Source organism: Scyliorhinus canicula, chromosome 14 (genome assembly GCF_902713615.1).
Source record: "Scyliorhinus canicula chromosome 14, sScyCan1.1, whole genome shotgun sequence".
In the NCBI taxonomy this organism is placed as follows: Eukaryota; Metazoa; Chordata; class Chondrichthyes; order Carcharhiniformes; family Scyliorhinidae; genus Scyliorhinus; species Scyliorhinus canicula.
The window spans coordinates 60,787,089-61,940,521 of NC_052159.1; the positions used below are offsets into that span (position 1 = coordinate 60,787,089).

The following is a 1,153,433-nucleotide window of genomic DNA, read 5'->3' on the forward strand; positions in this document are numbered from 1 at the left end:
CGCATCACAAAAGGCATGGCTACATATATGAATTTCATGTGTGAGTGTTTTAACTTATGTTCAGCATTTGACCATTAAACATGCTGGAAATATAACCATTAGTGACCAAAACAGATATGTCTGAAAGAGTATTATTGAATTGTGTTAGTTCTGTTTATTGTAGGAATTCAGGTTTTTCACCATGCATTGCTGGCCAATAGAAAGCAATCACTCTTCATTTTAAAATAGCATCACCATTATCTGCAAATTATTAAAATAGATTGTGATCATTGATTTAAAGAACCGGCAAGTTACATTCCATCTTAATGTCGCTTGAAACATTAAAAAAGTTACCGTTCTTAGGCCTATACAAAAACAAATTATAGCGGACATAAGAGAAAAGGAGGGATAGAATATGGTAGTTTTGAACGACAGAGGTATCAAGGATTGTGTTTTTTGGGGGGGGTGATGTGTAATACCCGCAGATGTAGAGAGAAGGGGAACAGTAGCAGAGGGGAAAGAGCTATTAATGATATCAGTTAACAGAAAGGAAATTGACCCACAGTTTCATGGGAATAGGGTCGAGGAAATAGGAAGTGGGCATCATTGGTGAGATTGTCAGACCTTGCAAAGAGTTAAAGGATTAACAGTCAAACTTCTTGCCAACATTTCATGGAGCCACAGATCTTCCAAAATAAAGAGGATGGCTTTGAAGTTGCATAAGAGGAATGCATAACTTGTCTTCTGGTATGTGAAATTTGTCTGTAAAAGATATGTCGCAATGATGTCAGCCATGACATTGTAACCTCAGGGGCTAGGATAATAAACATTAGTTGAGGTATTCATTAGCTATAGTATAGAAAGATAATGCTTAATAAAGCATGTTATTCAAAGAGGGTTGGAAATAGGCAGGAAGTCTTGTTTGAGAAAGTAGCTCACTTACAACTGCTTATATGAATAGACCGTCTTCAAAGAATTTGGGAATATTTACATCATGAAGTCTTATTTATGACACGTCCCTTTATGTCAGTGAAATATGGTGTATAAATCAGCCTCCATGCCCTATCCCTGTAATTTCCTTTACCCTTACAATTCCCCATGATCTCTGAGCTCTGCCATTTCTAGCCTCTTGAGAATTCCCAATTTTAATCACTCCACCATTGAGGCCCATGCCGTCAACCACCGAAGCTCTGGAATGTCCTTGATCTATCTCTCTACCTATCTACATCTCTTTCTTTCTTTAAGATGTTCTTTAAACCCGACCTTTTTAACCAAGCTTTTGATCACCTGGTCTAATATCTCTTTGGTGTTGAATGCTCCTGTTAAATACCTCGGGATGTTTTATTGCCTCAAAGGGTCTAATGCAAGTTGTTTTTGGTTGAGCTAACCACTCAACTAGTCAATATTAAAGACGGCTCCATATTTGACACTACAAAGTGTCTCTGTCTTACTAGAAACACGTTGTGAACTATGGAAGGAAAGAAGTTGACTGTTATCAGATATGGGCTTGGAGAAGGCTTGAGGGGGGTGGAGGAACTAGAGAAAGATCTGATTGAGGGTTGTGTTAGAGGAGACTCTTAGAAAAAGTTTAACCTGGTGAGTTAGAGCAAGGAAGGGAAGCAGCAGAATGGATGGTCTAAATCTTAATGACAAGCAAATCCATAAACTTTATTGAGGTGAGGGTGGACGAGAGGCAGGCAGAGAGGCTTAAGGAGACAGTGTGCAGTGGGAAAAGAAGCTGGGGTGGGATGCAGTGTGGGGTGGGGGTGGGGAGGAGAAGGCAGGGGGTTATCATTGCATTCCAGGATGATTCTGGAAGTTAGTATTGGCAGAGGAGAGCAGGATGTGTTTGTTCTTTGCGGCCCAACCAGAGGAACAAACATATCTACATTGGAATGCTTGTGGTTTACTTACATTTTGTCTCAAGCACAACATTGACCTCTTGTGTCTTGATTGCTTTCTGATTGGGAATTTTACAAAGAAAAATGAGTCAGTGGGGCAGTAACCTTTTGTTTACTAAATTATAAAGCGGCACCATTATTGTTTTCCTTAACTGAATTGATCCAGATATTCATCTTGAGCTGAGTTAGTAGAAATTTCCACATCCTTTCTCAATATGTTGTCTTTCAAATTAGTTTTATTTTTATCTGTATGCCTCATTTCAATTATTATCTTTCATCACTGATTTGCTGTTGTGTACAAAATAGTGCATACCATTTTCTGACTGAGAACGTGGGTGGGCAGCTATACCCATCTTTACCACATTTGTTGCTAAGGTGCAGAAATTGCTGGAAATGTTACAGTGAACCACAGATGGTCTTCACTTTGATATATGTGATGGGTCTTAGAATTCTACCACTAAATCTGAAATCAGGCATACACTAATGGATGAGGCATGATCCTTTGGGCCAATGGCCAGTCAAAGTCCCCTGAACTGATCTGAGGTAATTACCACCACTGGTTCTAGTCTAAGAAAGGAATGGCTAAAATTATTCAATAGTCGAAGGAGCAATGATACTAACATGAGCTAATGAATAAGAAAAACATATGGAAATGCTATCAAATTTACATTAACTGTTGAGTCAAATTTATCAATGTTTTTTATGTTTGAAATCATAATACATAATTATTAATGCAGCGATTTAGAGTCTTAAGTTACATCGGTGGTGTTCAAACATTTCTGTGGAATAGTCTCCTGCCTTTGTTGATAGGATGTCCAGCTGTAGCTTCCACATTGTATAGCTGCTATCGAGAGGAATACACAACTATCATTGCAGAAAACATTTTCTTAGTATACAAAACCAGAAATAACCTGCAATATTTCAGCAAATATAATCATCCTTGTGGGACATGCCATAGCACAACTGAGATGCTGAGCCAACCATCAAATGCCAGGAGGTTCATTATACCAGTTTGAAGTGACCCGCTCAGCAATTGCCCCTTCCTCGGTACCGAGTGGTGATTAGCATTTATTTCAACCATTTACCCCTGACAACAGTGTTAAAACTATGAACCTAAGGAACTATGGGGGCAAAACCACATCTAATCCTCCCTGGCACAGTGCTTTGGAGTATCAAATATCAGGGCTGTTACACCATCACCTCATTTGCACTGTGACCTGAAGCTGTTTACATGTTCAGCATTTTAATTTACCAACTGTTGGTTGAGGATTTGAGCAAATAAATGTGGCTGCCCTGGTTTCTGCCAGTCCTTGTCACTGTTTTCTCTTCCTGAGAATCTTTTAGAACATAGAACATTACAGCGCAGTACGGGCCCTTCAGCCCTCGATGTTGCGCCGACCTGTGAAACCATCTGAAGCCTATCTGACCTACACTATTCCATTTTCATCCATATGTCTATCCAGTGACCACTTAAATGCCCTTAAAGTTGGCGAGTCTACTACTGTTGCAGGCAGGGCGTTCCACACCCCTACTACTCTCTGAGTAAAGAAACTGCCTCTGACATCTGTCCTATATCTACCACCCCTCAATTTAAAGCTATGTCCCCTCGTGTTGGTCATCACCATCCGAGGAAAAAGACTCTCACTGTCCACCCTATCTAACCCTCTGACTATCTTATATGTCTCTATTAAGTCACCTCTCAGCCTTCTCCTCTCTAACGAAAACAACTTCAAGTCCCTGAGCCTTTCCTCGTAAGACCTTCCCTCCATACCAGGCAGCATCCTAGTAAATCTCCTAAGCTTCCACATCTTTCCTATAATGTGGTGACCAGAACTGCACGCAGTACTCCAGGTGCGGCCGCACCAGAGTTATACAGCTGCAGCATGACCTTTTGGCTCCGAAACTCAATCCCCCTGCTTATAAAGGCTAGCACACCATATGCTTTCTTTTTTTTTTTTAAATAATTTTTATTGAATTTTTCAAAATACAAACATTTTAACCCCCCCTACATTTACATTTAAATTATAACAAAACAAAGTCAAACCCCCCTACTTAACAAGAAAAAGAAAAAGAATCCCCCCCCCCCCCTACCCGCGCATCCCCCCCCCCCCCCCCCCCCCCCCCCCCCCCCCGCCGGCGAACCGACAGTCAGACCAACTTATCATTTCTAGCAGCGTCCTCGGGCAGGCCTTGCCCGTGCCACCGCCGCTACCGTACTTCCTTCGTCGTTTTCCCCCCTCCCCCCCCCCCTCCCCCCCTCCCGCCCTCCCCTCCCCTCCCGGGTTGCTGCTGTCATGGCCTCAGTTTCTATCTCTGATCCAAGAGGTCTAGGAAGGGTTGCCATCGCCTGGAAAACCCCTGCACCGACCCTCTCAGGGCGAATTTGATCCTTTCCAATTGGATGAAGTTTGCCATGTCGTTTAACCAGGTGTTAACACTCGGAGGCCTTTCGTCCCTCCACTGAATCAGGATCCTCCTCCGAGCCACCAAGGACGCAAAGGCTAATATTCCAGCCTCCCTCGCCTCCTGTACCCCCGGTTCCACCCCAACCCCGAAGATCGCAAGTCCCCATCCTGGCTTGACCCTGGACCCCACCACTCTCGACACCGTCCCTGCCACCCCCTTCCAGAACTCCTCCAGTGCCGGACATGCCCAAAACATATGTGCATGATTCGCAGGGCTTCCCGAACATCTAATACACCTGTCTTCACCCCCGAAAAACCGACTCATCCTTGTCCCCGTCATGTGGGCTCTATGCAGTACCTTAAATTGAATGAGACTTAGTCGCGCACATGACGACGACGAGTTAACCCTCTCCAGGGCGTCTGCCCATGTCCCGTCCTCTATCTGTTCCCCCAGCTCTAACTCCCACTTATCTTTCAGCTCCTCTACTGGTACCTCCTCCACCTCCTGCATAATCTTATAGATGTCCGAGATCTTCCCCTCCCCGACCCAGACCCCTGATAGCACCCTATCACTCACCCCCCTGTCGGGGAGCGCGGGGAACCCCGCTACCTGTCGTCTGGCAAATGCCTTCACTTGGAGGTACCTGAACGTGTTCCCCGGGGGGAGCCCAAATTTCTCCTCCAGCTCTCCCAGGCTCGCAAACCTCCCCTCTATAAACAAGTCCCTCAGTTGTCTAATACCCGCCCTCTGCCAGCTCTGGAATCCCCCTCCTGTGTTTCCCGGCGCAAATCTGTGGTTCCCTCTTAGTGGTGCCCCTATCAGACCTCCCACTTCCCCCCTGTGTCGCCTCCACTGCCCCCAGATCTTGAGGGTGGCCGCCACCACCGGGCTCGTGGTATACCTCGTGGGAGGGAGCGGCCATGGTGCCGTTACCAGTGCCCCTAAGCTTATGTTGCCGCAGGACGCCCTCTCCATGCGCTTCCAGGCTGCCCCCTCCCCTTCCATCATCCACTTTCGTACCATCGATGTATTTGCCGCCCAGTAATATCCGGAAAGGTTGGGTAACGCCAGCCCTCCACTATCCCTACTCCGCTCCAAAAAGACCCTTCTAACTCTCGGGGTGCCATGTGCCCACACATACCCCATGATACTACTCGTTACCTTCTTGAAAAAGGCCCTGGGGAGGAAGATGGGCAGACACTGGAACAAAAACAAGAACCTCGGGAGGACCGTCATTTTAACTGACTGCACCCTCCCTGCTAGCGACAGCGGCACCATGTCCCACCTCTTAAACTCCTCCTCCATCTGCTCCACCAGTCTGGAAAAGTTCAACTTGTGTAGGGTCCCCCAGTTCTTTGCCACCTGCACCCCCAAATACCTAAAACTTTTAACTGCTCTTTTGAAGGGGAGCCTCCCAATTCCCTCCCCTTGGTCTCCCGGGTGTATTACAAAGACCTCACTTTTCCCCAGATTTAATTTATATCCCGAAAAGTCCCCGAACTCCGCTAGTATCCCCATTACCTCCGGCATTCCCCCCTCCGGGTCTGCCACATACAACAACAAATCATCCGCATAGAGCGAGACCCGATGTTCCTCCCCTCCCCTTGTCAGTCCTCTCCACCCCCCTGAACCCCTCAGTGCCATCGCCAACGGCTCAATCGCTAATGCAAAGAGTAAGGGAGATAGGGGACATCCCTGCCTAGTACCTCGATGGAGCCCAAAATATTCTGACCTCCTCCCGTTTGTTACCACACTTGCCATCGGAGCTGAATAGAGCAGTTTTACCCACTTGATAAATCCCTCCCCAAACCCAAACCTTTCCAACGTCTCCCACAAGTATTCCCACTCCACCCTGTCAAATGCCTTCTCCGCGTCCAGCGCTACCACTATCTCCGCCTCCCCTTCCACTGCTGGCATCATAATCACATTTAACAATCTCCGAACATTTGTGTTAAGTTGGCGTCCCTTCACGAACCCCGTCTGGTCTTCATGGACTACCCCTGGCACACAGTCCTCTATCCTGGTTGCCAGGACCTTTGCTAACAGCTTGGCATCTACATTTAAGAGGGAGATAGGCCTGTAGGACCCGCACTGGACCGGGTCCTTGTCCCGCTTCAAATCAAGGAGATCAGGGCCTGCGACATTGTTGGAGGCAGAACCCCCCCCTCGCGCGCCTCATTGAAGGCTCGCACCAGCACTGGACCCACCAAGTCCACAAATTTCCTGTAAAACTCCACCGGGAACCCATCCGGCCCCGGCGCCTTCCCCGCCTGCATCTGGCCTATCCCTTTAATTAGCTCCTGCAGCTCTATCGGCGCCCCCAACCCTTCCACCAGCTCCTCCTGTACCTTTGGGAACCCCAATTTGTCGAGAAAGTTCTTCATTCCCCCTCTCCTCTTCGGCGGTTCAGACCTATACAATTCCCTATAGAAGTCCCTAAAGACCCTATTCACCTCTTGCCCCTTCTGCACTACATCCCCACCCCTCTCTCTCACTCCCCCAATCTCTCTGGCTGCATCTCGCTTACGAAGCTGGTGTGCCAGCATCCTGCTCGCCTTTTCCCCGTACTCATACGCCGCACCCTGCGCCCTTCTCCACTGCATTTCCGCCTTCCTAGTGGTCAGTAGGTCGAACCTGGCCTGCAAGCTACGCCGCTCCCTTAATAGCCCCTCCTCTGGCGCCGCCGCATATTTCCTATCTACTTCTAGGAGCTCCCCCACCAGCCTCTCCCTTTCCTGCCTCTCCTTCCTCTCTCTGTGTGCCCTTATGGAGATCAGCTCTCCTCTAATCACTGCTTTCAAGGCCTCCCAGACCGTCCCCACCTGCACCTCACCTGTGTCATTCGTACCCAGATAGTTCTCAATGCCCGTTCTCACCCTTCTGCACACCTCTTCGTCCGCCAACAGCCCTACATCCAGGCGCCACAACGGGCGTTGGTCCCGCGCCTCCCCCATGTCCACGTCCACCCAATGTGGTGCATGGTCCGATATCGCAATGGCCGAGTACTCCGTGTCCTGCACTCTCGGTATCAGCCCCCTGTTCAATACGAAAAAATCGATCCTAGAGTACACTCTGTGGACGTGGGAGAAAAAAGAATACTCCCTCGCCCTAGGCCTACCAAATCTCCATGGGTCTACCCCTCCCATCTGCTCCATGAACCCCCTTAACACCTCTGCCGCTGCCGGCCTCCTATTCGTCCTGGAACTCGATCTATCCAGCCCAGGGTCTAACACCGTATTAAAGTCCCCTCCCATGATCAGGCCCCCTGCCTCCAGTCCCGGGATGAGGCCCAGCAGGCGCCTCATAAAACCCGCGTCGTCCCAGTTCGGGGCATACACATTTACCAGTACCACACTCTCTCCCTGCAGCCTACCCCTCACCATCACGTACCTGCCCTCCTTGTCTGCCACCACCTCTGCCGCCACAAACGACACTCTCTTTCCCACCAAAATCGCCACCCCCCCGGTTCTTGATATCCAAGCCTGAGTGGAACACCTGTCCCACCCACCCCCTTCTCAGGCGGACCTGATCTGCTACCCTCAAATGAGTCTCCTGCAGCATTGCTACATCAGCCTTCAGTCCCTTCAGGTGTGAGAAGACCCTTGATCTTTTGACCGGCCCATTCAGCCCCCTTACGTTCCACGTGATCAATCGGGTCGCAGAGCGACCCGTCCCTACTCCCTGTCGATTAGCCATGTCTTGTCCCTTGCTCGCCCCGGGTCATCCCTTCTTTTCTGACCCGCTTCCCATAGCGATGGCCCCCCCCCCCCCCACCCCCCCCGGCTCTCCCCTTCTCGTCCCTGGTCTTTCTAGCAGCAACCCGGTGTCCCCCCCCAGTCCCCCCCCCCCCTCCCCCCCCCCCCCCCCCCCCCCCCCCTGGCTAGGACCCCTCCTAGCCGCGATGTACCCCACATCGTACTCCCGAGAGTCAGCTGGTCTCCGCTGACCCGGCTGCTCCTGCCACATTCCGTCTCCTCCCGGTTCACCCCATCTGCGCCCGTGAAAGATCCCCTTAAAACCCCCGAGAAAGACCCGCATACTCAACCCGCTCCCCCCCGTCCCGTCTCCCCAACTTAACGATATAAATACAAATACCCAATGGCAACTAAATACATAAATACTTAACTACATACTTAAATAACAAAATAATTAACTAACTATCAACTAACCGCGTGCCCAACCATCACCCTCCATCAAACAGTATAAATAACCGCAGATAACCATAACCCGAAAAGAAAAAAAAGAACCAAAAAAACCCCCCCAAGCACCCAAAGAAAAAGGGTAAGAGGGGTAAATAACTAAGGGAAATTGGAAACGGGAAAAAACACCCCATAAGAAGCCAACGACCCACAATAGAGATTTCAACAGTACAAATATACAGAAACACCCAACAACTCGAAACCTTCAAATATTCAGAAAAGTCAACCGTTCGAGAAAAAACACCCCAAACACTCCACGAAACTGTTACCCAGTTCCGACCTGGCCTGAAAAAGAAAAGGGCCACTTGCACAATCAAGAGTCCCCCGGCGGCTACGACCGCCGGTGCTCCCAGGTTTTAGTTCGTGTCCAACTTTTCCTCTTGTACAAAGGTCCAGGCCTCCTCTGGGGACTCGAAATAATGATGTTGGTCCTTGTAGGTGACCCACAAGCGCGCCGGTTGCAACATTCCAAATTTGATCTTTTTCGCGTGTAGCACCGCCTTTGTCCGGTTGTACCGGGCCCGCCGCTTTGCCACCTCCGCACTCCAGTCCTGGTACACCCTTACCGTCGAGTTCTGCCACTTGCTGCTTTTCTCCCTTTTAGCCCACCTCAGGACTTTCTCTCGATCACTTAGCCGCTGGAACCGCACCAGCACCGCCCTCGGGGGCTCGTTTGCCCTAGGCCTCCTGGCCATGACCCGGTATGCCTCTTCCAATTCCAGGGGCGCCGGACCGGCCCCTTCCCCCATCAGGGAGCTCAACATCTCCGCCACATATCCCGGGAGATCCGACCCCTCCAGGCCTTCTTCCAGGCCCAGGATCCTCAACTTTTTCCTCCTCATCCGAGTGTCCAGCTCCTCGAAGCGGCTCTGCCACTTCATGTGGAGTGCCTCGTGCACCTCCACCTTTGCCCCGATGACTGTGGCCTCCTCCTCCCTCGCGGCCATCTCCTGCTGCAGATCTTTAATCGACGCCTCTTGGATCGCCTGGGCTCCCACCAACCTGGTGGCCGTCGCGTTCATGGACTCTAAGAGTTCCACTTTCATCTCCGTGAAAAAACGGAGGAGAGCGGCCTGCTGCTCCTCCGCCCATTTCTTCCACTCCTCCGGTGCACCGCCGGCCGCCATTTTGATTTTCTTCCCCCGCTTTTTTTGGGGAGCTGCTGCCGTTTTTCTTGCCGCTCCACTCCGGGTACCGACCATAAAATCGGTCTAGTTCTCCTCAGGGGACCTTCCCCCACCGGGATTCGTTTTTTCAGCGCCGTTGGGGCCCTCCAATTGGCCCAAAAACACCTTTGTTGCAGGAGCTTCCAAATGTGCGGCTTAGCTAGTCATAGCCGCAACCGGAAGTCCACACCATATGCTTTCTTAACAGCCCTATTAACCTGGGTGGCAACTTTCAGGGATTTATGTACCTGGATGCCGAGATCTCTCTGTTCATCTACACTACCAAGAATCTTGCCATTAGCCCAGTACTCTGCATTCCTGTTACTCCTTCCAAAGTGAACCACCTCACACTTTTCCGCATTAAACTCCATCTGCCACCTCTCAGCCCAGCTCTGCAGCTTATCTATGTCCCTCTGTATCCTATAACATCCTTCAGCACTATCCACAACTCCACCGACCTTCGTATCATCTGCAAATTTACTAACCCATCCTTCTACACCCTCTTCCAGGTCATTTATAAAAATTTGATCACTATTTCTGCTCTCAGTAATTTTAATGCAAAATAAAAACAAAACAAAGAAAAATAAATCATATTAGTCCGCATAAAGAAAGTTTACAGTAAACTATTGTGAGGATCTAAGGCCTCACCTGCATATTTTTCTTCAACAATGCACAGAAATACACTCATTGCTACCTCAAAACAATTACAAACTGGACAAAGACGTAAAATGGCTGAAACTATGTCCATCTGTGATCCTCAAATAAAAGGAGAAACGCAGAATATCAGGGAAACTCACACATCGCCATCTCTGAAGTGTCACAAACAACACATTGTGGGCTGTGCAGACCACATTCAAAGAAGAGTTATACAAAAGCATTTCATAACCCAGGCTGGCCAACAGGAGTCTGCTTGTCTGCTAAGTCAAAGGACCCCCCATGGTCTTCCTTTCAATTATTAATGGTTGAAACATTCAACAATCTCAGGGACCCATACAAGGAATATACACCCTTTGTCAAAGAGAATGTGCAGAAGTGAGAGTCAGGTGACATGAACCTTTGGTTTGTGAAGCCAGGAATATTGCTTAGTTGTATTGCAAAGTCTCAGTGCCATTTTACCAACTAACTAGCAACATCACGGATAAAGAGCTCTAACCCAGGTTGGACACCAGTCCACTCTATGCTGTTGGTACTGGAAATTCTGTATCATCCCCTACAAGATTTAATCATCTCTGCATACCTATATAATTGTGTGAAGTCATCCCCATCAGAAAAGCAAATTACCCAGCAATGGTTTTCAACTCAAGGACCTTGGTGAAGGAATACCTCATTGGACTTGATTCTGGACTCTGGAACCCACCCTGTGATCTCTGCACTGTAATTTCTCAGTTTCTCTCTCACTCTTTTACTGTATGAATGCAAAGGAGGCAACGTTGTAACCCTCCTCCCATGTGTGCAAATAAACTAACCCTGTGAGTTCATCCTGTCTCAAATTTGCGGTAGGGTTATTACTAAAAATTGTGCAACTCTAGGACTGAAGGGTTGGGAAATAAGTCAAAACTTATAAAGGGGGAAGTAAATCAAAAGCACTCTTTATTTTACAGATGGGTGGTGAGAGGAGAAATTAGTGTGATTTAAATTAACCCCCTCCTGTCCATAACGCTACATTTAGTAGAGATATAGAATCAATAATGAACCTCAGTGTATAAATATCAGGACCTTCACACAATTTTGAACACTTGAAAAGAATGGCTTCTTAAAGCATTGTCTAGTATACACTGCTTCTAAGTTTACCTTTACATCATTGTTGCCTCTCTGGAGTTCAGAATTTTCAGTAAGCTCTTCACTGTCAGTTGGTGTAGATTCATTAAACTCACTGGTGGCTGGTTCTACAGATAAACTGCATACATTTTAAAAACAAAATCAGCATACTGGTATTGAGAACTTACAACAGACAATTATACAGTAATGTTTATCATTCTAATACATTTCTGAATGTTGTGGATTCACTACTCAGAACTACACATAAGGAGTAAACCTTGTTGCTTTCGGTGGTTTTAGAACACTGGTGAACTGAGTTACCAGTAACAAAATCTATAGTTTTATAAGGTTAATTTCACTGATAATTGTTTACCCATGTAGCTTTGAATGAACATACAAATGGAGGACTCATCGATATATTCCTTTTGTATTTCTCAAAAAGTGAATTGAAAAGAATATTGCTAATGGTTGTAATAATTTTTGATGGGCGTGGAGTACACATTTTGCAATGGTGTTGCTGGAGGGAATATAGTGGAGTGAATCTTCCAAGGAGTGGTAATGACTGTCAGATTGCCACTCTGCTCCTATTTTCTTATCCAACTCGGGAGCTCTGCCTTTCTGGCATGGACCTTGAACTTGGACCTCTTTAGAAATGCAGAGCATATCTGTTCTTGGAGTCCTTCCTCGTTGCGCAGAATCACCGAGAGAAGACAAGCCATGCTCCTTTTCTATGGCACTAGCTGCCATAGTTTGGTAAGTCTTCATTCACTAACACACTGAAAAGATTTGAGACACTAAAATAGCTTTTCATTGTATAGTGAATGAGTGTGAGTGAGGTAAGTGGACAAGTGGGTAGAGTACATAATGTGGCAGGATGCAGATGGGTAGGGTGCCAGCTGCGTGGTGCGAATAGAGACAGGATGGCTAGGGTAGTGAGATGGGGTCTGGGCGGGGTAGTGAGAGTTGGAGGGTCCGGGGGGAGTCAGGATAGGATGGCAATTTGGGGAGGGGGGGCGATCAGTTGCATAGTTACCCAGGAGTTATGTCTGGTTTTTCACCATCTAACATTTCCTGAATAACTATCCAGGTGAGTTGTAACCTTCAACTCTAACACAGCATTGTACACTTTAATGAAGGATCCTAGGGGCAGGATAATTGACCATTGGAAGTTGAATCTTCCCATGCAATATGCACAGTCTTTGCTTTGGGACTTCCTAGGAGTCCAAGGGGTCCCATATTGTATCTTCCAGAATACGTCCGGTTTCCGACCATCTGGAAATTGGAAGATCTGGGTCAGTAAGTTTATAAGGAAAGAAAAGTTATCTTTTAAGAATTTGGCTGGTTTTAAATAGTAAAGACAATAGAGATAAATTACAGATCATATTAAGAACTGTAAACTCTTCTGATTGATTTATGTGTCTCTAACTTAAGTTTTTAAAGATAATATAATTTATTTTCTTTGAAGTTGCAAGTCATCATATCACAATACGTTGGATTGGATTTATATAAATGTTAAAAATTATTCACGTGACATAGAATAAGAAAAGCATATTGGGAGATTTTGATTCACAACTTCTTAGAAAACAATATTATCTTTAAAAATTGAAATACTGCCATCTGCAGTATTTATGTATAGAAAAATACATAAAAGTACTTCTTAAGGAAAAATTGTTCCCATTAACTGATGTCACTGGTGGCCACAAATTCAAGATTTTGGGAAAGAGTTGCAGGAGGGATGTGAGGAAGCACGAGCAATGATTTCAAAAGAAAATTGGAAGGGAGATAAAACCGGGGAATAAGAGAGATTGGATTCTCTACAAAGAACCATCTTAGACTTGATGGGCTGAATAGCCATCTTTTGTGCTATACTGATTCATGACTTGATAATTTCACACTTTTAAGCATTTTTTTCTGATTTCCAATGCAACATTTTACAAAATGATCTGCAATGCTTATGAGAAAAGACTCAGCTCCCCTGTATTGTGCTTGGGAAATGGTCCCTCATACTAAGCATGTGCATGATGTGGAATTGCATGTATAGTCTGAGCGCGGGAGGCATTAAGGAGAAATTGAGCAATTGAGCAATGCTGAGAGTGGGACCGCATTATAATGAGAAATTATGCAAATTTATGTTTGTTGGTCCCACGCCTAGAGCAGGAGGAGTATGATAAAGAATAGAAGGTAACTTGAGATTTTGTGCATACTCTAGTTGGTAAGAACTGTATCCTCCAAACATCTAGGGCGCGATTCTCCCAAAACGGGAGAAATCGTAAGGCTGGCGTCAAACCCGATTCTGGTCCCCGGTCGGGGCTAGCAGCCCGACGCCGTAAGCTCCGGCATCACGGGCTTAACGAATTTCGTTAAGCCCGCTTGCCGGAGTTAGCGCCGGCTGACGCGTCATATGACGTCAGCCGCGCGTGCGCGGATTGGAAGACTCCAACCCGCGCATGCGCGGATGACGTCATCACGTATTTGCGCGAAACCCGCGCATGCGCGGGCCGGGATGCCCCTCAGCCGCCCCGCGAATGGATACTGCGGGGCGGCGGAAGGAGAAATAGTGCGTGGGCATCGGGCCCATGGCACCCTTGGCACGGCCGTGGTACTGCCGTGCCAATCGCTGCCATGGTTATAAAAAGCGAGTTGTTCCCGCCGTTTTTACGAACGGCCAGACCAGGTGTGTTTGCCGTTCGTAAAAACAGCGTAAAGGGCTGGGACTTCGGCCCATCTATCAGCTGTGAATCGCTGCCGGCCGTAAAAAAACGGCGGCAGCGATTCGTGTCGGGAGTTGGGCGGGGGGGGGGAATAGCGGGAGGGCGGGAATAATGTCAGGAAGGCCCTCCCGCTATTCTCCGACCCGTCGTGGGGGGCGGTGAATCGCGCCCCTAAAGTTAATAATTTGCATGCCCACCCGGAATCCCGGCCTGGAAAGGAGGCTGCCAGCTGCCGCCTTTCGCCATGCCTGGGCGCAGGTGGCATAGGCAGTCAGTGCCACCAGCAACACCATCGGGACTGGCCTGCAGTGCCATTAGAAACTGCACCACCTCCTCAGGGTGGCCAGGGTGAGTAGGCAGCACTGTGTCCCTGCAACAACTCCCGTCCTACATACCCTTAACACCCCCCCACACAGAGGTCGGGTGAACCCCCACCCTACAGGACATACCGGCAATCTTACCGGCTGCCATGGCCGGGTGCCCTGGTCACTGAGGCTACCAGCTACCTACTCCCTGGGCTCCATGCGACAGACTGCCTACCACTGTCGTTTTCCGTTCCACCTCCCCCCCCAGGAGAAGGCTGCCCATAAGCGGCGAGAGCGGGAGAACACTGGAGAGGGACCGATGGACTGCGCCCCTGACCATGACTGAGCAGAGGGCACTGGACATGGTTGTCGGCTCAGAGGAAAGGGAAGCCACCGGGGTGGGGATTGTCCACGGGGCGAGGAAGTGAAACCCCGTTGAGTTGCGGTTCTCCATGCCACGTGTGTCAATCCCCCCAACACCACCCACACACCACCCCACACCACCCTCACCCTGAAAATGAAAATGCAAAATGAAATGAAAATCGCTTATTGTCACGCGTAGGCTTCAATGAAGTTACTCTGAAAAGCCCCTAGTCGCCACTTTCCGGCGCCTGTCCAGGAAGGCTCCATCCTCTATCCTCCATCCTCCATCCTCACCCCAACACCACCCTCACCCCCACCACTCCCATTCCACCCCGGCCCACAGTCTAATTATGCGTCTTGTCTTGTGATATGCAGGACCTTCTGGTGACGGGGCGGGACCATCTAGTGTCACCCGCCCCTAGCCAGTGCCGCAGACACAGCCGGAGCCCCGCCATGTGACGAACAGTGATGATGATAGCAGCACGGATGGCAGCCCTGAACAAGAGACCCAAGATATCCCGGAGCTCCCATCACAGCTATCTCCAACACCTCCCATCATCACAGAGACACTCACCTCGGTTGAGTACTTTAGTGATAGACTCCTGGGATACTCTCTGGTGCTCACCACATAGTTGATCCGGTATAGCAGGTGGGGGTAAGAACACCTGAGGGGCGGGTGGTCAGAGGGCAGGCCGATCCCAGGGATTAGCTGCTGTCCAGATGGATTTTGGGCTTCTGGAACAAACAGTCCTATCCATAGTGGAGATGCAGTCACCGAGCCAGGGACTACATGACGGGATGTCGGTGAGCATCCAGCATCTGCAGGTGCAGTTGGACGAGTCGACTATTCATGCCACCCAGGCCAACACTACACAGATTGCATCCGTGGTGGAGGCATTGGGGCGAGGGCTGCAGCAATGGATCAGCATGTCTAAGGCTTGGGGCATTCTGTGCAGGTGCTGGCCAATGCCCAGGACAGCATTGTCACCTCACAGGCAGCCAGAGCCACTTGGAAATTGCAGCAGCGCTCCTGAATGTGGCCCAGTCACAGCTGGCCATGGCTGGGAATGTTGGCGGCATTGCCCAGGCGCTGGCCATCATGGCACAGACACAGAGGGAGGGTGGCCCAGTCCCAGAGGGTGATGGCACAGTAACTGGCTGATATGGCCACAGACCCAGAGGCTGGTGGCACAGGAACTGGCTGATGTGCTGCAGTCCCAGACGGAGATGGTCCACTCCCTGTGCTCCATGGCCATGAGCATGAAGACCCTGGTCGAGGCAAGAGCTGGCATCCAGCCCCCCCCCCCCCCCCCCCCCCCCAGTCGGTGAGCCTAAAGGCAGTCAGAATATCCGTGCACCAAGCACCTGAACTGTATCTTCAGGATGCCGGAGCACCGCTCAATCACACGCCTGATCGCTGTATGTGCGTCATTGTAGCGGGTCTCCGCGTCGGTCTGTGACATCAGGATAGGCATCATCAATACGAGCACAGTGGATAGCTCCTTTTTGCCCAGGAGCCAACCCTCCCAGGAGGGGGAGGCGTCTCGAACATGTCAGGAACCATCGAGAGTGCCAGGATGAATGCATCAGTGCACACTGCCTGGGTATCGGACGCAGGCGTGCATGATGCGCAGCTGATGTCACATATTAGCTGCACATTCATCAAGTGGAACGCTTTTCATAGAACATAGAACATTACAGCGCAGTACAGGCCCTTCGGCCCTCGATGTTACGCCGACCTGTGAAACCAATCTAAAGCCCATCTACACTATTCCCTTATCATCCATATGTTTATCCAATGACCATTTAAATGCCCTTAATGTTGGCGAGTCCACTACTGCTGCAGGCAGGGCATTCCACGCCCTTACTACTCTCTGAGTAAAGAACCTACCTCTGACATCTGTCCTATATCTATCTCCCCTCAATTTAAAGCTATGTCCCCTCGTGTAGCCATCACCATCCGAGGAAAAAGGCTTTCACTGTCCACCCTATCTAATACTCTGATCATCTTGTATGCCTCAATTAAGTCACCTCTTCACCTTCTTCTCGTGGGCACTCTGGCCCTGGTGCCCTTCCCTGCAGCCAGGGACACCATCGGCTGGCACTGCCCTTGCCAGCAGTACGCTTTGCGGCCCCATAAGATGATAAGACCATAAGACATAGGATCAAAATTAGGCCATTCGGCCCATCAAGTCTGCTCCGCCATTCAATCATGGCTGATATTTTCTCATTCCCATTCTCCTGCCTTCTCCCCTTAACCCCTGATCCCCTTATTAATCAAGAACCTATCTATCTCTGTCTTAAAGACACTCAGTGAATTGGCCTTCACAGCCTTCTGCGGCAAAGAGTTCCACAGATTCACCACCCTCTGGCTGAAGAAATTCCTCCTCATCTCTGTTTTAAAGGATCGTCCCTTGAGTCTGAGATGGTGTCCTCTGGTTCTAGTTTTTCCTACAAGTGGAAACATCCTCTCCAATTCCACTCTATCCAGGCCACATAATATCTTGTAAGTTTCAATAAGATCCCCCCCTCATCCTTCTAAACTCCAATGAGTACAGACCCAGAGTCCTCAAACGTTCCTCATACGACAAGTTCTTCATTCCAGGGATCATTCTTGTGAACCTCCTCTGGACCCTTTCCAAGGCCAGCATATCCTTCCTTAGATACTGGGCCCAAAACTGCTTACAATACTGACCAGAGCCTTATACGGCCTCAGAAGTACATCTCTGGTCTTGTATTCAAGCCATCTGGATATGAATGCTAACATTGCATTTACCTTCTTAACTGCCGACTGAACCTGCACATTAACCTTAAAAGAATCATGAACAAGGACTCCCATCTGGCACCCCGCTGTAGGGGCTATTGTTGCTCTTGGATGGTCAGCCTGATGCCCCACCAATGGGTGGAGGCGGATTGGCAGAGGATGCGTGGGGGGGTGGGGCACACATATGGCCGGTGTCACTCTGCAGAACCAGGGGCTCAGGTGGGTGCTCAGTGGGGTGTGCAGCAAGATGGCAGCCTTGCAGGCTCCGGCAATGGCGGTCTATGCCTGAACACACCCCAGTCCTGTGCGGGGTGACTCCGGCCCATGGCCCATTGTCTCATCACTCCCCCCCCAGTCCTGGAACGGCCCCCCCAACCACCCCACCCCAGCCAGCATCTGGCACAGCAGCCTGCAGTCACGCCTCTCCATGTCCTACCTCCTCTCTCTCCTTCATCGGCCATGATGCTGGTTTCACGATTTTTAAAAGCACAAGTGAACCTCGCCATCAGGAATTTGCCCTTGTGGAGGCGGAGATAGACAGCGGCCCCGGAGAATACCAGGTCAGGCCCGCTAATGATATGCCAAAGCTATTTTTAAATATGGCACCCTCTCCTGCAATGGTATCAGGGGATGAGGATTTCCCAGCCCCCAGGGCCACCTTCGCCACGTGACGCAGAAACAAGCCCGTGTCCCATATATTTATGAGTTTACTGCCACATGATCATATCCCAGTAGCTGCATCCTTTGCTTGCAAGATTCTCAATTTCTTCTGGGACTGTCAGCGGTCCCATTAATGGCAGGTCAAAATTCAACCTCCAGACTTAACAAAAGCATGCTGCTGTTTATCAATTCCCGTACCAGCCTCCCTGGACAGGCACCGGAATATGGCGACTAGGGGCTTTTCACAGTAACTTCATTGAAGCCTACTCATGACAATAAGCGATTTTCGTTTTTTCATTTCAATTGGACCTTGCCTGCAAACTATTTTGGATTCTGTCGGTGATGAAATGCCCTACAGAAGTTTAACAACTGTGCTATCTACTTCTGTCCACTACCTGCCTATATTGCAGTACTCTGGGAGGCAGGATAGGTTGAGCAGATGTATCACCACCATGTGGGGTAAATACCTCATCCATCTATCTACCATATCCCAGCTGTTGACCGCTCTTTGTGACTAACCTGTGACTTATAGGATCACACAGACCTGGCCACCTTATGGAACATAAGGACTACCATCAAGGTCCTCTCAAGCCAATTACCCCAGCCCTTTGAGGCCAGAAATTGATGAAGGAGGATTAAATGATGGTAATGCTATTCAATATCAAAGGGAGGCAGTTTGGATCTTGATTTCTGGTTATTGTTTGGCACTTATGTGGTACAAATGCTACTTGCCACTTATCAACCCAAGCTTGGGTATTGTTCATCTTGCTGCATGTGGGTTTGCTTCACTATATGAGGAGTTGCAAATGGTATTAAACACTGTGCAGAAGGAGGCCATTTGGCCCATCGAGTCTGCACCGGCCCTTTGAAAGAGCACCCCATTTAAGCCCACACTTCTACCTATCCCCATAACCCAGTAACCCCACCTTTTGGGACACTAAGGGCAATTTATCATGGCCAATCCGCCTAACCTGCACATCTTTGGACTGTGGGAAGAAACTGGAGCACCCGGAGGAAACCCACGCACACACAGGGAGAACGTGCAGACTCCACACAGACTGTGACCCAAGCCGGGAATCAAACCTGGGACCCTGGAGCTGTGAAGCAACTGTGCTAACCACTGTGCTACCGTGCTGCCAATCAACAGCAAGCATCCCCACTTCTGACACCATGGGCGGAATTCTCCGTCCCCTGCAGGGACGGGGAATCGCCCGGGGCCTTCGTAAATCCCGCCCGCGCCGTGGCCGGAATTCTCCGCCACCCGGGAATCGGCGGGGGTGGGAATCGCGCCCCGGCGGTCAGCGGGCCCCCCGCGCTGGTTGGCGGGCCCCCTGCGGCGATTCTCCGGCCCGCGATTGGCCGAAGTCGCGCCGCTGTCAGGCCTCTCCCGCCGACGTGGTTTAAACCTCCTCTGTTCCAGTGGGAGCAGGCGGCGTGAGCGGGCCCCGGGGTCCTGGGTGGGGGGTGGGGTGATCTGACCCCGGGAGGTGCCCCCACAGTGGCCTGGCCCGTGATCGGGGCCCACCGATCGGCCGGTGGGCCTGTGCCGTGGGGGGCACTCTTTTTCTTCCGCCGCCGCCACGGCCTCCACCATGGCGGAGGCGGAAGAGACCCCCTCCACCGCGTATGCGCCGGTGGTGACATCAGTGGCTGCTGACGCTCCGGCGCATGCGCGGACTCACGCCGACCGGCAAAGGCCTTTCGGCCAGCCCTGATGCCGGCCAGCGTGGCGCCAAAGGCCGTTGGCACCAGTCGGCGGAGTGGGAGCCACTCCGGCGCGGGCCTAGCCCCTAAAGGTGTGGAGAATTCTTCACTTTTGGGGAGGCGCGAGTCCGGAGTGGTTGGCGGCACTCCGCTACCCCGGGACCCCCCGCCCCACTGGGTCAAGGAGAATACCGCACCATGATGCAGGAAGGTCACTGACATGTAAATTGCAGTCAGTGGGGATGAGGGGGCCAGAGAAAAAACTCTCCAGTGGCTTGAGTCATACCTGGCACAAAAAAAAGATATTTTGGTCATTGAAGGTCAATTATCTCAGTCTCAAGTCATCAGTCCAGTGCACACGTTCAGAGACAATGGGACTATTTTCTGTTTTGCCCTGGACAGTAATCCAATGGACTTGATAACCCATTGTAGAACTTTGTATCTTCATCCCAGTGCTTTCAATGCCTTGCTAATTGCCTTGTTTATGTAGCAGTGAGGCTATGTATGCATAGCACATGCATTGCTTTGATTGAATGGACCTCTTTAGATTTTCTAAGTCTTGGAAACATTATTCATATTTTCATAAATGATACTCAGAGGATGGCATCTATTTGATTAACCTCCTGTGGTCCGTATAGTTCACTGGTTCTATTTAGAAAAATACCTTTTACCGTAAAAATTGCCTCGTTACTTTGAGACACCTTCTTCAAAAAAATCTTTAAACCATCTTTATTGAAGGCAGCAGTTCTGGGAACTCATTCAGCCAGTTTGTACAATAACATTCAACCTCCATCAAAGGAATAGCTGCCTCGTTTTCAGTATATCAACCATTTTAGATTTGGTGGACTCCAGATTCTCCTCCTCGTCTTATACACTATTCCTTAACCATGAAAAATGTCCAATAAGCATGTGGAGTTTCTTTAAATGACTCACCTTTGTAATGAACGTAAGAAATTGTTATATTTTATATTTGTTGCAGTAAGTTATTAAATGTTCAAAGACTGATGTGGGAGAAATGAGTTCCAGTGTGTGGGGCACCGACACCAGTACTGGGGAATGTGGGGACTGTCCCGTTGGGATGTATCTGAACCATGCTAAGACCAGTATTTAAGGAAAGATGTAAATATATTGGATGTGGTCAGATAAGGTTTACCAGACTAATGGAATGGGTGGGTCTCCTGAGGAATGGCTGAAGAGGCTAGAATTGTATCCACTGGAGTTTAGAAGAGTGAGAGGCAAATTTATTGAAACATGTAGGATCCTGAGGGGACTTGACAGGGTGGCTATGGAAAAACATTTTTTCATGTGGGAGAATGTAGAACAAGAGGCCATTGATTAAAAATAAAGAGTTGTTCATTGTGGTGGTATGGATATGAGCACTGCCATTGGTGCAGAGCACTGGCTTCCCATTGGCTCTAGCTGGTCATGTGCCTGTCGTCCGATTAGAACATAGAACATAGAACAGTACAGCACAGAACAGGCCCTTTGGCCCTCGATGTTGTGCCGAGCAATGATCACCCTACTCAAACCCACGTATCCACACTATACCCGTAACCCAACAACCCCCCCCCCCCCCACCTTAACCTTACTTTTTTTTTAGGACACTACGGACAATTTAGCATGGCCAATCCACCTAACCCGCACATCTTTGGACTGTGGGAGGAAACCGGAGCACCTGGAGGAAACCCACGCACACACGGGGAGGATGTGCAGACTAGTCATGTGACTGCTCTCCAATTGGTCGAGAGGCAAGTAGGCCATGCCTCCGAGGCGGGGTATAAGTACCCAGAGTTCCCGGCGGTCGGCCATTCTCTGTAGTCGACCACCGGGCTAACAACTAGCTGATTAAAGCCACAGTTCAGATCCTAAATGTGTCTTGAGTCAAATTGATGGTACATCATTCATTTAAGACAGAGATGAGGAAATTGTCTTTTCTCTCCGATGCAGAGGCAGGCATACAATGAAACACACAGCACTGGAACGCGGGACCCTGGCAAATTGAATAGCCTCATACTTAGAGGTGGCTGCAGTGTGGGAGCACCAATCAGAGCATGGTAGCTCTGAATTTGCTGGTAGGCTCATTTGAATTTCCTGAGCCTGTCAGCAGGCATTGCAGGACAACATTGTGCTCCGATTGTGGACTCTCCTTTAGAGCAGGAAAACAGTTTGCCAGGTGAGAGGTGGTGGGGACTAAGAGCAGTTCAAACGGAACTCCTGAATTGCTGTGAAGTTTCTGAACTTTCATTGAATGAAGCAGCAGCCAGGTTTCTGACATTTGGCCTGGCAACCTGAGGCAAAAGTGAGGTCGCTGATCTTACATTGGGGTGCAAGCCTGTAAAACCTTCAGCGAGGCGAGGAGGAGGTGCTGGTCAATGACTGTCGAGGGAGGCAATGGAGTGACTCTCGACTTCCAGGCCAGGGCTGAGAACACTTTATTGTTAAAAGATTTGAAGTATTGAGCAGTGCCCAAACTGCACATTCATCCTCAACAACAACATCAACTAAAAGTATTGGTTACTTGTCAGCTTATTTCGACCTGCCAATTTCCGGAGACAACACATTGCCTGAAAAACATGAACAAGAAGTGGATTCTGAAATGGGAATGTAACAACAAGATATTGCTCAAGCTTATTGTTCTGCAGCTGAAGTGAGGGAAGAAACCTACCCTAAAGACATTGCCTCAAGGCCAAAATCTGTTCCACTGGGTATGATTTAATATTTTGTAATAAATAGACCAGAGAACATAGTAATATGGAAGATTTGAACAGAATTTGAGATTCAAGGCTAAAATCAGGTTAGAAGTTTTCAATAGTCCCATTTTCTGGGGTGAAGAGAAATGGTATGACGGAAAGGATAAATTGATTAATATTTTTGGAAATGTCTAAAGTGATCACTGTTATGTTTGCAAATTATTCCCTGACCCTAGTAAAGTGAAACAATCATTTGTTGATGGGTACTCGAACTGGAGAAATGGTTGAAGAGATACTGCTGATCATGAAACTTCCAAAAGTTATATTAAAGCTGTGTGTGAGTTCATTCAAAGATGTACATTATCTGGAAGAAGAATTGATTCTGCGTTATCGACTCAGTTTGAAATGGAGTGTTCTTATTGGAGGAACATGCTGAGGTGTGTTGTTGCTACAGTCACACTGCTGTGTTCCTTGGGATAAGATAGCATGATGAGTCATCAGTGTCAAATCAAAGAGGTATTTTTTTAGCCTGCCTTAAATATCTCATTGAATTTGATGAGCTTTTCAAAGAGCATTTAGAAAGATAACAATATTGTTGCTCAGGGAAGACCACCTTTTTGACACACAGAACCTATGAAGACTTCATCACTATAATGGCAGAGCAGTTCAGAAACCAACTCACTAATGAAGTAAAAGATACCAAATACTATTCCATAATAGTTGTTTCAACACCAGATATGAGTCATGTGTATCAATTAACATTAGTGTTAAAATACGTGACCAGTGATGGGGGATTTGTTGAGTGATTGCTCTGATTAATCCAGCTACAATCCTACACTTTTGAGTGCCTGGAGACAACTGTCTTGGAAATCATTGCAAATTTAGGTTTGGACATAAAAGACTGTCGTGGGCAGAGCTTCGATTATTCTGCATATATGGCAGGAAAACATTTGGGTCTACAAGCAAGACTGAACAATGCAAGCCCCTGTGCATTACTCCTCCCATGTTCCAATCACTCACTGAATCCAATCTGCAACACAGCAGCTGAATCCTGTGAGGGAGCTGTACATTATTTTGACTTTGTTCAAAACATGCGTGTCTTTTTTTCTGTTTCTCAGCATCGGTGGAATATGCTGAAATCATGCTTGGAGCAGCACAGGGAAAACATTTGACGATCAAAACAATTTGTGACACCAGGTGGTTCATTCATGTAGGTGCTGTTTTTGCTTTGAGGATGAACTTTGTTGATATAAAGGAAACTTTATTAGACATAGCCACGTCAAAATCAGGGAAACCATGTGTGAAAACTGAAGTAAAATCCTTTGCAGAGAAGTTTAAAAAGTACAATATTGCTATTTATACTGTTTTGTGGAACCGTTTACTTCAAAGAATTTGTGCCATCAGCAAATCGCTGCATAATGTTGAAGCAACGTTATTGAATGCTTCACAATTGTTAGCTTCAGTTAGAGGTTTTGTCATGGAAGCTCAAAATGATTATACCTCAGTGAAAGCAGAGGCACTAACATTAACAAGGAATACAGGTCCCACTGATGATGAGAAGCATATGAGACACAGGAAATTATTTTTGATGAAACAAGAGACAAGAAATCATTTTGAAAGGAAAAGATAAGATCATCGTTGAGACGGTCAATGTTATCTGTGACACAAAAATGGTGTAATTGTGGAGTAGAAGTAAATCTCTGAAGAAAACTGTTGAATTATTTTGCGTGCTTTTCGACAAAGGTTTGGATGAGAATACTAAGAGCCACTGAAGTAAGAGATTAATTGAATTCTACACAGAGGACATTGACACAAGTCTTTTTTGACGATTAGGTGAAAAGATTCATTAATTTCATCGATAATGATGAGCTCTATGCTTTGCGATCACCAGCTGATTTGTACAGACTAGTACATGATGGTTTTCAGGTAGCCTTTCCAAATGTGGAAACCATTCTGAAAATATTTTTAACAATACCTGTCACAAATGCATCCAGTGAATGTTCTTTCTCTGTATTGAAAAGAGTAAAAAAAATGACCTGCAAAGTACGACGAGTCAAGAACATTTGACAGGTTCAGCAATACTGATGAATGAAAATGCATTCTTACAAGATTTTACCTATAATGATGTTATTGTTGATTTTGTGAACAAAATGTGCAGAAGAAAAGCTATCTAAATTGTCATGGATGGCAAACAACCGATGAAGCAATACAATCTAAAAACTCTGTCCCTCTACCATGTTCTCCAGTCTAAATTCTGTTCTTCAAAAGAGAGCATAAGCTGGTCTGATATAATGGTGTTGTTACATGCAGACAGCTGATCACTGGTGAGTAACCACCATCCTCCATCACTCTCAATACTGGCCTTCAGAAAATCACTTCTCTTCTGGAAAAAATTGGAATCCTGCCGGACAGTTGCCAGCAAAGCCACTGGTATTAGACTTGGACTGGACACTCCACTTCATTGGAGTATTTGCTCCAGCACTGGACATTTGCTGGCTCATTCTACCTTGCACTGGCCTTTGCTGTGGTACAGTCATATAATTGGCTGATTTCTCCATCCCTTTGCTCATCAGCTAGTTCATGTTTGCTGGCCTCAAGACATACAGATTGCAATATTGACCATCTCTACCGTCATGCTGACAATAGGTAGCTGGAGTTTCAATTAATCAATGTTCTCATGTTAAAGAGCACTATAGCAGTTGAGCAATGATTTTGGGATTTTGTGGCTTGTATTGTAGAGTTCAATTAATCAATTTCAGGCTTGTACTCACAAGTTAAAGAGTATTGGCACAGCTAAATAGTGATTTGGGGTTTTTGTGCCTTGGATTATGGATTTCAATTAATCAATTACAGGTTTTCTCTCATAGGTTAAAAAGCAGTTTCAGCATTGATTTTGGGTTATTGTGGCTTGCATTGTGTGAGTTGAGGGTAGGCGGGGTCAGGAGACATTGCCATCATTGGTGCCCAGGCTTGACACCACTGGGGGAAGGACTGACATCATTGGGAGCAGGGCTTGACATCATTAGGGGCAAGGCTTGACATCATTTGGGGTGTGCCGTCATGTCACCAGAGGGTGGGGCATGTTGCAGGGTCGCAAAGAGGGAGAGCACGGAGCTCCCAAAAGTGTAAGTCCGCCTCTGCTCAGAGGGTTGTGAGAGTTTGAAATTTTCTTCCTCAAAAGGTAGTTGATGCTGAATCCTTGGATATCTCTAACATAGAAGTAGATAGATTCCTGAAAAGCAATGAGGTGAAAGCTTAATGGGGAGAGCTAGGCATGTGAAGTTGAGGTTATTGAATCTTATTGAATGGTGGAGTAGGCTCAAGAGGCCAAGTGGTCTACACCTGCTTCTGGTTCCAATCATCATGCTTATTAATTGTGTTTGATTGAGAATGCTGATAGGTGAACAAAGGCAGTCGTAAATGGAACAATAGGCTAATAATGTATATGTAGTGATATGGCATTAGAAGATGCATTCAATGGGGCGGCACGGTAGCATTGTGGATAGCACAATTGCTTCACAGCTCCAGGGTCCCAGGTTCGATTCCTGGCTTGGGTCACTGTCTGTGCAGAGTCTGCACATTCTCCCCGTGTGTGCGTGGGTTTCCTCCGGGTGCTCCGGTTTCCTCCCACAGTCCAAAGATGTGCAGGTTAGGTGGATTGGCCGTGCTAAATTGCCCTTAGTGTCCAAAATTGCCCTTAGTGTTGGGTGGGGTTACTGGGTTATGGGGATATGGTGGAGGTGTGGACCTTGGGTAGGGTGCTCTTTCCAAGAGCAGGTGCAGACTCGATGGGCTGAATGCCTTCCTTCTGCACTATAAATTCTGTGATAATACTATGTGGCGCAGTGGTTAGCACTGGGACTACGGCGCTGATGTCCTGGGTTCAAAACCCTGCCCTGAGTCACTGAATGTGTGGAGTTTGCACATTCTCCCTGTGTCTGCAGGGGGAGATCCAAAGATGTGTTGGTTAGGTGGATTGGCCACGCTAAATTGCCCCTTAATTGGAAAAGAAAAATAATTGGCTACTCTAAATTTTTTAAAAAAGAAGATGCATTCAAGTTTTAAACCTCTTTCCTCATTACATTCGATTATTTGGGGCGAAACTGCTTGTACTCACAGTATTGGCTAACTGCTGCCTTCTCAGTGTTTGCCTGGAAGATCTCCCTGCTGCTTATCCGTCGAGGACCTCTTTCCTCCTGTCCATCTCTGAATCAAAGCCTACAGTTTGCAGAGAAACTTGGGGTATGCTATTTTCACTCTTCTTCCAGCTCAGAGGCTCTTTCCCAGCCACTTCCATCACCTCCTCCAGCCAGAACCTACATCATCTTTAAGAGGTTTGGGTATGTGGTGCAAGTCTTGCACAAACCTGGATACCTGGGCAACTTGCCAAGGTGCACAGCCACTCAGCAGTAAATTTATTGCCGAGTCATACGCATTAAAATGAGCAAACAGCATGAGGTTTGTGTGCTACCTAAATCACAACAAACTGGCATGGGTTAATCGTGCGTCATAATCCCTGTGCCCATTTTCGGACCTTATCTAATTTTACCTCCGTGATCCTAAACATTGGTATTTCCTACCTTGGATTAAAGTACCTCGTATTGTATTCTTCCTCTGAAAGCTTTGTCTCTCGAACAAGGGAAGCTACTTTCTGCAATTCGCTTTCTTCTTGCTGATTAATGGTAACCTCATTTACTTCCTGAATTCTCTTCAACTGTGAGATGACTTTTACTTGTTGATGGATGACCTCATTCAGCATTACTGGAGCCCTATTAGCACTAATCGATCTTGCTTTATCAGCAACAGGAGCCTCTAAGACCGCTTTAGCCTGTAGCTTGGGGTCTACACCTAGCTGTGTTTCTTTCTTCAATTTGACATTTTGGGTGATTTCTAGATCTTCCATATTCCCAAGTGATCCAGCTGTTTCCTGCAGCCAGTTGCTCCTTAATTCAGTATCAGCACTGTTCCAGTGGATGTCACACTGTGAGGTAGCATTACTTGGGTACAAATCTTCCTCATCAACTATACTTAGGAGAAAAGGTGTTAAAAAAACTTTCTTCTCTGTGGCCAGTTCATGTATGTCAATGACAGTGTCTTGGCAGTTATTTATTTCTTCATTTATTGTTTCTTGTTGATGAGTTCTGTCTATAGTAGACATGTCAGGTTCTTGGGGATGCAGTTGCTCTTCTAAAATTGATCTTTCTAATTTAAGTGTGGCCATTTCTGGAACACCCATTTCCCCTGAAGAGTTCTCAACTGCTGCATCCATTTTTTTCCTCTCTTGTGTTGCCCAAGTAAAATCTTTCTGACCATCTGAAGGCACTACATCTTCACTGAAGTAGAATGCTTGTTCCTTCAGTTCATCGTTAATTGGAGAGTCTATGAGTTCCAACTTCTCTTCTGCAAGATCTTCTATGATTAACTGATGATTTCCTGATGAATTCTTCTTCGATTCTTGTTGACAAATGTTTTCACAATAAGGGACTTCTGTGTGAGAATTCTTTTTTAACGCAATGCTGAAATCATGCCCTTTTAATGTTTCATCTTGCAAACAACTAGCTATCCCATTCATCAGAATCTTATCATTAGCTGTGCTAACAATGGTTTCTTGAAGTTTTGCATTATTGTCCTGAAGCTCTTGTTCTGCTTCATGAAGATGGTTGTTCTCTATGTCTATCTCTACCAGTTGATAGTTCTGACATTCATTTTTTTTTTCAAAGTGTGACACTACAACTTCAGGAAGTATTATTCCTCTGTCCAGTCCTGCAGTAATCGCTTGGAGATTCCTATTACTGCTCTCCTTTAGCTGACTTTGCAGGTCAATGGATTTTGATAAAACCCTTTGCACTGTTTTGTTGGTGCAGCATTCCTGGTTCATTTTTATTTCATCTTTCAACTCAGTGACTTTAAACATCAGCAGCTTTTTTTCTTGCTCAAGATTATCAGTTGAAACTTGAAATGTTGCATTTTCATCCAGCAGCTCTGCGATCATTTCCTGGAGACCATTATTCTGATCTGTTAATAACTTGCATTTGCTTTTCAGATATATCTTCATTTTATTAGAGGTGTATTCCTCAACTTCTAGCATTTCCTTGAGGTGAATCACATTTAATTCAAGCATTTTGTTCTTACTTTCAAGGTTCTCCACAGTACTCTGTTTTTCCTCACTACTGTCCTGTGGTTCCTCTATTGTTTCTTTTGGTTCAATGTTCTTTAATTCAAAGATTTGGCTATCATTCTCTTCTCCAGACATCTGAACATATAAATTTAGATGTTTTTTACTTTCTGGTGGGTTGGGCTCTTCGCTGGAGTTATCTGGATTTGTTATGATACTTCTGTGGTGTTCATGTTCCATTTGCTCTGATTGACTCTCTGAATTACATATGCTATTGATTTGAGGGAAAAAGATTTCTCCTTCAGATTTATTAATCACCTCCTGAAGTTTTGCATTATTATGCCTCAGCAAATTTAGTTTTTCCTGAAGCTGTTGTATTTTTATATTAGCCTCCTTCAATTGATCAGTTAGATCTGCCACACTTTCCCTGTAGTACATCTGTTGTTTTCTAAATAGGTTTTTAAACTTTGAAAGAGACTCCATAAGGGATTCTTTTTCCAACCTAGAAGCCTCGACTACCAACTCATATAGTCTGTTTCTCTCTTGGAGCATTTTTGTTTCCCCTTGAAGTTTAGTACTTTCACAAACCCTTCCCGCAGGCACAACATTATTTTTAACTTTAAGTTCACTGAAGCAGTGTTGCTCTTTAAGATCACTGGGTATTTCATCCTTTGTTACTTGTCGTGAAGGTTTATCCACATCAACCTCTTGATTTCCACTTTCATCCAAAAGATCATCAACCAAATCTTCTAACTGGCATTTCTGGTTTTCCAGTAACTGGATTTGGTACTTCATTTGAGCTTGTATTTCACACTCGTGTATCTGATCCATAGAAAGAATGTTCTCTTTTTCAAACAGCCTAATTTTGAACAATTTCTGCTCCTCTTCATGGTTCACTACAATCTCTTTTAGTTCTTCATTGTTTTCTTGTACATCCTTAATAATTTTTTGAAGCCGCCCTAGTTCTTTATCGTATTCCCTTTTTTGGGTCTCTATTTGAACTGCAAGGTCACGAGAATGAAATTCTTCCCTTGCAATCTTTTTCTTCAATTCTTCAACTATGGCATCTGAGGAAAGTTTTTCTTCATCTTGGAACATAAATGCATTTTTATGGTTTAGCAACTGTTCGAATTCTCTTTTCTGAGGATCAGTAATTGTTGGAATGCATTCACAAAATGCAATATTCTTCTGTACTTCACTTTCATTAATGTGCTGTTGTATTTCTCTCACTTTTTTTTCCAATTCAGCCACCATGCCTGTCAGCAGGCATTTTTCGTCCATAAGATTCTCAATGTATGCCTGAAGTTGTTTGTTACTCTCTATCATTTCACTGGGTATTTCCAGCAGATTATTCTTTAAAACTGCTAATGTGGACTGATTAGTCATATCTGGAGTATCATTTCCAATACAACACAGCATCTCATCTGCCATTTTGACTTTTATTTCAGAGTTTACCTGGTCTATCATTGTCTTTGCTTTTTCAACAGTAATCGGAGGCTCACAAGCTTTATTGTTGCTGTCTAGAATTTCTTCTATTGTGCTCCCTGGGTAATTCATCCCTTCACAATCTCCTGTCTTCTGTTGGCTTTTAATTTGAGTACTTTTCTCACCGAAGCACAAATTTTCTGCAGTAAACTTTGTCTCTAGATTCTTAGGAAGATCTTTACTTGCTTCAAGTTTCTCCATATCCTCCAGAAATGTTATACATTTTTTCGGCCTTGTTTTATTTTTCTCTAGCACTCTATCCCCACAACACTTTGCACCCAGCGGGTCATCCTGCTGAATTTCTGCATTTAACTTTTCTGATTTTAACTTGGACTGCAGTTCAGGTGCTGTGATTTGTAGCTGGGCTTTCTCCCGGTCAAGTATTGTAATTGTTTCCTTCAGAGCTGTATTTTCCGTAAACATTTCTGATAACATGCCCTGCAGACTTTTAACCTGATTGGTATATATCTTCCACTGGTGGTTTATCTTGGTTTCCTTTTCACTAAAGTGAAACTCTTCCTCTGCAAGAATATTTTTCAGGGTAGCAAGTTTGACATCTAACACTCCATTCCTTTCCAGAGACCAATTAATTGTTTCCTCGAGTTTTATATTACTACTCAGAAGGTCCTTTATTGACTTGTGCAATTTGGAAATTTCAGACTTAGCTATGCGTTGCTGATTCTGGATTTGAGCTTCGACTTTATTCGAGAAAGACTTTTCCTCAGCAAGTCTCTTGTCCAGTTCAGATACTTTTTGTTTCAGGAGGACTTTCTCTTCTTCATGTTTCTCAAGTATACATTTATATTGCTTCACCTGCTGAACCAGTTCTTGAAGAGTGCATGCCTCTGTATTTAGCAAGCCTCCCTTGTGTCGCTGTATTTCACTGAATTTGCTCTCTAAATCAAAAATTGAAGACTGAAGGTATTTGGTCTCAGCCCCAATATTCTCAATGGAGATCTTAATGACTTTGCTAACCTTGATCACTCTAAGAATTATTTGTATAAGAGAGCTTTCTCTGCAGGCTGGTATTATGGTAATAGGTGATACATCCATGGTTTTGAACTCTGGAATAGAGATCTTTTCTTCGTTATAAATCTTTTTCTCCTGATCCATTTGGTTTTGTGATTTTCGTATGTCAGACTTACAAATCTTATCTTGCAGTTCTGAAATGTTTAAACTAAATTGGTGACTGTTTTCCTGTAGCTCCATAACAATCTTGTGAAGACAGTTGACTCTTCCATGCAGTTTCAAAATGTTGTCTTGAACTTCAAAAATGTTTTCTTGCACATGTGTGACTGATTTCTGAAGTCTCTCCTTCATGGTATCAGTAATCTCTAATACACCTACTACTGATTGCAGCTCTGATGAAGAACTTTCAAACTGGTAATTCCTCCTTTTAGTTTCTGTACTAACAGATTGGGGTCTTGCACCATCTTGCAAGTCAACATTAGCAATCCAATGGTGAGTTGCATTATACTGCACTTGTGAAATATGTTCTTTTAGATGGTTATTTTTCTCTGCGAGTTCATAGATTTTGATGTTTAACTCTGCATTTTTTTCTTGTAGGTCTTTAATTAAGAGTTGAAACTGTCTGTTTTGTAATTCAACACCATCTAACTTTAATGCTTTACTTTGTAATTCTGAAATTATTGTTAACAGTTCGTTTTTATAGTCCTGAAGGTCATTGTAACTTTTTTGGAGATTAATATTCTTGTCTTCAAGTTTGATGACAGTGGTTGTCCATTCATTATTTTTGTCCTGAAGTTCCAAGGTCATGAGTTGAAGCTTTTTATTGTCAAGCTCAGTAGCCTCAAGTTCACGGACCTTTTCTTTTAGCGTTGAAAGGGAAGCTTCAAGCACTTGTTTATTTTGGCAGAGCTCTGATATTGTGGTCTGCAACTCCAGGTTCTTGCGTCGTAGCTTCAAATTGTCCTCCGTCACATTATTCTCCAGTTCTGAAAATGCATGCAGCTGATCATTGTGGGGAATAGCTGCCTGCAGTTTGAAGTTATTTTCCTGTAGCGCCGAAACAAAAACCTCAAGTTGGTATTTTTTCTCATCCAATTCTGTGATTATGGTTTGCATTTGTTGACTTTCTTTGTGTAATTTTTCCATAATGTCCTTAACCTCAGTGACGTTATTATGCATTTGTAAATTTAAGGCTCCCTGACAGCCTTGTTTCTTATCTAAATCCACGATCATGGTTTTCAGTTGATCATTCTGTTCTTGCAATTTTAAGATCTTGTGATGTAGTTCCTGATCTTCAGTTCCAGCTACTACCAGTTTACAAAGCTTTTCGCGGACGCATGATTCCATTGGGTTAATATTGTCCTGCAGATCCACAACGATAGAGTGAAGTTGCTCATTTTTCAAATGCAGTTCAGAAATCATTGATTGGAGTTTGCCATTGTCGTCTTTTACCTCACGCACTGCAGTTTTCAAATCGGTCACTGACTCCTGCACGTCGGCGACATGGCTCCACATCTTATAAGATTTTTTAATCAGATCTGTAACGGTAGATTGCATCTTTGCATTCCTTTTCTGCAGGTTAGCATTTTTAGTTTTGAAATCATGCATTTGGACATCCACATCCAGGTTAGTTGTGGAAAATTGTTCATTTACTCGGTGAAGCTCTTCAATAACTGTCTGCAACTGTTCATTTTTCCTGTTCAGTTCGGTTATTTCTGTTTGCATTTCATTGCTCTTCAACAGTTGATCCTGGAGCTACATGAATAAAATAAGAACAACAAAAAAATTATGTATAAGATTGTGTACTCAAATGAGAGGCTGGATTCTCCACTCCCCGACACCGAAATTGCATTCAGCAACGGGGTGGAGAATCCGTTTTGACACCAATATCGGGAGCGGCGCCGGTTTTTGTATTCTTCACCCCCTGAAAAGTGGCATACTCTAGGAGTTATGCCCCGCCATTAGGCCATTGCCTGAGGCCCGCGCCGCGATGCTCCCCCGATTGGCCGAGTTCGCTGCAGGCCGCCACCGTGCGCATGCGCGGCAATGGAACGGGAAATGCTCAGGGCCATATCGGTGGCTAGAACTGCGAGCTCTACGCCGCCTCTCTGCTGGGTCCTAGCAAACGGGGAATTGTTGGCCATTTTACGCCAGTTTTCCTGTCATAAAAGACCACCATTTTCACGCTGGCATGGGGACTTAATCTCCAAAACGTAGAATCCAGCCCGAGGTGTCTCAACAATTAAGACTATCCTTTGCAGCCATGCTCCATGTTTCATGACATCATTGAAATATGATAAGATGACAGCTAAGCACAGTTGTAATGAAGTGCTGGCATTCACCTGACTAGTCTCCCATCCTGCACCCTGCATAAACCACAGCTCATCAAAAGTTTGTGCCCACACACTATCTTGCACCACCACTTTAACCCGTCAAACTGTGCTCACTCATCGACATGATCTCCAGTCCTCTAATGTCTCCAAATTGAAAATTCTCATCCACCAGTTTAAACCCTTCCATGTATTCGTCCATCCCTGTTAACCTAACCTTCCCCAACCTTGTAATGTGTTAGGAACTCTGCTTTTTCAGCCAGGGGCGGCATTCTCCCCTACCCGGTGTGACGGAGGGTCCCGGAGTAGGGGAGTGGCGCGAACCACTCGGGGGTCGCGCCTCCCCAAAGGTGGGGAATTCTCCCCACCTTTGGGGGCCAGCCCCGCGCCGGAGCGGTTGCCACCAGAAGACCGGCGCAAAAAACCGGCGCCCCCGGCAGCGGGGCTGGCCGAAAGGCTTTCGCCGGTCTGCGCATGCGCCGGCAGTGACGTCAGCGGCAGCTGGCCGCTGAAATCACTGCCGGCGCATGCGCGATGTGAGATTCTCTCCCGCCTCCGCCATGGCGGAGGCTGTGGCAGACGCGGAAGAACATAGTGCAGCCAGGGCACTGGCCTGGAGTCTGAGAGGGGGGCCCCGACCGCGGGCCAGGCCACCGTGGGGGCACCCCCCGGGGTTCAATCGCCCCTCGCCCCCCCCAGGACCCCGGGGGCCTGCTCGCGCTGCTGAGCCCGCCGTTCCAGAGGTGGTTTAAACCTCGGCGGTGGGACAGGTCTCCCAGCGGCGGGACTTCGGCCCATCCGGGCCGGAGAATCACCGCAGGGGCCTCTCCGATTGGAGTGGCGAGATTCCGCCGCCGCCACTTCCCGGGTGGCGGAAAATCTCTGCCACGGCGGGGGCGGGATTTTAGGCGCCCCCAGGCGATTCTCCGACCCTGCTGGGGGTCGGAGAATTTCACCCCAGTTTCTTGTGTATTCCTCTCTCTGCCCCATTTATGGTTCCCTTGCCTTCACTGGTTTATAGCCTACAGTTTCCTCCCTAAAATGTTTTGCCTTTCAACTTCCTTATCCATCCTTAAGACTCCCCTAACACCCACCCCTTTGAGCAAACATTTCATTATCCCTTCCTATATCTCCTTCTTTGACATTTATTTTTAGCTGATTGCTTTTCCGTAAAGTACCTTGGGATGTTTTTCTGCATTAAAGTGTGATATAAAAACAAGTTGTTATTGTCGTTGAAGTTAAAACAAGAGAAACTACCAGACCCATATGGAGATCATATAAGAGTGAAAAGTGAAATCACCTACATTATTGCCAATATTTTTAAGGAATCATTTGAAACGAGTATTGTTCATGACAATGGGAAAGTAGGTAACACAATTCCAATTTTTAAAAAGAAGAAAAAAAGTGCTGCAGAGAACTTAAGGCCAATAAGTAAGTAATGGAAAAATTAGTAGAAGGCATTCTAAAAGAGGGAATAGTGAAAGACTTGGGAGCGGAATTAGGCTCTTTAGTGTCCTTTTGTTAGGTGCTAGTCAGCTCCCTAATGTTTGAAAATAGCATCTGACATGAATTCAACAGAAAGCCCACCGGACATACTCTTGGAAAGGGTCGACACGTCCACATTTAATGACCGCTGGAAGCATTCAGAGTGCTATTTAAAGAAATCACAAACTACTTACAAGTTAGGTGCTGGATTATTCCTTCCACCTGCTGATACAATTCCAAAATCCTTGGAGCTTTCCTATACTTGTCTGAAGTTTGAATATTCTACAGGAAATTATCTGGCTGGTGCTGATCTACTTCTTTGTTTAAAGATTTGTGCTGAAACAAGTTGTTTCCAGAGATGAGTGGCCTGGTAGACCTTCCTCTTGAATTTGAGCATGACTGTGAGAATAAGAGAGGCCATGCAGAGGAGGACAAGCTGCTGAGGAGGAAGGATAGTAGGGCTCTGAGCAGCAGGCCATACTGCCAGGGAGTCTTTGGGAGACAATTTTCTGGCTTTGAATTCAGCAGCAACTGATGCTGGAGATGCCTTCTTTTCACTAAATAGCTTGTAGCTAAATTCTGCCAACAGCTTCAGCCATAATTATAACCTCAAAGCTGACCAAGAGCATCAATGCCTGTGGCTGTCGCGATATCCATGGCTCTTCTCAATTTCCTTTCAGGCTACTACTAGAGATACAAAAGAAGTCTTGCAGTTAACTGCTGCCTAAGGATGGTCACTACAGTTCTCGAAACACAAAGAGACAGCTTCATCTCGTTCCCTCTTGCTAGAAACAAAGACAGGACAAACTTGAGAGTTTGCAGACTTCCCTTTGGTGCAGGATGCCATTGGCTGCTTGACATTGCTTTGTCTGATGTGAACTGTCATTTTCCTGAAATGAAAGGGATTTCCCTTCCATTGGACCCATCGCAATATATCGAAAGCTGTTTATTGGGCAGCAAGTTTATCCACTGGGGCTTATGACTCTGGTCCAGAACCCATCATGGCCCTGCCAGGGGGCCTGGGTAGCACTGCCAAGGTGCCAGGTAAGCAGTGTCAAGATGCCCAGGTGCCAGAGGGACTGCCAGGATGCTACCCTACCCTGTCCCCGACTGCCCGGGGGTCTCCAATGGCCTGGGAGACCCCCCCCCCCCCAGGTGGTGATATACATTGTCCTTGTTTGTGTGGACTAGTACTAAAATGGGGAGGTCTCCCAGGCGGTGCCTGTGAAACCCGGACCTCGGGTGAATCCGGCGAAAGAATATTTAAATGGGCCGAATGCTCATTCAAATATGTTGATCTGGATCATGCCAGAGAGGGCAAGATTCCGATCGTGACGATTCGCAAGATTCTCTGGATACAAGCTGAATGTAGGGGAAAGCAAGGTATTCCCGGTGAATGAGCTGGCACAGCGGGTTAATTTAGGGGGGATGCCAATTATGGCAGCGACGGCTAGGTTTAGGTATTTGGGGATTCAGGTAGCGAGGGAATGGTTGGGGCTCCATAAGTGGAACTTAATGAAGCTGTTGGAGGGGCTAGGCAGGATCTTACGAGGTGGGATACACTGCATTTAACGCTGGCGGAGAGGGTCAAAGTGGTGAAAATGAATATTCTGGTGAGGTTCTTGTTTCTCTTTCAGGCTCTCCCGATCTTTATAACAAAGGCCTTTTTTCAGAAAGTGGACATGATCATCTCTGACTTTGTATGGGCGGGGAAGGTGCCGAGGGTGGGGAGGACCCTGCTACAGAGGCAGAGGCAGCAGAGGGGGTTGGCAGTGCCAAACTTTCTTCATTATTATTGGGCGGCAAATGTGGACAAGGTGCGGCGTTGGTGGGAAGGAGAAGGGGTAGAGTGGGTTAGGATGGAGGAGGAATCTTGTAAGGGGTCTAGTTTGAGGGCTATGGCGACGGCAGCGTTGCTAATGGCTCAGAGTAGGTATTCAAGGAGCCCGGTGGTGCAGACCACAGTGAAGATATGGAATCAGTTGAGGAGGCATTTTAGAATGGAAGGGATGTCGGTGCAAATGCCGCTGTGCGAGAATCATGGGTTTGAGCTGGGGGGCGATGGATAGTGTATACAGGAGGTGGAGGGAAGTGGGGCTGATCAAGGTGAGGTATCTGCATTTGGAGGAAGGGTTCACCAGTCTGGAGGAGCTAAGGGAGAGGGTAGAGCTGCCAAGGGGTAGTGAGTTCAGATATCTACAGGTTAGGGACTTTGCGCAACTGGCCTGGAAGGGGTTCCCTAGGTTGCCGGGATACACCCTGGTGGAGTTACTACTGCTTCCAGATGTGGAAGGGGAGGGAAGAATTGGGGATATATACAAGTGGCTGGGGGAGTAGGGACGCGGGCGGCTGGTGAAGATCAAGGAGAAATGGGAAGTGGAGTTGGGAGGGGAGATCAATTGGGAAGTATGGAGTGAGGCACTGTGTAGGGTAAATGGGACCTCCTCTTGTGCAAGGATGAGCCTGATACAGTTTAAGGTGGTGTAAAGGGTGCATATGGCTCGGGCGAGAATGAGTGGATTCTTTCAGAGGGTAGTGGATGAGTGTGAGAGGCATAGTAGGCGGGGCCAGCGAATCATGCGCACATGTTTTGGGGTTGTGAAAAATTGGGAAGATTCTGGGCGGAAGAGTTTGCGGTCTTAGCCAGGAGAGTGGAGGAGGAGGTGGGCCCGGACCCTTTGGTGGCGATATTTGGGGTTTCAGAGAAGCCAGAACTCATGGAAAGGAGGAAGGCCGATGTCTTGGCCTTCACCTCCCTGATTGCATGGCGGCAAATTTTGTTGGAGTGGCGGTCAGCATCGCTTGGTTGGGTGACCTTCCTGTGGTTAGAGAAGATAAAGTATGACTTAAGGGGCTCTTCAGGGGGGGTTTGAGGAAAGATGGGGGATGTTTATGACCGTGTTTGAGGGGTTGTTCATTGCGGAGGGGGGTTGGAGGCGTGAAAAAAGGGGGAAAATCTGTACAGACTGTATAGTTGATTGTTGGGAAGTATGTTTCCCGGGATGGTTATTCGTTGTAAACCTGTTTTGATACATGTTTGTAATAAAATACATTTTTTTAAAAGTCTGGCACGATTCAGCGGCCTCATCACGCCCTTAGAAATGTTTTCTGCAGTGGCGAGCAGAATTCGCCAGTGGGACAAGTTCCTCAGAGATCAGGGTGCTATTTTGGAAGGGTGCCCCGATCTTTAAGTGAGCTTGAAGGTCCCCACACCCCCCATCCATGGACAATGCTACCCCCGCAGACATGGCCATTTCAACCCCTTTAATGAGCACACCCCACTATGGGGTAATTGGGGACCCTCCTGTCAGCCCCCCCCCCCCACTTCAGGGTACCAGTTTGGCAATGCCAGGGTGTCTCGTTAACACTGTTAGGGTGCACATTTGCCTCGGGGAGTACCCCCCGGCACTGTCCTGCCCCGAGCACCCGGGGGCTCAAATGGCCTCTAAGAGCCCTGGGGTGACCATTTAGCATGGCTTCTGCTTGTGGAGACTGGTACTAATCGGCATCCAGTTGAGGTCTTGTCGGTGAGGCTGGTGACTCCCATGAGCCAGAGGAATACGGCCTCAATAGGTCGCGCATATTTAAATGAGCATAATGGTTATTTTAATTTATAGGATGTAGGCTAACCGTATTGGGTTTCTATTTTGCTTCTTGTTATTTTGAATTTAGGAATCCATGCCTATCTCCGTCGATGGCCTGGGCAGATTATATATCCTGGGGAGGTCTAGATTCCTTCTGACTTTTCCTTGGGGTTGATATTTTTCGGAAAATGAGTAGTGGCGCACGTCAAGGTGTGTACGGTTAATCCTTGATTGATTTGTTGATCATTGCTAGGCCGGTTTGGCCGTCTTTCTCTGAGGTTTTTTTTCTTCTTCCCTTCATTTGGATGAGCAGAGTGCTGTTACAAATCCTGGTCTGACTCGGTGGTCCTTGAGGTTTCCCCTTTCTGTGCTGGGGAGGAGGGAATCAGCCTCCCCCTCCCCTCAGAGGACACCCAATTATTGGGTGTCCTGATGGTTTTTCTTCTGATGGGGTCACCCCAGTTTGGGGCTGATGTAATCTGTTTTTTATGAGTAGTGGGGAGGTGCACTGCCATGGGTATGGTTGTGGAGGTGCAGGACTGGCTGGGATAAAGGTTTTGGGGTGTTCTGGAGATCCTGAGGAGATGACATTAGTGTGTCAGAGGGAGCTGGGCTAGATCAGGTCTGTGATAGGTATCCTGTTACCCCTTGGAACTTGGGATGTCCCTTCTTATTAGGGACATTCTGAGAGGACTCTTCTGTGCACGAGGACCTGGGGTTGAGCTGAGTCCTGTATTTAGGTTGGTATACTATTGCCATCCATTGTGGTCAGGAGGCTCTCTTATTTGATTGACCAGTTTTTTTTCTTTCTCATCAATAAAATAAATGAGTTGATGGCACAAATCATCGCAAATGAGCCATTCCAGAGACATGGTTGCAGGATGCTCATGACTGGAGTTAAATATCCAGGGGTATCAGACTATTCCGGAAGGACAGACAGGAAGGTAAGGGAGGTGGTGTAGGTCAGATACGTAAGCATGATATTAGAGTGGTAGTGACAGATGATATCGGTTCTCTGGAGAAAAAGGTTGAATCCATTTGGGTGGAAATAGTAAGGAGAAACTGATAGGTGTAATTATAATCCACCAAATAAAAACATCACGGTGGGATGGACAATAAACAAAGAAATAACTGATGCACGTAGAAATGGCACGGCAATTATCATGGGGAATTTTAATCTACATGTCGATTGGTCAAACCAGGTCGGTCAGGGCAGCCTTGAGGAGGAGTTCATTGAATGTATCCGCAATAGTTTCCTCGAACAGTATGTAATGGAACCTACGAGGGAGCAAGCTATCCTAGATCTGGTCCTGTGTAATGAGACAGGAATAATTAATGATCTCATAGTTAGGGATCCTCTCGGAAGGAGCGATCACAATATGGTGGAATTTAAAATACAGATGAAGCGAGAGAATATGAAATCCAATACCAGTGTCTTGTGCTTAAACAAAGAAGACTACAATGGGATGAGGGAGGAGTTGACTAGGGTAAATTGGGAGCAAAGACTTTGTGGTGGGACAATTGAGGAACAGTGGAGGACTCTCAAAGAGATTTTTTCACAGTGCTCAGAAAAAGTATATATCAGTTAATGTCCAACAGATTTATTTGGAATCACTAGTTTTCGGAGAGTAGCTCCTTCATCAAGTGAGTGTGCTCCGGGGAAAATACATGGCGATTTCCTGATCCTTTGTTATCCTTTTTTTTTTAATTTAGAGCATCCAATTCATTTTTTCCAATTAAGGGGCAATTTAGCATGGCCAATCCACCTACCCTGCACATCTTCGGGTTGTGGGGGTGAGGCCCACTGAGAAATGGGCAGAATGAGCTAACTTCACACAGACAGTGACCCCGGGCTGGGATTGAACCCGGGTCCTTGGTGACGTCAGGGAGCAGGGCTAACCACGACTTCACCGTGCCGCCCTCTATCCTTTGTTATCCAATGATCCATTTCTGCTAGTTCTCCATCCCTTTTGTTTTTATTGGGAGGCATTGACGACACTGATCATAAATCATTGACTATATAGCTGCTGGTCCTCTCTGTATAATGGTGTGGAATGATGTTGGTTCTGTACTGGGCCTGAGACTAGGGTTATGTTGCATTGTGTGTTATATGTTTTTCGAACTGGAGTTCTCACAAATTTGTTTTGTATTTTTTTTCTTTTTAAAGGTAGGTATAAAGAATCCGTGATTGGATCCTGCAGGGGTACAGGCAGGTCTGATATCCCAGTGTAAGAGCTGGCGGTGTGTCATTGGTGCCTCTGGCGCTGTTGGAGTTGAGAAGTGTATGTTGGAGCGTGTCCAAACATGGTGGGGAAACTTATCCTGCACTCTCAGGTAATTGCGAGCAATCACCACATGGGAAGATGTGCACCATTTTACCACATTTTCAAGGCCTTATCCTATTTCTCCCTTCTTCTCTGGTGGGGTGTTTAAGAGGTGGACCATTTAGGACTGAGATGAGGAGAAATTTCTTCACTCAGAGGATGGCGAATCTTTGGAATTCTCTACATCAGAGCGCTTTTTTATGGAGGCTCAGTCATAGAGTATTAACAGGACAGAAACTGATAGCTTTCTGGATATTTAAGGTGTCAAGGAATATGGAGATAGTGCAGGAAATTGATATTGAGTTAGATTGTCAGCCATGATCTGGTTGAATGATGGATCAGGCCGAGGAGTCGCATGGTCTACTCCTGCTCCTATTTCCTGTGTTGCTATGTAATATGAATATACTTTCTGAACTTCTCAGGTTCTCTTTAGTGCTTTACATGTATATGGTGCAACAGTGAGAAAGCTGTTCAGCTCTAGGACAAAGGCAGAGAGTATTGTAACAATCAGAATTTGAAAGTTACCCTATGGATTTCTTCAATTTCACAATTTCCTGGTAAGGGAGCAAGCACTGATGTTCCAGCTTTTTGGCAATCAATGTGACAAGAGCTTTTGTTTAGGTGTGATAAACATTTCAGTTGTTGCTAATGCTCAAGCTATGTGATGCTTATAAGTTATACATGCTACAGTCATGCACCGACCCTTTGGCAACAAACTGTGGCAGAAATGTTTATCTCCATGAATAATAACAATGCCACCTCGGAAGAGGAAAGTGGCTTTTCTTACTGATAAGGTGAAAGTAACTGAATGAGGTGAATGTTTTCCAGGTTCCCAACATGAAAACGCCAAACAGATTGTTATATCATAGCCTTATTTAGGCTGCACTGGAATGTGCATATTGGAATAAAGCAAATGAGTCAAATACTTTTTCAGTTATCCATAACAAGTATGTATTCCATTGTTAGTTTGATACAGTATTCAAACTGGTTAAAGGATGGAAATGGCTAATTGATCAAATAGACCTGGAAAAGTCGTGGGGCTGGATTCTCCACCGGCGGGTGCTCCGTTTTGCCAGCAGCCCGGGGGTTTCCTGATGACACAGGGCTGCCCCACAATGGGAAACCCCATTGACCAGCCGGCTTAACGGAGCATCCCGCCAACGGGGTGAAACAGAAATGTGGCACAGCGGGCCGGAGAATCCAGCCCATTATTTCTGACTTGTCAAATGAAAGGAGTTTGATAAGATTCAACGTAAGGGAATCATTGGAACCTTTATCAGAGTGGATAGAATAAATAGGGGGGTGGCAAATGCTTTAAAATTTTAATATGGGTGGAATCTACAAGAAATGTAAGCAGCCTAATTGTAAACAAAACAGAGATAAAGAGCATGGGATCAGTTAGCTCAGTTGACTGGATGGCTGATTTGTGATACAGAGTGATGCCAACAGCATGAGCTGGGGGTCATTAATGAAGGTCCTGCCTTCACAGCCTTGACCCTTGCCTCATGTGGTGACCCACAGATTAAATCATTACAGTTAGCTCTCTCTCAAAGGGGCAATTACATTGCATAGATGTTCACTTATTTTTCTTACCTGCTCTGTTTAATTCTCCATTGCTGGATCCAATCTTCCCTTGTTGTGTTTTTTACATATTGGGTTAGAAAGCAGCCATAAGGGAACTCTACTCCCGTAACCCCTTTACCTACCTCTTCTGTCCAATTAATATCAGGGTGGTTGTAAACCCCCATGATTACTATTCTATGTTTTTTTTAACTCAATTCCATAATTTATCAACATTTTTGTTTCTCCACTTCCCTTCCGCTATTAGACTGCACCTAATAATGATTATTCCTTTATTGTCCTTATCCATATAGATTAAGTCCTGAAATCCGTGTTTGTTAGGTGAATTGGACATTCTGAATTCTCCTTCTGTGTACCCGAACAGGCGACTAGGAGATTTTCACAGTAACTTCATTGCAGTGTTAATGTAAACCAACTTGTGACACTAATAAAGATTATTATTCTATTTTTGTCCTGCTGTATGCTTTTCTCTACTGCTATAGTGTTATCCCTAATCAGTACAACTACTTCATGCCCCCTTTCCCTTCTATCTTTCTAAATATGTACCCTGCAATGTTTAATTTCCAGTCCTGATTCTTCTGCAGCTATTTCTCAGTAATCCCTACTTCAGTAGATCATGGTAGATGAGTCATTATGGGTGTGCGCGGTCACTTTTTTTTTAATAAACAATTTTATTGAGGTAGTTTTTGGCTTTATAAACAGTTACAGACATCATCAGAAAGAAAGCAAAAAAGGCAAAAATGTGCAAACATCCATGTACTTTCAATACTTCAATCATAACACATTGCACAAGCCCGCTCCTCTCTCACCGGTACTACCCGCCATATTTTCCCTCCTACTCTACTCTACCCCCACCCCCTGCTGATGCTCACTCTCCCGCAAAGAAGTCAATAAATGGTTGCCACCTCCGGGCGAATCCCTGCACAGATCCCCTCAAGGCGAACTTAATTTTCTCCATACCCAGGAAACTCGACATGTCCGCAAGCCACAACTCAGTCTTCGGGGGCTTTGAGTCCCTCCACGCCAATAGTATTCGTCGCCGGGCTATCAGGGAAGCAAAGGCCAAAACATCGGCCTCTTTCTCCCCCTGGACCCCCGGGTCCTCCAAAACCCCAAAAATTGCCACCCCTGGACTCATCACCACCCTGGTCACTATTTTTTAATGTGAAGAAAAAAAACGGCAGTAATTCATATTAAATTAATGTGGCAGGGTTTATTGAATAACTTAATTGCACAAATTGTACCCTTTAATCACAATCACAGTATTTAAAAACCATCAAATTCGTTGTCTTCTGCATCGGATGCAGAGTTCATCAAATGCATTCTGAGTCACTTTGGCCATGGCATCATTGTAAGGATTCCAATTTGATCAAATGTGGCGCTTTTTCAGAATCATTCCTCTGCAACATCATCTTCCTATCCATCCATCGAATTAGATATTCCGCAATTTTTGAACGATTTGATGACACTTGTTGCAGTAATGGCACCCAACAATTTGATGATAAAAACATACAAAACATCAAGTGGGGCAGCATGCATATTTCCACTCTTTGTGAAGGTTTTTCTCCATCTACCATCCACCTACTCCAGTCAGTGTGAACATGACCCTTGAATGGCTTGTTAGGAAGCCTAGTGGCACAGTGGTAATGCCTCTGCCACTGGACTAGAAGCTCCAGGTTCGAGTCCAACACCACTTGTTAGCCACAGAAGAAGCATTCAACGTGGTGATAATCAGCTCAGAAATACTTCCACTGCTTCCCCCATTCTTCCTCAAACAGTTAAAAAAACTGATACGCTAACAACAACAATGGCGTGTTGAGGCACACGTCCAAAAGATTGAACTGTGTGCATTAGACTCCTTGGTATAACTGCAATGTGGGTGTTATTTCTTTGTTGGCACCTCTTCATCACATTGGTTATATGGGATCTGAACTTGTCCTACACTAATAAACTGCATTCTTTATGTAGACCCTTCGGAAGCCTATTCCACACATTATTGAAACATAACTTCACTTCACCCTCACTCATCCAACCATTGTCATGAACATGCACAAAAGTCCTGCAGGAATTCCTGGCATATTTTAATGTTTGAAAATTACCATTGACTTTAATTTCATTCTATTGACCATGCAAGCAAGTAGCACCGTGAATATTCTCTGTGTTCTGTCATTTTCACCAGAACAGTTTTCAAATCTTTCCATTCCACAGCTTGATTGCTGGGCATATCGAAATTCATCAGCGTTCCATCCATGTTGTCGATGTAAATTTATGGATTCTTGTACTTTTGATGCTGACTGATGATGAATTGTTGAAACTGGTCATTTTGACATCAAGGTCTTTTGGTAGTTTCTGAATGACCTTGTTTTCTGCCACAACATTGAACAGTTATGTTCCATAAGGCAGCTACACCATTATCTGGTGGTCTAAGGTCTTTGCTGGACTGCGGGATTCTCCGTTTGCTGGATCCTCCGCTTCGCCGGCAGTGCACCAATGGCCACAGATTTCTCGACGACGTGAGATGGCCACAATGGGATACCCCATTGGCCAGTTGCTGGACCGGAGGATCCCGCTGATGGTGGGGGCACACTGTGCCGGAAAATGGGGCTGGCGGGACGGAGATTCTCGCCCAGGGTTTGATTTTGTCCACTTCAGTGCACCTATACACTTTGCATTTCTGGTGGTGATGAATCATTCTAATACATTCTTCTCAAGATCAGGCCACTGGTCTGTCCCTGTTCTGTTGGCACATTTGGATTCGGGCGTCTTCTTCAGGATGGATTCCTTCTTCTTCTGTTCTCACGCTAGGTTTTCACTTACACCAAATTCCCTCACTGCAGCACAGTTATTTGGTGAGTTAGAAAATATGAAAGCAGCTTTGTATTGAACTTGTTTGGCTGTCAGGTGCGATCCACTCAGTATGGGTGTGACTTAAACTCCCATATACCTTCTTCACAATGTCGCCTTTGTCGCCTCCTTAATCCTGTGCACTGACTCCGGTAAGTAAAGCATGCATTTCTGGGGTGAAAAACTGAGGCCAACTGCTAATGCGATCATGGTATTTCATAGCTGAAAAGGGGCAAGGTTGAGCTTTATACTGAGTATATGACAAAGCATGGCTTTTGGTGCTGATAAAATGGGGTTATTTTATTTGCTAGGTCTATAATCTATGGTGTCTGAGTCCTCTGAATGCATGATACCTTCAGCTCCTCTGTTTTATTATGGACACTGTGCATTTCTGTGCAGACATTTTAACTAATTTTTAGTACGATTTCCTCAGACTTTGGGAGTAGACTTTGGAAATGTGGAGTAGTTTCCGGGAATATAGAGGGCGCGATTCTCCCAAAACGGGAGAAATCGTAAGGCTGGCGTCAAACCCGCCCGGGTTTGACGCCAGCGCGCCCCTTCCCGACCGGGAACCGATTCTGGTCCCCGGTCGGGGCTAGCAGCCCGACGCCGCAAGCTCCGGCATCACGGGCTTAACGAATTTCGTTAAGCCCTCTTGCCGGAGTTAGCGCCGGCTGACGCGCCATATGACGTCAGCCGCGCATGCGCGGATTGGAAGACTCCAACCCGCGCATGCGCGGATGACGTCATCGCGTATTTGCGCGAAACCCGCGCATGCGCAGGCCGGGATGCCCCTCAGCCGCCCCGCGAATGGATACTGCGGGGCGGCGGAAGGAGAAATAGTGCGTGGGCATCGGGCCCGCTGCCCGCGATCGGTGCCCACCGATCGCGGGCCCATGGCACCCTTGGCACGGCCGTGGTACTGCCGTGCCAATCGGTGCCATGGTTATAAAAAGCGAGTTGTTCCCGCCGTTTTTACGAACGGCCAGACCAGGTGTGTTTAGGCAATGAGAGGGGGGGGAGAATAGCGGGGGGGGGGGGGGGGGGGGAGAATAGCGGGGGGGGGAGAATAGCGGGAGGGCGGGAAAAATGTCGGGAAGGCCCTCCCGCTATTCTCCGACCCATCGTGGGGGTCGGAGAATTTCGCCCAGAATGCTTTACCATACAGGAAAAGAAAAACTACAAATGGTGTATGCTTCAAACAGAAAGATTTGCTAAAGATTTGTCAAACACCAACATTTCCTAGACCAATATTTTTAATGATGAAGAAAGGCTTGAAAGAATATTTTTTCCGTGTGGAACTGAAGAGGTCAAGGTGAATCTGACTGAAACATTAAATTGTGAGCGTTTTTGGGAAGGTAGATAACAAAAGATTGTTTTCACGTGTTGACAAATTGGTAACAGGAGGCATAGATTGATAATTATTACTAAAGAATGAAGGAGGATCCTCGGAGAGTTTTTTTTCCTATTAAGAATCTATTTAATATATGAAATCCTTTACCATAACAAGCTACAGTTTGTGAGACTATAATATCATTTAACAAGTAACTGGGAAACTATTTAAAAAGGAAGCATATAATACAATATGGAAAAGGACACGTAAATGGGACTTAAGTTGATTGCTGCATTTAATTATTTTTAATTCGGATGAATGAGGCAGGTTGAATGGCCTTCTTCTGTACTATAATTCCTATGATTCCTGTGGTCCTTCTTTCCAGAAGTATAATTGGAAAAAACAGTTCTCGGTTTGGCAATGGTGCACAGTTTGGATGGATTGAAATGTACACATATATAACCAGGATCTTGATGAATGAAATGGCTAATTTGGGTCCTGCAATGTACACACCATAACCACAGTCATTATGAGTTAGTTCTTTCAACAACCTCTCCCTTGCCATTCAAGAAGTTCCTTTAGTTAAGGCATTGTTCTTCTGACAGCACTGCATTAGTTAATGACAGTCACAATGTGCCCAAAAGCAACAAGGTCTAAAATATTGCTCAGGGTGGTTGAAGTCATTTTGAGAGGTGAAAGTTGGCAAGTGTAGCCAATATAATACTTGGCAGTTTGAAACCTTTCTGGATTTCTTCCTCGTTGCATCCTAATTATTTTCAAAATATTTATCAATAATTCAATTATTTCTTCCCACACCAATCAAATGTGGCACTTTAGTGATGGAGATTCCTTCCCTTCTGTGTAGAACTTTAGTCTGTTAACAAACTCACAATGCCTCCAGAGCCTGTTCTTAACTTTTCCTCTACATTCCATCTGAGCCATCAAACTATTGGCCACAAACAAATGCTGATCTTGGTTGCATTTTAAAACTAGCATGCATCTTTTTTCAGACCCTTAAAACTAAATGGTTAATTGGGCTGCCTCATTGCATTATGTGCATAAGTAGAAAAAAACATGGCAGCTTGCCAAATCATTCATTCATTCCTGTTAATGGGAACTTCCTGTGGCGGCCATGGAGTGAGTGGTCACACATTTGGTGGCTCCCGCTCAAGGTGGATTTTTTCGGTCCTTCCCCACCTGACTGGCGTGGTAGTTGAGGACAAAAGGTGTTTGAGGTGTTGAGGGAAGGTAATACTCCTCTAGTGAGGTCAGTGTATGGATTAGCGGATGGGAAGGTCCATGGGAAAGAGAGAGCAGTTGGAGCAGGAAAGTTTTCTTGTTGCGACACAGTGAAGATGGCAGAGGGCAAGGGGACAGCGCTACCCTCCAGTAGTCGATGGAGCAGCTGGTGGAGTTTTTAAATAACAAATTCCAGCAGCAGAGGAAAGAGGACTTGGCCAATTTGGCCAAGGTGGTGGAGCCGCTTAGGCAATGAGAGAGCAAGTGGAGCAGAGGCAGGAGGCTCAGGGTCTGGTGATCAAGAAGGTGGAGGAGTCGGCAGTGGTGCATGAGGATCGACTGACCTCACTGGAGGCGGAAATGGGGATGGTGATGATCAGCCAGAAGAGGCTGAGAGAGAAATTGCAGGACATCGAGAACTGCTCCAGGAGGCCGAATTGGAGGATTGTTGAGATGCCTGAAGGCATCAAGGGAGAGGAGGCCGTCAAGTTTGTGGCGGGCATGGGGGAGGGGGCCTTCGACCGGCCCCTCGAGGTGGATTGAACGCACAGAGGCCGCAGTTGGGGGGGCCGCCGAGGGCGATAGTGCTGAGGCTGCATCGGTTCCTGGATAAAGAGAAGATCTTGAGGTGGACGAGATAGACAAAGAAATGCACCTGGGACGGGAGTGAGCTGCGGATTTACCAGGGCCTGGGTGCGGAGCTGGCCAAGAGGAGGGCTGGGAACAATCAGATAAAGGTAGCTCTCTACAAGAAGGGTGTGAGGTTCGGGGTTTTGTACCCTGCCCACTTGTGTATGATGCATCAAAAACAGGAATTTTATTTTGACTCGCCGGAGGTGGCAATAGAACGTAAGAGAGACCATGGGCTGTGAGCAGTGTGAGGACAGTGAACTTTGGAGAGATTTGGTTTAAATTGTGGGGCACATTGGATGGGTAAATTGGGGTAGATTTCGATGCGGGAGTGGTGATGGTGAGTGTGTGTTTTGCTTCCCTTTGTTTGATGGTGGTTGGCAAGATGGGGGAGGGGAAATCAGAAGGCTTCGATGGGGACACCATCATACTAGTTAGCAGGAATAGTTAACGGGAGTGAAGTGGGGGACTGCTAGAAGGAAGGCATGGAGGAGGGGGGGATTAGATTGGTTCTTTGTTTAGTTATGAGGGGGGAAGGGTTGCTGACATGAGTGTGGTTGGTGTGGCGCAGTTGGGAAGGGAGAGATGGCGGCAGACAACTGAGGGCAGGTGTGGAGGGGCGCATGATGCGGGCCGGGAGCTGGTTTAAAAAGGGATATGGCTGGTCGTGGGGGGGGGGGGGGGGGGGGGGGTCTCACCCCACCCCGTCCCAGACTTGTCACATGGAACGTGCAAAGGTTAAATGGGCCGGTTAAATGGTCTTGTGTTTGCGCGCACTTGAAGAGCCTGAAGGCGATGTTCTTGCAGGAGATGCACCTGAAGTTGGAGGATCAGATGAGGCTGAGGAAGGGATGGGTGGGGCGGGTGTTCCATTCAGGGTTAGACATGAAGAACGGTGGCGAGGATGCGCAGGTTCTTTGTGGGAGTGGAAGACAAGTGTGGGCGGTGTGCAAAGGGGCCCACAAATCACATCCACATGTTTTGGGCATGTCTAAACTGAGAGGGTTCTGGCAGGGGTTCGCAGATGTTATGTCCATGGTGCTGGGTGTGGGGGTGGCCCTGAGTTCAGAGGTGGCGCTATTTGGAGTGCCGGAAGAACCTATAGTGCAGGTGGGGAGAGAGGCAGATGTCTGGGCCTTTGCCTCCCTGATAGCCCGGAGATGGATTTTGTTGCGTTGGCGAGACTCGGAGCCTCCGAAGGCAGGGATATGGGTAAATGACCTGGCAGAATTCCTGTGGTTACAGAAGGTCAAGTTCACTTTGCGGGGGTTGGTAGATGGGTTCACCCGGAGGTGGAAACCGTTCATTGATTTCCTGAAGGAGGATTGAGGGGTCAGCAGGGGGTAAACATCAGGAAAGTGGGATGTGGTGGGGTTTTGGTATCAGGGGAGGTTGAGGATTTGTGGCTGTTTGTTCAGGTTGATGTTTTGGTCTTCTGATATTTTTGTGTATATGTGTAAAAACCTTTGAATAAAAATATTTTTTAAAAAATGAATTCCTGTTAATGGCACAAAAAGGTCAAAATTCAGGGTATTGTATTCTGTGCTTTCAGTTACAAATATCCTCCTAAATTTAAAATAGTGCAGGTCATGGGTTCTGTGAGAGCAAGGTTCACAATTAAATTACTATTCATAACGTGAGAGGACCTCATGGGGCTATTGGAGCAGTTGGAAATAATTCCTCAGAAGTGCCTATGTCTATTTTAATATTGAAATCTGCTCTGATTCAGGAACTCAAAATGAAATTCATTTCTACAGAACATTATATGCTCTGTCTGAGGACATGATATTTATGTATAAAAATTAAGATTCTCCAAGTCTATAGTTATGGAGACTTGAAGCTATCATTGGTTCCTTATTCTATGTCCCAACCTTTAGAAATTACCCATTAAAAACAACTGTGAATGTGTGTATAGAGTTGGTCCCAGACTCACCAGTAGTGCATCATTTCTCTCCAATGTGTTCCTATATACTTGAACTTCATTCCCTTGGCCTTTCCATTGTTGCCTCAGCTCTTGTTTCTGCCTAGACAGTAAGACAAGTTCATCAATGACTTCAGCTGAAAACAATAATTATTTTTGGTGCAATGCATATCAATATTGGTATAACACAGGGAGAGAAAAATAGTGTAACTTAGTATTGATTGTCAAGTATAGGAAGCACCTGCCTCTTTCCTCTGAAAAAAAAATCATGGGCAAGTGAAAAAACAGTTTCAAATTCCCTGGTTTATATATTGCTTTGTGCCTTAGGTTTATTATTTGCACTCCACTTGCCATCTCCCTCTGCTTTCAGAAACGTTCATCAAAACCTTCCTTTTCAACTTTGCCTTCAATTTGTCATTGTAGCTCTTTATTTCCCTGTGCTTGGTTACTGGAAATTGTTATGTGATATCTTTCTGAATGTGGGAGCTGCACATAAATGTTGCTGTTAAGACCCCAGAATAAATAGTGAAAATTTTGAAATGAATATTGCAAAACAAAGCATTGAATTGAACATCTGGCACAATTTTCAGATTTTAGAATTGGATCAAGCTCCCAATCTTCAAAGCCAATTTTGAATGAGCACAAGGTAAATTGCACATGTGATTGGGCTGTTCAAAGGGGACAGACCTCAAAATGCTCTCATTATTTGCTTGCTTTCGTACCATTTTTGTGTTGTGCTTTTATTGCAGATATTGTCAATATTCATGGCATTTTACTCTGTATTGGAAGGACCATTTTTATTTGTACTTTACATCCCAGACCTTTAATTGGCAGCTTAGATGCCAGTCAAGCTCCGACAATGATAAAGAGGATCCAAGAAAAGGATTTATTTTCATTGTAAACTTTCACAGCATCTTGGGGCGAACTGAAAAGTCACATGGCAGGGAGTGATTCAATGAAAAATTAATAATGGAGGTTAGTTCTAATGTACCCACGGTACATTATTGTATACACACTATTGTATGTATATGGATGTAAAGGTGTTATACTGAAAATTTGTTCATAACATTTTTTTTAAGTAATTGGAAATAGTGCAACAAACAGGGTGGATGTTCTGCTGGTGTGACCAGCCAACTAATTAATCAATCATGTTATATTGAGGCCTATAGTTCATGTCGCTCTTTAATGAGAAAGTTACATGAAAATGTTGGCAATGCTCACAGATATATCAGTCTCCTCGATGTGGATACAATACATGTGCCTCACGGTAGCATGGTGGTTAGCATCAATGCTTCACAGCTCCAGGGTCCCAGGTTCGATTCCCGGCTGGGTCACTGTCTGTGTGGAGTCTGCACGTCCTCCCCGTGTGTGCGTGGGTTTCCTCCGGGTGCTCCGGTTTCCTCCCACAGTCCAAAGATGTGCAGGTTAGGTGGATTGGCCATGCTAAATTGCCCGTAGTGTAAGGTTAATGGGGGGACTGTTGGGTTATGTGGGTTTAAGTAGGGTGATCATTGCTCGGCACAACATCGAGGGCCGAAGGGCCTGTTCTGTGCTGTACTGTTCTATGTTCTATAGCCTTTCATTTCAAACAGGAACACAGTAAGGCATGCCGAGTATATCAGTAACTTCCATCATGCCAATATGTCTTCAGCCCTTGACTCATCTACCTGTGAAAATGACTATGTTAGCAGGTTCCAGGATCAGCTGGAACCAGTTGAGATCTTTGACTTCTGCTGTAGGGACAGCTGAAACCAAACTATGACGCAAGCACACTACTGCCAATTTTAGTAGTCTTCATCCTCTGACTCATTCTAGATTGCCACTCCTGTGGTAGTTAAAATTCTGACCACATCGAGGAGACTGATATATCTGTGAGCATTGCCAACATTTTCATGTAACTTTCTCATTGAAGAGCGACATGAACTATAGGCCTCAATATAACATGATTGATTAATTAGTTGGCTGGTCACACCAGCAGAACATCCACCCTGTTTGTTGCACTATTTCCAATTACTTAAAAAAAATGTTATGAACAAATTTTCAGTATAACACCTTTACATCCATATACATAAAATAGTTTTCGCTATTTCAATCCTTCTACTCCCACAAACCCAAAAGAAATAACAACCAATCCCCTCTGCTCCCTTCCACTACCCCAATGTCTGACGGTGACCAACTCCATGAAGTAGGAAATAAGCAGCTGCCACCTGAGATAGAACCTTTCAGCTGACCTTCTCGTTACAGATTTGAGTTTTTTTCTTCCCCAAGTACAAGAACTCCACGGCATGGCACTCGGCGGGATTGAAGACTTCCAACCAAACAGCACCCGCCTTCGGGCTATTAAGGAAGCAAAGGCAAGAGCATCTGCCTTTGCCCCTATCTGCAACTCCGGTAAATCTGAGATCCCAAAAATTGCCACCAACGGGCATGGTTCCAAATCAACTCCAAGAAGGAGACCCAAAAGGTCACGAGCTTAGTACAGGATCAGAACATGTGTGTATGATGTGCCGGGCACCTAGAGCACTGCTTATACCTACTCTCAAGATCCGCAAAAAACCCACTCATTTGCACCCTAGTCAAATGTGCCATATGGCACCTTAAATTGAATCAAGCTGAGCCTAGCCGCACAATGAGGCAGAGTTTAGTCCATACAGAGCATTCCACACCCCCTCTCAATATCCTGGCCCAAATCCTCCTCCCATTTCCTTTTAATCCCATCCAATGGGATCTGCTCTGTTGACATCAGCTGACCATAAATCTCTGATAGGGGCAGCACGGTGGCACAGGTTAGCACTACTGCCTCACAGCGCCAAGGTCCCAGGTTGATCCCAGCTCTGGGTCACTGTCTGTGAGGGGTTTACACATTCTCCCCGTGTTTGAATGGGTTTCGCCCCCACAACCCAAAGATATGCAGGGTTGGTGGATTGACCATGCTAAATTGCCCCTTAATTGGAAAAAATAAATTGGGCACTCTAAATGTATTTTAAAAAATTCTGACACCCTCCCCTCATCTACATCAACCGCAGAGGGAACTCTGTCCATCAACGAGGGCGGGGCGGGGGGGGGGGGGGTCAAAGGGAAGGAAGTGATCTCCTTGTGCAGAAAGTTTCACACCTGGTAATGTTGAAACTGGTTAACTCGGATGCTTGTACTTCTCCAGCCACTCCTCAAAACTAGCAAACATCCCATCTACAAATAAGTCACCAAACCCCTCTAATCCCTCTTTCCTCCAATCCCCAAAGGACGAGTCCAAAACCGCCAGCACAAAACAATGGTTTTCACAAATTGGGGCCAACACCCACATATCACCTAAAATGCTGCCTAAACTGTCCCCATATTCTCAAGGTAGCCTCCACCTCTCGGTTGGCAGTCCATTTAGTGGGGAAGACAGAAGGAGAGCTGTTGAATCTGCCAAACCAACACGCATGAAACATCAGGTAGAAAACGATGAACAACGTTTATTGGCAATACAATCCAATTCTACACTCTCCGAAGGGTCTCCCTCTTCGATCTGCACCCAGGTCAGGGTTTTTATATTAGTGAGGGCTCCCCTTATTAAGGGGAAGCCCCGCCCTCATTAACGGGGACGCTCATATTCCATGGAGGTGACGGGGAATCATTGCCTCGGGTTATAACCCTCCTCCACCCCCCCTCCCCCCCCCGCCCCACCTCCCAAGTCTGGAGTGACGCCCATGTTAGTGGACTCACACCAAGGGTCTCTCAGCTACTTTGCCCGGGGATGACTTTCGGGCGTCGTCCATGTGGTATCTGGAGGTGTATACCTGACCGGAGAATGCCGCTTTACGAGGAGTGCCTGAGCAGCACTGGCAGGTTTGGCTCGGTTGTGGGGCATATTTATGACAGACTCTTGGGGAGTGGGAAAATATCCATGCCTGATTTAGAATCAGAGCTAAGTGAGACTTCGTCCAGCATCCCAACCTCGTCGACCTCGGAGTTCGGACTCTTGATGTCCAGCATAACCTGGGTCAGCGGTGGAAGTGGTGGCAACAAAGGTGGATGAGGGCTCTGGATCGCGGCTTCTGGAACTGGGTCTGGCATGTCAGCAACGTGGCAGTGGAGATGGTCCACGTGTCAATTGGACATACGGCCCAGTGCCTGTACCCCATACAAAATCAGTAGTTTATGCCAACACAACACCCGGGATCCATTTGGCCCCTTTGCAGAAATTCCAGATGTGCGTAAAATCACAAGGGGTGAATGTGTGCAACAGCCTACGCCGGCATGCGTCCACCTGGGTTCTGTCCTTCTCACGGCGCACCTTCCTGCCAGTATCTAGGATGATCAAACTCAGACATTTGCGGTGACCCATCAACATCTCATTCGGTGTGACTCCTGTCATGGCGTGCGGTAACAAAACAAGCATTCGAGTCGAGTTTCCCAGGAACACGAGGGCCAATCTTCCGATGTCAGCGTCAATCCCTGGCCACCACACATATCTGCGGGCCAGTATCTTCATCTTTGACACCGAGGATGCCCATTGTGGAGGTCTTGCAAGAGTGGACCGCCCACTCGCTCCGGAACCACCACGTGTGTTCCTCAAAGGATAACTCTTTGATACTTAATTCCTGTATCTTGGAAGTGGTATGTTTTCAAGTCGCCCGGTAAAGCGCGGTATTGGGATCCATACAGTCTACTGTGTTTGACGTGGGATAACTGCGGGTCCATCTGGGTCCAGCCTCAGATATTAGACACCGTGACTGAAGGGAGTCCATAAAATGGAGGATTGCGATGACCTCATCAACCGATGCCAGTGTGGGCTACCTGGTGAGGAGGGGAAGGCGGCTCAACGCATCTGCGTGAGGAATCTTGGTCCCGGAACGGTGCTCCAGCACATACTCGTATGCTGCTAATATCAGCGCCCATCTTTGGATCCTAGCAAAGGCTATGGGGGAATTGCTTGATCCTCCTTAACCAAACCAAGTAAAGGTTTGTGGTCCGTGAACACAGTGAAGGGATGTCCGTAGACATATTGGTAAAACATTTTCACCCCAAAAACCACAGCCACCCCTTCCTTTCTGACCATAGTTCTTCTCAGCATTGGCAAGTGTCCGTGATGCTAATGCAATGGGGCGCTCCAGCCTGTCGTCCATTTGGTGGGCAAAGACAGCCCCATCCCCATAGGGTGAAGCATCGCACGTCAGCAGGAATGGATTTGATGGGTCAAAGTGGGTCAGCAGTTTTGAGGATGATAGTTGTTGCTTGACCCTTGCGAAAGCTGTGCCCTGGGCCCATTCCCACGGTTGCCCCTTTTTTAACAGATGGTGAAGGGGGGGGGATAAACCGTGGCCAGGTTTGGAATAAATTTCCTGTAATAGCTCACTAGGCCTAAAAACTTGTGAAGTTCCATCAGTCCGCTGGGTACAGGGGCCTCCTGGATCGCCTGTACGGTCTCCTCCATGGGATGCACGCGGTGGTCCACGCGGTAGCCTCAGTAAGTGAACCTGGCCACATTGAAAACACACTTCTCCCTCTGGAGGCGAACACCAACCTCCTTAAATCAATGGAGGACTTATCCAAATGTTCCTGGTCAGACAAGTCCATAATCAAAGCATCGTCCAGGTACACTGCCGTGCGTGGGAGCCCCCGCAGGATGTTTTCAATCACCCGCTGGAAGATGGCGCACGCTGAGGAAACCCTAAAAGGCAGTCAGATATATTCATACAGTCTGCTGTGCGTGTTTATGGTCACAAACCTCCAGGATTCTTGGGCCAAAATGAGCAGGAGGGACACATGACTCATGTCAAGCTTGGTAAAGGTTTGGCCTCCGCTGAGCTTAGTGTACAAGCCTTCTATTCGAGGGGCGGGATAGCAGTCCAGGAATACAGTTCACTGTCGTTTTATAGTCGCCACATAGGCGTACGGAGCTGTCAGGCTTAATGGTAGGCACGGCAGGCGCCACCCAATCGGCAATTAGACCGGTCGAGCACAAAAGTATTGTGGCTGTGCCATAGGGTCGACACTGATGCGGGCACGAACCCCTTTATGGTGCCCAAACCATCCTGGAAAATGGATGGAAATCTTGGCAGGACCCCTTCAGGGCCTTGCGGGTGCATTCAACAGACCTGCTACCCAATCCAAACATAGGTGGCACAACCGGTCCCATCCCAACAAACCTGGCATGCTGCCATGTACTACCACCAAAGGCAAGTTAGCCAACTGCTGCCCATATTCGACCAGGATCGTTGAGGTGCCTGCGATCGCCAGGGGTTCCCTGTATAAGTGGTAAGGCGGGCGTTGATGTCTCGAAGGCTCAATGTTTGGAGGCCAGACCTGATCTGGTTGAAAGTGTGGTGGCTGATCACAGATACTGTTGCTCCGGTATCAAACTCCATCTGAATTGAATGCGGTGATGCCACGCAGTGTAACTGCTGGTAGAAGGTGTCTTCATCGTCCCATGTAGTGAGTCTGGTCACAAGGCAGGCAGTCACTCCTGGCAGGATGATCCCTCATGTCGGCCCTCATAGCCTCTGCACCTAGTGCCTGCTGGTCGGTATCCGTACTCCTGTTCGTTTCAGTCAGGGGGAAATGTGCGGCGGCACTATGGGCACCCGGTGGCGGCAGGCAGTGTCTCTGCAGTAGCTATCCCATTGTTGGGGGCTTATTTCTCTAGTCCAAGTGGGATTTGAACAGTGTACGTTTTGGAGGCCCAGGCTCAGCACCGCCATCCCCTGGACCTGTTGTGCTGCGTTCTCACAAGAGATAGCTATCTCTATCACACGCCCCAGGTCTAGTTTAGTTTCAGCCAAAAGTCTTTTCTGTGTTGTTGTGTCATGGATTTCAAATACTAAGCGGTCGCATAGGGAGTCATCGAGTGTGATGCCGAACTCACAAGTTTCGGCCAACTTTCTTAATTGGGGCCAGGAAGTCACTTATAGATTCGGCCAGGATGTGAGTGGCCTTGTGTAATCGGAATCCCCAGACGATCAGCGGCAGCTTGGGATCAAAATATTCCCCAACCAGGGCCATTAAAGCGACGAATGACCATGGATCTGGCATATCTGGGTGGATTAGACTTCTGATGAGGCTACAGGTGCACCCCCCACAAGCTGTTAGCAGTATCACTGTCTGTCTTTCGTCCCTGTTGATCCGTTGGTACGATAAGAAATACAGCATACACTCAACATATTGCGTCCAGCCATCGATACCTGCATTAAATGGTTCCAAATTCCTGATGTGCGGCATTTCAGTTGGTGGATTGAAGATCCGCCAAAGTAGCATGCAGGAAACATCAGGTAGAAAACGATGAACAAGGTTTATTAGCAATGCAATCATACTCACCACTCCCTGAAGGGTCTCCCTCCTCGACCTGTACCCAGGTCAGGGTTTTTATATTATCGAGGGCTTCCCTTTTTAAGAGGAATCCCTCTTCATATTCCATGGAGGTCACGGGGAATCGGATCGTCCCTATCCCTTGACCTCCATGGGGGTTATAACAAGAGACATGACAAGTGCTCTCAAACTGGTGCCATTACACCTCTCCATCCTCCCCATATGAACTCTGACCCTCTTTGCTACCCCTGCACCGTTTCAATATTCGCGACCTGTAGTATAACAGATTGGGTATCACTAGACCCCCTGACTGCTTAGCCCTTTGTAAAAAACCCCAACAGACCCAAAGGTGCCTGCCACCCACATAAAAGACAAGATCATCTTATTGACTCACGAAAAGAAAGATTTTGGAAGGAAAACTGGAAGGCATTCACTGAAACAAAAATAGAAATCCTGGTCATGACTCTTGTTATAACCCCCATGGAGGTCAAAGGATAGGGAATATCCTGGTAGGATATTCATTTTGACCGACTGGACCCTCCCTGCTATGTCAGCGGAAGGTTGCCCCACCTTCTTTAGATCAGCCTTCACCACCTTAACCAGGTCCCCGAAATGTAACTTCTGTAGCCCGGAATTTCAGATAACGAAAGCTGGACCTGGCCAAGCAAAAAGGTAGTTTTCCCAGATCAACTTCCCTCCCTGAGAGGTTCATCAGAAAGCATTCGCTTTTATTCTGGTTCAATTTATACCCCTAGAAGGAGCCAAACTTCTCAAGCAGTTTCATTATCTCCTCTGTACTGGAGAGAACGTCTGTCACATTCAGCAACAGATCATCCTCATATAATGACACCTTATGTCCCCTCCCCCTTCTCTCTATCCCCCTCCACTTTGTGGATGCCTCAATGTTATGGCCAGAGGCTCAATTGCCAAGGCAAACAATAGCAGGGAGAGTGGACACCCCTGTCCTTGTCTCTCCTCAGTTGGAAATATTTAGAGCTTAAAGTGTTTGTATGGATGCTTGCAGTGAGGAGTTGGATCCAGACATAAATCTAGGCCCAAAGCCAAACCATCTCAAAATCTCAAATACATAGCCCCACTCCACCCTACCAAATGCCTTTTCCACATCTAGTGAGATAATCACCTCCAATTCAGGTCCTGGCAAAGGGGACAAAACAAAATTAAGCAGCTACCAAACATTGGCTGACAACTGTCTTCCCTTAACAAACCCCGTCTGCTCTTCCATTATGAACTCTGGGAGGCACGGTTCCATGGGCCTAGCCAACAACTTTACAACCACATTCAACAATGAAATGGAGCTGTACAATCCACACTCTGTTGGATCCTTATCCTTCTTTAAGATCAAGGAAATCGACGCCTGCACCAATGTGGCCGGCAACACCCCCAAGTCATAGAATCCTCAAGCATCCCAAGTATGCACTGGGACCAGGCTCACCCAAGATGGCAGCCAGATCCCCCAACACAACAGGACAAAGAAAAGCCCCCAGTCATTGTCAGAAGACGAACCCAACCCTCCCCCCATTCCCCCTTCCCACTACCCATCAACTCCGCACTCAAATAACCAAAAACACCCACCAAGCCCTCATATATCCACCCCAAAAAATCCCACCTACCCAATAACCATAACCCCTAAGCTCATACCTAATATACCCCCCACCCTATGAGTTGCAGCTAACCCCATCCCTTCACTTTCATTGACTATCTATTCCAGCTAGTGGGGTGACCCCCACACAGAGAACCACTCATAACCCCAAAATTCTGAAACACCAAACTAAACCCCCACCCTAAATTGGCTTTATTAAATCCAGAAGTGAGTAACATAACTTGAGAGCAGCATCCATCTCAACAACCCCCAACATACAATTCAGCATGTAAAGTTACTAAACAACATGTAAAGTTACTAAACAACCCTATCAACACCCCTTCAACCATTCATAATGAAAAACAACAGACAGAAAACGCAAACTACCCCCACACACCTTGGAACAAACAATCCTCAACCTGTACAAAAAACACTATCATTATTTCAACCCCAGTCCATTTCTTTGGATGAACACCTCAGCTTCCTCTGGAGTCTTGATGTAGTGGTTCTTGTTTTCATAGGTCAGCCAGAGGTGCGTAGGGTGAACCACACCAATCCAAACTTTGTTACGGTACAGAGCAGCCTTGGCCTTATTGAAAGCTGCACGTCTCATAGCCATCTCCATCCAGCATCCTGGGATATTCTCACCTTGTGGTCTTCCCACCTGTTTCCAATGCTCCTTCAGCTATCGCAAAACTCTTTCTTCATAGAATTGAAAATCATAGAATTTACAGTGAAGAAGGAGGCCAATCGGCCCATTGAGTCTTCACCGGCCCTTGGAAAGAGCACCCTACGCAAGCCTAAGCCTCCACCCCATCCCCGTAACCCCACTGAACCTTTTTGGACACTAAGGGGTAATTTAGCATGGCCGATCCACCTAACCTGAACATCTTTGGACTGTGGGAGGAAACCGGAGCACCCGGAGGATACCCACGCAGATATGGGGAGAACGTGCAGACTCCGCACAGACAGTGACCCAAGTCGGGAATCGAACCTGGGACCCTGGAGCTGTGAAGCACCTGTACTAACCACTGTGCTACCATGCTGCTGTTCTTTATCCTGACAGCTGTGGATTCGTACTATAATTGCACAAGGTAGCTCACCATCATGGGGCCTCTGCCTCAGCAACCTGTGGGCAGGATCCAGCCCGGGAGGGATCATCATTTCCCCCACCATCTTCCAGAACAACCGCCATGAACTGTGTCGGGTTCAGGGGCTCCAACCCTTCCGGCAACTCAACTACTCTCAGATTCTGCCTTCTCAACCAGGTTTCAAGGTCATCCACCTTAGCCCTCAAACTCTTCTATTTGGCCACCATATTTGCCACCTCCACCTCCAGAGATGTGATCTGGTCGCTCTGTCTCGTCAGAACAACCCCCAACTCCTGCAGCTGCACGCCCTGCCGCTTCACCACCTCATCCACCTTAGCCAGCACCCCGCGAGGAAATTGCCGCCTCGATCACCTTCTCGTGCTCTCCCGAGACCTGTCAACGCAGTTTGACAGTTCCGCAGCTAAAATGTCAACGGTTAGTGGGTGGCCTCTGGCACTGCAATCACCTCTGCCATTTTCTTCTCCACCAAAGCACTCAAAGCCTCCACTTTTGAAGCAGTTTCTTTCTTCTTTTGTTGCCTAGTACGGTACCGATTGCACATTCCCTTGCCATGGCCTAACCATCAAGTTCAAAAAATTATGAGTCCGATTTCCATCGCTGGCGAGGCGAATAGAGCCTGAACCGCAATCTCTGGCGGGAGCCCCGACACATTCAACCGTTCCATTACAGGCCACATTGGAAGTCACTATTTTCAATTCCAACCAACCTTTGTCTTGCAAACTGCTGTGCATTTTATTATTTAACAATAAATAATAATCTAAATCACAGTTTTTTATAAAAAGGCGAAATGGATGTAAGATTTTAAAACCGCAACTGAGTTACATTTGCACACACTGGCCTCATTACTGGAAAGTTAGAAGGCTCATTACCCAATTGGATGATGCTGACTGTCAGGATAACAGCCATCCTTCTCCAACGTTAAATGTTTTTCTATCTGGTAAAGAGAAATTTTCAAAGAAAATGACCAAATCCAAAGCAATATCCCGATGTTTCTTCTCCACGATTGCACACAGCAGTGTCCTGGAGATTGGCCTTCAATTTCTAGAGTCTCCGGCCAATCCTGGAGAGTTGGCAACGCTAATCAGCAGAGATCCCAAAATCCTAATTTCCTAACACTTCTTAAAGGTAACCGGTACCTCTTAAAGGGGAGGTGCTTTGTGGCTGGAGTACACGGTGCAGGAAGTCATGCAGGACGTGAATTTGTCCTGGGAGAAAAGTGAAGAATTACAGCAGGGGGCAGTATGGGTCGCAAGGTTACAAATGCTGCACTGGCCGTTTTGGTGGACAAGGTGAATAGGTAACAGGTTGTGTACCTGCAGGAGTTGGGAAGCTCTCCACATATACAGTCAAATGGCAGTGAAAGCAGATGGTTGTGGAGGTCAGTGCAAGAGAGGCCTGAATGCAGTGCTGCAAGAAGTTCAATGATCTAACACAATAATCAAGTGAATGCATCTTTAAATGCCCTATCCAGCTAACTGCGCCTCTATTCTCAGCGATCCCTCAATCCACCCTGGCCCATTATTCACTTGTCAACAATCTTTTTTAAACCGAGGTCATACTTAACGCTCACGCTTCAGTTTACCCTCACACAACTATCACTGCTGTAAACCTCCCACTCACACCTCCCACTCGCATATACTGCCCCTATTCATTCATGCCAGCCACATCAACCAAACAGATTGCATCCATGCTCTATGGCATTCTTCACCCTCTCTTGCAAGACAAGGGGCGGGACACTCTGTCTGCCGATGCCAGAATCAGGAAATGCAATTGAACGAAGAATCGTTTCTGACTCCAAAATTGTGGCGGCCGCCAATTTGACACCAAATCGCAATTCTCCGTCGCCTCAACAACGGCACCAATGCATTCTGGAATGCACGCACAGTAAACACCGTTTACATATCATTAGCAGGCCTGACCCGGTATTCTCCAAGGCCCCCGCGGCTCTCCGCCTCCAATGGGCCGAGTTCCGATGGCGCTGTTCACTTGTGCTTTTAAAAATCGTGAAAATGGTGATGTGGCTGATTAGGGAGAGAGATACCCCGAAGAATGCGGCATGGTTCCACTTTCATCCCCGCCATCTTGGACATTGCCTCGAAGAAGGCTGTCCAGTGTCTGACTACTCTGGGGCAAGACCAGAACATGTGTGCGTGGTTGGTCAGGCCTCCTTGGCACTGTTCGCATATGTCCTCTACCTCCAGGAAGAACCTGCTCGTTAGGGTTCTGGTTAAGTGGGCTCTGTGTACCACTTTCGGTGCATTAGGCTTAGCCTTGCACAGGTGGAGGTGGAGTTGACCCTGTGCAGTGCTTCGCTCCAGAGTCCCCACCCTATTTCAAACCCCATGTCTTCCTCCCATGTTTCCCTTCTCTCGTCCAGTGGTGTGCATGTCCTTAGTAGTTGCCCATACAGGTAGCTGCAGTTCCCTCTACCTAAGATGTCCAGTGAGTCGTCTAACAGCGCTTGTTGTGGTGGTCGTGGGTATGCCTTTGTTTCCCTATGTAAGAGGTTTTTGACTTGCGTGTATCATAGCTCGTTTCCCTCCCTCAGCTGGAACTTCTCTCTCAGTTCCTTGAGCGTTGTCAGTCTGTTGTCTGTATAGAAATCCCTAACTGTCAACGTCCCCCCGTCCTGCCTCCACCTTTTGAAGGTGGCGTCCATTATGGCTGGCGCAAATCTGTTGTTGTTGCAGGTGGGGGCTTTAACAGACATTTTGGTTCATCCGAAGTCTGTCGTAGTTGGTTGCATAACTAGAGTGTGGCTATCACCACTGAGCTTGTTGAGTGCTTGGCCAGTGGGATGGGAGTGCAGCAGTGGTCAGGGCCCGGAGGGAGGTCCCTATGCAGAAACCCTCCTCCATTCGCACCCACTTGGCTTCTTGCTCCTTTATCCACCCCTTTACCCTTTCCGCAGTTGCTGCCCAGTTGTAATATTACAGGTTTGGGAGGGCTAGGCCACATCGTTCTTGTTCTCTGCAGGATCTTTTTTGGGGCTCCTACTGCCCCCCCCCCCCCCCCTCCTCCCCCCTCCACCCCAACCCCGCACACATACACAGACGCCAAGATCAGTTTTTATGCCTGATATGCCTTGGGATGTAGATCTGTATGGATTTGAACAGGAAAAGAAACCTTGGCAGTATGTTCATCTGGATCATCTGCACTCTCCCTGCCAGGGAGAGTAGGAGTGTGTCCCATCTTTGCAGGTCCTTCTTAACTTCCTTGAACAGGCAGGTCAGGTTCCATTTGTGGATCCCGGTCCAGTCAAGGGCGATTTAGATCCCCAGGTAGTGGAATTTGTGGAGGGCCTGTTTAACTGGCATTCCCTCTGGCTTTGCCCCTTCCCTTTGCAGGTTCACCGGGAAGACCTCACTTTTGCCCAAGTTGTGACTTGCAGCCCGAGAAGGCTCCAAACTCTCTCGAGCACCATGACTTCCTCCATGCAGCTTTCTGGGTCTGAGATGTAGGTGAGCAGGTCATCAGCATAGAGCGAGACTCTGTGCTCTCTGTCTCCTCTCCAGATCCCATTCCAATTCTTTGCCGCCCTGAGCGCGCTCACTAGTGGTTCAATCACTAGGGCAAACAGCAGGAGGAGACATCGGGCATCCCTGGCTTGTGCTTCTGTGCAGCTGGATGTATTTGGAGCTGGTGGTATTTGTCCGAATGTATGCTGTGGGAGCGTTGTACAGAGTTTCACCCAAACAGTGAACCCTGTTCCTTGCCCGAACTGCTCCAGTACCCACATGAAGTACTTCCATTTGACTCTGTCAAAGGCCTTTTCTGTATCCAGGGAGATGGTCACTTCTGGTGTCCTCTCCTTGGCTGGGGTCATTATCACGTTCAGCAGGTGCCTGATGTTCAATGTTAGCTGTCTACCTTTGACAAAAAACCATTTGGTCTTCTGATATTACCTGTGGTAGGCAGTCCTCCTGTTTACTGGCCAGCACCTTGGCCAGTATTTTCACGTCTACAGCGAAATGGGTCCACATTTTGTTGGGTCTTTGTCTTTCTTGGGTAGCAGCAAGATTGAGGCTTGTGCTAGCATGGTGCCAGCGAGTCCGTGAACAACTCCCTCAGAAGCGGGGCCAGTGCTGTCGCAAATATTTTGTAGAAGATCGCCAATAATCCATCTGGTCCCAGTGCCTTCCCCCACCTACATGGAGTTAATACTTTCCATGACTTCTCCCAGTTCTAATGGTGCTTCCAGCCCCCATTTTCTACTTTACCCCACAACTGGCATGTCCAGTCCATCAATGAACTGCTTCATCCTCAAGTCCACTGCTGGGGGCTGGGAGGTGTACAGTCCCCAGTAGAAGGTCTCAACAGCTTTGTTGACCTTTCCCGGCTCCACTACTAGTTTGCCTCTGCTGTTTCTGATCTGAATTATTTCTCAGCTGGTGACCAGCAGGCGTCCGGCTTTGACTCCGTCCTCATACAGAGTCCCCCTTGGCTGGCAGAGGTGGTGCACTGTTTTCCTAGTGAAGAGCAGGTCAAAGTCCAATTGTAGCTTTTTCCTCTCCGCCAGGAGCTCTACGGTTGGGGTCTCAGAGTATGCTGGTCTACCTCCAATGGTAGCTCTACGGTTGGGGCCTCAGAGTATGCTGGTCTACCTCCAATGGTAGCTCTACGGTTGGGGCCTCAGAGTATGCTGGTCTACCTCCAATGTGGAGTTGACTGGTTGCTGTGTAGTCACCCTCTCTTCCCAGTCTCTACCTGCCTTGCAGGCAATAATTTCACCCCTGATCACAGCCTTCAGGGCCTCCCAGAACGTGGAGGGTGGGACCTCCCCATTCTAGTTATTAGTAATATACATGTCTATGTCCTGTGATATTTTCTTGCAGAAAGCCTTATTGGCCAGGAGGGCTATGTCCAACCTCCTTGGGGGGCGTTGGACACAGCCAGTCTCCAACTTCACATTCAAATAATGTGGGGCGTAGTCGGAAATTACAATCGTGGAATATAAAGAATTGATCTGTGTATACACACTGTGGGCTGGATTCTCCGATTTCCAGGCTATGTCCGGAGGATTGATAGATAGATAGATAGAGAAATACAGCACAGAACAGGCCCTTTGGCCCACGATGTTGTGCCGAACTTTTGTCCTATAGAATCATAGAATTTTGGACACTAAGGGCAATTTATCATGGCCAATTCCCCCAACCTGCACATCTTTGGACTGTGGGAGGAAACGGAGCACCCGGAGGAAACCCACGCACACACGGGGAGGGTGTGCAGACTCCGCACAGACAGTGACCCAAGCCGGAATCGAACCTGGGACCCTGGAGCTGTGAAGCAATTGTGCTATCCACAATGCTACTGTGCTGCCCTTTAGAACAAATTAATCTACACTCCATTATTCTACCATAATCCATGTACCTATCCAATAGCCGCTTGAAGATCCCTAACGTTTCCGACTCAACTACTTCCACAGGCAGTGCATTCCATGCCCCCACGACTCTCTGGGTAAAGAACCTACCTCTGACATCCCCCCTATATCCTCCACCATTTACCTTAAATTTATGTCCCATTGGTGGCATTTCACATCAAAAATATCTGACCAGTAGGGGGGCTGGAGTTCCAGAAGTTCCAGCTGTATCTTGAAGCCACCGACCTCAAAGCCGCATCGGATGTCAGGAAGATCGCTATCTTCCTCTCCACAGCCGGGAACCACGTTATCCACATCTTTAACTCCCTCACCTTTGCTGAAGGTGAGGACAAGGCAAAGTTTAGAACAGTCCTGCTGAAGTTCGACAGCCACTGTGACATCGAAGTCAACGAGAGCTTTGAACGCTATGTGTTCCAGCACAGGCTTCAGGGTAAGGATGAACCTTTTCAGTCCTTCTTAACCCATCTCCGGTTCCTCGCGCAGTCCTGCAACTACGGCTCCACTTCCGACTCCATGATCCGCGACCAGATCGTTTTCAGGGTCCACTCCGATTCCCTTCGCCAGCAGCTCCTTAAAGTTAAGCAGCTCACCCTTACCGTCGCCATCGAGACCTGCGTCCTCCACGAGCACGCTAACAACCGGTACTCCCATATCAAGGCGGCAGAGACGGCGCGGCAAAGCCCCAACAATGCGGAGCGGGTGCAGGCCGTAAAACAGCTACAGGGCCTGAATCTGGATGAGGGCGGCCATTTTGCTCGCTTTTCCAGGGCTCCTGCGCATGTGCGCCACGACCAAGGGGACGGCGAGGCCGACGACCGAACTGCGCAGGTGTGCACATCGTTCGACCACACCGCGCATGCGTGGTGGCGCACGGAGCATCCTGACATCGGCGCCATGACGTGCAACAGCTGTGGCTCCGCCCATTTAAAGCGGCAATGTCCCATGAAATCTCAACGCTGTCTCCAGTGTGGCAAGCTTGGGCACTACGCAGCCCTGTGTAGATCTGCTCAACTTCCCAACACACAGCGATCCGAGCCGCAACGCAGCAACATCCGGTCAGTACAGCAACCCATTGCAGACTCCGACTCCGACATGGTTCCAGATCCCGACACCGAGGGCCTCACATCCCCATTCCGGGTGGGGATCATCACCAAGCATACTATACTGTCAGCGAAGAAGGTGAAACAACTCCCAGTGATGAGCATTGTTCCGGACGACGAGTGGTGTGCCACCCTTACGGTCAACAAGGCTCGCATACGCTTCAGGCTGGACACGGGCACTTCAGCCAACCTCATTTCAAAGTCTGACCTTGATACCATTTGCGTCATGCCGAGCGTTCTTCCACCGGCCTGCCAGCTCCTCGACTACAATGGCAATGCCATTGCTGCCAGTGGCTCATGCCAGCTTGCGGTATCCCATCGTTCTTCAAAAGCAACCCTGCGTTTTGAAATTGTAGGAACCAACAGAGCTTCCCTGCTTGGTGCTCGGGCCTGCAAAATCCTGAATCTTGTGCAGCGGGTTCACACCATGTCGTCTGCAGAGGCAACTTCCAAACCCAATTAGATGACATCAGTCATCAAGGCATGCAAAGAGACTTTTACCCGTCATGGCATTCCACTTATAGTTATGACTGATAATGGCCCGTGCTTCTTCAGCCAGGAGTGGACGGATTTTGCCCGGTTTAACAATTTTACGCATGTCACTTCAAGCCCCCACTACCCCCAGTCGAATGGGAAAGATGAAAAGGGGGTCCACATTGTTAAAAGACTGTTGTGCAAAGCTGCTGACTCTGGTTCGGATTTTAACCTGGCGCTGTTAGCCTACAGGGCGACTCCTTTGTCCGCTGGCCTGTCCCCATGCACAGCTGCTAATGAACCGCACACTACGGACGATGGTGCCGGCTATCCACATCCGGACCTTGACAATTTTCCGGTCCTGCAGAGGATGCAGCAGGCTAGGGCCCAATGCAAGTCGGTGTACGACGCCCACGCCACAGATCTCCCTGCTCTGGTCCCTGCTGACCGAGTTCGTGTTCAGCTACCTGACGGTGGCTGGTCTGCCACGGCTGTGGTGGTTAAGAAAGTGGCTCCGAGATCGTTCCTCGTTCGCATGCATGATGGCTCCTTTCTTCGGTGTAATAGGCGGGCACTGCGGCTACTTCCACGCCCGCCACCTGACCGTGATGCCCCGCCTCGCATGCTGGTTCCTCAGGACGCGTCCTCCGACGAGACCACCGATCTGCCAGTTCTTTTACCGACCTCTTCATTGGAGGCAGTTCCGCCCGTTCAAGTGCAGGCAGCCCCTGACCCACCCTTGAGGCGGTCAACTAGAATTCATTGACCGCCACAGAGACTGAATTTATAGACTGAATGTTGCATTACCTTGCGATCCATTTACACCTCTGTCCATATTGTTTCTTCCTAATTTGTTATTGATGCGCTATCAATTGCACTTAAAGACTCAAATCGGTACAAGAGAGGCTTTATTACAGTTAGATGTTTATCCTCCGACTGCAGCTGGTAGAATGGCAGCTCAGGAAAACTCATACATATTTATACTGCTCCCTGTGGGCGGAGCTAGCCGGCAGGGGCTACCGGCGAACCTGTAATACAGGTACTGCTGTACATCCCCTAATACAGGCACACACACAATTACACAGTGGTGGATCACCACAGTTATCTGCCTTCTATCTGCACTAGACACCTTCCCATGTAAATACGTTAACATACTTTGTACATAGTCAGGCTCCTGTACACACACACACTCACTATTTATTGACCTACACACATTTTTTAAAAAAGTTTTTAAAAAAGGGGGAGGGGAGATGTCATAGTATACACACAAGTATATGATGGTGCACAGCCAGGCAGTGATTGACACACAGGATGACCAATGAACACACAGAACACAGCAGCCAATCACCAGACAGGACACGACCACTATAAAGCCAGAGGGCACTAGTTTTCCTGCTCTCTTGGGATCCAGCCTCTGAGACAGTCAGAGCCCATGAGCAGCAACTAGAACATCCACCATGTGGTAGTAAGATAGTCTGGTCAGGTTAGCCTCAGGTCTCCAGTCAACTCAGCATAGTGTCAACCCACAGTTTAAGTATGTATGATAGTTAAGAGTTCAATAAAATCGAGTTGCATTTCTTCAAGTGTTGGAAGCCTGTCTCTCTCACTGCTGCAGTAAACGCAGTCCTCGTAGACCCAGCTTACCCAACACATCATCCACCGCAAAAACGGCTAGAGAATTGCTGGGCCTGTGGCCGCGCATGCATACGGCAACGACCTGCAGAGGTCGTGCCGTACAACATGGCCCGGCCATGCATGGACCTTCCAGATAGTGCCTGCCTGGACATCCCTTCGCCACACCCCCAGTAACCCCCCACCAGCCCCGGCTCTCGCTGAAGCCTCCCTGGCCAGCAGCACGGCTCCCGCCCGACTGTGGCAGTGCTCGACACAGTCCACAATCGCCGTGCCGGGTTCCCGACCGCTGAGACCACACCCACATGTCCCCCGCATGGTCGGGAACTCCCAGACCGCGCGGTCCATTGGGGGCGGGGCTTCGGGGAGGGCCTTCAGGTGACATCCTGAGGCCGTCCGAATGGTGTGTGGCACGTTCCACGATGATGCCTTCTGGAGTGGCCAGAGCATCCGAAAACACGCACCGCCACCGATTCCATAATAAAAAAGGATTCTTCACCCGGTCGCCGATTACGAAATCGATGTCGGGGAACGGAGAATCTCGCCCTGTGTACTTGGGAGAAGAAGGAGAATTCCTTCTCCTGTGGGTGGGTGAACCTCTATGGGTCCACTGCCCCATCTGCTCCATGAATATGCCTAGCTCTTTCGCCATGTTGGAGGTTTTCCCCGTTTTATCATAAAATTTACAGTGCAGAAGGAGGCCATTCAGCCCATCGAGTCTGCACCGGCTCTTGGAAAGAGCACCATACCCAAGGTCAACACCTCCACCTTATCCCCATAACCCCACCCAACACTAAGGGCAATTTTGGACACTAATGGCAATTTATCATGGCCAATCCACCTAACCTGCACATCTTTGGACTGTGGGAGGAAACCGGAGCACCCGGAGGAAACCCACGCACACACGGGGAGGATGTGCAGACTCCACACAGACAGTGACCCAAGCCGGAATCGAACCTGGGACCCTGGAGCTGTGAAGCAATTGTGCTATCCACAAGGCTACCGAGCTGCCCTTGGGGTTGACCTGTCTGTCCGTGGGTCCTGTACACAGATAAAGTCCCCCCTGCCATGATCAGTGGTACGTGTCGACGTCGGGGATATCTGCCATTGTCTTTTTTATAAATTCCATGATGTCCCGGGTGGGAGTGTACCCTTTCACCAGGACTAGCGGTGCCCCATCCAGAACACCGCTGACCACTGTCCCCCTGGGTCCATAACCATTCTCACCGCAGTTAACATTGTCCTCTTATTTAACAGTATGGCTCCCCCCCGGCCCTCGTCCCGTAGCAAGAATGGTAGGCTATCCCACCCAGCCCTTCCTTACCCACAGGTGCGTCTCTTGGAGGAAGACTATATCAGCTTTCATACTTTACAGGTGGGCGAAGACTCTGAATCTTTTCACTGGGCCGTTAAGTCCCTGAAGTTCCAGGTGACTATCCTGGTGGGGGTTATTTGTCTCACCCCCCCCCCCCCCCCCCCCCACCCCCCCACCATCCCTGTGAGATTAAACATACTTACCTGGTGGATGTGCTCCCTGCACTCCGAGATTTCCCTTTGTTAGGGGGCCGTCCAAAATGGCCGCCCATGAGGTCGGCCCCTGCGCTCTGGGGTTTCCTTTTGTCCAGGGGCCACCCAACATGGCTGCCAACTGTGTGTTGGTCGCCAACTGTTTACGCCATGTGGGTTAGCCCCTGCACTCTGGGGTTCTCCTTTGTTCAGGGAGCCTCCAAGGTGATTCCTTGCAATGCCTTTGTGTTCTAATTCACCATGTATGGCCTGTTATAGCCAGCCTAATGCCATTACTATCCTTGTTCCTATGTTGCCCCATGGTACTTTCTCCCCACCCCCAGCGTCCACTTCCCACCCCCCTCCTGTTGCTGCCCCATGTTTGCTTCCCCCCATTTCTTCCCCTGGTTGTCCCCCTGTTGCTGATGCCTAACCTCCCCCTTTTGCCAGGTGCTCTCTCCCTTGCGGGAGATGCGCCGCGGCCCCTCTATTACTCATGCTTCCTAAAGCTAGCTTTCCCTCAATTGTGATGGAATATTGTGGTGGCCCTCCTTCGGTTCGGTTATGTGTCCACCCATTGCCCGCTATCTGTTCACCCTACCTGTTGATCTCCTCACCCTTTCCTGCGTTCAGCTACCCTCGCTCTTTCCTTCCTCTGCTGTAACTCCCGTCCCCAGAACCGGCAATGCAGTCCCACACAAAGGGTCCTTCAAGTTGAATAAATAAATTAAAACATTTCTTCAGATTCTCTTTTCACTGCTATCCTGCTGCCGTTTCTCCAAGACAAATTTTTCCATGTCCGCACAGGCCATGAAGAAGTGCTCCCTATCCTGGAATGTGACTCCGTGTTTGCCCGGGTACAGCATCCCAAATTTTATGCCACCCTTGTACAAGGCAGCCTTTGCCCTGTTGAACACCCACCGGCACTTGGCCAGGTCAGCCCCAATATCCTGGTAGATCCTTCCCAGTTAGACAATCCAATTATTATTTTTTTTCCAATTAAGGGCCAATTTAACGTGGCCAATCCACCTAACCTGCACATCTTTGGGTTGTGGGGGTGAAACCCATGCAGACACGGGGAGAATGTGAAAACTCCACACGGACAGTGACCCAGGGCTGGGATTCGAACCCGGGTCCTCAGCGCTGTAGTCCCAGTGTTAACCACTGTGCCACCTTCCGCCCTTCCAGTTTGATCGTCCTAGTTTATGTTTTTTGTCTGTCTTGCCCAGCACAGAATTTTTCCCTGGTATTGATACCGGTGCATTGTAGTGATTATCGCCCTTGGCCGCTCTCCAGCTTTGGGCTTTGGGCGGAGCGACCAGTGGGCTCTGTCTATTTCTGGCAGATTGGGAAGCTATCCCTTCCCACCAGATTGCCCAGCATTTGGGCCACGTAGTCTGTGGCATCACTGCCTTCGATCCTCTCCGGCAAGCCCACTGGGATTTGGCGCCGTGACTGGTTTTCCTGAACCTCTATCTTCCTCTTCAGACTCCCCTGCATTACAACCAACCTTGTTAGCTTCTTTTCCAGGGCGGATATCCGGTCGCTCTGGTCTGTTGAGGCCTTTTCTAGCTCCTTTATGGTGCTCTCCTGGGCCTCCAATCTCCTCTCCGCCTTGTCTAGGGCCTCCTGCATGGTCGCCATAGCTTCCCGACCGACCCCCTGACTGCAGCCTGGATGTCGGTTTTCGTCCCTTTTCTGTGTTCTCTCAGTTCCCTTGAAAGAAACATCGTCCAATCATCCTCTGGTAAAGGTGGGGCTGGTTGTGCGGCAGGCCGGTCCCTCTCGCTCTGGCGTGGCCTAACTTCATCGCCTCGTGCGTCCGCCAGCTCAGCTACTTGCTTCTCCTGGCTTTTCCCATTTTATGTCACTTAGCGGCCTCTGGAGCTGCTGTTGGTCGGCATCTCCATCCGTATTGATGATGGTTGGGGTGCGGGGATACTTTTTCCTTGTATCAGTGGGCTATTTCGAGTAAAAGTGCCTATTTTTGAGTTCGTAGGAGGAGAGCCACCTGATGTGCGACTACTTAGTACATCCCCATCACTGGAAGTCGCGTCCAAGATTTTTATGCAGATGGTGCAAGTATACACGTCTTACTTTCCAATCCCAATGCTCACCACAGCCTTACCTTTGTGCTTTTTACCTTCAAATATTCAAGAGGTGCAACTTGACCAGACAGTGAAGGAATAACAAGATTACAGATGCTGACACACCACCACTGAATTTCACACTCACAGCCCCCCATCAGACACAGACAGATTAGAGGCAAGATCTGCATGTGGTGGCACATTGGGCATGAATGCTCTGCAGCCATGACAAAGGGCAAGGATAGTGCAGTTTCCAGCTTGCCAGAGGGCATGGCTGCACATGGGTCCCCCTGCAGAAGGCTCAGCTGAGGAGTTAAAGGAGCAATATAAAGAAGAATACAAATGGCTGTGCACAACAAAATACTTGATGTACTGGGAAACACGCATTGAAAGGTAGGGAGCATGGAGGAGTCCAGTACCACCTTGGCATGTGGCTTTGTGAAGCGCTTGATGCCCAGCCTTTTCAGGAAGTGGTGAGCGCACCTTGAGGACCCAACCATGATGCAGCAATTGATAGTCGATATTGCTACTTCCACTAAAAAACAAAGTCTGAATGCTGCAGTGGGAGTTCAGACTTTCTGCCATCATAGCTGTGGATTACTGTGTTCAAGGGAGTTTGCAAAGTCTCTGATGCGACCATCAATTCACACGAGATGGAGAGTTGAAGTGAACTGTGGCTTTAATCAGCTAGAACTGTGCCTGCCTGCGACTGCTCTGCACTGAGAGCCGCCTGCAGGACAGCAGCTCTATATATCTTCCCCAAGGGGGTGGAGCCAGGGGCGGAGCCAGGGGCGGAGCCCACAAGGGCACCAACATAATACAATGCGATGTAATACAATACAATGGTCCATAGGTGGAGCCCACAAGGGCAGCAACATAGTACAATGCAATACAGTGGTGAATGGCTGCCATAATGCATTCACCACACTCACCCCCTGTTAAAAAATTGAATTCCAGCAGGAGTGAAGTGGTTCACAGGTTGAGCCCTGATCGTGCGCTGCGATCGCTTGAGCTCTGGTTTCGTTGCGGTCACGGGTGTTGCACTCGTCGGTGCTGGCACGGGTATTGAACTCGTTGATGCGGGACCGGGATGGACTCCGGGAGCGTGTCTTCTGGAGCTTCATCCCTGTCGGTCGGCGATGGGGGGAGGGAGTGTAGGGGGGGGGGGGGGGGAGGCCATGAACGGGCGGGATCGGTGTAGGTTGGGGGGAAGGTGATGGTCATAGTGGATCCTGCGGGTGCCAGGTCCTGGAGGGAGACTGTATCTTGTTGGCCGTCGTGGTGCACTATGTAGGCATATTGGGGGTTGGTATGAAGGAGCTGGACGCTCTTGGACTTATGGCTCCTCCCATGTTTTCGGAGGAGTACGAGCCCCGGTGTCGTCAGCCAGGACGGAAGTGAGATCCCGGAAGTAGATTTCCTGGGGAAAACAAATAGGCGGTCATGAGGAGTCTCGTTCATGGCTGTGCAAAGGAGTGACCTAATGGAGTCGAGTGCGTCGGGGAGGACCTCCTGCCAGTGGGAAACTGGGAGACTCCTAGACCGTAGGGCCAGGAGGACAGCTTTTCGCACCATAAATAATTAATTTGCTGTCCTCTCTCAGGATGAATGCAAACTGACCTCTCACTCTGCAAGATCTTACAATGTCTGTGAGCCAGCTGTCGGCATGTTGTAGCCCACACTAAGATGGTGCAGTCTGAAGCCTGGCCTTTAGGCCCATAGCTACTTCAGGTTGCCCTCCAAAGCCATTTGCAGTCTCCTTGGCCAATCTGTAGTCATCGGGGAAGCACCTCACAAAAGCACCAGAATAGGCAAAGGGGCAGGCATGCACTACGGGTGAAAGCGGATACATAAAGTGCTGATTCAATTTATTATGGAGCAAATTTATAAAATTGAATTAAAATGTGGATACGCTACTGTTGCTGTCAACCAACCAGCTTAGGCTCTACTATTCATATCAAGGTGGCAGAGTAAGCAGATGGGATTGTAGGCCAGAACTGGTTGAGGTCATCGTCAAAGTCATCTGCAGTCTCCTCTACTTAAAGTTAGCAGCCTTCCTTCCAGTAGGCATGCTGCAGCTGCTAGTGTGCTGGAGCAGTGGGACAAGCTAAGGCAAAAGGAAATGCACAAGGGTGATTAATATACATTGATATACAACAGAGCATGACTTTATTTATAATTTACTTTAGAATGTTTATTTTGTGTTGCAGTTATTTTGTACAGTGCCAAGTCAATGCTGAGATGCTCAGGAAGGTAAGGGGCTGTATTCTCCGTTCCTGAGACTAAGTGTTGACGCCGGCACAGGATTCGTAGAGTTTCACGACAGTAAAACTGGTGCTGCACCTGGACCGATTCAGTGACTGTTAAGGGGCTAGCACCAGCACCACGTGGATCATAATCGATTCCAATAAGAAATGGTGCCGGATTCGCCGGGTTCAGGATTGGCACTCAGGAAGCTGACAAGCTTCAGTCGCATATACACACTTCACTCCCCACACACACCATCCCAGCCAACAAGATGGCAGCCAGGACAGCAACCACAAGATTCACTGAATCCGAGCTGGAGACCCTCCTGGATGCGGTGAAGGTGAGGCGGTTGACCCTGTACCCCGTCCTGGGAATTAGGCTGCTAGCCGCCGTGCCTGGGCGCAGGTGACAGAGGCGCCATCAGCAACACCATCCCTAGCACTAACCTCCGTCCCACACATCTGTAACCTTCCCCCCACCACCACCCTGCGCCACATGCCGGCACCCATAGTGGCCGCCATAGCCGGGTGCCCTGGTCACTGGAGCCAGCCCCTGGGCTGTATGCATCGGACTGTCTTACACTGTCGAATTCCAATATCCATTGCCTGCAGGTGGTGAAAGGCTGATATTTTAGCTAGGTGCGTTACCCTGCGTCCAACCAGGTCCACTGGGCTACATGGCGGACCCGGTTGGCAGAGTAGGCTCTGCCCCCGAATGCCCCATCGTCTCTGCACTCCTGGCCCTGTCGGTGCCCGGCACTGTGGGAGCCTCTGGCCCTGGTGCCTGTTCCTGATGCCAGGGGTACCATCGGCTGGCACTGACCATGCCAGTGGCATGTTCCATGGTCCTTGCCTGGTGCCCCCTTAGGGACTACACTGGGCGTGTCCTTGAGTGGGCCACCTGATGCCCTGCCGAGAGGTGGCAGCCGGCTGGGTGGTGGGGGGTATGGCAGAGTGTGGGGTGTGGAGTGGGGGGACCCATACGGCTGGTGTCACTCTGCAGAACCAGGGACCAAGGTAGATGGGGTGCGCAGCAAGATGGCTGCTGCAGGCCTCAGCAATAGCAGCCCAGCAACCCACAGTTGCACCTCTCTGTCCTTCCTCCTCTCCCTCCCTCATCAGCCACGACGCCGGCTTCACGATTTTTAAAAGCACAAGTGAACCGCACCATCGGGAACTTGGCCCATCGGAGGCGGAGAATCGCGGTGGCCCAGGAGAATACTGGATCGGACCTGCTAATGACATGCAAATGGTGTTTACTGTACGTGTGTTCTGGACCGCATTTGCGTCGCAGTCGAGGCAACAGAGAATTGTGATTTGGCGTCAAATCAGCGCCAGCCATGATTTCGACATAGGAACCAATTCTCTACCCAATCACGTTTCCTGATTCTGACGTCAGCCAAGTGAGAATCCGGCCTAAGGTGTGGATCTATTGATAAATGGGGAATTGGAGTTGTGCTTGCTGGTAAACGGTACACAACGTACCACATTGAAAATCTGGCTCTGCCAAGTACTGCAGGGCTCCACCAGAATGGTTCAGGCAGTGGAAGCACTGCCAGAGTGGAAATGATCTGCTCCAATACATTTTACTTTCATTGTATATCTGCTACAATGTGTGCATAGGTTGCACTCTGAAGTCATATCATAGAAGATTGTGTGCAGTTTTGGTGTCCTTATCTGAGGAGGTTCTTGCTATGGAGTGAGTCTAGCGAATGTTTACCAGGCTGTATTCCTGGGAAGGCAGGACTGTCATATGGGGAGAAATTAATCGGTTAGGGTTATATTCATTGGAATTTAGAAGAATGAGAGAGGATCTCATAGAAACGTATAAAATTCTAACAGAATTAGACAGGGTAGATTCAGAAAGAATGTTCCCGATGGCGGGGGGGAGTCCAGAACTAGGGGGTCATAGTTTGAGGATAAGCGGTAAACCTTTGAGGACTGAGGTGAGGAGAAATTTCATCACCCAAAGAATGGTGAATCTGTGGAATTCACTACCACAGTAAGTAGTTGAGGCCAAATGTTGTGTACTTTCAAGAAGGAATTACATATAGCTCTTGGGGCTAAGGGAATCAAGGGATATGAGGGAAGGCAGGATCAGGGTATTGAACTTGATGATCAGCCATGATCATAATTCATGGCAGAGCAGGCTCGAAGGGCCGAATGGCCTCATCCTGCTTCTATTTTCTATGTATGTTTCTACATTTGTATGATTCACATTGTTAGCGAGATATAATGGCGCTATTGTCCGATGAGATACAAGTGAAAGTTAAAGTGGAGAACGACACACCAGATGGTTTGCCGTGATGACACCAGAAGGGCTGTGACGGAGGATCATGGTGTCTGGCAGCGAGATATAATGGCGCTATTTTCCGATGAGATACAAGTGAATGTTAAAGTGGAGAACGACACACCAGATGAAGAGATGGAAGAGCCAAAGGGACTTCCAGAATTCTGGCTAACAGTTTTCAAGAATGTGTATTTGCTCAGTGGCATGATACAGGAGCATGATAAGCCTATCTTAAAGCATCTACAAGATGTAAACGTTAAATGTTCAGAGCTTGAACAGCCAATGAGCTTCACTCGAGTTTAAGTTTGAGCCAAATGAGTATTTCGCAAATGAGGTAGTCACGAAAGTATACCAGATGGAGTCACAGCCTAACGAGTTAGATTTTCTATTTTTTGACGAACCCGAATTCACGGGATGCACAGGGTGCCAGATCGACTGCAAGAAAGGAAAAATGTCACACTGAAAACCATTAAAACGAAACCGAAGCATAAGGGTCAGAGTAATCGTAAAACAGTTACAAAATCTATACCAAATGACTCCCTCTTCAATTTCTTAAGTCCTCCTGAAGTTCCAGAGCCTGGAGTGTTAAATGAAAGTTCTGCAGCAAGACTCGCTGATGTCTTTGAAATTAGACGCCTCTTGCATGAACATATAATTCCATGTGCAATGTCATATTTTACAGGAGAAGCCATTGTAGATGACAGCAACTCAACTGTGTGCTGACTGATAACTGAAGAGATAATCCCCATTTTGGAGAAATTGGCTCCAGTGGCATACAGCGAGTCAGCTCATGCCACAGGAATGATTCCTGCAGTGGACTCCCCAATACTCAAGACTACTCCACTGAGAGACGTGATAGAAGAGCAGATGGATACATCTGCGTGCAGTTCTACAATGACAGATGAAACATATATCATCCTAACAGATGATGATGAGTCGCTAATCGACTTTTTAGCAAAAGACAACCCATACATCGTCACTTTGAGTGAGGATGAACCACCAATTGGGACACAAATACAAAATGAAGGAGCAGCATTACCAAAAGATAACACAACATGGTACCAGGTGTGCAAGAACCACCAAAAGATAACAATGGAGAAAACAGGGCAAAACAGGCTGAAGAACGAAAAGAGAAGATTCTTCCACTGACCTGGTGAACTACGGCTATTTGCAACTCAACGTAACAAAGGACTCTGAGGTTAGAGATGGAAGGTTTGAAGGCACCAAACACCTGGTACCATTTTGTGTTCTGTTATATAATCATTGGAATGATGTACACAGAACATATAGTTGTTTAACTATAAAGATGATTTATTAACAAGCACATGCAAAAGATAACTAGTAAACTGTAATTGTTATAGGTCAGGGTTTAGAGAACCCCAAAGTGTAAAATGGAGTTCACCTGACACACAACTTTTAATAAATTGTGGTATGGGGAGCACACGGCCCACTCTCCAGGTGATTCAGCAGAAATGGAAAAGTATTTTTTAAAGCAAAACAATGTTTATTCTATGAACTCATGTTTACCTTTTTAAAACATACAGTGAACATCTTAGCAACCATCAATACAAATACAGCCCCCAAAGAATACAACACTAAGTAATCCTTAATAAATTCACAAATAACTTTCAGAAGACAAAAGACCCTTTTCACACAAAGCTCAGTTTTAAATTCACTATTGAGAGCAGTTACCATGTTGAAATCAGCAAATGAACATTCATAAGCTTCATCACATCCTGCTGTTATTTCAGCTTCTCCAATACTAAAATGAAACCAAACCCACCCCGCAGCAAAAAGCCTAAAGCGAAAGTAAAAAACTGACAGACAGCCCAGCTCCACCCACTCTCTGACATCAATGCAGTAATAAACACCCATTTCTAAAAAGGTACACCTATTATTCCATAAAAAACACCCATTTATTAAAGGTACACCCACTACAGTTATTCTATAAAAACACTAATTTCTTAAAGGTACTCGCACATGACACCTCCCCCCAAGAAAAAAAAACCCATCAACTTCAAGATGGTTTAATTTTTCACATTTTCACCATTCTTTAAAAAATGCACACAGTAAATATACTTTTTTGTTTTAAAAAAACACACGCAGACACGTATAATTATATAGTCCATCTTTTTTCTTCTTTCTCCAACTGGAATTCTTCTCGATTGACAGTCTCTTTGAACACGAAGGTCTCTGCACGACCCATCCATTTCTTTACGCCTCAGCATTTCTCTTTAAAGTCAGATACTTTAGTTCAATCTGATCACAGAGTCCCTTGTAATTTTCCAATACAGGAGCATTGGTTATCACAGCTTTCAGGCAGTAAAATGCCTGTTGAAACTCCACTGCCCACTGAAATTTTCGACGTTTCTTCAGCAAGTCCATCAGTGGAGCAATCACACCACAAAACGTTTTCACAAATTTTCAATCAAATCCACTCATGCCAAGAAATTTCATTATTTCCCGTTGTCCCGAGAGTATTGGAAACTCCTCAATAACTGTTGTCTTCACATCCCCTGGGACCATTCGACCCCGCCTGATTGTATGGCCAAGGAAAGTGACTTGGGCTTTTCCAAATTCACTTTTGGCTAGGTTTATCACCAAACCCGCCTCCTGAAGTCTATCGAATAACTCCATCAGATATTTTAAATGTTCTTTCCATGTCTGGCTGAAAATTACCAGATTGTCGATGTATACCACACAATTGGGTAATCCAGAAACGACTTTGTTAGTCGTTTGGCATTTTTCATGCCAAATGGCATAACTTTGAATTGGTATCAACCATCTGGAGTCACAAAAGCTGAAATCTCCCTTCGCCCTTTCGGATAAAGGTACCTGCCAGTAACCTTTAAGTAAATCCAGTTTGGAAATAAAAGCGGATTGTCCCACTTTCTCAATGATATCCTCCAAACGTGGGATAGGATAAGAGTCCGTTCTTCTAACTGCATTAACCTTTCTATAGTCCACACACAACCACTGGGTATCGTCTGGTTTAGGTACCATCACTATGGGTGAGCTCCATTGGCTGCAACCCACTTCAATTATGCAATTTTTAAGCATACTCTCAATCTCTTTGTTAACCTGTGCCAATTTTAAAGGGTTAAGTCAATATGGATGTTGTTTGATTGGAACAGCATTTCCCACATCTACATCATGTATAGTCATTTTAGTACTTCCCAATTTATCTCCACAAACTTGCCCATGTGATATCAATAATTCTTTCAGGTCAGTCCGTTTTTCCTCTGGAAGGTACATCAACAATTTATACGAATTTTTAAGAACATCCTCATTTTCCAATTTAATTTGAGGTATGTCAAATTCACAGTCATCTGGATTTGGTTCGTCACTTTGAGTTAGAATCATTAAAACCGCCTCCTTTTTCTCTCCTTCCCTTTCAAAGTACTTTTAAGCATATTCGCATGACACACTTGGTGAGTCTTCCTTCTATCTGGTGTTTTTAACCACATAATTCACCTCACTTAATTTCCTTTCAATCAGATAAGGTCCACAAAACCTAGCTTTTAAAGGTTCACCTACACTGGTAACAACACTAAAACTTTATCGCCACTGGCAAAACTAAGACCTTTGGGTTCCTTATCCATTACCCTTTTCATCACAATTTGTGCAACTTTTAAATGTTGTCTAGCCAATTCACCTGCTCTATTTAATCATTTCCTAAAATTTGACACATAATCCAATAATGTAATTTCTGATTTCTCACTCACCAATTTTTCCTTAATCAATTTAAATGGTCCTCTTACCTCATGACCAAAAATGAGTTCAAAAGGACTAAATTTGGTTGACTCATTAGGTGCATCCCTAATTGCAAATAGTACGAATGTAATTCCTTTATCCCAATCCTCTGGATAATCGTGACAATAGGCCCTCAACATTGTCTTTCATGTCTGATGCCACCTTTCTAACGCTCCCTGCGATTCTGGATGGTACGCAGTTGATTTAAATTGTTTCATTCCATAACTTCTTTGATTAACCTTGAGCTAAAATTTGATCCTTGATCCGATTGTATTTCTATGGGTAGTCCATATCTAGTAAAGAATTGAAGTAACTTCTCCACAATCTTTTTAGCTGTAATATTACGTACTGGATTAGCCTCTGGAGACCTAGTAGACACATCCATTATAGTCAATAGATATTGATTCCCACTTTTCATTTTACGAAGCGGTCCTACGCAATCAATTAGGACCCTTGTAAAAGGTTCCTCAAATGCTGGAATGGTATTAAGGGAGCTGTTTTTATCAATGCTTGAGGTTTCCCTATCACTTGACATGTGTGACATGATTGAAAAAATTTAACTACATCTTTATGTAGTCCAGGCCAATAAAAAATATTTCTGGATTTTAGCTTGAGTTTTCCTTATTCCCAAATGACCTCCCACTGGTACCTCAAGTGCAACTCGCAACACCTCGTTTCTATACCCTACCGCCAATACTATTTGATGAACTTCTGCCCACTTTTCATCTGCCTGCATATGTAAAGATCTCCATTTTCTCATCAAGACATCACTTTTACGGTAATAACACTCTGGTATACACTCAGATTCCTCTTCCGTATATGGTTTCTGATACATTGGTTTTATTTCTACATCTTTTTGTTGTAACTCCACCAATTTTCCTGAACTAATATATCTGCCTCATCCTCACCTGTTCTTGTTCTTTTTCAACCATCTGATCAAAAATAGTTTCTGATAATTGCACTTCAACTTCATCATCACTCTTTGATTTCTCCTCTTGTCTTAACCTGTGACTTTGCGACCTTGTTACTACACAATCCGGAAAAATCCCAGGATATTCGTCCTTCAACACTTCAATTGTCTGATTTTCCACTGGCTTATCAACCACAGTAGGCATCACTCCCACCTGCAATCCAGCTATATCATTACCCAAGATAAACTGTATTCCTGGGCAAGATAGTTTATCTATTACTCCTACTACCACTTCACCACTCTTCACTGGACTTTCCAACTTCATCTTATATGATGGAACACTACTCCTCTCACCCTGAATTCCACATATTACCACCTTTTCTGGCAATATTCTTCCCAAACTACATAACTCCTCATCTCTTACCATTAAAGATTGACTAGCTCCTGTATCTCTTAAAATTGTGACTTCTTTACCTGCTCCTCCTGATACACATGAGTAAACTTTACCCACACAAGTAAATTATTTAAAGAGATCTGGCACCTTCTTATCAATCACCTCTTGATCAGGCTGTACAATCTTTTGCACCTCCTTCGCTTCAATTGGGCTTTCCTTTACCACTTTCACAAAACCCATTGTCTTATCCTGTTTTACCACATCAGCCTTCCCAGTGCTTTTCTTCAACCACCAACACTGTGACTTTACATGGCCTAGTTTATTACAGTGAAAACATTTGAAACTTTTCACGTCTCTTCCACCCTCCTGGATTTCTTTTTTAATCTGAGGTACACTCTCCTTATTATCTCCCATCAGATCATCTTTGCCTTTACCACTTGAGTATTTCTCATGTCCCCAGTTTCTATCCCTCACCGGCTGAAACTGAAACTGATGTTGGAACCCAAGCTTTGATTTATGAACTAATTCATAATCATCTGCCATTTCTGCTGCTAACCTCGCAGTTTTTACCCTCTGCTCTTCCACATGAGTTCTCACTACATCAGGAATTTAATTCTTAAACCCCTCCAAAAGTATAATTTTTCTGAGAGCTTCATACGTTTGGTCTATTTTTCAAAGCCCTTCTTCACCTATCAAAATTACTCTGTTTGAGCCCTTCAAACTCCATGTATGTTTGACCAAATTCTTTCCTTAATTTTCTAAACCTTTGTCTGTAGGCTTCAGGCACTAGCTCATATGCACCTAAGATGGATTTTTTTCACCTCCTCATACGTCCCAGATACCTCCTCCGGTAGTGATGAAAACACTTCACTAGCTTTACCTACCAGCTTTGTTTGAATCAGTAATATCCACATGTCCTGTAGCCATTTCATTTGTTTAGCTACCTTCTCGAATGAAATTTAAAAGGATTCTACCTCCTTCTCATCAAACCTTGGCAATGCTTGGACATATTTAACTCGATTCCCACCCAGCCTTCGACTTTGACTCTCTTTCTCACTATCCTCATCACTATCCTCAAACTGTACATTTCCCTTTACGTCTGCCAATTTTAACTGACTGTCATGTTTCATGGCCATTTTTTGAAGTTCAAACGCTCTCTCTTAAATTTTTTCCCTGATCTGTATCTCCCTTTCTCTTTCTTTTTGTTCTGCTAGGGCTATTCTTTCTTTTCTTTCTTCTCTCTCCTTTTCTATGTCCTCTCTATCTCTCTCTATTTCTTTTTCCTCTCTCTCTCTCGTTCTGTTTCCTCTCTCACCCTCTCTTTCTTTTTCCTCTCTCTCTCTCTTTCTTTTTCCTTTCTCTCTCTTTTTCCTCTCTCTCTCTTTCGTATTCAAGCTGCTTTAATTCTTTCTCATGTTCAAGTTGCATGATCTGTAATTGAATTTTTACCATTTCCAATGAGTCAAACTGTATCTCAGGCAACTTTAAATGCTTAGCCACTGCCATAATTACCTCATATTTTTGCATTCTGTCAGGTAATGTTAACTGCAATGTTTTTGCCAAATCTAACAGTCTGCTTTTAGTCTCTGTCCGTAAGGTAATGTGTGAACGCCTCCACCTCCAAAAACTTCAGAGCCTCTGAAAGAGCCATTGTCCACAACACACTCCCTACTTAAACTAGAATACCACACCTGAAAAGCAACCACAATATGATCACCCCTCACTGTCTTTAAGTTCACTAAGCCAATCCAATAGATAGACTTTTATCCCACTCAAGCCCTGCAATATGTTATGGGCCAGGGTTTAGAGAACCCCAAAGTGTATCATGGAGTTCACCTGACCCACAACTTTTAATAGATTGTGGTATGGGGAGTACATGGCCCACTCTACAGGTGTGGTACAGCAGAAGCGGAGAAGTATTTTTTAAAGCAAAACAATGTTTATTCTATGAACTCAAGTTAATGTTTTTAAAATATACAGTGAACATCTTAGCCACCTTCAATTAAAATACAACCCCCAAAGTATACAACACTAAGTAATCCTAAATAAATTCCCAAACAACAATCAGAAGACAAAAGACCCTTTTAACACAAAGGGCAGCACGGTAGCATTGTGGATAGCACAATGGCTTCACAGCTCCAGGGTCCCAGGTTCGATTCCGGCTTGGGTCACTGTCTGTGCGGAGTCTGCACATCCTCCCCGTGTGTGCGTGGGTTTCCTCCGGGTGCTCAGGTTTCCTCCCACAGTCCAAAGATGTGCAGGTTAGGTGGATTGGCCATGATAAATTGCCCTTAGTGTCCAAAATTGCCCTTCATGTTGGGTGGGGTTACTGGGTTATTGGGATATGGTGGAGGTGTTGAACTTGGGTAGGGTGCTCTTTCCAAGAGCCGGTGCAGACTCGATGGGCCGAGTGGCCTCCTTCTGCACTGTAAATTCTACGATCTATGATCAGGTTTAAATTCACTATTGAGAACAGTTACCACGTTGAAATCAGCAAATGAACATTCATAAGCTTGCAGAGATTCATACACACACTGCAGAGATTTCAGCTTCTCCAAAACTAAAATGAAACCAAACCCACCCTGCAGCAAAAAGCCAAAAGCGAAAGTAAAAAGCTGAGAGACAGCCTAGCTCCATCCACTCTCTGACATCACTGCAGTAATAAACGCCCATTTCTTAAAGGTACACCCATTACAGTTATTCTATAAAAACACCCATTTCTTAAAGGTACACCCACTACAGTTATTCTATAAAAACACCTATTTTTTTAAAGGTACTCGCACATGACATAATACAGATGATGGCTACTAAATTAATTCAGTGAATTCTCCTGGAGCTACTAAGTGCAACTATCTTCTTGTACGACTTATTACGAATTGGCGGGTGTGGTGAGCCACTTGATACATCTCTATTGCCATCAGCTGGTTGGAGGTCGCATTGCGAACTACATTCAAAATTATGCACAGGCTTATCACCGCAGCCAGGATACTGGGCATTGACCTGAATGATTTTCTGCCTGTTATTTTTGACGTGAGGTTACTGTTGTAATTCAGGCAATCATATTTGAACTCAGCAAGGTGCGAAAAAACATCGCTGTGATAAATGACCAGATATCTGTTTCTTTAGTGATGCAGTTGAGGGGTAAATGCTGCCCAGTATATCTCAAGAACGCCCTTGCTCTTCTTCAAATAGCACCTTTGCATCTTTTAAGAGCAGACAGGGCCTCGGTTTAATGTCTTACCTGGGACAATACAGCGTTTCACTAGTATTACATTGGAGGATCAATCTATATTATATATCCAATCTCTTGAATGGGGAACCAAAAGAAAAAATACTGGAAAATGTCAGCAGGTCTGGCAGCATTTGTAAGGAGAGAAAAGAGCTAACGTTTTGAGTCCAGGTGACCCTTTGTCAAAGGGGATTGGACCCCTGCCTTTCCAAGAGGAATTGCCTGCTGCGCGAAACCTGATGTACAATGCCAAAGAGATTAACTGATATATCCTATGTTGAGGTTCACTTGCAATGTTTGGCACACTTATGTACATTTTATAAAATGTCCAATTTGGATGCCAAATATCGAAAAATACTGTTCAGTCTCAAAATATTTGGAGAGTTATGGGGAAGAAGTAAGGAAGTAGATTGATTGGTTAACCCTTTCACAAAGTCCACAGGGAATTTAGAGGGCACGTCCGCCGTGGGCACAAATGTTGTTAGAGCCGCTAAACCTCGTGAGGGAGCTGTAATGTGATTTGCACCAGTGGGATCTCGGTTTGAGATCTTCCCCGCCCCCATGCTTTTGTTGTGATCAGGTTCATGCCCGAATTCGATTAATTTTAATAAATTTAAATATTCTTAAACAACTTTACGCCGTAATATCCATCAATGCTAGATCCTCCCCCCACCCAGTTGGCGTGACTTAATGCTACGCGAATCACGCCAGTGGGGGGGTGGGTCGAGGTGAATATAGCCTCTGGGTGGTGAGGGGCATGATGGGCAGTACGCAGTGCCAGATTGGCACTGTCAGGGGCAGGCCCTCTAGGGAACCCCATTGGGTGGAGGTCGGTTCAGGTCACCTCGATGTTTTTGTGGTGTCGTGGGGGAAGGGGCAGGCAGGGATGCCCCAGTCTTTGCGTGAAGGGTGGTGGTTGTCCTTCTGCATGTGGGGGTTGGAGGGTGTTCCCCTTGTCCGCTGGGGGTCCTGATCTCTGTGGTGGTGCGCCCGATCTTCATAGCGGTGGGCGGGTAGGAGGGGTGGGGTGGGGCCTTTATTATAACTTTGCGATTTGGACATCCTTTATAAATGGTGCCCTGATCTTAGAATCCTGGTTTACCTGATGTGTTTAGGCCCCATCCTCCCAGCTGGCTGTGTGATCTTCACCAGCACTTTGAAATTGCACAGAGTGCTGCTTAATCAGGCGAGAAAAGGTTCCTGTGTACCCAGCGAGTTTCACACAGCTTTTCCCGTCTAGTCCAGCATTCTGTGGAAATCTTGGGAAAATTCCGCTCCACATGCGCACAATGGGCTAAATTGCCTCCAACTGTACTGTAACAGCTCATGATTCGAACAACATCCCAAATAAAACAAGAAAATTCCAGTAATTTCCATCCTTCTCACTATTAAAAAAAGTTTGGATCTTATTTGTCTCTCTTGACTTCCCTGCAGGATTCTCCTAATAGATGTAATTTACAATCTGTCTTTTGGTGCTATTTCTGGCTCCGCATCAAAGTAGTTGGTGCATTTGAACTCTTAACCTCTCTGTTGATTTCCTTTCATCTTTGTCTCTGTCAGTTGTAAAGTGCATCGTCTTTCAAAGTCGGGCTTGCAAGGTCATTATTCTGCTGATCAGATCTCTGTACTTATTAACATCATTTCTGATGCTGTATACTAACAGTGTAAAATATTTCACAGTAATAGATGATGCTTTCTTTCGAGGAGCTGGTAATTTTGGAGGAAAGGTTGCCAAAGCATTTGACCTACTGAGAATTTAATGCATTTTTCCCCCTCTTAATTCAGGTTTCCAGCATCCACACAATGTTGCTCTTGTTTGGAAATTCAGGCAAAGATTTCCCAGGCTTGTGACAGTATTTCTAACGGTGCCCCTCCCTGACCTGAAAAGTTAGAAAACTACTGTTATTAGGGAGTTTCTCCAGCTTGAAAGGACCAGGCCTGATCATGGCTGAAACTTAAGAGTTTGAAAATAAATTGTCATAGGAAAGGGAGGTATGAATTGGAATAAATATTTACGGCAAAATACTAAATACCAAACGTCTTAAAAAACAGCACTGATAGATGAGTCGTTTTATATTAACCTACATTTTGTGGCCTCAGTATTTATAAATTGTGACGTGTACAGCTAGGAAAATCAGACCTGACCTATCCAAAAGAACCTTCAAATCTTGAATCTCAGTCTCTTTTTCTTGAAGCAGCTTCACATGTTTGTCACAATGCTTACATTGCACAGTTTCAATCTATATGAAGAAAAACAAATGTAATAATTATCATAAAAGCTTATGTTTCATACTTTTTATCATGCCTGATGCTTGTTGCATAAAAGTCTGCAATACAGCTTTATAACAATATGAATAGATGACATAAAATTTTTAAAAATGTTTAAATCTTTAAACATGCAGGCTTACATTAACACTGCAATGAAGTTACTGTGAAAATCCCGTAGTTGCCACACTCCGGCGTCTTCGGGTAGACAGAGGGAGAATTCAGAATGTGCCATTCACCTAACAAGCACGTCTTTCGGGACTTGTGGAAGGAAACCGGAGCACCCGGAGAAATCCATGCAGATACAGGGAGAACTTTCAGGCTCCACACAGTCAGTGACCCAAGCCGGGAATGGAACCCAAGACCCTGGCGCTGTGAAGCAGCAGTGATAACCACTATGCTACCGTGCTGCCCATTTATATTATATCGATGCATTCTATAGACCATCCCACCCAATCGCTCGACGACTGTGTTCCATTTGCCCCCTCCAATGCTGCCTCAGTTAACTATCAGCCTAACCCTCTATTCCATTTTCCCTCCTATGCTTATCTAACTTTTCCTTAAATGCATTTGGACTATTTTCCCCAACCACGTCCTGTGGCAACGTGTTCTACATTCTCACCACATTCTGGGAAAATAAGTTTCTTCTTAGTTGGCATTTTGATCTCTTGGTGACGAGCTTACATTAATGCAGAGTTTTGTTATTCCCCAGAACTAGAAACATTCTGGCTGGAATCTTGTGCTCGTGTTCTACCTGTGTTCTACCTTTCTCTTCCCCCCCCCCCCCCCCCCCCCCCCCCATCACCACCATCATCATTTTGAGCCCTTAGGTGGCCAAATAATGAACACTTCAGGGCTTCATCCCACTACTGCTGGTATTAATCCAGCTGCAAGGGAGCCTGTTGCCATGTTGTATGCATAACAGGTACAACTGTGCAGCTAATTTGACACCAAGAAGTGTGAGTGTCCCTTGATCACAGGGACTCAATGCCTGATCGAGGGACTGGAGGGTGGTACCACTGAGACCTAACCGCTGCACTTCTGCCGATCTCTGCATGCCTCGCCCCAGAATCGTCACCCCCATGAAACCTGTCCCACAACAACTGTGGCCTGAGTTGCTCTACATTCCTGGGACTCCACTGCCTGTCCTTTCGGCAGTAGTGATGGTCTCTTCGCTGCTGAGCACAAGAACTGCCGGCCTCTGACTGGCCGGCAGCTCTCGGTGCACGAGACGTCCACCCCCAGGATCATGATTCCGGGTAAGGCTCGCTGCTGACCTAACCACTACCTGATTGGTGTGTGGTTCGGCAGGCATGTAAGACTCTCGACTCCTCAACAATGATCTGCCCTCTGTCTCTACTCTATCAAACCTTTCAGAAATTTAAAGGTCTCTAATAAGTCATCTCTCAGCTTTCTCGGTTCAAGAGATTGGACCTTTTATAATTCCCTGACTGAAATAAACACAAAGTTCTGTTATCATCTTCATAAATCTTTTTGTACCCATTCCAGTGCCTCAATAGACTTTCTATAATTTGGCAACCATGATCTACAAGTGTGGTCTGATCAAATTTTGATACAAGTTTAGCATAACTTCTTTACTTTTTAATTCTGTCTCTAGAAATAAACCCCAGTCTTGGCTTAACTTTTCATGATCTTATTAATCTGCATTCCTATTTTTGTGATTTGTGCATTTGTACTCCGAGATCCTTTTGCTCCTCTACCCCATTTAAATTCTTATTTTCAAGTAATATGTAATCTTTCTATTTTAAATCAAGATGTAATACCGCATGCTGTGTTGAAATTCATTTGCCAGTTATATGGCCATTCTGCAAGCTTATTAAAGTTGGGTTCAATGAGCAAAAGGTTGTTGTTTTGGAAATCATTAAAGGAGAAGGAGAGTTGATTACCAGCACAGTAGTAGGAAGGTAACATTGGATTTAATCCCATTGAGGGGTTAATTTCTGGCTGTTGTCCAGTATCCTTTGATGGAAAGTGTGTCTATGTGGATTGAAGATGAATACAGCATCAAGCTTTGTTATTGCGTCTTCCATAGACAAATGTCCTACCAGCATGCACTGTCTAAGTTTACATGTGGCCATGTAGGTAAGGCAATCAGGGACTGCAAATATCTGAAAATTGTGCCTCTGAAATGAGGAAAGGGAAGCTGAAACAGGACATCATATACTCTCAGGACAACGCAATTCACTATTTTATTCATGATTAATGTGACTGAATCTGTAATTGACAAAATGCTTATTTCTTTTTCACCCCTCCTTCCTGGGTCATGCATGAAACTCAGTTGAAAGACATGGCTTGGGACGAGGTGCCAAAGTTCTACCTAAGCGACTCTTGAGCCAGATCCGTGGAGCTGGAGGGAGCCTAGTTTCAACTTTGTTGTCCAGTTTCCTGTCTCCCTCCTGATAACAGCACATATCCTACAGCGGCATTGATGAAATGAGAAACCCAGGGGTTGGAGAGGATTGTAACCATGACTCCACATATTCAGAGAGTGGCTGGTGGTACTTCCAACATTTGTTACAAATTTCTGATATTACCTGGAAAGAGAAATGAGAATGGTTGCTAGCAGTTCCTGTTGAGATGCCCATTGGATTGATTCCCATTCAGAAAATACAACTCCAGTCTTTTAGAATTCCCCTATCTATGAGTGAGGCTCAAGAATTTTGCGAGGGCTGTTAAATTGAGTAACTCATGGTTACAGTACACCCGATTCATCAAAGAACAGGGTTGGCAGACGAGGACGAATCATCAGGTTTCCTATCGCGCAAGCATATCGGCTAACTAATAGAGGCACACTTAGAGTAGCTAGATTGATTATATAGAGGCAGGAATTGAGATAAAATGGAGAGGCAGGAGGGGGCTGCAAAACAAAAATGTATTTAAACAAGTCTATCATAAGCTGCTCTTTAGAAATGTTGTATCTTTTAGCACAAAAGTAGGTGTGAATATGGGAAAAACTGCACAAATAATGCTTTCTGCAGAACATATGTTGTTAAGCAGTGGCAAGGGCAGTGTAACCTCAGACAGTGAAGTATAACAGTAATATTACACTTGAGGATTTTAAAGTATGATGGAAACAGTTTACTATTCCAGAGCAACTGTTGTCTTGAAAGGCTGCATGTCAGAGCAAATGTCTAGTCTTGCATGCATCCATCAAAATGACAGCAAATTTATAAATAGCTCAATTGATATGTAAGGAATGAGACTGCCTGAAAGATGAGAAGATGGAGATCTGTTCTCGAACTTGAGAGAAATATCAAGAATAAAAATAGAATATATTAAATTACCAAGAGTCCAAAAATATGGAATAAATGAGGGAGGAAATGGGTGGAAAAGTAACTTAAATTTATAAAACGTTTTTCATTCTATTCATGATTTGTTTCAGAAACATGTTTAGTACTAAATCCAAAAAGGAAATGGTTTCAGCAATAGTACCAAGATTTGTACATATGCCAAATCATTCTATATTTAATAGAGTTGTAATCTTAACACATGCCCATTCCTGAAAAGTTCAAAATCCACTGCCTCTATTCAAGTTATTGCAAACAGTAGCTGTCAAGCAGTAATTGAGTGTCTCAAAATTATTTCTAAAACGTTAAATGTCCCGAAGGACTGCATTAATGCATAACATTTTCAATGTAGCTTTGCTAAAAATTGAGGCATGTTCCTCAATGAAAATCCCAGTAGCACTTCTCAATTTAATTGGGTTGTATTCAAAAGAAGTCAACAAATCATCTTTAAAATGAGCTGTCAATATTTTCCAACTCCATCTTGACTTGGAACTGTGTGCCATTTCTTCACTGACTGTGGGTCAAAGTCCTGGAGCTCCCTCCCTAATAGCATTGTGAGGATTACCATTTAGCAGGAACTGAACTGGACAAGCCATGCATATACTGTAGCTACAAGAGCAGGTCAGAGGCTGAATACTGCAGTGATTAACTCGCTTCCTGACTCCCCAAAGCCTGTCCACCATCATCTACAAGGCACATGTCAGGAGTGTGATGAAATGCCCTCCATTTAGCTGAATGAGTGCAGTTAAAACAACACTCAAACTTGACATCAACCAGAACAATGCAGCCCTCTTGACTGGCACCCCATCCACAAATATTCACTCCCTTCATCATCGATGCACAGCGGCAAATGTGTATTACATCTACGAGATGCACTGCACCAACACTCCTTAGAAAGCACCTTTCAGACCCACGACCACTACAATCTAGACGGATGAGGGCTAGCAGACACAAGGCAAATCACCAGCTGGAAGCTACTCTTCAGGTCACTCACCAGACAGACTTCAAAATTTATCACTATTCCTTCACTGCCACAAGGTCACAAATCCCGCAACCCCCTCCCTAACAGCATTGTGGGTGTACTTACACCACATGGACTGCAGTGGTTCAAGAAGGCAGCTCACCATCATCTTCTGAAGGGCAATTAGGGATGGGCAATAAATGTTCGCCAGTGACACCCACATCCCATGAATGAATTTTAAACTACGCCACATAATTATTATCGATGGCAGTGGTTTCCGAAGATAAAAGCCTTTAAAAACTGGTGGCCTAGTGGATGGACCCAGGGTGATGGGGTTGGCTCTGGAGGCCCCCCCAAGGTTCCCCCACACTATGTTTCCTCTCCCACCCTGCCTTGCCCTGCCAGCCTGGCCCTAGCAATATCCCAGATGCACCTTGTTCCAAGCTCTTTGTTCCTCTTCTTCAGGGAAGTGACTGTAGTCACAGAAGTGGCCACCATTCCAGGAGTGAAGGAATCGTGGCCATTTTATTATCTTGCAGCTCTCGGAGGCAGGGCCTCTTCTCTGAATGGGGTGGAAGTCCTTCTCAAGTCATTTATGGCCGGATAGCCATTACATGGCTTTTGGGGGGCAGCTGTCCAAGGGAGCTTGACAAACAGAAATGTGATAGCTATTTCCAACTGAGAGGGCAGGTGAAGCCTCAGTTTAATCTAAAAGATGGCCTCTCTGATAATGCAGTACTCCATTAGTGCTGCATTGGAGAGTGGAATCTTGTGCTTCCCTGCTGGCAGGTTTTGCAGCTGGGGTGTATTTAGTCAGGTGGGAGAGTGGCGGATGGGGTCTCCTCCCATCATCCTGCCTCCACACTAATTAAGTCTGGGGCAGGGAGGCCCAAGGGCAGCCTTCTAGCCCCATCACTAATTGATGCTCTTAAGTCATCAATTAATGCTTGTTTTAGGGCCTCATTCTGTTACGGGTGGTATTAACTGGCGACGGACTCACTGGTTCTCTAGCTGACAGCTGAGACCCTTGTTGGCTCAACAAGATTCTGCCTGGAGTGTCAGCCTTGATTTTTCCATTTAGGTCCTGGAGTTGGACTTGAAACCACAACCTTCTGACTCAGAGGTAGATCTGCACCCCAAAATTTCTTTGGACTTCCACCATTTCTAGCTTTTTACCATTTAGAAAGTACCCTGTTCTATTTCTTTTAGGCCCGAAGTGGACAACCTCATATATGCCAGTACTGAAATCCACTTGTCATGATTTTGTCCAATCCTTTCATCTATCAATGACTTTACACTTCAATCTACAGTGCTGACAATGCAGTCTGTCTTTGTACCTTGGCAAATTTGTACATCTGAATTTCTATTCCACCATCTAAATGAATTCAGTGATTAGTTGAGGCCACAACACAGATACTAACAGGAACCACTAATAATATTTTGTCAGTTGGAGTACTCGCCCATTAAACTTACACTCTGTCTCCTCCTGCTCAGCCAATGTCCTAATTAGGTCATTAATGCCATTAGCTTCAACTTTAGCTTACAGTCCTCTTATGAGGGACTTTATCATATGCATTCTGAAAGTTCTTTTCCATAACCTTTGGTAGTAAATAGCAGCATGATTGACTACTGACATAATATTGTATTGAAGACACAATTTGGTGTAGAAAGGAGGGGCACATATTGATGCAATAAATGTGTCAGAACATTTTTCAGCTGCTCCTGATGATTTCAATCACATCTGAAAGCATTTTTTTTAATTAGGCATAAAAACCAGAGAAAATGCAGAATGAAATAATCAAAATATTCAAACTATAACGACATTTTTAAGCAAAAACCTCATACCATGGGCGAGATTCTCCGCAAATGCGGAGAATCGTAAAGGCTGCCGTGGGACAGGCCGTGACCCACGGCAGCCTTCACGGCCACTTCCGGGGCTGATTCTCCCCCCCCCCCGGGCGGGGCTAGGAGCACAACCCCGTGCGTCATGGCGGCGCGCCCTTGACGACAGTTGTCAAGGCCGCACGTCAAGCGTCACGGTGGCTGATGCGGCCGATGACGTCGGCCGCGCATGCGCAGTTGTCGTCTTTCTCCTCAGCCGCCCGGCAAGATGTGGCGGCTTGATCTTGCCGGGCGGCGGAGGGGAAAGAGTGCATCTGTTTTCGACGCTGGCCCGATGATCGGTGGGCACCGATCGCGGGCCTGTCCCCTCCCGAGCACAGTCGTGGTGCTCCCGTGCCAATTGGGCCTCTAGGTACCCATTTCACGACGGCAGCGAGCAGGTGTGTTTGCTGCCGTGTTGAAACGGGCGTGAAGGCCCGGCCCCTCGGCCTCGGAGAATCGCCGCTCGCCGTAAAAAACGGCGGGAGGTGATTCGTGGCGTGGTTCGGGCGTGGGGGAGGGGAAAATAGCGGGAGGGCGTGAAAAATGTCAGGAGGCCCTCCCGCTATTCTCCCACCCGGCGTGGGGGGCGGAGAATCGCACCCCATATTTTTTGTTGATTCCAGTTCTCCTGCGAATATAAAGGAAATTGAAACTACGGGGTAACTGGGAATTTTAATAATAGGTGCCAATCAAAATTGCTAATTAGAGTTGCTCGTTCCGTTTGACATTGATGGCAATAGGTTTCCTTGGATTGTCCTTGACCTTCACCCTGAGTTCAATACACATTGAAGTGTTGGGTTGTTCAGTGTGTAATAAATCTGGGATCACAAGACACTCTGGGGGTGCAGTATATTGTGTACGAAGAACAGTACTATAGGGTAGCATGGTAGCACAGTGATTAGCAGCGTTGCTTCACAGGGCCAGGGTGCTAGGTTCGATTCCCAGCTTGGGTCACTGTCTGTGCAGAGTCTGCACATTCTCCCCGTGTCTGTGTGGGTTTCCTCTGGGTGTTCTGGTTTCGTCCCGTAAGACGTGCTTTAGGCAAATTGGACATTTTGAATTCTCCCTCTGTGTACCCGAACAGGCGCCAGAATGTGGAGACTAGGGGCTTTTCACAGTAACTTCATTGCAGTGTTAATATAAGCCTACTTGTGACAATAAAGATTATTATTAAGATTAGGGCCTTCTGTAATTATCCATTCACTGCCTCTGAAGGCACAGCTGTGCTGTCTCATAGAGATACTGAGCACAGACTGGGTTCTTCCCCACTGGGAGAAGGAGAAAATGCAAAGACTCATGTGTGCCTTTTAGCAGCTGTTCATGGAGTAACATCTGCAGGTGTCTAAGTGATAGTAACATTAAGCTGCTGGATATTATGTCAAGAAGGGAGTAAAATAGAAAACAACTACAGAGGATAAATTTCCTCTTTAAATAAGACTGCAATTACAATAATCTGTGTTATATATTCAATATTACACTTGAACTGAATGCAGTATATCAGTGAGCTGGAAAGTATACTGAGTTTCAGCATCAATACACTGCACCAAATATTAAGGTTGGTCCATACATGTAACAGCCTGAGTGTCTGATCTCAGCTGAGCTATGGATTAAGGCACTGAGAATAATGCAGACAGAGACTCAAGTTACTTTTTAAAATATAAATTTAGAGTCCACAATTCTTTTTCTCCAATTAAGGGGCAATTTAGCGTGGCCAATTCACCTACCCCGCACATCTATTTGGGTTGTGGGGTTGAAACGCACGTAAACATGGGGAGAATGTGCTAACTACACATGGCCAGTGATCCGGGGCCGAGATCCAACCCGGGTCCTCGGCACCGTGAGGCAGCAGTGCTAACCACTTCACCACCGTGCTGCCCTACAGAGTCTCAAGTTAAACAAAGAGGAAACAAATACCTAAAAAGATAGAGACCTAGAATTTGGCCTTTTAACACCAGTTTTTTTGGTGCTCACCAGCCTACTAAGCTCCCATAATGGTGGGCATGAATCTCCTGAACACATATTCATGGAGATGCACTATCCAGCATCTTTGTTAAGGCAGCAGGAGTGTTCGTCAGGAACACTTAAAGCTCCATACAGGATCCTGTATGTCTCTCAGAGCTGCTTCCAACATTCAAATGCCTCAGCCTCATCATGTGCTGAATTTGTACACCACAACATGGCACTCTAACTGACAGGAAGGCCCCTTGACCAACACTATTTCAAGGAATTATGCACGTTGTTTGCTGTGTATTGTTTCAGCCACATGGTTAACCTCTGGATGCTTTTTGTTGTGTTTCATCACTCTGTAAAGTTCACTTTGTCTACACAGATGAAATAGTCTGGCTGCAAACAGAGAGGGTCTCATTGGTCACTGGGCGCCTTTGGGCTTGGAGCAAGTCGGACAACAGTAGGATAAACAGAACAGAAGTAGCTGCAGGAAAGGAGGATGAGGAGAACATTGCAGCAGGCCAAATCCACAGGGGGTATTTAGTGAACACTTTCCCTGCATTCATTCTACTCAAGAACATGTATGATGCATCTTCAGCAAATCAGTGCCAGTGACTCTCAACTCTTATACCATGGACACTTTACAGGCTGCAACAGGTGGCATCAGCCGTAGCTCTCATTTTGCAATGCGCAGATGTACCAGAGAGGTGCCAAGTCTCTTTACTTCAACAGAAACATGTACGTCTTCTTCCCGATGGACAAAGTAAAACCGGATGAAAGAACACAAAGGGTGTGATCTTCTGGCTTTGTTACACTCGTATTCAAGCATAATGAGGCCGGTTAACAGCGCCAGCTGGCAAATAGCTTGCGATGCAACCAGCTAACTCCCATAGGCGAAATTGGAATCTCGCCGTAGAGTGGCGAGGAACCAATTATCACCACTTAAGCCCCATTTCCATACAATTAACGAGAGCCACCCATCATCCAAAGGCCTCCCATCATTCAACGGCCTCCCTAGAAAGTGGTCCTGCTGGCGCCGATTAGTACTCTTTTTGAAAAACGTGAACCTGGAAGAAGGGCTTCAGGAGCCGAGGAGGGGAGTACTATTCAGCAAAGAGACCGGGGGCGCTGGGCTTGCCTCCCCAATGCTCGGCAGGGGGTGGGGGCCCTCCACAGGGGTGGGCCACCATGGGAGGTTTGAGAGGGGGGAGGCACTGGGGGCAACTGGGGGGGGGGTAACTGCTCATGGCACCACCATGCCAAACCCTGGAGCAACCATTCTGGGGGCAACCCCTGTCCTTGTCTATTTGCCACGCCAATCACCCATAACCCCCACCGACTGCTGAATGCCTGTGCGGCTGAAGGCAATTGCTAATAGAGAATTGGCAATCGTGATTAAGTGAGCACTTGACATATGCCAAGTGGATTCATGGATCATGGGTGATTTTAATCTTCACATAGATTGGACAAATCAAATTAGCCACAATGCCGTAGAGGAGGAATTCCCAGAGTGTATATGGGATGGTTTACTTGACCAATATATGGAGGAACCAACTAGAGAGCAGGCCATCTTAGACTGGGTACTGTGTAATGAGAAGGGAATCATTGCCAATCTGGCTGTATGAGACCCCTTGGGGATGAGCGACCATAACATGGTAGAATTTTTTATCAAGTTGGAGAGTGAAGTAGTTGATTCAGAGACTAGGGTGCTGAATCTTAATAAAGGGAACTATGAAGATATGAGGCGTGAGTTGCTTGAACCCATTATCAAGGAATTTAAAGCGGTACATTTAGAAAGCAGTGGCAGGATCAGTCAGAGTCAGCATGGATTTATGAAGGGAAAATCATGCTTGACAAATCTGTTGCAATTCTTTGAAGATGTAACCAGTACAGTTGACAAGGGGGAGCCAGTCGATGTGGTATATTTGGACTTTCAGAAGGCGTTTGACAAAGTCCGGCATAAGAGATTATTGTGCAATATTGAAGCGCATGGCATTGGGGGAAATGTATTGAGGTGGATAGAAAACTGGTTGGCAGAGAGGAAACAAACAGTAGGGATTAATGGATCCTTTTCAAATTGGCAGGCAGTAATTAGTGGGGTACCACAGTGATCGGTGCTGGGAGCCCAGCTATTCACAATATATATTAATGATTTGAATGGGGGAACAAAATGTAACATCTCAAAGTTTGCAGATGATACCAAATTAGGTGGGAGTGTGAATTATGATGAGGATGCAGGGATCCTACAGCATGATCTGGACAGGTTGGGCGAGTGGGTAAATCAATGGCAGATGCAGTATAATTTGGATAAGTGTGAGGTTATTCACATTGGAAACAAAAACAGGAAGGCAGATCATGATCTGAATTGTTGTAAATTGGGAGAGGGGTGTGTGCAGTGGGGCCTGGGTGTCCTTGTGCACCAGTTGCTGAAGGTAAGCATGCGGTAAAGAAGGCTAATGGTATGTTGGCCTTCATTGCTGAGGTTTCGAGAATAGAAGCAAGGATGTGTTGCTGCAATTGTACAGTGCCTTGGTGAGGCCACACCTAGAATATTGTCTCCTTCTTTGAGGAAGGATGCTCTTGCTCTCGAGGGAGTTCAGCGAAGGTTTACCAGACTGATTCCAGGGATGGCAGGACTGTCATAAGAGGAGAGATTGACTAGGTTGGGACTGTTCTCGCTGGAGTTCAGAAAAATGAGGGGGGATCTCATAGAGATTTATAAAATTCTAACAGGACTAGACAGGGTAGATGCAGGGAATATGTTACCAATGATAGGTTTGTCCAGAACCAGGGGTTACAGTCTGAGGATTCAAGGTAAACCATTTCGGACAGAGATAAGGAGACATTTCTTCACCCAAAGAGTGGTGAGCCTGTGGAATTCATTACCACAGGAAGTAGTTGATGCTAAAACATTGGATCTATTCAAAGAGGCGGCTAGATATAGCACGTGGGGAGAATGGGATCAAAGGCTATGGGGAGAAAGCAGGATTAGGCTATTGAGTTGAATGATCAACCATGATCGTGGTGAATGGCGGAGCAGGCTCGAAGGGTCATAAGGCCTCCTTCAGCTCCTATTTTCTATGTATCTATGATTCCCGTGTGTAGGCGGGCCATGTAGCATGTGGGAGTCATTGCCTAGCATTCCGATCGCACCTTGGTGCCTGGACACTGTGTGAGGCAGGGAGCCTGTAAGAGGTTGCGTCTTATCGAGAGCCGGCATTTGTCTGTGATGTAACCATTCTATAATTCCAATGGACTTCTGGTCAGCCTCCCAAATTCTATCCTCAGTAACCATGAAATCACCCAAACCTCTGCTGCCTTGTCTTAACTCACACTAAGTCCCATTCATGCTACAGCCTGCAGGCTCATTGCACATAATGACTCCTACTAATTTTAAGTTGATTTTAAAATTTCTCATCCTTGTTTGTAAATATTTCCGTGGCCTCACTTCTCCCTACCTTTGTGAACTCCTCCAGCCCCACGCATCCGAGCACGGTCTCCCTCATGTTCCCGGCAGGGGTCTAAGGTCTGGGGCCCAGGAGCTCCTGATGTGGCTCGGGGTGAGTGTGCAGAGTGAGGTTTTCCAGCACAACTGGCTTGATGGATGGCACTCTGAGAGAAGGCAGGACATGTAAGGGTGGGGGAGGCTTGTGCGTTTTGAGGGTCTCGGGGTGGAAGCCCTAACTGATTGTTGGTCTATCTCCTTCTCCAATTCCTTACAGATACCAAAATGGATGGTTGTGTCAGTCCCGCAGAGGATGCCCCCCACCCCATGGTGCTTAGCTCCCCACAGAAACCCTTCCACCAGGTCTACGTTTTTCAAAAGGAGCACTGGTTGCAGCCCAGGTGGCCAGATACCAGACAAGGCAGCAGCGATGATGCAGGCTCGAGGTGGCATCCCATGTGCAGCGGGCTGTCCCGCACCCTGAAGACCCGGCCACCCATCAGGCTGAGGAAAAACCCAGAGGGGGACGCCAGCGATAGCCCAAGATGTACAGGCCTCGTTGGTCTTTCGAGGCCTCCTTGACCTGGCACAACAGCGGGACAACATGCTGGAGGAGGAGGAGGATGGACATGCGGCCTCATCTGAGGTGGGGAGGAGCCGGACCAAGAGGGGATGGTGGATGAGCCCGGGGAGAAGCCACAGGAAGAGCCAGAGGGTGGAGGAGAGGTGGCAGCAAGGGTCCGGCATGCCCGGAAGACCAGCGAGGCCCTCATCCTTGCCTGCTCCTCAAAGGACGAGGCTTGGTCCGTCAGCTTACCCCCCCCCCCCCCCCCCATTCTCCCACCTTCCTCCCATTCTCCTCCTGTCCCCTATTCCCCTCAGTTGAACCTGCCAAAGCAGCATGCATGAAACAGCAGGTAGAAAACGATGAACGAGGTTTATTAGTAATACAATCAATCTCTCCATTGCTGAAGAGTCTCCCTCCCTGACCTGCGCCCAAGGCATGGTTTTTATACCAGTGAGGACTCCCCTTGTTAAGGGGAAGCCCTGCTCCCAATGCCAGGGAACTTAATATTTCTTGACCTCTATAGGGGTAATAATACCCCCCTTCCTCCCATTTCGCTCCTTCACCCTATTCCCCTCCTTCACAGCCAGTTCCTCACCCTCCCTCCACCCCACTCCCCCCCGGTCACCCTGTACACCCTCCCAGGGTCTGTGTAACATCACCCCAGGGAGATGGGCCTCTGTAAGTGGGTCACTATATAAGGCAGGAGAGTGATGATCACTCACTGTGAGGGAAGCTCTGGTGCTCCTCAGTTTATGCCAAAGTCTGACCCCTGTCTGTCTGCTGACAGCGTGCTCACACCCATCCTCTGAACATCATGTGTCGACATAATGGTGGTTCATTTCCAGCACTAAATGCCGTTAAATATGGAGCTGCCGAGAAACACCCGCCAATTATGCCCAGAATGACCCTTAGAAACGTTTTCGTTAAATTTCACCCTATGCTTCTATTTATAAAGCTTAGGATTCCAGATTCCTTGTTAACCACTTTCTCAATTTATCCTGCCATCTTCATCAATCTTAGCACATTTACCCCCAGTCTCACTTCTCTTGCACCCCTTGAATAGTCATGTTTAGAAGTAACAAATGTTTCAGAGGTAGAAATGGGAGGTCTTTATCTCATAGTTGCCAGGGAGGGGGGAATTGGTAATTGGGGAACAAAGCTGAGAGAAGAAACTGAAGACATTGGATTTAGTTTACTCAATATTTGGTTGGAGGAAATTTCCGCACATTCAGGTCTGTATATTGAACAAGTGAGGTGAAAATCTAGAACAGTGGAGGTGGTCAAAGAGATGTGGTAAGGTTGAGCTGAATATTATCAATGCACATCTGGAACCTGATGCTGTGTTTTCTAATGTCGCCAAGAGGCAGCATGTGGATCAGAAAAAGAAGGAAACCAAGGATAGTGCATTGGAGGACACCGTAGGTAATTGTGGACAGTCCATCATTGAATACATTTAAGGCTGGGACAGAGAGAATTTTGATTTCTCAAAAAATCGAGAGATATGAGGAGTGGGCAGGAAAGTGGAATTGAAACACAAGATAGAGCCATGATCTTATTGAATGATGGAGCAGGCCATGTTGTCTACTATTTCTTATGTGCAAAATATATCGCCCCCCCCTGCCCCCCCCCCCCCCCCCCCCCCAACCCCTGACAAAAGTGCTGGGTGCTGAATAAGGGGGTGCGCTTCTGCACTCCATTACCATTTTGGCTAAGGTGCAGAGTCCTTCCATCTCTGTGGCCCATTTCTTCCACACAGTACTTTAAAAAAAAAATTTAGAGTGCTCAATTCATTTTTTGCAATTAAGGGATAATTTAGCGTGGTCAATCCACCTACCCTGCACATCTTTGAGTTATGGGGGCGAAACCCACAGAAACATGGGGAGAATGTGCAAACTACACACGGACAATGACCCAGAGCCGGGATCGAACCTGGAATCTTGGCGCGGTGAGGCAGCAGTGCTACTCATTGTGCTACCATGCTGCCCCTCACACAGTTCTTCTTGGGTGTCTGCAGCAAAAATGCATTTTGCCTATAAATATTTTTACTTGCCTCAAAGTGAGTCTTATCTCACTGGAGAGATGCTTACTATTTGGCCACCTACATCCCAACCCCACCCCCACCCCTGAAAGCTGTGAAGTCAATGAATGGCATGCGTAATGTTGTGTCATTATAATCAGCAGCAGCATAAATATTAAATGTTTCCTGTGTTAAACTAGCAGGCGCTTGCAGTTTGTGCTGTTGCATCTGCGTGCCTGGTTTGGCACGCCAATGCATTTCTAGTCCAATTTCTTCAAGTAACAAACATATACTGAGCCTTGTGTTTAAACAGAAAGTTAGACATTTTCGTTCCAATACTGTGCAAGGGTTATTTTAACCAGCAATGTGAGAACTCTAGAAGGTTCCATAACAAGTATAGCAGTCAACGACAGGTGTTCGTACGTGCACTATGCAAGAAGCAAGGGTGCTGGATTCTGTTCAAAGTGTTAAGAACTAGAGAAGTGTTCACAATTGCAAATACTTTATGTGACTTTCAAAAGTAAAATAACAGGAGAAACCTTACTGGCCCTGCAGGGGACGGGATGTCAGGTTTGGAGGTGCAGTGGGGGGGTGGGGGGGGGGGGGGGGGGGGTGACCACGTGACGGAGGTTACATTGGAGTACAACCCCGGTATATTCCTGCTGCCAAGCAATGTTACCGGAGGTGGTCCGGGAGCAGGGTTGACAGCGTGTGCAGTGGAGGGAAATAGAAACAAAATGGAGCATAGATTAGGGTTTGAAATTGTTGAACATAATGTTGAGTCTGAAAGGCTGTAAAGTGCCTATTCGAAAGAGGAGGTGCTGCTCCATGATTCAGCATTTTTCAGCCTTCTGGACTCCATTCTGTCAACAATTTCAAACCATAATTTGTGCTCCATTTTGTTGCTTTACCGTGGCTTGTTTTTTCCCCAGTCAGCAGCACACTTGCACTAAGGCCTATCTTTTGGATGGAATTTTCTGTGTTTTTTTTGACAGTGTGTCAAGTCAGACAGGAAGACCTGTGAGCATCCGACTGGATGCACTGCCGACCTGTGGTGATATGCCTGTAAGCAATATTGTAGGTGGCTAGTGGTACAACCTCCAACCAGCAGGTGGCAGTACAGACACACCGTGTGGTCTTGAGACAGACTCATGTGACAAGGAACTCAGAAATAAGTGCGAGCACGTCCAGTGATCGGGAGATGGTTATAAGACGTACAAGAGGATAGTCGTGCCTATGGTAGTTCCAGAGGAGTACAAAGAAACTCCGTGATTACTTGCTCTGTAACAGTTGCTATCTTGCCACGTGTGATTTAATAAAGATTCTGGTTTTGACCAGTCATAAGTCGTTTGGTAGATTCCTTGCAAGACATCAAACACCAAACACAACATGGTACCAGACTGCTGAAGATTTGAAGATACCAATGGCAGTGACAAAGTAAAAATTTGGTGGACAGACCTATCTGATGAACTGCAGCCTGCGGCGACTAGAAGACGCTGAAGCATGATATGGAAGGACTGAAAGCCCCCCACCAGCTTCGGATATCTGGGAATGTAGACAGAAACAGGGGCAGCATGGTGGTGCAGTGGTTAGCACTGCTGCCTCATGGTGGCGAGGTCCCAGGTTCGATCCCAGCTCTGGGTCACTGTTATGGGCCAGGGTTTAGAGAACCCCAAAGTGTATCATGGTGTTCACCTGATCCACGACTTTGAATAGATTGTGGTATGGGGAGCACACGGCCCACTCGACAGGTGTGGCACAGCACAAATCGAAAAGTATTTTTTAAAGCAAAACAATGTTTATTCTATGAACTCAAGTTAACCTTTTTAAAACATACAGTGAACATCTTAGCAACCATCAATTAAAATACAACCCCTAAAGAATCCAACACTAAGTAATCCTTACTTTCCTTTGAACATCCATAAGACATAAAAAAACAACTTTTAACAGAAGCACACCAGGTTTAAATTCACTACTGAAATCCAGCTATCACTCTGAATTCACCAAATGATCAAGAGATAGTCTTTACATGGCAGAGAGAACAACGTTACACCTTTTGTGGCTGACTGCAGCTCCAACACTGAAACGAAACAAAAAAAAACACACACTCCCAAGCTTGTCTCAAAGTGAAATAAAAGCTGACAGACAGTCCAGCTCCACCCACACTCTGATACCACTGCAGTAACATGAGCAGACAAACATTTCTTAAAGTGACATTCTCATGACAGTCACTGTCCGTCTGGAGTTTGCACATTCTCCCCATGTTTGCGTGGGTTTCGTCCCCACAACCCAAAGATGTGCAAGGGAGGGGAATTGGCCACTCTAAATTGCCCCTTAATTGAAAAAAAAGAATTGCATACTTTAATTTTTTTTTAAATGCGGACAAAAACTGGAGGCTCCTCAAGCAGCAGTTCAAAGTCTATGTTTTGGCCCTACGCCTGCAGGTACAGCCTGATGAATGGTGAATAGCATTGCTGCTAATGGTAGCAGGTCCTCAAGCAATTGAACTACATAATACATTTACATTTGGCAATGAGGAGGATAGCAAGAGATACGATGAAGACATTGAGTCCTTTGATCGGCATTGCATCCCCCAAAAAGAATGAGACATTTGAGAGATACATGTTCCGTACGCGTACCCAGAAACCTGGTGAACCTCGTTCAACAGTTTTGTCACTGACCTGAGGCTGAAGGCCCAATCATGCATCTTCAGTAGCCTGAAATCTTCTCACATTCGCGACCAAATTGTCTTTGGTGTAGCTAATGATAAGCTCCGTGAGAGGTTGCTGCGGGAAAGAGATTTGCTATTGGAACACGTAATAAAGATTTGCCAAGCGAGCGAGGTAGCTGCATATAAAATCAGCATACTCTGGTCTTCTGCGACCACCTCTGGCACGCAGTCTTCTAGGCTAGAACCCCTTTTGGCTAGAATCTTGGCCAGTATTTTGGCATCTGCGTTCAGCAGTTAGATGGGTCTGTATGACCCACTTTCCGTTGGGTCTTTATCTTTCTTAGGTATCAGCGAGATTGAGGCCTCTGCTAGCGTGGGTGCATCCTCCCCATCTTTGCGGGGTTTTCATCCCCACAACACAAAGATGTGCAGGTGGGTGGATTGGGCATGCTAAATTGCCCCTTAATTGGAAAAAATTAATTGGGTACTCTAAATTTATTAAAAGAAAAAGAAGTCTGTTCCAGGTTGATGCACAATCAATGGACACGAAACGAAGGTGAAGTCCGAAAAGAAAGGCTTTAATTAGCAAGAAGTGAGCCCGGCAGCAGACGTACAGGAAAATGGCTAGATGCCGGGGAACACGGGTTCTTATACCCGGCCTCATAGGCGGAGCTACCTTCCTCTTAGCCAATAGGGATAAGAGGCACACGATACCTGAGCCATTGGGCAGCGAGTCCTCTGCACCAATGGCAGCTCACACTCCCAGGTACCGTAATACTCCTAGTCATACTACCCCATTCACCCCTTGTTGAGAAAGGAACCGGGGGGGGGGGGGGGGTGCTGCATACGGGGAATGCGGACATGGAGAGGGGGCGGTGTCCCGTGCGAGTATATAAGAGACTGGTAGGATGACTAGAGATGTTGGATCGTACCTTTTCACTGTTGGCTGCCCATTGGCCCGCAACTATTTACAGGGTTGAGTAAAGACACAGGGCGCGATTCTCCGCAAAGGCGGAGAGTCGTGAAGGCTGCCACGAAACCGGCCATGTTTCACGGCAGCCTCCGCGCCCCCTCCCGGGACTCGATTCTGCTCCCTGGTCGGGGCTAGCATCGCGGCCCCGTGAACTCCGGCATCGCGGGCTTAACGAATTTCGCTAAGCCCGCGCGGCAAAGTTAGCGACGGCTGACGCATATGATGACGTTAGCTGCGCATGCGCGGATTGGACAACTCCAACCCGCGCATGCGCGGATAACGTCATCCGCTCATGTGCGTCAGACCCGCGCATGCGCGGTCCATAATGCCCCTCAGCCGCCCCGCGGACTTATCCTGCGGGGCAGCGGAGGGAGAAAGCGTGCACGGGAATCGGACCCGCTGCCCGCGATCGGTGGGCACCGATCGCGGGCCCATGCCACCCTTGGCACGGCCGTGGTGCGGCCATGCCAATCGGTGGCATGGTTGTGCAGAACGGAACTTTGCGGCCGTTTTCACGAACTGGTATAGCAGGTGTATTAAAAATCGTGAAAATGGCCGTAAAGGCCTTGGAAATCGGCCCATCGGCCAGGGGAGAATCGCTGCTCGCTGTAAAATAACGGCGAGCAGCGATTCGTGTCGGGGGGCGGGCGTGGGGGGGGGGGGAGAATAGCGGGAGGGCGTCGGACCAGCGTCGCCGTAAAAATTTGCGCCGCCCACTATTCTCCGCCCCGTCGTGAGTGCGGAGAATCGCGCCCACAGTAACTATGTACAGTTTGGAGAACAGCAAAAAAATAGAGAACAAGCAAAAACAAGAGTCCATCAACAGTTCACATGGATTCGATCAGCCGATCGGGTGCCTTGGATGTCCTGCGCGACCTGCGGAGCTGTGCTGGCGACGTTGGAGTGGTGGTCGTCCGTGACTCCGGGAGTGATGATCCTGTTTTTGCGGCTGTGTCCGTGCCCCTAGTCGGGGCTAGCGGGGGCCAGGCCGGGGGAGGGTCGTCTTGTCCACTAGGTAGCGTGTGTAAAGATGTCGGTGGGGGGAGGGGGGGGGGGCGACTGCCGGGAGCGGTTGGAGTTGGAGAGGGGTTGGGGGGGGGGCTGGTGCCCGTGGGGGGGAGGGGGGCCGGGATCCGGCGGATGCCAGGTCCCGTAGGGAGACCGTGTCCTGTCGGCAGTCAGGATACTCCACATACGCATACTGCGGGTTCGTCGGAGCAGCTGGACCCTCTCGACCAACTGTCCGACTTGTGCACCCGCACGTGTTTCCAGAGCAGGATTGGCCCGGGGGTAGGCAGCCAGGTCGGGAGCAGGGTTCCTGAGGAAGACTTCCTGGGAAAAACAAGAAGGCGTTCGTGAGGCGTTTGATTATTGGATGTACAGAGAAGTGACCGGATTGAATGGAGGGCGTCTGGGAGGACCTCTTGCCAGCGGGAGACTGGGAGATTTCTGGACCATAGGGCCAGCAGGACGGTCTTCCAGACCGTACCATTCTCCCTCTTGACCTATCCGTTACCCCTGGGGTTGTAACTGGACGTCCTGCTGGAGGCAATGCCCCTGCTGAGCATGAATTGACGCAGATCGTCACTCATAAAGGAGGACCCCCTATAGCTATGAATGTAAGCGGGGAATCCAAACAGGGAGAAAATGGTGTGTAGGGCTTTAATGATGGTGGTTGTGGTCATGTCAGGGCAGGGGATGGCAAACGGGAAGCGGAAGTACTCGTCAATCACGTTGAGGAAGTACGTGTTGCAGTTGGTAGAGGGGAGGGGACCTTTGAAGTCCATGCTGAGACGTTCAAAGGGGCGTGAAGCCTTTGCCAAATGCGCTTGTTCGGGGCGGCAGAAGTGCGGTTTGCACTCCGCGCAGGTGTGGCAGTCCCTAGTGACTGTCCTGACCTCCTCGATGGAGTAGGGCAGGTTGCAGGTCTTTATAAAGTCGAAGAAGCGGGTGACCCCTGGGTGGCAAAGGTCCGCGTGGAGGGTCTGAAGGCAGTCCACTTGTGCGTTGGCGCAGGTGCCGCGGGACAGGGCATCGGGAGGCTCGTTTAGCTTCCCAGGACTATACAAGATGTCGTAGTTGTAGGTGGACAGTTCAATCCTCCACCGCAAGATCTTGTCGTTCTTTATCTTGCCCCTGAAGGCCACTGACCGTTGGTCTGTGAGGAGGGAGAACCTCCTGCCAGCCAGATAATGCCTCCAATATCACGCAGCTTCTACTATGGCCTGTGCTTCCTTCTTGACCGAAGAGTGGCGGATTTCGGAAGCGTGGAGGGTACGGGAGAAGAAGGCCACGGGTCTGCCCGTTTGGTTGAGGGTGGCCACCAGAGCTACATCGGACACGTCACTCTCAAACTGGAAGAGGAGGGACTCATCGATAGCTCGCATCGTGGCCTTTAAAATATCTACTTTGATGCGGCTAAAGGCCTGGCGGGCCTCCAGCGACAGGGGGAAGGAGCTGATTGGATGAGGGGAAGGGCTTTGTCGGCGTAATTGGGGACCCACTGGGCGTAATATGAAAAGAAGCCCAGACAGCGCTTGAGGGCTTTTGGGGAGTGGGGAGGGGGAGCTCCATCAGGGGGCGCATGCGTTCCGGGTCGGAGACTATCACTCAGTTACGGACTACGTAGCCGAGGATGGCTAGACGGTCAGTGCTAAACACGCATTTGTCCTTGTTGTAGGTCAGGTTCAGGTGTTTTGCAGTTCGGAGGAATTTTCGGAGGTTGGTGTCGTGGTCCTGCTGATCGTGGCCGCGGATGGCAACATTATCGAGATACGGGAAGGTGGTCCGTAAACCGTATTTGTCGACCATTCGGTCCATCTCTCGTTGGAAGACAGAGACCCCGTTTGTGACACCGAAGGGAACCCTTAAAAAGTGGTAAAGCCGGTGGACAAAATGGCGGCGCCCATTCCCCGCACGTGGAGTCGGGGGTCCAAAATGGCGGCACCTGGGGATTGCACGTGGCGGTGGGGGGTGGGAGCAGCGGGGTCGCTGCTTGGGACCGCAGCGACCGCTTTAGCTTGGCAGACGGCCAGAATGTGGTCCTTCTTCCCGCAGCCCATGCAGGTTGTGGAACGGACCGGGCAGCGCTGACAGGGATGCTTTGCCTGGCCGCAGAAATAGCAGCGGGGCCCCGCGGGTTTTCTGGGGCGCCCTGCGGCGCAGGCCTGGGGGGTGTCCGAGTCCGTGGGGGTGAGAGAGGTCGAGTTCCACGCTGCCCAGGGGGCCGCCGCGCGGTCGGGGGCGTACGCACGAGCGTTACAATTCGCAACGTCTAGGGAGGAGGTGAGGGCCCGTGCCTCTGTGAGGCTTAAAGTTTCTCTCTCCAACAGTCTTTGGCAGATCTGCGAGGACTGCACACCTGCAACAAAAGCGTCTCGGATTAGAAGTTCAGTATGCTCAGCAGCAGACACCTGTGGGCAGCCGCAGTTCCTCCCCTGCACAAGGAGGGCACGGTAAAGTTCATCCAGGGACTCACCAGGTATCTGCTGCCTCGTGGCTAGTAAGTGCCGAGCGTAGACTTGGTTCACCGGCCGTATGAAATGTCCTTTGAGTAAGTCCATAGCCGTGTCGTAGTCTGTTATGTCCTCTATGAGCGTGTACACGGCGGTGCTGACGCATGAGTGGAAGATGTGCAGTTTCTGCTCCCTCGTCAGGACGTTTTCCGCTGTTCTCAAGTAACTATTGAAGCAAGCCAGCCAATGCTTAAATGCGGCTCTTGCATTTGCTGCGTGAGGGCTGAGTCGAAGACACTCTGGCTTGATGCGAAGATCCATCCTTTAAAATCTTGCTGATTAAATTGATACACAATCAATGGACACGAAACATAGGTGAAGTCCGAAACGAAAGGCTTTAATCAGCAAGACGTGATCCCGGCAGCAGACGTACAGGAACATGGCTGGCTGCCAGGCAACACGGGTTCTTATACCCCGCCTCGCAGGCGGAGCTACTTTCCTCTTAGCCAATAGGGATAAGAGGCACACGATACCTGGGCCAATGGGCAGCAAGTCCTCTGCACCAATGGCAGTTCACACTCCCAGGTACCGTAATACTCCTAGTCATACTACCACACAGGTGCGGCCTTGTTGGGCATTTTGCAAAACAGTGTTTTGTGCGTCCTTCAATGGACCATATAAGATCATTGAATGTCGTTGATGAGATAAATACCAACAAACAGTTCTTCATCGATCTCATTGCAACCATGGACCAGAAGAATCCAAACTAAAAAGATGAAGACACAATTTCAAAAAAGACTGAAGCTAGTAAGAACTCTCCAGAAACCATTAAAACCAGATGGAAATTGATGGTGTTCCTGGTAACTCATTATTACGATGTGACTTTGACACTAAAACGAGAGCTAACCTCCTCAGTCGGTCTGCTTCGCACAAGTTGACACACAGCTGAAAGTCTCTGATCGACCAGGGCTGCCGGTATATTATGGAACAATAACGATGGAGACTTTCGGTGCATGTGAACTTGAGCTCTCCATGGACGACATGAGGTACATGTTACTCTTTATATTGTAGACATGGACATTGAGCCCATCGTAGGAGCAGATTCATGTGAATCACTGAACTAAGTTGAGCGACTGTGTGTCCCGGAAGACGGCTGGTCAGCTGAATACTACAGATCCCTACAAGATATCAGAGTGTGCATGGTTGATGAGGATTCAGAAGAAATCCAAGCAGAGGATGACAAATCAGACAAAGAGATGGAAAAGCCAGTGAGAATTCTGGTTAACAGTCTTCAAGTAGGTGTATGTGCTCAGTGGTATGACACAGGATCATGACAAGCCCTTATTAAAGCGTCTGCAAGATGTGAATGTTAAATGTTCAGAGCATGAGAAGCCAAGGAATTTCACCCTGGAATTTAAGTACGAGCCCAATGAGTATTTCACAAATGAGGTGATCACGAAAGTATATCAGATAGATTTGCGGCCGCTTAAATCATTCTGTGGTGAACCAGAAATCACTTAGTGCACAAGCTGTAAGATTGAGTGGAGGGAGGGCACAAATTTAACAATGAGAGCAGTTAAAACCAAACCGAAGCATTACAAAAACTGTACCAAATGAATCGTTCTTTAATTTATCAATCCACCTGAAGTTCCACAGCGTGGAATGTTAAGCAAATGTTCAGCAGCCAAACTCAACGCTGACTTTGAACTTGGCGGCTTCCTATGTGAACACATATTTCCGTGTGCCATGTTGTATTTTACAGGAGAGATCATTGCAGACGATGATGAATCTGATGATGAGTATTACGAATATATGTTTGAAGAGGATGTAGAAAGTAATGGCATGGAAGGTGAAACAGACTAAGACCAGTATGAAATGCTTGTAGATCTTTTTCACAGGAGCAAGGACAGGCTTAATGAGAAGGCCCAAGCAGCACGACTCTGGTGGCTTGGAAGGAATGATGAGGTGGTCACGGGGGATGCCCAGACTGCACTGGACACTGCCTCCACCCAGGCACCAGAAAGCGAGGTGCTCCAACATCCCATTGAGGCCGCAGAAGTGGGCATGGTCACACAACCCAGTGATGACACGTCAGTGCCTCATGATCCACCTGAGATGCTGCAGACCTCTGAGCACAGGGTGCAGACCAGCACCGAACCAGAGGCTGCCAAGCCTCAACACAAACACAAAAGAATTAGCAAACCAATTGTCAAAACAAGAAGGAGGAAGAGGGGAAGACTGAGAGAGCTAGGTCATCCCACTGGCAAATATAAGAAAGAAGAAGGTGAGGTCATGACTGATAACCCAGAAGCAAAAGAAACAGCAAACACACAGAGAAGCAGCAAACAACGTCATGGCAAGAAGCACAAAATAAAAAAGCTGGTGACGCACGGATGGCAATCACGATTGCATGCCTTACAAAGGCACAGAGTAAAGAGGAGATTAAGAGAATCTCCAAAATGGCTGGCAATTGCCAAAATGATCGCAGGGGTGATCCTGTGAGGGAGACATAATGACCTGTGCAAATGAGACAGACACTGACCAGGTATATCATGTTTATGGACATGTTTATGGACACCCTTCTTAAACTTCTTAAACTGGGGCAGCAGGGTAGCATGGTGGTTAGCATAAATGCTTCACAGCTCCAGGGTCCCAGGTTCGATTCCCGGCTGGGTCACTGTCTGTGTGGAGTCTGCACGTCCTCCCCCTGTGTGCGTGGGTTTCCTCCGGGTGCTCCGGTTTCCTCCCACAGTCCAAAGATGTGCGGGTTAGGTGAATTGGCCATGCTAAATTGCCCGTAGTGTGCTAATAAAAGTAAGGTTAAGGGGGGGTTGTTGGGTTACGGGTATAGGGTGGATACGTGGGTTTGAGTAGGGTGATCATGGTTCGGCACAACATTGAGGGCCGAAGGGCCTGTTCTGTGCTGTACTGTTCTATTCTATATCACAATTGTATAAAGTTAAAATACTAATAATGGTTGTAAACAAACATTAATGTTTTCTGAGGAAGGGGGAATGTGGTGATATGCCTGTAAGCAATATTGTAGGTGGCTGGTGGATCGACTTCCAACCAGCAGGTGGCAGTACAGACCCACCATGCGGTCTCAAGACAGGGGTCATGTGACAAGGCACTCAGATATAAGTGTGAGCACATCCAGTGATCGGGAGATGGTTACAAGACGTACAAGAGGACAGTCGTGCCTGGGGTAGTTCCAGGGGAGCACAAAGAAACTCTGTGATAACTTGCTCTGTAACATCTCTCTGGCACAGTGGGAAATCACCTGCTTCAGGAAAAACTACTCCGAATGGCGTGATTTATTTTCCAGGATGTGGGATGGAGTCTGGCCCGCCGCCACCATATCGGAGGTGACCACAGGGGCTGGCAATTACTGATGCAGCTGTTTAACAGGTCCACCTTGGATTCTCTGGACCCCCTCCCCCATATCCATACATGCCTAGTCATGCCAAATCTTGCCCCATCCCATAGCCCCTTATAGCTCTTATGTTAACTTAATGCCAACCTATGTCAATCCATGACTCCCTGTCGCACAGATCCTCGGACCTATATAGCCCCTAAGCCAATTCAGTGCTTACTCATGACATCACCGACCACCCTTTGTCCATACACCCTCCGTGCCAACTCATCCAGCATCCATCATGGGCAGACCTCAGGAACCATTGGTAGGCTTTTAAAATAATTTGACAGCTTGACCATTCTACAGATCTTATCCTTCCTTCGCCAGTATTTCCAGCTACTCTGAAATTATGTATATTGCACATTGTGGGATAAGGCTCTTGGTCCAAAAATTGAGTCTTTTTGAACTCATCGCTGAGTTAAAATGGCTCTGCTGAGCTTGGGTTTCCCTCATGTATGAGTCTTTTCCACCGGTGCAACAAGCTGGTCACGGATGCCACATACCAGGCAGCAGGCCAGTACACAGAAATCAAGGCCATTGCTGGTACAGGTTCCCCCAGGTACAGGGATAATCGATTGCATAATCATGGCCATCAAGGCTCCAGCAAAGCAGCCAGAAGCCTTCATTAAGAGAAAGGGTTTAAACTCATAAGAACAAAAGAAATAGGAACTGGAGTAGGCCATTTGGCCTCTCAAATGGCTCATGGCTGACCTAATTTGATTTGATTTGATTTATTGTCACATGTACCGAAGTACAGTGAAATGTATTTTTCTGCGGCCGAGGGAACATTCACAGTACGTACATAGTAGACAAAAAGAATAATCAACAGAGAACATTGACAAATGGTACATCAAAAAACAGTGATTGGTTACAGGGCAGAACAAGGAGCCAAACAAAGCAAATACATGAGCAAAAGCAGCATAGGGTATCGTGAATAGTGTTCTTACAGGGAACAAATCAGTCCGAGGGGGAGTCGTTGAGGAGTCTTGCAGCTGTGGGGAAGAAGCTGTCCTATGTCAGGATGTGCGGGTCTTCAGACTTCTGTACCTTCTGCCTGATGGAAGGGGCTGGATCTCTGATACTGCTGTCTGCCTTCCTGAGGCAGCGGGAGGTGTATACAGAATCAATGTGAGGGTGGCAAGCTTATGTGATGCGTTGGACTGAGTTCACCACATTCTGCAGTTTCTTGCGATCTTGAACAGAGCAGTTGCCATACCAGGCTGTGATGCAGCCGAATTGCGGCTTAAATTCACTTTCCTGCCTGCCTCCCTTCTGCCAAAATCCTTGACCCCTTGTCAATGACTAATCTGTCTAACTCAGCCTTGAATATATTAAATGGTGCAGCCTCCACAGTTCACTGGGAAGAGAATTCCAAATACCCACGAGCCTCTGAGAGAAGAAATTCCTCCTCGTCTCCATTTTAATTGGAAGACCCCCATATTTTGAAACTGTGCCCCTAGTTCTATATTTCCCCATGAGGGAAAACACTTTCTCAGCATCAGTGTCATCAGACTAATAATCCAGAGGTCCAGGCTAATGTTCCGGGGACAAGGGTTCAAATCCCACCATTGGCAGCTCGTGGGATTTAAATTCAATCAATAATCTGGGCTATAAAAATAGGCTCAGTAATGGTGACCACAAAACCATTATCGATTGTTGTGAAAACCCACCTGGTTCACTAATGTCCCGACAATCGCAGATGCCTCTCTCTGGGCCCTAGTTGTCTGGAAGAGCGCCCCCAGGGAGGCATCACTAAACCTCTGGGAGCCACACTTCCTTTAACTGCAGCCTCTCCTTGAAATCAACTGTTCTTTAACTCTATTCTAGTTGTCTGTATGTGTGTGTCTTTGATCTGAGTGCTACCGTCCCTTTAAATATGGGGCCTGCGTTTCAGCTCCTGGCCCTCACACCCACCACCGTTTGTTGGCCAGCTCCCATACCTGTCAGCTATTAATTGGACTGACATCCACTTTTATCTCCTGTCGACCGTAAATACTCCAAGGCCCCGACCGTAGAGCTCCTGGCGGAGAGGAAAGAGTTACAAAGGAACTTTGATCTGCTCTCCACCAGGAAAGCAGTGCTTCAACTTCGCCAAGCACGTGGGACCCTATACGAACATGGAGACAAAGCCAGCCGCCTGCTGGCACACCAGCTGAGAATGCAGGCAGCTACCAGAGAATTTGCACAAATCAGGGATACTAGAGGCGCATTACAAACAGAGCCAGAAAAGATCAATAAAGCTTTCAGGGCCTTTTACCAAGGGCTGTACACCTCAGAGCCCCCAATGGAGGAGTCCAGGATGAAACGATTCCTTAATGGACTGGATATACCAGTCGAGGGGGAGGGCCTAGAAGCACCACTAGCACTGGGAGAGATCATGGACAGCATAAGCTCCATGCAGGCAGGGAAGGCACCAGGACCAGAAGGATTCCCGGCGGACTTCTGCAAAAAATTTGCCACAGCACTGGCCCTGCACTTGCGGGAGATGTTCACAGACTCGCTGGCCAAGGGCACACTGCCACCCATGCTAGCACAGGCCTCAATCTCGCTGACACCTAAGAAATATAAAGACCCAACGGAATGTTGGTCATACAGACCCGTCTCACTGCTGAACGCAGATGCCAAAATACTGGCCAAGATTCTAGCCAAAAAGCTAGAAGACTGCATGCCAGAGGTGGTCGCAGAAGACCAGACAGGCTTTGTCAAAGGTAGGCAGCTTACCTCCAACATCAGGCGCCTGCTGAACGTGATAATGACCCCCTCCGGGGAGAGAACACCAGAGCTGATTGTCTCCCTAGATGCAGAAAAGGCCTTCGACAGAGTCGAATGGAAATATCCCAGAGATGTACTGGAGCAATTCGAGCTTGGAACAGGATTCACCTCCTGGGTAAAGCTGCTATACAACGCTCCCATGGCGAGCGTACGGACAAACAACACTAACTCCCGATACTTACAGCTGCACAGGGGCACCAGACAAGGATGCCCACTGTCCCCGCTGCTGTTTGCTGTAGCGATCGAGCCGCTAGCAATCGCGCTCAGAGTGGCAAAAAGCTGAAGGGGGATCCGAAGGGGCGGCAGAGAGCACAGAGTCTCACTCTATGCAGATGACCTGCTCCTCTGCATCTCAGACCCACAAAGCAGCATGGACAGAATCATTGCGCTCCTGAAAGAGTTTGGCGCTTTCTCGGGCTACAAACTCAACATGAGCAAAAGCGAGATCTTCCCGGTACACCCACAAGTAGGTGGGGCGGTGGGACTGCCGTTTAAACAAGCCCAACACAAATTCCGCTACCTGGGGATCCAAATAGCCCATGACTGGAAAGGGATCCACAAATGGAACCTCACTAGTCTGCCTGAGGAAGTAAAAAAGGACCTGCAAAGATGGAACACACTTCCTCGCGGTGAGAGTCCAGACAATCAAAATGAATATGCTGCACAGGTACCTCTTCCTATTCAGATCCATCCCGATCTACATCCCAAGGCCTTTTACAAAGCATTAGACAAACTAATCATGGCGTTCGTATGGGGGGGGGGGGGGGGGGGGGGAGAAGAATGCTCGGATCCCAAAGAAGGTCTTACAAAAAACAAAATCAAGGGGAGGGCTAGCCCTCCCAAACCACTGGGCGGTGACGGCCAAGTGAATAAGGGGATGGATCAAGGAGCCAGAAGCCGAGTGGGTGCGCGCGGAAGAGGCCTCCTGTAAGGGGACCTCCCTCCAGGCCCTCGCCACAGCGGCACTCCCATCCCCACCCCAAAAAACACTCCAGCAGCCCAGTGGTGATAGCCACCCTCCAGCCCTGGAACCAACTACGGGAGCAATTTGGCCTGACCAAAATGTCGGACAAAGCTTCCATCTGCAACAACCATAGGTTCCCACCAGCACTGACTGATGCCACCTTCAAAAGGCAGAGACAGGACGAGGGGACACTGACAGTCAGGGACCTATACACCGATGGCATGGTCGCGACACTGGACGAACTGACGGAGAAATTCCAGCTAGCCAGGGGGAACGAGCTAAGGTACCTGCAGCGCAGAAGCTTCCTACGAAAGGCGACAAGGACTTAACCACAACCTCCACGACAGACATTATTGGAAGAGTTACTGGACGCAAGCATATTAGAGAGAGGAAACTGTAGCGACATGTACGACTGACTGGTATAAGGGGCCGACACCATACTGGACTCAACAAGAATGAAATGGGAGGAGGACCTGGGGATTGAGATAGGGTGGGGACTCTGGAGCGAAGCACTGCAGAGGGTCAACTCCACCTCCACCTGCGCAAGGCTCAGCCTGACGCAGCCAAAAGTGATCCATAGAGCCCACTTAACAAGAACTCGTATGAGTAGGTTTTTCCCGGAGGTAGAGGATAGATGTGAACGGTGCCAAGGAGGCCCGGCCAACCATGTACACATGTTCTGGTCTTGCCCCAGACTTATGGAATACTGGACTGCCTTCTTCGAGGCAATGTCCAAAGTGGTGGGGGGGTGAGAGGGAAGCCATGCTCGAAAATGGCAGTCTTCGGGGTTTCAGACCAGCCAGATCTATTCCTGGGGAGGAGGGTGGACGCCCTTGCCTTTGCCTCCCTGATCGCCCGCTGTAGAGTCCTGTTCGGCTGGCAGTCAGCAACATCACCTAAAGCTGCAGACTGGCTGTCCAACCTCTCGGGAATCTCTCCAAATGGAGAAAATTAAATTTGCCATCCGAGGGTCAGACGATGGCTTCCACAGAACGTTTGAGCCATTCACCCAATTGTTCGGGGACTTGTTTGTGGCCAACTAACAAACAGAAGAATAGCCAGGTAGCCAAGAACCAGGGGAAAGCAGCCAAAGCATGAGAGGGAGAGATAGACCGGGAGAGGGGGTGGGACAACTCAGTCTAAGACAGGGGTGGCAAACTACGGCCCACGGGGCCGCAAGCGGCCCGCCAAAGGTCTTTATGCGGACCACCAAGATCAAGTCATCAAAAAAAAAATAAAAAAAAAATAAATTTTTTTTTGTAAGGTTAATGGGGGGGGGGGGGGGGGGGGGGGGGGGTCTGTTGGGTTACTTACTGGTATAGGGTGGATACGTTGACTTGAGTAGGGTGATCATTGCTCGGCATAACATCGAGGGCCGAAGGGCCTGTTCTGTGCTGTACTGTTCTATGTTCTATGTTCTATGTTCTATATGAGGCGCCCAGAATCATAACCGGGTGAAGCGCCATTTTTGAAAAGTAGAGAAAAAGAGGGCTAAAGGCAGGATGCCGCCGGGGGAAGCGCTGAGGTATACGCCGCACGCTAATTGGTTACAACCGGGACTATTAATTAATATGCTATGCGGCCCTTTAAAATTGTGAATTTCTGAACACGAGAAGACAACAGTGGCAAAATCCGTCCGGGAGAAGCGAGGGGCAACACCGGCACCAGACCCATTCAAGGATTGCCCTCCAGAATTATCTCGCCGGCACAAACAGTTGCCTACTTATATATATATCATATCATATCCTGCGTACATAACGGCAAATATACTCTGTTCAAAAATCCAATAAAAAAACATTTATTAAAAAAATTATAACCACTGTATCCATGAGGTCTTACAAACTAATTCTGAGCCCAGTTTCTGGACTGCCTCCCTCCGTTTAATGTGCAGCTCGACAATTCAGCCAGGAAGTAGAAATTAAGGCATTTCAGAAATCTACACTGATCATCTGCTATTCGGAAAAATACCCGTTTATTCTTATTCTTTGTTTCCTGTCTGCCAATGAGTTTTCTGTCCATCTCAATACACTACCTCCAATCCCATGTGTTTTAATTATACATACTATTTAATCTCTTATGTGGGACTTTGCCAAAAGCCTTCTTGAAGTCCAAATAGACCACATCCACTTTTTCCCCCTCATCAATTCATCCTCGAAGAATTCCAGTCGATTTTTCAAGCATGATTTCCTTTTTGTAAATCCATGCTGACTATCCGATTCTACCAGCTTTACAAATATTCTGCTGTGAAGTCTTTGATAATGGACTCGAGGCTCTTCCCCACTACCGACATCAGGCTAACTGGTCTATAATCCCTCTTTCTCTCTACCTCCCTTTTTATGTAGTGGGGTTACATTAGCCACCAATCAGTAGGAACTGTTCCAGAGTATGTAGGATCTTGGAGGATGACCACCAATACATCCACAATTTCTAGGGCCACTTCCTTAAGTACCCTGGGGTGTAGATTATCAGGCCCTGGGAATTATCAGCCTTCAATCCCATCAATTCACCAACACCATTTCTCAACTAATACAGATTTTCTTCAGTTCACAGAATAGAATCCCTACAGTGCATAAAGAGGCCATTCAGCCCATCTAGTCTGCATCGACCCTTCGAAAGACCATCCTACCTAGGCTCACTCCCCACCCTATTCTTGCAATTCCAGCTTCAGGGGCAATTTAGTGTTGCCAATCCACCTAACCTGCACATCTTTGGACTGTGGGAGGAAACCCATGCAGACATGGGGAGAATGTACAAACTCCACACAAACAGTTACCTTAGGTTGGAATCTAACCCGGGTCCCTGGTGCTGTGAGGCAGCAGTGCTAACCACTGTGTCACCATGACACCCATTCCCTCTTACTCAACACTGTGTTCCCCAACATTACTGGTATGTTTAATTGTGCCCTCCCTTGTGAAGACAGAACCAAAGTATGCATTTCGTTGGTCAGCCATTTCTTTGTTCCCCCTTATAAATTGCTCTGTTTCAGACTGCAAGACATTTGTCTTCACCAATCTTTTTCTCTTCACATGTGGAAGACACCAGCTCTATTTCACCATGACCTCTTGGAATCCTCCATTCGTTTCTCATGCTGGTTATTTGAGATCTAGTTTTGGATACTATAATACAAGGTAAGGTTTCAAATGTTGTTGTGATTCTAAGCTTGGTCAGTCATAGAACATAGAACATAGAACAGTACAGCACAGAACAGGCCCTTCGGCCCTCAATGTTGTGCCGAGCCATGATCACCCTACTCAAACCCACGTATCCACCCTATACCCGTAACCCAACAACCCCCCCTTAACCTTACTTTTATTAGGACACTACGGGCAATTTAGCTTGGCCAATCCACCTAACCCGCACATCTTTGGACTGTGGGAGGAAACCGGAGCACCCGGAGGAAACCCACGCACACAGGGGGAGGACGTGCAGACTCCACACAGACAGTGACCCAGCCAGGAATCGAACCTGGGACGCTGGAGCTGTGAAGCATTTATGCTAACCATCATGCTACCCTGCTGCCTCAGTCGTGGTACTACTGAGCCACTCTTGGTGATGGACATTAAAGTCCCCCACCCAGAGTACATTCTGCGCCCTTTCCACCCTCAGTGCCTACTCCAAATGGTGTTCAACATGGATGAGTATGGATTCATCAGCTGAGGGAGGCAGTACCTAGAATCCCTGCAGTGCAGAGGGAGGCCATTCAGCCCATCGAGTTTGCACCGACCCTTGGAAAGAGCACTCTACTTAAGCCCACGCCTTCCACTCTATCCCCGGCATTCGTGAATCAGTTGGGTTTTTATGACAATCAACAATGGTTTCATGGTCACCATTAGACTTTTAATTCCAGATGAAACAGTGATCTTAAATTCCATCTGCTGCTGCTGTGGGATTTGAATCTGGTCCTCTGAGAATTACCCTGAGTTTCTGGATTACTAATCCAGTGACAATACCACTGTGCTACCGCCTCCCCAAGTGAGCAGACATGGAGTGCAGACCGTAATATTTCTCAGTAAGGGGGAAGAGATGTGCAGGAATTATTGTAGTTCTAACTAGCAACCGGTTATAGAGTCACTCGTGGCAGTTTGGGAACAGGTTGCCTGCTCAATCAACACTTGCAAAATATCCAGATCAGGCAGTTAAACAGACAGCAAACCCATTCATGAAAATAAATCAATGAAAAAAAATCTTATTTTGACATTTACAATGGCCAGGATTTTGCGGCCCCGTTTGCTGTGGGTGTAAATGGCAAATTGGATGCAAAATCCTGCGAGAAGCCAAAGATGAGATTCTAGCCAGTGAGATCTTGTGATGCAATCGCCCACCCTTTACTATTGATGTAACACAGTTCACACCCCGGAAGGTTAGGAACCATATTTGAATACTTTTCCATATCATTAACGCTTCCTTGCTGTATCATCCCTCCACATTTGGAATGTGAGCCAGGTGATGTGAACCTACTGGAGAGAACCCCAAGGAGGAGAGGGACATGCCCAGCAATTTCCATGCACAGATCTGTCATTGCCCCCAGCATGCTGGGTGGGGCTTCCCCTGGTGAGATTCAATCAGGGGATTCCCTGTGTCCATTGGGGTATCCCTGTGGTTTTCTTTTGGAGAGGGGGTTCCCTGTGTGAATTTGGGGGGGGGGACTCTCCATGTCCATGGGGGGGGGGGGGGGGGGGGTATCTTTGTTTTTAGTTTTAGATAAAAGTGCCTCATGTATCGGGGCATGGGACCCATCGCCATCACTTTTTTTCTAAAGTGCTGGGAAATATGGCGGGAAAAGCAAAAGTGCATATGGTGGGCTGCACACTGCATTTCAGGCCTGAGCCAGCACTTTGGAAAAGAAAATTCCACCCGGTGTTTCTCCATGCACATTAATAACAATAATCTTTTATAATAATCTTTATTGTCACAAGTAGGCATACATTTACACTGCAATGAAGTTACTGTGAAAAGACCCTAGTCGCCACATTCCGGCGCCTGTTCGGGTACACTCTGAGGGAGAATTCAGAATGTCCAATTTACCTAACAGCATGTCTTTCGGGACTTGTGGGAGGAAACCGGAGCACCCGGAGGAAACCCACGCAAACGTAGGGAGAATGTGCAGACTCCACACAGACAGTGACCCAAGCTGGGAATTGAACCTGGGACCCTAGAGCTGTGAAACACCAGTGCTACCCACTGTGCTACAGTGCCGCCCACTGATTAAATAGAAGGTTTATTTGAATTACAATTAATTGCAATTACAATTATTGAATTACAATTATTGCATTGCCATTTCCTATTATTTCTTTCTACTATGATAGTACATCATCTTTGTGGTTCAGATTCTTTAAGATATAACAAGCATTTTAATTAAACATTACTCTGAGAACCCACCAATCATTTGGGCCCATCTACTCCGTGACATGCTACACATGTGACATCATTGCTTTTATTGCCAAAAATGTAGTGCTGTCCTCCCTCTTGGACTACTTTAGATCCTGTTCAGAGACCTGCTGCCCAGACTGCACAAGACAGAGTGAGGCAGAGCTATCTTGCTTGACCTGGAGAAGCATTCATACCTGCAACATTTAGATAAATTTGCTCCATAGGTAAAGTATAAACTTGCATGTTTGTAAAGTAATATGGCAAGTAACAGCTGTTGCTTTTTACAAGCTTTGTAAATCTTTCCAAATTTTAGAATTATATCCTGAATTTTTCAAATGCTTTAATAACCAACCAAAGCACTATCTGACTTAATTAAACGAACCACTGATGTTGCATTGAGTGGAAGGAACTTGATTATGGTGCAGTGGGCAAGCATTCAAATGCATTTTTAAAATGGGATTTCTGAACTTGTCTCTTTCCACTTTTAAGATATTAATTTTTGAAGAACAAAGAAGAATGAACTGTAAAGTTAGGAGTTAAATACAAACATTAATTAGTTAAACCTACAAATAATATGAGGATGTTTAACTGCTAATTTATTATATGTTTTAGATGTATAATTCTTCTCCAGTTATTGTATTATTTTCAGTGGTTTGAAATGCTATCAATAAAATGTTATATTATATTCACTACAATTTATCCTTTCAAGAGAAAGTTACTTTTTAGTTTGCTGTTAGAATATTGTAACCATGTATTGCACTCCAATAGGCATCTCTAATTTTCTTTTGTAATATTCACCTTGAAATGGACTTCAAGACTATTTTGGATTTTGTCTAAGGGTGTCCGGCCCTCAATTGCTCTGATGTAGCTCTAAAATGATTAAATGCACTCTACACCAAAAAGGAAGTGTAAAGCTTCTTGATGCCAATGTATTTCAAAATATGCAATGAAATGGAAATGGCCAAATTTCCCATCTCTGTCCCACTTCAACAAAAGTTTGAGATTTTGTGCTTGAGAGATGCAATTGTTTCTTGAAATAATATGGATCTTATTTATAAACAGTATGCACACATATGTCCCTAAACAGACAAATAAATACTGCTCTTAAAATTACTTAGTATTGTTACTTTTCCCTGTTTAATTTCCGAAACATCTTGCTAAGAATTTTGAATGTTTAAAATAAACAAATTGAGTTAGTACTAGATCAGTTAGTATTAAATCCCAATGTATTTTTAGGCCATGGCTGGTCAAATATTTCAATATCCCTTGTCACATATGTTGAGAGCAGCGGTGTTAATTCCAAGCATAAATCAAACTTCTTTGTAACCTGATAGTATACCACTTCACAGTTGCAGAGTGCACTCCAGAAGTACATAGAATAAACTAGCCAAAGTTGGTTATATTATGTTATTTTGCTTGACTGTTTTGGAAAATACTTCAGATGCAACAGACAGGTTTTCAGTTTGATTCATTAAATTCATCCCTTAATTGAATGAATGTAAAAATGATAAAAATCAGTTTGATCTTAAGAGGTTTCTGTACTGTCCTCAGGCTGTGGTTGCCAAATATTGTACTCAAGATTATAAAGTAATATAAGCATATTCATTGCACAACTGTTAAACTCATTTCCATGCGGGGGCGGCACAGTGGTTAGCACTGCTGCCTCACGACGCCGAGGACACGGTGTCGATCCTGGCCCCGGGCCACTGTCCGTGTGGAGTTTGCACTTTCTCCCCGTGTCTGCGTGGATCTCACCCCCACAACCCAAAGATGTGCAGGGTAGGTGGATTGGCTACACTAAATTGCTTCTTAATCGGGAAAAAAGAATTGGATACTCTATATTTATTTTTTAAAAACTAATTTTATTGCTGGCTAATTCCTGTCTTTTCCTGTCTTTAGTAAAGTTTCATTATGCACTTTTTAAAATGTTTTTGTGCTACTCAAGGTGAAATAAAGCTTTTTTAAAATCATTTTGCTAACTTAATGTCCATAGAACCACAGGATCCTTACTGTGCAGAAGGAGGCCATTTGGCCCATCGAGTCTGCACCAACCCTCTGAAAGAGCACCCTAACCTGCCCACATCCCCACCCTAACCCCATCACCCCACCTAACCCGCACATCTTTCGACACTAAAGGACAATTTAGCGTGGCCAATCCACCTGTGGGAGGAACCGGAGCACCCAGAGGAAACTCCCGCAGACACAGAAAGGAAGTGCAAACTCCGCACAAGGCCGGATTTGAACCCGGGTCCCTGGCACTATAAGGCAGCAGTTCTAACCACAGTGCCACCGTGTGTCGGTATTGAACAGCTCCAGGTGTGGCAGAACATGAAGCAGAGCAAACCTCCCTGCACTGAGTCGAGTTTATTGCATCCTGGCAATTCCTAGTGATTCCAGCTTCTGACGATCAACCTGAAGTGTGATTTTTGTTTTCATTCTTTCTACACTTTTGATTCGTAAAGCTGCTCAGTAAGATTTTCAGCTCACTGCAGGGTATGTATGGTTAGTTATCTGCAGTGGCCCCATGTACACTGGGAGCTGTCCAAGATCATTTCAGTTAAACTGTTTGGAATCAATTAAAGATTCTGAGGCTAACATCTCATAGTACGGGTCGGATTTGAATTGCGGTCTCAGAAATGAAAGCTATGTACAGTGATGTATACCTCTCAGTCAACTACAATGCATAGTTTGAACATAAAATAAATTATACTTAACAGGGCCGATCAAGAGTTAATATGTTTCTGATGCCATTTTATTCCTTTTTACCGTGTTATTTGTTGAGAACTATTTGGAAAGTTCTATGGAAAACATCTAAACTAACAGGAAGGATTTGTGTAACCTTTATTTCAGACAACTTAAAGGTTTGAGGAGTGCATTGGAGTGCAGTTCAGCCTGCTGTTATTTGACGTGCTGACTCATCTGAAGTGGTCTATTCCTGTGGAACTAGTTGCAACATCCTGCTCCTCAACACTCTATAGCCATGGATAAATCTACACAAGAGCTCTTCTTGAACTTTATGGTGGTCTTGATGACTGTGCTACTTATGTGGCTTCTTGTTAAATCCTATCAGGAGTGAGAGACTGTCCTCTATGTAAAACTAGCTCTTACAATAAATTGGGCCAGTCTATCGTGGCTCCTGTTGTTCTTTTGCTTGATCTCTGAGGAAGCTATTTAGTGGCTAGTGGGTGCATGTAGATGATTTTTCTGTGCAATTGTTGTTTGAATTCTGGTTCTTTGCACATTTCATCTTTTTGTCAAATGCCCTATTTTTATCCTCTGTAGTGTATTTGAAAGGGCATGTGTCACCCCTTTCATGGTCTGGGGATATGAACATGAGTAAAAGTGCCTGCAAAGAGAAGGTATTTCACAGTACTAACCTTGTAATGCTGCATACAGCCAGAGTGGTTAGAAGCAATGGACTACAACCCAGCAGATTCTGACCAGCCTTACACTTGCATGAGACAACAAGGTGGCAATGATGCTTCCCATCAAGGATGTCATCATATTTTCAAGCAGGCTTAAAAAGCAAACCAAACAGGAAAAAAACAAGAAACACTTATTTTGATTTATTTCTCTTCTCTATTATACACATCAATCTTGGTATTGCTGAGCAATATAATTCTGTCCCTTCACTTAGGGGTCTCAATTTTCTGGTTTAAAATACCGAAATACAGGATGACACATGCCCTTTAGTACATACAATGACCTGTTTTAATATTTGCAGTATTATGAGATGTTACATATTTGGCTTTGTTTGTCGAAGGGCACTTGCCGCTGACATTTCAATGAAAAATGTGATTAAAATGGTCAACGAAAATGAATATAGTAGCATCACTGAATTCAAACTGCTCCCAGTCAATTCTGTGTAATGAACAGTTGGATTTCAATCTTTTGATCTTTTATTCTTTATCATGCCCACTCTTGAAATGAAAGATTATTGATTATCTTCACTATAGGTATGTCCTATAATATTGTTTGAGGTACAAAATCATGTATAAGATGTACTGTACAAGTGTCACAGTATTAATCCTTAGCCATCGACATATGGATCTCAAAAGTATATTCAAATTATTTTTTAGCAGGTTAAAGGTTCCCTCATGTATCATTTTATTTTAATTAAATGTATATCCAAACTTTTTTCATATTTCTCAGGTTGCTTTAATCACTGCTACACGGGAACTACCCATACCAGTATATATATGAAGTACAACCACTTGTACTTAAAATAATGGGTGGAATTTTCCAGGCCCACCACCAGCAAGTTTTGAGATGGGCGGGAGCAGTAAATTTGGAGTGAGGCGAAAAGTCAGATTCCCGCCACCGTAATGCTGAGACAGATTTGTCCCTTGTCATTTTCATGGTGGGATGATGGTGGGTCAGCTTTCCTGTTTATCCGCATAGCAATTCCATGCATTAGCCGGTCATAAATACTCATTAAAAACACAACTGGCCGGAATCATGTTCCCACTTCCAAATACATGCCATGCTAACAGTCTAAATCATGACCAGAGGCAAGTAGCGAGTAGCTGCCCACCCTTACTTCACTTGTGACTTTGAGGTGAGTGCAACATTTGAGTCTATCTGGAACACCGCTGCATGACTTCCTCAGTGATGCCAGTGTTAGCCCACACTGGTGAGGGTGTATGGTGAGGCTGTACCCAGTGGGTGCCTCAAGTGTTGAGCTGGGCTGTACACTGTGACTGCCTCAGTGTTGAGTTGGGCTGTTCACTGTGTCTATCACAGGGGCTGAGTTGGGCTGTTCACTGTGTCTGTCTCCGGGGTGGAGTTGGGCTGTTCACTGTGTCTATCACAGGGGCTGAGTTGGGCTGTTCACTGTGTCTGTCTCCGGGGTTGAGTTGGGCTGTTTACTGTGACTGCCTCAGTGGTAAGTTGGGCTGTTCATTGTGTCTGTCTCCGGGGATGAGTTGGGCTGTTCACTGTGTCTGTCTCCAGGGTTGGGTTGGGCTGTTCACTGTGTCTGTCACCGGGGATGGGTTGGGCTGTTCACTGTGTCTGTCTCGGGAGTTGAGTTGGGCTGCTCACTGTGTCTGTCTCAGGGCTCGAGTTAGGCTGTTCACTGTGCCTGTCTCGGGTGTTGAGTTGGGCCGTTCACTGTGTGTCGGGTGTTGAGTTAGGCTGCTCACTGTGTCTGTCTCAGGGGTTGGGTTGGGCTGTTCACTGTGTCTGTTTCAGCGGTTGAGTTGGGCTGTTCACTGTGTTTGTCTATGGTGTTAAGTTGGGTTGTTCACTGTGTCTGTCTCGGGTGTTGAGTTGGACTGTTAACTGTGTCTGTCTCCGGTGTTGAGTTGAGCTGTTCATTGTGTCTGTCTCGGGTGTTGAGTTGGGCTGTTCACTGTGTCTCGGGTGTTGAGTTGAGCTGTTCACTGTGTCTGTCTCAGGGGTTGAATTGGGCTGTTCACTGTGTCTCGGGTGTTGAGTTGGGCTGTTCACTGTGTCTCGGGTGTTGAGTTGGGCTGTTCACTGTGTCTCGGGTGTTGAGTTGAGCTGTTCACTGTGTCTGTCTCAGGGGTTGAATTGGGCTGTTCACTGTGTCTGTCTCGGGTGTTCAGTTGAGCTGTTCTCTGTGTCTGTCTCCAGAGTTGAGTTGGGCTGTTGACTGTGTCTGTCTCGGGTATTGAGTTGGGCTGTTCACTGCGACTGTCTCGGGTGCTGAGTTGGGTTGTTCACTGTGTCTGTCTCCGGGGTTGAGTTGGACTGTTCACTCTGTCCATCTCGGGTGTTGAGTCGGGCTGCTCACTGTGTCTGGCACGGGTGTTGAGTTGGGCTGCTCACTGTGTCTGTCTCAGCGGTTGAGTTGGGCCGTTCACTCTGTCGCGGGTATTGAGTTGGGCTGTTCACTCTGTCTCGGATGTTGAGTTGAGCTGTTCACTGTGTCTGTCTCCGGGGTTGAGTTGGGCTGTTCACTGTGTCTGTCTCAGTGGTTGAGTTGGGCCGTTCACTCTGTCTCGGGTATTGAATTGGGCTGTTCACTGTGTCTGTCTCCGGGGTTGAGTTGGGCTGTTCACTGTGTCTCGGGTGAGGGGTTGGGCTGTTCACTGTGTCTGTCTCAGGTGTTGAATTAGGCTGTTCACTGTGTCTGTCTCAGGAGTTGAGTTGGGTTGTTCACTGTGTCTGTCTCAGGAGTTGAGTTGGGCTGTTCACTGTGTCTGTCTCAGGGGTTGAGTTGGGCTGTTCACTGTGTCTGTCTCAGGTTGAGTTGGGCTGTTCACTGTGTTTGTCTCAGCGGTTGAGTTGGGCTGTTCACTGTGTCTCGGGTGTTGAGTTGAGCTGTTCATTGTGTTCCGGGTGTTGAGTTGGGCTGTTCACTGTGTCTGTGTCCGGGGTTGAGTTGGGCTGTTCACTGTGTCTCGGGTGTTGAGTTGGACTGTTCACTGTGTCTGTCTCAGGGGTTGAGTTGGGCTGTTCACTGTGTCTGTCTCAGGGGTTGAGTTGGGCTGTTCACTGTGTCTGTCTCAGGGGTTGAGTTGGGCTGTTCACTGTGTCTGTCTCGGGTATTGAGTTGGGCTGTTCACTGTGTCTGTCTGAGGGGTTGAGTTGGGCTGTTCACTGTGTCTGTCTGAGGGGTTGAGTTGGGCTGTTCACTGTGTCTGTCTCAGTGGTTGAGTTGGGCTGATCACTGTGTCTGTCTCAGGGGTTGAGTTGGGCTGATCACTGTGTCTCGGGTATTGAGTTTGGCTGTCACTGTGTCAGTCTTGGGTGTTGAGTTGGGCTGTTCACTGTGTCTGTCTCGGGTATTGAGTTGGGCTGTTCACTGTGTCTGTCTGAGGGGTTGAGGTGGGCTGTTCACTGTGTCTGTCTCAGGGGTTGAGTTGGGCTGTTCACTGTGTCTGTCTGAGGGGTTGAGTTGGGCTGTTCACTGTGTCTGTCTCAGTGGTTGAGTTGGGCTGATCACTGTGTCTGTCTCAGGGGTTGAGTTGGGCTGATCACTGTGTCTCGGGTATTGAGTTTGGCTGTCACTGTGTCAGTCTTGGGTGTTGAGTTGGGCTGTTCACTGTGTCTGTCTCAGGGGTTGAGTTGGGCTGATCACTGTGTCTCGGGTATTGAGTTTGGCTGTCACTGTGTCAGTCTTGGGTGTTGAGTTGGGCTGTTCACTGTGTTTGTCTCAGCGGTTGAGTTGGGCCGTTCACTCTGTCGCGGGTATTGAGTTGGGCTGTTCACTCTGTCTCGGATGTTGAGTTGAGCTGTTCACTGTGTCTGTGTCCGGGGTTGAGTTGGGCTGTTCACTGTGTCTGTCTCAGTGGTTGAGTTGGGCCGTTCACTCTGTCTCGGGTATTGAATTGGGCTGTTCACTGTGTCTGTCTCCGGGGTTGAGTTGGGCTGTTCACTGTGTCTCGGGTGAGGGGTTGGGCTGTTCACTGTGTCTGTCTCAGGTGTTGAATTAGGCTGTTCACTGTGTCTGTCTCAGGAGTTGAGTTGGGTTGTTCACTGTGTCTGTCTCAGGAGTTGAGTTGGGCTGTTCACTGTGTCTGTCTCAGGAGTTGAGTTGGGCTGTTCACTGTGTCTGTCTCAGGTTGAGTTGGGCTGTTCACTGTGTTTGTCTCAGCGGTTGAGTTGGGCTGTTCACTGTGTCTCGGGTGTTGAGTTGAGCTGTTCATTGTGTTCCGGGTGTTGAGTTGGGCTGTTCACTGTGTCTGTGTCCGGGGTTGAGTTGGGCTGTTCACTGTGTCTCGGGTGTTGAGTTGGACTGTTCACTGTGTCTGTCTCAGGGGTTGAGTTGGGCTGTTCACTGTGTCTGTCTCAGGGGTTGGGTTGGGCTGTTCACTGTGTCTGTCTCAGGGGTTGAGTTGGGCTGTTCACTGTGTCTGTCTCGGGTATTGAGTTGGGCTGTTCACTGTGTCTGTCTGAGGGGTTGAGTTGGGCTGTTCACTGTGTCTGTCTGAGGGGTTGAGTTGGGCTGTTCACTGTGTCTGTCTCAGTGGTTGAGTTGGGCTGATCACTGTGTCTGTCTCAGGGGTTGAGTTGGGCTGATCACTGTGTCTCGGGTATTGAGTTTGGCTGTCACTGTGTCAGTCTTGGGTGTTGGGTTGGGCTGTTCACTGTGTCTGTCTCGGGTATTGAGTTGGGCTGTTCACTGTGTCTGTCTGAGGGGTTGAGGTGGGCTGTTCACTGTGTCTGTCTCAGGGGTTGAGTTGGGCTGTTCACTGTGTCTGTCTGAGGGGTTGAGTTGGGCTGTTCACTGTGTCTGTTTCAGTGGTTGAGTTGGGCTGATCACTGTGTCTGTCTCAGGGGTTGAGTTGGGCTGTTCACTGTGTCTGTCTCAGGAGTTGAGTTGGGCTGTTCACTGTGTCTGTCTCAGGTTGAGTTGGGCTGTTCACTGTGTTTGTCTCAGCGGTTGAGTTGGGCTGTTCACTGTGTCTCGGGTGTTGAGTTGAGCTGTTCATTGTGTTCCGGGTGTTGAGTTGGGCTGTTCACTGTGTCTGTGTCCGGGGTTGAGTTGGGCTGTTCACTGTGTCTCGGGTGTTGAGTTGGACTGTTCACTGTGTCTGTCTCAGGGGTTGAGTTGGGCTGTTCACTGTGTCTGTCTCAGGGGTTGGGTTGGGCTGTTCACTGTGTCTGTCTCAGGGGTTGAGTTGGGCTGTTCACTGTGTCTGTCTCGGGTATTGAGTTGGGCTGTTCACTGTGTCTGTCTGAGGGGTTGAGTTGGGCTGTTCACTGTGTCTGTCTGAGGGGTTGAGTTGGGCTGTTCACTGTGTCTGTCTCAGTGGTTGAGTTGGGCTGTTCACTGTGTCTGTCTCAGGGGTTGAGTTGGGCTGATCACTGTGTCTCGGGTATTGAGTTTGGCTGTCACTGTGTCAGTCTTGGGTGTTGAGTTGGGCTGTTCACTGTGTCTGTCTCGGGTATTGAGTTGGGCTGTTCACTGTGTCTGTCTGAGGGGTTGAGGTGGGCTGTTCACTGTGTCTGTCTCAGGGGTTGAGTTGGGCTGTTCACTGTGTCTGTCTGAGGGGTTGAGTTGGGCTGTTCACTGTGTCTGTCTCAGTGGTTGAGTTGGGCTGATCACTGTGTCTGTCTCAGGGGTTGAGTTGGGCTGATCACTGTGTCTCGGGTATTGAGTTTGGCTGTCACTGTGTCAGTCTTGGGTGTTGAGTTGGGCTGTTCACTGTGTCTGTCTCAGGGGTTGAGTTGGGCTGATCACTGTGTCTCGGGTATTGAGTTTGGCTGTCACTGTGTCAGTCTTGGGTGTTGAGTTGGGCTGTTCACTGTGTTTGTCTCAGCGGTTGAGTTGGGCCGTTCACTCTGTCGCGGGTATTGAGTTGGGCTGTTCACTCTGTCTCGGATGTTGAGTTGAGCTGTTCACTGTGTCTGTGTCCGGGGTTGAGTTGGGCTGTTCACTGTGTCTGTCTCAGTGGTTGAGTTGGGCCGTTCACTCTGTCTCGGGTATTGAATTGGGCTGTTCACTGTGTCTGTCTCCGGGGTTGAGTTGGGCTGTTCACTGTGTCTCGGGTGAGGGGTTGGGCTGTTCACTGTGTCTGTCTCAGGTGTTGAATTAGGCTGTTCACTGTGTCTGTCTCAGGAGTTGAGTTGGGTTGTTCACTGTGTCTGTCTCAGGGGTTGAGTTGGGCTGTTCACTGTGTCTGTCTCAGGAGTTGAGTTGGGCTGTTCACTGTGTCTGTCTCAGGTTGAGTTGGGCTGTTCACTGTGTTTGTCTCAGCGGTTGAGTTGGGCTGTTCACTGTGTCTCGGGTGTTGAGTTGAGCTGTTCATTGTGTTCCGGGTGTTGAGTTGGGCTGTTCACTGTGTCTGTGTCCGGGGTTGAGTTGGGCTGTTCACTGTGTCTCGGGTGTTGAGTTGGGCTGTTCACTGTGTCTGTCTCAGGGGTTGAGTTGGGCTGTTCACTGTGTCTGTCTCAGGGGTTGGGTTGGGCTGTTCACTGTGTCTGTCTCAGGGGTTGAGTTGGGCTGTTCACTGTGTCTGTCTCGGGTATTGAGTTGGGCTGTTCACTGTGTCTGTCTGAGGGGTTGAGTTGGGCTGTTCACTGTGTCTGTCTGAGGGGTTGAGTTGGGCTGTTCACTGTGTCTGTCTCAGTGGTTGAGTTGGGCTGATCACTGTGTCTGTCTCAGGGGTTGAGTTGGGCTGATCACTGTGTCTCGGGTATTGAGTTTGGCTGTCACTGTGTCAGTCTTGGGTGTTGGGTTGGGCTGTTCACTGTGTCTGTCTCGGGTATTGAGTTGGGCTGTTCACTGTGTCTGTCTGAGGGGTTGAGGTGGGCTGTTCACTGTGTCTGTCTCAGGGGTTGAGTTGGGCTGTTCACTGTGTCTGTCTGAGGGGTTGGGTTGGGCTGTTCACTGTGTCTGTTTCAGTGGTTGAGTTGGGCTGATCACTGTGTCTGTCTCAGGGGTTGAGTTGGGCTGATCACTGTGTCTCGGGTATTGAGTTTGGCTGTCACTGTGTCAGTCTTGGGTGTTGAGTTGGGCTGTTCACTGTGTCTGTCTCAGGGGTTGAGTTGGGCTGATCACTGTGTCTCGGGTATTGAGTTTGGCTGTCACTGTGTCAGTCTTGGGTGTTGAGTTGGGCTGTTCACTTTGTCTGTCTCAGGGGTTGAGTTGGGCTGTTCACTGTGTCTGTCTGAGGGGTTGAGTTGGGCTGTTCACTTTGTCTGTCTCAGGGGTTGAGTTGGGCTGTTCACTGTGTCTCGGGTATTGAGTTTGGCTGTCACTGTGTCAGTCTTGGGTGTTGAGTTGGGCTGTTCACTTTGTCTGTCTCAGGGGTTGAGTTGGGCTGTTCACTGTGTCTGTCTGAGGGGTTGAGTTGGGCTGTTCACTTTGTCTGTCTCAGGGGTTGAGTTGGGCTGATCACTGTGTCTCGGGTATTGAGTTTGGCTGTCACTGTGTCAGTCTTGGGTGTTGAGTTGGGCTGTTCACTTTGTCTGTCTCAGGGGTTGAGTTGGGTTGTTCACTGTGTCTGTCTCTGGTATTGAGTTGGGCTGTTCACTGTGTCTGTCTCGGGAGTTGAGTTGGGCTGTTCACTGTGTCTGTCTCAGGGCTCGAGTTAGGCTGTTCACTGTGTCTGTCTCGGGAGTTGAGTTGGGCTGCTCACTGTGTCTGTCTCAGGGCTCGAGTTAGGCTGTTCACTGTTCCTGTCTCGGGTGTTGAGTTGGGCCGTTCACTGTGTGTCGGGTGTTGAGTTAGGCTGCTCACTGTGTCTGTCTCAGGGGTTGGGTTGGGCATTTCACTGTGTTTGTTTCAGCGGTTGAGTTGGGCCATTCACTCTGTCTCGGGTGTTGAGTTGGCCTGTTCACTGTGTCTGTCTCCGGTGTTGAGTTGGGCTGTTCACTGTGTCTCGGGTATTGAGTTGGGCTGTTCACTGTGTTTGTCTCGGGTGTTGAGTTGGGCTGTTCACTGTGTCTCGGGTATTGAGTTGAGCTGTTCATTGTGTCTGTCTCGGGTGTTGAGTTGGGCTGTTCGCTGTGACTCGGGTATTGAGTTGGGCTGTTCACTGTGTTTGTCTCGGGTGTTGAGTTGGGCTGTTCACTGTGTCTCGGGTATTGAGTTGGGCTGTTCATTGTGTCTGTCTCGGGTGTTGAGTTGGGCTGTTCACTGTGTCTGTCTCAGGGGTTGAGTTGGGCTGTTCACTGTGTCTGTCTCAGGGGTTGAGTTGGGCTGTTCACTGTGTCTGTCTCAGGTTGAGTTGAACTGTTCACTGTGTCTGTCTCAGCGGTTTGGTTGGGCTGTTCACTGTGTCTCGGGTGTTGAGTTGGGCTGTTCACTGTGTCTGTCTCAGGGGTTGAATTGGGCTGTTCACTGTGTCTGTCTCGGGTGTTCAGTTGAGCTGTTCTCTGTGTCTGTCTCCAGAGTTGAGTTGGGCTGTTCACTGTGTCTGTCTCGGGTATTGAGTTGGGCTGTTCACTGCGACTGTCTCGGGTGCTGAGTTGGGTTGTTCACTGTGTCTGTCTCCGGGGTTGAGTTGGACTGTTCACTCTGTCCATCTCGGGTGTTGAGTTGGGCTGTTCACTGTGTCTGGCACGGGTGTTGAGTTGAGCTGTTCACTGTGTCTCGGGTGTTGAGTTGAGCTGTTCACTGTGTCTGTCTCAGGGGTTGAATTGGGCTGTTCACTGTGTCTGTCTCGGGTGTTCAGTTGAGCTGTTCTCTGTGTCTGTCTCCAGAGTTGAGTTGGGCTGTTGACTGTGTCTGTCTCGGGTATTGAGTTGGGCTGTTCACTGCGACTGTCTCGGGTGCTGAGTTGGGTTGTTCACTGTGTCTGTCTCCGGGGTTGAGTTGGACTGTTCACTCTGTCCATCTCGGGTGTTGAGTCGGGCTGCTCACTGTGTCTGGCACGGGTGTTGAGTTGGGCTGCTCACTGTGTCTGTCTCAGCGGTTGAGTTGGGCCGTTCACTCTGTCGCGGGTATTGAGTTGGGCTGTTCACTCTGTCTCGGATGTTGAGTTGAGCTGTTCACTGTGTCTGTCTCCGGGGTTGAGTTGGGCTGTTCACTGTGTCTGTCTCAGTGGTTGAGTTGGGCCGTTCACTCTGTCTCGGGTATTGAATTGGGCTGTTCACTGTGTCTGTCTCCGGGGTTGAGTTGGGCTGTTCACTGTGTCTCGGGTGAGGGGTTGGGCTGTTCACTGTGTCTGTCTCAGGTGTTGAATTAGGCTGTTCACTGTGTCTGTCTCAGGAGTTGAGTTGGGTTGTTCACTGTGTCTGTCTCAGGAGTTGAGTTGGGCTGTTCACTGTGTCTGTCTCAGGAGTTGAGTTGGGCTGTTCACTGTGTCTGTCTCAGGTTGAGTTGGGCTGTTCACTGTGTTTGTCTCAGCGGTTGAGTTGGGCTGTTCACTGTGTCTCGGGTGTTGAGTTGAGCTGTTCATTGTGTTCCGGGTGTTGAGTTGGGCTGTTCACTGTGTCTGTCTCAGGGGTTGAGTTGGGCTGTTCACTGTGTCTCGGGTGTTGAGTTGGACTGTTCACTGTGTCTGTCTCAGGGGTTGAGTTGGGCTGTTCACTGTGTCTGTCTCAGGGGTTGGGTTGGGCTGTTCACTGTGTCTGTCTCAGGGGTTGAGTTGGGCTGTTCACTGTGTCTGTCTCGGGTATTGAGTTGGGCTGTTCACTGTGTCTGTCTGAGGGGTTGAGTTGGGCTGTTCACTGTGTCTGTCTGAGGGGTTGAGTTGGGCTGTTCACTGTGTCTGTCTCAGTGGTTGAGTTGGGCTGATCACTGTGTCTGTCTCAGGGGTTGAGTTGGGCTGATCACTGTGTCTCGGGTATTGAGTTTGGCTGTCACTGTGTCAGTCTTGGGTGTTGAGTTGGGCTGTTCACTGTGTCTGTCTCGGGTATTGAGTTGGGCTGTTCACTGTGTCTGTCTGAGGGGTTGAGGTGGGCTGTTCACTGTGTCTGTCTCAGGGGTTGAGTTGGGCTGTTCACTGTGTCTGTCTGAGGGGTTGAGTTGGGCTGTTCACTGTGTCTGTCTCAGTGGTTGAGTTGGGCTGATCACTGTGTCTGTCTCAGGGGTTGAGTTGGGCTGATCACTGTGTCTCGGGTATTGAGTTTGGCTGTCACTGTGTCAGTCTTGGGTGTTGAGTTGGGCTGTTCACTGTGTCTGTCTCAGGGGTTGAGTTGGGCTGATCACTGTGTCTCGGGTATTGAGTTTGGCTGTCACTGTGTCAGTCTTGGGTGTTGAGTTGGGCTGTTCACTGTGTTTGTCTCAGCGGTTGAGTTGGGCCGTTCACTCTGTCGCGGGTATTGAGTTGGGCTGTTCACTCTGTCTCGGATGTTGAGTTGAGCTGTTCACTGTGTCTGTGTCCGGGGTTGAGTTGGGCTGTTCACTGTGTCTGTCTCAGTGGTTGAGTTGGGCCGTTCACTCTGTCTCGGGTATTGAATTGGGCTGTTCACTGTGTCTGTCTCCGGGGTTGAGTTGGGCTGTTCACTGTGTCTCGGGTGAGGGGTTGGGCTGTTCACTGTGTCTGTCTCAGGTGTTGAATTAGGCTGTTCACTGTGTCTGTCTCAGGAGTTGAGTTGGGTTGTTCACTGTGTCTGTCTCAGGAGTTGAGTTGGGCTGTTCACTGTGTCTGTCTCAGGAGTTGAGTTGGGCTGTTCACTGTGTCTGTCTCAGGTTGAGTTGGGCTGTTCACTGTGTTTGTCTCAGCGGTTGAGTTGGGCTGTTCACTGTGTCTCGGGTGTTGAGTTGAGCTGTTCATTGTGTTCCGGGTGTTGAGTTGGGCTGTTCACTGTGTCTGTGTCCGGGGTTGAGTTGGGCTGTTCACTGTGTCTCGGGTGTTGAGTTGGACTGTTCACTGTGTCTGTCTCAGGGGTTGAGTTGGGCTGTTCACTGTGTCTGTCTCAGGGGTTGAGTTGGGCTGTTCACTGTGTCTGTCTCAGGGGTTGAGTTGGGCTGTTCACTGTGTCTGTCTCGGGTATTGAGTTGGGCTGTTCACTGTGTCTGTCTGAGGGGTTGAGTTGGGCTGTTCACTGTGTCTGTCTGAGGGGTTGAGTTGGGCTGTTCACTGTGTCTGTCTCAGTGGTTGAGTTGGGCTGATCACTGTGTCTGTCTCAGGGGTTGAGTTGGGCTGATCACTGTGTCTCGGGTATTGCGTTTGGCTGTCACTGTGTCAGTCTTGGGTGTTGAGTTGGGCTGTTCACTGTGTCTGTCTCGGGTATTGAGTTGGGCTGTTCACTGTGTCTGTCTGAGGGGTTGAGGTGGGCTGTTCACTGTGTCTGTCTCAGGGGTTGAGTTGGGCTGTTCACTGTGTCTGTCTGAGGGGTTGAGTTGGGCTGTTCACTGTGTCTGTCTCAGTGGTTGAGTTGGGCTGATCACTGTGTCTGTCTCAGGGGTTGAGTTGGGCTGATCACTGTGTCTCGGGTATTGAGTTTGGCTGTCACTGTGTCAGTCTTGGGTGTTGAGTTGGGCTGTTCACTGTGTCTGTCTCAGGGGTTGAGTTGGGCTGATCACTGTGTCTCGGGTATTGAGTTTGGCTGTCACTGTGTCAGTCTTGGGTGTTGAGTTGGGCTGTTCACTGTGTTTGTCTCAGCGGTTGAGTTGGGCTGTTCACTGTGTCTCGGGTGTTGAGTTGAGCTGTTCATTGTGTTCCGGGTGTTGAGTTGGGCTGTTCACTGTGTCTGTGTCCGGGGTTGAGTTGGGCTGTTCACTGTGTCTCGGGTGTTGAGTTGGACTGTTCACTGTGTCTGTCTCAGGGGTTGAGTTGGGCTGTTCACTGTGTCTGTCTCAGGGGTTGGGTTGGGCTGTTCACTGTGTCTGTCTCAGGGGTTGAGTTGGGCTGTTCACTGTGTCTGTCTCAGGGGTTGGGTTGGGCTGTTCACTGTGTCTGTCTCAGGGGTTGAGTTGGGCTGATCACTGTGTCTCGGGTATTGAGTTTGGCTGTCACTGTGTCAGTCTTGGGTGTTGAGTTGGGCTGTTCACTGTGTCTGTCTCGGGTATTGAGTTGGGCTGTTCACTGTGTCTGTCTGAGGGGTTGAGTTGGGCTGTTCACTGTGTCTGTCTGAGGGGTTGAGTTGGGCTGTTCACTGTGTCTGTCTCAGTGGTTGAGTTGGGCTGATCACTGTGTCTGTCTCAGGGGTTGAGTTGAGCTGATCACTGTGTCTCGGGTATTGAGTTTGGCTGTCACTGTGTCAGTCTTGGGTGTTGAGTTGGGCTGTTCACTGTGTCTGTCTCGGGTATTGAGTTGGGCTGTTCACTGTGTCTGTCTGAGGGGTTGAGGTGGGCTGTTCACTGTGTCTGTCTCAGGGGTTGAGTTGGGCTGTTCACTGTGTCTGTCTGAGGGGTTGAGTTGGGCTGTTCACTGTGTCTGTTTCAGTGGTTGAGTTGGGCTGATCACTGTGTCTGTCTCAGGGGTTGAGTTGGGCTGATCACTGTGTCTCGGGTATTGAGTTTGGCTGTCACTGTGTCAGTCTTGGGTGTTGAGTTGGGCTGTTCACTGTGTCTGTCTCAGGGGTTGAGTTGGGCTGATCACTGTGTCTCGGGTATTGAGTTTGGCTGTCACTGTGTCAGTCTTGGGTGTTGAGTTGGGCTGTTCACTGTGTCTGTCTCAGTGGTTGAGTTGGGCTGATCACTGTGTCTCGGGTATTGAGTTTGGCTGTCACTGTGTCAGTCTTGGGTGTTGAGTTGGGCTGTTCACTTTGTCTGTCTCAGGGGTTGAGTTGGGCTGTTCACTGTGTCTGTCTGAGGGGTTGAGTTGGGCTGTTCACTTTGTCTGTCTCAGGGGTTGAGTTGGGCTGTTCACTGTGTCTGTCTGAGGGGTTGAGTTGGGCTGTTCACTTTGTCTGTCTCAGGGGTTGAGTTGGGCTGATCACTGTGTCTCGGGTATTGAGTTTGGCTGTCACTGTGTCAGTCTTGGGTGTTGAGTTGGGCTGTTCACTTTGTCTGTCTCAGGGGTTGAGTTGGGTTGTTCACTGTGTCTGTCTCTGGTATTGAGTTGGGCTGTTCACTGTGTCTGTCTCGGGAGTTGAGTTGGGCTGTTCACTGTGTCTGTCTCAGGGCTCGAGTTAGGCTGTTCACTGTTCCTGTCTCGGGTGTTGAGTTGGGCCGTTCACTGTGTGTCGGGTGTTGAGTTAGGCTGCTCACTGTGTCTGTCTCAGGGGTTGGGTTGGGCATTTCACTGTGTTTGTTTCAGCGGTTGAGTTGGGCCATTCACTCTGTCTCGGGTGTTGAGTTGGCCTGTTCACTGTGTCTGTCTCCGGTGTTGAGTTGGGCTGTTCACTGTGTCTCGGGTATTGAGTTGGGCTGTTCACTGTGTTTGTCTCGGGTGTTGAGTTGGGCTGTTCACTGTGTCTCGTGTATTGAGTTGGGCTGTTCATTGTGTCTGTCTCGGGTGTTGAGTTGGGCTGTTCGCTGTGACTCGGGTATTGAGTTGGGCTGTTCACTGTGTTTGTCTCGGGTGTTGAGTTGGGCTGTTCACTGTGTCTCGGGTATTGAGTTGGGCTGTTCATTGTGTCTGTCTCGGGTGTTGAGTTGGGCTGTTCACTGTGTCTGTCTCAGGGGTTGAGTTGGGCTGTTCACTGTGTCTGTCTCAGGGGTTGAGTTGGGCTGTTCACTGTGTCTGTCTCAGGTTGAGTTGAACTGTTCACTGTGTCTGTCTCAGCGGTTGAGTTGGGCTGTTCACTGTGTCTCGGGTGTTGAGTTGGGCTGTTCACTGTGTCTGTCTCAGGGGTTGAATTGGGCTGTTCACTGTGTCTGTCTCGGGTGTTCAGTTGAGCTGTTCTCTGTGTCTGTCTCCAGAGTTGAGTTGGGCTGTTCACTGTGTCTGTCTCGGGTATTGAGTTGGGCTGTTCACTGCGACTGTCTCGGGTGCTGAGTTGGGTTGTTCACTGTGTCTGTCTCCGGGGTTGAGTTGGACTGTTCACTCTGTCCATCTCGGGTGTTGAGTTGGGCTGTTCACTGTGTCTGGCACGGGTGTTGAGTTGAGCTGTTCACTGTGCCTGTCTCCGGGGCTGAGTTGGGCTGTTCACTGTGTCTGTCTCCGGGGCTGAGTTGGGCTGTTCACTGTGTCTGTCTCAGGTGTTGAATTAGGCTGTTCACTGTGTCTGTCTCAGGAGTTGAGTTGGGTTGTTCACTGTGTCTGTCTCAGGAGTTGAGTTGGGCTGTTCACTGTGTCTGTCTCAGGAGTTGAGTTGGGCTGTTCACTGTGTCTGTCTCAGGAGTTGAGTTGGGCTGTTCACTGTGTCTGTCTCAGGTTGAGTTGGGCTGTTCACTGTGTTTGTCTCAGCGGTTGAGTTGGGCTGTTCACTGTGTCTCGGGTGTTGAGTTGGGCTGTTTACTGTGTCTGTCTCGGATGTTGAGTTGAGCTGTTCATTGTGTTCCGGGTGTTGAGTTGGGCTGTTCACTGTGTCTGTGTCCGGGGTTGAGTTGGGCTGTTCACTGTGTCTCGGGTGTTGAGTTGGACTGTTCACTGTGTCTGTCTCAGGGGTTGAGTTGGGCTGTTCACTGTGTCTGTCTCAGGGGTTGAGTTGGGCTGTTCACTGTGTCTGTCTCGGGTATTGAGTTGGGTTGTTCACTGTGTCTGTCTCAGCGGTTGAGTTGGGCTGTTCACTGTGACTCGGGTATTGAGTTGGGCTGTTCGCTGTGTCTGTTTCCGGGGTTGAGTTGGGCTGTTCACTGTGTCTGTCTCTGGTATTGAGTTGGGCTGTTCACTGTGTCTGTCTCAGTGGTTGAGTTGGGCTGATCACTGTGTCTCGGGTATTGAGTTGGGTTGTTCACTGTGTCTGTCTCAGGAGTTGAGTTGGGCTGTTCACTTTGTCTGTCTGAGGGGTTGAGTTGGGCTGTTCACTTTGTCTGTCTCAGGGGTTGAGTTGGGCTGTTCACTGTGTCTGTCTGAGGGGTTGAGTTGGGCTGTTCACTGTGTCTGTCTCAGGGGTTGAGTTGGGCTGTTCACTGTGTCTGTCTCTGGTATTGAGTTGGGTTGTTCACTGTGTCTGTCTCAGGGGTTGAGTTGGGCTGATCACTGTGTCTCGGGTATTGAGTTTGGCTGTCACTGTGTCAGTCTTGGGTGTTGAGTTGGGCTGTTCACTGTGTCTGTCTCAGGGGTTGAGTTGGGCTGTTCACTTTGTCTGTCTCAGGGGTTGAGTTGGGCTGTTCATTATGGTTGCTGTGCTACTCCAGAAGGGTAGCACACTGCGCTGTGTGACTCTGGCAGGGCTGCACTCTAAAATGGAAACCAGCATGGCAACAGATGTGGGGTGATGACAATGACATGAGGGTGAAGGAGGCTTGGGCGGGGGGCCATGTGAATGATGACAGGCAGAGGGAAGAGTGGGAGTTGGGGAAGCTAATGCCTGATATGGAAGAGCAGAGTTAGACACAGAAGGGGATGCGTGAAATCCTGTTTGCATGAAGGGGAGGAGGTGCAGAGGTGCACGCAGGCTCTAGAATATGAAAGGGAGTGGGGTTTGTGTGGCACAAGAGAAAGGGTTTCACAGAGACTCACTAAGCTGGGTGGGGGGTGGGTGGGTTGGGGGGTAATGATCTTGCAACCATTCATTGAGAAGCCAGAGGTTGTGAAAGACACTCATCATCTCTGTCATTGCAGGCCATTCTACAGGGCTATGCATGATGTCCACTTTGTGTTCTCACTCCAGGGAGGGGCAAGGTCTGTGTGCTCAATAGGGGTGAGGCACAGCCTGCTGTGCAGGGGGTGGTCTTTGTTTCACAGGAGTGTCTGGCTCGGTACTAGGCTGTAGATGGGATGGTCATGGTCAGGGGAGGCATTTGCAGTCTCTAAATAGGGAAAAGGTAATAAAGAGGATGTGCGCAAAGCTCCACTGGGGGGGGTGAGGGATGGTGGGTCACCTCTGTGTTTGACCATGTACAAAGCCCAAGATGGGGAGGGGTGAGGTCCACTGTGCCATGGGAATTTTAACAGTGATGGATTCAGGGGAGAGGCAGGAATATCCACTACAATAACAATGGGATCGAGACTTCCGGTGGTGGCGATGTCCGAGTGAGCCGCACATTCGGCGGGCGTTTAGGGGCTGATTCCCCGCGATAGCGGGACCACGGAGCTGAAGGAAGGCGGCAGCGAAAGTGCTGAGGAGTGGGCTGCGGCACATGGAACAGCGGGAGGCCAGGAGCAGAAGAAGAGAGAGAAAAAGGGACAGAGACAAGGACCTGAAGAAACTTACCTGGAACCTAAGATGGCGGACACACGGACCCCGGACTCAGCAATCCAACAGGCGCTGGATAACATGCTCCAGGTAATGAAGTCCAGTTTTGAAGCGCTGAAGCGGGACAGCTTGGACCCAATCCAGAAAGCGGTGGATCAGCTGAACCACTGGATGCGCAAGATGTTAAAGTTAAGGAGCTGGGAGAGGCGGTGGAGGAGCAGGCGGATGCGCAGACGGTTGCGGCGCTAGAAGTTGACGGGCTGAAGGAGCGGCAGAGAAGACTGCTGGACAGAGTGGAGGAGCTGGAGAATAGAGCCTGCAGGAACAACTTGAGGATGGTCGGCCTCCCGGAGGGGGCTGAGGGAGCTGATGCCTCAGCGTTTGTAGCAGACCTATTGATGCAGCTGATGGGGGCCAAAGCCTTTCCGTGACCGCCGGAGCTGGAGGGGGCATACAGAGTGCAGGCGAGGCAGGGGCGGCCGGGCGGACCCCTCCCCGCCCGATGGTGATTAGGTTCCACAGGTTCGTGGACAAGGAGCGGGTGCTGCGGTGGGCAAAGAGCGCCAGGAGCAGCACGTGGAACAACAGTGTCCTCCGCATTTACCAGGACCTAAGCCAGGAGGTGGCCAGACGGCGAGCAGCCTTTAAGAATGTCAAGGAGGTGCTGTTCAAGAAGCACGTGAAGTTTGGTCTGCTGTTCCCGGCTCGCCTATGGGTCACGCACCAGGGTCAACACCACTACTTCTCCGAGCCTGAAGAAGCGATGGACTTTGCGAGGGATCAGGGGCTGGTCCCGAAAAGAGGCCCCACGGACCCGAATTAGGGCCTGAGGACTACCGTAGAAAGGTACGCCGAATGGGCCTGGACCGCTGTTCAACGGTTTGCTGGGTCAAAGGTGCCAAGCGGAACATTTGGGACTCTTTTCTTTGTTCATGGACATTGGTTTGGGAGGGGGGTTTTTATTGTTTGTTTTTTCTCTTATGTTTTTGTTTTTTCCTCTTTTTTCTGTTTTTTCCTTTTTGGGCGGATTTGTACTTTTTGTGCAGCTCGCGGAGGACACTGGAGCCGGCACGGTAACGAAGGGGGGCCGGTCAGCAAGGGGGGCCAAGGACGTGGGTTGGGGGGGTTTTTCTTAGGGTTTTTTTTTGTTTTGTTGATGTCCATGTCTTCCTGTGCCAGTGAGTTTGCTCCAGTGGGTTGGAGAGGGGGATGGGGCGCCGGGGAGTGGGGAGGAGGACGGGGAAACAATGGGAATGAGACAGGAAGGCGCCGGAGTGTTGAGTCACCGGGCTAGCAGATTGGCTAGTCAAGGGAGTCAGGTGGGGGGGGGGGGGGGAAATCACAGCCAGTGGATGGCAGGGGTGGGGGTATCGGGGATGTTGTTTGGAGGGGGGGGGGAGGGGGGGGAGATCACAGCCAGTGGATGGCAGGGGTGGGGGTATCGGGGATGTTGTTTGGAGGGGGGGGGGTTGTTCTGCTAACGTGGGAGGGACTTGAAATAGGCACTGGAAAGGAGGTCGAGGGTGGAGGCAGCCAACAGGCGGGCCAGGAATGGCGCGACGCACGGGCCGGGGGCCGGCCCGAGAAAGGCTATGGCTGACCAGCGTGGTGGTGGGGGGTGGGTTGTGCCCCCCGACTAGGCTGATCACCTGGAACGTCAGGGGACTGAATGGGCCGGTTACGAGGGCGCGGGTGTTCGCGCACTTGCGGGCTCTGAGGGCGGACGTAATTATGTTGCAGGAGACACATCTGAAAGTGTCTGACCAGACCAGGCTAAGGAAGGGCTGGATTAGCCAGGTCTTCCACTCGGACTTGGACTCGAAGTCCAGAGGGGTGGCAATCATAATCAACAAGCGGGTTCAATTTGAGGCGGAGGGCATGGCCGCAGGCAGGGGGGGAGAAGAGTGGTGCTGGTGAATATATATGCCCCAAACTGGGATGACGTGGACTTCATTAAAAGAGTGCTGGGGAAGATCCCGGACTTGGACTCTCGCAGGCTAATAATGGGGGGGGGGAACTTTAACATGGTCCTTGACCCAGCTTTGGATCGGTCGTGTCCCAGAACGGGTAGACTCCCAGCAGTGGCAAGGGAGCTGAAAGGGTTTATGGAGCAAATGGGGGCAGTGGACCCCTGGAGAGCCAGACAGCCGACAGGAAGGGGCTACTCGTTTTACTCGCACATCCATAAAGTATATTCTAGGATAGATTTCTTCGTACTAAGCAGGGATTGTATAGGGGAGGTAAAGAACACGGAATATTCGACAATTACTATCTCAGACCATGCCCCGCACTGGGTAGACCTGCAGATCGGGGGGGCGAGCTACCAACGCCCGCAATGGAGGCTAGGCGTGGGACTGCTGTCGGAGGAGGGGATCTGTGAGAGGCTTCGGAGGTGTATGCAAAATTACCTGCAGGTGAATGACACGGGGGAGGTCTCAGCGACGACCCTGTGGGAGGCGCTAAAGGCAGTAGTGCAGGGGGAGCTGATTTCAATTGGGGCCCACAGAGCCAAGGCAGACAGGGCAGAGATGGATAGATTGGTCAGGGAAATGGGTCGGATAGATGAAGAGCACGCGGAGTCCCCGGGGGAGGTTTTACTCAGGGAGAGGCAGAGACTACAGGCAGAACTGGGGGCACTATCCACGAGTAGGGCCGTGGAACAGCTTAGGAAGGCGAGGGGCGTGGTGTACGAGCATGGGGAAAAGGCTAGCAGACTGTTAGCGCAGCAACTCAGGAGGAGGGAGGCGGCCAGGGAAATAGGTAGAATGATGGATGGGGAGGGGCGCAAAGTGGAGGACCCGGCAGGATTGAATAAGGTATTCCGGGACTTCTATCGCAAGCTGTATACTTCGGAGCCGCCGGAAGAACCGGAGGAGATGAAAAGGTTTCTGGACGGGTTAACATTCCCAACAGTAGGTGGGGGGCGAGTGGATGAGCTGGGGGCCTCGATTAGAGTAGAGGAGGTATTGGGGGGCCTTAAGGCTATGCAGTCGGGGAAGTCCCCGGGGCCGGATGGATACCCAGTAGAGTTTTATAGGAAGTTCGCTGAGCTGGTGGGCCCGGTCTTGACGAGGGTTTTCAATGAGGCAAGGGACAGAGGGACCCTGCCGCCGACAATGTCGCAAGCCACTATATCACTGATATTGAAGCGGGGTAAAGACCCGGAGGTGTGCGGGTCCTACAGGCCAATCTCCCTGATTAATGTTGACGCCAAGCTCCTGGCAAAGGTACTGGCGGTTAGAATGGAGGACTGCGTACCGGAGGTGATTGGGGAGGACCAAACTGCGTTCGTGAAAGGTAGGCAGCTGGCGGCCAACCTGATAAGATTACTTAATGTGATAATGATGCCCCCGGCGGGCAGGGAGGTGGAGGTAGTGGTGGCGATGGACACCGAGAAGGTCTTTGACCGGGTGGAGTGGGACTATCTATGGGAGGTGCTCGGACGGTTTGGGCACGGGGAGGGACCGGTGGATTGGATCAAATTATTATATCAGGCCCCGAGGGCCAGCGTCAGGACTAACAGAGAAGTGTCGGAGTACTTTAGGCTGTACCAAGGGACCAGACAGGGCTGCCCGCTCTCCCCGCTGCTGTTTGCGCTGGCCATAGAGCCGCTGGCGATTGCGCTGAGAGCCGCAGAGGGATGGAAAGGGATGGTGAGGGGCAGGGTAGAACATAGGGTCTCTCTTTACGCAGACGACCTGCTCCTGTACGTGTCGGACCCAGTGGCCGGGATGGGAAGTATACTGGGAATGTTGAGGAAGTTCGGCCAGTTTTCAGGATACAAATTAAATACGGCCAAGAGTGAAACGTTTGTGGTACAGGCAAGGGGCCAGGAGAACAGATTGAGAGGGCTACCGTTTAGGCTGGTTGAGGAAAATTTCCGGTATTTGGGAATCCAGGTGGCACGAGACTGGGGCAGGCTGCACAAGTTAAATTTGGCCAGGGTGGTGGAGCAAATGAAGGGAGAGTTTCGGAGATGGGATGCACTCCCGCTGTCGCTGGCAGGGAGGGTGCAGGCTGTAAAGATGACAATCCTCCCTAGATTTCTGTTTGTTTTTCAGTGCCTCCCGATCTTTGTCCCACAGTCCTTCTTCAAAAGAGTTAACAGGATGATCATTGTCTGGGTAGGGAAAATCCCCGCGGGTGAAGAAGGCGATGCTGGAGAGGAACCGCAGCGAGGGAGGGCTGGCTTTGCCGAGTCTGATTAATTATTACTGGACGGCCAACATCGCTATGATAAGGAAGTTGATGGTGGGTACGGGGTCTATCTGGGAGCGGGTGGAGGCGGCTTCGTGCAGGGGCTCCAGCTTGGCAGCCCTGGTGACGGCTCCTCTACCGCTGCCGCCGGCCAGGTACTCCACCAGCCAGGTAGTGGTGGTGACCCTGTGGATATGGGGCCAGTGGAGGAGGCCTGTAGGAGAGACGGGGCGTCGGTTTGGGCGCCAATCTGCGACAACCATCGGTTTGCCCCCGGGAGTATGGATGGGGGGTTTCGAGTATAGTGGCGGGTGGGGGTGGGAAGGGTGGGCGATATGTTCCTGGAAGGGAGCTTTGCGAGTTTGAGGAGCTTGGAGGAGAAATTTGGGCTGGTAAGGGGAAATTATTTTAGGTACCTACAGTTGCGGGACTTTGTTCGTAGACAGGTCCCATCTTTCCCACGCCTCCCGCCAATGGGGATCCAAGACAGAATAGTCTCTAGGGGGGAAGAAGGGGAGGGTAGAGTCTCTGATATTTATAAGGTGCTCATGAGGGAGGAAGGGTCCCAGACAGAGGAACTGAAACGGTAGCATGGTGGTTAGCATAAATGCTTCACAGCTCCAGGGTCCCAGGTTCGATTCCCGGCTGGGTCACTGTCTGTGAAGAGTCTGCACGTCCTCCCTGTGTGTGCGTGGGTTTCCTCCGGGTGCTCCGGTTTCCTCCCACAGTCCAAAGATGTGCGGGTTAGGTGGATTGGCCATGCTAAAATTGCCCGTAGTGTCCTAAAAAGTAAGGTTAAGGGGGGGTTGTTTGGGTTACGGGTATAGGGTGGATACGTGGGTTTGAGTAGGGTGATCATGGCTCAGCACAACATCGAGGGCCGAAGGGCCTGTTCTGTGCTGTACTGTTCTATGTTCTATGTTCTCAATGGGAGGAGGAGCTAGGCGGGGAAATGGAGGACGGGCTGTGGGCAGAGGCCCTGAGTAGGGTAAATTCGACCGCGACATGTGCCAGGCTCGGGCTGATTCAATTTAAGGTCGTTCACCGGGCCCACATGACGGTGGCTCGGATGAGCAAATTCTTTGGGATAGAGGACAAAGCGCTAGGTGCGCGGGAGGACCAGCGAACCACGTTCACATGTTTTGGGCATGCCCTAAGCTTAGGGGGTACTGGGAGGGATTTGCGGTCATCATGTCCCGGGTGCTAAAAACAAGGGTGGCGATTGGTCCAGGGGTGGCAATTTTTGGGGTTTTGGAAGACCCGGGAGTCCAGGGGGAGAAAGAGGCCGATGTTTTGGCCTTTGCTTCCCTGATAGCCCGGCGACGAATACTATTGGCGTGGAGGGACTCAAAGCCCCCGAAGACTGAGTTGTGGCTTGCGGACATGTCGAGTTTCCTGGGTATGGAAAAAATTAAGTTCGCCTTGAGGGGATCTGTACAGGGGTTCGCCCGGAGGTGGCAGCCATTTATTGACTTCTTTGCGGGAGAGTGAGCGTCAGCAGGGGGTGGGGGAGGGGGGGGGGGTAGAGTAGAGTAGAGTAGGAGGGATAAAATGGCGGGTAGTACCGGTGGGAGAGGAGCGGACTTGTGCAATATGTTACGATGGAAGTATTGAAAGTAAGTGGATGTTTGCACATTTTTGCCTTTTTTGCTTTCTTTCTGTTGATGTCTGTAACTGTTTACAAAGCCAAAAACTGCCTCAATAAAATTGTTTATTAAAAAAAAAACCAAAAAAAACCAATGGGATCGAAGGTTACTGGGTGAGGTTAGAGAATAACCGGAGCGAACTCTACCTGCACATCATGAGGTTTCAGGAAGAGGAGTCCCGAACTCTGACAGGGGAGCATTGAAGCTGGTCTCAAAATTTAAATTCAGCACCGCCACCAAGGTTATGATAGTTTAAAATCAAAACTGAAAAATGTTGTGTATTCATGATTGTCGTGTTATGTACTCTGAGATAACACAGGCTGCAACTGGATTCAGCTTTAACCAAAAGATACTCCAGAACTTGAAGTTAGTTCAATCTGATTTATTGAACCAGTAGCACAGTTAGCACAGTTTTCTATGAGTTCGACTCTCTGCTAACCTAAGTGTGGTTACTCTGTCTGACTGAACAAGACTAGTTCTCAGCCACGTGCTGGAGGAGTGATACTGTACATACACCCTGACTCACTCTGTAGATGTCCATCAGTGGAAAGAGGCGGCGTGTGAGTGCCTCGTGCCTTTTATAGTGAGATACCACCCCGGAGTGTCCTGCCTGCTGATTGGTCATGTCCTGTTTTCTGTGTTCATTAGCTGCCTGTCTGTGCCTGTCTGTATATCATGATCTGCATATCATGACATCTCTCCTTTTTTTTATGTTTTGTTGGCACATGGGAACGTACTTACATGTGGTGGCATATATTAACATATTTACAAGTGGTGGCATATGTGAATGTGTTTACATTTGAAGACAGCTAACTAATGTGAGAAAACAGATCATAACAAACAAAACAAATGTTCATAAGTCCAGTCTCAGGGGCTTGCGTCTGATCCTTGTCGACTGCCGGAGAGATGGTGGTGGGGACGACAGGCGGGATGGAAGCCTGACTGGTGGCCTCGTAGTTCGAGGTATCAGGAGGTGGCAAAACAATGGACAGAAACGGAGAAGAAAGCGGTTGCGGGCAGGCAACTTTGCGCAGTGTCCGTCTGTTTCGCACACAACAGAACCATCAGCCATATGTACAACATACGAGCCTATCAAACAGCCTGTCGAACAATGACAGCTGGAGCAGACAAGCCACCATCTGGTATCTTGATCCTGACAGTGTCTGCCAGGGATAACACGGGCAAATTGGTGGCATGAGCATCATAGCCCTGCTTTTGGTGGTTTCAGAGTTGCTGCACCTTCTGCAGCACCGGGAGGTGATTCAGGTTGGGCAAGTGTATGGCTGGAAGTGTCGTTCACAGGTCCCTGTTCACCAGGAGTTGAGCCAGCGACATGCCAGTGGACAGTGGGGTCATCCTGTACGCAAGCAGCGCGAGGTGGATGTTAGAAGCAGAATCCGTGGCCTTACAGATGAGCTGTTTCACATTGTGCACCCCTTTTTCAACATTCCCATTGGACTGCAGATAGTGTGGGCTGGAAGTGACATGTTTGAAATGGTATGCCTTGGCAAACATAGACCATTCGAGGCCATTGTCACTCATGACAGTGAGTGGGATACCATGCCTGGAGAACGTCTCCTTACAGTCCGAGATATGAGGTCTGAGAGCTTCACGACTTCAGGGTAATTGGAGAAATAGTCAATAATCAACACGTAGTCACGACCATTCGCACAAAAGAGGTCAATGCCAACCTTGGACCACGGGGAGATCTCGATTTCATGCTGCTGGAGCGTCTCCTTGCTCTGCACTGGCTGGAAGCGTTGACAAGTCACACAGTTGAGGACCATGCTCGAGATGTCCTGGCTAATACCTGGCCAGTAGGCAGCTTGCCGGGCTCTGCATCTGCACTTCTCGATGCCCAGGTGTCCCTCGTGGATTTGGCGGAGGACCAAGCTCTGGGGACTGAGTGGAATGACAATCCGGTCCAGCTTGAGAATACCGTTAATCACCGTCAGGTCGTCCTTTCCATTGTAAAATTGAGGGCACTGCCCATTCTGCTAGCCATTGGCGAGGTGGTGCATGACACGCTGCAAGAAGGGGTCTTTGGCTTTCTCCTCGTGGAAACGAACAACCTTTTCATCAGACGCCGGGAATGTGCTAGCACACAGCTGCACCTGTGATTCAATCTGCCGGATGATTTGCAGCGGTTCACTAGGCAATGTGATGGAGCAAGACAATGCATCAGCGATGATGAGCTCCTTGCCAGACGTGTACACTAAGTCAAAGCCATACCTTCTGAGTTTGAGGAGGATGCGCTGCAAACCAGGCGTCATGTCATTCAGGTCCTTGTGGATAATGTGGACCAGAGGCCTATGATCCGTCTCGACAGTGAATGTCGGCAGGCCGTAGAAATAGTCGTGAAACTTGAGAATGCCAGTGAGAAGACCCAGGCATTCCTTCTCTATTTGCGCAAACCGTGTTTCGGTGGGCGTCATGCCCCTCGATGCATAGGCTACGGGTGCCCAGGATGAAGTGTCATCGCGCTGAAGCAGCACCGCACCGATGCCATCCTGGCTCGCATCTGTCGAGATCTTTGTCTCCCTGTCTGGGTCGAAAAAGTACCAAGACGGGTGCAATGGTGAGCTTGGCTTTCAGCTCCAACCACTCTGCATGATGTGCTGCCTTCCACTCAAAGGCAGTGGACTTTTTCACCAGGTTTCATAGGGCCGTAGTGTGTGAGGCCAGGTTTGGGATGAACTTGCCCAGAAAACTGACCATGCCCTGGATGTGCAACACCGCCTTCTTATCTTCAGGGACATTCATGGCTTCGATGTGAGATCTGGTCACCTAAGAACTTGAGTGTCGACATGCCAAAGCAACATTTGGCCCTGTTCAGCTTCAGGCCATAGGCATGGACACGGCGGAATACCTGCTGGAGACGGGAAACATGTTCTTCAGGGGTCGTGGACCATATGATGATGTCGTCCACATACACACAAACTCCTTCAATGCCCTCCATCATCTACTCCATGATGCGATGGAAGATCTCCGATGCCAAGACAATGCCAAACGGCATGCGATTATAGCAGTAACTGCCCAACGGTGTGTTGAAGGTGCAGAGCCTTCTGCTGGACTCATCCAGCTGGATTTGCCAAAATCAAAGTGACGCATCTAACTTGGTTAAAAACCGTGCGTGTGCCATCTCACTAATGAGTTCCTCCTGCTTCAGGATGGGGTAGTGTTCACGCAATATATTCTTATTGAGATCCTTGGGATCAATGCACATGCGCAGGTCTCCCGAAGGCTTTCTAATACATACCATCGAGCTGAGCCAGTCAGTCGGTTCAGTTACCTTGGAAATGATGCCCTGTTGCTGAAGATCCTTGAGCTGTGCCTTCAGGCACTCCCTCAGCGGAGCCGGGACCGGTGTGGTGCATGGACCACTGGCTTGGCATCAGGTCGTAGCAGAATCTTGTATCGATATGGCAGCGTGCCCATCCCGTCGAACACATCCGGATACTGAGCGAGGATTGCGTCAATGCCGGCCTGAAGATCCACATTGGAGGATGTTGTTGTGTAAACCCGCTGCACGAGGTTCAGCTGCTTGCAGGCATGCATGCCAAGTAGGGATGCCCTGTCTGGCTTGACAATTTCAAAACGTAACCATGCGTGGGTGCTCTGGTTGGAGACGATGGCAGGATCCCAGTGCCGTGATGGCATTTCCGTTGTAGTCCAGGAGGCTGCTGGAAGGACCTTGGGGGGCTTTTTGATGTGTTTGAAATCTGCCTGTGAGAGGAGGTTTGCAGCTGCACCTGTGTCCAGCTTAAACTGGATGGAGCAGTGGTTGACCTGCATCACCGCACGCCATTCGTCTGCAGAATCCACAGCGAGGATGGATTGAAGTTGTGATGAGTTGGATGTGGCATATTCACATTTGGTAATGGTGCCCACACAGTATGCGGAGTCCAGGCATTCTTCCTCTTGATCCGTTCAGCTGCCAGGATCAGAATCCTGTAATCATTGTTGCACACTCTGAACCCGCCGTCGTTGGAATTGGGAGCACTAGCCCCTGACTGGTGGTGCAGACCTGCACAAGGCTGAATAGTCCCGCAGTTTAAACATCGCCTGCCTCTTGCAGGGCAGTGTTTCTTTAAGTGGGTGTTGCCACAATTCGAGCACGCATGACGTCGGCGTCCTGACGCTCTGCGCATAATCGCATAGGTGTAGTGCGGGTGTCGGCCGCTTCATTATCCCGTTCGCATCACGCATGCGTGGGGTCGCGGGAAAAGCGCACAAAATGGCCGCTTTCATCAATGCTGAGGCGCTGCATCCGGGAGATGGGCTGCACACTCTCTGCCTCGTGGGAGGCAAGTTTCTCATTTTCAGCCGATTTGTACTGGACATAGCGATTTTTGCCGTGCTCATGCACTGTGCATATTTTAATCGTGACTGGCAGGGTCATATGCTTGATTTTTAGTAGCTGCTCTCTCAGAGGATCAGAGTGAACTCGTGCTAGCAGGCAGAGGTTAGTTAAGAAGGAGTTGAAAGATTCATCTTTACCTTGTAGACGCTGTGTGAATATGTAGCGCTCGAAGATTTTATTGGTGTCCACTTCACAGTGACTGTCAAGCTTGTCCAGGATGGTCTGAAACTTTGTCTTGTCCTGGCCTTCGGTGAAGTGAAAAGAGTTGAAGAGTCTGATGGCTTGATCACCCGGTGTTGAGAGGAGAAGCGCGATCTTCCTTGCATCAGATGCTCCCATGAGGTCTGAAGCTTTGATGTACAGCAGAAACTGTTGCTTGAATGTCTGCCAGTTGGCACTGAGATTGCCAGAGGTCCTGAGCTGCTGAGGAGCCTGAATCTTCTCCATGGTGCCGGGATACATTCGCTGGTCGTCACGGAACGGACTGAGTTAAACCACTTAGATTAAGCAGTCTCCTGGTAGCATGTCGTGTTATGTACTCTGGGATAACACAGGCTGCAACTGGATGCAGCTTTAACCAAAAGATACTCCAGAACTTGAAGTTAGTTCAAACTGATTTATTGAACCAGTAGCACAGTTCTCTATGAGTTTGACTCTCTGCTAACCTAAGTGTGGTTACTCTGTCTGACTGAACCAGATTAGCTCTTAGCCACGTGCTGGAGGAGTGATACTGTACATACACCCTGACTCACTCTGTAGATGTTCATCAGTGGAAAGAGGCGGCGTGTGAGTGCCTCGTGCCTTTTATAGTGAGATACCACCCCTGAGTGTCCTGCCTGCTGATTGGTCATGTCCTGTTTTCTGTGTTCATTAGCTGCCTGACTGTGCCTGTCTGTATATCATGATCTGCATGTCTGCATATCATGACAATGATACTACTTGTATTTCCTCACTGGCAGCCTTGCAGTGGAACAGGGGCACTTTAAGAGACCGATCATGACATCATTATCACTTGCGGCAGCAAATGGGCAGTGTAACATATCAGCCTGTAGTGTTGACATCTTCTTAATAAAGCTCGTTGTTTTTTGGAACGTCTGAGGCTTGCAGACTCAATTCCTAATGCACTGGGGACGAGGTAGGCAAACAGCGTTTGTAGGCAGCTGAAAAAAAGTCGAACGTCTTTGACACCGTGGGACATTTCCTTTGATGAGAATACAGAGTGATGGAGCTCCTAAAGAGAAGGATTCAACTATTTTGTTCATGGGAACAGGACAGCAGCAGATTATAAAAGTCCCAACATTCCTGAGCGTAATTGGGGGGGGGGGGGGGGGGGGGGGGGGTGCATTTAACCACTTTAGAGGAGAGGTTGAGTACACTGGGACTGTATTCGTTGGAATTTAGAAGGATGTGGGGGGGGGGGGGGGATCTTTTAAAAACATATAAAATTATGAAGGGAATAAATAGGATAGATGCGGGCAGGTTGTTTCCACTGGTGGGTGAAAGCAGAACTAGGGGGCATAGCCTTAAAATAAGGGGAAGTAGATTTAGGACTGAGCTTAGGAGGAACTTCTTCATCCAAAGGGTTGTGAATATATGGAATTCCTTGCCTAGTGAAGCAGTTGAGGCTCCTTTATTAAATGTTTTCAAGATAAAGATACATAGTTTTTTGAAGAATAAAGGAATAAAGGGTTATGGTGTTCGGGCCAGAAAGTGGAGCTGAGTCCACAAAAGATCAGCTTTGATCTCATTGAATGGTGGAGCAGGCTCGAGGGGCCAGATGGCCTACCCCTGCTCCTAGTTCTTATGTTCTTATGTTATGTTCTTAGGAGTCTAATACAGCCGGAAAAGTCAGGCACATAAATCTAGGATGAAATAGTGTAAATGTTGCAGGGCCACTATTCACCAAAACCTTGAGTCATCACAGAACGTTTGAGGTTTCATAAACACAAAAACACAACCAAGAAGAAGGTGAATTGATTGCACAGACTGTAGCTACCCTGAAAAGAGTGGCTGAACACTGCAAATTCAAGTATGTGTTAAATGATAACATCAGAGATAGATTAGTCTGTGATTTAAGGTGTTAAGCTATTCAAAAGTGCTGGTTAACCGAAAGCAACCTGACCTTAAAGAAAGCTTTGGAAGCTGTTGTATCCATGGAACTAGCAGCTTTGAAACTCTTGAAGATAGTGTTAAAAACCTGCAGTGGAGTTTTGAAACTCTAGTTATCCACTAAGTGCTGAAGGGGTTAAAATTCTTCTGTCTCGATCTGAGCTGAAGTTGTTAGTTGTGGGAAACCATCCCAAGGACACATTGTGCTAATGATGGAGTCCCAGGAAAGGCAAGCAACACATGGTCATCATCAAGGATGGCAATGAACAATGTGGGATCATGCACCATTTTACTCTGGTGCCATATTGTCTAGAAGTAGGCAGAAAGGGAGGCATAATCACAAAGAGCTGTTTATTGCTGTAACATTTTTACCTTGGGAAACATATTATAAGTTAGAGAAGTCAGACAGGGAAGTGATTGATATCCAAAGAGTTGATAATGAAAAACTGGTGATAAATACTCAAGGACAGCATGTACATATCTTCGTACTGATTTGATATTAGAATTCAGTAGACATATCTATGTTATGATTGGTGAACTGTTCTCATGTATTATGCATGATGTCAATCTAATTGATAGTGGTGACTGGACATAGGTAATTAGTAACAACCAATTGGTATCTGCTAACTTCTTGCAGCACGGTAGCACAATGGTTAGCACTTGCTTCACAGCGCCAGTCTCCCAGGATCAATTCTCGGCTTGGGTCACTGTCTGTGCAGAGTCTGCATGTTCTCCCCGTGTCTGCATGGGTTTCCTCCGGGTGCTCCGATTTCCTACCACAAGTGCCGAAAGATATGCTGTTAGGTGAATTGGGCATTCTGAATTCTCCCTCTGTGTACCTGAACAGGTACCAGAATGTGGCGACTAGGGGCTTTTCACAGAAACTTCATTGCAGTGTTAATGGAAGCCTAATTACAACAACGATTATTATTATCAAACCTGGAATATAACTTCCGTGTAACCCTTGATTCCGCGCTCTCTGACACGCAGACTTGGAATGTCAGCAGCTCATGCTATAGCTCACAATAAAGGCCTCGTTTGTAAATACAAGAGTCTTAGGGCACGATTTTCTGGCCTTGTTGCGCTCTCGCTCAAGTGAAATTAGGCCGATGAATAGCGGGATAGGCCAAAGATGAGAACTGCGTCAGGCGCCAAACAGTTTGCGATACAACTGCTCTCGTAGGCGAAATCGAGATCTCGCCGTAGCATGGCGAGAAACCAATTATCAAAACTTAAGCCCTATTTCCATACAATTAACGGGAGTGACCCCAACTGCCTCCCATGATTAATCATGGGAGGCAGTTGGGGTCACTCCCGTTAATTGCTGGCGCCGATTAGTACTCCTTTTGAAAAACGTGAACCTGGTGGAAAGGCTTCTGTGGGGAGCCGAGAAGGTAAGTGGCCATCTTTGCTACAGGCAAAGAGCTCAAGGGCGCTGGGCCTGCCACCGCAGTGCTTAGCGTGGGTTGGGGGTCCCTCATCTGGGAGAGCCCCGACTGGGGGTGGGCTGCAATGGGAGGGTGGGGGAAGGTGCTGGAGGGGGACAACTAGGGGGCAACTACGCATAGCACCACCATGTCAACCCCTGGATCGTGTGTATCCGTGCCGGGGACAACCCTTGTCCCTGCCCGTCTGCCCCACTGACCACCCATAACCCCCACCAACTTCAAAGTCTCTGGCTGTGTGGCTGAAGGCTATTGCTAATAGGGAGTTGGTAACCGTGGTTAAGTGAGCACTTCACACATCCCAAATGGATTCCCATGGGTGGGCGGGCCATGTAGCATGTGCGGGTCATTGTCTAGCATCTCAGTCAGGCCGTGATCCTACATTGCGCCTGAACAGGAGGTAACACCAGATATGCAACAGCCAACATCCGAAACAGAGGGTGTGATTCTCCGCCGGTGGGATTCTCCATTTTGCCGGCGCCCGGGGGTTTCCCGACGACGTGGGGCTGCCCCACAATGGGAAACCCCATTGACCGGCCAGCGTAACGGAGAATCCCGCCGGCGGGTCGAGGCAGAAAAGTGGTGTGGCGGGGCGAACAATCAAGTCCAGAGGGTTTGAAAGAGGACAATGTTTAGGGCGACAAAGACGGTTACGGACCCAGGGGGACGGTATGTCATGGTCAGCGGGGCCCTGGATGGGGCGCCGGTAGTTCTAGTTAACGTGTACGCGCCCAACTGGGACGACACGAGCTTCATCCAAAAGACCATGGCAGAAATCCCGGACATAGCGACGCACCGACTAATCATGGGGGGGGACTTCAACTGTGTACAGGACCCAACGACGGACAGATCAAACCCCAGAACGGGGAAAACCTCAAACATGGCAAGGGAACTCAGCCACTATATGGAGCAGATGGGAGCAGTAGACCCCTGGAGATTCGCCCACCCGGGGGAGAAAGAATTCTCTTTCTTCTCCCCAGTACACAACGTGTACACCAGAATTGACTTCTTTGTGGTGGGGGAAAACGGTGCTTCCAGAGATAGACAAGGTGGAATACTCCGCAATTGTGATATCAGACCACGCTCCACACTACATGGATGTGCGGCTAGAGACGGGAAGGGCCCAGCGCCCCAAATGGAGGTTGGACGGTGCCTTACTAGCTGACAAGGCCTTCAGCGAAAGGATAGCGCAGGCCATAGCGGAGTACACTGAGATCAACCAAACGGGGAGGTCTCACCCTCCACGTTCTGGGAAGCGCTTAAGGCCGTACTAAGAGGGGAAATCATAGCCTACAAAGCGCAAAGAGATAGGGAGGAAAGGGTGGCTAGGCAGAAGCTGGTCGACTCCATACTGGAGGTAGACCATAAATACTCCGAGGCCCCGACTGTAGAACTCCTGGCGGAGAGAAAAGAATTACAAAGGAACTTTGACCTGCTCTCCACCAGGAAAGCAGTACACCAACTCCGCCAGGCACGCGGGGCCCTATACGAACACGGAGACAAAGCCAGCCGCCTGTTGGCCCACCAGCTGAGAAAGCAGGCAGCCAGCAGAGAAATCGCGCAAATCAGAGATACCAGAGGCACGTTGGAAACAGAACCAGAGAAGATTAACAAAACCTTCAAGGCCTTCTACCAAGAGCTGTACACCTCAGAGCCCCCAACGGGGAAGGCTGGGATGAACCGGTTTCTTGACGGACTGAACATACCAGTTGTGGGAGAGGGCAGAAAACGGGATCTGGAAGCACCACTAGCACTGGGAGAGATCATGGAGAGCATTAGCTCCATGCAGGCGGGGAAGGCGCCGGGACCGGACGGATTCCCGGCGGACTTCTACAAAAAATTTGCGACAGCGCTGGCCCCGCACATGCGGGAGATGTTCACAGACTCGCTAGCTAGGGGCACGTTGCCACCCACGTTAGCACAGGCCTCAATCTCGCTGATACCTAAGAAAGACAAAGACCCAACGGAATGTGGGTCATACAGACCCATATCTCTGCTGAATGCAGACGCCAAAATACTGGCCAAAATCCTAGCCAAAAGGCTAGAAGACTGTGTACCTGAGGTGGTCACAGAGGACCAGACGGGCTTTGTCAAAGGTAGACAGCTGACCGCGAACATCAGGCGCCTGCTGAACGTGATAATGACCCCCTCCGGGGAGAGAACACAAGAGGTGATCGTCTCCCTGGACGCAGAAAAGGCCTTCGACAGAGTCGAATGGAAATACCTCATAGAGGTACTGGAGCGGTTCGGGCTTGGAACAGGGTTCACCGCTTGGGTAAAGCTCCTGTACAACGCTCCCATGGCGAGTGTACAGACCAACAATACCAACTCCCAATACTTCCAGCTGCACAGGGGCACCAGACAAGGATGCCCACTGTCCCCGCTGCTGTTCGCACTAGCAATCGAACCGCTAGCAATCGCGCTCAGGGCAGCAAAAAATTGGAGGGGGATCCGAAGGGGAGGTAGAGAGCACAGAGTCTCACTCTATGCGGATGATCTGCTCCTCTATATCTCGGACCCACAAAGCAGCCTGGACGGAATCATCGCGCTCCTGAAAGAGTTTGGAGCCTTCTCGGGCTACAAACTCAACATGAGCAAAAGTGAGATCTTCCCATTACACCCGCAAGGGGGGGGGGGGGGGGGGGGGGGGCAGCACTAAAGGGGCTGCCGTTCAAACAAGCCCGACATAAATTCCGCTACCTGGGGATCCAAATAGCCCATGACTGGAAAGGGATCCACAAATGGAACCTCACCAGCCTGACGGAGGAAGTTAAAAAGGACCTGCAAAGATGGAACACACTCCCGCTCTCCCTCGCGGGGAGAGTTCAGACGATCAAAATGAACGTACTGCCCAGGTTCCTCTTCCTGTTTAGATCCATTCCGATCTACATCCCCAAGGCCTTTTTCAAAGCGCTGGACAAACTCATCATGGCGTTCGTATGGGGGGGTTAAAAATGCTAGGATCCCAAAGAAGGTCTTACAAAAAACAAAAACCAGGGGAGGGTTAGCCCTCCCGAATCTACAATTCTACCACTGGGCAGCAACAGCCGAGCGAGTAAGGGGATGGATCCAGGAGCCAGAAGCTGAGTGGGTGCGTGCGGAGGAGGCCTCCTGCATGGGAACCTCCCTCCGGGCCCTCGCCACGGCAGCACTCCCATCCCCACCCAAAAAACACTCCAGCAGCCCAGTGGTGACAGCCACCCTCCAATCCTGGAACCAACTGCGGCAGCAACTTGGCCTGACCAAAATGTCGAACAGGGCTCCCATCTGCAACAACCATAGGTTCAAACCAGCACTGACCGACGCCACCTTCAAAAGGTGGAGGCAGGACGGGGGGACACTGACAGTCAGGGACCTATACACGGACGACAGGATCGCAACACTGGACGAACTGACAGAGAAATTTCAGCTAGCTGGGGGGAACGAGCTACGGTACCTGCAGCTCAAAAACTTCCTACGAAAGGAGACAAGGACGTACCCACAACCGCCACGACAGACACTACTGGAAGACCTACTGGACGCAAGTATCCTAGAGAAAGGGAACTGTAGTGACATGTATGACCGACTGGTAGATAGGGACGACACCGTACTGGACGCAACAAGGAGGAAATGGGAGGACGACCTGGGGATGGAGATCGGGTGGGGACTCTGGAGCGAAGCACTGCATAGGGTCAACTCCACCTCCACGTGCGCAAGGCTCAGCCTGACGCAACTAAAAGTGGTACATAGAGCCCACTTAACAAGAACCCGTATGAGTAGGTTCTTCCCGGAGGTGGAAGACAGATGTGAACGGTGCCAAAGAGGCCCGGCCAACCACGCCCACATGTTCTGGTCCTGCCCCAGACTCGTGGAGTACTGGACAGCCTTCTTCGAGGTAATGTCCAAAGTGGTGGGAGTGAGGGTGGAGCCATGCCCGATAGTGGCGGTCTTCGGGGTTTCAGAACAGCCAGATCTATTCCTGGGGAGGAGGGCGGATGCCCTTGCCTTTGCCTCCCTGATCGCCCGCCGTAGAATCCTGTTTGGCTGGCGGTCAGCAGCACCGCCCAGAGCTGCGGACTGGCTGTCCGACCTCTCGGAATCTCTCCAAATGGAGAAAATCAAATTTGCCATCCGAGGGTCGGACGACGGCTTCCACAGAACGTGGGAGCCATTCATGCGACTGTTCCGGGACCTATTTGTGGCCAATGTACAAGAGGAAGAATAGTCGGGGGAAGGTAGCGGGAGGGGGGGGGGGGGCTACAGGTTCGTTACGGGGGTTCGATGGCTAGCTAAGGCCCAAAACCAAGCTAAATAAACATGTTGAGGGGGGGAGGGGGGGGGGGGGCGCAGTTACTACTACGAAGATGCTTACCTGTAAATATGTGTGTTAATTTTTGCGTGTTTGTTTTTGTTTGTTTTTTTTTTTTTTTCTCTCTCCTAACAATTTGTAATTTGTTCAATATAAAATACGAAAACTGAATAAAAACATTTATAAAAAAAAAAAGTCCAGAGGGTTTGTGTCACATCACTCCAGGGTGCTGTGACTGTGTCAGTCCTGTCAGTGGGTCACCAATTAAGGCAGAGGGTGATGATAAACCGTAGTGAGCTGAGCGCCGGTAATCTTCAATCTATGCCATTGTCTGACCCCTGCCTGTACGGTGAGTGTTCACTCACACCCATCACCTGCGGGTGGTGGGTGGGGTGCGATGCCTGGAAAGGTGGGCCAAGGGTTCGAAGGTCAGCCCACACTGCAGAGATGTCATACTGGTTGAGCTCAAGGGCGTTTAATGTGTTATACAATTCCCCACTCTCCCGATGTTGCCCCCCCCTCCCCCAAACTATATTCTAATTTGACATATAAAAGATTTGGCTGTAATTTTTTTACTACGGCCCAACTCCCCAATCAGCAGAAATGGTGGCCGTGATTTAACAGAAATGAAATGAGTCCCGTGTCGAGCGCGTTTATTCAAGTGTTTCCCGGCACTGGCAGCGCCAAGAGTGACCCCACTTTTTGAACAGGACTCTGCTTCATTTTGGTGCCTTGGCGAGGAATGCCCCACCGAGGCCACACTTAATCCCGTTTCCTGTACTTACGGGTTCTGCTCGCCAGTGCAGGAAGAGAAAATGGCGCCCTGATTTTTAGACTACCCACCACAGTCTTTGGATCCCACAACACCCCATCTGATCAATAAGGTGGTCATCAAGCCTTCCACACCCACCTCATAAGGACAGGGCACCCCCGGACCCAATCCCCAGCATTGGCAAAATGCCACCTGGGCACCTTGACACTGCTAGTCTGGCACCCTAGCAGTGCCCATGCCAGCCTGGAAGTGGCAGGGTGACACCTGGGTGGCATTGCCAAGGTATGCAGGTGGCACTGCCAGGCTGGCACTGCCACAATGGCATTAGGGGTGCCAGGGTATCACCCTGCCCAGAGCCTGACCACCCAGGGGTCCCCAATCGTCTGGGAGACCAGCCCAAATGTCGGTACGCCCGGTCCATGTTGATGGATACCACTGCTAAACGGTGCTCACTCGGGTCTCCGAGTCACAGGGTTAGAGCCCGCGCCTTTGATAACTCTGGCACAGACATATTCAAGTGAGCCTAACTGCTCACGTGAATATGTAAATGTAGGTCCTGCCCATTGTTGGTGGGATCCAGATCGCAACATCTCACAAGATCTTGTTAGATCTTGCAAGGTGTGACAAGGCAGGTAAATCTCACGAGGCCTCTTGTAAGATTTACTGGCCTCATTGTGTCCCTGGTCGGGCTGACGAGGCTGGTAGATCGCAGCCAGTGAGAACGATTTTCCATTCATTCACGCCAGCGGGATACTCCAGTCCCACTGCAATGAATGGAGATTTGGCTGAAATCCAGAGAATCCAGCCAGTTTTTCCCAATTTTAACTTCAGTAACTTCATTGCAGTGTTAATGTAAGCCTACTTGTTACAATAATAAAGATTATTTTATTATCCGTTTCTTGAAAACTTCACCTCCTAAATTCCAGTTAATACAATCCTAGTTTGTTTATTCTCTTCTTGAAGTTTAATCTTTGGAGTCCAAATATCTCAAACAAATCTAGGCTGCACTCCTTCAAAGGTCAAGATATCCTTCATAAGGTATGGTGTCCATAACTGAACGAGCACTCCAGGTATCGTCTCACCAGAGCTTTGTATTATCTGAAGCAAGACTTCTACCCTCTTCTACTTGCTGTCACCTGCAGTTATGCCAATATCTTAATCAAGTCAATAATTTGCCTTCAATTCCATGATCTTCAACTTTAGCTAGCAGGTTCTTACAAGGGACTTTATCAAATGCTTTCTGAAAGTCCATATAAATAACATTCCCTGACCATAGTTTTAGGTAAATCTTGAAAAAATTCAAACAGATTCATTAGGCATGCCTTACCCTTTACAAGTCCATGCTGACTTTCTGATCAACTAAAAATGTTCAGTGTGTTCAGCCAACCAATCCTTAATTGCAGACCCTCGCAACGTCTGGATAAAGGTCAGGCTAGTTGGACTATAATTCTCTGGTTTCCCTCTCACACCTTTCTTAAATAGCAGTAATTCTCAATCTAAAGGAGGGCTTCCTGAATTGAGAGAACTTTGAAAAACTTAGGACATCCGCAACAATCCCACCTATTCCTTATAAACCCTGGGGTGGAAAGCATCTGGTCCTGGGAATGTGCCATGAATTTCTCAATTATTGTTAACTTGCTGATGTTACTCTTACTGAGTTCCTGGGCCTGACCCATTGATTTTTTTTTTCTTGAGCTAATCTTTTTCCTCTACTGTAAATTCTGATGCAAAGTAATTATTCAGCATGTCCACTATTTCTTTATTTTCATTGACAACATGACCGTTATCAGCTTTCAAGGGGATGAAATTGTTCCTAACAACCTATTTTTCCTAAAATAATTGTAGAATTTGTTTTGTCACCTTTGATGGGTGGTGAGTATTATAGCGGAAATCGAAAAGAAGAACAACCTTAGTTATTTTGTTCTTGACAGGCCAGTTGTGAAGCTGATAATTCAGCTCATTATTGAACAGGAATCGAGGTTGAGTGCTGTTGAAATGGAAACAATGCTTGACTTTTGATCTCACTAAATTAGAGCGCTGAACTTTCTGCTGGGATCAAATTATTTACTGGAACTATATTGCTGGAAGATTTTTTACAGATAATTATTTGTTTGGTGTATTGTTACTTTTAATTACTCCTTACCATTTCTCCAAGTTTTTCAACATGCTGGGTCAAGTGTTGGAGTTGTTTCATCTGGTAGCACACCTCCTCATAAACATTAGCAGGTAGCTGGTTTCCAACAGGGTGTGAATTCAGGGAGTTCTCTGTTGAGGAGTCAATACTATACATGGATGAGCAGCTGCTTGTTGGTATAGCTATTTCTTCACATATACTTTCTGCATCGGGTAGGGTCATAGTAGAATCTGAACTCCAGAAATTGGATTGAAGATCACATCTCACTTTCTCTACAACATTCTGCGAACTGAGATAAGAAATGTCCTCTGTGCTTTGAAACTTTGTCATTTCAGAATGTTCTTTCTCCATCTGCCTTTCAGTGTTTGGGTAAACCGATGTAATCAAGTGCTGAAAGTGGTTCTTAAGTTCAGTCTGTCCACGTGTCTTCCATGTTTGAAAAGGCATTTTACAGCTAGGGTTGATGTGAAGCATAGGAAAGTTTGGAAAAGAAGACAACTTTCTGGTGTTTAATTTTGGAGTTTGTTTTGAGGTGGACCTGGAGCATCTTTTAGCATTGCGACATTTTGCTTGGCTAGACGCTGAGAAGGTATTGGGAGAACAGTGACATTTCCCCATTTTGGAAGGCATTTTCACATGATTTTCCATTGGGGCCAAATTACTCTAGTAGGGTGTGTGAACATGGAAGGATGAAGCAAACAGTCTGAATGTTCTGCAAAACATTAATGTAAATGCTTACTATTAGCAAAATCTGTACTTATTTCCAAGCTAGTTAAAGTGATGCTTGAAACACTTTTGATGCAAAAAACATTTTATATCAAAGATATTTATCATCAATCTTTGCTGAACTCTGGTACATCAGTAGGTATTTCAGAAAAATGTTGGGAATTCAGAGTAACATTGTCTAGTAACTATTGATTGTCATCATCAGTATTCTTCAACACACTCATAGGAAAATAAATAATTGGAAATAAAAGCAATATTGTCACTGGCATATCACAAGAAGAAAATGCAGTCACATGACTGAACTGAATGGAGTTATGAGAAATTAGCAAAATGGCTGGAAATGTTAGATGTCAGCAGGATTCCAACATGAAACCATGCTGGCAGATTAATTTCTCTCTCACCAGCATCTAACCTGGATGGGGAGTGCAATGCCAGTGAGAAGTGCTGGGAAATCGTGTGGTCTGGCAGAGGTCTGCCAACAACAAATGAATGTTACAATCTGTTGACAGACTGCAACCTGAGGGTCCTGATATGAGTCAGGGTGGGGGTCATGGACAAGGGAGACTAAGTTCCTTTTATGGGGTTTGCAATTGAGCCAAAGCTGACACACAGGGGGGGGATTCTCCGACCCCTCGCCGGGTCAGATAATTGCCGGGGGGGCTGCGCGAATCGCACCATGCCACCCCGACGCCGGGACGCGATTCTCTGCAGAACGGAGAATCGGTGCCATTGGGGCCTGCATGGTCGGCACGGCGCCAGTTGGGGTTCGCTCTACGTGCCCCCCTCCCCGAGATTCTCCGGCCCAGATGGGCCAAGTGGCCGTAAAATAAAAAGAGTCCAGCCGGCGCCGTTCTAACCTGCTCTGAGCCGGCAGGACCTCGGCGTCGAAGGGTCAGGTGGCGGCCTGTTGGAGGGGGGGAGGGGGGGGAGAGGGGGGGTCCGATCCCGGGGGCGGAGGGGGGCTCCAATGTGGCCTGGCCAGCGATCGGGACCCAATGATCGGCGGGCCCGCCTCTCTGTCTCCTGGCCTCCTTCCGCGACAGCGCCTGTACTCATGCGCCATGTTGGGTCAGGGCCAGCGCGGACAAGGGAGACACTCGGAAATCGCGACAGTGGGACTGGGCATGTGCGGGTTCGCGCCGGATCCATTGCGCAAGCGCGCATCCACCGGCGCCCATTCCACAGCCGGATCAGCAGCTGGAGCGGCGTGAACCGCTCCAGCGCCCTGCTGGCCCCCTGTAGGGGCCAGAAGTGCTGATCCTGGGGCCGTGTTGATGCCATTGAGAAACACAATGGCGTTTACGATGGCGTCAACACTTAGCCTCAGGATCAGAGAATCCAGCCCACCGTTCCTGCAATATACTGAAAAATTGAAGGACCACTACTGGATTCCAGTCATTTGGCAATGCTTTCTTTTCAAAAACAAATTTTGGTAACATTCCTTTCAATTAAAAATCCTGGTTTATAAAATTGCTCTTCTTGACAGACTCTATTTTTTATTTTCCAGACGCCATAAACTTGAGCTCATCTGAAATTTTGCTGCCTGAATCATAACTCACACCGTCCCATTCATCCATTACCCTTCTGACTGCTGTCCTTCATTAGTTCTTGGTCCATCAATGCCTCAAATTTAAGATTATTTTCCTTGTGTTCAAATCCCTCATGAATTTTGTCCTCCCAAATCCCTGTAACCACCTCCAGCCCATTGAAAACTCTGTCCCTCCAACTGTACCCTCTTGTGCAAGCCCCATTTATTTTGCCCCTTCATTGGCAGTCATGCTCTTACTCTGGAATTCCTGAAGCAGACCTCTTTTCCTCTACACTTCCTCCTTTAAGGTTTTTTTGGTTTGCATTTTGTTACCTGCCCTAATGTCTGCTTTCTTGGCTCCATCCCTTATCAAAGAGAGACTGATTGATCCGTGCAGAGTTGTTAGCTTTGCTCTTGGTTATTTTTTTAAAGCACTGCTTGAAATAAAAGAACAGTATTGTTTGTGACAGAAATTTTGTGGAAATGCATTATCATTTTTTAATGTAAATTGTTTTGCTCTTTCCTTTCTCTGTCAGTTGTGGCACAGTTGGCAGCACTCTTGTCCGAGTCACAAGGTTCTGGGTTCAAGTCCCACTCCAGGACTTGAGCAAAAAGAAATGAATGCTGACACACCAGTGCAGTATTGAGGGGGTGCTGCATTGTCAAAGGTCCAGTCTTTTGGGTTAGGCATTAACCCAAGGCACTTTCTGCCCTGTTAAGTGGATGAGAGAATAGTCCCATGAGGAGGGATTGATTAGACTAAGTCTGTATTCCTGATAATTTAGATAAATGAGAAGTGATTCATTGAAACATAAAATTCTGTAGTGACTTGACAGGATAGATGCTGGGCATTCTAGATCTAGGGTCACTGTCTCAGACTAAGGATCAACCATTAAGAATTGAGTTGAGAGCTTAATTTTACCAGGCTGGTGGAGCAGATGGAAGAGGAATTTAAAAGGTGGGACATGGTGCCGCTATCGTTGGCGGGTAGAGTGCAGTCCGTCAAAATGATGGTTCTCCCGAGGTTCTTGTTCCTTTTTCAGTGTTTGCCCATCTTTATCCCTAGGGCCTTTTTTAGAAGGGTGACTAGCAGCATCATGAGCTTTGTTTGGGCGCATGGGACCCCGAGGGTGAAGAGGGTCTTCTTGGAGCGGGGTAGAGATGGTGGGGGGCTGGCGTTACCCAATCTCTCGGGGTATTATTGGGCGGCCAATGTGTCGATGGTGCGCAAGTGGGTAATGGAGGGGGAGGGGGCAGCATGGAAACGGATGGAGAGGGCGTCCTGTGGCGATACAAGCCTGGGGGCCCTGGTAACGGCGCCGTGGCCGTTCCCTCCTACGAGGTATACCACGAGTCCGGTGGTGGCGGCTACCCTCAAGATTTGGGGGCAGTGGAGGCGACATAGGGGAGAAGTGGGGGGCTCGATGGAGGCTCCGTTAAGGGGGAACCATAGGTTCGTCCCGGGGAACATTGATGGGGGATTTCAGGGTTGGCACAGAGCGGGCATCAGACAGCTGAGGGACCTGTTTATTGATGGGAGGTTTGCGAGCCTGGGGGAGTTGGAGGAGAAATTTGGGCTCCCCCCGGGGAACATGTTCAGGTATCTGCAGGTAAAGGCATTTGCTAGGCGGCAGGTGGAGGGATTCCCTTCGCTTCCCGCGAGGGGGGTGAGCGACAGGGTGCTTTCGGGGGTCTGGGTCGGAGAGGGGAAGATATCTGATATCTACAAGGTTATGCAGGAGGCGGAGGAGGCGTCAGTAGAGGAGCTGAAAACGAAGTGGGAGGGGGAACTGGGGGAACAGATCGAAGACGGGACATGGGCTGATGCCCTGGAGAGGGTTAATTCTTCCTCCTCGTGTGCGCGGCTTAGCCTCATCCAATTCAAGGTGCTGCACCGGGCCCACATGACTGGGACGAGGATGAGTAGGTTCTTTGGGGGTGAGGACAGGTGTGTCAGGTGCTCGGGGAGTCCAGCGAACCATGCCCATATGTTCTGGGCATGCCCGGCACTGGAGGAGTTCTGGAAGGGGGGTGGCGAGGACGGTGTCGAGGGTGGTGGGATCCAGGGTCAAGCCAGGATGGGGACTCGCGATTTTTGGGGTTGGGGTGGAGCCGGGAGTGCAGGAGGCGAAAGAGGCCGGTGTGCTGGCCTTTGCGTCCCTAGTAGCCCGGCGAAGGATCTTGCTACAATGGAAGGATGCGAGGCCCCCAAACGTGGAGACCTGGATCAATGACATGGCGGGTTTCATTAAGCTAGAGAAGGTCAAATTCGCCCTGAGAGGGTCGGTACAAGGGTTCTTTAGGCGGTGGCAGCCTTTTCTCGACTTTCTGGCTCAACGATAGGGTACGGGACAGCAGCAGCAGCAACCCAGGGAGGGAAAAGGGGAGGGAAAAGGGGGGGCCGACAATGACTATGTTTGTTTATTTAATTTTAATATTTTTAAAGTTCTTTTGTTGTTCATTAGGGTTGGGGGGGTGGGGGGATGTGATACATGCGCCGATACGGTCTGGGGGTGTCACAGTTATTATGGGTTATTTTGTTGCATTTCATTGTTTGTCGTTATGTTTTATATTTTCTGTAAAAAATTCCAATAAAAATTATATAAAAAAAAAAAAGAATTGAGTTGAGGTTCCTTTTTGGCCCAAAGAGCTGCTATACTTTGGAATTCTCTAACCCAGGGAGCAGTGGATGCTCAATTGTTCTGTATTTTCAAGGAAGGGGTTGGTAGGAATCAAATCATATGGGGATAATGTGGGATGGCATATCAGAGGTAAAAGGGCAGTTAAATCTAATTGAATTATGGAATATATTTGAATGGCCTATTCCTGCACCTACGTCTTAAGTCCTTATTTTAATAAAGACACGGGGAGTCCACACTGAGTAAAATAAGAAACAAAGTTTATTTACAAGGACGATATGTACACTCCGCGGTAAACCTTTCATACAGAGAAACGCAGCCCTAGCAGGGGAGCTCGTACTCCAAAGGACCACGGGGCAAGCATTCCAACCCCGTAGGTCCCGTGCGGGATATTACACTTATCTTCTTAACAAACAATTAAAACTGTTGTACGTTTCGGGGCAAGTGTCACACAATATTGGTGTCTTGAAGCATGAACTTTGGATTTCCGTTATGGCTGCTATTTATAATGCAACTTCTTCCCTGATTATTTAATGTAAGAGCCATCACCAATTGTCATAGATGTCACAGATTTGCTTGTGGAATGGATGCTATTTCAGGTCCACAATGGCACCCGTGCCACATGTGTACAATTCCGACACAGACAGTGATGGCATCATTTTAGGAAGGCTGTTAAAGCCAGCACTGGAAATGTGCAATGCTGATTGGACTCTAACACTGCTATTTTCAACCTCAACGCTCCAACTAATGGCATCTTTCAACTTTGCACAACTGAATATGTGTTCAGTATAATATCCCGCACGAGACCTATGGGGTGGGAATGCTTGTCTCCACCATGGTGCTTGCAGAGTATGAGATCCCCCCAGGGATCTATTAACTAATGTGTAAAAGGTCGCCAGTATGGCACTGACTTCAGAGAGACTAACCCTGTGAGGATCTACCAGACGCTGTAAATATCATTTGTAAATAAACCCAGTTCTTGACTTTGCTTGGTGTGGACTCTCTGTGTCATTACTAAATTCAGGAGCAAGAAAGGTCACACTCCCAACCCCGAATCTTTGTTTCTTAAAGGGAACGTTTTTAAAAGGGATCATCAATCATTTTCAGGTTATTTGCTGATTGATTTGCACTGCCTGTTTCGAAGTTAGTTGAATTCCTTGTAGGTTTGTACTGCTACTTAAGGTTGGTACAATTTACATGGAGTGATATGGTAAATGGTGAAGGCCTTAGTTCTCATTTCAAGGGTTCTGTTCAGACCACATATTCCCAGTCATTGATGCTGTCGTTTTCATCCTCCATGGTATGTAGCAATGAAAGGGAGATTGAGGAGTGGTGGAACAGAGAAAGCCCGGCTGCTTAAGCAGGACAAGAAGGGGATAAATACACTTGTCAGGTGAGGATATACACCCAATGTCTTCAAAGAGCGACTCCCCACCCTCAAACCAAGGCAGGAAGAGTGTGTGTGCAACCTCTCCATTTTACTCAGATGTGTTCACTGAAATTTGCCAGCTATTGTAGGCATGTCTGCAGTCTCCGAGCAGGGAATCCGGGACAACTCTGCTGGTGGTAGCAAAGATGACTATGGCCTTGAATTCTTTGCACTGCGCTCCAAGCTGAAGCAGGCAATATCTCCAAAGTCTCACAGTTCTCCATTCACTGCTGTATAAAGGAGGTGACTATACTTGGTGTCCAAAGAGAAGGGGATACATTGCATTCTCTCTCTCCAGAGAGAATTAGGTGAAACATGTATGCAGCTTTGCCAGGATATTTGGCTTCTCGATTTGATTTGATTTATTATTGTCACATGTATTAGTATACCGTGAAAAGTATTGTTTCTTGCATGCTATACAGACAACGCCTACCGTACATAGGGAAGGAAGGAGAGACTCAGAATGTAATTTTTGTCATAGCTAGGGTGTAGGGAATGGTGCCGGTGCTATTCATTCCAGATATTGCATTGTGGGTGGCACAGGTAATTTCAGAGATATACCACCACTGCAAAGGTTCCACTCCCACATTGTCCCTTGAGCTGGTGTGTTTCTTTAAATTTGTTTGTGAGGTGGGAACATTGCTGATATGGCCAATGTGGTGATATGCATCACTGTAAATACACAAGGGGTTAATGTAAATACACGTAGACTAGATAGACACTAGAGGGAACACCAGAGACATGACACATAGACATTCAACCAATAGGCCAGTAAGATAGGACACGACCAATGGGCATTCAAGACACACACAGAGGTGACACTATCACAGGAGGGCATTACACCAACCCATATAACAGGACACAGCACACATGATCTTCCTCTTTCCAGTGGAGACACTTAGTGAGTACACAGGGTTGATTGAAACACATCACACCACCACATGGATTGTAGCAGACTGGTTCGTCAGTCTGAGTAGCTATAGCAGGATTAACAGGAGAGTCAAATCCAAGTAGGAGAATCGTTAACAGTTTAATAAATGTGTTAAAGCTATCTCCAAGTCTGACTTCCGGTGACGGCGATGACGTAGGAAGCCACACATTTGGGGGCTCCCGTTTTAAACGGACTTTTCGGCTCTTTTTAGAGCCCAAAACGGAAATTTTTCGACGTCTCCCGGTGGGAGAAGGTGTGCTGATCGACTTTCCCCGCAGTCCATGACTCGAACTCGGAGTGGAAAGGGGGAAAAAACGGCAGCAGCTCCCCAGAAAAAACGGGGGAAGGAATCCAAGATGGCGGCCGGCGGAGCTCCAGAGGAGTGGAAGCAGTGGGCCCAGGAGCAACAAGCTGCTCTCCTCGCTGTTTTACAGACTTCAAGGCTGAGGTACTGAGCTCTCTGCAGGAAACGAACAGAAGGCTGTCGGAGATTCAGACGACCCAGGGTGCTGCCATCAAGGGGTTGCAGACGCAGGCCACTGAACGAGAGGAGGAGGCCGTGGTCCTCGTGAGTAAGATGGAGGGGCACGAGGCACTCCACAAGAAGTGGCAGGAACGCTTCGAGGAGCTTGATCACCGCATGAGGCGATAAAACCTACGGATCTTGGGCCTTGCGGAGGGGCTGGAGGGGTCGGACCTGACAACCTACGTGGCTACAATGCTGAACTCGCTAGTGGGGGGCGGGTCTTTCCATCTGCCCTTGGAGCTGGAGGGAGCACACAAAGTACTGGCCAGGAGGCCTAAGGAGAATGAACCCCCGCGTGCGGTGCTGGTGAGGTTCCACCGGTTCAGTGATCGGGAGTGTGTGCTGCGCTGGACCAAGAAGGTGAAGAGCAGCAATTGGGAGAATGGGGTAGTATGGATCTACCAGGATTGGAGTGCGGAGGTGGCTAAGCGGCGGTCTGAATTTAATCGGACGAAAGAGGTGCTTTACAGGAAAAAGATAAAGTTCGGAATGTTGCAGCCCGCGCGCCTGTGGATAACTTATTCGGACCAGCATTATTATTTTGATTCCCCGGAGGAGGCGTGGGCCTTCATGCGGACGGAGAAACTGGACTTGAACTAGGGGTTGGGGGTTGCGGGGTCGGTTGTAATGCTTTATTGCTGGTTTCTGCTGTTGCTGTGTTCTTCTTTTTTTGTTTTTTTGTACTTTTATAATTTTGATATGGTTATTTATGGGGGTGTTGTTCTGTTATGTTTTTTTTGCTGTGGGGCATTGTTTGAGTTTTGTATCTTGCGGGGAGGGTTGGGGGGGTTTGTTGTATTCTATGTCGGGTTGGGGGTATGGAGTGGGGCTGGTATTTTGGAGCTGCGTCAGAAGGGTGTGGTGGGACAGTGCAAAAGCGCGGGCTTTCCTCTGGTTTCCCGTGCTGCGGGGCTGGGGGGCGGAGACGATGACGGGGGGAGGCGGGGCCTTAACTGGTTCTTCCCCACGCTGGAGCGGTGCCTGGAGGAGGGATAGATTGGGGGATGATTTCACTTTGGGAGGGGTCGGGTTATTGGCGGGAGTTTCCGGGGTCAGCAGAAGTTAGCTGACCCACGGAAGTACAATGGAGGACGGTCCACGGCTGGGAGGGTTCCTAGCCTGGGGGGAAGGGAGGGGGGAAAGGGGAATACCGGGTTGCTGCTGGTAGGGTCAGGAAGGAGCTGGTGGGGGCTGGGGGGACAGAGGTGAGGTGTTGTCGCTGTGGGGACTGGGTTGGGCAGGGGGTGCTGGCCTGGGGCGGGCAGTCGACGGGTTATGGCTAGTCGACGGGGGAGGGGGGGGCGGGATGCCCTCTGATCCGGTTGGTCACCTGGAATGCGAGAGGATTGAATGGGCCGGTGAAGCGGTCAAGGGTACTTGCTCATCTGAAGGGGCTAAAGGCAGATGTGGCAATGCTTCAGGAGACCCACCTGAAGGTGGCGGACCAGGTCCACCTGAGGAAGGGATGGGTGGGGCAGGTTTTCCACTCTGCGTTGGATGTGAAGAACCGGGGAGTGGCGATTCTAGTGGGGAAAAATGTGTTGTTTGAGGCATCGGAGGTGGTGGCGGATAAGGGGGGTAGGTATGTTATGGTTAGGGGCAGGCTACAAGGAGAGAAGGTGGTACTTGCTAGTGTGTATGCCCCAAATTGGGACGATGCGGGCTTTATGAGGCGTATGTTGGGACGGGTCCCGGATCTGGAGGCGGGAGGTCTGATCATGGGGGGGGGGACTTCAATACGGTGTTGGATCCTTCACTGGATCGGTCCAGCTCTAGGACGGGTAGGAGGCCGGCGGCGGCCAAGGTACTGAGAGGGTTTATGGACCAGATGGGTGGGGTGGATCTATGGAGGTTTGTGAGGCCGAGGGCACGTGAGTACTCTTTCTTCTCCCACGTACATAGGGTCTACTCTCGGATAGACTTCTTCGTGGTGAGTAGGGGACTGATTCCGAGAGTGGAGGAGGCCGAGTATTCGGCCATTGCAAACTCCGACCACGCTCCGCATTGGATAGAGTTGGAGATGGGGGAGGTGCGGGACCAGCGCCCGTTGTGGCGGTTGGATGTGGGATTGTTGGCGGAGGAGGAGGTGTGTAGGAGGGTCCGGGCAAGTATTGAGGGGTACCTCGAGGTGAATGATTTGGGGGAGGTTCAGGTGGGGATGGTCTGGGAAGCCCTGAAGGCAGTGATTCGTGGGGAGCTGATATCCATCTGGGCACACAGGGAGAGGAGCGAGAGGAGTGAGAGGGATAGACTGGTGGGAAAGATGCTGGAGGTAGACAGGAGATGCAGAGGCACCAGAGGAGGGACTGTTGGGGGAGAGGCGCAGCCTGCAGGCTAAATTTGATTTACTGACCACCAGAAAGGCGGAGGCACAGTGGAGGAAGGCACAAGGGGCAGTGTACGAACATGGTGAAAAGGCGAGTAGGATGCTGGCTCATCAGCTCCGCAAGCGGGATGCGGCTAAGGAAATTGCTGGAGTGAGAGACAAGAGTGGGAATGTGATGCGGAGGGGGTAGAGGTGAATGAGGTCTTCAAGGACTTTTACGGGGAACTGTACCGGTCGGAGCCAATGGGGGAGAGGAGGGAAATGGAGAGGTTCCTCGACGGGCTTCCTTTCCCGAAGGTGCAGGAGGAGAAGGTGGAGGGGTTGGGTGCGCCGATTGAGCTGGAGGAGCTAGTTAAGGGGATCAGGCAGATGCAGTCAGGGAAGGCACCGGGGCCGGATGGGTTCCCGGTGGAATTTTATAAAAAGTTTGTGGACCTAGTGGGCCCCTTGCTGGTGCGGACACTCAATGAAGCGTGGGATGGGGGGACTTTGCCCCCGACGATGTCGCAGGCGCTGATCTCATTAATTTTAAAGAGGGACAATGGCCCCAGCAGTGTGGTTCATACAGGCCCATATCTCTCCTCAATGCGGATGCTAAGGTGCTGGCAAAAATCCTGGCCACCAGGATAGAGGACTGTGTGCCAGGGGTTGTGCACGAGGACCAGACAGGGTTTGTGAAGGGAAGGCAGCTGAACACGAATGTGCGGAGATTGTTGAATGTCATCATGATGCCGGCGATTGAGGTGGAGGCAGAGATAGTGGTGTCGCTGGATGCGGAGAATGCCTTCGATAGAGTGGAGTGGGGGTACCTATGGGAGGTGTTGGGGAGGTTTGGATTTGGTGAAGGGTTCATTAGATGGGTAAAGTTGCTATATGAGGCCCCGATGGCGTGCGTGGCCACGAATGGGAGGAGGTCGGAGTACTTCCGGCTTTACCGAGGGACCAGGCAGGGTTGCCCCCTGTCCCCCTTGTTGTTTGCACTGGCAATCGAGCCGCTGGCGTTGAGGGATTCAGAGAGGTGGAGAGGCTTGGTGTGAGGTGGGGAGGAACAGAGGGTGTCATTGTATGCCGATGACCTGTTACTCTATGTGGCGGACCCGGTGGGAGGGATGCCGGGGGTGATGGAGCTGCTAGCTGAGTTTGGGACCTTTTCAGGTTATAAACTAAATCTAGGCAAGAGTGAGGTGTTTGTGGTGCACCCTGGAGACCAGGAGGAAGGAATTGGTAGGCTCCCGCTTAGGCGGGCAGGGGAGAGCTTTAGGTACCTGGGGGTGCAGGTGGCCAGGGACTGGGGGACTCTTCACAAATATAATTTCACCAGACTTGTAGATCAGATGGAGGAGGAGTTCAAGAGGTGGGACATGCTGCCATTGTCGTTGGCGGGGAGGGTACAGTCCGTCAAAATGACGGTGCTTCCGAGGTTCTTGTTCCTCTTTCAGTGCCTGCCCATCTTTATCCCCAGGGCCTTCTTTAGGAGAGTGACTAGCAGTATTTTGGGCTTTGTGTGGGCACATGGGACTCCGAGAGTGAAGAGGGTGTTCCTGGAGCGAGGGAGGGATAGAGGCGGGCTGGCGCTGCCCAACCTTCTGGGGTACTATTGGGCGGCCAATGTGTCAATGGTGCGTAAATGGGTGATGGACGGGGGAAGGGCGGCGTGGAAAAGAATGGAGATGGCGTCATGTAGAGATACGAGCCTGGGTGCCATGGTAGCGGTGCCGTTGCCGCTCTCCCCTAAGAGGTTTACCACGAGCCCGGTGGTGGCGGCGACTCTAAGAATCTGGGGACAGTGGAGACGGCATCGGGGGGAAACAGGGGGCTCGATGGAGACTCCACTGGGTGGCAATCATCGGTTCATCCCGGGGAACAAGGATGGGCATCAGTAAATTGAGGGACCTGTTTATTGGCGGGAGGTTTGCGGGCCTGGGGGAACTGGAAGATAAATTTGGGCTTCCCCAAGGGAACGTGTTCAGATACTTGCAGGTAAAGGCGTTTGCTAGTCGACAGGTAGAGGGATTCCCTCTGCTGCCCTCGCGGGGGACGATGGACAGAGTGCTTTCAGCGGTGTGGGTCGGAGATGGGAAGGTGTCTGACATCCATAAGGTAATGCAGGAGGTGGAGGAGTCGTCAGTGGAGGAGCTGAAGGCTAAATGGGAGGAGGAACTCGGGGAGCAGATAGAGGACGAGACTTGGGCGGATGCCCTGGAGAGTCAACTCTTCCTCCTCATGTGCGAGGCTTAGTCTCATCCAATTTAAGGTGCTGCACCGGGCCCACATGTCCGGGACTAGGATGAGTAGGTTCTTTGGGGGTGAGGACAGGTGAACCAGATGTTCGGGGAGTCCAGCGAACCACACCCATATGTTCTGGGCATGCCCAGCACTGGAAGAATTCTGGAAGGGGGTGGCGGGGACGGTGTCGAGGGTGGTTGGATCCAGGGTCAAACCAGGGTGGGGACTCACGATTTTTGGAGTTGCGGTAGAGACGGGAGTGCAGGAGGCGAAAGAGGCCGGTGTCCTGGCCTTTGCATCCCTAGTAGCCCGACGAAGGATTCTGTTACAATGGAAGGATGCAAGGCCCCCAAGTGTGGAGACCTGGATCAGTGACATGGCGGGATTTCTAAAACTGGAAAGGGTCAAATTTGCCCTGAGAGGATCAATACAAGGGTTCTATAAACGATAGCAGCCTTTTCTGGACTTCCTGGCTCAAAGATAGGTATCTTGGTCAATAACAGCAGCAACCCGGGGGGGGGGGGGGGGTTGTTCCTTATTGTAGTTTCTATTCTGTAACTTTATATTGTGTTAATTTGTGTTGTTAAAATGCTGTGTTATTCATGGAGGTGGGGCGAATGTTTATGATTGCTAATATTATTGTTATTTTTGGTATTTTACTATGGTGCGTTATTGTTGTATAAATTCAAAATTTTTCAATAAAAATTATTTTAAAAAAAAGCTATCTCCAAGTCTGAACCTTCCTTTGTCAGAATGCACATCAAGGAAGCAGCTTATGCTATGTCAAGGGCATAACAAAACAGCCAATATTTATTGTCCATCTCTAATTGCCCTTAAAAAGGTGGGGGAGACTGGTCTTCTTGAACGGCAGGAGTCTTTCAGGTGCCGGTATGCCATAATGCTGTGAAGTAGGGGATTCCATGATTTTTTATTTATTTATTTATTTTTTATAAATTTAATTACCCAATTATTTTTTCCAATTAAGGGGCAATTTAGCATGGCCAATCCACCTACCCTGCACATCTTTTGGGTTGTGGGGGTGAAACCCACGCAAACACGGGGAGAATGTGCAAACTCCACACGGACAGTTACCCAGAGCCGGGATCGAACCTGGGACCTCAGCGCCGTGAGGCAGCTGTGCTAACCACTAGGCCACCGTGCTGCCCGGACTTTGACCAAGCGATGTGTAACCATAGTCGTCCTTGACAATGCCAGATACCCTGGCAACAATCATCATCCCTCTACACTGCGCCAGTCTGCTGTAGTATCAGCATTTCAACCAACATGAAAAACCAGTGGGTTACTACTGGGTAAAAAGAGTGATGTGCTGACCCTGGTGTGTTAACCCACATCTTGGCAGCATCCTTATAAAAACCTCCAGGCCGACACACAAACTGCATACCATTGTGATGCTTAAGCAATTTTTCTGCTGCCTGCACTGCTCTGGAGGAGCCCTGCAATACTCTCCAGAACTCCTATCACAATTCATTACAGAATACAACATCCTATAGAGTCTTGCGTCATGAGGCATAGCCCGTGCCACAAGGTAAATGGCAACCAGTTGAGGAGGAAGAGGAGGAGGAAAAAGCACAGGCTGTTAGCAATCGACTCATCACATTGTGGGATCAGTGAATGCGACCCCATAATGCAATCTCAATTCCCGATTCTGCATAAGGTTAAACTTTACCCTTTGTGCTTCTGTTAGTACCCATTAACACAGAATCCTCAGGGCCACAATTCTAAAGTAAAAGATGTCTCAAAATATGCATTCCAAACCAACTGTATCAAACCAATGACCCAATGTTCCAGACAAATATCAATTATTCACCCTTGGGGAACATTTAACCCCTCATGTCTGTTTCCCCATTCAATGAGATTATGGTTGATCAGAAACATACCTGCATTTCCCACATATCCTTTAAGCCTTGAGTGAACAAATGTCTAGCAAATCTCTGTTTTAAATTTAATAAGTTATTTATCGTCAACTGCCATTTGTGAGAAGAGTGGGGTCATGTGACTAAATCCTGGGCCCGCAATGCCAGTCGTGGCGTGGATCTCTTGCAATGAACCACTTTGCTCGTACCGGCCATCATCAACTCATGAATCAGTACTCCTCCAAGTTGAACACATCTTGTAGGAAGCACTGAGGGTGGCAAGGGCACAGAATATGCTCTGGGTGGGGGACTTCAATGTCCATCACCATGAATGGCTTGGTAGTACCACCACAGACCGAGCTGGCCAGGTCCTAAAGGACATAGCTGCAAGACTGGGACTGCAGCAGATGGTGAGAGAACCAACAAGAGGTAAAAACATACTTGACCTCATCCTCACCAATCTGCCTGCTGCAGATGCATCTGTCCATGACAGCATCTGTAGAAGTGACGATCGCACAGTCCTTGAGGAGACAAAGTCCCGTCTTAACACTGAGGATACCCTCTATAGCGTTGTGTGACACTGCCACCGTGCTAAATGGGATAGACTTTGAACATATCTTGCAACTCAAGACTGAGCATCTATGTGGTGCTGTGGGCCATTAACAGCAGCAGAATTGCATTCAACCACAATCTGCAGCCTCATGGCCCGGCATATCCTCCACTCTACCATTACCACTAAGATAGGTGATCAACCCTGGTTCAATGAAGAGTGCAGGACAGTATGCCAGGAGCAACATCAGGCATACCAAAAAATGAGATGTCGGACTGGTGAAGCTACAACACAGGACTACTGGTGTGCCAAACAGCACAAGCAGCACTGTTCCTCAACTGTTTCACCATAAAGTCTTTGCTCCCAGTCTACCTTATCTAGTTCTTCTCTCATCTCATTGTAATCTCCTTTGTTTAAGCACAAATACTAGTGTTTGATTTTACCTTCTCACCCTCCATCTGTATTTTAAATTCCACCATATTGTGATCGCTCCTTCCGAGAGGATCCCTAACTATGAGATCATTAATCAATCCTGTCTCATTACACAGGACCACATCTAGGACCGCTTGTTCCCTGTTCCATTACATACTGTTCTAGGAAAGTATCGCAGATACATTCTATAAACTCCTCCTCAAGGTTACCTTGACCGACCTGGTTAAACTAATAGATATGTAGATTAAAATCCCCCTTGATAACCGCTGTACCATTTCTACATGCATCAGTTATTTATTTGTTTATTGCCTGCCCCACCATAATGTTACTATTTGGTGGCCTATAGACTACTCCTATCAGTGACTTTTTCACCTTACTATTCCTGATTTCCACCCAAATGGATTCAACCTTGTCCTCCATAGCACCAATGTCATACCTTACTATTGCCCGGATGTCATCCTTAAATAACAGAGCTACACCACCTCCCTTACCATCCACTCTGTCCTTCTGAATAGTTTGATACCTTTGGATATTTAACTCCCAGTCGTGACCATCCTTTAACCATGTTTCAGTAATGGCCACTAAATCATAGTCATTCACAATGATTTGCGCCATCAACTCATTTACCTTATTCCGAATACTACGAGCATTCAGGTTAAGTACACTTATGTTGGCTTTAATACCTCTGTTTTGAACCTTAACATCGCGATCAGTAACCTCTTCTTCGTTGAATTTCCTCTTAACTTTTCTCCTAATTTTCCTTGTCGTAGAGCCCATATCTTCATGTAACAACCTGCCGCGTCGCTTACCATTTATGTTTTTACTTCCCGTTTTATTCCTTTTAATATTACTGGGCCTATTCACTGAGCTCCCCTCAGTCACTGTACCTTGTACTGTCGCCCTTTTTGATTTTTTACTATGGCTTCTTTGCCTTACACTTACTGCTGTTTGTTTCTGACCCTGTTTTATTACCTTCCGACTTCCTGCATCGGTTCCCATCCCCCTGCCACATTAGTTTAAACCCTCCCCAGTTGCTCAGGGTAGTGTCCTAGGCCCAACCATCTTCAGCTACTTCATCAATGACCTCCCTTCCATCAGAAGGTCAGAATTGGGATGTTTGTGGATGACTGTACAAAGTTCTGCACCTTTTGTGACTCCTCAGATAATGAAGCAGTCCTTGTCCAAATGCAGCAAGACATGGACACTATCCAAGCTTGGGCTGACAAGTGGCAAGTTACATTCGCGACATACAAGTGCCAGGCAATGACCATCTCCTACAAGAGAAGATCTAACCACCGCCCTTGACATTTAAAGAATGACATTACCATCGCTGAATCCCCCACAATCAACATCCTGGGGGTTACCATTGATCAGAAACTGAACTGGACTAGCCACATTAATACTGTGGCCATCAGGGCAGGTCAAAGACTAGGAACCCTACGGCTAGTAACTCACCTCCTGACTCCCAAAGCCTGTCCATCATCTACAAGGCACAAGCCAGGAGTGTAATGAAGTACTCTCCACTTGCCTGGATGAGTGCAGCTCCAACAACCCTCAAGAAGCTTGACACCATTGAAGACAAAGCCGTCTGCTTGATTGCTCTCCCTTCCACAAACATTTAAACCCTCCACCACCAACGAACAGTGATAGCCCTGTGCACCATCTACAAGTTGCACTGCAGTAACTCACCAAGGTTCGTTAGACAGAACCTTCCAAACCCACAACCACTACCATCTAGAAGGACAAGAGCAGCAGATACACGGGAACCCCACCATCTGGAAGTTTCCCTCCAAGTCACTCACCACCCAGACTTGGAAATATATCGCTGTTCCTTCACTTTCACTGATGCAACATCCTGGAACAGCACAATGTGTGTACCTACACCTCAAGGACTGCAGCGATTCAAGAAGGCAACTTACCACCACATTCTGAAGGGCAACTCGGGATAGGCAATAAAGAAATCTGGCCTAACGAGTGACGCCACATCTCGTATGTAAATTTTTTTAAATCCAGGACAAAGCAACCCGCTTCATTAGCACCCCATTGATAAACATTCACTCCCTACACCACCAATGTACAGTTGCAGCAGTGTGTACCATCTACAAAGTGCACTGGAAGAACTAACCAAGACTCTTTAGGTAGCACATTCTAAACAAATGACATTAACATCTAAAAGGACAAAGGCAGTAGATACAAAGAGCACCTGGAAGATCTCCTCCAAACCTCTCATCATACTAACCTGGAAATATATTGCCCTTTCTTCACTGTTGCCTGATCAAAATCATGGAACACCTTCCCTACCAGCACTGTGGGTGTACTTACACTACATAGACTGCAACAGTTCAAGAAGTCAGCTCATCACCAGCTTCTCAAGGGCAATTAGGGATGGAAATAAATGCTGGCCTAGCCACCAAAGCCCACATCGCTTGAATTAATTTAAAAAATCTAATCAGATTCGCCATGCGACACCTACCCGCTACAAATCCTTATTGGCTCACTCTGATCGCTTGAAAATTTCAAAATGTTCTTGATTATCCTTAACTACAGACTTCATCAATTTTCCAACAACACAAGCCAACTGCTCTAAACGGCTCTTAATTTCCTGGTTTCCCTCCCTTAACTTTATTAAATAACAAATGATATGTGCAGTTTTCCAATGATTCCCCAATCATGAGAATTTTGGAAGATTGTGCATTCCCTCAGTGTCCGTCTTCCAGGTGCCCTTGCCGGACTTACTGCTCCTATTCAACGTTACCCAGTGGTTTGAAGAATACTGCTGACTTGCCGTGGAGACTACAAAATCCTTGCTGTATGATTTCATACAGTTCTGAGCCTAGAAAGTGTAGATGATTGCAGTTCCAACAACACTCAAAAAACTTTGACACCATCCAATACAAAGCAGCCCATTTGATCACCAACCCATATACCACCCTCAACTGCCAGGATGCACTGTAATAATTAGCCAAGGATCCTTTCAAATCCATGCCCTCTAATACAAAGAATAAGGGCAGCAGATACATGGCAACAATACCACCTGCAACTTCCCCTCCAAGCTACACACCAACGTAACTTGAATTATATTGCTATTCCTTCAGTATCACTGAGTGAAAACTCTCGAACTTTGCTAACAGCAACATGGGTTCACCTGAACCCCAAGGACAGTAGTGGTTCAAGAAGGTTGCTCCCTACCACCTGCTCAAGGGCAATTAGGGATGGGGATAAATGCTGGCTTTGCCATTGATGCCCAAATCCAAGAATGAATAGGAAAAATGGGCATGGGCTGCAGAGGCCCAGATTAGATGGCTGTCAGGTAATGGTAAGGGGAGAGGTGGGAGTATGAATGCTGTTAACCTGAGAGGACGAGCTGGTTTGCATTGCATGGAGCCACTGCCACTCCACCAGTGATGACATCTCAGCCTCCTAGTAATATGTTGGAAGACAGATTGCTGGACTGCTGTGAGACACTCAGCAGCAGTTAGCACAGGCTACAATGCTGCAATCATGTAAATAAGAAGGCACACAAAGTTTACATGTCACCTGCATTGGCATGGGTTAATCAAATATTGTGTTCTCCATGCCCATTTTTAAGGGAATATCCCATTTTGCCCCAAAGTGTGTTGACTAGACCTAAAACGTAAATTTCAACATGGGTTTTGAGTTATATTGAAGCCTCCAGAATAGAGCAGGAATAAAGATGGAAATCTTAAAACAAAATTTATGGTAATATTTTACTTCAAAGCAAATTGGTAATAGAAGTATTTGCAAAAGTTAAAACTAAATATTAACAATGTTTAAAATATTAGTAAGTGCATAAAACTTTACCTCAGCTTGGAATAAATATAAGAATCAGTCTGCTGTTCACACAGAATGTTGTTATGCTGCTAAAGGACAATGGTAGAAACGTTGTATTTGTTGCTTAGCATAATAGTTCCAAGATGGTGTCATAATATATACTGCTGATGATGTCATAAAACTGTTTATGACACCATATTAAAAGTAATTTACAAATATTCATCAGCCGTTGAACAATAATGGCTATAATTAGTATCATGGTTATGGCACTGAACTAACAATCCAAAATCATGCAGTGAAATCCTACCACGGTAAGTTGTGAAACTGAATACAATAACTTTGATGATGATTTGTCGCAAAACAGCCTTAGAAGCTTCTGGATTGTTGTTATAGCTCAACTAGTTCACTAATATCTTTCAGGGAATAGAATCTAACATCCCTACCAAATCTGGCCTCCATATGAATCCAGCCTAATATTATATAGCCGACTGTTAATGATTTGTGAGATGACCTAGTTACCAATCAGAGATAAGTGAACAATCACCAAAATATTTTTGGAAAAAGCAACTCCGGAATCAAAATAAATCTAAAGGAACATGTGCCCATTCATATTACCACTTTCTGGCTCCATACCAATTCTGGATTCTCAGGCCGTAGGTCAAACGAGATGAAGGGAACTTCCTGCGGATCACTCCCCTGAAAAATGAATTAGCACTTTTCCATGTTGAACATTACCTGGAGGGTGCCATAAGGCAATAAAGGGCACAGAATAGTCTCTGGGTGGGGGACTTCAATATGTGGCTTGATAGTAGGAGCACTGCTGACCAAGCTGACTAGGAGCGAGCCAGACTGTACAGGCATCATGTGATGTGCAAATTAATACAAATAAATATTCTTATTCCTCCCAATAGATTACTCACAAACCTTGATAGCATCAAGTATTAATCGCTTCTGTCACCACCACAAGGTCATCCCCCATCATGTAATGGGGCATTAATATCAAGTAACTCATGGGACAGACTTGCCAGGCTAAAATTGGGCCATGGGCTATTAGCAGCAGCAATTGTATACAACCACAACACTATGAGCAATGCATCTTTCACTCCTTGATCATGATCAAGCTAAGAATCCAACTCTGATTCAATATTGAATTTAGAAAGGCATATCAGGAGCATCATACCTTAGAATGTGACACCACCCTAACGAAGTCAGTGTACAGGGCTACATGCAAATAATCATGCTATTTCATCAATCATTAGGCTGTAGTCAGATCTAACTGACCCCATAATCAATGGATTAGATAAAAGCTCTGTAAACCCATCACATCCAGTTGAGAATGCTGATGGACAGCAAGGTAATTAACAGGAGTTGGTGGCTGAATAAACATCTCTGTCCTCAAGCAGGGTAGAGCCGAACACATGAGAATAAAAGGCTAGTCTGAAGTGTTTGCAACTGTCTGGAAGCAAAAGTGTCAAATAGATTATCTTATTATGCCTCCTCCTGACATTTCCACCATCATAGGTACCACTGTCCAGCCAAATCAGTTGACTCCACTGATATTAAGAAGCATGCAATTGCATTGAACACAGTGAAGGCTACAGATATTGGTAATGTCCTGGATAAAGGCCCGTGCACCAAAATTAACCATTTTAATGTTTTCCAGTACAGCTGACACTGGCATCTACCTAACAATGTGAAAAATTAAGCTAGCATGACTTAACCACAAAAATGCATTAATCAAACCAGGTTAACTCATGTCCTATCAGTCCCTTCCTCATTATTAGTAAAACGGTGGAAGGAGTCAGCAATAATGTCAGCTATGGCACACTTGCCTATGAATCATAAGGTTCTAGGTTCAAACCTCTCCACTCTGAGGCTTCAGCAAGAAAATGAAGGTTTGACACTCCAAGGGAACATTGCACTTTTCGATGAGACGTTAAAGTGAGGCCCAACTCCCTGTATGGGTAGATGTAAAAGTTCCATGACACTATTCTGGAATATGGCCCGTTATTTTATTTTTGCCATTGTAACCTCTTTCCCGTCCCATTGAAATTTCACTCTCATACTATGCATGCAATGGGATTCTGTTTTCATCAGTTTACCCTTCCAACTATTTGCTGACCCTTACCCATCTTCCAATTCAGGTCCTCAAACTTTAGAAGGAAATGAAATGAAATGAAAATTGCTCATTGTCACACGTAGGCTTCAATGAAGTTACTGCGAAAAGCCCCTGGTCGCCACATTCCAGCAATACAGGAGGAAGAGGACGTCATTTGTCCAGTACTTTTTTTCTTGAATTCTTTATGTAATGCAAGGGCAATACCCATGAAGTTGAATTGTTTGATTGCTGTCAGATAGCGGTTGTGAGGTTTGGGAAAGATAGATAAAGCGACTGGATAGGAGAAGAGAAAGAAGCATGAGCATTTGTCATCAATGAGCCTGAGAGCTCAGGTAGCTGACAGAACTGCTGGGCTTTGCTCATTCTTTGCAGGCTAAATTTATTCACCCCCTTCTTCTTGCTCCTCCTCTTGCAGCTCCCAGCATTTGTATCCTATCCAAGGTGAAGTTGTTGCATGATGCAGTACACAATTAAAAAGTTGAGCTCTCACTTGGGCTTTTTTGAAGCATAAATGCAGATCTGTCAATGCATCAGAATGTTATTTGGAGGAGCCTGCTGGTCAGTTGTGGGACAGGAGTCTCATTTTCAAATAAATCATCACAGACACAAATGGAGCTGTTAGTGTAGAAACAACAACTAAAAAAAGTTACAGTGGGACAGTGAAGCTTGACTTTTATTTTATTGCCCCATCCTTAAAATTTAGAAATGTAGCAAACTTAAGAACACAAAATATAATGCATTCATTAACTTTATTAATCACAATAAAACAATTATGTATATATATATATATATTTTAAAAATCAGCATTACAATAATGACAGTAATAGAACATAGAACAGTACAGCACAGAACAGGCCCTTCGGCCCTCGATGTTGTGCCGAGCAAATGATCACCCTACTCAAACCCACGTATACACCCTATACCCGTAACCCAACTACCCCCCCCCCCCCCCCCAACCTTACTTTTTAGGACACTACGGGCAATTTAGCATGGCCAATCCACCTAACCCGCACATCTTTGAACTGTGGGAGGAAACCGGAGCACCCGGAGGAAACCCACGCACACACGGGGAGGACGTGCAGACTCCGCACAGACAGTGACCCAGCCGGGAACCGAAACTGGGACCCTGGAGCTGTGAAGCATTTATGCTAACCACCATGCTACCGTGCTGCCCTTGAATATTTTGCACAACTTCTGTTGTTGTTATTCTGATTACACAACTTTCTGAGTAGGCAGGACTGTTATATTAAAGATATACCCATTTACGTACCCATCACCATTTACTATTTTCTTTTCTTCTTAAAATATCCACCTCAGATCTCTGTGAAGATCAAACCCACTTCCTGAATCATTCGAGCACAGCATTTGATGGCTTAGGAAAAGAAAAACTCTTAACACCGCACATAGAGATATCTAATGCTAGACCATGTTATGATCCTGATCTGGCAACATAGTGGTTAGCACAGTTGTTTCACAGCTCCAGGGTCCCAGGTTCGATTCCCGGCTTGGGTCACTGTCTGTGTGGAGTCTGCACGTTCTCCCCCTGTGTGCGTGGGTTTCCTCTGGGTGCTCCGGTTTCCTCCCACAGTCCAAAGATGTGCAGGTTAGGTAGATTGGCCACGCCAAATTAACTTTAGTGTTCAAAATGGTTGGGTGGGGTTACTGGGTTACGGGGATAGGGTGGAGGTGTGGCTTAGGTAGGGTGAAGACTCGATGGGCTGAATGGCCTCCTTCTGCACTGTAAATTCTATGATTCTATGGAAGAATAACTCAATTAACTAGCAAACAAAATCTAACGAGACTTCACAAGGCAAAGATCCTGCCTGATTAATTTTCCCAATTTTTTTTTTTGAGGAATTGACATCCCAAATGGAATGTGAAAAGCTTTATAATTTTGTATATCCAGATTTTCAAAAAGCCTAAGACCCTGCCACAGGCTGCAACATATGCTTAAACATGGCTTGTCTGACATCCAGTATTGGGTAAGCAGACATTTCCACTAACTATTGGCACCAACAACTACTTATATTTATATAATGCCTTTAATGTAAGGAAACACGCCAAGGCACATTATAGGAGCACTATAAAACAAAGTATTACACTGAGTCACATAAAGAAGGTATTTGGGAGGGTTTGGCATGTTTAAGGAGTAACTTAAGGAAGGAAAGTGAGGTAGAGAGGTGGAGATTTGTCAGGAGGATATTCCAGAGCTTGAGACTTCGGCAACTGAAGACATGTCTCCCAATGGTGGAGCAAGTAGAATTAGGGATGCTCAAGAGATTAGATTAAAAAGCCTCATATATTTCAAATAGTTGCAGGGCTGGAGGAGATTACAGAGATAGGGAGGGGCAAGACCATAGTGGGATTTGAAAACAAGAATAAGAATTTTAAAATCAAGACTCTGCTTGACTGGGAGCCAATGTAAATCAGCGAGTTTAGGGATGATAAGGGAACAAGACTTACAACTTACCACTGTCCCTGGTTCTTATCATCAACTCATTTCCCAGATCACTGATTCCATTCTTCTTGCTGGCAACAGAATGGAGCTGGATCACACCCTTTGCAACTTTGGTGTTGCATCTGACCCTGACAACTTTCAACCACATATAGAACATAGAACATAGAACAGTACAGCACAGAACAGGCCCTTCGGCCCTCGATGTTGTGCCGAGCCATGATCACCCTACTCAAACCCACGTATCCACCCTATACCCGTAACCCAACAACCCCCCCTTAACCTTACTTTTTAGGACACTACGGGCAATTTAGCATGGCCAATCCACCTAACCCGCACATCTTTGGACATATCTGCTCCATTACCAAATTCACTACTTTGACCTCTGTAATAATGCTCAAATCTGCCCCTGTCTCAGCTCATATGGTGCTGAAAATCTCATTTATGTCTTTATTACTTTGAAACTTGACTATACTAATGCACTTCAGAATAGCCTCCTACCTTTCCCTGCATGAACTTGTGCTCATCCAAAACACAACTGCTCATAGGCCAACACACATCAAATCTCAGTCATAGAAATTATTTTTTTGTTTGATGACTTACAGTGGCTCCCAGTCAGGCAAGGCTTCACATTCTAAAATTCACATCATTGTTTTTAAATCTCTCTATGTTGTGCTCCTCCGTCTCTGGAACCTCCTCCAGCATAATAATCCTTCAGGATTTCTGTTCTCTTCCAGTTTTGGCATCTTGCACATTCGCAATGTTAATCTCTTGCGGTAGCCATGCACCCAACTAACTTGGCACTAAGCTCCGGAATTCACTGCCCTAAATTTCTCTGCCGCTTTACTTCACTTTTCCCTTAGGTCAAGATTTTTGTCATCTTTCCTGATCTCCTTCTGTGGCTCTGTGTCAAATTTTCATTGCTAAGGCTCTTGTTGAATGCTTTAGGCTACCTTAGTGTCAGACTTGGGTGAGTTGGTAGTACTCCTGTGTTGAAGTTAGGTGAATTTGAATGCAAAAATTGAGAGCTGACTCTCCAGTGCCAAGGGACTGCTGCATTTTCAGAAATGTCACCTTTTGGATGACTGCGGCGCTGAGGACCCGGGTTTAAATCCCGGCCCTGGGTACTGTGCGTGTGGAGTTTGCACGTTCTCCCCGTGTCTGCATGTGTTTCACCCCCAAAACCCAAAGATGTGCAGGTTAGGTGGATTGGCCACGCTAAATTGCCCCTTAATTGGAAAAGAAAAATTATTGGCTACTCTAAATTTATAACAAAAAAAAAATCTTTTGGATGAGACTTTAAATCAAGAGCCTGTCTGCCCTCTCAGGTAAAATACCTTATGGCACCATTTAGAAGAAGAGCAGAGGAGTTATCATGGTGCCCTGCGCAATACTTATCCCTAAATCATCATCAATAAAACAGATTATCAGGTCACTATCATATTACTATTTGTGAATGCTTGCCATGTGCAAATTAGCTGCCCGCATCTCAAATTGCAACAATTACTACACTGTAAAAGGCTTTGAGATGTCCTGTAGTTTTGAAAGGCGATATATAAATGCAAATTGTTGTTGCTTATATCAATTGAGAATTTCACTTAAAACATTAGGCCAAGCACATTTTAATTTATAATCTTTGCTATAACATTTTGTTCCATGAAGCTGTCTCTAGCCCATCTATACATATTTGATTATTTCGCTCCTAGCATTAGCAATACCCAAGTTCCATTTAATATCTAGGTAATTATTAAAATGTTACTCTTCCTAGAAGTACTTTTTCCTTCCATATGAAATAGCATTCAATATTAGTCTGCTACAAAATCATACCAACTGGTTCCCTCATCTAACAGTCCAAAGACATCCAATCTCATGTTCTGCCTTTCTTGTACCTTTAATGTAACACTCAATGTGAAACAAAATTCTTCATCCCTTCCACCTCTGTCCCTTCTGAAAAAGGAGTACTGGCCGTAGCCTAATTCCAAACAAACAAAATGTTGTACTATATTACTAAATTAGGACAGCATAAGTGATAAGGCTGTGAAGCCTGGTCAAAACATACCGCAAGTCCAATTTTAGTCACAGAGATAGAAGGGATGCAATGCATTCAAACCTTGGAGATGATACAAAGAAATTACCAGATTTCTAAACTTCAACTGACTGGATTATGAGGAAAGGTTAGAGAAACATTATTCCATGAAAGGACATGACAGAGAGGACTTTAAAAATATTAAATGATGCAGAAAGGAAAATCCAGTTAACGCCTTCAAAGTGCGTCACTGAATAATGACAATGAAAGACAGGTTCAAACTGGTGTAAGCCAAATTTGGCAGATATCAGGAACCTCTACAAGCGGAAAATGATTACCACTTGAAATAGCCTTGCGAGCAGAGTAGTGCAGATTAAAGTCTTGGAAAACGTTGAATGGAGGATCAAAAAGATACTAGTCATTTAATGTCTAAATGCTTTTTAAATTTTAGATTTTAAAAAGGTGGTGCTGTAGGCTTTAATTGCCACTGGGTGCCTTTAGAACACTTTGAAATGCTCTCTGCACAATATTTTTAAACATATTAGTGCTACCTATATACAGGAAGTGGGTTTCACAACTTATTCAACTTCACCATTTTAACAAAGATTACACTGCTTATACACAAATGCATCAAGGTACAATCCGAAGGTGCTTCACAGAAGGTGTTATCAGAAATAATTTACATTGCTTACACATCATTTGAGTCAACGGACATTTATTTCAGCTGATATTTGCAGGAGTATTCATTATAAATCAGTATAGATTGATCTGAAAATGGCTACATTGCAGAATATTATCTTCTAAAATTGGGTTAAAAATATATACACAGCATATTAAATATTGGACCTGGTAGCTTGATTGGCAAAAGTCATAATAAGAAAGGCAGTAGCATAATCCTTATATTCTGCTGCAAAGTTTAGAGTGGGTCAAAATAAAAACAGTTCCATGCTTGCTATTACATTCAAAGGCCATATATTGCTGTTGCTAAAAACAAACACATACGAATATAATTTTATCAAGTGTTTACTTTAAACTCTGATTAATCTTTTTACATTTCTATATCAAGCATAAACCTGGGCTTTACATTTTCAACTTCAGCAGCTTATAAAAGTATTGCCTATTGCTATTGTACATTCCTATCCTATCTAGAGAGCTATTGCATTCATACATATGAAAGGAGAACGTTCACCAGCTTTCAACTCCAAATGCATTATTTCTGCAATTTTCTTCAGAATTAAACAAATTAAATTTATTTTTGGGAGAAGAGATAGCTCCCATTTTATAGCTGTTTAATCATTACAAAATAAATTAAAATGAAATGTTAGCTTGAAATTTATCTTTCCACAGTTGTTTATTCAGTGCCTCACTGTATAATAATCCCAGAAAAAGGAATTTTGTTGAATAGTCGAGTAACAGTTAAAATGTTGTCTTCATGTCCCTTCTGGTCAAGGTTCAATTCCAAATGCTGATAATCTCTGAAATTTGCCATTCCTTCAAGGTGAAGACTATTTTTTATTTTTTTAAATAAATTTAGAACACCCAATTCAGTTTTTTCCAATTAAGGGGCAATTTAGCATGGTCAATCCACCTACCCTGCACATCTTTGGGTTGTGCGGGCGAAACCCACGCAAACATGGGGAGAATGTGCAAACTCCACACGGACAGTGACCCAGAGCCGGGATCGAACCTGGGACCTCGGCGGCGTGAGGCAGCAGTGCTAACCACTGCGCCACCGTGCTGCCTAAGGTGAAGACTATTGCGAATGTTTGACCATATTGGAAGAGGAACGTCTCTCAAAATTCTCTTCCCTTGAACATGGAAACACTAAAGTGCACCTTATAGACAAATATTGCTGTCTACTGACTACAAAACATTTCCCTTGATGTAATTTTCAGCTCCTCCTCCTGCACTCTTTAAGGAGTACACATGCTCATGACATTTGCATTTTGTTCAATGAAAATTATGTATATGTCTAATCGCCACAAAACAAATCACAACACTGTGTTTCAAAATCACCCTGAAATTGTGATTTTCATTCAATTCCATTTCGAACTACTTGGCTTGAATTTCCACTGGAGTTCCCAGATTTACCACTGCAAATTTGGGGAAAATCTGAAGAAATGGCCTAAATGATACTTTACAGTTAATGTGGAATTCCATGAAAGCTACAGCATGAGAGTAGAAGAATTCCAAGCACAGTTTCAACCACGTATACAATGAGGGCAGCCTTCACTTTTGGCAGAGGGAGGAAAAAGCTAATAGTAGCCACTTGTTATACACCACATTGACCCCCGCACTCTCTCCCTCCTCTCCCCCCACCCACACCCACCAAACGTTCCTATCCTTTGAAGAAAATGGCCTGCCTGAAAATAGTGCCAGAAGTCAAAGATAACTCCAAACCTGAGCTCATCAAAATGTTGCTGCCTTTACCTAACACCACATTTCCTCCAGCTGTCACCCTGTGCTAGCTGTTCAATATTGGCTACTTGAGAGACAAAGCCTTAGTTTAAAAACTGTCATACTGCTTTTCAAATCCCTGACTTCCAAATCTGTATTCTCCTCCAGTCCTATTACATCTCCCCCCAAGGTACAAAGATAGTACAAGATTGAAATTAAAATTGGGGAGCTATTAAAAGGTTCATTTGCAAGCCTTAATAAGTCAGGAACCCTCATGCTCATTAAAGTGATTTGCTTGCATTCTTGGAGCTTTTGAGGTTATTATGCCACTTTTTCCATATCTTGATGGAACTGAGAGCGCTATGTTTCAGCTGAAATGTACTGTATACCCACTTAAATACCCAATCCCACATTAAAAGTCATCTACACTATTTGAACAAATCCATCCACGATGAAAAATAAATCTCCATCCACTGACACTGATGCCACCTACCAATGCTGCACACAGTATAGATCAAATGCTGAATTTTCTCCTCGGAGGTGGGAATCAGGAGGCAAATTGGTTCAATTTCAGGTTGGGAATTTGCCTCCGTCGACAGCCTGCTGGGAAGCAAAATATTCCAGGGATTGAGGCCTTAATTGGCCTGGAGATGGGTTGTCACCCAAAAATCAGGCCTGAGGCAGGCCAATTCCGGAGCAGGCATGTTAAAAGACCCACCTCCATTCCATCCCGTTTCAGGATGCAAAATCTAAGCCCATGTCTTGGTTTGCTAACATCAGAATTTTGAAGCTGGCAGAGATAATGGAGACCAGGTAGAGTTCAGTACATTTCAGCTGAAACATAGCTCTCTCAGTTGCTAGTGACAGGGAGTCTTCCTCTTACTTCACCCCACTCCTTGCTGACGGGGCCTTTCTTGTTGAATGATGGAATGATCAATTTCCTACCCCTTTTGAACTGCTTAATTTTGCAGGTCACCTCACACCATAGCACTGTAAGGCACTCTTTATGGTCTTGAGAGAAGAAATCCCCCTCAATATTGTCCACGCACTGAAAGCATTTCTTGAGCACAACAATTCTCTGCTTTACTTTTGCTGTGGTGTTATGGCCTACAGTGTTTCTTTGTTCACCTGGGTCACAAACTGTGATTAAATGTATTCCTGGAGGTTTCATCACATGACTTGCCCCATGCTCCAGCCATTCGTCAGCCAACACAATCATCCTTGTGATGTACACCGTTCTAAATCCCAAAAAGATGTGCTTGTTAGGTGAATTGGACATTCTGAATTCCCTCTCAGTGTACTCGAACAGGCGCTGGAATGTAGCGACGAGGGGGTTTTCACAGTAACTTAATTGCAGTGTTAATGTAAGCCTACTTGTGACACTAATAAAGATTATTATGCCAATTGGAAAACAACATGACTAATTAGCTGATTGGATGATGCTTGACAGCCAGCCAAGCAGTCTTCTCCCCCACTTTCATCAATGTTATATCTGACAAAGAACAATGTTGAAAAACATGAAAGAAAAATCATTTTTAATATGCTGATGATTTTCTCCAGGATTGCACATAGTAATGTCCTGGAGATTGATCTTCAATTCATGGAGATTCCAAGCCAATCCTGGAGGGTTGGCAATCCCAAGCCAAGGACTGAATGAAGCTCAAACTGGTGCCAATCAAAGCTACAAGAGGTATGGCGAAGCCCAGGCTGCAGAAACCAGAGGTGACCACACATTCCAGGAAACCTGGAGACCACTAATGTTACACATGCTGCATTTGTACTCCTTCATACCCACACATGCTGTGGCTGGCTAACCCATGCTATAAATAATTGTTGGTGCATAACATATAGTTTTCTTTTGTTGGCCAAGCCAGAATCATTATCCTTTACATCAAAGCAAGGATGTGGGCTTGCCCTGTGGATTGGATTTTGGATTGGATTTAGCTTGCTTTCTATCCCATTTGGACTGCTAAGTTCCATGCTGGTGCTTGGGAGGGATGGACCACTTCTTCTGGAGGGCTTTTGCCCTCTATGTCTTCTCTCCTAGGATCTAAATGACGGGAAGATTGAAAGGAAGGGGAAAAATGTCAGCATAGTCTAATAGGTTATGTAATAGATAGCTGGCAGCACTAAGCAACACCAGGATACCACGTTGATTGTTAAAGGAAAAGAGGCACTTTGCTGAATGCTACCTCCAACAAGGATTAGTATGCCTTTCTCCGCCTGTGTGATGACCTGTATGGAGGTAGACATTGATTTGAATGACTGAGGTTCTTTTCCTCTTGTGCCTTAGTTTCTGCTCCAAAGTAATTTGGGGTAAGTTAGTGTATATCGCATGTGAGAAGTATTTCAACTTCTATGCCTGGTGTGAGAGAGAGAGGAGTAGCAAGAAGCATGGAGGATTTCATTTGCATGAGATTGGCTGGAGTAAGAAGTGTCTAAGCAATTGGCAAAAGCATGAAAAGCCGCCCATTTGTGACCAAATGAACAAAGACAGCTGTTTATACTTATGCCCACTGGGATAACAGCAGCAGCAGGAAGTGTGATGGACACAGTGACTTGCTGTGATTGGAGAAGGAAGAAATGGAGTTGGGAAGAGAGCACTTTAGAGTGCTATTGACAGATACAAAAAAATTAATGTTGCAACAACAAATGCGGAAAGAAAAATCTCATCCTTGGCATTCTTGACATCATTGAATCTCATGGTCTGAACCCATATCCTTAGGATGATGCTATAGGGATTTGACAGCTTCTACCATGTCATGTGGGCTGCTTGCTCAGTTTAAGGACTTTGAAGCCATTTGATGGGAAGAAAACCTGTCTCCATAGCTTCAGCTGCTCTAACAGGATGACCAACACTGTGCCACTCGATCAAGAGTCCATGACCTTGACATCTTGTTCAGCCTTTAAAAATTTACAGAACCGGCCCAATTTCTTCTGGGTGAAAGGACATGTCCCTTTATGGGGTGTATTTACCCTTTAAAGTACTTGCCTGCATAAGCATTCAAGAGTTACCTATGACTGCTGTAATGTGTAGTTAGCCCACCAATTACATGCAAATGAGGCCTGACCATCAAAATTACCCAGGCTTTCTGTTCAATCAAATGACTGGACCAATGTTCACACCAGTCGCACAAAATCAGTTGTGAAAATTAACTCTGTAGTGTTTCAAGCCTAGGAACATAGAATAGGCCATTCAACTCATCATGTCCATGGCAGTTCTCTGTAAAAACTCAGCTACTTCCACTATCCTGCTCCCCATAGCCCTGCAAATTTTTGCTCTTCAGATATCCAATAGCCTTTTGAAGGCCACGATGAATCTGTCGCCACCATCTCTCAGGCAGTGTACTCAGATCTCAACTGCTTCTCAAAAGAAGTTTACCAATATCCTTAAATCAGTGTCCTCTGGTTCACAATCCTTCTGACAATGTTTCCCTCCCATCTACTTTCCAGATCTCCCATGATTTTAAACACCTTTCAGATCTCTTCTGGCCCTTCTCTTCTCTAAGGAGACCAGTCCTACCTCTTCAATCAACACCCATTACTGAAGTCCGTACTTCCGAGAACTATTCTTGAAATCTTTTCTGTACCCACTTTAAAGTTTTCACATCCTTCCTAAAGTATAATGTGTTGTCTATAATGGAACATAATATTCTAATTGAGACCTAACTGGTGTTTTATAAAGGTTTACCACAGTGCCCTTGATTTTGTACTCAATGGGCTGGATCCTCCATTATTGAGACTGTGTCCCCATGCCGGCGTCAAAACTGTGGAGTTTTACTCCTGAAAATCCTGGAAAAAAGTGACACGAATGATACATAACCCTGCAGGGGGCTAGCAGGGACCCAGAGTAAATCTCACAGCTTTTCCTGCAGATACGGGCCCCCGCACTTTCAGGTCAGAGGCCGCGCATACACACGGCAGCGGCCTCGCCGTGCCCCATGGCGGACTCAGACCACGGAGCTGGACCCGAAAAAGAGACCCCCCCGATCGGCCGCATGCCCTGCCCTCAAACCCTGAACAAGCACTCCCCGGCAGCCTATAAGGCCCCCTCTGGCCTCCGATCGTCTCGCTCCTGACCAGGGCGGCCGCGGATCGAGTTCACAGATGCCACGTTAGTACCCCGCCCGGCAATACCAGGTTAATTCCACGCCATCTGGAACACAGCCAGTCGGGGGCAGAGGATGTCTGAGCGGGCCAATGGCAATGGCCCCCGGCGGCACGGCGTATTACCCGGTGACGCCGCCTTTCAGTGCCCGGAGAATCACTGGACCGGCGCCAGGCCGCGAGTTTGCCGTCAGGGTGCAGAGAATCCAGCCCAATGTCTTTATTTATAGGGCTAGCGAGACCAAATATCTCCTATGAGCCTTAAGTACTATCCAGTGATCTACACTCTGAACTGCATGCATAGACAGTAAGAACATAGGGGCGGCACGGTGTCACAGAGGTTAGCAGCACTGCCTCAGAGTGCTAGGGACCCGGGTTCGATTCCCACCTTGGGTGACTGTGTGCAGTTTGCACTTTCTCCCTGTGTCTGCGTGGGTTTCCTCCGGGTGTTCTGGTTTTCTCCCACAGCCCAAAGATGTGCAGGTTAGGTGGATTGGACATGCTAAATTGCCACTTAGGGTGAGATTACAGGATGAGGGATAGGGCCTTGGTAGAGTGGTCTTTCAAAGGGTCGGTGCAGACTCAATAGGTCGAATGATCTCTTTCTGTACTGTAGGGATTCTATGATAAGATCATAAGAAACAGAAGCAGGAGTAGGCCATTTGGCTCCCTAAAATTGCTCCGCCATTCAATAAGATAATGGCTGACCTGATTGTGGCCTCAATTCCACTCTCCTGCCTGCCCCCAACAACTCTCAACTCCCTTGGAAACTAAAAATCTATCGAACCCAGCCTTCAATATATTGAATGGCCCAGTCACCATCTGAGGTAAGAATTCCAAAGATTAACAACAATCTGAGAGAAGAAATCCTTCTCATCTCAGCCTTAAATAGGAGACCGCTTTTTCTGAAGCTGTCCCCGAGTTTTAGATTCCCTCACAATGGGAAATACCCTTTCTGCATCTACCCTGTCAAGCCACCTCAGAAACTTCTGTTTCAATAAGGTAATCTCTCAGTCTTCTAAACTCCAGTGAGTATAGGTCAACATGCTGAACTTTTCCTCATTGAGCAACCCCTTCATCCTAGGAATCAATCTAACAAACCTGCTCTGAATTGCTTTCTGTGCAAATATATGCCTCCTTAAATGAGATGACCAAAACTACACACACAACTCTTAGGTGTGGCTACATCCATGCCCTGACAGTATTAACAAGATTCCCCTATTTTTATGCTCCATTCTCTTTGTAATAAAGGCCAAAATTCCATTTGCCTTCATAATGACTTGCTGTCCATGTATGCTGATATTTTGTTATTTATACAACAACACTCGGATCTCCATGTAGTGCTGTCTTCTGCAGTCTCCCTTCATTTATATAATATTCTGCTTCTCTACTCTTGCTGCCAAATTGGATAATCCCAAATTATACTCCATCTGTCAATTATTTGCCCACTCACTAACCGCATTTCCCTTTGCAAACTGTATCCTCCTCATAACTTGCTTTCCCACCTATTTTTATATCAGTGGCAAATTTGGCTACAATATACTCTTCCCTTTATCCAAGTCATTAATACAGGTTGTAAATAGTTGAGGCCCCAACACTGGTCCCTGTAACATCCCACTAATTAGTCTGCCAACCTCAAAATGCCACATTTATCCTGACTTTCTGTTCCCTGTCAGTTAGCCAATTTGTTATCCACGTTAATATATTATCCCCAACCTCATGAATTTTTATCTTATATAGTAACCTTTTATGGGGCACGTTATCGATCGCCTTTTGGAAATTCAAATACACATCTATTGGTCCCTCTTTATCCAACCTGCTTGTTACATCTTCAAGGAAATCTAATAAATTTGTCAAACACAATTTCCCTTTCATAAAACCATGATTGATTGTACTATGGAAAATGACAAAAGGATTAAGTTAGGCTGTAATGGCAGTACTGTCAAATAGTTTTCCAGTATTCACCATCTCAAAGTCAGGATGAGAAAAAGACACTGGATGAGGAAGCGGACAACTACTGTGTTTATGGAACAACTTTCATGCCTTTGGAATAAGGTGACATTATTTTGCGGAGAAAAGGTTTAACTTGAAACCGAATAATTGTTTGAAAAACAAATATAAATAAATAGTTGGGGCTAAATAGAAAGCTATTTATCACCAATTAAAAATGGACATTACAATTGACTTTTCCAGGGATCCCTATATCGGTTAAACTGAATCACCTGACAATGAAACTCTGTTAAAGGCCTGGGCATTGGTGATACTTCCTCCCATTCAGATCTGCTGCTGTGGTACACCTGTACTTCATCTGTGATTTCATCAGGAGCATAATCCCCACCCAAAATATAAATCTTGTCTGAAATCCCAATAGCCCCTGCATTGAAGCCTGCACACTCAAATGAGCCCTCACCTTTCCAAACACAGGTTTCTGGGCAAAAACTGTAGACTTTGTAAGTAGAAAGATCACAGATATACAACATGCAATTCACTGGGACAGCTTTCACAAGAGTAGCATGAAAAAACTGGCCAAATTCTGCAACAAGTTCTGACCATTGATCAGAGGATACATTGTACTTGAAGAAACAATCTAATGATGGATTGAAGATATCAGCTATTTCCACCTCAGATCCAAGAACGTAGATAATGTTGTTGCAAGCACTGGCTTCTGGATAGTAAATTCCTCTTGGCAAATGGCTCACTGATCTCCATTCTTTGGTAAGAGGGTTGTAGGATTCAACATTTAGAAGACTTCGGATTTCTCGCGCTCCTCTGGTTTTCCCACCGATTACAAAAAGCTGATCCATTGCAATAACCGATGTGTGCATGGTCCGAGAGCTTTTCATTGATGAAATAGAAGAGAAATTGTTTGTCCTTGGGCAGTAGCACCATGTCTGGTCAGTTGCATCATGACATCTTTCTACAATGTGTAATCGTATAGATTTATTGCAGCTAATCTTACATCCTCCAGTAATAAATATTTTTTCTCCAAAGGTAACCAAACTTGACCCTGGAAAATCAATAATATTGGTAGCTGGCAACTCTTTCCAGGTATCGCTTTCAATGTTGTAGCAAAATGTATGCTTAATCGCACCATTTTCTTCAGTTTTGTGAACAAATATGTATTTTTCTGTTGTGGATGGTCTTGCATCAGGAAAGAGCCCATTAAACTCTTCAAGTTTATCAAGAACAGCACAAATGGATTCCATGCATTTAGGATTATTTGCTAGTAAACTTTCAGATCTCATAAACTCCTCCAGAGTTTCTTTGGATAGCTGATGCAATCTCACCAGGTTAATCATATGAGGCAAATGCTTTTCTCTCATGTTAACATCATACTGAGTCCACTGAAGAACAGCATTCAAAACAGTATCCTCATCAGGGACATTCAATGCATCTGCTTTAAGACATTTTTCTAGCTGTCCAGCATTCATTTCTAAGAAATCATTTGCTTTTAACAGAAGAGAGAAGTGTTGCACTACAAATATCAAAGCATGATTGTACAAACAAGTAGAACCATAACCCTCAGACAGGGACAAAAGTTGTAAGCAGTTGGTGAGGTCAAGCGTTTTGATGAGAAAATCGCTGCAGGCTTTAGCTAGCAGGGTCACTTGAAGAAATGAGGACATCTGAAAGAACATTTCAACATTGGTCTCAGAAATCTCTGCATGCCCTGTGTAAGCAAAATCCAGAAATGCCCTCACAGCTTCCGGAGATAAATTCGTGATTTTTACACTTCCATCGTCCCTTTCCCTCATGTGAACTTCAAACATGGCTCTGCAAGGCAAACAGTAACATAACTACTGTCTTTACCAGGTCATTACAGAAATTGTGAATCTTAAATGTTTCTTACATTATTTGAAGCTTCTATTTGAACAATACTTAATAAACAATATGGTCCAATTAGGTTTTTCCAAACTACGTTTTGGGCAAGTTCTCTGCAAGTGTACAAACATGAATATTTTTTTCCTTTAAAAACTCAAAACATATTTAAGCACGCCATTTTTCTAATTCATGTCCATAAAATTAAAGTGACAGTCAATTCCAGTGTATCTGAAGCAGAGAGGATGGAGGGCTATGGTGAGTGAACAGAGCAGGGGGAGTTAGGTTTGGACTGCTCTAGCAAAGCGATGGCACACACAAAAATGTGTGTGCTGTAGAATCTTAATATGACTGAAATATATCAATGACGAAAGTTACAAAAACGTCTTTTGTCAAAGAATCCAGACTCGAAACATTAGCTCCCTTTTCTCTCCACAGATGCTATCAGACCTGCTGAGATTGTCCAGTATTTTCTGACATGTGGGTAGTAGCGTCACCAAGAAATTTATGCTAGAATTCCTTTTGTTTTCAATGTATATTAATGCTTTGGATGTGGATACCAGAAAAATTTGCTGATAAATTAGGGACCTTGGAATAAAAATAGAGGAGGGCATAGACAAGTTAGTAGGAGTGGGCAGACAGATTTAATGCAGATACATGTGGACTAGAATATTTTGAGGTAGATGAATTGTGTAAATGAGATGTCATCAGTTGTGTCTTGATTTGAGGATGATGTCTATGCTGGGTCTCAAGTTTTTGGCGTGGGTCTTGTGAATAAATAAACTCTAAATGGTAAGATTGTTAAGAGTGGTGGACCAGAGAGCTAAGGGAGCGGTTATACAGTTCACCTGGAGCCCAGGATCAAATCCGGCCTTGGTTGACTGTCGGTGTGGAGTTTTCACATTCATTCTCCCCAATTCTGCATGGGTTTCCTTTGGGTGCTCTGGTTTCTTCCCACAGTCCAAATATGTATGGGTTAGGTGGATTGGCTTGGCCATGATAAATTAGTGTCCAGGGATATTCAGGTTAGGTTACGGGGTTAAGGGGCAGTGGGGCAGACATGTGCAGAGTGCTCATTCAAAGGGTGGATGCAGACTCGATGGGCCGAATGGCCTCCTTCTGCACTTTAGGAATTCTATGAAAACAATACTCACAAAAGGTGTGAATGCAGGTAGGAAAGACCATAAAAAGGCAAATGGGATTCTGAATTACATACATCGGCCAGTGAATATTAAAACAAGGTTGAATCAAATAATATTTCAGTACAGAAATAAGACATTTGATCCTTCCAGTCTGCACTGAATGTTTTCTCCACATAAGCCATCTAATTTCATACCATATGGTCATTCCCCCACCCCACCTACCGACCTCATACCATTAATACTTGTTTCCAACAACTATCCAAATCTATGTTGAAATAATTATGGTCTTTAGTTCAATAAGGATTCACGGCAGAGAAATCCACGTTCAAACCATCTATGTAAAAGTTGTTTTCTAACATCTGCTTTAATGCTTTGTGTACAATTCTAAAGAGGTCATACGAATAGAAAGACCTGGGTATCTGTGCACAAATCATTGAAGGTGTCACAGCAGGTTGAGAAAGTGGTCATAAATCATAGAATTTACAGTGCAGAAGGAGGCCATTCCTCCCATTGAGTCTGCACCGGCCCTTGGAAAGAGCACCCTACTTAAGTCCACACCTCCACCCTATCCCGTAACCCAGTAACCCCACCTCCCTTTTTGGGCACTAAGGGCAATTTATCATGGCCATTTCACCTAACCTGCACATTTCCTCATTCCCCATGATCATTTTTCCAGTCATTGCCTCGAAGGGACCATTGGTTACTTTACCTACTGTCCGCCTTATTACATACTTATGATCTGTTTCATATTCTTAGATGGTTTATTCTAATTTAATAAACTTTAATAAATTGTATTGTCACAAGTAGGCTTACATTAACACTGCAATGGAGTTAGTGTGAAAAGCCCCTAGTCGCCACATTCCGCCGCCTGTTCGGGGACACTGAGGGAGAATTCAGAATGTCCAAATTACCTAATAGCACGTCTTTCAGGACTTGTGGGAGGAAACCGGAGTACCCGGAGGAAAACCACGCAGACATGGGGAGAACGTGCAGACTCCGCACAGTCAGTGACCCAAGCCAGTAATCGAACCTGGAACCCTGGCACTGTGAAGCCATAGTGCTAACCACTATGCTACCGTGCTGCCCAAAAGTTGCTTTGCGGGGCTTGTCCGGGATTATTCTATTTTCCTTATTCTATTTTTTCTATTTTGTTTTAGAAAATCAACTCTGTGGCCACCTTTTCTGGTTTCTAAAACTCTTCCAAATGTTCATCGCAATATTGTGATCCTCTTTTTTGATCAACTACTACGTTCAGCTTCCCTGGAAAGATGGATTTTTCATACTGAGTTTCTGGTTTTTGATTGAATGCAACTTCAATGAAAAATGTGAATCCTTTCTGTAAATATTCCCATTGTTTATTTACTGCCATATATAATATAAAATCATAGGAGCAGCACGCCATGGAGCCTGCTCCACCATTCAATATGATCGTGGCTGATCTGATTGAGGCCTCAAATATGCTTTTCTGCCTGTTTCCCATAACTCTTGACTCCCTTATCAATCAAAAATCTGCCTAACTCAGACTTGAGTATATTCAATGATCCAGCCTCCCCAGAATTATAAAACTAACCACCCTCAGAGAAGAAATTTCTCCAAAACCTAAAGGGCGGCACGGTGCGCAGTGGTTAGCACTGCTGCATCACAGCGCCAGGGAACTGGGTTAAATTCCAGCCTTGGGTGACTGTCTGTGTTGAGTTTGTACATTCTCCCCGTGTCTACGTGGGTTTTCTCCCAGTGCTCTGGTTTTCTCTCACAGTCCAAAGATGTGCTGTTTCAGCTGTTACACCTGTTCCAAATACGTCTGAAAGTGAATTTTGTGCAGAATATTGCTAAAAGGTACTATGCTATATCATAGTCCCACATGTGTTGTGGGATGGGCCACTGTTTTTAAGCGTTCCCAAATAATGGTCCAATTTGTAAGCATTATCTGCTCATTTTTTGACATCTGGTACTTTGATGATGATAAATCTCTTATTTCTACTCGTCTTTCAAGACAACTTTTTACCCGAGGTCAGTGAAGGTGGAAGTAAGGCTGCAGTGGAGAAGCACATTGGTAGCAGAAAGGTATCTTTTTCCATTCATATATCCTAAAGTGAGCTAGTGAAATGTGTGTTCACTTATTTTGTAACGGTTCACAAACAGAAACTGTTCTGGTTGTATCCAGTAAATACCATCCATACATTTAATCTGCTGTGGAATAAAGTGGTTTATAAACCAAACCAATAGTCCTCACATAGTGTTTACTTGGTTCATCTTCAGAGATAGGTTAAGGAATATGCATGCTTAAGAATAATGAACCAAAGAAGCTAAAAAGGGAATTTCAGTGTTACATTCATGGTTCCCTCCATCATGCTTGTTAGGGAAAAAAGGATTTATATTTACATTGGTAAACATTTGAAATAAGATATAGTTTTAAGTGTGTTAAATTTAATATTTCTGTGCCCAGAAGGTTAAATCTATAGTTAGATTCATGTTGGACAAAGGTTTTTGTGTGTGTGGAGGTAGGTTTCAATTCCAACTGTGATTCTATTGTGCTCAGACAGGGCTACCACATGAAGAGTAAACAAACCAGCAGTGGTTGCTTAGTAACTGGGCCTCCCAAGGGAGAGAAGCTTTAAAGTATTAGTTTAGCTAATTTGATTGGAATTGGAGATAGGTAGTGAGAGAGAAGGCAGTTCTCACAGCTCTGCTAGAGGCAGTTAGCTTTAGAAGGTTAATGAGGCAACATTTCTCTCAGCCTTGCTGGAAGAAAAGTCATACCATGGAGTAACGGTTGAGAAAACAAGTGCAGATATCTGAAGAGCAACTAGTTAATAAACCTTGAGAAATGAAGAGAAGTGTCTAAGAAGTCTGGAGTTAAATGAACAGAGACCAAGGTACGGTTCAGAAGATTTCAAGGAAAAGTAAACAAAGTGTTAAAGAGACAATTGCAATAATCAGATTTAAAGTGGGATAGCAGCCTTCAAAGGTAAAAGAAATATCTGATGACATTTTAATACATTCTGGGAATCGAGAGTTAAAGCAATTGTGAGTAATTTACACGGCAGTCAAGACAAAGAAATCCTAAAGGTGTTGGTGTAAGCTCCTGGCCTGGATTCCATGTTAAAAGTGGAGCAGAAGTGACATTTGGAAATCCTGGTCTTGATTGGCAAACCGCTAATAGAAAGCATTATTATGAGAGAATATTTAAAAGCATGTTTTTGGGGGTGGAGTTTTGAAACTCTCATATGATCATCATCTGGGGGAATTCTGAGGAGAAATCTACAGACACTAACTTGGGTTCAGTGTGGAGTGCATTTGACCAGTCATATTGTGTGCTTAAAAGGGATATTGTGTTCATGAGACCATTGTAGATTAAGATGAACTTTCCATCCATGTTAATCCTAAAACCTGTGTGTAATTGTTAAGCTAAGGGAGGGAGTAAAGTGTTTGGTATCTGATGGAACCCTGATATTGATAAATCCTTGTGTTTTCTCTCAATAAAAGGACCGATTCTGTGCGATGGTAAAAGTTCACTTTTGACTTTAATGCTAGGCAGTGCGGCTGACGATACACGATTTCTTATACTTCGATAAAACAATTCGGCCAACTAGCCAGTACAAAATGTAATAAACTTAGAAGGTACTTAGAGGTGATTTAAAGAAGAGAGCACATGGCAAAGTAAATGAGCATACGCCAAGGACAGGCATAGAGAGAGAGAGAGAGTAAGAGAGAGAGAGAGAGAGATAGAAGTGGTTAGGACAAAGAGCTAACTTGCTGGGCTCTCTTTTAGGGAGATGTTTATCTTTGGGTTAACCCTTGCTTTGTCTCCAATTGGCTCTTTGCCCAGAGGACCTCGTCTTTGGTTTGCCCAGCTAGATGTCCGTCAATTAGCTGAGGTTATCTGTGTAGATTGGATGAAATTTACTGCAGTATGACTTCATTTTATTCAAGTTTGTACCTGTGTGTGTGCATCTTTGGAACTTGATCTCTTTAATGGTTTTGCCTGAGGAGATTGAAACTTGTCTAATCTCTATCTAGCAGGGCTTCCCTTCTCTGGCTGTTTCTATGACTACGAATGGCATTCTAGTATCGGGTGCATATCTTTGTAAGATTAAATCAGACTGAATACATACACCTCTCAAAAGCATGATTCTTGGTTGTAGGCTTTCAATAAATCCCTCGAATATCAAAACTTAGTTCTATCAGTATCATAATCCAATTTTTTTATGGTTAATACATTTTTTCTTGTTATTAAAACTAATTAGCAGTACTGTGACTCTGTTGCTTCATATTTTATTTAAAAGAAAATAAAGGTTACAGGACTGGATTCTCCACCCCGCCGCGTCACATTTCTGTTTCACCCCGCCGGCGGGAGGCTCCATTACGCCGGCCGGTCAATGGGGTTTTCCATTGTGGGACTGCCCCACGCTGTCGGGAAACCTCTGGGCTGCTGGCAAAACGAGCATCCTGCCGGCGAAGAATCCGGCCCCCAGTCTTTTCAGCCAGGGTTCCATTCTGGGATCTTCCCATCCAGTTATAACATCAACTGGGATTATATCACTAGCAGGAAGAATCAAGATCCCAAAAAATGGAGACAACCAGACTGTTTAAGAGACTGACTGACCTGAATTCATATTGATAACTGTCATTTGGATGTCCCTTTAAGAAAAGTGTGTTTTATCATATGGCTGCAGTGATGTCATTGTGTGGGTGGAGCTGGGCTCTGCTCTGCTTTTTACTTTTGTTTTGAGCTTCTAGCTTTTTGGCTCTGTGTTTAGTTTCGCTTTCAGTTGGAGACAGCTGTATTCAAAGCAAATATTGTGTATTGATCTCTCTCTCTGCAATCTAAAGAATGTCTCCAGGTCACCTTATGATTTCAAAGTAATACCTGTTTCTATAAGGAATGCAAACCTACTGTCTTTGTTAAAAAGGGTTTTTTGACTTATGGATGTTATTTGGAAAGCTATTAAGGATTATCTATATAGTATTGTATCTTTTTGGGGGTTGGTAAGATGTTTACTGTGGGTTTATAAAATGCTAACTGTATTCATAGAATAAACACTGTTTTTGTTTAAAAATACTTTTAGTTCTCTGTTGCACCACTCCTGTAAATTGGGCCCTTGTGTTCCCCATAACCAAAATCTATTAAAAGTTGTGGGTCAGGTGAACTCCGTAATATACTTTGGTGTTCTCTAAACCCTGGCCCATGATATAACCAATAACAGACTATCAGCACGATTTTTCTTCGCAATCAAGGAGCATTTAGATGTTGTAGTGGGTTAGGCAGTAGAAGAAGACGTCATAGGGTCATCAAAGGAGGGCCCAGCAGCAGGCAGAACATGTCATAATGCAAAATTTGCTACAGTTAAGAAGATTGAGTTATGATACAAATAGTATTTAAAAAAAAAAATTTAGAGTACCCAATTCATTTTTTCCAATTAAGGGGCAATTTAGCTTGGCCAGTCCACCTACCCTGCACATCTTTGGGTTGTGGGGGCAAAACCCACGCAAACACGGGGAGAATGTGCAAACTCCACACGGACAGTGACCCAGAGCCGGGTTCGAACCTGGGACCTCGGCGCCGTGAGACTGCAGGGCTAACCCACTGCGCCACTGTGCTGCCCAATACAAATAGTATTAAATTGTTTCCACGAGTTGGGGGATGGGAACCAGAGGGCACAAACATAAGATAATCACAGAGAAAGGTGTGTTAAAAGAATTAAAGAGATTATTAAAGGGCAGGGGACCAGCTGTAATGTTAAAATGGACTGGATTAGCTCGTGGAGAATAACACCAGCACAAAATTGATGGGCCAAATGGTATTTGATAAATACCAGTAGTGGAGTGCAAGACAACATTGCCAACTAAACCAACCTCTGCAAACAGGCAACCGGCATTCCTTAGGTATGCAATTTTACAAAGGCAGATTTCAGAAAAGCTGCAGCTTCCGGACCATTTGGGACAAGTCTACTTATGGAAATCACTGTGAAATTAGAGAGCAACATTGCAACTCCAAGCATCACCCAAATGTTCAGAAGAAGCAGTGAGACAGAATTAGCCTGGTCTAGATTGATACCTTAAAATGTTGTTTCCAATCTGAAGCAGTCAGGGAGCACAGGTAAATTCATGATACCTACATCAGATTATTCTACTATTTTAGTAATGTTGAATTCTGTTGCTTAAATATTTCATTCTGTACAAGCTCCATTACGGGTTTGGAAATCCATTATACCAAAATCATTGACAACGTAGCACGGCATCAGTTAAAAGGCTATAGCAACTGCAGGTTAACCTGTAGTTATACACCAGATCACAAAAATATGTCCACTTAAGAGTATTTGCTGTAATTGTTGAACCAAAGGGATGTAAGGATCCACACTACGTTACAGTTGACAATACAAACATTATCCAAAACATATGCCTTTAATTTACAGTACCTGAAGAAATCACTGCATGCAGCCAGAATACATCTATGACACGGAAACTTTTCTCCTCTGACAAATATAGTGAAGTCAAAGAATATGTTTTGCTCCCGGAAGTTCTGGAGTACATTTAAAACCTGCTTGCCGTGTGTCTCAGCAATCAGAGAGACTGACCTACTTTCCATCACTCCATTGCAAGCAGTCCTAGAAACTGAATCCATAATTGAATTGGTTTCACGTCTCAAATCTGCAAAGATAAAATATTCTGTACGTTTTTGTCACAAACACACTCCCAACAAATTTATCTCTTACTCACTTTCAAACATAGGTGTTGCTTAAAAAAAGGTAAGTTAGCAAATAGAGCTGTTTTACTTAAATTATCCAGATTTTGTACAAGCCTTTGTTTTAAGAAAGAGAGTTTTACTCATTTGTCTTTTGATTTAATTTTATTTATGTTCCAACTATGAGGTTTCTGAGTGGTTATGTAACAACACAGGGAGATGATTCTTAACGGTGCTCTATGTAGTAAATTGTTTATTACAGTGTATTGAGTGGTGTAAGTCAAGGTTTTTCCAATGTGCTGGTCGTGACCTGCGGGTGGGTCGCAGGTGGGTGTCAGAAGGGCCGCAGAGCTGAGGATCACGGTGGTGTTCCAGAAAGATCCCAGCGATTTGCTGAAGAGTAGTGCTCTGCAATGCGCACACCAGCCGAGCTGTTCTAAAACAGCTGCAGCGCTATTATCTACTATAACTCTGAACGGCGATGCCCACATGCCAGAGAGCACGTAACCCCTTTTTGTAAGTGGCATGAGTGAACTGTGGTGCCTTGTTACAAAGGTATATGATTTGTATCAATTCTGTTCTGTTTCCACTCATCTCTGAACAATATTGCAGTCTCTTTGGTTTCAGAAGTGTAGGATTAAGATTATTTTCTCAATACCGATGTATGACTAGGCGCTTGGTTCATTTCCCTTTTACTGCAGTGAAGAGCACTTCTGGTGCCACTGGACCAAAAACAGTCTTAATTTTAAAACTGTAGCCTTACCACAAATAAACTATCCAACGCTGAACATCATAAGGTAAGAAGTAGAGTGACAGATAGCTAAAATGGGGCAGGCAGATTTTTAAGCACTCCATGGTTGAGTTTTAAACTTTATTATCAAAGGGGAACAGCCTACCTTACGTCTCTCTATATCTATATCACTATTTCTCCGTATCTCCGTATCAATGTCCCAAAATACCTTAGTAACTCAAATTCTACTTTGATATACAAGAGCGCTGAATTGAGACTGACATGATACTGGGGAATGAAAACAAAATTGGCGGGCAGAGAGCCACAGAAAAAATTTAAAGAGTTGTTTGGGAACAGGGAACAAAGAGAGAAGAGAAGGGGAGTGACTTGGTCAGATAAGAACAGAAAGAGAAACAAGAAAAACAAATTCCTCGTGATAAAGGGGAAAATGGGAAAAGGAGTTATACACTAGGAGAAACGGAGGAGAAAATAGACTTGCAATGCATAAGAGAGCCATTGAAAAGGGAAAATAATGGCGGAGGCATGCAGATAAATCCAGACATGGTGGGAGATGTAGAGTAACTTGTAGGGAGATGACATTGATAGGGAGAGCGTGAGAGTGATTATGGATAGCCCAGACATGGCCGTGGAAGGGACCTGTTCTGAAGTCTGCCTGACAGCAGGCCTGATGGTTTGAATGCTAAGAGTTTAAAGGGGACCTGGACTGGTTTAATGGGAAGGAGATGGAAGGTATTATATTTAGAAACAATGGCAGCATCCTGTGTACCATCAGTGGATAGACTGTGAATTTCAAAAGTAGCAGAAAAGTGTTGAGAATGTCAGGTTATGAACAGTTGGGCTTTAAACTGTCCATTTAGTTCCAAGATGAAAGAGAGTTGAACTCTCAAGGATAACTTATAAGCATCTCTACCTGGATACAATGCCCATGCAATTCACATTGCCATGGTGATGGGCAGGATAAAGAGGAAGTCATTGTGATACTGGGTTCCAGACTTTTCTAAAATATCACTGTTTAACACAGAAAGGTTAGTCTGCTATGGTGCAGGAGAGAGAACAGCAAGAGGCTGAAAGTCTCTATGGCTCACTACGCCAGAATGCATGTGGAAGCTCATACTCAGATTGGAAAGACTAATTTGTGGGATCAAATAAGCTTGGGAGATTTGCCTAGCTTCAGCTAATGGGAGACAATGGGTCAGATTTAACTCCTAGATTTGCTTTGGCATGGAATTTGCCCAGTGCCTCCGTTCAGTAGGGACAAGTTGAAATTGATTTTGTCTGATTAATAACCAAAAGAAATTTGGATGAATTTGTTGCACAGTGTTTTGGTAGGGAAATTGTTGGAGGTTTATTTGATACTTTTTGATGAACAATCTGCAGATTATGTATGGTTAAGACTGTTTTGCTTAATGTGTATGAGTTAGTCCCAGAAGCTTATAGGCAAACGTTTAGAAATCTCAGGAAGAGACAGAATCAGGTTCTGTGAAATTTGCTGGACACAAATGAGATTGTGTTTGATCAGTGGTATAGGGTGATGAAGTTTGATCAAAATTTTGAAAACCTAGGGCTTTCAGTAACGTTATGTAAGACAAGATGCATAAATAGTGGCTCCCGGCAAGTTCTTTGTATCTGATCCCTTTTACACATTTTTTCTGGGTTTTTGGTGAGTTGAGTAGGTGGACTCTCTCCAGATGAGGGCATGTCAAAATCGTTGACAAAGAAGCTCAATATTAAAAAGGCTCATGAGGGAAGCCCATTGAAGGAAGGTGAAGGAGGGAAGATGGCTGCCACACCCATTACGTTAGACACATTGGCAGTGGTAATGATGCAAGAGCTTGAAAAGTTTGGCAAACAAATGGACAGGCAGTTCGAGCGGCAGGGCCAGAAAATTAAGGAATCTTTTAAAGCCACTATTGAAGAGGTTTTGGACCCGAACCAGGAACAGTTCATGTGAACTACGAACGTGGTGAAGGCAGAAGGCGAGACAATAAAAGGAGTGGAGGAGGCCTTGTCAAGGCACGAGGATCCGTTTGCCTCAGTGGAGTCAAGAGTTTCGTATGGTGGTGGAAAGTAATAAAGACCTGAGACTTAAAGCGGAGAACCTAGAGGATAGGTCACGTCAGTTAAACCTCAGGTTAGTCGGGCTGCCAGAGGGAGCAGAGGGCCTGAAGCCATCCAAGTATTTTTCTGAAATATTTTCTTGGCTGGTGGAAGGGGATGAAGTGTTCATCCCTGCGGAATTGGGCAGCACATAGGGCACGCAGGTAAAAGCCAAGAGTCACTGTGGCCGGTGATAATCTCCTTCCACAATTATAAGAGGAAGGAGAAGGTCTTGGAGTGGGCGAAAAATATTCGGAATATTGATTGGGACGGAAATGTGGTCCGAATATAATAAGATATTGGGACTGAATTGCGAAGAGGCGTGCGGCCTTCAATAGCACAATAGTGGGGACCAATAACTGGTGGTCTCCTTAGTTGGGCTTGGTACACAGGTGTTTGGGTAGAGATAGTGCACTACGGTGCAAATGGCTAACTCAAGGGTGTGGGGTGGGGATGGGGGCTGAGAGAGACTCCCAATGAGTTTGGTCACCTGGATCGTGTGAAGTTTCGGGTGGGGGCGGATGTGACGAGAGCAAGGGTTGTTTTCCATTTAAGTGGGCTGGGGGCTGATGTGTTCTTCCTACAGGAAACACACCGGCGGGTGCGGGACCAAATCTGGTTGCGGAAAGCCCGGGTGAGTCAGGTTTTTCACTCAGAGTTTGACAGCAGGACACAGGGAGTGGCGATTCTGATTAGGAGGGTCTGTTTTCAGGTGGTTAAGGGAGGGGCCGATCAGGGCAGTCGGTATGTAATAGTCACAGGTACGTTGGAGGGGAGGGCTGTGGTGATGGTGAACCTATGTGCCTGAATTGGGACGATGTCACGTTTATGAGACAGTTGTTGGCTGCCATTCTGGAACTGGACACACACCGGCTGATTTTAGGTGGTGGTGGGGGGATTTCAATTGCATCTTGATCCAAAGTTGGATCGCTCTAGGCCCAGATCGCTGGTAACAGACCCACATCCAGCTTCCAACCCGTGCCCCCCTACAATTTTAAGTCTACAAGATGCGCTACGTGGTCTCAAATAACCACCACCGAGTACGCCGATCGCTGGTGTTAACCAGGATATATGGAAGAGACAGGAAGAGTGGATCCTTGGTGGTTTATGCACCCGGGAGGTAAGGAGTTTTAATTTTTTTCGCTGGTGCACAAGGTGTATCTGCGAATCGGTTTCTCCATTATGGGTAGGACCTTGCTACTGGGGTGAAGAGAGCGGCGTACTCGGTGGTGGTTATTTGAGACCACGCGCCGCATCTTGTAGACTTAATGTTGTAGGGGGGCACGGGTTGGAAGCTGGATGCGGGTCTGTTATCAGATCTCAGGTTCTAAGCGAAGACTTTGTGGGTCATAAATAACTATGTTGAATGGAATGAGATTGAGGTGATCTCACTGTCTAATCTGGGAGGCATTAAAGGCGATGATTAGGGTGGATATCATCTTGTACAAGTCATATATGGATAGGAAGAACAAGCGGGAGTGTCAGGAGGTAGTGTTTGAAGTTCTGGGTGTGAATAGGGTGTATGCAAGTGACCGATTGCCAGAGCGCTAGGATTTTAGCCAAATCTTTTACATGCACATTGAGCAGAGAGATTGGATCTATTGGCGACAGACCGGGGCGGTGCGACAGCCACGGCGGTTGGTATACGAGTACGGGGAGAAGGCTAGCCAACTGTTCACGCATTAGTTAAGGTGCCAAGAGGCTGCCAGGGAGATTGTGCAGGTGCAGAAATCTGGAGGTGGGTTGGTCTCTACCTCAGAGAAAATTAATGAGGTGTTTTGTTCCTTTTATGAGGGACTTTACAGGTTGGAGCCGCCAGAGGATGAGCAGGAGATGGTTGAGTTCTTGGAGTTTCCTCAGGCTGAAGGTGAGTTGCAGGAGATATTGGAGGTGCCGATGAAATTGCAGGAGGTCCGCAGGGATCTGGGTAAGATGCAGCTGGGGCCTGATGGGTTCTCGGTAGAATTTTACAAGCTTGCGGACCTGCCGGCCCCTTTGGTGCTGGAGAGCTTTAATGATGCATTGGCACGTGATTCCTTTCTGGAGATTTTGAGGCAGGCATCCATTTCCCTCCATCTCTCTCTTTCCGAAGAAGGACAAGGTCCCCACAGAGTGTGGGTCGTACCACTAATCTCTCTGCTCAATGTGCATGCAAAAGATTTGGCTAAAATCCTAGCGCTGAGGTTGGAGCCTTGCCTCCTGGAATAGTGGGGGGAGACCTGATGAGGTTTGTGAGGGGCAGAAAACTGTCATCCAACACTGCTACTTAACATAGTTCTTACACCAGCGGTGGAACTAAAACCGGAGATTATTGTCTCTCTGGACACTGAAAGGCATTCGATAGGGTCAAGTGGAGTTTTTGTTATAGGTTCTGGAGAAATTTGGGATTGGTCTTGGGTCCTGTTATATGAAGCGCCTGCAGCTAGTGTTCGAACGAGCAACATGAATTCGGGGTAGTTCAGGCTGCACAGGGTGACGAGGCGGGATGTCCTACGTCCCTGCTGTTGTTCGCGTTGGCGATCAAACTATTGGCAATTACTTTGAGGGCCTCGGAAAAGTGGAGGGGAATTGCGAGGGGTGGAGTAGAGCACAGGGTGTCCCTACATGCGGATGACCTTTTACTGTTATGTTAAACACAGCCCCACTTGATAGCAGGATTCGTTCTTGGCAGAAGCCGAGAAACACTCTGCTAAACATGCCCAAAACGGGACTCTTCCCATTAAAGCGTGCCCATATTTTGCCAAACAAAAGTGCATTGATAGAGGGTATTGATGGAAATTGTTTAACTGTTCCATTGTTTAGAATGAATTTAAATTGTGCTTTAGTCGGGGTGGGGGGTGGGGGGGTGGGGGGGGGGGGGGGGGGGGGGGGGGGGGGGGGTCCAGACTGCCTATTAATAATGTTTATAGATTCATAGAACTTACAGTGCAGAAGGAGGCCATTTGGCCCGTCAAGTCTGCACCGGCCCTTGGAAAGAGCGCCCTACTTAAGCCTATGCCTCCACCTTATCCCCGTAACCCAGTAACCCGAACTAACCTTTAGGACACTAAGGGCCAATTTAGCATGGCCAATCCACCTCACCTGGAAATCTTTGGACTGTGGGAGAAAACCGGAGTACTTGGAGGAAACCCACACAGACACGGGGAGAAAGTGCAAACACCACACGGACAGTCACACAAGTCCGGAATTTAACCCAGGTCCCTGGATCTGTGAGGCAGCAGTGCTAACCACTTTATAGGAGATGATTAACAGCCAGCCAAAAACGGGTGATTTTATCTTGGGGAACAATAACAATCTAGCTGGAGACCACGTCCTACCTCAAGACTGGTTTTCCAAAAAATCCATTAAAGTGGGTAAAGGCAGGAATGTATCAGTCAGATCACTCAACTTTGCCTGTCTTTGAATTTAAAAAAACAATGGTTTGACTCAAAAGGTACCCAAATAATCAGAAGATCAAACTTCTGAAGTGGAAAAGATACTGAAGCCTTAAATTGACAGTAAAGAATTAAAACCAACTGTAACGAGTTGTACCTACCTGCATGGCCTAAGGCAAAGATATCAAAACAGCCTCAACAATATTATTAAAGGAACGAAAGAGAACCAGAATCTTATGTTTAAGCACAACAAAGATGACTGGGATGGTTGGATAGTTGAGAGGTTTTTAATGGATTTAGATATTAAAAACCTGGAGCTATGAAAGAAAATGGAGATCAGATGTTAGAACTCGGTCAAAACGGTTGACAGATTGATTTTAATCAAAGAAAACAACAGCAAATTCTGAATCCAGAGGGTCAAAAGTATTATGACAGAGGATTTCTTCAGAGTCTATAATTTACTCCTGCAAATGCCAGAGGGAACACCTGTTATGCAGATGTCAGCAATGTTATTCTTGATAGGGCTAACCAAACCAGGTCAAGAATACAATTGTCGAATCTTGGATTTGGAAATAATGGGAACTTAATCATCACAAAAGAAGAGATTTACTATGATGCATCCCTGAAGGTGAAGCCACGAGCAGAGCAGTGAAATAAATTATCATGTACATGAGAGGAAGAACTGTAAAAACCGTTATAAATGGACTTGACTTTTGCATATACTTTGGCTAATTTTGCCAGGATAGACTGTATAAAGGAAAATTACAGCATGGAAAATTACTTGTACTGTATTTAGTAAGTTAGTTGTTAAAGTGTATGGAATGTTAGAAATGTTCATATTTTGAAGTGTGTTTATGAAAGTTATCAATATGGTGATGGCTTTTCATTCTTTAGCAGAGAACAGTCACAATTATAAGGCAGTTATGTTTTGGGACAGTGCCCTTAATTTAAGGTAAATTAAGGGGGTTATGTGATCCTTTTATGAAATCTGCCTGGCATCAGGCCTGGGTGAATTGATTGTTAGAGGTTAAAGGGGACCCAGATTATTTTACTGGGAAGAAGGTCCAAGGTATTTATGCTTGGAGTCAATGACAGAAGCCTGTTTGTTAACAGTGGATATATTATGAGACACCAAAGTCACAGAAAAGTGTTGACAAAGTCTGCTTAGAAACAATTGTGCTTTAAACTGTCCATTTAGTTTCAAGATGAGGGAGGGACTTGCAAGCATAATTAATCCGCATCTCTACCTGGATACAAGGCCTAAGTGATTCACACTGTCAAAGTGATGGCCTTTGAAATAGAAAGGGTAATGAGGGACCCATTCTGATAATGGGTTACAGGCGTTCCAAAAATCTTGCTTTATATCACAGGCAGGTTAGTCAGGCGGTGTCTGGGAAACAGAGAACAGCAAGAGGCTGAAGGTCTCAATGGTTCACCACGCAGCACGCGGGTGGAAGCTTGTGGCTGGATTGGAAAGACCAAATTTGTGGGGAATTAGGCTGGAAGATTTGCCTTGCATTAGCTAGAGGGAGAAATCTCTAGGAAAATTCACACCATGAAAGACAATTTGGAGTTAAAAATTTCCGTGCCACGAATGGAAAAAGTCAGAAATAAACACTCAGAGTAAATCCTCGAGGCCTAAGAATAATTTTGGACTGATTCTGGGAGAGTTGGATGTCTTTATAAAGGACAGTGTAACCTATATTGGGTAGTTGGCTTTTTCAATTGTGTTAAAAGTTCTGTTCTGTGGTTTAAAAAATAGGTTCCCTACAAAAATAGTATTTGGTCAGTAGTGCTTTTAGTCTTTGTAACAATAAATGTCTTAAAAGTGAAATATTGTTGTGTCATCCATTTAGGTATTAACTGGAAGTTCAAATTTCTTTTTAAAAGTGATCAGTCTCCATAGGAATCATAACCCTTAAAAAAAAATCAAACCTTTTTCTCCTTTCTTTAGTTAGTGTGTGGCACACTGATAATTGTTTCTTCACGTGGATGTGTTTCCATGCCAACACAATCAGCTATTACAGTATATAAATATCTGGCACGTCCTAAAAGGAAGGAGAAGTCAGAGAATTAAGTACTGTTGGACCACTCACATCTCCGTGCCTCAGAAAGAGATCTGGAAAGAGTAGAAGCTGAGCCCTGAGTGAATCTAAAAGGAAAAATAAAAATATATTTAAAAAGTATTCTGCATGGTATGAATACGAATTTAGATGAATGTAATGATCTATGGGAATATTTAAAAATCTAATGTTAGTATGATGCAGCATTTTCCAGTACAATAAAAGGCAATCATCTAGAAATCTTTGAACATATTTCTTGGATTATTTCATGAAAAACACCATTGGCTGACCAATACTTCCTCTAAGTTTAGTGTTTCATTGGATTGGCAACAGGTATTCAATCTATGAAACCATTCAGCAGGAACGAATGTTAAGTGGATAAAAGGTGCATAATTTTTTTTGAAATTACTTGACGGGATGTGGGCGTTGCTGGTTAGGCCAGCATTTATTGCCCATTCCTAGTTGCCCTTCAGAAGGTGGTGGCGAGTTATCTTCTTGAACCATTGCAATCCCCGAGGTGTAGGTACATCCACTGTGCTGTTAGGGAGGAAGTTCCAGAATTTTGACCCAGTGACAGTGAAGGAACCGCTATATATTTCCAAGTCAGGGTGGTGAGTGACTTAGAGGAAAACGTCCAGGTGGTGGGGTTCCCAGGTATCTGTTGCTCTTGTCCTTCTAGATGGTAGCGGCCGTGGGTTTGGAAGGTGCTGTCTAAGGAACCTTGGCGAGTTACTGCAGTATATCTTCTAGATGGTACACAGGGCTGCCACTGTTTGTCGGTGGAGGGTCTGAATGTTTGTGGAAGGGGGAGCGATCAAGCGGGCTGCTTTTTCCTGGTTTGTGTCAAGCTTCTTTAGCGTTGTTGGAGCTGCACTCATCCAGGCAAGTGGAGAGTATTCTATTATACTCTTTACTTGTGCCTTATAGATGGTGGACAGGCTTTGGGGAGTTAGGAGGTGAGTTACTCGCCATAGGATTCCTAGCCTTTGCCCTGCCCTGTTAGCCACAGTATTAATATGGCTATTCCAGTTCTGTTTCTGATCAATGGTAACCCCCAGGATATTGATCATGCCATATCTGGTGTTATAAATACCCCAAAATATGATGCTAATTTATGAAAATTTAGAAGCTATATTGTTGAACATTTTGTAGTTCAGGTAAATCATTTGGTGGCGAGTAATTCCGGAGGAAATACTTTTTTTTCCTAATTTTTCTCTGCCCTGATCAATTCCATTGATCCAAACCAACGTATAAAACAGACTTTTTCAGAAGTAGGGAGCTATTTGGGGGCAGCACGGTAGCATTGTGGTTAGCACAATTGCTTCACAGCTCCAGGGTCCCAGGTTTGAGTGCGGCTTGGGTCACTGTCTGTGCGGAGTCTGCACATCCTTCCCGTGTGTGCGTTGGTTTCCTCCGGGTGCTCCAGTTTCCTCCCACAGTCCAAAGATGTGCAGGTTAGGTGGATTGGCCATGATAAATTGCCCTTAGTGTCGAACATTGCCCTTAGTGTTGGGTGGGGTTACTGGGTTATGGGGATAGGGTGGAGGTGTTGACCTTGGGTAGGGTGCTCTTTCCAAGAGCCGGTGCAGACTCGATGGGCCGAATGGCCTCTTTCTGCACTGTAAATTCTATAATTCTATGATCTATTCAAAATAATATAATTGACATAGGGCTTATTTGGAAAAAGCAATAATTATACAGTTTCACAGAATCAAAGAATCCGTACAGTGCAGAAGGAGGCCATTCGGCCTGACCCACTGAAAGAGTATCCTACCTAGACCACTCCCCTGCCCTATTCCTGTAATCCCACCTAGCCTACACATCTTTGGACACTAAGGGAAAATTTAGCACTGCCAATCCACCTAACCTGCAAATCTTTGGACTGTGGGAGGAAACCGGAGCATCTAGAGGAATCCCACGCAGACACAGGTAGAACGTACAAACTCCACACAGACGATGGTCAACTTGGTTCTTAAAGCAAGTGTAATGCCAGACAGACTCAAATTAAAATCTTAAATGTGAGGAACCAAGCAGAGTAAGATAAAAGGATGACATATTTGTTAACTTTATCCTAATGCTATGCAACTTTCCCCATGATTTATGGAGAAAGTGGCATCAGTGGAGTGGATTTAGTGTAGCTTTGTTGGTGCAGGCCGAAGGACCTCTTCTGTACTGTATGACTCTATGATCTTTTTGCAATACAAGCACAACTCTGAATAACACTTTAAAAAAAATAGTTAATATATTTCCACCGGAATGACACTAATTAAAATGAATATTTTCTCTAATTACAATTCTCTTACAAATAAATCATTCCACATCATGTTGATATACCAAAAAAGAGCAATTAATAAACTCTAGTTGAAATTTATACAACTCTTTTTTTCGCTGATATTTTTGCAATAAATTAAAGTTTCATCAAAAAGAATTGTGCCTTGCCAACTCAATTGACATAACTGACTTTAAATCATTGAAAATACAAATTAGAACAGCTCAGATATTTATAGAAAAATGTCACCACAGTCGCAGAGGCTGCTCTCTCCCCTTTGTGTGACTGGTGGTGATTTAACCTGAGGGTCACCATACCTCAGGTGAGGAACAAGTTTGAGGAGGTGGGATCTTCATGAATAACACCGTATAAAAGTAAATTACTGCGGATGCTGGAATCTGAAACCAAAAGACAAAATGCTGGAAAATCTCAGCAGGTCTGGCAGCATTTGTAGGGAGAGAAAAGAGCTAACGTTTCGAGTCCAGATGACCCTTTGTCAAAGCTAAAAGATATAGAAAATGGGAGATATTTATAATGTGGAGTGAGGGAAGAAAAGATGAGTCATAGCCACAGAAGCGCAGGGAAAAGAATGCTAATGGCAGTCCACAGACAGAATAAAAGGTGTGAAAGGCCAACCAGCAGAGAAACTAAAATCAAAGGGTAAGCTGTGACAGATGTAGAGGGGAAGGGGAGAAGCAAAGGGGAGAAAAGGTAAGGAGAGGGGGGATAAATTGGGGGAACAGCACCTCATCTTCCTGTTAGCCACGGTTCAGCCTTCCGGTCTCAACATCGAATTCAACAACTTCAGATCATTAGCTCTACCCCCTCAACCCCTTTGTTTTCATTCCATTTTATTTTATTTTTTACATAGAATTTACAGTGCAGAAGGAGGCCATTTGGCCCATCGAGCCTGCACCGGCTCTTGGAAAGAGCACCCTACCCAAGGTCAACACCTCCACCCTATCCCCATAACTCAGTAACCCCACCCAACACTAAGGGCAATTTGGACACTAAGGGCAATTTATCATGGCCAATCCACCTAACCCGCACATCTTTGGACTGTGGGAGGAAACCGGAGCACCCAGAGGAAACCCACGCACACACGGGGAGGATGTGCAGACCTCCGCACAGACAGTGACCCAAGCCGGAATCGAACCTGGGACCTTGGAGCTGTGAAGCGATTGTGCTATCCACAATGGTACCTGTGGTGATTGTAGATCTGAGTAGATGCAATACAACTGAGCAAGCACTAGAGGGAGCACAGGAGAGCTATATATACACAGGGACAGGAAGTGACGACACATTTCATGGAAGGCAGAACTCGTAGCAGGACACAGACACAGGCAGGCAGCATTTGAGGTAGCCGTAAGTTAAGTTCTGAAGAGAGAACGAATTCACAATAAAGCATCTTCTCCAACTTTGAGACTACGAGCTTTATTAAGACACGAGGAACAACACATGGTACCAAGAGTGGCTTCAGGCGCTTACTACAGGACAACTCAGCTGCAGATACAGAAAGAACAAAATGGCATGGAAATCTCCTACTGGACATTCGACTTGGGAAGACATCGCTTATTCGAGGATGTGGCTTGGAACCCCACCTCAGCTGGACATGACTGGCAATGTAAGAAATGTCTGGAAAATGTTTAAACAAATGTTCGATTTTTATATCATAGCTAATGATGTAGCAGCAGCCTCAGACAAAATTAAAATAGCAATGCTCATCGCAGGACATGAAGCTAGGAAAGTATATGATGGATTTAAATACTCAAAAGATGAAGACAGCAACAACTTACAAACAATACTAAACAAATTTGAAGAGTATTGTAAGGAATTTGAACAGCACGGTATGCTCAGAGGCCAAACTGCACAGAGACTGAGTGATGCAAAACTCTACAAACAGAAAGGCTTCAGTCAAGAAATCGCGAGTGAAAAGTACAGATCAAAAAGAAGAAATAACTTCAATTTTTCACAAAGCCAAAACGCTGAAATCCAGTCCAGATCGAAAGGGAAAGGTAACTTACAACTTTCAGAAAGAAAAAATGCTGAAATCCGCGATAAAATGGCGTCGGAGCACATTTTACAGTTTCAAAAGAACAAAAAACTACGTCTGCGCATGCGCAGGAAACGGAAGCCACGCATGCGCAGTTACAATCACCCGTTTATTGTTATGCGCATGTGCAAGCCGCGCAGGTGCAGTCACAAAACGTTTTGGTCGCGGATCGTTATGCGCATGCGCAAGCCGCGCATGCGCAGTGGATACAAAACCGCACAGTACAGGAAGGCCGATTTGCGCATGCGCAATTGATTCCTACGCATGACGTCACAAGCGTCATGACGTCTGAGCATCCGGACCACGCCTACTTAAAAGGGAAATGCCCGAAAATTGAAAACAGGATACTTAAAGTGGTAAAACCAAACTTTCTTGCCTCAGAAGACAAAAAAGCGCCTGAACTTAAACCAGCAGTTGAAAACAACTCGCACAACACCCTGGAAAAAGCAGTCTGCACCACCCAAAGTGAAGAGAACAAAAAGAAATCCGAAACAAGAAAAGATGATTTGTTTTTCGAAGAATACTACTCAGACATGGCTGAGTTATTCGGATATGCTGATCACAGCATCAGCGACACGGTCGCAAAGCTCAACACGAATCTACTCGTGGGAGATGAATCCAACCACGATGATTTGGTTTTCGAAGAATACTACTCAGACATGGCTGAGTTATTCGGATATGCTGATCACAGCATCAGCGACACGGTCACAAAGCTCAACACGAATCTACTCGTGGTAGATGAATCCAACACCATGGTGCCATGGCAGATCGTCGATACATTGGATGACAGCAATACCCAAGACGAAGACGACGCCACACAGAGAGCACAGAAAGACTCCACAGAGAGAGCGATGACAGGCTCCACAGTGAGAGTGATGAAAGACTCCAAAAGGGAAGCAAGCAAACACTCCCTGGCGAACACCATGCATGAACAAGACCATGAAGGTCAACCCGCCGTATCTGAGCAACCGCAAGCAGACTATGAAAGTCTACCAAGCTCACATAAACAAGAAGACAATGTACATCTACCCACTGCATGCAAAAACAGTGACAAGGTGATCACACTCGACATACAGGAGGTACAGGATTACAGCGAGACTGACAGTTCTCAGCTTGTCTCAACAGAAGCACAGAGTAGGGCCACCCAAGAGTCCAGAGAGACCACGCCAATAGAAACCATGCAGATTTTGACTCCAGAAGAGGAGCACCAAGAGTCCTGTGAGACCACATCAACAGAAATCATGAAGATATTGACTCCAGAAGAGGAGCGCCAAGAGTCCAGAGAGACCGCGTCAAATGAAATCGTGAAGAATTTGACTCCAGAAGAGGAGCACAAAGGAAGCAAAGACGAGGAATGAAATCCACCACAAATGACTGATGTCACCAGCATCAATGCAACATCAGATCAGTCTCACCATTCTCGAGATGAAACGTTCAATGCAACAGATTCCACAAAGGACACTCGCACCAATAACTGTGACAATGACTCAAATTATCCACACGGGACACTCATTGAGCATAATAAGAAAAACAAAAGCCAAAAGAAGCACAGCAGAAACGAGAACAACAGCAAGAACAAAAGCAACATGAAGCGCGACAAGAACAACAAAAATCGCAAGAAGCACTGCAGAAACAAGAACAACAACAGCACCAACAAAAACTACAAGCACAACGACAAAAACTACAAGAAGAACAACAAAATCAACAAGAAGCATTAAAAAGATAGCGACAACAACAAAGACAGAAACGACAATAACAGCAACAAGAACGGCAACGAAAACAACAAAGACATAAACGACAGAAACAACAGCAATGAAACAACGACTTGTACAACATGGTACAACTCTGCACATGAAGGACAATGCCACAGCACACTGCAAAACAATGACAAGACTACAAACATGCCATGGGATGACAATGAATCGCACAAACTCACATTTGCTCCAGAACAAGCAAGCACACCAGCTTTCAAGGCAGATGACATACTAAATCGATACCACAAGCACAGAAAAAAGTCCATGTCAGTCAACATCAGTGGTTCGACCATGTAAACACCATGGGATGAAGTATTGGTTACTTAAAATAACAAGAACACCGACAACATTCACAACGGAGTTGCAATATCAATATCACCACGTCAACAACAACAAAAGAGAAAAACTCAGTGAACAAATTCATCAAGTTTGGACTCATAAATGTTTTTATTAAGATTGGACTCATAAATATAAATTGGCTTTGTAAAATATGCAATAGCACCATCACTTGTATAGATACACATATCATAAGTAACTGTTTTGTACAATTTTCTTTAACGATGTACAGAAAATATGTAAAGGATAAAGGGGGGATGTGGTGATTGTAGATCTGAGTAGATGCAATACAACTCAGCAAGCACTAGAGGGCGCACGGGAGAGCTATATATACACAGGGACAGGAAGTGACGACACACTTCATGGAAGGCAGAACTCGTAGCAGGACACAGACAGGCAGCATTTGAGGTAGCCGTAAGTTAAGTTCTGAAGAGAGAACAAATTCACAATAAAGCACCTTCTCCAACTTTGAGACTACGAGCTTTATTAAGACACGAGGAACAACACACTACCGTGCTGCATTTAAAAAAAAGACTTCAACACAGTCCAGGAGATATCCCAAAGCTGCATGTACATTACAGAGTCTGAATGATAGAATGGCAAGCTAACCAATCCTGTTATTTACCGCCATTTTAACTGTTTTTTTCCTTATATTTCTTTCTTCGCTTTCTTTAGATATATATTTCCCCCTATCTTATCCCCACTCGCCTTACCCTTTCTCTCCTTTGCTGCTCCCCATCTCCAGGCCTGCAGAGATTTTCCAGTGTATTCTCTTTTGCCTTCATGAATAACCTCAGTCATTACGGGGATTCGCGCTGTTGCCATTGCTCCACATTATGAACCAGCCGTCCAGCCAACTGAAACTATCCGGCCCCCCAAAATATGCTACTCAATCAAGATACTGATTCAAGCTATCCACATAAGTGAAATTAAGAAAGATCAACTAAGGTAGCTTTATTTTTTTCTGGCGATGTATACCACTCACTAACATTGATCAACTCCATTTAAATACGACTAAACGATAGAAAAATGTAATTGTTTAAATGTCTTTACAAAAGCTGGGCTAGAGAATCTGAAGTAACGTGACAATGAGTGCATTGACATCCTATTCCTCAAATTGTTGCCCTGGACAGGATGAAAAGCACCGACAAAACTAGACCTTTTTACCCCTCTGTGCACCGAACGCAACATTTGTGGAACAATAAATGATCCAAGCGAGCTGGGGACACACTAATTCCTTCAGCAATGCACTTTCACCGGAGCGGGTGAGCTGTTCTTACTCTGAGCTCGGTTCATTCCTCATATCTGCATCAGCTTTAACCCAGGAGATTTTACCCGCAGCATCTATCCGCAGCCCAAACCTTGCCCATAACAGACACTGATCCACGCCCTTATTTCCCGTTCAGCATGCTTTACGTTGGTGAAGTGGTGCATACATTATAAAAATTAATCATATGGTTAAAACTGAGGTGGTATTTGATATTCCGACAGGTACTCACTTCAATCAGCTGAGCTCAAAATACCATGGTGACGGGACAGGAAGCGCCAACTCAGAACGGACATGACGTCACCGGCGCCATCTTGAAGACAAATAGAAAGCGGAGTCAGTCCTGGCAAAAGGGCAGTCCAGTCCTGGCAAAAGGGCAGTGCTTGGACTGCTCGGTGGTGTTCGGCCTCGGAGCGTCTGCTTTTGGTGTCGAAGAACTGCTGGGTTACGTTCAGCTCTGAATGTCAGGGTCACTGCCAATGTCAATCTCTTGTTTAGGGTTAGAATGTGACATGAGACAGTATAAGAGGGAAATAAACCCGGCTTTATGGTGGTGAGCAAGCGGTCCACAACGTTTCGAAGTAACAGAACAGCTTTCATTCTCGGGGGGGGGGGGGGGAGAGCAGGATGTGGGGCTCATGGCGTCAGGATATACTGGGGGAGCTGAGCTCTCTGGCAGCCGTGTTCTTGTGGAGCGATTGTCTCTTGCGTGCAGGCAACTCGGGCCCCTTTGTTCTGGATTGGATGCCCATGAGTATCCATTGAGTCTCTGCTTCCCTTAGGATATCATCCCCATTATCACTATTACTCCACACTTCCCTGGTTTCACATCCATTTGTGACACCCATCACAATTTCCCCTTAGCCAGAAACTTGGACTGAAAGTCACCGCCAAAAACCCTTATCACAAAAGGGTTATCCAACAATACAAATAAAAATGAATGACATATCCTTTTACAGCTCCTTAGTGCCCATCGTGTGGGTTCCTTTGCCTGGCATAGTGCTCCTACAATGCTAACCCAATGGCTGCATCATGAAGACTTTTACTTTCACTTGGAGACTGGATACCTTGCAGGATGCTCTCAAACACCCCTGGACTTTGAGGTCCCAGTTTAGGACTACACCACCTCAACATGATCTGCAGTAGTCTAGGTTGATTTGCTGACAGCAAGGACACTGCAAAAAGAGATAGTGATGAGAACACCAGTGATAGCATCCAGAGGACAGTAGGTTTGCGCACCACAATTAAGTCTGGCTTCATGACTATAAGAAGGATCTCATGACCCCGTCTGAACTTCCACAGTCACACTATTATGTTAGGTGTCTTCCACCTCTGCTGTTAAATAAGTTGAGACCTCACCCATAGATGTGCATCATAGATGGAACCACAAGCCATGTCATGGAGTTAGCTAGCACTTCCATACAGGAAAGGCTAGTCTCCCAGTTCCACATGAAGCCCACCACACTCTTCTACAATTACAACAGGCTCTCTGGCAGGAATGCACATAGTGTTCTTTTATATGCCACCCTATCAAAGTCATCATTATGGACCCCTGTGACATAACTGGCTGCAACCTTGCTCTCTGGGAGCTTAGGAAACAAACTTATATAAGTGGCATCCCACTTATCTTTGGTTACTCACTATATGCTGATCCTAACTCAATGCACCCTTTAAGAAGTATACATTGTCAGTATCGGAGCAGTGCCAAAGTGAAGTATTTGCTCCCATTTCCATTTGAGGGTGATCCTTAAGGGCCTCCTGGGCTACTATGGAAATATGGCCTCCTGTTGTTGACTTCGGGCACACATATGAGAACTTCGGAGTTCTGTTAAGAACCCTGTTGATGTTAAATGCAAGGGTATTCGAAATCCCTGAAGAGAAACTTAACTAGTTAACTATTTATTTTGTAATTTGGTATAATGTGAGGAAAGAGATGAAACCCAATAAAGTTCCAGTCATGTTGTAATAATCCACATAACATTTATTACATTATAAAACATACAAAAAAGGCAAAAATACAGAACAGAAATTACACTTAACAATGACTACACACAATATATTAAACTGATAGTTTAAAACCTCTCTTCTTTTCTAAACTCCGAGAAAATACCTTCCCAAAACAACACCCCAGAGATTTTAATACTATGAGCCAAATCCAGCAATAATTACCACACATGATCTGTATCTTTCTTTTGGGAATTTTATTCTGGTTTAAAATAGGAAACACCCAGGATTTAAACAGTCTCCAGGCAAAAGCTTGTTTTTGGAGAGAGTTCAGTTTTCAGCTGGTTGTGGCTGTGATCATTTCCATCCATTACTTCTTCTTCTCCATATAGGACCAACTACAGTTTTTTGCTTTTGATCTCATCTTCTTTAACAACTTCTCTTACAAGTCCCTCTTGTTGACATTCCCTTTTAGCATGCAAGTGCGACATTCATTGGTATTTCTCCCTTTGAACCCTCACCCTCTGTATCTTTAACTGGTGCAATTCTATTCCCTATTCTTATTCACTTAGGTCAATATCTGTTCACCCTGTTCCATGGCTAATCAGCATATTAAAAGTCCTCACTGCAGTTGAATCCTTATCATTTCCTTTTACCCATAAAAAAAAGTCTTTGTTTTATCCCAGCTTGATAGTCCTCTCTCTCTTGGGTATTGTTCTATTTGCCATTTGATGTCCTCTTTCCAGCCACTTACTGCAGAAAGACAGCAGCAGCTTCCTTAATATGACTGCAGCTCACTTTCAAGAGCAGCAGGCTGCCTTTAAGAAACACAGGCTAGCTGGACCACATGCTAGCCATGAATGCTGCAAGGCCCCCTAATTAACATCAAAAGGACTGGTCAAATGCTGATTCCAAATAGCGGGCTCCAACATCTGATTATGGGAGCAACCAACTTTAACCCAATGCCAATGAATGGAGGCAAGTTCTTTACCATCATGATTGGGATTGGAGATGGAGGAGAAAAGTTAGTCATAGAGAGTTAGCTTTCCATTTAAGATGAACAAGCAACTGTAGCATCAGGTTAGAGAGAATGGAAAGGAGGATCCAGAGGCAATGCTTAGAGATAAAAAAAAAAGAAAAATTGCCTGTTGGAGGGTCTGGAAGACAGAAATCAATACTTTTATTTTCAATAAAATTGCATTATCAACTCGAATAATGAATATACAGATGTTCCAAGTTGGCTTGGGAAGCTCCAGACCAATCAAACTTATCAGAACCAACTTTTAGTATCACAAATTAAAGAAGGGGGATGAGAAATATAAAACTTTCCAAGTTGGGTATAGAATTATTTTATTGGCACAAAAAGAAGATTCAAAACACTGAATTAAGGAGTCAGACCAAGAGGTCCACAGTTAACAATGGCACTCATGATAGCTGGAAACATTCAATATGTTATGATTGCTTCACATGCTATTCATGGGCAAAAGGTTGAGGTGCCAACAATTGAAAGCTGACACCATGGTTACAAGACAGGGAGACAGTTTGATGAAAGACACTTTATGACTGACTGACTGACATTTTTGTAAACACTCAACAACCAACTTATTTTGAAAGCGAGAAGCCAGTTAAACTGAAGAAAAGACCGCAAGGAAAGAGATAAGAGCAAATTACTGCGGATGCTGGAATCTGAAACAAAAACAGAAATACTAGACAATCTCAGCAGGCCTGACAGCATCTGTGGAGGAAGAAGGGAGCTAAGGTTCAGTCTAGATGACACTTTGTCAAAAGATCACTTTGCCAAAATGTACGTTATATCTTTAAAAAACCTTCTGTGCGTCTGTATGATTGGGGAGTGAGTGTTTGTTTCATTTTAGGGTTTTGTGATAAATAAACATTTATCCTTTCTTTCATATTGAAATTTACATGAAAACCTGTTTTGCGTAAATTCTTGAAAATCACAGCACTGGAGAGATTAAAACATGTCTCAGAAATGTATTTTGTTACAGTGAGCAGATAGATTATCGGACATACTTTCACAGGTCGGCGCAACATCGAGGGCCGAAGGGCCCGTACTGCGCTGTAATGTTCTATCCTTCGGACATCCCCCAAAAAGATGAAAAATGCAAAAAAATTAAATGTGCAGTTAGCATGATATTAATATTAGACTGTTCTGTTGGGGCAAGATGGTTAAGCTCTGTAAGATTGTAGGCTTCTACAAGATGGTGAAAGAATACACATCAAAAATTGCTGGATTTGCATTCCATCATATTTTACTATTTGGCTGAAACAAACACTACCCTTAATTTTTAACAATAAAAAAGCAAAAATGTATTGCAGAAAGTTTAATTTTTGTACATATGAAGACTCACTAAAGGTAGTAGCATTTATTCACAATTATGTCAGGAAATTATGTTAAGCATACAATAATTTCCACCACTTAATATTGTGTCAAGTTATATCATTCTATTTTAGCTATGCAGTACATATTTTCTCAATGACTGGTTTAATCAACAAAATTAGGTTAAATGTCATGACTAAAGTCATAATTTCCGAACATCAACTATTTTAAATTGATATTGTAGCAACTACATCTTTTTACATTAAAATGTGTTTCCTCTACCATTAGTACTTGGTTGAGAATTCCTAAACATAGACAAATCTGTTGATTTTTCAAATCCACACTCTTAAACTTCACAACATCCTCCAAATTGCTATGTATTTATTGGACTAAACATTTATATTAATTTCATCGTGTTACTGAAGTAGCTGTAAATATGGTCTAACATTTTTCAGAGGTAGTTTGATTGCAACATTGAATTCCATTGGATTGTCAACTGATACTTAGGCTTTTATTTATCCATTGCAGGTTTCAACAGATTTATTTTTATTGCAGAAAGGTAGGAGAAGAGGTAAAAGGGAAGAAAAAATAACTTGAATTTGCATAATCTTTCAGTTCCCCATAAAATCTTAGTGATTATTACATAGACAAACCATCTTGTACGCAAAATGTGATGAATAATAATTACATAGTTTTTTTTAAAGTGTTGAGAGAGAAATATTGATAGGAATTCCTATTTTTCTTTAAATAGTGTCCTAATATTTAATCATAGAATCCACCCAACCAATCCATGTGAACCACTGGAACAGACAGCTTATGGATTTTCTGAAGGACGCCATCTTTAATAAAGAAACATTTCTTCATTACTGCATTGGAATGTCAGCCTGAATTATTTTATAAAAACATTTTGATTAATCTTTTCACTCAAAGGGGAAAATGTTATCAACTGGACGACACACTGGCTGTGAATAAGAGTATAAAACCATTCTCTTTCTTCCAGTTGAAGTAACACAGCAGGTTTGTAGGCTTTTAAAAGGCTCACAGGAACAGGGAAATATTCTAAGTGTAAATACTTTAATGAGGTCTTAATGTAATTCATATTTACAATTAATGCTGGACTTTAAAATATTCTAAAAGACATGAGATAATATGAACTGAAGATTAAAGGTATTTGACTCCTAGGGTAATAGAGAAATGCCTGTTATGAAAGATTAATGTGAGTTTCAGCAGGATTCAAAAACAATACATATATATTTTTCATTTTTGAGAAAACACAGATTTGAATATTATGCAAGTTCTTAAGCATTCACACAACAGTACAAAGTTCAAACTTATACATAACTTATCAGTAAGTTAATTTAAACAGTAGTCTTTCTTCTGACAATTGGGGATGATTTTAATTTAACCCATCCAATGGGAAACCTGTGGGCTCACATCACACCCAGCTCGATTTTTCAATCAGATGCTGTGGAGACCAAGTCCACTATCATCTCCTGAAGCAAAGGTGATAATTCAAGATTTTGAAAGGGATACTGGGTGAAAAGTATATTTGTTTAATTACCAAAATGATGCATTAAAGAATGATATACTTGACCTACTTTAAATGCACACAAATTTGGTATTATCTGCTATATTGCTGTCATTAAATGCTGCAGAGCTCAACTTGAAATAAAGACTGCCCAGGACAAGAACTAACGAACCAAATTTAAACCGTGATTTTAATACTTCAAAGGTTACACCACTTGTTCTACATCATATCCAACAACTATTCAGTTAATTATGCAAACACTTCAAGTTGTCAACACATTATTCAACATTTTTTCTATAACAATTTGTTTAATTAGACTAATAGTTAAAGTTAGTTAATTTAATTACTAAAATGTGATTGTTCTCCAAATTCAAGAGAAATTGTTTTTTTAAAAATCAAAGACAAAGTGTTTTACTTTATGCACATGATAAGACTTTTTGAAGTACAATGAACTCTGCCTTTTACATTTACTGAAAATCAAATCCTCAACATTTAGTTGCTTAAAAGTAATACAGGTTAATGTTAATAGGATATTAGGAACAGAAACCACAAATTTCAAGCAATTGTTCCATTGGTTTTAATGGAAATTAATTTAAACGGTTCTCTCTTGAGAAGTGGAGACGATTTTTACTTAAACATGCCCAGTGGAAAACATGTGGGTTCATACTGACAGCTCACTTTACACCCAGCTTGATTTTCTTCCATTGAACTCAATGGAGAGTAAAATTGGGCACGTCTAAACCAGGTACCCTATCCAAACTTGGCTGACATGCTGGCAAACGAACAAGTTCAAATTATATTGTTGACTTTAAAACTTTTCCATCTTGCAGTTTCCCAAATTTCCATTTCTGGTTGAAGGTCTCTCTCTCTCTTCTCCTTCTCCTCCCCCCCCCCCCCCCCCCCCCCCCCCCCCCCCCCCCCCCCCCGTTTTGCAGAAGTACCATTAGAGTTGTAAAGTCTGCAAAGAATTAAATAAACTTTTTTTTTTAACATAAATTTAGAGTACCCAATTCATTTTTCCCAATTAAGGGGCAATTTAGCGTGGCCAATCCACCTACCCTGCACATCTTTGGGTTGTGGGGGTGAAACCCACGCAAACACAGGGAGAATGTGCAAACTCCACACGGACAGTGACCCAGGGCCGGGATCGAACCTGGGACCTTGGCGCCGTGAGGCTGCACGGCTAACCCACTGCGCCACTGTGCCGCCCTTAAATAAACTTTGATACCAGGTTCAAGAACATGGAAGCTTAAAAAATGATGTGCTTCTATCTCAATCTTAATATAAATGAGAAATAATATTTTACTGATTTTATTTCCACGTTTTCCAGTCTGAGGTGTTTAGTTATAAAAATTAATTAACATGTGCAACAAGTTGAACTAGCTAGAATAATAACTGCAATGTTTAAAGCACAAGTTCACATTAACTTTATGCAAGAAGTTTCATTCAGAATACCTTCTCAGCCACGCTCAGTTAAATCTTAATTCTAAAGTGACACCAAAATGAGCAACTTTATTTCTGAAATTAGAGTGGATAATATCTTGCTCACTTAGCACATCATATTATCTTTGCTATAATAACACTGTTTTACTTTCTTTAATCAGATATTCTAGCTTTCCTTGGTATTAAAGCAGCATGTATATTTCTAACAAACAATAAAGTATGAGAAATAGAAACATCAGGGTGCAAATTTTCTTATTTGTTTAATACAATAGAAACTTTGTAGATCCTTCTCTTTAGGTGTTTTAATAATGGCAGAGGAGAGACAGATTTAAATTCAGGTAAATAAAAACTGAGACATGCAGAAGTTGTGAAATTTGTTGACTGCCGACAGAAGAAATTTGATGAGATAATTGATTAAAGCAAAATTAATGCTCTGTTCCTTATTTATATGACATTAGTACTCTAACCATACAATACAATATTAATACACTGGCTCTGACTAATATACTGTCGGCAAATAAAAAGCATAATTCCAAAAACACAACTTTTAAACATAATTTGGAGACTCCTATCATTACATTACGATCTGATTGGATTTTAATACAGGTGTATGCTCCAGTAAAATCTTACATTTCAACTTTTGGTGACTGGGAAGGTGGGGAAAGGGAAGCAACAAATAATAGTCATTGGTATTGCATTAAGAATCTTGTATTTAGTATTATCACGGATGAGTATATGAGGGAAAAATGAAGTGTCTATAGGTTGCTTGAAAACAACACCGAAGGCAATTTAATGTCAATCACCTCAACTAATAAAGGGCTTGTTTGGTGGGGGAAGAAGAAAATACATGCATCACTTTTAATATGGTATGCACAGGTGAGAAGATATATTTGAACATGTACTGTATAATTTAATATATATTTTTTGGAAATAAATACATTTCTATGTAGCTGATGCCCCTTTAAGGAACTTCCCGATGCTTTAACTATCAGTGTCCAACTATTGCTTTTTAAGCAACATATATCTTTGTTTACATATGTATGTTACAATAAGGATAACAATGCTAAAAATTTACTTTTTATCCATTCTGCAATCAGACATCAGATTTGAAGATTAGATATGGCACTGGTGTAATGAATCACAAAGTTTCCTATATACCAGCCCTGAAAAGTACTTCAAGCCAAATGTCAAATGTGTGCGTGCCACTGCACACGTGTATGCCAAATAATTTTTATTCCAAATTTTAATAAATAAGATTAATAATATTAATCAAAGCAAAACTATAGAATACATACTATGTTGAGATGAAATAATTCTCTGGATATATGACAGACAGTTTGTCACGGAAGTTCCAAAGCAAATCTGTCAAAATAGAAGATATTTGCTCTACTTAATCTACAGTTAAAGCCAAAGTACAATCATATAGTACATTTAGCCACCCATATTTAATGGGTTGTTAAAATTACCAAATATATAGTTAAATCCCATAAAATGGCATTTGTGTGTATGGTTTTGAAAAAGCACTATTCTTTTGATCAAAATACATTCTTCCATAGTAATTAATGCCTGTAATTGTGTTAAGATCATGATAAAACTTTTAAACTAATGGACATTACAGATCTACAGACTACAGCATTACAAAGCACAACAAAGTACAGCTTATCAGTGCTGATGTATGGAAAAAATAAAAAAATAGAGAAGACTCTTCCATTGATTAGAATGTAACACTCCATACTGCCGCAATATGAGCAACTGTCTATGGAGAATACCTCCAGTGTTCATGTGAATGTACAGCATGTGTAGTTCTTTTAATTGCACCAAATAGAGAACTGTTATACTTAAAACAAAGCATGCATACAGTCACCATGGTCATCAAATATGCTGGCTGTGATCAAGGCTGTGATTTTACTTCAGTTTCTTAAAATCAGTTCACACACAAATATAGAGGTGAGGCAGTGATGTGGCTTATGGCAAGATGAAGATTTATAGATTCATTAGATTTTCCGAGGCCGCAAAACGGGGACACAGGGTCATGTCTGGGTTCTGAAGCTGCTTTATAATCTGTTGGTGAAACTTTTCCCGAACACGATTAAATTCCATTATGTCAAGAGGATCCTCTTCAATCCAGAATTTGTGAAATTGCTGCATCAGGTAGCCTGTATAGAACACAGAAAAAACAGATTTTGAAATTTCTCCATCTTGCAGGAAAAATGCACAAAGATCAGCAAACAATTTTAATGATACAATTAAATTAGTAGTTATATCCCAAAAATAAAATCAGAGCATGATAACTTATGAAGCTTCCAAGCTGCAAAGGGATTGATATGCTGACAGCATAGAAAAGCTTGTGTAATTTAAAAAGGCAAGCTGAAATTTTCTAGCATGCTAAATACTAATGCATTTTGCAAGTGATAGCTAATTCTACATTTGAATTTCTATATACAGGCACATGTTCCCAGACTTTGCATATCCAGACTTGAGCTCCATGTGACAACTGAACAGAAAGATATTACTCACACCCTTACAAAATTTGCAAGCAACATTAATGAGCATTAAGACATTTATGTCAGAAACAACTATATTCCAATAAGACTCAAATATCTTTTGTTGAATCAATGTATAGAACCTACTTACAGAAGATTTTGTGGAAGTCAGAAAGTGATGGTGCTTCAGGGGCAACATTATACAAATGGGTTTTCAATGCCCCACTCACTAGCAGAGTATATGAAAGGTCAGTGATATTAATTCCCACTATAGCAAAGGAAAACCTGCAATTGAAAGAATAATAAATCATGAAAACATCAAAGAATGAATATTCTTATGCACAGTTCAAAGTGTAATGAAATCAGGATAATATAGCACTGAAATATGTAACAATCTCTTTAGATACCATTAATGTTTAAAGAGAAATTCAAAAGTCAATTGATTGACTGATAAATTATGCCACAAAATAAAAACAAACCTCACTTTATATGAAAAAAAAATAAACAAAGCAAGTGCTACTAACTAAGCATCACAGTTTAAGACTTGGAACATAAATCGAGTTCCCATTTTTCTTCCTAATTCAACCCAATAGTTCCCTTATACTTTGAGATCTTGAGGGTTTGTTGACTTCTTCATTTGGATCCAAACAAGCATTCCACAGCTCACTGGAATTCATTTTGATTTGTTCTCAGTGGTCCAGCTATTCTCCAATGTACAAGATTTCAGCTTTCTCCATCTCTCTATTAAGTAAACACAGGCTACCATTTGACCTCTAATTATCAACGGTCTGCTTACTAGTTTCTTAACTTCAGAATAGACTGATGGGGCAGTAATTGGTCATATTAGATTTGTATAGTTTGGTGCGCTCAGGTGACACATGGGCATCTTTCCATTTCACTGGATAAATGCCAGTGTTGGAACATCTTGGCTAGAGACACAGCTAGTTTTAGAGCACAAGTCTTCAGTTGCACAGCTGGGGTTTTGCTAGAGCCGTTGCTGCATCTAGTGCACTCAAAGATTCCTTGATGTCAGGTAGCACATTCAAGAGAAGATAATTTACTTCACACTAATGTAGCCAGTAGGACACAAGTTTTTTTGCTGAATATATTGCATAAATGAATACCCAAGCATATTGTTCTTGGATTTAAAAAAAATTCCAAATATGAAAGAAGCTTAAAAATTGAAAATGCAAATCCCAATGAAAGGAACAATTTTGAAGCTAATACTGAATTAGCAGACTGAAATTATATTAAATGAAAAATGGTTAACAACTAACTCTTTATATTCTGCATAATCAATATAGTAGCAGAAGTCTCAAAAGGCCTGTGTTGTATCATTGTTGCTCATTGGTTTGTTTTCCTTTAGTTTGGATGCTTACATAGCTTCAAAGAAGTGTGGTAATAAATTTTGAGAAAGGGATAACTTGCACTGTCAGTGAGTTGTTCCGAAAAATCTATTCTCTACCGTGCTACAAAGCATGATTTCTATTTCCGAATTACATTCAGTTTGTAGATAAAGGTCCCAGATGCCAGATAATAATATCTGTTATTTGGCAAACTCAGCAATTTTCATTCTTAACAAAATAGGCCAGGTCTTTTTGAACATAAGCAACTTGGTAATAATCGCGCAAGTAATAATCTCAGGCTAATGCCTACAAAGGACTGAGTTTAGGAGGAACTTTAGGACTGAGTTTAGGAGGAACTTTAGGACTGAGTTTAGGAGGAACTTTAGGACTGAGTTTAGGAGGAACTTCTTCACCCAAAGGGTTGTGAATCTATGGAATTCCTTGCCCAGTGAAGCAGTTGTGGCTCCTTCATTAAATGTTTTCAAGATAGAGATAGATAGTTTTTTGAGGAATAAAGGCATTAAGGGTTGTAGTGTTCGGGCCGGAAAGTGGAGCTGAGTCCACAAAAGATCAGCCATGATCTCATTGAATGGCGGAGCAGGCTCGAGGGGCCAGATGGCCTATTCCTGCTCCTAGTTCTTTTGTTCTAAATTGATTTTTCCTATGTTTTTGTTGCATGAGAAAATTGTATGTTTTTATAATTTTTCTCACTGGGTTGCCAACTATGCTCAAAGGGATAGATGGCCAAATCTGCTTTCTAGATTGGGTGCCCATTACAGAATAGTACTGATAAGGCTTGGTTGCAAATTGTCAGACCAGCAAGCAAATCCACCAGCGGCAATAATTAGCTAGAAAATATACACTTTTCCATTTGATTCTTTTTCTTTAGGAAGCAAAGCTGTGGTGATTTAAAAATCAAGTCAGACGTTCAAACAAACAATTAGCTTTATAAAGAAGATATTAACACTACAGGGTATGTTACTTTGCCAGGGCAAGTGGCCGAGTCATGTGATCGGTCTCTTAAATTGCCCCTGTTCCACTGCAAGGCTGCTAGTGAGGAAACATTTAAAAAAACCATGATAACAGACCATTGTCCTCCTTTAAATCAAAGGTCCCTGACACAACAAACAGTGGGCACGATCTATTGGCCGTGTTGCTCCTAAACGGGATGCAACGCGGCCGATATATGCCAGAAGAGGCTGCCTTCGGGCTTCCCAACAGCCACTCTGTCTCATGAGATCTAACCAAATCTCACGAGGCATTGCACTCCGGTTGCCGCCTACAATGGACGGGACCCAGTCTCGTATGGTTAAGTGGGTTTAAGAACCCGTTTAACCATGCTGACACTGGATCTAACAGGCTCCTGGCATCTACCAGCCTCCCCAGAGTGTCCCCAGGCGGGAGGCGATTAGTACTGGTCTACACAAACATGGTTGAGGCAGAACGGCACAAGGGGGTGGGGGGTGTCACCCAGACCATTGAAAGTCCTTGGGTGGTCAGGGACAGGGCAGGGTGAACCCCACCTCTCCCTCTGGCACCTTGGTGCTGCTTGGCTGGCACCTTGTTACTGCCAAGGTGACACTGCCAGGCTGGCAGAGGCGCTGCCATGGTCAGTGTCTGAGGGGTGCCATGCCCATGGAAAGAGGGATGAGGGGGTATGAAGGGTGGGGGGATTGAAGGGTAGGTATGAGGGGGCATCCGGTAGCATGAAGGATGTGGGGGGGGGGGGGGGGGGGGGGGGGGTGATGGATGGAGGTCCTGAAAAGGGGCCCCCCAAAATGGGGCATGGGAAGGCCTGAAAAGGGGGGGCCCTCAGCAACCCCATAATGGGGTTTCTTCATCACTTGGGAGGGGGGTACTGCCCATGTGTCTGAGGGGGTGACATTACCCATGGATGGGGGTTGTGTGGGAGACCCTCAAGCTCACCCAGAGATCAACGCACACTTTCAAAATGGCCCAATCTCGGAGGTGCCGGTCTGGCCAGCAAGTTCAGCTCCCCAGTTATGGGAAAAATTCTAAGTGTGGTTAGATAGGGGTGAGGAAATTGCCGACAGAGCCAGGGTGAAGCTCCCAGCCAAACGCACCTGAAATGACACTTCCATTAGATCGCACCCAGGATAAAATTAACTACCAATTAGAACCATGAACAATCAATCAACATCAACAGTCAATGCATCAGACACTTCGGAGGTTGCCATTCTGTGTGGTTGTCAGCGAAGCCCAGGTGCCTGCCTTTTAGCACTTGCTGCAAATTCTAGTGTCTTTGACTTGGTTTGGATGTGTTCCACAATCGCCTTAACCAGAGTCGACATAGTGTTCTGAGGTTGACTCGGTGTCTGGATCTCAACTGAGGTACTGCTTTCCCCAATTGGTCCCATTAGCGTCAGGTTGGACTCTATTGGTTCTGTCTCTTGGTTCTTTTCACCAAAGATTTATTTTCTCTGCATTATCTTGTCTTGGGTTTGTGTACACTGTGTAGGTTACCAGTCCTGTCTATGCTAAATTGGTGGCAGGTATCCACTTTTCACTTGTGTTATAGTTTCTTGCCAGAACCTCTTGATCCTGGCAAAAACATGGCAGTTCACCTTGACCTAATGACCTAAACTTGCTGCTTTTTCTCAAAAGTTTCTTTTGTCTTGGGTAGTTTTTGCAAATCAAATGCTTTGTGTCGTTTTTTTAAAATTTAGAGTATCCAATTGTTTTTTTTTCAATCAAGGGGTAATTTAGTGTGGCAAATTCACCTGCACATATTTTTGGGTTGTGTGGTAAGACCCACACACACATGGGGAGAATCTGTGCTGTGTGAAGTTGACGTTTAACTATTTTTTAAAATTTAGAATATCCAATTATTTTTTTCCAATTAAGGAGAAATTTAGTGTGGCCACTCCACCTAACCTGCACATTGTTGGGTTGTGGGGGTTAAATCCACGCAGACATAGGGAGAATCTGCAAACTCCACACGGACAGTGACCCGGGATCGAACCCGGGTCCTCAGCGCCGTAGGCAGCAGGGTTAAGCACTGTGCCACCGTGCTGCCAGTTGTCGTTTAATTGTTAGCAATGCTGGAAAAACTTGGATTGTTCAGGGCGCAGTATTCCTGTACATGAGCAGGAATTGACTCACACGTTTAGACAATGAACCTTGTTCTCTAGTTACTTTCAACAAATATTTCATCGTTCTCCTTCAAGTAGTTTATGAACTGTTGAGATACGAACTGTGGCCCATTATCACTCGTGCGTTATTCAGGGTAACTGAATCCACTAAACATTTCACCCAATCTCTCAATTGTTTTCTCCGTTTATGTTGACTTCATGATGGCAACTTCAGGTAATTTCAAATGAACATCGACAAGAATGAGAAACATACGCCCTTCAAACTGTCTGACAAAATCAACATGCACCTATTGCCAGGCCTCTGCTGGCCATTCTCATGGGTTTAATAGGGTTAATGGCAACAGGTTCTGCACTTTTGCGCAAGACAAACACATTCCTGCCTTCTCCTCAATATCGGCACCTCGTCCCAGCCACCAAAAATAGCTCCTGGCTATCTCTTTCACCCTTACAATAACACAGTAGGGCAGCACGGTGGCCTAGTGGTTAGCACAACCGCCTCACGGCGCTGAGGTCCCAGGTTCGATCCCGGCTCTGGGTCACTGTCCGTGTGGAGTTTGCATATTCTCCCTGTGTCTGCGTGGGTTTCACCCCCACAACCCAAAAATGTGCAGAGTAGGTGGATTGGCCACGCTAAATTGCCCCTTAATAGAAAAAAATAATTAGGTAATCTAAATTTAAAAAAAACAATAACACAGTAGCCTTTCTGTAAATGATTTAATGCACATTTTTTTAGTAGTGGTGGAATGATAACTCTCACTCCCCAGAGGAGACAACCGGCCTGTACGGATAATTCAAGTCTTAGAGTGGAATATGGCTTTAACTCAGATTTGCTCCTGAAGTCTTTCCTTGAAACACCGTGCCCATGGCCTCTGGATTACATGCGATTACATGAGTATTATCTACTTGCTCGAAGTAGAAAATGTTTCCACACAAACTGCTTATCAATGGATCGTGTATGTGTGTGCTCACAAGCGCAATGTCGACCTCTGCCTTCTGCTCGCAGACATTGATGGAATCCCGGCACAAGGTCTAAGAATGGTTGTTTTTATTTGGAAAATATTTTATTGAAGCATTTGTAATTTTCACAATTTAACATATTGACATTTCTAAAACAACTGCGTGGGCCGACGTACAAAATACCTCCTAAAATAAACAACAAACAATAGACCACGTACCCCTCTTCTCCCGCCCTATCCCCAATTACCTGTATACTAAATTCCCTGTCCTTATTTAACATTACCATGTCTCCTATTTTCCTCTCCCCCCCCCCCCCCCCCCCCCCCCCCCCCCCCCCCACTTTTTCCCTTTCCCCCCTTACTGCTGACATTCAGTTTCTGTTAAAGAAATCGATGAACGGAACTCCGGGCGAATCCCTGTATTGATCCTCTCAGAGCAAACTTGATTTTTTTCCAGACTGAGAAACTCTACCATATCGCTGACCCACACTCCTGATTTTGGGGGCTTCGAGTCCCTCCATCTCAGCAAGATCCGTCTCCGGGCCACCAGAGAGGAGAAGGCCAGGACATTGACCTCCCTCCCCCACCTTTGCCCCATATCTTCCGACACCCCAAATATTGCTAATTCTGGACTCGGAGTTTGAGGACTTCCGACATAACACCTGTAAATCCCTGCCAGAATTCCCTCAGGTTCGGACATGCCCTAAACATATGAACATGGTGGCCGGGCTACCCCCATACCGCCCACATCTGTCCTCGACCTCTTCGAAGAACCTACTCATCCGAGCTATCGTCATGTGGGCCCTGTGGACCACCTTGAACTGAATCAAGCTAAGTCTAGCACAGTACGAGGAAGTATTTACCCTTTTCAAGGCTTTTTCCCACAGTTCAGTTTCCAGCTCCCCTCCCAGCTCCTCTTCCCACTTCTTCTTCATCTCTCTGATAGGGGCCCCTTCCCACTAACAATTCCCTGTAAATGTCCGAAACCTTCCCACCTCCAATCCCTGTTTTGACAGCACTTTATCCTGTAGTCCCCTCAGGGGGAGGCGAGTAAAGCTTGGGACCTGTCTCCGTACAAAGTCCCGCACTTGAAGGTACCGAAACCCGTCCCACCCGGCAAATCAAACTCCTCCTCTAATGCCTCCAGGGTAGGGAAGCCCTCCAGGACGAATAGATCCCCAAACCTCTCAATCCCTACCCGCTGCCATACCGTGAAGCCTCCATCCAGCCCCCACCCCCAGGACAAACCGGTGATTGTCACAGATCGGTGACCACACTAATGCCCCCTCCAGTCTCATATGTTGCCTCCATTGCCCTCACACTCTCAGGGCTGCCACCACCACAGGGCTTGTAGAGTACCGAGTTGGCAAGAACGGCAGAGGCGCCATCAGTAAAGCCTCCAGACTCGTACATTTGCAGGATGCTGCCTCCATCCGCTCCCAGACTGACCCCTCCCCCGCTACCCACTTCCTGACCATCGATATGTTGGCAGCCCAGTAATAGTTAATAAAGCTCGTGAGAGCCAATCCTCCTTCCCCGCGGGCCCATTCCAAAAGTGTCCTCTTTACTCTCGGGGTTTCACCCGCCCATATAAACCTCAATATCGCCACAGTCATACTTCTGAAAAAAGCCTTTGGGACAAAAATTGGGAGACACTGAAAAAAGAAAAGCATGCTCGGAAGGACAGTCATCTTCACCATCTGAACCCTCCCTGCCAGCGTCAGTGGGAGCATGTCCCATCTACAAAAATCCCTTCTCATTTGATCCACTGCTTTGCCTAAATGTAACTTGTGAAGCTGCCCCCGTCCTTGGCCACTTGAATCCCCAGATACCTAAAACTCTTCCCAACCACTTTAAAAGGTAGCTCCTTCAACCTCCGTTCCTGCCCCCGTGCCTGAATCACGAACATCTCGCTTTTTCCCCTATTTAACTTATAGCCTGAAAATCTCCCAAATTCTCCTAATACCTCCATGATTTCGGACATCCGCCCCACCGGGTCCGTGATATAAAGCAACAAATCGTCCACATAGAGAGATACCTTATGCTCCACCCCCCCCCCCCCCCCCCCCCCTCACTATACCCCTCCAGGTATTCGCTGTTCTCAGGGCCATTGCTAAGGGTTCTATGGACATGGCAAACAGTAATGGGGCGAGCGGACATCCCTGCCTTGTCCCCCGACAAAGACTAAAGTATTCTGACCGAATTCGGTTAGTTCTTACATTTGCCACCGGGGCCTGGTACAGTAGCCGGACCCATTCCACAAATCCCTGCCCAAACCCAAACCTGCCTAAAATATCCTATAGATACTTCCACTCCACTTGGTCGAAAGCCTTCTCCGTGCCCATGGCGACTACCACCTCAGCCTCGCGCCCCTCCGCTGGCATCATAATTACATCAAGAAGCTGCCTAATGTTGGATGTCAGGTGCCTGCCCTTTACAAATCCCGTCTGATCCTCCCCAATTACCTCCAGGACACAATCCTCTATACGAGTAGCAGGATCTTGCCAATAATTTGGCATCTACATTCAAGCGGGGGATTGGCCTGTACGATCCACAGCTCTCCGGATCCTTGTTACGCTTCAGGATGAGAGAAATTGATGTCTGTGATAACGTTGGGGGGAGTACTCCCAGCTCCTTGGACTCGTTGAAAGCCTTAACCAGGAGCGGCCCCAGTAACCCAGAGAACTTCTTATAAAATTCCATTGGGAACCCATCAGGTTCCGAGGCTTTACCCGATCGCATCGCCGCCAGTCCCTCTATCACCTCCCCAAGCCCAATCGGGCCCCCCGGGCCTCCACCAGCTCCTCATTTACCTTCGGGAACTCTAGCCTCCCCAGGAATTGATTCATGCCCTCCTCCCCAACCGGGGGTTCCGACTCGTATAGCTGGTTATAAAATTGCCTGAACACTTTATTCACCGCCCCGGGGTCCGTCACCGTATTCCCCCTCAAATCCTTTATTTTCCCTATTTCTCTCACTGCCTCCTGTTTCCTCAGCTGATGTGCCAGCATCCTGCTAGCTTTCTCCCCATGTTCATATATTGCCCCTTTTACCCTCCTCAGCTGACCCTCCGCCTTTCCTGTGGAAAGGAGTCCAAACTCCATTTGAAGTCTCTGACGCTCCTTCAGGAACTCCTCATTTGGGAGACTCTGAATATGTCCTGTCCACCTGTAAGATTTCTCCTACCAAACTGTCCAGCTCCGACCACTCAGTTTTATCCCTGTGGGCTTGAATCGAAATACATTCCCCTCTAATGACGCTTTCAGTACCTCCCAGACCACCCCAGCACTGTCTATCCTGTGTCATTGACCTTTATGTACCCCCGAATGGCCTCTCTCACTCGCTCACAGATCTCCTCATCCGCTAACAGCCCTGTATCTAGTCTCCACTGTGTGCGCTGGGACATTCCCTTGTTTGCCCAGTGTGATGCATGTTCTGAGACCACGATTGCTGAGTACTCAGTGTTCTCAACCCCTGCTGACAGTGTTTTATCTAGCACAAAGAAATCTATCCTGGAGTACACCTTATGCACATGGGAGTAGAATTAATATTCCCTGCTCCTTGGTCTCTCAAATCTCCATGGATCCACCCCTCCCATGCGCTCCAGGAACACCCGCAGTTCCTTTGCTATTGTGGATAGCTTCCCCGACCTAGCACTCGACTGGTCTAACCTCGGGTCCGGGACCATATTAAAGTCACCCCACATGATCAGCAGGTGAGAGTCAAGGTCTGGGATCTTCCCCAGCACCTTCCTGATAAACACAATATCATCCCAGTTTACCAGCATCACTTCTATTCCCTCTAGCTTCCCGCTAACCATAACAAATCTGCCTCCCGGGTCTACCTCTATCCTCCCCACCTCGAATGTCACCCTTTTATTAATCAGGATAGCCACCCCCCCTTGTTTTAAAGTCCAGTCCTAAATGGAACACTTGCCCGACCCATCCCTTCTTTAATTTAACTTGGTATCCCAGCTTCAAGTGTGTCTCCTGTAACATAGCCACATCCAACTTTAACTGTCTCAGGGGTGCGAACACACGAGCTCTCTTAATCGGCCCGTTCAGTCCACGAACATTCCATGTAACCAGTCTGGTCAGGGGGGGCTTTTGCCCCCTTCCCTGTCGGTCAACTACAATCTTTCCTAGGTCAGCTCCTAGCCCGTGTTCCGCACCTCACTTGATCTGCCCCTTGGCAGCGACCGCCATCTGGTCTCCATCTCTAGTCTCCTAACTGTCCCTTACCCGTCAGCAGTAACCCCCCCCCACTTAGTCTTTCCTCAGCTCTCCCCCCACTTTGCTTCCGTGAACCAGCTATCCAGCTAGCTCAGCATCTCCCACCCTCTGGCGCCAAAAAGCCTGCCGACTGCCAGATTCTATCACACCTAGCAATAACACAAGCACTCAACACAGTAACAACAATCCCAAAAAGAAAACATACCATCTCCCAACGCGCAGGCAACAAGGCAAACCCCTCTACCTTTAACCGATTCTTATCAGTCCGGGTGTACCTTCAAACAGTGTGTACCGGGTGTACCTTACCTTCAAACAGAAACCTACACAAAAGAAGCTTCAAGCAGCTTAAGCGAAATTATGCATGCAAGAATCAACCATCTTTCTTGCAGAAACTAAAACATCCCATCGCATATTAAGTTCTTCCCTCTATCCAGCACATAAAGCAATATATCAAAATCAAATTACACAAGATAGGCAAGAATTTTTTTTTTAAAACACCAAAACCTTTTTCTTCCCGAACATCGCAACTTAACTTACAGAATTAAAAGACCAAAATTTTAAATAAAACATAGCAAAACACAGAACCATTTTTCTCACCACCCCGCCATCCTGTCCCTTTCCCCAAACTCAGACCACCACAGTTTGAGTTTAAAAGTCGTTACACCAGATTGCCAGTTTCTACCCCTGTCCTTTAGACCGATTCTTATCAGTCACATCACCTTCAAAGAGAATCAAACACAATAGAAGAAGCTTCAAGCAGCTTAATCAAAATTATGCATGCAAGAATCAACCATCTTTGTTCCAGAGAATAAATCAAAATCAAATTACACACAAGACGAGAGAAAAGAAAAGAGAAAACATTTTTAAAAAAATAGAACACCCAAACCCTTTTCTTCCTGAACATCGCAACTTAACTCACAGAATTAAAAGACTGAAATTTTAAACAAGATAAAGCAGAACACAGAACCATTTTTCTCTCCTCCCCGCCTCTCCATCCCTTCCCTCAAACTCAGTCCACCACAGTTAGAATTTAAGAGTCCTTAAGCCAGATTATTGCCTTTCATGAAAGTAACCACCTCTTTCGGAGAATTAAAGTACAGCTCCCGGTTCTCGTAGGTCACCCAAAGGTGCGCCGGGTATAACAGTCCAAATTTAACTTTGTTGAAACTTGCTCTCCTCTTTGCGAGTTCTGGTCCCCAATCTTGGTACACCCGGATCTCTGATTCTTCCCACATGTACCGTTTCATCTGCCTGGCCCACTTCTTGATACGCCCCTTGTTGAGGAATCGATGTAGCCTCACCACCATGGCCCTCGGGGCTCACGACCCTGGGGTATGAGCACCTTGTGCGCCCGGTCCATCTCCAGCGGCTTGTCAAACACATCGGCCCCGAACATCTCCTGCAACATCTTCCCCACATACACTCCCGCATCTGATCCCTCCGTCCCCTCTGGTAGCCCGACGATGCGGATATTTTGCCTGAGAGACCGCTTCTTCAAGTCTTTCACTTTATCTAGCAGTCGTTTCTGGCTGTCCTGTAGTATGTTAATTTCCAAAGCCATTGCATTGGACTCCTCTTGTTCAGTCGCCAGCTCCTGCAACTTTAGAATCTCCTGTCCCTGGGTCATCATTTTCTCCTCCACCCGGTCAACCACCTCCTTAATCGAGGCTCACATCTGGGTTACATCTTCTGTACACTCCTTGCGATGCCGGGCGAACTTCTCATCCAGGTACTCGACCCATTGCTCCATTGATCAGTGAACTGGCGTGGGCACGCTTTTTGTCTCGTTACCATTGAGCTCGATGACGTCTGATTCTTGCTTTCACTCACCTTTTGGTTTCTCCTTTTCCGATTCTTATTTGGACACAATTCCATAAATTGAGGGTCACCTCCTTTTCCTCTCCCTTCGATCAACTTATGTTTGAGAGATTTTCTGAAAAATCTGGCTTAAACACCATTTAAAAAAGAACTAAGTGTGAGAACTGCTGAATGTGCGACCGTCTACTCCATGGCCGCCACTAGAAGTCTAAAAATGGTTGTTAGTGGACGATGGTCCATCAATAAAGTGAATTTCCTCCCATCCAATAATTGGTAGAACAGTTTTATGCCAAAAATGATTCCTAGGGCTTCTTTCTCTATCTGCACATAATTGCTTTCGGCCTTATTCAAGGTCTTTGACCTTTCTCTTCACCTGTGGGCATTATGTGGGAAACCACCGCCCCAACTCCATAAGATGGTTCATCACATACCAGTTGCAGGGATAAATTTGGATTAAAATGTGTCAGGACATCTTCTGTGAGTAGCGTCTCTTTGGCTTGTATGAATGTTGTCTCACATGGATTCACCCATGTCCACTTTTTATTTCGACACAGTAGAATGTGTAAGGGTTTTAGAAAAGCAGCCAGATTGGGGACAAACCTATTGTAATAATTCAGTAAGCTAAAAAAGATCAAAGTTGGTTTATATGCGGAGGTGTGGATGCCTCAGTAATGGCTTTGACTTTCGAGGGCGACTTATCAGCCCCAAGGCATTGGTGATCACTAGCAGGCCACTTCATTCTTGAAATTAAGCTCATCGTTGAATGAATGTGTATGTAAAGTCTAAATTTGCCAGTCATAAAGTACAATTGTTCCAAATATGTAACATCCGCCTCAACATTTTCTCAAGTAATTTTTATAGAGAAGGTTCAGTGATTATGCATGTAACAAATTAGCATTTGGTTTGTTAATGTTCTTTCCCAGAGAATACATCAGTGAAATACTCACCCAATCGCCTGATCAAACTTTTTCTTTTCCCATTCTTTTGCATTTATTTTGCTGTTTAAAAAGTAAAAGAAAACATTAATTTTCGCAAACCAATGTCCTTTTGATCATTTAATGTCAATTTGTATTATATTTATTACTCCAAATGCATGGCAAACAACTGAAATTTAGTAAACATCTGCACGCTTTCCAAACTGAGTACATCTCATAGCTCATGTGCACCTCAAGTTACATGTACCAGATATTAGGTAACTTAGGGCTGAATATGAGTGTATTTTAGTTTGCTCTGATCAATTTATTCTTTCCTTTAAAAGGGAGCGCATGTGAATATCAATTTCAAGATAATGATGAGAGATTAAATGTAAAAACGAAAGAAGTGGGAAATATAGAAATATAAAAAAAAAAATAGCTGGAAATATTCAGAAGATCCATCCGTTCTTAAGGGGTTAAGACTGATTGATGTTTTGGGTAGAAATCATTAGAACTGAAAACGCAAAGAAGACAAGTTGCTTTATAGGATTAACCAAATCAAAGGGGGAAGAACAATAATAGTTAACTCTGTTTCTCTCTCTCACAAATGCTGCCATACCTGTGGAGTTTTACCAGCAGATCTCCAGCATGCACAGAGTTGATGTCTGAGATCAGCCATGATTGGACTGCATGGTGGAGTAGACAAGAATAGTTCACTCCAGCTCTTATTTCTTGGGTTCTACTTGTTCATCAACACTCATCTTCCTCCCTAATACGTTTGAGACACAGGTGGCAATTTTAACCCTCAAATAGAGGTGAATTAGGGGACCGGTATAGCTCACCAGGCTAAATCGCTGGCTTTTAAAGCAGACCAAGCAGGCCAGCAGCACGGTTCGATTCCCGTACCAGCCTCCCCGGACAGGCGCCGGAATGTGGCGACTAGGGGCTTTTCACAGTAACTTCATTGAAGCCTACTCGTGACAATAAGCGATTTTCATTCATTTTAAAAATCATGAATCATGACCACAACCTGCCCACTTTGGGTTTAACAGAGGCAGAACAGAGGACAAGGAGCTGGACTGCTTCAGGGGGCATGGGTTAGCCAGTTGAATATATACTGAAACAGAGGGCCTGAGATTTAACTTCCCTTACAGGCTAAACCTGTCTGAGCGGATTTACTTGGCCTTGGAATGCCTGGCAGCAGAAAAGAGGTGAGAACACCTTCGCGGAAAAGTGCTTTTACAACATTGTTTCCAAGCCAGGAGCAGCAGGATTGCTTTCTCCTGGACTAAGCTTATCGAATTGCCTGGAATCAGACTCCCCTTAACTATCAGTAGACGACCGCAGCCCCCTCTCAAACCTAAGAATTGGCACCCCCACACCCGGCCTAAGGATTGAACCACTCAAGGTCAGTGATCAGATCTCTACCTCCCCATTCCCACTAGCAGCTATAATTTCCCTCTGGTCTACAATCTGCTCCAAAGTGCTCCCCACCCAACTACAGGTCAAGCCTGTCAATTAGGTTGATTTGCAGTTGGAGACCCTGTCAAGAATAATATGCACATGGGTGGCACGGTGCCGAGGACCTGGGTTTGATCCCGGCCCCGGGTCACTGCCTGTGTGGATTTTGCACATTCTCCCGTGTCTGCATGGGTATCCCCTCCAACAAGGGTAGGGTAGGTGGATTGGCCGTGCTAAATTGCCGCTTAATTGGAGAAATACTCTAAATTTATGTATATATATATATAAATAAAAGAAGAAAAATATGCACATAGTGCAAATAGAACGTCACGGCTAAAACTCCACAGCATGTGGGGAAAACTGGACCTTCAGGTTTCCTACCCAAAACTCGATTCAAGCACCAGCAAACCCACCCATGTCAATATCAGAGTCATAATTAAAGGAAGGTGGATTGAGAGTGGATTTAAAAACTTACATGCAATAATTATTCATAAATGACAATAGACCACATTATTTTCATATCTCACAAAATTGCCTATTTTACATAATTATAACAGCAATAGTTTTTAAAATTGTGATCAGCCTGTGATGTCCGCATTAAAGTGCAGCACAAAATGCCCACGGCAATTAGTATCAAAATGCGATGGCACAGTGGTTAGCACTGCTGCCTCACAGAGTCAGGGACCTAGGTTCATTTTTGGCCTTGAGTACTGTCTATGTGGAATCGGCACCTTCTCCCAGAATCTGCGCAAGTTTGTTCAGAGTGCTCCGGTTTCCTCCCACAGTCCAAAGATTTGCAGGTCAGATGTATTACCCATGATCAGTGTGTGGGGTTACAGGGATAGGCCGGGGCAGTGGACTTGGGTGGGGTGGAGAGTTGGTGTATGGTGTAGACTCGATGGGCCAAATGGTCTCCTTCTGCACTTCAGGGATTCTATGATGTGAGAATTTTGATCAGTGGAACGGATTTTTAGTCAACACTAATAGTTCAAGTAAAATTCATTAAATTGTCAGGTATTATCAGACCATTCATCTCATTCCTAATTTCTGAACCCCTTCCTTACAAAATGTAAAGGGTTGGTGTTTTGAGTTCTAAGACACTGACAGTATTTCAGGGGGCTTGGCTTAAAATCAGAACTGGACGAAGAGGCTATTTCTTTGCCTTGGGAACATTGGTTTGTTACAGCCAGATACATGTACTCCTTCACATTCAAATTAGGTTTCTCAACATTCATTGCCCAAAAAGAATGATTAAACAATGAGATATAACGCAAAGTAAGATACATATGATTAAAAGAAAATGAAGTGATAGTACCTTACATCTTCTTTGGTTAGTTCCCTAAAAAAAAATGATGGAATTAAAATATGACAATGGTCAATGAATATGACATTGTTACAATGTGTGAAACTGGAATGAAGAAAATAATCCACACTACAGGAATCAAGTGAAGAAATACATTCAGAATAACTAGTCCAAAAATGTGTGCAGGGGAGGAGGGTTGCAGAGGTTGAAATGTTGCATATACTACATTTACAAAGTAGTTGAATTTATTTCAAGTAGCAATCTCGGCATCAGCACCCCTTAAAAATTGTGAGGGGTTTGTTTTGCTCACCCAATTTTTAAAATCATTGTTTCAGGCGTGCAGGATGACAGTGTTATATTGATGAGGTAACTGGCTCATCAATGTAACACAAAATACCAGTAATATAATTGTTTTGAAGAATATGATCACATCAATGGTGTGCTAATTTAGCTTTTCCAGATAAAGCGTGATTCAAAATTTCTTCTTTTACCTTCTATTCATAAATAGGTCTCCCCAAAAGATTAGCCCCGTATCCCCTTTTAAAAAGTTTTAATATTCAACACTGCATTTCAGTGAGATGACTCAATAGACTTTTATTTGGAGTTGACCTTCAATAATATTCATCTTGCATTTCTATAGCAAGGAATTCTTTATTGTACTTTTAATTACAGTGCACAGGGCTGAACTGTGGGTACACATTGTTACAAGTGAATTGTTGATGACAGCTTTGGAAGTAAAAAAATATACTGAAGTAAACCATTGAAATTCAACTCAGAGGGTCATACACATTCATCATACACATCAACACAATGTTAAATAAAGCATCCGACCAAATGAGCAAGTTACCTGTACTTTGCTTGGTGAGAATCAAAAAGAACTTGGCGGGCAGTTGTGTTGTCATGTTCTGCAAAAAAACTGGAAAAAAGGTGAGAAACTGTATAAAGCTTATATAATTCATACACAAAAGGCAGGAGAGGGAAGAATCTGGATAAGAGTTTTAAAAATTGTACATAATCTATACTTACACCAAGTTATATAACCCCAACATCCCCATTCCTCTGAAATCAGTCTTTGGGTCGTCACCTTGGAAACCTATTTCACACCATTGTTTGCTAACTCGACCATTCAACGCGACATCAGGCCGAAGGAAAGTCCACAGCTAACAGGATTCATAGAAAATAAAAATATATTTTTCACAAATTGCCTTTTAAAACAAAAATCAAATCACATTAGGAAGGTGAATAAACAAGATAGTATGAAGTCACATTCAGTCTCCAACTTCCAACTTGCTGCTTTCCCCCTTTCCTCCCTGAGATTCCCACTTCCCTCCACCGAACAGTTCATTCCCTCTGGCTTGCCACTCTTCTTGATTAGATTTGATTTGATTTATTGTCACATGTACTGAAGTACAGTGAAAAGTATTTTTCTGCGGCCGAGGGAACGTACATAGTACGTACATAGTAGACAAAAGAATAATCAACAGATGTTTCCCTTTTCAATCCTGCAATGCCTTCTTCTTGTGACCTACTTACTCTTTCCCACTCACTGCTTTCTTCTCTTGAACCACTCCCGCAATATAGCTAACCATTGTCCTCTCCGGACTCCTTTGCTTCCTCTCACAGCAAGGCTTCTCTCCTGAGCCCTCACTCATAGGAGAAGGAAGCAGCGAGGAGGAAGAAAGGGGGTCTGAAGAGGGAGCCAGGGGTTGGGAGGAGCGGGAAGCAAAGTGGCGGGGTGATTAAAAAAAGACTGGTCATACAGTTGCAACACAATTCTTGGAGCATGTGTAATAACCATGCTGAATGAAAATGGAAAACTTTATTTATTGCTAAAACAAAAACGGCCTATTAAAACATACTTTCAAAGGGGAATATATAACATTACTTTTAAACAAAATAGCTCATTATGATACAGAAATTGTGAATATTTACGGGAAGAGAACCACGGGTGAATGTTTCAGGGGTGAAGGAGGGAACGAGGAACCCAAAATACAGGGCCATCATAGATTCAGACTTGAACACTTTTTGCTGTTTCTCACTCAGCAACCAGTTAGGTTGACAGGCTGGTTGGCTGATGGGCAGGAAACAAGCAATGGAAGAAAAAGCCAGGAACGGGAACCAGGAAGGAAGCAAGTTGGTCAATCACCGCAAAGGGTTTGTTGGAGGGGCTTGGTCCAGAAGCAGTGCTCTTGAAAGCATTTAATTGCTGGCTTTGGCTACTCCATCCTTTACCGGGAGCGGTGTATTATGGCCTTGTAAATAAATCCTAGTTTCTTTGATACAACTCAGTGTGTACTCTCTGTGATCCTAAAATGCAGCATTCCCCTCCAGAGTGGGTTACTTAAAAACCTCAAAATCTGCCTCCAACCTCACATGCCTGTCTTGCTGGGGCTAGTATAAAAAAGGTTTTATTAAAAGATTCATTCACATTATTTATTAATGACTTGGATGATGGCAGAGAAAGTCATGTATCCAAATTTGCTGATGATACAAAGATAGGTGGGATTGTAGACAGTCCAGATGATAGCATAAAATTGCAAGGAGATATTGACAGTGAATGGGCAAAACTGTGGCAGATGGAATTCAATATAAACATGTGTGAGGTTATCCATTTTGGACATTATAAGGATAGAACAGACTACTTTCTAAATGGAAAAAGGTTAATTATGGTGGATATCCAAAGAGATTTGGGGATTCGGTGCATGGATGGTCAAAATGCCATGAACAAGTGAAGAAAATAATCAAAAAGGCTAATGGAATGCTCGCCTTTATATCTAGAGGATTGGAGTATAATGACACAAAGGTTACGCTGTAGTTATACAAAGCCCTGGTTGGATCCCACTTGGGAGTACTTTGAGCAGCTCTGGGCACCATATCTTTGGGAGGATATTTTAGCCTTGGAGATTTACAAAAATTATACCTGATTTGATTTGATTTGATTTTTGATTTGATTTATTATTGTCACATGTATTAGTATAGAGTCAATGGCTAGGAGGCTGGTTTGCATGATGGACTGGGCTACATTCACAAACTTTTGTAGTTTCCTGCGGTCTTGGGCACAGCAGGCTCCATACCAAGCTGTGATACAACCAGAAAGAACGCTTTCTATGGTGCATCTGTAGAAGTTGGTGAGGGTCGTAGCTGACATGCCAAATTTCCTTCGTCTTCTGAGAAAGTAGTGTCGTTGGTGGGCTTTCTTAACTATAGTGTCGGCATGGGGGGACCAGGACAGGCTGTTGGTGATCTGCAAACCTAAAAACGTGAAGCTCTTGACCCTTTCTACTTCGTTCCCTTGATGCAGACAGGGGCATGTTCTCCACTACGCTTCCTGAAGTCGATGACAATCTCTTTCATTTTGTTGACATTGAGGGAGAGATTATTGTCGTCGCACCAGTTCACCAGATTCTCTATCTCATTCCTGTACTCTGCCTCGTGATTGTTTGAAATCCGACCCACTGCAGGGGTGTCATCAGCAAATTTTAAAATCGAGTTGGAGGGGAATTTGGCCACACAGTCATAGGTGTATCAGGTGTATAGTATGGGGCTGAGGACACAGCCTTGTGGGGCACTGTGTTGAGGATGATCGTGGAGGAGGTGTTGTTGCCTGTCCTTACTGATTGTGGCCTGTGGGTTAGAAAGTTCAGGATCCAGTCGCAGAGGGAGGAGCCGAGGCCCAGGCAACGGAGTTTGGAGACGAGTCTCGTAGGAATGATGGGTTGAAGGCGGGGCTGTAGTCGATAAATAGGAGTCTGACATAGGTGTCTTTGTTATCTAGGTGTTCCAGGGTAGAGTGCAGGGCCATGGAGATGGCGTCTGCTGTGGACCTGTTGCAGCGGTAGGCGAACTGGAGTGGATCAAGGCAATCCAGGAGGCTAGAGTTGATTCGTGTCATGACTAACCTTTCGAAGCACTTCATGATGATGGATGTCAGAGTCACTGGACGATAGTCATTAATGCACACTGCTTGGCTTTTCTTTGGTACAGGGATGATGGTCATCTTCTTGAAGCAGATAGGGATCTCAGATTGTTGTAAAGAGAGGTTGAAGATGTCTGCAAATACCCCCGCCAGCTGATATGCGCAAGACCTGACTGCACGTCCTGTATCCCATCCGGGTCAGTGGCTTTCCATGGGTTGACCTTCGAGAAGGCTGCTCTGATGTCTGCAGTGGTGATCTCAGATACAAGTTCATCCGTGGCTTCTGGGGTGGAGGGCTCTCTCTCGTTGACCTCGTGCTCAAAGCGGGCATAGAATGTGTTGAGCTCATCAAGGAGGGGTGCATTGGAGCAGATGATTTTACATGCCTTCATCTTGTAGCCCGTTATGTCTTGCAGACCTTGCGGGGATCCGTGTGGCTAGCCTGGGCTACAGGGGTTAAGTTAAGAGGAGAGATTACACACATTAGAGGGAGAGGAGTTGCATTCGACATCCCAGAGGGAGACGGGTGGGGGCATGCCACAGTACCAGAGGGAAGGGGTTGGGGGGGGGGGGGGGGGGGGGTTGGGTATGCCACAGTCCCAGAAGAAGGGGATAAAAGCAAATTACTGCGGATGCTGGAATCTGAAACCAAAAAGAAAATGCTGGAAAATCTCAGCAGGTCTGGCAGCATCTGTAGGGAGAGAAAAGAGCTAACGTTTCAAGTGGACGGCACGGTAGCACAGTGGTTATCACAGTTGCTTCACAGCTCCAGGGTCCCAGGTTTGATTTCCGGCTTGGGTCACTGTCTGCGTGGAGTTTGCATGTTCTCCCCGTGTCTGCGTGGGTTTCCTCCGGGTGCTCCGGTTTCCTCCCACAGTCCAAAGATGGGCAGGTTAGGTGAATTGGCCATGCAAAAATTGCCCTTAGATTGGGTGGGGATGCTGGGTTGCGGGAATGGGGTGGAGCTGTGGGCTTAAGTGGGATGCTCTTTCCAAGAGCCGGTGGAGACTCGATGGGCCAAATGGCTTCCTTCTGCACTGTAAATTCTATGATTCTATGAGTCCAGATGACCTTTTGTCAAAGCTTTGTGAAAGCTCTGACAAAGGGTCACTTGGACTTGAAAGGTTAGCGCTTTTCTCTCCCTACAGATGCTGCCAGACCTGCGTAGATTTTCCAGCATATTCTTTTTGGTCCCAGAGGGGGGAGTGTGTGGGGGGGGTGCCATAGTCCCAGAGGGAGGGGGCGCTTGTCACAGTCCCAGAGGGAGGGGGTGGGACGTGCCACAGTCCCAGAGGGAGAGGGGACGTGCCACATTCCCAGAGGAAGGAGGAGGGGTGCCACAGTCCCAGAGGGGAGGGAGGCGTGTCACAGTCCACAGTCCCAGAGGGAGGGAGGGGGGTGTGTGTGCCACAGTCCCAGAGGGGGGGGGGAAAGAGAGGGGGGGCGTGCCCCAATTCCAGATGGAGGGCGGGGCGTGCCGCAATCCCAGATGGAGGGCGGGGGGTGCTAGAGTCCCAGAGGAGAAGGGGGTTCCACAGTCTCAAAGGCGGTGGGGAGGGGGGGGGGGATTACACAGATCAAGAGAGAGGGGGGTGGGGGGATGCTACAGTCCCAGGGGGGAGGGGGTGCCACAGACCCAGAGGGAGGGGCAGCGTAGCACAGTTCCTGGACAGTCAGGAGTACCCAGAGTTTCTCCCGAAGGTGGCAGGGCACTGGGGGTGCCATATGGTAAGGCCCACCTGCTGAGGGACCCATCACTGCTCACCACCCCCATAACCACACCCCACTCCACCAAGGACCCTATCACCACCATCGCCTCCCCTGAAGGTCTGTGAGATGAAATGACGACCATGCATGCAGGGACCACCTGAGCAGACGATGGAATGTGACACCGGACCGAGAGTCAGATGCTGTCAAACAATGCACAGCACCAGAGCTCATCGCGGAGTGGGTCGTCATCATCCTCCACCCCATGGACCAGACCCGCCCATACTGCCAACCAAGTGCCAACTCCTCACTCGATACCTGGATGGTCCCTGTGGCATAATGGTTCAGGTCGAACTTCACCTTGACCAGCCACCAGGAGCGGGTGTCCACCCCCATACCCCGTAGTTCCAGGTGCGCCATCTATCAGCAGAGATGTCACACGGTCTCCCAGCTCGGCTGTAGTTGTCAGTGACACGCACGGTCCGGCAGGTCCTCAAAGTGCTGCTGATATACACGGGACCTGATGCGGCGCCTGCTTCCCACCTCCTTCTCAGCCCGTTGGACGCCTGGCACCGGCTGACGACTGATTCTCTGCCTGATCGCGATTGCGGCGACGCTGGAGAAAACTAGGGGGCACATTCTAAAAATTAGGGCTAGACCATTCAGGAGAGATGTTAGGAAGCACTTCTTCACACGAAGAGTGGTAGAGATTTGGAATTCTCCCCCACAAACAGCAGGTGAAGCTAGATCAGTTGTTAATTTTAAATCTGAGAATTTCCGAAGAGTGAATCATGTTTAACTAACTTGCTTGAGGGTGATACAGTTGATGTGGATGTGAAGCACGTGGACTTCCAAAAGGCTTTTGATAAATGCTACTGAAAGGACTTGTGTGTAAAGTTAGAGCTCATGGAATAAAAGGGACACTAGCAATATGGGTTAAAAATTGGCCTAGAGACAGGAAGCCAAGATTAGTGGTGAAAAGTTGTTTTTCAGACTGGAGGATAGTTTATAGCGTGTCAGTGTTAGGGCCACTGCTTTTCCTGATATGTATTAATGACACAGACTTTGGTGCACAGGGCACAATTTCTAAATTTATGGATGACACGAAGCTTGGAAAGTATCACGAACTGTGAAAAAAACAGTGTTGAACATCAAAAGGACACACATCAATACGCACACCCATGGTAGAATGGGCAGAAAAGTGGCAGATTAAATGTAATGCAGAAAGTGTGAATATATTTGTCTTGATAGGAAGGATGAGGAAAGGTAACAAAAATAAAGGATACCATTCTAAAGGGGTGCAAGAGCAGAGGGATCTGGAAATACAGGTGCACAAACCATTGAAGGTGGCAGGCGGATTGCGAGCACAGTTAAAAATAGCATACAGGATTCTGGGCTTTATAAATAGGGGCAGAGAGCACAAAAGCAAGGAAGTAATGACAGACCTGTAGAAAATATGATTTTTATCTCAACTGCATTATTCCATCTAGTTCTGGGCACCTCACTTTGGAAGGACATGAATGCTTGAGGGAGGGTGCAGAGAAGATTCACAAGAATAAAGTTATTCATTCCTGGAACCAGTTACATAGATACTTTGGAGAATCTTGGGGGTAGTTTCCTTGAAGAAAAGAAGGCCGAGAGGAGATTCGATAGAGAAATTCAAAATCATGAAGTCGAGACAGAGTAAATAGGGTGAAATTATTCCCATTGTTGGACTGGTTGAGAACCAGAGAACACCAATTTAAGGTGATTGGCAAAAGAAGCAATGGTTACACGAGGAAAACCTTTTGTAACATAGCGAGTGGTCGGAAACTGGAATGCACGGTGAAGGCAGATTCAATTGCCACTTTCAAAAGACAAGTGGACCAGTATCGGAGGAGGAAAAATTTGCAGGATTACAGGGAAAGGTAGGAATATATTCAGCGGAAAAACAAAGATTCTAGCAGTTCAATGATCTGCTATTGCTCTATCCACTGACCTTCAACAGCGTTTCTTCATGGTGTGGATTTTCAGAATCATACTGATCTCTGCGGAGTCTTTCAACTTCTGCAATCAGTCTTCTATATCCTACAATCTGTAGGAGACAGGCTTGCAGAGAAATCCCAAACCTTGGCAGAACAAAATAGCAGTTTCAGGTTGTTCATATTGAGAAACAGAAATAGTATTTATACGTATGCTATTCCTTTTTGTGCTTTTAGGCAGCAGATAGTGCAGCTCTCTTCTTCCTAGCTTGATGTTAATAGCACATTGTGCCACAATTATGCGATCGGGTCACGATTTGGCATCTTAAGTGAACCCACCTGCCTTCAGTATGGGTCTCACCATTTGCCTCATTATGGTAGCTGGAAATGTGTTGGAATCTTAAATCAAGATGTTAATCTCTTACTCATCCATTTCTTGCTCATTATAAATTATTGTTCTTCCTCTCCTGAATGGGTTACTCAGCTGCCTCAAAACCCAGTACAGTTAAATGTAACCCCCCTCCATGCACGTCAATCTCTCGTGCTTGCAGTGGGGATGTGGAAGCTGAGGGGAGTTTGGGATTAAAATCAAGCTAAAGGCTTAGTGGTCCGAGTTAAGGAGGGAAACAAATTCAGCCACAGTTCCTCACGTAAAATTCCTACTAACTAGTGTATATAGGCAAAAGGAAGACTAGCGCAAGATCCAGTTTGGCTGTGATATCCCCCATTGAATCACCCATTAACATATACAATCTATCCCTGTGTTTGTGTGGGTTTCACCCCAACAACCCAAAAAGATGTGCAGGCTAGGTGGATTTGCCACGCTAAATTGCCCCTTAATTGGAAAAAATGAATTGAGTACTCTAAATATATAAAAAAATATAAACATATACAATCTAAAGTGGATTTGTTGTATTGTCACGTGTACCAAGGTAAAGTGAAAAGTATTGTTCTGCGTGCAGTCCAGACAGATCGTTCTATACAGCGGCACAGTAGCACAGTGGTTAGCACCGTTGCTTCAAAGCACCAGGGACCCGGCTTGGGTCACTGTCTGTGCAAAGTCTGCACATTCTCCCCACGTCTGCATGGGTTCCCTCCCACAAGTCCTGAAAGATGTGCTTGTTAGGTGAATTGGACATTCTGAATTCTCTCTCAGTGTACCCAAACAGGCACTGTAGTGTGGCGACGAGAAGCTTTTCACATGAGAAGCTTAATTGCAGCGTTAATGTAAGCCTACTATAGGATATACATAAAAACACAATGCAAATACATAGAAAGGTTAGTACAGTTATGAGAGATGTAGGAAGAGGATCTACGTGAGAGGGCTCGCAGAGAGTCGCCACGCTCCGAGCGCCAACTTGGAACCATCAGTCAAATGAGCTGTTTTTGCAGAGTTCATATGCACCTTTAAAATGGAACTCAATGTTGTTCAAATGGTATGGGTAAAATTGCCTGAGTAAAATATATGTATGTATAAAACCCATTCAGCAACTGTTTAGTATAATAGACAGGGCTACAAATTAATTGCTTCTTTTCCTTCTATCTTCCTCCATTCCTTCTTTCCCACACATCTCAGGTTTTCTTTTCCCTCTCGCTCCTCCCTCCTTTTTCTACCCCATCTCTATATCACTCCAATACCCTCCTCTCTTTCATGAAGGCAATACACTGCTTTACCACAAACATGTAAATTGATTTTGATTACCCAACTGGATTGCCATGAGATTGCCTTTCGCCAATATAATATTGTATAAAGAATTAATGTTTAACATGTGATATGAAGTACAAAAACCTTATCCTAAATTGGAACCCTGGGAAAGCATCTGCCCCTCCATGGCCCCACTACCTTCTTTGGTTAACCCCAAGCATTGATTTTGTATTTTTGAGGTTCTCTCATTTCCCAGTAAACAATCTACTCTGCTGGATTGACATAAACATCTCAAAAGTCATCAACAAATTGACTTCCGGTTGCGGCTATGCAGAGCTAAGCCGCACGTTCGGCAGCTCCCGCTTTAATAGGGCTTGTGGGCTCTTTTAAGGGCCCCAAACGGCGCTGATTCGATGATTCCCGGTGGATAAAGGGGTCTGGAGCAAAACACCCCGGGATTTATGGTGCAGAGTCGGAGTGGGGTGAGGAGGAAAACGGCAGCAGCTCCCCTGGAAAAGTGGGGGAAGGTGGACAAAATGGCGGCCGGTGGAGCCCCTGAGGAGTTGAGGCAGTGGGCGGAGGAGCAGCAGGCGGCCCTTCTGCGCTATTTTACGGAGCTGAAAGGGGAGTTGTTGGAATCCCTGAAGGTAACGACTAGTAAGCTGCTGGAGACCCAGAAAATTCAGGGTGCAGCGATACTTGAGTTGCAGCAGCAGGCCTCTGAGCGCGAGGATGAGGTTTCGGCCCTCGTGGGGAAGGTGGAGATGCATGAGGCACTTCACAAAAGTGGCAAAATCGGTTCAAGGAGATGGAGTTTCGATCACGGAGGAAGAACTTGCGGATCCTGGGCCTCGAGGAGGGGCTGGAGGGGTCGGACCTGCCGGCCTATGTGGCCGTGATGCTGAACTCGCTGGTGGGGGCAGGATCCTTCCATCTGCCCCTGGAGCTGGAGGGGGCCCACAGAGTACTGGCCAGGTGGCCTGAGGAGAATGAATCCCCGCGGGCGGTGCTGGTGCGGTTCCATCGGTTCAGTGACCGGGAGTGTGTGCTGCGATGGGCCAAGAAGGTGAGGAGCAGCAAGTGGGAGAATTCGGTAGTGCGTGTCTACCAGGACTGGAGTGCGGAGGTGGCTAAGCGGAGGGCCGGGTTCAACTGGATGAAGGCGGTGCTCCACGAAAAGCAGGTGAAGTTCGGCATGCTGCCGCCTGCGGCCTGTGGGTCACCTACAAGGACCGGCATCACTACTTTGAGTCCCCGGAGGAGGCGTGGGCCTTTGTGCAGGTTGAAAAGTTGAACTCGAACTAGAGATTGGGGGCTGTGGGAGTTTTTTTTATTTCTGTATCACTGTTTATGCTGTTGCTGGTTATTCTGTTTGTTTCTGTTTTTTCTCTCGCTTTCGGATTATGTTGGTTATGGTTTTGTGTTTTAAGGGGGGTATTGGGGTTTGTGGTTGATCTGTGTTTTGGTTTGTACGGGGTTGGTGGATGGGTTGGGAGTGCTGTTTGGGAGCTTCGTTCGGGGGGGGGGGGGGGCGCGGTGGGATGGGGCAGTGTGAAAGCGCGGGCTTTTCTCTGGTTTCCCGCGCTGCGGGACGAGGGGGGTGGAGCTGGTGGCAAGGGGCGTGGATATCAGATCCGTTTTCCCGCGCTGAAGCGGTGCCAAGGAGCTGATGCAGGGGAGGAGGGGTGACCTCATATCGGGAGGGGTCGGAGTTAGGGCGGGAGCTGCCGGGGTCAGCAGAAGTCAGCTGGCTCATGGGAGTACTATGGAGGGAGTGTCGCAGCTAGGAGGGGTCCTAGCCTGGGGGGGGAATACCGGGTTGCTGCTGGATTGGCCAGGGAGGAGCTGGTGTGGGTCTGGGGAGTCGGGGTGAGGTTCTATCGCCGTGGGAAACGGGCCAAATGGGTGCTGGCCAGGGGCGAGCAGTCGATGGGCTATGGCTAGTCGACGGGGGAGGGGGGCGGGGTGCCCCCTGATCCTGCTGATCACGTGGAACTTGAGGGGGTTGAATGGGCCGGATAAGCGGGCCCGGGTGTTTTCGCATCGGAAGGGGCTGAAGGCGGACGTGGCCAGGACGTGGCCATGCTCCAGGAGACCCACCTGAAGGTGGTGGACCAGGTCCATCTGAGGAAGGGGTGGGTGGGGCATTCAGGACTCGACTCGAAGAACCGGGGGGTGGCGATCCTGGTGGGGAAGAGGGTGGCGTTTGAGGCATCTGAGGTGGTGGCTGATAGTGGCGGCAGATATGTGATTGTGAGCGGTAAGCTGCAGGGGGAGAGGGTGGTGTTGGTTAATGTGTACGCCCCAAATTGGGATGATGCTGGTTTCATGAGGTGTATGTTGGGCCGCATTCCTGGCCTGGAGATGGGGGGCTTGATTATGGGGGGGGACTTCAATACAGTGCTGGATCCCCTACTGGATCATTCTAGTTCAAGGACAGGCAGGAGGCCGGCGGCGGCCAAGGTGTTGAGGGGGTTTATGGACCAGATGGGAGGAGTGGATCCCTGGAGGTTTGAGAGGCCGAGGGCTCGGGAGTACTCTTTCTTCTCCCATGTGCACAGGGTTTATTCCCGTATTGATTTCTTTGTTCTGAGTAGGGGACTGGTCCCGAGGGTGGAGGAGGCCGAGTATTCGGCTATTGCGATTTCGGACTATGCTCCGCATTGGGTGGATCTGGAGATGAGGGAGGTGCGGGACCAGCGCCCGCTTTGGCATCTGGACGTGGGGTTGTTGGCTGATGAGGAGGTGTGTAGGAGTGTCCGGGGATGTATCGAGAGGTACCTCGAGGTCAATGATACTGGGGAGGTCCAGGTGGGGATGATGTGGGAGGCTCTAAAGGCAGTGATTAGGGGGGAGTTGATCTCCATCCGAGCCCATAGGGAGAGGGGGGAGAGGAAGGAGTGGGAGAGACTGGTGGGGGAGCTGTTGAGTGTAGATAGGAGGTACGCGGAGGCCCCGGAGGAGGGATTGCTGGGGGAGCGGCGTAGCCTGCAGGGTTTGGGGTGGGGTTTATTAAATGGGTGAGGTTGCTGTACGAGGCCCCGATGGTGAGTGTAGCGACAAATGGGAGGAGGTCCGAGTACTTCAGGCTCCACTGGGGACGAGGCAGGGGTGCCCCCTGTCCCGCTTGCTTTTTGCGTTGGCAATTGAGCCTCTTGCCATGGCTCTCAGGGAGTCGGGGAGGTGGAGCGGTCTGGTGCGGGGTAGGGAGGAGCACTGAGTGTCGCTGTATGCAGATGACTTGCTGCTGTATGTAGCAGACCCGGTGGGGGGAATGCCGGAGGTGATGGAGATTCTTGCTGAGTTTGGGAGTTTCTCGGGCTATAAATTGAACCTGGGCAAGAGTGAGCTGTTTGTTGTACATCCGGGAGATCAGGAGGGGGGGATTGGTAGGCTCCCGCTAAAGAGGGCAGTGAGGAGCTTTAGGTACTTGGGGGTTCAGGTGGCTAGGAGCTGGGGGACTCTGCACAAGCTTAATTTTACTAGGTTGGTGGAGCAGATGGAGGAGGAATTTAAAAGGTGGGACATGCTGCCGTTGTCGTAGGCGGGTAAAGTACAGTCCGTTAAAATGACGGTGCTCCCGAGGTTTTTGTTTTTGTTTCAATGCCTCCCCATTTTCATTCCGAGGGCCTTTTTTAGGAGGGTGAACAGCAGCATTCTGGGATTTGTTTGGGCGCACGGGACTCCGAGTGTACGGAGGGTCTTTTTGGAGCGGGGCAGAGATAGAGGGGGGCTGGCGCTGCCCAACCTCTCTGGGGTACTATTGGGCGGCTAACGTCTCGATGGTACGTATTGGGTAATGGATGGGGAGGGGCAGCATGGAAACGAATGGAGATGGCGTCCTGTGGAGGCACGAGCCTGAAGGCACTGGTAAAGGCGACGTTGCCGCTCCCTCCAACGAGGTACGCTACGAGCCCGGTGGTGGCGGCCGCCCTCAAAATTTGGGGGCAGTGGAGGCGACACAGGGGGGAAGTGGGGGGCTCGGTGGAGGCCCCGCTGCGGGGGAACCACCGGTTTGTCCCAGGGAACATTGATGGCGGGTTCCTGGGGTGGCACAGGGCGGGCATTAGGAAGTTGGGAGACCTGTTCATTGACGGGAGGTTCGCGAGCCTGGGTGAACTGGAGGAGAAGTTTGAGCTCACCCCGGGGAATATGTTCAGGTACCTTCAGGTCAAGGCGTTTGCTAGGCGGCAGGTGGAGGGGTTCCCTTCGCTGCCCCCGCGGGGGGCAAGAGATAGGGTGTTTTCGGGGGTGTGGGTCGGGGATGGGAAGGTCTCTGACATCTACCAAGTGATGCAGGAGGTGGAGGAGGCGTCGGTAGAGGAGCTGAAGGCTAAGTGGGAGGTGGAGCTGGGGGAGCAGATTGGGGAGAGGACATGGGCGGACGCCCTGGAGAGGGTGAACTCCTCCTCTTCATGTGCGAGGCTTAGCCTCATCCAGTTCAAGGTACTGCACAGGGCTCATATGTCCGGGACAAGGATGAGCAAGTTTTTTGGGGGTGAGGACAGGTGCATCAGGTGTTCGGGGAGCCCAGCGAACCATGCCCATATGTTTTGGGCATGCCCGGCACTGGGGGAATTCTGGCAGAGGGTGGTGAGGACGGTGTCGAGGGTGGTAGAGTCCAGGGTCAAGCCAGGCTGGGGACTCGCGATATTTGGGGTTGGGGTGGAGCCGGGAGTGCAGGAGGCGAAAGAGGCTGATATTTTGGCCTTTGCGTCCCTAGTAGCCCGGCGGAGGATCTTGCTGCAGTGGAAAGATGCGAGACCTCCGAGCGTGGAGACCTGGATCAACGACATGGCGGGATTCATTAAGCTGGAGAGGGTCAAATTCGCCCTGAGGGGTCGGTACAAGGGTTCTTTAGGAGGTGGCAGCCTTTCCTCAACTTTCTGGCTCAACGATAAGGAACTAGGTCAGCAGCAGCAGCAACCCGGGGGGGAGGGGTCTCAGGGGGGTAGTGTTTAAGTTAATTTGCTTATTGTTAATTTATTTTGTTGTTTATTGGGTTTGGGGAGGGTGGGGGGGGTTTGTTACATGCGTTGTTATGGGTGCCGGGGGTGTTTATTATTGTTATTATTATTACTGTTCTGTTGATATATATTTTTCAAAAAATTCCAATAAAAATTATTTAAAAAAAAAGTCATCAACAAATTGAAGACTGCGATTTGAAGCACAATTTCATGTTCAGTGTTGAATGGTGAGAACCTGAAATTCAATCCAGACAGATTCATTTCCATGGCAAGTAATATGTAGTGGCAGATGGTATGGAAAGGTGTGTGTGAGGATAATTGCTGGTATATATCAAGTATATGATTTTGTACTTGTACAAACATCATCAAGTGTGCACAGTGAGGGCAGCACGGTGGCCTAGTGGTTAGCACAGCTGCCTCACGGCGCTGAGGTGCCAGGTTCGATCCCGGCTCTGGGTCACTGTCTGTGTGGAGTTTGCACATTCTCCCCGTGTCTGCGTGGGTTTCGCCCCCACAACCCAAAAATGTGCAGAGTAGGTGGATTGGCCACACTAAATTGCCCCTTAATTGGAAAAAATTATTGGGTACTCTAAATTAAAAAAAAACAAGTGTGCACAGTATAAATCCAAATTCCATTACTGTGGATTGGTGTCAGGATTAATTTTTTTCAGTTGCATGATGTTATCCACAATCCTCTCGATATCGTCCATATGGGCGATCACAGCAGACTGGAGCAGCTGCCAGACAGAAAAAGAGAATAGATTGAAGATGTACAACCAAAAATATACAGCAAACTATAAGCAAAAATACAAATTAAAATTTTAAGCAAACCTTATATCACACACGCTACAATACACCTGTTTAGTTTTCAGTAGGGTACATAAATTAAAAGATATTTCAAAATTAATGTTGACATTTATAGAATCCCTACAGTGCAGAAGGAGGCCATTTGACCCATCGAGTCTGCACCGACCCTTTGAAAGGCTCTAGCTAATCCCTTGTACCCCACCCAACCTTTGGACACTAAGGGGTAATTTAGCATGTCCAATCAACCTAACCTGCACATCTTTGGACTGTGAGGAAACCGGAGCACCCGGAGGAAACCCACGCAGACACGGGGAAGAAGTGCAAACTCCAGACAGACAGTCACCCGAGGTTGGAATCGAACCCAGGTCCCTGGTGCTGTGAGGCAGCAGTGCTAAGCACTGTGCCACCGTCCGCCCCAACACTGATGCTGAACTTAGAAAACAAAAAGCTTACTTATTGGTATCAGCTTACATGCCTCTGACTATGATGAAGTTTTGACCAATGAAATAAAATAAGACTGCCCTGGAGTGTCCAAACTATGCCAGCCGGTCCCAGTATCCAGCTAAGGCTTGGTTACTAATAGTTTCAGTTTGAAAGCATTAAGGTAGAATAATCTAGCAGATTCAAGATGAGTAGTATGAGTAATGCATGACAAGCAACTAGCAAACAGAAAAGGGTGGAGCAGCAAAGATGGACAGGGGAGCATGAACACGGCTAGAAATAAGGCAGGTGGTGAATAGGCAACCAGTGAAGTGGTAAATGAGGAGCAGAGAAGAGGCAGTCTTTACACTTCCTGCTCTTATGTTGTTTGCAATTTTTCTTGGTGTATGAAACTAGTAGTCCATGAAAATGAGCACAGGGATCATAAAGTGCAATTAGATATAATTTAGGTTCCATGGCATCTTTATGCTGCCTGTTTATTTACATGATTGCTGTGCGTACCCAGCACTAAATGCACTGTTAATGCACTACATCCACCAAAATGGGACCCAAAATTGACATTATTCACCATTACTTAAACCTAGCTTGTACCTCTTATGGAGGTGCATGGTGGCTGAAGCAGGTGCTGGGAGTTGTTTTGCAACCAAATCTGATCTGGGAAAGGGAAATGAATGGCTTAACAAGGAAGGTGGGGACCTCCAAGTACTCTTGATAAGGTGGAAAAAACAGAGAGCCAGCATCTGCCTCAGGGGTTTGGAAGCGCTCGTGTCACACACTGAAATCGCACTGGAATAATCAGAGGTCAATGCCACGAGCCTCATCCCAAGAACCTGGAATCAGTGTTGTCAGAGGTTGAATGGCTTCACTTAAGTGGCCAAAGTCAAGTATTGCATGTTCGTATGCCATATTCTACCAAATGCACAACTAGCTTCGGTCACTGTTCAAATTAACACATTTCTACTACTCATCTATATGTAATATTTATCACTCAAAACACATACAGAACATGCATTTGCTTCAACCCACCCTCTCACACTTAGCATGTTTGCAAGCCTCACATCACAGCTTGCACATACTGTCAGCTGTTAGGAAAGCAGAGGTAATTTAAGGGATTTATATTTGTATTGGTAAATCAAGAGTTCGATGCCAATCTAATAGAATCTGGGAATCGAGAGTTAAATCATTGTGAACAGTCTGTGCAGCAGCCAGGACAAAAAAATGCTAAAGGAGGTGATGTAAAACGTGGATACTGGATCCATTCTTAAAGGTAGAGCATTGTTTAAAAGAACATTTGGAAAACCTGGACTGGATTACAGAGTGCAAACCACTTATGAAAAGCATTACTGTGAAAGGAGATTTCAAAGTGTGTTTTTTTTTGGAGTGGAGTTTGGAAACTCTCATCATCTAGGGGGAATTAGAAGGATAAGTCCAGAGACATTCACTCGAGGTTCAGAGTGGAGCATGTTTGACCACAGCCATCTTGTGGTTAAAGGGATGTTGTGTTGCTCAGACTGTTGTAGCTTAAGATATACGTTGTAATCAGTGTTCATTTTATCATTTGTGTGTATTTGTTAAGCTATGGATGGGGGGAGGGGGGAGGAGTAAAGGAGTATTGTAGCATTACCCAAATTTTTCATGTTTAATATTTCTTTTCTTTTGTTGTTAAAACTAATTAACAGTCCTATAACTCTACTACTCCGTGTTTCATAAAAATAAATAAAAGTTACGAATTTTTGAGCCAGAGTTCCATTCTGGAATCTTCTTGTCCAGTTATAACATCAACTCTGATCGTAACACAGCTATTCCATCATGACAGCTCCATCACCGAAACAAATTACATGTCACTGACTGATCTATTTCTCTCTTTCTTACAGAAGGTGGCAGACAACCGAAGGGAGCAGGGAAGAAACGTGGGAGGATTCCCTTAACTTCAGGTGCTGAGCATCAATGAATTTAGAGTACAGAGTTTTTCTTTTCCAATTAGGGGGCAATTTAACGTGGCCAATTCACCTACCCTGCGCATCTTTGGGTTGTGGGGGTGAGATTCATGCAGACATGGGGGTATGTGCAAACTCCACACAGACAGTAATCCGGGGCTGGGATCAAACCAGAGTCCTCGGTGCCGTGAGGCAGCGGTGCTAACCACTGCTCCACCGTGACGCCCAGTATCCTCATTCCTAATCCTCCTTCTCACACCCCACTTTCTTCTCCTCTGAGAATCGCTTGACTTAAGCTGCAGATGGTTTTGGCATGTACCTATTACTTAGAAACTCCTCTTTTCAGCACAACCTTTCTCCTATTTTCCTTTCAGATACCCCAAAATTGGAACTTGGCCAGGCAGTGTAGGAAGAGAAAGAGAATGATGGTGAAGACACACTGCCACTTGATTTCATAATTGCAGCCACTAGCTCATATACTGATAGTTCACCTATCTTAGATAATAGATTAGAGGTGGGATCTGCACATAGTAAAATACTATGCACATGAGCACAACAGGTAGAGCTAGAGGCCAGACTATTATTGGTATCAGCTTACCTTGGAATACCTTGGTCAGGGTTGCACAAACATTCTGTTGCAGAACAGTCAGATGATAATTTTGATGTTTAAGATTGCTATGGCTGATGGCCGCACTCAATAAATACTTGGTGCATTGGGATGCCTTCCAGAAAGCCTGCATTCAGTGCAAGAAACATGGAGGGGTCTAGCATTAAATTAGCACAGGGCCTTGGCACAGCTTGGAGTTCATCCTTTCAAGTATGCAAGTGGTTGCCAGTTTGTCAACACCCTTGTATTCCCAATCGCATTGTACGCCCAATCACAGTGGTCGATATCGCAGCTTTCATTGCAGAACTACCAGTTTCCAATGAGGGTTTCAGTTTTGCCTTGAAAGCTCATACTAAAGTGATGCAAGCTCAGACAGATATCATTATGGCTGTGGTTATCAGTGTTCAAAGTGCCATTGCAGGGTGTCACAGCAGACCAGCAATCTGTCCAATATATTAATAGGATTGTTAAGGGATTGCCCCAAGGGGCGTGGCAGTATCTTCACAGAATAAGAGTCACCTTCCCCTCTCAGGATGATAGCATTCAGCATTCAGATTACATCTAAGGCTTGACTGAGAGCTGTAACTACTGGAACACCTGAGCCCCAGGGAAAACATTGCTTGATTGGCAGCTCTGGTTCTCTGATCTATGCTGTCCATCGCACAGTGCTGATTTACACAAGACAAAGAGGTTGAAATGCTATAATTTTCTGCTTTTGATACTTTAAAGATTGGCTGATTTACTGTAGTAAAGGTTTTTTAAGTGGAAAATTATCAATGAATGACTTTTTAAAAATCTTTTTATTTTACACATATTACTGTCACTGTAGGGTTAATTTCTTCTGTATAATGTATGATGGTTGAATTGGCATTCAAGTGCCATAGCTTGTCATGGGGGGACATGAGGATCATAAGGGGCCACAGGTGGTGAGAGGGGTGAACGCTGTAGGGCTTTTCATGCTTATATTCTAAGTCCCACACTACCGAGATGGGGTTTGTGAACAGCCTGTCTCTGTACCTGGCAGCCCTTGTGGCTACCTCTCAAACTTTTTCCCGGATTGGCTGGTCTGACTGCAGCCTGCACCTCCACAATGAAAATCCCATCCTTGCGGGCACTTCTCCTGATATGGGGGGGGAGGGAACAAGCTGGGAATTTGCCCAATTCGCGGATGAGAATCCAGCTCCTAGAGTCACACATTTTAAATTACAAGGACAGCTTATACAAATTGTGGTTGCTTTTCTGAAATGTAGAAGGTAATGGGTAATTTGATTGAAAAAGTTTAACATATTAAGGGGAGCAGATAGTGTAAATAGAGAGAAACAGTTTCCCTGATTTGTGACATAATCTAAAAATGATAACATTTAGGAGTACAATTTGGAAACAAAACGCTCTTTGGCAATTTGGTAATTGATGTTTGACCAAATGTTAATTTTAAGTCTGAGTTTAAAGATTTTTATTAAGCAAAGCTATTAAGGGACAAGGCAAAAGCAGTCACTTGGAGTTGTCAACCAAGAGCTCATTGAATGACAAAACTGACACCTAGTCCTATGATTTCATACCAAGAACTAGTTTTCACATTAATAATAATGCACTGAATGCAAAATATTCTACTTACTTCATTCCTGGAGGACTTTAACGATGACTCTGGCAAGAAAATAACGAAATCAAATTATTCTACAGTGCAGATACACTCACAATTCACACTGAGCAAGAATGATGGAGATGCTAATCTCCATTTCCATCAGCTTAAACTGGCTGTCATTGAATTAGCAATGTTTCATAACATATTTGCTGCTATTGACTCCCATCCTTCCACTGCAATTTATACCAGAACAGTGAACTTAGTTTCAGAATGCAGTTGCTGTTACATTTGAGAAATAACATGTGGAGTCATGGAAGTACCGCTTTCTTTCTTGTAATATTTGACAGATCCAAGTAGATTGCCAGTATTTTTTAGGAAAAAACAAGAATTTTATACTAATTTTAAATTTGACTTCAAGTGCTATAAAACAACTGAAAATGTAACACAATCATTATTCTGCTTTATGGCTGTTGTAAAAAATTAAGCAGCCAAAGAGGTAGAAATTCCCATTTTTATACATCAGATTCTTTTGCATAGCCTAGGGTGATCTCAATCATGACAATCTGCTATGCACCCTTGTATCAAGATGGTCGTGCGTGTCCTGTTCTGACAGGCATCTCAATTCATCACCTTCTCAACAGACCTGCCAAGCAGTAAGAGTGAGCAACTAACTTTGACGGACCAGCAGAATTCCCTTAGATATAGGGTGCTCTTAATGATATTCATGGTGCTGTAGGACTGATATATTAAAACCCCCTTAATTGTATTGAATGAAGTTCAAAGAAATTCTAGACGTTCTTACAATTTTCAACTGTAACATTGACAGAAAATTCACAGAAACTCTAAAATAACAGAATTAACATTGGATGTTTCTGTTATAAATGGGCGGCACGGTAACACAGTGGGTAGCACTGTTGCTTCACAGCGGCAAGGTCCCAGGTTTGATTCCCGAATTGGTCACTGTCTGTGTGGAGTCTGCACGTTTTCCCTGTGTCTGCGTGGGTTTCCTCCGGGTGCTCCGGTTTCCTCCCACAAGTCCCGAAAGACATGGCGTTAGGTGAATTGGATATTCTGAATTCACCCTTTGGGAACCCGAACAGGCGCCAGAATGTGGCGACTAGGGGCTTTTCACAGTAACTTCATTGCAGTGTTAATGTAAGCCTACTTATGACAATAAAGATTATTATAAATCAGGGTATAGGAATTAATAATGGGAAATTGTGACAGGTAATGTGAGTAGGTATAATTTCATTAAAATATATATGTTATATTACCTATATTTTAAATTTATAACCCTTATCAATTTTAAAGCTGAAAACATTACTTCACAGCTCTAGGGTCCCAGGTTCAATTCCGGCTTGGGTCACTGTCTGTACAGGAGTCTGCACATTCTCCCAGTGTGTGTGTGGGGTTTTTCCGGGTGCTCCAGTTTCCTCCCACAGTCCAAATATGTGCAGGTTAGGTGAATTGGCTATGCTAAATTGCCCTTAGTGTCCAAAACAGGTTAGATGGGGTTACTGGGATAGGGTGGAGATATGGCCTTAGGTAGGGTGCTCTTTCCAAGGACCACTGCAGACTCGATGGGCTGAATGGCCTCCTTCTGCACTGTAAATTTTATGATTCTATGAACATAACAGTATATGGTCAACATATACCAGTTTATGCTATTCCGCAAGTTTTCTGAAGTTACCACAGACAATCTCCCAGAAACAAGTTCTTTTGCATATGTGATCTGTCAACAAAGGCTTTTCAAAAGTATTTTTCCTTACAATATAGATTTGAAGTATGCAATTATGGATTTAAAACTGGTTTTATGAACACTTCTGTAGCAATGTATCTCTCATGAAGCTTACATCTCCACCTCCCATACAGACTGACCTACACAATAATAATTATTACCAGTAGCTTAGTTAACAATCATGATCAGCAACAGAATTAGTTGTACATGCCAGCGTAAAATGTCCTTTATACAAATGTGTAAAAGTGGAGATAGATTTTTCATTAATTCAGTTGCAGGGTAGTTTAGTGGTATAGAAAATTGAAAGCAGCATTTGTAAACCTTGAAAACCAAACTGGCTCCTCTTTTTCAAATGGGTTTAGCTTTGGCAAATTGTCCAAGAACATTCCAAATGAGGGAAGTTAAGAAAAAGATTGAAAAATACAGACATTATTTTTCTGAAATTGCTGAATGTTGCTAAACTTTTGGAATTTTAAATGCTCTAAATTGAAAGCATTTGGAATAAATAAATAATTCACTGCACTTCACTCTGGTCTATTTATTAGAGTTGGTAAATGCTCACATGCCTGCCACAGGTGCTGAATTGTTATTGAAAACAAAATGTGATGGGCACAAGAGGCTTGAAAATAATGCACTGTCTTGCTTATTTTCATTACTGATTTTTAATTCCTAGCATCAAAATTTGGATATAACATTTAATCAGAAATGTAATTCAAGTAGTGTCAAGGCAATACAGAGGGGACAACATGGGAACAATTTTAATGCACAGTGCAGACTATGCGAGTGAGTCATAAATGACTACCAGTCAAAGATGTCTGCATTGGACCTGATCCACTTTCGGTTTGAGATCCTCATTATAGACTGGTTAGTGACCTGTCAGTGCAATACATGCTTCCCAAGTGACAGCTTGTCGACATGGAGGCAGGGAATTCAGCAGGGTGGCCGAATGGGTCGGATCTTTGAAGAGGAAAGTAGAAGCATCAGGAATGATTGGAAAATGCATAATGAACAGCAGTAAAACTTTGACTTTGAAACCTTTAAGGCTGAAAAACCCAGAAGTGGCTGCCATAAAAATATGTCCCAAACCTCCATATAGTTTTCCTTGGCTACAGCTGAGGCTCCTTTCATATTATACTGATAATGGCCACCACTCAACTTGTACCAGCAGCTTCAGTCAACTGAGAATGGAATTAATAGCAGTCATGTAGGTCAAAACAGGTGCTGATTTAAAAAAAAACACATTTTATTACATAACCATAGTATATAATTAGTTGAAATTTAAAGGCAGTTTGAATAGTATAGCAGGAGTGAGTCCAAAGATGGATTTTGCATCTTACAATTGCTTCAATAATGAGTTTACTTATCAGATTGCAGGTACCAATTGGTAGCAATGTTTTCACTACAGAAAGTGCAAAGAACAAGTCAGCTGTAAACAATCAAGATGTTACTTGGGATGAGGGAGACATACCTCCAATAATTTATGATCAACAGGACATTAGAAGAACATGGAAGCTCATCGTCAGCCTTTTTTCTCAGCTGAAACATGCTATCCAGTGGAAAAGGGCAAAAATAATAAAGAAAACCTTGGTGTTTGAAACCTACCTATTTTCAATGTTCTTTGAGCTCCAGGCTTCCTGCTGTAGCAGATTCTCTGAAGCTCACATTTTCCTGTTATTTTTCGTAAGGCAAATTTGAGAAAACGCCACAGACATTTGCAGTAGATGTACAGACACAGTTGAACCAACATCCTGCAGCCAAACAATAAAAATAAATTAAAAACAAAACCACTTGCAGACAACAAATACTTCCGTTCAATAAATACAAAATGTGTCAACAACCTAAGCTTTTAAAAATTGCCTGCGAATCCATGCTGAAATCTGCCTTTTGAATTTTAGAAACAAAAGTGCACAGTATTAAATATGAAGAAATAGTTTTTTTGTAATTTACAACAGAATCATTTTCCAGCAAGACTCGGAATGCCCTAGTGTGATATATCAGACATTTACAGAATCCTGTCACCTAATCTGCTTCTCAACTTTTATGCAGTATTATCAGCAACTGAAATGACAGGGAATCCATCAGAGCTAGGGTTTGACATATTCCTGGAGGTTTCATCACCTCCTGTTTTCGATCACCCTGCCAGTTGTAGTCTTTTCTCCCCATCTCCAGTAATTTTATAATAAACAGAAGTGTAGAAAGAAAATAAAAAATACACACACAATGTTAATAATTGTTCCTGGTTTGCCATTAGCATTGTCCTAGAGATTAGCCTTTGATTACTGGAAATACCATGACAATCTGTGAAGACTGATAACCTTGGCCACCAAATTTACTTTTCCATAATTGATAAACATAAATGAAGTAATACTTTACAAGCACACTTTATTGTAAGATTAATCATCAGACAAGAACCTTTGTTCATTCAATTTAATTAAATTATTGCTTATAGATTCAATGACTTCCCCCAACACCCAGTTACCTTTATTTCCTCCCAGGCTACAAATAACTTAAAACTAAGAAGGAAAACTAGTGACTGGTTCCAAAGGCCACTACCAACGCTACTGAAAGCTAGGTATTGGAAAGCAAGGGACAGCAACCAGCAAGTCACTTTTCTCAGATTCCCTCTGTTTTTAAGCAAATGTATGGCATCAGCTCTATACCTGCAGCTTAGGTACGGAGTAGGAAAATTAGATCTGCTTGATGGTAACGTGGCATGCCATGAAAATGAATCCTGGAAATCAAATCAAAGCCAGGGGAAAAGCAAATTTCAGGTAAGACTGGTTAACCATGTTTGAAAATCAAAATCCTCAAACTGTGTATATATATTACAGGGCTGGCTATATGTAGATCTTGCTACTTTGCTATAGTTCATAAGCCAGAAGCCTGCTGTAGTCCAGGATGAGTGGTGCTTTTTGGAGCCAGACCTGTAGATCCAGAGCAGCTGGAGGTCACCAGTCAAGGTCATCTGCAGCCTCCTCACTTGAAGAGCATTCTGCATCCATTGGGGAATTACCTTGTACGAGCATTGGGATAGGCAGAGGGACTCACACTAAGAGAATGCGCAAGAGTTGTTACGTAACATTATTGAAAATATCTAGTTCATGGTTCATCTAATACTCTAGAGGGAATCATAGAATCTACAGTGCAGAAGGAGGCCATTCGGGCCATTGAGGCTGCACCGACCCTTGGAAAGAGCACCCTACTTAAACCGACACCTCCACCTTATCCAGTAACCCCACCTAAGTTTTTGGACATTAAGGGCAACTTAGCATGGCCAATCCACCTGTGCTCCCATGTCTGCTCTAGTTTTGTTCGGGGAAGATTAAAGTTTAATTGTGGCAAATCAGATAAATACAACTAAAGCAGTTTGGAGTCTAATACAGTTAAAAGGTTGGGGCCATGTTGACTTCAGGGGTTAAGAGCTAGAAAGACAAGACCCGAGAACAGGAGATGGGCTATGAAAGGCTATGTCACCATGGAGATAGGTGGAGCTTAAAAATGTTCTGAAATTTTAATATTTTTATGTGTTCTGCTGCAGTGAAACAGGGTGCACTAAGAGGGTGCTGCAGTTAGCAGGCTCCAGGAAGTAGGGCTTTAAGAAGTCCAAACTGCAAGCTGTTAGTTGCAGTTTGGACCTTGTATGGTTTGCAGCTCACAGAGAAGCCATTTTGTGCAGTCAGGAGAAGTTTGGGAAGGGGGCAGATGGTCATTCGTTCTGTGCTGAGAAAAGGGCAGGTGGTGGCATAGTGGCATTGTCGCTGAACTAGTAATCCAGAGACCCAGGATGATGATATGGGGACCCTGAAGGAATTTAAGCTCAATAAAATATCTGGAATTTAAAGTCTAATAATAACCATGAAACTATTATCGATTGTCATAAAAACCCATTGGTTCACTAATGTCCATAAGGGAAGGAAACCTGCCATCCTTACCTGGTCTGGTCTACATATGACTCCAGAACCACAGCAATGTGGTTGACTCTTAAATGCCCTAGCAGCCATTGAGTTGTATTCAACCGCTAGGAAACACAAGTCCAACTCAGTCAATTCCTGCCATATCAGTCTGCACTCCATCATCAGCAAAGTGATGGAAGAAGTCATCAACAGTGCTATCAAGCGACCCTTAATAATAATAATCTTTATTAGCGTCACAAGTAGGTTTACATTAACACAGCAATGAAGTTACTGTGAAAATCCCCATGTCACCACACTACGGCGCTGATTCAGGTACACCGAGGGAAAATTCAAAATGTCCAATTCATCGAACAAGCACATCTTTCGGGACATGTGGGAGGAAATCGGAGCACCGGAGGAAACCCAACCAGACACGGGAAGAACGTGCATACTCCGCACAGAAAGTGACCCAAGCCGGTAATCGAACCCAAGTCCCTTGTGAAGCAACAGTGCTAACCACTGTGCTACCATGACTAGCAATAACTGCTCACGGCCACTCAGTTTGGGTTCCGCCAGGGTCACTCAGCTCCTGACCTCATTACAGCCTTGGCTCAACCATGGACAAAAGAGCTCAATGTCAGAGGTGAGGGGAGAGTGACTGCCCTTGATTTGAAATGAAAATGAAATGAAAATCGCTTATTGTCACAAGTAGGCTTCAAATTAAGTTACTGTGAAAAGCCCCAAGTCGCCACATTCCGGCGCCTGTTCGGGGAGGCTGGTCGGGAATTGAACCGTGCTGCTGGCCTGCCTTGGTCTGCTTTCAAAGCCAGCGATTTAGCCCTGTGCTAAACCTGCATTTGACCGAGTACGGCATCAAGGAGCCCCAGGTAAACTGGAATCAATGGGAATCAGAGGCAAAACTCTCCACTGGTTGGAGTCATACCTGGCACAAAGGAAGATGGTTGTGGTGGGTGGAGGTCAATCTTCGCAGCTGCATGACATCCTCAAGGTAGTATCCTTGGGCCAACCAGCTTCAGCCGTTCATCAATGACTTCCCTTACATCATGAGGTCAGTGGGAATGTTTATGGATGACTGCACAATGTTCAGCACCATTTGCAACTCCTCAGATAATGAAGCAATCATATCCAACTATCTTCAGCTGCTTCATCAGAAGTGTGGATATTTACAGATGATTGCACAATGTTCAGTACCATTCACAACTTCTTAGATACTGAAGCAGTCCATGTTCAAATGCAGCATGAATTGGGCAATAGCCTGGCTTGGGCTGATAAACAGACTATCTCCACCGAGAATTTAATCTTCTCCTCTTGACATTCAATGACATTACCATCGCTGAATCCCCCCAATATTAACATCCTGGGGATTACCATTCAACAGAAATTCAAGTGGACTCGCCTTACAAATATTGTGGCTACAAGAGATCAGAAGTTAGGAATCCTGAAGTAAGTAACTCACCTGAGGCATGACTGTGATGGAATACTTTCCACTTGTCTGGCTGAGTGAAACTCCAACAGCATCGAAGACGATTGGTGCCATCCAGGATAAAGCAGCCTGTTTGATTGGAACCCGATCCACAGACATTCATTCCTGTCACCACCGGCGGAGTGACAGTAATGTGCACCATTTACAACATACACTGCAGAAATTCACCAACTCACCTGAGACAGCACCTTCCAAACACACAACTATCAAGAAAGAGAAGGGCAACAGACACATGTGTCACCACCACCTAGAAGCTCCCATCCAACCACACACCATCTTAACTTAGAAATATATCCCCATTTCCTCATTGTTGCTGAGCCAAGATCCTGGATATATATGTCAAATATATCCCCATTCCCTCATTGTTGCTGAGCTAAGATCCTGGAACTCCCTCTTTAACAGTACTGTAGGTGTACCTACACCACTTGGACTGCAGGGTTCAAGAAGGCAGCTCACCACCAGCTTCTCAAGGGCAATTAGTGATGAGCAATAAATGCTGGCCTAGCCATTGATACCCACATTTTATGAATGAAAAAACCAATGGTGGAATGCTATCTACTCTGTAGCCTCTCTTCCTCCACAATCTGTGCACTTCTTCCTCAACGTAGTGCTCCTGTTCCTCAGTTTCATTTCATAGGTCAGGGCAAGGGTTGTTGCCTCATAATAGCCACTTTGAACAGTATGCAACATACTACCACAAATCTCAATACCCACTCAGCTGAGTACTAGCAGGTCCCTCCAGAGCAGTCCAAGCAGTGGAAGCTGTCAATTGCAGGCTCTATAATGTTTCTTGTAAAAGTATGGCTCCCATTTAGTATGTGCATGTATGTTCTGGACCGGCGCCATGAACTATGTCGATGAATGAGTAACCCTCATCAACCAGTAGCCAGTCTTTAACTTGCTGCGGTGTCAAATACAGGTGGACCAGAAAGAATGAATTGTGACCACTGCCAAGAGCACAGATGTTTTTCAATACTATGCATTTCCTGTAGATTGTGGTAATATTCCTTATTGCAAGAGTAAGCTTTGTACATTGTTAGTCAATTATGTGTTAAGCATTACCTGGTACAGCTGAGGAACACCCTCTGGCATGGTACTCTGTTGCATTTACTGGAGAGGAAGAAGTGGGACAGAAGATGCATCATTTGCTAGTCTCTGTTTTCTCTAGGCTATTTTTTCAGTCAGCTGAACTTTTTGTTTCTGCTCACCTCTTCCAATTCCCTTCAAAAGAGTCAGCTTTCTGCATCTGTCTCCTAGCTATTAGAGTCAATGACATCCATCTTCATATCTCGCTTGCAAGTGTCCTTGTAGCAGAGGTATGGACAACCAGAAGGTCATAACTGAGTGGCCAATTCACTGCACAGAAAGTTTTCGGGTTTATCCAATTAAAGTGTTGAGCCATTCTAGAAATCATTGACTTGATAATTAGTGTGTTGATGAATCAGCCTGCTCCCTGTTTCCGAATTGGTGACCATATCCTCAGCATGTCTTGGACAATGAAGGTGAAAACTGTTCAGCATTTTGTCCTGCCCCACATATCCAGGTCTCATACTCCAGGGGAGTGCATTGAGGGTACAGGCTTGGTAAACTCAGTTTGGTGTTCTCAGTCAAGTTGCTGTTGCTGCACACTTTCTTATGCAGCTTAGACATAACATCTGCAGCTTTTGTCATGCCCAAGTTGATTTCAGCATCAAGTGACAGGTTGATTGTGATTGCGGAGCCAAGGTATTGGAAGCTATCAACAGTCTCCAATATCACATTATCAAAGTTGATGATGGCTGAATTAATGTCCTGGACCATGACTTTTGGCTTCATCAGAGAGTTACCCCATGCAGATGATGCCTCACAGCATTCCATACGGAGGATCACTTCCAATGGCACACTCTCATGCTTGGAAAGTTTTATTTGATCATCAGCAGAATTACCATAACTTCCAACCCTTTGAAATAAAGGTCAACATTCCATGAGCCTTTTTTTTTGATTAAACTTTCTTCCTAGTTTTTAGTCATTTCTGTGCTTGGACTCTGCTACAGTTACTAGCTTCTTGCTATTTAGAAAACATTCTGATCTAACTTTCTTAGGTTCAAAGTGAATCACTTCACATTTCTTCACATGGAACTCCATCTGCCATAATTTTGCTCAACCACTCGTTATGGATGAATCGTTGCAACTTTTTTCTCCCATCTACACAGTTTACTGTGCCACCTAACGTGATGTCATCAGCAAATTTGGATACAAGGTTGGCTATTCTGTCATCTAATTTATTTATAAATATAGTAAAAGCTTGAGGCCCCTTAGGACACAACTCATCAGAATTTTCCATTTGAAGTACATAACTGTTATTCCTACACTTCATGTCCTACCAAATAACCGATTCTCTACGAATCGATAGAATATTTCCAATTCCCTGTGCTGTCATTGTGTAAGGGTGTAAGGATCATCTCACAAGAGTATGCAACACTCAAATAAGACCAATTTTTTAAACTATCTAGGTTGCCCATGGACATAATGATATTTTTCACTATTTTAAATACTTCTGTAATAAAGATTGATGATATATTCCCATAATGAGTTTTCTCCCCGTACTACATTTCTTCGCCAAGTATGGATTCTTTATGCAAGATTTCAACTTCAAAATCCATGTTGGGATAATCATTTATTTTTTTCCTCCTTTTATACCCTCTACTACTCCCTAACCCAAATTGGCTCATGGTGAAGCAACATTATGATATTAAAGCTCCATCCTTGTTTCAAAATCCTTCCATAGCCTCATCCCTCTCTATTCCTGTAATCTTTTCCAGCCCCACAACCCTCAGAGATATTTGCACTCCTCTAATTCCGTCTCCAAAGCATCCCCAGTTTTAATCACGCTACTACTGATGGCTGTGCCTTCAGATGCCTGGGACCCATGCTCTGGAAAACCCTCCCTAAAGCTCTCCACTCCTCTTTTTCCTCATTCCTCACTTTCTCTTTTAAGATGCTCCTTAAAACCTACCTCTTTGATCAAGCTTTTAATAATCTGCCCTCATATCCCTTATCTGGCTTGATGCCATACTCAGTTTAATAAAGCTCCTGTGAATGACTTGTGTCATTTTATGAAGTAAAAAGGATTACAAATTGTTGTGGTTTATTTCCACATCAAGTGTGCACTGGGATCGGAGATGCACCCAAGAATATTGTAGGAAGTGAGAATGGAAACTGTGGAGGCGCTGGCCATAATCTTCCAGTCTTCTCTAAACTCAGGTGTGGTGTGAGAGGACTGGAGAATTTCAAACGTAATGCCCTTGTTCAAAAAGGTTGCAAGGAAAGTAATTACAGGCCAGTCAGTTTAACATCAGTCGTATATAAGCTTCTAGAAACAATTATTCAGGATAAATTAGTAGTCACATGGAAAACATGGGTTGATTAAGAAGAGTCAACATAGATTTCTAAAGAGGAAATTGTTTTTAACTTGGGTATTTTTGAGGAGGTAAGAGGAAAGGTCGAAGAGGGTAATGCTGTTCATGTGGTACTTCAACTTTCAGAAGCATTCGATACAGTGCTACCCAACGGAATTGAGAGAAAAGTTATAGCTCATGGAGTAAAAGAGACAGTAACAACATGGATACCAAATTGGCTGAATAATAGAAAGCAGACAGCAATGAACAATTGATATTTTTCACATTAAAGGAAGGTTTGTAATGGGGTTCCTCAGGCGCAGGTATGGATATCTTTGCTTTTCATGATATATATTAATGATAGAGATCTTTGCGTGCAGGGGACAGTTTCAAAGTTTGCAGATGATAGGAAACTTGGAAGTAATGTAAGCTGTGACAAATACAGTGTGGAACTTCAAATGAACTAGAAAAGTTGGAGGAGTGGCAGATAGGTGGTAGCTCAAGTTCATTGTGGAGAAGTATAAAGTGATGCATTTTGGTAGGGAGAGCATAGAGACAATGGGCATGATTCAACTAAAATATTTCTCAGTGTAATTTTGGGCAGGTTTGGGGGGGGGGGGGTATTTCTTGCTGGCTTTTTGGGTGAGAGCCACACTGCCATTCAACCACACTTAGTCATTTTTTTGGGGAGGGTCTTGGGGAATTTCTCTGGTCAAGCCAATACTTAGAATTTTTTTCAATACTGGGGAGCTGAACTTGCTGGTGAGACCAGCTCCTCAGAGATTGGGCCCACATTTTGAAAGAGTGCCCCAATCACTAAGTGAGCTTGAAAGTCTCCCACCCACAGGCAACATCACACAATAGGAAGGATGCAAATGCATTGGAGAGTGCAGAAGAGGTTTACAAGAATGGTTCCAGAGATGAGAAACTTCAGTTATGAGGATAGCTTGTAGATGGTTGCATGGTGGCACATCGATTAGCACAGCTGCCTCAAAGCTCCAAGGACCCAGGTTAAATTCCAACCTTGGGGGTGACTGTCTTTGTTGAGTTTACACATTCTCCCCATGTCTGCGTGGGTTTCCCCCAGATGCTCTGGTTTCCTCCCACAGTCCAAAGATGTTTCCGTTAGGTGGATTGGCCATTCTAAATTGTCCCTTTTGTGTCTAATGGTTAGGTGGAGTTATGAGGTTACAGGGATAGGATGGGGGACTGGGCCTGGGCAGAGTGCTCTTTCAGAGGGTTGGTGTAGACTAGATGGATCGAATGATCTCCTTCTGCACTGTAAGGATTCTATGATTTTGAGAGTTGGGACTGTTCTTCTTGGAGAGGAGGCCGAGAAGAGTTTTATAGAGATGTTCAAAATCATGATGGTCTGGGCAAAGTAGATAGGGAGAACCTGTTCTTTCCAAATGCTCAGTTATTTCATCCTTAATAACTGACTCCAGCATTTTCTCCACCACCGATGTCAGGCTAACCGGTCTATAATTCCCCATTTTCTCTCTCCCTCCTTTTAAAAAAAAGTTGGGTTACATTAGCTACCCTCCAATCGATTGGATCTCTTCCAGATTCTATAGAATGCTGGAAAATGATCACCAATGCATCCACTATTTCTAGGGCCCTGATGTACCATCAATTCGACTCAAGACACAATTAGGATCCGAACTGTGGCTTTAATCAGCTAGTTGTTAGCCCGGTGGTCGACTACAGAGAAAGGCCGACCGCCGGGAACTCGGAGGCGGTGCCTACTTGCCTCTCGACCAATTGGAGAGCAGTCACATGACTAGTCCCAACCAATCGGACGAGAGGCATATGACCAGCCAGAGCCAATGGGAAGCCAGTGCTCTGCACCAATGAAAGTGCTCATATCCATACCACCACAGGCCCTACCTTAAGTACTCTGGGATGCAGAGCATCAGGCCGTGGGGAATTATCGGGTTATAATCCCATGAATTTCCCTAGTACAATTTCCTGATTAATATGATTTCCTTCAGTTCCTCCTTCATGCTAGACCCTCTGTCCCCTAGGGAAATTTGGCTGGCGGGATACAGAATTGGCTGGCCGAAAGAAGGCAGTGAGTGGTAGTGGATGGAAAGTATTCCGCCTGGAGGTCGGTGACCAGTGGTGTCCCACAGGTATCTATTATGGGACCTCTGCTCTTTGCGGATGACTTGGATGAGGAAGTGGAAAGGTGGGTTAGTAAATTTGCTAATGACACAAAGTTTGGTGGAGTTGCAGATAGTGTTGAGGGCGGTTGCAGGTTACAACAGGACATTGACAGGATGCAGAGCTGAGCTGAGAAGTGGCAGATGGAGTTCAACCTAGATAAATGTGAAGTGATTCATTTTGGAAGGTCGAATTTGAATGCTGAATACAGGGCAAAAGGCAGGAATCTTGGAAATGTGGAGGAACAGAGGGATCTTGGGGACAACGTACATAGATCCCTCAAATTTGCCACCCAGGTTGTTAAGAAGGCATATGGTGTATTGGCTTTCATTAACAGGGCGATTGAATTTAAGAGCCGCGAGGTTTTGCTGCAGCTTTATAAAACCCTAGTTAGACCACACTTGGAATATTGTGTCCAGTTCTAGTCACCTCATTTTCAGAAGGATGTGGATGTTTTGGAGAGGGTGCAGAGGATGTTTACCAGGATGCTGCCTGGACTGGAGGGCATGTCTTATAAAGAAAGGTTGAGGGAGCTAGGGCTTTTCTCACTGGAGCGAAGAAGGTGATAGGGGTGTACAAGATGATGAGAGGCATGGATTGAGTGGATAGCCAGAGACTTTTCCCCAGGGCTGAAATGGCTGTCACGAGGGGACATAATTTTAAACTGATTGGAGGAAGGTATAGGGGAGGTGTTAGAGGTTGGTTCTTTACACAGAGTGGTGGGTGCGTGGAATGCACTGCCAGTGGAGGTGGTGGAGTCAGAGTCATTAGGGACATTTACACGACTCTTGGACAGGCACATGGACAGCAGTAAATTGAAGCGGAGTAGGTTAGGTTGATCTTAGATTAGGATAAGTGGTCGGCACAACATCATGAGAAGTAGGGCCTGTACTGTGCTGTTCTATGTTCTAATTGGTGCATTGCCTCTTCTCTTGTTTTTCCTCTTGCATGGCAGCTGTTTGCCATTCTGCCAATGGGACCTGCTCCAGGCACATATTTTTTTCTTTGAGTGGAATTTAGTGCAAACCCACCAAAGCAGGTTTTGTGATGGGAATCACCTTGAACTGGGCAGAATGAGGGCAATTAGAAATCCCAGTGGTGGAATCTGATGGTTGGCAGCAAGGCAGCGAGGTGGCAAATCCACACAAGGCAATGGAAAGCCAATTAAGATAGTTAAGAAAGTTATTAAGAAAGCAAGCTGCTGAACATGTACCTTTTGAGATTAAGCGAGTGGCAAACAGGGATCACAGGCCATTAGATTTTTGCACACCACTTCCAATCTTATGAGAAGTGAAAGCTTACTGTGTTGAAGTGGAGAAGTAGAAGGCGACCTGGGGGCTTTTCACAGTAACTTCATTGCAGTGTTAATGTAAGTCTACTTGTGACACTAATAAAGACTATTATTATGGGGCAAAAAGTGAAAAATGAACACTTTTTGCTCCTTCACTTATCTGATAATACAATTGCCCAGAATTCATGGACATAGGTAAAGTGACAGCACTCGCCATTTACCATGAAGAGAGCAGCTCACAAAAATCTAGCAGTCTCTATGGTGTGGACTTTCCCTTTCATAACACGAGTTTGAATCTGACATCAAGTCAAGGGGATCTCCAGTTGTTCAACAGCAGTGATGAGATCAAGTAGGGTTGGCAGGCAGTCACATGGAAGTATTCTCACAGGCAACAAAGCAGGAATGAAAAAGTGCTGAACTTCCATTTTTAAATATGAAATATATTATTAATATAATTAAATATTGGAATATCATTCAAAATTCACAGGATTTAGAAATGGAAATATTTTAAAATGTAAAAAGTATTTAAAAACATGAATTATTTTAATGGAGAAATTTTACATTTGAAATTTAAAATTAGTTTTTCCAAGGTCAATGAGTCTGTCAGCAGTAATTGAAAGGTTAAAAAGTTAAAATTCCATCCACCTCATTCAACAAGGCATAATGTTGAAAATAATAATAATCTTTATTATAATAATAATCTTTATTATTGTCACAAGCAGGCTTACATTACACTGCAATGAAGTTACTGTGAAATCTCCCTAGTTGCTCCACTGTGTCACCTGTTCGGGTACACAGAGGGAGAATTTAGAATGTCCAATTCACCTAACAGCACATCTTTTTGGGACTTGTGGGAGGAAACCGGAACACCCGGAGGAAATGCAGTCACGGGGAGAATGTGCAGACTCCGCACAGACAGTGAACCAAGCTGGGAATCGAACCTGGGACAGTGGCGCGGTGAAGCAACAGTGCTAACCACTGTGCAAAGGGTTTTTACAACAAGGCAAAGAGTAAAGTGAAAGCCCTCATCAATTCAGTGATTTCTGATGAATTGCAGTCTGGGAGAACATCAACAGTGCACCCTATGGAAAATATAGAATTACTGACAACAATATTTCCATCAATCTCTACGGGAACCGTAGTGGCATGAGCGATATTGGCTGTGTGAGACTGTTTTAATGGAACTCTTGGCTAAACATGGACTAGATTATTGAGTGGAAATGAAAACACAAGTATTCTGCGAGGTTGAACACATATTGTATTCATTTAAAATATTTTCATTGAGTTATCTGTAAGTGTATGAACACAAACCATTTGGGGCCAGTTTGTGCAGATAAAGTCTAGACTCCAGAATTTTAGATTTTGTCATTGTAAAAGGCTCTCTAGTTTAAAGGTATTGATATACGGAACAAGTTGCTGAATATGGCAATGAAACATAATAGGATAGATGGATAAACAGTTTGCAAGGTTTAAACAATCAGAAGCTTCTTTATTCACCTGGAATAAAAAACTAACAGACGTTGTTTCTGGTGTGTTGTATACCATTCATAAAAAGGCATTTACAAAATATATACATTTAAGATTTTCACAAATGGAAGTCCCGAAATTAAATTGATCTTTTCAGAATAAAATATCCTTAGCCACTCCCTTTAAACTTGTGTCAAGGGCTAAAATTATTCAGGCACGATTTCCGTTAGATTAGATAGGGGAGGGGGCTGAACACAATTAATTCCAGTAAAATGAAAATAAAACAGTAAACGGGGATTTAAAAAGCGTTGACTGACTGGCGATCATTAGAGATGTGCTCATTTTCTTGCCCATGTTAACTGATGCTCCGGGATAACTGCGAGGATGCAGGCGGCTTCCATTTGCTGCACCTCCCCGTGAGCTGTTAGGTAACTAACCGAGTGAGGAGGACAAGGGCACGTAGCGCTGGCGGCAAGCCGCAGCATCGCACTGCAGTGGGATGGGTGTGGAGGGAAGGAGGAAAAAACACGCTTCGTATTTAACAATATTCAATAAACGCAATTGATCCTCGAGCGCTTTCTCTCCCCGAGAAGATGGAGGTGATGGATTGCCAGACACAGAACAAGAGCACCTGCGACCTGACCCACTGAAAACCCGCATCTCTGGCGGCTTTGTTCCCACCATTCATTCACATTTATTTATTTATTTACTGATTATTTATTTATTTACCCGATTTTTGTGTGGAAGTAAAGAACGGTCGACGCTCACTGGTGTAAGGGGTTCTGCAGAAACTCTTGGGCATCATTCAATGCTCTTGGCCAAAAGCGCCAGCTTGTGTTAGCAGACGGGATGATAGGGTGAGCTGGAGAGACCCGGAGCAGCAGCACATCCCGGACTGGCTGATCCATCACCAGTTCCACACCATCCATGGCAAAGCCGAGGATGCTGCGGCACCCCGCGCTGCCCCTTTCTATTACAAACTGGAAATGTTTTTGTGCTGCATTTATTATATTTTGTTTGCCCGCCCGCTGCAAACTGAACCGTCTCATTCACTCACTCACCTGGCCTGAGTCCTCTGCAGCCGGGGCGGGATGAGGACCACCTCAGGCAGCCGCTGACGCTGTTACCATGACACGGGCTGTGGGACCGGAAGTACAGGCGCCTGGCGCCGGACGTACAGGCGAGTTGCAGCCGGAAGTCGGCGCCCGCTCAGTCAGCACCGGCCGGCGGCGGCGACGAAACCGCCGCCACGGGTCAGAAACATGGCGGCGCCCGGCTGCAGGAGCGTGAAATTGTCCAAAGAGCAGAAAAAATTACTGCGCAAACAAGTGAAAGCGCAGCACATCCTCCTGAAGCAAGACGGCATCGCAACCGTGCCTGGACCGACTCAAGTCAGTTGCCTTTCTCTTTCTCTCAGCAACAGTTGCAGTGCTTTCTGGATACGACCCAGTTCTGCTGGGAACAGTGTCTGTACAGTAGGCCCATGTCAAAGTTTACTGTCATCTAATACGTTAATTATTTACAAACTTAAGTTTAGATTGATTGGCCATGCTAAATTGCTCCTAAATGTGTAAAGGTTAGGTGGAGTTATGGAGATAGGGTGGGGGATTGGGTCTGGGTAGAGTGCTCTTTCAGAGGGTTGGTGTAGGTGCGATGGGCTGAATGGCCTCCTTCTGCACTGTAGACATTGTATGATTCTATGAAATTATTAATTTCAGTTAGGAAATGTGGCATCAATCTATCCTTCCCCATAATAATAATCTTTATTGTCACAAGTAGGCTTACATTAACACTGCAATGAAGTTACTGTGAAAATCCCCTAGTCTCCACATCCCGGCCCCTGTTCGGGTACGCAGAGGGAGAATTCAGATTGTCCAAATTACCTAACAGCACATCTTTTGGGACTTGTGGGAGGAAACCAGAAGAAAGCCGCACAGGCACAGCGGGAATGCGGAGACTCCGCACAGACAGTGACCCAAGCCGGGAATTGAACCTGGGACCCTGGCACTGAAGCCACAGTGCTAACCACTGTGCTACCATGCTGCCCAGTGCTGTCTGTATATACTGTCTGTTCTACTGAATTGGATTGGTTTATTGTCACGTGTGCCGAGGTACAGTGAAAAGTATTGTTCTGCATGTAGCCCCAACAGGTCATTCTGTACATGGAAAGAAAATACGTAATAGGGCAGACATAACATACACAGCGTAAATACATATATACAGGCATCGGGTGAAGCATACAGGAGTGTAATGTACTCAGTAGAGAAGATGTGTGAAGAGATCAAATCGGTCCATCAGTCCTTAGGAAGGTCATTTAGGGGTCTGGTAACAGCAGGGAAGATGCTGTTTTTGAATCTGTTAGTGCATGATCTCAGACTTTTGTATCTCCTGCCCGATGAAAGAAGTTGGAAGAGTGAGTAAGCCAGGTGGGAAGTGTCTTTAATTATGCTGCCTGCTTTCCCAAGGCAGCGAGAGGTATTGACATAGTCAATGGCTGGGAGGTGGGTTTGTGTGATGGACTTTGCGGTGTTCACGACTCTGTAGTTTCTTCCGGTCTTGGGCTGCGCAGTTGCCATACCAGGCTGTGATGCAGCCAGATGGGATGACCTGACTAATGACGAGTCATCTGTCAACTCCAGTCTGGGGCATTCATCCTCAAATCCCCTCTCACTTATCTCACCTTGCAAGTTCTGATACCTGCCTTTATCCAACTGAGCAGTAGATAATTATCACAACAACCCTGACATGCTCAATAAATATATGCTACTTACAATTTGTGGTGGATTCTGGTGGTTCATAATGCTTGCAACAATATGAGAATTTAGTACATTTTATGAAATGATTGCCATATAGTTGTAACTAGAAAATGTTTACCTTTAATATTCATACTGAATTTGGCAGAGGTGATTTAATTTTTAACTTGCTAATCTTGTAAAGCTCATAATGCGAGTAGAAACTTTGTAGCTGCTGATTTTTAGTGGTCACCATAATATCTGGTGTAACATCTCGCATCTTGTTTTTATTAGCACTTGGTTATAGCCAATGGTGGTCTGGGCAATGGTGTCAACCGACAGCAGCTGAGTGAAGTACTACAAATGTTTGGAATAGTTGAGACCCTTCTGATGCTTCCTCATAAACCACATGCATTTGCGACATATAGTACAATTCAAGAAGCGAGAGAGGCATACAATGCTCTAAATGGAGAAAACATAAAGATTGCTGGACATACACAACCTATCATTTTATATCTGAACTTTGTGGAGGAAGGTAAGTTCATTTCCATTTTTGTGATTTTCATGAGTACTGAACCGTAAAACTCAAAAGTTTTACGTTCTTCAATTTTAATGTGGTGAATTTATTAAAGATTTGCACTTCAAACATCATAACTAATTTAGCTACCCTACAATTTAAAGACAGCTTTTCCTGGAGTAATAGTTCAATCTTTAGCAAACCTTTTCAAATTCTATTGTGTTTTATACAGATTTTCTTTTCACCAATTTTATAATCTTGGCAGGTTTGTCACCAATTGGCTTTAGAAGCTAATTTTAGAGTCTTGGCAGGTTATTTTAAGTATGTCTTTCCTGAAAATCTGCAATTTTAACAAAGCACAGGACTGCCTTCAAGAGAAACATATCCCCAATCTCCAATATGGCAAAACACAGATAGCTACCTACAACTATCAGCTTTAAAATGGACATTCATTCAAAGAAAATGTAGGCATATGTGTGTGATGTAGTATTTACAAATGGATCCTTCTTTATGCTTTTCACTGAATTGTGGTATTCAATACCCAAAGCATCAAAACAAAATGGAATTTAACTTATTTATTCACTGTAAATCAATGCATTTGGTATCATCCTCTATTTGACAAAAACATGTGAATTCTTTGACTCACATTTGCATGTCCATAGATCCATAAAGACAGTAGGACAGGTAGATAAGCTGGTCAAAAAAGCATATGGGATACTTGCCCTTATGAAATGAAATGAAAATCGCTTATTGTCACGAGTAGGCTTCAATGAAGTTACTGTGAAAAGCCCCTATAAGGCATAAAATATAAGAGTAGAGCAATTATGATGGAGCTGTATAAAACGCTTGTTGGGCCATAGGTGCTGTGTGCAGTTCTGTTCGCCATGCTATAGGAAGGATGTGATTGCATTAGAAAGGATGAAGAGAGGATTCACCAGGGTGTTGTCCGGAGCATTCCAGCTATGACGAGAGATGGTTAGGTTGGGGTCGTTCTCCTTGGAGCAGAGAAGGCTTAGATAGGCCCTGAATGAGGTGTTCAAAATTGAGGGATATGGATAGGATAGATAGGTGCTAATAAAAACAAGATGTGAGCTGTTACATCAGATATTATGGTGACCATTGATAATCAGCAGCTACAAAGTTTCTACTGGCATTATGAGCTTTACAAGATTAGCAAGTTAAAAATTAAATTAAATGTTTCTTCTCAGTTGAGGGGGGTCAATGACCAGGGGGCATAGATTTACGGTAATGGGCAGAAGATTTAGTGAGGATTTGAGGAAAAATGTTTTTATCCAGAGAGTGGTTGGGAAGTCACTGCCTGAAAGGGTATTAGAGGAGGGAAACCTCACAACGTTTAAGAAGTATTTTTGATAAGCACTTGAAACACCATAGGACCAAGTGCTGGAAAATGGAATTAGAATAAAGAGATGCCCCGGGTTCCTCCGAAGATGTGCAAGTTAGGTGGATTGGTCATGCAAAATTGCCACTTAGTGTCCAAAAGTGGGCTAAACAACTGGCTTGTAATGCAGAACAAGGCCAGCAGTGCGGGTTCAATTCCCATACTGGCCTCCCCGAACAGGCTCTGTAATGTGGCTTTTCACAGTAACTTCATTGAAGCCTACTTGTGACAATAGCGATATAAAAGGTTAGGTGGGGGTAGGGGGCTTCGGTACAGTGCTCTTTCAGAGGGCTAGTGTAGATTCGATGGGGTGAATGGCCTCCTGCACTGTAGGCATTCTATGATTCTCGGTGCTTGATGACTGGCGCAGATACGATGGGCTGTAGGGCCTCTTTCTGTGCTTGTAAAACTCTGACTTTTGGGCAATACATATTTTTATTTTACATAGAATTTACAGTGCAGAAGGAGGCTATTCGGCCCATCAAGTCTGCACCGGCTCTTGGAAGGAGCATCCTACCCAAGGTCAACACCTCCACCCTATCCCCATAACCCAGTAACCCCACCCAACACTAAGGGCAATTTTGGACACTAGAGGCAATTTAGCATGGCCAATCCACCTAACCTACACATCTTTGGACTGTGGGAAGAAACCGAAGTACCCGGAGGAAACCCACGCACACACTGGGAGGATGTGCAGACTCCACACAGACCTTGGCGATCCACCCGTATAATATTATCAGTTTAAGTGTTGTAACATACTTAACATTCTTTTTAAATATAGGATATTTATGGCACAGTAGGAGGTCATTCAGCCAGTGATTCTGTACTGACTGAGAAAGAACTATTCCTCCCAATCCTACTACCAGCTTTAGGTCCGTTGGTTTGTAGCCCTGTAGGTTGCACCCTTCCAAGTGCATATCCAAGTACTTCTTAAATGTGATGAGGATTTCTGCCTTTACCAATCTTTCATACAGTAAGCTCCAGACCCCTACCACCCTCTAGATGAATACAATTCTCCTCGTCACCCTTTTAATCCATCCATCAGTTGCACTAAATCTGTGTGTGCCTGATTTTTGACCTCTCAGCTAGGGGAAATGGGTCCTTCCGACCCACCCTCTGTAGACCTCTTATAATTTTACACACCTCAATTAAATTTTCCTTTGACCTCCTCTGTTATTAAAAAAAAAATCAGCTGATCCAATCATTCCTCATAGCTAAAATTTCCTTTTTGTGACAATATCTTTGTGCATTTTCTTTGCATGTTCTAGTTTGATCATATCTATCCTGTAATGTGACTAGAAATATATGCGGTACGCCAGCTGTGACCTAGCTAATGTTTTATAAAGGTCTAGGCTAATCTTCCAGCCTTTAAAGTATCCTATATGCTTCATAAACATATCTATCTTCAGGGATCTATGGATTTCTATTCTAGCCTCCTCTCTTTCCCCTACATTTTTCAGTATCTTGCCATTTATTGTACATACCAAATGCATTACCTTGCACGTTTGTAGATTGTATTTTCCACTTTTCTGCCCACCTGACATTCCTGCTGCCGCCTCCAGCTTTCTTCCTTAGTAACTATTGGCCAATTCTTGTACTACTATCTGCAAACGTGACCCTATAGTTAAGTATGTTTTTTTTTAATTTAAAGTACCCAATTAATTTTTTTCCAATTAAGGGACAATTTTGCGTGTCCAATCAACCTACCCTGCACATCTTTTGAGTTTTGGGTGTGAGACCCACGCAGGCACGGAGAATGTCTAAACTCCACATAGCTAGTGGCCGGGATCAAACCGGGTCCTCGGTGCCGTAGTTCAGTCTACTCATTGATTAAAAGCCATGAAGAACAAGAGTTCAAGTAGTGAGTGCAGTGCAAGCATACTCCTGGTCACAGAAACACTCATCAACCATGACGCTCTGCTTCCTGTCTCTGAGTCAGTTTTGGATTCAACTTGCCCTTTACCTTTGGTTCTTCGGGATGTTACCTTTCTGGCATGTCTGCCATGAGAAACCTTGTCAAAAGTTTTACCAGAATCCATGTAGACTATGTTAAATTCTCTATTAACGTTGATTGAATTTTTTGAATTGACAAAGAGGATCATGTTAATGAGACATCGACTTTGACTTGGCTTAAAACCATGTTTTTAAAAATAAATTTAGAGTACCTAATTCGTTTTTTCCAATTAAGGGGCAATTTAGATTGCTCAATCCACCTACCCTGCACATCTTTGGATTGTGGGGGCGAAACCCACACAGACATGGGGAGAATGTGCAAACTCCACATGGACAGTGACCCAAAGCTGAGATCGAACCTGGGACCTCGGCGCCGTGAGGCAACAGGGTTAACCCACTGCGCCACCGTACTGCCTGACATAAAACCATGTTGACTGATCATGATTAATCCTGCCTTTCTATAATATATATATATATATTATATATATATTGTCTCTCAGAACTTTTTCAAATACTTTGTCCTCCACTGAAGTTAAGTATGGCCTGTAATCACTTGACTATTTCTTCCTCCCTTTTTAAGAAAATGGTACACTGCCAGCAGTCCTCCAGAATCACAGCTGTAGCCAGATAAGAACATAAATAGCTGCAGGAGAATAATTTACCCATTGAGCCTGCCCCATCATTCAGTATGATCATGGCTGATCTTGAGCTTCAGCTCCACTTTCCTGCCCTCTCCCATATCCCTTGATTCCTGGACACCCAAAATCTATCTATTTTAGCCTTAAATATTTTCAATGAAAGTGCATCCACAACCCTCTGGGATAGAAAATTCTAAACATTCACAAAATTTTTCTCCTCATGTCAGTCCTAAATGATTGGCCCCTCATCCTGAAACTGTGCCCTCCTTGTTCTAGATTCTCCAACCAGGGGAAGAAACAACTCAGGCCTGTCAAGTCCCATCATAATCTCAAATGTTTCAACAAGATTACCTCTCGTTCTTCTGAACTCAAGAGAAGTTAGACGCAATTTAAATCGACAGATGACATTTGTTCTTGCATAGCCAAAGGAATTATCCAGCACTAATGGAGCTTGGATGAAAAAGATCAGATTTAATTTGGCCGAGGTAAACCTAATGACAGATTCTGAATCTGGCCTACCAGTTTCTTGCAGAAACATGCCATTGTCTTTTACAGTGAACTAGGAAGCATGAAATGAAAATGAATGGAATGAAATGAAATGAAAATGAAATGAAAATCGCTTATTGTCACGAGTAGACTTCAATGAAGTTACTGTGAAAAGCCCCTAGTCGCCACATTCCGGCGCCTGTTCGGGGAGGCTGTTACGGGAATTCAAGCATGACGGATATCTTAGTAAAGCTGAAGATCGAGGAAGAGTCAGACAAGTTGCTTAAAGGCTAACTCAGTACGCAATCAGACCTAAGGTAGAGGCAGAATTAGAATGGCTGGTCAGAACAGGAGTCCTTGAACCAATTAACATGAGTGATTGGGCTATGCTGATCATACCGATGATGAAAAAAGACAGTTCTATATGCATTTTTGGAGACATTTAAAGTCACTATTAATCCTGTACTGTTTGTAAAGAAGTACCCTCTACCCCAATGACTTATTTACTGGGTTGGCTGGAGGCTAATAGTTCAGTAAAATTAACCTCAGTCAAGCATATCTTCAAATTAATGTGGATCAGGATTCACAACAGTTCTTGATCATTGTGATACACAATGGATTATTTTGATACCATTTGGCATCACTCAGGCCCCAACGTTGTTACAAATAGACCAAATCATAAGTGGATTAGATGGAGTCCAGTGTTACCTGGATGCCATCTTGGTTACTGGGTAGAATGAGAAAGAGCAACTCTGCAACCTGGATGCCACACACCAGAGATTAGTAAATTATGGATTAAGCGTCTGAAAAGACACATGTGAATTTTTCCAATCTTCAGTTGAATATCTGGGTCATGTCATCGATGCCAAGGGAGCATAAGTTGCCTTCAAGAGTTATAGTCATTACCGAGGAACCCACACCTCAAAGTGTCAACCAACTTTGATTTCTCCTAGTCCTACTAAATTACTACGGAAGATTTGTTGCTAATCTGGCGACTGTTCTAAAACGCTTGCACAATCTACTGTATCAAAATAAAAAGTCGACATGGGTGGAGAGAACATTCGTGCAAACCAAAGAGGCACTTGTCAAGTCAAAAGTCCTGAAACATTTTGTTTCAAATTTACCCTTGCAACTGCCATGTGATGCATCACTTTATGGGGTTGGGACTTTGGTTTCCCCGATTAATGCCCACAGTGAAGAGAAGCCAATGGCCTCTGTGTTAAATAAAGTTGAAAGCAATTGTGTATAGATAGAGAAAGAAGCCCTAGGAATCATTTTGGGAATAACAATTCCTGTATGGGAAGAAATTCATTTTATTGATGGAGCATGATCCACCCCCAATGGTGATTGCACCTCAAACTGGGATTCTATCGAGCAGAGGTGAGTAGTGGTCTTGTCAGCACACAACCTGCACAATCAAGTATCGTCAGTCAAGGCTTCATGGGAATGCATATGGACTCTCCTTTTTCTTTTAAAATTTAGAGTACCAATTCATTTTTTCCAATTAAGGGGCAATTTAGCGTGTTCAATCCACCTACCCTGCACATCTTTTGGTTGTGGGGGCGAAACCTATGCAAACACAGGAGAATGTGCAAACTCCACACGGACAGTGACCCAGAGCCAGGATCGAACCTGGGACCTCGGCGCCGTGAGACTGCAGTGCTGCCACCGCACCACCGTGCTGCCCCATATGGACTCTCCTGACTACCTTTACCAAATAGTTTGTCGATGGGCAGTTTGAGTGAAAACATTTTCTGCTTCGAGCAAGTAAAACTCCTGTAATTGCAGGACTGGTGAAGAAGCATGCCAGAAGTGATCCAGTACTGTCAGAGATTAAAGACTTGGTGCTTTGAGGAAAGACCTCATGAGAAAACCCTGAGTTAAAGCCATATTCCTGAAGACTTGAGTTATCCGTACTGGCAAGTTGTCTTCTCTGGTGAATGAGTGTCAACATTCCATCATTATTAAGAAAATGTGTATTGAACAAAATACATCAAGGCCGCTGTGCTATTGTAAGAGTGGAGGAGATAACCAAGAGCCATTTTTGTGGCCGGGCTAGATGCCAAAATTGAGATAAGGTGGGAATGTGTTTGTGTTGTGAAGATGTACAGATTCTGCCGCCATTAGCCCCACTGCACCCGTGCGATTGACCAGAAGAGGCCTGGCAACGGGTATATATTTATTATGCAGGACCGATGGAAGGACGCATGTCTCATTCTAGTCGATGGTCACTCGAAGTGGCCTGAAGTTGCCATCATGAAGTCATCGCCATCGGAGAAAACAATTGAGAGATTGGATGAAATGTTCAGATTTGGTTACCCTGAACAACTGGTGAGCGACAATGGACCGCAGTTCATGTCTTGAGTTCATAAATGACTTGAAGGAGAACAGAATTCAACACATTTGATCTGTTCCTTATCATCGTGCCACAAACCCTTATACACCATAATAACTGGATCCTTTTCCTCTCTGACCTGGAGGAGATTTTCTTAACCCTGGCATTGGACAGACAACAGAGACTTTGTGACTCACTCTTTCAGCTGCAGAGAATGCTATCTATCCCTGAGTAAACTGTCCCCTACTACAGCTACGTTATTTTTATTTCTCCACTCCCCATCCCCTTGTATGGCCCCTTGCACCATGGTGCCGTGGCCAATTTGCTCATTGACATTGGAGTCCATGCTCTCGCTCACACAGGTTGCAAGACCCTTGAATTTGTTGGATAATTGCAGGGGTGGAGACCTCCTCCATTTCCGCAGCCCTGTACCTACCTCGCTTATTGTCCAACCCTCCTGGCCCTGACCCCACATCAACACTGAAATAGTATTGACAATATGAGTTCTTTACCCGTCAGTCCGGCCTCAATAAAACTCAAGATGGATTTGTAGGTATAGTATTATTTATTTTTAACCAACTTGCAAGGCTGACTTGCTCCACAGAGGCTCAGAACACACAGGCGTCTTCTGAAGCTCCAGAACCGAGTGAAATCGAAGACAAAGAAATCTCTGCAAATATCATTCAAATTGCATCAAGTTTCACATACATGATTCCCATAGGTCATCCTATACACCTCCTGACCTGGCCATATGTCCTGATTGGCTCACTTCGCATTCCTCAACCCTGGGCCTCTTGTTACCCAGCATCCTTTTCCCCATCCTCCACGAGGCACCTCTCCCCCATTCCTTGCCATACTTTCTGAATCTCTTTGTTCTTTGTTTGTGAACTCACTACTATCAGACTGGCTCACATCTACATTATTGTAACTAATATTTGAACTAATTATTTTATATCACATTTGTTTGTTCAATTCCTCCGTATCCAGATAACTTTCCCCAAACTTGATGCATCGCAATGTACGAAGCTAGACTCCAGCTCATCAACTCTGAGCTAATGTACCTCAAGTTACAGCCACTTAGAGCAAAAGCTGTTACTTTGGATCACACAGGTGTCCCCCAGGCCCTGCATACTACAGCTGCAACACAGCACTTGTCATAACAATTATTTCTTTAATTAATCGGGTTTCAAGTTTAGAAATATCATAGAATTTACAGTGCAGAAAGAGGCCATTCGGCCCATCGAGTCTGCATCGACTCTTTTTGAAAGAGCACCCAACCCAAGCCCACACCTCCACCCTATCCCCATAACCCAGTAACCCCACCCAACACCAAGGGCAATTTTGGACACTAAAGGCAATTTAGCATGGCCAATCCACCTAACCTGCACATCTTCGGACTGTGGGAGAAAACCGGAGCACCCGGAGGAAATTCACGCACACATGGAGAGAACGTGCAGACTCTGCACAGACAATGACCCAAGCCAGGAATCGAACCTGGGACCCTGGAGCTGTGAAACAATTGTGCTAACCACTATGCTACCGTGCTGCCCATAAATACCAGTCAACTTTTATGTGTATTATATAAAGTAATTTAACTTGAGTTAAAAATGGTCAGAGTCTTTTTTAAAACAAATTTAAATATTAAAAAGGCTTTTTGTTTCTAAACGTGCCTTTAAAGTTAGTACATTACATAACATTTTATGCTGGTGGTGAATCCATAAGACCATAAGACATAGGAGTGGAAGTAAGGCCATTCGGCCCATCGAGTCCACTCCGCCATTCAATCATGGCTGATGGGCATTTCAACTCCACCTACCAGCATTCTCCCCGTAGCCCTTAATTCCTCGCGACATCAAGAATTTATCTATCTCTGCCTTGAAGCCATTTAGCGTCCCGGCCTCCACTGCACTCCGCGGCAATGATTTCCACAGGCCCACCACTCTCTGGCTGAAGAAATGTCTCCGCATTTCTGTTCTGAATTTACCCCCTCTAATTCTAAGGCTGTGCCCACGGGTCCTCGTCTCCTCGCCTAACGGAAACAGTTTATTTGCGTCCACCCTTTCTAAGCCATGTATTATCTTGTAAGTTTCTATTAGATCTCCCCTTAACCTTCTAAACTCCAATGAATACAATCCCAGGATCCTCAGCCGTTCATCATATGTTAGACCCCGCCATTCCAGGGATCATCCGTGTGAATCTCCGCTGGACACGCTCCAGTGCCAGTATGTCCTTCCTGAGATGTGGGGCCCAAAACTGGACACAGTACTCCAAATGGGGCCTAACCAGAGCCTTATAAAGGCTCAGTAGCACATCGCTGCTTTTATATTCCAACCCTCTTGAGATAAATGACAACATTGCATTCGCTTTCTTAATCACAGATTCAACCTGCATGTTTACCTTTAGGGAATCCTCGACTAGCACTCCCAGATCCCTTTGTACTTTGGCATTATGAATTTTCTCACCGTTTAGAAAGTAGTCTATGCTTGGATTCTTTTTTCCAAAGTGCAAGACCTCACATTTTCTCACGTTGAATTGCATCAGCCATTTCCTGCACCACTCTCCCAAACTGTCTAGATCCTTCTGTAGCCTCCCCACTTCCTCAGCACTACCTGCCTGACCACCTAATTTTGTATCATCGGCAAACTTCGCTAGAATGCCCCCAGTCCCTTCATCCAGGTCATTAATATATATGGTGAACAGCTGCGGCCCCAACACTGAACCCTGTGGGACACCGCTGGTCACCGGCTGCCATTCCGAAAAAGAACCTTTTATCCCAACTCTCTGCCTTCTGTCAGACAGCCAATCCTCAACCCATGCCAGTAGCTCACCTCGAACACCATGGGCCCTCACCTTACTCAGCAGCCTCCTGTGTGGCACCTTATCAAAGGCCTTTTGGAAATCCAGATAGACCACATCCACTGGGTTTCCATGGTCTAACCTACTTGTCACCTCCTCAAAGAATTCTAACAGGTTCGTCAGGCACGACCTCCCCTTACTAAATCCATGTTGACTTGTTCTAATCCGACCCTGCTCTTCCAAGAATTTAGAAATCTCATCTTTAACGATCGATTCTAGAATTTTACCAACAACCGAGGTTAGGCTAATTGGCCTATAATTTTCCATCTTTTGTCTTGATCCTTTCTTGAACAAGGGGGTTACAACAGCGATCTTCCAATCGTCCGGGACTTTCCCTGACTCCAGTGATTTTGAAAGATCTCAACCAACGCTTCCGCTATTTCTTCAGCCACCTCCCTCAGAACTCTAGGGTGTAGCCCATCGGGGCCAGGAGATTTGTCAATTTTAAGACCTTTTAGCTTTTTTAGCACCATCTCTTTTGTAATGGCAACCATACTCAACTCAGCCCCCTGACCCTCTATAATTTTTGGGATATTACTCATGTCTTCCACTGTGAAGACAGACGCAAAGTACTTATTAAGTTCTCCAGCCATTTCCTCGTCTCCCATCACTAGCCTTCCGAAATCAGTTTGAATTGGCCCAATTGTCTACTTTGGCCTGTCGTTTGTTTCTTATGTATTGAAAGAAACTTTTACTATCATTTCTTATATTACTGGCTAGCCTGCCTTCATATTTGATCCTCTCCTTCCTTATTTGTCTCTTTGTTAACCTCTGTTTGTTTTTGTAGCCTTCCCAATCTTCTGATTTCCCAGTGCTTTTGGCCACTTTATAGGATCTCTCTTTTTCTTTGATACATTTCCTGACCTCCTTTGTCAGCCATGGCTGTCTAATCCCTCCCCGGATAATCTTTCTTTTCTTGGGGATGAACCTCTGTACAGTGTCCTCAATTATGCATACAAACTCCTGCCATTTTTGCTCTGCTGTCTTCCCCACTAGGGTCTGCTTCCAGTCGATTTTCGCCAGTTCCTCTCTCATGCCCTCGTAATTACCTTTATTTAACTGTAACACCATTACATCCGATTTTGCCTTCTCTCTTTCAAACTGCAGACTGAACTCAACCATATTATGATCGCTGCTTCCTAAGTGTTCCCTGACTTTAAGATCTTTATAAAGTCTGGTTCATTACATAGCACTAGGTCCAGAATAGCCTGCTCCCTTGTGGGCTCCATGACAAGCTGTTCCAAAAAGCCATCTTGTAAGCATTCCATGAATTCCTTTTCTTTGGATCCACTGGCTACGTTATTTACCCAATCCACCTGCATATTGAAGTCCCCCATGATCACCGTGACCTTGCCTTTCTGACATGCCTTTTCTATTTCCCGGTACATGTTGCGCCCCCTGGTCCTGACCACTGTTAGGAGGTCTGTACATAACTCCCATTATGGTTTTTTTGCCTCTGTGGTTCCTCAATTCTACCCACACAGACTCCACATCATCCGACCCTATGTGACAAAAAGTCACTTGGCAGCTGTGTGTCAGTATATAATCACAAAGGTAGAGATGTGACATTAATTAATTGATTTATTAATGTGACGGCTATTCCAAAAATTCATTAATTCAGGGTTATTTGCTTCTTCTAGCATTGTAAAAAGGCTGTGGTGGAATTGAACCAGCCAATCATTGCAAAAATATATATAAACTGAGTAAATTATATTGATTTTATTTCCTTCTCCCTCCTATGGAGCTGTGTGTCATTTAGTAATTAAATAGATGTGACCTCAACGAATACAGTGGGACAATAATTCTGGCTTCATGGATAGCGGTTAGGCAATCAATTAATGAGTATATTTGTCATCTACACTTTAGCATGACCACACAACTAACTGGTCCAAACTAGTAAAAAGGAACAACAGACAGCCTTGTAATACTATTTTTTTCAAGGGATAGCACTGTCATCTCTAGATAACAATCATCAGATGCCAGCAGTTTCTGATATTCATCAAAAGTCATAAAGGTGCCATCTGTCTCATGGCAGAGCTGCTAGGTCGTTACACATTATTCTTTGGACCTTTGATCCTGTTCACTTTATCCCCTTTCATTTTTTGTTCTTCACAGCAAAAACACTCTTCAGTGCCCAACTATTGTTTAGTCTTCCGGGAATCTTGCTTAGAAAAAGTAAAATTGACAACGTTGTTCAACAACAGGAACATTTGTCAACAAAAGGAATGTATTATGAAAATTGTAATTGTTCATGTTAATTAAGCAATTTTGGTTGAAGGGGGAAAAACCTTTTAATATCCTTTTTTTAAAAGTTGTTAGTGAAGACATTTCTCCTTTGAGCCTGCCACCAGGCCTTCTGGTAGTTGAAGACATTATTTCTCCTGAATATGAGACGAGGCTTTTGGCACTTGTGGATGAAAGCCCAAATACTGCAACGGAAAATGGTGAGTAGCACAGAGAAAATACAATGATTCAGAATTATCAAAATATTGACCAATTAGGTGTTTATGCCCTGTTGTGTAACTATTTTTCTATTAATTTTAAAATGTGAGGCAAAGGGTATTGCTTGATTTGTTATTTTGTAATCTGATGCACAACATAAAAAGTTTCTGCTGATAGTATGATGCACCCTACCCATCAAAGGATCATTAGGAACAGGGTTAGGCAATTAAACAATTGGGCCTGCTTAGCCATTCAATTTGATCATAGCTGATTGGCATTTCAACTCCCAGTTTCCTGCTTTTTCCCCAGTCTGCCACTGATCATGACGAGTGACCTGTTTTTCTTTTGAAGCAGAACATGGTAAAAGTACATTTCTCTGAAGTGGTGTGCTGCCCAGAATCTAGTGAGGTGATTTTGATTAGTAATCTCCCGTGGAAAACAGTGGGCATCAACCAATCTCCTTTGTTTCTGTGAGCAGTCCATTATTATAATAATAATAATACCGTGAAAAGTTAATACACCAATATGCTATTTATTATGTATTCAATTGCACCCTTTTTACACCACCCAACACTCTTTTTTTCTTTTATAAATTTAGAGTACCCAATTATTTGTTTTCCAATTTTAAGGGCAATTTAGCGTGGCCAATCCATCTAATGTGCACGTTTTAGGATTGTGGGGGTGAAACCCACACAGACATGGGGAGAATGTGCAAACTCCACATGGACAGTGACCTGAACCTGGGACCTCGGCACCGTAGTCCCACTGCACCACATGCCGCCCCTCCAACCCTATACTTGTAATATTAGACCATTGTTTGTTATACAAAATGAACCAAGTAATCATGTTTAAATGATTTTCATATGGTTCTGAAAGGAAAACCATGAACAGTTAGTAAAAGTGATCTAAGCAAATGGCTGTTGGCATTTAAATTAATATTGGTTTGCTTTGAACTTTGTTAGCAGATCTATCTGCTATAGTATAGTATATATACTTTCCCCCTCGAGGAGCTACTTCTAAATTGCAAATCTTTACTGTTTTTCTTATGATTTGTTACTTTTTTAAACAACATGGAATATGACTATATAAAATGATACACTGTTTATAAAACCTTGTTAAATGAATGCTGCATCCAGCATCGGCATTCAGTCTTTAAGGTCATTTTGTTTTTTCTGATTTTCATAGCCCAGAGATCTCTGAAACATCGACGAGTAAAGCACTATGGCTATGAATTTCGTTATGACAACAATAACGTAGACAAGGATAAACCTCTACCAGGAGGTACATTACATTGTGTATGGAATTCTGAGTGTTTGGATTGTCAGCAATTGTGGAAAATATCGCAAAATAATATTTTCTTAGAACTCTAGAAATGAGAACTTGACTGGTCGATATTAATTTATTTAATAATTCAGACCATCTTAGAGTCAGTTGGTGAAGGAGGAACCAGAAGTTAAGCATTACTCTGTTTTCAATTTATTCACAAAATTGAACATTATAAATGTATAGTTTTGCGATCCCGGTAGAGACTAATAACATTTTAAAAAGATTGAACTTCCAGTTGATAGCTGAAAGGAATTTTATTACAAAAATTGCACATTTTAAGATTTTACTGTAGCAAACAGACTAAATGCACTATTGACTAAATGTGAATATTGTAGGCAACTTATACTTTAAAATAAAGAATAAAAACTACCCCTTTTATTTTAACATAACCAAAAACAACTTGACAAGCCTACTTTACGGTCCTTTATATAGTCATTCAACCTTTCCCGGTTTCAGTCAAAAGTGGCTCCCAAGGGTTTACCTCCTTTCCTTTCCCAACCTGGTAACTTGAAATCCCAGAACATTTGTTTACAATGAGGGATTTTCCTTGGGATTTTCCCTCTGGCGCAAGTTAGGTGAATCTTCCAGTCTCATTTAAACACCAGGTACAAATTTGGTCTTTTCATTCCGAATGTGAACGTATTCCTGCCTGGTGAACCAGATACATTTTCAGCCTCTAGATTCTCTGTGCCGGACCCTGGCAAACTGCCTGTGTCTGTAAGTTTTCAGGGAAATCTTTGAAACTCTTCCCCTCCTGAAGCTCATCTCTATGGCAATATGAACCAAATCTGATGTTTTGTATCGAGGTAGAAATGCTGATAAGTTACCCGTGAGACCTCAATTATGTTTCATTTCGGAAATAAATGGACACTTTAAACCATAACTGTTTACCAACCTGTCATTTTGAACACCTTTTGACACTAGAAGTCTAACCATTATAACCTGAGATGATGCCACTATTGTCTCCAAGTTTGCACCTTCATAGAGTCATGGCATATAGTGCAGAAGGAGGCCATTCGATCCTTCGAGTCTGCACTGGCCCTTGGAAAGGGCACCTTACCTAAGCCCACACTTCCACCCTATCGATGTAACCCAGTAATCTCACTGAACCTTTTTTGGACATTGCGGGCAATTTAGCATGGCCAATCCACCTAACCTGCACATCTTTGGACTGTGGGAGGAAAATGGAGCACCCGGATGAAACCTACGCAGGCACGGGCAGAATGTGCAGACACTGCACAGACAGTGACCCAAGTGCGAATCGAACCTGGGGCCCTGGTGCTGTGAAGCAATAATGCTAACCTCGGTGCTACCGTGCCGCCCCTAACAAAACTATCCAGGCCTCTGTTTAATCTTTATAGCCATGTCACCTTGGCCGGTTGTCAGGCAAATTTTAGAACGCATCACATGACCCCTCCATTTTATCCCAAATTAATGACACAGTCCCAAAACACGGCAATCTTCTAAACCTCATATTTTTAATAGGAGCTCCGAACTTGACTACTGACCATCAGTGTTAATAAGTGTCTCTTTCTACTCTCTTGAGTGAGAAATAATAAAATTAACAAATTGACAGCCGCATAAAGAGGGATTGTAACTACAAACTTTAACTGAAACTTAGCAGTTTAAATAAAATGTTATTCCCAGGGCTGGTAATGCATTCAGTCCCTGAGGCACCCATTGGCCACAGAAGGCCTTGCGTGTATCGTGGACTTTGCGTGCTCCCCCTCCAGGCTCACCTGGGGCCCGGGTGTAACCATGGAAGAAGGGAGTATCTATATACTCCTTTGAGTACAGCAGTGAAACAAATAAACTAATCAACACCCTAAATGGGGAACTGTAACAAAAATCAGAAACGTTAACAGAAGCATAAATTAAAATAAAATTCCTAGGATTGCTGATGCACCCCAGTGCCTGTGACGATCAAAAGTCTGGTCAGGCCTCAAATGTACCAGTGAACATTGCATGCTCCCTCTCCAAGAACACCCAGGCATAGATGTAACCATGGAAGAGGGGAATGTCCCTTTATCAAGTTTCTGTCCAATTTTCATGTATTAGGTGAAGGTGATGGCTACTACACGACAGAAACACTGAGAGCAACTCCTTATGTCCACAAGCCATAATCCAATGAGTGCCCCCCCCCCCCCCCCCCCCCCCCCCCCCCCCCCAATGTGGACACAGCCCTAAAATTTATACAATTAACAATGTTAAGGTTAAGGAGTCCTTCAGTGTGCATCCTAAATTATCAATAAAGTAAGAAAGCACTTTGAAGCTGAACATTTATTGATATTCCAGAAATGACGATCTTTGATCTTCCATGATACACAGACACAATTTGAGAACTTTGATTTATTTTCACATCTCCAATGTATAATGTTAGCTGGTTGCTTTAGCTTGATCTCAGGAACAGCTGAACCACATTTCCCACAGAGATTTTGACTATTTCTGTCCATACGTTTAACATGAAACCTATTTCAGACATTTACTTTGTTCTTTTCAATGCAAAATTATAAGTATTTAAATATTTTGGATAATGTTTGTTTTGTTTTTTATTTGATTTAGGTCTGCCTGAAATTTGTGATGAGGTTTTAGAACATTCCATGGAAAAGGGATATGTAAGATTTAAACCTGATCAACTTACCATAAATCAATATGAGCCTGGACAAGGTGAAATAAACTTAGGTCTTTCATTAGTAATTTAAAGTGTTATTACAAGCCTGGATTAGGCAAATAATGTATGCTAGAAGACTCTTGGAGAATCTCTTGTGTTACCTAAACACCAGTTTTGGCGATCTAGTATATTGTAGCTTATTCAGCGATTGTACTTGGTTTAGTTTCACCTTTTGATACAACTATAAATGATACAAACCAAATTTTTCTTGAGTGAAAAAGGTACAGTTTTATATTGTACTTTTTGGTATTATATTGGATATGGATTTAATTAATATATGGGGCTATCTCATTTTAGTGACTACTAATTGTACTGCATTGCTATCAAGGTTTACTTTTCAGAGATTGTAGCTTTATTCTGCATTTTACGGAAAAGCATTAAATATTAAAATTGTGAGTGGTTTCAAATGAGCAAAATTGATGGTGTATAACTTATTTTGCTCTTATTCTAACAGGGATTCCTCCCCACATTGACACTCATTCACCATTTGAGGATGGGATCATCTGTCTGAGCCTTGGAGCAGAGGTAGATTCCATTTTGGGTCCTAAATAGCAAAAAAATGGTTGAAATTTTTATCTTCAATTGTAGAATGACTTTCATAACAAAACTAGCTGTAATGGAAATCTTCTGGTTTCAACAATTGCACTTTTGAATTTAAAGCTAGCATATTGTTACAAGAATTATTTACACTGCTTGCTCTTAACAATTGACTTGTTTGTATCCTGTTCTTTATAGTATCTGTGACATTATCACAAGAATGTTTTTGGTTTAAGGCTCTGCACTCTTTGAGGGTGCTTAAGAGGCATATGTACTACAATTGGAGTGTTGGTGTGAAGTAAAACGTACCAATACCACATTTTGTTGTAAATGTAGCTTTAATCCAACCTATCGGTTTTGGAGGAAAATGAAGTGAGATTCCCCAGTGCAGTGATTTTCCCCCTTTGCTTGTCTTTGATTGGAATTAGTTCAGCTTTGATGCAAAATTAATGCCAGGAAAAGGAACAGCTGTCCTCTTTGGAGGGCAGCTGTTCCGTAAGACTGAGCCTGAAGTTGTGAATATCTAGTTAATGATTCATGTTAATATCTTGGAGATAATGTTTAGTTTGGGAAAGATTATTGTCAAAATAAGTTAATAAAAATGCTGTTCTTTAGTGATTACCAGACTGTCTAACAAAATGACAGTTCAAATGATTATCCATGTTTGTTTAATAGAGTCAGTGCCGTCACTTTTCTATGATTCTATTACTCCTCGAGTACTATCCTGCTTTTTGGTGCCATGTGATCTTTTACGTATACTTGATAGTCAGGCTGGGCCTCTGTTTATCATATCTGAAAGAGGCACCTCAATCAGCACAACACTCCCTAGGTACTGTACTGAACTGTCAGCCTATATTATGTGCTCAGGTCTCTGGAAACAACCCATAGACTTCAACCCATGACCTTCTGGCTCAGAGGTAACAATACTCCTGCTGCTATAATAGAGTACATAAATCACAAAAATTTAGTGTTGAAATGATTAGCAACGTTGTTGGTTATTGCAAGGGGAATGGAATATAAAAGTAAAGATATTTTGCAATGGTTGTACCGAGCATTGATGAGACCACACCTGGAGTACTGTGTACAGTTTTGGTCTCCTTATTTAAGAAAGGATAAGAATGTGTTAAAAGCAGTTCAGAGAAGGTTAACTCGACTGAAAGTTAGGATGGAGAATTTATCTTATGAGGGAAGGTTGTACCTGGGCCTGTATCCAGAATGGTAGGTGAATTTATTGAAACATACAAGATCCTGAGGGGACCTGACAGGGTGGATGCTGAAAGGATGTTTCTCCTTGTGGGAGGGACTAGAACTAGGCCTACAGTTTAAGAATAAAGGCCTTAACATTAAAGATGGAGATGAGGAGAAGTTTTTCTTTCCTGAAGTTTGTGAGTCTTTGGAACTCTCTTCCCAGAGAGTGTGGAGGCATGGTCGTTGAATATTTTTAAGTCAGGAGTAGATTAATTCTTGACTAACAAAGAAGTGAAAGCACATTGGAATAGGTGGGAATGTGAGTTGAGTCTACAATTGAATCAGTCATCTTATTAAATGGCAAAGAAGGTTCAAGGGGACAAATATCCTATCCCAGCTCCTAATTTGTATGTTCATAAAACACATTTTAATTCTGACCATGAAGTATTTTACAGGAGGTAGTGTGTTCTCCTGTTGAATGTATTCATAAAAATGAAAAATGCTGCTGATGTGAAATCTGAAATAAACACGGAAATACTGTAAATACTCAGCAGATCTGAGAAGGTGAAGAGAAAGAGTTAACATTTTAGGTCTGAATTTTTATCAGAGCTTCATGTATTGATAAGTCAGTTCAGTATGAATTTTATTACCTCATCAAAATCGAGAACTGTAATGGAATGAATCTGCTGAAGCATTTTTATTTTGAGTCATTAGCCTGATCTAAAGTTAACATATCTTTTTTTCTGTCACTAATCTGCAATAAACCCATTTTGAACAGCATAATTAGGACTGATGTCTAAGCATTTTATCATTGAATGCATGAGTTCTTCTTGCTCTTTCAAACAGTTCTCTGCATCTGTGGATAAAGAATTTGCACTTGCACAAGCTTTAGTCAAAGCTGAATTCTTTAAGCAGGTGGCACTAAAATGCTAGGGACTGGTAGGAAGTAGATTTGTACATTCAGTTTATCATATTTTAAGCTCCCAGTTTCAGCTGTATCTTAGTTCTTGTATTCAGGAAAGTGAAGTTATGGAAATTGAAATATGTGCTACCTTCTGTTGATCTTGCACACCACTTGCTGCCTGATAATTAGCAAGCATAATGCCTGAGCTCTGTGAGCACGTTGCATGCTTTATATTTTGCTGGGGGGGGGGGGGGGGGGGGGGGGAGGGAGAGTGTGCTGAAGTTTAAAAGAAGAGCAAGTGAAAATTACAACTTGAGAGGTGATTGGTGGGGTGAGGAATGTTATTTTATTTCTAATATACAGGGTGCCACAATTTTAAGGGACATTTCTGTCTTGTGAGAAGAGTATTTGACAATAGTTTGATATTTCTTATGTCTAGATACTCAGGATGTCATGCAGTCTGCCTAAAGTTGAAAAATGTCTGTGACCAACACTTGTTCTTGTTGGCATTTCTAAACCTTGTATTTTAAATACATTGATTTAAAGACTGCAATTAAATGAACAATTCTGGGAGTTCTCTTTTACTCTTTTAGCTATCTTGGTTTCAATTATCCCCTAAATAAACATATGCAATTGAACATACTGCTGACACTATTTTCTGAATATAAACAGGAAATCGGTCATGATCATCCTCTGTTGGAATTCTTGGTCTCCCAGCTTATTGCTAACCATTATGATAAGATAACATGGAAAATGCACTCCTGCGCACAACTGATTCGAAAAAACAAGCATCATCTTTTGCTGCATCCCCTGCAAATCCATAATTACTAGTTAACGTTGTATTGTACTGCAGTAGATGAAGTTCGAAGCCTGCCTTGACTAGAGGAATAATAGTGAAGGGCTTATTTATATTGCAGTAATTTTTAAACTGCACAGTCACCAATAGTAGTCACTCTTATCAGCTTTATAAGGGCGTAACTATAGTTCCTTTTTTACAACTAGTGTCCATTTTAAGTCTGCAATATGGAAAGGCATGTGCTGAAATTGGCATGTACTCTGTCATTTGATGGTCACAGATGTGTTGCTAAATCTGTTGGTCTGAAGTTCGTGCGCAAATATTGAACAGAACTATGTTAAAGCTGTTGCATTTATTGGGTGGCAGGTGGACTGTATTCTGAGACGGGGGCTGATAAATTACAGGCTGTAAGGAGGGAGATTAGCAAAGGAAACACGAGAATATTGGAAAGGCTGGGCATGTAGGGTTTGCAAATACCTTTTTCCCCAAACATGACCCTTTGCATCAATGGTATTTATAGGAACAGAGGAGATATTATTATGTTATGTATTCATGTTGGTTTTAATGAAACTTTCTAACCCCATAGTCACAGATGACCCAGTGAAGCCCCTCCCCTCCACCCACACAGATTGTAATCAGCTCATCTTCCCCCACCATTTACATGTTCTTCTTCCCGAATGGATTACTAAAGTTTTGTGGGCTGGGGAAAGCACGGCTCTACCCTTGGCCCACAAGCAATGCTGCAAAGATGCTTATTTTCTGGATCATAGAATCATCGTATTTACAGCACAGAAGGTGGCCATTAGGCCTGCAGCCTCATTTAAATATTTAATGAATGACTCGCCACCTGGGAGTTGAATGTCCTCCTTCCACTAAAACCAAAAGTGGATGGTTTGGAGAAGGGTCGATTTTTGGTTTGTAGTTTTTAACAATTTAACATTCCAAATGACCAATTTATCCATTTTCCCCCCAATGTTTCAAGTGCAATTTTTGTCCAATTTCAACATCGACATAGCTTGCTTTTGACTTGACATATTGTTTAATTCCAGCAGCTTCTGTATTTTTAATTCCAAAAGCATGCTCAAAGTGGTATGTTTTTATTGGAATGGTGAGAGAGGGAGAGAAGCAGTTAGGTTTCAGCAGAAGTTCCTTGGCTTAGGGCCCCACACAGTTAAGGCACAAGCATAAATAGTGGGTGAAGTCAGAGAAGATGAACATAGGGGCCAGTGTAGTTTTGGTGGTGTGTTTGTAAGACTGGGGAATGTTACAGAGATTGGAAAAAAGAATGGTGAGGCTTTTGAGGGACTGGCCACCGAGCATGGGCGAGTGTCTGATAGCTGGGTGCCGGGCGTGTTGTGACCCAGCTACTCTCATCCTGTACCTTGGGTGTGGCTACCTCCCTGTAACTCTTCTCTATTGCCCCCTTTGCCTCCCAGATGATCCGAAGTTCATCCAGCTCCAGTTCCCTAACATGTTCTATGAGGAGCTGGAGTTGGGTGCACTTCCGGCAGGTATAGTCAGCGGGGACACCAGTGGTATCCCTCACCATCCACATCCTACAGGAGGAGCATGCAACTGCTCTAGCCTCCATCCCTTACAGAATATAGCTGCCCTGTGGACCAACTGGAACTCTGACCTCCGACTCTGCATCCAGTCAGCTGCACTCTCTGTAAACTCCCGAAATGTCGGAAATGAAATGAAAGGAGGACCTTACTCCCTCCTCACCTAACTTCCTCAGTCACCAAACTCTCAATATTGAATGTATTGAATAGCGGAGCAGGCTCGACGGGCTGGATGGTTTACTTCTGCTCTTATGTTTGCAAGGTACTTTAAAAATACAGATTTTCATGTTTGTATGATGTATTATACAGGTTGAGCATCCCTTATCCGAAAACCGAAAAATTCCAAAATCCGCACTTTCATTCGAGCGCACAGCACATGCACAGTTGCCAACCAGCACCACACATGCGTAGTTCCCTACGCGCACCGCACATGCATAGTTCCCTACGCACACCGCACATGCATAGTTGCCAACCAGCACCACGCATGCGTAGTTCTCTATGCACACCGCACATGCATATTTCCTTATGCACACCGCACATGCGGAGTTCCCAATGCCGCACCTGCGCAGCATAGTCCGAAACCCGATACGCACTCGATCCAAAGCATTTCAGGTAAGGAATTTTCAACCTGTATGTTGATCTATAAAACCTCTGCTTAATTACGGTTTTGATTTTGCTGGCATCTGGCTTCGTGTTAATTTTCAAGAGTCAAACTTTTTATATGTATGCTCATTCCTAGGATTTGGGCATCACTGGCATCTCCAACATCTGTTGCCCATTCTTAATTGCCCTTGAGAAGCAGGTGGTGAGTTAGAATGGGGTCACCTTGGAAAAAAGCTTTCAAAGCATTGCCAGAGTCCTATGCTTCATTTCACAAGTACATAATCCAGCACGGTTATGTTCTGTTGTTAGTATGGACTGCATTGAATGCTGAAATACTGAGGTCACTTTGGTGATTTGATGGAAATGCATAGGGGCAGCACAGTGGTTAGCACTGCTGCCTCTCAGCACAAATGACCCGGGTTCAATTCTGGCCTTGGGTGACTATCTGTGTGAAGTTTGTACATTCTCTTCATGTCTGCATGGATTTCCTCCTGATGCTCCGGTTGCCCCCACAGCCCAAGAAGTGCAGGTTAGGTGGAAAGCCATCTTAAATTGCCCATTAATGTCCAGAAATGTGCAAGTTAGGTGGGGTTACGGCGATAGGGTTGGTGAGTGGGCATAGGTAGGGTGCTCTTTCAGAGGATTGGTGCAGACTCGATGGGCCAAATGACGTCCGTCTGCACTGGAAGTATTCTATTCCACAGTCTTCACAGTAATTGAAGGTAAACAATGGAAAACAAATGTTTTACCCACTTGGTCTAATAATTCCATCCATTTTAAATGGCCCATAAGCATTTCACCATAGATCATTAAAAAGTGCTATAATTACATGATTCCTTATCACAAATATTTTTCAGACAGTTTGTCTTTGACCATTAATTTTCAGACCAATTTGTCTGTCTTAGCCACTCTCACTTCTGCATTCCAAAGCCCTCAACCATTCGTATTTTTTTTTCAAGAAATGTTCTTCTGCTCTGCTAAATTTAAGTCCATTTAAATCTATGATTTAAAATCAGGGGTTTAAATATAATCAGTCACTGGAAGAACTTTTCTCTGTCCACTACGTCCTGTCCCTTTATAATTTTTAACATCTCTAACGGATCACCTCAAACCTTCCCAGTTCCAACAAAGCCAATGCCTGTCTATTGCTTTGGACCTAAGTGAGGAAAGCAGGGCACAAAGAGAAGACTTCAGCAAGGAGAGCGGGGCAAAAGAGCAAAACTCCAGCGAGGAGAGCTGAGCGCAAAGAGCGAGACCTCAGCAGGTGCAAGACGTCCCTGAACCTGAAACAGAATCCTAATTCGAGAGCACGAAAGCAGCTCTACAGAAGACTGAAGGCGGAGTTCCAGCAAAAAGAACATAACCTTAAGAAAGATGGTGGGTGGAGAAAGTACAGGACATCCAGCAATTAGCTGGCAATCATGATGTGTGAGCTTTCTTTAGTGCAGTCAAGACCACTAAGGCCCTTGCTGGCCAAGAAGGGAGAGGTGTCATCGAGAACAAAGAGGCAGTCAGTGCCTGCTGGAAGGAATACTTTGAAGACTTCCTTAACAGAGATACTGTCTTCAATGCTAATGTCCTTAACTCTAACCCACAGCATTCTACCGACCACTATCTCAGCACAACCCCAACCTACAGCTAAAGAACAACAAAGCATTAGGTACAGATGGAAGCCCGCCAAAGCAATAAAACATGGCGGATAAGCACTATTGGCACATATACATCCAGGAGATCTCTGAGACCACCGTAATCGTGACCACCTTCAAGAAAGGTGACCAGTCTGACTGCAGCAGCTACAGAGGAAGTTTCCTGCTGTTGGCCACAGGGAAGGCCATCGCAAGAGTCCTCCTTAATCGCCTTTCCCCGTGGGTGAATAACTCCTCCCAGAGTCCCAATGCGGATTCTGAGCACGAAGGGGTACGGCGGACATGATTTTCACTACGCAGCAACTACAAGAGAAATGCAGGGAACAGCGCCAATCTTTGTCTATGGGCTTCTTTGACCTCAAAACCTTCGACTCTAGCAATTGTGAGGAATTATGGAGCGTCATCCTCCATTTGGGCTGCTCCCAAAGGTTTTTCACCATCCTCCACCTGTTCCACAATGACATGCAAGCTGCCAAGCAAGCAGATGGATCCACCTCAAATCCAATTCCCCTTCAGGCTGGCGTCGAGCACAGCTGTCTCATCACACCAACACTCTTCTTGATCTTTCTTGCTGCAATGCTCCATCTCAAACTCAGCACTCTCAGCTGGAGTAGAGTAAACCAACGGAACGAACAGGAATCTGTTCAACCTCTGAGGTCATCTCTTTCTCTGCCATTGAAGTAATATAATAATAATCTTGTCACACTGCCATGTAGTTACTGTGAAAAGCCCCTAGCGCCCAACTACGGCACCTGTTCGGGTAAACGGAGGGAGAATTCAGAATGTCCAAATTATCTAACAGCATGTCTTTTGGGACTTGTGGGAGGAAACTGGAGCATCCGGAGGAACCCCACTTGAATTCTCCGATCAGGTCATCGCTTAACTTTCTAAATTCTAGAGAAAACAGGTCTAATGTATAATCTCTCTTCGTAACGTAACCTCTGTAATCCAGGAATCATTTTTGTAAATCTACGTTGCACTCCCTCCAAGTCCACCCACCTGTTCCTCCAACCACAGTCTGTGCCACCTGTGACCGAGATCGGCGGTACGCATTGGATTCCTCATGCACCTGAGAAATAATTTTTAGTGCAGAAGTAAGTCATCCTCGACTCCAAGGTACTGCCTAAGAAGAAGGCTAGATTACCTTGTACAGTATAGTGTTGTAAAATATGATAGCAAACCATAGGTTTTTTTGGTTTGATTGATTATGTACTTTACAAGCATTGACGTCATAATACATCTGGAGACTAGTACACATGCTGCCAATAAACTAGCTACAAATAAGGGCTGAAAAGTTTTGTTCATTTCAACTCTTGCAGATGCCATGCTATTTTGTTTTGCTGCATAACCTCTAGATGGTGCTCTGGATTAGACTAGCAAGCATCACTCTTGCATCAATGATGGCTGCATTCCGTTACTGACTTCTTGGGCGGAATTCTCCGACCCCCGCAGGGTTGGGGATTCGCCCGGGGCCTTCGTAAATCCCGCCCCCACCGTGGCCGGAATTCTCCGCCGCCGGGAATCGGCGGGGGCGGGAATCGCGCCCCGCCGGTTGGCGGGCCCCCGTGGCGATTCTCGGCCCGCGATGGGCCAAAGTCCCGCCGCCGTCAGGACTCTCCCACCATCGTGGTTTAAACCACCTCTGTGCCGGCGGGAGCGAGCCCCGGTCCTCAGGGGGGCGCGGGGCGATTGGACCCCGGGGGGTGCCCCGACGGCGGCCTGGCCCGCGATCGGGGCCCTCCGATCGGTGGGCGGGCCTGTGCTGTGGGGGCACTCTTTTTCTTCCGCCACCATGGCAGAGGCGGAAGAGACCCCCTCCACCGCACTTGCGACGGTGGTGACTTCAGCCGCTGACGCTCCGGCGCATGCGCGGACTCACGCCGACCGAAGAAGGCCTTTCAGCCAGCCCCGAAGCCGATCGGCGTGGCGCCAAAGGCCATTGGCGCCAGTCGGCGGAGCGGGAGCCACTCCGGCGCGGGCCTAGCCCCTAAAGGTGCGGAGAATTCCGCACCTTTGGGGAGGCCCGACGCAGGATTGGTTGGCGCCACTCAGCTACGCCGGGACCCCCCGCCCCGCCGGGTAGGGGAGAATACCGCCCCTTGTTTGCTGATCCCGCTTTTAGTAATTCCCATGTTGCTAAATGCCAAAAATGATATTGGATGTATCCTTACAAAGAGACTACAATTGTTTGCTAATGATCACTATAGGAATGTGCAAGCTGCATCCTGGAATAGATGACCTTGAGTTAATCTGAGCACTATGCCATGCCTCGTGCTTTGAGTTAACTCTGCATTTACCCATATATGAAACTTATGCATTCCAATACTGCAGCTATGTTGTGGAAGGAGCTGCCAAAGTGCTGTCAACACAAAATAAGTACTGTCTCTTAAACTGTGAATTATAACTCAGGCTTTCATATACACACGATCACACATTCATTTGCTTTGTCAGGTTACCTCATAGAATTTAAACACTCAATTAATTACTTTTAAAGTATAGTCAATTTTAAAAAGACAAATGTAGGAATCAATTTGTGAAGAGCAAGATCCGACTACATAGTAATGGGATAAGTGATCATGTAATATGTTTTGGCAGTGTTGCTTCGAGGAATACATTCTAAACAGAACTCCTTTTTTTGTGTGCCATTTTATTTTCCTCCTGAGCAGGAAGATTGTTCAAACGGCACCTCTTAACAAGACAGCACTGTCTGAATACTGCACTGAAATATCAGCCTCGACCATGTGTTTAGGTTCTGGAATAGAGCTTGAACTCTCAGCATTCTGACTGAGGCAGGTTGCTTCACAGGGTTCAGTTAGCACTTAATAGGTTGCAAGATTCCTACAAATCATCATTTGTTACATATCAGTTATTCTATTCTTGTATTCTAATTGATTTGGAAATCTTGATGTGATTAAAACCCACTCTATTCATAGAATAAGTGTCTGCTGCTTGACATTCAAATTAGCGATCTATGTCCAATTGTAAGTTGTTTTTGAAAGTGCATGCCTTCCTCCTCCATAATTGGGCCTCTCCTTGGTCTACCCTCTTTTTTACAATGTTATATTACTTATAAGTTAACTTTCTGTTTCCTTTTATTATCTGAAGCTCTTATTTAGCACTTCTGATTTCTCGCTTGGCATAGTGCTGGAATTCCTGTTCCTGAGCTGGAGGATTGTGGGTTCAAATCCCATTTCAGACATTCTTGTGATCTTCTCACATAAAAACAGACCACTAGTTCAGAAAAGGCTCAATTATGATTTCTTGGATGTAAAATGCAGGGGAAATGAGTGGCCTCGTGCTGATGCAATGTTTTTCCTATTTGCAAATCTTTTTGCTTGGAAGTAATTTTTACCAAATGGCCGACCTTCATGACCCACGCTGGCCGCCTTTTGCGACCCGCACCAGCCAACCTTCGCGACCCGCGTCAGCCACCCTTCGTGGTAATAGAAGTCCAATTATTTCCATTAAATTTATGCATTTAGGATATAATTTCAACTGTTCTTAGAGATTTCTGCACAGTGACACCCTGACTTTAGGAGATGCTTAATGTTTTGGAAAGATACTAGGCTTGAGTAGGTTATGCACTAAACCAAAATTAAAATAGTTTTTGTAATGATTCCTGGTGTTAAATTTATATAATCTGATCTTAGTTTCATTCAAATCAAATATCATTAACCAGATAGATTTTGCATTGATCCTGTCACTGTCTCGGTATTGTAAAACGTGCTTTAGTTTTTGAATGCTTAGCTTTCACATCGGGAACTTGGTTCTTGTTTTCTCTGACTCACCGTAGCACGCTGTAAGTTTGATCTTTATTGATGTTACTACCACAGAGAATAAAGAGAATCCATTAAAACTAGGAACTAATTGGAAATACTTCAAAGAACATGGTTTCTGAAGGGAAATGATTCATTGTGCTGGGTAGATTTAGTGTTTTTTTTCCTCTCGTTTGAAGGTTTGGTGAATTAAATAGTAAATTGGGCAGTTTCTATTTTGGCTGTGACACCAGGAAGTCCAGGAAGTTCATCTCAAGTGTATGTCTGTATTTTGTTAATTAGCTAACCAAGGTTAATTTGTTGTCTTTTAGCGAGGGGAGATGGTAATGAAATGAAAATCGCTTATTATCACGAGTAGGCTTCAATGAAGTTACTGTGAAAAGCCCCTAGTCGCCACATTCCGGCGCCTGTCCGGGGAGGCTGGTACAGGAATCGAACCGTGCTCTGGCCTGCTTGGTCTGCTTTAAAAGCCAGCGATTTAGCCGAGAGAGCTAAACCAGCCCCTGTAGTGGCCATTTCACTGAACTCTTAGTCCAGAGGCCTAGGCTCATTCTCTGGGGATATGGGTTCAAATCCCACAATGGTAGCTGGTGGAATTTAAATTCAATTTTTTTTTTAAATTCAGCAAGACCAATCAACACACACAACACCACAGCCAATCACCAGTTAGAGCACACTCACTATAAAGACAGAGGGCACTAGTTTTCCCGCTCATTCGGGATGCAGCCTCTAAGAAGGACAGAGCTCACAGCTTGTAGCACAGATCTTTACCATGTGCTGAGAATATAGACTGGTTAGGATAGGCATAGGTCTTCAGTTTAATCTAACATAGTGTCGACCCACAGTGAAAGTATGTTCTACAGTTTCCAGCTTAATAAGATAGTGTGGTACAATTTCAAGTGTTGGTAGCCTGTATGTGTTACTGCTGAGGTCAACGCAGTCTCCACAGATCCAGAGTACCCAACACATCAATCCGTACCTAGTCTGGCCTGCATGTAGCTCCACAGCAATGCGGTTGACTGTTAATTGCTCTCCATAAGACCAGAAGACATAGGAGTAGAATTAGGCCATTTGGCCCATCGAGTTTGTTCCGTCATTCAATCATGGCTGGTATGTTTCTCATCCCCATTCTCCTGCCTTCTCCCCATAACCCCTGATCCCTTTATTAATCAAGAATGTATCTTGTGATGATATGGATTTCTCTCTTGTTCACCAATTCGTGATTGACTTTCCACCATTTTTCCTGGAACACTGCTTGAGGGGAATTGTTATAATGCTGCTGTTGGCTTGCCTGCCAGTTCCATTTTATCCCCTCTCTACTTCGCTCCTTTTGAGGTGAAAGCTGATGATTTCCTTCTTTAGACTGTGTACCTGAGTTTTAAGAACTTTAATCCTTTAATATTTATTCAAGAATGTATCCAAGGCTGAACCGAGATCCAGAAGGGAATTGAGGATTGTAGGGGACATGCAGGAAAGTGGAGCTAAGGCCACAATCAGATTTGATCTTCTTGAATGGTAGAGCAGGCTCAATGGGCCAGATAGTCTACTTCTGCTCTAATCTTATAAATTTATCTTTTTCCTGTGTCTCCATTGATGTGCTGTCCACACTACAATAAATGCAGGCCTTGTCAGTGACACCCACATCCCAAAAGCAAATTTTAAAAATCTTCTGTCTCAATCCAGTGTTTCTCTCTATTGGATGAATATTTTATTAAATGTGAATGCTACTCCATAAGAGGTGGGATTTCAAAAGGAAAAGTTAGACTGTGGGAGGGTACTGTATTAGCTTCAAAATTAGCACAGAGCCATGGACAAAGTAAGGGGATATTTTTAGGATGGGAAATCTGGAAGAACTGATTTATCTCAGATCCTGCTGATTTTGACTGGCTGTTAGAAGGGTCGGTCTTCAGCACCAGGCTGCACCCAAGAGTGAAGAGGAGGATGAGAGAGATTGGATGCCTCTAGAGATAAGGGGTGATGATCAGGGGCTTTGGAGGAAATTGGAAGGATTGATGGTGGCAAATATCAAAATGGCTTCAGCATGGGGCAAATCAGGCAAGTGCTGGATTCAACAGTTGAAGCGCTGGATCCAGAATCCTAACCGCTCCGGCTTTTTAAAAATTAATTTACGGGATGTAGGTGTCACTAATTGGGTCATAATTTATTGCCTGTCCCTAGCCGTGAGCTGCCTTCTTGAACTGCTGCACTCCTTGAGGTGTAGGTACACCCACTGTGCTGTTGGGGAGGGAGTTGCAGGATTTTGACCCTGTGACCAAGAAGGAACGGTGATATATTTCCAAGTCTGGGTGGTAGTAACTTGGAGGGGAACTTCCTGATGTTGGGGTTCCCAGATTGTCCTTCTAGATGATAGTGGTCGTGGATTTGGAAGGAGTTGCCTAAGAAACCATGGCGAGTTCCTGCAGTGCATCGTGTAGATGGTGTACACAGCTGCCACTGTTCGTTTGTGGCGGAGGGTTTGAATGTTTGTGAACGGGGTAGCAATCAAGCGTCTGCTGCTTTGTCCTGGATGGTGTCAAGCTTCATGAGTGTTGTTGGAGCTGCATTCATCCAGACAAGTCTGACTTGTACCTTGTAGATGGTGGACAGGCTTTGGGAAGTCAGGAGGTGAGTTATTCGCCATAGAATTCCTAGCCTTTCACCTGCTCTGGTAACCATTGTATAATAGGCTAGTCCAGTTCCGTTTTCTCATGAATGGTAACTCCAGGATGTTGATGTGGGGAATAAAGCGATGGCAATGCCATTGAATGTCAGGGGTGATGGTGAGATCCTCTGTAGGAGATGGTCATTGCCTGGCACTTGTGTGGCGCGAATATGACTGGTCAGGATTAAATTAAAAACGGTGCTTAATTCTGCACCATGCAATGTCATTATAATTTTTAAATGACCAGCTCATCAGTTGCTCATCTCCTTCTCCCTCTCCAGTCTGTGTTAAAACTGGAATGATCTGGTTGGCACCCAATCCAAACCTGTTTTTCGGGGTTAAAATACCCCCATTGTGCTTAAAAAAAAGTTGTCTTGTGAATAGAATTGCTTATATTGATATTAAATAACTTCAAACCTCAGTAGTTATTACTGATGTGCCTTGGCAGCAATGAAAATATTACTTTATTTATTTTCTTCCCTGTGAGATTGACATAAGACTTTGTGCACCTGGAAAGTGTGAATGCAGATCCTCAGATCTGTAGGGATTGACAACTGTGCATTTAATTTTTTTTCTTGCAGTGATGAAGGGCAATGAACAGATCATCTTTGCGGTTAATTATATAACTCTCTTATGCTGGGATACAGGTCGCATGGCCATAGCACATCAATAAAGTTCCCTAGTTGTGATAAAACCAAAAGCACGTTTATCTAATCTGTCAGTATCATCCCAACCTGATGTCTGGTTTGTTCTGTGTAGTATTCATAGTTTTAAGTTTTTCGGGTGGTTTTATTTTGTTTCCAGTAAGGTTTTGTTTTTATTGCTGAAGAGAAATATTTTTATTATAACTAGCAATGAATGAGAAACATCCACTACTGAATCTTAGCAGTCCAGCATATTGAATGTCTTCTACTACCGTTAATAATTCTAACTGATACCAGGGGCGAAATTCTCCCCTACCCGGCGGGGGGGGTCCCGACGTAGCGGAGTGGCTAGGCCCGCGCGGAGCGGTTGGCACCATGCCGACTGGCGCCAAAAGCGGCAACAGCGGCCTTTGACTCCTGGCGCCGGGGCTGGCCGAAAGGCCTTCGCCGGTTCGCGCATACATGAGCTCTGGGGAATTCTCTTCCGCCTCCGCCATGATGGAGGCTGTGGCGGAAGAGAAAGAGTGCCCCCACAGCTGGCCCGCCTGCCGATCAGTGGGCCCCGATCGCGGGCCTGGCCACCGTGGGGGCACCCCCCGGGGTCCGATCGCCCCGCGCCCTCCCCAGGACCCCGGGGGCCCGCTCGCGCCGCCGATCCCGCCGCCGATCCCGCCGCCACCAGAGGTGGTTCAACACCTCGGCGGCGGGACTTCGGCCCATCGCGGGCCGGAGAATCGCCGCAGGGGGCTCGCCGATCGGCGTGGGGTGATTCCCGCCCCCGCCAATTTCCGGGTGGCGGAGAATTTCTGCTACGGCAGGGGCGGGATTTTCGGCGGCCCCGGGCGATTCTCCGACCTTGCGTGGGGTCGGAGAATTTTGCCCCATATATTTTTTTGGAAGACTTCCGGTTTATTAACCAGGGTTCATTTCAAACACCCCGTCTGCTCAGCAAACCTTCCTTGTAGTAATAAAAACTTTACAGATTTAGTCCTTAACATGCTATTTTGTGTCCTTAATATGAATCCTATATATCAAACCTGTTTGCTTGGCACAAAGCGGTTTGGTTTTCCTGGCCTGCTTTGCTGAAAAAATGCTGTCCCTTTATACATCACCGAGTTATGCGTAAACAACTGTCACGAGACTAGTTTTCTCAGGTTTAGGAAGCAGAAAGCTTTGTTCCTTTTGACTGCAATCAGTGACCACCATGGGTGGCTGTGCTGATATTGGCACAGCTGGTTGTTTTTCAGCCTCGAGTGTAACACACTATATCTCTCCTCTGGATCTAATTCATTAACCAGTAGTATGTCACATACTAATAAATCATCCATACCCATGAGGTATTCCTTCAAAAGTATAGTCCAAGATTACTTTAAGTGCACTTTTATATCCCCATGGATTGTGCAATGACAACTCTTGCCAAGCCCCGTTCGCCTATCACATCTGTAGTCACTGATCTACATTTGATAAGGTGCCACGTCAGAGATTTGTGGAAAATAAAAACTCGTGGTGTAGGGGGTAACATTTTGGCATGGATAAAAGATTGATTGGCTGGTTAAAAACAGAGTATGGATAATTGGATCTTTTTCTGATTGGCAGGATGTGACAAATAGTCACTGGAAGGGTCTTTGCTGGAGCCTCAACTTTTTATAATTTATATCAATGACTTCGATGAGGGGAGCAAAGACTTGGTAGCTAAATTTGTAGATGACCGGTAGGAAAATTGTGAAGAGGAAAGAAGGAGGTTGCACAGGGATATAGATTGGTTGAGTGAGTGGGGAAAAATATTAAAAATGGAGTATAATGTTGGAAAACGTGAAGTTCTTCACTTTGAAAAGGAGAATAAACGAGAGTATTACTTAAATGGAGAACAATTGTGGAATTCTGAGGTGCAGTGGGATCTAGGTGTTCTAATGCATGAGTCACAAGATTAGTATCCAGGTACAGCACGTAATCATGAAGGCTAATTAAATGGTACCTGTTATAGAGAACATTGAACATGAAAGCAATGATATGCTTCAGTTTAACAAGAAGTTAAAGTTCAACAGGTTTATTTGAAATCACAAGCTTTCGGAGCGCTGCTCCTTCATCAGGAGAAGTGGAGGCAGGTTCACAATCACACCATATGTAGGAGAGACACAATTGCAAGATAATTATACATTGGAATGTGAAGAATGGTTGGAATGTGAGTCTTTGCAGGAACAAACAGTGTGAGTGGAGTGGGTGATAATCATAGGTAATCGAGGTGTGAATTGTCTCAAGCCAGGACAGTTAATAGGATTCTGCAAATCCGGGCAGTCTGGTGGGACTTACATATAATGTGACATGAACTCAAGATTCCACTTGAGGCCATCCCCATGCGTGCGGAACTTGGCTACCAGTTTCTGCTTGCCGATTCTGTGTTGTCTTGTGTCTTGAAAGCCGCCTTGGAGAATGTTTACCCGAAGATTGGAGGCTGAATGTCCTTTACTGCTGAAGTGACCCCCAACTGGAAGGGAACTCTCCTGCCTGGCGATTATTGCGAGGTGTCCGTTCATCTGTTGGCGAAGCGTTTGCATGGTCTCATCGATGTACCACGCCTCGGGACATCCTTTCCTGCAGAGTATGAGGTAGACAAGGTTGACCGAATTGCATGAGTATGTACTGTGTACCTGGTGGGTGGTGTTCTCACGTGTGATGGTGGTGCCCATGTCGATGATCCAACATGTCTTGCAGTGGTTGCAGTGGCAGGATTGCGTGGTGTTGTGGTCGCTGTTCTCCTGAAGGCTAGGTAGTTTTCTGCAAATAATGGTCTGTTTGAGGTTAGGCGGTTGTTCAAAGGCAAGTAGTGGAGATGTGGGGATGGCCTTAGTGACATGTTCATTGACGATGATGACATGTTGAAAGCTCCGAAGAAGATGCCGTAAATACTCCGCTCCAGGGATTCTCTGTTAGTCATGACCTGTGTTCGTCTTCTGAAGGTTGGTGCGATTTTTTTTTTGCTGTGGCTCATTGGAACTGTTGATCGATACGTTGAGTGCCATATCCCGTTCTTACAAGGCCATCTTTCATTTTCTATCATGTTTCTCCTCATCCGAGCAAATCCTGTCTATATGGAGGGCTTGTCTGTAGGGAATGGCTTCTTTAACGTGTTTAGGGTGGAAGCTGAAGGGCTTGCGGCAGAGTGAAGTGATATAGCACCCATCCTTGACGGAGATATGTGTATCCAAATGCAACCGATTCTGGACCGTAGTCCATAGTGAATCTGATGTGGGATGGAAATTCTGATGCCATTATGTAGTGTTTCCGTGATTCTTCGCCATGAGTCCAAAGGGAGAAATTGTCATCAATGTATCTAGTGTATAGCGTTGGTTGAAGGTCATGTGCAGCAAAGAAGTCTTGCTCGAACTTGTGCATAAAGATGTTGGTGTATTGAGGTGCGTACTTGGCCCCCATGGCTGCTCTGTTTGTCTGGATGAAGAACTGGTTGTCGAAGGATGAAGCGGATGAATTGTAAGATTGCATCTGGAAATTGGCTGTTGTTGGTGTTGAATACTGAGGTCGATGCAGCCATGCTGATGTCATGGGGGTTGCTGGTGTAGAGTGCAGAGATGTCCATTGTGACGTGGAGTACTCCTTGTTCAACTCGTCCATGGGTGCTGGGTTTCTGGAAGAGGTCTATAGTTCCGTGACAGACGCTGGTGGTTCCTTGTATTATAAAAGGTGGATTTCAGGATACCTTTGATTTAGCCAGAGAGGTTCTCGCACAGGGTCCCTGGTACGGTGGAATGGCTGTGTATGTTGGCTTTGTGTATCTTCGGGAGGCTCGAACCAGCAATGCCCACATTCCGCAAATTAATTTAAAAAAAATACAGTCAGTATGTCTGCTCAAGCTATGATTAAGGGGTCACAAAAGGGGGGTAATCATTGATTTTGCAGGTGAAGTGTTCTGCTAATAGATTGGAAAACTATTTACTTGTTTACAACTAGCTAGCTAATGGAATATTGTTTATGTTTAAAGGATATCTGGGGAGTAGGTAATTTATGAGGAGTATTTGTGTTTGGCCTGGCTAAATAGATCATGGGACATCTTGTGGGAGGTGAGAGAAGAATACCTTATGCTTTGGGTACAGATGATGTAATTAAGGGGAGGAGCCAGGACTGTGTGAAAAAGTTCATTCGTCCTAGGATTTTAACCTGAACAGGGGTATTCTCAGTTTTGGTCCTGAATGGTTCTCTCTCCAAAGATTCTGCACAGAGCAAAGCAGGTTAAAAAAAACCTGGTCGTTAACTTTAATCATGAATGATATTTAACTATTGGTTTACTTAATTGGGATATAGTGCTAGGTTTAGGAAGTAAGCTAAAGTTTATCTAAGCTAAAGTGGAGGAGCTACAGGAACTAATGGGTTGTATTAATCAAGTTCATTGAAAATTAGAGTCTACTGATTAATGTTGATGAGACAAAGGTGATGAGGATAGGTGGAAATATCTGCAAGATTTTGATTAATGAAGTTCAGCTTGATAAGGTTGATTATTTCTGCCATATTGAATCACTCATCATGCAAGATGCACCTTACCAAAGAATTTCAGACTGGACTTAACAAAGATCATTGCGTTGTGAACTCATTTAAAAGTGTATGGAGTAGCCAGCCACAATACCTCGATTATAATGAAAACATATCTTATGTGACGGGTTACAATTTATGGCTTTGAAAGCTGGGCCATTCGGAAGAGTGACGAGACTCAGCTAAGAGCATTTGAAATGAAAGTACTCAGACATATATTACTTCATGAATGGACAAATGGACAAAAAAGTTGGTGCTCAAGAAAGCTGGTGTTAAGAGAAGCTTATTTAAGGTAGTGATTTTAAAAAGCTCATATTTTGGACATGTGATACGAGCAGGAGGGGAGTGTTTGGAAAAAGGTAATGAAAGGAAAACGCTTGGAAAAAGTGCACAAGGAAGACACTAGATAGAATGCATGGATAATATCAACATTGACTGGTGGAGAATAGAAATCAGTGGAGAAAGTTTGTTCATCGTGCGGCCAATCTTTGGGATGATAAAGACGGATATACTTGATATGTAGGAACTTCTCATTGTTGTCATTTCTTATGTTGGAAGCTGCTTTGCAACAATTAAAGTAACTCGAGTTTTTTTGTACTTTCAGAAGATTTTTGCTTGCCACTTTTAGCCATATCTTAGTTAATTTCAATTTAAATAAAAAGTTTATTTTTTAAATCTGCAGACAGTGATGGATTTTAAGCATCCAAGTGGCCATAGTGTTGCAGTGATGTTGCCCCGTCGTAGCCTGCTGGTAATGACTGATGAATCCAGATACCTTTGGAGTCATGGGTGAGTAATACAGATTAGATAAATAGCAAAGTTTTCATATATTGAAAAAAACACATTCAATCATAGAATTGCTAAGAGCAATTAAGTTTTTAAAAAATAAATTTAGAGTATCCAATTAAATTTTTCCAATAAAGGGGCAATTTAGTGTGACCAATCCACCTACCTTGCACATCTTTGGGTTGTGGGGGCGAAACCCACACAAACACGGGGAGAATGTGCAAACTCCACACGGACTGTGACCCAGAGCTGGATCGAACTGGAGCCTCAACGCCATGAGGCAGCAATGCTAACCACTGCACCACCGTGCTTAAGAGCAATTAAGTTATCTGCATTTTATATTCTTGACGACAAGTTTTCTGGAAACACAGTTGATATAATTTTTAGTGCCTGTCTTATTATAGCCTACTTGTGTTGTGCTGCTGACTATGCCCTGGTAGCCAGCTCTTGTAGTTTGCCTCTGCTGCGTAGAATGTACCCACATAGAAAGTTGGTGTGTTTTTACTATAATCAAACACTGATCCTGAAAAATACTCAATACATAGCACAGGCATTTGAAAAGGTGTTTTTTGTGGAGTCCTTTTTTTATTTGTTTAGGCAGTAATCCAGTATTTTTTAAAGAAAGGATCAATTAATTTTTTAAAAAATGTACTTTATTCCAAATGCATAAACACAACAACATATAAAATCCACAGTTTGTATCTGCTTCCCACTTTGTCTACCCCCTCCCCCCAAGCAACGAACAATTCCTCAAACATTGTCATGAAAAACCTCTAACGCAACTGACCCTCACTGACCCCCTCAGCTCAAATTTAATCTTCTCCAATCGGAGAAAGTCATATAAGTCCCCCAGCCAAGCTTCCACCCCCGATGGCGTATCCAGCCTCCAATTTAACAGGATTCTTCGCCGGGCAGTTAGAGAGGCGAAGGCCACCACATTGGCCACCTTCCCTTCCAGAAGCTCTGGCACTTCCGATACCCCAAAAGTCTCCACAATTGGGTCTGGCATGACCTCCACCCTCACTATCTTAGATAGAGTTCCAAACACCACCTCTCAGTATCTTTCCCAGCTTCTCACAAACCCAGAACATATGCGCATGATTCGCCAGCTTCCGCCCACACTTCTCGCACTCATTGGCCACTCCCTAGAAAAACCCTCTCATCCTCGCCCGGGCCATATGCACCCTAAGCACTACCTTGAACTGAATCAAGCTCATCCTCTCGCAGGAGGCAGTTGAGTTCACCCTCCGCATCGCCTCATACCACAGTCCCCAGCCTATTTCACCCCCCCCCAAACTCCCCCTGCTGTTTACTCTTAACCCTCATCACTTCCGCCCCATCCTGCTCCCCCAACCACTCATATATATCTCCAATCCTCCCCTCCCCCAATTCATCCAGGAGCAGCAATTGCTCCAATAAAGGGGGCAATTCTCCAATATTGGGCCCAATTTTAAGACGGCGCAAACCGGGTCCGGATACAACTGATTCGGGGCCAGCACTGCGCTGGAGCGGTTCACGCTGCTCCAGCCTCCTTACCCACCGCACCAACCCACGGATGCGCATTGGGCCGCGTCAACCTGCATATGCGCGGGGGACCAGCATGGGGACGATGTTCAGGGTCGGTGTTCAGGGGCCGGCCGTGCCAGGAAGTAGTCCCGGGGGGGGGGGGGGGGGGGGGGAGGCAAGACCACATCGGAGCCCCTCCCCCTGCCAGAGGCCGCCCCCCCCACGCCCGAGGCCGCCCCCCCTGCCCGAGGCTGCCCCCCCTGCCCGAGGCTCCCCCCCCTGCCCGAGGCCGCCCCCCCCTGCCCGAGGCGCCCCCCCCCCTGCCCGAGGCCGCCCCCCCCCTGCCCGAGGCCGCCCCCCCCCCCCCCCGCCCGAGGCCCCCCCCGCCCGAGGCCGCCCCCCCGCCAGAGGCCGCCCCCCCCACGCCAGAGGCCCCCCCCCTGCCAGAGGCCGCCCCCCCCCGCCAGAGGCCGCCCCCCCCCCCCCCCCGCCAGAGGCTCTCAAACTAGACTCCTTACAAGATTCCTCCTCCACCCCCCCCCCCCCCCCCCCCCCCCCCCCCCGACCGTTTCCGCAGAGTTCCCGCCGGCAGCGACCAGGGGTGAACGGCACCGGCAGAACTCTGTCGTATCAGCGCTGCCGCTGCCGCTCGGTCCCTCCGGGCTGAATTGGCGGCCAAACGCGCCGGTGCAAATGGCGCCGATTCTCCGCACCTCGGAGAATTGCGCGCAGGTTTTGGGGCGTCGTGGCACGGTTGCGGCGATTCTCCGGCACAGGGCTCGGAGAATCTCCCCAAAGTGTACTCTGGCAACCTGCAGAACGCCCTCCACTCTTTCCGCACAAAGTCCCTCCCCTGCATATATCTAAATTCACTACTCATCAATAACTCCAACCTCTTCCACAACACATCCAGATCTGCAAACTTCCCTTCTGAATACAAGTCCCTAACCCTCTCCAGCCCTGCCTGCCTCCGTTTCCCATGCATCCCGTCCATCACTCCCGCCTTGAAGCTGTGGTCCCCGCACAGCCACCCCTACTCCCCCCGCCTCACCTTCTCCACATTCGCTGCCCACGAAATAGTGCAGCAGGTTCGGGAGCGCCAACCCCTTTTCTGTCTCTGCTTCTGCAACCTTCCCTCTTTACCCTCTGCACCTTCCCTGCCCATATGAACTCCTAAGATCACTTTCTACAACCTTCACAAGAAGGCCTTGGGGAGAAAGATCGGGAGGATCTGGAAAACAAACAGGAATTTTGGCAGCACATTCATCTTTACCACCTGTACCCTCCCTGCTCGTGACAGGTGCAATCGCCAGTGCAAAGAGCAGCGGCAACAACGGGCACCCTGCCTCGTTCCCCTGTGCAGACCAAAATTTGGTGACCTCATCTCATTCTTACGTATTCTTGCCACCGGGGGCACTACAAAAGACGCACCCAGTTCCCAAACTTCGGCCCAAACCTTCCCAAACTTTCTAATAAGTACCTCCACTCCACCCGATAAAAGGCCTTCTCCGCATCCATAGAAACAATAACCTCTGGCACCCGCCCCCCTGGCGGAGTCATAACCACAGTTACCAGCCTCCTGATGTTGCCTGGGAACTGTCGACCCTTTACAAAACCTGTTTGATTCTGAGAAACCATCCCTGACCTGCACCCTTCCATCCTCCCCCACAACAACTTAGTCAGTACTCCACGTCCTTATTTAACAACAAAAATGGGCCTCTACGACCCACATTCCAGCGGAACCTTCCCCTTCTTCAGCGCTAGTGTAATCGACACCTGTGTCAGCGTCTCTAGCAACTCTCCCTTCTCCAAGCCCTCACTAAACATCCCCATCAAATGAGGTACCAACTCTGCCACAAACCCCTTATAAAACTCTGCTGGGAAGCCGTCTGGCCCCGGGGCCTTCCCCGACTGCATTCCTCTGATACTATCTATCACCTCACTTAGTCCAGGGGCTCCTCCAACGCCTGCCTCTTCCCTTCCTCCAATCTTGAGAAATCCAACCCATCCAGAAATCATCCCATATCCCCTTCATCTCCACCCAGCTCGGCCCTTTACAGCTTCTCAGAATACCCCCCTGAACACCTCTATCCTCCCCGGCTCTGACACCACCCCCCCATTTTCTGTCCGCACCTGTAGAATTCCCCTAGATGTCAGCATGCGGCTCACCATCTTTCTGTATTCGTACTGCACCCCCCCTCTGTAATTGCCCCACCGCTTTTCCTGTTGTGGGCCTATCAAACTGCCCTTGCAACCTCTTCCTCTCCACCAACAACTCCTTAGTGGGAGCCCCCTGGTTTCTCCTGTCCACCTTGACTATCTCGTCCAGCAACCATCAATGCTCCTCCTCCTATTCCTGTGCATCTTGAACAACATAATCTTCCCTCGGACCACCGCCTTCAACGCCTCCCAGAACGTGGCCACAGACACCTCCCCGTTCTGATTATGCTCCACGTAATCCCCAATCGCCAGTCTCGCCTTTTTGCAAAACCCCTTATCTGCCAAGAGACCCAAATCAAGCCTCCATCCCAGCCTCTGCACATGCCCTGAGCTAAGCCTCACCTCCAGCCAATGTGGCGCATGAACCAAAATCACAAGTCCCGCATACTCTGTTCCCACCAGCACCGCCCGACTCACCACAAAGAAATCAATTCTAGAGTACACCTTGTACACTTGCAAGGAGAGAACAAGGAGTACTCTCTCCAATTCCCCCCCTGCCCCCAACCACACATACACACACACTCTCTCTCTCACACACACACTCACACACACACACACACACACACACACACACACACACACACACACACACACACTGGCCACCTCTCTCCTCCCCCACCTGCCCTCTGTTCACCAGCATTACTTGTTAAAACGACAACTGCTGCCTGAAGATTCCCACCTCAGGATATTCTCCTTCTCCACAAACGTGTTCAACGGAACAATCACCGTCTGCAGTGGCTCCTCCGTTTTGGCTTCTGCCTTGAGGACCTGTGGGCCTGGTCCACCTCTGAGGCCTTGTCTGGCACCTTCTCCTCCACCAGCCCGGTCAGCATCCTCGACACATACTTCGTGGTGCTTGTTCCTTCCACACCCTCTGGCAGACCCACAATTTGCAGGTTCTGCCACCTAGACCTGATCTCTATCTCCTCCACCTCCACCTACTTGCATGGATCCCCACCTCCTCCTCCAAAGACACAAAGCTATCACTCTGGTCGGAGACCACCTTCTCCACCTTGCATGTCATCGGCCGTTGTGCCTCGAGGCACTTCTCTACCCAGTGCAGCGATCCTAGCAGAGGTGCTACTGCTCCCTCGATAACCTTCGACCAGTCGCCATGCATCTCCTTCCTTTGCTGCCGAACGTCCTCCTTGGTGAAGGCCATTAACTGCTCCATCTAGGGCTTTCCCACTACCGACGACTCTTCCCCCTCCGCCATTCTCAAAATTGATGCTGTGCCACAGGTCCCCCCCATGGGAATCTTAATTATCTCTGAAAGCTGGCTAATCGATTCTCAGTTTTTAGAGGCAGAGCTGGTGTCTGTACCGTCACAGAGTCAGCCATAACCTTCTTGAAACTTCCTTATTAATGAATATACTATTTATCATTTCACTGCTGGCTATGATGTGTTTATCCCTATCTCTATTGTTGCATCTTGTAAGTGTGAAGTGACAATACCTGATCTAAGCAAGAGGCTTGCTGCTGACCCTCGAAGAAAGATGTCAACAAAAATCTAATGTCCTCTGTGGTATAGACAACTTCTTTCATAACGGAGGTTTAGATATTCAGGTGTCCCAATGGCAGTGACATCAGGTTAAGCAGCTAATCACATTGGGCGGCTGGTAGCACAGTGGTTAGCACTGTTGCTTCACAGCGCCAGGGACCCGTATTCGATTCCTGGCTTGGGTTACTGTCTGTGCGGAATCTGCATGTTCTCCCCAAGTCTGCGTGTGTTTCCTCCGGGTGCTCCAGGTTCCTCCCAGAAGTCCCGAAAGACGTGCTTGTTAGGTGAATTGGATATTTTGAATTCTCCCTCTGTGTACCTGAACAGGTGCCGGAGTGTGGCGACTAGGGGATTTTCACAGTAACTTCATTACAGTGTTAATGTACGCCTACTTGTGACATTAATAAAGATTATGTTGAAATATTTATACTGGCTGTTAAACAGGAAGTCAAAAGCACTGATTATCATCGCTTAATAAATGTTTAGATAAAATAAATAGATCAAGGTAGAAACTAAAATGTCATAATTTAAAAGAAAATGTGAATTGTTTTTAGCATAATGGAGAAATTTAATAATCCAGGAATATAAAATTAGCTTTTCACGAATAGTGAAAATGAAATGAAAATTGCTTATTGTCACAAGTAGGCTTCGAATGAAGTTACTGTGAAAAGCCCCTAGTCGCCACATTCCGGCACCTGTTCGGGGAGGCTGTTACGGGAATCGAACTGTGCTGCTGGCCTGCCTTGTCTGCTTTCAAAGCCAGCGATTTAGCCCTGTGGTTGTCATTTGAATTTGCAACACTAATTACACCTCACTAAACAAGGAGTAACTTATTAAAGGATTTTTTCAATAAAAGTAGTAGACTAAAAGTGGAAATGTTAATTAATTCCTTAGGAATTGCATTCTGGGGAACCACAAAGCATCCTTCTGGAGAAGAGTAGAATCACTGACAACAGCCTCTGCATTTCTATATTATGCTGCGCATGCAAGGACTCCTGAAGTTGCTGTCAGTTTCTGTATAGTAGCAGAAATAATTTACTGTTATCAGCGCAGCACAATAAGGGCCAATTGTAATCTTTTTGTATTCAACAGAATTACACCACGAAAGTTTGATGTGGTGCTAGCTTCAGAGACACAAAAGACAGGAGCCATCACTGGTGACATCAGTAATTTGACCTTGAACCAAAGGCGAACAAGGACAAGTTTTACCTTTCGGAAAGTCAGAACACTGCCTTGTGATTGTGGTAATTGTTTTTTCTCAACCCTTCCTGTGCTGTACACTAATTCATGACCAAGAATTTGGCTGGGAAATTTGATCTGAGTGTCTCCTCATGTAACCCTTCAGCCTGTTATTGGGATGCATATGAAAGCCAACTAAGACACCGCACCCTCTTTTTTATTCCCCATTTTCTCTGTTCCTCAAACCATGATGATATGTGATGCTGCTAGATGATTAGATGATCTTGATGTTATTACCTGTGGCTTTACACATAAATAAATTAAACCTGATGTGGCCAAGAGTAACACCACAGTACAAAATAAAAAAAATTAACAATAAAGGGGATGGGGGAATTTACCTTTTTCATACTGGTACCTAATATAGTCCAGAATAGAACAGATTGACCTGAAAAGAAACTTACAAATATTTGTCATTAATTGTGGGCGGCATGGTAGCACAGTGGTTAGCACAATTGCTTCACAGCTCCAGGGTCGATTCCCGGCTCGGATCGCAGTCTGCACATTCTCCCCGTGTCTGCGTGGGTTTCCTCCCACAGTCCAAAGATGTGCAGGTTAGGTGGATTGGCCATGCTAAATTGCCCTGAAGTTAGGTGGAGGTGTGGGCTTAAGTAATGTGCTCTTTCCAAGAGCTGGTGCAGACCCGATGGGCTGAATGGCCTTCTTCTGCACTGTAAATTCTATGATTGTAATTCTAAGTGTAGCTGCAGAAGGAACACCCTGCTTCTTAAACTGATGGTAGTGACGGGGCAGGGAATAGTCTGATAGAAAAACCATGGAAATTGAATCTTCTATGAAGCAGCCTCGAACCAAAAGGGCTTTCTCACTCTGAGCTTGATGTTCTAATGTTTTCTTCCTTAGCTACATGGTTCAATCACCCTCCAAGGATATGATCAACACTTTATGTTGATGTAGTTGGACATTCAATGTCCATTATTGCCATATTCTCTCCTCAACTCTCCTGACACTGCTATACATGGAACAACATAGAACATACAGTGCAGAAGGAGGCCATTCGGCCCATTGAGTCTGCACCGACCTACTTCCACCCTACCCCGTAACCCAATGACCCCTCTTAACCTTTTTGTTTTGGTCACTAAGGCCAATTTATCATGACCAATCCACCTAACCGGCATGTCTTTGGACTGTGGGCGGAAATTGGAGGAAACCCACGCAGACACTGGGAGAACGTGCAGACTCCGCATAGATAGTGACCCAGCGGAGAATTGAACCTGCGACCATGGCGGCACGGTGGTGCAGTGTGTTGGCACCGAGAGCCTGGGTTCGATTCTGGCACTGGGGGGGTCACTGTCTGTGTGGAGTTTGCACATTCTCCCCGTGTCTGCATAGGTCTCACTCCTACAACCCAAAGATGTGCAGGATAAGTTGTTATGGGCAGGGTTTAGAGAACCCCAAAGTGTATCATGGAGTTCACCTGACCCACAACTTTCAATAGATTGTGGTATGGGGAAAAGTATTTTTTAAAACAAAACCATGTTTATTCTATGAACTCAAGTTAACCTTTTAAAAACATACAGTGAACATCTTAGCAACCATCAATTCAAATACAACCCCCAAAGAATACAACACTAAGTAATCCTTAATGACTTCCCCAAACAAATCCAGAAGATAAAATAAACACCTTTTAACAGAAGCACATTAGGTTTACATTCACGACTGAAAACATTTCTAATTCTGAATTCACCAAATGATCAAGAGATAGTCTTTTCAAGGCAGAGATCAACAGTACACCTGCTCTGTCTGGCTTCAGCTCTAACACTGAAAACAAAACTAAAACACACCCTGCAGCAAACAGCTTAAAACAAAAGTAAAAAGCTGACAGACAGCCAATCTCCACCCACAATGTGACATCACTGCAGTAATATGTGCAGCCAAACATTTCTTAAAGCGACATTCTCATGACACCTCCCGCAAAGAAATACAAATAAACCATCAACTTCAAGATGGTTTCATTTTTCTCCTTTTCACTATCCTTTAAGAAATGCAAACAGTAAATATACTTTTTGTTTCAAAAACAACACACGCAAACAGGTATGATAATATAGTCCATTTTGTTTTCTTCTTCCTCCAACCGAAACTGCTTCCGTTCATCACATTCGTGACAATGCATCGGCTACCACGTTTTCTCGTCCTGCCGCATGTACTATTTTTAAATGAAATGGCTGTAACAATAAACTCCAGCGAAACAGCCTTGCATTGTTATTCCGGAATTACTCCAAAAACGTCAACAGATTATGATCAGTATATATAATGGTGTCAGACAGATTGCTGGTCACATAAATGTGAAAATGTTGCAAAGCCAGCACCATAGGCAAAGACTCCTCAATCATGGAATACATTTTCTGGTGAGAATTCAATTTCTTTTAAAAATAACCAATAGGCCGCTCTAGCCCTTCATCGTCGCCTTGGAGAAGCACCGCCATTTTGAATGGTTTTGTATAAGTTGGGATGGCTAACACAGGAGCAGTGGTTAACACAGCCTTCAGGCCGTCAAATGCCAGTTGACACTCCGCTGTCCACTGGAATTTGTTACGCTTTTTGAGCAAGTCCGTCAGTGGACCGACCGCACTGCTAGAATTCGGTACAAATCTCTGGTAAAATCCACTCATACCAAGAAATTGCATTATTTCCCGTCGTGTTGAGGGTATCGGAAACTCCCCAATAACTTTTGTTTTCACATCCCATGGGACCATTCGACCCTGTCTGATTTGTATGGCCAAGGAAAATGACTTGGGCCTTTCAAAATTCACTTTTGGCTAGGTTTATCACCGCACCCGCCTCCTGAATTAGAATTAGAATTAGAACAGTACAGCACAGAACAGGCCCTTCGGCCCTCGATGTTGTGCCGAGCAATGATCACCCTACTCAAGCCCACGTATCCACCCTATACCAGTAACCCAACAACCCACATTAACCTTATTTTTTAGGACACTAAGGGCAATTTAGCTTGGCCAATCCACCTAACCCGCATATCTTTGGACTGTGGGAGGAAACCGGAGCACCCGGAGGAAACCCACGCACACACGGGGAGGACGTGCCGACTCCGCACAGACAGTGACCCAGCCGGGAATCGAACCTGGGACCCTGGAGCTGTGAAGCATTGATGCTAACCACCATGCTACCGTGCTGCCCTAGTCGAATGAAGTCGATTGAATAACTCCATCAGATGTTTTAAATGTTCTGTCCATGTCTGGCTGAAAATTACCAGATCGTTGGTGTATACCGCACAATTGGGTAATCCTGAAATAACTTTGTTAGTTAACGGTTGAAATGTGGCCGGTGCGTTTTTCATGCCAAATGGCATAACTTTGAATTGGTATATACCAGCTGGAGTCACAAAAGCTGAAATCTCCTTCGCCCTTTCAGATAAAGGTACTTGCGAGTAACCTTTAAGTAAATCCAGTTTGGAAATAAAAGCGGATTGTCCCACTCTCTTCAATGTAATCCTCCAAACGTGAGAAAGGATAAGAGTCTGTTTTTGTAACTTCATTAACCTTTCTATAGTCGAAACACAACTGTTGGGTACCGTCTGGTTTTGGTACCATCACTGTGGGTGAGCTCCATTGACTGCAACCCACTTCAATTATGCCATTTTTAAGCATGCTCTCAATCTCTTTGTTAACCTGTGCCAATTTTAAAGGGTTAAGTCAATATGGATGTTGTTTGATTGGAACAGCATTTCCCACATCTACATCATGTATAGTCATTTTAGTACTTCCCAATTTATCTCCACAAACTTGCCAATGTGATATCAATCGCTCTTTCAGGTCAGTCCGTTTTTCCTCTGGAAGGTAACTCAACAATTTATGCCAATTTTTAAGAACATCCTCGTTTTCCAATTTAATTTGAGGTATGTCAAATTCACAGTCATCTGGATTTGGTTTGTCACTTTCAGTTAGAATCATTAAAACCTCCTTTTTCTCTCCTTCCCTTTCAAAGTACCTTTTAATCATATTCACATGACACACTCGGTGAGTCTTCCTTCTATCTGATGTTTTTACCACATAATTCACCTCACTTAATTTCCTTTCAATCTGATAAGGTCCACAAAACCTAGCTTTTAAAGATTCACCTACCACTGGTAACAATACTAAAACGTCATCTCCACTGGCAAAACTACAAACTTCAGATTTCTTGTCCGTTACCCGTTTCATCACATTTTTTGCAACTTTTAAATGTTGTCCAGCCAATTCACCTGCTCTGTTTAATCGTTCCATAAAATTTGACACTTAATCCAATAATGTAATTTCTGATTTATCACTCACCAATTTTCCTTAATCAATTTAAGTGGTCCTCATACCTCATGACTAAAAATTAGTTCAAAAGGACTAAATTTGTTTGACTCGTTAGGTGCATCCCTAATTGCAAACAGTAAGGAATTCCTTTATCCCAATCCTCTGGATAATCTTGACAATATGCCCTCACCATTGTCTTTAATGTCTGATGCCACCTTTCTAACGCTCCCTGCGATTCTGGATGGTACGCAGTTGATTTAAATTGTTTTATTCCTAAGCTATCCATAACTTCTTTGAATAACCTCGGTAAAGTTTGATCCTTGATCCGATTGTATTTCTGAGTAGTCCATATCTAGTAAAGAATTTAAGTAACTCCTCCACAAACTTTTTAGCTGTAATATTACGTACCGGAATGGCCTCTGGAAACCTAGTAGACACATCCATTATACTCAAAAGATATTGATTCCCACTTTTCGTTTTGGGAAGCGGTCCTACGGAATCAATTAGGACCCTTGTTAAAGGTTTCTCAAATGCTGGAATAGGTCTTAAGGGCACTGGTTTTATCACTGCTTGCAGTTTGCCTATCACTTGACATGTGTGACATGATTGACAAAATGTAACTACATCTTTATGTAGTCCAGGCCAATAAAAATGTTTCTGGATTTTAGCTTGAGGTTTCCTTATTCCCAAATGACCTCCCACTGGTACCTCATGTGCAACTCGCAACACCTCCTTTCTCTACCCTATCGGCAATACTACTTGATGAACTTCTGCCCACTTTTCATCTGCCTGCATATGTAATGGTCTCCATTTTCTCATCAAGACATTACTTTTAGGGTAATAACGCTCTGGTATACAGTCAGATTCCTCTTCCGTGTATGCTTTTTGAGACATCCGTTTTATTTCTACATCTTTCTGTTGTAACTCCGCCAATTTTCCTGAACTAAAAATATTCGCCTCTTTTTCAACCATCTGATCAAAAATCGTTTCTGATAACTGCACTTCAACTTCATCTTCACTCTCTGATTTCTCTTCTTGTCTTAACCTGTGACTTTGCGACCTTGTTATTACACAATCCGGAAAAAACCCAAGATATTCGTCCTTCAACACTTCAGTTGTCGGATTCTCCACTGGCTTATCAACCATAGTAAGCAACGCTCCCACCTGTGATCCAGCTATATCATTACCCAAGATAAACTGTATTCCTGGACAAGATAGTTTCTCTATTACTCCTACTACCACTTCACCACTCTTCACTGGACTTTCCAACCTTACCTTATATAATTGAACACTACTCTCACCCTGAATTCCACATATTACCACCTTTTCTGGCCACATTCTTCCCAAACTACATAACTCCTCGTCTCTTACCATTAAAGATTGACTAGCTCCCGTATCCCTTAAAATTGTGACTTCTTTACCTGCTCCTCCTGATACACATGAGTAAACTTTACCCACACAAGTAAATTCTTTAAAGAGATCTGGCACCTTCTTATCAATCACCTCTTGATCAGGCTGTACAACCTTTTGCACCTCCTAGCTTCACTTGGGCTTCCCTTTACCACTTTAACAAACCCCGCTGTCTTGTCCTGTTTTACCACATCAGCCTTCCCAGTGCTTTTCTTCAACCACCAACACTGTGACTTTACATGGCTTAGTTTATTACAGTGTAAACATTTGAAACTTTTCATTTCTTTTCCACCCTCCTGGATTTATTTTTTAATCTGAGGAACACTCTCCTTATTATCTCCCATCAGATCACCTTTTCCTCTACCACTTGAGCATTTCTCATGTCCCCAGTTTCTATCCCTCACAGGCTGAAACTGATGTCAGAAACCAAGCTTTGATTTATGAACTAATTCATAATCATCTGCCATTTCTGCTGCTACTCTCGCAGTTTTAACCCTCTGTTCTTCCAGATGAATTCTCACCACATCAGGAATTGAATTTTTTAACTCCTCGAAAAGCATAATTTCTCTGAGAGCTTCATACGTTTGGTCTATTTTTCAAAGCCTTTCTTCACCTATCAAAATTACTCTGTTTGAGCCTTTCGAACTCCATGTATGTTTGACCAAATTCTTTCCTTAAATTTCTAAACCTTTGTCTGTAGGCTTCAGGCACTAGATCATCTGCACCTAAGATAGATTTTTTTTCACCTCCTCATACTTCTCAGATACCTCCTCCGGTCGTGATGCAAACACTTCACTTGCCTTACCTACCAGCTTTGTTTGAATCAGTACTACCCACATGTCCTGTGGCCATTTCATTGGTTTAGCCACCTTCTCAAATGAAATGAAAAAGGCTTCTACCTCCTTCTCGTCAAACTTTGGCAATGCTTGGACATATTTAAATAGATTCCCACCAAGCCTTTGACTTTGATGCCCTTTCTCACTATCCTCATCACTATCATCCAGCTGAACGTTTCCCTTTACGTCTGCCAATTTTAACTGACTGTCATGTTTCGTGGCCATTTTCTGACGTTCAAACTCTCTCGCTTTTTCTTTTTCCCTGATCTGTATCTCCCTTTCTCTTTCTTTTTGTTCTGCTAGGGCTATTCTTTCTTGTCTCCTTTCTTCTCTCTCTTTCTTTTTCCTCTCTATCTCTTTCTCTCTCTCTTTCTTTTTCCTCTTTCTCGTATTCAAGCTGCTTTAATTCTTTCTCATGTTCCATTTGTTTAATTTGTAACTGAATTTTTGCTATTTCCAATGAGTCAAACTGTATCTCAGGCAACTGTAAATGCTTAGCCACAGCTATAATTACTCGCATTTTGTCAGGTAATGTTAACTGCAATGTTTTTGCCAAATCTAAAAGTCTGCTTTTAGTCTCTGTCCGTAAGGTACTGCGTGTGACTGTCTCCACCCCCCAAAAACGGCAGAGCCTCTGAAAGAGCCATTGTCCACAACACACTCTCTACATAACTGAAGTACCATACCTGAAAAGCAACCACAATTTGCTCACCCCTCACGGTCTTTAAGTTCACTAAGCCAATCCAATAGATAGACTTTTATCCCCCTCGAGACCCCAATTTGTTATGGGCCAGGGTTTACAGAACCCCAAAGTATCATGGAGTTCACCTGACCCACAACTTTTAATAGATTGTGGTATGGGGAGCACACGGCCCACTCTACAGATGTAGTACAGTAGAAATGGAAAAAGTATTTTTAAAAACAAAACCATATTTATTCTATGAACTCAAGTTAACCTTTTTAAAACATAGTGAACATCTTAGCAACCATCAATTCAAATACAACCCCCAAAGAATACAACACTAAGTAATCCTTAATAACTCCCCAAACAACATCCAGAAGACAAAATAAACACCTTTTAACAGAAGCACATTAGGTTTACATTCATGACTGAAAACATTTCTAATTCTGAATTCACCAAATGATCAAGAGATAGTCTTTTCATGGCAGAGATCAACAGTACACCTGCTCTGTCAGGCTTCAGCTCTAACACTGAAAACAAAACTAAAATACACACTGCAGCAAACAGCCTAAAACAAAGCCCAGCTCCACCCACTCTCTGACATCACTGCAGTAATATGAGCATCCAAATATTTCTTAAATCGACATTCTCGTGACAAGGTGGATTGGCCATGCTAAATTGTCACTTAATTGGAAAATTTAAAAAGAATTTTCCAGAATTTTCCAATTCTAGAAGAATTTTCTTGAGAGGGTGCAGATGTTGAATTTTCGGTAAAAGATTAGATTGGAGAAACTGGGGTTATTCTCCTTAGAACAAAGGAGATTGAGGAGAGATTTTATAAGAGATGTACAGGTTTGAGTGAGGAGACTAGGAAAGAAAATCTGTTCCCATTAACTGATAGTACAAGGACTGGTGGACACCGATTTGGGTTTTTGGACAGGAGATGCAGGGGGAATACGAGGTGGAAATTTCTAATGTAGTGAATGGTAATGACCTGGAATTAGCTGCCCATGGGGGTGGTAGAAGTGGAAACCACCAGTGATTTCCAAAGGAAATTGGGTGGGCATTTAAAAAAAAAAAAATAGACCTGCAAGACTATACGGTCTGAACGGAGTAGTTGGACTGACTAGACAGCCCCACAGAGCACCAGCATGGACTCAATGGGCTGAATGGCTTCCGTCTGTGGCGATAAATGAATTTATATTTCTAGTCTGAAAAATATTTTTCCTGTTTTAAATCTCCTCGAGGTGAAAGAAGTTGAGGAATTGAATATTATTTTCCATGTTTGCCAGGCAGTATCAGCATCCAGCACCACTTGGTCAGATTACTTTATGTTACCCACTAAGCTCAGCTGACGATCAATCTATCAAAACCACCTAGCTATCTCTGGAATCTATTCATCATGAATATCTCTGGAATGTAACTTCATGATGAATCAGCCAGGAGATTAGGAAATAGAACATCTGAGTGAGCAGTGGCGTGCTTGCAATGGATTAAAGTTTTTTTGTCTGCAGGTGAAGGGAAAGCATAAAGCTTTACAACTAATATTGCATTGAGTTTGTGAAAGTCAGTTGAAAATTCCTTTTAACCACCGATTATTACGATTTGTAACAACTATTTTTGTTACCTGTAATGTACGCAAGTTTTAAATGTGTAATTTTCTTTTTAATTCTAAATCCAAATGTTCAAATATATTCAAACTAATTAGAAAAAGGGTGTTCAACTCTTGTCTGCAGCTTACCCAGAAGTCTGTGACAGTCAGAATTGCCACAAATGCAGTGATCCCCAACCATCAGTCCCAAGCAGTGATGGAGACGCTTCAAAGCTTGAACACCAGTATGTGCATGATGTCTATGATGGGATTGCTGACCACTTCAGCAGTACCAGGCACACTCCGTGGCCTAAGGTGACCGAATTCCTGAAAGCAATGCCAGCTGGAGCTTTTGTGGTTGATGTTGGTTGTGGAAATGGCAAATACCTTGGTGTGAACAAGAACTTATTCATGGTAACTATATGTTTCTTGATCTTCAAATATAAAATGGCTGTTTAATGTTTCAATTTAAAAAAAATTATTACGGAAACTGCAATCAGCGTGACTAAGAATAGCTTCACAGCGAAAATCAAGCCTATTAAATGTTACAACTCTGTGACACACCTATATTTCTAAACTATTTCTTGGATTCAGGCTAAATAAAAATATTGCGCAGATTGACAGAAAATACAGCAAAGGTGGAGACAATTCAGCTCTGATTCTTGTGCTCTTCTGCAACCCATTTCCCACTGATATTTTTACATTTATATTTTAAAACATTTATCACATTCCTTTTAAATGATTATTTAAGTTACCTCAATAGCTACATAATTGAAGTGTGCCTTCTCTTGCTTGCTCTCTCACTCTGCTTCTATTCACTATGCTGCTGTTGCTTCCTGTCCTGCAAAACTAAAAATTCCTCTCTCCATCCAATCCATTCCCCAGTCTGCCTCTCTGTCCCTCTGCTCTTTATATAGGGCCACTGCACAATTGCCTGCAGTTGTATGACTTCTTACTGTGCTCACCCCAGTCCAACGCCGGCATCTCCACATCACATCATTATTATTTTTGGTGGGCACTGCTTATGCTATATGCCTTTATTTCAGATAGTTAAACAAGGCACTGTTGGTTAATGTATTCTGAGCGCAGAGATGGTATTTGTATTGTGGCAAGTGTGGTGACCGAGGCTGGGACCTGAATTTTGAAGGTATTTGACATTTCAAACGATAGGAACCTCGGGAAGGATTAGTTAATTAAGGATGTCATTAGTACAGTAGTGAGCGTATATGGGGGATTGATATGGAAAACAAGGAAATAACTGAGTTGCTGGGATCATTGCTGGACTTGGAAAACTTCTCAAAGATACTTGAACATCTAAAGGTGATCGGGAGGGAAGAATTTCAAACATTCACCATCACTATGGAAAAGGTGCTGGGAAAACTATTAGACATAAAGGTTGGCAATTGAGACCAGATGGCCTGCATCTTAAAGTCTGAAAAGAAGTGCTTGCAGAGAGAGTAGATGCATTGGTTATAATCTTCCAAAATTCTTTAGATTCTGGTAGGCTCCTCGTGGATTGAAAAATAGCTACCTTTATTCAAGCAAGGAGGGAGACAACTACAGGCCAGTTAGCCTAACCTCTGCCATTGGGAAATTGGTAGAATCCATAATTAAGGAGGTTATAAGCAGGATTCTTAGAACATATAATGTGCTCAGACAGAGTCAGTGTGCCGTTGTGAAGGAGAAATCATGTTTGACAAATCTTTTGGTGTATTTGAGGAATTAACAAAACAAGTTGGATAAGAGGGGTAGAACCTGTTGATGTGGATTACTTGTATTTCCAAAAGGCATTTGACAAGGTGCCATATGAACGGATACTACACTTACCACTCAAGATAAGAGAACACAGTGTAGGGGGTAACATTAGCATGGTGCAAAAATTGGTTTGCTGACAGGAAACAGAGCAGGGTTAAATGAGTCTTTCTCGGGTTGGCAGGCTGTAACTAGCGGATGTCATGAGGATCAGTTCTGGGGCTTCAACTCTTTACAATGTTCACCAAGATAAGGAGGAAAGCAAGTTGTCAAGAGGAATCAGAGAGTCTGCAAAGGGATATATGCAAGTTAAGTGAGTAAGAAGAAAATTGGCAGCGGGAATATAATGTGGGAAAATGTGAAATTGTTCACTGTCAGGAAGAATAGAAAAGCAATATACTTTTTCAATAAAGAGGGATTGCATAACTCGGAGGTACAGAGGGATGTGGGTACACAAATTGCAAAATGTTAGTATGCAGGTACTGCAAGTGATTAAAAAGATAAATGGAATATTGCTGTTTATTGAAAAAGGAATATTAATATAAAAGTGGGGAAGTTGAGGCGAGATGTGGAAAACGGTACAATTTGGTTCTCCTTATTTGAAAAAAGATAAATTCCATTAGACACTTTTCAGAGAAGGTTCACTCATTCCTGGGATGAAGGGCTTACCCTATGAAGAAAGACTGAACAGGTTCTCTCTTACCATTGACGTTTAGAAAAATGGGAGGTGATCTATTGCAATATTTTAAGATGCTGAGGTGACTTGACAGGGCAGGTGCAGGGTGAATGTTTCCACTTGTGTGGGAGATTAGAGCTAAGGGACACACCTTTGAAGAGTGAGATAAGCAGAACCTTTTTCTCAGAGAAGGTGGTGAATTCTGTGGAATTCTCTTCCCCAGCAAGCAGTGGAGGCCTGGTCATTAAATTTGTTCAAAGCAGAATTAGGCAGGTGTTTGATAGACAAGGGAGTCGAGGGTTATGGGACAGACAGAAAAGTAGAGTTGAGACCACAATCGGGTCAACCATGATCTTGCTAAATGCCAGAGCAGGCCCAATCATTTTCCAATTTTATTACCTTTATTTCTATCCAGTACCTCATTTTTGAAATGGCAAATTTCAAAGACCGTAACTTTTTTGGGGAAAAAACATACGTCGGAGAACAGAGTCACTGGGCTGCTAATCAGTTTTAACAGCAAGAATAAAAAACATTTATTAAGCATGAAAAAATTGAATTATTATACAATAGTCCTTTACTCCCCCTTAGGTTAATAATCACACAACACTTTTTAAGATTAACACGGACTACTTTAATTTACAGTGTTCTCATTAACACACAGTCCTTTTTAAGCACACAGGATGACTGTGGAAAGGCACACTCCACTCTGAATCCCAAGTGAATGTTTGTGGATGTCTCCTCAGCACACCCCCTCCCCCACCAGATGATTGTCATGTGAGAGTTTCCGAACTCCACACCCAGAATCACGCTTTAAAATCTTCTCTCATAATTATGCTTTGCCTTGAGGGACGGCATGTGGCGCAGTGGTTAGCACTGGGACTGTGGCGCTAAGGACCTGGGTCGAATCCCAGCCCTGTCCGTGTGGAGTTTACACGTTCTCCCCATGTCTGTATGGGTTTCACCCCCACAACCCAAAGGTGTGCAGGGTAGGTGGATTGGCCATGCTAAATTGCCCCTAAAATGCTAACCACTGCGCCACCATGCTGTCAGCTAAACTAAAAGTTAAAGGCTTTTCAACCATACAAGGCCCCAGTTGCTAAGCAACACTCTCATGCTTATGCCTTTTATTTATTCTTCACGCCGTAGATCTCTGAGCACAATCGCAACACAGCTGGAACTTAACCAACCTTCTAACATACAAGCACCTTTGTCCAGCATGAATCTAACTATAGGTTTTACCCTTCCAGGCACAGAGAGATTAAATTAAACCCACTTAAAACTAACTTTATTTCTAATGTGAATCAATACAATCATAAATCCTTTAAAGCTATCTTTATTTTCCAAACTTTTTATTTTTTTGACAGCCTGCCCCTAAAATACTAGTTTGTAATAAAGATTATCTATTATTAGGAATAATGTTACAGCTATTCTCAATGGCTTTTATAACTTTTTTGTTTTATCATGAATATGTCTGTTGCTGACAAGGCTAGCATTTGTTGTCTATTCCTAAATTCCCTTGAGAAGGTACTAGTGAGCCGCCATCATGAACCGCTACAGTTAATCGGGAGCAGGTGCACTCATAGCAGTGTTAGGAAAGGCATTCCAGGATTTTGATCTAGTGACAGTGAAGGAACGGCGAGAAGTCAGGATGGTGAGCGACTTGGAGAGCAACCTTCAGGTGATGGTGTTCCCATACGTCTCCTGCCCTTGTTCTTCGAGATGGTTGGGGGCTTGGAAGATGATGTCCGAGGAGCCATGGTGTGTTGTTGCAGTGAATCTTGTAAATGGTGTACACAGCTGCCGCTGTGCCTCAGTGCTGGAGGGAATAGATGTTGAAGGTGGTGAAAAGGGTGCCAATTAAGCGGCAGCTTTGTCCTGGATGGTGTTAAGCTTCTTGAGTGTTGTTGCAGCAGCTCTCATCTAGGCAATGGAGAGTATTCCATCACACTCCTGACTTGTGCGTTATAGGTGGTGGACAAGCTAAGGGAGTCGGGAGGTGATTTACTCACCACCGAAGATCGCCTCTGTATTTGGCTGGCCCAGTTCAGTGTCTGGTTAATAACCTCGATGACATAGATGGTGGAGGATGATTTAGCAAAGATATTGACATTTAATGCCGAAGGGCGATGGTTTGATTCTCTCTTGTTGGAGATGATCATTGCTTGGCACTTGTGCAGCATGAATGTCATAGAATCTGATGTGGGTTTTATGAGGGGGTTGCTGGCAGCAATCCTGGAATTGGCCACGTACCAGTTGATCATGGGAGGAGATTTTAACTGTGTAGTGGAGCCGAGGATGGATAGATTGAGCCCCAGGTCGATGATGGGGTACGAATGGCAAGGGAGCGGGGGGGGGGGGGGGGGGGGGGGGGGGGGGGGGGGGTTTATGGAGAGGATGGGTATGGTGGATCCATGGCGCTTTCAGAACCCAGGGGAAGGGCAGAGTATGTGGGAATAGTTATCTGGGACATGCACTCCAATGGCTAGATATTCGGTTCAGTACAGGACAAGAGCAGAGGCCGGGGTGGAGGTTTGACTCGGGGTTGTTGGCGGATGGAGGTTTTTGTGATAAGGTGCGGTTGGCGATTAGGGATTATGTGGAGTTCAATCAGAATGGGGAGGTGTCAGCGGGCATTTTTTTGGGAAGCACTGAAGGCAGTGGTCCGGGGAGAAATTACCTCATTTACAGTTTGTGCGAATAACGAAAGGAGGCCGGAACATGACCGTCTTGTAAGCGAGATAGTGGAGGTGGACAGGGAATATTCGAGGGTGCCCACCGTGGAGGGATTGGCGATGTAGGACAAGAGAAATGCAATACGGGTATGGGGAGACGGCGAGCTGCATGCTGGCGCACCAGCTACAGAAGCAGGCTGCGTCCAGGGAAATATTGAAGATCCGGGCTGGGAATGTGGTGTCGGAACCAGGGAAGATAAATGAGGCATTTAGAGAGTATTACCAGGGACTTTATGAGGCAGACCCAGGAGGAGAAGAGGGGGACATGGGGTGGTTTCTGCACAAGCTGGAATTTTGCCAGGTGGAGGAAGCAAAGAGGCAGGCGTTGGAGGAGCCCCTGGGGCTGAGGGAGGTGCTGGACAATATCAGGGGTATGAAGTGGGGAAGGGCCCTGGGCCGGATGGGTACCTGGCAAAATTTTATAAGGAATTTGCAGTGGACCTGGCATCACATCTGTTGGGGGCATTTAATGAAGCACTGGATAAGGGGGAGTTGCCGGAGACGATGAAGTAGGCAGTAATCACACGAATCCCAAAGAAAGGGAAGGATCCAGTCGAATGTGGGTTGTATAGACCCATATCACTATTGAACACGGATGCAAAAGTATTGGCTAAATAGTTGGCGGGGAGATGGAGAATTGTGTCCCGGGGATGGTTGCAGAAGATCAAACGGGCTTCGTGAAGGGCAGGCAGCTCGCGAGTAATATAAGACGGCTGTTGAATGTGGTGATGAATCCGTCGAGAGCTCTGGTACCGGAGGTGGTGGTGTCCATGGACGCGGAGAAAGCATTTGATCGGGTGGAGTGGCGGTACTTGTTCAAGGATTTGGGAAGGTTTGGGTTTGGGTTGATATTTGTGGCATGGGTGCGGTTGCAGTGTGGGGCGCCATGTGTGAGGGTGAGGACGAATGATATGACCTCACGAAGCTTTGACTAGCACAGGGGTTCCTGCTGTTGCTGCTGCTGTTTGTGCTGGCCATAGAGCCATTGCCGATGGCTTTCAGGGGGTCGGCAGAGTGGCAGGGGACAGACAATTCATCGGGTGTCGCTCTATGCCAATGACCTCTTGCTGTATATTTCGGATCCGTTGGAGAGTATGAGAAAGATTATGGGCCCGTTGGGGAGATTTGGAGGGTTCTCGGGATACAAGCTGAATATAGGGAAAAGCGAGGTATTCCCGGTGAATGAGCTGGCACAGCAGGCTAATTAAGGGGGGATGCCATTTACGGTAGCGAGGGATAGGTTTAGGTACTTGGGGATTCAGGTAGCGAGGGAATGGACGGGGTTCCATAAGTGGAACTTAACGAAGCTGGTGGAGGAGGCCAAGGAGGATCTTAAGAGTTAAGAGGTGGGATACACTGCATTTAACGTTGGCGGGGAGTGTCCAAGTGGTGAAAATGAATATTCTGCCGATGTTCTTGTTTATCTTTCAGTCTCTCCCGATCTTTATACCAAAGGCCTTTTTTCAGAAAGTGGACACAATCATCTCTGACTTTGTATGGGCGGGGAAGGTGCTGAGGGTGGGGAGGGCCCTGCTACAGAGGCAGAGAGGAGGGGAGGGGGGTGGGGTGGAGGAGGAATCTTGTAAGGGGTCTAGTTTGAGAGCTATGGTGACGTGAGCATTGACAATGGCTCCGAGTAGGTATTCAGGGAGACCAGTAATGCAGTCCACGGTGAAGATGTGGAATCAGCTGAGGAGGCATTTTAGGGTGGAAGGGATGTCGGTGCTAACGTCGCTGTGCGAGAATCATGGGATTGAGCCGGAGGGGATGGATAGTGTATACAGGAGATGGAGGGAAGTGGGGCTGGTCAAGGTGAGGGATTTGTATTTGGAGGAAGGGTTCACCAGTCTGGAGGAGCTAAGGGAGAGGGTAGAACTGCCAAGGGGTAGTGAGTTCAGGTATCTACAGGTTAGGGACTTTGCACGAAAGGTCTGGAAGGGATTCCCTAGATTGCCGGGATACACCCTACTGGAGCGACTGCTGCTTCTGGATGTGGAAGGGGAGGGAAGAATTGGGGACATATATATAAGTGGCTGGGGGAGCAGAGCAGGGAGGAGCGGGTGGTGAAGATCACAGAGAAATGGGAAGCGAAGTTTGGAATGGAGATCAATTGGAGAGTATGGAGTGAGGTACAGCGAAGGGTAAACGGGACCTCCTCTTGTGCAAGGATGAGCCTGATACAGTTTAAAGTGGTGCACAGGGTGCATATGATTTGGGCGAGAATGAGTGGATTCTTTCAGGGGGTAGCAGATGAGTGTGAGAGGTGTGGGCGGGGGCCAGAGAATCATGCGCACATGTTTTGGGGTTGTGAAAAATTGGGAAGAATCTGAGCGTGAGTGTTCGCGGTCTTAACCAGGATAGTGGAGGAGGGAATGGACCCGGACCCTTTGGTGGCGATATTTGGGGTTTCAGAGAAGCTGGAGCTGATGGAGAGGAGGAAGGCCGATGTCTTGGCCTTCGCCTCTCTGATTGCACGGGGACGAATTTTGCTGGAGTGGCGGTCAGCATCGCCACCGGGGGCAGCAGCTTGGTTGGGTGATCTGTGTGACCTCCTGCGGTTAGAGAAGATAAAGTATGACTTAAGCGGCTCAGCGGGGGAGTTTGTGAAAAGGTAGTATACAAACTGTATAGTTGATTGTTGGGAAGAATGTTTCCCGGGGTGTTTATTTGCTGTCACCTACTTTGATACAAGTTTGAATAACATGCGTTTTTAAAAAAAAAATGCATTTCATAGAATCATCATAGAATTTACAGTGCGGAAGGAGGCCATTCAGCCCATCATGTCTGCACTGTCCCTTGGAATGAGCACCCTACTTAAGACCACACCTTCACCCGTAACTGAGTAACCCTACCTAACCTTTTGGACACTAAGGCATGAATCTGATGTATGGCAAGCGATACTGAACAGTCATCATCAGCAAACATCCCCATTTCTGACCTTATGACAGAGGGAAAGTAATAAATAATAATGTAATACAACTGAACTGTGATAATATGTAATTTCATATCAATAATAATTTATGAATTTCCATTATGGTTTTCTTTGTATATGATGTAAGTGGCATAAAATCTTATTTATGTGCTTGATGGATCTCTGTGTTTATTCGGAACCCTGGATATCCGTTATCCCTTCTTTGTTCCCAAATAACAGAGGTCAAGTCTGTGCTTTTTGGTAAAGTTCAGTTGAACTTTATTTGTCGGCTTGTGCCTCTGGTAAACTTTATTTGTCAATACAAAATTAGGTCGGCTTGTGCCACTGGTAAACTTTATTTGTCAATACAAAATTAGGTCAGAGTGATTGTCTTTACCGAATACAGTAGTTGAGTTTTCATTCAATTACAAATCGTGGTAATTCTTCAAATCATAATACACAGTATAAAATGACTGAAAGAAAGATGGCGATTTAGCAAAAGCAAGCAAAGAAAATAGGTTTCAGAAAGAGATAGAATGATTCCAGAATGGATTTTTCCATCCCGACAAGTGATTCTTAAGATTATTATCTTAAATTCTCACCTTCTTTACAGCTGTGATTGGCTTTAACTAAGTTATAATTCACTCAATTCAGCAAAACTGTCTGTCCGTCAATTTAAGAAAGATATGTATTTAAATATATTGGTACAAATTTCCCCATACCATCGCTTGAGAAAAACACATTCTTCGCTAGCACTTATCACCCTAGACTAGTTGTTACCATAGAAACGGAACTGCCCATTCTTTCACACAATGGGGCCTTTCAGCCAGCTGACGACACTGCTCCTTCAGTCTCTAGCAAGTCTCAAGCAATTTGCAAAATGTTCCCAGCTATTAGGCTTTCCTCACTCTCACGGTTAATATGATTTAGTTAATTACTCTTGATGAGTTCTCAATTAACCATTTATCTGTATCCTCTACAGTTAACTAGAAAGCCAATTTCTATCGATGCTTAATATTCTCTTAGAAGCTTAAATCTGAATTTGAGATTACCTGCAATGCCAGGTTGATGCTTGGGGCAGAAGGAGCAAGCTCCTGACCCATTAATATCAGATTGTCTAATAAGTGTAAAAACAATATGTTAATTCTGAAATAAAATAGAAAGTGCCAGAAATACTCAGCAGGCATGGCAGTAAATGTTTCAGGTTGAAACTTTTCATCAGAACTCAATACTTGGTTTGCTGAGTTGAAACTAATGAATAGTAGCTTTTTGGTGATCAATTTGAAGTTTAAAAATGTTGTGATTCCTTAATTTATTATTTTTACAGCAGTTTCTTATGTTTTCATTCAACAGGTGGGTTGTGATCGCAGCAAAAATCTTGTTCATATTTGCAGAGAGAGGAAGTTTGAAGTCTTTGTCTGCGATGGCTTGCTTGTGCCCCTGAGGAGTGGCATTTGTGATGCCTGTATATCTATAGCAGTTGTTCATCACTTTTCAACAGAGGTAAATTCAAACTTAGCTTTGAGAATTTTCTGAGAATCACAACATGTTCCATATTTTGTTTTGTATTTTCTTAATTTGAACCAGTAAATATTTGATAAAGCAATAGCTTTTAATTTTTTTCATTGTGATAACCAATTAAAATTACCATATCTGCCTTCTCTTCCAATTAGATTTAAAATGTGACAAATTCATATGGTATGATAACTTCACTGAATAATCACTATAATTGTAAGAAATTAGTCATTTGATATAAGAGAACAAGCACAATTTTTGCTCTGATGTTTTACCATTTTAAATGTATCTGTCACTAAGGAGATTGTTGAGCTGAAAGCCAGCTTATTCCAGAGAAAAAGTTTGAGAGATAAGTTGCATAATATAAATCTGTTAGTGATGATTTCTGTTGAAACAGAAAGCAATTTGGTAAGGATTAATGATAGCAACCTACTGATCAGTGCAGATGATGGTGAAGGAAGAAAATACTGTACACAGGCTTGTGTCAATCTTTAAATAGATTGATGCTACTCTTATCGAAATCTCATGCTCTTTAAAACCTGTTGTTCTGCAGTTTCTTTCCCATCTTCCATTTCCGCTCATCTCTTCGATGAAGCTCAGACCTGACCTAGTTGCATAACGTACAAACGGGTCATAAAGGACTTTTCCGTTAGTTAAATGGGGAAGTACAGTTTCTAGACTTTGGTGCATTATCTCCTGGCTTTTGAACAGGCTCCCTTCCCCAGCCACACCAGGGCGAGTCTTCCAGTGTTGTTGAAAGTCGTTTCACTCAGTCTTCTGAGTGTCTTCGAATTAGCTTCCAGCAGCAGGTACCCTCCGCAATCCCCTGGTTTTTAACTCTCCAGCAGTCTCGTCGTCTTTGAATAGAGGATTGATTCACATTGACGTCCTGCTTGGTGGCTGACCAAAAACAGCCTTTTTCGATAGGTTTTGACATGGGCTTCTTTCCCCATGATAACAAAATCGCATTTTGTCTCCAGGATGAATTAGCATTGTCTCAGCATTGCCCTACTTGGGACATTCTATTTCACTTCAATTAAAACATTTTAAAATATGACCGTCTTATAAAAGAACATGATGTAGGCAACTGCTCAAATACAATAGATCTATTATTCACACATATCCCATTTAGAACCCCTATACAATGTACCACTCCTCAGTCTGAAGAGTGTACATTGTATGAGGGGTTCTAAATGGGTACATGTGTGAATAATAGATTTTGTGTACTTGAGCAGTTGCTTACATCATGTTCCATTATAAACTGGTAACTGCAGTATGTATACATTATGTTGCTCCACTTTGCATTGGGTCTTGTTCAGTGAATTCTTTTAATCACAGGGAAGGAGGCTGTCAGCCATCAAAGAGATTGTGAGACTTCTACGACCAGGAGGCAAGGCACTTATTTACGTTTGGGCAATGGAGCAGGAACGTAACAAAGTAAAATCTAAATACCTCATGGAAAAAAAAGAAAAAATAATTAAAACTCAAGAAACTTGCATCACAGTGCCAGTCGTGAATGAAGATCAAGATATCAATAAAGTAGATTTAGCTTGTTTCAATCAGTTGACAGATGTTAATAATGACAGAGTAAATAAACAAAACAGTGAAAAGCTACCTGTTCACACGAATAGAACCTCATTTGAGTCGCAAGATCTGCTTGTTCCTTGGCATTTGAAAGCTGGAGTTAAAGCTCATAGTATTTCACCACTGCCACCTACTGGGTCCAATGAACTTGCAGTTTTCCATCGCTACTATCATGTTTTCTCTGATGGAGAATTAGAAAATGTATGTAGAAGTATATCTAATATTAGGATTCTGCAAAGTTATTATGATCAAGGGAATTGGTGTGTGATAATTGAAAAATACTAATCTTCTCGAATGCTATTATGTACTTGTAATTCCAAATATAGATTTTATTTTGAAGTTTGTTTTACATATGTAAACATATGTAATAACAGCAAGTATTAAAATATATATATATATATTTATGTTTAATAAAGAAGTCATCATGCTTTTTCATGTCTAGATTCTTGCCTTCATCAGCCTTCAACTTCAGGATGACCAGTGGAGAAAATGGAACTGCAAAAGTTCAGTTCAAGATATTTTTCTTTTCCCCTTCTTATTATAAGAAGGTGGGAGACTGCCTGATTCATCTGTCAGGAACAGTTCACAAAGAGACGAAGTGCCTCACTATGACTTATCTTTAAATCAAGACCGAGCCATACATGGGATTATCGACAATGGCCCATTATCGACTTATGCTTAATATGTTGGCATGTTATTGCATTGCCTTATAACTACAGACCATAGCATTTACAGTGCAGAAGGCGGCCATTCGGTCCATCAAGTATGCACCGGTCCACGGAAAGAGCACAATTCCACCCTATCCCCACTTAACCTTTCATAGAATCATCAGAATTTACAGTGCAGAAGGAGGCCACTTGGCCCACTGAGTCTGGACTGGCCCTTGGAAAGAGCACCCTACTTAACCCCACCTACCTTTTTTTGGACATTAAAGGGCAATTTAACATGGCCAATCCACTTAGCCTGCACATCTTTTTGGACTGTGGGAGGAAACCGGAGCACCCGGAGGAAACCCACACAGCCAGGGAGAGAAAGTGCAAACCCCACACAGACAGTCACCCGAGGCCAGAATTTAACCTGAGCTGTGAGGCAGTAGTGATAGCCACTGTGCCACTCACCTGTGATTAAGCTGCTTGCAGTGAGAGGAGAGAAAATAAACGCCTTGAATTTGCAGCTTGACATCAAACTGTCAATGGTCACCATTATTATCTCTTTGGCCACAATTTCCGGATTTAGTGGAAGTACAGATTAAAATGGAAATTTTGAAGTTGCGGTTTGGCAGTCTCTGCATTGCTTGTGTTGCACTGATAGTGCCCTTGCTGACCTGAAAATCCAGGCTAAAATCTTTCCTTCACATGTGCTCAACATGAAGAACTTGAATTTACAGTCACCATGCATATGTTGATGGGGCAAGTAATGGAAAAGCCTAATTTGGTGGGGTGTCTTCTGTAAAAAGGAAGGAGTCACAACCTCTCAATTCCCTATGAATGGAATCTTCAACGAAAGAACTTTGTACATTTTTTCTGAGAGATGTGCACAGTGGCAGTGTCAGTTGTATGTCTTAGGTTGGCTACTAGATTGGTCAGTGCTCCCTGAAGGAGAAGGAAGGGTTTGTTCAGCTTCATTTGATTTAACCGTGTCTGCGGACAACCTCCAGATATGGAGGCTATCTGCAAAATAAGCAGCCATGGTCTGCAGTGGAAGGGTGTTTAGGATGGGGCGAGAAACAAGGTGGTACCTCTCCAATATTCCAAACCCTCATAAACCTACTTTACAGCACTGGGCAAGGGTTTCCATTGAATAAGTCCTACTGCAACAAAATCTTTCAACAGTGGATATGCTGATAGGTGAGAAGGAAGGATGAATAGTTGCAGTAGGGCCTTGTCCTCTATTAGCAGGCTTGCCTCATCATTGTAACCAGACAGGGTCCAGTCAAGACTGTAAGACCTGCTGTACGACAGGCATCACTAAAAGACACCACACACAGTTCCCTCTAACAATGGTGAATTTCCTTGAGCCCTTTGGTATTTAGCACATGGTGATCACAAAAACCTGGAACTGCAAAGAACTTAGAAAGAAAGGGTTCAGTTGAAACAGGTGGGAAGGCAAATGCTAAAGGAGAAGGATGGGTTTGTTTAGCTTCATTTGATTCAATGTTTTTCCAGATGTGTTTTTGTGGGTTTTTTTCACACAGCCCAGAGAAAGACCAAATTTTGTCTGTGCAGATCATGAGTAACATCCTAAAGACAAAGCTGAAACCGAGTTCACAGCTACCTAGTCTAAGATCATGATCAACCTTGGAGACAGACAAATCTACCCTGAAATTCAACGAATACAAATGGGGATTATGTTCCACTGAAATGCTTTCTGCTGCTTTAGATGAGTCTTAACATCTTGAACATTTATACTTAATAAATAAGTCATCATGCATTTTCATGTCTAGATTCTTGCCTTTATCAGCCTTCAACTTCAGGGTGTCAAGTCCAGTGGAGAAAATGAAACTTCAAAAGTTCAGTTCAAGATATTTTTCTTTTCCCCTTCTTATTGTAAGAAGGTGGGAGACAGCCTGATTCATCTGTCAGGAACAGTGCACAAAGAGTTTCAGAGAAGTTGCCTTGGTCCATGTCTGGATGTAGTCGATAGCAAATTGTCTCACTTTCCCTTTACTCCATGAACCTTTTCTGAAAATGTGTTATTTGTTTTTTTAGGAAACAAATCTACATACAAAGGGTGGTAGAAGTTTGGAACTTGCTACTCGAACAGCAGTTGATGCTGGATCAATATCAATGTTAGACCAATTGTTAAATTTAAATTTGAGATTGATATTACGATCCCGGACCAGACCCCCAACATTTGCTGGGATTCTGGGCAAGGCCCCAACACGTTTTTTTTTAATTTGTAAAACTGAGGAAAGTATATTTCTCTCCAAGAGTAATTCCATGCAAAAATGACGATACGGTGTATTAAAACACAGTATTAAACTACCGCAACATTATAAAAATGTAGCTTAAATTACCACAGTACTTAAAATAAAAACACTTTTCCAAACCTAACATAAACAAATTATACAACCTTCTGAAAAACAGCTGAAGTACAAACCGTTAACAGCCCAACTTGACCCTCCCGCCGGTCGAAATTCACAAAATAAACTATTGCAATTGGATCTTGAAATATCAAGTTGTTAATGGATAACTCACAATGACATGAGAGACAAACAGTAATCGTAGTCTGTGAGCTTCAATGCCCAGATATTACATAGCCTCAGCACAATCTGGAGAAGATACGAGGGACAAATCAAAAATTGCTGAGGTGACCATACTTTATTCTGGAAAGGATGATAGTGAAAAATATGCAGAATTCATGTGGAGTCAGGTTTGCATCAAAAACTGATTCACGAAGAGACTCCACAAACATATTATAATACTCAATCTTAAACTGCAAGGCAAACAGTTTGTGACACAAAAGTGTTTATGAACCTACCTTGGACTCCAAGGTAAAGAAATCTTCTGTGCACCTCTGGCAGCTGTACCATTACTGTCAAAAATTATATTTATTGCTCATTTCAAGATGTGGAGATGCCGGTGTTGGACTGAGGTGAGCACAGTAAGAAGTCTTACAACACCAGGTTGAAGTCCAACAGGTTTGTTTCAAATCACTTCCTCAGGGTGAATGAAGAGGTATGTTCCAGAAATGTATATAGACAAAGTCAAAGATGCAAGACAGTACTTTGAATGTGAGCATTTGGAGGTAATTAAGTCTTTACAGACTTGGGTAACCCCAAGTTAAAGAGGTGAATTGTCTCAAACCAAGGCAGTTGGTAGGATTTCGCAAGCCCCGACCAGATTGTGGGGGATGAATGTAATGCGACATGAATCCAAGGTCCTGGTTGAGGCTGTACTCATGTATGCGGAACTTGGCTATAAGTTTCTGCTCAGCGATCAAGGCGACCTTCAGGACACGACAACGCAAAATCGCCGAGCAGAAACTGTGCTCGCTCACTCACCTTCATTGTCTCCCAAACGAACAAAGCCTCAATTTTAACATTTTCATCCTTATTTTCAATTCTTGCACGGTCTCATGCCTGCATGCTGCCACCCCTAATTTGTGTAACCTCCAACAACCAATCCTCTGAAATCCCTTGTGCATTGCAGATTTGTGGTAAACCACGTGATTGTATTGCCTGGACTGTACTGTATCATACATACCTGGGCTTGTCCAGGTTGGCTCTGCCTGTGGCTCCTCCACTCGGGGCTTCTGTATAAAAGTGGCAAGTCTCTGCCTCCGGCCCCAGTTCGGGACCAGAGGCTGGAGGCTTGCTGTTTAGTGTATTAAAGCCTCAGTTAACTTTATCAACTCGTAGTGTATTATTGATGGTGTATCAATTTAATACACTCCGCCTGTGGCTCCTCACTGACCAACGGTCAGTTGCCTTCATGTTCAATAACGCACAGGGGGACAAGATTCTGAGGTGGAGGATCGAGCTCTCCACCTACAATTACGATATCTTACATCATCCTGGGAAGCTCAATGAGCCCCCAGATGCCCTCTCCCGTGGTACATGTGCCAACGCACAAGTAGACCTACTCCGGGCCCTCCACAATGACCTCTGTCACTTGGGGGTCACCCGCTGTTTCCATTCATCAAGGCTCGCAACCGGCCTTACGCCATCGAGGATATCAGGTCCGTGACCAGGGCCTGCCAGGTCTGCGTGGAGTGCAAACCACACTTCTATCAGAGCACACCTGTAAAGGCCTCCCGCCCCTTTGAGTACCTCAGCATCGGCTTCAAAGGGCCCCTCCCCTCCAATGACCGTAACGTGTACTTCCTCAACATCGTTGATGAGTACTCCAGATTCCCCTTCACCATCCCCTGTTCTGACATGACCTCTGCCATCGTCATCAAGGCCCTGCACTGCCTTTTCACCCTGTTCGCGTTCCCCGCCTATATCCACAGCGATCAGGGTTCCTCCTCTATTAGCGACGAGTTGCGTCAGTTCCTGCTCAGCAAAGGCATTGCCTCCAGCACGACGACCAGCTACAACCCCCGGGAAAACAGACAGGTGGAAAGGGAGAGCGCAACGATCTGGAAGGCCGTCCTTCTGGCCCTACGGTCGAAGAATATCCCAGTCTCCCGCTGGCAGGAGGCCCTCCCCGATGCGCTCCACTCCATCCGGTCGCTCCTACGTACAGCTACTAACGTGACCCCTCATGAACGCCTGTTTGCCTTTCCCAGGAAGTCCACCTCCGGGCTCTCCCTCCCATCCTGGCAGACAGTCCCAGGCCCGTCCTTCTCCGGCAGCATGCGAGGAGCCATAAAACCAACCCCCTCATCGCGAAGGTCCAGCTGCTCCATGCAAACCCCCAATACACCAGGACGGGTGGCAGGACACAGTCTCTCTTTGGGATTTGGCTCCTGCAGGCTCCCCGGAGACCATTACCACCACTACCACCCGCCCACTCTACACCGTCTTCCGCCACCCCTGCCCACCTCCATCGTGAACTGACACCCGCAGGCCCACCAGTGACAAATACCACCACCTCCGTCCCTACACCGTCTCCTTCTACAACATGCTCCCGGATGCGCAGGCCTCGTCGCCGGCACCAACGGCACAGCCGGGACTGAGGTGATCACGGCGGGAGGTCAAGGCCCCCGACAGACTGGACCTTTAAGGCCACTTCACTTTTTTTAAACGGGGTGAATGTGGTAAACCACGTGATTGTATTGTCTGGACTCTACTGTAACATACATGCCTGGGCTTGTCCAGGTTGACTCCGCCTGTGGCTCCTCCCCTCGGGGCTTCTGTATTAAAGTGGCAAGTCTGCACCTCCGGCCCCAGTTTGGGTCCAGAGGCTGGACGCTTGCTGTTTAGTGTATTAAAGCCTCAGTTAACTTTATCAATCGTCGTGTATTATTGATGGTGTATCAAGATTGTTATCACTCCACAACTGATTACCCTGCCTTCAGCCTCCTGGGTGTTAAAGCTCTAGAAGTTCCTCCTTAAACCTCTCCTTCTTGAAGGTCTTCAGTAAAATCTATCTTTTGACTTGAGTTTTTGGTCTATTATTGTCCTAAATATTTCTTTCTGGTACTTGGTGTCAAACTTTATTTGCTGCTGTGGAACTCTAGACATTTTAATGTGTTATAGTAATAATTTAAAAGGCATGTTGTATTTATATCGATATACTTATTGTTGCTCATGATTATTTACAATTTGCAGCAGAGTAGTTTAGAATTATTCTAGCAAAAAGCTAGCAGAGAAATAGGTTGAATGACATCCTGTGCTGTGAAGGGTTTCGATCAACATGAATGTTTCAGAAAAGTAGTGAACTGGGGCACATTTACTGCACTGGGGCACATTGCATTCTGCACCTTCTCTGTGGGACACTGCGCGCGCCGCTCCCAGGGCATTGACTTCACGACGGCTTATTTCGCAGCTGCGCCGCTACCGTAAAGCTAGCGTCACTAAGGTAACGGCAATATGGCGGACTACGGAGGCAGGTTTGAAAGTGGGAATGCGATCGAGGAAAGAAGAGATATTAAACGAAGAGCGAGAGAAGAGATTGTGGCTAAGGTATTGTCTGACTTCTGTCTGCAGCAGGCGCGGCCCGAGTCCTTTAAAAATCCCATCGCTAGGGGGTTATATCGTGGGAGGAATCGCTCATTAATTCCTGACAAACTCCCAAATGTCAGCTAACTATGCTGTTAAATTCGCTTGGAAAGTTGATCTTTACTCCCGATATTTACTAGTTTATATGTGTCATTCCAAAATAACTAAGCTATAAGTATGAGAAGTAATTTGTTCATTTAAAGTATGTGAGTATTTATTGCTCATCCCTAATTGGTCTTGACTGAAGGGCTGGATAGGCCATTTCAGCGGGCATCTAAGAGTCAACCTCATTGCTGTGGATCTGGAGTCACTTCTAGGCCAGAAAAGGATTTCAGATTCATTAGTGAGGTAGGTGGGGTTTTACAACAATTGACAGTAGTTTTGTGGTCATTATTAGGCCCTTTCGTTCCAGTTTTATTTGTTGCCATGGCGGGATTTGAACCCTGTTCCGCAGAGCATTGCTCTGAGTCTCTGAATTACGAGTCCAGTGACAATACACTATGTTATCACCTTCCCTTCCTGCAGACTAGTTAGTATCTTCCGAGATGCAGTATTGAACTGCAGCTCATGATTTGATCGCAATGTGCCTATCTTCCTAATTAAAATATACTGTATGCCCATTGTACCTAGGCTTAATATTGCCGCTGCTGAAAATCTGAAACATAACCAAACACCTTTCCACAGAGCTGCAATCTAGAACAGGGTTTTTCAAAACGCAGGTTGCGACTTGCGAGTGGGTCGACAGTGGGTGCCGAGAGAGTTGCGGAACGATCGGTCACGGCATTCCCGTGGTGGTTCCGATCAAGGGAGAAGTGCTGCATGGCTGCTACTGACATTTAAGGTAACCGCTGCCACCTTTTATATGGGAACAAAATGAGGCTGTGTGCATCCTTCTGGCCATAGGCCGCAGCTTTGAGCAGGTCATGCATCCTGCACGTACATTTTACATGCGTGCTTTTGGGACCAAATCACAGAGGAAACCTTTCATTTTCTAGCTGCAAGCAAACAAGGCATGAGGACTGTGAGGATGGATTGTTTTGTTGCAAGGAAGATGACACCAGAGACACAAACATTGTGTATCTTGTGTTGCCCTATCATGCATTTTCTTTTATTTCTTTTTCTTTTCATGTACTTAATTATCTGTTGAGCTGCTTGCAGAAAAATACTTTTCACTGTACCTTGGTACACGTGACTAAACAAAATCCTATCCAATTCAAATAGACAGTGTACTAATAATCTTTATTAGTGTCAAAGTAGGCTTACGTTAACAGTGCAATGAAACTACTGTGAAAATGCCCTAGTCGCCACACTATGCTGCCAATTTGGGTACACCTGAGAGAATTCAGAATGTACAATTCACCTAACAAGCACGTCTTTCGAGACTTGTGGGAGGAAACTCACGCAGACCCAGGGAGAACATGCAGACTGCGCACAGACAGTGACCCAAGCGGGGAATAAAACCCTGATCCCTGGCACTGTGAAGAAACAGTACAAACCGCTGTGCTACCATGCTGCCCTACTGGGCAGGATCTCACATCTGAATCTGCTGGAGAGTACTGCCGAGAAGAATCCAGGGCAGGACAGAGAAGTGATAGTGTTAGCTCTGTAGAGAACTCCAGGGCCTCTGGTGCACAGTCTACAAAGAAGTAACTTAACTCAGAAGCAAAGCTGCATAAAAATTATTTCTTGAGGTATGGTTTTGTCAATTGTGCCAATGCAGATAAGGATGCAAAGACCATGTGTGTTATAAGCAGGGAAGTACTGACAAATGAAAGAAGTTTCGGAAGTGGTGGGTGAAAAAAATCCTTTTGAGTTTGATACCCCAGAGCCAATTATTAACTTACAGCTGACTCCAAATTAAAAGACTAAGCTGATATACCTGACCTGTAGCAGCACATTAAAAACATGCCAAAAGTACATGTGGCTGTCAGCATTCTTGAGTGCCATCTCCCAGGAGTATCCAGCGCTCAGTAAAACTAGCATTTTGTTGCTATTGCCCTTCATGACGACCTACATTTGCGAGGTTGGATTTTACATTCTCACAAAGATGAAGATGGTGGAAAGGAACTGGCTGAAGCCTGCACCTGATATGTGCATTGCCTTCTCCTACTGTGAACCTGATTGGAGTGAGATCATGAGGACCAAGCAGGCTCCCCTTTTGCAATAAAGGTAAGGAAACGTGATGTCGGTCATGAAGGTTGGCTGGTGTGGGTTCCGATGTTCAGCCAGTTGGCAAAAGTGGGTCCTGGGGGGAAAAAAATGTCTGAAAACACTGATCTAGAACACCTCCCCAATGTATATACTTTAGTGATCTCTTCTGTTAAGAACTCCGCTGATGTTAGATGTGAGTGTCCCAAAACCCAGAAATGTAACATGAAATGCTGGTTCTTGAAGGTGTATTTTGCAATTTGGTGTAATGTGAGAAAAGTATGCAAACCTGTGAGGAAAGATTCAGTCTTGCTGTTAGCATTCAAATAAAAGAATGAATGTTTATTAACTTAAATGAAAACACACAACAATAAAAACCAAACAAAGATACACTTAACTAAAGTAATGGATACACACAGTATCTTATGTAATTATGCCCCCTATTATTTCCTATTTAAGTTCCTGAACTCTGAGAAAAGTCCCTTGTCCTAAATCAACATCGCCAAATAGTGTACGTCTATGAGGGAAGTCTAGCAAATAGTTACCACCCAAGAGTTGTCCAATTGATGTGTAAAATTACTGTATCGCAGGCTTTGGTCCATGTCCCTTAATACCTTTAGTTAACAAAAATCTATCAGTTTCCGATTTAAAGTTAACAACTGGTCTAGCAAGAGCTGTTGTTTGTAGAAGAAAGTTACAATCTTCTGTCACCCCTTGAGTGTAGAAGTATTAACTCATTTTACTCCTGAAAGGCCTGGATCTAACATTTAGAGTATGTTCCTTGGTCTTTCACTCCATAACCAGCAGAGAAGGTTTCTCTCTATGTTCCCTATCAGTTCTAATTTGTAACTTGAAATACCAAAGCTCTTTGGTCTTCCTTCATTTCGGCTCCAAACTCTGTACGTTGTCACAGATTTAGTATTTGATTCCGCTGCACAATATCATCTCTGGTTGTGGCCGACTGACCATTAACAACTGAGGCAGTGAGCTTTGGCCTATTTCCCAATAATAACAATGAGCACCGTCTTCGACCTTTATAACATTCCCCACCATTGCCCTGCCTCTACCCATCTCTGTTGATTAAGCCCTCCGTCATGTCTTTATCATTCCAGATTGACAATCCCATTTCTCCTCAGCCTAGGCTAGTTCAATCAGCATTAGTTCAATCAGTATTAAAGATAGCTTCTATCCTCTGATAAGATAGTATTTCTGGAATTTTATCCTGATATTATTTGAGTCCAAAGGCCTTGCGTTTCTCGTGCACCAGGTGTCTCCTTAATTTCATTTGGAGTGAACCAAATTGGCTGGACACTGGCTTCTGTGATGGGGAAGCTGTGAAGAAGGCTGAGTAGGATTGACTTCGACCACAGGGCATTTTGAGAACTTGTCTTCTGCTCTTACATGCTGTGGTCTACTATTGTTGAGGATGAGGCTGCTTAGAGAGCCTCTTTCTCTTTAATTGCCTTATTGTCCACTATCTTTCTTGGTTGGATTGTCCATAATCTTTCTTCACTGGATGTAGTGAGTCTGCTGAGCTTTGCTCTGATCCATTGGTTGTACCATGCAACATTTTGCTCTGATAGTTGGCATCTCATTCTAAAACAGGCCTGGTGCTACTCCTGACCCAACTATAATCCCTATTGTGCCAGGATTGATTTGCCAGTTTGGTGGTGATAGAAGAGTGACAGATGTACTGAGCCCCGAGGACATGCTGCTTAATGGCTTAGTGTGCATCATGGATGTCCTAGTTTTTGGTTGCTAAATCTATCGATTATTTGTACTGGTTTTGACTACAAAGCATGAAAGTTAAGTTTATTTTATGTAATTTTTAGTATGATGCTTCTGCCTTTAAAGTTTCAAAAGATGTATCTCTGCTTCTCACAAGTGAACTGTGCATAGCCCTTTAGACTGTTTAAAAATGTTCTTTATATTCTATCTAACATGAGGTTCACTCAAAACGTTGCCAGTGAAACTCTAAGGAAGATATGTTTTTGATGTACCTGTTGAAAATTCCTGGGTGTGCTCATCACCAACATTGGCCATGCTAAATTGCCCGTAGTGTAAGGTTAATGGGGGGATTGTTGGGTTACGTGGGTTTAAGTAGGGTGATCATTGCTCGGCACAACATCGAGGGCCGAAGGGCCTGTTCTGTGCTGTACTGTTCTATAATCTGTCCTGGTCCACCCACGTCGACACTACAACTAAGAAAGCACAACAGCCCTATACTTCCTCAGGAAACTAAAGAACCTCGGCATGTCTACATTGACTCTTGCCAATTTTTCCAGATGCACCATAGAAAGCACCCTATCTGGCTGCATCACAGCCTGGTGTGGCAACTGCTTGTCTCAAGACCTTACGAAACTATAAAGAGTTGTGAACACAGCCCAGCTCATCAAGAGAACCTGCCTCCCATCCATTGACTCTGTCTACACCTCTTGCTGCCTTGGAGAAGTGGGCAGCATAATCAAAGGCCTTTCCCATCCTGGTTATTCTCTATTCCAACCTCTTCCATCGGGCAGGAGATACAAAAGCCTGAGAACACGCACTAACAGGTTCAAAAACAGCTTCTTCCCTGCTGTTACCAGACTCCTGAATGACCCTCTTATACTGAACTGATCCCTCCATGCATCCTCCCTACTGAGTAGCACTACACTCTGTATGCTTCACCTGATGTCTATGTATTTACATTGTGTATTTATCGTAAGTCCTATGTTTTTCATGTATGGAACGATCTGTCTGGATTGTGCGCAGAACAATACTTTTCACTGTACCACGGTACACGTGACAAATCCAAATCCAATCCAATCAAGTCCAAAAAAAGAGACCTGTACTGAGATCACTAAATAAATCTTAATTGTAGTTCAACACCCCTATTGAGGAAGGTCTGTCTGAATGTCATTTGAGAGTTGGAGGCTCGCAGGATTGGTTTGTTGATGATAATATAGTTAACTACCCATTGAACATTTATCATTTGTACTATCTAATTAACAATGTTATTGGATAGTAAATCTTTTTCATAGAACCTGCAGTTACAGTAGTTTTGACAGCAGATAATTATATTAATTGCAGGAGAATTTGCTTTCTATGTTGTTAAGCAAGGTCGGTGAAACTTCCTTTGACAAAATTGATTGTGGATTGTAATCCCAAAGATCATATTGGACATTAAATTATACTTTATTCCTGCCTTGCTGGCATTTGAATTTTAAACTTATTCGCAATTTTAAAAGAAACAATATGTAGTGTAATGTATTTTGGATCCACCGGTTTTGGACATTTAGAATACTGTATTGCATTAAAAATTATTTTCAGATATTTCACAGGACTGAGTGATTGAAAGAATATGGAAGCACCATAATGATTTATCATCTGAAGGAATTTGTTGCCAGTATAATATGCAGTATTAATGTCTAATTTACTGAGAAGTTATTTGGAAAGCTGTGTCACGAGGGAGCCTGAGGTGTATCTGGGAAAGACAATTTTGTTATTTTAAGTAAAATATGGCAACAATGAAGACCACAGTGAAAGTCCACCCTGCTGAATTTCAATCTGATTTCATTCCATTCCCCTTGCAATAAAGGCCAATATTCAGTTTGCCTTCCTAGTTATTTGGAGTAGCTGCATGCTAACATTTGATTAATGTACAGGTAACCTAGATCCCTCGGGGCTTTAAATAATATCCTGTTTTTCTGTTCTCCCTGCCAAAATGGACAATCTCACATTTTCCTACATTATGTTCCATCTTCCAATTTTTAATTAAATCTATCCATATTCCTTTTGCAGACTCGTAACTTGCTTTCCGACCTATCTTTTACTGTCAGCAAATTTGGCTGCATACAGTCTGTCCCTTCATCCAAGTCGTTAATATAGATTGTAAATGTTTGAGACCTAGTACTGATCCCTATGACATTCCACTAGTTACAGTTTGCCAACGTGAAAATGATCAATGTATCATAACTTTGTTTCCTGTTCGTTAGCTAATTCTCTAACCATACAAATATATCACCCTCAATATCATGAGTTCTAATCTTGTGCCGTAACGTTTTATGTGGCACTCTATTAAATGCCTTTGGAAATCCAAATACACTACATCGGCTGGTTCCACTTTATCTATCTTGTTTGTTACATTCTCGAAGAACTCTAATACATTTATGAAAAATTATTCCCCTTTTACAGAACCATGTTGACTCAACCTGATTGTATTATTATTTCCTAAATGTCCCACAAGTACTGCTTTATAATATTGTTTTTTTTTCATGACATGTGTTAGACTAGCTAGCCTATAGCTTCCTGCCTCCTATTCCTTCCTTTCTTGTAGAGTGATGTTATATTTGAAGTCTTTCAAACCTGTGGGACCTTTCCAGAATCTAGGGAATTTTGGAAGATTACAACCAATGCATTCACTCTCTGCAGCCACGTACTATAAGACTTTACGGCGCAGGGGACTTGTCAGTCTCCAGTGATCATGATCATTTATTTCCTGCTCCCCATTTGCCTCTTGATTACCTACTATTATTGGGATGCGTTATGTGTCTTCTGCTGTTAAGACAGATACAAAATACTCTACCATTTCTATGATTCCCATTAAGGGACCAAAGATACTTTAGCTACTTCTTCCTTAGTATGTCCTTGTCGAAACTTCAACTGTCCATTTTATACTTCTTGCTAGTTTTCTCTCATACTCAACTTTTTCCCTCTTCATTTATTTTTAGTAAAATGTCTTACAACTCAACTTTTTCCCCACTTCATTTATTTTTAGTAAAATGTCTTACAACACCGGCTTAAAGTCCAACAGGCTTGTTTGGAATCACGAGCTTTCGGAGCGCAGCTCCTTCGTCAGGTGTGTGATCACCTTATGATGGAGTTGCACTCTGAAAGCTAGTGCTTCCAAACAAACCTGTTAGACTTTTACCCGGTGTTGTAAAACTTCTTACTGGGCCCACCCCAGTCCAACGCTGGCATCTCCACATCATTTATTTTTAGTCATCCTTTTTATGGTTTCTAAATTTTCTTAACTTCCTGGGCCACCATTAATCTTCGTAGAAATGTTCATCTTTTCTTTCAGTTTAAAGCATTGTTACCTGCCTTAGCCATGGATGATGCACCCTTTTCATAGTGCCTTTCTTTCTAAATAGAATATATATTTCTGACTTATGAAATATCTCCTTCAATGTCTGCTGCTTCCCTGTTTTCCCATTCTACTTTAGCAAATTTTGTCGTCTTACCTTTATTTAAAATGAAGGCACTAGTTTCAGATTCACATTTCTCACCCCCAAACTGAATATGAAATTCTATCATGTTTATGATCACTTAACCTCCAGGATGTTTGCTATTAATAATGCAGTCTTATTACATATTACCAGATCTAAAATAGCCTGTTCCTTGATTGGTTGGTTCCAGAATGTATTGTAAGAAGCTGTCCTGAATATACTTTGAGCTCATCCTCCAACCTGCTTTTGCCAATTTTATTTGACCAATATATATGATGATTAAAATCTCCCACGATTATTGCAGTACCTTTCTTCCAAGTCTCCATTATTTCTTGATTTATACTGTGTCCTACAGTATAATGTTGCACGTTTTACTTGAGTGTATTACGCGTTTATTGGAGTGTATTAACACGCCTCCGTTTAAAGGCCGTGTGCTTAACACTACTACAGCTCTGTGTATGTAATTCTGCTCGGAGTCGCCAGGTGCCGTATTTAGACACCTCACAAGTATATCAAGGTCAGGTTCAAAGTAATAAAACTGTACACCAATTAGTAAGTTCAAACGATTGATATTTATTATAACCAATATAATAAATATGCATGCATACGCTAAAGACTAATACTTATTTCTACTATTAAACGACTAAATACTTATCTAAGTAGGAACCAGCAAGGTCAGGGGACAAGGCCTTTGTTCCTTTCCGGAATGCACCTTCGGTTCACTAATAGTCGGCTAGAGTATAAGCAATGCCTGGGTCACGTAGCGAGCGTCGTTTTGGCACTTACTGAACGATGGCTGGTGCTCAACGGCCGGTGATGAAAGACAGGATCTGGAGGCTGGGGTCGGAGTCAGGATGCAACAGCCTAGGCCGGAGTCTGGAAGCAACAGACCGAATCATGTGCTTGACCTTCTTTTTATAGGTCCGAGAGGTCCGTGCCCTTTGGGGCGGGCTCTTTCACCTGCTAGGTATCGATTGGGTCTTCTCCCAATCGATATTTTCCAAACCCCCCAATCTGAGGGTCTCTTCTCGATGGGTGGGGCGGTCTCTAGGGTCCTTTGTGATGGATACTTCTGGTGCCGTTTCGTCTGGGCGTCCACTCAAAGTATCCATTCAAACCCAAATGTTTCTATTGTGTGGGCCTAGATCTGGATCACCTCATTACTATGCAAATCGTTGTTGCCATTTACACCTTAAGCTGAAATCCTGCACCTGGCCATAAACTGGTTTTGTACGTGCAGAATGCTAATTAGCCTTCTGCAAACTGCTTGTCCTTGCTAAGACTGTTTTCTCCCTGCAGCCTTAGCAGTTCTCCATTTTGGTAGCCCAGTGTCCATCTTAGGGGCTACAATAATAACTGTCAAGGGGCTTATGGACCATTTCCACACGTGACTTTGTTCCTTTGCTATTTCTTACCTCCACCCAATTCTACATTTTGATCCTCTGAACCAAGATAATTTCTCACCACTGTGCTGATTTCGTACTTTATTAACATAATCATCCTGTCAATGTCTTATCAATTACATTGTAATGCTTTGTTAATGACAATTACATTAATAACATTTGTTTATATCAATTACATTCTTAAAGGAAACAGTTGTTGGAGCACACATGAATAGGGGATAGCTGGGACACGGCGTGTATGTGAACAGTGTTGACATTGAACAAAGTTAAATTCCCTCAGTAAGGAAAGATTCTGTGTCTTACTTTTGACTTGACCAACTGGCATGGATCAATCAACAATCCTACCTTCTTTTCCTTTCTATCTGTGCTTCCAAAATATTAGACACCCTTGAACATTGCAATCATGTCCCTGTCATGGCTATCATATCAAACTAATTTATTTCTTGATCATCCTGTAAAGAATTTAAGCATTCAGATAAGAGCCTTTAATTTGGTTGTTTTTCCCCCCTATATTTTCCTCCTCAAAATGTATTTGTTGGTCTACTCTTTATATTTACACACCCTGTCCCTTCCTGTCACACTCTGGTTATCATTACCTGTATTGTTAACCTGCATTATTGACCTATCCTTTCCCTTTGATTTTCCAAATCTTGCTTTGCATGAATAACCACCCCCAACACTATTTGGTTTGAAGCCTTCTCTACAGCCCTCGCTATATGACTCACCAGACACTGGTCCCAGCGCAGTTTGGGTGAAGGCGACCCCAATGATACAGCTCCTTCTTTCCTCCGTACTGCTGCCATTGACTAGGAATTGAAACCACTTCTCCCGCATCCATCTTTGAGAAGGATGGGGTACCAATTGAATGGGCTGCTTTGTCTAGGATGGTTTTGAACTTTTTGAGTGTTACTGAAGAAGGAGGCATGCTGTTGAAGCTTTTCATCTTGTCATCAGATGAAAGATACCAAATTTCAAAGGGAGCAACAATTTCTACTGTATGAGAAAAAGGGTGAAAATTGGTTGGCAAGTTAGCTCTGATTGATTGGTTTTAGTAAAAGCAAATTACTGCAGATGCTGGAATCTGAAACAAAGGCAGAAAATGCTGGACAATCTCAGCAGGTCTGACAGCATCTGTGGAGAGAGACCGGAGCTAACGTTTCGAGTTTGGATGACTCTTCGTCAAAGCTAAACAGAACTCGAAATAGAATGAGATTTATACTGTTGTTGGGGGTGGGGGTGAGGATTAGATTTATACTTTTGTGGGGGGAAGGGGTGTGGTGCGTGGAGCAGTAAGTGCTGGATAGAGGGCCAGTGATAGTTGGAGGCTGGGGAGTGACTGACAACTGTGTCATGGACAAAAAGACCAAGGGGATGTAAATGGTGGTGATAATGACTAAGAAGGGTGCTTATAGTGGCACATTAGGAGATCAGAATTGGTTAATAACAGAACAAAGATAAGCAGTGTGTGAAAGAACAACCTGGACAATAGCTTCCTGGTGCATTTGTATTAGCATTATCTTGACTAATTAAAGCTGTCTTGCCAGACAATCAGCACCTCTTTCCTCATGCGGTATAAATTGTTGTTCCTTTTGAAATTTGGCATTGTGTCTGTGCTGATGAGTGGAAGTCGAAAACCTTCGACAGCATGTCTCTTTTTTAGCAAAACTCAAATTCAGCACCGTTAACCTATTAATCTTGAGTGTTGCTGGAGCTACACTCATGCGGGCAAGGAGAGATATTCTGTCATAAACCCCGACCTGTGCCTTTAAAGATGGTCAAAAGAGTTTGGGGAGTCAGGAGGTGAGTTACTAACCAAAGATTTCCCAACCTCTAAACTGATCTTGCAGCCACAGTTTATATGGCTGGTCCATTAAGCTTCTGGTAAGTATGATCTCCAGAATATTGGTGGTGGGAAAATTGATGATTCTAATGCCATTGGATATTGGGGGTAGGGGACGTCTGGCGGTGCGATGTGAGGGGAAGACGCTCCCACTGGAAACCTTGAGCTTTTTTCCAGTACCACAGATCTTCAATTTTTTTGGCTGGATAGAGTTCTCTCATCTCTGTAATGCCCAAGGGAGGCAAAGTCAGAAAAGAATTGGTCCGTATACCGTCGACAGACTCTGAAACCTCGCGAGAATCAACTGGAGGCAAGATGGCGAAGGTAGCTTCTTCAACCACTCCACTAACATCCGAAGCACTCACCAAAGTTTTGGGGAACAAACTCAAAACGTATTGACAGAGCTTGTCTGTGGATCTTAAACGATCAGTTGAGGAGGCCTTGGCCCCCATTTGTTTAGTTTTCGAGACCACCGACAAGACCATTGAAGCTTGTAGGGCCACAATCAAGGGCATGGAGATTGCATTGCCTGACCACAGTGATGGGATCACCTCTCTGGTGTGTGGCCTTGCTTCTGTGATTGAAGATAAAAGAACATTAACAGCTAAACCGAACGACCTAGAGAATAGATCCAGAAGTGTGTGTGTGTGTGTGGGGGGGGGGTGGTTAGTGTTAGTTTGCTGACGGTATCTGTTGGTCTCTTTGTTGAGTCATCTGACCTGGCTCTGTGGCCATCTGGGGTGGATCTTGCTTTGTCTTATTTGTGCCCCTTGTTCAATATATCTCCTTGGGAATGGCTGACACCAGTTTGAGGGGTAGTGGGAGACCTCCAATCCGACTGATTACCGAGAATGTTAGGGATTTGAATGGTCCTGTAAACCGGTCAAGAGAATTTATTCATCTTAAGAGTCTAAACTCTGGTATTGTTTTTATACAGGAAAACTATTTACGTATTCGTTTTCAAACCAGGCTACACAAAGGATGGGTTGGACAGGTTTCAATCGTATGGCCAGGGGCACGGTGATTTTAATTAAGCAAAGAGTCCAATTTTCCTCATCCCAGATTGTGGCTGACCTAAATGGTCGATATATAATAGTTTGCGATTCTCTGTCGAACACCCTAGTACTGGTCAACATCTATGCCCCTGACAGGGATGATACAAATTTCATTAACTCTCTGTTGACTTCCCTCCCCAACCTTAACTCACACTATCTTATTTTAGGAGGCGACCTGAACTGTGTTGTGGACCCTAAATTGGATCACTCTAATTCCAAATCTTTAGTGCTGTCTGGGGTGGCCAGGGCCATGTGTTCTTTCATGGCCCAGATTTCTTTTTGGAGGGGGGGGGGGGGGGGGGGGGGAAGGAGGGGGGGGGGGGAGGGGGAGGGGGGGGGGGAGGGGGAGGGGGGGGGGATGGGACCTTGCCCCCTGGTGTTCTTTTTGCACCCAAATGTCAGAGATTTCTCCTTTTTTTTCTAATGTTCAACATGCGTACTCTTGCATTGACTTTATAATTTTAGACAGGGATCTTTAGGTTTAGATTTAGATTAATTTTAGATTAGGGTCCAAAGATGTGCAGGTTAGGTGGACTGGCCATGCTAAATTTCCCTTAGTGTCAAAAAGGTTAGGTGGGGATATGACAGGGGATTGGTCTTCGGTAGGGTGGTCTTTTGCTGGGTCGGTGCAGACTCGATGGGCCAAATGACCTCCTGCACTGGAAGGATGCTATGATTTTATTCTATGATTCTCTCCTCCCATGGGTAGTGGTGACTGAGTATCATAGAATCCGTACGGTGCAGAAAGAGGCCATTCGACCTCTCTACTCCTCCTCCTCTTCTGTAAGCTTATTTCTTTTCAGGTTGTTTTTGTATTCGATGTGTACCAAAAATCATGCTAATATTGTCTTGTCATACTTTAGCTTAGTGGTAGTACTCTTGCCTCATTCGGATGGTTGAAGCTTCATTACAAGACTAGAGAAGATAATTGAAGTTGGGAATTCAGTGGCCGAGTGCTATAGATCACCGAACTGGTAAACCACAAAACCTCCAGCAATGCTTTGAGGTTCCAGGTTCAAATCCCACAATTGTTAGATTTGAATTTGAATTCTAAACTAAACCTGTTATTGTTGTTCTTCAGATGAGTAATAAAGTTGTGACCATGTGTTATTGTATTGCGGAGTGATAATTTGGTAATGTTCACGATTCCTTCGCAGTACATTAATTCTAGCCAATGTTCCTCCAGCAACCAACATCAAAAACAAATTAATTATTTGTCCAGCAGTTTTTCCCTGCATGTCAAAATAACTAATTGTGGGGGAATACATTGAGATGTTAAAATGAGATACAACAAAAGTGGGGTAATTGTGTAATCACCCAATCTCGATCAATTGGTCTACCACCGACTCGGACACGAAGTCAGAAAAATTCTGAGTGGTGAAAAACTTTGAGAGCTGTCTGTTCAATGTTACATGCTCCTCCCAAGCCGGCTACATTTACTGCATGTCATGACTCAAATTACGATTCTAAAATTTTATTTTTGAAAGAAATCTAATTTGCATTTGAAGTTATTAACACTTGCCACTTCTACTCTTTCCTGAGGGAGGTTGTTCCATAGATTTACATAGATTACCAATTTAAATAATGTTTTCACAGATTAGTTTTGAATACATCCCCTTCAAGTGCAGTCTGTGCCCATTGGTTCTGCTGTACTGTCAGCTTGTTATGATCTATATATCCTGTCTTTTAGAATCCTAATGACAGCATTACATCATCTCTCAGCCTTACTTTAGGTCACTGTCTGTGTGTAGTCTGCACATTCTCCCTGTGTCTTCGTGGGTTTCCTCCGGGTGCTCCGGTTTCCTCACACAAGTCCTGAAAGACATGCTGTTGGGTAATTTGGACATTCTGAATTCTCCCTCTGTGTATCCAAACGGGTGCAGGAATGTGGCGACTAGGGGATTTTCACAGTAACTTAATTGCAGTGTTAATGTAAGCCTACTTGTGACAATAAACATTATTATTAGAAAATGCCCAATTTACAGAATCACTGCATACAATCCAATTCTTCTATTCCCTCAGCTATACTGGCTGCTGTCTTCTGAACCACTTCAATATCAGATTGGCACTCTTGCGACCAGACTGTACATAGTAATCCCCATTGTTTAAAATAGGTTTTAGACGTTGATGCATTTTGCCTGCTAAAAGCAATGGCTGGTGCAACCTGACAGCCAAGATCCTACCCGCAATGAATAGTAACCCTATAACCCACTGTTACTGGAAACAACTAGAATTCACTGGCATTGCATGAGGTCAGGTTCCCCAGACTTTTTAGTCAGCATTATCTGTCTTCCTTTCTATTTCAAACTCTCTGAAATTCTGAATCAGTTGATCTGCAAGTTTGAATTCCAAAGTGTGAGATTGCAAGAGGATCAGTGGACTTGGTGTTTGCACATTTCTCATGAGGCACATTGCCCTAAACCCAGCTCATTGCCAGAATTCCCCTCCCCCCACCCCCAAAATCATTTTATATTTGTTTTTATAAGATTTTATTCCCTTTTAAACAATGGGCTAGTTTGCCTCAATAGCATCCCATCATCTAATAGCGTTACTTCAAGGACCATCCTTCTTGCTTCGTCCACTGGGAATCCTCGGACTCTATCTATATTTATCTAAAAGTAAGACTACCTTTTTACTGGCTACTCCTCTCTCAGCATCACCATGTTGCTGCTTGACTGTTCAGATATCAATCCCTATTTACAATCGATCTGCAGTCATCCTCCCCGCCCCTTGGTCAGGCCCAAATCCCATACCCACCACTGATAGCCCCTGATCCCCAGTCACCTTGTCATGACATCCTGGAGTAGTGCATGGTCAATTCTAGCCCCGCTTGTCCCGGAGTTATAACGCAGGTGAATTTCATTAAAATACCTGAAGTCTTTGGTTGAGCCCATAAACTACAGTGATCAGGTTTGTAACTTTACAACACTAGTAATCTTTTACAGTACAGGATTATAATTAAACAGACAGAAATGTAACTGGCTACATACTGCCCCTTTCCTAACCAACCAGTCCATCCTAACTCACCCCACTCTCTATACACATGGAAAGGGAAAGAAAATATTAATAAAAATAAAAGGATAATGATCTTTGCACTGGGATGACTTCCAATCAATGTCTTTCTGAAGTTCAGGTGGTACTTCCTTTTAGGGTTGAGGTGATTTTCTCTGACGATGTTGTCTAGTTTCACTGCAGACTCAGCATCATTTCAGGTTCACAGCCAAATATGTGACAGGCACTCGCTGGTTTCAGAATAAAGCCGTTCTGTCACTTCAGCAAGCAGGAGAAACAGTGAGACCGTTCCTTTCATTTCCAAGGTCTAAACACTTCTGCCAATTTCTCTCAGAAAGCATCATGCAGGAACCAATCACTGACCATTGTCATTGTTTCTGGCCAACCTGCCGGTTGTCACTTAGCGTATCGAACCGACTCCCTCCAAAATTGGTTCCATCCGGTGCCAAAGTGTCTGGCTTATCCTCTCCCAAACAGGAAGCCTGGAAACAGTGTCCTGGCAAGCAGGTTCTTTCAACTTTGAGTCTTCTGTTTAAAGGCACATCCTGATTATGAGTCCATGAATCAAAATAAAATAAAAGAAATGGGAACAAAGGAAATAAACAGGAAGGACTCTTCAACCTTGTCTTCCTAGAACTTTTCAGTTTTTATTGACTTGTGAAGTTGTAATTTTGCACTCGCCGTCCTCTCTGATCCAACATTTAATCCAGGCAACCCTCTTGCTTCAGACAACCATAGTCTGTAATATCATGTATTTGCGTTATGATTTTTATTTGAGCTGGTTGAAATTGAGTTGGTGTGATGTGACTTTTTTGGTTTTGCACCGGATGTCCAATGGAGATTGTCTGAATCACAGAATCATGGCGCACAGAAAGAGGCCATTGAGCCACCATGTCTGCTCTTCGAAAAAGCTATCCATTTCCCTGCTCTTTTCCCATACCCCTGAAAATTTCCCACCTATTATTTGTCAAATTCTCTTTGAGGCAATGCATTGCTGGTCATCATGACTTGCTGCTGAAAAATTCTCATTCCTCCTGCCATTTTTGTCAATTATCCTACATCTGCAAGAACAATCAGAGTTTCTCTCTTTTCTACATGTAACTGAATATTTGAAGTACACACAGACATCTGTGAGCATCTTTAAAGAGAAAAGTAATATTTCTTGTGTCTAATCTTCTTCGGCTTCTAACCTGTCTTCTGTTACTGATCTGTGTATTTCAAGCATTTTAATGTAATTTTAAATATCCAACATTTGCAATTTTCCCTTTTTATGTATTTGCATATATTTTTGTTTTGCCTTCCACTAATCCCTTTTGTTTGAAGTGATTTTTTCCCAGAATTAAGTGAAGTGCTAGATTTTCAAGTGTTCAAACTGGCTGTAGCACACAGTATCCAGTATGTGGCACTATTCATCTTGTCATGTTCCTCCTGTATGTCAAACATGTTAAATAAAGTGATCATTGTAACTGATGCCTGAAATTATCTATTTATTTGCGGTTACTTTCTTGAATTTATGGTACTTAATACTAAAATCGACAGTAAAGTCCTGATGTGTGCTGAGTTAGTTAATAAATTAAATAAATTAGTGTCTAGACGCAGATAAAGATTGATTCATCTACTTGAGGCTCACAGTCCCCAACACCAGCAAACACCCTCAGCGGGGCAGAAATATCAGAGGAGGAAAGACAATCTATAATAAAATTAACTATTTTGTTCTGGACTAGTCCTGTAAATGGCTGTTTCCTGTGCAACCCTAGGAGTCACAATGAGATGAACTATTTTATGAGTTGGTGAAAGACAACTATTAAATGTTTCTGCCCTTTATGTATTTTTTCAAAAATTAATCTGGATTGAAATCAGAAATTAGAATTGTTTCCTTATAAAAGCTCTTTGGTATTTTGCATTGATCTGCAGATTCTCATAAAATCATAGAATGGTTACAACACAGAAGGAGACCACTTGACCCATTAAGTCTGCACAAGAATAATTCATCTAGTCCAATTTCCTGTCCTTTCCTGAAATCCTGCAAATTTTTTAACCACAGTTGCTTATCCAATTTTCTTTTGAAAGGCTTGATTGAATTTGGCTCCACTACACACTCCACCCTAACTCCTTGTCTATTTGTAATTATGGCACCCACTTTAGGTAAAGATATAGTAGTAGGATAAAAGGCAAGTTCTAGAAACAGTATATTTTATGGGAATTAATATAAATCTTTTTGATCACATTTCATTTATTATTGTTGGGAAATTAAATATATCACATTTTGCTGATCAGTGTAGAGAACTGTAGATCAGAATATAAACAAGGTACAATAAAAAAAAAACCTCTATTGTATCTGGGAAATTCTCCCTTTGCACATGGCTGCCAAATATGTTTCCAGCTTTCAGCAAACGTCTGTGTTTTCACTCATGACAAAGCATTTATCAACTCACCAGAGATGCCTGAATATAATAAAAACAGAAAATACTGAGGATGCATAGCAAGTCGGGTAACCTGAGAAATAAAGATTAGTTATGTTTCAGTGGAAGCTTTCATCAGAATTGGTGTCGCCTGGCTGAACAAAAAGAGGTGGTGTTTGAGTAAAAATATGGAAATTACTTTTCTGAGTCAGTTAATAGGCCTATCTATGAACACACTTATTGCATAGCAAGTTAAATTGGAGGTAATAATTACCGGATGCATTTTCATTTGCAGAATATTTTTTTCACCAATTTTCTCTTGTCGACCATGACTGCATACTTGGGCAATGGTTGCTGTCTAATAGTTGACCAAGTGCTTATTCTTAATATGTGGGGCTTGTTTGTGAATATAACAGCCATAGAGGATGTCAAAAGATGAACACAAACCTATCCAAATCACAGACTTCCAAGATTAAGAACAGGAACTCCTGCACAAGATGTTTCCTGTCCCCAGGGATGCTGAAATAATAGGGATGCTTTTGCTTTCACCTGCTTGAGTTCCGCTACAGTAATTTGCAGCATATCGGCCATATACAACTAAGCCAAATTTCTAGTCTCATAAATCGTATTTTTGCTTATACTCAATGTATAAGTCAATCCCCCTTTTCAGCCACGACATGCTATACTTGCATTAGTAGTCGGCCTTAATTTTTCTCCCTACTAATGAACCTTATAACTGGTTGTAAGAGGGACGGCATGTGGTGCAGTGGATAGCACTGGGACTGCGGCACTGAGGATCCGGATTCGAATCCCGGCCCTGGGTCACTGTCCGTGTGGAGTTTGCACATTCTCCCCATGTCTACGTGGGTTTCACGCCCACAACCCAAAGATGTGCAGGTTAGGTGGATTGGCCATGCTAAATTGCCCCTTAACTGGAAAAAAATAATTGGGTACTCTAAATTTATTTTAAAAAAAATAATTGGTCATAAGGGCAGTGGCATTGTGGTATTGTCACTGGACTCCTTAACCAGAGACCCAGAGTAATGCTCTGGGGACCCAGGTTCAAATCCCACCACAGCAGATGGTGAAATTTGAATTCAATGAAAATCTGGAATTATAAGTTTAATGATTACCATGAACATTATTGTTTGTTGTACAAATCCATTTGTTCCCTAATGTCCTTGAGGGAAGGAAATCTGCCATTCTCTGGCCTGTCCTACATGTGGCTCTAGCCACAGTAACGTGGTTGACTCTTAACTGCCCCCTCAAGGGCAATTAGGGATGGGCAACAAATGCTGGCCCAGCCTGTGATGCCCATATCCCATGAGCGAATAAAAAAAAAGGATAAAGCAGGTGGTGTTTCACTTTTGTACCTGGCTTACAGGTTGACTCCCGTTTTCGGATGGATTTGTCAAGCCTTCATAGGTCAAGTTATATGTCAACATCTATGGTAATTCAGTATTGACTTTGGGACTTTCCTCATTTATATGGCACTTCAGATATGTCAGTTAAATACAACACGCTGTTTTTACTTGATTGTTTGGATTGCCATAAAGATTTCCCCTTTCTCTCCTGTTATGCATAAACAGTTTTCTTTAAACAATTGGAATTTAATGCCATCCCCGGAGGGAAATTCTGAGGCAGGAGAGGTGTGTGTTTACATGGGCAAGAGGGTGCATTTAGGGGGTCCCACCACCTTCCCTTGATTAATGGCCAATTGGCCGCCGTTGGTATTCAATCAGCAGCGGGTGGGTGAATATCCATGTGAGGGAGATCTTCTACAAGGGTCCTTCATTCAAAGACAGAGGGACCTGCTATATGAAACAGGGGTGGGGGGGGGGGGGAGGGATCTGGAAGGAGTGCCACCCCCTTTCCCTATCCTCCAACCGCCCCTCCACCGTCTGCCTACCAGCAACCCACATCCCAACCTCCGTTACCTGCGTCCATGATCTAATGATGAATCTTAGTGAAGGCCCAAGTGTTTTACAGACCACTGCCAGTATCACTGTTGGTAATGGCAAGTTTCTGGCCTTGATTGGCCAGAAGGTCTTGTGGGTGGGATTTCTGCCCTACTGTTGAAAATGCAACTATTAAATGGCCTCTGTGGAGTCGGAAGCCTTGGCAGCATCGTTAACACCATCAATTAGGGACGTATGCCCCTCAGGACCCTTGGAGGTTGGGTTGGTGGGTGTGTCACCAATTTTGGATGGCAGGATTCTCGCTGGTTGGTAAATTGCACCTTGTATATCATGTGAGACAAATTGAGCCAGACAATACTATTTTTGAAGCAAGAGGATGCCAGTTTATTACGGCTTCAGTATCCCATATTTGCACGTTGAAACATCATATACATTAAACACAGAATTTTTAGCAATTAATTCCAGATTATTTCTCAATAAACATCCAGTAGTTGCAGCACAAACATATTTGCCTGTGTGAATTGTCACACATCATGGAGGTGGAAATCACCTTAAATCACCTTTCTCAGGAAATCCTGATCATGAAAAAAAGCATAAAAAGAATTAATCCGCAAGTAAAAAAACTATATTATACTCATTTATGGATTATTCGGAGAAATTCATGCTTTTTAAAAATTTATTCATTCACAAGATGTGGGCCTTGTTGGTTAAGCCAGATATAATTGCCCATTCTCAATTGCCCTTAAAAGGTGTGACAACAACCAGTGGGGAGTTTGCTCCCCGATTTTCCCCCATTGACTTCAGTTTTGCAAAGGCTCCTTGATGCTACACTTGGTCAAATGCTGCTTTGATGTCAAGGGCAATCACTCTTTCATCACCTTTGGAGTTCAGCTCTTTGTTTGGAGCAAGGCTGCAATTAGGTCTGGAGCTGAGTGAGCCCGGTGGAATGCAAACAGCACCGATGAGAAGGCTTTTGCTGAGTAAGTTCCTCTTTATAGCACATTAAAGACCTCTTCCATCAATCACTTTGTTGATGTTTAAGAGTGGACTAATGGGGTGGTAATTGGCCAAGTTGGATTTGTCCGGCTTTTTGTGGGTAGGGCATAGCCGAACAATATTCAAATTGCCGGGTGGATGCCAATGCTGTAGCTGTATAGGAATAGCTTCACTAAGGGTGCGGCTGGTTTTGGATCACATGTCCTCGTACTATTGCTGAATTATAATGACAATTCTGAGACCTTCAGCTGTTTCTTGATTTCATGTGGAGTGAATTGAATTGGCTGAAAACTGGCATCTGCGATGCTGGGAACGCCAGGAGGGAGGCTGAGATGGCATCCACTCTGCACTTCTGTCCGAAGTATGTGCATAAGCTTTAGCCTTCTCTTTTGCACTGCTGTGTTGGGCTCTCCCATCATTGAAGTTGGGGATATTTCTGGGACCTCCTCCTCCACCAGTTAGTTGTTTGATTGTCCACCACCGTTCATGACTGAATCTAGCAGGACTGTAGAGCTTGGATCTGATCTGTTGGTTGTGGATCACTTAGCTCTATCTATTGTATGCTGCTTTTGCTGTTTGGCATGAAGGAGTCCTGTGTTTATTTCCCTACTCTCCACCACTGGAAAGGTAAATGCAAGAATACTCCTCAACCACCTCCTCCCATTGACTGAAGAGCTCCTCTGAGTCTCAGTGTGGCTTCTGCCCATCAAGAGGCTCAATGGACTTACTGGCGAGTTGAGCCTTGGCAAATATTTGAATGTTCCCTATGTACTATAGTGTATTTTGCTAATGATTATTTCAATTGTCTGCACTTCTGAGCAGTGTGTTTTCTGAAAGCTCAGTTGTTGCCCAATATTATGGTAAGTTAATTGAGAATAGTTGGATCCAGGTTCAATTTCAGCATAGCATTTGGGACACTTTATATGACAATAGCATAAGCAAGAGTTAGCACCTTCAGATGGAGTAAGGAGAAAATTGAAGGGACCTATTTCATGGAAAACAGATATCCTCGTTAACAGATGCATTTTGTAATGATTGTAACTATAATTGTTATAATCCTCTGTCTTCACTGAAATTGAAATTATATTCTTTGTAGCTGTGATGCTCTTTTCTGATTAATTAAAAATATACTTTTAAAGACAAATTTTAAAATTTATAAGACCTGACTAGTTGCAGCTCATTGTGTACAAGTACACATATAGCATATGTTAAGTACAGGTGACCTTGATAACTCCACTTGTGGGGCATGTGGCAATTAACTGTTACTTTTCAACACGTTATATTTTACTGTCTCTGCTCTGATGTGATTAACTGACAAGAGGGATTGGATTGGATTTGTTTATTGTCACGTCTACCGAGGTACAGTGAAAAGTATTTTTCTGCGAGCAGCTCAGCAGATCATTAAGTACATGGGAAGAAAAGGGAATAAAAGAAAATACATAATAGGGCAACACAAGATATACGATGTAACTACATGAAATGAAATGAAAATCGCTTATTGTCATGGGTAGGCTTCAGTGAAGTTACTGTGAAAAGCCCCTAGTCGCCACATTCCGGCGCCTGTTCGGGGAGGCTGGTACGGGAATTGAACCTGCCTTGGTCTGCTTTCAAAGCCAGCGATTCAGCCCAGTGTGCTAAACCAGCCCCTTAGCACTGGCATCGGATGAAGCAGACAGGGTGTAGTGTTAATGAGGTCAGTCCATAAGAGGGTCATTTAGGAGTCTGGTGACAGTGGGGGAGAAGCTGTTTTTGAGTCTGTTTGTGCGTGTTCTCAGACTTCTGTACCTCCTGCCCGATGGAAGAAGTGATTGTGCAAGACAGTAGAGGGTTGTAATGCACCATGTAAAGAAACAAAAGATGGTTCACAAGGAGCTGTAAATGCTGTCAGAGGAATAATTATCAGCACCTGCTGTCCAAGATATTTCTATACTTGAAAACTATTAGTTTTAATTTGTGTTTTATAGTTCTCTAATGAAAGCCTAACGATCCATTTACATTTATGGAGTTCTCCAGAACAGCTAAAGAGATGTTGATGCAGATGTAAACCATATGCCTATCTTTATTTAATTATGGTCCTCTACAGCTTCAAACTTAAATTACTAAGCCTTTTGTGATTTTTGAATGTATTAATTTTACTAGGTTTAATTTGAGCATGCATTAAATGCTGTCATGAATGATTTGTGTCAGTTAGTCCAATCCATATGGTAATAATCTTGATGGACCCATATTACAACATTAAATGCTTCCATTGGGGGAATGGAAATTATTGATCTGTTACTGGGCTGCACTCCATGATTGCACAGCAAAACTATTCTGCATCATCTGTCATGCAGTTAAGAAATAAATATTTGTTTGAGTTTTCATAAAATATTGGATGATTTCCTATTGCATTAAATTCCATCAGAAAATTAAAAGACCATGTGCTGTATTTTGTTTCTTGCCTTTGGTTAACTATAGTCATAAGATCACTGCTGTGTGTTTAGAAATAACAAAATGTTTGGTGACTTCAATAAAATCCTAATGAATACAAGCATAAATTTTATTTTAGAGCAGGAATATCTTTTTCACAAAATGAATATTTCTCATCCTTCGTTCATAACATACACAAAATAATTATACTGTCTGAATAAATTTACTATTTAATAGCAGTATACTCTGGCTTTTCTTCAAATTGTACAAATCTTCACCTTTTGCTATTTACAGAACTGCTGGTATCAGATTTGTACAAGAGTTTGAAACTTGACAGCTGTCAAATTGTACAGCGTAAATTGAACTGATAAATGTTTAGAAAGCATCTGAGCACTAACTATTTGGTAAATGTAATTTGGTTTCATAACTATTGTAATGAACTGATGATAGCTTATTTTAATAATTGCTTATTTTTTACTTCCATTCCTGAAATGTCATTCCTCACCCAAATAGCTTTTCTTCATGTGTGAGCTTTGAAAACGAGTATTACCAGGCTGTTCAATTGTAGGGGCATCCATGCCAAGATGATCCTAACATTATCTTACTTTCCAGTTATGATAACTGCAGTTATGGTAGATCAGTTAAGGTCCTAGATGACTCAATCACCATAGCTGGGTATTGCCCTTGCCTACAGGCTCAGAGGCATTGTGGTATGATGCAGTCGGGGGAGTGGGCGTCAGAGTCCTCAACATTGGCTCTGAACCACATGAAATGTCAAGACTATGGGTCAGAAATGGGCAAGGAAACCTCCTGCTCGTTATCATCTACCACCTGCCCTTAACTGACGAATCACTACTCCTCCATGTTGGAGAAAGAGCTAAGGTTGTCAAAGGCATAGTATTAGAAAAACAAAGGTAGTTTTAAGGGATTTATATTCGTATTGATAAACATTAGAAATAAGTTATAGTTGTAAGTGTGTTCAATTTAATGTTTCTGTGCCTGGAAAGGTAAACCATACAGTTAGCTTTAAAGTGTTTATATATGGGGGAGTTGGTTAAGTTCCAGTTGTAGTTCTGTGCTTCGAGAATGGCGTGAAGAATGAATAAAAGGCATGTGGGTGTTGGTTAGCAGCAGGAGGCCCTTTTAAAGGAAAAACACTTCTTAAGTTTTAGTTTTAGCTGGATATATTGCAGTTGGATACAGGACACTGGGAGTGAACGTCTCTCAACTCTGCCAGGAGAAGATGGACAGAACAAGGGAATTGCAAAGATGCAAGCTTCTGTCTAGATAACCAGTGAATTGGGACAAAGACTGTCTAAGACGACTGGAGTTAAGTGAACAGAGACCAAGGTATTATTGAGAAGAAATCAAGGAAGATTAAACAAAGGATTCTGAGTTGGAGACAATTGCAATAACCAGATTTAAAGTAGGATAGCAGACTTCAAAGGTAAATGACAGATCTGATGCCACCATAGTACAACTCGGGATTGAGAGTTAAAGCAATTGAATAGTTTGTACAGAAATCAAGACAAGAAATTCAAAAGGTTGGTGTAAATCCTGGATTGGATTCGCTGTTCAAAAGAGTCATTGGGAAAACGTAAACTGGATTTTGGAATACAATAATAATAATCTTTATTATTGTCACAAGTAGGCTTACACATTAACACTGCAATTAAGTTACTGTGAAAATCCCCTAGTTGCCACACTCCAGTGCCTGTTCAGGCACACCGAGGGAGAATTCAGAATGTCCAAATTACCTATCAGCACATCTTTCTGGACTTGTGGGAGGAAACCGTAGCACCTGGAGGAAACCCACGCAGACATGAGGATGGTGCAGACTCTGCACAGATATTGACCCAAACCGGGAATCAAACCTGGGACACTGGCACTGTGAACCATTGTGTTACCGTGCTGCCCACTAATGGAAAGTATTATTGTGAACGGAAATTTTCAAGTGTATTTTCTGGGAGTGGAGTTTGGAAACTCTCATGTGACAACCATCTGGGGGGATTCTGAGGAGAAATCCACAGACAGTAACTTGTGTCCTAAGTGGAGTGTGTGTATTTGGTCACAACCAATCTGTGCGCTTAAAAGGTACTTTGTGTTAATGAGACCATTGTAGCGTAAAATGTATTTAGTAATCCGTGTTCATCTTAAAATCGGTGTATATCTGTTAAACTAAGGGGGGGGGGGGTAGTATAATAATCCAACTTTTCATGTTTAATTTTTTTTCTTGTTAAAACTAATTAGCGGTCCTGTGACTCTGCTCCTCCACATGTTATAATAACAGTAAAAGTTGCAGTCTTTTGAGCCAGGGTTCAATTCTGGAATTTTCTTGTCCAGTATAACATCAACTGGAATCATAACAATCATCCCCAATGATTGGAATTCACTTAGTGCTAGGGACCTGGACGGGGCAGAGTTTGTAAGGAGCATCCAGGAGGGCTTCTTAAAAGAATATGTAGACAGTCCAACTAGGGAAGGGGCTGTACTGGACCTGGTATTGGGGAATGAGCCCGGCCAGGTGGTAGAAGTTTCAGTAGGGGAGCATTTCAGGAACAGTGACCACAATTCAGTAAGTTTTAAAGTGCTGGTGGACAAGGATAAGATTGGTCCTAGGGTGAATGTGCTAAATTGGAAGAAGGCTAATTATAACATTATTAGGCGGGAATGGAAGAACCTTGATTGGGGGCGGATGCTTGAGGGTAAATCAACATCTGACATGTGGGAGGCTTTCAAGAGTCAGTTGAAAGGAATTCAGGACCGGCATGTTCCTATGAGGAAGAAGGGTAAATACGGCAAATTTCAGGAACCTTCGATAACGAGAGATATTATAGGCCTAGTCAAAAAGAAAAAGGAGGCATTTGTCAGGGCTAGAAGGTTGGGAGCAGACGAAGCCTGTGTGGAATACAAGGAAAGTAGGAAGGAACTTAAGCAGGAAGTCAGGAGGGCAGAAGAGGTCACAAAGTCATTGGCAACTGGGGTTAAGGAAAATCCCAAGGCTTTTTACACGTACATAAAAAGCAAGAGGGTAGCCAGGGAGATCCCAGGAATCAATTGAGTGAACCTTCTTTGAACTGCTTCTAACACATATTTATACCGTTTCTTAAATAATTAAAGCAAAACTAGACACAATACTCAGATGTGATCTCACCAATGCTCTGTATAACTGTAACAAACCATTCCTATTTTTATATTCTATTACCGTTTTATATTCCATTTGCTTTCCTAATAACTTGCTGTACCTGCATATTAACTTTCTGTGCGTTCAAGTACATATCACTCTGATCACTCTGTACCACCAACTTCTGCAATCTCTCTCTATTTAAATAATATGCTGATTTTCTATCTATTTCCAATGCTTTTCTGTTCTAATACTCATCATTATTTATTGTTCATTCTATGCTTTTCCAATGTTGTTTCTCACTTGGAAAAAGCTGAATAATAAGAATTAAATATATACCTGTGGGGAATCTTCAGCATTAATGTTTTAACTGAACCTTTTCTCCCTATTTTAGGCTCAAGCTAGATATCAAAAAGAAGAGCGACAGAAGCAGCTCAGTCACTTACGTGGTGAGGACACGTGGATGTTACCAGAAGTGAATGAGCGACTAGAGGAGTTTTCAGAGGTATTAAAAGTGATTTTTTAATATCCTAAATAGGTAACTACTTGAGCTAATTCCTCTTGAGATTTTATTGATTTACTACAATGGAGAAAGTGCTTGAAGTAGTCTCAGTTGTTAAAGTAAATATCTTTAAAAATTCGGCACGGATGATATTAGTATTGATGTTTTCTTCATGAACAACAACAATTTGGACTTTCATTGCATTTATAAAAACGTAAGTATCTCTGAGCATTTTACAAAAGAGAAAATAGACTTTGAAGATTAAAATTAATAATGAACAAAGATGGAGACTTTAAGGGGGCTTTTCAGTTGAGATGAGAAATAGCAAGCTTAGAGAGAGGGTTCAGTATAGCTGAAAGCTCTGTCAGTGAAGGTGAGGGAATGGGCAGTAAGTCCGATTTGAAAGAGGTTAAATGCTTGTGATGGATTAATCAAATAAAACAGCTTTTGATTTCTCTCAATATTAATGAAACTGTGTCCACTAACCTTTCAATCAACAAAAGTTTTGTTGTCTCTTTGACATGCAACGATAACGTAACAAATTTTGATGAAAAGTCACAAGCTGAAATGTTAACTCTGTTCCTCTCTTAAGGGCAGCACGGTGGCACACGGTTAGCATTGCTGTCTCACGGCACCAATGTTCCAGATTCGATCCTGGCTCTGGGAATCTGTCCATGTGGTGTTTGCACATTGTCCCCGTGTTTGCGTGGGTTTTGTCCCCACGACCCAAAGATGTGCAGGGTAGGTGGATTGACCATGCTAAATTGCCCCTTAATTGAAAAACATTAATTGAGCACTTTAAATTTATATTTAAAAAAAAACTCTCTTCCTCTCTTAACGGATCTTGTCAAACCCGAGCATTTTTATCATTTTCTGTTTTCCTTTTAGATTTTCAGCTTCTACAGTATTTTGCTTTTGGTCGCAACAAGACCCTGCAAGTTTGTATTTGCAAGCTGAAGGTAGCAGGGAATGCCATTAACCTTACACCGATATCTGGTTAGGTGCCTGTAAAGTTGACTTTGCTTGTATTGACATATAAATGGCTGTATGTGAAGATCACCCTGGAAGGCCTGATCTGTTGAAAGCAATACTATCTAGGATAATGGAAAAGTAACACGCCACAGGGATGATGGTGCAAGCTCAAAGCAGGTTGTAATGGAATAAGTAAAGAAATAACAGATGGGTCTGCATGAGCTGTTAATGGCAATAGCAGTATCATTGCTTGTAAAAGTGGAAAAGATAGTTTTGGTCTAAAATTGCTGAACTCAGAATCCAGAAGGCTATTGTCAAATTGACATAACTTTACAGTGTGAATCAGCCAAATAAACAACAATGATATAACGTCCGAACATACAGCAATTTAACGTTTGAACTACAATAGAGAGAGATTTGCATATAATTCAAAACCAATTCCTTAACAAAAGTGTTTGCTTCGTCTGTGAACCGAGACCTGAAGACGGGCCTTGTAAAGTAAGCTAAAGCAGATACCCTCTTTGAATAGGGCAGATTTTGCCCCATTAAATGCTGCCCTTTTTTTCAGCAATTCAGCAGCAAGGTTTTGGTAAAGCCGAATTGAGTGATTTCCCCCCATTTAATGTCACGGTGCTCCCTGCCCATTGCAAGCTCTGCTCTTTTTCTTTAAAGTTATGGAACCCCGAGATCATTGCTTGAGGGGTTCCTCTGCACGAGGTCTTGGTTGCAGTGCTCGATGAGGCCGATCTAGCTCTTGGGGGGGGGGGGGGGGGGGGGGTTTGAGCACCTTCTCAGCCATCATTTTAAATAACATGTCGGCTATGAATTCTGTGGGGGTGTTGACCCCTATTTCCTCCGGCAGACCCACAATGCGGATGTTTTGCCTTTGTGACCTTTCTCCAGGTCACTTACTTTATTCTTCAAAAATCTGTTCGCACCCAGGACTGAAGACATGTTTTTTTCCAGTGCCGTGATCCCCTCACAGTGGTCGGAGAGGGCCACCTCCATATTTTAGGCTGCGTCATCTCACGCTTCCATTTTTTCCCTTCCAACTGGCTCGAGATTTGACTTGGGAATTCATCCACTGACCTTTTTACTTCACCGGCTAGATCCCATGGTGTTTTTCTCAGTCCAGCTGCCACACTGCGGCTGATGTCTTCAACTTATGGCCACGCGATCGCCATTGGGCAGGAGGAGAATGCCGCCACCATTTTGTCTTCGGCTGACTCCAATGAAGCATCCGGATCTGAGGAGCACATTTGGCTCTCCCCCCCCCCCCGCCGCCCACTCTCCTCTTGTTTTTGTTGTTCTTAGGCATATTTAGAAGCTGTATGATTCACCTACTTTTTATGTTGTTTTTTTTGGCTTGCGCTTTGCGAATCGGGTTTGGGCGGAGTGTCTCCCGGTCCATACCCTCAGCTCCCATCCGCCACCGGATTATCAAATTAAAAGATAAGGTACTGTTCTTTGAACTTCTTTGAGCTTCATTAGAATACAGAAGAGAGATGTCTGATTGGAACAGAAAATTGGAATGCCAAACAACCGATGGCTCAGGATCACATTTGAACAGACTAATTAGAGCTGTTCAGCAAAATGATTACCCAATCTGTGTTTGGTTCCCCAAGTAATAATCTTTATTAGTGTCATAAGTAGGCTTACATTAACACTACAATGAAGTTTCTGTGAAAAGCCCCTCGTCGCCACATTCCGTCGCCTGTTCGGGTAAACTGAGGAAGAATTCAGAATGTCCAAATTACCTAACAGCACGTCTTTTGGGGCTTGTGGGATGAAACCGGAGCACCCGGTGGAAACCCACACAGACACTGGGAGAATGTGCAGACTCCGCACAGACAGTGACCCAAGCAGGGAACCAACAAGAGGGGGGAAAAAACTACTTTCATAGAATCATAGAATTTACAGTACAGGAGGCCATTTGGCCCATCGAGTCTGCACCGGCTCTTGGAAAAAGCACCCTATATAAGCCCGTGCCTTCACCCTATCCCCAAAACCCATTAACCCCAGCTCACCTTTTTGGACACTAAGGGCAATTTATCATGGCCAATCCACCTAACCTGCACATCTTTGGATTGTGGAAGGAAACCGGAGCACCCGGAGGAAACCCACGCAGACACTGGGAGAACGTGCAGACTCCGCACAGACAGTGACCCTAGCAGGGAATCGAACCCGGGTATAGAGATCACATTGTGAGCAGTGAATACAGTATACTAAATTTTAAGAATAACTGCTCACAATCTCTCTGCTATATCTCTGGCATCAGACAGTTTTATTGAGATCCATTTTGGATGCACCACAGTTTTCTATAACTAAATATTAGGACGACTGAAACTATGGTCTTTAACCTCTGTTGCAAGCAACCATTTCTTGCTCCAAACTCCAGCATGTGATTATCTCCTGTCTCTGATGGGTAGGTGCCATGGAGCCTGCCTGGTGACTGTCGGGCTGAACCAGCTTATTTGCACCCTTACGGCATTATAGTCAACTTTTGAGCTGAGGTACCATACTCCATCCTCCATCACAAAGACCTCCCTATTTCCACCTCTGTAGTATAACGTGTCTCCATCCTTAAGTTAATACATTTGCTATTGATTCCTTCATTCATGTCTGTGGCAACTCCAGATGATTACTTCATTATTTCCTGGTTGACCTCCTCATCTCCACCATCAGTAAACCAGTTCCAAAAGTCTCATCCCTTTTCCTGCACTTTGGTTCAAAGCATATATCCTTCCTGCAATTATGATACAGTAAGTCCTCAATTAAAGTTGTGGTTGCATTCCTGAAAATCACATGTGAAACAACTTTAAGTGAATCATAGGTTTCTAGAGGAATCTATTTGAAAGCAAAATTAGGTTCCTTCAGACATTTCTCATCCAGAAAAGACAATGTACAACTTGAAATATTATACTGAGCATGTGCAGCACTGTGCATTCCTTACAAACTAAAATACATCACTAAATATAAAATAAATACAATACATACCCAATAGAAAATACACTCACCGTACAAGTACTAATATTTCCGGATTGACCATTCTTGATATAGTGACAGAAATTGGTTGGTGCTATAATCAGCTGAAGTCCCAGACTGGTTGTACTGACCAATATCTGCCAATGGATGGATCTGAGCCCTTCATTGGGAGTTCAGCACCAGCGAAGCCAGGAGCAGAGGCAAGCAGCGGAGTGAGCAACCAAAAGAAGAACAGATCTGGGGCTTCAGGCAAGAACACAGGGTTAACATTCAGGCCTGGGTTGACAGATGACAAGTAACATTCATGACATGCAAGTGCTGTGCAATGACCAACTCAAACATGAGAGAGTCTAGTCATCCCCACCATCACCTATCATTAACATCCTGGGGAATCACAGTTGGCTAGAAGCTTAACATGGGTTGATAGACTAGTATAACAGGCAGGCAAGTGTGGGAGGTGACAGGAGTGGTAATATCACTAGACTGGTGGTCCAGAGTAATGCTCTGGGGGATATGGGTTCAAATCCCATTATGACAGATGGTGGAATCTGAATTGAATTAATAAATCTGGAATTAAAAGCGAGTCTCACTAATGGTGACCATGAAACAATTGTAAAAACCATCTAATGTCCTTTAGGGAAGGGAATCTGCCGCCCTTACCTGGTCTAACTTACATGTGACTCTAGATCCCTGGTAATGTGGTTGCCTCTTAACTTCTCTCTGAAATGGCCTAGTAAGCCATTCAGTTGATTCAAACAGCTACAAGGTCAAAAAGCAATGAAACTGGATGGGCCTGCCAGCATCAACCCAGGCACTGGAAACAACAATGACACGCCCAGCCTCATCGGCCCTACACGCTCTTCCTTCGTAACATCTGGCTGCCTGTGCCAAAATTGGGAGAGCTGTCCCACGGACTAAACAAGCAACAGCCTGATATTGCTGTTCTCATCTAGACGCCACCAATACCATCCCTGGGTGTGTCCTGTACCACTGGCAGTACTATGGGCACAGTGGTATGCAATCAAGAAGGATTTACCCTGGGAGTCCTCTGCATTGACTTTGGATCCCATGAAGTCTCATAGCATCAGATAATACATGGGCAACAAAACCTCCTGCTTGTTACCACCTATCACCCTCTGCTCAGTTGATGAATCAGTACTCCTCCATATAGGACACCACATGGCAATTACCACCCTGTTGGTCTACTCTTAATCATCCGCAAAGTGATGGAAAGGGTCAACCGTACTATCGAGTGGCGTTTACTCTGCATGAACCTCCTTACTGATGCTCAGTTTTGGTTCTGCCAGTCACTCAACTCCTGACCTCACTTTTGCCTTAGTTCGTACATGGACTAAAGAGCTGACTTAAGATGGAGATGAGAGTGATTTCCCTTAACGTTAAGGCAGTATTTTAGTGACTGTTACCAAGGAGCAATAGCAAAACTGAAGTCACTGGGAATTTGGGGGAAATCTCTCCACTGGTTATTGGAGATGGAAGCCCAGTCCCAGGACATCACTAAGAGTTCCTCCAGGTAGTGTCCTAGGCTCAGATTCAGCTGCTTCATCAATGGCCTTCTCAACATCTTAAGGCTAGAAGTGGGGTTGTTTGCTGATAATGCACAGTATAATTTGCAGCTCCTTGGGTAATGAATCAGTTCATGTCCATATGTAGCAAGATCTGGACAATATCCGGGCCTGGACTGATATGTAGCAAGTAATATTCATGTCAGGCAATGGCCATCTCCAACCAGATCAAATCTAACCATCTCCATCTGACATTCAGTAGTATTACCATCACTGAATTTTTTTGAAGAGCTAGTTCTCTGATTTCTTGAGCTGTGGTACTAATTTCCATGATTTCATCAAGATTTCCTCAAATAAGTGTTTTGAATTTAGTAATTTAAAAAATAAGTTAGTCTCCAATGAATGTGTTTATAGGCATACATTTGAACACAGGTGTGAAGGCATTGTCATAATATTAATATGAAATTGATGATAAATTCTCTTGCCACTTGAGATTTTCTTCATTTTAATTATTTGCAATTAAAATTTAATTTTGCCTGTCGTAAATATTAATGAAAGATATGCTTCTAAATTTCCCAGTAGGTTTTCCTAAGAATTTCATCAAAATTGACATTATGAATGTAACCATCAAACTGAGTAATGATTATATGAAATTTTAATTGCAAATAATTAAAATGAAGAAAGTCTTAAGTGGCAAGGGAATTTCTCAGTCTTTAATTTCAGATTAACATTATGACAATGCCTTCACACATCAAATCAAATGTATGAGTATAAATACATCAATTGGAGACTGACTTAATTGCATTTATGTAATCAAATACTTTCTGAATAAATAGAATTGAGTAGGAAATTATAGAATATTGGTATAAGGAACTTGTATTATTTTAAAAAGCAAAGTGGTTTGCAATACATAAGATACCTGACTTTTTTTCTGGTGGCCACTAAAACTTTAAGTTGGGTGTATGCGATGTGGGTAACTTCTTCTTTCACCTATGATATCATCTTTCACTTGACTCTGTACATCTCCAGCCTGTGTCTGGCACCAGTTTTGGTAGATTATGGAATTAAAGTAAAGCCTGACCGGGTCACATGAAGTGCCTTCCCTTTAAAGGGAATCATGATTAAATGTCATACTTGGGTAGGGCAAGCAAACTGATTTTAAACAAAAAAACGAAAATGAAAATATCAAATCAAAACAAAATACTTCTGGACATCTGAAACAAATACAAATGTTGGAAAAATGCAGCAGGTCTGGCAGCATCTGTGGGGAGTGAAACTGAGCCAACTGAAGAAACATATGGACTCAATTTTTTCTCCTCGGATGTTGCCAGACCTGCTTTTTTCCCCCAGTGTTTTCTGTTTTGAGATCAAATCAAATGATGCATGCCGTGCTTACTGGTCACAGAAGGTATCCAGTGAGTCAGTACACACTGTTGGTTTTCAACTTGTAAAGAAATCCCAAATTAACATGTTTCTTCAGTGGAAGCTGGAAACTAACAGCTGGAAACTAACTAACTCCCCGCATGCCTCAGGAGCCTTCACATATGTGCAGATTGGGAGTTGGAAGCCTATGTGCAGTCCAGCATTTGAAGTTCTTTGGCACTAGTGGCCAGTGCATCCGTGTGGAAGGAAATTGCACCAAAACCTGACTACGGGTCCCAGGAGTGAAGTCCAGAGAGGGAACCAAGGTGGTAGGACAGGGGAAAGGCTGAAGAGAGAGGGAGACACCTGGGGAAGGAGATTACCAGTAAGAACCATGGGAGAGTAACAAAGAAAGAAGCTCCCAGTAATCAAAGTACTACGGTTGACATACTCAAAGTCATGAGGGCTTGTCTGAGTCAAAGTGACATTTGGAGGGAATTCTATGCTTATTTCAGTAATGGTAACCATAACAACTATTATTGATTGGTGTAAAATCCCATCTGGTTCACTAGAGTCATTTAGGGAAAGAAATCTGCCATCCCTACCTGGCCTGGCCTGCATGTGACTCCAAATCACAGCTGTGTGGTTTCATGTTCACCATTACCAAGACCAGTTTTAAATTCCAGGTTAATTAATTGAATTTAAATCCCACCAGCTGTTTGGCGAATTTGATCCTGTATCCCCCAGAGCATTTGTTTGGGCCTCTGGATTGCTTCTCTCGTGATATTACCACTAGCTACTGTCTCTCGTCTACAGTTCAGTCAGTTTAACTTGGTGGATGAGAAAGTTTTTACAAATGATAATCCAGAACAACAATTTTTTTTCATAAATGTTTTTTATTGGGTTTTTGAACAAAGTATATTTACCGTTATGTACACAGGATAAGAGACATATATATACACATATATAGAAGAGAAGGGCACACCCAAACATACCAAAGAAAAGAAAATAGAAAATAATAAACCCCCCCGGGTCTATCTCCCTCACATGCTTTGGCGACTTTCCCCTGATTCTTGGCTACCTGGCTATTTTTACGCATGTTCGTTGGCCACAAACAGGTCCCGGAACAATTGCGTGAATGGCTCCCAGGTTCTGTGGAAGCCGTCTTCTGACCCTCGGATTGCGAATTTGATTTTCTCCATTTGGAGAGATTCCGAGAGGTCGGACAGCCAGTCTGCAGCTCTGGGCGGTGCTGCTGACCGCCAGCCAAACAGGATTCTACGGCGGGCGATCAGGGAGGCAAAGGCAAGGGCGTCCGCCCTCCTCCCCAGGAATAGATCTGGCTGGTCCGAGACCCCGAAGACCGCCACTTTCGGGCATGGCTCAACCCTCATCCCCACCACTTTGGACATAGCCTCGAAGAAGGCTGTCCAGTGTCCGACTAGTCTGGGGCAAGACCAGCACATGTGTGCGTGGTTGGTCAGGCCTCCTTTGCATTGTTCGCATATGTCCTCTACCTCCGGGAAGAACCTGCTCGTTAGGGTTCTGGTTAAGTGGGCTCTGTGTACCACTTTTAGCTGCATCAGGCTGAGCCTTGCGCACATGGAGTGGAGGTGACCCTATGCAGTGCTTCGCTCCAGAATCCCCACCCTATCTCAATCCCTAGTTCCTCCTCCCATTTCTTTCTTGTTGCATCTAGTATGGAGTTGGCCCTTTCTATCAGTCAGTCATACATGTCGCTACAGTTTCCCTTGTCGAGTATGCTTGTGTCCAGTAGTTCTTCTAGTAGTGTCTGTCATGGCGGTTGTGGGTACATCCTTGTCTCCTTTCGTAGGACGTTTTTGAGCTGTAGATACCTTAGCTCGTTCCCCCTGGCTAGCTGGAATTTCTCTGTCAGTTCGTCCAGTGTTGCGATCCTGCCGTCCGTGTATAGGTCCCTGACTGTCAGCATCCCTCCGTCCTGCCCCCACCTTTTGAAGGTGGCGTCAGTCAGTGCTGGTGTGAACCTATGGTTGTTGCAGATGGGAGCTTTGTCCGACATTTTGGTCAGGCCAAATTGCTGCCGTAGTTGGTTCCAGGATTGGAAGGTGGCTATCACCACCGGGCCACGCACACACACATACGAACCCCATGATTAGTTTGTCCAGCGCTTTGAAAAAGGCCTTGGGGATGTAGATCGGAATGGATCTAAGTAGGAAGAGGTACCTGGGCAGTACGTTCATTTTGATCATCTGGACTCTCCCCACGAGGGCGAGTGGGAGTGTGTTCCATCTTTGCAGGTCCTTTTTTACTTCCTCCGTCAGACTGGTGAGGTTCCATTTGTTGATCCCTTTCCAGTCATGGGCTATTTGGATCCCCAGGTAGCGGAATTTGTGTCGGGCTTGTTTAAACGGCAGTCCCGTTAGTGCTGCCCCCCCCCCCCCCCGAGAAGACGCCAGACCCTTTCAGGAGTCCAATGATTCCGTCCATGCTGCTCTGTGGGTCCAAAATGTAGAGGAGCAGGTCATCTGCATAGAGTGAGACTCTGTGCTCTCTGCCTCCCCTTCGGATTCCCCTCCAGCTTTTTGCTGCTCTGAGCGCGATTGCTAGTGGTTCGATTGCTAGAGCGAACAGCAGCGGGGACAGTGGGCATCCTTGTCTGGTGCCCCTGTGCAGCTGGAAGTATCAGGAGTTAGTATTGTTGGTCCGTATGCTTGCCATGGGAGTGTTGTATAGGATCTTTACCCAGGAAGTGAACCCTGTTCCAAGCCCGAACCTCTCCAGTACCTCTATGAGGTATTTCCATTCGACTCTGTCGAAGGCCTTTTCTGCGTCTAGGGAGACGATCACCTCTGGTGTTCTCTCCCCTGATGGGGTCATTATCACGTTCAGCAGGCGCCTGATGTTCGAGGTAAGCTGTCTACCTTTGACAAAGCCCGTCTGGTCCTCTGCGACCACCTCAGGTACACAGTCTTCTCGCCTTTTGGCTAGGATTTTGGCAAGTATTTTGGCATCCGCGTTCAGCAGTATGACCCACATTCCGTTGGGTCTTTGTCTTTCTTAGGTCTCAGCGAGATTGAGGCCTGTGCTAGCATGGGTGGCAGTGTTCCCCTAGCTAGTGAGTCTATGAACATCTCCTGCAGGTGCTGGGCCAGTGGTGTCTCACATTTTTTGTAGAAGTCCGCTGGCAACCCTTCTGGTTCCGGCGCCTTCCCCACCTGCATGGAACTAATGCTGTCCATTATCTATCCAGAACAAAATTTGAAGTCACATGGAGAAATTTGGATTGATTATGGAAAACAATCATGGATTTTGTGTTTAACTGCTCTGATTTAGCTTTTTGATGAGGTAACAGAGAGCTGTGTGTACATCGACTTCCAAAAGGTATTTGATATTGCACCATAAAGTCTGTGGAAGAACAGGACAGTGATAGCACGGATACAAAGTTGACTGGATGACACGAAACAATGAATAATGCTGAATATTGTTTTCAGACTGAAGGATGGAAATAATGGGGATCTCCAGGATTGGCATAAGGACTATTGCTTTTCTTCATCTATTATTATTGATCATATTAAAGACCCAAGCTTTGGCGTGCATGATGCAATTGTAAAGTTTGCAGATGACACAAAACTTGGAACCATGGTGACTTTTGAAGAGGATAGTAATAGAATTCATGAGAATGTAGACAAGTTGATGGAATGGGCAGACACATGGCAGATGAAATTTAATGTAAAGTTTGAAGTGATACATTTTGGCTTGGAGAATGAGAAGAGGCAATATAAAATAAAGGGTACAATTCTAAAGTGGGTGCTAGAGCATAGGGATCTGGGCAGTATGTGTACAAATAATTTGAAGGTGGCAAGGCAGTTTGAAAACTTGTTTAACTAAGCATGCAGGATCCTAGTTTTTATAAGTAAAGGCATAAAATACAAAAGCAAGGAAGTTATGATGAGCCATTATAAACACTGATTTGGCGTCAACTGGGGTGTTGTTTCCAGTCTGAGCACTGCACTTTAGGAAGGATATGAAGGCATTCGTGAGGGTGCAGAAAGATGTAGGAGAATCATTCCTGGGATGAGGGACTTCAGTTATGAGGATAGATTGCGATGCTGGGGGTAGAGAAAATTTGACAGACGTGTTCAAATCCATGAGGGATCTGGACAGAGTAGTTGGGGAGAAACTGTTCCTATTGGTGGAAAGGTTGAAAACCAGAGGGCAATGTTTTAAATTAATTGCCAAAATAACTTGAGGTGATGTGAGGAAATTAGTGTTATGCAGCAAGTGTTTGGGATCTGGAATCCACTGTCTGACAGTGTGGTGGAGGCAGATTCAGTCGTGCTTTTCATCTCTATAATTATCTGAGGATAATGATTTTCAAGACTACTAGGTAAAGGTAGTGAAACTAGCTGATTTACTCTCAGAGAGCAGATTGAACACAATGGGCTGAATTTTATGACAAAACATACAAAAATATCCAATATTGTGCTGAAAGAAACACCACAATTACATCTTTGAAGCTACCCAGATGTCAGGAGCGGCATAATTGCTCCATTCCTCTCCCTGGTATCTGTCTGACATTGAACCAGGCTATTCGCAAATTTGCTATTAAATTTGACCCCAAGATGTGCTTTCTACCACATATTCATACAATCATTAAGAGTGCTTATTTCCAACTCCTTAACATTACTCAACTCTGCCTCCTCAGCTCACCTACTGCTGAAACATTTGCTCATGCCTTTGTTACCTCTTGTTTTTTTAAATAAATTCAGAGTACCCAATTATTTATTTTCCAATTAAGCATGGCCAATTCACCTAACCTGGCCTTTGTTACCTCTTGACGTGACTATTTCAACACGTTCTTGGCCACCAACCACATTCTACCCTCCAAAACTCTCCTGTCCATGTGCTAACTTGTACCAAGTCTTGTTCATTCACCACCCTTGTGTTTACTGACCTAAAATGGTTTCTGGTTTGGCAACACCTTGATTTCAAATTATTTATCCTCGTTTTAAAACTCCCTCCATGGCCTTGTCCCTCCCTATCTCTGTAACTTTATCCAACCATCTGCAATCTTTATGTTCCACCAATTCTGCCCTAATATCTTGCTTATTTGGCTCCATGTCAAGTTTTCTTTGATAACGGTCCTATTATCAAATGGAACATTTTTACTATGTGAAAGGTGCCATGCAAATTCAAGTTGTAAAAATGTTTTCATTGTGATTTCAAGTAGGAGAGATTATGTAGGAGGGATTAAACTATTTATTGCTATTTAAGTATAATTGTTAATGCAAATAGGTTATTAGCCTGCAGACGTCACTGATTAAAAAAAAATTTAGAGTACCCAATTCATTTTTACCAATTAAGGGGCAATTTAGCATGGCCAATCCACCTGCCCTGCACATATTTGGGTTGTGGGGGCGAACCCCATGCAAACAGGGGGAGAATGTGCAAACTCCACACGGGCAGTGACCCAGAGCCGGGATCAAGCCTAGGACTTCGGCGCCGTGAAGTTGCAATGCCAACCACTGCGCCACTGTGCTGCCTGACTTCACTGAATTAAAAGTACATTTTAAGGAGCTTAAAATTAATTTTCATTTTACCAGAAGAACAATTACCAATAATCTTGAATATCAATATAGATAAATACCATTAGAAATTGATTTCATTCAGGAACTGAATAGTTGCCGTTAAATAATTGAAAGGTAGAGACATAGTTATGAATAGTTCTGACAGTTAATCGATCATACTGTTGGTCCAGTTCTGAATTATGAACTTTAAATATCTTTGCTCAACTTACATCAAAGCCAAAATGACAATAGAGATTGGAGAACCTTGCAGCACTGAAGAAGACCATTCGATCTATGAACTATCCTGTTAGTCCCATTTGTCTAGTCATCCCCCTTATCTCTGTTCCCCCAGCTCCAGGCATCACATCTCCCCCCCCCCCCCCCCCCCCCCCCCCCCCCCAAATTCCCAACAAAAGTATGAATCTCATCCTTATTCCTCACTAGCTTTGACAACCAGACTCGAAACATTAGCTCCGTTCTCTCTCCACAGATGCTGTTAGACCTGCTGAGATTGTCCAGCATTTTCTGTTTTTGTTTCAGATTCCAGTATCCACAGTAATTTGCTGTTGTCCAGTCTTGCCCCTTAATGTTGCAATGTTTTTCTCTAAACTTTGATAAGACCACTTGGCGAACTGCTCACTTGTCTTTGAGTACTGCTATGTGATGTTTTGCACAGATTTGAATGGGAAGACTGGGTCTTAAAGACTAATTCATGTCTGAAACATGGCACCTCCAACAATTCAGCACTTCGTCAATGCTTCATTGAAGCGTCAGTCTATATTACGTAATCAAGTTCTTGGAGAAAGTTTTGAACCCTTAAGAGGCGAGAGTGCTGCCACTGAAGCAAGGCTGACACACACATTACAATTTGTTTGAACTAGCAGTGTTTGTACTAGCTATTGGGCAGGTTAGTGAAAGAATAATAAATGTGAATTTATATACCTCATTATACCAATGTCACAAAATTGTTTCACAATGAATAATGCTCGAGTGTATCTGAACAATATGGGAACATTCTGTGTTACTGTACCAATATTCCACAGATAGCAATGAAATAAACGGAAAATCATTGATAAATGCTGCCAGGGCATTCGTGTTTTGATCTGCTGTAATTTCTAACATATGTTAGAAATAGCACTTGTGGTGTAGGGGATCAAACGATATGGGGGAAAACTGGATTAGATTATTGAGTTAGATGATCAGCATGATAATGAATGGCGGAGCGGGCTTGAAGGGCTGAATGGCCTCCTCCTGCTCCTATTTTTTCCATGTTTTCTATGTTTCTATCATGCTATTAATGTTCATATAAATTGATTTTCTCTCATTTGTGTTTGTTAGAAACCTATAAGATTCTGATCCTAGCACTGCAGTGAATTCCGCATGATGGAATCATTTGTTTAGAAGCACAGTTTACTGACGGTTGAACATTCAGTAATTTTGATGGATAAAATAAAAAAGGAGGAAATTTTTAAACAGGTGAAATGTGCCTTCTTACAGGAACATTGTGTTAAATACAAGAAGAAAAAGGAGAAAAAATCAAAGAAAGGCAAAAAGGAAAAGAAGAAAAAGAAAAAACTCAAGGAAAAGTCTGATGAATTCAGTGAAAGTTCTTCTGTACGTATAGATTTAAGACAGGAAAACAAAACTTGCATCATGTTTGTATGTTACTGTAATTGTTCACTTTAAATGGAAAGGAATACAAAAATGCAATTCTCTGGTAATATAGACTGCTATAGATCTAGAAATTAAGAGGATGGGGTTCCCCTACCATACTGGCATTGGGCAGGCATGTACAGATAGGCTCATTGGTGTTTTATGAAATATCGTGCCTCGATTACATGCCTTTATCCAAGCTTCGGGTGAAGACCTTTACTGGAGCAGTATAGCATTTCTAGCTCCAACACCAGTCACTCAATCTGTTTGGTCATAATCTTTATTATTGTCACAAGTAGGCTTGCATTAACACTGCAATGAAATTACTGTGAAAATCCCCTAGTCGCCAGATTCCGGCGCCTATTCGGGTCCACTGAGGGGAAATTCAGAATGCCCAAATTACTTAACAGCACGTCTTTCAGGACTTGTGGGAGGAAACCGGAGCACCCGGAGGAAACCAACGCAGACACTGGGAGAACATGCAGACTCCACGTAGACATTGACCCAAGTCGAACCCAAGACCCTGGCGCTGTGAAGCAACAGTGCTAACCACTATGCTACAATGCTGCCGATGAGTGCGGTTGACAGGTGTACCATGGCATTGGCTTAGTTGTGGACTGTTTTGCACTGTTGGTAAGTCTCTGTTAAGAAATAGATTGAGACTTTCCAATTAGCAGAGACAGGCAATTTGTATCCCATGAGTTTTGGATAAATTGAAGCCCAGGACATATAGGCGAAAGGACAGGGTTTCAGTGCAGGCTCCACCATTCGGTCTTGACAAATGGAGAGATTCTGGATCGGTGATATAAAAGAGGAGGGTTGATAGATATAGCTCAGAATTACTACGTTATTTGTTGATTCAAGCTTCAAACTGTTGATGAAAACAACAAGAACTTGGGTTTCTAGGGCCTCTGACATAGTAAAATAGAATTTAATAACTAGCTATTTAAGGAGATATTAAGTCAGGTAACCAAAAGCTTGGCCAAAATTAGGTTTGAAGGAGCTTCTTAAACAAGAAAAGAGCGGTGACGTGGTTCAGTTGGGAAGTTCCTGAGCTGTGGGCCTAGACAGCTGAAGGCATGGCTACCAATTGTGAACTGCAGTAATAGAGGGATGCACAAGAGGCCAGAATTGAAGGGATGCAGCTTTCACAAAAGGACTGGAGCAGATTACAGAGATTGGAAAGGTCATAGTCATGGACAGATGTAAGCACCAGGATGAGAATTTTAAAATCAAGTTGTTACAGGACCAAGAGCCAACGTCAGTTAATGTGGCACAGGAGTGATGAGTGAATGTCAACACACAGAAGGATTTTAATATTTCATTTTAAGGGGCAGTGTGAAAGAATAAGCTTTATGACATGACATGTCCCTGAATAAGCTTTGTCTAAAGTTTTTAAATATTGCACAGACCATCAATATACTTAAAAGCATGCTGTGATGGATTAATTTAATGTTACTGATGATTTCTAAACTGACACACATACTTTAATAAACCAGTGCCAGTCTCACACCTAAAGTAATAGAATTCAAGAAATTTGTATACATACGTAGTTGCTTTGTCAATTCTGCTGTAAACTTTAGTTGATAATCAGACTTTGCATCTATTGTGATCTTTGATAACTATATATTTTCAAGTAAGTTAATCATACCAACATGAAATTAATTTGGATGATCAGGTTCACTGCTATTGTTCTGAGGCCCTGAGAGTGGAGCTAATGCTTAGAAAGATCAGTAGATATTTATATTCTCAAACTGAGATTCATCATAGAATCTATGGCAAGGAGACAGGCCCTTTGGCCGAAACTACTCCGTGCCAACCAAAAAGCCACTTTAAGAGTTTTATGAAATCGGCTATAACATTTTAGTTAATATATTTGTTAACAGCAATTGTTCTAACCATTCAAACAGTGAAAAATATCTGATGCATGGATCGACAATTATACAAACCTGTCTTAAACTAATCAATGGGCGCGGATTTCCCTCTCAAATCTGGCTTTCTGCCCCTTGGGGCAGCACAGTAGCATGGTGGTTAGCATAAATGCTTCACAGCTCCAGGGTCCCAGGTTCGATTCCCGGCTGGGTCACTGTCTGTGCGGAGTCTGCACGTCCTCCCCGTGTGTGCGTGGGTTTCCTCCGGGTGCTCCGGTTTCCTCCCACAGTCCAAAGATGTGCGGGTTAGGTGGATTGGCCATGCTAAATTGCCCGTAGTGTCCTAAAAAGTAAGGTTAAGGGGGGGGGGGGGGGGGTTGTTGGGTTACGAGTATAGGGTGGATACGTGGGTTTGAGTAGGGTGATCATTGCTCGGCACAACATCGAGGGCCGAAGGGCCTGTTCTGTGCTGTACTGTTCTATGTTCTATGAGTTGCCCGGCGCGATCTAGATCACACCCAGCGAGGGCCATTAGACTCATTTAAATATGTGTGGCCTATTTGAAGCTGCGTTCTCCCAGTCACCGGCCACACCGGTGAGGCTTCAACTGGGTGCCGATTAGTACTGGTGCCCACGAGCGGAGACCAGGCATGATGGCCACTCTGTGGTTCTCCGAGGCCATTGGAGCCTCCCGGATGGTCGGTGACAGTGCAGGGCGGTTTCCTGGCACTCCCCCAGATACCATGATAATGTCACTGCCAGGGTGCCTGGTTGCCAAGGGTTGGGGTCTGAAGGGGGCCATGCGCATGAAAACAGGGCTTTGAGGGGAGGGGGGGGGGGTGGGAGGGAGGGATATGAAGGGGCTACATAAAAGTTGGGGAAGGTGAGGGGGGCCTGAAAGCTGAAGGATGGGGGGAGACTCAGTGACCCGATAGCGGGGGTGGGAAATGCCCCTGGATGCGGGTTGTGGCATTGCCCATGGGTGGGGGGTGCGGGGAATCCAGGTCTGGATCACACCCAAAAAGCTGGCCGGAAACACCCTGCCATACTCGCCCAAAATGGCACTTAATCTTTTGGGAGAATCAAGGCCTGTGTTAATATGCACCCAATATTTCTACACAAAATTAATGTATTTAATGAATGGTAAAGAAAAAGGTTACTGATACATTGTGTCTTGAGAAAAAATAATTAATTCTGTCTTTGAACTGTAAAAACAAAAATGGCTAGATGGTACTTCTAAGTTTGGCACTGAATAACTAGGATTGCAGAAGAAAATTATTACATTAGGGTGTGAAATAATTGCTATCTTTGGTCTTAGTGTAAGCTGCTCATGCAACATTGAATTGACAAAGGTAAAATAAGTTATTAGAAAACCCATCGTATTACATATTTTAATTGTGAAAGCTCTTGAAATTATGTTAATTGGATACTATTAACACACTTATCATAATTAATGGTGAGCAATTTATTTTGTTTTATTTATTTTTATTAAGGATTCAGAGATGGAATGGGTTGAAGCTCCTACTGGTTCTAGCAGCAGTGAAAAGCCTTGGAAAATCCAGGAGGAACAATTAAATTTTGCGAATAAATCAGATGCTGCTAAGGTATGAAAGAACTTTTCAGGCCCATAAAATATTACAAAGTCCATTAGGGAAGGAAATCTGTTATTTGGTCTGGTCTTTAAATGACTTCAGACACAAAGCAACTTGGTTGATTGTTAACTACCTTCTGAAATGGTCCATAAGCCACTCGGTTACATCAAAAATACTGAAAAAACTATGACAAGAATAAAACCTGACACACCACTTGGATTCATATACAAAGAAGGCATACTCATCCCAGTTGACTCAGAAGTTCCACTCACTAACATCTGGAGTTTTGTGCTAAAATTGGAAGCGCTGCCTTAAGACTAGTCAGCAACAGCCAGCATAGTCATACTTACAGAAACACACCTTTCAGCCAATATCCCAGACTACTCCATCACCAACTTTGGATATGATCTGCCCCACTGGCAAGACAAACACACCAGAGGCAGTGCCGCAGTAGTTTCCAATCAGGAAGGAATGGCTTTGGGATTTCGCAACATTGACTCTCAATGAATTTGCAATGAATCAGATCATAAATGAGAAGGAAATCGGCTGCTTATCACCTTTCACCTTCTCTCGGCTGATAAATCAATGCTCCTCATATAAATTCTTTATCATAGTGAGGTAGTTATTCTTAGCTAGGGCCCTGAATCTTAATAAAGGTAACTATGATGGTATGAGGCATGAATTGGCTATGATGGAGTTGGAAAGATTACTGAAAGGAAGGACAGTGGACAGGCAATGGCATGCATTCAAAGAACAAATGGGTGAACTCCAAAAGTTGTTTATTCCTATTTGTCGCAAGAGTAGAAAGGGAACCATGTCCAAACCGTTGCTTACAAGGGAAATTAGAGATGGTATTAGATTCAAGAAGAGGCATACACGTTAGCTTGAAAAAGCAATAGACCAGAGGATTGGGAGCAGCTTAAAATTCAGCAAAGGCGGACCAAGGGATTGATTAAGAAGGGGAAAATTCAATATGAAAGTTAGTCCGTGGGGAACATAAAAACTGACTGTAAAAGTTTCTATAGATATATAAAGAGAAAATGATTGATACAAACAAATGTAGGCCCCTTACAGTCAGAAACAGGGGAATTCATAATGGGGAACAAAGAAATGGCCGAGGAAGTAAATTCACACTTTGCTTCTGTCTTCACAAAGGAAGACATGAATAATGTACCGGAAGTTCTGAGAAACACAAATTTAAGTAAGGAGCTGAAGGAAATTAGTATTAGTAGAGAAATAGTTTCAGGGAAATTAATGGGATCAAAGGCTGATAAATCTCCGTTGCCTGATAATCTTCATCCCAGAGTACTTAAGGAAGTAGCCCTAGAAATATTAGATCCATCCGCGGTCATTTTCCGAAATTGTTTGGACTCTGAAATGATTTCTTTGGATTGGAGAGTAGCTAATACAAACCCATTATTCAAAAAGGGAAGTTGAGAGAAAGTAGGAAACTCTCGACCAGTGAGCTTAATGTTGGTAGTAGGGAAGTTGCTCGAGTCCATTATCAAGGATTTCATAGCACAGCATTTGGAAAGCAGTGGCATAATCAGACAAAGTGGAGATGTCGGCGTTGGACTGGGGTGGGCACAGTAAGAAGTTTTACAACACCAGGTTAAAGTCCAACAAGTTTATTTGGAATCACTAGCTTTCGGAACGCAGCTCCTTCATCAGGTGAGTGACTCACCTGATGAAGGAGCTGCGTTCCGAAAGCTAGTGATTCCAAATAAACTTGTTGGACTTTAACCTGCCGTTGTAAGAATTCTTACTATAATCAGACAAAGTCAGCATGGATTTATGCTTGACAAATCTCTTGGAATTCTTTGAAGATGTAACTCGTAGAGTTGACTCGGGTGACCTGGTGGATACAGTTTATTTAGATTTTCAGAAGGCTTTCGACAAGGTCTCACATAGCAGATTAATATGTAAAGTTAAAGTGCATCGGATTGTGGATGGTGTCTTGAGATGGATAGAAAGCTGATTAGCAGACAGGAAGCAAAAAGTTGGAATAATGGGGTTTTTCCAATTGACAGGCAGTGACTGGTGGGGTACCACAGGGATCTGTGCTAGGACCCCGACTGTTCATTATATATTAATGATTTGGATGAGAGAACTAAATGTAGTATTTCCAAATTTGAAGATGATACAAAGTATCACCATAATAGGGCGTCCCCTCCATGGGATGACCATATCCACCACGACACGCATTGAACCCCAATGAAGAGACCCCCCCCCTCCCCCTGACTGCACCCATCCCTGACCAAACAACCCACCCCAAATCCTACCACTTGCCACTTTCTCCTTAGCTTGTAGGTGACTGGACCTTTAAACTTACCTGATTACAGCAGCTGTCAATAAAAGGCCTCAGGAATAAATCGCAGTACACAGTTCTCGCCTGGCCTGAGTTAGAAGTTCAGGCGAGAAAGGATTGAAATGAAATGAATGAAAATCGCTTATTGTCACGAGTAGGCTTCAATGAAGTTACTGTGAAAAGCCCCTAGTCACCACATTCCGGCGCCAGTTCGGGGAGGCTGGTACGGGAATTGAACCGTGCTGCTGGCCTGCCTTGGTCTGCTATAAAAGCCAGTGATTTAGCCCAGTGTGCTAAACCAGCCCCCGATTGACCGATTGACAGGGTTACGAGTTAAGAAATTAGGAGCAGAAATTAAGAAATTAGGAGCAATCCAAATCTGATTGCCATCCACCGAGGTCCATGCCCATATACTGTATAATGTTAGCAGCCTTCTAGTTCTTCATTGGAGGTGGGCTAGCTGAATAACATGAATTCAACTCTGTAAAGTTAGTACATTTTTAATGTTGCACTTTGCTCCATAAATTTAAAAATTATTTAATGTATTCATTCTGTGCTAGAGGGAAGAATGGATGACGTTAGACTTCATGTCTATAAAGACAGTATCCACTGCAGCAATACGAGCTGGAAAACTGAAGGAGAAAGAAATGGAGCAAGAGAAGGTGGAAGCCATGGAACAGGTAATGAGAAAACATGAAATAATTACAGCAAGATAAATGATTTAAAGTAGCCAACAAAATATAAGATACAGTATTGAACAAAGTATGCACTTTAGTGTACAACATTGCAGTACAGTGCTGCCACTGTAACTTAATTCAATTTAAATTAAGTTAACTGAAGTAATACTAATGTATCCCGGAACCCACAATTACACTTAGAACTATTCTGTCCTGCACAGCTTCTCCAATTTCTCATCTCCATACTCTGTTGACATGTATTGATCCACCCCTAACACTTTGGGGAAGAGAACCAAGTTGCAATTGTGACTCTTCAATAAATACTTGTATTTATATTGCATCTTTAACACCGCAAAACATCTTGAGGTGTTTCACAGGACTGTTATCAAACATAGTTTGACACTGTTTCCGGAGGCGGCCAGGGAGTGAGCGGTTGCACATTTGGTGGCTCCCATTCAAAGCGGTATTTTTTCGTCTTTTCCCTTCCCGAATGTGGAAGTATTTGATGGCAAGAGGTGCAGGAGTATCCTTTAGAGGGTGTTACACCTCTGATGTGGCTGGTGGATTGATACACGAACCAGGGTGCCTCGGGATGGGCACCGATCTGTGACAACCATAGGTTTGCGCCAGTGGGGGGGGATTCTGGATGCGAGGTTTCAATGGTGGCGGCAGGCAGTGATTGAGCGATTTGGCGATTTGTTTATAGGAGGCAGATTCACGAAGCTGGAGTACCTGAAGGAAGAATACGAGTTGCCCAGGGGGAACTCGTAGGATTAAAATGGAGAACACAGGATGGGAGAAGGGGGCGATACTGGGAGTGGGTTAGTGGCCGTTCGTTATTTCTACTGTTGCACTTGCATGTCCGGGATTTTGTAAAGAAAGAGGTACTGTCCTTTCCTGGGCTGCCACCCCTGAGGTAGCAGGATCAGATACTGTCGAAGCAGGAGATAGGAAAGGGAAAGGGGAAGGTGTCCGAGGTCTACAAAGAGTTGATGGACTGGGAGGGGCCCTGGTGGAGGACATAAAGGTTAACTGGAAAAGGATGAGCTGGTAGGGAAGGTGGAGGCCAGGACGGCTGAGACCCTTCAGAGGGTAAATGCGTCCTCATCGTGTGCGAGGCACAGCCTCATTCAGTTTAAGGTAATTTGTAGAGCACATATGACAGTAGCGCATATGCATAGGTTTTTTAAGGGATAGTGGATAGGTGTGGGCGGTGCGCAGGGAGGCCCGCAAATCGCATCCACATGTTTTGGGCATATCCGAAGCCGAAGGGGTTCTGGCAGGGGCTTGCGGATTTAATGTCCGAGGTGCTGGGAGTGAAGGTGGCCCCCAGTCCAGAGGTATCGATATTCGGGGTGTCGGAAGAACCGGGAATCCAGGGGGTGATGGATTCACTCGGAGACGGAGGCTGTTTATTGCCTTCTTTAAGAAGGACTGAGGGGTCAGCTGGGAGGGAGGTTGGTTGGTGGGGGGGAGACACGCAGGATGAGAGAAGGGAGCGATATACCAGGGATGGGTTAGTGGCTGTTGGTTATTTATACTGTTGTATGATTTTTCTTCTTTTGTTTGTATGAAGGTGCCTTGAATAAAATATTTAAAGAAAAAACATAGGGTGCAATTTTACAGCCACGGTGCGCTCAAGGAAGAAGGCAATGCGGCTTAAGAATGCCGGGAGAGGCTTCCAGCGAGCCTCCTGATAGGTCCGCGCCTCGCGAGATTCTACGGAGTCCTGCGAGATACGTAGGTAAAACCCCACCCCAAATGGGTGGGTCCAAATGACACTCGCAGAAGTATGTCTTAAACCTACTTACGAACTATCTGCCCAGGATCCACCGGCCTCTCTCGATTCTACGGCCTCCCTAGGGAGTGCAATGGTGTCTAAGGGTCAGGGGGCAAGGGGGGGGGGCATTCTCATGAAATAAGGGTGGAGGGGTGTTTGAAAGAGTGCAGGGCAGATAAGTTGGGGCCTCCGGGAGGTTGGAGGGGTGATGGGTTTGGGCCCTATAAGGGAGGGTATGCTGTAGGTGGACTTGGGGAGGGTGGGGGCTGAAGAGGGGGTGCCCCAGGGACCCCATAGTGGGGTGTCTTCTCTTGGGGGGTGTGGGGTAGTGTCCATATCTGTGAGGATTTGACATTGCCCTTGGGTGAGGTGGGGGGGCCACAAGTTCATTTAGATGTCGGAGCACCCTTTCAAAATGGCGGCCCGATCTCTCTGTGAGTCCCAGCACTTAAAAAAATTCGACGTGTTGGCCAAACTGGTGAGAAACACCATCGGGCCCATGTGTCATTGGATAGCAGTGGGTTACTTGCCAGCAGAGCCGGCGGGAAACTCCCTGAAAAATCCGGCTCAAATTAACTTAGAACCTTTTGGGGAAAATCGTGCTCATAGTTTGACACTGAGCCACATTGGGAAGATTTAAGGCTAAGGACCACAAACCTGGTTAAAAGGGTAGGTTTTAAGGAAAGTCTTAAGGGCGGAAAGAGAAGAGAAGTGGAGAATTTGAAGAGGGGCTTCCAGAGCCTAATGGCCTGACAGCAGAAAGCATGACCACCAATGTTGGAGTGATTGAAATTTGGAATGTGCAAGATCAAGAAGACAGTTGAGGTTATGGGGAATAGAGAGGAAAGTGGAGTTAAAGCCACAGATCAGTCATAATCTTCAACCCACTCTTGCTTCTATTTCGTATAATCTTAACAGCCAGGAATTGGAGATACGTATTGGAGCATTGTAGGGTGGAGGAGATTGTCGTGGCCAGAATTTGGAGGATTCCGACAGCAAGGATACAAATCTTAAAATAAAAGATGTGAAAGCTTACCCGTGGAGTTGTTTTAATATTGTCACCAGTGTTCTGAAATTTATTTGCTAATGCATATGGTTAAAAGCCTTAACATGCTGGAATACTTCAGAAAATAAAATAAAATAAAAAATTGGTTGTCTGCCATCCGAGATTAGAATGTATTTCATCCTTTATTGAAAGAAATAATATTTTTGAGACTGATTTTCACATCAGAGGCAGGAATCCGGAGTTGGGACTTGCCCTGCCGTCACAATACTGACTCCATCGCCAGTCTGCTGGGAAATGGGATTTTCCTGTTGGGAAACCCCACTTTGTGCCTGAGTTGGGCCTGCCTTTTTAATCTCAGAACGGATATGGGATGGCCCCAGTGGGCCTGCCTTGGCTATCGCTTTTTTTTTTGTTGGAATTTTGATGATCCTTTATAAGTGCCAACAACAAATCTGAGCCTAAACCTCTTTGATTCAGTCCTACCCACCTCCTTTACTTATCTCCCTCAATGTCAACTTTTCTTCAGTGCCACTTTTAGGCCTGTAGAAATCCTCAAACTTAACTTTCCGGAAGTTTCCTTGCTTTCTATCTTGCCTTTGCAGCCATTCCTGCCCCTTGTGTCTCTTGATGTGGACGTGTAATTTTAGTCTAACTCATCCATTGGGAAACCAAAGATATTGGGGGTTTTTATCCTAATTTTGCTCTGCATTGAAGCTGCATGATCCTGTGAGTTTCCCAGTCATCGCGTTATGTTGATGTTGTTGCTGTTGGTTGGATTGCATAAAATACTTTTTTTCTACCCAAAGGTTTCATAACCTCTTTTTTCCCCCTGAAACAGCAGCTTCTCAATTTGCCCCATGCATTAGAATCTCTCGATTATGAGAGCACAGGTGATTCTGCAAACTCAGAAGTAACCGTTAGGCCAGGTTGATTTCCATATCTGACAGATTCTCCAAAACCTGTGGTTATCCACGTCTCTTTTGAATAAGCCAGGTTTTAATAATCAGGAGCACATCTCTAAATTCCATGAATGATAGTGAATTAATTCATCTTTTTTTATTTCCCTGCCATATTTATGAAGACTCAGAGAGTCCAGGCTTTCTGTCTTCACAAGTTACTTAGGTGCACTCTTCCCGCCAGGGAGAGTGGGAGTGAGCCCACCGTTGAAGGTCTTTTCTTACTTCCTCCACCAGGCTGGTCAGGTTCCACTTGTGGATCTGTGTCCAGTCTCTGGCTATTTCGATCCCCAGGTAACGTAATCTGTTCTGGGCCATTTTGAACGGGAGCCCCTTCAGCTCTGTCCATCCCCCTTTTGGGTTCACTGGGAATGTCTCGCTTTTGCCCAGGTTAGGTTTGTAGCCCGAGAAGGTTCCAAACTCTTTCAGTATTTGCAGTATTGCCTTTAGTCCCTCCTGTGGCTTTGAGACATAGAGGAGCAGGTCATCGGCATGGAGTGAGACCCTGTGCTCTCTGTCTCCTCTCCGGATTCCCTTCCAGCTTTTTGCGTCCCACAGGGCTATCCCCAGGGGTTCGATCGCTAACGCGAACAAGAGTCGGGACAGGGGACAGCCCTGTCTTGTTCCTTTCTGTAGCTGGAAGTTCAGAGCTGGTGGTTTTAGTTCGGACACTCGCTTTGGGAGCGTTGTACAGGAGCCTCACCCAGGCGGTGAATCCCGCTCCTAGCCCAAACCGTTCCAGTACCTCGAGGAGGTAGCTCCATTTGACTCTGCTGTAGGCCTTTTCTGCGTCCTCGGAGACGATCACCTCTGATGTTCTCTCCCCGGGTGGGGGGGGGGGGGGTCATTATCACATTCGGCAGCCGCCTGATGTTCGCTCTGAGCTGCCTACCCTTGACTAAGCTCATTTGGTCCTCTGCGACCACCTCTGGTACGCAGCCCTCCAGTCTTTTGGCCAGGACCGTTGCGAGTATTTTCGCACCCACGTTCATCAGTGAAATGGGTCTGCATGATCCACATTCCGTCGGGTCTTTATCTTTTTTGGGTATTGGTGAGATTGTGGCCTGTGCTAGCGTTGGGGGCAGGGTGCCCCCTGCCAGCCAGTCTGCGAACATGTCCCTGAAGTGTGGGGCCTGGACTGGTGCGAATATTTTGTAGAAGTCCGCTGGGAACCAGTCGGGTCCTGGTGCCTTCCCCGCCTGCATGGAGCTGATGCTCTCCATAATTTCTCCCAGGTCTATTGGTGCTTCCAGCTCCCCCCGTCTGTCTTCCCCCACCACTAGCAGTTCCAGTCTGTCTAGGAACTGTTTCATTCCCGCGTCCCTGTTGGGGGGCTCGGAGGTGTACCGGTAGAAGGTCTCGAATGCCCGATTGACCTCTTTTGGGTTTGTTACCAGTCTGTCTTTGCTATCCTTTACCTGCGCTATTTCCCTCGTGGTTGCCTGCTTTCTCACTGGTGAGCCAATAGGCGGCCAGCCTTGTCTCTGTGTTCGTAGAAGGTTCCCCCTGTCTGGCAGAGTTGGTACACTGCTTTCCTACTGGATAACAGGTTAATGTCCATTTGCAGCTTTTTCCTCTCCGCCAGCAGCTCTACGGTCGGGGCCTCGGAGTATTTTCTATCGACTTCCAGAATGGAGTGCACTAGCTGTTGCCTGGCGCCCTCTCTTCCCTATCTCTACTTGCCTTGCAGACTATGATCTCTCCTCTGATCATGGCCTTCAGTGCCTCCAAGAACGTGGAGGGTGAGACCTCCCCGTTTTGGTTGTTACTAACGTAATCGCCTATGGCCTGCGATATTTTTTTGGCAGAAAGCCTTGTCGGCCAGGAGGTCTGTGTCCAGCCTCCATGTGGGACGCTGGGCCCGGCCTGTCTCCAACCTCTCATCCATATAATGTGGAGCGTGGTTGGAGATCACGATCGCGGAGTAGTCCGTTCCCGTGATCCCTGGAAGCACCGATTTCCCCACTGCAAAGAAGTCGATACGGGTGTATACCTTGTGCACCTGCGAAAAGAACGAGAACTCCTTTTCTCCCGGGTCCAAGAACCTCCATGGGTCCACCGCCCCCATCTGTTCCATGAAGGCCACTAGCTCCCTAGCCATGCCCAACGTTTTCCCCGTTCTAGGGTTTGATCGGTCAGTCAGTGGGTCCAGCACGCAGTTAAAGTCGCCCCCCATAATCAGTCGGTGTGTGTCAAGGTCGGGGATTTCCGCCATGGTCTTTATGAATTCCGAGTCATCCCAATTGGGAGCGTAAACATTTACCAGTACGACAGGTGCCCCTTCCAGGACACCGCTGACCATGACATACCTTCCCCCTGGGTCCGTAACTGTCTTGGTTCCCGTAAACCTTGTCCTTTTGCTAATTAATATTGCTACCCCCTAGCCCTCGTCCCGTAGCATGAGTGGCACGTCTGTCCCACCCAACCTTTCCTTACCAGCAGTCGGTCCTTATCCCTCAGGTGCGTCTCTTGTAAGTAGATTATGTCTGCTTTTAGGCTTCTTAGGTGGGCAAACACTCTGGATCTTTTCACTGGGCCGTTGAGTCCCCTTACATTCCAAGTAACAATCCTGATGGGGGATTTCTGACCCCCCCGGTCCTGTGGGATCACCCATACTTACCTGGTGGATGCACCCCTGCACTCCGGGGTTTCCCTTTGCTAGGGGACCGTCTGAAGTGGCCAGGGTCACCGCTTTGACCATGGGGTCGGGCCCCAGCGCTCAGGGGTTTTCCTTTGCCCAGGGGGCATCCAATGTGGTCACCAGCTGTGTGTACACCACACGGGTGTGCCCCTGCGCTCCAGCGTCTCCTTGATGCCCTCTCGAGTGCGGCGCCCTCTTGGTTCCTCGCCCTGCTCCCTGCCCGCCGAGGCCTATATCTGTACTGCTTCACTATCTCACCCTTCTCTTTGCTTCTCTTTTATTCTGCGTTCTCCCCCAGACTCTTCTTCTCCCCCCCCCCCACACAGCCCCTGTCTCTTTGTCCCGTCCCCCCCCCTGCGTTCTCCCCCCCCACCCTTCCGCCCCCTTCTCCCTCTCCTCCTTGTGCCAGACACTCCTTCACCTGAGAGGGGCGTCGCGGCCCTCCTTCCTCCCTGCCCTCCCGTGCTGGCCCTCCTCGCTAGTACGGTGGCCCTCCTTCCAGTATTTTCCCAGTTCTGGCCCTGTTTAACCTTTCTCCTACTGGCCCTTGTCTCGCCCTCCCGTTTGCTTTCCTCACCCTCATTTTCCTCGCTCCATTCCCCCCCCCCCCCCCCCCATTGCATTGAGGGAGGAGACAAGCTCTGAAACAAGGCAGCACAGTCCCCCGCAAGGCATAACGCACATGTGCACAGTTCATGAGTCCATTGTCCTTGTTTGCGGTCTGTCCTCCGCTCTTTGTTCTGGTTTTCCCTTCCTTTTCTGTCCCCATGTCTTTCACTGCGGTTGCGTGTGCTCCTCCCTCACCTTGTTCGCTCTAACGAACTCATCAGCCGCTGCTGGGGTGTTAAAATACAGCTCTTTCCCCTCAAATGTTACCCAGAGTTTGGCCGGGTATAACATCCCAAATTTAACCTTGCTTTTGTGAAGTGCTGATTTCGCCATGTTGAATTCAGCCCTTTTTTTGGCCAGGTCTGCTCCAATGTCCTGATACACCCTTATGGTCTTCCCTTCCCACGTGCTCTGTTTCATTTGCCGGGCTCACTTTAGGATTCTCTCCCGGTCTTGGAACCGGTGTAGCTTTGCAATAATTGCTCTGGGCTGGTCCCCGGCTTTGGGCTTGGGTTGGAGCGACCTGGGCGCCCTGTCTATTTCCGGTGGGTTTGGGAATACCTCCTTTCCCACTAACTTGCCCATCATTTGGGTAATGTAGCCTGTTGGGTCGCTGCCCTCTATCCCCTCTGGCAGACCCACTATTTTAATGTTGTGCCGCCTGGACCTATTTTCCTGGTCCTCCACTTTCCCTCTTAGGCTCCCCTGGGCTGTTACTAACCTCGTCACCTCGGCTTCTAGGGTTCTCACTTTGTCACTCTGTTCCGAGGCGGCCCTCTGCAACTCCAGAATCGTTTTTTTTCTGCGCCTTCACTTCCCTTTCCAGGCCTTCGATGGTCTGCTGCATTTTGTGCGTCGTCTCCTTCATCATTGCTTGGAGCTCCGACCAGAGCTCCTCCTTTATGCTGGTCGCTGCGTCCTGCTCAAGCTCCGCTGCTTGGTCCGCCATTGTTTTACCTTTCAGGCGCGCCTGTACCTCCATCTCGTCTTGTGGGGCCGCCTGCCTGCGCGTCCGGCGCTCATGCACATTACCCTCGCTGCTGCTGCTGCTTGCTTGTCTCACTGTCCCTTCACCTTGGTGTTTTTCTTTCCTCCAGCCATCTGTCTGTCTCTCTTTCTTCCCCGCTGCTGTTCCTTACTCTGGGGTTGCTCTTACTTCCCCCGCTCCTGTGCTCTCGCTGGGTCTGCCTCGGGCTTCCCCTTTTTTTTTGTTGGGGGAGGGTTGTGGATGGTTACCTTCCTTCCTTTCTCTCTTTCCTTGTCTCTTTATTTATTTATTTACTTTTATTTTTCCCCCTTAGGTCTGGTATTTTCTGAGCTCAGCGTCAAAGGTGGAATATGGACCACATGGGTATTTTAGACACAATTTTTGGTCATACTTTTTCCTGTTCTGGATGATTTATAATTCTATTCCGAAAGAATACTGAAGTTATTCAGTCCTCCAAAAGTGATATCGGCCATAAAGTGGAAGATGTTATATTTTGTTTTTTCCATTTGATGAGTTTACCAGTATCAACAAGAGTACTCATTCAGTTGGTGCATGTTTTCACTGGAAGATCACGTTTTATGTTAATGTTGCAACACTCCTGGGAAATAGTGTTGCCTTCTATTATGGTGATATAACCAAGTAACCATTGTATTTAATCTGGCTAATCAGTGGGAGAGCAAGCTTTCCTTAGGTGGGATGGTATTTAGCTGAACCACTCAAACTGAATTACGGTGCAAAACGAGACACCCACCGCCCAACCTGACCCATTCCACCCCATCCTCTCCCCTTCCCGGTCTCCCCCTGATTAGCTGAACCACTTACCGTTGAAACTTCTCCCTTTAAATTACTCCTCTGACGTACAAGGAGAGATTGAATCGGTTAGGATTGTATTTGCCAGAGTTCAGAAGAATGAGGGGGGAACTCGTAGAAACCTATAAATTCTAACAGGACTGGACAGGATAGATGCAGGAAGGATGTTCCTGATGGTGGGTGTGTCCAGAACCAGAGCTCACAGTCTGAGGATATTGGGTAGACCATTTAGGACAGAGATCAGGAGAAATTTCCTCACCCAGAGAGTGGTCGGTCTGTGAAATTCGTTATCACAGGAAGTAGTTGAGCCCAAAACATTGTATAGTTTCAAGATGCAGTTAGATATAGCACTTAGGACGAAGGGGATCAAAGGATATGGGGGAAAGCGGGATTAGGCTATTGAGTTGGATGATTAGCTATGATCATAATGAATGGCGGAGTGGGCTTGAAGGTCTGAATGTCCTCTTCCTGCTCCTATTTTTTCTATGTTTCTCTAAATATCTCCTTTCTGGCAGTTGGTGCCATAAAAATTGGGCGTTCCTTTCTTCCCAGTTACACCACGTTGATGCAGCTGGGGATGCACTTCACTGCTCCTGTCTCACCCAGCCTGAGGAAGGAGGGTTGCGTGAAATGGGACTTTGGAATTTCAGCAAGGTTAAGTCCATCGAGAGTGACAGTCAGCTGGATATTGCCACTCTGAGCAAGTTACGTGCCAAAGTCTCTGTGAACTGGGCAGCCAGTATGCTTGGCTTTGACACCTAAAATTGTTTTATGCCATGTCAGTAAAATCTGATGCATTGTAGTACGATTATATCCAGGGCAAATACACTTTGAAAAAATGCTGCATACAAGCAAGCACAAAATTAATGAGAGATTTACCAAATTTATTTCCTGGGATCCGAGATTTTAACTACAAAGTTAGTTTGGAGAAGCTGGGGTTGTTCTCCGTGGAGGAAGGAAGATTGTGAGAAGATTTGATAGAGGTGAACAAGATGTTGACAGGTTTAGATAAATTAGACAGAAAAAATCTGTTCCCATTAACTGATGGGTAGAACGACTAGGGGATACAGATGCAAAATGTTGTGCAAAGGTTTCAGTGGGGATGTGAGGAAGGTCTTTTTTATGCAGTGAATGTTAATGACATGAAACGTGCTGCCTAAGGGAGTGGTGGAAGTGAAGACAATCAATGATTTTGAAAGAATATTGGAGAGCCGCTTGAGGGAAATAAACTTGCAGGAGTAGAGTGATAATGGGAAATGGGACTAACTGATTTGCTGTCCAGAGAACTGCATGGACTTGATTGGCCGAATGGCCTCCTTCTGTGCTTTAATGACTTTGACTCCATTAAGTTCCCTACCTGGCTATTTTTTATAATGACTCTTTTAGGTACTCTGCAGTGATGTGCAAGCTTTACATTAGTAATACGCTGAACTGATAAATGTCTACATAATTTTGTTAGTTTTAGTTCTGTGCTGTACTGTTCTATGTTCTAGTGGGCATGAATAAATCCATTTTCAAAGAATCGGCAAGTACAGTATATGGACAATGGAACAAAGCATACAGAGTAATTTTCTTCTATAAGTTCTGTAATTCTAATTATGCTTCTAATTTTTTGAATTGATTTCTTACACTATAGGCCGAGATATACAAAAGAGAATTGAATCCCTACTGGAAAGATGGAGGTTCTGGCTTGCCATCTGAGGAAAGTGACTCGGCACCAGCTCAAAAGGGCAAGTGTAAAGCCACTTTCAATTGATTGTTGTGGTTTATATTGCTTTTATTTCAAACCAACGTTTGAGGTTTTTTAATACTAATTCTCGGGAAATGAATGTTGTTGGCTAATTGCCCTCAAGAAGGTGGTGGTGAGTTGTCTTCTTGAACCGTTGTAGTCCATGTGATGTAGGTACACCCATAGTGCAGTTAGGGAGGGATTTCCAGGATTTTGACACAGTGACAGTGAAGAAACGGAGATATATTTCCAAGTCAGGGTAGTGGAAGGTTTGGATGGGAACTTACAGGCAGTGGTATTCCCATGTGTCTGTTGCCCTTGCCCAAGATACTAGTGGACTTGGAAATTGCTGTTGATGGAGTCTTGGTGAGTTCCTGCAGTGCATCTTGTAGGTGGTACACTGCAGCCGCTATGTGTCGGATGGAGTGAAAGTTTGTGGATGGGGTGACAATCAAGCAGCTTGCTTTGTCCTGGAAGGAGTCAAGCTTCTTGAGTGTTGTTTGAGCTGCACGCAACCAGGCAAGTGAAGAGTATTCCGTCATACTCCTGACTAGTGCCTTGTGGATGGTGGACAGATTTTGAGAAGTCAGGTGGTGAGTTACTTGTCGCAAGATTTCTAGCGTTTGATCTGCTCTTGTAGCACAGTATTTATATGGCTAGTCCAGTTCCGTTTCTAGTCAATGATAATATCTAGGATGTTGATAGTGGGGGATTCAGCGATGGTAATGCCATTGTATGTCAAGGAGCGATGGCTAGATTCTTATTTTTGGAGATGGTCATTTTTCTGGCACTTGTGTGCCAGAAATGTTAACTTGCCACCTGTCAATGCAAGCCTGAATATTGTTCATGTCTTGCTGCATTTGGTCATGAACTGCTTCAGTACATGAGGAGTCACGAATGGTGCTGAACATTGTGCAGTGATCAGTGAACATCCTCACCTCTGACTGTATGATGGAAGGAAGGTCATTGATGAAGCAGCTGAAGGTGGTCGGGCCTAGGACATTACTCTGAGGACCCCCGCAACAATGCCCTGGAACTGAGATGATTGACCTCCAACAACCACAACCACCTTCCTTTATGCCAGGTATGACTCCAACCAGCAGAGAACTCTTCCCCCTAATTCCTAATGATTTCAGTTTTGCTCGGGCTCCATGATGCCATACTCAGTCAAATGCTGCCCTGATGTCAAGGGCAGTCACTCTCAGCCCACCTTTGGAGTTCAGCTCTTTTTGTTTAAACCAAGGCTGCAATGAGATCAGGAGCCAAGTGTCATTGGCGGAAGACAAACTGAGCAACAGTGAACAGCTTATTGCTAAGCAAGTGCCACTTGATAGCACTGTTGGTGACCCCTTCCATCACTCTACTGATGATCAGGAGTGGGCTGACGGGGTTGTAATTGGTCGGGTTGGATTTCTTATGCTTCTTTGTACAGGGTGTGAAATTTTTCACATTGCCGGCTGGATGCCAGTGTTGTAGCTGTATTGGAATAGCTTGGCTAGAGGCGTGGCAAGTTGTGCAACTCAAGTCTCCGGAATATTGTCAGGGCCCATAGCACTATCCAGTGCCTCTGGTCGTTTCTTTATGCCATGTGGAGTGAATCGAATGAGCTGAAGACTGGCATTTGTGATGCTGGGGACTTCCGGCGGCTGAGAGAATCATCTACTCGATACTTCTGGCTGAAGATTGTTGCAAATGTTTCAGCTTTATCTTTTACAATGATGTGCTGGGTCCTCCCATCATTGAGATGGGATACTTGTGGAGCCTCCTCCTCCAATGAGTTGATAAATTGTTCACCACCATTCATGACTGGATGTAGCAGGACCACAGAGGTAAAGAAGTGCAGAGGTTCCTTCATTGCTAACTTCAAGTTTTTATCAGCTGAAAAATTTTATATTTTAGTGGAGAATTGCTGCTGCTTAATACAAAATCTTTTACGATTTCAGTGTTGAAATTTGTTCATATTTTCTATTAATCAGCCTTGTTATAAATTTTAATTATTTGGTAATTGGCACCAACATTAGACCTGTTATTTTTCTTAATGAAGAAAATTATTTTCCCAGCCACCTGCAAATTGGCATTGGGCTAAACAGATTAGGAAAGTTAACTTGTAATTAAAGGAATGGTGTCAGGTTGAGGGGTTCTACATCATGGCACCAGTACTGGTACAGGGAGGATCTGGGACCACGGTCCAAGTGGAAAGGATAACTAGAGCTGTTCACAAAACGTTTTCTTAATAATATGGGGGCGGGGGGGGGAAATACTGAAACACAACAATGAAAATAATCAGCAAGAGAGAGTTATGGACAAACTAAAGGAAAAAATAAGGCAAATGACCACAGATCAGATAACATTAAGGAGTGTAAAGATAAAATAACTATTAAAAACAAAAGGTGAGAAACACTAAATAAAAACAACAATAATTGTTGGTGCAGCACTACATGCAGTATTCAAAATACAATGGATAAACCAGAGCGGATAACTTCTGACAGCATCCAGATATTGTAGAGACGATTGTAACCTGGCACATAGGAGCAGGAGTACGCTATTCAGCCCTTCAAGTTGTCCCACTATTAAATTATATCATGGCTGATCTGTGGCCTAACTTTATATACCTGCCTTTGGCCCATATCCCTTAATATCTTTGCTTAACAAAAAACTGTGCAGCTCAGATTTAACGTTAACAACTGATCTAGCTTCACCTGCTGTTTTTGGGAGAGAGTTCCAAACCTCTACAACCCTTTCAGAAGAAGTGCTTCCGAGCATCTCTCCTGAACGGTCTAGCCCTAATTGTTAGACCATGCCCTATGGTTAGGTAGATGAGTGGGTAGTGCCACATGACTGGAAATAGCTAATGTTGGGCCTGTACATTTAGGGAGATGGAACAATCTGACTAGTCAGCCTAGTATCAATGACAGGAATGTCATTGAAATCTATATCAAAATAAGTGATGGAGCATATCGAGGCAGAAAGTATAATTTTTTAAAATCAGCATGCATTTCAAAAGGCTAAATCATGCTTAACTAATCTGATAGGATTTTTTGAAAAAGTGACAGAATAATAGACAAAGGGTAATATGATAGATGTTTATATGCTATTCAACCTCGCCTGAGCTGTGGTGATCCTCGGGTTAATTGACCACCAGTCAACTCTTCCCCTCAAAGGGGAAAGCGGCCTATGGTCGTCTGGAACTATGGCGACTTTACATTTTTAGCTCGGGTTTTTAAAATGGTTCGGACCTGAAGAAATACAAAACTCGGGTAAGAGAGAAAAGAGATCTCAGGATATTGTTGAACAATTCATTTAAAAACAGCGTGCAGGTCAGCACAATTAGAAAAGCTACAAATGCATTTGGATTCATTTATAGGGTTCTAGAACTCGAATGTAGTGAAATTTTGCTAAACTTGTATAGGACCCTGGACAGGCCACACTTTGAGTACTGTGCACACTTCTGGTCTCCGTAGAAGCACTGGGGAAAGTGTAGGAAAAAATTACAAAGATGGTACCTGAACTGAGAGATTGCAGCTTTTGGGAAAGATCGCACATGTTGGGACTTTTTTTAGGAAACAGAAAACTTGTGGGTGGGCTGAAGTCTTTAAAATTATGAAGTGATGAACAGTGAGAGCCTTCTCCCGCGGATGGAGGTGGCTAGCACGAGGGGACATAGCCTTAAATTGAGGGGTAATAGATATAGGACAGAGGTCAGAGGTAGGTTTTTTACGCAAAGAGTGGTGAGGCCGTAGAATGCCCTACCTGCAACAGTAGTGCACTTGCCAACATTGAGGGCATTTAAAAGTTTATTGGATAAGCATATGGATGATAATGGCATAGTGTAGGTTAGATGGCCTTTAGTTTTTGACTTCCCATGTCGGTGCAACATAGTGGGCCGAAGGACCTGTACTGCGCTGTATCGTTCTATGTTCTATGTTGAATATGACTAGTGGGAGAATCCAAAACTAAGGCCATAAAAGCTAAAAATTCAATCGGGCAAGGGGGGAATTGATTAGAGAAAGCAGTTAGAATGTGCAACTTGCTACCATAGGAAGTTGTTGAGGCAAATAGCTAAAATGCTTTCATAAGGAAGCTTGACGAGTATGTGAGAAAAAGGAATGTGAAGATGTTCTAAAAGACTGAGATGAGGAGAATTGTGAAGTACAAACACCAGCACAGATGAATTGGGCCAAATGGCTTGTTTATGGGCTTTATATTCTATGCAATTGTATGTAAACTATTATCTTGGAGAGAAATGTTTAAAAAACGCCCATAGCTGAAATCGGAATATTCAATTAATTAATTTTAATCTTTTAAATTAAATTCAGATTCTAAAAAATGGTTTTCTTTTAAGCCTCCAATGGTGCACAATTATACCAGAACCATGGTTCCAGTCCATTGGAATTATTCTATCCTGCTCTCTTTTGTCTATAAAAAGTGAATCCTAACACTAAATGTAACAATATAAATATTTTGACTGTCTAATTCTGAAGACCTAACATGTGTAAAATTCTTTTGAATTGCTTCTTGTTATTGTGTTTTGGAACTGTTGTGCTTGAATGTGTAAACGTTTTTCTGAGAAATGTAACCTATAATATCTTAAATGCAATGTTCAGTTAATACAAACACTGAAAGACTGTGTGTTCGCAGTGGGTTTAGCAGATTTCTTTAACCTCTGAACTTGTGTTTAAATACAGGATACTCTGATTTGATGAATGTTTGCTGACTGCAGACTTCAGCAATAAGATTTTGGGCAGGTTTATCCCAACTCCTCAATCTTTAAAAATAATTTGTCATGTATCAGCTTCTACTGCTGTTGCAGATTTGAGGAATATTGTGACTGCTGTAAGCATGATGTTCTGGATACATGCTCTCCTGACCTATTCCCCCAAACTTTTGATTTTTAACAAAGCAGATGATTTCATAATCTACTATTGTCTTTTAAGTTTAAAAAAAAGTTTATAAACATCGAGCTATGATTGACAAGTCCTCACTACATCAAAAGCGGTTAAGTGCTTTCTGCTGAGAAAAAGAGGAAGCAAAAGCACTTTTCCAATATGTTTGTAAACATTCTGGTTAGCTTCAAAACAGGGTACATGAGGTCCATTCAGATCAAGGAGCAATTCTGCTCCAGCAGGAGAACTCCCAAACGGAGGATGCAGCCCAATGTATTTTGTAAATGATTGAACCTGAAACTTATTCCTAATATTTTTGAACCAGTAGCTGCTGTGATAGAAGATGGTGGGCTGAGGTGGCTAAGACAATCATACAAGCGTATGAAAGAACAAGCAGAAAGAGAGCAATGTCGTCTGGAGGATGTAATTGCTGCAAGATATGGGGTAACGCATTTTTAAAGGAACAATTATTGCATTGCTACTGTCTGTTAACCTTCAACTTCTAATTTCCAAACTTTTAATATTCCTTTTGATTTCCCCATTTTTGGATGAGAACCCGCATCTCTGTAGATTGATTCCCAATCAAGTTCAGTTAAAGACATTAATTTGACCTCCTGTACAGCATTTCTGTGCGGAGTCTGCACGTCCTCCCCCTGTGTGCGTGGGTTTCCTCCGGGTGCTCCGGTTTCCTCCCACAGTCCAAAGATGTGCGGGTTAGGTGGATTGGCCAGGCTAAATTGCCCGTAGTGTCCTAAAAAGTAAGGTTAAGGGGGGGTTGTTGGGTTACGGGTATAGGGTGGATACGTGGGTTTGAGTAGGGTGATCATTGCTCGGCACAACATCGAGGGCCGAAGGGCCTGTTCTGTGCTGTACTGTTCTAAAAAATTTCATTTGACAGATCATGTTGATTGTGTTTGCAGTTGTTTTGAAACCTTCTAATCTTTAAGCCCTTTACAGCCTTCAGTATATGACGGTTTCTCTTGCAGTGTGTGAAAACTAAATAAATTAGTTTGATAAAAATAGGTTTTTATTCTCCATACTTTCATAAGAGAATGAGTTTGAAGCTTTATTTTGGCATTCATTGAATTATGTGATAAATTACAATACATTTCAGCATAGCAGACTGATGAGCATCATTAATAGTAGAAAAATGCCATGAAGAAAAATTGCATGTAGAATTTACTTTAACAAATAATAGTGTTTGATACTTCCAGTGGCGTCCATGGAGTGCGTGGTCGCACAGAGGGCAGCTCTGGCTCGAAGGCGTTGGTTTGGACATTTTATACCCGTTAGTGGGGTAGCTCCACAGGAAAGTGGTGTAGAAGCAGAGGGTCTCCCCAAGATTGGCATGTCTGCTGAATACCAGATCCGGCAAAAAACAGCTAAAGACCTGGCTAAGGAATTGGAGGGGAACTGTGGCACAGCAACAATTGCGGGAATGGCCGAGTGGAAGGGTCATCGTTAGTGGGAAATCTCCTTCATCAAAGAGAAATTTCGCCAGCAAAGGAAAGAGATGCGAGGCAACTGGTCGAAGGCAATTGAGGGAGCAGCAGCACCTCTGCGAGGATAGATGGAATGGGTAGAGAATTGATAGATAGATAGAGAAGTTGGAGGCTGAGCGTGGCCATGAGCGGAGGGGGGGGAACCATCTTGGATGGGCTGGATTTAGTGTGGTATTAAGGGAGGTAGAACCAGTGGGGGATGATGGTAGAGGGGAGTGGAGGCATCAGCCTCCGGTAAGAGTTGTAACGTGAAACGTCCGAGGGTTAAAAGGGCTGATCAAGAGACCCCGGGTTTTTGTGCACCCAAGGAGTTTAAAGGCAGAGGTGATCTTTTTAGGGGACACATCTTCGGGTGAAAGACCAAGTTAGGATGAGGAATGGATGGGTGGGACAAGTGATTCACTCTCTGGTTTTGACTCAACGTTTCAGGGGTGGCCATTTTGTTGAATAAAAGGACGGGATTTGTGGGCGCAGGGAAGTGCGGGACCCAGGGGGAAGCTGTATAGTGAGTGGAGCGTTGGAGGGGACACCAGTGGTGCTAGTCAACGTATATACGCCATCGGGATGATGTGGGATTTGTAAAGGGCTTACTGGGAACGATCTCGGACTTAGACATGCACCAGCTGATTATGGGTGGAGATCTAACTGTGATCGAATCGAAGGTGAGCCCCAAGTCAATGGGAAGGTCGAGGATGGCGAATGAGTTGGGAGGGTTTATAAATGTATGGGATTGGTTGTTTCCTGGAGGTTTAGCAATACGGGGGGGGGGGGGGGGGGGGGAGATATGCGGGAATCATTTTTAAAAAAAAATAATTTTTATTGAAATTTTTACAAAATATAAACATCTTAACTCTATTAACAAACCTCTTCCATCCTCTTCCATGCTGCCCCCTCCTCGTCCATTACCCACTTACGCACCATCGCTGCGTTGGCAGCCCAATACTACCCACAGAGGTTGGGCAACGCCAGCCCCCCCCCTATCCCTGCCACGTTCCAGGAACACTCTTCTAACCCTCGGAGTCCCATGCGCCCACACAAATCCCGTGATACTCCTGTTGACCCTCCTAAAAAAGGCCTTCGGGATAAGGATGGGAAGGCACTGGAACAGGAACAAAAATCTCGGGAGCACTGTCATCTTAACGGACTGCACCCTCCCCGCCAGTGACAGCGGTAACTTATCCACCTCTTAAACTCCTCCTCCATCTGCTCCACCAACCTTGTGAGGTTGAGCTTGTGCAGGGCCCCCCAACTCCCCGCCACCTGGACCCCTAGGTACCTGAAGCTCTTCCCAGCCTGCTTCAATGGGAGCCGACCAATCCCCTCCTCTTGATCCCCCGGATGCACCACAAACACCTCACTCTTGCCCAGGTTCAACTTGTACCCCGAGAACCCCCCGAATTCACTAAGAATCCTCATCACCTCCGGCATCCCCCCCACCGGGTCCGCCACATACAGCAACAGGTCGTCCGCGTACAGCGACACTCGATGCTCCTCCCCACCCCGCACCAGGCCCCTCCAGTTCCCTGACTCCCTCAGTGCCATGGCCAGGGGCTCAATTGCCAACGCGAAGAGCAAGGGGGACAGGGGGCACCCCTGTCTCGTCCCCCGGTACAGCCGAAAGTACTCCGACCTCCTCCTATTTGTGGCTGCACTCGCCATCGGGGCCCCGTAGAGCAGCCTCACCCACCGGATAAACCCCTCCCCAAACCCAAACCTCCCACAAATACTCCCACTCAACCCTATCGAAGGTCTTCTCCGCATCTAATGCCACCACTATCTCTGCCTCCCCTTCCACAGCCGGCATCATAATAACTTTGAGGAGCCTTCGTACGTTTGTATTCAGCTGCCTTCCCTTCACAAACCCTGTCTGGTCCTCATGAATGACCCCAGGCACGCAATCCTCTATTCTAGTGGCCAGGATCTTTGCCAGCAGTTTAGCGTCGGCGTTCAGCAGCGAAATCGGCCTATATGATCCGCACTGCAGAGGGTCCTTGTCCCGCTTCAGGATCAAGGAAATCAGCGCCCGTGACATAGTTGGGGGCAAAGTCCCCCCCTCCCTTGCCTCGTTAAAGGTCCGGACCAACAGGGGGCCCAACAGGTCCACATACCTTTTATAAGATTCCGCCGGAAACCCGTCCGGCCCCGGCGCCTTCCCCGACTGCATGCTCCCTATCCCCTTGACCACCTCCTCCAGCTCGATCGGCGCCCCTAGTTCCTCCACCCGCTCCTCCTCCACCCTCGGGAATCGTAGCTTGTCCAAGAAGCGCCCCATTCCACCCCCCTCCACCGGGGGTTCAGACCGGTACAGTTCCCCATAGAAGTCCCTGAAGACCCCATTAACATCTACCCCCCTCCGCACCACCTTCCAAGCTCCATCCATCACTCCGCCAATCTCCCTGGCCGCATCTCGCTTCCGGAGCTGGTGCGCCAGCATCCTGCTCGCCTTTTCCCCGTATTCATACACCGTCCCCTGTGCTTTCCTCCACTGAGCTTCCGCCTTTCTGGTAGTCAATAGGTCAAATCTGGCCTGAAGGCTACGCCTCTCCCCCAGCAGTCCCTCTGCCTCCGCGTATCTCCTATCCACCTGCACCATTTCCCCTATCAGTCTCTCCCTCTCCTCCCCCCTCTCCCTATGGGTTCGGATGGAGATCAATTCCCCCCTCATCACCGCCTTCAATGCCTCCCAGACCGTCCCCACTCGAACCTCCCCGTTATCATTGGCCTCAAGGTACCTCTCGATACACCCCCGAACCCTCTCGGCCACCTCCTCATCTGCCAACAGCCCCACCTCCATGCGCCAGAGTGGACGTTGGTCCCTCTCTTCCCCCAGCCCGAGGTCCACCCAGTGCGGGGCATGATCTGAAACGGCAATGGCGGAGTATTCCACATCCTCCACCCTCGACACCAGCCCCCTGCTCAGGACAAAAAAATCAATCCTCGAGTAGGCCTTATGTACGTGGGAGAAAAACGAGTATTCCCTGGCCCTTGGTCTCGCAAACCTCCAGGGGTCCCCCCCATCTGGTCCATGAATCCCCTCAGCACCTTAGCCGCCGCCGGCCTGCTATCCGTCCGGGACTTGGATCAATCCAATGGGGGATCCAGTACTGTGTTCAAGTCCCCCCCCCATGATCAGGCCCCCCATCTCCAGGTCCGGAATGCGGCCCAACATACGCCGCATAAACCCCGCATCGTCCCAATTTGGGGCATAAACATTCACCAAAACCACCCGCTCCCCCTGCAGCTTGCCACTTACCATCACATATCTCCCGCCACTGTCAGCCACCACATTTAATGCCTCAAACGACACCTTCTTCCCCACCAGGATTCCCACCCCTTACTCTTCTCATCCAGCCCTGAGTGGAATACTTGGCCCACCCATCCCTTCCTCAGCCGAACCTGGTCCACCACTCTCAGGTGTGTCTCCTGGAGCATGGCCACATCCGCCTTCAGTCCCTTCAGGTGCGTAAATACCCGGGCCCGTTTGACCGGCCCATTCAGCCCCCTCACATTCCAGGTTATCAGCCGGATCCGAGGGCTCCCTGCCCCCCTCCCCTGCCGATTAGCCATACCTCATCCCTTGCCCACCCCCCGGCCAGCGTCCCCCGCTCTACCAGTTTCCCACGGCGGCAAAGGCGGTAGGGCGGCTACGGAGGTCGAGGTGAGTGCAGTATGAATATGGAGAGAAGGCGAGCCGTATGCTGACCCACCAGCTATGGCGGCAGGTTGAATCTTGGGAAATTCTAAGGGTGCTGGCAGATAAGGGGGAGGTATTGTCAGAGCCAGGGAGGATAAACAAGGTATTCAGGAGGTACAATGAGAATCTGTACAGGGCCGAGGTGGGTGGAGAGGAAGGGGGTATTGGTTGGTTTTTGGATGGGTGGTTTCCAAGCTTGGAGGAAGAGAGGAGGCAGGCATTGGAGGAGCCGCTGGGGCTGAGGGAGGTGATTGACAGCATGGGGATGAAGGCAGGGAAGCTCCAGGACCTATTGGCTTCCCGGCGGAATTTTACAAGGTCTTTGTGGCAGAGTAGGCACCACATTTGTTAGGGATGTTTAGTGAGGTGTTGGAGAATGGCGACTTGCCAGAGATGTTGACACAGGCATTGATCACTTTAATCCCAAAGAAGGGAAAGGATCTATATTGAGTGTGGGTCATATAAAGACTTGAAAGTGCTGGCTAAGTTGTTGTAAAGGAGGCTGTTAAATGTGGTTATGACTCCGTCAGGGGGGGCGGGTGCCAGAGGTTACTGTTCCTGTGGATGCAGAGAAAGCTTTTGATCAGGTGCAGTAGAGGTATTTATTTAAATTTTGGGTAGGTATGGGTTTGGTTCGAAGTTTGTGGCGTGGGTCCGTTTGTCTATGTAGCTCCGGTGGCAAATGTACTTACAAATTGGATGAGTTTTGTACTGCATAGGGGAACCAGACAGGGGTGTCCAATGTTGCCATTGTTGTTCAGGTTGGTGACTGAGCCCTTGGCGATGGCCCTTAAGGGGTCTGTAGAGTGGCAGGGAATTGTGAGGGGGAGCAGGGAGCACCAGGTATCGTTGTATGTGGAAGACTTGTTGTTTGTGTCAGACCCGCTGGAGGGTATGGGTAGGATCATGGGACTATTGGAGAGGTTTGGGGCCTTCTCTGGGTCCAAGTTAAATGTTGGGAAGTGTGAGGTGTTTCCTGTGAGCGCGGTGGGGCGGAGGGCCAACTTGGAGGTGTTGCCGTTCAAGGTAACTAGGGAAAGGTTCAGGCATTTTCGGTAGCATAGTGGTTATCACAGTTGCTTCCCAGTTCCAGGGTCCCAGGTTCGATTCCTGGCTTGGATCACTGTGTGTGCGGAGTCTGCACGTTCTCCCCGTGTCGACGTGGGTTTCCTCCGGGTGCTCCGGTTTCCTCCCACACTCCAAAGATGTGCGGGTTAGGCGGATTGGCTATGCTAAATTGCACTTAGTGTCCAAAAAGGGTAGGTGGGGTTGCTGGGTTGCGGGGATGGAGTGGAGGTGTGGGCTTGGGTGGGATGCTCTTTCCGGGGGCCGGTGCAGACTTGATGGGCCGGGTGGCCTCCTTCAGCACTGTAAATTCTATGAAATTGAGGTGACGCGGGAATGGGCTATGATGCACAGGTGGAATTTGACAATGTTGGTGGAGGAAATTAGGGGGGATTTTAAGAGATGGGCTACATTACACCTGACATCCGCTGCCACTCACACCGTATACAGGGAGCCTGGTGGCACAGTTGACGGTCAGTGTGTAGAATCAGCTGAGGAGACACTTTGTGTTGGAGGGGATGTTGGTGTTGACACCACTGTGAGAATCATATGTTTAAATCAGGGGAGATGGATGGGATGTATAGGAACTGGAGGGCCAGCCGGCCAATAGGATTTCCCATTCTGGGCAGCCCCACGCCGTCGGGAAATCTGCAGGCATGGGCGCGCTGCCGGCGAATCAGAGCATCCTGCCGACGGAGAATCCAGTCCGTGGTAGTTTGACCACGAAAAGCGAGTCAAAAACATGTGATGAAAGTTGATTATCTTTAATATGTTAAATATGAATAGACAGGTAACAGCAACAACAACTAATTATGTCACCCACTTGCTGAAGACTCCAGCAAGTGATTTAAATAAGACGCATAATAATAATCCATAATAATTTCTCTCCCAATTAAGTTTGTAGCCAACAATTCTACATTTTATAGATTACGCTAATGCTGATTTTGTCTATCTGTCCCATTGTCTTTTTGCGAGAGACTTATTTAGTTCCTTTTTAAGTCAAGAACATATCCAATCACATCTAATCTCAATTAATTTAGTGCCAGTAATATACAGACCGTATATTCATATTTTTCTTTGTTGTTTACGTTGTTTGACTCTGTGTAAACAGTAATTTAACACCTCCAGAGGTTTATTTAGAGGAGGCCATCTGTCTTCTCAAACCTTTCTATTAAAGTAAGTACCCACTTAATGTCTCACTGAATGGTGTTCTTTTTAATGTTGTTAATGAATGCCTGTATGAATGTCAGTTTCACTTGAAGGTTGTTTATCACAGACTTCCTCTTCTGTGACTATCCACTCACATGACCTTGCCACCTCTCCCATCCTTGCCTCGTGGCAAATATGTATATTTTATCTGATTTGAACTGACATTGGATCAGCTGAGCAAAGTATGGAAGGCAAAGTGAAAAAGTTGAAGCACAGGCATCAGTTGAGAGACAGAGAAACACATTGCCATGCATAGTGTCTCTGGGAGGACAAAAACTTGATGAGAAATGCTCCATGTTGTCTCAAATATTATATTTGCGACTTCCGGTTGCGGTGATGCGGAGCTAAGCAGCACGTTCGGCAGCTCCCGCTATTAAAGGACTTTCGGGCCTATTTTAGGGCCCCAAACGGCGCTGTTTCAACGATTCCCAGTGGGGGAAGGTGTTTGGAGGAACATTCCCCGAAATTTATGGTGCTTACCCGGAGTGGGGCAAAGGAAAAGGCTGCAGCAGCTCCCCAGGAAAAGCGGGGGAAGGAGGACAAAATGGCGGCCGGCGGAGCACCCGAGGACTGGTGGAAGTGGGCGCAGGAGCAGCAAGCTGCTCTTCTGCGCTGTATTGCGGAGCTGAAGGCTGAGTTGCTGGACTCCCTGAATGCGACTACCAACAAGCTGCTTGGGACCCAGGCGGCCCAGGAGGTGTCCATTCGGGAGTTGCAGCAGCAGGCTGCTGAGTGGGAGGAGGAGGCCGTGGTCCTCATGGGGAAGGTGGAGTTGCACGAGGCATTTCACAAAAAGGTGGCAAGACCGTTTGGAGGAGCTGGACGTCCGCACAAGGCGAAAGAATTTGAGGATCCTGGGCCTGGCGGAGGGGCTGGAGGGGTAGGATCTTCTGTCTTATGTGACCACGATGCTGAGCTCGTTGATGGGAGCGGGGTCCTTCCATTTGCCCCTGGAGCTTGAGGGAGCCCACAGAGTGCTGGCCAGGAGGCCCAAGACAAATGAACCGCCGCGTGCGGTGCTGGTGCGGTTCCATCGATTCAGCGACCGGAAGTGTGTGCTTCGCTGGGCCAAGAAAGAGAGGAGCAGCAAGTGGGAGAATTCGGTAGTGCGAATCTACCAGGACTGGAGTGCGGAGGTGGCTAAGCGGCGGGCCGGGTTTAACCGGACGAAGGCGGTGCTGCATGCCAAGCAGGTCAAATTTGGAATGCTGCAGCCTGCGCGTCTGTGGGTGACATATAAGGACCGGCACCACTACTTCGAGTCCCCGGAGGAGGCGTGGCCTTTGTACAGGCGGAGAAGCTGGACTCGAACTAGGGTCTGGGGGGTGCGGGGTCCGGTGCACTATGGTCGTTGCTGTTTTTGCTGTTGCTGTTTTTGTAACTTTGACATGTGTTTCCTATGCTGGTTTTTTGCTCTGTTTCCGGGTGGGTCTGTTGGGTATGGTTTTGGGTTATGTGGGAATGTTGGGGGTTTTTTATTTTTTTTATTTTCTCTTCTGTACGGGGCTGTGGGATGGGGTGGAGCTAGAATTTGGGGAGCTGCGTCAGAAGGGCGGGGTGGGGCAGTGTGAAAGCGCGGTCTTTCCTCTGGTTTCCCGCGCTGCGGGGCAGGGGGGGTGGAGCTGGCGGTGGGGGCGTGGCCTCTACTGGTTTTTTCCCGCGCTGAAGCGGTGCCAAGGAGGTGTGGCAGGAGGGGGGATGACCCCATGTCGGGAGGGGCCGGGTTTTGGCGGGAGTTGCCGGGGTCAGCAGAAGTCAGCTGACTCACGGAAGCACCATGGAGGGTGCGTCGCGGCTGGGAGGGGTCCTAGCCTGGGGGGGGGGTGGATACCGGGTTGCTGCTGGAATGGCCAGGAAGGAGCTGGTGTGGGCCGGGGGGGGTAGAGGAGAGGCGTTATCGTCATGGGGAACGGGCCGGGCGGGGTGTGCTGGCCTGGGGCGAGCAGTCGATGAACTATGGCTAGTCGGCGGGGTGCCCTCTGATCCGGCTGATCACCTGGAACGTGAGGGGGCTGAATGAGCCGGTTAAGAGAACTAGGGTATTTTCTCATCTGAAGGGGCTGAAGGCGGACGTGGCTATGCTCCAGGAGACCCACTTGAAGGTGGCGGACCAGGTTTGTCTGAGGAAGGGATGGGTGGGGCAGGTTTTCCACTCAGGATTAGACGTGAAGAACCGGAGGGTGGCGATTCTGTTGGGGAAGAGGGTGGCGTTCGAGGTGTTTGAGGTGGTGTCGGACAAGGAGGGCAGATATATTATGGTGAAGGGTAGGCTGCAGGGAGGGAAGGTGGTGCTGGTTAATGTATATGCCCCGAACTGGGATGATGCTGGCTTTATGAGGTGCATGTTGGGCCGCATTCCGGACCTGGAGGCAGGGGGCCTGATCATGGGGGGAGACTTTAACACAGTGCTAGATCCCCCACTGGACCGGTCCAGTTCAAGGACGGGTAGGAGACCGGCGGCGGCCAAGGTGCTGAGGGGGTTTATGAACCAGATGGGAGGGGTGGATCCCTGGAGGTTTGGGAGGCCGAGGGCGCGGAAGTATTCCTTTTTCTCCCATGTACATAGGGTTTACTCCCGAATAGATTTTTTCGTCCTGAGCAGGGGATTGATCCCGAAGGTGCAGGATGCCGAGTACTCGGCCATAGCAATTTCAGACCATGCTCCGCACTGGGTCGATCTGGAGATGGGGGAGGCGCGGGACCAGCTCTGGCGTCTGGATGTGGGGATGCTGGCTGATGAGGAGGTCTGTAGGAGGGTCCGGGGAAGTATTGAGGGGTATCTTGAGACCAGCGACACGGGGGAGGTCCGGGTGGGGATGGTCTGGGAGGCTCTGAAAGCAGTGATCTGGGGGGAGCTGATTTCCAACCGGGCACATAGGGAAAGGAGGGAGAGGGAGAGACTGGTGGGGGGCTCCTGGATGTGGATAGGAGGTACGCGGAAACCCCGGAGGAGGGGTTTCTGGGGGAACGGCGTAGTTTGCAGGCCAAGTTTGACTTGTTGACCACCAGAAAGGCGGAGACACAGTGGAGGAGGGCGCAAGGCGCGGTATACGAGTATGGGGAGAAGGCGAGCAGGATGTTGGCGCATCAGCTCCGCAGGCGAGATGCGGCTAGGGAAATTGGTGGAGTGACGGATAAGGGTGGGAATGTGGTGCAGAAGGGGGCAGAGGTGAACGGGGTCTTTAGGGACTTCTACGAGGAACTGTACCGGTCGGAGCCACCGATGGGGAGGGAGGGGATGGAGAGCTTCATGAACAGGCTACGTTTCCCAAAGGTGCAAGAGGAGCTGCTGGAGGGGCTGGGGGCGCCGATAGAGTTGGAGGTGCTAGTCAGGGGGATTGGTCAAATGCAGTCAAGTAAGGCGCCAGGGCCGGATGGGTTCCCGGGGGAATTTTATAAAAAGTATGCGGATCGGGTGGGCCCCCTGTTGGTGCGAGCCTTCAATGAGGCATGGGATGGAGGGGCTTTGCCCCCGACGATGTCACGGGCGCTGATCTCTCTGATCCTGAAGCGGGATAAGGACCCCTTGCAGTGTGGATCATACAGGCCAATCTTGCTCCTCGATGTTGATGCCAAGTTGCTGGCAAAGATCCTGGCCACCAGGATAGAGGACTGTGTGCCAGGGGTGATACACGAGGATCAGACAGGATTTGTCAAAGGAAGGCAGCTCAACACGAGTGTGTGGAGATTGTTATATGTTATTATGATGCCGGCGGTGGAGGGGGAGGCGGAGATAGTGGTGGCGCTGGATGCAGAGAAGGAGTTTGATAGAGTTGAGTGGGGGTACCTGTGGGAGGTGCTGGAGCGGTTCGGATTCGGGGAGGGGTTCATCAAATGGGTGAGGTTGCTCTATGAGGCCCCGATGGCGAGTGTAGTTACCAATGGAAGGAGATCAGAGTACTTCAGGCTCTACCGTGCGACCAGGCAGGGGTGCCCCCTGTCCCCCTTGCTTTTTGCACTGGCGATAGAACCTTTGGCTTTGGCGCTGAGGGAGTCGGGGAGGTGGAGGGGCCTGGTGCGGGGTGGGGAAGAACATAGGGTATCGCTGTATGCGGACGACCTGCTGTTGTATGTGGCGGACCAAGAGGGGGGAATGCCGGGGGTGATGGAGCTGTTGGCTCAGTTTGGGAGCTTCTCGGGCTATAAGTTAAATCTAGGCAAGAGTGAGGTATTTGTAGTACACCCGGGTGATCAGGAGAAGGGAATTGGGAGGCTCCCGTTTAAGAGGGCAGTGAAGAGTTTCAGATACCTGGGGGTGCAGGTGGCCAGGAGTTGGGGGACTCTCCATAAGCTTAACTTTACCAGGCTTGTGGAGCAGATGGAGGAGGAATTCAAAAGGTGGGACATGGTGCCGCTATCGCTGGCGGGTAGAGTGCAGTCCGTCAAAATGACAGTTCTCCCGAGGTTCTTGTTCCTCTTTCAGTGTTTGCCCATCTTTATCCCTAGGGCTTTTTTTAGGAGGGTGACTAGCAGCATCATGAGCTTTGTTTGGGCGCATGGGACCCCGAGGGTGAAGAGGGTCTTCTTGGAGCGGGGTAAAGATGGTGGGGGGCTGGCGTTACCCAGTCTCTCGGGGTATTATTGGGCGACCATTGTGTCAATGGTGCGCAAGTGGGTGATGGAGTGGGAGGGGGCAGCATAGAAGCGGATGGAGAGGGCATCTTGTGGAGATACAAGCCTGGGGGCCCTGGTAACGGCGCCGTGGCCACTCCCTCCTACGAGGTATACCACGAGTCCGGTGGCGGCGGCTACCCTCAAGATTTGGGGGCAGTGGAGGCGACTTAGGGGGGAAGTGGGGGGGCTTGATGGAGGCTCCGTTAAGGGGGAACCATCGGTTCGTCCCGGGGAACATTGATGGGCGGTTCCAGGGTTGGCACAAAGCGGGCATCAGACAGCTGAGGGACCTGTTCATTGATGGGAGGTTTGCGAGCCTGGGGGAGTTGGAGGAGAAATTTGGGCTCCCCCGGGGAACATGTTCAGGTATCTGCAGATAAAGGCGTTTGCTAGGCGGCAGGTGGAGGGATTCCCTTTGCTTCCCGCGAGGTGTGTGAGTGACAGGGTGCTTTTGGGGGTCTGGGTCGGAGATGGGAAGATATGAAATGAAATGAAAATGAAAACCGCTTATTGTCACGAGTAGGCTTCAATGAAGTTACTGTGAAAAGCCCATAGTCGCCACATTCCGGCGCCTGTCCGGGGAGGCTGGTACGGGAATCGAACCGTGCTGCTGGCCTGCTTGGTCTGCTTTAAAAGCCAGCGATTTAGCCTTGTGAGCTATATCTGATATCTACAAGGTAATGCAGGAGGTGGAATAGGCGTCAGTAGAGGAGCTAAAGGCTAAGTGGGAGGGGGAACTGGGGGAACAGATCGAAGATGGGACATGGGCTGATGCTCTGGAGAGGGTTAACTCTTCCTCCTCATGTGCGCGGCTTAGACTCATCCAATTCAAGGTGCTATACCGGGCCCACATGTCCAGGTCTAGGATGAGTAGGTTCTTTGGGGGCGAAGACAGGTGTGTCAGGTGTTCGGGGAGTCCAACGAACCATGCCCATATGTTCTGGGCATGCCCGGCACTGGAGGAGTTCTGGAAAGGGGTGGCGAGGACGGTGTCGAGGGTGGTAGGATCCAGGGTCAAGCCAGGCTGGGGACTCGCGATTTTTGGGGTTGGGGTGGAGCTGGGAGTGCAGGAGGCGAAAGGCCGGTGTGCTGGCCTTTGCGTCCCTAGTAGCCCGACGGAGGTTCTTGCTACAGTGGAAGGATGCGAGACCCCCAAGCGTGGAGACCTGGATCAATGACATGGCGGGTTTTATTAAGCTAGAGGAGGCCAAATTCGCCCTGAGAGGATCGGTACAAGGGTTCTTTAGGCGGTGGCAACCTTTCCTCGACTTTCTGGCTCAGCGATAGGGTACTGGGTCAGCAGCAGCAGCAACCCGGGGGGGGAGGGGGGGAAAAAGGGGACGTTGACTATGTTTGCTTATTTAATTTTATTTTAATTAAATTTAATTTATTTTTAAGTTCTCTTGTTTACTGGGTGTGGGGGGGGGGGGGGGGGGGGTGTGTGTGTGATACATGCGTTGATACGGTCTTGGGGGTGTTACAGTTGTTATGGTGTTTTATTGTTGCTTTTCATTGTTTGTTGTTATATTTTCTGTAAACAATTCCAATAAAAATTATTTATTTAAAAAATATATTTGCACTGAAGGCAAATGTATTCATGAGCTGTGTTTCTCCTTGACACTTCTTACCTTGATAGGAAAATAGCAGCAAGTTGTAAATATTTATGTTTACAGGGTATAAGCAATTAGCCTTCCTTAGAGATAATTCCATAAAGACTGATAACTTTTAAAAAGAAACTTGAATTCCCAGTGACCAACGGGAAAAAATTGCATGACAAGATTCTAGAGATAATGAAGAGATATGAAGAGAGATTTGAGCAGTTTTGGCCTATACTGTCCAGAGTTTAGAAGAACGAGGGGCAATAAATTGAGGTATACAAGATGACAAAAGGTATAGATAAAGTAGACGTGGAGCAGATGCTTCCTCGTGGGGCTTTCTGGAAAATGCGTCATAGTTTCGGGGTAAGGGGTAGCAAATTTAAAACCAAGATGAGGAGAAACTATTTCTCCCAAAGAGTTGTGAATCTGTGGAATTCGCTATCCCAAAATGAAGTGGAAGCTGGGACAATGAGTAAATTTAAGGAGGAGTTAGACCGATTTTTAATTAGTCGAACACAGTTGAGGACCTGGTCAACCACCTCAGTGAAACTCCATGATTTATAACGATTGATATTTCTAATATTATGAACAGCAAAACAGAGCATCTTCTTGCACAGTAATTTAACATCATTGTGTAAGGTATTGGGGGAAAAAAGAGTAAAGATTAGTATGTAGCTGCATTTTTATGAAAACCTCAGTAGGAGAACATAATTTTATTATTTTGATGATTGCGCAAAAAATTGCTTTCTCTTGAAACATCTGATCTAAGTCCTTCCTTGTAGGCAATATAAATTATTCACTTCCTCCAGGATGTATGTGTGCGAGCAAGAATGTGTGTGGCTACAAAGAAACGTTCAGTGGCTGAGAATGTTTTAAATTAATTTGTGGGATGTGGGCATGTTGTCATGGGCACTATTTATTGCCCATCCCTTATTGCCTTTGAAAAGGCCTTCTTGAACCCCTGCAGCCCATGTGGTGAAAGTAGCACTGATCGGGAGGGAGTTCCAGGATTTTGACTCCGTGACTGTGAAGGAACAGTGATATATTTCCAAGTCAGGATAATGAGTAGCTTTGAAGGGAACCTTCAGGTGGTGGTGTTGCCATGTTTCTGCTACCCTTGTCCTTCTAGAGGGTAGCAGTTGTGGGTTTGATGGTGTTGTGTCAGCAGTTTTGGTGAGTTTCTGCAGTACATCTTATTGATGTACACACAGCTGCCACTGTGCAAAGGTGATGAGTTTCTTGCCACAGGATTCCTAGCTTTTGATTTGCTCTTGTAACCACAGTATTTATATGGCTAGTTCAGTTTCTGTTAAAGGGTAGCTCCCAGGGTGATGAATGAGGAGGATTCAGCCATTGAATGCCATTGTGCATTGGTTAGATTCTCTCTTTTTGGAGAAGATTTTGACGAGGCCCCATCTCTCCCCAAAACTTTTGACCACTGGTTTTCAGAATCTTGGTTGTGTGTGAAGGTGACAACTCTGAACTGGGTGGCCCAATTAGAACCAATTTGTATTTGGACATCACATGTCAAAATCAGCCTACACAGACGGAGGTAAAACAAAATCCACAATTGCATAAAGGACGGTGGTATTGGTATTTGGGGCACTACTCAAGATGCATTGTTCTAAACTCCACTCAGCACCAACATTTTTAAACCACTTGCTGGGTTCAGACGCTATAAAGTATGTACCTGTTAGGCAGGGAGGAAGTGGTCGAGCGAAGGAACCATGGGTTACTAAAGCAGTTGAACACTTGTCAAGAGGAAGAAGGAGGCTTATGTAAAGATGAGATGTGATGGTTCAGTTAGGGGGCTTGAGAGTTACAAGTTAGCTAGGAAGGCTCTAAAGAGAGAGCTAAGAAGAGCCAGGCAAGGACATGAGAAGTCTTTGGCAGGTAGGATCAAGGATAACCCTAAAGCTTTCTATAGAGATGTCAGGAATAAAAGAATGATTAAGGTAAGAGTAGGGCCAGTCAAGGACAGTAGTGGGAAGTTGTGCGTGGAGTCCGAGGAGATAGGAGAGGTGCTAAATGAGTATTTTTCATCTGTATTCACACAGGAAAAAGACAAAGTTGTCGAGGAGAATATTGAGATACAGGTTACTAGACTAGAAGGGCTTGAGGTTCATAAGGAGGAGGTGTTAGCGATTCTGGAAAGTGTGAACATAGATAAGTCCCCTGGGCCGGATGGGATTTATCGAGGATTCTCTGGGAAGCTAGGGAGGAGATTGCTGAGCCTTTGGCTTTGATCTTTAAGTCACCTTTGTCTACAGGAATAGTGCCAGAAGACTGGAGGATAGCAAATGTTGTCCCCTTGTTCAAGAAGGGGAGTAGAGATAGCCCTGGTAACTATAGACCAGTGAGCCTTATTTCAGTTGTCGGAAAGGTCTTGGAAAGGTTTATAAGAGATAGGATGTATAATCATCTAGAAACGAATAATTTGATTAGAGATAGTCAACATGGTTTTGTGCAGGGTAGGTCGTGCCTCACAAACCTCATTGACTTCTTCGAGAAGGTGACCAAACAGGTGGATGAGGGTAAAGCAGTTGATGTGGTGTATATGGATTTCAGTAAAGCGTTTGATAAGGTTCCCCACGGTAGGCTATTGCAGAAAATACAGAGGGATTCCGGGTGATTTAGCAGTTTGGATCAGAAATTGGCTAGCTGATAGAAGACAAAGGGTGGTGGTTGATGGGAAATGTTCTGACTGGTGTCCAGTTACTAATGGTGTACCACAAGGATCTGTTTTGGGGCCGCTGCTGTTTGTCATTTTTATAAATGACCTGGAGAAGGGCGTAGAAGGATGGGTGAATAAATTTGCAAATGACACTAAAGCCGGTGGAGTTGTGGACAGTGCAGAAGGATGTTACAAGTTACAGAGGGACATAGATAAGCTGCAGAGCTGGGCTGAGAGGTGGCAAATGGAGTTTAATGCAGAAAAGTGTGAGGTGATTCATTTTGGAAGGAATAACAGGAAGACAGAGTACTGGGCTAATGGTAAGATTCTTGGTAGTTTGGACGAGCAGAGAGATCTCGGTGTCCATGTCCATAGATCCCTGAAAGTTGCCACCCAGATTGAGACGGTTAGAACATAGAACATAGAACACTACAGCGCAGTACGGGCCCTTCGGCCCTCGATGTTGCGCCGACCTGTGAAACCATCTGAAGCCTATCTGACCTACACTATTCCATATTCATCCATATGTCTATCCAGTGACCACTTAAATACCCTTAAAGTTGGCGAGTCTACTACTATTGCAGGCAGGGCGTTCCACACCCCTACTACTCTCTGAGTAAAGAAACTGCCTCTGACATCTGTCCTATATCTCTCACCCCTCAATTTAAAGCTATGTCCCCTCGTGTTGGTCATCACCATCCGAGGAAAAAGACTCTCACTGTCCACCCTATCTAACCCTCTGACTATCTTATATGTCTCTATTAAGTCACCTCTCAGCCTTCTCCTCTCTAACGAAAACAACCTCAATTCCCTGAGCCTTTCCTCGTAAGACCTTCCCTCCATACCAGGCAACATCCTAGTAAATCTCCTCTGAACCCTTTCCAAAGCTTCCACATCCTTCCTATAATGTGGTGACCAGAACTGCACGCAGTACTCCAGGTGTGGCCGCACCAGAGTTATGTACAGCTGCAGCATGACCTTGTGGTTCCGAAACTCAATCCCCCTGCTTATAAAGGCTAGCACACCATATGCCTTCTTAACAGCCCTATTAACCTGGGTGGCAACTTTCAGGGATTTATGTACCTGGATGCCGAGATCTCTCTGTTCATCTACACTACCAAGAATCTTGCCATTAGCCCAGTACTCTGCATTCCTGTTACTCCTTCCAAAGTGAACCACCTCACACTTTTCCGCATTAAACTCCATCTGCCACCTCTCAGCCCAGCTCTGCAGCTTATCTATGTCCCTCTGTATCCTATAACATCCTTCAGCACTATCCACAACTCCACCGACCTTCGTGTCATCTGCAAATTTACTAACCCATCCTTCTACACCCTCTTCCAGGTCATTTATAAAAATGACAAACAGCAGTGGCCCCAAAACAGATCCTTGCGGTACACCACTAGTAACTGAACTCCAGGATGAACATTTGCCATCAACCACCACCCTCTGTCTTCTTTCAGCTAGCCAATTCCTGATCCAAACCGCTAAATCACCTTCAATTCCATACTTCCTTATTTTCTGCAATAGCCTACCGTGGGGAACCTTATCAAACGCCTTACTGAAATCCATATACACCACATCAACAGCTTTACCCTGATCCACCTGTTTGGTCACCTTCTCAAAAAACTCAATGAGGTTTGTGAGACATGACCTACCCTTCACAAAACCGTGTTGAGTATCGCTAATCAACTTGTTCTTTTCAAGATGATTATAAACCCTATCTCTTATAACCTTTTCCAACATTTTACCCACAACCGAAGTAAGGCTCACAGGTCTATAATTACCAGGGTTGTCTCTACTCCCCTTCTTGAACAAGGGGACAACATTTGCTATCCTCCAGTCTTCCGGCACTATTCCTGTCGACAAAGACGACATAAAGATCAAGGACAAAGGCTCAGCAATCTCCTCCCTGGCTTCCCAGAGAATCCTAGGATAAATCCCATCTGGCCCAGGGGACTTATCTATTTTGACATTTTCTAAAATTGCTAACACCTCCTCCTTTTGAACCTCAATTCCATCTAGCCTGGTCGACTGAACCTGAGTGTTCTCCTCGACAACATTGTCTTTCTCCAGTGTAAACACTGACGAAAAATATCCATTTAATGCTTCCCCTATCTCCTCTGATTCCACACACAACTTTCCACTACTATCCTTGATTGGCCCTAATCTTACTCGAGTCATTCTTTTGTTCCTGATATACCTATAAAAAGCCTTAGGGTTTTCCTTGATCCTATCCGCCAACGACTTTTCGTGTCCTCTCCTCGCTCTTCTTAACTCTCCCTTTAGGTCCTTCCTGGCTAACTTGTAACTCTCAAGTGCCCTAACTGAGCCTTCATGTCTCATCCTAACATAAGCCTCCTTCTTCCTCTTGACAAGTGCTTCAACTTCCTTAGTAAACCACGGTTCCCTTGTTCGACAACTTCCTCCCTGCCTGACAGGTACATACTTATCAAGGACACGCAGTAGCTGTTCCTTGAAAAAGCTCCACATTTCGATTGTACCCATCCCCTGCAGTTTCCTTCCCCATCCTATACCTCCTAAATCTTGCCGAATAGCATCATAATTGCCTTTCCCCCAGCTATAATTCTTGCCTTGCGGTATATACCTATCCCTGCCCATTGCTAAAGTAAACATAACCGAGTTGTGATCACTATCACCAAAGTGCTCACCTACATCTAAATCTAACACCTGGCCGGGTTCATTACCCAGTACCAAATCCAATGTGGCCTCGCCCCTTGTTGGCCTGTCTACATACTGTGTCAGAAAACCCTCCTGCACACACTGCTCAAAAACTGACCCATCTATAGTACTCGAACTATAGTATTTCCAGTCAATATTTGGAAAGTTAAAGTCCCCCATAACAACTACCCTGTTACTCTCGCTCCTGTCAAGAATCATCTTTGCAATCCTTTCCTCTACATCTCTGGGACTATTCGGAGGTCTATAGACAACTCCCAACAGGGTGACCTCTCCTCTACTGTTCCTAACTTCGGCCCATACTGCCTCAGTAGACGAGTCCTCAAGCGTCCTTTCTACCGCCGTAATACTTTCCTTGATTAACAATGCCACACCCCCCCCCCTCTTTTACCATCTTCTCTGTTCTTACAGAAACATCTGTTGTTAAGAAGGCGTACGGTGTGTTAGCTTTTATTAGTAGAGGAATTGAGTTTCGGAGCCATGAGGTCATGTTGCAGTTGTACAAACCTCTGGTGCGGCCGCATTTGGATTATTGCGTGCAGTTTTGGTCGCCACATTATAGGAAGGATGTGGAAGCATTGGAAAGGGTACAGAGGAGATTTACAAGGATGTTGCCTGGTATGGAGGGAAGATCTTATGAGGAAAGGCTGAAGGACTTGAGGCTGTTTTCGTTAGAGAGAAGAAGGTTAAGAGGTGACTTAATTGAGGCATACAAGATGATCAGAGGGTTAGATAGGGTGGACATTGAGAGCCTTTTTCCTCGGATGGTGATGTTCAGCACGAGGGGACATACCTTTAAATTGAGGGGAGATAGATATAGGACAGATGTCAGAGGTAGGTTCTTTACTCAGAGAGTAGTAAGGGCATGGAATGCCCTGCCTGCAACAGTAGTGGACTCGCCAACACTAAACGCATTCAAATGGTCATTGGATAGGCATATGGACGATAAGGGAATAGTGTAGATGGGCTTTAGAGGGGTTACACAGGACGGTGCAACATCGAGAGCCGAAGGGCCTGTACTGCGCTGTAATGTTCTATGTTCTAAAGTAGATTTTCCAATGGACTCAAAATAAAAAAAGGAGATTTTCCACAAAATTATTTAAAACACAGGATAGGGGAAACTATTTTGCCCCATGTGCCTGTGTAAATGCTGATGCTGTCCCCAGTAACCGCAAATTCTTGAATCCTCTTATTCATATAATCATAGAATCTTACAGTGCAGAAAGAGGTCATTCGGCCCATCAGGTCTACACTCACCCTCTGAAAGAACACCTACTAAGCCTACACCCTTTCCCATCTCTATAATCCGACCTAACATTTACACATGGGCAATTTATTTTAGCATGGCTGATTCACCTAACCTGCACATCTTTGGACTGTGGGAAGAAACCAGAGCACCCGGAGGAAACCAAAGCAGACACTGGGAGAAAGTGGAAACTTCACATAGACAGTTAGACACAGGGAGAATGTACACACTCCACATTGACAGTCAGCCAAAGCCAGAATTGAACTCGGGTCCGTGGCTCTGAGACAGCAGTGCTAACCGTTTTCCCACCATGCCGCCCCTTTTTAACCATTTATGTAATTTGTTGTCACGCAGCAGTCTAGCTTGTCTCAAAAGTCACGTCCTGAAACATCCCATGGTCTAATTGCTTGGGTTCAAGTGCCGGGTCTTCTTTGCCTGCAACTTGGAAGGTAAAACAAGGCAGAAGAAAAGTTCTTGTAATAGATGTCAGGTTGATGGGGCAAATGAAAACCAGCTTGAATATATACAAAGTTGGGAAGAGAAGTGAAAGAAAATAAGGGAGAGCATGAGAAGACACTGTATTGTGAATAGTGAGGATAATGGTGCTTGACTTCAAGAGAGCCTGGACAGGCTGGTGGAATGGACGAACATGTCTCTTCCCTTGTAGTGCCAGGTTGTGCAGTGCACAGCCACCACCACAATACTCGCGACCTTTGTTGGAGCATATTGAAGGTCTCCACCAGAGCGATCAAGGCATCTGAGTCAGTCACATCTAAGCCCGATGGTCTGCTCAATGGTCACTTGAGTTACCGTGCGGCAGCTTTTGTTTGTCACTTATGCATCTATTTTAGGGTCCTGCATAGGCGCATGGAGTCATGTCTTCAGTGATAAGCCCTTTCCACCTAGCATCCATCCTTGAAGGTGCACCAGGGGCTGAAAAAGCCTCGACAACTCGACAACTGAGTCTGCTTTAGTATGTGGGCATTATGACAGTTTCCCAAGGAGCCTTGCAGACACCTGTGGCAGTCGCAGAACATTTATGCATAAAGTGGTACTGTTAATGAAGGCCACTTCCATGGGACATCCATGGGAGCTTTGATGGTCATATGCCTGCAGTCAATCAGAACCTGCACTGTGGGAGAACAGTATTGGCCCTAAACCTATAGCCCTCTCAGTGTGACTGTCCAAATGGTGAAAAACTTCTGACCGTCTCGTAGATGGCATTGGTGACCATCTTGATGCAGAACTTCATTCTGGGGGATCCAACAGCTATCTTCAGATGGTCCCAGGAATGATTTTAATACATAGAAATACAGCACCTAGGTGACCATCACTGCCCTCTAATTAGCTCTTCTTCCATCATGGCGCACAGCTCAGTAACTGCCTCTGAAGAGGCACATGCTTCAGTGACACCGCTGTTCCAGTATTTGCAGAAAACAGCTTCTGAAAGTAAATACTCCGTGGTGGGTCATGTTTTTTGTAATCAAGACACTGGTTGCGTGCCTCACTGCAATCTCCTGCCCCATGCTCCCTCCCAGACTCATGATTCTTGTGCCTATCTGGGTGTTGAAATCTTGCTGCTGGTGGCTGATGTTCTCCTTCTCTGATGCTCCTCTGCACTGGAGGTCTCAAAGCCTTGAGTGAAAGCAGCCCCTACAGTTCCGCACTTGCTTCTAAAGGCCTTCCACCACTATCCTTTTATTCTGCATGCATTTGTACACCTGACAAATTCAAGATGACACTTGATCAGAGTGCCTCTACTGTGCTTTCCAGGTTTGTCAAGCCTCAGATTGCCACTGCCACAGTTTATTCGCTATCACCCTCTCACAATGCATGGCTACTGCAAACTCTTGCTGAGATTCTGTCTCCTTAAAGCTGGCAAGGCTCTGCAACTCTATTGTTCTTTTCTGCCCTTGATAAAATTCTGAACAAGTCAAAGTTGATTTGATGTTTAACAGGCTCAACTACTTCCCGTTGCCTTCAGGGATGATCTCCATCTGCCCGTTCGGCTACCTCGGGAATATCCCTAATGGTGTGTACACATTGGGCTTCTCTTCTAATGCTATCCACCGTAATTTTGCTGCCCACCAGCCTATCTCCAATGTGCTGAAAAAAAATTCACCCATTGGGTACAAATGCAAGGAAGTTATGATAAACTTTTATACAGTTGAGGCTGAATCAGTCTGTTGTCCAATTATGTTCACTGTCCTGTAAGAAGGACGTGAACGTAGTGGAGAGGATGCAGAAAGGATTTACGAAAATGGTTCCATGGATAATGGACTGCAGTTATGTGGGTAGATTGGAAATGTGGGGTTGTTCTCCTTGGAGAAAAATTGAGAGAAGATTTGATAGTGGTGCTCAAAATCATAATGGGCCTGGACAGAACAGTTAGGGAGAAATTGTTCCTATTGGCAGAAGGGTGATGAACCAGAAGACACAGTTTCAAGTGATTGGGAAAAGTACCAGAGACAACATAAGGAAAAAATATTTTTTAGTGAGTAGTTGGGATCCGGAATCCCTAAACCTCAGTTGCTGGTGCCTGCCAGATGACCTTTTCCAAGACTCGCCTTTCTTTCCCACACTGCCTCTCTTTCTCACACTGCCAGTTCTCAAGTTTGCTCCCCATTGTTCTTGGCTCCCTAGTCAATGATGGCTGTCTGAGGATGTGGAGTGCCATCACCAAGCCAGAGGTGTGAAGTTGCACTAAACAGTGGAACCTTGTACAACTTACCTAAAGGAGAGTTGAAGCAGTATCCCAGGGTCAGTTCATTCATTCCACATGGACAGACTTCAGACCAACATGCATGAATTGACAGAACTAAACTTCTGCCTGGAGCCACGAGCAGCAACACTTGGTAGTGAAACCGCCTGTTTTGGGAGAGTACCAACTGAATCTGGGGGAGTTGGGAACATTGCATTTAATGAGTGACTCAGTAGTATTGTTACAGGAGCATTCTGATTGGGTGTTCAGTTGTGCTAACATTCTTAACTTTAAATGTACAAAAATCAGTGTTCAAAACGGGATATTCATACTTTTTTCATACTGACTAGAATTTTTTTTCAGTTTTATTAATTTTCGTGAGCACACAAGAGTTCCCCACCACTCATTTTGAGTTATTGCAAACAATGACAATTAAAATGATCCGTCAAAATCGATAAACTCCTCCTGTATCAGAAACAGATTGAGAGCCTCAATACTACGTAGAATATTATGTTAATTTAATTGATATATGTTTTGCGACAGGGTAAATTGCCTTCAGCTTTCAACTAGACACTAAGCTTTACCTCTGATCTGAAAACAGCACTCTGGGAAAGTACTTGTGTTTTGTAGGAATCATAGTGATGGGCAAAATGTGGTTTTTAATTGCAAAGAATTAAAACTTTACAATGATGTAATGATAAAAACAATCAATACAGAGATTTAATAATAGTGAATATTTGTCTTTTTCCTCTCCCCTTTAGTCTATGGACTTATTCCAACAGAAACTACGAGAAGCTGAAAAAGTTGCAGCATTAAAATATCAAGATGATAACGATAAGCGAAGAGAGAGTTGGAAAAAACCAAGAAGCTGGCATTCTGATCAAAATGAAAGAAAAGAATATGGTTCCGAAAGGCGACTGAGTCGAGACAAAGACAGATATGAGGAAGATGACAGAGATACAGAAAAAGAAAGATCAAAAGGATGTTTAAAGGATCAATTCAAGTGGAAGGAAAGGGATAATAGAAGGAAAGATATTATTGATAGATACAAAGGCCAGTCCAGTGACAGAGAGGTAGAAATGGAGCTCGCCAAAGAGAAGTGTACAGGTAAAAGTGAAGAAATTAACAGAATCCAAGATGAAAAATGTAAACAGACCAGGCAAAGAAATAATTTTGCCAGAGGTTTAGAAAGTGACAATTTTTTTGATAGGGAGAAGGGGAAAGCTTTATCCTTAAGCAATTTAAAATCTAAGTTTATGAAACCTGATGATGAAGAATGGGGCATCAAGTTTCCACGTTTGCCTAACCGCATGCCAGAATTTCATAGTTCCGACAGTAGTGGTTTTCGAAAACCAGATAATAATAGTGATAGTACGTCAACATGGTGCAGAACCAATAGTGGAAACAAACTATCAGAAGAACCCACATCATTTCCACCTCCGAGCAGTGTTTCAGAATATGACGAAACCACAAACTCCATGAACAAATCGAGAAAGACCAAGCCCAGAGAAAACAGTCCTGTGCAAGCAGAATCTTCACAAGGTCAACAGAAGTCAAGTTCTAGGTAAGTGTACTTTAATAAATAAGGAAGCTTGAATGCAATTTTCATATTACCATTAGATGAGTTATGAGGTGCCAGAAAGAACTCTTATGATTATAGCAATTAACACTGATTCAAAACTGTATATTATTCCATTAACATAAAGTTTTAAATTATTCCTGATTGGGAGGGGTATGCTGGAGAAATAAATGATATTGTGAATCAGAGCTGAAGGTGAAGACCTCATTTAATCCTGGGATGTAATTTCTGAGTGTTTGAGTATTCTGTACAATTTGAGTATCAGTACAAGAACCAGATAATTTCGATGTCCATCCTCACGTGTTGTGAAAACAAAACCCCATCATCAAAGGCTAAATTTAACCTGTTTTCATTTGACTATGTTTTGGGATTATGTTTCCTGCTCTGGGTTAGTAGCTAAGGCAGTGATGTCCTCTCCTTTTCTGGTGACCCGCTTTAAAATACAGCCTTGGCTAATAGTCTGTGACGAATGTCTACTTTATTGTTCATGTTAATATTTTAAAGGTATTGTTTTGGGAAGATTAAAGTTTTAAATGTAGAAAATGTGATAAATGCAATTAAAAGTATCCTAAAGTCTAATACACTTAAATATTTGGGGCTATGTTGACTTAAGGGTTTAACAGCTAGAAAGGTAAGAGCCATAAAACAACGTGGGCTTACTTATTGGGAAAGCTAGAGAGATGATGTCTACACTGCAAGAACTGCAATCCAGAGCGATGTTTTGTCTTAGGAGTTAAAGCTAAATTAGTTTAAAAGCATTCAGTGAAACCTGAAAAGCTGTATCACTAAAGAGATGGGTGGAGTTGAATCTTGCAATTTCATTCTCCCAATTTGTGTACATTAAATAAAACGTTATTGGTTTCACAGATTGTAACAATTTAAATTTGGATGATTTCTCTGGGATGAGTTTTTTTTTGTTTGACACATTGCTGAACAAACCAATACTGATTTTCCTGTTCCTGTGCCTGAATAGATTAAATTACCAGAGTATGGTAGCACAGTGGTTAGCACTGTTGCTTCACAGCGTCAGGGACCCAGGTTCAATTCCTGGCTTGGGTCACTGAGTGTGCCGGGTCTGCACATTCTCCCCGTGTCTGTGGGTTTCCTCCAGGCGCTCCGGTTTCCTCCCACAAGTCCCGAAAGACGTGTATGTTAGATGAATTGGACATTCTGAATTCTCCCTCAATGTACCCGAACAGCGCCGTAGTGTGGCGACATGGGAATTTTCACAGTAACTTCATTGCAGTGTTAATGTAAGCCTACTTATGACATTTTCGAGGAAATTAGTTGGGCTGTGAGAATTGGCAGTGCAGGATTCTGTTGGAATGGAATGTAGTCTGCAGAATTTTTGCTGAATTGGGAATTGGAGTTTGTGCTATTAGAAGGCTTGTGAGAAAAGCATTGCAACGATCAATTCCTGAAATGACTATAGCACCAATGATGTTTCAGTGGCATTGGTATGAGTGCCATGATGTGGAGATGCCGGCGTTGGACTGGGGTGAGCACAGTAAGAAGTCTTACAACACCAGGTTAAAGTCCAACAGGTTTGTTTCAAACACGAGCTTTCGGAGCACGGCTCCTTCTTCAGGTGAATGGAAAGGCTTGTTCCAGAAATGTTTATATAGACACAGTCAGAGATGCCCCGGAATGCGAGCACCTGCAGGCAATCAAATCATCAAAGATGCAGAGAGAGAGGTAACTCCAGGTTAAAGAGGTGTGAATTGTCCCAAGCCAGTTCAGTCGGTAGGCCTCTGCAAGTCCAGGCTTGTTGGTGGGGGCCGAATGTAATGCGACATGAATCCCAGATCCCGGTTGAGTCCCCATTCATGCGTGCGGAACTACCGCACGCATGAATGGGGACTCAACCGGGATCTGGGATTCATGTCGCATTACATTCGGCCCCCACCAACAAGCCTGGACTTGCAGAGGCCTACCGACTGAACTGGCTTGGGACAATTCACACCTCTTTAACCTGGAGTTACCTCTCTCTCTGCATCTTTGATGATTTGATTGCCTGCAGGTGCTCGCATTCCGGGGCATCTCTGACTGTGTCTATATAAACATTTCTGGAACAAGCCTTTCCATTCACCTGAAGAAGGAGCCGTGCTCCGAAAGCTCGTGTTTGAAACAAACCTGTTGGACTTTAACCTGGTGTTGTAAGACTTCTTATTGGTATGAGTGGCAGAGTAAGGGCAGGCAACATTTGAGGTGAAAGTAAATGATCTTGATGACAGTTTGACTCTGGGATTTGAAGCTCATTCTGGACACCAGTTGATGTCTTGGTGTCATACTCAAGACATTATGCAGACCAAAGAGAACAGAAGAGAATGGGGAATGATGGAATAGATGGGCACAGAGTTTGGTGACAATAATGCATTCAAGGATTTTAGAGAGTTGTAAGGCATTATGAGATAAAGGAACAGAGCAGGCATGTGATATTAGGACCTCTGCTCGAATGGAAGGTACATATTAACAGACTGGTTGGGCCATGAGATATGTTGGCTTGTTGTGAATTCAGTTTGGTTCTATATAACATTCCATTGGGGAGGAGATGAGAATGAGAAGTCAGAGATGCCAGGTGCTTTATTTTGAGAAAGTTGACGACAAATCAACTGTGTAGTCAAACATATCATCCAATCTCTTTGAACATCCTGCAGTGAGTAGTTTTCTTTTATTGTAGAACTTAGGGCACCAAACTAAAAGTCCTTCCCATTTTTAATTTTTATCATACGGTCACCATAAAGTATATTTGCACCACCACTCTACCAATTACTATTATTGACGTTGATCACAGACTATGAATGGATTATTACTAATGAATCTCTGAACCAATTTAATTTTCTGCGACAATTAAATGTTCTTTTGAAAAGGAACTCATATCTTTGAAATACAGCAATATTCAGAACATTGCTTAATCTTTTCCCATTTTGATCTCTGCCAAGACTGAAATACAGCAATATTCAGAGCATTGCTTAATCTTTTCCCATTTTGATCTCTGCCAAGACTATCAGCAAGACCTTGTAGTTCATTTGCATATGAATAAGACAAAATTTGAAGCATACAATTTCCTTGAAAAATGATTTAATTCTATAATATAAAGATTATCTTGGTTTGTAAGTGAAATGTATTTTTTTAATTTAAGTTGTAGGTTGCATCATTTTAAATATGTATTCATGGATTATATTTTATAATTAGTTATTCTTATCTATAGAATCAATAGAATCTCTACAGTGCAGAAGGAGGCCATTCAGCCCATTGAATTTGCACCGATCCACTGGAAGGCCACCCTACCTAGGCCCATTCCCTGTGCTATCCCCGTAACTGCACCTAACCTTTTGGATATTAAGGGCAATTTAGCATGGCCAGGCCACCAAACCTGCACATCTTTGGTCTGTGGGACGAAACCAGAGCGCCCAGAGGAAACCCACGCAGACAGTGGGAATACATGCAAACTCCATACAGTCACCCAAGGGTGGATTTGAACCCAGGTCCCTGGTGCTGTGAGACAGCAGTGCCACTGTACCACCACATTTATATTTATTATTCATAGAATTAAATACTATTGGTTTCTCTCCTACTCCATAATTCATGTATCAGTGTAATTTTCCTCACTTTCATTTATGTTGTCTTCATTGCATTAAAATGCACAATGTGTTAACGCTATATTCCACACTGCTGCTGTCACCTCTGTACCATCATAAATATTGGATATTGTTTCATTCTTTAAATCCTGTCTATTAATAAGAGCTACCTTTAAAAAATATGCATAAATATAAAATATTTTACTTTATAAATCTTCGCTTGCATGATGGAATTATAAAAAAGACCTGTTCTTTATCTCCATTGTTGTTTCAAATAATCTTACATTCAATTTATAGTAGTTTTTCACCTTCCTGTTGTGTTCTACTGACAAGGCTGTCCTTGACTTTATTCAAAGAGACTGTTGTAATTATAATAGGGACATGAATCTTCATGTTACAACCTGTCATTCACAAATTAAGTGGTCTCAGTTGTAATTAAGCTGATGACCTGAAGGTTTTATATTATAAACCTAATTGGTTAACACATCAGATTCAATGCAATTTTGTAGCCTTTGAACATTGCTGTTTTATTATCAGTTGTTATAATACAGTCCAGTCTGCACATCAGGACGAATGACAGCAACTGGAATTGGAATTTGTAACCCAAAGAACAAAGAGTAAAATTTTTGGCAACAAATAAAGTTGAATAAAGGCTTCAGTTGTCTCTGCTGTACAAAGCAATTAGCAGGTCCCGTGTTAATTGTGAAAGCTGAAGTCTAAGACATTTTGCAAAAGTTCAAGACGGGATTCTCCATTTGACGCCGGGACTGAATCGCGAGTGTTCTACGTTGACGAAAGCGGTGCCAGTCCTGGAGCAATTCAGGACCCATGAATGCGCTAGCGCCGGTGTCATGTGGAACTAGTGCAATTCCAAATTATGCCGCCATGTGATGTGACGGGGTTGGGATCAGCACTGGAGAGCCTGATTTGCAGGAGCTGCATATAAGCACTCCATTTCCCACACAGCCTCAACCCAGCCAAGAAGATGGGACTGGTTGCGCTGGAGCGCATCCACCCTGTTGATGGGTTGGCTGGGTCCAGAGGGTACCTAGTGGGGTGGCCGGGGAGGGGCAAGCATAGGTCCCGTGGCGCTAAAGTTCCCAATGGACAGTCAGCGGCGTGTACAGCATGGCAATGGTGGTCCGTGCCAGTCCACCCTAACCCCACGGCCCACCTTCTAGCTGCCCCCCCCCCTTCCTGGTCAATGGAATAACTATCAGCACAGTCTAGCGCTGTTGGACGCTCCCTGAACCCCATCTCACACCCTCAGCAGCCACAGTACCTGTTACACGATTTACAATACCACAAGTGAACCTCGCCATTGGTAATTCCTCCTGGCGGAGGTGAGACATTGCTGGAGGTCTAGTGAATGCCAGGGCGGACCCATTAATATGCCAATGACGTTTACTGTACAGTTTGCATGGCCACACCAATGTGTGGTGTATAACTCATTCATGCTGCTGTCGAGGGACTGGAGCAATGGCAGTCTGTTTGGCGCTGCTCATGATTTTCAGCTGAAGCGCAATTCTCCACCCGATCATGTTTTCCAATTCAGGCGGCGTTGGACGGAGATCCTGCTCCAAGAGTTTCATTGAAATTATTGAACAAAGGCAGGCATGTACATATTGGAGCTATTTGCACATGGTTTGTCAGAAAAAAAGATCCACTCCTCAAATTTTAAATTTAATTTGGTAACCTATTTTCAGTGATCATACATTAATTTAATTAATGTGTGATTACTGAAATAGGTTATCCATATAAAAATGTAAGTGTAAGGAACAGAAGAAATGTTGTTGCCTTTAAAGGTAACAATTTGCAAGCTGGTTGCTGCCGAATAACTGCCCATGCCTCAACTCAACTGCTACAGGAACCCTCGTCCATGGCTTTGTTACCTCTAGTCTCAACTATTCCAAACTCTTCTGGCTGGCCTTTCACTTTCCATCCTCTTTAAACTTGAACTCATCCAAAACTCTGCTGTTTGTATTGAAACTCTCACACTGCCCACCAGTCACTCACCTGCAATGTCTCCCAGTGTGGCAACACAAGCTTTTGGTCCCCTGACCTAATATCTCCTTGAGCAGTTTGGTCATATTTTGACTTTTGTGATTCCTTACAATGTTTTACTATGTTAAAGGTCCTATATGAATTCAATATTTTGTTGATTATCTGACAATATACATTAGCAACCATCCAGTATAAAATTAGACCTCTTCTCTTAATTTTTTTAAGTTTCCTGATTGCCATTTTGGGTTGAGTCTAGTAATGTGAAATGTTGTATAATGCTTGATCCTGAGTTGCGTTTCATTACTCATTTCTTATCATGAGAACGACAGCGTTTCATTTTCCATACATCGCCTTCCTTTGTGTCACCTCTTCACATTATGGCCAAGACTTTAAATTGTTCCTTTACCACTTTTTTGGCTCGAGTTCTCAAATGTTCTCTCGAGTTCTTTTTGGGCTGCTATTTCTCTCCAAACTTAAAAAGTAAATTCCAAAATCTTTATAAACTTTCTTTCCCCTCTGTCTTCTATCTTGTCTGTATGAAGCTGTGTGATTTTCACATGTGTTTCTTTACTGATATACGCAGTATCTGTTTTGCATGTCTTATGAACCAATTGACGCAAAACACTTGTAATGTTCTTGTTGGATGGCCTGATTTATATTACAAGAACAATTATAGCTAAAGCAAAAAACAATTTATTAACATTAACTGCGGGGTAACTGTATCCAAAACAATCCATGAATAACCGTTTAAACATGCACAAGCAACCTCTCCCTCCAGCTTCCCAGTCAGTCTGAGGTCACCTGGCTCTACCATTCACTTATATACTAATGAGACTCCCAGTGGTCAGTCAGTGAATATCACTACAACACTTGCAGGGTCGGAGTTTAAGATGGGAAAGGCTGCTGTTAGTTGCAACAAAGTACATGATTGAGATATTAAATAGACCTAAGCAAGGCCAGAGCTAAGGTTTAGGAATTAGGGAATGGCGAGAAAGATTGGCCAACTTGCACAGCATAGCCTTGATGATTTCCTCCAAGGCTGTGCTGCCATTCGAGGCAGACTAAAATTTGGCAACAAATGAAATTTTGAAGTTCTGTGACTAAATTCTTTGTAGCCAATTTTGGCTGAATCAAAAAATTGGGCTACCTCAAGCGAAAGGAATCAAGATGCACTCTGAATCCCCACTGAATACCATTTGGGCAAAGAGGTAGATCAGGAACATTTGCAAAGGGGTTTGGAGGCACAGCTGAGAACATATCGTAATTACAACACTGATGTGAGATCAGAACATTGGCTAAAAGATAGCCTGGCACACTCCATCTATTTGGTACAGAATTTGGAGGAAGATGTTTTTGCATTCTTTGTTTATAACTTACTTGAACATGGTGTCCATCTTGAATAATAAACATTGCCAAAACCTACTGGAATGAAACAAATACTAATTTATTGGTCCTGAACCCTTTATGGGGTAATCCTCAAATAAAGTTTCTCAATCCCCTGTGCAACTCTGAAGGATATTGATATTGCTGAGTTATTACTTTGTTTATTCATTTTTATTTCCCTTTCCAGTATAGTTTGTCTCTTTATCTTTTCTTTTTTCTGCATTTCTATCTATATCCCTTCATTTTTTCTCACTTATCAATGCTATCCATGTGTCTCCTCTATTTATATTGCTGTTCTGCTTCATTTCAAAGAAAAAGAACAAAGAAAAGTACAGCACAGGAACAGGCCCTCCAAGCCCGTGCCGACCATGCTGCCTGACTACACTACAATCTTCTACACTTCCTGAGTCCGTATCCCTCCATTCCCATCCTATTCATGTATTTGTCAAGATGCCCCTTAAATGTCACTATCGTCCATGCTTCCACCACCACCTCCGGCAGCGAGTTCCAGGCACCCACTACCCTCTGTGTAAAAAAAACTTGCCTCGTACATCTACTCTAAACCTTGCCCCTTAAACCTATGCCCCCTAGTAATTGACCTCTTTACCCTGGGGAAAAGCATCTGACTATCCACTCTGTCGATGCCCCTCATAATTTTGTAGACCTCTATCAGATCACCCCTCAACCTCCGTCATTCCAGTGAGAACAAACTGAGTTCATTCAACTGCTCCTCATAGATAATGCCCTCCATACCAGGCAACATCCTGGTAAATCTGTTCTGCACCCTCTCTAAAGCCTCCACATCCTTCTGGTAGTGTGGCGACCAGAATTGAACACTATACTCCAAGTGTGGCCTAACTAAGGCCACGCTTCATTCCTTCTATCATTCACACTCTTGTACTTTTCCATTACTTCTTGTTCTTTTTTGGTTCCTGCTATCCTCAATTGATACTCTTTTCTGTTCTCCACATCTCACTCACCCTCGGTCTCTTTCACATATTAGAAGACCAGAAAGTGCACAATTGTGAGTGTGCAAGAGCAAGCCTTTTTGTTTGTTTAGATGTTGGAGAAGGTCAGGATCAGGCTGTGCTACAATTCACCTGAAGAATGGTTGAGTAATAAAACAGCATTCACTGCTTAAGTGCATGACATGAAGAATACGTGCTTGCAACTGCGAAGCAGGTCACTGTCAGAAATAATTGAAAATTGGACTTGGGGATGCAAATTACCTTGCAGCAGGTATAGAATAGTAACATGTTCATGGGTTTGATCTTCCTGATGGAACAGAACACTGCTAATAGAAATTGAAACTATAAAGGCTAAAATTATCAACTATTTGGTATTACAATTTTTAAAATTGTTTACGCAGCTATGGCTCCACTGTGAAAGATAAATGGGACCTTAAACTATTCAAAAGGTTTTGAAAAACATGTAGATACTGATTGGCCTTAAATATCAACAAGATGTTCTGTCACATTTTTGACCAATGGTCCTGAGGACCATTCTAAAAATGAATTTGCTAAATAATCCTCAATGTGCTAAAAATTACTCAAACCAGCAATTTCAGATTGTTAGTTGGGTTAGCTTTGTGGTGCATTCATGGGTACTGGAAGCTACATGTATTAATACACAGGGCCCTGTTCTTTGCAGACATAAAGAACACAGCACCTGTTTCAGCTAAACTAAATAAGTGACGCCATTTGCTGATAAATTTCACAGGGCAATGCCATATTTAAATTTCAAACAATGCTTGGTAGTTAACTGTCAGTCACCATCAGCTGGTGCACTTTCCATGGCATTGCCACTACCAATCAGGGTCTACTTGCAACCAATCAGCACTCTTGTGTCACTGGTACTTTGCGATTGCCTTAATGAAAAACTTTGACAAAATGTATTATTTCAGCAATACTCAAATAGGTAGATCCTTGGGTAACGGTACATTATTGGGAAGTGAAACCACTGCAATCGATTCGCTGGCTAAGATTAGGTGGATAAGAATGGAACCAAGCGACTGTAGATCCGCCCAGCTAGACACGAGTAGAGAGACATTGAAGGAGAATGGTGTGATTACCCACATCAAAGGTACACAGTTTGAGAAGGACGAGGAGGTATACTTTTATTTTTGTCAGAGTCACATAGTGGCGGGGATTCTCCAAGCTCAAAGAATCGGCGTTGACGCTGAGTCGGCCCGCGAAGGCGAGATGCGATTCTCCGGCCACCAGCCGCGTGCGTGCGCATTCGACACTTTGCCAGTCGGAGGCCGATGCTCCACGGTCGCAAGTCGAGTTCCCGCCGATGTGGTTCTAACATGGTTCCACCCGGCGGGAGCTCGGACCCGCCATGGCCGTCCTGGTGGGGGGGGGGGGGGGGGGGGGGGGAGCAGACTCCCGGGGGGGGCCTCCACGAAGGCCAGGCCCTCGATCAGGGGCCACCGATCGGAGGGTGCCGCAATCCGGAGGGGGCCCTACCTCCTTCCGCGCCGGCCTGTTGTGTGGCTCCGCAATGTTGCGTGCCGCTGGTGCGCATGCGCGGACCTGCGGCGAGCAGTGCAGGGCACTCCAGCGCCCTGGTGACCCCCTGTGGGCAACAGAATCGCTGGGTCAAGAGGCCCGTTGACTCCGGCGTGAAACACTCCGGTGTTTACGCCTGCACCAACACTTAGCCGCGCTTACAGAGAATTCCGACCTTGATATCCCATTACCCCGCTTTTTGGCTGTAACTCAAGTTCCTCATCTTCACTTATCTGCCTACTTCCTTTCAAAATTGTTGATCGAATTGGATTACACCACCTTTTCAAGTACAAAATTGCAGACCCCAATAACTAAGTGAAAACATTTTTGCCTATTTCCCTTCTAGATATTTTACCAATGATTTTGAATGTCTGACTTCCAATTGTTGACGCTCACCAGATGGAATAATGTTTCTCTCTCTACTCAATCAAAATCTCTCATTGGAAACCTAACTTTTCAACCATTCCTTAAAACTAAATTTTCTCGTACCTGTACATCTCTGCTGCATTCTTTGCTATTATGCTTGCATCTTTTCTGAATTTTAGTATTCCGAATGGTACAGCCTATTTCGTGATTTCTAAACTTTTCAGGTGATCTCTCTTATGTTCCACTCCTCTATTATTAAATCCAAGTAAACCATAGTTTTAAAAAATTTTCTTAAGCACCTTTATGAATTTATCCATATGGGCACCAAGGCCTTTCAGCTCATTTATTCTTATCAAAGTAGTACCATTTATGGTACACCGTCTTTATAGAGTAACCTGCTAAAAGAGCATTGCTTCATAAATGATTTTGATGAACTCCTTCTGCCATACTTTCCCCCATTTCGCATTCCTGTCCATATCACCTTGAAGCCCATAACTATCTTTATCACTATTATGCTGCTCGCTACACTTGAATCTAGGTCAGTTATAAAACAATAACAGCCTTTCATGAAACATCTCTGCAAACCCCCCTCAAATTGAAAAACATCCCTTTGCATCCAGTCACTGAACCAATTTTATATCCATACTGTCCCCTCTTTAATTGCATGGACTCCCATCTCCTTAATAAGCCTTCTGTCTGTTACTTTGTTGAACACCAACCAACGGTCCATGTATGCAACATATATTGTGCAACCATCTTGATCAGCCCTTGTTATCCCATCAAAAAATTCAATCCAAGTTAGTTAGTCATGATTTGTTTTCAGTAAATCAATGCTAGCATCTCTTTATTAAACTTTAGCTTTTCAATGGTGTATTTATTAGAAACCATTGAATCCCTGCAATGCAGAAGGAGGGGATTTGACCCATCGAGTCTGCATTGACCCTTCGAAATAGCACCCTACCTAGGCCCACTCCCCCGCCCTAACCCTGTGACCCCAGCTAACCGTCACATCTTTTAGCATGGCCAAACCACCTAACCTCACATCTTTGGACGATGGGAGGAAATCAGAGCACCCAGAGAAAACCCACACAGACACAGGGAGAATATGCAAACTTCACACAGATAGTCACTCCAGGCTAGAATCGAACCCGCGTCCCTGGTGCTGTGGGGCAGTAGTGCTAACCCGCTGTGCCGCCCCATATTGTTTCCCTGTGAAGGTTTCCAATAACTTCCCCAGCACCAATGTTAGACTGGCTGGCTTGTAGTTTCCTGGTTAATTTCTCTCCCATTTCTTGAATAACAAGAAAATAGCAAACTTTCAGCCCTCGTCCTTCTCCAATGAGGATTGAAATGTGACCAATATCTCTGCCATTTCTACCTTTGCTTCTTTCAGCAGCTTATCTGGACCAGATAACCTGCCAAATGCAATAGTGCTAATCGTTTTAGTACATCTTCTCTACCTATTACTTTCCTATCCATACCTTATTTCTTCTCTTTGCGCAATCTTAACATCATCAGCTTTCTTGTATGAAAAATTCTCATTTAATACTTTAGCCACGTCTTCAGCCTCCATAGTTTCTGCTTTGGATCTTTTATCGTCCCATTTCTTTCCCTCGCAAACTCCTAACATTTTAGCTCAGAAAATACAATGGGGTTCAAATTAATGTTATCTGCTAATCTTTATTGTTGACCTATTTTTATCTCCTCTGTTAAGATTTTCACTTCCCCCTAATTTTATCCATAATCTTTCTGGGTATTGCCTGACCCTTGTGGCTGACGTTTGTCATAAGTCATCTTTTTCTGTTTTATTTTAATTTTCGCACCCTTTCCAAAATTAAAGAGAATTATGCTGCGGTCACTGTTAACTAGATGACCTCCGACTGTGGCGCACTGTACTTGCCACCCTTCATTTCTCTGAACCAGATACAAAATTGCTTCCGTCCTTGTTGGACTGGAGACATATTGATTGAGAAAGTTCTCCGGTACACAACAGAAATCCCCCTCTCCTATACTTTGACTTTCCCAGGCCATATTATTTCTTTCTCTGTGTTCTGCATTCTGATTTTGACTTTATTCTCAGACTTATTCGCTCCGTTCTTGCCGGTCTCTCATTGTTTCCCTTTGAGCTTTCTCTCACTGATTAAGTAAACACATACATAAACCTTACCCAGTGAGCTATTTTGGACCTTTATGGGAATTCAAAGTGTGATGGTTTGCAGGGATAGGATTGTTGCTGTTTTAGGCAAATAAAGTTCCTGATTTCTAGAAATGAATTTTAGATTTTAAAAAATGATGGTGAACTAAACCACAACAGTTCTTGTATTCATTATTGCATTAATACAGTTTATTAAGTGTTGCAGTCATTATTAACTTCACCTTGACTTGTATTCCAATGTAATTTTGCTGCATTTTATAGAAAACAGAATCAAAATATTAACATACAAATTGGATAATAGACAATGTAATACTAAATTAATCAAGTAAAAGGTTTTTTCCATTTTTAAAATTGTGAAAGGAACACAAACCTTGTGAAACATTGCATGTCTTTGTTTGAGGAGTACGAAAAAGTTACATACATTTCCTTTCTATGGGGTTTTTCCCTTTCTCCCACGAAACAGCGCTGCTATTCCAGCCAGATCTCTTGCCACAAGAGAAGAACCTCTACAACCTCTCAGTGAGGAAGAAATGAATAAACTAGGAGCAAAGATCATCAAAGCAGAGCTGATGGGAAACCTGGTAAGATTTAGAACAGTTAATTTAACTAAATTGTACTGGTGTTCAGAATACTGATATTAAAATGTGTTTAGCATATGCAAACCGGATGTAGCTACTGTCGTACTTTTGATATGGCTACATCATGTATGTTTATTTGAGGAACCCCATAGCATTTTAGTTAATAAAGGAAGGAGTTTACTTGCAGCCCCATTTAGAAATCCCCAACATATAGAATCTCTACAGTGCAGAAGGAGGCCATTCGCTCAAGTCTGCACTGACCCTCTGAAAGAGCATCCTATATAGGCTGGCTCCCCCACTCTATCACCGTAGTGCCACCTAACCCGAACATGCTTGGGCACTAATGGGTAATTTAGCATGGCCAATCCATCTAACCTGCGCATTTCTGGACTGTGGGAGGAAACCGGACCACTCGGAGGAAACTCAGGGAGACGTGGAGAGAACATACAAACTCCACAGTCACCGAAGGCCGGAATTGAACCCAGATTCCTGTCGCTGTGAGGCAACATAGAACAGTACAGCACATTTGATTGAATTCTTTGAGGAGGTAACTAAGCGTGTAGATGAAGGTAGAGCAGTTGATGTCGTATAGTGCTAACCACCGTGAATTTTTAACTATACTTCTATTTCCATTTATGCAAGCATATATTCATTTTTAATGAGTTAAGTCAGGAAGGGATTGCAATTGTAAATGTATAAAAAAAAAAAATCTGGCCAAGCACATTTTGAAAGAATTATTTCAACGATACTATCACTGACAATCCTTACAATCCATTGAGCAAACCTCTGAAAACAATGTTTTCGCAGTGTTCTTGTGGATTATTTTCATTTTAAGAAAGCATATAGCACTCCATATCATTAGCACCTCTCTCTGCCACAATGTAAAAGTGCACCCTATATAAATTTCTGTAAAATTCCCTCGCACGCTATTCTTCTGTTTCTGCAGGTATATTTAATTTCTAGAGAATGTTGCCTATATCCATGCCTATCTTATGCTCATGTCTGTTTTAAGCATTTTACATTTTTCAAACTTCTACACTGCCCTTGACGGTTGGACCTTGTCCAATAATATTGATTATAGATTACATACATTAGTTATATATCCAATGAAATTTAGCATTACGTAAGGTGTGTTGATACATGATCAGCCCATGACCTCATGGACATGACTCATGATACCTTGTTAAAATGACCTTCTCTGGCTCCACCTGGAGTCCTTGAGTCTACAGAGTCTACATAACTCCTTCTGTGGGCCTTGTTATCACTTCTTTGTGAATGCCTCCCTTAATCCCACATGTCTATTTTTCATTTAAGACAGTAGATCATCTGCTAATATCATCCACCATTATCTCCCTGAACATTCCTTATGTAATTGTTTCTGTTGTTTATACCAGCTTGCAACTCACTCAGCTAATTTTGTTCAGGAATGTGGCTAGCTCAGCTAACTGCCATTTTGTGTTTTTAGTAACTGGGTTCTGTTAACATAGTTGTTAACATAATGAAGCCTTTCTGATCGTATAGTGATTCTTAGAATATAAAATTACACATGTTCAGGTTTATACTTTGATTTTCATTTGATTTATTGTCATGTACTAAAGTACAGTGAAAAGTATTTTTCTGCGGCCAAGCAAACGTACACCATACGTACATAGTAGACAAAGAGAATAATCAACAGAGGACATTGACAAATGGTACATTGCCAAACAGTAATTGGTTACAGTGCAGAACAAGGGGCCAAACAAAGCAAATACATGAGAAAGAGCAGCATAAGGCATCGTGAATAGTGTTCTTACAGGGAACAGATCAATCCGAGGGGGAGTCATTGAGGAGTCTTGTAGCTGTGGGGAAGAAGCTGTTCCTATATCTGGATGTGCAGGTCTTCAGACTTCTGTCTTCTGCCTGATGGAAGGGTCTAGAAGAAGGCAATGCCTGGGTGGGAGGGGTTTCTGATAATGCTGTCTGCCTTCCTGAGGCAGCAGGAGGTGTATACAGAATCAATGTGGGGATGGCAAGATTGTGTGATGCACTGGGCTGAGTTCACCACACTCTGCAGTTTCTTGCGATCTTGGACTGAGCAGTTGCCACACCAGGCTGTGATGCAGCCGGATAGGATGCTCTCTATCGCACAGCTGTAGAAGTTTGTGCGAGTCGATGCAGACATGCCAAATTTCTTTACCTTCCGCAGGAAGTAGAGACGTCGTTGGGCTTGACTGTTGCATCAACGTGAATAGACCAGGACAGACTGTTGGTGATGGTGACCCCCCCAGGAACTTAAAGTTATCAACCATCTCCACTTTGGAGCCATTGATGCAGACGGGAATGTGTGTTGTGCTACGCTTTCTGAAGTTGATGATTAGTTCCTTGGTCTTTCCGACATTTAGAGAGAGGTTGTTTTCAATACACCATGCAACCAAATTATTTATCTCCCTCTTGTAGTCTGATTTGTCATTGTTTGAGATACGGCCCACCACAGTTGTATCATCCGCAAACTTATGGATTAAGTTAGAGTTAAATCTTGCCTCCCAGTCATGTGTGTATAGGGAGTGCAGTAGAGGACTGAGCACATATCTTTGCGAGGCCCCGGTGTTGAGGACTAATGTGGAGGAGGTGCTGTTGCCTATCCTGACAGATTGTGGACTGTTGATGAGGAAGTTATATCTATTTCTACAAATATGCCCCTGTATACGCACCTAAGCCAGGGTAACCTTTATGCAAAACCTTCTCTTTAAATCTACCTTCAACACTGGTCTTCTGATTGATCGAATGATGCAGAATTCTATTAAATAGTTATTTGGTAGTACAGAATTTGAGTATTGCTAAAAAGCAAATATTGAAATCTTTAATCTTTCACTCATCACTTTACAATAAAACCAGCATAAGGGGAAAGCGACAATTTATACTGTATGAAGAGAATGCTGATTGGTTGGCTAGTGGACTCTGATTAGTAGAGGCATTGCCATGAAGAGTGTACCAGTTGATGGTGATTGGCAGGGAACTGCTAAACATTGTTTGAAAACCGGGCAGTTTGACCCTGATTGATCAAGGCATTGCTCTGAGGAATTAATCAGCGAGAGGTTGAATGTCTTGTTAAGAGGAAGAAGGATACTTATGTAAGGCTGAGGAAACAAGGTTCAGACAGGGCGCTTGAGGGATACAAGATAGCCAGGAGGGAATTGAAGAATGGGATTAGGAGAGCTAAGAGAGGGCATGAAAAATCTTTGGCGGGTAGAATCAAGGAAAACCCCAAGGCCTTTTACACATATGTGAGAAATATGAGAATGACTAGAGCGAGGGTGGGTCTGATTAAGAACAGTAGCGGGAGATTGTGTATTGAGTTAGAAGAGATAGGAGAGGTCTTGAATGAGTACTTTTCAGTATTTACGAATGAGAGGGGCCATATTGTTGGAGAGGACAGTGTGAAACAGACTGGTAAACTCAGGAGATACTAGTTAGGAAGGAAGATGTGTTGCGCATTTTGAAAAACCTGAGGATAGACAAGTACCCGGGCCTGACGAGATATATCTAAGGATTCTTTGGGAAGCAAGAGATGAAATTGCAGAGCTGTTGGCAATTATCTTTTCATCCTCACATCAACAGGGGTGGATAAATTTAGTGTCATTTTCATAATGTATTATTAAATGCAGTTTGTGCTGAGCCTGAAATACTGTTTAATTTGCAACAATGCCACATGCCCCAAACCTCATATTATTGATGTCCATGTATTTGACATCTTGTAACATTGAATGCAAATCAGTTTTGCAAGATGGGCTGCTTAGTATTTATCTCAAATAGTGCATTTAACTTCTTGCATTATCAAAATTCTCCTTTTTTCAATTGAAAGAATCTGTGCCATGTGATAGACAAAGTCTATTATTTCCTACTTTGATGCATTATTGTTTAGGCTAACATTTTATGAAATATTTTCAAAGTCAGTCTAGAATTTATAATTAATTGCCTTCAGACGTAAATCAAACTAATTGCATAATTCAATAGTTTAATAGCATTGACGCTGGTATGCGAGAAATTTCAGCAATGCAGTATTTCACATATTACTCATTTTAAACCTCTATACCCTTGTATAGAAATAATTATATGTAAATGATAAATGATGTGGTATTATTTATATACACTGAATAGCTGACCTTCTCATAGATGAGAGAGGCAATGTTTGAAGAGTGCTATCTAGATTGTAAAGAATACATCCAGGCACAATTGATAGAACTAGAAAGGCAATGGTATAATTCTCAGTACAAAACAAGCCAGTAAACATTGAAAATACTATAAAGAAGAAAATCTTCAGACGGTCCGGAGAGTGATATATAAGAAAGGCAGAGGAGACAGCAGTGTGGCATAGTGGTTAGCACTGCTGTCTCACGGCGCCGAGGTCCCAGGTTCGATCCCAGCTCTGGGTCACTGTCTCTGTGGAGTTTGCACATTCTCCCCGTGTTTGTGTGGATTTCGCCCCCTTCAACCCAAAGATGTGCAGGGTAGGTGGATTGGCCACACTAAATTGCCCCTTAATCGGAAAAACTGAATTGGGCACTAAATTTAAAAAATATATATAATAAAGGCAGGATAATAGTTGTGAGCTATTTTACCTATCCCATAATACACTGGGATAATGATAATATGTGATACAAGCTTTTGTAAAGAATCCTAGCATCCTGGACTGCTCCTGGATCAAAACAATGAGGAAAGAAATAACGCTGAATTTGGTTCTGGAAAATTAAGTGGATTAAATAACTGATGTGAGAGTAGGTTTTTTAAAAAAAAAAGGAAAATTAAGGCAACATTGTTAGGTTTAGTGTAAGCGTATAAAGGATAATAAAGAGTCAAAGGTAAGCGTGCTGAGTTAGAAAGGGGCAAGCCTTGGCAAGATAAGAGGGTATCTGACCTAATTTAACTGAGTAAAAAGCCAATAAGTAGCTGAATAGATTTGCACTGTGAAACAGTCAAAACAAAATATACATTAGCATAATTCAAGATGATGAGGAAAGTGGCTATGGCAGCATGGCCATGAAATCGGCTATGAGACACAAAGCAGAGAATACTGGTGACGGTTGTTTTTCAGACTGGAGGCAGGTATACAATGATGACCCCAGGGCTGGTATGAGAATCTCACACTTTTTATTATATGTTAATAGCCTAAACTTGGATATAGGGGATATGCACAAAGCTTGCAGATTACATAAAACTTGGATATGTAGTCAACAGTGAGGGTGGTAGAAGATTTCAGGAGGGCCTAGAGAGAATACATTTTCTGTTGTGTTATTTTACCAATGTAGAGAATTAAGAAAAAATGCATTTTGGAAGGACGAATGAGCAGAGATAATTGGCGCAACTTAAAATGGTTGCCAGGATTGGAGAATGTATGGGGTTCATATGCATAAATATTTGAAGGTACCAGACAAATTAATAAATCATTTGAAAAAGCAAATTAGACCCGTGGCTTTATAAATAGAGGCAGGCATAAAAGTACAAAAGCAAGGAAGTTATGTTAATTCTTTATAAATTTATAGTTATGAGATAGATGGCAGTATTGTGTAAAGTTCTGGTTACTTTAGGAAAGCTGTCAAGGCCTTGGAGAGGATGCAGATGAGATTTGCCAAAATTATATCATGGATGAGGGATTTCAGTGATGTGGAAAAACTAAAATATTGTTCCCCTTGGAGCAAAGAAGGCTAATAACAGATATGATGGTAACTTTCAAAAGGGAATTTAATAAATACTTGAAACGGAAGATTTGAGGAATAATGGGGATAGAACAGGAGGGTGGACATAATGGATAGCTCTTTGAAAGAACGAGTCATCAAAGTTTGCTGTATGATTTGATGTGTTCGCAATTAATGGGGTATTTGTTATGGGATTGATTTACTTTGTCTATTGCATAATAATTCTGCTATTTAGCTTGCTGTAATCCTGAGCTGTAGCTTCAGAAAGCTGGCACCTTGTATTTAGACATGCCTGGTGCTACTGCTAGAGCTCCTTATTTAACCAGTGTTGATTCATTGGCTTGAAGATGAGGATGTACCATATCATGAGGTTGCAGATTGTGGTGGAATACAATTCTGCTGATGATGTACAGTGCCCATGAATGTCCAGTTTTGAGAGATCTGTTCCGAATCTATCCCATTTAACACACTGATGCAGCCACACAATGATGCAAGGTATCCACACGATGTGAAGATGAGAGTTCATCTCCACAAGGACTGTGCAGTGGTCATTCATATCAATGCTGTCATGGACAGGTGTATCTGTGTCAGGTATATTGATGGGTACGAGGTCAAGATTGTTTTTCCTCTTGTTGATTCTCTCACCACATGATGCAAGTGTTAAGAATTGAGGAAAATTAAGATTTAAAAATAAAATTTGGAATCAAGGGCGCCTACCATTCCATCCCCTGACCGCACTTTGGGAAATCAGACGCTAAGACGGTGCTCCTTCTCCCGGCATACAAGCAGAAACTCGAGTGGGAGAATCCAGCTAAGAAGGTTGTGCAGTGCTGGTCCGAGGAGACAGAAGAGCTCTTATGTGACAGCTTAGAGACAGTGGACTGGTCCATATTTAAGAACTCAGCGACCAACTTAAATGAGTATGCCACCACCGTCACAGACTTCATCAGCAAATGTGTGGACGACTGCGTGCCAAAGAAAGCAGTACGTACGTTCTACAACCGGAAACAATGCCTCAATCGCGAGATTGACTCCTGACGGAAGGACAGAACTGAGGCGTTCAAGACAGATGACCCTGTCCTATACAAGAAATCCAGGTACGACCTCCGCAAAGCAATCCGAGATGCCAAGAGAGAATATCAAATCAAGCTAGAGTCACCGACAGATTCTCAGCAGTTGTGGCAAGGACTAAACAACATAACGGGCTACAAAGCGAAGCCGAACAGTATCTCTGGCAGCAGCGCACCCCTCCCCGATGAACTCAATGCATTCTATGCTCGGTTCAAGCAGGTAACCAACAATCCGCTGTCTATTGCCCCAGCAGCCCATAATTCACCCATACCCACCATCACAGCTTCCGAAGTCAGATCGGCCTTCCGAAAGTGAACCCTCGGAAGGCGATGGGCTCGGATGGGATCCCTGGTCTTGTACTCGGAGCCTGCGTGGACCAGCTGGCAGAGGTATTCGCGGACATCTTTAACCTGTCCCTACTCCACTCCGAGGACCCCACCTGCTTCAAGAAGACCACCATCATACTGGTACCAAAGAAGAACCAGGCAACGTGCCTCAATGACTACCGTCCGGTGGCCCTGACTTCAGTCGTAATAAAGTGCTTCGAGAGGTTGATCAGGAAGCGCATCACCTCCATACTCCCAGAACACCTTTTATCGACTGTAATTCGCATACCGTTGCAACCGGTCCACATCAGACGCCAGTTCTCTGGCCCTACACTCAGCCCTAGAACATCTCGAAAACAAGGACTCCTACATCAGACTCCTATTTATTGACTACAGCTCTGCCTTCAACACCATAATCACAGCCAAGCTCATATCAAAGCTCCAAAACCTAGGACTTGGCTCCCCACTCTGCAACTGGATCCTCGATTTTCTGACCAACAGACCACAATCAGTAAGACTGAACAACAACACCTCCTCCACAATAGTCCTCAACACCAGGGCGCTGCAAGGCTGCGTACTTAGCCCCCTACTCTACTTCCTAAGCACACACGACTGCGTGGCAAAACTTGGTTCCAACTCCATCTACAAGTTTGCTGATGATACAACCATAGTGGGCCAGATCTTGAATAACGATGAGTCAGAATACAGGAGGGAGATAGAGAACCTAGTGGAGTGGTGTAGCGACAACAATCTCTCCCTCAATGCCAGCAAAACTAAAGAGCTGGTCATTGACTTCAGGAAGCAAAGTACTGTACACACTCCTGTCAGCATCAACGGGGCCGAGTTGGAGATGGTTAGCAGTTTCAAATTCCTAGGGGTGCGCATCTCCAAAAATCTGCCCTGGTCCACCCACGTCGACGCTACCACCAAGAAAGCACAACAGCGCCTATGCTTCCTCCAGAAACTAAGGAAATTCGGCATGTCCACATGAACCCTTACCAACTTTTACAGATGCATCATAGAAAGCATCCTATCGGGCTGCATCACAGCCTGGTATGGCAACTGCTCAGCCCAGGACCGCAGTAAACTTCAGAGAGTTGTGAACACCGCCCAGTCCATCACACGAACCTGCCTCCCATCCATTGACTCCATCTACACCTCCCGCTGCCTGGGGAAAGCGGGCAGCATAATCAAAGATCCCTCCCACCCGGCTTACTCACTCTTCCAACTTCTTCCATCGGGCAGGAGATACAGAAGTCTGAGAACACACACAAACAGACTCAAAAACAGCTTCTTCCCCACTGTCACCAGACTCCTAAATGACCCTCTTATGGACTGACCTCATTAACACTACACCCTGTCTGCTTCATCCGATGCCAGTGCTAAGGGGCTGGTTTAGCACACTGGGCTGAATTGCTGGCTTTGAAAGCAGACCAAGGCAGGTTCAATTCCCGTACCAGCCTCCCCGAACAGGCGCCGGAATGTGGTGACTAGGGGCTTTTCACAGTAACTTCACTGAAGCCTACTCATGACAATAAGCAATTTTCATTTCATTTCATGTAGTTACATTGTATATCTTGTGTTGCCCTATTATGTATTTTCTTTTATTCCCTTTTCTTCCCATGTACTTAATGATCTGTTGAGCTGCTCACAGAAAAATACTTTTCACTGTACCTCGGTTTACGTGACAATAAACAAATCCAATCCAATCCAAGATAAATGTCTGAAGGAGTGTTTTGATATGCAAATTAGCATACCAGTAGGAAAAACAAGTTTTACCTATGTGACCAGTGGGAAATCAATAGGAACAGTGAGTTCAAAGTGGAGAGATAAGGGAATCGGCACTTGTATGCTAAAAACTGGGTCTACAAAATGGGTAACATCAAAGGGAAGGAATGACATATATCATAGCAAGATAATTGGAGAAAGGGACACAGTAGAAAAGCTACCATCATAGCCACACCCAGCTGCAGAAAGTAGTCACCTGAAAACAAGTTATTGCTAAAAATCATCTGGTTCAAATCCAGATTGTGAACAGAGAAGATTACGCCTTTGCTGAAACTGTTTTGCCAAACGTGGGCAAATAACCTGTGTATGGTAACTATCTGTTGGATTTAGCTCATAGTTATATAGTATTGGATGTTGTTTGGGGAAAAGGGGCATCTCAGATTTCAGGAAGTGTAGGTAGTTGTGAACAAAGGAGTAACTTCATGAGATACTGGGCAGAATTTGGCATAGTGTCAGGCTCAGACAGAAAACTAGCTTGTAACTCACAAGTTGCACAGACCCGTTTTCTCACGGATTCCGACTCTCTTTGCCAAAATAAATTAGATGGTATGGTTAACACTTTGGCAGCGAAGGGCCTCATAGAGCCCAAAACCGACTCCAAAGAAGGGCACCCTGATCAGCACTGAAGCCTAACCACTGCTAGCTCCCGTCACTGAATTATCAGGGGCTCTTTCTCTCTCACTCTTGCTCTCTCTTCTCCTCCCCCCCCCCCCCCCCCCCCCCCCCTCCCATGCCAACCAGACAACAACGCACTTCATCCCCTCTAATGGGGCTCCCACTAGTGTCCACTGGCACTACCCCCCGGTGCACATTGGCACATGGCAACCTGTGCCGAGAGCACCCCCCCCCACACACGGAAACCCTGGGCCTATACCTACCTCTGCTCCCCCAGAGGGATTCCTTTGACTGTCTTATGCCTGTCCAAATCCAAATGTCGTATCGGTGAGGTATGAATATTTTGTATGGAGGGAATCATTTGGCAGGAGGTGGGCTGCTAATAACATTGAAATGCATTCCAATTTATTAAAATGAAGCTCACGACCTTTGTGGTCGTGAACCACCTAATATCCCCGGCGAGGGCAAGGGAAAATCGGGAAAAGTGCTGTGAGAATCTCCATTGGCGGGATCCCCAGCTTCGCTGGCAGCGCACCCATGCCCGTGGGTTTCCCGACGGCATGGGATGGCTACAATAGGAAACTCCATTGGCCAGCTGCCGGAACGAGAAACCCACTGCTAGCGGGGACGAGCCACCTGAAAATGGGGCTGATGGGACGGAGGATCCCGCCCTCAATTTCTGGAGAGAATCACATTTAGAACATAGAACATAGAACGATACAGCGCAGTACAGGCCCTTCGGCCCTCAATGTTGCACCGACATGGAAAAAAAACGAAAGGCCATCTAACCTACACTATGCCCTTATCATCCATATGCTTATCCAATAAACTTTTAAATGCCCTCAATGTTGGCGAATTCACTACTGTTGCAGGTAGGGCATTCCACGGCCTCACCACTCTTTGCGTAAAAAACCCACCTCTGACCTCTGTCCTATATCTATTACCCCTCAGTTTAAGGCTATGTCCCCTCGTGATAGCCACCTCCATCCGCGGGAGAAGGCTCTCGCTGTCCACCCTATCTAACCCTCTGATCATTTTGTATGCCTCTATTAGGTCACCTCTTAACCTTCTTCTCTCTAACGAAAACAACCTCAAGTCCATCAGCCTTTCCTCATAAGATTTTCCCTCCATACCAGGCAACATCCTGGTAAATCTCCTCTGTACCCGTTCCAAAGCATCCACGTCCTTCCTATAATGAGGCGACCAGAACTGTACGCAATACTTCAAATGCGGCCGTACTAGAGTTTTGTACAACTGCAACATGACCTCATGGCTCCGGAACTCAATCCCTCTACCAATAAAGGCCATCACACCATAGGCCTTCTTCACAACCCTATCAACCTGGGTGGCAACTTTCAGGGATCTATGTACATGGACACCGAGATCCCTCTGCTCATCCACACTACCAAGAATTTTACCATTAGCCAAATATTCCACATTCCTGGTATTCTTTCCAAAGTGAATCACCTCACACTTCTCCACATTAAACTCCATTTGCCACCTCTCAGCCCAGCTTTGCAGCTTATCTATGTCCCTCTGTAACCTGCAACATCCTTCCGCACTGTCTACAACTCCACCGACTTTAGTGTCGTCTGCAAATTTACTTACCCATCCTTCTGCGCCCTCCTCTAGGTCATTTATAAAAATGACAAACAGCAACGGCCCCAGAACAGATCCTTGTGGTACGCCACTCGTAACTGAACTCCATTCTGAACATTTCCCATCAACCACCACTCTCTGTCTTCTTTCAACTAGCCAATTTCTGATCCACATCTCTAAATCACCCTCAATCCCCAGCCTCCGTATTTTCTGCAATAGCCGACCGTGGGGAACCTTATCAAACGCTTTACTGAAATCCATATACACCACATCAACTGCTTTACCCTCGTCCACCTGTTCAGTCACCTTCTCAAAGAACTCGATAAGGTTTGTGAGGCATGACCTACCCTTCACAAAACCATGCTGACTATCCCTAATCATATTATTCCTATCTAGATGATTATAAATCGTATCTTTTATAATCCTCTCCAAGACTTTACCCACCACAGACGTTAGGCTCACCGGCCTATAGTTACCGGGGTTATCTCTACTCCCCTTCTTGAACAAAGGGACCACATTTGCTATCCTCCAGTCCTCTGGCACTATTCCTGTAGCCAATGATGACCTAAAAATCAAAGCCAAAGGCTCAGCAATCTCTTCCCTGGCTTCCCAGAGAATCCTAGGATAAATCCCATCAGGCCCCGGGGACTTATCTATTTTCACCTTGTCCAGAATTGCCAACACTTCTTCCCTACGCACCTCAATACCATCTATTCTAATAGCCTGGGTCTCAGCATTCTCCTCCACAATATTATCTTTTTCCTGAGTGAATACTGACAAAAGTATTCATTTAGTATCTTGCTTATCTCCTCAGCCTCCACACACAACTTCCCACCACTGTCCTTGACTGGCCCTACTCTTACCCTAGTCATTCTTTTATTCCTGACATACCTATAGAAAGCTTTTGGGTTTTCCTTGATCCTACCTGCCAAAGACTTCTCGTGTCCCCTCCTTGCTCGTCTTAGCTCTCTCTTTAGATCCTTCCTCGCTTCCCTGTAACTATTAAGCGCCCCAACTGAAACTTCACGCCTCATCTTCACATAGGCCTCCTTTTTCCTCTTAACAAGAGATTCCACTTCTTTGGTAAACCACGGTTCCCTCGCTCTACCCTTTCCTCCCTGTCTGACTGGTACGTACTGATCAAGAACACGCAATAGCTGTTCCTTGAACAAGCTCCACATATCCAGTGTGCCCAACCCTTGCAGCCTACTTCTCCAACCTACACATCCTAATTCATGTCTAATGGCATCATAATTGCCCTTCCCCCAGCTATAACTCTTGCCCTGCGGGGTATACTTATCCCTTTCCATCACTAATGTAAAGGTCACCGAATTGTGGTCACTGTCTCCAAAGTGTTCACCTACCTCCAGATCTATCACCTGGCCTGGTTCATTACCCAAAACCAAATCCAAAGTGGCCTCACCTCTTGTTGGCCTGTCAACATATTGTGTCAAAAAACCCTCCTGCACACATTGTACAAAGAACGACCCATCCAATGTACTCGAACTATATCTTTTCCAGTCAATATTAGGAAAGTTAAAGTCTCCCATAACAACTACCCTGTTACTTTCGCTCTTTTCCAGAATCATCTTCGCCATCCTTTCCTCTACATCTCTAGAACTATTAGGTGGCCTATAGAAAACTCCCAGCAGGGTGACCTCTCCTTTCCTGTTTCTAACCTCAGCCCATACTACCTCGGAAGAAGAGTCCCCATCTTGCATCCTTTCTGCCACCGTAATACTGTCCTTGACTAGCAGCGCCACACCTCCCCCTCTTTTGCCCCCTTCTCTGACTTTACTAAAACACCTAAACCCCGGAACCTGCAACAACCATTCCTGTCCCTGCTCTATCCATGTCTCTGAAATGGCCACAACATCGAAGTCCCAGGTACCAACCCATGCTGCCAATTCCCCTACCTTATTTCGTATACTCCTGGCATTGAAATAGACACACTTCAAACCACTGACCTGAACACTGGCACCCTCCTGCGAAGTCAAATCTGTGCTCCTGACCTCTCTACTCTCAATCTCTCGCACCCCAAAACTACAATCCAGGTTCCCATGCCCCTGCTGAATTAGTTTAAACCCCCCCAAAGAGTACTAACAAATCTCCCCCCCAGGATATTGGTGCCCCTTAGGTTCAGATGTAGACCATCCTGTCTATAGAGGTCCCACCTTCCCCAGAAAGAGCCCCAGTTATCCAGAAATCTGAATCCCTCCCGCCTGCACCATCCCTGTAGCCACGTGTTTAATTGCTCTCTCTCCCTATTCCTTGTCTCACTATCACGTGGCACGGGCAACAACCCAGAGATAACAACTCTGTTTGTTCTCGCTCTGAGCTTCCATCCTAGCTCCCTAAAGGCCTGCCTGACATCCTTGTCCCCTTTCCTACCTATGTCGTTAGTGCCAATGTGGACTACGACTTGGGGCTGCTCCCCCTCCCCTTTAAGGACCCGAAAAACACGATCCGAGACATCACTTACCCTTGCACCTGGGAGGCAACATACCAAACGTGAGTCTCTCTCGCTCCCACAAAATCTCCTATCTGTGCCCCTGACTATTGAGTCCCCAATTACTAATGCTCTGCTCCTCTCCCCCCTTCCCTTCTGAGCAACAGGGACAGACTCCGTGCCAGAGGCCCGTACCCCATGGCTTACCCCTGGTAAGTCCCCCCCCCACAAGTATCCAAAACGGTATACTTGTTACTCAGGGGAACGACCGCAGGGGGTCCCTGCACTGACTGCTTCTTCCCAGTCCCTCTTACAGTTACCCATCTATCTCCAGTCTTTGGTGTAACTACTTCCCTGAAGCTCCTATCTATGACCACCTCTGCCTCCCGAATGATCCGAAGTCCATCCAACTCCAGCTCCAGTACCATAACTCGGTCTTGTAGGAGCTGGAGCTGGCTGCACTTCCTGCAGGTAAAATCAGCAGGGACACTAACGGCATCCCTCACCTCAAACATCCTGCAGGAGGAACATTGCACTACCTTCCCTGCCATCCCACTTAATTTCAACCAAGTTCTGGTAAACAAATATAAAACAAATAAAAAATAATAATATAATATAGCACTTACCTGCTCACACCAATGGGTCTTATTATTAGGTTAGAGGAGGAGGGCGGGTGGGAGACACTACACGTGTAGTGTCTCGGGTATCCTCTCCACCAGAATTTATTGGCTAGGAGAAAATCCTTCCCAGAAGTCCGCGGGTCGTACTTCCGGTTCCCGCCTTATATTATCTTTGCTCCCACTGGCACCCCGCCGCTCTTATCTTTTCAATGTCCCAGCTGTCTTACCTCTCGCGCTCTTTTCAATGTCCTGGCTGTCTCTCCTCTCTCGCTCTTTTCAATGTCCTGGCTGTCTCTCCTCTCGCGCTCTTTTCAATGTCCCAGCTGTCTTACCTCTCGCGCTCTTTTCAATGTCCCTGCTGTCTCTCCTCTCGCGCTCTTTTCAATGTCCCAGCTGTCTTCCAAATTCCCGTGAGGTTTTTGACCCGAGCCGCCAATTCTGCGGATGGTGAGTACGGGCTCAAAATCATGCCGAGTGTGTGTGTGTGTGTGTGTGTGTGTGTGTGTGTGTGTGTGTGTGTGTGTGTGTGTGTGTGTGTGTGTGTGTGTGTATATATATTATCAGTGTAATTAAGTGTACTTCTTTCTTGTCATGTGTAGGTAAATAAATACTCTTTATTAATTGATCACAAAACAATTGGACTGTTCCTCTCTTGTCTGCATATCTTTTCTCATAATGTATCAAATTGAAAATATACATCACTAAGAACCGGTATTCCAAGTTACCCTTCTGGGTTTCCGGATATGCTCTCATTTACAATCGGCGAGGTTCTTAACACAAACCTAGTCTGGCATATTTCAGAGCTTGCCCAGCTCAGTCCGTAGTGGCGCTACCAAACCACTCTTGGTGATGTGCTTTGAAATCCCTCACGAGAACAATTTGTACTCTTGGTACGCTCTGTGCTTCTATCAAGTGGAGTTCAACATGGAAAGGGTACTATTTATCAGCTGAGGGAAGGCAATATCTTTCTTTTCCCATGTTTGACTCCATTCCATGGTATCAGGTCATTGTTGAGAACTCCCAAGGCCATTCAATCCTGACTCTCAGGTGAGTCTGTTCTGTTGGTGTTGACCTGCATTGGTTCCACATCCCCATGTCGTAATTTCAAAATCCTCATCCTGATCTATAAATTCCTTCATAGCTTTGAGCATTTCCTACTTCAGTAACTTCCTCAACCTAATGCTTTTCCCCATGTCCTTTATTCCTGTACTTTGGTAAAACCTGTACTATATATTTTCACTTTTCAGTGCCACACTCAGCTCTAATCTTAGGAACTCTTATTTCCTCTCTTTGCAGCATTGAGTGCTGTCACAAAACTACATATTTTTCTGGTCTTTTTACTTCTTCATGAACAATTTTTTCAATTTTCTTCAATACTTGTATCACTATGTTAAAGGCACTAGAAAAATGAAAGTTTGTGGTTCTTTTTCTCAGTCGAAACTTTCAGGCAAAATTTATTGGAAACATTTCCAAGTTAATTTGTGGCAGATTTTTCAGGGTGTTTCCCACCGGCCGTGCCAGTGAGTTCCCCACCGCTATCAAATACACTGGTCACTGTTTTGGGCCCTGGGGAATTTCTCACCAGTTTAGTCCACCACAGTCAGAATTTTTTTCACCACTGGGGAGTTGAACTCCGCGATCAGGCCACCATTTTGAAAGAATGCCACACACGCACGCACACACACACACACACACACACACACAACTCGCTACCACTCTTCTTCAGGCCCCCCCCCCCCAACCTCCTAGAGGCCCCTACATACCTGCCATTCACTCCTTCCCACCCTTCAAACCTCATCCATCCTCCTTTAATGTGCATGCCCCCCCATGGGCCCTGACCCTTGGCAGTGCCACCCAGGCACCCTTGCACTGTCACCTGGACAGTGCTTCTGCTGGCTTGGCAGTGCCACCTGGGCACCTTGGCAATGCCAGGGTGCCAGCAGGGCAATGCCAAGGTGCCAGCGTTCCAGGGGGAGGGCCAACCTGCACTATCCCTGACCACCCAGGGACTCTGATGGCCCGCTAGACCAGGGGTGGGCAAACTACGGCCCGCAGGCCGCATGCGGCCCGCCAAAGGTATTTCTGCGGCCCACCAAGTCATTAAAAAAAAAAAAAAAATTTTTTTTTTTTATTTTTTTAAAATTTAAAAAAAATTTTTTTTAAGGTTAATGGGGGGGGGGCTGTTGGGATACTTACTGGTATAGGGTGGATACGTTGACTTGAGTAGGGTGATCATTGCTCGGCACAACGTTGAGGGCCGAAGGGCCTGTTCTGTGCTGTACTGTTCTATGTTCTATATGACGCACCCAGAATCATAACCGGGTGAAGTAATTATTTTACTTAATATACTATGCGGCCCTTTGTGAATTGTGAATTTCTGAATGTGGCCCTTGCACGGAAAAGTTTGCCCACCCCTGCGCTAGACCCCCAGGTGCCTTTCCGCTTGGTCCACATTTGTGTGGACCAGCATTGAATGGTTCTCAGCTGCAGCCTCTCTGGAGAGGCTGGTAGATCCCAGGTAAGCATGCCTAAGTAGGTCTAAAACCTACTTGGGTGTGTGCCGTTTGGTCACATCCCTTTTCGGTGTGCTTCAGATTCACACCCCTTTTGGGTGTGCTCTTGGGACTTGAGTAGATCCCATAAGGCTTGACGGCTGCCGGGAAGCCTATGAGAGGCCTCTACAAGGATCTACTGACCACGTTGTGCTCTCAGTCGAGCGCAAGGCGGCCACAAATGTGCGCCTTTAATATCAATCTTTATGCACCTATAAAATATACCATGTCTGTTTTTGCCAAAAGCCCATATATATGCTCTTTCCGGCATTGGTCAGTGGATAGTGATCAGGATCTGGAAATGTGACTTTCCCTAACTTACAAGTGCTGAGGTCAGTTGTAGTACTCTGGCTGCCAAGTACTCAGCTCAGACCTTTGAATGAACCTGTATTCTGTTTATACCACGTTGTCGGTGAATGAAAAGTAAATACTTAGTAAAATTGCAATATAGTGCCAACAGCATTAATATAAATTTAAAAAATAAAAGAAAAATGCTGCGAATGCTGGAAGTCTGAAATACAAACAGAAAATGCTGGAAAAACACAGCAGGTCTGGTAATATCTGTGGAGAGAGAAAGATATTGAGTCTGTAAAGCACTTCTTCAGAGCTGAAGAGAGTGAGAAAAATGTGATGGATCTTGCACTGTTTATAAAATGTTAACAGGTCCCTGACCTGCAATGTTACAGTGACGCCCATCGCAAACTAGAGGAACAGCACCGTATCTTCTGATTAAGCACTTTGCAGCCTTCTGGGCTTAACATTGAGTCCAACAACTTCAGACCATGAAGTCTCTCCCCCAATCTTGACCCCCTTTTTTACTCCATTTTTTGTTCTAGTGCCCCATCCCCTCAGGCTCATCTGTCATTTGTTCGTCAGGTTTGCTTTCACAGTATGCTGACCCTTGTTCTGCTGTAAACACATTCTGCTATCATATCTTAATGCCACTGTTAGTACCTTCTTTAGACTTTAACACTACCATTAACACTCCTTTAATGTGCTCATGACATCCTTGTCAAACCTCTTCCAGCTCCTACCTGTCCTGACCGTCTATTTTGCAATTTCCTCTGATGTCATTGTGATCATTTTTTTGTGTATTATAGTCTATCTGAACATTCGGAATAGTTTATACACTGGATATTTTAATTAATATATTTTAAATTTGAAGGAACTGGCATCCAAACTTAAGGCTCAGTTGGAAGAAGCTCATAAAATGAAAAGTCAAGAACAAAAGCCTATTGCAGTAACTTCTACAGCACCAAAGAGGACAGACAGTGGGGTAAGACTGCATCTAATTTAGAATGATTTAATATCCTCAATATATCTGTCCCATGTAGAAACTAATAAATAGCTGTCATATCTTGTCATTGTAAATGAGCCTTTTGAAACATTGAGTAAAATCAATGCAACGTGTATTTTGAGGTTTGATACTGTCGGAAAAACAAAAAATCTTGTCCCATTGTGCTGGACTTTGTTTCTACTTTACGCAAATTATTAAAATTATTAACATAGTATTCAATTTTAATATTTGATGAAACTAAAGTGATTTGTAGCTTGCAAAGTGGTCGCTATGACAGTGTTTAAAGTTTTCTCCATATCATCTCCACAGTGTGAACGTTTATGCCGTGTGTTATCTATTCTAATGTATCAGCACCAAACAACCCTTACTATCTAGATTTAATATTGATGCTTTCATCTATATTTGGAAATACCATCCCCAAAGGGTATGGGGTGAGTGCTAGAGTATGGTGCTGAGATAGAGGATCATCCATGATCATGTTGAATGGCTCGAAGGACCAAATTATGTACTCCTCCTATTTTGTGCTTCTATCTTTCAATACTTGACAATGTGCTGTTCATCACTCTATTAATTTAAGTTATTCACTATTTGTTTTGAAGTAATTTCTATGAAATGGTCTTAGTTGAGACATGGAACCATTAACTTTTAAGATTCAAAGATCAAATTTGCAGGATAAATGTTTTATTCCAACACAAAACAACTGGCTTCACTTAGTCAGTGATTGAGCATGAGATGGAAAGTACTGGTGCAAGCTGCCAAATGTTATTACTGCTCAACATTTTTATGTCTGATTAGAAACTGGCATAGGTATTTTTTGCTGTGGAAAAAGAAAGCTTCCTGAGTATATTTCTGTTTTTGTATAATTATTTCACCACCATCTAACACAAGCATTAATTTTTATATATTTGAAGCTAATTAAATAGAAAATCTTACTGATCTTGCTTGTAAATGGTCTGGGTGCAGAAAACTTGCCAGTTTTTAATTAGTGTAAAACATTGTCTATCTATAGCAACGTTGTAATCGTATGTAAAATCAATGTCGTGTGGATGTGGTTACTGGGTTACAGGGCTGAGACCTAGTTTGAAGCTGGTGTGGCATAAAAGTACAACTATGTGACTTTCCAATGACTTGTCCTCCCGCTGTCATTTGCCCTCCAGCAAAATTATTAAAGTGAGCATCATACTTCTGATGACATCTGGGTTATATTTTTAGTGGGTCCTTAGAATAGCTACTAGAGGCATGGAAAACATGGGCCTTTCCTTATTAACCATTAAACTGGTGGCACACAGATGCAGGTGAAAGAATGTAATTTGTCACGGACATCACAGTAGAAATTAATCCGCCTGTTTTCCGGGACCAGTGCAGATCAGTGATCAAGCACAGCCTGTCTCACTGTTAAATTGATGGGCTTTATGATCGAAAAATTGATAAATTGTGAACCAACTTGATCTCCACAAGTCTTTGTTTAGTGCTATTTGGTGAAAGTTCACGCACTTACATACATGTTCTTGTAAATTATCCTCCAAGTTTGATTTGACAGGGTTGTACCTGTCATACGTTACTTATTTGTACTGATACATTGCTGAAACTGCCTTGCTTGGGCAATTGTCTAACAAATTTCAAAATTGATATGGGATAAGTTTTGCAATAAATATATAAATTTAACTAAGAGGCTATTTTTTTCTTTAACTTATCTAGGCAGATGACAATCAAGAGGTGATTCTTGTTCGAACTGATCAATCGGGGAGAGTGTGGCCTATTGGAGCTTCAGCAGAATCCTTAACACAAAAAGGAGGAAAAAAGAAAAGACAAATGGTAAATTTTACATAACCATGAATTTGATTAATAGTTATAATTACAAGTTAAAACTGGTAACTGCTTCCAAGAACTTCACTTGGCTCTTTGCAGAAATGTCAAGATTCTACTTCAAATTAATTTCAGGACAACTTGTGTGTTATTTTTTAAAATGGTATCAAATCCAAACACTTTTCAGTGAAGAACTAAAAAGATTAAGGTTAAGTCATAAAGGGAGTTTGGCAAGATTGTATGGCATTTTAATGCAAGAAGTCTGATGAACAAGGCAGGTGAATTGAGGGCACAAATTAAAGCATGGAGGTATGATGCCACTGTTGTCATTGAGGCATGATTGTGAGAGGGGCAGGATTGACAGCTCAATATTCCAGGATACAGGATCTTCCGGCGAGATATGGAAGGAGGTAAAAGAGGAGAGGTTTATAGCAGTAAGGAGGGACGACATCTCAGAAGGCTCTTCAACTGAAGCCATATAGGTAGAACTTCAAAACAAAAAAGGAGCAATCACATTGCTGCGAGTGTTCACTTGGCCGCCTAACTGTCCGAGAAAAAAGAAGAGCAGATATTTAGGTAAATTTCAGAGAAGTGTAAAGATATAGGGTAGTGATAGTGGGCGATTTCACCTTCCCTAATATTAACTGGGGTAGCCACGGTGTTAAAGGTTTAGAGGGAGCAGAATTCTTAAAATGCATCCAGACAAATATTTAAGCCATTGAAACTGGGGAAGTGGTTGAAGTATCTTTGCATGCGGGAGCGTTTTGCAGACAGTGATCATAACTCCATTAGATTCAGGGCAACACGATGGAGCAGTGGTTAAAACTGCTGCTTCATAGCGCCAAGGACCCGAGTTCAATCCCGGCCCCGAGTCACTGTCCATGTGGAGTTTGCACATTCTCCCCGTGTCTGCGTGGGTCTCTCCCCCACAACCCATAGATATGCAAGGTAAATGAATTGACCACGCTAAATTGCCCCTTAATTGGAAAAAAAAGAATTGGGTACTCTAAATTTATTTTTAAAAATAAAAAAGGAAAAAAAACCTCCATTATGTTCAAGATTCTAATGGAAAAGGACAAGGATGGGCCTGAGATCCAAGTTCTAAACTGGGGGAGGGTCGATTTTAATAAGATCAGATATGATTTGGACAGAGTGGACTGGAAGCGAACACTTTTAGATAAATCTGTGACAGAACAGTGGGACGCATTCAAGAAGGAAATAGGGAGAGTCCAGGGCCAACATGTTCCAATCAAGAAAAAGAGCATCCAGTGAGCCCTGAATATGGAGGGTTATGTAACATTGGATCACGAGAAAAGGGGACGCTATGGCAGATGTTGAGGCTCAAACAGTAGAAGCCCTAGAGGCATATAGAATGTGAGGGAAAATAGGAAAGCAAAAAGGAGACATGAAAGGATCCTGGCATGTAAAATAAAGGAAAACCCTAAATTTTTGTACAAGAATATTAAGGGTGAAAGGATAACTAGGGAAAGTGTAGGGCACATTAAGGAGAGCAGTGGTAATTTGTGTGTGGAGCCGGAGGATATAGGTAAGATACTAAATGAAGACTTTGTGTCAGTGTTCACTTGTAAGAGGGACTGTGGGTATAGAAATCGGGGAGAAGGACTGTAATAAAATTAAAGAGATTAACATAGACAGAGGGTGGTCTGGCAGGCTTAAAAGTAGACAAATCTCTGGCACCAGACGATATGTATCCCAGGCTGATGAGTGAGGCAAGGAAGGAAATAGCAGGGGCACTGATTATAATTCTCAATTCCTCTCTGGCCACAGGAGAGGTGCCGGGGGACTGGCAGATAGCCAAATGTGGTACCATTATTCAAGAAGGGAGGAAGGGGTAAACCAGGAAACTGCAGGCCAGGCAGTCTAACGTTAGTAGTTGAGAAACTATTGGAAGCAATTTTGAGAAACAAAATTAATCTGAATTTGGAGAGTCGGGGATTAATCAAGAACAGGCAGCATGCTTTTGTTAATAGGAGGTCATGTCTGACCAAATTGATAGAATTTTTCCAAGAGCTGACCAGGTGTGTAAATGGGGGAAATGCATTTGATGTAGTCTACATGGATTTAAACAAGGTTTTTGATAAGGTCCCACATGGGAGACTGATCATAGAATTTACAGTGCAGAAGGAGGCCATTCGGCCCATCAAGTCTGCACCAGCTCTTACAATGTAAGAGCCCATGCGATCGAAGGAAATTTGGTAAATTGTATCCAAAGTTGGCTGAGTGGCAGGAAGCAGAGGGTGATAATCGAAGAGTGTTTTTCTGATTGGTGGAGGGATCAGTGACCAGGGGGAATTGATTTAAGGTAAGGGGCAGGAGTTTTGAGGGGGTGTGAGGAAAAACGTTTTTATCCAGAGGGTGGTAAGAATTTGGAACTCGCTGCCACAAAGGGGGGTGGAGGCAGAGACCCTCATAACATTTAAGAAGTATTTAGAAGTACATTGCGATCCAAAGGCATGCAAGGCTGTGGGTCAAGTGCTGGTAAATAGGAATAGAATAGTTTTGTGGTTGTTTTTGACTTGCACAAATGTGATGGGCCGAAGGGCCTTTTCTGTGGTGTATGACTCTTGCGGCTGTTCATATAATATAAAAAAAAAGTAGGCCTCCAGATTGTTGGAGACCAGACATAAGACTGAGATGTGAGTCGGAACCCTGTGAAAGTTGTGACGCATGGTAGCACAGTGGTTAGCACTGGTGCTTAACAGCGCCAGGTCCCGGGTTCGATTCCCGCTTGGGTCACTGCCTGTGCGGAGTCTGCACGTTCTCCCCGTGTCTGTGTGGGTTTCCTCCGGGTGCTTCGGTTTCCTCCCACAAGTCCCGAAAGACTTGCTTGTTAAGTGAATTGGACATTATGAATTCTCCCTCTGTGTACCCGAACAGGCGCCGGAATGTGGCGACTAGGGGATTTTCACAGTACCTTCATTGCAGTGTTGATGTAAGCCTACTTGTGACAGGAATAAATATTATTATTATTAAGCGCTGACTCAGTGGAATTGCCCAGGAAGTTTCAACTTCCAGTGGGTCATTTCCCTGCCCCCCCCCGGGATCCACTGCGAATATCTCTGATTCTGAGTTTGAGTCAGAGATTTGGGATAGATCTGAAGTACTTATCTGAATTGTTACCCAGCAAATGTTGGACAGATGAAAATATAGTCCAACTCCTTGGTAACTCGGGTACTGAACGGCCAGTGCATCTGTGATTCCCTGATTAGCCCATTGCCCTACCCATCTCCAACTACTCCCAACTGGACCTCTGACCCTCCCTGACTACACCCCTCATATCCCCGAATATTCTATCAAAGAACAAAGAAAAGTACAGCAAAGGAACAGGCCCTTCGGCTCTCCAAGCCTGTGCCGACCATGCTGCCCGACTAAACTACAATCTTCTACACTTCCTGGGTCCGTATCCCTCTATTCCCATCCTATTCATGTATTTGTCAAGGTGCCCCTTAAATGTCACTATCGTCCCTGCTTCCACCACCTCCTCTGGCAGCGGGTTCCAGGCACCCACTACCCTCTGTGTAAAAAAAACTTGCCTCATACATCTACTCTAAACCTTGCCTCTCGCACCTCAAAACCTATGCTCCCTAGTAATTGACCCCTCTACCCTGGGGAAAAGCCTCTGACTATTCACTCTGTCTATGCCCTTCATAATTTTGTAGACCTCTATCAGGTCACCCCTCAATATCCGTCGTTCCAGTGAGAACAAACCGAGTTTATTCAACCGCTCCTCATAGCTAATGCCCTCCATACCAGGCAACATCCTGGTAAATCTGTTCTGCACCCTCTCTAAAGCCTCCACATCCTTCTGGTAGTGTGGCGACCAGAATTAAACTCCAAGTGTGGCCTAACTAAGGGTCTATACAGCTGTAACATGACTTGCCAATTCTTATACTCAATGCCCTGGCCAACGCAGGCAAGCATGCCCTATGCCTTCTTGACTACCTTCTCCACCTGTGTTGCCCATTTCAGTGACCTGTGGACCTGTACACCTAGATCTCTCTGACTTTCAATACTCTTGAGGGTTCTACCATTCACTGTATATTCCCTACCTGCATTAGACCTTCCAAAATGTAATACCTCACATTTGTCTGGATTAAACTCCATCTGCCATCTCTCTGCCCAAGTCTCCAAACGATTTAAATCCTGCTGTATCCTCTGACAGTCCTCATCGCTATCTGCAATTCCACCAACCTTTGTGTCATCTGCAAACTTACTAATCAGACCAGTTACATTTTCCTCCAAATCATTTATATATACTACGAACAGCAAAGGTGCCAGCACTGATCCCTGCGGAACACCACTAGTCACAGCCTTCCAATTAGAAAAGCACCCTTCCATTGCTACTCTCTGCTTCTATGACCTAGCCAGTTCTGTATCCACCTTGCCAGCTCACCCCTGATCCCGAGTGACTTCACCTTTTGTACCAGTCTACCTTGAGGGACCTTGTCAAAGGCCTTACTGAAGTCCATAGAGACAACATGCACTGCCCTACCTGCATCAATCATCTTTGTGACCTCTTCGAAAAACTTTATCACGTTAGTGAGACACGACCTCCCCTTCACAAAACCATGCTGCTTCTCACTAATACGTCCATTTGCTTCCAAATGGGAGTAGATCCTGTCTCGAAGAATTCTCTCCAGTAATTTCCCTACCACTGACGTAAGGCTCACCGGCCTGCAGTTCCCTGGATTATCCTTGCTACCCTTCTTAAACAAAGGAACAACATTGGCTATTTTCCAGTCCTCCGGGACATCACCTGAAGACAGTGAGGATCCAAAGATTTTTGTCAAGGCCTCAGCAATTTCCTGTCTAGCCTCCTTCAGTATTCTGGGGTAGATCAACCATCATCTATCAACCATCCAACTACCCTGCCAATTCCACTACCGTTCCGATCCGACTAACCCCCAAACTGATTGCCCACATTGCCCCTACCCCAACGCACTTATCCATCTATTCTCTCCCACACTTACCCAACATCACCACCAAACCTCTCCCGAGCACCGTATGCCTACCCACTTGTCCCCTCATGCTGCCAATCTCACCCACGTATCCATAGCCACTATCCACCCACCCACCTACTCCCAGCCACTAACTTACCTCACCCGCTAACACCCACACCCCTACCCCCTTTCACCCACCCAGCCCCTCCCACCTCTCCCTCCTCAGCCACATACTCCCCTCTGCCATTTACCTTCCTCGCCCCCAAAACCTACACCCTTACCCGCACTTCATTGCCACCCTGCCCCCTATTCACTGCCCACCTACTCCCTACCCACTTACCCATCCTGCTGCCAAATCTGGGGACAGCGTTTGGAAGACCTGGTAAAAATGCCATGTTGATTGCTGTTCCTCGGAAGATGCAGCCACTGATGTCAATTTGATGGACCGGTGCTTGAAATGCATTAGGGCAAACCTTCAGTTTACTTGAATTTCTTGAACTCCGGGAGGGAATAACGAGGACTGCTGGTGCCATATGTACCAAAATCCTATCACTGTTATAAATATTTATGATTTTTCAGTCTGAAGTTTTCTTGCGCTGCAGAGTACAGTGAAATGATGCATTAGAATTATCTTGCTGGTGACACCAAGACTTGCTCATGAATACTGCATCTGCTTACAATAAATGGCAACTGGGGTAGAGTTTTGTCAACTGCAACTTTATTTTGCTTTCTACCGTGGAGTTATAATGCCAAATAGAATGATCAGTATGAAATTTCCTCACCATTATTCCCCCGCACCTCAATCCACTAGGGCCATCTGTTCCCTGTGTCTCCGTGGGTTTCCTCTGGATGCTCCGGATTCCTCCCAGAGTTCAAAGATGTAAACGTTAGGTGGATTGCCCATGCTAAATTGCCTCTTAGAGTCCAACGGCTAGGTGGGATTACTGCTGGGGCAGGGAATTGGTCCCAGGTGGGGTGCTCTTTCAGAGGTTTGGTGCAGACTCGATGGACCAAATGGCCTCCATCTGCACTGTAGGGATTCTATGAGTTAAACATTCACTCTCTCCACCACTGACGTACTATTGCAGCAGTGTGTATCATAAACAAGACACAGTGCAGCAACTCACCATGGCTTCTTTGACAGCAGATACATGGGGACACCACCATCTGCAGGTTCCCCTCCAAGGCACACGCCAACCTGACCTGGAACTATATCACCATTCCTTCACTGTTGCTGGGTCAAAACCATAGAACAGGAGTAATGAACAGGGAAGTTAAAAGTTTCAGCTGTTACTCCTTTTGGCAGTTATTTTGGCTTTTTGTTTTATGTTCATTTTAAAGTAGGTTTCAGCTTAAAATACATGTGACTTTAATGACAAAACATTGTTATGTTTTTCCTTACTTGGTTCTAAAAAGGTAGTTATGCAATACAGTTACTGTTTTTATTCTCAATAATCCATGATTCATTCTGCATGAAACTTGCAACATTATAATGTTACCATTAAATTATTTCTAAGGTTGACTGACTCCAAAATTTAAATTGTTGTAATGTTTTGCACAGCTGTAATATAAGTGCAATTGTTTCAGATTGAAACTCACCATGAGGGAGAACGGATTAGATACTTCCAGGATGATGATAATTTGAGTCTGCAAGACTTGGTTAGACAAGAAAAGATGACTTCTGCAGAGGATCAGAATGAAAAATTCTCAAGACTGGCTTCTAAAGTAAGGAACTCTTTTTGTCATAGTATATTACAGGAATATCCATCAATTTCAATTACTAATTAAGTTTTACCTCGTGAATTACTCGGCCTCCTGTCCTGTTTACTTGCATTGAGCTATTTGCTTGCAAAGAGGGGTAACCTTAGTTAAAGGGTATAAGTGCAATCAGACAACTGCTTAGATTGCTGTTGCCATTCTCCTGGTTATTGCCGTGTTTTTGGTCTGCCTGCTAGTGTACAATTGGTGGCACACTGTGTTCAGGGAAGACTCGGCCATCAGGATTCAGTACGCTCTGTCTGGTGGGTGTGGGTAGAGCAAGCACTGAGCGTTGTGTTTCCACTTTCATGGTCCCATTCGCCATTATCATGGGCCAGCTCCATTCCTGCTGTTCTGCTGCAGACCTGCTTGACTGAAATTGGTGGTGGGTTGTAAAGCCATGCACAGGAGAGGAGAGGATTGTCGAGATGTGGGTAGGATTGACCTTGCATAAGGAGAGGATTATTTTCACCCCAACCCACCTAGCAACCTGGTCTCTCCACAACTGTTATATTACAAGTGTCTGATCTTCTGAGGAAGCATCATCATGCATCTTCGGCAATATTTGCTGTACAGGTGATGGCCCTATAAGACGAAGAAAAGGGATATGAATTAGCAGTGACAAAGTAATGATCTTTACAATCGTTTGACTCCGTCTTCTTTTGTTCATATATTGGTGAAATTAAGTCATCATGCACGTGTCAGAGGTATTTAGAATTCTGTCAACAGCTATCTGCGCATTTCCAGTCTCTCCAGGCGTGAATTTCCCACTGAATTGCACTGGTACTGATCTGGGCACGCTGGGTGAATCGCGGGAGATGCTAAAATCGAATGCGAACCATTTTGCAATTCACCTGGCCTGCTTCTGATGGTGAGTTCTGTATCTTGCCCAAAAATGGCTAAAAGGTCATTAAGCCTAATTTGCATTTGTTTCAATCTCATTAGCGAGATTGAAGTCGAATGCAGCAGCCTCCCGGGAGTCACCCGACTCCCCAGCGATAAGTCACAAGGGTACTGTTTAGTACTCCTCAACAAAAATGTGAAGCTGGCTCAATGGCTACCGAGGGGAAGTAAAGAGGTGAGTAGCCCTTTACATTTGCCAGGATGAAGTTCAAGGGCACCGGAGCTGCTGCTCCAGTGCTCTGGGTAGATGGGGGGCCTTCGGGGGTTTGTGGTTGGTCGGGGGGCTGGAGGGGTCCAGGTTGGGGGTCGACCCGGGGCGGGGGGCAGGAGGAGATGAGGGACTTTGTTTCTGTGAAACTTTCAAGCCATCTTTAAATATTGTGGAGACCCATAACTGGGGCAATCAAGGCTGCAGCCTGTCTGTCCTACCAAACTCTCCCAGGACAGAGCCATGTTGCAGCTTTCATGAGAGAAGCTGCAACAAGTCAATTTCACCTCCCTTGACTGTGAACAGCCACTAGCTTCATAGCTGAGGTCTGTTTCAAAGAAGGAGTTAGCCTGTAGTTGTGATAGCACTTCAAGCTCCTGAATTCTCAAGTGCCCCCTCAAAGGAACAGGTGCCCTGTCTGAGAGGATGATTAGTGGACTGGATTCCTGCACCTTTGATGCCTGAACAGTGTACCTGTACTTTAGGAGCGTCAGCACCGTAGAGGCAGCTGCCAATAATCAAACACTAAAAAAGCAGGGCCTCACCACTGAGTGTCTGGATGAGCGGAGGAGGGCAGCCGAGCACAAGCTCCCTAATGTTGTTGGCAGAAGCTTGGGGTCCGGAGATTTCTGATCTGGCTGGGAGTGTGCAGAGCAAGGTTTGCCAGCACAATTGGCTTGCTGGATGGCACTCTTGAGAGACGTTGGGGCAGTTATGCTAAGGGTGCGGGGCTTGGTGGTTTTGAGGGTCCTGGGATGGAAGCCCTAACTGATTGTCAGCCTCTCTCCCCCAATTCCTTCCAGATACAAAAATGTTTGCTGGTGTAGATCCCACGGAGGCTCAAATCACTGTGCTTGTAGCAGCCGAGTCTTGCAGATGTCGAAAATGGTAGCAAGGTTATTTCAGGCTGGAGGCGGCACCACATGTATGGAGGGCTGGCTCACACCCTCAAGACCTGGCCGCCCATCAGGCTGAGGAGAGGGCCAGAAGGGGAGGCCAACGCGAGCCATGGTGTACAGGAATTGTTGGTCCTTCTGTGAGCTGACAAACAGCATATGCTGCACAAACTGCATCTCAACAGAGAGACAGTGCGGCACTTGTGGAGGAGGAGGACAACCGCTCCTGAGCTGTGAAGGTCAGTGCCTCCTTAAATTTCAACACCACTGAGTCATTCTAGGGCTCTCGCAGGGACCAATGTGGCATTTCTTAATATTCACCCCACAGGGAGATGATAGATGCTCTGTATGCCTGGACATCCTACTCTTATCACCTTCGACCTGGACCAGACTCAGGGGTGCAGGATTTGCCACCATCACTGGGATGCCCCAGGTCTAGGGACCATCTATGGCATGCATGTCACCCTGTGAGCACCGGGGCATCGGGGAGTTCTCTATAATAACTGGAAGGAGTTCCACTCTCTGAATGTTCAAATTGTGTGTAAGCGCATGAGGATCATGCACATTTGTTCCCGCTACCCTGGGAGCATGCATGATAGCTACATCTTGGGGCACTCTATGATTCCCGGTGTCTTTGAAGACCACCCCGGGATGCAAGATTGGGGAGGACACGGCATGCCCGCCGAGGTCATGGCTAATGTCACCAGCGTGGAGAACTGAGACTGGGGAGGAGACCCGATATATTGAGGCCCACGATGCCACCCGTGCTGCCAGTGAGCTGTGCATCGGGCTGCTCAAAAAGCACTTCTGCTGACTCGACCCCTCTGGTGGGACTCTACAGTACAGCCCCCAGAAAGGCTCCCACTTTATGGTGGTCTGCAGTGCTCTCCACAATCTGGCCTCGTCTGAGGAGAGGGAGGTGGATCAGGAGGGGCTGGAGGATGAGCCTGAGGAGGAGCCGGAGAATAGAGGCTAGGCGGCGGCAAGGGTCCGCCATGCCCGGAGGACCAGGGAAGCCCTCATCGTCTCCAGATTCTCCTGAGACTAGGCTATGTCCATCAGCTCAATCCGTTCCCCCCCCAACCACACCATCCCCTCACCGACAATCCTGTTCTCCCCCTCCCAAGACTCTATGTAACATCACTCCAGGATGTTGGGCCTGTGTTGGCACTGTCAGCAAGCCCCTATACAGGCAGTAGGGTGATGACCACTCACTGTGAGGAAGGTTCTGGTGCTTCTCAGGATCTGGTTAAGTCTGAGTCCTGTCTTTCTGCTGATAGTGCACTCACACCTATCTTCATGATAGAGTCTGCATCAGAGGCTTTTGATCTTGGACCATTGTGCAAGGGGGGGGGGGGGGGTGCTGAGCTGAAGGGGAGAGCGGGTGGGGGGGAAGGGGGAACAGAGGTTGGGGTGCGGGTAGGATCACTGTCGAGATTAAAGTTACAGTAGTTTCACATGTATCAGAAGTGAAATATTTTAATGCTGAACATTTCAATGTGACAAATTTCCATTCCCCCTAGCTACGGATAGTGACCTTACCAGTGCTCCTCGCACTTCTTAATCCTCCTGGTCTAGCGCTACGTCTAGGTGTGTCCCCTGGAGGCACATCAGCGGTGGAGGCAGCCTGCTGCTTTCCGTGCCCTGTGGCCTTATGATGCTGTTGGCCGACATCCTCTGGAGGGCCTGGAACCAGAGGGCCCCAGCCAACTTATGAGTGTCACAGGCGTCGCAGTGCCATCTTGTTCTTCCCGCTGCCCTTGAGATGTGCTGGGGTCAGGAGGGGGATGATTCCGAAGAATTTGGAGACTGCTGTCGTCTCCTTGATTGAAGGCTTCAGGATGGGGTCCAGCGCTTCCTCTTCCCTGAGGGTGCCTGGGTGACTCCATGGGATGCAGGGGCAACTGGAGTGAGCTCCAGAAGCCTCTGAGTCATCTGGCAATGTTATCCTGGAGGCTCCCTATTGTCTGCACCATGGTGTCAACACCTCCAGCGATGGTCCTCAGTGACTGGGCCACGTGGTGTGTGTCAGCAATATCCACCTGCGCCTGCGTCATGCCCCTCATCAATGGGGACAGGATGTCGAGGTCCTTAGTGATGTTCGTCACAGACTAAGCAACGCCTTGGACACCACCAGACCCGGCACGGACATTGTACTCATGGTTTTCCACTGCGGTCGGCACCCAATCAGTGTCAGCCTGGGGGCCATGCAATGTCAGCACCAACCCCTGTGCCTGAAGGCTTTGCGACGACTCCAGTCGGCCTTGCAGATACCCCCCTCCAGAATGTCACGGCTGTGTCTTATTATTTGCATCAGCTCTGGGAGAACCTTGTCCAGAGGTTCGACATTTGGCTGGGACCCAGCTGATTCCTGGGATTCAGTAGAACTTTGACTGTTGTCTTCCTTGGATGTTCCTGCCTCCACCTGGTGTGCATCAGTAACTGTTTGGTATTCACCAGATTGTACCTCCAAAGCCTGTCTACTAATGCCACTCACCGAGGTATGAATCACTGCACTGGTGGAAGGTGTGGGTGACAGCTGTGATGCATCATGGTGTTCTGCTCGGAGCTCTTCTCTGAGGTGTTCTGTTGGGTGGCAGCGAGGGCATGACTCCAGAGTGACCAGCCTCATCAGATAGTGATCCTGCAAGACAAGGGATATGTGGTCAGTGAAAGGGAACAATAATTTTGTGGGACATCAACAACTCACTTGAGACGGGTAAACTAGATGAAGGGGCAGTGGATTCTCACTTGTCTGACGCAGGCCGACCCCGCAGTTGTCGGATGGGGAAATTGAAGGATGGCAGGCGGGACTGATGCCATGAGAGAGGCGGTAACCTCTCTTTGCAGCTTATTGCAGGTCATTCGTCATCTTCCTACATTGGACAGTCATCCTCTTGGACATGTTGCCTGCACTCACTGCAGCTGCCACTGCCTCCTAGGTGGCATTACTGACTCTGATGCTGTAGTGAGTGCTGAGGGAGCATTTAAAAGCAGTCCCCCCCCTTGTTAGCAGCGAGCAGCTGAGGCACGAGTTGGGTGAATCAGACAGTAAGAGAGTCAGTGCAGGTGAATACAGGCCACGATCACATCATTACAGCTGATGCGAAACCCCGCCCCACACACAAACTTTCCCAAAATGACATTTTTGTCATTTATTGGGTGAATCGTGCCCTCCATCTCTGATTGAGAGGGTCGCAAATATGCCTTTTAAATGCATGACGTCCATCTCTGTATCTAGTTTGCATTATTTGTGACAACCCACCTACGGTCTTCTCCCTCTTCCTGCATTTTGCATTCTTCTCCAACAAGAGGTGAAAAGATGGACCTTTACTGAACAAAATTATTCTCCTGATGGAACTAGTGCACTTGGTGAGGATAACTAAGAGACGGATGTATCATGTAGCATGTGAAGTAAGGTGAGTATAAGTGATGGAAGGATTCATGGAGAGGTGAGGAAGCTTAAAGAAAGTGAAGGGTGGGTGCTACTAAAACTTAAATAGTTGTGAGCAGTGATGCAATGATGTGCACTTGGCAAGACAGACTGAAGGGTGGGGTAGGTTGACATCCATGGATGTAGGTGAATTAGCAACTGTATTCACTTTCCTGGCCTGGTTAAGTTATTTAACCACTTGCATTGTATGCAAGACAGAGGCACAATGCACCTGCTGTTCACCTCACTTCGAACCACGCCTTCTTGCTGACAGCTGCAGGTTTCTTGCTTCCGCTGACTGCATCCAGCAGTTATTTCAGGGAACCACCATTAAATCTGGCTGCAGTTTGCTCTTTTTTCCCCTTCAATCTTGAGATGTGGGTGTTGCTGTCGAGGTCCACATTTGTTGCCCATCCCTAATTGGGCTTGAGAGTAGTTAAGAGTCATCCGCAATGTTGTGGGCTTCAGTCACATATAGGCCACACGAGGTAAGGATGGCAGATTTCCTTCCATAAACCACATCAGTGAAACAGATGGATTTGTATAACAGTTAATGATACATGGCCATCGTTATTGATACTAGTATTCAATTCCAGATTTTGTATTAAATTAATTGTATTTATTAATTACTATAGTTTAAACTCCACAAGCTGGAGTGGTGGGATTTGAACCTTGTATCCCCAGAGAATTAACCTGGCCTCTGGATTAATAGTCAAATAATATTACCACTAATTCACCATCTTCCATAGTTGGCAAAACACAGAGAAAAATAAGATCAATTAAAATTGCTTGATACAATTGTTAGAGGTCCTGTTTGCTGTTATAAAAATAAAGAACACAGCAATGCTAGCTAACTCCTTTTAAAGGCACAATCACTATCTACCTTGCCACAATGCTTAGGACAACATTTCCTTTCGTTTACAACTGTCTGTCGCTCAACCCTTTTGTGCCTGTGTTCTGATTTTATAGAAGTTTCTCTCATAGCCCCCACAGAATCAAAGTCACCAAGACATGAAGTGCCTTGCTGAATAACCAGACATGCCTAATAAATTGTCCATTATTTGAATCTCTGATTTTATTATCTTATATCGTAAATAGAATGATAATTCATCTGCCTACTAAACACTGGAGTATGATCATATGTAGTTGTGTACATTGCCTATATCTTCTATGCAGAGATCAATTTGGAAGTGTCATGTGAGAGTACCTTTAAGAACTGGGTGTTTATCAGATAGCTGTAGTGGATGTACCTTTAAGAAATAGGTGTTTATTAAATAGCTGCAGTGATGTCAGAGTGTATGTGGAGCTGGGCTGTTTGTCTTTCATTTTTGTTTTTGAGCAGGCAGCAACAGTGTGTTTTAGTTTCGTTTTCCGAGCTGGATAGCTGCAGGCAAAGCAAGCAACTATATAATGATCTCTCTCTACAAGCTACAGACTGTCTTCACCTCATTTGAGGATATCAAAGTAATACTTTTTTCTGTAGAGAATTTAAGCCTGCTGTCTTTCTTTGAAAAGGGTTTAACATGTGGATGATAAATAAACATGGTTTTGTTTTAAAAGTACCGTGGCTCTCTATTGCATCACACCTGTAAAGTAGACCTTTGTGCTCCCCATAACCACAATCTATTTGATTGTGGGTCAGGTGAACCCCCGATACACTTTGGGGTTCTCTAAATGTGGCCCATAACAGAAGCTCAATCCTTTTACTTCATGTCCGAGTCCAACTCTTGAAACATTAGCCAAAGGATCCAGAATTATAATAACAGGGAAAAAATATTTTGCCTTTTTTCTTTACAGTCAGTATCAAGAATTTCAAAATTGGTGATAAAGTGTTTTTTCTTTGCCTCGGCAAGGACCACAAACTCCTACCTCAGAAAACCATTCCATTGACCAGTGTGAATTTTTTAAATCTAATACGAAGCATCCTTATTGCTTCTTGGGTTGAAATTTTCTTCTGAAGCTGTCTTTGATTTTGAGGTGTGGTAGGAACCTGGGTAGAACTGAACTATCCCATTTCACCTAGTACCCTAAACGTTGAGAGGGGGCATTTCATCCCTTTAGACTGGGTTAATTTCTCTTTCCTAAACGTTAGTGATAAATGTCATTACATTTTAACTAAATTTATAATAGACTTCCTGTAATTGAGTACTGAATTCATTAACTGAATTGATATTATTGACTAAAATTTATTAGATAACAGCTACACTGACTCATAAATAGTATACTAAACTAAAAATGCTCCAATATTTAGAACCAACATGTTAAGTGTTATAAAGCCCATCCCAAATTTTGACAATACAGAATGTTTAAACATTGGTTGAATGTGAAATTTTGTGTCAACCTTCAGCTCAGCATATTGACCTTTTGTACAAATTTAAACTATGTGCTTTACCTTCCCGGCTTCTAAAATCCAATATACTGCTTATTTATTTTTCTCTCCTCGCATTACTCTGCTCAGTGTGATTCCTTTTATTTTCATATTCCTGTGTGCCAGTAAGTGGTTATGTAAGTAACTGACGTTGTATTCAAACTCCAGTCTCTACTTAAAGTTGACATATTTTTGCACCCGGGAACTTTCTCAACGTGAAGCAGGTTTTTAGAGAGAGCAGAGAGTCAGAACATAAAACGCACACCATTTGTGTGAAGATGACAGCTTTCTAACCATTGACGTACATTCCGCTTCTCATTCGTGTTGCTGAAATGACACTGAATCATGTAATGTGTATAAATCTCTGTGCATGCTGCCTGCACTGCAGGGACGGGATGGAGAGAAATCAGGTGGAAAGGGACCTATATGCAAATAAAACAAAGTTACAACCAAAATTGAGAGTAAACTAGGAGCAGTTGCAATTCTTGTATTGAATCCTGTTGAATGAATTGTACTAACTATGCAGAGTCTATCCACAATCATGCTCTGACATTTTCAGTCCTATGGTATGGCAGTGGTGTGCAATAACTAGAGCTTTATGGTTGCTGTTTTTCTTATTGCAAGTCTTGATCAGTATGCAATCCACTGAATACGTGCTCAGCAGGTTTCTTGAAAGAATGTTAAGAGCTCTGAGACAGCATTTAACTACTTCACTCCGAATTTTCTTCTTTATTGTTTGAACACGAGCACCCAACTGGGTAGTGTACTGATTGGTTAGTTTAACACTTTGTAGTGATGGAGATTAATTTCCAAAATAATTTCTATTTTAAATATTCATTTGCACTTTTGATAAATATGTCAAATGCTTTTTCTCGTGGGAAACATTTTTCACTATTCTGTCTGAAGACAGATGCATTCTCTTTTTATATTAGTCTACAGAAAGAGTTTTGTATGGATTTAGATGCCATAGAGTAAGCATTAATGATAAACAAAGCCCTCCACTTGACTGAGAAACAACTTCATAGAATCCCTACAGTGTAGAAGGAGGCCATTCGGCCCATCGAGTCTGCACCACCCTTCCAAAACAACACCCTATCCAGGTCCATGCCCTATCCCTGTGAGGCAGCACTGACACCTTGACACCCAACTTCAGCATGAGCATACTATGGACGTTCACAGGCTGATTTATTTTGCTTGTCTAGAAATAATTAAGGATGCAAAATTCTTGCATAACTTGTACGTGCAACAGTAGTGAACTCGCCAACATTGAGGGCATTTAAAAATTTGTTGGATAAGCATATGGATGATAAGGGCATAGTGTAGGTTAGATGGCCTTTAGTTTTTTTTCCATGTCGGTGCAACATCGAGGGCCGAAGGGCCTGTACTGCGCTGTATCGTTCTATGTTCTAACTTACCAATAACTCCATGTAATTTCTATTACTCTAGCAGCCATAGGGTGCTCAGTTTTCTGCACCCCAAATAATTTCCATTGAAACTTCATAATTGTTGACTGGGGGTGACGTCCTCCATTTTTATATTTTTTCTCTCTGGGTAATTAATTGTTTCCTGATGTTAATAGTTCTGCTAATAATATAGAAACAGACTACAGAGCATTATAAGCCTATGAGATAACTTGTTGGGCTGCTAATTCTGGTTGGATGCATTCATAGAGGTATGACCGCATGAAGTACTTATTGCCACCTGACCATGTGACGCCTGATTGTGTGATGACTGATCACACAACACATACAAATAGCATTGGAATTACCGAGTTGTGTCTCCTGCAGTTGGTTCTTTGCTCATGGTTTCGCATCAGCTGCTGCTATGTGAGACATTCTGAGAACCAGGTGCTGAAGAGAGGAAACTGACGCCAGGGGAGTCATTAGCAGCGAGATGCCAGAAGTGGGAAGCATTTTGATTCCACCAGCAACTCATAGTTATTCACTGAAATTGCAATGGTAACTAATAGAAATACCGGTAACACTCCGATTTCTTTCATTACCAAAAGTAATTTAGAAACTTACTGGAGCTGTAATAGCTCAACATACTGCCATCAACTTGGCATTAATCCGATAACTCCTTGATATTCACACTGAAATCGTAGCCAGAAATCTCATTGCTGCAGAAGATCTGGCCAGTCCTCAATTGATTCCCACCGTACCCCTGATTCCACGATACCCTCTGATAACTGGCTCTTGATACAGGCCTTCCCCATTGCTGGTTCCTATGACTGGACAAGTTGCCTGTTCCAGCTCCAGGCACTCTATTGTAGAGCAGTACCTCAGAGCAATTGAATATGTCATTAGTCTTTGGTGCGATGACTGTAAATTTTTTGTTGAGTTTTGACACAAACGCTGCTTACAGTGAGAGTTAGCTTACTGGAATGCATAAATGAGGTGTCAACCTGGTGAAGCTACAACACAGGACTACTTGTGTGCCAAACAGCATACGCAGCAAGTAATAGACAGAGCTAGGCAATTCCACAACCAATGCATCAGATATAAGCTCTGTAGCCCTGACACATCCAGCCGTGATTGATGGTGGACTATTAAACAACTCACTGGGGAAGGAGACTCCACAAATTTTCCCATCCCCAATGATGGAGGAACCCAGCACATATGTGCAAAGGACAAGGCTGAGGCATTTGCAACAATCTTCAGCCAGAAGTGCCGAGTGGATGATCCATCTCGGTCTCCTCCAGAGGTCCCCAGCATCACAGATGTCAGTCTTCAGCCAATACAATATCACTGCACATGATTTCAAAAAATGGCGGAAGGCACTGGATACTACAAAGGCTATGGGTCCTGATAATATTCCTGCAGTAGTACTGAAGACTTGTGCAGTTGTGCTCCAGAACTTGCTGTACCCCTAGCCAAGCTGTTCCAGTACAGCTAAAACATTGACATCTACCTGGCAATGTGGGAAATTGCCCAGGTGTGTCCTCCACTCAAGAAACAGGACAAATCCAACCCAGCCAATTACCGCTCTATCAGTCTACTCTCCATCATCAGCAAAGTGATGGAAGGAATCATTAACAGGGCTATCAAGCGGCACTTACTTGGCAATAATATGCTCACAGATGCTCAGTTTGTGTTGCGCCAGGGTCATTCAGCTCCTGACCTCATTACAACCTTGGTTCAAACATGGACAAAAGAGCTGAATGCCAGAGGTGAGGTGAGAGTGGCTGCCCTTGACATCAAGGCAGCATTTGACCGGGTATAGCATCAAGGATCCTAGCTGAACTGGAGTCAATGGGAATCAGAAGCAAAACTCTCCACTGGTTGGAGTCATACCTCGCACAAAGGAAGATGGTTGTGGTGGTTGGAGGTCAATCATCTCAGCTCCAGGACATCACTGCAGGAGTTCCTCAGGGTAGTGTCTGAGGCCCAACCATCTTCAGCTGCTTCATCAATGACCTGTCTTCCATCATAAGGTCAGAAGTGGGGATGTTTGTGGATGAGTGCACAATGTTTAGCACCGTTTGCAACTCCTCGGATAACGAAGCAGTCTATGTCCAAATGCAGCAAGACCTGGACAATACCCAGGCTTGGGCTGACAAGTGGCAAGTTACATTTGTTACGTTCGTGCCACATAAGTGCCAGGCAATGACCATCTCCTACAAGATAGGATCTGACCATCGCCCCTTGGTATTCAATGGCATTACCATTGTTCAATCCCCCACAGTCAGCATCCTGGGGGTTACCATTGATCAGAAACTGAACTGTACTAGCCACATTAATACTGTGGCTATCAGGGCAGGTCAAAGGCTAGGAATCCTATGGCGAGTAACTCACCTCCTGACCCCCCCCAAAACCTGTCCACCATCTCCAAGGCACAAGTCAGGAGTGTAATGGAATACTCTTGACATGCCTGGATAAGTGCAGCTTCAACACTTAAGAAGCTTAACACCATCCAGGACAAAGCCCACTTGATTGCTCCTCCTTTCACCACCGATGAACAGTGGAAGCCTTGTGTACCATCTACAAGATGCGCTGCAGTAACTCGCCACGGTTCCTTAGACAGCACCTTCCAAACCCATGACCACTACCATCGAGAAGGACAAGAGCAGCAGATACCTGGGAACCCCACCACCTGGAGGTTTCCCTCCAAGACTCACCACCCTGATTTGGAAATATATCGCCGTTCCTTCACTGTCTCTGGGTCAAAATCCTTGAACTCCCTCCCTAACAGTATAGTGGGTGTACCTACACCTGAAGGATTGCAGCAGTTCAAGAAGGCAACTCACCACCACCTTCTGAAGGGCAAAGGATGGGGATGGGACGTTTCGGCGGGGCCAGTTCGGCGTAGCCGATTGGAATGGGACGTTTCGGCGTGGCCGATTCGGCGGAGGAGTTTTTCGGCGGAGGGACGGAAATTTATTTAAAAATCTATGCTAGCGCTTCCCATTGAGAGTCTACTGGGGGCGGGGGGAGAGGTCAGACCCCCGTAGACTCTCAATGGGAAGCGCTAGCATAGATTTTTAAATAAATTTAAAACCCCCATCGTGGATCTAATTAAAACAGTGTCAATTTCAGCGGCCGGAGAGGGAAGCTGCTCTCTCACTGAAGCAATTCAGCGGCCGCTGAAATTGACACTGCCGGCTGCTCTCTCTCTCCAATCCAACTTTTAAGTTTTAATGTTTCTGATTGGAGGGAGAGAGCAGCCGGCAGTGTCAATTTCAGCGGCCGCTGATTGCTTCAGTGAGAGAGCAGCTTCCCTCTCCGGATCAAAGTGAGCCGGCCGCTGAAATTGACACAACTGACAGTTGGGTCCATAAGCTCCCCCGTGGAGCACCAAACCGGGTCTGACTTTATACAGCCGGTGTTACTGAAGATATTGTGACTTTACACAATGTGTTAAGTCAGACAGCAGTGTAGATCACTGGGCAGCTGCTTCAATACTTTCAGTAACACCGGCTTTCTTTAAGAGTTTAATGTTGGTGCCTTTCTTTAAGTGACCCGGTTTGGTGCACAAACACGATATCTGAGGCGGCTGGAAGGAAAAGATACAAGAAATGGGCTGCACAAACATTTTGCGACTATAACTAATTTGACGCCGAAACGTCCCTCCGCCGAAAAATTCCTCCGTCGAATCGGCTATGCCGAACTGGCCACGCCGAACTGGCCACGCCGAAACGTACCAAACCCACTGGGGATGGGCAATAAATGCTGACCTAAACAGCAACGGCCATATCGCATAAATGAATTTTAAAAAAATAAAATGAACATATTGGGGCCGAAGAGAGTAAATTCTTGGTTTTGTTTTGCACCAAAATTTTCATGTTGTGAATGCACATTAAGAATTCAGATGTGCTTATCTGATGCAATTTTTTGTCTGTGAACATTAATTACAAATATGGCTCCCGGCACACACAATTTTGCCTTCGATAACTGAAGTAAAAAAATATACTGCTGAGCCTGTGAACCATTTATGGATCCTATGAAATCCATGTGTTAAAACTGATTTCAAAAGAATACTTCAGTCACATTAGATAAGACCTGCTGTAAGGTAAAATTCCATGCAGAAGCACACTATTCTCTAGTCAGCTTGATAAAGACATTGCACATTATGTGCCCCTTGCTGGTATATTATGCAGCGACTTTGAATACAGAAGAAATTTTCAATCTACATTATTCTCAGATTTGTCCATGAATATTTGGTTGGGTATGAGAGTGTGGGTGGTGGGAGTAAGTTTTTAAAGCCAGCAGTTTAATACATCAATATTATTTTTAATGTAGGCTTCATTAAATATTAGCTACTCTGGGACAGTAATTACGAGTTATCTGAAGTCCAGTTGACAATTGAAATGAGTACAGTTTTTAAGTCCTAGCAATAAGTTGATGATGACATTTTAGCATATAGTCTGCAGTTCTATAATCTGGATGTTCCACTGCACTTCAGTTCAATTCTCTCCACCTTATTTCCCAAATATGAGCAGCATTATTTATAGTCTTGTGTTATGTATAAAGTTTGAAATTTAAGACTGGACATGAAATGTGATATTCTGTTTCTATAGTCCCTTTCAAACATAGGCAATAGCCCATTAAGGACAACACATGCTATTATATAGGAAGTCAGGATAGAAGCAGATCCTTGTACTGATTGCCTTTATACTAAGAAAGTATGGGGTAGAATAACCGTACGCACCTCAAGCTTGCCCATCATTAAATAAGGTCATGGCTGGACTCACATACCAACTCCTCTTCCCTTTTATTCCACTTATGCCAAAATATCTGTACCTCTCAATCTTGAATATACTTATCAACTGAACATCGACGGTCCTCTGAAGTAGAGAATTGCAAAGATTCACAACCCTTTGAGTGAAAAGCGTTCTCTTCATTTTGGTCGTAAATAGCCTACCTCCGATTCTGCGATTATGATCCCTAGTTTTGCACTGTCGAGTCAAAGAAAACAGTATCACAATACCTAACTAGTCAAGGCCTCAGATAATTTTATGGATTTCAATGAGATCTGTCCATCCTCCAAAATCCAGAGAATATGAGTCGGTTCTCCTCAACTTCTCTCACAGGAAGCTCTCTCATTCCAGGAATCAAGCTAGTGAACCTTTGTTCTCTCGCCCTCTCTTCCTGGTAAAGTAACTATATCCTTAAGTAAGGGGACCAAACCTGTACAATATTTTTTTTAATAAATATTTTTATTTTCCTTTTTTACATTTTCATCCAAATTTACATTCACCAACAGACAATGAATGGTAACAAATACAATGTCAATCTCCTGGTCAACATTTCCTTCCTCCCAATAACTCCCAAACAACCCTCAACATTTTAAATACAGACACCAAAGAAAAAGAATCAGGAATTCACTATCCACCCATACATAGTCACCAACTGCATACCCATGCCCAAACCCCCCCCAATATTTGATGTCATCCAATTCTTGATGTGGAGATGTCGGTGTTGACTGGGGTGGGCACTGTAAGAAGTTTTACAACATCAGGTTAAAGTCCAACAGTTTGTTTTGAATCACTAGCTTTCGGAGCACAGCTCCTTCCTCAAGTGAATGAAGAAGTGGGTTCCAGAAACACATATGTAGTCAAAGTCAATGATGCAAGGCGATATTTTGAATGCAAGTCTTTGCAGGTAATTAAGTCTTTATAGGTCCAAACGGAACAACTGGGGAGAGGAATAATCACAGGTTAAAGGAGTGTCTCAAGCCAGGACAGTTGGTAGGATTTCGCAAGCCCAGGTCAGGTGGTGGTTGGGCGGGGGGGGGGGGGGGGGGGGGGGGGGGGTGAATGGTTTTCAGAGCATCTTGCATCAAAATTTACTACTTTTTGCCAAACATTCATTTTGGAACAAAAGTGAATTTCTCGGCGAGTTAAACATTTTGAGTAATTTGCAGTTTGTTTTCAGAGCATCTTGCATTAAAATTTACTATTTTTTGCCAACCAGTCATTTTGGAAAAAAAGTGATTTTCTCAGCGAGTTAAGCATTTCGAGTAATTTGCCGTTTGGTTTCAGAGTGGGTCGCATCAAAATTAACTACTTTTTGCTAGACATTAATTTTGGAAAAAAAGTGAATTTCCCGGCTCAGAGTGGCTCGCATCAAAATTAACCACTTTTTGCTAGACATTCATTTTGGGGGGAAAAAGTGAATTTCTTGGCGAGTTAAGCATTTTGAGTAATTTGCCGTTTGGTTTCAAAGCGGCCATCATCAAAATTTACTACTTTTTGCCAAACCTTCATTTTGCAACAAAAGTGATTTTCTCGGCGAGTTAGGCATTTTGAGTAATTTGCCCCCCCATTCCTGCTTATCATCATAATGTCGGGGATTGCCCACTGAGCCTGACCCATCTCTATCCATTGTTGACATCGAACCCCATCTCCCCCTCCCCCCCCCCCCCTCCCCCCCCCCCCCACACTCTCCTTACACTCCCTCTTGAAGAAATCCCACCCTGAGTCGATCTCCTTCCCTCCCTCTTCTCACCACCTAGGCCCATTGAAACCTGCCCACCATGACCCAATGTCCGCAGGCCCCCCCCCCCCAAAAAACACCTCTGTTCACTAGTGACTTAAGTTAGCTAGTGCGGGGGCCCCTGCTCAGGCTTTTCCTCCCCTCCCGCCCAGTCTCCGGAAAAAAACTCAATCAAACATAGACTTTCCATATAAAACCATCGCATCAAACAACAGGAACAAAAATCTTTAACCTCTGTATCAACATGAAGTAAGAACATTATTCAAAATTACAGATATACATTCTTCCACTCTTTACTTCCGCCCCAAGCCTTCTGTCTTCATAAATGCCTCTGCCGCCTCCACCGTCTCAAAAAAAAAAGTCTCTGGAGTTGTAGGGCACCCTTAGCTTTGCTGGATACACCACTCCAAACAGCACTCCACTGACGTACAATGCAGCCTTCACTCGGCCGAAAGCCACTCGCCGCTTTGCCAGTTCCACCATCAAGTCCTGATAGATATGACCCTTGGCACCAGCCCATTTCACCACCTACTCCTTCTTTGCCTAGTTCAATACCCTCTCCTGCATGTGATATCTGTGAAGGCAGATAATCACTGCCCTTGGTGGCTCAATTAACTTAGCCTTAGGCCTCAGCGACCATCCAGTTCATACCGAGAGGATTCTTCTCCCTCCCCTATCAGTTCTGCCAACATCTTGGCAAAGTACGCTGTCGGCCTCGGGCCCTCTGCCACCTCTGACAGGTCACAATCCTTAAATTTTGTTGTCTCGATATCCTTCAACTTTGCTCGCTGCCCGTTATTGGCCTCAGCCACCCTCTGCAGTTCATCTCCCATCATGGTGAGTTGATCGCTGTGGCGCAAAATGGCCTTCTCCACTTCCTTCATCTTCTCACTCTATTACCTCACCTCAGATGACGCCTTTGCAACAGCTACCTTCACTGGGGCAATTGCCTCCTCTATCAACGCCTTCAGTGCCATTGCCATCTCCTTTCTCATCACCTCCATATGTTTTGAGACACCACCTCAGCTATCTTCTCTGCTGTCAGCAATGCGGCTCCACCCAGCGACCCGGCCTCCGCCATCTTGTCAGCCCCAGGGGGCTGGCCCTCCCGTTCAACGGCGAGCTCTCATTCTCTCCCTTCCTCGCTGCTGATCTCCTTTGGCTTTTTGACATGTTTCACCTTCTTTACAGCTTCTTAATCCTTCATGAATTGCCCCAGGATCGAGCATTAAAAATTTCCCAAAAGGAAAAAAAACATATGCTTCAAGCAGGAGTCACCCAACGTGTGATGAACCCTCTACACACTGTCTTCGGCTGCCTCATTTTCTGGGCTTAACACCGCCACTCCAACTGCCTCGTGTTCTAGGCCCAGCCCCGCCACTCCAACTGCCTCGTGTTCTAGGCCCAGCCCCGCCACTCCAACTGCCTCGTGATCTGGACCCAGACCTGCAGCTCAGACTGCCTCGTGCTTTGGACCCGGCTGTGCATTTTGGCTGCCTCGTGTTCTTGGCCCAGCCCCACCGCTCCAGTTGCTTCTAGCACTGACCTCAATCTCAGTGGTCCAGCTGCACCACCGGCCTGCCGCCTCGGCTGCCTCGTGCGTGTCAGACACCGCTCCTGCCTCTCCAATGGCCCCACGCTCCGAGCTCGACATCTCCGCTCTGGCTGCCCCACCCTCCCACAGAAATTATCACCAGTTTTAAACTTGTTTGGTTTGCCGCCCTTCCCGTCCCTCGAGCTCCAAAGACCGAAAAAAGGTCAAGAAAAAAAAACTTAGAGAAATACCAATGTCCGCGGATGGGAGCCTCTCTCTTTAGCAATCGCTCCGCTCCCGAGAGCCCAGTTCTCCAATTTTAAATTTTTTTTCTTCTTTTGGTGTCTGGTTTGACACTTCTTCCTCATCCCCTTACTTTAGGGATGGAAAGGGATAGGTACATACCGCATGGCAAGAGTTATAGCTGGGGGATAGGCAATTATGATGTGATGAGGCAAGACTTAGGATGCATAGGATGGGAAGGAAACTGCAGGGGATGGGCACAATTGAAATGTGGAGCTCGTTCAAGGAACAGCTGCTGCGTGTCCTTGATAAGTATGTACCTGTCAGCCAGGGAGGAAGTGGTCGAGCGAGGGGACCGTGGTTTACTAAAGTAGTTGAATCACTTGTCAAGAGGAAGAAGGAGGCTTATGTAAAGATGAGACGTGAGGGTTCAGTTATGGCGCTAGAAAATTACAAGTTAGCTAGGAAGGACCTAATGAGAGAACTAAGAAGAGCCAGGAGGGGACATGAGAAGTCTTTGGCAGGTAGGATCAAGGGTTAGGTAGACCTCCTCCACCTCCCACTCACTGAATAAACCAGTGCTGTTGATGATTGAAGGTGGTATTTACCTGCCTGCTCCAGTGCCACCAACATCGACTGTTCGATCAAATCCCTCTCAATGAAGTTTTGGAAATCCTCCCGATAAACAGTCAGGTCAGGAAGCTGGAAGGTGCAAATGGGTGTCTCCAGCGAGTGTTCACTGCTGCCATTGTTCGACATGTGGGAACGTGCTGGAGAGACAATGGTGGAGCTGGTGTGAGAGATTCCCCATGTTAGTCGCTTCTCTGCTCAAAGCAAAACATTTTCATTAAATGGCACAAGAAACTCATTATAATCCTCCTATTCCCGGTATATTAGAACATAGAACATAGAACAGTACAGCACAGAACAGGCCCTTCGGCCCTCAATGTTGTGCCGAGCCATGATCACCCTACTCAAACCCACGTATCCACCCTATACCCGTAACCCAACAACCCCCCCTTAACCTTACTTTTATTAGGACACTACGGGCAATTTAGCATGGCCAATCCACCTAACCCGCACATCTTTGGACTGTGGGAGGAAACCGGAGCACCCGGAGGAAACCCACGCACACGGGGAGGACGTGCAGACTCCACACAGACAGTGACCCAGCCGGGAATCGAACCTGGGACCCTGGAGCTGTGAAGCATTTATGCTAACCACCATGCTACCCTGCTGCCCTCTCCCCCCCCCCCCCCCCCCCCCCCTCCTCTCGGAGTGTGGCGACTTCCCCTTCTCCCTTTTCCCTATCTGAGGGGTCCCTTCTCTCTCCACTCCCTGCCCTCTCCCAGAGGTATATAGAACATAGAACGATACAGCGCAGTACAGGCCCTTCGGCCCTCAATGTTGCACCGACATGGAAAAAACTAAAGGCCATCTAACCTACACTTTGCCCTTATCATCCATATGCTTATCCAATAAACTTTTAAATGCCCTCAATGTTGGCGAGTTCACTACTGTTGCAGGTAGGGCATTCCATGGCCTCACCACTCTTTGCGTAAAAAACCCATCTCTGACCTCTGTCCTATATCCTCAATTTAAGGCTATGTCCCCTCGTGCTAGCCACCTCCATCCGCGGGAGAAGGCTCTCGCTGTCCACCCTATCTAACCCTCTGATCATTTTGTATGCCTCTATTAGGTCACCTCTTAACCTTCTTCTCTCTAACGAAAACAACCTCAAGTCCATCAGCCTTTCCTCATAAGATTTTCCCTCCATACCAGGCAACATCCTGGTAAATCTCCTCTGCACCCGTTCCAAAGCTTCCACGTCCTTCCTATAATGAGGCGACCAGAACTGTACGCAATATTCCAAATGCGGCCGTACTAGAGTTTTGTACAACTGCAACATGACCTCATGGCTCCGGAACTCAATCCCTCTACCAATTAAGGCCATCACACCATAGGCCTTCTTCACAACCCTATCAACCTGGGTGGCAACTTTCAGCGATCTATGTACATGGACACCGAGATCCCTCTGCTTATCCACACTACCAAGAATTTTACCATTAGCCAAATATTCCTTATTCCTGTTATTCTTTCCAAAGTGAATCACCTCACACTTCTCTACATTAAACTCCATTTGCCACCTCTCAGCCCAGCTCTGCAGCTTATCTATGTCCCTCTGTAACCTGCAACATCCTTCCGCACTGTCTACAACTCCACCGACTTTAATGTCGTCTGCAAATTTACTTACCCATCCTTCTGCGCCCTCCTCTAGGTCATTTATAAAAATGACAAACAGCAACGGCCCCAGAACAGATCCTTGTGGTACGCCACTCGTAACTGAACTCCATTCTGAACATTTCCCATCAACCACCACCCTCTGTCTTCTTTCAACTAGCCTAAGTATATCTCCCCTCTCAGACACTGCTGTCCCTCCTCAACCCTGCTCACAGCAGCATAGGCTCAGAATGGGGTTGCGAGGTTTAGGCAGGGCAGTGTGCCTAGCTGGGGTGCTCTGTCAGAGGGCCGGTGCAGACTCAATTTGCCAAACGGCCTCCATCCGCAATGTAGGGCTTTCTGGATTTTAAATAGGAGGAGTAGACCTTTTGGCCTCTCAAGCGTGCTCCACCATTCAGCAAAATGAACCCCACGTGAACTCCAGTCTCCTGCCCATTCCCAACATGACTGGACTCCCTGAGACACCACAAATGTGTCTCTCAGCCTTAAACATGGTCAACAAAGCAGCACCGACAGCTCTGTGGGAGAGAGAAGTTCAAAGATTCACTACTCGGAGTGAAGAAGTTTATCCTGCTCCTCAGTTCAAACTGAATCATCTGTTATCGAGCGACTCTAGCCTTGTTCTGGAGTTGGCACGCGGACACACACACCCACCTTGTACAGGGTCTTCCTGTCTCGGATGCAAAGTCCACACGAGTCTCGATAGTTCCTTGTCCTGCAGCTTGAGCCCACATCCTTCATTAAAAGAGTATGGGAAATTCCCAGCATTCACCTGACGGAATTCTGCACCAGTCAAAAACAACCACCTCACTATTCTAATCCCATTTTCCAGCCCATAGCCGTGTCTGCCCTGGGATTGCAAGTGCACTAAATACTTGTTAAATGTTATGAGGGTCTCTGCCTCCACCACCCTTTTAGGCAGCCAGTTCCAGACTCCCACCACCCTCTGGGTGAAAAGGTTTTTCCTCACATCCCCTCTAAACTTCCTGCCCCTCACCATAAATCTCTGTCCCCTGGTCATTGACCCCTCCACCAAAGGGGAAGAGTTTCTTCCTGTCTACTCTCTCTATGTCCCTCATAATTTTATATATCTCACTCAGGTCCCTCCTCAGTCTCCTCTACTCCAAAGTAAACAACCCCAGTCTTTCCAATCTCTCTTCACAACTAACACTGATGCTGCCTGGATTGGAGGGTAGGTCTTATGAGAAAAGGTTGAGGGAGCTAGGACTTTTCTCATTGGAGCGAAGGAGGATGAGAGGTGACTTAATTGAGGTTTATAAGATGATGAGAGGGATAGATAGAGTGGACTTTCAGCGACTTTTTCCTTGGATGGATGTAGCTGTTAAAAGAGGGCGTAACTATAAGGTTCATGGTGGAAGATATTGGAGGGATGTCAGAGGTAGGTTCTTTACTCAGAGTGGGTGGGGCATGGAACGCACTCCCAGCTATGGTAGTGGAGTCGAACACTTCAGAAACTTACAAGCAGTTATTGGATAGGCATATGGAGTGCACTAGAATGATTGGGAGTAGGTTGATTTGATCTTAGTTTCAGACTAGTTTGGCACAACATCGTGGGCCGAAGGGCCTGTACTGTGCTATACAGTTCTATGTTCTATGATAACCCTAAAGCTTTCTTTAGGTATGTCAGGAATAAAAGAATGACTAGGGTAAGAGTAGGGCCAGTCAAGGACAGTAGTGGGAAGTTGTGCGCGGAGTCCAAGGAGACAGGAGAGGTGCTAAATGAATATTTTTCGTCAGTATTCACGCAAGAAAAAGACAATGTTGTCGCGGAGAATACGGAGATACAGGCTGATAGACTAGAAGGGCTTGAGGTTCATAAGGAGGAGGTGTTAGCAATTCTGGAAAGTATGAAAATAGATAAGTCCCCTGGGCCGGATGGGATTTATCCTAGGATTCTATGGGAAGCTAGGGAGAAGATTGCTGAGCCTTTGGCTTTGATCTTTATGTCGTCATTGTGTACAGGAATAGTGCCAGAAGACTGGAGAATAGCAAATGTTGTCCCCTTGTTCAAGAAGGGGAATAGAGACAACCCTGGTAACTATAGACCAGTGAGCCTTACTTCTGTTGTGGGCAAAGTCTTGGAAAGGTTTATAAGAGATAGGATTTATAATCATCTAGAAAGGAATAATTTGATTAGGGATAGTGAACACGGTTTTGTGAAGGGTAGGTCATGCCTCACAAACCTTATTGAGTTCTTTGAGAAGGTTACCAAACAGGTGGACGAGGGTAAAGCAGTTGATGTGGTGTATATGGATTTCAGTAAAGCGTTTGATAAGGTTCCCCGCGGTAGGCTATTGCAGAAAATAAGGAGGTATGGGATTCAGGGTGATTTAGCAGTTTGGATCAGAAATTGGCTAGCTGGAAGAAGACAAAGGGTGGTGGTTGATGGGAAATGTTCAGCCTGGAGTTCAGTTACTAGTGATGTACCACAAGGATCTGTTTTGGGGCCACTGCTGTTTGTCATTTTTATAAATGACCTGGAAGAGGGCGTAGAAGGATGGATGAGTAAATTTGCAGATGACACTAAAATCGGTGGAGTTGTGGACAATGCGGAAGGATGTTGCAGGTTACAGAGGGACATAGATAAGCTGCAAAGCTAGGCTGAGAGGTGGCAAATGGAGTTTAATGCAGAAAAGTGTGAGGTGATTCATTTTGGAAAGAGTAACAGGAAGACAGAGTACTGGGCTAATGGTAAGATTCTTGGTTGTGTGGATGAGCAGAGAGATCTCGGTGTCCATGTACATAGATTCCTGAAAGTTGCCACTCAGGTTGATAGGGTTGTTAAGAAGGCGAACGGTGTGTTAGCTTTTATTGGTAGAGGGATTGAGTTTCAGAACCATGAGGTCATGTTATGGGTTATGGGATTAAGGGTTGTGGTGTTTGGGCTGGAAAGTGGAGCTGAGTCCACAAAAGATCAGCCATGATCTCATTGAATGGTGGAGCAGGCTCGAGGGGCCAGATGGCCTACTCCTGCTCCTAGTTCTTATGTTCTTATGTTGCAGCTGTACAAAACTGGTACGGCCGCATTTGGAGTATTGCGTGCAGTTCTGGTCGCCGCGTTATAGGAAGGACGTGGAAGCATTGGAAAGGGTGCAGAGGAGATTTACCAGGATGTTGCCTGGTATGGAGGGAAGATCTTATGAGGAAAGGCTGAGGGATTTAAGGCTGTTTTCGTTAGAGAGAAGAAGGTTAAGAGGTGACTTTATTGAGGCATACAAGATGATCAGAGGATTAGAAAGGGGGGGACAGTGAGAGCCTTTTTCCTCGGATGGTGATGGCTAGGACGAGGGGACATATCTTTAAATTGAGGGGAGATAGATATAGGACAGATGTCAGAGGTAGGTTCTTTACTCAGAGAGTACTAAGGACGTGGAATGCCCTGCCTGCAACAGTAGTGGACTCGCCAACATTAAGGGCATTTAAATGGACATTGGATAAACATATGTATGATAAGGGAATAGTGTAGATGGGCTTTAGAGTGGATTCACAGGTCAGCGCAACATCCGAGGGCTGAAGGGCCTGTACTGCGCTGTAATGTTCTATGTGGTGGGCATGTAAAGCAAATAAATTTGTCTGTTTTGGGCGCAAGTTCCCAGTAAAGAACGGAACAAAATTGCAGTCCCCAGCAGGAGCTCCTCCACATGTAGTCGCTCCGCTGCACCCCCAACCGCAATCATCACCTGGACAGTATCTCTAATTATAAAATTACAGCAAGACCCCAAAGCTCTTGTATCCCAACTCCCTAGCAATAATAGCGAACAGATCGTTCACCTTCCTAATTGTCTGCTGCACGTACATGTTTATTTTCTGTGCTTCATGTACATGGCCACCCAAATCATTGAAGAACAGGGCAGATCTCCGTGTTTTCATGCTGGATCTTAAGGACCTGCCAATGGCGACCGCATCACCCCCTCCCCAACCCCCATGGGAAATCCCATTAACATTGGAGGGAGTAGAAGATCCCACCATTGGCAGATCACCTCCAATCACTAAGAAACGCCACAGGGAGGCCAAAGAGAATTAAAGACTCTTAACCTGGCACTCAATTTTAAACATTTAAACAAAAAAAATTCACATATGCCTAAAATGACCTTTTAAATGCAGTAATTTTATTGAGTGAACTTTCAATAGTTCTGCCTTTTAATTCAAGTTTTAGTGGTCTCCACTTGCATTTTAGTTACTAATTGGTTAGGATCCCAATTCTTTCCCAAGCTTCTTGAATTCCTGAGACATAATTTCTTTGCATAAATCATCAATACTAATCCTTCAATCTTTTGTTTCATATTTCCTCATGGCTGATTCTTTTATTCAACTATCTTTGAAGTGCACTAGCGTTACCTGATTGCTGTATTGACACGTGCTGCAATGTAATGATCCACTCATTGTAGAACATAGTTATGGAAAGTAATTTTTCAAAGAATAAGCGATGGTGATGCGAGGCCATTGAAATTTAATTGGTCTGTACCAATGCATAAACGTTTATAATTGCTGAGTTTAGCAGTACTGCTGTAATGTGAATTAATCCATCAACACAATTCTTGCATGTACACGGGTGAAATTAGCTTTTTTGTTCATGTATCTTCCCAGAGTTGGCAATTTCAGGAGAAAAAGGGCAAAATACGAATTGTTTCCATCAATGGCAAATCAAATTTCAGACCTTTCGTTAGAAGAAAAAATATATACAGGATATGGATTAAAAATGAAAGAGAATGCCCTCACCTTACAAAAAATAATTAAACTAATAGGTGTATTTTCACTGGAGGGTGTGTTAATGAGTTAATCATGTGAAATGTTTAACTTCAAGTCATTATTCTGTCTTAATTGTAATTTTGCTCATCTGTAGTCATTTCCTGGAGTGAAAAAACATCCTTGGTAAAATGTCAGAATGTTTGATGTTGGAGACTCACTGAAAGGTCAGTTGTAAGTGAGATTAATTAAATCATGCAAAAGAGTTTATTAGGTTCATTTCACAAATGAGACTGTGATGTTCTGTAACATCTTGAAGTTTCACTTTTTTGTGGCAGTAACCTCTTGATGGAAATTAATTTCAAGCACCTCCATTTAGATAACATAAATTAATTGGTTTAATGAACAATTCCTCACATTTCAGTGTCTCCCATTTCATTCAGGGCATTAGATATTTTCGCACAGGACTAGAAATTTGTTGCAGAATGAATTGACGAGGAGCAATCAACAACCTCCTATCCTTTCTGTCTGTTAGGAGATCCATAATTAGGTAAAACATGTATTCCTCTATTTTTCCCCCATATTCTTGAATACTTCAATCTTGTAGCCTTAGAAATCCATGTGTTGGCAAGCTGCCAAAACCCAGGTCAGTATAATGGTGAATATTGACAGATTACTCAATCTTGGAGACCATCATAAATTAAACCCAATTCAATTCCTAATGCTGTCTTCTCAGTGGTCGCATTGATTTTCCAACCGTGGCCACTGAATAGCAATCTGTAACAGGAACCATGTTATTTTATTTCCTCCTTTCCCTTAACACATGGGGCGGGATTTACAAAGTGTTCATGCCAGCGGGAAATTCTGGTCCCAGACTGGCACACGGGTTTCCCAGTTAACGGGTGCAGTCAATGGGAAATCCTGTTGACAACAGCGGGACCAGTAGACCCTGCTGGCGGACTGCCTCCGCTGCCAAAAAACATGCGGTGGGGTGGTCGGTAAATCCCACCCTAGATTTCTGAGACCGATGGTCGTACCTTACTGTGATGTAGATGAGGTGAATATGTTTATTTAAATAAGCCAATTTAAAAATCTATTTTAAAAGAATACTCATTATAAAAGATAAAATGGTAAACAATTGCAGCATTCTGCTGTGCAGAGGGACCTGGGTGCCTTGTGCATGAATCGCAAAAAGGTTGGTTTGCAGGTGCAGCAGGTAATTAAGAAGGCAAATGGAATTTGTTCTTCATTGCTATAAGGATGGAGTTTAAAAACAGTTATGTTGCAGCTGTATAGGGTGCTGGTGTGGCCACACCTGGAGTACTGTGTATTGTTTTGATCTCCTTACTTGAGAAAGAATGTGCTGGCTCTGGAGGGAGTGCAGATGAGATTCACCAGGCTGATTCTGTAGTTGAGAGGAATGGCTTATGAAGAGAGACTGAGTAGACTGGGACTATACTCATTGTAATTTAGACGAATGAGGGGGGAATCTTATAAAGACATATAAAATTAAGAAGGGAATAAATAGGATCGAAGCAAGGAGGTTGTTTCCACTGGCGGGTGAAACTAGAACTAGGACTGAGTTAAGGAAGAACTTCTTCACCCAAAGGGTTGTGAATCTGAAATTCCCTGCCCAATGAAGCAGTTGAGGGTACCTCGTTAAATATTTTTAAGGCAAAGATAGATAGATTTTTGAACAGAAAAGGAATTGAGGGTTATGGTGAGCGGGCAGGTAAGTGGAGCTGAGTCTACAAATAGATCAGCCAAGACCTTATTGAATGGTGGAGCAGGCTCAAGGGGCCAGATGGCCTACTCCTGATCCTAGTTCTTGTGTTCATTTTCCCCAAAACCAGTTTGCTGATTTGAAGAATGTGACTGACACTGACCAAAATTATCCTCTCTTTAAGCTGACTCGAAATGTCGCACCCCATTTTGGAGGTGGGTAAATACATTCTGAGGGATTTCCCATTGTATAGTGAGTGACAATTAGCGGGCGTTATGTCTTATGTGGCAGCAGGTCCAGTCAAATGGAGTTTTAGAAACTCCAGAATCCCACAGCTGAACCGCTGTAGTGCAGAATACAGCCAGCATTACCTCCTCTCTGCCTACATTGCCTACCAGAGCTTTATCAGCTCTATCAACCCACTCCACTTACCGGCCAACTTCCATTATTTCCTGTCAGTGGAATTTCTTTTATTCGGTATGATTTCATGGGATGTGAGTTTCGCTACAATTGTTGCTCATCCCTAATTGTCCTTTAACTGAGTGGCTTTCTAGGGCATTTCAGAGGGCAGTTAAAGATCAACCACATGCCGGTGCATCTGGAGTCGCATATAGGCCAGACTGGGTAACAATGCTCCCAAAATGAAATTTTACAACAATCTTTGATTTTAAAAAAAATAATAATTTAGAGTACCCAATTATTATTTTTTTCCAATTAAGGGGCAATTTAGCATGGCTAATCCATCTACCCTGCACATCTTTAGGTTATGGGGGTGACATCCAAGCAGACAGGGGGAGAATGTGCAAACTCCACACAGACAGTGACCCGGGGCCAGGATCGAACCTGGGTCCTCGGCACCATTAGGCAGCAGTGCTAGCCACTGTGCCACCGTGCTGCCCTTAAAATAACCATTGATAGTTGTCATGGTCACCGTTGCGATTGACTTTATATTCCAAATTTATTAATTGAACTAAATTCAACCCTGCTGACTTTGTGGAATTTGAACCTATGCCCCAGAGAATTAACCGGGTCCTCTGGATTACTATTCCACTGACCTTTTCGCTCTACCATCACATTAATATTTTTGAAAATAATTTTCTATCTTTATCGAATTATAATCCTTTAATTTTGTTATCTTGTAAACATTTCAATTAAAGGGATATTAAGTGCTTTTAACTTCCTGATTTTATATTTGTAAATGCTTCAATGTGATTTACTGCTCAGCTGTTTGCTGACATCACTGCAGCTGCACATAAAGCTATCCCCTTGACTTGACCCAGGTTGAAACGGCCATGGGAAAGGGAAACACCACACCACAATAATCGTTATGCCTTTGTGCGAAGCTTTATTCAAGGTCAAGGGTGTTTTACCACTAACTGCAAAACTGAGACTACTATCTTCAGTCCCCGACACAAATTTGTTCCCAACCAAATCCATCCCCCTCGGTCACAGAAGGCAAAGGGTAGCAGTAGAAGGGTGTTTTTCTGAATGGAAAATTGTGACTAATGGTGTTCCACAGGGATCTATGCTGGGACCTCTGTTGTTTGTAGTATACATAAACGATTTGGAGGAAAATGTAGCTGGTCTGATTAGTAAGTTTGCGGATGACACCAAGGTTGATGGAGTGGCAGATAGTGTTGAGGATTGTCAGAGGATACAGCAGGACATAGGTTGGAGACTTGGCAAATGAAGTTTATTCCAGACAAATGTGAGGTAATGCATTAAGGTAGGTCTAACATAGAGGGGAATTTTAAAAAAAAATTTAGAGTACCCAATTCATTTTTTCCAATTAAGGGGCAATTTAGAGGGGCCAATTCACCTACCCTGCACATCTTTGCGTTGTGGGGGCGAAACCCACGCAAACACGGGGAGAATGTGCAAACTCATAGAGGGCAAATATACCGTAAATGGCAAAACTCTTGGGAATATAGAAAGTCAGAGAGATCTGGGCAGCAAGTCCACAAATCTTTGAAAGTGGCACTACAAGTGGACAAAGGTCGTCAAGAAAGCAACGAATGCATGCCTTCATTGGACTGGGCATTGAGTATAAAAACTGGTAAGTTATGCTACAGTTGTATAGAACCTTGGGAAGGCAGCCCTTGGAATATTGCGCACAATTCTGGTCACCACACTACCAGAAGGATGTGGAGGCTTTGGAGAGAGTGCAGAGGAGGTTTACCAGAATGTTGCCTGATCTGGAGGGTGTTAGCTATGTGGAGAGGCTGAATAGACTCGGACTGTTTTTATTAGAAAGACGGAAATTGAGGGGTGACCTGATAGTGGTGTGCAAGATTATGAGGGGCATGGATAGAATGGATGGGCAGGCACTCTTTCCCAGGGTGGAGGGGGTCAGTCACAAGGGGGCAAAATTTAGAGGAAATGTGCGAGGCAGGTTTTTTAAGCAGAGGGTAGTGAGTGCCTGGAACGCGCAGCCAGGGGAGGTTGTAGAAGCAGATACATTAACGGCGTTCAAAAGGCATCTTGACAAATACATGGATAGGATGCGCATAGAGGGATATGGCACAAGGAAGTGCTGAGGGTTTTGGCAAAAGTTGGTATCATGACCGGTACAGGCTTGGAGGGACAAAGGGCCTGTTGCTGTGCTGTTTCGTTCTTTGTAACACATTCAATTGATATCTCTCGTAGAGGAGTAGAGCCATACCGCTAGAATTGTTTACAAACCTATTGCAGTCTATAATAAGAGCTAGCTGAAGTGAAGGAAAATGACGTTAAGGGATACTCAATAGATATGCAGTGGCAACATTTAAAAGGGTCTTTCAGAGTTCAGAGAGTAGATACTTCCAATGACAAAGAAAAATACCAAAAGGAGGACCCACAATTTGTGGTTAACTAAAAAAAGTTAAAAACCATATCAAACTTAAAGAAAAAGCATATAATTGCACAAAGGTGGATGGCAGGCCATAAGATTGGGCAGAATAGAAAGAATAGCAAAAGATGACAGAAAGATTAATAAGAATAGAAAAATTAGAGTATGAGAGAAAGCTAGCTAGAAATATAAAGATGGATAGAGTTTCTATAGATATTTAAATAAAGAAAGAGTTAACAAAGTGAGTCGTTGTCCTATAGAAAGTGAGTCTGAGGAATTAATTATGGAAAATAAGGATATAGCAGAAGAATTGAACAGGTATTTTGCATCAGTCTTCACTATAGAGAATATAAATAAAATCCCAGAAATAGCTGTAAATCAGAAAATGGAAGGGAGGGAAGAACTCAGAAAAATTACAATCACAAAGGAAGTGGTACTGAACAAATTGACGGAACTGCAGTTCTGATGGACTTCATCCTAGGCTTTTAAAAGAATTGGCTAGTTAAATAGTTGATGCATTGGTTTCAATTTTCCAAAATTCGCTAGATTCCAGGAAGATTAAATTGGAAGAGCAAATGCAACTCCTTTTATTCAAAACAGGAAGGAGACGGAAAGCATGAAACTACTGGCGAGTTAGCATAATATCGGTCAAAAGAAAAATGTTGAAAGTTATTATTAAAGATGTTCTGACAGGGCACTTAGAAAAATTCTAGATAATCCGGCAGTCAGCATGGTTTTGTGAAAGGCAAATCATGTTTAACCAATTTATTGGAGTCCTTTGAAAGAATCCCATGTCCTGTGGATAAAGTGGAACAGATTTCCAAAAGATCTTTGATAAATTGCCACATCAAAGGCTGTTGCAGAAAAAAAGCACATGGCTAGAAGATTGGCTAGTTAACAAGAAATAGACGGCAGACGACGTTTTGAGTCTTTTTCTGGTAATGAGTGCTGTACCACAAGGATCAGTGCTGGGACCTCAACTTTTTAAAACTCATATAAATGTCTTGGATAAAGGGAGCAAAGGTACAGTTGCAAAATTTGCTGATGACACAAAGATAGGTAGGAAAGTACGTTGAGAAGAGGATGTAAGGAGACTACAAAGAGACATAGGTTAATTAAATGGAAAAGATCTAGCAAATGGAGTGTAATGTAGGTAAATGTGAAATTGTCCATTTTGACTGGTAGAATGAGAAAGAAGAATATTATCTAAATGGTGAAGAATTGCAAATCTCTGAAATTCAAAAGGATCTGCGTGTCCTTGTGCATAAATCACAAAAGGCCAGTATGCAGGTACAGCAAGTAATTAGTAAAGCTAATAGACTGTTATAGTTTATTGCGAGGGAAGTTGAACACAAAAATAGGGAGATTATGCCTCAAGTGATGCAGGGCATTGGTGAGACCACATCTAGAGTACTGTGTACACTATTGGTCTCCTTATTTAAGCAAGGAGTAAATGCATTGGAAGCAGCTCATAAAAGCCTAACTAGACTTAGACCAGGAATGAGAAGGGTTGTGTACGAGAAATTGTTGGACAGGCTGGGCTTGTATCCACTGGGGTTTAGAAGAGTAAGAGGTGACTTGATTGAGACCTTTAAGATCCCAGGGATCTTGACAGGGTAGACGTGGAGAGGATGTTTTTCCTTGGAAAGAACAAGCAGTGAATGGTTAAAAATAAGGAGTTGGTTATTAATACAGAGATGAGAATTTTTTTCACTCATAGGATCATGAGTCTTTGGAACTCTTTCTCAAAAGACAGTTTTTTAAGGCAGAGCTATATAGATTCTTGGCCATATCATGTGAGTCCCTTTAAGAAAGGTTTTGTTTGACCACATGGCTTGTAGCATGGCATCAGTGATGTCATTTGTGGGTGGAGCTGGGATGTGGCTGTCAAGTGAGAGGGAGTTTAACGTTTGGGTTTCAGTTTTGGTTTTTTGCTTTGGACTGCAGAAGAAAAAGAACAGTGTTTCCCTGTTTTCTCTGTTTTTATTTTAAAAACTCTACCAGCGAACTGAAAGCACATTGGGTGTGGCAAACTACCTTGGTAACTTTAAAGATAGTGTTGCTTCCCGGAAAGAGTTTTGAATTTGCTGGTTGGAGGCTGTATCTCAAGGAAAGGACCAGTCCCATTCATATGAGATTACAAGGCCACGCCCTTGAAAGGGGTTATTGGATTTTGTATTGAATTGGAACAGCTACTAAGGCGTTTCATTAATAGTTATATACATAGATTACAGTAGCTGTTGTGTGTTTTTTTAAATGTTTGTAATTGAGAACAAATTCTTGATAAACCGTTTATATGTGTTAACTACATTCTTATAATAAACTTTGTTTTGATGAAAGCGCCTAGGAAGTCTGATGAATCACCCCTGAAGTAAAGGCTAGTGTGCTCATCCTAGCCAAATTCAGCATAAAAGTTATAGGTCAGGTGAGCTTCATAATACACTTTGGAGTTTCTAAGCCCTGGCCCATAACAGCTAACAAGCAGGGTGAAAGGTTATCGGGGATAAGTGGAAATGTGGAGTTGAGGTTACAATCCGATCTGTCTTGACTTTATTGAATGGCAGAGCAAGCTCAAAGGCCTGAGTGGTCTACTTCTGCCCCTAATTCGTATGAATGTGGCAAGCAGTATTTCCACTTCTAGCTGCAAGTCTTAATTGTATTTTTGTTAAAACGTTTGTGACCAGTGTTGGGCACTGATTTGAACCTATTAACAGCATGCAGCAGAAACTTTCTCTAATTAAATATTGGGAAAAATAAAGCCATTGCCTTTGTCACTGCTACCTGTTATGTTTTTATAATGATATAAAGGCACCAATAAGAGATTGGGTAAATGCATTATGGGTTCATTTATTTAATCTATGCACATGGAAAAATTTATACAAAGGTACAAAACTTGAAGACATCTGAACTGTGCTATGTTCAGTTCCCAGGTAAATGCGAAACTCAGACTGGATCACATGACACACTTCCTTTCTATTCATGGCATGCTGCAATCCCTTAATGAAATGAAATGAAAATCGTTTATTGTCACAAAGGCATATCACTACATTATTCTCTATAAATAGAGTTTATTGAAAATCATGCAGCTCATTTCCGAACTCAGACCAAATCTTGTTCACCCATCACCCCTCGCATGCTAACCTACACTGGCACCCAGCTAAGTAATGTCTTGACCTTAAAATTCTTGTCTTGCATCCAAATTGTCTGCATAACCGCATTCCTTCCTATATTTGGAATCACTTCCAGCCCCATAATCCTCCCAAGATATCTGTACACCTCTAATTCTGGTCTCTTGATTTTAATCATTCTTCAAGTAACCTGACCCTAATCACTGAAATTCCCTGCCTCACTCATTTTTTCTCCCTTAAGCCTACCTTTGGTAAACACTTTGGGATGTTTTAAATTAACGTTGCATATTTGTTGTTGACAATTTAAAATCCTCAGCACTCTTATTTTCTGGAGTGGGAGATTTTTGAATAGGCATCAAAATGTACCCGTCAAAAACATCATTGAATACATAGGTGCATATGTAGACCATTCAGCCAATGACCTGCTCCGCCATCAATACGAACATAGCTGATCATCTTCTTTAATACCTTTTTCCCACACTATCACCATATCCCTTTATACCATTTGTATTTATAAACCTGCCAAACTCTGCTTTAAACACATTTAATGACTGAGTATCCACAGCTCTTTGGAGGATTCCAACGATTCACAACCCTCTAAGTAAAAGGATTTCTCCTCATCTCAGTCCTAAGTGGTTTCCCACTTATCTTGAAATTGTGTCATCTGGTTATTGACTACACAACAAGGGGAAACATCTTACCTGCATCTATCCTGTAAGTATTTTGTAGATTTCAATGAGATCACCTTTCATTCTTAGAAACTCTAGAGACTACAGGACCAGTTTCCCAATCTCTCGTCATAGGGGCAGTCCTACAATCCTGGACAATGTTTGGAAATACCTATATTCAACCGACCATCAAAACATTTTATGTTAAATATCATCCGCACTCTCCCAGTTGCAAATAGATGATCACACAATTGAGTAATGCAATGTATGAATTTCAGTGCCAGTGTGATGCCAAGTAGGCAGTTTGGCCCATTAACTGGCAGATCCTATAAAACAACAGGTTCCTTTGACTAACAAAGAACAAAGAAAAGTACAGCACAGGAACAGGCCCTTCGACCCTCCAAGCCTGTGCCGACCATGCTGCCCCTCTAAACCAAAATCTTCTACGCTTCCTGGGTCCGTATCCCTCTATTCCCATCCTATTCGTGTATTTATCAAGATGCCCCTTAAATGTCACTATCGTCTCTGCTACCACCACCTCCTCTGGCAGCGAGTTCCAGGCACCCACTACCCTCTGTGTACTCCTCTACCTGGGGAAAAGCCTCTGACTATCTAAGACTGTTTATCATAGACAGAGTACTGACCACTCAAACAACCTGTGCTTTTAAAACTCGGAACATAATGTCCAACGTTTAGATGTGATACAGCGATTGGGAAGCATTTGCTAAACCATCCCAAGTGTGTTAAGAAATACACTGAAAACCAATTTAAGATTATCAGTCAGGCTTGCAATGTAGCTTACTTATGCTTGCTGGAAGCTACATATATCCATATGGAGGGACCTGTCCTCTTCAGACAAAAGGAATATGTCCAAGCATTGGACCTTTTTTGGAACAAACAAAGCATGGGGGAGAAAAGCTCCCTAATGTATTTGCCATGGCAGCATCTCAACCAATGAGAACTGATTTGCTAACCAATCAGCACCCCCTGTTCTCGTGCAGAATAATTTGTTGTTCACTTTGAAATTTTGGATTCTTTTGTCTGTCCTGACCAGTGCAAGACAAAAGATGTTAGCATGTATGAACATATGAAATAGGGGCAGGTGTAGGCCATTTTGCCCCTTGAGCCTGTCCACCATTCCATAGTATCATGGCTGATCTGATTATAAACTTAAATTCACATTCCTGCCTACCCCGATAATCTTTACAACCCTTGCTTAATGAGGACCTATCTAGCTCTTGAAGACCAAACGATTGGCTGCAAAACAAGTTGGAAAGACTGAGATTGCACTGTAACAAACCAATTAAAATCAATATAACTCGAAAATTAACAGGAGAAGGATTTTCCCAATAACAAGGTAAATTTCACATTAAATGGTCAATACAACAATGACACATCTCATGTAGACACAAGCCCGCGCATTACTTCGACCACGTAAAAGTTGTAAAAAGTGAAATTTTGTCTCGCGGTTTTCTTTCCATTGGCATTGTTAGGATTCATTTCTTTTTAACAAGTTATCTGTCTCAATGAGGATCATAGGGCACCACGAAGACTCCCATATACTAACGGTGTAGCTCATCTGTAATAATAGGCATAAGCTTCTTGCGCATATATCCATAGCTGCCTTGGTACAGTTATACCTAATCAATCCAGTGTCTCAGCTCTATTATTCACATTTGCATTGTTGCAGAACTAAAATTGACAATTTAAATTTTATAAAGGCCCCTCGAGTAAAGAAGTAGAGAGGGACACAGTCTACAAGATACTTGCAGTAAATGCAAGAGTTGCTGGCTTGCAGATTTTTAGGTCCATGGGTTTAGAAGTACATCATCTGCAATAACTCGAGCACTGGCTGAAGGACAATGGGGCCAGTACTCAACTAAATGCTGATTTCACTTTTTTAAATCTGATGGTAACATTTAAATAAAGTTTGTAGATTTATTTTGTGAAGAGGAGAATGTAATGGAACATATTGAATGCAGAGCCCTAGGGCTATAAGAAAAGATAATATAACTTTGCATCATTTAAACAAGGCTCATGTGTTAAATTGTCCTGGCACCCTCTCTTTCTGGAGCAGCCTTAAATTGCTAGCTACAATGACAGTGGGATAGGGGAAGCTGCAATTTATGTAATTGAAGAAATCTCTGCTGTGGTTTTTTTTCAGTGACTTACTCTTGGGCGTCTTGCCATTGTTTTTTGTGTGGTCAAGGACAAAATTGATCTAACAATTGTTCAATTTTATTTAAGCAATTATTTCTGACATTTTAACTGCCCATTTGATCTTTTTTATAGTTTCTGGAGAAGATGGATAGGGACTATTACACATTGGATGACATGTTTGTGTCAAAAGCAGCCAGAAAAAGTCAATCAGGCCAAGATGATGAAAGACAACGAAATAAAGCTATCCATGAACACAAGAGATTAGCTAGCCGCATGGAGAAATGCCAGTATTGCTTTGACAACCCAGAACTTCCAAAGCACCTTATCATCTCTATTGGTGTAAAGGTAAGGTGAATAGATCTGAAAGTTACTGCAAAAAACACTTAGCACATGGTTATGAAGGAACAATTCCTTTACTGGATTAGTCTAAAGTTGCCAACCATACTTCAAAGCTATGGGTGTGTACTGAAGTATGAACGGTACTGTGCAGTCCTGTTTTGTGATAAATAATGCATTTTCATGGCCATGCAAAAGATTTAAAGGAACCATGAACTGAAAAAACAGGCCTCGAGCAACAGATAAATTTTAAAGGGAACATTAGTTCACAACATTGCAGTATTGGCCTGGAGTTACCAGGAGTTGAAGATTTATCTTGGTGATATTGCTGGAAGCAACTCAGGAGAATAACCATATGGTATTTGAAATTACTATCTTTTCATTGAACACTTCTGTTAATTAATTATAAAAATATTTGCGTTCAGAAAAGCGGTTCTTTGACTGACAGTCAAGAACCTTCACCACCCCCTTTGCTCCTTCGGAGAGCCAACACATGACTGGCTGATGGCCACCTTATGAGCTTGTAACCTTTCAATTGGATATTGAAGAGTCGGACATTAAGATGATCGTGTCTACCAACCAGCGGTGAAAGCATGGATTTGTAGGTGATGGGAGGTCAAATGATGATGAAATGGAACATTTATAATCAAATTTGACAGCCTTAACCCCCTCCCTGCTTCATAAGTGATGTTGCAACTGGTATTTACGGCTTTATCTGTGACCCTTTCCTGCACTTAACTAACAGTTATGGTTCTTCCAGTCTTCAATAAAAGTATTATACACAGATGCAGTTAATGAACTCTTCCAAGTGAGCCACCAGCTGTTGCAGGTTGTGTGGCGCAGTTTCCAGTAATTTTATTCAAGTTTCTGTGCTCAGAAATGATCTCTTTTAAAATTTGGACACTTACCTCGGCTGAATAGGTGAAATTAGATGAACACCAGACAGTGGGTTACTACTCTTATAGTCTTTGAAAGATTGATGGGTAGTTTTAGTCTCTTGGGGTTTTTTGTGCCAACACGGTAAATTTTCTGTGAACTTTCTGAATTGAAATTGTATGATTGTAGTTATACCTAAGGCAGACAATGATACAGATTTTGCTGTTAAGAATGACAGTAAAGTTACCAGCACTCAAAATTGTTTTTTTTTTTAAATGTCTTTATTCCAAATTTTTCAATAATTTTTACAAAACACTACAAGAAAGAAAATAATGCAAAGAGAACAAAGCAATATATCAACAAAAACCGCTTAACCCTCTATTCAGCTAAAAATGAACAAACAAAACAAAACAAAATGGGGCTGCTGCTGCTAACCTCCTCCTATCGTTCCACGAGAAAGTCAAGGAACGGTTGCCACCGCCTGGAGAACCCTTGCACAGACCCTCGCCAGGCAAACTTTATCTTCTCCAACCTGAGAAACCCCGCCATGTCACTGACCCAAGCCTCCACGCTTGGAGGATTCGGGTCTCTCCACATTAACAAGAGCCTTCTCCGGGCTACCAAGGAGGTAAAGGCCAGAACGGCCTCTTTCGATTCCTGCACTCCCGGATCGTCCGATACCCCAAATATCGCTATCCCCCAGATCGGTTTTACCCGAGTGTCCAAGACCTTGGACATAACCTTTGCGAAGCCCTTCCAAAATTCCGTAAGTGCCGGGCATGCCCAGAACATATGACCATGATTTGCTGGGCTCCCTGAACACCTCGCACACTTGTCCTCTACTCCAAAAAACTTACTCATTCTCGCCCCTGTCATATGTGCCCAATGCACCATTTTAAACTGAATCAGGCTAAGCCTGGCGCAAGATGAGGAGGAATTGACCCTGCCCAGGGCGTCAGCCCACAGGCCCTCATCCAGCTCCTTGCCCATCTCCTCCTCCCACTTGCCCTTCAGCTCTTCCACCGAGATCTCCTCCGCCTCCTCCAGCTCCTGGTATATTTCCGATATCTTGCCCCCCCCCCCCCAGACCAATCCCCTCCAGTTTCTGGATTCCCTCAACGCCATGGCCAGCGGCTCAATCGTCAGGGCAAACAGCAGGGAGGACAAAGGGCACCCCTGCCTCGTTCCACGATATAACACGGGGGCAGCATGGTGGTTAGCATAAATGCTTCACAGCTCCAGGGTCCCAGGTTCGATTCCCGGCTGGGTCACTGCCTGTGTGGAGTCTGCACGTCCTCCCCGTGTGTGCGTGGGTTTCCTCCGGGTGCTCCGGTTTCCTCCCACAGTCCAAAGATGTGCAGCTTAGGTGGATTGGCCATGATAAATTGCCCTTAGTGTCCTAAAAAATAAGGTTAATGGGGGGGTTGTTGGGTTAAGGGTATGGGGTAGATACATGGGTTTGAGTAGGGTGATCATTGCTCGGCACAACATCGAGGGCCGAAGGGCCTGTTCTATGTTCTATTAACCTGAAATACTCTGACTGCAGCCGGTTCGTCGAAACACTCGCTACCGGGGCCTGGTACAACAATTTGACCCATCCTATGAATTCCTCCCCGAACCCAAACCTTTTTTTTTTATAATAATTTTTATTGAGAAATTTTGATTTTATACAACAATAACGCACCTTAGTAAAATACCGAAAATAACAATAATATTAACAATCATATACATTCGCCCCATCCCCATGAACAACCCAGCATTTTAACAACAACGCAAATTAACACACTATAAAGTTACAGAATAAACACTACAATAAGCCCCGAACCCAAACCTGCCTAACATCTCCCTCAGGTACTCTCACTCCACTCGATCAAAGGCCTTCTCCGCGTTCTTTGCCACTACCACTTCTGCGTCTTCTCCCCCCCCCCCCCCCACCCCCCCCCCCCCCCCCCCCCCCCCCTCCCCGCTTGAGGATAAGCGAGATCAGAGCCTGCAACATCGTCGGGGGAAGGATTCCCTTTTCCTTAGCCTCGTTAAAGGTTCTCCGCAACAGTGGGCCCAACAGCTCCGAGAACTTACTGTAGAACTCAACGGGGAACCCATCTGGCCCCGGGGCCTTGCCCGCCTGCATACACCGCAACCCCTTAACTAGCTCCTCCATCTCGATCAGAGCCCCCAATCCCTCTAACTGCCCTTCCACCACATTTGGAAACCTAAGTTGGCCCAGGAACTGTCGCAACCCCTCCCCCGCCTCCGGGGGTTCTGGCTCGTACAATTCACCATAAAACTCCTTAAAGACCTTGTTTATTTTAGCTGGACTCCGCACCATGTTCCCTCTCCCATCCCTAATTCCCCCAATCTCCCTAGCCACCTCCCTCTTCCACAGCTGGTGCGCCAACATCCGACTTGCCTTCTCCCCATATTCATACACTGCTCCCTGTAGCTTCCTCAACTGGGCCTCAGCCTTCTCCGTGGTTAGCAAGTCAAACTCCGTTTGGAGGTTCCGGCGCTCCTTCAGCAGCCCCTCCTCAGGGGATTCCGCATATCTCCTATCCACCCTCAGTATCTCCCCCACCAATCTCTTCCTCTCCCTCTTCTCCCTGTGGGACCTGATTGAGATTAACTCCCCCCCCCCCCCCCACCAGTGCTTTCAATGCCTCCCAAACCACACTCACCGACACCTCCCCATTATCATTGGCCTCCACATATCTTTGGATGCACCCCCAGACCCGCCCACAGATCTTTTCGTCCGCCAGTAGTCCCACGTCCATTCGCCACAGCGGGCGCTGGCCTCTCTCCTCCCCATCCCTAGGTCCACCCAGTGCGGGGCATGGTCCGAGATCGCAATGGCCGAATAATCCACCCCCTCCACTCTCGGAATTAGCGCCCTGCTTACCACGAAAAAAATCTATCCGCGAGTATATGGGAGAAGAAGGAAAACTCCCTTGGCCTAGCAAATCTCCATGGATCCACTCCCCCCCCCCCCCCCCCCCCCCCCCGCCCCATCTGGTCCATGAACCCCCTCAGTACCTTAGCCACTGCCAGCCTCTTCCCCACCTCGATCTAGACCGATCCAGTGCAGGGTCCAGAACCGTATTGAAATCCCCCCCACACCCCATTATCAAACTAACTGCCTCCAGATCCGGGATCCGACTCAACAGCCGCTTCATGAACCCTGCATCGTCCCAGTTTGGGGCATACACATTCACCAGCACCACCCGGAACCCCTGCAGCCTGCCACTCACCATATCGACCCCCTTTATCCGCTACATTACCCACCCGCTTACTCACCAGGATTGCGCCCCGCCCCCCCCGTTTTTCACATCCAGCCCTGAGTGAAAAACCTGTCCCACCCATCCCTTCCTCAGCTTAGTTTGATCTGCGATCTTCAGGTGTGCTTCCTGTAGCATGGCTACGTCTGCCTTGCCTTCAGCCCCTTTAAGTGCGAGAACACCCGGGCCCTCTTGACCAGCCCATTCAAGCCTCTCACGTTCCATGTGATCAGCCGGATCGGGGGGCTACCCGTCCCCGCCGACTAGCCATCTCCTTTTTTACGCCAGCCACATGTCCGCGTCTCCCGCACTCTGCAACCCCTCAGGCGGAGGCTCCCCGCCCCGACTCTCCCTCTTACCGTCAACTCCCCCTCAATCAGCACAGCAGCAACCCAGTTCCCCCCTCCCAACCCTCCCCCCCTTCCCCGGTCAAGCAACCGCCATTGCACTCCCGTAAGTCAGCTCACTCATGCTGACCCCGGCCGCTCCCGCCTCTGCCTCCAATCCCCTTTTGGATTTCCCATCCAGATCACCAGTCCTCCCCCCACCAAAGTGGGGTAGCGAAAGCCCCCCCCCCCCCCCCCCCACACCCCATATAAACCAACGCGGACATCGAACACAATACTGCCCGCCCCCGCTTCAGGTACCGCCCCCACCATTTTGCGGGAAAAAGCCGCGCTCCCCGCCTGGGCCGCCCCCGCCCCCTGTGGCGCAATTCCTTTCAACTGCAACCTCGCTCCAGTCCCTGAGGGCCCCGGGCTACGGGCCCACCCAGTCAAGCAACATCTCCCTCACCAACATCCCACATATCACACTGCAAACCATTAATTCAAGTCCAGCTTCTCGTTTTTGATGAAAGTCCACGCCTCATCCGGCGTATCAAAATAGTGGTGTCGGTCCTGGTATGTGACCCACAGTCTCGCCGGCTGTAACAGCCTGAACTTCACCCCTCTTCCCGTGGAGGACCGCCTTAGCCCGGTTGAATCATGCCCACTTCTTGGCCAGCTCTGCACTCCAGTCCTGATAAATACGGATCTCGGTACTCTCCCACTTGCTGCTCCGCTCCTTCTTCGCACATTGCAGGACACACTCCCTGTCGGTGAAGCGGTGAAACCTCACCACCATCGCCCTCGGCGGTTCGTTCACCCTCAGCCTCCTGGCCAGGACTCTGTGCACTCCATCCAGCTCCAGGGGCCTCGGGAAGGTCCCCGCACCCATCAGTGTACTCAGCATCGTGGTCACATGCGCCCCAGCATCCGACCCTTCCACGTCTTCAGGGAGACCCAAAATCCACAGGTTCTGCCTCCTCGACCTATTCGCCAGGTCCTCCAGCTTCTGCCATTTTTTGTGAAGCGCCTCATGCGCTTCCACTCTAACCGCCAGGCCCAGAATCTCGTCCTCGTTGTCAGAGGCCTTCTACTGCATCTTCTGGGTCTCCACCAACCTTTCAATCTACGCCTTCATAGGGCCAATATCTCTGCCTTCAAGTCAGCATAGCAGCTTTTTAAAAACTCCTGCTGCTCCCGAGTCCACTGGGTCCACGCTGCCTGATCCCCGCCCGCCGCCATCTTGTTTTTTCACGCCCGTTCTCCTCTCTGCTCTAAAGCCACTTTTTTGACCGCTCCCTTCCCACACCAGGAATCATCAAACAAATGCCGCTGAGGCTCCTTAAAAGAGCCCAAAAGTCCATTATCGGCTGGAGCTGCCGACCGTGCAACCTACCCAGGCATAGCCGCAACCGGAAGTCCAGCACTCAAAATTGTTAAGAGTAAATCGGACAGCAACTTCAATTGTCTGTACCTGAATAGTTAAATGTAGAAATCAGCAAGTTGCCCTGCTCCTCCAGAGCTTCTGCTCTAACAGTATCTCGCCTAAAGATTTACCACCCGAAGAGATGAAGTGTGTGAAGTTGTGGTAATTGCCCATTAGATACCCACTAAACACATCAAGGAAAATTTAGAGCTTGTCCTTTCAAGTGGAAATGCATTTTTAATAGCATGATAAATTTTAATTACAGTTATACAATTGCCCTGGCATTGAAAATTTACTTTCTAAATGTAGTCTCTGTCCTTTGGATATTAAATATTTTGTAGCAAGATTTTTAAAAATTTATAAATTATTGCCTTTTAAAAATTTCTTTAGCACTCTCCCAGTTTAATTTTTTTTTAAAAATATTTTTATTCTCCTTTTTCACATTTTCTCCCAAATTTACACCCACCAACAATAAACAATAAGCAGTAATGAATATAATGTCAATCCCCATATCTAGAACAACAATCCCCATATCAACAACAACTCCCAGTTCCATTTTGCTTACCTTTTTCTATTTCCCTTTCCATACATAATTTTAAATAAATTAAGTATTTCAATAGACAACTCTTGGTTGAGATGTACATGCCTCAGTGAGGATTCTTTAATCTGATTGGCTGAAGAAAGATGTCATTGCTTGCCCTATTCACACACGTCGTTATCATCTGTTTTTTAAAAAATATCTTTTATTCTCCTTTTTCACATTTTCTCCCAAATTTACACCCACCAACAACAAACAATAATCAGTAACAAACATGTCAATCCCCATATCAATAGCAACGATCCCATCCTCCCACCAAACCCCTAACATTAGCCTGCATGTTCACATAAATGACAAAAATAAATCAGGAATCACCCATAGTCACCATCAACACACATAGCCCTCCTCCCACCCATTCCCGCTCCAACTAATGTTCAATGTTATCCAGTTCTTGAAAGTGCATGATGAATAATGCCCATGAATTGTCAAACCGCTCCATCCTTCCTCTCAGTTCAAACTTAACTTTCTCAAGAGTCAAGAATTCCAACAAGTCTCCCAGCCACGCAAGGGCACAGGGTGGAGAGGTTGCTCTCCATCCCATTAGGATCTGCCTTCGGGCGATTAACGAGTTGAAGTCTGCCTCCGCGCCCGTTTCCAACCATGGCTGGTCCGACACCCTGAATATGGCCAACTGGGGGCCTGGGTCCAGTTTCACCACTTTAGAAATTACCCTAAAAACCTCCCTCCGGTAATCCTCTAGCTTTGGACAGGACCAAAACATATGAACGTGATTCGCCCCACCCCTCGCAATGTTCACACGTCTCATCCTCGCCCTCATGTGGTGTGCTCTGAGAAGGCTGTTTAACTGATATTGCAAATTGCTATGTAAAAGCCCACAAAATATTTGTGGGAAAGTCTAAACTTTAATGAACAGTCACCGTCATTTGTTCTCCATTGACTGAAAAAACAAGCTTTGATGTTTACAATGTTTACAATTGTTCACAATGCATTGTATTGCCGTGTAATTGCTGAAAATCTGCTTGGAAAATCTCCTACATTTCACTTTTGGCCACTAAGCAGTATTCCCAAATGTATTGGTGATGCCTTTTAGAATTTTTGTTGAAATATGCCTTGATTTAGACTAAAAAATGAGATGATACATCCATTTGTATGCAGACTACAAATTGAACTTATTGTGAAATATGCAACAGGCAAAATAAAATGTTGTTCATTTTGGTTTAATTATATGAATTGAGACATTTTCTCTCATCCCCAGGTATATTTGTGCCTGCCCAATTTCCAGTCCATGACTGAAGGCCACTGCCTAATAGTACCTCTCCAGCATCACACTGCAGGTACCATACTGGATGAAGACATCTGGGAAGAAATACAGGTCAGGTTAAAACTGCAAATTATTTCTACCTAACTCAAAGTACTTTCCTATTTATTTTATTGAAACATGCTCTTTGTTTTAATTTAAACTAAGATCAATATTCCCGGACATTGCGGGGAACTTTTGAAACCTAAATTTCTAGCAAAACTTACTTTTACAAAACTTATACTCGCAAGGTTAATTAAAAATAAAAAGTGCTTTGGATTGATGTAGAACAACAATCGTGTATTTGAAAGGCAAATATGAATAATCTAGTAAACACTTAATGAAACCTTTTCAAATCATGAAATCTCTAAGGCTGACATTGATGCAGAGATTTAATATTGTATCAAATCCGTGCGCATCTCCTTTGGATGCCTAAGGAGGAGAGTCTTTGACAACCACGACATTCATGTTGACACCAAGATCTTGTGTACAAGGCAGTCATCCTACCAACTCTTCTGTACAGTTCAGAAACTTGCACTACGTACAGTTACCACCTCAAGGCCCTGGAGACGTACATCAATGTTGTCTGAGACGGTTTCTTTACATCAGCTGGGAGGGCAGGCGTTCTAACATCAGAGCCCTTGAAGGAGCCAAGAGCACTATCATCGAAGTCATGATCATCCGAAACCAACTCTGCTGGGTCGGCCATGTGCTTCGGATATCAGAGTCCCAACTGCCAAAGCAAATCTTTTTTGCCCAGCTCAAGAGAAGCCCCCAAACTAGATGGAGGACAAAGGAAGCTTCAAAGACACCCTGAAGGCCTTACCTCAAGAAATGCAAGGTAGACGTCAGTGCCTGGGAGACCCTTGCTCAGTAGAGACCTACTTGGAGAAACCTCCTGATTGAAGGAACACAATACTTCAAAGACACCCAACAGCAAGAGGAGATCTAGAAAAGGAGCCCGAGAAAGGAATTGCAGGGATCTACACCCTAAAGACCAAGGTGGACAGTCATACTCGTCAGCGAGTGATCGCTGAAGAAGAGAGTTTGAAAGCTTCATGAGAAGGTCAGAAAATGATGGCTATCAAAACAGGCAACTAAAATGATAATGGCACCGGATCTAATTTCTAGATTTCCCTCCCAAGTTTTAAAATAAATGCTGCTGTTTAGTTCATTTAAAATGGTAAATCAAAACTCACTTTCACTTGGTGCAATGCATTTTCGGCACTGCCATGGCAGATTAAAGTAGTGAGTACTGGGGCAGCACGGTGGTCCAGTGGGTTAGCCCTGTAGTCTCACGGTGCCAAAGTCCCAGGTTCGATCCCGGCTCTGGGTCACTGTCTGTGTGGAGTTTGCCCATTCTCCCCCGTGTTTGCGTAGGTTTCGCTCCCACAGCCCAAAGGTGTACATGCTAGGTGGATTGGTCATGCTAAATTGTCCCTTAATTGGAAAAAATGAATTGAGTACACTAAATTTAAAAAAAAAGTAGAGCACTGAACCATGTGGCCCAAAAAGGTTCCAGGACTTGGTTGTGTTTAGCTACCTAATTTCAGCGAGATTGGAAATGGGAAAATTAGCCAGACTTTCCACTCCAGACGTTGACGTTGCTTCTGAATGGGTGTTCCCTGAATTTGATTACCCTGCCAACAATTAGCCTCAACTTATTAACAGTCGTTGCTGAGGCTTATATGTCAAGAAAGTCAAGGGGTTAAAAGATGACCAGCAATTGTGGAACTGTGTCAAAGCAAATAGTTATTGCCTAGATTTTCCAATTTGTGTTATTTTAATGTCAGCATAGAAATCAAAAAATCTAGACTAATGCCTTCAGCATACAAGGAAAGGACAGAAAAAAGAAGGAACAAAACATTGCCTGATGATACAGTAAAGTTCTTGGACTAACTTACTTCAATACAGATGTCACTGCACATGTCTGTTACCTTGTTATTGCTATCCAGTGTGACAGTCTGACTTGCCATTTGATAGAAATATTAACACTTTTTATATAGTTTAAGAATTGGTTTTCCAAATTTAGTAATAGTCTACTGAGAATTGAAAATGAAATTTGTAATCTATTTTAGGTAGTGATGGATTCTCCCATTGCTTCGAGGGTGAGTGTTCAGCATGTTTGGGGGGAAAAAAGACATCTTTCAGTCTAGGTTGATGCTGTCTCAAACATGGCCGTTAACCAAATCACAGTTTGCATCACTGATTGCAAATGTTAGAGGGGTGGATGACGCACTGTCTTTGCTCACTTGTCCTGAAGGCACGTTGCTCTGATCTACTCAAATGTTAAATTCTCCAAATCTGGGTCTCTCCAAAGTTGTTTTGTTCCCACATATTGACCCATCTTGCAAGCTGCAAGGTTGGCTTTCAAATTGCCTTTATATCTAAATTTGGGTTGACCTGTGGTGAGAGTTTCCCTGCTCAGCTGACTGCAGGGGACTGTTTTGAGTATGCGGGAATCTTCCATGTGAACCACTTGACTGACTACATGACTGACCCAGGAAAGCTGACCTCTGATGAGCCTGCTCTCGATGCCAGGTATGCAGCACTTTGCAATAATCTCAGGGCACAATTTTCCATTCTTTTCAAGCGGTTATTTGATAGGCACATGGATCACACCAGAATGACAGGGAGTGGGATAGCTTGATTTTGGTTTCGGACAGTGCTCGGCACAACATGGAGGGCCGAAGGGCCTGTTCTGTGCTGTACTGTTCTATGTTCTATTCTGGAGACAAAGTACATTAGTAGGTGGATATGTCAGCATGACTTCTGCTGGGCAATCACGGACGATCTTCCACTTTGCAGCTCATTAATCATGCACCAGCAGAGAGCACGGCGAATCTCGTGGCAGTGCAGGCAGGGATTCTGCCCTGCTGTTACCGCATGGGGGCAAAGGTCGAGACGCCATATTTAAAAGGCACCCCAACAGTATTCATTCACTGCAGCTCCGGTGTTCTGTTGCACTGAGAATCCATGGCATCCAGAAAAACCAAACCATCAGCACTGCATTTCAGCAAAGCTGCCCTGGAGGTTCTCCACCAGTCCATCCAGAAGACGCGAGAGATCCTCTTTCCTCGGGATGGGAGCAGGAAGTTCTCACACCCGACTATGCTGCTCTAGTATGAGGTTGCCAGGGTGATTAACACTTGTGGCAAACAAAAAAGGTCGGCCCTTGGAGCTGCAGACGGATAAATGACTTGCTCCGCTGCGCCAAGTTAGGTGAAACTTTTACTCACTCCAAACTCACACTCATAAGGGCATCAGACAGTCTGAGGGTTAGAGCCCACAGGGAACTCACACTACAAGCGGATAGAGCATCTGCACCGAATGTGTGCCAACCACTTTAAAATCACCTCTCATGTAAGATTCTGCACAAATGGCACTTTAATTTTCCCCCCCCCCCCCCCCACCTCCATTTGAAGAACAGGATAGGGATTGTTCCTGAGTGCAAGAGGAGATCAGCCTCCCCCAATGAAACAGTGAGGGTGCATCCAGTACACATTGACAAGATGCAGATAATGATTGTCAATACTCGATGATGTGGGGACCTAACTAGTAAATCAGTAGTTCACTATTCTCACTATTTCCAGCAAGAAAAAAGGGAAGGATGTCCTTTCCAGACGAATCGGCGTCGGCCTCAAACCCCCCCCCCCCCCCCCCCCCCCCCCCCCCCCCGGTGAAGAAGTAGAGCTACCATCAGATGAAGAACTGTCACCTGCACCGTCCACCAGCGCAGATACATGCACCTCAGTGGGACCCAGTTCTGGAATATATTTGGCTTCACAATCTAGTGATCAAGTCACCATCACAGGTCCACAGCAGGCAGAGGCAGTGACATCAAGGTTTCTGATATTCTGAGGACTGCTGGACACCAGGCCACTGATGAGTCCAAATCTGATGACAAGTCTCTGGAATTATCCCTAAGAGACATGAGATGCAGGATCAGGCAGGGGAACATCAGTCAGAGGCTGTCAGCAGACTGGAATTAAGAACGGACGAGGTCGTCTGCATTCTGTCTGGATTTTTTTATTGATTGAAAGGCATTTGCAAATCATACCTATGTTGCAAAGAGGCCCAGCAGGTAAAATAAGCAGGCAGGCAGGCAATCTCTATTTCAATGGTAAAGAAAAGTTGTTTTGCCGAGAATCTCAAATGTTATGGTAACTTGGTGCAAGGTTATTTTGAAAAGGTAGTTGGGAAGGACTTGCAGTTTTGGATGAGGAAAATAATACAATTCTAGAAAGAGAGAATGTCCTTGAGTCAAATACCGAATTTATTTGGCTGGTGATGGGAAACAATAAAGGAGCTATTATGCCTTTTGTGGTGCAATTTATAAGTCATCAAATAATGGAACAGAGGTAGAGGAGCAGATTTGCAAAGTAATTCTTAAGAGCAGTACTGATAATAACAGGAGACTTTAATTATTTCAGTATTGAATGTGATGAGATGCCGGCATTGGACTGGGGTGACCATAGAGTCAGGAACCGGGACCAAAGAGATCGGGGCGCCATCTTTAAAGGGCGCGCTGTTCAGCACTGCAACTGAACAGCCCCCAGCACACATGACATCATGGAGGTCTCGCCGCCTCCCCTCCTCCGCGACATTCATCGCCAGCATTTCTCCCGCCCCAACTACAACATCTCAAATTATCCCACCCCATGGGTCTCCCACTAGGGTCCACTATGGTGCCAGTGGAGGCACTACCCGGGCATGCACTTTTTCTCAACCCTACACCCCCTCCACCCCCAAACACCAATACTTACCTCTGCACCCCCGGAGGGATCACATTGACTGCCTCATGCCTGTCCAAACCTGCTGTAAACATCGGCGAGGTTATGAAGTCAGAAGTCTTACAACACCAGGTTAAAGTCCAAAAGGTTTGTTTTGAATCACTCCGAATCAGCTCCGAAAGCTAGTGTTTCAAAATAAACCTGTTGGACTTTAAACTGGTGTTGAAAGACAGTGATTGTTTTGAGGGCTGCGGAGAGGAAGAAACCTGAAGTGTGTTCAGGAGAATTTTCTTGACCAGTCTTTTTCCTGCCCAAGGAGGAAGGAGATATTGCTGAATCTAATCCTGGGAATGAAATTGGTCAAGTGGGGAATGTCTAGTCTGGGAGCAGCTCAGCATAAGTGATAATATCAGAGGGTTTAGGTTAGTTATGCATAGGGTGGCATGGTAGCATAGAGGTTAGCACTGCTGCCTCACACGCCAGGGATCAGGGTTCAATTCCCACTGTCTGTGCGGAACCTGCACGTTCTCCCCGTATCTGCGTGAGTTTCCTCCGGGTGCTCCGGTTTCCTCCCACGAGTCCCAAATGACGTGCTGTTAGGTAATTTGGACATTCTGAATTCGCCCTCTGTGTACCTGAACAGGCGCCGGAGTGTGGTGACTAGGGGATTTTCACAGAAATTTCATTGCAGTGTTAATGTAAGCCTACTTGTGACAATAATATAGACTATTATTAAGGAAAGAGCAATTTGAATAAAAAATACTTAACTGAAGGAGGGCTATTATCTTTGACTTTAGGAGAGATCTAGTGGGGTAAATTGAATTTGAAGACTGACCAGAAAAAATACAATAGAGGCTTTAAAGAGGAAATGGTTTGGGTAAGGTCCCACAAAAGGATAAGGAAGGACAACCAAAGTCAGTCCTTCCCAGCTGAAGGAATTGAAGTCGGATAAAGGAGTATAGTGGGGTTGGATAACATATGTTAGTTTTATAATACAATAGAGAATCAGGCTGAATATAAAACCTACAGAGTACAAGTAAAGAAGAAAATAAGAGGGGCAAAGAGATAATACAAGTAAAGATTTGCAGGAACAATAGGCCAGTTATGAAACAGATGGAGACAGAAGATATGTCTGAGGTACTAAATTATTATTTTGTCCTGGAATTTACAAAACTACAGCAAGTGAGAAATTTGCCACAGTACTGAATAAAATATAAATAGATTAAGAGGAGATAGTAGGAGGCTGGCTCTACTTAAAGTAGATAAGCCGTCTGGTCCAGATGGGATGCCTACCAGTTGCTTGGAAAGTAAGTGTATAAATAATGGAAGTGCTGCCACAGTCTTCCAATCCATCTTAGTTGTGCCAAAGGACTGGATTTTGCAAATGGTACATCTTTGGACAGAATCTTACCAAAACTTGGCAAAATGTCAGGCTCTCACAGAAAACTGGCATGGTGCCCTCCAGTTCCATAGACCAGTTTTCTCACGGAATCTTAAGCCTCTTTGCCAAAAAAGCTGAGTGGGAATGGTTAACGGTGTCACTCTGGCAGAACACCATAGAGTCAGGAACCGGGACAAAAGAGATCGGGGCGCCATCTTTAAAGGGCGCGCTGTTCAGCACTGCAACTGAACAGCGCCCAGCACACATGACATCATGGAGGTCTCGCTGGATGTCTCCCCTCCTCCGCGACATTCATCGCCAGCATTTCTCCCGCCCCAACTACAACATCTCAAATTATCCCACCCCACGGGTCTCTCACTAGTGTCCACTATGGTGCCAGTGGAGGCACTGCCCAGGCATGCCCTTCTTCTCAACCCCACACGCCCTCCACCCCAAACACCAATACTTACCTCTGCACCCCCGGAGGGATCACATTGACTGCCTCATGCCTGTCCAAACCTGCTGTAAACATCGGCGAGGTTATGAATGTTTAGTGGGAGGGGATAATTTGGCAGCATTAGAATTGGGAGGAGGGCGGGAAAGCGGGGGGTTGGGGAGCTCATGATATTTAAACTCATTCAAATTTATTAAAATGAGGAAAGGGCATGAATCTCGTGGCATCGAAGGCGAGGAGTAGGGAAAATCGGGAAGCGCAATCTCTCCGGCAGAAAAACTTGCCAATACAGGCCTGCCAGTTTAACATCGGTGTCAGGGAAGCTTTAATAAACGATAACACAGGACAGAGTTAACAGCAATTTGACAAGCATATAATCATAAAAGAGAGCCGGCACAGATTTGTTGATAGTGCTTTTCTTTGGCTAAATAAAAGCAGAAATCTTGGAAATACTCAGCAGATTGGGCAGCATCTGTTCAGAAAAAAGCAAAGTTAATGTTTCAGGTTTATGAACTTTCACCTGATGCAGCTTGGATACAAAGTTAGCTAAGGGATAGGCAACAGGCATTTGAAGTTAAGAACTAATTTCTGGACTGGAGGAGGTCATACAGTGGAGTTTCTCAAGATTCAATGATGTACATTAATACCTTGAATTTTGGAGTACAAGGTGCAATTTTGAAGCTTGTCGATGGCACCAAAATTATAGACATGAATGGATTTCAAGAAGCAAACTGCCAAAAAACCGATGAAATTCAATGCAGAGAAGAGGAGGATAATATGTTTTGTAGGAAAAATAAAGGACATTGCTTAGTAAATGGTACAATTTTAAAGGGGATGCAAGAAGAGGTAAGGATCTGGGCACAATTCTTTGAAAATGGCCGAACAGGTTAAAAGAGCATTTAATAAGGCATATGGAACTTTGAGTAAATGATCCAGGGATTTATGCTATGCAAAGTTATGTAAAACACTAACTTGGACCCACTATTGTGCCAAACAATGTGTACTACACTTTAGGAAGGATGTGGAAGCTTTGGAGAGGGTATGGAAGAAATTGTTCTGGGAAATTGTTACCGCCATTTAAATTGAGAATGGTGGCTACAACAGCTTTTAAATGAGAATAAAATGAGGCTGTGTGCAGTCTTCCAAATATAAGCGGCGGTGATGAGCAAGGACACACCCTGCATGTACACTTGATGTCAAGCATCCTCTATGTATTTTCTTTTGGCGCCAAATCATGGAGGAGAGCTTCCATTTTCTAGCTGCTAGCAAGCAAGGCAAGAGGACTGTGAAAATGGATTGTTTTGTTACAAGAAGGAATCGGCCAAAGAAGCAAATAGGCAGTGTATCTACTGGCCAGGATCTCACATCTGAAACTGCAAGAGAGAAATTCAGGAAAATCAACGGCTGGACAGAGAAATCTAGTGTTAGCTCTGTACAAAGCTCCTAGGCCTTTGATTAACAGCCTTCCAAAGAAGAAACTTTACTTGGGAACAGAGCAGTACAAAGATGATTTCTCGAGGTCTTTCTTTTGTCAATTGTACCAATGTAAATAAGAATGCAAAGCCCCTATGTGTTATATGCGGGGAAGTGCTGGCAAATGAAAGAAGTTTCAGATTTTGAAAGCTAAGAGTTGGGTGAAAATATCGTTCTGAGGTTGAGACTCCAGAGTCAGTTATTGGGCAGGATTTACCCCGCAACCAGCCGCGTGTTTTTCAGCGGTGGAGGCGAACCGCCAATGGGGTTTTCTGGTCCCAATATTGTCAACGGGTTTTCCAATTGACTGCACCCCTTGTCGCCAGGAAACTCCATGTGCTGCAGGTGGGACCAGAATAGCTTGCTGTCGGGAACAGCCGGTAGATTCCGCCTATTAATTTACAGCTGACAACAAATGAAAAGACTAAGCTGTTGTATCTGACCTATAACAGCACATTAAAAACACGCCAAAAGTCCATGAGACTGTCAACATTCTGGAGTAGCATCTCCCAGGGGTATCCAGTGCTGAGTAAAACAAGCATTTTATTGCTATTGCCCTTCATGACGATCTACATGTGCAAGGTTGGATTTTCTATTCCCACAGAGGTGAAGACGGCACAAGGAACTGGCTGACCTCTGCATCTGATGTGCGCATTGCCCTCCCATCCTGTGAACCTGATTGGAGTGAGATCATAAGCCAAGCAGGCTCCCCTTTCACATTAAAGGTGTTGAAGGTCGGCTGGTTGGCAAAAGTGGGGGAAAACAATTTGAAAACCACTGCGTTAAGATATGAAAATTGTGGCCCTTAAGTAAATACAAAGAAAAATGGAAACCTGGGAGACAGGGAGAGCAGCGAAGCACATACTCTGTGTGAAAAAGCCACTGACATCATTGAAATAATGCTGAAGTTCAAAACTACTTAAGATCTGACACGAACATTGGGGAAATTTGGTTAATGGTTCCCTTCCTAACCAAAGGGAATCCTGGTTAATGTTTCCTAATAGCATAAACCCAGGTTTAAACACAGATGATTTTAAAAGTAATTTGTTTCCTTTTGGAAGGGGACAGGACTGAACTGTCTGTCTTTCGTTAATAGCTGTTTCGAAAAGCTTTGGTGAAAATGTTGGAAGACAAAGGTCTTGACTGTGTCTTTTTTGAGACCAATATGCATTTAAAGAAACGCTTTCATATGGTGTACGAATGTATTCCTCTGCCAAAGGAACTGGGAGACATGGCTCCTATCTACTTTAAGGTAAGACCTGAAAAAGGACAGAAATAATAGAAACGGTCAATTAATTGTTTTTTTGAGATAAAACATTAAAGGTTTTATAAATAGGGTTCTGGTGCAGGACTGACTTATTGATTGACTATTAAAGCAAGAGCAGATTTATTTTTGCAGTTACTTTAATAGAATGTTTTACTATCATTTTTATGTAAATGTTTTTTATTGGGTTTTTGAACAAGGTATATTTACCGTTATGTACACAGGATAAGAAACATATATATATAATATATACATACATAGAAGAGAAGGGCACACCCAAACATACCAAAGAAAAGAAAATAGTACATAGTAAAAAAAATACAATAAAAAATAAAATAGAATAACTGGTAGAGTATTGTGCACCAGCTCAACAGCAGAAACTCTGTACACCGGCAAAATTAAAATTATTTACAACACATAAGTAGGCGACTGAGGTAAATATACATTCGGGAGCCAGAGAAATAATTACAGTGGCCGATACTTGGATGTGTTTGGTGTTGTTGTCGCTTGCCTCTCCCGGACGGATCTCGCTCCCGTCTCGCGCTCACCTCGGCTTCTGCCATTTCTTCCGTCTTTATTCTCCTCGTTCTCTGCTCCATGCTCGTTTTTGTATCCCATGCCTTCCTTCCGGCTCTCATTTCCCTGCCTCCCCGGTTTAGCTGTCTCTCTCCCTCTCCCCCTCCCCCGGTCTATCTCTCCCTTTCATGCTTTGGCTACTTTCCCCTGATTCTTGGCTACCTGGATGTTTTACGATCTTAACAGAATATATTGCGATTGTAATTTGCAACAATATTTTATTCCAGTTTAATCTCATTTGTTAATTATTATAGTCTTTCATTATTGTTTTGGAAAATTTAGTCCTGTTTGTCAAGATAGAATGAGGTCAGGCACAAATTTAACACTTGTTCCATTTTTTTACTTATCCAAGGGAAATCTACGTCTTAATGTGTTGAGAGGGGTTGAGGGTTAGTTAGTGAGTTGTTCATATATAGTCTTCAATGCTGCTCAGGAAAACCATAAAGGGCATAGGTGACAGGCTGCACATTCATACTTTCATCCGCACGAGTCAGACCAATTAATTGAAAAGGAAAAGAGGATGAAAATAAATAGAACGGCAGGACATGCCAAGTATCGCCAAAGATAAAGTTTGCATAGCTATTAAAAGAATAACGCAGTTAATGTTAACACTCTGAAATACCATTGAAACATGCTAGATAGCATTTAAATACAGTATCCACAGAGTCAAAAGAAGAGTTAAATTTTGGTTGGAGCCCCTTCATCAGAACTGAAAGTTAAGTGAGCCCAGTAATAATACTGAATAAAGAGGAGAGAAAAATTCCAAAGTCAGAAGTGCTGGTTTTTGGCACATTGCAGGGAATGGCCAGTAAATACACTTTTAACAAAGAGTTGAAAATATGATCTGTTTTGAAAATCTAAGCGAGGTCACAAATTGGCTTCAAAGAAGCATTTAAAAACCAGGCTAATGTAATGAAAAGGAACAGGAAAATGGAAGAAAATAAAAGTAAAAAACAGCGATGAAGAAAATTTAAACTTAACGGAAACAGCAAGCCCATCAATAAAGAGAAAAGACAGCTCACAGAATTAAAATTGCTCCCCATCCACCCCTCCCCCAAACCTCTCCAACAACATTAAAAACCCAGATCTTCTAGTCTGCTCCTACCCACCCACCTGCCACCCTGCCTTCTCAAACTACCTTTTGGACATTTGAACTTATCGGTTTACAGCAGCTAATGTTGTAAAAAGAGGGGGCATGTCGTGATTTCCCTCAATGTTCCTACGCAATGAGGGAAGGATTCCAGGAGTATGTCTGCTCCATGTTTTTCAGGAAGCACAGCTCAGAAGTTTGGCGAGAACTGGGAGGTTCTGGTGCAGGTTAGTAAATAGGAGTGGAGTGGCAATCCGAGGACGATTAGCTCTCCTTGGAAGATTCAGCCCTATGTTTCATTTAAGGATCTACATTTGGAATCTCATCTTGCCCCATGATAAAAATTCATAACAACTTAACAGTTCTTCATAGCTATTCTGGACTTTGGCCATGATCCTGATGCTCAGCATTTTAAAGGCATTCATGCTGGCAATAAAGCAGTTACCTAAGGTCTACCCATTTTAAATATTTGGTAGTCATTGTAATGATATGTATAATGCCAGTATAGTAAAGGGTTAATATCTGAATCTATGTGTAAATCAAACACTAGAGGGCGTCACTAATTCACTGTGTATAAGCCAGCATCTCCAGGAATTCTGGGAGAAGCTGAGGAGAACATGAAGAGAGCAGAATGAAAGTTGAACAGAGAAATATAGCATGAGGTCAAGTCATAGTGTAGTTTAGATAGAATATTGAATACTGCCATACAGATTCGATATCAATTGCTTATTATTCGATATCAATTGCTTATTATCTATAACTCAGTAGAACGTGCAAACTTCATTTTGGTTAGTAGTGTTAAAATTAATTAATTTTGATTCAATCTTCTTTGTATATTCTTTGTCAACACTACATGTCTGGCTATCTTGGAGGAAAAGGCAAAGAATATAATACGTTACCAGTAGTGGTAATATAACAATCATAGGATGCAGGCAGCATATTAAATTCATGAGGGACACCTAAAAGTGAGAGATAATTTGTGCTGAAAGTGTTCTACTCTGCAGTAATATTCCCCTTTAATAATTTCAAATTACTTCACTGAATTATTAACTATGTCAAAAGGGTTATACTGTATTATCTATGGTGTTATTTAAAAGGAGCCTAAAAGTTAACTTGTTTTCCAAATGATCACCATATAGATGTTTAATTTGATTATTTTTATGATGTCCTGCTGTAGGGTGTCATTTTTGGCTAAATTTTACAGCATCTTTCTAAAATTTGATCCAGGCTAAATAGCTTCTAAAATGTTTTGAATCAAACAAGTTTCAAAGAGAAAGCAGTCTTCCCTCTGAATTGTTGCCAGGTATAAACTATGGTAATAGTATTGGTGGTTGATTGATTAGCAAAATATTTTGTCATTAAAATGACATGAATTGACATTTAATATTATTTTTATTAATTAAAGACTTAATGTAAAATATCTAAACACCACATTATGTGGTGAACCATGCACTCCGTAATCCTCCCATGATTCTCAGGAGAATATCATCAATTTTCTTAGCAGTCCAAATCAAAGGCGTCGGAGTGTGGCGACTCGGGAATTTTCACAGTAACTTCATTGCAATGATAATGTAAGCCTACTTGTGACAATAAAGATTATCTATTATTAGCTATTGTAATCTCTCATACCAACATGAAAATCATATGTAATCATTTTGATTTCCATAACCTGGTAATCTTGACTCCATGCTTGTAAATACAATGTGCTGTAATACCATAATTTTGCATTTATTTCCCTTTGGTATCTTTTTAATATAATGCCTTTCCTCAATGTGGTTATGCTCCTTTATCACAATACTGTGCTTCTATTTTAATGTACTCAAAAAAACCATTTGTGTAATTTTTGAAAGAAAGCTATAATGGAGGCTGATGAAGAATGGGCCATAAACAAGAAACTAGTTGACCTTTCCACAAGGGATATCCGCAGAGCTGTAAGTAATTATTTCTGTTATCCAAGAAATTCTTCAAATATTGTATCTAAGGATACGCTTTTGAGGGTCATTTTCATTTTCCTTTGTGTATAATATGTACCCTATAATATGTGCCAATTGGATTATACAAATGTTTAACCGACTGCATTTAGAGACTGGCTATTCATTTCACAATGCACACCTTAACCTGTGATTAAACTCCAGTCTTAAATATCAGGAATGAGATTGTTTCATAAGAATAATCTCACTTTACCTTACGCTGGGTTCTTAATTTGGGCTTTGTACCTATGCACAGAGACGTCCCATATCACATTTTTAGATGTGAATTTTTGTTTATCCTGAATTCCTCTGCAAACCATAATGTAATTTACGGGTAGCACGGTAGCATTGTGGATAGTACAATTGCTTCACAGCTCCAGGGTCCTAGGTTCGATTCCGGCTTGGGTCACTGTCTGTGCGGAGTCTGCACATCTTCCCTGTGTGTGCGTGGGTTTCCTCCGGGTGCTCCGGTTTCCTACCACAGTCCAAAGATGTGCAGGTTAGGTGGATTGGCCATGATAAATTGCCCTTAGTGTCCAAAATTGCCCTTAGTGTTGGGTGGGGTTACTGGGTTATGGGGATAGGGTGGAGGTGTTGACCTTGGGTAGGATGCTCTTTCCAAGAGCTGATGCAGACTCGATGGGCCGAATGGCCTCCTTCTGCACTGTAAATTCTATGATAATTCTATGAAAATGATTTTGTTTAATGGTAGAGCAAGCTCAAGAGGCCGAATGGCCTACTCTTGCTTGTATTATGCACGTTTGTATGTTCATCCTAGGATCTTAAAAGGTGACTGCAGAGATAATGGATGTATTGGTTATGATCTTCCAAAATTTCCTAGATTCTTGAAAGGTCCCAGCAGATTGGAAAATCATGAATGTGACATCTCTGTTCAAGAAAGGAGTAGACAGAAAGCAAGAAACTAGGCCAGTTAACATCTGTTACAGAAAAAATGCAAGGATGCATTATGCCCTGGGCATTCATCTTCTCATTTTTTTCAGCTTGCTCTACCATTAAACAAAATCATTTTCATAGAATTATCATAGAATTTACAGTGCAGAAGGAGGCCATTCGGCCCATCGAGTCTGCATCAGCTCTTGGAAAGAGCATCCTACCCAACGTCAACACCTCCACCCTATCCCCATAACCCAGAGGATGCTACCTCAGAGGATGTTTCCCGTTGTGGAAAAGTCTAGAACTAGGGGACACAGTATTATAAATTAGCAGTAACCCTTTTAAGACTGGGCAGCACGGTAGCATTGTGGATAGCACATTCGCTTCACCCCTCCAGGGTCCCAGGTTCGATTCCGGCTTGGGTCACTGTCTGTGCGGAGTCTGCACATCCTCCCCGTGTGTGCATGGGTTTCCTCCGGGTGCTCCGGTTTCCTCCCACAGTCCAAAGATGTGCAGGTTAGGTGGATTGGCCATTATAAATTGTCCTTAGTGTTCAAAATTGCCCTTAGTGTTGGGTGGGGCTACTGGGTTATGGGGATAGGGTGGAGTTGTTGACCTTGGGTAGGGTGCTCTTTCCAAGAGCCGGTGCAGACTCGATGGGCTGAATGGCCTCCTTCTGCACTGTAAATTCTATGATAATGAAATGAAAATCGTTTATTGTCACAAGTAGGCTTCAATGAAGTTACTGTGAAAAGCCCCTAGTCACCACATTCTGGCACCTGTCCGGGGAGGCTGGTACGGGAATCGAACCGTGCTGCTGGCCTGCTTGGTCTGCTTTAAAAGCCAGCGATTTACCCCAGTGAGCTGAACCAGCCCCTGGTCTGGGAGAGATTCTTTTCTCTCGGGGTATTGGGGATTATCAAGCACTAGGAAGGAAATTGAAGAACAGGTCCTCGAGGGTCATAATCTCCGGATTACTGCCCGAGCCACGTGCTAATTGGCATAGGGATAAGAAAGTTAGGGAAGTAAACACGTGGCTAAGGGATTGGTGTGGGAAAGAGGGATTCCATTTCATGGGGCATTGGCACCAGTTTTGGAACCGGGGGGATCTGTACCATTGGGACGGTCTCCACCTGAACCGATCTGGATCTAGCGAAAAGGATAAATAGGGTGGTCAGTAGGACTTCAAACTTCTGAGTCGGGGGAAAGGGAAAGCGACAGGGAGTAGGGGGTTAAATGGAAGGATAAGCAGCAGGTTAGCATGTGTGCAGGTGGGTTTAAGTTCAAGGCAGACTAGGAATGAAGCAAAAAGGAAGGATAACTTAGGACATCTCATGATGTCCAATTTCTCTAATAATGATAAGAAAGTCAGCATTAAGGCACTTTACCTGAATGCTCGTAGCATTCGTAACAAAGTTTTTTTTTTTAAATAATTTTTATTGAAAGAGTTTTTCCATACAAACATTTACCCCTACTAATTTTTAAATTATTTACAACACAATCCCTCTAGGCAAATGTCCCTCCCTCGCCCACCCTCTCGCGCGCACCAGTCCCTCCCCCCCCCCCCCCCAGGCAACCTTAACAAACAAGGCAGCCTACAGTTTCAGACATGAGCAGCGAGCAGACTTGCCCGCGTTACAGTCATGCATGTCCCCCCACGACCCTTGCTGCCCCCCCCCCTCCCCTCCCCCCCCCTCCCCTCCCCTCCCCCCCCTCCCTCCCTCCCCCCCCCCCTCCCCCCCCCCCCCCGGGTTGCTGCTGCCACGACCCCGAACGTCTATCTCTGATCTAAAAAGTCAAGGAAAGGTTGCCACCGCCTGGCGAATCCCTGTACCGACCCTCTCAGGGCAAATTTGATCCTTTCTAGCTGAATATAGCTAGCCATATCGTTAATCCAAGTTTCCACGCTTGGAGGCCTCGCGTCCTTCCATTGAATTAATATCCTTCGTCGAGCCACTAGGGACGCAAAGGCCAGTATTCCGGCCTCCCTAGCCTCCTGTACCCCCGGTTCTACCCCGACCCCAAAGATCGCAAGCCCCCATCCTGGTTTGACCCTGGACCCCACCACCTTCGACACCGTCCTTGCCACCCCCTTCCAGAACCCTTCCAGCACCGGACATGCCCAGAACATATGCACATGGTTCGCTGGGCTTCCCAGACATCTGACACACCTGTCCTCACCCCCAAAGAACCGGCTCATCCTTGTCCCCGTCATGTGAGCTCTATGCAGCACCTTAAATTGAATGAGGCTCAGTCTCGCACACGAGGAGGAAGAGTTGACCTTCTCCAGTGCATCCGCCCACGTCCCGTCTTCTATCTGCTCTCCCAGCTCCCCTTCCCACTTGGCTTTCAGCTCCTCCCCTGATGCTGCTTCCGCCTCCTGCATTATCTTGTAGATGTCTGATATCTTCCCCCCTCCGACCCAGACCCCCGAGAGCACCCTATCACTCGCCCCCTTACTGGGGAGCAGGGGAAACCCCTCCACCTGCCGCCTAGCAAATGCCTTCACTTGTAAATATCTGAACATGTTTCCCGGGGGGAGCTCAAACTTCTCCTCCAGCCCTCCCAGGCTCGCAAACCTCCCCTCTATAAACAGGTCCTTCAGCTGCCGTATGCCCACCCTGTACCAGCTCTGAAATCCCCCGTCGATGTTCCCCGGGATGAATCTATGGTTCCCTCTTATTGGCGCCGCCAACAGACCTCCCATTTCCCCCCTATGTCGCCTCCACTGCCCCCATATCTTGAGGGTGGCCGCCACCACCGGGCTCGTGGTGTACCTCGTGGGGGGGAGCGGCCAAGGTGCCGTTACTAGGGCCCCCAGGCTTGTGTTGCCACAGGACGCCCTCTCCATTCGTTTCCAAGCTGCCCCCTCCCCTTCCATCATCCACTTGCGCACCATTGACACATTTGCCGCCCAGTAGTACCCCGAGAGATTGGGCAGTGCCAGCCCTCCACTGTCCCTACTCCGCTCCAAAAAGACCCTCCTCACCCTTGGGGTGCCATGCGCCCACACGTAGCTCATGATGCTACTCGTCACCTTTTTGAAGAAGGCCCTAGGGAGGAAGATGGGCAAGCACTGAAATAAAAACAAGAACCTTGGGAGGACCGTCATTTTGATTGACTGCACCCTCCCCGCCAGCGACAACGGTACCATGTCCCACCTCTTAAATTCCTCCTCCATCTGTTCCACCAGCCTGGAAAAGTTCAACTTGTGGAGGGTCCCCCAGTTCCTTGCCACCTGCACCCCTAAGTACCTAAAGCTCTTTCCTGCTCGCTTGAAGGGGAGTCTCCCAATACCCTCTCCCTGGTCCCCCGGGTGTATCACAAAAACCTCGCTTTTGCCCAAATTTAGTTTGTACCCCGAAAAGTCCCCAAACTCTGCTAATAGTTCCATTATCTCCGGCATTCCCCCTTCTGGGTCTGCCACGTACAGCAGTAGATCATCCGCATACAGCGATACTCGATGTTCCTCCCCTCCCCTAGTCAGTCCTCTCCACCCCCCTGAACTCCTCAGTGCCATCGCCAACGGTTCAATCGCCAGTGCGAAAAGTAGGGGGGATAGGGGACATCCCTGCCTGGTCCCTCGGTGGAGCCCGAAATACTCCGACCTCCTCCCGTTTGTCACTACACTCGCCGTCGGGGCCGAGTAGAGCAACTTCACCCACTTAATAAACCCTTCCCCAAACCCAAACCGTTCCAACGTCTCCCACAGGTACTCCCACTCCACCCTATCGAATGCCTTCTCCGCGTCCAGCGCTACCACTATCTCAGCCTCCCCCTCCACTGCCGGCATCATAATTACATTCAGCAGTCTCCGCACGTTCGTGTTGAGCTGCCGCCCCTTCACGAACCCCGTCTGGTCCTCATGGATTACCCCTGGCACACAATCCTCTATTCTAGCTGCCAGGATCTTTGCCAGCAACTTGGCATCCACGTTCAGAAGCGAGATAGGCCTGTAGGACCCGCACTGCACGGGGTCTTTATCCCGCTTCAATATCAGGGAGATCAGAGCCTGCGACATTGTCGGGGGCAGAACCCCCCCCTCTCGCGCCTCATTAAAGGCTCGTACCAGTACCGGTCCCACCAAGTCCACATTTTTCTTATAGAATTCCACCGGGAACCCATCTGGCCCCGGCGCCTTCCCCGCTTGCATCTGACCTATTCCCTTGACTAGCTCCTCTAGCCCTATTGGCGCCCCCAGCCCTTCTACCAGCCCCTCCTGGACCCTTGGGAACCTCAATTTGTTTAGGAAGTCCTCCATTCCCCCTCTCCTCGTCGGCGGCTCAGACCGATACAACTCCTTGTAAAAATCCCTGAAGACCCCGTTCACTTCTTGCCCCTTCTGCACTACCTTCCCGCCCCTCTCCTTCACTCCCCCAATCTCCCTAGCCGCATCTCGTTTGCGAAGCTGGTGTGCCAGCATCCTGCTCGCCTTTTCCCCATACTCATAGACCGCGCCCTGTGCCCTTCTCCACTGCGTCTCTGCCTTCCTGGTGGTCAGCAGGTCGAACTTGACCTGCAGGCTGCGCCGTTCTCCCAGCAGCCCCTCCTCTGGTGCCTCCGCATATCTCCTATCCACTTCCAATAGCTCCCCCACCAGCCTCTCCCTCTCCTGCCTCTCCTTTCTTTCTCTGTGCGCCCTTATGGAGATCAGCTCTCCCCTGATCACTGCCTTCAGGGCCTCCCAGACCATCCCCACCTGCACCTCACCCGTGTCATTCAAGTCCAGATAGCTCTCAATGCTCTTCCGGACCCTTTTACACACCTCGTCGTCCGCTAACAGCCCCACATCCAGCCGCCACAGCGGGCGCTGGTCCCGCGCCTCCCCCATTTCCACATCCACCCAATGCGGTGCATGATCAGAGATCGCAATGGCCGAGTACTCAGCTTCCCGTACCCTCGGGATCAGCCCCCTGCTCAACACGAAGAAATCGATTCTGGAGTACACTCTATGGACGTGGGAGAAAAAGGAATACTCCCTCGCCCTCGGCCTACCAAACCTCCATGGGTCTACTCCTCCCATCTGCTCCATGTACCCCCTCAGCACTTCTGCCGCTGCCGGCCTCCTATTGGTCCTTGAGCTCGATCTGTCTAGCCCGGGGTCCAGCACTGTGTTAAAGTCCCCCCCCATGATCAAGCCCCCTGCCTCCAGTCCCGGAATGAGGCCCAATAGGCGCCTCATAAAACCCGCGTCATCCCAGTTCGGGGCATATACGTTGACCATCACCACTTTCTCCCCCTGCAGCTTACCCTTCACCATCACATACCTACCCTCCTTATCCGCCACCACCTCCTCCGCCACGAACGACACCCTCTTTCCCACCAGAATCGCCACCCCCCGGTTCTTTGCGTCCAATCCAGAGTGGAACACCTGTCCCACCCACCCCCTTCTCAGGCGAACCTGGTCCACTACCTTCAAATGGGTCTCCTGTAACATTGCTACATCAGCCTTCAGTCCCTTCAGGTGTGAGAATACCCTTGATCTCTTGACCGGCCCATTCAACCCCCTCACGTTCCAAGTGATCAGCCGGGTCGCGGGACGACCCGCCCCCTTCCCCTGCCGATTAGCCATGTCCTGTTCCCTGCTCGCCCCGGGTCGACCCTCCCCTTCTGACCCGCTCCCCATGACGATGTCCCCCTCCCCCCACCTCTCCAGTCCTCCACTTCCCGTTTCTGGTCTTTTCAGCAGCAACCCGGTGTCCCTCCCTAACCCCCCTCCCCCCCCCCCCCAGGCTAGGACCCCTCCTAGCCGCGATGTACCCTCCATCGTACTCCCGTAAGTCAGCTGGTTCACGCTGACCCGGCTGCTCCTGCCACACTCCGACTCCCCCCGGCTCGGGGGGGGGGGGCCTCCCCCCCCCTTGCCACTCCTCCCTGGCCCCGCTCCAGCGCGGGAAAGGTCGCCATTGCTAGCCACGCCCCGCACTCCTCCCCTCCCCCCTCCTCTGCCCCGCGCGCGGGAAAACAGAGGAAAGCCCGCGCTTTCGCCCTGCCACACCCCACCCCACCATCTTCAGTTCCACCCCCGTCCCCGTCCATGCCTGTAAAAGAACCCCCCCTAGGAGCCCATATCCCCGATCTGCTCTCCCCCCCGTCCCACCTCCCCAACTTAACATTATAAATAACAGATAAATAACAAATAACAATGTACTTAACAGTCGCCCTCTACCAAACAGCATAAATAACCATAAATAACCATGAATAACCACAATAACAATAACTAAGGGAAGTTGGCAAAGGGGGAAAAAACATCAGAAGAAAAACCACAGCAAGAGTTCAAAATCCAAACAAAGAATTCAGCTGAAAGTACCCGAGCGGCTACGGCCGCCAAGTATCCCCTGGGTCTAATTCGAGTCCAGTTTCTCTTCCTGTACAAAGGCCCACGCCTCCTCTGGGGACTCAAAATAGTGGTGTTGGTTCCTGTAGGTGACCCACAAGCGCGCTGGCTGCAGCATTCCGAACCTGATCCGTTTTGCATGTAGCACCGCCTTCGTCCGGTTGTACCGGGCCCGCCGCTTTGCCACCTCCGCACTCCAGTCCTGGTAGACCCTCACCGTCGAATTCTCCCACTTGCTGCTCCTTTCCCTCTTGGCCCACTCCAGCACTCTCTCACGATCGCTGAGTCGCTGGAACCGCACCAGCACCGCCCTCGGGGGCTCATTTGCTCTTGGCCTCCTAGCCATGACCCTGTAGGCCTCTTCCAGCTCCAGGGGCGAAGGGACGGCCCCTGCCCCCATCAGGGAGCTCAGCATTTCTGCTACATATCCCGGGAGGTCTGACCCCTCCAGGCCTTCTGCCAGGCCCAAGATCCTCAGGTTCTTCCGCCTCATTCGGGTATCCAGCTCCTCAAAACGGCTCTGCCATTTCAGGTGGAGTGCCTCGTGCACCTCTACCTTTCCCACGAGGACCGTGGCCTCCTCCTCCCTCACAGTCATCTCCTGTTGCAGCTCCCGAATCGACGCCTCTTGGGTCGCCTGGGCTCCCATCAGCCTGGTGGTCGTCGCATTCATTGACTCCAAGAGCTCCATTTTCAGCTCCGTAAAGAAGCGCAGGAGAGCGGCCTGCTGCTCCTCCGCCCATTTCCTCCATTCCTCGGGTGCGCCACCGGCCGCCATTTTGGTCTTCTTCCCCCGCTTTTTTTTGGGAGCTGCTGTTGCTTTCTTTACCACCCCACTCCGGGTACCGACCATAAAGTTGGTCTGGTTCTCTTCAGGGAGCCTTCCCCCACCGGGACTTGTCCTTACAGCGCCGTTGGGGCCCTCCAATCGGCCCGAAAACACCTTTGTAGCAGGAGCAGCCAAACGTGCGACTTAGCTGGTCATAGCCGCAACCGGAAGTCCCATTCGTAACAAAGTTGATGAATTAACGGCACAAATCATCGCTAATGAATATGACTTGATAGCCATTACGGAGACATGGTTGTAGGATGGTCACGACTGGGAGTTAAATATCCAGGGGTACCAGACGTTTCGGAGGGATAGACAGGTATGTAAGGGAGGTGGAGTAGCACTAATAATCAAGGACGACATCAGGGTGGCATTGAGGGATGATGTAGGTTCTATGGAGAATGAGGTTGAATCCATTTGGGTAGAAATTAGAAATTCTAAGAAGAAAAAGACACTGATAGGCGTAGCCTTTAGGCCACCAAATAATAGCATCACACTGGGACGGGCAGTAAATGAAGAGATAACTAATGCCTGTGAAAAGGGTACAGCAGTTATCATGGGAGATTTTAATCTGCATATAGATTGGTCAAATCAGCTCGGTCAGGGTAGCCTTGAAGAGGAGTTCGTTGAATGTATCCGGGATAGTTTTCTGGAACAATATGTAATGGAACCGACGAGAGAGCAAGCTATCCTAGATCTGGTCCTGTGTAATGAGGCAGGAATAATTAATGACCTCATCGTTAGGGATCCTCTTGGGAGGAGTGATCACAGCGTGGTTGAATTTAGTATACAGATGGAGAGTGTGATGATAGAATCCAATACCAGGGTCCTATGCTTGAACAAAGGGGACTACGATAGAATGAGGAAGGACCTCGCTAAAGTAGACTGGAAACAAATATTTTACGGTAGGACAGTTGAGGAGCAGTGGAGTACTTTCAAAGAAATCTTTCATAGTGCTCAACAAAAGTATATTCCAGTGAGAAGGAAGAATTGTAAGAAAAGAGGTAATCTACCATAGGTGTCTAAGGAGATACATGAGGCTGTCAAATTGAAAGAGAAGGCTTACAAAGTGACCAGGATCAGCGGGAAACTAGAAGATTGGGAAAACGTTAAAGGTCAGCAGAAAGCCACAAAAAGAGCCATAAAGAAAAGTAAGATAGAACACGAAAAAAAACTGGCACAGAATATAAGGACAGATAGCAAAAGTTTTTATAATTATATAAAACTAAAAAGAGTGGCTAAAGTAAACATTGGTCCTTTAGAGGATGAGAGTGGTCATTTAGTTATGGGATATGATGAAATGGCGGAGGCATTGAACAAATATTTTGTATCGGTCTTCACAGTGGAGGACACTAATAACATTCCAGCAATTAACCGTGAGAAGAAGGTAGGTGAGGACCTGGAAACCATTACTATCACGAAAGAGCAAGTGTTGGGCAAGCTAATGGAGCTCAGGATAGATAAGTCTCCTGGCCCTGATGGAATGCATCCCAGGGTACTGAAAGAGATGGCTGGAGTAATAGCAGATGCACTTGCGGTAATTTTCCAAAACACTGGGGCAGTCCGAGAGGATTAGAAAACAACAAATGTGACGCCACTGTTTAAAAAGGGAAGTAGACAAAAGATGGGGAATTATAGACCGGTTAGCTTAACCTCTGTCGTGGGGAAGATGCTTGAGTCTATTATCAAGAAAGAGATAGGAGGACATCTCGATAGAAATTGTCCCATTGAACGGACGCAGCATGGATTCATGAAGGGCAGGTCATGCTTGACGAATTTCTTGGAATTCTATGAAGACATTTCGAGCAAGGTAGACAAAGGGGACCCAGTGGATGTGGTGTACCTAGATTTCCAAATGGCCTTTGACAAGGTACCGCACAAGAGGCTGCTGCATAAGATAAGGATGCATGGTGTCAAGGGTAGAGTACTAGCATGGATAGAGGATTGGTTGTCTAACAGGAAACAAAGAGTGGGAATAAATGAGTGCTATTCTGGCTGGCAATCAGTGACGAGTGGTGTGCCTCAGGGATCGGTGTTGGGACCACAATTATTTACAATTTATATAGATGATTTGGAGTTGGGAACTGCGTGTAAGGTATCCAAGTTTGCAGATGACACGAAGGTGTGTGAAAGAGCAAAGTATACTGAGGACTGTAAAACCTTACAGAGGAACACTGACACATTGAGTGAGTGGGCAAAGGTCTGGCAGATGGAGTATAATGTCAATAAGTGTGAAGTCATGCATTTTGGTAGGAGTAACAATAGAACGGATTATTACTTAAATGGTAAAAAGCTGCAGCATGCTGCTATGCAGAGGGACCTGGGTGTACTTGTGCATGAGTCACAGAAGGTTGGTCTGCAGGTGCAACAAGTAATTAGGAAGGCAAATGGAATTTTGTCCTTCATTGCGAAGGGGATTGAGTTTAAAAGTAGAGAGGTAATGTTGCAGTTGTACAAGGTGCTGGTGAGGCCATACCTGGAGTACTGTGTGCAGTTTTGGTCTCCACACTTGAGAAAGGATGTGCTAGCACTAGAGGGGGTACAGAGGAGGTTCACTAGGCTGATTCCGGAGTTGAGGGGGTTATTGTATGAGGAGAGGCTGAGTAGATTGGGATTATATTCACTGGAATTCAGAAGGTTGAGGGGGGATCTAATAGAAACATATAAAATTTTGAAGGGAATGGATAAGATAGAAGTAGAAAGGATGTTTCCACTGGTAGGTGAAAGTAGGACAAGAGGGCATAGCCTCAAGATTAGGGGGAGCAGATTTAGGACTGAATCAAGGAGGAACTTCTTCACTCAGAGGGTGGTTAAAGTATGGAATTCCCTACCGAAAGGAGTAGTAGACGCTACTTCATTAAAGATAGGGTAGATGTTTTTTTGAAAAATAAAGGAATTACGGGATATGGCGAGAATGCGGGTAAGTGGTTCTGAGACCACGAATAGATTAGCCACGATCTTATAGAATGGCGGAGCAGGCTCGAAGGGCCGGACGGTCTACTTCTGCTCCTAGTTCTTATGTTCTTATTTGTTTTGAGCTCTTTCTTCCCCACACAGTGGAGGCTGGTCCATTGAAATGTTCGAAGCTCAGTTAAATGAACGTTTGATCAACAAAGGATTCCAGGGCAGCACGATGGTGCAGTGGTAGCACTGCAGCCTCACGGCACTGAAGTCCCAGGTTCGATCCCGGCTCTGGGTCACTGTCCATGTGGAGTTTACGCCTTCTCCCAATGTTTGCGTGGGTTTCGCCCCCAGAACACACAGATGTGCAGGGTAGGTGGATTGGCCATGCTAAATTGCCCCTTAATTGAAAAAATGAATTGGGTACTCTAAATTTATTATAAAAAACAAAAGATTCCAGGGTTATGGGGGGAGTAGACAGGAAAGGGGATTTGAGGCTACTGTCGGATCAGCCATGATCTTGGAGTCAAAGTGTTACAGTGCAAAAAAGAGGCCCTTCAACCCATCATGTCTGTGCTGGCCATCATTCATCAATCTATTATCCCATTTTCCAGCACTTTATCCATAGCCTTGTATGCTGTAGCATTTCAAGTGATCATCTAAATGCCTCCTAAATGTTGTGAAGTATCCCGCCTCGACCACCCTTTCAAACAGTGAGTTCTAGATTCACACCATCTTCTGGGTGAAAAAAGGTTTTCCTCAAAACCCTTCTAAATCTCTTGCCCCTTACCTTAAAATAATGCCCCTGGTTATTGGCCCCTTTACTAAGGGGAAAGTTTTTTCCTATCTACCCAACTATGTCCTTCGTAATTTTGTAGACCTCAATCAGGTTCCCTCTCAGCCTTCTCTGCTCTAAGGAAAACAACCCCTGTCTAACCAGCCTCTCTTCATAACTGAAATGCTCCAGCTCAGGCAACATCCTGTCTGCGTGGGTTTCCTACGGCTGCTCCGGTTTTCTCCCACAGTCCAAAGATGTGCAGGTTAAGTGGATCGGCTATGCTAAATTGCCCCATAGTGTTCAAAAGGTCAGGTGCGATTACTGGGTTACGGGGACAGGATGGAGGCATGGGCTTAAGTAGGGTGCTCTTTCCAAGGGCCGGTGCAGACTCGGTGGGCTGAATGGGCTTCTGCACTGTAAATTCTATGATTCTATATCAAACCTGATTCTCAGTTGTATTATCCAATTGCCGACTGTCATATGAACCCATTTCTGCTTCACCTTACTGCATCTATTTTGTCGTCCAGGGAAGTGATCATGATTAGGCTCAGTGTGAAATGAAAAGCCTCTACTGATAGAATGTTAAATGTACTGGCAATACATACACCAGGCACATTGCGTTGATGCTAGCGTTCACTATGACTAGCAGGGATTATAACTCCAATTACATTTGATTTTGGACTCCATATCACAGAAATGAAACCGTTTCTCTGTTTGCATTTAACGTAAGGCACATTGGTGCTGGACCTGTTACTGAGGCGAAGGGAATTATTTTCTTTTCACAGCAAGACCATCACAAACAAAAATCTAATGCTGAACAGAATAGGAAAGTGAAATCATATTATAAAGTTGATGTGATTTTTATTTTGTTTCGAATATCTTTGGTCCTTTTCCTATTGCAACAACCATTTTTCTTTTAAATCTGTTGAGAAAGTATGGAAGGCATGCTTGCTTACATTTTAATTTTAAGCCAGATGTTCAGTGGAGTATGCCTCCTGGCCACCAATGCCGGGAATAAAGAGGTTGGGAATAAAGAGGTTGGGAATAAAGAGGTTGGGAATAAAGAGGTTGGGAATAAAGAGGTCGGGAATAAAGAGGTCGGGAATAAAGAAGCCGGAGCCATTTCAAGGCCTGGGCTACATTTCAATAGAACCAGTGAGGTACTTGTTCTAAACAAGTAGTCCCAGTCCTCCTTCAAATACTGCAGCAGGGTGTTTTATAACCATCTGAAAAAACAGAAAGATTCATATGTTATTGGCTCTTCTACAGGACTTCAATCCTTCAGCACCACACTGAGTTGGACTTTAATTATAACCTTCTGAACCAGTGAGTAAACCTAAGCTGACAGAAAAGCTGGGTGCTCAATAAAATAGAATTGTAGCAATTAACCGCACTACACCTATACTCTTTCATACAGCCATGAGTATCCACCAGGTTGTGATGTAAATATTCACAAGATTGTATCATATTATTTGATCAAGTTGAAGGAGCAACCAGCAGTGACTGCCCAGCAGGCGAGAGATTCAATAATTAATCTAACATCACAAAACTGCCTCACTTCTCTCAAACTGCTTTCAATACATTGTAAAGTGAACAGCAGTGATGCCAATTTGGGAAGAATAGTTAAATAAACTGCAGGAATTTAAAATTTTGTTTTGCCTTAAGATTGTAGAGTCGAGAACATGCAAATCTTTTTTCAGTGCCTCAGGTCCAGTCAGCTTCACTGCTTCATCAATGACCTTCCTTCCATCATGAGGTCAGAAGTGGAGATTTTCACTGATGGCTGCATGATATTCAATACAGTTTGTGACTCCTCAGATACTAAAGCAGTCCATGTTCAAATGCAGCAAGACATGGAGAATATCCAAGCTTGGACTGACAAGTGGCAAGTAGCATTCATGCCACACAAGTGCCAGGCATTGACCATCTCCAACAAGAGGGGCTCTAACCATTGTCCCTTGACATTCAATGGCAGCCCCCCACTATCAACATACTGGAGATTATCATTGACCAGACACTGAATTGGGCTAGCCATATCAATACTGTGGCAACAAAAGCAGGTCCCCGCTTCCAAACCTATGACCGCTATTATCCATAAGGACAAAGGCAGCAGACATCTGGGAACACTACCACCTGGAGGTTCCCCTCCAAGTCATTCACCATCCCGAATTGGAAATATATCACCGTTCCTTCAGTGTCACTGGGTCAAAATCCTGGCACTCCCTCGCTAGCAGCACTATGGGTGTACTTACACCTTGGAATGCAGTGATTCAAGAAGGCAGCTCACCACCACCTTCTGAAGGGTAACTAAGATTGAGCAATGAATGCTGGCCTAGCCAGCAAAGCCAACATTCTGTTAATTTTTTTTTTAATAGCCACGGTTATAAAAGGCCTAATCAGGTGCTTTCTGTACTTTGCTTTTAAACTACACGTCTTTCTGTCATATAGCAGCCTCACTGGTTGAAAGCCTCCTCTCTGTTGACTATCAGTTTAGACCTTAAACTGAGGATAAATTTTGACCCCAACATTTCCTATTTTCATTTAGGTGCAGGCAGCTACATGCCGCAAAGTCAATATTACATTGAAAGACTCATCAATACTAATAATTATTTTATTTCAGGTTCCTAAAGGTCTCCCGTACTTTTCTGTGGATTTTGGTCTCCAAGGGGGTTTTGCTCACGTCATTGAAAATGAAGAGAAGTTTCCTTCTTATTTTGGAAAGGTAATCCCTAATTAACTTGTATTGCTGTGGAGCTTGATGATATTGACAATGAACTTGATGCTTCCACAAATCATCTTGGCAAAAATTCAATCAGTAGAAAAAACGGTAAATTTATTAGCTCCCAAAGATGTCATGTTATTAGTAGTACATTGAATTTGTCATTCAAGTATGTTTGTGTTGCTGTTACTGTTAGGCTGTATAAGATGTAATGATTTGGTCACCAGGTGATTTCAGGGAACTCCTTGCACACTGCTGCTCCATGCTGAGGTATCCGTCTCATGAAACGATGGACTGAGCTCAGGGTGTATGTCACATCTGGATTTAACATCATCTGCTGTGGCTTTAGAGGCCAACTCATCAATGACATTTCTTTCTGCAGCTGGCACGGATGAGTAGAGTTGATCCGAGGTTCACTGATGTTTTTTCCTTCTGGGCTCTCTTTTCTGCCATGTGGTAATTTATTGTCCTCTATTTTTTCCAACACCCTTCCTGACTACATGTATCCAGGTACTCCAATCAGCAGTAAAGCCTTCCAACGAATCAATGCCAATCCTGGTCAATTTAATATCGCACTTGCAGATGTCCTTGAATTGCAGGCCTGTGGGCCTATTGTTCCGATAGCAGGTTTGCCATAGAGCATGGGCGAAATTCTCCGACCCCCACGACGGGTCGGAGAATAGCGGGAGGGCCTTCCCGACATTTTTCCCGCCCTCCCGCTATTCTCCCCCACCCCCCGCCCAACTCCCGACCCGAATCGCTGCCGCCGTTTTTTTACGGCCAGCAGCGATTCACAGCTGTTCGATGGGCCGAAGTCCCAGCCCTTTACGCCGTTTTTACGAACGGCAAACACACCTGGTCTGGCCGTTCGTAAAAACGGCGTCACAAACTCGCTTTTCATAACCATGGCACCGATTGGCACGGCAGTACCACGGCCGTGCCAAGGGTGCCATGGGCCCGCGATCGGTGGGCACCGATCGCGGGCAGCGGGCCCGATGCCCGCGCACTCTTTCTCCTTCCGCCGCCCCGCAGTATCCATTCGCGGGGCGGCTGAGGGGCAACCCGGCCCGCGCATGCGCGGGTTTCGCGCAAATACGTGATGACGTCATCCCCGCGCATGCGCGGGCTGGAGTCTTCCAATCCGCGCATGCGCGGCTGACGTCATATGACGCGTCAGCCGGCGCTAACTCCGGCAAGCGGGCTTAACGATATTCGTTAAGCCCGTCATGCCGGAGCCTACGGCGTCGGGCTGCTAGCCCCGACCGGGGACCAGAATCGGTTCCCGGTCGGGAAGGGGCGCGCTGGCGTCAAACCCGCCCGGGTTTGACGCCAGCTTTATGATTTCTCCCGTTTTGGGAGAATCGCGCCCCATGTCTTTGAGGATGTGGCCATTATCCATTTGTCACACATAACCCAGCCAACGAAGTCACCACTGACTCCAGGGGGCAAACATAATGGGAATCCCTTCCTGCTGGTGTACTTTCATATTTGGCACTCTGTCCTGCCATGAAATGTTCAATATTCTTCTGAGGCAGCAGAGGTGGGAGCTGTTCATCCAATTTCCTTGATGCTGCATGACTCGAAAGCATGGTGTTAAGAATGCAAGGTGGGTAACAACCGCACAGTTTGGCCAGTGTGCACCAGGGAATTGCCAAAATGAACCAAAATGGACAGTTGTTGCTGGAGCTATGCTGTTGCCATGGACTGTATGCAGTGAACAGCTACTTCTAAACTAAGCTGTGAGACATGCAAGATCACACCACTGGAATCAGCTAGACTTTATCATTGCCAGAGGTACCACCCTCAACAATGTGCTCATCATTCACAGCTATTGCAGTGTTGACATGCGTCAGTAACCACTCCCTCATTGGAGCAAGGTCACGCTTCAGCCAAGGAGGCTATACCACTCTACTAAGAAAGATCGTCCTCGGATTAACGCTTGTCACTCCACAGTCCCAGGAAGAATCCAGGAGTCCCTCAACATCCTCAATCAGGCTCTTTCCGGCAACGCCCAATGCCTGAGTGTGGTGTCAAAGTGGGATAATCTGTGTTTTGCCATCTATAACTGCATTCACTGTGTATGGGAAAGGAACCAGAGGAATCCTGACTGCTTTGAGATTTATTGGACTGAAATAGTCAGTTACTGCAACCTAGAGGGAGAGCCTCATGAACTCCAAGCAAGTCCCCAGCAAACAAAACCCAGATGTTTTCAGAGTTGCCAGAATCAAGGTTCAGCAGACTGCTTGGCACTGTACCAATCCTCCTCCCTATTAACTTTGATAGTTCCACTTTCAGCTCCGAAAGGTTGTTTAAAACATCTAATTCAATCTTGCATTTTAAAGGTTTGCTCTGTTCTAATCAGTGGTGCTCATCGAAATATACAATTCAACAAAATGTGTGGTTTTAACCCATTTAGTGCTGTGTTACCAGAGGTACAGAATCTTTTCAACTACTTTGATGGCTGTTGAATTGCTAATATCTTGGGAGAAAGGCTTTCAGTATGGAGGCCTTAGTGACCTAGGGCCTTCTGGGTGTGCTGGTCTTACCTCCACCTAAGCCATGAATTGCATGCACATTTTTCTGCGATTCACAAAGGAGAAGCTCATTGAACTCTTTCACCTCTTGGTACAGACCATGGCCTTTAATTTTTGCACATTGGGGTCCTTCCTGGCTGGAATGGATAGCTTTCCTAACATCTCCCAGTTTGTCGACCACTGCTGCACCAGAGGTGACAAAGAATCTTTACACTAGGAGAGGGAACTTCATTTTGTTCTTTCTGAATAGAGGAAAACGGGCGGTGTGCCCATGTGTCATAGCCAGGGTGCCAGCTTTCTCATGGTGTAGGATGCCATTGACTATACACTTGTTGCTTTACAGCCACTGAATCTCCATGCTCAGGATGCACTGAACATCGTTGCACTGCAGCTGCACAGTTATGACTTCTTTACTGCCTGCTTCACCTACATGCGTACCTTCAGCCACTGGTGTACAAGGACACTCTGGTCTCATTGCACATTCCCCTCTCCTAATTTGTGACCCTTCAGATTATATCTGCCTTCTGGTTTTTGCTACGATTGGGGTGAGCACAGGGTAGTGAAGAGAGACAAAAGTTGTGTGTTGATACCATCTGCATCACGGATACACCTGTGCACTGAGCTCAGCAAATCAGAGAGGTTGTGGGATATGAGAAGGTGAATTAGTTCAGAACATACTTCAAGTTTCATGGTATTCAACCTCATCTCTGGCTATGATTGCCAGCACCGACTTCTTCATGGTGGTGAGGACTTGTGACTGTGTCTGTCCTTCACTGATTAGGTACTGCTGCATCAATTAATGCAGCACCTTGTCCAGCAAGGGAAAAAGAATTGTGTCAGTGAGTGTGATCCAATGTGTTTGAATCATGTGCCGACCACACTTGAATAACTGGAAGTGTATGAAAGCTATGGGACGTGGTGTGCAACTTGCAGCAGTATTAAGTATGTGGAGGGGAGAAGAGGCCATGAATATGAAGTATGAGTTTTTGTTGATGGCGATTGTTGGTAGGTGAGTGAGGGGGCAGTGTAAGAGACAGTCCAGGTCCTTGGTGCTTGACTACGATAGTTGCCTACCTGCTTTCTCTGCCTTCTTTGTTTCCTCCTGGAGGGTCTTCTAGCATCGTGCCCCCTCTCCACCCCCCCCCCCCCCCCCTTCCTGCCCATTAACTGCTGTTTCACCATTTTTGCACCTGCTGAAGGCATGAAGCACCTCGTTTTGAAGATGCTGGCTTTAAATGGTGCTATCTCGCTTGAACTTGGGCTGCCTGGTGAGGTAGGCAGCCACTCAACAGTGTACGTCAACTGGCTGCACCAAGTTTATGTGCTGCCTGCATTTGCTTGAACAGGCATGGGTTACTTGAGCATCGAGATCTCCAAATCCTTTTTTGGGGCCATCAAATTTTGAATCTTCTATCTTTCCATTAAGTATATTCCTATTGGTTGATTTTTCTCCCAAAATATATATTAAATTCCTTAAATACAAATAGAAGGATTAACGAGAGGTGTGTTGTAAAGAAAAGAGTTTGACTAAGAAACTAATGAACAGTCATATAGCATGTCAGCATTTTTCACTAGCGCGGACTCCCGGTTACGGGGACGTGCCAAGCAGTTGCACATCAGGTGGCTCTCCTCCAGTACACAATAAAATAGGCACTTTTGGACAAATTCAGCCCGAATAAACAGGAAAGGAAGAGGAGGGTGGGGGATTGCTAATCAGGGACGGGATTCTCTGCGCCAAAATAGCGCTCGACGCGGGGGCGGAGAATGTGCGTCAAACCCGAGATTGTGTCTGACGCAGCTCCTGCGATTCTCCAGGGAAGTCCAGTGATTTGCGTGTGTTTTTTCGCGGGCGTGGGGACATTGCCCCATTACTGGAGAATCCCGCCCTAGTTATTTAGTTACAAAACCATTATAAACGGTGGGACTTAAAGTTGTCATAATTGTGATCTTTCTAGAAGCTGGGGCAATTTTCAGCACAAGTGAGCATTTCTGAGGAGAGGGAGGAAGTTGACCTTGATCCAGCTGTCAAAAGTATTGTGCAAGTGGGATAGGGATGCCAAAGGGCAAATCACGTTACATAAGGGGAATAAAAATACAATGTGTAATGGTTTTCAGAAGAAACGTCAACATAAATTGCTTTTTTTTTCATCTTTAAAGGAAATAGTTGGAGGCATGTTAGACCTGGAGCCAAGGCGTTGGAGGAAGCCAATCAGAGAAAACTTTGACGATCAGAGGAAGAAAGTGCTGCAGTTCTCACATTGGTGGAAGCCATACAACTGTACTAAAAATAAGGAATAATGTCACCTATTACAGCACAATGGCTTCAGTATCTTGAAACATAGCTTTGGAGGATGGGACGCTTTCTAAAAATATACTTGTAGTTTCTACACGCTGACAAATTTCAAGATCCCGCTGTTCTTTCATGAAATATTGAGAAGCCAATCTAAGTAGTGAAGATATGAGTTTGCTGTACTAAAAATAATTTTATTACAAAATTGGTATCGTTTTGTACTGTAAATAGAAAATCCATAAAGCCTGACATTTGAGGCTTGCTGTTGTATAATTTTAATTCATCCCAGGCTGTGAGACCAAATGTCATGATTTTCAGTTACGTTTATCTGGGTGAATAAAATTTGATATTGTAAACAATGCTGAAATTACATAATTTTCCCTGGAGGCACTTAACCATCACAAGTTCTTCTTTCAAGTTGTTGAGGATTAACAGAACTCTATATAAATGTTTCGAGCAGAGTCAATTAACTGTGAAGACAGACTCAAAACTGTGACCATAAGGTTGCGAAGAAAGGTTTCAGCCTGTCGATCTTTTGCTATGCTATTATGTAAAATAACTCAGTTGTTCAAAAGAGGAACCTGAAAATACAATTTGCCTTCATAACGTCACACAAATAAAAGGTCAAATTTATTCGGCTGGATTCTCCGTTCCTGAGACGTAGTGTTGATGCCGGGGCAGAATTCGTGGATTTCTACGATAGCAAAACTGGCAAAATTAGCAAAACGCCATGGGGTCCTTCCAGGTGCCAAGTGGGGACCTTTCAAGGACCTCACAGACCTTGGTGCATCCGTGTCGTCACGAAGGTCCTATGTGCCCGGTCGGCTCAATGCATCAAATTCGATGTGGACTGAGTCCACCAAGATGCCCGGGCAGTGGGGTTCGTGGATATTGATGAGATGCCCCAGGTCCCGAGGGTGATCGACTGGGTGTATGTCTCCCTACGGACACTGGTCCATGACGAGCTGGTCTTCACAAACCGAAAGGGGTTCCACTCAATGAATGTGAAGCTGGTGTGTGACCATGAGCTGCACATCATGCACGTCTGCGTCTGATACCCGGGCAGTGTACACAGTGCCTTCATCCTGACACGTTTGACGGTTCCTGACACATTTGAGGCGCAACCCCGGGTAAGGGGTTGGCTCCTAGGCGATGGGTTATCCGCTGCAGTCATGGCTGATGACACCTATCCAGAGGCCACAGACTGACACAGAGACCCGCTGCAACGACGCCCATGCAGCAACAAGGAACGTGATCGAGCAGTGCATCGGCGTCCTGAAGATGCGGTTCAGGTGCCTGGACTGTTCTGGTGGAGCCCTCCAGTATAGCACTACAAGAGTCTCCCACATCGTGGTGGCCTGCTGCGCCCTCCACAACATCACGCAGCAGAGGGATGATGTGCTGGAGAAGGAGGAGGAGGATGTGAAAGAGGGCCAGAATGGGCAGAGCATGGGGCCCATGCAGGCACAGGTGGCCACAGAACGTGCACGCTAGGGCTGGCATGTACGGGACACTAATCGCCTCCAGGTTCACCAACTAGAGGGTCTGACCGACAGCATGAACATCCCATCCCACCTCACTACCCCCACCCACCACCACCACTATCAAACACCTGCACCCCCCTCTATGATGCCTACCTGTTTCACTATGGGTTGCAGTAACAGTGGGTCTGGTCCATGGGATGGAGGATGATGACAACCCGCTCTGTGATGAACTATGCATGCTCCGTGTCGTCTGGCTCCTGCCCACGATAGCACTTTACACTCTCCACCTGGGTGATCCCTGTATGCAAGATGTCCATTCCACCACACGGTCCCACTGAACCCTTGGGATGACGGAGGTGGGGATGGGGTGCGGGGGAGTGGTTTGGAGGGGGCGGGGTGTGGTATCGGGACGATGTGTGGTGTCCGATCTCGGGGCCCCAGCCCATGCCAACCTCCACCATCCGCATATTCTCATCTCTTCCCCCCCCCCAGACACCCCTTTGCAGCCAGTCTAGCCCAGCCCATTCCTCACACTTTTCTGAAAGAGCTCAGAGGCAGGTTGGGGCGTTTGTGCACAGGTATTTATTTTGAACAGGTGAACATCTTTATAACGGTCCGTGCCCTAACACTACCCTGTGTGCTGCCACTGTGCCAACTTAACTTGTGTCTACCTTTCTGGCCTTGTGGCCCTAATGCTATGTCTAGGTGGATCCCCAGGCGGCCTGCTGGGATTCCGACTCTGTGATGTAGGTCCCCTTTGGTGCTGTCCTCTGGAGCGACCGGTCCTGGATGGGCCCGGCAGTTGCTTAGGTGGCATGGTGCCGCCCTGTTCTGCCCATCGATGTGCCAGGGACAGGAGGGGAGGGGGGGGGGGGGATGGGGGAGTCCAAGGTGCTACGGTGGTCCAGAACCTCCCTTGCAGGAGTCACCGGCATGGGCCTCACCAGCTCCTCCTCCTTTGGGGTGCCCAACGGCCCCCGGACTGCGCTTTGGGATTGAGGTGCAACCGGAGCAAACTCCTGTGGCTTCCTCGCCACCTGCTGCTGCCAGTCCTGGAGGTCCGCTCTCATCTCGACCAAGGTCTCCATACTCACAGCCATGGAGCACAGGGACTAGGCCAACTCACTCTGGAACTGCCACATCATGAAGTGACTGTGCCACCTCTCTCTGGGACTGGTCCTAGTCAGTCAGTGCCTGGGCAATGCTGTCCACTGCCTCAGCCATAACCTGTTGTGACTGGGCCAAGCTCTGGAGCGCCACTGATATGTCTAGGTGGCTTTGGCTCTTAGATGCCTGTTACAGGGCAGCCCTGTCCTGTGCCTCAGGCACTGCCCACACAGAGTGCCTCAGGCTTTGGTCATCCTGTGCCATGGCCGATAACATCGTCCCCAAGCCCTCCACCATGGCCGCCACTCGTGCGGTGTTAGCCTGGGTGGCATGCATGGTCTGGCACCACCTCCTGCAGGTGCTTGGACTCCTCCAACTGCATCTGCAGGCACTGGCTGCCTCATATAGTCCCCAGCTTTGTGTCTTCATTATCGACGGGACCAACCTCTCCTGAAGTCCGAGACACATCTGGACAGCAGCTAGTCCCTGGGGTCGGGCTTCCCTCCAACTGTCTGCCCGCCCCTCGTGAGTCCTACCTCCACCTGACGTATCGCTGTACATGTGTGGTGTGCACCAGATAGTGCCCCAGGAGCTTCACTAATACATCCAACCAAGGTGAGTATCTCTGGGTTGGTGGAGGGTTTTGGTGACAGCTGTGATGGGAAATCTGCTCCAAACTGGTGCTATGGTGTGCCTTCGTTTGACGTTTGGGTGCTTGTGTCGCTGTCCTTTGCCGACGCCTCGCTAGAATCTGCTTAGAGTTGGGGTCAGGGGTGGGGGAAATCACCAGGTGATCCTGCAAGATATGACACACGATTCGATTGCGGGTTGGAGTGGTGGGGAGAGGGTGGTTTGGGGGTCGTGCCAGGCATGCCATAGGGACACCACAACTGTGGTTTCCTCCCACATTCCAAAGATGTGCAGGTTATGTGGATTGGCCATGATCAATTCACAGGGCTACGGGGATAGAGCGGTGAGTGGGCCTGGGTAGAGTTTTCTTTCGGCGTGTCAGTGCAGATTCGATGAGTCAAATGGCCTCCTTCTGCACTGTAGGAATTCTATGGATTGATGAAGGTTGCAGTGAAGAAAATAGCTAGCGAAGCATTGGTGAATTTCTGCAGCGTGTCCTATCAATTACATATAGTGAGTAGCCTTAGTCCACAAGGGACCATAGGCATTTCTCCATTAGAGAGAGACAATTTATATGGGCGACACGGTACCACTAGTTAGCACTGCTGCCTACGGCGCTGAGATTCCAGGTTCAATCCCGGCCCCGGGTCACTGTGTGGAGTTTGCACATTCACCCAGCCTCTTCCATGCCCTTATTTGCAGGCATGTTATTGACATGTCTGGGGTGGTTTATGTTCTGATCAGTGATGACCACAAAGATGTTGATAACCAGGGACATGATAATAGTGATTGAAAGTCATGGAGATAGCTGTGCATTCTGTTTTTTTCAAGCTGACCATTAGCTGACACTTATTATCTATGTTACCCAGGTTCTGCTGCAGTCAGGCTTCATTAAACATGAAGATAAATCAAGGTCTGGCAGAAGATGTTGAGCATTTTGAATGACTTTGTAACAATGTTGAAAATGTATTCTTGTTATTTCAAAATTTTCAGCTACAGCATACATTGGCTAACAGTGCAGCTCATGTGCATCTGGGTTAATATGACTCCATGTAATTTGTTCCATGTGCATTTAGAAACTGAGGGACTCGTATTTGAGAGCAAAACAATTTGTGCTAATAATGGAGAATGGATATTTAAGAGCTGAAAAATCTGTGTTTGTGACAGAGGAGCAGGTTTTTCAGAATTAGACAGGTCATTTTTATGTTAATCTCTGGTTTTAACCTTGACCGGTGTCACAGATGGACTGTACAGATGCTGTGCATCTCAAATACAAACTGGTATTTGAAGCAAGAATTGATTAAATTAATCACAGAAATGACTAATTCTAATGTTCCAAATGTGGCCATTGCAAAATAATAATGGTCATTAAATCATTGTAACATCCAACAGCCTCAGCTGTATGTCTTAAACAGTCATTTGTATTCATTCATGGAATCTGGGCATTTATCGCTCATCTTAAATTGCCCTTGAAAAAATGTGAAATGCCTTATTGAACCCTGCAGTCTGTGTGGTGAAAGTATTCCCATGGTTCTGGTAGAGAGTTCCAAGATTTCACCCAGCCGAGATTTCACCCAGCAAGAGTGAAGGAACAGCGAGATATTTCCAAATCAGGATGGTGTGTAGCTTGGAGGGGAACTTGCAAGTGGTTGTGTTCCCTTTTGTTTGCTATCCTTTTCAATCTAATGTGGCGGTAGAGGTTATGAGCTTGTATGGTGCATTGGTGAGCTGTAGTGCATCTTGCATGTGGTACACATTGTTGCAGTGTTGATGGTGGTAGAAGCAGTGGATGTTTCAGGTGGTTATATGGAGTGCAAACCAAGCAGGCTTCTTTGTCCTGAATGTTGTCAAGCTTCTTGAATATTGGATTTTCCCTCCTCCAGGTAAGTGGAGAATACTCTATCATACTCTTAACTTGTGCCTTGTAAATGGTGGAAGACTTTGAGATGTCAGGAGGTGCATCATGCACTGCAAGATACCCAACCTCTTTCCTGCTCTTATATAAAAATGTTTATATGGATGGCCCAGTTAGGTTTCTGGTCAATGATGACCATAGGATGTTGATGGTGGGTGATTTGCCAATGGTAAAGCTATTTAATGTCACTGAAAGCTTTTTGGACTGTCTCCTGTTGACGATGGTCATTGACTGGCATTTATGTTCTACCCAATCCTGAATGTTGTCCATGTTTTGCTGCATGTGGACACAGATCGCTTCATTATCTGTGGAGTTACAAATGGAATTATACAATTATCAGCGAACATCCCCATTTGTGACCTTCTGGAGGTGGGAAGGCTTAAACTGCATAATTCCCTCGTATCGGGTCTGTGCTCTAAATTTTTGAGCTGAGCAAATCAGTAGCATATTTATGTCTATCTCTGAGAATGGTTGTCGTTGAGCATGTAAGTGGGAATTAGTCAAGTTCACCAGTGGGAGAAGCAATGATAAAACCAAAATAATGTCATAAGTTAACTTGCAAAGTGATTTTTTTTGCTGGTTTATCGGAATGTTCTGATTTTAGCAGTTTAGCCAATGGTGTTGTATTACCTACCTGCAACCAATTTCAGGCAAAAAATAGAAAGATTCGATAACAGTGCAAATCAGTTCCAAACTTTTAAATCAACCATTCAACATTCTTTCACATGCTGACCGACAATACTTGATTAAAGATTTATACATTTGTGATATATGAAAATTTCTAATGCTTCATGTGTAATAATGTGTCAGATATATGTTTTATTGTTGAGGTCTTCAACACTTTTTCACTCCATAAAAACTTGCTATCAAAACTAAATGAAAATGGTTACTTGTCACCAGCAGGTATGAAACTTCAATGTCACTTAGCTGACCACTGGCTTCACCCCCCAATTTAACAATCCTGATTAATTGTTAAATGTTGTGTTGATGGAACATCCAGTGCTGTATTAAGAAATAATTTGAGCCACTTTTGCTTGTTTTAATAACTATGGGATAAATTATTTACATTCCGCCTAGATAGTGTAATCAAAAGTCACACAGGAATCATATTAGTTGTTTATATATAAAATTCTCTTCCTGTCCTCTTGAGAATTTATAGAGACAGACTTTTCAATAAATAGCAAAGGCCTTTTTAAAGATTGCTTTCTTTACTGAAAGCTCAATTTTATTGTAATTTTTTTTGCAGTTAGTTCTCAGAATTTTAAGTTGACCTTTCAGCATTCTTTGTGATATGGGAATTCTGATCAACTTTGAGCTTGCTGTTTATTCGAAAATGTTGGCTAACCTATTCATGAGTAGATACAACTAGTTATTTAATCCGAGCTGCTGAAGGGAGTCTGTTGAAAGCTCTTTGGTACTAAATTGACAGCCCCATAAAGTAAGAATGCAGGATGGCTGTTGAAGAAGTGAAAAATGTCATATTGGTGGAGTAAGGCTAGGCACATTGTTGGGCAGAGTACAGGGAACTCTTAATTATATTAGACCTTAGTTGAAAATGCTTTATGCTGACATTGGTTACCTCAAGTGAGAGTATCTAACACAAATGATCCCTCATAATGAGTATAATGGCCTTGGAAAAGGTCCAGAGGAGGTTCACAAGAATAATCCCTGGAATGAAGAGCTTGTCGTATGAGGAACGGTTGAGGACTATGGGTCTCTACTCATTGGAGTTTAGAAGGATGAAGGGGGATCTTATTGAAACTTACAGGATACTGTGAGGCCTGGATAGAGTGGACATGGAGAGGATGTTTCCACGAGTAGGAAAAACTAGAACCAGAGGGCACAATCTCAGACTAAATGGACGATCCTTTATAGAGTCATAGATGTTTACAGCGTGGAAACAGGCCCTTCAGCCCAGCTTGTCCATGCCGCCCAGTTTCTTTCACTAAGGTAGTCCCACTTGCCCGTGTTTGGCCCATATCCCTCTATACCCACCTTGCCCATGTAACTGTCTTAACTGTTTATCAAAGGAAAAAATTGTACTCACCTCTGCCACTGCCTCTGGCAGCGCGTACCAGATGCTCAGCACCCTCTGTGGGGGGGGGGGGGGGGGGGGGGGGGGGGGAATTCCCCTCTGGTCTCTTTTGTATTTCTCCCCTCTCACCTTAAACCTATGTCCTCTAGTTCTAGACTCCTCTACCTTTGGGAAAAGATGTTTATCTACGTTATCTATGCTCCTCATTATTTTATAGACCACTATAAGTTCACCCCTCAGCTTTCTACCCTTTAGGGAAAAATCCTTATAACTCAGACCATTAAGTCCTGGTAGCATCCTCATAAATCTCTTCTGCCCTCTTTCTAGTTTAACAATATCCTTCCTCTAATATAGTGACCAGAACTGAACACAGTATTCCGTGTGTGGTCTTACCAATGTCTTGTACAACTTCAACAAGACATCCCAACTTCTGTATTCAATATTCTGACCAACAAAACCTAGCATGCTGAATGCCTTCTTCACCACCCTGTCCACCTGCAACTCCACCTTCAAGGAGCTATGAATTAGCACCCCTACATCTTTGTTCTGTAACTCTCCCTACCATGAACTGAGTAGGTCCTGCCCTGATTTGATCTACCAAAATGCATCACCTCACATTTATCCAAATTAAACTGCATCTGCCATTCATTGGCCCACTGGCCCAATTGGTCAAGATCCTGCTGCAATCTTGTATAACCTTCTTCGCTATCCACTATGCCACTGATCTTGGTGTCATCTGCAAACTTACTAACCATGCCTCCTACATTCTCATCCAAATCATTAATATATATCACAAATAGCAGTGGACCCAGCACCGATCCCTGAGGCACACCGCTGGTCACGGGCCTCCAGTTGAAAAACAATCTTCCACAACCTTCAGTCACCAAGCCAATTTTGTATCCAATTGGCTACCTCACCCTGCATTCCGTGAGATTTAACCTTTTGCAACAACCTACCATGCGGTACCTTGTCAAAGGCCTTGCTGAGGTCCATGCAGATAACATCGACTGCACTGCCCTCATCTACCTTCTTGGTTACCCCTTCTCAAAACACTCAATCAAATTTGTGAGACATGACTTTCCCCTTACAAAGCCATGCTGACTTTCCCTAATTAGCCCTCGTCTGTCTAAATGCCTGTAGATTCTGTCCCTCAGAATACCTTTGAACGGGGCGGCATGGTGGCACAGTGGTTAGCATTGCTGCCTACAGCGCCGAGGACCCGGGTTCGAATCCCGGCTCTGGGTCACTGTCTTTAAGAATTTTTTTTTTTGGAAATGTTTTTTATTGAGCTTTCATATTTTATATCCTACAAATTATTAGAAAAAAACACGCAAAAATTAACATGTATATTTACAGGCAAGCATCTTCATAATAACAACTGTGGCCACCCCCTTTAACCGGCATACATATTTTACATTCCCCAATATGGCCAAGGCACATGTTTATAGGCATTTATTTACAATTTGGTTTTGGGCCTTAGGAGTTTGCACATTCTCCCCGTGTCTGTGTGGGTTTCATCCCCCACAACCCAAAGATATGCAGGTTAGATGGATTGGCCACGTTAAATTGCCCCTTAATTGGAAAAAATGAATTGGATATTCTAAATTTATATTAAAAAAAAGAATACCTTTGAACAATTAAGCCACTACAGAAGTACGGCTAACCGGTCTGCAGTTCCCAGGCTTATCCCTACAGCCCTTGTTAAACAAGGACACACAACATTTGCTTCCCTCCAATCTTCAGGCACCTCTTCCTGTGGCTGTCGATGATTCAAATACCTCAGCTAGCGGGCTGGCAATTTCCTCCCTGGTCTCCCTCAACGTCCTGGGATGCATTTCATCAGGTCACAGGGGTTTATCTTGATCCACTTTAATACCTCCAGCACCTCCTTCTCTGTAATATGTACACTCAAGACATCACATTTTATTTCCCCAATTTCCCTAACATTCTCAACAGTAAATACTGACAAGAAATATTCATTTAGGACCTCTCCCATCTCTTGTGGATCTACACATAGATGATCTTGTTTATCCTTAAGAAGCCCTACCCTCTCCCTAGTCACCCTTTTACCCTTTACGTACCTGTAAAAACTCTTTGGATTTTCCTTTGCCTTATCTGCTAAGACAATCTCATGTCCCCTTTTTGCCCTCCTGATTTCTCTCTCAACTCTATTCTGACAAGCCCTATACTGTACTCTTCAAGGGATCCACTTGAGCCCAGCTGCCTATGCATGTCATATGCCTCCTTCTTCCTTTTTACCATGGCCTCAATATCTCGAGTCATCCAGGGTTCCCTCCTTCAACCAGCCTTGCCCTTCATTCTAAGAGGAATGTGCTCACACTGAACCCTAGTTAACACCTTTTTGAAAGACTCCCACTTACCAGCTGTCCCCTTGCCTGAAAATAGGCACCCCCAATGTACTTTTGAAAGTTCCTGCCTAATACCCTCGAAATCGGCCTTGCCCCACTTTAGGGCCAAAACTATCATTCTCCATAGCTATCACTGGTCCCAAACTGATCCCCCACTTACACTTCCATCACCTGCCCTTCCTTATTCCCCAAGAGGAGGTCAAGTTTTGCCCCCTCTCTAGGGCCTGAGATGAGGATGAATTTCTTCAGCCAGAAGAATCTGTGGAACTTTTTGCCACAGAAGGCTGTGGAGGTTAAATCACTGAGTTTCTTTAAGGCAAAGATAGAAAGGTTCTTGATTAATAAGGGGATCAGGGATTATGGGGAAAAGACAGGAGAATGGGGTGAGAAAAATATCAGCAATGATTGAATGGCAGAACAGAATCGATGGGCCGAGTGGCCTAATTCTGCTTCTATCTCTTATCGTCTAATCCAAAATGAAGAAAATAGAGGATGCGAGGAAAAACCTTTTCACCCAGAGGGTGCTGGAAGTCTGAAACTCAGTGCCTGAAATGGTAGTTGAAGCAGAGACCCCCCCATGACATTTAATAAGTCTTTATATGTTCACTTGTGATGCCAAAGTGTACAAGGCTATGTGCCAAGTGCTGGAAAATGGGATTAGAATACTTGGGTGGTTGTTTTTGACTGGCATAGAAGTGATGGGCGGAAGGGTCTTTTCAAGGCTGCAACCTCAAATCCTTTTTCTTCGGCTGCAGGTTAGTATTTCTGGACACATGGTCATACATTTCTGCGGCTTCAGGTATAAATCCAAGATAATGTTACCTCCCTGGTGCCAGGATCAAAGATGTGAGGAAGGAGCATGGACAACCAACATCCATATCAGTACCGATGATATTGGTATAAAGAGGGATGAGGTCCTATAGGCAGATTTTAAGGAGCTAAGAAATAAACTAGCCAGCAGCACATCAAAGATGGTCATCTTTGGATTCCTGTGGGTAGGCGAGCCATGTAGTATGTGGGAGCCATTGCTTAGAATCCCAATCAAACCGTGATGCCTGGACACTGCTTGAACACTGCGGGAGGCAACACCACACATGTAGCAGCCAGCATCCGAACACCCAGGGGATGGGACACAGCTCCAGGGACATGTTCACGGCCAGAGTGTGGGTGAGTGCACAAGGATTCCACAACTCCCCCTCCATTTTCCACCGACAGCTGGCAAATGGTTTAGCCAAATTTTCTCGCCCCGAATGTCTGGTCCAGTGTGTGGACGACCTATTACTGCAGACAGACACCAAGGCAGAGCACATCACGCTTCTGTCCGAATTCCTGGAACTGGAATGATTGGATGTAAAGTGAACCTCAAAAAGGCCCAAATTTTGGAAAGTAAAGTGATGTATTTGGGTACGATCATCACGCACGGCAAACGTGAGATCGAGTACAAAAGGATTGACTCGATTGTCAAATTGCCCCTTCCCCAAGATGTTTCAGCCCTCCGGTCGTTTTTAGGATTGGTTGGGTACTGTAGAAACCATATAGACGGTTTCGCGACCAAAGCAGCCCCCCTCTTGGACCTCCGAAAGAAAGGAGCCCCTTGGGAATGGCTTCCGCAGCATACGGATGCTGTAGACGCACTAAAGAGAGCCCTTATCGCAGCCCCCGCACTCCAAGTTCCAGACCCACTTTCCCCCTATGCTATTGAGGTAGCAAGTACAGATCAGACCCTTTCGGCCGTGCTCCATCAGGAACGGCACGAACAGTTGAGACCAGTGGCTTATGCCTCCAGACGTTTAGCCCCAGTAGAGCAAGGATTTTCAGCCTGCGAAAGGCACCCCTGCTCGGTGCTCACGCATGCGAACTCCCAAATCTGGTCCAGCGCGTCCATGCCATGTCCTCAACACCGGCAACTGTCTCGGCCAATGTAAATCTCCAGGCTGAGATAGACGACATTCTCACGCAATACCACAACGTGTTTGATGGAATGGGCACGCTCCCATAATTTTTACAAGATATTGCTCAAACCGAATGCCATCCCAGTCATCCATGGACCGCGCCGGGTGCCGGCTCCTCTCAAGGATTGTCTGAAAACGCAACTATGAGAGCTCCAAGACCAGGGTATCATCTCAAAGGTCACGGAACCAACAGACTGGGTCAGCTCCATGGTCTGCATCATCTCTGGTGAACTCCGCATTTGCATTGATCCCAAAGACCTGAATCGCAACATCATGCGAGAGCACTACCCGATCCCAAAGCGTGAAGAGTTAACCTGTGAGATGGCCCATGCCAAATTCTTTACCAAGCTGGACACCTCCCGTGGGTTCTGGCAGATACAGCTGGACGAGTCCAGTCGGAAGCTGTGCACGTTTAACACTCCGTTCGGCAGGTATTGGTACAACCGCATGCCTTTTGGTATTATCAGCTTCCGAAGTATTTCATCGCATAACAGAGCAAATGATGGAGGGCATCGAGGGGGTGCGAGCCGATGTGGACGACGTGATCATCTGGTCCACGACGCCCGAGGATCACATCGCTCGCCTAAAACAAGTTTTCCAGAGAATACGTGAAAACGGCCTCCAGCTCACCAGGGCCAAATGCTCATTTGGTAGATCCGCTATCAAGTTTCTGGGTGACCGCATTTCACAGCAGGGTGTGCAACCTGATGCTGACAAGGTGCTGGCAATCAATGCCATGAAGATCCCAGAGGACAAAAAGGCGGTCCTCCGTTTCCTCGGGATGGTGAATTTTCTCGGGAAATTCATTCCCAACATGGCATCCCACACCACAGCCCTCCAGCATCTCGTAAAAAATCGACAGTGTTCCAGTGGCCTCAAGCGGAGTGGCTTGAGCTGAAGACGAAGCTCACCACAGCCCCAGTACTGCCAATCTTTGACCCAACCAAGGATACCAAGATATCCACAGATGCAAGCCAGGACGGCATTGGGGCGGTGCTCCTCCAGCGAGGCGACTCCTCGTCCTGGGCTCCAGTGGCATACGCCTCCAGGGCCATGAATCCGACCGAACAACGGTATGCCCAGATCGAAAAGGAGTGCTTGGGTCTCCTGACAGGAATAGTCAAGTTTCATGGCTACATATACGGCCTGCCAAAGTTCACGGTGGTAACAGACCACAGTCCACATAATCCACAAGGATTTAAATGACATGACACCTCGGCTGCAGCGAATTCTTCTTCATCTCCGCCGATATGACTTCGAACTTGTCTACACCGGGTAAGGAGCTGATCGTCACAGATGCCCTATCCCCATCCATCACCACGCCGCGTGAGCAGGGCGACTTTATTCACCACATTGAAGCACTGGTGCAGTTATGTGCCAGCAACCTCCCAGCCACTGATGAACGAGTTGTTCAAATACGTGAGAAACTGCCAAAGATCCCCTACTGCAGCGCGTGATGAAGCTCCGTGCCCATGGCTGGCAAAAGGGGCAGTGCCTCCAGTTCTTCAACGTTAAGGACGAGCTGACAGTTGTTCAGGGATCCTTCTAAAACTAGATAGAATCGTCATTCCCCAAAGCATGCAAAACATGGTGCTCTGACATTTCCATGAGGGTCACCTGGGGGTCGAGAAATGTCGACGCAGGGCTCGGCAGGCAGTTTACTGGCCTGGCGTCAGCCAGGACATTGCCAACACAGTCCTCAACTGCACAACATGCCAGAAATTTCAACCAGCTCAGCCCAAGGAAACGCTGCAACAGCATGAGATCGTGACCTCTCCGTGGTCCAAGGTGGGGATAGACGTCACTCACGCAAATGGGCGTGATTACGTGCTCCTGGTCGACTACTTCTCCAGCTACCCGTAAGTGATGAAACTGTCGGACCTCACGTCCAAGTCCGTCATCAGAGCCGGCAAAGATGTTTGCCAGGCATGGGATACCACTCACGTTAATGAGTGACAACGGTCCTTGTTTCTACAGCCAAGAGTGGTCCGACTTTCCACGTTCCGACCACTTTAGTCATATCACATCCAGTCCCCATTACCCCCAATCAAACGGGAAGGCCGAGAAATGGGTCCATATTGTCAAGCGGTTGCTGTGCAAGGCTGCAGACTCAGCCTCAGATTTCAACCTGGCGCTATTGGCATAGAGGGCAATCCCTCTGTCGACTGGTTTGTCTCCGGTGCAGTTGCTCATGAACCGCAACCTGAGGTCGATTGTTCCAGCCATTCACATTCCAGACCTTGACCACCTCACAGTGCTGCAGAAGGTGCAGCGATCCAGGGAACAGCAAAAGATCACGTATGATGCTCATGCCACGGATCTGCCTGTGCTGGCTCCAGACAATGTTGTTCACGTTCAGCTGCCTGAGGGAGGTTGGTCAGCCCCAGCTTTTGTCGTCAGACAGGCTGCTCCAAGGTTTTTCGTTCTCCAAATGGCTGATGGGTCCATTTTACGGCGCAACAGGAGGGCGCTGCATAAAGTTCCCTGCCCATCACCCGACCGCACTTCTCCGCATGTCACCATGCCTCCTCCGGATGTCTTGCACCACGAGGCCACCAGTCCACAAGGCCACCGAGATGGCAGCCATCTCGCCTGTCCAGGTGCCGGCGTCCCCCCCTCCACCTCTGAGGCGATCAACAAGAAGTCGTCGCACACCATAAAGACTGAATCTATAAACTTAAATCTTGTCAATTTTGTTCAGTTTGCTCTGTATCTGCACGATAGACACCTTCCCATGTACATATGTTCATTCATTCCCCACTTGTACATAGTTATGCATGCATATTCAGCCACGTTCCAAAATTTATTTTAAAAAGGGGAGATGTCAGAATATCCACTCATGTATATCATGAGATGCAGACAGGCAGTGATTGACACACCGGATAACCAATGAACACACACGACACAGAACAACCAATCACCAGACAGGCCGCCACCACTATAAAGCCCACCGGGCATTAAGGCTCTCCCTCTCACACAGGACACGGCTAGGGAGATAGTCACAGTGCACAAGCCAGTGAACATCATCACCATGTGGTAGAGAGCTAGTCTGGTCAAGCCAGTAGGAGGTTATCAGTTAGGTTAATAGAGTGTCAACCCACAGCAGATTATGTACAGCAATCAGCAGGTTCAATAAAACAATGTTGGATCATCTGTGTCGGAAGCCTGTTTCTCGTTTTACTGCATCCAGTTGCAGTCGATGTTAGACCAACACAGATAACACGTCAATAGGAATGTATATTTTTTTTAAACGATGGATTAATTATTTAAATGCTCAAAGGTTATAATCTCAGGATTACTACCCGAAGCATGTGTGAATTGGCGTAGCAAAGAGAAAATTATGGAAGTAAACACATGGCCAAAGGAATGTTGCAGGAAAGAGGGATTCCTTTTCATGGGGCATTGGCATCAATATTGGAACAGAAGGGATCTGTACCGTTGGGACAGTCTTCATCTGGACCAATCTGGGACCAGTGTTCTCGCGGGAAGGATAAATAGGATGGTTACAAGGACTTCAAACTAGCAAGGGGAGGAAGAGATGGGCAAAATTATGCAAAAATAATGTCTTTTTTAATGTATTTTTATTACAAACATGCATCAAAATAGGTTACAACAAATATATACCCTGGGAGACTTGCTTCCCAGCAATCAACTATACAGTCTGTACAGATGTTTCCACTTTTACAACCCCCTCCTGTAGCCACCTGGGTTGGCCACATCCCGACTTTAAAATGGAGATTCGCTAAGAATGTAGGAAAATTCAGCCAAGGACAGAAAAACAAGCAGGTGCAAAATCTCCTGTATATTAGAGCTTGCAGAAACCCAGACAGCACTGAAACTGACGACCATCTACATATTGATGAGCGATCCCCGGGAACAATTGAAGCAGTTAAGCTAATCGAGGCCAAGCTAGACTCCTCGGCGCCAGTGGGAGCCAAGACAAAGGAAGGCCAACGGACACTGAGGAACCACCCAGCGATCAGGGAACAGCTCCAGTATTGGAGAAATCGATCCAAGTGATCAGAACTCAGTCCAATCACTTGGAACCAGGTACGGGGTCCGCCCAAAAGGGCGCAAAGCCCCTGGGGACTATAAAGTAGAGTCCCCAAGTTCAATTTGTTCTTCTTGGCAGCTCTCAAAGAATTCTTGACCGTGACTCTCAACTCGGAGAGACTTGCCTAGCAGCTGCACCAACCAAGTAAGTGTCCAGTCAATGCACGTTACGAGATAGGCGCTTCTAACCCTTAGTCCATACCAGCTGGAAGCCTGCAGACTCAGGATCGAACGAGAGGCCAATTGTTCCCCTGACCTAGTGGGTCCCTTTTCCAAAGCTAAGTATTGGCCTGTTAGTGTTAGAAATAGCCTAGTGAATAGCATTTTATGCATGAGTAGCGATTGACTGTGTATATAATAAATGTGTTTTGATTTGAACCTTACTAACTGGTGTATTGAGTTATTGATCAGCACTTGAACTTGAACCTCGTGGTGGTATCATAAAGATACCTGGTGACTCTAGAGCAAAGGTTATAAAACAGAGCAATTAAGTGTAAAGCACCCTTAGCAAAACGAGCAACACTCCCCACCCACAAGGTATAGCTCCTCAAACATGGTCACAAACATCCCCCACCTTGTCTCGAACCTCTCTGCAGAGCCCCTTAACTCGTACTTTATCTTCTCCAACTGCAGAAGTCGTACAGGTCACCCAACCATGCCGCTACCCTCGGTGGCGATGCCGATTGCCACTCCACGACATCAGCCTTCCTCCTGTCCATGAGCTCCGGCTTCTCTGAAACCCCCAAATATCGGCACCAAAGGTTCCGGATCCACCTCCTCCCTCAGTATCCTAGCTAGGACTGCGAACACTCCCACCCAGAATCTTCTCAATTTTTTGCAACTCCAAAACATGTGCGCATGATTCACTGGCACCCGCATACACCTCTCACACTCATCTGCTACCCCCTGAAAAAACCCACTCATTCTCGCCCAAGTCATATGCACCTTGTGATCCACCTTAAACTGTATCAGACTCAAACTTGCACAGGAGGTCCTGTTTACCCCTCGCAGTGCCTCACTCCATACTCCCCAATTGATCTCCATTCCCAACTCTGCTTCCCATTTATCCTTTATCTTCACCACCTGCTCGCCTCCCTGCTCCCCCAGCCACTTGTATATATCCCCAATTCTTCCCTCCCCTTCCACATTCGGAAGCAGCAGTCACTCCAGCAGGGCATATCCTGGCAACCTAGGGAACCCCCTCCAGACCTTTCGTGCAAAGTCCCTTACCTGCAGGTACCTGAACTCACTCACACTCGGCAGCTCTACCCTCTCCCTTAGCTCCTCCAGAATGGCGAACCCTTCCTCCAAATACAAATCCCTCACCTTGATCAGCCCCACTTCCCACCACCTCCTGTATACACTATCCATGCCTCCGGCTCAAACCCATGATTCTCGCACAGCAGCGTTAACACCGACATCCCTTCCTAAAATGCCTCCTCAACTGATTCCATATCTTGGATTTCACCACCGGGCTCCCTGAATACCTACTCGACACCATTGGCAACGCTGCCATCACCAACGCTCTCAAACTGGACCCCTTACAAGATTCCTCCTCCATTCTACACTTCTTCCCAACATCGCTGCACCTTGTCCACATTTGCTGCCCAATAATAATTAAGCAAGTTTGGCAACACAAACCCCCCCCCCCCCCCCCCCCCGCTGCCTCTGCAGCAGGGTCCTCCCTACCCTCTGAACTTTCCCCGCCCATACAAAACCCAAAATAATTGTGTCCAATTTCCAAAAAAGGCCTATGGTATAAAGATCGGGAGAGCCTGAAAAATAAACAGGTACCTCAGCAAAATATTCATTTTCACTACTTGGACCTTCCTTGCAACGTCAACTGCAGTGTCAGCAGAGTGGCAGAGGATTATGTGCAGGGTTAGGTGGATTGGCCATGTTAAATTGCCCTTGGGTTAAGTGAGGTTACTGGTTTAGGGGGATAGGGTGGCGGTGAGGGCTTAAGTGGAGTGAGCCGGTGCAGACCCGATGGACCATATGAAGTTCAGGTATATGCAAGTGAAGGACTTTGCGCGGAAGGTATGGAGCGGGTTTCCCAAGCTGCTGAAGTATACCTTATTGGAGCGGTTGCTGCTCCTGGATGTGGAATGGAAGGAGAAGGGAGGATCGGGGACATATACGGGTTGCTGGGGAGCAGGGGAGAGGGCAGGTGGTGAGGATTAAGGAGGAATGGGAGGGGGATGGGAAAGATAGGATGGGGAGTGTGGAGTGAGGCAATACACAAGGTGATTTAGACCTTGTGTGCAAGGATAAGTTTAAGGTGGCATAGAGGGTGCAGATGACTCGGGCGAGGATGAGTGGGTTCTTCCAGTGAGTGGCAGATGAGTGTGAGAAGTGTGGTTGGGGACTAGCAAACCACACACATATGTTCTGGGGCTGAGAAGTTTGGGATTCTATCAAAGATTGTAGGGGTTGAGGCAGGGACGGGTTTTGGGTTATCAGGAATGCTGGAGCTGATGGAGGGAAGATGTTGTGGTCTTCACCTCTCTTGTTGTCTGGTGAAGGATTTTGCTTGAATGGTGGTCGATAACGCTGCCAGGTGTGGCAGCCTGGCTGGAGGACCTGTATGAATTTCTCCCGTTGGAGAAGGTCAAATTTGAATTGATAGGATCAGCGGAGGTCTCTGAGACATGTTTGGGGACTGTTCATGACCATGTTTGAGGAATTGTCTGTCGAGGGCGGGGAGGGGAGGGGAGGGGTTGAAAAGGGGGAAAAAGTTCTACAAACTGAACCGTGAGATGTGGAGAATGTTCTCCAATTTATTGATGTGTTTGTACTTCTGAATGTTTTGAATAAAACACATTTAAAAAAACTAACAATGCAAAGAGTGGGGTCAAATGAGTGTTTTTCTGGTTGGCGATCATTGGCTAGTGGTGTGGATCAGTTTTGGGACCGTAATTGTTTGCAATTTACATAGATAATTTGAAGTTGGGGAACAAGTATAATGCATCAGAGTTCACAGATGACACTAAGATGAGTGGTAGAGTAAAGTGTTCAGAGAACACCGAACGTCTGCAGAGGGATATAGATAAACAAAGTGAGTGGGCAAGGGTCTGGCAAATGGAGTACAATGTTGGTAAATGTGAGGTCATCCATTTTGGGAGCAATAACAGCAAAATGGGACCACAACATCTTCCCTCCATCAGCTCCAGCATTCCTGATAACCCAGCAAAATAACAGCAAAATGGTAAAACATTGTAGCATGCTGCTGTGCTGAGGGACCTTGGTATCCTTGTGTATCAATCGCCAAATGTTGGATTCCAGGTGCAGCAGGTAATTAGGAAAGCAAATGGAATTTTGTCCTTCGTGGCTAGAGAGATGGAGTTTAAAAATAGGGAGGTTATGCTGCAGCTGTAGAGGGTGCTGGTGAGGCCACACGTGGAGTACTGTGTGCAGTTTTGTCTCCTTACTTGAGAAAGGATTTACTGGCACTGGAGGGGGTGCAGAGGAGATCACTAGGTTAATTCCAGAGATGAGAGTATGGGCCTATGAGGAGAGACTGAGTTGACTAGGACTATGCTCACTGGAACTTAGAAGAATGAGGGGGGATCTTATAGAAACATAAAATAATGAAGGGAATAGATCGGATAGAAGCAGGGAGGTTGTTTCCACTGGCGGGTGAAACTAGAACTAGGGAGCGCAGCCTCAAAATATGGGATAGCAAATTTAGGGCTGGAGTTGAGGAGGAACGTCTTCACCCAAAGGGTTGTAAATCTGTGGAATTCCCTGCTCAGTGAAGCAATTGAGGCTACTGTGTTGAATGTTTTTAAGACAAAGATAGATTGATTTTTGAACAGTAAAAGAATTGAGGGTTATGGTGAGTGGGCGGGTAAGTGGAGCTGAGTCCACAACATGGTCTGATATGATTTTATTGAATGGCGGAGCAGGCTCGACGGGCCAGATGGCCTACTTCTGCTCCTAGTTCTTTATCTATTAAATGCTAGCCGTTGCCTCTTTAACGTCATACATTTTGGCGCAGTTTCCCAGTCTATCACGGCAAAGATGTGCAGGTTAGGTGGAATGGCCATTCTAAATTGCCCCATAATGTCCAGAAGATGTGCAGTTTAACTGAGGTTGTAGGGTGGGGTAGGGCGGGGGAGTGGGCCTAGGTAGTGTGCTCTTTCGGAGAGTCGGTCTAGACTCGATGAGCCGAATGACCTGCTTCTGCACTGTAGGGATTCTATAGAAACGTGCCCCTCATACCATTAAAGTTTCCTTTGCTTAATTTGAGACCCTGGTTTCAGAATGAAATGAAATGAAAATCGCTTATTGTCACAAGTAGGCTTCAATGAAGTTACTGTGAAAAGCCCCTAGTCGCCACATTCCGGCGCCTGTTCGGGGAGGCTGGTACGTGAATTGAACCGTGCTGCTGGCCTGCCTTGGTCTGCTTTAAAAGCCAGCGATTTAGCCTAGTGTGCTAAACCAGCCCCTAGCTACACCACTTTCAAATGATTTAAGACCCCAGACAGACACATTTGTTACACATTCGTTAGTATATGAATCTGTAAAAAGTTCCTAGTTCAGTGGTCATGAGAACTGATAAAGTGTGATGGGAATGAGATGTTGCAGTCACCCCATACTAAAAATTTGATGGACAGCCATTTCTATCGAATAAAATTAACTATAATTATTATGACCCAATCACAGACAGAAAGGGGATAGAACATTAACGATAACAATTTACCTTGAAAATAGGTGCTGATTTTGAGCAAATTATTCCGGAATCATCTTTACTTCCTGTCTTTAACTATTTCTTGCGCTTTGCTCTGAATATGCCATTTTGTCTATTTTCAACTTCTCTGTATTGTGTATTTTAATTTGAAGAAATCATCAAGAACTGTAATTTGTATTGAATTTAACTCAGTCATCTGTATTTGTTTGGACAAAACAAACTTTAAAAAAACTGTATTTACAAGCAAACTGACCTGATCAAGGTCTGAAAACTGACTGAATAAAGCTTGAATTTACTTCACGCATGAAGCTCAGTTTTAAGTTCTGTCGAGTAATACATCGTGCACCGACAGATAAGATATATTGACCAAAGTGTAGATCTATCAAATTGGCGCAGTCGGCAGCCGATAAGGGGGAGAATCGATGGAGTCGGATGAACGGCAAAAGAACGGTGCGGCCCGAAAGCAGACTTTGCTGGAGGGGCCCCCAGAAAACAGAAGACCAGACCAGACCAGACGATCAGAAGCCTTAAATCCGAGAATCGGCTGGACTGAGGTAAGACTTTTACTTTGCCTCATTTCAAGCCGCGATGACCCGCCCTGTTTCCCCCTAGCGGCAAAAAAATCTTAGAAGAGATAGTACGTGTTGAAATCACTTCATTCATATATTTTTCCGAAGAGTTAAAAGGGTTGCCAGTTCAACATTCCTACTGCTTCTAAGGTGTTACTGAAGGGTTACAAGGGAACGAGAAAAAGAAAAGTTCCTACTTCTTCAAAGTTGAAGTTATGGGGGACGACACTCCTTTTCAAGCCCCTGTTACTTGTAGCAGACTTGCCCTCAACCATAAGGGGGGGCCGGGCTTCACCAGATGTCTCTAGTGAATATATATTCAGTGATCTTACAAATTCTATTTGTAACCATTATAATTTGCTTAAAGCAATTTCGGAGATTGAGTTAAAATACAACATTACTCAAGGCCAATGGTCCTTCGAAGATGTTAAAACAGTTTGGGGAAAGATCACCCGTTGAAGAAATAATGACTGCATTAAATGGTCACTTGTGGTTCTCCGAGAGCTCCGTAAGCAACGGTCAGCAGCTCAACAAAAAGACCACAAGGACGCCCTTAAATCTGCCTGAGATGAACGCCAAACAGCCTCTGCGCTATTACAAGATTCAAATTATAAGCTTGAGAGATCTGATCAATCGAGATCCCTTTTTACACTATCAGAACTGTGAACTCCAAAAACAAATTGCAGACCTTGAAAAGAAAAATACCGAGCTTCAGGCCACTAATGCTGAACTTCAAAGTACAATTTCTGATCTTCAGACCATTAATGCCGAAGTTCAAACTAAAAATATTGAACTTCAGACCATTTCTACTGAAGTTCACATGGAAAATACTGAGCTCCAGAACATTATTAGCGATTACCAAGCTCTTCAGAACATTAATTCCGATGGCGAAAAGAAAAATTTCGAACTTAAAAGTGAAATCACTGAAATTCAAATATTATTTTCTGACTCGGATTCCACAGTTCAACAATTAACATCACAAAATAATGAACTGCTCTGCAAAAATAACAGCCTCCAAACAGAAAATGCACAACTACTAGTATTCTTCCACTCTCTGGGTGAAGAAATTTCTTCTCATCTCAGTCCTAAATGGTTTACCCCACCTCCACAGACTGTGACCCTTGGTTTTGGACTCCGCCATCATTGGGAGCGCCCTTTCTAGGCATCTACGCTGCCTAGTCTTGTTACAATTTTATAGGCTTCTATGAGATTCCCCCCTCATTCTTCTAAATTCCAATGAATATAATGCCTAACCAACTTATTCTCTCTTCATATGTCAGTCCAACCATCCGAGGAATCAGTCTGGTAAACCTCAGATGCACTCCCTCTATAGCAAGGACATCCTTCCTCAGATAAGGAGACCAAAATTGCGCACAATATTCAAGGTATGGTCTCACCCAAGCCCTGTATAATTGCTTCAAGACATCTTTGCTCCTGTACTCAAATTCTCTTGCGATGAAGGCCAACATACCATTTGCCTTCTTTACTGCCTGCTGTCCCTGTACGCTCACCTTCAGCAACTGGTGAACAAGCACCCATATCTCATATCCCTCTCTCAATCTATAGCCATTCAGATAATAATCTGCTTACCTGTTTTTGCTACCAAAATGGATAACATCACATGCATCCATATACTGCATCTGCCATACATTTGCCCACTCACTCAACTTGTCCAAATCACACTGAACCATCGCTGCATCCTCCTCATAGCTCACCGTCCCAGCCAGCTTTGTGTCATCTGCAAATTTGGAGATATTACATTTAGTCCCCTCATCTAAATCATTAATATATATATCAAGAATAGATGATCCCTGCAGTCACAGCCTGCTATTTGGAAAAATACTTTTTTATTCCTACTCGTTTCCTGTCTTCCAACCAGTTTTCTATCCATCTCAATACACTACCCTTAATCCCACAGCCTTTAATTTTACATGCTAATCTCTTCTGTGGAACTTTGTTAAAAGTGTGGTGGTATGACTAGGAGGTTTACGGTACCTATCTGCCATTGGCTCAGGTCGGTCATGTGCCTCTCTACTGATTGGTTGAGGCTAGTCATGTGACTGCTCACCCATTGGCTGAGAGGCAAGTAGTCCCGCCTACGAGGCGGGGTATAAGAACCTGTAGGACCCGGCAGTCGGCCTTTCTCTGTAAGTCGACTATCGGGCACACAACTAGTTGATTAAAGCCTGATATATGGAACTTCTTCACGACTCGAGTCCAATTGATGGTACATCAAAAAGCCTTCTGAAAGTCTCAATAGACTAATCCACTGACTCCCCCTCGTCAACTCTACTAGTTACATCCTTGAAGAATTCCAGTAGATTTGTCAAGCATGATTTCCCTTTCAGAAATCAATGCTGAATCTGTCCGACCCTGCCATTGTTTCCCAAGTCCTTTGCTATTAATTTTTTTATAATGGACTCTAGAATTTTCTCCATTACCGATGTCAGGCTGACTGATCTATAATTCCATTTTCTCTCTACCTCCGTTTTTAAATGGTGGGGTCACATTAGCTACCCTCCAATCCGTATGAACTGTTCCAGAGTCCATATAAAATCTATAAAATCTCAGTCTCACTCTTCCTCGCATTCTTTTATCTTCTTGGCACCTCTCTGTCTTGCTCTTTCTCATGTTCTTTTATCCTCCCCGCACCACTACCAGTCTTGCTCTTTTTTGCATTCTCTATCTACCTGACTCTGCTCTCAGTCTCGCCCTTTCTTATATTTTATCTCCCTGGCTCTGCTCTCAGTCTCACTTTCTTGGGCTCTTTTATCTCCCTGATTCCGCTGTCTTTTTTGCATTCTTTAATTCTCCCTGGCTCCATTCAGTCCTGTTCTTCCTTGCACTCTTAACTCCCTGGTACTGCTCTCAGTCTTACTCTTTCTTGCACTCTTATTTCTCTGCTCCACTCTCAGTCTTACTCTTTCTTGTGTTCTTTTATCCCCCCCGCTCCGTTCCCAATCTCACTCTTACTCGAGTTCTTTTATCTTACTGCCTCCGCTCTCAGTCTCAATCTTTCTGGGGATCTTTCATCTCCGGAAAGTCTTGGAACTTGCTATCTGTCCCTTTCTTTTGCTGCTTGCTCTTGCACCTTCCAAAGAACTCCAACCTTTTTTTTTGCCTGTCTGGGTCCCCTAGTCTTAAAACCTTATTAAAATGCAGGCATCATTTATAGTGAAACCAAAATTCGGGTTTTCTCTTTCCTCACACACAAATACAGAAACATAACTTACATTTAAAGCTAAAGTTTATTCCTAACATCCACAAATAAAAAGTTGTATTTCTTTGTTAGCCGCAAAAGAAAAGGTATAGAGGTGTCACACTCTGGATTCTTTCAAATATGATGAGAGGTTTTATTAAGAGGGGTTGCTCATACAATCTCAGATAGAGAACTGCAAAGCCAGTGCAAAAACTCTGCAGACATCAGTACACATCATGTGACGCTTTACCAGCAGGGATGGATTCACAGATACATAACACAAATACAACTTACTTCTTCTCGGGTCCGTAACAATTCTCATTTCTAGCTTTCTCCGCACCAAAGTTAAACTGACTGGTCCGACTTGCTGGATTTATTCTTACACCCGTTTTGAACAAGGGTGCAATATTGCAATACTCCAGTCTTCTGGCACTGCTTCGGTGTCTGGACAATTCGAAGACTGGCCAGTAACTCTGCAAATTCCACTCTCACTTCTTTTAGTATCCTCAGCTGCCACTGATATGGTCCTGATGATTTATCATCTTTAAGCATGCCACTTTCTATTCCCTCTTTTATCAATTTTTAGCCAATTCAGTGTTTCAACCATCTGTTCTTTCACTATGGTTTTGACATCTTCTTCCTTAGCACCTCAGCCATGCCCTCTACCTCCTCATTCCTTTTGATTCATCCTTTTACCACCCCTTGGCACCATGGATGGTTCAGCGTCACAGAAGGGGAGGAAGAAGAGTGGAAGAACAATAGTGGTAGGGATTCGATAGTTAGTGGAACAGACGGGCCTTTCTGTAACTGTAGTCATCTCTCCAGAATGGTATGTTCGCTCCCTGGTACTGGGGTAAAGGATCCTCGGATGGTGATGTCCAGCACGAGGGGACATAGCTTTAAATTGAGGGGTGGTAGATATAGGAGATGTCAGAGGTAGGTTCTTTACTCAAAGAGTAGTAAGGGCGTGGAATACCCTGCCTGCAACAGTAGTGGACTCGCCAACATTAAATGCATTCAAATGGTCATTGGATAGGCATATGGACAATAAGGGAATAGTGTAGAGGGACTTTAGAAGGGTATCACAGGACGGTGCAAGATCGTGGGCTGAAGGGCCTGTACAGCGCTGTTATGTTCTATGTCACTGAGCACCTGCAGGGCGCTTATGGAGCAAGGTGAGCAACCTCTCGTGTTAGCGATAAAACAAGATAGAACAAATGAACACATGGCTCGAGAGATGGTGGAGAAGGGGGGGCTTTATATTTCTGAGGCGCCACGACCAGTTTGGAAGACCTGTACAAAGCAGGTGGGTTAAAGCCTTAGCAGGACTAGGATCAAGATCAGGGAGGTTTGCTAGTTCTGCTGGGGTGTGGTTTAAACTAGCTTGGCAGGGCTATGGGAATTAAGTTGGAGAGAAAAACAGCTGGTAATGATGGGGAAAAAATCAGCATGTGAAATTGGAGACAACGGAAACAAAGGCATCAAAAAGGTCAAAACACAGAAAAATGTTAAAAAGGCAAATTAAAGTCACTGTTTTTCAAACTTTTTTTGCTCGGGGCCCATTTTTACCAATCGGCCATCCTTCATGACCCATCCTGTCCGACCTTCGTGACCCACGCCAGCCGACCTGTGCGACCCACGCTGGCCAACCTTCGAGACTCATGCCGGCGGACCGGTGTGCCCCATGCCGGCCAACCTTCGCAACCCACTATTTTCACTTACCTTTAATGCGACAGGTGAGCCTGCTTGGATCACATGATTTCCCTTGCTTTGTTATTCAGTGTTACATTTCTATTATGACTTCAGCTAATGATTTAAGATCTCACTGCATCGGCGCAAAAAATCAAGAGGTTGGTCTTCAACTGTCTGGAGGGTTTTAAACTTTCATTTGCATATGCCTCCTTGTATATATCACATAAGTGGCAGACTAATACTGCTGTGCTACATTGGATCTCAAAACTGGCTGGTGAGCTGATGTAAATAAAAGGTTAGTCCGTAAGCAGCTCATATCACAGCTCATTGTTCTTCTTGACGTTTGCAGCTGATTCCTGAACAATCAGCCAAGCACGAGTGCTAGTTTGTTACAGTCCAAAAAAGACTTGAAACATGAAGGTTTTGAGAAGGTAGACCCAGCTAATTTGGAGGCAGTGGAGCATGGAATGAAGCATCAGAAGGACCAGCATTAGAGGACTCTTCAATGACAGCTGCAAACCACATCAGAACGCAAAGTAATCTCCTTTAAGCATCTCACTTTGTCACTACTAGTGCCCACATTTTTCCATTGAAAAAGAACACATCTTGAACTTCATAATTCATCAGTCTTCCTGCTTTTACCAGCTCGCCATCTCTACCATGCTCTATGAATAAGTGAATGCAAATTAAGTGGCTCTATCATTACAAACAAAAAGTAACAATGGTCACCTTACTCCTTCACATCTTATTTCTCCTGGGTGTCTAAATACTCTTTATCTCATTGTTGTGCAATCAGAAATCAGTATGATACTGGGTGATGACATTTGGCGTGGAAAAGGCTCCTTATGACGCCTGGAGAAGGAATCCCGTAGGCTCCAATGCTGACAGCTTGCTGTTGCCTCTTACAATATGTGGTGCTCTAAGAGGATAGGTAAATGCCTGCTGTCTTCTGAACTGGCAATTTTTGCAGATCAACTTCAGCTAACATATTTCTCTTGAATCTTTGCTGACCAATGGAATGTCTGGTCTAGGCAACTATCAGATTTGATAGATTGTATTTATTCCAAATGTCGGAGATCCAAAATCATCCTATCCCTACTGTCTCATTGAAGCTGCCATACACTACACTGGTGTATGAAAGTGAAGACTTTCCATGATGTTGTTGCTGTAAGATATACAAACGCCTGCACCAGTCATTCCTGCATACCTGCACTGTCTCACAAAACGCATTGTCTCCCATAACTAAAGTGGCGATCCTCCCCAGAAACTCTATGACTACTACTCAGTGGGGGCCAGATTTCTAATAACTTGTCTCCCCTCTGATCCTGTCTTTCATGGGTTCTGCCAATATAATATTGGTTGCACTAGGTGAGATCCAGCATCTGAAGCACAGCTAAATTTGATGGAAGGCATTTTGAAGCTCATTGTACAAATTATTGGTAGTTGTCAATTTAATGCAGAGTAGTAAGTAAACCTTTAGAAAGTTAAGAATATGTTGTTGCCTAGAATAGCTAAAAGAAGCCACTGTGGCCATTGTTACCTTGTCTGCCAGTCAGCTCGATAAGCCTTTTGTGCACAGTTTGAGAGAGAGCAGCATTTTGTGCCCGCACCATCTCCTTCCACCCAACTCAACACAGTTGTGAGACAATTTCTACCATGTGCATCAGTCTTTCTCCTTTGCTGCATTTTATACAGTTTCCCAACAGCTGTCTTACTGAAAGTTTGGGCTTTCCTGTCACATCTGAATTTCCTGCTCCTTTTTTTGGTGTAACTCCTTGTTCTTCCAGTGGAAAACATTCTTTAGGAGTTCCATAAAATCTCAAATAAAACACTTTAAACCATTAAACAACATTTAACCTTAAAGAATGTTCACCACTAACATCCTGATCCTCTGGCTGACACTTTAAAGTGAGTTCTGGTTTTTCCAACTGCACCTGAAGTTTCATCTATGACTTGCCCAACTAGTGCCATGTTAAACAGGAGGTTAAACACTCCAACACCAGATGATGATAAAGATCTGACTCCACAAACAACAGATGGGGCCAATGTTGAACTCTATCTCTGAATGCAGGAAGATGCCAGTAGTGTTTCTTCAGGGTGATTCCCAGCAGATAATTTCTGTTCTTCATTTTGTGTCTTCACCTACAGTGCTGGACCAAGGCCTGTGCCAGGATATCTGAACCATTTTCAGGCTTTATCTACAAACTGCTGGTGTCAAGCAGGCACTCTGCTGCAGATTTCCTGTTTTGGACAGCAGAAAATCGGTTTGCCTCTGCACAGCTGCTGGCTGAAAAATCTGCGGGGCCAGGAGGATCATAAATAAAAATTATGGAACCAGAAAGAAAAGATAAGCTTTTGGCTTTTTTTTTAAAGTGACCCTTTAAGGGATGCTGCTTAACTCAATGTCTGGTACAATAAAATTAGCATGTGCGGTGCTTATCAAAATTACATGCAACTTTGATTTGCTTATATAATTCACTTGTTTTGGATAAGAGTCTTGCATGATCAATTAAAGACCTGCCTGAATAATTAAATCAGGCAGGCAAATGGGTGCTTACCAGCTATTCCTCTGCGGATTTATTCAGGCCAGGAGTAAATGGACAGCAAATCCCCTCTCCACCGATATAAATTAGACTGGTCCAAGTATGGAAATTATTGGCAACAGAAAATCATATTGCAGCATTAGTGATAGATATCACAGCCATAAGGAATACATTAAACGCCGAGGTAAGATGTGTGAATATAGTGATTTTAATAATACACATTGACACAGATCGCCACCAAACATCCAGAAAATGCTGAATATAATTTCTTCAGGTCAGTAAAGTTGTATATTTGTCTATTCAGCAATAAAGATTTCACAAGAACAATACAGGTTCTAAGGAATGTACCATGTGAGGTCACTGATTTATAATGCAAAGCTCATCTCAGTGATTCTAAACTTTTCCTTTGAAACATAAATAAATTATTTGATAAAAAGCTTAAATAAAATGAAACCTTCAACAGAATGTTGAAATTTCAGTGACACACCATTGCTAATATCACCACGGAGCTCTACTGTTCCTATCTTTTGATTGTTTGCCCAGGGCTGTTTGGTATTGGTGCTGAGATCCCTCTATGCTTTCAGTTTTGCACTACTGGCCAAGTTGTATTTGATCCACAGCTGTAGCTCTTCAGGAAAATCTGGGCATTCCACTTTCCTCTTACACAGGATCTGCAACAACTTGTCTGGGGAGCTGTACAATACATTCTGTCGACACAGCATGGTGGCACACACAAAGCTGTCCCTGCAGGAGATGAATTCCTGCTCGATATAGAAAGCCTTTTCATCCCAGCAAAGAATCTGTTGGAGAGAGAATACACATTTCAGTAATAAAGTAGTTTGTGTCCTATCACAGTTACACTGATTCCATTCACACAGTTTGACAAAATGGATATTGTATGGTAAATGAACACTTAACAATTTTATGAAAATACATCTAACCACCAGATGATGATCAAGAGCAGTCACATAGATCACATGATACCCTTGATTTTGGGAGATGTTTAGGTGTGAGAGTAGTTGTGTGTTCAGGAGATCTGTATAGTTATAGCATAGTTTATTTAGCACTCCTTTGTACTTAGGAAGACGTTTGAATCTAGTTATAAGTAGTGTTAATAAATTATTTTCATAGAATTTACAGTGCAGAAGGAGACCATTCGGCCCATCGAGTCTGCACCGGCTCTTGGAAAGAGCACCCTACCCAAGGTCAACACCTCCATCCTATCCTCATAACCCAGCAACCCCACCCCACCCAACACTAAGGGCAATTTATCATGGCCAATCCACCTAACCTGCATATCTTTGGACTGTGGGAGGAAACCGGAGCACCTGGAGGAAACCCACGCACACACGGGGAGGATGTTCAGACTCCACACAAGCAGTGACCCAAGCTGGAATCGAACCTGGGACCCTGGAGCTGTGAAGCAATTGTGCTATCCACAATGCTTCCATGCTGCCCCATTAGCTTTGTTAATCAACATAGATTGATGATCTTTGTTGAACACGACACATCAAGAAACAGAGAACATCACATGATACCAGGAGAACAGGTAGAATAGAAAGGTTTAGTGAGAAAACTGAATGAGTGAGAGAAGAAAAAAATCTCCGTGCGAAAAAAATACTTGAAGAAAAAAAAAATTCAACCAGGCTCCGATCTCAACGACCTCCTAGAAGCTAGTACTGTCGAAAAAAACTGCCCAATGAAGAGCGATGGAAGGTTTGCAAAATTCATGCTAATTTCAGACATTGGGTAAAGTTGATGTTAACTGGAAAAATTTCAAACAGCAGTTTGAATTATATATCTCTGGCTTTGACCTCGCAATGGCCAGCGACCAGCAGCGCTGTTCTTAACAATGGCTGGAATGCAAGCTTTGGAAATTTTCAACTTATCCGCTTTGAGAATGAGGATGAAAAAAAATATATATAGCAAGTACAAAATATTCGACAAGCATTGTAAGCTTCAGATTACTGAAACTTTTGAAAGATATATTTTTAGGCAAAAGAATTCAGAAAACAGGTGAAACACTGAACTGCTTTATTACAGATCTCAGGCAAAAAGCACAGACCTATAACTTTTTCCATTCTATTAGACTCCTGGCGGCGCGATCAAATAGTGTATGGAGTTAGAAGCAAAAATCTGCGTGAGAGATTACTGAGACAATCAAAGTTAACGTTAGAAGATGCCATTAGTATATGTTGTGCAAGCGAACTGGCTAAAAATATATATTCTGAAATGATGGTCCATGAAAATGTGTGGCCGACGCAATTGATGCTGTGTTGCACTTGAAAAAGCACATTACCAATGGTGGCAATTTTGTGTATGACGTGTAAGCGTCATGGCCACGTCCACCAAGTAAAAACAGTTCTGCCTTCTGTAAAACCTATGTGAAGTGTCACAGACCGAATCACTTTGCTTCTCAGTGTAGGACGGGAACTACATTGCAACAATTTAAGAAAATGGGTATAGTTACTGAAGGAAGAGCTGTACAGGAAATAAGTTCGAACAAATATGAAAATAAAGTGAGTAAACCTGACATTGTGCAAGAGGAATACAATTTAGAAGACTCTTTCTTTGTCAATATAGTCGAAAGTGTAAATAAAATTCCACAGGCAATTTCTGATGCAGACAATTTTAAATCATTCATGATAATGATGATTGGCCAATTCCATTAAAAATTAACGGAACCAATATTCAAATGGAACTGAATACTGGTGCACGAGCTAATTTAATCAAACCGACATAGTCAAACTAAAAAATAAATCCCCAAATTGAAGAAAATGTCTGTCGGTTATGTGACGACAGTGGCAATGTTATTACGACAATGGGGACCTGTTATCTAACGGTTCAGGTAAAGACGAGAAGATACCTAGCAAATTTGAGATTGTAGGACCTAAATGATCTTCATTGTTAGGTGCTCAGGCATGCGAGCTGCTGCAGCCAGTGAAGCAAATTCACAGCTCAGACAAGATCTCAGCCAATGTCAAAGACCAAATTGAAGCCACTATTGACAAGTTTCCTAATGTGTTTCATGGAATGGGAATGTTTCCATACAGCTTAAGAGTGAATGCCAGGCCAGTCATTTATCCACCAGGAAGGGTACCAGCTCCCTTGAAGGAACGCTTAAAACTGGTACTTGACCACATGCAGCAGCTGGGGATCATCACAAAGGTGGAAGAGCCAACTGACGGGGTTAGTTCAACAGTGTGCGTTAAGAAAGCAAATGGCAACCTAAGAATCAGCATTGATCCTAATACCTAAACCAAAATATAAAGAGGGAACACTACCCTATTCCTAAACGTAAAGAGATCACGAGTGAGATGTCAGGTGCCAAAATATTCACAACACTGGTTGCATTCAGAGGGTTTTGGCAACTTAAGTTAGATGAAGCCAGCAGCAAACTATGTACTTTCAATACTCCATATGGAAGGTACTGCTTTAATCGAATGCCTTTCAGTATCATAACTACATTCAAAATATTTAATTGAGCGGTGGAACATATGATAGAAGGGATTGAAAGTGTGAGAGTACATGTTGACGACATTATCATATGGTCAGAGAACGAAGAACACAATGCATGACTTCTTAAAGTCACGCAGCAAATTGAAATGTTTTGTTTAAAACTAAATAGAGCCAAATGTCAATTTGGTGTCTCCAAACTCAGACTTAGGTAATCAGGTTTCAGCTCAAGGTATGCAGCCAGACACTAAAAAAGTTGCAGCTATCAACGACATGTCTTCTCCTAAAGACAAAAAAGCGGTTTTGAGAATGTTAACCGTGGTACACTTTCTGGGAAAGTTTATTACGAATTTATCATCACGCACTATGGTTCTGAGACAGTTTTCACGTGGTCTAAAGAATAGAAGAATGAGTGGTCTGACCTAAAGACAGCACTCACCACTGCACTAGTCCTGAATTTCTCTGATCCAAAGCATAACACAAAGATACCTACCTATGCTAGCAAAGATGGCATAGGAGCTGTGCTGCTGCAGCAAACATGTGATGGGCAATGGCAACAGATTGCGTATGCATGAAGAGCGATGACACCAACCGAGCAGCGCTATGCCCAAATAGAGAAAGAATGCTTGGGTCTCATTACTGTGATGGACAAATTCCACATCTACGTGTATGGGTTACCCACCTTTACAGTGGAAACTGACCATTGTCCTCTCGTATCTATCAAAAGAAACTGTGAATGACATGTCTCCAAGACTCCAACGTAATGAAACTTCAGAGGTATGACTTTGAATTAGTCTACATCCCGGGTAAAGAAACTGTTGTAGCGAATGCACTATCGCGTGCAATTGAAGAGCCAGGGATGACAGATTTGTTCAGGTAATCGAAGCTCAGGCATCCCTGATTAAGGAAAGTCTACATCTCTCTGGTGAAAAACTGAAACTCATCAAGGAAGAAACATCCAAGGACAAAACAATCCAACATGTGCTGTATTGCATGCGAGATGGTTGGCCCAAAGGAAATTGTTCCAATTACAGAAACATTTGAGCAGATCTGAGCATTGTAAACGGATTCCTGCTTAGACAACACCGGATTGTAATTCCGACTTTGTTGAGAAGCATGATCCTCAGCAAGGTGCATGAAGGCCATCTGGGGATGGAAAAATGCAAGTCAGTGCATTGGCCAGGTATTATTGAAGATATTAATAACCATATCGCAGCATGCAAAACCTCTCAGAAAAACCAGTCACATCAGCAAAAGCAAACACTTACGCTGCATGAAATAGTAACGACTCCGTGGACAAAGGTCGGCATTAATCTGTTTGTCTTTAGTACTGCGTGCAGTTCTGGTCACCACATTATAGGAAGGATGTGGAAGCTTTGGAAAGGGTTCAGAGGAGATTTACTAGGATGTTGCCTGGTATGGAGGGAAGGTCTTACGAGGAAAGGCTCAGGGAATTGAGGTTGTTTTCGTTAGAGAGGAGAAGGCTGAGAGGTGACTTAATAGAGACATATAAGATAGTCAGAGGGTTAGATAGGGTGGACAGTGAGAGTCTTTTTCCTCGGATGGTGATGACCAACACGAGGGGACATAGCTTTAAATTGAGGGGTGAGAGATATAGGACAGATGTCAGAGGCAGTTTCTTTACTCAGAGAGTAGTAGGGGTGTGGAACGCCCTGCCTGCAACAGTAGTAGACTCGCCAACTTTAAGGGCATTTAAGTGGTCACTGGATAGACATATGGATGAAAATGGAATAGTGTAGGTCAGATAGGCTTCAGACGGTTTCACAGGTCGGCGCAACATCGAGGGCCGAAGGGCCCGTACTGCGCTGTAGTGTTCTATGTTCTATGAAATTATTGTCTGTTAGTCATAGACTACTTCGCGAACTGCCCAGAGATGATTAAATTACCCCTTACCAGTTCGAAGGTGGTCAAAGGCTACAAAAGAGATCTTTGCAAGGCTTGGAATACCAATAACTGTCATGAGTGACAATGGTCCATGTTTTGACAGCTGTGAGTGGACAGAGTTTTCACAACAATATGATTTTCAGCATGTCACTTCCAGCCAACTTCATCCACAATCTAATGGGAAGGAAGAAAAAGGTGTGCACATAGCCAAGCAATACTCAAAAAAGCACTGGATTCAAGAAGTGATCCACACTTGAGCGACACCACTAGCGACTGGATTCTCACCAGTTCACAACTGCTGATGAATCAAAATCTATCATGTTTATCTATAGTAAATCCTGCCAATGACGATGCTGTACAGAAAATGAAGCAAAGCAAGCAAAATCAGCAATATTATTACGACAGGACAGTGGAGGATGTAGCAACACTAAACCCGTGAGATCATGTGCGGGGACAACTTCCGACTGGAGGTTGGTCTTGCATGGCATGTGAGATTCATCAGACAGCTCCACACTCGTACATTGTTCTCATGGACGAAGGTGCGAACCTACAAAGGAATCGTAGAGGGCTTCTCAAAGTAAAGAGAGCTCAACCTGTATTTCTGCAAATAAGAGCTTTATAAAGATCTACTTAAGACAACTTCTACAGCTCGACAGCGAGATATTGTGCCTGCAGCGAAGACAACGACATCTATTGAACTACCACGAATTAGAAGTTCAGACGTGTACAAAAGAAACCAGACAATTTGGAAACTTTTAAAACAACGAAAAAAAATTGTTAAGAAATGGACAGTAACCATTCAACCACGTATAGAACATATAATGCTCATATCATGTAAATATGTTTGTACAAGTCTCCAAACAAATTCAAAGAAAGGGGGATGTGACAATATGGATATTGTATGGTAAATGAAGGGTTAACAATTTTATGTAAATACATCTAACAACCAGATGGTGATCAAGAGCAGTCACATAGATCACATGGCACCATTGATTCTGGAAGAAGGTGTTTAGGTGTGAGAGAGCGTAGTCGTGTGTTCAGGAGATCTGTAGATATAGTTATAGTTTATTTAGCAACCTTTGTACTTAGGAAGACATTTGAATCTAGTTATAAGTAGTGTTAATAAATTAGCTTTGTTAATCAACATAGATTGATGTTCTTTGTTGAACACTACACATCAAAAATTATCAAGAAACAGAGAAAATCACACCCAGCACAGATATACTTGCAATGAGTGCAAGCCAAAGACGGGGCAATGACATTGCAACTCTGAATCAACCTTAACATTCAAACAACTGACAATGATATACTGAGATTATTTTTGTTCAGCTAGGGCTGGATAGGGTAAATAATGCTTGAAGGATCTCATTCTTAACTGTTAAAATGTGGGGCAGATTAATGTAGCACGTGTCGTCAGGAAATTAAATGACAGTGAATTTTCAAAAGCGTGACTATGGATGCACTGTGGAAATAAAGGACATGCTGAATTAAATGGTCTTTTTTTCATTCCATGCTAATGTTTATAAATTGCAATAAAAATCACAATTTCTACACTGAACTGGTGTGTTAAAACAGATGTCCGTCAATTGAAGTATGTTGGATGATCCTGAACTAATTTGCCCTTTGCAAAATAACCCAAAGCATACAATCAGTTCTAATGACAGGATTGCATCAGACAGTAACAGCGTTCAGCAAATTCACTGAAGTCTATTCCAAGGCAAGAGGCAGAGCAGTTTATGTGGAACAGACACATTACAGCAGTTGTTTGATTGGGTCGTAGCAATTTTTTTTTTAATAAACATTTTATTGAGGTATTTTTTGGACACGATAAACAATGTACATGAAACTATAAACATAGTGCAAAAGCCGTCTCCCTCCCTTACAGGTCCCACCTTTATTAACCCCTTACTCTAAGCTAAACTAACCCCCCCCCCCCCCCACACTTTCTGCCGACGATTAATTTTCCGCGAAGAAGTCGACGAACGGTTGCCACCTCCGGGCGAACCCTAACATTGACCCTCTCAAGGCGAACTTGATTTTCTCCAAACAGAAAGCTAGCCATATCCGATAGCCAGGTCTCCAACTTCGGGGGCTTTGAGTCCCTCCAAGCTAATAGTATCCGTCTCCGGGCTACCAGGGAAGCAACGGCCAGAATGTCTGCCTTTTTCTCCTCTTGGATTCCTGGGTCTTCCGACACCCTGAAAATCGCCACCTACGGACAAAGCGCCACCCTTGCCCTTAACACCATGGACATGACATCTGCAAACCCCTGCCAAAATCGCCTAAGCTTCGGACATGCCCAGAACATGTGGATATGGTTCGCTGGTCCTCCTGCACATCTTGCACACCTGTCTTCCACCCAAAGAATCTGCTCATCCGGACCACTGTCATGTGAGCCCGGTGAACGACCTTAAATTGTATCAAGCTGAGTCTGGCACATGTTGCGGACGCGTTGACTCTACTCAACGCAACCGCCATAGACCATCCTCTATCTCTCCTCCCAGCTCCTCCTCCCATTTGTGCTTCAGCTCCTCGGTCTGCGTCTCATCTGACCCCATAAGTTCCTTGTAAATGTCCGAGATGCTCCCTTCTCCTACCCACCCTCTGGAAACTACCCTGTCCTGAATCCCCCGTAGCGGTAGGAGCGGGAAGATGGACACTGTTTATGTAGGAAGTCCCGCACCTGCAGATATCTGAATTTGTTTCCCCTCGCCAACCCAAACTTCTCCTCCAGCGCCCTCGTACTCAGAAAGCTCCCGTCTATAAACATATCCCCCATCCTCTCAATCCCTGCTCTCCACCATATCCGGAACCAGCCTCATCCATACTTCCCAGGGCAAACCGGTGATTATTACATTGGGGACCAGACCGATGCTCCCTCTGCTCCCACATGTCTCCTCCATTGCCCCCAGACTCTTAGGGCCGCCACCACCTCGGGGCTGGTGGAGTACAGTGCCGGCGGGAACGGCAGAGACGCAGTTACCAACGCTCCCAAACTGGTGCCCTTGCATGAAGCCTCCTCCATACGCTCCCATGCCAACCCCTCCCCCACCACCCAATTCCTGATCATGGCTATATTCGCCGCCCAGTAATAGATACTAAAATTTTACAGCGCCAGCCCGCCCTCTCCCCGACTCCGCTTAAGCATTACCTTCCTTACCCAAGGGGTCTTGCCCGCCCAAACAAAGCCAGAGATCGCTTTGTTGACCCGTTTAAAAAAGGACCGCGGAATAAAGATGGGGAGACATTGAAACACGAACAGGAATCTTGGGAGGACCGTCATCTTCACCGTCTGTACCCTCCCAGGTGATGACAACGGGAGCGCGTCCCATCTCCGAGAAACGCCCTTCATTTGGTCTACGAGCCGGGCCAGATTTAATTTATGCAGCCGGTCCCATTCCCGTGCTACTTGAATGCCTAGGTACCTAAAGCTTTCCCCTACGAATCGAAATGGCAGCTCTCCCAGTTGCCTCTCCTGTCCCCTCGCCTGGACTGCAAACATCTCACTTTTTCCCATATTTAGCTTATACCCCAAAAACGGGCCAAATTCCTCTAGAATCTTCATGATTTCTTCCATCCCCTCTAATGGGTCCGATACATACAGAAGCAGGTCATCTGCATAGAGAGAGACTGTTTCCCACCCCTCCCCTCACACCAGCCCCTTGAGGCTCTCAGAGCAAGTGCCAACAACAGTGGGGAGAGGGGGCATCCCTGTCTCGTCCCCCCGGTGCAGTCTAAAATAGTCCGATGTTGTCCTATTCGTCCGTACACTTGCCATAGGAGCCTGATACAGCAACCTGACCAAGTCAATAAAGCCCCGCCCAAATCTGAACCGTCCCAGTACCTCCCACAGATAATCCCATTCTACCCGATCAAAAGCCTTTTCTGCATCCATTACGATCACTACCTCCACCTCCCTACCTTCCAGGGGCATCATGATCACATTTAACAGCCTTCTTACATTGGCCACCAACTGCCTCCCCTTAACAAAGCCCGTCTGGTCCTCCCCAATAACGTCCGGAACACAATCCTCAATCCTGGAAGACAATATTTTGGCCAGCAGTTTGGCGTCCACATTCAACAGGGATATCGGCCTGTCGGACCCACACAGCTCCGGGTCCTTGTCCCGCTTCAGAATCAGCAAAATCGTGGCCTGTGACATCGTCGGGGGCAGCATCCCTCTTTCCCTTGCCTCATTGAACATCCTCATCAACACTGGCCCCAATATCCTAGAGAACTTTTTGTAAAACTCCACTGGGTACTCGTCCGACCCCGGGGCTTTACCCGCTTGCATGGCCTTCAGACCCTGCATGGCCTTCAGACCCTCCACTATCTCTTCCAACCCTTCTACCAGCTCCCCGCCCACCTTTGGGAAATTCAGCCCCCTCAAGAAGTGCCTCAATCGCTCCGGCCCCGTAGTGGGTTCCAACCTATGCAGCCAACTGTAGAAATCCCTAAATGCCTTATTCACCCCTGCTGAATCTCCAACCAGGTTCCCATCTCCGTCATTTACTTTCCCTATCTCCCTGGCTGCCTCCCTCTTTCTACGCTGCTGTGCAAGCATTCTGTTGGCCTTCTCTCCATACTCATAGATCGCCCCCTCACCTTTCTGAGCTGCTCCACTGCCTCCGTGTGGTTAACAAGCTGAACTTGCCTATCCGCCATTCCCTTAAGAGCCCTGCCACTGGGGTCTCCGCAAATCTCCTATCGATCTGGAGTATCTCCTCTGCCCTGTCCACCTTCTCCCTATGGGCCTGTATCGAGATCAGCTCCCCTCTGATCAACGCCTTCAGTGCTTCCCAGACCATCGCTGCTGACATTTCTCCCGTGTCGTTGACCTGCAGGTAGTTCTGAATACATTTCCTCAGCAGCTCGCACACCCCTTCGTCAGCCAAAAGCCTCACATCTAACCTCCATTGAAGGCACTGGTTACTATCTTTACTAACCTGCAGGTCAACCCAGTGCGGAGCATGGTCTGAGATTGTGATCGCCAAGTACCCTGTGTCCACCACGCCTGCCAGTAAGGCCCTGCTCAAAATAAAGAAATCAATCCGGGAGTACACTTTATGCATGTGCGAGTAGAACTCCTTCACTCTCGGCTGCCCAAATCTCCATGGATCCACCCCCCCCCCCCCCCCCCCCCCATCTGCTCCATGAACCCTTTTAGTTCCTTTGCCATTGCTGGCACCCTGCCGTTTTTGAGCTTTACCAGTCCAAGCCAGGGTCAATAACTGTGTTGAAGTCCCCTCCCATGACCAACCTGTGCGAGTCCAGGTCCGGTATCTTCCCCAGCATCCTCTTAATAAACTCCACATCATCCCAATTTGGCGCATACACATTAACTAATACCACATGCACCCCCTCCAGTTTCCCACTGACCATAATGTATCGACCACCCACATCCGAGGTTATTCTACCCGCCTCAAACACCACCTGCTTATTGATCAGGATCGCAATCCCTCTAGTCTTTGAATCCAGTCCCGAGTGAAAGACCTGACTGACCTAGCCTTTCCTCAAGTGCGTCTCCTGCAACATTTACCACGTTTGCCTTCAGTCCCTTAAGATGTGCGAACACACGTGCCCTCTTGACCGGCCCATTTAACCCTCGAACATTCCAGGTGATCAGCCTAGTTGGGGGGCTCATTGCCACCCCCCCCTTCGCCAATCAGTCATCCCTTTTGGGCCCACCTCCAGCCGGCCTGCCCCCAGGCAGCCTCCGCCCCCAACCTCCTCTCTGTCCCTGGGCCCCCAGTCCCTCCCTCGTCAGCAGAACATTTCCCCCGCCCCCCAGTAACAACACTCTGTAACCCAACCCCTTTGATAAACCAAACATATGCACACCCCCCACTGCAATGCGCTTCCGTGAGCTAGCCCCCATCCCTGGTGCCGAACAGTCTCCCACCTATTGTTCCTCCCCCCCGCCCCTGCCCGCTCATACAAACATACTCCCCACATCAAAAAATCCCGACACAATTGCCCGACAGAAAAACACCAAAATCTAAACAAGCACACCTCCATCCCCCAACAGTGCAAATGAAAACCTCAACTCGCTCAGCTCTGCCACTGGTCCCAAATCAATACAGAAGGCATTACAAACAGCTTCCACAAAACAAAAAACGAGAAATTTTTTAAAAAGAGAAACAAAAAGAACAAAAAAACGGTGCAGCAAAGTTCAAAAGTTCTCAGCCCACCACCAGTCCTGTCCTTTTCACGAAGTCCAGCGCGTCCCCGGGCGACTTGAAATTGTAGCCACCGAAGTTGGCCATTTCCCTGAATACAAAATGGAGGAATGCAAAGCAGATAGGATAAAATGGACAATGTTTGCAGCGCCAGCAGGCTGCACCCAGCAGGTGTGGATTCTGTCTGCTAAGAAAGCAGACAGCACCGAAACGAACATTCCGCTTACTAATGAGGCAATCACCGGGATAATTAGCATGTTAGTGGAACGATTCCAGATACAATGGACACAAATGGGGAAGCAACTGCAACATTGTAAAGGATACCAGACACTCAGGCACCAACAGGGTTCGAAAACAAAGAGCCTGAGAGCCCGCCCAGTAGCTAAGGAACAGCCTCAGTATTGGAGTGGGATTCAAACATATCGATTGGGAAGAGACCCAATCGATTCCAAGCAGGTAAGGGAGTCCGCCCAAAGGGGCGTGGATCCCTGGGACCTATAAAAGACAGGTCCCACACATGGTTCAGTCTTCTTGTCCAGCCCTCCTCTCTCTTGACCAGCACTCCTCCGTGGACCAGCACCTCGACGAGCTTTTGCCAAGAAGACCCTGAAGGAGAGAGAGAGGGTCCAGACAGCAGCCGCCAGCAAGTAAGTGTCTCACAACGATTGCTACGAGATAGACACTCCTGACCCCTTTTAACTTATACCAACCTGAAGTCTGCAGACCAGAGCAGAGCAAGAGGCCTTGTTCCCTGACCCGGCAGTTCCTTCGAGATAAGTATTAGTTTATTTAGCGGTAGGAATAGCTTAATCATTTTAGCGTGTGCATGGGTAGTTATTATAATTGTATTATAATAAACTCAGTTGTTTGAACTTACTAATTGGTGTATGGTTTTATTGCTTTGAACTTCACCTTGAACTTGTGGCGGTATCTTAACGATACCTGGCGACTCCAGAGCTAAGTAAAGAAACAGAGCCAAATTGAGTGTTAAGCACACTCACCCAGAACGATCAACAAAATACAAATGCTGTTCCTCATACGAGACCGGCCAGATACAAGTCTGAACTTCACTTTTTTTTTTAAAAAAGGATCGGCCTAAGCTGGTTGAAGCCTGCTCTTCTCTTGGCCATCTTCACACTCAGGTCTTGGTAGACCCGCAGGATGCTGTTATCCCACGTACAGCTCCGTGTCTGCTTGGCCTACTGTAGAATGCGCTCCTTATCCAAGTACCTGTGGAATCTCACAACCATTTCCCTCTGGGGGGGGTCTCCCGTTCGCGGCTTCCTCGCGAGTGCTCTATGAGCCCTGTCCACCTCCAAGGGTCGGGAGAATGCCCCATCCCCCAGCAGCTTCTCAATCATATCTGCAATGTGTGCCCCAGCGCCCACTCATTCGGACCCCTCCGGAAGCCCAACGATTCTCAAGTTCTGCCGGTGGGACCTATTCTCTCGGTCCTCCACCTTCTCCAGGAGCTTCTTCTGCTGGTCTCTCAGCATCCCCACCTCCAACTCCACTGTAGTTTGATGTTTCTCCTGCTCAGTGCCTTCTCCACCTTCTGGATCGCCCGATCTTGGGCGTTCAATCTAAGCTCCAGCCGCTCAAACCGACTCTTTTACTGGGTCCAAGCAGTCCCGTTTCTGCTTAGCACAGCCTTCCTAAATAACTTGCATCACCTACTCCGTTGACCACTGGATCGACAAACCAGAGGTCCGGTCCTCCGCCATGCTGTCTCCCACTGCAGCTTCAGCCCAAACTTCCTGTGTCTTTCTGTTTCTACCTTTACGAGCACTTCTAGTTCTTCTCGCCATGCACCAATGTGGGAATTCAGTACACAATTGCCTCTGTCTTCAGTTTTACAGTTCAAGTCCGGTAGAAAATCAGGGGAAAAGGTCCAAAATTCCGACCCGAGTGGGAGCCACCAAATGTGCGACTTCCTCCTTCATAGCCCCCACCGGAAGTCTGGGTTGTAGAAATTTTAATGAGCACTTATCTTGCAGGTCACAGTATTTGGATAACCAGATAGAAATTCCATGCTTTCCCCTGCTACTCCAATAATGGAGCAGATGCGACACTGGCTGAGAATTTACAAAGCGACAATCCAACTTTGAGTAGCTTCTATAAATTAGCAGTCTTTTGGTTCCAAGAAATTTGGGTAAAATTCTGCTACATTACCATAGTCAATGCAACAACATATTTGTTATCATAATTTCAGAGTTGGCATGTAAATCAGAATAATAGTAAAAAATGAGAATTATAATAGACCTCCAAGAAGGATGTAACCAGATTCATAAAATAGGCAGACACACTCATGCTAATCCTGGAATGGTTACAGCACAGCAGGAGGCCATTTGGCACACTGCAAGAGCAATTCAACAAAATCTATTCCCTTTCCTTTCCTGACAGCTCTGCAATATTTTTCTTTTCAGGTGCTTATCGAACTTCCTTTTGAAAATCTCAATTGTATCTAACTCTCGTATACTTATAGGTGGTGCATTCCAGACTTCCTCATATCGCATCAGGTTCTTTTGCCAATCACTTTAATTTGGGGGTCCTCTGGTTTTCAACCCTTCTGCCAATGGGAAGTTTCTCCCCTCATGTATATCCCTCATGATTTTCAGCACTTTATCAAATCTCCTCCTGACCGTCTCTATTTGAAGGAGAACAATCTCAGCTTCTCCAAACTATCCACTAAACTGTTGCCACTCATCCCTGGAATCATTGTTGTAAATCTTTTTCTTCACCCTCTTTGAAGCCTTCATATCCTTCCTGAAAGTCCAGAATTGGGCAGTTTTATAAAGGTTCATCATAATTTCCATGCTTTTTGTATTCTATGCCTCTATTATTTATAAAGCCCAGCATCCATTCCCCTGTGCCCCCTTTTCACTACTTTCTTAGTCTTGCCATCTTTAAAGATTTGTGCATTTATGTGCTCAGGTCTCTGTTCCTCAACCCCTTTCGATTGCACCCTATATTTTGTATCGCCTCTCTTCATTTTTCATCCCAAAATATACCGTTCAGTTCTTTGCTGCATTCCCATGTGGCACATCCATTCCACCAGCCTGTCTATGTCCTCTTGAAGTCCATCAACTAGCCTCCTCACAGTTTACAATGATTCCCAAATTTTGTGCCCTGCACACCCAAATCTAAATTATTATTTTTATTTTTAAATATTTTTATTCAAGGCATTTTCATATATACAACTGTGGTGGATCGTATCTCAAACAATGACGAGTCAGACTACAGAAGGGAGATAGATCACTTGGTTGCATGAAAACAACCTTTCTCTCAATGTCAGCAAAACCAAAGAACTGATCATTGACTTCAGGAAGCATAGTATGACACACACCCCTGTCTACATCAATGGCTCCGAAATAGAGATGGTCGATAGTTTTAAGTTCCTGGGGTCACCATCACCAACAAACTGTCCTGGTCCACTCACGTTGATGCAATAGTTAAGAAAGCCCAACAACGTCTCTACTTCCTATGGAAGCTAAAGAAATTCAGCATGTCTGCATCGACTCTCACTAACCTTTACAGATGTGCCATAGAGAGCATCCTATTTGGCTGCATCACAGCTTGGTGTGGCAACTGCTCAGACCACGATCGCAAGAAACTGCAGCATCACACAAACTTGCCACCCTTCCAGTGATTCTGTCTATACCTCCCGCTGCCTCAGGACGTCAGACAGCAATGTCTGAGACCCCTCGCACCCAGGCTTTGCCCTCTTCCAGACCCTTCCATCAGGCAGAAGATACAGAAGTCTGAAGACTCGTACGTCCAGACTTAGGAACTGCTTCTTCCCCAGTTATCAGACTCCTCAACAACTCTCCCTCAGACTGATCTGTTCCCTGTAAGACACTATTCATAACACTCTAAGCTGTTCTTGCTTATGTCGTAATTGCTTTGTTATTTTGCCCTTGTTCCATACTGTAACTATTTATTTGTCGATGTACTGTGTACTTTTTCGCATTCACTGTAACTATCTTTTTTTGTTTAGTGTGTGCATACTGTGTACATTTCCTTGGCTGAAGAAAAATACTTCTGACTACTTCGGTACATGTGACAACAAATAAATCTAAATCAAATCAAATGAAACAAAATCAGAAGAACAAACACTTCAATAAAAAACCCGCAACCACTCCCTGTTCCCCTGACGCCAACCCCTCACAAATCTAAATTATTAATACATTTAAAGAACAGCAATGGTCCAAGTATTGACCCCTGGGAACCCTACTGTATACATATACACACATAGAAGACAGTTGCAGGAGGAGGCCTTTTTGTCCTTCAAGCCTGCTCTGCCATTCATCACGATCATGGCTGATCATCCAACTCAATAGCCTAATCCTGCTTTCTCCCCATAGCCTTTGACCCCATTCTCCCCAAGTGCTATCCAGCCGCCTTTTGAATATATTCAATGTTTTAGCATCAACTACTTCCTGTGGTAATAAATTCCACAGGCTCACCACTCTTTGGGTGAAGAAATGTCTCCTTATATCTGTCCAAAATGGTTTACTCTGAATCCTCAGACTGTGACCTATGGTTCTGGACATCTGGGAACATCTTCCCTGCATCTATCCTGAAGAGTCCCCCGTTAAAATTTTATAAGTCTCGATGAGATCCCCCTCTCATTCTTCTCCACTCCAGCGAGAACAATCCCAACCTAGTCAATCTCTCCTCGTATGACAATCCCGCCATTCCTGGAATCAGTCTGGTAAACCTTCGCTGCACTCCCTCAAGAGCAAGAACATCCTTCCTCAGAGAACGAGACCATATTTTCCACCATTCAAAAAAAAAATAACCATTCACCGCAAGTCTGTTTCAGGTTACCCAGCTAAATTTGTATCTATTCTTCCACTATTTCCTTTCTTCCACGAGTTTCAATTTTTATAATGTGGCATTCTATCAAACACCTTTCGGAAATCCATTTACACTACATCGACTATCTTGGTTGCCTCATCAAAAGTCAAGTCATTCTGGTTTTTGCCTAATTAATCTGCATTTCAGCAGTGACCATTCATTTTGACCTCTACTGTCATCTCAAAAAGCTTCCCCACCACCGGGGTTAATATATTTGCTGGGTTTATCCTTGCACTTTTTTTGAACGCAAGTTATAATTCTCCAGTCCTCAGGTACCAAGCCCATACTGAAGGATCGGAAGGCAATAGCCTTCATAATTTATAAGGCAATGTAGCTTCACAGCGCCATGGTTCCCGGCTTAGGTCATTGTTTCTGCAGTCTGCATGGGTTTCCTCCAGGTGGTCCAGTTTCCTCCCACAAGTTCTGAAAGACTGCTGTTAGGTAATTTGGACATTCTGAATTCTCCCTCTGTGTACCCGCAAAGGCGCCAGAATGTGGCGACTAGGGGGATTTTCATGGTAACTTCATTGCAGTGTTAATGTAAGCCTACTTGTGACAATAAAGATTATTATTATAATTGCACCCTTACTGCCCTCAGCATCCTCAGGTGCATCATGTCTGGTCTTGGTGACTTAACTTTTAAATACAGCCTGCCTTGCGAATACGTCATCAATTTTTAGCCCATTTAGTATCCCAACTACCTTCTCTTTCACATTTTCTTCCTTAAATACTCATCAGGGGCTGATTTAGCACAGGGCTAAATCGCTGGCTTTGAGAGCCGACCAAAGCAGGCCAGCAGCATGGTTCAATTCCCGTATCAGCCTCCCTGAACAGGCGCCGGAATGTGGCGACTAGGGGCTTTTCACAGTAACTTCATTTGAAGCCTACTTGTGACAATAAGCGATATTCATTCATTTGGTATCTCAGACAAACATTCATGCACAGATTCCAGTTTTGGGCCCTTACCACAAACAGCCCCATCCTCTACAATGGTGGAGCCCAGCACCTGCGTCCAAAACACTGGGTTGAATGTGGATGATCCATCTCAGTCACTCTTACAGTTTCCAGCATCACAAGTACCAGTCTTCACCAATTCGATTCATTCCACTTGATTTATACTTTTATCCAAATGTGGACAAAAGATCGCCATTCCAGAGCAGAGGTGGGGGCGATTGCACATATTGGACTGCAGCAGTTTAACCACCAATGCCCACAGGCATGAACAAATAAAGTAAATCAATAAATGCAAGTTTTTGCTGCCATTTGTATCTAATCCCCCTCAATACTCCAGCCCAATAAGGGAAGTGATTACCAAATGCAAGAACTTACCTCTGATGGAGGTGATTTATAATTAGATCGAGCCAATACTTGTGGTGCAGGAAGAGCAGCGTGTCAAAGTAGTAACTGGCTATGAGACAGAATAGTGCATGATTCTGCACCTCTGATGCCCAAGAAGTTAATGTATCAATAACATACTTAGGATCTTCCCAACTAAAGTAGCAGTAAAAAAAAAAGGAAATTTGGAGAGTGGTGAAACATAGAAAGGCAGAGTGATCTGTTGAGGGAATTCCAGAAAGCAGAGTTGTAGTGATGCATTACTTTAATATTCAGGACATTTTGCATTTGGCTTGATTATTGCAATGAAATGGTTGGAGGCAGTGTGGCACAGTGGTTAGCACTGCTACCGCACTGCGCCAGGGACCCGGGTTCGATTCCAACCTCAGGTGACTGTCTGTATGGAGTTTGCACATTCTCCCCATGTCTGTGTGGGTTTCCCCCACATGCTCCGGTTTCCTCCCATAGTCCAAAGATGTGCAGGTTAGGTGAATTGGCCATGCTAATATTGCTCAAAACGTTTGGTGAGGTTACGGGGGAATTGGGCCTACGTAGGATGCTCTATCAGGGCAAGGGGTGGTGCAGACTCAATGGGCCAAATGGCCTCCTTCTTCACTGCAGAAATTCTATGACACATTGCTGTGGGTCTGGTGTCACTTGTAGGCCAGACCAGGCAAGGATGGCAAATTTCTTTCCCTAAAGGACATTAGTAAACCAGGTGGGTTTTTACGACAATTAATAACAATTTCATCAATAGACTTTTAATTCCAGATGTTTGATTGAATTTAAATTCCATCATCTGCTATGGTGGCATTTGAATCCGTGTCCCCAGAGCATTACCCTGGGTCTCTGCACTACTTGTCCAGTGACAATACCATTATGCTGGACTTCCGGTGGCGGCGATGACGTGGTAGGAAGCCGCACATTTGGGAGCTCCCGTTTCAAACTGACTTTTCGGCTCTTTTTAGACCCCAAAACGGAAATTTTTCGACGTCTCCCGGTGGGAGAAGGTGTGCTGATCGACTTTCCCCGCAGTTCATGACTCGAACTCGGAGTGGAAAGGGGGAAAAAACGGCAGCAGCTCCCCAGAAAAAACGGGGGAAGGAATCCAAGATGGCGGCCGGCGGAGCTCCAGAGGAGTGGAAGCTGTGGGCCCTGGAGCAACAAGCTGCTCTCCTGCGCTGTTTTGCAGATTTCAAGGCTGAGGTACTGAGCTCTCTGCAGGACACGAACAGAAGGCTGTCGGAGATTCAGACGACCCAGGGTGCTGCCATCAAGGAGTTGCAGATGCAGGCCACTGAGCGAAAGGAGGAGGCTGGGATCCTCGTGAGTAAGGTGGAGGGACACAAGGCGCTCCACAAGAAGTGGCAGGACCGCTTCGAGGAGCTTGATCACCGCATGAGGCGGAAAAATCTGCGGATCTTGGGCCTTGTGGAGGGGCTGGAGGGGTCGGACCTGACAACCTACGTGGCTGCGATGCTGAACTCGCTAGTGGGGGCCGGGTCTTTCCCATCAGAGGTTCTGACCGGTACAGTTCCTCGTAGAAGTCCCTAAAGACCACATTTACTTCTGTCCCCTTCTGCACTACATTCCCACCCCTATCCGTCACTCCACCAATTTCCCTAGCCGCATCTCGCCTGCGGAGCTGATGTGCCAACATCCTGCTCGCCTGTCCACATCCAGGAGCTCCCCCACCAGTCTCTCCCTCTCCTTCCTCTCCCTCCTTGCCCTATGGGCCCGGATGGAGATCAGCTCCCCCCGGATCACTGATTTCAGAGCCTCCCAGACCATCCCCACCCGGACCTGCCCCGTGTCGTTGGTATCAAGATACCCCTCAGTACTTCCCCGGACCCTCCTACACACCTCCTCATCAGCCAGCATCCCCACATCCAGGCGCCAGAGCGGACGCTGGTCCCGCGCCTCCCCCATCTCCAGATCAACCCAGTGCGGAGCATGGTCTGAAATCGCTATGGCCGAATACTCTGCATCCTGCACCTTCGGGATCAATCCCATGCTCAGGATGAAAAAATCTATTCGGGAACGGACCCTATGGACATGGGAGAAAAAGGAATACTCCCGCGCTCTCGGCCTCCCAAACCTCCAGGGATCCACCCCTCCCATCTGGTCCATAAACCCCCTCAGCACTTTGGCCGCCGCCGGTCTCCTACCCGTCCTTGAACTGGACCGGTCCAGTGGGGGATCCAGCACTGTGTTAAAGTCTCCCCCCATGATCAGGCCCCCTGCCTCCAGGTCCAGAATGCGGCCCAACAAGCGCCTCATGAAGCCGGCATCATCCCAATTCGAGGCATATACATTAACCAGCACCACCTTCTCTCCCTGCAGCCTACCCTTCACCATAATATATCTGCTCTCCTTGTCCGACACCACCTCAGCCGCCTCGAACGCCACCCTCTTCCCCACCAGAATCGCCACCCCCCCAGGTTCTTCGCGTTCAATCCTGAGTGAAAAACCTGCCCCACCCACCCCTTCCTCAGACGAACCTGGTCCGCCACCCCCAAGTGGATCTCCTGGAGCATAGCCACGTCCGCCTTCAGCCCCTTCAGATGAGAAAATACCCTAGTTCTCTTAACCGGCCCATTCAGCCCCCTCACGTTCCAGGTAATCAGCCGGATCAGAGGGCAACCTGCCCCTCTCCCCCGCCGGCTAGCCATAGCTTATCGACTGCTCGCCCCAGGCCAGCTCGCCCTGCCTGACCCGTTCCCCATGGCGATAACGCCTCTCCTCTACCCCCCCCTGGCCCACTCCAGCTCCTTCCTGGCCATTCCAGCAGCAACCCGGTATCCCCCCCCACCTCCCCAGGCTAGGACCCCTCCTAGCCGCGACGCACCCTCCATGGTACTTCCGTGAGTCAGCTGACTTCTGCTGACCCGGCAGCTCCCGCCAAAACCCATCTCCTCCCGGCATGGGGTCATCCCCCTCTTGCCACACCTCCTTGGCACCGCTTCAGCGCGGGAAAGAAAACTAGTAGAGGCCACGCCCCCACCTCCAGCTCCGCCCCCCCCGCTCCGCAGCGCAGACAACCAGAGGAAAGCCCGCGCTTTCACACTGCCACACCCCACCCTTCTGACGCAGCTCCTCAAAATCCAGTTCCACCCCAACCCCCAGCCCCGTACAGAAGAGAACATATAAAGCACATACCCCCAACGTTCCCCACATACCCCACACCCATACCCAACAGACAAACCCACCCGGAAACAGAGCAAAAAGAAAACCAGCATAAAAAAAACACGTGTCAAAATTGAAGAACAGCAACAGCGAAAACAGCAACGGCCATAGTGTTTCCCCAGACCCTAGTTCGAGTCCAGCTTCTCAGCCTCCTCCGGGGACTCGAAGTAGTGGTGCTGGTCCTTATATGTCACCCACAGACACGCAGGCTGCAGCATTCCAAATCCAAATCTGACCTGCTTGGCATGCAGCACCGCCTTCGTCCGGTTGAACCCGGCCCGCCGCTTTGCCACCTCCGCACTCCAGTCCTGGTAGATTCGTACTACCGAATTCTCCCACTTGCTGCTCCTCTCTTTCTTGGCCCAGCGCAGCACACACTCCCGGTCACTAAATCGATGGAACTGCACCAGCACCGCCCGCGGGGGTTCATTTGCCTTAGGCCTCCTGGCCAGCACTCTGTGAGCTCCCTCAAGCTCCAGGGGCAAATGGAAGGACCCCGCTCCCATCAACGAGCTCAACATCGTGGTCACGTACGACGGGAAATCCGGCCCCTCCGCCAGGCCCAGGATCCTCAAATTCTTTTGCCTCGTGCGAACGTCCAGCTCCTCCAAGCGGTTTTGCCACTTTTTGTGAAGTGCCTCTTGCAACTCCACTTTCCCCACGAGGGCCACGGCCTCCTACTCCCACTCAGCGGCCTGCTGCTGCAACTCCCAAATGGACACCTCCTGGGCCACAAGCAACTTGTTGGTAGTCGCATTCAGGGAGTCCAGCAACTCAGCCTTCAGCTCCGCAAAACAGCACAGAAGAGAGGCCTGCTGCTCCTGCGCCCACTTCCACCAGTCCTCGGGTGTTCCGCCGGCCGCCATTTTGTCCTTCTTCCCCCGCTTTTCTTGGGGAGCTACTGCAGCTTTTTCCTTTGCCCCACTCCGGGTGAGCACCATAAATTATGGGGAATGCTCCTCTAGACACCTTCCCCCACCGGGATTCGTCGAGACAGCGCCGTTTGGGGCCCTCAAATCGGCCCAAAAGTCCTTAAGTAGCGGGAGCTGCGGTGCGGCTTAGCTCCGCATAGCCGCAACTGGAAGTCTCCAAAGCCGATTTTCTGACCGCTCCACTCCTAGTCCAGGCCATCCACCGGTGGAGAATCTGAGAAGGAGTATTCCCACACGGGGAAAAGTCCAAACAGCACCACTACGAGCCCTTAAAAGAGCCCCAAAGTCCGAAAATAGTGGGAGCCACTGAACGTGCGGCTTAGCTCCGCATCACCGCTACCGGAAGTCCGTCTCCACTTCTTCAATGGCCTTGGTGAGATCTTTTCACAGTTCTTCCCTCTGCTGCTAGAATTCAGCTTTCATAAAGGCCCTCAAGTCAGCTTGAGACCTCTAACCTGGCCCTTCCCCCGCTTGCATGCTTGCAGAGGCTTTTGTTTGCTGCTGCTTCAGACAAATCTTGCACTGTTTCGGAGGATCTGATAACCAAGAAAATACTATTCCTGGGGGAAAGTACTCGAACATTCACCTACGCCTTTTCATCGAAATTCCAACCCGTGTTGCTTAAAAAAGAGCTCTTTTCTGTAACCTTAGGCAGGAGCTGCCTCTGTGTGATCACTCACTCCATGATGCACATCGGAAGTTCCCGGACCGGGTCTTTCCATCTGCCCTTGGAGCTGGAGGGAGCATACAGAGTACTGGCCAGGAGGCCTAAGGAGAATGAACCCCCGCGTGCGGTGCTGGTGAGGTTCCACCGGTTCAGTGATCGGGAGTGTGTGCTGCGCTGGGCCAAGAAGGTGAAGAGCAGCAACTGGGAGAATGGGGTAGTACGGATCTACCAGGATTGGAGTGCGGAGGTGGCTAAGCGGCGGTCTGGGTTTAATCGGACGAAAGAGGTGCTTTACAAGAAGAAGATTAAGTTCGGAATTTTGCAGCCTGCGCGCCTATGGGTAACTTATTCGGACCGGCATTATTATTTCGATTCCCCGGAGGAGGCGTGGGTCTTCGTGCGGACGGAGAAACTGGACTTGAACTAGGGGTTGGGGGTTGCGGGGTCGGTTGTAATGCTTTATTGCTGGATTCTGCTGTTGCTGTGTTCTCTTTTTCTGTACTTTTACAATTTTGATATGGTTATTTATGGGGGTGTTGTTCTGTTATGTTTTTTTTGCTGTGGGGCATTGTTTGAGTTTTGTATCTTGCGGGGAGGGTTGGGGGGGTTTGTTGTATTCTATGTCGGGTTGGGGGTATGGAGTGGGGCTGGTATTTGGGAGCTGCGTCAGAAGGGTGTGGTGGGGCAGTGCGAAAGCGCGGGCTTTCCTCTGGTTTCCCGCACTGCGGGGCTGGGGGGTGGAGACGATGACGGGGGGAGGCGGGGCCTTAACTGGTTCTTCCCCGCGCTGGAGCGGTGCCTGGAGGAGGGATAGGATGGGGGATGATGCCACTTTGGGAGGGGTCGCGTTATTGGTGGGAGTTTCCGGGGTCAGCAGAAGTTAGCTGACCCACGGAAGTACAATGGAGGACGGTTCGCGGCTAGGAGGGTTCCTAGCCTGGGGGGGGGGGGGGGGGGGGGGGGGGGGAAGGGGAATACCGGGTTGCTGCTGGCAGGGTCAGGAAGGAGCTGGTGGGGGCCGGGGGACAGAGGTGAGGTGTTGTCGCTGTGGGGACTGGGTCAGGCAGGGGGTGCTAGCCTGGGGCGGGCAGTCGACGGGCTATGGCTAGTCGACGGGGGAGGGGGGGCGGGACACCCTCTGATCCGGTTGGTCACCTGGAATGCGAGATAATTGAATGGGCCGGTGAAGCGGTCGAGGGTACTTACTCATCTGAGGGGGCTAAAGGAAGATGTGGCAATGGTTCAGGAGATCCACCTGAAGGTGGCGGACCAGGTCCAACTGAGGAAGGGATGGATGGGGCAGGTTTTTCACTCTGGGTTAGATGTGAAGAACCGGGGAATGGCGATTCTGGTGGGGAAAAATGTGTCGTTTGAGGCATTGGAGGTGGTGGCGGATAAGGGGGGTAGGTATGTGATGGTTAGGGGCAGGCTACAAGGAGAGAAGATGGTACTTGCTAGTGTGTATGCCCCAAATTGGGACGATGCGGGCTTTATGAGGCGTATGTTGGGACGGGTCCCGGATCTAGAGGTGGAAGGTCTGATCATGAGGGGGGGGGACTTCAATACGGTGTTGGATCCTTCACTGGATCGGTCCAGCTCTAGGACGGGTAGGAGGCCGGCGGCGGCCAAGGTACTGAGAGGGTTTATGGACCAGATGGGTCGGGTGGATCCATGGAGGTTTGTGAGGCCGAGGGCACGCGAGTACTCTTTCTTCTCCCACGTACATAGGGTCTACTCTCGGATAGACTTCTTCGTGGTGAGTAAGGGACTGAATCCGAGAGTGGAGGAGGCCGAGTATTCGGCCATTGCAATCTCCGACCACGCTCCGCATTGGATGGAGTTGGAGATGGGGGAGGTGCGGGACCAACGGCCGTTGTGGCGATTGGGTGTGGGGTTGTTGGTGGAGGAGGTGGTGTGCAGGAGGGTCCTGGCAAGTATTGAGGGGTACCTCGAGGTGAATGATACGGGGGAGGTTCAGGTGGGGGTGGTCTGGGAAGTCCTGAAAGCAGTGATTCGTGGGGAGCTGATATCCATCCGGGCACATAGGGAGAGGAGCGAGAGGAGTGAGAGGGATAGACTGGTGGGAAGGATGCTGGAGGTAGACAGGAGGTACGCAGAGGCACCAGAGGAGGGACTGTTGGGGGAGAGGCGCAGCCTGCAGGCTAAATTTGATTTGCTGACCACTAGAAAGGCGGAGGCACAGTGGAGGAAGGCACAAGGGGCAGTGTATGAACATGGTGAAAAGGCGAGTAGGATGCTGGCTCATCAGCTCCGCAAGCGGGATGCGGCAAAGGAAATTGCTGGAGTGAGAGAGAAGAGTGGGAATGTGGTGTGGAAGGGGGTAGAGGTGAATGAGTTCTTCAAGGACTTTTACGGGGAACTGTACCGGTCGGAGTCAACGGGGGAGAGGAGGGGAATGAAGAGGATCCTCGACGGGCTTTCTTTCCCGAAGGTGCAGGAGGAGCAGGTGGAGGGGTTGGGTGCGCCGGTTGAGCTGGAGGGTAGTTAAGGGGATCGGGCAGATGCAGTCAGGGAAGGCACTGGGGCCGGATGGGTTCCCGGTGGAATTTTATAAAAAGTTTGTGGACCTAGTGGGCCCCTTGCTGGTGCGGACACTGAATGAAGCGTGGGAAGGGGGGACTTTACCCCCGACGATGTCGCGGGCGCTGATCTCGTTAACCTTAAAGAGGGCCAAGGACCCCCAGCAGTGTGGTTCATACAGGCCCATATCTCTCCTCAACGTAGATGCCAAGGTGCTGGCAAAAACCCTGGCCACCAGGATAGAGGACTGTGTGCCAGGGGTTGTACATGAGGACCAGACAGGGTTTGTGAAGGGAAGGCAGCTGAACACGAATGTGCGGAGATTGTTGAATGTCATCATGATGCCGGCGATTGAGGGGGAGGCAGAGATAGTGGTGGCGCTGGATGCGGAGAAGGCCTTCGATAGAGTGGAGTGGGGGTACTTATGGGAGGTGTTGGGGAGGTTTGGATTTGGTGAAGGGTTTATTAGATGGGTGAGGCTGCTATATGAGGCCCCGATGGCGTGCGTGGCCACGAATGTGAGGAGGTCGGAGTACTTCCGGCTTTACCGAGGGACCAGGCAGGGTTGCCCCGTCCCCCTTGTTGTTTGCATTGGCAATCGAGCCGCTGGCGATGGCGTTGAGGGATTCAGAGAGGTGGATAGGTTTGGTGCGAGGTGGGGAGGAACATAGGGTGTCGTTGTATGCCGATGACCTGTTACTGTATGTGGCGGACCCGGTGGGAGGGATGCCGGGGGTGATGGAGCTGCTAGCTGAGTTTGGGACCTTTTCAGGTTATAAACTAAATTTAGGCAAGAGTGAGGTGTTTGTGGTGCACCCTGGAGACCAGGAGGAAGGAATTGGTAGGCTCCCGCTTAGGCGGGCAGGGGAGTGTTTTAGGTACCTGGGGGTGCAGGTGGCCAGGGACTGGGAGACTCTTCACAAACATAATTTCACCAGACTTGTAGATCACATGGAGGAGGAGTTCAAGAGGTGGGACATGCTGCCATTGTCGTTGGCGGGGAGGGTGCAGTCCGTCAAAATGACGGTGCTTCCGAGGTTCTTGTTCCTCTTTCCGTGCCTGCCCATCTTTATCCCCAGGGCCTTCTTTAGGAGAGTGACTAGCAGTATCTTGAGCTTTGTGTGGGCACATGGGACTCCGAGACTGAAGAGGGTTTTCCTGGAGCAAGGGAGGGATAGAGGCGGGCTGGCGCTGCCCAACCTTTTGGGGTACTATTGGGCGGCCAATGTGTCAATGGTGCGTAAATGGCTGATGGAGGGAGGAGGGGCGGCGTGGAAAAGAATGGAAATGGCGTCATGTGGAGGTACGAGCCTGGGTGCCATGGTAACAGTGCCGTTGCCGCTCTCCCCTAAGAGGTTTACCACGAGCCCGGTGGTGGCGGCGACCCTAAGAATCTGGGGACAGTGGAGACGGCATAGGGGGGAAACAGGGGGCTCGATGGAGGCTCCACTGGGTGGCAATCATCGGTTCATCCCGGGGAACAAGGATGGGGGATTTGGGGGTGGCAAAGGGTGGGCATCAGTAAATTGAGGGACCTGTTTATTGGCGGGAGGTTTGCGGGCCTGGGGGAACTGGAAGATAAATTTGGCCTTCCCCAAGGGAACATGTTCAGATACTTGCAGGTAAAGGCGTTTGCTAGGCGACAGGTAGAGGGATTCCCTTTGCTGCCCTCGCGGGGGACGATGGACAGAGTGCTTTCGGGGGTGTGGGTCGGAGAGGGGAAGGTGTCTGACATCTATAAGGTAATGCAGGAGGTGGAGGAGTCGTCAGTGGAGGAGCTGAAGGCTAATTGGGAGGGGGAACTTGGGGAGCAGATAGAGGTCGGGACTTGGGCGGATGCCTTGGAGAGAGTCAACTCTTCCTCTTCATGTGCGAGGCTTAGCCTCATCCAATTTAAGGTGCTGCACCGGGCCCACATGTCCGGGACTAGGATGAGTAGGTTCTTTGGGGGTGAGGACAGGTGCACCAGGTGTTCGGGGAGTCCAGCGAATCATGCCCATATGTTCTGGGCATGTCCGGCACTGGAAGAATTCTGGAAGGGGGTGGCGGGAACGGTGTCGAGGGTGGTTGGATCCAGGGTCAAACCAGGGTGGGGACTCGCGATTTTCAGAGTTGCGGTGGAGCCGGGAGTGCAGGAGGCGAAAGAGTCCGGTGTGCTGGCCTTTGCGTCCCTCGTAGCCCGGCGGAGGATCTTGCTACAGTGGAAGGATGCGAGGCCCCCAAGTGTGGAGACCTGGGTCAATGACATGGCGGGATTTATAAAGTTGGAAAGGGTTAAATTTGCCCTGAGAGGATCAGTACAAGGGTTCTATAAACGGTGGCAGCCTTTTCTGGACTTCCTGGCTCAAAGATAGGTATCTTGGTCAATAGCAGCAGCAACCATGGTGGGGGGGGGGGGGGGGGGGGGGGAGAGAGAAGAGAGAGAGAGGGGGGTGGGCAAGGGGGGGGTGTTCCTAACTATAGTTTCTATATTTTTTTCGCTACGGTTATGTAACTTAACACTGGGTTAAGTCAGTTGTTGTTAATATGTTGGGTTGTTCATTGAGGAGGGGCGAAGGTTCATGATTGTTGTTATTACTGTTATCGTTGGTATTTTAGTATGGTGTGATGTTGTTGTATAAATTCAAAATTTTTCAATAAAAATTATTTTAAAAAAAGACAATACCATTATGCCACCATCTTCCCTTATGTGGCTTGAAGTAATTGACTGAACAGACTCGGCCATATAATGACAGGTTTGTCACAGGGTGTTTGGATAAATATAATACCGGTGGATCCAAGCACTCAAAACCATCATGAGCAGAGCGGAAGTGCTTTTGGAGAAGTCAGTGTAATACCCATGGAACTCAGCTTGATTGGAATTTGCTGTCGGATGAGATTCGAACAGAGAATGAGAATTGAAGAAAATGAATTTTATCTGAGGATGTTCAGTCTTGAATAATTTTGTGGCTGAAACTGGTGCCCTAAATGTTGAGTGGACTGTCCAGTAAACCCATTAGACTTATTTTTGTTGCATCTGCTATTTAATATGCAATTTATAGTTTTATTTTATTACGATCTTGGACCAGATCTCAATATTTGCTGGCATTATCGAACAGAAAACTCTATACATTTTTAAAATTCGTAAATCGGTGAGGAAAGGATACTTCGCTCCAGGAGCGATTCCTCACAAAAACAGGGATATGATATATTAAAACAAACATTAACACAGTACTTTACTACCTAAACAGCAGAGATATACCTTACACTTACCAGTTAAACAATGCTCAACAATATAAGGAACCACTTTAACTTCTAGCTGATAATTTCTTTATCTCCACTCAAGCAAGACCCCCCCCAAAACCACTTTTAAATACAGTTAGAAAACGCAGGATTACGTGCTGTACACTTGAATAGATCATCTTTTAAAAGACTGTGCTTGGTTTAAAATAACAATGATCTAATTTTTACAATATCTTAATTGTACCTTCTGCAGCCAGTGTCCGTCTTTGTTTTAAACCAGGATTTTTAAAAATATTACTGCAGCAGATATATACACACTTTAACCCAGGCTTTTAAAAACTATTACTGCACCAGATACATATAATACAATAAATATACTAATTTTGTACATTCATCACAATATTGACTGTGATTTTTAAGTTAGTTCATGTTCACTTTATGTTGATTTTGGTTTGATTGTTAAAGTAGAAGGTATAAAAAGTGAAGTTTGTCAATTGATTTTTTTGTGGGGGTTGGTCGATAAATTTGACTCTTTTGGTTTGTTCATAACAAAGGACCCAGGATGCTGGGAGAAGATCCTTAACACAGGAAATATGTCTAGGACAGAAGAGAAAAATAATTAAGAGCATTTGTTTTTCTGGGGAAATATTAACTGGCTACAGGGGAAGGGGTGCGTACAATGCCCCCGACATTGTCATTCTGAGCACTTTGATTGACAAGACAACATCCTGATTGCACTGGTGATGAGCAGCCTGCTCACTTTCAGGGCAGGAGTTTTGGCAGGGACCTGCTGAATGCTATTTAAAGACTGAATGTTAGTTGAAGAGATGAGGGTACAGGAAGACACAAGTTAGAAATGGATGCAAAAGAAGAACATTAAACAGGCCCCGGAGCAGAGTTTGTCAATGTGAGGAGTATCACTCCGCGAACCTGGATTAAATGCAGGAAAATACTCACTTGCTGCTCTGGTTAGAATGAGAGAAGGTAGCCATTTGGCCCGAGGAGCCTGTACCAGCTCTTTCAAACAGCTATGCAATTAGTCCCAATCCCATGCTCTTTCCTTGTACACCTGCAAATGTATTCTCCTTTAGAGTATTTATTCAATTCTCTTTCAAAAATTAATAATCTGCATCCGCAATCTTATCAGGCAGTACATTTCAAATGGTAACCGCTCGTTACGTGAAAATATTTTTCAGGTCATCTCTGGTTCTTTTACCAATCACCTTAAATCTGTGCCCTCAGGTTAATGGTTCGAGCTACTGGAAACAGTTTGCCTTTATTTATTCTATCTAAACCTTTCAAACACCTCTACCAAATCACTTTGTAATGTTCTCTGCTCCATGAACAACCTTACTTTGTCAAGCTATCAACACAGCAACAGTGCCTCATCCCTGGGACCACTCTAGTAAATCTCCTCTGAACCCTTTCCAAAACCTTCCCATACTTCCGAAACTACGGTGCCAAGAATAGGTTACAGTACTCCAGCTGGGGCCAATTAATCTTTGATCCAGACTTAACATAACTTCTTGGCTCATGTCCTCTTTGCGCCTATGTATAAGCCTAGGATCCCATGCACTTTATTAATTGCTTAGTTAACTTGTCTTGCCAACATCAAAGATTTATGCACAAACACGCCCGGGCCTCTCTTCTGACATCCAATATATCTGCTGTACACTTTCCCACCTCCTCTTCCCCCAAGCACACTAAACACTTCCTCCCCTGCATCACATCCCTCTCCATCAGCCGTAAGGAAACACTGTACTATCTCACTTCATTCCAATCACACCCACATAACAGCCACAAATAGCATTCTGTTCTGACCTGGTAGCAATTGCAAAACAATGAACTTCTCGGATAACTCCTCTTTCCAACTTCAGTCCAGTCATTTTCTTTTAATTGTTTACCACCCTTTCCATCTCAGTGTTTTTTCTTTCCCCCCCACCCCCCAACATACCTATAAAGCAAAGTCACCATAGACGCCGATGACCATAGGATGCTTTCCCCTTTGAGCGGGGAGAGCTGACTGATGATTTAACCTGAGGATCAAGGGGCCTTCATGAATACCCTCGGCCGTCATGAGAATTGAACCCGCGCTGTTAGCCTTGCTCTGTATCACAAACCAACTGTCCAACCAACTGAGCTAAACCAGCCCCCATACGTATACACATATATGCATATCACTTTGCAATACCTCTCAATAAATCCCACACTTTGTTTCTGCAGGAATAAATGCCTCACAGCACAAGTGAAGGATAAAGGAGGACCAGCTAATATCCAAGCCATTGGTGAAATTGAACAAATAGCCCTAGATATCACACTACCATGAAGAGCAAGAAGCACTGGGGTTGACAAGACTGTTATGTCATTGATTATCTGCCTAATACTTGACAGTTCCATTATATTCAAGCAGATTCACAACCAGCTTGATACCAACCTCATGTTGCACAGCAAAGCCAATCATCGGCTACTGCCAGTACCATTTATATTCATCCCTTTCTCTAGGTCGTGAACAATGATGCAGGGGAGAACAATTTGTTCAGAAGCACCATCACACACTGCAGTGCTCCCAAGTACTATCACAGGGACCATCACTCTGGTTGGGCTAGAGTTAGCAGGGCCCACTCTTAGTGAAGTACTTAGCACATGGTAGTGGCAGCAGTAGGATAGGAGAAATGACAGCCCAGGAGACAGCGTGCCAAGGGGTAACTTCACAAAGATTAAAATATTAACTTCAGGTATCCAACCTTTACAAGAACATTTCTTTCAGCACTCATGCAATTGTATAATTTATTAAAAAGGCTGTTAAGGAATTGCTGTATCACGGCTGAAAGTTTGGAGGCATATGCTACCAGCTTGTGTGGTGGTCTGGCACAGGGCATCAGCATCTATCCTAGTGTGCATGATCACCTCCACTGGGCCTTCACACAAATATTCTGTCACCAGCAGTGGAGTGGCACATACTGCTCTCCCTTTCTCTATCATGCTGCCATAAAGCTAGTTGGGCCAGACTGTCCCACTGGAAGCCAACGTTTTGCACTCTATGGTCCTCTGAGGGCCAAACTCCCAGAAATTGTAAATCGCGTGTATCTCAGGATTCTTCACTTGAGCAACAGCAGCCTTTCAGCAGTTATGTTAAAGCTACTGAGAGGCCTATGGGTGGACACTGGGTGAGAAATTATACCAAGACTATTAGTGCTGCAGGAATTTGGAACTTGTGTCTGGTGGTTTTAGGGCAGATTATTATTCTGCTTTGCCGGTGACATATTTGGTTCACTGGTGCAAATATGCATCATTGCAAAGTTGAAAGAGTGGCAAATGATGAAATAAGAACTGACGATGCAGGGGGAATTGCGGAACTTAAGGGGAATAGACAAGTTAACCAAAATCTGCACAATCAACTCATCCTTCGCATCTGATTGCAAAGTGGTATAGTGGCTTATCCTTCTGTGCAACATTTTCAACATCACTAGAATCTGACCTCATTAAACGAGGATTGTTATTCCTGGTGTTGCCCCTCCATTCAATTTTTTTTGGATCGAGTTTATGCAACATGTAGCACATTGCATACTACTCAAAGACTCTGATATTCTACACCGAACCCCAATGCACCTTAATTGCCTCTTCAAATGTGTGTTTGGTGATTATTGGTCCCATGGCTCTGGCTGCACTGCGATTTTGTGATTGTGCTGCTGTTTTGTAGGCTCTCATAAATTGTGTGGAAGAAATCCCCTAGTCACAATTCTTTGACATTTCTTGATTGGTGGAATAGTGGGGTATAGTTGATGATTACAGGATCATAAAAGATATCTGGAAATCTGGCATTATCTATGGCAATCACCACTGATCAGTTGCACATTTATGAAATTAATGAAGCTGCCCACTGGTACAAATTCCAGAACCCTTTCATTCTGACTACTGCTATCCCTTGGTTAGACTAATAGCTATTTGGCTCTGCAAAGCTATTCCAAAAAACAAACAGGTAGACACAATTAAATGCTTGTAGTTGAGTGCCCTACTAAAGACAACCCCATGGAAACAAATCTCAGTAGCTTTTAATTAATGGGTTCAACATTGGGTGGGACATCTCTTTTTATTCAAAAAATATATCCAAGTCATAATGACCTGAGATCCGTGGGCATCATTGCTGCCTAATACCCAAGGTTAAAACGATATGAACCAAGCAGGAATGAAGTGGCAAGTCCATGGTAATTTCAACTCTGTTATTGCCTGGGCAGCACGGTGGCACAATGGTCAGCATTGTCGCCTACGGCGCTGAGGGGGAAGGGGAGGGAGTGAGGGGGAAGGGGAGGGAGTGAGGGGGAAGGGGAGGGAGTGAGGGGGAAGGGGAGGGAGTGAGGGGAAAGGGGAGGGAGGGAGGGGGAAGGGGAGGGAGGGAGGGGGAAGGGGAAGGAGGGAGGGGGGAAGGGGAGGGAGGGAGGGGGGAAGGGGAGGGAGGGAGGGGGGAAGGGGAGGGGGGGAGGGAGGGAGGGGGAAGGGGAGGGAGGGAGGGGGAAGGGGAGGGAGAAGGGGAGGGAGGGGGAAGGGGAGGGAGAGAGGGGGAAGGGGAGGGAGGGAGGGGGAAGGGGAGGGAGGGAGGGGGATGGGGAGGGAGGGAGGGGGAATGGGAGGGAGGGAGGGGGATGGGGAGGGAGGGAGGGGGATGGGGAGGGAGGGAGGGGAAGGGGAGCGAGGGAGGAAGGGGAAGGGGAGCGAATGGGGGAGGGAGAGCGAGGGAGGAGGGGGAGCGAGGGAGGAAGGGGAAGGGGAGCGAGGGAGGATAGGGAAGGGGAGTGAATGGGGAAGTAGAGCGAGTTGTCATGGGAGAGGCGTTTTCAGAACCCCAAAATGTATCATGTATCAAATGAACCTTCCTTTGTCAGAGTGAACATCAAGGAAGCAGCTTACATAGAACATAGAACAGTACAGCACAGAACAGGCCCTTCGGCCCTCGATGTTGTGCCGAGCAATGATCACCCTACTCAAACCCACGTATCTACCCTATACCCGTAACCCAACAACCCCCCCCCCCCCCCCCCCCCCCCCGGCCTTAACCTTACTTTTTTTGGACACTAAGGGCAATTTATCATGGCCAATCCACCTAACCCGCACATCTTTGGACTGCGGGAGGAAACCGGAGCACCCGGAGGAAACCCACGCACACACGGGGAGGACGTGCAGACTCCGCACAGACAGTTCTCCAGATCATCTGCCATTACTTTGGTGGAGCTTTTGAAGATCAACCTGATGATCATCATTTCCCAGCACACACCATGATTTGAGTGTGTAAATGTTGGCTGCCACTTCAGTGTGCAATGCGCTGTCAGAGGTGTCATCCATTGGGTGAGAGTTTAGACCAATGTCTGTACATACAGGTGTTAAGGATAGCATGGCACTATTTTGTAGAAGAGCAGAGAACTCTCCTGATATCCTGACCAAGTACTACCAGAGCAGACACATGAATTAGTTACTCACCTCAACATCTATTTCTGAAATCTTGCCTACTGCCATTTAACACTATATTGCATCTGTGCTTAAAACGTATTTCATTCCACTTGAAGCACATTGAGATGTTTCAGAGAGATGTCACTGAAGCTCGACATAGATATCATAGACTTTACAGTGCAGAAGGAGGCCATTCGGCCCAACGAGTCTGCACCGGCTCTTGGAAAGAGCACCCTACCCAAGGTCAACACCTCCAGCCTATCCCAATAACCCAGTAACCCCACCCCACACTAAGGGCAATTTTGGACACTAAGGGCAATTTATCATGGCCAATCCACCTAACCTGCACATCTTTGGACTGTGGGAGGAAACCGGAGCACCCGGAGTAAACCCACGCACACACGGGCAGACTCCACACAGACAGCGACCCAAGCTGGAATTGAACCTGGGACCCTGGAGCTGTGAAGCAATTGTGCTATCCACAAGGCTACCGTGCTTCCCTGACATACTGCCCGTACTGACATAGAACATAGAACATAGAACGATACAGCGCAGTACAGGCCCTTCGGCCCTCAATGTTGCACCGACATGGAAAAAAAAACTAAAGGCCATCTAACCTACACTATGCCCTTATCATCCATATGCTTATCCAATAAACTTTTAAATGCCCTCAATGTTGGCGAGTTCACTACTGTTGCAGGTAGGGCATTCCACGGCCTCACCACTCTTTGCGTAAAAAACCCACCTCTGACCTCTGTCCTATATCTATTACCCTTCAATTTAAGGCTATGTCCCCCTCGTGATAGCCACCTCCATCCGCGGGAGAAGGCTCTCGCTGTCCACCCTATCTAACCCTCTGATCATTTTGTATGCCTCTATTAGGTCACCTCTTAACCTTCTTCTCTCTAACGAAAACAACCTCAAGTCCAAGCTTATACTACGCCAAGAGCATAACAAGACATGGTACCAGTTGAGTGACTGTTTCAATCCATATAGTTACAACTCAACAAGCAGTGACAACCAGCAACAACAGCCAGGCAAGACGATGTTCGGGATTTCGGTTCCGCAGCAGCTCAGGTACCAAGGCAATCTCAGTGAAAACTGGCATTGGTTCAGGCAGAGATTCGAGATCTACCTGGTAGAGTCCGACCTAGATGGCTTGGCTGATGCAGAGAAAATAAAGCTTCTACTCACCATCGCGGGTCCAGAAGCAGCTGAAATCTTCCAGACCTTCAAATACTCAAAAGAGGAAAAACAAGAGCGATTTCCAGGCAGTCCTGGACAAATTCCAAGAATTCTGCGAGGAGAATACAAGAAAAAACGATAAAAGAAGCACCAAAACTCACCACGAGGTAGACTTGCAGCAGAAATCTGCAGTTTTGAATTGCAGCCATCTTGGTAAAGGTGCTGCACATGCGCAGTTGAGAAAAAGGCCCCAAGTAAAGGAACAGCGATCTGAGCATGCCCAATCGCTTCCTACGACCTACATCACACGCGTCATGATGTCAGAGGCCCCGGACCCCGCCCAATTAAAGGGCAAATGTCCCAAAACACGGGAAAAAAATTTAAAGCCGTAAAATAAAGTTCTTTCACCTGGAACGACAGCACAATGCCAGAAATTCAACAGAACCCTGCAACAAGCAGTTAGCACCGCCCAAAGAGATGATACAGTCCTTGAATACTACGACACTGACCTCGATTTCTTCTCTGGACGTCACGAGCCCAATGCCATCTCAGACACAAAAAGTGATGATATGGTCCTAGAAGACCACGACTCAGACGAAGGTTTCATCATTCGAGATGGCGACCCCAGTACCGAATCCGACACAGACGCAGATGTGTTCTTCGGATTTGAGGATCTTCAGCCCAGCACATATGACATCCCGACTCGTGAGTGCAGGATTATGCTGTGGGCTGACACCAAGAGACAGAGAGCGGTACAAGCCCACAGAGAGCGGCCTGCTGCCACACAGAGTGGTTCACACACCGCGAAGGGTTCCCGACTCCACACAGAGAGTGGTCCACGCACCACAAAGGGTCCAGCCTCTACACAGGAAGCGATGAAAGACTCAACAGGGAGACAACTGTACGTCTCCACACAAGAAGTGACTCCAGTGACACAAGCCTCCACAGCGAGCTCGTGGACAGCCTCCACGATAGAAGCAACGCAAGACTCCAAAGCACAGTCCTTGCATGAACAAGACCATGAGGGTCTAGCAACCTCCTCTGAGCAACCAGCAGCAGACGATGCAAGTCTGCCACGCTCAAGTGAACAACAGAAAGACTATGACAGTCTGCCATGCTCAAGTGCAGAGCAAGAAGACTATGACAGTCTACCACGCTCCAAGGAACAACAAAGTGACTCTGACAGTCCACCCACATTGTTTGAGCCACTAGAAGAAGACTCTGACAGTCTACCCAGCTCAAGTGAACAAGAAGAAGCTACCCACTGTATGTGAGACAAGTGACAACGGCATCCCACTTCCCATACAAGATGTGCAATGTGGCAGACCTCAGCTAGTGTGTACAGAGGCACTCGACGATCACAGTGAGACTACTGGTGACTCCGGTGACACCACGTTACTTCAAACCTCATTCGCTTGAGCCTCTCCACAAGCAAATGCATTCCTGAATGTTTTGACTCCAGACGTGGAGCGGCAAGAAATCTCAGCTGACTCCAGTGAACCTGCTATGACTCCAGATGGGGAGCATCGACAAACCAACACTGACTCAAGTGAAACAGACCAGACTCCAGATGGGGAGCAACCAAATGCCAAAGCTGATTCAAGTAAGCCGGACATGACTCCAGACGGGGAGCGCCGCGAACTCAGTGACGGCACGCTCAAGGAAACAGCAGATGCCACAAAGCACACTGACACGAGTAACTGTGTGAAGGACTCGTATTATCCACAGAGTGTGGTCCTTGAGCGCAGCGAACACAACAGAACAATCCAACACAACATCACAACCTATGAAAACCATATCAAAGACAACAACACGACGCGTACCAAAGGCAACATCGTCGACAGCAAGCACGACAAAGACTACACCAATGGAACTATGACTGGTACGACATGGTACAACTCTGCCCATGAGGGACACTGTTACTGCTCAGCTCAGTACAATGACATACCATGGCAGGACGATGCAACTTCCCAATTCACGTGTGCTGCACTACCAACAGGCAACCTGGCTTTCAGGACAGATGCCATCCAACATCGCTATCACAAGCATCGGAAGAAAAAAAGACTCCAAATCAGACAACAAAGTGATTTGACCACTTCTTGGTTCCTTGTGCACAGGGACACGCCGTTCACAAGGACATGCCACCATCAAAATCACCAACTCACCAAGAAAGACATTCGACCATGATAATTGATGGGTGTTGGACTCATACATAGGAGTTGGACTTATTGTTTAGTGATCACTGTTATCGTGACTTGCATAGAGCATCACTTATCTACCTGTTTTTAGTTCAATTTTCTTTCAGTGTACAGAAAATATGTAACACAAAAAAAGGGGGGGTGTGGTGATATGCATCACTGTAGATACAAAAGGGGTTAATGTAAGCACACATAGACTAGCTAGACACTAGAGGGAGCACCAGAGACATGACACACAGACACTCAACCAATAGGTCAGTAAGATAGGACACGACCAATGGGCATCCATGATACACACAGAGGTGACACTACCACAGGGGGGCATTACACCAACCCATATATAAAGGACACAGCACACATGATCTTCCTCTTTCCAGTGGAGACACTCAGTGAGTACAGTCACAGGGTTGATTCAACATTACACCCACCACGTGGATTGTAGCAGACTGGTTTGTCAGTCTGAGTAGCTATAGAAGGATTAACAGTAGTGGCGAACCCGAATAGGAGAATTGTAAATAGTTTAATAAACGTGTTGAAGTTATCTCCGCATCTGAACCTTCCTTTGTCAGAGTGACCATCAAGAAAGCCGCTTGAGGGAGGGGGAAGGAGAGGGAGCGAGGGAGGGGGAAGGGGAGCAAGTGGGGAAGGAGAGCGAGTGGGGAAGGTGAGGGAGTGGGGAAGGAGAGGGAGTGGGGAAGGAGAGGGAGTGGGGTAGGAGAGCGAGTTGTTATTGAGAGGCGTTTTCAGAACCCCAAAATGTATCATAGAGTTCAACCAACCTCTCCCTTTAATGTATTGTTGCTTTTGAAGCACACGGCTTATTCTCCAGGTGTGGTATTACAATTATGGAAACGTGGGTTTTTAAACACAAAACAAGGTTTATTCCATGAATTCAACTTAACCTTTTTAAATAAACATTGGATCATTTAACACCCCTTACTTCAAAGATAACCCCGAAAATAATACAACACTAAATAATCCCTCAAAAATGTTCCTTCAAACCTCCAAAAGACTTAACACCTTTAAACAGAAACACATCAGGTTAAAGCCATTACTATTATGAGTTTAAATCATCCAAATGATTCAGAGATAGTCTTTCATGGCAGAGATCACAGCAGATCCAGCTCATTGCAAACACAGACACACCCAATCTCTGTTTCTCAAAACTGGCTTTCTCCTTTCAAACAGCTCACAGCAAACCAGCCAGGCACTTTTCAGCTGCTCTCTCTCTCAAACTGAAACTAAAAAAACTCCCAAAAAGCAGAAGTGAGCTCAACTCAGCTACCCCCACCTTCTGACATCACTTCAGTAATATGAGTTGCCCTATTTCTTAAAGGCACTCTCACATGACAGAGCAGGGAAGGAAGGAGAGAGCGCGGGGAAGGAAGGAGAGAGCGCGGGGAAGGAAGGAGAGAGCGCGGGGAAGGAAGGAGAGAGCACGGGGAAGGAAGGAGAGAGCGCGGGGAAGGAAGGAGAGAGCGCGGGGAAGGAAGGAGAGAGCGCGGGGAAGGAAGGAGAGAGCGCGGGGAAGGAAGGAGAGAGCGCGGGGAAGGAAGGAGAGAGCGCGGGGAAGGAAGGAGAGAGCGCGGAGAAGGAAGGAGAGAGCGCGGAGAAGGAAGGAGAGAGCGCGGGGAAGGAAGGAGAGAGAGAGAGCGGGGAAGGAAGGAGAGAGCGGGGAAGGAGAGCGAGGAAGGAGAGAGAGAGCGGGAAGGAGAGAGAGTGGGGAAGGAGAGGGAGAGTGGGGAAGGAGAGGGAGAGTGGGGAAGGAGAGGGAGAGTGGGGAAGGAGAGAGAGAGTGGGGAAGGAGAGAGAGAGTGGGGAAGGAGAGAGAGAGTGGGGAAGGAGAGAGAGAGTGGGGAGGAGAGAGAGTGTGGGGAAGGAGAGAGAGAGTGGGGAAGGAGAGAGAGAGTGGGGAAGGAGAGAGAGTGGGGAAGGAGAGAGAGAGTGGGGAAGGAGAGAGAGAGTGGGGAAGGAGAGAGAGTGGGGAAGGAGAGAGAGAGTGGGGAAGGAGAGAGAGAGTGGGGAAGGAGAGAGAGAGAATGGGGAAGGAGAGAGAGAGAATGGGGAAGGAGAGAGAGAGAATGGGGAAGGAGAGAGAGAGAATGGGGAAGGAGAGAGAGAGTGGGAAGGAGAGAGAGAGTGGGGAAGGAGAGAGAGAGTGGGGAAGGAGAGAGGTGGGATGCATTTTGAAATCTTGGATGGCAGAATTACACTTAAAGTTGGTAAATGCCTTCATGTTGTGGTGAGACTTCTTGCAACATGTCAGTTCACAGAATATGAGCGTCAGAGATATGGATGGAAATTTGACCAATTCCAGAGTCATTCAGCTGCCTTGGCAGCCACTTTGAACTACATTAACACATTGACAAAATGATAAGGCAGTAGGATTCTCTTTCAGAGTTCACCCTTGGTGACTCCGTGCCCTCAGTATCGTTGCCTGAACTGTCAAAAATTGTAAACATTCCTTCGGTCCTTCGAACATTTAGTGCAAGAATGGTAGCAATAGAGATGGGAGGACCAGGCCACCGGCATGTTGAACTGGTGGATAAACTCAGAATCTAATTCAAACGGTTGATAGATGCTTTTACTTTAAAGCTCTTTACTAAAATTTTTGAAGATTTAAAGAAAAAAGTACCTATTCATATTTTACATTTATAAAATAATGCAATGAAGTTATAAAATAATACATCACCATAAGCAAGGAAGGAACTAAAATACAGAAGCAGCTTAACGTACACGAGTAAAGGATTGAACAGGAGAACATTGCAACTGGCTTAATACCATCATTAAACGGGCGGCACGGCGGCACAGTGGTTAGCATTGTTGCCTACGGCGCTGAGGACCCGGGTTCGAATCCCGGCCCTGGGTCACTGTCCGTGAGGAGTTTGCACATTCTCCCCGTGTCTGTGTGGGTTTCACCCCCACAACCCAAAGATGTGCAGGATAGGTGGATTGGCTACGCTAAATTGCCCCTTAATTGGAAAAAATAATTGGGTACTCTAAATTTATTAAAAAAAAAAAAATACCATCATTAAACAAGACTAGATAATCTATCGCCACACCAGAGACCAAGGAAGAAACAGGATGGGATCATGGAAACATGACAAAAAGACACACACCCTCCCACACCACGTAACCCCGCAATAATCACCCGAAATGAGGATAAACTTCCAGCACCAAGATTGGGTGCGCACCAACAGATCCAATGACACCAATGACCCAATACAGCCTTCATTTTCCGGATTCCAGACCGTCTGTACCCATGAAGGAGCAAGGAGCAGATTCGTCAGACTCAAACTTTCAAAAACAAAAAATGTATGTAACTCCCCATAGACCTGGTGTTTTGTATATGCTACACAATGCAACGAAAACTCAACAACAGGCCCAGGACAACACCACAATTATGAAGAGAAGACCCGCAACAATAACAGCATTGTTAGACTATGTTAGACTATGGTTAAGCCCTCAGGGCCTCCCAGAAAAGAATGAAAAGAGTGAAAAAAGATCTTCCAGAGCTATCTCATCAGGTGACAACACCCACCAGCAAAAGGAGCAGGCCACTCAATTAACAAGAGACTAACCCCCCCCCCCCCCCCCCCCCCACCCGCCAGGGTGAACAACAGGGTGCCTACCAAGGCACAGAACCCAACCCAACCCATTCCCAGGACCCCACACACCAGAGAGACAAGGAAACCAGAGAGAATCCTGGGAAGGTAAGTGATTTGAAGACCGTTTCAAATTGTGGGGGGAAAACTGAAGTGACATCACAGTAAAGCTGTGCCCTGTTTGGATGGCTGGTAGAGAATCTGTTAAAATTGAACAAAAATAACATTGAAAAATTAATTTAAACCAATTGATTAACTAGGTAGAGGAATACCTAAACTAGAGGGCAGAGATTAGTATTTAATTTTACTTTAAAAATCTAGCGCAGGACCATACAGTTAATTGTAACTTAATCTAATAATAATTTAAGTATTTATTTTGAATTAATTAACTGATGCTCAAATGTCACTCAGCAGGGTGCAGTGCTCTAAAAGTGAGATGTGGCAGATCCGTGACGCTTCCAGAATTCCTAACAACTATGTCTGCAGGAAGTGCAACCAATGGCAGCTCCTCACAGCTCCACATGGTTCGGTTGGAGCAGCTGCTGGATGCACATAGGAGCTTGCAGGTGGCGGAAAGCGTCATAGACGTGGTCACACCCAAGGCGCAGGCAGACAGATGGGTGACCGTTAGAAAGGGCAGGGTTGCGTTGTTAGTAAGGAATGAAGTTTAAATTGATAGCAAGGAGTGATATAGGATCAGAAGACATAGAATCACTGTGGGTAGAGTTTGAGGAATTACAAAGCTATAAAGACCCTGATGGGAGTTATGGATGTGGGGCAGAAAATAAACCGGGAGATGGAAAAGGCATATAAAAAGGCAATATCAGAATAATCATGGGGGACTTCAGTATGCAGTTGGACTTGGAAAATCAGGTTGGTAGTGGATCCCAAGAAAAGGAATTTGTTTAATGTCTAAGATGTTTTTTGGAGCAGCTTGTGACAGAGCCTACTAGGGAACAGGCAATTCTGGATTTGGTGATGTGTAATGAGGCAGACTTGATTAGGGATCTTAAGGTGAAGGAACCCTTATGGAGCAGTGACCACAATATGATAGAATTTACCCTGCAGTTTGAGAGGAAGAAGCTGGAGTCAGATGTAATGATATTACAATTAGATAAAGGTAACTACAAAAGTATGAGGGAGGAGTTGGTCAGAGTTGATTGGAAAACGGGCCTAGCAGGGAAGACAGTGGAACAGCAATGGCAGGAGCTTTGGGGGCTTATTCGAGAGGCACAACAAAAAACATCCCAAGGAGGAGGAAACATGCTAAGGGGAGGACAAGGTATCCATTTTAAAAAAAATGTATTTTATTAAAACATTTATCAAAACAGGTACAGCGAATAAACACCCCAGGAAACTTACTTCCCAACAATCAACTATACAGCCTGTACAGATTTTTCCCCTTTTACATCCCCTCCCCGACAAACAGCCCCTCAAAAACGGTCACAAACTTCCCCCATCTTTCCTCAAACCCCCCTGAAGAGCCCCTTAACTCATACTTGGAAGTGCATGATAAAATAGGATTGAGCCAGCATGGCTTTGTCAAAGGGAGGTAAGAGTTATTTGAGGAGGTAACAAGGAAGTTAGATAAAGGAGAACCAGTGGACTCGATTCTTTTTCACTTCTCCCTTCTCTTATTAGCTGCGAATGGTACGGCAAGCCAGTCACATGCCCAAATCCATATTCGGTTGAGAACTGTCAGAAATTTTCATTCATAAATTGCACACTGTTGTCCAAGACTACCTCGTCCAAAATACACATATAGAGTAAATATGTTGCAGAGCATTTACCACAGCTTCTGCAATTGTGGTATGGGGGTCTGTTGATTTCCAACCAGCGAGAGTATAGTTAATGACTGTGATGTAGATTTTCCCTCAAGTCAATCAGATCCATATCTAGCTTTTGCAAAGGTCCGGACAAAAATGCTGATGGCAGTGATGATCTGCTAGTTCTTCACACGGAATTCTTCTTCGGCTTTTGAAATTCCTGGCCACCAAACTGATTGTTGTGCCCATGTTCTGCATTTGGTAATGACCACAGTGGAGTTTTTTGGGAGAATGTCTTCTCTTATTGCTCTTGGGATTATTAGCCTGCCATTAAAGACTAGAAGGTCTTTAAAAATCAACAGATGTTTTGTTCATTGCTGTCTTAACACCTGATTGTTTGGGACACATTCAGACCAATTGTCTTGGCAGTATGTGTAGTGATCTCTGTATATGTTAATACATGATTAGTTAATGTGCAGTCAATACAGACAGATGATTACAAGATGGCAACACGAACAGGAACTATATAAGGAGTTTCCCACTCTTTCTGTAGGTTTGCGTGTGTGTGTGTAGTGCAGCTAGAGTAAGGACGTGACAGATCAGAGTGTGGTGTATTATCATAATTGTTAGTTTAATCTAATATTAGTTAATTCTATTACTAGTCAAAGTATTAAAGTGAAAGAACTCAAAAATATTTTGTTACTCAAGAAATAATTTTGTCATCAACTGGGAGACTTTGACTGTGTATCATCAAGTAAATACAACTCGGCAAGAAAAATGAGTAATATTTATATTACATTTCTGTAATATAACAGTATGTTCTGACCTGACTGCATTCTGCACCTTTCAACTGAGCTTCTCTGATCTGATCTAGTTTTTGCAGTGGGTGGTAGGATACTTGTTATTGATGAAGAATATGCTTCTATCTCCGAGATTAGCATCAACTTTGTTCTAAAGCTTAGTCAACTGCAGCTCTCGACTTTCCCCAGCACATACAATGTAGTAGAATCACACTGCCGTAAAAATCAAAGTGTATGAGTCTTAGTTGGAACCATTGCATCCAAACACTGTCAGTGATGCATCAGCTGTCATTATTGTCAGCAGTTTTAGGTTTTAATGTACAAGCATGACTGTGGCGATGAGCTGCTTCTTTGATCTTGTCAAAAAAAATTCACCTCGACTCCCCAATATCAATACGGATCTTTTCTCAGCAGGTCCTATGAAGGTTCATCAATGGCAAACAGATTTGGGATGCATTTCTCCATCTGGTTGACAATATTTAAAAAGCTTTGCATGTCTGCAGCACACTTGGGAGTGTAGAAATTCTTTATCGACTTGTTTTTTTGGGGTCTACTGTTGTCCCATTTCGGTAAATAATATGACCCAACACTGAATAAGAAAAGAAAAATGCCCTTCAGCACAAGGCCTGTCTGCTTGTTCAAGCACTTTTAAAACCTCCAGAACTCTGATCATGCTCTTCTTTAGTAGCACCATGGATAGGCAGGCGACCCATGTGGCAAATAATTCCTTCTCTGTCTGAGGATGTTGAACATAGTGCATTGAAAGATATCTGGTTCAGAGGATATGCCAAACAGAAGTCGACTGAAAGAAAAGCAACTGAAGAGAGTGAAATATTTTGTCAATAACCTTGCCTCTTGGTCAAAGGGGATCTGCCATAATACACTGTTGGCATCCAGCAGCATAAAAAGAACACTTTTGGACAACTTTTCAAGACTGTCATCAACAGAAGACATCAGGTGTATCTCTCTTTGAATGGCTTTATTTAGCTATGTCAGTAAAATAGAACCTGATTTTGTCAATTTGTCACTAACCCTGAGGCATTGTAACGAGAGAGATTACTCGTTCATGCAACATCCTGTCAATGTTTGACTTTCATGATCAGCAGGTGGGGTACTCTCCTAGGGATGAGTAAGCAGATAGGTGTGGCATCTGGGAGTAGAGTGGCATCTGGGAGTAGAGTGATATAGAACAGAGGAACAGGAGTAGGCCATTCGTCCCATCAAGCCTGCTCTGACATTCAATATCATGGCCGATCATTCACTTCATGCTATTTTCTCATACAATCCCCATATCCATTTATGTCATTGGTATTTAGATATCTGTCAATCTGTTTTAAACACACTCAACAACTGATTTTACACAGCCCGCTGTGGATAGAGAATTCCAAAGTATGTGTAAAATTAATTCTCATCTTGGTCCCACATGGCTTCCCTCTTATTTTGAACTTGTGCCTCCTTGTTCTAGACTCCCCAATTAGGGGAAGCATCTTACCTGCATCTACCCTGTCCAACCAGTTACGGATATTGTAGGTTTAAATGAGATCACCTTCCCTTCTTCAAAGCTCTGGAGAATACAGGCCCAGTTTCCCCAAAGGTGATACTCACTTTTGAGATTTCTCAAGTCTCTGCAACAACCTAGGAAATTCATTCTTAAAAATGGCTCTGCTGTCATTCTGTCTTACCTCACCAATCCTTCGCAGAAGACCAAGTGCTGAATACACTGTCTTACTGAGCAGGGAAAGTTGCTGATTCTTGTTCGAAAGAGTTTAATTAATTTCTTTATCTTTAAGTCTGGGAGTTGTAGTTATCTGACACTTCACTTAAAGATCTGGCCTCTTGGGCCTGATAGTCTTATGTTTGATGGCTTGATCTCAACATCATTAAGCCAGTCCAATGGTCTGATAAGGCTGTGACCCCAGCCCCAATGTCCAGTTTAAATTCTTTTCTGTATACTTTGACTTCCAACTCTACAGATCAAAAGTATTTATTGGGTTCCTTTACTTCTCCCAGGAAATCTTCATCCTCAATATCTTAATTTCTTGTTCTTTAGCATGGTTGGCAGCTTGTCAGTTCTCTTCCCTTAAATCGTGCTTTCGATCAGTAGCATTGTTTAAAATATCCAAACTTTCCAGTGAAAGCATTCAGCTCCCCTGCTGAGTATTCTCCAGTGATGCTTCTTTTTGGCACCATATCTGGAACATGTTGAAATAGCTGAAAGGGCTCTTTCTTCCTCTTTGGTGGTTTTGGCAGGCTGTCTCGCAGGTAGGGCTCCAAAAGATGGGCCTACATACTAGATTAAACCCTCCTGAGCCTCAATGTCACCCAGACATCCACTCAGATTCAGATTTTCAAGCTCTGGCTGCCTTGCAACCTGTTCGGCCTTCTCCAACGTCAAATCTTCCTTGGTTTACAAAACGCCTGACAAGTATGCCAACTACAATGCAGTCGCGAATTAACTTATGCTTTAAAACTCAATTGTTGTGACGACTGTGTTGTCTTTACAAGTCATTAAGAAATTAACCCATGAGAGTCACCAGCCTTTGGCTCCTATAATTAAATCCCGCCCATTCAACGACCGGATTCTTCGGAGGGTTGAAGTAATTACCAAAGGCCCTTATCAGGCCTCATTGATGCCGAGTTCTCAATGCCTTGCCTTGTCTGGACACTGCCAGCTATGCCAGCAATCGCACATAAAAGTGTACTTAACTGGCGTTTTAGTACGTTTTAACGTTCTACCCTCCATAAACCCATGCTGCTAATGTCATAACTTCCAAGTTCTGGTCACGTATCTCTCCTGCGCTTGCTGATCTAGACTGGCTTTTGGTTAAGAAATACTTACATTTTAAAATTTCTCCTCTTTTTTTCAAATCCCTCCACTCGCTTATCCTTCCCTATCTCTGTCCCACAACCCTCAAATATTTGCACTTATCTAATTCTGGCTTTCCCCAAGTATCCCTAATTTTAATTGTTCCATTATTGGCCTTTAAGCCTTAGTTACCTGGTCTCTAAATTCTGAAATTTCCTCCCTAAACCTCTCTACTCCACTTTTCTCCATTAAGATGCCTCCCTTTAAACTTGACACTTTGCAAGTTTTTGGCTATCTGCCCTAAAATGGCTTAGTGTCATGTTGTGTTTAATAATGTTTTTGTGAATTTTGGGGGATTTTAGGAGGGGGGATGTGCTCCTGCTGTCGCTGACGCGACGGGTGCAGTCGGTGAAGTTGACGGTTCTCTCTAGGTTCTTGTTTGTGTTCCAGAATTTCCCGATCTTCATCCCTAAGGCTCTTTTTAGGAGGGTGAATGCACTGATTTTGGAGTTTGTTTGGTCGGATAAAGCCCCGCGGGTAAAGAAGGTGCTGCTGAGCAGGATTGAGGGGGGCGCACGTTAGCGCTGCCAAATTTAATGAATTACGATGGGGTGGTGAATATAGCCATGGTTATGAAGTGGGTAGTGCGGGAGGGGATGGTATGGGAATGGATGGAGACAACCTCTTGTAAAAATTCGAGTTTGGGAGCACTATTGACGGCACCTCTGCCGTTCTCGCCGGCCAGGTGATTCACAAGCCCGGGAGTGGTGGCGGCCCCGAGGGTGTGGGGACAGTGGCGGTAGCACTTGAGGCTGGAGGAGGCCATGGTTTGGGCAGCGATCTGTAGGAATCATAGGTTTTCTCCAAAGAGACTGGACGGGGAGGGGCTCCCATTCGCGGCTTCTCGTGCTTGGAGGGGTTGGTGGAGGAATTTGAGTTGCCCGATGGGTTCCGAGGGATTTTGTCCAGAAGCAGGTCTCGTCCTTTCCCCACCTGCCACCCCAGGGGCTACAGGGCAAGGTGGTGTCAAAAACCGGGGTAGGTTTCCGGTGGCGGCTATGAAGGAGTAAGTCACACATTTGGTAGCTCCAGCTCTGGTCGGACGTTTGAGACTTTCCCCCCGATTTTCCACCGGATTTGAATTGTAAAACTGGTCACAGAGGCAATTGTGTACTGATTACCCACATAGGTGAATGGACAGAAGGACTAAAAGTGCTCGTAAAGGCAGAAACAGAAAGACAGAGAAGGCTTGGGCTGAAGCAGGAGACAGCATGGCGGAGGACCGGACCTCTGGATTGTCGACCCAGCGGTCAACGGAGCAGCTGATGCAAGTTATTCAGGAAGGCTTTGCTAAGCAGAAGCGGGACTGCTTGGACCCGGTAAGAGTCAATTGAGTGGCTGTAGCTTAGATTGAACGCCCAAGATCGAGCGATCCAGAAGGTAGAGAAGGCGATGGCTGAGCAGGAGGAACATCAAACTGCGGTGGAGTTGGAGGTGGGGATGCTGAGAGACCAGCAGAAGCTCCTGGAGAAGGTGGAGGACCTAGAGAATAGGTCCCGCCGGCAGAACTTGAGAATCTTTGGGCTCACGGAGAGGTCCGGAAGGTCCGCATGAGTACCGCAAGTTGGTTGTCGCAGACATGTTTGAGAAGCTGCTGGGGGATAGGGCATTCTTCCTGCCCTTGGAGGTGGACAGGGCTCACAGAGCACTTATGAGGAAGCCGCGAATGGGAGAGCCCCCCCCCCCCCCCCCCCCGCCACCCCCACCCTCCCCCGAGGGCAATGGTGGTGAGATTCCAGTTACTTGGATAAGGAGCGCATTCTACAGTGCGCCAAGCAGACACGGAGCTGTAAGTGGGACAACAGTATCCTGCGGGTTTACCAAGACCTGAGTCAGGAGATGAGCAGGCTTCAACCAGATTAGGTCGATCCTTTTGAAGAAAAAGGTGAAGTTCGCACTGTTGTATCCAGCCCATCTCCGGGTCACGCATAAGAACAGCACTTCTATTGAGTCGCCTGAGGACGCGCTGGGCTTCACGAAAAGGAAAGGACTGGTGGCAGGCTGAAAACTTTTGAACTTTGCTGCAACGTTCTTGTTTTGGTTTTTTTTGTTCTTCTGTTCTTTATTTAAAAATTTTTTAAAATTCCCGTTTTTCATTTTGTGGAAGCCATTTGTAATGCCTTTTGCATTGATTTGGGGCCAATGGGAGAGCTGAGTGAGTTAAAGTTTTCATTTGCACTGTTGGGGGATGGAGGTGTGCTTGTTTAGATCTTGGTGTTTTTCTGTCAGGCAAGAGTGTGGGGATTGTTTGATGTTGGAGTATGGTTGTATCGGGGGGGGGGGACAATAGGTGTCAGACTATCCGGCACCAGGGATGGGGCCACCAAGCTAACTGGGCGGGCTAGCTCATGGAAGCGCAGTGGGGGATGTGCATTTGTTTGGTTTATTAAAGGGGTTGTGTTACAAAGTGTTGTTACTGGGGGGGGAGGGGGGGTTAAATGTTCTGCTGACGAGGGAGGGACTTGGGAAAAGGGACAGAGAGGAGGTTGGGGGCAGAGGCTGCCTGGAGGTAGACCGGTTGAGGCGCGGAGCATGGGCTGGAGGCGGGCCCAAAATAGGGATGGCTGATCGGCGAAGGGGGGGGGGGGGGGGGGGGGGGCAATGAGCCCCCCAACTAGGCTGATCACCTGGAATGTTCGAGAGTTAAATGGGCCGGTCAAGAGGGCACATGTTCGCGCGTCTTAGGGGACTGAAGGCAGACGTGGTAATGTTGCAGGAGACGCACCTTAGAGACGTGCTTCCGTTGTCACTGGCTCGGAGGGTGCATACGGTGAAGATGACAGTCCTCCAGAGATTCCTGTTCGTGTTTCAATGTCTCCCCATCTTTATTCCACGGTCGTTTTTTTAAACAGGTCAACAAAGTGATCACTCGCTTTGTTTGGGCGGGCAAGACACCACAGGTAAGGAAGGTGATGCTTGAGCGGAGTCAGGGAGAGGGCGGGCTGGCGCTGCCAAATTTTAGTAACTATTACTGGGCGGCGAATATAGCCATGATCAGGAACTGGGTGGTGGGGGAGGAGTCGGCATGGGAGCGTATGGAGGCAGCTTCATGCAAGGGCACCAGTCTGGGGTGTTGGTAACTGCGCCTCTGCCGTTCCCGCCGACACGGTACTCCACCAGCCCTGTGGTGGTGGCGGCCCTGAGAATCTGGGGGCAATGGAGGAGACATGTGGGAATAGAGGGAGCAACGGTCTGGTCCCCAATCTGTAATAATCACCGGTTTTCCCTGGGAAGTATGGATGGAGGGTTCCGGATATGGCGGAGAGCAGAGATTGAGAGGATAGGGGATATAGAGGGGTGCTTTCCGAGTATGAGGGTGCTGGAGGAGAAGTTTGGGTTGGCGAGGGGAAACAAATTCAGATATCTGCAGGTGCGGGACTTCCTACATAAACAGTGTCCATCTTCCCGCTCCTACCGCTACGGGGGATTCAGGACAGGGTAGTTTCCAGAGGGTGGGTAGGAGAAGGGAGCATCTCGGACATTTACTAGGAACGTATGGGGTCAGAGGAGACGCAGACCGAGGAGCTGAAGCGCAAGTGGGAGGAGGAACTGGGAGGAGAGATAGAGGATGGTCTTTGAGCAGATGCATTGAGTAGAGTCAACCCGTCCACAACATGTGCCAGGCTCAGCATGATACATTCAAGGTCGTTCATCGGGCTCACATGACAGTGGTCCGGATGAGCAGATTCTTTGGGGTGGAGGACAGGTGTGCAAGATGTGCAGGAGGACCAGCGAACTATGTCCACATGTTCTGGGCATGTCCGAAGCTTAGGCGATTTTGGCAGGGGTTTGCAGATGTCGTGTCCACGGTGTTAAAAACAAGGGTCGCACTGAGTCCAGAGGTGGCGATTTTCAGGGTGTCGGAAGACCTGGGAATCCAGGAGGAGAAAGAGGCAGACGTTCTGGCCTTTGCTTCCTTGGTAGCCCGGAGATGGATACTATTAGCTTGGAGGGACTCAAAGCCCCGAAGTCGGAGACCTGGACATGGCTAGCTTTCTCTGTTTGGAGGAAATCAAGTTTGCCTTGAGAGGGTCACTGTTAGGGTTCGCCCGGAGGTGGCAACCGTTCGGCGACTTCGTCGCGGAAAATTAATCGTCAGCAGAAGGTGGGGGGTGGGGGGTTAGTTTAGCTTAGTGTAGGGGGTTAATGAAGGTGGGACCTGTAAGGAAGGGAGACGGTTTTTGCACTATGTTTATAGTTTCACGTACATTGGTATTGTAACAAAATAAACAAAAATACCTCAATAAAATGTTTATTAAAAAAAAACAGGGGTAGGTGAGGGTAGTGTCAGAAATTTATAAGGGGTAAATGGGTTGGGAGGGAGCCTCGATCGGAGTAGTGAAGTGAAAGTGGGAGGAGTTGAGAAGGAGGTGGAGGCTGGGGTGTGGGAGGTGGCTTTGAGGAGGGTGAACGCATCCTTATCGTGCACCAGGCTTAGCCTTATTCAGTTTATGGTGGTCACAGGGCACATATGACTATTGCCAGGATGAGCAGGTTTTTTGAGCGGGTGGAGGATAGGCGCGTGTGGGTCCGTGAATCATGTCCACATGTTTTGGGCCTGTCCGAAGCTTGGGGGATTCTGGCAGAGGTTTGGATGCATTATGTCAGAGGTCTTGAAGGAAAAGGTGGTCCAGAGTCCAGAAGTAGCGATCTTTGGACTGTCAGAAGACACGGTAGTCCAGGGGGCAAGAGAGGCTGATGTCTTGGCCTTTGCCTCCCTGGTAGCCCGGAGACGGATCTTATTGGAATGGAAGGACTCAGGGCCGCCGAACCCAGGGATGTGGGTGAGTCACCTGGCAGGTTAGCAGTGTTGTCAGGGTCCCAGGTTCGATTCCTGACTTGGGTCACTGTCTGTGCGGAGTCTGCATGTTCTTCCGTGTGTTTGCGTGTGTTTCCTCCGGGTGCTCCAGTTTCCGCCTGTAAGTTCCGAAAGGCATGCTTGTCTGGTGAATTGGACATTCTTAATTCTCCCTCAGTGTACCCGAACAAGCGCCGTAGCGTGGTGACTAGGGGATTTTCATAGTAACTTCATTGCAGTGTTAATGTGAGCCACCTTGTGACAATAATAAAGATTATTATTATTATAAATTTGAGAGGGTCTGTGGAGGGGTTTGCCCAGAGATGGCAGCCATTCATCGACTTCTTTGAGAACAGTTAAGATTGACTCAATATTCTTGTGCTGTATCACATTGAAGAGAAAGTACCAACTTACCCTAGACCGAATCTTGAACTGTTCGAACAAACGCAGAGATCGTCTGTATCGTATAGTTGCGGCACCAAGCACCATATTAGCTTTTAGCTTTCTTGTTACATGGAACATACCATTGCGGATATAGAGGGAAATCCTGAAAAATACATAAATATAAAGAGCATCCTGAAACCATGTCAGCATTTTTCAAAAGAGTACAAAATTCTGAAGTAAACATTTGGATTCATACCTGATTTATATCAAAGGAACAGTTTTGAAATAATCCTGACATCTTGTTTAATAAAACCTGAACTATATTAGAATAAAAAAAGACTGAATATTTAATGTACAGTCATAAGGCTGAAGAATTCAATTGTCAATGTAACTGCCTTTTATCTCTGGAGACCATAATTCAGGGTGGGAAAAGGATTGCAAATCTGTGTTAGTTTGATGACTGGCAGTATTAACATGACAACTGACGATCAATACTGTTCAACATTCCCACACTTGGGTCACCATACGTGCTAACCATGCACAAACTGGGAATGAACTGTCATGCAAACGTAGGAATTAATAGGAGCAGGAGTAGGTCACTCAGCCCCTCGAGCCTCCTGCACCATTTGATGAGATCATGGCTAATCTGATTGTAACTTCAACTCCACGATCCCACCTACCCCCATAACCTTACACCCCCTTACTTATCAAGAATATATCTGCCTCTGCCTTAAGATTATTCAAAGACTCTGCCTCCACTGCCTTTTAGGAAGAGAGTTCGAAAGACTCACAACCCTCAAAGGAATTCTCCACGTCTGTATTAAATGGATGACTCCTAAATTTTAAACAGTGACACTTTGTGTTTTTCTAATAGATATGGGGCAAAAAAATTAAGTAACGAACCATACCATGTCAATGATCTGAAATACACTACCTATTCTGTAATATGTACAACGAACTAAAAAAAAAGTACAGCACAGGAACGGGCCCTTCAGTCCTCCAAGCATGCGCTGACACAGCCCAGTCCATTACACAAACCTTCCTCCCATCCATTGACTCCATCTACACCTCCCGCTGCCTGGGGAAAGCGGGCAGCATAATCAAAGACTACATCCACCCGGCTTACTCACTCTTCCAACTTCTTCCATCAGGCAGGAGATACAAAAGTCTGAGAACACGCATGAACAGACTCAAAAACAGCTTCTTCCCCACTGTTACCAGACTGCTAAATGTCCCTCTTATAGACTGACCTCATTAACACTGCACCCCTGTATGCTTCACCTGATGCCAGTGTTACGTAGTTACATTGTGTACCTTTGTGTTGCCCTCTTGTGTATTTTCTTTTATTTCCTTTTCTTTTCATGTACTTAATGATCTGTTGAGCTGCTCGCAGAAAAATACTTTTCACTGTACCTCGGTACATGTGACAAGAAACAAAATCCAAATCCATATTATGCTGCCTGACTAACCTAAAACTTCTGGGGCCTTTATCCCTCTATTCCCATGCTCTTCATATATTTGTCAAGATGCCCCTCAAACATCACTATCATACTTGCTTCCACCACCTCCTTCAGCAGTGAGTTACAGGCACACACCACCCTCTGTGTAAAGAACTTCCCTCGCACATCTACTCTAAACTTTGCCCCTCGCACCTTAAACCTATGTTCCCCAGTAATTGACTCTTGCACCCTGGTAAAAAGCTACTGACTATTCAATAGACGGTGTCTATTCCTTTTTTTAAAAATGTATTTTATTACAAACATGTATCAAAGCAGGTTACAGCAAATAAACACCCCGGGAAACATACTTCCCAACAATCAATTATACAGTCTGTACAGATTTTCCCCCTCACTTGGAAACATATTGCCTTTCCTTCACCTTGTGGGCAGCACGGTAGCAAGCACAGTTGCTTCACAGCTCCAGGGTCCCAAGTTCGATTCCCGATTTGGGTCAGTGTCTGTGCGGAGTCTGCACATTCTCCCTGTGTTTGCGTGGGTTTCCTCTGGGTGCTCCAGTTTCCTCCCAAAGTCCAAAGATGTGCAGGTTAGGTGGATTGGCTATGCTAAATTGCCCTAGTGTCCAAAAAAAGTTAGGTGGGGTTGTGGGGATAGGGTGGAGGTGTGGGCTTGGGTGGGATGCTCTTTCCAAGGGCCGGTGCAGACTCAATGGGTCGAATGGTCTCCTTCTGTACTGTAAGTTCTATGATTCACTGCGTTGGGTCAAAATTCAGTAATTTACTTCCTAACAACACCAAGGTTGACCCTATACCCAGTGGCTGCAGTGCTTCTGAAGGGCAACTAGGGATGTGCAATAAATGCTGGCCTAGCCAGCAACACCCACATCCCGTGAATGAATAAAAAAAATCAAAACAAATTGTGAGATGTTTGGAGCTGTTGCAAATACCATCACAAAGTCCAGATGTGTACAATCCAATAGACTCCAAAAGCTAAACCTGAAGGATGCAAAATGATGGTACATTATTTTGATCAAGGAAATGCTGTATTGTCTTTGCAAAATGAACGAAATATTTTGTGTAGAAGTAGACTGAAAATTAAATTACTACTCGTAAAGAAAGCCTCTCATTTGTAAGAGAGATAGGATTCTAAGAACTCACAAACTGGATTTTAAATTTTAATAGCCACAGGTGTTTGGTTGCAAGGGGTTAAGCCTTAATGTTGCCAAGACAGAACGTTCAGGGATGAAGTGTGGAAAAGGGGAATGAATATTACCGTTATGATAACCGCAAGTTGGTTGTTAAAGTGTTTAGAACATAGAACATAGTGCAGAAGGAGGCACACTTAAGCCCTCACTTCCACCCTATCCCCGTAACCCAATAACCCCTCCTAACCTTTTTGGTCACGAAGGGCAATTTAGCATGGCCAATCCACCTAACCTGCACCTCTTTGGACTGTGGGAGGAAACCGGAGCACCTGGAGGAAATCCAATCCACTTGTGCTACCGTGCTGCCCTATGTTTACAATGTTATATTTTGACAATACAGTAGTCCCCCGTTATACCGCGGGTGTTCAGGTCCAAGACAGCCACCCGCGTTGTATCCGAGCCGCGGATATCCAAGATGGCGGATATCCAAATGAATGAACGAGAGGAAACATCGCTGACTGTGCTGAACATTGCTGAATGGAAGGGCGTTTTAAATAAAAAACATCAAAGTTCGTTCAAGTCTTAAATCAAGTTTTAGAGGGAAGCTGAGGGGGGTGGAGGAGGCTCTGTCACAGCACAGTGATCAGTTCACCTCAATGGTGAGGAGCTGCGTAGGGCGGCAGAGGCCAACAAAGGGCTCAGAGGTAAGGTGGAGATCCTGAAGAAGAGGTCAAGGTGGCAAAATCTACGGATCGTGGGTCTAACGGAGGGAGTGGTTGGTCCGAGGCTGACTGAGTACTTTTCAAAGATGCTGGCAGAGCTGGTGGGGGAGGGGGATAAGAGTTGGAGAGGGCACATCAGTTACTCAGGCCGAAGCCAAAAGCAAATGAGCCACCATGGGCGGACATAATCTGCTTCCATAAGTTCCATGTGAAGAAGATCCTGAGTTGGGCGAAGCAAAGGAGTGGGAAGATGGGAAGGCATTGGCATACGATTATACAAGACATGATGGCTGAGTTGGTGGGAAGGCAGGCAGCCTTCAGATTGGTGAAAGCGGCATTGCACAGCAATGGTGTGAGGTTTGGAGTGGTCCACCCTGCGAAGCTGGGAGTGTTGCACAATTCGAGGGATTTCTATTTCGAGATGTGGAAGCAGCAGAGGCGTTCGGGAAGGCTGAAGGACTGAAATGAGAGATGGCATGGGTCTTGGGTTGAGTGGATGGGGACTGTGCTTTGTCTTTATCTCTCCTATTCTTGTTTTCTCATTTTGCAATTGACGGAGAGGTTGCATAAGTTTTGTGTTTTTTGTGAACAGGGGAGTGCCATTTACTTTTGTTTACAGTTGTTTATAAGTGTTTTGGGCTTTGGATTTATGTCTTTTTTCTGGGGGTGTGGTTTTGCACTGTTTTTCGGGGCCGGGTTAATGAGGAAGAGAATGGGAGGGGGGCTCAGGCAGAGGCCTCCGCACTAGCAAGCAAAGGTTAGTTAGTGAACGGGAGTGTGGTGGGGGGAGGAGCCGCAGTCTTAAACAGGTTTCAATGGACCTGGGAGGTGTGAATGGTGGGGTCAGAATAGTGACATGGAACGTGAAGGGATTAGGAAGATCAGTGAAGAGATCAAGAGTTTTCACACGAAAGGGAAAATCTCAGCAAGTCTGGCAGCACCTGTAGGGAGAGAAAAGAGCTAATGTTTCGAGTCCGATGACTCTTTGTCAAAGCTAACATGTGGAGATGCCGGCGTTGGACTGGGGTGAGCACAGTAAGAATTCTTACAACACCAGGTTAAAGTCCAACATGTTTGTTTCAAACACTAGCTTTCAGAGCACTGCTCCTTCCTCAGGGGAATGGAGGAAGGAGCCGTGCTCCGAAAGCTAGTGTTTGAAACAAACATGTTGGACTTTGACCTGGTGTTTGTTGTAAGACTTCTTTCAAAGCTAACAGACAGAGAAAGTGGGAAATATTTATGCTGTGGAGTGAGAATGAAAGATGAGTCATAGTGTAGCCACCTGGGGTGGCCACTGCCCAACACAAAATGGAAGATTACAAAGAATGCAGGTAAAATGGACATGTTGCAAAAGCAAGCAGCTTGCAAAAGCGCTCGTGTATTCTGACCGCTGCAGAAACCAGACAGCACTGTGAAAAAAACAAGTTAGCATACTAATGAGGCGATACCCGGTGATTCCCAGGTACAATGGAAACAAGTTAACTCAAATCGCTACAGTGACTAGAAGGCCAGACTTCTCGGCGCCAAGAGAAGTCCAAAACAATAAGCCCCAAGAACTGCCCAGTGATAGAGGGACTGCCCCGTTATTGGGGAAATTCAAATCAATCTATTGGGAAGAGACCCAATCTATTGCGAGTGTATAGAGGGTCCGCCCAGGTGGGCGCAAGACCCTGGGAGAGGTATAAGACAGAGACCCCGACCCCAGCTCGCTCTCTTGACCAGCTCCTCTTAGCCAGCGCTCTCCTTGACCACCGTTGCAACAGAAGACCTTGAGAAGGGGAGGCCTCGTCAGCAGCCGCCATCAAGTAAGTGTCATACAACGCACGCTATGAGAGTAGACACTCCTGACCCCTTTAGTCCACACCGATTGGAAGCCTGCGGATCCAGGACAAAGCTAGAGGCCGTTGTTCCCTGATCCGGCAGTTCCCTTATCCAGATAAGTATTTGGCCTGTTAGTGGTAGGATTAGCCTCGTCTTGTAGTTTTATATGCATAATTAGTAGATAACTATTATAATAAACGTGTCTTGTTTGAACTACTAATTGGTGTATGGAGTTATTGGTCTGAACTTGAACTTGTGGCGGTATCTTAACGATACCTGGCGACTCTAGAGCTAAGGAACAAAACAGAGCCAAATTGAGTGTAAAGCACACTCACCCAGAACGAGCAACATTTAGTGGCGACTCCACTGGGACTCGACTAGAAGTGGCCCCCCCACTCCGAGAACACCCAAAAATTTGAATCTGAAATCCAATTGGGAAAAGGAAAAACCACAAGTGTTCAAATCAATCCTCATAATTCGGAAGTGTGTTTTTGCATGCGTAACTAACAGGGTTATAAGGTAAAACCGAGAGATTTTTGTTGCGACAAACTGTCGGGAGTTTATAATTCGGAACATAGCGAAAGCCGTACCCGTATTTTATAGCACTGCCTTATTATCCCTTGTTCCAAATTTAAAAGAGCACAAGATAGAAGAAATGGCCATGCAGGCAATGGAACGCCTCATGAACCCAGAGCAGTTCGTGGTCGCAGCGACCAACAGCAGCAGAGTAGGTCAGTGTCCCGTTTGGGAGCTGGAACTCAGGAAGTACCTCAAAGGGTCAGGATGGCCCCTTTGGAGTGAGTTTTGTTTGAATGAGGAGACAGGTCCCGGGCGTATAGGGCATACTTGGTGGGAGAACCTGTCTGAAATTCATAAGAAAAGTTTAAGTAAAGCACGTAAACCGATGGCAATTGTGTCCTGCTTGGCATAATTACGAGGCACAGAGGAGGTCGTCAGGATGCTCCGAGCAGAGTTAGAGGAGAGGAATAGAATGAGCGAAGTGGATGTCAGGGACATCGAGAGAGAGAATTCAGAATTAAGGGAAAGGTTGGCAGATAAGGATAGAGAGGTGGATGATGCCAAGAGGGCACACCAGTCTTGTCTAGCCCATCTGAGCAGCTCCCAGGTACAGTACGAAAAAGCCTATCAGGATGTGCAGTGTGCAGTCTTGATAAGAGAAGAATCAGAAAAACAGGTAGAGACATTTAAAAAGCAGTGTAGCGACCTAAAGGCAGCTTTAAGGGCACTCCATGCTGCCACCACTGAGCAAAGGCAAAGCACAGTGGACCATGCAAAATGTAGGAAGCAGATTGCGGAGCTGCAATCTCTGCTTTCTGTGCAGAATAGCTTCCAAGAAACCTTTGGAACACAATTAGAGGAAGAGAATGCCCCAGATTGGCAGGAGTTAAGTGAGACAGCGCAGCGATATGTTCAGGGAACATGTGCGCTAGCAGCGCAGCAGAAAAGGAAAGCGCCCCAACCTCTCACAGATCAGATAGGACTAGCACCAATGAACCCAATCACCACCCAACGGAAAGCAACCGCAGACGGCGCACCCGAGATCACTTACACCACCCCCTTAACCGTGACTCAACTGAGGGACGCGTGTGAAAAAATCACCCCGTTTCTCCCCACTTCAGACCCCCACCAATTCTTTGCAAAAGTTAAGCAACAGGCGACCATGTACGGCCTTGATGCACGGGAGCAGGTTAAGCTCACAGTTTTGAGTTTAGACTCATCGGTAGTAGCAGCCCTCCCCGACCCACAGAACGTTGGAGGAGGCACCCTCGAAGAAATGCATACAGCTATTTTGGATGCGATAGGGTATAACAGAGGAGACCCAGTCGAAGGCCTAAACAGATGTAGGCAGAAAAGGACCCGAGCACCCCACAGCATTCGCAGGAAGGCTGTGGATTCACTTCACTGCAATTTTCGGTGAATTAGACGCGCACATTTGACCCAGGATAACATGGTTAAATGGACCCGCACTATCATCTCCCACGCCACAGATGCAGGACAGAAAGCCTGCTCCAATTACGACCCCTCAGAAGAGGCCCATAATGAAAAATGGGTATTGAAAAGATTGTCCCGCACTTGGGAGCAATCTGTCCACAGCAAGGCAACATTTAAGAACCCCAAAGAAGCTCAGGCTGCAGCAGATATCCAAGCAGTAAGAACGCACCAAAACCCCGCATGAGTAAATGAGGGACAGAACAGCTCCCCACAGAAGTCACAGGAATGTTTTAACTGCGGACAGTTTAGGGCATTTTGTTAGGGAATGCAACGCCCCGCAGAAATCTCAGAGAGGCCAGCAGACAGGCACTCTGAACAGGAACAAAGCGAAGCCTATTCATAGTATAGGGACGCAGTCAGGACAGACCAATGTGGACGGGACGGACTGACGGTGTTCGGGCTCCCCCACTTGGGTCTGTGACACCCTCTGGGACCGATCCGGACGACCGGTAGTCACAGCGAAAATACGGGGAAAGCCCATAGATTTACTCTGGGACACAGGAGGGTCCTGCACCACCATTAATTCCTCCACTACACCACAGGCAAACACGTGGCCCACTACAGCCACTATAAAACTCAGCGGATTTACAGGACACTTGCAGCAAGGAACCATTACATCCCCTGTACCAATTCAGCTGGGGAATATCTCCACCAGACACCCCGTTGTTTTAGTTAATCTGCCCCACACAGCAGAACACATACTGGGCATTGATTTTATGAATACCCACAGCCTGTCGTTCGACCCAGTCAATCAGTGTGTCTGGCGAATGGTGAAATCTGACAGAGCACCCGCAACGCTCACAGTAGGAGAGTATGCGAACAGGATTAGCGCAGTAGGCGACTATTGTTTTGACCCGACCACACTTAGCACGGACAAACAGGTTAGGGCAGTACTGAACAAACACAGGACAGCATTTGCTAGTCACCGGCACGACTGCGGCAGAATGACTGGACAAGTTCAAATTACAGGACCTGACCTGAGACCACAGAAACAGTACAGTTTTCCCCTAGAAGCGGAGGGAGAAATTGGAAAAGTTATAGAGAGCTTATTAGAGCAGGGTGTACTTAGGACAGTAGCCTCGACTAATAATGGTCCTATTTGGCCAGACGGATCATGGCGTCTGACCATTGATTATCGGGAACTCAACAAAGTTACCCCAGCAGTAGCCCCCACGGTAGCAACAAGTCCCGAGATCATGCTCAAGCAGGGACTCCATTCCAAATATTTCACGGTATTGTACATTAGCAACGGCTTTTGGTCAATCCCATTGGCAAAGGCGTGCCAGTACAAATTTGCCTTCACATTCAAAGGACAGCAGTACACGTGGACATGCCTCCCACAAGGATTCCACAATTCCCCCTCCATTTTCCACCGGCAGCTGGCAAATGGACTAGCAAAATTTACCCAACCCGAATGTCTGGTATAGTATGTGGACGACCTATTACTGCAGACAGACACCAAGGCAGAGCACATCACGCTTCTGTCTGAACTCCTACAACTCTTACAGTCAATCGGATGTAAAGTTAACCCCAGAAAGGCCCAACTATTGGAGAATAAAGTGATGTATTTGGGTACAATCATCACGCACGGCAAACGCGAGATCGAGTTCAAAAGAATTGACTCAATCGTCAAATTGCTCCTTCGCCAAAATGTTTCAGCCCTCCGGTCGTTTTTAGGACTGGTTGGGTATTGTCGGAACCATATCGATGGTTTTGCGACCAACAGCAGCAGAGTAGGTCAGTGTCCCGTTTGGGAGCTGGAACTCAGGAAGTACCTCAAAGGGAAAGGATGGCCCCTTTGGAGTGAGTTTTGTTTGAATGAGTTAAGCAACAGGCGACCATATAGCGACACTAGAGTTAAGGAACGAAACAGAGCCAAATTGAGTGTAAAGCACAGTTACCCAGAACGAGCAACAATAGCCACAGAAACCCAGGGAAACCGGGTGCTAATGGCCACAGATACCAAGGGGAAAGAGTGTTAATGGCAGTCCCCAGAGAGGACAAAAGATGTGAAAGGTCAAGCAGATTCCAGCATCTGCGATAATTTGCTTTTATCAAGAGTTTTCACACATTTGGCTGATGATGGGATGCTGCAAGAGACCTATTTGAGGGTGAAGGATCAGGTGAGGCTTAGGAAGGGTTAGGTGAGTCAGATGTTTCACTTGGGGGTTGACAGTACGGCTGGGGAGTAGTGGTATTGATGGGTAAGAGGATGATGTTTCAGATGGAGGTGGTGGCAGATCAGGGTGGCAGGTACGTGATTGGGACAGGTGTGCTAGAAGGGAGGTTGGTGGCATTGGCAAGCGTATATGGCCCAACTGGGACGATGCAGGGTTTGTGAGGAGAGCGTTGTGTGCCATCTCGGATTTGGATACCCATGAATTGACAATGTGGTGGTGGTGGGGGGAGGGAAGAGAGAGAACTGGAAACTGAAGGTGGATAGGTCCCAGCTACGCCCGCTGACCCAGTCCGGGGGGGGGGGGGGGGGGGGGGAACGAGAGAGAAGAGGAGACATTGGCTGGTCTCATGAGGGAGATGGGAGGACTGGACCCATGAAGATCCTTGCATCCGAGGGAATGGGAGTATTCGTTTTTCTCACCGGTACACAAGATGTATTCAAGGATTTACTGTTTTGTGGTAGGAAAGGCACTATTGGCTGGGTTTAAGAGGTCACAGTATAATTGCATGGGGGAAGTCTCATGGTTGGTGGTTTGGGAGGCTCTCAAGGCGGCGGTAGTGGGGGGGGGGAAGAGATCCCCCCCCCCCCTCTCCGGCAGAGGGAAGGGGTGGTGGTGGCATTGGCTGCGGAGAAGGTGTTTGATCGGGTAGAGTGGAGTTACTTGATGGCGGTACTGGAGAGATTTGAGATTGGGCCAAAATTTGCAGCGTTGGTGCTGCTGCCGTATAAGGAACTGATGGCGAGTGAGCGCACTAACAGCATGAATTAAGGGTACTTTGCGCTACACCGGGGTACGAGACAAGGATGACCCATGTGCCCCCTTCTGTTTGCATTGGCTGTAGAGCCCTTGGCCATTGTGCTGAGGAACTCCCACTCCACCACTTCCACCACTGCCCCCCCCCCCCACTATCCCCTATGTACGAGATCAGGTACTGGAATTTGTCAGCTCTTTTTCTCTGTTAATATTCATTACTTTTACTTCTTCACTCAGTCGGTTTACTCTCCATTTCTAACACTTAATTACTGTGAAGTGAGGCACAAAATATTTATTCAATGACTGCCATTTTCCCAAGTTCTATGATAATTTATCCTGTCTCTATCTAATAGAACTGAAAACTGCCACTTTCTATGGAAAGCTCACAGCTCAGAATTAAATGCATTTTTCTTCCTTTTCATTCTTCTTCCCCATTTTTTTTTTTTTTTTAAATAATTTTTATTGAAAGAGTTTTTCCATACAAACATTTACCCCTACTAATTTTTTAAATTATTTACAACACAATCCCTCTAGGCAAATGTCCCTCCCTCGCCCGCCCTCTCGCGCGCCCCAGTCCTCCCTTCCCCCCCCCCCCTCCCCCCCCCCCCCCCCCCCCCCCCCCCCCCCCCCCCCCCCCCCCCCCCCCCCCCACCCCCCCCAGGCAACCTTAACAAACAAGGCAGCCTACAGTTTCAGACATGAGCAGCGAGCAGACTTGCCCGCGTTACAGTCGTGCATGTCCCCCCACGGCCCTTGCTGCCCCCCTCCCCTCACCCCCCTCCCCCACCCCCCCCCCCCCCCCCCCGGGTTGCTGCTGCCACGACCCCGAACGTCTATCTCTGATCTAAAAAGTCAAGGAAAGGTTGCCACCGCCTGGCGAATCCCTGTACCGACCCTCTCAGGGCAAATTTGATCCTTTCTAGCTGAATATAGCTAGCCATATCATTAATCCAAGTTTCAACGCTTGGAGGCCTCGCGTCCTTCCATTGAATTAATATCCTTCGTCGAGCCACTAGGGACGCAAAGGCCAGTATTCCGGCCTCCCTAGCCTCCTGTACCCCCGGTTCTACCCCGACCCCAAAGATCGCAAGCCCCCATCCTGGTTTGACCCTGGACCCCACCACCTTCGACACCGTCCTTGCCACCCCCTTCCAGAACCCTTCCAGCACCGGACATGCCCAGAACATATGCACATGGTTCGCTGGGCTTCCCAGACATCTGACACACCTGTCCTCACCCCCAAAGAACCGGCTCATCCTTGTCCCCGTCATGTGAGCTCTATGCAGCACCTTAAATTGAATGAGGCTCAGTCTCGCACACGAGGAGGAAGAGTTGACCTTCTCCAGTGCATCCGCCCACGTCCCGTCTTCTATCTGCTCTCCCAGCTCCCCTTCCCACTTGGCTTTCAGTTCCTCCCCTGATGCTGCTTCCGCCTCCTGCATTATCTTGTAGATGTCTGATATCTTCCCCCCTCCGACCCAGACCCCGAGAGCACCCTATCACTCGCCCCCTTACTGGGGAGCAGGGGAAACCCCCTCCACCTGCCGCCTAGCAAATGCCTTCACTTGTAGATATCTGAACATGTTTCCCGGGGGGAGCTCAACTTCTCCTCCAGCCCTCCCAGGCTCGCAAACCTCCCCTCTATAAACAGGTCCTTCAGCTGCCGTATGCCCACCCTGTACCAGCTCTGAAATCCCCCGTCGATGTTCCCCGGGATGAATCTATGGTTCCCTCTTATTGGCGCCGCCAACAGACCTCCCATTTCCCCCCTATGTCGCCTCCACTGCCCCCATATCTTGAGGGTGGCCGCCACCACCGGGCTCGTGGTGTACCTCGTGGGGGGGAGCGGCCATGGTGCCGTTACTAGGGCCCCCAGGCTTGTGTTGCCACAGGACGCCCTCTCCAATCGTTTCCAAGCTGCCCCCTCCCCTTCCATCATCCACTTGCGCACCATTGACACATTTGCCGCCCAGTAGTACCCCGAGAGATTGGGCAGTGCCAGCCCTCCACTGTCCCTACTCCGCTCCAAAAAGACCCTCCTCACCCTTGGGGTGCCATGCGCCCACACGTAGCTCATGATGCTACTCGTCACCTTTTTGAAGAAGGCCCTAGGGAGGAAGATGGGCAAGCACTGAAATAAAAACAAGAACCTTGGGAGGACCGTCATTTTGATTGACTGCACCCTCCCCGCCAGCGACAACGGTACCATGTCCCACCTCTTAAATTCCTCCTCCATCTGTTCCACCAGCCTGGAAAAGTTCAACTTGTGGAGGGTCCCCCAGTTCCTTGCCACCTGCACCCCTAAGTACCTAAAGCTCTTTCCTGCTCGCTTGAAGGGGAGTCTCCCAATACCCTCTCCCTGGTCCCCCGGGTGTATCACAAAAACCTCGCTTTTGCCCAAATTTAGTTTGTACCCCGAGAAGTCCCCAAACTCTGCTAATAGTTCCATTATCTCCGGCATTCCCCCTTCTGGGTCTGCCACGTACAGCAGTAGATCATCCGCATACAGCGATACTCGATGTTCCTCCCCTCCCCTAGTCAGTCCTCTCCACCCCCCTGAACCCCTCAGTGCCATCGCCAACGGTTCAATCGCCAGTGCGAAAAGTAGGGGGGATAGGGGACATCCCTGCCTGGTCCCTCGGTGGAGCCCGAAATACTCCGACCTCCTCCCGTTTGTCACTACACTCGCCGTCGGGGCCGAGTAGAGCAACTTCACCCACTTAATAAACCCTTCCCCAAACCCAAACCGTTCCAACGTCTCCCACAGGTACTCCCACTCCACCCTATCGAATGCCTTCTCCGCGTCCAGCGCTACCACTATCTCAGCCTCCCCCTCCACTGCCGGCATCATAATTACATTCAGCAATCTCCGCACGTTCGTGTTGAGCTGCCGCCCCTTCACGAACCCCGTCTGGTCCTCATGGATTACCCCTGGCACACAATCCTCTATTCTAGCTGCTAGGATCTTTGCCAGCAACTTGGCATCCACGTTCAGAAGCGAGATAGGCCTGTAGGACCCGCACTGCACGGGGTCTTTATCCCGCTTCAATATCAGGGAGATCAGAGCCTGCGACATTGTCGGGGGCAGAACCCCCCCCCTCTCGCGCCTCATTAAAGGCTCGTACCAGTACCGGTCCCACCAAGTCCACATTTTTCTTATAGAATTCCACCGGGAACCCATCTGGCCCCGGCGCCTTCCCCGCTTGCATCTGACCTATTCCCTTGACTAGCTCCTCTAGCCCTATTGGCGCCCCCAGCCCTTCTACCAGCCCCTCCTGGACCCTTGGGAACCTCAATTTGTTTAGGAAGTCCTCCATTCCCCCTCTCCTCGTCGGCGGCTCAGACCGATACAACTCCTTGTAAAAATCCCTGAAGACCCCGTTCACTTCTTGCCCCTTCTGCACTACCTTCCCGCCCCTCTCCTTCACTCCCCCAATCTCCCTAGCCGCATCTCGTTTGCGAAGCTGGTGTGCCAGCATCCTGCTCGCCTTTTCCCCATACTCATAGACCGCGCCCTGTGCCCTTCTCCACTGCGTCTCTGCCTTCCTGGTGGTCAGCAGGTCGAACTTGACCTGCAGGCTGCGCCGTTCTCCCAGCAGCCCCTCCTCTGGTGCCTCCGCATATCTCCTATCCACTTCCAATAGCTCCCCCACCAGCCTCTCCCTCTCCTGGCTCTCCTTTCTTTCTCTGTGCGCCCTTATGGAGATCAGCTCTCCCCTGATCACTGCCTTCAGGGCCTCCCAGACCATCCCCACCTGCACCTCACCCGTGTCATTCAAGTCCAGATAGCTTTCAATGCTCTTCCGGACCCTTTTACACACCTCGTCGTCCGCTAACAGCCCCACATCCAGCCGCCACAGCGGGCGCTGGTCCCGCGCCTCCCCCATTTCCACATCCACCCAATGCGGTGCATGATCAGAGATCGCAATGGCCGAGTACTCAGCTTCCCGTACCCTCGGGATCAGCCCCCTGCTCAACACGAAGAAATCGATTCTGGAGTACACTCTATGGACGTGGGAGAAAAAGGAATACCCCCTCGCCCTCGGCCTACCAAACCTCCATGGGTCTACTCCTCCCATCTGCTCCATGTACCCCCTCAGCACTTCTGCCGCTGCCGGCCTCCTATTGGTCCTTGAGCTCGATCTGTCTAGCCCGGGGTCCAGCACTGTGTTAAAGTCCCCCCCCATGATCAAGCCCCCTGCCTCCAGTCCCGGAATGAGGCCCAATAGGCGCCTCATAAAACCCGCGTCATCCCAGTTCGGGGCATATACGTTGACCATCACCACTTTCTCCCCCTGCAGCTTACCCTTCACCATCACATACCTACCCTCCTTATCCGCCACCACCTCCTCCGCCACGAACGACACCCTCTTTCCCACCAGAATCGCCACCCCCCGGTTCTTTGCGTCCAATCCAGAGTGGAACACCTGTCCCACCCACCCCCTTCTCAGGCGAACCTGGTCCACTACCTTCAAATGGGTCTCCTGTAACATTGCTACATCAGCCTTCAGTCCCTTCAGGTGTGAGAATACCCTTGATCTCTTGACCGGCCCATTCAACCCCCTCACGTTCCAAGTGATCAGCCGGGTCGCGGGACGACCCGCCCCCTTCCCCTGCCGATTAGCCATGTCCTGTTCCCTGCTCGCCCCGGGTCGACCCTTCCCTTCTGACCCGCTCCCCATGGCGATGTCCCCCTCCCCCCACCTCTCCAGCCCTCCACTTCCCGTTTCTGGTCTTTTCAGCAGCAACCCGGTATCCCTCCCTAACCCCCCTCCCCCCCCCACCCCTTGGCTAGGACCCCTCCTAGCCGCGATGTACCCTCCATCGTACTCCCGTAAGTCAGCTGGTTCACGCTGACCCGGCTGCTCCTGCCACACTCCGACTCCCCCCGGCTCGGGGGGGGGGCCTCCCCCCCCTTGCCACTCCTCCCTGGCCCCGCTCCAGCGCGGGAAAGGTCGCCATTGCTAGCCACGCCCCGCACTCCTCCCCTCCCCCCTCCTCTGCCCCGCGCGCGGGAAAACAGAGGAAAGCCCGCGCTTTCGCCCTGCCACACCCCACCCCGCCATCTTCAGTTCCACCCCCGTCCCCGTCCATGCCTGTAAAAGAACCCCTCCTAGGAACCCATATCCCCGATCTGCTCTCCCCCCCGTCCCACCTCCCCAACTTAACATTATAAATAACAGATAAATAACAAATAACAATGTACTTAACAGTCGCCCTCTACCAGACAGCATAAATAACCATAAATAACCATGAATAACCACAATAACAATAACTAAGGGAAGTTGGCAAAGGGGGAAAAAACATCAGAAGAAAAACCACAGCAAGAGTTCAAAATCCAAACAAAGAATTCAGCAGAAAGTACCCGAGCGGCTACGGCCGCCAAGTATCCCCTGGGTCTAATTCGAGTCCAGTTTCTCTTCCTGTACAAAGGCCCACGCCTCCTCTGGGGACTCAAAATAGTGGTGTTGGTTCCTGTAGGTGACCCACAAGCGCGCTGGCTGCAGCATTCCGAACCTGATCCGTTTTGCATGTAGCACCGCCTTCGTCCGGTTGTACCGGGCCCGCCGCTTTGCCACCTCCGCACTCCAGTCCTGGTAGACCCTCACCGTCGAATTCTCCCACTTGCTGCTCCTTTCCCTCTTGGCCCACTCCAGCACTCTCTCACGGTCGCTAAGTCGCTGGAACCGCACCAGCACCGCCCTCGGGGGCTCATTTGCTCTTGGCCTCCTAGCCATGACCCTGTAGGCCTCTTCCAGCTCCAGGGGCGAAGGGACGGCCCCTGCCCCCATCAGGGAGCTCAGCATTTCTGCTACATATCCCGGGAGGTCTGACCCCTCCAGGCCTTCTGCCAGGCCCAAGATCCTCAGGTTCTTCCGCCTCATTCGGGTATCCAGCTCCTCAAAACGGCTCTGCCATTTCAGGTGGAGTGCCTCGTGCACCTCTACCTTTCCCACGAGGACCGTGGCCTCCTCCTCCCTCACAGTCATCTCCTGTTGCAGCTCCCGAATCGACGCCTCTTGGGTCGCCTGGGCTCCCATCAGCCTGGTGGTCGTCGCATTCATTGACTCCAAGAGCTCCATTTTCAGCTCCGTAAAGAAGCGCAGGAGAGCGGCCTGCTGCTCCTCCGCCCATTTCCTCCATTCCTCGGGTGCGCCACCGGCCGCCATTTTGGTCTTCTTCCCCCGCTTTTTTTTGGGAGCTGCTGTTGCTTTCTTTACCACCCCACTCCGGGTACCGACCATAAAGTTGGTCTGGTTCTCTTCAGGGAGCCTTCCCCCACCGGGATTTGTCCTTACAGCGCCGTTGGGGCCCTCCAATCGGCCCGAAAACACCTTTGTAGCAGGAGCAGCCAAACGTGCGACTTAGCTGGTCATAGCCGCAACCGGAAGTCCTTCTTCCCCATTTTAAATGCATTTTTGTCCAATCTATTTCTATTTCCTGGTCACGCTCCCTACTCTTCTTCACAAAATTGACATATCAGCTGATTTTTCCTTTCTCCCTATGGGGAAACAGCTAGTTTTCATCCATTGCATGTTGCTACAATGAGTTTATCATGTAGGAAATTGCAGGCCTAAACTGGCTTCCTTCAAACATGATGCTGCACACGGCATTTAAGCTTCAACACAGTGCACTTCCTAATTTGGCTTTAAAACATCTGTGGCTTAACCTGCACAAGCTAAAATAAACGGACCTAAAATAAATTTGACACATTTTTCGCTAAAGGCCAGATATTTCATACTAGTGATACAGATGCATCGTACAGTAAAGAAAGAGAAAATATCAAGAAAATATGTGGACAATTGCTCACAGAATCCCTACAGTGCAGGAGGTTATTCAGCCCATCAAGTCCAGCAAAACAGATAGGATATGACCAAAGTAATTTTGTACTGACATACCCAATGAACACATTAATGATTATTTAACCAGTCATGCTACTATAAGTGGCTAAACTTAAACAAAAAGCAATTAAAGGACCCAATACAATTACAAAATCAGAAGGTGGTGATAATTTTCCGTCTTGAACCGTTGCAGTCCTTCACATGAAGGTACACCCACTGTGTTACTAGGGCAGGGGTTCCAGGATGTTGCCCCAATGACAGTGAAGGAATGGTGATATATTTCCAAGTCAGGGTGGTGAGTGACTTGAAGGGGAGCCTCCAGGTGGTGGGGTTCCCAGGTATCTGCTTGTCTTGCCCTTCTAGATGGTAGTGATTGTGGTTTTGGAAGGTTCTGTCTAAGGAACCTTGGTGAGTTACTGCAGTGCAACTTAGAACATAGAACATAGAACAGTACAGCACAGAACAGGCCCTTCGGCCCTCAATGTTGTGCCGAGCAATGATCACCCTACTTAAACCCACGTAACCCGTATACCTGTAACCCAACAATCCCCCCATTAACTTTACACTACGGGCAATTTAGCATGGCCAATCCACCTAACCCGCACATCTTTGGACTGTGGGAGGAAACCGGAGCACCCGGAGGAAACCCACGCACAGACGGGGAGGACGTGCAGACTCCACACAGACAGTGACCCAGCCGGGAATTGAACCTGGGACCCTGGAGCTGTGAAGCATTGATGCTAACCACCATGCTACCGTGAGGCCCCTTGTGGATGGTGCACATGGCTGCCACTGTTCATAGGTGGTGGAGAGTTTGAATGTTTGTGGAAGGGGGAGCGATCAAGCGGGCTGCTTGGTCCTGGATGGTCTCGAGCTCCTTGAGTATTGTTGGAGCCACACTCATCCAGGCAAGTGGAAAGTATTCCATTACACTCCTGACTTATGCCTTGTAGATGGTTGAGAGGCTTTGGTGGGGGTTGGTTAGGAGGTAGGTGAGTTACTCGTCGTAGGATTCCTAGCCTTTGACCTGCCTTGGCAGCCACAGTATTGATATGGCTAGTCCAATTCAGTTTCTGATCAATGGTAACCTCTAGGATGTTGATTGTGGAAGATTCAGCGATAGTAATGCCATTGAATGTCAAGGGACAGTGGTTAGACCCTCTCTTGTAGGAGATGGGCATTGCCTGGCACTTGTGAATGTAACTTGCCACTTGTCAGCCCAAGCCAGGATATTGTCCAGGTCTTGCTGTATTTGAACATTAACTGCTTCATTATCTGAGGAGTTGCGAATGGTGCTGAACATTGTGTAGTCATCCGCAAACATCTCCACTTGTGACCTTATGATGGAAGGGAGGCCATTGATACAGCAGCTGATGTTGGGTCTAGGGCACTACCCTGAGGAACTCCTGCAGTGATGCTCTGGAGTTGAGATGATTGACCTCCCAACCACCACAACCATCTTCCTTTGTGCCAGGTATGACTCCAACCAGTGGAGTTTTCACCCTGATTCCCATTGACTCCAATTTAGCTAGGGCTCTTTGATGCCACACTCGGTCAAATTCTGCCTTGATGTCAAGTGTGTAGTCACTATCACCTCACCTCTGGCATTTAGCCGTTTTGTCCTTGTTTGAACCAAGGCTGTAATGAGGTCAGGAACTGAATGACCCTGGCAGAACCCAAACTAAGCATCCGTGAGCAGGTTATTACTGAGTAAGTGCCAATTGATAGCACCGATGACTCCTTCCATCACTTTGCTGATGATTGAGAGTAGACTGAGGTTTGATTTGTACTATTTCTTGTGTACAAGACGCACCTAGGCAATTTTCCACATTGCCAGGTAGATGCCAGTGTTGTAGCTGTACTGGAACAGTTCTGGAGCACGAGTCTTTAGTAATATTGTCGGAATATTGGCAGGGCCCATAGCCTTTGCAGTATCCAGTGCCTACAGCGATTTCTTGATACCACGTGGACTGAATAGTATTGGCTGAAGATTGACATCTGTGATGCTGGGGACCTCCGGAGGAATCACAGAATTTACAGTGCATTAGGAGCCCATTCGGCCCATCGAGTCTGCACTGGCCTTTGGCAAGAGCACCCCAATTAAGCCCACACCTGTACCCTATCCCGTAACCCAGTAAACCCACCCAACCTTTTTTGGACACGAAGGGCAATTTAGCATGGCCAATTCACTTAACCTGCACATCTTTGGAATGTGGGAGGAATCCGGACAACCCGGAGGAAACCCACGCAGACACGGGGAGAACGTGCAGAATCCGCACAGACAGTGATCCAAGCTGGAATCGAACCTGGGACCCTGGAGCTGTGAAGCAACAGTGCTAACCACTGCTATCGTGCCGACCGGAGTCTGAGATGGATCATCCACTCGGCACCTGGCTGAAGATATGCCCTACAAAACTGTATTTGAAGACTAATCACTATTTTGTAGAATTTAAAATGAAAGGTAATCATTAGTATAAAATAATCAAAATAAAATGTACCAAAATTAAATCAGGGAATTTATTTTGTAGGAAAAATATTAAGCCATTGTTACATTCAAGACGAAGGTTGTTACTACTGTGGTAAGATCTTTCAATTCAAGCAGCCAGAGTCAGCATCCAGCACTCCAAAATCGTGTACATTATGAGCAGCTTTGTCAAAGCGTTACCCAGACGCGAACGTTAGCTCCCTTCTCTCCACAGAAATTGTCAGACCTGCTGAGATTGTCCAGTATCTTCTGTTTTTGTTTCATGTACTATGGTTACATTAGAGTAATTTTTCCTCAACAATGTCCCAATAAGCTGCCTCAGTTATTACCTCTGAATAACACTCCTGTGACATTTTCCATTTCCTACAATGACCATCATGAATTCAGTGCCAAATTATGAGCAGTTTTGAGTCGATGCATTATGTACATTCTAATCAGGGAGCACTGATTATTCATTCCATATAAAACCTTTATAGTCAGCAAGCAGAGGATAATTTAAATGTAATTCATTTCAATAATTAAACTAGGTTGCTACATCATATTTTCCAATTTACTTTTCCTAGAATTAGAACTTAAGCAATGCCAGAAGAAACTGTTATTCATGTAGGTTAAACCCAATGTCAAATCTGCGGAGATCTTATTTCGGGATGTTCTATTAAGATCTTGCTAACTGGCAGAAGGGTTAAGATAGCGATCTTAGGTGGCACCATTTTTTCTACATGCACATTCATCCCACCAATTAAACAGCACGCTTGAAACAGAATTTTGATGTGCAGCCATTCAACGATAAAGTGATATTCTTCGATTGTTCGTCCTCGCCCACTGACTGTTATGCATCTTTTGGAACTGTTGGTGACTTAAATGCCCATTTCTGACACAATCCCATTTAATTTAGCATAAATGATAAATACCTGGCAAAGTCACATTCCCGCAAGTATCGAGAATTATTCATGTGGCCCAGGAAGTCGATGTCTTGCAAGAGTACAATACCTGGAATACAGGTAGTAGAATGAACATGATGCTGTTAGAAAAGGATCTGTGTCAATCCAATTAAAATATTAACATACCTACTTAAAAGTCTCCAAGAGTTTTTAAAACGTATATGTTGGAAACAATGAGTGTACTGAAAATTCACACCTGCAGGAAGTGCTGTGAGTAAAATGTTACAAGATCCATTAACTGCAATGGGTCACCCCCTAACATTGTGACAGGCTCTTGTGATCTTCCTCTGCCATCCAGACATTAAGATATTTTGAGAATCCTAATTGACTTTCCTCTTGATAAACTGATTACAGTTTTGCTTATTTTATGCAGCTAAAATCTAAAATACAGATTGTCTGCACAGGCAATTGATTGGGATGAAAGTGAGAAGTTATATGGAGGAGACATCGACTGCAACATTGTCATGAAATGGGGGCATCACGGTAGCAGTGGTTAGCTGAGTTGCTTCACAGCTCCAGGGTCCCAGGTTCGATTCCCAGCTTGGGCCACTGTCTGTGCGGAGTCTGCACATTCTCCCCATGTCTGCGTGGGTTTCCTCCGCGTCTCCTGTTTCCTCCCACAGTCCAAAGATGCACAGGTTAGGTGGATTGGCCATGTTAAATTGCCCAAAAAAAGGGTTAGGTGGGGTTACTAGATAATGGGGGTAGGGTGGCGGTGTGGACTAGAGTGCCCTTTCCCAGGACCGGTACAGACTTGATGGGCTGAATGGCCTCCTTCTGCACTGTAAATTCTATGAAATGACCCTGGCATCAATGATTTGAAAGTTCAAAATCATTCAAAATTGCCATGCCTTTTGCATGTTATGATACCATTCATTAACCTGCTTTTTTAAAACTGGGAGAAAGCTGTCGCCATAGGCAATTTATTTGGACAAATTATAGAAAATCATTAGCAGGAAGTGTCGCTTACAGCAGCATTGACATTAGGGGAGGCAGTGGTATTATTGCTGGACTAGAAATCCAGAGACCCAGAGTAATACTCAGGGGACCCGCATTCGAATCAATGGCGAAATTTGAATTCAATAAAAATCTGGAATTAAAAGTGTAACGGTGACCATAAACCCATTGTCAATTGTCAGAAAACCCCATCTGGTTCACCCAAAATCTGCCGTCCTCACCTGGTCTGGCCTACATGTGACGCCAGATCCACAGCAATGTGGTTGACTCATAAATGCCCTCAGGGATGGGCAATAAATGCGGGCCCAGTCAGCAGCACCCACATCCCATGAACAAATAAAAAAAAGGTTTTAAATTGTCCTTATAATACCAGAAATGGCTGAACTGAATTGTCTTTTCAACAACAACTGATTTTAATAAAGCACCTTTAACATCAGAAAACATCCTACGTTTTGTATGAGTACTTTAAAATAAAAATGACACTGAGCCATATAAGTTGATACGGGGGGGGGCATAGGGAAGGGAATTCTAGAGTTTAGGGCCTAGGCAACTGAAGGTATGGCCAATGAGGAGCAATTATTAATGATGATGTTCAAGGTCACACCTTAGTGAGTTTTTACTATTAGACTTACATTTCAAAATGTGGAAGTTATAGTCTGTGGGAACTTAAACCCTCTGGAGAATTACTGTCAGCAACTTCTGGAGTCCACAAATTTGAAATCCAGACATTGCTGATAGGGAGTCTATGGGCGCGATCTAACCAAAATAAATTAAGAGTGCCGTTCTGGACGGGACGGGGAACGACCCCGCTATCTAATCGCACTGTCTTGTTTGTGTGCCCCAGCAGTGAACACCCCACTTAGCTGCATTTCCTGCATTGCTGCACTTAGCTGTATTGAGGAGCTCTGACAAGCAAAGCTCCTCAGTGCAAAAAAGGAATCTGGATGCCATTTTCAAATGGCGCCCAATCACAAGACCCACTGACGCAATCCCCGGACGCTCCCCCATGCCAATTCACCTGTTTGGGGGGGGGGGGGGGGTATCCTCGGGGGCCCCCCGTACCCCACCACATAAGGGCAAGACACCCTGGGTCCGATCCTCAGCAAGGGCACAATGCCAGCTTAGCACCTTGGCACTTCAGCCTGGCGGTGCCACCAGCAGTGCCAGGGTGCCACCCTCCCCAGAGGCCAACTACCTGGAAGACCCTCCTACCGCGCCCCCCTTCTTGAGGGACCGCCAGAAGCCAATCTACTTTTAGTCCGTTAGTCTTATTTCAAAATCCCTTGAAAATGTTACCTCATGTAGGTACACCCACAGTACTGTTCGGAAGGGATTTCCAGTATTTTGACCCAGTGACAGTGAAGGAATGCTGATACAGGTCCATGCTAGGATAGTGCATGGTGTTCCCAGGCATATACTCCCCTTGTCCTTCAGGGTGGTGGCATTTGCAGATTTTGAAGGTTCTGTCAAAGGTATTTCAGCATTGCATGTATGGTCCACACAGCTGCCACCATGCACAGGCGCTGGAGGGAGTGAAAGTTTAAGGTGGTGGATGGGGTGTCAATCACACACAACATTTTGTCCCGGATGGTGTCAAGCTTGTTGTTGGAGCTGCATGCATCCAGGCAAAAAGTGGAGATTATTCCATCACATTCCTTACTTATTGCTTTGTAGATGGTAGACAGCATTTGGGGAGACAGGGAGTTATTCTGGGGGGGGGGGGGGGATTCAGCAATAATACTGCCACTGAATATCATGGGGAGATGGCTAGATTCACTCTTGTGTTGGTTTTTGCCTGGCACTTCTGTGGCATGAATATTATTCATCAGTTCAAGACTGAATGCTGCCAGGTTTTACTCCATATGGACACATCCGATTTATTTTGTCTTCTCAAAATCCAACAATACTTATTTATTATACCTCTAAAATGTAAACATGAAGAATATGAAGTGTTTTTAACTTTCTGGTTTACTGTGTACGAATGCTTCCAGTGATTGTCTACTTACTGGCATCACTGCTGTTGCACACCAAGGCATCCCCATGACTTAGCTCTATATTTCAACTACCATCAGGAAAGGGGGCAACCATGCTATTGAGATTGCTGGGCATTTATGGCAAGTGGTCATTCAGGTGCGCAGTGAGTCGTCCTTGTTTTGCAGCTGACTGGAAAATCTGCTGCATTGAATTATATAAAATAGAAATCTCTCCACTTGTCAAATAATTTGTGAATGAAAACATGCTGTTCTCCAACTCAAAACAGCAACACAGGGGCCATGCTGAAGTTATGACAATAATTTCATAGGAAAGAACCTATCAATGCTGCTCAATTTATGCGGTCCATTTAAATAGATCACGGTTGATCATCTACCACTACGCCATTTTTTTCCCCACTGTTGTTCCTTGATGTCATTAGTGTCCAGAAATCTACCAATTTCTGTTTTGAACATGCTCAAAGATTGAGAATTCCAAAGATTCAAAACCCTTTAACTATAGAAATTTCTCCTCATTTCAGTCTAAAATGGTCTACCCTTAGTTTGACACTGCATCTCCTAGTTCTAATCTCACTCATCAGGGGAAGCACTCTCTCCACATTTATCCTGTCATACTTTGTAAGAATTATGCAAGTTTCAATTAGATCACCTCTCATTCTTCAAAACTCTGGAGAATACAGGCCCAGTTTCCTCAATCTCTCCTTTCAAGACAGTCCCTCCATTCCAGGAATTAGTCTGGTGAATTTCTTTTGCACTCCCTGGATGGCAAGTACATCCATCCTCAGATAAGGAGACAAACTGTACACAATACTTCAGGTGAGGCCTAATCAAGGCTTCATGCAATTGCAAGACATATTTATTCCTGCACTTAAATGCCCTTTCAATGAAGACCAACATACTGTTTGCTCTTCCCAACTGCTTACTGCACCTACCTGCATGCTAGCTTTTAGTGACACATAACCAGGACACGCAGATTCCTTTGAGCATCAACACTTCCCATCCTTACACCATTTGAGAAATATTCTGACTGTTTTTTCTACCAAAGTGGATAACTTCACACTCATTCACATTATATTCCATTTGCCATGTTCTTGCTCACTCACTTAATCTGTCCAAATCCCTTTGAAGCCTCTTTGCATCCTCCTTACAACTCTCACTCCCACCCAGTTTGTGATCAGCAAATTTGAAAATGTTATACTCGATCGCCACATCCAAATTGTGAACAGCTGTGGCTCTGATCCTGGTAGGACCCCACTATTAACAACCTACCACCTGAGAATGAGGATTCCTACTCGGTTTTGTCTGTCAAACAATTCTCAATTCATGCCATTATATCACCCCTAATCCTATGTGCTCTAATTATGTTGACTGACCTTCTGGGTGGGGCATTATCAATGGTCTTTTGAAAATCTAAATACATCACATTCACTGGCTCTCCTTTATCCTATGCTGCAAGTAACATCCTTAATCAAACTCACTGATTTTGCCCAAATCAGCCATTAATTTCTAAGTGTCCAGTTGTCACATCTTTCGTAATAGATTCTAATATTTCCAATACTACTGAAATCAAACTAACTGCTCTGTTGTTCTCAGTTTTCTCTCTCCCTTCCTTCTTAGATAGTGGAGTTACATTTGCTACTTTCTAATCTGCAAGATCCATCTAAGAATCTATAGATGTTTGAAAGATAACTACCAATTAATCCACGATCTCTGTAACCATCTCCTTCAATACTCTGGGACGTAGCACAATTTGGTCCAGGCAATCTTCAATAAAACTTTCCAAATACTGCCTGTTAATTGCTTTTTTTTGTATCTTCCTCCATGAAGACAGACAATTGTATTGAGCTTCGCCACAACTTCCCTATTATAAATTCTTCTGTCTCCGCCTGTAATGGACCCACATTTGTCTTTGCCAATCTTTTCCTTTTCAATGCTGAGCAAAGGTTTTACAGTCAGCCTTTATGTTATTCACTAGCTTGCATACATATTCTCTTTTCCCGTTATCCGTTTCTTGGTCATCCTTTACTGGGTTTTGAATTGTTCCCAATCCTCAGCCAACGTCATAAGCCATTTACTTTGATCTAATCCAATCTTTAACTTACTTTGTTAGCCATGGTTAATTCATCTTTCCTATTGGGTGTTTTTGTCTTAAATAAATGTATTTGTTGTAGGCCATATAATACTACTTCACATGCTATTTCAGAAATCAGGAACTTTGGTTACATGATAGTCACAGCTTTTGCAATCTGTTCTCCTTGAAGAAGAACGGATGAGGAAGTGATTTGACAGAGGTTCCAAAATCATGAAAGCAGTGGCAGGACCAGTCAGAGTCAGCATGGATTTATGAAGGAGAAATCATGCTTGACAAATCTGTTGGAATTCTTTGAAGATGTAACCTGTACAGTTGACAAGGGGGAGCCAGTCGATGCGGTATATTTAGACTTTCAGAAGGCATTTGACAAAGTCCCGCACAAGAGATTATTGTGCAAAATTAAAGAGCATGGGACTGGGGGGGAAAGTGTATGGAGGTGGATAGAAAACTGGTTGGCAGAGAGGAAACAAAGTGTAGGAAATAATGGGTCCTTTTCAAAGTGGGAGGCAGTAAGTAACGAGTGGGGTGCCACAGGGATCGGTGCTGGGAGCCCAGCTATTCACAATATATATTAATGATTTTGATGAGGGAACAAAATGTAACATCTCAAGTTTGCAGATGATACCAAGTTGGGTGGCAAGGATGCAAAGATCCTACAGCATGTTCTGGACAGGTTGGGCGATTGGCAAAATCAATTGCAGATGCAGTATAATTTGGATAAGTGTGAGGTTATTCATATTGGAAGCAAAAGCAGGAAGGCAGATTACTACCTAAATAGTTGTAAATTGGGAGAAGTAAGTGTGCAGCGGACCTGGGTGTCCTTGTGCACCAGTCGCTGATGTCAAGCATTCAGGTGCAGTAGGCGGTAAAGAAGGCTAATGGTATGTTGGCCTTCATTGCGAGAAGTTTTGAGTACAGAAGCAGGAATGTGTTGCTGCAATTATACAGGGCCTTGGTGAGGCCACACCTATTGTGTGCAGTTTTGGTCTCCTTTTCTGGGTGTCATGTGAGAGCACCTTTAAGAAATGAATGTTTAAGCAATGTACCTTTAAGAAATGGAGACGCTCATATTACTGAAGTGATGTCAGAGGGTGGGGGGAGCTGAGCTGAACTCACTTCTGCTTTTGGTTTCAGGTTTGAGGAGAAAGCTGGGAGTGTTTGTGTGTTTTGCAAAAAGCTGCAAGAAGAAAACACAGAGCTGGTCTGTTGATGTCTGAAAATCCAAAGACTAGAAGTATATTGAATGTAGCCTCATGTCTGTTGTTAAAGGTGAAGTCAAAGTTATTCAAAGAAGTTATGGATAGCTTAGGAATAAAACAATTTAAATCAACTGCGTACCATCCAGAGTTGCAGGGAGCGTTAGAAAGGTGGCATCAGACATTAAAGACAATGTTGAGGGCGTATTGTCAAGATTATCCAGAGGATTGGGATTAAGGAATCCCATTCGTATTGTTTGCAATTAGGGAAGCACCTAATGAGTCTACGAAATTTAGCCCTTTTGAACTAATTTATATTGAATGTAACCTCACGTCTGTTGTTAAAGGTGAAGTCTTTTGGAGGTTTGAAGGAACATTTTGAGGGATTAGTTAGTGTTGTATTATTTTCGGGGTTATCTTTGAAGTAAGGGGTGTTAAGTGATCCAATGTTTATTTAAAAGGTTAAGTTGAACTCATGGAACAAACATTGTTTTGTGTTTAAAAACCCACGTGTCCATAATTGTAATATCACACCTGGAGAACAAGCCGTGTGGTTCAAAAGCTAACAATCCATTAAAGGGCGAGGTTGGTTGAACTCCATGATACAATTTGGGGTTCTGGAAACACCGCTCCCATAACATGAGGAAGGATATTCTTGATCTCGAGGGAGTTCAGCGAAGGTTTACCAGACTAATTCCAGGGATGACGGGACTGTCATACAAGGAGAGATTGACTAGGTTAGATTGTTCTCGCTGGAGTTCAGAAGAATGAGGGGGGATCTCAAAGACACTTATAAAATTCTAACAGGACTAGACAGGGTAGATGGAGGGATGTTCCCAACGATGGTGACCAGAACCAGGGATCACAATCTGAAGATTTAGGGTGAACCATTTTGGGCAGAGGATAAGGAGATATTTCTTCAGCCAAAGAGTGGTGAGTCTGTGGAATTCATTACCACAGGAAGTAGTTGATGCTAAAACATTGACTATATTCAAGAGGCGGCTAGATATAGCACTTGGGGAGAATGGTATCAATGGATACAAGGAGAAAGCAGGATTAGGCTATTGAGTTGGATTATCAGCCATGATCGTGATAAATGGCGGAGCAGGCTCGAAGGGCCAAAAGGCCTCCTCCTATCTTCTATGTATCTATGAGGGGCTTGGACAGAGCAGATAGAGAAAGATTGTTCCCGTTGCTTCACAGCTCCAGGGTCCCAGGTTCGATTCCGGCTTGGGTCACTGTCTGTGCGGAGTCTGCACATCCTCCCTGTGTGTGCGTGGGTTTCCTCCGGGTGCTCCGGTTTCCTCCCACAGTCCAAAGATGTGCAGGTTAGGTGGATTGGCCATGATAAATTACCCTTAGTGTCCAAAATTGCCCTTAGTGTTGGGTGGGGTTACTGGGTTATGGGGATAGGGTGGAGTTGTTGACCTTGGGTAGGGTGCTCTTTCCAAGAGCCGGTGCAGACTCGATGGGCTGAATGGCCTCCTTCTGCACTGTAAATTCTATGAAATCTATGTTACAGGATGGGTGAGAACGAGAGAACACCAATTTAAAGTGAGCGGTAAAAGAAGCAACAGTGAGATAAGGAAAATATTTTAAATACGGAGGGGTTAGGATTGGGGATACTCTGCCTGAGCGTGTACTAGAAGCAGATTCAATCGAGGCATTGAATAATTCAAGAATTTAAAAATTATTCAAAAAGGTTTTTTTTAATGCGTGTTTGGTAGGGAAATGGCACTAGGTGCCTTGCTCTTGCAGAGAGCTGGCATGGACACAATGGGCCAAATTACCCCTTTCTGTTTTTCAATAATTTATGATACTAATGTAAGCTTGCCTCAGTAGAAATTGGTCCTGGTCCTTGTCCTATTTGTTCATTAATTCGCTTTGGTGGAAGCTGCCTCCAGCTCAGACAGCCGAAGATAAGCCGCTTTCAGCCGCATTGCACTGTGGGGTGCAAACACCGCCATTCCTGCGGCTCCTGTCGTGTCCCGGGCGCTGACTGACCACCCGGCCGCCCTCTCATCACCACCAACCGCCAAGCGGGAAGACCAGGAGAGCGGCGGCACTGGGCCACCTGCAGCCGCCGCTGCTCAGACCATTTGGCCAGCGGCTTTCCGGCTGTTTGAACCCAATGACGGCGGGGCTGAGCTGGAGCTTCCGCCGTCTCCCCGGAGCAACGAACCAGCGCCTCGGCTGCGGCTTTTCTGAACTTACTGCGAACCGTTTGTTCCTTCAGGACATCCTTCACTGGGGCATCCAGTGAAGCAACCACGAACACCAGGATCCCACGCATGAAATACCAGAAGTCGAAAAAAGTGAACGGCAGCACCGAAAATAGGGCCACAACGAACCACATGGTGCCGGCCTGAGAGGAAGAGAACAACTGTCAGTTGCCTCACCCTTCGCCCATCAGCGCTGGCCCCTCCTCTCTCCGCGCGCTCCCCGCATCACAATGCGGAAACAAGTGACAGCGCTGGCCCCATCTCTCCCCGCATCACAATGAGGGAAGTACCAGTGACCTCAGCGCTCCCCCCACCTCCCGCGCGCTCCCCCCGCCTCCCGCGCGCTCCCCCCGCATCACAATGCGGGAACAGTGACCTCAGCGCTGTCCCCTCCTCCTACCGCGCGCACACCGCATTACTGTGCGGGGAGGATCAGTCACCTCAGCGCTAGCCCCTCCTTCCCCCGCGCGCTCCGCATCACTATGCAGAAAGGAACAGTGACCTCAGCGCTGGTCCCTCCTCCAGCCGCGCGCTCCCCGCATCACATTGGGGGAAGGAACAGTGACCTCAGCGCTAGAACCTCCCCCGCGCACTCCCCTCCTCTCCCCGCATCACATTGCGGAAAGAAACAGCGATCTCAGCGCTGGTCCCTCCTCCAGCCGCGCGCTTCCCGCATCACAGTGCGGAAAGTCATCTCAGCGCTGGCCCCTTATCCTCACGCGCACTCCGCATCACATTGCGGGAAGGAACAGTGACCTCCGCGCTGGCCCCTCTTCTCCCCGCATCACATTGCGGGAAGGAACAGTGACCTCAGCGCTGGCCCCTCTTCTCCCCGCATCACATTGCGGGAAGGAAGTGACCTCAGCGCTGGCCCCTCTTCTCCCCGCATCACATTGCGGGAAGGAACAGTGACCTCAGCGCTGGCCCCTCTTCTCCCCGCATCACATTGCGGGAAGGAACAGTGACCTCAGCGCTGGCCCCTCTTCTCCCCGCATCACATTGCGGGAAGGAAGTGACCTCAGCGCTGGCCCCTCTTCTCCCCGCATCACATTGTGGCAAGGACCAGTGACCTCAGCGCGGGCCCCTCTTCTCCCCTCCCCACATCACATTGCGGGAAGGAACAGTGACCTCAGCGCTGGCCCCTCCTCTCACCGCGCATTCACCGCATCACATTGGGGGAAGGAACAGTGACCTCAGCGCTAGAGCCTCCCCCGCGCATCCCCTCCTCTCCCCGCGCATCCCCTCCTCTCCCCGCGCATCCCCTCCTCTCCCCGCGCATTCCCTCCTCTCCCCGCGCATTCCCTCCTCTCCCCGCGCATTCACCGCATCACATTGCGAAAAGGAACAGCGACCTCAGCGCTAGCCCCACCCCGCGCGGTCCTTTCCTCCTGCCGCGCGGTCCTTTCCTCCTGCCGCGCGCTCCCCACCTCGCTCCGCGCATTCTCCTCCTCTCCCCGCGCATTCACCACATCACATTGCGGGAAGGAACAGTGACCTCAGCGCTGGCCCCTCCTCCTTCCGCGCGCTCACCGCATCACAATGCGGAAAGTGACAGCGCTGGCTCCTTCCCTTTCCGCGCGGTCCCCCATCACAATGCAGAGAGGAAGCGCGCGACCCACCACAGAGCCGGCTCCTCCCACGCGCGCTCCCCCCGTGACAATGCAGTGAGGCAGCGCGAGCGTGATCAGCGCTGGCTCCTCCCCCTTTCTCCGTTCCGCGAATCACAATCGCGAACTCACTGGTCACCGGCCAAACGGGTAAAAGTACTGACAAAACACAGTCATCACCATGGACAGCATCCTGCTGGCTGCGGCAGGATGGAGAATCCCGCCTTCAGAGATTTACAACAGACCTTTGGCCCCATCGTGTCTGCGCGGCTGTCAAGCTCCTATGTATTTTAATCCCATTTCCCAGCACTTGGTCTGTAGCCTTGCATGTTATGGCATTTCAAGTGCTCATCTAAATGCTTCACCTGAGGAAGGAGCTGCGCTCCGAAAGCTCGTGTTTGAATCAAACCTGTTGGACTTTAACCTGGTGTTGTAAGACTTCTTACTGTTCTTAAATGTTGTGACGATTCATGCCTCTGACACCCTTTTAGGCAGTGAGTTCAAGATTTCACTGGATGAAAACGATTTCCTCAAATTCCCCTTTATATCTTCTGCCCTTGCCTCAAATCTATGCCCCCTAGTTATTAAACACTAATAAAGTGAAAAGTTTCTTCCTATCTACTGTATCCATGTCTCTCATAATTTTGTACATCCTTTCTACTGCAATCACATCCTGCCTACAGTATGGTGACCAGAAGTACATAGAACAGTACAGCACAGAACAGGCCCTTCGGCCCCCAATGTTGTGCCGAGCAATGATCACCCTACTCAAACCCACATATCCACACTATACCCGTAACCCAACAACACCCCCCTTAACCTTACTTTTTAGGACACTACGGGCAATTTAGCATGGCCAATCCACCTAACCCGCACATCTTTGGACTGTGGGAGGAAACCGGAGCACCCGGAGGAAACCCACGCACACACGGGGAGGACGTGCAGACTCCACACAGATAGTGACCCAGCCGGGAATCGAACCTGGGACCCTGGAGCTGTGAAGCATTTATGCTAACCACTATGCTACCGTGCTGCCCTAATGTGCACAGTACTCCAGCCGTGGGCTAACGAGTATTTTATACAGCTCCATCATAACTTCCCTGCTTTATATTCTTTGCCTCAGCTAATAAAGGCAACTATCCCATAAGCCTTCATAACTAGCTGCCCTGCTGCCTTCAGGGATCTTTGGACATGCTCCCAAGGTCTCTCTGGTCATCTGTACTTCCTAGCATTCTACCGCTCATTGTATATTTCCTTGTGTTCTTAGAGATCCCAAAATGTATCACCTCACATTTTTCAGGTTAAATTCCATTTGTCACTGTTCTGCCCATCTGGCCAGTCCATCTATATCGTTCACTAATCTAAAGCTTTCCCCCTCACTATTTACCACTCCACCTATTTCTGTGTCATCTGCGCACCTACAAAGAACAAAGAAAAGTACAGCACAGGAACAGGCCCTTCGGCCCTCCAAGCCTGTGCCGACCATGCTGCCTGTCTGAACTAAAATCTTCTACACTTCCTGGGTCCATATCCCTCTATTCCCATCCTATTCATGTATTTATCAAGATGACCCTCAAATGTAACTATCGTCCCTGCTTCCACCTCCTCTTCCGGCAGCGAGTTCCAGGCACCCACTACCATCTGTGTAAAACAACTTGCCTTGTACATCTCCTCTAAACCTTGCCCCTCACACCTTAAACCTATGCCCCCTAGTAATTGACCCCTCTCCCTGGGAAAAAGCTTCTGACTGTCCATTCTGTCTATGCCCCTCATAATTTTGTAGACCTCTATCAGGTCGCCCCTCAACCTCCGTCGTTACAGTGAGAACAAACCAAATGTATTCAACCGCTCCTCATAGCTAATGCCCTCCATACCAGGCAACATCCTGGTAAATCTCTTCAGCATCCTCTCTGAAGCCTCCACATCCTTCTGGTAGTGTGGTGACCAGAATTGAACACAATACTCCCAAGTGCGGCCCAACTAAGGTTCTATACAGCTGCAACATGACTTGCCAATTCTTATATTCAGTGCCTCGGCCAATAAAGGCAAGTATGCCGTATGCCTCCTTGACTACCTTCTCCACCTGTGTTGCCCCTTTCAGTGACCTTTGGACCTGTACACCTAGATCTCTCTGACTGTCAATACTCTGGAGGATTCTACCATTCACTGTATACCCTACCTGCATTAGACCTTCCAAACTGCATTACCTCACATTTGTCTGGATTAAACTCCATCTGCCATCTCTCTGCCCAAGTCTCCAAACGATCGAAATCCTGCTGTATCCTCTGACAGTCCTCATCGCTATCCGCAATTCCACCAAACTTTGTGTCGTCTGCAAACTTACTATTCAGACCAGTTACATTTCCTCCAAATCATTTATATATACTACGAACAGCAAAGGTCCCAGCACTGATCCCTGCAGAACACCACTAGTCACAGCCCTCCAATCAGAAAAGCACCCTTCCATTGCTACTCTCTGCCTTCTATGACCTAGCCAGTTCTGTATCCATCTTGCCAGCTCACCCCTGATCCCGTGTGACTTCACCTTTTGTACCAGTCTGCCATGAGGGGCCTTGTCAAAGGCATTACTGAAGTCCATATGGACAACATTCACTGCCCTACCTGCATCATTCATCTTTGTGACCTCTTCAAAAAACTCTCTAAAGTTAGTGAGACACGACCTCCCCTTTACAAAACCATGCTGCCTCTCACTAATACGTCCATTTGCTTCCAAATGGGAGTAGATCCTGTCTCGAAGAATTCTCTCCAGTAATTTCCCTACCACTGACGTAAGGCTCACCGGCCTGTAGTTCCCTGGATTATCCTTGCTACCCTTCTTAAACAAAGGAACAACATTGGCTATTCTCCAGTCCACCTGAAGACAGTGAGGATCCAAAGATTTCGGTCAAGGCCTCAGCAATTTCCTCTCTAGCCTCCTTCAGTATTCTGGGGTAGAATACTAGGGCTTATCTACCTTAATATTTTTCAAGACTCCCAACACCTTGTCTTTTTGGATCTCAATGTGACCCAGGCTATCTACACACCCTTCTCCAGACTCAACATCCACCAATTCCTTCTCTTTGGTGAATACTGATGCAAAGTATTAATTTAGTACCTCACCCATTTCCTCTGGCTCCACACATAGATTCCCTTGCCAATCCTTCAGTGGGCCAACCCCTTCCCTGGCTACCCTCTTGCTTTTTTTGTACGTGTAAAAAGCCTTGGGATTTTCATTAAACCCATTTGCCAATTACTTTTCGTTACCATTTTTAGCCCTCCTGACTCCTTGCTTAAGTTCCTTCCTACTTTCCTTATATTCCACACAAACTTCGTCTGTTCCCAGCCTTCTAGCCCAGACAGATGCCTCCTTTTTCTTTTTGATGAGGCCTACAATATCTCTCGTTATCCAATGTTCCCGGAATTTGTCGTATTTATCCTTCTTCCATACAGGAACATGCCGGTCCTGAATTCCTTTCAACTGACATTTGAAAGCTTCCCACATGTCAGATGTTGATTTACCCTCAAACATCTGCCCCCAATCTAGGTTCTACAGTTCCCGCCTAATATTGTTATAATTAGCCTTCCCCCAATTTAGCACATTCACCCTAGGACCACTCTTATCCTTGTCCACCAGCACTTTAAAACTTCCTGATCATACCTCCCACGTTCAAGTCTAGATCCTTAAGTGTACACCACAAACAGAAAGGACCGACCACCAATCCCTGTGGTACACTACTGAACACATCACCCTCTGCCTTCTGCCACTGAATCAATTGTGGGTCCTATTTGCCAAATTGCCCTGGATCCATGGGCTCTTACCTTCTTGATCAGTCTCCCATTCCATGTCAAAAGCTTTCCTGGAGTCCATATGGATTACTCAACTGCACTGCCCTCATCTACACACCTAGACACCTCCTCTAAATATTGAATCACATTTGTCAGACATGATCTTCCTCTGACAAAGCCTTGATGACTTTCCTTGAATAATCTTTGCCACTCCACGTGGAGATTTAATTCTACCCTCCAAATCTTTCCAATAATTTTCTTATGTTAAGAATGGGAAGCATTACGATTAAAATAAAATAAAACACAAGTAAAACAGAGAGTTGATTAGTGACAGATAATAATCGCTTATTGTCACAAGTGGGCTTTAGTGAAGTTACTGTGAAAAGCCCCGAGTCACCACATTCCGGCGCCTGTTCGGGGAGGCCGGTACAGGAATTGAACCCACACTGTTGCCTTGTTCTGCATTACAAGCCAGCTGTTTAGCCCACTGTGCTAAACCAGCCCTTATGATGTCTGGATGTCCACTCTAACTGGATGTCCACTCCCGCCGGACTCTTTTTTTTAACAGGGGGTGAATGTGGTAGTCGGTATTAGGGGTATTACGGTATCCAGGTCGAGGCTGTAAGACCACTGTGCTAAACCAGCCCTTATGATGTCTGGAGAAATGATAATATGCAAATTTGTGTATCAGTAGAAAACAAGTATTTTATATATATAATTAGAAAACAGTGGGGCTATAGAGGTGGTAGCTTTAAAGTGGAGAGGTCTGATAAGAGACACGTACCTGCCATAAGCCAACTCCACGGGGTGAATAATATCAAAGGGACAGAAATAGTATAAACTGTATAGCCCTAACTAAGGAAAGAGAGAGACAGAGACAGTTAACATCAGAACTGCATCAGGTTGCAGGTATAATCTTCCAAAAGAAGCAACCATTTTTCCCCCTTCACTGAACCGGAAGACTATTTCCCAGACATGGCCACTTTAACCTTGTTGTGGTAATTATTTGCTGGATTTAGCTCGTAAAATTACTTGAAATTGGACACTGTTTGGGAAAAGTGGTGTCTTAGAGTTCAACGAAACACAAGGGATAGTTTCATGCAAAATTATGTGTGTACAGTCATCAGTGTACTTAAATGTCATATGGTATTATAGTCCTTCACGTCATGTGTGTGTTGTCTTTCTTTTCAGTTAATAAATATTTTAATTAATTGTTCACACAACAACAGGATTGTTCCTCACTGGGTTGTACACCGTTCCTCACATTATACCAGAAAAAAACAAATACACCACAATGGACGGGTGTTCCGAGTTACCTTCTGGATTTTGGGATATCCTCGCATTTAACATCAGTGTGGTTTGTTACACCTACCACTGATGTTAGACTCAGTGGCCTGTAATAAATGTTTTTCCTGTTAGATTTAAGGGCATTAGATTTGTATGTTGGTAAACATAATAAATAAGCTATAGTTAAGATTTGTATATAGATTTGTATATAAGGATGGTTTAGCACAGGGCTAAATCGCTGGCTTTGAAAGCAGATCAAGGCAGGCCAGCAGCACGGTTCAATTCCCATACCAGCCTCTCCGACAGGCGCTGGAATGTGGCGACTAGGGGCTTTTCACAGTAACTTCATTTGAAGCCTACTCGTGACAATAAGCGAATTTCATTTCATTTGTATATTGGTAAACATTATAAATAAGGGATGTTTCTGTGCCTGGAAGGTAATACCTATAGTTAGATTCATACTGGACAATAGTGTTTGTATGTGTGAGGGTTGGTCAAGTTCTAACTGTGTTTCTATTGTGCTTGGAGTGGGCTGCGGTGTGAAGAATAAATAGGCCAGCAGAGGTATGCGGGTGTTGCTTGGCAACTGAGGTCTTGTAAGGATAAGAAAAGTTTTGTGAGGGCCATGAAGAATCTAGCACGAGTTTGTAGAATAGAAAGAAATAACTTTATTTACAATTTTATATATATATATATATACTGTTTATATATATATATATATATACACACATACACACACACAACACAACATCAGCAGTACTCCCTTGCTGCTCATTCCTCTCTAGCTGGTTCCATACTGGCCAGCTCTATTTATGCAGGGGCTCTGCTAATGATTCCTCGCCCCTCCCCCTCATTGGGGAAGCTCATACTCACTAAGGATTGTGGGATTGCCATTAGTCCCCAGCCAGTGGTAAGCAGTTTATAACATCCCTCCCCCCCAAAAGCCCAAGGAATCTACCAAAGACCCTGGCGAAGGAGGGCGTCAGATTCATTTTGCCGCAGGCCGGACGCCATTTTCACGAGGCGCTGGAACGGGCGGCATGTAATGAGATGAAGAACGGCTCTTCCATGATGAACGGCATAACGGTTGTACATCCATGGCCCGTGGGACCGAGGACTCCCCCTCTGAGGCATCCTGTGTCTCCACCTTGGAGTCGGAGTCCACTGCCTCCGTCATCTCGGCGTCTCTATCTCTACACAGTTCGGCAACGACCTGCGCAGGCTTTGAGTGCGGCACCAGAGGAAGATCATGAGGAATACCCAGTCTCTGTGGCTGTAGAAGTGAGCTCCGGTGGCAGGGAATCTTTGGAAGAAGTGGCGTCTCTGTCAACCCTCCAGAACCTGTTTGGAGGATGTGCTGCCACTGCAGCTGCAAATGGCGTAATCAGTCCTGATCCAACAGGCTGGGCCCATGGCCACGCATCACGATAAGTGGGAAATGCCCCTCCTGGCGTCCATAAACAACAGGAGTCATTGTAGTTACAGCAATGTCCAATGGTTCCCCCATGTAGGTAGCCAACCTGGCCTATGTATCAGTTAATGTAAGGGTTTGTATACCATGCTTGATGTGGTCGAATGACCTCTCGGCAATCACGGAGACCGGTGCGCCAGTATCCAACTCCATCTCAAGCGGGTGACCATTGACCTGTACTGTCACCTTAATGGGGGCCAAACAGGGAGCTGCCACACAATGCAGCTGTGTGGTAGTCGGTATTAGGGGTATTACGGTACCCAGGTTGATGCTGTAAGACCATTGGTGTGGAAGGTACCTGAGACAGCAAGATCATTGGTGAAGCCTGCCTGCTGGTTCCGCCCAGTAAGGCGGAGTATAAGAGCCTGTGTCTCCCTAGCAGCTGCATTCTGTACCTGCGCTGCTGGGGGAAACATCTAGTCCAATAAAGCTTTCAATTGTCGTCCAATCTCGCTTCTGGAGTCATTGATCGAGCATCAGTTTATTGGACTAGATTTTAAAGAATGGAGCTCCGAATCAAGCCGGAGTGTCAGCAACTCAGCCCCCACGCAGCAAACTCAGCAGCAACCTTCAAACACTGGCTGGCGTGCTTCAACGGGTACCTCAAGATGGCTACAACTACACCCACGGAGGACCAGAAGATGCAAGTTCTCCACTCGAGGGTGAGCCCAGAGATCTACACCCTCATCGAGGGTGCGGACAATTTCGAGGCCGCGATGGCCCTGTTGAAAGGACACTATATTCGCCCAGTAAACCAGGTCTACGCCCGACATCTGCGAGCAACAAGGCGACAAATCCCCCGGGGAATCGCTGGATGAATTCCACCGTGCGCTCCTGGTATTAGGTAGGAACTGTGACTGCCCGCAGGTTTCAGCCAGCAACCACACAGAACTTTTGATCCGGGACGCATTCGTTGCAGGTCTGCTGTCCTCACAAATCCGCCAGCAGTTTCTGGAGAAAGAGACACTAGGCTTCAAAGAGGCACGGGGCCTTGCTAGCTCCCTGGATGTGGCCTCCCGAAACGCCCGCGTGTACGTCCCCGACCGCGCGGCAGCTCCTTGGGCAGTGTGGAACCCCCCCGTGGCTGACCCCGATGCATCCCCCATCCCACCACAAGCTTGCGCCGCGTGGCTACCAGGCAACCCCAGGGGGCCCCACTGATATTTTTGCGGGCAAGCCAAGCACTCCCGGCAGCACTGTCCAGCCCGCTCCTCCACTTGCAAAGGGTGCGGCAAAAAGGGCCATTTCATGGCGGTATGCCAGGCCCGGGCGGTTGCCGCGGTCTCCGGGGACGAACTGGGACTCCCACCACAACTCTCTCCACGAGCCATGTGCGGCCAGCGGGCACCGCCATCTTCCTTTTCCCGAGCCACGTGTGGGCTCCGGGCGCCGCCATCGTGTTCCCCAGGGACCACGTGCGACGGATGGGCGCCGCCATCTTGAACACCCCCAGCCATGTGCGACCAGTGGGCGCCGCCATCTTAGCTGGAGTCTCAGGACCCCGATTCGGATGACCACACACCGCCCGAGGAAAATCTCCAACGTTTACCACGACGCGCCTCGGTGACCCTGGACCAGTCTCGGCCCCGAACGCTCTCGACCGCGACAATGACCGTGCTCATCCTGCCTGATCGGCGCGAAACATCCTGCCTGATCGACTCCGGGAGCACAGAGAGCTTCATACACTCCAATTCGGTAAGGTGCTGTTCTCTTCCCATCCACCCAGTTAATCAACAAATCTCCCTGGCCTCCGAGTCTCACTCTGTAGAGATCAAAGGGTTCTGCTTAGCGAACCTCACAGTCCAGGGAAGGGAATTAAAACATTTCCGCCTCTACGTCCTCCCTCACCTCTGCACTGCCACGCTCCTAGGGTTAGATTTCCAATGTAACCTTTTAAATTTGGCGGCCCTATACCCCCCTCACTGTCTGCAGCCTCGCGACCCTCGAGGTCGAGCCGCCTTCCCTTTTTGCGAACCTCACCCCGGATTGCAAACCCGTCACCACTAGGAGCAGACGGTACAGTGCCCAGGACCGGACCTTCATTAGGTCGGACGTCCAGCGGTTACAGAAGGAAGGTATTATTGAGGCTAGCAACAGTCCCTGGAGAGCTCAGGTAGTGGTTGTAAAGACCGGGGAGAAGCACAGGATGGTCATTGATTATAGTCAGATCATCAACAGGGATACGCAGCTCGACGCATACCACCTCCCCCGCATATTTGATCTGGTCAATTAGATTGCACAATACAAGGTATTTTCCACAGTGGATCTAATATCCGCCTGCCATCAGCTCCCCATCCGCCCGAGCGACCACAAATACACTGCATTCGAAGCAGATGGCCGGCTCTACCACTTCCTAAGGGTTCACTTCGGTGTCACAGATGGAGTCTCTGTCTTCCAATGGGAGATGGACCGAATGGTTGACCGGTATGGTTTGCGGGCCACGTTTCCGTACCTCGATAACGTCACCATCTGCGGCCACGACCAGCAGGACCACAACACCAACCTCTGTAAATTCCTCCATACTGCAAAAATCCTTAACCTAACTTACAAGGACAAATGCATGTTCAGCACCGACCGTCTAGCCATCCTCGGCTACGTAGTGCATGGTGGAGTTATAGGCCCAGATCCCGAACACATGCGCCCCCTCATGGAGTTTCCCCTCCCATACTGCTCCAAGGCCCTGAAACGCTGCCTGGGATTTTTCTCATATTCTGCCCAGTGGGTCCCCAACTATGCGGACAAGGCCCGCCCACTAATCCAGTCCACGGTTTTTCCCCTGTCGGCAGAGGCCCGCCAGGCCTTCAGCCGCATCAAAGCGGACATTGCAAAGGCCAAGATGCACGCAATCGATGAATCCCTTCCCTTCCAATTTGAGAGCAACGCGTCCGACGTAGCTCTGGCGGCCACCCTCAACCAAGCGGGCAGACCCATGGCCTTCTTCTCAGGCACCCTCCATGCTTCAGAAATCCACCATTCCTCAGTGGAAAAGGAGACCCAGGCCATAGTAGAAGCTGTGCGGCGCTGGAGGCATTACCTGGCCGGCAGGAGGTTCACTCTGCTCACTGACCAACGGTCGGTTGCTTTCATGTTCGATAATGCACAGCAGGGCACGATAAAGAACGATAAGATCTTACTGTGGAGGATTGAGCTTTCCACCTACTACTAATGGATCTTGTATTGTCCCGGGAAGCTAAATGAGCCTCGTGATGCCCTATCCCGCGGCACATGTGCCAACGCACAAGAGGACCGCCACCAGGAACTGCCAAATCTGCGCGGAGTGCAAGCCGCACTTCTACAGGCCAGAGAAAATGCACCTGATAAAGGCTTCCCGTCCCTCTGAACACCTCAGTATGGCCTTCAAAGGGCCCCTCCCCTGCACCGACTGCAACACGTATTTCCTGAACGTGATTGACGAGTACTCCCGGTTCCCATTCGCCATCCCCTGCCACGACATGACCGCAGCCACCATCATAAAAGCCCTCCACAGTATCTTTACACTGTTCGGTTTCCCCGCCTACATACACAGTGATAGGCCGCTCCCTTCCCAGGTGGATCGGTCCTCCTACCGGTCCCATCCAGGGGTGATGAAGCTGCCGAAGAAGCCGAAGCCATGCTCCCGGAGCCACGGATTCCCGTGCCGGCGCCTGCATCACCGCTGAAACTGCAATGATTGCAGAGGACGACCAAGGCCCGCGATCGACTGATTGCTTCATTTTGAATGTAAATAAATACTGTAAATAGTTGCGACATGTAACGAGGCAAAACACTGTACTAATGTATACCGGGTACCACCATAACCTCAACCTCTACCATTGTATAACCCGAGACCACCACCCCCGCCGGACTCTTTTTTAAACAGGGGGTGAATGTGATCGTCGGTATTAGGGGTATTACGATACCCAGGTTGATGTTGTAAGACCATTGGTGTGGGAGGTACCTGAGACAGCAAGTTCATTGGTGAAGCCTGCCTGCTGGTTCCGCTCAGTAAGGCGGAGTATAAGAGCCTGTGTCACCCCAACTGCTGCATTCTTTACCTGCGCTGCTGGGGGAAATATCTAGTCCAATAAAGCCTTAAATTGTCATCCAATCTCGCTTCTGGAGTCATTGATCGAGCATCACACCTACAGCTATGAGATCTTGGGGCTGGTTTAGCGCAGGGCTAAAGAGCTGGCTTTTAAAGCAGACAAGGCAGGCCAGCAGCACGGTTCAATTCCCGTACCAGCCTCCCCAAACAGGCGTCGGAATGTGGCGACTAGGGGCTTTTCACAGTAACTTCATTTGAAGCCTACTTGTGACAATAAGTGATTTTCATTTCATTTCATTTTCATTTCTTGTATTGTCCCGGGAAGTTAAACAAGCCTCCTGACGCCCTATCCCGCGGCACATGTGCCAACGCACAAGTGGACCAACTCCGCACCATCCACGAGGACCTCTGCCACCCGGGGCATCATTCGATTCTTCCATTTCATCAAGACCAGCAACCTGCCCTACTCCATCGAGGAGGACAGGACCGCCATCGGGAACTGCCAAATCTGCGCGGAGTGCAAGCCACACTTCTACAGGCCAGAGAAAGCGTACCTGATAAAGGCTTCCCGTCCCTTCAAACGCCTCAGTATGGACTTCAAAGGGCCCCTCCCTTCCACCGACCGCAACACGTATTTCTTGAACGTGATTGACGAGTACTCCCGGTTCCCATTCGCCATCCCCTGCCTTGAAATGACCGCAGCCACCGCTATAAACGTCCTCCACAGTATCTTTACACTGTTCGGTTTCCCTGCCTACGTACACAGCGATAGGGGGTCCTCCATTTTGAGCGACGAACTGTGTCAATTCCTGCTCAGCAAGGGCATTGCCTCGAGCAGGACGACCAGTTACAACCCCCGGGGAAACGGACAGGTAGAGAGGGAGAACGGAACGGTCTGGGTGATGGTCCTACTGGCCCTACGTCTCCCGCTGGCAGGTGGTCCTTCTGGATGCTCTCCACTCAATCCGATCACTGCTCTGCACCACGACCAACCAAACACCTCACAAACGTCTCCTTGTCTTCCCTAGGAAGTCCTCCTCCGGGACCTCGCTCCCAACTTTGCTGGCAGCTCCTGGACCCATCCTGCTGGGAGAAACATCTAGTCCAATAAAGCCTTCAATTGTCATCCAATCTCGCTTCTGGAGTCATTGATCGAGCATCAAGCTGCAGGCAGTCTCCATGTCCTCGGGAGTAGTCCCTGCAGGTTCATTCACATGTAAAGTACAGCCCCTGGGCTGGCCCCAGTTCTGTCGGAACGACGGCACCTCTGGCGCCCCAGGACCAGCGTCCGCGACGGGGTCGGCGCCCATAAGTCCGGCACTGACATGGCTCCTCATCCATCGGTTCTGGGGAAGTCATCCTTCAGGGAGGAACGTCTGGCGGCCACTGGCGTCGATCTGGACACCGCCCCGCCCAGGATACGGCAGGGATGCGGGGTGATGCTTTGGGACAGAAGGTGTTGCACCCCAAGGCATGTACCTCCATTCCCTGTATCTCCTGCACTCCCTGTTCTGCGCTCGCTCGGGACAATAGCATCTGAATGGCCTGTTGAAAAGTCAATGTTGGCTCGTCTAACAACTTTCTCTGGGTGGCTGCGTTGTTAATACCGCAAACCAAATGGTCGCGTCGCATTTCTGACAAAGTCTCACCAGAGTTTTCTATAGGCCCCCCAATCGCAGCAGAGATGTTGAGGAACAGATTGGGAAACAGATTTTGAAAAGGTGCAGAAGTCACAGGGTAGTAGTCATGGGTGATTTCAACTTCCCAAACATTGAGTGGAAACTCTTTAGATCAAATAGTTTGGATGGGGTAGTGTTTGTGCAGTGTGTCCAGGAAGCTTTTCTAACACAGTATGTAGATTGTCCGACCAGAGGGGAGGCCATATTGGATTTAGTACTTGGTAATGAACCAGGGCAGGTGATAGATTTGTTAGTGGGGGAGCATTTTGGAGGTAGTGACCACAATTCTGTGACTTTCACTTTAGTTATGGAGAGGGATAGGTGCGTGCAACAGGGCAAGGTTTATAATTGGGGGAAGGGTAAATACAATGCTGTCAGACAAGAATTGAAGTGCAGAAGTTGGGAACATAGGCTGTCAGGGAAGGACACAAGTGAAATGTGGAACTTGTTCAAGGAACAGGTACTGCGTGTCTTTGATGTGTATGTCCCTGTTAGGCAGGGAAGAGATGGTCGAGTGAGGGAACCATGGTTGACAAGAGAGGTTGAATGTCTTGTTAAGAGGAAGAAGGAGACTTATGTAAGGCTGAAGAAACAAGGTTCAGACAGGGCGCTGGAGGGATACAAGATAGCCAGCAGGGAACTGAATAAAGGGATTAGGAGAGCTAAGAGAGGGCATGAAAAATCTTTGGCAGGTAGGATCAAGGAAAACCCCAAGGCCTTTTACACATATGTGAGAAATATGAGAATGACTAGAGCGAGGGTAGGTCCGATCAAGGACAGTAGAGGGAGATTGTGTATTGAGTCTGAAGAGATAGCAGAGGTCTTGAACAAGTATTTTTCTTCAGTATTTACAAACGAGAGGGGCCATATTGTTGGAGAGGACAGTGTGAAACAGACTGATAAGCTCGAGGAGATACTTGTCAGGAAGGAAGATGTGTTGCGTGTTTTGAAAAACTTGAGGATAGACAAGTCCCCCGGGCCTGACGGGATATATCCAAGGTTTCTATGGGAAGCAAGAAATGAAATTGCAGAACCGTTGGCAATTATCTTTTCGTCCTCGCTGTCAACAGGGGTGGTACCAGAGGATTGGAGAGTGGCGAATGTCGTGCCCCTGTTCAAAAAAGGGAATCGGGATAACCCTGGGAATTACAGGCCAGTTAGTCTTACTTCGGTGGTAGGCAAAGTAATGGAAAGGGTACTGATGGATAGGATTTCTGAGCATCTGGAAAGGCACTGCTTGATTAGGGATAGTCAGCACGGATTTGTGAGGGGTAGGTCTTGCCTTACAAGTCTTATTGACTTCTTTGAGGAGGTGACCAAGCATGTGGATGAAGGTAAAGCAGTGGATGTAGTGTACATGGATTTTAGTAAGGCATTTGATAAGGTTCCCCATTGTAGGCTTGTGCAGAAAGTAAGGAGGCATTGGATAGTGGGAAATTTGGCCAGTTGGATAACAAACTGGCTAACCGATAGAAGACAGAGAGTGGTGGTGGATGGCAAATATTCAGCCTGGAGCCCAGTTATCAGTGGCGTACTGCAGGGATCAGTTCTGGGTCCTCTGCTGTTTGTGATTTTCATTAATGACTTGGATGAGGGAGTTGAAGGGTGGGTCAGTAAATTTGCAGATGATACGAAGATTGGTGGAGTTGTGGATAGTGAGGAGGGCTGTTATCGGCTTCAAAGAGATATAGATAGGATGCAGAGCTGGGCTGAGAAGTGGCAGATGGAGTTTAACCCTGACAAGTGTGAGGTTGTCCATTTTGGAAGGACAAATATGAATGCGGAATACAGGGTTAACGGTAGGGTTCTTGGCAATGAGGAGGAGCAGAGAGATCTTGGGGTCTATGTTCATAGATCTTTGAAAGTTCCCACTCAAGTGGATAGAGCTGTGAAGAAGGCCTATGGTGTGCTAGCGTTCATTAGCAGAGGGATTGAATTTAAGAGCTGTGAGGTGATGATGCAGCTGTACAAAACCTTGGTCAGGCCACATTTGGAGTACTGTGTGCAGTTCTGGTCGCCTCATTTTAGGAAGGATGTGGAAGCTTTGGAAAAGGTGCAAAGGAGATTTACCAGGATGTTGCCTGGAATGGAGAGTAGGCCATACGAGGAAAGGTTGAGGGTGCTAGGCCTTTTCTCATTAGAACAGAGAAGGATGAGGGGCGACTTGATAGAGGTTTATAAGATGATCAGGGGAATAGATAGAGTAGACAGTCAGAGACTTTTTCCCCGGGTGGAACACACCATTACAAGGGGACATAAATTTAAGATAAATGGTGGAAGATATAGAGGGGATGTCAGAGGTAGGTTCTTTACCCAGAGAGTAGTGGGGGCATGGAATGCACTGCCTGTGGAAGTAGTTGAGTCGGAAACGTTAGGGACCTTCAAGCGGCTATTGGATTAGGGCAGAATAATGGAGTGTAGGTTAACTTCTTAAGGGCAGCACGGTAGCATTGTGGATAGCACAATTGCTTCACAGCTCCAGGGTCCCAAGTTCGATTTCGACTTGGGTCACTGTCTGTGTGGAGTCTGCACATCCTCCACGTGTGTGCGTGGGTTTCCTCCGGGTACTCCGGTTTCTTCCCACAGTCCAAAGATGTGCAGGTTGGGTGGATTGGCGATGAAAAATTGCCCTTAGTGTCCAAAATTCTATGATTAACCTAGGACAAAAGTTCGGCGCAACATCGTGGGCTGAAGGGCCTGTTCTGTGCTGTATTTCTCTATCTCTATCAGAGTCACAGTACTCCACAATCCTGGATAGAAACTCTGCAAGGGATTCTCCTGGGGTTCACTCAGCGGTATTAAACTGGAACGCTGGACTATCGTGGACGGGGTTGGGTTAAAATGTTGCCCCACTAAGGTCACAAGTTCATCAAACACCTTGGTGTCCAGCGCAGCTGGGTATGGAAGGCTCCTAATCACCCCAAACGTATGCGGGCCGCATGTGGTGAACAAAATGACCACCTGGCTCTCGTTTTCGGTGATGTTGTTTGCCTGAAAATAGTAACGCGTCCGTTGTGCGTACTGGTTCCAGCTTTCCAGCGCAGCATCAAAGACATCCAAACGTTCATATGGAGGCATGATGTAACAGAAAAAAACTTCCAACCTGTATCCAACAAATATCCATGGAGGTGGCTTCAGCAACTATCCACTTTAACCCCTATCGGCAGTTTTGTGAGGGCCACAAAGAATCCAGCACGTGTTTGTAGAATAGAAAAAAATAACTTTATTTACAATAACATATATATATATATATATACACAACAGCAGCAGTACTCCCTCGCTTCTCACTCCTCTCTAGCTGGTTCCATACTGGCCACCTCTATTTATGCAGGGACTCTGGTAATGATTTCTCTGCCCCCCCCCCCCTCCCCTCATTGGGGAAGCTCATACTCCCTAAGGATTGTGGGATTGCCATTAGACCCTGCCTGTGGTAAGCAGGTAGGTCATAACAAAAAGCTTTTAAGTTTTAGTTTTAGCTGAATTTGTTGGCAGTTGGAGACTGACACTGGGGAGTGAATTTCTATCAACTCTGCCAGGAGAAGCCAGACAGGACAAGGGAGTTGCAGAGATGCAGGCTTCTTACGGAACAAGATACAATCCAGATAACCAGGGAATTGAGATGGAAAGAATGTTTAAGACAACTGGAGTTAAGTGAACAGAGATCAAGGTATGGTTCAGATGAATTCAACAACATGTAAATAAAGTGTTCTGAGTTAAGGAGACAATTGTAGTTACCAGCTTTAAAGTGGGACAGCAGCCTTCAAAGGTAAATCAAACGTCTGATGCCAATTTAATATAGGTTGGGGATCTAAAGTTAAAGCAATTGTGAGCTGTTTGCACAGCAGTCATGACAAAGAAATCCAAAAGAGGTTGGTGTAAAATCCTGGAATGGATTCACTGTTAAAAGTGGAGCAGAAGCTTTGTTCAAAAGTGTAATTTGTAAAACCTGGATTACGGAATGCAAACCACTAAGGGAAAGCATAATTATGAGAGAAGATTTTAAAGCATGTTTTTGGGAGTGAAATTTGGAAACTCTATTTGACAATCATCCAGGGGATTCTGAAGAGACATCCACAAACATGCACTTGTGGAGAGTGGAGAGTGTTATCTGGTGAACTTAAAAGGGATTTTGTGTTAATGAAACCATTGTAGATTAAGATGTACTTTGTAATTCATGTTAATGCTAAAACCTGCATGTAATTGTTAAACTAAGGGGAATAAAGGCATATTGTATTTTTTTATGTTTAATAAATCTTTTTTTTTCTTGTTAAAACTAATTTGCAGTCCTGTGACTCTGTTCCTCCATGTTTTACAAAAGAGCAAGAGTTCCATTCTGGGACCTTTCCGTCCAGTAAAAATAATCAACTGAGATTGTAACATTCCTTACTTCCCTTCTTGAATAATGGTACTACATTAGCTGCCCTCCAGTCCTCTGGCACTTCTCCTGTGGCTAGTAAGGATGTGACAATTAGCGTTGGAGCCCTTTCAATCTCCTCCCTTGACTCATGCAGCAGCCTAGTATGCATCTCATCTGGGCCTGGGGATTTATCCACCAAATGGCGCTACAATTGGCAACACCTCCTCCTTCTCAATGCTAATCTATTCAATTATATCACAGTCTCTCTCTCTTTTTATTTTCCTTGTCCAATCCTGTATATCCATTGACATCCAGGGTTCTCTGGACTTTTTTGGTCTCACCCTTTACCTTTGCAAAAATATGTTTTGTACTGGGTTGGCATGTTGGCACAGTGGTTAGCGCTGTTGCCTCACAGAGCCAAGGATCCGGGTTCAATTTTGGCCTTGCCTGTGTGGAATTTCCACGTTCTCCCTGTGTTTGCTTGGGTTTCCTCTGGGTGCTCTGGTTTCCTCCTACAGTCCAAAAAGGTGCAGGTTTGGTGGATGGCCATGAAAAATCCCCCTTACTGTCCAGGGATGTGCAGGTTAGGTTACAAGGATAGGGCAGGGTGGGCAGGGGAGTGGACCTACGTAGAGTGCTCTTTCTGAGAGTTGGTGCAGACTCAATGGGCCAAATGGCCTCCTTCTAGACTGCAGGGATTCTATGAATTCCTCTCTGAATGGCTCCCACTACTCTGATATGGATTTTCCTACAAGTAGCTGCTCCCAGTCTACTTTGGCCAGATCCTCTTATCATATTAAAATCGGCCATCTCCCAATTAAGGACCTTTATTTCCATTTCTCTTTGTCCTTTTCCATAACTACCTTAAATCTTACCAAGTTCTGATCACTATCACTGAAATGTTCCCCCAGTGACACTTCCACCATCTGCCTGGTTTCATTCCATAAAATTAGATCCAGTACTGCCCCGTCTCTTGCAGGACTTCTATATGCTGTCTCAAAAAGCTCTCCTGGAGTGGCAGCACGGTGGTACAGTAGTTAGCACTGCTGCCTCACGGCGCCGAGGTCCCAGGTTCGATCCCGGCTCTGGGTCACTGTCCGTGTGGAGTTTACACATTCTCCCCGTGTTTGTGTGGGTTTCACCCCCACAACCCAAAGATGTGCAGGATAGATGGATTGGCCACACTAAATTGCCCCTTAATTGGAAAAAAATAATTGAGTACTCTAAATTTATTTTAAAAATAGCTCTCCTGGGAGCACTTTAAAAATTCTGCCCCCTCTAAACCTTTCACACTTTGCCTATCCCAGTTAATATTGGGGAAGTTGAAATCCCCTACTATTATTACCCTATTACTTCAACACTTTTCTGACATCTGCCTCCATATGTGCTCTTTTATCTCTCCCTGACTGTTGGAGGGCCTGCAGTAGACTCCCAGCAATATTACTGCCCCTTTTTAAATTTGAAGTTCCACCCATATGGCGTCAATTATGGAGCCTGCTAAAATATCATCCCTCCTCACTGCAGTAATTGACTCCTTGATCAATATTGCAACACCACCTCCTCTTTAACAACTCCCTGTCTTGCCTGAAGATTCTATACCCCAGAATATTGAGCTGCCAGTCCTGCCCCTCCCGCAGCCATGTCTCTGTGACAATAATAATATCATACACCCATATGTTAATCAACATCCTCAATTCATCTGCCTTACCTGTAAGGCACCTTGCATTAAAATAAATGCCATCCAGCCTTGCCATATTCCCTTGGGCCTTAACATGTCTATCTGTCATATCTATATGTCTAATCAACCCAATTAATTAACTGAAAGTGTTGTAGGTATCTTTAACATTCATTACTGTTTTGCAGGCGCGCATAGAAATGAAGACACAAACATTTTAGGTGTATTCCCTCATTCTGGGGTAGGTGGGACCTCTACAAACAGGATGGTCTTCACCTGAACCAGAGGGGTACCAATATCCTGGGGGGGAGATTTGCTAGTGCTCTTCTGGGGGGTTTAAACTAATTCAGCAGGGGGATGGGATCCTAAATTGTAGTCCCAGTGTACAGGATGTTGAGAGTAGTGAGGTCAGGGGTAGGGTTAAAAGTTCAAAAGATGGCACCGTCAAGCAAGACGCTGGTTTGAAGTGTGTCTACTTCAACGCCAGGAGCATCCGGAGTAAGGTGGGTGAGCTTGCAGCATGGGTTGGAACCTGGGATCTCGATGTTGTGGCAATTTCGGAGACATGGGTAGAGCAGGGACAAGAATGGTTGTTGCAGGTTCCAGGATTTAGATGTTTCTGTAAGAACAGAGAAGATGGTAAAAGAGGGGGGGTGTGTGACATTGTTAATCAAGGAAAGTATTACGGCGGTAGAAAGGACGTTTGAGGACTCGTCTACTGAGGTAGTATGGGCCGAGGTTAGGAACAGGAGAGGAGAGGTCACCCTGTTGGGAGTTGTCTATAGACCTCCGAAGTTCCAGAGATGTAGAGGAAAGGATTGCAAAGATGATTCTCGACAAGAGCGAGAGTAACAGGGTAGTTGTTATGGGGGACTTTAACTTTCCAAATATTGACTGGAAATACTATAGTTCGAGTACTATAGATGGGTCAGTTTTTGTGCAGTGTGTGCAGGAGGGTTTTCTGACACAGTATGTAGACAGGCCAACAAGGGGCGAGGCCACATTGGATTTGGTACTGGGTAATGAACCCAGCCAGTTGTTAGATGTAGGTGAGCACTTTGGTGATAGTGATCACAATTCGGTTATATTTACTTTAGCAATGGGCAGGGATAGGTATATACCGCAAGGCAAGAATTATAGCTGGGGGAAAGGCAATTATGATGGTATTCGGCAAGATTTAGGATGTATAGAATGGGGAAGGAAACTGCAGGGGATGGGTACAATCGAAATGTGGAGCATTTTCAAGGAACAGCTACTGCGTGTCCTTGATAAGTATGTACCTGTCAGGCAGGGAGGAAGTTGTCGAGCAAGGGAACCGTGGTTTACTAAGGAAGTTGAAGCACTTGTCAAGAGGAAGAAGAAGGCTTATGTTAGGATGAGACATGAAGGCTCAGTTAGGGCACTTGAGAGTTACAAGTTAGCCAAGAAGGACCTAAAGGGAGAATTAAGAAGAGCGAGGAGAGGACACGAAAAGTCGTTGGCGGATAGGATCAAGGAAAACCCTAAGGCTTTCTATAGGTATATCAGGAACAAAAGAATGACTAGAGTAAGATTAGGGCTAATCAAGGATAGTAGTGGAAAGTTGTGTGTGGAATCACAGGAGATAGGGGAAGCGTTAAATGGATATTTTTCGTCAGTGTTTACACTGGAGAAAGACAATGTTGTCGAGGAGAATATTCAGGTTCAGTCGACCAGGCTAGATGGAATTGAGGTTCACAAGGAGGAGGTGTTAGCAATTTTGGAAAATGTAAAAATAGATAAGTCCGCTGGGCCAGATGGGATTTATCCTAGGATTCTCTGGGAAGCCAGGGAGGAGATTGCAGAGCCTTTGTCCTTGATCTTGATGTCGTCTTTGTCGACAGGAATAGTGCCGGGAGACTGGAGGATAGCAAATGTTGTCCCCTTGTTCAAGAAGGGGAGTAGAGACAACCCTGGTAATTATAGACCTGTGAGCCTTACTTCGGTTGTGGGTAAAATGTTGGAAAAGGTTATAAGAGATAGGGTTTATAATCATCTTGAAAAGAACAAGTTGATTAGCGAAAGTCAACACAGTTTTGTGAAGGGTAGGTCATGCCTCACAAAACCTTATTGAGTTTTTTGAGAAGGTGACCAAACAGGTGGATGAGGGTAAAGCGGTTGATGTGGTGCATATGGATTTCAGTAAGGCGTTTGATAAGGTTCCCCACGGTAGGCTATTGCAGAAAATAAGGAAGTATGGGATTGAAGGTGATTTAGCGGTTTGGATCAGTAATTGGCTAGCTGAAAGAAGACAGAGGGTGGTGGTTGACGGCAAATGTTCATCCTGGAGTTCAGTTACTAGTGGTGTACCGCAAGGATCTGTTTTGGGGCCACTGCTGTTTGTCATTTTTATAAATGACCTGGAAGAGGGTGTAGAAGGATGGGTTAGTAAATTTGCAGATGACACGAAGGTCGGTGGAGTTGTGGATAGTGCTGAAGGATGTTATAGGATACAGAGGGACATAGATAAGCTGCAGAGCTGGGCTGAGAGGTGGCAGATGGAGTTTAATGCGGAAAAGTGTGAGGTGGTTTACTTTGGAAGGAGTAACAGGAATGCAGAGTACTGGGCTAATGGCAAGATTCTTGGTAGTGTAGATGAACAGAGAGATCTCGGCATCCAGGTACATAAATCCCTGAAAGTTGCCACCCAGGTTAATAGGGCTGTTAAGAAGGCATATGGTGTGCTAGCCTTTATCAGTAGGGGGATTGAGTTTCGGAGCCACAAGGTCATGCTGCAGCTGTACATAACTCTGATGCGGCCGCTCCTGAAGTATTGCATGCAGTTCTGGTCACCACATTATATGAAGGACGTGGAAGCTTTGGAAAGGGTTCAGAGGAGATTTACTAGGATGTTGCCTGGTATGGAGGGAAGGTCTTACGAGGAAAGGCTCAGGGACTTGAGGTTGTTTTCGTTAGAGAGGAGAAGGCTGAGAGGTGACTTAATAGAGACATATAAGATAGTCAGAGGGTTAGATAGGGTGGACAGTGAGAGTCTCTTTCCTCGGATGGTGATGACCAACACGAGGGGACATAGCTTTAAATTGAGGGGTGGTAGATATAGGACAGATGTCAGAGGCAGTTTCTTTACTCAGAGAGTAGTAGGGGTGTGGAACGCCCTGCCTGCAACAGTAGTCAACTCGCCAACTTTAAGGGCATTTAAGTGGTCACTGGATAGACATATGGATGAAAATGGAATAGTGTAGGTCAGATAGGCTTCAGATGGTTTCACAGGTCGGCGCAACATCGAGGGCCGAAGGGCCCGTACTGCGCTGTAATGTTCTATGTTCTATGAATGTCTAAACTCATGATGATATGTATGACCTTTCCTGTGTAATACTGCTCTGTTCAATATCCCACTCTCAAACAGTGAGTCTCACCTCCCATGTCCAGTCGCATTTAAAAAGAAATTACTATACAGTTGTTCCCTGACCATTTCCTGCATCTCTATTGTAATCTCTTATCCCCATACACACTTGAATCCAGAATCTCGGTACCTGCAAACTTCTGTTTCTTTCCATCCCTTAACATTTCTCCCTTTTCCAAGAATAGGACCTTTATTTCAATGTGATTTTGATTACAAGAATAAGGAAGCCCTGCACAATTGTAGAAGGCTTTGTGAGGTCTGGAGTATTTGGCATAATTTTGGTCTCAATATCTACTTGCGTTGGTGGTGGTGCAATGGAGGTTCACTAGATTGGCCCCTGGGATAATATAACGTGATAAGTGGCTGAGTAAATTGTGTCATATCCTTGGAGTTTAGATAAATGATAGATTGATAGATGTTCTGTGACTCAGATAATCAATATGTATTGGGAGAGGGCAGAAAAGTGGAGTTGAGGTAGAAGATCAGCCTTGAATGGCAGAGCAGGCTTGAGGGACTGAATAGTCCACGTCTATGCCCATTTCTTATGTGTTTAGACCAAATATATCTGTTGACAATCACCAATAACTACATTGTCTCAGACTTTATACCTTGCCACCACTCAACCCAAACTCCTTTGAAAACAAACCTTTTACCAATGCCCCGCCTTCTTTATTTTAAATATTTTTTTAAATCCCAGAAGCTTCTAAAATATGTCATTACAATAATAACTGCATAATATATTTGTCAAATACATAACACACAAATATTTTAGGTTTTAAGGAATAGCTTTAAGAAAGAAAGAATGGTATAGAGTCAGAGAGTGAAGGGAGAATATTCCAGAGTTTGTGACATAGGCAGTGGCAGGCATGGACACCAATGGTGGATCAATTAAAATTGGGGATGCTCAAGAGGGCAGAATTAGGTAAACACAAATATCTTGGAGGGATTTGGGGCTGGAGAAGATTACAGAGATATGGGGCGTGATCCAACTGATAAAGTTCTTAGTGTCATTCTGGGCACATATCGCGGGGTGTTTCTTGACGGCCACACTAGAGAGATCACAACCCATATTCAATGGCACTTAATGCTGAAAATGAGCCCTCACGACATTCTCGCCACTACTGGCTCCCTCACTATCTGATTTGCCAGACATGCGCCTCAGCGTCTCACCGCTAACAAGGGGAAGCTGCTTTTAAATGCTCCTCCCCACTCACTCCCAGTCAACACACAAGCATGGCAACGTGCAGATCTGCTCCTTGCTTTGGGGATCCCTACTCGGCCAGGCTTCTCGATGCTGTAGATGAAAGGCAGAGGACCAGCAGTGGGATCAGTAATGCTGCCTGGGTGGCAGTGGCAATGGCTGTCCAGGCAGCATGAACAGGAAGAATGTTGAAAGAAGACCAACAATCTCCACCAAGCTGCAAGGATAAGTTACCACCTCTCTCCTGGCATCAGTCCTGCCTGGCACCCCTCAAATTCCTAAAACATCCCCCTCTCCCCCCAAATCACTGGCTAACATCTTGCACCCTCCAAACATCCAATCTTCGTGCTTGTTCTTCAGCATCTCCTGGCACCCACCAGCACAACCCTTTCACGTCCAGATGTGGTGCCCTCACATGCCACTTGCTGTGGACTCTCCTGACCCATCAAGCATGCAGCTCACAATGTCCTCTCTGTGTCCCCACAGGAGAAGATAGTCTATATTAAGTGGGAAGGGGCCAAGTTGAGAAGTGGAGTCCCAGAAATCTGAGTCCTCCACCCCTATGAGAAACGAGCCCAGGAGATCACATGGTTGATCAAGCAGAGCGCAGTCACAGACAGTGAGGTTGGCCTGCCCCTTCACCCAAGTGCCCCATCTCAAATGGGTAGTTCATGTCAAACAAAATGATCCTTCCCTCTCACTGACCAAATGTCCATTGTCTCGCAAGAACTTCATCTGATGAGGCTGGGACATCTTGAGTCATTCACCCCCCTCCCCTGCCACCCAAGAGACCATTTCCGAGGAGAGCTTCAAGAAGACCACCATCAAGGTATCAGAGCTATCATCCCCACCTTCCACCAGCACAGAGACACATACCTCGGTTGCCAACATTAGTGGACAGACCTGGGCACAATCTGGTTTACACCAAACAGTTGCTGATGTACATCAGGTGGAGGCAGGAACAACCAAGCGATACAGCAGTCAGAGATCTACTGGATCCCAGTACTCAGCGAAGGATACCCAGTACCCTTATGAGCTAGTTTAGCTCAGTGGGCTAGGCAGTTGGTTTGTGATGCAGATCAAGGCCAACAGCGCGGGTTCAATTCCCGTACCAGCTGGCAATTCTGAATTCTCCCTCAGTGTACCCGAACAGGTGGCGGAATGTGGCGACTAGGGGCTTTTCACAGTAAATTCATTGCAGTGTTAATGTAAGTCTACTTGTGACAATAAAGGCTACTTATTTTTTATTTTAGCTGGGTCCCAGTCAGATGCTGAGTCTCTGGACCAAGTTCTCCCAGAGCTGTTGCAGATGACAGGCCAGAGCCACGACATTCACGAGGGGATGTCAGGTATATTGGAGGAGTCCCAAAAGCTTTCAGTGCAGGAGATGGAGCCAACAATGCGTGGCATCTATGCGAACACTGCTAGGGTGGCGACCGCAGAAGAAAGCCTGGAGTGCAACGTCCGCGTCTTGAGTGGTGGTGCCCAAGGCATGGCTCAGTCTGTGACAGCCATGTCTGAGGGCCTCGACATCGTGTCCCAGACACTGAAGGACATGTCACAAACGCAGATGCTCCAGAGCATGGTCCAGTCACTGAGGACCATTGCTGAGGGCGTCAATACAATGGTGCAGACAATGAGGAGTGGCCAGGAATGGTAGAGTCAGATGACTCCGAGGCCTCTGGAGATCACCCCAGCTGCTCTCTGTCCCATGGAGTCCACTAGGGCCCTACGGCCACTGTCAGGGAGGAGGAAGTCCACAATATTCCAGCTGAGGTCTAAGTAGTGTCTTGTATAATTCAACATAACATCCTTACTCTTGTACTCAATGCCTCAATTAATACAGCCCAGGATACTATATGCTTTATTAATTTCTCTCTCCTACTGCCCTGCCACCTTCAATAATCTACGCACATATACACCCAGGTTTCTCTGCTCCTGCATCTCGTTAAGAATTTAACCCCCTATTTTAGATTGGGCTAGATTCTCTGGTTCCCCCTGCGACATGTATTCAGTGATGCATAGTTCGCTGGCGGTAGAATTTTCTCTTCCCCCTGTTTGTCAATGGAATTTCCCATTGAAGCTACACCACACAGCCAGGAGACCCATGGATGGGAGTGCACTGCTAGTGGGAAAAGAGAATCCCAATGGCTGGTGAATTCCAGCTATTGTCTAACCATGTTATTCTTACCAAAATACATTACCTCACACTTCTCATCGGAGTTTGTATTCAATAGAAAGCTGCTGAAGTCTGTGCATGAACAAAGAGGCGCAAAGTATAGTTCCCTAAAAGTATGTGTGAAGTTGGGTGGGAGAATAAAAAAGCCAATAGCAGTTTGCATTTACAGCTAATGGTAAACAGTACAGAAATAAAGGAGTAATAATTAATTGCGCAAAATATTTCAAGAATTGTGCCCAGTTTTGGACTGTAATAATCAAATTTACTGAATGACCCGAATAAAGAAATTACCGACAAAGAATAAAGAACAAAGAAAAGTACAGCATAGGAACAGGCCCTTCGGTCCTCCAAGTCTGTGCCGACCATGCTGCCCGTCTAAACTAAAATCTTCTACACTTCCGGGGTCTGTATCCCTCTATTCACATCTTATTCAAGTATTTGTCAAGATGCCCCTTAAACGTCACTATCGTCCCTGATTCCACCACCTCCTCCAGCAGCGAGTTCCAGGCACCCACTACCCTCTGTGTAAAAAAAAACTTGCCTCGTACATCTCCTCTAAACCTTGGCCCTCGCACCTTAAACCTATACCCCCTAGTAATTGACCCCTCGACCCTGGGAAAAAGTCTCTGACTACTCTGTCTATGCCCCTCATAATTTTGCAGACCTCTATCAGGTCGCCCCTCAACCTCCGTCGTTCCAGTGAGAACAAACCGAGTTTATTCAACCTCTCATCATAGCTAATGCCCCTAGGGGCTTTTCACAGTAACTTCATTGAAGCCTACTCGTGACAATAAGTGATTTTCATTTTTTTCATTTCATTTCATATCAGGCAACATCCTGGTAAATCTCTTCTGCGCCCTCTCTAAAGCCTCCACATCCTTCTGGTAGTGTGGCGACCAGAATTGAACACGAGATCCCAAGTGTGGTATAACTAAGGTTCTATACAGCTGCAACATGACTTGCCAATTTTTATACTCAATGCCCCGGCCAATGAAGGCAAGCATGCCGCATGCCTTCTTGACTACCTTCTCCACCTGTGTTGCTCCTTTCAGTGACCTATGGACCTGTACAGCTAGATTTCTCTGACTGTCAATACTCTGGAGGTTTCTACCATTCACTGTATATTCCCTCCCTGTATTAGACCTTCCAAAATGCATTACCTCACATTTTTCCGGATTAAACTCCATCTGCTATCTCTCCGCCCAAGTCTCCAAACGATCTAAATCCTGCTGTATCCTCTGACAGTCCTCTGCAAACTTACTAATCAGACCAGTTACATTTTCCTCCAAATCATTTATATATACGACGAACAGCAAAGGTCCCAGCGCTGATCCCTGTGGAACACCATTAGTCACAGCCATGCAATCAGAAAAGCACCCTTCCATTGCTACTCTCTGCTTCTATGACCTAGCCAGTTCTGTATCCATCTTGCCAGTTCACCTCTGATCCCGTGTGACTTCACCTTTTGTACCAGTCTGCCATGAGGGACCTTGTCAATGGCCTTACTGAAGTCCATATAGACAACATCCACTGCCCTACCCGCATCAACCATCTTTTTGAGAGAAAAGAGCTAATGTTTTCAGTCCAGATGACCCTTTGTCAAAGTTGGTCAAAGCTTTGACAAAGGGTCATCTGGATTTGAAGCATTAGCTCTTTTCTCTCCCTACAGATGCTGCCAGACCTGCTGAGATTTTCCAGCATTTTCTCTTTGGTTGGAAGCTTTTAATGCTGATAATAAACCTATTTCATTATGAAGATACCTTCCTTGGTCATCAAGTCGTGGAGTGTGACTTGAAACCAGATCTTCTGACCCAGAAGCAGGGATAATATCCATTGTGCTAAAAGGCCTCCAGTTCCTTTGTCTACCTTACATAAATCTGTCATTATTGTGTAGACCTCAATCAAATCTCCCTCAATCTTCTTTGCTCCAATGAGAACAACCCCACCTTCTCAAACTTAACCTTGCAGCAAAATTTCCTCTGCACCCTCTCGAGGGACTTCTCATCCTTCCTAACATGCGATGAACAGAACTGGACTCAATACTTGAGTTATGTATGGTCACAGCTTTCATAAAGCTTCACCATAACTTCCCTGCTTTTGTACTCAGTACCTCTATTTATAAAGCCTAAGATGCCATATGCTTTGCTAACTACTCTTCTCAATGTGACCGTCACCCTCAAGGATATATGCACATTAACCCTGAGATCCCTGTGTCCATGCACACTCTTCAGAACTGTGTATTAAGTCTATATTGCCTCTCCCTAATCCTGCTAAAATGTATCACCTCGCACTTATCTGTATTAAATTCCATCTGCCACTTGTCTACCCATTCTGCTATCCTATTTCTCTCCTGTCACAGTCAATTTATATTGCTGAGTAGGAAAGATGGTTAACATTGTGCCATTAAGCATGATGGTAAAAGAGGACAATGGCTAACATTAAAGAGGCTGACAGAGAAAACTGCAGCTCTCTGCAAAATGAATGTCATGGGAACAGACAGAAAGACAGCTCGTAACTGGACATTTTGCTGATAACACTTTGTTTTGGAGCAGCGGGAACAAGGCTCTCTCAAGGATGAATAAGGCCTATGTATGCTATCGGATTGTTTACATGAATGAACTATAAACTACAAGCTAAAATTATAAAATTACAGGGATTTCTGAGATTCAACGGCAATAACCCTGGGGATCAAAATTCGCCAGACCTGAATTTGGAAGCTCACAGTGACCTTCCAGAGCGAGGCTGTCCAAGTTCTCTCTATCCGGTTGTATATTTGTGTTCAAGTTATGAGTCTTGAAACTTGTGTAACTGATTAAATTAGCACATAGCCAAAGTCTGAGTTAATAATAAAAGCTGTATAAATCAAACTTGCAGTGAGTGTCAATATTTGTCTGTGTCATCCATTGAAGCCAGCAGAGGGCAGCAACAATATCATCACCCTTACTATTTACCGCCTCCAAGTTTGGTACATTTGGCAAAGTTTGAAATTGTACTCTGTATTCTAATATCCAAGTTAGTTATGTATATATAAAAAAAACAGTAATCCAAGCACTGAACCTTGGGAACACCAGTATCTGCCGTCCTCCCGACTGAAAACAACCATTCACCATTACTTTCTGTTTTCTGCCCTTAGCCAACTCGTTATCCAGATTGACCCTTGTATTTCAAGTTCCTCAATTTTGCTAATTAACCTTAAATATGGTACTTTGTCAAACACTTTCTTAAAATCCATTTTAACAACATATTTTGCGTTTTACTGCTTTGACTGAGGAATTCAGTAGCTGGAGTCCAGTCACCTGCCTAACAGCATTAGATTTCAATTTAAAAAACTTACTTTAACTGGAGGACCACATAAATGCTGTTGTGTCCCTCCCAGTCCATCACTCTCCTTGATTTACCCCAGAGCAGAGTGCTGCTGCTCCATCTGGCTCAGAAGCCGCCATGCAAATGCTGTAGATAGCCACCTTCAGGCAGTCATGAGGATTATTTCTGGACCATTGAGACTAATACAGACCGAGTGACTTCCTGTGCTACCACACATTGAACCTCCTGAGGTCCTCAGGGAAAGCATCCTCCTCGAGGAACACCATTTGTTTCACAGTTAATGAAGTACTTCCACTGTCACGGGACCTCAAAATAAAATCCATGCACCTATCTAAAATCCCATAGTCCCTATTAGAACACATTACACACCCTTTAAACTGATGATAGCCCTACTTCTCAATGGCGCACCTCTTGATTTCATAGATTTCATAGAATTTACAGTGCAGAAGGAGGCCCTTCGGCCCATCGAGTCGGCACCGGCTCTTGGAAAGAGCACCCTACCCAAGGTCAACACCTCCACCCTATCCCCATAACCCAGTAACCCCACCCAACACTAAGGGCAATTTTGGACACTAGGGGCAATTTATCATGGCCAATCCACCTAACCTGCACATCTTTGATGAATTTGATGACTGCAAACATCACCAATCTCAACTTGGTAACTGTTAGAACCTCCACAAGACCCAAAGGGATGACCCGATTGACCTCCCTATAGGGCCCCTGGAGTATGATCTCCTCCGCTGAGGGGCGGAAGCCCAAACAGCGGGTCCATTAATTCCCTGAGATGAAAGCCAGCCCAGGAAGGAGCTGGCACCTCAGGACATTTCAGATAGCTAGGTGAACAATGTGTGAAGGAATTGTCTCCAGGAAATATGACTTAAATTTGTGAGGACTGGGCATTTAATTTTCAGGATACAAACTGTTCAGAATAGTTAGGGAAGGAAAAAAGGGAGGTGGGGTGATAGTAATGGTTAGGAACGACATTGTAGTGCTGTAAATAGAGCAGCTCCTTGAGGGGCCAATGTCCAAATCCATTTGGTCAGAGTTGATAGATAGATAGATAGATAGATAGAGAAATACAGCACAGCACAGAACAGGCCCTTCAGCCCACGATGTTGCGCCGAACTTTTGTCCTAGGTTAATCATAGAATTTTGGACAATTTTTCATGGCCAATCCACCCAACCTGCACATCTTTGGACTGTGGGAGGAAACCGGAGTACCCGGAGGAAACCCACGCAGTCACGGGGAGGATGTGCAGACTCCACACAGACAGTGACCCAAGTCGAAATCGAACTTGGGACCCTGGAGCTGTGAAGCAATTGTGCTACCAACAATGCTACCGTGCTGCCCTTAAGAAGTTAACCTACACTCCATTATTCTACCCTAATCCAAGTACCTATCCAATAGCCGCTTGAAGGTCCCTAACTTTTCCGACTCAACTACTACCACAGGCAGTGCATTCCATGCCCCCACTACTTTCTGGGTAAAGAACCTACCTCTGACATCCCCTCTATATCTTCCACCATTTATCTTAAATTTATGTCCCCTTGTAATGGTGTGTTCCACCCGGGGAAAAAGTCTCTGACTGTCTACTCTATCTATTCCCCTGATCATCTTATAAACCTCTATCAAGTCGCCCCTCATCCTTCTCCGTTCTAATGAGAAAAGGCCTAGCACCCTCAACCTTTCCTCGTATGACCTACTCTCCATTCCAGGCAACATCCTGGTAAATCTCCTTTGCACCTTTTCCAAAGCTTCCACATCCTTCCTAAAATGAGGTGACCAGAACTGCACACAGTACTCCAAATGTGGCCTGACCAAGGTTTTGTACAGCTGCATCATCACCTCACGGCTCTTAAATTCAATCCCTCTGCTAATGAACGCTAGCACACCATAGGCCTTCTTCACAGCTCTATCCACTTGAGTGGCAACTTTCAAAGAACTATGAACATAGACCCCAAGATCTCTCTGCTCCTCCACATTGCCAAGAACCCTACCATTAACCCTGTATTCCGCATTCAGATTTGTCCTTCCAAAATGGACAACCTCACACTTGTCAGGGTTAAACTCCATCTGCCACTTCTCAGCCCAGCTCTGCATTCTATCTATGTTGAGAAGCAAAAAGGGGATGATCATGTAACTGGGATATTTTATAGTCATCCAAAAATGGAGATAGCGATAGAAGAGCAAATCTGTAGGGAAATCAGAGACATGCAAGAACTATGGAATGGTGATTTTAGAGGACTTTACCAAAATAGCTAATGGGTCTGTTCTCAATGGTGTTTTTGAGCAAGGGAGGGGTCTCAGAGGACCCGCTCCAAAGGGCCGCTGGCGGGACTGGTGGCAGAAGGGGTGCTAGATAAGGCACCTGAAGTGGACCGAGCGCATAGGTCTCTGAGGCAAAAGCCTAGAGTTGGGGAGCCGCCGTGGGCAGTGATCGTGAGACTCCATAAATTTGTGGAGAAAGAGAAAATTCTACAGTGGGCCAGGGAGAAGCGTAGCTGTGACTGGGAGGGAAATAACGTCAGGATTTATCAGGACATCGGAGCTGAGTTGGCAAAACGGCGGGGAGATTTCAGTAAGGCCAAGGCGGTGCTGTACCGGCGGCAGATCAGGTTTGGGGTGCTCTACCCGGCAAAATTATGGGTGACGTTCGGAGGCTGAGAGTATTATTTCGAGACCCCAGAAGCGGGTGAAAACTTCATTAAGGAGCATAAACTGGGGGAGAACTGAGTGGACAATGCTTGGGAACCAGGGTGCTGGCACTATGTAATGGTCAGCAGCATGTTTGAAGTGGGTGTAGGGATTGAGGGAGTTTCGCCTTTTTTTGTGTGGGGGGGGGGGGGAGAGGTTCTGTTCAATGTTGAGATTGTAGGGAGTTGTAGGGGGGAAAAGTTAATGTGGGGATAGATATTCCCACCCCTCTCCTGTTTTATGGGACTGTTTGTGTTTAACATCTGTTTGTTTGCTTTTGGAGACGGCTGCCTGGAGTTCAGGAGAGGTCCTTGGTTGGGTGGGGGAGGTTAATGCCAGCACGAGGCCTTCTTCTTTGAGCTGAGGAGTGTGGGGAGGGAAAAGGGAGGGGGAGGTCATTAGGATGTACCTTTGGGCAGGGGCAGCCGTGCTAGCAGGTTATGCTGGTGAACGGAAGTGAGGTGGTAGGGGAGAAGGCCAAGAAGGGTGGCCGGGGGGAGGGGGGAAAGGGGAAGTTGGGGGAAAGAAGGGGAAAAGTGGGGGGGAGGGTGATGTGTTATCTGTGTTGGTCTAACATCAACTGCAACTGGATTCAGTAAAACGAGAAACAAGCTTCCGACACAGGAGATGGTCCAACACTGTTTTATTGAACCTGTTGATTGCTGTACATAATCTGCTGTGGGTTGACACTCTATTAACCTAACTGATAACCTCCTACTAGCTTGACCAGACTAGCTCGCTATCACATGGTGGTGATATTCATTGGCCCGTGCACTGCGACTATCTCCCGAGCCATGTCCTGTGAGAGAGAGAGCCTTCATGACCTGTGGGCTTTATAGTGGTGGTGTCCTGTCTGGTGTTTGGTTGTTCTGTGTTGTGTGTGTTCATTGGTTATCCTGTGTGTCAATCACTGCCTGTCTGTATCTCATGATATACATGAGTGGATATTATGACATCTCCCCCTTTTAAAATAAATTTTGGAACGTGGCTGTATATACATGCATAACTATGTACAAGTGTGGAATGAGTGAACATATGTACATGGGAAGGTGTCTATCATGCCGATACAGAGCAAACTGAACATAATTTACAAGATTTAAGTCTATGGATTCAGTCATTGTGGTGGGCGACGAATTCTTGTTGACCGCCACAGAGGTGGAGGAGGGGACGCCGGCACCTGGACAGGTGGGATGGCTGCCATCGCAGTGGCCTTGTGGACAGGTGGGATCGCTGACAGATCAGTGGCCTCGTGGTGCAAGACGTCCGGAGGAGGCATAATGACATGCGGAGAAGTGCGGTCAGATGATGGGCAGGGAACTTTACATGGCGCCCTTCTGTTGCGCCGTAAAATTGAGTCATCAGCCATTTGAACAACAAAAGACCTGGGAGCAGCCTGTCTGACGACAACAGCTGGGGCTGACCAACCTCACTCAGGCAGCTGAACATGAACAACATTGTCTGGAGCCAGCACAGGCAGACCCGTGGCATGAGCATCTTACGTCATCTTTTGCTGGTCCCTGGATCGCTGCACCTTCTGCAGCACTGTGAGGTGGTCAAGGTCTGGAACATGGATGGCTGGAACAGTCGTCCTCAGGTTGCGGTTCATGAGCAACTGCACCGGAGACAAACCAGTCGACAGAGGGGTTGCCCTGTATGCCAATAGCACCAGGTTGAAATCCAAGGCTGAGTCTGCAGCCTTACACAGCAACCGCTTGACAATATGGACTCCTTTCTCGGCCTTCCCGTTTGATTGGGGGTAATGGGGACTGGATGTGATGTGACTAAAGTGGTAGGATCGTGCAAAGTCGGACCACTCTTGGCTGTAGAAACATGGACCGTTGTCACTCATTACCGTGAGTGGTATCCCATGCCTGGCAAACGTCTCTTTGCAGGCTTTGATGACGGACTTGAGGTCTGAGAGTTTCACCACTTCCGGGTAGCTGGAGAAGTAGTCGACCAGGAGCATGTAATCATGCCCATTGGCGCGAAAGAGATCTATCCCCACCTTGGACCACGGAGAGGTCACGATCTCATGTTGTTGCAGGGCAGGGTTTCCTTGGGCTGAGCTGGTTGAAACTTCTGGCATGTTGTGCAGTTCAGGACTGTGTTCAGGCTGATGCTAGGCCAGTAAACTGCCTGCCGAGCTCTGCGTCGACATTTCTCGTCCCTCATGGATCTGTCTGAGCACCATGTTTTGCATGCTTTGGGGAATGACGATTCTATCTAGTTTAAGAAGGATCCCCTCAACACTGTCAGCTCGTCCTTAACGTTGAAGAACTGGGGGAAATGCCCCTTTTGCCAGCCATGGGTGAGGTGCTTCATCACGCGCTGCAGTAGGGGATCTTTGGCAGTTTCTTCGCGTATTTGTATAACCCGTTCATCAGTGGCTGGGAGGTTGCTGGCACACAGCTGCACCTGTGCTTCAATGTGGCGAATGAAGTCGCCCTGTTGACACGGAGTGGTGACGGATCGGGATAGGGCATCCGCGACGGTCAGCTCCTTACCCGGCGTGTAGACAAGTTCAAAGTTATATCGGAGGAGACGAAGAAGAATTCTCTGCAGCCGAGGTCTCATGTCATTTAAATCCTTCTGGATTATGTGGACTAGAGGCCTGTGGTCTGTTTCCACCGTGAACTTTGGCAGGCCGTATATGTAGTCATGAAACTTGACTATTCCTGTCAGGAGACCCAAGCACTCCTTTTCGATCTGGGCATACCATTGCTCGGTCGGCGTCATGGCCCTGGAGGCGTATGCCACTGGAGCCCAGGACGAGGAGTCATCTCGCTGGAGGAGCACCACCCCAATGCCGTCCTGGCTTGCGTCTGTGGATATCTTGGTATCCTTGGTTGGGTCAAAGAATGCCAGTACTGGGGCTGTGGTGAGCTTTGCCTTCAGCTCAAGCCACTCCTATGATGTGCGGGAAGCCACTGGAAAACTGTCGACTTTTTTACGAGATGCCGGAGAGCTGTGGTGTGGGATGCCATGTTGGGAATGAATTTTCCGAGAAAATTCAGCATCCCGAGGAAATGGAGGACCGCCTTTGTGTCCTCTGGGGTTTTCATGGCATTGATTGCCAGCACCTTGTCAGCGTCAGGTTGCACACCCTGCTGTGAAATGTGGTCACCCAGAATCTTGATAGCGGATCTACCAAATGAGCATTTGGCCCTGTTGAGCTGGAGGCCGTTTTCATGTATCCTCTGGAAAACGTGTTTGAGGCGAGTGATGTGATCCTCGGCCGTCGTGGACCAGATGGTCACGTCGTCCACATAGATTCGCACCCCCTCGATGCCTCCATCATTTGCTCCATTATGCAATGAAATACTTTGGAAGCCGATATGATACCAAAAGGCATGAGGTTGTAGCAATACCTGCCGAACGGAGTGTTAAACATGCACAGCTTCTGATTGGACTCATCCAGCTGTATCTGCCAGAACCCACGGGAGGCGTCCAGCTTGGTAAAGAATTTGGCATGAGCCATCTCACAGGTTAACTCTTCACGCTTTGGGATCGGGTAGTGCTCTCGCATGATGTTGCGATTCAGGTCTTTGGGATCAATGCAAATGCAGAGTTCACCAGAGGGCTTCTTGACGTAGACCATGGAGCTGACCCAGTCTGTTGGTTCCATGACCTTTGAGATGATACCCTGGTCTTGGAGCTCTCATAGCTGTGTTTTCAGATGATCCTTGAGCGGAGCCGGCACCCGGCGTGGTGCATGGATGACTGGGATGGCATTCGGTTTGAGCAATATCTTGTAACGATATGGGAGCGTGCCCATTCCATCAAACACGTTGTGCTATTGCGTGAGAATGTCGTCTATCTCAGCCTGGAGATTTACACTGGGCAAGGCAGTCGGCGGTATCGAGGACATGGCATGGACCCGCTGGACCAGATTTAGGAGTTTGCATGCACAAGCACCGATTAGGGATGCCTTGTCAGGCCGGACGATCCCTAATCGTAACATCACTTTGATTGCTTTGTGAGATACACCTAGCTGACACGATCCACTGGCAGCTATGGCATTGCCATTGTAGTTAAGGAGCTGGCAGGCTGGTGGAAGAATGCTAGGTTGGTCTTGGATGCTGTCGAGGTCTGACTGTGATGAGGTTTGCAGATGCACCAGTGTCCAATTTAAATCGGATGCGAGTCTGGTTAACCGTGACGACAGCACACCACTCGTCGTCAGGATCCACAGTAACGATTGAAGGTGGTTTGCAGGCAGGTTGGATGCCAGCTCATGCATGGTGATTATGCCCACCCGGTATGGAGACTCGAGGCAGTCAGCATCGGGGTCTATTGGGCTGTCGCGAGCCGAATCCTGCATGCCTTGCACACAGCGGACACGTCTGCGCTGCAGCTGGGATCGCTGGCTGTTGGTCGGTGGAGCGGACCTGCATAAGGCCGCGTAATGCCCAGGCTTTCCACACTGTAGACATCGCCTTCCTTTGGCTGGACATTGCCGCTTTAAATGGGTGGAGCCACAATTTGGACACGTCATGACGCTGACGTCAGTGTGTTCAGTGCGCCATCGCGCATGCGCAGTGCGGTCGGCCGACGTTCGCACATGTGCATCGGGTTCTTCAGCCTCGTCGTCCACCCGGTCCTGGAAAAGTGCGTGAAACGGCACCTCTCCTCAATGCTCAGGCTTTGCATTTTTGCGATGTCCTGCACCCTTTCTGCCTCGTGGGAGACTAGTTTTTCATTTCCTGCCGCCCTGATGTGGGAGTAACGATTCCGAACATGCTCATGGACAACGCACATTTCAATGGCGACGGAGAGGGTCAACTGTTTAATTTTGAGGAGCTGCTCCCGCAGGGAATCGGACTGGACCCCGAAAACGATCTGATCCCGGATCATGGAATCAGACGTCGAGTCATAATTACATGACTGCGCTATGATGCGGAGATGGGTCAAGAAGAACTGAAAAAGTTCATCCTTACCCTGAAGCCTCTGTTGGAAGATGTACCGTTCAAAGCTCTCATTCACCTCAATCTCGCAGTGGTTCTCGAATTTCAGCAGCACCATCTTGAACTTCATCTTGTCTTCGCCATCGGCAAACGTGAGCGAGTTCTAGATGTGGATGGCGTGGTCCCCCGCAGTCGTCAGGAACAGCTCGATCTTCCAGGCATCCAATGCTGCCTCGAGGTCGGAGGCCGAGATATACAGGAGGAACTTCTGTTTGAAGACTTTCCAGTTGGTGCCGAGGTTGCCGGAGATCCGGAGTTGCGGAGGAGGTTGGATCTTTTCCATGGTGCTGGATGGCTGTGTGCTGGTCGTTGCAGATTTACCCGAGGTAGATTTGTTAGAGTTAATAACTGTCTGGTACCATGAAGTGTTATCTGTGTTGGTCTAACATCGACTGCAACTGGATGCAGTAAAATGAGAAACAGGCTTCCGACACAGGAGATGGTCCAACACTGTTTTATTGAACCTGTTGATTGCTGTACATAATCTGCTGTGGGTTGACACTCTATTAACCTAACTGATAACCTCATACTGGCTTGACCAGACTAGCTCTCTATCACATGGTGATGATAGTCATTGGCCTGTGCACTACGACTATCTCCCTAACCGTGTCCTGTGAGAGAGAGAGAGCCTTAATGCCCTGTCCTGTCTGGTGATTGGTTGTTCTGTGTCGTGTGTGTTCATTGGTTATCCTGTGTGTCAATCACTGCCTGTCTGCATCTCATGATATACATGAGTGGATATTATAACAGGGGGTTTCTGTGACGCGGCGGGGGGTGAGAGATGACATGGTCAAGGGTGAAGAAAGGGGCCATCTGGGATGGGCTAGGTACAGAGTGGAATTAAAGGGCAGGAGTTATGTAGGGAAGATGACAGACGGTATAGGGGATTGGAGGCGCAAGCCTCTTGTAAGGTTGGTAACGTGGAACATCAGGGGACTAGATGGGCCAGTTAAAGGGTGTGGGTGTTCATGCACATCAGGAGCTTGAAAGCGGGGGGTTGTCTTTTTGCAGGAGACACACCTCCATGTGAAGTACCAGGTTAGGTTAAGGAAGGGGTGAATCGGGCAGGTTTTTCACTCGGGGTTTGATTTGAAATCGAGGGGTGTGGCGATTTTAATGAGCAAAAAAATGAGATTTATGAGTGCGAAGGAGGTGAGGGATCCAGGTGGGAGATATGTGATTGTGAGTGGGGTATTGGAAGGGGCACCGGTAGTGTTGGTAAATGTGCATGTCCCAAATTGGGATGATGTGGGTTTTATGAGGGGGTTGCTGACAGCAATCCTGGATTTGGCCACATACCAGTTGATCATGGGAGGAGATTTTTAACTGTGTCCTGGAGCCGAGGGTGGATAGGTCGAGCCCCAGGTCGATGGGTAGGATCCGGATGGCAAGGGAGCTGGTGGGGTTTATGGAGAGGATGGGTATGGTGGATCCATGATGCTTTCAGAACCGAGGGGGAAGGGAGCATTCCTTCTTTTCACACGTCTGTAAGGTATATTCGAAGATTGATTACTTTGTAGTGAATCGGGAGATTTTGGTTGGGGTGGAGGGGGCCGAGTATGCGGGGATAGTTATCTCGAACCATGCACCCCACTGGCTGGATATTTGGTTCAGTACCGGACGAGAGCAGAGGCCGGGGTGATGGTTTGACTGGCGGATGGAAGATTTTGTGATAAGGTGCGATTGGCAATTAGGGATTATGTGGAGTTCAATCAGAATGGGGAGGTGTCGACGGGCATTTTCTGGGAAGCACTGGAGGCAGTGGTCTGGGGAGAAATTATCTCATTTACGGTTCATGCAAATAAGGAAAGGAGGGAGGAACACGACCATCTAGTGAGCGAGATAGTGGAGGTGGACAGGGAATATTCGAGGGTGCCCATCGTGGAGGGGTTGGCGAGGAGGAAAAAGTTGCAAGGTGTGGTGAATGTATAATATAAATTCACACTCTGTATCACTGTGGAGATGAGGAGCATGTACAAGGCTCCACCCTTGGCTCCGCCCATGGCAACGCCCATGGCTCCTCCCACAACCGGAAGTATAAAGTGCTGCGGTCTAGCGAGCCTGCATTCAGTTCAGCTAGTCACAGGTAGGCTCAGTTATAAGTCAATTAAAGCCACAGTTTACTTCTACTCGTGTCCTTGAGTGAATTGATGGTCGCATCACAGGAGCAATTTGACAGGCTGACAACGGGGAGGGCGGTAGGGCAACTACGTAGGGCAAAAGGAGTGCAATACGAGTATGGGGAGAAGGCGAGTTGCCTGTTGGTGCACCAGCTGCGGAGGCAGGCTGCATCCAGGGAAATATTGAAGATCCGGACTGGGGCTGGGGATGTGGTGTCAGAGCCAGGGAAGATAAATGAGGCATTTAGAGAGTATTACCAGGGACTTTATGAGATAGACCCAGGAGGAGAGGAGGGGGACATGGGATGGTTTCTGGACCAGCTGGAATTTCCCCAGGTGGAGGAAGCAAAGAGGCAGGCGTTGGAGGAGCCACTGGGGCTGAGGGAGGTGCTGGATAGTATCAGGGGTATGAAGTGGGGAAGGGCCCTGGGCCGGATGGCTACCCGGCAGAATTCTATCAGGAATTTGTGGCGGACCTGGCACCACATCTGTTGGGAGCATTTAATGAAGCACTGGAGAAGGGGGAGTTGCCGGAGACGATGAAGCAGGCACTAATCACACTAATCCCAAAAAAAGGGAAGGATCCGGTGGAATGTGGGTTGTATGGACCCATATCACTATTGAAGCGGATGTGAAAGTATTGGCTAAGTTGTTGGTGGTGAGGATGGAGGATTGTGTCACGGGGATGGTTGCAGAAGATCAAACAGGCGTCGTGAAGGGCAGGCAGTTCACGAGTAATATAAGATGGCCGTTGAATGTGGTGATGAATCCGTCGAGACGAGCTAAGGGAGAGGTTAGAGCTGCCGAGGGGTAGTGAGTTCAGGTATCTACAGGTTAGGAACTTTGCACAAAAGGTCTGGAAGGGGTTCCCTAGATTGCCAGGATGCACCCTGCTGGAGCAAGTGCTGCTTCCGGATGTGGAAGGGGAGGGAAGAATTGGGATATATATAAGTGGCTGGGGGAGCAGGGAGGCAAGCGGGTAGTGAAGATCAAGGAGAAATGGGAAGCAGAGTTGGGAATGGAGATCATTGGGGGAGTATGGAGTAAGGCACTGCGAAGGGTAAACAGGACCTCCTCTTGTGCAGGGATGAGCCTGATACAGTTTAAGGTGGTGCACAGGGTGCATATGACTCGGGCGAGAATGAGTGGGTTCTTTCAGGGGGTAGCAGATGAGTGTGAGAGGTGTGGGCAGGGCCAGCGAATCATGCCACATGTTTTGGGGTTGTGGTAAATTGTGAAGATTCTGGGTGGGAGTGTTTGTGGTCTTAGCCAGGATAGGGAGGAGGGAGTGGACCCGGACCCTTTGGTGGCGATATTTGGGGTTTCAGAGAAACCGGAGCTCATGGAGAGGAGGAAGGCCGATGTTTTGGCCTTCGCCTCTCTCATTGCGCGGCGATGGATTTTGCTGGAGTGGCGGTCGGCCTTGCCACCGGGGGTAGCAGCATGGCTGGGTGACCTGTATGACTTCCTGCGGTTAGAGAAGATAAAGTATGAGTTAATGGGCTCATCAGGGGAGTTTGAGAAAAGGTGGGGGATGTTTGTGACCGTGTTTGAGGAGCTGTTCATCGCCGTGGGGGGGGGGGGGGGGGGGGGGGGGGGGGGGGGGGGGGGGGGGGGGGAGGGGGGGGGGGGGGGGGGGGTGATGGGGAGGGGGGGTGGTGAGAAAGGAGAAAAATCTGTACAAACTGTATAGTTGATTGTTGGGAAGAATGTTTCCCGGGGTGTTTATTTGCTGTAACCTACTTTGATACAAGTTTGAATAAAATGCGTTTTTAAAAAAAATTAGGTATTGATGTTAAAATTCACTAAAAGCTAGTGTAAAACATCATAAAGTAGCTAAAATAGAAATGAGAATGTTGAGTCAGCCTTGGGCCACATCAAAATAATCTGGGAAAACTGATTGTGGGGACGATGGCAGGAATTTGGCAGTGAACAAGAGTCTGAGGCGGACATGGTTAAGGCCAGGAGAAGGGAAGTACTTTGTGTAAGTTAAAATGGTGCTAGAAATATCCTGTTTAAATATTGACATTTAAATGGCACCTGCCTACGCCTATGTTGATGGCCAATTGTCTGGAAATGGATTGGCAGCAGTGGACATCAATTTTTTAAAAATATGATAATATAAATCTCTTAATGTTTTACAGTGTATACATATGATGTATTTAATTTGTGCATCAACATCAGCAGTTATCAAAATTTACAGAAGTATTCTGCTATGATACGGACTGCTTCAGCAGTTAAGGAGTCGGAACATGAATGCTGCTGAACATTGTGTCGTCATCAGCAAATATCCCCACTTCTGACCATATGAGGGAAGGAAGGTCACTGATGAAGCAGCTGAAGATGGTTGGAACTAGAACACAATCCTGAGGGACTACTGCAGCCGTATCCCGGACTGAGGTGATTGAACCTCTAAAATTCACAACCATATTCCTTGGTAACAGGTATGACTCCAATCACTGGAGAATTTCCCCCCGATTCCCATTGACTTCACTTTTTCTAAGGTTCCTTGATGTCACACTCATTAAATGCTGCCTCTTACCTCATGAATTCCGCTCTTTTGTCCATGTTTGGATCAGGGTTGGAATGAGGACAGGAGCTGATTGGCCCCAGCAAAATCAGTGAGCAGGTTATTGCTATGCGCGTTGCAGCTGGTGTGCTTTAGACATTCCTTTCCTCAGGTCTTGGCCGCTCCGTGCCACTGGCTCTGTGGCACACATACTCATGATTAGTTGACCATCTGCTCAAGGGTGCTGAGTGGATCTATTTGTTCTAGTCCCCCACCAGTCATACTTTATTGTATCCTGTTATGGACAGCCACCTGCAAGAGCGAGGCCAGAATGTCGGTGACAGTGTGTCAGTGTCATTGGCTGATATGCCTGTCGTAGCTGAATAGCATTGGTTTACAAAGATGTGTGTGCAGTTGGCATGATTAGAAAGTGTGTGTAGGTGAGGTGTAGTGTAAGGATATAGGGATGAGTCCTGATTGGTGTGCTGCAGGGTGAACAATCGGGTTATGGTGCATTGAGCATTGTGAGAAGTGTATGGTGTGGCGGATGAGCTGTGTGCTATTCCTATGCGTTCACTTACTTTGATCACTTAAGGTCATTTAATTTTTTCCGACACTGCTGGAGGGTTCTGAGAGCCACACTGTGATGCACTGGTCACATTTCCCGCTTACTCCCATTCTCTTAAGGGGCTTCGTCTTGAGGTCTTCCTACTTGCAGCTGCAAACATAACCTTCTTCCTGGCCTTGGATTCAAATCTTCAGTTAAGCAGAAGCCCCCTGCCATACTTGTCCTCATGGAAACATCAAGAATGCAACAGCCTGCAGTTCATTGCTGCAACTTCTCTTTTATAGGGATTGTGCCTTTCAAAGGAGAAGGCTGCTTGGTGCATATGATTTCTTCCAATTTCAAACTCCTGGAGTGTACAGAAGGGCAAAGAAATCGGGAGCTGCTGATAGTCATGCAGAGAGACCAATTTTATGCCTTACCCACCACATTTCCATCAGATATGGGCAAATTGCAGGCCCTGCGCCCAAAAATAAGGAAAATGAATTGCGTCCACAGTGTTTTGATTTGTCAGTCCGAGGATGTTCCAAATATTTGATTTTTTTCAAACATCCTGTTCTCACTTATGGGATTTTATTTCTGACTGTGCCCAGATTGTGATCCTGAGACTCAGCAGTGAATTTCTGCTCTTCATTTCCTCCCCACATTTCTCTCACCATTTCCTTTTTCTGTAACAACCTCTTCTGCTCAGATCTCATCCTACTTGCCACTGACTTCCACCAAATTCACTGCCAGCCTCTCAATTTTGTTCTGAAACTTTTTAACAATTGAGGCCAGAATTCTCTGATTGTTGGGATTCTCTTTTCCAGCTGGCAGAGCATCCCCATCGACAGGTTTCCCAGCGGTGCAGGGTGGCTTCAATGGCAAATTCCATTGACAAGTGCTGGGAAGAGAGAATCCCACCACCAGCCCACCGAGAAACATGCAGCTGGGGGACTTGAGACTCCCGCCCTGAATTTTTACCATGCACTCATTCACCACCCCAACTTCTTTTCCACTCATCACTATTAACCTCAGCAGAGTCCTACTGTTTGTAGGTTTTCACTACTGTTATGGGCCAGGGTTTAGAGAACCCCAAAGTGTATCATGAGTTCACCTGACACACAACTTTTACTAGATTGTGGTATAGGGAGCACACGGCCCACTCTACAGGTGTGGTAGAGCAGAAATGGAAAAGTAGTTTTTAAAAGCAAAACAATGTTTATTCTGTGAACTCAAGTTTTTTTTTAAATTTGTTTTTATTCAAAATTTTTACAACATTTTACAAACCACTCCAAAAAGAAAACAACGAAAAATATAATAATAACAATAAAGAAAAGCGAATTAACAACTTAACAAAGCAAGGTGGGGTATCTGCCCTTTACAAGTAAAATCTATCCACCACCCATCCCGCTCCCCCCAACCCCCCCCCCCCCCCCCCCCCCCCCCCTTTCTGGTTTGCTGCTGCTGCTGACCTCCAATTAACGTTCCGCGAGAAAGTCAAGGAACGGTTGCCACCGCCTGGAGAACCCCTGCAAGGACCCTCTTAAGGCAAACTTTATCCTTTCCAAACTTAGAAACCCAGCCATGTCACTGACCCAACTCTCCATACATGGGGGTTTTGCATCCCTCCACATTAACAAGAGCTATCTCCGGGCTACCAAGGAGGAAAAGGCCAAGACTCCAGCCTCTTTCAACTCCTGCACTCACGGATCTTCTGACACCCCAAATATTGCTATCCCCAGACTCGGCTTTACCCGAGTGTCCAAGACCTTGGACGTAGCCTTTGCAAAGCCTCGCCAGAATTCTGTAAGTGCCAGGCATGCCCAAAACATATGACATGGTTTGCTGGGCTCCCTGAACACTTCACACACCTGTCCTCCACCCCAAAGAACTTGCTCATTCTCGCCACTGTCATATGCACCCGATGCATCGCCTTAAACTGAACCAGGCTAAGCCTGGCACAAGATGAGGAGCAATTGACCCTGCCCAGGGTGTCTGCCCACAGGCCCTCATCCAGCTCCTCACCCAGCTCCCCCTCCCACTTGCCCTTCAGCTCTTCCACCGAGGACTCCTCTGCCTCCTGCAGATCCTGGTATACGTCTGATACCTTTCCGTATCCTACCCACATGCCCGAGACCACCCTGTCCTGTATGCTCCAGGCCGGTAGCAGCGGAAATTCCCCCACCTGCTTCCTCACGAAAGCCCAGACCTGCAGGTACCTAAAGGCATTCCCTGGGGGGCAACCCAAATTTCTCTTCCAGCGCCCTCGGGTTAGCAAACGTCCCGTCAATAAACAAGTCCCCCATCCTTTTAATACCTGCTCTGTGCCAGCTTAGGAACCCACTATCTATTCTACCGGGAACAAACCTGTGATTGTTCCGTATCGGTATCCAGACTGAGGCCCCTACCTCCCCCCTGTGCCGTCTCCACTGACCCCAGATCCTCAATGTCGCCATCACCACCGGGCTTGTAGTGTACCGTGTTGGCAGGAGTGGCAGCGGTGCCGTTATCAATGCCCCCAAGCTAGTATCCCTGCAAGACGCCTCCTTCAACCGTTTCCACGCTGCCCCCCCCCCCCCCCCTCCCTCTACTACCCATTTCTGAATCATGGATATATTCGCTGCCCAGTAATAGCTGCAGAAGCTCAGCAGCACCAGCCCAACTCCCCCCCCCCCCCCCCCCCCCCCCCCCCCCCCGACTGCGCTCTAAGAACAGTCTCTTAACACGCGGGACCCTGCCTGCCAAGGAAAGCAGCAGCATGTCCCACCTCTTAAAGTCCTCCTCCATCTGATCCACCAGCCGCGCTAGATTGAGCTTGTGCAGGGCATCCCCACTCTTAGCCACCCGTATGCCCAAATATTGAAAGCTCCTCTCCACCACCTTAAGCGGTAGCTCTCCCAATCTCTTTTTCTGGCCCCTTGCATGTATCACGAAAAGCTCGCTTTTCCCAACATTCAACTTATACCCCGAAAAGTCCCCGAAATCTTTAAAGATCTGCATGACCTCCCTCATCCCCTCCACCGGATCCGAAATGTACAGGAGCAGGTCATCGACATAAAGTGAAACATGAAGCTCCTCCCCCCCTCCCCCGAACCAGCCCCCTCCAGTTTCTAGACTCCCTCAACGCCATGGCCAGTGGCTCAATTGCCAGGGCATACAGCAGGGGGACACTGGGCACCCCTGCCTCATTCCTCGATGTAGTCTAAAGTACTCCGACCGCAGCCGGTTCGTCGACACACTCGCTACAGGGGCCTGATACGGCAATTTAACCCACCTTATGAATTACTCGCCAAATCCAAATGTGCCAAACACTTCCCACAGGTACTCTCACTCCACCCGATTTAAGGCTTTTTCCGCGTTCATTGCCGCCACCACATCTGCACCCCCTCCTTCCGAGGGCATCATGATCACATTCAGGAGCCTCTGCACATTCGTGTTCAGCTGCCTTCACAAAACCCGTCTGATCCTCATTAATCACCCCCGGGACACAGTCCTCAATTCTGGTGGCCAAGATCATCTACATTAAGGAGCGATATCGGCCTGGACGAGCCACATTGCAATGGGTCCTTACCTCGCTTAAGGATGAGCGAGATCAGAGCCTGCGACATCGTCAGGTGAAGGGTTCCCTTTTCCTTAGTCTCGTTGAAGTTTTCAACAATAACGGGCCCAACAGCTCTGAGAATTTCCTGTTAAATTCTACGGGATATCCGCCCAGTTCCGGGGCCTTGCCCGACTGCATACCCTCCAAACCCTTAACCAATTCCTCCATCTCAATCGGGGCCCCCAATCACTCTACCCCGCCCCTCCTCCACCTTACCGAACCCCAGTCGGTCCAAGAATCGCTTCATCACCGCCCCCCCCCCCCCCCCCCCCGGGGTTCTGACTCATAGTTTACCATAAAAGTCCTTGAAGACCTCATTGATCCTTGCCGAGCTCAGCGCCGTGTTACCCCCCCGTCCCTAATTCCCCCAATATCCCTGGCCGCCTCCCTCTTCCACAGTTGGTGCGCCAGCATCCTGCTTGCCTTCTCCCCATACACGTACACCGCTCCTTGTATCTTCCTCCACTGAGCCTCTGCTTTCCCTGTGGTAAGCAAGTCAAACTCCGCCTGCAGACTCCGGCGCTCTTTTAACAACCCCTCCTCGGGGGATTCCGCATACCTCTTGTCCACCCTAAGTATCTCCCCTACCAACCTCTCCCTCTCCACCACATCCCTCTTCTCCCTGTGTGCCCTGACTGAAATTAGCTCCCCCCTGATAACTGCCTTCAGCGCCTCCCAGACCACACTCACTGAAACCTCCCCAGTATCGTTGGTCGCCACATAGCTTTGGATAAACCCCAAACCCGCCCACGGACCTCCTCATCCCCCAATAGTCCTGCGTCCAGTCTCCACAGATGCTGACCCTGACCGCTCCCGCTTCTACCTCCAATGCCCCTGTTGGCTCCCTCTACGGGTCTCCAACCTCCCCCCCACTCAACTAAGTGAGGTGAAGAGAGACCCCCCTACATCCCGTGTGTACAGGGAAAAAACACAACTCTCTCAAACAAACAAACTTTGAGTGCTACCCCCAACATTGAGCGAATAAACTGTTCTCACTGTCTAACCTGACCCCATCATCTGTGACGCAGCTCTTCCCCAACTGTGACCCAGACCAGAAGCCCAAGGGCCCAGGGCACAGTGGGCAACAAAAACAAAAGAGAACACGGGGAGAAAACCCAACATAACACCCCCCACCCCCCCAGCCCCACCACCCCCAGTATGCCCCAACAACATACTGCAGTCCATTAGTTCGAGTCCAGCTTCTCGTTTTTTTATAAAAGTCTACGCCGCATCCGGCATATCGAAATAGTGGTGCCAGTCCTGATATGTGACCCACAGCCTCGCCGGTTGTAACAGCCCAAACTTCACCCCTTTGTTGTGGAGGACCACCTTGGCCCGGTTGAATCCCGCACGCCTCTCGGCCAGCTCTGCACCCCAGTCCTGGTAAATATGGATCTCACAGTTCTCCCACCTGCTACTTCGCTCCTTGTTTGCCTATCGCAGGACACACTCCTTATCGGTGAAGCGGTGGAACCTTACCACCATAGCTCTCGGCGGCCCGTTCGCCCTAGGCCTACTTGCCAGGACTCTGTGCACCCCATCCAGCACCAGGCGACGCGGGAAGGACTCCGCACCCATCAGCATTCCCAGCATCGTGGTCACATACGAACCAGCATCCGACCCCTCCACGCCTTCAGGGAGACCCAGAATCCGCAGGTTCTGCCTCCTTGACCTGTTTTCAAGGTCTTCCAGCCTCTCCTGCCATCTTTTGTGCAGAGCCTCGTGCGCCTCCACTCTAACCGCCAGGCCCAAAATCTCAACCTCGTCATCAGAGGCCTTCTGATGCACCTCCTTGATCGCCGTCCCCTGCATCTTCTGGGTCTCCACCAATCTTTCAATAGAAGCCTTCATAGGGGCCAACATCTCCGCCTTTAACTTGGCAAAGCAGCTTCTGAGAAACTCCTGCTGCTCCCATGATCACTGGGCCCACGCTGCCTGATCCCCGCCGGCCGCCATCTTGTTTTTTCACGCCCGTTCTCCTTTCTTCTCCAAAGCCACTTTTTCATCGCCCCACTCCTGGTCCACTCTATACAGTGCTGGGGGACCCTCACTGTTTCCTTCCCACACCGGGAATCATAGTCCAAGTGCCGCTGGAGCTCCGTAAAAGGGCCCAAAAGTCCGTTATCAGCGGGAGCTGCTGACCGTGCGACCTACCCCGGCATAGCCGCAACCGGAAGTCCTATGAACTCAAGTTAACCTTTTTAAAACACACAGTGAACATCTGAGCAACCATCAATTCAAATACAACCCTCAAAGAATACAACACTAAGTAATGATTAAATTGTCCTTTTAACATCCATAAGACTTAAAAAACCTTCAAAACAGAAAGACATCAGGCTTAAGTTTACTACTGAGAACAGTTACCACGTTGAAATCAGCAAATGAACATGCATAAGCTTGCAGAGATTCACACACAACCTGATGTGATTGCAGCTTCTCCAAAATTAAAATGAAACCAAACCCATCCTGCAGCAAAGGCCGAAAGAGAAAGTAAAAAGCTGACAGACAGCCCAGCTCCACCCACTCTCTGACATCACTGCAGTAATAAACACCCATTTCTTAAAGGTACTCTCACTACAGATATTTGTGTACACACCCATTTCTTAAAGGTACTCTCACATGACACTACTTCAGCATGATATCCTAAAATACCCATCCACACTGTCACATATCCAACTTTGCACTTCCATTCACATCAGCACAGGACTGACACACAAATACTACACTATGGGTGAGTTTTTCTGGCCCTGCCCACCGCTGGGATCATCTGGTCCATCGAAAGTCAATGGACTTTTGGCTGGGCAGCCAAATTTCCCGTTGTGTATCCCACCACAAGGAGGCTGGAAAATTCCAGCCGATGACTCTTCATATTGGACTTGAAACATTGACTCTATCTCCACAGATGCTGCCAGACCTTATATCATGTAACATAGAAGATAAAAACAGAAAATGCCAGATTAGCTCAGCAGGTCTGACAGTAAATGTGTGAGAGAAACTGAGTTAACGTTTCGGCTCCATGTGACCCTTCTACCGTTTTTCCATCACTTTGTTTTTATTTCAGATCTCCATCATCTGCAGTATTGTGCTTTTGCATACAAATATTACATTTTCTTATTACTTTTCTATATTATTCATATGTAAGATACAACATAGAAATTGTATTCAATAATTTGTACATATTGGAAAAATATCCCTAATTACATTTTACAAACACACCTTCGCAGATTTTGTGATCAGTGGCAAAGTGGTGGTGCTCACTTTGATGAGCTTGAATTAAGCTTAGATAAGTTCATACATTTATTATGGGCCAGGGTTTAGAGATCACCAAAGTATCATGGAGTTCACCTGACCCACAACCTTTTATAGATTTTGGTTATGGAGAGCACAAGGGCCCACTTTACAGGCGTGATGCAACAGAGAACTTAAAGTATTTTTAAACAAGAACAATGCTTATTCTATGAATCCAGTTAACATTTTATAAACACACAGTAAACATCTTATCAGCTACCAACACTGATAATCCCCACAGATACAATACTCTACAGATAACCCTTAATAACTTTCCAAACAACATTTATAAGTCAAAAAACCCTTTTTAACAGAGGCAGTAGGTTTGCATTCCTTACAGAAACAGGTATTACTTTGAAATCATGAAGTGATCTGGAGACATTCTTTAGATTGCAGAGAGAGAGAGAGATCGATACATATCTACTTGGTTTGAATACAGCTGTCTCCAACTGAAAGCAAAACTAAACACAGAGCCAAAAAGAGCTTTCAGCTCCAGCCACATCACTGCAACCATTTGATAAAGCACACTTTTCTAAAAGGGACATTCACATGACACAAGATGTTGATGGGGTGGCAATTTCACTTTCAAGGAGGAGGATATACCCCCATGTCATGGGCCTCAGCAAGGGTCTGGGCTTGCAGTGTCCTCCAGCATGGGTGTAAAGGACAGACATGTGGTGCAGTGAATAGGAGTCATGCCCACAGAAGCTGCCAGAGCTAAACTGTTGCAGCATGTTTCATAATAGATACATGTTAAATGTCACTGAAACAGATGAATTCAGATCAATTTTACCAGCATCAATTTAATAGATCATGCATCAAAATATTTTTAATATGAGACAAATCATGATAAAAAATAATATGCATTTATACATTTAAATCAATGGATAAATCTTGCTAAAATAGTTAAACACACAAAAAGTTATGTTCATTTTGAAAAGTCTGAAAACTGTTGTTCAAAAATGGCTGGATTCTCCGCAGCCCCGTGCCGAAATCCCCGGAGAATCGTTCCCCCGCGAATCACGCTGGGTGGCTGGGGGACCAGATACTCCCATCCCAACTGGCCGATTTCCCGATGGCGTGGTTCTAACCACATCTGGCTGGTCGGGACTCAGTCCGCGGACGCCCTGGTGGGGGGCGGGGGTGGATCTATCTCCGGAGGGGGGGGGGGGTGGAGGGCCTTATAGGCGGCCGGGGCAGTGATCGGGCGGGTCAGATGAGGCGGCGCGGGGCCAATCGGGAGGACCTTCTTTCTTGCTGATGGTCCGCAGTCCGAGTCCGCAATGCCGCTCGGCTCGGAGCATACGCGGACTCGGAACCAGAAGCGCGGGGGCCCGTATCTGCAGCCAATGCTGCGTGAAGCACTCCGGGTCCCTGCTAGCCTCCTGCAGGTAAACAAATTGCTCTATATTTTTTTTCAGGAAAGTCTGGAGTAAAACGCCAGTGTTTTTACGCTGGCGTGGGGACAATAACCCCATTTTTGGAGAATCCAGCCCATATGTTTTGGCCTTGATTTTCACAGTAACTTCACTGCAGTGTTAATGTAAGCCTACTTGTGACACTAATAAAGATTATTATCATCATTACTTTCTGTGGTAACGAATTCCACAGGCTGACCACTCTCTGGGTGAAGGAATTTCTCCTCATCTCGATGCTAAATGGTCTAACCCGTATCCTTAGACTGTGACACCCCCAACATCAGGAACATCCTTCTTGCATCTATCTCATCTAGTCCTGGGAGAATTTTATAGGTTTCTATGAGATTCCCCCCTCATTCTTCTGAACTCCAGAGAATACAATCCTAACCTAGTCAATCTCTCCTCATACATCTGTCCTGCCATCCCAGGAATCAGTCTGGTAAACCTTCGCTGCACTCTCTCTGGAGCAAGAACATCCTTCCTCAGATAAGGAGACCAAAACTGCATGCAATATTCCAAGTGTGGCCTCATAAGGCCCTGTATAATTCCAGTAAGACATGTACTCGAATCCTCTCGCTATCGGAGAGAGGAGGAGAATGCTGAGACCCAGGCTATTAGAATAGATGGCATTGAGGCGGGTAGGGAAGAAGTGTTGGCAATTCTGGACACGGTAAAAATAGATAAGTCCCCGGGGCCTGATGGGATTTATCCTAGGATTCTCTGGGAAGCCAGGGAAGAGATTGCTGAGCCTTTGGCTTTGATTTTTATGTCATCATTGGCTACAGGAATAGTGTCAGAGGACTGGAGGATAGCAAATGTGGTCCCTTTGTTCAAGAAGAGGAGTAGAGATAACCCCGGTAACTATAGGCCGGTGAGCCTCACGTCTGATGTGGGTAAAGTCTTGGAGAGGATTATAAGAGATACGATTTATAATCATCTAGATAGGAATAATATGATTAGGGATAGTCAGCATGGTTTTGTGAAGGGTAGGTCATGCCTCACAAACCTTATCGAGTTCTTTGAGAAGGTGACTAAACAGGTAGACGAGGGTAGAGCAGTTGATGTGGTGTATATGGATTTCAGTAAAGCGTTTGATAATGTTCCCCACGGTCGGCTATTGCAGAAAATATGGAGGCTGGGGATTGAGGGTGATTTAGAGATGTGGATCAGAAATTGGCTAGTTGAAAGAAGACAGAGGGTGGTGGTTGATGGCAAATGTTCAGAATGGAGTTCAGTTACGAGTGGCGTACCACAAGGATCTGTTCTGGGGCCGTTGCTGTTTGTCATTTTTATAAATGACCTAGAGGAGGGCACAGAAGGTTGGGTGAGTAAATTTGCAGACGACACTAAAGTCGGTGGAGTTGTAGACAGTGTGGAAGTATGTTGCAGGTTACAGAGGGACATAGATAAGCTGCAGAGCTGGGCTGAGAGGTGGCAAATGGAGTTTAATGTAGAGAAGTGTGAGGTGATTCACTTTGGAAAGAATAACAGGAATGCGGAATATTTGGCTAATGGTAAAATTCTTGGTAGTGTGGATGAGCAGAGGGATCTCGGTGTCCATGTACATAGATCCCTGAAAGTTGCCATCCAGGTTGATAGGGTTGTGAAGAAGGCCTATGGTGTGTTGGCCTTTATTGGTAGAGGGATTGAGTTCTGGAGCCATGAGGTCATGTTGCAGCTGTACAAAACTCTGGTATGGCCGCATTTGGAGTATTGCGTACAGTTCTGGTCGCCTCATTATAGGAAGGACGTGGAAGCTTTGAAACGGGTGCAGAGGAGATTTACCAGGATGTTGCCCGGTATGGAGGGAAAATCTTATGAGGAAAGGCTGATGGACTTGAGGTTGTTTTCGTTAGAGAGAAGAAGGTTAAGAGGTGACTTAATAGAGGCATACAAAATGATCAGAGGGTTAGATAGGGTGGACAGTGAGAGCCTTCTCCCGTGGATGGAGGTGGCTAGCACGAGGGGACATAGCCTTAAATTGAGGGGTAATAGATATAGGACAGAGGTCAGAGGTAAGTTTTTTACGCAAAGAGTGGTGAGGCCGTGGAATGCCCTACCTGCAACAGTAGTGAACTCGCCAACATTGAGGGCATTTAAAAGTTTATTGGATAAGCATATGGATGATAATGGCATAGTGTAGGTTAGATGGCCTTTAGTTTTTGACTTCCCATGTCGGTGCAACATCGTGGGCCGAAGGGCCTGTACTGCGCTGTATCGTTCTATGTTCTATGTTCTATGTTCTATAAAGGCTATGGAGGTCTTCTTTACTGCCTGCTGCACCTTATTATAATAATAATAATATTTATTATTGTTACAAGTAGGCTTACATTAACACTGCAATGAAGTTACTGTGAAAAGCCCCTAGTCGCTACACTCTGGTGGCTGTTCGGGTACACAGAGGGAGAAGTCAGAATCTCCAATTCACCTAACAAGCATGTCTTTCGGGACTCGTGGAAGGAAACCGGACCAGCCAGAGGAAACCCACGCAGACAAGGGGACAACGTGCAGACTCCACACAGACAGTGACCCAAGTTGGGAATCGAACCCGGGTCTCTGGCGCTGTGAAGCAACAATGCTAACTACTGTGCTACTGTGCTGCCCCAACTTGCATGCTTACCTTGACTGGTGTATGAGGACACCCAAGTCTCCTTGCACATTTCCCTCTCTTAATTTATGGCCATTCAGACAATAGTCTACCTTCCTGTTTTTGTTATCCAAGTGGATAACTTTGTATTTATCCAAATCATACTGCTTCTGCCATTCATCATACCCCTCTTTCAACTTGTCCAAGTCACACTGAAGGATCTCTGCATTCTCCTCAAAGCTCACTCACCTACCCAAATTTGTGACTTCTGAAACTTTGGAGATATTACATTTTGTTACATCACTCAAATCATTGCTCTATAGTGTGAATAGCTGGGTTCCCAGCACCGATCCCTTTCGTACCTCACTAATCACTGCCTGCCGTTTAGAAAAAGACCCATTAATTCCTACTCTTTGTTTCCTGTCTGCCAAACAGTTTTCTATCTACTCCAAAACCCCAAACTCTTTAATTTGACATCTAATCTCTTTTTCATAGATTATCATAGAATTGACAGTGCAGAAGGAGGCCATTCGGCCCATCAAGTCTGCACCGGCTCTTGGAAAGAGCACCCTACCCAAGGTCAACACCTCCACCCTATTCCCATAACCCAGTAACCCCACCCAACACTAAGGGCAATTTTGGACACTAAGGGCAATTTATCATGGCCAATCCACCTAACCTGCACATCTTTGGACTGTGGGAGGAAACCGGAGCACCTGGAGGAAACCCACGCACACACGGGGAGGATGTGCAGACTCCGCACAGACAGTGACCCAAGCCGGAATCGAACCTGGGAACCTGGAGCTGTGAAGCAATTGTGCTATCCACAATGCTACTGTGCTGCCCTTTTGTGGGACTTTGTCGAAAGCCATCTGAAAGTCCAAATACACCACATTCACTAGCTCCCCTCTACTAGTTATGTACTTGAAGAATTCCGGTACATTTGTCAAGCATGATTTCCCCCCCATAAATCTATGCTGACTCTGCCCAATACTGCCACTGTTTTTTAAGTGCTCTGCTATAACATCAAGAATGGTAACATAAGAAAATGTATTCACTGGTCAAGATCAAAGCTGGAAATATGTAAACCCAGGTGTAGGTATCAAGGGCAAAAACAGAGACGTGTGTGTTTTGTGATAAGGACAAGATTAGGCAGATGGGAACTTATTACAGGAAATGTAAGAAGAAGCATAAAAAATAAACAATAAAGATTTGAAGTTAAAAGAAGAACTAGAACCTGAGGTACTGAAATATGAAATAAGAAAAGCTGTAAAGAATATCAAGAGTGGGAAGACAGAAGGACAAGTTCAGATGGCAGTGGAAACACTAAAAGCGAGAGTACTCCACACCAACCTAATGCAACAAACATCACCCCAAAATGGCCTACATATCGATCATTCTCAAACTGCCCACTGCCCTACCCTGACCCACAACAACCCCTCATGCACTGTACAGAACATAACAGAGTTCAATACACTTTAACATTGTACTCTCAGCACTGAAGAGCCCCCTCCGAAAAAAGCAGCAACTTAACTTCAACAGAAAAACCCTGCCCATCTCTTGGCCAGCTCTGCACCAATGTCCTGATAAATCTAGATTTGGTTTCCTTCCCAATCGCAGTCTGTTGTGCCCTGGCCCTTCTCTGGATCTTTTCCTTGTCCTGTACATACACACAATCACTACCTGTAGCGGCTCCCCCGCTCTTGGCCTCTGCCTTAGGGACCTATGGGCCTGACTCACCACCGAGGCCTTGTCCAGCACCTTCTTTTCAACCAACGAGGCCAGCATCCTCATGGCAAAGCCTGCTGCACTCATTCCCTCCACTCCCTCGGGTAGGCACATAATCTGAATATTCTGTCGCCTGGACCCCTTTTCCTCATCCTCCTCCTTCACTCGCAACATCTTGCACAGGTGCTCCAGGATCACCATCTCCGCTTCCAGCGACACAATCCGGTCACTCTGGTCAGGCACCACCTCCTGGATCGTCACCCCCTGCACCTCCAGGCTCTTCTCTACTCATTCCAAAGTCCCACGAAGAGGTGCCACTGCCCCGTCAATCACCTTTGATCAGTCACTCTGCATTTCTTTACACTGCTGCCGAAATTCATCCTAAATGAAGCTCATCAGCTGCTCCAATGGCAGCTTTCCAGTCAAAAATGACACTTCCCTCTCCGCCAATTTTCCAACTGATACTGCGCCACGAGTCTCCTCCAATTCTTTAGCCAGGGCTCTCGCTGTCTTCTGTCAAGTTTGATAAGCCGCAGATATGCCCATCTGGGGGAGAACTGATCCCCCTCCCCTCTCTGCACAACTTTTCCGGCAACATTCCCCAAAGTTCGAGTAAAAGGGACCAAAACCAATGCCTTCAAGCAGGAGCCACCCTGTGTGGGACCACTCACTCCGCCACCGGACGTCTCTGTTTCCTGACAGTGGTAGTAGACACAAAATGGTGCCGGCCAAAGTAACACACTGTACTACAGGATATTGTAACTGATACCTTTTATTGAAAGCACGGTTTTCATAGATTTTCAAGTTAACAGAGTGGAAAGATCAAATATTGTTCAGGATGATTATATTGGGATTTATGGTAGTATTAAATTGAAGTACAAGCGCAATTTTTAATATGGAAAATATAACTGAGGTGGATTTGGAGCGAAAAATGAAAACATGCAGAGGCAGAAGATCTTGGCTGACACTGACATGTTGCTCACCAGCCAAGAGGACGAGTCAATCTCACAGTATCATTTCTTCTTGCTAAAGCTCCTCAAATGATTAAGCAGTTTGTCATGAGTAAACCTGGAATGCAGGACTGGATTTACACAACTGGTACACCAACATGGCTGACGGATTGCAAGATGTTGCACATTGTTATTTCCACACTAAAGGCAGCTATTAATCGTTTGACTGTTTTTATACCATGTATTTTACATTGTTGTTTAACTACTCATCTCTTTACTGTGATTATCTGGTCAGATATCTGGTGTGGAACTCAGACCAACGGCCTTTTGACTTGAGAAACAAAAATGTTACTACTCAGCCAAGATGGGCAGTTTGCCAGATGTCAAAACACTGATCAAATGGAACCTCAGAAAATATACAAATAGCTAAATATAACCGGTACATTCAAAGCCAAAAATGTGTCACTGAACACTATTCCCTGCACTTTAGCAATTGCACATGGCTGAAAGTAGAGTTTGAAAACAGTAATGCACTGGAGCAGAAAGCAAGGCGAGGATATTCAGGGGATGTCGAAAACTGCCGACGCCTCTTTAATTGAAGTACTAAGGAGGGTGGGATGGGACAGTATTTAGCTGCCAGCCAGTATGTCTCGACAGACAGAAAGTACAGCGAATTGAGTTGGAAAACAAGTGTTGACATTGCTTTATAACAAATGGGCACAGTAAGAAGTCTTACAACACCAGTTTAAAGTCCAACATGTTTGTTTCAAACACTAGCTTTCAGAGCACTGCTCCTTCCTACAGTAAGAAGTCTTACAACACCAGGTTAAAGTCCAACATGTTTGTTTCAAACACTAGCTTTCAGGTGAGGAAGGAGCAGTGCTCTGTAAGCTAGTGTTTGAAACAAACCTGTTGGACTTTAACCTGGTGTTGTAAGACTTCTTACTGTGCTCACCCCAGTCCAATGCCGGCATCTCCACATCATAACAGACGGGATAAGCACGGCATTATCCAAAATGGTATGTCAAAGTTGACATGTTAGATGGTCTGCGCCAAAAATCCAAACCTTGTGGGGAATAATAGTTTTTTCACTTGACTCATTTGTGTTGGGAAGTATTTGATTATCTTTGTATTTGAGATCGTTTTCATTCTTTGTTACTGATCTTTCATTGTTTAGTGCCCCAAGGCTGATCCCAGATATGTTTTTACATGGAAAGCTGGATCTCCTCCTGGCCTTTGCAAATCTGACCCTAAATTCATCATCAACAGCAAACCACGTAATGCAATTTGTTTTAAGCAATTTGGTACTGACACTTTCCTTTAATCCAAATTATAAGTACCCAGATATACGCAGAAGTGCTATCATTGTGTGTTCATTGCAACCTTGAAGTATAATGTTGATAATTACCATTTATCTGTATTGCTGCACATGAGACTCTTTTTAAACATCTCGATGCTGAGTAATGACATCAGTTCCGATAGAAAATGCGATGTGACACGCCGCGGGGTAGCAATTTGACTCCTGATGTGTGCCATTAATGTCACATGCATTTGCCATCTTGCCTTGACGTGGCGTTGTGCACAGTCTCGTGGCCCGTGGCAGCCTCCAGAAAAAAAAACTCGATTCTGGTTTGAAATAATATGCAAAAGTGCAGTAACTTCACCGGTTAGTCAGATATGTGCTTGTTTTCTGAAGGCGGGATGCAATTGTACACGCTTTCGTTTCTGCCTCGGGGCTATTGAGTGTGCCCCACATCCGCGGATTTTCAGTTTATAATACTGACCAATCTAAAAGGCGTCTCAAACCCATGTGTATATCCAGCAGCCCCTTCCGGCCACACTGGTCTCTTAATTCGTTTCATAAGTTTAACAAACTAGACAAATTACTGAACCGGTGTCCATGTTAGTGGTCTTGCCATTCAATAATGAAGCTCTCTCAACACCCCCCTCCCCACCTTTCTCCTTTTAAAACAACCTATCACTTTGACCGAGCTGTTGTTTAACTCTCTTAATATTTCCTTTTGTGATTCTAATTTGAATACTCGCCAGTGAAACTGGGAAGTTTTCAAGCGCCGTATGATTGCAAATTGTAACTTGTTTTAATGTATTGGTTCATCCTTTAATCCCCCCCCACCCACCACCACGACACGCACGCACAGGACGCTGAAGCCAGCTGAAATCCCCAGGTTGAGGCCTGCAGCAAATTAAATGTAAACACTTTCTCAGGCAATTTGTCACGTTGCACAGATTGCAACTATAAAATATGTAAATGACGAGTAATGAATCCTATTACTTTTCTATGACAGGATACCGAAACATCATTATTCGGCGAGCGATGCGAATCTCCCTTGTACTCCCTTGTACGATCTGGAATGAATCGCTCATGCAGATACGTGGGAAATCCGTGCGACCAGTTTTACAGACAATCAGAGTGCGCACACCCAGCATCTCTCTGCTTTAAGGATTTGCCCTATCTCTTTAAACTAGTTATTCCTTTTATTTACAAGGTACGGGAAATTGTAGCTTACAAGTAAGCTAGCATTTACTGGCGATTGGCAAAGGCCATCATCATGCCACGTGTACTTATAAAAATGCTGGGTATTAAGATAAAGTACATTCCTGCGGGATCTAGTGTGGTCCACGCTTGTTCTTTCAGATCTGGGGCCTGATTGGAAATAAAAGAAAGTGTTTCGTAATACAGCTCAGACCGAAGAAAATAAACATCGGTAATTTTATGTCAATGCTCTCAATATCATAGAATTTACAGGGCAGAAGGAGGCCATTCGGCCCATCGAGTCTGCACCGGCTCTTTGAAAGAGCACCCTACCCAAGCCCACACCTCCACCCTATCCCCATAACCCCACCCAACACTAAGGGCAATTTTGGACACTAAGGACAATTTAGCACGGCCAATCCACCTAACCTGCATATCTTTGGACTGTGGGAGGAAACCAGAGCACTCAGAGGAAACCCACGCACACACGGGGAGAACGTTCAGACTCTGCACAGACAGTGACCCAAGCCGGAATCGGACCTGGGACCCTGGAGCTGTGAAGCAATTGCGCTAACCACTATGCTGCCGTGCTGCCCATATGGCAGAGAACGGTTGTAAATGGCAAATGTATTTACTTTTCATTGAAATCTTGCAACATTATTCATCCTTACATGAGTTCCAAAACAATTCTATAATGCAGGAAAGTATTGTGTTAATTATTGGTATTGGGTCGCTGAACACGGTGTATATGTGATGAAATTAAAGCAACATACTGGGTACTGGATATCTGAAATGAAACCAAAGTGCTGGGAAAATTCGGCAGGTGTGGCAGCATCTCTGCAGAGAGAAACATAGTTAACGTTCTTAGTCCAATGTGACTTCTTTGGAAAATATGTCATAAATTTAATATTAGTTTGCTAGAATGCCTGGGTATGAGATAACCACGGTTATCCTGATGGACAGTGGGATCCTCTACTTTGCCACTGTGTCGGCAACATCACTCTTCGTGGCTAACAACCATTGAGTCACTGTTATTCGCTGGTATGGAACAATACCAGCACAGTATATTGGCATGACGAATCCAAGTCGCATTCAATGAAAATACAGTGACGCACATTAATAGGTGTACAGGAAGTAAATAAACATTGTCTTATTGGCTTATTTTATATAACGCAATAACACAGAAATCTCTCCTGTACCTTCTTGATCTTTTGGGGTCTACTGAGCCCTATCTTATTTACCAATGGGTAAATAAATTAACAATCATTCAGCATCATGTACGTGTTATGTTGGAATCGGTAGTCCAGGTCTCGTGTTAACTTTTTAAAGTAAATCTTAAATTTCAACTCTCAAAAGACGTGCAGTGAGCTTTGTAAAAACACTTTTTCCGAATGGTTAGATGTTGCCTGAATGAATGGCCCAAAGGCCTCCGGATTGCCAGAGTCAGGACGCCCGACTGAAGAGGCGCACGGAGCCCTGTGGAAGTGCTGATGCGCTGAACTACATGGGAATATTCCTGGAAGTTTCCACTTCTGATGGGACAACCCTTGTTCCCCGGGACCCTTCGCAAGTTCCTCCGAATTGGAGTAGGAGACTTCGGATAGTTGCTTGCTACTTACCTGGCAGTTACCCAGAAAATGTTAGACATTAAAACCTAGTTGTAACGAGTGATTTGACGCCCCTCCCCAATCACTCACACCGACTGTCCCCCTGACCCCATCGCCCAATCACTCAAATATTAACTATCCCCAACCAGACCCGACTGCGCTCTGCCCAGATCCAGCCCGACTAACCCCCGCCTCCTGCAACCCAACTGGGTGCAACTACTCCTTCAATCATCCAACTACTCTCACACCTAACTGCCCCCTCACCTAGCTGCCACCTAACCACCTGACACTCTATCCATTTACTACCTCACCTACCTGCCATCACAGCCACCTGTTACCTCACCTACCCACTTACCCACCCTACCACCATACCCATTCATCCACTTGCCCATTCATCACTCAAACCACACCTTTAACCATACCACATGACAGCTGGTGACACAAAAAAGAGGCAAGCTATGTCTTTCCTCGACCCCACTCCGCTGCGACAGGGCTCCCTGAGGAACGTTGCGCCCTGAATTTGTGGAAAAAGGTCAGGTTTGGAAGGTCCGGGAAGAAAGTCGTGGCAGCATCAGGTCAGGGAATTTTGAGCGGAGCCGCAATCTGACAATAATTGCTGTTCCTGGGACGATCCAGACTAACCTGTGGGCTCTGTGTCAGGTTTTTGATAGAGCTGTCCCACACCCTAGCCTTTCCCCCATAGCCCTGCAAATTAATCCTCTTCAACTTCGTGTCTATCCTTCTGAAATCTGATTCAACCACACTTACAGGTGGTGCGTTTTCGATCTTAACAATCGTCCGTGTGATGAAATTTAACTGCAATGCCCTTCTGATTCTTTTGCCAATTATTTTACATCTATGACATTTGGTTATGAATCCACTTGCTGGAGAAAACGTTTCTCCCTACTTGCTGTATCGGAACTCCTCAGTTTTGAACACCACTTTTAACCTTCTCTGATCTGAGGAGAACAACTGCATCCCCTCCACTGTACCGTCTGGAGGGCTTTAACATCCATCCTAAAGTGTGGTGCCCAGAATCATCCACAGTGATTTAGAAAGCTTTAGCATGACTTTCATGTCTTTGTATTCACAAAATCAAGGGTCCCATTTGTCTTAACAGGCTTAAAAAGGTATTCCGTCACCTTTAAGGATTCATTGATGTGCATTCCAGGTCTCTCTTCTCCAGCACTCTCCTCGAAGTAGTACAATTTACAGATTGCATTGCTGCTCTACGTTGTTTCTCCAAAGAAATCACACTTACATTAAATTGCATCCACCATGTATCTGCCGACTTCATTAGTTTGTCTATACTTCTCATGTTTAATACTATCTCATTATTTACTATGTGGGCACCTTTTGAATCATCTCAAACTTGAAAACCATACTCCCTATACCCTAATCCATATTATTTATATGCAATAAGAAACGTAATGGGCCCAATACTGACTCAATAGTCAGAAAAACACCAGTTCACCACTAGTCTCTGCCTCCTACCCCTTAGCCAATTAGGTACCCAAGCTATCACCACCCCTTTAATGCTATGTGCTTCTATCGTACAAATACATGTATCTGCAATGTGGTACAGTACTTATATCAAACGCCTTTTCAAAGATCGTAGATGCACACATTTCATCAACATTTCCTGTTGTCTCGAAGAACTCAATTAGGTTAGTCATAAATTACCTTTAACAAATCAGAGCTGGATGTCCTTTATTAACACGCTTCTACACGTGAGAATTAATGTTGTCCTTGACAATGATGTCCAGTAGTTTTCCCACCGCTGATGTAGATTCATTGACCTGTCGTTACCAGGTTTATCTCCCGTACCCCTGTTTTGAAAAAAAGGTGTAAGATTTGCAATCCTCCAGTCGTCTGGCGCACTTTGCATGCATGGAGAAATGTCAGTGTTATCAGAGACTCTTCTATCTCTGCCTTTGCTTCCTTTGCAACTCAGAACGCACCCCATTGAGGAACCGTTCCATTCTGTCACTTGACCTCTGTTTCCTTTGTAATCTGGGGGCTGCCTTCTTCCTCCGATGGGAATATACTTGGTTTGCACCCAATGTACTCGCTCATTTACTATTTATCTGATCACACTTCGTTCTAGTTCGCCTTTGACCGCAAGTTGAATCCCCTCTTTTCAACACTTAAATTGGCTCTCTTCCAGTTGGGTATTTTTATTTTTTTATTTTTCTCGTTCTGTAACTACTTTAAATCTGATGCGATTATGATCATTCTTACCAAGATGTTCTCCCACGGTAACATAAACCCCGCTTCCTTCGCCAAAATTGGAGGCAGCACAGCTTCCTCTCTACTTGGGCAAGCCACACACTGTTTAAGGAAGATCCTTTTTAGTAATTCTTCAACCTCTTTTCCTTATTATGTTTCCCCTGTCAGTATTAAAATTATTATAAAAGTTTCAGGCTCAAAAAAGTTATCATTATGTTTAGAATAATTTGCATCGGGGGAAAAAAACTCATAAAATCTGCACTGCTCCAAGCAAGGAATGAGACAAGTGAGACATAACTCATTTAGTAAATCCGATTAACAGCGAATTTAAAATTTCCCTCGGAGCTACACAGCCGCAGAAGTGACTCCATGCGAGAAATAGATTGGGAAAATATTTTGCAAACTCTTCGATATGACGCCACTTTCACAGTCCATGTCCACTTCGACAAACGGCATCTCGCAAAATAAAAAAAAAGCTGTTTCTAAAGGGATGCGCAACGCATCTGCAATACCACCAGGTTCTTATAAACCTACCCCCGTCCGATCCAGACTTAGGGACGCGCCTCAGTTGCCATTGTACCTTTGGCTCTGCATATATAACACTGTACATGTGGTGCCCCCTCCCGTTTATAGTTATGCACACACTACTGTTGAAGTCATCAGACCATGAAACTAAACTGCTTGCTTTCTCAAACTTACTGTAAAACACATAATCCCTCCGCTCATTCCATGTACGGAGATGTTTTACAGTAAAAGTTGTGGAGAGGAGGATACCAAACGATGGTTTGTGTGTGTTTTATTTGGGGGTGGGTAGCAGGGCTGTGATGTGAAAGGCTGGGATGGTTCCCGCGTGGGGTGGGGGGGGGGGGGGGGGGGGGGTAAAATGGGAGTGTGGGAATATTTCCCAGGCAGGATGGAGAGCAGGTTGTGATCTTTTCCCTCAGGATTGCACCGCGACGTCTGTTCGGGACAATTTGGGGCGACCTTAAAGACGTCTGGTAAACACGTGATCGCCAGGACGGTGGGAAAGATGTTTGTTCCCGGGGAGAACCGCCCCCACCCCCCCTCTTCTTGCCCAGGATTGTTTGGATTGAAGAGAGATGAGCGGCGGGGTGAAGGGAAGGCGCGTTCTCGATGACTAATTTCCTGTGGCGATCGCAGCTATAAAGCTCGGGGATGTGCCGAGCTGACGGAGCAGAGCAGCGCTCTGGGCTTCGGCGCCTTTTTTTCGGACTGCATGTACAGGATTGACTGATTCGGAATGTCCGGCAGGAAGATTTCATCCGAATCGTTCAGCTCCACCGGCTCGGATTACCCGGAGAGCCCCGAGGACGGCGGGTGTCCCTTTTCCCGGGTGCTGAACGGCAAGAGGTCCGGCTCGGGAGCCGGCAGCAGGAGCGTCGCTCGCAGGCGCGTCAACCTGGACTGCCTGGGAGAGAGCATCCGGAAACTTGTCTTTCCAACGGTAAAGAGACGGGAAGCCCACTCGTGCTCCTCTCCCCCCCCCACCCCCCTCCTTACCCCCGCCATCCCCTCTCTCCGCCGCATTTCCATCTGCCTCCCTCACACTCAAGACACTTCTGAGCCTGGTGTGGACAATCATAGCACCGGGTTCCCCCTGAGCCCGACTCTCTGGTGCTTCGCGGTCGCCCGCTCCTGTTCATTTTTAAATAATCGTGTGAATAGGCTGGCGAAAAGTTGAAGGGGAATGTTATTAGTGATGTTCGGAACTGGCCCATTGCTTACTTTGATTGCAGAGTCAGGTGCGCTCCCTCTGGCATTAGTTAATCAAAATGCGCGTTGGTAGCTTTGTTGCCCACCCCCCTCCCCTCCCCCCCTTCCCTCCTCCTTACAAATCATGAAGGAGGCGTCCAAACTTCTCTGCCTAATTGATGAATTCACGGTTAATGGCACTCACGACCCCGAAAATACAGTCCGGTACAACCTTGTGTTGATCACACGGAAGCTAATTCTGCGATGTTCTTTCGGGGTCGGTTGCAACCCATTCACCTTTAGACTGTAAGTGCGTCGATGTGACTATCTGCTTGAGAGGACATTCCAACTTTAAGCAGCACATCGCATCCCAGCAAATGTTGGCTTGTTATTACCTGGCACGCTCCGGCGGTCACTTTGAAAGGCGGAGGTACCGCTCACCGCGCGCGATTGCGCTCATTCCAGCCGATTGATTTTAAAAACAAATAATCCGGCAATTGCCTTCGTGTTAGAAGAGTATTCCGATCCCGCATTTACCTCAGTGGCACACTGCTCTTACTGTCTGCAGGAAATCACCAAAAGGAGGAAAATATGTCCTTAAACATTAATCATAAAAATACCCTGAAATATGAATAATATTCCTTACCTGATCGATCACCTTTAAACCTCTTCAATTGCTTCCCAGCTGGCGCACGGATTTTGTTCACGTAATGTATGTTTCATTATTAGTGCACTTTGCTGTTAAAAGGAAAATGAAAAGGATCATTTTAGAAATGCAGTAGATACAACTCTGGGGCGTATTATTAATACTAATGAAAACACAATATACCTTACATCACTGCATTCTATCTTCAACAGGTCATTTTATATGATTTGAGACCGCTTTTTGAAGTACTTTGAAATTCAATGTTGTATTTTGAGTTCACGCCTCATGTTGCCTTGGTCACAAATGTAAATAATTCTAATGCCAGTATGCATCCTTTATAGTTTAAATAAATTGTAGGTATTGGAAATGGAAGCCTGATATAGCGAGAGGACATTACTGTGGATATTGGGAATAAAAGCAGAAGATGCTGAAAATACTGAGCAAGACAGACAATATCTGTGGAGAGATAAAACAGTTAAGGGCTAGATTTTATGGGGCGCTGTATAACCCACCCTGCTCCCTAACCGAGCAGTAAGTCGTCACCCCCCCCCCCCCCCCCCCCCCCCCCCCCTACACACACACACCTGAAGCCCCGCAACAATTATTATTAAACTGGGAGTTGCCATAATTGCTACAGAGTGGGAGTTCTGCTTTGGGTTCTGCTCTCTGCTTTGGGTCTGTGCTCAGTGCTGTCTCGTTTCCCCATTTGATTCTAAGCTTGCGTCTATTGCTCCCGCCATGTTCCAACATCTTGGTGAGTCTGAATTGATTCTTTTATTTTGTCTTTCTTCCCAGGATCTATTTTCTTGCCAGCCCTGAATCTTCCTTTAAGGTTCACTGGGTCTTTTATCCACTGTCATCATGTTTTGTGGCCAGGTTCCAGACAGGGGTTTCGGTGATTGTCTATTCTCCCAAAGTATACTGCCGGAGTCTGTAGCTTCTCAAAACCATTGTACTTTATTTTCAGCAAGTGTTGACACATTTGGACCTCTTCACGAGGTTGGAGCTCATCCTCCTTACAGATCTCTTTTACTTCTCAGTCATGTGATTTGACATCATTATTACATTAGTATTGCCTATCCTTCTGATGTTAACCCTTTCCTCTACAAAATGGGTTTCACTGCCTCACTGTCCAGCTTGTGTGTAAGCAGAGGCAGAGAAACATGCAGATCAATGACTGGTATCTTGGCAGCAATTATACCCTCATTCTTGGCAGTCAGATGTGCTAGTTGCATTTGAATCACCATGACAAACCAAAGGGTAGTAACTGGGTGACAAATGAAATCTGCTGACCAAATTACTGATGACCCAAGTGCATGTATGAAGATTATTAATATGCTGAAACAATGTTCTGCTGCCTGGATCACTCTGGAGGAGTCCAGCAGTACGTGTCAACATTTTTGATGGTCTGTTGCATGCTGTAGGCCCTTGCCATCATTGAGGGCAGCCCTCACCACTGGTTATACAGCAAGCCGCTCAAGGACAAGATCATGAGGAGGAAGAGAGGAGACAACCTCAACAACCCCTTTCCATCTATACTGTCCACAACAAACCCATTTGAGCACAATATCAATAATGGTAACCGTAATATTCATCCACCAACATTCCCACACCATAGCTTCTCTCACCTACTGACCACCACAGCATCCACTAGGCCACAATGCAAGAATATCTGCCATCACATATTTCACCCAGAGATGAGCTTCCAGCCTAAACATTCCATCATTAAGACTGCTTATTTCCATCTCAGTAACATCACCTTATAGCCTCTATCTCAGCTCATCTGCTGATGAAAACCTTATTCATGTCTTTGTTGCCTCCAGACTCAACTATTCAAAAACACACATTGCTGAACTCCTACATTCTACTCTCTGTTTAACTTTCACCCAAAAGTCTGCTGCCCATTTCTTAACTTGCAGCAAATCCTGTTTCACTATCACCACGCTGCTTGCTGATCTCCATTGGCTCTCGGTCTAGTGACGTCTTGACTTAAAAAATTCTTATCCTGGTTTTCAAATCCCTCCATGGTCTTTGCCCTCCCTGTCTCTGTAACCTCTCCAGCCCCAGAAAAGTCTGAAATATCTGCTCTCCTCCAATTCTGGTCTCCTGTGTAATCCTGATTTTAATTACTCCACCATTGGTGGACGTCCCTTAAGTTGCCTTGGCCCCAAGCTCAGCAATACCCTTTCCTACACTTCCCCATCTCTCTACCTCTCTTTCGTCATTTGAGATACACCTGAAACCTAGCTCTTTGGCCCACCTTCTGGCCATTTGAACTAATTCTCCTTGTATGACTCAGTGGCATACTTTTTATAATGCTGCTGTGAAGCACATTGAGAAGTTTCATTACTTTAACTATGCTGTATAAATATAAGGTGTTGTTTTTTCCTGTGTGCCAACATCTGCCCTCATGCTCCTATGTAGTCCTATTCCAATGACTTCAGCATGGTTGCTGGAAGGCTGCTGGCTTTCAATGGGGGAAACTCCATTGGCTGCAGAGGACAATTTCAAACATTTTTCCTTCTGAAACTCTCATCTTGGGACTGGAATAAGTAGCAGTAGTCTGGGCTAGCTGCCTGACAGGCAACAGCAAGGGTATAGGTATATAAGAACATATGTAGTTGGGAACAGGAGGAGGTCATTTGACCCCTTGAGCCCGTTCCGCCATTCAATTATGATCTGACTGTGCCCTTAACTCCACTTTCATGGCTGCATCCCCAAAACACTTGACTCCCTTGTTGATCAAAAATCTATGGTACTCAGCTTTGAGTATATTCACTGACCCAGACTCAACAGATCTCTGGGATAGAGAATTCCAAAGACTAATAACCCACTAAGGGAAGAAATTCCTCCCCATCTCCAAATTAGATTTGCATTATTTTGAAACTGCGAGAATCTAGAGTCCCAGACTCTAAGATGTTCCGTAAGATCACCTTTCATTCTTCTAAACATCCGATCAGTATAGGCACAACCTGCTCAACCTTTCAGTAACCTGTGGACCTGTACACCCAGATTCCTCTGCCTGTCAATACTCTTAAGGGTTCTGCCATTTACTATATATTTCTCACCTGTATTAGACCTTCCAAAATGCATGACCTCATATTTGTCTGGATTAAACTCTATCTGCCATCTCTCCACCCAAGTCGCCAACCGATCTATACCCTGCTGTATTCTCTGACAGTCCTCATTGCTATGCGCAATTCCACCAATCTTTGTGTCATCTGCAAACTTACTAATCAGACCAGTTACATTTTCCTCCAAATCATTTATATATACTACAAACAGCAAAGGTCCCAGCACTGATCCCTGTGAAATACCACTCATCATAGCCCTCCATTCAGAAAAGCACCCTTCCACTGCTTACCCTCTGTTCTCCGTCTGTGCGACAGGATGGCTCCGATACCATAGGGGAAGGCACTGCACAGGATCATAGTTGGTTAGTAACCCGGTCGACGACAACTGCTTCTTTATCCACTGAAAAGCGGTTTCTTGCGGCCGGTTTCTTGTGGCTGACCCTAAACCCAGACGTGATTCTTCTTCAACAGAAGGTGTAATGGGGATAGCATGGTCACCAGATTAGGGAGAAACTTCCATAGTAATTTACAAGGCAGAGAAAAGAACGAAGAACTGAAGCATCTATCGGGGTGGGGACCTGTTGGATTGCGTGCACCTTCTCCGCGATGGGGTGCAAACCTTCGCAGTCCACTCGAAAACCAAGGTAGATCACTTCATAGAACATAGAACAGTACAGCACAGAACAGGCCCTTCGGCCCTCAATGTTGTGCCGAGCCATGATCACCCTACTCAAACCCACGTATCTACACTATACCCGTAACCCAACAACCCCCCCCTTAACCTTACTTTTATTAGGACACTACGGGCAATTTAGCATGGCCAATCCACCTAACCCGCACATCTTTGGACTGTGGGAGGAAACCGGAGCACCCGGAGGAAACCCACGCACACAGGGGGAGGACGTGCAGACTCCACACAGACAGTGACCCAGCCGGGAATCGAACCTGGGACCCTGGAGCTGTGAAGCATTTATGCTAACCACCATGCTACCCTGCTGCCCCATCTCCCTTCATCTTCCTCCATACTTCCTCCATCTGAACAAAGAACAATACAGCACAGGAACAGGACCTTTGGCCCTCCAAGCCTGTACCAGTCATGATACCACCCTTGGCCAAAACCCTCAGCACTTCCTAGTGCCTCTATACCCATCCTATCCATGTGTTTGTCGAGATGTCATTTGAACGCCGTTAATATATCTGTTTCCACAATCTTCCCTGGCAGAGCATTCCAGGCACTCACCACCCTCGGTGTAGAAAAGCTTTGCCTCATGGACCTTAAACCTATGCCCCCTAGTGACTGACACCTCCACCCTGGGAAAGAGTGCCTGCCCATTACTCTATCCATGCCCCTCATAATCTTGTAGACTTCTATCAACCTCCGTCGTTCTAATGAAAACAGTCCGAGTCCATTCAGCCTCTCTGCTTAGCTAACACCCTCAAGATCAGCCAACATCCTAGTAAACCTCTTCTGCACTCTCTCGAAAGCCTTCACATCCTTCTGGTAGTGTGGCAACCAGATTTGTGCGCAATATTCCAAGTGTGGCCTTACCAAGATTATATACAATTGTAACATGACTTGCCAGTTTTTATACTCGATGCCCTGTCCATTGAAGGCAAGCATTATGTATGATTTCTTGACTACCTTGTCCATTTGTGTTGCCACTTGCAAAGATCTGGGTCTTGTACGCCCAGATGTCTCTGACTTTCTATATTACTAAGAGTTTTACCATTTACTGTATTAAACATATAAACATTACCTCACATTTGTCCAGATTAAACTTCATTTGCAATTTCTCTGTCCAAGTCTCCAACCTATCTATATCCTGCTGTATCCTCTGACAATTCTCAACACTATCTGCCACTCCACCAACCTTGGTGTCATCCACGAACTTACTAATCAGACCAGCTACATTTTTCTCCAAATTGTTTATGTATACTACAAAAAACATATACTACAAAACCGATCCCTGTGAAATTCAACCAACCTTCTATTCAGAAAAACATCCTTCTACTGCTACCCTCTGCCTTCTGTGACCGAGCCAGTTCTGTATCCATTGTGCCACCTCACCTCTGATCCCGTGAGACTTCACCTTTTTGTACCAGTCTACTATGAGGCACCTTGTCAAAGGCTTTACTGAAGTCCATGTAAAAAGCATCCACCGCCCTCCCCTCATCAATAATCTTTGTCACCTCCTCGAAAAACTCGATCAAGTTACTGAGGCGCGACCTGCCCTTCACAAAACCATGGTGTCTATTGCTAATGAGTCCATTTGTTTGCAATAGATGCACTTTGTGTGACGTAAACAAACTCCAACCTCTGAGAAGTACTTTAGCACAGTCTCCAAATTATCTAAATCCTCTCGCTCCGAAACTCCCATAATCAAGACGTCATCTAAATAAACAGAGACACATGGAAATTCTCACAAGATGCTCTCCATGATGTGATGGAAAATAGCACAGGCAGAGGACACTCCAAAGGCAACTGTGTATGCTCATACAGGCCATCATGTGCATTTATAGTAACATACCGCCCGTAGTCAGGATCCAAATCCAGCTGCAGATAGGCGTGGCTCATATCCAATTTTGTGTATGAGAGTCCACACGCAAGCTTCGCATAGAGATCCTCTATGCGGGGTATGGGGTATCAGTCTAGCTGGGAAGCCGTGGTCATTGTTAGTTTATAGTTGCCGCACAAACGATTATCTGGCTTCATTACCGGCACAACCGCTGCCCAGTCGGTGAAACGGACGGGCCCGATAATATCTAGGGACTCCAAATGAGTGAGCTCTGCTTCCACTTTCTCCAGCAAGGCATAACAAATTGCACATGCCCAGAAATAGCGTGGCGTAGCTTCCTGGTCAACCTGAATATGGGCTGAATCTTCCCTAAACTGGTTGGAATACTTCTGGGTATCTTCCTAGAACCTCAGTCAAACCACCAGAACTCGTTTGATGAATGCTGCCATTGCAGCCAAAAATGGGGTAACCAGTCTCGATCCAAGAGGATGGGCCCATGGCCTCGCACCACGATTAGCGGGAAGCGCCCTGATCGATGTCCTAAGCGACAGGGGTCATTGTAGTCTCAGCAATGTCTAATGATTCCCCCGTATAGATGGCCAACCTGGCCTGCTTATCAGTCAATGCAAGGGTCTATATACCCCGCTTGATGCAGTCAAACATCTTCTGTCCAACCATGAAGATCACTGCACTGGTGTTGAACTCCATTTCAAGCGAATGACCATTTACCCATAGCATCAGTTTAATGGGGGCCACTCGGAGGACTGCCGTGCTATGCAGTTGCAGGCAATTGTCCTCCGTCCCCTCATCCTTGGGTTCATCCAAATGGAAAGTGCGGGCCCTGGGTTGGCCCCAGCTACTGCTGGAGTGACTGGCTCTCTGATGCAGCCACGATCATGCCGGGGCATCCTCCCCCCCCCCCCCCCCAACTCCACGGGATTGTCTGGTCACCCCTCTCAAAGTATGAGGGTGATCTGACTCCCCCCCCCACCAAACAGCCCCATTACAGAGACCCCCACTAGAAACAACCAATACAGAGACTCCACATAAGAGATCCCCCATTACAGATCTGCCCAGCAGAGACCCTCATCAGAGGCCCCCCCCCCACATGAAAGCCCCTCCTCCCCTCACCAGAGGACCCCCACAGACAAACCCACATTACAGAGACCCCCATTGGAGAGCGCTCCAATTACAGAGAGACGTACCTGCAAGCTAGAGAGCAGTCTCAATACAGACAAAAATCACTGCTTTAAAACTCACCCGTGCCCTACGCCTGCTGGCCCAAATTCGTAGAAAGTGAAAACCACATTAAGCTGGATTTAAACACGCTCAGAATTTGATCTGCAAAGCTTTCATTCACATCAATGGGAAATTGGTTTTACTAGGCTGTGATTCACAGCTTGCACACAACCAGCAGTCTGGATTGTTTAATTTAATTTCCCTTCAGGCTTGAATGGATCTCAAGTGTAACTAACCACAATGTTTACAAACATCTAGCTATGATTGACAGCTGTTGGACCACATCAAAAGTAGTTAAGTGCTTACTGCAGAGAAAAATAAGTGAGAGCACTTAATGAGTTTTACTGTGGTCAAAGAGCTGTCAATCGTAGCTAGATGTTTATAAACATCATGCTGATTCCTTTTTTTGGTGACTCTGGGATTCTCTGCCACATTGGAAACTCTGTTACCACGGCGGGTGACAAAATCCAGCCCTCATTTGCATGCATTAGCATCTCACAAATGTTAATTAAAAGGCCACCTCATCAAAATTAAGTTCAGCACCCACAGTGCTGTTAGAGAGGGAGTTCCCGGATTTGACCCAGTGACAGTAGAGGGAAGACAACATGGTTCTAAGTCAGGATGGTGAATGGCTTGGAGGGGAACTTTCAGGTGGCAGTGTTCCCATATATTTGTTACGCTTGTCCTACTATGTGGCAAAGATCATGGGTTTGGAAGATACTGTATTAATGCCATTGAATGTCATGGAAGGAAGGTCATTAAGGAAGCAGCTGAAGATGACTGAGCCCAGGACATTACCCTGAGGAATTTCTGCAGTGATGTCCTGGAATTGAGCTGATTAACCTCCTTGTGCTAAGTATGACACCAGCCTGAAGAGGGTTTCCCCCCAGATTCCCATTGACTCCAGTATTTCCAGGTGCCACATTTTATCAAGTGCTGCCTTGATGGCAAAGGCAGTCATTCTCACCTCACCTCTTGAGTTCTGCTGTTTTGTCCATGTTTGAACCAAGTCCGCAATGAGATATGGAGCTAAAGGTGGTTGCAAATGCTTCAGCCTTGGATTTCGCACTTATTTGCCAGCTTCCCCTTCAAAGTCCTGAAAGATGTGCTTGTTAGGTGAATTGGACATTCGGAATTCTTCTTCAGTGTACCCAAACAGGCGCTGGAGTGTGGCGACTAGGGGATTTTCACAGTAAATTCATTGCAGTGTTAATGTAAGCCTACTTGTGACACTAGTAAATATTATTATTGTGAATGGAGATATTTGTGGAGCCTAGACCTGATCTGTTGTTTGTGGAATCGTTTTACTCTATCACTTGCTGGTTTCGATGTTTAGTCTTGTAACTTCATCAGGCTGATAGCACATTTCTAGGTATACTTGGGCTGCTGCTGGCATGCCCTCCTTCACTAGTGCAACACAACGCAATGGAGAGTATCCTCAATGAGAAGATGGGACTTCTTTTGATGCCTCAATTTAATCTTGGAGTCCTGCCACCTATATCCTTACCCTTTCTTTATTCATGCATTATATTAGTTGATATTATGTTGTATCATGCTGGATCCTAACAAGTATCTAGCTTGGCCAGTATTCACATCCCCTGCAGACCAACTGACTTGGTATCATTTGACAGTTCTTTGACAGTGGTGGCATTTCTATGACAGTTTGACAGTTCCTTGACAGCGTTGACAGTTCCTTCACAGCTTAGTAGCTTTGACAATTCCTTGACAGTTTTGGCAGTCCAATGAGTTTATGCATAATTCTGTTCAATTTTTACATTCCCAAAGGGTGCTTAACCTTTCCAAAAGGTGTCCCGGGACCATACCAAAGCAGTACCTCTCGAAAGGGATACCTGCTATCTAAACAAATCCATCAATTTCATGCCTACATTTATATGGTCTAGCCTGTACACTCCGAGTTTCTCACTCCTGGCTGACCAAAATCCCACTTCTGTGAAGGCAGCTGGTGATTTAAATGGTCAGCTGCTTCCGTATGAAATGAAATGAAAATGAAATGAAAATCGCTTATTGTCACAAGTAGGCTTCAATGAAGTTACTGTGAAAAGCCCCTAGTTGCCACATTCTGGCGCCTGTCCGGGTAGGCTGGTAGGGAATCGAACCGTGCTGCTGGCCTGCTTAGTCTGCTTGAAAAGCCAGCGATTTAGCCCAATGAGCTAAACCAGCCCCAATTAACAATTAAGTCCAACCCAGACCGACTCCTGTCACCCCCCCCCCCCCCCCCCCCCCCCCGTTAAATGGGAAGTGCTGTGTTTGGGGACAGTACTTAGAATGTTTGGGCTCAATTTTCACTTTGATGGAGAGGCTCTCTGTTGTGGTGAAAATCTGGGCCTACATTCATTTTGGTAAATTTCCTTGGAATGGCCAGCATTAAACCTTCTTCCTCTACTATAAATACTGATGAAAAGCAATCATTCAACACGTCTGCAATTTCTATATTTCATTGACAACATCACTTCTCAGTATTTAAAAGGCCCACTTACATGACATAAATATTACCTGCCAAAGGCTGCACAGTGGCGCAGTGGTTAGCACTGGGACTATGGCGCTGAGCACCTGGGTTCGAATCCCGGCCCTGGGTCATTGTCTGTGTGGAGTTCGCACATTCTCCCTGTGTCTGCGTGAGTTTCACCCCCACAACCGAAATATATGCAGTTTAGGTGGATTGGCCACGCTAAATTGCTCCTCAATTGGAAATAAAAGTAATTGGGTACTCTAAATTCATTAAAAAAAATATTACCTGCCACTTATCAGCTAAAGCCTGAATGTTGACCAAGTCATGCTGCACTCAGGCATGGACTGCTTCATTACCTGACAAGTTTTATATGAGGAAAGGAACTGAACAATGAAGAGGGAGATGGAGGCTACGAGGAAACAGGATCTGATGGGCAGCAGTCACCTGGAAGTTCCCCTCCGAGCCAATCACCATCTTGGCATTGAACAATAGCGCTGTTCCTTCCCTGTTCTTTTAAGGATTAATTCCATGAGCCCCAGCTGAGAGGCCTCCCCCATCAGTGGGGCAGCTCGTATTCCAGGATCCCCACAAGGAGATCGATGGGGTCATCCCCGTGGGTCTCGTGAGGGTTATTACAGATAAACTAGCAGAATGGAGAGGCAAGTAACAGATGAAATTTGATACAGAGACATGAGGTTTCACTTTTGCAGAAGGGATAGGAAGGGTCAACCTACACTTAATGGCTCAGTTCTAATTAGTCTCTAGGAATAAAGGGACGGCAGGGACTATGTGCACAGATTGATGAAGTTGGCACGACATATTGAGAGAGTAGTTAGCAAAGTATAAGGGATTTGGGGCCTTATAAATGTATTGAATACAAAAACAGAGAGGTTATGTTGAATATTTATATAGCTCTAGTTAGGTCTCAGCTCAAGTAGTGCATTCATTTCTGATCTGTACATTTTGGGCAGGAGGTGAAGATTCTTGAGAGGGTGCAGAGAGGATTTATCAGAATGTTTCCAGGAATGAGGGATTTAGCTACAAGGTTAGGCCGGGGAAGCTGAGGTTGTTTTCCTTGGAGGAAAGGAGATTGAGCGGAGTTCTGACAGAGGTGTTCAAGATTATGCCAAGTTTAGATAAGGGAGACAAACATAAGCTAAAACGGCAAGCGACAGGAAGATTGGGGTAATGCTTGTGGACTGAGCGAAGGTGTTCCGTAAGTGGTCATCCAGTCTGTATTTAGTGCCCCCAATATAGGGACAATTGCATTGGGAGCATTTGGGGGTGATGGAGAAGTGAATCAGGGTGTCATGGAGGGGGCAGTCCTTGAGGAATGTTACGGGGATTGGAGGTGAAGGGAAGATGTGTTTCATGGTGGCATCATGCTGGAGTTGGGGAAATTATGGAGGATGATCCTTTGAATACGGAGTCTGGTGGGGTGCAACTTGAGGACAAGAGCGGTTCTATCATGGTTCTGAGAGGGTGGGGAAGGGGTGAGGGCAAAGGTGCGGGAAATCGGAGAAATGGCGACAGAGAAGTCAAGGAAGGGAAGAGAAGTATCGGAGATGGACAATGTGAAGTGAGAGAGGGGTGGAAATTGGAAACAAAATTAATAAATATGTACCCTAGGTCCTAACGATAGCATGAAGCAGCATCAAAACAGTACTGATAAATGAGTTGTGGGAGGGGGCTTGAATAGGAATGGAACATGGAATGTTTCACAGACAGACATAATTGAGGCCCATGAACATACCCAAAGACACACCTTGTATTTGGAAGACGTGAGACAAGTTAAAGGGGAAATTGTTGAATGACAGAAAAAGTTCAGCCAGAGGAGAGTAACAAAAGCTGCACTGTCGTAACTTACCTTCTTTTGAGTTGCTTAATTTTCTTTCCAGGCAGTCCACTTTTGATCCTTTTGTTTATTCAAATGGAAGGGGTGGGTGGGGAGAACACTGAATGGGCTGTAGGATTTTCCATGACTTCCATTAGTGCTACACAATAAGTCAGCAGGATGAAAAAGAAGGATCTAACTGGCTGAGAGATGAAAGTAGACACTTTGGTAACACATAGCCCTCATACTAACTTCATAACCATTAAAATAAGAGTTTAATAGAGTCATTAAGACACAGGGGTGGTCATTCCTGCCCATTGATTCCATGCTGACCCTCTGTAAAACAATCAATTCACTTGCGTTGCCCTGCTTTATCCCTGTAGCCCTAAACGTTTCTTTCCCTCAAGTGCCCATCCCATTTCCTGCCCTTCCTTCACCTTATCACAGGGCTAACATTTAGTTCTCCCTGCCCCCTCTTCCCTCCTACTGCCTTAAAACTATCTTTATTCAGTTCTGATGAAAGCGGATTGTGCTGAAATCTTAATTGCTTTTTTTCTGGATGCTGCCTAACCAGCTGAGTATTTCCTACATTTATTCCATTGCAAGGAGGAGATGTTGTACAAATTTGCTTTTGTAGCCATGCACTAAAAGGTGCACTTATTTTTAAAAAAATGCTGTTTTAATCACTTAATTTTGAGTTACCTTCAGTTGATCGTCGAAGAAAGTCAGAGCACACAAGTAATTTTACAAGTCAGTATCTTTGCTCAAGTTTTACTCGATAATTTCTGCAACAGAATGTAAAATGGCAATGCGTTGACTTTGATCTGGAAATAGAACTTTAAATTAAAATAACATAATTAATTAATTAATTAACTGTCCCAGCACTGCACCTAGGAAACAGACTAAATATTATAAATTGCACATAAATTCCAAACGTATTTACATACCTATACCCATAGCCAAAACTAGTAGCGAGTTAACTTACTATTATAAGAGTACGCTGGGCAGTAAAAATTGCTCATCACCTTGGAGGTATTGTTGCAGTAAACATTGTGACTTGTGAACTAACAAATAAAAATATGATACTTGATCCTGCACTCAGCAAAGCGATTACAATGTAGAAATGACTGTAATGCAAACATACATGATGCTTATAGTATGACATTGCTGTGTTTGCTACTTTAGCAGAGGCGCAACAGTTTGAAATTGATTAACACCTCATTAGTGGATAGGACACGTCCTATGAATGTGCTAACCACCTTAGCTCTCACTGTGGGAAAGCATTTGATTGAATTTAGAGATAAGATACATGTCAGTCATTATCTAATAATTGAATGTTCAGTGAATGAGCCCACCATCATGGAGGCTTCTGCAGAATCATTCTTTTCGCATCTTTGTCCCTAGTCTCTCTCTCTGGTGTGCCTTACCTTGAGTTTTGATAACCCATAAAGGTACACCTTATTACTAGCTAACTTCAAAAAAAACCCGCTGGAAAAAAGGTTAACTTTAAGCCCCTTGCTGCAAAGCGAAACCAAAGGCAAAAAAAACCCCAAGGTTTTCTTCAGTTTCTCACATTTTGGTGCTCTCACTCTAACAGCTTCAGTCTTGTCTTCCCAATATTGCCAGGAATTAGTTAAAACCAGAGCCATTTTTTCAAAATTGAAATGCTCGAGGTAGTCATTGGATTTTGTTCTTAAATAAAGGGATACTGGTGATGAGATTTCCTCCAACATTCGCAGTGGGAGCGTGGATTAGGCTAATCGAGTTTTTTTTTTCTTCACTTTATTCCTTTCTCAGTTACAGAGCCAATGCGCAGAGTGGACTGGGCAAGCCCCTGGACCCATTTGCTTGTTTGCTCCAACAAACAATTCAGATTCAAACTGAATTCAATTCATGGTCGCCACAAAGGAGACATACTACTAGATCCAAACTGACAATAGGCATTAACACCTGATCTCACAGTTGATCTTAGGCTAGCTGTGTATTCGACCCAAGAAGGCTTTTCACAGGCATGTTGGTGTGGAATATATTCTTTTAGGGACGCCTCTTGACTGGTGTAAATGTCCTTGCAGAACTTGAGATAACCATCGACTTATAAAGCCATTGTTTTGCATTTGCTTAACATTCTGATGTAAAAGATTATTTCATAAGCATCCAATGTTTAAAGATATAGGACATGCAATAGCTTAAGGCCCAGGAATTAGAGCTCCAATGCAAATTTATCAACTCAGTCGCTTTAGAAAGATGCCATCGTCTCGAAGAAGTTTGATAATACATTTTCGTTGAACCATCAGTAAACAGTATTATTGTAGGACTAAACCACATGTGTAAATAATTGTAATCTTTATGCCAGGGATATCTCTGATGCACTGAAGGATAACGTCTAATAAAGATTTGACTGATAAAAAAAATTGATTCCTTTGCACAGATTTCATAGAATTTACAGGGTAGAAGGAGGTCATTCGGCCTATTGAGTTTGCACTTTTATTTCTTTTGAAGTAATTCAACAAAGAACAAAGAAAAGTACAGCCCAGGAACAGGCCCTTCAGCCCTCCAAGCCTGCACTGACCATGCGCCGCTCAGACTAAAATCGTCTACACTTCCGGGGTCCGTATCCCTCTATTCCCATCCTATTCATGTATTTGTCCAGATGCCCCTTAAATGTCACTATCGTCCCTGCTTCCACCACCTCCTCCGACAGCGGGTTCCAGGCACCCACTACCATCTGTGTAAAAAACTTGCCTTGTACATCTCCTCTAAACCTTACCCCTTGCACCTTAAACCTATGCCCTCTAGTAATTGACCTCTCTACCCTGGGAAAAACTCTCTGACTATCCACTCTGTCTATGCCCCTCATAATTTTGTAGAACTCTATCAGGTCGCCCCTCAACCTCCTTTGTTCCAGTGAGAACAAACCAAGTTCATTCAACCTCTTCTCATAGCATAAGCCCTCCATACCAGGCAACATCCTGGTAAATCTCTTCTGCACCCTCTCTAAAGCCTCCACATCCTTCTGGTAGTGTGGCAACCAGAATTGAACACTACACTCCAAGTGTGGCCTAACTGAGTGTGGCCTAACTGAGGCTGCAACATGACTCGTACCTCCTCTAAACCTTGCCCCTCGCACGTTAAACCTATGCCCCCTAGTAATTGACCCCTCTACCCTGGAAAAAAGTCTCTGACTATCCAAACCTTCTCCTTTTCCACCACCCAATGAGTTTCAGGTCATTGTTACTTATTACTTAGAAAAAAGGTTCAACCTCATATCCTCCCTGTATCTCTTGCACAAAATCTTCAATCTGTGCCCTCTAGTCCTTGTACCGTCAGCTGTTGGATACAGCATTGTTTTTTGTCTACCTTATCTAATCCTGTCATAATCTTGTATCCTTCTATCAGATCTCCCCTTAACAGCTTTTGCTCCAAGAAGAATACCCTCAGTTTTTCCAATCTAACCTTGTAGCTAAGATTCCTCATCCTCCATTCTGAATACCTCCAGTTGCTCTGCAAGTGATGCCTGGTGTAACAATTGATTGCACTAAATCAGGATTATTCACAAACACTTTGTCCAGCTTTGTGGCCCATCACCTTGCCAAGGTACTGCTCTAACACACCACAGATCTGAATGATGGACTGTGAACCATTGTCTGTAATTTCTCACAGAACAAACTATGATCTTAAATTTACTTCCCATGTCGTTACCAAGTAGAAAGCAAGAATTTCCCTTCCAGAATTGAGAACTGCAAGTCCTAGAGCCATAACAAAGCCCTATCATTCACCTTGCGGGTGTCTAGATAGTTCTGCAGTTTCTTAGTATTCCCTTGCTTTACTCACTGGACAACAAGAGAAGGAAAGTTTAAAAAAAAAACATAAATAGCAACATTTTGGGGCACATTTGCTCACCACTCCTGGACAGGCCTTAATTATAAACATGAAGAGCGACAAGTCTATCAAGGAACAAGAGTCTTAAGTTGCCTTTTTAAAGGGAAATAGTCTTCATATATACAAGCATGCACTCATGGGAAATGTTGATGTTTATGCTTACATCAGCCTTTCTTTCTGCTTTTTCTGTTTTAGAACATATGTTAAGAAGGCAAAATGGGTGGTTAATATTTTGGATAGAAAATCTCCTGCTTCAATGTCATTCAATTCTGCATCATTCCCACCATGAACGGGAATGGTGAGTAGTGCTCCCTATTCATGATGTTTGTTCATGATGTGAGTAACAGAAATACGTAATGTCATAGAGTATCATAGAATTTACAGAAGGAGGCCATTCACACAATGTCTGCTCACAGGTTCTCTAACTAATACTTTATAGTATAAAGCACAGCTTTGAATACATTTTTTCACAACCATTCAGAACAAAGAACAAAGAGCAATACAGCACAAGAACAGGCCCTTCGGCCCTCCAAGCCTGCACATGTTCTATCTAGACCAATCGTCAGTATCCTTCTATACCCTGTCAGTTCATGTGCCTATCCAGATAAGTCTTAAAGGTTGCTAACGTTTCTGCCTCAACCACCTCACTTAGAAGTGCATTCCAGGCCACCACCACCCTCTGTGTAAAAAGCTTTCCCCGCACATCTCCACTGAACCTTTCCCCCCTCACCTTGAACTTGTGCCCCCTTGGAATTGTCATTTCCACCCTGGAAAAAGCCTTGAACTGTTCACCCTATCTATACCCCTAATAATTTTATAAACTTCTATCAGGTTACCCCACAGCCTCCATCTCTCTAGGGAGAAAAGTCCCAGTTTATTCAATCTCTCCTCATAGCTAATACCCTCCATACTGTACTCTCTCCAAAGCCTCCACGTGCTTCTGGTAGTGTTGTGACCAGAATTGGACACAATATTCCAAATGTGGCCTAACCAACGTTCTATATAATTGTAACATAATTTTCGAGCTTTGAAACTCAATACCCCATCCTATGAAGGCAAGCATGCCATATACTTTCTTTACCATCCTTTCGACCTGTGCTGCCACTTTTAAGGATCTGTGGACCTGCACGCCCAGATCTCTCTGTGTCTATGCTCCTGATGGTTCTGCCATTTATTTTAAGCTTCCACCTGAATTAGATCTACCAAAATGCATCACCTCGCATTTGTCCGGGTTAAATTCCATCTGCCATTTCTGTGCCCAATTTTGCAGCCTATCTATATCCTGTAGTATTCTCTGACAATCTTCATCGCTATCCGCAACTCCTCCAACTTTAGTATCATCCGCAAACTTGCTAATCAGACCTTCTACGTTTTCTTCCAAGTCATTTATGCATATTACAAAGAGCAGAGGTCCCTATACTGAACGCTGCCGAACACCACTAGTTACAGACCTCCATTTGAAAAAATACCCTTCCATTACTACCCTTTGTCTTCTATGGCCAAGCCAGTTCTGGATACATGCAGCTAGTTCACCCCTGACCCCATGTGATCTAATCTTTTACACCAGCATGCCATGATGGACCTTATCAAATGCTTTACTAACATCCATGTAGCCAACATCCACAGTCCTTCCCTCGTCAATCATTTTGATCACGTCCTCAAAAAATTCAATCAAATTAGTGAGACATGACCTCCCTTGTACAAAACCTGCTGTCTGTCACTAATAAGACCGTTCACTTCCAAATGTGCATAGACCCTATCTCTGAGAATCTTTTCCAACAATTTTACTATCACTAGTGTCAAGCTCACTGGCCTTTAATTACCTGGATTATTCTTGCAGCCCTTCTTAAATAACAGTACAACATTGGCTATCCTCCAATCCTCTGGGATCTCACCTGTGGCCAATGAGGACACAACGATTTCTGTCAGAGGCCCGCGATTTCATCTCTTGTCTTCCTCAGTAATCTGGGATAGATGCCATCTGGCCCAGGGGATTTGTCTACCTTAATGTTTTGTAACACATGTAACACTTGCTCCCTCATAATAACCACCTGTTCTATAGTGTTTACACATCCCTCTGAGACACCACCAATCAACGTGTCCCTCCTTTGTGAATATTGATGCAAAATTCTCATTAAGGACCTTACCTATTTCCTCTGCTTCTGCGTATAATTTCCCTCCTTTGGCCTTGAATGGACCAACTCTTTCTCTAGCTACCCTCTTTCTCCTAATATACACATAAAATGCCTTGGGGTTCTCTTTAATCCTGTTTGCCAAGGACATTTTGTGACCCATTTTTGCCTTCCTAACTCCCTGCTTGAGCTCTTTTCTAACTTTCCTTGTATTCCACAAGTGCTTTATCTGTTTTTAGTTGCCTGTACCTCACATATGCATCTTTTTTATTTTTGACAAGATTCTCAATTTCCCTGGTCATCCATGGTTCCTGAATCCTGCCTTCCCTGTCCCTTTCTTTTACTGGCACATGCCTGTCCTGCACTCCCATCAACTGCTCATTAAAAGACTCCCACATGCCAAATGTGGATTTACCCTCAAACAGTCTCTAACAAACAACAGCCTCCAGATCCTGCCTAATCTGGTTGTAGTTAGCCTTCCCCCAATTTAGCACCAGTTTAATCTGGACAAATGTGAGGTAATGCATTTTGGAAGGTCTAATACAGGTAGGGAATATACAGTGAACGGTAGAACCCTCAAGAGTATTGACACTCAGAGAAATCTACATGTACAGGTCCACAGGTCAATGAAAGGGGCAACAAAGGTGGATAATGTAGTCAAGAAGGCATACGGTATGCTTGCCTTCATTGGCCGGGGCATTGAGTATAAAAATTGGCAAGTCATGTTGCAGCTGTATAGAACCTTAGTTAGGCCACACTTGGAGTATAGTGTTCAATTCTGGTCGCCACACTACCAGAAGGATGTGGAGCATTTAGAGAGGGTGCAGAAGAGATTTGCCAGGATGTTGCCTGGTATGAAGGGCATTAGTTATGAGGAGAGGTTGAATAAACTCGGTTTGTTCTCACTGGAACGATGGAGGTTGAGGGGCGACCTGATAGAGGTCTACAAAATTATGAGGGGCATAGAGTGTATAGTCAGATACTTTTTCCTAGGGTAGAGGGGTCAATTACTAGGGGGCATAGGTTTAAGGTGTGAGGGGCAAGGGTTAGAGGAGATGTACAAGGCAAGTTTTTTACACAGAGGGTAGTGGGTGCCTGGAACTCGCTGACGGAGGAGGTGGTGGAAGCAGGGACGATAGTGATGTTTAAGGGGCATCTTGACAAATACGTGAATAGAATGGGTGTGGTAGACTATATTAGGGGTATCGCGGTACCTAGGTGGGATGTACCTTATACTGTAGTATACGTGGTAGAACCTGCCTGCTGGTTCCGCCCAGCAGGCGGGGCATAAGAGTCTGTGTTTCACCCACAGCAGTCATTCTGTACCGGAGCTGCAGGGTAACTACTTGTTCATTAAAGCCTTCAATTGGACTACAATCTCGCTTCAGTAGTGATTGCTCGTGCATCAATTTAATGAACAAAATTAAAGAATGGCTGCTCTCCGCATCAACCAGAGTGTCTACAAATCAACCCCCATGCGGCAAATGCAGCAGCAACTTTTAAACATTGGCTGGCATGTTTCAACGGGTACAGCAGGACGGCCCCATCTACTCCCACGGAGGAACAGAAAATGCAAGTCCTCCACTCAAGGGTGAGCCCAGAAATCTACACGCTTAGCGAAGACGCGGACGTTTCGAGGACGCAATGACTTTGCTAAAAGAGCACTACGTCCGCACTGTGAATCAGGTATATGCTTGGCATCTTTTAGCTACCAGACGGCAGATCCCAGGGGAATCACTGGACGATTTTTACCGCGCATTGTTAGTGTTAGGTAGAAACTGTAACTGTCCACAAGTCTCAGCCAATGACCACACCGAACTCTTAATACGGGATGCTTTTGTTACGGGCATGCTGTCCTCTAAAATCCGCCAGCGACTGCTGGAAAACGACACGCTAGGGCTTAAAGAGGCACGGAAACTTGCGTACTCCCGAGATGTAGCCTCCCGCAAAGCCCAGGCCTACGTTCCCGACCGCGCGGTACCCGCATGGACAGGGTGGACTCCACCCGCCGCCGATTCCAAAGCACACCTAAATTCCCCACAAACCTGTGCAGTGCGGCAGCCAGGGAACTCCGGGGGGGGGGGGGGGGGGGGAGGCCCAATGCTATTTTTGCGGGCAAAATAAACACCCCCGGCAACGCTGCCCGGCCTGATCCGCAATCTGCAAGGGCTGTGGGAAGAAGGGGCACCTCGTGGCAGTATGCCAGGCCCGGTTGGCTGCCGCTGTCTCTATAGGCGAACCGGGCCCGCTGCCATTCCTCTCCTCACAGGTCATGTGCGATTCATGGGGACAGCCATCTTGGATGACGTCTCAGGACCCTGACTCGGCTGGCCATGTATCGCCTGATGAGACCTTACAGCTGGCCATGTGTGATTCATGGGGGAAGCCATCTTGGATGACGCCCAGTGGGTCCCCAATTATGCGGACAAGGCCCGCCCACTAATCCAGTCCACGGTTTTTCCCCTATCGGCAGAGGCCCACCAGGCTTTCAGTCGCATCAAAGCAGACATCGCCAGGGCGACGATGCATGCAATCGATGAGTCCCTCCCCTTCCAGGTCAAGAGTGACGCATCAGATGTAGCTCTGGCTGCCACCCTCCATCAGGTGGGCAGACCCGTGGCCTTCTTTTCACGCACCCTCCACAACTCAGAAATCCGCCATTCCTCCGTTGAGAAGGAGGCCCAAGCCATCGTCGAAGCTGTGCGGCATTGGAGGCATTACCTAGCCGGCAGGAGATTCACTCTCCTCACTGACCAACGGTCGGTAGCCTTCATGTTTGACAATGCATAGCGGGGCAAAATTAAGAATGATAAGATCTTACGGTGGAGGATTGAGCTCTCTACCTATAATTACGAGATCTTGTATTGTCCCAGGAAGCTCAACGAGCCTCCTGATGCCCTGTCCCATGGCACTTGTGCCAGTGTACAAGTAGACCGGCTCCGGACACTCCACGACAACCTCTGCCACCCGGGGGTTACCGGTTGTTCCACTTTGTTAAAACCCACAACCTGCCCTACTCCATCGGGGAGGTCAGGACCGTAACCAGAAACTGCCAAATCTGCACGGAATGCAAGCCACACTTCTACAGGCCAGAGAAAGCGCACCTGGTGAAGGCTTCCCGCCGCTTTGAACGCCTCAGTGTGGATTTCAAAGGGTCCCTTCTCTCCACCAACTGCAACACGTATTTCTTAAACGTGATTGATGAGTACTCCCGGTTCCCTTTTGCCATCCTCTGTCCCGACATGACGGCTGCCACCGTCATTAAAGCCCTCCACAGCATCTTTACCATGTTCGGTTTCCCCGCCTACATCCATAGCGATAGGAGGTCCTCCTTCATGAGTGACAAGCTGCGTCAATTCCTGCTCAACAAGGGCATTGCCTCCAGTAGGATGACCAGTTACAACCCCCGGGGAAACGGGCAGGTAGAGAGGGAGAACGGGACGGTGTGGACGGCCGTCCTAATGGCCCTACGTGCAAGAATCCCCCAGTGTCTCAATGGCAGGAGGTCCTCCCGATGCACTTCACTCCATCCGATCACTAATGTGCACTACTACCAACGAAACACCTCATGAACGTCTCCTTGCCTTCCCTAGGAAGTCCTCCTTGGGGACCTCGCTCCTAACATAGCTGGCAACCTCCGGACCTGTTCTACTCGGCAAACACATAGGGGTCCACAAGTCGGACCCACTGGTCGAGAGGGTACATCTCCTCCATGCTAACCCCCAGTACGCCTATGTGGCGCACCCCAACAGCCGACAAGACACGGTCTCCCTCCGGGATCTGGCCCCCCCTGGATCCCCACCCTCACCCCCCCACCAACCCCAACCATTTTTTCACCGGTGAACACCACCGCAGCCCCCTTCCCAGGAAGATCCGTCCTCCCACTGGCCCCATCCGGATGCGATGAAGCTGAAAACGATACACTCCCAGAGCCATGGATGCCCGAGCCAACGCCAGCATCACCGCTGGGACTGCGACGATCGCAGAGGACAACCAGGGCCCCCGACCAGCTGATAGTCTCATTGTAAAATGAACTTGTAAATAATTGTCTGTAAATATGTGTATTGCATGGAAAGGCACCGAAGGGTACCGCTATAACCTCTACCACTGTAAAAACAAGTCCCCCAGCCCCGCCGGACTCTTTTTTTAAACAGGGGGTGAATGTGGTAGGCTATATTAGGGGTATTGCAGTACCTAGGCACGGAGCATAAGAGTCTGTGTTTCACCCACAGCAGTCATTCTGTACCAGTGCTGCTGGGGTAACTACGTGTTCATTAAAACCTTCAATTGGACTATAATCTCGCTTCAGTAGTGATTGATCGTGCATCAATGGGAATAGAGGGATACGGACCCCGGATGTGTAGAAGACTTTAGTTTAGACGGGCACCATGGCCGGCGCAGGCTTGGAGGGCCGAAGGGTCTGTTCCTGTGCTGTACTGTTCTTTATTCTAACACTCGCCCTTTTCCATGAGTATCCAAAAGCTTGCGGAATTGTGGTACAGTTCCTTTTTAAATGACAAAAAGTGAGTTTTATTAATAAAAAACAAGCAACAGAGATTTGCTGATGCCTGAAGCTAATAAACAACAGATCTCATCACCATAACAGATCCATCTCCTGAGTGTACCATTCAATATTAGATCTGTATAAAAATTCTAAGCAGCTGAAAATGTAAATTGAAGGCACCAGAGTAATACATTTCATATGCCCATTTGTTGATCTAGTAAAAGTGCTGGCAAGAATAGTATTAAAATAGAAAAAAATTGAAGACCTTGGTGCAAAATGGTCTCCTGACACTCCAGTTGCTGCTACTTTATTTCTTAGCAGATTTGGATACTTCGACATTGAAGATTATATTTGTGAGTTTTTTTATAAATTCACATTGGCGAGGTTCTTTATCAGGTGAATGGAGTAAGCTGAACATTAATGCTTTTCCTAATGCCCCCTCATCAACATTTTTGTCCACTTGAAGATGACTTAGTACAGGCGATCAAGATGTGGAATCAATTTGGTGGAGATAAGAAACAGCAGAGGTAAGAAATCATTTATGGGAGTAGTTTATAGGCCAGTAGTTTATACAGTAGCTACATATAGTGCAGAGTATATGGAAATAAATAAATGGGGCTATGTAAGAAAGGCATTGCAATAATCATGGATTATTTTAATCTTGATATAGATTGGATGATTCAGATTGGCAAAGGTAGCCTGGAAGATGAGTTCATAAAGTATATGAAGGCAGTTTCTTAGAGCATCATATTCTACTGCCAGCCAGGGAGCAAGTTATTTCAGACCTGGTAATGTGCAATGAGACAGGATTAATAAATGACCTCATAGTATAGGAGCCTCTAAGCAACTGTGATCATAACATGATAGAACTTCACATTCAGTTTGAGGGTGAGAAGTGTGGGTCTAAGAATAATGTCTTAAACTTAAATAAAAACAATTGCAAGGGTATAAAGATAGCATTTGTTAAAGGGAACTGGGAAAATAGGTTAAAAGATAGCACAGTATGGAAGCAGTGGCAAACATTTAACAAGATGGGCAGCACGGTGACCCAGTGGTTAGCATTGCTGCCTTACGGCGCCGAGGTCCCAGGTTTGATCCCAGCTCTGGGTCACTGTCCGTGTGGAGTGTGCACATTCTCCCCGTGTTTGCATGGGTTTCACCCCCACAACCCAAAAGATGTGCAGGGTAGGTGGATTGGCCATGCTAAATTGCCCTTAATTGGAAAAAATTAATTGGGTACTCTAAATTTAAAAAAACATTTAACAAGATATTTCATAATTTTCAGCAAAGATATATTCCATTGAGAAAGTGACAGGAAATAAAAGTAGTTTTAAGTAATTTATATTTGTTTTTTGTAGGTATTAGAAATAAGGTATAGCTTTAAGTAAACTTCATTTTGCATTTCTGTGTTTTGTGTTAAGAAAGGGTGAATAACGTCAGTTTGGTTCAGATGCCTGCATTATAATGAGGGTTTTATGATGTTAAAGCAACTAGGGTTTAAAGAAAAAACTAGCCTGTTGCTTATCAACCAGGGGCCTCCCTGGTAAGCTAGTGCCAGGAACAGCTGAACACAGGACAGGGAACTGCAGAGAGCAGGGGCGGCATTCTCCCCTACCCGGCGTGACGGAGGGTCCCGGAGTAGGGGAGTGGCGCCAACCACTCAGGGGTCGCGCCTCCCCAAAGGTGGGGAATTCGCCCCACCTTTGGGGGCCAACCCCGCGCCGGAGCGGTTAGCACCAGAAGACTGGAGCAAAAAACAGGCGCCCCCGGCAGCGAGGCTGGCCAAAAGGCTTTTGCCGGTCCGTGCATGTGCCGGCAGTGACGTCAGCGGCAGCTGGCCGCTGACGTCACTGCCGGCGCATGCGCGATGCGGGGTTCTCTTCCGCTTCCGCCCTGGCGGAGGCCGTGGCGGCGCGGAAGGAGAAAGAGTGCAGCCAGGGCACTGGCCCGCAGTCTGAGCGGGGGGCCCCGATCGCGGGCCAGGCCACCGTGCGGGCACCCCCCGGGGTCCGATCGCCCCCCAACCCCCCAGGACCCCGGGGGGCCTGCTCGCGCCGCTGAGCCCACCGTTCCAGAGGTGGTTTAAACCTCGGCGGCGGGAGAGGCCTCCCAGCGGCGGGACTTCGGCCCATCCGGGTCGGAGAATCGCCGCAGGGGCCTCTCCGATCGGCGGGGCGAGATTCCTGCCCCCGCCACTTCCCGGGTGGCGGAGAATCTCTGCCACGGCGGGGGTGGGATTTTAGGCGGCCCCAGGCGATTCTCCGACCCTGTGTGGGGTTGGAAAATTTCACCCCTGATTTCCCAAAAGCACAAAATAGTCACAGAAACCAGGGAATCGGACAAAAGAATGTCTTGGGAAGAAAGTTATGTCAAAGGAACAAAGAAGAGGAACAGAGAAGAGGAATCTGAGCAAGATCCTGTTCAGTGAAAATAAAGTAAAGAAGAGAGAAAGGGATCTGAATTAAAGAGACAGCTGCAGGAACCAGATTTAAAGTAAGTTTGCGAGAACCACAACATCCGAGATAATCAGACGATTGGTGACTCCTTATTGTAGATCTGTGAAGCAGTGGTATTCTGTTGGCATGGCTAGGTACCTAAGAGGCTCTGAGGAAGATGAAGCCTGAATGCATGTGGCAATCCAGGGTAGAGGAATACCGAGAGGAGAGGTTGGAAACCTTGGAGGTGGATCCATAGTGAAGGTATCCAAGAGAAAGCATTGTGTGGGAGAAGGTTCTACGGTGCGTTCTTTGAGAGCTTTGAGGGATTGGAAACCCTTGTGTGAAAGTCAGAGTTCCAGTTAGACCTGCTGGCTCACAGTGTGATAAGTAGCTTGGGGTAACTGATGAGAAATCTGCAGGAGCTGTTTTGGGTGGCATCTGTCACTTGGTTTCAGAGTGTGGTGTGTCTGACCACATTTCACCTATTGTTTTACACGGACTGTGTACTTATTGTGATCATTATAGTATAAGATAGATTTTGTAACTAGTGTTATCCTTACAAATCTGTATATATGTACATGGGTGAAGGATTAGTGCAATATAGTTAATCTTTTATTATTTTATTCTTTTGTTATGTTTATTGGTAATCCTTTGATTCTGTTCATCTATGTCTCTAAACAAAAAATAAAACTTAGGACCCATCAAGCTGGATTCCATCCTGGGATCTGACTTGTTCAGTAGTAACATCAGGGGAGGCGATAGCATAATGGTATTGTCACTGGACTACTTAATCAGAGACCCAGAGTAATGCTCTGGGGGCCAAGGTTCAAGTCTCGCCACTGTGGATGGTGAAATTTTAATTTAATTCAATAGAAGTCTGGAATTAAAAGTCTAATGATGACCATGAAACCATTGTTAATTATCATACAACCCATCTTGACTAATGTCTGAGAGGGAATGAAATCTGCCATCCTTACCTGGTCTGGCCTACATGTGGCGATCCAGGGCGGTCGGAATACCGAGAGGAGTGGTTGGAAACCGTGGAGGTGGATCCATGGTGACTCCAGACCCACAGCAATATGATTGACTCTTAACTGTCCCCTCAAGGGCAGTTAGGGATAGGCAATAAATACTGCATAGCCTGCGATGCCTATGTCTCATGAAAGAATTTTTAAAAATCAGCTTTTTAAAAATGGGATTGAAATAAAAGAAGGGTTCTATGTGAAGGCTGCACCATCTGCAGCAAAGTAAGGAGAGTTTCAAACTGAAAGAAAATGAAACAATAACACAAAGGTTAGTGTTAGGTCAGAAGATAGGAAGGACTTCAGAAACCAGCAAACAATGATCTAGTAAAACATGGAGGGGGATATTGGAGAAATATTAAAATGAATAGTTAGAGTTTCTAAAAGTATTTAAAAAGGAATCAAAAAACTAAAGTGAGCATTGATACCTTAGAGGGTGAGATTGGGGAATTATTATTGGGAACCAAGGTAACGTTCAAGAGATATTTTGTACCTGTCTTCACCATAGATACATAGAACGTACAGTGCAGAAGGAGGCCTTTTGGCCCATCGAGTCTGCACCGACCCACTTAAGCCCTCACTTCCACCCTATCCCCGTAACCCAATAACCCCTCCTAATCTTTTTAGTCACTAAGGGCAATTTAGCATGGCCAATCCACCTAACCTGCATGTCTTTGGACTGTGGGAGGAAACCGGAGCACCCGGAGGAAACCCACGCAGACACGGGGAGAACGTGCAGACTCCGCACAGACAGTGAACCAGCGGGGAATTGAACCTGGGACCCTGGCGCTGTTAAGCCACAGTGCTATCCACTTGTGCTACCGTGCTGCCCCAGAAGACAGAAAAAATAATCCAACGAATATTTGAAATTGAAAGTTAAAAGGGAGGAACTTAAAACGATCATATTCACAAGGGAAAAAAACCGTGAAAGCTATTAGAACTAAAGACTGACCTAATGGACTAAAATTCCTGGGGTCTTAAAATAAATGGCTGCATACGAGGTGCATCAATTGCAAAATTACAAAATTCCCCAGATCCTGGAAAGGATCCAACGGATTGGAAAATGACAAGTGTGAAACCTCTATTGAAAAAATAACGGAGACAGAAAGCAGGACGCGAGAGGCAATTTGGCCTAATAACTGTCATTGGGAAAATGCTAGAATTCATTATAAGATGGTGATAGCAGTGACAGCAGGTTGAGGCCCTTAAGTGGGCATTAATTGTGGTGGGGTGGGATGGCTGCCCAAAGTTCTTCCCATCACAGACTTAATGAGCACAGTAAGAAGTCTTACAACACCAGGTTAAAGTCCAACAGGTTTGTTTCAAACACGAGCTTTCGGAGCACGGCTCCTTCTTCAGGTGAATGGAAAGGCTTGTTGCCTTTCCATTCACCTGAAGAAGGAGCCGTGCTCCGAAAGCTCGTGTTTGAAACAAACCTGTTGGACTTTAACCTGGTGTTGTAAGACTTCTTACTGTGCTCACCCCAGTCCAACGCCGGCATCTCCACATCAGACTTAATGAGGGCAGAGGTTGGAAGGTGGCGATGCCCCCAACTGATTAAATGCCCATCCTGCACCAAAACGTGCCATGGGGGAAGGAATAAGATCCGGCCAATGTGACATCAAAATGATTTGGTCTGGGAGAAATACCAATTAAGCATTGTCTTGATTCTCTAATGGTTAATGATCTGACAATGTTAGCTGTTCATGTCACTTCTTCGGAATATTCTATTATCAATTTTGTTTCTAAGTCTGAATTTTTGTTAGAAGCTGTAGGTGTTTTGTGAGGGAGTTTGAATTGTGTTAGAGAGCTACATACTTTGATAACCTGTGTGGGTTTGTGTGAAAAGGTACAATCATTATTTATTTTTAATCCATCTGAAATGTTATCTGAAAAACGATGTCACATATTGAAACTGTTTACAAATTCTGATGTTTAATATGAGTGCTGGAGAAGAAGTGATTTTGCATGAAATAGCACCGAGTGTGGGAGTTGGGAGTTTAAGTCTGTGTAGGAGCACAGCTGACACTGTGATGTACCATCAATTGGACTGAAGACACGATTAGGATCCGAACTGTGGCTTTAATCAGCTAGTTGTTAGCCCGGTGGTCGACTACAGAGTAAGGCCGACCGCCGGGAACTCTGGGTATTTATACCCCGCCTCAGAGGCGGGGTCTACTTGCCTCTCGACCAATTGGTGAGCAGTCACATGACTAGTCCCAGCCAATTGGACGAGAGGCACATGACCAGCCAGAGCCAATGGGAAACCCATGCTCTGCATCAATGGCAGTGCTCACATTCATACCACCACATTCACCCCTTGTGGAAAGAAGGTGGGGGGGGGGGGTAAGTGGAAGAGAGAGAGGGGGGGTCCGAGACTGGTGGTATGAGCAGCGAAAATCGAGAAAAGTGGGCTGCCCACTGGCTCGTGGCAAAAAAAACCAATACTACTACTACTTAAGGTGCAACAGAATAACAACAAAGTCCAAAATGTCCCATGGCCGCATCAGATGGACACGATCAGCCTGTCGGGTGCCCGTGGTGTTCTAGAGGACCGTCGCAGTGGAGCCGGTGACGTCGGGCTGATGGTCGTCCTTGCCTCCGGGAGCGTCGGTCGTAGATGTGTCTCCGTACCCCGGTCCGGTGGTGGAGATGCTGTAATCGGGGGAGAGGGGGCAGGTGCGCTGGGTCGTGGGGGCGCGGGGGGCGCTGGGGGGAATTGGGGTTGGGGGGGGTGTGTTGATGTAGGGGGAGAAGGCCGCACGCCGGCGGGTGCCAGGTCCCGAAGTGAGACCGTATCCTGCCGACCGTCGGGATACTCCACGTACGCATATTGCGGGTTGGCGTGGAGTACATAGAACATAGAACAGTACAGCACAGAACAGGCCCTTCGGCCCTCGATGTTGTGCCGAGCAATGATCACCCCACTTAAACCCACGTAACCCGTATACCCGTAACCCAACAATCCCCCCATTAACCTTACACTACGGGCAATTTTAGCATGGCCAATCCACCTAACCCGCACATCTTTGGACTGTGGGAGGAAACCGGAGCACCCGGAGGAAACCCACGCACACACGGGGAGGACGTGCAGACTCCACACAGACAGTGACCCAGCCGGGAATCGAACCTGGGACCCTGGAGCTGTGAAGCATTGATGCTAACCACCATGCTACCGTGAGGCCCCTAACTGGGGAGTAACTGGACTTGCTCAACTAACGGGTTGGACTTGTGCACCCGCACATGCTTCCGGAGCAAGATGGGCCCGGGGGTGGCCAGCCAGGTCGGGAGAGGGGATCCTGAGGATGACTTCCTGGGGAAAATGAGAAGACGTTCATGAGGTGTTTGATTAGTGGTAGTACAGAGGAGAGACCCAATTGAATGCAGGGCGTCGGGGATGACTTCTTGCCAACGGGGAATAGGGAGATCTCTGGACCGTAGGGCCAGCAGGATGGTCTTCCAAATGGTGCCATTCTCCCGCTCGACCTGACTTTTACCCCGGGGGTTATAACTGGTCGTCCTGCTAGAGGCTATGCCCCTGCTGAGCAGGAATTGACGCAGTTCGTCACTCATAAAGGAGGACCCCCGGTCGCTGTGGATGTACGCGGGGTAGCCAAACAGGGAGAAGATGGATAGGAGGGCCTTTATGACGGTTGTTGTGGTCATGTCGGGACAGGGAATGGCAAAAGGGAAGCGGGAGTATTCGTCGATAACACTCAAGAAATATGTGTTACGGTTGTTGGAGGGGAGGGGACCCTTGAAGTCTATACTGAGACGTTCAAAGGGGCGGGATGCCTTGATCAGATGCGCTCGTCCGGGGCGGTAGAAGTGCGGTTTGCACTCGGCGCAGACGTGGCAGTCCCTGGTGACGGTCCTGACTTCCTCAACGGAGTAGGGCAGGTTGCGGGTCTTAATAAAATGGTAAAAACGGGTGACCCCTGGATGGCAGAGGTCCGTGTGGAGGGAGCGGAGGTGGTCAATCTGCGCGCTAGCGCAGGTACCGCGGGATAGGGCATCGGAAGGCTCGTTGAGCTTCCCAGGACGATACAAGATATCGTAGTTGTATGTGGATAACTCGATCCGCCACGGCAAGATCTTGTCGTTCTTGATCTTGCCCCTCTATGCATTGTCGAACATGAAAGCTACTGACCGTTGGTCTGTGAGGAGGGTAAACCTCCTGCCGGCCAGATAGTGCCTCCAATATCGCACAGCTTCGACTATGGCCTGTGCCTCCTTTTCCACCGAGGAATGGTGGATTTCGGAAGCGTGGAGGGTTCGTGAAAAGAAGGCCACGGGTCTGCCCGCTTGGTTCAGGGTGGCCGCCAGAGCTACGTCAGACGCGTCGTTCTCGACCTAGAATGGGAGGGACTCATCGATAGCATGCATCGTGGCCTTTGCGTTATCCGCTTTGATGCGGCCAAAGGCCTGGCGGGCCTCCATCGACAGGGGAGGGGGGGGGCTTTGTCGGCGTAGTTGGGGACCCACTGGACATAATATGAGAAGAAGCCCAGGCAGTGTTTGAAGGATTTGAGGAGGGGGAGTTCCATCAGGGGGCGCATGCATTCGGGCCTATCACTCCGTTACGCACTACGTAGCCAAGGATGGCTAGACGGTCGGTGCTAAACACGCACTTATCCTTATTGTAAGTTAAATTAAGGAGTTTTGTGGTTCGGAGGAATTTTTGGAGGTTGATGTCGTGGTCCTGCTGGTCGTGGCCGCAGATGGTGACGTTATCGAGATACAGGAAGGTGGCCCGTAAACCGTCCTTGTCGACCATTCGGTCCATCTCCCGTTGGAAGACCAAGATCCATTTGTGACACCGAATGGAACTCTTAAAAAGTGGTAGAGTCGCCCATCTGCCTCAAACGCGGTGTACTTTCGGTCACTCGCGCGGATGGGGAGCTGGTGGTAGGCGGACTTAAGGTCCACCGTGGAGAAGACTTTGTATTTCGCGATCCTGTTAACCAGGTCGGAAATACGGGGGCGAGGATACGCGTCCAGCTGCGTAAACCTGTTGATGGTCTGACTGTAATCGATGACCATCTGTTTTTTCTCCCCAGTCCGAACTACCAGCACTTGGGCTCACCAAGGACTGTTGCTGGCCTCGATAACTCCTTCCTTAAGGAACCTCTGGACCTCGGACCCGATGAAGGTCCGGTCCTGGGCACTGTATCGTCTGCTCTTAGTGGCGACATGTTTACAATCTGGGGTGAGATTAGCAAACAAGGAAGGGGTCCACTTTGAGGGACGCGAGGCTGCAAACAGTAAGAGGGGGAATAGGGCCGCTGAATTGAAAGGTCAAGCTCTGCAGGTTGCACTGGAAATCCAGGCCCAAGAGTGGCGGGGCACATAGACGGGGGAGGATGAGGAGTTTGAAGTTTTTGAAGACCCTCCCCTGGACCGTGAGGTCTGCTATGCAGCACCCGGTGATTTGGACGGAGTGCGAACCTGAGGCCAATTCTATCTTATGCTTAACAGGATGGATGGAGAGCGCGCAGCGTCTTACCGTGTCGGGGTGGACGAAACTTTCCGTGCTCCCGGAGTCCAGCAGGCATCTCGTTTTGTGTCCGTTGAGCTGGATCGTTGTCGTAGTCTTGGCGAGCGTGCGTGGTCGCGACCGGTCGAGTTTGATGGAAGCAAGTCGTGGTGAGAGTTCCAGATCATCCTCAGTGGCAGAGTAATCACTCGCCGGGCCTTCCGTGTTGGCCCAAGATGGCGGCGCCAAGGACCCGCACGTGGAGTCGGGGTCCCAAGATGGCGGCGCCCAGGACCCGCACGTGGAGCCGGGGCCCCAAGATGGCGGCGCCCTTGGCGTCCGGGGCCCAAGATGGCGGCGTCCGTGGGAACCTCGTGGCGGCTGGGGGCAGTGTCAGCGGCGTCCGGGAGCCGGTCGGGACAGCTGGGAGCGAGGGTCGGCAGGACCGTGGGGCCGTTGTGGGGGCCGGGAGGCGGGCCGGAGAGGTTGGTGCGCGGCGCTGGGCCCTAGGGGGCCCGGGGGGGGGGGGGGGGGAGATCCATTGTCGCTGCGCCGAACATCAGCAACCGACTTGGTCTGGCAGACCACCGCGTAGTGGCCCTTCTTCCCGCAGCTCTTGCACAGAGCGGAGCGGACCGGGCAGCGCGGACGGGGGTGCTTGGAGAGACCACAAAAATAGCAACAGGGCCCTGCTAGTTTGGCAGAGCGACGCGCAGCGCAGGCTTGGGGGGGGGGGGGGGTCGGGGTCCACGGAGGACGGGGGTGGCGCGTGCCATGAAGTCCAGGGGGTTGCTGCGCGGCCGGGGGCGTAAGTGCGGGCGTTCAGGTCAGCAACCTCCAGGGAGGTTGCAAGAGTCCGTGCCTCAGCTATGCTGAGGGTGTTCTTCTCCAGCAATCGTTGGCGGATAGAGGGGGATTGCATGCCAGCAACGTAAGCGTCTCTGATTAAAAGTTCCATGTGTTCAGTCGCCAAAACTTGGAGACACGCGTACGTTCTCCCTAGAGCTGCGAGGGCCTGGTAAAACTCGTCGAGTGACTCACCAGGGAACTGCTGTCTAGTCGTCAGGAGATGCCGTGCGTATACTTCGTTAACCGGCCGGAGAAAGTGTCCTTTGAGTATCTCCATGGCCGCTTCATAATCGCTTTCGTTCTCAATCATTGAGTAGATCGCTGTGCCCACGCATGAGTGGAGGATGTGGAGTTTCTGCTCCCTGATGGGCTTGCCGGCTGCAGTCGTCAAGTAACTATTAAAACACGCCTGCCAGTGTTTAAAGATTGCAGGCGCATTTGCAGCATGCGGGCTGGTACGGAGGCAGTCAGGCTTGATGCGTAGCTCCATTCCAAAATTCTAGCTGATTAAATTGATGTACCATCAACTGGACTGAAGACACGATTAGGATCCGAACTGTGGCTTTAATCAGCTAGTTGTTAGCCCGGTGATCGACTCCAGAGTAAGTCCGACCGCCGGGAACTCTGGGTACTTATACCCCGCCTCGGAGGCGGGGTCTACTTGCCTCTCGACCAATTGGTGAGCAGTCACATGACTAGTCCCAACCAATCGGACGAGAGGCACATGACCAGCCAGAGCCAATGGGAAACCCATGCTCTGCACCAATGGCAGTGCTCACATTCATACCACCACACACTGCATGGAACATTTTGGGCCTTTGTACATGCCTGTGCACTGACACATTTCAATTATAATTATTGTGAAATGTCAACAGCAATTTTGAGACTTGACTTGATACTTCAATGGAATACGGAGGGAGTCCTACATTGTTGCAGTGCTGCCTTAAAGATGAATGTTAAACTGACAGCCCATCTGTGGTCCCAGGTACTATCATGCCAGGCAAAGATATTCAGCGGAATTCTCTGTTCCTGAGATTAAGGGCGGGATTCTCTGCTTGCTGACGCCAAAATCGTATTCAGTGATTGGGTGGAGAATCCCTTTTGACGCCGAAATCGGGACTGGTGCCTGTTTTCAGATGCTCTGCCCATCCAAGACAGCATCATCGATGAGTACACCGCAAGCCATCGGGATGGCCTCAGGATGTCACCTGAAGGCCCTCCCCCGATGCCCCACCCCCGATGGACCGACATCCCGACAAGGTGGGACACGTGTGCTCTGAGTTTTCATCAACCTTGCCTGCAGGCTGTGGACTGTGTGCTGCGCCGCCACAGTTGGCCAGGAGGGGGGGGGGGGGGGCTTCAGCGGGGGCTGGGGGGACTGGTGGGGGGTGTGCTCCCGGCGTGGCGAGGAGGGTTACAGGTGGGCACTATCTGGCAGGCCGGGACAGCACGCAGCCGTCGCCATGTTGTGCAGCGCAGCTGCTGCAGGTTGTCAGCGTGCGCATGTGCGGCCACAGACCCGGCAATTCTGCGGCTGATTCTGTTGGAATGGCAGTGGTTTTACGTGGTGCGTCTGCTAGCCCCCACTGGGTGGAGCATCGGTGCTGGGGCGGCTGCGACGTTTTATCGTAAATCTAGACACTTTCTCTGGACATAGCCTCAAAATCAGAGAATCCAGGCCAAAGTGTTGATGCCAATGCAGGATTCGTTGCCAATGTAGCAAAACTGTTTCCGCACCTGGACCGATTCAATGACCATTGAAAGGCTAACACCGGCGCCACGCGGAACACAATTGATTCCAATGAGGAATGGTGCGGGATTTGCCCAATTCGCATTTGACACTCAGAGATTGATAAACTGCAGCCGCATATACACACTTCACTCCCCACACGCACTCATCCCAGCCAACAACATGTCACTGGTGCACTGGAGCTCACCCATCCCACTGATGGGCTGACCATGGCCAGAGGGATCCTAGGGGGGTGCCCTGGGGAGAGGCCCATATGACCTGTGGCCCTAAGTTCACAGTCGTCCGTCAGCGGCGTGCGCAGCTGCATGGTTGCCTTGCAGGCCGCGGCAATGGTGTTCTGTGCCCGTTCACCCGTCTCCACAGCGCACCTCCTGGCCAACCTCCGCTAGCCAGGGCATGACAGTCAGAAAACTATGACGATGTTGGACACTTTCCGTACCCCCTCTCTCCCCCTCGGCAGCCACGCGCCTGTTTCATGATTTTTAAAAGCAGAAGTGAACCTCGCCGTCGGAATTCGCCCAAGCGGAGGCCCCAGGGAATACCGGGTCAGGCCCACTAATGATATGCCAACGGCGTTTACTATAGTTCTAGAATGCATTACCGCTGGTGTTGAGGCACCAGAGAATTGCGATTTGGCGTGAAAGTGGCGCCCGTCACAATTTCGGCATCATAACCGATTGTCCGCCCAATCACGTTTCTTGATTCCGGTGTCAGCTGATGGCGAATCACCCCCAACATGTTCCTAACTTTCAAGCTATGGGGTTGGGATTTTCTGGTTTCGCCTGCCCCGAGACCGGATATTTAGTCCTGAGATCGATGGACCTTTCTCTTGTCTGTCCAATTATCCGTCCCGTCCGTGACGATTCCTGCGGCAGGCAGGACTGGAAGATTTAGGCCTCTGAAATTAAATTTAAAATTGGACAGTGTGCAGCAAAGATTTACATTTAAAAAAAATTTCCAATTAAGGGGCAATTAACGTGGCCAATCCACCTACCCTGCACAATCTACATCAGGCCTTTGGAAAGTTTTTAAAACGTAAATTACTGTGGGTGGAATGCCCTTCTTTGAAAAGACATTCAAAATATAAAACCACTTGGTAATTTACATCTCCTATGGACTGGGTATTTACTGAGTCTCAAAAGCAATTGCTCCCCAACTCAGTGTCTGTGAGCTTGACAGTTAACAATGAGAAGTGCAAAGAAAGGAGTTCATCACAGGCGGGCATGAACAGTCACCACTCATTCCCAGTGTGTAACAATGGCTTCGAACTTCAAATCCTTTGTGCAGATAGCAGAAGTAGTGATCATGTGGTCACAAGATCAGAACTATTGTCAGTTAACAAATCTTATTACTCCAAGAGCTCACCAGAGTCAGGTCAGTATAGAAACTAACAGGACACCTCTGAAGTCCAGCTCCTTTGACCATGTTTGAACCAAGGTTTCACCTTTGCAGGTGAAGAAACAGTAGGCCCTCTTTCTCACTGCCAGTTTTTATAGCAGTGTTCTGTCCTTCTTGGTGGAGGAATGGTGCCTCTTGTGTTTATCATAGAATAACTGGATGGGGGGGGGGCACGGTACCACAGTGGTTAGCACAGTTGCTTCACAGCTCCAGGTTCGATTCCAGGCTTAGGTCACTGTGCGGAGTCTGCACATTCCCCCTGTGTCTGCATGGGTTTCCTCCGGGTGCTCTGGTTTCCTCCAACAGTCCAAAAATGTGCAGGTTAGGTGGATTGGCCATGATAAATTTGCCCTTAGTGTCCAATAAAGGTTAGGTGGGGTTACGGGGTTAGGGTGGAGGCTTGGGCTTAAGTGGAGTGCTCTTTCCAAGAGCCGGTGCAGACTTGATGGGCTGAATAGCCTCCTTCTGCACTGAACATTCTATGATAACCACAAGAGGGACCATTCCTCCACCAGGAAGAGCAGAACACTGCTGTAAAAACGGGCAGTGAGAAAGAGGGCCTGACACAAGAAAATGGCAGGAAAAAAGAGGGTGTGACCGTGCCATCTTTGCTCAGTCGTGGCAGAATCAGAAACGTGGTCCAGCTGTTGGCCATTTTGAGAAATTTTCAGAGAAGTCCATTTTATGTCGGAGGTGCGGCAGAACGCATGGCCTGAGAAAATGCCCTGGGTGGTATTCTCCCCCTCCCCACGCCGGGTGGGAGAATCACCGGGGCGCCGCATGAGTCACACCACGCGCCCCGACACCCACACACAATTCTCCCACCCCCCCGAAACCAGCACCGTGAGAATCGCACCGGGCCGCTCGGAGAATCGCCGCAAATGGCGAGCGACGATTCTCCGGCCCGGATGGGCCGAGCGGCTGCTCTGTCACGACAGGTTCCTGACGGCGCCGTCCACCCCTGGTCGCTGCCGGCAGGAACTATGCGGGAATGCTGGGGGAGCAGCCTGTGGGGGGCTACTTCACCGATGGAGTCTGGCCCACGATCAGGGCCCACCGATCGGCGGACTGGCCTCTTTCCCCCCCCCCGGGCCTACCTCCTTTCGCGGATGGCCCCAGAACACCGGCGCCATGTTGGTGAGGGGCCGGCGTGCATAAGAAGTTCCTCGTGCATGCGCAGGATGGCGCGGCCCAACTGCGCATGTGCAGGAGTGAGCTGCCCCAATTGCGCATGTGCGGGTTGGCGCGGCGGCTGGAGCAGCGTGAACCACTCCAGTGCCATGCTGGCCCCCTGTGGGGGCCAGAATAGGTCGTTCCCGGGCCCTGTTCGCGCCGTCGTGAAACGCGACGATGTTCACAACGGCGCGAGCACGTAGTCCCGGGAGCGGAGAATCCCGCCCCTGAATATGTCAAAACATGTGCCAGATGCTCCAAGAGAAACCATTTTGCCCAGCAATGCCTGTCGATTGCAAGAACGCAGCACCTTAAGAGTGTTAATGTAATAACCAAGGCTAAAAAAATTAGTGGTTCGTCAATCATGCAAAGTGCAGCCCTGAATAGGCAAGCTGAGTTTAATGATGAAACAGATTAGCTGGAAGATTCTTTTTTTCGTGCACATGATCAATGAAGGTGCTGAACAACAAAACACAAAAATAGAAGAAGCAATAGCAAACCTCTTGGATAATTGGACGATTCTGCTCATAATTAATCAAACCAGCAACAAACATCAAACTGGACACAGGTGCCAGAGCGAATTTAATCAACGAAGTAGACCTGCTGAAGATGTGGATTCAACCACGAATAGAGGATAACGATTGCTATCTCACCAACTACCACGGCACACCGATCAGGATGTTGGGAACATGTAACCTGCACGTCGAAGTGAATGCACCATTATTCACAGTTAAATTTGCAATTGTTGAAACAGACAAGCGATCACTGCTAGGCGCAGCAGCATGTGACTCACTGCAGCTAGTACAGTTATTATACGATACAGACATTGAATCTGCAGACACTGATGATACAGACACTGACTACATACCAATGGCGCACACGGCAGCCATAAATGCAAAGTCAGTACAGACTCCAAGACTCAGTCCACAGCTCTGCACACAGCGAATTACAAAGAAAGGTCTACTGAAACGCTGGTGGACTTAGAAGATACAAGTGCCTTCGAGAGTGAAAACAATGCACAAATACTAAGTCAGAAGTCGACAGAAACAAAGTCTTCAAAGCAAAGCTGAAGTCTGCTTCAGAAGATGACTACAGGTTCTGGAGGCAAATGTCTCCTCGACGGCGAGGTCAATGGCTGCTCGTCAAACATCGAACAGAAGTGTCGTGCCAAGGGCAGCACGGTGGCCTAGTGGTTAGCACAACCGCCTCACGGCGCTGAGGTCCCAGGTTCGATCCCGGCTCTGGGTCACTGTCCGTGTGGAGTTTACACGTTCTCCCTGTGTCTGCGTGGGTTTCGCCCCCACAACCCAAAAATGTGCAGAGTAGGTGGATTGGCCACGCTAAATTGCCCCTTAATTGGAAAAAATAATTGGGTAATCTAAATTTATTAAAAAAAAGTGTCGTGCCAGCACAATAGAAAACAAGCATGAACGGTTTGAAGAGCAGGTCAAACAAGAGTTTGAAAAGCATGGAAAGAAATCAAATGAGCCAAAAAGCACCGATCTTGAGCGAAAACAAAAACACCAGGTGTAGCATATCATGGCCTCACGAAAGACAATGATGAACTTTTGGAATTGAAACAGCAACATGAGCTAGAAATGGAGGAACTGGAGAGGACACGAGCTGTGCTGTGGGAGGAGAAGAGGGAACTAGAAACCCTGCAACTTGTCTCTCAGTTTCAACAAGCAGAAATAGTGCATCAGAAACAGCTTATTGAGAAGGATCGGCAAATCATAAATCAGCTGATCACAAAGATAAATTTCTCTTCAGCACAGTATTGAGTCTCTAGGGAGAGAGAGAGAAGCCACATGAAAGGGAATTGCCTTGAATTGGAGAACAAACTTACTCTGTCAAAAACAGCATTTGAAGCAAGTGAAGACAGCAACTGAAATGCTATGTCTAAACTACAGAAACTGCAAACAGATAGGTGAACTGCATCAGGAAATCAAGCAACGGAACATCCAGAAGGAAGAGCTAAATAGAAAGACAGGACGTATGGAAACCTGCCTGCAAGAAAAAGCTGTAAGTGGTGATGAATAATCTCAGAGAAACCAAAAAACAGCAGTTTAGTGCAAAGAACAGGACACTCCAGCAACGAGAGGAAAAGCTGAAAGGGCAGTCTGACCATAAAGAGGTTAATAGAGAATTGCATATCTTGAAGTCGATTGAAGGTGTCGCATCAGAAGGATCTGGATCACAGGACACATCCAAAACCCTAGAGGTACTTCTGCTGGAGAAGAACCTCTGATTGCAATCTGAAAATGCAACTCTGCAGATTGCCAACAGTGACCTCAGTGATCCCATTCCAGCATTAGATCTCGGACAACAGCTCCAGCTCAAAGTCCAGCGTATGCAAGATAAAGAAACTGAGAATCAGAAACGGCAGGAAACATTTGAGGAATACAAGTTTGCAGAATTCAAGAATCAGGAAGTAACAACAAAAGCACGTAAAGAAAATATCAACAAGTATGAGCAGATCTTGAGCAGCCAAGCCGAAAGCCTTGCTCTTCAGAAAGAGCAGAAATTACGGAATGACTTCACGGAAAAGGAAAGAAAGTTGCAGGCAGCTCAAACATTTTTGGCCTCCAAAATTGAGGAGGCTGAACACAAGGTTCAAGTGTTACAGACAGCCCCGGAATCAACTCAGACTGAGTTATGTGATTTAAAAGCGAAGTATGATGCAGAATTAACAGCCAAAGTGGAGGAAGTTTAAGTTATCAGGACAGGTCTGGAAAAAGTCAATCAGAGGACAGAGGTGGTTCAAAGAGAGACGGAGACCTTATGTGAGCAACTTTCCTCAATGAACAAATCCCTACAGCTGGCCAGCAGAAACTTTCTGGTATGGAACAAGCTATCGAAGTGTTATCGCGATCAAGTCAGGAAGTGGATCTGGCAGCAAAAGGCCGTGAGATAATACAATTAACTGAGGATGTACAGAGGTTGCTGGCAAACCTAACCAAACTCCGTGAAACTTCAGCAAATTAGGTCTCACAACTAGACCAGTTCACGCTCAAGAAAAATACAGATCAAGGTGCGGATAAATACCAAGCCTGTCTTGAGATAGAAATAAGAAAAGAACAAGAGTTCTTCATGTGTCAGCAAAAGATCTTTCAATAAGCAAGAAGTCAATGATTCTTCAAAAATAGAGCAAAGAAAACAAGAAGTCAACACATATTTCAATACAACAAACACAGGAAAAAGACCACTTCAGGCAACAAAAGCAGCAGAATCAGTCGGAAGCCTGATTGATTGAACTCATGAACAGACATGTTTGCATGCATGTAGTTTTACCTGACTAAAATCAATCTATATGTGCATAGTTTGAATGTACATGATTATGATTCAAAATTATTTTGAAAGAAAGGAGGATGTGATGATAGGTAGACTATGATCTGTATATAATGTGAGTAGATCATCATCATCTGTATGTGTATATATAAAATATATATTTTACTGTTGTAGTTCAAGCATTCGACCAACAGGTGGTGTGAGTATGCAGGCATGTGACCCGGGCGCACCATGGGCTGGATTCTTTGCCGCGCTACATTTCTGCCTCGACCCGCCGGCGGGATTCTCCGTTACGCCGGCCGGTCAATGAGGTTTCCCATTGTGGGGTAGCCCCACACCATCGGGAAACCCCCTTGCGCCATCAAAACGGAGCATCCCGCCAGCGGAGAATCCCACCCCATATGTTCCAGAAGTGTAAGGAGTTGATAGCAGTCGCATATTAGAGTAGCTCTGTAGTTGCTTAGCGGAAGTTAGTGTTAGACCATTATTTCCAACTGTACTAATCTTAGACATTATAGTAATCCTTGAGAGTAGTGTTAGTAATAGTTTTGTTGTAAAACAAAGTCTAATGCTCTTTGTTGCACAGTCCTCCAGGTGTGGCCTCACCAGTACCCTATACAGCTGAAACATAGCCTCCCTGCTTTTAAACTCCATCCCTCCAGCAACGAAGATCAAAATTCCATTTGCCTTCTTAATTAATTGCTGCACCTGCAAACCAATGTTTTTCGATTCATGCACAAGGACACCCAGGTCCTTCTGCACAGCAGCATGCTGCAATTTTTTACCATGTAAATAATAGTCCATTTTGCTGTTTTTCATACAAAATTTGATGACCTCACATTTATCAACTTTGAACTCCGTCTGCGAGACTCTTGTCCCCTCACTTAAACTATCTATATCCCTCTGCAGACTTTCAGTGTCCTCTGCACACTTGGCTCTACCACTCTTCTTAGTGTCATCAGTGAGCTTTGACACATTACACTTGGTCCCCAACTCCAGATCATCTACGTAAATTGTAAACAATTGCGGGCCAACACTGATCCCTGAGGCACACCACTAGCCACTGATTGCCGAACGGTAAGATGCTGATTTATCCCCACTCTTTGCTTTCTTTCAGTTAACCAATCCTCTATCCATGCTAACACGTTACCCATAACGCCACCCGCCTTTACCTTATGCAGCAGCCTTTTGTGCGGCACCGAGTCGAATGTCTTTTGGAAATCCAGATACATCACATCCACAGGTTCCCCATTGCCCACTGCGCACGTAATGTCCTCAAAGACTTCCACTAAATTAGCCAAACATGACCTCCCTTTCATGAACCCATGCTGCTTCTGCCCAATGGAACAATTTCTATCCAGATGTCTTGCTATTTGTTCCTTAATGATAGATTCAGGTATTTTCTCCACTGCAGAAGTTAAGCTAACTGGCCTATAGTTACCGCCTTTTATCTACCTCCTTTTTAAAACAGTGGCGTCACATTTGCTGTTTTGCAATCTACGGGAACTGCTCCAGAGTACAGCGAATTCTGGTAAATTACCATAAGCGTGTTTGCTACTTCCCCCACCACCTCCTTTAGTACCTTGGAATGCATTCCATGCATTGTCTACCTATAGGCCCATTAGCTTGCCCAAAACTACCTACTTAGTGATAATGATCATGTCTAGGTCCTTTTATGGCCCAGGGTTTAGAGAACACCAAAGTATATCATGGAGTTCACCTGACTCACAACTTTTAATAGATTTTGGTTATGGGGAGCATAAGGGCCCACTTCACCGGTGTGATGCAACACAGATCTAAAGTATGTTTAAACAAAAACAATGTTAATTCTATGAATCCAGATAACATTTTGTAAAGACACAGTAAACATCTTATCAACTACCAACACTGATAATCCCCACAGATACAATACTTTGTAGGTAACCCTTAATAACTTCCCTAACAACATCAATAAGCCAAAAACCCTTTTTAACAAAGATAGTAGGTTTGCATAAATTACAGAAGAAGAAAACAACACCACACAGAAAGTACTGACTGACTCTGTTGAGAGAGCACAGATTGACTCCACAGAGAGAACACTGCATGAATCCACACAGAGAGCGATAGAAGACTCCACAGAGAGAACGACGCAAGTCTCCACAGCGAGCTCGTTGACAGACTCCATAATGGAAGCAATTAAAGACTCCAGAGCACCAACCGTGCACGAAGAAGACCATGAATGTCTATCCACCTTATCTGAGCAACCAAAAGAAGACTATGAAAGTCTACCCAGCTCATTTAATCAACAAGACGTCAATGAATGTCTAGCCACTGTATGAATAGTGACAATGTGATCATGATCGACATACAAGATGTGCAAGATCACAGCGAGACTGACAGATCTCAGCTCGTCTGTACAGAAGCACTCAACAATCAAAGTAAAACTATTCATGAGTCCAGTGAGACCGTGTCATTTGAAACCTCATCTACTCTAAACTACCCACAAGAAAATTAAATCTTGAAGATTTTGACTCTTGAAGAGGAGCACCAAGAAACCAAAGATGATTCAAATGAACCAGAAATGACTCCAGAAGAGGAGCATCAAGAGATCACAGGAGAAGCAGGTCAACCAGAAATGACTCCAGAAGAGGAGCACCAAGGAAGCAAAGAGGACTTAAATCAACCACAAATGACTGATGTCACCAAGATCAATGCAACATCAGATCATTCTCACAATCCTCAAAACGAAATGCTCAATGAAACATCAGATACCACAAAGGACACTGACACCAATAACTTTTCGAATGACTCAAATTATCCACACGGAATAGTCATTGAGCGCAACAAGAACACCAAAAAACCACAACAAAAGCTAGAAGAACAACAAAAACAACCACAAGAAGCATAACAAAGACAACAACAGTAACGACAGGCATGACAAAAACAACAAGAACAACAAGAAAACAATAAAAACAGAAACACAAGCACAACAAAAACAACAAGAACAACAACGAAAACAACAAAGACAGAAACAACAATGAAACAATGACCTGTACAACATGGTACAACTCTGCACATAAAGGTCAATGCAACAGCACACTACAAAATAATGACAAGAGTACAAACGTACCATGGCATGACAACAAATCTCACAAATGCACATTTGCTCCAGAACAAACAAGCACACCAGCTTTCAAGGCAGATGACACACTAAATCGATACCTCAAGCACCTTAAAAAGTCCACGTCAGTCAACATCAGTGTTTCGACCACTCGAACACCTTGTGATGACTTTGGTTACTTAAACACAAGAACACTGACGACATTCACAAAGAAATTATGATATGCATCACTGTATATACACAAGGGGTTAATGTAAATACACTACAACTAAGTAACCACTAGAGGTGTATATAATAGACAAATAGCAAGTCGAGGGGCACTCTTCACAGGAACGGCAGCTAGTGAGCAGGACACAGACAGACAGTTCAGATGTAACATCTAGTATAAGCGCTGGAGAGAGAAAAAACTCACACAATAAAGCATCTACTTCAAGTGTAAGACTATGAGCTTTATTCAGACACAAGGAATAATACAGTGCCTTTATGCTAGTTTTAGTACCTTCTTTTTGAATCCTGACACCCCCATTAATAAGATCTTTTGAGTTCTTATTCTTTTCATCTTTTTTCATAACTTTCAATGTAGTTGTACCCACCTTCCCACGTGCTAACCTGCTGCTTTGCTTCCTATTAACCATTTTACTTCCCGTAGTATGGAGACCAATATATGCATTGTTTGATAACCTCAGAAATGTTTTTCATTCATGAAAATTGCTCCTCTTTTGCCTATTATATGGTAAATGAAGTCTCAACAATGGCTTATTGACATCCGGCAGCACAGATAACTATTGGTCAAACTTGCCATGCTACCTACCAAAGCCTTGCACATGAAGCAAGTAATAGACCATGTGCTCCAACACCTTTCATTTGAAAATGAGCCCAAAGATCTGCAAAATCATACTATTCAGGGGGCATCCAGCATGTTTCAATGCTCGACGTATTAGATGCTGTGGTATGAAGAGACAAAAGTTCTGTTCCTTTTTCACCAACACACTTTTATTTCTTCCAACAGACTCTGCACAAAACTCTACACATCACCAGACCCAGAGGCCATCTAAAGCCCCTTTACATATCAGTGTCAATTATTGGACACTTAACATAAATGAGACAACTAATTGCAATGTCACTTAATCCATTACTTAACAATCTCCCCTTCCTTGGAGAAAAAAAACCAATTAGGTGAAAACAAAATTTCAAGAAACTAAAACACACACGTGATTTCCCCCCCTTTTTTTTAACAGTTTTTTTTGGTTTGGAAGAGAAAGAAAACAGTCACAGAAACAAGCGCCCTTCATTAACAATATCCAAAGGTTTCCGTGAACTAGCCCCTCTTTTCGTAAAACAGTCTGACAGTTGATAGCTACTGTCGATCCATTTAATTTTTGTTATTTCCCCTCTGTCCAACATCTGCTTCAAACTTGCAATGTCTATCCGTAACCTCTTTTCATTGACACTTTTTGTAGAGTGCACATTTTCCCACAGGGATTTATTGTCAATGTGACAGTCAATAGGTATATTACCCAATCCATCTAATCCCAAAATTTCTGTCAATATCTGATTTATAAAAAGGCCATATCCACCGCTTCCACAAGGCTTAACATCTCAGCAGCCAAAGTACTTTTTACCACTCTCCTCATTTTCTTTGTTTCCCACAGAAGAGGGCAACATTTACCATTGTTCCCCAAAAGGAAAATTATAAAACCTCCTGTGCTTCAAACCCCATCACATAAATTTGTATAGGACGCATCACAATAAACTATGAGTTGCAAGTGCCTAAGGTCATCTAAAACTGGGAACTTCAAAACACACTCCTGCATTTTTAGTTTGGCCAACGCTTTATTTGCTCTTATTATTTCTTCCACTTTGCGATCATTCATTTTTGTACTCAACTCTAAGACATCAAAACTCACGTCCGGTCTAGTCTGTCTACCTAACCAGTTCAGTTGCCCAATTAAACTTCGCAGTTGCTCTTTTTCTATCTTTGAAACCATTGCGTCTTTTTGTGAAACCCGGCCATGACTAATTGCTATTGGGCTGATGCTTTCCAAATAAGATTGCTGAAGTAAAGTTGCCCCTAACATAGTCTGTCCGATTTCCAGTCCAATATATTTAAATACACCGGAAGCCTGACTTCTAGCCCTAAATTCTTTTCTCAAACCAGAGATTACAATAGCTTCAAAATCACTAGTCCCACCCCACAAAAAATCATTGACATGCATCACAAAGATGCCAGAAAGATTTCCTTTATAGTGCCAGTAAAACATTGCAGGATCTGCTTTCAACTGGCAACAGCCTAATTTTAACAAAACTGACCTTACCGAAAAGTACCACACTCTAGAATCTAGAGTCTAGATGCATCATTTAATCCATATACACATTTGTTCAACTTCCAAAGCACCCCTTCTGTGTTAGCTGCTTCTTTAGGAGGGCGGAGGAAAACATCTCTCTGGAGCTGATGCCCCTGCAAAAAGGCAGCTTTTATATCTATAGATTTGCATTCCCCTACCTTTGTGGCTAATAGAGCCAAGAAAATCTTTAAAATAAGCTTTCCTGCTATAGGTGAATCTACCCTTAAATCCTGATCTTCTAAGTTTTCTTCAAATCCCCTTGCCACAAGCCTGGCCTTTGCCTTATAAGTTCCATCCGGAAGAACCTTTTCCATGCAAATCTATTTGTGGGATAGAGCTTTTTGTCCCCTATCCGGTACTTCCGAGTATGCCCCAAATTCACTCCAACGATGCAATTCTTGCTGTTTAGCATCTTTGATAACTTTTTCATCTAATTTATTTGAAGCCACCAAAATCTCACGTGCATGTGGGCTTCTACTCCTATTAGTATTCGTAGTGTTACTCATGTTCCGATATCTTGATAAACTACGTCCCCTCTCCCGCCTGGTATCTCGTTCTGTACTGCTACTGCTTGATCTTTCTCTTTTATAGCGGGATGTCCTTTCAATAGTTCTCGACCTTTTCCTGCGAACCTGTTCACTATCCGATGTACTATCTGAACTGGCACTGCGTTTCTGTGCCCTCCATTTTTGCACTTAGTTTTCCCAATCTCTTGTCTTAACTCTCTCCCCTGAATGCTGTACATTCAACCAATGTTTATACTTTCCAGTGGCCTTCCCTGCTCTACTAATAACAGTTGCATCCTTCCATTGACTAGACCCTTCAGGCAAGTATGTCACTTTTGTACCAACTTTTGGCAGTTGCCCTTTCGGAAAAATGGCCTTTCTAATTTATCAGAAGTGTCGTGTTCCTCGACAGAATCCCTGTCTATATCAGTTAACTGGTCCTCATAGTTCTGTTACACGTGCGTACCAGATGACTCTGGTTCCTCGTCATGTCTGTCTGCTCTGTCTAAATTTGAAAATTTGTAATCGGTACCCATTATCCTTGATGAATGTACCCTAACAGTTTGATTACCATATTGCAAAATAATTGCTTTGCCATCTATGCCTATGATCTTCCTTGGGCCTTTCCATTCATTAGAATTGTCTCTCTTATAGTATACCATGTCTCCTTGCTGAAAAACGGCACCTGATGGCCGTACATATATGTCTTAAATTCTGCAAATTCTTTCAGAGACTTCTGCTTCCAAAAAAGCTTTTCTACTGCTATGTAATGCATTTAAATGTTCAGCAAAACCAGAGCTAATTGTAGTCCCCTCCCAAGCTGGAGGCTGGTCATCCAAAATGGACGGAATTTTAGGATTTCTACCAAACACTAATTGATAAGGACTAAAGCCCCCAACCGTCTGCAATGAATTATTTGCATGTACCAGCCATGCTAAAGCTGAATTGAGCCTGCAGTTTGGTCGATCTGCTCAAAATTTCCGAAGCATGTCATCGATGACAGCATGATTTATTTCGCAGACACCATTACGAAATGGGCTTTCCGCAGCCGTGTTCATAACTCTGATATTCATGTTTTCACACATATCCCTAAACTCATCATTAGCTAATTCTCCCCCATTGTCCGTAAGGAATTTTGCCGGTGGACCCATTCCTGTCCCGATCCATTTTTCCAGGATTTGATCCAGAATTACTCTCTTTTCTTTACTTTGTACAATCGTTGATTGACTAAATCTGGTTGCGAAATCTACAAAATGCTAAATAAATATATTATTTGCTTTATCCCAGATCTTAAGGTCCATGGCCACAATGTTGTTAAAATCCCTGGCCAAAGGTTGGGTTACTATCGGTTGTGCTGGTGTCCTTCTGTACTTCCAACAAACTTCACAGCGATCACTACCTGTTCTATCAGTTTAGTATAGTCGTCATCCCTTACCCCTGCATTCTTTAATAAATTTTTCAGCCTCCAAGGAGATGGATGTGCAAATTGCCTATACAGTTTTACTACAACAAGCTTTTTATCAGCTAACGTCCCATTTTCAACTGCCATTAACACATCCTTAACCACTCTACTTGAAATAGTATTTGTCAGTAATGGAATACAATAGTGTCCCGACTGTGTAAATTGTAAGTCCACCGTCTTTCCAAAAATGTTGCCTTATCCTGTTCCATATGGGGCAGCAGGGTAGCATGGTGGTTAGCATAAATGCTTCACAGCTCCAGGGTCCCAGGTTCGATTCCCGGCTGGGTCACTGTCTGTGTGGAGTCTGCACGTCCTCCCCCTGTGTGCGTGGGTTTCCTCCGGGTGCTCCGGTTTCCTCCCACAGTCCAAAGATGTGCGGGTTAGGTGGATTGGCCATGCTAAATTGCCCGTAGTGTCCTAATAAAAGTAAGGTTAAGGGGGGGGGGGGTTGTTGGGTTACGGGTATAGGGTGGATACGTGAGTTTGAGTAGGGTGATCATGGCTCGGCACAACATTGAGGGCCGAAGGGCCTGTTCTGTGCTGTACTGTTCTATGTTCTATGTTCTATGTTCTATATCAAGTTTCATGTGTGCTTTCTTCATCGACGGTCTGCTCAGAAGCAAAGGTATCTCACTTGATACAACATCCGTGCTAATGAAATGATTCACTCCAGCAATATTGCAAGGGATCACCATTCTTTTCAGCGACTTCAGAGTATTATCATCCCCAAACCTGATACTTGTGGAGCTTACAAATTCCTTAACCTTGTTAAGATTTTCAGCATTCAAGGAATCCAGATAACATTTTAACCAGTCAATCCCACACACAATAGATGTGCAGCCACTGTCCAATACAGCACAGTTGAAGGATTCTGCAACCAACACCCTAATTACCGGCGTAAAACTGCTTGTTAATAAGACAATGCCTTCTTTCTGGTCACTATCTTTTTCTTCTTCTGACTCTTCCGTGTCATGTGTCGCTTCAAACACTCTATCATAACGAGTTGGACAGTTGAAAGCATAATGGTATTGAGAGTCACATCGAAAACATCGATTTATCATACCCCGTGCATTTCTGGGGTTCATCTTCCTATTTTAGGTTCTAACTGGGTTCCTGTCTTCATAATTTTCTTGTCTCGGTCTCCTTTTATAGTCTTGAGGCCTGTTCGTAGCCATACGATTTCGCCATCCTGTTAGTAGTGTATCTTCCAAATTCTGCCTTATTGCAGGCTGACCTATTTGGGTCATCAGAGCCATCGGAATTGAATGTTTTCCCAGAAACTTTTGTAAAGCTTTTGTCATCTGTTCGAATAAGGTATCCTTATCCGTAAACTGAACTCCTGTCAAAACCAGGAGTCTATCCATGTTTCTCACTCTAGCACAATCAAGTAATTTAAAGGCCAACACAGACTGTGGACATTCCAGGTTGTGTTTCTGCAGCTGTTTATATATTCTGCCAAATTCCATTATATAGTCTTCCATGGTTAAATCCTCCATTTTCCGGAACTTATCAAAATCCGACCATGCTTCATACGCACTTAACAAGTCATCTTTCTTATAAATCTTATCCATATAATGTAATAAAGTCGCCAGACCTTCTTCTGAGTCTAACTCTTTCAATTCCAGCTCACAAAGCACTTTGTTTCGGATTTTACTGCCATATGATAAAAAAAGAGCCAATGCCATACCTTGTTTTCTCTTTCCATAAGCAGTTACCTTAGTCCACATAACTACTGCCCTTCTCCATTGGTCGTACAATTCCCTTTCAGAAAATAAGGGAGGATAGTCATATCCAGCCATCTTTATCCTGGGTTCAGCCATATATCCCTTTTTTTTTCACTCACTCCTTGGTTTGATCTGGAAAAAATTGTATCTTTTAACCCTTCACATTTACACAGCAACCATCCTCTGCTACCAATGGCTAGACCTATTAGATGCTGTGGTATGAAGAGACAAAAGTTCTGTTCCATTTTCACCAACACACTTTTATTTCTTCCAACAGACTCTGCACGAAACTTTACACATCACCAGACCCAGAGGTCACCTGAAGCCCCTTTACATATCAGTGTCAATTATTGGACACTTAACATAAATGAGACAACTAATCACTTCTCGGCCTTTTGGCTAAGATCGAACGTAGATTGAGCCGTTTGGCTCAGATCTGGTATGTCTCTCTTGCGGGGACCATGAATTGGATTCAATTTAAATTGGTTTTTGGAGCAGGCAAGGAGCTGGATTAGGGGTTCGCCTCTGATCCACACTCTGAGCCCTGGCTTTGTAACTCAGATAAAGTAATTAAAAATAAATAAATAAATAAATGAGACAACTAATTGCAATGTCTCTTAACCCATTATGTAACATTCAACCCGTGCCAGTTAATGCATCACCTATTCCTTTCTCATTCACTGTGGCTTCTGACCTCTGCTGCAATCTCTGCCCAGGTTTCATTGGTCAGGTGTTCTTACTGTTCCTGGACAACCTGAAGGAGAGCCTGTAGGGGAGGCATTGCTGAACTGAGCGGCCATGAATTGTCTGGTTTTGATGGCTGAGCGTGGAGGTCAAGATGATGTTCCTGCGGTCAGTAATACCAAGGAAGGCTGAGGTTGAGATGATGCCCTTGGGGTTCCTGTCAATCACTGCCACGTCAATTCTGCGGTAGGCGCTGACTGCAATGTTCAGGTGTCACTTAAAATGTGTCCGGATCTCCAACCCCACCAATGGCTTCCTGTGCATCCCAGCTGCATCACTGACTTTGCCCCACACCTCTGCAGATTTTATTGGCTAGCTGCTGCATAGTCGTGGTCAGCCAGTTGTTCCTGCTGTGAGCGGAGGTCTGCCCATTTCCAGATCTGCTATTGGGACCTGCATTAGGAGAACTACATTCCCCTCCCTCTGGCTTTCTCTTTCTCTACCTCTCTCTCTGTATCTCTCAAAACTGGAACCTTTCTGATCCATTTCGTCTAGGATTGTGCAGCTACCTACTGGGATAGCTCCATTAATATTTTAAGGGATGCAATGATGTTACATTAATTAGTAAATATTTGATACGTGTTTTGTATTTCAGCTGAATATTTTAAATAAACTGTGAAAGTTGAGTCTACCACACAGCATAATCACCTAAATCTTTATTCCCAAAGCAAACCATTATTTGTTTGGCTTTGTAAATTGTTGCTGAAACCAGTAGTTTTCTTTTCTTTAATTACTGAATCATTTTCTCTGGATGAAATTAGTCTTGGATGTTAGTGCAAAACAGATATTAGCAAAGTAGCTGTCCATTTTAAACTCTGATCAGTGGCAGACTGCAGTGTAATGCATTGATTTTGGTGTGTTACAAACAAAAATAATCTGAGACCTGACGTGTTGTTTTGTTACAATCCACTCCAGAATCTGGATAGTAAATCCAAACTTAACCATTACTGACAAGTGTTTATGTTTTCTTGACGGTGAGAGCAATGTATGGTAGACCACTATGAACAAATGCTGTAATTTAACAAAATGTTATTCAGTAGATTCAATTATTGGGTTTAACAAAACTTTATGCCGAGGTGGCTCTTTTTAAAATATTTTTTAACTGTCTTCCAGCCAGATGTATTCTCTGCACAATCAGTCTGTTGTAATTCCCTCTCTGTTTGCATGCCTTGGGTACTTGCACCAGGCCATTCTGATACACATGACTGATTTATAATCCTACAATTTATATTGTACTGTTAGGTGCTTTTCACTGCAGGTTACTGAGGGCTGGGTTGCTTATGTCTGAGGCAGTACAAGACCAGAAGCGTGGGTTCAATTCTCTTACCGGCTGAGGTTATTCATGAAGGCTCGCCTTCTCACCCTTGCCCCTCACCTGAGGTGTGGTGATCCTCTGGTTAAGCCGTCACCAGTCAGCTCTCCCCCTCAAAGGGGAAAGCAGCCTATGGTCACCTGGGACTATGGCAACATTGCCTTACCTTATAAGGGAGTAGCACATTGGAAATTTGAAGTAATATTGTGAAGAGTGAAACAATTTTCCTTCATCACATTTAAACCGGAGATGTGTCACCTATTTGGAACATACTCCAGACTGTGAATTGTTTTGAGTTTCATAGACAATGGTGGACAGATGGAAATATCAGACTATAAGATCTGACAAGTGATAATATTTGGATTTATTTTACTAACTAATAAAAGAGACTCTTGGAGTTTGGCAGTATGTTATTCTATATGATTCATATTTCATGTTCATCCACTTCAGCTTGTACAGCGATCTTAAACATGCTTAGCATTCATTGATGATGCAAAGACCAATTATTTTTTAGTTGTCAATTATTTCTGTGAACTGAGACTTTAATTTTGTAATTTAAAGCATGTGAGCTACATGGTGTAGATTGACAATTTGTTGGGGTATATATCTAAAGGGACAAGTAAAGCTATTGGAACTCAAGACTGACCACGAGCTGTTTATAGTTTTCACTGTTTTTTCACTGAAGATCCTTGTGAAAATAATGTCAGAAAGTATTGAATGTTAATCAATATATTAGTTGACTGTCAGCTAATATATTAATGGTTAAGGTGTAGTTTTTTGTAAAAGAGAAAAAATTGTTTGGATTTCATATGGATACAGTAGATTTTATATATTATATATAAATATATTCAACATGAATTTGCAGGCGAGCACATTGATAAGATGTTGGTACACTGCCCCGAGATTGAGATGAGCACATGGGGCAGTTAGAATTGATACCGAGTGACGGTTGTACAGGGCTATCCCACCTTTTTCTGGGGATCTTTTTGGATTGACTAGTTTTGTTGTACAAATGGAGAATAATGGTGATGTACTCTCATTTTACAAACAGGAACTGTCCCCAGTCTTTGTTTTCTGATTGAAAGATATATTCCTCTGTCTGTACGATGTTTAATATATGTACACTTGGTTTTCCTATTTATACTGGGAGCAAATGACATTTAACAAATGGAAAGTGTATTTTGTTGTTATAATACATCATTGTATGCTCCCAGAGTTATATTTTGTTGTGGCCTTTGAATAGTATTACGTATTAGACAGAAAGGGTAAACTTTCATTCAAATAGCACCTTTTCGTACCCACTGAACGTCTCAAAGCATTTTACAGCCAATTTCTTTCAAGTAGTGTCATTGTTGTAATTTCTGTTATTCGTTCATGGGATGTGAGAGTAGTTGGCAAGAACAGCATTTATTTCTCATTTCTAATTGTGCTTGAGAGGGTGGTGATGAGCTGCTATCATCACTCGCTGCAGTCCAGCTTCTATAGGTATATCCACAGTGCTGTTAGGAAGAGAATTCCAGGATTTTGAGCCAGTGACAGTAAAGGAATGGCGACATAGTTCCAAGTCAAGATGGTGTCTATCGGCTACCCTTGTGTGGTAAAGATCACAAAGGTGCTGTCAAAGGAGGTTTGGTGCATTGCTGCAGGATATCTTGAAGATGGTACATACTGCTACTACTGTGCAGTGGTGGTGGAGGGAGTGACTGTTCACAATGGTGAAAGGAGTGTTGATCAAGTGGCTACTTTGTTCTGAATGGTGTCGAGCACATTGAGTGTTATAGGTGCACTCATCCAGGCAAGGGGAGAGTATTCCAATGCCAAGGGGAGATGGTTAGATTCTCTCTTGTTGGAGATGGTAATTGTAATGGAGATTGTAACTTATGTCACAAATGTTACTTGCCAATTATCAAGCCAGAATATTGCCCAGGTCTTATTGCATGTGGACATGGACTGCTTCTGTATTTGAGTAGCTGTGAATGATACTGAACATTGTGCAAACATCAGAGAACTTCCTCATTTCTGACCTTATGATGGAAGGGAGGTTATTGATGAAGCATCTGAAGATGGTTGGGCCTAGGAAACTACCCAAAGGATCTCCTTCAGTAATGTTCCAGGACTGAACATATTGGCCTTTAGCAACCACAATAATCTTCCTTTGTGCTAGTCATCACTCCAACAAATTTACCTCTGATTCCCATTGTCTTCGATTTTCCTTGGATTTCTTGATTCTTGATTTGTTCAAATATTGCCTTGATGTCGGGCAGTCACTCTAACCTGACCTCTTGAGCTCAGCTCTTTTGTCTATCTTTCGATCATGGTCATAATGAGGTCATGAACCAAGCGACCCTGACAGAACCCGAATTGAGCATTGGTGAGTCAGTTATTTCTGTGTAAATGCAAGGACTTCAGAAGAAGGACAAGGTGGATCTGACACTTCTGGCAGAAGATGGATGTAAATACTTTCACCTTGTCTTTGCACTGATGTTTTGGGCTCCCCCATCATTGTGGATGGGGATATTTATGGAGCTTTCTCCTCTGGTTAGCTGCTTAATTGTCGGACTGGTGGTGACAGGACTGCGGAGCTTTGATCTGATTAGTTGTTTGTGGGATTGCTTAGCTGTGTTTATCTCACTCAGTTTTTACTGTTTAGTATGCTTGAAGCTAATTTTTATAGCTTTATTAAGTTGGCGTCTCGACTTTAGGTTTGTCTGGTGCTGCTCTTGGCATGATCTCCTGCGCTCTTTGTTAAACCAAAATTGAACCTCCGTCTTGGTAGTAGCGATAGAGTGGGAGTGTGCTGGGCCAAGAGGTTCCAGATTGTGGTCATTTGCAATTCTGATGCTGCTGTTGGCCCACAGCGCCTCATGGATACCCAGTTTTAAGCTGTTTTATCTCTTCTCAAGCTATCCCAGTTAGCATGATGGTAGTGCTGCGCAAAACAATGGAAGGTCTCCTTTGTGTGAAGATAGGAATTCATCTCCACAAGGACAGCCTGGACATTAATCCTACGTATATTGTCAATGACAGGTGAATCTGTGTTAGGAAAAGTGGGAAACTTAGCAAGCTCCCAGAAGCAGCAGTGTGAAAATGACCAGATAATCTGGTTTTGCAATGTTAATTGAGGGATACGCGTTGACCACAAATAACTCCCTTTACTCTTCTTTGAAATACACCACAGGACCTTTTGCATTCACCTCAAAGGCACACAGGCCTGATGTCTCATCTGAATGACAGCACTTCCCTCAGTGCTGATGTGTTCGGCAGGCTGGGTCTATGTGGACTGCGCTTGATGCAGTGTAGCAAGAGACAGACTTCCAACACTTGATGAGATACACAATTTTATTTAACATCTAACTATTTTACATGTTCAACTGTGGGTTCACACTATGCTGACTTGACTGGAGACCTGATGCTAGCCTGACCAGACTTACTGACTACCACATGGTGTTTGCACTGGCTATGCTCACGAGCTCTGACTGTCTCAGAGGCTGGGTCCCGAGAGAGCGGGAAAACTGGTGCCCTCTTGCTTTATAGTAGTTGTGTCCTGTCTGGTGATTGGCTGCTCTGTTCTCTGTGCTTACTGGTCATCCTGTGTGTCAATCACTGCCTCTCTGTACTCCATTATATACATAGATGTATATTATGACAAGTGCTACGCTAGTTTAATTTTTGTGCTCAAGTCATGGAGTGGTCTGTGAACCCAGAAAACTCTGATATCAAGGTGAGAGTGCTACCAACTGAGCCATGGCAATCACAGACATGTAAGGAGTCTGGTAAAAAAAGGATGTTGTGGGGAAAATGCAGGAATGTATGGTAATCCAATTCTCCTCCATGAATCAGGAGTAAAACCTTTCTTAACTGACAGCTGCCTGCAATCTACAAAGTATTTCTAAAATAGGTATTTTTAGAAGCTAATTATTTTTCTTTTTCTTTTCTGTCATTTTTATATTTCTCTCTTTGTCCAATCTTACTCCCCTTCTTTCTAATTTTGACTCAAATTCACTATACTTCCTTCTCCAGCAATCTTTTTTCCTCTTCCTCCTTAATTTTAATTGGTTTAAAAGATAGATTGTCTGTTCCATTGCTCTCTAAGGTCCTGGTTGTACCGTTGCCATCACCATGTTACCATCAGCTTGCACTTCCAGCAATTTATAGTGTAAAGGAGTTTGGAGCTGAAGGGTGAGGTATACAATCAAACTTGCACTGTGAAAGGCCCCATTCAAGCAAATCCTAGGCCAAAAGACATGCCATCTAGTGGCAGGAGGAGGGAAGTTGCCCTGGTGAGTGGCTTTTGCACATACATGAAGACATTAATCACATATCCCTGTGTAGAGAACGAATACAACAGAATGATTAAAAGTGTATTGCTGAACTTTTGTACTTCCTTCGATCATCAGTGCATTTTATCACAGTAATTAACAGTATATTTTTTTCAATTGCCCATTCTTTTTCCAAACAATGAAGTATATCTAATCTGAATCTATTTGTATTGGTTAAGTTGCTAATGCTGGAGCTATTTGATGCTGATGACCTTTTGTGCCATCTTGTTACTGCAGTCACAGACGTTACAGTGGGCACTGCAGAGGACGTTACAATACTTTGAGCAACAAGTGATTGGGTAAGTGTGAATAGCATGGCATTACCAATGTTCTTCGCAAGTAGGTTTTGCAATAATGTTTTCTGTGCATATTGGCAAATATACACACCTGCAAATACTGCAACTGCAAATCTGTGTTCACAGTACATGACAATTAACAAATGGTCATAATTTATATTGAGAAATATTTTGCGTAAATATGCTAACTTAATTTAGAAGTATTGTCGTTGAATGTTCCAAGGATAATTAGTTGGCATTGTCAAAATGATTTCCACGCACCTAACTTAAAAGCTCAAATATCTTTCAAATCATTTGCTTGTCATTTAGAATTTGACAGACTTCACTTGGTACCGTACATATTGTTCCCACTTCTGGTGTTTAATTTCAACAGCAAATACAGAAATTCTAGAAGATTTCCAAATTACAATGGGCGTTGTTTCAGTTGAATCCACTGGATATTGGATTTTCTTATTTTTTTTTGGTTGTATTTTTGCCTCCATGCCTCCTGGAACTCACCAGTGGTCACCTCCCCCAGCTGGATGAATTGGGCATTTTCGGCCAAAGCTTTCCCCCCAAGCAAGCTAAAGCCCTTAAACTTTGATTTTATGAAGTGCTCCACCTTGTACAGGCTAAAAATAAATAAAACTCATCCGACAAGCAGCATTTGAATGACAAGCAATAGGGCCAGTGAATATAAAGCAAATGTGTATGTACTTAATTATGCCTTTAGTGACAACCAGCATTTTAGACCTATTCATGAGTTGGGACTTTGTTCAGTTCCTATTTCAGTCAATTGCATTGCAATATTGCCAAAGGATTGGAATGGGACAAAATGAATAAAAATCTAATAGAAAATCTAGAAAGCCATACAATTCGTCCTTTTTAAAAAAAATCATTGAAGTTGTTATTGTCAACTCAGAATCATAGAACAATACAGTGCAGAAAAGGCCCTTCGGCCCATCGAATCTGCACCACCGCATGAAATGGACCTGATCTGCCAATCCTAATTCCACTTGCCAGTACTTGGCCCATAGCCTTGAATGTTAAGACCTGCCAAGTGCTCATCCAGGTACGTTTTAAAGGATGTGAGGCAACCTGGCTCTACCACCCTCCCAGGCAGTGAGTTCCAGACCATCACCGCCCTCAAATCCCCCCTAAACCTCCTGCCCCTCACCTTGAATTTGTGTCCCCTCGTAACCGACCCTTCAACTAAGGGGAACAGCTGTTCCCTATCCATCCTGTTTCTGCCCCTCATAATCTTGTGTACCTCGATCAGGCTGCCCCACATTCTTCTCCGCTCCAGCGAAACAACCCAAGCCTATCCAACCTCTCTTCATAACGTAAATGTTCCAACCCAGGCAACATCCTGGTGAAATGCCTCTGCACCCGCTCCAGTACAATCACATCCTTCCTATAATGTGGTGACCAGAACCGCACCTAGAACTCCAGCTGTGGCCTCACCAATGTTCTATATAACTCCAACATAACTTCCTTTCTTTTGTAATCTGTGCCACGATTGATAAAGGCACGTGTACCTTATCACCACCCTATTAACGTGCCCTTCTGCCTTCACAGGTCTATTTACAAACACGCCACAATCTTTGTTCCTCAGGACTTCCCAGTGTAGGCCATTCATTGAATATTTCTTTGTCAAATTGCTGCTTCAAAAGTATAACACCTTACACTTTGCAGGATTAAATTCCATCTGCCACCTTTCTGCCCATTTGACCATTCCATCTATATCTTCCTGTAACCCAAGACTCTCAGCCTCACTGTTAACCACCTGGCCTATCTTTGTGTCATCCACAAACTTAATGATCCTACCCCCACATAGTCATCTAAGTCATTTATATAAATTACAAATAATAGGGGATCCAGCACAGATCCCTGTGGTACGCCACTGGCACTGGCTTCCAGTCACTAAAGCAGCCGTCTGTCATCGCCTTCTGTTTCCTACAGCTCAGCCAGCTTTGAATTCACCTTATCAAGTTCCCCTGTAACCTGTGTGCATTTGCCTTTTTTATGTCTCCCATGTGGGACCTTGTCAAATGCTTTGCTGAAATCCATGTAAACTACATCAACTACATCTATACACTTAGTCACGTGCTCAGAAAATTCCAGCAAATATGTGAGGCATGACCTCCCTCTGACAAAGCCATGCTGACTATTCCTGATCAAAACTTGTCTTGGAGATAGATTCTATCCTTCAGAATTTTCTCCTTTAGTTTCCCTGGCTTCTGCCTACAACTTTTCTTAAATAGTGGGACCACATTCGTGGTTCTCCAATCCTCTGGCACCTCTCCCGTGGCGAGAGAAAAATTGAAAATTTGGATCAGGGTTCCTGCAATCTCCTCCCTTGCTTCCTACGGCAACCTGGAACACAATTCGTCCGGACCTGGAGATTTCTCCACTTTTAAGCCAGCCAGACCTCCAATACCTTATGCCTTCCTATGACAACTTGCTCAATAACCTCACAGTCTCTCTCCCCGAGTTATATTTGCCTCCTCATTCTCTTGGGTGAAGACTGATGTGAAATATTAATTTAACACATTACCAATGTCTCTGGCTCCACCCACAGATTCCCTCCTTGGTCCCTAATGGTCCCTACTTTTTCCCTAGTTATCCTCTTCCCATTGATATACTGAAAGAATATCTTGGGATTTTCCATACTTTTACCAGCTATAGATTTCTCATATCCCCTCTTTTCTCTCCTAATTGCTTTCTTAAGCTCCATCTGGCACTGTCTGTACTCCACTAATACCTTTGTTGATTTGCTTCCCCTTCTACTTATTAAAAGCCTCTCTCTTCCTTCTCATTGTATCCTGAATATCTCTGGTAATCCATGGATTTCTGGGCCTGTTACTCCTTCCTATTACCCTAAGGTGGCACTCACTAGATCTTATTCCTCCCGAGGTGTCAAGATAATTGGACGGTACTTGCTTCTCCTGTGGCGAGTTTGGTGATGGAAGGGGCATTTAATCGGGCGGGTGTGGACATCAATTGAGTCCATGGTGGGAAGGCCTGTGGGTGGTCTTCCTGCGTCGCCAACAATTGAGGTCCTTAAGTGGACATTAATTGCCACTTAAGGATCTCATCCCACCTCTGCTGGTGTTAAACTGGCAGCAGGTGGGCCTGTCACCATACAGGAAGCACAACACGCAAACCTGTGTGTGTTGGTTGTGGTTTCCTCGGGTGGGGCGGCTCTCGTTCAAAGGCATTTCAGTGCCTGATTGAGGGACCGAACATTGGGAAGATGGGGGGCACCTGCTGAGAGCCACCTCCTGGACTTGTTGCTGACCCCTTATACCCTCTTCCTTTGTGAAAGTGTTCCTCCCATTACTTATCCATGATCCTGGGCCTCCAGTGGGTGTATTTACCGCCATAGCTGGTGATGCTGCTGGGGAAATGGGTTTCCGGCCTCTGATTAGCTGACAATTTTCGGAGTGCAGGACGTCATGCCCTCTGGTCCTGATCACCTGGAAAACAGGAAAATAGCCTGTTTGGCTCATTATTTGGGAGACCTTCTCCAAAGGAGACAATGTGGATCTCTTGCTGTCTCTCCAGCTGGTGGCTGAGACCTCTATTGCCAAATTTCCCTCAATATCACTCCGCTAACAAGAATTTATGAAGCTCCCTTTTTAAATGACAGGATTACCATGCATGCTGTCCATTTCATAACTTACTGCCAGCAGACACTCCACTTGGGGAACAGCAACCACACAATGATCAGTTAGACATTGGGGTGAAACTTGCACTTAGAAATCGGGACCACTACCATGAACTCTGGTGTTAAGACATCGGCTCACTAACCCAACATAATCATGCCAGCCTCTAATAATACAGAAGTTAGCTCATACCAAAATAGACAGCCCGCTTGCCATTTAAAAAAGAACAATCTACAGTCTCAATTAACTCAATTAAGCTTGTTAGCAATGCAACGGACTTCAATTATACATCGCCCATGCTATGGGCGGAATCTTAAGGCCATCCTCGACGCTCTTGGGATTGGCGGCAAGGGCGGAAATCTCGTGAGAATTAGGAAACGCAATTCTCACCGGAGCTGTTACGTTTCCAATTATCCCCACCCCTCGCAGGCGATCTCGTGAGATTCACACCTACAAATGGTGGGGGAGCAGGGAAGAGAGGGATGTGCAGGGCATAGCCCTGGCACACATTGGCACTGCCTGTACCGGGGCAATGCCAGGGACAGACCCTCGAGGGATACCCATGGGGGGGGTGCTGCTTTGATGTGTGATTGGCAAAGGGGGGAGCGTGGAGGTTGGGGGGGATGTCAGCGATTAATGACGGTGGAGGGGATGAGGTGTGCGGGAAGGGGTATGCTGGCGATGAATGTTGAGGTCGGGGGAGGTTGCCGGGAATGAATGTTGCCGATGGGGAGGGGGGACAGCCCGAGACCTCTGTTATGTGTGCTGGGGGCTGTTGCATTGCAGCAGTGGTCGGGCACCCCTTAAAGGTGGCACCCCGATTTCAGTGGAGCCGGTTCCCGCTCTAAGAGTTCCCGCCCCACCAGAGGGACAGCATAAATCATGGCCACTCATTTTATTTTGGCAAAGAGGCTCAAAATTCAGTGAGAAAATTGCGGCGGGATTCTCTGCCGGCGGGATGCTCCGTTTTGCCAGCACCTGGGGGTTCCCGATGGCACGGGGCTGCCCCACAATTGGAAACTCCATTGCCGGCCGGCATAAAGGAGCATCCCGCCGGCGTGGTGAGGCAGAAATGTGGTGCAGCGGGGCGAAGCATCCTGCTCCTGGTCTATGAAACTTTAGAGTTGCCCGCCAGTTTCCTGTGAGAGTCTGGGGCTGGATTCTCCAATTTTGAGGCTATGTCCCCACGCTGGCGTGGGAACGGTGGCGTTTTACGACCAAGAATGCAGCGTACAATGGCCACCGATCATCCGTTTGGTTGGGGCGAGCAGCTGAGCAGCGGACAGCACCTGGCTCTAGCTGCCGATATGGCCCGGAGAATTGTCGAGGCCGTGGCTGCGTATGCGCACAGCGGCTGCCTTCAGTGGCCGCGCCGTGCAACATGGCGCCATCTGCTCATGGACCCGGCCTGCAAAATAGTGACCCCCTTTGGCCAGCTCGCGAGCCCCGGACAACCCCACCAACAGTGCCCCGAGCCCCTGACAAAATCTCCCATGCCCCCGGACTGGCCCACCCAGACTGTGGCGGCGCTGGGCTGAGACCGCAGCCACCACGCCGAGTTCCTGACAGACGATAGCACAGGCGGCCGACGCCGTCGGGAACTCGGCCAGTCGGGGGAGGAGCATCAGAGGGTGGGTCTCAGGCAACGTCCTGAGGTCGTCACTACGACGTACTCTGCGAGTACGCTGCTTTGGAGGAGGCGGATCATCGTGAAAGCGGCGCCGCCCCCGATTTGGTCGGAAATGGGTATTCTCCGGCCGATCTACGAACGCAATTTCGGTGTCGGTGACTGGAGAATTCCGCCCTGGAACTTTGTCAAATTCTGGTAAGATTCCTCCCCATGTTTTGATGAGTGCTTATGAGGAATGATAAAGGTGCAAAGTGGTGCTGTGGCTGTATTTAGCAAAAGAATCTGATGCTGAATGTGGGAGAGTTTCATATCAATGTCAATATGATTTATCTAGTTTGCAGTCTGCATTGGGACATTTTCCCAGGGAAGGGGGCATACAGAAAGTGCTACAATCAAATTTGAGAACTCCAGCATTGGACCTTTGTATCATTGTTGCCCCTGGAAATTATTCATTCTGCAGGAGGTTCCTCCTCCAGTGAGGAGGAGAAGGAAGAGGGTAGCTGGCCAGGGACCAGCTGGCCTGGTCCAGCAAAGTATGCAACCTTCTGGTGTTCAAGGGCTATGGAGGCAGCAACATCAGGCAGAGGTAAACCTGGCACTGCCAAGTGTGTCTGCAGGGCGAGGCAGTTTAAGCAAATTAACTGGTGGCATTTATTCAGTGGAGGTTTAATTGAGGACAAGTGCAACAGGATAAATGCTGTGCAGGATAAATATGCGCCCCAGAATAGGAAGCATTGGAACATCAGAGTAGCAGGAGGATGTTACGTCCCTCAAGCCTATTTTGCCATTCTGTGAGACCATGGCTGATCGGCAACCTAACTCTGTATTCCTGTCTTTGTCCCATATCCCTGAATTTGTTAGTGTTATAACCCCCAGGAAACCCATGGGGATGAACCGATTAATCTCCCAATGAGCCTTGTGAAGTGTGAGCTCCCCCTGCTGAGGGGTGGAGATCCCTCAGCGGAATATTTGACTTGGGGCACAAAAGCCGGCGTAGGTTGGAGCTGTGCTGTTGAGTGCAGTCCTGGCTGAGACTTGAATTGTGCTTGTACATAATTTATTTGACAATAAACCTCTTTGTTAAACTCTCTTACCAGACTCCTCTGTGACCATTAACGTTAGTTAAGAAAAATGTAATAATCACAGATAAAAATTAACAATTTGATGCAGCATTAATTGCCATTTGCGGGAGAGAATTTCAACTTCTACCACACTCTGTGAGCAGAAGCCTTTTATAATTTTACTCCCAAAAATCTGATGCCCAAGTGACAGCAATGTATACTTAAAAAACAAATTGTTATATGTATAATGCCAGCATAGTAAAGGGTTAATATCTGAATCTATGTGTAAATCAAACACTAGAGGGCGTCACTAATTCACTGTGTATAAGCCAGCATCTCCAGGAATTCTGGGAGAAGCTGAGGAGAACATGAAGAGAGCAGAGTGAAAGTTGAATAGAGAATTATAGCACAAGGTCAAGTCATAGTGTAGTTTATTAGTTAGATAGAATATTGAATACTGTAGTACAGATTCAGTATCATTAGTTTATTATCTGTAACTCAGTAGAGTGTGCAAACTTCATTTAGTTTAGTAGTGTTAAATAAATTACTTTTGATACACGGCGGGATTCTCCGTTTCTGAGATTAAGGGCTGGATTCTCCGATTTTGAGGCTATTTCCAGAGCATGTGTCTAGTCTTATGACCACAAAGATGGCCCAACCCGTACCGATGCTCCGCCCAGTGGGGGGGGGGGGGTCTAGCAGCTGCGCCATGTAAAGCCCCAGCTTTACCTGCAGATATGGACGGAGAATTACCGGGTCCGTGGCCACTCATACGGACGGCAGCGGCTGTGCTATACAACATGGCGCTGACCGTGTGCGGACCTGGCCTGCCAGATAGTGCCCCCTTGTAAGCCCTCCTGGCCAGCGGGATGGGTGTCCTCCCTTTGACTGTGCAGCGCTGGATACAGTCCGCAGCCACCACATGAAGTTGACAAAACCTCAGACCACAAGTGGCCCACGCCGTCGGGAAGTCGATCCATAGGGGACGGAGCATCAGGGGAGGTCTTCAGGTGACGTCCTGAGACTGGCGGCATACTCAGCGATGACAATGCTTTGGAGGGGGCGGAGCATCCGATAAACAGTGCCACCCCCCAATTCAGCGTCAAAAGGGATTCTCCGGTCAATCGCCAAAATCGCGATTTAGGCATCATCAATTGGAGAATCAGAAAATATTTTTACAACAGTAAACCTAGCTGTTGAGGGGCTACCACCGGCACCATGTGGAACACAATCGATTCTAATGAGAAACAGTGCTGGATTGACACTTAGAGCCTGACAAGCTGCAGCTGCACACACACACTTCACTCGCCACAGATACCATCTCAGCAACAAGATGGCAGTAAGATGCACTGCCCACGTTTCGCAGACGCAGAGCTGGACGTCATCCTGGATGCCGTGGAGCAGAGGAGGGTGACCCTGTACTCTGGCACGGGAAGGAGGCTGTCAGCCACCGCCTTTCGTCATCCCTGGGCGCAGGTGGCAGAGGTGGTCAGCGGCGGGGGAAACTTAGTCCAGGCCAGCCAGCAGTGCAGAACAAAACTACATGACCTCCACAGGGCGGCCAGGGTGAGTACGCACCACTGTGCTTCTGGCATCAACCCCGTCTCACACACCCATAACCCTACCCCCCCCAACCTGGAGGACGGCCATACCCGGACATACCTGCCGCCATGTCCGGGTGCTCTGGCCTCTGAGGCCACCAGCTGCCCACCCCCTGGGTTGCATGAATTGGACTGTCTAACACTGAACTTCTGCCCTCACCCCCAGAAGAAGGCCGCGCACAACCGTCGGGAATGGGAGAAGACAGGAGGGGAACTGCCTGACTCGTGGCCCCTCACCATGGCTCAGCAGAGGGCCCTGGATGTGGTTGGTGGACCGGAGGATAGGAAGGTCGTCGAGGTGGAGTGCGGCTATGGGCAAGGAAGTGAGAACCCGCTGAGTTGCGGTTCCCCATGACATGTGTGTCAAACCCCCACACCCCATAAAACCACCCTCAACCCAACACCACCCTCACCCTACACCACCCCCACACCTCCAACCCCACTCTTCCCCCGGCCCGTGGTCTAATCAGGACTTGCTGGTAATGGGGCGGGTCCATCTGGCCCCTCCGCCCCTAGCCAGTGGAACACCCAGAGCCCCCTCCTTGAGTCGAGCAGTGACGAGGATAGCAGTTCGGAGCCAGTCCATTACCTGAGACTCAGAAGACCTCGGAGCTCGGGTGAGAGGATGTCAGTGACTTTCCGTCATAGCTTTCTGCAGCGCCCCAAAGACACGGTTGGGTATGTTAGTGAAGAGGCTTCTGGGACACTATCTGGTACTCACCACACAGCTATCCAACAGCAGATGGAGGTAGGAGCACCCTTAGGGGACGGAAGGTCGGAAGGCAGGCCAACCCGAGGAACATGCTACTGTCCAGATGGATCTCAGGTGTCTGGAACAGACAGTCCCATCTACAGTGGAAATGCAGTCGCAGAGCCAGGGACTACATTAGGGGTTGTCAGCGAACATCCAGCACGTGCAGATGCAGTTGGAGGAGTCCAGTCGCCTGCAGGAGCAGGAGGTGATGCCGACAATGCGTGCCACCCAGGACAATACTGTCCGCGGTGGAGACATCGGGGGTGACAGTTTTGGCTGTGGATCAGCATGTCCAAGGCCTGGGGCATTCTGTGCAGTTGTTAGCCAAGGCTCAGGGCTGGATTTCAGACTCACAGGCAACCATGTGCCAGAGCCACCTAGACATCGCAGTGGCGCTCCTGTGTGTGACCCAGTCACAGCAGGCCATGGCTGGGAACGTCGGCGGCATTTCCCAGGAGCTGGCCGACGTGGCACAGACACAGAGGGAGGTAGCCCAATCCCAAAGGAAGATGGCACAGTTACAGGCTGATGTGACACAAACGCAGAAGGTGGTGGCACAGTCAATGACTGATGTTGCACAGTCCCAGACGGAGATGGTCCATTCCCTTCGCGCCATGGCCACGAGTGTGCGGACCCTGGTCGAGACCAGATTGGGCGGATATTGGGGCTGAATGGGCAGACCCTGTGGGATGGGCTCCTTCATGCCCCGCCCCCGACTGTCCCCACCACTGTCACCCAGGGCCCCCACCCCGTAGTGCGGCAGCTATGTATCACGGAGGGTTTGCATGCAAGGGTGGTCGCGGGGATGGGAGAGGGGAGGAGTGAGGGGATGGGAATCTGTGTCCCTGGCCAGTCTCACCCCTCCACCATTCCCCCCACCTAGTCGGTGAACCAGGAGGGGATCAGAGCATCCCGTGCACGTTGACCCAAGTGCACATATCATGCGGCCTCCCGTGCCTCCCTGGGCCCCATGCCCTGTTCATCCTTGCCCTCCTCCGCATCCTCCTCATCGGGCGAGGCCTAGCATTCCTTCTCCAGCACATCGCCCTCTGCTGCGTAATGTTGTGAAGGATGCAGCAAGCCACCACAATGCGGGCGACCCTCTGAACTACATACTGGAGGCCCCTCCAGAGCGGTCCAGGCACCTGAACCGCATGTTCAGGAGGCTGAAGCACCATTAGATCATGCTCTTGGTTTCAGACTCACAGGCAACCATGTGCCAGAGCCACCTAGACATCGCAGTGGCACTCCTGAGTGTGGCCCAGTCACAGCAGGCCATGGCTGGGAACGTCGGCGGCATTTCCCAGGAGCTGGCCGACGTGGAACAGACACAGATGTCGCATGGCCATCGTCGTTGTAGCGGATCTCCGCATGGGTCTCTGGCTTCCGGTTACGTGTCATTAGCCACGACAGCAGTGGATAATCCCTCTTGCCCAGGAACCAACCCCCCCAGCTGAGGGGGCATCTTGAACATGACAGGAATTGTTGAGTGTGCCAGGATGAAGGCAACATGCATACTGCCCGGGTATTGGGCGCAGGCATGGATGATGCGCAGTTGATTGTCAGACGCCAGCTGCACATTCATTGAGTGGAACCCCTTTCAGTTTGTGTAAAGCCTGTAGAGCAGGTGCTCGTAGGGGGACAAGCATCCTGTCGATCATACCGGCGGCAGGGTAGCACAGTGGTTAGCAATGTGGCTTCACAGCGCCAGGGACCCGGGTTCGATTGCCGGCTTGGGTCACTGTTTGTTCGAAGTCTGCCCGTGTCTGCGTGGGTTTCATACGGGTGCTCCGGTTTCCTCCCACAAGTCCCGAAAGACATGCTTGTTAGGTGAATTGGGCATTCGGAATTCTCCCGCAGTGTACCCAAACAGGCGCCAGAGTGTGGTGTTAATGAAAGCCTACTTTTGACACTAATAAACAATATAAAAAAGATTCCACCCTGGACCCGGGGCATCCTGGTGATGGCAGCGAACCCTGCTGCCTGAGCAGCCTGGTGAGCTCGGTCCATATTGAGCCATCTGGGCATATAGGGCCTCCGAGATGGTGGGGGTGCACCTGTGCGAGATCCCAGACAGATCCCCACGGCGCCTGGAAGGACGTTGCGTAAAAGTTCAGGGCAATCATTACCTTGACGGCCACCGGGAACGGGTGTCCTCCCATATACCCACGCGATGCAAGGTGTGCCATCATCTGGCAGATATGTCGCACCGTCACTCTGCTCAGCTGGAGTCTTTGACGGCATGCTCAGTTCTGCAAGTCCTCAAATGACGAGTGGTGCCAGTGCATAGGAGGCCTCATGCGGCATTCCTTGGCACCTCCACCTCCTTGGCCTGTTGGACGGCTCGCTCTCCATCCTGGGCGGCTGCCACCTGTCCCTCTGCGGCACCCTCCGCTGCTGCACGCTCTGCTGCTGCAGCTTCCTCCTCCTCCTTGAGCAGCGCCATCTCATACAGCTGCAGGGCATCCCCCAGGGCTGCAGCAACAAGGAGGAAGGCCACGATTGCTGGTTGAATTCCAATATCAATTGTCTGCAAGGGGTGAAAGGCCGACATATGAGCACGGTGTGTACCCCCATGCCTAACCAGGTCCAATGGGGAACATGGTGACCCCGGTTGGCACCGTGGGCTCTGCCCCCACATGTCCCTCCCACCCCTGCACCCCTGGCCCCGTCGGTGGCCGGCACCGTGGGGGTCTCTGGCCCTGGTGCCCATCCCTGATCACACGGGTACTGTCAGCTGGCACTGCCCCCCACCAGAGGTATGCACCCCGAACCCCATAGGTGCTACTGTGGGCGTTGCCCTAAATGGTTCGCTGGCAGGTGGCAGCCAGGGACAGCGGTGTCGCGGTGTGGCGGAGGCTAGGGTGCGGGGGGATGGTGGCACCCAGACGATCGGTGTCACTCTGCAGAACCGGGGGCCAAGGTGGGAGGCCAGTGGGTGTGTAGCAAGGTAATGCCGGCAATGGCAGTCTGTGCTTGGGCACCACCCCAGTCTCGTGAGTGTCATCCTGGCTGCTCTGCCTGACCATCCTGTCACCTCCCTCTCCTCCCCACCCCACCCCACCCCAGCCAGCCTGGCCACTGTTCAGTCCAGCAGCCCGCAATCGCTCCACTCTGTGTCCTACTTCCTCTCTCTCCTTCATCACCACCATGCCAGTTTCATGATTTTTAAAAGCACAAGTGAACCGCGCCGTCGGAAACTCAGCCCGTTGAAGGAGGACAATACTGGGTCCCTCTGATGATATGCAAAGGCTATATATGCGGTCTGGTACACATTGATGCTGCTGCCGAGGTGACGGGCAATCGCAATTTGCCGTCGTATCGATGCCTGCTGCGGTTTTGGCGTCAGCAAACAGAGAAACCTGCCTACAGAGTTAACCAACAGAAATCTCCCAGCCTGCTGGAGGCATGTATGGGGAGAGAGGGGTTGGAAAGTGACATTGGGGTGGTATCTCAATGTGATTGCACCCTCTGCTGGTTTTCCCCGAGAAGGTATTTTAAGTGAGTAGGGTACCCCCTCGCACCTGGGATAATTAATTAAAAGGTTGTTAAGAAGCTCTAGCACTGAATTCTGGATTTCCCAACCATGGAACCTGTTTTCTGACCTGCCAGCAACTCACCAATGTCACCAGGGTGAGTGCGTAGCAGCAAGAGGCTTCTTCAGTGAAACTGTCAAACTGTAAAAGCTTTGATTAGTTGCACTGAAGAGCTGCAGCAATGGCCATTAAGGGGTTGTTGTTCAAAGCATTTCTTCTCTCGGAAAGTGCTTTTCTTGCTTAGCAGGTGATTACCAACCTCTCAGAAGGCACTTTACTGGTCTAGCATTTCACTTAGCATCAAATGCACTTCCATGCTTCCAGCTTTTCACCATGACATGGGAGCAGCTTATGGAGCTCCACCTTCGCCTTTTCTGAGAGTCAAGAGCAGAGTCAATGGCCAACAGCTCCAGCAGCAGAAGCAGGAGCAACACCCTCAGCAGCACCAGCTACCTTCTCCTCAGCCACAGTCCAACTGGCCCGCTCCCAAAGGCAAAATCGGAATCTTGCCGTAGCGTGGTGAGAAACCTATAATCACCACGTAAGGCCAATTTCCATACAATTAACAGGAGCCACCCCATATCCAACAGCCTCTCATGATCTAATCACCTCCCCAGCAAGTGGCCACGAGGCGCCGATTAAAAACGGAAACAGGTGGAAGGGCTGCAACAGGGACTGAGGAGGTGAGTAGCCACCTTCGCTCACAGGCAAAGAGCCTGGCGGCACTGGGCTTCCTGCCCCTGTGCTCGGAGGGTGGTGGGGGGTGGCAACCGTGGGGTCCAGCAACGGTTGGGGTGGACCGCCATGGGGGGGGGGGGGGTCGGGTGGGTATCAGAGCAGGGGGGGTGTCTCTGCTGAGGGGGGAGGGGATGGTAACCATGCAAGGGTCCGCCATGCCGATCCTTGAATTGTGTGTACCATTCTGTGGGCAACCCTAGCCTCTGCCTGTCTGATGACCACCCATAACTCCCACTGACAGCGGAGGCCTCTGTTTGTGCAGCTGGTGGCTATTGCTAATAGGGAATTAGCAATCGTAGTTAACTGAGCACTTTACACATTCCAAGTAGATCCCCATGGGTAGGCGTGCCATGTAGCATGTGGGGGTTATTGCCTAGTATTCCAATCAGACCGTGATGCGGGTAATCAGGCATCCCTGGCCTCTTCGAGAACCACCCCCAGGAGGGCTGCTTTGTTCTTGGGGGATAATGATTCCAGTACAGAGGCCGGAGTCCCAACACTGCGAGGCCCATGTGACCACTTGGTATGTCATTGAGCGGTGCTTCGGACTGCAGAACATGTGGTTCCGATGCCTCGACCCTGTACTGGTGCCCTGCAGTACACTGCCCGGAGTCGCCCGCTTTGTGTTGACCTGCTTTGTCCTCCACAACCTGGCAGAGCATTGGGGCAATGTGCTGGAGGTGGAGGAGGAGTAACACCCGGTCACCTCTGAGGAGGTGAATGAGGATGAGGTGCCGGACCAGGAGGGGCTGGGAAACAATCCCGAGGAGGAGCCAAAGGATCAGCCAGAGGCTGAAGAACAGGTGGCAGCGGCGAGGGTCCAGCAAGCCCAGAGGGGCAGGAGGCCCTCATTGTCGCCTGCTTCACACAGGACATGACTAGGTCTGTCATCGCACCCCTTCCTCCCCCCCGCCCCCCCCCCCCCATCCCTTTGCAAGTCCCACCTTCACCTTCCTCCCTCCCATTGCCTCCTTCCCATTTCCCACCCTCCCATGGTCTCTGTAAAATCAATGCAGGGTGCTGGGACTGTGTCAGCACTGTCTGCGGATCTCTGTCAAGGCCAGGGGGGTGATGATAACCCATAGAAAGCTGAGTGCTGGGACACAATGTTGTCAGAGGGGTGGCACCCGGGAGAGCTGGTGGCCGCAATCGCCACTCCATAGGATGGGTCCAGGTTGGCAACCAGTGCCCCCCTCCTCCCGGTCGGTGCATATGGTACCCTGGGGTTCACCTCAGAATGGAGGGGCAGCTGCCTCTGCGTCATGTGGCTCTGCCAGCCATGGCGGCTCCCCAATGTCTCCACCATCGTGTCGACGCTCTCAGTGATGCTTCTCCATGACTGGGACATGCCCTGCAGCACCTCGGCAATGCCCATCTGCGATGGGACAAGCTCCGCAGTGCCTCGGCTATGCATATCTGGGACTGGAACATGTCTCACAGTGCCTCATCTAAGTCCGCCTGGTACTGGGTAACGTCTCCTAGTGAGTCGGACGTTCAACTGAGGCCCTCAGCCATGGCTGTCACTGACTGAGCAATGCCGTGGACACCTTCACTCATGCTGCTGACTTTGTGCACCAGGCTCTCCACTACGGTTGCCACTCCAGCAGTGTTGACCTTGGTGCCACGCATTGCCAGCAACATCTCCTCCAATTAGCTATGGACCTGCTGGACAGTCGCTAACATCCCCCTCTGGATATCACGGCTGCACTCTATCGTCTGCATCAGCTGGGGCAGCACGGTGGCACAGTGGGTTATCCTTGTTGCCTCACGGCGCCGAGGTCCCAGGTTCGATCCCGGCTCTGGGTCACTGTCTGTGTGGAGTTTGCACATTCTCCCCGTGTCTGCGTGGGTTTCACCCCCACAACCCAAAAGATGTGCAGGGTAGGTGGATTGGCCATGCTAAATTGCCCCTTAATTGAAAAAAAATGAATTGGGCACTCTAAACTTATAAAAAAAGCTTGGGGTAAAGCTGATCCAGAGGCTCAGCACCTGACGGGGACCCAGGTGGGTCCTGGGCTCCAGCAGACCTCCGACTGCTGTCTTGCCTGGGACCTGATGTGCATCAGCAGCATTGTGGTGCTCACCAGATGCCTGACCACTGCCGTTGCCCAGCGACGTGCGTGCCTCTGCCGTGGTGGAGGGTGGGGATAATAGCTGTGATGCAACGATGATGGCATCCTCGGACCTCTCCTCCCAGGGAGGCAGGTGGGGGGGGGGGGGGCACCATTGATGGGCCAGCGCTGTCAGCTGGAGGTCCTGTGGGAGAATAGACATGTTGTCAGTGGGAGGGATGGATCAGTCTGTATGGCATTAACAACTCACGTTTGACAGTCCACCTAGGTGGGGCCTGGTGGATCATCATCTCTGCGCCGTGTGCCAACCTCCACGTTGGTGATCACTTTATCCTCGGCCACCTCCAGGGCCCGTTCCGGCATGGTTGCCAGGCCGTTGCCGTGGGAGACGGGGAGAGTTCAGACAGAGTAGACATTGAGAAACTCTTCATGTTGGTCGAAGGGCTGAGAACAAGAGGACGCTGATTTATGGGGAATAGCGAAAGAAGCAAACATGACATGAGGAAAATCTTTTTTACACAGCGAGTGAATAGGATGCAGGATGCACTGCTTCTATAGTGTAATTTCATGCTTCCATCTGCGCTACTTACAATGTCCCATATCTCTGTGTAATCTGGATATATGGCTTCCTATCCCATATAATAATCATCTTTATTGTCACAAATAGGCTTACATTAATACTGCAATGAAGTTACTGTGAAAATCCCCGAGTCGCCACATTCCTGCACCTGTTCAGGTACACTGGGACAATTCAGAATGTCCAAATTACCTAATAGCACGTCTTTCATAACTTGTGGGAGGAAACCGAAGCATCCGGGGGAAACCCCCGCAGACACAGGGAGAACATGCAGACTCCACACAGACAGTGACCAAAGAAAGGAATTGAACCCGAGACCCTGAAGCTGTGAAGCAACAATGCTGCCTGAGATCCCAACATTGGGCTGGATTCTTCTGTAACCCCACCTAACCATTTGTTTGGACATTAAGGACAATTTAGCATGGCCAATCCACCTAACCTGCACATCTTTGGACTGTGGGAGGAAACCGGAACACTCGGAGGAAACTGATTTAGATGTGGGAAGAACTTGCAGATTCCGCACAGTCAATGACCCACGTCGGGAATTGACCTGGGACCCTGGAGCTGTGAAGCAATTGTGCTAACCACTGGGCTACCGTGCCGCCCTCAGAACCCACTTAAGCGTGCTTAACCTGCTCCCGGCATCTACTGGCCTCCCCAGTGAGATCTCATCTCAGACAGCATTGATGGTATCTCTCCAGGTCCTTGAGGTGGCGTGCGTACGTAGTCCAAGTTTCTGAGCCGTGTAGAAGAGTTGGGAGGATGAATGCCTTGTACACGAGGCTCTTGGTGTCAGCATGATGTTGTGGTTGTCAAAGACTCTTGTCCTCAGGTGTCCGAAGGAGGTGCTCGCAGATTGGACACAATGTTGGATCTCCACATCGATGTCAACCTTAGATGAAAGGTGGCTCTTCAGGAGGGGAAATGTTCTACTTTTGGTGGGGTTTCTTTGTTGATCTTGATAGAGGGAGAGACTGGACCTTGCCCTGGGGTGGGTTGGTAAAGGACTTGAGTCTTCTTGAGATTGAGGCTGAGACTGATTCTTCAATATGCTTCTGTCATATGCAGTTCTCTTCTGGAGAGTGGACATGGTGAAGTCATCTGCAAACTGAAGTTCAGCCAGGCTCGGTTTAGTACAAACATGGACCAGACAGAACAGGATCCCAGGGGTCTCCTAGCTCATTGGAGGCCCCTGGGTGGTCAGGGACAGGACAGGGTGGCACCCTGGCTCTCCCCTGGCTCCCGGGCAACTTGGCACTGCTAGAATAGCACCTTGGCACTGCCTAGGTGCCTGTGTGGTACTAACAGGCTGGCGGCACCAGAGTGCCTGGGTGCCAGGGTGGCACTGCCAAGGGTTAGGGTCTGAGGGGGCCATGTGTGTTTGGCGTGACATTGCCCGTGGGTAGGGGCTGTGTTCACTTAGAGATTGGGAAACCCTTTTAAAATGATGCCCCAATCTCAGGAGCTGGTCTGGCCAGCGAGTTCAGCTCCCCACTGATGAAAATAATTCGAAGTGTGGGCTGGCCCAGAGATAATCTCCCCATGGCCAAAAAAAATGACTCAGTGTGTTAGGATAGCAGTGGGGACTTTGCTGACAGAATCGGTGGGAAACCCCCAGCCAAACTCGCCTGAAATGACACTTTGCAGCTTTCCCATCAGATTGCGCCCTGTAGATCTATTTCCTTCTTAACTATGTTCAGTGACTTGGTGCCCAGGGCCTTCTGTGGTAAAGAGTTCCACAGGTTCATCACCCTCTGACTGAAGAAGTTTCTTCTCATCTCGGTGCTAAATGGCTTTCCTCATATCAACAGACTGTGACCCCTTGTTAAGTGTTCCTGCTTTGTAGACGGCAGAAAGCTCACCTAAATGATGACTTACGACTATGAAAAAATCCCATTCAACAAAGTTCCACACTAGTTAGGTCCAGTGCTGTGGACATTCAGTGTGAATCTGGGAAACTAAAAAAAAGGCTTCCCACACATTCTGTCAAATTTAATGGTAGATTTCTCCACTGACAGCCAGCTAGATTGACAGTCAGACTGCAGGATAAGGATTCAGAGCAGTGCGTGGTTGGAGGGTGAGGGTAGGTGGAGGAGAGGAATTGGCTGATGGCAGGTCTGAATGTGTGGAGGTGGGTTTGTCGGGCTTGGGCAAAACACTCCGTCTTTTCCTTGCCCACAAATTGTGCAACGCAGACTCATTCCACCTGTATAGATCTTCTCATGCCCTTTCACTTGCTGGGATTCCCAGGTCTCCATGAAGTCAAACAAAACATTTAGTAAAAATTGAATCATTGAAAATCCCGCCTCCTGATTCCTGGTAGCTGACCAGTTAGGGAGGGCAGGCTAAGCACCCCAGCAAGGGTTAGAGTGGATTAACTGGACATCGATTTATGAGGCTGCAACAACCACAGGGGTGAAGGGGAGAACTAGAAAGGCTGCTCTGTGGTTTTCTCACAGTCGGGGGAGGGCCGATCCGCGGGTAGCGGGGACTTTATCAGGGGCTGGGGCACTGTGGGGGGTGGATCAGGGGCTGGGGCACTGTGGGGGGTGGGGTGGGGTGGAGGGGGGGTGGTCAGGGGCGCCCGTGCCGGCCAAAGGGGGGGACTATTTTGCGGTCCGGTTCTGCGAGCGGCCGGCGCCATGTAGCACGGCGCGGCTACTGCTGGCTGCTGGCGTGCGCATGCGCGACCACAGACCCAGCAAATCTCCAGGCCGTATTGGCAGCTAGAGCCAGGTGCTCTATGTTGCCGGCGGTTTTACACCATTGTTTCTGTTGTAAAGCGCCCACCGCCCCTACGTTGGCGTGGGGACAGAGCCTCAAAATCGGAGAATCCAGCCCGTTGAGTTGTAATCTGACCATCAGTGCGGCGGGGGGGGGGGGGGGGGGGGGGGGGGGGGGAGTTGCCTGGACATTTGGTTTCAGGAGGACATTGCACCTTTTGGATGTAGAACTGGCCAATAATCAGAAATAGGAGGGTGTGACTGAGAGTCAGACAGGTGTGATACAGCAAGCTATTCAATTGGGGAAGTGAAAGGAATGCGGTAGTGATTAGGGGACTGTATACGCAGGGGAATAGATTCTGTTCTCTGCAGCTGTGATTGTTAGTTCTGAAGGTTGCATTACCTGCTGATGCCAGGGTTAAAGGAACCGGGTGTGATCTTCTTGCCATTCACGCTGGCAGTATCTTATGGTCCCGCCGGATGGCGCACCCCTACTGCAGGCTTCAACGGGAAATCTCATTCACAACAGTGAGACCAGGAAGATCCCACCGACAGCCATTGGTGAGCTGCCCTCCGCCGTTGCAGAATATGCTGCTGCTGCTGCGGAGGAGGAGGAAAATCCCGCCTACCGTTTAAAAACAAAAATTGTTTTTGGGATGTGAACCTCGCTGGCAAGGCAAACGTTTATTGTCAATACCTATTGCTTATGAGAAGGTAGCGCTGACCTGCCTCCTTGAACTGTTGCAGGCATATTCAGAGGGGCAATTTTGCACCTCCATTGGCCATCAGCGAGAAAGATGACGCTGGCGCAAAAACATGAGAGACTTGGGAAACGAGATTCACACCAGCCAGATCTCGTTTCCCGATTTACCCTGCCCCCTGCCAGTGATAAGAGGTTGTTGTCTGCAAAGGGTCAGGACCTCATTTAACTATATTTGAATGCATTTACATGTTCTTAAAGGGCCTACATGCCAAATGGTCCACCCTCACTAAATATTCAAACCTCGTTGATGTACCGTTAGATCAGTGATCTCCACAACAGCTTTACAAAGTCGGGAAACAGTCAAGGGGCTCCTGCTGAGGGCACCAAGATTACCATCGACCCCGGGGGGAAGAGGTGCATTCCTGGGGCACAGCCCGGAGGGACTGGTTGGCAGTGCCAAACTGGGCCAGGGGGTAGTTCCAAAGTCAGGTATCTGGGGAGGCCCTCCCCCCCCCCGATTGGGGGTGGGGGGAGAGTCCCATTATGCATGGTGGGGGTGGGGGGAATAGTGCCAAGAACTTTGAAGGGGGGGACTTGGCAGTGAGAGGAGAGTGGCCATTGAGCAGGGGAACTTGCATTGAAAGCGGGCAGTGACAGATGGGGGGAGCGGATATTGAGTAGGGGGCCTATGGTGATACTTCTGCAGTGGTTGTTGGGGGGGGGGGCGTGGGGGGAGGGAAGAGGCCTTAATAATTGTACGGTGGTGGGAGGGGCAGGTCCCGAGACCTTTGTGGTGTTGGGGGGGGGGGGGGGGGGCGCTGCTGGGGGGAGTTTAACGTCAGTTCTTTTTGGGGCACCCTTTAAAGATGGCGCCTGATCTCTGTGGAGACAGCCCTGCTGGCTCTATCAGGCCCAGCCCCGCCACACCGATGGTGTAAACCACTCTTTTTTTTGGTCAGAGTGGCTCAAGACCTGGTCTGAAGCCTCGACGGTGCACCTGGAGAGATACATACCGGTTTTCTGTCAGAGCCTGTCTCTCTAAAAAATGATGGGAAAATTCCGCTGAGAGTGTTTTTTCAGAAGTGTTTTTATGTCCATGGCTTTCAGATCATAATTAAGAGTTAACAACGTTGTTATGGGCTTGGAGTCGCAGATGGGCTACACTCGGTCAGGATCAGGATGGTAGATTAATTCCTCTGAAAGCCATTCGTGAAGCAGATTTTTGCTACAATGTAGTAGTTTCATAATCATTATTAATGAGAACATGTGAAAGAGAAGCAGGAGTGTGCCTCATCTACTGGTTTCCCTTTATCTGTTCTACTAGTTACCACCTCAAAAAATCCTAATAAATTGTCTAACATAATTTCCCTTTCGTAAAACCACGGCTTTGTCTGAACTTAAACAATTTTTAATTGTACGGTTAAGACTGCCTTAATGAACGGGTGGAGTTGGACAGGCTGGTAGGTGAAATTTTACAGGTGGACAGGGGATATGCGGAGTCTCCGGATCAGGGTCTCCTGAAGGAGCGTCAGAGACTGCAAATGGAAGTTGGGCTCCTGTCCGCAGGTAAGACAGAGGTACAGCTGAGGAGGGTAAAAGGGGCTGTGTATGAATATGGGGACAAAGCCAGCAGGATGTTGGCGCATCAGCTGAGGAAACAAGAGGCGGTGAGAGAATTGGAAAAGTAAAGGATACAAGGGGGAATGTGGTTGTGGACCCGGAGGCGGTGAACGATGTGTTTCGGGAATTTTATAGCCGACTTTATAAATCCGAATCCCCAGCCGGGGAGGAGGGTATGAAGCAATTCTTGGGGTGGCTGGAATTCCCGAGGGTAGATGAGGAGTAGGTGGAAGGCTTGGGAGCCCAATCGGGCTTGGGGAGGTGATAGACGGATTGTGGGCGATGCAATCGTGTAAGGCTCTGGGACCTGACGGATGCCCGGTGGAATTTTACAAAATGTTTTCTGGGTTATGGGGACCACTCTTGGTAAAGACCTTTAATGAGTCCAAGGTGCTGGGAGTGCTCCCCCCAACGTTATCACAGGCATCGATTTCCGTTATTTTGAAGCGGGATAAGGATACAGAGAGCTGTGGATCGTATAGGCTGATCTCTCTTTTGAATGTAGATGCAAAATTACTGGCAAAGGTCCTGGCCACACGTATAGAGGACTGTGTCCCGGAGGTAATAGGGGAGGACCAGCTGGGATTTGTGAAGGGACAGCACTTGACGCCCAACATTAGACGGCTCCTAAATGTTATAATGATGCCAGTGGAGGGGCGCGAGGTTGAAGTGGTGGTGGCCATGGATGCAGAGAAGGCCTTTGACTGGATGGAGTGGCAGTACTGGTGGGATATCTTAGGAAGGTTTGGGTTCGGGCAGGGATTTGTGGACTGGGTCCGGTTGCTATATCAGGCACCGGTGGCGAATGTAAGGACCAACTGGGTCCGGTCAGAATACTTTAGTTTGTGTAGGGGGACAAGACAGGAATGTCCGCTCTCCCCACTACTGTTTGTACAGCCCTTGGCAATGGCCCTTAGGTCATTGAGTGTTTGGCGGGGGATAGTGAGAGGGTGGGTGGAACATAGGGTCTCGCTCTACGCAGGTGATTTGCTCTTGTACATAACAGACTCGCTGGGGGGGATGGCTGGGATTATGGAGATACTAGAAGAATTTGGTCGGTTCTCAGGCTACAAGTTCAGGGGCAGCAGGGTAGCATGGTGGTTAGCATAAATGCTTCACAGCTCCAGGGTCCCAGGTTCAATTCCCGGCTGGGTCACTGTCTGTGTGGAGTCTGCACGTCCTCCCCCTGTGTGCATGGGTTTCCTCCGGGTGCTCCGGTTTCCTCCCACAGTCTAAAGATGTGCGGGTTAGGTGGATTGGCCATGCTAAATTGCCCGTAGTGTCCTAATAAAAGTAAGGTTAAGGGGGGGGGTTGTTGGGTTACGGGTATAGGGTGTATACGTGGGTTTGAGTAGGGTGATCATGGCTCGGCACAACATTGAGGGCCGAAGGGCCTGTTCTGTGCTGTACTGTTCTATGTTCTAAGTTAAATATGGGTAAGAGCGAGGTGTCCATGATCCAGGTACGGGGGGCAGGAGAGGAGACTGAGGGAGTTACCCTTCAAAGTGGTGGGTAGGAGTTTTAGGTACCTGGGGATTCAGGTGGCTCAGGACTGGGGTCAGCTCCATAAGTTAGTTCTGGGCAGGGCAGTTGAGCATATGATACGAGACATCCACAGGTGGGACCTGCTCCCGCTGTCATTGGCGGGTAGGGTGCAGACTGTGAAGATGACAGTCCTCCCGAGGTTGCTGTTCGTTTTTCAATGTCTTCCAATTTTTATCCCCAAGGATTTTTTCAGGAAGATTAATGTGGCGATCTCGGGTTTTGTATGGGCTGGTAGGACCCCGAGGGTGAAGAAGGTACCTTTGGAACGGGGGTGGGGGGAGGGGGGCTTAGCCCTTCCGAATTTTATGAACTATTATTGGGCGGCTAACATATCGATGGTTAGGAAGTGGGTAGTGGGGGAGAGGTCGGTGTGGGAGCGAGTAGAGGCGTCATGATGTATGGGTACCAGTCTTTGCTAACGGCAAACGTCCGGAAGCAGGTTCCAAGCTTTCCTCGCCTCCCCCTTAGGGGATTACAGGATAAGGTAATGTCAAAAACAGAGGTTGGAGAGGGGAGAGTCTCGGAGATATACAAGGAATTGATGGAGTGGGAAGGGGTCCCAATCGGGGAGGTGAAGAGGAAGAGGGAGGACGAGTTGGGAGGGGAGTTGGAAGTATGACTATTGGAAAATGCCTTGAAGAGAGTCAATTCATCCTCGTTGTGTGCCAAGCTTAGCCTGATCCAGTTCAAGGTGGTTCATAGGGCCCACATGACGATGGCCTTGGTGAGTAGGTTTTTCAAGGACGTGGAGGGCAGGTGCGGACGCTGCGGGAGAAGCCCGGCGAATCATGTGCATATGTTCTGGGCGTGTTCGAAGTTGAGGGCATTCTGGCAGGGATTTGCAGACGTCATGTCAGAGGTCGTGGAAGGAAGGGTGACTCCGAGTCCAGAAATGGAAATATTTGGGATATCGGAAGACATGGGGGCCCGGGGTGGGAGGGAGGCTGACATTCTGGCCTTCTCCTCCCTGGTAGCCTGGAGACGGATTTTGCTGGGATGGAGGGATTTGGTGCCTCCAAAGTCAGGAGTGTGGGTTAGTGACACGGCAGCGTTTCTCAGGCTGGAAAAGATTAAGTTTGTCTTGAGAGGTTCAACTCAGGGGTTTGCTCGGAGGTGGCAGCCGTTCATCGACTTCTTAAGGGAAAACTGAACATCAGCCGAAAGTGGGGGGGTGGAGGCGAAAAGGGGGGAGAAATGGGAGGCATGGCAGTGAAAAATAAGGACAGGGAATCTAATATATGGGTAGTTAGGAGCTCGGGCGTGAGGGTAGTTGGGTATGTTATTGTGATGTGGTTGCATGCGCCGGGCTGCTAGGTTGTTTAGAAGGTTAATTTGTTAAATTTGTTAAACTGTGAAAATTACAAATGCTTCAATAAAATATTTTCTAAAAAAAAAAGACTGCCTGAATGATAGATTTCATAATTTTCCCGACCACTTTGTTCGACTAACTGGCCTGTGCACCTTTCTCCCACCTTTCTGGAATAGTAGTGTTACATTTTCTCACTTCCAATCCACTCGGACTGTCGAGGGAATTCTGGAAAATCATTGTTATAGCCTCAGTGGAGGCTACGGAATAGGAACATCAGGTTTCCCGTGCCCTCCAGAGAACATGGACTTTCCCGATAATGGGGCGGGGCTTCCCCTTCACAGGTGTAGCCCCTCTATTATAAAAATCTGGACCTGGGTGTAGGTCGGAGAAGGAGCCCCTCTGTAGAGTGGTGCTATTTGATTGTAACTAGTAATAAACCTCTTTGTGCTCTGAACTACTGCTTATGCGTGGCTGCTTATCTCAGATCTAACAGTCATAAGCACCACATTCACTAAAATCTTAGGATGTCAGCCATCAGATTCTGGGAATATGTCAGTTTTTAGTCTTTTAAGTTTCTCCAATACTTCTTCTCTGCTAATATTAATTATCTTGAGTGCCTCCCATTTATTGGCCCCTAGATTACTCTATTTATGGTATATAATTTGAGTTTTCTCTTTGTGATGTGTGCCATTTCATCATCCCCGATGACAATTTTACCAATCTCTGCCTCTGAGGTGTTTACGTTATTGGTTAAAGACGAGAACACAGAGCAGGGATAAGCTGCACATGTTCTAATTGGCAGGTTGTAAATCATGAAGTGTTGAAAGACTAGTGCTGGGGCCTTAGCTAATTACATTCTATATTAATGACTTAGACAAAGAGTTTTCTAATGCTACAAAGTTGTGAGACTGACACAAAAAGGCCGAAAAAACACACTGACATATGTGCCTGGAAAGATGGATTACAATGGCCGGGATTCTCCCGCAATCGGTGGGACAGGCCGTACCGACGCCAAAGAGTGGCGTGCACCACTCCGGCGTTGGGCTGCCTGGAAGGTGCGGAATCCTCCGCACTTCCGGGGGCTAGGCCAGCGCTTGAGTGGTTGGCGCTGCGAGTTGGCGCATGCGCAGGAACGCCAGTGTGTTCTGGCGCATGTGCAGAACCGCTGCCGTGTTTCCTGCGCATGCGCAGGGGGTTTCTTCTCCACGCCGGCCATTGCGGAGCCTTACAGAGGCCGGCACGAAGGGAAAGAGTGCCCCCAAGGCACAGGCCCGCCCGCAGATTGGTGGGCCCCAATCGCGGGCCAGGCCACCGTGGGGGCCCTCCCCGAGGCTGGAACCCCGCACCCCTCCCCCCCCCCCCCCCTGTATGGACCTTGTCTAATCCACGCTGGCGGGACTGGCCGAAAATGGGCGGCTGCTCGGCCCATCAGGGCTCCGGGAAATGCTGGGGGGGGGCTCTGCCAATGCCCTCCGACAAGCACAGCGCGATCCCCACCCCCGCCCAAAAACCGGCGCCGGAGAATTCGGCAGCTGCCGTCGGAGTGGCGGGGCGGGATTCCCGCTGCCCCCCGGCGATTTCCCGACCCTGCGGGGGTGGGGGGTCGGAGAATCCCACCCAGTGTGTGGTAGTGTGAGCTTCTTCACTTCAGTGGTGTAAAGAAAAAAGCAACGTATCTTTTAAAAGGGGTGAAACTTGTAAATGTTGATGTTCAGAGAGTTTTGGGTGTGCTCGTACAAGGAAGTCAGAAAGTTCGCATTCAGGTACAGTATGCAATTAGGAAGGCAACTTTTATTGTGAGAGGGCCGAAGTACAAGAACAAGGAATTCTTATTATTACTGTACAGGACTTTGATGAGGCCACACCTGCAGTACTGTTTTTGTGCCCATATCTAAATAAGGATTTTTTTTCTCTTAGTGGTGATATAAAGTAAAGTAAAGTCACCATAGACCCAGATAATCGCAGGTTGCTTTCCCCTTTGAGGGGGAGAGCTGACTGGTGGCGATTTAACCTGAGGATCTCCACACCTCAAGCGACGGACAAAGTTGCGAAGGCGGGACCTTCATGAATAACCTCAGCCAGTACGGGAATTGAACCTGCGCTGTTGGTTTTACTCTACATCACAAACCAGCTGTCCAGCCAACAACCCCCAAATGTAAATGTCCCCACATTCCCAAAGGACCATAGGCTGCTCTCCCTTTGAGAGCTGACTGGTGGTGATTCCTGAGGGTTACCATGCCTCATGTGAGGGTCAAGGTTGAGAAGGCAGGGCATTCACGAATAATCTCAGCCGGTATGGAAATTGAACCCAGGCTGTTGGCATTACTCTGTATCATGAACCAGGCACTCAGCCAACTGAGCTAACCGAAGAGTTGGGATATCAATGGTTCAGTGGAATGATTCATGAAATGAGAGGATTGACCTATGATGAGAGGCTGAATAAATTGGAATGATACACTCTGAAGTTCAGAAGAATCAGAGGTGATCTCATTAAAGCACACAAGATTCTGAAGGGACTTGACAGTGTAGACACCAAGAGGATGTTTCTCCTGGCTGAGGAATCTGGAACAGATTGAAGAATTCAATCAAGTGAGTCAAACACAATTTGCCGTTAACAAATCTGTGCTAGGTTTTGTTTATTAATGCAATCGGAAGTCCTCAGCTTACTGGAAAACCCAAATAATAATAATAATCTTTATTAGTGTCACAGGCAGGCTTACATTAACACTGCAATGAAGCTATGGGAAAATCCCCTAGTCACCACACTATGGCTCCTGGTCGGGTACACTGAGGGAGAAATCAGAATGTCCAATTCATCTAACAAGCACATCTTTTGGGACTTGTGGGAGGAAACAGGTGCACCCAGAGGAAGCCCACGCAGTCACGGGGAGAATATGCAGACTCTGCACAGACAATGACCCAACCATGGTCCCTGGCTCCGTGAACCAACAGTGCTAACTACTGTGCTCCTGTGTCGCCCGAATTGTCCAAATTAGCAGTTGAAAGTATTTTCATATTTAAGTGATTTCATGGCTTACTTTGTTCCTGGTAACTGTTGTTAGTTGCCCATTTTAAACTCATAGGTGCGGTTGTCTTGGAACTCCTGACCTGTTACAGTAACTTCACCATCCTAGCCATAGCTTTTTGAGGTTCCTAATTTTAACTTCTACTCGTTATATGATCATTGTGAAATCTGTTTAGTTGCAATTTGTTGCTGTTTGACTCAAATTTCATATCTAAAATCAGGTGCAGTGCTGAAATTTGCACCGTGAGATAAGATGCCCAAATTGTTGCAGACAAAATGTATGCTAGATGCAAAGCTACTGAAGTTCTGAGAGCCTACTTTGCTGGCCAGAGTGAAGTAAATTGGGATTTAAATGTACCCAATGTCATAATATACATCCATGTATATAATGGAGTGCAGACGCAGTGATTGACACACAGGATGACCAGTAAGCACGCAGAACAGAGCAGCCAATCACCAGACAGGACACGACCACTATAAAGCCAGAGGGCACCAGTTTTCCCGCTCTCTCAGGATCCAGCCTCTGAGACAGTCCGAGCTCGTGAGCATAGCCAGTGCAAACACCATGTGGTAGTCAGTAAGTCTGGTCAGGCTGGCATCAGGCTGCCAGTCAAGTCAACATAGTGTCAACCCACAGTTGAACATGTAAAATAGTTAGATGTTAAATAAAATTGTGTTGCATCTCATCAAGTTTTGGAAGTCTGTCTCTCGCTACACTGCATCAAACGCAGTCCACATAGACCCAGCCTGCCCAACACATCATGGTACCAGGTAGTGATGCTGAAAATTGATGGACCTACTTTCAGTGAATCAGCGTTGACCAGCAAGCAACCATCCGGTGACATGGAAAACGTCCGCTCTCCTCCGCAGCTCCACATTGCCGGCAACCTCGGTGCAAATTGGAAGATCTTCAAACAAAAGTTCCAGCTCTATCTCGAAGCCACCGACCTCGAGGCCTCATCGGATGCCAGGAAGATCGCACTCTTCCTCTCCACAGCCGGGGACCACGCCATCCACATCTACAACTCCCTTACATTTGCTGAAGGCGAAGACAAGACGAAATTTAAAACAGTCCTGCTGAAATTCGACAGCCACTACGACATTGAGGTAAACGAGAGCTTTGAATGGTACATTTTCCAGCAGAGGCTTCAGGGTAAGGATGAACCTTTCCAATCATTTTTGACCCATCTCCGCATCCTCGCGCAGTCATGTCACTATGACTCGACAACTGATTCAACGATCCGGGATCAGATCGTTTTCGGGGTCCACTCCGATTCCCTTCGCCAGCAGCTCCTGAAAGTCAAGCAGCTCACCCTAACCATCGCCATCGAAACATGTGTTCTCCACGAGCATGCTAACAACCGGTACTCCCACATCAGGGCGGCAGAAACGGCAAAGCTAACCCCCCACGAGGCGGAACAGGTGCAGGCCATCGCACAATTGCAGGGCCTGAGTCTTGATGAGAGTGGCCATTTTGCGCGCTTTTCCCGGGCTCCAGCGCATGCGCGCCACGACCGAAGAGACGGCGAGACCGACGACCAGCCTGCGCAGGTGCATACGTCATTCGACCGCACTGCGCATGCGCACTCCGCCCATTTAAAACGGCAATGTCCGGCAAAATCACGACGATGTCTACAGCGTGGCAAGCTTGGCCACTACGCAGCCCTTTGCAGATCTGCTGCATTGCCCAGCATCCAGCGATCCCAGCCATGGCGCAGAAGCGTCCGTTCAATACAGCAGGCCATGCCAGACTCCAACCCCGACAGCCCAACAGATCCTGACACCGTGTGCCTCAAATCCCTGTCATAATATACACACAAGTATATGATGGTGCACAGACAGACATTGATTGACACACAGGATGACCAATTAACACACAGAACATAGCAGCCAATCACCAGACAGGCCACAACCACTATAAAGCCAGAGGGCACTAGTTTTCCTGCTCTCTTGGGATGCAGCCTCTGAGACAGCCAGAGCCCGTGTAGCAACAACACGAACATCCACCATGTAGTAGCAAGATAGTCTGGTCAGATTAGCATGCACAGTGGCGCACGGAGCGTCCTGACGTCGGCGCCACGACGTGCAACAATTGTGGCTCCTCCCACTTAAAGCGGCAATGTCCCGTGAAATCTCGACGCTGTCCCCAGTGTGGCAAGCTTGGCCACTACGCAGCCCTGTGCAGATCTGCTCAACTGCCCACCTCACATCTGTCCCAGCAGCAGCGCAGGAACGTCCAGTCCGTGCAGCAACCCGTTGCAGATTCCGACTCCGACATGGTTCCAGACCCCGACTCCGAGGATCTCATATCCCCATTCCGGGTGGGCATCAGCACCAAGCATACGATGCTTTCCGCCAAAAAGGTGAAGCAACTCCCAGGGATGAGCATTGATCCGGACGACGAGTGTTGTGCCACCCTTATGGTCAACAAATCTCACGTACGAATCAAGCTGGACACCAGCACTTCAGCCAACCTCATTTCGCAGTCTGACCTGGGTAACTTCCACGTCAAGCCAACCATCCTTCCATCGGCCAGCTTCTCGACTACAATGGCAATGCCATTGCTGCCAGTGGCTCATGCCAACTTGTGGTATTGCACCGTTCCTTAAGAGCCACCCTGCGCTTCGAAATTGTAGGGTCCAACTAAGCTTTCTTGCTCGGTGATCAGGCCTGCAAGATCCTGAATCTCGTACAGCGGGTTCACTCCATGTCGCCCGCTGGGGCATCAACTTTGCCAGATGCCAACTTCCAGACACAATTAAAGGACATCATTGCACGATACCACGGCATCTTCGAGGGTATGGGCACACTCCCATACACGTACAAAATTCTTTTGAAACCGAATGCCATGCCTGTGGTCATGCACCCCGTGGGTGCCGGCGCTCCTTAAGGACCACCTCAAGCAGCAGCTGCAGGACCTCCAGGACAAGGGCGTCATTTCTAAGGTTACGGAACCCACTGACTGGGTTAGCTCCATGGTTTGTGTTAAAAAACCATCAGGGGAACTGCGCATTTGTATCGACCCCAAAGATTTGAACCGTAACATCATGAGGGAACACTACCCTATCCCAAAGCGTGAAGAGCTCACCTGCGAAATGGCTCGTGCCAAATTTTTCACAAAGTTGGATGCCTCCAAGGGGTTTTGGCAGATACAACGCGACACATCCAGTCGGAAGCTCTGCACTTTTAACACCTCGTTTGGCCGGTATTGTTACAACCGGATGCCCTTTGGTATCATCTCCGCCTCGCAGGTGTTCCACCGAATATTGGAGCAAATGATGGAGGGCATCGAGGGGGTGCGGGTGCACGTCGATGACATCATTGTCTGGTCCACGACTCCGCAGGAACTCATCGATCGACTCAAGCGAGTGTTCCAGAGGATCCACGAGCATGGCCTCCGACTTAACAGAGCCAAATGCTCGTTCGGTCAACCAGAATTCGTCGCCCGCCACAGAGACTGAATTTATAACTGAATGTTTCATTGCCTTGTTCTTCGTTTAATCGCCTGTACATATTGTTTTCTATGATTTGTTATATGCACTCCATCTGCACTAGACACCTTCCCATGTAACTACGTTCGTATTTTTTGTATATAGTCAGGTTCCTAGTCATGTAAATACGCTCACATACTTTGTACGTAGTCAGGCACATTCACATACTCACTATTTATTGGCATGTACACATTTTTTAAAAAGAGGGGAGATGTCATAATATACACACAAGTATATGATGGTGCACAGACAGACATTGATTGACACACAGGATGACCAATGAACACACAGAACACAGCAGCCAATCAGCAGAAAGGACACGGCCACTATAAAGCCAGAGGGCACTAGTTTTCCCGCTCTCTTGGGATGCAGCCTCTGAGACAACCAGAGCCCGTGTAGCAACAACACGAACATCCACCATGTGGTAGCAAGATAGTCTGGTCAGGTTAGCCTCAGGCCTCCAGTCAACTCAGCATAGTGTCAACCCACAGTTCAAGTATGTTTAACAGTTGGTAGTTCAATAAAATAGAATTGCATTTCTCCAAGTGTTGGAAGCCTGTCTCTCTCACTGCTATGGTAAACGCAGTCCTCGCAGACCCAGCATACCCAACACATCAATCCCCATTCCGGGTGGGCATCATTACTATGCATGCGCTATCTTTCTCAAAGATGGTGAAACACCTCCCAATCCTAAGCATGGATCCTGACGACGAGTGGTGTGCTGTCCTCACAGTTAACAAGGCTCGCATCCGTTTCAAGCTGGACACCGGCGCATCAGCGAACCTCATTTTGAAATCCGATCTCGACACCATCCGCGTCAGACCAAGCATTCTTCCACCGGCCTGCCAGCTCCTTGACTACAATGGCAATGCCGTTACTGCCAGTGGCTCATGCCAACTCGGAGTTTCCAATAAGTCATTTAAAGCGACGCTGCGATTTGAGATCGTAGGACCTGACAGAACATCCCTGCTCGGTGCTCAGGCCTGCAAACTCCTGAACCTGGTTCAGCGAGTCCACACCATGTCATCCTCACAGGCGATGGCCTCACCTGATGAAAACTTCCAGGCTCAAATTGATGACATCATAGCGCAGTACCATAGCGTGTTCGACGGTATGGGCACACTCACATACCGATACAAAATCCTGCTGAAACCAAACGCCACCCCTGTGGTTCACGCACCACGTCGGGTGCCGGCACCCCTCAAGGACCGCCTCAAGCAACAGTTGCAAGGCCTTCAGGACCAGGGCATCATATCAAAGGTCACAGAACCCACGGACTGGGTAAGCTCCATGGTCTGCGTCAAGAAGCCGTCAGGGGAACTTCGAATCTGTATCGACCCCAAAGATTTAAACCGCAACATCATGAGGGAACATTACCCGATACCAAAACGAGAAGAGTTGACCAGCGAGATGGCTCATGCCAAATTCTTTACGAAGCTGGATGCCTCCAAGGGGTTCTGGCAAATACAGCTGGACGGGTCCAGTCGCAAGCTGTGCACATTCAATACCCCGTTTGGTCACTACTGTTACAATCGGATGCCTTTTGGCATCGTCTCTGCCTCAGAGGTATTTCACCGCATAATGGAACAGATGATGGAGGGCATCGAGGGGGTGCGAGTGTACATTGACGATGTCATAATCTGGTCCACAACTCCTCAGGAATACATCGATTGGCTCAAGCAGGTATTCCACAGGATCTAAGAGCATGGCCTCCGACTCAACAGGGCAAAATGCTCGTTCGGTCAATCAGAAATCAAATTCCTTGGCGACCACATTTCACAACAAGGCATGCAGACAGATGCTGACAAGGTTTCGGCGATCAACGCCATGAAGACCCCAGAGAACAAGAAGGCGGTCCTCCGCTTTCTAGGGATGGTCAACTTCCTCGGGAAGTTCATTCCCAACATGGCGTCCCACACCACAGCCCTCCGCCATCTCGTCAGAAAGTCGACGGAATTCCAGTGGCTGCCCACTCATGAGAAAGAATGGCATGAGCTGAGGGCAAAACTCACCACAGCCCCGGTGCTGGCATTTTTCGACCCCCCGCCAGGACGGTATTGGGACGGTGCTCCTCCAACGGGATGACTCCTCCTCCTGGGCCCCAGTTGCGTATGCTTCCAGAGCCATGACGCCCACTGAGCAACGGTACGCTCAGATTGAAAAGGAATGCCTGGGCCTCCTAATGGGAATCGACAAGTTCCATGACTATGTATATGGCCTCCCTAAATTCACGGTTGAGACGGACCACGGGCCATTAGTCCACATCATCCAAAAAGACCTCAACGACATGACGCCACGGTTACAACAAATCCTTCTCAAGCTACACTGCTACGACTTTGAACTGGTCTACACCCCGGGCAAAGAACTCATTGTTGCAGATGCCCTTTCCAGGTCTATCACCACACCGTGTGAGCAAACTGACATCGTATGTCAAATTGACGTGCAGGTGCAATTCTGTGCCTCCAACCTTCCGGCCTCTGATGAGAGGGTCATTCAAATTTGTAAGGAAACGGCCAGGGATCCTCTGCTCCAGCGGGTGATGCAGCACCTCACGAATGGCTGGCAGAAGGGACAGTGTCCCGAGTTTTACAATGTCAAGGACGATCTGACGGTGGTAGACGGCATGCTCATGAAGCTCGACAGAATCATGAATCCGCAGAGCATGCGAGCTATGGTACTCGGCCAAATCCATGAGGGTCACCTGGGGGTCGAAAAATGTCGACGCAGAGCTCGGGAGGCAGTCTACTGGCCGGGCATCAGCCAGGAAATTGCCAACATGGTCCTCAACTGCCCTACATGTCAAAAATTTCAGCCAGCTCAACCTAAAGAAACTCTGCAGCAACATGAGATAGTGACCTCCCCATGGTCCAAAGTCAGTGTTGACTATGTCCTCCTGGTCGACTACTTTTCCAATTACCCCGAAGTGGTGAGACTCTCCGACCTCACGTCGGTGGCGGTGATTAAGGCATGCAAAGAAACATTTGCCAGACATGGGATACCACTCACGGTGATGAGTGACAACGGCCCCTGTTTTTACAGCCAGGAGTGGTCTGATTTTGCCCGGCTATACAACTTTCGTCACATCACATCCAGCCCCCACTACCCGCAGTCAAACGGGAAAGCCGAAAAAGGGGTCCACATCGTCAAAAGAGTACTATGTAAGGCTGCAGACTCAGGCTCCGACTTCAACCTGGCGCTGTTGGCATACAGAGCGACCCCGCTGTCCATTGGGTTGTCTCCAGCGCAGATGCTCATGAACCGCACTCTGCGAACAATGGTTCCAGCCATCCACATTCCAGACCTTGACAACTTCCTGGTCATACAGAAGATGCAGCAGTCTCGGGCCCAACAGAAATCAGCATACGACGCGTATGCCACGGAGCTCCCCGAGCTGGTCCCAACTGATCGAGTTTGTGTACAGCTGCCTGACGGCGGCTGGTCCCACACAGCTGTGGTGGTCAAGCAAGTGGCCCCAAGATTGTTCCTCGTTCGCATGGCTGATGGCCCTTTCCTACGACGCAACAGGCAGGTGCTGCGCAGACTTCCACGCCCGCCACCCAACCGTGATGTCCCACCTCACACACTGCTTCCTCCGGATGCGCCCTGCCACGAGGCCACTGATCTACCAGCAATCCTGCCGACCTCTGCGACCGCCGCATTGGCGGCAGTCCCGCCTATCCAAGTACAGGCGGCCCCTGATCCATCCTTGAGGTGGTCAACCAGAAATCATCGCCCGCCGCAAAGACTAAACTTAGAGACTGCATGTTTGCCCAATTTTGTTACCTCATTTTTTTGACATCTGTAAATATCGTTTTTTTTTACCGTTTCATCTGCCCTATATCTGCACTAGCGACACCTTTCTATGTATATAAGTCCATTATAGCATATTCTGTATATAGTCACGTACATATACACATCTTCCTGCACATGCAGCTTAATATTTATTATCTTTACATAAACTTTAAAAAAAAGGGGAGATGTCATAATATACATCCATGTATATAATGGAGTGCAGACAGGCAGCGATTGACACACAGGATGACCAGTGAGCACACAGAACACAGCAGCCAATCACCAGAAAGGACACAACCACTATAAAGCCAGAGGGCACCAGTTTTCCCGCTCTCTCGGGATCCAGCCTCTGAGACAGTCCGAGCTCGTGAGCATAGCCAGTGCAAACACCATGTGGTAGCTAGTAAGTCTGGTCAGGCTAGCATCAGGTATCCAGTAAAGTCAGCATAGTGTCAACCCACAGTTGAACATGTAAAATAGTTAAATGTTAAATAAAATCGTGTTGCATCTCATCAAGTGTTGGAAGTCTGTTCTGGGACCACCAATCTGGGACCATTGATGCTACACTGCATCAAACGCAGTCCACATAGACCCAGCCTGCCCAACACATCACCCAAGACCCAAAATTCTTCTGTAGCATCGACAGTCACCTTGAGTGTTTCAATAGTGCCTGCTCCAGACTTCCTTGGAGGATGTAATGGTCCTCGACCTTTGGGCCTATCCAAGGGATGAATAAAGAGTCAGATTGGACTCAAAGCAGTAACTCTGTTTCCCCCTCCACAGATGCTGCCAGACCTGCTGAGTTTATCCAGCATTTTCTGTTTTTATTCCAGATTTCCAGCATCTGCAGTATTTTGATTTTCAACGAAGAAACAAGAGTCATTGGTTGCTGGCCAATTAAGATAACCAAACCCCTTTATTCCCAGTCTTGCCTAAAGTTTAGGAATCTTTCAAAAGTCTGAGCTACCGCTAGATTCCAGTTACCAAGGGTGGGATTCTCCATTTCTGAGACTAAGTATTGACGCAGAATTCATGGACTTTCACAACTACAAAACTGGCACTACACCTGGTCCGATTCCGTTACTGTTGAGGGGCTAGCACTGGTGCCACGTGGAACACAATCGATTCCAATGAAAAATGGTGCGAGATTCGCCAGGTTCGAGATTGATACTCAGGAGGGTGACAAGCTGCAGCCGCACATACACATTACACTCAACACACACACTCATTCCAGCCAAAAAGATGGCACTGATTGTGCAGGGGTGTATCCATACAGTTGATAGATCAGCTGGGGCCAGAGGGCACCCAGAGAGCCTGGGTGGACACCTATATGACCCATGACACTAAGTTCACAGTGGGCTGTCAGCAGTATGCGCAACTGCATGGCTGCCTTACCGGCTGCGGCAATGGTGTTCCATGTCCGTCCACACTGACCCCACTGCTCGCCTCCTGGTCACCCCCCACTACTCTCCCGGCCCTGGCAAAAGCCCCGCGGCTAGTGGGACACATGTCAGCAAACCATGGCGATGTTGGACACTTTCCGTACCCCGTCTCTCTCCCTCAGCAGGCACAACGGTCGTTTCACGATTTTTAAAAGCACAAGTGAACTCGGAAACTTGGGAACTCCATCCAGCATGCCCAAATAAAATCTCAGTGAACCACTTGGGCCGGGATTCTCCGACGGCCGATGCCAAAATGGCGAAGCCTGATTGGGCGGAGAATCGATTCCGATGCCAAAATCGGGGTGGGCACTGTCGGTAACTCGGCCCATCGGAGGAGGATAATTGCGGAGGCCCTGGAGAACAGCTGGTTGGGCCCCCTAATGATATGCAAGAGATATTTACTGTATGTGCGTTACGGTACGCATTGACGTGCTTTCGAGGTGACGGAGAATTGCAATTTGCAATTTGCCATCAAATCGGTGCCTACCCCGATTTGATACCCCTACCAGGCGCTGCCAACGGCCCCCGACCGGCGCGTTTCCCGCTGAAAAACCAGCACCAGAGAATCCGGCAGCTGGCGTCGGGGTGGTGGGGTGGGATTTAGGCCGTCCCCTGGTGATTCTCCGGCCCGGCGGGGGGTCAGAAATTCCCACCCCATATTTGGAGGCATAGAGTGTGTCTCAACTGGTCAGATGGAATAAGAAAATAGGATAAATATGAAACTGAATCAAGAGGGTTGGGGCTTGTGCACAAATATCCATGTAAAGTAAAGCAAATAAGGTAAAATCAATAAATAAAACGCTAATACTTCGAATTCCAGGCTCTCAGTTTGGCTCTAAGAGAACATGGGTTGGAGATAGGTCTATATAAATGTAGCCCTGATTCTCCAGCCTCTGTTCCCTATGGTGGAATCCTGTCCACTTTAAAAAAAATGTTGGGGAAGGACTGGGTCCCGAACTGGCATTTTCCATCAGTATACCTGCTTGGGAGATCGTCCTGGACGCGGCCAATTAAGAGGCTGCCTCCGGGTCCATTGGCCAAATCAGGATGGTGGTGAATTCCGAAGACTGCAGGGCCGATCCCAGGGCTCATTTGTTAATGTTTGGACCAAGGCTGTAATGAGGTCAGAAGCTGAGTGACCCTGGCAGAATCCAAACTGAGCATCAGTGAGCAGGTTATTGCTGAGTATGTTGACAGCATGGTCAGTGACCCCCTTCTATCACTTTGTTGATGATCCAGGCAAGACTGATGGGGTGGTAATTGGCCTGGTTGGAATTTTCCTGCTTTTGGTGGATGGGACATACCTGGGCAATTTTCCACATTGCCAGGTAAATCCCAGTGTTGTAGCTGCACTGGAACAGCATAGCTAATTAACTTTGCAAGGATACAAATGTCAACACTTTAGTAGAACTCCTGATATGCAATGTGTACTGGGAGCACCATGAAGGGATGCTGGCTGACTGAAGCAGCATTTTGTCTCCACTGAAGAATAGACTATTGGTGCCATATATGGACAGCCCTTTTTAGAGAGGGGAATCAAGTTAGTTTTCAAAATATTTTTATTTGCCATATTTTCATCATTTCCACCAAAAGAGAAACAGAAACAAAAACAACCCCAACAATATAAAAATGAAAACAGTTCCTCCCAAACCCACACCCCTCCTTCCTCACTTCAACAGTTAACGGCAAACAACTCCCGAAAGTGTATATTAAAAAAAAACAAGAATTGTAGAACCCCTCCTTCGATCCCTCTCAGCTCAAACTTCACCTTCTCCAGCGTCAAAAGCTCCAGCAGATCACCCCGCCATGCTGAGGCACAGGATGGAGAGACTGACCTCTACCTCAGTAGGACCCGCCTATGAGTGATCAGCGAGGCAGAGGCTAAAACATCTGCCCCCTCTCCTGCCTGTAACTCGGGTCGGTTCGACACCCTGAAAATGGCTTCTCGGGGACCGGGTTTTTTTTTAGAACAGTACAGCACAGAACAGGCCCTTCGGCCCTCGATGTTGTGCCGAGCAATGATCGCCCTACTCAAACCCACGTATCCACCCTATACCCGTAACCCAACAACCACCCCCCCTTAACCTTACTTTTTAGGACACTACGGGAAATTTAGCATGGCCAATCCACCTAACCCGCACATCTTTGGACTGTGGGAGGAAACCGGAGCACCCGGAGGAAACCCACGCACACACGGGGAGGACGTGCAGACTCCGCACAGACAGTGACCCAGCCAGGAATCGAACCTGGGACCCTGGAGCTGTGAAGCATTTATGCTAACCACCATGCTACCGTTCTACATCCGTATGAAAGACCCCCAAGATTGTGCTAAATACTGCCCTCCAAAACCTTTCCAACTTCGGGCAGGACCAAAACATATGACCGGGTTTACTGGGCTCCTCCCACATCACTCTCAGATATCGTCCATCCCCTCAAACAGCTGGCTCATCCCTGATTTTGTGAGGTGCGCCTTATGCACGACTTACAACTGCATCAACCCCAGCATCGCACATGAGGATGAGGTAGTCACCCTCCGCAGCACCTCACACCACAATCCCATTTCAATCGAACCCCCCCCCCCTCCCCCACAGCTCCTCTTCCCACTTCATCTTAATCCCCACCAGAGACACCCTGTCCTCCAGGATCCTCCCATAGATCACCAAAACAACCCCTCTGTCCAGCCCTCCTGCTGACAGCACCGCCTCCAGCAATGAGGAGGCTGGCGCTATTGGGAAGATTGGGAACACCTTCCTTGCAAAATCCCGATCCTGCAGGTACCTAAACCCTTCCCCCTGCGCAAATCCATACTTCTCTCCCAACTCCTCCAGACTTGCGAATCCTCCCCCAAGAAACAAATCCTTCATTTCCTTGATCCCCCTCTTGTCCCATCTTCCGAAACTTTGCACCCATCCTCCCTGGCTCGAACCCATGATTCCCCCTAATCGTCATCCCCCTGACCCGCCCCCAGCTTAAAAAGTTGCCGAAACTGCCTCTAGATCTTCAAAGTAGCCACCACCACTGGACCCCCGAGTACCTTGCTGGAGCCATCGGGAGTGATGCCATTGCCAGCGCCCGCAAACCCGACCCCCAACACGAGCCCTCCTCCATCTTAACCCATCGGACCTCCTGCTGCTTGGTCCAGCCCTCACCATCTCCGCATTCGCCGACTAATAGTAGTATAGTAAGTTTGGGAGGCCTAGGCCCCCCCTCCCCCCTCCACCTGTCACTCTCTCTACAAGACCACCCTCCTCATCCTCGCCACCTTCTCCAGCTCCAGATAAATGAGATCAATTTGTCCAGACCCCTGAAGAAGGATTTTGGTAAAAAGACGGGCAGGCACTGGAATAAGAACAAACATTGCGGTAACATGTTCATTTTAACTGTCTGCAGCCTGCCCGCCAACGACAGAGGGAAGTTGTTCCACCTTAACAAATCGGCTTTCACCTTCCCCATCAGACTAGTAAAATTATATTTTCGGAGCCCACCCAAATCTTGGGCCACATGCATCCCCAAGTAACTGAAGTGGGTTGGCACCAAACAGAATGGCAGCCCCCCCCACCCCCGCCCCAACTCCCAGCTGACAGTCCATGAAATACTAGCTCATGCCTAAATTCAATTTGTTTTTTTTAAAACTTGTTTTTATTCAAAATTTTACAGAATTTTTACAAAACCACTACTAAAAGAGGGCAACAAAAAAACAAAAAAAAAAAGAATTAACAACTTAACAAAACAAGGTGGGATAACTACCTTTTACAAGAAAAATCTATCCACAACCCATACAGTTCCCCAACTCCACCCCCCCCCCCCCCCACCCTCCCCGGTTTGCTGCTGCTGCTGACCTCCTCACTTAACGTTCCACGAGAAAGTAAAGGAACGGTTGCCACCGCCTGGAGAACCCCAGCTAGGACCCTCTCAAGGCAAACTTTATCCTCTCCAAACCTAGAAACCCAGCCATGTCACTGACCCAAGTCTCCACACTTGGGGGTTTCGCGTCCCTCCACATTAACAAGAGCCGTCTCCGGGCTACCAAGGAGGCAAAGGCCTCTTTCGGCCTCTTTTGGCTCCTGCACTCCCGGATCTTCTGACACCCCAAATATCGCTATCCCCATATCCCCAGATTCGGCTTTACCCGAGTGTCCAAGATCTTGGACGTAGCCTTTGCAAAGCCCCTCCAAAATTCTGTAAGCGCCGGGCATGCCCAAAACATATGGACATGGTTTGCTGGGCTCCCTGAACACCTCACACACCTGTTCTCCATCCCAAAGAACTTGCTCATTCTTGCCGCTGTCATGTGCGCCCGGTGTACCACCTTAAACTGAATTAGCTAAGCCTGGCACAGGATGAGGAGGAATTGACCCTGCCCAGGGCGTTTGCTCACAGGCCCTCATCCAGCTCCTCACCCAGCTCCTCCTCCCACTTGCCCTTCAGCTCCTCCGCTGAGGCCTCCTCCACCTCCTGCAGCTCCTGGTATATGTCTGATACCATTCCGTATTCTACCCACATACCCGAGACCACCCTGTCCTGTATCCTGCGGGAAGGTAGCAGTGGAAATTCCACCACCTGCTTCTTCAAGAAAGCCCGGGATTGCAGGTACCTAAAGGTATTACCTGGGGGCAACCTGAATTTCTCCTCCAGTGCCCTCAGGCTAGAGAAAGTCCCATCTATAAACACCTTTTGATACCCGCTCTGTGCCAGCTTAGAAACCCTCCGTCCATTCTACCCGGGACGAACCTGTGATTGTTTCATATCGGGGGTCCAGACTGAGGCCCCTACCTCCCCAATGTGCCTTCTCCACTGACCCCAGATCCTCAGGGCCGCCATCATCACCAGTGGGAGCGGTAGTGGTGCTGTTATCAGTGCCCCCAAGCTAGTATCCTTGCAAGACGCCGCCTCCAGCCCCCCCCCCCCCCCCCTGCTCTACTACCCATTTCTGAATCATGGATATGTTCGCTGCCCAGTAATAGCTGCAGAAGCTCGGAAGCGCCAGCACCCACCACCACCGACTACGCTCTAAGAACAGTCTTTTAACTCGCGGGGTCTTGTTTGCCCACACAAATCCCATGATAATCCTGTTCACCCGCTTGAAGGACTTGGGAATGAGGATGGGAAGGCACTGGAAGACGAACAAGAACCTGGGGAGGACCGTCATCTTCACAGACTGCACCCTGCCTGCCAAGGAAAGCAGCAGCATGTCCCACCTCTTAAAGCCCCCCTTCATCTGATCCACAATCCGCGTTAGGTTGAGCTTGAGCAGGGCATCCCAACTCTTAGCCACCCGTATGCCCAAATAGCGAAAGCTCCTCTCCACCATCTTGAGCGGTAGCTCTCCCAATCTCTTTTCCTGGCCCCTCGCATGGATCACAAAAAGCTCACTTTCCCCGACATTCAACTTATACCCTGAGAAATCCCCGAAATCTTTTAGGACTGCATGACCTCCCCATCCCCTCCACCGGATCTGAAGTACACAGGAGCAGGTCATCCGCGTACAGTGATACACGATGCTCCTCCCCTCCCCGAACCAGCCCCCTCCAATTTCTAGACATTCTCAGTGCCATGACCAATGGCTCGATTGCCAGGGCAAACAGCAGGGGGGACACTGGGCACCCCTGCCTTGTTCCCCGATGCAGCCTAAAATATTCCAACCGCAGCCGGTTCGTGGACACACTCGCTACGGGGGCCTGATACAGTGATTTGACCCACCCTATGAATTCCTCGCCAAATCCAAATCTGCCTAACACTTCCCACAGATACACCCACTCCACCTTATCATAGGCTTTTCCGCATCCATTGCAGCCACCATTTCTGCATCCCCCCTTCCGAGGGCATCATGATCACGTTCAAGAGCCTCCGCACATTCGTGTTCAGCTGCCTGCCCTTGACAAACCCGGTCTGGTCCTCATAAATCACCCCCGGGACACAGTCCTCAATTCTAGTGGCCAGGATCTTGGCCAACAGTTTGACGTCTACATTAAGGAGCGATATCGGCCTGCAGGAGCCACATTGCAACGAGTCCTTATCTCGCTTAAGGATGAGCGAGATCAAGGCCCGCTACATAGTCAGTGGAAGGGTTCCCCTTTCCTTAGCCTCGTTGAAAGTTCTGAGAACAGCTCTGAGAATTTCCTGTAGAATTCTACAGGATATCCGTCCGGTCCCGGGGCCTTGCCCAACTGCATACCCGTCAAACCTTTAACCAATTCCTCCAACTCGATCGGGGCCCCAATCCCTCTATTAGCTCCTCCTTCACCTTCGAAAACCTCAGTTGGTCCAAGAATTGCTTCATCCCTTCCCTCCCCTCCGGGGGTTCTGACTCAATTTACCATAAAAAGCCCTGAAGACCTCATTGATCCTTTCCGAGCTCAGGACCGTGTTACCCCCCCCTATCCCTAATTCCCCCAATTTCCCTGGCCGCCTCTCACTTCCGTAGTTGGTGTGCGCCAGCATCCTACTTGCCTTCTCCCCATACTCGTACACCTCTCCTTGTAACTTCCTCAACTGAGCTTCTGCCTTCCCTGTGATAAGGAAGTCAAACTCCGCCTGCAGGTTCCAGCGCTCCTTTAGCAGCCCCTCCTCGGGGGACTCCGCATTACTCCTGTCCACCCTGAGTATCCCCCCCACCAACCTCTCCATCCTATCCCTCTTCTCCCTGTGGGCCCTGACTGAAATTAGCTGCCCCCTGATAACTGCCTTCAGCGCCTCCCAGACCATACTCACTGAAACCTCCCCAGTATCATTGGTCACCACATCGTTTTGGATACTCCTCCGAATCCGCCCACAGGCCTCCTCATCCGCCAATAGTCCTATGTCCAGTCTCCATAGAGGGCGTTGGCCTCTCTCTGCCCCCAGCCTCAACTCCATCCAGTGCGGAGCATGGTCTGAGACTGCAATGGCTGATTACTCTGCCCCCTCCATTCTCGGGATTAGCGCCCTACTCACCACGAAAAAGTCAATCTGCGAGTACACTTTGTGGACATGGGAGAAGAAAGAAAACTCCTTCGCCCTTGGCTGAGCAAATCTCCATGGGTCCATTCCCCCCATCTGGTCCATGAACCCACTCAGGACCTTGGCTGCTGCCGGCATCTTACCCGATCGAGACCCACACCGGTCCAGTGCCGGGTCCAGGACCGTGTTAAAGTCTCCCCCCATTACCAGGCTGCATGTCTCCAGATCCGGAATTTTACTGAACATTCGCTTCATAAAGTCCGTATCGTCCCAATTCGGGGCATACACGTTCACTAGCACCACCCGGGCCCCCTGCAGCTTGCCACTCAGCATAATATATCTACCCCCTTTTTCTGCCACAATACCCCCACCTCAAATACCACCCGTTTGCTCACCAAGATTGCGACCCCCCTGGTCTTTGCATCCATCCCTTCCTCAGCCTAGTTTGATCAGCAAGTTTCAGATTAATTTCTTGTAGCATGGCTACGTCTGCCTTTAGCCCCTTCAAGTGCGAGAACACACGGGCCCTCTTGACCGGCCCATTCAGGCCCCTCACGTTCCACGTGATCAGCCTGGTCGGAGGGTTAATTACCGCCCCCTCTACCGACTAACCATCCCCTTTTTTAGGCCAGCCACGTGTCTGCGGCTCCTGTACACTCCAGCCCCCCAGCCGGAGGCTCCCCATCCCGACTCTCCCTTTGACTCCGAAAGTTGCTTCCCCAACAGCCAGCAAAGCAGCATCTGTCCCTCCCACCCCCTCGATCGCCCTCTCCCAAGTCAAGCATCCGCTTAACCCCACTTCCCCCCCATTTCTCTCTCGTAAGTCAGCTCACTCATGCTGACCCCGGCCGCTCCCGCCTCTACCTCCAATCCCACTGTTGACTCCCTCTATGGTTTCTAACCTCCCCCCGCCCCCCACCCAAGTGAGGGAGAGAGAGCCCCCCCACTTATTCCCGTCAGTCAAGAGAGAAAAGCTCAAACAAACAAACAAACTCCGGGTGCTATCCCCAACGATGAGCAACTCTTCCCCCCCCCCCCCCCCCCCCGCAAACTGCTCTCGCTGTCCGGCCCATCCCCACTGCCTGTGACGCAGCTCTATACAAACAGCAAACAGACCCAGAACCTCGAGGGCCCAGAACAAAGGGGCAAAAAAGAAAAGAAAACACGCGGGAAAACCAACATAACACCGCCCCCACCAGCCCCCACTGCCCCACCGGGGTGCCCCAACAACATACAGCAGTCCATTAATTCAAGTCCAACTTCTCGTTCTTAATAAAAGTCCACGCCTCATCCGGCGTATCTAAATAATGGTGCCGGTCCTGGTACGTGACCCACAGTCTCGCCGGTTGTAGCAGCCCGAACTTCACCCCTTTGCTGTGGAGGACCGCCTTGGCTCGGTTGACTCCCGCAGGCCTCTTAGCCAGCTCTGCACCCCAGTCCTGGTAAATACGGATCTCCCACTTACTGCTTCGCTCCTTCTTTGCCCATCGCAGGCCATACTCCTTGTCGGTGAAGCAGTGGAACCTTACCACCATAGCTCTCGGCAGCTCGTTCGCCTTCGGCTTCCTTGCCAGGACTCTGTGCACCCCGTCCAGCTCCAGGGGCCGTGAGAAGGCTCCCGCACCCATCAGCGTTCCCAGCATCGTGGTCACATATGCACCCACATCCGACCCCTCCGCGTCTTCAGGGAGACCCAGAATCCGCCGGTTCTGCCTCCTCGACCTATTTTCAAGGTCTTCCAGCTTTTCCTGCCATCTCTTATGCAGGGCCTCATGCGCCAACACTCTAACCGCCAGGCCCAAAATCTCTGATGCGCAATCAATAAACTACTGAAACGAGGATGTAGTCCAAATTGAAGGCTTTAATCAACAAGATGTTTCCCCAGCAGCTCGAGTACAGAAAAGGCAGGCTGCTGGGAAACACGGGCTCTTATACTCCGCCTCACTGGGCGGAGCTACCTTACACTCCGACCAATGAAATACAAACCATTGGGCCAATGAGCAGCGAGCCTTCTCCACCAATGGTGGCTCAGCACTCCCAGGTACCGTAGTAACTCCAGTCATACTACCACAATATCGTCCTCATTGTCAGAGGCCTTTTGCTGCACCTCCTTGATCGACGTCCCCTGCATCTTCTGTGTCTCCACCAACCTTTCAATAGAAGCCTTCATAGGTGCCAGCGTCTCCGCTTTTAGCTCAGTGAAGCAGCTCCTAAGAAACTCCTGTTGCTCCAGTGACCACTGGGCCCACGCTGCCTGATTTTGCTGATTATGTTGACAGCATGGTCAGTGACCCCTTCTATCACTTTGTTGATGATCCAGGCAAGACTGATGGTGTGGTAATTGGCCTGGTTGGATTTTTACTGCTTTTGGTGGATGGGACATACCCCCGGCCGCCATCTTGCTTTTTCGCATCCGTTCTCCTCTCTCCTCCAAAGCCGCTTTTTTGATTGCTCCGCTCCTGGTCCACTCCATACAGCGCTGGGGGACCCTCACTGTTTCCTTCCCACACCGGGAATCATCGTCCAAGTGCCGCTGGAGCTCCGTACAAGGGCCCAAAAGTCTGTTCTCAGTGGGAGCTGCCGACCGTGCGACCTACCTAGGCATAGCCGCAACCAGATGTCTAAGTTCTTGTACCCCGGTGCAGTGCAAAGAATTCAAACTGTTAGTGCGTATGCTCGCCATCGGCTCCTTGTACAATCGCAGTACCCACGCCACGAACCTCTGCCCAATTGCAAATCTCTCCAATACCGTCATCAAGTCACCCCACTCTGCCCAATCAAATGACTTTGCTGGGTCCAGTGCCACCACCACCTTCAACTTATTTCCCTCCGCTGGAGACAGGATCACATTCAGCAACCTCCTCACGTTCGAGAACAACTGCCTTCCCTTCACAAAGCCCATCTAGTCCCCCCTCCCCCCCAATCACCTTCGGGAGACCTCCCACCAGCCTTACCACCAGCACCTTTGCCAATATCTTGACATCTGCATTAAGTAGGGATATGGGCCTATACAACCCACACTCCACTGGGTCCTTATCATTCTTTAGCAGCAGCAAAATCGAAGCCTGCCCCATCTTCTACCTATCGCATCCTCAAACATTCCCACCATCAGTGGTGCCAGCTTTTCCTTAAATTTCTTACAGAATTCAACTGGGAATCCGTCAGGCCCCGCCGTCTTCCCTGCCTGCATCTTCCCAACGCCTCCTTCACCTCCTGCTCCCCCAAGCCTGCTTTATCCTCACTCCTCCCCAGTGGCTCCCACCTATATAGCTTCTTATAAAACTCTTCAAATATGTTATTGATCTGTTCCAGGTGCTGCCACCAACTTCCTCATCTTGTGCCGCACCTGGACTATCTCCCTTGCCGTCGCCTCCCTCCGGAGCTGGCCGGTCAACATATTCCCTACCTTCTCCCTGTGCTCATAGACCACCCCTCATCCTTCTCAGCTGGTGCATCGCTTTCCCTGTGGACAACTGGTCGAACCTCACCTGAAACTCTTTCCTCTTGGCCAAAAGGGCCGCGTCCGGGGCCCTGTGTACCTCCCATCCACCTTCAGAACCTCCTCCAATTTTTGCTGCTCCTCTCTCTCCTTGTCCAGCTTAACCCTGAACGAAATCACCTGCCCCTTCACCACTGCCTTCAGTGCCTCCAATACAACCAACTGCAAAACTTCTCCTATGCAATTAAACCCCACATATTCCTCAATCACCTTCCCGATCTTATCACAAAAGCACCAGTCCATTAACAATTCCATGTCCATTCTCTACCCCGGCCTACGGGCCGCCCTCTTCTCCAAAACCACATCCACCCAGTGCGGAACACTATTGCTGAATACCCGGACCTCCTAACCCCAGCCAATAACGCTTTCCCCACCATGAAAAAGATTATCCTCGCTTAGATTTATGTACTTTAGAAAAAACGAATAATCCCGTTCCCTTGGGTGCAGGAACCTCCACGGGTCCACTCCTCCCATCTCTCTCATGAGCCCAGCCAGTGCCTTCGCCCCCCCCCCCCCCCCCCCCCCCCCCCGACTGGGCCAGGGAGCGCGGCTGACACCTGTCCATCCTTGGCTCGTGTATCATATTCCAATCTCTTCCCCCTGCCCCCCCCACCCGACAATTAGCTCGTAGGTATCTGAAATCCAGAATGGCACCTAGCACCCTCTTTGCAAACCCCACATCATGCCAGTTGGGGCCATATACGCTCGCCAGTTCCACCAACCTCCCCTCTAATGCCTCCATCACTATCATGTACCTGCCCCCCGGTCTGCCACCACCGAAGGAGATATCAACTCCTTCCCACCTGACCTCACATCCTTGCTTTGCCCAACTCAGGACCTTCTCCTTGACACGAAACTTGTGAAAGTAAACTCGTTTGCCACCAATGAGCCTTGCCCTGCTCGTATTGGGAAGGTAATAGAATCATAGAATTTGCAGTGTACAAGGAGGTCATTTGGCCCATCGAGTCTGTACCGGCCCTTGGAAAGAGCATCCACCTCAGCCCACACCTCTACTGTGAGCTGGAGCTGTGAAGCAAATGTGCTACCATGCCCCCTTCCCCAACAACTCCGCCAGCGTCTTCCCAAAGTACTCAGTCAGCATCGGGCCCTCCACCCCCTCAGGCAAGTCCACAATTCATAAATTTTGCCCCCTCAACCTGTTCTCCAGGTCCTCCACCTTGACCCTGAGTCCTTTATTGGCCTCCGCCACCCTCCACAGCTCCCTCACCCATCGAGGTGAACTGGTCACTATGTTGCGACAGAGCTTCCTCCACCCCCTTCAACTTCTCTCCTTGCTACCATACCTCGACCGATGTCTTCGACACCGCCGCCTTCACTGGGGCCATCGCCTCCTCCACCCATTCCTTCATCGCAATCACCATCTCCTTTCACAGCACCTCCATGTGCTTGGTGAACTGCCTCTCGAGGTGTAGCCATCACCTTGGTCAGAGTCTCCACTGTGAGGGGCGCGGGTTCACCCAGCGATCCAGCCTCTACCATCTTTCCTGCTGCCGGGCTGACCCGTTCACTCAATGGCGAACTTTCACTTGCCCTCTTCTTCCCAGCAGCTTTTTTCTGGGTCTCAGACATTCCCACCTTCCTTATACCTTCCTGCAGCAGCTTGTTCAAAAACTGCCCCTGAAACCGGGCATTGAACTCCATTGAGCAGGAACCATCCAACGTGTGACTCTCACCTACATGCCACCACTAGAAGTCTGCATTTGGTTATTTTGAGTGCTGCAGTCACATTGCTTACCACGTATTTTCTGATGCTTGAATGAACCTTGGTGTGGTGATCCGTATGCAGGATGCCAATATTCTAGTCACTGACACTGCATTGGTGCATTTCATACCTCACTGGGATGTGGGCGTGGTTGGCAATGTCAGCACTTGTTGCCCATCCCTAATTACCCTGGGTCTGAACGCTTGAGGGGCCTTTTCAGAGGGCAGTTAACGGTCGACCGCATTGTTGTGGGTCTGGAGTCACATGTAGGCCAGGCCAGGTAAGGACGGCAGATTTCCTTCCCTAAAGGACATCAGTGAACCAGATGGGTTTTTACAGCAATCAATGATGGTTTCTCAGTCACCATTATCACGACTAGTTTGCAATTCCAGATTTTATTAATTCAATTTAAATTCCAGGTACCATGGTCAAATTTGAGTCCATTAACATTACCACAATACCACCATCAGTGGTGAAGTTAGCCTCACCTTTATGCAATTCAGCACAAGTAGTCTAAATAGGAAACATAATATTGGACTCTCCAGCTTCCCAGCCGCCCATTTCTCGGCAGCACTGCCGGTGGGATTCTCTAGTCCTGTCGCTATCAATGGGATTTTCCATTGAAACCACCCATGCCACTAGGAAACCTGTGGGTGGGGGTGCTCTGCCGGTGGAACCAGAGAACCCCACCGGCAGTGAACAACTGGAGAATTCTGGCCATAAAGTAAGCTCAAGTGTGGAGAACCCAGATGCCCAATTAACCTTTAACCTCCCACACTTGTGTAATATTGATAGGCCAATGTTGATGATACTCGGGTATTCTGATGTTAATGTATAGTTCTGACTTTGTTCATTAATGTCTGTGTGTGGTGTGTTAAAAACTAAAAACTCATATTTTGTTTCAGTTGCAGAGAATTAGAAAGAGATCCACGAGTGTCCAACAGACGTCCCTTTGCAGATCACTCTGTCAGTGAGGAGATGGAAGATGTCTCAGGAATATTGCAATGCTCAGCAAATGTTCTCGGTAGAGCTGTTTTGTTACACTATCTGTTACTTAAAGCGACTGTTTTAGCTTACAAAAGAATCCTGTAAGTCAGAAATTGCATGGGTGCCATTTTGGTTTTATTCAACAAGGTGGATGAAGCTCAGGTTTGATTTCCAGTAGTAACTATTGTTATGATCCCAGACCAGTCCCCCAAATTGTGTTGCAGTTCCAGACAGCCCCTCCAAATTTGTTACAATCTAATTAGGGACTAGTAACTTTTAAAAAAAGATGGAATTGAAATCCCAGTTACTTACTAAGAGAATAAAACCACAAGATTCCAAGGGTTTAAACAAACAGAAGAACTTTTACTGGCAAAAGTCAGCAAGGCAAATCTGCTTTATATAATGATTACCTGCTTTATAGAATTGATTTTTTTCATTCTTTCATGGGATATGGGTGTGCCTGGCAAGACCAACATTTGTTGGCCACCCCTAATTGTCCTGGAACTGAATGACTTGCAAGGCCATTTAAGAGTCAACCATATTGCTGTGTGTCCGGACTCACGTCGGGCAGACCAGGTAAGGGTGGCAGATTTCATTGTTTAAAGTACATTAATGAACCAGATGGCTTTTTACAAAAATCATTGACAGTTTCATGGTTATCATTATTGAGTCTTATTTTAATTTCCAGATTTATTAACCGCATTTAAATTCCAGCAGTTGCTGTGGTAGGATTTGAAACTGTGACCCCCAAGAGCATTAGCCTTGGCCCCTGGATTATTAGTCCAGTGACATTATCACTACGTCACAGTGAAGTGTAAGTTCTCAGTTGTTGGCAAACTGAAAAATACAGCGAACACCTCTTATGATCATAGTTAACTTGTGGATGAATTAGATTTTCTAAAAATTAGGTTTTATAACTAATGGAGGGAAGCAAAAAGGAAAATGAAACTGAGCAAACACAAGGAAGCCTGTCTTGATTAAAAATGGTTGAATAAAGACTTGACCAAGCTAAGGCTAGGCTTGGTTTCACATCTCATTCGAAAGTCACCGGGCAGGATTCTCCTTTGGCCTACACCGGAATCGGGAAAGTGGTTGGGCGGAGAATAGGTTCCAACGCCAAAATTGCGGGAGCGTTGATTTCTCAACAAATCGAAATTCTCCGTCTCCTTGACAGCGGGGTCAATGCGTTCCAGAACACAGGTACAATAAACGCTGTTGGCATTGCATTAGCGGGCCTGACATGGTGTCCTCCGGGGCCTCCGCGATTCTCCGCCTTCAATGGGCCGATGTCCTGATGGTCTTCACTTGTGCTTTAAAAATCATGAAACCGGCGTCATGGCTGATGAGGGAGAGAGAAGAGGAAAAGGAGAGGCGTGACCGTGGGCTGCTGGGCCGCACACTGGCGGGGGCTGGGGGGTGGCTAGGGCAGGGTGGGGGGGGGGGCTGGGGGGTGGCTAGGGCAGGGTGGGGGGTGGCTAGGGCGGGGGGGGCTAGGGCTGAGTGGGGTGATAGTGGAAGAACGGGCCATGTGGATGGGGTGACCCCCCCATGGGACTGGGGCAGTGTCCGGGGACGGACTGCCATTACCTCAGCCTACAAGGCAGCCATCTTGCTGCACACAACACTGACCACCCACCTTGGCCTTAGTCCTGCGGGGTGACACCGGCCTTATGGGTGACCCCGACTCTGCACCACACCCTCCACCATACCTCCCACCCACCCGGTCACCACCCACAATGGGGCATCAGACGACCCACCCAAGGACAATGCCCACTGTAGTCCCAACACCGAACAAGTGCTGTGGAGCGTACTGCTGGCAACCCCTAGCAGCAGGGATGGGCGCCAAGGCCCCCACAGTGCCGGCTACCGACGGGGCCTGAGATGTGGAGAAGAGGGTGGGAGGGGGATATAGAGGGGCAGAGTCCGCAGTGCCAACAGGGGCACCACATAGTCCATTGGACCTGGTTGGGCACGGGTGTATGCACCATGGCATCCTTTCGCCCCCTCGCAGATGAGGTGGAGTTGCTCAAGGAGGAAGAAGCTACAGCAGCGGAGCGTGCAGCAGAATAACAAGAGCAGCCGCTGAGGATGCAGAGCTGGCTGCCTAACAGAACGAGGAGGAGGAGGTGCAAAGGAGGCGCCGCATGAGGCCTCAAGTGTACTGGCAGCGCCTGTCATTTGAGGACCTGCCGGACCGGATATGCCGTCGAACACTCCGGCTGAACAGGGAGACTGTGATCCAGATCATGGCGCACCTGGCACCACTGATGAATGGGGGAGGACACCTGGTTGCTGTCAAGGGGTCCTTCCAGGCGCCGAGTGAAACCTATGCGCCTGGTAGGCACAATACATCCATTTCAATGTGGACTGAGCCTACCAGGATGGCTGGGCAGCAGTGTTTGCCACCATCCCCAACATGCCCCAGGTCCAGGTGGTGATCGACGGGATATATGAGCACCTGCAGACTACAGGGCGTTCTACATGAACTGAAAGGGGTACCGCTCGATTAATGTGCAGCTGATATGTGACCATCAGCTGCGTATCATGCATGTCTGCACCCGATACCCGGACAGCGTGCATGATGCCTTCATACTGGCACACTTGACTAATCCTGGCCTCTTCAAGACCCCCCACCCAGCTGGGGAGTTGGCAACTGGGTGTCAGGAGTTATCCGTTGCGGTTGTGGCTGATGACGCCAACTAGAGGCCACATGCCGACGTGGAGATCTACAATGACGCCCATGCAGCGACCAGGGCTGTGATCGAGCCGTCTTCGGCATTGTGAATATGCGGTTCAGATGCCTGGACTACTCTGGAGAGGCTCTCAAGTATGTCGCTGAGAGCTTCGCCTGCATCGTGGTGGCCTGCTGCATCCTCCACAACATCACGCAGCACAGGGGCGATGTGCTGGAGGGGGCGGATAAACACCAGGCCCCATCCGACGAGAAGGATGTGGGGGAGGGCGAGGATAGACAGGATATGGAGCCCAGGCAGGCACGAGAAGCTGCACAATGTGAGCTCCAGGGCCAACATGCATGGGAAGCTCTGATTGCTTCCAGGCTCACCGACTGGAGGGGGGGGGAAGAGTCTGGTCAGGGGCACGGACACCCCATCACACCCCTGCACCCTCTCACCCTGGCTACTACCCCTCCTGCAGCCCTCTCCGTGATACATACCTACCGCACTACGGGGGTGTGGGCCCTGGGTTGGCAGTAACAGTGGGTGTAGTCCATGGGATGGAGGATGATGGCAACCCATTCTGGGAAGAGCTCCCCCCTATCTGTGGTGACCAGGCCTGGATGGGCTGGCTGCTTCTCTGTTGTCCCAGGGCGTGATGCTGCCCTGTTCTGCCCACAGCTCAGCAGATGCACCAGGAACAGGAACTGTGGTGTCCGAGGTTCTGCAGTGTTCGGCACCTCGCTTGTGGGAGTCACCGGCAAGGCCCTCGTCACCTTCCCCTCCCTCGGGATGCCCAATGGCCCTTGGGCTACTCAATGGGACGGGGGTGTGAGGGGTGCTCTCTCCTGAAGCACCTCCGCCACCTGGAGCTGCCAGTCCTGGAGTCGCACCCTGGTCTCGACTAGGGTCTGCATGCTCACAGCCATGGCGCACAGGAAGTGGACCATCTCCGTCTGGGACTGTGCCACATCACGCTGTGACTGTGCCAGCACCTTCTGGGCCTCTGCCACATCAGCCAGTAACTGCGCCATCTCCCTCTGGGACTGGGCCACCTCTCTCTGTGTCTGCGTCATGTTGGCCAGTGGCTGGGCAATGGCGCCGACATTCTCAGCCATGGTCCGCTGTGACTGGGCCACGTTCAGGAGTGCCATAGCAATTTCCAGAGTGTTCTGGCACATGGCTGCCTGTGAGAAGGCACTGGGAGGGTAGGGTTGAGAGTGGGGGTGAGGGTAGTGTGGGGGTGAGCGTGTGGATCAGGGTGAGTGTGGTGTGGGGTGGTGTGGGGGGGCTTGACACCCGTGTTACGGGAACCACAACTCAGCAGGGTCTCACTTCCTCGCCCATGGCCGACCTCCACCCCAACGATTTTCCTTTCTTCTGGCTCCCCGACTGTCATGTTAGGTACGCTGGTCTAACACTGGCTGCAACTGGATGCAGCTTAGATCAAAAAGATACTCCAGACCTTGAAGTTAGTTCAATCAGGTTTATTGAGGGCACAGTTAGCACAGTTCTCTGTGAGTTCGACTCTCTGCTAACTTAAGTGTGGTTACTCTGTCTGACTGAACCAGACTAGCTCTTAGCCGCGTGGTGGAGGTGTGAGATTGTAACAACACCCTTGAATGACTCTCAGTGGAAAGAGGCGGAGTGTGAGTGCCTCATGTTTTTTGTAGTCAGATCCCACCCCTGAGTGTCCTGGCTGCTTCTTGGTCATGTCCTCTTCTCTGTGTCCATTAGCTGCTTGTCTGTGCCTGTCTGTATATCATTATGTGTGTGTCTGCATATCATGACACCGACCACGGCCAGGACCCGCTGCTTTGCCACGGTGAAGGGTCGCATGTCCAACGGTCCCCCTCCAGTTTTCTCCCGATCCCGGTGGTTATGGCCGGCCTTCTTCTAGGGGTGGGGATACAGAAAACAACAGTGTTAGACTGTCCAACACATGCAGCCCAGGGTGTGGGCAGCTGGACGTCTCAGTGGCCAGGGCTCCCAGCCATGGCGTCAGTATGGCTGCTGGTATGTGGTGCAGCATGGGGGTTCAGTCGCTCTCCTGGGGGGGGGGGGGTTTAATGGGTGTGTCCGAGGGGTACAGTGTTGCCTACTCACCCTGGCCACCCTGAGGAGGTTGTGCAGTTTTTTCCTGCTCTGCTGGCCGGTCTGGATGGTGTTACTCATGGCGCTGACCGCCTCTGCCACCTGTGCCCAAGCACGGCGAACGGCAGTGGCTTCCAGCCTCCTTCCTGAGCCAGGGTACATCATATCTATCCAGGCATCGTGCCAGGGGAATTCAAATATTGTCCCACAATCTCTAATATTGTTCTCCACAAAATAAATCTAATGCCCTTCCGAACTCTCTTCGTAGCAACCTCAAATTGATGGTTCTGCATTACTGACTCCCAGAGTGAAGAGGGAAAAACTATTTCTCCTCGCAAAATATTTCAAAATTTTAGAAACGTCTACAGAATCTTAACATTCTCAGAGTCTGTGGAAATAAAGCCAATGCCTCAGATCTCTACATCTAATTATAATTTTTCATTTATAGGCGAACCAGAATGGTATTATATTGTTTGCTATTTATGGCCCGATTGTGCTTTCAATAATGAGGAGATCAAACTTGCACTCAATACTATAATTGTCACTTAGCTATTGTCTTATATAAATTCATCATTACCTCTTTACTCTTGTACCCTGTATAAAAAATCAAAATGATGGTTATTTTAATGGCTTAACCTAACTTTGGAAAAATTTGAAAAATAAAGCGATTGAAAAATTGAAAAAAACTAAGGGCTGGGTTCTCCGATTTTGAGGCTAAGTCCGGAGGAAGTGTATAATTGTATGATGCTCCGCCAGGTGGGGGGCTAGCAGCCACACCACATAAACCCCTGGCGGTCTCGACAGAGACGGCCGAGAATTGCTGGGTTCCTGGCCACTCTTGCACACGGCAACAACCTGCAGCAGTCGTGCCATACAACATGGCGCCGGCCATGCGCGGATCCGGCCTGCCTGATGGTACCCCCTGGAACCTATTTCGCTACACCTGGACCACCACCCAAGAGTCCTTCCAGCCCCCACTAAAGCCCCCCTGGCCAGTGTAACGGCCTCCCCCCCGACTGTGGAGGCGTTGGACAAAACCTCAGAGCACACGTGTCCCACGCTGTCAGGACGTCGGCCCATCGGGGGCAGAGCTTCAGGGGAGGGCCTTCAGGTGATGTCCTGTGGCCGTCCAATGTCGTGCGGCATACTCACCTATGATGCCATTTTGGAGGGGGCGGAGCATCTGAAAACAGGAGCCGCCCCTGATTTTGGCGTCAAAAAAGATTCTCTGACCGATTGCTGGATACTGTTCTCCCATTTACAACTCCGTGTTTGCCTGGCCTACTGCAAAATAAGCTCCTTGTCCAAGCACCTGTGGAATCTCACCACCATTGCCCTTGGGGGTCCCCCACTAGCAGCTTCCTCGCGAGCGCTCTATGAGTCCTGTCCACCTCCAAGGGTGGGAAGAATGTTCCAACCCCGAGCAACTTCTTGAACATGCCCGCTATGTATGCCCCAGTGTCCACTCCTTCGGACTCCTCCAGGAGACCGACGATTCTCAGGTTCTGCAGCGGGACCTATTCTCTAGGTCCTCCACCTTCTCCAGGAGCCTTTTCTGCTGGTCTCTCAACATCCCCACTTCCAACTCCACTGCTGTTTGATATTCCTCCTGCTCAGCCAGTGCCTTCTCTACTTTCTGGATCGCCCGATCTTGGGCATCCAGTCTGAGCTCCAGCCGCGCAATTGATTCTTTAATCGAGTCCAAGCATTCCTGCTTCTGCTTGACGAAGCCCTCCTGGATAAATTGCATCAGCTGCTCCGTTGACCGCTGGGTCAACAAGCCAGGACTCCGGTCATCCGCCATGCTATCCCCGCTGCAGCTTCAGCCCAAGCGTTCTCTGTTCGTCTGTTGCTTCCTTTGTGAGCATGTCTAGTCTGCCTCTCCATGCACCAATATGGGAATCCAATCAACTATTGGCTCTACCATCAATTTTCCAAATCAAGTCTGGTAAAAAATCGGGGGAAAGGTCCAAAGGTCCGACCCGAGCGGGAGCCACCAAATGTGTCGACCTACTCCTTCATAGCCGCCACTGGAAGTCAACAATTTAAAATTCTATGTGAAATGAATTTGTGCAGCGCAAATGTGAGGACGCATATAGTTTAACATCAATCTCACTAAAAGAGTTCAGAGTATTAATGGAAAGTGGAAAGATTTGCATGGGTGAAGTTTGGGCTGTTTTAGAGGTAGCAGTTAATTAAGTGACAACGTTGGACCAATACCTGAAATGAAAAAAATGAAAATCGCTTATTGACACGAGTAGGCTTCAATGAAGTACCTACACAGGCTTTGAGGTAAAGTATGGCTGGCTATGTCTGGAGGTCCAGTGGTGCAGTGGGTATTCCTCTTGCCTCTGAGCCGGTAGCTCCGGGTTTGTGTCCAACCCCAGCCTGTCCCACAAAATTCTAGCTATGGCAAAAAGACATGAGGACATGCTTTGTCTGCCTCATGTGCATGCAGGCACAGAAAAAAATGATAGATGGTTAGATGGCTGATTATACTTTACATGGCTTGGGAGTACTTGATGCTGACGTTGTGTAATGTAAGTTAGAATACTTCACTCTCCATTGCTGACATTTGGTAAAAATTAGATCTCTCCTGGAAACATATAGATAAAAATGTATTTATGTTGTAAAGATTGAAAAGGTGTGGCACCGAGTTGTTATGCTCATCAGCTCATATGTTTTTCTGATATGTTACACAACAAAAATTGTACTATTTTGCATTTCTTGTCATTATTTAAGCTATTTGTTCTTTCCAGGCCTGAAGTTTGAAGAACTGCAAGAAAAATTTGGTGAGGAGTTGTTCTGCATTTGTTTTGAAGAAAATGAACGGGTCCTGCGGGCAGTGGGCAGTACGTTACAGGACTTCTTCGGCGGGTTTGATGCCTTACTGGAGCATGCAAGAACATCCAATAATAAACTTGATTTGTGCGAGTCCCCTTCTTTCCTTTGCAAAGATTTGACTGATGGTACTTTGATGCTTCATTACTTTTATCCACAAAAAATTGTTGGGTTTGCAATGCCTGGACTGATCAAAGCTGCAGCACAGAAGATCTATCAGAAGGAAGTTGTTGTGGAGCAAGTGTTCAATGTCCCTGAAAAGTTGTCCTCGGTTGGCACAGACCAGAGTCACTGCCTTACGTTCATTATCAAAGTATACGATGACACAACTAATGTGAAAATACTTCCACGGGGATTAACCCATTCTCCATCTGATCTGAGGATAAGCATCACCGGTTTCTGCAGAGCTTTCCCATTCCACTTCATGTTTGATCCGAGTATGCTGATCCTTCAGCTTGGAGAAGGACTCAGGAAACAACTTAAATCAGAAGCTCATAAGATTCTGAAATTTCAGAATTGCTTTGAGATAGTTTCTCCAAAGATTTGCTGCAGTTTTCAAAGGATTCTGTCAAAGGTGGCCACACCATTTGTCATTCGAGCCAAACCAGATGGAAGTGGAGTGGAAAGTCATGACAAAGTAAGTACAAGATATTGGATTTCAGCCAAGGCTGTCAAGAGAGGACAAGTTCTGAATTTGAGAGTGATGAAAAAAACGAGCTACTTGGCAATTATGAAAATGTCATGTGCACAGGCCGTGGGTTGAGCACTGGTGGGGGAGTGAACAATCTTTACAATTTTTGCTCACAAGGTCAATCTCTTGGCAACCTTAATTTCTTGTGTGCATTTGTTCTGTGTTTCACGGCTGTGTTATCTATTCGATTATTTTATTCTTTTATCAGCCCAGAGCTTGAGATGAATACTACCATTTCTCTTCTAGTCACCCTGATGTGGAGAGTTTCTATTTGAAATTCTTGGCTGCAGAGCCATGGTCTGTGCAAAAGGCATCCATAACAGGTCATATTAGTCATGCTTTCAATTTATAAACTGCATATATTCATATGCTATAGTCATTTTACATTTTTGTCATGTGGGATATTTCTCATAATTAAGTGCATAGTTATTACAATAGAAAATAAACCTTTTATTGAGGGTTAATGTAAGGATTCTTAGGGGTAGAAGAAGGCAATTAGGCCCTTCATTTTTACCGGCCTTGAATTGTAGTGTTGATTCAGTGACTTTAGCTAAACTATTTCCACAATTGGTTGTAAATTAACAGAACAATGAGCTCGCTCGCTTCACCAAATATTTCAAGGCTTGTTTATGAATATTTAAAAAAAATAAATTTAGAGTGCCCAATTCATTTTTTCCAATTAAGGGGCAATTTAGCGTGGCCAATCCATCTAACCTGCACATCTTTGGGTTGTGGGAGTGAAACCCACGCAAACACAGGGAGAATGTGCAAACTCCATACGGACAGTGACCCAGAGCCAGGATCGAACCTGGGACCTCGGCATCGTGAAACAGCAGTGCTATCCACTGCGCCACCGTGCTGCCCTTGTTTATGAATATTATTATTACATGCCCACTGCTTAGTTTGAACTTGCACAAGGGTGAGGTGCAGGGTTTTTATAGAATGTCATAAGTATGCAATCCTTAAAATCTAAAGGAAATGACAATGGTCAAATGGAAGCACGGAAAAATAATTGGAGCTTTTTTCAAAGGCACAAATGGATTTTATTGGCGAATGAAAAGACGGGGGAAAACACACCATGAAGGCAAGAAATTCATATTCAAGTGATGGAGTCACAATATTCTGGTCTCTTGTTAGATGTCTGGCAAAGTAAATATGGTTATGGTGGATGTGAGGAAGGTTGTCTTGTTTGGAAGTCCAAGACCTGACTATTATTAGGAAGAGTGGTGGAATGGTTAGCACACTAAGTCACAGCGCCAGGGACCCAGGTTCAATTCCGGCCTTGGGTGAATGTCTGTGTGGAGTTTGCACATTCTCCTCGTGTCTGCGTGGGTTTACTCCGGGTGCTCCTGTTTCCTCCCACAATCCAAAGATGTGCACGTTAGGTGGATTGGCCATGCTAAAAGATGCCTCTTAATGTCCAAAGATGTGCAGGTTAGGTGGGATTATGGGGGTGCGGGGATAGACAGGGGAGTGGTCCTGGGTAGGGTGCTCTTTCGGAGGATCAGTGCCGACTCGATGGGCCAAATGGCCTCCTTCTGTAGGGACACTATGGATTCTAGGCTGCAGTACACCAAATCACAGATGTTGGCAGCTATGCTGAATCCTGTCTTCTGTGATATGTTAGCAGCTGCAAAGTAAGACATTACAACAATACCACATGCTGGCACATGGACCAAAACTGCATACCATAAAATGTTGGTCACTCTGTGATGCAGATGACTGGGGCAAAGATACCCCTTTGAAGCAGTAGTGTTCTGCTTGGCGTGGCTGAAAAGCTGAAGTTGTGCTATTGAGTTGGCGCTTGAAAGTGCATAATCGAGAATCCAGGGGAACGGAAACTCGAGAGGTGAGATTGAAACCATGCGAGGTGGGCCATCATTGCTGCCACCCAAGTTGGAGTGACTTGTGGAGAGAATTCCAAGGCAAGATCTTCAAAGGTTCAGATTGGAATCCCTCATGGGAGAGACAAAGTTCCAACTAGATTGGTTGAATCATAGGGTAGAATTCTTTGCACTGTGCCATAATGCCGGGGCAGTACCAAGGTGCTATGGGGTAGTGTCAGGGTATTGGGGCAATGCTAGGCTCCCTGAGGCAGTGCCAGGGTTCTGGGGCAGTGCCAGGGTTTAAGGAGCAGTACCAGGGGGCAATACCAGGGTACTACCCAGGCATGTCCCTCTTCCTCTTAGGGCCTTTACTTACTGGTTCCTCCCCCGGCGAGTTCCCTTTACCTGGCTCCCATTTTCAAAAAACAGTTGTAAACCTCACTGACATGATGAGGGAGTTCTTAATGTGGAGGGTCGATACAGCAAGGCAGCCCACTAATATTTAAATATGTTGAAATGAGCTTCCCGACCTTCCTGTGCAGAACCTCGTTACGTCACCAGCGAGGGTGGGGGCAGAGAATCGGAAAACAAGATTTCACCAGCAAGAGTCACATTTTTCCAGTCTTGTGATATTTTGTGCCCACGTCATTGTTTGTGCTCACGTGAACGTGGGTGGAAAATTGTATCACTAGTGTTTACTGACATCTGGGGGGGGGGGGGGGGGGGGGGGGGGGGGGGGGGGGGGGGGAGGGGGGGGGGGAGGATCCGTGGAAGCTTCCTTGGTTGCATTTGTCATTTATTGTGCCACAGAGAAACAATTCACATGTTTCTCATATTGTTCCTGAATGTTAGAGTATAAGATAGATATTGTAAATGGTTTATCTTTCTATATAGTACAGTTTATTTTTGTTTGTTCAAATCCCATGGAATCTTGTAGTATTATTTATTTTGCAAGTGTCTTGGAATTCAAACTTTGTCTACATGAAACAAAACGTTATTGGTGCTTAATTGGTTCACAGAAGGCTTTGAATACGATTTGATTATTTTTTTCCAGCAGTTTAGAAGATAAAAATTAATTAAACATAACACACGTTCATCCTGACTTCTTAACCTCTTGGCCTTGCAGTCTCACAGTTGAATTGAATTTGAAAAATGGTGTGATTATTGTCCTCTGTTACATTATTGAATTCTTGTTTTTGACAGGTCCTTTCGATTTAGAATGAAAGCTGCAGTGAAGGAGCAGTTTATAACCTTTTAAAATTCTATTAATATGAGATGGTCAGCTAACTTAGCAAAATTACAGAGGAGATTGCTTTTGGACTCTTGAAAAGGAGTGTTCTGAGCACACGGATGCTAGATAACAAGATACTTTCAGCCATCCATTTAACAATTGGGATGAAATGCAAGTGTTGCCAGTTGTTCCATTGGCCTTCACAAAACCAAGCAGCATGGCATCATTTGTATCTGCCAAAAAGCAGCACCATTATTCAAAAATATCTATTTGTGCTTACAAAATGTTGTTTAATGTACAAAAGAGTCCCAACCGTTTCTAAGTCTGACCTTGCATCTATTTCCTCTCTCCTTATATATGACTGTGTCCACAGACATCTTAGTCATATTGCTTTATTGATTTACTGAATTTAAACTATGGAGTAACTATGGCTTTTGTACAATCCCAGCCGACCACACCAAACAGCCTGTCCATTGTGGAGCTGGAGGGGATGGTGATAAAAAGAGATCTGAGTCACTTTGAGTTCTGATTTAAATGGAATAAGTGAGCTGAGAACACCCAAATAGTATGCCAGTGCAGCTCTCCACAACTAGAGGTCAAGGAGTAATGGATGGGGTGGAGGTGGATGGGGAAGAGGGAAGAGTGGGGACGGTGTGGTTGAGACTGCAGAGGGAGTGGAAGTCTGGGACAGCAGTGACCTAAATTATTTTTGACTGAGCACTTCTTTAGTAACTGAAGTATCTACCATCCACAAGCCACATTTGAGATTTGAGAAGTTTGTTGGGATACTGTCCACTTGTCTGGATGAGTGCAGCTCCCAACAACACTCAAGAAGCGTGACACCATCCAGGAAAAAAGCAGCCCGCTTGATCAACACCCAACTAGCACCTTAAGCGTTCACTTCCTCCATCACAGGTGTACATGTCTGCGATGTGTACCATCAATGCAAAGCCTCATTCAACTGCACCCTCCAAACCTGTGACCTCTACCGCCAAGAAGGACAAGGGCAGCAGATGTCTGGGAACATCATCACCTGCAAGTTTCCTTTCAAGTCACACACAATCCTCATTTAGAACTGCATGGAAATCCTTCACTGTCACTGGGTCAAGAACCTGTTTCTTCCCTAACAGCACTATAGGTGTACCTACATAAGATGGTCTGCAGCGGCTCACCACCACCTCCTTGAAGGCAATTTAGGATGGGTAACAAACGCTGGCCTTGGCAGTGGCACTCACTTTCTACAAATTTATATTAATAAACCTGAGCTGTGATGCAATTTGCAGATTGGAACTCTGAAATCTTGGGACCCAGTTGCCTCAGTGACATATAGATAAAAGTATGCCATTCTTCTTTTGACTTCTCCTATTTTACTTAGGTTGCCAGAATGCTGGTTGATCACTCATCTCCATCTAACCCTGTCAGTCACCCATTCATCTTCCAATCCTGCTGTGTGTTTAGGTTTCTTGCCATTGCAGCTTTGTATATGGGTTTAGACCTTTCCCTTCTCTTTCTTCCTGGCTCTAACACTCACCTCACTACACTGCCTCACTCTCTCTGCAACAGGTGACCATAGCATTTCAGTCTGTTCTTAGTTACGGTTTTTTGATCCTCCCACCGTCTTCACCGATCTTCAGGTGTGTAAATTCCTGATTTTGCCCTTTCTCTTTACTCCAGACATTTGTCTCAGCAGCCATGTCTTATTAGTTTCCAATCATTGTTCTTTCTTCTTGGTGTTGCCCAAGATTTTGCACTTTAGACAAGGCTGGTCTCATGATTTCTTGTACCTTCTTTCTTGCAGTTTCAACTATACATTTCTCTCACATAACACTCCACTGCACTTCTTCCAATGGCTCCAACCAGACCTAATCTGTTGATTCATTTCCATGTTTGTTCTTTCAACTTCTGCTACTACTGACCCCAGCTAATTAAGACTACTCATTTCCTCCAATTGTTTATCCAAATTTTTTATATCTTCACTCTGATCCTTTTCTCTGGGCTCAAACTGATATTCCATATATTGAGTCTTTGGTCATCTTCATAACCTCTGTCTTCCAGTGCTTTTCTCCAGATACTCAGTTATATTCTCATCATTCCCACCAATGCTCAATGTCATTTTCAAACATCATTGACCATGGCACTTTCTGTTTCACTTGCTCAGTTCCAATATCCATGGCAATCAATAAGAGGAAGGGACTCCTTGGTGCATTCCAATTTTATCTTCAAAACTCTCACTCTCCCCCACACCCCTTCTTATTCTTGTCTGGCGCTCCTTGTACATGTCCTGAAATAGTCATCATCAAGGAATAAAAGAAATGAAGGAACTGTTGAAGAACTGGAAATAATCAGGGCTGAACAAAGGTAGAAATTAGTGCAAAAAGGAATGAGAAGAAAATGATTGCTGGGGACAGATCACTGACCATGGAATATACATATGAAAGTCTGGATACCAAAGAGGGGCAAAAAGATAATTTGAGGCTAGCAGCTGCTAGAAAAAGATTGACATAGTGTGGGAAATGTACAGAGAATCGAGGATAGAGAAAGTGTGACCTTAGGGAAGGCAATGAAATCAAGGCAGAAGACGTACCAGCAAATAAGGAATGACAATTAGCATCACTCTGGAGGAGGTCAGAACAGCACTGAAAGGAATGAAAATAGCAAAACAGTACGACCGGGTGAGATACCGGTGGAACTCTGAACACGTTGAGGTGAATTTGGAATCCAGGTCCTGAACAAGCTACTCAATTTTGTTTTGATTAAGAGAGAAAGTCCCCCAGGCATGGGGGCAAAGCAATTTGGTACCAATATTCAAAGAAAAGGGGGGTATTCAAGATTGCAAAATTTACTGAGGAATTAAAGTCCTATATTCAGACTTCATGATATGGGAGACAGTCGGGGACTGAGAAAAGTTGTGGAAATCCATGAATGTCTGTTCAGATTCATGCCCAGGAGCAATACCACCAATGCGATTTTATTTTAAAACAAGTGAAGGAGAAATATTAGGAAGGTCAATGCACCATGAAAATTATATTCATTGATATAGAGAAAGCTTTTGATTGGGTGCCGAAGGAGACAATCTGGAGATATGCTAAAATTCGTGGAGTCCCTGAAAAGTGCATATGACTATGGATATACGTGCGCAGAACAGACAGAAATGTTAAATATCTGACTTTTAGATAATAGCTATAATAGAGAAATAAAAAATCACTTTGGGCCACTCACCTAGTTACTGTTGAGGCCTGTCCCTGTCATTTAAAATCTTCAACTCAAATGAGGTTTGTGTGCATGTAACTGGAGCCTGACAAGATGATGTTTTTGTTCTTATTCTTGAATGAAGAGAGCTTGCAGAGGTGGAAACTGAACAGGGTTGAGTCCCATGCTGCTAGAAATCTATTTTCTTTTCAAGTCCATTTCTGTGAAACATACATTTTCCCCCTGCTGCTCAGTCACATGGACCAATTTTCACAGTGGGAACAAATAAAGCAATTCCTTTTCATACTTTATATTTCCAATTCACCAGACCATCTTTTCTTTCACTTGTTCAAGGGGCAGGAGCTCCAAAACATCTCAGCTATTCCAGCATGGACTTGCTTTGGCTGTGTCATTCTTCTGTCTAATTTACTTCTCTTTGCCCAAAGATATTTGTATCAGGTTGGGCTTCTGTTATAACCTGCCTGCTTACCATTGGCTGGGGACTAATGACGATCCCACAATCCTATGGGAGTATGAGCTTCCCCAGTGAGGGGGGCGGAGAAATCATTAGCAGACTCCCTGCATAAATAGAGCTGGCCAGTTTGGAACCAGGAGAGAGAGAGGAGTGAGCAACAAGGGAAGTTGCTGCTGTTGCGTATATATGTTATTGTAAATAAATGTTATTTCTTTGTATCCTGAAAACTCGTGCTGGATTCTTCGCCGCCCTCACAAAACTGGCGTCGAGGGTTAAAGTGAATAGCTGTCTACACTGTTGAAGCCACCTCCCTGGATTTTTGTTGGATACAGGTTGGAAGTTGTTTTCTATTACACCATGCCTCCGTATGGACGTTTGGATGTTTTTGATGCTGCGCTGGAAAGCTGGAACCAGTACGCACAACGGATGCGTTACTATTTTCGAGCAAACAGCATCACTGAAAACGAGCGCCAGGTGGTCATATTGCTCACCGCCTGCGGCCCGCATACGTTTGGGGTGATTAGGAGCCTTACGTACCCGGCTGCGCCAGACACCAAAACGTTTGATGAACTTGTGAACTTAGTGGGGCAACATTTTAACCCAACCCCATCCACGATAGTGCAACGTTACCGGTTTAATACTGCTGAGAGGACCCCAGGAGAATCCCTTGCCGACTTTCTATCCAGGCTACGCAGGATTGCAGAGTACTGTGACTATGGTGAGACCTTGTCAGAACTGTTACGCGACCGTTTGGTTTGCGGTATTAACAATGCGGCCACCCAGAGAAAGTTGTTAGCCGAGCCAACATTGACTTTTCAACAGGCCATTGTCAGTATTGTCCCGAGAGAGCGCAGAATGAGGACTGCAGGAGCTACAGGGAATGGAGGTGCATGCCTTGGGGGCGCAACCCCTTCCGTTCGAAAACATCCCCCTGCACCCCTGCGGTACCTTGGGCAAGGTGACGTCCGGATCGACGCCAGTGGCCGTCAGACATTCCTCCCTGGAGGGAGCCTTCTCCAGAACCAATGAATGAGGAGCCATGTCCGTGCCAGACTTGTAGGCGCCGACCTCGTCGCGGACGCCGGTCCTGGGGGCGCCAGAGGCTGACTGCCTGCAACTGCATTGTGTGGCAGCTCCCCGTGTGGCCCCCATTAAAGTGACAGTACGGGTCAATGGTCACCCGCTTGAGATGGAGTTGGACACTGGCACAGCAGTCTCCGTGATCGCCCAGAGGACATTCGACCGCATCAAGCAGGGTATACAGACCCTTACCTAACTGACACACAGGCCAGGTTGGCCACCTACACGGGGGAACCATTGGACATTGCAGGAACTACGATGACCCCTGTTGTTTATGGACACCAGGAGGGGCGTTTCCCACTTATCGTGGTGCGCGGCCACGGGCCCAGCCTGTTGGGTCGAGACTGGTTGCGCCATTTCACGGTTGCAGTGGCAGCACATCCTCCAAACAGGTTCTGTAGGGTTGACTGAGTTGCTAGGATGATACCCAGATGTATTCCAGCCCGGTTTGGGGAAAATAAAAGGGGCTGTAGCCCGTATCCAAGTCGAACCAGGAGCCACGCCGCGCTATTTCCGGGCACGCCCGGTGCCTTACACCTTGCTCGACAAGGTAGAAGGGGAGCTCACTCGTTTGGAGACTTTGGGTATCACCAGGCCCGTCTGTTTCGCTGACTGGGCAGCACCAATTGTACCCGTAATGAAGCCAGATGCCACAGTTTGCTTGTGCGGCCACTATAAATTTAGTGAATATGGCTTCCCGACTCGACCCATACCCAATGCCTCGCATAGAGGATCTCTACGCAAAGCTTGCAGGCGGACCCTCGTTCACAAAATTAGATATGAGTCACGCCTACCTACAGTTGGAGCTGGACCCCGCCTCCCGGTAACGATTAATACACACCGGAGCCTGTATGAATATACACGTTTGCCCTTTGGAGTATCCTCTGCCTGCGCTATTTCTCAACGCGTTATGGAGGGCATTTTGAGAGGTTTACCGCGTGTTGCTGTTTACTTAGATGACGTTTTGATCAGAGGGACGTCGGTGCAGGAACATTTGGAAAATTTGGAGGCTGTCCTTAGACGCTTTTCGGAGGCTGGAGTCCGTTTACGTTGCACAAAGTGCGTTTTTCAGGTGAAGGAAGTAGTCTACCTGGGTTATCGGGTGGACCATGAAGATTTGCACCCCGTCGCAGAGAAGGTGCGCGCGATTCAACAGGCCCTCGCCCCGTTTCCACTATTACGTATATGGCCGCCACTTCACCATCGTGACTGATCATAAGCCTCTGCTGGGACTTTTCAGAGAGGATAAGCCAATACTGCCCATTGCTTCCGCACGGATCCAGCGCTGGGCTTTGTTGCTCGCTGCATACGAGTATTCTGTGGAGCACAAACCAGGAACCCAGATAGGGAATGCCGACGCACTGAGCCGATTGCCTTTATCGACAGGCCCCATGTCGACCCCCACGACCGGTGAGTTGGTTGCAACCCTACATTTTATGGACACCTTGCCTGTCACGGCATCACAGATCCGTGAGTGGACCCAGATGGAGCCAGTCCTGTCAAAAGTTCGGCACATAGTCCTGTATGGTGGGCAGCATACAGGACTCTCAGGCGAGTTGCGGGCATTTTCCTCCAAGCTGTCCGAATTCAGCGTGGAAGACGGCATCCTTTTGTGGGGGACACGTGTGATTGTCCAGGAAAAAGGACAGGAGCTGATACTGAGAGACTTGCACAATGGGCATCCAGGTGTGACCAAAATGAAAATGTTGGCCCGGAGTTATGTCTGGTGGCCAGGCCTCGACACCGACATTGAGAAGGTGGCCCAAAACTGCTCCATTTGCCACGAACATCAGAAGCTTCCGCCGGCCGCGCCCCTACATCACTGGGAATGGCCAGGGCGGCCTTGGGCACGCTTGCATGTGGATTTCGCCGGCCCTTTTCAAGGATCCATGTTCCTGCTATTAATCGACAGCCAGTCTAAATGGCTAGAGGTGCATAAGATGGGAGGCACAACGTCCTGCGCAACAATCGAGAAGATGCGCATGCGTTTGTCTTTCAGTACGCATGGCCTCCCTGAGGTGCTGGTCATGGACAACGGCACTCCGCTCACAAGTGAGGAGTTTGTGAGATTCATGAAGATGAACGGCATACGCCATATCCGCACTGCCCCTTACCACCCGGCTTCAAATGGGTTGGCGGAGCGTGCAGTGCAGACATTCAAACGAGGCCTAAACAAGCAGTCTTCCGGGTCGATGGACACGAGACTGGCTCGGTTTTTGTTTTCAGATAGGACCACCCCCCATGCAGTGACTGGGGTAGTTCCCGCAGAACTCCTAATGGAGACTTTGCACCCGCCTTAGCATGGTTTTCCCGGACATTGCCGCAAAAGTACGCCGCACACAAGAACGGCAGGGACATGGTTTTTCTGGGCCTCGGCCGATTCATCAGTTTACGCCTGGTGACCCAGTGTTCGTTCGGAATTTTTCTGGTGGTGCCCAATGGGTCCCTGGCGTAATCTTTCACCAAACGGGCCCTATCTCTTACCAGGTGCAAGCCCAGAGTCATCTCCAGCGCAAACATGTAGACCATGTTCGGTCCAGAGGACTATCCCTTCCAAAGATTCCCCACCCCAGGAGCTAATTTCTACAGCCACAGAGACCAGACACAATGGAAAGTGTTCCTCACAATCTTCCTCTGGTACCTCACTCAAAGCCTGCGCAGGTCGTGAGAGAACCGCGTGGAGATAAAGACGCCAAGGTGACGGAGGCAGCAGACTCTGACTCTGAGATGGAGACACAAGACACCTCAGAGGGGGAATCCTCGGGCCCACGGGCCGTGGATGTACAACCATGGCGCTGTTCATCACCTAAGCGCTGGTCTCCATCTCGTTACATGCCGCCCGATCCAGCGCCTCGTGCAAATGGTGTCCAGCCTGCGGCAAAACGAGTCCGATGCCCTCCTTCTCCAGGGTCTTGGGTGGATTCCTTGGACTTTGGGGGGGAGGGATATTATAACCTGCCTGCTTACCATTGGCTGGGGACTAATGACAATCTCACAATCCTGTGGGAGTATGAGCTTCCCCAATAAGGGGGGCGGAGAAATCATTAGCAGACTCCCTGCATAAATAGAGCTGGCCAGTTTGGAACCAGGAGAGAGAGAGAGGAGTGAGCAACAAGGGAAGTTGCTACTGTTGTATCTATATGTTATTGTAAATAAATGTTATTTCTTTGCTTCCTGAAAGCTCGTGCTGGATTCTTCGTGGCCCTCACAAAAGCTTCAGTTCCACTAGTGCAGACAATTGAATGCTCTATAATGTTGAGGTGGGGAGAGGATTTCATAACATTTACACACGTACACGGATATCACTGGCCAGTAGTCAGGGACAAGAACTCCAACTGGTCACTCCAATTGAGCTGAGATCAGCTGCAGTACCTTTGCTGCACAGGTTGAGATCAACCTATTCAGCAGTTGCCTGGGATTGAACCTGTGACCGTTTATCTGTATCGTTCAGCAACACTTCCACATGAGTAGTTAGGCAATTTCAAGTTTAGCATTTTTGATTTGAAGAAATATTTTTAAGCAATTTGAAAATTGAGCCTGCAGCTGAAAAACATGAAGGGTAATTTTCAAACGTCATCTTGGGTGGGTTTTTCCCACCAGCCCACCGCGTGTTTTTTGGCAGCGGAGGCGGCCTGCCAGCAGGATCTACCGGTACCGCCGTTGCCAACGGGATTTCCTATTGACAGCACCCCTCGTCGCCGGGAAACCCGTGTGCTGACGTGGCACCGGTAAATCCCTCCCCTTAGTTCTGAAAGCTAAAGTTGTAGTTTGCACATTACTTACAAAATAAGATTTCACTGCACCGATAACTTATCCACTTCCACTGAACAATGAATTCCTCATTTTACTCAGATCTCCGAGTAGAATTGGATGGGAACATGAAAATTCCTTCATGTTCTTCTGAAGAGTTTTATTCATTATGGAGATTGGTTATTTCCTATGCACTTGGTGATATTTATGCAACGTGGAATGAAATATATGGAAGTGAGTTAAAAAATTGTTGAAAGATTTTCCCTCTTCTATGAGGGAAAGGGGGAATGGGTATATGGGGGCAGGGGGGACATGGGGGGAAAGGGGTTATGGGGAATATGGGGGAAGGGGAATATGGAAGGGGGGATATGGGGAAGGGGGATATGGGGAAAGGGAGCAGGCAGTGGGGGGTCTCACTTGGCGCTGCGAGGTGGGCGGACATTTTGCCAGGTGGAGGGGGGGGCGTCTTTTGTGCAGTGACACCACGCGGCATCACTGACGGCAAGTGCGTCCGTGACGGGCTTTGCCGTTGCAAATAGCGTCACGCCGCTACTAGCCCATTCCAGGCCAGAGAATTCGTGGCGTTTCGGGGGGCCCGAGGCTGGAGTGATTTACGCCATTTTTGGCACCGGGTTCAGGCCATCGTGCCGATTCATGTAGAATCCCGCCCACATGTCTACATTTATCACATTTCTTTGAAATAAGCAGTAATTAACAATACAAAAAGAAATTGGATTTAACGGAAGGCTTCATGGTCAGATATAAACAAACCAGCACCGCAGCTTGTAAATACACAGGTTTAGTTTGGATTGAACGTATGTGTAGACAATGATTATGTGCAATAAGTTTCCACAGCACCAAAAGAAAGAACCTGCGAGATTTCTACAAGCTTATCTGGCTGTAATTTGTCCCTGATGATCGAATATAATGTTTAACCATTAAATTTTAGGCATGTTAATTTTGAGAATAGCATTACCTTTTTAATTTTAATTACGAAAAATTAGAGTGCCGAAGAACAATCTCTGTACTTCAAAATAGTACTTCTTTTAGAATGTATGACTGTGAGGTCTCACAGCTTTGTGCTAAATTGATTCTGGGAAAACACTGAAGCTGACATCATGGTACATTCGTAACAACCTTTTTCACTCTCTAGTGTATTTGGAAAAATATTGCCACAGTGGAAGCTAGTGAATGCAAATTAGATCAAAGAATAACGTTTCTATCTAAAATCTCATTGCAATTCTCCCAATGGTGGGTTAATGGCAAGTCAGTCTTCCCCTTGGCTGGTGGCGTGAACCACATTTGCATTTATACGGGCTGGTTCAGCACAGTGGGCTAAATAGCTGACTTGTAATGCAGAACAATGCCAGCAGTGCGGGTTCAATTCCCGTACCAGCCTCCCCGAACAGGTGCCGGAATGTGGCGACTAGGGGCTTTTCACAGTAACTTCATTGAAGCCTACTTGTAACAATAAGCGATTATTATTATTTTATGCATCTCATGGATGCACATTAAAACAGCTGGCTGCCAGTGTCCTGTCAGGCCTTCCAATCTTGCATCATGCCAGCAGGAAATTACGTCGGTCTGAAACACGATTGACAGAGTGTCATACTCAGTGGTCCTCAGTTCGCTAGAAACTTTGAGGTGAATGCAACAAAGTCTTTCTGCCATCGTGCTGCATTGCTCCTGATGCGCTGTTCACCAATCTGCTGGGCAGACCGGTTCCAGCCCTCCAACTCCATGCCGAGCTGGTCATAATAGACATCAGCGTGCTGCCAGACCCATGTGTCCTCCTGTGATACTGTCTTGGATCAGTATGGCACCTGTAGTTGAGAAGTGCCAGTGTCTATCTGGAAAGCACTGTGCTGCGGAACTCGCGCAGCCATTACACAAGGTCCAAAATTCCACGAGGGGTGGAGTGCGAGGTGTGCCCAGGGATGTAGATGGGGAGGGGTGGGTGGGTGGTCATTGAAAAAGACAAGTAGGGCTGTGAAATGGGGGGTGGGGGTTAATGTGAGGGCTCACAATAGCAGGCAGAGGGACAAGGAGGTAGAGGAAGAAGACAAACAATGGAAGGCAGAGGGACAACTTAGGGGAGAGAAGCTGGACCCCGACAAGGCTACATGAAAGCTCACAAAGGGGTCAAAGAGATAACACATTATTTACTGGAAGGGGATACACGAAGACTCGAGATGCGGTGGTTACAGATCCAACTGGGCCATGGCGCCTCGCAAATGATGGGCTCGGGAACAGGGTGGTTGAATTGAGTCAGCACAATCGTACCACTCTCTGCAGCCCACCTGTCTTCATTAGACTGTGCAGGATGTCAGCAACTCGGAGGGAAAATGCTAGCAGCCTCAAGAAGACGTATGTTCCTCAATTCAACCACTGCTGAATCGAAACAATGAGTTGAACTCCCAGTTATTTCTGAATGTTTTGTAGTGATGAGCTACAGTCATCCACTGTAAGCTGTTTGTTTCTTCAGGATAAGATTTCGAATGAATGTTGTTTTACATTTTGTGCCAGCGGAATAAGGGTGGAACCTTTGTGCATTTTCCTGGGGGGCACTGCCAGAAAGTTGGAGAATAGCAAAGGGCGCATCCTTGTTCAAAGAGAGGTGTGAGGATGAACCCAATAACCTTACAAGTCAATTTAACCTTGCTGGTGGGAAAGCTTTCAGAAGCGATAATTCACGTCACAATTAATAGTCATTTGGATAAATGTGGAATGGAATGCCAAAACAGATTTGTTAAAGGCAAATAATTTTTAAATAGTTCAATTGCTGAAAAAAGACACATGCCAAAGTTTTTCATCTTGCACTCATCAGGTCATTTACAGGACTACCAAATATAAAGGGAACAACAGTCCTGAGTGCTCCAAATTACACTGTCAACCACAGACTGTGGGATTGTCACTCTGATCAACACTTTCATAGACAGATGCATCTGTGATAACTAAATTGGTGAGAATGTATCAGGTAGGTTTTCTCTTTTGGGCTGGATTCTCCCGCCCTGCCCGTCTCAAGAACGCCATGGGCGAGCCGTGTACAATGGAGAACTAATTCACCTCGGGCGGGATTCTCCCGTCGTCGGCCAAATGCGGCTGGAGAATCCCACCCATCGTTTCTCTTTACCACTTGCTGCAAACCTGTCTGTCCTCAGGGCGCGGCCAGTGGCGATGCTATTGAGCTGCTCTTGGTGTTGGACAATGATATCAAACAGCCTTTGGGAGAATAAACAAGCTCTACTGGACCCTGTTTAGACCCGGACGACACAACAAAACAGTTTTGCAGTGGGCAGTGAGCAAAGGACCCAGCAAACCTTCAGAAGAAAGTACATAGCTGGCAAGTCAAGAAATCCTTGAAGGAGGGCGTAAGGAGCAGATTCAAAACTTACCAAATAGTTGAAACATCTTGCATGCAGCAGATATAAGCTAAGACATATACCTGGAGTGTGGATGGCAAATGAGCACAGGCGCAAAACAACAAGCTGCAGCAGCACAGAAGCCGGAACAATTCCAAGAGTCAACAGAAGCATGGAATCCACACTATCACTCCCGGAACCATTTCAGAGCGCTGAAGGCTCGAAACATGCGTACTCCTGGGGCAACAGGAGAGAGGCTTACAAGATATAGAATCGCTTAAGGCTTACACATAAATCATCAACAAAACAGATTAGTATATTTCTTAATGTTATTGGGTCTATTGCTGATGATGTGATAGCAAGGCAGGGGGTTGATGAGACTTCAACTTCTTGCAAAGAAGTCCTTCAAGGCTTTTGATTAATGTTTCAGCATCCATCAGAACCTAATAATTGAAAGGGCTAAATTTAATAAGAGAAAGCAAAGGTGAAAGCATGGACCCATTCATCACCAATCTGGCAAGGAAATGTGATTACAGGATCTTACATGAAGAGTTGATTTGTGACAGATTTGTTGTTGGAGGCTCAGATGAAGCATTATCAGATCTTTTACAGACAAGAGAGGATTTAGCATTAACAAAAGCAGTACAAATTGCAAGGTAAACTGAGTTCAGAAAACAGAAGAGGGCATTTGTTTGTGGAGAAGGAGAGGTTCTATGCCACCTGTTTGTTAATCAGAATCGCGACCCCCCCCTGGTCTTAGAGTCCAGCCCTGAATGGAATACCTGGCCAACCCACCCCTTCCTCAATCTGGTCTGGTCTATAACCTTTAGGTGTGTCTCTTGTAACATTGCCACATCCGCCTTGAATCCCCTCAGATGCGCGAACATGCGAGCCCTCCGATGTTCCAAGTAATCAGCCTAGTCGGGTGGCTTTCCGCCCCCCCCCCCCCCCCCCCCCCCCCGCCGATTTAGCCATCACCCTTCTTAGGCCATCTGCCAGCTCGCATCTCTCGCCTCCGCAGGCCCGCCCTCGGGCCTTCGCCATCCTCGACCTCCCTTTTGTCCCCTAGCAACAGTTTCTCCCCTGTTAGCAAAGCAGCTCCCCCCCCCAACCCCTCCTCCCCCTGAGTAACAGCATTATAAACCCAACCCCCCATATCAAACTTATCACCTGCTTACCCCCCACTGTGCTTCCGTGAGCTAGCTAACCTAGCCAGCCTGGTAGCACCCGCCCATGGCACGAGACATCCTGTCTCCCCATTGTTCCCCCTCCTCCCCCCCCCCCCCCGCTTGGACATACATATTCAAAGCACCACAGCCCCCAGTAAACAAACAGTAGAAAAAATCCCGTCACCCAACTTCTCACGGAACAGAGTTACCTTATAATTCTGAGCAGCTGCTCAAACATCTTATCACAACGAAATCCAAAGAAAAAAGGAAGGGGCAAACAAAAATAACCCCTTGACACAGAGCACCGCATATTCAAAACAACACAGAAGTGATTTTGACCAAATTGCCACCGCAATGCCCTCCCCAGGGTACACAGACCTTAATCCCCTGCTAGCCTTTTGTCCTTGATAAAGTTCATTGCTTCGTCCGGTGATTCAAAATAAATTCCTGGCCCTCAAACGTGACCCAAAGACGCGCTGGATACAACATCCCGAACTTCACCCCCTTCTTGAAGAGGGCCGATTTTGCCCTGTTAAATCCGGCTCGCCTTCTGGCCGGTTCCGTGCCCAGGTCCTGGTAGATGCGCCACTCACAGTTCTCCCACACGCAGCTCCGTATCTGCTTGGCCACCGCAATATCTGTTCCTTGTCCAGGAACCGGTGCATTCGCACCACCATTGCTCTCGGCGGTTCATTCACTCGCGGCTTCCTTGCAAGAGCTCTATGCGCTCTGTCCACTTCCAAGGGCCGTGTAAATGCCCCATCTCCCATCAACTTTTCCAGCATACTTGCTACATAGGCCCTCGCGTTCGAACCCTCACTTCCCTCACGGAGGCCGAAGATCCTCGGGTTCTGTCTCCTGGATCTCTTCTCCAAGTCCTCCAACTTCTTTTGCAACCTTTTCTGGTGGTCCTTCATCAGTCCCACTTCGACCTCCAAAGCAGTTAAATGTTCCTCTTGCTCGGACACCTTTTCCTCCACCTTCTGAATTGCCCGTCTGTGGGTTTCTAGACGCTGTTGCACCCGATCGATCAATGCTTTAATTGGGTCCAGCGTATCTTTCTTTAGCTTGACGAAGCTCTCCTCAAAGAACTTCACCAGCTGTACTGTCGACCACTGTGCCACTGCACCAGGATCCTGTGACTCTGCCGTGCTTTCCTGCACTGCTGGCTCTGCACGCGTCTTCCTTGCTTGACTATGTCTCCTTACACAGCCACTTCTAGTCCACTTCTCCACACACTGGTGGGGGATTTTTCCCCACTGTCTCACTCTCCACCGATTTATCAAATTGAATTCTGAGAAAACCGGAAGGAAAGGTCCAAAAGTTTCACCACAAGCGGGAGCTACCAAATGCGCAACCTCCTACTCCATGGCCGCCATCGGAAGTCCCCACAGGCACAGAGTATGTGGGTTCAAGACCAACAGAGAGAAGAACAACAATCATCGAAAGAACAGCACAACTGAGATCGTATAAGATTTTGACAGATCGGTGTATCATGAGGAGAAACCACAGTGCCTTAATATCCTTGGAAAGAAAACCAATAGAAACTTAGGTTTCGTACTCAGATCCTGAGGAGATGGAAGAGGTAAGTCAAACTCTACAACCATCCAGGAGAAGAACACTCACAATGACAGAAGGGAGAGTATTGAACATCCTCTCAACCTCAGAGAGCGATTGGAACAAGATTAGAACAAACACCTCGGAGACTAATCCTGTGTAGTCTGAGACTTTTAGGGGAAATGTAGGACGATGCAAATGTGATAGAGGTGAAGGCTTGGGAGGAGATATAGAATCAAGGCTTAACATCAGAAGCACATGATGCTGATGTAATGATAATATAACATCACATGACTGAGATCTGGTAGGAACAGAAGTTCCGACCTTATGCAGAAGTCCCACTATGTACAAAGTAGCTGTTAATAAAGAATAATGGTTTTAGGAAACTGTGGGCGATATCTACTGGCCCCGTTCATCGCGGGCACAATTTCCGTTAGGGTCACTAAATCTCCTGAGAAGTTCAAAATGGGGTTTGCATAGCAAATGGGAGGATTAATGGGGGAACTGGAGGAGCTGAAGGGGGAGACTGAGGGATTCGGTGGGGTGCTGCAGCAACGTTCTGAGATTGTAATGGCTCCCTGATCTTTGAGGAATGAAACCTGTCAGAGAGATAAGGTCCCTCTCAGGTCCAGCAAGAACCCTGATATGCCTAAAGCCAGCGGGAATCACTCCGGTTTTCCTGCTGGAGGGAGCACTTAGTCTCCAGTCGGGAGAATTGCGCTCTGAGAAACAAAATTTCTGGGGAATCAGAAACTCTGTCTCGCCGCACCTGTTTTCTGGTGCGACGCGCACCCACCGGCAGTGGGATTGTCCGTCCTGGCAGCCGGCCAATGGAGCTTCCCATTGTGGGCACCCCCACGCCATTGGGAAATCCGCAGGCGTGAGTGCGCTGCCGGTGAAACGGAGGATCCCGCCGACGGAGAATCCAGCAGTGGATTTTAATTCCAGATTGATTTAAGTAACTGGCTTTGAATTCACCAACACCCATTTTGGGATTTAACCCTATTTCTCTCCATTATTAGCCCAAGTCCTCGTGCTATAAGTGTTATGGATTTAGTTAAAATTTGAATGTAATGATTTTGTTTTTTTGTTTAATTGCCAGACATGCTGATTTTGCTGTTCTCTGATCGATGGTGGTATGAATGATACAATTGAACAGAGAAAACCTTGGCCAGGGAGATGGGGAAATAACAACTTCTGATTACTACACAGTGACTCCTGCTGTGGGGTGTGCATGAAAAGATATTGGGAAGGCTATGGCATGGTGGCATTGTCACTGGGCCAGAAATCCCGAGACCCACCGTTATGTTCTGGGGACCCAGGTTCAAACCGACCAATTAATTTTTAAATATCTGGAATTAACAGTCTAAAGATGACCTTGAAACCATTGTTGATTGTCGTAAAACCCCATCTGGTTCACCTAATGTCCCTTTAGGGAAGGAAATCTGCAACCCTTACCTGGTCTGCCCTACATGTGACTCCAGACCCACAGCGATGTGGTTGACTTTTAAATGCCCTCTGAAATGGCCTAGCAATTCACTCAGTACAAGGGCAATTAGGAATGGGCAATAAATGCTGGCCCAGCATCGATGCACACATCCCATGAGCTAATTAAAAATACACTGAACTGCAGATAAATCTTTGCAGTGATGCTCTCCATAGTTATGTAGCATTATTCATCCTAGGCTCACACATGGCACGAAGAAAATTCCAAACAACTCAGGGAACGATACATTAGTATGAGTGACATCCTGCAAGAGAGAACGGGCGAAAAATGGATGATAGGTTGTGGAAAATTAAGCTTTATGTTTCAGCCTTGCTGGTTTCCTACAGTATCAACCTATGTTCTTTCTCAATTAGAAAAATGAGCTAAAGTATGGTTTTATGTTTTGATGGTTTTTCCTGTTCATTTATTTTCATACCGGTATAACTGACAGCTGAGCTATCATTAACATTGGATTGTAGGGCAGCACGGTGGCCTAGTGGTTAGCACAGCTGCCACACGGCGCTGAGGTCCCAGGTTCAAATCCCGGCTCTGGGTCACTGTCCGTGTGGAGTTTGCACATTCTCCTCGTGTCTGCGTGGGTTTCGCCCCCACAACCCAAAAGAATGTGCAGAGTAGGTGGATTGGCTACGCTAAATTGCCCCTTAATTGGAAAAAATAATTGGGTAATCTAAATTTAAAAAAAGGAAACATTGGATTGTAATTATCATTTTGTTTGTAACAAGTGCCTCGTTTGAGCAGCTTACCCATTGCATCCCAGGAACAATGGAGATTTTAGAAAACAGAATGAATAAATCATCTTACGCAGAATTTTAAATGCATGTAAATTCACTGTTGCGAAAACGCAAAATATAGTCGATGCTAGATCTAAAATATAATGCTGTAAGCTCTGAGCATGTGAGACAGCATCTGTCGAGAAAATACAAGTGTGTTTTGAATGTGGAACCTTTCCCCACAATTGAAAGATTAACATATAGAACAGACCACATGAGATATTAAATGGAGGAATGATATTGCATCAGATAAAAAGAACACAGAGAGAAATCAACGATACACCAGAAATTTAGAAGAGAAGGAATGTATGAATATAATGGAAATGCTGGGTTCCCAAAGACTGGCGACAAAGGACGTATAACAAAAAATAGTTTATTCACTCGCTGAGCAGCTATTGCATGCTTGTACCTTGCCTGCGCTTCAGGGAGAACAACCGTGCATCTGCCACGTGACTTCTTAAGTAACTGCACCAATCCCTGAGATACACCACTAGTCACCAGCTGCCATCCTAAAAAGACCCCTTTATTCCCAGTCTCTGCCAGTCAGCCAATCCATGCCAGGATCTTACCCTTAACACCAAGGGCTCTTAACTTATTTAACAGCCTCCGATGCGGCACCTTGTCAAAGGCCTTCTGGAAATCTAAACAAATCACGTCCACTGGTTCTCCTTCGTCTAACTTCCTTGTTACTTCCTCAAAGAACTCTAACAGATTTGGCAGACATGACGTCCCCTTGACGAAGAAGTGCTGACTCAGTCCTATTTTATCATGCCCTTCCAAGTACTCCGCAATCTCATCTTTAATAACGGACTCTAAAATCTTACCAATGGCCAAAGTCAGACTAACCGTCCTATAATTTCTCGTCTTCTCCCTCCCCCCTTCTGAACCAGGGGTGTTACATTAGCCACTTTCCAGTCTTCTGGGACCCTTCCTGTCTCCTTCAGTGATTCCTGAAAGATCATCACTAATGCCTCCACAATCTCCTGAGCTATCTCTTTTAGAACCCTGGGGTGTAGTCCATCCAGTCCAGGTGATTTATCCACCTTCAGACCATTCAGTTTCTCCAGAACCTTCTCCTCAGTAATGGTCACTGCACTCATCTCTTCCCCCTGGTTCTCCTAGAGCTCTGGCATCCCACTGGTGTCTTCCACCGTGAAGACTGATGCAAAGTAACTATTCAGTTTGCCTGCCATTTCTTTGTTTCCTATTATTACTTCTGCAGCCACATTTTCTAGTGGTCCAATGTCTATTTTTGCCTCTCTCTTACCTTTAATATATTGAAAAAACTCTTCATATCTTCTTCCCCCTTATTGCTTTTTCAGTTGTCCTCTGGTCACTTTTAAAGGTTTCCCAATCCTCTGGCTTCCCACTAAACCTCGCCACTTTGTATGCTTTTTCTTTAGCATTTATGCTGTCCTTGACTTCCCTCATCAGCCAAGGATGCCTTGTCCTCCCCTTAGCATGTTTCCTCCTCCTTGGGATGAATTTCTGTTGTGCCTCCCGAATAACCCCAAAAAAACTCCTGCCATTGCTGTTCCACTGTCTTCCCTGCTAGGCTCCTTTTTCAATCAACTCTGGCGAGCTCCTCCCTCATGTCTTTGTAGTTACCCTTATTTAATTGTAATATCGTTACACCTGATTGCAGCTTCTCCCTCTCAAACTGCAGGGTAAATTCTATCATATTGTGGTCACTGCTCCCTAAGGGTTCCTTCACCTTAACTTCCCTAATCAAGTCTGCCTCATTACACATGACCAAATCCAGAATTGCCTGTTCCCTAGTAGGCTCTGTCACAAGCTGCTCCAAAAAAAATCTCTTGGGCATTCCACAAATTCCTTTTCTTCAGATCCACTACCATCCTGATTTTCCCAGTCCACCTGCATGTTGAAGTCCCCCATGATTATTGTAATATTGCCTTTTTTACATGCCTTTTCTATCTCCTGATTTATTTTCTGCCCCACATTCTGACTACTGTTAGGGGGCCTGTACATAACTCCCATCAGGGTCTTTTTACCTTTGCGATTCCTCAACTCTACCCACAGAGATTCTATGCCTTCTGATCCTATATCGCTCCTTACTATCGATTTAACTTCATTCCTTACTAACAATGCAACCCCGCCCCCTTGCCCATCTGCCTGTCCTTTCGATAGGACACATATCCGTGGATATTTAGATCCCAGCTCTGATCCCCCTCAAACACGTATCTGTGATGCCCACAACATCGTACCAGCCAATTTCAATGTGCGCAACCAGCTCGTTTACCTTGTTCCGTATACTGCGTGCATTTAGGTACAACACCCTCAATCCTGCATTGGCCACCTCCCTTTTCACACTTGTCACCTTTTTTGCTCTGCCTGAGGGTGATGCTGTTCTTTTATTTTGGTTCTTTATTTCCCCTTCAGTTATTACACCGTCTAAGTTCACATTCTGGTTCCCACACCCCTGCCATACTAGTTTAAATTCTCCCGAGTGAATCTAGCAAACTTCCCAGCCAAGATATCAGTGCCCTTCCAGTTTAGATGCAACCCGTCCTTCTTGTACAGGTCCCACCTGCCCTGGAAGAGATCCCAATGGTCCAAAAATCTCCCTCCTACACCACCAGTTTAGCCACGTGTTTAGCTGCACTATCCTCCTATTTTTAGCCTCACTGGCACGTGGCACAGGGAGTAATCCTGAGATTACAACCCTAGAGGTCCTGCTTTTTAGCTTACTGCCTAACTCCCTGAACTCCTTATCAAGGACCTCATCACTCTTTCTGCCTATGTCATTAGTACCTATGTGTACTATAACCTCTGGTTGTTCACCCTCCCCCTTCAGGATGTGTGTTCGTTCAGAGGAAGCACTGTAATGCATGCTTGTCCACAAGGATGACCAACTGTCATTTGTCTTGTCAGGATCTGGCTTTACGCCATCGGTGCCATCAACAGGGAACCTGCTTGACACGGAATCTGCATTTAGCAGGGTTAGGCTTCAGCTGTATGGTCCTGATTCTGTTGCGAAGGAGACGAAGACATGCACCATGATCTTGCACAGTATGACCCCAGACCAGGATGTCATCAACAATCATTTCACAGGAATTTCCTGCAAAGAGTTGCCCCATGCACTTTTGAAAGACCTCACTGCCAGTGGAGATCCTATAGGGAAAACGAAGAATATTAGATCTGCCTACCTGAGACACGAATGTTGTAAGTTTGGAAATTCTCCACGTAGCAGGATCTGCCAGAAGCTGGATTTTGCATTCAGGATGCTGACAGCCTTGGTATTTGGCATGTCTGCTGGCACATGTTCCACTGTCTGCTAGGGCGATGAGGTCTGAGCAACGCCATATTCAAGTGTATTGGGTCAATGCATATCCTGTGCCATCATTCCTTCCTGCGGTCACCATTGCTGAAACTCATTCCGTGGCCTCACCTATAGGAGTTATGACATCCAGTGTCATCATCCAATGCAGTTACATAGAACATAGAATACTACAGCACAGTACAGGCCCTTCGGCTCACAATGTTGTGCTGGCCATTTATCCTAATCGAAGATCAATCTAACCTACATCCCTTCAATTTACAGCTGCCCATGTGCCTGTCCAAGAGTCGCTTAAATGTCCACCTCTGCTGGTAGTGCATTCCACGCACCCACCACTCTCTGTGTAAATAACCTACCTCTGACATCTCCCCTATACCTTCTTCCAATCATCTTAAAATGATGTCCCCTCATTGATGTGTTGGGTGCTGTGGATCCGTGGAACACATACAGGCCACCAACACTTAAAATGGTACAACACTATTTTATTAAACTATAAACTGTTGAACATACTCTTACTGTGGGTTAACACAATGTCAGATTAAACTAAAGACCTGTGCCTATCCTAACCAGTCTAATCACTCAGCACATGGTGAAGATCTGTGCTGTAAGTTGTAAGCTCTTGTACTTCTGAAAGGCTGCATCCCGAATGAGTGGGAAAACTGATGCCCTCTGTCTTTATAGTGAGTGTGGTCTAACTGGTGATTGGCTGTGGTGTTATGCATGTTGATTGGTCCTACTGTATGTCCATCAGTGTGTGTGTCTGCACCATGATATACTGGTGTATATTATGACACTCATGACAGCCATTTCCGCCCTGGGGAAAAGTCTCTGGCTATCCACTCTATCCATGTCTCTCATCACCTTGTACCCCTCTATCAAGTCACCTCTCTTCCTTCTTCGCTCCAGTGAGAAAAGCCCTAGTTCCCTCAACCTTTCTTCATAAGACATGCCATCCGTCCAGGCAGCATCCTGGTAAATCTCCTCTTCACCCTCTCCAAAGCATCCACATCCTTCCTATAATGAAGCGACCAGAACTGGACACAATATTCCAAGTGTGGTCTAACTAGGGTTTTATAAAGCGGCAGCAAAACCTCGCGGCTCTTAAACTCAATCCCCCTGTTTATGGAAGACAACACACCATACGCCTTCTAAACGACCCTACCAACCTGCGTGGCAATTTTGAGGGATCTATGTACGTAGTCCCGAAGATCCCTCTGTTCCTCCACACTTCCAAGAATCCTGCCTTTAATCCTGTATTCAGCATTCAAATTTGACCTTCCAAAATTAATCATAGATTTTACAGTGCCGAAGGAGGCCATTCAGCCCATCGAGTCTGCACCGGCTCTTGGAAAGAGCACCCTACCCAAGGTCAACACCTCCACCCTATCCCCATAACCCAGTAACCCCACCCAACACTAAGGGCAATTTTGGACACTAAGGGCAATTTATCACAGCCAATCCACCTAACCTCCACATCTTTTGACTGTGGGAGGAAACCGGAGCACCCGGAGGAAACCCACGCACACACGGGGAGGATGTGCAGACTCCGCACAGACAGTGACCTAAGCCGGAATTGAACCTGAGACCCTGGAGCTGTGAAGCAATTGTGCTATCCACAATGCTACCGTGCTGCCCTATATTTATCTAGGTTGAACTCCATCTGCCACTTCTCAGCCCAGCTCTGCAGCCTGTCAATGTCCTGTTGTAACCTGCAACAGCCCATGACATTATCTACAACTCCACCAACCTTCGTGTCATCGGCAAACTTATTAACCCACCCTTGCGCTTCCTCATCCAAGTCACTTATAAAAACCACAAAGAGCAGAGGTCCCAGAACCGATCCCTGCGGGACACCACTGGTCACCGATTTCCAGATGGAATACTTTCCATCACACTACCACTCGCTGTCTTCTTTCGGCCAGCCAATTCTGCATCCAGACAGCCAAATTTCCCTGTATCCTATGCCCCCTAACTTTCTGAATGAGCCTACCTACTGGAATCCATATACATCACATCCACTGCCCGACCTTCATCAATGTGTCTCATCATTCAGCAAATAATTCATTGAGGCTTGTGAGGCATGACCTGCCCCTCACAAAGCCATGGTGACTACCTTTGATTGAACTGTTTTTCTAAATAATCATAAATCCAACTCTCAGAATATTTTTCAATATTTCCAATATTTTGCTCACCACAGACGTAAGACTGACTGGTCTGTAATACCCAGCGATTCATTGACTACTTTCTGTGTTGGAGCACAAACTGTTGGTGCTATCGAGCAATCTAGTCTTATGTGGTATACAGCTGGTAACTTACGAATGACATCACAGTTGGAGAGGTCTTTGTACTCTCTCATTTGTGGGGCCTGGTGTTGGGAGCATGTACCTCTGGACCAAGTTGGATAGAATTATAGAATCATAGAATTCACAGTGCAGAAGGCCCATCAAGTCTGCACAGGAAAGAGCACTCCACTCAAACCCACACCTCCCCCTTATTCTTGTAACCCCATTTAATCTTTCTTTTTGGATACTAAGGGCAATTATTTAGCGTGGCCAATCCAACTAACTTTTGCATTTTTGGACTGTGGGAGGAAACCGGAGGACCCGGAGGAAACCCACGCAGACACAGAGAGAACATGCAGACTCCACACAGACGATGACCCAAGTCAAGAATCGAACCTGGGACCCTGGAACAGTGAAGCAACAGTGCTAACCACTGTGCTACCATGTCGCCCCAGTGTAATCCTGACCCAAAGACCCAGCAGTGGCCTTACATTCTGGTTGACTGTACGAAACTTGAAACTGCCCTGTGTGCAATGGAGAGCGGCCACACATTCTGTGCAGATGGTTTGTCCCCCATGGGCTACGAGGTCCATCTACGTATTCGGGTCCGATGCTGCATATGGGTCCAGTTCTTGTAGCATTTTGCTAGACAATACATTATACTTTTCCCCAGCGTCTATCTTTACCTTCAGTTTTGGGTTGTTGCAAATCATGTTCAGGGTGGCAACGTGGTGAAGATCTCACCCTTTTCTGTGATGGTGTAGACACTCACAGTAAAGGGTTGTTGGAGGCTCAGTTGTTTGGTTGCTCTGGCTGAGCTCCAATTCATTCACTTTACTGATGTTCTTAACTTGGAGGATTGAATCATAGAATTTACAGTGCAGAAGGAGGCCATTCGGCCCATCGAGTCTGCACCGGCCCATGGAAAGAGCACCATTCCCTAAGCCCACACCCCCACCCTATCTCAAAACCCAGCAAGCCCACCCAACCCATTTGGTCACTAAGGGCAATTTAGCAACCAACCCACCTGCACATCTTAGGACTGTGGGAGGAAACCGGAGCACCGGAGGAAACCCATGTAGACACGGGGAGAAGGTGCAGACTCCACACAGACAGTGACCCAGGCCGGGAATCGAACCTGGGAGCCTGGAGCTGTGAAGCAATTGTGCTAACCACTGTGCTACCTTGACCAGCTGCAATGTGGCTTTTGTCAAAGTAAAGCTGCTGTGATTTCAATCTGTAATATTTTGTGAAGTGATTCCACTTTCCACATTTGTTTCAGCATTTACCATATGCCAAGCATGCTGCTCTGCTCCGAGGGTGATTGATGGCCAAAACAGTTGGGGCAGGACGTGCCCTGTACCATGAAAAATTCTGAACCCCACCTAAACTTCTTGCTGATTTTTCAGACTGTTTGTTTAGCATACATATGCTAATGGATGTTGGCAGTATTTAATCTTTTCTTTGCAGCAGCTACTTATGGTCTAGGTCACTGTGGACCCCACAGACTATTCGATCCCTGACTAACTCATCAGTAAGGCTGCCAAATGCACATTTTCTCACAAAGGTTTTCAAAGTTGCCGTGTATAATTGTATTGATTTGTCAGATCTTTGATTTGTGACGTGAAACACGTGTCTGTTGAGTATTATGTTTTTCCCTAGCAGATAAACATTCTCAAAATTGTTTAAGAATTATTTCAGGGTCTCCTCCTCCATTTGAAATACCAATGACTCAAGCTTCTCGATGGTCTCGAGGATTTAGTGAGGTGTAAGCTTGTATCTTTTTTGATTTCTCCAATACCCCAGCACCACAGTATATATGCCACTCCAATTGAAACTTGGCCCAGTTGTCTGCAATATTTTCATCAAATATAAACGGGTCGATGCGGCAAAGTCCTTGTGCCATTGTGCTGACGCCTGTGACCATGTAGAAGTGCTGTGTTCCCAAAGACTGGTGGCCAAGGACTTAAAACAAACAGTAGTTTATTCACTTGCTGACCAGCTATTACATGCTTGTGCTCTGTCCACGCTGCAGGGAGAACATCCACGCTTCTGTCAGGTGACCACTGAAGTAACCATGTTGTCATGTGACTATTTGGTTTACAAATGCCTCCATCACCTCTGCTCCTCTGTGTGGCCGTTGCTTTGAATGAGAGTTGAAATGACAGAATATTTACTTTACATTTTTCGGTTTGTTAATTGGTATCCCAGAATGTTTACAATACTGAAAGTGACCATTTAGCCTATTGAGTCCAGGCTGTTTCTGTGCAAGAGCAATTTAGCTAGTCCCACTTCCCTGCCCTGCTCATGGTTTCTCTTCAGGAGCTTATCCAATTCTCATTGAAAGGCATGATTGAATCTGCCTGCACCAGTCTTTCATCATAACCATTTGTTGTGTTTAGGTTTCCCCTCGTGATTCTTTTGCCGATCACTTTAAACCTGTGCCATCTGGTTCACACCCGTTCCACCATTGGGAATAGTTTCTCTCTATCTGCTCTGACCAAATTCCTCATGATTTTTAACTCCTCAATTAAATCTCTCTTTTCTAAGGAGAACAACGCACCTTCTCCAATCTCTCCACGTAACTGAAGTCCCTCACCTTGAGAACCATTCTTGAAAACCTTTTTTGCGCTCTTGCTAAAGCCTTCATGTCCATTCTGAAGTGTAATGCTCAGAATGGACAGAATACTCCAGTTGAGTCTGAATTCTGTGCCTTTATTTATACGGCCCTGCCATAATATCCAGTCATTTATATCATGAGATGCAGAAAGGCAGTGATTGACACACAGGATAACCAATGAACACACATGACACAGAACAACCAATCACCAGACAGGACACCACCACTATAAAGCCCACAGGGCATTAAGGCTCTCCCTCTCTCACAGGACACGGCTAGGGAGATAGTCACAGTGCACAGGCTAATGAACATCATCATCGTGTTGTTAGAGAGCTAGTCTGGTCAAGCCAGTAGGAGGTTATCAGTTAGGTTAATAGAGTGTCAACCCACAGCAGATTATGTACAGCAATCAGCAGGTTCAATAAAACAGTGTTGGACCATTTCCTGTGTCGGAAGCCTGTTTCTCGTTTTACTGCATCCAGTTGCAGTCGATGTTAGACCAACACAGATAACACATCAGGCCCAGGGCCGGGATTCTCCGTTGAGAGTCCACCCCGATACCGCTGCTGGTAAGGACGGAGTATTTGACGCTCAGCTAAATCTGCCGTTCACTGAAGAAGGATCGGAAAATCCTGCTGATGCGAATGGACAGAGAATCCCATCCCAGGATTTTGTAGGTCCCTTTAACCATTCTCTCCGACTGGCCAGCCACCTTGAACAATTCATGCACATGTAACCTGAGGTCATTCTGTTCCTGCACCTGCGTCAGCATTTTATCTTTTCATTTAGAATGGGCGCGATTCTCCGGCCTCGTTGCGCTCACATTCATGCAAAATAAAGCTGGTAAATAGCAGGAGAGGCTGAAAATGTGAACCGTGGCAGGTGCCAAACAGTTTGTAATGCAACAGGCCCACTCTTTTAGGCGAAATTGGGAACTCGCTGTGTGTGGCGAGAAACCAAATATCACCGTTTAAGCCCTATTTCCATACAATGAACAAGAGCCTCCCCATATCCAACAGCCTCCTGTCATTCAGCAGCCTCCCCAGCAAGTGGTCACACTGGCCCCGATTAGTACTCCTTTTTAAAAACGTGAACCTGGCGGAAGAGCTTCTGCGGGGAACAGTAGGTGAGTAGCCATCTTTGCCCACAGGCAAAGAGACCGGGGTGCTGGGCTTCCCACCTCAGTGCTTGGTGGGGGGGTGGGAGACCCGCTGCAGGGGTGGGGGACACTCCGCAGTGTTGGCCCACCATGGGGGGGGGGGTGGGGGGAAGCGCTGGGGGTAGGGACAACAGTGCGCAGCACCATCATGCCAACCCCAGGGTCTTGTGTACCGATTACGGGGGCAACCCTTATCCCTGCCTGTCTGCCCCACTGATCATGCATAGCCCCCATCGACTGCCAAGGCCTCTGGCCATGCGGCTAATACGGAATTGGCAATCATAGTTAAGTGAGCACTTCACACAACCCAAGTGGATTCCATTGGGTGAGCGGGCCATGTAACTAGTGGGAGTCATTGCCTAGCACCCCAATCAATCCTTGATGCCTGGATCTTGTGGCTGAACATTGTGGGAGGCAGCATCACACCCGCAGCCAACATCCAAACACCCAGAGGATGAGAAAAAGCTCCGGGGACATATCCACGGCGAGGGTGGGTGAGTGGCACGCAAGGGGGAGAAGGCTGGAGAGATGGGCCAAGGGTTCGGAGATTGGCCCGCATTGTGGAAGAAAGTGACAGAGGCATAATACCGGTTGTGTACAAGGATGTCTATTGTGTGTAACAATTCCACACTCTCCCTATGGTGCCGCCTCCTCCACCTCACCCCCTACCTACCACCCTCCCCCTGCCCTCCATGCCCTCAAGCTCAGCCAGGTACTGGGTGACATCCCCCAGTGCGTTGGACATTCTGCCAAGACCCTCAGCCGTAGCCGTCACCGACTGTGCGACGCCTTGAACACCTTCACTAATGGTGCCGACGTCATTTTGCAGGCTCTCCACTGCGCCCGCCACCCAAGCAGTGTTGGCCTCGGTGCCACGCAATGCCAGCAACATCTCCTGCATACATAGCCTCTGGGACACCTCCAAGAAGCAATGGACCTGCTGGAGTGCTGCTGACATCTCCCTCTGAATGTCCCAGCCCACCCTAACCACTCCATCAGCTCCGGGATGACCTCTTCCACAGCCTCAGCATCAGGCAGGGACCCAGCTGGGTCCTGGAATCCAGCAGCCCTCCGACTGCCGCCTCTCCTCGGGGGTTCCTGCCTCCACCTGATGTACATCAGCAGTTATGTGGTGTTCACCAGATTGTGCTCCAGAAGCCTGACCACTAACATTTCCCACCGAGGTGCGTGTATCTGCGCTGGTGGAGGGTGGGGATGACAGCTGTGACGTGATTAGTATGGTGGCATCTTCAGAGTTCTCTCCGAGGTGTTCCCCTGGGAGGCTTGAAAGGGGGCCACCCAGGATGGGCCAGCGCGTCGGCTGGGAGAATAGACATGTTGTCAGTGGAAGGGATGGGTCAGTCAGAAAGGTAATACATTGGACAGGTCTTTTGGCTGGGCCTGGTGGTTCCTCACCTCTGCGGCTTCCTCACCTCTGCGGCTTTGGGAGGTGAAGGGAGAGGGAGGTTTGGGGGTGACATGGAGAGTTGGAGGGTGGATGCTCGCTTGCGGGAGGAAAGGCCCTGGGGGTTGGTGGGGTTGGTGAGGTGAGCAAAGTCGTCCACTCACCTGCGCTGCTTGGTGTAGATCGTTGACCTTTTTCCGGCACTGGAGGCCAGTCCTCTTGGTCACTCTCCCGATGCTCACAGCTGCCGCCACTTCATCCCAGGCATCACCAGCAGCCCTATGGCTGATCCTCCGGCACCCCTGGGGGAACAGGACATCTCTCATGGACTCGCTGTGTCTAGGAGCTTCCACTATATCCCCGAATCTTGGGGCCGGTCTTCTTGGCACCATTGTTGTGAGCTGGCTGGGGTTGGCTGAGCAAGTGCTGATTAAGTGCTCCTGGACCTTGTTAGCGGGGGCTGGTAAGCGTGGTGCCAGTGAATCAGCTGGCAAGCCGTCATTTGCGACAGAAGCCAATGAGGCCTCGTTAAGTGGACCAATTAAAGTTGAATGGTGTTGTTGGCCTCACTGGGCCGAGTGCCGGATACTTGCGGCAATTCCCGCTCACTACGGCACTTTCAAATCTTTCTGGAGAATCGCACGCAATGTCTCTCCCTCAGTCTTCTGACCAAAATATATAACTTTACATCTCTCTGTGTTAAGTTTAATCTGTCAGTTGTCTTCCCATTCCATCACCACGCTTCCGTGCAATTTTGAAGTATATCACTACTCTCCTCACAGATTACTACAGTTCTAGGTTTTGTGTCACGGCAAATTTTGAAATTGTGAACTGTATATTAATGCCGAAGTCATTGGGCCCGATCCACCGGCCGCGTTGCACTTTCCGTTGAACACGGTGCGGTTGGTGAATACCGGGAGTGCACTTTCGCAGGCTTCTGGGCAACCTTTGCACCTTGCAGGATTCATCCAAGTCCTGCGAGGCGTCGGAGTCAGAATCCCGCCCACAAGGGGCGGGACCAAACTCTCGCACCGTAACAGGTTTTAAACCAGTTTTGCCGAACTTCACCAGCATCCACCGGCCATGGAGTATCCACCGCCCTCCTCAGTGAGTCTGCAGCTGGGGGCTGTTCATTACTGGTCCACACAAACGTGGATCAGGCAGAATGGCACCCAGGGGGTCTCCCGGGCCATTGCAGACCCCTGGGTGTCAGTACAAGGTGGTCCCTTGGCCCTCTCCCTGGAACATGGGCACCTTGGCACTGCCCAGCTAGCACCTTGGCGCTGCCAGTCTGGCACTGTCAAGTTGCCTGAATGGCACTGCCAAGCTGGAAGCAGCACTGACTGGGTGCCAGGGTGCTAGGGTCAAGGGACGAGATAGGCAATGCCCATGAAAGGAAGGTGGAGATGGGGATTGAAGTGTTGTGGTGTGCATGCACGTAAGTAGGGACTTCCGGGAGGTTGGGGGGGCTGATGGGTGGGGGTGCTGGAAGGGAGGGGGTGCTTTAAGGATGCTTGGGGGGGCCTGAAGAGGGGGTGCCCCCATGGACCTCACTTGGGGGTGTGGGGTAGTGCCAAAATGTATGGGGGTGACATTGCCCATGGGTGGGTGTTGTGGGGGACCCACAATCTCACTTAGAGATCGGGACACCCTTTCAAAATGGTGGGCGACCTCTGAGTTCAGCTCTCCAGTGCTAAAACGAATTCTAGCCTAAACCAGTGAGAAACCCCCAAAAAATTACTCAGTGTCATTGAATAGCGGTGGGGAATTCACCGACAGAGCCGAGGGGAGACTCCCTGAAAACCCTGCCACAATTGAACTTAGGAATGTTTCTGGAGAATCGAGCCCATAGGTCAATAAAAGCTTAGTACCAACCCCTGGGGAACATCACTATATACTTTTCAAATGTGCCCTCTGTGCCTGGATGAATGGAACTCCAACAACACTCAAGAAACTTGATACCACCTCGGAGAAAGCAGCCTGCTTGATTGGCATCCCATCCACAAACCTTCACTCTCTCCATCACTGATGCACAGTAGCAGCAAAGTGCACCATCTACAAGATGCCCGGCAGGAACTCACCAAGGATCCTTATGCAGCACCTTCCCAACCCACGACCACTACATCTAAAAGGACAACAGCAGCAGATACATGGGAGCACCACAATCTGAAAGTTTCCCTCCAAGTCATTCACCATCCTAACTTGGAAATATAGCACTGTTTCTTCACTGTCACTGGGTCAAAATCCTGGAACTTTCCGAGGTAGGTTCTTTACTCAGAGAGTGGTTAGGGTGTGGAATGGACTGCCTGCTGTGATAGTGGAGTTGGACACTTTAGGAACTTTCAAGCGGTTATTGGATAGGCACATGGAGCACACCAGAATGACAGGGAGTTGGATAGCTTGATCTTGGTTTCGGACAATGCTCGGCACAACATCGAGGGCCAAAGGGCCTATTCTGTGCTGTACTGTTCTATGTTCTATGTTCCCTGTTCTATGTTCCCTCCCTGAAAGCACAGTGGGTGTACCTATACCACATGGACTTCAGCAGTTCAGGTAGGCAGCTTACCATCACCTTTTCAAAGGCAATTAGGGATGGACAATAATTGGTGGCATAGTGAGTGAAGCCCAGACCCTGTAAATGAATAAAAAGTCCAAAAGCAACTACTCTCTGTGTCCTATCGCAGGGCCAACTCTGTTTCCATGTTACTGCTGCCTCTTTTATTCCACAGGCTTCAGCTTTGCTGGCAAACATATTATGTGGCTCATTATCAAGCACTTTTGGAAGTCTGCATAACAAAAATTGCATTACTTTCATCAATCCTCTTTGTAATCTCAACAAAAAACTCAACCTAATTAATATAAAATCAAAACTGTTGGAAATACTCAGCACTTCTGGCTGTATCTGTGAAGATAGGAACTCATCTAACATCTCAGTTTGATGACCTTTCATTAGAATATGATTTGGCTTTAATAAATCCATGCTAGTTTTTCTTGATTATTCCATTGTTGTTGTCTTAGTAACTTAATTTTAGATTATTGTTTCTCCCAGGTTAAACTGGCTGGTGTGTAATTACTGGGTCTATCCTTACACCCTTTTTTTGAACAAGGGTGTGCCATTTACAGGTCTGCAGTCCTCTGGTACAATCCCGTATCTAAGGACGATAGGAAGATTATGGCCAGATACCTCCACAATTTCCACCTTTGTTTCCCTCAGCATGCTTCTCATCCACTCCTGGTGACTGATGAACATTAAGTAAATCAAACCTTTCTAGTACCTTTTCTTTATCAATTTTTAGCCCATCTAGCATCTGAATGACCTTCTTTGATTATGAGTTTGGCAGCATCTTTAATGGTAAAGACAGATGCAAAGTACTAATTTGATACCTCAACCATGGTCTTTTTCCCCATGCATAGGTTTCCTATTCGTTTCCTAATTGATATCCCTTCTCTTGCTGCTGTTTCACTATCTATATACCCATGGAACGTACTTTTGGATTCCCTTTTACGTTAACTCCCTGTCTCTTCTCATACTCTCCATTTGCCCCTTATTTCCTTTCTTACTTCCCCTCTGATCATTTTGTGTTCAGCCTGGTTCTCGTTTGTATTATCTGCCTGGCATATGGCAGGTACACTCTTTTTCTGCTTCATCTTACTTTCTGTCTCTTTTGCTGTCCATTCATGGGAATGTTACCCAACCATCTCCTCTTTAAAAGGAACTCATTGTTCAATACAGTTTTGTCTACCAATTTTTGATTCAATCTACCTGGGACAGATAAGTCCTCAACCCACTGAAATTGGCCCTCCTCCAATTAAGTATTTTTACTCTAGATTGCATCTTGTCCTTTTCCATAGCTATTATGAAATATATGGTGCTATGATTACTGTTCCCTAAATATTCTTCTGCTGCCACTTGATCCTCTTTAACCACCTCATCCCCTAGAATCAAATCCAAAAATGCTTCCTTCTTCTTGAGCGGAAAACATGCTGATCAAGATAACTCTCCTGAACACATTTCAGAAATTCCCTCCTCTCTCTGCCCTTCACTTGATTACTTTCCCAGTTTATGGTAGGATAAATTAAGTCTCCCAATATAACTGTTCAATGTTTGTGATTACCCTGCAAATGTCTTTGGTACCAATATGGACCCTGATATTTGGCTCCTTACCCTCCACCATGAGTGTTCTCTGCAATGCTCAGTGACATCATGGAGCCTGACTTCATCCTAAAATCACCTCTGTGGCTGCAGAAATGTTTTGTGTTCACCACCTTTGAATTCCCCACCACTTATGCATTCCCGATCTTAATCTCCCCACCTGTACATGTGTGTTACCCATGTTTCCATGGATTGGATTGTGGCTGCTTTTCCCAGGTGAACCCTCACCCAGTACTCAGAACTGGTACTGGTTAGAGAGGGAGATGCATTCAGAGAATTCTTGCACTATTTTCCTGGCCCTCCTTGACTGTTTGGTGGCCATCCACTCAATCGCTGCCTGAACACTCTGAAGCTTTGGGGAGGACCATCTCCAGAAATGTGCTACCCACATTGCTCTCTGCCTTTTGGTTGCACTGCAGTGGCTCAGTGGTTGCTCAAGCTCCAAGACCTGTGGCTTGAACTCCTCCAGCTAACGCCATTTTGACACAGGCCAGCATGATAGCACAGTGGTTAGCACTGTGGCTTCACAGCACCAGGGTCCCAGGTTCGATTCTCGGCTGGGTCACAATCTGTGCGGAGTCTGCACGTTCTCCCCGTGTCTGCGTGAGTTTCCTCTGGGTGCTCCCACAAGTCCCAAAAGACGTGCTGTGCAGTTATTTGGACATTCTGAATTCTCCCTCTGTGTACCCGAACAGGTGCCGGAATGTGGCGACTAGAGGCTTTTCACAGTAACTTCATTGCAACCTAAGCCTACTTGTGACCGTAAAGATTATTATATTATTATTACTTCACATGTGGTTGCCCTGGAAACAAGAAGTGTCCGCGAGTTTGCACATGGAATAGTTTGTGCACTCCATGGACTGTGCTTCTTTAAAAATTCATTTATGGAATGTGGGCATCGCTGGTTAGGCCAACATTTATTGCCCATCCCTAGTTGCCTTTTAGAAGGTGGTGATGAATCCTTTTTGAATCTTTGCAGTCCCTAAGGTGTGGGTATGGCCACAGTGCTGTTAGGGAGGAGCGGCGATATATTTCCAAGTCAGATGGTTAGTGATTTGGGGGGGAACCTGCAGGTGGTGAGGCTCCCAGGCATCTGCTGCTCGTGTCCTTCTAAATGGTAGCAGTTGTGGGTTTGGAAGGTGCTGCCTCAGGAGCCTTGATGAGTGCTTGCAGCGCAACTTGCAAATAGTGCACGTGGCTGCTACTGTACGTCGGTGGTGGAGGAAGTGAATGTTTGTGGAAAATGTATCAATCAAGTGGGCAGCTTTGTGCTGGATGATGTCGATATTCTTGAATGTAATTGGAGCTGCATTCATTCAGGCAGTGGTGAGTATTCCATCACACTCCTGACTTGTGCCTTATAGACGGTGGACAGGCTTTGGAGGGTCAGGAGGTCAGTTATTCACCACAGGATTCCTTACCTTTGACTTGCTCTGGTAGACAAAGTATTTATATGGTTAGTTGAGTTCACTTTCTGGCCAATGGTTGGTAAGATGTTGATAGTGGGGAATTTAGCGACGGTAATGCCATTGAATGTCAAGGAGCGATGGTTAGATCCTCTCTTGTTGGAGATGGTCATTGCATGGCACTTGCGTGGCACAAGTGTTGCTTGCCATTCGTCAGCCCAAGCCTGGATATTGTCCAGGTCTTGCTGCATTTGGACATGAAGTGCTTCAGTACCTGAGGAGTCATAAATAGTGCTGAACATTTTGAAATCATCAGCGAACATCTGCACTTCTGACCTTATAATAATAATATAATAATAATAAAAATCGCTTATTGTCACAAGTAGGCTTCAATGAAGTTACTGTGAAAAGCCCCTAGAGCCACATTCCGGCACCTGTTCGGGGAGGCCGGCCCGGGAATTGAACCCGCGCTGCTGGCATTGTTCTGCATTACAAGCCAGCCTGTGCAGAGTCTGCACGTTCTCCCTGTGGGTTTCCTCTGTGTGCTCCGCAGCTGAAGATGGTTGAGCCTGAGGAACTCCTGCAGTGATGTCATGGAACTAAGATGACTGACCATTGTGCCACGCAATGAAGGGTTTCCCCCTGATACCCATTGACTCCAGTTTTGATATGGCTCCTTGATGCCATACTCGGTCAAAACTTCCCTCCATTCATTAGAATATTAGTCAACTTAAGGGAAATAAACTCAAGAAAATGAAACACGAAAACAGCACCGGATTTCCAATTTAGCACTCTTTTAGCATTGTACTCGGTAATGTGTTCACTCTGGGCAGGATTTTCCCACTAGCCCGCCGGGTGTATTTCGGAGGCTGAGGCAACCTGCCAGCAGGATCTACTGGTCACGCCATTGTCAACGGGATTCGGCACCTGTCGTTACCAGGAAACCCGTGCGCCGGCATGGGACCTGAATTTCCCACCGGCATGAACAGCCAGTAAATACCGCCCCCTGTGTTTCACTCTCGATTACTACTTATTAAATTGAGAGGTGGATAAACACGGGGGAGAAAGCAACCAAAGTTTTTGCTGAAGAGTTTAGTTGAAGAGTGCTGGGAGGAGGCTATTGTGGAGCATAAACACCAGCATGGATCAGTTGGCAGATTGGCCTGTTTATGTGCTGTAAATACTAGGTAATTCTATGTAAAAAGGACAAACAAAAGTAGAAATGGGAAACACAAATAACTGGAAAAATGGAACAGGCACTGAAAAACTGGTGGAAGAAAAAAACAGGTGAAGATGACCCTACCAACAGAGTGTTTCAATGGGGTTCCCATCCAGAGTATCAACTTGCTCCCCTCGCACCCCACCCTCAGAAATGATGGAACATCCATCCTGCATTTTTTTCCCCTTTAAATTTAGAGTACCGAATTCATTTTTTCCAATTAAGCGTGTTCATTCCACCTACTTTGCACATCTTTGGGTTGTGGGGGCGAAACCCACGCAAACACAGGGAGAATGTGCAAACTCCACACGGACAGTGACCCAGAGCCGGGATCGAACCTGGGACATCGGCGCTGTGAGACTGCGGTGCTACCACTGTGCCACCATGCTGCCCTATCCATCCTACATTAAAGCAGCTACATCCAGAGAGAAAATGGGAGCTGTAGTTAAGATCTGAAGTTGTTAAAGTACTTCACCCAGTAGTCTTTCTTTCTCTTTTTCTTTCTTTGAAAATGATCAGATAATCTCTTTTAGTGTTGTTGATTGAAAGGTAAATATGTGTTGCTGACTGAGATATAAATATTAAGTGCACACCAGGGATACCTTTCTTGCTCATCTCTGAAGCCATGCCATTCATTCACTTGAGGGGGTAGACGTTTAACATCTTATCCAAAAGAGGTGGCACCTCAAACAGTGCCGAACTCCCTCAGTACTGCACTGGAGTATCAGCTTTGGTTTCTGTGCTTCACACCTGGTGTCGGACTCGAACCTGCAATGTTGTGGCTTAGAGGCAAGAGTGTTATCAACCGAACCACAGCCGACATAACAGGGAAAGATATATTGGTGAAGTAAGCAGACACATTGTAGGTACAATTCAATGCAGTTTAGCGTAAAAAATATGCACTGTGGGAGAAACAATATGGAAAAGTGATATAGTCTAAATCAGGGTTTTTCAAAGTGCGGGTTATGGGCAGGTGTCAGGAGGGACGCAGAGTGATTGGTCGCATTTTCCCATGGTGGTTCCAATCACGGGAGAAGCACCGAACTGCCGTTACCGGCTTTTATATTGAGAATGGCGGCCGCTACAGCCTTTTAAATTAAAATATATGAGGCTGTGGCCAGTCTTCTGGCTAAAAGTGGAAGCAGAGATCAGGTCATGCACCCTGTATGTACACCTGATGTCAAGCGCCCTCCATATAAGTTCTTTCGGCATCAAATCATGGAGCAGAGTTGCTTCCATTTTTCAGCTGCTGGAAAGAAGACTGTTAAGATGGATCTCTTTCTTAAAAGTAAGAGACGGCCAGAGACTCAAATAGGCAGTGTACCAATTGGACAGAATCTCACAATCTGCTGGCGAAAGCTGCACATGAGAGTCCAGGCAGGATAGAATAGTGCTAGTGTTAGCTCTGTACAGAGTTCCAGAGCCTCTGGTGAACAGTCTTCAGAAAATAAAATTAACACGGGAACAAAGCAGTACAAAGAACAAAGAAAAATCTAGCACAGGAACAGGCTTCGGCCCTTCAAGCCTGCACCAGTCATGATACCAACCTGTGCTAAAATCCTCAGCACTTCCTTTTGTTGTATCCTTCTATACCTATATAAAGATTGGTTTTGTGAATTGTGCCAATGCAAATTAGGAAGCAAAGCCCATGTGTGCTATATGCAAGGAAGTACTGGCAAATGAAAGAAGAAGTTTCAGATTTTGAAAGAGAAATAGTGGGTGAAAAATTTATTTTCCTGAAGGTCGGCCGGTTGGCAAAACTGGGTCCCGGGAAAGAAAGTTTGAAAAACACTGATCTAAATTATACTATTTTGAGAAGGGTGCAAGCAGCAGAGGGTGTTGATTCAAAAATCTTTCAAGGTGACGGGGCAAGTTGAAAAGGCAAAGTTTATGGGATAATTAATTTTGTATACGGGGACACTAAATAGAAAAATAAGGAAGTCAATGCCAAATCTTTATAAATTCCTGGTTAGGCCTCAGCTCAAATATTGTGGACAATTCTGGGCATCAGGGCTTTTAGGAAGGAAGTCGATGCTTTGGAAACAGAGGAGGTTTACCAGGATGGAATAAGAGACTTTGGTTATGTGGAGAAATTGGGGAAATTGAGAATGTTCTCCTTCTGGCAAAGTAGATTAAGGGGGGATCTATTCGAAGTATTCAAAGTTATGAGGGATTTTGATTGAGCAAGTGGGGAGAAGGAATTTCCTCTGGCTTGTGGGTCTGTGACCAGAGGTCACAGATTTAAGACAATTGGCAAATGTACTAGAGGGGAAATGAGGATGAATGTCTTTATACAGATGGTTGTTAAGATTGGGAATGCACTACCTGAAAGAGTGGTTGAATCAGATTCCACGTGAATTTTTAAAGGGCACTTAGGTATGTACTTGAAGAAGTTTAAGTTTACAGCCCTATGGGGAAAAGCTGGTTGTAAATTGGATGGCTCTCTCGAGGAGACGGAACAGCTGTGACAGGCTGACTGGCTTCATTCTTGTTTTATGCCTGTATGAGTCTATGTGTGTTGCAATATCTCCTGTCCCTTCAGGGGTGACAACACTCTTGACCACTGCTACTCAAAAATGAAGGGCGCCTACCGTCCCATCCCATGGCCTCACTTTGGAAAATCAGACCATAAGATGGTGCTCCTTCTCCGGCATACAAACAGAAACTCAAGCAAGAGAATCCAGCTAAGAACGGCGTGCAGTCCTGGTCTGAGGTAACAGAAGACCTCCTACATGACTGTTTAGGGACAGTGCACTGGTCCATATTTAAGAACTCAATGACCAACTTAAATGAGTATGCCACCACCGTCACAGACTTCATCAGCAAATATGTGGATGACTGCGTGCCAAAGAAAGCAGTACGTACGTTCCCCAACCGGAAACCATGGCTCAATCGCGAGATTGACTTCCTACTGAAGGACAGGTCTGAGCCTTTCAAGTCAGGCGACCCTGACCTATACAAGAAATCCAGGTACGACCTCAGCAAAGCCATCCGAGATGCCAAGAGAGAATATCAGACCAAGCTAGAGTCACAGACTAACGTTACAGACTCTTCTTGTGGCAAGGCCTAAACAACATAACCGGCTACAAAGTGAAGCCAAGTAGTACCTCCAGCAGCAGTGCACCCCTCCCTGATTAACTCAATGCATTCTATGCTCGCTTTGAGCAGGAAACCAACGATCCGCTGTCGAGTGCCCCAGCAACCCTTAACACACCCATATCCACCATCACAGCTTCCGAAGTCAGATCGGCCATCCTGAAAATGAACCGTCAGTAGGCGATGGGTCCAGACAGGATCCCTGGTTGTGCACTCAGAGCCTGCGCGGACCAGCTGGCAGATGTGGTCGCGGATATCTTTAACCTGTCCCTACTCCGCTCCAAGGTCCCCACCTGCTTCAAGAAGACCACCATCATACCGGTGCCAAAGAAGAACCAGGCAACGTGCCTCTATGACTACCATCCGGTGGCCCTGACTTCAGTCATAATGAAGTTCTTCGAGAGGTTGGTCATGCAGTGCATCATCCATACTCCCAGAACACCTTGATTCACGGCAATTCGCATACCGCCGCAACGGGCCCATAGCAGACACCATCTCCCTGGCTCTACACTTATCCCGAGAGCATCTCGATAACAAGCACTCCTACATCAAACTCCTATTTATTGACTACAGCCCTGCCTTCAACACCATAATCCCAGCCAAGCTCATATCAAGCTCCAAAACCTAGGACTTGGCTCCTCACTCTGCAACTGGATGCTTGACTTTCTGACCCACAGACCACAGTAAGAATAAACAACACCTCCTCCTCCACAATAGTCCTCAAAACTGGGGCCCCACAAGGCTGCGTACTTAGCTACCTACTATATTCCCTGTACACACACAACTGCGTGGCAAAATTTTTTTTTTTAATTTAAAAAAATAAATTTAGAGTACCCAATTCATTTTTTCCAATTAAGGGGCAATTTTGCATGGCCAATCCACTGAGCCTGCACATCTTTGGGTTGTGGGGGTGAAACCCACGCAAACACGGGGAGAATGTGCAAACTACACACGGACAGTGACCCAGGGCCGGGATCAAACCTGGGACCTGAGCGCCGTGAGGCTGCAGGGCTAACCCACTGCACCACCATGCTGCCCTCAAAATTTGGTTTTAACTCCATCTACAAATTTGCTGACGATACGACCATAGTGGGCCGGATCTCGAATAATGACGAGGCAGAATACAGGAGGGAGATAGAGAACCCAGTGGAGTGGTGCAGCGACAACAATCTATCCCTCAATGCCAGCAAAACTAAAGAGCTGGTCATTGACTTCAGAAAGCAAAGTACTGTACACACCCCTGTCATCATCAACGGGGCCAAGGTGGAGATGGTTAGCAGCTTCAAATTCCTAGGGGTACACATTTCCAAAAATCTGTCTTGGTCCACCCATGTCGACGCTACCACCAAGAAAGCACAACGGCGCCTATAGTTCCTCGGGAAACTAAGGAAATTCTGCATGTCCACATTAACTCTTACCAACTTTTACGATGCACCATAGAAAGCATCCTATCGGGCTGCATCACAGCCTGGTATGGCAACTGCTCGGCCCAAGACCGCAAGAAACAGCCCACTCCATCATATGAACCTGCTTCCCATCACGTTGACTTCATCCACACCTCCCGCTGCCTGGGGAAAGCGGGCAGCCTAATCAAAGGCTCCACCCACCCGGCTTATTCACTCTTCCAACCTCTTCCATCAGGCAGGAGATACAGCAGCCTGAGAACACACACGGACAGACTCAAAAACAGCTTCTACCCCACTGTTACCAGACTCCTAAACGACCCTCTTATGGACTGACCTGATTAACACTACACGCCTGTATGCTTCACCCGATGCCGGTGTTTATATAGTTACATTGTATACCTTGTGCTGCCCTATTATGTATTTCCTTTTATTTTATTTTATTTTCATGTACTTAATGATCTGTTGAGCTGCTCGTAGAAAAATACTTTTCAGTGTACTTCGATATACGTGAAAAAAAACAAATCCAATCCAATAAATGCTAACATATGTCACTCTTTCATGAGGATAAAGATTAGCCTGCTTCTTTAAGATTGCTTTTGTAACGTCAGATAAGGAAGCTTCAGAACAGAGTTCCATACCATTTGACATTCAAAGAGAAAAGCTGTAAATCTTGTAAGGGGTCTAGTTTGAGGCTATGGTGAATGCAGCATTGCCACTGGCTCCGAGTAGGTATTCAAGGAGTCCGGTGGTGCAATCCACAGTGAAGATATGGAATCAGTTTGGGAGGCATTTGGGGGTTGAAGGGATGTCGGTGCTAATGCCGCTGTGTGAGAATCATGAGTTTGAGCCGGGTGGGATGGATATTGTATACAGGAGGTGGAGGGAAGTGGGGCTGTTCAAGGTGAGGGATCTGTATTTGGAGGAAGGGTTCACCAGTCTGAGGAGCTAAGGGAGAGGGTAGAGCTGCCGAGGGGGAGTGAGTTCAGGTATCTGCAGGTTAGGGACTTTGTGCGAAAGGTCTGGAGGGAGTTCCCTAGATTGCTGGGGTACACCCTGCTGGAACGACTACGGTTCCCAGATGTGGAAGAAGAGGGAAAAATTTGGGATATATACAAGTGGCTGGGGGAGCAGGGAGGAGAACGGGTGGTGGATCAAAGAGAAATGGGAAGCGGAGTTTTGAGGAGAGATCATGGGGAGCATGGAGTGAAGCACTGCGTAGGGTAAACAAGCCTTCCTCATGTGCAAGGATGAGCCTGATGTAGTTTAAGGTGATGCACAGGGTGCATATGATTCAAGTGAGAATGAGTGAGTTCTTTCAGGGGGTAGCAGATGAGTGTGAGAGGTGTGGGCAGGGGCCAGCAAATCACGCGCACGTGTTTTGGGGTTGCGAAAAATTGGGAAGATTCTGGGTGGGACTGTTCACAGTCTTAGCCAGGAGAGTGGAGGAGGAGGTGGATCCGGACTCTTTCGTGACGATATTTGAGGTCTCAGAGAAGCCGGAGCTCATGGAGACGAGGAAGGCCGTTGTCTTGGCCTTCGCCTCTCTGTTTGTACAGCGGCAAATTTTGCTGGAGTGGCGGTCGGCATCACCACCGGTGTAGCGGCTTGGTTGGGTGACATGTACGACTTCCTGCGATTCGAGAAGATAAAGTATGAGTTAAGGGGCTCTTCAGGGGGGTTTGAGGAAAGTGGGGGGGGGATGTTTGTGACTGGGTTTGAGGGGCTGTTCGTCGCGGGGGAGACGGGTGTGTAAAAGGAAAAGTCTGTGCGGAAGCATGTTTCCCGCGGTGTTTGTTCGCTGTAACCTCTTTTGATACATGTTTGTAATAAAATACATTTTAAATAAAGAGAAAAGCTGTAGAATTCGGATCTTCAGGGAAGAGGTTCAGTTAGATGAGAATCACCTCAGTCCTTGAAGGCTCCAGAAGAACCTTCCAGTCATCAATCTCTCAACCTTGTACCACTCACCTGATGGGGTGAAATGAGAAGATATAGTAAGAAGGTTAACTCGCACAAAAGGTGGACAAGGATAAAAGATGTTGCTGCAATTAGTTTCCTATACTCTTGGAATTACAATGAAAATGTTATACTGGGGAGTACAATATTTAATTAATTTATGAACTTATATATGTTTTATCACTATGGGCTGAATAATATGGGAGAGCATATAGCTTGCAACCCCCCTCCCCACCACCGGAAGCAAAGTTAGCATGGGACTGACATGCTCCATGTGGACCTGCCCCACAGCCCGCAGCAGGGCAGCTAAACAAGGGCTAAGTGGGACATCCCCCTTCCCCCCCCGTCAAGTTGGAGTCTCAACCTCAAAAGGAATTTTTACCTACCACTCCCGTTGCAAAATCTGAAACTGCACTCATTTGCCAGTATTTTCCTGCATAGGACACATGTGGGATATGCATTGTTACTTGCATTGGCACAATTGACAAAGCCATAATTCAAGAAACCATCTTTACACTGCTTTGTTCCTGAGCTAAATTTCTTCTTTGTCGGCTGTTAACCCTGGAGTTCTGGTCAGGGCTAACACTAGCATTGCTCTGTCCTGCCGTGGACTCTCCTGAAGCAGCTCTCTCCAACAGTTTCTGATGTGAGATCCTATCCAGTAGATACACTGCCTATTTGTGTCTTTAGCCGTCTTTTAATGGAAGAAAATGATTCATCTTCATAGTCCTCTTGCCTTGCTTGCCAGCAGCTAGAAAATGGAAGCAGCTCTCCTCCGTGATTTGGTGCCAAAGCACATACATAGAGGGTGATTGACATCAAGTGCCTATGCAGGGTGCATGACATACTCACTAAACCAACAAACTGAGGAACAAAATAAAAAGGCAGGTCTTAAAAGGGATACTATAATAAAAGAAATGGAATTGCAAGGAAAACCTAAAATATCAAAGCAAAATGTGATTAAAGGGGTGACTAAAGCACCCAGTCCCTGCAACGGGCACTGGGCACGGAAGGCCTTGGCTGAGCCGGTGGACAGCGCAAGCTTCATCTTTAAGGACATCCGGTCGCGGACATAGCCATGGAAGAGGGGCAGACAGTGAGGCCGGACAACCCCTTTGTCGCTTGCTGCCTGGACCTGTTTACGGTGAATTTGAACAGGACCAGGAGCAGTTTCACGAGGAGGTCCACTACCCTCCTATACCAGGTGCCCCAAATGTTTTAAGGCATGAGCAGTGAATTCTCAGGGCCAAGTGGCTAAATAACAAGTCTAATTAACCCTTGATTACTTATCTGAATATGATGGGTGGGATGCCGAGTTTGGTACATGAAACTTTCTATATAATTCCTTTAAAATAAATGGAGTGTTCTATTATGGCTTAATATTTATATTTGAAACAAGTTTAAATTAAATTTAAATTTAAATTCTAGTTGTGGATCAAATCATTATTTATATGGAAAGATGTTTTTGAGAATTCTGTTTAGTTAATGACAAGTTCCACACGGTCTCAGTTATGTACTATCTCTTTTCACTTGCCAGTTAATCCGAGAGGACTCTGGTGACCTCATCATCTTACCTCTTTGTTTTCTTTTGAGGGAATTGTTTATTTAAGGTAATTTTTGGCATGTCCATGAGTCTTAGCTATTTTGGGATTCTGCTGCATGAATTGACACTATCTTGTATTCCAGTCACCCCAGACTAGCTGAATTGCAGAAGCCCGACAATCTTTTGCAAACATAGCTATGATGCACACAATCTGTTGTCAATTGGTGTGATTTCTGCAGTCTGTATCATCACTGCTGTTGACACCTGCCTTATCCTAACAGTGGCTGTGATAAAGTCTATGACCCAAAACCTGTTTTTGCCTGAATGAAAATGAATTTGTGGAGGGAGATAGCAGAACTGGGGAATCTCATTGTTGAAAAGAAATCAGTGTTCAAATGTGTATTGTCTGTGTGTAGTTTGTTCCAGGAGGTGTGTAGCAGTAAAGGCTTTTTAAATTGCGTCTTAATATGTGTTTGTGTTCATTTTAATTTGAACTCCATTATAAGTTGGACAACTCATAAAAACCTAATTCTGTTTAAAATGAGTAACATTGGAAATGTGATCTATTATTGTTTACATTTCTGATAGTTACTGACAAGACAATTCAATAATTGAAGATTTAGGGTGTACAGGAGCAACATAAACCATTACAGAAAACATTGCCGCTAACTAATAAATAATGACTGAGTTGGATTGTGTGAATGTTCTCTTTTTAATGTTCTGCAGAGTGACAGGGGCATTTTGTTGACTGAAATTAGAATTGATTTCATCTCAGTTTAGGAACCATATTAATATCCATATTGTATACTGTTCTGCTGGGATATATGTTTCATGAAGGTTACTAACATTTAAATCATACCTCATCAGTCAATGAGAGAGTTAAGCTGTCTTACATAAATAGAATGTTATAAGTAACAAGCAATAAACTTATGGGATTATAAATTTAGATACAAATGGTCAGTGTTAAAGCCTTAAGATATAAAAATAACACAGGTTATTTAACACAAGTTGATTCCTGTCAGTCCTACTGAGAGGAACACAGGTTGCACAAGACTTTGCAAGTCAGAACAGCAACTTATAGATATGTGCATCGAGCAACAATAAGCACTTTTCCATTGATGGGTTAAATTGACGGGACTTGTGAGGTTGTTTCAATGTTAGGGATTTTGGAGGAAATAACATTAAAAAGCAAATGAGGAAAGTATACGGTTGGCCTTTGTCCAACCACTTATTTACCAGATTGACACTAAAAATATCTCTCATAATGTCAGGTGGTAGAAATAGCCAGCTGGGCTACCTACACATCAATCTTTGCATCTGCCATAAACGGGTTTTTACTATGATTAAAATAATCACAATATTGCAGTATTAATACATATTGTTGAGTATTTTATTTAAAGATCATCATTATTATACTCATCGCAATATTTATAACCATTCACTGCAAAAATTAACTGCAAAAATAGCTTTCATTATCAAAGGGATGAATGTACTAAATGGTTTGTTGAACAAAGGTATGGAAATTTTGAAGCCCCACTGTAACTGGTAGAAGACTGGCAGAGGAACCCCCTGGAGAAAGGGGGACAATGGCTGAAAAGGGCTATTGACAGAGTTTCTTTGATACTTTCAGCAGTCACCTGCCAGAGTTATGGCTGCAGAGTCATACCAGTGCCACGCCATTTCAAGACTAAAAAATGTTCCAAACAGGGCAGCACGGTGCCACGGTGGTTAGCACTGCTGTCTCACAGCACTGAGGTCCCAGGTTCGATCCCGGCTCTGGGTCACTGTCCGTATGGAGATTGCACATTCTCCCCGTGTTTGCATGGGTTTCGCCCCCACAACCCAAAGATGTGCAAGGGGGGTGGATTGGACATGATAAATTGCCCCTTAATTGGAAAAAATGAATTGGGCACTCTAAATTTATATTTAAAAAATGTTCCAAACTGAATTACAGATGGGTTGCTGCACTGGAGTAACAAGAAAGTAAAGAATTTAGTGGAGGTAACTGAGGGCAAAGTCAAAGGGGACTTCTGAGGAGCTTGGCACGGTGAGCTGGAACTGCAAAGGATTTCAGGAAAGAAATCCAAAGAGGAAGCGGCATTAAGAGGATATAAAGCCAGTGGTTTAGTGGTGGGTCAAATATATCCAAGTCAGTGCGTATGTGCTGGACAAGAGGTTTGGGGAAAATTACAGAGGTTCAGGTGGAGTGGGTTTGTGGAAAACTTTCTGATGAGGATTTTGAATTCAAGGTGGGGATCAAGAAGGAAGAGCTTTTGGGCAAGTTAGAATTCATGTAGCATTGAATTCTGTAGGTAGTTGTTGTTAGAGAGAAACATTTAATAGCCGGAAGCAGTTGGCAGCATAAGGTTGGATGTGCCCTTTTAGTTTGAGAAGCACATGGCCATTCAACACGATTCACGCTGTATTAGGGGCTCAACGGGGAACGCACGGCCAGGACTGCACGTAGCCCCATTTTGTACAATGGGGATCGCTGCTCGCCGGAACTCCGAGGCCCCTGAATCGGTTCCTGACCTCCCCCGCCGGCCCAAACTCACTATGGGAACCACCCCCCCATGGGATCCCCCCCCCCCACACACACACACACACAGGGCACCCCCGGCCTGATCGCATATATGAAAATAAATGCCAGCTTGGCCCTTTGGCAATGCCAACCTGGCACCCTGGCAGTGCCCACATCAGCTAGCAGTGCCACCTTGGCAGTGCCAGGTTGACACCCAGACAGTAGTGCCAAGGTGATGCCAGCAGTGCCAAGCTAGGGGCCTCCAATCCTCTGGGAGACCCCCATGAGTGTCGTTCCATCTCGTCCCTGTTTGTGGGGAATCCCAAAAGCCTCAAGCACCTCGGGAATGTGCACAATTTAGTGAGGCTAACTGTATCGCTCTAATATGCATATTTGCCAAAAAGAGATCCCGCCCACATTGCAACATTTCAAGATATCGCATTGGATCTCGCGAGGCGTTGCGTGCTGGGTAGATCCCGGGAGCAGGGTCTCTTGGCTTTCATCGGCCACGCTGAGCTGCTTTTCTGCACAGCGTGGCCATTGGATCGCTCTCATACTCTTCTTCCTTCTGTCTGGTTTATAAAATAATATCTAATTTTGTGTAACATAAAGAAAAAGTAAAAATACTGGAAATATGTATCAGAACATTTAAAAAAGAGTTGGTTTTGCAAATGTTAACAATCTTTCTCTTGACATCTGCCAGCAGATCTGTTAAGCAATTGTTCTAGTTTTGGATGTACAGAAAATATTTTTACAACATGCATTTCTGTGTTTCTATCTGTGGTAGCACGACCCCATTAAGGGAAATGGTCTTGAAGTCCATGTGACCGGCTTGGGGCCTATTGTGCAAGACCACTCAAACCTCAACCAATGGGGAAAAAGCGTGTGCGCTGGGAGCGGGGCTCTGGGCTGAGTGAAGCTCAGAACACGAGTGTGACGACTTGTCGACGGCACATGCACAGTGTGCCACCCTGTCCTGTGTGCTGCCCTCAAGACGTGGCCTCATCATAGGGGTGGAACCCGGGGGAGCTGGTGGCCATCGTCACCACTCCATGGGATGGGTCTGGGTTGGCACCCAGCTGATGTCAGTTGGCACCCAGTTGGCCTGGGATTCCCCTTGAGTCAAAGGGGCAACTGGTTTGAGCCCCTGCATCATCTGGCTCTGCCAGCCCTGGGTGAGCCCCGATGTTTCCACCATGGTGTTGACACCCTCGGTGATGCTCTTCAATGATTGGACCATGCTCTGCAGCACCTCAGCAATGCCCACCTGCGACTGGGAGAAGCTCCACAGCGCCTCTGCCACTCACATCTGAGGGCAGGAGCTTTCCCGTAGCACCTCATCAAGGTCAGCCTGGTACTGGGTCACATCCCCCAGTGAGTCGAACATTCTGCCGAGACCCTCAGCCATGGCCGTAACTGACTGCGTGATGCCTTGGACACCTTCACTCATGGTGCTGGCGTCGTGCACCAGGCTCTCCACTGTGGCTGCCACCTTAGCAGTGTTGGCCTCAGTGCCACACATTACCAACTCGATGCCACACATCCCCTGCACCCGTAACCTCTGGGACTCCTCCAATCGGATATGGATCTGCTGGAGTGTCACTGACATCACTCTCTGAATGTCCTGATCACACCATAACCACTCCATCAGCTCCAGGTAACCCTATACCAGAGGCCCAGCATCAGGCTGGAACCCAGCTGGGTCCTGGGATCCAGCAGACCTCTGACTGATGTGAATCAGCAGCCGTGTGGTGCTCACCAGATTGTGCCCCAGAAACCTGACAAATGTTTCCCACTGAGGTGCGTGTATCTGTGCTGGTGGACAGTGGGCATGATAGCTGTGACATATCGATCAAGGTTTTTTCCTGGAAGGCTGGAGATGGGCCACCCTGGAGGGGCCGGCCCTGTCGGCTGGAGGACCTGTGGGAGAATGGACATGTGGTCAGTGAGAGAATGGGTCAGTCAGTCAGGCAATAACAACTTATGTTTGACAGGTCCTCCAGTTGGGGCTCAGTGGTTCCTCACCTCTGCAGCTTCCGTCTTAGTGGCCACTCTGTCCTCGGCCACCTCCAGAGCCCATTCCTCGAAGGTGGTGAGGATTCTTAAGTCCGGCACCCCGCTGCCAGTCTGGGCCCTCAGCCGATGGTTGTGTGAGAGCTTCTCCTGCAGAGACACAGAGAGGGCATCATTAGCCACATGCGTGGTTCACATTGGTGGGGTAGGGGGGGTGTGAAGGAAGGATTGGGGGGAGTTGAAAGGAGATAGGGGTGAAGGGAAAGTTATGGGTCGTATAGAGAGTGGGATTCTCGTGGAAAGGTCTTGGGGTTGGGGGGGGGGGGAGTGAGAGGTGGGGGTGCGTTGGTGCCTACATACCCGTGCTGCCCGGTGTAGGTCATTGAGCGTTTTGCGGCACTGGAGGCCAGTCCTCCTGGTAATGCTTCCAGAGCTTACAGCTACCGCAAACTCATCAAACTGTATGAAATGTGATTAAAAAGTCAGTTTTTAAAGCCTGAACATTCAATTTAACACACATGTTTAAAACCTACGCCACTCAAATGTTTGGTCAAACGCTCTTCTTCAGGTGTCATTTCTTGTCTGATTAAGCCTCTGTGCAACACCTTGGCACCGTCTACGATACTAAACGTGCGATACAAATGCAACCTGTTGCTGAGTCCTACCTTTAAGAGATGTCACAAAACCCAAGGAGGTACAGCAGATCTGAGGTCAATGCGCTTGGGTTGGATTCTATAATGCTGCATCCAGCCTAGATTGCAAAGAATGTCTTGCTCTTTGCCTCCAAGCCATGACTGGCTCATGCATAATTGTATTTGATACAAATTAGATTTTTCCATCTGTGCACAGCAGCAGAGATGTTTGTTTATTTTGTGAAATATTCCCCATGTTTGTGGATATGTGTGAGAAATCTAGCAAACCGCTGGATATTGCACGACAAAGTGCCAAGTGTCATCAGACATAGTCTGCTGCCTCTTTTGACAACATTTGCACATTAATGATTTTTTTTCTTATTAGGGGTTCGGAAAACATTTTGAAGTTTGCCCATCTATCAGCAGCACCTTTCCAGGGAGGTGCACAGTGCAGCTATGGCCGGGGAAATGTTTGCTCTTTAATTGCTGCACTTCAGTCTGCAAATCTGGCTGTTGATTTTAAGGTTCTACACAATGCAGGGTCTGGGATTATGAATTATTTTAATGTTGTGCATCTTTAGACAGTGGTGTAGGACATCTTTCAAGTGTCTTGCGCCATGAAGAAAAGGGAAAATAGATGATATGTGAATTTTTAATGCATTGGAACTTCAAAGTCTTGAAATACAAATCCAGCTAATAGATCTACCAATTAATTCTGTAGCTGTAAAGCCCGTGGCACCTGCCGTGTGTTATTTCAACTTGCAAAGGTCTTTTTCCACTTTACATTGGAGTTCTGCTTCCTTTAATAAAGCACTGATATTTGGGAAAATTATGGGTTTGAAGCAACTTTAAATGTTTTGTACTCAGCAGGCCGGGCAGCATCTGTGAGGAGAGAAATAGGGTTAACGTTGCAGGTTGATGGCTTTTCATCAAATCTGAGGAAAGGCTATTGAGCCGAAACATTGGGCGGGACTTTTTGTCCCACCAGCATCAAAAATCAGTTTCCCACTGGTGTAAAAGATTGCGATTGTTCGCTCCAGACTTCAATGGGAGGTTGGGCAGGCTGCCACTCCATGTCAGAAAGTGCGTTTGTATGCTTTTAAATGTCATGATTACTCATTAAAAAGGCAGCTTGCCAGAATCACCCCCACCCACCCTCTCCCGGCCACTCCAGATCAAAAGGCCACCCGGTGGCTAATTAGGCCAGCATGATTCACAACCTGATTTAAGTGACCGGCACCTGGCAATTTGCACTTCACTTGTGACTTTGACGTACATTTATCTGCCCTCCTCTACACTTCACCTGCAGCTGCTCTGACCCCATGTCAGGCTGGCAGACAGGACCAAGAGGGGATTGAAAGGGGTTCAGAGCCAAGGCTCTCAATTCTAGAACAGCGGTAAGGTGGGGTGGGTGGGGAGGTGTGGGGGTTAAGGGAAGGGTCTGGAGTGCAAAGGTTTGACTGGGGGAGGAAGTCTGGGGAAGGGTGCACAGCGACACATGACGGGGGGGGGGGGGGGAGACTGAGGAATATCTTTGCCGAGGCCAGCCTTCCATCAATGACTCAATTAATCCCTTTATTGTAGTAATGAAGAAGACCACTGTTGCAGCTTACAGCACTTGCATCCAAGTGCAGCCACCTACAGAGATGCTGGTCCGAGTTGGAGCAGGGGGTTTGAAGCGCCCACTGTACATCTTCTATTGGGTGAGCTACCACCCAGTTAATAGTGAAATTCATATTCCATGAAGCGCATGAGGAGATCTATTGACGATCCCCAATGTCCTTTTTTCGATCCAGATTGGGCTCTGCCAGTAATTTCTTTGAGTTGTCACATTGTTCATTCCGCAATCTGTCTTGCCACATTTCAGTCAGGGATAGACCCAATTCACAATGTTCTGCCAGTTTCCATAATTTGTTCAATAATTTAGTGACAGGTTCCCTGGGCTTCTCCCTGCTGTGTAAAAGCAGTATCTTTGGAGTTTTATAGAGACCTTTGGGTCATAGTTATTTAGCATCAGATCTACAAGTTCATCAAACATTCTCAAGTCAAAGGCATCTGGATAAGACATGCTTTCTATCATGCTAAATATTGGGGTTACTATATGCTGTCAGTAGTTACTTTCTGCTTCCCATCCCGCGCAATGTTATTAGCCTGGAAGAAGTAATGAACACGCTCTGTGTGTGGGCCAAATCTTCTCCGTTAATGCCGTAGGAGTTTACTGAAGAGAGGCATTTTGTTTCTTACCGGAGAAGCAACTCGTTTTCAACTTCGAAGGTTGTTCGGAAAAAACTTGCTTTACCCCTTGTCGCCAATGTAATATCTTCGCCAAGGTCCGTCTTCCATTAACAAACCATTTATTTTAGCAACGAAAAAAGCTGCTGCCGCAGCTTACACCACTTTGGTCCAAGTGCAGAGACCTACAGAGATACCGGTCCGGGTTGACCCGGAGGGTTTTAAGCTCCCGCCATAGATCTCCTATTGGGCGAGCTACCACCCACTTAATAGGGGAATTCCTGTTCCACAATCCCACGGGTAGATCTGTTGATGAACCCCTGTGTCCTTCGTGGCCACCATAAAAGGTGCGCACAGACACATGACTGGGGAAGTGTGCATACAGATACATGACTGGGGAAGGGTGCACACCGACACATGACTGGAGAAGGGTGCACACAGGCACGTGACTGGGGAGGGGTGCACACAGACGCATGACTGGGGAAAGGTGCACACAGACACATGTCTGGGGAAGGGTGCATACAGACACATGACTAGGGAAGGGTGCACACAGATACGTGACCAGGGAGGGGTGTACACAGACGCATGATTGGGGAAAGGTGTACACAGACACATGACTAGAGAAGGGTGCACACAGACACGTGACTGGGGAAAGGTGTACACAGACACATGACTGGGGATGGTTGCACACAGACACATGACGGGGAGGGGTGCACACAGACACATGACTGGGGAAGGGTGCACACAGACACATGACTGGGGAAGGGTGCACACAGACACATGACTGGGTAGGGGTGCACACGGACACATGACTGGGTAGGGGTGCACACGGACACATGACTGGGGAGGGGTGCACACAGACACATGACTGGGTAGGGGTGCACACAGACACATGACTGGGGAGGGGTGTACACAGACACATGGCTGGGGAGGGGTGCACACAGACACATGACTGGGTAGGGGTGCACACAGACACATGACTGGGGAGGGGTGCACACAGACACATGACTAGGGAAGGGTGCATACAGACACATGACGGGATGGGTGCACACAGACACATGACTGGGGAGGGGTGCACACAGACACATGACTAGGGAAGGGTGCATACAGACACATGCTTGCGGAAGGGTGCATACAGTCAAGTGACTAGAGATGGGTGCACACAGACACATGACGAGAGAAGGGTGCACACCGATACTTGACTGGAGAAGGGTTACAAGTGGGCTGCTTTGTCCTTGATGGTGTTGAGCTTCTTGAGTGTTGTTGGAATTGCACTCATCCAGACAAATGGAGGAGTGTAAATCCCTGACTACACTGCAGCCTTTAACACTCATGTACATCATTTGCTTTCATGCAGATTAAAAGGACATTTTTTTAGTTGTGTTTTGGCTGTGGAAACAGCAATCATTGTTAATTTTTTCAAATCAACACAGGTACAATTTACGTGGGACATTTGGGCTGGATTTTCAAATGCTGGTGAGGGTAGGACGAGTGTGAGCCTGGTTTGAAAACTGTGTTTCTGGAGGCCTGTCTTAGATTCTGTTGCCTCACGAACGCAATGTGATTTTCAAAGGCAGGGATTCTGTAATCCACATGCCTCCAATTAATTGCTTGTGGAGATGTTTGGTGAGCTTGTTAAAAGGACTCAGAGGAGATGTATTGAATTTTCAATTGTCAGTCACAGGGAGTGTGCAGTGTCCGGGACACAGCAGGTTGAAGCTTACATGCACATGACAGTGAGTGATCAGGGCTAATGGAGGTGCTGGTCAACGCATTTAAATGAAGTGAAATAATGCTCAGCTGCACAAATGGTGGCCCGGAGTTTCCACCACTGATACTGAGAGGCTTGTATTCACCAACAGTGAGAGCTAGGAGCCCTGACAGGAATATCATCATTGGCATCATTTGGTCAGCAGAGGTTGTCAGAAGAAGTCCTGATTAACAAACGAGCACTAACTGAAGGAGTGGAAATGGGAGCGAGCTACTTTGAGATTGGAGAGAGTAGGGAGGAGGACACTCAGGTGAAGCATCTTGCTGGTCAATAGGAAGCTTAGAGAGGAGCTGCAAACAAAAAAAGACACTACCCAAGATATTGGGTCGACCACCCACACGCCCGCTATCTGTAAATGACAGAGTGACAGTGCCCTACGATGTTGCACCTATCCAAGCAGATGGTCTCAGACATCTGTGCTCTAGTCCAGAATGACTGCAGTGCCCTACCTACAGTTATCAGTGTAACCATTGCTCTGAATTTCTATGCATCCAGGTTACCATGAATCAACTGCGGTCCTGGGAGGCATCTCACAATCGGTAGGTTTTCATGTCATCAGGAAGGTCCCAGATGCCCTATTCTGGACGGGGGAGGAGAAGGAAGAGGAGAATGAAGAAGACGCTGCAGAGGGGTCTGGTGCGCATGCATTAGAGCAAGACCGCTGAGGCCGTCCCAATCTTAATGGTGATCCGTGCACAGGCCTGGCCACAAGGGCCATGCTAATTCAGTAATATTTCACTTGAGCACCTCTCAGGCCCATGGCAGATCATTCTGCAACTCTATTCTATCATAGGGAGAAGTTTTCCATCGAGCACGGACACTTGCCAGCGGCTGTTCAATCAGCACCCTCCTATGACAAGTCCTCAATGTACGGCAGGTCCGGTCCTAACTGCCATTTCCAAGATCCCCCCAGATCAATGTTCTGCCTCCAGGCCACAGCCACAGCTGCTAATTGGCCATGGGATTTGCCCCAGAGACAACTCGGTGTTTAGTGTTGCTACGTTGCTGCTGATGCAACACATGGCAATTATCTGGACTTCAGATTCCTGACTGCAATTGGAAAACCCAGCTTGGATTGTCACGGAAGATGGGCACACAATTTGCTGCACATTACATTTTATAATGATTCCCAAAGTCGTAGGCCATGCCCTGGGCATGTAAATTTATGAGCGAGCTCCAAATGTAAGGGAAATAACACTTGCTTTGATGTTTTGCTTGCATTTACTTCTCAGAATCTCCATTTATAGATCTCTTCATCAATGTTTAATCTAAGATGTGCAGCTGTGCAACAATTGGGAATGTGCTGTGCAGGGAACAACCAGGCCCTGCACAAGCAACATTCCCGTTAAGCTACATGGCTGTGTGACCTGTGGTGAATGTAATATATGAATGTATATATACTAATTCACACTGTTATTGTAAGCGCAGTAGCGCCATCCTACCACTAGGGGGAGTAGCACTGGGAGCACTTAGGAACTTGTACTGGGCTCCACCCTTGGTTCCACCCACGACTCCTCCCCCTAGTACAGCTGTATAAGTATCCGTGTCCAGAGCCAGCCTGAGTCACTTTGAGTTCATCAACGGGTAACAGGCTGGCTCTGAAGTAAGTCGATTAAAGCCTAGATTCACATCGGAAACACGTGTCTGGTGAATTGATGGTTCCATCATGACCATACAACTATTTTAAAAGGACTGCGCAGTACATCACGCTCCCCATGCCAAAATGAAATTACAGGGATTGTTGCACTCCACAGATATCTGGAGGTACTGCACTGATCTTCACTTCCACAGACACCATGGCCCTAATCCAGATCCTGTCCGGTGAGTCATTATATAGCAGATGATGTAATTCGGTGACAGCTGTTCTTGTGAAGCAAAGGATCAAAGACAGGTCTCCTGTGAAATGTTGAGGTATAGGGGGAGATAATGGCATTGTCACTGGACTAATAATCCAGAGACCCAGGGTGATGCTGTAGGGATCCGGGTTCGAATCTCACCATGGCAGATGGTGAAATTTGAATTGATTTAAAAGCCTAATGATGTATAACCCATATGGTTCACTGATATCCTTTGGGGAAGGAAATCTTTGGTCCTTACCTGGTCTGGCCTACATGTGACTCCAGATCCACAGCAATGTGGTTGAATCTTAAATGTCTCGGTCCAGTAAACGACACCCACATCCCATGAATGAAAAAAAGAATCTGGTGGGATTTACAAATGCAGATCTGCTGCACTTCATTTGTAGAACTTTCATGATGGAAAATGTTTGGAATTCACCAAAGAATACCCAGTATTGACTCTTTTTATAATGTGACGTGAATGCCAACAGCAACCAAGAATAAGAAAGCAACACATTGACAGGCACGAATACAATTGGAGGCCTGCCGGGCAAAATCAACTAAAGGTATTGAGCAAAATGCAGCAACATATATTTGATAACACCATATTATGTGAAAAGTCATCCTCAATCTATATGTTGCCTTTTTGGTCAGAATGAAGCAGCATCAGAAACAGTACCACGTTTGATGGAAGAAGTGGTATTATAAAACGGGAAAATATAGTTCTGGGCTTCTATTCTTTGATGGATCGTCTACCTTTTCTGCAGCATGACTCCATTTGCCTTCCAGTTATTGAGGAATTGAACAAACGAATGTGATATTGAATGGGATCATTAGTTAGAATAACATAAAGGATAGAGCCGGTCTGATGGTAGTGAGTTAGCAGGTAATGAACAAAGGAATTCAGCAAAGCATGGCCGGGAAGGGGGGAGGGGAGCCTCGTGCAGAGGATGGTGAAAAGAATGCTGGGTAACAAGAGGACCAGGGTTGAGGAATGCGAAGTGAGCCAATCAGGATATATGGCCAGGTCAGGAGGTGTATAGGATGACCTATGGGAATCTTGTATGTGAAACTTGATGCCATTTGAATGATATGTATAGAAGATCTCTTTGTCTTCGGCCTCACTCGGCTTTGGGAGTTTCAGGAGACTGCATGTGTTCTGAGTCTCTATAGAGCGGGTCAGCCTTGCAAGTTGTTTAAAAATAAATAATACCAGACCTACAGATCCCTCTCGAGTTTTATTGAGACCAGACTGACGGGTAAAGAACTTAATTTGTCACTATTGGGGTAAAATCCGTAATAGAACAGAGGGAATGTCCAACATCTTAGAAAACTGTACAGTGCAAAGTAGTAGTGCATTGCTAAGATTCTAAGCGGATCACTGGAAAGATCAATTGAAGCAGATCCATAAATCTTTCCTGATGAGAAGCGAGATAGAAAATGCCATAAAATGGGATTATATACAGTTTAACGGGGACTGGTTTTGCTCAATTGGCTGGACAGCTGCTTTGTGTTGCAGAGAGAGGCCAGCATCCTGGGTTCAATCCCCGTACCAGCTGAAATTATTCATGAAGGCTCTTGCCCCTCATCTGACGTGTGGTGATCCTCAGGTTAAATCACGACAGTCAGCTCACCCCCTCAAAGAGCAAAGCAGCCTATGGTCATCTGGGACTATGTCGATTTGACTTACTTTATTTTTATATAGTTGAACAGAAAGGCAAAACTGAAGGTGGAATTTTGAGCCCACATTAGCAGTCAGTGAGAATGGCAAAGTGGGCGTGAAATTCGGCGACTATCAGCAGCATTTCCAGATATTCCGTGCCCTTCACCAGTGACATAACAAGGTTCCTGCCAAGGAAGGTCGGGGAACCTCATTTAAATACATCAACATATAATTAGTGAGCTCTCCTGCCAGGACCTCCCCCCCTCACTGATTACTCATTGCCCGTTGGCGTGGTGTCAATTGAATGAACTCAACTTCCCTCGGTCCTCACCCTTTGGGGGATCCCCCAGACCACTGAGATTCTCAAGGGTCAAAGCTCTTCATTCAGGTGGAATTGAGAGGGGCAACTGTGCAGAATTGACCATTATGTGAGAGGGGAGGGAGTAAGGCTCATTGGAAGGGCACTCACATGGAGGGGGATATCCAAGGGTGGATGCCCCAAATGTTGAGATATGGAGGTCAGGGCTTTGGCAGGACTCCTCATCACTCACTTCTCTTGCTCTCAGTTGTGTGTTTGAGAGAATCATGCAGCCGATTAAGCTTCCATTGATTTGTGAGGAGCAGCATCAGCGGCATCAGTGTGCTGCTCCACGTAGCCTGGACCGATGCCCTGCAGAGAAGGGCGAAGCAGGGCCCTCTGATCAACCGGTGCAGGGCCTCTGATGGAGGAGGCTTCGGGGAGACAGTACTGACCATAGGTCTACCATTGGAGAGCTTCCTACCTCCAAATGTCAGAGGTCCAGTGCCAGAGAAGGCTGCGTCTGTCCCGGGATATGCTGGACCACCTGTGCCAGGTGATTCAGGAGTTGGCACCACATGAACAGAGAGGTCACCAAATGCCTGTGGCCCTGAAAATGACAGCCACACTGAACTTGTATGCCAGTGGCTCATTTCAGGGCTTCATGGGTGACCTGAGCAGCATCTTCCAGTCAGTTGCACATAAGTGGGCGGGTACGGTGGCACAGTGGTTATCACTGCTGCTCATAGCGCCAGGGACCCGGGTTCGATTCGACCTTGGGTCACTGTCTATGTGGGGTTTGCAGGTTCTCCCTGTGTCTGCATGGATTTCCTCCGGGTGCTCCGGTTTTCTCCCTCAGTCCAAAGATGTGCAGGTTAGGTGGATTGGCCATGCTAAATTGTCCCTTACTGTCAAAAGATGTGCTAGTCAGTTGGGGTTTCAGGGATAAGGTTGTGGGCCTAGGTAAGGTGCTTGTTCAGAAGGTTGGTGCAGACTCAATGGGCTGAATTGCCTTCTTCTGCACTGTAGGGATTCTATGGAAGTCCTATGGAAGTGCATAAGGGAATTAACGGATGCACTATTTGTGAGGGCTCACCTTTACACTAACTTTGATCAGGACCAGGCAAGCCAGGACGCTGGGCCGTGGGCTTCTCACGCATAGCTGGCGTGCCTCAAGTGCAGGGTGTCATAAGCTGCACCCACGGCATGGGACTCCATTTATATACCGCAAGGGATTCTACTCCCTCAATGTCCAAATCGTGTACGACCATGCCATGTGCATTCTGCAGGTGTGTGCTCATTTCCCAGGGAGTGTCCATGACAGATACATCCTGAGACGTTCACAGGTCCAGGCCATTTTCGAAGGAGACCAGCAGCTGGAGGGACGGCTCTTGGAGGATGAAGGGTACCCACTCAGGAGGTGACTGATACCGCCAGTGAGGAGACCCCACTGCAACGCAGTACAACAAGGCTCATGAATCTACTCATATGCTGGTCGAGCAGGCGATCGGCCTGCTCAAGATGTGATTCCAGTGCCTGGACTGGTTGGGGTGAGCCCTCCAATACAGTCCCAGAGGGTGCTCCTCATCATTGTGGTCTCGTGGGCTCTCCACAAACTGGCACTGCAACGGGGAGAGCAACTGAATGAGGAGGACATGGAGGAGCACCACATCTCCACAGATGACGAGTAGGTCTGAAGGGTGGCAAGAGGAAACCCATGGAGAAGACAGACGAAGGAGCTTGGGCGATGGCCAGGGTCCTCATGGGACGCAGGGCTAGCGACGCCCTCATTGCCTCTTGGTTTGGAGTAACCTGGACTTGGTTGGCAAGACCTCTCCCCCCCCATGGGATCTGACGTCTTCTTGTGTCCTGCCAGCAGGTGGTCATCATGGTGGTCACGCAATTCATGGGCAAGGTGCGAAAATGATATTGAGAGATGCAACAAGCGAATGATGAAGACTTGCAGTAAGGACTCAGCAATATTTCTCTTGTCCTCTGGGAATGACTGACTCGTGCCTGACAAAGAGCTGAATGCGAGCTGCCACTGAACGGGGTGATCTCAGGGCACAGTGAGGCTGAATGACACTTCCCGCCTCAGCTGGAACCCATTCTGACGTTTGCTGCGGGATCCTTGGTAAAGCGTGGTGTTTCTGGCAGCCAACTCCCCAACAGGACTTGGAACAAGTGCTGGGGAGTGCTGGAGAGGCGTTGAAATGGTCTGCCCCACTGAGTGTAGTGATTAAGTTGTAGTGGGGTGAGTGAATCAGAGGTAGGCCGTCACAGATGCGGTGTGAATCTTATGTTAAAAAATGTTTTTCTTAAAGAAGCTGAATATGCCGGCACTTCTAAAAAATGTCAGAAAATTCCGCCCATAAATTTTGAATGGAGTACAATCTGGAAGTGTTAAGTGCCATTGAAACAATATGGCAAATACACAATGGAAATATACCGGCTCTGAGAGATTACATTTATGAAAAAGGCTAGAAAATTGGGGCTTTTCGTTGGGACACAAAAGCTTGGGGGGACTGAAATAGAGATTCTCAAAGTTCTGGAAGGCTTTGAGAGGACAACTAGTAAAATATTGTTTCCATCGCTTTTTCCCCACACACTGGGATACTAGAATATGAAATGCTTTAACTGCAAGTGATTATTGAGGCACAGACTAGAACATCATTAAAAAGTGAATTAGATAAATGTTTGAAAAGGAATCTAAAAACACTAAAAGGAAACAAATTGTGCACTTGAGAAACTAGTACAAGCATAATGGGCTGAATGGTCTCCAGAAGTGCTGTTTTTCTATGGTTCTCTAAACACCAGGATTTCAATTTGATTTGATTCATTATTGTCACATGTATTAGTATACAGTGAAAAGTATTGTTTCTTGCATGCTGTACAAACAATGCATACCGTACATAAGGAAGGAAGGAGAGACTACAGAATATAATATTGCAGTCATGGCTAGGGTGTAGAGAAAAGATCAACTTAATACGAGGTAGGTCCATTCAAAAGTCTGATGGCAGTCGGGAAGAAGCTGTTCTTGAGTCGGTTGGTACGTGACCTCAAACTTTGGTATCTTTTTCCTGACGGAAGAGGGTGAAGAGAGTATGTCCGGGGTGCATGGGGTCCTTAATTATGCTGGTTGCCTTTCTGAGGCAGCGGGAATTATAAACGGAGTCAATGGATGGGAGGCTGGTTAGCGTGATGGACTGGGCTACATTCACAACCTTTTGTAGTTTCCTGCGGTATTGGGCAGAGCAGGCACCATACCACTCAGGTCATCCAGAATCCTATAAAAACTGAAATACTACAAAACTTGGTCTAATAATATGCTGAATGCTTTTGATTTGGCTTCCACTCTGAGCAAACTATGAATTACTAATCACCTCTCTGCTCTAATATACCAGTGGTGTTGATCTCTTGCTTCTGGAATAAAGCATCTCTCCACTAACACCTGTGCATTCTCATCTGGCTCAGCCTGTATCCTCATTATATTCTGTTTCAAACTGATATCTTCTGGTAAGAGCATTTTATTTCAGCGAAAGCAGGTTTGGATCAATACCTGAGTTTTTAAATTCAAAGTTAAAATCCTTCAGAGTTGATAAATTTAGCAGTTATCACATCTGAGCTGTGAGCTGGCACTCTTCACAATTTCAGTAATTGTGAAGGGCCTGGCCATGGCTCAGCAGCAGAAGATGTGCCTGGTTGCTGAGGAATTAGAAGCCCAGCGGTTGGGAATAAACAAGCAGCATGCCTAGCTGTGTGTCAGTTTTAAAACGATTGCACAGAGCAACAAACTGGAAGTTTGAGGCAGCATTGGTCATGACCCAGGGATAGGTAGGAAGGGAATAAGAGCACTGGTGTTTGCCAGGTTGAGGTTGGTTCGTCGAACAACAACAGCGCCACCCTTGTCAGCATATTTAATGAGAATGGGTGGGATTTTCTGCTCCTCACCTCCCCGCCGGGAGTGTTTGGCGGCAGCAGAGGCCCGGTATCTTCCAATTCCACCTCTGTCAACGGGGTTTCCCGTTGGTCGCATCCTCCGCCGCCAGGGTTCCCTCAGAGCGGGATCGCCATCGGTGAGACTGGAAGACCCCAGTCGCAGGAAGGGCTGGAAAATCAAGCCCAGTGTTATGGTTGGACCTGAGAGAATGGAGTGCAGCAAGTTCAGACGTAGGTAAATTAGAGTGAGTGAGGGGCAGAGGGAAATTCAGATGGTTGATGTGACACTGGCAGTTTCCAATGAAAACATCTAGTGAGGGTAAGAAGCCAGAGGGAAAGCTCCAGGTGGATGGAAAATTCTGAAGGAGAAAGGACTCATTATGCCAGGCGAGGGCTCCTGAAGCTGAGGCTTTTGCTGAAAACGGCAAACTCAGCAATGCAGAATCTGATCCATAAATTCTGTCAGCTTTACTCTGGCAGATGTTTTCTGTAACAGAAGCAAAAATGATAATGTGAATTTTCAGGTCAACATTTTGCTGCTCACATGTTGGGAAAGGACAATCCCAATCCCAAATGAATCATTACATGTTTCCTGCACAGGAGCACACCACAGCAAGTGGCTTTCAGCTTGATTAGAAATAGTTCAAGTGCAACCTCATCAACAGATCTTTGAAAGAACAAGCTAATTATAATATACAGAATGTCACCATTTACAATATCTGCAATGTCCTCAAAGAAGTCAGGTCTTCCTTTTCTGAAATTATATTGACTATTTTTTTTGCAGATTATTACTACAAGTTACTCCACGAACATGACCTTTGAACTGTTTCATTACTTAGCCTTACCTAGATTTGTATCAATTAAATACAGATATATCTGAGGTGGTACATTTTGGTTGAAAGATTAAAGAGGCATCTTGTATATGGAATAGTGAAACAAAGGAATCTGGGGTTAGCAATATGCAAATTATTATGCAAGTTAATATGGCAATAAAAAAGGCAAACCAAGTACTGGGATTAATTTCCAGAGGAATAGAATATATGCTCAACTGGCAGCCAACCTGATTAGACCTGGCACTTGCCTGGACTTCTGGGTTCCATAATATAAAATAATGTAGAGGCTTTGGAGAAGGTAGAAAAGAGTTTTACAATGATGATACCAGAACTAAGGGCACAATTGTCAAGAAAGGTAGACCAGGCTGTCTTCTCTAGAAAAGAAAAGGCTGAGACGTGACCTGATGGAGGTCTTTAAAATTCTGAAGTGGTTTGATAAAGTAGATGAAGATTTTTACCCCTGCTAGGGAAACCAAAACCAGAGGACCATACATATAGTAGTTCCTAAAAAAACTCAATAGGGAAATTAAGACAATCCTCTTTATCCAATCTTGTGTATTGTTGGATAATCTGTAAATATCTGTAATTAGCTCAGAACTAATAAGATTGGAACAAATTGCTATGTGTAAGTGTTCCAGGGGGGGGGACTTTTCAAGGCTGCACTGGAGACATGTGTGATACACAATAGAGCCAGTTCAAAACAACCCTTCTTTTATACAAGGCAGCATGGCAAGTATTAAATATAATGGCCAGGGTCTCTTGGACATGTGATTAGGAGAGGAAATTAAATCAAGATTGATTTGCAATAAATGTTCTAAAGGTAGAATTTCCTGCAGAAGAAAATTTGGATTGAAGAATATGGTGGAATTCTCCGGACCACCAGCTGCATTTTATGGCACAGCGCGCCCTCGCTGGCAGCGGGATTAGAGGCAAAAGGTGCAATTGCATTATGCTGTTTGAAGCCTAACTGGTGTGTGTCATCTCAGAGCAGCTGAGATTTATGTAAGAGAGAGGCATAGGCTCACTCTCAGTAAACTTTGCGCACGTGAAGTGGGAGACAGTTTGAGTGAGGCAGCCAGAGTGGGATTGAAACTTGGTAATTTGGAGCAGTGTGGTAATTTGGTGCAAAATGGGAGGAGGTGGTTTTTCCCTTTTTGTTTTGTTTTCTTTCTTGTTGCTTTGTAACTGTTAATCTGCAGGGAGAGATCCATAAAGCATCCTGGAAAGGTAAGTGATATAAAGACCTATCTCGGATATCTGCAGTGATAAGAGAAGGTAAGAGTTTAATACATTTTCTTAAATAATTTAATTGGTGATAGAAATGTTGGTCAGCGGGGTTAAGTGCTGCACTTGTGAGATGTGGGAGATCTGTGACGCTACAACTACAACTGCAGGAAGTGCACCCAATTGCAGCTCCTCACAGACAGCATAGGTAGGTTGGAGCAGCATTTAGATACACTTAGGAGCATTAAGATGGCGGAAAGCATCACAGACAGGGGTTTTAGTGATGTGGTGACACCCAATGTGCAGGCTGATAGATGGGTGACCACTAGCAGGGGCAGGCAGTCAGTGCAGGAATCCCCTGTGGTCATCCCCCTCTCTAACAAGTATACAGTTTTGGATACTGTTGGGGGGGGCATGGCCTATCGGGGGATAACAGCAGCAGCAGTTAGAGCAGTGGTACCATGGCTGGCTGTGTTGTTAAGCAGGGAGGGTCAAAGAGCACTAGAGCAATAGTTCTAGGGGGCTCTATAGTTAGGGGTACAAATAGGTGCTTAAGTGGATGTGAAAAAGACTCCAGGATGGTATGTTGCCTCCCTGGTGCCAGGGTCCAGGATGTCTCTGAACGGGCAGAAAGCATTCTGAAGGGAGAGAGTGAACAGCCAGAGGTCATGGTATATATTGGTACTAACAACATATGTAGGAAGAGTGACAAGGTCCTGCAGCAGCAGTTTAGGGAGTTAGGCAGAAAGTTAAAAAGCAGGAGCTCCAGGATTGTAATCTCAGGATTACTTCCGGTGCCACATGCTAGTGAGGCTAGAAATAGCAATCATGGAATTTATAGTGCAGACGGAATCCATTCGGCCCATCGAGTCTGCACTGATCCTTGGAAAGAGCACCCTGCCTAAGCCCACACCTCCACCCTATCCCCGTAACCCAATAACCCCAGCTAACATTTTTGGATACTTAGGGCAATTTAGTATGGCCAATCCACCTAACCTGCCCATCTTGGGATTGTGGGAGGAAACCGGAGGAAACCCACGCAGACACGAGGAGAACGTGCAGACTCTGCACAGACAGTGACCCAAACCGGGAATTGAACCGTGGACCCTGGAGCTGTGAAGCAACAATGTTAAACACTGTTCTACCATGCTGCCCCGGAAGATAGTACAGCTCAACATGTGGCTAAACAGCTGGTGTAGGAGAGAGGGTTTCAGATATCTTAACCATTGGGATCTCTTCTGGGGTAGGTGGGACTTGTACAAAAGGGACGTGTTGCATCTAAACTGGAGGGGCATAAATCTTCTGGCCGGGAGGTTTGCTAGTGTCACACAGGAGGATTTAAACTAGTTTGGCAGGGGGGTGGGAACCAAATCAAAGGTGAATTAACTGAAGGGGAACTAGAGAATAGGGCCTGTAAGACTCAGAAGAAGAGCAGGCAGGGTGTGGTTGCTGATCAAAGAGGGTCTGGTGGACTGAAGTGCATTTGTTCCAATGCGAGAAGTGTATCAAGTAAGGCAGATGAACTTCGAGCTTGGATTAATAGTTGGAACTATGATGTTGTTGCCATTCCAGAGACTTGGTTAAGGGAACAACAGGATTGGTAGTTTAATGTTCCAGGATACCAGTGTTTCAGGCGGGATAGAGGGGGATGTAAAAGCGGTGGGGGAGGTGCACTACTGGTTAAGGAGAATACCACAGCTGTACTGTGGGGAGGACATCTTGGAGGGCTCATACAGCAAGGCAATATGGGTAGAGCCATGGAATAAGAAGGGTGTAGTCACAATGTTGGGTTTACTATAGGCCTCCCAACAGCCAGCGGGAGATAGTGGAACAGATATGTAGAAAGATTTTGGCAAGATGTAAAAGTAACAGGGTTGTTGTGGTGGGTGATTTAACTTCCCCTATATTGACTTGGACTCGCTTAGTGCTAAGCGTGTGGATGGGCAGAGTTTGTAAGGAGCATACAGGAGGGCTTCTTGAAACATTATGCAGATAGTCCAACGAGGGAAGGGGCCGTACTGGGTCTGGTATTGGGGAATGAGCCCAGCCAGATGGTCAACGTTTCAGTGGGGGATCAGTTCGGGAACAGTGACCACAATTCAGTAAGCTTTGAGGTACTGATGGATAAAGATAAGTGTAGTCCTCAGGCGAAGGTGCTAAATTGGGGGAGGCAAACAACAATATTAGGAAGGAACTAAAGAATGTAGATTGGGGGCAGATGTTTGAGGGCAAATCAGCATCTGGCATGTGGGAGGTTTTCAAGTGTAAGTTGATAGGGATTCAGGACTGGCACGTTCATGTAAGGATGAAGGATAAGTACGGCAAGTTTCCGGAACCTTGCATAACGAGAGATAATGTGAGCCTAGTCAAAAGAAAAAGGAAGAATTTGTCAAGGCTAGGAGGCTGGAACACACAAAGCAAGTGTGGAATACAAGACAAGTAGAAAGAACCTTAAGCAAGAATTCAGGAGGGCTAAAAGGGATCACGCAAAGTCATTAGCCAGCAGGATTAAGGAAAATCCCAAGGCTTTTTATGAAAATATAAAACGAAAGAGGGTAGCTAAGGAGAGGGCTGGCCCACTCAAGGACAGGGGAGGGAATCTATACGTGGAGCCAGAGGAAATGGACGACGTATTGAATGAGTTCACCAATCACGGGACTAAGTGTCCGCGCCGTCGTGAACGCCGTCGCATTTCACGACGGCTTGAAACGGGCGAGGGCAGTAACGATTCTGACCCCCCACAGGGAGCCAGCATGGCCCTGGAGCGGTTCACACCACTCCAGCTTTACATCCTGGCGCGGACTGGGGGCGGCGCCAAACCGCGCATGCTCAGTGGCGAAGCGCCAACCGACGAATGCGCGGTAGACTCACGGAACGCTCCATCCCCGACGCAACAAGGCGCGGGGGTTCTGGGGCCGGACGCGCAACAAAGTAGGCCCGGGGAGGGAGAGGCCGGCCCGCCGATCAGTGAGCCCCGATCGCGGGCCAGACCCCATTGGAGTGCCCCCCCCGGTGAAGGAGCGCTTTTCCCCATCCCACAGGCCGCTCGCCGACCCTTTGCACAGAGTCCCCACTGGCAGGTACCAGGTGTGAACGGCGTCGGCGGGACTCTGCCGTTTCCGCGTAGCCCAGTGTGCTAAACAGCCCCGGGTCTGTGGGTCTAAATGATGCTAACTTAAACTAGAGACCTAAGCCTTGTCCGAACCAGTTGATTCTCTCAGCACGTGGTGTGAGTCTGTGCTGGGCTGGATGAGTTCTTGTTACACTGAGAGTCAGCACCGAGAATGAGCGGGAACAGTGGTGCCCTCTGTCTTTATAGTGTGTGTATTCTAACTGGTGATTGGCTGCGGTGTTTGGACATGTTGATTGGTCGCTGTGTGTCCATCAGTGTGTGTCTGCACCATAATATACTGGTGTATATTATGACATCCCCCCTTTTATAAAAAATGTTGATCTAGGCATGTGATAATAAATAGTGTGGGTGTGTGGAGAATGTACCTAGCTAGGTGCGAAGACATATGTACAAAGCTATATACAGGGAACAAGGGGCAGCACGGTAGCATTGTGGATAGCACAATCGCTTCACAGCTCCAGGGTCCCAGGTTCGATTCCCGCTTGGATCACTGTCTGTGCGGAGTTTGCACATCCTCCCCGTGTATGCGTGGGTTTCCTCCGGGTACTCCGGTTTCCTCCCACAGTCCAAAGATGTGCAGGTTAGGTGGATTGGCCATGCTAAATTGCCCTTAGTGTCCAAAATTGCCCTTAGTGTTGGGTGGGGTTACTGGGTTATGGGGATAGGGTGGAGGAGTGACCTTGGGTAGGATGCTCTTTCCAAGAGCCGGTGCAGGCTCGATGGGCCGAATGGCCTCCTTCTGCACTGTAAATTCTATGTTAAGACTATTTACAGAGGAAGGTGCCTGGTGCAGATGACTACCATGCACTGGAACAACCAACGAAGCTATTTACAAATCACTGGAGAACGAATGCAACAATGAAGGATATGGAAAAATAAATATTTCAGAAAGTCCACATGTTTACAGAGTTCATAAGTTCAGTCTCTGAGGTGGGCGACGAACTCTGGTTAACCGGCTCAAGGGTGGGGCAATGGCTGGCGCGTCAGGAGCCGGGAGGGCTGCAGCACCGTCAGGGGCAAGCAGAGTGACCGGAAGCGCCACACAGTCCACGGCGAGATCAGTAGCAGAGCTGGTCGGAGGATCCCGTGACGACCCTGGAACCAGGCGAAGAGCACGCCTGTTGCAGCGTCGAATGGATCCATCCGGTAAGAGGACCAGGAAGGAGCAGGGGACCACTTGCCTTAGAACGAAAGCAGGCGCAGACCAGCCACCATCCGGGAGGTGGATGCGAACCTTGTTGCGTGGATGGATGTCGGGAAGGTCAGCAGTCCGTGAGTCGTAGGAGGTTTTCTGCTGCAGTTGAGACATGTGCATGCGGTGGAGCACGGGGACATAATCGGATTGGGAATGAGAATCGATGGCACCGTCGTCCTGAGGGTGCGGTTCATTAACAGCTGAGCAGGCGACAGGCCGGTGGAGAGCGGGGCGGAGAGATAGGCCAGCATAGCAAGATGGAAATCTGAGCCGGCGTTGGCGGCCTTGCTGAGTAGCCACTTAACTATGTGGACCTCCTTTTCCACCTTCCCATTGGATTGGGGGTATAGGGGACTGGACGTAACGTGCTTGAAGTTGTAGTTTTGGGTGAAACCAGCCCATTCCTGGCTCGCGAGACAGGGTCCATTGTCTGACATGACAGTCAGTGGAATGCCATGTCGGGCAAACATCTCCTTACACGCCCTGATCACAGCCGAGGATGTGAGATCGTGCAGCCTGATGACATCCGGGTAACTGGAGAAGTAGTCGATGATGATGACGTAGTCCCTGTCCAATGCATGGAACAAGTCGATGCCCACTTTGGTCCAAGGCGATGTGACGAGCTCAAGGGGCATCAGGGTCTCCCGTGGTTGGGCGGGCTGAAAACGCTGGCAGGTAGAGCAGTTGAGCACCACATTAGCGATGTCATCATTGATGCCCGGCCAGTAGACAGCTTCTCTGGCCCTGCAGCGGCATTTCTCGATTCCTAAATGGCCTTCATGGAGTTGCTCCAACACTAGCTGGCGCACGCTTCGTGGAATGACGATGCGATCCAATTTCAGGAGCACCCCGCCGACAACCACCAGGTCATCTTGGACATTGTAAAATTGCGGGCATTGGCCCTTGAGCCACCCGTCTGACATTAGACGCATCACCTGCTGCAGAAGTGGATCAGCCGCTGTGTCTTACATCCGAAGCTGGCAAATGGGAGGCTGCAAGCTGAACTTGAGCATCTATTTGGCAAATGAAGCTGTCGTGATCACACGGAGTTGTGATCGACCTTGAGAGGATATCGACAACGGCAAGGTCCTTGCCAGGGGTATCGACCGGTTGAAAGTCATACCTGCACAGCTTGAGTAGGATATGCTGGAGGCGAGGCGTCATGTCATTCAAGTCCTTTTTGATAATATTTACAAGCGGGCGGTGGTCGGTTTCAACCGTGAACTGCAGAAGTCCATAGACGTAGTCGTGGAACTTCACGACTCCAATGAGAAGGTCGAGACACTCTTTCTCAATTTGCGCATAGCGCTGCTCTGTGGGAGTCATCGCCCGCGACGCATACGCAACGGGGGCCTATGACGATGCCTCGTCTCGTTGCAGGAGCACGACACAAATGCCCTACTGACTGGCATCAGTAGAGATTTTGGTCTCTTTGGTGGGGTCGATAAAGGCCAACACTGGGGTCATGGAAAGATTGGCCTTCAGCTCCTGCCATTCACGCTCGTGAGCGGGGAACCATCGGAAATCTGTGGTTTTGCGAATCAGGTCTCTGAGGGCCGTGGTGTGTGAGGCGAGATTCGGGATTAACTTCCCGAGGAAATTCACCATACCCAGGAACCGGAGGACTGCTTTCTTGTCCTTCGGCATCTTCATGGACGTGATTGCTGCAATCTTGTCCTCGTCCGGATGCACCCCCTGGTGGGAGATGTGATCCCTCAGAAACTTGATATTCGACTGGCTGAAGGAGCATTTGGCCCTATTGAGGCGGAGGCTGTGTTCGCGGATGCGCCTGAAAACGCGCTTAAGGCGGGCAATGTGTTCCTACGGGGTGGTTGACCAGATAATAATGTCGCCGACATATACCCGGACGCCGTTGATCCCCTCCATCATCTGCTCCATGATCCGGTGGAAAACGTCGGACGCAGAAATGATGCCGAATGGCATCCGGTTGTAGCAGAACCTGCCAAAGGGTGCGTTGAACATACACAGCTTCCTGCTTGACTCACCTAGTTGGATCTGCCAGAAACCCTTCGAGGCATCCAGTTTTGAGAATAGTTTGGCGTAGGCCATCTCGGACGTGAGCTCCTCACATTTCGGAATCGGGTAGTGCTCCCGCATGATATTCTGATTCAGATCTTTAGGATTAATACAGATCCGCAGATCGCCGGACGGTTTCTTGACGCAGACCATGGAGCTTACCCAGTCTGTGGGTTCCGTGACCCTAGAGATGACACCTTGGTCCTGGAGGTGCTGGAGCTGTTGCTTGAGGTGGTCCTTGAGGGGAGCTGGGACTCTGCGAGGTGCGTGAACGACAGGTTTGAGTAAGATTTTGTACGTGTACGGGAGTGTGCCCATGCCTTTGAAGACATCGTAGTATTGCTGGATAATGGAGTCAAGTTGCGCCCTGAAGTCTGTGTCAGAGGATGCAGACACATCGCTTGAAGAGAGAGAGTGTACTCTCTGCACTAAGTGGAGCAGCTTGCATGCCTGCGCACCAAGCAAGGAGGCTTTTAAGGCAGCAACAATCTCAAACGGGAGAATGGCTGTGTGAGCACGATGTGTCACCCCAAGGCGGCAGGAGCCGCTGGCGGCGATGGCATTGCCATTGTAGTCCTGCAATTTACACGCAGATGGCAGGACAGCAGGCTGTACGCAGAGCTTGCAAAAATCAGACAACGCAATGAAATTGGCAGAAGCGCCAGTGTCCAGGCGGAACCTGACAGGGGGCCGGTTGACCGTAAGGGTGGCACACCACTCATCATCCTGGCTGACGCTGTGGACGTGGACGGGTTCAGTGCCACGCTTGGGGGACATCCTGTTCATGGTAACGACACCGATTTGGAACGGGACCTGTGGGTCATCGCAGGCACAGTCGGAAGCAAGATCTGGAGTAGGTTCATTGATGGCAGGCTGGATAGCCCTGACGTCTCTGTGGAGATGGGTGGACCTACTAAAAACAGCAGACAGGGAAGATCTGCACATTGTGGAGTAGTGGCCTCGTTTGCCACACTGCAGGCAGAGTTGGGACTTGGCGGGACATTGCCGCTTTAAGCGGGCGGAGCAGCAGTGGCTGCACGCCGGAGCATCGGGACGTTCGTCGTGCCACCGTGCATGCGTGGGGCGATCCAGCATGGTGTGCACTTGCGTGAAGTGGTCCGTGACATCAGCACGCTCGCTGCACGTAAGCGCGGGACTCCGCAAAAAGCGCGCGAAATGGCCGCCATCGTTCAGATCCAGAGACTGAAAAGATTTAATCATTTGGACCCGTTCTGCCTCGTAAGGGGCTTGCCGTGCCGTTTCAGCGGCCTGGATGCAGGATTAGTGCATGGAGGCATGTTCATGAAGTACACAGGTCTCAATGGCCCTAGAGAGAGTGAGCTGCTTTACTTTTAGTAGCTGCTGGCGCAGGGGCTCAGATTGAACACCAAAAACAATCTGGTCACGGAGCATGGAGTCAAAGGTGGACCCGTAGTTGCAGGACTGTGCAAGGATGCGGAGGTGGGTAATAAAGGACTGGAAAGGCTCGTCCTTACCCTGAATTCTCTCTGAAACATGTATCTCTCAAAGCTCTCGTTGACCTCGATCGCGCAGTGGCTGGCGAACTTTAGAATTACGGTCTTGAACTTCGATTTGTCCTCCCCCTCAGTGAAGGTGAGCGAGTTGTAAATATGCAGAGCGTGGTCACCGGCTGTGTAGAGGAAGAGAGCAATCTTCCGTGTGTCCGAGGCAGCTTCCAGGTCCCTGGCTTCGAGGTACAGCTGGAAGCGCTGTTTTAAAAGTTTCCAGTTCGAGCACAGATTCCCGGCAATGCGGAGAGGCGGCGGTGGGCGAACGGAGTCCTTTCTGTAGGATGGCGCGAGACTGGTGGAAGGCAGATATTGAAAGGTAGGTCTCAGAAGTGCTAGCATCCCTCAACTTCTGGTACCATAAAGTATTGGCTAGTGTCGACTTGAGAGATGAACAGACACTTCCATCACTGATGAAGGTTCAACTCAATTTTATGAACTAACTTCTAACTAACTAACACACGATGACTGTGGGTCTAAATGATGCTAACTTAAACTGGAGACCTAAGCCTTGTCCGAACCAGTTGATTCTCTTAGCACGTGGTGTGAGTCTGTGCTGGGCTGGATGAGTTCTTGTTACACTGAGAGGCAGCACCCAGAATGAGCGGGAACTGTGGTGCCCTCTGCACCACAGTTAGAATAGTGTGTGTATTCTAACTGGTGATTGGCTGCGGTGTTTGTACATGTTGATTGGTCCCTGTGTGTGTCCATCAGTGTGTGTCTGCACCATGATATACTGGTGTATATTATGACAACTCCCACTTGGAAATAAGTGAATGTATTAGGGAGAGGCAACATGGTTTTGTGAAGAGAAGGTCGAGTCTCACTCACTTGATCGAGTTTTTCGAGGAAGTGACAAAGATGATTGATGAGGATAGGGCAGTGGATGTTGTCTACATGGACTTCAGTAAGGCCTTTGGCAAGGTGCCTCATGGCAGACTGGTACAGAAGGTGAAGTCACATGGGATCGGGGGTGAGCTGGCAAGATGAATACAGAACTAACTCGGTCATAGAAGAAAGAGTAGCAGTGGAAGGGTGTGTTTCTGAATGGAGGGCTGTGACTAGTGGCGTTCCTCAGGGATCAGTGCTGGGACCTTTGCTGTTTGCAATATATATAAATGATTTGGAGGAAAATGTAACTGGTTTGATTAGTAAGTTTGCGGATGACGCAAAGATTGGTGGAATTGCAGATACCGATGAGGACTGTCAGAGGATACAACAGGATATAGATTGGTTGGAGACTTGGGCGGCCACATAGCAGATGGAGTTTAATCGGGACAAATGTGAGGTAATGCATTTTGGAAGGTTGAGTACAGGTGGGAAGTATACAGGTGGGAAGTATACGATAAATGGCAGAACCCTTAGGAGTGTTGACAGGCAGAGAGTTCTGGGTGTACAGGTACACAGGTAGCTGAAAGTGGCTATGCAGGTGGAGAAGGTGGTCAAGAAGGATATACGGCAGGGCATTGAGTTTAAAATTGGCAAGTCACGTTGCAGGTTTATAGAACCTTAGATGGACGGAATTTGAATATAATGTTCAATTCTGGTTGCCATACTACCAGAAGGATGTGGAGGCTTTGGAGAGAGTACAGAAAAGATTCAGCAGGATGTTGCCTGGATTAGAGGACATTAGCTATGAGGAGAGGTTGTAGAAACCTGGCTTGTTCTCACTGGAATGACGGAGGTTGAGGGGCGACCTGATAGAAGTCTGCAAGATTATGAGTGGCATGGACAGAGTGGATAGTCAGAAGCTTTATCCCAGGGTGTAAGAGTCAATCACGAGGGGGCATAGGTTTAAGGTGTGAGGGCAAAGTTTAAAGGAGATGTGCGAGGCAAGATTTTACACAGAGGGTGGTGGGAGCCTGGAACTCGCTGCCGGGGTAAGTAGTGGAAGCAGATACGATAGTGACTTTTCAGGGGCATCTTGACAAATACATGAGTAGGATGGGAATAGAGGGATATGGTCCGCAGAAAGGTAAGGGATTTTTGTTCAGGCAGGCAACATGGTTGGTGCAGGCTTGGAGGGCCGAAGGGCCTGTTCCTGTGCTGTAATTTTCTTTGTTCTTTGCTCTTAGTTGATGGGCCATTTCTATGAAACTTCAGCTGTCGTATTTTTTTTCCCTTCACAGCAGCCTGTAAACTTTTTTCAGTATTTTGTACGGCACCTACCAATGTCACACTGGCACCATTTCGGTAGGGAATAAAGCATGGAGCTTTTCAACAGGCTATCTCAGTATGAATGAGGTTTGCTTTCAATTGAAAGAAAAACTTGCACAAGCATGAAGAAAAATCCCTTAAAAATTTCTTAAAGTGTATGCGCTCTGAATATCTTGAGAAAGGGGACAGAATTCTCCGATCGGAGAATCTTGTCCCCTTTCTCAAGATTTTCAGAGCGCATAAACGTTAAACGCACTCCCCCCATCGATTCTCCGTGCTCGACGGGCTGAGTGCCTGCTGAGTCCCGCTGGCGTCGTTCGCGTGTGGTCCTACCCTGCGGGACCTTGGCATTCTGGCTGCGGGGGCCGTCCTGGTAGGGGGGGGGGTGTTGGGGGGGGGGGGGGATCCGACTCCGGGGGGCCCACCACAGTGGCCAGACCCATGATCGGGGGTTACCGATCGGCGGGTGGGCTCATTCCGGGGGGGGGGGGGGGGCTATGTTCCTCTGCGCCGGGCCCCTGTAGGGCTCCACCATGTTGCGTGGGGGTCGGCATGGAGTCGGCCGTGGCGCTCATGCGTGGACCTGCGGTCGAATATGCTGGGGCCCGTATCAGCAGCTGGAGCTGCGTGAGGCGCTCCAGCGCCGTGCTGGGCCCCTGTTGGTTGGGGAATCACTGCTCCTAACGGCCAGATGACGCTGTCGTAAAACGCTCCGGCGTTTATGACGCCGTCAACACTTTGCTGCTAAAACGGAGAACCCCGCCCAGGGATTTTGCAATCACGGTGCAGGAGCAAAATGTGTCCATCTAAGTTGCTGATGCTACTGAATGACCTGGGGCTCGGAGTAACACTTTGTTTTCTGATGGCAGTTTGCTTTTTGTTGGGCACTTACTTTCTCCAGAAATAATTCTTTATGCCAATTAATGTTAATGGTTTAGTTTTATCCCCAGCAGCACCACTGGCACCAATAGATTTTTGGAAGGAAAGGATGTGCTACAGTAAGATACCAGGCAGAATTAGGCTGCATGAAGAGTGCTTGTACTCATCTGTCAGTTCGATCTGAAATTTCAGACAGAAGTAACAATACCAAACTTTGGCGTTACGGTGCTGGTGAAGCCGTTTTTCCCAAACAAAGCTGGAGGGCAAACCAACGATCTCACCAAGATGGGTGAACACTTGATTAACGTTGGACAATCATCATGTATCATGTTTTGTGTGTCATTGCATGAACAAAGGCATTCCAGGGCTATAAAAGGGTATATCTTCCATGCACCAAGTTACCAACACCCTTTCCACAGGCCCTGACCAACCTTCATGCCTTCTAGTGGTCTAGATTTGATGGCAGTTGAGTTACCACACACCACAGAGCTGGTAAAGGAAAGAGCTTTTCCATAATGGCTCTTTTTTTGGCAGCTGATGTTAATAGATACTTGGCCCCACTCGCTTGCAAGCATTTTGCAATGCTACTTAAATGGTACCATGGCACAGGGGCGACGTGGTAGCACAGTGGTTAGCACTGTTGCTTCATAGCGCCAGGGTGACAGGTTCGATTCCTGGCTTGGGTCACTGTCTGTGCGGAGTCTGCACGTTCTCCCTGTGTCTGCATGGGTTTCCTCCAGGTGCTCCGGTTTCCTCCCACAAGTCCCGAAAGACGTACTATTTGGTAATTTGGACATTCTGAATTCTCCCTCTGTGTACCCGAACAGCTGTCAGAATGTGGCGACGAGGGGATTCATGACGATTTTCACATCGTGGCGCACCATGGATTTTCCATTTGCGCCGGCACTTAGCTGCAGAAAGGGAGAATCCAGCACCCTACTTTTTCAGGGTGTGAGTGGCCCAGAAGGTGAAACGTTGCAGAAAAAAATAGGAAATGAAAACTGGGAAACGTGGCAATAAATGCATAATCTTTATCAGATATGTAGCTTAATTCTATTGTGAAGTTTATGAAATTGAGACCACAGAACGGTGATGCATATTCAAAAACTATATGATACAGATAATTTTGCTGGTGCCACAATTTTTGAAAGGACCTGATACTTAGAAAATTAAATTATTTTTATTCCCTTTGTTGATCAAAATCTAGTGTGCCTCATTGTGTTTTCCCTATATAACATTGGCATTCATCTAGTGCACTGTCGAGCTTATTGGTGTTTTTATGGGCTGCAGGCTTTGAATAGAGTGATAAATTGAGTTCACTGATTTGGTATAAGTTGGTGCACAGAACAAAGATAAGCGAGATAGTATTGCTGCAGAATTAATGATTGTAATTTGTGCAATGTCCTAGCAGGAAATTAAAAAGCCTATGTGAACTGGTTACTAAAGATACTACTAATATAGACCACTATTCCCTTGCAGAAGCAATTCTTTTCTATGTTACAAATCAAGGTTGTGTCGATTGATACATTTAGAAAATAGTTGAATGACTACATGGCTCAAAATTTAATTGAGGATTAAAAATATAAGTAAAATAAAGATAATGGAATGAGATGGTTCTCAAGCTGCTGTTTGGCTACTGGTTAAGATGAATAATATAGGATGTTAGACAGGGTAAACATTTTGAAGGAGTGATATGGACTCAAAATGTTAACTCTGCTTTTCTCTCCACACTTGCTGCTAGACCTGCTGGGTTTTTCCAGTATTTTCTGTTTATATTTCAGATTTCTAGCATCAGTAGTTTTTTGCTATTATTATACATTTTGGAGTATTTTTCTTGATTCAACTTTGGCGTTGGATTAAGATGAAACTTTGTAGGTTCTTTGCTCAGGATGAAATTCACTGAATTGATGGGGAGCCAGAATAAAAAGATTATACATATGTGAAAGGAGTAATAGTGGATTTATTGGACTGAATGCCAAACACTCAGTGTTCTGAAATGGACTCTACTACAACTCCCAGGTGGAAGACTTGAGGCAGCTTCAAAACTGAACCTAAAGGACTTGTTTGTGTCAACTAACCTGCCTCACTAGGACCCCAAACAGATGTTTTGCGAATCGCAATGGTTAGCGATGCAGGAACAGCCTTTCTTTAGATAACATAATGGGCCGTAACTTTCTGGCTCCCCAATGTCACATTTGGGGGGTACCCCAAAGATGGACTGGGGAATCTCTCTTGGAGGTTCCCATGTAAGGGTTCACCTGTTAATTGTCCAGAACGGCTAACTTGCCCTGGACAATTGCACTGGGCTGGGAATCATCCGACAGATCGATTTACATTGCTAACTGGTTCTGCCAATTTTACCCTCACAGCTACTTTGAAAGAGTTGGAAGGAAACAAAAAGCACTTCTAGATTCAGAGTAACTATTTGAAAGATCCAGACTGAGACTCGCATGGGACAGGCCTTCCCCCACCCCCGATTCCCTCTGGGACCCCCCCACATCATCCACACCCCGACTCCCCAGAGGAACCTCAACATCCCCCACTCCAACCAAGCACTCCCCACCTGACCTGTAACCCGAGTGGACTCCTCCACCCCCATGTTCAGTAACCCTACCCGACTCGTCCCCTAGCTTGGCCCAACACTCCCCACTCAGTGTCATAAGAAGGTGACATGTCCTCCTTCGCTACGTTCTTTTTATAACTTGCTACTGGAGCCTCTGAGTTGCTTTGCTGTTTCAGTCTCACCTGAGTCAGGAAGGTCAGGCAAGAACAGCGGCTTTGGATTTCAAGAGAAGGTAAATCAGCAGTTTGAAAGCTTCAACAAGTAGTTATATAATTATTACATTGTGCACTTTGGATAAGAACATAAAACATAGGAGAAGGTGTCGGCCATTTGGCCCCTTGAACTTTCCAATTTTCAATAAGATCATGGCTTATCCACTTCAGCTGCAACTTTTCGGACTCTCCCCATATCATTCAATACTCTTTGTACCCAAAGATGTCCAAAGATGTGTTAGATGGATCGGCCCTAAATTGTCCCTTAGTATCCAAAGATTAGGTGGGTTTATGGGATTATAGGGATAGGGCAGGGAAGTGGGCCTGGGTATAGTGCTCTTTCAGATGGTCGGTGTAGACTCGATGGGCCGAATGGCCTCCTTCTGCACTGCAGGAATTCTATCAATCAAAAATGTTGTCAATCTCTGAGTCGAGTGTACTCAATGACTGAGTATCCATAGCTCTTTTCAATAGAGAATCCCAATAGATCATAACCCTTTTGAATGAAAAAGATTCTCCTCATCTCTAATACAAATGTTTGACCCCTGTCATGTGAGAGTACCTTTAAGAAATGGGTATTTACTACTGCAGTGATGTCAGAGAGTGGGTGGAGCTGGGCTGTCTGTCAGCTTTTTTACTTTTGTTTTTGAGCAGGCTGCAGGGTGTGTTTTAGTTTCGTTTTCAGTGTTGGAGCTGAAGCCAGACCAAGCAGGTGTACTGCTGTTCTCTCTGCCATCAAAAGATCATTTGGTGAATTCAGAATTATAAATGTTCTCAGTAGTGAATGTAAACGTAATGTGCTTCTGGTAAATGGTGTTTTAAGTTGTATGGATGTTAAAAGGAAAGCTTAAAGCATTACTTAGTGTTGTAGTCTTTGGGGGTTGTATTTGAATTAATAGTTGCTAAGATGTTCATTGTATGTTTTTTTTTAAATTAACATGAGTTCATAGAATAAATATTGTTTTGCTTTAAAAAATACTTTTCCATTTCCTCTGTACCATTCCTGTAGAGTGGGCCGTGTGCTCCCCATACCACAATCTATTAAAAGTTGTGGGTCAGGTGAACCCCATGATACACTTTGGGATCTCTAAACCCTGGCCCATAACACACCTTATTTTGGGACTGTGAGTTTAGAGTTGGATTTTCATTCCCCCACTCGTAGGCCCTAAGGCAAAGGAGAGGGCAGGTAAAATCCAGAAGATGGTCTACCTACCACCTACCTTGCCTGCTCCGATCTCTCACCATTTAAAAGATATTTTACTTTTCTATGTTTCCTACAAAGTATTTAACTTCACACCAAGTTCTATCCATCATATTCTTGCCCACTTAGGTTAATCTATTTAAATCTTTTTGCAGCCTCTGTTTTGTTCCCATGGTTTACTTTCCCGCCTAATTTAATATTACCAGCAATCCTGGATACAGTAAACTAATATAAGTCATTGATAGAGGTAAACAGCTAAGGTCCAAGCACTAATCTTTGTGGAAATCCACGCGTGCCAAACTAATCTGTTTGTTTCACATCTCTGATTTACGTCCAGTAACCAATGGCTCAGTTTGTGCAAGTATATTGTTATGGGCCAGGGGTATAGAAACCTGCAAAGTATATCATGGAGTTCACCTAACCCACAACTGATTGTAGATTTTGGTTATGATGAGCACAAGGGCCTACTTTTCAGGTGTTATTCAACAGAGGCCTTAAGCACTTTTAATCCAAAGCAAGGTTTATTCTACAAATTCAGTTAACATTTCTATAAACACTCACAGTAAGCATTTTTATTAACTACAGACATAAATACCCCACAAAGCTACAGTTCTCTATATGTATAACCCTCAGTAACATCCCTTTTAACTGTTTCAATTTGATAACAATATCCAATAAACCACACCAAACCTTTTACCCAAACAGTAGGTTTTAATTATTTCCAGAAAACTGTTATCACTTCTAAATTATCAAGAGATCTGGACACCTTTTAACATGCAGAGAGAGAAACGAGAAGCATTCTTTGTCTGAATCCAGCTTCCAACTGTATAAAATGAAAGTAAACTCAGAGCCACAGCCAGCTCCCAGCTTAAAACTAAAGTAAAATCCAAAGCCACAGCCCAGCTCCACCCACACAATGAAAACACTGAAGCCATGTGATAATACAAAACATTTCTTAAAGGGACACTCCCATGACAATATTACACCTTTTCCCATGAATCCTAATTTAGTGTAACAGCCTCTGTGTGGCACCTTATCAAGTGCTTTGTGAAAATTCAAATTATGTTACATCCTCTTATTGGCTTTACTAGTTCCATCTTCCAAACAGTCTAACAGACTTGCTAAACATGATTTCCCTTTCATAATTCTGTGTTTGCTCTGTCAAAGCATAATATTATGATTTTTTAAGTGCCTTGTTATCACACCCTTAAAAATGGATTCTGGGGTTTTCCTTACAATGGATGTCAGACTAACGGGCCTATAGTTCTGTTTTCTCCCCCTCCCCTCTTTTCTTGAATAGTGGTGTTTCATTCGTTACTTTCCAATACATTTGGGACCATTCCAGAAGCTGGGGATTCCCAAACAATCAAAACTAGAGCGTCCACTATCTCTGAAGCCACCTGCTAAGTGAACCCCCAACTCTCTATACTCACCTCACCATTTCCTGAATCTGGTATGGGACATGGGAGTCAATGAGAAGATCAGCACTTGTGCTGCCCTTCCCTGAAAGCACTTGAGAAGGTGCTGGGGTGCTGCCTCATTGCCTCATTGCAGTCCATGTGGTTTGCTGGAAGGCAGGCAACTGTGGGTTTCTGATAAAGCTACACTGAAGGCTGGTTTAGCTGAGTTGGCTGGACAGCTGGTTTGTGATGCAGAACAAGGCCAACAGCATGGGTTCAATCCCTGTACCGACTGAGGTAATTCATTATTCAAGTTTGCTCTGTCAAAGCATAAAGTTATGATTTTCTAAGTGCCCTGTTATCACACCCTTAAAAATGGATTCTGGGGTTTTCCATACAATGGATGTCAGACTAACAGACCTATAGTTCTATTCTCTCCCCCCTCCCCCCTCAGGAGTTCACATATTAGCCACAGAATTAGCAAAATGTGACCTGCTCCTTCTCATCATTGCCCCTCGCCTGTGGTGTGGTGAGCCTTAGGTTAAATAACCACCAGTCAGCTCTCCCCTCCTCAAAGGGAAATGCAGCTTATGGCCACCTGGGACTATGGTGGCTTCAATTTATTTTACACTGAAGGCGCAGATATTGTAGTGAGTGAGTGGATGGGTGGGTCAGAGGGAGAGTACAGGGCAAGGGAATTTGCAGATGCTGCTGATGCCATGCCTCTGATGCTCTTGACCTTCTAGCTGCTAGAGCTAGTGAGTCTGGAGGGGGCTTCTGCAATAGCCTTGGGAAACAGCATCTTTCACATAGCACACACAGCTGCCAATATGGACCTGTGGTGGAGGGTCTGAATGTCAGTGGCGCTGGATGAGGTACCAACCAAACTGTCTGCTTCATCCTGGATGGTCTCCAGCTTCCTGAGAACTGTTGGAGCTGCACATATCCAGGCAAGTTGACAGTAATCCCTCAAACTGCTCACATGTGCCTGGTACATGGTGGACAGGCTTTGGGGACTCAGGAGTTCACATATTAGCCACAGAATTAGCAAATGTGACCTGCTCCTTCAAAGCTGTGCTCACAATCCATCTATCGATCTTCATACAGGAGAAGACAGTGCACAGCAGGCGAGAGAGGGAGCTGATGGGAGGGGTTACGTCTGACATGGAGGGGTTCTCGGGCACCATAGTGGGTGGGGGGAATTTAAGCTGGATCCCTAGAACATCCACCCAGGAATCTACAAGGATGTCCAAGCTTTCCCAAACCCCTGACCTCACCAGCTTAGGCTGCTAAGTCCAAGGAGGATGCACCTGCCCCTGAGCAGGAAACTCAAAGCAGGCCGTGGCCCTCCAGAAGACACCTGCCAGAGTCATCAAAGACAACAGGGAAGCACGGTAGCATAGTGGCTAGCACAATTGCTTCAGAGCTCCAGGGTCCCAGGTTTGATTCCCGGCTTGGGTCACTGTCTGTGCAGTGTCTGCACGTTCTCCCCGTGTCTGCATGGGTTTCCTCCGTGTGCTCCGGTTTCCTCCCACAGCCCAAAGATGTGCAGGTTAGGTGGATTGGCCTCGCTAAATTGCCCTTAGAATCCAAAATTGCTCTTAGTGTTGGGTGTTGTTACTGGGTTATGGGGATAGGGTGGTGTGGGCTTGGGTAGGGTGCTCTTTCCAAGAGCTGTGCAGACTCGATGGGCCGAATGGCCTCCTTCTGCACTGTAAATTCTATGAAATCCATGAAACAGGGCAGAGTCATAGCTGGCTGCCTCCACCTCAGTTGCAGATGTTGGGGAAGGACTTAGACAGAATGGAAGGGTAAGAAAAAGGAAGTATTAAGTTCATAATGGTGGCATGGTTGTAAAATCATTGTACATAGTTATTGCACCATTAATTTCCAGCATTTAGGACACAATCGTCAGAAGATCATCATAAGATTAAAGAGATAAATGCGTGGCTCAAAGATTGGTGTGGGAGAAATGGGTTCAAATTCATGGGACATTGGCACCAGTACTGGGGAAAGAGGGAGCTGTTCCAATGGGACGGTCTTCACCCAAATTATGCTGGGACCAGGGGCTGAATTCTCTGACCCCCCTACAGGGTCGGAGAATCATCCGGGGCCTTTGTAAATCCCGCCCCCACCGTGGCCAGAATTCTCTGCCACCCAGGAATTGGCGGGGGCGGGAATCATGCCGCGCCGGTCGGCGGGACCCCCGCGGCGATTCTCTGGCCCGCGATGGGCTGAAGTCCCGCCGCTGTCAGGCCTCTCCCGCCGACGTGGTTTAAACCACCCCTGGTGCCGGCGGGAGCAGGCGGCGCGAGCGAGCCCCAGGGTCCTGGGGGGGGGGGGGGGGGGGCGTGGGGCGATCTGACCCCAGGGGGTCCCCCACGGTGGCCTGGCCCACGATCGGGCCCACCGATTGGTGGGCGGACCTGTGCCGTGGGGACACTCTTTTTCTTCCGCCGCCGCCACGGCCTCCACCATGGCGGAGGCGGTAGAGACCCCCTTACCGCGCATGCGCCGGGGTGACGTCAGCGGCCGCCTTTGCTCCGGCGCATGCGCGGACTCATGCTGACCGGCGAAGGCCTTTCGGCCAGCCCTGACGCCGGTCGGCGGAGTGGGAGCTACTCCGGCGCGGGCCTAGCCCCTAAAGGTGTGGAGAATCCCGCACCTTTGGGGAGGCCCAACACCGGAGTGCTTCTTGCCACTCCGGTACGCCGGGACGCCCCACCCAGCCGGGTAGGGGAGAATCCCAGCCCCGAGTCCTGGCGAATGGCATATCTACTGCTATCGATAGGACTTTAAACTAAATAGTGAGGGGGGGGGGGGGGGGGGGGGGGGGGGAAGAGGTTCAGTTGCATGGAAAATTAGAAAATCAAGGTGATAGGAGAAGGATGGAGTGGAGGTTCGTGATGAGGTTGATCGTTACCGGAAAATAAGAGGAAGGGGCAGAATGTGTGAATGTCATATTGCACCAAGGAATCATACAAAAGTAGGGAAATTTGATAATAGAAAGAACTTGGAGGCTTTGTATCTTAATGCACAAACCATTTGGATTAAAATCAATGAGTTAATAGCGCAAATAGAGACAAAGGGATATGATTTGGTAGTAGTTACTGAGACATTGTTACATGGAGACTAGGTCCGAGAGTTGAATATCCAGGTACTCAGTATTTTGGAAGGATAGACAGGAAGGAAAAGGAGGTGGTGTAGTAGTAAGAGATCAAGACGTGAAATCAGTCTGTGTAGAAATAAGAAATAGCAAGGGAAATAAATCGCTGGTGGGGTAATCTAAAGGTCACCAAACAGTAGTTCCACACTGGTGCACAGTATAAACTAGGAAATACTGGGGTCTTGGAAGAAAGGTACAGTAATAATCATGGGTGATTTAAAAATGTGCATAGACTGTATTGATCAAATTGGCAAGGTTAGTCTCGAGGGAGAGTTCAATGAATGTCTGAGAGATTGGGGGCTGTGCTGTACAACATGGCCTGGCCTGCCAAAAACTGCACCCCCCCCCCCCCCCGCCCGTAACCCACCTCGCCACCCTCGCCCACCCCCCATCAATACCCCAGCCCCCGACGAAGCCTCCCCTGCCAGCGGAACGGCTTCCCCCCAACTGTGGCGGCACTGGACACAGTCCGCGGCTGCCACGCCAGGTTTCCGAAAAGTTAGGGGACATGTCCCACGCCATCGGGAAGTTGACCCATTGCAGGCGAAGCATCAGGGGAGAGCCTCAGGTAATGTCCTCAGGCTGTCCCGATGGCATGCGGCATACTCCTCGAGAATTCCAGTTTTTAGGGGGCACCCCCCCGATTTCGGCGTAAAAATCGATTCTCTGGCCGAACGCTGAATGTGATTTCGGTGTCAGCGAACGGAGAATCCTGTCCTGTTTCTTGGAGCAATGTGTTCTGGAACCAACCATGGAGTTGGCTATTCTGGATTTGGTATTGTGTAGTGAGGAGAGATGAATTAATGACGTCATAGTTAAGGATCTTCTAGGGAATAGTGATCATAGCATGATAGGATTCGAAATTCAGTTGGAGAGTGAGAAACTGGAGTCCCACACTCGCGATCTTGATTTAAACAAAGGTAATTACAGACGCATGAGGACAGCATTGGCCTTAGTGGACTGGTAACGAAGGCTAAAAGGCAGGACAGTTGGTGAGCAGTGGCAGTTGTTCAAGAAGAATTCAATTCCTCTCAACTAAAATATATTCCAGAGCGGAAGAATGATTGTAAGAGGGGAGAAAAACATCCATGGCTAAGCAAAGAAGTTAAAGATAACATAAAGACAAAAACTAAGGCATGCCATTTGTAAAGGTAGGATGGAAGATAAGAACATTTTTAAAGATGAACAAAGCGTTACTAAAAAAGCAATAAAAAACTTGTGCAAAATATAAATCAGGATTGCAAAAGCTCCTATAAGTATGTAAAAGGGAAGAGAGTAGTTAAAGTGAATTTTGGTCACATGGAGGATGAGACTGAGGATTAATAATAGGAAACACAGAAATGTTGGCGTCACTAAATCAATATTTAACCTCAGTTTTCACGGTGGAGGACACTAGTACATCCCAGTAACAGGTACTGCAGAGGTATTAGAAAGGGAGGAACTTAGAAAAATCAGCATCAATGGAGAAAATGTATTAAACAAACTATTGGGATTGAAGGCAAACAAGTCCACAAGGCCTGATGTCATACATCCTACGGTCTGAAGGGAAGTGGCAGCGGAGATAGTGGATCCATTAGTTATAATATTTCAAAATTCCCTGGATGCAGAAATGTTCCAGTGGAGTGGAAAAATGGTAATGTAATGCCCTTAATTCAAAAAGGGAGGAAGGCAAGAAGAAGGAAACTATAGACCAGATAGTTTAACATCTGTCGTTGGGAAAACGTTAGAATCCATTATTAAGGAAGTAATAACACGATATTTGGAAAGTCAATAGGCAATCCATCAGAGTTAGCATGGTTTTATGACAGATAAATCATGTTTGACTAATTTGATATATTTCTTTGAAGATGTAACAAGCCAAGTAGATAATGGTGTTCCTGTAGATGTATTGTATCTGGACTTCCAGAAGGCATTTGATAAGGTGCGCACAAAAGGTTATTACAGAAGGTAAGATCACATGGGATTAGGGATAATTCTTTAGTTTGGATAGAGGACTGGCTAACTGACAGAAGACAGAGTCAGGATAAAGGGTCTTTTTCTGGTTAGCAAGATGTAATTAGTGAGGTGCCACAGAGTTCGGTCCTCAGGCCCCAACTATTTACAATCTGAATTAATGACTTGGATACAGGGATAGAAAGTACTTTAGCCAAATTTGCAGATGCCTCTAAAGTAGGTGGGGTTGAAATGAGGAAATAAGAAATTTACAAATGAATAGGTTAGGTGAGTAGGCCAAAATTTGGCAATGGAAGTTAATGTGGATAGATGTGAAGTTATTGACTTTGGCCGGAAAAATAGAAAGGCAACTTATTATGTAAATGGAGAGAAACTTCAGAGTGCTTTGGTGCAGCGGGATCTGAATTTCCTTGTGCATAAATGATTCATTTTACTTTTCATTTTAATTCAGAGTAATGAAAACCTGATAGAATTAACAATTTCCTTCTTATGCGCGTTTGGTTTATTCAGATAATTCCACACTAGCCCCTTCTATTTGCTTTCTCGTCTTTGTAAGTCTCATTGATTAATCTCTTTCCCCTTCTGTTAGTGACTTTCATCCTACGTCCAAAGCTTTTTTGCAGCTCTTCCAATAACTTCCAAATCCTCCTTCGATAGCAAAGCTATCATCCTATTGGTGGGTGTATTTAATCTATTCTTTTTTAAACATTTCAGATTCATTATTTTTATTAAATAATTTTTATTCAAATTTTTCAACAACAAATTTTCTCCCAACAATAAAATAAACAATGCATAGAAATAAACAGAAAGAAGAACGCTCCCCCCCCCCAATACAAAGCAATAAATTAATAACAAATAAAAAGAAAGTAGCAAACATATAGTCGCAAAAACAAACCCCCCCCCCCCCCGGTTGCTGCTGAGATTGACCACCCTCTAATACTCCGCCAGAAAATCGAGAAAGGGCTGCCACCGCCGGAAGAACCGACCCCCTCAGGGCAAACTTGACCCTCTCCAGTTTGATGAACCCGGCCATGTCGTTAATCCAGGAATCCGGGCTCGGGGCCTTCGCGTCCCTCCACTGTAAAATAATCCTACGCCGGGCTACTAGAACCACAAAGGCCAGGGTACCGTCCTCTCTCGCCTCCTGCATTCCCGGCTCCGATGGTACCCCAAATATAGTGAGCCCCCAGCCCGGTTCCACCCTGGAGCCGACCACCTTGGACAAGGTCCCCGCCACCCCCCTTCCAAAACCCCTCCAACGCCGGACACGCCCAGAACATGTGGGTGTGATTCGCCAGGCCTCCCGAACACCTCCTACACCTGTCCTCCCCCACAAAGAACCGGCTCAGCCTGGCCCCAGTCATGTGCGCCCTATGCAGCACCTTTAGCTGCATTAAGCTGAGCCGTGCGCAAGAAGAGGACGAGTTCACCCTCCCCAGGGCGTCCGCCCACGTCCCCTCGTTGATCTCCTCCCCTAGCTCCTCCTCCCACTTCGCTTTCAGCTCCTCCACTAAGGCCTCCTTCCCCTCCTGCATCACCTGATAAATTGCCGAGATCCTACCCTAACCGACCCACGTCCCCGAGAGCACCCTATCCTGCACCCCCCCCTCGGCGGCAATAGCGGGAACTCCGCCACCTGCCGCATATCAAACGCCCTAATCTGCATGTACCTGAAAGTATTCCCAGGGGGAGACCCCACTTCCCCTCCAACTCCTCTAAAGTCGCAAACTTCCCGTCGAGGAAAAGGTCCCCCATCCGCCTGATGCCTGCCCTATGCCAACTCAAAAACCCACCATCTATTCTCCCTGGTGCAAAGTGGTGATTGCCCCGTATCGGGGCCCAAACTGAGGCCTTCACTTTCCCCCTATGCCGCCTCCACTGCCCCCAAATTTTGAGGTAAGCCACCACTACTGGACTCGTAGAATACCTTGTCGGGGGGGAGTGGGAGCGGGGCCGTCACCAGTGCCTCCAAACTCGTGCCCACACAGGATGCCACCTCCAACCTATTCCATGCAGCACCCTCCCCCTCCCCCACCTACGAATCATTGCCACACTCGCAGCCCAGTAGTACCCATATAAGTTGGGCAACGCCAAACCACCTACCTCCCTGCCTCGCTCCAGGAATACCCTCCTCACTCTCGGGGTCTTCCATGCCCACACGAACCCCAGAATACTCTTATTAACCCTCCTAAAAAAAGCCTTTGGAATCAAGATGGGGAGGCACTGGAAGAGAAACAAAAAACTCGGGAGCACCGTCATCTTAACTGACTGGACCCTGCCCGCCAAAGAGAGTGGCACTATACAGCAGCCTCACCCAGCTAATGAATCCCTCACCAAACCCAAATCTCCTCAACACTTCCCACAGGTAGCTCCACTCCACCCTGTCAAAGGCTTTCTCCGCATCCATCGATGCTACTATTTCCGCCTCCCCATCCGCCGACGCCATCATCATGACATTAAGAAGCCGCCGCACATTAACATTCAGCTGCCTTCCCTTCACAAACCCCGTTTGGTCCTCATGGATAACCATCGGGACCACATCTTCCACCCTCCTGGACAATATCTTAGCCAACGACTTTGCGTCCACGTTGAGGAGCGAGATCGGCCTGTAAGACCCACACTGGAGGGGGTCCTTATCCCGCTTCAGGATCAGTGAGATTATTGATGTAGACATCGTCGGGGGCAAAGCCCCCCCCCCCCCCCTCCTTCGCCTCATTCAGGGTCCTCACTAGCAGCGAGCCCAGCAGGTCTGAGAACTTCTTATAAAATTCCACCGGGAACCCGTCAGGTCCCGGTGCTTTCCCTGTCTGCATGCTCACCAGCGCCTCCATCAGCTCCTCCAACTCAATTGGGGCCCCCAGACCCTCCACCCGCTCTTCCTCCACTCTTGGGAACACCAGCTTATCCAGAAAACGGTCCATCCCGCCCATCTCCCTAGGGAGCACCGACCGGTACAGCCCCTTGTAAAAGGATCTGAACACCCCATTAATGTCCCTACCACTCCGCACCAGGTTCCCTCCTGCATCTGTGACTCCCCCTATCTCTCTCGCTGCCTCCCGCTTCCGGAGCTGGTGGGCCAGCATCCGACTTGCCTTCTCCCCGTACTCATATACCGCCCCCTGCGCCCTCCTCCACTGCGCCTCCGCCTTCCGGGTGGTCAGTATATCGAACTCCGCTTGGAGACTGCGACGGTTCCTCAAAAGTCCCTCTTCCGGGACATCCGCATACCTCCTGTCCATCCTTATCATTACTTCCATGAACCTCTTCCTCTCAACCCGCTCCCCCCTCTCCCTGTGCGCCTGAATAGATATCAGCTCCCCTCTAACCACCACCTTCAGTGCTTCCCAGACCACCCCAACTTGCACCTCCCCATTGACATTAGCTTCCAAATACCCCTCTATGCACCTACGGACCCGCCCACATACTTCATCCTCTGACAGAAGCCCCACATCTAACCTCCACAGCGGGCGCTGATCCTTCCCCTCCCCCAGCTCCAGGTCCACCGAATGCGGAGCGTGGTCAGATATGACTATCGGCGAATACTCCGGCCCCACTACTCTCAGGATTAGCGCCCTGCTGAGGACAAAAAAATCAATCCGGGAATAAGCCTTGTGGACACGGGAGAAAAAGGAAAACTCCCTAACTCCTGGCCTCAAAAACTTCCAAGGGTCTACCCCTCCCATTTGATCCATGAACCCCTCAGCACTGAGGCCACTGTCGGCCTCCTACCCATCTTCGACCTCGAACGATCCAGAGCTGGGTCCAACACAGTATTAAAATCCCCTCCCAAGATCAAGCCCCCCCGTCTCCAGGTCCGGAATCCGGCTCAACATTCGCCGCATGAAGCCCGCATCGTCCCAGTTGGGGGCGTACACATTAACCAGAACCACCCGCTCCCCTTGAAGCCTACCACTCATCATTACGTATCTACCACAGCTGTCCGCCACCACACTCAACGTCACAAACGACAAGCTTTTGCCAACTAAAATTGCCACCCCTCGATTCTTCGCATCTAGCCCGGAGTGAAACACCTGTCCAACCCAGCCTCTTCTCAGCCTCACCTGATCCGCCACCTTAAGGTGCGTCTCCTGGAGCACAGCCATGTCCGCTCCCAGCCCCTTCAAATGCGCCAAGAACCGGGACCGCTTCACCGGTCCATTCAACCCCCTCACGTTCCATGTGACCAGCCGAATCTGGGGGGGTCTTTCCCCCGCCCTCTGCTACGGTCAGCCATAACTCTCCCTCGGCTCACCACGTGCCCGCAGAACCCCCCAGGCCCGTTCCCCACGGTGGCAGACCCCCCTTCCAACCCCCCCTCCATCACCAGCAGTTTCCCCTTCGGCCCCTGCAGCAGCAATCCGGTACCCCCCCCCCCCCCCTATTCCCCCCCCCCCCCCCCCCCCCCCCCAAGCTAGGGCCCTCCCCTAGCTGCATAACCCCTTCCATTGTACTTCCGTAAGTCAGCCGACTCCTGCTGACCCCGGCTGCTCCCACCACCCCAACGACGCCGCGCCCCCCCCCCCCCCCCCCCCCCGGTGTAACACAACCACTACTCCCCCCACCCAGTGCAATTCCCGCCCACGCGGGAAGAAAGCCCGCGCTTCCATCTCAAACCATGCCCCACCGACCCAACACGCGGGAAAAAGAAGGGCGCATGACCCAGCGGGACCACAAACAGCTCCCAGCCGTCCACTAGTGAAAAAAAAAAGAAAGCACCCAAATAAATAAATAACAGCCCCAAAAAGCGAAAAAGCAGAAAAGCAAAAATGCATCATCAAACACAACCAGTAAAAACGAAAGGATACTAAGGAGGACAAAGCCTCCGGACTATGTACATCAGTCCCCAGCCCCCCAGTCCTCAGTTCGAGTCCAACTTCTCTGCCTGGACAAAGGCCCAGGCCTCCTCCAGGGAATCGAAGTAGAGCTGGCGATCTTTGTACGTGACCCAGAGGCGAGCCAGCTGTAGCAGGCCAAACGTCACCCACTTCTTGTGAAGCACTACCTTCGTCCAATTAAAACCAGCCCTTCTCTTCGCCACCTCCGCCCTCCAATCGTGATAAATCCTGATCTCTGCATTCTCCCACTTGCTGCTCCTCTCCTTCTTCGCCCATCTCAGCACACACTCACGGTCAACAAAGCGGTGAAAACGGACCAGCACCGCCCTAGGCGGCTCGTTCGGCCTGGGCTTCCTCAACAGCACTCGATGGGCACACTCCAGCTCCAAGGGCCCCTGGAACGACCCCGCGCCCATTAACGCGTTCAGCATCATGGCCACGTAGGCCCCCAAGTCCAAACCTTCCAGCCCCTCGGGGAGGCCCAGGATCCGCAGGTTCTTCCGACGGGAGCGAATCTCCATCTCCTCCATCCTCACTAGCCATTTCTTGTGGAGTGTCTCGTGCGACTCCACCTTCACTGCCAGGCCTAGGAGTTCGTCCTCATTCTCCGAGGCCTTTTGCCATAGCTCTCTGATCTCTGCACCCTGAGCCGTCTGAGTCGCCATGAGCTTGTCCAGCGAGGCCTTAAACGGTTCCAGGATCTCAGCCTTCAGCTCTCTGAAGCAGCGCTGAAGCAGCTCCTGCTGATTTTATGACCGCTCCGCTCCTGGTCCAGTCCATCCACTGGCAGATAAGCAGAGTGGATGTGTTCCCACACCGGGAAAAGACCAGCCAGCACCGCTATGGGCCCTTAAAAGAGCCCAAAAAACCAAAAATAGCGGGAGCTACCAAACGTGCGGCTTAGCTCCGCATCACCACAACCGGAAGTCCCAACATTTCAGATTCATATTCACTTCCTTCTACTTTAACTTCCTCTTTGTTAAGTAGCAATGCTTGCCTTCTTATACTCCATGGACGCTTTGCAGTATGGAGTTGTTACATTCCTTTTAAGGGAATTTGAAAATCAAAATAGAGAAGATAATACTTCTAGCAATAAGAAGGTAAATTGCTAAATAATTGATATTGTTATGAGTGCTGGCCAACCATGTTGTCTTGAAATTAGCTTTATTTCTTGGAAAGTTGAAAGGAATCCCCAGAGTGTTTTACAGAATTTGATGTATGTTTTCTCTTTTACTTTTGCTTTTTGCGGGATATAGTGATGCTTGATGGATGGTGTGGATGGAGAAGACTGGTGGCTTTATTTTAATGTTCTCGTGTTACGTTGTTTTGTTTCTACTATACAAAGCTCTTCAATTATCTGTAAGAACATTTTGTTCTATTGTTTCGAAATTACACACTGAAGTTAATTATGCTGCTCGTTAATTACTTGACTAATTATCTCTACCCCCATTACCATAGAGATAGTTAAGCACCAGGTGCTACTCCATATCACATAATTCACTAGAACTGTGTGAGAAATTTGCTTCAACAGCAAACTGCAAAGATGCTGTAATCAGGGGCGAAATTCTCCGACCCTGGGAAGTGGCGGCGGCGGAATCTCGCCACTCCGACCGGCGAGGCCCCTGCGGTGATTCTCCGGCCCGGATGGGCCGCAGTCCCGCCGCTGGGAGGCCTCTCCCGCCGCCAAGGTTTGAACCACCTCTGTTACGGCGGGATCAGCGGCGCGACCGGGCCCCCGGGGTCCTGGGGGGGCGGGGGGCGATCGGACCCCGGGGGGTGCCCCCACGGTGGCCAGGCCCGCAATCGGGGCCCCCCGCTCAGACTCCGGGCCAGTGCTCTGGGGGCACTATTTCTCTTCCGCGGCCGCCACGGCAAAGGCCTTTCGGCCAGCCCCGCTGCCGGGGGCGCCGGCTTTTTGCGCCAGTCTTCTGGTGCCAACCGCTCTGGCGCGGGGCTGGCCCCCAAAAGTGGGGAGCATTCCCCACCTTTGGGGAGGCCCGACCCCTGAGTGGTTGGCGCCACTCCCCTACGCCGGGACCCTCCGTCACGCCGGGTAGGGGAGAATCCAGCCCCAGGTGTGAAGCATTTTCAGAATAATCAGAAAATCTGGGAAACAATCAACAGGTTATACAGCATCTCTGGAGTGTTGGAGGTAGGGATAATGGTTCAGATCGATGACCTTCAGGTTTTTGACCAAAGCTCATCAACATGAAAATATTAACCCGGCTTTTCATTTTCCAAAGGATTGCCTGACGTATAAAAGTTTCCAACATTTTCTGTTTTTATTTCAGGCTTCCAGTTCTAAAAGCTTGCTTATTTGCAAACTCTTTTGGAGAGACAATATCCACAGGCCACAATCTTGGCAATTGCTATGACACTGTACCTGCTACTAATCTCCAGAACTGACCGTGTTGGAGTTTGTAAGGCCTCTGGGAGTACACTGAATTTTATGTGCCATGTGACTGGCAAATCTCCAGCTTGACCACATCCTGCTTCCGGTGGGGAATGGGCACAATTGGCTCCTTGCCATTTTTTAATGGGTTGTGCCAGACTCCTGCCCGAGTTACATAAGGAGTCCAATCAAACCATAAAGGCACTACGTGACCTAACTGTATATGGGGAGATGAAGCAGATTTGGGTGCATTGGGACACTATGAGCGGGATTTTCTGTGCAACCCGCTGTCGTGTTTTTCGGCGGTGGAGGCAGCCCACAAGCGGCATATTCTGGTCTCGCTGCTATCAACTGGATTTCCAGTTGAATCCACCCCGCGTTAACCAAAAAACCCGAGGTAGGGATGCATTAACAGTGGGAATATCCCACCGACGTGAATAGCTGGTAAATTCTACCCGATACATGTACATTTTGTTGTCTGGTGAATTATCCAACACTTCGACCAGTTTATTATTAGAACTCTTGCCCATGTGCCTTCCTTATGCGACAAACAAAGGACTAAAACAGGTTTGTGGGTTAACCCAATTTGATTCATAAACAATTCTATTCAGAAACAACTCTTAATTCTCTTATACAAAACAGTTATTAATTCTCGATAGCTATCTGTCTGAGACTACATATACCACCCGTGTCGATGAACTTGATTGAACCACCAGGTCCGCTTCACTGAGCTCCTCCGTCTCTTGATCTCAGGGTCCTCCTTACGAAAGTTGATTTTGCACGCTCTTTTCAGTCGTCACGGGGTCGGGTCAGCACGGTAGCATTGTGGATAGCACAATTGTTTCACAGCTTGAGGGTCCCAGGTCCGATTCCCGGTTTGGATCACTGTCTGTGTGGAGTCTGCACGTTCTTCCCGTGTGGTGCGTGGGTTTCCTCCGGGTGCTCCGGTTTCCTCCCACAGTCCAAAGATGTGCAGGTTAGGTGGATTGGCCATGCTAAATTGCCCTTAGTGTCCAAAAATTGCCGTCAGTGTTGGGTGGGGTTACCGAGTTATGGGGATAGGGTGGGGGTGTGGGCTTGGATAGGGTGCTCTTTCCAAAAAAAGAGCCGGTGCAGACTCGATGGGCCGAATGGCCTCCTTCTGCATTGTAAAATTCTATAAGTCTTCGCTGGAGGTGGTCTTCAGGTGTCTCTTATCCTCCTCTTCATGCCCTTCTAGAAGATTCTCTGGTCTTCAGCCAATGAGCTCACTGGACGAGGCACCCAAAACCCAATGGAGTTGCTGATTTCAAATACGGAGGACAGCTAGAACCTCGCAGGGTTCCATCCTCAGGTTTACTAGTTGTATGTAACCCATTCCCATATATGGTAACGGCGGGATCCGAGGTGCCGAAGAGTCTGGCCAAAATTCGGGAATACCCAACTACTGTCCTTATTTGCTTTAAAATTATCTCCGATCCCAGCTTACAGGGCAAGTTTTGACTTGCCCTTGCTTGCCACTTGCAAGTGTTTATTTGAACTTGGCCTGTCCAAATTCCCATTAGGCCTGGCTGCGCAGGGTGTTGGCTGCGGTTTAATTTACAATGTCTAAGGGCAGCACGGTGGCCTAGTGGTTAGCACAACCGCCTCACGGCGCTGAGGTCCCAGGTTCGATCCTGGCTCTGGGTCACTGTCCGTGTGGAGTTTGCACATTCTCCCCGTGTCTGCGTGGGTTTCGCCCCCACAACCCAAAAATGTGCAGAGTAGGTGGATTGGCCATGCTAAATTGCCCCTTAATAGAAAAAAATAATTGGGTAATCTAAAATTTAAAAAAACAAACAAAAAAAAAAAATTTACAATGTCTAGTTCTGTGTCGGGCCTAGTTTCCCAGGCGGTTAGCCACCTGGCCGCAATTTCTGCTTATATAGCATCATAATAAATCTCATTGTGTTCTTTATCGGCATCATGATAGATTTCATTATGTCTTTGATCACACCTTCAATGTTTTCATTATAAAACAAGATTAAATTTACATTTATATCAAACTTACTGAAAATCAAAGTAATGTTAGATTTGATTATTTAAAAAAAAATTTGTTAATGAAAATTTGCATGGCGTATGATAGTAGTGAGATCAAAAAATTGGATGAGTCTGAGATACTGCAGCTATATATTATGAGTTTAAAACATTAACGGAACTGATTGGATCACAAAGAGGAGACTCAGTTGTATCCCAGGAAATATCCAATACAGCATTGATAGCAGCAAAATTTCTTGAATTGCTCGAGGTTTAATTGAAAAGCTGTATCCCTGACATTCAACTGTCTAAAGTTTAACTATCATTATCTGACAGTTTTGGTCTTCAGATCCATAAGAAGTGAAAGATACAATTCCTTAATTTCTCTTGATTCAAAGATTTCTCTCAATTCAAAACAGGGCCCCAAATTAAGAGGAAAAATGGTGCAGAAACAGGCCATTCAGTCCAACTAATCCACGCCAGTGTTTATGTTTCACTCAAGCCTCCTCCATTATTCCTCATCCAAATCTAACATTATGACCATCAGTTCTCTGTTTCCTTATATGCTTGCTCAATACATCTATATTTTTTGTTTCAACCACTCACTGGTAGTGAGTTGCATATTCTCACCGCTCTTTGAGTAACGAGGTTTCTTCTGAGCTCCCTCTTAGAATTCTTGGTGACCATTTTATATTGATGAGCTCAAGCTATGCTTTCCCATAAGTGGAAACATTCTCTCTATATCCATTTGATTAAAACTTTTCTCAATTTCGAAGACCTCTATTTGAAGCTTTCTATTTGAAGTACCCTGGTTACTTTAGCACAGTGGGCTAAATAGCTGGCTTGCAATGCAGAACAATGCCAGCAGCGAGGATTCAATTCCCATACCAGCCTCCCTGAACGATTGTGGCGACTAGGGGCTTTTCACAGTAACTTCAGTGAAGCCTACTTGTGACAATAAGTGATTATTATTAACCCTCAGCCTTAGTTGTTCAAGTGAAAAGAGATCCAGCCTGTCAATCCTTTCCTGATATTTATACCCATGCATTTGTTGTGACATCCATGCAAATCTTCTCTGCACCATAGAACTATAGAATCCCTACATTGCAGAAGGAGGCCATTTGGCCCATGAAGTCTGCACCCGGCCCACTCCCCCATCCTATCCTTGTTACCCCACCTAACCCGCACATCTTTGGACTGTGGGAGGAAACTGGAGCACCTGGAGGAAACCCACACAGACATGAAGAGAAAGTGCAAACTCCACACAGATGGTCACTTGAGGCCGGAATTGAACCCGGGTCTCTGGTGCTGTGAGGCTCCCTCTCCAGCTCCTCTTTGTTTTTTTTATAAGATGGTGACCAAACCACACTATTCATGTTTTGATGCAGGTTGAAGGTGACTTCCCCACTTTTCAATTCTGCTTGTTTATGGTCTTCTCTGCCCGTGTTGCAAATTTTAGTGATTGATGCATTTGTACTCCGAGATCCTTTTGTTCCTCTACCCCACTCAGACTTGCACTTGTTCAGTAATAAGTTACCTCCCTATTCTTTCTCGCAAAATATACCACCCTACACCCCCTTCGGTATTAATTATCCTCCCCAATTTGGTGTCATCTGCAAATTTGGAAGTTGTGCTTTGGATTCAAAAGTCCAAATCATTAATATAAATTGGGAACAGCTGTGCTCCTTGTGGGACACTTCCCACCTCCTGTCACTCCAAATAACTACCCTTTATTCCCACTCTCAGCTTTCTGTCTTTTAAAAAAAAATTTAGAGTACCCAATTATTTTTTCCAATTAAGGGGCAATTTAGCGTGGCCAATCCACCTATCCTGCACATCTTTGGGGTTGTGGGGGCGAAACCCACGCAGACACGGGGAGAATGTGCAAACTCCTCACGGACAGTGACCCAGAGCCGGGATTCGAACCCGCGTCCTCAGCGCCGTAGGCAACGATGCTAACCACTGTGCCACCGTGCTGCCCTGTCAGCTTTCTGTCTTGAAGCCAACTAGCAATTCATTCTGCCACTTCTCCCTACCTCCGCATTCTCTTACCTTATTCATGAATCTATTATGGGGCATGTTATCAAAGGTTTTTTGAAAATAAAGATGAATTACATTTCTGTATTATCATTGTCCATTTCCCTGTCATCTGATCAAAACATTCAATAAGATTCGTCAAGCAAGATTTGTTCTTTTGAAATCCATACTGACTATTCATTGTTCAATCACAGAATCTACAGTGCAGAAGGAGGCCATTCGGCCCATCAAGTCTGCACCGACCCTTGGAAAGAGTACCCTACCTAAGCCCCCCCCCCATCCCCACACTTCCACCCTTTCCCCATAACCCCACATGACCTTTTTTGGACACGAAGGGCAATTTAGCGTAGCCAATCCACGTACCCCTGCACATATAAGGGCAGCATGGTAGCCTGGTGAATAGCACAATTGCTTCACAGCTCCAGAGTCCCAGATTCAATTCCCGGCTTGGGTCACTGTCTGCGCAGAGTCTGCACGTTCTCTCCGTGTGTGCGTGGGTTTCTTCCGGGTGCTCCGGTTTCCTCCCACAGTCCAAACGTGTGCAGGATAGGTGGATTGGCCGTGATAAATTGCCCTTTGTGTCCAAAATTGCCCTTAGTGTTGGGTGGGGTTACTGGGTTATGGGGATAGGGTGGAAGTGTGGGCTTGGGTAGGGTGCTCTTTCCAAGAGCTGGTGCAGACTCGATGGGCTGACTGGCCTCCTTCCACACTGTAAATTCTATGAGTATCTTTGGACAGTGGGAGGAAACTGGAGCATCCGGAGGAAACCCACGCACACGCGGGGAGAACGTGCAGACTCCACACAGGCAGTGACCCAATCCGGGAATCGAACTGGGACCCTGGCGCTGTGAAGCCATTGTGCTAACCACTATACTGCCCACTCAATCTCTTCTTCACAGAGAAATGATTCAATTCCAGGCTGCCAAGTGGCGAAAGATATAACTGGAGCCTAATCTTTTACACACTAAGTTTTTATTTACAGAGGCACACATTGTAATAAATAAATAATAATAAAAATAAATAAACACACACCTCCAAACCCAACAACCACAGATTTGATTTTGATTTGATCTATTGTCACATGTACCGAAGTATACTGAAAAGTAGTTTTCTGCGGCCAAGGGAGCGTACACAGTACGTACATAGTAGACAGAAAGAATAATCAACAGAGAACATTGACAAATGGTACATCGACAAACAGTGATTGGTTACAGTGCGGAACAACGGGCCAAACAAAGCAAATACATGAGCAAAAGCAGCATAGGGCATCATGAATAGTGTTCTTACAGGGAACAGATCAGTACGAGGGGGCGTCGTTGAAGAGTCCTGTAGCTGTGGGGAAGAAGCTGTTCCTATGTCTGGGTCTTCATACTTGTGTACCTTCTTCCTGATGGAAGGGTCTGGAAGAAGGCAATGCCTGGGTGGGAGGGGTCTCTGATAATGCTGTCTGCCTTCCTGAGGCAGCAGGAGGTGTGGACAGAATCAATGGGAGGGTGGCAAGCTTGTGTAATGGTTGGGCTGAGTTCACCACACTCTGCAGTTCCTTGTGATCTTGGACCGAGCAGTTGCCATACCAGGCTGTGATGCAGCTGGATAGGATGCTCTCTATTGTGTATCTGTAGAAGTTTCTGAGAGTCGATGCAGACATGCCAAATTTCTTTAGCTTCCGTAGGACTATTGCATCAACGTGAGTGGACCAGGACAGACTGTTGGTGATGGTGACCCACAGGAACTTAAAACTATCGACCATCTCCAATTCGGATGGGAGTGTGTGTTGTGCTATTCTTCCTGAAGTTAATGATCAGTTCCTTGGTCTTTCTGATATTTGCAGAGAGGTTGTTTTCGGTACACCATGCGACCAATTGATTTATCTCCCTCCTGTAGTCTGATTCGTCGTTGTTTGAAATATGGCCCACCACAGTCGTATCATCTGCAAACCTATAGATTGAGTTGGAGTTAAGTCTTGCCACGCAGTCATGTGTGCAAAAGGAGTACAGTAGAGGACTTGCGGGGCCCTGGTGTTGAGGACTATTGTGGAGGAGGTGCTGTTGCCTATCCTGACAGATTGCGGTCTGTTAGTGAGGAAGTCAAGGATCCAGCTGCACAGGTAGGTGTCAAGTCCAAGATTGCACAGTTTGGTTATTAGTCTTGTCGGGATAATGGTGTTGAAGGCGGAGCTGTAGTCGATGAACAGCAGTCTGACATAGCTGTCCTCGTTGTCGAGGTGTTCGAGTATTGATTGTAGAGCCAGGGAGATTGCATCCGCTGTGGACCGGTTGCAGTGATAGGCAAATTGCAGTGGATCGAGACAGTCTGGAAGGCTGGAAGTGATCCATCTCATGACTAGCCGCTCGAAGCATTTCATGCTAACAGACATCAAGGCCACCAGTTGGTAGTCATTGAGGCAGGCTAACGTGTTCTTCTTTGCTACTGGTGTTATGGTGGTCCTCTTGAAGGAGGTGGGGACCTCAGAGCGGAGGAGTGAGGTGTTGAAGATATCTGCGAATACACTCGTCAGCTGGTCTGCGCAGGCTCTGAGTGCTCGCCCAGGGATTCTGTCGGAGCCCGTCGCTTTCCGTGGATTCACTTTCAAGAAGGCAGCTCTTACCTCTGAGGCTGTAATAGTGGGTATGGGTGTGTCCCAGGGCTGTTGGGGTGGGCGGCACTGATGCATTGGCTGACTGCTCAAAGCCGGCATAGAACTTGTTCAGATCATCGGGTAGGGCTGCTCCAGCCCCAGATCATAGATCATAGAATTTACAGTGCAGAAGGAGGCCATTTGGCCCATCGAGTCTGCACCGGCTCCTGGAAAGAGCACCCTACCCAAGGTTAACACCTCCACCCTATCCCCATCCCCATAACCCAGTAACCCCACCCAACATGGGCCTCACGGTAGCATGGTGGTTAGCATCAATGCTTCACAGCTCCAGGGTCCCAGGTTCGATTCCCGGCTGGGTCACTGTCTGTGTGGAGTCTGCACGTCCTCCCTGTGTGTGCGTGGGTTTCCTCCGGGTGCTCCGGTTTCCTCCCACAGTCCAAAGATGTGCGGATTAGGTGGATTGGCCATGCTAAATTGCCCGTAGTGTAAGGTTAATGGGGGGATTGTTGGGTTACGGGTATACGGGTTACGTGGGTTTAAGTAGGGTGATCATTGCTCGGCACAACATCGAGGGCCGAAGGGCCTGTTCTGTGCTGTACTGTTCTATGTTCTATATAACACTAAGGGCAATTTTGGACACTGAGGGCAATTTATCATGGCCAATCCACCTAACCTGCACATCTTTGGACTGTGGGAGGAAACCGGAGCACCCGGAGGAAACCCACGCACACACGGGGAGGATATGCAGACTCCGCACAGACAGTGACCCAAGCCGGAATCGAACCTGGGACCCTGGAGCTGTTAAGCGATTGTGCTATCCACAATGCTACCGTGCTGCCCCTTTGCAGTATTTTGCAGTAAATATACTTTGCAGTATATTTGCAGTAAAAAAATTTCACCAGTATCTGTACGGGCGAAAATTCACCATAGTGACGGACCATAAGCCGTTATTAGGGTTATTAAAAGAAGACAAGTCAATACCCCCGATCGCATCAGCTAGAATCCAACACTGGCTGTTGCTACTGGCGGCGTATAGATACGTTCTGGAGCACAGACCGGGAACGCGAGTAGCAAATGCAGATGCTTTGAGCAGACTTCCCCTCCTGGACACTCCGCCGCTAATACCAAAAGTAGTGGCGACAGTAATGACTCTAAATTTTTTGGACACTCTACCAGTGGACGCACAACATATTCGGTTGTGGACGCAAAAAGACCCAGTTTTAGTCAAGGTGAAGCATTTACTGCTAACAGGGGAACTGGAAAGACCAGTGGAGCCCCAGATGCGCTCATACTGGAGCAGAAGGGACCAAATAACCGTTGAAGACGGTATCCTATTATGGGGAGCCCGGGTAATAGTCCCAGCTCAGGGCCGTCGGGCAATCTTAACCGAGTTACATCATGGACACCCAGGGGTGTCTAAAATGAAGATGCTAGCTCGAAGCTACGTTTGGTGGCCATGATTGGACACAGACATAGCAGCCCTGGTACGTCGGTGCCAGGAGTGCCAACAGGGACAAAGAGTGCCACCAGCTGTGCCATTGCACCCGTGGGAATGGCCAGGCAGACCGTGGACCCGCCTGCATATTGACCACGCCGACCCTTTCATGGGCTCAATGTTTTTGGTGATAGCGGACGCCTACTCCAAATGGTTGGACGTCCACCGGGTAAACATGGCAAGCACAGCATCGACAATCGAAAAACTCAGGGCCTCGTTTGCAACACGTGGACTGCCGGAGGTATTGGTGTCGGATAATGGAACGACATTCACAAGTGGGGAATGAACATGACATGAACGCCTCTGTAATGACCTTCAATTAGCATTATTGGTTGGCCAATTGGAGTATGAGCTCCCTCAATGATAGCTCATTGAGGGGGCCCATATAAGCACCGTATGTAGGCTTTGTGAGCAGTCTTAAGTTGACTGGAATGCTAGCAGCACTGTTTGGAGCTGCTCTTGTATCTAGTTATTGGAAATAAATATTGGTGTGGTGACGAGACTCCTGCCTCCTGTGGATTATTACAGCCTCCATCTGGAACTTCAACAGGGATTGAACCCTTTGGTTGAGTCAATGTTTCCGATTGGGGAATACCCGCATTGTCTTCTTGGTGCACAGTTCTTGACACATTTGCTGATGAATTCTGTGACAGTGGTTGCGTACTCGTCCAGGTTAGCTGCCGCGGCCTTGAGTATGTACCAGTCCACAATTTCCAAGCAGTCGCGGAGGATGTCTTCAGATTCCTCGGACCAGCACTGCATGGTTTTCTTGACTGGCTCAGCACATATGGAGTTGCTGTTTGTAAGTCGGAAGTAGGAATACCGACTTGTGGTCAGATTTGCCAAAGTGTGATCGGGGAATGGAGCAGTAGGTCCATGTGATTCTCATGTTGCGGTGATTCAGGGTGTTTGCACCTCTGGTGGGGCAGGAGATATGTTGATGGAGTTTGGGTAGGACCTCCCTGAGGTTGGCCTGGTTGAAGTCTCCAGCCATAATTGTCAGGGCTTTGGGGTGATTTGTTTCTTGGTTATTGATGGTGGAATGTAGTTCGTCAAGTGCTTTCTTCACTTACGCCTGGGGTGGGATGTGGACTGCTGTGATGAGTACAGAGGTGAATTCACGTGGGAGTTAGGAGGGGCGACACTTCATAGATAGGTATTCTAGGTCTGGGAAGCAGTGGCAAGTTAGGGACACCACATCTGAGCACCAGGAGGGGTTGATGAGGAGGCAAATACCCCTGCCCTTCAACTTGCCTGAGGCCATTGTGCGGTCCATTTGGTGGATTGAAAACCTTCGGGTTGGATGGCGCAGTCTGGTGTGGCCGGAGTGAGCCATATCTCAGTGAAGCAGAGCACACAGCAGTTTCTCACTTCACTCTGGGAGGTAAGTCTAGTGTTGAGGTCATCCAGCTTGTTCTCCATCACTTGGATGTTTGCCAGGAGCACACTGGGGATAGGAGTCTTGAAGCCACGTAATTTAAGATTGAGTCTGCAAGTGAACCGCCACATCAGCCCCGCATCACCCGCCCCCCCCCCCCCCCCCAATTTACCCATTATAAATTAACAAATGCTTTCTCAATTCCTCCCAAAATGAGGCATATGGTCAACGACACAGCACATGAGCAAGGGAGGTAGTAAATGAATCCTGCTGTTCCGCATCATGACAGCCCAAATTCACCATTGGACCTGGGCTCACTGGACCCATTTTAAAATCAAACATTCTTTCTCTCGTCATAATTTTCATTTATATCATTTTAAGTTAAATAGAGCAAGTTATGTGCAGCAATTTGGGAAGCACAGTAGAGTTGTTTGAAGCCTAGTAGTAATGGGAGTGATCATGCCACAAATGACAGAGATATTACATCCATAGGCCAATTGCTCAGAGTGGGCACTGGGACGACACATATTCTGGAGTCAGTGAACCCCTTAGCCATACTTTAGCCTGAAGAGTGGCCTCTATATTTTAGAGAGTGAGCTGTGTGTTGGTGCTCATGGTACCTAAAGCTTAAAAATGAGATTAACCAATCCAGCAGTTTATCAAGTGAGTGATTGGTTTTCCTGGCACTCATCTGCAATTTTAGGGGGTGAACAAGCTGACACTCCATGCTGCTGACACCTTCCTCTAAAAACATGCAATAGTTTTTCTGAGGTTGCCCACAGTCAGCAACAACCAATCCTGCCCTTTGATGCTTTTGCTGTCATGTTGTCTGTAGATTGACTTTATGAACATGTTATACCCTTTTGCCAGTTCCAAAGTCTTGCTTCGCTGGTATGACTCCATTTGTAAACATGCTTTAGAAGTTCCATACAATCTCTCGTGATCCATCTATTGCCTAGACTACCCACTTGTCTTTCAAACCATATCAATATATGCTGCTGTACAACTCCCCAGACTGCTGCTGCACATCTTCAAACATTCTAAGTTTTCAAAAGCTGCAATATGGCAATTTCAAAATCCTCTGTCATACTTCAATGTTACATGAGTATTGCATTCAGGTAACACCAATAGTTAGTTAAATGAGTTGACCCTGGGATAATTTTAACTGAACCCACCTGATGAATAGTGTTGGCACAAGAGGGCAGGCAGAAGTAACGGCTCAGCAAAGCACTACTAGGACAAACAGCTCAGTGGAAAATTGGGTTCATTAACTTTAATCTGATGCTATTGTAAAAATATTTGACTTATGCAGACATGGAATGTAACAATTTGCATTTCTATAGAGACAGCTTTAAAACAACCAAATTAATATTTGAATTTATAGCTTTTAAATGTGGGCAAAGTTTTCCATTTGTGAAATTGCAGCAGGCGCCGGGGCAGAGAATCCATTTCCCCTCACGGAATCGGGACCGCCGCCGGTACCCCGATTCTGCGGGCCCCCAAAAGTGTATGCCGCGCCACGCAGCACCTATCTTGGACCATTGCTGGAGGCCCGTTCCGCCATTCTCCGCCCCCGACCGGCGGAAGTCCCAATGGCGTGGTCTGGTCGGGGACGGGCTGATCGGAGTGCAGAGGGCGCCTTACACGTTGCCGGACAATACTTGGGCGGGCAGTCAGGGTCGGGCACATGGCCAATCAGGGGCACTATGTTTAGGGTCCAGCTCCGCAGTCTGAGTCCGCCATGGAGCACAGCGTGGCCACTGGAGACCGCCGGCGTGCACATGCGTGGCCTCTGACCCGGATGTGCGAGGGCCCGTATCTGCAGGAAAAACTGAGAGATTTACGCCGGGTCCCTGCTAGCCCCCTGCAGGGCTAGGAATATATGGCCCTGGAGGTCACAGTCTTTATGACTGCGTGGGGACATAGTCCCAATAACAGAGAATCCAGCCCTAGGTTTTGATGCTCGCAAAGAATTGCGTGCAGTTCCTATTCCCGTTGGGGTCGCTATTCAGGGAGCAATTCTGGACATGCCAATTGACCAGCACTCTGCTGGCGCAAATGCTGAGCAATTCTCAGCCCAGCGAACCTTCTAACTGCTGGGGCCGGAGTTAGCGCCAGAGAGTCTGGCAGTTTTTTAAGTGTTCCACTTACCACACCCTCACTGTAGCCACCAAGATGTCTTATGAGAAGATCTGCCCCCCAAGGACGGAAGTCCGAGATGGACCCACTGCTCCATGCCAGTGTGGAGCGGAGGGACACCCTTTTCCCCAGGGTGGACTGCAGACTCAAGCCTGCCCTCTTGAACACTGCCTGGTAGATGGTGGCAGAGCCAGTCAGCACTGCCAGTCTCACAGGTGGAGACAGCTGGTGAACTGGAGAGGTGGGGGTCACTACTGAGTCCCCTACCCAGAGAGGGGCAGAAATCCAGGAATGGTTCCGAAGGCTGTGGTGCACAGGCTATGGTCGGGGTGAGCTTTTCTGGTCCTGTGCTTCCTCTGCAATGGGGCAGCACTTCTGAGGAGTGGCAACGTCTGATCGGCTCCTGATTTAGCTTGGCCTTTGCTGGTACAGCTGGGATATGAGCGTGTCCAGAGGAGCGGCCTGGATGGGCACCCTGATGATCAGAGGCTTTCTGAGTATTTAAAGGACACAGGTAGCACTCAGCAGTGTGAGCAGCCAGAAACCTGTCATTTACACCAAAGGGATGGATTTAAAATACAGACTGCAGCAATGGCGGTCTGAGCCAGGCCACTCCGATCCCGAGGGGGACACCTAAAGTCCATGGACTTGGCACCAAGTCACTATTCACTACTGCCCCTGGCCTAGGCAGCCACCACACAACACCCCCAGTAGTTTTTAATGGTTTTCCAGTGTTTTTTTAGTTTCCCACTCCCACTCCGCAGACATTGCACGTTTGTCATTACTTGTCGTATTCTGCTTGAGAGGAGCGGAGCATCTCGGGAGGGCGGAGCATACTGTGTCCAACCCACTAATCACATTTAAATGTATCCAGATGTCAGTTTTGCATGTCACTGCCAGCACGAGGTGCGTACCTCGTTATCACCTCAATGAGGGACCGGAGCATGTCCCCGAATCGGTGTCGGACGGGGAACTCGATTTTGGCCGGATGCCTGATTTTCCGCCCAATCGTAGTCACATTTGTGGCATTGCGAGCCGGAGAACTTCACCCAGTGTCTTCAATTTTTTTTTTTGGCATTGGAGATCATCTAAGTTTGGCTGGCGGTCAGCAGCACCACTCAAAGCTGCAGATTGGCTGTCCGACCTCTCGGAATCTCTCCAAATGGAGAAAATCTAATTTGCCATCCGAGGGTCAGACGACGGCTTCCACAGAACGTGGGAACTGTGGTGATATGCATCACTGTAGATACACAAGGGGTTAATGTAAGTACACGTAGACTAGCTAGACACTAGAGGGAGCACCAGAAACATGATTGACACACATACATTCAACCAGTAGGCCAGTAAGATAGGACACGGCCAATGGGCATTCATGATACACACACAGGTGACACTACCACAGGGGGACATTACACCAACCCATATATAAAGGACACAGCACACATGATCTGGCTCTTTCCAGTGGAGACACTCAGTGAGTATAGACACAGGGTTGATTGAACATCACACCCACCACGTGGATTGTAGCAGGCTGGTCGTCAATCTAAGTAGCTATAGAAGGATTAACAGTAGAGTTGAATCCAAGTAGGAGAATTGGTAATAGTTCAATAAACGTGTTGAAGTTATCTCCACGTCTGAACCTTCCTTTGTCAAAGTGCACATCAAGGAAGCAGCTTATGCTACGTCAAGAGCATAACAAGACAGGAGCCATTCATGCAATTGTTCCAGGACCTGTTTGTGGCCAATGAACAAGCAGAGGAATAGCCAGGTAGCCAAGAATCAGGGGACAGTCGCCAAAGCATGAGAGGGAGAGATAGACCGGGGGGGGGAGGGGGGGGGGGGGGGGGGGACACACACACAGCTAAACCCAAGAGGAACGAAAGGCGAATCACAGGGGGGTGGGGGGGGGGGGGAACAATAAAGGAGAACCAGGGAGGTGGAGGGGAGGCAAGGAAATGAGAGCCGGAAGGAAGGCATGGAATATAATAACGAACATAGCATCTCCAGAAGCAGGGAACGAGGTGCATAAAGACGAAAGGCGGGAGGAACGGCAGAAGCGGAGGTGAGCGCGAGACGACAGTGAGATCCATCCAGGAGAAACAAGCGACAACACCAACACCAAACCCATTCGAGTATTGCCCACTGTAATTGTTTCTCCAGCACCCAAATGTATATTTACCTCCCCGGTCTTCACCCCCCCTCACCACCAAGTCGCCTGCTTACGTGTTGCAAATAATTTTGCCAAGTGTACAGAGATGCTGCTGTTGAGCGGTGCAAAATACCCTACCAGTTATTCTATTTTATTTTTGATTGTATTTTTTTTATTATTTACGATTTTCTTTTCTTTGGTATGTTTGGGTGTGCTCTTCTCTTCTATTTATGTGTGTGTGTGTGTGTATATATCTCTTATACTGTGTACATAACGGTCAATATACTTTGTTCAAAAACCCAATAGAAAACATTTATTAAAAAAGCTAAGTAAGGAAATACAATGCTGCAAGAGAAGCATTTAATTCTGATCTTGAGGGATGCAACAAGTGCTCCGAGGTACAGTAGCGATCAGAGATCGTGCAAATCTGTCTGCATTGTCCTGCATCAAGCCCTTAAACCAAGATTAAATGACAGAGTATATTATAATATGTTATTATTCTCACAAGTCAGCTTATATTAACACAGCAATGAAGTTACTGTGAAAATCCCTTAGTTGCCACACTCCGGCGCCTGTTCGGTTACACAGAGGGAGAATTCAGAACGTCCAATTCACCTATCAAGCACGTCTTTCGGGACTTGTGGGAGGAAACTGGGGCATCCGGAGGAAACCCACGCAGACACTGGGAGAACTTGCAAACTCCACACAGTGACCCAAGCTGGGAATCAAACCTGGGACCCGAGTGCTGTCAAGCAAGAGTGCTAACCACTGTGTTACCATGCCACTATTTGCTTGTTTTATTGCTGCTTTGATTGTCTTTTGATTTGAGAAGATGTTTGAGGATTATTGTGCAAACTGTTGGTAAAACCTCTACCCTTCTTCCTAGGTGATGGAGATTAAAGGACAAATGATTCATGTACATGAATCAAACTCCATTCTTTTCCTGGGCTCACTATGTGTTGACAAACTGGAGGAGTTAATGGGACGTGGTTTGCATCTGTCAGACATACCCATCCATGATGCAACTCGTGATGTGATTTTAGTGGGTGAGCAAGCTAAGGCCCAGGATGGCCTAAAGAAACGCATGGACAAATTGAAAGCAACCCTTGAAAATGCACACCAAGCCTTGGAGGAAGAGAAGAAGAAGACTGTGGATTTACTTTATTCGATCTTCCCGGGTGACGTTGCCCAACAGCTTTGGCAGGGAAAATCAGTGCAGGCGAGGAAATTTGATGATGTTACCATGCTTTTCTCTGACATTGTTGGCTTCACAGCCATTTGTGCGCAGTGCACCCCAATGCAAGTGATTAGCATGCTGAATGAACTGTATACCAGATTTGACTACCAATGCGGAATCCTAGATGTATACAAGGTAATTGCACAACCCACTGATATTAAGATGGTAACCACTACCTGAAGATTGAATGACACTATAAGCTATTTATTTTTTAAATAGGCACTGGGGAATTAACTTGGTAATTGATTGAGCTTTACAGGAAGGTTGTCAGTCACAATTTCAATGATTAAATGTTAAGGAAAGGATGAGTCTGAAGCCCTAATTTATTTTCAAGCCTGCAGAGTAAAAATACAGGCTCTTCCAATTCCCCCAACACCCAGTTTGAATGCATTTTTATACTCTTTTAATGAAGCCCTAATACTCCCCCAATTGGACACTGCTGCGCTTAATTACCAAGGGGATGTTCACTGATGATTGCACAATGCTTAGCATAATTCACAACTCCTTAGATTCTAAAGCAGTCCAAATGCAACAAGACCTGAACAATATCCAGGCTTGGGGTGACAAGTTACATTTGTGCCACACAAATGCCAGGCACTGACCATCTCCAACAAAGGAGGATCTAACTATCACTCCTTGACATTCAATGGCATTACCATTGCTGAATCTGTCACTATCAACATCCTGAGGGCTTACCATTGACCAGAAACTGAACTGGACCAGCCATATAAATACTGTGGCTACAAGAACAAGTCAGAGACTAAGAATCCTGCCGTGAATAACTCACTCCCTGACTCCCCCAAAGCCTGTTCATCATCTACAAGGCACAAGTCTGGAGGGTGATGGAATACTCTACACTTGCCAGGAGTTTGACACCATTCAGGACAAAGTAGCTCGCTTGATTAGCATCCCTTCACAAACATTCATTCCATCCACCACTAACGCACAGTGGCAGCCATGTGTACCATCTACAAGATGCACTGCACAAACCCAACAATGAGAGAAAAATCTGCCCTCATTTCTAAACTTTTAAAAACTTTTACATGATATGGGTGTCTCTGGCTAGGCCAGCATTTGTTGCCCTTACCTAATTTTCCCTTGGACTGAATGGCTTGCTAGGCCATTTCAGAGGACATTTAAGAGTCAACCACATTGCTGTGGATCTGGTGTCACATGTAGGCCAGAGCAAGTAAGGGTGGCAGATTTCATTCCCTAAAGGATGTTGTGAATCCGATGGGTTTTTACGACAATCGACAATGGTTTCATGGTTATCATTATACTTTTAATTCCAGATGTTTATTGATTCAGATTTCATTATCTGCCATGGCAGCATTCTAACCTGGCTTCCCAGAGCATTATGCCGCATCTCTGGATTACTAAACCAGTGACAATATCACTATGCCAGCAGCTCCCCATTATATTCAGAATGCATATTGGTGATCTCATCTAATGTGACTTACTAAGCGTAACCTTGACATTTTTGTTCATTTTCATTTTGTGTAGGTATTGGAAGATGTTACCAAAGGGTTATTTGATGCTTCGGGTGAATCCTTAAAATCCACACAAAATCACGGCTTTATGTTCAGTAATATTACTGGTCAGGTTATCAACTGCATCCCATGTGTGAAATTGTATTTCACTCCAGAGTGTCAACATCGCCTTTGTGGCAACCAAATGCTAGTTCAAGCTAGAGTCAGTCAAATCCTTTAAGTTAAATGGCAGCATTACTGATGGGGCAATTCTCTGTGTGCAGTTCAGTGTCTGTTACCATAATAACCTTCCTTCTACAACTTTTGGGCGAATAAGGTTGTTAACGATGTGCGTGATCTCAGTTGAGCACACCCTTATTTTGTGAGATTTGATGGAATATATCACCGATTATTGGCTAAGCTCCTCCTCCCTTACATTTTGGATTTTATTTTCAGAAAGTGGTTCTATAACGTCTCTGTGGCTCTGCTCCTGGGGAAGATTGATTGAAGCAACAGACAATTGATTAGTCAAAATGCAGTAGCTGGAATTACTCATTTGTTTTTTGTTGTAATTTGCAATTTTTTTCCCTGGCTGGCAGACTTTTCCCAGGCTAGAAAAGCATTGTACAAGTCACTGATTAAATCACTCCGGATACCTGCAGCTAGAACTTTGTAGTGTTGAGAGTATACTCTTTGACAGCAGTGCTGATGGTTCTTAGTCCCTGTCAAGGCAGCACTGCTGCCTCATCTACTATATGATGCTGTTACCTCCATCCTAAACCAGTTTTATTTCATGCAGCAATTTGGGGCCAATGTCCTCAGAGGGGTCAAGCAGACCAGTGAGGGAAGACTTAAACTAGTAATGTTGAAAAACAGGCAATGTGAGAAAATTTAGAGAATTGACAATATGAAGGGACAAAGCCATCTAAAATAGTAAGCTCAAAGAGTGGTTGGAGTAATACATGACAGATAGAAGAGAGGTTAAAGATAAATTGTGTAGGAAACAAAATGAGGGAAAATCGAAGTAAGAAGTGTACTGAGGGATACAAAAGGTTATATTTACAGTTATATAAAGTATTGGAAATGACGTAACTGAACTAAGTTCACAATTTAGAAAAGAACGTCATGATATTGTAGCATTGGCAGAAACTTGACTTCAGCCAGAGTACAGTCATGCTAAGAGTGGAATGTTCTTAGTTCTGAAAATTTTCAGAAGAGAGAGAATAAGTAAAAAGAGAGGTGGCCAAAATTGTTTAAGAACATTATTAAAGCTGTAAAAAAGAAAGGTTTTATAGATAGTAGCACTTTCTCAGAGTCTGCTTAAAACAGCGAACAAGAAAGCATCTTGGAAGTACATTGTACATCATAAACAGGAAGCAAGAAAATAACATTTGTCGCCAATCTACGAGTGTTTTGCAGTAGTAACATGTATAAGTCGCTTTAAAGCTTAGAAAATTGGTTTGCTGATACAGTCTTGGTGTAAGAATAGATCCCTCTACTTTCAACTATGTTTTTTTTTGCAAACTTTATCTTTTTGGTGGCGGCCTGCATCATTACCTTTTCCTATTTGAAATTCTGCAGGTGGAAACAATAGGTGATGCATACTGTGTCGCTGGTGGATTACACAGAAAGAGCAGCAACCACACTAAACTCATAGCCCTGATGGCGCTGAAAATGATGGAACTATCTGAGGAGGTGCTGACACCCAATGAAAAACCCATTAAGGTGAGTAATGGGACTGGAGGCATAAATCATTCCTAACCTTTTTGAGATAAACTGTTCTTCCTTTGAACTAATCAGCTTCTAATAGTTTCATTTTGTAATTCATATAAATAACAGGAATATATCAACATTCAGTTATATCAAGACAAGACTGTGCAAACTTGTGTCTGCTTTAAGCTTAAACTAAAATTTATCTTGCATTGCATTTTGTCACAGTGGGTGACGTTCTAGTTGGTATTAGAGCTCATACATTTGTTACAGAATAATTCTGAAGATCCAGAAGCAACTTATCCCTGGAATTGATCAGGTACAAAATAAAAGAGTAAGACCAGTTTGCCTTAGTAACAAAGCTGTGAAACGCAGTCAGGAGAAAGAGAAAGCATATAAACCTCTTCTATGTTTGAGAAGTGAAGAGGATGGGGAGAATCTATTGAGATGGACTGAGGAATGGCACAAAACTGATCAGAATTCCAAAAAGAGATCAAGAGAGAAACATAGTTGGGAAAATGAAATGAAAATCGCTTATTGTCACAAGTAGGCTTCAATGAAGTTACTGTGAAAAGCCTCTAGTCGCCACAATCCGGCACCTGTTCGGGGAGGCTGGTACGGGAATTGAACCGTGCTGCTGGCCTGCCTTGGTCTGCTTTCAAAGCCAGCGATTTAGCCTAGTGTGCTAAACCAGCCCATAACATGAGAAAGTGGAGTCAGAAGATAGACCTGTTGAAGTGCTTACTTTTCAACAGTTCACAAAGGAAAACGAGGAGAAATGACTGAATTAGGGATTTAGTTTATGAAATGAAAGGTTTTATTGTTCAAGCTAGATAGATTCCAGCCTCATGAAGTTTTATCTCAGGGTTCTGAATGAATTTACTCAAAACAATTACAATACCTCTTGCTGATGTTCCTCAGGGTTCAGTGGACTGAAACTAAATTCCAAATAATTAAAAAATAGCAAATGTGATTCTCATTTTCGAAAAAACAGCAAGTGCAGAACCACCTTATTTCCACTATTCGGAAGTGTTTGAACATATAGTCCAAGATAATGTAAGGGGGCATTTTAAGGGGTTTGAAACCATAACCTTCTAAATCAGAGAGAGGGTTGCTACCACCGAGCAAAGGCTGACAGCCTATTGTGATATTGTGATGGAAAGGAGAGCGATAAATTGAACTTCTTTACACACTCGCTGTCCACAAGCGGGGATGTTTTGAATTATTTTTAAAACAGGCAGTGGCATGTTTCTTTTAAACCTTAATTTGTGGCTCTCTTCATAATGAACTCAGAAGGTCAGTTTATTTCATATTGAAACCTGGGGAAGACACAAACACACAGACACTTGTTGGAAAGATATATAAGGCGCTATTTAACAGGACAAAAACGGAGTCCTGTTTTGAGTGGGTATAGCAGGGTGTTCCTTGGTACCTGCAGCACTGGGAATGACACCTCTATTTAATGGTGTTTTGGCCTTTTTTGGCCTCAGCGAGGAATGCCCCGCCAAGGCAGAACTTATCCTAATTTCCTCCACTGATCTTTTGACCCCCCACTGCCACCCCACTATGACCTTCGGACCCCCCCCCCCCCCCCCCCCCCCACTGCACCCAACCTACCTCTTAGGGGATACTCAAGCCTCTCCCTACGCCACCTCTTAAGGGAAAGGCATCCCTGTTCCCTGACACTGACCATCTTGGCACTGCCACTTTGACACCCTGTCAGTGCCCCTGCCAGCCTGGTAGTACCACCTGTAATACTGTAGTAGAACATGCAGCTCTCATGTCATTTTCACAGGGAGACAAAGCCAATACTTGCATTTGTGAAGAGATTTTCTTCTGATATGCCAGTCATTCTCCAAAGCCTGCCTCGGCGGCAACTTTCATGACCTTCTTGTTCGATTTCCAAAGCCTTGTTCCTGTAACTGTCCAAAACATAATTCCTTCTCTCTCTCTCTCTCTTTAAGCTCTGGCCAGCACCTCAAACAAAGGTTTTCTGGGTTTCCAGACTTGAACTTATCATCGTTATCTTGGCTTATTTTCCAATCCCGTTTATACAAAAGAACAACCAACTAACCTCCCATTGATGGAGAAAGAGGTTATCAGACTCTGTAATGGGCTAATGGCTGGTCAGACAGGATGTCCGCAGGAACAATGGATCTGAGGCATCCTGTGTATTCCCACTAACAGATTTAAGTCTGACTGGGGCAATGTATGGGCGGCACAGAGGTTCACATTGTTGCTTCACTGCGCCAGGGTCCCAGGTTCGATTCCCGGCTTGGGGACAATGTCGGTGCGGAGTCTGCATGTTCTTCGTGTCCTCCGGGTGCTCCGGTTTCCTACCACAAGTCCCAAAAAGTGATGTTATTAGGTACTTTGGACATTCTAAATTCTCCCTGTGTACCCAAACAGGTGGTGGGATGTGGCAACTAGGGGCTTTTCATAGTAACTTCATTGCAGTGTTAATGTAACCCTACTTGTGACAATAAAGATTATTATACATTATATAACTCGGCCAGGTTTGAGCGTATACCTCTTGACTCTGTGCTAGCAGACTTTTTTTCCCCCTCAGTCTATTGATCCCTGCTGTTGGATGAAGTTCCCATGTCAGCTACTTCCTAGCCTTCAGTTCTCCATTCACTCTGTTGAGGAGTTCTATATTTTTTTATGCACATCAGCAATCTCCATTTGTACCTGTGCTTCATTGGCGAATTGAACTTGCATGTGTGTTGTCTAATGGAAACATCATTTCCGATAACTATATCCTGCGTAATTACTTTTATACGTCCCAAGTTATCCACCCACCCAGCTCTATGTGTCTGTAATCACTCTTTCAGGTCATTTTGATTTTCCTTCGGTAGGTAGGGAGGGGGCCCTGGATGAACCGGGGTGCACCTACCTTAAATAGTTACCCCCTTGGCCCACAGCGTCATCCACCACATCAGTGCAATACTGGGGAAAAATTGTACCAATCCACGCCCAGGTGGCCAGAGAATCATGGAGGTGAAAGAGAATCCGGTGCCTAGCCCGTTAATAGGATGCAAACAGGTCAAGTTGACCCGTTTACATTCTCCCTCTGGTGCGGGGCGCACACCTCGATGCCACCGCTAGAGGGAGGCCGGAGCATTGGAAATGGCCGGCACTGATCCCATTTTTTCCCTGTCGTTGGATTCCCTGCCACATCGGGAACTCTGCTATATCTTCATCACAACATACTTTCCTATCTATCTTTGTGCTGTCTTCAAATTTAGCTACCATACCTTTGCTCCTTTCATCTAAGTCATCAATGTAAATTGTAAAATGTTGAGGCCCAGCACAGACCCAGCAGGACTCCATTCATCAAATCCTGACAATCAGACAAAGACCTATATTTATATACTCTCTGTTTTCTGCGAGCCAGCCAATCTTCTATCCATGCCATATATTACCCCTACGCCGTGAACTTTTATTATCTGCAATAAACGTTGTGGCACCTGATCAAATGTCCTCTGGAAACCCAAGTACAGTTTGTCTACAGGCTCTCATTCATCCACAGCATATGTTACTCCTTCATAGAATTCCAAGAATTGATTAAACACGATTTGCCTTTCACAAAACTATGCTGACTTGACCCAATTACTTTGAGTTTTTTTCTAAATGTCCAGCTATAATCCCTTTAATCAATTCAAACACATTTCCCATGACAGACACCAAGCTAACTGACCTATAGTTTTGTGTTTTCTGCCTCCCTCTCTTCTTGAATGGGGGATTTATATTTGCTACTTTCCAGTCCGATGGAATCTTTTCAGAGTCTAGAGAATTTTGGAAAATTAACACCAACGCACTTACTCCCTCATTAACCTTCTCTTTCAAAACCCTAGGATGAAGTCCATCTGGACTCGGAGACTTCTCAGGAGCAGTTCCATCAGTTTTCTCATTACCACTTGCCTTGTGATTGTAATTTCACCTACGGCGCTGAGGACCCGGGTTCGAATCCCGGCCCTGGGTCACTATCTGTGTGGACTTTGCACATTCTCCCCGTGTCTGCGTGGGTTTCATTCCCACAACCCAAAGATGTGCAAGTTAGGTGGATTAGAACATAGAACATTAAAGCGCAGTACAGGCCCTTCGGCCCTCGATGTTGTGCCGTCCTGTGAAACCCCTCTAAAGTCCCTCTTCACTATTCCCTTATCGTCCATGTGCCTATCCAATGATCATTTGAATGCGTTTAGTGTTGGCAAGTCCACTACTGTTGCAGGCAGGGCATTCCACGCCCTTACTACTCTCTGAGTAAAGAACCTACCTCTGACATCTGTCCTATAACTATCTCCCCTCAATTTAAAGCAATGTCCCCTCGTGCTGGACATCACCATCTGAGGAAAATGGCTCTCAATGTCCACCCTATCTAATCCTCTGATCATCTTGTATGCCTCAATTAAGTCACCTCTTAACCTTCTTCTCTCTAACGAAAACAGCCTCAAGTCCTTCAGCCTTTCCTCATATGATCTTCCCTCCATACCAGGCAACATCCTTGTAAATCTCCTCTGTACCCTTTCCAATGCTTCCACATCCTTCCTATAATGTGGCGGCCAGAACTGCACGCAATACTCCAAATGCGGACGCACCAGAGTTTTGTACAACTGCAACATGACCTCATGGCTCCGAAACTCAATTCTTCTACCAATAAAATCTAACACACTGTACGCCTTCTTAACAACCCTCTCAATCTGGGTGGCAACTTTCAGGGATCTATGGACATGGACACCGAGATCTCTCTGCTTGTCCACACTACCAAGAATCTTACCATTAGCCCAGTACTCTGTCTTCGTTATTCCTTCCAAAATGAATCACCTCACACTTTTCTGCATTAAACTCCATTTGCCACATGTCAGCCCAGCTCTGCAGCTTATCTATGTCCCTCTGTAACTTGTAACATCCTTCTGCACTGTCCACAACTCCACCGACTTTAGTGTCATCTGCAAATTTACTCGCCCATCCTTCTATGCCCTCCTCCAGGTCATTTATAAAAATGACAAACAGCAGCGGCCCCAAAACAGATCCTTGTGTACACCACTAGTAACTGGACACCAGTCAGAACATTTCCCATCAACCACCACCCTTTGTCTTCTATCAGCTAGCCAATTTCTGATCCAAACTGCTAAATCACCCTGAATCCAATGCCTCTGTATTTTCTGCAATAGCCTACCGTGTGGAACCTTATCAAACACTTTACTGAAATCCATATACACCACATCAACTGCTTTACCCTCATCCACCTGTTTGGTCACCTTCTCGAAGAACTCAATGAGGTTTGTGAGGCACGACCTACCCTTCACAAAACCATGTTGACTATCTCTAATCAAATTATTCCTTTCTAGATGATTATACATCCTATCTCTTATAAACCTTTCCAAGACTTTTCCCACAACAGAAGTAAGGCTCAATGGTCTATAGTTACTGGGGTTATCTCTACTCCCCTTCTTGAACAAGGGGACAACATTTGCTATCCTCCAGTCTTCTGGCACTATTCCTGTAGACAAAGATGACTTAAAGATCAAACCCAAAGGCTCAGCAATCTCCTAACTCGCTTCCCAGAGAATCCTAGGATAAATCCCATCCAGCCCAGGGGACTTATATATTTTCACACTTTTCAGAATCACTAACACCTCTTCCTTATGAACCTCAAGCCCTTCTAGTCTCGTAGCCTGTATCTCAATATTCTCCTCGACAACTTTGTCTTTTTCCCGTGTGAATACAGATGAAAAATACTCATTTAGCTCCTCTCCTATCTCCTCGGACTCCACGCACAACTTCCCACTACTGTCCTTGACTGGCCCTACTCTTACCTTAGTCATTCTTTTATTCCTGACATATCTATAGAAAGCTTTAGGGTTATCCTTGATCCTACCTGCCAAAGACTTCTCATGTCCTCGCTTGGCTCTTCTTAGCTCTCTCTTTACAGCCTTCCTAGCTAACCTGTAGCTAACCTCAAGCGCCCTAACTGAACCATCACGTCTCATCGTTACATAAGCCTCCTTCTTCCTCTTGACAAATGTTTCATATCTTATTTTAATTGTATTTCATGTATGTATTTTAATTAGTGACTTAATTTTAGTATTCACTTAATTATGTTGCTTTTTTAAAATCTTGTATTGACTCATCTACTTAGTGTGCTGCACTGGAGAGTGTTAGTATCCACAATCGTAGTTTAGCAGCCACAAGTTGACGAGAAGCATGGAGATCATTTTTCTACATTTGAACAGGCTGTAGTTTTCCCAATAGAAAGATTCAAAACAAATTATTTACCAGACATCTTTTACAAAACCTGTCATTCACTTTGTCATTGACCTTACTGTAACCATGACATTTTGATCGTGCTGCCAAATTCAAAGAAATGGCGAACTTTGATTGATAGAATAAGAACATTGTGAATTACATATGCATTGAAGTTTTGTGTAAAAGTGTGACAATTGGACTAAAAAGGAATTGAGTTCTTTTGAAAAGAGTATTTGAAGAAATGATTGGAAAGTGAAGGTTCAATCTGGAGAAGATGGATAAATTACCCTGATTCAGGTGTATATTTGTACTGGAAACTCAAATACCAGCCAGCCAGGAAACAAATGGCTAGTAGGCATTTTGTTTCAAATAAATGAGTTGAAACAGGGAAAATACTGGCATCAGGGAAAGGGCAGAAAATATCTGCTTAAAGAGGCAGTCACACCACTGCTGGAAGTGTACAGACAAGACATTTAGAAATTTGAAAAGAAAACAGTTGAATCTTTGTGGAATTATCTAGGGAGAAGGTAATGGCATTATAGCTGGTGTAGATAGTGGCAGCATGGTGGCATAATGGTTAGCATTGCTGCCTCATGGCGCTGAAGTCCCAGGTTCGATCCCGGCTCTGGGTCACTGTCTGTGTGGAGTTTGCACATTCTCCCCGTGTTTGTATGGGTTTTTCCCCCACAACCCAAAGATGTGCAGGGTAGGTGGATTGGCCACGCTAAATTGCCCCTTAATTGAAAAAAATTAATTGGGTACTCTAAATTAAAAAAAATAAATAGCTGGCGTAGGTAGACCTTAGGGTAGTGTTTCTGGTTGAAGAATTTAAAACTAGTATCCATTTGGGAATAAGGTCTCACCTAGATGGATGGAAAGTTTATGAAATAAAGGTGGCTCTAGAAATGACAGAATATTATGAATTGACTCTCACACATATTAGTAACAAGTCCAGTTTAGAAACTAAAAAACAAACCGGAGAGATAAGCATTTATTCGTGAAAAGAAATCTGGTCCTAGTGAGGAAGAAGGCCAGGGTGAGGAAGAAGGCCAGGGTTAAAGACTGGCGCTCCTTGGGTTAGTAAAAGAGAATGTCCAGAGGATATGTTTGATTTGAGGGAACCCACTTGTTAGTTTTGTCATAAAAGAGGACATGTAAAGGCAGAATGTTGGAAGTGAAAAGGCAAAACTGTAATATTGGTACAGTTGTACAGTGTCCTGCCAAAGAATACTGTCAAGGTTGGTAAACGTTATGATAAGCTACTGTATTTTACTGATGGGGTAAATCAGGGTGCAGGAAATGTTTTCTGCTGACGGTGAGGCAGGCAAGTCAATTGTTATTCTTAGAGATACAGGAACAACACAGTCACTGATGATGGCAGGTCGTTTGAAGCTTGCTGAATAGCGAGGTATTGATATCGGGTATTGATAGAAATCATTTACTTTTTCCCTTTGCATTTTAAAATGTAACTACTTTAATGGACTTTATGCTATGGGAGTTGTTCCTAATTTACCTATGGAAGAGATTAATTTCTTGTCTTATGATCCTAGTTGCTGTTAATACTGGACAAGTCCAATCCCAGAGTCAAACCTGACTTGATAGATCCTAATTTATTTTAAAAGAAAACCATGGAGGAAAATGCTGAGCAAATCCACAGGAGTCTGCTGATGAAATTTTAATACAAACATAAACTATTTATTAAAACAAAAAAAGTGAACTAGATTATACCAGACAAAATAGTTGGAAAGATCTCAATACAAAAAAACTATTCCAATTCCCCCTATTCCTTTACCACTCTAATATCTTTACAGACTCCGTGAAAAGGTACCACTGGCTTGACACAAAGGCTTCTCGCTTGGGACTGCCATAGTTGCAAATGGTTTTCATCATGTGGATTCCTGAGCATTCATTTGATGCTTCTCACCCAACTCGGATCTCTTCCTCAGACACCCCAAAATTGCACGCTGAACTATTGTTTCTTCAACTGCAGTGCAAAGAAATGAATCCCCTAAGTTCAGTCTTCCTGTATCACCTCTGCTAGACTGGTCCCCTTGCTGAGTCCCATAACTGGTTATTCAATGAACTAATATCCAACTAGCCTTCTAGAAAACTTGAAATAGCTGTCTTCTCTCTGACATGCACACTGAACACCAACTTCTTTCAATGCCTGTCTTTTCTGTGCCAAAACTCCTGGAGCACTATTGCAGGATAACAGTGAAGCTTTTCTACTTGTTTGTTCTACTTAGTGTCACTGAACCCTCAACCCATTTTAACGCATCTATTTAACTTCAGTTGTTGTAAGATCTTATTAACAATGTGATTACAAGAGCGGCACGGTGACAGTGGTTAGCACTGCTGCATCACAGCGTCAGGGACCCAAGTTCAATTCCGGCCTTGGGTGACAGTCTGTGTGGAGTTTGCACTTTGTTCTCGTGCGTGAGTTTCCTCTGGGTGCTTCAGTTTCCTCCCACAGTCCAAAGATGTGCAGGTTATCTGCGTTGGCCATGCTAAATCGCCATTTAGTGTCTAAAGGTGTGCAAGTTAGATGCGGTTACATGGATAGGGTGGGGGAGTGAGTCCAGGTCAGGTGCTTTTTTACAGAGGCGGTGAAGACCCAATGAGCCAAACGGCCGCGCTCTACACTGTAGGAATTCTATGCATGTATCCAAACAAACCCAAAAGACATGAAACATTTAGTCACAAGTCTATCCAGACACCCAGGCACCAAGGTTCATAAACAAAACCTAAAGGAAACTGTAACAATTTTTGCCTTTCTTAACATACATATATATAAATTCAACTTTAAATTATACATTGTTCATAACATTTGTTGGGAAAATACTTGGCTAGGGATGAGGTACTGCTGTCTCTGGTACTTTTCAGAAAGGCTGAAGCTAATATTTCACAGAAAATTTGAGAGACTCGGAAAAAACAATTACTTTTTGAAAATCTGATGTTTGAATTTATATTCTGCCTGAAGATGTGTTGAAAGGGTCAAATCCTCAGCCTGCTAGTGTAAAAGGGACATTGGAACCTCAGGTTGAGGAGGAAATGTTAATGACAGTTGGAGAAGTTGTAAAGCAGCCTGAATTTAAAATGCATTGAGAGCCTGTGCAAGATATGGTAGAGCACATATAGTATTCAAGGCTAATGGTGAGACAAAAGACACGGATGCTTTGATGGGAAATGGAAAACCTGAGTTTAGTGTTAATGCTGTAAAGCTGCAGGAATGTATAAATACCCCTGGCCATAAGTTAGACATTCAGAAAGAGAAATCAGAACTTTTACCAAAAGGTAATTGAAATAAGCTTAGTTCAATGGAATACAGAGAAACGGAAGGAAAATAGGAGAATTTCTGAACAGAATAAAAAGGACTATAAAGTGCTCAGCTAAAAAACTATTCTCAAAGCATCTAAAGGTTGGATTGGATTTGTTTATTGTCACGTGTACCGAGGTACAATGAAAAGTATTTCTCTTTGTACAGTATCTTTAAGAAATGGGTGTTTATAAATGGATGTGTATATAAATATCTGTAGTAAGAATACCTTTAAGAAATGGGTGTTTATTACTGCAGTGATGTCAGAGAGGGGGTGGAGCTGGGCTGTCTGTCAGCTTTATACTTTTGTTTTAGGCTGTTTGCTGCAGAGTGTGTTTTAGTTTCATTTTCAGACCTGTATAGCTGCAGTCACAGCCAGAAGATGTATTAGAGTCTCTCTCTGTAATCAAAAGACTGTAAATAGATCCTGATGATTTAAAACTAATAACAGTAGTGACTTAACCTGATGTGCTTCTGGTAAAAGGTGTTTTAAGTCTTATGGATGTTGAAAGGAAAGCTTAAAGGATTACTTAGTGTTGTATTTTTTGGGGGTTGTATTTCAATTGATGGTTGCTAAGAAGTTCACTGTATGTTTTAAAAAAGTTAACTTGAGTTCATAGAATAAACATTGTTTCGTTTTAAAAATACTTTTCCATTTCCACTGTACCATTCCTGTAGAGTGGGCCATGTGCTCTCCATACCACAATCTATTAAAAGTTGTGGGTCAGGGGAACTCCATGATACACTTTGGGGTTTACTAAACCCTGGCCCACAACAGCAGCTCAAACAGATCATTTAGTACATGAAAAGAAAATATATAATAGGGCAACATAGGGCACACAATGTAAGATAAAAGAGAAAGGTTAGTGCTAGAATTAAAATGTAAGACATTAGTACGGTTATAGAAGATGTAAATAGAGGATCTGTGTGAGAGAGCTCACAGATAGTTGCCACGCTCTGGAGCCACCTTGGAAGAAGACTTTATCCAGCAGAAAATCATCCTGCATTTAAACAGGATGAGGTGAATTCAATTGTCCTTCACAACAAAGTGGATGTTTGGTTCGCTGTCAACTTTTTGAGACACTTGGACATGAAAAAACACAAGGAAGAAGATGAAGATCAGGAAATGAAAAGTAAGCAGCATGGTCAGAGCCTGTTTTTAAAGGTGAAGGCTGGGATTCTCCAACCCCACGCCAGGTCGGAGAATCGCTGGGGGGGGGGGGGGGGGGGGGGGGGGAGCGTGGGAATCGCGCGACGCCGGCCTGCCGGTTTTCCACCACTGATTCTCAGGTGCCCGGGATTGCTGGCGCGCCGGTTGGGGGGTCGCTGAAAGCGCCCACCCCCCCTGGCGATTCTCCGGGCGTTGACGGGCCGAATGCCCGCCGAGTTTGGCCGAGTCCCACAGGCGTAGATTACATATGGTCTTACCCAGCGGGACATCAGTGTTCAGCCTGCGGGGGCTGTCCCGGTGGGGGATGGGCGAATCTGACCCCAGAGGGGTCCTCCACGGTGGCCTGGCCCACGATCGGGGCCTTCCGATTGGCGGGCGGGCTATTTCTGTGGAGGGCCTATGTTCTTCCGTGTCGGGCTCCGCCATATTGCCCGGGGGCCAGCACCGAGTTGGGAACCCTCGTGCATGCGCGGAATCACGGCGGCCGTGGCGCGCCGGCTTTCGGGCACCGGAGCTGCGGACATCATTCCGGCGCCCCACTATCAACTTCAAGAGGCGGGTTTGGTGATAAACCTAGCCAAAAGTGAGCTTGGAAAGGCCCAAGTCACTTTCCTTGGCCATACAATCAGACAGGGTCGATTGAATACCTGGACGTGGAGACCTGTTGATGCTGGAGTGGCTCGCGCCACTTTTCACGCCGGTGTCAGAACATAGCCACTGGATTGGAGAATCCCGGCCCAAAGCTCTGAAAGTAACACAAAAGAAAGTCCAGCTTTATAGAAAAGCAGGAAAAACTGCTGAATACGGAGGGAAATCGATGTCTGACGAAGAATGTTTTTCTTAAGTTCCATAACAATAGATTAAAAAAACAGATGGAGTGCCAGCAATCAGCAATGTTTTTCATGACAATGTTAACCAAACCGAACACATTTTAAAACCTTTGGACCCATCACAAATATTCTCCCAGAATCCAGATAGTGCATAATCCTATGCAGATTAAAAAAATTAGAAAAGCAAAGTTAGTGTACAACCTTTAACCAGGGAAATGGAAAAACTGGAAAGACTATATGGAATGACAAAGGAGATCTCTTGAGAAGATCAAAAGAAAGTAAAATAAACGTCAGTAAAACAAACTCTTGTTTGCAGGGACACTGAGCTTGACTTGAGCTTGAAATCCTAATTGTCACATTTGGTTGGATTTGTTACAAGTTAAGCCTTTTGGTGTTGCCAATACAACATTTTTAATTGTATAATGTGACAAAGGGAAAATGTTATCTGTCCGGTATGTAGTAAGGCAAGTTGTTAAAGTGTTTCTAATGTTAAAATGTGAAAGACTTATGAAGAAACCCATACTTCAGTAAGGTTTTCTTTTTGAGGAGATGACGTGTGACAACCGATATGCTTTGGCAAGCATGTAATTTTTTTATGCGCAATGTCCATTTATTACAAAATGTGCTGCGGAGCATTTTAACAGAGATTAATTGCCATAATTGGCCAAGAAATGGTCTTGTACCTTCTGATTGCCTCGAGGATGAACAACTATGAAGCAAAGGGTAAGAAAGCTAATTGCAGTGGGAGTGATCAGCCTATTTTCTGATTGGCAGTTCAAAAGACAGGGAATTCCTATAAAGAGGACACAAGCAAGATTCTCTCTGAATGTAACACTTTTCTGTTTGGCATTCTTCAACAGGTCCTGGTGCTGAATCAGGACTCTGAAAATAGAGCTGAAATTGTGTTACCATGTGTGTTATACGGTTAGAAAGAACAGAATACTGAAGACAGGAAGAAGAGGTGGTCGATTGGACAATACCCATTGTTGTGATTGAAGTGGTGCCAGATACCACCAGACTATTTAAAGGAATCTCTGGAGATTTTGTGCCATCAAGGTTGTTGTGACCCAAATGAGAGAGGATTCATAGAAGTAAAGCTGGTCAATGGTAACTGTGTCCATTGTCTTCGGATGGAATATGTTTGCTGGTCATTGAGACTTAAAGACCAAAATGGTTGAATGGGAGTGCGAGATTCTACAAAACAAAGGCTAAATGGAAAGACTGTGAGATTGTGTGTGGTTCCACATTTGCTTGGGAACACTTTGCATGCTTGTCACTATGTGAGGTGTGTTTTTATTGTTCGACTATTGAAAGCAAAATTTACCTTTTTATTTGAAATATCCTTTACCTGTTAATTGATGTTTGCGTTATGTTGATTTTAGTTGTTTTTTTTACAGTAAAAATTTAAAAAGTGAGATTGTGTCCAGTGTGTTTGCTTTACATTGATGTATGGGGATTCCTTTATTTTTAAAATTCCATCAGTCTCCGATGGTGCAGTGGTTAGCACAGCTGTCTCAAGGCGCTGAGGACCCAGGTTCGATCCCGGCTCTGGGTTACTGTCCGTGTGGAGTTTACACATTCTCCCTGTGTTTGCATAGGTTTCGTCCCCAGAACCTTAAGTTGTGCAGGCAGGTGGATTGGCCATGCTTACATTGCCCCTTAATTGGAAAAACTAAATTGGGTACTCTAAATTAAAAAAAAAAAATTGTCAGCCTCTACAAGAATCATAAACACAAGAATGTCTGTTAGATCAAATTTAAGATTGGAATACTTTAGGAATTCTGACCTGGATATTTTCTTAATGGCTTGCAAAGCAGGAGCGTCAGACAATTTGGGGTTAGGAACTAAGGTAACACAGCTTTGCATTATACTCTATGTTGCACCAATGCCCTATGTGTGCTACTAACTCATTTCAAGCCAATACGAGTTACATTTGTTTGAAAAGCCAATGCATTTGATGGCAATTTATGGGTTGGATGTTCATGATTTCCCAATATGCTTTCCTGACAGTTGAAGCTTTGCATCAGCTGTATACATGGAGGATATTTACCCTTGTGTTGCTTTTATTGTGCCGACATTGACCATGTCTGAAAATTCTTATATTTTCTGAGATCTTTTTCACTTTGACAATTTTGATTGATGAATTTACTTTCTATTGCTATTGTTTTATGCTGTGACATCATGGAGACTATAATTACTATTTTTGTCAATGAGTTGTTAATTATTCACTCTAATTTCAGACATTGTTTGGAATAATTAGAATCCAATTTAGATAGCGTAATGCTCAGAATACCCCAGTCTACTGACAACAGCTAGTACCTATGAGAGCAGGGAATCCAATGTGATACCACATTACTTGTATGCCACGGCGTCACATTTTCCCTTATTTTACGGATAGAACTGCCATGCAAGTCCACCATTTATTACAGTTGGCATCGTTTATAGTGCCTTTTGCATTTGTGTGAAAAACTTACAAGTTCTCAACAAAAGAGGCTTAACAATTACTAATTATGTTTCTGAACAGAAATTACATTGTGAAATTTAATTTTTTTTAGAGCTTATGATTAGACTCTCTGCTGGTTAGTGTCAAACTGAAGGACTAGACTATGAAAGCTAAAATTGCGTGTCACTTTTATATCTATAATTTATTTTTCATTTGTGATTCACAGTGCAGTGCAAATTGATTAATAATGTTCTACAGTGGAACTTTCAACCTTCCTACATTCCTACATAAAACTATTCAAGGTTAAAAAACTGCAGAGCAGCAGCAACAGCGTGCAGTGATGAAACATACCGAAAGTTTTTGGGAGATCAGTGAGTCACGATAATTTCAGTTGTAAATCACTGAAGCTGAAATTCCTTAGCTGACAATTCCCTTGGGATCAGTGGAAAAGAACAAATTATCATGGGGGGGGGGGGGTGGCAAGTGCGCAAAAGCTGTGCAGTGACCACCATGCTGACACCTAACTGCCCCATGCAGCTGGAAGCTTTGGTGCCAGTTATGATATGGGGGAGAGGGGATGTCTTAACTTGCTACACACACCAATTGCCAACCCCCCAAACACCCCCCCCCCCCCCCCCCCCCCGTTATACTCTTTTAGTAGACCAAGTTAACCAGAGAAAAACAATTAGCAAATTAGGCTGCCAACAGTCAGGTCAACTTTGCAACTTCAACACTGACTATCTCAAGCTTTTGAAAAGATCCAAATTGAATCATACAGGCTAGGGGCCTCCCTCTTTGAATGGACATGTCCAGACAGCACCCCTCTCTGGATTCCACCATACTTGTCATTGTTCATGGTTTACTACAGACGCAGAATCAATGAACTTCTGGATTCTATGTCTTCAAGTCTTCAATTTAACAAGAGAGCTGACAAGACCATAAGTTAAGCGTGAAAAGCCACCATTCATCTCCAATTGTGCAGTGATGTCATTGAAATTCCAAACCATTCTGGTTAGACAATACCAACATTGGTCATGTGACTGAAACCGGTTAGAGATAATGGGGTGGATTCTCCATTTGGGAGACTATGGGCTGGAACCTCTGTTTCAGACACTAAATGCTGATGCCAGGACTGAATCGGTGATGTACTACAACCTCGGAGGTGGCGCCAAGAAATTCTGCATCTGTAAATGGGCTAGCACCGGCACCACATGGAATCAGAGCAATTCCAATGAAAAATGCCCAATTTGCCGGGGTCGAGATTGGTACTCGAGAGGCTGACAAGCTGTAGCCGCATATATGAGTGAAGGCAAGCAGCCAGCAGAGGGCAGCAGAGCAGAGCTACTGATCAGCTGTTCTGGGGAAATTTGCATACGTGCAGTGCGGTCAGCCTAAGTTGAAGGTGGTTTGTGGAGGGGCTGTTGGCAACTGACAGTTAAACCCGAAACACTTCGTGAGTGTTTCCCACCCTACCTCCTCCTCTAACCAACCCCCCACCCCACGGTGGTTGGGAAGCGGGAGCAGGGGCCTGTCGTGAAGGTGAGTGAGTGCCTTTAAATTTGCTTAACTTTCAGCGGGAGCAGGGTTTGAGCTAATATCAGGTAAGCTCTTCCTTTCTTTTTCTTTTTCTTGTTTTTTTTTAAATCTAGAGGTGATGTCAGGGAAGGCAGTACAATGCTCCTCCTGCAGAATGTTTGAGGTGAGGGACGCCGTCAGTGTCCCTGCTGATTTCATCTGTGGGAAGTGCACCCAGCTCCAGCTCCTCAAAAACCGTGTTAGGGACCTGGAGCTTGAGCTGGATGAACTTCGGATCATTCGGGAGGCAGAGGGGGTCATAGATAGGAGCTTCAGGGAAGTAGTTACACCAAAGATTGGAGATAGATGGGTAACTGTAAGAGGGACTGGGAAGAAGCAGTCAGTGCAGGGACCCCCTGCGGTCGTTCCCCTGAGTAACAAGTATACCGTTTTGGATACTTGTGGGGGGGGACGACTTACCAGGGGTAAGCCATGGGGTACGGGCCTCTGGCATGGAGTCTGTCCCTGTTGCTCAGAAGGGAAGGGGGGAAAGGAGTAGAACATTAGTAATTGGGGACTCAATAGTCAGGGGCACAGATAGGAGATTTTGTGGGAGCGAGAGAGACTCACGTTTGGTATGTTGCCTCCCAGGTGCAAGGGTAAGTGATGTCTCAGATCGTGTTTTCCGGGTCCTTAAGGGGGAGGGGGAGCAGCCCCAAGTCGTAGTCCACATTGGCACTAACGACATAGGTAGGAAAGGGGACAAGGATGTCAGGCAGGCCTTTAGGGAGCTAGGATGGAAGCTCAGAGCGAGAACAAACAGAGTTGTTGTCTCTATTTGTTGCCCGTGCCACGTGATAGTGAGATGAGGAATAGGGAGAGAGAGCAATTAAACACGTGGCTACAGGGATGGTGCAGGCGGGAGGGATTCAGATCTCTGGATAACTGGGACTCTTTCTGGGGAAGGTGGGACCTCTATAGACAGGATGGTCTACATCTGAACCTGAGGGGCACCAATATCCTGGGGGGGAGATTTGTTAGTGCTCTTTGGGGGGGTTTAAACTAATTCAGCAGGGGCATGGGAACCTGGATTGTAGTTTTGGGGTACGGGAGATTGAGAGTATAGAGGTCAGGAGCACAGATTTGACTTCACAAGAGGGTGCCAGTGTTCAGGTAGGTGGTTTGAAGTGTGTCTACTTCAATGCCAGGAGTATACGAAATAAGGTAGGGGAACTGGCAGCATGGGTTGGTACCTGGGACTTCGGTGTTGTGGCCATTTCAGAGACATGGATAGAGCAGGGACAGGAATGGTTGTTGCAGGTTCCGGGGTTTAGGTGTTTTAGTAAGCTCAGAGAAGGGGGCAAAAGATGGGGAGGTGTGGCGCTGCTAGTCAAGGACAGTATTACGGTGGCGGAAAGGATGCTAGATGGGGACTCTTCTTCTGAGGTAGTATGGGCTGAGGTTAGAAACAGGAAAGGAGAGGTCACCCTGTTGGGAGTTTTCTATAGGCCACCTAATAGTTCTAGGGATGTAGAGGAAAGGATGGCGAAGATGATTCTGGAAAAGAGTGAAAGTAACAGGGTAGTTGTTATGGGAGACTTTAACTTTCCAAATATTGACTGGAAAAGATATAGTTCGAGTACATTAGATGGGTCTTTCTTTGTACAATGTGTGCAGGAGGGTTTCCTGACACAATATGTTGACAGGCCAACAAGAGGCGAGGCCACATTGGATTTGGTTTTGGGTAATGAACCAGGCCAGGTGTTAGATCTGGAGGTAGGTGAGCACTTTGGAAACAGTGACCACAATTCGGTGACCTTTACGTTAGTGATGGAAAGGGATAAGTATACCCCGCAGGGCAAGAGTTATAGCTGGGGGAAGGGCAATTATGATGCCATTAGACATGACTTAGGATGTGTTGGTTGGAGAAGTAGGCTGCAAGGGTTGGGCACACTGGATATGTGGAGCTTGTTCAAGGAACAGCTATTGCATGTTCTTGATAAGTACGTACCAGTCAGGCAGGGAGGAAGGGGTCGAGCGAGGGAACCGTGGTTTACCAAAGAAGTGGAATCTCTTGTTAAGAGGAAGAAGGAGGCCTAAATGAAGATGAGGCATGAAGTTTCAGTTGGGGCGCTTGATGGTTACAAGGAAGCGAGGAAGGATCTAAAGAGAGAGCTGAGACGAGCAAGGAGGGGACATGAGAAGTCTTTGGCAGGTAGGATCAAGGAAAACCCAAAAGCTTTCTATAGGTATGTCAGGAATAAAAGAATGACTAGGGTAAGAGTAGGGCCAGTCAAGGACAGTGGTGAGAAGTTGTGTGTGGAGGCTGAGGAGATAAGCGAGATACTAAATGAATACTTTTCGTCAGTATTCACTCAAGAAAAAGATAATATTGTGGAGGAGAATGCTGAGACCCAGGCTATTAGAATAGATGGCATTGAGGTGCGTAGGGAAGAAGTGTTGGCAATTCTGGACAAGATGAAAATAGATAAGTCCCCGGGGCCAGATGGCATTTATCCTAGGATTCTCTGGGAAGCCAGGGAAGAGATTGCTGAGCCTTTGGCTTTGATTTTTATGTCATCATTGGCTACAGGAATAGTGCCAGAGGACTGGAGGATAGCAAATGTGGTCCCTTTGTTCAAGAAGGGGAGTAGAGATAACCCCGGTAACTATAGGCCGGTGAGCCTAACGTCTGTGGTGGGTAAGGTCTTGGAGAGGATTATAAAAGATATGATTTATAATCATCTAGATGGGAATAATATGATTAGGGATAGTCAGCATGGTTTTGTGAAGGGTAGGTCATGCCTCACAAACCTTATCGAGTTCTTTGAGAAGGTGACTGAACAGGTAGACGAGGGTAGAGCAGTTGATGTGGTGTATATGGATTTCAGTAAAGCATTTGATAAGGTTCCCCACGGTCGGCTATTGCAGAAAATACGGAGGCTGGGGATTGAGGGTGATTTAGAGATGTGGATCAGAAATTGGCTAGTTGAAAGAAGAGAGAGAGTGGTAGTTGATGGGAAATGTTCAGAATGGAGTTCAGTTACGAGTGGCGTACCACAAGGATCTGTTCTGGGGCCGTTGCTGTTTGTCATTTTTATAAATGACCTAGAGGAGGGCGCAGAAGGATGGATGAGTAAATTTGCAGACGACACTAAAGTCGGTGGAGTTGTAGACAGTGCGGAAGGATGTTGCAGGTGACAGAGGGACATAGATAAGCTGCAGAGCTGGGCTGAGAGGTGGCAAATGGAGTTTAATGTGGAGAAGTGTGAGGTGATGCACTTTGGAAAGAATAACAGGAATGCGGAATATTTGGCTAATGGTAAAATTTTTGGTAGTGTGGATGAGCAGAGGGATCTCGGTGTCCATGTACATAGATCCCTGAAAGTTGCCATCCAGGTTGATAGGGTTGTGAAGAAGGCCTATGGTGTGTTGGCCTTTATTGGTAGAGGGATTGAGTTCCGGAGCCATGAGGTCATGTTGCAGTTGTACAAAACGCTAGTACGGCCGCATTTGAAGTATTGCGTACAGTTCTGGTCGCCTCATTATAGGAAGGACGTGGAAGCCTTGGAACGGGTGCAGAGGAGATTTACCAGGATGTTGCCTGGTATGGAGGGAAAATCTTATGAGGAAAGGCTGATGGACTTGAGGTTGTTTTCGTTAGAGAGAAGAAGGTTAAGAGGTGACTAAATAGAGGCATACAAAATGATGAGAGGGTTAGATAGGGTGGACAGCGAGAGCCTTCTCCCGCGGATGGAGGTGGCTAGCACGAGGGGACATAGCCTTAAATTGAGGGGTAATAGATATAGGACAGAGGTCAGAGGTGGGTTTTTTACGCAAAGAGTGGTGAGGCCGTGGAATGCCCTACCTGCAACAGTAGTGAACTCGCCAACATTGAGGGCATTTAAAAATTTATTGGATAAGCATATGGATGATAAGGGCATAGTGTAGGTTAGATGGCCTTTAGTTTTTTTCCATTTCCGTGCAACATCGAGGGCCGAAGGGCCTGTACTGCGCTGTATCATTCTATGTTCTATAAGCACCCCACACACACTCATTCCAGTCAACAAGATGGCAGCCCGAAGAGTGGCATCCCGGTTCGCAGATGCAGAGCTCAAAGACCCTGCTGGACGCTGTGGAGGAGAGGCGGGGGCACCCTTGTTTCTCAGGGTCGGAAAGAGGCTGACACCCGCGCTGTACACTGGACCTGGGGCAAATGGCAGAGGCTGGGAGCACTGTGGACCTCACCGCCAGGACTGGCACATCAAGCTGCACAACCTTCTCAGGACGGCCAGGATGGGTAGCTAGCACTGTGCCTCTGGCACCAACTCCTGTCCCACACTCCCGTAACCCCACCTAACCCCCACCCCACCCGGAGGGCAACAGAACCCCGCTCGCCAGAAGTCTGCTCGAATCCCACGTTGCACCACATGCCAACACCCATTCCAACCACCATGGCCAGATGCCCTGTTCACCAGGACCACCAGTTGCCCACCCTCTGCTGCCCGCATCCGATTGCTCAACACTGTGCATTTTCAGTTCCCGCCTGCCACCAGGAGAAAGTGGCACATAACCGCAGGGAGAGAGAGAAGACTGGAGGGGACTGAGCCCCCATATCATCACAGAGCGGCGGATACTCAGCCTTGTCAGTGGGCCCGGTGAGAGTGCAGCTGCTGAGGCGGAAGTCGGCATCGGGGAACCAAGTGAGCCCTTGCTGAGTTATGTGTCCCTGTGGCACGCGTGGCATAATACCCACACCACCCCCTCACCATCATACAACCTTGAGCACCTTATTGCCCCTACAACACCACACCTCTTCAAACCACCACACTGCCACCTCCACCCCACCTCCCTCACACCACCATCTCAACCCACGATCCAACCATGCATCATGCTTTATGTCTTGCAGGATCACCTGGCGATGGGCGGGTCCTTCTGATGTCCCCACCCCTAGGTCACAATCACAGGACATGTCCAGTGAGGAAGTGTTAATGGATAGCGACCCAAGTCCCCAAACGCGAGCTGGAGCATCAATCCGGAGATGACACCCACTTCGCGTCACCACTCTCCAACTCCTCTACCGTCCCAGAGACACTCATCTCGGTTGGACATGTTAGTGAAGAGGCTCCTAGGGCACAATCTGGTGTGCACCACACATATGCTGCTGTACATCAGGTGGAGATAGGCACCCCGAGGGGGCAGATGGACGGAGGACGACCCCACCCCAAGGACCAGCTGCCATCCAGATAGGTCTCAGGTTTTGGAAAGGGTGGTTTCATCGATGTTGGAGATGCAGTCACAGAACCGGGGACTATATGAGGGGTTGTCAGCAACCAACCAGCATCTGCAGGAGCAGGAGGCGGTGCCGACCATGCATGCCACCCAGGCCAACACTGCACAGGTGACATCCGCAGTGGAGTCCCTGGGAGTGAAGCTATCAGTCATGAGTCAAGATGTCCAAGGCCTGGGGCACTCAGTGGCAGCTGAGTCACAGGACACGGCTGCCCTGTCACAGGCAGCAATGGAACAGGGTGACCTGAGCCAGTCCCAGAGGGACCTGGCACAGTCCCAGAGGGACATGACACAGTCCCAAAGGGAGGTGGCACAGTCCCAGAAGGAGGTGGCCCAGTCCCTGTGCTTCCTGTCCGCGAGCATTGAAATCTCGATCAAGACAAGAGTGGGCCTCCAGGACTGGCAGGCCCGGTGGCAGGGGATCCCTCTGAGCTCAGTCCGGCTGCACCCCCATCTCCAAGAGGAGCCCGTGGGACATTGGGCAACCCAAGGGAGGAGGAGGTGATGGGGGCCGTGCCGGTGGCCCCCACAGGGGAGGTGCTGGAACACCGCAGTGCCTCGAACTCCCATCCTTTCCTGTCCCTGGGCAGTGGGCAGAACATGGTGGTACCACGCCACCTGGGATGCCTGAGATCCCGCTAGGCCCATCCAGGCTCAGTCACTCCTGAGGATGGCCGCCAAAGGGGAATCAGGTAACAGGGCAGGAATCGCAGCCGGCTGCCTCCACCCCTGATGTACCGCCTGGGGATCCACCTAGACCAGGGGTGGGCAAACTTTTCCGTGCAAGGGCCACATTCAGAAATTCACAATTTTAAAGGGCCGCATAGTATATTAAGTAAAATAATTACTTTACCCGGTTATGATTCTGGGCGCCTCATATAGAACATAGAACAGTACAGCACAGAACATCGGCCCTCGATGTTGTGCCGAGCAATGATCACCCTACTCAAGTCAACGTATCCACCCTATACCAGTAAGTAACCCAACAGCCCCCCCCCCCCCCCCCCCCCCATTAACCTTAAAAAAAATATTTTTTTTTTTAATTAAAAAAATTTTTTTAATGACTTGGTGGGCCGCATAAAGACTTTTGGTGGGCCGCATGCGGCCCGTGGGCCGTAGTTTGCCCACCCCTGACCTAGACGTATCGTTAGGCCTGTAAGGCCAGGAGGTTAGATACTAGTCAACTTTGCATGGGTGCAGCACTTAGGATAGTTTTAGCGGCTAGGGCACAAACCTGTAGAAACATATTCATAAACGTGTCAATCTGCTTCGGTGCTCTGTCAGAAGGGTGCGAGGGATGGGTTGGGTTAGCTGCATAGGGGGCGCTGGGGTGGGGGCAGTGATGGTGGGGGTGGATGGGCAGCTATTGGAGGGGGGCTTGGCCCAGGTCCGCTGGGTAGCCACCGCTCATCACCCTGATACCTGGCCCCACCCCCACCCTTCTCCACCCGCCCCACCCCCGCATCCCGCCCCCAACTCCTCCACCCCAAGGGTTTGGTGGGCGTGTTGATAGAATGGCCAGCTCGCATGCAGGGATCACCCAGGTGGACGGTGGACCATGGGCAGGAGTCATACGTTGTCAAAGGATGCAGAGCACCAGTGCTCATTTCAGAACGAGTCATCATCCTCCATCCCATGGACCAGACCCGCTGGAACAGATGCGCCGGCCCTGGTGCACATTGTTGTGCGGCCCCCTGTGCCTGCCCGGGGCCCATACCTGCCCATCCTGGTCCTCCCCCACATCGATTACATCTCCTGTTTCCGGCGTCGGCGATGGAGAATCCTGCCCTGTGTTCTCCCACTGGAGGAGAATTGCAAACGATTTACACTCCCCTTGTGAGTGTAAATCAGGATGCAATTCCGGATCCCTTTCCATGCACATTTATGCATGGTAAGGAATACGAGGGATTCCTGAGAAAATCCCGCTATTTTGAACGGGCGGCTTGATAGGAAAGACCTATGGTCGATCATGTTCCCCGCGCACTGCAAACTTGTCCGAACCCCCTCCCCCCTGCACTGCAATGTAGTCCTTACCTCCGTATTGCCTGGGTGGTACCCCATCCCCTAAGCACGGGGTTATCCCCGCCCCCTGCAGGGACCCCCTAATGAGGATGCCCCCCCCAGAGACCCCTGTAATAGGGAGATCCCCCACCCCCCAGGGACACCTGCAATCGGGAGATCCCCAGCGACATCTGCAATATTGCATTCCAAGCACCAAGTGCGTCCCAATCACTCATGCGTCTGATTACAATGCACTAATATCTCTTTGATGTGGGCAATGTTTGTAAACGTTGGGGTTTTATCACTTAGAGTCACTGACCCATGAAGGGAGATGAATGAATCAAGTCTGCAGCTAGTTTGTGGAAGCTGTTAATCACAGCCCACTACTGGAAAGTTATGAATGGCTTGCAGCTAATGGGTCTTCGGGGTTGAAACACAGGTCACAGCTGTCCTCCTTTGAGGAATGAACTCGTGGCACATCCAGGTAAGTGTCACAGCTATAATATTTTTCACTCCCTCCGTCTGGACTGCTCTCTCGCTTCCAGGCAGGTATCTCTATTTTTAGGGGAGGGTCGGTGAGGGTGACGGGTCCCTCTAGTCAGGGAGGCCTTTGGTGCCCCGTTAGTTGGGGCTGTCTGTGGGAATTCTTTCAGTTAGAGGGTCCCAGGGGGGTATCACCCTATTCGTGGGGTCCCTGGGAGGGATCTCCCTATCCATGGGTTTGGGGTGTGGATGTCTGGTGGAGAAGGAATGGACATTGTTGAGGGGTCTGACCGTCGGATGGGCTCTGGAGACAACTCTCCGAAGGAGTTACTCCTTTGGCCCACCGCAAGATCTTCCACCATGCCAGGGCCACGCTGGTGGAAACCACAAGTGATCCACGTTCACGTGATTCCAACCCCGGGTACCGGAGAATCACGGAAGACCAGAGCATAGAGTTCCGAGGCCCACTAAATGGATGCAAATGGGTCATTGAGATCCATTTGCATTCATTTACATACTCCTGCTGGTGCACAATTGTGGACCTCGATTCCGTTGCCAGCTGGGTGTCCCGATTTTCCCCCAATGCCTGATTCTCCATCGCATCGGTAAACACAATCCAGGCTGGAGAATCTAGCCCAATAGATTTTTATCAAGCCACCCAGAAAATGCTTGGGCAGTCCGCATAAGGGGATCAGGGGTTATGGGGAGAAGACAGGAGAATGGGGAAGAGAAGAATAGCAGCCTTGATTGAATGGCGGAGAGACTCGGTGGCCTAATTCTGCTCCTATGTCTTATGGTCTTATAGTCTTACGCCAAGCTACAGTAGTGCAGAAAGTCGGTGTCCTCTTTGCCTTTTTAGAATTTGGAGGCTGTAAAGTCTTTAAAAGCTTCTCAGCCTGATTCCAAAACTCTAAAGTTCATCTGTAAAGAAACTTGACCTCATGATAGAAAAACCATAAATGCCCAGCTTCATGACCTGCTGAACATTCACCTCTTTGATGGAATCCTATAACAACCTGGATATCTGACTTCAGCTATTTGAACCCATCTGTACTACAATCCAAGAGTGGAAAAGGACGTCCCTCTCCACTGGGCCCACAATGACTGATCTCCTACAGCAAGCCAAACACACTGAACTCTTCATAGAATTCAGAATTTACAGTGCTCACATACTGACTGTGTAACACCAGCTCACATACTGACTGCGTGACTGTTAAAGATATGCTGCTAGACATGTCAGGTAGCCTACAGTAATTCGGCAAGGAGAATGGAGTAGTCTGGTTAGACAGGACAAAGTGCATCACAGAGCTTGAAAGTCCTCTTCAAAAATAGGAGTGGGAGCACCTTCATGGCAGTATTTCTAGACCCAGCCAGGATGCAATGTCTGCCAATCCATCATAGTTCCCACTGCAGCACAACAGGGGCACCCTGGTGTGCAGGCGCTGCAGTGGAAGCTCAGAGAAAGGTCATCAGACCGCAGACTACTTGCACAGTGAGCTGCTATTATGGATGTGAGTCTCATTGCTGAATGGAACATGTCGGCCCTCACAGCAGTCCAGCAACTTGTACTCCAGCTTTACAAGGTTTGCTGAGTGGCCGCGGCACCAGAAACATAATCCAGTCCTTATTCGGGATGATAGCAGTCATACTTCTATAACTACCATTCTGCCATCGTCTTTGCAGCTGCCTCTCAGCCAGCTAGCCCATAAGACGATAAGACATAGGAGCAGAATTAGGCCACGCAGTCCATCGTGTCTGCTCCGCCATTCAATCATGGCTGATATTTTTTGATCCCCATTCTCCTGCCTTCTCCCCATAACCCCTGATCCCCTTATTAATCAAGAACCTATCTATCTCTCTCTTAAAGACACTCAATGAATTGGCCTCCACAGCCTTCTGAGGCAAAGAGTTCCCCTGATTCACCACCCTCTGGCTGAAGAAATTACTCCTCATCTCTGTTTTAAAGGATCGTCCCTTTATTCTGAGTTGGTATCCTCTGGTTCTAGTGTTTCCTAAAAGTGGAAATATCCTCTCTATCCAGGCCTCGCAGTATCTACAGTATCTTGTAAGTTTCAATAAGATCCTCCCTCATCCTTCTAAACTCTGAGTCCTCAAACGTTCCTCATATGGCAAGTTCTTCATTCCAGGGATCATTCTTGTGAACCTCCTCTGGACCCTTTCCAAGGCCTGCACATCCTTCCTTAGGTACAGGGCCCAAAACTGCTCACAATACTCCAAATGGGATCTGACCAGAGCCTTATACAGCCTTAGAAATACATCCCTGGTATTGTATTCTAGCCCTCTTGACGTGAATGCTAACATTGCATTTGCCTTCTTAACTGCCAACTGAACCTGCACATTAACCTCAAGAGAATTGTGAACAAAGACTCCTAAGTCCCTTTGTGCTGCTTTCTGAAGCATTTCTCCATTTAGAAAATAGTCTATGCCCAAGCTGCTGCCACCCTTGCTGAGGTGATGCAGTCTAAACAGGAGCCAACAAGTGCCGGGGCTGGTCCAGGGCATCCGTAAGGCCATCAACAATCTCTACCAGTGAAAGTCAGCAGCCTTCCACCAGCCATTTTTCAGCCATTGGGATAGCACTGTCTAGGAGCACTTGGCCAGGTAAGGGCACACATAGGTCAGGTGCTATGGGGCTGCACAAGGATAACTGGTTCTTGATTTTTTTGTATTATTGATGTATTCCTACCAACTTTTACAGATGCACCATAGAAAGCATCCTACCTGGCTGCATCACAGACTCGTATGGCAACTGCTCGGCCCAGGACCGCAAGAAACTTCAGAGAGTTGTGAACAAAGCCCAGTCCATTACACTAATCTGCCTCCCATCCATTTACTCCATCTACACCTTCCGTTGCTTGGGGAAAGCGGGCAGCATGATCAAATACCCCTCCCACCCGGCTTACTCACTCTTCCAACTTCTTCCATCGGGCAGGAGATACAGAGGTCTGAAAACACGCACAAACAGACTCAAAAACAGCTTCTTCCCCGCTGTTACCAGACTCCTAAATGACCCTCTTATGGACTGACCTCATTAGCACTACACCCCTGTATGCTTCATCCGATGCTGGTGCTTATGTAGTTACATTGTGTACCTTGTGTTGCCCTATTATGTATTTTCTTTAATTCCCTTTTCTTTCCAAATATTTAATGATCTGTTGAGCTGCTCGCAGAAAAATACTTTTCACTGTAACTCCATAAATGTGACAATAAACAAATCCAATCCCATCCAATATTGCTGTATAAAATTGTTAGGGATAATATTAACTGTTTGTCTTTGTTGAATATTGGCAACCAAGGGGACATTGTCATGAAGAGATTAAAGTGGATGAACTGTTGGGTGGGCCGATGTTGAGATCAGGGAGGTTCCTTTTAAGGAAAGTGACGCCTCAGTATGAGGCTATTCTTGCTCTATCCAGTTGTATGTGGTGCATGTGATCTTATCCCTTCCTTCTCCCCTTACTCATCTTCCTTTCCCTAAGTTGGCCTCTGGATCCCAGAAGGTAGTCATTGGGTTCTCATAATTGCTAGGTTGTGGAGGCCACAGAACTGCCTCAATCATGGAGACCCTCTCGGCCATGTACTTCAGAGAACTCCCTGAGCGATCAAGGGAACAACATTTCTGCTTTAGGAGCCTTATGGTTTACTCCACAGTGTTGCAGGTATCTCCATGTCTTTCATTGAACCTTGTATGGTGAAATAGAGTGTGGAAGAGTTGTTGTTGAACAGACATCCTGTAGTGAATTTTGGAGATCTGGAATCAGTGGTGTTACGAATTCCATTATTTTCCATGTCTCTGTGTGTTAAGTTGGCAGCCTATGGAGATTGTAACATTTAAGGGACAGGATGTTGTTACATTTGTTCCTACCTGGAAGTCAGGGCAGTAGTCTCTTCGAGAGTTTTGATAGGTCACCAGATTAGTTCAAATGTCAGTGAACAGTCAGTCAGTCCATCAGTTTTAACCAGATTAGAAGTATCCCAGAGACAGACAAGAGATGGAGTAAGATTCCCCTTTCCTCCCGCTCATAGATAAGGTCTTCAGTCTAGTGAATTAATATACAAGTACTGTTTATTTCTTTAAGAACTCATTTTGGTTCATTCTCACAAAATTAAATCGAAAGCTTTTCTGTGTACAATCTTCAGCTGCCTTCTTCAGGGCTTCTTCTGAGACCTCTTCATTTACCAGGGCTTCTCTCAACCCCACTTAACTGAAAGTCTATTCCCCACAGCCCTTTGGAGGGCTATTTCTCTGTTCCTCTCTGAGACACTGAAGAGTGAAAGGAAAAACTTCAAGATACAAGTGACTCCAGATTTAGAAAGTAAAAGTAATTTCAACAAAAGACCTTAAAAGTAATTTTCACGAATGCTTCAAGGATTCTTTGACGGCTAAAATTCTTCTATTCACTAATCACTAGTGATGATTTACCAAAATTCACTAGACTCTGGGGTGGTCCCGGTGGATTGGAAATTAGCAAACTTGACACCACTGTTTAAAAAAGGAGGTAGGCAGAGAGCGGGAAATTATAGGCCAGTGAGCTTCACTTCGGTAGTAGGGAAGATGCTGGAATCTATCATCAAGGAAGAAATAGCGAGGCATCTGGGTAGAAAATGTCCCATTGGGCAGACGCAGCATGGGTTCATAAAGGGCAGGTCGTGCCTAACTAATTTAGTGGAATTTTTTGAGGGCATTACCAGTGCAGTAGATAACGGGGAGCCAATGGATGTGGTATATCTGGATTTCCAGAAAGCCTTTGACAAGGTGCCACACAGAAGGTTGCTGCATAAGATAAAGATGCATGGCATTGAGGGTAAAGTAGTAGCATGGATAGAGGATTGGTTAATTAATAGAAAGCAAAGAGTGGGGACTAATGGGTGTTTCTCTGGTTGGCAATCAGTAGCTAGTGGTGTCCCTCAGAGATCCGTGTTGGGCCCACAATTGTTCACAATTTACATAGATGATTTGGAGTTGGGGACCAAGGACAATGTGTCCAAGTTTGCAGATGACACTAAGATGAGTGGTAAAGCGAAAAGTGCAGAGGATACTGGAAGTCTGCAGGGGGATTTGGATAGGTTAAGTGAATGGGCTAGGGTCTGGCAGATGGAATACAATGTTGACAAATGTGAGGTTATCCATTTTGGTAGGAATAACAGCAAACGGGATTATTATTTAAACGATAAAATATTAAAGCATACTGCTGTGCAGAGAGACCTGGGTGTGCTAGTGCATGAGTCACAGAAAGTTGGTTTACGGGTGCAACAGGTGATTAAGGAGGCAAATGGAATTTTGTCCTTCATTGCTAGAGGAATGGAGTTTAAGACTAGGGAGGTTATGCTGCAATTGTATAAGGTGTTAGTGAGGCCACACCTGGAGTATTGTGTTCAGTTTTGGTCTCCTTACTTGAGAAAGGACGTACTATCACTGGAGGGTGTGCAGAGGAGATTCACTAGGTTAATCCCAGAGCTGAAGGGGTTGGATTATGAGGAGAGGTTGAGTAGACTGGGACTGTACTCGTTGGAATTTAGAAGGATGAGGGGGGATCTTATAGAAACATATAAAATTATGAAGGGAATAGATAGGATAGATGCGGGCAGGTTGTTTCCACTGGTGGGTGAAAGCAGAACTAGGGGGCATAGCCTCACAATAAGGGGAAGTAGATTTAGGACTGAGTTTAGGAGGAACATCTTCACCCAAAGGGTTGTGAATCTATGGAATTCCTTGCCCAGTGAAGCAGTTGAGGCTCCTTCATTAAATGTTTTTAAGGTAAAGATAGATAGTTTTTTGAAGAATAAAGGGATTAAGGGTTATGGTGTTCGGGCCGGAAAGTGGAGCTGAGTCCACAAAAGATCAGCCATGATCTCACTGAATGGTGGAGCAGGCTTGAGGGGTCAGATGGCCTACTCCTGCTCCTAGTTCTTATGTTCTTATGTTCTCTCGAATCAGTCAAATGGATCACATTCTTAAGGGAATCCTTATCTGGGTTTATCCCCTTACTTAGTTTGATTGGTTCTAATTATCAGCTGAGACCCCCTTGATTCATTCAGGAAAATGTTTGTGACTTAATAGGCGATTGGTTAATTAGACATTAATCAATTAATTGATCCAAGTTAATTATCTTTCCCATGACTCTTCTCCCACATTCAAACTCCTGTACGGCACGTCTGGTCTCAGTTACGAGATTGTTTCAAACTCGTTGAATGTACCCTCATATCTCTGACTTGCAGTACATTATTCGCAACATTTGAGACAGTCATGGACAGTATTCAAAAGTTTAGCCAATTTTATAACTTACTCATATTTCTACAAACTCAATAGTTTTCAAGAATCATTTTATTTTCCAGTAGATTTTAGCTAATATTTTAAAGGACCCCCTTTAGAATTGTTGAATCCAACAGATGAGAATAGGGAAATATCCCAAATAAAGTTCTAGGTAAGAGTCAAAGATGGGGGGCAGAAACAGGTTTCAGTTAAGTTAAGAAAAAGAGAGGAACAGAGAAACAGCCCTCCAAAGGGCTGTGGGGTGTAGACTTTCAGTTAAGTGGTGTCGAGAGAAACTCTGGTAAATGAAGAGGCCTCCGAAGAAGCCCTGAAGAAGGCAGTTGAAGATTGTTGACTCAGTGCTGTGGGTTGTTGGTATAAAGGTACCCCTTTGGAGCAGTGGTTTTCTACTTGGCAAGGCCGAAGCTCTGAAATTATGTCTGTAAATTAATGCTCGAGTGTACTCAGGAATCCCATGTAAATGAAGGTTAGATTGAAATCCTATGAGATGGGTCGTCGACGAAGCCATCCAAGTTGGGGTGACGTTTGGAGAGGAGAGAATTCCGAGGTGAGATCTTCACATGAGAAGGTTGGAAACCTTGGTGAGAGAGACAGGGGGCTGGATTCTCCGCCCCGCCACACTTCCTTTTCACCCCCCCCCCCTAAGTGGGGAAACCCGGGGGCTGCCTGCAAAATGGAGCATCCCGCCGGCGGAGAATCCAGCCCAGAGTTTCAGTGAGATTGGTTTATTCATGGTGTGACTAATGTCTGGCTGGGTTGATGAGAAACCCATGCAATCTGTTTAGGTCACATTCAGCATTTATTGTGAAGTGTAATGTGTTCAACCTCACTGGGCTTGTTAAGTACCTCATACTTACTCTGAATGTTCAAGTATAAGATACATTTTGTGAATTGTTTTACCTTTTTGACCTTGTTAAGTTACATTTATTTTTTGTTTCTTCTAAACTCATGGAATCTTGTGGCTGTCTTCACTTATTGTGAATCTCAAAATGTGTCCATTTCAAACAAAACAGCATTGGTTCCAGTTGATCTCACCAACTACCTGGGGTCAGGCCAAGGTTCATAATAGTGGGAATTGCACACTGTCACAGCTTCAAGCATTTTGAGTACTACCTGGATGGCAATAAATCCAGTCTTCATTGAAATAAAAATCTATTTGGTTCACTAATGTCCTTCAGGGAAGGAAATCTTCCATCCTTACCTGGTCTGGTCTACATGTGATTCCAGATCCACAACAATGTGGTTGATTCTTAAAATTCCCCCCATGGTCAATTAGGGTAGGCAATAAATGGTGGTCCAGTCAGTGATGCTCACATCCCATGACAGAGTATTTGAAAATCAGCATGACCACGAAAAACGTGAAACCATTTTGACCTTATTGGGATGAGCTAGGCATCTTCCAGTGAGTCATTTTTAAAGGCAGGCAAGTCATCAGAGCAGAATGTTTGTGACCTGATATTGTCCAACATCTGCATCACTCACGCCATTAGGGTAGGTCAGATGAGAAGACACACATGAGAGGGAGCTTGTTGGCCAGGTATGAACAATGACATTGAGCTGTCATCAAGAAGTGTGAGGTATATCAAGAGCATAGGCCAGGTCAGCACAACAAACTATTGAAGCCACATGAAGTTACTACATTCTTGGTCCAAAGTCCCATCAAATTTATTTCATGTCCATAGAATTTCCTAAATCAACATCATTGACTACTGTACCAAGAGCCCCATTATTCAACAATTTCACAATGTACAATGTGTCAAGCACAACTGTCTCACACAGTCTATTTTCAGTTTATTTGATGTGCCTAGAGAAATCTTTATGGATTATACTCCACAATCTATTGGTAAGCCATTTCAGTATGTGTGTGAGAATTGGAATATTGATCACACTAATTCTTCTCCTCATTACCCTAAATCTAACAGCCTAGCTGAACAAATGATTCACACTGTGAAATCCCTAATCTCGAATGTGGACAGACCAAGCAAGATCTATACATGGAAATATTACATTTGAGAGCGATATCTATTCCATCATTGGCAGAGCTCATATTTGGCAGACCAATGTGTACTAATTTGCCTCCTCCTACCCATTCTACTCTCAGAAACTAGAGAGCAACTTATAAAGCTGCAAAAGAAGATGACCAACCTTCATGATAAAAATGCATGTTCAGAATTGCCAAGCTACAGATGGGACAAAAGGTTTGCAACCTGTATCCCATGAAAGGTATATGGCAATCAGTCGAGGTGACAAGGACTTGTTGAAAACCAACAACCTATGAAGACATTACACAAAAATGGTGAGGCATAACTAAGGATGAATTAGATTCATTCCAGCTCCTCACCCACTGTACAATCCGATTGCATCAAGACTAGATCTCAAATGCAACCAAGAATGACAATGACACAGATCACTGTGAGCCATTACAGAATTCTCCAGTATGACAAAAATGAGAGTGCTTAATATTTTTGCAATATCATTGCCATATACTGGGAAACAAGCTTGTGCCTGTCACTATGGGTGTAACTGGTTTAATTAAACGGAAGACAGGTAGACTGCAATGATGATTTTATCAGTAAAGGGTATGTGAAGGCAAGTGGTTGAAATAGTAATGAACAGGAGGGCCAATGAAACAGATGGACTAGGAATTTACATTTACATAGATAGAATTTACAGTGCAGAAGGAGGCCATTCGGCCCATCGAGTCTGCACCGGCTCCTGGAAAGAGCACCCTACCCATGGTTAACACCTCCACCCTATCCCCATAACCCAGTAACCCCACCCAACACTAAGGGCAATTTAGCCTGGCCAATCCACCTAACCTGCACATCTTTGGACTGTGGGAGGAAACCGGAGCACCCGGAGGAAACCCACGCACACACGGGGAGGATGTGCAGACTCCACACAGACAGTGGCCCAAGCTGGAATCGAACCTGGGACCCTGGAGCTATGAAACAATTGTGCTATCCACAATGCTACCGTACTGCCACATTGGGCGGGTAAGACAAGTGATTATTAAGTTGGCTGTTGGATTTCAAATAAACATATGCAGTTGGGAATGTGTAAATGTGTGAAATAAAACAGTAAGTTAACTTTATAAATATTGTAGCTATAAAGCCATAAAAAATAATTGATCAGTTGGGAAGAGGAATTTCAAAATGACTGTAGAAACAATAGAGTAAAAGATCAAAGTGAAAAACATATTTAAAGTGGAAGGGCCCTGTTGATTCCTTTTTTCCCCTTTATTTTTCTATTATCATTTTTATCCATGGATGCTTAATAGACATATATCTTTAAGTCGGGCTGGCGAAATGAGGAACTTGAAAGTTACATCATAGTACGCTGTGTTGGCTTTGGACGGCAGAACTCAGACTTTTTGGCAGCTGAGAGATTGGTGGGACTCAGTTCGATTCGTTGGCTGGTGTTGCCAATGAATTGGCCAAAAGGCGGTATTTTGCCCGGTAACAGGCGGTGATTGGGTCCTGCCTGAGTGGAATCATTTTCAGAGAGCCAGGGGAAAGGGAGTTGGAGACTGGACATTAGAGGAAAGGATCTGCTCTCTCTTCCTTGTTTTTCTCCAGAAAAGCTGTCAAGCTGCTGTCTTTCTGACGCTGCAGATACCTGAATGAATCTACAGTGAAAATCATGACAGACTGGAAACAGAAATCTTGAACTGAAAACTTGGGTTGAAGACAGGTGTGCTAGAAACAATCACCTGAAACTAAAACTCTGGGCTGGATTCTTTGCCGGCGGGATGCTCCATTTTGCCAGGAGCCAGGGGGTTTCCCTATGGTGTGGGAAACCACAATGGGAAATCCCATTGATCAGCCGGTGTAACGGAGCATCCAGCTGGCATGCTGAAACAGAAATGTGGCACGGTGGGGCAGAGAATCCACCCCCTTGTCTTTTTACTTTCATTATTATTTTTACACTCCTCTTGTCACCTCTGTGTTTGTCTGTCTTTGTGTGTGTGTGTGTGTGTGTGTATGTGTAGTTAATGGGGTGAGTTTAAGTGGGGTGGGTGTTTGGAATTACATAATAGTTAACCTATTGTTTTGCTGCATATTTAATTATAGTTATTGTTATTAATAAATTTAATAGTGTTTAAATTTACAAATCTGGTGACTGTAGTTATTGGGCAGCTTAAGGCCAAAGACTTTGGGTGTTTTTCGAAGAATTATTTATTAATTTCAATTGCGTTGCGTTGCGTCAAGTGGGGCTGGATTGGGCCCAGGTGGTCGTAACAAAAGTGAGACTGAAGGCTGTTGGGTATAGCTGTGAGACCTTGATTAAGACAACGTGTGCTGAAGTCAGACCTGTGAACACCAGATTGCTGCCACCCTCGGAGAGGAGAACCTGTGTGAGATTTTCCCTAGAGCAGCAGGGCATTGTGCGGTAATGTTACTTGAAGTTTTATAGATTAGAAAATCTAGAAAGACTGTTGCTTCAAAGATGTTTGGAGCTCTGAGTTTATTTCCGACATTGTCTTGTCAGAAATGTTGGTAGGTGAACTATGTAAAAGTGTTCTTGTGTTTTTAACTGTGGCCTGAGGGTTACTCATCTTGACTTCAGATACATCCTCATAATGTACAAATTTAAAACCATTGTGGCAGCTTATCTCAAGTTTCCCTTTGTGATTTGAGCAGCCGGGCACTCACCATCTGTCATGTCATAACACCAGACAAGGTTACCATTACAAGGTATTTGCGTACCAGCAGATTACCTCTATTCTTTACTGTCTCACAAATTCACCAGTCCTACAGACTTATGTAATAGTAGCTAAATGTGAACATGTATTGTAAATAGTTATTCTTCTTTGTAAGGCTTTTGGGGATGGAAATGGAGTATCTTTCAAAAGAAAGGGGGTGAGATTCTCCGTTGGCCTTCGCCAAAGTCACGAAATGCGATTGGTCAGAGAATCGGTTCCGACACCAAAACTGCAGTGGCGCCGATTTAACGCCAAATCGAGATCTCCATCACCTTGACAGCGGTGCCAATGTGTAACGGAACGCACATACAGAAAACACTATTTACATATCATTAGCAGGTCCGGTATTCTCCAAGGCCTCTGCCATTCTCCTCCTCCGGAGGGTGGCCATGGTGCCGTTCACTTGTGCTTTTAAAAATCGTGAAACCGGTGTTGTGCCTGATGAAGAAGAGAGAGGAGGGAAGACACAGAAAGGAGCGATGGTAAGCTGCCCGGCCAGACACAGGCTGGCGTGGGGGTGCCTTGCTGGGACTGGGGTGACTCCCCCTACGAGACTGGGGCAGTGTTCAGGCATGGACCACCATTACCGTGGCCATCTTGCTGTGCACCCAGTGACACCAGCCATATGGGTGCCACCCCCCCCCCCACCCCCGCATCCCTCCTCCACCACACCCTAATCCCACCCTCCCAGCCGCCGGTGGCTCACCCACGACAACGTCCACAGTAGACCACAGAGTACGGGCAGTGTCAGCCGTTGGTACCCCTGGCAACAGGGATGGGCACCAGGACCAGAGGCCTCCATGATGCCAGCCACCAACGGGGCCAGAGGTGTGGGGATTGGGGGGGTGGGTGGGAGAGAGCACAGTGCACCTAGTTGGGCATGGGAGTATGCACCATGCTAACATGTTGGCTTTTCACCCCATGCAGACAATGGATATTGGAATTCAACCAGCAATGATGGTCTTCCTGCTAGTCGCTGCAGCCTGGGGCTGCCCTGTGACTGTACGAGCTGAAGCTGCTCAAGGAGGAGCAGGAAGCTGCAGCAGCAGAGTGTGCAGCAGCAGAGAGTGTCGCAGAGGTAGCAGCTGTCCAGGATGGAGAGGGAGCCATCCAACAGACCGAAGAGGAGGAGTGTGCTGACAGCGCTGTGCATTGAGCATGCGTCAAACAATCCGGCTGAGCAGGGAGACAGTGCGATGTATCTACCAGATGATGGCACACCTGGCACCGTGAGGGTAAGGGGGAGAACACCCCCTCCCGATGGCCGAAAAGGTTGCCATGAATCTCTATGCGACAGGCTCCTTCCAGACACTGAATGGGAAGCTGTCCACGATCTCACAGATCTCGGTGCACAGGTGCATCGGTGAGGATGGGCAAGACATGGGGCCCAGGCAGGCACGGGAGGCCGACGTGTGCACCAGGGCCATCGCGCATGGGATGCTCTGATCACTTTCAGGTTCACCGACTTGGAGGGGAGGGTGTAAAGGGGAAGGGCTCGCCAGGGGAAGGAACACCACATCCCAACCCAACCCCCCCTTACAGGGTCCAGCTTCTGCTCAGGTGACCTCACCGGCAACCCCCGCCTGTAAAGGCTCCTAAGTGACAGGGATTATCCTCTTCGGTCGTGGCTTATCCGGAAGCCACAGACTAACAGGGAGATCCGCTACAGTAACCAGGAGTGTGATCGTGCGGTGCTTCGGCCTCCTGAAAATGCGATTCAGGTGCCTGGACCACTTTGGAGGGGCCCTTCAGTATGACGCTGGGAGGGTCACCCACATAATGACAGCCTGCTGCATCCTCCACAACATCACACAGCAGAGGGGTGACATGTTGGAGGACGAGGATGGACACCAGGCCCAGTCTGATGAGGAGGATGCACGGGAAGGTGAGAATGGGCAAAACATGGGGTCCAGGGAGACACAGGAGGCCGACGTGTGTGCCAGGGCCATCGTGCACGGGATGTTCTGATCGCCTTCAGGTTCACCGACTTGGAGGAAAGGGGTGTGTGTTGTTCCTCGTGTCTTAATAAAGCTCGTAGTCTCAAGTGTGGAGAAGATGCTTTATTGTGAGTTCGTTCAGTTTCCAGAGCTCGACCTAGAACTACCTTCCAGTGCTAACTACCAGCTTTGCTTGCTGTGTGTCCTGCTTACCAGCCCGCCTGCTGTGAAGAGTGTGTCCTCACTTCCTGTCCTGATCTATTTATATGGCTCTCCCGTGCTCCCTCTAGTGGTCGCTCAGTTGTGTTGCATCTGGTTAACTTGTGATCACCACATCCCCCTTTTTCTCTTAACATATTTTCTGAACATCGTTAAAGAAAATTGTACATCCTGTCCCAGTGTATTTATAGCTCTCCCGCTCGTGTTTGCTCTGTTGTTTTTGTATCTGGTCAATCTACGATCACCACATCCCCCTCTTTCTCATTACATAGTTTCTGTACATCATTAAGGAAAATTATACAAAACAGTAACTTATGATATGCGTATCTATACAAGTGATGATGCTATTGCCTTAGTTAACAAAGCCAATGTATTATATGTCCAAACTTAATAAACACATTTATGAGTCCAAACTTGATGAATTTGTTCAGAGCTTTTTTTTTTTTTTTTCTTTTTGTTGTTGATGACGTGGTGATATTGATATTGCAAGTCCGCTGTGAATGTTGTTGGTGTTCCTTGTTATCTTAAGTACCCAATGCGTCATCCCGAGGTGTTTGCATGGTCACATCACTGATGTTGACTGGCATGGACTTTTTTTTGTGCTTGTGGTGTTGATTTATTGTCTCATCCGCCTTGGATGCTGGTGTGCTTGCTTGTTCTGGAGCAGACGTGAGTTTGTGCGATTCGTTGTCATCCCATGACATGTTTGTAGTCTTGTTATCGTTTTGCAGTGTGCTGTGGCATCGTCCATCATGTGCCAAGTAGTGCCATTGTGTACAAGTCGTTGTTTCATTGCTGTTGTTTCTGTCGTTCCTGTTTTTGTTGTTTCCGTTGCCGTACTTGTCGCTGTTTTTGTCGTTTCCGTCTTTGTTGTTGTCGCTATCTTTGCTCCTGACTTTGTTGTGTTTGTTGCCATTCTTGTTGTTTCTGCCTCTGTCGTTGTCGCTATCTTTGTGCCTGACGTTGTTGTTTGTCTTGTTGCGCTTCATGTTGCTTTTATTCTTGCTGTTGTCGTTCTCGTTTCTGCTGTGCTTCTTGCTATTGTTGTTTGTCTTGTCGCGCTTCATGTTGCTTTTCTTCTTGCTGTTGTCGTTCTCGTTTCTGCTGTGCTTCTTGCTATTGTTGTTGGTCTTGTCGCGCTTCATGTTGTTTTTGTTCTTGCTGTGTTTCTTTTGACTTTTGTTTTTCTTGTTATACTCTATGAGTGTCCCGAGTGGATAATTTGAGTCATTGAGCATTCCGTCTCGCGAGTGGTGCGAATGATCTGATGTTGCATCGGTGCAGGTGACATCAATCAGTTGTGGAGAATTGGATTCCGCATCTTTGCTTTCTTGGTGCTCGTCTTCCGGAGTCAAAGTCTTCTTGATTACATTTGACGCGGTGTCTGTGGACTCTCGGCGCTCCTCTTCTGGAGTCCAAATCTGCATGATTTCAGTTGACGTGGTTTCTCTAGACTCTTGGTGCTCCGCTTCTGGAGTTAAAATCTTCATGATTTCTGTTGATGTTATCTCACTGGACTCCAGGTGCTCCTCTTCTGGAGTCAAAATCTGCATGGTTTCTTTTTGTTTGATGTCTCTGGACTCCAGGTGCTCCTCTTCTGGAGTCAGAATCTGCATGGTTTCTTTCGGCATTGTCTCTGTGGACTCCAGGTGCTCCTCTTCTGGAGTCAAAATCTGCATGTTTTCTTTTGGCGTTGTCTCTCTGGACTGTTGGGTGGCCCGACTCTGTGCTTCTGTACAGACAAGCTGAGAACTGTCAGTCTCACTGTGATCCTGTACGTCGAGTGCGAGCACCTTGTCACTGTTTTCGCATGCAGTGGGCAGAGGTGCATTGTCTTCTTCTTGTTCCTGTGAGCGTGTTGGACTTTCATAGTCCGCTCTTTCTTCTTGTTCCTGTGAGCGTGTTGGACTTTCATAGTCTGCTTTTTCTTCTTGTTCCTGTGAGCGTGTTGGACTTTCATAGTCCGCTCTTTCTTCTTGTTCCTGTGAGCTTGGTAGACTTTCATAGTCTGCTTGCGGTTGCTCAGGTACAGCGGGTTTACCTTCATGGTCTTGTTCATGCTTGGTGTCCGCCCGGGAGTGTTTGCTGGCATCCCTATTGGCGTCTTTCATCACTCGCACTGTGGAGCCTGTCATCGCTCGCTCCGTGGAGTCTTCCTGTGCTCTCTGTGTGGCGTCGTCTTCGTCTTGGGTATTGCTGTCATCCAATGTATCGACGAGCTGCCATGGCACCATGGTGTTGGATTCATCCACCATGAGTAGAGTCGTGTTGAGCTTTGCAACGGTGTCGCTGATGCTGTGATCAGCATGTCCAAATAACTCCTCCATGTCTGAGTAGTATTCTTTGAAACCCATTTCATCTTCGTTGGCTTCTTCTACCACGAGTTGATTCGTGTTGAACTTTGCGACCGTGTCGCTGATGCTGTGATAAGCATATCCGACTGACTCAGCTGTGTCTGAGTAGTATTCTCCGAAAACCAAATCATCCTGGTTGGATTCTTCTACCACGAGTTGATTCGTGTTGAACTTTGCGACCGTGTCGCTGATGCTGTGATAAGCATATCCGACTGACTCAGCCATGTCTGAGTAGTATTCTTTGAAAACCAAATCATCTTGGTTGGATTCATCTACCACGAGTTGGTTCGTGTTGTGCTTTGCGACCGTGTCGCTGATGCTGTGATAAGCATATCCGACTGACCCAGTCAGGTCTGAGAGGTAATCGTCGAAAAACAAATCATCTTTTGTTGTTTCGGAATTCTTTTTGTTCGCTTCACTGTGTGTGGTGAAGGCAGCTTTTTCCAAGGTTTTGTGCAAGTTGTTTTTCACTGTTGGTTTAAGTTCAGGCGTTTTTCTGTGTTCTGAGGCAAGAAAATTTGGTTTTACCACTTTAAGTGTCTTGTTTTCAATTTTCGGGCATTTCCCTTTTAAGTGGGCGTGGTCAGGATGCTCAGACGTCATGACGTCACGCGTAGGAACGACTTGCACATGCGCAAATCGGCTTTCTTTCCTTGTGCGGTTCGGTGTCCATTGCGCATGCGCGGCTTGCGCATGCGCATGACGGTCCGCGACGAAGACTTTTTTTGACTGCGCATGCGCATAACGATCGGCGCCGCGATCTTTTGTAAACTGCGCATGCGCGACTTCCGGTTCCGGCGCATGCGCGACTTCCGGTTCCGGCGCATGCGCGACTTCCAGTTCCGGCGCATGCGCAGACGCGATTTGTAGTTCTTTGCTTACCAGAGACTGCAAAATGTGCTCCGACGCCATTTTATCGCGGATTTCAGCGTTTTTTCTTTCTAAAAGTTGTAAGTTACCTTTTCTTTCCGATCTGAACTGGATTTCAGCGTTTTGGCTTTGTGAAAAATTCATGTTATTTCTTCTTTTTGATCTGTACTGTGCATTCGCGATTTCCTGATCTTTTTGTGATTTTTTAAGTCTTGCATCACTCAGTCTCTGTGCAGTTTGGACTGTGAGCATGCCTTGCTGTTCAAATTTCTCACAGTACTCTTCAAATTTGTTTAGTAACGTTTGTAAGCTGTTCCTGTCTTCACCTTTTGAGTGTTTAAATCCATTATACACTTTCCTGTTGACAGGCCCTTCGATGAGAATTGCTATTTTAATTTTGTCTGAGGCCTCTGCTACATCATTAGCTATGAGATAAAAATCGAACATTTGTTTAAACCTTTTCCAGACATTTCTTACATTACCAGTCGTGTCCAGCTGAGGTGGGTATCCATGCCACATCCTCAAATTAGCGATGTCTTCCCCAGTCAAATGTCCAGTAGGAGATTTCCATGCCATTTTGTGCTTTCTGTATCTGCAGCTGAGTTGTCCTGTCGTAAGCGTCCTGAAATCACTGCTGGTACCATGTGTTGTTCCTCGTGTCTTAATAAAGCTCGTAGTCTCAAGTGTGGAGAAGATGCTTTATTGTGAGTTCGTTCAGTTTCCAGAGCTCGACCTAGAACTACCTTCCAGTGCTAACTACCAGCTTTGCTTGCTGTGTGTCCTGCTTACCAGCCCGCCTGCTGTGAAGAGTGTGTCCTCACTTCCTGTCCTGATCTATTTATATGGCTCTCCCGTGCTCCCTCTAGTGGTCGCTCAGTTGTGTTGCATCTGGTTAACTTGTGATCACCACAGGGTGGAGGGGAGAGGCTGGCCAGGAGCAGGAACACCGCATCCCAACCCCACCCCCCCTTACGGGGTCCAGCTGCTGCTCGGGTGACTGCCCCGACCACCCCACCACCTGCAACCCCCTCTGTGATGCATACCTGCCGCACTTCGTGGTGTGGGCCCTGGGATGGCAGTAGCACTGGGTCTGGATCATGGGATGGAGGATAATGACAATCTGCTCTGTGATGAGCTCTGGTGCTTAGCATCATATGCCAACATCTGACTCCTGCCCATGGTAGCACTCTTCACCATCCACCCTGCATGTGAGCTGGCCATTCCATCACATGGTCCCATTGGATCTCTGGGATGGCGGTGGAATGGACGGACTGGGTGGCGGGGGGGGGGGGGGGGGGGGGGGGAGGGGGAGGAGCCCAGCCCAGCCCAGCCCAGCCCACACCATCCACAATGCGCACCCCCCCTTCTCCCCCCCCCTTCCCCCCATTCCGTTCTGCCCGTTGCCCACTTGATGCACCAGGGACAGGAGAGGGTGAGTCAGAGGTGCTGCGGTGTTCCAGAACCTACCCTGCGGGAGTCACCGGCACGGGTCCCATCACCTCCTCCTCCCTCGGGGTGCCCAATGACCCTCAGTCTATTCCATGGGATGGTGGTGCAAGCGGAGCTATCCCGGAGGCTCCCCCGCCACTTGCCACTGCCAGTTCTGGAGGACCACTCTGGTCCCAACCACGGTCCCCACTCTTGTGGCCATGGGGCACAGGGAGTGGACCATCTCCGTCTGGGACTGCACCACATCACCCATTGACTGTGCCACCACCTTCTGGGTTTGCGTCACATCAGCCAGTGACTGTGCCATCTCCCTCTGGGAGTGGGCCACCTCCCTGTTTCTGTGCCACGTCAGCCAGCGGCTGGGCAATTCTGCCGACTTTCTGAGCCATGGCCTGCTGTGACTGGGCCACGCTCAGAAGCGCCATTGCAATGTCCAGGTGGCTCTGGCACCTGGTTGCCTGTGAGATGGCAACACTATCCTGGGTCTTGGCCAGCACCGGCACAGAATGCCCCAGCCCTTGGACATGCTGATCCATAGCCACGACTGTCGTCCTCAATGCCTCCACCGCGGATGCCACCGGTGCAGTGTTGCCCTGGGTGGCACGCAATGTCAGCATCACCTCCTCCTGCTGCACGCGGTTGGACTCCTCCAACTGCACGTGCAGGTGCTGGATGCTCGCCAACAATCCTCATGCATGTAGTCCCTGCGACTGCATCTCCACTACAGATGGGAATGTCCGTTCCCGAAACCCGAAACCCATCTGGACGGCAGCTAATCCTTGGGGTGATTCTGCCCTCCGACCATCCGCCCCCTCGGGTGTTCCTATCTCCACCTGCTGTACCGGATCAGCTTTGTGGTGAGCACCAGAGAGTGTCCCAGGAGCCTCTTCACTAAAATGCCCAACCGAGGTGAGTGTCTCTGGGATGTGGAAGGGTGTAGGAGACAGCTGCAATCGGGAGGCATAGATTTAAGATAAGGAGCAGGAGATTGAGAGGTGATTTGAGGAAAAACATTTTCACCCAGAGGGTGGTGGAAATCTGGAACTCACTGCCTGCAAAGATGGCTGAGGTGGGAACCCTCACAACATTTAAGAAGCATTTAGATGAACACTTGATATTACATAAAATACAAAGTTACAAACCAAGTGCAGGAAAATGGGATTAGAAGAGATAGGTGTTCAATGGCCGGCAGAGACACGATGGGCTGAAGGGCCTCTTTCTGTACTGTAAAACTCTTATCACTGTGACTCTATGAACATCCACAGAGCACTTCCTGCCTACAGATTTCAGAGATAGCAAATTGCTACAGAGGAAGTCTGTGATTGTTTAGTGTCACATAGGGAGGTTATAAAATTATAGTGTTGGACATGGAGAAAACAGACAGCTGGGCAGAGTGAATGATTTTGAGTCACATCTGATCTGAAAATAGAAAATAAAATGACTAATGACCAATAATTGGGTAAAAGTGACAGTCTTGCTTTAAAACATAAATGAAAAGGGTTAATATAAAACAGTTGAGGTCATTAGCAAATTACTAATTGACAGTATTAATTTGTGCCTACTGTTAAGTAAATTGCAATAACTATCTGGAGGGGGAGAAAAGAAAGCAGACATTTTGCTAAACCTCTCAAAAATGATTGAACTGTATTTAGCTTTTAGCTGTCACAGCTTTATGAAAATTTGCTCATTAGAGAAGACAAGGTAAGTGGTTCCGTTTTATTGAACTGGTAATTAAACCCCAGCAAGTGTGTTTACTAGCTTCGGAATGCATACGATTGTCAATTATAACAGGCTTATTGAAATGAACACACAATTATCTAGTTTATATTTATTTCCAAATAAATGTGAAGAGTGCATTAATTTTAATAACCTCACAATGAGCTGAACAAATGGAATATAATATTCAGCAGGTGTGTGATAAAAACTTTTCCCAGACTTGACCGCTGTGAATTAGATCAGTTATATATCGCCTTTTTATATTCATGTCCAAATAGTATTGCTAACATAGGGCTGTCCGGAAGTGCCTATCTGAGAGCGGGAGAGTGCCTCCTGCACTCCCGGCTCTACCGCAACTCCAAAAATCACGAGTCCCCACCCTGGTTTGACCCTGGATCCAACCACCCTCGACACCATCCCCGCCACCCCCTGCCAGAATTCTTCCAGTGCTGGGCATGCCCAGAACATATGGGCGTGGTTCGCTGGACTCCCCAAACATCTGGTGCACCTATCCTCACACCCAAAGAACCTACTCATCCTAGTCCCGGACATGTGGGCCCGGTGCAGCACCTTAAATTGGACTAAGGCTAAGCCTCGCACATGAGGAGGAAGAGTTGACTCTCTCCAAGGCATCCGCCCAAGTCCCGTCCTCTATCTGCTCCCCAAGTTTCTCCTCCCATTTAGCCTTCAGCTCCTCCACTGACGACTCCTCCACCTCCTGCATTACCTTATAGATGTCAGACACCTTCCCCTCTCCGACCCACACCCCCGAAAGCACTCTGTCCATCGTCCCCTGCAAGGGCAGCAAAGGGAATCCCTCTACCTGTCGCCTAGCAAACGCCTTTACCTTCAAGTATCTGAACATGTTCCCTTGGGGAAGGCCAAATTTATCTTCCAGTTCCCCCAGGCCCGCAAACCTCCCGCCAATAAACAGGTCCCTCAATTTGCTGATGCCACCCCCTAAATCCCCTATCCTTGTTCCCCGGGATGAACCGATGGTTGCCACCCAGTGGAGCCTCCATCGAGCCCCCTGTTTCCCCCCTATGCCGCCTCCACTGTCCCCAGATTCTTAGGGTCGCCGCCACCACCGGGCTCGTGGTAAACCTCTTAGGGGAGAGCGGCAATGGCGCCGTTACCATGGTACCCAGGCTCGTACCTCTACATGACGCCATCTCCATTCTTTTCCACACCGCCCCTCCCCCCTCCATCACCCATTTATGCACCACTGACACATTGGCCGCCCAATAGTACCCCAGAAGGTTGGGCAGCGCCAGCCCGCCTCTATCCCTCCCTCGCTCCAGGAACACCCTCTTCACTCTCGGAGTCCCATGCGCCCACACAAAGCTCAGAATACTGCTAGTCACTCTCCTAAAGAAGGCCCTGGGGATAAAGATGGGCAGGCACTGAAAGAGGAACAAGAACCTCGGAAGCACCGTCATTTTGACGGACTGTACCCTCCTCGCCAACGATAATGGCAGCATGTCCCACCTCTTGAACTCCTCCTCCATCTGATCTACAAGTCTGGTGAAATTATGCTTGTGAAGAGTCCCCCAGTCCCTGGCCACCTGCACCCCCAGGTACCTAAAGCTCTCCCCTGCCTGCCTAAGCGGGAGCCTACCAATTCCTTCCTCCTGGTCTCCAGGGTGCACCACAAACGCCTCACTCTTGCCTAAATTTAATTTATAGCCTGAAAAGGTCCCAAACTCAGCTAGCAACTCCATCACCCCCGGCATCCCTCCCACGGGGTCCGCCACATACAGTAACAGGTCATCGGCATACAACGACACCCTATGTTCCTCTCCACCTCGCACCAAGCCTCTCCACCTCTCTGAATCCCTCAACACCATCGCCAGTGGCTCGATTGCCAGTGCAAACAACAAGGGGGACAGGGGGCAACCCTGCCTGGTCCCTCGGTAAAGCCGGAAGTACTCTGACCTCCTCCTATTCGTGGCCACGCACGCCATCGGGGCCTCATATAGCAGCCTTACCCATCTAATGAACCCTTCACCAAATCCAAACCTCCCCAACACCTCCCATAAGTACCCCCACTCCACTCTATCGAAGGCCTTCTCTGCATCCAGCACCACCACTATCTCTGCCTCCCCCTCAATCGCCGGCATCATGATGACATTCAACAATCTCCGCACATTCGTGTTCAGCTGCCTTCCCTTCACAAAACCTGTCTGGTCCTCGTGCACAACCCCTGGCACACAGTTCTCTATCCTGGTGGCCAGGATTTTTGCCAGCACCTTAGCATCCACGTTGAGGAGAGATATGGGCCTGTATGAACCACACTGCTGGGGTTCCTTGTCCCTCTTTAAAATTAACGAGATCAGCGCCCGCGACATCGTCGGGGGCAAAGTCCCCCCTTCCCACGCTTCGTTGAGTGTCCGCACCAGCAAGGGGCCCACTAGGTCCACAAACTTTTTATAAAATTCCACCGGGAACCCATCCGGCCCCGGTGCCTTCCCTGACTGCATCTGCCCGATCCCCTTAACTAGCTCCTCCAGCTCAATCGGCGCACCCAACCCCTCCACCTTCTCTTCCTGCACCTTCGGGAAAGAAAGCCCGTCAAGGAACCTCTCCATTCCCCTCCTCTCCCCAGTTGGCTCCGACCGGTACAGTTCCCCGTAAAAGTCCTTGAAGACCTCATTCACCTCTACCCTCTTCCGCACCACATTCCCACTCTTGTCTCTCACTCCAGCAATTTCCTTAGCCGCATCCCGCTTGCGGAGCTGATGAGCCAGCATCCTACTCACCTTTTCACCATGTTCGTACACTGCCCCTTGTGCCTTCCTCCACTGTGCGTCCGCCTTTCTAGTGGTCAGCAAATCAAATTTAGCCTTCAGGCTGCGCCTCTCCCCCAACAGTCCCTCCTCTGGTGCCTCTGCATACCTCCTGTCCACCTCCAGCATCTTTCCCACCAGTCTATCCCTCTCACTCCTCTCGCTCCTCTCCTTGTGTGCCCGGATGGATATCAGCTCTCCATGAATCACTGCCTTCAGGGCTTCCCAGACCATCCCCACCTGAACCTCCCCCGTATCATTCACCTCGAGGTACCCCTCAATACTTGCCCGGACCCTCCTACACACCTCCTCCTCCGCCAACAACCCCACATCCAACCGCCACAAAGGGCGCTGGTCCCGCACCTCCCCCATCTCCAACTCTATCCAATGCGGAGCGTGGTCGGAGATTGCAATGGCCGAATACTCGGCCTCCTCCACTCTCGGAATCAGTCCCCTACTCACCACGAAGAAATCTATCCGAGAGTAGACCCTATGTACGTGGGAGAAGAAAGAGTACTCGCGTGCCCTCTGCCTCACAAACCTCCATGGATTCACCCCACCCATCTGGTCCATAAACCCTCTCAGTACCTTGGCCGCCGCCGGCCTCCTACCCGTCCTAGAGCTGGACCGATCCAGTGAAGGATCCAACACCGTATTAAAGTCCCCCCCCATGATCAGACCTCCCGCCTCCAGATCCGGGACCCGTCCCAACATACGCCTCATAAAGCCCGCATCGTCCCAATTTGGGGTATACACACTAGCCAGTACCACCTTCTCTCCTTATAGCCTGCCCCTAACCATAACATACCTACCCCCCTTATCCGCCACCACCTCCGATGCCTCAAACAACACATTTTTCCCCACCAGAATCGCCACTCCCCGGTTCTTCACATCCAACGCAGAGTGGAAAACCTGCCCCACCCATCCCTTCCTCAGGCGGACCTGGTCCGCCACCTTCAGGTGGGTCTCCTGAAGCATTGCCACATCTGCCTATAGCCCCTTCAGATGAGCCAGTACCCTCGACCGCTTCACTGGCCCATTCAACCCTCTCGCATTCCAGGTGACGAACCGGATCAGAGGGCGTCCCGCCCCCCTCCCATGTCGACTAGCCATAGCCCGTCGACTGCCCACCCCAGGCCAGCACCCCCTGCCCGACCCAGTTCCCACGGCGACAACACCTCACCTCTGTCCCACCAGCCCCCACCAGCTCCTTCCTGACCCTACCAGCAGCAACCCGGTATTCCCCTTTCCCCCCTCCCTTCCCCCCCCAGGTTAGGAACCCTCCCAGCCGCGAACCGTCCTCCATTGTACTTCCGTGGGTCAGCTAACTTCTGCTGACCCCGGAAACTCCCGCCAATAACCCGACCCCTCCCAAAGTGGGATCGTCCCCCAATCTATCCCTCCTCCAGGCACCGCTCCAGCGCGGGGAAGAACCCACCTCCCCCGTCACAGTCAGGTTAACGTTTTTTAAAAGGAGTACCAATCGGCACCAGCGTGAGCACTTGCTGGGAAGGTTGCTGAATGACGGGAGGTTGTTGAATATGGGATGGCTCCCGTTAATTATATGGATACAGGGCTTAAATGGTGATAATTGGTTTCTGGCTGCGGCGAGATCCTGGTTTTGCCTACGGGAGCGGGCCGGTTGCATCGCAAGCTGTTTGGGCCCTGGCTCGGTTCTCGTTTTCTTAGAATTCAGAGAATTTACAGTGCAGAAGGAGGCCATTCGGCCCATCGAGTCTGAACCAACCCTCGGACAGGGCACCCTACCTAAGCCCACTCCTCCACCCTATCTCCATAACCCAGCAACGCCATCTCACCTTTTTGGACACTAAGGGTAATTTACCATGGCCAATCCACCTAACCTGCACATCTTTGGACTGTGGGAGGGAACCGGAGCACCCGGAGGAAACCCACGCAGACACTGGGAGAACGTGCAGACTCCGCACAGACAGTGACCCAAGCCGGAATTGAACCTGGGACCCTAGAGCTGTGAGGCAATTGTGCTAACCACTATGCTACCATGCTGCCCTCTTCCTCTCCCACTATTCACCGGCCTCATTTCGCTTGAGCGAGAGTGTAACGAGGCCGGAGAATCGCGCCCATGGTCTTGCTGCCCCACTCTACCATATTTACCTCCGGTGCTATTAGCCCTAATGATATATTCAGGAGTCTGCTGAAAGTACCAATGAGTGTGCAGTCTTATGCTGCATTCATATTCATTGTGAGTGCCAATTCACTCATTTAGAATCTTTAACATGTAGCAGAAATTAAAGAAAAACTCAATCTTATTCCTGGATTCAAGTTTATGGCGCAGCAATCTAATTTATAGTTTTATTCATTTTTACAGGATGCGGTCTTCACCGGCTAAACCAGAATTTGTTGCCCATCCATAATTGCCCTTGAGAAGGTGGTGCTAAACTTTATTCTTGAACTGCTGTGGTGTTGGTGCACCAACAGTGCTGTTAGGGAGGGGATTGCAGGATTTTGATCCAAGCGACAGTGAAGGAACAGTGATATATTTCTCAGGATGGTGAGTGGCTTGGAGGGGAACCTCCAGGTGGTGGTGTTCCCATGTATCTGATGCCCTTGTCCTTCTAGATGGTAGTGTTCGTGGTTTGGAAGGTGCTGTCGAAGGAACCTTGCTGAGTTCCTGCAGCGCATCTTGTACATGGTACGCACTGCTGCAACTGTGTGTCAATGGTGAAGGGAGTGAAAGTTTGTGGAAGGGATGCCAATCAAGTGGGCTGCTTTGTCCTGGATGGTGTCAAGCTTCCTGAATGTTGTTGGAGCTGCACTCATCCAGGCAAGTAGGAGTATTCCATCACACTCCTGACTTGTGCCTTGTAGATGGTGGACAAGCTTTGGAGAGTCAGGAGGTGAGTTATTCGCCGCAGGATTCCTAGCCTCTGACTGCTCATATGGCTACAGTATTTACATCGCTAGTCCAGTTCAGTGTCAGGTCAATGGTAACCGTCAGGATGATGATAGATGGTACTGCCATTGAATGTCAAGAAGCAATGGTTTGATTCTCTCTTATTGGAGATGATCATTGCCTGGCACTATTGTTACGTGAATGTCACTTGCCATTTGGCAACCAAGCCTGGATATTGCCCAGGTCTTTTTGCATTTGTATATAGATGTCTTCAGTGTCTGAGGAATCACAAATGGAGCTGAATATTGTGCAATCATCAGTGAACATCTCCACATCCGGTCTTATGTAGGAAAGAAGGTCAGTGATGAAGCTGCTGAAGATGGTTGAGCCTAGGACACTGCCCTGGGGAACTCCTGCAATGATGTCTCAGGACTTAGATGACTGACCTCCAACAACCGCAAATGTCTTCCTTTGTGCCAGGTATGATTCCAACCAGAGAGTTTCCCCCCTGATTCCCATTGACTCCAGTTTTGCTAGGGCTCCTTGATGCCATACCCAATCAAATGCTGCCTTGATGTCAAGGGCAGTCACTCTCATCTCACCTCTGCAGTTCAGCTCTTTTGTCTATTGATGGAACCATCAATTCACGAGACACGTGCTTTCAAATACGAACAGTGGTTTTAATCTACTTACTTCAGAGCCAGCCGGTTACCCGTTGAACTCTCGATGAACTCAGGCTGGCTCTGGACACGGTTATTTACACAGCAGTCTAGGGGGAGGAGTCATGGGCAGAGCCAAGGGTGGAGCCCTGTACAAACTCCTGAGCATTCCCAGAGCTACTCCCCCTAGTGGTCGGATAACGCTACTGCGCTTACAATAGTATTGGTAAATACAGTGTGAATTACTAAGTGTCACTCACCACATCTATGTTTGAACTAAGGCTGTAATGAGGTCAGGAGATGAGTGACCTTGGCAGGAACTCAAACTATGCATCAGTGAGCAGGTTATTGCTAAGTATGTGCCACTTTATACAGTAGTCCCCCATTATAACGCGGGTATTGGGGTCCAAGACAGCCACCCGCGTTGCATCCGAGCCGCGGATATCCACGATGGGGGTTTTTTGGCTCTGCAACTTTTTTTTTGGACCGGAAGCATTGGATAAAACCTTCGATCAGAGTTCTGATAAGAACTTACTTTAGTTGACTGCAGAATTATTACATTATGCTACCATAAGTTAAATATAAGTTAAAGTAAGAAAGTAGCACTTCTAAATTTATTTAAAAATCTATGCATGCGCTTCCCATTGTGAGTCTACGGGGGGCGAGGAGAGAGATCAGACCCCCGTAGACTCACAATGGGAAGCGCATGCATAGATTTTTAAATAAATTTATATGTGCTACTTTCTTACTTTAACTTATATTATGCTACCATAAGTTAAATATAATAATTCTGCAGTCAACTAAAGTAAGTTCTTATCAGAACTCTGATCGAAGGTTTTATCCAATGCTTCCGGTCCAAAAAAAAGTTGCAGAGCCAATATGCAGCAGTGGCTGCAGGTTTGATTGCTATAATAAACTGACAGCATCAATTTCTCCTGGTCCTTGAAACTATATGAATAGAATCTGCATAACACCTAGTTCCCTTAGTTCATATTAGGAAACCCACAGAAACTTACCAGGAACGCTGCTCCTCTCTCACTGAATCTCCCTCCAATCAGCCGGCAGTGTCAATTTCAGCGGCCGGCTCACTTTGATCCGGAGAGGGAAGCTGACAGTTGGGGTCCATAAGCCCCCCCGCCGTATATCGCGAACCGCGGTATTGCGGAGCGCGGTATAACGGGGGACTACTGTAGCACTGTTGATGACCCCTTCCATCACTTTGCTGATGATTGACAGTAGACTGATAGGGCGGTAATTGACTGGGTTGGATTTGTCCTCTCTTTGTGTACAGGACTCACCTGAGCAATTTTCCACATTGCCAGATAGCTGGATAGATGCCAGTGTTGTAGCTCACATGGTCGTCTCCTCTCAACCTTTAATTTTCTAATTCATAAACCTGTTTGAAATGAATGAAACTATTGTAAGTGAAAATATTAACCTGCGTATCATTGTTTCATTGATTTTACAGTTTTGTTGTCTGTTATTAATGTTACATATTTTCAGAGCTTTTTTTTCACTCAGAGTCAAATTTTTCTGGCTAAAATAAGTCTGTTATATAATCTTATTACTTTTTTTTCTCAACCTGCCATACACTTCAAACATTTTCTGTTTGCATTTTAGATTTACAATATTTACTTTTAATCCTCCTTAAAAAAATCTAAGGTTGAGCAAAATGTAGTCAAGATTTAAAAATTTACATCACATGATAAAGTGGGTTAAATTTTCATTCATATACTTTTGTATATCAGTGCAATTAATTGATTATCTGACAAATGAACACAGTGGCAAATATTACAATAGTTTGCTTCTTACACTGTGTTTGAGGTGAAATTTAATTTAATTTCTATATTTGTCAATTCGTCATAGCCCACGAAGAACCAACAGCATCTCTGTCTCTGTTGGGAGAGACAAGTGTTTATATAGCTTGAGGGCTGCTAGTCTGTCTCGAGCATTGGGAAAGTCAAAGAGACAGGCCTTTGTGAACTACCACCATGGGACTAAACTCATGCCATTGGCATCATTCCGCACCACCCCCTCTAGCCATCTAAGCCAACTGACCTCCACTATATGTATGTGTATTTTAATGGTCCATTTCCTTGCTGTCTATCCTCTAAATATTATCTACATTTTAGTTTTGCTGTCTCTAACAAAAATAGGAGAGTGCTTCTCTCCATAAAGGTTAAGTGGGGAGTAGGCATGAAATTTCTATTTCAGTTTTCCTGACTAATCTTAGAAATGCTACCATGGTAACAGTAGTGCAGAGTGTTTTGGCAGAACTGCACTGTGGAGTTCAATATTTCTTGATTGGAAATGGTCTTGTTAGATGGCTTATCATTGGCAGTTAAGGAATATGGGATAGAATTTATTTTTGGAAAGCAATGCAAAATGGGAGTTAGCATTGGTTGTCTGTTATATTCATAGTTCCATATTCGGTTCTGCTGGTATCGGTGCACCTTATTATTGGACTGTGTGTAATGGTCGACCATTGCTTCTTTTAAATTTAGAGCACCTAATTCTTTATCATGGCCAATCCACATCTTTGGGTTGTGGGGATGAGACCCATGCAATATGGGGAGAATGTGCAAACTCCACACGGACACTGACCCAAGGCCGGGATTGTACCCGAGCCTGAGCGCGTGTGGCAGCAGTGCTAACCACTGCACATATGTGCCGCTGCGGGCAACCGTTGCTGTGCCAAAGGTTTTGTGCAGCTGCCCACGACAAATTTCTAATTAAAAATAAAGTAGACCTTCTGGCTCCTCACCAGGCCCAAAGCACTTGAAATGCCATATATTCACCAAATAAATTTGAATATTACCATTCTTAAGTGCCTTTTTTCCACTTGTTAAAAACACATCGATCTTAAACACGTTTCTGAAGGTGGAAAATACTGCTCATTATTTTAAGGAAAAGATCTTGAATTTATTCATTAGAATACAAAATTCAAGTTTACTAAACCAGCTTTGTAGCTTGTTGACTTATTCTTGTTAGAATGATGAGTTTGAAAACGATTGTCTCCTCATTCCCATTGAAATCCGACAAAGAGGGACATAAGAATATGAGAATCATCAACAATAAGAGATATCAAAATGTTTATTCAGAAACATCCAAATTAAACTTGGCTATGGAGCTCTAGAATTATACCAGGGAGTTCCTCTTCATAGAACCCAATATGGCTGGTGGTGCACTTCCTGCCCACTAAGTTGGGAGTATATAGTCAGCCGGTGAGAAACCAAAAAAAAATGCTGATTTTTACAGTCTCCCATTAGCAGGCTTTAAGGTGAGAGTGCTCATAAAATGACCTGCTTGCCCCCTGACTTGAGTCCCAGGGAAATACCAGTAGAGTCAACAGGCCCAACCTTGGGCTACTGAGGCACAACGGCATCATTTAGAAGGACTAAAGTATGTAAACGTTTTGAAGAATCCTATGATTGTAAATCTGTTTTCAACACCTACAGAACACAGATGCGTGAAGTTTGGTTGCTTTTACATTCTCATATATGCTTTGGTTAAAAATCAAATTGTCTCGGTAGAATTTATGATCCGTCCCCTGCAGCTATTTTACCCACATCAGAGGGAGGCTCATGCCTCATGGCTGGGCTATTTCTGGAGGCACCATAAACACTGCCAAGTTGCCTTGATTATTTCAATGAAGCCAGAGGTCAGCAGCTAAAACTCAGGCAATATTGAGGGAGGTGGACCTGCAGACCATAGATGGGCAGCATGGTAGCATGGTGGTTAGCATAAATGCTTCACAGCTCCAGGGTCCCAGGTTCGATTCCCGGCTGGGTCACTGTCTGTGTGGAGTCTGCACGTCCTCCCCCTGTGTGCGTGGGTTTCCTCCGGGTGCTCCGGTTTCCTTCCACAGTCCAAAGATGTGCGGGTTAGGTGGATTGGCCATGCTAAATTGCCTGTAGTGTCCTAATAAAAGTAAGGTTAAGGGGGGGGGGGTTGTTGGGTTACGGGTATAGGGTGGATACGTGGGTTTGAGTAGGGCGATCATGGCTCGGCACAACATTGAGGGCCGAAGGGCCTGTTCTGTGCTGTACTGTTCTATAGAAGAGTGTGAGCGGAGCAGCACAACTGAAGCAGCATTGAGGGAGGTGGACCTGCAGACCACAGAAGAATGTGAGAGGAGAGCGGAACAGCAGCAGTTATCCAGTCTGTTGTTCTAGAGAAGACTGGGCACCTTCTGTGGAAAATCACAGTGTGACGTCACAGGAACAGGTAATTGATCGGTTGGTGAGAATCTTTCTCATTTATTTTTAAAGACTCAGTTAATTTATAAGTAGTTGTAAGATTTTATTAGTAGCAGTAATGTTTACTGGTAGTAGTAAAACTTATTAGGAGTAGTAGGGTTAATTAATGAAAAGAAAATAAGGCAATAAATTAATTAATATAAAGGTGTAGGACAGGTGATGTATTGTGGCTACAGTATGTGGGGCTAATGGTCACCAATGTGATCTAAGGTTCTTTAACCGTGTTAAAATCCGCACCCCATAATCAACCGGTGCGAGTCCAAGTCAGGAAGTTTCCCCAACACCCACCTCATAAAATCGACATTGTCCCAATTTGGGCCATAAACATTAACCACCAGCATTCCCTCTGACCTTTCACTAACCATCACATACCTACCCACCCCACCCCCCTCCCCGGATTGGCCACAATGCTCGCCACCTCGAATGCAACAGCTTATTATTCAACACCGCCATCCCCCACGTCTTCAGATCCATTCCCGAAAGAAACACCTGCCCCACCCATCCCTTCCTCAACCTCGTCTGGTCCCCTATCTTTAACTGCATCTCCTGTAAAAAGGCCACATCTGCCTTCAGACTCCTCAGGTGCGCGAATGCACACAACTGTTTGACTGGCCCATTCAACTCACACATGTTCCACGTGACCAGCCTGGCGGGGCTCCCCGCCCCCTCCCATGTCAATCAGCCATATTCCTTTTTGAGCCTGCCCCCAGCCCATGTCACGTGACCCTGCAGGAACACCCTTGGATGTCCACCATCATCGATCCCCTTCCGACTGCACCACACCAAACACAACCGTGGCACCGCGACTTCTTTTTATTTTTGTGGAAAGAACAAATATTTAACAGAAGAAAAACTGCTGACGTGAATTCAGGCTATAAACCATCGATGAAGTTTTGGAAGTCTGAAGAAAGCCATTGTCGACATGTGGGCTGAGTTTAAAAAAACAGAATACAATTCAGATCGGAGAGAAGCATCAGCGAGTCAATCAATCGATCACGACAGCTGCTAGTGCAAAATGAGTGTTTTGATAATCAACCAGGACACAACTGTGACTTACTTGAGCAAAAGAATTGAAGTTTTAGGCGTACTCCTACACACGCATGTGACACTGTAAACAGACTGCGGTAACGGGAACCTGGAAGGCTGCCGGCTCTGCAACCTCCTGCTCGGGAACCAATAGTCCAGATGAGGAAAGAACAAATTTGTTTGTGGCCTTGGAGATTGCTTGTTTTCGGTAAATAAATGGAAGGGAGAAAGGCTGAAGAGGCACAGATCAAGGATGTAGGATCTGAAAAACAGTGGGAAAAAGTGGGGCAATGGATGTGTTTGATGAATATTATGATACTTGGATTTCTTATGAGGAAAGATTCTAATTGTACCTTGTACCAAATCAGACACCAGAAAACCTGGATGCTGAGACTTTTCTCAGCCGGCTGGGTGAAAAACGTTTATGTTATTCCTAAACCTAGTCCACCCAGCTAAACCAGAACAAAAGACCCACAGAGAGTTAAGTATATTTCTCCTCCCATCCACTGCTAATAGATGTAAATTCCATGTCCATCGTTGTGCACAAGAGGAATGGGTAAACATTTTGCAATTCGTAATATGAAGATTTGTTTTGACAATTGTGCCAATGCAAATAAGGATGTAAAGCCCATGTGCCTTATATGCAGGGAAGTACTGACAAACGAGAGGAGAATTTTTCAGAATTTGTAACACAAGGGCGGGATTCTCCGAAGCCCCCGCCGAGTCAGAGAATCCCCGGAGGGCGGCGCGAATCCTGCCCCGCTGCTCTGACGCCAGCTGCCGAATTCTCCGGTGCCGGTTGGTGGGCGGGGGCAGGGTTTATGCCGCACCAGTTGGGGGCTGTTGGCAGCGGTCTCTGGGCCCTGATGGGCCGAGCGACCGTCGTTTCTTGGCCAGTCCCGTCGGTGGGACCTGGCTTGTTGGCCATCTAGCGGGGTCCTGGGGGGAGGGGGGGGGGGGGCACGGTGGCCTGGCCCACGATCAGGGCCTGTGCCGTGGGGGCACTCTTTCCCTCCGCACCGGCATCTGTAAGGTTCTGCCATGGCCAGCACGGAGAAGAAACCCCCTGCACATGCGCAGGAATTCGCTGGCGGTTGGCATGGCGCCAATCCCTCCGGCGCCAGCCTAGCCCCGGAAGTGCAGAGGATTCCTTAACTTTCGGATGGCCTGACGCCGGAGTGGTTAACGGCGTTCTTTCGGACCATCGCACCTGGTGCGGGAGAATCCCGCCGGCCCATATTGTCTGTGAAACATTGCTTTTGAGGTTGAGACCCCAGAGTCGGGTATTAACTTACAGCTGACTCCAGATGAAAATACTACACTGCTGTACCTGACCTGTGGCACCAGATTAAAAACATGCCAAAAGCTCATGAGGCTGTCAGCATTCTGGAGTAGCATCTCCCAGGAATATCCAGTGTTGAGTAAAACAAGCATTTTGTTGCAATTGCCCGTCACGATGACCTACATGTGCCAGTTTGGATTTTCCATTCTGACAAATATGAAGTGGAGATGCCGGCGTTGGACTGTGGTGAGCACAATAAGAAGTCTTACAACACCAGGTTAAAGTCCAACAGGTTTGTTTCAAATCACTAGTTTTCGGAGGACTGCTTTCACCTGAATTACTGAATTCACCTGAGGAATGAGATACGCTTCGAAAGCTAGTGATTTGAAACAAACCTGTTGGACTTTAACCTGTGTTGTAAGACTTCTTCCTGCACAAATATGAAGACAACACAAAGAAACTGGCAGAATTATATTTTATTTAATTTTAGAGTACCCAATTCATTTTTTACAATTAAGGGGCAATTTAGAATGGCCAATCCACCTAGCCTGCACATCTTTGGGTTGTGGGAGCGAAACCCATGCAAACGCGGGGAGAATGTGCAACTCCACACGGACAGTGACCCAGAGCCGGGATCGAACCTGGGACCTCGGCGCCGTGAGGCTGCAGGGCTAACTCGCTGCGCCACCATGCTGCCCCAAACTGGCAGAATTCTGAGGACCAAACAGGCTCCTCTTTTGCTTTAAAGGAAAGTGAACGTGCCGTGTGTCGCAAAAAGCAGCCAGCGTGGGTCTCGAAAGTCAGCCAGTTGGCAAAAGTGGGTCCTGGGGGTTACAAAAATTGAAAAACACTGCTCTGGGTGATAGTGATCATAACATGATGGAATTTTTTGTATGAACCTCTTTTTTTCTTTAACCTGCTTTACTTCTCCTTTCAGCTGTTTAACCCAACCTACGTGCTGCCAGAACACCACCTGGCATGGTACTTAAATATTCTGATTCTAGTGTTGCTGCTGGATGAGGAATTGATGAAGGTCGACAGATTAATGACCTGCAGCAATGTTTTAACATGGACAAAATCTATTAACCCAGGTCAATGATGACAGATACTAAATGGCGAAAATGAAATTCTCAGTCTAATATTAATAGATTTGCAATGACATTGCTCATGATAAATCAGAAGAAACACTTCAATAATTGCAGGACCAGTAAACCATGTAAGACACAAGGAAGCGGAATCTTGCCAATTGGCACATGGAAATGCTTGGTTTCTGGATGAAATTCAGAGGGAAAGTGCCAGAGGGCCCACCCTCTGAGCCTTTGGCATAGTTGGGGATCATGGAATTTCCTGTGGTAGGGCAGAATAAGTATTCTAATGCACTTAAATTAGACGGGTGGTCTTAATTGAATCTCCGGCCTTATTTTCCCCTCAGAACACTAATCCAGCCACTTCTGGCTGCAATTTTTGGACACAAGTCAGAAGGCCTCACAGTGAAAACCCATTACTGCTGCTGCAAGTTTATAATGCTGCCAGCAACAGATGGCTTTCTGTGCCTCAGTTTTTGTCACAGTCCCTGGCAGGAACCTTCTAGTGACCTGGAGCTAGAAGTACAGGTGGATTCAAGTCATGTAATGTGAACAATAGTCCTCCAGGTGACAGGTGCCCATTTGGTAAAGGGCGGGGGGGGATTTGACGTCATTGTCGGGTGTGTGGATCATGGTGAGGTGATTAAAACGTGCGCCTTGTGTGAGGTGGAGATACCTGGGGTTCACCTTCCACTATAATGGCACAATGTCTAATTCCCGAAAGTTAACGCTGCAGTTCGTTGATCAATGAATAATTGTTGGTTCGTGAGGGAAATATACAGGTTGGAAGGTAATTTTATTCCTGTTCAACATTGTGTGGTGTTTTAGTTGTCAGGGAAGCAGAAGTAGTTTTAGATTAGCTATATATGTATTGTTAAATATTAGAAGTAAGATTTCAGTGGGTTTAATTTAGTGGTTCAGTGTAAGAGACATAAAACTCTAATTAGATTCATGCTAGACAATGGTGTTTGTATGTGTGGGGGTTTAGTTCAACTGTGCTTCTATTGTGCTTAGAGAGGATTACAGCATGAAAAGTAAACGTGCTGGGAGAAGTAAAAAGTCAGTTCTTAGTAACCGGAGTGCCTTTTTGAATGTCGTTTTAGCTGTACTCACAGAAGTTGGGGTAAGGAAGCAAGAGAGTAAACAGCTCCCAGCTCTGCTAAAAGCAGTAAAACCATGAAATAGAGTAATGGGCATGAAAGGAAGCTCAAGAGGTACCAAAGGACAGTTAGTTCATTCTAGAAACCAGGGAATGGAAAAAAGCTCCAGGTATATTGAAGTAAAAAGGAACAAAGAAGAACTGCATTTGGAACAGGATACTGTTCATAGAAGTTAGATCTGGGAAGAGAAGAGCCGATGAGGTTAGCTCCCGACGAGCCACATATCTGAAACAATCACGAGGTTTGTGTCCTTATTTCCAGTTTTTGAAGCAATAGTATTCTGTTAGGGTCTGAATACCTCAGTTTCTGTAAAATTTTAGATGCATGTTGCAATTCAAGACAAAGGAATTTGAAAGAGAAGGTTGGAAAACCTGGAGGTGACTCCTTGCTAAAACAGTGGAGAAGAAACCTTGTTTGAAAGGTTGGTTGAAACACCTGGACTTGATTTTGTGATGGAAACTGTTGATGGAAAGCATTGTTTGAAAGAAGATTTTAAAGCATTTCTTTCTGTGAGAGTGAAGTTTAAAAACATTCATGTGACAATCATCTGGGTGGAATTTGAAGAGAAATCCATGAAAGATCGATTGAGTGGCACCTGGCATTTGATTTCAGAGTGGGGTGTAATCCTTGAAATCTGTGAACATTTGTGAAACAAAGGGGGGGGGGGGGTGGGGGGGGGGTAAAGGAATGTTGTATTATAATCAAACATTTCACGTTTATTCATTCTTTTTCTTGTTGTTAAAAACTAATCAGCAAACATGTGACTCTATTCCTCGAAATTTTCTAAGAGCCAGGGTTCCATTCTGGAATTCAACTGGAATCATAATATTAACTAATTTCTGTGAGGTTGATAGTTGTGTAAAGCATTGAGATGATATGAGTGTCTCAGGTATTTAACAAGGTGCCTTTTGTTTTTAAAGTTACGGATTGGGATCCATTCCGGCTCTGTACTGGCGGGAGTTGTTGGTGTGAAGATGCCTCGTTATTGTTTGTTTGGAAACAACGTGACTCTGGCCAGCAGGTTTGAGTCAGGAAGTCAGCCGCGGCGCATAAACGTCAGTCCCACAACATACCAGTAAGTACAAAACACAGTGTGATTCAGACCCGCTTGTACAGATTATGACATGTCCAGGATCTCAGGCTGGATCTAGGAGTGTACAGAAAACATTGTATTTAATGATCACCAGCTGACAGACTTGCTTCTCTACATCATGAATTCACAATACACAGGGTAAAATCACACTGACACTTCAGAAGTGAAAATTCCTCTTGCCTTCCCTGGCTCTATTTACACTGAAGCAAATCTCAAGAGATTTTTTAAAAAATGTCTTTTTCATTTTCTTCCTTCTCTTCTGACAGTATTCGACTGGGGTTTTTTCTTTGCTTTGCTTGGGGATGTTACATCAAATTTTCATCTCCATTGCGCTGTTGCAGGATTTCCTGTAACTTCCCAGAGGTATATCAATAGGCCTGCCAGGGTGGCAGTTCCAGTGGTGGTGAGAGTGGAGTAGGCCTCACTGCCAATGTTTCTTCTAAACCCACAGGTGCAAGTCATGCATACAGCAATCCAGAACATACATCTAAGATGCATGTGTGTGAAACAGTCTTAAGGGGGAATCACCAAATGCAACACAGGCTGCACACAATTGAAAAATTAGGGGAACATCCTCACCATCCAAAATTTTCCTTATTTTCTACTGTTTACAGGCAGGATCATGGAGGACAATTCCTTCCCCCCACGACCCCATATTTCCTCATGACCTCTAGTAATTTAATGGTTCTCTAAATAGAGAAGTGTCTGGACAGAATTTCAGTTTGGAATCATTTGAAGAATTACACACATAAATCTACATAGTATCACTCTGTGGCACACATTTATACAGAAGTCAACCATTCAGCCACCCTTATTACAACTATTTTAATTAAACTTTGAAAGGTGTGACATGTTTCTGTCATAGTTATTTCGTTTCAGTTTTTAGCAACCGCGTTGGGCCATACAGAGCTCTAATGTACCGAATACCTTAACCAGATACCAAACAAGGTATCTTAAATCTCAGCACAACGTACAGTGTGTGTTCACTCCCTTGTTATTGTGTACTCAGCAACAGCACTAAGCAACCCAAGCTAATTTGCATTGAGTGCCATTAAATGCTAGGCTCCATGATAGAGTTTGGTACAAATCCAGCTCACTGCACTTTGTAAAGTGTGCTGTTCAGCAATATTCTAATTGGATCCTCCAGCCAGTGAGCATGTGTTTCACAGAGGGACCTGCCGCAAGCTAGCAAATACAGATTTCAAGCAACATCATTAATACAAGACCATAAAAATCAAGTAAGTGCTCTTATTAACTCATTTGAATATTTTCTAACACGCTCCTAACAATAAGCTTGATCACCATTACAAAACTAATTGGTTCTTGCTAACATCTACCTCTCTGAGAATGGGAAAAGACAGCACATCTAATTATTCTGACATTTGCAAGCCAATTTTGAGCAGGCCAAATCTTTCTCTCTCTTAGGATTGGGTTATTTTAACCATTGCTGCCTTATTTGGTATTTTGTTATTTAATCAATGTTAATTTCATTCAACTTAATAGCTTAAAAATTGTATAGTGCTGTACTCATTTTGGAGGTGTGAAACCGGCACTTGAGAGTGCAAGACGATGAGTAACATGTGCCCCATTCTGAGCCAGAACTGAACCTTCTGCCATATTGGATTGGGTCCATCCATTGGCATTCAGAAGTATCAAAAGTTACTCATAACAATAGACTTGCACGTTGGTTGTAGAAATTCTTTCGGAATACAATAGTCATGCAATCCTTATAATTGCCATCCTTACAATTACTTTTCTGTTCGACACTAGACTCCTGAGTGTCAACCTCATTTCACTCAAATATTAGCAACAAAAGCTTAATCCAGGTAAAATATCGAGAAAAATTCATTTCATAATTGGATTAAAAAATGTAAATGTCGCCATAGTCCCAGAGGCTGCTGACCCCTTTGAGAGCTGACCCAAGAGTCACACACCTCAGGTGAGGGGTGAGGTTGAGAAGGTGGTGCCTTCATGAATAACCTCAGCCAGTACGGGAATTTAACCCGCACTGTTGGTGTCGCTCCGCATCACAAACTAGCCATCCAGCCAACTGAGCTAATATAGAATCACACATGCGCAAAGCCCTGGTACTTGCATTGTCCGTTAATGTAACAATCCTATTGCTCCTACATAGTGGATCCCAAAGGCTTCAACCTCTTCTACCACACCCCACAAACCCACAATCTCCACCACCTTGAAGGACAAAGTTAGTATGCAAATAGGAACATCATCCCATCCAAATTCTCCTCCACATCATACATCATCCTTATTTGGCCACATCCTGTCATTACTTCTTTGCCCCAGGGTGAATACCCTAGAACTCCCAACCTAACAGCATTATGTGAGAACCTTCACCACATGGACTGCAATATTTTAAGAATGTTGCTTTTTACCACCTTCTCAGATATAGGAACAGGAGTAGGCCATTCAGCCCCTTGACCCTGCTCCATCATTCAATGAGATCATCGCTGATCTGTGGCCTAACTCCATATACCTCCTTTAACCTATATCCCTTTGCTCAACAAAATTGTATCTATCTCCGATGGAAAGTTAACAATTGATCTAGCATTGATTGCCATTTGTGGAAGAGAGTTCCACACCTCTGCCATCCTTTGTGTGTAGACACACTTCCTAACATCTCTCCTGAATGATCTGGCCCTAATTTTTAAACTATGCCCCAGTTCTAGAACCTCCAACCAGTGAAAACATTTTATCTTTATCTACCCTGTCTTTTCCTGTAATGCAACTAGGGAGAGCAATAAATAGCGGCCTTACTAGCGATGCCAAGAATGAATGATTTTAAACACTTGGAAGTCTATCAGGATCCCATGGTGGACTCTACAGATGGCCTTCAGACACTGGTCATCTTTGAGCAGCTCTGGTCCCACGGGCCTGGTTCCAAACTGCAGAATCCTGGTCTATTGGATGAGCTGGGCTACTGGTTGAGCACATCGGTCATTGTGTATGTACTCCTTCTGCTTCCCACATCGGAAGACTACTCTCCTGTTTGCATGACAGGATAGTGCATAATAAGATCAGGAGTGGGCCATTTGGCCCATCGAACCTGCTCTGACGTTCAGTGAGATCATGGCTTATTGTGGCTTGAGCTCCATTTCCCTGCTTACTCCCCCCACCCCATGACTATGAGTCCCTGTTAATATACAAAGGACCAGAATCAGAAGACTCAAATTGTAAGCTTCCTTGGATTGGACATCCTGAGCATTCCTATACAAAACTGCACTGATGAAGAAGGGAGAATCTGAAGCTGCAAATCTCTCCCCCAAGTCATTTCAAAGCATCATCCATATGCATTATTCTGTTCCCCTTCTTAGGCTATTTAACATAGACATGAACATCATACATATGGGTACGATCTACTGGCTATGCTGTGCCCGAAAAGCAGCACGACATGGCCAAGTGGCCGGTAACTGCCGGGAGACCCTGCTCCCAGAATCTACCCGGCTGACCACGCCTCGTGTGATCTAATGCTATCTCATGAGGCGTCGCAATGTGAAGCCCATCTATTGTGGGCGGGATGACTTTTTGGCAAATCTGCATATTCGAGCAAGAGAGCTAGTCTCACTCTAATATGAAATTCCCTGAGGTAACCAATGTGTTGGGATACAGCCCCTTCGCCATGGAAATCTTGGGTGAGTGCTGTTCAGGACTGGTCTCCTTGAATGGGTACCCGACAGAACGGCACTTGTGGGGGTCTCCCAGGGGATCAGAGGCCCCCAGGTGCTTGCCCTCTGGGCATAGTGGCACCCTGGCACTGCTGGTGCTACCTGGCACCCTGGGCACTGCCAGCCTGTCACCTTGGCAGTGCCAGCTGGGTGCGCCAGCTGACACTGTCAAGGTGCCCAGGTGGCACTGACAGCTGGAAGGGGCACTGCCAAGGTGCTGTGCTGGCAGTGCCAAGATACAAAGCTGGTATTTTTTGCACCGTGGTGTTTGGGCCCGGGCATGGGCTTTGAACGAGGTGGAGTGGTGGGGGGAGGACCTCTTTGTAGGTGAGTTGGGGCTTGTGGGGGGTTCGGGGGTCATTTCTGTGCATTGGGAGATCGGGACGCCATTTAAAAATGGCATCCCGACCTCTCCTTGCACTGAGGAGTTTTGACGCGTGTGTCTCCTCAGTCAGGAAATGGGACTAAGTGCGGCTCTAGCCGCGTGTTTCCCGCTGAGGCCCCGTAACTAACCGAATAGATAGCATTGTGTTTCTCAGCACTTTGGCCTCCGAAAACACGCGGCTAACCACGCTCGCTATGGGCCATAGTTCCCATTTGGTTCGATAGCACCCATTATCTTGAAATGCAGACTATATTTGAAGTTACAACCCTAAATGTGAACCCTAACATATATGCCTTTTTAAAATGATTTTAAGAATTGACCATCTGCCTGCTAGCACTATCAGTGGTCCTAAGCAAGACAAATGACCTGTCTTTGTCTCATCAATACTTATCAACACTGACATAGTGATTTATTTCTCAGAGGCTGCAGTGAAATAAATACTGGGTGAGTCATCAGTGTACCGGTTAAGTGGTGCAATTGATGGTGGCGCAGGATGAACTGGAACCTGCTGCCATCGCTGTCCTCAGAGACCTCCCTCTGATGGGAAATGGAGCATCGCAATTGAGAAACCATATCACACACCTGGTGCTATTCAGAAAGATAGGATATTATATTGTTGGATATTGACGAATGCATCAGCCCCTACCTGATTTACATATATGATGGGAGCACAATGGGGAAAGCAGGCAGTTGTGCTGTGCTGCCTGCTAATCTTCTTTTCTTGATTTCTTTCATTTTGTACCAGAGCAACATGAAATATAATATTTCATTCAAAAAAACCCTGCATTATTAATTTGAACTTGACTTGTTGATTGCCAGAGGACCTATAGCTTTCACTTAGACATTTTGTCACTCCCTGAGCTGCTGCATGAACTTGTATTGTGAGAGTTACTTTACTAAAGTTCTTCACTGTCTCCCAATGTCTGCTCAATTGATTTCTGCGTTTTTGCTTTCCACGATTTTGTTTCAACATAAACTTTCCCAATAGATACAAAAGAATGACAGGTAGCTAAACAAAAGAGAAAATATAAAAATAAAACAAATTCTTTATTCTTTCATGGAATGTGGGCATCGTTAGCAAGGCCAGCATTTGTTGCCCATCCCTAATTACCCCTGAACTGAGTGGCAGTTTAGAGTCAACCGCATTGCTGTGGGTCAGGGGTCACATGCTGGCCAGGCCACGTAAAGATGGCAGATTTCCTTCCCTAAATGAAGAAAAAGAGTCAAAAAAGCCCTAACCAGCACCAAAAGATAGCAGAAAAGTGAAAATAAAAGAATTCCGAGCCACCATCCATTTATTTAAGGATTCTATTATCCATGGAATTTCCATTTTGCCAACTTGGGATGGGAAGCAGAGCAAACATCACTATCGTGTGTTAAAAGGTGAATGGCAATTTAGGGTGATCTATAATGTCTACTAGAAGGTTGGGCATTTCACAAATTGGATAGGGTCTTCCCTGCATATTTTTCTGACACTGCCATGTGTTGTATGCAATAGGACAGTGCCTATCAAACAGAAATCTACTCTCCAGTTCACCTGACAGGGAAAATGAGATATTGTAGCAGACATTTACCACGTAATCAGAAGAGGTCACAGTTTCCTAGGTTACTCTTTAAAAAGAACAATCTTAAAGAGAGAGATATTTTTGTTTAATCTTATCCATGAAGCCTCACACCAAAGTCCACCAGAGGGATGTTTCTGAGATCCCATACTTTTTTTAAACTTGTCTGCAAGCTGTGGCTAATTAATGGATCATCATTAATTCAAATCTTACATAGATAAAATGACTTCCCCGCATTTGATTTTCAGTTCTAACCAGCAGTGCTAACATTTATTACTCCTCTTTGGACTGCATTTAAATTCTTAAGAGAATTAAGGGTGAACAGTGCAATGACAAAATGTTGCTCAAGGTACTTACTGCTTCTCAAGGTGACACAAAGGCATTTCTAAAATGCTCATTATATATTGGTAGGGAGAAAATCATTGTAATTTACTGCAGTGCCACAGGCAGTGATTCTTTTTCTGCAATATCAACAAAACCAGCAACCATTGTCTCACATTGTAAGAATGTATACTAAAGCATCTAGCACAGGCAGCCAAAAATGGTGCATAGATATAGCAAGAAACACGTGTGAAAGAGCTCAAAAGATATGGGGAAAAAAATTAGTTCAACAATTTCAGACCATAATTTCCATCCCCATTTTGTCTCCTTTGCTTTGTAGATTTTTGTTTTGGTCTTGGGCACTTGCAGCATTGGCACTGACCATACTATCTAGCGGAGCCTCTCAGCGCAGGAAGAGATCGGGACGCCATTTTTAAATGGCAGCCCGATATCCCGATCCCACAACACAATCCCCAGACCGAGCGCCTGTGAAACAACCCCCACCCCGAGTGCCATTCCACCTGGTCTCTGTTTTTGGGGACCAGTGCTAAACAGCGCCTGGCCGGGGTCTCCTCGGCATAGCTCATAGATGCTGCTAGCCTTTTGATTCAGCGTCAACAGGGCTAAATGGGTTTATAAACTCACATAACTGTGCTAAACTTTCAAAGAGAAATAGCTTTTAGTCGGCTGTAATAAATTCCAGACAGCCAGGTGTCTGGATTGTTTATTTTCAATTCCCTTCACACTTGAATGCATCTCAAATACCCTGCTTTGAAGCTAACCTTAATCTTTATAAACATCGAGCTATGATTGATAGGTTCTTATCACATCAAAGAAGTTAATTGCTTTCTGCTGAAAAAAAACCAAGAGAAAGCACTTATTTCCTAGATGTTTATAAACATTTGGATGGCAAGGGAGAGTGACTCGCTCCTGGATACCGCTTCTAGCACCAGCGCAGACCAGGAGCGATTGTACTCCGGGCAGGGGGGGGGGGGGGGGGAGCTTAGTCTCCAAAAGGAAAATCCTGCCCCAAGTCAACCCAATGTCTTTTCTTTGCCTATGAGATGGCTAGAAGAAATTGTTGATTCAAACTGGGCCCTTTTAGATCCAGCAAATGTAATCCAGCAAACACTGGAACCAAGGAAGAGCCTGTTTTTAATTGCAAGTAGTATTAACAGTTGGTTATTCAATGCTTTTCCTTTGCCTCTGGCCAAGTGAATGTTGAATATGTGATATTCTGGATACAGGACCTTTGTGTTGTTTAATTTGATTCTTTTAACCTTTGTTTCATTTTAAATGTAGGCTATTAAAGGGAGATGAGAGCTTTAAGTTCATACCACGCTCGCGAAGTGACCTTCCAGTAAACTTCCCAAAGGAAATTCATGGAATATGTTATTTTCTGGAAGCCAATGCTCCACTGAATTCATCAAGGATGATAAGCATGCCTGCTTGCACAAGGAAAAAAACATACAATATTGGGACTATGTTCCTTCGGGAGACCAGTTTATAATATGAAATGTGTTCTTGAGATGGGTTTGGGAGGTGATCATGCACACCCGGTGTGAAGGATGGCATCAACGCAGGCTTCCTAAATTGCTCAACACCTGCCTGAAAGCTGAACCTGGAAAATCCAATTTAAAGCAGTGATGGATGTGTTCCATGTATATTGAAAGCATATCCCCATTCCTGGTAAGGTGGGAAAAAAAATAAAGTTAGTAATATTCTGCTTTAAATAATTTGTCTACAACAAAATTGCTTTGAGCTATTTAAATTATTAGTGGCAAACATATACAGGTGTACAACTGTTATGTTGAGATGAGATATTTAGTTGAGCGTCATATAATGAAGAAAAAACATATGATGTTAAAACTAATATACCATTGTTTTCTCTATTAATCTTTTAATGGGACACCCATCACCATTGTGCTTCCTCATCTACATTGGCTCCTTGGATACTTGGTTAGGCAATGTCTCGATTTTGAAAATTACGATCTTTGTTTTCAAATTCGTCCATGACCTCATCCCTCCATACCTCTGCAATACACTGCAGTTCAACAGTCCTTTGAGATATTTATGCTCCGCCAATTCTAGCCCCTTGGGCACTTCCTAATTTTAATCAGTCCACCATCACAGATTTCCTTCAGCTGTCATGGCTTTTAGCTCATAATCTCCCTACAATCTCTACACCTCTCTCTTTCCTTTTTAAAAATGGCGCTTAAAATCTACCCTCTTTAACCAAGTGTTTGGCCTTTAACCTTGTATCTCAAATGGCTCCATGTCAAATATTGTCTGGCAAGCCTCCTGTGAAGCACCTCGGAACATGTTGCAACGTTAAAGATGCCATACAAATTGCAGTTGTTGTTATCATTGCTGTATCCAATGCTCCTTTGGTAAAAATAATATTAGAGACATGATAAACCTAAAGACCTCCTTTAGTCCTGTAAACCTAAAATAATTCTATATTCTGCACTTTCTGATAATCCGTCTCTTACAGACTTTTGTTTTCAAAGATATTTTCATTCATAATTCTTACAGTAGGGCAGGGCAGGAGTGAACAGGTTTTTTAGGGCTTTCAAAGAGAGAAGCAGATTGGATTTAGAGTAACTGGGGACCATGTCTCTTCATTAATTCAGCAACAATGACAATTTGCATTTATGTAATGCCGTTAAAGTAAAAAAAAATGTCCCAAAGCACTTTAGGGAAGTATAATAATAAAAAAAGAGATGTCAGGCAAAAAATGAATCATTACAAAGGTTAACTAAAGTTTAATCGAAGTTGTGGGGGTGTATAAAGGATTTTATAGGTGAGGCAGATTCATGATAGGACAGTAAGTCTGCCTGAGACAGTGGCGAATGTGTCAGGTTGGTGACAAAGGAATAGAGTTTGTGGTTGAAGCTGAAGATGATGGTTTTGGTCTTTATAATAGTTAACTCAAGGAAATTGGAGATCAGCCAGGACAGGATGTTGGACAAGTTGCCTGTTCACTCAGAAGCAATGGCTATTGATATGAATTTGGATTAAAATTTAATTTCAGTAGCTGTGTAAATAAAATAGCAATGCAATTACACAAAGGAACAAATATTCTACTGTTCGTAGGCGTGATAGTTTTTCCATGTGGAAATTATTGCTGGACTGTTTCCTACCTGTTCAAACATGAAAAGAGGAAGAACTTTTTTGGGCGCGATTCTCCGCTGCCCACGACGGGTCGGAGAATAGCGGGAGGGCCTTCCCGACATTTTTCCCGACCTCCCGCTATTCTCCCCCCCCCCCCCCCCCCCCCCCCCATGGCCGCCCCACGACACGAATCACTGCTCGCCGTTTTTTACAGCGAACAGCGATTCTCCCCAGGCCGATGGGCCGAGTTCCCAGGCCTTTATGGCCGTTTTCACGAACGCAAATACACCTGCTCTCACCGTTCGTGAAAACGGCCGCAAAGTGCCGTCCTGGACAACCATGGTACGGATTGGCAAGGCCACACCACGGCTGTGCCAAGGGTGGCATGGGCCTGCAATCGGTGGCACCGATCGCGGACAGCGGGTCCGATACCCGCGCACTCTTTGTTCCTCCGCCGCCCAGCAGGATCAGTCCGCGGGGCGGCTGAGGGGCATGACGGCCTGCGCATGCGTGGGTTTGACGCATATGCGTGATGACGTCATCCACGCATGCGCGGGTTGGAGCCGTTCAACCCGCGCATGCGCGGCTGACGTCATCGTGCGCGTCAGCCGCCATGACGCTTGGCGCGCGGGCTTAGCGACGGTCGCTAAGCCCGCGATGCCGTGCTTCACGGGGCCGCGCTGCTAGCCCCGCCCGGGGGGAGAATCGGGTCCCGGGAGGGGGCGCGGAGGCTGCCATGAAACACGGCCTGTTTCACGGCAGCCTTTACGACTCTCCGCATTTGCGGAGAATCGCGCCCAACTGGGAACGTGAGGGAAACAGAAAAGCCAACAATGCAGAGGGTCAGCAAATTTAAAAGGAGAAATAAATAAAGAAGTAGTATTTAATTGATGATACGTTTTGAGGTTTTAAACCCTGTAGATTATAGGATGAGGGCAAGACCGAGGGAAGTAAGAGGTTTTACAGCTTTGATGTGTGGAAAAGCATGAATTTGTGTTGGAGACCATTGTTGGTACTCCTTGATTGCAACATGGTGAGGATACAGCAATAGGAAGTAACTAGAGTATGGTGGCTTTCTATGTAAAACAGGAAAGGAATTGCTGATTGAAGGATTATAGCAGTATTAATTTAACAGTAAATACAAAAATTGTTTTTTTGAAAAATATTTGTATTCTCCATTTTCGCATTTTCTTCAAAATGTACACCCCACCAACAAACAGTAAACGGTAACAAATACAATGTCAATCCCCCAATCAACAACAACGATCCCATCCTCCCACCAAACAACATCCCGCCTGACAATATAAGCATCAAATAAAACAAAACCTCCCTAAGAAAAAAAAAGAAAAAGGAATCAGGAATCGCCTATGTTCACCATTGACATATATAGTCCACCCCCCCCAACACCCCCCCCCCCCAATATTTTACGCCATCCAATCCCCGAAAGAGTACCGTGAATGAAATCCATGAATTGTAGACACCCCCCCATGCCCCCTCCCAGACTCCTCCCCTCCACTTCCTCTTGTAAACTCCTCCCCCCCAGCCTCGGTTCCTTCCCCCAACTTTTCCCTCCGGCTAGACACACCAAAACCTGTTCTACCAAGCTCCAATGGCTGCAGCCCTTCACTGGCTGGCCCCCGCCCGGGTCTCCTTCCCCCTTGCCCGATCCCAGGAAAACCAAGAAATCCCCTTTAGCACACAACCCCAGCATAAACACAAAAGCCCCAAAGAACCATCATTGCAAATGAAAGTCGCACCTCTTCCCTTGTCCAAATATAGAGCGTCGACTCATTTAGTACATACATCAACACGCAGTGAAAAAATAAAGTTACATGAGGCTACATCAGTACAAGACCAGCTCTCAGTCACAATTCTCAGTTCTGCCACAGTCCTTCCGCCTTCGCAAACCCTTCCGCCGCTTCTGCCGTCCCAAAATAAAAGTCCTTGGATTTGTAGGTCACCCTCAACTTAGCTGGATACACTATGCCGCATCGCACCTTGCTGTTGTACAGTGCCTACTTCACCTGGCCGAAGGCCGCCCGCCTCCTGGTATATGCGTATACCAGCTCCAGCCCACTGCACCACCCCGCTTCGGCTTTGTCCAGCACAGGACCTTCTCCTTCGCGCACTACCTACGGAAACAAACAGTTACTACTCTTGGCGGCTCACTCGCCTTTGGTATAGGCCTCCACGACTGATGAGCCCGATCCAGTTCGTATCGGGAGGGATCGTCGCCCTCCCCTAATAGCTCCGCCGACATCGTGGCAAAATACTCCGTCGGCCTCGGGCCTACCACCCCTTCGGGCAGACCCACGATCCTCAGGTTCTGCCGCCTGGATCTGTTTTTCAGGTCTTCCATTTTTGTCTTCCGCAGCTCCTTCCTCATCAGGGTGAGTTGATCACTGTGCTGCGATAATGCCTCTTACACTTCCTTCAGTGTCTCACCTTGCTCCCGCACCTTCGCCACTGCGCTCGATACCGCCGCCTTCACCGTGGCAATCGCCTCCTCCACCAGCACTTTCAATACCTCTCCCATCTCTTTCTTCATCGCTTCCATGTGCTTTGTCAACTATTTTTCAAGTTCCACAGCCATCACCGTGGTCATTTCTTCTGCTGTGAGCAATGTGGCCTTCCCTGGTGCCCCAGCCTCCGCTTTCCTTACAGTTCCTGCACTGACTTTTCCACTCACCAGCGGACTTTCATTAACCCCCTTTTTCATGGCTGTTTTTTCCCAAACTTGGACACTTCTCCTCACTGTGCCTTCTTACAACTTTTTCAGCCTCCGTTGCCCCTGGGACCGGGCATTAAAACCCCCCTAAAATTCTATTCCCGAGTGGGAGCCCTCCAGTGTGCGGCTGCCTCTTGCCCACCATCATTGGAAATCACCTAAAACAAAAAAATGGTAGTCGTGGAGAGGTTAAGAGGATACAGATGACAAAGGGATTGTTGCTTCTCAGAAAAGATGTTTCATTTGCATCTTTTTCAAGAGAGTGAAGGACATGTTAGAAAAGCTTCCCCAGATGTAGGAGCAATGATCAGATCTTAGATGAGCTTGGGCCTGAACTATCTATGTTTCCACCCAAAAGACTGGTGTCCTGGGTCTTAATTATTCAGAAAGTTTATTGTAATTAGCTGATTTCCTTTCTCCAATGCTGACATTAAGCACACCATCTATTGAGTCAGTATTGACCATAAGATCAGGAGTAGACCAGTAAAAACATTTGATTGACATTTCAGGTAAATGTACTTATTTTTGCTCCATATCCTTCAATACTCTTACCTAATAGAAATCTATCAGTCTTGAAAATTGCCGTTGACCCAATATCCACAGCCATTTAGGGGAATAAAATGCCAGACTTGCTGAAAAATGCCTTCATCATTTCCCTATTAATTACAGGTCTACGTTCAAGAATACGCATCTTTGTTCTTCCACCAGAGAAAATACTGGCAGAATGTAATGAATCCCACCATCAGACCGAGCATGATACTGGGATGGGGAAGAGAGAGCGTTAATTTAAAACAAAATCGGTTGAGAGCACTCGTGTCCCTGGGTGTCAGGAAAATTGCCTATAAGCCACTCAAAGACCCTTATCTCTGATTCAATTGGAATTTAATGGTAGCTCCGGGATTTAACGGAACACATTTATTTAATGGCTCCTGAAGACCCCCCCCCCCAACAAATCTTATCGGATTTGCCAGTAGCCTCCCCTGTTAGGATCGTTGAAAGAATTTCAATGCCTGATTGGAGGACCCAGCATCAGGAATCAGGAAGGCCATTAAAAGTCATCCCTCTTGCATCCGACTTCCCGTCCCTCCCCGACCTAGTGAGACCCTCTCCATGACCACCATCCTACCTGACTTACCTGCCTCCAGAGATCCAGTGATGGTGCTTGGTGAAGGCTTTGGGGCACTGCAGGCAGCTGGCATTGGAGAGTTGCTGTCCTCTGATTGGCTGGCATCCCTCAAGAGGTGAGATTTATGCCCATGCAGGCGGGCCCTTGATCATGTGGGATGCCCAATGCTGACCAGTTAGATGCCTGATTGCACTTAAATAGCTTTGGGCCTCCTGGACAGAAGTGGCACAGGGCTTCCACGGATACACCAAACGTTGAAGGGACAACCATCGCAGGAACTAAATTATGCCCACTTTCTCTATATCTATCTCATCAAATCTCCTCATCATTTAAAGACCTCAATTAGATCTCCCTCAACTTTCTATATGCTACAGAAAATGCACCAAGTTTGTGTAACATAATTTAACCTTTTATGCCCCGATATGGGTAGCATGGTAGCACAGTGGGTAGCACTGTTGTTTCACAGCTCCAGGGTCCCAGGGTCGATTCCCAGCTTGGGTCACTGTCTGTGCGGAGTCTGCACGTTCCCACCGTGTCTGCGTGGGTTTCTTCCGGGTGCTCCGGTTTCCTCCCACAGGTCACGAAAGACGTGCTGTTAGGTAATTTGGACATTCTGAATTCTCCCTCTGTGTACCCACACAGACGTCTGAATGTGGCGACTAGGGGATTTTCACAGTAATGTCATTGCAATGTTAATGTAAGCTTACCTGGGACAATAAAGATTACTTTACTTATATCATTCTGGTGAATCTACACTGTACCTCCTTTAAAGCTTTCCTAATGTTCAGTGTCTAAAACTGAACATTGTACTCCAGGTGGAGTCTAGCCAAGGCTCTATACAACTGAAGCAACACTTTAACAGAAACTTCCAATCCACTTGAGAGAAAGGTCAACATTCCATTAGTCCCTGTGGACTATCATTTAACAATTTGTAAACATGGAATCTCAATCCTTTGCTTCCAACAACTGTGAATCTCTCAATATTAAGAAAATATTCCCATTTATTTTTCTCAATTGCAAAGTGGATGACAACACTCTTTACCCATATTGAGCTCTGTCTGCCATAATTTTGACTACTCGATTAGTTTATCTATCCCACTGTAATCTCCTTCTTCTGTCTATATAATTTACTGTGTTTCCTAACCTAAGGGCATCTATCAACTTGGATATACAGCCCTATTCCTTCACCTAAGTCATTGATGTAGATCATTGGCTCATAACTAATTGCTAACCTATGTCAAAAGGTTCCTTAGTCTTTCATCTTTTTTTCTTGTGCGAACCCTATAGAACGCCTTTCTCGGTCCCTGTTGATAATACCAATAGACAATGCATATCCACCATTCTAACAGCCTCGTCAAAAAATCAATGTGCAAACTCCACACGGACAGTGACCCAAAGCTGGGATTGTGGGGGCGAAATTGTCCTAGGTTCGGTCCCGGCTCTGGGTCACTGTCCGTGTGGAGTTTGCACATTCTTCCCATGTTTGCGGGGGTTTCGCCCCCACAACTCAAAGGTGTGCAGGCTAGGTGGATCAGCCACACTAAATTGCCCCTTAATTGGAAAAATAATTGAGCATTTAAAATTTTAAAAAACATTTCTGAATTTGTGGTAGAAATAACAGGCTAATGGCACTCACCGCCATTTATCTGGATTTTGGGCAACAACTTACAGCAGCTGCACATGGCCAATTAAACACAGAATCAGGAAGCTGTTGGCCAAGATGCCGTGCTGCTCGTGAAGCTCCACAAAATGGCACATAACTTTCTGGCTCCTCAGTATCGGATTTGGGGGCTACCCTAAAGATGTGCAGGGAATCCCTCTGGGAAGTTCCCAAGTAAGGGTTTGTGCCGCAATTGTCCAGAAGGACCATCTTCTCCTGGACAATTATGCTGGGCTGTAAATCATCTGAAAGAGCGATTTAAGATGCTAAAATGATGGCTCTGCCAGGTTTACACTATTTTACACTATTAGTTACCCTGAAAGCATAAGAAGAAATGAAACTCCTTCTAAGTTCAGCATAACTATTTTAAACACCCAGAATGAGCCTTGCACAGGACTACCCCCATATTCCGCAACCCACAACGTCCGACTAATCACCCCCAAGGTATTCATTCCCAAACCATCCCCCATGGGATCCCCCCCCCCCCCCCCCACCCTCCCCCCGGAACCTGCGGAGCCTACTCTAAGTCCCCTTCCTGATCTAACCCCTGACCAGCAAATCCCATCCGCTTACCTGGAAACTTAACTCTCCATGTCCTGACAATTTTACTGGCCCTTTAAAACTACTTGCTTTCTGGTAGCCAGCGCAGGAAAAGACCTCTCTGAGCTTGCTGATGTTGCATTGCACTGGAGTTTGAGGACTGTTTTCGCTGCATATCCCAAGCAGCTCCAGCCAGTGGAGGTTTCAACAAAGTTTTTTAAAGCAGGTCAGTGCGCTTTAAGCTCTTGTAATTCCAGCGGGCCAGAACTTTACGTTGCTAGTTAGAAGTTATGGCCCATCTTGCGGGGAGACACACCATTGAAATACATTGAGTAATGTTTATTTCCTGCACTTGTCTCATAGGAATGACTAAAATAAGCATTAAAAAGTTAGGACTTTGCGTAAGTACCATTTTAAAGGTGTGATAAGTCTTAATTACTAACAAACAACCTCTCCAGCCCTGAAAATTAATGTTTGCAAGCATGAAGTCCAATTCAGATTGAAATTATTATTGGAGTTTTAAAAAATATTACATTTTAGAACATTTCCTCAACTTTTTCTTTTGGTCTTTTTTAATTGTCTCAATCCAATGTTTTTTTCCTTCATTTTATTTCTTTTGTTGTATCTGATTTTTCATTGAATTCAATAGTCTAACTAACCTAGTTAAGATTCTGCAATGCTTAGTAATGATTCCTTAGTTGAGGAGATAAAAAAAAACACATGTACTGTTCACACAGGTCGCAAAATCCCTCTGGATGATGCTGGACTTGTAATTGGCTGCTAGGAACTTCCAGTGCAAAGTCAATAGAAAGCCTATTGGGAAGTGAAATTGTAACCTTTTGACACCATTTACTCAATGCTGTTGGAAAATTCTGGCCCGATATTTTGCAGATTATTACACAGGAAGGCTGAACCTCAGAATCAACGGAGTTTAATTGGGCTTTCTCACAAGTAGGATTCTCACAAGTAGAATGGAATTCCAGTTTTACAGCAAGCTATTCTATAGACATTCTGGCTGTTTTAATACATAAAAGGCAAAACTGGATGGTGAAAGAAGTTGGGTGAGAGGTGTTATAATAGCTACCAAAAAGATTATTGCAGTTAAGCATATTGTGGAGTTTTTGAAAAATTAGGAGACATATCAGCAAAGTATTGCTTTCTAAATAATAATAGCAATATCTAATGGAGGATACTCCAGTAATAAATGGTTTAACTTGGAGAAAAACTTCACATGACGATATTACATATGGAAAGTGTATGTAATATTCACAAAAAACTGTAATGCATGTTTTTATTACTCACCAAATGGAAAAATACTTTCCATTTAACATATATTGTGTACAAAGTTTTCAGAATACCTTATATACTTCTGTATACTGTCTATAAATATATATTTCCTTCAATAAGCCTTTGTTTGTGAATAGTTTTCTCACATGCTTTTCAAGCCAATAAGATGTGAAGAATGGTGGATAATTAAATTAGGCTGGAGACATGGCAGCACGGTGGCGCAGTGGGTTAGCCCTGCTGCCTCACGGCGCCGAGGTCCCCGGTTCGTCCCGGCTCTGGGTCGCTGTCCGTGTGGAGGTTGCACATTCTCCCTGTGTTTGCGTGGGTTTTGTTCCCACAACCCAAAAATGTGCAGGGTAGGTGGATTGGCCACACTAAATTGCCCCTTAATTGGAAAAAAATAATTGGGTACTCTAAATTTATTTTAAAAAGAAATTAGGTTGGGGACGAGAAGAGCATTCAAACTATGTGGCATGTTGTAATAATGGGTAAATGAAGAGAATTACATCCCAGTGCTTGCATTGAACTCTACAAATTGTGTTATTTCCATCACAGTGAACAGTTCCAGTGAACAGTTCCTTGATCAGGCTATTGGATGCCATGTGTGGAATTAGAGTGACATCACTTGCCATTTAGATGGATGAAGGAAAGTAGGTATAATTGAAGAGGACAAGTTACTAATCACAGGCTCTCAGTGAGAACATACTCTTAATTAGAGCTAGACCTGGAGACTGAATACTAGATTATGAAATTCCTGCAGGCAATATAATCATGCTGTATGGAACCTTTGTTTAAGATTTTTAATGCCACTTTAGTGCCAAAGATACTGATGGTGTATAAAACGGCAAGGGAATACTATTGGTATGAATAAGTATATGTAATAAGTGTAACTGAGCACTTGTATTTAGAATGTATAATAAAACTATTTCAAAAAACAAAATTTTTGGCATCATCTAGATGAAGTTGAAGCTTGTATGTATGGTAATGCTCTAATGCCCATAGTTTACAACTCTTCGTGACATCTCAGAAGATTTTGTAACCATTTGGATTTCTTGTAAATTATCAGCTTATGTTCATTTGGACATGTGTAGTTATGTGATGTGAAATAAAAGGCTGCATTGAACAGCAATGTGTTTGAAAGATTGTCTGCAGCTAATGCATTTGTTTCATCCATTTCTATATAATTTTAATGGTGTATACACATTGCTGAGATTTGAGCAGCATTAGCTAGGTCAGCATTAACGACCCATCACAATTTGCCCTGGAGAAGGTGGTAGGTGGTGGTGTGCTGCTTTCTTCGGGTGATGTAGGTTGTGTCATAAAGTTCACCGATTATATCTCACTGATGTGTTCTCCAATGTGACAATTGGTAATCATGTTTAAAGAGATAACTGCACTTGGCAACTGACATTCCTTTTTTCAAATCGAGAAATAGCAAGTTTTGTCACATTCCAATTTAATATCTGTTGTCCTAATGATGCAACACAATTTTGAAGGAAACTAAAGAGTGAGTGTGTACAATACTGAAGGTTATGGATGAACAGAGAGACGTCCGAGTTCAAGTAACAATTGCCTGGAAGTCGGAGTATAAGTGAATAATGTCATAAAAACTGCAAAATGTAATGCTTCGAGTAGGAAATACCCCTGTTGTGCCAAGAGGTATACCTGTTCCCTGTCTACTGAGGATAACAAGACCTTGGAAGAGTATGAGCTGGCGCAGTGCTCCAGGTGTCAATACAAATAATGGATGGGAACAAAATTATGGAACAGAGAAGCATCACTCTGTTTGCATCTAGTCTACACCTGAGCTGGGACTGTTTGATGCTAACACTGGGTGCAAAAATATTTGTATTACATTTTTCCACAAACAATTACCGAAAGAACAATTAAATTCATTAAGAATGGATCGAGTAGCAAAGCAACATGTCGTAAGATTGGTCTAGAGGCTTGTATAGTGCATATATATATATATACACACACACATGCGCGCGCACGCACACACATACACAGGGTACGCTCCTGACTAGGTGCTATCTTCTTGCTGATTTCTACTTACTACTCCATGTGAGTCTCTACATTATAATGTGGGCAGTACTGTTTCCCCACCCATCGCCGGGATCATTCGGCCCCTCAAAATTAACTTTTGGTTGGGCCGACATGTTCCCCGCGGTAACAGCATGGCCAGAAACTCCCAACCTATATTTGCAATTGATTTTAAAAATCAACAGTTGATTTATGGCAATTTGGGAGAATTTAAGTATGAAAAGGCATAAAACCTAGCAAACCAGGCAGTAGTTTACAGGTCGTTACAGATTTTACTTCTGTGTTAACATTGGATGCAGAGCCAAAAACTCATCTTGGACCTTGTAGCTTCTCTTTGTGTTGCTCTGACATCTTTATGTGGTCATGAAGCTGTTCACTGTGATCATGAAGCCTGGTTTATTAGCTGTGCTCTTTTATCCTGATTTGCGAGTGAGGGCTCCCCTGTACATGATCTGTTCTTACTAATGATTGGTTGAGCCGAATAATAGTTCTGGGTTGGTGCAGGTTGTTTTAGCTCTCTCCATGTGAACAATACTCGCATTCCATTATCTTACAAGGTACCTTGGGAACGTTAACATATATGGGCTGGTTTAGCACAGGCCTAAATAGCTGACTTTTAAAGCAGATCAAGGCAGGCCAGCAGCACGGTTCAATTCCCATACCAGCCTCCCTGAACAGGCACCGGAATGTGGCGACTAGGGCTTTTCACAGTAACTTCATTTGAAGCCTACAATAAGCGATTTTCATTCCATTTCATTTTTTCATTTCATGGTCTCAATTCAAGCTCTTCCCTGCTTTAGCAATCCTGGATATCTGAAGATTATGTTTCAAACAAAAGCCATGTAGCTTCTTGCTGTTACAAATAAGATGAGGAGTTAACGAGCTTTGCAATCATACTTCAGCAATTGTGGTCAATACGAGTGATTTGTCCCTCAGTTGTACTGACATGAACAGTTTAAAATATAAAATTAATCACCCTGAGGTCTCTTAGTGATCTCAGTCGTTCCAAATAGAATGTTAACATGATTAAATGTTGACTATGATTGAACATATTTAATTTAAATGTTAAACACAAGTAGTGCAATTGAATACTAAGCGTAATTAAAGGCTGAGTCCTTAATCAACTGGGCAACCATGGGGAACCAGTGAACAGACACCAAAGAATTCTCTAAACAAGAAATTGGACAAATCAGAGAGTGACCTCTAGGTTATTGTGCAGGCAGTCAGTAGTGGTTTCACAGTCTTAGATATTTAATCTTTGGCCAACAGTCAATTACAAAGAAAGAACTAAGCTGGGGAACAAGGAGAAATTAAATAACCAGATATCTTACAGGAGACATTTACACAGGGAGAACAGGTTGCAGCTCAGATGTAATTCACAATTTCATGTCTCCGTGTGGTGCATTTCCATTCTCAAACCATCCAATTGCTGGCTGATGACAGGTGTTTCTAGTAGAGGTCATACATTTTGCAACGGGCAAAAGAATCAGCCACCTCGGATGTTAGCAGTCAGAACCTTTCCATGAGAGAAAGTGCATGTACGATGAATCCTTCAGAAAGAAAAGGGAAAATAAACAAGAAGCAAATTACCAAAGTCACAGTTCATTCAACAAGATAAACTGTAAATGTTATGGGAATACTAATTTACTAATTTCTGTACAAAACATGTTTGATAATCCTTTGATAATGTCTCAGAATAGTCCGCCTATTGGCTTACAATTCTTTTCGCCATCCAATTCCTTGGATAAGAATTTTAATGAGAAAATAAATGTTGCTAATGCAAATAAGCTAACACACTTAAGCAGCCCTTCAAGGTCAGTTTCCATGGGAACTAACTAAATTCAGCAGGATGTGAATATAGGCTCTGCAGCAAGTTTGAACAAAATTTAAGACATCTCACTGTTTAGGAATAGATTGAGAATGCTGCAGAAAAATAGCACTAATTTGTTTCCAAAAAGGTGGATATTTAATTAGTTGAAGGAAGTTTACTATACCTCCTGGCAGAGTCCTGGAGATTTCTATAATTTAACACCATTCATCTCACATGAGGTAGGGCTGGTAAGTTCAGTTGGGCATGGTGTTTGATAATGCTGATGGCAAGTGTTCAATCCCTGTACTGACTGTCATGGTTTTTGGGGCTTCACTTTTCCATTTGCCACATTTGAGCCATTAAGACTACCTTTAGATAATGAGGACCTACCTCTAGGGAGCCTCAGGTGAGACGCCCATCAGTTAAGAGTTATTTTGGTGAAAAAGACGAGTTCTAAATGGGTGCGGTGGTAAAAGAAAAGTCTTTTTGAAAGTTTGGCTTGAGAATGCAATTTTATTCCTCATTGACGAATATCATAATTTGAACTTGCCAGGAGGTGCAAAGGACCGAGACACATTTGCAAATTATCATTCACGTACTGATTAGACACCATTGTTGTGAAGTCTGTGTGGCCTTCCCTCATTGGAAGTTAAATTATATAATCCCAGAAAACAGGTGCAGATATCACGATATGCACTTAGCCTGTGTTCATTCATTCATTAAATGCACTGTAGGCAGCACAGCATGTTTGTGATGCCCGCTTGTTATCATGATTTTTTTTGCACCCACATTAACTGCACTGTTATTTTGTTCTGTATGTCAGCACAGCTTAACTGGCAGGTGTATTGTGGCTAGAGCATATGCTCAGTTAAATCTGACTTAAGAAAGAGGAAAAAATGGCTAAATTGGGGGCAGTGTGGACAGCAAGATTTTCAGGTGCTGCACTGGAAGCCTTGGTGGGGGAGATGGAAAAACAGAGAGACATCCTGGGCAGGATTCTCCTATCTGACGGCAGAGTGCTGACGCCGTCGTAACTGCGACCGGCACGAATGCTCACATGCGCGGGCGCTTCCATCTCCGCGCCTGCCCCAACGCAACATGGCATAGGGCTACAGGAGCCGGCGCGGAGCAAAAGAGGCACCCACCATGAGAGGCCAGCCCGCCGATCGATAGGCCCCGATCGCGGGCCAGGCCACGGTGGAGACCCCCCGGGTTCGGACCCTCCCTCTCCCCCCACCAGGCCATCCCCGACAGGATGGATTCCGAGGTCCCGCCGGGTAAGACCAGATGTGAACGGTGCCGGCGGGACTCGGACTTTTTTGGGCGGCCACTTGGCCCATCCCGGGCCGAGAATCGCCAGGGGGGCCACGTAGAGTGGTCCCTGACCGGCGCCTGGCCGGCACCAATGGGGCGGCATTGCGTGATTCGCACCCAGCCCAGCGATTCTCTGCACCGGCGTGTGCTGAGAGAATCCCACCCCTTGTAAATGCAGGGGGACAGGAAGCTCTCCTGACATATGTTCAGAAGACAGTGGGAGCAAACAGCTGTGGAGGTCAATACCAGGACCTGGATGCAGTGATGGAAGAAGTTTAATGACCTTGCACAAAGGACCAAGGTCAGTGAATGCATCTTCAAATGCTCTATCCTAATGACGGCACCATTTGCCTCTGCCACTCTCAAATCCACCACACCCCATCACTCACTATCGATTAGTACTTATACCTGACACTGATATCATTCATAGAATTCCTATTGTGCAGAAGGATGCCATTCGGCCCATGAAGTCTGCACCGACCCTCTGAAAGACCAACTCCCCCAACTAACCTGCACATCCTGGACACTACGGGGTAATTTATATCATGGCCAATCCATCTAATGTGCACATCTTTGGACTGTGGGAGGAAACTGGAGGAAACACAGACAAGGGGTTCACTGCACCCTCATACACTTCAAGCCCCATGGCCATATCAGACAGCTTCACCCACTGCCAGCTATTCCACCATGTCAGCCACAACACTAAACAGATTGCATGACACCTGCTGACACACTTCATTCTCTGTTACAGGAGAAGGTGACACACAACTGGAGGTATCATAGAATTTACAGTGCAGAAGGAGGCCATTCGGCCCATCGAGACTGCACTGGCCCTTGGAAATAGCAATTTAGCATAGCCAATCCACCTAACCTGCAAATCTTTGGTCTGTTTGAGGAAACCGTTGCACCCAGAAGAAACCCATGCAGACACAGGGAGAACGTGCAGACTCCGCACAGTGACCCAAGCCGGGAATCGAACCTGGGACCCTGGAGCTGTGAAGCGACTGTGCTAACCACTGTGCTACGGTCCTGCCCTGTGCTACCGTAGTAGGAACTAGCTAGATGGGGAGAGGTGTGGGTGCATGCTGTAGCCACCAAGGAGGAGACTATGCCGGCCATTATCACCAGAATCGTTATGGCACAGAAGAAGGCCATTCAGATCATAGTGTCTGCACCGGTTCTCCAAATGAGCATTGTGGCTTAGTGCCATTCCCCTGCCTTTTCCCTGTACCTCTGCGCATTGTTACTGTGCCCAGCACACTTCCAGGCAATGTATTCCAGCTCCGAACCACTCACTGTGTGAAAATTGTTTTTATCACATTGTATTTGCATCCTTTGCAAATCAATTTGAATCTGTGTCCTCCCATTCTTGATCCTGTTGAGTTGAAACAGTTCTTTCCCATCTACCCTGTCCATCCCCTTCCAACCCACCTTCACAACTGAATTTCAAAGAGTGCAACGTGCACTGAATGGAGTTGGCAGTTTGGTAAATGTGAGAGTTTAAGGGTTAATCTCTTGTCTTAGAATCTAGTACTAATTGCTGATAGTTCTTCAATAGCATCCACTGTAGGGTTTAAATTCTTTTTTTAAAATAAATTTAGAGTACCAATTCATTTTTTCCAATTAAGGGCAATTTGGCGTGGCCAATCCACCTACCCTGTACATCTTTGGGTTGTGGGGGCAAAATCCACGCAAACACGGGGAGAATGTGCGAACTCCGCATGAGCAGTGACCCAGAGCCAGGATTGAACCTGGGACCTCGGCGCCGTGAGGCAGCAGTGCTAACCACTGCGCTGCTGTGCTGCCCGGGTTTAAATTCCAACGGGTAGACAGTTAAGTCTCTTTAGGGCTGAGGAGAGTGAAAAACATTCTCTCCTTGTGGGTGGGGCTGCTGGACCTTGAAAGGTTGACTGAGGCTAATGGGTAGTCTGATTTAAGCCAGTTCCTGAAACAACTGATACAGAGTTAAAATCAGAGGACCTCAGTGCAACCAGCACAGAGTACAACTAACAGTGAGTGGAGTTGGCAGTGGGTGAACTGGTGGTTCGGTAAGTATGGGAGTTGGGTGATGGGGGGAGGGAAAGTTTCCCTTCTTTACATTCTGCTGTCTTGTTTTTCTAACTACTTTCACAGGTCAGCGACAAACCCAAGACCCAAAAGCTGCAAGATTATTAAGGGATTAACTGAGAAGCACCAAGGATAAGAAAAAGCCAGAGACTAAGTGAAAGAGGCTAAAATTAAAGTAAGATTAAGGGATTAGCAAAGTTAGAGCATAGGCCTCAGTAAACTCAAGTTTATGTCATGGCTTGTGAGGTCAGCGGACTGGAATGTGTGACCTGTCATTTGTGGGATGTTATGGACCATATCGGCATCCTAGATGGCCACGTTTGCAGTAAATATCCTTGAATGCAGAAACTTTTGATGTACCATCAATTGGACTCGAGACACGATTAAGATCCAAACTGTGGCTTTAATCAGCTAGTTGTTAGCCCGGTGGTCGACTACAGAGTAAGGCCGACCGCCGGGAACTCTGGGTACTTATACCCCGCCTCGGAGGCAGGGTCTACTTGCCTCTCGACCAATTGGTGAGCAGTCACATGACTAGTCCCAGCCAATCGGACGAGAGGCACATGACCAGCCAGAGCCAATGGGAAACCAATGCTCTGCACCAATGGCAGTGCTCACATTCATACCACCACACTCACCCCTTGTGGAGAAAGAAGGCGGGGGGGGGTGTAAAAGGAAGAGAGAGGGGGGGGAGAAGGGGGTGTCCGAGGACTGGTGGTATGAGCAGCGAAAATCGAGAAAGGTGGGCTGCCCACTAGCTCATGGCAAAAAAAACAATACCACTACCACTTAAGGTGCAACAGAATAACAACAAAGTCCAAAATGTCCCATGGCCGCATCAGATGGACACGATCAGCCTGTTGGGTGCCCGTGGTGCTCTGGAGGACCGTCACAGTGGAGCCGGTGACGTCGGGCTGATGGTCGTCCTTGCCTCCGGGAGCGTTGGTCGTAGATGTGTCTCCGTACCCCGGGCCGGTGGTGGAGATGCTGTAATCAGGGGAGGGGGGGGCATGTGCGCTGGGTCGTGGGGGCGTGGGGGGCACTGGGGGGAATTGGGGTTGGGGGGGTGTTGATGTAGGGGGAGAAGGCCGCACGCCAGCGGGTGCCAGGTCCCAAAGTGAGACCGTATCCTGCCGACCGTCGGGATACTTCACGTACGCATACTGCGGGTTGGCGTGGAGTAACTGGACTCGCTCAACCAACGGGTCGGACTTGTGCACCTGCACATGCTTCCGGAGCAAGATGGGCCCGGGAGTGGCCAGCCAGGTCGGGCGAGGGGATCCTGAGGACGACTTCCTGGGGAAAACAAGAAGACGTTCATGAGTTGTTTGATTAGTGGTAGTACAGAGGAGAGACCAGATTGAATGCAGGGCATTGGGGATGACCTCTTGCCAACGGGGAACAGGAAGATCCCTGGACCGTAGGGCCAGCAGGATGGTCTTCCAAATGGTGCCATTCTCCCGCTCGACCTGACCGTTACCCCGGGGGTTATAACTGGTCGTCCTGCTAGAGGCTATGCCCCTGCTGAGCAGGAATTGACGCAGTTCGTCACTCATAAAGGAGGACCCCCAGTCGCTGTGGATGTAGGCGGGGTAACCGAACAGGGAGAAGATGGATAAGAGGGCCTTTATGACGGTTGTTGTGGTCATGTCGGGACAGGGAATGGTGAAAGGGAAGTGGGAGTATTCGTCGATAACACTCAAGAAATATGTGTTATGGTTGTTGGAGGGGAGGGACCCTTGAAGTCTATACTGAAACGTTCAAAGGGGTGGGATGCCTTGATCAGATGCGCTCGTTCGGGGCGGTAGAAGTGCGGTTTGCACTCGGCGCAGATGTGGCAGTGCCTGGTGATGCTCCTGACTTCCTCAACGGAGTAGGGCTGGTTGCGGGTCTTAATAAAATGGTAAAAACGGGTGACCTCTGGATGGCAGAGGTCCGTGTGGAGGGAGCGGAGGCGGTCGATCTGCGCGCTGGCGCAGGTACCGCGGGATAGGGCATCGGAACGCTCGTTGAGTTTCCCAGGACGATACAAGGTATCGTAGTTGTACGTGGACAACTCGATCTGCCACCGCAAGATCTTGTCGTTCTTGATCTTGCCCCTCTGTGCATTATCGAACATGAAAGCTACTGACCGTTAGTCTGTGAGGAGGGTAAACCTCCTGCCGGCCAAATAGTGCCTCCAATATCGCACAGCTTCGACTATGGCCTGTGCCTCCTTTTCCACCGAGGAATGGCGGATTTCGGAAGCGTGGAGGGTCCGGGAGAAGAAGGCCATGGGTCTGCCCGCTTGGTTCAGGGTGGCTGCCAGAGCTACATCAGATGCGTCGCTCTCGACCTAGAATGGGAGGGACCCGTCGATAGCATGCATCGTGGTCTATGCGATATCCGCTTTGATGCGGCTCAAGGCCTGGCGGGCCTTCATCGACGGGGGAAAGGAGGTGGACTGGATGAGGGGGCTGGCTTTGTCGGCATAGTTGGGGACCCACTGAGCGTAATATGAGAAGAAGTCCAGGCAGCGTTTGAGGGATTTCATGGAGTTGGGGAGGGGGAGTTCCATCAGGGGGCGCATGCGTTCGGGATCGGAGCCTATCACTCCGTTACGCACTACGTAGCCAAGGATGGCTAGACGGTTGGTGCTAAACACACACTTATCCTTATTGTAAGTTAAATTAAGGAGTTTTGCGGTTCGGAGGAATTTTTGGAGGTTGATGTCGTGGTCCTGCAGGTCGTGGCCGCAGATGGTGACGTTATCGAGATACGGGAAGGTGGCCCGTAACCCGTGCTTGTCGACCATTCGGTCCATCTCCCGTTGGAAGCCCGAGACTCCATTTGTGACACCGAATGGAACCCTGAGGAAGTGGTAGAGGCGCCCATCTGCCTCAAACGCGGTGTACTTTCGGTCACTCGCGCGGATGGGGAGCTGGTGGTAGGCGGACTTAAGGTCCACCGTGGAAAATACTTTGTACTTCGCGATCCTGTTAACCAGGTCGGAAATACGGGGGAGAGGATACGCGTCCAGCTGCGTAAACCTGTTGATGGTCTGACTGTAATCGATGACCATCCGGTTTTTCTCCCCAGTCCGAACTACCAGCACTTGGGATCGCCAGGGACTGTTGCTGGCCTCGATAACTCCTTCCTTAATGAGCCTCTGGACCTCGGACCTGATGAAGGTCTGGTCCTGGGCACTGTATCATCTGCTCCTAGTGGCGACAGGTTTACAATCTGGGGTGAGATTAGCAAACAAGGAAGAGGGGTCCACTTTGAGGGACGCGAGGCTGCAAACAGTAAGAGGGGGAACAGGGCAGCCGAATTGAAAGGTCAAGCTCTGCAGGTTGCACTGGAAGTCCAGGCCCAAGAGTGCCGGAGCGCATAGACGGGGGAGGATGAGGAGATTGAAGTCTTTGAAAACCCTCCCCTGGACCGTGAGGTCCGCTATGCAGCACCCGGTGATTTGGACGGAGTGCGAACCCGAGGCCAATTCAATCTTATGCTTAACTGGATGGATGGGGAGCGCGCAGCGTCTTACCGTGTCGGAGTGGACGAAACTTTCCGTGCACCCGGAGTCCAGCAGGCATCTCCTTTTGTGTCCGTTGAGCTGGATCGTTGTCGTAGTCTTGGCGAGCGTGCGTGGTTGCGACTGGTTGAGTTTGATGGAAGCAAGTCGTGATGAGAGTTCCATATCCTCCTCGGTGGCAGAGTAATTGCTGGCAGGGCCTTCCGTGTTTGCCCAAGATGGCGGCGTCCAGGACCCGCACGTGGAGTCGGGGTCCCAAGATGGCGGCGCCCATGGCCCGCACATGGCATCCGGGGCCCAAGATGGCGGCGCCCGTGGGTACCTCGTGGCGGGTGGGGGCAGTGTCAATGGCGTCTGTGGGCCGGTCGGGGCAGCTGGGAGTGAGGGTCGGGAGGAACGTGGGCCCGTTGCGGGGGCCAGGAGGCGGGCCGGAGAGGTCGGTGCGAGGCGCTTGGCCCTAGGGGGGCCCGGGGGGGGGGGGATCCGCGGTCGCTGCGCGGAACAGCAGCAACCGACTTGGTCTGGCAAACCACCGCGTAGTGGCCCTTCTTCCCGCAGCTCTTACATAGAGCGGAGCGGGCCGTGCAGCGCGGGCGGGGATGCTTGGAGAGACCACAAAAATAGCAACGGGGCCCCGCTAGTTTGTCAGAGCGACACGCAGTGCAGGCTTGGGGGGGGGGGGGGGGGGGGGCCGGGGTCCATGGAGGACGGGGGTGGCGAGTGCCATGAAGTCCAGGGGGTTGCTGCGCGGCCGGGGGCGTATGCGCGGGCGTTCAGGTCAGCAACCTCCAGGGAGGTTGCAAGAGTCCGTGCCTCAGCTAGGCTGAGGGTGTTCTTCTCCAGCAATCGTTGGCGGATAGAGGGGGATTGCATGCCAGCAACGTAAGCGTCTCTGATTAAAAGTTCCATGTGCTCAGTCGCCGAAACTTGGAGACATGCGCACGTTCTCCCTAGAGCTGCGAGGGCCTGGTAAAACTCGTTGAGTGACTCACCAGGGAACTGTTGTCTAGTCGTCAGGAGATGCCGTGCGTATATTTCGTTGACCGGCCGGAGAAAGTGTCCTTTGAGAATCTCCATGGCCGCATCATAATCGCTTTCGTTCTCAATCATTGAGTATATCGCTGTGCCCACGCATGAGTGGAGGATGTGGAGTTTCTGCTCCTTGGTGGGCTTGCTGGCTGCAGGTGTCAGGTAACTATTAAAACACGCATGCCAGTGTTTAAAGATTGCAGACGCATTTGAGGCATGCGGGCTGGTACGGAGGCAGTCAGGCTTGATGCGTAGCTCCATTCCAAAATTCTAGCTGATTAAATTGATGTATCATCAATTGGACTTGAGATACGATGAAGATCCAAACTGTGGCTTTAATCAGCTAGTTGTTAGTCCGGTGGTTGACTACAGAGTAAGGCCGACCGCTGGGAACTCTGGGTACGTATACCCCGCCTCAGAGGCGGGGTCTACTTGCCTCTCGACCAATTGGTGAGCAGTCACATGACTAGTCCCAGCCAATCGGACGAGAGGCACATGACCAGCCAGAGCCAATGGGAAACCCATGCTCTGCACCAATGGCAGTGCTCACATTCATACCACCACAACTTTGAGCTCTGGGTTTCAGAACTCAAGTGGTGGCTGGAGACAATTTGGTGCATCTACGAGGTTGAGAGTTACATGGTTGACACATTGAGAGAGGTTGTAACGCCACAGCTCAAGAGACTTCAGGGAGAAAGGAAATGGATGACTACTAGACAGTCAAGAAGAAACAGGCAGGTAGCGCAGGAGTCCCTGGGGTCCCACTCACAAATCAGTTTTCCATTTTTGAAGCTGGTTCCTCCAGGGTTCCCGACAGGGCCCAGCTCCTGGACCTGATTGAGGTGTTCAAGATTGTGAGGGGCATGGACAGGGTGGATAGAAAACAGCTGTTCCCCTTAGTTGAAGGGTGAATAACAAGGAGGGTGAGAGAAGATTTGAGGGAAACAATTTGAAGGTGGTGGGAATCTGGAATGCACTGCCTGGGAGGGTAACCTCGCAATCTTGAGCATTTGAAATGTTATAACATTCAGGGTTAGGGGCCAAGTGCTGGGAAGTGTGTAGATTAAAGTAGTTTTTTTTGTCGGTGCATGCTTGATGGGCCAAAGGGCTTTTTCCGTTCGGGATGATTCTCCTCCATGGAACCATTCTTTTAAACCTCTTCTGCACTCTCTCCAATGCATTCACATCCTTCCTATAGTGTGGCACCCAGAACTGTACACAATGCTCCAACTGAGGCCTGACTAGTGTCCTGTGCAAGATCAGCATAACCTCCTCGCTCTTGTACTGTATGCTACTATTAATAAAGAGGAATACCTGAGGAAGGAGCAGTGCTCCGACAGCTAGTATTTGAAACACACATGTTGGACTTTAACCTGGTGTTGTAAGACTTCTTACTCTACTATTAATAAAGGCAAAGATGCTGTATGCTTCATTGCCTGCTCTTTCCACCTGTCCTGCCAACTTTAATGACTTATGCACATACACACCCATACCCATCTGAACACCCTTTATAAACCAGAATAACAAAAGACCGCCCACTCTACCAACCAACCCATCTTTTACACAAAAATTGCCTCCATATCTTCAGTGTGGCCACCACCGCCGGCACTGGACTACCCGAACATTTCTCTGGGGCAAACTGAAACGGCGCCATTGGCAGCGCCTGCGACCCCAACCCCCTACACGAACCTGCCTCCATCCTTACCCACATTGCGGCTCCCTACCTGAGCCCCACACCTTCTCTGCGTTCGCCGCCCAATAATATCAGATTTGGCAGAGCCAAACCCCTGACTGTCTCGCACTCTGAAGCACCGTTTTCTGAATCCTCGCTACCTTACCTGCCCAGACAAATGACAAAATCAACCGTTCCACCCTCATTAAAAAAAACGTTTTTGGCAAGAAGACCGGTAAACACTGCAATGAAAATAAGAACCGTGGCAAAACGTTCATCTTTACCGCCTGGCCTGCCAATGGTAAGGGGAGGCTGTCCCACCTGAACAAATCAGCCTTTACACTGCACACCATGCTAGGCTCAAAAATTCAATTTATGGAGTCAGACCCAATAGTGTAGACTTTTTTTATTGGCTCTCTATGTTCCTCATTTCACCCTACACTACTCTGCATTGAGGTCATCTGCCACCTATCTGCTCATTCCACCAATTTATCTATTATGCCTTTTTGACGTTTCACAAGGTCCTCCTCGCAGTGTAGTTTCCATGTTTTGAGCCATCTGCAAACTTGTTCCCTGCACACCTATTCCTCTTCACAACCCACATCCTCTCATCCCATAATTTTCTGATTGAAGCTGTGGATGGTGTACTTAGTTTCCTCCTACCCTCACCACAGCCTTGTGCCTTTTTCCTTTCAGATGCCCAGAAAAATGCAACCTGGCCAGGCAGTAGAGGAAGACCAAGGAGGAAGATACTTGGTGAGAATGCAGCCAGAGCAGGGGGCAAGAAGGCGAGGTTGCTCCTGAGTTCTGTGGATTTCACAAATGACATACGATCTTGCAAAACAATGTGTGTAATTAGTGACCTTCCGCATCATGGGGGAGCCTACAAATATTCAAAATCTTTATGCTTGCTCTGCCTACTTGACTCTGGGAATCGGGAATGAAATGAATTTCCCTTTTTGAATAGAAAGCCTCAGTGATTTGGCTTGTGGAATAATGGCTAGTAAACTACCCAGATATTGCTCATATCTCTAACACCAGCCTGAAAGAATTCAGTTGTATGATATGTCATGGCTATGGTCAGCTAGATAGCAGCTACAAAGTGATGGTTTCTTGGCTTGAGTGTTGGAGCGGCAGTGGGGTAGTTGGAAGATTTCAGCGGCAGTGGAGTAGTTGGCAGATTTCAGTATCTGATTTTAATGAAGCCTCGGCATCTCAAATATTTGTCATCATTGATATTCAGGTAAGAGAATCACTGAGCACATACAATCTGGCTGAGCCTCCCCCCTCCCCCAACAGCGTGTTCTGCTCCGGTGTGACCTCCTTATTCTTCAAGTTATATTGCATCCATAGAGGAATATCTACTTGTGCACCCACTTATGGGAACAACTGATTTTGGCAGAAACCTTGAAATCAAGATAAAGTAATTCAGAACCTGCCACATCACTCCTTATAAACACCTTAAACTTGAATCAACAATGGAAAGCATCAAAAACGTGTAGAATTTAAACAATAGCCAGGATAAATCAACCAGCAGCCAAGCCTATCTTTAAGTAAAGCTTGGAGGCCAGGTCCTCCAGCTGTTCAACTGTGCGTTTATTGCCAATCCCGGAGGGTATTTAAGAGTCAACCACATGACTGTGGGTCTGGAGTCACATGTAGGCCAGACCAGGTAAGGACAACAGATTTCCTCCCCTAAAGGACATTTGTGAACGAGATGGATTTTTATGACAGCCTGAGGAGATTGGTCGGAATGCAGAGCTCCAAGGTTGCAGTGCTGGTATCAAATCAGTGTTGCATGCTGGTTGAAAATGATGATTTGCTTGTCCTGCATATTTACAGTAGATATTAACTGCAGGCCCGCTGAAGCATAGCTGTAGAATTGTCCGATTCACAATCTCTGTTCTAAGATTGCCTTCAGCTGTCTTTTTAAGTGTGTTAGACACACAGCTTCTTGTAAATGTGCGTTCCTTCCCCAGTTATAGTTCTCTTTTATCTGCAGCTCTCCTTTGTGTCTCCACCACTTGGCTTTCAAATGTTACCTTACTTCTTGCTGCTACTGCTTCCAAATCAAGGTTCATTAAGTCACATGGACCAGTATTTCAAATTACTCAAGGAAATTACAATTGATGCAAACCTTAAAAGTCCTTTTCAAACATTCTTGAAACCAATTATAATTTCCACAGATACTTTAAAGAAATTATAAATTCTCCTTACTGTTTCTGATGCCAAAGCACTCCCTTTTTCCTGGTGACTCCCTAAGCTGAAGTAACACAGCACTTGTTCTTTTTAGATGAAGTCCTCCGGGCATTTCCGGAATAAATGTTGCTCAATTGTTGGTAATGACTTGACAACTGTTCCAGAAAGTCTCCTGATGTGCTTCAAAAGTGTCTTTGAGCGTGCAATCTTTTACAACATTACTCCCAGTCAGCTGGCACTGTTAGAAATTGGCATGAATTCAAGTCAGTTGGCCTCCAAAATGCTGTGCAGTCTATTTAGTGAGCATTAAGAGGCAATTTAAGTTGCTTAACAATCCTCCAGGTGGCCATTTTTAGTGCAAGCTTCAACTCTTTCACTAAGATGTTGTGTGCTGAATGTGTGATAGATTGATGTTTCTGCTTAAGAACCCATCTTGGTCACAGTCCCTAAAGTATCTGGGGAAAACCATCATCTAAGTAACTAATAGCTACAATACCGAAATGGAATGACATCAATTGGAACTAATATATTAATTCCATTAATTTGTGGTTTATTCAACAACAACAACTTACTTCTTTCACAACTTTAATTGAATAAAATGTCACAAGGTGCTTCACAGGGACATTATAAAATAAAATATGCCACCAAGCCACATGAGCATTAGGTCAAATGACAAAAAGTTTAATCAGAGGTTTTAAGGCATGTTTTAAATACCGAAAATGAGGTAGAGAAGTACAGAAGTGTATGGGTAGGTATTCCTGAGCTTGATGCCTAGGCAACTGAAGGTACAGCGGCCAATGGTGGGGCAATTAGAAAAGGAATGCACAATAGACCAGAATGAGGGGGCTCACAGTGACCTCATGTAGGAGCAGGATACACGAAAAGTGGCTCCAGGCAGGATCTTTGTTTTTGATCCCTTATACCTGTTTTTTAGGTGTTGGGGGGTAATTGATGCCCAAACATCCTTACTAGGGTTGGAGAACTTTCTCCCAATGGAAGCATGTCAAAATTGTCGATGAAGAAACTCAGTTTGAGAAGGACTCCGGAGAGTAGCCCATCAAAAGACGTTGCAGGAGGAAAGATGGCCAATGTGCCCATTACATTACATACGTTGGTCATTGTGATGGTGCTGGAGCTGGAAAAATTTGGTAAAAAGATAGATGAGCAGTTTGAGCGGCACGGCAAGGAGATCAAAAAGCCACTGTTGAGGAGGCTATGGGCCTGATTCGTGAACAATTGATGGAAGACCTCAACTGCGGTAAAAGCGCAGGGTGATACAATGAAGGGGGTGAAGAAGGTCTTGTGGCAGCATGAGGACTAGCTTGTCTCTTTGGAAGCAGAGTTGCTGCTGGTAGTGGAGGGCCAAAAAGGCCTGAGGTTGAAAGTGGAGGTACTGAGGGTGGCACCGTGGAGGAGTGGTTAGCACTGCTTCCTCACGGCGCCGAAGACTCGGGTTCGATCCCGGCCCCGGATCATTGTCCATGTGGAGGTTGCACATTCTCCCGTGTCTGCGTGGGTCTCACCCCCACAACCTAAAGATGTGCAGCGTAGGTGGATTGGCCACACTAAATTGCCCCTTAATGGAAAGAAAACCAAAATGGAGGTTTTGGATAATCGGTCAAGGCAGTTAAACCTCAGATAGGTAGGAATGGAGGGCTCGAAGCCCACTCAGTATTTTCTGAAGATGTTTTCTCAGCTGGTGGGAGGAGAGGAGGTGTTGTTCCCTCCAGAGTTGGACAGAGCTCACCGTGCGCTCAGGCAAAAGCCACGGTCAAATGAGCCACCATGGAGGGTGATTATCTGCTTCCATAATTATTAAAGGAAGGAGAGAGTCTTGGAATGGGTGCAGAGGATCCAGAATGTTGACTGGGATGGGCACATGGTGAGGATATATCAGGACATCGAGACTGAACTGGTGAAGAGACGTGCAGCCTTCAACAGGGCGAAGGCAGTGTTTTACAGCAGGGGAGTGTGATTTGAGGTGGTGTGTGTTTCTGACATGCCGGAGCAAGCAGAAGCCTTCATCAGAGAGAGGAAGTTGGAGCCGGTGTGAAGAGGACTGTTCGGGAGGGGGTGGGGGTTTGTTCAGTGTCCTTATGCTTTGGGTGTTATGTATCTTTAGTTCTGTTGGGGTAATAAGAATAAAAATAAGTGGATTTTTTTGGAGGGGGCAAGAGAGGCCTGTTAATGTTGTGGGGGTTTGGGCATGTTGATGGGGAGTGTGGGCCAGGAAAGATGGGGTGATTGTTGTTTTTGAGGGGATATGGAGGGGGGCCCTGCTGGGGGCCACGTCGCGAGCGATGAGGAGTGGGGTGGCTGGAGAATGGGAGCAGAGTGGGGGGAAGCCAGTTGAGCCAGGTTGGGCGGGGTGCAATGGGCCTAGCTGTCTGCTTGTGGGGGGAGGGGGCAGAGTGTGGTGCCAGCCAGTCGTGAGCCTGAGAGTGGGGGGGGGGGGGGGGGGGGGGGGGAACTAACAGTGACCAGGGGTGATTCTTTGTCTCACTCTAAGATGGGCCGGGGATCCAGGAATTTGGTTGAATCGCGGTGCATATGGTTGGCTTGGGGGGGGGGAGGGGCGACGTGCGTGACAAGCTTAATCACCTTGATCACCAACGTGCGGAGCTTGGTGGGGGGAGGGGTGCTTGTGAAGAGGGCAAGGTTTTTCCCATCTGGTTTGGGGGCCAATATGGTGTTCCTTCAGTTGACTCACCTGTGGGTGCAGGGCCAGATCGGAAGGCTTGGGTGAGCCTGGGTTTTCACTCTGGATAGTAGGGCAATGGAGGTGACGATTCTGGTCAGCAAGAAGGCTTTGGCTTTTGCCTCATTGCTGGCTTGGTGGTGGATTTTGCTAAGTTGGAGACAGGCGTCATCACCCAGTGCCACATTGCAGCTAGGTGATTTCATGGGGCTTTGTACCTCGAAGGTAAAGTTCATTGTGAGGAGGTCAATCGACAGGTTATATCATAGGTGGCGGCTGTTCGTATTGCCCTTTAAGGATCTGGTAACTGTTCACTGTTATTGGGCGAGGGGTGGTTTATGTTTTCTTATTCTTATTTAGGAATGGTGGGTATAGTTGCTGATGGGAGTTTGTCTTTGCGAGTGTTGATACAACTGTTGTCTTGTTTCGATTTGTATAAAATATTAAAATTTCAATTAAAATAATTTCAAAGAAAAAGAGACCAGAATGAGAGGAATGCTGATTACTCTGAGTCTGTGGGGCTGGAGGACATTACAGAGGAAGAGAGGGTGTGACCAAGGTGGGATTCGAAAACAAGACTGAGAATTTGTAAATCAAGATATTGCTTGATTGCGAGTCAATTTGGTCAGTGAACACAGGGGTTGAAGGTGATTGGGACTTAGTGCAAGTTAAAGCACAGACAGCAGAGTTTTAATGACCTCAAGTTTACGGAGTGTAGAATGTGGGAGACAAAACCACAGTAGCACAGTGGTTAGCACTGCTGCCTCACAGCGCCAGGGACCCCGGTTCAATTCTGACCTTGGGAGACTGTGCGGAGTCTGCACGTTCTCCCCGTGTCTGTGTGGGTTTCCTTTGGGTGCTCTGGTTTCCTCCCACAGTCAAGAGATGTGCAGGTTAGGTGGATAACCATGTTAAATTGCCCCTTAGTGTCCAGAGACGTGCAGGTTAGATGGGGTTATGGATATAGGCCATTTGACTAGATGGGCCAAATGGCCTCTTTCTACACTCTCGGGACTCTATGGTTCTAAATGCATTGGAATAGTCAAAGTGTAGTGGTAACAAAGACAAGAATGAGATGTTTCACCAGCACTTGAACTGAGACGTGGGCAGTTAGGCGATGTTACACAGGTGGAAATAAGTGGTCTTGGTGATGGTAATTCCCGTGTATGTAAATTGGATTCCGTTTCTGTGGAGGAATAAGCATCAATGAAGAACGGGATTATGGCCTAGATCTTTTGTTCTCCAGAAGGTTGTACCCTGGAGGTACCATGGAAGATGTACTCAAGGTCATCTCAGAGGTCCCCTGCATAACCTGCATGGAAATTGCTTGGGAAGTTTCAACTTCCATTAGACAATTACACTGTGTCTGGAATCCTCTGAGACTAGAGTTAGTGTCCCTACTGAGCAGAATAGTTACTCAGGAAAAGTTAGAAGGTTTAAAACCAGATCCAACTCCTGGGTAACTGTACTACTGACCCACCCGACACCACCTCCGCCTACCCACTTGACCACCCGACTACCCCACACTCCCGGTCTGTCTCCTACACCCTGAACCTCCCCATCCATCTGACCACTTCCCGGACCACTCAACCCAGACTACCCCATCATCAAGTCCCAAGACAAACCAACCCAACTATCCCCCACTCTCCAACTACCATCTCAACCCACTGACTTACCCCCTGACAATTCGACCACGCCCTCAACCCAGCCTTGTACATTTTGCACCTTATACTCTTTAATTTCATGCAAATTACGAAATGTCTGAAAAATATGAGGATGAAGGTGTTGCATTTTAATCGCGTTTAGAAGAGTTGTTTTTGATGCGTTCTGAATTGGAACAGAACATAGATTTTAAGACAAATTCCTGTTTTAATCAAAGATATCTCCATGAAATGCTGACTTTCTTTTCTCTTAATAGATGTTGACTCATTTACTGGGCATTCTAACATTTTCCATTGTGTTTCAGAGGCAAAATTATCAAAATTGTAGACCGGGCCATCACGCGACTACATGGTGACGCGGTCACGTCTAACATTATGTGGCGGGCGGGAGTGTTCCAGATTTCCTCAGGCCCTCTGGCAGTGCACAAGAGTTTTCTTACAGCTACAGAGCTGGTGAAATAAATGTACTGTTACTACAATCCTTGTTGCAGTCAGTGTTACAGCGAAACACTGAAAACTATTGTCACTGCCCAATTTTGTGACCCTGAGTGGGAGGGAGCAGCAGGAAATGGGATCACGCTCCATAACGATGAATCATTGCCTAGATAATCACCTGACCTATTTTCTGCTTTTAGTTCCGGGAACTGTGGGAAGCAATTGTGCATCTTTGTGTAAATGCTGTGCAGATGACGTAAGAATGATGTGACATTGTACTGTTGTATCTGCCCAGCTCAAATATTTTCGACCAGCTTACTTACGGGTTTACCTCGGAGCCTTTTTAATAGCGAGGAGAACAAAGTCCAACACAAATGAGTTCAATAATCGTTATTAAACACACAATTTAACCTGTAAATTAACCCAAAATATTTAATACTAGAAACACCCAAGATTTGGTTGCACTTCCCACAAAGATGGCTTGATTGAATGATGGGTCTGATTCCTGAGTCCCTCTGATCCATTGTCACGAAGGTGGGTCTCACTGGCAGCTTACTCCTTCCTTCTTGGTCAGTCTTCAGATGGTCAAGGTCACCTTCCACATCGAGTTTTTGCTGCTGATGTGCCCCGGGTGTCTTTCTTTTATCCCCCTTTTCTTCCCGCCCTTTTGCCATTCCCCCTGGTCTCCTGCAAATGAGGCCTCAGGCGGGGGTCTTAGCACGCAATGATCCAGTTTCTGCCCTGTTGACAGGACACCTGAGCCCGCCTGTCCCAGGTGTCCATCTCTGCTGCTGCGGTCTGCACGTACCCTCTTACCAAATAAGGTAACGGCGGGAACTCTGGGCACCTGGGAGTCAGGCTCAATCTAAGCTGTGGACAATAGAAATGTGCTTATCAATAGGGTGCAATGATCTCTTGACAGGTCCAGACATGCCAAATCAGCCTGTCTGAGTTTGTGTGTTCAAACTTGGCCAAGTCTGAATTCTCAGCAGGCCATTCGTTGGAGCTGACTGCAGTTTAATTTCAAGTGTCCAATTCTTTACTTTAAAATATCCAATTTTTAATCGGGCTCAAAACTAGGCCTGATGGGTTGCCACAATACAGCATCACTTCTGCCTCACTTTACTTTTTTCATAATCATGTGGTTTTATTGATATATCTAGAATTGCTGGCTGTCACAGCGAAGAGGAAAGAGAATTTAAGGGATCTTGATTGAAAGTCTGGCTACAACTAAAAGATTATTTCTCAGATGTTCTCATCCTTTTTGTTTTCTTTTACTTCTGCCAAGCACTTCATCATCTGCCTTTGTTCTATTTGCTGATGGACTCTCATTGCCCCTCCAATTATCAAATAGGAACAATGGTCCAGATATTTAGTCTGAGAGGGAACTGTGGGCTGTGCTCATAGAGGAGGGAAATGTGGCTAATGCAAATGTCTTGCCAAAATAAATGATGGGATTGTGTTGAATTTTATTTCTTAATTTTCTGGCTGGCAGTCAGCCTGTAGATATGTTTGTCTGACCGTCGGATGAGAAGGTTTATGATGGAGGGCTGAGGTAAACAGAATGTGGAAAATGAGGAGGGAAGGGGCGAAAAGATGGCAGGTTATGGGGAGATCACAGGCTTTCCATTGTGAGTCATGGGGATTTGTGTTACAGGGAGAGAGGTAGGCTGCTTTGAGCACCCCTGTTCCACTAGGCCCACAAGCAGAGCTGGAAAGGCACTTAACCTCCCACAAGTCCTGAAAGACGTGATGTTAGGCCAATTGGACATTCTGAATTCTCCCTCTGTGTACCCGAACAGGCGCCGGAATGTGGTGACTAGGGGATTTTCACAGTAACTTCATTGCAGTGTTAATGTCAGCCTACTTGTGACAATAATAAAGATTATTATTATCATTAAGTCTGTCTTCCTTCCTAAATAAATGATTTATTCATGTATGAACCAAAATGTACATTCTTAAGCGTTATTGAGGAAATAATGTTTACCAACAACTCCACGTTCTAAAACCTCCAGGCTCCCGACTGTTAGAACTATTGATCGGTTCAGAATGTATGGCAATAGCTAATTTGAATTCAAGTAAGCAAGCTGCCCTTCTCCAGGGCAATTGGAAATGGGCAATGAATGCAGGGCTATCCAGCGACACCCAGGAATGAATTTTAAAAAGCGATGTCCAACACAGAAGGTAAGTGTGAAATAGTTGTACTTTCATTCAACAATTCAAACCTAACAGTCCCTGGGTTATTGGTGACTTCTCCCAATAAGTTTCTTTGGCACCACTCCATTTGGGAACAGAGGAATAGGAAAGGGATGGGAAAATGGAAGGCAAGGATTAAAAAAATATATAGTCATTGAGTCAAATATTGGGGGAATTATGATTTAACAATCCACCTTTTTTGTATTTCTATGTTCTTGGCACTAATAGTTAGGTAATTTGGACATTCTGAATTCTCCCTTCTGTGTACCCGAAAAGGCGACAGAATGTGGCGACTAGGGGCTTTTCACAGTAACTTCATTGCAGTGTTAATGTAAGCCTACGTGTGACAATAATAGATTGTTGTTATTATAATTATTAATAATATTATTATTAACCTGCTATATTCAGCCAATCTCACTTCCTGCAGCTGCCAGCTTTCAGAAAGTACTGCTTCATTCACAATTCACGTCTCTAGACACATTTTTTGTTTCTGGACTTGTTCCATTCCTTTGGATTTACACCATGATCACCTGTGTCACTGAACTTTTCCTGACTCCATCTTCTACCAGATCGTCCCCTGAACTTTTTCTCGCCCTCCCTATAACATTGGGGCAGCACGGTACCACACTGGTTAGCACAGTTGCTTCACAGCTCCAGGATCCCAGGTTTGATTCCCGGCTTGGGTCACTGTCTGTGTAGAGTTTGCACTTTCTCCCCTTGTGTGCGTGGGTTTCCTCCGGGTGCTCCAGTTTCCTCCCACATTCCAAAGATGTGCAGGTTAGGTGGATTGGCCATGATAAATTTCCCTTAGTGTCCAAAAGGGTTGGGTGTGGTTACTGGGTTACGGGGATAGAGTGGAGGTGTGGGCTTGGGTGGGGTGCTCTTTCCAAGGGCCGGTGCCGACTCGATGGGATGAATGGCCTCCTTCTGCACTGTATGATTCTATGGTTCAATAAACATTTCTAGCTTTTCCCTGTTCTGAGGGGTGGCACGGTGGCACAGGGGTTAGCACTGCTGCCTCGCAGTGCCAGGGACCTGGGTTCAATTCTGACCTCTATATGACTGTCTATGTGGAGTTTGCATATTCTCCCGTGCCTGCGTGGGTTTCCTCTGGGTGCTCCGGTTTCCTCCCACAGTCCAAAAGATGTGCAGGTTAGGTGATTTGGTCATGCTGAATTGCCACTTTGGGTGGGATTGCAGGAATAGGGTGGGGGATTGGGCCTAGGTAGGATGGTCTTTTGAAGGGTCAGTGCAGACTTGATGGGCTGAATGGCTTCCTTCTGTAGGGTGCTATGATTCCATGCTCTATGATGGAAGATCATTGACCTGAAACATTAACTCCGTTTCTTTCCACAGATGCTGCTTGACCTGCTGAGTATTTCCAGCTTTTTCTGGTTTTTATTTTAGATTTTCAACATCTTCAGTACTTTGCTTTGTGTTTGAAGTGGGAGGTACTGTTCAAACAGAACGACGCAGAACCCTCCCCCTAATGTTAAACACCTCGAACGGAAAGTTGATCAGGAGCAGTAAAGGAAGGTAACAGAGCTGCCATTGCCAATGCCAACAACCCATGCTGGAAAAACATCTATTACTTTAATATTAAACATTAAGAACCTTTAATACGCTGTCTACACACTTACCTGTTACCTGCTGAACTTGTTTGTCTGTTTTTGTTACTATGTGATTGTTGCCTGTTTTTAACCTGATTACTTTGTCTACATCTGAATTTATTGATGCAAGTCAGACTGTGATCAAGTCTTTGGGCTGTGAATGTATTTCTTAAATAAAACATCATTATTATTATTAGCAGAATGAGCAATGCAACAGAAGCCAAGCCTACCTTCTGTGAGTACATAGTACCGTACACCTACAACATCATTTTCTCACAAGCTATTCAAGTGTTCGAATTGTTCATTATTAGTACACACAGTGAGTGTGCAGCTTGGAGTTGGACTATACCATGCTCCTTGATCGTGATGGGAGGTTTGCCTAGCAGTCCTGCCACTGCACCAAGCATCTGAATGTCCATGTTCATCAGCGTCCTCCTGCAATGCCGCCTCATTGAAGGTCTCACCTGAGTGCTGCGCGAACATGTCTGCAACTACACCCTCTGGAGAACAGACACATGGGCTATTCTTTCCCCTGGCCTGGCTGCAGTCCACTTGTACTCAGTGGGCACGATTCTCCGGAAAACTTTCCAAGTGCTGTAGCGAGCAGGAATTGCCGGGAGTTACCCGGCGTTCGGCCCAGCGAGGCCGGCAACACTATTCAACGTTAATTGAATGCCGGCTCACCAGCTGATTTGCCGGGTCGGCACTCGCCAGCCGCTCCTCTAACGGCGTCGAGCAGCACTTAAGCTGCACTTGCTCAGCCAACCCCATCCAGCTCACAACAAAGGCGCCAAGATTCGGAGATGCTGACCTAGGAGGCTCTTGGACACGGTGGAGTCCAGGAGGGGTGTCCTGTTCTCCAGAGGGTCCTGGAGGGTGAGCTACACAGCAGCCAGTGCTGCCTGGGATGAGGTGACGGCGGCAGTCAGCTCGGACAGTGTGACCAGGAAGACTGGCCTCCAGTGTCGGAAGGTTAACGACCTACATCGGGCATCACGGGTAAATAGACACCAACGTCCAACACACTAAAGGAGTGTCCCCCTCCCTTTCAGCACTCCCTCCAGCCCAACCCTCTGTTCACACTTGCCCCCACAACTGTGAACCATGCGTGTGGCTAACGATGCTGTCTCTGTGTCCCCTCAGGAAAAGCTCTCCCGTAATCAGCGGAAGAGGGTCCAGACTGGCGGTGGAGTGCCAGACTGAGAATCCTCACCTCCTTCGAGGAGCGGGCCCTGGAGGTGACTGGTGTGGCCGAAGGACAGGGCAGTCACCAATGTGGCTGGCGGACTCCGCAGAGGTGAGGGACCACCAGGGTTCACCTGGAGGATCTGTCAAACATGAGTATTGATTGCCTTACTGACTGACCCATCCCTCCCACTGACCACACGTCCATTCTCCCGCAGGTCTTCCAGCCGAAGGCGCTGGCCCTTCCCGGGCTGTCCCCTCTCCTGACTGCGGTGAGAACACCTTGGAGGAGAGCTGCGAGGATGGAACTGTTATAGTCGTGGCACAGCTGACATCCCCACCCTCCCCAATGCAGATACACACACCTCGGTGGAACAGGTTAGTGGTCAGGCCTCTGGGGCACAGTCTGCTGAGCACCGCACTGCTGCAGTCAGAGGGCTGCTGGATGCCTAGACCCAGCTGGGTCCCAGCCTGATGCTAAGCCTCTGGAACAGGGTTACCCGGGGCCGATGGGGAACGATAGGGACCAATCTGGACGTTCAGAGGGGGATGTCAGCATCACTCCAGCATATCCATAGCCAATTGGAGGAGTCCCAGAGGCTAAGGGCACAGGAGATAGTGCTGGCAATGAGCGGCATTGAGGCTGGTAACGGTGATCGTAGTGGAGAGCCTGATGCACAACGTTGGCAGAGTGAAGGTGTCCAAGGCATCACGCAATCGGTGTCGGCCATGGCTGAGGGTCTTGACAGAATGTCTGCCTCAATGGGGGATGTCAGCCAATACCAGGTCGGCCTTGATGAGGTTCTGTGGGACATGTCCCGCTCTCCGTTGAGAATGGCTGAGGCACTGCAAAGTTTGTCCCAGTCACAGGTGGGCATTGTCGCGGCGCTGTAGAGCATGTCCCAATCACTGAGGATCATTGCCGAGGGCATTGACAAAATGGTGTAGACAATGGGGAACCGCCAGGGTTGGCAGAGCCAGATGGTGCAGGGGCAGCCAGGGCTTGAAGCAGCTGCCCCTCTTTCCCAAGGTGAACCCCAGGGCCCTATGGGCACCAAAAGGTAGGAGGGGGTGCTGGGTGCTAACCCAGACCCGTCTCATGGAGTGGTGACAGTGGCCACCAGCTTCCCCTCAGGCCCAAGAGCCCCCAGAGGACGCCTGGCAGAAAGGGGTTCCACTTCCTCATCAAGGTCAACCTAGTACTGGGTAACATCCCCCAATGAGACGGACATTTAGCCGAGACTCTCAGCCATGGCTGTCACCGACTTCCTGATGCCTTGGACACCTTCACTAATAGTGCCGTTGTTGTGCACCAGGCTCTCCACTGCGGTCACCACCCTAGCAGTGTTGGCCTTGGTGCCAAGCATTGCTGGCGCCATCTCCTGTGCCCATAGTCTCTGGGACTCCTCCATCGACCATGGATCTGCTGGAGTGTTGCAGACATTTCCCTCTGAATGTCCTGACTGCTCCCTTATTAGGTGCACAGTCATTTCAAGTTTTATTGGATGTATGTACTGTTCCAAATACTTGGAAAGCATCAACCAGCAGCACGGTTCGATTCCCGTTCCAGCCTCCCCGGACAGGTGCCGGAATGTGGCGACTAGGGGCTTTTCACAGTAACTTCATTGAAGCCTATTCGTGACAATAAGCATCTACCCTGTGCCTAAGAATCCATAGAATCTCTGCAGTGCAGAAGGAGGCCATTGGGCCCATCGAATCTGCACTGACAACCTGAAAGAGCACCCGACCTAGACCTACTCCCCCACCCTATCCACGTAACCCCGCGCATTAATCATGGCCAATTCACCTAACCTGCACATCGTTGGATTGTGGGAGGAATCCGGAGCACCCGTAAGAAACCCATGCAGACACGGGGAGAAAGTGCAAACTCTACACAGTCACCCAAGGCTAGAATTGAATCCGGGTCCTGGCGCTGTGAGGCAGTAGTGCTAAGCAGGAGCCAAATTATTTTTTATAATTCTTTATTGGCTAAATGTATGGAGGGAGTCGTTAGTAACCACCTTACCTTTCAGGTTATCTTCATTCCCTACAATCTGTTTATAAACACACAGGGGAACTGAGGATGCTACCCTTTCTCTAGCGAACCTGATATCTAATCACCTCCAACAGCCAAAATCTTTTGTGCGTGTCTTATTTATTGATTTTAGTTCAGCACTCAATATAATTCACATCCTGTTACAAAGGTTGTTTACTTTAAACATGAATGGGAACCAAATTCATTGGATCGGTTATTTTCTTACTGATTCCTCCTCAGCATGTTTTTATGAATGGCTTTTTATCTGATGAACTTATTTTAAACACAGGTGCTCCCCAGAGCTGTGTCCTGTCACCTCTGTTATTTTCCACACATATCCATGAGATGAGAATCAAGGGAACAATAAATATGTAGTTGATACGGCTTTGGTGGGATTATTTTTAAAAGATAAAATGGCAACTGAAGGAAATTACTTTGAACATATATAGATAAGTCCAAAGAGCTATTTTTATACAGCAATGGCCTGCATGTATTGATCTCTGTATCTTAATGAGCAATCGGTAGAGGTTGCAGAGTGTTTCCAAGTATCTGGGAATATGAGGGGTCTCATGACGAGAGCGGCTGCATTTTTGCGATCTCCGGCTCTGGTCATCTTTTAATCTGTTATTTCATACTGGTGCACATGTAATGTTTGTCTTTGTTTGGGATCCATGGCTTCTGCTGTTACCCTGGAAGACCCAGATTGGACTTTTTGTTAGGAAGAGTTGAGATGAAAAGTTTGTTTGTGGCGATAGGTATGGGCTGGGGTAGGGCCAGCTTGCAATGTCACAGTTCCTTCTCAGCGGGCTCTCACCTTGGTGGTACTGACCTCCGATGGTTGCCTCCACCGAGAATGCTGCCTTTGAAAATCAGGTGATCAGAGCTCACTTCGAAGAGTCGTTTTTTTTTTAAGAGGGCAGTGGAGGTGCATAAGAAGGTTCTTATTATCGAAAGAGCACTTTCCTTGGTGAGGGCCCATCTCCTGGTTGTCAATGTCCTGATGTACCGTCTATCCTGACGGATTCAGGAGATGGAGGCCGGGCAGGGTGTGCCCCTGAGCCTGGTCCCTGGGGAAAGGTGGAAAGCGTGCTCCTGGTGTCATGATTTGGTAATGTAGATTTGGAGGCTGGATGTATCAGATTTGATGGAGCACAGTGCATCGTGTCTTTGAGGCCAGGGGTCGACTGGGCCCACGGATCACTGGTCCTGTATTGTCCTGTTCTCGATGCTGGTCATGAAGGGTTGAGTGGCTGAACTGGTCGAGTCTGGGCATTCCCTCCTTGGGAGTTATTTTTATCTTCTTTTCTTCATTTGGGAGCATTGAGCTAGTTCTTTTGGCCTGGTGGTTTGGGGGTGGAGGGGTTTTATGGTGAAGAGGGAATCGGCCTTCCTTCCCAGGATGCCCAATTGCTGGGTGTCTTGATTGTTTTTCATCTCCCTGGGTTGGAGCCCATTGGCTAGGGCTGGAGTAATTATCCTGGCTATTTTAGTGTGAGTGGAGGCAGTGCATTGTCTTGGATGGGGTTAGGAGGGTACGGGCTCGACTGGGGTGTAAGATCTTGTGTGTGGTGGGAGTATAATTTCTTGTGTTATGGGAGATGCTGGGCTAGGCTAGGCCCGGTGCCGTTGCTAGTATCTGTGTTGTTCCTTGTGTCTTAATAAAGCTCGTAGTCTTAAAGTTGAAGTAGATGCTTTATTGTGAGTTTGTTCTCTCTTCAGTGCTTAACTTAAAGTTACATCTATGCTGCTAGTCTGTCTTGCTACCAGCTCCTGTTCCTGTGAAATGTGGCCTGACTTCCTGTTCATGTGTATTTATATCTCTACCGTGCTCCCTCTAGTGCTTGCTCAGTTGTATTGCATCTACACAGATATAAAATCACCACAGTATCCTGATGCCAGTGAAGGCCTGGGGTGTTCCTTTTTGGGAGTGCCTGCAGGGGGTATCCTGGGAGGCTGCGTTTTGCTTTCCAGGTGCATGGAGACCTAGGAATGGGGCTGGATTCAGTGCTTGGTGGATTCTGTTCTCCCCTGGGGGTGGGCTGCTGCTTGTCGATTGAGCTGTCTGTTCTCTTCGTTGGTGGGTACTTGGTGGATGCCAGGAAAGCATAGTGTATTGAATGGGTACTGACCCTATTGGTATCCAGTGGGTTAGTTCTGGTAGTTCTTACTCTTTGTTCCTTTATTTTCTTTTGAGAGGCCTGATCCTTCATTGGGTCTCTCTCTCCTTACTTGTTCTTTGTGATACTAGCGTGTGATCCAGTGGGTTAGTTCTGGTACTTCTTGTGGTGATATGCATCACTGTAAATACACAAGGAGTTAAGGTAAATACACATAGACTATATAGACACTAGAGGGAGCACCAGAGATATGACACACAGACATTCAACCAATAGATCAGTAAGATAGGACACGACCAATGGGCATTCAAGACACACACAGAGGTGACACTACCACAGGAGGGCATTACACCACCACAGGAGGGCATTACTCCAACCCATATATAAGGACACAGCACACATGATCTTTCTCTTTCCAGTGGAGACACTTAGTGAGTACACATGGTTGATTCAACACATCACACCCACCACGTGGATTGTAGCAGACTGGTTCGTCAGTCTGAGTAGCTATAGGAGGATTAACAGGAGAGTCGAATCCAAGTAGGAGAATTGTTAACAGTTTAATAAATGTGTAAAAGCTATCTCCAAGTCTGAACCTTCCTTTGTCAGAGTGTACATGAAGGAAGCAGCTTATGCTATGTCAAGAGCATAACAAAACACTTCTAACCCTTCTTTCCTTCTTTTTCTCCTCCTATGCGAGACCCTGGATGTTCGATTGCAATCCGAATACACTATTGCGGATCATCTCTCCACAATTGTATCGAATGATTTAGCCCTGCTCTGGGCCTGGATTCGGGGTTAAGTTGTGTTGTGACATGTATGTAACTCCCCCTAAATTGTGTTTTTTTTTCTTTTGTTTTTGTTTATAAAGATGGGTGTGATGAATCCATTTTTGGTTCCTGTACGTGTGCGGCCGGGTTTGGTATCTGAGTAGAGGAGGCTGTGATGGGCCTTTGTAGCTGCTGAGGTGGAGGGAGCTGTACGTTGGTGTGCGCTCGATTACATAGCAAGAAGTTTATCCTGATTTCTTTTGATGATTGTGGACCTTTGCAGCTTGGGAAGGTGTGCTCCGTTTTATAATGTCTTTATAACTTTATGCTGCTCCTCCTTCAGTCTTTGATGGGGTCACGGGGGTATCTAGTTTTGTCTGATAATTATATCGAGCTCGTTGTGATGTTCTCCTGTTCCATTTTATTCTTCAGTAGGCTAAGCTGTTTTCTCATGGTGAAGTATTATTTTGTAACTTTGTTGGGTTATTCTCTAAAATGTAAAACCTCAATAAATATATTTACCAAAAAAAGTATTGGGGAATGTATATGGACCAGAAGCTAATCCTCACAGAAAATACCTACTGGCTTGGGTCACTATCTGTGTGGAGTTTGCACGTTCTTCCCGTGTGTGCGTGGGTTTCCTCCGGGTGCTCCGGTTTCCACCCACAGTCCAAAGATGTGCGGGTTAGGTGGATTGGCCATGCTAAATTGCCCCATAGTATCCAAAAGTTAGGTGGGATTGCTGGGTTATGGGAATAGGGTGGAGGTGACTTAGGTAGGATGCTATTTCATGGGCCTGTGTAGACTCAATGGGCCTAATGACCTCCTTCTGCACTGTAAATTCTTATGATTTCTATGAAAAAAAATTCTATGACTGTATCTTTAAAAAGTGAACGTCTGTTTTTAATTAGGAAACTGAAAGATTTGGAGTGAGTCAAGATGTTCTGGAGAAGGTAGTCAAAAGTCTGACAGAGAGTGTTTTAACATTCAACATGACAGACTGGTGTGGTAATCTAAATGTAAAATGCAAAAATAAACTGGCCAGAATTGTCCACACTGCAGGTAAAATGATTGGTAGATAACAGACACAGCTTGATAATTTATTTAACAACACAGTTAAGAGGGAAACTCAGACCATCATCGACGATTCCTCTCACTCTTTATAGCATCAATTTGAAAGACTTGCTTTGAGCCAAAGCTTTATAATGCCTATTGCTAGGAAAAATCTGTTCAAGAGTTCTTTTGTTCACCGTGCCATAAGCTTACTAAATGGCATCATGTAAATTTAACTTGCTATTTGTATTAATTTTAACTGCAGCAAGGGTTTTATTGGCAGAGTGAAGTGTTTGTATGGTTATAGATGTATGTTATCGATGCACAAATGTATGAATGTAGATGTGCATGAAATATTTACTGTTTTCAACTAATGGCTGTATGATTATATGTTGTATCAGAGGTGGATCCAAAGACACATTTCCACATCTGCGTGTACAATTAAACTCTATTCAGTTCTGTTCTATTGTATTCTATTCATGGCCATTTGGTTGTCAAATGACAGCAGAGCAGCCGTGATTCTCCTGGGCAAGATCCTCTCTGTCATTTTAGTTGGGGAGGGTGGGAGGAGCAGGCAAAAGTGTGATGGAAAACTGCACATCTATGTGAGAACGGTATTGTAGGTTTAAGCACCTGAGTGGATATTAACAATTGATAGAATACTTATGAAATTAACTTGAGTTAATTTTTAATGCCACAGCCTTGAATTTCAATTTGGTTATTTTAATTATCTTTCTCAAACATTTGTTTGTTTGACAATTCTAAGAAATCAACATATTTGGGCTGATTTTAACTCACTGCAGGAAGCAAGCAGGAGCGAACAGCAATTCTTGCACAAGTCTTTGTAAGAGGCCTTGATTTCCAGGCCTTATTTAAATTAGAACATAAGAACTGAGAGCAGGAGTAGGCAATTCAGCCCCTCGAGCCCTCTCCGCCATTCAATACAATCATCGCTGATATCCTCTCGGCCTCAACTCCAGTCTCCTGCTCATTCTCCACAACCCTTTGTTATAATCCCCACAAGACCCATGGGAATAACCCGATTAATCTCCCCGTCAGCTTCGTGGATATTTGGAGTACAGCCACCTCCTCCGCGAAGGAATGAGGATTGCATTATTTTGAAAATGCTGCTCTTTGGCAGACTCGATGCATTCAATGCAGGGGTGGAGGACTAGACTCAGTATGCAGAGTCTATACGCTATTATTTTAAGGCTAATACTATCTTAGCGAATGACTGCCAGACGATAATTCTTCTGACCGCCTATGGGGCTCCCTCATTCAGCATCATAAAGAACATAACATGCCCCACAGCCCCAGACGCCAAGATGTTCAAAGAGCTGGTGGCCCTTGTGACAAACCTGTATGACCCCAAGCCGACAGTCATTGTGCAAAGATACCGATTTAACACGGCCGAGAAAACCCCAGGAAAGTTTGTGACCGAATTTCTGGTGCAACTGCATAAACTGGTAGAGTATTGTGACTGTGGGTCATTCTTGCCCGAAATGCTATGGGACTGCCTTGCATGCGGGGTAAATAATATGGTGACCCAGAGTAAATTGCTGGCTGAGCCATTGCTGGGCCTAAAAAATGCTGTTGAGGTTTCCCTCTCATGGGAGTGGGCAGAGAGGGAGTCCTGGAACTTCAGGGGAACTTCGGGAACGGAGGTAAACAGCATTCAGTGTCCACCATTCAAACGCACAGCACCCTAGAATCCCACCCTGTCCCGAACACCGTTGGGACAAGGCCCGTTGGTGAGGGCCGCCGTAACCAGGCAAGACACCTCCCCGGAATCAATAAAGGATGATCTGCAGCGGTGTGGCGCTTTTGGCTGTCGAAGCTGCAGAGAAAGGAAACCACAAGTCAGCCAGCAAACCTGCCGCCCTACTTGATAGAGACGCAGCCCAGAGCCAGGCCTCTCCACCTGGAACAGCTGCTGAAGATGCGTGCATTCAATTAAACTGCATTGTCGCACAGCAAGTTGCCCCTTTCCGAATAACTGTCCAGGTAAATGACCACCCATTAAATATGGAGCTGGACACGAGGGCCTGGATTTCAATAATAGGAAGACAGACATTCGAGAAAATGAGGATGGGGATTCAAAAGTTGGGTTTCCGGGACACTGAGGCAAGCTTAGCAACCTACATGGGGGAACCCCTAGTCACAGCAGGCACGACTATGACACAGTCACCAATGGACAGCTGTCCTAGGCTACCATTAATAATAATAATGTGGGGTCCTAGACTGAGTTTGTAGTGATTAACTATAACACCACCGGTTGGACTGGCAACAGATCTTAAATTAAAATTTAATACTAACACTAATACTACCTCTAACCTTTCTCTTTTATGTTCCCTTGCACGGATGTCAGATCTTTTGACATCCGTTTCCCTCTCATGGGAATGAACCGAACCTGGGCTCGACTTGGAAGTGGGTGAGGTCCGACCTAGATATCCGACCCCGACCTCGCGTAGGACCTGACCCGGCTTTCGGAGCGCATGACCCGGCCTGGGAAGCAATGCCGTTCCCCGGAGCACCTAACCCGGCCATTGGGACGCCTGACCTAGACCCCGACCATGGGATCTGGCCCGACCTGACCCAGTGAAGCCCGCCCAGCGACATGACTTAACGACAGATAGAGGAAAGGAGGGGAATCCACATGGAGGCCCGACCAGGCCTACTCCAAGGCCCGATTCCCGGAGCACACGACCAGACCACCAACGCTGGAACCGAACACGGTACCAGGCCCAATCTGATCCAGGAGGACCCTGCCTGAGACCCAAACCCGGACTGAAGACCCCCAAAGCAGTAGACACCTGAAAGTGCCAAAAAGACCTGTACTCGCGGATCCCCAGGTCCCGACCTGTTCTCAAACATGCCCCCGCTCCCGGCAACCCAGAAATTTCAACCAGCACCTGGGACCCTGCTAGATGCGACCCCAAAATCAAAACCAGCGCCCCGCACCCCACCAGACGCAACCATTTACCTTCCACAAGGTCAGATGTCTCCCATCGGATCCAGAAGCAACTACCAACCGAGGAAGTGAGGGAAATGCGGCGGTCTGCAGGTGAGACTAAGACAACGCGGTTTCAAGTCTCCTCTCCCCAGCATACTCCTGGCAAATGCCCAAGCAATCGAAAACAAGCTGGATGAACTTAACGCTAGATTTACGTCTCAGAGGGAAGTAAGAGACTGTTGTGTGTTCTGTTCACAGAGACATGGTTCCCCCTACCTCACCAGACTGTGCCATACAACCCAATGGCTTCTCAATAGGCCAATGGACCGCATGCCATCATTGGACAAAGCAAAGGGTGGAGGCGTTTGCCTCCTCAGCAACTCCTCCCAGTGCTCAGACATGGTGACCCTGGCGAACTATTGCTCCTCAGACCTGGAATACCGGACTGTGGAATACCGGCCATACGATCTTCCATGGGAGTTCATTTCTGCCACTATCATGGCGACCTACATCCCACCCCAGGCAGAAGACACTGGACGAACTGTACACAGTTATAAACAACAACAAAATCGAACACCCGGAGGCCTTGTTCATCGTGGCCGGGGTCTTCAACTAGGCCAACCTCAAGTGTGCTCCCTATACACACATGGCTACGTGGCAAAATTTGGCTACAACTCCATCTATGGGTTTGCTGATGATACGACCGTAGTGGGTCTGATCTCAAACAACGATGTGTTAGAATACAGGAGGGAGATAGAGAACCGAGTGGCGTGGTGTAACGACAACAATCTCTCCCTCAACATCAGCAAAACTAAGGAGCTGCTTATTGAATTCAGGAAGCAATGTGTCGTACATACCCCTGTCTGCATCAATGATGCTGAGGTGAAGATGGTTGACAGCTTCAAATTCCTAGGGTTACATATCACCAACAATCTGTTCTGGTCCACCCATGTCAATGCTACGATCAAGAAAGCATAACAGCGCCTATACTTCCTCAGGAAACTAAGGAAATTCAGCATTCCCACATTGACTCATCACTTTTTACAGATGCATCAAAGAAAGCATCGTATCTGGCTGCATCACAGCCTGGTATGGCAACTGCTCGGCCCAAGACCATAAGAAACTACAGAGAGTAGTGGACACAGCCCAGTCCATCATGTGAACCAGCCTCCCACCATTGACTCTGTCTACGCCTCCCGCTGCCTTGGGAAAGCAGACAGCATAATCAAAGACCCCTCCCACCAGAGCTATTCTCTGTTCCAACTTCTTCCATCGATCGGGCAGGAGATACAAAGGGCAGGATTCTCCCATTCGGTGGCAGAGTGTCCACGCCGTTGGATATGCCATCACATTTCACAACAGCGTGAATGGGCCGCTGGGAGTACTGATTCTGGCCCCTACAGGGGATGGTATTGGAGGACGGATTATGGTGCAAAGTGTTGCGAAAGGTCAATGCTTCAACCTGTGGGCGAGGCTGGGGTTGATTCAATTAAAAGTGGCACAGGGCACACTTAATGAAAGCAAGGATGAACCGGCTGTTTGAGGGGTTGGGAGTGGGAGGGGCCCAGTCAGTCACGTCCATTCAACGTGGTCCACTCCTGTTGATGCAACAGTCAGGAAAACCCAACAATGGCTCTACTTCGGCATGTCTGCATCGACTCTCAGAAACATCTACAGATACGCAATAGAGTGCATCCTATCCGGCTGCATTACAGCCTGGTATGACAACTGCTCGGTCCAAGATCGCAAGAAACTGCAGAGCGTGGTGAACTCAGCCCAACGCATCACACAAGCTTGCCACCCTCCCATTGATTCTGTCTACACCTCCCGCTGCCTCAGGAAGGCAGATAGCATTATCAGAGACCCCTCCCACCCAGGCTTTGCCCTCTTCCAGACCCTTCCATCAGGCAGAAGGTTCAGAAGTCTGAAGACTCGCACATCCAGACATAGGAATAGCTTCTTTCTCACAACTACTAGACTCCTCAACGACTTTCCCTTGGACTGATCTGTTCCCTGTTGGAACACTATTCCCGACGTCCTATGCTGCTGTTGCTCATGTATTTGCTTTGTTTGGTCCCTTGTTCCGCACTGTAACCAATCACTGTTTGTCGATGTACCATTTGTCAATGTACTTTGTCGATTACTCTTTTTTGTCTATCCTTGGCCGTAGAAAAATACTTTTCACTGTACTTCAGTACATGTGACTAAATCAAATCAAATCAAATGTTCTGGTCCTGCCTGAAGTTGAGAAATTTTGGGGGTCGTTCTTCAGCACCATGTCTGAGGTTCTGCACGTGGATTTGGAGCCGGGTACCCTGGAGGATATATTCAGGGTGTCAATCCTGCCGGAGCTGCAGATGGATGCGGGGCAGATGTTTTAGCCATCACTCGTAGGTGGATCCTGTTGGGGGTGAAGGTCAGCTTCTCCCCCTGTATCTCGGCGTGGTTGGGGGATCTAATGGAGTTCCTGTATTTGGAGAAGGTGAAATCTGCACATGAGGGATTCCACTGGAGATGGGGTTTGTTTGTCTTACATTTTCAGGATCAGGTTGCCGTCAAGGGAGGCAGGGGTGGGGGGGTGGGGGGGGGGTGGGGGGGGTGGGGGGGGGGGGGGGTGGGGGGCTGCAATTCAGCGGCAGGGGTGGTGTTGGGTTTATTTGCTGTGAAAATGTTGAAAATAGGGCTTTTTAAAGAGGACAAGGCGATCCTGCCAATAGCGTCTGCCCGGATACAGCAATGGGTCCTACTGTTAGCGGCATACAAGTATGCATTCAAGCATTGCCCAGGCATACAGATGGCGAATGTGAATGTGTTGAGCGGGCTCCCATGACCAACACGCACCCCCCCATTCCCACCAAGGGCTGACGAGGTTGTTTCAATGCTGCACTTCATGGACACTTTGCAGGTCATCAGTGCCCAGATACGGGACTGGATGCAAAAGGACTCCGTATTGGCGAAAATATGTCACATCGTTTTGCATGGGGGGTCAGCAAGGGAATTTGCCGAGGAACGACAGGCCTTTGATACCAAGATGCGGGTGCGCAGTGTAGAAGATGAAATCCTCCTGTGGGAGGGCCCGCGTCGTGATCCCACACCACGACAGGCAGGCCATATTTCAGGACCTGCACAATGGACATCCAGGGGCGTCAAAAATGAAGATGCTGGCCAGAGGTATGTGTTATGGCCAGGGCTGGATGGTGAGATCGAATGACTGTCCCAACAGTGTTCCACATGCGAGGAGCATCAGATGCTTCTGCCAGCTGCACCACTCATTGGAATGGCCAGGCTGGTCGTGGAATGGTCAGGCTGGTCGTGGAATGGTCAGGCTGATCTTGGAATAGCCAGGCTGGTCTTGGAATGGCCAGGCTGGTCTTGGAATGGCCAGGCTGGTCGTGGAATGGCCAGGCTGGTCTTGGAATGGCCAGGCTGATCTTGGAATGGCCAGGCTGGTCTTGGAATGGCCAGGCTGATCTTGGAATGGCCAGGCTGGTCGTGGAATGGCCAGGCTGGTCGTGGAATGGCCAGGCTGGTCTTGGAATGGCCAGGCTGGTCTTGGAATGGCCAGGCTGATCTTGGAATGGCCAGGCTGATCTTGGAATGGCCAGGCTGGTCTTGGAATGGCCAGGCTGATCTTGGAATGGCCAGGCTGGTCTTGGAATGGCCAGGCTGATCTTGGAATGGCCAGGCTGATCTTGGAATGGCCAGGCTGATCTTGGAATGGCCAGGCTGGGCGTGGAATGGCCAGGCTGATCTTGGAATGGCCAGGCTGATCTTTGGTGCACCTCCATGCCGATTTTGTCGGCTTCCCAAGGTTCCTTATTTTTACTCATGGTAGACGCCCACCTCAAGTTGCTGGATGTCCATCGGCTGTCGAAGGTCACCGTGGAGAAGCTATGACTCTCCTTCTGAGCCCACGGTATTCCAGAGGTGCTAATTACGGGCACTGGTACCCCGTTCACCAGAGATGAGTTCACAAACTTTATGAACACAAATGGGGTGAGACACGTTCGGAGGGCCCCAAACCACCCTTTCCTGAATTGATTAGATTCCAGAGACTGTGGTACAACAGACTGGATCAGTCTCGTGCCAAGTAAAGACACATGAGTGGCCAGTGCGGAAGCACCTTGATTGCCTTATTCCAGCCACATTAGTCCGGCACATGGGGGCTTGGGGATGTAACCCTTTGGGGGCCCCGACACCGAGATGCGAGAAGTGATGGACTTGGAGTCTGAGGTGGAGACGCAGGCATCTGGGTTTTCCGACGCGACCTTGCCAGTGAGCAGTATCCCCAGACGGTCATAGCAGAAATGACGATCCCCAACATGCTACATACCCCCTGACCCAGTCCCACAGCCACTGAATTTTGAGCCACAGGCAATGAGGAGAAGACTAACTCCTACACTCTCTACTTCAGAGGGTCTTACGGACCTGGGGAGGGGAGTGATGTTATAACCCCCATGAGACCCGCGGGGACAACCCGATTAATCTCCCCGTGAGCCTAGTGGAGTACGAGTTCCCCTGCTGAGAGGTGGAGGCCTATTAGCAGGCTCATTAATCCCACAGGAGAAAACCCACACAGGCAGGAGCCAGCCTGGTTGAACAGTTCCAGCTGGGACATGGACTGTTTGTCTATATATTTCCCAAACCAAGAGTTGGAAATAAACCTTGTTTGGCTCTCCTCCTTCAACCCACTACTAATTAACCATTTATCTATCTCCTCCCTTAAATTTTCTCAACGTCCCAGCATCCACCATACTCTGGGGTAATGAATTCCACAGATTCACAACCCTTTCATAGAAATAGTTTCTCCTCATCTCTGTTTTAAATCTGCTACTTCGTATCCTAATATAACATTCCAGATTGCTCCACAAGAGAAAACACCCTCTCTACATCTACTTTTTCAATCCCCTTGATCATCTTACATACCTCAATTAGATCTCCTTTCATTCTTCTAAACTCTAGAGAGTGTTGGGCAGCACGGTAGCACAGTAGATAGCACTGTTGCTACGGGGAGAAACTCTCTGAGGCCAAAAAAGCGGGTGAATCTTGGTGCTGCAGCCGCCAAAAGCGGACTTTGTTTATTTCCGTTGAATCACACCTCACATTAAACCCATTTTGCCAGATTTTGGCCCACTCACCTAACTTATCAATATCCATCTGTAAATTTCTTGGGCGGAATTCTCCGCTCCCCACGTGGCGTGGGAGAATCGGGGAGGGCCTCCCGACATTTTCTACGCCCCCCCGCCCCCCCCCCCCCCCCCCCCCCCCCCCCCCCCCCCCCCCCCCCCGGCTCGGTAAAATCGCGCTCGCCGTTTTTCCCGGTGAACGGCGATTCTCCGAGCCCGATGGGCCGAGCGGCCGGCCCTTCACGCCCGTTTCACCACGGCAGCAAACACACCTGGTGCCCGCAGGGCTAAATCGCTGGCTTTGAAAGCAGACCAAGGCAGGCCAGCAGCACGGTTCAATTCCCGTAACAGCCTCCCCGAACAGGCGCCAGAATGTGGCGACTAGGGGCTTTTCACAGTAACTTCATTGAAGCCTACTCGTGACAATAAGCGATTTTCATTTTCCTTTCATTCAGATCCCTCTGCACCGAAGCATTCTGAAGTTTCTCTCCATTTAGATAGTAAGTCGCCTTTCTATTTTTCTGACCAAAATGGACAACCGCAGACTTATCCATGGGTGTGATTCAGCTACAGTGTTGCACCCGGCGCAGTGTCAGGTGCAATGTGTGAAACCTGCGAGAGCCCCAAATTGGGCTCCTTGATGGGCTCAAGGCTGATCGCCAGTAATCGGGCTCACTGGCCGTGATTCAGATCAGAATATTTAAACGAGCCATTGGGCTTATTTAAATACCCGGATGCTATTTATTTAAATATCCGGCGGCTGGGAGTCAATGGCGGCACCTGCGAGACTTCAGCCAGGTGCTGTTTAGCACTGGTTTCCAGAAACGTGGACCAGGCATGATGACACCTCGGGAGGTCTTGCAGGCCATTAGAGACCCCAGGGTGCCGGAGACAGGGCAGGGTGGTCTTTTGACATTCCCACTGGCACCTGGGCACCTTGGCACTAATATCCTGGCAGGGATGGCACTGTCAGAATGTCAAAGGCATTGCCAGGGTGCTGGGCCAGTAGTACCAAGGTGCTTTGGTGCCAGTTGACACTGCCAGGGGTCAGGCCTGGGCCTGGGAGGTGGGTGGTGCTTTCCCATGAGAGCAGGAGTGAGGGGGTTTCCAGAAACCAAAAATATGTTGGGGGAGGGTGAAGGGGAGGGTCCGGAAAATGCAGGGGTGAGGTGCTGTAGAGATTGCGGCAGCCATTCAAAATGGCGCCCGGATTTGGGGGGAGCAGGTCCTGCTGATGAGTTTAGCTCGTCAGTGCAGGAATAGAGCCTAACTGTGACCTTGACGGGGAGAAACTCTCTGAGGCCAAAAAAGCGGGTGAATCTTGGTGCTGCAGCCACCAAGAAACACCCCGCCAAAAGCGGACTTTGTTTATTTCCGTTGAATCACGCCTCACATTAAACCCATTTTGCCAGATTTTGGCCCACTCACCTAACTTATCCATATCCATTTGTAAATTTCTTGGGTGGAATTCTCCACTCCCCACGTGGCGTGGGAAAATCGCGGGAGGGCCTCCCGACATTTTTGACGCCCCCCCGGCGCCCCCAGTGATCCCCCCCCCCCCCCGGCTCGGAAAAATCGCCGCTCGCCGTTTTTTACGGCGAATGCCGATTCTCTGAGCCCGATGGGCCGAGCGGCCGGCCCTTCACGCCCGCTTCACCACGGCAGCAACCACACCTGGTTGCTGCATTCGTGAATCGGGTGCCAGATGCCCGTTTGGGGCATCTAGGGGCCCGATTTGGACGGGAGCACCGCGACTGTGCTCGGGAGGGGACAGGCCCGTGATCGGTGCCCACCGATCGTCGGGCCAGCGTCCAAAACGGACGCACTCTTTCCCCTTCGCCGCCCGGCAAGATCAAGCCGCCACGTCTTGCCGGGCGGTGGAGAAAGACGGCACCGCGCATGCGCGGGTTCGTGCCGTCTGCGCGCTGATGTCATCCGCACATGCGCGGGTTGGAACCGGCAACCCGCGCATGCGCGGATGACATCAGGAAAGCGCCGTTTCCGCGTCATTTCCGGCACAATGAGGTCGCGACCGGGAACGACGGGGACCCGCTCCTAGCCTCCCGGGTGGGGGTGAATTAGATTCGGGGAGTGGGCCCCGAGGCCGTCGTGAAGCTCGGCCGATTTCACGACGGCCATCCTGATTTTTATCGGGAGCGGAGAATACCGCCCCTTATTTCTTTATTGCAACTTACTATCCCACATATTTTAGTGTCATCAGGAAATTTGGCTATGGAACCTTCTATCCCTGCATCCAAGTTATTAATATAGACTGGAAATAGTTGAGGCCCGAGGACCGAACCCTGGAGCACCCCATCAGTTACATCTTGCCAACCAGAAAAAGACCCATTTATCTGGGTTTCCTAATTTCTGTTTGTTAGCCAGTCTTCTATCAAAGCTACTAAATTACCCCAACCCCATGTGATCTTACCTTGTGTATTAACCTTGTATTGCACTCCTATTTAAAGGGGCACTCAGCTGTAGCTAACTGTAATCAGAGGATTTATGTGGAACAGTCCTGTTTTGGATTGCTGGGAGGTTTTGCGATTAACAGATGACTTCTCTCAAACGTTGTGCCCCTTTGTTACTCTATCTGCTGAGGATGGGTTCTGTTATTGCATATTTCACTTGGGTGGAGCAACAATGTGGGGCTGCCGAGCAGCAGCTGTACCTTTTAGAAGGCAAGAGCTGATGTTTGTGATCCTACCAGGAGGCCAAATCTAGATATGCAGACCTACAGTCACTTTCTTCAATATATGGAATCATACAGCACAGAAGGAGACACTCCAGGCCATTGTGCCTGTACATCTCTGCTAAAAAGCTATCAAAGAAATGACATTCACCTGCTCTTTCCTTTTGTAGTATTTATCCAAATTCCTTTTTGAAATTTATTCTGGAATGTCCTTCCAATACCCTTTCAAGCAGATCAGAACAACACATTGCATCTAAATCATTTCCCTTATGTTCATTCTGGTCCCTTTGCCAATTATCTTGAATCTGTGTTCTCTGGTCGCTGACTCCTCTGAAAACAGCTCCTCTTTATTTGCTGTATTAAAATCATTTGTGATTTTAAAATCGCTTTACCCCTCGACCTTCTCGAAAACACCACCCAGTTTCTCTAGTATTTCTATGCAGCTGTAGTCTTTCATTTCTGGCACGATTGTAATAAATCTCTCGTGCACCCACTTTAAAGATTTGAAATCCTACCTGATGTAGGTTAGGATTCTCGGAATGGGCTGCTTATCCCCACCGGAGCCTAACCTGTGCTTTATAAAGTTTTGGCATAAACTCATTGTTTTTGTATTCTCAGCCTCTATAATGCCAAGGATTAAGTAAGCTTTTTTCCTTAACAATTTCACATGACCTGCCATCTTTAAGGACTTGTATACATAGGTCATTGTCTGTGTGGAGTCTGCACATTCTCCCTGTATCTGTGTGGTTTTCTTCCGGGTGCTCCGGTTTCCTCCCACAAGTCCCGAAAGACATGCTGTCAGGTGAATTGGAGATTCTGAATTCTCCCTCGGTGTACCCGAACAGACGCCGGAATGGGGCGACTTGGGGCTTTTCACAGTAACTTAATTGCAGTGTTAATATAAGCCTACTTGTGACAATAAAGATTATTATTATTACATCCCCAACCCTCTGTTCCACCCCCACCCGATCGACAATTATATCATTTAGCTTATAATGGTTCACTTCATTCCTCCTACCAAATTTAGCCACTTCATACTTCGCTGTTATATTTCTACAATTACTATTGTTACAACCAGGTGAGGAGGAACCAACTGTCTCTTCTTTATTCAGCCTTCTTAGTTTTTTCAAAATTTATTTTCCAAATGGATGCTTTTTCTGAATCCAAATGTATTTTTTAAATATCTATGCAGGAGCCAATCAAATGGAATTAATTAACTAATAGAGATGGCTGGACAGTGATGTGCTGTAGCTGCATGATGTGGGGATGGGTAGATGCTGTGGTGACATGCTTGTAAGCAATATCATAGATGGCTGGTGGTGCAACCTCCAAACAGTAGATGGCAGTACAGACACACCATGCGGTCTCAAGACAGTGATCATGTGACAAGGCACTCCAATATAAGTGGGGACACAGCCGGTCACAGGGAGATGGTTATAAGATGCACAAGCGAACAGTCGTGCTAGGCGTAGTTCCACAGGAGTACATAGAAACTTGCTCTGAAACAGATGGCTGTCTTACCATGTGTGATTCAATAATGATCCTTGTTTGGACAAGACTCAAGTTTTTTGGTAGGTTCCTTGCTAGACATCGAACACCAAACACAACAGATCCCATTGCGAGCTGCAGAGACCACATCTGCAGCAAGTGTTGGTTGCTTGAGGAATTTCTGCTCCGAGTTGATGAGCTGGAGTCTGAGCTTCAGACACTGCGGCTTATCCGGGAGGGGGAGTGTTACTTGGATGATGTGTTTCAGGACGCAGTTACAACCCGTAGATTAAGTACCTCACATTCGGCCAGAGGTCTGGGATAACAGGTAGAGGGATCTTAAATTCAGTCATGGAGGAGCCTCAGCTCTTGACCTTGTCCAGCAGGTGCAAAATATGTTCTCCCTGTGTGGATGAAGAAAGGGACTGTCGGGAGGATGAGCTGGCTGACCACTGCACCGTGGTACAGGAGGCTTCAAGTGGGGGAGCAAAAAAACGAGTGACAGGAGATTCTATAATTAGTGGAACTGATAACATCCTGCATGGAATGTTGCCTACCTGGTGCCAGGGTGAGGGACATCTCTAACCGGATTGAAAGGATATTGGAGTGGGAGGGGGAGGATCCAGTTGTTGTGGTCCATGTTTGGGCAAGACTAGGAAAAAGGTGTGGGGAATATCAGAAACCAGGAACAAAATGAAAGAACAGGTCATCAGTTTTAAACCCAGTTTTAAAGTTTACAGGAGGGACAGGGAAGATGGCAGAGGGGGTGGAGTAATCTTACTGATTAGAAACACTCACTTCAATAATGAGGGGAAAACATTCAGTGGAGACCATATGGGTGGAACTGAGGAACAAAAAGGATCTAAAACTACAATGGGTGTTGTGCATTGACCCCCTGATAGCAGTTCAGAGGTGTTAGATTGTATAAAGGCAGAAAGTAGGCAAGTGTGTAGCAAAGGCAGAGAAGTATTAATGGGGGATTCACTTACACATGGATTGGGAGAGGCAGACAAGCACCTGTCAGAAAGGTAGTGAATTTTTGGAATGTGTCCGGGATAGTTTCCTGTAACAATATGTTCCAGATGTAACAAGGGGACAGGAAATATTAAATTTAGTTATGAGTAATGTGCCCAATTTATTTAATAGCCTAACAGTGTGTAAGCATTTATCAAATAGTGATCACAACATGTAGCGTTTGAAAGTGCAAAACACATTTCAGATACAAAAATTTGAGACTTGGGTAAGGTTGTCTTTAATGGGATGAGACAGAGACTGTCCATGGTAAACTGGGAAGATCTGTTAATGGGTCAAATGACTGAAGAACAATGGGGAATATTTAAAGAAATATTTAACGAGATACAGAGCAAGTATATACCCCTGAGAGGAAAAGGTTCCACTTCACAAAGAGAAAACAGCCATGGACAACTATAGAGGTTAAGGACAACATAAAACTAAAAGAAAGGGTTTATAAAAATGCAAAACAGAGAACAGATCCGGACAAATGAGATGGGTACAAGGACCAGAAAAGGGACCCAAAGCAGCTCAAAGAGCTACTAAAAGGGATTATGAAAGGAAACTTGCTACAACATCAAAATCAACAAGAAAAAATGTTATAGTTATACAAAGGGAAAATGGGTGGTGAAGAGCAATGTAGGCCCACTAATAGATGAAAATTGAAATATTGTCAGTGATAATGGGAAAATGGCTGACATGTGGCACATTTACTTTGCCTCAGTGTTTACAGTAGAATAGGAGGATAACTTGCCGGAAATCCTGAAAAAATTACTAATCGATAGAAGAAAGGAACTTAATGCAATTAACATAAGTACAGCATCAGTAACTAGGAAATTAATGGAGCTAAAGAGTGACAAATTCCCAGGACCTGACGGTTTCCATCTGAAGATGTTAAAGGAAGTATGGGAGTACATTGTAGATGCCCTAACTATAATCTTCCAGAATTCCTTGGATTCAGGAGTAGTCCCTCTGGATTAGAAAGTTGCACATGTCACTTCACTTTTTAAGAATGGGTGAAAGGAGGAAAATGGGGAATTACAAATTGGTTAGCCGAATATCTATGGTGGGGAAATTGTTGGAGCCTATAATCAGGGATAGGGTAACTGAACATATCGAAAAATTTAGGTCGATCAGGGAGAGCGAGCATGGATTTGTGAAGGGAAGGTCATGTCTGACTAAACGCATTGAATTTTTTGAAGAGTCAACTAATGTAGTGGATAGGGGAACGTCTATGGATGTCATTTATATGGACATCCAGAAGGCATTTGATAAAGTCCCACGCAAGAGATTGTTAACTAAGGTGGAAGCACATGGAGTTGAGGGGAAATATTGACATGGTTAGGAAATTCAAACTGGAGCTGTAGACTGACCGGTACCAAAGACGAGGATCATTTGGGATTCAGTTTGATTGATTTGGCTGGTGCCCCATGAATTGGCCTAAAAGGCTGTGCTCTGCCAGTAACAGGCGGTAATTAGATCTGATCCCACTGGAATGTTTTTTCAGATTGCCAAAGGTTCCAGTTTGGCTTCAGTTTTGATTCTGGCAGCCTGATGAAGAGATCTAACTAACTCTCTCCAAAAATGGTCCAAATAATTCTCTCCAGAAGGCCACTCTGAGGGCTGACTCTCCAGCAATTCTGGGTGCCATTCTCTTGAGACTGCAGAGGGCTGATGTTAAACCATGGGTTGAAGCATGTTTGATAAGAAATAGAGTGTCTCTACAGAAAGACAGCTCCAGTTTTAACCAGCGCAGTGATCTCTCCTGCTGCTGAAATCCTCGGCTGGAATTAAAGACGCAGACCATTTGCCTCAAAGACACATGTCCATTAATCATTCAAAAATGTAATTGCAAAAACAAAAGAATGGGGAAATAAGGGAATAAACAGGAACAAACAGGAAAGACCCTTATACTACGACTAAGATGTATGCCAGAGTCATGAAATTAAATTGAATTTGAACATGGGGCTGAAGGCCCAGAGTGATGAGAAATAAGGAGCTGGATTCTCCATTTTTGAGACTATGTCCCCATGCCGTCGTGAAAACTGTGGTCTTTTACGCCAGGAAAACTTTGTTTTGAAGAGGCAACTAATGTAGTGGATAGGGGAACGTCTATGGATGTCATTTATATGGACATCTAGAAGGCATTTGATAAAGTCCCATGCAAGAGATTCTGGATCAGAGGCTGCGCATGCGCACGGTGGTGGCCTCCAGCGGCCGCGCTGTGCTCCATGGCGGACTCAACCCATGGGCCTGAACCGCCGAAATAGTGCCTTGCATCGGCCGCTCGCCCGCCACGGACCACTGCACACATAGCCTCCAGTCCTGAATGAAGCCTCCCGAGCTCTCCATTTGGCCCTCCCCCGACTGCAGCGGCCCCGAACTGAGTCAGCAGCCGCCATACGAGGTTCCCGAATGGCAGGACTAAGTTAGAACTACGCCGTCGGGAATTTAGCCGGTATGGGGTGGAGAATAGGGGGGGGGGCCTCAGACAATGGCCTGAGGCGGTGGATACCCGGTGCAGCGTACTCCATGAGTACACCGATTTTCAGGGGCAGAGAATAGCGGAATTGGCGCCGGTCCCGATTCCGTGTGCAAAACCGGATTCTCCGCCGCGTCGCCGAATGTGATCTCAGCGTCGGAGTGCGGAGAATCCAGCCCAAGGTGCTTCTCCCCAAAGCATGCTGCCTATGAGTGGAGGCCCAATTTGATGAGAAATTATGGGTGTAATTCTCCATCCCGCTGCACCAGTTTTCTGCTGCAGTTCCCCCTGCCAGCAGCAGGATTTTCCCGTCCCACCAGCCGGCCAATGGGGTTTCCCATTGTGGGCAGCTTCACACTGTCGGGAAAATCCCTGGCGTGGGTGTGCTGCCGGCAAAACGGAGAATCCCACCCAAGGTATTTCTCCAGAAACCTTGCTGCCTGTTAGTACTGTGTTCTCTAACTTACAAGGACCCTGAATGAACGGATGGCTCCACAAAGAACATTACTGGCTGTGAACCAGAGACTTTATTCAGCAAGCGTGCTGTGAAGAAACTGTGCTAAAAACTCACTATCCAAAGCGAAAACTTTTGACTTTCGTCCTTATTAATTTCCTTTTTTAAAAATGTATTTTATTCCAAACATATTCAAAAGTACAAAAACATAAATAACCTGGGGAACATTCTCCCCAATAATTTTACGTTCAGTAATGCCAACCCCCCTTTCTGCCTCTGTAGCAGGGCCTTCTTTACCCTTGGCACCTTCCCCGCCTATATAAACTCTGAGTCCTTATTATTTTTCACCCACTTTTCCCTCTCTGTGTTTGTTTGACTGGTGTGTGTGGGTAGAAGGTGGGACAGTTAAAGGGGGTAATAGGTATTATCTTGCTGTTATCCAGTTGTATTTATTACATATTTCACAAAAGTTCCTGGTATAAATAAACATAAATTGTGTTTCAACTTACAAGCCTGGTGACTAATTATTGGGCAGCCCAGGCCCAAAGACTTTGGGAATTTTTACAAGAATGATTGGTTAATTCACTTGTGTTTTGACTCCGGGGCCGGTGGGGCTGGAGTAATAATAGTCATAGAGTCACAGAGGTCTACAGCACAGAAAAGGCACTTTAGCCATCGCCTCCGAGTCAGTCAAAAACAACCACCAAAGTATTCTAATCCCATTTGGCCCATCGCCTTATATGCGTTGGCATCGTCATGGGCACATCCAAATACTTTTGAATTTTATGAGGGTCGCTGCTTCCACCACCCTTTCAGGCAGCGGGTTCCAGACTCCCACCACCCTCTGGGTGAAAAAGATGTTCCTGATATCCCCTCTAATGTTCTGCCCCTTACTTTAAATCTATGCCCCCTGGTCATTGACCCCTCCACCAAGGGGATACGTTTCTTCCTGTCTACTCTATGCCACTCATATGGGGTTTAGTCAAAGAAAGTTTTTTCCACGCTGCAGACACTGGGCGGAATTCTCCAACCCCTTGAGATTCGGCGGGGGCAGGAATTGCGCCGCTCCGGTCGGTGGGCCCCCCGCGGCGATTCTCCGGCCTGCGATTGGCCGAAGTCCCACCGCTGACAGACCTTTCCCGCCGGCGTGGTTTAAACCACTTCTGGTACCGGCGGGATTGCCAGCGCGGGTGGGCTCCGGGGGGCGGGGCACGGGGCAATCTGACCCCGGGGGGTGCCCCCACCGTGACCTGACCCGCGATCAGGGCCCGCCGATCGGCAGGCGGGCCTGTGCCGTGGGGGCACACTTTTCCTTCCGCCCCGCCATGGCCTTCACCATGACGGGGGCGGAAGAGACCCCCTCCCCTGCGCATGCGCCAGTATGAAATCAGCAGTTGCTGACGCACCGGCGCATGCGCCGACTTCCGCCGGCCAGCGAAGGACTTTCTGCCCCTGCTGATGTGGCGTCAAAGGCCGTTCGTGCCGGCCGGCGGAGCGTGAGCCACTCTGGCACGGGCTTAGCCCCTAAAGGTGCGGAGAATTCCGCACCTTTGGGGAGGCCCGACGCCGGAGTGGTTCACGCCACTCCGTCCCGCCGGGACCCCCCGCCCCGCCGGGTAGGGGAGAATCCCGGCCACTGTTCCTAACAGGTTTGAAGCTATTCAGCTTTACACAGCTCCTCCAGTCACCCTGTCACCCTGTGAAAATTTTAAGACCTTAGAAGGTAAGTTCTTAAGGAGTTGCTTAAATAACAATAGCGCCCAATTACAATAAGGGTGACTTCTCTTTCCCGCCCTAAGCCCGCTCTCCTCTCGCCTTCGCGAAAATTGTCAAGATTTGGAATGGAGGCAGAACATTGCCAAACATGGAGTTGGCACCATTGATTTTGCCACCTGATTCCATTCTGACTGGATCCTGGTAATGAAAGTTCAGCCCTAAGTCTTCAATCTTAACAGAGACAAGGTGCTTAGTGGGGTTGGGATTGAAGAAGACAGATGATGGGCAGAGTTCCAACTGAGAAAATGGAAAGTCTGAGTTCTCTCACATGTAGATCCAAGACCATTGTGTACTTGCCAGAAAAACTAATTTGCTTTTCACTGATGAGTTATTTTCTGTTACGCAAAACACAATTTTCTACCAATGATTCCTAAGAGACAAATCATTTCTTTTTTTAAATCTCTAGAGTTGTTTGAAAGTCAATTCTAATATAATGGTGATGAGAAACACTCGGCAGTGATTTTGAACTTCAGGGTTTACAGCTCTGCTGACAGAAATGATAGAGGGATAGAAATATGAGCTGCTCAGGCGCACAGCAAGAGCTCAGTCTGCCAAACGAAAGCCTCAATCCTCAGATACAATTCGATGAGTAGAATGACTGGAGCAGGATGTTTCCTCCAGGTTTGCAACACTGACGTTGGGACCATTTCTGGGTCCCAACCCCACCCCGGTATCAGTCATAACCCCTGATTTCTGTGACAGCAAGCTGCTAATTGACTGGCAGGTGTTGGTGGGCAGAGGCGGGTGTGTTGGATGGAGGCGGGAAGTGTGTGCTCAATTTAAACACATCATGGCAGCCATTACTGTGGCTGCCATTTGCACAAACAAAATGCAAGCACCCAGCAATGGAGAAGAAAGGCAGAGGGTTGTCACCCAGGGCAGGAAATGCTCCTCAGTTCATTGTTGCTGACTTTGATGTCCTCCTGGAGGCTGTGCGAGAGAGCAGGGCCACACTCCTGAACTTAGCTGGCTTGGATTGACATGGCTGATACGGGCAGCAGCCATGGTGTAGCCCAGGTGGACTGGGTCCAGTACCAGCAAAGGTTCATTGACCTTCTTTGTTCTGCCAAAGTAAGTGCAACTGGAGACCCAGAACACAGGCCTGAGGCAGTGACGGGTTATGGGTTGAGAATGAAGGGTATAATTCAGCTCAGGAGCAACACCAGACTAAGGGCTTTGAGCACATGAGCTTCTCCTTTGAGAGAGTGGCCAACCTCCTGGAGAGCCATATAAGACCATAAGACACAGGAGCAGAATTAGGCCACTCAGCCCATCGAGTCTGCTCCGCCATTCAATCATGGCTGATATTTTCTCATCCCCATTCTCCTGCCTTCTGCCCATAACCCCTGATCCCCTTATTAATCAAGAACCTATCTATCTCTGTCTTAAAGACACTCAGTGATTTGGCCTCCACAGCCTTCTGCGGCACAGATTCACCACCCTCTGGCTGAAGAAATTCCTCCTCATCTCTGTTTTAAAGGATCGTCCCTTTATTCTGAGATTGTGTCCTCTGGTTCTAGTTTTTCCTACAAGTGGAAACATCCTCTCCACGTCCACTCTATCCAGGCCTCGCAGTGACTCAAACTATCCAGGCAGGCAATATGCGCCAACATTCTGAATGGTTTCAGGAATAGCACACAAACATGTACAGAATGCATGCCAAGTTCCAGGGCATTGAGCAGTCAATGGCACTGATGGCACAGAGATTTCTGGAAAGGATATGAGATATGCGCCAGCTGGTACTTCCCTCCAGCCATCCAGAGCAATAGCCAAGGGCAGTTTTAGTAGCCCCCCCCCCCCCCCCCCTCCCGCCCTCTGTTCTGACCCCCATCAGGACCTAAATATACTGCCCTAGATTATTGATAATGGACTAAAAGTAAATAAGTGTTGTCTGATGTTAGTTAAGAAATGATTGCCACAAAAGGAGCAATAATTCAGGAGAATTGGGGCAATGTGTGAGAATCGGTAATACATTTTTCCTGACTGATTGCATACTATTTGTCAACAGTGAAAGCTTTCCTGTGCCCACTGCAGTGAAGGTTGATAACAGTGCTATGGTTTGGTGTATGTTCAGTAGGTCTATAAAGAGGCTTTGAGTCCTGTATGGTTGAACGTTAATACAGCAATTTTATGGCTGTGTTTGCCGCAAGCACAAACAGCGATGTCAGCACAAAATACCACGAGGGTCAAATCATCTTGTTTTCAGATTCGCCAAGCCACCTTCCGGGCATGTAACAAGGTTCCTGCCCTGAAATCTGGGAACATAGATTTAACAAAGTACAATGTTATTAAAAGGCTTCCCTGCTGCAGGTTCACCCCACATTGGAACCTCCCCCCTCGCCAACATGACATCGCATTGGCGAGGTTTACAACATGTTTTTAAAAATGGAAACCAGGTGGAGGGAACCTGCTGGGCGAAGGGGGAGGGGTGCACAGGTATGTAGAGCCTCTGGGGGGGGGGGGGTGGGGGGGAGAGGGTCATGGGCGGGAAGTATCCTGGCATTGTCCTTGACACAGCCCCCCTGTCACTTCCTTGGCACTCTCTCTTGGCACTGCCCCTTGGCCTCCAGGCAGTGCCAGGGTAAAAAACAGGGCGGTCCTCTGAGAACTCCACTAGGATACGTGCTTTATTCTTTCATGGGATATGGGCATTTGCTGCCCATCCCTAATTGCCCTTGAACTGAGTGGCTTTTTTTTAAAGAGTCAACTTAAAGGGAAGCACGGTAGCAGGGTGGTTAGCACGGTTGCTTCACAGAGGTTCAATTCCCGGCTTGAGTCACTGTTTGTGCAGAGTCTGCACGTTCTCCCCGTGTCTGTGTGGGTTTCCTCCGGGTGCTCCAGTTTCCTCCCACAGTCCAACGATGTACAGTTAGGAGGATTGGCCATGCTAAATTGCCCCTTAGTGTCCAAAAAGGTTAGGTGGGGTTACTGGGTTATGGGGATAGGGTGGAGGTGTGGAGCTTAAGTGGGGTGTTCTTTCCAAGGGCCAGTGCAGACTCGATGGGCCAAATGGCCTCCTTCTGCACTATAAATTCTATGTTCTAACTGCATTGCTGTGGATCTGGAGCAGTGGCGTGCAGAGGTCTGGTGATGCCCGGGGCAAATCTTGATTGTATGCCCCAAAGACTCAAGTATAAGGCCTAATATACTGAGAAATATTATGAGAAAGGAAAACATTTTGAATATAACTTCCCGTACCAGCCTCCTGAACAGGCGCCGGAATGTGGCGACTAGGGGCTTTTCACAGTAACTTCAGTGAAGCCTACTTGTGACAATAAGTGATTTTCATTTCAATGTAGATGATGTTCTAAACCGCTGTGTGCAGAGAGCAGTGAATGGTCTCTCCCCAGTGTGAACTCGCTGGTGTCTCAGCAGTTGGGGTGAATGACTGAATCCCTTACCACACAGAGGGCAGGTCAATGGCTTCTCACCTGTATGAACTCACTGATGTCTCAGCAGGATGGATGGCTGAATGAATCCCCTCCCACACACACTGCAGGTGAATGGCCTCTTCCCGGAGTGAACTCTCTGGTGTGTCAGCAGGTTGGTTAATTGAGAGAATCTCTTCCCACACACAGAGCAGGTGAACAGCCTCTCCCCAGAGTGAACTCGCTGGTGTGTCAGCAGTTGGGGTGAATGACTGAATCCCTAATCACACTCAGAACTGAGGGAGTGCTTCACTGTCAGAACAGCCTTCTTTCAAATAAGTTGTTAAACTGAGGCTCTGTCTGTCCCTATTAGGTGGATGTTGAAGATCCCACAGCCACTATTTTGAAGAAGAGCAGGGGAGTTACCCCCGTGTCCTGGTCAATACTAGGGGCTTTTCACAGTAACTTCATTTGAAGCCTACTTATGAAATGAAAATCGCTTATTGTCACATTCCGCATTCGCCACATTCCAGCGCCTGTTTGGGGAGGCTGTTACAGGAATCGAATCGTGCTGCTGGCTTGCCTTGGTCTGCTTTCAAAGCCAGCAATGTAGCCCTGTGCTAAACAGCCCCTGACAATAAGCGATTTTCATTTCATTTCATGTGTCAAACTGAGGGAGCAAAGGATGTCAATATTTTTAAGAGAGAGACCTGGGCCAAGCTTTCCAGAGTCTGAACCCTCCCTGGATTCACTTCCTTTCCCTTCAGTTGCTGCAAGTGACCAATTGATGGTCAGAATGAAAAAAGAAATGGAAAGGGGGAGAAAAGAAAGTGTTTTACTCACAGATGTTGGAGACAGGAGGAAGATTCCGTTGGTATGAAAGCTCAATTATCACTCACACAAAGCCCGCGCTCTGATTGGCTGGAGAACCACAGTCCCTCCTGTCCTCAATCTTTTTTCATTGGTCAGCATCTCAGCACGCAGATCAGGGGGCGGGGCCTGTCCCTGCATGTGAGGAGCTCTGATTGGCTGGAGAACCACAGTCCCTCCGGTCCTCAATCTTTTTTAATTGGTCAACATCTCAGCACGCAGATCAGGGGGCGGGGCCTTTCCCTGCATGTGAGGAGCTCTGATTGGCTGGAGAACCACAGTCCCTCCGGTCCTCAATCTTTTTTCATTGGTCAACATCTCAGCATGCAGATCAGGGGGCGGGGCCTTTCCCTGCATGTGAGGAGCTCCCCCTCCCTTGGACATGCGCAGTCCCGGGCCGCCCGCCCGCGCGGCAGATAGAGCGGTTTCCCCACCGCGGGGGAGTCTGGGAGCGCAGTCACCTCACCCTGACACAAGGTACATGTCGGTAGTCACTGGATTTGATTGCGACGCCCCCCCCCCCCCCCCCCACCTTAGCAAAACAATTTGTTAAATTCAGGTGGAAAAATTTAGGCATCTGGGTGACATTGGGGAAAGCAATAGCCTCTGATTGATGCCCCCATCTAATGGATGCCCGGGGCCAACGCACCGTCGGCCCCCCCCTCTGCACGCCACTGATCTGGAGACACATGTCGGCCAGGCCAAGTGAGGATGGAAGATTGCTTTCCCTGAAGGACATTAGTGAACTAGATGGATTTTTACAACATTCAACAATGATTTCATGATCATAATTTAGACATTTAATTCCACATTTTAATTGATTTCAAATTTCACCATCTGCTATGGTGGGATTTGAACCCAGGTCCCCAGAGCATTACCCTGGGTGTCTGCATTTCTATTCCAATGACAATACCGTTGCATCACCACCTCCCCTTATACATGATGGGTGGTTACCCTTGTTCATGTGAAGGGGTGGCGGTTCTTCATGCCTGTGGGGGAGGGTTTCCACATCTGTGTGTTGGGGCAGTGTCTCAGTGTAAATGAGGTGGAGGCTGGAGCTCTTTCATGGGATATACTGGAGATCGAGGCACCCTTTCGGAATGGCATCCCGATCTTGGGATTCCTGGCTGTTGGCTTTTTCTGACTCCGCCCCACCAATTTGATGCCGCGGGCCATGTCTGCAGATTGTTTTCTGCACTGGATGCTGCACAATATGGTGAGAAAAGCTGATTGTGCAGCCACTGAGCCGCAGGCCGATTTTCTTGCCTCAGCCAGCAACAAATGGAAAATTCTGCCCTAAGTGTTTTTTCATAACACATTATATATATATGTGCAGGGTATGAGCTAACTCCATGCTTGCTTCTTCACAGGTCTCTTTTTTAAAATTAATTTACGGGATGTGGGCGTTGCTGGTTAGGTCAGCATTTATTGCCCATCCCTAATTGCCCTTCAGAAGGTGGTGGTGAGTTGCTTTCTTGAACCACTGTAGTCCTTCAGGTGTAGATACACCCATGTTAGGGAGGGGGTTCCAAGATTTTGCCCCAGCAACTGAAGGAACACCGATATATTCCCAAGTCGGGATGGTGCGTTACTGGGAGGGGAACCTCCAGCTAGTGGGGTTCCCAGGTATCTGCTGCTCTTGTCCTTCTAGATAGTAGTGGTCGTGGGTTTGGAAGGTCCAGTCTACAACTGATCAACTCTCAAGACCTTTTTGGCATTTATGAAGGAGAGTTTGGATTGACAAAGTGTCATGTTCAAACATACCAAGGTCAAGTTTCTTTTAGCCACAGAATCTTACAGTTCTGTTTATGCACTGCTCCAAAAGCAATTGTGAACCCTAATATAACTCGACAATAATAATAATCTTTATTGTCACAAATAGGCTTACATCAATACTGCAATGAAGTTACTGTGAAAATCCCAAGTCGCCACATTACCACGCCTGTTCAGGTACACAGAGGGAGAATTCAGAGTATATTGACTAGGTGTATTTGAGCCTGTGCAAAGAAGGCACCTTATTGTGTGGGGCATGTTCAGATCCCATATCTGAACATGGGGCCGGATTAGCACAGGGCTAAATCGCTGGCTTTTAAAGCAGACCAAGTCAGGCCAGCAGCACGGTTCAATTCCCGTAACCAGCCTCCCCGAACAGGTGCTGGAATGTGGCGACTAGGGGCTTTTCACAGTAATTTCATTTGAAGCCTACTTGTGACAATAAGCGATTTTCATTTCATTTCATTTTCATATGACCAATGAAAATGCGAACATATATCACGTAAGTTACAGTTACACTGGCAGGTGGGGGGTGGGGTGGGTGGTTCTAATATCAGTAATTCAACCTGTGGACGTGGGCCTCAACACGTTATTCAAGGATCATGTTCATGCTGAGTGGGATAGTTTTGTTGGGTGATTGAGAAAATCCTTTCACAAAGGTAAAATATGAGAGCTGCCCAACATGATGCCTTGTGTGGTTTCGCCATCAAATTGTGGGATGCTATTGGTACGCCAAGTGTCATCAGATCATTCCAAAAATGTGGAATATCCAATTAAATAGATGGAGAGGAAAAAGACTTGTTGTGGAGGGATGATTCTGAAACCAAAAGCACCAAATCTGATCCAGAGTGTGATCCTTATGATAATGCCACACCCAAAGTGACCCAGACGGAATTCGGTGAATTCTGATGCTGAAGGCAATTAACTTGACCGATTTTTAAATGTCTTCATTGTTCTTAAAGGTATCTTTGTGCAACAAATGTACTCAATGAACCATACCACGTTAATTTAACATGAATTACTGGTGTCACATTTTTTTTTCACCTTTCAAAATGGCAACCATTCATACTCAAAATAGTGGTTTATATTTTATAAAACCAAAAGATAAATGCTGGAAAATCTCAGCAGGTCTGGCAGCATCTGTAGGTAGAGAAGAGAGCTAACGTTTCGAGTCCAGATGACCTTTTGTATTTTATACTCTGTGTCGAAGTCAACCCCTATTTCTGGAAAGAGTTTTGGAAGCGTCAAAGATCAACTTGTATTCTGTGATCTACATTGATCACTGTTTCAATATACGGGAGATATTGCAGTCAGAAACTGCACTGAAACAAATGAGAAGAGAGTTTGTTTTAATAATATTGTTTTGAGGGATAAATATTGGTCTGGAAACTGAAAAGAACCCCACCTGTTCTTCTTTGAAATAGTTAGTGTTAGAGCCAAAAAACACCTCCAATGCAGTGCTCCTTCACAGAATTGCAAGCCTGGATATTTGTGCTTGAGTTTAGTGAACCCACAACCTTCTGACTTAGTGTGCTACTGCTGAGACATAGCAGACAGGTGTGTGAAACCGGGTTTTTTTTTTACGGCCTCTATTTTCTTCTGACATTTTCTTCGGAATGCAGCAAATTGTATTTTGCTTTTCACTAAGTATGTTCTTTCCAGGGATAATGAGTGCACAAGGCACTCTGCTTGATATTTTTGTGACACTTTGAGAGATCTAACAGGCATAAAACAGATTTATATTGTTGCTAAGGTTCCTCACTAGCTTACTTATTGGAGCAAGGTGAATTAATTAGTGACTGAATAATCAGAAGATATATGTCAAGAAGGATCCAGCACCATTCAATGTGGCTGCTATTACTTTAGGTACAAGTAATTATACAACAAAAATGATTGTTATTTTAACTAATTGTGCAAGTCTTGGTACTAATCCCTCAGATAATTCCTGCTGAACTTAAAAAAACATTATTGTACATTTAGAACCAGCAATTCCCATTCGGATTATAAAATCTATTCCAAGTTAACAGCCACCTTCTGGTGGCCTGCAACTCCTGATACACTAATTATTTCAGTAGCATCTACTGCAATAGATTTTATAGAACTTCAGCATTATTAAGACTTGACTAAAAATTAGCAGGAGTTAATGTTAAAATTAATCTTATGGTTCTCATGAGATTCACGATGGGTTGGAATGTTCATTGGAGACCCCAGGATGGTTGGAGAGAGGGCAAGGTGACACCCTAGCTCTCCCTCTGGCACCTGGGCACCTTAGCATTTCCAGCCTGGCAGGAGTAGGCTATTTGGCCCCTTGAGCCTGATCCAGCATTCAATAATATCAGGGTTGATCTGATTGAAGCCTCAATGCCATTATCCCACCTAAGCCCGATGCCCTTTGATTCCCTTGTTAGTCAGGAAGCTATCTACCTCTGCCTTAATTATATTGAATGACCCCCTTCCTCGTGAACAGAGTTCCACAAACTCACAACGTTTTGAGAGAAAAACAAATCTCCTCACCTTTATCTTAAATGGGAATACTTATTTTAAAAATGTAATGGTCTCCCTAAAGGTCAGAACAGGGTATACAAAAGATTTACTGGGATGCTTCCTTTCGGGATCCAAACAGGGATGGAGGAATTTAGTCACGTTGATGAAGTTGGGGTTGTTCTCCTTGGAGCACAGAAGGTTGAGGAGAAATGTGATATGAGTAAGCGAGAACATGACAGGTTTTGATGCGGAAAAGCTAGTCCCATTAGTTGATAATACTGATGTAAGGTTTTGGGCAAGAGATACAGTGGAGATGTGAGGAAAAACATTCCTACATGGTGAGTGGTAATGACCTGGAATTCACTTCCTAAAAGAATGATGAAAAGGAAGGTGAAGAATTATTTCAAATTGATTTTGGATGGACATTTGAGGGAAATAATCTTGCAGGGAACCTACTATCCACATGGAGACACCACAGTGACACCAGCTAATGCACAGGTTCTGAAATCTGGATCTTGAGCTCCTGCAACAGATGACACTTCCTGCATTTATAGTTATCCAGGACACGGGAAGCATGGTGGAATTCCCACATAGCACAGGACGTGCACTCAAGAGATTGGAGTTGCCTTGCCATTCCTTTATCCATTGGATAATAAACCTTACTCCTACTAATAAGCCTAATAAACTATCCCCTCTCCTGTTCCTGCTCATTCATTTTCCTTGCTCCCTAATTTCTATATTGGCACACATTTCTCAAACCTTCCCATCCTGAACCATGCTGATAATTCCCTTCTTCTCATTAGTATTGCATTTCTTTTCTGCTTTCCCCACTTCTACCCACAAGGGTGTGTTTTGTGAAGGAGACTTCCAGCACATAATATTGCTGAACAAAAGTACATGGAACACTGGGCATGGAAACGTGCTGTGTTATGAAGAAGAAGTGAAGTCAGGAAATTGTTTTTAGAAAAAGACTGCTGCCAGGGAAGGGTAAATCAGCTATTGCAAAAGGTGAAAGCAAATTAAAGACAGCCACTTTTAACATTGTTGATCCTGCCTATTGGAAAATTATTTGAGACACAAACCTGGCATTTGCCCAGTAAGATAGATTTGCGATGCTTTCCTGCATCTGCTACCAGCATGCGATCCAAAAAAAAGGCTGCATTTTACAATCTGTTTTAGATTTTAGAAATTTCTGAAATACCAGAGCATAGTCTTATCATAAACTAGATTGCTGCCAACCCTATTTTATATGACACTATTATTGTTAATATATCTGCCATCTTATAGTGAAGTAAAGTTTTAAGGGTGGGGGAGGTGATGTATTTTAACCCCCATAATTCTTTTTATTAAGGGGCAATTTAACGTGGCCAATCTGCCATCCTGCACTATTTTAGGTTGTGGGGGTGAGACCCACGCAGACACGGGGAGAATGTGTTCGCCACTGTGCCACCATGCTGCCCTATTTTAAACCTGATCATTGGAGGGGAGGGGGAAGAAGGAGAGAGCGTAAGTGAAAATTTTAAACATAGCACAGAAAGAGGACATTCACTCCCATCAAGCCCCAAGTCATTAATGTAGATAGTATATAGTTGGAGCCTCATGATCGAATCCAACTGGTTAAATCTTGCCAACCAGAAAAAGACCAATTCATCCCGACTCTCTGCTTTCTGTTAGTTAGCCAGTCTTCTATCCAAGCAAATAAATTTCCCCTAACCTCATGTGGTCTTACTTTGTGTTTAAACCTCATATTGCACTCCTGGGAAGGCAGTGGCATAGTGGTATTTTCACTGGACTAGTAATCTGGAGACCAAGAGCATTGGTCCTAGGTTCAAATTCTGCCACTACAGATGATGACATTTGAATGAAGTGAAAACAATCTGGAATTTAAAGACTGATGATGACCATGAAACCATTGTCAATTTTGGTAAAGACCCATCTGGTTCATTAATGCGCTTTAGAGAAGGAGATCTGCTGTCCTTACCTGCTCTGGCCTACATGTGACTCCACATCCACAGCAATGTGGTTGTCTGTTAACTGCCTCTTCAAGGATATTGGGGAGGGGCAATAAATGAAAGAATAAAAAACAATAAAAGAAGCATTCAGCTTCAGGTAATTGCATTCAATTGCCATTCAGCACATTGAGTCTGCACCGACCCTCTGAAAGAGCACCCTAACTAAGCCCACTTCCCTTCCCCATCGCCGTAATTCCACCTAACCTGCACATCCCTTGACACTAAGGGGCAATTTTAGCATGGTCAATCCACCTAAACTACACACCTTTGGACTGTGGGAGGAAGCTGGAGCACCCAGAGGAAACCCACGCAGAAACAGGGAGAATGTGCAAACTCCACACAGTCACCCGAGGCCGGAATTGAACCCGGGTCCCTGGTGCTGTGAGGCAGCAGTGCTACCCACTGTGCCACCATGCCACCCCATTGTGTGGAACTGTCCTGTTTTGGATTGCTGGGAGCTCCTCCAATTACCAGATTATTTCTCTCTGACTTTGTGCCCCTTTGTTACTCTATCTGCTGAGAATGGGTTCTATTATTGCACATTTCGCTTGGGTGGAGCAACAATGTGGGGATGTCGAGCAGCAGCTGTACCTTTTAGAAGGCAAGAGATGATGTTTGTGATCCTACCAGGAGGCCAAATCTAGATATTCAGACCTACAGTCACTTTCTTCAATATATAGAATCATACAGCACAGAAGGAGACACTCCAGGCCATTGTGCCTGTACATCTCTGCTAAAAAGCTATCAAAGAAATGCCATTCACCTGCTCTTTCCTTTTGTAGTAATTATCCAAATTCCTTTTGAATGTCCTTCCAATACCCTTTCAGACAGACCAGAACAACACATTGCATACAAATCATTCCACTTATATTGATTCTGGTCCCTTTGCCAATTATCTTCAATCTGTGTCCTCATGGACGCTGACTCCTGTGTCACTGGAAACAGCTCTACTGTTGCGATCACCCATGTGCCTTTTGTATTTATGATCGGGTGGTGGCCTCTTTAAGAACTAAGTTTCTCTGCAAGGTGATGTCTTGTAAAAATTAACATGCTTCCGGGAACTGACCATGTGATCAAACTGCCTGTGAGATAATCAATAGTTAATAAAGGGTAATCAAGAAGTGATTTCTAAAGTGGAGTAGGTTCCTGTATGTGGTTTAATTTAAAGCAGGATTTTTTTGAGAATATGTTCTATTTCTTTGAAACAGAATTCAGTTGAAATTTTGTATGCTAGCTAAAAAGGTTTAAATACTTTGATAACTGAAGGATTCTATTAACAGTTAATCAGACTTCCGGGATAGCCAAGCTGAGAAGAGAGAAAGTGCTCCGAGATGAAAGATTCCAGAGTTAAAGAACATTAGAATTGAAGAGTTCTGACCTGAGGTAGCTACGCTTAAGATGCTAGCAATACCTGTGTTGAACTGGGAGTCGATAATCATGGGATGGCTGGAGATTTGAAGGGACAACCTTACCAGAAGTAAGTGGAAGGCCCAAGAAATCTCAATCCCTACAAGAATCTTTGAAATAGTTCTCAGACTGTGTCTCAGGTTGGTGGTGCAAGTCAAATTAGTGCAGAAGGAATTATGAACTATGAAGTTAGATTTAGGTTATAAGTAACTGTGCTCATTGTACTTTTAATATGTTTAATGTAATTGAGTTGTTTTGCTTTACAAATTTAGAGTACCTAATTCTTTTTTTCCAATTAAGGGGTAATTTACCATGGCCAATTCGCCTACTCTGCACATATTTTTGGGTTGTGGGGATGAGACCCACGCCAACACGGGGAGAATGTGCAAGCTGCACACAGACAGTGACCTGGGGCTAAGTACTGCGCCACCATGCTGACATATAACTGACTAGTTAAATAAAATATTGTTATTAGCATTAATGTTCTTGATTTTCATGTAGTAAAATTATCTTGGCCGGGATTCTCCCATACCCGGCGGGGCGGGGGATCCCGGCGTGATGGAGTGGCGTGAACCACTCCGGCATTGGGCGGCCCCAAAGGTGCGGAGACCTTGAAGGGCTAGGCCCGCGCCGGAGTGGTTGGCGCTCCGCCGGCTGGCGTGGATGGCCTTTGGCGCCACGCCAGCCGGGGCCGAAGGGACTTCGCCGGCCGGTGTAAGTCCGCGCATGCGTCAAAGCGTCAACGGCTGCTGACGTCATCCCGGCGCATGCGCAGGGGAAGGGGTCACTTCCACCTCTGCCATGGTGAAAACCATGGCGAAGGCGGAAGGAAAAGAGTGCCCCCACGGCACCGATCGCAGGCCAGGCCACTGTGGGGGCACGCCCCGGGGCCAGATTGTCCCGCACCCCCCCCCACGACCCCGAAGCCCGCCCGCGCCGCCTGCTCACGTCGGTCAGGCAGGTGGTTTTATTCCCACCAGTGGGAGAGGCTTGACAGCGGCGGGACTTCGGCCCATCGCGGGCCAGAGAATCGCCGGGGGTAGGGGTGGGGGGGGGGCGCCGACCGGCACTGCGCGATTCCCTCCCCCGCTGAATCTCTGGTGGCGGAGAATTCGGGACACGGCGGGGGCGGGATTCTCCGACCCCCCGCCGGGTCAATCCTTGTGTTTGACGCGACCACCAATTCACACGAGGCGATGAGTAGAAGTGAACAGTGGTTTTAATACGCTAGATCTGTGCCTGCCTGTGACTGCTCTGTACTGAGTGCCGCCTACAGGCTTACAGGTTTATATACCACCCCCGAGGGGACGGAGCCACAGGCGGAGCCCATAAGGGCATCAACATAATACAACACAGTACAGTGGTGAATTGTAATAGCATACGTTCACCACATTCACCCCCTGTTAAAAAATTGAAGTCCAGCGGGGGTGAAGTGGGCTCACAGATCGTGTTCTGTCTGGTGCCTTGATCGTTCTCCTTGATCGCCTCAGCTCCGGCTTTGCTGCGGGCACGGGTGTTGAACACATCACTGCGGGCACGGGTGTTGGGCTTGTTGACTCCGGGAGCATGTCGTCTGGGGCTTCATCACTGTAGGTCGGTGATGGGGGGAGGGGGGGTGCCTGCCATGTAGGGGCAGGGGGTGTAGGCCATGTAGGGGGAGGGGGTGTTCGGTATAGGGTGGGTGGGGGGTAGGTGATGGTCGCAGGGGAACCGGCAGGTGCCAGATCCCGGAGGGAGACTGTATCTTGTCGGCCGTCATGCTGCGCCACGTAGGCACACAGGGTTGGCGTGAAGGAGCTGGACACTCTCGACCAGGGGGGTCGGACCTGTGGCTCCTCATGTGCTTTTGGAGGAGGACAGGCCACGGTGTTGTCAGCCAGGATGGTAGAGAGATCCCGGAGGTGGATTTCCTGGGTAAGACAAATAGGCTGTACTGAGGGGTCTTGTTCGTGGCTGTGCAGAGGAGCGACCTAATGGAGTAGAGCGCATTGGGGAGGACCTCCTGCCAGCAGAAAACTGGGAGGCTTCCAGATCGTAGGGCCAGAAGGACGGCCTTCCATACCGTTGCGTTCTCCCTCTCCGCCTGTCCGTTTCCCCGGTGGTTGTAGCTGGTAGTCCTGCTCGAGGCAATGCCCTTACCGAGCAGGTACTGACGCAGCTTGTCGCTCATAAACGAGGAGCCCCGGTCACTGTGGATGTAAGTGGGGAAACCGAACAGGGTGAAGATGCCATGCAGGGCCTTAATGACAGTGGCCGCGGTCATGTCTGGGCATGGGATGGCAAAGGGGAAACGGGAGTACTCGTCAACGACATTAGGAAAATACACATTGCGGTCAGTGGAGGGCATGGGCCCTTTGAAATTGACGCTGAGGCGCTCAAAGGGACGGGTTGCGTTCACCAGGTGGGCCTTGTCTGGCCGATAGAAGTGCGGCTTGCATTCGGCGTAGACTTGGCAGTCTCTGGTCATGGCCCTGACCTTCTCGGTGGAGTAGGGCAGGTTGCGGGCCTTGATGAAGTGGAGAAGCCGGGTGACCCTGGGTGACAAAGGTCATTGTAGATGGCCCGGAGTCGGTCACCTTGCGCGCTGACGCATGTGCCGCGGGACAGGGCATCTGGGGGCTCGTTGATCTTCCCACGACGATATTCTCCACCTTAAGATTTTATCATTCTTGATCTTGCTCCGCTGTGTGTTGTTGAACATAAAGGCTACCGACCGTTGATCGGTGATGAGGGTGAACCTCCTACCAGCCAGGTAATGCCTCCAATGCCGCACAGCTTCCACAAAGGCTTGAGCCTCCTTTTTGACCAAGGAGTGTCGATTCTTGGAGGCGTTGAGGGTACAGGAAAAAAAAACCATGGGCCTGCCTGCCTGGTTAGGGGTAGCGGCCAGGGCGATATCTGGCGTGTCGCTCTCCACCTGGTAGGGGATGGACTCATCCGTCGCGTGCACCGCAGCCTTGGTAATGTCTGGCTTGATGCAGCTGAAGGCCAGGCGGTCCTCAGTCATCAGGGGAAAGATGGTGGCTTTGATAAGTGGGTGGGCTTTGTCCGCATAGTTGGGGACCCACTGGGCACAATATGAAAAGACCCCGAGGCATCCTTTCAGGGCCTTGGGACAGTGGGGAAGGGGGAGTTGCAGGAGGGGGCGCATGCGGTCGGGGTCGGGCCCTCGGACTCCGTTTTGCACAACATCGCCGAGGATGGCTAGTCGGGTTGTGCGGAAAACGCATTTCTCCTTGCGCTCGGTGAGATTGAGGGCTTGGGCGGTTTGGAGGAACTTCTGAAGGTTAGCGTTGTGGACCTGCTGATCATGGCCGCAGATGGTGACGTTATCCAAGTACGGGAACGTGGCCCGCAGCCCGTATTGATCCACCATTCGGTCCATCGTTCTTTGGAAGAACGAGACCCCATTGGTGACGCCGAAGGGGACCCTGAGGAAGTGGAAGAGGCGGCCGTCTGCCCCAAAGGCTGTGTAGTGGCGGTCATCCGGGCGGATTGGAAGATGGTGGTATGCGGACTTCAGGTCTACCGTGGAGAAAACTCGAGTTGCATGTACCGATTTATGGTCTGGCTGTAGTCTACAACCATCCAGTTCTTTTCCCCGGTCCTGACGACCACCACTTGGGCTCTCCAGGGGCTATTACTGACCTCGATGATCCCCTCCCTCAAGAGCCGCTGGACCTCCGACTTGATAAAAGTCCTGTCCTGGGCACTGTACCGCCTACTCCTGGTGGCGACGGGTTTACAGTCGGCGGTGAGGTTCGCAAAGAGTGGGGGAGGGGCGACATTAAGGGTCGCGGAGCTACATATGGTGAGAGGGGGTAGGGGCCCGCCGAACATCAGGGTCAGGCTTCTGAGGTTGCCCTGGAAATCCAGTCCTAACAATTGAGGAGCGCAGAGAGGGGGGAGGACATAGAGTTTAAAATTGGCGTACTCGGAACCCTGTATCACAAGGTTCGCGACACAGTACCCCCGGATCTGCACTGAATGTGATCCGGAAGCATGGGAGATTGTTTGGGACGCGGGGGAAATCTGGAGGGAGCAGCGCCTTACCGTGTCCAGATGGATGAAGCTCTCCGTGCTCCCGGAGTCAAACTGACAGGGCGTTTCATGCCCATTGACCCGGACAGTCATCACTGAGTTCTTGAGGTGCTTGGGCCATGACTGGTTGAAGGTGACAGTGCCGAGCAGCGGGTAGCCGGCGTGGTCGAAGGTAGCGGTGTGGTCCCAAGATGGCAGCCCCCATCGGTCGCACATGTCGGGCGGCGTTGAAGGTGGCGGCCAAGATGGTGGCCACCATGAGTCGCACATTTCGGGTCAGGTTAAAGATGGCGGCCCCCAAGGATTTCACAAGGCGGATGACGCGTCAGAAGGGGGCGGTGCCGGCAGGCACGCAGCCACGCTGCGGGGTCTGCGGGCCTGTGAGTCAGGCCTGCGATTTAGGAACTTTGGGTCGGGCCAAGCAGACTTTGGCAAAATGTCCTTTCTTGCTGCAGTCGCTGCAGGTCGCGTTCCGAGATGAGCAACGCTGCCTGAGGTGCTGGTTCTGACCGCAGAAATAGCAGGACGGCCCCCCCGGGTTGGGTGGGCAGCCGCGCAGCACAGGCCTGGGACACCCTCTAGTCGGGTGACCATGAGGGACTTGCATGGTCGGAGGCGAAACATTTAGGCTCTAGAAAACTACCTCTAAGGAGATGGATAGTTTTACCGTCTCTTCTAGGTCGAGGGCGCCCTTTTCGAGCAGGCACTGTCTGACATAGTTGGACCGGACTCCAGCCACATAGGTGTCCCAGATGGCGAGTTCCCTATGCTGCGAGGCTGTGACATCCTTGTAATTGCAGTCTTGAGTGAGTACTCTCAGGTCACGTAGGTATTCTCCAGCGATTCCCCGGGGCGTTGACGACGAGTAGTGAGGAGATGCCGCGCAAACACTTGATTTACCGGCCTCACGAAATGTCTCTTCAAGATTGCGACCGCGTCTGCGTACGTGGTCGCTTCTTCGATTAGTATGGAGATTCTGTGGCTCACCCGGGCTGTGGAGGAGACTCAGCTTCTGTGCCTCGGTGACGGCGGGCGAGGGGGAAGTGGCAAGGTAGGCCTCAAAGCAGCGGAGCCAGTGTAAAAAATTCCCTTGGCTTCAGCTGCCTGTGGGCCGAGTTCCAGTCAGTCAGGTTTGAGGGCGGCTTCCATTGCAATATCTTAGCATATTAAATTGATACGACCATCAATTCACACGAGACGGAGAGTAGAAGTGAACAGTGGTTTTAATACGCTAGATCTGCGCCTGCCTGCGACTGCTCTGCACTGAGTGCCGCTTACAGGCTGCAGGTTTATATCCACCCCCGAGGGGACATGGCCACAGGCGGAGCCCACAAGGGCATCAACACAATACAACAGTACAGTGGTGAATTGTAATAGCATACGTTCACCACAGCGTTGAACCTTCTTTTAGTAAATACCTGGGTTTTGGGATTTTCAAAAAAATAAATAAATACAAACTTTACTGGCCTCTACAGAGTTATAAAAGTTCACAAGTGCTAAACAAGGCAAATGCTACTAACTTAATACAATATATTTATTTAAAAAAACTTTGGTTTAAATATTAAAATCTCAACTTCTTCTTCTGTTTTGAATTCCATCCAAGAATTCCCCTCTGTGGTACAGGATCTTAAGGGATTCTTCATCTCCCCTGGGACCAGGCCAAGGTGCCACAAGTCTTAGGAATTCACTTTGACTCTCTTCATTTTCCCAGTCTGTCACTTGGACTTCTAGAGCTCCCTCTCTCTGCAAAGATCCCGCTGCCGATGTCTTCCACTCGCTTTACCAGGCATATCTGACAATTTTACTTCTTCAAAGTTTGACGTTTCATTCTGAGCATGGGCCCCACTCACAATTCCTGCTTAGTGAGTCCAAATTAGGAAATACCCTGGGTTCTAATAGCCTCGATGTTCCTCTATGTTTTGGCTGCTGGCAGATAAACAACTGCCTTTTCGCAATCTTCTCAGTGGACTTACTGTTTCTGTGAGAGAAATGCGGGCAAGTGGGACGAGCTTAGTGATAGAAACTGGGTGGCATGGACAAGATGGGCCGAAGGGCCTGTTTCCATGCTGTAAACATCTATGACTCTAATACACAGACAAACAAAAGAAAATGAACCCCTTGCTACCTATCCATATGGCAACATGGTACACCTTAGATGTCCTGGATAGAGCTTTCAACTGATTATCTTCAATTTTAAACCTGCCCTTTGATCTGAAATATATATGGATACCTTTAAGATTTCCCCTGGTTTATTTTATTTTACCAATTGCTGACACCTTTGTTTGATCTGGGACCCACGTGAATAATTTAACATTGCAACATCTGCCGTTGACCAGAAATGCATCAAGAGCAGTTGCATGAGCACACTTGGCCCACACTACAACAATGTGCAATTGTTCCTAATATCTTTCTGGTTGGTAACAAGAGTTTGGATCCATCAAATGCTATGCAGTTGCACATTGCATTGGAACCTGCAATGTAAACATTTCGCATGGAAATTCCAATGTTAAAATTCAATACTTACATTTGTGTATCCCCAAGCGGCAGAATAATGAGATTTCCACTGCAGCATTGCAACGTAGCTGCAGCACATCCTTAATTTTCTGAAAACAGTTTATCCCCGATTTCACTCTGTGATGTGATTGCAATTTCAGTGAGAGATTATATGATTGCTGCCTCCTTCAGCTATATCCAGTGTGTTAATGTTTTGAGCAGGGAGTTTCAAACACAGGCTGTCTAGCGCAATTGGCAGATAATGGGGCTCTTAATCCGAGGATCATAATTTTAAGTCCCTCCTAGAGCAATTAATTTTTTAAAAATATTTTAGTTGAAATATCTTTAATTTTGTTCAACAAAACTATCCTTAAATTAAATACTACAATCAATTATCCACATTGGAAGTTATGAATCACATTTAGTGAAAGTTCCTGATTATATCGCTGGCTTTTAAAGCAGACCAAGTTGGCCAGCAGCACGGTTCGATTCCCGTACCAGCCTCCCTGGACAGGCGCCGGAATGTGGCGACTAGGGGCTTTTCACAGTAACTTCATTGAAGCCTACTCGTGACAATAAGTGATTTTGGGGCCTCACGGTAGCATGGTGGTTAGCATCAATGCTTCACAGCTCCAGGGTCCCAGGTTCGATTCCCAGCTGGGTCACTGTCTGTGTGGAGTCTGCACGTCCTCCCCGTGTGTGCGTGGGTTTCCTCCGGGTGCTCCGGTTTCCTCCCACAGTCCAAAGATGTGCGGGTTAGGTGGATTGGCCATGCTAAATTGCCCGTAGTGTAAGGTTAATGGGGGGATTGTTGGGTTACGGGTATACGGGTTACGTGGGTTTAAGTAGGGTGATCATTGCTCGGCACAACATCGAGGGCCGAAGGGCCTGTTCTGTGCTGTACTGTTCTATGTTCTATGTTCTATATATCTGCATCATCAGAAACAATTTTTCCAGATTGGTTAAAGACAGCACAAATCTAAAAATGGATAACTTAAACTTTATTGTTAGTGCGTGTCAAGTCAACTTGTTTGTTTAAAAGCTGCCAGCTGACACTCTCACACTGACAATGAGACTAAAACTCAGCAGGAAGTGTTCCCTGTTATGGCACAAGTAAGTATTACCATAATTTAAACTCCTAAATTAATTCAACTGTGGACCACTTGGGTGGGATCTTCTGATCCCAGTGAAGTCAATGAGCCATTGGCTGGCTTTCTGCATCCACTGCAAAGTGACCCACTGTCGTAATATACATCCATGTATATGATGGAGTGCAGACAGGCTGTGATTGACACACAGGATGACCAGTGAGCACACAGAACACAGCAGCCAATCACCAGACAGGACACGACCACTGTAAAGCCAGAGGGCACCAGTTTTCCAGCTCTCTCGGGATCCAGCCTCTGAGACAGTCAGAGCTCGTGAGCAGTAGCCAGTGCAAACACCATGTGGTAGTCAGTAAGTCTGGTCAGGCTAGCCTCAGGTCTCCAGTCAAGTCAGCATAGTGTCAACCCACAGTTAAGCATGTAATATAGTGAGATGTTAAATAAAATCGTGTTGCATTTCATCAAGTGTTGGGAGCATGTCTCTCTCTACAATGCATCAAACACAGTCCACAAAAGAACATAAGAACATAAGAACTAGGAGCAGGAGTAGGCCACCTGGCCCCTCGAGCCTGCTCCGCCATTCAATGAGATCATGGCTGATCTTTTGTGGACTCAGCTCCACTTTCTGGCCCGAACACCATAACCCTTAATCCCTTTATTCTTCAAAAAATTATCTATCTTTACCTTAAAAACATTTAATTAAGGAGCCTCAACTGCTTCACTGGGCATAGAATTCCATAGATTCACAACCCTTTGGGTGAAGAAATTCCTCCTAAACTCAGTCCTAAATCTACTTCCCCTTATTTTGAGGCTATGTCCCCTAGTTCTGCTTTCACCCGCCAGTGGAAACAACCTGCCCGCATCTATCCTATCTATTCCCTTCATAATTTTAAATGTTTCTATAAGATCCCCCCTCATCCTTCTAAATTCCAACGAGTACAGTCCCAGTCTACTCAACCTCTCCTCGTAATCCAACCCCTTCAGCTCTGGGATTAACCTAGTGAATCTCCTCTGCACAACCTCCAGTTCCAGTACGTCCTTTCTCAAGTAAGGAGACCAAAACTGAACACAATACTCCAGGTGTGGCCTCACTAACACCTTATACAATTGCAACATAACCTCCCTAGTCTTAAACTCCATCCCTCTAGCAATGAAGGACAAAATTCCATTTGCCTTCTTAATCACCTATTGCACCTGTAAACCAACTTTCTGTGACTCATGCACTAGCACACCCAGGTCTCTCTGCACAGCAGCATGCTTTAATATTTTATCGTTTAAATAATAATCCCGTTTACTGTTATTCCTACCAAAATGGATAACCTCACATTTGTCAACATTGTATTCCATCTGCCAGGCCCTAGACCATTCACTTAACCTATCCAAATCCCTCTGCAGACTTCCAGTATCCTCTGCACTTTTCGCTTTACCACTCATCTTAGTGTCATCTGCAAACTTGGACACATTGCCCTTGGTCCCCAACTCCAAATCATCTATGTAAATTGTGAACAATTGTGGGCCCAACATGGATCCCTGAGGGACACCACTAGCTACTGATTGCCAACCAGAGAACCATTAATCCCCACTCTTTGCTTTCTATTAATTAACCAATCCTCTATCCATGCTACTACTTTACCCTTAATGCCATGCATCTTTATCTCATGCAGCAACCTTTTGTGTGGCACCTTGTCAAAGGCTTTCTGGAAATCCAGATATACCACATCCATTGGCTCCCGGTTATCTACTGTCCTCAAAAAATTCCACTAAATTAGTTAGGCACGACCTGCCCTTTATGAACCCATGCTGCGTCTGCCCAATGGGACAATTTCTATCCAGATGCCTCGCTATTTCTTCCTTGATGATAGATTCCAGCATCTTCCCTACTACCGAAGTTAAGCTCACTGGCCTATAATTTCCTGCTCTCTGCCTACCTCCTTTTTTAAACAGTGGTGTCACGTTTCCTAATTTCCAATCCACCGGGACCACCCCAGAGTCTAGTGAATTTTGGTAAATCATCACTAGTGCATCTGCAATTTCCCTAGCCATCTCTTTTAGCATTCTGGGATGCATTCCATCAGGGCCAGGAGACTTGTCTACCTTTAGCCCCATTAGCTTGCCCATCACTACCTCCTTAGTGATAACAATCCTCTCAAGGTCCTCACCTGTCATAGCCACATAAACCCAGCTTACCCAACACATCACCCACCTTGATGGGGCTGGAAAACTTAAGGCCTTTTCTCTATCAAGACTGTTTAATGTTTTCTTAAACTGCACCCTTTGAATTGCAATGCTTTGTTTATTAGTTTCTCAAACTCAGATTCTTTCCACTTACCTTACATTTAAAAGTTAAATTCCCAAAATAAAAGTTATATTCCTAAAACATATGACAACAAAATTACCTACTCATAACAACCTTCTCAAGGCCTTTCACATCCTTCCTAAAGTGCGGTGACCAGAACTGGCTGCAATACTATACTTGTGACTTCACCTGTGCATAAAGCTTCAGTGCAAATTCCATGTTTTTGTACTCAATACCTGTTTATAAAGCCCGATATCCCACATGCTTTGCTTTCTACACATTCAATATGTCATGCCATCTTTAAAGATCTGGGGACATAACACCTTTATCCCTGCACACTCTTCAGAACTATGCTGTGAAGTCTATATTAATGAACTCTCTATCCCTTATGCTCAAATGCATCACCTTACACCTCTCTGTATTACATTCCATCTGCCACCTGCCTACCACATTCTGCTCACCTACCAATGTACAATTGCAGTCAATTGGTATCGCTCTCACTGATAGACACACCAAGTTTGGTACAAATGGTAAATTCTGTTAGGAAAATAAAGGTAGTTTTAAGGGATTTGTATGGGTAAACTTTAGAAATAATGCATAGTTTTAGGTGGGTTTAATTTAATATTTTTGTGCCTGGGGAGTCAGGGTGAGTAGGCACCACTGTGCCCCTGGCACTAACCGCCATTCACACACCTGTAACCCCACCCCTCCTCTCCATATGGGGGAGGGGTGACCGAATCCCCACCCTGCTGTACCTGCCAGCACCTGCTGGGCGCCCTGGTCACAAAGGCCACTACCTACCCACTCCCTGTGCTACATGCATCCGACAGTCTAACACTGTGCGTTTTCAGTCCTTCCCTCCTGCCCCCCCCCCTCCCCTCCCCCCCCCCCCCCCCCCCCCCCCCCCCCCCCCCCCCCCCCCCCCCCGGCCAGGGGAAGGCAGCACACAACCGCTGGGAGTGGAACAAACTAGCGGGGGACCGCTGGATCTACATCCCCTCACCGCAGTAGAGCAGCAGGCACTGGACCTGATCAGCGGGCCCAGGGAGCAGGCAGCTGTCAAGGCGGAGGTTGGCATCGGCCGAGCGAGTGAGACCCCGCTGAGTTGCAATTCCCCATGGTACGTGTGTCACCACCCCACACCCACAACCACCTTTCCACCCCCACACCCCCCAACACTGACCCCTCCCCCTCCACCACCCCCCACACACCCTAAACTGCCCCCTCCACCTCCACTACCCCCACCACCCCACAACTCCTCACCTCCACATCACTCCCTCCATCACCACCCAATTGGTGGTCCAATCATGTGTCTTGTCTTGTGCTTTGCAGGGCCTCCTGGTGATGAGGCAGGCCCTTCTGGTATCTCCCGACCCAACCCCAAATACAACCCCAGGAAGAGAGCAGCGAAGTGGAGGAGGACACGAACATGGACAGGAGCCCTCGACCCGCAGCCGGGGACACTCTGGAGCACTAGTCCAGGGACTGCACTGATTTCCCATCACAGCTGTCTCCAACACCCCCCACCATCCCAGAGACACACCTCGGTTGGGCACTTTTGTGAAGAGGCTTCTAGGACACCATCCAGTTCCCACCACACACATGTCGTGGTATATCAGGTAGAGGAGCTCGACCCCAGCTGCCATCCAAACTGGTGTTGGGCCTCTGGGATGGGTGGTCCCATCGATGCTAGAGATGCAATCACAGAGCCGGAGACTAAATGAGGGGTTGTCAGCAACCAACCAGCATCTTCAGCTGCTGTCGGAGCAGTCAACCTGCCTGCTGCAGCAGGAGATGATGTCGAACATACGTGCCACCCAGGCCAACACCACATGGGTGGGGTCCGCAGGGGATGCCCTGTGGCAAAGGTTACAGCCATAGGTCAAGATATCCAAGGTCTGGAGCACTCTGTGCCATCAGAAACCCCGAGGGAGGAGGAGGTGATGGGCCCTGTGCCCATGACTCCCGCAGGGGAGGTGCCGGAACAGCACAGCACCTAGGAACCCCCCACCCCCGCCCGGCACATATGGTGGGCAGCAGGCAGAACAGGGTGGCACCACGCCACTTGGGACAGCCAAGCAGCAGCAATGCCCCGTCTAGGTCCTGTCGCCTCAGCAGATGGCCCTGGGACCCAGGTCACAAGGCAAGAATTTGGAGGGCTCCCGTCTCCGTGAATGTGTTTGGCAAAAAGCTGCCTGTCTGTTTACATCCCAATCTAAACTGCTTTTTTCCAGAAACTGAAACTCAGCACCCGACTGCCTCAGTCCCTGGCTCCTCCCATTATCTACATCATCTTACTACGGCCAAACACAATCTGCGGGATTCTCCATCGTCGAGATCCTCCACCCCGCCGGCAGCGCGCTGACGCCCGTGTGGTTCCCAATGGTGTGGGGTGGCCACAATGGGAAACCCCATTGGCTTGCTGCGGAAACGGAGAATCCCGCTGCCGGCGAGGGTGCACCGCGCAGGAAAACGGGACTGGCGGGATGGAGAATTCCGCCCAATGTCTCCAATTATCTACTCCGCAGGGAACCTTCTCCATATGAACAAAATTCCATTCACCCAACTTCAGGTAAAAAATATACATGGTTGGAATGAATGATGATTTAATTTTTAACAATATATTATTGCACCCCTGGAGCCAAAATGCCTGGCTGTCTTTCAAACCAGGATTTTAAAAACCATTACTGCAGCAGTCACATACAGACCCTAACCCAGACTTTTAACGCTTACTGCATCGATGATGAATGTGCTTGAAGGAGTCCCACTGATCTTCACTTCAAAAAGATCATTTGCAGAGTCGGTATCTGAAAGGCCAACAACATCTGACACACAAGGTTTGGGAATCCATGAACCTATAATCAGGACTGAGTCAAATTCAGATTCTACACCAGTTGAACCAACAGCATCTGGAGAAGCTGGAGTAGAACCAACTTTATCAGATAAAGCTCCTGAGCCAAGGTAGTGAACAGACTACCGAGAGTGCGAGAGCAAAGACTCTTGAACGACAGATTCGTCCGAAGCGGAACCGCGTCCACCTGAAAGACTCTCATATACACAATTGTATATTAATAATATTTGTTTAAATAATCACTATTCACCATGAGTAAAAGTTAAAAGTAATACTGGTTGTCACACTAAAGGAATAAAGGGTGAGTAACATTACATTTTATAACCAATGCCCTCTGTATAATGTGTTACATGATTACATGGTGATATCATCAGAGGCACTTGGGAGATTTTTCCCTCACATCCATGTTCTGTAAATAAAGTCTGACAACTGGTTAAGTAAACTACAGAGTGGCAACCTGGTTATCCTTTGTCTCTGCTGTGAAGTAAAAGCAAAACCCCTTAAAACATAAAACCAACATTCTTAATAGCATTAATTAAGAAGGAATGCATTTCCTAGGTCTGACCTTCATTGAATTATCTCTTATAAAAATATGTTGCCATTATCCTCTATTCATATACGCACATGGACTGTCAGAAATTGAACATGACTCACAGTGTAGCATTTGAAGAGTAATATATGTGCTGAGATTTAAAGAAAGATAAAGCTGGGGGGCTCATGTGATGTGTGTGTGGGAGTGCTCCGCTTTTGCGAGCTCCAACTCAGCTCGTCTTTTTAATCTGTCGTCTCATCCTGGTGCACAGTTCGTATTTCCTTTCTCTTGGGCGACTTTGCTTGTGCCATTTCCCTGGAAGCCCCGATTGGTCTTTTGCGAGAAGGAGCCGATATAAAATGCTAAAATTCTCGTTTGTTCATGGCGGTCAGAGTGTACTGATATGGGGCCCAGCTCACAGTGGCGCAGTTGCTGCTGAGCGGGCTCTTGCCTTGGCAGTGATGTGTGCACTGGATGATGGCCGCCATCTAAAATGTTGCTTTGCCTGAGAATTTCAGCTCTGCAGTACAGGTTGTGAGAGCTCACTTCGAGGGAATGCAGGGTACCTTCAGAGGAGCAGTGGAGGCGCTTGAGAGGGTTTTTGCTTTTGAGAGAGCAATGTCCCTGATTAGGGGTCTCCTTTCATAGATTATCATAGAATTTACAGTGCAGAAGGAGGCCATTCGGTCCATCGAGTCTGCACCAGCTCTTGGAAAGAGCACCCTACCCAAGGTCAACACCTCCACCCTATCCCCATAACCCAGTAACCCCACCCAACACTAAGGGCAATTTTGGACACTAAGGGCAATTTATCATGGCCAATCCACCTAACCGGCACATCTTTGGACTGTGGGAGGAAACTGGAGCACCCGGAGGAATCCCACGCTCACACGAGGAGGATGTGCAGACTCCGCACAGACAGTGACCCAAGCCGGAATCGAACCTGGGACCCTGGAGCTGTGAAGTAATTGTGCTATCCACAATGCTACCGTGCTGCCCTTTGTGTTGTTGAAATCCTGCTGCATAGTGTGTCATTATTCTGATGTATTCGGGAGATGGGGGCCGGGCGGGATGCCCACCTGGATTCGGTCCCTGGTGAGAGATGGGAGATGGATTCCCGATTGAGTTTAAAAATTGGCTGCTATACTTTGGTAATCATGATTTGGAGGCTGTCTTCAAGGCCAGGGATTGGTAGAGCACACCGAACACTTTTCTCAATGCTTGTCGTGTGGAGTTGGAGGTGGTAGAGGTTGAGTAATCCTCCTCAGTCAGGGCCTAGGCTGTGAACTATTTGGGCATTGGAGAGACAGCATTGGTGGAAGTGATGGAGTCCTGTGCTTTGATCGACGGAATCCTTGAGACATCCTGGAGAGTGCTCGTTGATTCTGACTTATCCTTTGCAACATAGAAGATATATTTATCCTGCAATTTTTCCTGCAGTTCCTCAATAATCCTGATCATTACTCCCTGTTGATAATGTTGTTAACTTTTTATTGCTGCCTTTTTTTCTTGCAAGGGAGTATGAAATATGAGAGTGATGGCCTGTGCCGTTGATTATCCTTATCCTGTTATCCCGTGTCAGCAAGATCATTTTGGTTCAATTATGGGATGTGCAATTTGTGCACATTTTTATTCCTTTTGGTTATGAAGAGGAAGAGTAGTGCTGGAGTAGGGCGAAGGATGGATAGATATGGTTGTTAGGGTTAGTTTATCCTCACTTGAGATTGAGGATAGCACCCCAGTCCACTGTTAGAATTAATCCATTTCAGGTTTTTCTTTGGGATTTGTATTTGGCTTTGTTTTTACATATTGATTGAATTAAAAATCTGTCTCTTATCCTTCTTTGACCAGCGCAGAGTTTGAATCCTGGGGAGGACTGTGTTCCTTCAGTCTCCTCCTTGAGGATGAGTTTTCCCTTTCCTCTGGGCTATTGTGGTGGTTGGGTTGTTGAGGAATTGGCTGCTCTGGATATTGTTTCTGCGACGGTTGTCGCTTTGAGCTAAGCTGGGTGTTCCCTCTTTAGGAGTTCTTCTCTCCATTTCTCATCTTCATCTGGGTGAGCATTGTGTTGATTCTTGCCCTGGTCTGGCCCGGTGGTGTTGGGGGGAGGGGTTCATTTGTGCCTACGAGGAGGGAATCGGCTCTCCCAAGGCATCTAATTGTTGGGTGTCTTGCCGGTTTGACCAGTTCTAGAGTAATTATCCTTTTATGGTGTGTTCCCTGGATGGAGTTGGTAAGGTACGACCTCGATGGGGGTGCAGGTTTTTGTGGTGTGCAGGAGGTACTGAGGTTATAGTTTCTAGTGTGTCAGGTGGTGCTGAGTTAGGCCGGGCCCAATGCTGTGGCTGTTATCCTGTTGCCCCTAGGGGTTCGGGAGGACGCTTTCCATGGGTGTTGGGAGCAGCCCCTTGGGAAGCTGGGTTTTGTTTCGTTGTTTCTCTGGTGCGCAGGGGTCTGGGGATGGGTCAGGTTCTGTGACTTAGAACATAGATCATACAATGCCTCCAGGGTCCCAGGTTCGATTCCCGGCTGGGTCACTGTCTGTGTGGAGTCTGCACGTCCTCCCCGTGTGTGCGTGGGTTTACTCCGGGTGCTCCGGTTTCCTCCCACAGTCCAAAGATGTGCGGGTTAGGTGGATTGGCCATGCTAAATTGCCCGTAGTGTAAGGTTAATGGGGGGATTGTTGGGTTACGCCGAAGGACCTGTTCTGTGCTGTACTGTTCTATGTTCTATGTTCTATGTAATGCAGAAGGAGGCCATTTGGTCCATCGAGCCTGCACCAACCCACTTAAGCTCTCACTTCCACACTATCCCCCTAACCCAATAACCCCAACTAACTTTCTTTCGACACTAAGGGCAAATTATCATGGCCAATCCACCAAACCTGAACATCTTTAGACTGTGGGAGGAAACCAGAGCACCCGGAGGAAACCCACGCAGACACGGGAGAATGTGCAGACTCCGCACAGACAGTGACCCATCAGGGAATCAAACCTGGGACCCTGGCACTGTGAAGCCACAGTGCTAATCACTATGCTACCATGACCTGGTAGGTGCTGTGTTGTTCCCCTTGGGGGGCTGGAGGGTTGGTATTTTGCCTTCTTGATTAAGTTCCCTTCTTATAATAATAATAATAATCGCTTATTGTCACAAGTAGTCTTCAATGAAGTTACTGTCAAAAGCCTTTTGTGAGTGTTGTCATCTGGTGGGATAACTCTGGTCGGTCTTTTTATGCTTTTGTTTTCCTTCTTTTCTACCTTGTGAAGCCCTGAGGGCATGACCATAGTCTGAACATGTTGTTATTGTTGTCGGTCTGCTCCACTCTTCATAATTATTCAGGCCTTGGGCCTGATTTGGGGGGTTTGGTTGCGTTATGTAGTATGGATGTATCTCCTGTTAGATCTGGGGCTTTCTGTATTTTCTTTTGTTTTTGCAAGGGTGGGTCTGACGATTCCGCTCCTGGCTCAGATATCGGAGCAGATGGTCTGGAATCTGGCAAGAGAAGGCTGTACTGGGTCATTGGTGCGATTGGCAGTGCTAGAGTTGAAGGGGATGTATCTTTGGTGCTCACCCAATCATGGTGCTGGAAGTTTACCCTAATTTCCGGTGATGATTACGGGGTTACGTGTTGTGGGAGGATGTGAGCCTTTTTGGCATGTTATCATGATCCTATCTTGTTTCTCCCTTGGTCTCCGGTGGATCGATAGAGTATCTATCTAGTCCTGTGTAATGATGGTATCAATCTAACCGTTCTCCTGTTCCATGCCGTTTCTTTTTTACCCTTTACTTGCTTATGGTATTATTTTGTAACTTTGTTGTGTTATTTTATAAAATGTAAAATCTCAATAAACATATTTCGAAAAAAATAAAATAAAATTTAGTTGGGCACAAATAAAAGTCATCAGAGCTCCCTCTTCCAATACCCAGCTATGTGCATAAAGTAGCTGATGTGTAATGGGATTTTGTTTCTGTGAAGAATATAACGACTGAGCCACAATTCAGTCAGAACAGCAATGCTTTGGAATCCCGAAAGGTTGGGCCATGCAAAATGCTGAGAATATTTCCAAGAATAATAGATTCCAGGACGCACTAAATTTTCTTAAAATGTGGTTAAAATGTCACATGAAGAAAGCTGGAAGCAGTTCAGTCAGATATTATACATTATACTTTGCTCGGAAAATAATTGCCTTTGAAACATTCATTAGCAGAAATTACGTTCATGACCCAGCTGTTCGGAGGCTTTCATGAATAGTAAGTAGGCCTGACAAATAGCGGAAGGAAAGTAGGGTGATCATTGTAAATTTATCAGTCTTGTTCAGATGATTATAGTGTGCCACATGGCATTGGCTTAGATTTTGTTAGCTATTCTTCCAAAAACTCTTCCATGGCCATGATCTAGTGACCCCGTTAGCCACGACCAGAAATCCCGTAATGGCTACTAAATATCGTGAATGGCCAAAAATGGAATTTGCACCGGCGAGATCTCGGTCTCAGTTTGAGAAATTGCATGTCATCCCACCGGTGATGTAATCAGGTTCACACCCTCGTTTCCACATATTATAGTAATTTTAATTATCATTAAAGGGCTTGACGCTGTTCTCCCCTGAAGTCACTTCAGCGTGATTCATTACTAGCTTTCAGAAACTAAAACAAGTCGTGATGACTATACCGGGGGTGCAGAGATACCTGAACCCTCCAGCAAGTTGAGGTTCATGGCTGGGCATTGCCCCTCTTCCACCCTCAGGGAGCAGTGCCAAAGGAGCAGTGCCAAGGCGGTACATGCAGGGGGCTGTGGCGGGGGTGGGTTACCCTGCTTCATTGGGTGGGGGATTAACTTTCCGTGTGTAGGGTTTGGGGAGTGTTCCCCTTGTCCGCCAGGAGTTACTGATCACCATGGGGTGGGGGTGGGCTGATCTTCATGTAGGCCTTTAATTAAACTTGGAGATCAGGGTGCACTTCCAAAACTGGATTGCCGGCATGTTTAGGTTCTGCCCCTCAGCTGGCTGAATGGTCTTCGCCAGCACTTTGAAATTGTTCAGAATGCAGTTTACACAGGTGTCTGCAAAGCTGGTGGAGTTTCATCCAGCTTTTCTCATTCGATCCAACACTCTGAAATTGTGGGAAAACTGCACTCTATATCTCTTATCATTGCAAAGCTATGCCCAGCAGCAAAACATGATCCAGGTTCTTTGTTCATAGTCTTTTCAGGAGATTTCATGAATTACTAGATTTTTACATACTCTTTTTTAAATTATGATTCTAGCTAGACATCTTCTGTAGTCCCTCTGAATATAATTGGCACAGTGGTGAAAAACGTTCCTAATTGACTCCTTAGTCCTGAAATTGACATAACTTTAGAGGCAATTCCCCGGCTGCGTTACGTTGGACCACATTCTGCCACGTTGGGAGAATAGCGGGAGAGCCCCTAAACGGGGGTTTGCGCCAGGCGACAATCAGTGCATGATGCTCCCGGCCCGCTGCAGCAGACATAACATGGCTCATGCCATTGCTGGTTGTGAACCAGATTAGCATATTTAAATCAGCATTACCGGCACCTGGTATTCTCCCCCGCCGGTGCAGTGGGAGGCAGGTGGGAATCACTCCTGGTCGAAACAGTAGCTTTTGCTACTGCGGAGAGAAAAATGTTATAGAACATAGAACATTACATGATCAAGAATTAGTTGGGTTGCAGAGAAATACAAGCTTGTATTGTCCTGAGTCAAGGTCAGATTATAAGATTGCAGTTTGGCAATGATCCAATTTAAATTTTCAAAACAAGTTACAAGTGAAATGTTAAGATTTCTTTCAAATTTGGGTAAATAGTAAGTTGAAATCGGTTTATAGGAAAAAAATAAATGATATAGGAAAATAAATTGGAGCACGGAGGTTAACTATTTCAGCAGGCAATTGATTAATTTTTCTAAGCCTACTTGTGACAATAAAGATTATTATTATTATAACTTATAGAACAGTACAGCACAGAACAGGCCCTTCGGCCCTCGATGTTGTGCTGAGCAATGATCACCCTACTTAAACCCACGTAACCCGTATACCCGTAACCCAACAATCCCCCCATTAACCTTACACTACGGGCAATTTAGCATGGCCAATCCACCTAACCCGCACATCTTTGGACTGTGGGAGGAAACCGGAGCACCCGGAGGAAACCCACGCACACACGGGGAGGACGTGAAGACTCCACACAGACAGCGACCCAGCCAGGAATTGAACCTGGGACCCTGGAGCTGTGAAGCATTGATGCTAACCACCATGCTACCGTGAGGCCCCCTTATGTGTTTAAATTACTCAGTATGAGATTTAATCGCTGATTTATGGGAACTCAATTACACCAGTTAAAAACAGAAATTTTTAGCACACTCCAGAAGACTTTGGAACAAATAGGAGAATGGGATCCTGTGATGGGCACAACAAACAAAAGCAAGCACCTGGGAAAGACATAGAATCAGAATTTACCAGGACATTGGGGCAGAACTAGCAAAATGCAGAGCCGAATTTAATCAGGCGAAATCGACCCTAAACAAGAATGGGGTACTTTTCAATATGCTTGTCCTGGCCAGGCTCTGGGTCACATCCCAAAAGAAGGAGCATTAATTCAACTCCCCAGAGGAAGCGAATGGGTTTGGCAGAACGAACGGCCTGGACAAGGGACAGAGACGGCAACGATGAGAACTGTACAGGGAAAGACTCTGAAAGAGCAAAACATCCATATGGACTCATTGGACAGTGGGCATGTTTGCACGGGGCTGTGCTGCCTCATTCCAGTCATAAAGGGAAGACTGGGCCTTAGAAAGGAGCGGGGACTGGGGAAGCCAGGTGAGGGTTTAGACCAGTGTCTTTTAAACTTTTTTTGCCCGGGGCCCATTTTTACTAACCGCCATCCTTAGGGACCCACGCCGGCCGATGTTCGCAATCCACGCTGGCCGACCTTTGCGACCCTCGCCGGCTGACCTTTGCGACCCACCATTTTCTCTCACCTTTAATGCGGGAGGAGAGCCTGAAATTATATTCTATAGTCTAGAGAAGCGAAGAAGGAGCAATGACCTCATTGAAACAGGTATTATTCTCTCAGGACTCTACAGAGCAGATGCAGAATGTAAGTTTTCCTCAGATGGGTGATTTACAGCCTGGGGATATAGTCTGCAAATTACAATGCGATGATTTTAGACATAGCAGGAGCTGGTTTAGCACAGTGGGCTAAACAGCTGGCTTGTAACGCCGAACAATGCCAGCAGCGCGGGTTCAATTCCCGTATCAGCCTCCCCAAATAGGCGCCAGAATGTGGTTCTAGGGGCTTTTCACAGTAACTTAATTGAAGCCTACTTGTGACAATAAGTGATTATTATTATTTCGATGAGGAGGAATTACTTAACTCAAAGTATTGTTAATGTTTTTAATCTCTAAAATGCACAATTAAAGAGAGTTCTGCAGACTCAACCATTGAGCATATTCAAGACAGATGCAGGAAGACTGAATTGAGTTTTAAAAAATAATCTTCTCCTGCTGTGGGAAGCACAGGGGTGGGAAGGAGGAAGCATGGGGTGGTGGTGAATGGGGGATGTGGGGGGAGATGGGGAGAAAAGAAAGATTAAAAAGAATAGTAGAAAAAATGAGGCAGGTGTAGTGATCTGCATCACTGTACACAAGGAGTTAATGTAAATACACTACAACTAAGTAACCACTAGAGGGATCACTAGAGATGTATATAATAGACAGACAAGAGGTCACTCTTCACAGGAACGGCAGCTAGTGAGCAGGACACAGACAGACAGCTCTCGTGTAACATCTAGTAGAAGTGCTGGAGAGAGAACGAACTGACACAATAAAGCGTCTACTTCAACTGTAAGACTATGAGCTTTATTCAGACATAAGAAATAATATATGGTACCAGGCGACTCCAGGAAAGCTTGCCAGAAGATTACACAAAAGAGAAGAAAACTCATGCCGGACATTCGATGTGGAGAGACTTTGCTGATTCGATGGCACTCATTGGAACGCCACCGCAGCTGGAAACAACTGTTCATTTATGTCATAACTGGAAATTTTTTAAACAAATGTTCAAAATATATATCGTAGCTAGTGTTTTGAGCACGACCTCTGAAGAAACAAAAATAACACTGCTATAGCAGGACATGAAGCTAGAGAAACCTATAACCGCTTTAATTATTTGAAAGGTGAAGACAACACCAAATTAGAAGTAATACTCAAAAAATTTGAAGATCACTGTAACACCAATGCTGCTTTAAGACATTCAATGATCAGAGACCAAATTACACAGGGAATGAGTGATGCAAAACTCAAACAATCATTACCAGAACAGAAATTTTAACGCTGGAAATCGTAATTGAAAAGTGCAGATTGCAAGAAAAAAGTACCAAGAAAGAATGCCAAAAACGTTCTTCTCCACGGGTCTGAAGAAGTTAAAATAGCATCTGAGTACATTTTAAACTGCCTGGGGAACAAAAGACGCAAATCTGGTTCTGCGCATGTGCAGGAAACTGCAGCCACACATGCACAGTTGAAAATAGCCGCGCATGTGCAATTCAAGAAAGACGTTTTAGACGCAGGTCATTCTGCGCATGCGCAAGCCACGCATGCGCAGTCAGAAAAAGATCGAACACCGTTCGAAGATGGATCGTTGAAAATGCAAGTCGCGCATGCGCAGTTGAAGAAAAAGCGCACAGTAAAGGAAAATTGGTTTGCGCATGCGCAATCAATTGCTACGCATGATGTCACGAGCATCATGACATCAGAAGACTCAGACCACACCCACTTAAAGGGGAAATGCCCAAAAATCACAAACAAGACTCTTAAAGGCACAAAACAAAAATCTTCAACCTCAAAAGGCACAACATTGCCTGAACTTCTACCAGCAGTTGAAAATAACTTCCGCAGCACACCGGAACTAGCAATTTGCAGCACAAAAAGTGTAGACCTCAGTAACAAATCCAAAGCCAAAGAAGTTGATTTGTTAATTAAAAGTGAAACGCTCAATAACAAATCTGAAACAACAGAAGATGATTTGCGTATCAAAGAATACTACTCAGACATGGCTGAGTTGTTCGGGTATGAACATAAAAGCATCAGCAACATGGTTGGAAAGCTCTAATCATGGTAGATGAATCCAATACCATGATGCAATGGCAGATCGTTGAAAACGACGCCACACAGAGAGTAATGACTGACTCTGTTGAGAGAGCACAATTCGACTCCACAGAGAGAACACTGCACGACTCCACACAGAGAGCGATGAAAGACTCCACAGAGAGAGCAACGCCACCACAGAGAGCATGTTGACAGACTCCAGAATGGAAGCAATTAAAGACTCCAGAGCGACAACCCATGCGTATAGAAGACTATGAAGGTCTATCCAACTTATCTGAGCAACCAGAAGCAGACTATGACAGTCTACCCAGTTCACGTGAACAACAAAAAGTCTATGAAAATCTAACCAGCTCATTTGAACAACAAGAAGACAATGCATGTCCAACCACTGTATGTACGAATAGCAACAATGTGATCACAATCAGCATACACGATGTGCAAGATCACAGTGAGACTGACAGTCTCAGCTCAACTGTACAGAAGCACTCAACAATCAAAGTAAAACTACTCTTGAGTCCAGTGAGACCGCATCAATTAAAACCTCATCCACTCTTGACAACCTACAAGAAACTGAAATCTTGACGACGTTGACTCCAGACGAGGAGCACCAAGAGATCTAAGATGAAGCAAATCAACCACAAATGACTCCAGAAGAGGAGCACCAAGAGATCAATGATGAAGCAAATCAACCAGAAATGACTCCAGAAGCAGACTATGAAAGTCTACCAAGCTCACGTGAACAACAAAAAGACTATGAAAGTCTAACCAGCTCATTTGAACAACAAGAAGACAATGCATGTTCAACCACTGTATGTACGAATAGCAACAATGTGATCACAATCAGCCTACACGATGAGGGGGGATCTTATAGAACATATAAAATTATGAAGGGAATAGATAGGATAGATGCGGGCAGGTTGTTTCCATTGGCGGGTGAAAGCAGAACTAGGGGGCATAGCCTCAAAATAAGGGGAAGTAGATTTAGGACTGAGTTTAGGAGGAACTTCTTCACCCAAAGGGTTGTGAATCTATGGAATTCCTTGCCCAGTGAAGCAGTTGAGGCTCCTTCATTAAATATTTTAAAGACATAGATAGATCGTTTTTTGAAGAATAAAGGGATTAAGGGTTATGGTGTTTGGGCCGGAAAGTGGAGCTGAGTCTACAAAAGATCAGCCATGATCTCATTGAATGGCGGAGCAGGCCCTAGGGGCCAGATGGCCTACTCCTGCTCCTAGTTCTTATGTTCTTATGTAGAAGAGGGGCAACACGGAACCAAAGAGGAATCATATCAACCACAAATGACTGATGTGTCGAGGATCAATGCAACATCAGATAATTCCCACAATCCTCAAGTCGAAACACTCAATGAAACATCAGATGCCACAAAGGACACTGATACCAATAACTTTCAGAATGACTCAAATTATCCACACGGAAGAGTCATTGAGCGCAACAAGAACAACAGCAAAAACTACAAGAACAACAACAAAAACAACACCAAGAACCACAACAAAGACAACAACAAGCATGACAAAAACAACAAGAACAACAAGAACAACAATGAAAACAACAAAAACAGAAACAACAAGAATGACAAAAACAACAACATGAACAACAAAGACAGAAACAACAAAAACAACAACAATGAAACAACAACCTGTACAACATGGTATAACTCTGCACATGAAGGACAATGTAACAGCACAGTCCAAAACAATGGCAAGAGTACAAACAAATCTCACAAATTGATATCTGCACCACAACAAACAAGCAAACCAGTTTTCAAGGCAGATGCCATACAGAATCGATACCGCAAGCACAGAAAAATGTCCAGGTCAGACAACAAAGATGACATCCAGAATCAATACCGTAAGAACAGGAAAAAGTCCAGGTCAGACAACAAAGGTGATTCGACCACTCGAACACTTCATGATGACTTGTTAGTCACTTAAACACAAGAAGACTTATGACGTTCACCACAAAATTACAATACCAACATCACCATCTCAACAACAGAATAAGAAAGAAACTCAACCGAATAAATGTATAAAGTTTGGACTCATAATTTTTTAAAATTAAGATTGTACTCATAAATATTAATTGGCTTTGTATAGTCATCAATATCACAACTTGTACATATCATCATTTATCTGCCTGTTTTGTACAATTTTCTTTAACAAAGTATAGAAAATATTGTAAAAAGAAAAAAGGGAGGATGTAGTGATCTGCATCACTGTATATACACAAGGGGTTAATGTAAATACACTACAACTAGGCAACCACTAGAGGGCGCACTAGAGATGTATATAATAGACAGACAGGAAGTCAGGAGGTCACTCTTCACAGGAACGGCAGCTAGTGAGCAGGATACAGACAGATAGCTCTCATGTAACATCTAGTCTAAGCTCTGGAGAGAGAACAAACTTACACAATAAAGCATCTACTTCAACTGTAAGACTATGAGCTTTATTTAGACATAAGAAATTATATAGTGGGTATCGTACAGGCCTCAGCGTGGGAGGCACAGGCTGAGGAAACTCGATGGTGCCGCAAGCAATTACTTTGGAGGGTCCCCGGACAAAGGGAAACCCCGGAGTGCAGGGACGCAGGCACCGTGACGTAGACATAGTTGGTGGCCATGTTGGGTGCCCCCTGGACAATGAGAAACCCCGGAGTCCAGGTAAGTATGGTTGATCCTGTAGGAGCGGGGGGACAAACCCCCCCGCCGACCAGGATTATCACCTGGAATGTTAGGGGATTTAACGGCCTGGTGAAAAGATCCAGAGTCTTTGCCTATCTGAGGAACCTGAAAGCTGATGTAGTCTTCCTACAGGAAACGCACCTAAGGGAGAAGGTCCGACTACGGGTAAGAAACGGCTGGGTGGGGCAGACTTATCACTCGTGTTACGGGATGCGGGCTAGGGGAGTAGAACGGTTTCAGGCCAAGGGGAACGGTATGTCATGGTCAATGGTGTCCTCGATGGGGCATCAGTAGTCCTGGTTAATGTGTACACGCCCAACTGGGATGACACAGGCTTCATAAAAATCTTCATGGCAGAAATCCCTGACATTGACACGCACCAACTGATCATAGTGTGTGGGCGACTTTAACTGTGAACAGGACCCATTGACAGCCCGTTCGCTCACCAGATTGGGGAAAAGGATGGGCATGGCCAGGAAGCTGGCAACATTCATGGAGCAGATGGGGACAGTGGACACATGGCAGTTCCTACACCCCGGTGAAAAGGAATTCTTGTTCTTTTTGCCGGTCCACAAGGCAGACTCAAGAATAGACTTTGCCGCAGTGGGGAAAGCGGAACTTCCAGGAATAGTAAGAGCGGAATACTCCGCAATAGTCATCTCTGACCATGCTCCACAATACATGGATGTGAGGTTTTATATGGGCTGTGCCCAACATCCCACATGGAGGTTGGACATGGACCTTTTGACCGATAAGGTCTGCCAGAAAATATCACAGGCCATTGGCGAGTACGCTACTAACAACCGGAATGGGGAAGTCTCACCTTCCACATCCTGGGACGCAGCAAAGCCGGTGATTAGGGGAGAGATTATAGCCTACAAGGCATGAAGAGATAGGGAAGAGAAGGTGGCCAGGCAGCAACTGATAAACTTCATCCTGGAGGCCGACAGAAACTACTCCGAGGCCCCAACCGTAGAGCTTCTGGCAGAGTATGTTGTTCCTGTATTGTGGTGACCAAAACTGGAGCCAGAACTCCAGCTGTAGCCTAACCAGCATTCCATGCAATTCCATCAGTACATCCCTGCTTTTATATTCAATATCTCGCCCAATAAAGGAAAGCATCCCATATGCTTACACACCACGTTTGCTTACCTGTAATGCATGTCCACCTGCCCTGCCACCTTCAAGGGCCTGTGGACATGCTCTCCAATCTATCTCACAGCCTCCACCTCTCTTAATATCTTCCTGTTTATTGAATATTCCCTTGCTTTAGTTTGCCCTCCCCAAATGCATTACCTCAAACTTTTCTAGATTGGATTCCGTTTGCCGCTCATCTACCCACTCAATCAAACCACTGTTATAACTCTGGCATTGACAGCTAGATTCTTCACTATCAACTGCACCGCCAATTTTTGTGTCATCTGCAAATTTACCAATCACGCCACCCACAAACAGGAATGGCCCAAACATGGAGGGAACACCACAGGAAACAGTTTTCCATTCGCAAAAACATCCATTGATCATTGCCCTTTGTTTCCTGTCACTGAAACAGTTTTGGATCCAAACAGTCATCTTCCCCTATATCCCATGAGCTCACATCGGCGGGATTCTCTGAAAATGGGGCTATGTCCCCACTCCAGCGGGAAAACCGGTGCCAACGACTCCGGCGTCAATGGCCCCCCAAGGTGAGGAATTCTCACCTTCCTAGGGGGCTAGGTTGCCGCCGGAGTCATCACCGCTGCTCCAGCCAGCGCTGAAGGGCTGGCGCGAGTTCGCACATGCGTGGAACGGCTGGCGTGATCTCACGCATGCGCAGACCGGCCAGCGTATTTCCGCACATGCACGGGGTTCCCCTCTCCGCACTGGCCCCCAGGCAATATGGCGGGCCCGCCGCGAAAGAAAGAACGGCCCCCACGGAACCAGCCTGCCCGCAGATCAGTAGGCCCCAATTGCGGGTTAGGCCACCATAGGGACGCCTCACGGGGTCGGATCCCCCACACCCTCCTCCCCCTCCCAGGAACGCCCCCGCACACATACCTGCCAGGTCCCGCCGTGCGTGAGGTGAGTAATTCACGCCGGCGGGACTGGCCAAAAATGGACGGCCACTCGGCCCTTTGGGGCCCGGAGAATCGCTGCTAACGGCCCCCGACCGGCGTGGCAGGAATCTCGGCAGCCCCCGAAAAACTGCACTGGAGAATAGGACAGCCGGCGTCAGGGCGGAATGCACGCCTCCCCCTGGGGATTCTCTGTCCCGGCACAGGGTCGGAGAATCCCGATCCATGTTTCTGACCAGTCTGCCATTAGGGACCTTGCCAAATGCATTATTGAAATCCATGTAGACAAGATCCACTGCACTACCCTCATTAATCCTCCATGTTACTTTCTCAAAAAAATATATTAAGTTAGTGAGACTCAGGGCAGGATTCTCCATTTCTAGGACTAAGTGTTGACGGCAACGCAGAATCCGTGGTCTTTTACGACAGAAAAACCGGCGCCACATCTGGACCGATTACGCTATCGTTGAGGGGCTAGCACCAGCCCCACGTGCAACACAATCGATTCCAATGACAAACTGTGCAGGGTTCGCCAGGTCCGTGATTGACAGTCGGAGGCTGACAAGCAGCAGCCGCATATACGCGATCCCCACACACACTCATCCCAGCCAACAAGATGGCACTTGCTGCGCTGCAGCTTGCCCATACAGCTGATGTGTCAGCTACGCCCCCAACGGCACCCAGGGGTGTGCTCTGGGTGACACCTATAGGAACCGTGGCACAAATTCAAAGTGGCTGTTAGCGGTGTGCGCAGCTGCATGGCTGCCTTGCCAGCTGCGGCAATGGTGTTCCATGCCCGTCCACCCCGATCCTACAGCCCATCTCCTGGCCATCCCCCACAATGCCCCCCCCCCCCCCCCAGCCCTGGAAGAAGTCCCCCGGCTAGCGGCACAACTGTCAGCAAACTATGACGATGTTGAACACCCTCCTCTCTCCCTCAGAGCCGCCATGCCGGTTTCACGATTCATAAAAGCACAAGTGAACTACGCCGTCATGAACTCGGCCATCAAAAGCGGAGGCCCTAGAGAATACCGGGTCGGGCCCGCTAATGATATGCAAACGTTGTTTACTGTACGTGTGTTCCGGAATGCATTGGCCCCGCTGTCAAATTGCTGGAGCATTGCGATTTGGATTCAAACGGGCGCCTGGCGTGATTTTGGCGTCAGACCCGATTTTGCCGTCGGCTAACAGAGAACCCCGCCCAACACCTTTCTTGAACAAAACCATGCTGGCCAACCCTAATCAATCCGTGACTTTCTGATTGACAGTTTATCCTGTCTCTTGGAATTGTTTCCAATAATTTGCCCACTCTGAAGTCAGACTGACCATCCTATAGTTTTCCAGCATATCCCCCGCACCCTTTTTAAATAAGGTACAAGATTCACTGACCTCCAACCCTCTGGTACCCCACCTGTATCTAGTGAGGATTGGAAAATTATCCTCAGATCATCTGCTATTTCTTCATGGAGTAGGTGGTGGGCTGCTGTGTGGTTAGGGAACAGAATTCACATTGTCTTAATTAACCTGAGTTTATTCTGAGTATTAAACTACTGGCCTCATTCAAGAAGAATCCAAATTCATAAGCAATATACTTCTGTACTCTTAGCACTCCTGGATATTAAACAAATTTTAGGAACTAAAGTGATTCAAACAGAATTAATTCCGTTAAAAGAGCACAGCTATTACGCAGAGACCCCTGAGGAAAGAGAGAATGTGGCTGATTATTAGACAGATTTTTAACTGCTCCCACAGGGATTAGGATTTAAACTCATCAACTCTGACTAGACAAATTGAGGAACAGCTGCTCTGACTAACAGCATGTTGACTGTGCCAATGGAGCCCCTCTTATTATTTGCATATTAGCAGTCATCTGTCTAATATTGCTACTTATGAGATAATCTGTTGATATTGATTTATTTAGAAATGACAATGATGAATATCTTTCTTCAGCTTCATAAAGGTGTTAATAGAATTTTTATTTACATTTTTATGCTTTGAATGGTGCTTCCAGAAGAGCTTTCTGCTCATTAGTTCACAGATCCAGAAATCAACTGCAGGAACTACTTGAAACTGTGGTGTCTCCACCCAACTCCTTTCTTTTTCAATTATCTTTGCTGCTGTCTTCTTATACTTGACCATTTTAATTTATGTGTCTCTCATCTTTACTATCATGATTTTCTTATTTGCATGTTTCTCGCTTTGCAATTTCTCTCAGTCTGTCACTTATTTCACCAAAAACCATGGGATATGGGTGTGTGCACATCTCCTTCCGTATATAAGTCTGTTTGGATCTTGGGGATGGTTGATAGTATTGACAATGCTGCAGTTTTGCCAATCTGAAAACATGCACTTATTAAATCACAAATCAATCCATCTTTGCTAAATGGAGATGAGGGGATGCATTCAGGAGTGCTAGCAGTACAGAACCTCCCTGACTGGAGGGCGGCCAAACCCCCACCCTGCACCACATACCGACACCTGGCCATCGAGGCCACCAGCTACCCACCCCCTGGGATGCAGGTGTTGGACGTCTGATGGTCTTGCTCTCTGTTCCCCCCCCCCAACCCAGGAGAAGATGGCACACGACCGCTGGGAGCGGAAGAAGACAGGAGAGGGACCACCGGACCAGCGGCCCCGAACCATGGCAGATCAGGGGCCCTAGACATGGTCAACGGCCCTGAGTAAAGAGAGGTCGTGAGGTGATGTTCTGCCCTGGGCGAGGAAGTGAGATTCTGCTGGATTGTGGTTCCCGATGCCACGTGTGTCAACCACCCACACCCTATCCTCACCCCCACCCTTACACCCACACCACCCTAACCCTACACCACCCCACCCTCACTTCCACACCACTCTCATTCCCACAACACCCACACGCTACACCACCCCAACATCACCCTCACCCCACCCTACACCACCCTCACACCCACACCACCCCCACCCTCACCCCCATCCCCCCCCCCCCCCCCCCCCCTCCCACCTGTGATCTAATCATGTGTCTTGCCTTGTGTCTTACAGGACCTGCTGGAAATGGGGTGGGTCCACCTGACCTCCTCTGCGCCCAGCCAGGGCCACAGCCGGAGCCCTCCCCCTGTGAGCCGAGCACTGACGGAGAAAGCAACTCGGACAGCAGCCCTCCAACCAAGACTCAGGACACCCCGGAGCTCGGGTCGGAAGATGACAGTGATTTCCCGTCACAGCTGTCTCCAACACCCTCCACCATCCCAAAGGCACTCACCTCGGTTGGGCACTTTAGTAAAGAGGCCAGCTCAGACACTTCCCTTCCCTTCCTTGATCTTTCTGTCTCCATTTCCGGCAATAGACTACCTACTAATATCCAGTACAAGCACACTGACTCCCACAGCTATCTGGACTACAGCTCTTCGCACCCGACACCCTGTAAGGACTCCACCCCTTTCTCCCAACTCCTTCGTCTCCGTCGCATTTGTTCTGGTGCCATTTTCCAAAATGGTGCTTCAAAAATGAGTTATTTCTTCCTCAACCGTGATTTCACACTGACAGTGTGCGGTCCATCTCCCACGCCACTACCCTCGCCCCCTCTCGTCCCTCCCAGAACAAGGATAGAATCCCCCTCGTTCTCACATTTCATCCCACCAGCCTCCGTATGCAAAGCATAATCCTCTGCCATTTCTGCCAACTCCAGCGTGATGCCACAACCAAACACATCTTCACTTCACTCCCTCTGTCAGCATTCCGCAGAGACCGTTCCCTCCGAGACAATCTAGTCCACTCCTCCACCATATCCAGTACCTCTCCCATCACCCATGGCACCTTCCCATGCAATCGCAGAAGGTGTAGCACCTGCCTTTTTACCTCTTCCATGCTTAACATCCCAGGCCCAAAACACTCATTCCAGGTTGGTCTATTGCATTCGCTGCTCCCAATGTGGTCTCCTCTATATCGGAGAGACCAAACGCAGACTGGGTGATCGCTTTACTGAGCATCTTCGGTCGGTGAGCATTCAGGATCCTGACCTTCCCGTTGCTTGCAATTTTAACACAAGACCCCTCCCATGCCCACAAGTAGAACATAGAACATAGAACAGTACAGCACAGAACAGGCCCTTCGGCCCTCAATGTTGTGCCGAGCCATGATCACCCTACTCAAACCCACGTATCCACCCTATACCCGTAACCCAACAACACCCCCCTTAACCTTACTTTTATTAGGACACTACGGGCAATTTTAGCTTGGCCAATCCACCTAACCCGCACATCTTTGGACTGTGGGAGGAAACCGGAGCACCCGGAGGAAACCCACGCACACAGGGGGAGGACGTACAGACTCCACACAGACAGTGACCCAGTTGGGAATCGAACCTGGGACCCTGGAGCTGTGAAGCATTTATGCTAACCACCATGCTACCCTGCTGTCTGTCCTTGGCCTGCTGCAATGTTCCAGTGAAGCTCAATGCAAACTGGAGGAACAACATCTCACCTTCCAGTTAGGCACGCGACAGCCTTCCAGTCTCAACATCGAATTCAACAACTTCAGATGATTAGCTGTACCCCACCTTGACCCATTTATTTTCATCCCATTTCATTTTAACTGTCTTTTACCGTTTCTCTCTTTCTTGTCTTAATGTATATTACCTCCCCCCCGCCATCTTATCAACCTTTCCTTACCCTTTCTCCTCTTTGCTCCCCTCGTCCCCTCCCCTCACATCTACATCTATCACAGTTCACCCTCTGATGTTAGTTAACACTTAGTCCTAGAAATGGAGAATCCTGCCCTGAGTCTCACTAACTTAATATATTTTTTTGAGAAAGTAACATGGAGGATTAATGAGGGTAGTACAGTGGATCTTGTCTACATGGATTTCAATAATGCATTTGGCAAGGTCCCTAATGGCAGACTGGTCAGAAACATGGATCGGGATTCTCCGACCCTGCGCCGGGACAGAGAATCCCCAGGGGGAGGCGTGCATTCCGCCCTGACGCCGGCTGCCCTATTCTCCAGTGCTGTTTTTCGGGGGCTGCCGAGATTCCTGCCACGCCGGTCGGGGGCCGTTAGCAGCGATTCTCCGGGCCCCAAAGGGCCGAGTGGCCGTCCATTTTTGGCCAGTCCCGCCGGCGTGAATTACTCACCTCACGCACGGCGGGACCTGGCAGGTATGTGTGCGGGGGCGTTCCTGGGAGGGGGAGGAGAGTGTGGGGGATCCGACCCCGTGAGGCGTCCCTATGGTGGCCTAACCCGCAATTGGGGCCTACCGATCTGCGGGCAGGCTGGTTCCGTGGGGGCCGTTCTTTCTTTCGCGGCGGGCCCCTGTAAGGCTCCGCCATATTGCCTGGGGGCCAGTGCGGAGAGGGGAACCCCATGCAGTTGCGGAAATACGCCGGCCGGTCTGCGCATGCGTGAGATCACGCCAGCCGTTCCACGCATGTGCGAACTCACGCCAGCCCTTCAGCGCTGGCTGGAGCAGCGGTGATGACTCCGGCGGCAACCTAGCCCCCTAGGAAGGTGAGAATTCCTCACCTTGGGGGGCCATTGACGCCAGAGTCGTTGGCACCGGTTTTCCCGCTGGAGTGGGGTCATAGCCCCATTTTCAGAGAATCCCGCCCATGGGAGCTCATGGGATATAGGGGAAGATGACTGTTTGGATCCAAAACTGTTTCAGTGACAGGAAACAAAGGGCAATGATCAATGGATGTTTTTGCGAATGGAAAACTGTTTCCTGTGGCGTTCCCTCCATGTTTGGGCCATTCCTGTTTGTGGGTGGCGTGATTGGTAAATTTGCAGATGACACAAAAATTGGCGGTGCAGTTGATAGTGAAGAATCTAGCTGTCAATGCCAGAGTTATAACAGTGGTTTGATTGAGTGGGTAGATGAGCGGCAAACGGATTCCAATCTAGAAAAGTTTGAGGTAATGCATTTGGGGAGGGCAAACTAAAGCAAGGGAATATTCAATAAACAGGAAGATATTAAGAGAGGTGGAGGCTGTGAGATAGATTGGAGAGCATGTCCACAGGCCCTTGAAGGTGGCAGGGCAGGTGGACATGCATTACAGGTAAGCAAACGTGGTGTGTAAGCATATGGCATGCTTTCCTTTATTGGGCGAGATATTGAATATAAAAGCAGGGATGTACTGATGGAATTGCATGGAATGCTGGTTAGGCTACAGCTGGAGTTTTGGCTCCAGTTTTGGTCACCACAATACAGGAACAACATACTGGCTCTGGAGAGAGTGCAGAGGAGATTTACAAGAATCTTACCAGTTCTTGAAAATGACAGCTATGAGGAGTCCTTGACAGTGATGGCGCACTCCATGTGCTCCATGGCCTCGAGCGTGTGAACCCTGGCCGAGAACAGAGCGGACCACCAGGACTGGCATTGCCAGGTGGAGGGCGCGTTCCAGAGGTCGCACCCCTGACCCATGGAGTACCCCGAGAGCCATCAGGCACCCGGATGGAGGAGGAGGTGAAGGGGCCCATGCTAGTGACTCCTGCAAGTGAGGTGCCGGAACACCACAGCACCTCGGACTCCCCCCTCCTTCAGTCCCTGGTGCATCTGTTGGGCAGTGGGCAGAACAAGGTGACACCACGCCAACTGGGATGCCCGAGCAACAGCCGGGCCAATGCAGGTCCAGTTGCCCCCGAAGATACCCGCCAACGGGGACCCAGATCGCAGGGCAGGAATCACAGCAGGCTGCCTCCACACCTGTTGTACCATCTGGGGAACCACTTGGACATAGTGTTAAGGCCTATCAAGCCTCCATCACATGGACTAGACCCGCTGTTACTGTCAACGCAGGGCCGACACCCTGTAGTGTGGTAGGTATGTATCACGGAGGGAATTTCAGGTGGGGGGGGTGGTGTGGGGCAGTGTTGGGTTGGGATTCAGTGTCCGTGCGCCTGACCAGTCCCCACCCGACACCCCCCCCCCACTTCAGTTTTTCAGTGGTAGCAGCGAGAGCAGTAACCAGGGGGCTGTCGGGTAGGTAAGTTTCCCGTTTTACAAACTTACCTTATAGGAGAAGCGGCTTTTCTTTGTGATGGCACGGAAGGCAGTGCGATGTTCCTCCAGCCGAATGTTTGAGATGAGGGACGCCGTCAGAGTCCCTGCTGATTTCACCTATGGCAAGTGCACCCATCTCCAGCTCCTCAGAAACCGTTAGGGAACTGGAGCTGGAGCTGGATGAACTTCGGATAATTCGGGAGGCAGAGGTGGTCATAGATAGAAGCTTCAGGGATGTAGTTCCTCCGAAGAATGAAGATAGATGGGTGACGGTGAGAGGGGCTGGGAGGAAGCAGTCAGTACAGGTATCCTCTGTGGTTGTTCCCCTTAGTAACAAGTATACCGTTTTGGATACTGGTGGGGGGAACGTACCAGGGGTCAGCCATGGGGTACAGGTCTTTGGCGCAGAGTCTGTCCCTGGTGCTCAGAAGGGAAGGGGGGAGAAGAGTAGAGCATTAGTCATTGGAGACTCCATAGTTAGGGGGATAGATAGGAGAGTCTGTGGGAACGAGAGAGACTCGCGGTTGGTGTGTTGCCTCCCAGGTGCCAGGATCCGTGATGTCTCGGATCATGTTTTCGGGATCCTTAAGGGGGGTGGGGTGCAGCCCCAAGTCGTGGTCCACATAGGCACCAACGACATTGGTAGGAAAAGGGATAGGGATGTAACTCAGGAATTCAGGGAGGTAGGGTGGAAACTTAGGGCAAGAACAAAGAGAGTTATTAACTCTGGGTTGTTACCCGTGCCACGTGCTAGCGAGACGAGGAATAGGGAGAGAAAGCAGTTGAACACGTGGCTACAGGGATGGTGCAGGAGGGACGGTTTCAGATATCTGGATAATTGGGGCTCATTCTGGGGTAGGTGAGACCTCTACAAACGGGATGGTCTACCTGGACCAGAGGGGTACCAATATCCTGGGGGGGAAATTTGCTAATGTTCTTCGAGAGGGTTTAAACTAATTCAGCAGGTGATTGGGAACCGGAATTGTAGCTCCAGTATACAGGAGATTGAGAGTAGTGAGGTCATGAGTAAGGTTTCAAGGTTGCAGGAGTGTACCGGAGGCAGGAAGGTGGTTTAAAGTGTGTCTACTTCAACGCCAGGTTCATCCAGAATAAAGTGGGTGAACTTGCAGCATGGGTTGGTACCTGGGACATCGATGTTGTGGCCATTTTGGAGACATGGATAGAGCAGGGAGAGGAATGGTTGTTGCAGGTTCCGGGGTTTAGATATTTCAGTAAGCTCAGGGAAGGTGGTAAAAGAGGGGGAGGGGTGACATTGTTAGTCGAGGACAGTATTACGGTGGCCGAAAGGACGTTTGATTAGGACTCGTCTACTGAGGTAGTATGGGCTGAGGTTAGAAACAAGAAAGGAGAGTTACCCTGTTGGGAGTTTTCTATTGGCCTCCGAAAAGTTCCAAAGTTGTAGGGGGAAGGATTGCAAAGATGATTCTGGATACGGGGTAGTTGTTATGGGGGACTTTAACTTTCCAAATATTGACTGGAAACACTATGGATCGAGTACTTTAGATGGGTCCGTTTTTGTCCAATGTGTGCAGGAGGGTTTCCTGACACAGTATGTAGATAGGCCAACAAGAGGCGAGGCCACATTGGATTTGGTACTGGGTAATGAACCAGGACGGGTGCAAGATTTGGAGGTATGTGAGCACTTTGGTGATAGTGACCACAATTCTGTTACGTTTACTTTAGTGATGGAAAGGGATAGGTATATACCGCAGGGCAAGAGTTATAGCTGGTGGAAAGGCAATTATGATGCGATGAGGCACGACTTAGGATGAATAGGATGGGGAAGGAAACTGCAGGGGATGGGCACAATTGAAATGTGGAGCTCGTTCAAGGAACAGCTCCTGCTTGTCCTTGATAAGTATGTACCTGTCAGGCAGGGAGGAAGTGGTCGAGCGAGGAAACCGTGGTTTACTAAAGTAGTTGAATCACTTGTCAAGAGGAAGAAGGAGGCTTATGTAAAGATGAGACATGACGGTTCAGTTAGGGCGCTCGAGAGTTACAATTTCGCTAGGAAGGGCTAAAGAGAGCTAAGAAGAGCCAGGAGGGGACATGAGAAGTCTTTGGCAGGTAGGATCAAGGATAACCCTAAAGCTTTCTATAGGTAGGTCAGGAATAAAATAATGACTAGGTTAAGAGTAGGGCCAGTCAAGGACAGTCGTGGGGAGTTGTGTGTGTGTAGTTCGAGGAGATGGGAGAGGTGCTAAATGAATATTTTCCGTCAGTATTCAGGAAAAAGACAATGTTGTCGAGGAGAAGACTGAGATACAGGCTACTGGACTAGAAGGGCTTGAGGTTCATAAGGAGGAGGTGTTAGCAATTCTGGAAAGTGTGAAAATAGATAAATCCCCTGGGCCGGATGGGATTTATCCTAGTATTCTCTGGGAAGCTAGGGAGGAGATTGCTGAGCCTTTGGCTTTGATCTTTATGTTATCATTGTCTACAGGAATAATGCCAGAAGACTGGAGGATAGCAAATGTTGTCCCCTTGTTCAAGAAGGGGAGTAGAGACAACCCCGGTAACGATAGACCAGTGAGCCTTACTTCTGTTGTGGGCAAAGTCTTGGAAAGGTTAATAAGAAAAAGGATTTATAATCATCTAGAATGGAATAATTTGATTAGGGATAGCCAACACAGTTTTATGAAGGATAGGTCGTGCCTCACAAACCTTATTGAGTTCTTTGAGAAGGTGACCAAACAGGTGGACGAGGGTAAAGCAGTTGATGTGGTGTATATGGATTTCAGTAAAGTGTTTGATAAGGTTCTCTATGACAGGCTATTGCAGAAAATGTGGAGGCATGGGATTCAGTGTGATTTAGCAGTTTGGATCAGAAATTGGCTCGCTGTAAGAAGATAGAGGGTGGTGGTTGATGGAAAATGTTCAGCCTGGAGTTCAGTTACTAGTGGTGTACCACAAGGATCTGTTTTGGGGCCACTGCTGTTTGTCATTTTTATAAATGACCTGGAGGAGGGCGTAGAAGATGGGCGAGTAAATTTGCAGATGACACTAAAGTCGGTGGAGTTGTGGACAGTGCGGAAGGATGTTGCAGGTCACAGAGGGACATGGATAAGCTGCAGAGCTGGGCTGACAGGTGGCAAATGGAGTTTAATGCAGAAAAGTGTGAGGTGATTCATTTTGGAAGGAGTTACAGGAAGACAGAGTACTGGGCTAATGGTAAGATTCTTGGCATTGTGGATGAGCAGAGAGATCTCGGTGTCCATGTACATAGATCCCTGAAAGTTGCCACCCAGGTTGATAGGGTTGTTAGGAAGGCGTGTGGTGTGTTAGCTTTTATTGGTAGAGGGATTGAATTTCGGAGCCATGAGGTCATGTTGCAGCTGTACAAAACTCTGGGTCTGCCGCATTTGGAGTATTGCGTGCAGTTCTGGTCGCCTCATTGTAGGAAGGATGTGGAAGCATTGGAAAGGGTGCAGAGGAGATTTACCAGGATGTTGCCTGGTATGGAGGGAAGGTCATATGAGGAAAGGCTGAGGGACTTGAGGCTGTTTTCGTTCGAGAGAAGAAGGTTAAGAGGTGACTTAATTGAGGCATACAAGATGATCAGAGGATTAGATAGGGTGGACAGTGAGAGCCTTTTTCCTCAGATTGTGATGGCTCGCACGAGGGGACATAGCTTTAAACTGAGGGGAGATAGATATAAGCCAGATGTCAGAGGTAGATTCTTTACTCAGAGAGTTGTAAGGGCGTGGAATGCCCTGCCTGCAGCAGTAGTGGCCCCTCCAGATTGGTCCGGCACCTTAACTGCATCTTCAGCAGGCTGAAGCACCGCTTGATTACGCGCCTGGTCGCTATAGGGGCATCATTGTAGCGGGTTTCTGCATCAGTCTGTAGCCACCGGATCGGTGTCATCAGCCACGACCACAGTGGATAACCCATGTCGCCCATGAGTCAATCCCCCAGCAGGGGGGGGGGTGCTGTCTCGAACATGTCAGGAATTGTCGAGTGTGCCAGGTTGAAGGCGTCGTGCACACTGCCCGGGTATCGGGTGCGAAGGTGAATGATATACATCTGATGGTCACATATCAGCTGCACGTTCATCGAGTTGAACCTCTTTCGGTTTGTGTACAGTGGCCTGTCATCTGCAGGTGCTCGTCGGGGGATCTGCATCCCATCGATCACCCCCTGAACCCAGGGCATCTCGGCGATGGCGGCGAACCCCGCTGCCCAGGCACACTGGTGGGCTCGGTCCACATTGAAATGGATGTACTGAGCCACCTGGGCGTATAAGGCCTCCATGACGGTGTGGATGCACCTGTGCACCGAGGTCAGTGAGACCCCAGACAGGTCCCCAATCAGTGCCTGGGAGGACACCATCGCATAAATGTTCTCGACGCAGTCACCTTGATGGCCACCTGGAGCGGGTGTCTTCCCCCATTCCCCCAAGGTAACAGGTGTGTCATCATCTCTGGACTGTCTCTCTGCACAGCTAGAGTCTTCGACGGCATGCCTGGGCCGGCAGGTCCTTGAATCAGAGGTGATACCGGTAAACATGCAGCCTCATGTGGCGCTACCTTGGCACCTCCTCGGCCTGTTGGGCAGCTTGCTCTTCATCCTGGGTAGCTGCCACCTGTCCCTCTGCAGCATGCTCCATTGTTGCAGCTTTCTCCTCCTCCTCATGCAGCGCCAGCTTGTACAGCTGCTGTGCATCCCTTGGAGCTGCGATGACTAGAAGGAAGACCACCATTGCTGGTTGAATTCCAATATCCATTGTCTGCAGGGGGTGAAAGGCTGACATGTTAGCATGGTGCATACCCAACCATGTCCACCGGACTACATGGTGGCCCCGATTGGCATGGGGGCTCTGCCCCCGCATGTCCACCTCCACCCCCATCCCTGCTCCCCTGGCCCTATCGGTGGCCAGCACCGTGGGGGCCTCTGACCCTGGCGCCAGTCCCTGGTGCCAGAAGTACTGTCAGCTGGCACTGCCCTCGCCAGGGGCATGCACCGCCACCCCCATAGGGGCTACTGTGGGCCTTGCCCTGGGTGGACCGCCAGCGGGTGGCGGCCAGGTATGGGGAGGCGATATGGCGGGTGGTGGGTACGGGGGTGGGGCTGGGGGTGGGGGCACTCATACTGCCGGTGTCACTCTGTAGAACCAGGGGCCAGGGTGAGTGGTCACTGAATGCGCAGCAAGATAGCCGCGGTAATGGCACTGCCCCAGGCCCTTGGGGATCACCCTGGCCACTCGCCCCGATCCGCCGTCATCCCCCCTCCCCCTGCCGTGGAAGGGTACCCCCCACCCCAGCCAGCTCGGCCAGTATCCGGCTTGCAGTCGCTCCTCTCTGTGTCCTACCTCCTTTCTCTCTCCATCATCAGCCATGACACTGGTTTCAAAGCACAAGTGAACCACGCCAACGGGAACTCGGCCCATTGGAGGGGGAGAATCGCGGAGGCCCTGGAGAATACCGGGTCAGGCCCGTTAATAATATGCAAATGGCGTTTACTGTATTTGTGTTCCGGTGCGCATTGCCGCTGCTGTCGTGGTGACGGAGAATTGTGATTTGGTGTCAAATTGCCTCCCGCCACGATTTTGGCGTTGGAACCTATTCTCCGCCCAATCGCATCTCACAATGTTGCATCAGCCAACGGAGAATCCTGCCCCTTTTATTTTCCAGCATGTCCTCTGTTTCTCTACTTCACCATTTACAGGCGGGATGACTAAAACGTCTTAAGAGCAGTATGTGTTCCATTGGGATTTTAATAATTTTTTCCACTGAAACTTCCCCCATGGTTCTGTTCTATTTGTTGATTTAATCATTTATCTGTTGAAAAAAAGGTTTTATATTTTGTGTGCTCCATATACTTCCCTATGTGAATAGACGATCTCATGACATTGATAGGACAATGTTTAACTGTTAATACCAATGAGGAGGAATTTAATCAAAACATCTTGTTGAATTATGTGTGCATTATTGATAATATTAGGCAACATAGTTGAATAGAATATTACAGAAGATACGTTTGTATTGCCAACAATAATGCCTCAATGTTCTCACTGCTCATATTAGAGAAAAATTGATCAAAGGCACCAAGGTTGTTAAAGCAATTGATCATTTATAGACATGAAAGATTTGATAAGTTAAATCCGACAATATTGGAATTATAAATTATCAAGAAAGGCCTCCACATTCTTGAGGTGAAGCACAATGTATTAAAAACATTACTATTTGAGTTTTTATTGATTGTAACTTCGCTTCTTTTTAGTATTAATTTGCATCTTTATTAACCTGTCTGGCTTTTCATTTTCTATTCCATCTCCCAAATCTGATATATTTTTAGAAAGTGCAGGCCTTGCAAATTTTCAAATAACCCATCTGCTCCTTCTGGAATGAGGAATGTGTGTCTCGATAAATTAAAGGAGATTCAATCAGCCATGAACAGTTTTATTTTAGTGCAGTTTATGCAAGCAGCTTCCAGTGAGATTGTACCTTGATCTAACACAGTCAGCAATTATCATAGTTAAATATAACTTGAATGTAGCTTGATTGATTAATAATATTTTTTGCGTGTACATAAGAGAATGTGCAGGTGAAATAGACTTTCATCGGTTGATTGGCTAAATACACCTAACAACCGCGCACCTGAAGGATGGAGGACAAGAAATATTCTTAAATATGGTAATCCTGTCAGAGATCTTCAGCATTAATTAGGCTAGAATTTTTATTTTGAATGGGTGTTGATGGAAATACGGACTTTTAGACATCGGGGCAGGATTTTCTCAGCCGGCTGAGGGAACCCGTCAGTAGGGTGCAGAAGTCTGCACTGTGTGGGGGCAGATACCCAGCTGTGATTTTCCCTGAATTGACTGATTAAAGGCCAGAGGGTGGGCTTGCTATCCAATTACAATTAAAAACAAAATCCCCTAGCAACAGGGACACGATTGTGGAGGAGGAAGCCCACCAAGGGTAGCGTGTGGCTGCAGCTGCAGTCAGGCAGGCAGGATGGGCCTCTGAGCCTGATTCAGCATAGGCCTCCTGCTCTGCTGCTGGGAGCCACCTACTGGGAGCTCTGTACACCACCCCCAAGCACCCGGAGGCGGCTGCAGGATTCCAATTGACCTCCTACAATAGGTCTTTAACAAACTGAATTACGTACCTGCTGCTGTGGGTATGTAGTTCCACTGATGCCCATCCTGCCTCTGGGAAAATAGCCAGGAGTGGTAAGACGGTGAAATCTTGGAATGCCAGCCAGCAGCTTGAATTTACACACAACTCATCTCGGTGTTTGCATCAATTTATGCTTAAAAGGGTCTCGGCGAGGACAGGATTGGGCATGGCTGGGCTGTTTCCCTGTTACAAACTTGTGATGTCTCAGATATTCACTCAGAAAGAGAGACGCTAGTCACTCATGTAAGTGGTCTTAGCTTTAGGAATGTGCCCATACTGCCCACTATCCAAAGGGCAGTCTGACTTTGTGGACTGAACTGAATATCCATGTATTTCACATATGTGCCAATGTATATATACCACTGTTATATCTTTGAGTTTGCTGCAAAGAGATAAGTTGCTGGATTCTCTGCTGGCGGCATTCCCCATTTCGCTGGCATGCTCCCACGTCCTGGGATTTCCTGACGGCTTGGGGCTGCCCACAATGGACAATCCCATTGGCTGGCTGGCGGGACGGAGAATCCTGTCATCGGCAGGGGCGTGCCACACCAGAAAACTGGTACTGCGGGATGGAGAATCCTGCCCAAGGTATGGAGGTGCCCACGCTCTGGATTCTTAGTTTTGTGAGGGCCACGAAGAATCCAGCACGAGTTTTCAGGATACAAAGAAATAACATTTATTTACAATAACATATATATACACAACAGCAGCATAAACCTCCCTTGCTGCTCATTCCTCTCTCTCTGCTGGTTCCAAACTGGCCAGCTCTATTTATGCAGGGAGTTGGCTAATGATTCTCCCCCCCCCCCCCCCCCCCCCATTGGGGAAGGTCATACTCCCACAGGATTGTGGGATTGTCATTAGTCCCCAGCCAATGGCAAGCAGGCAGGTTATAATATCCCTCCCCCCCAAAGTCCAAGGAATCCACCGAAGACCCTGGAGAAGGAGGGCATCGGACTCGTTTTGCCGCAGGCCGGACACCATTTGCACAACGCGCTGGATCGGGCAGCGTGTAACGAGATGGAGACCAGCGCTTCCGTGATGAATGGCATAGCGGTTGTACATCCACGGCCCGTGGGCCCGAGGATTCCCCCTCTGAGGTGTCTTGTGTCTCCATCTCAGAGTCAGAGTCTGCTGCCTCTGTCACCTTGGCGTCTTTATCTCCACGCGGTTCTCTCACGACCTGCGCAGGCTTTGAGTGAGGTACCAGAGGAAGATTGTGAGGAATACTTTCCATTGTGTCTGGTCTCTGTGGCTGTAGAAATGAGCTCCTGGGGTGGGGAATCTTTGGAAGGGATAGTCTTCTGGACCGAACATGGTCTACATGTTTGCGCTGGAGACGACCCTTGGTTTGCACCTGGTAAGAGATAGGGCCCGTTTGCACCACCAGCAAAATTCTGAACGAACACTGGGTCACCAGGCGTAAACTGCCGAATCTGCCGATGCCGAGAAAAACCATGTCCCTGCCGTTCTTGTGTGCGGTGTACTTTTGCGCCAATGTCCGGGAAAACCATGCTAAGGCGGGTGCGAAGTCTCCGGCCCATTAGGAGTTCAGTGGGAGCTACCCCAGTCACTGCATGGGGGGTGGTCCTATATGAAAACAAAAAACGAGCCAGTCTCGTGTCCATCGACCCGGAAGACTGCTTCTTTAGGCCTCGTTTGAATGTCTGCACTGCGCGCTCTGCCAACCCATTTGAAGATGGGTGGTAAGGGGCAGTGCGGATATGGCGTATGCCGTTCATCTTCATGAACCTCGCAAACTCCTCACTTGTGAATGGAGTGCCATTGTCCGTGACCATCACCTCGGGGAGGCCATGTGTACTGAAAGACAAACGCATCTTCTCGATTGCTGCGCAGGACGTTGTGCCTCCCATCTTATGCACCTCTAGCCATTTAGACTGGCTGTCGATTAATAGAAGGAAAATGGATTCTTGAAAAGGGCCGGCGAAATCCGCTTGCAAGCGCGCCCAAGGCCGCCCTGGCCATTCCCAGTGATGTAGGGGTGCGGCCGGCAGAAGCTTCTGATGCTCCTGGCAAATGGAGCAGTTTTGGGCCACCTTCTCAATGTCGGTGTTGAGGCCTGGCCACCAGACATAACTCCGGGCCAACATTTTCATTTTGGTCACACCTGGATGCCCATTGTGCAAGTCTCTCAGCATCAGCTCCTGTCCTTTTTCCTGGACAATCACACGTGTCCCCCACAAAAGGATGCCGTCTTCCAGGCTGAATTCGGACAGCTTGGAGGAAAATACACGCAAGTCGCCTGGGAGCTGTCTATGCTGCCCTCCATACTGGACTATGTACTGAACCTTTGACAGGACTGGCTCCGTCTGGGTCCACTCACGGATCTGTGATGCCGTGACAGGCAAGGTGTCCATAAACGTTAGGGTTGGAACCACCTCACTGGTCGTGGGGGTCGACATGGGGCCGGTCGATAAAGGCAATCGGCTCAGTGCGTTGGCATTCCCTATCTGGGTTCCTGGTTTGTGTTCCAGAGAATACTCGTGTGCAGCGAGCAACAAAGCCCAGCGCTGGATCCGTTCGGAAGCAATGGGCGGTATTGGCTTATCCCCTCTGAAAAGTCCCAGCAGAGCCTTATGATCAGTCACGATAGTGAAGTGGTGGCCATATACATACTAGTGGAAACGTTTCACCGCAAAGACTACTGCCAGGCCCTCCTTCTCGATCTGCGCGTACTTTTTTTCCACTGCAGTCAATGTGCGGGAGGCGAAAGCTATCGGCCGCTTGGTCCCGTTCTCCACCTTGTGGGACAGGACAGCCCCAATACCATATGGGGATGCATCACATGTGACCAGCAAAGGCTCTCCAGGATCATAGTGGATTAGTAACCCAGACGACGACAATTGTTGTTTTACCCGCCGTAAAGCGGTTTCTTGCGGCTGACCCCAAACCCAGGTGAGATCCTTCTTTAGCAGAAGGTGCAACGGGGCCAACATAGTTGCCAGATTGGGGAGAAATTTTCCGTAATAGTTTACGAGGCCGAGAAACGAACGAAAATGCGAAGTGTCAGTCGGGGCGGGGGCCTGTTAAATCGCGCGCACCTTCTCTGTGACGGGGTACAAACCTTCGCGGTCCACCCGATAACCCAGGTAGACTACTTCCTTCACCTGAAAAACGCACTTTGTGCGACGTAAACGGACACCAGCCTCCGAAAAGCGTCTAAGGACAGCCTCCAAATTTTCCAAATGTTCCTAATCCAACGTCCCTGTGATCAAAACGTCATCTAAGTAAACAGCAACATGCGGTAAACCTCTCAAAATGCCCTCCATAACACGTTGAAAAATAGTGCAGGCAGAGGATATTCCAAAGGGCAAACGTGTATATTCATACAGGCCCCGATGTGTATTAATGGTTACATATGGCCGGGAGGCAGGTCCAGTTCCAACTGTAGATAGGCGTGACTCATATCTAATTTTGTGAACAAGAGTCCGCCTGCAAGCTTCGCGTAGAGATCCTCTATGCGAGGCATTGGGTATTGGTCGAGTCGGGAAGCCGTATTCACTTTAAGTTTATAGTCGCCACACAAGCGAACTGTGGCAACTGGCTTCATTACAGGTACAATTGGTGCTGCCCAGTCAGCGAAACAGACGGGCCTGATGATAACCAAAGTCTCCAAACGAGTGAGCTCCCCTTCTACCTTCTCGAGCAAGGTGTAAGGCACCGGACGCGCCCGGAAATAGCGCGGCGTGGCTCCTGGTTCGACTTGGATACGGGCTACAGCCCCTTTTATTTTCCCCAAACTGGGCTGGAGTACATCAACCCTCCAGAAAATGTTTGGAGGATGTGCTGTGTGGTGAATCACAGTAGCGTAATTCACACTGTATTACACATGTTGTACTATGTCTCTGTAAGCTCGGCACACGAGCAGTTGCGCTGCTCTGCCACTAGGGGGAGATGCACTGGGAGTGTACGGGAGTTTGTACTGGGCTCCACCCTTGGCTACACCAACGGCTCCTCCCCCTAACCTGAAGTATAAAGGTTGATGCTGAGAGCCTGCCTGCCAGTTAATCTAGAGTTCATCTTGTCACAGGCAGGCTCTGTTGTAAGACGATTAAATTGATGAGACCATCAATTCACGCGACACGTGGTTAGAAGTGAAGTGAACAGTGGTTGGTAGCGGTACATAAGAGGGACCTAATAGCGTGGAGCGCATCAGGGAGGACTTCTTGCCAATGGGAGATCGGGAGATTCCTGGACCGCAGGGTCAGTAGGACGGTCTTCCAGACCGTGGCATTTTGCCACTGCAACCGCAAATGGCGCAACCAGTCCCGACCCAACAGGCTGGGCCCATGGCCGCACACCACGATAAGTGGGAAACGCCCCTCCTGGCGTCCATAAACAACAGGGGTCATCATAGTTCCTGCAATGTCCAATGGTTCCCCCGTGTAGGTGGCCAACCTGGCCTGTGTGTCAGTTAAGGTAAGGGTCTGTATACCCTGCTTGATGCGGTCAAATGTCTTCTGGGCGATCATGGAGACCGCTGCGCCAGTGTCCAACTCCATCTCAAGCGGGTGACCATTGACCCGTACTGTCACTTTAATGGGGCCACACGGGGAGCTGCTACACAATGCAGCTGCAGGCAGTCACCCTCCGTCTCCATGTCCTCGGGAGTAGTCGCCCCAGGTTCATCCAAATTAAAGGTACGGCCCCTGGGCTGGGCCCAGTTTCGGTCGAAATGACAGCGCATGTGGCGCCTCCAGGACCGACGTCCGCGACGAGGTCGGCGCCCTCAAGTCTGACACGGACATGTCTCCTCATCCATTGGTTCTGGAGAAGGCTCCCTTCGGGGAGGAATGTCTGACGGCCACTGGCGTCGATCCGGACGTCGCCTCGCCCAAGGTACCGTAGGGGTGCAGGGGGACACTTTCGGATGGAAGGGGTTGCGCCCCAAGGCATGCACCTCCATTCCCTGTACCTCCTGCACTCCTCGTTCTGCACTCTCTCGGGACAATACTATTTGAATGGCCTGTTGAAAAGTCAATGTTGGCTCAGCTAACAACTTTCTCTGGGTGGCCGCATTGTTAATACCGCAAACCAAACGGTCGCGTAACATTTCTGACAAGGTCTCACCATAGTCACAGTACTCCGCAATCCTGCGTAGCCTGGATAGAAAGTTGGCAAGGGATTCTCTTGGGGTCCTCTCAGCAGTATTAAACCGGTAACGCTGGACTATCGTGGATGGGGTTGGGTTAAAATGTTGCCCCACTAAGTTCACAAGTTCATCAAACATTTTGGTGTCCGGCGCAGCTGGATATGTAAGGCTCCTAATCAGCCCAAACGTATGCGGGCCGCAGGCGGTGAGCAATATGACCACCTGCCGCTCGCTTTCGGTGATGCTGTTTGCCCGGAAATAGTAACACATCCGTTGTGCGTACTGGTTCCAACTTTCCAGCGCAGCATCAAAAACATCCAAACGTCCATACGGAGGCATGGTGTAATAGAAAACAACTTCCAACCTATATCCAACACAAATCCTGGGAGGCGGCTTCAACAGTCTCTCTCTGTCTCTCTCTGTCTCTCTCTGTCTCTCTCTGTCTCTCTCTGTCTCTCTCTGTCTCTCTCTGTCTCTCTCTGTCTCTCTCTGTCTCTCTTCCCTTGTTGCTCACTCCTCTCTCTCTGCTGGTTCCAAACTGGCCAGCTCTATTTATGCAGGGAGTCTGCCAATGATTTCTCCGCCCCCCTCATTGGGGAAGCTCATACTCCCACAGGATTGTGGGATCGTCATTAGTCCCCAGCCAATGGTAAGCAGGCAGGTTATAACACTTACAAACACAATGAGGGGTTTTATTAGGGATGTTGATCGAAGGTGGAAAACTGAAGTCTGGGTGAACACTCTCTGCTGACATCACTATGGATTCACCAGAAGGGACGCATTCTCTGGTACATAATACCCCTTTACCTCTTTAATACAACAATAACTGCTCAGCATTTTTACAACAGACCCACCTATCCACTTCTCCACACGCAAATAGACAACTCAATAAGATAGTCTTTCAGGTGGATGTTTGTTCCTTTTAGATTGTATTTGACGTTCAGGAACCTGGTGACTAAAGACATTGGAAGTGTTCACTTTTCCTTCAGTAGGTGGTATTTCCTGGGAAGTTACTCGAGTCTCCATTTCTATAGGTATTGGGAAGTCCTCAGAAACAAAATCTGAATTTGTTTCTGCATTTGACCTCTGTTTCAAAGTATCACTGTTTACATTGTCCAAGGGAAATATATCTTGAGAAGTTTCCACAATTTCACTTTGTGAAGCTAGTAGCTGGTCAGCATGACATAGCCAAATCCTTGGTATTTAGTCATTATGCTTATTTGGAGAACTGGTGCAGATACAGTGGGCGGAGGTTTCAGGTATTTTTTCAGGATGTTGGTCTCGGTGAGAAAACTGGAGAAAATCCTGTCATAGAATCATAGAATTTACAGTGCAGCAGGAGACCATTCGACCCATCGAGTCTGCACCGGCCCTTGGAAAGAGCACCCTTCATAAGCCCACGCCTCCCCCCTTTCCAGTAACCCCACCCAATCGTTTTGGACACTAAGGGCAATTAAGCATGGTCAATCCACCTGACCTGCACGTCCTTGGACTGTGGGAGGAAACCGGAGCACCCGGAGGAAACCCACGCTGTTGGTAGGAAAAATCGTTGTACCTTCAGCACTTCATAAAAATGGAAGTTCCACACATTTCACGCCACCCTCTTGGCAGCCTGCCCCTGATTTGCTTGCTGAGAATAACTTAATGTAAGCAATCAATGGGGGGTGGGTGGGGGAGGGGCGCTTCTTTTAAATGCCTCCCCTGCACTTGAAGCCCCATGTTTCTCTGAGGGCACCCTGATCAAGATGCTGGATGGGTGGATCGGGGCGTGACATCCTTTACCTCCACACGGGCAGGCAGCAACCAGCAAAGTGACCAATCCCGCCTGGAGGCAATGACAACAATAGTGAATGCCGGCTCTCTGCCAAAAGAAGATGGGGATCCAATGCAAGAAGATGAATTACCTTCTTCATGCAGCCAGGGTACGTCTGCTTTCTCATGTGTCCACCCGCACTCCTTAACAGGCCCATCACACTTCCATGGTGCTCTCACTCTCTGCCGTCACCTCACAGGGTCCCAATCCATGTCCTGCTGCTCTCCTCCCCCTCCCCATAATCCCACCAGTGACCTCTTGCCTCTTCACATCCCCACTGACCTACCATGCATGCCAAACTTCATGACCTGCCACCGGCCCTGCCTACATTCACCCCATCTCTCTCATTGCAGGACAAACATGAGCACAATTGCCATGAGTAGGCACAGCTAGCCAGTGCAATACCCGAGCTGAAGACCCTTACCCTGTTGAGAAAACAGTCTTGGAGCTTACCAGGGAGGAGTAGGACCATACCTGTGCTGAGGGTGAAGTGGGGACAAGAGACAAAAGTGAGAACCCTTAACACATCCAGCCATGGGGCCATCCTCACGTCAGGTCAGCTCACTCTATCCTTATCCCCCTGTCCACACTAATGCTACCTCAATTCCCTTGCAGGTCAAACAATGCACCGGTCTGGACCATTCTGTTGCCCTATTGAAGTTAGGAACCCGAGCAGCTCTGGGGGAAACAGCTTGGAGATGAGCATCAAAAAGGCGTCGCATCTGCCACCCGCACCCTGCACCAGCACAGGTGGAAATAACTAGTAGGCAGGCTTCTGGCCCAGTCACTGGTGAGCACTTCACAGCTAAAGATCCACAGCAAGTGGAGGCAGGGATGACCCAGCGATCTGGCACTCAGAGCGATGCAGGAGCCCAGGACTTTGCTGAGCCCCAGGCCAATGATGTGCCTCTTGGTCTGGACACTCCAGAACTGCAAAGGCAGAGTTGAAAATGTCAGGGAAGGACATCAGCATCCCTCCTGGGACTGCAAGAATGACTGTAGGAGTTCTATCGTCTTCTATCTGAGGAGCTGGTGCCATCACTCTGAGGCAATGAGGCAAACACTGCAAGAGTGGCATCTGCAGTGGAGACCTCCATCCAGGATGTGCACTCTATCGCTGGGGATGTCTGCACCGTGGTTAAGGTTTTGCACTCCATGGCTGAGGGTGTGAGCTGCACAGTGTCAGCACCAGAGCATGGCTGGGGTTCTGGTTCTACTCCAGTGACCCCTACAGCTCATGGAGGACCCCCAGATCCCCAGGTATCCTTGGGTTGAGAATCGACAGATGCACAGCCTAGGGCCTTCCACCCACAGGACTCTAGGGGTGTCCAGGCCATCTGATTCCCCCCTCACTGTGACCAACACCCCCCCCCCCCCTCACATGGAATGCTTGGGGCCTCAGCCCCAAACAGGTTAAATAATGGGTGCCAATCAGTGGCGGAATCATGGGAAACAGCACAAACTGAATGGGCGTAATTGACTCAGCCGGGGAGGGTCAGGGATCTGATTAGGGAAGTGGCTTCCTCTGTGGAACCCTAACGTTGAACTGTTACTCTGAATTCCACCATCCAAGTTATTTGTATAGAGCAATGAAAGCACTGGTCCCAGCACTAACCCTTGGGGAATACCAATGTCTACCATCCTCCAGTTCGAAAGATAATCATCTACCACAACTCACTGCTTTCTGTCCTTAAGCCAATTTTAATCCAATTTCACACTGATCTTTCTATTACATAATACAGGTGGCTCAGTAGCAGTGGTTAGCCCTGATGCGGGATCCGTGTTTGATTTCCAGCTTGGGTCCGTGTGGTGTCTGCATGTTCTCCCCATGTCTGCATGGGTTTCCTCCGGGTGCTCCGATTTTTTCCCAGAAGTCCCGAAAGATGTTTTTGTTAGGTGAATTGGACAATTTGAATTCTCCTTCAGTGTAAGTGAACAGGTGCCGGAATGTGGCGACTAGGAGATTTTCACAGTAACTTCATTGCAGTGTTAACAATAGCCTACTTGTGACACGAATGAAGATTGTTATTATCTTCAGTTTGTTAATCAGCTTTTTATGTGGTACCTTATTGAATGATTTCCACATAGACATCACCCACAGCATTCCCCTCATCAGCCTTCTCGATTACTTCAGCAAAAAGTTCAGTTTGATTTGTCAATGATGGCCTGCCTTTTTCAAATCCTTGCTTATTCTCCTTAATTAACGTAAACCTCATCAAGTGCCTGCTAATTTTCTTTCCCCTGACTATGGATTCCAAAATCATACCATCACTGATGTTAGCTCGAACTGGCCAGTAGATGTGCAGGTTAGGTGGATTGGCCATGATAAATAGCCCTTCGTGACCAAAAAGGTTAGGAGGGGTTATTGGGTTACGGGGATAGGGTGGAAGTGAGGGCTTAAGTGGGTCGGTGCAGATCCAATGGGCCTTATGGCCTCCTTCTGCACGGTATGTTCTATGTTCTTGTTCCATGCTCTAGTTACTGGAAATGTCCTCACACTCTTACATGAATAAGGCCAAAAGCAAAATACTGCAGATCCTGGAATCTGAAACTATAGCAGAAAATACTGGACAATCACAGCAGGTCCGACAGCATTTGTGGAAATAAGAGTGTCATGTTTGTCACTTTCCAATCATCTAGCACCTCCCCATAAAGGAAAGATTGAAAGATATCTTCCTCCATCTCCACCCCAACATCCTTTAGCAAGCTGGGATTCAAGACATCCAGGCCAGGTGACTTATTTACCTTGAGCATAGCCAGTCTTTCCAATGCTTCCTCCCTTTCATTTTCACGCTCTCCAATGCCTCTACCATTTCTGCTTCTACCAAAATGTTGCCAGTGTCTTCTTCTTGGTAAACAGTGATTAAACATTACATGTTAAGTATTCTAGCCTTGCTCTGTGCCTCTAAGCATATATCACCCTCTGTGTTCCTAATAGGACCAACACTACTGTTACGTTCTGCTGCTTGACCGGTAGGAATAATGCACAATAAAACGTCTAGTTCTTGACTTGTTAAATATGTATTACTAAACAAATGCGTGGTTCAAATAACTATGAGAAATATATCAAAAACTACTTCCTATAATAAGTTATCCTAGAGCTACTGCAAGTATGACTATCCACAAACATGTCTCCCGATTCCCTGACGTATAGAGTCACATGGTAGTTCTGCACTGCCACCTGCTGGTTGGAGGTCGTATACATTATTATTTACTTGATTGCTTATGCATATCATCACAACCCCCTCTTACCACTTGTTTACTATTTACAATTTAGTGGGAGATTTTTGGCTTCCCTCCTACATTGACTATTGTCATAGTCTAGGCTGAATTCCATGTGTCCCCACCAGGCATATAATTCCATGTGTCCCCACCAGGGGCACATAAATAGGGTGGTGGGTGCCCACCCCACCATCTTAGCACCACTTCTAAGCTTTTCCGCATAATATGGGAGGGGGCAGGCATGTGCTAAATTGGCAGCCCACACACCACATTTAAATAACTAATCAATTACGCTCGATACCAAGCCAATTGACCTTGATACTCTGCTGCCCACACCCTAAAACATTTGGCATGGGCGGGATCGGGCAGCCCAATTTTAAAAATGGAACTTTCAAAGGGTGGGAAGTAAAGGGCGGGAAGTTCAAACTTCAGAGACTGCCCTTTGCCCATCAGGGGTCAACCTCACTAAGATAGACACCCCTTTTCTTTTAACACCCCCCCCCCCCCCCCCCCCCCCCCCCCGACTTAAATTCAATCCCAAACCCTCTCACGCCTCCCCCACACCCCATCCCAGATCAGTCAACATCCTCCCAGGCCTAGGCCCTGAACATACCGGCTATGGGAACCCCTGGGCCTTCTCCGTTTCCTTCTTGCCAGCAGCACAAACCCTATTCGCTATTTGTGCTTGCATCTCACTGACCTTATTCACCACACTTTCTGCCTGTACACACATGTGAAGGCCTTCTCATCTAATATGGTGCTATTTCTTTCTCCAGTATTGTTCAACAATCTCACCTTATACATGGTATTCCCTTTTTCTACTTTGATATGCTGGTTCCCATTCCCTTGCCAACTCTTCTCAATCACACAGTGAGCTTCCCCGTGAGGACATTAGTCCCCGGCCAATTGAGGAGCAACCCGTCCTTTTAGAGGAGGTGCCTTCTGTCTAAGAACTGGTCCCTACACCCCAAGAATCTGAAACTCCCCTGCACCTGCTTTAAGTCACGCCCATATCCTCCCAACTTCCTATTTCTATTCTGACTAACGTATGGAACTGGGCGTAATCCAGAGGTTTCTGCCATTGAGGATCGACTCCCTGAAAATCTGCCCCTATTTTCAGAGAGTGCCACATAATGCTTAAAAGTGGTATGGGTTTTTCCATTTTGTTGCGAAGTTAAAGGGGGAATACCTTTTCTGTAGTTTAGTGTATTAGTTGCCCACTAAGTAATTCTTAGTCAATGTTATTTCAGTTAGAGTACAAGCCTTAAATGCAAAATCTTTTGCAATTCTTTGCATAGATCACTGGTGATTCATGCCTGTTTTTCACAGTTATTGATCTCTATGAGGGCTACAACAAATTTCAGAATCATATTGGACTCCAGCCTGGCACCTTCAAGTCCTTGACCTGAAAGGCCCTGAATGTTGCCTGGGGCAATCTTTGATTTTGATCTGAACTTAAGGTCACTGAATTAAGAACAAATGGCGAAATGTGCTAGTCATATTTGACTGGGGCTGAAAAAACACTCAGTCGAGTGGGGTGGGGTGGGTAAGTTTGACATATTGCTCCATTTGGTGAGATATGGGTGACACAGTGGCACAATTGTCAGCACTACTGCCTCACAGCACCAGGGACCGGGTTCAATTCCGGCCTTGGGTGACAATGGAATTTGTACATTCTCACGGGTTTCCTCTGGGTGCTCCAGTTTCCTCCACTGTCCAAAGATGTATGTGTTAGGTAGATTGACTATGCTAAATTGCTCTTTAGTGCCCAGGGACTTGCAGGTGAGGTAATGGGGTTACAGGGATAGGGTGGGATGGACCGAGGAGTGGACATTTGTAGGGTACTCTTTTGGAGGATCAGTGCAGGCTTGATGGGCCACAAGGCCTAATTCTGCACTGTAGGGATTCTATTCTATGACTCTATGCTTGGGGATTTTTTGTGATTTAAATGTGACTTGGTTGGGGAAAGGGTCACAGAGTCATAGAATCATACAGCACAGAAAAAGCCCTTCTGCCTATCGACACTGCAGCGATCAAAAACAACCACCTAACCATTCTAGTCCATTCTCCAGCGCTTGGCCCATAGCCTTGTATGCCCTGGGATCGCAAGTGGAGTGAGACAAAATGAGCTGGTGGGAAGGGGCGTGGTGGGGGAGAAGAGGTGATAACAGCAGAAGAACTGTGGGCAAAGCAATAAGAATGAGGGACTGTTATATGAACGGTTGAGGTAGTTCCTGAATTGTGGCTCAGTGAGGAAGAGGAGAGAAGGCAATTGCTTAAGCATCCTGATGATTGGGGTTGGTAGGAGGGTGCACATAGTACTGCCACACGATGTTGCTCTGGGGAGGAGGAAATGCTGGTGCTCAGCTAGGGCGGGTGGAAGAAGGCAAAATGTCATTGGGAGGTTTGATAGCACGAGTCATGTTGCTTGAAGGAGGAACAAGACATGACACTGATATTACAAAATGGCAACAGTGTGCTGCTTAAAGAAAGCCTCACCTTTCACCAGGGATCATGAATACTCGATCCGGCTGATCATGTAATGGAACCTTCATGTGAATGCATTAGGGGCAGAGGAAGGGAGTTGACAGTCACAGGGTTTACCAGTTACCAATAGGGAAAAATGGTTTAAACCAGTATTCTTATTTCCCAGTTGTTACTGTTTGTTCTTTCTGGGTTGAGGTATAGCTTGCTAAGGGGTGATGACTGTGAGATATGGTCCAAACACTTGGTGATCGATCTTTAACTGCTCCCACAAGCCCTTGGATTAGAAGACTATCTGGCAAGCAGATTAATGTGGACTATTGAAAACAGGGGGGGTGACGTGAGATTCAGTCCTGGAGAAATCTAAGGAGCAAAAACAATTCTTCAAAGTTCTATTTTTTTGAAAACTTTAAACCTTACCTAATATACATACCTGTGCTAACATGGCTGCTGGTTATTCCACAGCGACATTTAGTGGCCAGAACCTGTAACAACGTGTAGGCGTGACCTTTTGTGGTATTATTTCTCTTAATGAAGCTGTTGATTGAACAAAGAACAAAGAACAAAGAAAATGACAGCACAGGAACAGGCCCTTCGGCCCTCCCAGCCTGCGCCGATCCAGATCCTTTATCTAAACCTGTTGCCTATTTTCCAAGGATCTACTTCTCCCTGTTCCCTGCCCGTTCATATATCTGTCCAGTTGCATCTTAAATGATGTTATCGTGCCCGCCTCTACCACCTCCGCATGCAAAGCGTTCCAGGCACCCATCACCCTCTGCGTAAAAAACTTTCCACGCACATCTCCCTTAAACTTTCCCCCTCTCACCTTGAAATAATGACCGCTTGTAATTGACACCCCCACTCTTGGAAAAACCTTGTTGCTATCCATCCTGTCCACACCTCTCATAATTTTGTAGACCTCGGTCAGGTCCCCCCTCAACCTCCGTCTTTCCAACAAAAACAATCCTAATCTACTCAACCTTTCTTCATAGCTAGCACCCTCCATACCAGGCAGCATCCTGGTGAACCTCCTCTGCACCCTCTCTAAAGCATCCACATCCTTCTGGTAATGTGGCGACCAGAACTGCACGCAGTATTCCAAATGTGGCCTAACCAAAGTCCTATACAACTGTAACATGACCTGCCAACCCTTGTACTCAATACCCCGTCCGATGAAGGGAAGCATGCTGTATGCCTTCTTGACCACTCTATCAACCTGCGTTGCCACCTTCAGGGTACAATGGACCTGAACTCCCAGATCTCTCTGTACATCAATTTTCCCCAGGACTCTTCCATTGACCGTATAGTCCGCTCTTGAATTAGATCTTCCAAAATGCATCACCTCGCATTTCCCTGGATTGAACTCCATCTGCCATTTCTCTGCCCAACTCTCCAATCTATCTATACTTTGCTGTATTCTCTGACAGTCCTCCTCGCTATCTGCAACTCCACCAATCTTAGTATCATCTAAAAACTTGCTCATCAGAGCGCTTATACCTTCCTCCAGATCATTTATGTATATCGCAAACAACAGTGGTCCAAGCACGGACCCCTGTGGAACACCACTAGTCACCTTTCTCCATTTTGAGAGACTCCCTTCCACCACTACTCTGTCTCCTGTTGCCCAGCCAGTTCTTTATCCATCTAGCTAGTACACCCTGAACCCAATGCGACTTCACTTTTTCCATCAACCTGCCATGGGAAACTTTATCAAATGCTTTACTGAAGTCCATGTATATGACATCTACAGCCCTTCCCTCATCAATTAACTGTGTCACTTCCTCAAAGAATTCTATTAGGTTTGTAAGACATGACCTTCCCTGCACAAAACCATGCTGCTTATCACTGATAAGTCTATTTTATTCCAAATGTGAATAGATCCTATCCCTCCAACAGTTTGCCTACCACTGACGTCAAGCTCACAGGTCTAAAATTCCCTGGATTATTCCTGCTACCCTTCTTAAACAAAGGGACAACATTAGCAATTCTCCAGTCCTCCGGGTCATCACCCGTGCTCATGGATGCTGCAAAGATATCTGTTAAGGCCCCAGCTATTTCGTCCCTCGCTTCTCTCAGTAACCTGGGATGGATCCCATCCGGTCCTGGGGACTTATCCACCTTAATGCCTTTTAGAATACCCAAAACCTCCCCCTTCCTTATGCCGACATGACTTAGAGTATTTAAACATCCATCCCTAGCCTCAACATCCATCATGTCCCTCTCCTTGGTGAATACCGATGCAAAGTACTCATTAAGAATCTCACTCATTTCCTCTGACTCCACGCATAAATTCCCTCTTTTATTTTTGAGTGGGCCAATCCTTTCTCTAGTTACCCTCTTGCTCCTTATATACGAATAAAAGGCTTTGGGATTTTCCTTAACCCTGTTAGCCAAAGATATTTCATGACCCCTTTTAGCCCTCTTTATTGCGCGTTTGAGATTTGTCCTACTTTCCCGATATTCCTCCAAAGCTTCATCAGTTTTGAGTCGCCTTGATCAGATAATACTATGTGACATTTAAAAAAAAATTTAGAGTACACAATTAATCTTTTTCAATTAAGGGGCAATTTAGCCTGGCCAATCAACCTAGCCTGCACAACTTTGGGTTGTGGGAGCAAAACCCACGCAAACACGGGGAGAATGTGCAAACTCCACACAGACAGTGACCCAGAGCCAGGATCGAAACTGGGATCTCGGTGCCGTGAGGCAGCAGGGCTAACCCACTGCGCCACCGTGCTGTCCTTTCTGGGGCTGGTTTAGCACAGGGCTAAATCGCTGGCTTTGAAAGCAAACCAAGGTAGGCCAGCAGCACGGTTCAATTCCCGTACCAGCCTCCCTGAACAGGCACCGGAATGTGGCGACTAGGGGCTTTCCACAGTAACTTCATTTGAAGACTAACTTGTGACAATAAGTGATTTTAATTTCATTTTCATTTCATTCATTTACTATGTGACATTTAACGTGAAAATTATCTATCGCAGCACCACCTGCATTTTCTACAGTTAAACATTGACATTTTTATTATGGGCTTTCTGAATAAGTTAGTATGACTTAAGTCTTTAACGCATTTTTTGAATGCTGTAACCCAATCAGTAATTTTAATGTATAATAGTTGGGTGAAATAACAAATAACAGGGTACTGAGACCAATTGCAGACCAGCTAGTCAAACTCGGAGAAGGCGATCTTTCTAACCAGTTTATCCAGATATTCTCAGAAGAAAGTTAGTTAACTATCAGTAGAGTTTGCCACCTTCTTCTCACTGTATTTCTCAGCAATTCTGCAGAAGATGGCAAACAAGTGATACAGAGCGGACAGAGGAATGTAACAAGTGATACAGAGTGGGCAGGAATGTAACAAGTGATACAGAGTGGGCAGGAATGTAACAACTGCTACAGAGTGGGCAGGAATGTAACAAGTGATACAGAGCGGACAGAGGTATGTAACAAGTGATACAGAGTGGACAGAGGTATGTAACAAGTGATACAGAGGGGACAGAGGTATGTAACAAGTGATACAGAGCGGACAGAGGAATGTAACAAGTGATACAGAGTGGGCAGGAATGTAACAAGTGATACAGAGCGGACAGAGGAATATAACAAGTGATACAGAGTGGACAGAGGTATGTAACAAGTGATACAGAGGGGACAGAGGAATGTAACAAGTGACACAGAGCGGACAGAGGAATGTAACAAGTGATACAGAGTGGGCAGGAATGTAACAAGTGATACAGAGGGGACAGAGGTATGTAACAAGTGATACAGAGCGGACAGAGGAATGTAACAAGTGATACAGAGCGGACAGAGGAATGTAACAAGTGCTACAGAGCGGACAGAGGTATGTAACAAGTGATACAGAGCGGACAGAGGAATGTAACAAGTGATACAGAGCGGACAGAGGAATGTAACAAGTGATACAGAGGGGACAGAGGAATGTAACAAGTGACACAGAGCGGACAGAGGGATGTAACAAGTGACACAGAGCGGACAGAGGAATGTAACAAGTGATCAGAGTGGACAGAGATATGTAACAAGTGATACAGGGCGGACAGAGGAATGTAACAAGTGATACAGAGCGGACAGAGGAATGTAACAAGTGATCAGAGTGGACAGAGATATGTAACAAGTGATACAGAGTGGACAGAGGAATGTAACAAGTGATACAGAGTGGACAGAAGTATGTAACAAGTGATACAGAGTGGACAGAGGTCTGTAACAAGTGATACAGGGCGGACAGAGGAATGTAACAAGTGATACAGGGCGGACAGAGGAATGTAACAAGTGATACAGAGCGGACAGAGGAATGTAACAAGTGATACAGAGGGGACAGAGGAATGTAACAAGTGACACAGAGCGGACAGAGGGATGTAACAAGTGACACAGAGCGGACAGAGGAATGTAACAAGTGATCAGAGTGGACAGAGATATGTAACAAGTGATACAGGGCGGACAGAGGAATGTAACAAGTGATACAGAGCGGACAGAGGAATGTAACAAGTGATACAGAGTGGACAGAGGAATGTAACAAGTGATACAGAGCGGACAGAGATATGTAACAAGTGATACAGGGCGGACAGAGATATGTAACAAGTGATACAGAGCGGACAGAGGAATGTAACAAGTGATCAGAGTGGACAGAGATATGTAACAAGTGATACAGAGCGGACAGAGGAATGTAACAAGTGATACAGAGTGGGCAGGAATGTAACAAGTGATACAGAGTGGGCAGGAATGTAACAACTGCTACAGAGTGGGCAGGAATGTAACAAGTGATACAGAGCGGACAGAGGAATATAACAAGTGATACAGAGTGGACAGAGGTATGTAACAAGTGATACAGAGGGGACAGAGGAATGTAACAAGTGACACAGAGCGGACAGAGGAATGTAACAAGTGATACAGAGTGGGCAGGAATGTAACAAGTGATACAGAGGGGACAGAGGTATGTAACAAGTGATACAGAGCGGACAGAGGAATGTAACAAGTGATACAGAGCGGACAGAGGAATGTAACAAGTGCTACAGAGCGGACAGAGGTATGTAACAAGTGATACAGAGCGGACAGAGGAATGTAACAAGTGATACAGAGCGGACAGAGGAATGTAACAAGTGATACAGAGGGGACAGAGGAATGTAACAAGTGACACAGAGCGGACAGAGGGATGTAACAAGTGACACAGAGCGGACAGAGGAATGTAATAAGTGATCAGAGTGGACAGAGATATGTAACAAGTGATACAGGGCGGACAGAGGAATGTAACAAGTGATACAGAGCGGACAGAGGAATGTAACAAGTGATCAGAGTGGACAGAGATATGTAACAAGTGATACAGAGTGGACAGAGGAATGTAACAAGTGATACAGAGTGGACAGAAGTATGTAACAAGTGATACAGAGTGGACAGAGGTCTGTAACAAGTGATACAGGGCGGACAGAGGAATGTAACAAGTGATACAGGGCGGACAGAGGAATGTAACAAGTGATACAGAGCGGACAGAGGAATGTAACAAGTGATACAGAGGGGACAGAGGAATGTAACAAGTGACACAGAGCGGACAGAGGGATGTAACAAGTGACACAGAGCGGACAGAGGAATGTAACAAGTGATCAGAGTGGACAGAGATATGTAACAAGTGATACAGGGCGGACAGAGGAATGTAACAAGTGATACAGAGCGGACAGAGGAATGTAACAAGTGATACAGAGTGGACAGAGGAATGTAACAAGTGATACAGAGCGGACAGAGATATGTAACAAGTGATACAGGGCGGACAGAGATATGTAACAAGTGATACAGAGCGGACAGAGGAATGTAACAAGTGATCAGAGTGGACAGAGATATGTAACAAGTGATACAGAGCGGACAGAGGAATGGAACAAGTGATGCAGAGTGGACAGAGGAATGTAACAAGTGATACAGAGTGGACAGAAGTATGTAACAAGTGATACAGAGTGGACAGAGGTCTGTAACAAGTGATACAGAGCGGACAGAGGAATGTAACAAGTGATACAGAGTGGGCAGGAATGTAACAAGTGATACAGAGTGGACAGAGGTACGTAACAAGTGATACAGAGCGGACAGAGGAATGTAACAAGTGATACAGAGCGGACAGAGGAATGTAACAAGTGAAACAGAGTGGACAGAGGAATGTAACAAGTGATACAGAGCGGACAGAGGTATGTAACAAGTGATACAGAGCAGACAGAGGAATGTAACAAGTGATACAGAGTGGACACTGGAATGTAACAAGTGAAACAGAGTGGACAGAGGTATGTAACAAGTGATACAGAGCGGGCAGAGGAATGTAACAAGTGATACAGAGTGGACAGAGGAATGTTAGAAGTGATACAGAGCGGACAGAGATATGTAACAAGTGATATAGAGTGGACAAAGGTATGTAACAAGTGATACAGAGTGGACAGAGGAATGTTAGAAGTGATACAGAGCGGACAGAGATATGTAACAAGTGATATAGAGTGGACAAAGGTATGTAACAAGTGATACAGAGTGGACAGAGGAATGTTAGAAGTGATACAGAGCGGACAGAGATATGTAACAAGTGATACAGGGTGACAGAGGAATGTAACAAGTGATACAGAGTGGGCAGGAATGTAACAAGTGATACAGAGCGGACAGAGGAATGTAACAAGTGATACAGAGCAGACAGAGAAATGTAACAAGTGATACAGAGTGGACAGAGGAATGTAACAAGTGATACAGAGTGGGCAGGAATGTAACATGTGATACAGAGCGGACAGAGGAATGTAACAAGTGATACAGAGCAGACAGAGGAATGTAACAAGTGATAAAGGGCGGACAGAGGTATGTAACAAGTGATACAGAGTGGTCGTCCTGCTAGAGGCTATGCCCTTGCTGAGCAGGAACTGACGCAGTTCGTTACTCATAAAGGAGGATCCTCGGTCGCTGTGGATGTACACGGGGTAACAGAACAGGGAGAAGATGGATAGGAGGGCCTTTTTGATGGTTGTTGTGGTCATGTCGGGGCAGGGGATGGCGAAAGGAAAGCGGGAGTATTCGTCGATAACACTCAAGAAATATGTGTTACGGTTGTTGGAGGGGAGGGGACCCTTGAAGTCTATACTGAGACGTTCAAAGGGGCAGGATGCCTTGATCAGATGCGCTCATTGGGGGCGGTAGAAGTCGGTTTTGCACTCAGCGCAGACGTGGCAGTCCCTGGTGACGGTCCTGACTTCCTTAACGGAGTAGGGCAGGTTGCGGGTCTTAATAAAATGGTACAAACGGGTGACCCCTGGATGGCAGAGGTCCGTGTGGAAGGAGCGGAGGCGGTCAATCTGCGCGCTGGCGCAGGTACCGCGGGATAGGGCATCGGGAGGCTCGTTGAGCTTCCCAGGACGATACAAGATATTGTAGTTGTACGTGGACAACTCGATCCGCCACCGCAAGATCTTGTCGTTCTTGATCTTGCCCCTCTGTGCATTATCGAACATGAAAGCTACTGACCGTTGGTCTGTGAGGAGGGTAAACCTCCTGCCGGCCAAATAGTGCCTCCAATATCGCACAGCTTCGACTATGGCCTGTGCCTCCTTTTCCACCAAGGAATAGCGGATTTCGGAAGCGTGGAGGGTCCGGGAGAAGATGGCCACGGGTCAGCCCGCTTGGTTCAGGGTGGCCGCCAGAGCTACGTCAGACGCGTCGCTCTCGACCTAGAATGGGAGGGACTCGTCGATTGCATGCATCGTGGCATTTGCGATATCCGTTTTGATGCGGCTGAAGGCCTGGCGGGCCTTCATCGACAGAGGAAAGGAGGTGGACTGGATGAGGGGGCGGGATTTGTCGGCGTAGTTGGGGACCCACTGGGCGTAATAGAAGAATAAGCCCAGGCAGCGTTTGAGGGATTTGAGGGAGTTGGGGAGGGGAAGTTCCATCAGGGGGCGCATGCGTTCGGGATCGGGGCCTATCACTCTGTTACGCACTACGTAGCCAAGGATGGCTAGACGGTCGGTGCGAAACACGCACTTATCCTTATTGTAGGTTAAATTAAGGAGTTTTGTGGTTCGGAGGCATTTTTGGAGGTTGATGTCGTGGTCCTGCTGGTCATGGCCGCAGATGGTGACGTTATCGAGATACGGGAAGGTGGCCCGTAAACCGTGCTTGTCGACCATTCGGTCCATCTCCCGTTGGAAGACCAAGACTCCACTTGAGACACCGAATGGAACCCTGAGGAAGTGGTAGAGGCGCCCATCTGCCTCAAACGCGGTGTACTTTCGGTCACTCGCGCGGATGGGGAGCTGGTGGTAGGCGGACTTAAGGTCCACCGTGGAAAAGACTTTGTACTTCGCGATCCTGTTAACCAGGTCGGAAATACGGGGGAGAGGATACGCGTCCAGCTGCGTAAACCTGTTGATGGTCTGACTGTAATCGATGACCATCCGGTTTTTCTCCCCAGTCCGAACTACCAGCACTTGGACTCGCCAGGGACTGTTGCTGGCCTCGATAACCCCTTCCTTAATGAGCCTCTGGACCTCGGACCCGATGAAGGTCCGGTCCTGGGCACTGTATCCTCTGCTCCTAGTGGCGACATGTTTACAATCTGGGGTGAGATTAGCAAACAAGGAAGGGGGGGTCCACTTTGAGGGACGCGAGGCTGCAGACAGTAAGAGGGGGAATAGGGCCGCTGAATTGGAAGGTCAAGCTCTGCAGGTTGCACTGGAAATCCAGGCCCAAGAGTGCCGGGGCACATAGACGGGGAAGGATGAGGAGTTTGAAGTTTTTGAAAACCCTCCCCTGGACCGTGTGGTCCGCTATGCAGCACCCGGTGATTTGGACGGAGTGCGAACCCGAGGCCAATTCAATCTTATGCTTAACTGGATGGATGGGGAGCGCGCAGCATCTTACCGTGTCGGGGTGGACGAAACTTTCCGTGCTCCCGGAGTCCAGTAAGCATCTAATTTCGTGTCCGTTGAGCTGGATCGTTGTCGTAGTCTTGACGAGTGTGCATGGTCGCGACTGGTCAAGTTTGATGGAAGCAAGTCGTGGTGAGAGTTCCAGATCATCCTCAGTGGCAGAGTAATCGCTGGCAGGGCCTTCCGTGTTGGCGCCCAGGACCCGCACGTGGAGCCGGGGCCCCAAGATGGCGGCGCCCGTGGGAACCTCGTTGCGGATGGGGGCAGTGTCAGCGAAGTCTGCGGGCCGGTCGGGGCAGCTGGGAGCGAGGGTCGGGAGGACCGTGGGGCCGTTGCGGGGGCCGGGAGGCGGGCCGGAGAGGTTGGTGCGCGGCGCTGGGCCCTAGGGGGGTCCGGGGGGGGGGCAATCCGCGGTCACCGCGTGGAACAGCAGTGACCGACTTGGTCTGGCAGACCACCGCGTAGTGGCCCTTCTTCCCGCAGCTCTTACACAGAGCAGAGCGGGCCGGGCAGCGCGGGCAGGGGTGCTTGGAGAGGCCACAAAAATAGCAACGGGGCCCCGCTAGCTTGTCGGGGCGACCCGCAGCGCAGGCCTGGGGGGGGGGGGGTCAGGATCCACGGAGGACGGGGGGTGGCGAGTGCCATGAAGTCCAGGGGGTTGCTGCGCGGCCGGGGGCGTAAGCGCGGGCGTTCAGGTCAGCGACCTCCAGGGAGGTTGCAAGAGTCCGTGCCTCAGCTAGGCTGAGGGTGTTCTTCTCCAGCAATCGGTGGCGGATAGAAGGGGACTGCATGCCTGAAACGTAAGCGTCCCTAATTAAAAGTTCCATGTGCTCAGTCGCCGAAACTTGGAGACATGAGCACGTTCTCCCTAGAGCTGTGAGGGCCTGGTAAAACCCGTCGAGGGACTCACCAGGGAACTGTTGTCTAGTCGTCAGGAGATGCCGTGCGTATACTTTGTTGACCGGCCGGAGAAAGTGTTCTTTGAGAATCTCCATGGCCGCATCATAATCGCTTTCATCCTCAATCATTGAATATACCGCCGTGCCCACGCACGAGTGGAGGATGTGGAGTTTCTGCTCCTTGGTGGGCTTGCCGGCTGCAGTTTTCAGGTAACTGTTGAAACACGCCTGCCAATGTTTAAAGATTGCAGGCGCATTTGAAGCATGCAGGCTGGTGCAGAGGCAGTCAGGCTTGATGTGTAGCTCCATTCCAAAATTCTAGCTGATTGAATTGATGTACCATCAATTGGACTCGAGACACAATGAAGATCCAAATTGTGGCTTTAATCAGCTAGTTGTTAGCCCGGTGGTCGACTACAGAGAAAGGCAGACCGCCAGGAACTCTGGGTACTGATACCCCGCCTCGGAGGCGGGGTCTACTTGCCTCTCGACCAATTGGTGAGCAGTCACATGACTAGTCCCAGCCAATCGGACAAGAGGCACATGACTAGCCAGAGCCAATGGGAAACCAATGCTCTGCACCAATTGCAGTGCTCACATTCATACCACCACAGATGCCCCTGTCCTTTAAATGCTCAGAAGGCTTCTGGTCATCTGGGAGCCCATCCAGGCCACCCCTCTGGACACCTTTATATCCTAGCTGTATCATCAAGGGCCAAACTCAATCAGGAGCCCACCAGATGTTGGCACTCCTCAGAAGCGCTGCCCCATTGCAGAGGAATCAGGGTGTCAGCGGTGCCCACCCCAACCAGAGGACACCTGCACCGCATACTTTGGAACCCTCCCTGATTCTCTGCCCCTGTCAGGACAGAGGCCTCACCAGTGACACCCTCCAGATCACCAGCTGTTTCCTCCTGGTGAGACTGGCAGCGCTGACTGTCTCTGCCACCAACTCCTAAGCAGTGTTCAGGTGGGCAAACTTGAGTCTGTAGCCTATGCTACAGTCTGCCTTTTAAACGCATCCTTTGGTGCAATTACAGGCTCTTGGCTGCTCATAGTGCCAAGTTAAGCAACAGCCTGACATGGTCATACGCAGAGAATCATACCTTACAGACAATGTCCCAGACACCACTATCACCATTCCTGGATATGTCCTGTCTCACCGGCAGGACAGACCCAGCAGAGGTGGCGGCGGCACAGTGATATATGTAATGATATGTATGCAGTAATGTAACTAAGGGGTTAATCACAACACCTAGCTGTGGCATAACCACTAGAGGGCCTTACACGACCTACTATATAAACAGAGTTCCCAGAAGCTCTCTCTCTCTTTCCAGCAGGAGTTAGCAGAGAACAGCATTGTAGCAGAGAGATCTCAGCCTAACCACCACATGTAGCCGAGATACAGTTTGTACAGTTAGTAATCCTTACTTTATTGCTAGAGTTAGTTCAGTAGAGTGTTGAACTCATTTGTTAGTTTTATCAGTACTGAAACTCTTTCAGTTCACTTTGAGGATTCAAGTGTTCTTCAACATCATCTACAGTTAGTAGCAACACATATTACTTAAACCAAGTAATATAACAGTATACAGTCGGGAGGGAGTTTCCTTGGGAGTCCTCAACATCGACTCTGGACCACATGAAGTCTCATGGCTTCAGGTTAAACATGGGTAAGGAAACCTCCTTCTGATTACTACGTACCGGCCACCATCAGCTGATGAATCAGTACTCTTCCATGTTGAACACCACTACTTGGAGGAAGCACTGAGGGTGGCAAGGGTGCAGAAAATGTTCTTGGTAGGGTACTTCAATGTCCGTCACCAAGAGTGGCTCAGTAGTACCACCACAAGACCACAAGACTTGTGCTTCAGAATTGGCTGCACCCCTAGCCAAGCTGTCTCAGTACAGCTGCAACACTGACATCTACCAGGCAATGTGGGAAATTGCCCAGGTGTGTCCTGTACACAAGAAACAGGACAAATCCAACCCAGTCAATTAGTGTCCTATCAGTCTTCTCTCCATCATTAGTAAAGTGATGAACGGAATTATTAACAGTGCTATCAAGCGGCATTTACTCAGCAACAACCTGCTCTCGGTCACTCAGTTTGTCCGCCAGGGTCACTCGGCTCCTGACTTCATTACAGCCTTGGTTCAAACATGGACAAAAGAGCTGAATGCCAGAGGTGAGGT

At 46.5% G+C, this 1,153,433-nt stretch overlaps 8 protein-coding genes and 1 long non-coding RNA gene across 21 annotated transcripts; 5 read left to right on the forward strand and 4 right to left on the reverse strand.

Moving 5' to 3' along the window:
- Positions 1 to 1,852: 1,852 nt before the first annotated feature.
- On the reverse strand, positions 1,853 to 181,038 carry LOC119977444 (GRIP and coiled-coil domain-containing protein 2-like). Of its 4 annotated transcripts, none has more exons than XM_038818360.1 (7): positions 180,982 to 181,038; positions 161,982 to 162,684; positions 87,595 to 87,689; positions 50,459 to 50,549; positions 27,202 to 32,930; positions 11,443 to 11,548; positions 1,853 to 1,939 (listed from the first exon to the last, which is right to left on the reverse strand). In XM_038818360.1, exons 2-7 carry the CDS (start codon positions 162,618 to 162,620, stop codon positions 1,886 to 1,888), a joined length of 6,714 nt encoding a protein of 2,237 aa, XP_038674288.1. In that variant the 5' UTR covers positions 162,621 to 162,684; positions 180,982 to 181,038; the 3' UTR covers positions 1,853 to 1,885. The 4 variants fall into 4 exon arrangements, with proteins under 4 accessions (XP_038674288.1, XP_038674286.1, XP_038674287.1 ...); XM_038818358.1 differs by having other exon boundaries at positions 27,187 to 32,930; XM_038818359.1 differs by lacking the exon at positions 180,982 to 181,038 and adding an exon at positions 164,560 to 164,646 and having other exon boundaries at positions 27,187 to 32,930.
- On the forward strand, positions 121,535 to 125,601 carry LOC119977450 (sarcolipin). The gene is made up of 2 exons (XM_038818370.1): positions 121,535 to 121,688; positions 124,315 to 125,601. The coding sequence occupies exon 2, from the start codon at positions 124,445 to 124,447 to the stop codon at positions 124,538 to 124,540; it is 96 nt and encodes a 31-aa protein (XP_038674298.1). The 5' UTR covers positions 121,535 to 121,688; positions 124,315 to 124,444; the 3' UTR covers positions 124,541 to 125,601.
- Positions 181,039 to 181,180: 142 nt separating the features above from the next.
- On the forward strand, positions 181,181 to 226,800 carry LOC119977451. 2 transcript variants are annotated; one of them, XR_005463198.1, is made up of 4 exons: positions 181,181 to 181,262; positions 197,047 to 197,103; positions 201,010 to 201,080; positions 226,720 to 226,800. It is a non-coding gene; the product is annotated as an uncharacterized LOC119977451 (long non-coding RNA). The 2 variants fall into 2 exon arrangements; XR_005463197.1 differs by lacking the exon at positions 226,720 to 226,800 and adding an exon at positions 213,878 to 214,011.
- Positions 188,250 to 221,986, reverse strand: kbtbd3 (kelch repeat and BTB (POZ) domain containing 3). 2 transcript variants are annotated; one of them, XM_038818364.1, is made up of 4 exons: positions 221,898 to 221,986; positions 213,859 to 213,971; positions 205,436 to 205,667; positions 188,250 to 197,829 (listed from the first exon to the last, which is right to left on the reverse strand). In XM_038818364.1, exons 3-4 carry the CDS (start codon positions 205,639 to 205,641, stop codon positions 196,230 to 196,232), a joined length of 1,806 nt encoding a protein of 601 aa, XP_038674292.1. In that variant the 5' UTR covers positions 205,642 to 205,667; positions 213,859 to 213,971; positions 221,898 to 221,986; the 3' UTR covers positions 188,250 to 196,229. The 2 variants fall into 2 exon arrangements, with proteins under 2 accessions (XP_038674292.1, XP_038674293.1); XM_038818365.1 differs by lacking the exon at positions 205,436 to 205,667.
- A 1,762-nt stretch (positions 226,801 to 228,562) lies between the features above and the next one.
- elmod1 (ELMO/CED-12 domain containing 1) lies at positions 228,563 to 282,779 on the reverse strand. 3 transcript variants are annotated; one of them, XM_038818368.1, is made up of 11 exons: positions 282,609 to 282,779; positions 269,455 to 269,600; positions 266,148 to 266,176; positions 261,380 to 261,477; positions 254,146 to 254,275; positions 247,571 to 247,704; positions 247,392 to 247,460; positions 246,557 to 246,580; positions 243,814 to 243,864; positions 231,553 to 231,686; positions 228,563 to 231,074 (listed from the first exon to the last, which is right to left on the reverse strand). In XM_038818368.1, the coding sequence occupies exons 2-11, from the start codon at positions 269,597 to 269,599 to the stop codon at positions 230,902 to 230,904; spliced, it is 987 nt and encodes a 328-aa protein (XP_038674296.1). In that variant the 5' UTR covers position 269,600; positions 282,609 to 282,779; the 3' UTR covers positions 228,563 to 230,901. The 3 variants fall into 3 exon arrangements, with proteins under 3 accessions (XP_038674296.1, XP_038674297.1, XP_038674295.1); XM_038818369.1 differs by lacking the exon at positions 282,609 to 282,779 and adding an exon at positions 282,277 to 282,494; XM_038818367.1 differs by lacking the exons at positions 246,557 to 246,580; positions 282,609 to 282,779.
- Positions 282,744 to 347,290, forward strand: alkbh8 (alkB homolog 8, tRNA methyltransferase). The gene is made up of 11 exons (XM_038818363.1): positions 282,744 to 282,938; positions 284,574 to 284,814; positions 296,776 to 296,907; positions 298,091 to 298,186; positions 300,794 to 300,898; positions 301,357 to 301,427; positions 320,445 to 320,551; positions 326,868 to 327,019; positions 335,932 to 336,200; positions 345,211 to 345,360; positions 346,711 to 347,290. The coding sequence occupies exons 1-11, from the start codon at positions 282,810 to 282,812 to the stop codon at positions 347,239 to 347,241; spliced, it is 1,983 nt and encodes a 660-aa protein (XP_038674291.1). The 5' UTR covers positions 282,744 to 282,809; the 3' UTR covers positions 347,242 to 347,290.
- A 6,095-nt stretch (positions 347,291 to 353,385) lies between these two features.
- cwf19l2 (CWF19 like cell cycle control factor 2) lies at positions 353,386 to 555,068 on the forward strand. Of its 2 annotated transcripts, none has more exons than XM_038817825.1 (18): positions 353,386 to 353,527; positions 379,473 to 379,583; positions 393,469 to 393,585; positions 396,989 to 397,099; positions 399,956 to 400,075; positions 410,499 to 410,592; positions 415,800 to 415,918; positions 439,239 to 440,041; positions 452,519 to 452,636; positions 470,491 to 470,601; positions 472,321 to 472,437; positions 478,977 to 479,114; positions 514,253 to 514,465; positions 522,171 to 522,287; positions 531,350 to 531,505; positions 535,034 to 535,114; positions 549,513 to 549,614; positions 554,303 to 555,068. In XM_038817825.1, exons 1-18 carry the CDS (start codon positions 353,435 to 353,437, stop codon positions 554,441 to 554,443), a joined length of 2,862 nt encoding a protein of 953 aa, XP_038673753.1. In that variant the 5' UTR covers positions 353,386 to 353,434; the 3' UTR covers positions 554,444 to 555,068. The 2 variants fall into 2 exon arrangements, with proteins under 2 accessions (XP_038673753.1, XP_038673755.1); XM_038817827.1 differs by having other exon boundaries at positions 415,803 to 415,918.
- Positions 555,069 to 582,861: 27,793 nt separating this feature from the next.
- Positions 582,862 to 664,436, reverse strand: LOC119977269 (protein THEM6-like). 4 transcript variants are annotated; one of them, XR_005463148.1, is made up of 6 exons: positions 664,315 to 664,436; positions 662,812 to 662,962; positions 654,332 to 654,410; positions 634,034 to 634,166; positions 586,815 to 587,278; positions 583,293 to 583,476 (listed from the first exon to the last, which is right to left on the reverse strand). XR_005463148.1 is itself a non-coding variant. In XM_038818010.1 (4 exons), exons 1-4 carry the CDS (start codon positions 662,951 to 662,953, stop codon positions 583,249 to 583,251), a joined length of 582 nt encoding a protein of 193 aa, XP_038673938.1. In that variant the 3' UTR covers positions 582,862 to 583,248. The 4 variants fall into 4 exon arrangements, 1 of the variants encoding a protein (XP_038673938.1); XR_005463146.1 differs by having other exon boundaries at positions 664,247 to 664,370; XR_005463147.1 differs by lacking the exon at positions 664,315 to 664,436 and adding an exon at positions 664,172 to 664,246.
- Positions 664,437 to 726,427: 61,991 nt separating this feature from the next.
- On the forward strand, positions 726,428 to 1,019,021 carry gucy1a2 (guanylate cyclase 1, soluble, alpha 2). 2 transcript variants are annotated; one of them, XM_038818008.1, is made up of 8 exons: positions 726,428 to 726,993; positions 782,679 to 782,740; positions 831,070 to 831,188; positions 838,680 to 839,398; positions 947,206 to 947,691; positions 950,607 to 950,750; positions 1,009,633 to 1,009,787; positions 1,017,059 to 1,019,021. In XM_038818008.1, exons 1-8 carry the CDS (start codon positions 726,790 to 726,792, stop codon positions 1,017,264 to 1,017,266), a joined length of 2,097 nt encoding a protein of 698 aa, XP_038673936.1. In that variant the 5' UTR covers positions 726,428 to 726,789; the 3' UTR covers positions 1,017,267 to 1,019,021. The 2 variants fall into 2 exon arrangements, with proteins under 2 accessions (XP_038673936.1, XP_038673937.1); XM_038818009.1 differs by lacking the exons at positions 1,009,633 to 1,009,787; positions 1,017,059 to 1,019,021 and adding an exon at positions 963,165 to 963,571.
- The last annotated feature ends 134,412 nt before the right edge of the window (positions 1,019,022 to 1,153,433 follow it).

What these genes read in the sequence shown, in the direction of transcription:
- LOC119977450 (XM_038818370.1), top strand. Translation starts at nt 124,445, where the DNA reads ATGGATAAATCTACACAAGAGCTCTTCTTGAACTTTATGGTGGTCTTG.
- LOC119977444 (XM_038818358.1), bottom strand. Translation starts at nt 162,620, where the DNA reads ATGGAAAATCATGTGAAAATGCCTTCCAAAATGGGGAAATGTCACTGT. An exon ending in TTGAAGGTTCTTTTGGATAG is followed by an intron (nt 50,550 to 87,594) that starts GTCAGGTCTGAT and finishes CTTACTGTCTAG; the next exon opens with GCAGAAACAAGAGCTGAGGC. An exon ending in ACGAGGTACTTTAATCCAAG is followed by an intron (nt 11,549 to 27,186) that starts GTAGGAAATACC and finishes AAATGTATGCAG; the next exon opens with TTTATCTGTAGAACCAGCCA.
- kbtbd3 (XM_038818364.1), bottom strand. Translation starts at nt 205,641, where the DNA reads ATGGATTCAGTTTCTAGGACTGCTTGCAATGGAGTGATGGAAAGTAGG. An exon ending in GCATGCAGTGATTTCTTCAG is followed by an intron (nt 197,830 to 205,435) that starts GTACTGTAAATT and finishes TTTGCCTTGCAG; the next exon opens with AGCCATGTTTGAAGTTCACA.
- elmod1 (XM_038818368.1), bottom strand. Translation starts at nt 269,599, where the DNA reads ATGTTGGTTCAACTGTGTCTGTACATCTACTGCAAATGTCTGTGGCGT. An exon ending in TTGGGGTTATATAACTTGGT is followed by an intron (nt 247,461 to 247,570) that starts GTAAGTATAGAT and finishes CCTTTTTTCCAG; the next exon opens with TTTTTTTGCAGAACATGACA. An exon ending in CTAACCAAAGAAGATGTAAG is followed by an intron (nt 243,865 to 246,556) that starts GTACTATCACTT and finishes CTTTTTAAACAG; the next exon opens with CAAAATAAATGCAAAAGAAT.
- alkbh8 (XM_038818363.1), top strand. Translation starts at nt 282,810, where the DNA reads ATGGCGGCGCCCGGCTGCAGGAGCGTGAAATTGTCCAAAGAGCAGAAA. An exon ending in CCGTGCCTGGACCGACTCAA is followed by an intron (nt 282,939 to 284,573) that starts GTCAGTTGCCTT and finishes TGTTTTTATTAG; the next exon opens with CACTTGGTTATAGCCAATGG. An exon ending in AAATACTGCAACGGAAAATG is followed by an intron (nt 296,908 to 298,090) that starts GTGAGTAGCACA and finishes TGATTTTCATAG; the next exon opens with CCCAGAGATCTCTGAAACAT.
- cwf19l2 (XM_038817825.1), top strand. Translation starts at nt 353,435, where the DNA reads ATGGCGGACTACGGAGGCAGGTTTGAAAGTGGGAATGCGATCGAGGAA. An exon ending in CAGAGCTGATGGGAAACCTG is followed by an intron (nt 452,637 to 470,490) that starts GTAAGATTTAGA and finishes TTAAATTTGAAG; the next exon opens with GAACTGGCATCCAAACTTAA. An exon ending in TGGCTCCTATCTACTTTAAG is followed by an intron (nt 531,506 to 535,033) that starts GTAAGACCTGAA and finishes AATTTTTGAAAG; the next exon opens with AAAGCTATAATGGAGGCTGA.
- LOC119977269 (XM_038818010.1), bottom strand. Translation starts at nt 662,953, where the DNA reads ATGTGGTTCGTTGTGGCCCTATTTTCGGTGCTGCCGTTCACTTTTTTC. An exon ending in GAAGGAACAAACGGTTCGCA is followed by an intron (nt 654,411 to 662,811) that starts GTAAGTTCAGAA and finishes CCTGTATTCCAG; the next exon opens with GTATTGTACTCTTGCAAGAC. An exon ending in AGTTCAAGATTCGGTCTAGG is followed by an intron (nt 583,477 to 634,033) that starts GTAAGTTGGTAC and finishes TCTCTCCAACAG; the next exon opens with ATTCTTTGCTGGGATGAAAA.
- gucy1a2 (XM_038818008.1), top strand. Translation starts at nt 726,790, where the DNA reads ATGTCCGGCAGGAAGATTTCATCCGAATCGTTCAGCTCCACCGGCTCG. An exon ending in ATGCTCAGCAAATGTTCTCG is followed by an intron (nt 831,189 to 838,679) that starts GTAGAGCTGTTT and finishes TGTTCTTTCCAG; the next exon opens with GCCTGAAGTTTGAAGAACTG. An exon ending in CCAATGAAAAACCCATTAAG is followed by an intron (nt 950,751 to 1,009,632) that starts GTGAGTAATGGG and finishes TTGTTTTTAAAG; the next exon opens with TTACGGATTGGGATCCATTC.